We start from the raw sequence: 1,153,433 nt of genomic DNA on the forward strand, positions 1-1,153,433 counted from the left end.
CTTAAAAAAATTACTTCTTAAGTTGTCTTTATTAAATTTACTCCAACTTAAGATGACGGTTCATCAAAATCTCATTGTTGATTTTTTTGGACGATTGGAATATTTTATTATTATTTTTGGAATATTTATTATTTATTTATTGGAATATGTATCAAACTTGAGGAATTGTTTTCCTCTATCCTTAGGGCTCAACCATAGTTCTTTCCTATTAACATTCACTTTTTCCACCTTTCAGTTTTCACTTCCAATTTTTTTTAATTTAGTCACTTTTGGTTGGTTAATGTACGATACAATAAATAATCTCCTGTCTTCTAATACCGAATTCTAATTTAAGTTTTGTGAAAACTTTTCTCCGTTAAAATTCACGGTTTCGCTGTTGGCTTTGTCTTGACACAAAGGGTTGAAAGGGCTGCCTTTCATTTTATTCTGTTTCCTTTTTCTAGATGTAAAGGCTTTTTTTCTATGACCATGTTCAAAAAGTTTCCCGAATATAAATGATTTATTTCATGACAAAAGGGAAGAGTATCATGCGATCGGCTAGATAAAATTAGTTTCATCCAATTCAAACAAGTACTGCTCACATGCTTAGCTTATGATCAGAGGTATATAAAATTTCTAGGGATACCAAGAAATTGATGTTTTTTGACTTTTATGTCCTTTTTCAGAAGTCCTTCGGGATGTTAAATTACCTGATGAAACATCGAATCTCATCTTCCAAATAACACTATTATCTTATAACTATGTTGAAAACTACAAGGTGTTTGCAAATAAATATTCCTACTTTTCCAGAGCTGTTGAAAAATAATACCAAATGCAATCTTGTTAAGATAACTAATGAGTTAGATAAGGTAAGATAGGGAACTCATTGTACACTTTATTATGCATGCCTGGTGTGAAGCTTTGAAAAACTGCAATTATGCGTATGTAGGGATAATCGATATTTTTTCAGGGCCTACAACAAACAGTAAGTATTAGTTCCAATACTTCCAACTGACATTAACGAACTTCAGACACGGATATCTACAGCCAGTAACTGAATTTAATTTTTCAACAGTTTTGTTGTATTCCGATGAACAACAAGGTTGTACTTTGTTTTGTATTCGTTTAGCGACCCTGCATAGCTGGGCTATCCATTCACAACCATCCTATATTTCAGTGTATTTTTTAAACTTAGTGCAAAATTAGTAAGGGAAATAGTAATTCTAATAACACTATTGTTTAAATTGATAATTAACAGATATTGTTTAAACCGTCAGCTATTTTGATTTTTGACTTTGATGAATTGGCATCACTGACATTCTCGACAATATGAAGAGACACATTAAACTAGATTTAAGTCATTCTCTTGATCCCATCTCATGTGACTTTTCCTTCGATTTCGAATTCACTTATACTGTCGTGGTGACGATTCTCAAGTTCCGAAGAATTACCTCGATGAATGTCCTAAAAGAGATGGTAAAAATAGGCTTGTGACCACATTTGCATATTTATGTAAAAGATAACAAAAATAAACAATTGCACATTGTAATTATTTTGAAGGAAGCACTAAAAAATTCTATTTGTATTTATTCTTCCTAAATAAAATCGATTATGAAACTTTTTGAATTCGTTTATATAATCGCAGTAACTACTCTCAAGTTCCGAAGAAGTGCAAAGAAAGGAATGCCCTAAAAGAGATGGCAAAAGTAAGTTTATAATTCCCTTTTGCATATTTATATGAAGGATAACAAAAATGCACCACTGCACATTATAATTATTTTGAAGAAAGCATTCAGAAATAGGTTCTATCTGTATTTATTCTTCCTAAATAAAATCAATTACGAAACTTTTTGGACAAAGTAGTGGTATTAAATTACTGGCTTTAAAGATAAAATATGAAAACTTTTATCCCTTCATATTATTCACAATTAAAGATTTAAAGATTGCTAATGAATTTTACATACTTTTATTAAAATTATCTCTTTGAATATCACGTCAACTTCAGAAAGACACTTTTATACTCAAAGTCACCCAATCAAACTCTACCCAAGTTATGAGTTACTTTGTTTAAAGTTGAAATGAGCTATATTCAAGCCGCTTAACATTAATTACTGCGCGCGATTTTCACATAAAGCGAAATAATGACTAATTCACTGAAGATCTGCTCTAACTTGAGTTAACTGAAGTTGTTTCGAGCGCCAGCAATCAAAACTAATGAACCTGAACTGAATTTACTGATATCGCACGTAAGCTGCAGGTTATTGTTTTCATTTTAAGCTTAGAATTTCTAACAATAGTTTCTCGATTTAGATAAGGAGAGGTTACTCTGCCAAGAATGCTTGACTTGCTCGGAGAATGACTTGTTTAGGAGAATGATGAAATACGAAGATGATATTGACTAAAGAAGGGAAATAAGTGTTAAAAAAATTTATGTAAAAAGTTGATTTAAAAGAGTCATCATCTGATCAAAGAAAGTGTTAAATCTTCTTTTGAAAAAAGATTTCAAGGCGTATTTAGGCGTATTTTTCACGTATTTAGACACCATTTCTAATGATATGAAAGAACATGAGAGAGAAATAGCGCTCACTTTCTCGAAAACGATAAGATATGATAGCTCGAATTATAGAAATATAATACGAGCTATATATTCATATATTGAATCGTCGTATTTATAGAAAAAGGGACATTATTCTAAAACTAATTTTTAATATTCTAATGTTTTTAGGTTAGCATACGTTCTATAAACTGCTTGATGTACAAAATCGTAAAAATTTGAAATACTAAAACTTATTTTTTTTTTTTTTCATAAGAAGCACTTTGAGATCTATAACTCACGTCGTTGAAGTTCCTAAATCCACGTTATTCTGAATTTTGGAAAAAGGAAAATCCATTGATCGAGTTTGAAGCCTCATCAAACCATTTCTTACAGAAAAGAATAAGAAAGCAAAATTTCACCGCCAAAAAATCGTACATACAAATTTAAAATGCAGTAGCGAAATTATTGAAGAATCTAGAAATCACTTGAACACATAAAATAAAAATTATGAGTAATATTTTTAATTTATTGTTAAATTTAATTACGATTTTACTTTCTCGTATATACAGCATACAGAATGTGTAGTAATGGTCAAAAAATTCGAAATCGATATTTTGACGAATCTCCACATTTTAGACCACCCTGAGTTCGAAAAATACTTTTTTAGAAATTGCCCGTCTGTCTCTCTCTCTCTCACTGTGACAAAGATAATTAAAAACTCTTTGAGCTACATGGATGAAATTTGGTTCTTCACATCAAATTTACAGATTTCTGACAAATTTAGAGTAAAATCTATCCAGAGGAAGTCCGTCTGTCCGACTGTTCGAATATATGTTAATATAATAACTACAGAACGAAGAGATCAAGATAGATAAAATAGGATGCACAGATTTGACATCTATATTATACACATCTATCAAATTTTGAGCTGAATCCAACTAAGGGTTGATTGTCTGTCGGTCTGTACTTTTAGAAATAAATAAATGCAATCATTCAAAAACTCCGTGACTTAAATAAATCAAATTTGGTATGGGAATTTATGACTATAAATACAGTTTTGTGTCCAATTTTTGTCTCAAATAGTTTAGAAAAACATGCCTAAAACTCAAATTTGATTTTTCGATAATATTATTGCACGCTGGCGATTTATCGTCTAATAATTCGCCAAAGATGATATGATAGATTCAATAAAAGTGCTGAATTGACGCTAAAAGTTAATATTTTGCAACAATTCTATGCCACTGACATGCAAAGTGTTCTCTGGCATGACAAGTTTGTTAGAGAGTACGCTAGAAAATTTTGGAGAGAATACTCTAGCTGGTTTGATAATAAATGCAACGTCAGATATTTGTTTATGATGATGATAAATTTAATTTGTCCTGTAATAGTAACTAAAGATATATATATATATATATATATATATATATATATATATATATATATATATATATATATATATATATATATATATATATATATATATATATATATATGTAATGATATTTTAAACTCTTAATTTAAACCAAATTAATTTCCAAAGCTTATCTTAATTTAGCCCATAGTAATTTCATTCTCTTATTTGATGATACAATTCCACTTTCTGTTTAATTAATTCAACTGAAACTGTGAAAAAATTACTGCCCAGTCAATCTACGTATCAAGAGAAAGTGATCCTTTCAGTGCCCTTGAAAAGGTGTCAAAGGTCGCCACGTGTATTGAATCCCATGTTATATAAGACTAGTGATCATATCTTTCGTCCCCTTTTCTTACTTCTGCTTTTGTGCCGCGCTGCGCCTTCTTGTAAATAAATCATGCTTGTCTCATGGGAGAGAATAAAACGAAATTAAAAATGCAAAGTCTCTTCACTGCTTGTCAAACCTGCATTCTGCTTCAACCGAAATATGTTATATATATATACTTCTTCTTAGTTAGTATACAAGAATGTTAAATAGAGCAGAATATTTTAACCGCTTCTCACAAAATGTTACTTATTTTATCAAAATGAATAAGTTCAAGACTTATGCATAAATAAACTCCATTTATGATGACTTTACATCTCTTCTTTCACAACACTTCCTGGCCATACCTCATCGTGAATACCCAACCGTCTTAAGCCAGCATCACGAATGGCTAACTACCAGTTTCCGTTCTTAAAAATAAAAGAAAATTTTCTAAAATTACCAAATTTACTGAAAAGAAACATTTTCGTGTTCCAGTATCGTCTTCGTTCGCCGCACACACGTGCTCGGGGTGTGCGTGTTGCCGAAGATTAATGATGGTCAGGCGAGTGGGGAGAGACAAAGTGCAAAGAAAATGTTCCGTGATATTACTAAAGGAAAACCTGAAAACATCCATCAATGCCGGGTTGCTTTCTTGCTTTGTTTGTCCCTCTGTCTTTTTTTTTTCTTTCCTCCCTTGCCTGCTTTCTTCATTTGTCGCCACGGCCTGGGAAGTCGGAAGCCAGATAGCTATATCTGGATATCGTGCGACCAGCGTTGCAAGTTTATTCATACATGATAGGGCATGTCGTCTTTGTATGAATCGAATAATGGCGGGAGATTGCGTTATCGCCATGCCATGTCATAACTGATATTTCATTCGATTTATTCACTTTGTATTGAAGTCTTTTAGGTAAATTGAATCTGGTTTATTGATGATTTGTTATGGAGAAAGGGTGAACTGTATCTGCGGGTGTTGATGTAGTTATGGTAAGATGAATGGACTATATTGGTAATGACAAAATGAACTTATATCCATTAAAAGTGATATCAGTTTATTGATTCAAGTTATATTAATTTAAAATACTGGTGTTTACAGGTTGGCATAATATCGATAAATTGTGACATGCACAAAGTAAAAATCTTTCAAAATGCTCTATAGAACAGACTATTTTAGACATAGAGCGATAAAATGTGGAAAGAATTTATTTTATGTCATAAGATTTCACTAGGAAAAGATTTTACCAAATTTTAATTGGGTTTTTAATTTTATATTATTCAAAATTTTAACGCTGTTCCCTAATACATTCGAAATCTTTTATTGCACAAAATGCATTTTTATATAATTCCAAAAACTCAAAAAATAAATTTTTCAATGATGTTACTTTATATCTGTGCAAAACTGATGAATATTTTTGAAAACATTTCAAAGAACTTTTTACTTTTTTCTACACGAAGTGTGCAAAGAGAAAGAATAGAAATGATTAAAAAAATTCGAACTCGTAATTTTAACAAATCTTCAGACTTACTACTCATAGTCCGAAGAACTCATTTTGGAAATTATGTCTCTCTTGTCTGTGACGATAACTCAACACTATAACTGAAAAGCACTTTGAAGTAAATGGTAGAAATTTTGGGTGAAATCCATTCGAAGGAAACCTGTCTTTCAAACTATACCGTGTTAGTGAAAACAATAACTATAAAACTTAAAGAACCAGAAAGATAAAATTTGTTACACAGATTAAGCATCTAATATATTGATTTTTATCACATTTTCAACCAATTCTACTAACAGATTGACTGTCTGTTGGTCTGTAATTTAGCATGCATAAAAAGAGTATTTGAATCTTTTCATTTTCTCTTTGTTGGAGGGGTAAAAAGGTTGATAACAGGTTTACAGAATTTATTTTGTCTTTTACTATCAACATCAGTTTCTCTGTATAATACCGTTACAACTACCTGTTATTTCATTGCCATGATACAACTCTATTCATTTGCTGTTCTTCCTTCCGTGTGCACTTCTTGTTCACATACTCCTTGCCCATCCCTCAAATGACCAAACCCAATAAGTATAAGGAAGCAAATACAGTAATACCCTAAGGCATGTTGACCAGATTCTTTGAAGTTGGAGCTCCAATTCTGTATACAGGAAATGCACACATGAAAATTGCATTTATAGAAATTGTAAATAGCTTTATTAATTAATAGCTTTATTAAAATTTAATTGAAATTTTAAAAAAATTGTGAAAATTTAAAGCAATTGCACTTGCAATTTAAGTTTTAATGATGCTACCCAATTTCTAGTGTATGAAAAATTTTAATATTTTCACGAAAAATACTGAATTTTTCCAGAATCTCCTAATGATATCATTAAAATGAGAAAATTAAGCATTTTAATGCTGTAATTACTTTTCTGGTTATCTTCAGGGAACAAAGATAATGAGCTAAGGAGTTACTAGATGAATTGGTAGTAAGTAATATCTACCAATTCATCCTCAACTTTCCTGTGTTAAAACTGTATATTGTTTAGAACTTAACTCTCAGTAAGTTGATTCAAAAACGGGTGCCTTACTAGCAATTCACTACCCTTTATATCAAGGTGCCACCTGTCATCAGCGATGGACCCAGAAAGCAACAACACCTTTATTGAACCCACCAGGGAAGCGAGAACCTACTTACTCCTTTGAACAAATTCTCATCTCTATATATGAGTTGTTTTCAGGTAGAATTACATAATATGTAAAGAATAGTTTTCTGATATTTTGCTCTGTAGGAAATAAAATGAGCGATAAATTAGTAGTTAAAATTGGAGTACAATTCCTTAATGAAATGATATTAAAAAAACTATATTCTCCATATCCTTAGTTGTTACATCAAAATATTGTATGTTAAAAATCACGCTTAGTTAAAAAAAACAAAAACATATGACATTTTGGTGTAACAGTTTAGTCACTATTGACATATGCCAGTTTTTTTACAACAAATAACTAAAATACATCGCATATAACAATTTAACAAATGTTTTGCGTCAATAAAATGTTTTAGCAAATTTGACTTACACATCTTTCTCACAAAGTTTGATAAGAAAGAAGACTACATACTTAGCTAATACTTTTATATAAAATAAAAACATTATAATCAAACAATCTCATTCAAAGAACAAATTAAAAAATCTCATTTAACTCAAATAACAAAAGAATATCTTGTAAAAAAATTTCTTCTACATATATTAAATCTCTTCTTATTCAGTTATGCATCATAATTACCAAAACCAAATTACTAAAAATTCTCCTCTTTTAAAAAATCTTATTTTTTCCCTAAATTAAATTCGCAACTACTTAATCTATTTCAGATATAATTAATAGCTTTTTATAAAGAATTAATTGCTTTTACTCAGAAACGGAAATGATTAATCCGTATGAATAACGATTCCTCGGTTACCCAAAGGGGAGACCAAAACTGATAACATTTAATATTGATGTATTTCCTGATCAACTTAGTCCCATTAATCACCATAATGACTCTTCTTTTCTTATTCCCACATCATGAAACTTCATTAATGATGGTAATACAACTTGAAATGTTTAGGGGGGAACAATAGTTAGCTCAACAAAAAGAATCATTAATGCGGAATCGGTTTAAATATGGCTTCGATTTTTCTAACTTGGAGGAAAAATTATCCGGATTTGCTTTTAAAAGCGGAATCATTTTTCATAAGAGATATGTTCGTTGCAAATTGTAGAGAGTTATTGAGAAATTACTCTTAAGTTTTCTTGACAGCTGATTAAAAAAAAATCTATCCTTCAATTTTTTCCGGGATTATTAACATGCATATTCAGATACGTAACGTATTTAGTTTCATAGGGCGGTGAAGCGAACAGAATATAGTCCTTTAAGACACACAAAAAAACCCTTATATGATAGACTCTATTTGGTAAAATCCACTTATCTGTACCACTTCATATCATCAATGGACGCCAAATCGCCAATACATATTTATTATGGCCATCATTTTAATTCAAAGCAGTTTCATTGCAGTGTTTGCATTTGCAGCCATCTTGCTTTCCAACACTGGCGAGTTCCACTTCATATCGCCAATGCATATTTATTATAATAGATATTGCAATTCAGTGCCATTTCGTTACAATGCTTACTTTAGAAATCCTTTTGCTTTTTAATATTGGCGGCGACTTGGCATCAGATAGCGATATGAAGAAATATGAAATAGTGGGTTTCAGCGGAATAGAATTTTTAATATAGAACCCTTAACATTTAGAATGATGATATAAATTTTGGGCATGCTCCTGTAGATCGAATAAACTTTGAATTACAATGATGGGATGGTGTCGCTTCATATAATTAACTGAAACCAAATCGCCAATGTATTTTAGTTATAATCATGATTTCAATGCGTTACGCCCCATATTGCCAAGTCGCCAATTAAGTTGATACCAGTTAAAAAATATTGTTGTTGTTTCTTATGGCACTTGCCATGGGCAAGCCCGCTGTTACAAAGACAGCGATTTTAAGTCGGAGGAGGAGCATCTCTTGCTTTTTATAGTAGCGCCATCTAGGGCCAAGAGAACGACTTGGCTACACACACGTCACAACCCTTTTTAGGGGACGGACTTCATTAACGCATTTCATTCACTCATCCACAGATCGTAATTTAGACCTGAATCAGGGAACGATCACCCCTGATCCAGTACCCCCATTGGTATTACTCTCGACATGGAGGACTTTGTGACCAGGATATATTTATACAGCCACCAAGCAAGCAGGGAATCTTCGGGGTTCGAACTCGCAACCTAAGGGATACGAATCCAACGCACCACCAACCAGGCTATCCCGGCCCTAAAACAATACTGTAACGGCCGGGATATCCTGGTTGGTAGGGTCCCTTGGGTTGCGAGTTTGGAACCTCACCGGTCAAAGACTCCTCCAGTTTGTGGTGGTTGGTGCACGTATAAGTCTGTCGGGGTCACAAAGTCCTTCATATCGAGGGGTACTGGATCAGGGGTGATCATTCTGTGATTCAGGTCTAAATTACGATCTGTGGATGAGTGAATGAAGTCCGCCCCATAAAAAAGGGCTGTGACGTGTGTGTAACTAAGTCGTACTCTTGGCGCTACTGAAAAACAAGGGACGCACCCTTGGCTTAAAATCACTGACTTCTAAAGTTAGTGGGTTTGTCTATAACAAGTTCCATTAGAAACAACAATAAACAGTATTGTAAAACAGTTAATGTCAGCTATCTGGATTTTGGCGATTTGGCATTGTTGGCCTCCTTGGTGAGATGAATAGACATTCTAAACCAGATTTTAATTATACAATTTTAGGAGGAGTTTTTTTCATCAATTCTTTTTATCTTCAAGTGTTTTGTTAATGAGATGATTAAAATGCTCTTTTACCATATAAAAATATCACGGGGTTTTGATATCAAAAAAATTGTTCAGATATAAATATTGCTAATTTGAAACATTAAAAACTATGATAAAATTTTTACACTTATTTCTATAATTTTAAAACTTATTAAAAACACGTGGATCACAATTTAAAAGGTTGAAAAATATTAGTTAAATAAGGTTTGACGGATTTATAACTTTATATATATACAATTGATAACTACTATATTTATATAAAATAAATGAAAAGATATAAAGAGAAAATGGCTGTTTTTATTACAAAAGGCCAGAAAGCCAGACAGTAAACGCCTCATCACTGGAACTTCTAAGCAAAAAACTTACATAGTTACAAAAATAAATATCCATAACGTTTTCAGATCAATGATCTGTACTTTTGTCTCTTAACTCTCTTTTTATGGAATAATTTTAAGCATTTAAAGCAGTCTTTAAGTAGAAATATATATTCATTTTAAATCAGAAGAGAGTTTAAATCATTAAAATCTGTTACCTCATCAAAAATGTAAATACTATGCAATGTTATAATTCTTATCTAAGAATTTTCAATTTATTCAAATTTCCATTAAAATTTGTTTCATTTTGATTCTGTATTCTAAAACACCTACACGAATACTGTTCTGCAAATATTTGTTGCGTAGTGGTTGGAAAAATACATATTTACATTGTGTAAGCACTGTTTCATTTTAGAAGTTTTCTTTTTATATTCAATCGTTTAAACGAATTTTTAGCCATAAAGCAGCGCAACTTTTTGCATTATGAATTTATAGGTTTTTCGAATGATTTAAAATTATCTCTTCTAATAATAAAGATTTGTCTTTTCAAAGATATAAATTTTTTCCGCATAATTTTGCTTCTCAATTCTTAAAAAAATATTTTAAGCCTATCATACAACAATAGACTATTATTTTCTACTATTATTAACATTATTTCATCCTCGATCTTTTTCTAAACTGATAATCAAGATATAATGACTCAGTTTATGTTTCCATGTTGAGTAAGTTACAGTTTCCTGATTTTTACTGGCAAATTTAAGGCATGGAATTGTTTAATCGAATTTTGTTGAAACTAGGATTTAGCTACAGAACTAAATTGTTATAAAAATTGCGATAAATTGTGATAAAAATTGTTTAAAGTATATCCATTTTTACTTTTTCGTATGTGTGTATAGATATATATAAACATCAAATATATAAACATCAAAATATATATAAACATCAAATATATAAACATCAAAATATATATAAACATCAAATATATAAACATCAAATATATAAACATCAAAATATATATAAACATCAAATATATATCCATCAAAATATATATAAACATCAAATATATAAGCATCAAAATATATATAAACATCAAATATATAAACATCAAAATTTTGAACTCAAGATTTTGGTGAATATCCACATTTTAGACCACTAAAATCGAAAAAAAAAAAAAAAAAAAAAAAAAACCTTTTTTTTTTTTTTTTTTTGGTATTGTGGTGAAAGCTTATAAGCCAGCTAACAGCTGCGATGTATGGACAACTGCTTTTGTCTTGTGGTCTTGTTACTCGGCTGAGAACCACAAGCTCCCGGGTTCTATCCTCGCTCATAACAATCCGCTACCGTATTACATATGTCTGTCTGTGAACACGCTAACTCAAAAATGCTTTGAGCTAGACGGATGAAATTCGGTAAAATGTAAAATTACTACCAAACTTTTAAATATATATGAAATTTTGGGAGAAATCCATTCAGAAGAGGTGTATCTTTATGCCTGCTTCAATACAAATGAACACGAAAAATGAACAAATGAACGCTGAAACAACAACAAAAACGAACTACAAAAAGTGAACAATTAAGCAGTTAAAATTTGGTGCACAGGTTTAGCATCTAAAATATAAATACCCATCAAATTTTGGATCTAATATGTGAAACGGTTGATTTTTATGTCAATGAGCCAAGAAAAAGTTATCCAAAACACATATTCTTGTTATAGATTCAGTAAAAAAGATAGATTCATACCTATTATTCATCACTTTATATTTTATAACTACCGCTCATCAATGCCATACAAAGAATTCAAAAGCTTATCCAAGGTCTAATATTTTTTGTGGTGGAAGTGTTATAGCTGTTTCCAATGATATTATTATGTATAAGATAAGGAAAGAAAATTAGAAAAATTGCACGGCGTAAAGATCAGAACTGCGGCTGCTTCTAAAATAATGAGTTATGTAAGTATCAAAATTTGATGTTTGAAGATATTTGCTAAGACAGAGCTACTGCAAAATGTTTCATTGGATTTTCTAGTAACCATTAATCCCTGCTAGCTACTGGTCGCCAAAAGTGGCTAGCCCTAAATAAATATATTTGAAAGAATATCGAACCGCATTTATTATACTTTTAAGAATATGAACATGTGAACTTATCGTATGATAAATATTTAGCTGTATTTTGCGATAATTTTTAAAATCTTGTTTTCAAAAATAAAATAATAATTTATTACACTATTGTAAAATAAAAATGTTAATACTGCTGTGTGCGCTGACGAATGCAATATATTAGGTGCTTGCATGCATTTTAAGCAGCGACATCTATTGGTAAATATACGAAGTATCTATATAAACGACAATAATTTGGGTTTTACCAATTTACTATTACTTTATTGTTATCATTTTGAAAGCTTTCCATTTAGTGTTGTTGAGTAATTCAGTGTATAAAGACCCCAATCATGGAACGCTTCAAATTGCATTTTCGACATTCATTGCTCGTTTCGTTTGATTTGAAGAAATCTCCTGCCGAAGCCCATCAGACACTTTTAGAAACGTATGGTGATGCTTTTCCGGCATATCCCAATTGTCGGTTTTGGTTTCAAAGGTTTAAGAGTGATTAATTCGATGTGCATGACAAAGAATGGCTTGGAGGACCAAAAAAAATTCGAAGGCAATCAATCGCACGACTTATTGGACGAAAATGGGAAAAAGTTGTAGAAAATTATGAAAAATATTTTGATTGATATATTTTGTACCAATTGTTCTCAATAAATGCCTTTGTAAAGTGAAAAAGGATCAAAATACATGCAAGCACCTAATAATAATAATACGGTTTTTAGGTTTAAAAAAGAAGGCTTGTGTGATGTTATTCTTTTTTATGGATCAAAAAAAAAGAAAGAATAGCCAGTACAAAGAAAGAAGCGTAAGGAAAAATAGTGCTTATAGTTTTATTCTTATGAGAAATATTTTTATTTTCTCCAAAACAAAATATAAAAAAGAAAATATTGCAAACATCATAGAATTCAATATTAAATTTTTATCCATTTTCACTGACATCTGAAAAGGAATTTTTCTGAAGCTCTGTCTGACTGTAGGTTTGTGGAAAATAAAAAATAAAAAAACGAAGTGAAACTAAATCAATAACTAGAAAAGTGTGTGAAAAAAATTGCACCACATGATGCAATCATCTTTTTTTCGGGAAAGCAATGACTAAGATTTTCAGGAATATAAATATTCGTAGAGCAATAGAAAAAAATATTTTCACATTTGGAATTATAATCAAAACGAATGTTTGTTTTTTTCTTTAATTTCCGTCATTGTATTTTTTATCCTTTTATAGGGGGTTTTAGGCAGACACTGGCAGTATGTTGTTAATAAAAAAAATTAAAAATCTGTACATTACACGCGCAACATAACAAACGTTTCAATTTTTAAAAAAATATGTTAAATCAGATGTAGTGGTCTCCCAAAAAATTTTCTCGCATACTCTCTAATTAACTTGTTTAGCCAGAGAACGCCTTACATCAGCGTTTCTCAACCTTTCAGTATTCGTGGCCCAGTTTTCAATCATAATTTTCATCGCGCCCCCCGCTTACAAAAAAATGTATACAACAAAATTTATATTGAGTATTTTGGATTCTGTTTTTAAATTATTTTTAACTAACTGATGAAACAAGAGAAAAATCGAGCAAACGTTGGTGAGAAACCACATCTTGCATTTTGGACAAGCGGGCGGTAAACAGATGAAGCGAATGAAAACGGGAAAAATTTAAATGTTATATTTGAAATGAAAGCCAAACAGGGAGATAACGTTAAAAGAATATGAAAGTAGAAAAATTTGTTAATGAAAGTTAACCTAAAAAGGGTGAACTAAATTTAGAAACTGGGAATATATTTTTTCGAATAATAAAAGACATAAAACAGAAGCATGACGAAACAAAAGTGAAAAAAATAGCAATGTTTGTGGAAGTTAATCCACACGACCGATGCCGTCTCGAGCATGCACCGAGCAAATGTTTTTTCTCATAGGAAGAAAGAAAATGTTCGATAACGCAAGTGTCAACTCCAGCCAGTCTCATTCGAGTCGCCCCTTTTATCGCTATCGAATCTATCGTGAATTTGTATGTTATACATGTTTTAGAGTTAATTGCAATTCACCATATTAAATATTCAAGGCAGCAGATTTATGCAGACTCATGAATAAATTTTTAAGCAGAACTAAGCAAGCATTAGACAATAGTCAAGCATCAGCAAGTATACAGACGAGCGTGGTTCCGAAAATAAAATCAAGGAAATATTCTCAAGAATACTTAAATTTTAGGTTTACCAGTACTGAAGTAAATGAAGAAGAAAGACCCCTGTGTATCATTGCTCAAAAATGTTGGCCGCAGACAGCATGAAACCTAAAAAAACTTAAACGACATTTGGAAACGCTTCATAGTGAGTAAGTCAACAAATCCAGAGAATTCTTCGAATTAAAATTAAAATCATATAAAAAGCAAAAATCATTTTTTAAAGAAACTTTGTCTGTGAATAAAAAAGCTTTAATTGCATCTTACAAAGTTCATATAAAATAGCCAGATGTAAAAAACCTCACACCATCGGTGAAGAGCTTATTTTGCCAGCAGCAATTAAGTTTGTAGAATCTATGTTAGGAGATAATTTTTCAAAGCAATTGCAGTCCATACCTCTTTCAAATGATACTGTTGCTCGTCGAGTTTGCGATATAGCTGAAGATGTACAGTATCAGCTTTTCTCGAAGTTGCGCGACAAATTGTTTTCAATACAGCTTGACGAAGCAACAGATAGTAAAAAAGATGCTCATTTAATTGCCTATGTTCAAATTTGTGATAATATGTCAGTAGTAGAAAAACTACTTTTCTACAAATCAATAGAACTCAAAACATCAGCGCTCGCATTATTTGCTATTTTAAATTATTTTATGAACTAGGCAAACACAGAATGGAAAAATTGCGTCGGAATATGCACCGATGGTGCTCGTTCAATGTCCGGAAGATTCCAAGGTATACACGCACTTGTAAAACAATATTCGCCTCAGTGCACACATTGCATGATTCACAGAGAATCTTTGGCTTCGAAAGAAATGAGCCCTGGTTTGAATATTGTGTTAACTACGACTGTAACCATAGTAAATTATATAAAAATGAGACCCCTGAAATCGAGAATCTTTTCTGCACTTTGTAAAGACATGGGTTCAGTACATTCAGCGTTACTATTTTATCGCGAGGCAAGATGGTCATCATGTGGGAAATTTTTGTAACGAGTTTATGAATTAAGAGAAGAAATCGTCATTTTCCTGAAAGCAGAAACAGGAGGCCTAGAATTTCCGCGATGGTTTATTTGTGATGAAATTGAAGTACTTAGTCGACATATTCGAGAAATTAAATAACTTGAATCTTCAACTCCAAGGAGCAAATACACATATGTTGGATGTGATAAAGTTAATGCTTTTTGTAGAAAATTGGAATTGCGGAGCAGAAATTTAAAGCAAAAACCTAGCAATGTTTTCAAATGTGGATGATTGTACTAAAACTTATAAGTCTGACGAAGAACATGTAAAAGTTGTTTTGGTAACAATTGAAAATCATTTAGCCATGCTGGCAAAGAATTTTAAAAAGTATTTTCATGCTGACGACAAAATGATAGGAAGTTACGAGTGGATTTAGAATCCATTTCTTAAGACTTCCGAAGGACTCTCAATTGATGAGGAAGAAAAATTCATAAACTTCACAACAAGTGGCGAAACTAAAAGACAATTTAGTAATAAATCACTATTTGACTATATCACTATTTTGGGCAGGAGTAAGGATGGTTTTTCTGCACTAAAAACAAGGACATTTCACATTCTATTACCATTCAACATCCTACCTTTGTGAAACTGGATTTTCTGCTGTGGCTTCTTTGAAGACAAAATATAGAAACAGAACTGAGAGTGTCTATTTCTAATATCAAGCCATCCTTCGAAAAACTTTGCCCTGCAAGACAGGCCCAAGGAAGTCACTAATAATTTTTAAATTTGTTTTTAATTTAGTATGTTTTGATTAAGTAAGTTTTGATTTGTAAGTTGTTTTACTTTAATAAGTTATAAGTCGAAATGTATTTTGTTTTCTTTGTGTATGTGTGCTTTCCTTTCAGTCAGTTAATCAATTTTTAAAAATAATATTTTCTCTTGGATATTCTCGGGCCCCCCTCTAGCGTGCTAGCGCCCTCCTAGGGGGGCGCACCCCACAGGTTGAGAATCGCTGCCTCACATGGTAATGACATACAATAGTTACGATCTATTAACTGTTGGAATGAATTCAGCTTTTCTACTGAATCTATCGTGTGATCATTGGCGAGTTTTTCGGGGATTATTCGCCAATATGCGGTTAATAGTATCCGAAAATCGAATTTGTGTTGAATTGTTGAATAAAAGTTTGACACAAAGCTCCACTTGCAGTTAAAGGTTCTCGTGTCAAATTTGATATAGTTAAGTCATTGAAGTTTTTGAATTATCGCGTAAACTTATTTCTGAATGTACAGTCCTACAGACAGTCAACCCGTAGTTGGATTTGGCTCAAAATTTGACAGGTCTCTATATTATAGATACTAAATCTGTATACCGAATCTTAGCTATCAAGCTCTCTTCATTTTGTAATTATCCTGTTAATTTACATTCGAACAACCGGACAGACGGATTTCCTCTGAACAGATGTTACTCAAAATTTGATAGAAATCTGAACATTTGATGTAAAGATCAATTTCATCTGTGCAACTCAAAGCGCGTTTGAGTCATCTTCGTGAAAGACAGACGGACGAACATTTCTCAAAATTATATTTTTCGAATTCTGGAAGGACTTCGTCAAAATCTCGAGTTCGAATTTTTTGACGATTACTATACTTTCTCTATACGAATAAGTAAAAATGAGGAGAAGACAGTTTCTTTCGTTTCATTCATGAGGAGAATGCACATTTCTTCTGTATGGTATTTATGAACACAGCACGATTGAGTACCTGAGCACAGTTGATACGTTTCTCCTTCATACAATTTTGCTCATTGTACCGATGCATTCGTATCCACTATAATCATAATATACCTGATATACACGACGGAAAGGAAGCTAGACTCAGTTTAGCGTCGTCGCTCCCTCCATTTTAATATTTACAAATTTTCTGTCTAAATCATTATTTACCAGTTCCTATTAAGAGGTAAACTTTCATGAATTCTGATTGAATTATCAATTAATGAATTAATAGCAGGCTGATTGCATAGGGCTAATTTAGAAGAAGAATGTGAAGAGGTTATTTCGCCTTCCATTAATGACTTAATGAATTTCATTGAAATGTTTTGGATTATTTTATTGCCTCGTAATTGAGAATGAGAAGCTTCCAGCATGGTGGTTGGTTTTCACCACCCTGGTGGGTATACAAAAAGATGGGGGTCTGATTCCTCCCATCGATGACGGGATGTAGCTCCTAAGGGAAAGATGATGAAGCCGGTGATGGCCCTTAGGACTCAACCACAGTTCCAGCCAGTGTTACTGCTATGGCGGTCTGATCATTCAGATTTCTCCGTGTGCCTTCCAGTTGGTCAGAGTAGCCAGTTTGTGGTTGTGGTTATTTTGTTGTTCAAAACACTAATTAAAATAGTATTCAATGAGCTATTCTATTCATAATTCTGCATCTAATACTCTTAGATCATAAAGCAAAATTATTTTCATTTATAAATGAACAATGTATAATATACCTTTTAAACTATTGAGTTCTTTTTTATTCTTATATTTATTCATTTTTCATTATATTGATAATGCAGAAAAATATGTGTGTGCTTGCGTACGTATGTATGTGTTTATTATCACTCTACAGAACAGGCTATATGACCTAGAACTGCAAAAAATAAAAAAATGAAGTTACAAAATCACGAACTCACACGAGGGGGGGGGGTGCACCTCAGAAATGAGGATGAAAAGCTTCTGGTAGGCTGGTTGGTTCTCTCCACCCTGGTGGTTACAGAAAAGGCTGCGGTTGGCTACCTCCTGTGGATGACGAGACATACTCTCCATTGGAAGGGGTGTACCGTGGCTGGTGATGGCCCTTAGGACTCAGCCATAGCTCCCGCCAGTGCTGTCACGGTTGTCCTGTCATTCAGTTTTTCCCGTGCGCCTCGGGGCGCTTCGGAGTAGTCAATTTATGATTATAAAATCACGGAAGACAAAAAGCACATAGAAAATGGATTACGCGAGCGGCTATACTTTTAAAGCCACTATGATATCATAGGACTTTAATCTATGAGAAAGATTCATTTCACAATAATTAAAACATATTTAAGTCCTTTAAAAACACCAATTTAATGTCTGATTATAATTTGAATTTTAAAAGAACTTCGTAAAGTGAATTATGAACATCCTGTTATGTCACAGTGATTTGAATGAAATTAAACACAGTCAGTACTCTTAGTGACCCAGGTAAGGAAAAGTGGCATGTAAATAAATAAAAATCTTTTTTTATTAAAATTTTAAAATTTAGGATTAAATTAATTCCTAAATGTATATTGTCGCCAATTGTATACCTCCAGTTCCTCTTAATTTTATTCAAAAATTGAGTGTGTCCGTTTCCGAACGCACGTTGATAACAATAGACAATAAATCATGTGTGAAAGAAGAAAGTTGACATTACTTTTGGCGGTTAGCTATATCTTTTTTTTATATTTGAATGTAGTGGATGAGGAAATTCAGTGTATTACCTGAAGAGATAGTTTCTATTATCGAGTTCCGTATAAAGGAGTGATCTATCTAATCTAATTGTTAAAAAATTACTTTTCATCTATTGTCAGGTAAGTTATCAATGTTGTATTTGAAAATTATATTAGATACAAACTAGATTTTTGGGAAATATTTTATGTTGCCAAAAGTCTATATAGAACTTTTTTTCAAAATAAATATACCAAATTATTACCTGTTTTTTTTTATTTTATTTTTTTACTTAGTCGTGACTATTTTCCTATAATAAATGATTTTTTTTAAATTTCAAAATAATTTATCATACATTTAAGGGTTAAATTTTAAGTATTTCTTTATTTTTTTTAACTTGCAAAATCCATATCCGCCATGACAATGAAGAATCTTTTTTGCCTTCACGACATTAAACATTGCAGAAAATCAGTAACAAATTGCTAAGATGTCTGAATGTTACAGTACCAAGAAAACTACAAACCATGTCATAGCTAAAATGGTTACCATTGGCATTTTTCAATAAGAAAAGGAGATGGAAATGGATAGAAAGTTTAAAAGATGTTGCTTTCGAATTCCACGACCGATGGAAAAAAGCAACAAAAACGTCTTCCAGACATGGAACAGCTGATCAGTTCTCACCAAAAACGACGAAGAAGAAAGAAATTTTTCTCCGTAGCATAAGGAAAGAAGCTGTAATCGATGAATGTTCAATTTTCTTCAAATAATTTGTAAGTTTTACTCCAGAATATTGTTGAAAGTAATTGTAAACATTTAGTTAAGAAAGCACGTTAAAATATCAGGGAAAAATTATTCTCTAAAAATAATTTATTAATTTTATTTTTTTTGTGAGCTTGTAATATCGCTTTGAAATTAATTACTCATTTTTTTTATCTTTATTATCGTGTTAGAATATGGTGTTGTTTTGGTTTTGAAGCCACAAATGGCCAATTTTATGCCCTGGCAGAAAATTGGCCATTTATCGCTTTTGAGGCATCAGTTTTTAGGATTATTAGGAAATGATAAAGAAGGTTGTCACCAAAAGTTACAATTTAGTGCGAATGTCCGCCATGTACCTGATTCTCCTGTCTAGCCAATGAAAGGTAGGGATGTAAGAAGCTATTGACCGAAGAAGCACTGAGAAAAAAATTGGAAATGAAAACGAAACAGCGAGAGGAGGTATTGAAAGTAATCTATATATATTCAATTTTCAATTTTTTCTAGCTGCTAAAAAATGTTTTAAAGCTCGAACGATTTTGAGATGGAAAAAAAAAGTCTCGAGAATGCAAGAAGACCGACTTCGTTATACTTCTGTATCTTTATGTTCTTCCAGAAATCAGACATGAATGTTAATGAAATCCTTAATGAATTAGCTATATACAATGCCAGAAGCCCCCAAAACACAAGAAGACTTAGAAGATTTCTCTCTGTACTTTTACATTCTTCCTGAAACCAAACTTCAATGACGCTCTTAGTGAATTAGTCACATGCAATGGCAGAAGCCTCGCTTATGCTTTTATGCTGATTAGGATTTTGTGTCTTTATGTTCTTCCAGAAATTAGACATGAATGCCAATTAAACTCTTATGAAATAGTCACATGTGATGTCAAGAGACCTAAATGAGAATAAGAAGTCCCAGAAGACATATAACAAATTCATCCCATGACTAAATGCCTTTCTATATCGGAATTACTTTAAAGTGCCGTCGAAATTACTAATAAGTAAATGTCACATAAATAAACGAGTTTTTTTCTGTTATAAATAAGCCCCTTCTTTTACGTTTTGCTTCATTATTATTATTTCCATTGTCAATAACGTAATATTAAAAAGTTAAATTTCATAACCAAATTCTCTTCTTTTACGTTTTATTTCACTATTATTATTTCCATTGTCAATAACGTAAAATTAAAATGTTAAATGGTACAACGAAATTCTTTTTTTTTAATTTTACTTCACTGTTATTTCCATTATCAATAATGTAGAATTAAAAAGTTAAATGGCACAACCAAATTCTTTCTTTTTTAAGTTTTGTTTCACTATTATTATTTTCATTTTCAATTACTTAAAACTAAAGAGTTAAATGGTACAACCAAATTGTTTTTTCTTTTAAATTTTGCTTCACTATTACTATTGCCATTGTCAATAACGTAAAATCAAAAAGTTAAATGGAAGAACCAAATTCTTTCTCCTTTTACGGTTTGCTTCACTATTATTATTTCTGTTTTAATAATGTATAAAAAGTTAAATGGTACAACCAAATTCTTTCTTTTTTAAGTTTTGCTTCACTATTATTATTTCCATTGTCCATTGCTTAAAATTAAAGAATTAAATGGTACAACCAAATTATTTTTTCTTTTAAATTTTGCTTCACTTTTATTATTGCCATTGTCAATAACGTAAAATTAAAAAGTTAAATGGAAGAACCAAATTCTTTCTTCTTTTACGGTTTGTTTCCCTATTATTATTTTTGTTTTAATAATGTATAAAAAGTTAAATGGTACAACCAAATTCATTAAGAGAGTACACATTTCTTGGCAAATTTCTAAAACCATATTAATATTGGGATATTAAAAAAATCGAATTCAAAACCTTTCCACACTCATTTTATATCAATTGCTTTAAAATCGTAGTTATTCAGTACATATTGTTGAGAATAAGTAAATATTCCTTTAAAAATAAAGTGGTATCCGTAGTTTTATTTTCGATATTTGCTGCCTAACCATCATTTTGTGCTTGTTTTTTTTATTATTTTTTTCACCGTATGGATTAACTCCACTTTGTTTGTTGTGCTTAACCAAACAATCGCGTAATACGAGCTTACCTCTGAACGCTGTTTAGTAAAGCCGTATAACTTATTACCAGATTTTTAATGAGAATCTTAATATAAGTACGAAGTAAAATTAAGTATTTATCAATCAAAATTCTTTCCCTCCAGATAAATAGATAAAAAAAAAGATAAATATGATCCTATATTCCATAAATGCGGTTGCTCAGTATTATTTTAAAGATGTAAGAAAATTTATTATTTTTATCGCTTAATAATGTCCTAATTAAATGCATACAAATTTATAAATACAGGTGATTATTTTAGAAAAAGATTCCTCCAAAGGCAAGCAATTGTTTTCAGTATATAAGCAAATATTTCCGAAGCTGCTACGCGACAAATATTTGAAGAGCAGTGTTTATTCGCGTAGTTATATCGGAATTCAGAATCAAAATCAGGCAAACTTAAATGGAAATTTAAATAATATGAAGATTGTTTTTAAACGAGAATTCTTGCGTTGCATGCCATTGGCGTTTTTCATGAAGCAATAGATTTAATGATTTATCTCCTTACATACACATGAAAGGAGATAAAGGACTCTTGGGAGTAAAAAATATGTAAATTATAAATTTGAAAGGGATTTGATATTTTTTTTTTTTTTTTTACTTCATTGTCTAATTTTTCCTGAAGGATGCTAAGATTTATACATTTTTACTTTCTCGTATACGTAGCATAAAGAAAATACAGTAATCGTAAAAAAATTTGAACTCGAGATTTTGACAAATCCGAGTTCGAAAAACACATTTTTTAGATAATGTTTGTCCGTCTGTCTGTCTGTCTGTGACAAAGATAATTCAAAAACGCTTTGATTTAAATGGATGAAATTTTGTATATGGTCTTTACACTAAATTTGTAGATTTCTATCAAATTTTGAGTAAAATCCATCTGTAATCCATCCTCAATAAAATTTATACCTATATTCAACTGAAATAGTGTTATTTGATACATTGCTCAACAAAAGAAATATTCTCAGATATTTTTAAATGTTTTTGAATTAGATAGAATATTTTGAAATAGAAATAGATTTAAATATTTTTGAAATGTTCCAGCTGCCTTAATTTTTGAAGAAATTAAATAAAGTTGATAATAAAGATTTATGAAATTTCCGTAAGTGTAAAAATACTTCTAAAAATATTAGCATTTAATAAAAATAAAGGCATAAAAATACTTCTAAAAATATTAGCATTTAATTAGAATTACAAAATCATAACTCGGTTTTTAGCAAATAAATTTCTATATTTCTATTGGTTAATAAAGAAAAAATAATAGGAAAAATTAAAAATTTAACTACCTGGAATATTTTGAAATTTGAAAAAATTATACATCTTTTAATTTTTTAAAACATAATATCGCTTTTTTAAAAGTTTCTTAAAACGAAATGTGACTTATTTATATTTAAACTAGCCGCCTTTGGCGACCAGCCGGTTCGCCAATCTTAATGTTCGTTTAAATTTTAATAATTAAATAGGTTTAACCGGAGTTTAACCCCCTTCTTCGCCAAGTTGCGATAACGCACCAAAGCTGGCAATCTTTATTATGCACTATAATTGAACATCTGCTTCTTTGCTTTTGAACATTTCGCAAGGCCGTTGTTTGCGATTTTTAAAAATTTCGCCAAGCAGGGGATAAAACTTCGGTCGTACCATTAAACATTTTACGCAATTCCAACTTTAATAGATTCTTCAGCAAAATATTTTAAAACTTCAAATTTTGATAGTCATATAATTCACTCATAATATTATAAAGGCCTTCAGTTATTGCGTGATATATATCTCTCTAATTTTCTGTTACCCCTCGTAGAAATTATGCTTTAAATTACAGTGTAAATGATTAATCTGCAATTAATATAATATTTTTTACTGAAACAAAGCATTTTTTTTAATAATATGATTACTGATAATAGAGTCACTGCGCGTTTAAACTTTATGGTCACTAAAGAATATCTTTCTTAATTTATGTAATATCTCAAGAATTTGTCAACAAAAATTTCTCAGATTCATCATGAACAGATCGATTCATTAACAATGTTTAATTTTAAATGCATCAAACACTAAGAAAATAAAATGAATCGTTTAAAATAATCGGTCGAAAACAGGTTTAAAAAAATCTACTTAAAAAACGATGTACTTAAAACTATAAGCATATACAAAAATATATAACTAACATAAATACATTTTACTTACAAAAGCATGCAACTAACCTAAAAATAATTTAAATCGTCCGTTGGTTGTCATGCCAACAATCAGAACAATGCGCATGCGTGGATTTTCTTCGCCAGTTACGTCAACGCAAATGCGTAAATTTTTCTACGCCAGTTGGGGTAACGCTATGCAGATTAGACATTTTTAATTTCCTTTATTCTGTGTTATTTTAATTCAAAAGTACTTCAGAATGAGTGTGAAACATGGATTAATTAACAATGTTTAATTTTAAATGCATAAAACATTAAGAAAATAAACAGAATCGTTTGAAATAATCCGTCGAAAAATGTTAACCCTAGCCTAATTACTGTTGGGAGAAAAAAACAACTGATGCCTTACTTATTTGGCGATGGGGAAAATGGAAGATTTTTTTGGCGGAAAAGTTGGCGTTGGGAAAAATGAAAGATTTTTTTGGCGGGAAAGTTAGTTTTTAATTAATAATGGACTACCCTTAACATTTAGGGGGATGAAAAATAGATGTTGGCCGATTCTCATAGATACCGGATAAGCACAAAAAATTTCATCAAAATCGGTCAAGCCGTTACGGAGGAGTATGGCAACGAAAACTGTGACACGAGAATTTTATATATTAGATACATATGCAATAAAAATGTCATAACTCTAATTGAATAATACACAAAAATATCTAACAGAGTCTACGGTCCCCTGCATTCTAGAAACAGAAAGAACCCAATTTTTTAATTTGTTCAAAACATTTTTTTAAACACCGAAATAATGTATATGCCTCAGACAGTATAGAAATTTATTACCAGGCCATATTTAGAATGCAATGCTACAAAATATAAAAAATGTTTATCTCGTTATATTTGTTTATTCAGTGTTATTTTAAAGATATTCGAAAACTTATTGCAACCATTATGTGGAAGACCTTCCTGATTTAATTCATAAAATTTGCAGTTTCAGGGAAATATCGCAAGTAATTATCGTATCCTTTCCAAAAACAAGCATTTGTTTGAAACATATATTTTTCCAACTACTATACAACAAATATTTGTAGAAGAGCGATTTGTTTGGTAGGAATTTTTTAATTCGAGATTAAAATCAGGCAAACATAAATGTAAATTTAAATAATGTGAAGAGTTTTAAAAGAAAATGCTTACTTTGCGTAGCATTTGCATTTTTCATAAAGGAATACATTTTAATGACTTATCATCCAACGTATCCATGGAACGCTTCAATCTTTCAGGTGTTTCTGCTTTGATTTAAAATGGAAAATGAATCTTTGAGTGCATAGCTGCATTAAATGTGTAAAATTATTCTGTAAATAGAGACTTAGGAGCAAAAAGTGTAAGTCTACAATTTGGAAAGGATTTAGAGATATATTTTTTCTAACTTGTAAGCTTAGCTTTTTTTTTTTTTTTTTTTTTTTTTTTTAAGAATAAATGATTATGTCTTTTCAAAGTGTTTTTGCAATAAAGACTTTTATTATTTTCATTACCGTTATTGTTATTTATTATTTTTTATTTATTTATTATTTTTATTATTTATTTATTATTTTTATTATTTATTATTTATTATTATTATTATTATATTTATTATTAGTTATGTATTATTTATTTATTATTATTTATTATTTTTATTATTTATTATTTATTATTATTATATTTATTATTAGTTATGTATTATTTATTACCGTTTATTGCAATAAGGACTATATTACTACAATCATATATTTCTGAATTTTTTTATTGTAAATATGATTATTAATTCAATAAATAAGTAGTCATAATTTTATTACTTTCCTTAAAATTATGATTAAATATGATTTTTCCTTTAAATTTTTTCTATATTCATTTTACAGACAACGTCTAAGGAAAAAGAAAAGTAGACAAAAGCGCTTTTATAAGTGCATTAAAAATAAATATTGAAATCAAAATTTCAATCTAGTTTATAATAAATTTTAATTTTTGGTTAGCATTTTGATATTTCATCATACACTATTCATTATAACTGAATTTCATAATTATAACTGAATAATAATTTTCACATTCAAAGTATTTAAAAACAAAGATATATTAATATTTCCTATTTTGCAGATGTTTCAATTAATGTAAATGTACAACTGTAGATGTTGTAAACAATGAATTTTTTTGAATAAACAGTTCGTTTACATTTGAAGAAAATAACAGAAACGATCGCCTTTAATATCTAAGGATATTTCACGAATAAATGACGCTTTTTTAATATTTTTCTCCTCAAAATACTCAAGTATTATTTATTTTAATCAAAAAAAATCTCTTGCCTTTTTCGAAAATAACAAAAACTCAGCATATTTGACAATAGTTACTCTTCATGAGGTTATTTATAAGCATTTATTTGGTTTTCAACAAAAATTTCATTTTCTAATGGAAAGGATTCGATCTGCTTTATATGAGATTTTTTTGAAAAATAATTATTTTCAATAAAAGATTCGTTTTTATTTTTCAAAAATAACCACATATTTATAAACATTTACTGTAACGCAAACGTAAATAGTATCCTTCTTTGACAAGTATAACTATATGCAATTAAATGCATGGATTACTATCTTTACTTAATAGTGCTCTATAAGACTTAGAGGAAATGGCGTTGCAATGCGGGTGGTGTACTGCACCCCTTTCCCTATCTTTACACCACTGGCTAAACAAAAGGACCTCATCTTCCCTTCAAAACGCATGGTGTTATTAACATGGTTTTATAACCCTATCATTGCTAGACTGCGTTGTTTGTTACGCATTTTATTCTGGCTTTTTCTTTCAAAAACAGAACTAGTGCATCGAGTTTCGTCAATAATTACTTTCGCAGCTTTCCATCTATTTATAACTGCTGCCTACACCTCAACAACAAAGGCGCTCGCAGTCTAAGCATCACCGGAGAATCGAGTTAAAAGTTTCGTAGGGGGTGCACGGAGGGGTCTAGTATGGAAATGCGACAAAGGCGCGCAACATGATCTTAATCGGCTTCCGATTCAGACACGGAGGTATAATTAATGAATGCAGAACAATGCTGGGTAATTAATGGTTTTGGGACAAAGCCGTCGTTTTCAGCGGAGGACTAGTAAACAAATTCCGGTGATTTTCCATTAAACAACCTTTGAAAAGCATCCGTGTTATGATGGGCTGGATGCAATAATAGGTGGGTGCCGTTTTGAGCGACTTCCAATTCCCTGGCAACAAAGAGGCACACCAAAAACACGAAGCAAAAGGGTAGAGGGCTGGGAATCGTTCATTATAAACTGGATCTTCTACAGACGATAATATGGGTCTATAATATAAAAAAAAATCACAAAAAAATTAATGGAAAAAAATTGAAGCAAATTTTTAAATAGGCCAATTAGTCGTCAAGACATTTGATTTTTTTTCTTTGAACATTAGATAAGGAAGTAATATATACGGAGGCAGCTTGATCTTAAAACTCCGTTTTCAGGTAAAGTGAGCTATTTGTTCGAATCCCAATTTCACAAAAGTCCTGCCGTGGGGTTAATACATTGGAGTTTAAATTATCCCCCCCCTTTCCATTGGCATGTTATTGAAATTTCGAGGTACAGTGATCAAAGAAACTTAATCAAAAATAAGAGGTATACCATAATAATAACATGTGCAACTTCAAAAAGGGAAGACAGCATAACTAAACCAGCTGGAATTGTCTCCCCAAAACTTTCTCGCATACACTCTAATAAAGGTGTTATCCCAGGAAACGCCTTACATGGAATGGGCTTACAATAGTTCGCAATATTAACCTTTGGTGACAATTTAAGACATTTACTTTACCTATCGCGGGATCCTTGGCGAAGGTTTTGGCGATTCATCCATGGCATGTTGTCAAAAGTATCCAAAAATCAAATATGGATTTCAGACAGGTTTTTCCCAACAAATTGAAACAAAGCTTTGGCACAAAACTAAACATAAAATCATGAAATCAGGTGCCGAATGTGATGTATTTAAGCTGCTGCATTTTTGAGTTATCGCGATTACATGTTTCTGAAAGTATAGACCGACAGACGGCTAATCCCTTTTTGGATTTGGCTTCAAATTTGAAAAATGTCTAGACTATAGATGTTAATCTGTCAATATTATCTACCTAGCTCTATTCGTTTCGTAATTATCGTGTTAAATTATAGTAGAAACGCCGGACAGACGGACTTCCTCAGATGGGATTTAGCACAAAATTTGATAGAAAATTCGGTGTAAAGACCGTATATCAACTTTCAACAGCCATGCTCAATTCTTTTTTGGGTTATCGTTGTCATTAGAGAGATAGACGGACATTTTCCAAAAATGTTTTTCCCCCGAAGTTCTGAAACGTGGAAATTCGTCAAAATCTCAAAATTTTTGGCGATAACTATATTTTCTCTATACTACATATATGAGAAAGTAATTAAATTATATGTCCTTTCCAAGTTGTTAGAATATTGAATCGATAGAATCTTTGCATGACCATTGACTTATACATCACCATTTTTACTTATCATAAGTTGAATATATGGTGATATAATAGAATAAAAGATTTAAAATTATATACAAAGTGAATAGAGAAATCAAATATGCATTATACGAAGAAAATTATTTAATATCCGATAGTTATGCCACCCCATGCGTAAAGAAAATAATGTTTAAATGTGGGAGAATATCGTTATATTCGAATTAGAGGACGTCCGTTATTCCGTATTAACTATAAATCTTTATTTAGATGAAACATGCTTTATTTAAATAAACCAGAATTTAGAAAACGAGAGAGTCATTTTGAATTGAAGAATTTTCATCACTTCGCTAAACTTGGTGCATTGGAGAATATGAGATTATACAGGAAATCTAATATATAAGGAAGCATGCAATTATAATGAAAAGATGATATGTTAGTAAATTTTAATTTTCAGAAATATATATACATATATATATATATCGATGAAATATGACACTTTCTCTTTTATACAAGAGGAAAGTCTTTATTAACTTTCTCCAAAACTTAGTACAAATATAAGTTAATAAAAAATTATCTAAGTTTTTAATGTATTTTTATTAGATCTTACGCAAACAATTTCTCACAAAGATTATTTTTATGTTATGTTTTCTCAACCACACCAAATTCTCTTCCATGCCATTTTTTACTCTAATTTTAATAATCTGTAAAATTTAATTTTATATACAACCTGTATTATATATATTGTAATCGCGTAGGAATCGTAACATTGAATTCGTGTTTTTCAAATGTTTAACAAATGAATCAAAAAATTCTAAACAAACAAATTCCATATCAATATTTTAATAGTCTGGAAAACCAATAATCTGATCGAAAAAGCTGGTCCCCAAAAGCGCAAGTTGATTAATAAAAACGAATACCAGAAATGCTAAACATTAATCTTTGAATTAATATAATTTCAAATACATTATCATATTTGGTCATTTACAAAAAAAAAAAAAAAAAAAAAAAAAAATATCAAGGTATTACGTTTTAATTTGCTTCCCACATTGGTATTTTCTCCTTAAAATTTTGAGCTTTACAAGCTTTATGTTCATCATGCTTGTAAAGTTCCTAATTTGTTATAATGAATCAGGCCTTGAAAGCCGCAACCACAACTTAGTCACCATTAATCACATCCTTGCATAACGTACGCATTAGGCAATTCCTGCGGTGGTAAATAAACGAACAGACAGACAGCCCGATTGTGCCACAACCGAGAGCTGTTATCGCGTGAAGTATCATATTTATAGACCCGGGCAGGAACCCAAAATATCACGGACCTCCACGTTTTGGAGTGATCTGCGCAGGTGTCGTTCTTCAGTCTTCTTCGACACTTCCGGTAATGATGGATGGGGTGTTGGTGGCTAGGAAATCAGCAATATTATCGGCTAATTAATCACTGAAAATCCCAAAGAGAGGGCAACGTGTGAAATTTGAAAAATGTCTTTGTACGCGATGCCCAAGAATGTCGGCAAGCTGTTGGTAAAAGAAAGGGAGTGGCAAGTGTTGATCTCAGACGAAAAAAAAACACATTCTACTTTGCTGAAAGAGAAAATAAACCACAAGTCGCAAGATAGGGATTTTCATGTATAACTAATGCATATTATTTGCTAAAGTTTAGATTGATTGCTTGAGTGATTTTTTTTTTCTGGCGCAAGGGCCAATATTATCACTCTTTACCAGCTTAAAGCAAGAGGAATTAGTATCTGTTTTTCTCACTTCCGAGGTCATTCTGGCATATTAGGGAATGAAAGAGCCGACTGGCTTGCAAAGCAAGCTACAAAACTAAACATCATTGATCCTGTGAGCATCCCCAAATCTCACATTCGTAATGAGAATCACAAAAGAACCATTCTCTTATGGAACGAGCTGTACCAAAATTCGTCAACTGCCTCTTTAACCAAATTATTTTTCCCCACAATTTTTCAAAGGTTGAATCACAAGCATTTTTTCAGTGATTTTCACTTAACAAAATTTATTAATGGAAGCGGTAATTTCAATTATTATCTCAAGAAATTTGGATTATCGAACACTGATCTGTGCTCTTGCAGCGTGGGTGGAGTTCAAAATGTCGAACACTTGCTTTTTGATTGCTCCAAACTTACTGAAGGGAGAAGAGATTTTATTGTGCCTGTAATATTAAGTTTCCACCTCCACTTCATGTTTTGGTCGACCACAAAATGGCTTTCTGCTCATTCTGTAAATTTATTGCCTTTGCTACTTCAATTTTTAATTAGCTTTGTTGTTTATTTTTTCCTGTTGTTTTTATCCTTATTTTTATATGTACATATTTTTATCTATATATGTAGTTGTTTCTACTTACTTCTGTAAGCATTGTGCTGTACTTTGTGGTGCACAAGGATTGACTTATTATTAATTTAAAAAAAGGGGGGGGCAATATTGACCAAGCTGTGCCAAACTCGTGTTAACTTAAAATACAAAAAAAAAATTACTTATTAAAACATTAAGGAGATGCAAGTTAAAAGAACAAAGTCAAAATAGAAATTAAATATTATGCATGAAATTGATGTGAAGTAAAAATGAAAACACATTAACATGGTAAGATTCGTCAATTATATCTTTAAAATTTGGATAATCTCTGCCAAAATGTTTTATTCTTAGGAAGCGGTACTTAGGGCATTCACATACGATATGTCGATCAGAAATTATGATATTATATCTTGCACAAATTGGAGCTGTATTCGAATGAAGTAAATGCTTATGAGTAAAATTGTATGACTTGTGCGAAGTCTTGTTAACTTCATATTAAATCTACGACTGAGAGAGTCAGCCTTAAAACCTGAAATAGATGACTGGATGGAACGCCATTTATTATCAAGTTATCAAGATTTAGATTGAAATATAATTATTTTAAGGTGCACATCTAATTCATATATCAATTCTCTTCTATTATCGTTGATGCTGATGGTTCGTTTTTCTGGGCAATCCATTATATCCTTTAGTTGATGCGTTGTGGAGAAACGGAAAATCTCGGATACTATCTCAGATATTTTTTATCTCTTCTGATTAGAGTTAAGAATTGATAATTTGACATCGAATAGCTCTACTCGATGTAGACTCATAAATGGGTTGCTTAATCTTATCGATAAAACTGAACAAATGAAATGGTATATTTAAACAAAAAATCGCAGTTTTTATAATTTATATAAAAATTGTCATACATTTTAAAGCGTCAAGTGGATCACTAGATATGCAACTCAAAGTTTTAAAAAGTTCTTCATAGATTAGAAAAGAAAATCTAACGCCAAGACTTGACGTGAGACGGGTTCCCAGGGAAGATTTGGTCAATATTTCCCACGTGAAGGGATGAAGCAGGTTCAGAGCGAACTAGGTCTGCATGGATGCTGATAGTGGACTAAATGAAAAGTGGAATTTCTCTTGTTATTTGATCACTGAATTTAAAACTGCTTCTAACTCACCACAGTTTCAACATCATGTTAAAAAGCCCGTTCCCTTTTTCTCTACTATTAGAGGCAGATGTTAATAATCCATTTTCAAACTAATCCATCCGTAATCCACCACACTTTACTTTTATCACGTGTACTTTCAAGGAACGAAAGTCTATTGTGAGACTATTTTCCATTGATTTGTGAGACACAAATCCAACAAATTATCAAAATCCGATGTTTCAAATTGTATTGTTCCATCCAGAAGACTCTTACGAGAAAAATATTCTCGATTTCTAATTTCAAACATTACAAACAAGATTTATCACAAAAATTATTGTTCAAATAACAAATTGTAACATTTGGGGTTCTCATATACGTGTTGATTGTAAATGATTAAAATTGTCGATTAAATCGATTAATTGTTCTAATAGAAGCCTCGATGTTTATACTGCAACAATTAATCGAGTCTAATTCATCTAGTCTTTATATTGATATTCTAAGTAATTAAAAAAAAATTCCTTCATGTATTTTGCCATAAAATTAATATTTGCAGGAAAAACTTGCCTATTTCGCTATTACAAACCCTTGCCTGCAGGGATGTTTAGTTACAAAAATTACATTCCTTTCCAATATGAAACTGCAAGATATGCTGTTTCCATCCGCATGTTAATTGCAAACGGCCGAAAGGCTATTTTCCGCTCTCAATTAAGAGTCCTGCAGTAATACCGAAACGAAATCCGCAGGCAAGCGTAATCGCAGGTCGCACTGCGGGCGGATTGGAAAATGGATTCGGGATTATATGGGGGTCTTTTCGCTCGGGATCTCAGAGCCTGTAATTTATGCACTGGATTGAAATAATGAAATTGTTTTGCGAGAGACAGATTGCTTATTGTAGCTCATCGACACTATTGGTCCAGGAAATGAATTCGGTCTGTGCAGGGATTAACTCGTGTTCAAGAAATGTATGACAGGAACTGTAATGAAATACTTTTTGTATTTTTGAACTGGCAGGAAATAGTTTTGGATGACGTGGCAATTGCTTGTTAAATGCAGATTTTAATAAAACGAATTGTTTGGGGGAGAATTTCAATCATGTCGCATATTAAAGGCAGGAAGGCATAAGTAAATGTTGAAATATTCCCTATCTTATCAGAAATGCAAATAGTTTATTCAAATTATTTTACCAGATGTGAAATGTCCTTCATATTTACTGGGACTTGATTGCCAGTTCCTAGTAGATCCTGCCGTTTAATTACATCGGTGAACGATAACAAGACCCCGATGAAAAATGAAAATGAAATTTGAAAGTTATTTCACGAGCATTTTAAAATTATGAATATCAAAGATGTGTACAGGTGACTCCTAAAATCATGGAATAAATATAAAGGGTAGGTCAAGCACAAGTAAAAAGATTAGAATAGTAACATAGAATCGAAAATAAAAAGTAAAGGTAAAAAAAAAAGGTAAGCGAAAGTAAAAAGTAAAAGTTTAAGTAAAAAAGGCAGAAAGACTAAGAATATAGAAATCGAAAATACGAAGATGGGACTATATTGGGAGTTTTGTTTATGATTAATTAATTCTACTTTTACTGATGACGATTCATCAAATTTTGCATTTATTGTTTTTAGTAATCATATTCTGTTATCAGTGCTCAGATATATAAACCCTCCACTCATTTGCGCATGTCCAAGTGGTATTTTTTTGCCAAAATAAGTGAGGAGATGAGAGAAAATGCGTGTAATAAAACGGTAATCAAGGTCAAAACCTGACAAGAAATTTTGAAAATGAGTACGTTTACGGAATTAAATGCTACTGCTATCCTCCTAAATTTTGTACATATATTCTGCTGAACATGCAACTGCGATTTCTGGGAAAAAATTAGCTCAGAATTTGGCCCGAATTAGTAAAAGGGCATTCCTACGAATATAAGTCTTTTACTTTTTTTAAAAGTACAATTTCACTTTTTAACGTGAAGTTACAAAAATGCATGTTTGCAGATAGTACCATATGCATTTGTTGCTCGTGTACCGCTAGCAATTTTTTTTAACTTCCTATCTTTCAAATGATATGCGACCTCATCCAAATATCAATCATCTCGCAAAAATTGTATCTTCAAATATAAAAATCATTTGCTTAAGCTTTTTAATAATCTTAGCGCCTCGTAGTATGATTTTGAGGCTCAAAATCATGCTTCAAAATTTGTGGAGAACCTCAGAAGCATTGTTAATTTTCTGGTAAAAGAATTTGTCGAGAAAAATTGTTCAGCTTGGTAAAGTTAGTATCATTACCAAAAAAAATTCTAGTTGAATGAATTGTTGCATCTTGCAGTCATTATCAGGGAGAAGAATTAAAATATTTTCGATTTTATACAAATCAATATCACCGCAGCGCCCTTTTAACCCCATTGGAAATGTATAAATTATTATTTTCATCCAAAATCGAGACCACATTTTTAAGAAACTGTATATTTAAAATTTTGATTCATTTCTATAAATCTGTGCGGGAGTTGCCTAAATGACTTCTTTTTAATTTTAATCACTTTGCGTAGCAGAGAAAACAATTATAAAATTCACTCGATCCCTTATTTTGACATTTTTTTATATTTAGATAAATTTACATATTTTGAACCTCAGCCAGTCCGAAAAAATCCATTAATGAAATTGCTTCTATGAAGCAGTAACTAAAAATTGAAACGACCGGATGGTAAATTTAGTACATGGTTTCTAAATATAAATTGCATATCTGCATCAAGATTTAACAGAAATATGTCACTGGAAAATCTATCTATCCATATGTTTACTTACATACAAAAATGATAACTAAAAGATGTAGCTATATGATAGCAAGAATTTAAGATATATACCAATATCAGGTTTGGGACCAAATTCATCAATTGTTTGACTGACAATTGGTCAGTCTCTTTGAGCATATATAAACACTGTAGCTCAAAGTATTCTGAGTCATTTTCGCAATACAAATAATAGTAAACACAAAATATGTATTGTTAGGAAAGAATATGAAAAAAATTATGGTGAAACATTCCTGCTAGCTATTTTCTGGGACATTATCTGGATCATAAATAATTAGCATTAAAACACAAAAATATTTCATATTAAATTAAGAACATCACAAACTAAGTAATATTTATTTGATTTTAAGAAAACGTTATATTTCAAAAGGTATACTACTTAAAAAACACTGCCTTTAAATTCTGGTTGAAAGTTTCACAATAAATATGAAGATACGAGATAGACATTTCAAGAAACCAGCAGTCTTTAAGGGAAGAAAATTCTGAGTATTTCTCTGAATTTTCTTTTTCGTTCAATAAATTCAAAATTCTGACAGGAAATATGAATATCGAGTTCCTTGTTCGACTATGTTGGCAGTATTCCCATGGTAGCAGAGCTGCGATTTAACGATGCTCTCTTTCTTATTCGTTCAGAAAAATTCTTGCAACAATCATCTAGGGCTCTCGGCTATCTTCAAACTCAAGTCATTTGCTAGCTGCAACAGCTGCTGTGGATTTTCAATAGCAGAAATAGATGGTTGCAACTTTTGGAGGATGTGTAAACCAGCAGGAGTGTTCAAATTTTTTATATGCTTTCAAATTATTGTACATTTTAGGTTTGTCGTCGTCATATATCGTTGATAATGAAGTATGCATTTTGGGCATTTTTTTGCTAATGTTTTAGGTTTAAAACTTCATGCAGTTCTTAAACTAATATGTAAAAATCATATGCAGAAATGCATCTCACTGCATTAACTTTTCCCAATCTTTTTTCCCACCGATTCGCTTAAAATAAATGTAAAATAAAATTTAAAAATCCATAAAATAAAATTATTTTTAGTTTGTCCTCCTATTATGATCTCCAATACTTCAACTATTCATTTGTACAAAAACCTTTAAATTCTTAAACTAGTTTGAGAAGCAAGCGATTCAAAATGACTTTCTTTTTTGAAGAACTTCTTATTGATTTTGCATATTATTCAATTTTTGAATGCTTTGACTCTATTTCGTTTATTCTGTATTCTTAATGATGGAATTTTTGTTATTAACTTTTTATTTACGTCCTCCTGTACAAGAGTTCTGAAATTTGGCAGAGTTGTTTGGCTTACTGATGTCTTCCCAATATATAATAATTTTAGATTAAATGTTAAATTAGACTTTTTTTCTTAGTTATAAATTGATATATTTAGATAAATATTAATTTCATATTGGTGGCGAAATTAATAATTTAATTTGAGAAATATTAATTATTAGATTCCATAATACTTGTAACCATGAGTTAAAAAAATATATTAAAGACAAAAAAGTAGAAATTAATAAAAAAATAAAGATATTTTAGATTTCATTTTGCTAGCATAGTAACAAATCGGAAATAGTTTGAGTGCATTAAGATATAGTTTATTCACAAGGAACAAATACTTGGATGCTCATTGAAAGCTAAAATATAAAATAAAACATTGATTAAACTTATTGATATTCGAATTTACTTACAATATATCTGTCAGTATCTCACTTTTTTTACCCAACTTTTTTTTACCCAACAGTACCCAACTTTTTTTATAGAAAGATCTTAATTAAAAGCAAAATTTAGGAATATTATCAAAAAATGGAAATCAATTTATTCTTAGTGCAGGAAGCATTACCGACGCGAACAATAATATTTACTATTCTTGTAGAATATCAAATGTGAAGATTATATAGAAATTCGAAACAATTGTTCATGCAAATCTAAGATCATTTTCTTTGAGTTAAGGAATGGCAGGAGAAATGGAATAATTCCATCAAAGAGTGAACAATCTATTAACATTTTAAATATGTTTCGGTTAACCGAATTGAGGATGATTTTTATCTTAACGAAGTATACACTGGCCATGGTAAAACACCATTTTCTGTCCATCAAAGTCGTTTCTCTGACCAAAATTCGATTTGTCAGTGTGGCACCGAAGGAGGATCTATAAATCACATGATCAAAGTCTGTGCTCTATGGCGAGAACACAGACTCAGATGGCCAAGAAATTGGATGTCTCTTGACATCGAAGAACTTATAAAAATTCCAGTCATTAAATTTTCTATTAGGGACATTTTGTCAAATCTTATGTATTTAGCTCTCTCCTAATGTAAAAAGTTAACACTCATTTTATGTATTTTATGCATTTGTAATGTTTTACAACTTAATATGGGATGTAAAATGTAATGTTTTTTTTTCTATTCTTTTCTATACCAATATGATTTTTTCTAGAGGGTTCTTTATTGTGTGCAAGGGTCCAATGTCATCAAGTACTTTGTTCCTTCGTGCTAGGTGGGGTTGCTCTTTGGTGGCTCCATCAAGTTTCCCACATTGCCTCTGGCTAGGTTGGGATATCACACTGTATGATTGTCACGAGTATGAATATTTTTTCTTTACACGTTGGTAGACTGTACAACCTTGGTGGCAGTGCCTGCTGACTCCACTAATTTCATACATTGCCTGTAGACGTAGCGTCACAACCCATAATTATAAAATTATGTGATATGACAGAACGGATTAAACCGTTTACGTCGTAAAGCGTCCGTCGTATCATTTTCATAAACTTGACGCTTGAAGTCGTTACTCTCCATCAACGTGTTAATATAAATCAGCCTATTTGATATAGTCGTTTTCGTAAGACGTTGAATTCCAAAATAAAGTTTAGGTGTTTTATTTCTTTTTTTTAAAAGAACCATAATGAATGTCATAATAAATTAAGGCTAAAATTAGAAAATAATAAATATATATTAAAAAATTTAAATGTATTTATTAGTGCATTAAGAAAGAAAATCAAAAATTTAAACGTCAAACAAAAATCATAAAAGCCAAGAAGCACAGAAGACAATAAATGGAAGATATAAAGACACAATGAAAGTTATTTGAAACAAAAGATGACAAAACATATATTACATAAAAGTTGAAATACATTCCAAATATGATTACTAGTTTAATTGGCTAAGAACATTTGTATTTGCATCACGTGCTTTTGCAATTTTTAAGTTAGCCATCAGATTTTTGCAAACAAGAAATTATTATTTCTTTTCTTTTTACATAGATAAAATTATTTTTACAAAAGTTTTTCAATAATTATTATTCATAATGGTGTTGATATCACTGTAATGAAATGAAATAATTTCGCATTCACTTATGACAAAATCTGATAATTACTTATGATTTAGATTTTCAGAAGGAAGTTAATTCCAGTGTTTCAATACGATCCTTAGAAATGCTTTAGCGTGTTTCAAAAAGTTGAATATTGTTAAAAAAATTATTAAATTTTATTAAATAAGCAGGTATAATCTCATATGCAAAGCTGGCTGCAATATTTGTTCTTTAAAAAATATAAAAAGTGTACACTCTTTCAGCAAGTTCTTCGCTCTTGAAGATATTAAATATTTTATGAAAGATATTAAATATTTTATTCCTTCGACACTGAGTAGAATTTTTACTTAGTAACAGAGTTGGCTTTCAGATATGCCTAACCTACCATACAAATTTTAAAAAATAAAGTTCTATAACTTCTTTTATTTTATTTCTTTGTGTTTTATATTTTAAACCATTACTAATATTATTTTCACGTCTTCTAACCTACCACAACTCCGAAACCTCTGTACGAGATTTTTGTATTTTTCACTTATCGCATCCAGATATATTAGAAAATTCCAGCAAAAAGTTAATAAGTAGATAGATTTGATTCAAAAGTGAATACAGATTTGAAATTTTGGTGATAAGTCTGTAAAACATATTTCATTTATCTGGTTAGATGGAAATTTTGAATTATCATTTTCACATGCAGATGAATAGAAAGGCAGATTTTCTGTAAGATATTTCTTGATACATTTGATAGAAATCTAAAATTTTAATATAAAAAACAGCACTCTGAATTTCTTCTATATTGCTTTTTATGTTTACAGGCATTGGACTAAATTTGTCGACTATAATAAATTTTGAACGAAATCTATTCATAAAAAGTCTTGTCGAATGTTTATAGCTAAGTACATAAAATTTAGCAACTAAAATATAGGTAGATTCTTATCAAAATTTGGACCAAATCTTTCACAGGATTGACCGTATCTCGATCTGTATTTTCGCACGCATGTAAACGCAATAATTCGAAAACGCACCGATTTAAATCAATAAAATTCCGAATTTGATTTTTTTTATTACAGCTATACTTTTGAGTCAGATTTTGGTTTCAATTGGTTGGTGAAAAGGTGTTCAACGTAGGCATGCATATTCTAAGACCTATTGAGTGAAAATGCCAAATTCAAGCCAAAAATCTGCATTTCGTAATTATTGTCTGCCAATACCATGCAAGGCCTACGTGGTCTTACCCAAGGTTCATAATCTTATGGAGGAGGAGGGAAGTATGCGAGAAAGTTTGTGGGAAACCATTTACTATGTTTTTAATTCAGGAAGGTCTAAAACATAAACATTCATCGAAATCTCAAGGTCGAATTTTTTGACGATTATAATATTTTCTTCCTCTATTTCGATTCGAGATAGTAAATGACGGCTGTACTAATTGCTCTGAATGCATTACAACTTAAAGATAGTATACGAAATATGTCACGATGTGTGGCAATATATAAGAAAAAAAAATTCTTACACATGTTGAGATACCACTATTTTAATTACAAACGGCGAAATTGAATATAAATACTTTGAATTTTACAGCAATGAATGTGCGTGGTGAGTTTGTACAAGGGATTACGAAAGCGCACAAGTTGCGCATGGTTGTCCTTGGGAAGGTCTGAGATAGTGCCCTTACAGATCCGTGAGGGATCCCCGTTCAATGCTGGGCAGGCCAAGAGCAAATGCTATGTTCCGCTGTGAAGTTGCAAAGGAGGCAGTAAATCTGCTGATGCTTTCCTGCAGCGTGAATTTGGGAAGGCCTGTGGCAAGAAACAAAAGCTCGATGTGCAAAGCCCGTAAAGGTAACTCAATTCAGACTACTCTCCCATGCACCGAATCCATTTTTTGCTCTCTTAACAATTTATAAGGCGTAATTCCAGAGCATTGACAAATACAAATTTGTAGTATTATATCACGAAAAATTGATGATGCAAATATTAAAACATCAAAAGTTCGTTGATTTATCATTTAATTTATGAAATAATCAGTGGTAAGATTTGATTTTTTTTTATTAGAACTATAGTCTTGAGTCAGATTCTGGTTTCAGTTGGTTGGAGAAAAGGTCTTCAACATAGGCATGCATATTCTGAATGACCAATTGAGTGAAAAGGCAATTCACGCCAAAAATCTGTAATTCGTAACTATTGTCTGCCAATACCATGCAAGGCCTACGTGGTCTTACCCAAGGTTCATAATCTTATGGAGGAGGAGGGGAGTATGCGAGAAAGTTTAGGGAAACCATTTACTACGGTTTTAAATTCAGAAAGGTCTAAAACATAAACATTCATCGAATCTCAAGGTCGAATTTTTTGGCGATTATAATATTTTCTTCCTGTATTTCGATTCGAGATGGTAAATGACACTGTATTAATTGCTCTGAATGCATTACAACATTTTAACCGTCGAGCAAGGGCAATTAATTAAGGATAGTACACAAAATATGTCACAATGTGGGCCATTTTATAAGAAAAAAAATTTCTTACACATGTTGAGATACCACTATTTTAATTACAGACGGCTAAATTGATTATAAATACTTTGAGTTTTATGGCCATGAACGTGCGCGGTGAGTTTGTACAAGGGATTACGAAAGCGCACATGTTGCGCATAGTTGTCCTTGGGAAGGTCTGAGAAAATGCCCTTACAGATCCGTGAGGGATCCCCGTTCAATGCTGGGCAGGCCAAGAGCAAATGCTATGTTCCGCTGTGAGGTTGCAAAGGAGGCAGAAAAGCTGCTGATGCTCTTCTACAGCGGGAATTTGGGAAGGCCTGTGGCAAGAAACAACAGCTCGATGTACGAAGCCCGTAAGGGTAACTCAATTCAGACTACTCTCCCACGCACTGAACCCATTTTTTTCTCTCTCTTTACCTTTTATAAGGCAGCATTGAGAAATACAAATTTTTAGGATTATATTATGATAAATTGATAGGTAAATACTAAAACATCAAAAGTTCATGGATTTTTCATTTAATTTATGAAATAAAGGATTGTAAGTATGCTTACCAGAGATCGTTCAGGGGGGACTGAAAGTGGTAAGCATATTTACTATTGAGCGTTAAAGGTAAAAAATGTCTTCGAACGTCCAATGCTAAATATACTTGCTACTTAATTTTAGGTAATTTAAAGAAACTTTATACAGTTTTTTTTAGTTATAAATCATGGAATTTTTTGGAATTTAAATTCAGTAAGGTCTTACATTAAAGTTTGACACTCATTTTGCATTTGCCAGACTGACTGGGTGGATTGTTATATTGCATAAAAATAAAACTGTTCCAATCTGATGCAATTATATTAATAACAATCTTAGCCACGTTTTTCTTTTAAAAAATAAACTAAAATGCCGTAAATGATAGTATTCAAATAATAAATATATCAAAAATAAAGCCAAAATTTGCATAAAATCGTTAACAGAAAGATTCCGAATTTTAAGAAATTCCAATTGAATAAATAGTTTTTGTTCATTTTTATAAATGAATGTTGAACTTAAATTAAATTGATTCGATAGCAAATAGTGATAGTTAAATATCAGAATATCTTATATATAAGGAACACAACACAGTGGTGGTGCATTTCTCAAAACATTTACAGGAGTTAAAATTTAATGACAAGTTGCAACTTAATGTCTCTACGAAAACGCTTACATCGTGAACAGGCAGTGGTAAGCATGTTTATCACTTTTGAATATAAATGACATTTAACTTTAGATTTGATGTATTACTGAGCTATTAAGGTAGCTCAATCGAATTTTAAACATCTGAATACTCTATTTATCCTTCTACAATACTTTTTTTAGCCTTAATAAAAACTATTTTGCTGGTGGTTAGAATATATACCAGTGGGTTAATAAAATAATATATATAAAGGGTTAAATAAAAGTGAATAGATTATGCGAAAATTAACATTTAATGTGTTCTGACAAATGTAATAAGTAACCTTCTTTTATAGCTTGAAACTGTAAAAAGAGTACACTTCAAAACTCTCTGTAAAATTCGGAAATAATTATCGAAATATAATTATGTCTTCCTTAGGTTCTGGCAATATCTTAGATGGGTTTGTGATATTCCCTGCATGAGATATTGGTATGTCAGATGGGTTTGAGATATTCCCTGCATGAGATATTGGTATCTCAGATGGGTTGGATATATTCCCTGCATGAGATATTGGTATCTCAGATGGGTTTGAGATATTCCATGCATGAGATATTGGTATGTCAGATGAGTTTGATATATTCCCTGCATGAGATATTGGTATCTCAGATGGGTTGGATATATTCCCTGCATGAGATATTGGTATGTCAGATGAGTTTGATATATTCCCTGCATGAGATATTGGTATCTCAGATGGGTTTGATATATTCCCTGCATGAGATATTGGTATCTCAGATGGGCTTAGAGCTCTTCTTCCAAATCAGTGGTTTTGAAGCTTCTATTCTATTTTCATAGAAGAAAGGAGAACTAAAGTTTTAGCTTGAAGCCCCTCATTTACATGGCCATGCATTCTCATTTACATACTCATGCATTCTTATTTACATACCCATGCATTCTTATTTACATGTCCATGCAATTTCCTTTTTCAGGATCCCCGGAAAATATTCCTTTATTTTTTAGTTGCATATTTTAAATCGTTTGATTCCAAATGCATTTAATATAATAATAAAATTTCCTTAGAAATATGAATGGTCTTCTAAAAACATAATTGAGAGCAATTACTTCTTTTACAGCCACAAAATGCCTATTAAAAAAATACGATCGTCGCAATAAGAGTATTTTGCAAGGCATCTAAGAAATTCTCTTGCAGCATTATGTAAATAAAATATGAAAGAGAGTAAATATATTATAGGTATTTAATATTAAAGATTCGGGCATCCATATAAAATAAATCTGTGTGATCTGAGAAACTGCCAAATGAAATGCTACTGAAAATGGCATTTCAAAATGTTTTTAAGTGGTGAATTTATATTAAAAAACATTTTCCTTTAAAATATTTTTATGAAAAAATTAGCCATCATTAAAATCATTTGATTCAACAGGATTGATGATTACAGTTATGTATAAAAATTTCAATCAAGTAGTTATACGGAACGGATTACTCAGCAAAGTAATTTTAAACTTTGAGTTTCGACTGGTATGTAATTTGTGCTATGATATGTAAAAATATTTTAGAAGCGTATTACTGCACCGTTCATTCTGCTATAAGCCATCCTATTTTTATTTTTTTCAAATTCACAATCATGATAATAATGAAAAAAATCATAAATATTAATACAAGTATGGTTTTAGAATATAAAAATAGGTCCAATTTTTATATTTCAGTAATAAACAGTGGTAAAAAATATCAACTAGATGAAATATTTGTCGCAAAAATAAAAACAGTTTGAGTTTCATTATGTCACAGGTATTGCAGTAAAATATATTTACAACTATACACATAAGCATGTTAGACAACGAAATTAATATAATTGAAAAGATGTTTTTTTTTTTTTTTTTGAATTTTAAGATGGCATAAAAATTATTTTAAGCTATCATGATTTCGGATATTATAGTAGAAAAATTTCAAATCTCCCTTAGTGTTTTATTAATTAAAGAATTTAAAAAAAATTGCTCTCTGAGGCACATTTCCAACCTTCAGAGTATATATGTACCAGATTTGGTATTCTAATTCTCACGGTCTGCCTTTTTTGAACTCTAACACATATATTCTTTTTTTAATAATAGATATAGACAATATAAATTATTTTCTGTGAATGCTAGTTATCAGTATTAGTCCTATCATTTAGAATTCTTCAATATCATTCAATTACATTTTTAAGTGATATGCTCTTTCCAAGCTTTCATCTGTCTTCACATTTTTATAATGCTGTAACTAAAGTAAATTTTTCTTGCCGTGTGGCTTATGGCTTTTTTTTCGTCGTAAGAATGAAGCTAAAAGTCTTGGAAAACTTTAATTTAAAATATTTTCTTTTAAACTCGAATAAGTCGGCATAACAAAATCGAAAGAATTAATACTTTTTTAATTAATAATATAGTACTTTACTTAATACTTTAGCTTACTTAATACTTATACGCTAACTAGATATCTTAAAATCAATAAGCCTATGAAAAACCTTAAAGAAGAATGCAGCTGAGATTTTGCAAGATAATGGTTATAGACTGAATAAACCCGTAAATAACATGTTGCGTCACATCTCATTCAGACATATTTCAAAAGGCTCCACGGGACAGACAAATTGGCTTAGATTTACCACATTTGAAACGAAGCCACAAAGTTAATTTGGATCATAGATGGTTACTAAGAAAAGGTTCTTTGAAAATTTTAATACATTTTTAATTAATTAAAAAGTAGCTTAATTTTCAGAATAAAATAAGGACAGGCAAATAAAATCTAAAAACCTATTCTTTGCTGCTATGCGAATGAAGTTCGAATTGTGTTATTCAGAGCAAAGAATTACACGAAAACCATTTTTATGTTATTTAAAAATTTAAAATTTAAGTCTTCTATTGATATCCATTTTAGTAGCGTACATTTTTTTTTCTAATTTTAATAAGTTTTAAAAAACATCTTTAATTGTATTTTGCAACAATAATTTTCATTAGTTTATTTACTTCATTTATACTTATGCACGTTGCCAAGATATTTAAATAAATTTGTTGTAAGCACATTGTCCCAGCTACTTAATTAAGAGTAAAATACTTTTTTTCTAAAATGATGTACTAATAGAAGCTAAAATATAATCCTGCTACGATATTTCGGTTTCAGGTTATTCGAATAAATCTTGATTTAACTTGATTTTTAATCACACGCCGATTCCAAACCAAAGAAGAAAATTCTACTTCATTAAATTTATTATTGCCAGAAACTCGTGTTTCTTCAAGACTCTCTAATACAATTTTACTTCTGCTTCTTTAAAGAATGTTAAAGAAAATAATTATTAGAAAAATTAAAATGAAAACGTAATTCTTGACTTTTGAAAGACGCAGAACCGAAAACAAATTGGATGAATTTAATTATTTATTGGATTTCATTAATGACAGGTATCCGACATGGTTCGGAGGAGATTTTTCAAAAAAAATTATAGTTGTAGGATATTTTTTTAATTAATATAAGAAAAAAATGCTGAATAAAAGTGAAGTTATTTAAATATATATGACGCTTTTGAAGAAAAAACATATTTTTATGTAAATTTTAGTATTTATTGACAAAAACTAGGATTGTTCTAGAGAAAAAAAAATTACAGTTACAGTTTTTTTCGTTTTTCTTTGTAACATATGTTGTAACGAACTATATCTAAGAATTATATCCAAAAATAAAATTTATGTGCTTAATATATGAAATTTTGGAAATTTTTTTCAGCAATATTTGAAACAATCATAAATCTACTTTTAGAACATTCAACATCAAATCCATAGTTCATTACTTTCTGCATAACATAACGAGCACTAATTGTTAATTTCATTAAGATGCTTTTCATTAAGATATTATTTTTCGAGATATGACAATACTCATACAGTAGAGTTATGAAAAAAAACTATTTCTTCAGAAAATACATTTAAAGTTTATAAATGCTTATAAAACGTTTGTCATAACTTGGCTTCTAATTGGCATAAAATGAAATAAAGATATCACTGGAAACAAAAACGTATCTAATTTTTAAAACTACAAAAAAAATTCGAATTTTCATCCAAATTCATGTTTTTAACCTATTCGGATACTTTAAGTCTTTTTATGAACAACCTTATTGTCATTAATTTATATATATATATATATATATATATATAATTCAGCGTTTTCGATCCATTCGCGTTAAAGAATGTTAGATATAAAAATTAATTAACTTCAGAGAATAACATTAATTAAAAGGAATAAAATTTAAGAAATAGTACCGATTAAATTATAAATATCTCAGATGAAAAATACTAACAAGTAATTAATTTTTATGTCTAATAAAAATCTTTGTTATATATTCCTCTTATGCATGCATTTATTATCTATACCGCAATATTCGCAGTTTTATTTTTACGGAGTTTATCCAAATAAAATCGAAATGAAACTGGAGGGGGAGAGTTGGCCCTTCTAGTCTAGACATTTCAGTCTTAAGTTCACTTTGTTTAGCATTCATGTTGGAAAATAAACTTATTAAATATCTTAATCATATATTTTTTCTTATTAAATTTAAGTTCATGTCGTCTGTAATACAAAGTAAATAAAAAATCAGCATTGCAGTTCTCAAAAAGTAATATTTTGAGATTTGATGGATCACTCAGTTTTAGAACTCCGAGCAACCGGGGAAAAATTAGAATTACGTCTGAATGTTTGCTTATATCCAAGCATGTATATAAGATCAATTATTGAAATATGTGACTATTGAAATTATTGACATGCTCTGTTTAAATTAAAATTATAAATTTTTTACAGATGCCATACGAAATCCATCAACAGCAGGATATGCTCTTTCTATACATACAATATTCGATTTTTTTTTCCTATATCCCACACAATTATAAGATCTAGATTTTTAACATGAAAATTATCATTTATGTTGAATGAAAACTTAACATTCATTTTTACGCTCTTTTATTGAACTTGACTATTTCAAGTCGGCAAAGATGTACTTTTGTAATCAATTTTTGCTCACTTCATGATTTATTAAAGCTTTGAAACTTTATTCTCTTGCATTTTGCCTAGGCCAATAGTTTAAAAAATATTTTCAGAACTTGATTATGAATTGATTCGCTGCTTTGGTTAAATTTTTATTCCATGCCAGTGACGCCACCTGGTAGAAAATTTGTAGATTTAAATATATAGATATAAATTTATAGATTTAAGATTAAAAATATTTATACTAATGAATTATAAAATTCAAGAAATAATTGATTATTTTTTTAAAAAATCTACACTTTAGTATGTTAAAAGTTTGTTTCTAAAAACCTTCTTTGCTAATTTTCTAATATAATTCTAATATTAATTTGCTTCGATGTCTAAAGGAAAATGAATGCAAAATATGCTTAAACAATTCAAAAGGCAAAAAAAAAAATCCAAACACCATTTTTTTTAACATTAAGCTGTCTAATGAAAAATTCTTTATAATACAGTACTCGTGAAAATATCTGGCTGTGATTAATGTAAGGTTTCCGAAATTATATGTAAAGAAATAACTTGTATGAACATTCTGTGGCTAGAGCGATATATATATATATATATGTGTGTGTGTGTGTGTGTGTGTGTAATAATTAATTGTACTAATTTAATTGATCTAAACAGACATCTACAGTTCATATAGTAAAAATTTTCAGTACTATTACAAAATTTATTCTAGATATATAACAGCCATTAAAGAAGCTTCATAAGATTTAAGTCAATGATGTTTTTAAAGAGCTACCTTAAGACATATTGAAGTACGATACTAATTTAATTGAAAAAAAGCATTCGAGATTTTTAAAAAAATAATCAAAAAAAAATTCTGGTTTAGGCATGTTAAAAAGCAATGATTAGCAGAATTTTTTATTAGTTAGTATGCTTTATAATTAAATGGCTTTTTTACATAGAATTTTCAATTATTATTCCTTAAATAGCTGTTAGTAGCTGTTTAAAAACATCTGTCAGTTATAGCAGCTTAAAAACAGCCGTTTCTTAAACAACTGTCTTTCTCATATGTAAATTAATACAAGTTTTAAATTTTTATCACTTGAATTTTAAAAAAAACTGACTCTTAAAATTATTGCAAATTTATTTAAAATGCAAATAGTTGCTATTGTCCAATTGAAAATATGATTGACTCATTGAATATCACCAAAAATTTGAATATCTTGTCTGCAAACATTTCTGGCGATGATGCCATCGAACAATGTCGGAGAAATAGGCAATCTGTTGTTGTTTAAACATTAAGAGTAAACCAACTAATCCCTTGATTTTGTTGAAAACAAATGGCAACGTGAGTGACTCCATCCATCAAAATAATTCTATCTCAGCCAAAGCAATTTAGAAGCAATCAAGTTGAGCTTTCGTGTACCTGGAACCGTAACTGCCAGGTCCCAACAGTGAATATGGTAGTAAATTATTTACAATGCTGTCGACGGAACGGTCTTACATGAATGCAGCGTTCAAATCCCGTTGGTCCCAAAAAGGTTAAAAACGCATTCATTTCTATTACATATTTTCCCTGTTGGCAACATCATTCAATTTTCTACCAATGGAAAAGCTATGCTTGCCAGAAACGCATTTCAGCATGTTTCGTTATTTACGAACGTTTAACTGAAATTTACTGAACTGTTTAGCTAATAAAAGGCACCATATGTTGCTTGAATATTTATTAATAGAAATGTTCGTGTTAATAGATTCCTTGTTTAATGTCTAAAATTTAAAAAACAAAGTTGTTAAAATGTTCAATTGAAATGTATTTACAAAAATATTAAAATGTATTTACACTTTGTCTGTTGACACTAGTAATAAGTAGATTACTTACGTTGACTTACTTTTAGACTTACGTTGCAGAGTTTATATTTATTCAAAAAAAAATATTAAAACAGCATTTGATAAAAATATCGTTTATAAAATATTTAACTATTCCCGACTGAGAAAATATAATATGCTTTGTTTTTTTCCACTTCTGTCTAGCAATTTTTATTATCGTCTGCTTATATTCATGCGATTTTGAGAAATAATTTAGAATTTTAATTGAGGGAAGAGGCAATATAATGTCCAAGAAAACTAAAATATAATTAAATTCATGTGAAATCTCTTCAAATGAAACTGTGCGTGTTATTTAGTATTTATGTCCGCATATCTTATGTTACGACATATCCATTTTCTTCGTACAAAATATGCAATTTGTTTCTTACGAGTGTGAAATAATTTAAAACTTTAATCCTGATAAGATTAAATTTGATCACAGTTTATATCTAATGTCAATAATTCTTGGTCATTTTTGCAAAACAGAAATAGTGCGTACACTTTTACAGACATCCATGATTTATTTTATGTTCGTCACTAGTTACATTAATCGCGTTTCATAGAACAAAATAACAAAAATATTATAAATTATAGCACTGTCAGAATGAATCTAATACCTCTATTTATCCACAAATTTAAATAAATAATAATTCGTGATACTTAAGAAAAGGATTTTATAACAAAAAAAGCACTTGAATTTATTTAATATAAATTATATTTCATATTACTATCCTTACATTTATGGCCGTTACAGATACTATGCAATTTTTCCCCCAACGTGCAGTCCGGTACAAATACTGTATCAATAAACCAGTGGGACTGCTTTTCCTCCAGAAATAATGGCTAATACTAATGCCAATAAACCATTGAAGTTTCACTCTCAAAGCGTAAATATTGATTGGTACAAATGTTGTACAGAAGAGCCACATGAAAATAGTAGTTGGGACAAATTCTGTACCAATAAACTCTTAAGGTTTCACTTTCACAGTATAAATATTGAATAATACAAGTACGCCGAAAAATCACATCAGCCCCGCCGTGAAAATTATGACTTCCCTTCCAATGCCGAAATATTGTTTGGTACTAATGTTGCACACAAAAAAAACCCTTAATAATTCCACCGTAGAAATAATAGCTGGTACAAATATTGTGTCAAAAAATGCAATAATTCCACGGTTGAAATAATAGTTGGTATAAATATTGTATCAAAAAAATACAACAATTCCACTGTAGAAATAATAGCTGGTACAAACATTGTGTCAAAAAAACACAACAATTCCACCGTAGAAATAATAGCTGACACAAATATTGTGCCAAAGAAACGTAATAACAATTCTACCGTTGAAATAATAGCTAGTACAAATGTAATACCAAAGAAACGTTGCAATTCCACATTAGAAATAATAGCAGGTACAAATGCTCTTCCAGTGGTGCATTAGTATTTTATACCATCGTGGAACTAATTTCTAATCCTTCTCTAACGAATTTTATTTTGTTCAATTATATGATCCCATGATATACACAAATTATATCAATTTCCTACCTCTTAACCTTCCTACAACAACAGCTCTTATAAAAGTAATATGACAATATGATAAAATAGCTGCAAGTTGTTTGGTTAACCAAATATTCACGTCTTATTATATTGTATGATCCCACGAGTGATGAAAATATACATAAATTTTATTAAAGAACAAGGAACATATAAATCTTCAAAAAAAAAGGGGGGGATTTTTCTGTTTTAATCTATTAAAATAGAGGGAATTTCACAGGATGTAGAAATGTATACTTCAAATGCCTTTAAAAAATCGAAAGATTATAGATAATATTTAAACTATGAATCTAGCATCAACTTTTATAACAGAAAGTTAAGAGTCTTTGCCTTTTTCTCGAAACACGGTATATTTTTTAAAATTTTGGTACACATAGAACACCTTCCATTTATTACAGAGTATAAAACCTTGTACAACATTTACAAACATTATGCATCTATTAAGCCTATTTTTATTTTTTTCTATGCAAAAATATTAATTTTTAGAGATTATTTATCATGCAGAACAAAATACGTTATTTTTTAAATTTTTTACACGAAAATCAATTTTTTTAACGATTATTAACTTGAAATCACATCACAACACATACTCGATTTAGCATTAAAAAAAACAAGTACTTTAAAAATCAAATATTATTCTACCATTTTATTACTAAATTAAATCATTCGTTATATCTGTCCTAAATTTTCTATCGTATATAAAATTTACTTGCGAAAAACTCCCCTTTATTTACAGCTAAAATTTTGACCATTTTCGCTGTCAAGAACTTAACATGGTTAACGTTTCTCTATTTACTTTTCAATACCAACAATTATTAATAAAAGTGCTAACTCAGTATAATTAAATAGCTGCCCCTTATTGAATTAATCAAATTATCAGCCTTCTAGCGACAAGTTAGAAAGTCTAATATGCTTAATGTGGTTAAATTTTTGTACAAAAATTAAAGAATCTTACGTTTAGCAATTAAAAGCAATACAACGTCATGTATTATATTGCTTATGAGAAAAGAAAGTCCATGGGAAGCTGAAAGAACGATAACTAACGCCTGACTTCAAAAGACCACTTGTTATGATCTAGCAATTTAATTCTTCCATTAAAAGTACTGAAATAATTCCATATTTCAAATGTCGGATTTATAATTCTTTAAGTTATTTTACAATCAACGATTCCAGCGCGAAAATTCCAAAAATTTAATTTATAAAATTAATTATAATAAATTAAAATTATACATAATTTTAATTTATTATGTCATTACTTATTCTTATAAACTGGCACCTCTCAATTATCCCTACTGTCATAATAATTTAGACTTCTTCCTTTCGAAAAACACCATCGAAATCGGCACGTGTGGTTCTCAGACAATCAACTAACTAGCACATGATACCGAATAAGATGATGCGTTGCAACATCTCGAATAACTTCAGTGTCCATATCAAGTTTCAACCTTGAAGCTCGGGAAATCAATTTCCGCAACAATGAGTTAAAAATATCGTGGTCGGGTCTGTTTTCTCTGACGCAACTCTACAGAATAAGAGGTTTAATAAATAGCTAGTTTTCTCTCCCTCTGGTTTTCTATGAAATGAAATATGTCCTGGCTCGCGAAATTTAAAGATTATAAATATGAAAAAATATTAAACAATAGCTGGTCTTTATTTACACGGTTTTAATGCTTCAGAATAAGCTGGGATTTCTTGTAAAAAATTTATTTGTACAGGGAATTTCGTGTTGCCAATTTCTGAAAGAGTATTTCTCGGTAATATAATTTATTTACGAATTATTTTTAAGAATTATTTAAGAATTCGGAATAAAATTTTGTTTGTTTGTTTGTTTGTGTGTGTGTGTGTGTGTGTGTGTGTGTGTGTGTGTGTGTGTGTGTGTGTGTGTGTGTGTGTGTGTGTGTGTGTGTGTGTGTGTCAGAATTTTCTAAACAATTTATCTTTTACAGTTTGGATTGGCAAATTCGAAAAAATAATTTTATAAAATTTAGGCAACTTTTGTTAGACATTTTAACAAAAGTTTCATAATTAAACACTTTAGAATATTTCCATCAGCTTCACATTTTTTATGTCATTGATTAATTAAAGATGAATTTTATAAAATTCTAATATTTTCCAGAAGTTCGTAAAAATGATAAATTGCTGAAATGATCCAAAAACACTTACTTCGAAAAATAAAAGAACTTTATAAAGAATTATATTTGAAGATTTTAGTACTATTCTAAATATGAAAATGTCTCTATCGCTCACATCTTCCAATATAAACAGTAAAAACGGTTAATTCAAGTTCATGAAAATGACAAATTTTTAAAATTATATTATATAAAAATTTAATTTATAAAAAAGAAAGAGTATAAATATAATGACTACGGTGAATTTTAATTTTTAATGCAAGATAAAAATTGGATACCTCTCCAAATTTTTTATGCATTAATTAATTTTTTAAAGTTTTGCCATTAAGGAACAGTTTAAATTAAATGTTTCTAGGATGACAAAAAACTTCAAAAAATGCTTCTAGAAAATTCCATTAGTTTCTTATTTCTATAACATTCGACTGAAAACCAATTTTTCATATTCTTTAACAGTTTATAAAATTGCTGTAATTATCCGAAAGTATTTCGCTCTCAGAAACATAAAAAGCCAGTAAATTTTGAAAATTTTTCATATTGTTTTGAAATATTTTTTTAAAAATTTCTCTTTTTTTAAAATTAGTTAATCTCAGCAAATACTTTAAAATGATTTTACTTAATAAAGAGTTTGGAACATATTTCCAAATAATGTTTTACATATAAAAATTTATTGTAAAGATATCTCAACTATTTCTCAAAAACATATCATTCAGAAAAAAAAACAAAAAAATTAAGAAGTAGAATATTTACATCACAAAAAAATAAATAATAATAATTTGGAATGACATGAAACATACAAAAAAAAAATGTAATAAATTTAACAAACAAAAAATCGTACAGAAAAAAATACTTCTTAATATCAATTATGCTTTAATATGAAAATAAAAATGAAAGCATTGTCAAATGAAATACTATTTTCAAAAATACATTTTATTTTTCAGGCTAGACTTTAGGGCGAAAAAATCAATATATAATATATTAATAAAATCTTTTATTCCAGATTTATCTCTATTAAGCCACTTTATTGAGTTTATCAAAAAAAATGTAAATATACTTTGCATGTAATTCTAGAATATTCTTTGCTTCTTTGTTAAGGTAAATATGCGTACAACAAGATCCGGCAAAAAAAATTATACACGTAAAGCTGGAAAGACTTTTATATTATATAATGACTAATGTAATCTTTATGTATTTATGATATACTGCCTTCGTAAAATCGATGTAGAGCTCTTCTCTTTTAATAAGAATCAAAGCTCACTAGTTTCAATTATCTTAATAACTTATTTTGTTTCATCACAAAACAAATAGTTTTCAATGTAATTTAATGGCACTAAGAATTCTTTCTGCAATTGTATTGCAATAAAAATATTTTATGTTATATTGTAATATGCATTAAGTTTTCAGTGTTTATAATGAAACCCTTATTATTATGCTATCATCAAGTTTTATTTTATAGAAATTATTTTTTTCGAATTATTTGCAAACCTTATGATTTGTATTCATGGTTTTTTGCAAAATTATATCATTTAATGGGTTAAAATAAGATATAATACGTAATTTAAGATATTTTCTGCAGTCTATGGATACTTAATAAAAATATATATTTATATTTACTCTAATAATATTGTAAGTACTGAACTAATTTTTCCTGTGAATTAATATCAGCTATATATTGCTTATCCATTCTTTACCATTTTCCTAAACTAAAACTTTATATACAATAATTTTTTTTGCATTTATATCATGTTTATATTAATAAGAACATTTTTTTCTGCTTTTTAGAATTATAAAATCTGAAAACAATCGGTTATTTATAATTTAATTATTTTATAATCGTTGTTATTTAAATGAAAATAAATTATTCAAATGAAATCATATTTCATTATTTTTAACTCAGATATTCTAAAAAGAATTTAAACATGGATTTTTAATTTGGCATTTCTTTAACTGACATCTAATATAGTTTACTTTGTTTTATTTTCAATGCAAATTATTTTGAATATTGATAAAGCTTGTGCTTTTCAGAATTACAAGCAACTTAAATGTGTATATCTATAAGGACAATTCAAATTTTCAATTATATAAAAAACCTTATTGGTATACTTATTGGTATAAATTCTTTTATGCAGAATATTTTTAATGTAAAATGTTATTGCATTATATTGTATATTGTAAAATTATATTATATTATATATTGTAAAATTGTATTGTATTGTATATTGAAAAAATATATTATATTCTATATTGTAAAACTGTATCGTGTATTGTAAAATTATATTATATTGTAAAATTGTATTGCATATTGTATATTATAAAATGGTATTGCATATTATATATTATAAAATGGTATTGCATATTGTATATTATAAAATGGTATTGCATATTGTATATTATAAAATGGTATTGCATATTGTATATTATAAAATGATATTGTATATTGTAAAATTGTATTGTATATTGTATAATGCAAAATTGTATTGTATGCTGTAAAATTGTATTGTATGTTGTAAAATTATATTACATTGTATATTGTAAAATTTTATTGTATATTGTAAAAAGGCCTAAAATCTTTTTCAGCGGCTTTTAATTAAAAAAATAAGACTATCAATTGAACAAGGGATTTCTAAAATTCATTAAAGCAAAAAAGACATTTTTTTGTTAATTTCTAATTAAATGAACATTTAATTAATTTTTATACATTAAAATTTTGACAGTATTCTTTCTTATTATATAATAAGTGCGCAAAATTTAGTCTAAGGCCCAGTTGTTTATGACACGTGAAATATATATATATATATATACTAATCTTTATTTATATTAAGGGTAAACATTGATAACCTGCTTAAATAAAGCTTAAATGCTTGAAATCCGAATACACTAAGAAATCCGAATTACTACTAAATTTTTCTTTCAATTTTTTTCTCACAAATAGTATAAAGCATAAGAAGTGGCTTAATGAGGATTTTGGGACGATTAACTGAATAATTATCTTTTTGAGAATTAAAAAAAATTATTATCATGGCACATGCGCAATATTAATAAGCAAACAAAATGGCGATGACCAAGATTTGCTTATAAAACTGACCATGTTCACACGGTTCTCTTTCAAGAGAGATACTTCAATACTTTTATTTTATTGTTATTAAAAAATGTCTCCAATACTTGGAAATGATTTTCAGCTTTATTATTACTTAAAATTTGGCTTAAAACTCGATTATTTAGTTTTTAAAGGTTGATGGAGATTTAAATTCACTGTTTAAAAGACGATAGGTATTATGTATAATATATTGCAAACGCATATATACGTTGCTACTCACAATAGTTGATTAAATTTTGCATCAGCCATTAAATATTATTAATAATTCAGCCAGTATTAAATATTAATAATATTACAAGAGTATAATACTGTTCGGTGCAGCAAATTTCCACATTTAATCTCTACTAATAGTAAAGTGTGTGTGTGTGTGTGTGTGTGTGTGTGTGTGTGTGTGTGTGTGTGTGTGTGTGTGTGTGTGTGTGTGTGTGTGTGTGTTTTGGCGCCTAAATGTCAAACCGTTTGATACAAATGCTAAGTTTTGCTTATATGTACTTTTGAGAATAAAATGCGCCTCTAAGTTATATTTTATATGAATTTAGTTTAAATAAAAATCAAGTAAATTTTTGGTGTTTTTCCACGATAATCGCAGCAAAAAAAAAAAAAAGAATAATAATTTTACATCATTTTAAAACCCAGAAAACCATCTTTATAATGTCACTAATTGTCTGTGCACATTTTTTTCTGAATTTTTATCATTTTTTAAATACATCTTTGACATAAATTTCTACAACAAATTAAATTGTTGCAATAAAATTCAAACAGTTTCAACAGATATTAATGTTTACTAACTGTTCATCTGTATTGTTTCTAACTGTACTGTAAACTGTTTCATTAGGTGTTATTTCAGTGTTTCATCAAGTATTTAATCGCTTGATTTTCTTCCTTTGCTGAGAACTAAAAAGTTTTATTTTTAATATATATGTAGCTTACAAGATGAACAAGAATGTGAAGTTACAATACTGAAAAATTTAGAAGATAGATAAATCGGATATTTATGTTTTTAAAAACGTAATGATTTTGTAGAGCTGTTTTTCTGTTTTATTTATGAACATATTACACAGGATAAATAAGACAATAAAATTAGAGTCAAAAACTTTGACGGAATTGGTGACATAATGTTATATGATCTAAAAGTAAATATAATAATATGCTTACAAACTCATTAATTAGTAAAAGTAAAGCTGGTGACGATAGAAAGAATTCCAGTATTAAAATAATCTTTTACATTTAATATTTTGTCATGTGATATCGCCAGCTTTTGCTGCAAATATTTATTATAATTATTTCAAGTTTTGCTCAATGGTTCTGAGTTATAAAAAATTTCTTACCAAATGTTATATATATATATATATATCAAGCAATTGCATGTCAAATTGCTTTTATTGTATGACAAAGCTAAACATAAAACATTGCCAACATGCTATTTTAACCTCTTCGTCGTCCGTAACGCGTCTAGAAACGTCTGCAGGGCACCCGTAATGCGCCTAGGCGTTCCTCTACGTTTCAAAACTTTAAACGCTTTGTACATGTTTACTTGTTTGAGTTTTTATTTTTGTTAGTTCTAATGTGGGAATAAACAGAGGAGCGCTGGGGAGAAATTTTCGTGGACAGGAGAGGATGGCGGAAGGTTTAAACAAAATGAGAAAAAATATAACCACAGACTTACTAAGCATGTTAGACTAACTTCTGATTTATTGCAGAAAGGCATCATAATTTGATTAATTCAATAAGGGGCAGCTATTTTATTATACTGAATTACTACTTTTATTAATAGTTGTAGAAAGGTTTGACAAATATGAAAAAATCATACAATTTGAAATTTTTGAGCAACTTACAGATATTAAAACCATCTATATTCGCCTTAATTGAATTAACTCTTAAATTTGTAAATCAAAATTTTTACTATGCAAGTAAAACTATGATAAAATAGCCCAAGACTCCAAAATTTCAACAAAACATAAATTCTTTCCATTTTATTAATTCATCAGTTTTCCCAGTCATACAGAAAATAAATAACTGAACTTTTTAATAATTCCTAGCTAATTCAATCCGACAAAATCTGAAATATGTCGTGAAACTAGAATTAATATTCCCTGTTCTATTGAATAAATAGCAGTATTTAAAAAAAAAAAAAAAAAAAAAAAAAAAAAACACCCCAAGAAACATGATTGTCATGAAAGAACTTTAGAAAAATGAAAAAGAATTTTCTAATTTATACTAGAAATCGTTGAAGCAAGTTAAATCAACTATTCATATAAAATATGATGATAAAAAGTTTAAAAAATGAAAATTTAATCCATGCATTTATAAATGAATATATTTAGGAGAATTTTATATACGTTAAATTCCTTTTTAGGTTGCCTTTGAAATCGTTTGGATATTTAAAATATTTATGAACATTTTATTCAAAATATTATAGTTAATACTTAGACATAGCTTTTTCAAATTCTCATCACGCCTTCAACGGAATGGAATGAAAGTTTATGAATATTTCAGAACATCCAATTATCATCGAATTCAATATAATTTTGATATACACATTTTCTACGGGATTTTTGAAATATACGTTTTGTTTTCACGAGTTTCGGAATTTAAATAGCTCTGTTTAAAGAAATGAATATGCAATAAGTTAACATATAATTGAAAAACTAATTAGGATTCAAATTTAAAATTCATCAGAGAAATTTAAAATCTCTCTTTCTATCTCTCTCTTAGTGTGTGTGTGTATATATATATATATATATATATATATATATACACACACACACATATAATTTAACACTGAAAAAATACATGCTTTTTCCAATGTTAAAACTGATTTTTAGAAAATCAAATATTTTTAGAAATGCTCTGGTGGGGACACGCCAGGTTCCCAAAACCCCATTAACGCAGAGATAAAAAAAAAATCGAGATGGTTAGAGCAGGCATCAGAAAATACTGAGCTCGGAAGTAGACTTAATAGTCGCTAGATGGAGTAATTGACAATGACTTGCATATGGGAACTGAAGATTATGACTTTCAAAATTATTTTCTCATGAAACTGGTTTTTGCATTATCTTAAAGCTCAAAAAAATTATATTTTTAATCATATTAATTTCATTTCACTGTTTTTCTTTATTTTTATTAAGTTTTTAAAATTTTATTTAATGTAAAATTTGCCAAAATATCTTTAATGTCATGATGAAATTCAATTTATTTATTAAAACCTTTAATCATTTACTTTTAGCAATATCAAAATTTTTAAAAAATTGCTTTAATTGGACATTTACTCGAAATAGTATTTTCACTACAGCTTTTGTTTCTTAGAATATAAACTTTTTTTAATTCACACGCCGTAATCCTGGCATAGGGGTAGCGCATCTTCCCCGTGATTTGGGCCTCCCGGGTCCGAGTCCCGATTCGGACATGGTTGTTCTTCTGTGTTCTGTCTGTGAGGTACCCCCTGTAAAAAGGGGTTGTGCAAGCGAATGGGACGCATGAAGTAGCTAAGTCGCACTCTTGGCCCTAGTTGGTGCAACTGAAAAAGCAAGAAACGCTCACTCGGCTTAAATCGCTGTCAGTGGCTTGTAAAGTACCATAAACGTACCATCACAGCACAACATAATTTGCATGCTTAGTAATTTGCTATAATTAAATTCCTGTTTTGCTGTAATTAAATTCATGTTAATCAATTAAACTCATGTTTTTAAATCCTATCAAATAACAAGGCAAAACTTTAAATAAACGTATTCCAAATTAATCGTCTAAGAGACAAGAAAGTAAATGTTCCAAATGAATGAACCGGTTACCAAAGAATAATAAACGATTAATTTCACAAAAAAAATAATAATAATTAATATAGTTTTTTTTTTCAAGATTTTTAGTTTAAAAGAATAGATATTTGAAATGCCATATTTCTGTTTTACACTTTTCTTAACACAAAGAAAGTATCATTCTCAGTAAAAAATGAACCTCCATATTTTCGTGTATATAAAAGATTTTAGTTCATCTTCGAATCCAAAACAACATTTTTCAATTTATGTTTGTCTTCCGGTATGTTTGTGAACCGATCACTATCACTAATGTATTCTGGCTAATTCAAAGTAAAAGAATTTCGCCCATCTACGTTTTTTTTTCAGAAAAAAATAGACGGGGAAAACTGTGTATAAAATCGTATTAAGATTTTTCGCAGTCTTCTGCGATGAGACGGTTTATTTGTTTTATTGCATTTGCTCAAAATCATGACGATATAAACTTTAGCATGTGATTATCCCATTTTTAATCTATATCTAAATCGAAATTAAACACCAAATCCTACAAGGAGTATGTTTGTCTATCTAGATGTATAGTAATATTATAGTGACAAAACGATGGAAGGATTGAATTAGAGGAGTCAAGTTATTAATAGTCGTCAATTAATAATAATCAAATTGCACAAAAAAATCGGTCAACAAAAGAAGTATTTTGATGTTGAAAAAATTCACGTTCTTAAAGTTGAATTTTAAAACAGAAAATGGGCCTTAATGTCAATGAATTTGAAGGGAAAAAAAGGATGAGAATGCAATTATTATGACTATTATTATTATTAAAGCCGGGATAGCCTGGTGTTGGATTTGTGTCCCTTAGGTTGCGAGTTCGAACCCCGCCGAAGATTCCCCTCGAGCTTGTTGGCTGACGCGCGTATAAATCTCTCGTGGCCACAAGAGTCCTCCATGTCGAGAGTAATACCACTGGGGGTACTGGATCAGGGGTGGTCGTTCTCTGATTCAGGTCTAAATTACGATATGTGGATGTGTGAATGAAGTCCGCCCTGTAAAAAGGGCTGTGACGTGTGTGTAGCCAAGTCGTTCTCTTGGCCCTAGATGGCGCTACTATAAAAACAAGAGACGCTCCCCCACCGGCTTAAAATCGCTATCTTCGTAGCAGCGGGCTTGTTCGTAGAAGCTGTTGAATTAAATCTACAGCTATCAATTGTTTTAAATTTGAATTAAATTCTTGAATGATTTTTAAATAAAAGGCAACAAAAACATTAATCAAAATATTTGCTCTCCACTCTTGGAGTGCTTGCATCATATGCTCAAAATTCAACGAACAAATAAAATTTTAAAGAAATTTTAAGTAACACAAGCAAAAAAAAAAAAAAAATCACATGAAATATGATTGCAGCCGAATTAGATAGAAGATACTGTAGTTGACAGTTGTGCTAATATTTCATCATTATTCATTTAAATATTCGATTTAATAGGGATAGATTTTTAAAAAATTGTGCCTAACTGATTTTAAGGGAGCCAAACTTCGCATGAATAGCTGGCGAAAAACACCCATTTACCTCTATTTTGTGAAAATAGCTTAACATAAAAAAATAATATTCAATAGCAGGTATAAACTACAAATGCTTACACTTATGAGATGGCGGATATCAAGATCTCGTTCAAGAATATCCGCCTTTGCGAAAAATATTGGATATTTTCTAAACGAGGTTCCAATCTATATATCACCGTTTTGAAGAATACATAACTGCTTTGGTGTGAAACTGATATGGCGCATATTGTACAATAATAAAATGACGTCAAATAAAAGATTTTCCATCCTTTTTGCTTTTTTACTTCTGCATCTTTATGCGCTCTCTAGCTCATCTAGATGATATTACAGTCAAATATTTTGGTACTTATTCATTTTTACAGCATCAAGGTATATATTGCGATTTTGAGATTGCGCCAATGCTGACTTGCCAATAGCCAAGTTCACGATGTATTTTTTTTTTTGACGATTTTTTGATTATGCCAACGCCAGTTGCCTATCGCCAAGTGGATGATGGTTTGTATAATTTATTTAATTATTTGTTCATTTTGGCGATTTTCAGATTATGTCAACTCCAAGTTGCCAATTGCCAAATTCCTTTTTTTTTTTTTTTTTTTTTTTTTTTGCTGATTTTTTAGATTATGCCAAATTCGAGTTGCTAATCTCTAAGTTGACGGCGGTTCGATTTTTTTAGCGATTTATTGTGGGGGACGTAAAAATAAACAAGTACCAATATTTTTATAAAATCATGGTTTATTTTTGTACACTTTTTTCTTTCCTGACAGTTTGCATGTGAAATTTGAATCACCTTCAGTATTCAGTATTAGCTTATTCAATATAACATTATTTTCATTACATTTCTCTCTCTCTCTCTCTGTCTAGAAACAATGCAAATTTAATAATAGTAATAATTAATTCTAATTATTATTAACGTCTCTCTTTTTTAAATAAATATTGCACACCTCCTGAAACTTTTACACCAATAATTTTCATAACAGAATATGACTGACAAGACTATCAATTCCCTCAAAAATCGCTTAGATCTTATTAGATTTGAAAGAATATTTACCCATTATCGAGACTTATACTTCAAAAATCTTAATAACAAAATATGACTGACAAAATGACCAAACTCAATATACGCTTCTTTAGTGCGAAAAAAAAAATCCGACCGAATAATATCAAATTAACCTTTGTATATACACTTTTAATCTGTATCCCACCTTTTCCTTTAAAGAATAAGCTGTAGATTATTCATTTAAGAAAACTAGTCATCCGATGAATAAAAGTTTCATTTCGCAACAAAGGAGCTCATAATCCTCTTAAAATGTTTCCAGGTTCAGTGGGTTTAAATTATTTAATAATAATACGCTATTTCTTTTCAAATAGCTATGAATCAGGAACTAATAGTTTACGAATATTTAGCGTGGAAAAATTGAACGGTAATCCCATATTAATCTTGCAAATTGGTTTATATAACGAAAGCTTTCATTTTTATTGGATTGGAGTCTAGTGCAGAAATAATTTTTCAAAACAACTTTATTGTATTTAGAATTTTGATTTTTTTACATAATATGAACAAAGCTTTGCAATAATAAAGTCTATATTTCGCGTATAAAGTTGTTTTATTTGTATGAAAGTTAGAAGCCAATATCGTATTAAATAAATATGTAACAGCAATGAATCTTCCAAAGGTTTAATTTTTCTAGAATAACAAATATTTCACTCCAAATGATTGATTTAATTAGTAAATGAGTGAAAATAAATGAAATAAAATAGAATCAGCGTTTTGAGTCTTATTTTGTATCTCGTTCTACGGTTTTATATCGCAAGAAAATGGATATATTATACACGGTAATCAATAAGAACAACTAAAAACTCATATTTATGTTAACTTTAATAAATGTAGCCAACACTTTAAAACAATAAAAATTTCTATAAAAACTTGTTTTATTATAAAATATAGTATTTATAATAACCTATCCTCTCTATTGTAAATAACATTCTTTTTTATAAAGGTATTGAAAGCATTCAAAGCTTAAAAAGAGCCTATCTCTCTCTTGATTATTGATGGGCTATAAATTATAAATTTTTATAAAGTCTGTATACATCTATAAAGATCTTTAAAGTCTATAATAATCTTTAACCTGAAATACATAAGTATCAAACTGTATCGACGAAAATCTCTCATGTCTATAACTATCTATTATATCGTAATATAAAATATCTATAATAACCCATCTTTAATAATTTTTTTTATGTCGATAATATTTTATTTTGCGAAATATATTTTTCGCGATTTCGATAATATTAAGATATTTAATAATTTTAAAAATATATTTAAAACTTTTTAAAAAATCTTATCTCTTTCTGTCTTCTTTGATTATGGATAAGCTTCAAATAATAAATTGTTATAAAGTGGATAATAATATATTATATGTGTAAAAATTTAAGGGAAAAAAACTTTCATTTCTATAACAACCATTTATTTGAAAATGTGTAATAAGTATAAAATACTATCTACCAAAACTTTTAACGTGTGTTAGAATTCATTACAGTATAATATATGAAACTTTTAACAATCCTAAAATAACTGTCTTTTTTTACTATCTATTTCATCATAATATTTACTACTAACAAAAATGAATGAGTGAGACAGCCGGGATGTCTGTTAGTTTCTCTAAGGCAAACTGTTTGAACAAAAAGGACAAACGCCGACTAATAAACCTCCAAAATGAAATTGTATTAATCATAAATTTTTAATCAATTAAAAATGAAATAAAAAATTGACTTTTATCGATAATTTCCCGAAAAATTATTACTCAAAATGGATATTTACAGTGTTTTAAAACACACACACACGTTATTCCAATTTATTGTAATCAAATTTAAGCTTTTTGAATGTTTCAGCAATATTTAATTGTCTATTGTGTTCGTTATTCCCATGTTAAAGACGAAGAATTTAAAGTTCTGCTTACTTTCATAGTCTTCGAGTAGCAATTTTAATTTTTCCTTTTTTTTTTCAGTTTTTGAAAAATATATAACGAAATTAATATTAAGGTTAGATATCGAGTTTATTAAGAATAGATGTTTATACTTGCTATTCTAAAAAAATTTTTCAGCATAATTCATTCCAGTTAATAATCGTTTGAACGAGTTCGCATAATATATGTAAATTCTATCAACGAGTTTATTACTGGAATTAACAACATGTCTTGTATGGAATAAGAAAGTATCGCATATGGCATCATGCAGTTAGATGATGGAGAAAGGGAAAGTTATGATGGATTCTATTAAGAAGATTTATGCATAAAAAGAGCGGAAATTGTGCAAGACTATTGAAATAATGCTCCTTAAATTTATCGTTAAAAATTAAGTTTAAAATAATTTATTTAAGAAACCATAAATCTTAAATTATGAGTAAAAAATTTAAATCAAATTAAATGCAAAAAAATTCCTTTGGCAAGTGAATTAATCATAAAAACGGCTGTATATATTATAAGCAGCAATTCGTTTATGGTATTTTATGATTCTTATGATAATCTACAATGTGATAATGTGTTAAATATAATAGACCGATATAAATCTATAAGGATTCAAAAGGAATAAAAGCATTCGAAAAAAACTGTTCATCTCTGTCGAATTTATAACAACTTTTCTTGCTACATTGTCCAGTTTTTTTTCTTTTCTCTTCTTTTTCTGCACATGATCCATCAGATGAAACATAAATTCAACCTTTTGAATATCCTTTAATAGTCGATAATGTCGATAAGAAATTGTTCATCTCTGTCAAATTTATAACAACGTTTCTTGCTACATTGTCCAGTTTTTTTCTTTTCTTTTCTTTTTCTGCACATGATCTAGCAGTTGAAATATAAATTCAGCCTTCTGAATATCTTTTAATAATCAATAATGTCGATAAAAAATTGTTCATCTCTGTCAAATTTATAACAACGTTTCTTGCTACATTGTCCAGTTATTTTTCTTTTCTTTTTCTGCACATGATCTAGCGGTTGAAATATAAATTCAGCCTTCTGAATATCTTTTAATAGTCGATAACAATTAAATTAATTACCAATAATTAATATTCTAAGATTAAATTAATTTTATAACTTAAGCGAAAGTTTAAAAACTTGAGACAGTCACTTAAATGGGATGCTTATATTTTTTGTTGTTACTTTTAATATTACTTACCTGACATTTGATTTGTTGTAGTTGTGTGATATGAAATTTAATCTGTACTTAAAGCAAAAAAATATTATTGTCTTATTTCTTAGAGATCAAGACACCTCAGACCAATTCCGCAAAATTGCAATCATTTTATAGAAAAATATTTATAATAATCACTTGAAACTACAAAAAAGCATTTAATATATTTAATTCTGCTGTAAATTCTAACCAATAGAATTTAATTGAACAAATTTCACTTATTTTCGAAATAAGAATTTAAAAAGTAAGTATTACGATAAAAAATATTTTAGAAAATTTATGATAAAGAATTTAATAACTATAATTAAGGATATATTATATGTATAAAGTGGTGAACGAATATAATTGAAACCCATTATGACAAAATTTCTTTCAAAACATTTACTTTGAAATGAAAGATGACACCTACGATAGTATGTAAAAACATGTTTTTTCAATAGAGACCTAATCATATACTCAATACATTATATATCTTAATGCAAAAAAAATGTTCTTATCGTTTTTATTTTTTTATTTTTACAACCTTTTCCCAATTCTTAAGTTAAACGGTAACAAAAATAAAATTCTTTAATTAAAAACTTATATTACCTTATAATTAATTTTAAAAAGGCTTAATTTTATTTTTTAGAATTTTTAGAGTTTTATTAAATAGATTTAAAAACTAATATTAGTTTCAATTAAAAAAAAAAGAGGCGTAGGTGATCATACTTTTTCAGCGGAAATTTTATGAATTTCGAGAAAATTAGATCAACAGTTTCGTTACGAAATAGGAGAAAACCAATTAATTTTAGTTTTTCTTCGAATAATAAGCGTAAAATGAATTTAATACAATATTCTTTTTAATAAATGAAAATAATTATAAAACAACGTAAAAAATATTTTAAATATGTGGGTAAGTAGTAATGTGTTTAAAGAATATTTTGACATTATTGAAAATGATGCTTTCTTTGTTAGTGTTGATTAATATAAAAAATCTGTATCTTTGCCTTTTTTAAATGCATAATAATATTCATTTCATTTAATATTATTTAAAAATATTCACTGTTTAAATTGTTATAATTTTTTAAAAAAAATTCTGACCTGAACTTTAAAAAAAATGTTTATTTTAAAAAGAATATATTATTTTATTAAAACATGAGCCATTTATTCAAAATGGATATCATATTAACCTCACGTATGACATTTTTTCAACCGCCATTTTTGTTTCATTTAATATCTCATTGCTGCCAATTTTGGGAGATTTTACCCCACAGAAGGACGCCGTGCAGTGAAAAGAGACGAGCACATTTTTGGAGTTATTAGGATTTGGCTTTGTCCCGTTAGATCCTTTTAGTCATTTTCTCTTGTCATTTTGAAGCGCACTATTTCATTTTAATTAGAAACTATTGCATTTATTGTTCATACAGCAAACTCAAATTTTGAGGATTATCTTAGATGCTATTTCAATTAAATTCGATAATAATCGATGTTTCCTGTATAATGTAAATGTTTCCTTCTGAATTTTCTGACTCTTATTGTGATGCAATCAATACCCACGGCGCATGCGCATGAGCGAGGAAGGCTTTTGTATCCGATAACAAACGGTATGTAAATTTTTAATAAAGCTTCATCAATGATGAAAGGTTATTTCATATTCATTTAATAAAATTTTAGTTATGAAAACTGAAAAACAAGGATCAAAAATTATTTAAGCAATTATTATGCAAGTATTTCATTTGGTTGCTTTTCCTGATACAAACTCGATTTTAAGCAATCAAAAAGTAATTTTGCAATTATTGATTGATTACATTTCGAAATACTTTTCATTTTTCCAATTTTTTTAAAAACGGTAATACTTTAAGATTTGAAAAAAGGCTTAAGGCTTGTAAATTAATTTTCTAAAACGTTTAATAAGACAGATCTCCGAAATTACAACTAATGAATAGGGATAAAAAGTTGCCTCTTAAATAATAAATTTAAAAAAAAGAGGTTTTACAAATTCTACAATAAATTTTTAGTTAATTAAAAATGAATCGAAGTCTTAATCTTTTCAAACAATAGTCTCGAATTATATTAATACATAAAAACCATTTTAGTCACTTTAAAATTCAAAAACCTAGCTTTTCAGAATACAATTTCTATTCCCGACCAATATCTTCTTTAATTTTGACACATTTTTCGAATCTATTGTGCGACTTCTGATGAATAAATAATTAATCTTCATATCTTATTCAAATGTTCTATAATGTGCTCATTTGTGAAGTCGGCTTTCATAGAATAATATTTGATTTTTAAAAAATATACTTAGATTTCAAAAATATTTAATTTTTAAGATTTGCTTGAGTACTTTTAGTTCAAACTTATTATATTAACACATAAAAAGTCTCTAGTATTTTGTATTATGCAATTTCATGAATTAGTATTTTTAATTCAGAAACAACGGCGAAATGTATTTACAAATTATAATATAAATAATGTTTTTTAATAATGTAATTAATGTAATTTAATAATGTAATGTAATTTTTAGTAAGGTAATGTAATTTTAATATGTAAATAATGTTTTTTTAGCATGATATTATTAATATACTATGAAATTTCTTCAAATTTCCCTTAAACGTTCGATGGAATTTCTGATTTATCTCATCAATTATAAAGCCGGTTTTCAGAGCCGGTTTTTTTAAAAATTTAATTAATTAGTTTAATTTACTTATTTTTAATTTAAAAAATAAGCAGATTTACACTTAAAAAATATTTAATTTTCAAGACTTGTCTGAGTGCTTCCAAAATATGTCCTAAAGATGTTAGCTAGCATCAAAGATAAAGGTATTTTTTTAATTATGTCTTAATGTCCATTTGTCTATGTGTATTATTTTAAATCAAAAACGAAATCTGTTGGATAGTTGAAATTCTTGCACAGAATTGAAGATCTACTTCAAATGTATTAAATGACAACTTTTTACAAATTGCATTTTCTGTATATAAGTTACACAAAAAGGGAATTTTTTTAAATTCATAAAATGTTTATACTACCATGAAAATAATACATACACTTTCAATCATTGGATTTTTCCTACTTTGCTGCTTGATTCTAAGAAAAAATATCATAGACATTTTTTTTATTACTGCATTTATTTACTTTCGTGTTTCCTGAAAAAAAAAATTAATTTAATAACTATACAGTGATGATTAGATTAGATCAATTTAAGCGCAGGATTCAGTTTATTTTTTTTTTTCTTATTGCATGGCAACGAACTTTGTTTTTACCGTTGCTTTCAAATTATAGAATTTTGCTTTTCTTTCTTTCAATTTCGCTGTTCCTTATAATTCAGTTTATGATGATTTTTTTTTTCTTCTTTTCAGAATCTAAAATTATCTTGGGGAAAAAACGTATTATTCAGTTTTCATTAATGTAGTTTTAGTAGCTTTTGCTATTAAAAAGACTTACACTACAAAAGTGACATCTTCATTTAAGATTTAGCAAGAAAGACGAAGAAAAATACTCCCAATTTCTTTTTTTTTTCACCTGTTCACTAAAATAATGTCTTAACAAATTGTTAAATAATATGTCTAAGCTGTTCTATATCATATTCTAAGTATAAAACATAATGAACAAATTGTAAAAGTAGTCATCAAAGTAAGTTTAATTAATTTTATTATTTCGGACACCAAAAGAGTTTTAAAATGCTAATTATTAATTTTTAAAGCTTAGTTAAAAATTAATTTCTTTATTTTATGCTTACCTTCTTCGGGGATCAGTTAATTCACCGAGGAAAAGTTCAATTTGAGTATTTTATGTAATTTGTTCTTCAAAGCTTCATCTGAAAAATATTTTTAAACTTCAAATCTGATAGGCATGTTACATGTGTTAGTTTAAAAGCCTTACACCTTTTCATTCATTGTGCAATATCTATCTCTAATTTTCTGTCACCTCACCGAAGATTTCAAATTTGATTTGCAAAAAAAAATGCTTTAAAATCAAATAATAGAAAACTATTCTCGCCGTAACTAAATATTTAGAAACTGTAATCATTCAGCAATGAAGTTTTAAGGGCACTAAAAAATATTTTTCGAAATTCGTGTATTAGCTTAGAGAATTATTCAATAAAGATTTCTTTGATTCAACAAAAAACTATGTGCATTACAATAAGAAAGAAATGTTCAAGTGAATACGAGTGATAATATATTTTCCTACATCCAATTATATTAATTACATATATGATGTATCCATTTATATTAAACAACAATTGTTAAAAATGGACGCATTTTGTTTTTAAAGATTACATTTGTAAAATAAAGTTTTTGAAAGTACGGTTAAAACATTCTTTAAAAATTGACGAAAAAATAAGAAACTTAACTAATATGATAAAAATTATTCATCAATATATATATATATATATATATATATATATATATATATATATATATATATATATATATTAATTTTAAGATGATCTAAAAACCATTTTGTCCCGTAATATTATTTGTATATTACCGCGAAAGAACATCAAAATTTTGCTTAATTTTTAATTAATTAAAATTTTAGGAAAAAAATTGTTCCAAGTCGCACATTTCTACCCACCAAAGACTACCTGCCGTTTATGTAATATATGCCAAGTTTGACAGCTTTAAGTCGAGCAGACTAATTTGTAAAACGTCAACACCATACACAAACACACATTCATTTTTATTATAAATAATATTGAAAATTGAGAAATTTCTGAATTTTGCTTACGAAATAAGGTACAGGGCATAAAATAGCAAATTATTCAAATAATTTTAACATCATTTTTTAAGTTTAAATTTGATAATAAATATTCAGATTAAGTGTAAAAATTTTTTAATAAAATACACACACACACACACACACACACACACACACACACACACACACACACACACACACACACACACACACACACACACACATATATATATATATATATATATATATATATATATAACTAGAGCGGAAACAGATTCACTATTTCCGCAAATTCATTTTACACACACATTATATATAATATTTCACGAATTTTTAAAGTTTTTAAATAAAAAAGGAAGTAAAAAGAATAAAGAAAGTGGGAGTTTGAATAAAAAGGAATTTACTTAAATAGTTTAAAAGGAAGTAAAGGAATGAAAGGATTGAATGAAGAGAAATTTAAAAAATTTTATTTTAAACTTATTTTTGTTTTAAATAATTTTAATTCTTTAATCAAATTTCTTCATTAACATTCTTTTTCTTCAAATCCAAAAATGTAAGAAATAAATCATTTTAAAAATCAATTATAAAATTATAGAATGTTGAGCGGAAAAAAGTGCTAAAATGATGCATTTGTAATAAAAAGGGTTGTTTTAATCACTCTCCGGAGTAAGATTAAAATTAATTTCTTACAGTTCAGGAGATAGATCTTTACGACAAAAAGAAATAATCATTCGGTTCAAAATAAAAAAGCTCCAGATATTAATTTCTTTGAATAATGAAACAGAACCTCATAGAAATGAAGCCTTTAGTCGGATGAAGAGTAATTAGTTCATGGCTGACGTTCAAATAGCTAAAAACAGCAATAGTAAATAAAAAAAAGGAAGAAGGCCCGAATGGCAAAGTAATGAAAACCTTTTTCTTAAAAAAAAAATTATATCTTCCTCATACCTAGGCAAAATATAATAAATTGTTCCACGTTCTTTCAATTCTTTAAATAATAAACATCTTGAATAAATACCTTTTAAAATAATCGCTATTGGACACGAATGTAAGTTTTTAATCAAGGACTAAACAAAAGTCTGAAACACATGATTTTAAATGTTTAGTCGAACGTTTCTTATTTTGTTATATGGGAATTTAAGTTGATATGTAAATTTAGAGCAATTAGAAAGCAAATATTTTCTATTTCGGGTGCACAGCATGGTTCTGATTATAATCTATTCTATCATAATTGATTATTATTAATTATAACCAATTAATCTCTTTTACTGTAACACACACGTGTGTGTGTAATGATTAGAATTATTTTGTAATAGGATTAATTTTTCAAATGCGAAATGAAAGAAAAAGATAAGAACAAAAAATTTATTTGTTTTTGTTTAAAATATCTAAATCAAATAAATTCATAATTAAATACATGGAGTTGTAAAAAAACTATTTTTGTTAATAAGGGATTAATAATTGATATTATTTCAACTCAAATCTTATATCAGTTTTTATCTAATCAGATATATGTAATACACAGCATTTATTTTTAAAAATCTATACGACTAAAAAAATTAACTACCTCATTAAAGCGTTGAGATTGATGTACACGCATCAAAATTATTCTTAAATTAAATACCTAATCAATTTCATCATGTTCATATTTTATGAACTTACGAATAATTTCATATGTTAGATAATAAAAAAAAAAGAAGAATTTTTTTTCATAGTTTTGTCATGTAAAAGGAAATGTAGTGAAAAAAAAATCAAAACTACGTAGTTCTGCAAACGAGAATTTTGTGAATTTGAAGCTTTAAGATTACAATGGCAGCAACTGTAGAGTATTCAAATAACTTCTCCAAATTGCATAAAACTTAATCTAGTTAGAAAGCAAATTTCTAGAATAGTTAAAAATTTCTGTTTAAAAACAATAACCAAAATATAAACAAAAGAAAAAAAAATTAAGTAAAAGAAAAAAAAAAGGAAGGAAAAAAAATCCCACATTATACTTTAAGTTCGAGAGAATGTGCCTTAAAACTTCATAATAAAAATAAAAATTAAAGTCACCTATTCGAGTCATTTCTGTATATTTCGTTCCTTAATTGGAGCCAAATACATTCAAAGCATAAACAGATCATTATGCCGAAAAAAGAGAGAATCCAGATATTAATTTCTGCGAACAACAACAAAAAAAAACAAGAGAGAAACAAGCAGCGGAAACGAAACCTTCAGCCCGATGAACGGTACTCAGTTGACTGATGCCATCCAGAAAGGTAAAAACAGCGGAAGAAAAATAAAAAAAAGAGTAGGAAGGAGGCTCGTGTTGAAAAATCGGTTCTGAAAAAAAAATCAAACCCTTTCCACTCCGCGGCGCGCGAGCGACTGACAGAGCAGGAGCGGGGAGAGAGTTTGGCGAGCAAACCCTCTGGAAACCCCTCATTTTGTGGCAACCCTTAGCGGCGTGCTCTCAGCTTCGACCATCGTAGGTGTAGTGTGTGCAAGGAGACCAAAAGCAGTAGTGGGGGTCTTAGATTGTGCAGCAGTACCCTTTTTAGTGTAGTTAGGCCGTAGTTTTTTGGGAAACAACACAAAATACAACCAAACAGTTGTGTGTCCGTTTAGTAGTGTGAACGTTCCTGCTGTGGAAAAAAATACAAATACAAACATACAAAGAAAAAAATCAATATAAACAAACTGTGCGCCTTGTTGTTATTGTAAAAAAATAATTATTCTATTTGAATATATACATATATATATATATTTGATTATATATATACACCACGCACTTTTTTGCCGGCAAAAATTAGTCCAAGTATAGTTGACTGGACAATGGAGAATGAAACACATCAAAATTGTTCCAGTAACCCAGGCCAAAATGATGCCGCTCACGACCCCGGGTATGTAAACAAAACTTCATTTTTTTTCCACCTTTTTCTTTGTGCTTCTCATTTTCCTTTCACTTTCTCTCTGTCTTTTTCGATGTCTTTGTTGTATTTAATTCCCTCCCTATCCCCCTTTCCATCATTCTTTTGTGTCTTGATCCGTTGCTTTAAATATTGCGCTCGCTTTTATGTTTGATAACGAGACGGATGGATGTTGCTGTGCGAGTTGTTGCTTTTTTCATTTTATTTTGATGTGATGACAGATTGCGTCAAGCTGTGATTGTTTCCCCCCCATCATATCCTTTCCGTTTTCATCTTTCGCGCAAATGTTTATTATTTTTAAGTATGTTACTGTGTCAGATGCCGGATAACCGGTCCGAACGCGAAACTATGGATCCTCTCTTTTCGTTTGCACTTGAAAAAAAGTTGTTCAGACGGTTCACGCCGAACGGCTTCGTCGTTGCTGATAACCTTCGGTTAAGTGAAGTTAACTCTTATGAAGGATACCGTTGTGGCGTTTTGAAGCAATTCTTTTGATACTGGCGGAGGGTTAAAAAAAAGATATAAAAGTTTTTGCTTTATCAAAAAAATCTTTAATCGATTCTAAAGTGGAAATATCTTTCGAAATATTTTTCAACTTTTTAAGTTTGACTCGAAAGTAATCTGTTTCAAAATCTTAAATAATTTCATATTGTGAGATGTAAGAATGCGGTGATTCTGAAATGCATTTTTTAAAGTAAAGCGAAAATCTCTAATGCTGGGAAAAACTTGTTATTTTATTAATTTAGAAAACATCATTCGTCGATTGCACGATTTTCGTGAATTTATTTTAAATATTTTCCAGTAAAACTTCGTATATTTTCAGGCAGTTCTCATTTAAAATACATTTCGCTGAAAATTTGAAGCCGATCAAATTAAAAAACTGTGGAAACTGTTATAAATCTTATCTTGGGGAAATATTTAATTATGTTCTTCGATCAACATTAAAACAAGTTTAATGTTATTGTTTATCTATCTTGCATTATTTCACGCTAAGTGTATTTGCTTGTATAGTATTAAATTACTTTAACTATAGAATTTAATACAAATTAATTATATAATAATAGTAAGTAAATCAGTTTTAAAAAATTGTTTAATTAAACATTTTTAATAGGAAAAATTTGAAACTATATCCTAACGTTTAGCTCTTTAAAAAATCTGTCCCAACCATCATGAAACGCATTTCTTGAAATGTGACGGAGATTCGTGGATTTTGATTGAAACCATTGCATCATAAAATTAGGAAACATTCTTCAACGAATATATCTTTTTCTTGACGATATTTTAAGTATTTTATCTTAAAAATCAGATAATTTCGTATTTTTATTGTTTTATTAAAAAAATTAGATGTATTAGAGAAGAATTAAAGAATCTTGAAAACAAAATCCTTTCTTGTCGCAAATCTGCTTTTGAAATTTTCCATCCTATTCACAGATTGGCTGTAAAATATGTTGCTAATATTTGCATGATGAATTGTTTGTTACTTTTAATTTATTTTTGTTTAATTTATTTTTATAGATGTAGATTATTTAAATCGTAGAATCTGTAAGACACAGGAATTTTAGGCCGTAGAAATCAAAATTTAAGTCTTTGTTTGATCTAATATAATTTTTCTGTGAGAATATTTTTTTTACAAATATTCTTGTCCAATAATCTCTTGTACTTCTGAAATAATTTAATTCTTTTACAAAATGAGTTTTAGAATAGTATGATTGAAAAATATAGTGCAGAACGATTTTGAAACGCATTACCTAAAATATGACAAAATTAGTGAATGTTAATTGAAATTTTAATGCCCTCTTAGCTTAATCCACATTCTTTACCGAATATAATTTTTTCTGAAATTTATTTGAAGTATATTTCTCTGCTTTTAATATTTTTATGCTTTTAATTGTTCTAAAGAGCGAGAAATAGAAATTTATTTATCTTGTATGTGTCTTTTTGAAAATATCTCAGAAAAAAACTAATCCTTTTTAAAAATATGAATATTTTAACTTATGTTTGTCGATTGACGATAAGATATGTTACTATTTTATATAAATTAATTGTTCATTTACTTTTCAATATTTAAATCGGAATGCGTGACGTTTAATTTCTCTCATTTGTGTAGAAAATATAATATACGAAATTAAAAGACCAAAATGTAAAATTAATTTAAAATATTCACTAGTTAATCAGCATGAAAATTTGTAGTATAACAACAAATTTGTTTTTGTATTTATAAAATAACATTACATCATTTGTAGAAACTGCTAAATCACTCTAGATATTCGCGCCGTACTTTACTGGTTTGTTTGCTTTGTATAAAAGTATCACAAATCGAAATTCTAACATGATAATAAAAATGAAAATAAATATTTTTTAGTAAAGTGAATTGCATACACTATTCCATTCCTATTTAGGATTTTTAAAGAAAAAAAATACTTCGCCAATTATTTTTCTACCGCGTTTGCATATGCATATTATAGACTTAACCTAGCGAATCAAATACCTTAATTTATAAAATACTAAAATATGTAAATTAACTCTCGATTTAAAAACATCTGTGTGTCATTTAATGCAAAATAAAAAGAAATGAAATTTCAGATTTTTTTTTTATATGGCATTTGGCAACGAATGACTTTAACGAAAATGTCTGGTCTAGCTATTTTTGCTGTTTAAATAGTATATCATCTATGCAATATAATTTAGCTTCACCTGTGTCATAATTTAGCTATGCACTGCATAGAAAATTCATTATTTTCTTAAATTTATGAAAATTATTTTTAACTTTATTCGCTTATAATACTCGAGTTGCTCCTGGAAATAGGCTATATTCTTTCATAAATCGTATAAATATTCGTATAGATACATATCGTATAGATATTTGCAGAAATTTGTTGTATTTCTCATTAGTGGAATTCATTTCTCTTTCAACTAAAGGCATTATTCAAAAATATTTACTAAAATTATTCGATTTACAAATTTTCACGTGTGTCATAATTTAGTTGTACATTGCATTGAAAACTCATGATTTTCTTAAATTTGTCAAAATCATATTTAACTTTATTCGTTAATAATACTCGAGTAGCTGTTTCTGGAAATATGCTATATTCACTCATAAATCCCTTAAATATTCGTATAGATACGTGTTGTATAAATATTCGTATAGATGCGTATCGTATAAATATTCACATGGATGCGAATCATATAAATATTCGTATAGATACAAGTAGTATAAATATTCGTATAGATACGTGTCGTATAAATATTCGTATAGATACTTATCGTATAAATATTCGTATAGATAGATATGCGCAGGAATTTGTTGAATTTCTCATTCATGTATTCAAGTGAGGGCACTATTCAAAAATATTTACTAAAATTATTCGATTTACAAATCTAAATAACATCTACTAAATGAATTTTATTTATGAAAATATTGAATTATTTATTTATTTTTATTTGTCGAGTTCCACAATCGGAACGTTATTCTCTGGAACTTTTTTTCAAAGCTGCAAAGTTTTTTTGCGCGGACTTCACGCTTTCAGCTATACTTCTACATCACTTCAATTGTATGATAATGAGAGATAAAATTTGCCATAAATGTTGAGCCGTATGGTATATGTGAGGAATACAATGACATTACTGTGCGCACTAAAAACGTTGTGTACAAGTAATAAAGAATATATCGGAGTAACTTTTTATTGCGATCGTGATTTTTCATCGCACAATTTCTCAGGGGATTCGAAGAAATGTCTGATGCTTAACTTCCAAGTTCAGTCTCCGAAATTTTATTTATTTGTGAGGAATTCGGTATTTAAATCTTGTATGTATATGTGAAGGAATGTTTTCTGTAATAGGAATACAAAGAATTCAACGTTTAAAAGCACAGTTAGGCTGAGTTCGAAGTTTCTCGAAGTTCGAAATTTTCTTGATTATTAGTTATTTAAGAATTTATTTCTTGGAAATCTCTTACTGTATTTATTAAAATGAATTTGTGTTTTGATAAACAAACTTATTATAAAAAATTCTTTAAAGAAAAAAAGAACGAAAAACGTTTCGATTTTTTTGGGAATTATTTATTGTGATCGTCAAATACAAATCAATTAATTTCATCAAACATCCAAGTTTGCAAATTTTTTAAGGAATCTAATAATATTGATTTTCTTAAATCCATTAAATCACTTCTTAAATAAAATGTTGAAATTTTTCGAAATTGTCTGCGTTTATGTGATTACCAATTACTAATAAGGTTTTTATTTATAAATAAAGATATTGCGTTCTGTATATGAATATAATATATAATGATACGTGTATAGAAATTATAGATTAATATAAATTAGGCACATAAGTATTTTAATAAAAGTGTTTTACAACGTTTTTATTAAATATTATAAAAATGCCATCACTCGGAATACTGTTTTTTAAAAGGAAATTATATTTTCCGTTCAAAATCTTTATTAAAGTTTGCCGTACTTATTTTTATAACATATTTATTTTTGAGCATGTTTTTGATGATATAATTTGTTACATTACGTTATAATGCGTAAAATAATACAAATGCTGTATATTTTATAAGTAACGCTTTCATTATTGTGCCTTATCGGTTTATTATTAAATTAATCTCGGCAAGTTATAATATGCAACAAAATTAACTCCCCCTTTTTAACTTAGCAGAAATAGCGTAATAGAAATAATTAAATCCTTATTGTATTTCTTAAATTAAAATATTTAGTAATTGTGAAATCTTCCAATTTAATTTGCACTTGAATATTTTGCTTTGATTTAGTTAGCTAATTAAAATTATCAGATGACTCTCCTTGGTTTATTTCATTTAAAACCATTTATTTTCAGCAAGAATTTAAAAGCGCATATTTTCAACAAACCAACAAAATACGCGATATAAAACAATTCTCATATTCCTTATATAATCCCACAAGCATAATAAATCTTTCATAAAATATTTTGCCATCACAGCGACCTTCGCAGAACATGTCCCGTAATGTCCCTTATATTGTCATCCATATATCCTTTTAATTACATCAAAGCACGCAAACCATGTTCGGAGCTTGTACCGAAAACATGTTTGCAGGACATTATCCTATGCAGAATGTCCTTACCATGTAATATATTACATCATTTCAGTTTCGTTGACTTTAGTTATTCCTACAATCTGCCGATTTTAATTATTTATATAATGTATATTCTATGGCTTCATATGGAATGAACATATTTTAAGGTTGTAGATTTTATGCCGATTAGATTAGATTTGCTTTAATATTTCGTCACTTGATTAAACTAATATTCTATTTTATAAAATGAATCAGAGGATTTTACTGCGCGTTTTTGCTCCCTGTAGGATTTGCTATAATAATCCTAAATGAATATTAATTTCGATTGTAAATTTCTCTCCATTTCAGTTTTTAATTCAACAAATTTATTAATAATTTAATGCACCAGCGTCAGTTAATATTAAAACGTTTTTCAAAATGTAAACCTTTTCTTTATTGTATGAAATATTTAAAGAGTTTTATTTTATGTGTATACAGTTCAAATTTTTAATTTAAAAAAGTAAATATCATAGTGATATCGATGCATATTTCATAATATAGTCATATTCTTCCTATAATGAATTATTAAAAGATTTTTCTGCAACACAGTTTAAGGTGTAAATTTTCGTTCAGTTTAAACTTTTAATTTCACATACCAATTTATTATTTAACGTACTATCCTTTGTTAATTATATTAATGCATATCGTGACATTTAATCGTTTCTTTATTTTCGTTAATTATTTAAAGTGCTTTATATCACAGTTCGACATAAAATTCCTTGATAAATAACAATTTATAAATGTAAAATATCATCCATTTTAAACGTCGAAAATGCAAACTAATTAATTATTTAATGTATTATCGTCTTTTATGGCGAGTATCTAAAAATTTAATAGCATTCCTTATTAGAAGAATTATTTAAAGAGTTTTATTATATTTCGTATTAGTCTTTAGAATTGATACATTCCCAAATGAATAATAATTAGAGCTTGAATTTTCATCCAATTTCAACTTTTAATTCAACTAACTGGAAGCTAAGTAAATAGCCTTTGCTTTTGAATGGGCTACTTGAAATTGAATTAAATACTTTTCAAACTATCGATGGCTTCGCAGCTGAGTGCTGTTGACTTATTTATTGACTATAAAAACATATAAATATGCTTAAATGTTTTTTTTAAATTCTAAATTGGGATATCAGCGTCACAAACTCATTCAACGTTTTTCGTAATTTAACATCTAAAAATTTCATGTATCTTTAATTCTTAGTAAGCTATTGTTAAACGTTGGGATTTAAAAAACTGTGTGGGAATTTTAAAAAAACTGCACAAAAAAATTCAATTGATTTAGTGATATTTATGAAACGACAATATAATTATACTCGCTTAATTTATTATTTTCTAGTATATTTTGTTTGAAAATATATTCTAAACACCAATTAAACACAATTTTTAAAAAATTTTATAATAGTATTTAAATGCCGCATCAGCTTCTAGTTTTATCATATTCTTTTTAAATTCATAAAATTGTTTATAACAATTTAAATGGTAAAAATGCGCTGTATTTAATTCCTTACTTTTTGAAAGGGGTATAAGTTATAAGCTAATACCATGAGTATAATTAATGAGCTATAAATTAAATAGTATTATGAGGATGAATCATGTAAAGTCCTTGAAAATTTAAAATGCTAGTAATAAAATGCTAGTGTAAACAATTTTTAATTTATGTATCAGTCTTTCAATATTCAAGCATAATATAAATAGGGATAAAATTGAACACTATTTTTTTAAGTGAAAAACTTTTTTCCTTCTTAACTTATAAAAATTTGAAATAATTGTTAATAAACTCAAATTACTGCTCGTAAAATAATTTTCTATTTATTATTTAAAAGTCACTCAAATTTGTTTTCCTTTATAACTTCAAATATTAATATCTAGAAAGAGCTATTTTTTATCCAAAAAAAAAAGCTATGAAATCAAATATTATCAAATATTAAATTTAAGGGGGTTTTTTTACACTTTTTTTGTACCTAATATATAAAAAGAATAAATCGCATTTCTGAAAGTATTTTTCTCAAACATTTTATTATATTTCGATGCTAAAATGTTTAGTTGAAATGCGGAATTAAAACTTGAATATAAATTTGTAAAATAAAATTCGTTTAAATATCCTATTTTCAATTTAATAATATGATATGATATTTTAATTTTGATTTAATTATTGTTAATTTTGCTTGTAAAAGATCAAATGATTGGAGCATTATAAAATATGCTGATCCAAATTTAAAATAATGAAAAAAAAATGTTTTAACTTTACGAATAATATTTATATCTACATTAATGTAAAATATAATAATTTAAAAATTATTAAACATCAAAATATTTTTTCACTTATTTATGATATCTTATATAAAATAATGAAAGAAAAAATATTTTAACTTAACAAACTATTTGTATCTACATAAGTATAAAATATCATAAGTTAAAGCGGCAAAATTTAGTTGATTATTAAGCGGCATTATTAAACCTCAAAATATTTTCATCTTGTTTACAATATCTGCTCAGGAAATGCCGCAAACGATTTTCAATATTTCACTTTATAATACGTAACATCTGCTCATGAAAGAGAAATTCGCGTTATCTTAAACGCGCTATCTTTCAGACCATAAACATAACAAATGGCTTTATTTATTGTTCCATTACGAAATTTTACTCATACATTATAAGCTTATCGTGGTTTTAAATTTGCAAAAATTTAAGGATTTGAGACTCAACACAAAGCGGCAAAATTTTTCAAAGGTGTGTCTTGGCAATTTAGTTTATCAGTTCCCGTCAAAGAATGTGTAACGGTGAATTCCAAAGGATAATAAAGATTGTTTCCTGCTTTTAAAATACTTAATAATGAAATTTAATAAATTTTAAATATTTTGTGTTATTTGTTCGAAATTTAAAGACTATAAATAGAATTTAGGGTATTTATAATTCATTGGGTTGCATTAAATATCACGATGTTTATATGACTTTATTTGAAAGAAGGTTTTATTTTTTTTTTTTTTTTTATGATATCTTCTTTTGTAATTCTTCGAGATTTAAAAAAAAAATCATTTATTTTTAGTAAGAATTTTCTTTTATATGATATAAAATTCTAAACTATAAATTCTAATTCTAAACTATAAATTCTAATTCTAAACTATAAATTCTAATTCTAAACTATAAATTCTAAACTAAAATTCTAAACTATAAATTCTAATTCTAAACTATAAATTCTAATTCTAAACTATAAATTCTAAACTAAAATTCTAGACTATAAAATTCTAAACTAATTCTTAGTCCTCATTTTATAAGGAAAAAATATTATAATTTATTTTTTGTTTTTAATTTTTTTTAATTTTTCTATTTTTTTAAATAAGTTTTCTTTTCCGAATATAGAATCCGTTTGTCAATTTCAGTACAAGAAAATTTAAAACAAATTCGAACATTTAGTTCGAAATATCATAGCATATGATGATTTATGTTTTGCCATTTATTTTTATATTATTTTTTAAAAATTTTCTTTTATTTATAGCAGAAATAATATACACAAAAATTGCGTTTCATATCGTCGAAATACGCGCGTGTTTGAACACGGCAACTAAAAAAATGGAAAAAAATGTTATAAAATATATAAAAAAAAATTTAAAATAATTTATTAAAGTTAAAGAAAAGAATTATGTGCGAATCAAATTTAAATCTCTGAGCAGCTTGTTTTTAAAAAATGAATTAAAGTAAGTTTTTTATATATCACGCTCTGAAGTTATAAAGGAAGAAAGCATTTTGATTCATTTTTTTTTCATTAAAAATCAAATTAAAACTTTAAAAACCCCTTTCTTAATAAGAAATAATTGCAAGAAAAATTTTGTGGTGAATTTGATAACTCTAGGTCCAAAGTTAAAACTTAATTTAAATTCTTAATTAATTTTTAAATGTGAAAGCAATTTAACATTCTTTCTTTGGAGATCATTAATGTCGCATCGCGCAAATTTGCATATAATATCCAGTTTAGATGCATTATCATGTTAAAATCTATTGTATGTTGAAAAAAAAGTCGTGACTTCGCTTTGAGATTCAGGTATTTCTTATAAATACAAAATAACTTTTGTGAAATAAAAATACTGTTAAAAGATTCCTAAAAGTTCACCATAATATCGTTTGCGATAATAAAAAGAGAATGAGTAATCAGATGACTGGATATCTTGATGGGTCTCATGCAAACGAAACAGCATTAAACTTCCAAATCTATTATCGTTTGGTTTTTTTATTATTGTACTTTCTAGTGGCAACATTTTACATTATTCTAAATTTTTCTTTCCTTTTTGTTATGCTTGTCTTCCTACGTATTGCTTTTGCTTACCATCGTTTCTTTGTTAAAAAAAATTCATAGAAGCCTGATTGTTTAGTATAAATGTGATAATATATAGATTTTAAAGTGAGTACGATCTACTATAATTGCATGTTTCCTTTTTTCTTTGCATGGACCTTAGTTTATCAGAGAATTTGTGTTTGCCTGTTACAGAAATTGCATTCGTAAGATAGTTTGATGCATGGTTCAGAAATAATTATTTGTATTCACTAGAACTTAATTTTGCCGTTTTATATAATTTGATAGTCAAAGATTTATAAATAATAACAAAAATAATGTAAATTTTAATGATAAAAGTAGGTGAATAAGCACAGATAGCATCCAATTACAAAAATGCTTTATATTTCTTTTCTTATTTCATTCTACAGTTTTGAATTAAAGCGAATGATCTGAAAAATGTTGTTTTTTTATATTCATAATTATTGGATGCCTAAGTGGAATTTCATTTTATTTGAGAAAAAATTAATGGATTTTACATTAAACACAGATAAACTTAATTTTTTTATAAAAATTATCATAACTTTATGAATCAAATCTTTTGTTAACAAAATGTTTCCCTTTTTGCTGTGAATTAGTATTGTTACTAGTTTTTAGAATGTAACTTGAGTTTTGCTCTACGTTTTCTTCATAGAATAAAACCCATATTTTATTTAATTTTTTGCAAAGAAATGATCAAGAACTGCGCTGATTAGAGTAAACAAATTGAGCTATATTTATTTAAATAGGCTGCTGCCACTTATAAATGTAAAATGTTTGTTTAAACTTTTAAATTAAAAAAATAATAATAATTTGCGTGTTGTATTTAAAAATACTTGTGTACATGAGAGGTATGTACAAGAGTATACATATTTGCTTCTAACTCATGTTTAGAGCGAATGATATTTTTTAGTGTTTAATTTTTGGTCATTCAGGTACAAAACATATCAAGCACTGAATATCATGACGTTTTCTTTTTTGATAAGCGATAATATATGTTTTTCTTTCATGTACATATTTCATCCTTTTTTCATTCTCATTTTTGATTTGAAAAGCATTCGTAAAATCTTAAGACATATTATTCATAAATTGTCTCATCAAATATAAATCGGGGAAAATAATAAATATTTACTCCAATTAAATTACTGGAGCAAATTATTCAAAATAAACTTTAAAATTAGCCTTAGAAACTGAATGATCCTTTAAAATAAGAGCTACAAAACAGCTTTGTCGAATAGTTGTACGAAATTCGAAAGGTTAACCGAACAAATCTTTGTCTACCGACCGAAATAGACATTTGTTCAAACGAATATTCAATAAGTATGTCATGGATTTGAACAGCTCTTCGTCAACTAAATATATTCTCCTTGAAATTAATTGTATTTCAATTAGTTTCGTCATAATGTCCAATCATATCTTGATTTGAATATTCGACGAGATTGAATAGGTCTTCTGTAAATGAAACTAGGTTCCATGGTACACACCGATAATAATATCATATAAATTGAAGTTGATGGTCATTTTAGGTGCTAAATTTTACAGTGGTTGAAATAAACTGAAGATTTCCCAATTTTTGTTTCGATTTCGTGATGAAATTTGTGTTAAACTTTTATTTCAAATGACGGATTTGCATTTGCTGTTCTTTAAGATGCTCTTAATTATATAATAAAAATGCGATATTGTATTATTTATAAATTTTCCCCATATTTTGTGATCTCATAATACTTTTCTTTTATTTGAGTCTGCTCAAAAGAAATCATGTATTAAAAATTTTACTGTCCAGATTTGAGTAAGTCTATTGAAAAAATGCAGAACATCTGCTTGAACTGAAATTTGTTTTTTAAAATAATGTTTAGAAGAATCAAACTTTAGTCCGAAAATTCAAAATTGTTAATGTTTTATGCTTGGTTCAACAGTCTTTATTTTTTAAATTTATTCTTAATTATATAACAAAGATATGGTGATAAGATCATTCAAAGATGATAAGAATTTCAAATAGAAAATAAATCCAATAATTAAAGCAATGGAAAGATCACGTATAAATCCAATAATTAAAGCAATGAAAAGATCAGGTGTAAATTCAATAATGAAACAATGAAGAGATAACGTATAAATCCAATAATTAAAGCAATGAACAGATCACGTATAAATTCAATAATTAAAGCAATGAACAGATCACGTATAAATTCAATAATTAAACAATGAAGAGATAACGTATAAATCCAATAATTAAAGCAATGAACGGATCACGTGTAAATCCAATGATTAAAACAGTGAAAAGATCACGTATAAATCCAATAATTAAAGCAATGAAAAGTTCATGTATAAATCCAATAATTAAAACAATAAAAATCTTTGTTATAAAAAGAAATCTTTAAAAAAATTATTAAAATCAGTGAAAAAATTGCACGCAAATAATATTACTATCATAAAAAAGCTTCGTTTTTAAATTTTAAAGTGTAATTAAAATGGTTTTTGTACAATAATGTGCTCCAAAGTTATTGAAAAAAACCCGTTAAATTCTTGATTACTTTTCAGCTACTAATTTAATTAAAATTTTGGGAAACAGTCTTATTGAACACCCACTATCTACTTCATGATTAATTTGGAAGATCGTTCAAAATTATCATTATCAGATCAATTATTATATTTCTCCTAAAATTTTTCTCCATTCTCTTTAAAAAATTCACTTATCCAGTTAAATGTAGCAATTATTTCTTCAGTAGTTTCTTCTCAAAATTTTGTCACTTATTTCTACAATTAAAAGTAGCAAATATTTTTTCAACGATTTCTTCTTGAAATTTTGCCTCTTATTGCTACTGTTAAATGTAGCAAATATTTCTTCAGTGGTTTCTTTTCAAAATTTTGTCTCTTATTTCTACTTTTAAATGTAGTAACTATTTCTTCAATGATTTCTTCCGCTTAAAATTTGTCTTTTATTTCTACAGTTAAATATAGCAATTATTTCTTCAATGATTTCTTCCTTTTAAATTTTCGTCTCTTCTTTCTACAGTTAAATGTAGCAACTATTTCTTCAATGAGTTTTCTTCCTTTTAAAATTTCATCTGTTTTTTCTACAGTTAAATGTAGCGGCTATTTCTACTACGAATTCGTATTTTTTCCCATCTTAAAGTTTCACCCAGTACATTTACCCTTCAACAGGGGCCATCAAAAACTATGAGTGAAAAACTCTTTTCTTTCTACTGAAAAGCACGTCTTTCTTCATAGCTATCTCTTCTAGATGTCGTCCAGAATAGGCCTCTATAAAAAACACACCCCTTTTTCCAAGAGCTTCTAGGGCTGTATCCTGCATCCACCCCGAAAAAAAAAATGAAGGGGTGTGAAAATATGAATCCATTCAGGTCTCTAGGAATATCCCTTGCTTCCTCCTCTTATGCATGTGTCTACAAAAGATGTAGTATAAAAGTGGTGGAACTGGGATTGTCCATAGGGGTAGAAGTCCCCATCCCCCTAAAACCGGTTCTTTTGATTGAGTGTTCCGTTATATGTTTCCAAGTAGGAAACCCTGCTGCTAAATTGGTAGAAACAAACCAAAAGAGAAAAAAGGAATATTCATTGAAATGAAGATCATATTTTGACTTTGCACTTTCATATCTTTTGTTTGCAAGATTAATCCAGTGTTTAAATGGTTAGTTTTGACATCTTGTGAACGAAAGAATTATATGATACGCTTTTGAATCGTAAAATTCATTACTTTTTTTATATATATAAAAAAAATTTTCAACCAACCGTTATAACTCATGTTTCTTGTTGTATCTGTCAGACATTACTTTATAAAGATTAGTTTGAATGCTGGAAATTAGTGTAATCTTTAAAAGAAATTGTTTCCTCTAGAGATAACTGCATTTTTTTGTTTTATTTTATTTATATTTATTAGTTGAAGGCTTATTGTTATGTTTATTGAAGATAAACACTGATCTTTTAACAGTTCCTTATTATACTTAGATTTCATTTTGATACATTCGGAATTTAAGATGCCCAAAAATTAATTAAATTTGGTACTTTTTGCAAGTAAATTCAGATCTGCTCCGTAAATATTGAAATTTGAACACAAATCTGTACAAAAATGTGCACAATAAATTATTCATTATTAAACTGTTTTGATGTTTCGCACCAAATTTTGTATCTAAAAACATGAAAAACATTGGATTTAACATGTGTAAATAAAATTAATTTTAAGCATATGTAATTCAATTTAAAACTGTTCTTTTTTCTTACAAAAGAAGCATATTTCAATTGTAACAGCATCTCTTAAAATTCGCATCGCGATTTGGGACGAAATAACAAAGAACAATTCTGAGAAAATTTTTTGGTCTCTTGATTTATCCATGTTTCTTAATAATGGTGAACATAAAATTAAAAAAAAAGGAAATTACCTTTTTTATAATATTTTATTAAAACTATATTATTAACCATTTTAATTGAGTTTCCTTTTGTATATACCCTAATCTTTTATTTTCTTTAATAAAATTTTTATTTTGATGATCGTTGCAATTTTTTTTTGTATCAAAATTAGAGTGAATATTTCTGAGGAGGTAGAGAGTTGAAAAGTTTAAGAAGAACCCAATATGAACTATACATAGTAGTATTTCTATTATTACAAATTCACAAAATGTGTATTAATGTATGTAATAACACAAACAGTAATGTGCCATTTAGTTTGTTTTGTTTAGTGAACTACTCATGTTAAAGATTATTGGTCAATTTTGAAAGCGAAGTTTATACGTGAAGCATTTTTATTACATCATTTTAGGGATCATGCAAACAACACGTTAACGAGTTTTGATTCAAAATGCAATTAATTATTTATTTTAAGCGAGCAATATAATGTTTATAGGTCAACAAGATACAAAGGTCTACAAGGTTATGATACATAGGTCTACAAATACTTTTGTACATCATTACACATATAATTTCAGACAAAAAAAATTAAGAAATGGTTTTAAATTAAAAAATGCACTATTTTTCCCAAATAATGATTTAATATTTTACAATAATCCTTTTTAAGTAACCACTTACGAATATTTTCTTTCTTAAATTTTCATAGCAGAATATATAATAAAATGCAATTTTCATTATCAGAAGTACTGCGATATCTAAATTCATTTCTACAGATAGAAATTAAACAGATTCTAATTCTCACTTGATTTTTCTTTCTTTTTTAGGAATGTTTAAAATAAAAATTTCTAAATTTAATTTCAGAATGAACGTTTTTTAGTTCCAGTTGTGGGAATGTTTAGTTATGATTTCTAATTAAATCACTGTGAAATGAATATGGGCCTTTTAAAATTTCTGCTCTGTAATCATAACCAACGCAGTATAGAATATTTGCAACATTATAAAGAATTTTTATCATTGAAATTTTTATAACTGAATCGGGACAAAGATGAAAATAACAATCTAATGAGATCGACATGTGAAAGAGTAACACACTTTTTAATACTTCACTTTATAAATCCACTTCCATCCAAAATATTACTTTAAAAAAAATCCAGTACATCCATCAGATATTTGCAGCTGAAAAGAATATTCTGTTTATAGATTAAAGCCATGAGCAGAAAAAAAAATATTGAATAAACATTGATCTAAAAACCAACGGATTAAATGTTGTTTAACAGATTGATATTAGATTTCATGTGATTAAAGAAATAGGTTAAGCTGTCTTCTGTGTAAATTTTAGGTTAAAATTCTTTTTAAATTCTCGGTGAAATCTGGATCTGTGAATGCCAAGTCAATCTTCATTGGCAAAATAATTTTAAATAATATCTTCAATTTTGTTCTGATTTGTTCTTTAATATTAAACATTTTGTTAAAATCATAGTTTTTATAAGCAAAGCTCTAAGCTTTTCAAGTGTAAAATGTAAAACATGTATAGTAAGAATATATAGTACATTCTGGATTGAATAATGTTTGATACTGACCAAAAAAATAAGCCAATGTTTCCTATTTTTTTCCCCTTTAATAGTTTTTTAACAATTTTTATAACTTTCATTTTTTTTCTCCATTTGGTTATAAGAGAAACTGTTGAAAATGCAGCCAAAATTTAATCATAACAGTTTTAATTATTTCATCAGTAAAGAAAAGGTTATTCTATAGTTTTGATGAACGATTAGTTTATATTTGGGATTAACGTTTTCCAGCTTTGAAATGTTCTAAAATTTAATGATAATTTTTCAAAATTAAATCGTCATATATTCGCTGAATATTAGGTCTACTTCAGATATACTACTATTGTATGTCATGATATTTTAAAAAATAAGGCTAATACATTAAAAAAAATTCTTGTTTCTCTGTGTTTTAATAATTATTTTTTCTTTAAAATAAATGCCTTGAAATAGCATTTACGTGAAAAAAGTTTCAGCAAAATTTTGGCTAATTTCATCTGACCTAATAGCAATGGGGAACTATATTAATACTAAATTATACTTTAAATGAATGGAATTGAGAAGCTAATCCTGATATGAAATTTAAAATTCTTGAATGTAGACAAAAGAGGAAGATTTAAATTCTTATTAAGCCTAATTTCAGAATTAAACTTAGTGTATTTTTGTCCGTTTGGAGCTTTAATAGTTTATTTTTGGAACGGACTTTGTCACTATGAACCATAGTCAAATGATTCACAGCCAATATCTATTTTCTTCGAACTTCCGCTCTTTATCAGAGGGAAGATGCTTGATAGATAACACTTGATAATACCACACTTAATATATAAGCAGCATGTAGGCAAAAGTATACATGTATGACGAATTTTCACTTGTATCTCAAGCTCATGATCCTTATATCTATTACCAAAAATGTATACTATCATATAAATGCAGCCCAGGATTCAAATTTACATTATGTGCTATTTTCCCCCTTCTGTTTCTAAAATCACGATCACTTCTGCAATTGAAGATAATTCAATTTAAAATCCATAAAAGGTTACAAACATTTTAATCACAATTGAATGATATTAAATGTAATCTTATGCTTATAAAGGCGTGAAGTTAAACAACTTCTATTAAAAATGCAATGGTTCATTTCATAGTATACCAAACACTGAAGCTTGTTGAATATGTATCAGTTATTTTTAAATACATTCCCATCTTGTTCAAGACCATAGTGGCACATCGAATAATTTCCAGTCCTGTACCTTTTGTTCAGTCTCTGACTATATTAAGATTTTCGAATATCTTATTAAATGACGTTGAAACGGAATTAAACATTCTTCATAAATCACTTCATCCCTTACTTTACAGCAGAAAATTTAAGTTAAGACATAATCCAGCTATTTGACAGCTGTTTGTATTTGCAATGCGTTTGTAACTGTTGCGTGTATCCGATTTAAAAATGTTACACGCAATACACAACTTACACAAATGAATTGATTGATGGCGCTCAATCAACAATAACGCCTCATTCTGCTGTCACGAAACAGGCAACATCGAATTAAGGCAGGAAAAAAAACCCCTGTCTTTGACGGAATTTCTATTGTTGAAAGTGCTTGCAATATTTTATTTATAATATTGTAGCAATTTTTAAAGGTATTTTGTGATGCAGGTAGGTTCAAAGTAAGCAGTTTTGAAAGATCGTAAACATATTTGCTTTTCAAGTTAAGGGACACTATAATCTTTATTTTATTGTTGATTTTGCCTATTATTTTCACGAGTTTTGTTAATACTGTTATGCCGATTTATTTTTTTGTGTGTGTGCGTTTTATCAACATAGCTATTATAATTTGGTCGGAATTGTACTAAACGAAAAAGCATATTGATCCATAATTATTATATAAAGAATGAAACATTGTCATGGCCGTAACTATGGCAAGAAGCGTCATGGGAATATTAATTTTTTCAGCCCGTAATCATATAACAGAAATAAAGGAAAGAAATATTCGTTCGCATTATTTCCTAAAACTGGACTTTAAGGCACATACATCTTCTATCGCTACACCTTTGAATGCTGCAACGATTTTCCTTATATCACCTTAGAGGGAAGAAAGAAAGGGGCGAGGATAGACGATCTAATTATAAAAAAGAAAATAAGGAACGATGAATTATGTTTGGAATTCTTTTTTTCAATTTAATTTAATTAGATTAGTTAAATTTTGGTGTAGTACTGGAGTTACTTTGAAATGGTCTCATTACTTTAAACAAAAGTTGTACCGTTATCTTCTCGCTGAAAGTTCACTTCATACCAGCAAGGGAAGATACGGCACTCGGGGATTTTATGCGCACAAGGCCAGTATATATAATGAATTTTCCATTGAATCGGTTCTCGAACTTAAGATCCTCTTGTAACGAAACTGAGACTGCCAAGAAGCTAACGCAGCCTTTTCTTAACATATAGATTACAAGGTAGAATTAGTCTTTAAATTTATTTTTATATTCTTTGGAATATATGATGGATTATTTATTCTTTTATTTCCTCACTATTAATAAAGTTATTTATCGCCCAGTAAGCGAGACAATAGGGGAAAAAATGAAATTATGTTGGGGGGGGGTTTAGGGTTAGATATCACATACCTTGGCTGAGTGAGACAAGTGAAACTTTAATTATCTACTTGAGCGATATTTGTACTAACTCATATGGGGAAGGATATATATATATATATATATATATATATATAATTACTGCATTTTTACCAACCTTACATATTAGAAATCGGTAAATAAATATTGACCTTTCTAACGAGCACATAAAACATTTTTTTATCAGACTTTTCACAATGAGAACGAATTCTTTAATACGTAGTCTTTGTCACCTATGAAGTGAAAATGAATGAATAAAAAGTGAAATATTTGTTATAACATTTGCAGATATTTTTAACTATGAGCAGAAGAGAAAAATTCGCTGATACAGAATTTGTAGTTCCAGTAAAGAAAACTCTCATATCCGCCCATTTGTGCCAGCCATATACAGAAGAAATAGAGAAATAATTTCTGACTTTTTTGAGCGAACACTCAAAACACTTTTTAAACCAGCTGTTTGGTAACAGGAAGAAATATGTTAATATATATTCTTTTCCAAACATAAAGAAATAAATAAGTGAAAAATTAATGAATTTGCACTAACTATAAACAGAAAAAATCCTTGCAATTTGATATTAAATTTTAAATTTTGAATTACATTTGTAACCTTGATATTAAAAGTGATTAGGAAATTTCTTTGCAAGATTTTTGTACTTGCATTTCCACATCGTCTTTAATAATAAAATCCCTTCTCAACAACCTCAAACCGAACTAACTCTAAACTTCTTAATTCTTTCTCAAAACAACGATTAATTTCGACTACCCATTGAGCAATAATTGGAAACAAATTCTAATGTTTTTATTTATTTATTTATTGTAATGACCCATTGCGCTGATTTGCATTAACATATTTCATTTTATTTCTTCAATGCTATTTCATACCGATTTCAAAATTAAATGTTTCAACAGATAGTTACATTTATTTTTGCTTCACAGCAATTTTAAATTTTGATTTGGCAATAGATTTTTTCCACCCTGTTTTGAATTGAGGGAATCTGAAGATGAAATTTCGTGTTAGAATACTCGTGTTTGTTTAGAATTTTAAAAAAAAATCATCACATTTTAGTTCATATCGGATTTTTTTGACAAATTACTGTTGATTTTATTAAATTAATTATTTATTTTAATTTATTAAATCTTTTCTTATAGGTCTACCCTCCCCTTCCTTTTCCTTTGCTTCCTATCTTTAGTGCTTAATTGAATTTTTAAATTTTAACGTAAAGTTTTCGAAATCAGTTTTAAAGAACCCGATTTTAATATTCATAAACTTCAGTTTATTATCATAAATTGTTCAACTAAAAACTACTCAAAAATCAATTTACTATTATAAGCTTTTAAAAAAGCTATTTTGTTTTCATGAGTTAATTTTAATCCTAAAAATGATAAGTTATAAGTTTATCCCTAAAAATGATAAGTTATAAAAAAAATTAATGCTAATATGCCTCTTAAAAGAGATATCCAATTTCGTGTCTTTTACAGTGCATGCTATGCATGAAAGAGTTAATTATGTTTTAATTTTTATTATCAAGATTGGTCTAGATGATTAATTTCTTTATAATCTTTTGTTATTAGTTTGGGTATAACTTCTCTTTTTATTTTACCATGAAGCACAATACATCTTAGAAAACTTTAAATTTAATACACAATATAAAATATAATATTAAAATATTTTATATAAAAATTGCTTTATATTTTTTCCCCTTGCTATCTTGTAGTTTTGGTTATTGAACATTGATAGTTTACTCTTATGTCGAATAACCGAGACTACTTAAGTTTGATATAAAGACTAAATATCAAATTTTATCCTGCTAACATGTTTTTTTTGTTGTTGTTGTTGTTATTGTATTCTAAGACAGACAGACATAAAAAAATATAATTCCAAAAAAATATGGTGTTTCAGGTCGCTCAGAATCTAAAAGTATCATATTCTGGGAGACCTTAGACGTAGAGATTAATAAGCTTTAGAGATTGGATTTCTTCCCACAACTGAATATCTCAGACATAATTTTAAAATATCCTTTTCATTTTTTGAATAAAAAATCATCGGAATTTAATTTTTTGTAATTTGCAAAATAAGACGCTTTTTGAGTTTCGCAACATAGCGATGAAAGGCATTATATTTTGGATTTCTTCTTTTTGCCAAATTTGACTCAAAATTTGTTTGGAGCTTCGTTATATACTGAAGAAAAGCTATTATATTTTGAATTTCTTCTCTTTATCAAATTAGACTCAAAATCCAAATCTGCAGTTTTAATGACAAAAAACACAAGGTAGATTTCACTTATCTAAACAATTATGTTTTGGAGTTATTTCAAACAGACCGAGCAACGAGTGGTAAATCGTTCACATATTTGATGTAAATTTGATAAAAAAAATCTATTATTCTGGTTATAAAGCAAATTTTTCTCTCTTTAGAACCTTTATTTTTAGTATATCATATTCACTTACATTGGGACAAATAATTATATAAATTTCCCACTGATATACTTCGTTCAAAAGCTGTTAAAAGTCAACAATTCCGCCGTGGTATCCACAAGTATATCTTGTGTTTGAATTATTGTGTTTATAGGTGACCATATTCCAAGGCTGTTTCTCTCTCTTTCTTTTTAAGTAGCTTTGAACCATAGTGATTCATCAAAATCTGAACTCCGAATTTTGAGGATTATAATAATCTGTCTTCACATTCTAGATTATTTTCTTAAAAGGTGAAGACAAATGAAAATGTTCGTTCGAATTCTTTAAGAACCAAGCAATGAATTCGAATCGAGAAACAACATGTTATCTGTCTGCATCCTCAGTAAACCTCCACCTCAACGAAAGCAGACGTGACAACGCATGTGAGTAACAATGGATCACCGACATTTCCTATCACAGATAAAGGCGCTCGTAAAAAGCAAACATACATGTTCCCTTGTTATCAGCAACTGATAACATGACCCAAGGAATGAATTGTTATTCGCAAGGTGCGGCGACTTAGTCAACCGTCAAACTCACTCTTTCGCAACACGATGAATAAATAACTTTTAATCGTACAGATCGTTTTACGGTTTATAATTCGATATATTTTCATGGCCTGCTGACTCTATACGTCGAAAGCTCTCGCACTGCTTCCGATTTGAATGATTCACGGAAAAAAGTAAAAGCCGATGGTAACTGATACTGCTGAAATAGCTATTTATCTTAAACTATTCTGAGATCTTGTTAAAAGAAGATGTGTTTAATAATAAGTTTGTGTTTGGAATTCAAGTGGATAATTTGGAAAAAACATCGGCCATGATTCAGTTGCGAATTTATATTTGAAAAGATTAATGACCGATTGTTTGGAAATTTGAGGAAAATAAAGCGGATTTCGCAGAAGTGCTTCCGTGTGACTTAATTCTGCAGAAAGTGAGAAAAATAATGAGATGCTTGTTTGGGGCAAAATTTTTATACTCTTTGAGTACGAAACTTAAGAATTAAGTATAGGTATTTAATTTCCGAGAATACGAATATTTTTCGCCTCTCTATTATGAAGATGTATATTTCATTTGCTGTGACCATGTTTATTTAATTCTGATAAAACTTAAACACCATGAGCTGATTTATCTCTATCAAAAATATTTGTTTCCAGAAATAAGCCATTTTTATATTTGTACTTCTTTTACATTTTTATATTTGTAGTTCTTTTCCATTTATTCTTTAGAAAAACATAACTTTATTTGTGGCCATTTTCCTTAAAACAAAGAAAAAGAACCTTTGTTTCCAAAAATAAGCCATTTTTATATCTGTAGTTCTTTTCCATTTATTCTTTAGAAAAGCATAACTTTATTTGTCGCCATTATGCTTTGAAACCAAGAACATGAACCTTTGTTTCCAAAAATAAATCATTTTTATATTTGTAGTTCTTTTCCATTTATTCTTTTGAAAAAAAAAACACAAAAAAACAACAACTTTATTTGTGGCTATTTTGCCTTAAAGCAAAGAAAAAGGACCTTTGTTTCCAAAAATAAGCCATTTTTATATTTTTAGTTCTTTTCCATTTATTCTTTAGAAAATCATAACTTTGTTTGTTGCCATTTTGCTTTGAAACCAAGAACAAGAATCTTTGTTTTCAAAAATAAGCCGTTTTTATATTTGTAGCTCTTTTCCATTTATTCTTTAGAAAAACATAACTTTATTTGTTGCCATTTTGATTTGAAACCAAGAACAAGAATCTTTGTTTTCAAAAATAAGCCATTTTTATATTTGTTGTTCTTTTCCATTTATTCTTCAGAAAAACCTAACTTTATTTGTTGCCAAATTGCTTTAAAACCAAAAACAAGAACCTTGTTTCCAAAAATAAATCATTTTTTAATTATATTTTGATGTTTGCAAAACTTTTCATTCATTCTTAAGAAAAAACATTACTTTATTTTGCTTTAACAGAGCTTTACGAATTTGATGACCAAACTCAAGAAAAATTAAACCTTATATCGTTTATTTTATGAAACAATAAATATTTTCCCCGCCTTTATTATTTATTTTAATAAAATAATGCATAAAAAAGAGTCAACATTAGAAATTAAATCTTTCAATCCCGTCTCCCACACAAATCTTATGTATACCATGATATTATGTTGGCCAAATAATTTCACCAAGCGAAATATTTCATATACAGGCAAATAATTTGAGATGCTTTGTGAATATTTTTTTGGAAAAATTCATTGTATATTTTGAATAAAATAGGGGTAAAAAAACATTTTCATACTAGTTTGGATCAAGAGATTTGGATTAATTTTCCTGTTTGAAAGCTGAATAATTGACCATTGATGGCAGATTTCTTACTTTTAGTTACTATATTTAGTCAAGACGGTACCTGGTTTACTTTTGCATTTGTAATATTCCTATTTCAAATAAAACGAGTATTTGGGGAGCTGTGATTGGCTTTCATTTGTGCAAATCATCAAAGTTTCAATGTTATTAGTGCAATCTGTAGGAATAAATCCAAACTCATTAATTAAATTGGATCACTTTCCTAAATTGTATTACAGGCATATATTTCTTTTCTTATTTGCGTTTCCATTTTCTGCCTTCTTTTCCTTCACCAAATTCTATTATAGGAAACTGTTTTTTCATGCTTAGTACCTTTTGTTGTCCCCCTCCACCATGCTGCATGAGGCTTATAAATGTGGTGCATGTGTGTATAAATTTTATTTTATTACTTATGCTTGTAAGTTTCATCTATTTTGCTCGTATGTATGTTTTTTTTTTTTCATTTTTTTCCCTTGTATACGAAGTATAGAGAAAGCATAAGATCGACAAAAAATTTGAACTCGAGAAATTGACGAATTTTCACGTCTCTGAGTTCAAAATATATATTTTTGAAAAATGTTCGTCTGTCTCTCTGTGACAAAGATAACTCAAAAACGATTTGAGGAATAAGGTTGGTATACGGTCTTTATACAAAATTTGCAAATTTCTGCCAAATTTTGAGTAAAATCTGTTCAGAGTAAGTCCGTCAGTCCGTCTATTCGAATATAAGTTAACACGATGACTACAAAACGAAGAGAGCTAGATAGATAAGATTAGTACACAGATTTAACATCTATAGTATAGACATCTGTCAAAGTTTGAGTCAAATCCAACTACAGGTTAACTATCTTTCTATCTGTATTTTTAGAAATAAGCAAACGCGATAATTCAAAACGCAATGACTTAAATATATCAAATTTGTTATGAGAATTTGTAACTTCAAGTACAGTTTTGTGTCAATTTTTGTTTCAATTGGTTGAGAAAATATGCCTGACATGTAAATTCTAATTTCGCCGAAAAGCTAGCCAAGGATGAAACGATGGATTCAGTAAAAATGCTAAATTCACGCTAAAAGTTAATATTTCGTAACTATTGTACGCAAGTGCCATGTAAGGTGTTCTCTAGCATGAGACATTTATTAAAGAATATGCGAGAAAGTTTTGTGGAAACCACTTCCTCTGGTTTTCTATATTATTATAGGTTAAAATTATTGTTTTATGTCTTTGTATAAAACCGTCATTTAAATTCGTTCTTTGTAAATTTTTAAAAGTAAAAAACAAGCCCAATATTCTATATGAAAGCTTATCAATCTTGAAAACTTGGAATATAACAAATATCAAATCCCTTCCCCCCCCCCCAAAAAAAATCACAAACATAGCAAAGCTTTTACTGAAATTGGTTAATTTCATCGCCAAATTCTACACAACGCAAATATTAATGCCTTATGCGTTGTGATGTAAGAATAGTAGTTAATGTTTCATTTTTATTTTCATATGTGTTGTAAATCAGAAGTCTTTAAAAAGTATTATAATTCATAGTCAATGTCGAAATAAACAAGTTTAATATTAATGTATAAAATTTCATACATATAAAAATATACTCAGAAAGCTTTATTAAATTTACATTAGTCTATTACACAAATCCAGTGCTGTTTACATCTGGTATGAAAATAGCTTTTTCCCTTGTGGCCTCTCTTTGAACAGTTCCGCATTTAATTCTCTGTTAAAAAGAATTCTTGTATTTTTATGTCTAGTCTTAGTTACAGTTACGAAAGTCAAGTAATTAGTTTAATTTTCATCATTAGAGACATGTTTATATATTCATGCAATTTGGTTATAATGAATTATGAGTTTATAATAAATATGAATACTTTTATTCATAAAATTTATTATTCTTGAAAGAGGGAAATTGTAATTTTATTAATAACAGGCTAATGAGTAATTATCGTTACGCATAAGTTTATGCGTATGATATATACATTTTTAAACCGATATTAAAGTAGTTTGACTTTAACTAAAGGAATAAAATATAAAGCAATTTTATGCTTAAATTAAATAAAAACGCCGTAAAGTCTTGGCCTCATTCTATGAGCCATTATAAAACCTTTTCAGAAGGTCTTTCGGGATATCAATGCAAAATGACGTATTTATGAGGACGAGTATTGCCAAATCTATGTTTTGAAGTTGATGAAGTATAATGCGCATGCGATTTCTGTAAATTTGAATGAAAAAAATTTAATTCGCGTTTAATTTTAACTGTCTTAACGTGAACGCAAATAAGCGTTTTAAGATCTTTTCCTGGATTATACAATAACTAACCTTGAAAATATTTTCATTAAATATGAGTGAAAACGTGAAAATAAACCGATAGATGAGATTATTAAAAATGTGTTAATATTTTTTCTTAGTTGGCAGGTAATTTGAGCGACAACACACATTTTAAAGCTGTCTTTTGTTCGTTTTGACTTATCTTAGTTATATAGTGAATGACTAGGATAACAGCCATTGTCGCTATATCCCTCAATGTTTATATTCAAATTCAAGTTCATAACGAAAGACTAGAGAATATAATTTTGCAATTTTATATTTGTATTTTTTCTCAGATATGATTTTGAACTTTGAAGCAGACGCAGGACAGAAAAAACAAAAATTTCAATCTTCTAATAGTTTTTGTATTTATGACATATACGCGAATAAAGTGGATAAGGGAAACAAGTTTTTTTTTTTTTGTTATTGTTGTTTTTCTGATTAAAACGTGAAAATTTATATGATTCTCAAGGAAGAAGTTTTTGACGATTACAATATTTTCTCTTAATATGATTCGTATATGAAAACCAAATTATATCTTCATCGTACTTTGTTCTAGAATCGGAAAATTTATTTTATTCTTAAAAAAAATAGACAGTCTTTAACAAATATAACATTGAAATTTCGTGCGTTGTATGTTAAATTTTATGGTGGGTTTTAAATTACATGATAAGGCAAAAGGCCAATGTAAATAAGCATTTATGCGCCTATTTCCGAAATTTATATTAGATCATAATTTCAATTTTAAAACTAGAAAATATACGTTGAAACCGACCTTTAATATTGACATAGGTGGTGAGCAGTCCCAAATTCTTGGACCTCCAATGGGTCAATATCCTGGGGTCGGTATTACTGGTATCGTCGGTTTTGCGGAACCACTATTTGCATACCACTCCTTGAGGGGACGACTTTTGGGGGGAGAATGAAGAGCTGACCCCCTCCTTCTTCTGGGTCAATGACCACTCCTTGAGTTACCAGAATTGCACTTCTTTGGCAATTCCAAAGTCTCCTATCGAGTTCAGGCAATTCCTGTAAACGTTATGGAGAAATGGCGACGCTGTAAAAGATGAAAACTTCTAGTGGGTCTTGTGTCGAAAGCTGTTATGTTCAGTACAGAGAACACTCGATTGAACAGACTAATTTGGCATTTAAAATAAAAGTAATTAAATTATGAATTGTTTAGGAGAAATTCTTAAAATTTGGATTATGCTATATAATATAAATGTTAAATATTTAAAGTAGGTGCTATATTAGAGCAAAAAAAAAAAAAAAAAAAACCCTCTTTACACTTTCGTTTTAGAAAAACGAAAAATAAATAAATTCAAGGCGATTTTTGAGTTTTTATTCATTAAATACTATATTCTTTGAAATTCCATTAAATTAGGATTTTACTGTATATTAAAAAGAAAATAATATAAGTTATAAAATAGAACTTTCTTTTATTTTACAGTACAAAAGTAGAGCTTACAGTTTCATTTAAATTCTCTATCACGGTTTCTTAAATTTATGCCTTTTATAACCTTTTTTTTTATTGAAAAATTTCTTGATCCTATTACCTTCCTATAACCCACTTTAAAATTGGAAACAAATAAGAAAATTAGATTTTAATTAATGACAGAATAAAATTTTAAATAGATATCTACCAAATTTTGATAATGTTTTTTTTAAAGTAAAAATCATTATTTAAAATTATTTTTTCATTACATACTTTGAAGAATTAAAAATCTGAAGACCTTGCGAGTTTACCATATCTAATGTGATTAAACTTACGATCACGATTTGAAAAGCACTATCACGATTCCTAATGCGCAGATGCGCATGTAAATTTTTCTGTTTAGTGTGGAGGTTACAACAAGAAGAATGAATAATTGTATTAAACCAAAAAAATAAAAAGAAAGGAAATTAGATTTAAAAGTTATTTAGAATAATGTAATAGAAACTTCAATGAAGATATTTTTCGTAGTATTTTTTTTCTGTCACTCTTGTCGATGAATCTAACGAACATACTTACTTCTAAAATATTTGATATAGAGAATTCGTTTGTTACATATAGCTTAATATATAAAATTATAAACAGTTTGTTTTTTTTTAGATTTTTTCCTTGAAAAGGATGTTTTAGTAATAAGTCTATGATTTCAACATGTACTTTATTTATACTAATCATAAATAATATTGTACTCTCGTCGATTTCTGAAAAGCTTCCAAAAAAATTAATAATACAGTAAAGATTTTAAATGGTGAAAGAAAAAATTGCAGCTATAAATTCCTACCTTTATCTAAAAAAAAAAGAAAAAAAAAATTGCTATTTGCTAAATAGGGACGCCATATAATTATTACTATTATTAACCAATAATATTTATAAACATTCACTTAGTTCAATATTTCTATACCTTATATTAAAATTATCAGTAGCAAGTTTATAACCTATATGAAAATATTTACGGAAAATATTTTTGTTGTTGTTGTTAGTTAACCACTTGTTAACGGTTTAAAAATTCCATTCATACTAACTTCAATTCTACCTCAAAATGCTTCGCTATTTAATCTAACAAATTATTCAGAACTTTTGATTCCGCGTAAAAATTTGTGAAAAGTCGAAGTGTAATTTGATATTTATTATTAATATACAAGTTTCAGCATATTTACATGATTAAAAAATTTTATTGTTTGCAAATATATTTGCTACTATTGCAAATAAGAGCTTCACTTACTTTTTAGGACTTATGCGTGATTTAAATGTTTACTCATACAGTGAAGATCTGAATCGTCGAATAATTATCACTAATTAATATTAAGTAATTTGATACCAAAATTTTGTATCTTATGTTTGCTCCAATTAATTTTCGACAACAAAGTTGAGATATATTGATTTTTCATAAACACCATTTTCTCCTAAGCATTTTTTAACCAAATTAATTTTCAAAAACTGTCTTAGATGCTCATTTTTAATACTAATAGATCTTAGTACATTCGTTGAATTAAGAAAGAAAAAAAATATATAAAATCCATTTATATCAGATGTCATTTTTTTTTTTTTTTACTTTTACGGGTAACGAAAATGATTAAGTGCACGAAATTCTTATGCTTTAGTCATATTTTCCATCATTAATTTTGCAGGTACAGACATTTAACCGAAAATGAGCGAATAATTAGAAATACATACATATTTTCTTGCTATTTTTATATTCAAAAAAAAGAGAGAGAGAGAGAGAGAGCGAATTCTTCTTTCCATTCAAATAATTATTTCTCCTATTCACGTTACATTACCTACAAATGACATAAAAAAAATGTCCATTTAAATATGAATACTGCATTAATCTAGTCCTTTCTTAATAACACCTTGAAGAGTTCTCGTTATTTGAAAGCATTTTAAATTAATCTCATTTTTAATTGCTTTTAAGTTTTCAAAAATAGCTATTTTTGCTATGTACATCTTATTTCATTTTCAAAGGAACGACGCGAGTTGTCATAGTAACGGATTGTACCTGGAAACTGGTAGACTTTTCATTTGGGAGAAAAAAACGAACATTATGCAAACGGCTAATCGTTTCTCTTCTCCAGTTTTTTTTTTTTTTTTTTTTCGTCTTTTTAAACCAAAATCAATACGGTGTCATGTAAATTTGCATGTTATTTTTAACTTAGCCTTGTGTTTTCGAAGAATTTGGTTAAAGATTACAAATTTAAATTATTAGTTCGGTAAACTCAACTTAAAAATATGTTTTTATAAATTTTAATATCTCTACTATTTTATTACGTGTCGAATTGTATAATTGTTATTTTGTAAATGTAAAAACCTTTGTAAAAATTTAAAAAAAAATGTATTTATTGAACTTGCTTTTAAAATCCTCATACAAAATAAAATATACATCGTTTCTTACTAATTGAAAATGAAATTTCTATCAAATTATAATAAATGCCGTTTAGATATTACAAGAATAATGTATAATTTATTAACACTTTTATTCAGTTGATTAATAAATAAATTATCGTAAATTCATGGTGCTCTTTTAGTCGACTTATCTATTTCTTTTTGCATATAAATAAGTAAAATATTTCAATAATTATAAAATAATAAAATCTTTAAATTTGTTTTTATTTAACAAAAATTGCGCTTTAATCAAATATGTTAAAATTATTCTTAATTTTCTTTCCTTGTCTATTTTTAGATCAGAAAAAAAATATAGCCGGAGTCAAAATTATAATTACTTAATTTTGCATGTGAATATAATCGCCGAATTGGCAACACAGGTTTATTTCTTTTTAAGAGCTTGTATTTACGAGCTATCTCCATGTTTTCTTGTTGTTGTTTTTTACCCACCAATTCCTTTATAACATTAATAGGTAATAACAATAATAAAATGCAAGAATCGTGAAATTTTATTAGCAGTTTGAAAAGTTTTGATTTTATTTGATTGGTCGTTTGAGTTGTATAACCACTTTTAAAAATATTTCTCGTGTATTTTTTTTATTATTATTATGAGTATATTTTAAATTATTAAAAGATGATGAAGTGAAAATCCCATATTTTGACGTATAGGATCCATTAAAAGATTTCATCTTCTGCTCTATTAAAGAGCATGCAAAGCATGTTAAACAAACTGCAAAGCATATTATTCAAACTGTTAAATGAAACTGCCAAATTGTTTAAACACCTTATTCAAACGGTTAAATGAGTGTATAAACGAATCAGTTAATGATGAAATAGTACTGCTCATAGAACAAATTTCATTTTGGAATCCTATCCCTATTTTGCCATGTAAAAAAGAACTTAACATCATAAGCAGTATAGGACAGTATGTAGTTTTGTATTAGATGGCATGCGTTGTTAAGTTTGTCACGGAATTCTGAAGAGAAGTAAATCGACACCAATTAACTGTTGTGCATTAGTACTTGAAAATCTTCTTAATAGAGTCATGAAAGAATGTCATTCTACTCCAAATTACTCTAATAAAACATGAAAAAAGCTAGGGAAAAAAAGTAAAAACCGAGCATTCCGCTAACAAAACTCTTCGAGAACGACATCGACATTCCTTCTAAAATTCAATGCATAAATATTAACTCTTATCACCGATTGTTAATTTAATATCCCCCATTCCAAACAAACAATGCAGTCACCTTCTTTAAAAGAAAAAAAATAAACAGAAGAGACCTGCACATTTTCGCTAATAGCAGATGTTTCTGAAAAAGAGCTATGAGATCTCAACACTGCACGCAGCGAAAATAAGAAAAGGCTTGTGACTGATCTTCTATTCTATGCAGACTGGAAGTTTATTCTGTGTGAGGAGAGAAGCTCATCTAATCTAAATAATTACTGAATATGAAATACGGGCGCGATGGGTTGCTGCCGAAGCTTGTTTAATCAATACGTGCAGTTATAGAAGTTTCATATTCGCTCGATATTAACTTAATTTGCAACTGTGCTCGCGTTTTCGGGGTGTTCGCCTAGGGCTCTGCTTATGAATGAGAAATAATAAATTTTTCACAGGTGCTCTTATGTTTTTGCTTTCCTTTTTTTATACAAAAATGTGGAAAAGAGAAATTTGGTATGAATTTGCATGATGCTGCTCTAGTTAAGTGCGTGATCTTTTTCGTATAAAAGAGTAGATTTAATTTTGTTACAATAGTAAAGTTTGCGTAGTAGAATTTCGGATATTTAATGTGGATATTTGGGTTTAGTTAGAGATATATTTAATTTTATTGTAAAACAGTAATAAGAGCTCTTCTTTTAAATGTAAAAACTTTCCATTGTTTGTGCATTTATTATTATTGCATTTTACAACTCTTATTTTAGTAAATTTCCAAGCTTAAAAGCTCTTGTTTCATTTTTGATTATAAATAAATTTTTATTAATTAAAATATAAACTAGATTCTAATCGATTTAAAAATTATAATTAATAAATTTTAATAAAAAGAGAATAAATAAATATAATAATAAAACTAATGCATTAATAGTAAATATGTTAGTTTTTACTATCAATACATTAATCATAACTTCAATGAAAAATGTTGTTGAAAATGCATGCTAAATTTAATTCGATTTGTTATTATAAACATATACTTTTATGTAACATTTTTAATTCGACTATATTTTATTGTATTGCTATTTGTTTGATATGTTAAAATAGTAATAAAAATAAATTAAATTATGAAGTATATAAATATTAAACGTAAGCTTTAATTTATATTAGTTGCTATTTTTATGCGTTATTTTTGGGAGAAAAAACACTGTTAAGGTAAGTAAAGGATTTAATAAATTTAATTAGCGCAAAATTTTATTTTCAATGCATTTTAACGTTTTTTCATTTTTTTTAAAATTAGATTTTGACGATTTTTTTATAGGTCATATGACCATTTTAAATATTTCGTCTATTCATTTATTTTCGGTCTAAGTAAAGTAATAAGTCAAATTTTATTTTGAAAAACTCAAAATCGCATCTCACTTGTTATCCAAGTGAACCTCGACAAAATATTAATTGCCAGTAACGGGCATATAATGTATTAATTCTAAGAAGTACAAAAATAAAGACTATTCTTTCTCCTCAGTACATTCATTTTGACTTAATATTGTTTTGAAAACAATTATGGCGAACAATGAACAGTATGCGTGCGAACCCTGCGTTCGTGATTTCTGCATTTGCCATCTGCGAAACAGCAGAAGCCTGAAAGATACACTACCCCTGTCAATCCTTTTAGCATTTTCTACCGCTATAATTAAAGAATGTTAACAGACAACAACCAGTCTACTATGTTTATTTATAAATGAAGTGGATTGTTTAAAAGTTGCGATCAATTTACCCCGCTTCAATCTCCTTTCTTCTCAAACCTTCACTTTTCCCGTCATCTAACGATTTTTTTTTTATCATTATTATTATTTTTGTAAGTGGCAGCAGTAAGTATCTAAAGAACTTGGCTCTTTGTTGCTTTGCTTTTGTTTACGCCTTTTATCGATTATAACGTTAGTGATTGGCATCGTAATCCTTAGGATTAAGCTGTTGTGAAGGGGGAACATTTTTATAAAGCACAGTCGAAAAGTTTTTGGAAGAGTTTATACTAATAGTACCTTTTTCTTTTCTTTTCTTTTTCATGTCATTTCCTGCAGAAAAATGTTCGTCGGCGGGCTGAGTTGGCAAACGGCACCTGGTAAGTAAATTATTTGACTGTTTCTTGTATTTTATCGTCGCTGAGTTGTTGTAGAATGATAAGGAGTATTTAATCTAATTTTCAGATGTTTGTTTTATACTCTTTTTTGGTTATATTGGTGTTTACATTTCGACGAAATTGTCAAATAATTTAATCGGTTGATATAACATACATGGAAAATTGATTAAAAAAAAACTTTTTGGTATTTAAAAAGTTCAGAATAATGCATATGGTACAGAATTTTAATGTGTGACGAGTTCTGGAATAAGTTTTATTCTTTGAAACAATAAAAGAGTTAATTTTCTAAAATAATTGCAAATGATACATGAATAAATTAAATGAGTTTCCGGTCACATTATATCTGAAAACATTGAAAATAATCACTATAGAATGTTTATTATTGGCAATGAAAAAAAATTAATGTAATGTGTTTGCCGAACATTGTTAAGTCGAACTATTGGTAACCACTTGTATAATATCTATATTAAATATTTTTACGCTTAAAATATTAAATTACTTTTGAAATCCTTATGGTGCGTACAAAATATTAATTTTTAGATCAAGTAGTAAAGTTAATTTGCTAAAGAAAGAATAAATAAGTAAATATTTTTTAATATAAAAAACAGACATTTTTCTATAATAGAAAAGTTAAAATATTTTTCTTGGGTACATTTTTTATGAATTATTAATTAGCTGTCAATTACTAAAATAAAAACAACTAGGGAATCAACAGGCGAATTTCTTTTATTCATTCGTTTTTAAAATAGAATATTTCTTTTTTCTTTTCCAAATGCTGCATAATAGTTTCTTAATATAAACAAATCCTAAAAGTTTATTTTTAGATGTCAAAAAAAAAAAAGAAAAACAATCCACTGACGCAGAATAATAAAAAAAAAAAAGCTCTGAGGTGCTCAACAATAACGTTTTACTTACGCAGAATAATAAAGTTCTGACTTGTTCTTTAACTTTTAAATTGAACTTGACAGATGCTTTTCTTGATCAACCTTTGGGTTTTGCACATGAGGCGAAAATAAAATGTGAAACTCATCCTGAAATTTTTCCAACGTGAGCTGTCTTTGTCTACAACAGCTGTATGTTATTACCAGCAACCAATTTTAAGATAAACCACTAGATTGGAATGTAGAACATGTAGGACACCTCTTGTGCCTTCCCAAATTATAGACCTCCCCTGTAGATTTCACATTTAACGAACAAACAAAGCGGCAAGGGAAAAGTTCTTATAGTTGGTATTTTTTCTTTTCTTTTTTCTTGTTTTTTTTTCCCCTTCTTTCTTTCCGATCTTCTCGTAGAGTAGAATGTCGCCGAGCCGTTAAAAGTCTTATGCTTCTTACCTTGAAACACCTTGTGTATTCGGTTGAAGATCTGTCAGTGAAGTCTGAAGAAGCTTTGGGCAACTTCCAAGTTCAGGTGGAACTGCTTTCTCATCCTGACAGCGTCTGTCATATCCCGCTTTTCCTCCTGTTTTTGCTTTTTTTGCTTTTCAGCAACTTGGCTCATGGAAGCCGTTTGGCGGCAATTTTTCATGTGTCCCATACAAATACTGGTGGCTTATCTTTTCTTTTTTCCCTTGGTTACCACCCGCCATTTCGTGAGTTTCAACAAATAATAATTTTGTTTTAAAACTTCCCATTAGCTGTTTAAAGTGCAAAATACTGGGGCTGTCTTTAAAAGATATTGTTTCAACATCTTGTGACAATGCCTTCGTAGAACGTCTTTGAGCCATTTCGTGGAAAATTGTCAGATCCGTTCTTCAGTTTATCTGGCTTTTGTTTTTTGTGTTTTACCTGCTGATTACTTAAATGAATGTGCTGAGAATCACTCAGTGAACTTTTTGTTTCAATTATTTCTTTTCTTGTTTGGCTTTGTTTTTTGGAGGGGAAACTCTGTTTTCTGCCAAATCCCTCAATGGCTGGCTTTGTTCTCGGCAATGACGTATGCTTTTCTGGAAGTTTTTGTAAGACACTGACGTCGGTGGTGGGGAATGCCGTATGAAATCTTCAATCTCTGCGAGCGTCTCATTTGAATATCATCCATCTTAATCTCAGAAAAGAATGGGAGCACTGTGTTGTCATCTTTGCCAGTACCGTTTCTTAGCATATGCAACAGGTGCTTGGGAAACAAAGCCATTGAATCCTTTTCGGTTCTCTGAATTCAGGAAAACAACTAAGTGCTAGTTAAATGAAACTTGCAAAGATTAATTGTTTTTTAAACAACCAGATTTCGTTATAGGGACTCCTTTTATGTAATCTGTATGCTTTCTTCCATTTTTTTTTTGAACAAAATAACCCAGAAAATAAAAATTAACTTTAAAAATAAATGAAATTTTAAAATAATAATAAAAAACTTTTAATAAATGTATAAAAATAAACAAAATAAATAAATAAAATAAAATAATAATTAACTTTTTGGAGGGGGGGATTTCAAATTTTGTAAAAACTCTTTCCATGCCAAATATTTCTGTTAAAAATCTAAAAAAAAATCGCAAAATGTCACAAATTTGTGCTTTAAAAAATCATTAATCATTGTATAGAAATATAAAAAGCAAAGAATTTTATTCCATTTTTAGACAGAGAAGATCATAAGTTCAAGAAAAAAATACTTATACAAGCATCTTTTGATGCAGAGCGTACGTAAATTAAATATAACAGAACTTAAATTCGAAACCAAAAAGTTATTTTTTTATCATTTATTTATTCTGAATTTATATTCCTCCGTACTAAAAATTTTTTCAAGTGAAGTTCATTTAAAAAATTAACTAAACCATTTGGAAAAAATTCCACACCTTTGTATTAGTAATAATTTTGGCAGTGCATTTTATAATTAACAATTTATAGAGCACAAACGTTCATTGGACCATAAATTCAGCATCTAAAACATTTATTAGCTTTTTCTAAACAATACAATTATTTTCTAATAAATACAATTATTTTGAAATTATAAATATTATATTTATCTTTTAATAAAGTCAATAGAAATAAGTGTAAAATCATTAATATTATTTTATTTAATTCTAAATTCAAGTCATTCATTTCAATAATAACAATGAAATAATATATGTTTCACTCTCTCTCTCTCTCTTATATATATATATATTTAAATTGATGGAGAATTAAAATTGTTAAAGAACTTAACGATTACTTCTTAAATCGTGTTTAACACATACACAAACACACGCGCATATATATATATATATATATATATATATATATATATATATATATATATATATATATATATATATATATATATATATATATATATATATATATATATATATATATATATATATATATATATATATATATATATATATATATATATATATAAGTTTCAGAGCACAAAAGTATATATATATATATATATATATATATATATATATATATATATATATATATATATATATATATATATATATATATATATATATATATATATATGAATTAATTAAATTTATTTCATATATAATAAACATAAATTCAATTAATATTACAATCGTCCATCCGAGACTTGCCATCTTTTTCGTCAATAATAATTAAAAAATAAAATTCATACTATTTTAAAAATTGAAAACTGTTATAGCTACACTTCAAACTTATATTACAGTTAAAAAAATATACATAAATTTAACAAATAGGAAATAAATTATAATTAAAAATATTTATCTGGAAGTTAATAAACATTTTAGTTACCTTTCAGAGCATGAACGTACTTTAATTCAGAATCACACATACACAGACAAACATATATAAATTTCATTCGATTATTCCAAACTTCTGCTCGATCCAATTTCTACAAATAAATAATATACAAATGCCTCGTATTTATAAGCATCTGCTGAAACCAACAACAACATAATTGATATTCTACGAACCCGTCACCGACTAGATTAATTAAGTCAAATCCAAATATCAATTCTGCTCGCCAAATATTTCTCCTTTCTTGCTGCCAGGGAAGTTGGCGAAAATTAATTAGAAGTTGCTTAAAATAGGATTATTGTTATTGTTCGTTTTGCCTGTCTTTCACATTAATACGTTGTGCGAGATATTAACCGAGAGCCCTGTAAGCAAAATCATTATTATCAATTATTCGATTCTAGTGAAAGTTTCGAAAGTTCGCTTAAAATGATTGTTTGCTTGCATAACTGATGTTCTGATGTATGTAAAAAATAATTTCTTTAACTGTATTAATGGATTCGCTTAAATTTAAAAAAAAAAAGTAAGGGCAATAAAAAGCTGAATTTTTGAAAGTAGATTATAAAATAATTGATCAGTAATTTCAAACAGATTTTCAATATTTTTAAATCATTGTTTTTTAATTTACAGTATTAAACTGAATACAATGTTTACCACATTTTTGAGTTTTTGGTTATCTGGAGTATCGAAATTTCGATTATGGAATATTTATAAGTAACAACGGCATAAACATATTTTTTTAATTTAAGGTTGTTTTTTTTTTGAAAAATAAAACAATTAGAATATGCCTGTGAAAACCCGATACATTATAATATCTCCCAAGAGTAACGAAATTTATGGAAAAATTTAGAAGTCAATAAAAACTGTTAACATGAATCTAGAATAAGCACATGGGAGATTTATGTTTTTCAACTCATGTTCTAAATAAAAAATTGTATTCCATTATTACTAATAGTAAAAAAGATCGTAAATTTGCGTTGAACAAATAGAAAAATTTATGATTCTATATTTACGTACACTTTTTTTTTTTTGTAATATAACTGTAACATTGATTATTTTAATTTGAGATTTTTCAATTTTTGGCATATGTACCACCAATGGTGTATTACATTATATTTAGTTGTAAATATTTTATACAGAAGATTTAAATTAATGTAAATTGAGACTCCTTTTAGCATTTTAATATATATATATATATATATATATATATATATATATATATATATATATATATATATATATATATATATATATTCCTTCTTTCTGTCTCTCTCCTCCCTCTTAATTCGGAGTGCATAGTGACAACAGACCTGATCATTAGTTGGTGTTGGTTCTGTAAATAATACTGAAATAAGTAGTATATCCCTCTCACTTCTTAATTTATAATGCATAGTGACAGCAATACTGATCATTAGTTGGTGTTGGTTCTGTAAATAATACTGAAATGAGTAGTATAGCCTCGCCCTCTTAATTTGGAGTACATACTGACAGCAGTACTGATCATTAGTTGGTGCTGGCTCTGTAAATAATACTGAAATGAGTAGTATAGCCCCGCCCTCTTAATTTGGAGTGCATAGTGACAGCAGTACTGATTATTAGCTGGTGTTGGCTCTATAAATAATACTGAAATGAATAGTATAGCCACCCCCTCTTAATTTGCAATGCATAGTGACAGCAGTACTGATCATTAGTTGGTGTTGGCTCTGTAAATAATACTGAAATGAGTAGTATAGCCCCGCCTTCTTAATTTGGAGTGCATACTGACGGCAGTACTGATCATTAGTTGGTGCTGGTTCTGTAAATAATACTGAAATGAGTAGTGTAACCCCCCCCCCAAAAAAAAAGAAAACGTATCTTGACGAGTTGTATCATAACCATTTCGCTTATTAATCTATTTCGCATTTCAATAGCACACAATCTCAAACGAAATGATTCACATCGGTTATAGTACTGTGGCGAATTGATATGGGCGAGGATAGAACCTGGGACCTCATGGTTCGCAGCCCATTAACATGACCACAATACAAAAGCAATTGCCCGAATAGCGTAACTGTTGACTGGCTTATAAGCTTTCACCACAGTACAAAACCATACATATATGTATACTTATATTATAATACAAAGGGTTATAAGGGGTTATATTATAATACAAAGGTTTAAAAAGGGTTATAATTCCTGATATGGTAAATTATGAAATATGAAATAATATAAGCATTGCACTGTAGATTTTTTTTATTTATATTTATTATTACAATGAAATATTAATCGTTTGCGTTTTGTGTTTTACAGAGGGACTCAGGGAGTACTTTAGTAAATTTGGGGAGATCACAGAAGTGATGGTCATGAAGGACCCCACAACCAGACGATCTCGGTGAGTACTTTAATGATTTCTTATCGTTTTATAATAATCGATACAAATTATACCGAATCGATAAAATTAAAGATTTTTTTTTTGAATAAAAAAATGTACATTCAAAGAGAGATAAGCATTTTTTTAAATTGCAAAATTCTACTTCCCTCATAAAAATTAGTGTCATAAAATTATTTTTAAAATCTTATGATTTAAAAAAATGTTTTAGAAGAATTAATGTTTAGAATGTAAAAATGTTTTAGAATTAAAATTTTTTTTTCTTTAGAAAAATATGAAATAAAATTTAATTAATTTTATGAAACAAAGTTAAGTATGATAAAAAAAAAAGAATTTAATGATCTACTGATAATATGAATTCACATCTTAAGAATTTAGAAGGAGAATGCTTAATGATGTGCATACCAGTCAGCGGTTGTGAATCGTATAGTAAAAATTGCAAAACATACTCGGAAACTTTCGCATTAAATCGAATGACCATTTCGAAATTTCCCATCGAAGTTATTCCAGATAATTATTAGAATTCATTTGAGGTTAGATAAAAAATGGTGTCTAGACTGATTTTTTTAATCTTAATTTTCATTTTTTCTATTATTGTCATTTTAATTCGATTTTAGTGCTTTCAGCGGCGGTTGGCTCAACCAAAAAATTTCTAATGTGGTTCTTCCTTTTTTTCCAGTAACTTTTTTTTAATTGTTTATGGATGTCTCAGAGTCGTCTGACTAAACGAGTGTCAACTAATACAGATGTTCATTATTTTTAATAGAAAACTAATCTAACTATATTATATCATTAAAAAATTAATGAAAATAGAAGAAAAAAACTCCTAAATAAACTCGAGATTTTTTTTGTTGTTGTTGTTGCAAAGACAGCGCGAATAGCAGCTCTTGCGCAATAAATATATTTAAACATTTTTTCTCTCAAGCATATAAACTTTTAAAGCTTTTTTGTCTCTCCTTTTTTTAATGTCAGATCCACTTAATTTTATATTTTAAAATAGATAAAAGTGAAATTCGCTAAGTAATCGAAACTCTCTCTTTTAATTTGCACGAGTTTTTGTTTCTTTTATTTAACACTTTCAGCGCTACCTACGAGATATCTCGTTTTTCAGATACTTCCACTTGCAGGTTTCTGTGGGCTAAAAATCTGTCTCTTATGCCAGTTTAGATAGGTTGAACTTTCTAATATATATCTGAAAAATAAATTTACTTTTTTCAAATTGGTATAAGGGATAATTGGTATATTTTTAGCCCACAGAAACTTGTAAATGGAAGTATATGAAAAACGAGATATCTCACCGGTAGCGTTGAAAGTGTTAAGAACACTCGAACTCGAATATCCTTCATGCCATTTCGACTTCAGGTGTAATGTTTTTTAGTGAAAGGCTTCTAATATGCAGAAAGCTATTTGGAGACGTTAATGTCCATAAGACTTTTTTTCCTCGTAAATTAATACGACTGAAGAAAGTGTTGAAAATAATATAATTTCATTTAGAATGCATCGTTTGTAAAACATGAAGCATTTCTTTTTCCCTGGTGCATGTTCTTTGTCCATGGGAGCTTATCTAAAATATTAACCTCATTTTCCGAAATGGTTGCCGTAATTGCTTTGTTATCGCTTTTCTTGCCAATATATAAACCTTATCTAAAAATTTCTTACTACAACTTTTCCTATTAAATATCCGAACTGAGTGTAAATTTTTGTTCTTATCTTTGTTCTAATTAATCACTTGAATAGCTTAATAAAAATAGAGTATTGGATATTAAAAAAAGTCAAATAATACAATTGTTTCTGTACAGAAGCCAGAAGTAGTTTGAATTTGGCTCTTGAAATAACTGCCAAATGTACTTGGCGATTGTATAAATAAGAAATCGATGGTATTATATGTTCAGGTGCCTTTTTATATGCACAGCAAACAAAAACGATTCTCGCAACAAACGAAAAAATTGTAAATAAAGCCGAAAATATGCACTTTATAAATCTCAGATTAGGAATTTAAAAAAAAAAAGAATTACAGTGACACTCTTGTTTTTCATAAACATAATGTTTGTAATTCTTTAAATAAATAATTCCTCAACGAACTTTACTATACTGCAACAATAAATAGTGAATTCTTTTTTGTGGTTATTTTGTTCCTCATAAGAATCTGTGGTACACTACAATTGATTGCTTAAGTATACTGTGTAAATTTGATCTCTTATCTCTTTGGTCTTACTAAGAATAGCTTCACGAACTCCAAATTTCAGTATTGCTTCTATCTTACGTGAGCATATATTTTAAGCGCTGTGAAATAAAATACTTAATAAAGAGATTATTATTTTAAATTTTAAGCTAGCTTTTTTTATTATGTCTTTGAATATTTTCTGAAAATTACAAAAAAAAATAAATTATTGTAGATTATTATTGCAAATAAAATAATATACAAAGAATCAATTTGCAACTATTCAATACTATACAGCATATTTTTTCTTCTTTAAAAAATTTTCCAGTTTTTTTTAATTAGAGAATTTTTATAATTAATTATTGAGAAGAAAAAACATTTCTCTTTTTATAATTAAAGTAACTATTCATAATAAAAAATGTTCTGTATTTAAGAAAAGCGTCGGATATTTTTAATTCTAATAATTTTTAAATTGATGTTTTGCTTAATAGAAAAATGTATCATTAAATTGAACAATTGTTTAAGATCTGATATTTACTATTTACAAACAACATGCTTTTTTTTATCAATTTGTCGTAATATTTAAATTTATTTTTTATATTGGTAAATAAACAAATTAAATTGAAACTATACAATTTTAAATTTCTAAACTAGTTTATTTCGATGTCTAAAGAAGGTTACAAATTTTAAATTACGGAAAATTTTATTAATTTGCAATTTTTTTACTTGCATTATGGTAGGCATTCTGCTGTATTCTAAGTATGTTATTATTTTCAACCGAATATCGACAGAAATTGCTGAAATAACAACTGAATAGTAGGACTAAATAATAGTACTTGCTTCAAAAACAAGGTTTTGTTTTAAAAGTCTGGCAACTTAGTAACAAGATAACAATGCACCAACCAGCTTTTAGCAACGAACGATCTTGACGTAAAGGATATTCAATTTGTTTTTGTTCCGTCTGCTTGTAAACTTATCCCCCCCTCCCCCCAACTGTATTAATTCTACGTTCAGAAAATTATTTCTCCCAGTTCTATTCTGGTGAATACGTCGCGACTCACAAACAACCTTTCTTTACTATCTCATTCTTTTATTTGTTTATTTAATTTGCCTAACTAGTATAAATAAACATCTAGTCAGAAGCCAACCCAGACATTGCAGGTTCAAAGCAGGATCTAATTATAAATCTTTTAAAACCTCGAAAAACTGCACTCAATTTTTCAACACATCATACTCATAAATACCGTTCAAAGAAAATATCCAGTTAGTTAGACACAAAACTGCTATTTCTCGAGCAAAAAGGCCTTCAAAAGTGCACCATTTTGTTTCTTCTACCCTCTCCTGCAGCTTCCTGCTCAAACAATGATGCCATTACTTAAGTTAATATCTCACATTAGCCCCGCTATTTTGGACCCGGCTAAATAAAACCACCCCACTGTATGCAAGAACTATCGTTAAATGGGTCAGATACAAGCCATAATTCACGGCAACGGAGATAAGTAAGCTATTTTAGATTAGTTCGATGTGGTAGGCTCGAGCCTGCTGGGTAAGTAGCCTGCTACTGCTCAACAGTCAATGAACCACTAAGTGTTCAGCGAAATGTCGGTAAACTTTTTTGTCTTCAAAGTGATAGCAACGACAATCATGCTGAATAAATGGCCTGAGTTAATTATGTTTAGCACTACTTGTCTAATATTAGGGAAAGGGGAATTTTAAAAGTATTTTTACCTTTTTGTGCTTGGAAGTATTAATAAAGTACATTACGAACTTGAAAATTTAGTGAATTTCTTCGCCTCAGACTTTTCGGATTCCGAATTTCGGAATTATGTCTGTCTGTCTGTTTTTATAAACACGATGACTTGATAACACCATGGTTAGATACTTTCGTTTCAGTATCCTAAACCGACCACTTTTCGTCGATTCTGTCTCACTAAGGAGTGAGATGAGGAAGAATGTGCGCATTTCCAGAATTTATTTTATTGTTCAATGTAAACATCTCCTCCTTTCATCTTTTCTCTCACCCTTATTTTGTCGAATTAAACTCATCCCAAATATAGCCAAATTAAACCCTAACGCATGCGCAAAAGCACGGAGGATTTTAGAATCCGTTGGCAACAATAGTTGAAATTTCAGTCCTTTTTTTTATTCAAATTGTAAAATTGCTTTAGATTTTTTTTTAGTTAACAAAGAAAGTTTATGACGCTTAAGGTATCCGACTAGGCAAATTTTTAAAAAAATGATATATAAATATTTTTTTATTGTTCCAAATAGCTAAAACGAACTTGAAAAATCATATTAGTCATATTATGTTAAAATATTTTTAGGTTGAAATTAGAATAAGAAAAGTGATTCATTTAGCTTATTAGAAAAATTTAATTTGATTAATTAATTAATTTGGTTAATTAATAATTAAGTAACAAATCAAGGCACATCATTTTGTCTGAGATAAAGAACTGAAGCATCTAAGTTTCTGACTTACTAAAAAAATTTGTCAGAACTTATGCGAACCTACATAATTTCATACAAAGATTGATAAATTTGGTGGGAAGCATACTTCTCACAACCCTAGAAAGGGTTAAAAAAAGTTTTAAAAAATAATGGAAAAACTGCTAGTTAAAAAAAAATAATGAAAATTTTAAATTTTTATTACACTTTCTCAAATTACATAAAATGTAACAGACCACAAGATAAGAAATATTTTAATAAATAAAAATTTTATGAGCATTAGAAGTTGGCGTTAATAAATTTTTTGTCAAAATTTGTCTATGTTTTGAACTTAAAGTGTCTGTAAAACATATCTAAATGAAGCCACCTTAAAATCCGCGGTCTGTCACACCTTCAAAGGTTTTAGATACATGCATAGCAAATTTCATGAGATTTTATTGAATTGATTTTGAGATATCACGTTTTCCGTGAATCAATCACAGTGAAATATTCATTCTTCAGAAAATGCGTTTAGATATTGTACTTGCTCATCCAAATGCGCTGGAAACAAATGTACTTTTCACGCTTTTTTAATAAAAATGCCAAAAATAAGCATACTATGGCTGAATATACTGAGTATGCTCCAAAATATTATTACGGCTCCATGGTAAAAATAAAATGAATCACTTATTTTCAGTTAAAAGTACCACTGTTTCTGATTTCATTTTTATTTGTTGTATATTATTGAAACTACTGTATCTATAGTTCTATCTTACATATATATTAAAAACAAAATCTGTTTTAGAATTACTTTTAGATCATTTAAAAAAAAACATTTTTTTGGAAAAAGCATTTTTTCAACCTAGTCGGATACCTTAGGATTTAAAAAATAATCAAATCGAAATCTCAAAGTCTTACTGAAACATATGCTTAAAAGCGCTGAAAAACATTGCAATTTTTATCAAACTTTTATTTGCTCGATCGCCTCATTCAAGAATAATGCTAAAAGTCTCTCCATATAAATATATATATATATAAATACCAGTGTTATGGATTTCGGATACATTTATATGATTAGTCACTGTTCAGTCTACCCCAGATAAAGAAGCTCGTCGCATTAAGAGATCGTTAACTGTGTTTACAGCAAGAACTGCCATCAATTACATCCGTTGAAAATTTCAAACCTAGCCCGATGCTCTTCGATTTTATCGACAGAAACATGATGAATTTGTTGCATCAGACGTTATTCCCAGGCTCATTCAGACATTTTCTTAAAAATACGATGATATCAATTGTAGCCTCTTCATATTCATCGATTGAGCCATGGGAACGTCGGCAGGTATTATGCAGACAAATGTTAAAAATGAACAATGGTGGTTGTATTTTTTGGTACACATTATTTGTATTGGGATGCTTTCCTTTTAGTGGTAAAAAAAGACGACCATTTGCTGAAAAGAAATGTGAAGAGTTCTTCTCTACTTTAACATGAGTATACTTCTTTTATGAATTACCTTCGATTGGCATCTAATAAGAATAAATAGAAATAACGGATGTATTTTTTAAGAATTATGAGTAAAAAAACTTACGAATCAAGTATTAAATTATCTCTTTAAAAAAATCTCCTTAGTACGTCGCATGGTATTATATCTGACTTGAATGTACATACGTATTGAGTCTCAGTAATTTGACAGCAAATTGTTAAAAAAAGAAAAGAAGGGAAAAAATAATTGAAATAAACGTAGGAAAAAATTATTTATTTGCATGGGAATAGCAAGAAATATGTAAAAACATCTATTTATTTCTGTGGGTTCAAAAAGTAATAAAGCATCAAAAAGTAATAATGTGGTTTTTCGGAATCTTTTGATTGAATGGCAAATATGCTTGTCTAATTTTTAGTGTTACGCAATAAATCAATCTCACTTTTCGTAATTTTTTAAATAATAATAATAATGAATCAGTTATTGAAGATTTAACTTCACTTTTTAAAAAATCTGATACATTGAAATCTCTTTAGGACGTCGTTTATTACTATATTTTCTTTTTCTTTTATTCCATTTCATTGCTATTCTTTTCAACGTTAAAATAATCTTTATAAAGTCACAACCGATGGTGAGTTGTTGAAAAGTTTTAAAAAAAGAAAAGAATCTTTAGAGAATAAATGCATTTCATTGCAGTTTACATAGAAGAAAAAAATCAAACAGCGCAGCAATCCGAACTATAAAACAATGTTTGCCAAACAAAATTAAAATATGAGCATTTCCTTTCAAAATTGTTGAAAAGGGAAGAAAAATTCGGAACGATATTCTAATACTGGTACATATTTTAGTTTCTATCTCTTGTAATAATTCCATCCAAATATTCCAATATATCCAACAATTAGAATTACATTTTATTGTTGTACTTACATTTACTTCAAAGAAGTCTAAGATATATATATATATATACTCTAACAGGTTTATTGCATTAAATGTACTATATTTATCCTTATATTTTGAATTTTTGAAAAGCTATTTTCAAAATATTTTAAATTATAATTTCGCGTAAAATTATAAATGCAACAATCCACTAATATCATTAACAAATATTTCATTAACAGGCTTTCAGCTATTTAGCTGTGATATATAGTGATACAAGAACCATATATTTTTTTCAGATGATATTTCAGTTCAAATTTTGATTCTGCATTTGAAACCAATGCCTAGTTTCATATATATAGCTTGTTGACGTGTTTAGGTGTAGGATTCACATATTTACGTGTTTAGAAACAGTCCAACAAATGGTGCAAAAATCAAAAAAAAATTTTAATGTTGTGTTATGTCTGCTAACTTTTATCTTCAACTTTTTCACAAAATTGATAGTATACTTTCAAAATGCTGATTTATTTGATAGATTCATATCTTAATTAAAGATGATTCAGTTTGCAAAAATTAATGCTTTCAACTAACGATTATTTATTTCTTGTATTCTTGATAAATTGTCTAGCAGTGTTTTCTTTTATAAATAATATTGACCATCCTTTCTCCAAAGTCGACTGAAATTGGAAAACTGAGTTTCTAACGATAGAACTAACAATATATCATAAATGAACTCGATATTTCCATTATCCGAGAAATTATTAGCCGTCTTTTTATTACAATTGATTTTCAAATATATCATCTTTTGACATCCTACATTAAATATCTGCTAAATTAATCATCTATGTTCTTAACTTTACTTCGCACTATCTCTTCATCCTTTCTTAACCAATATTTCGATAAGAACTGGAATATGTGCTTAACTATTACTCAGTGATAGTAAAGTCTCACGTTTGCATGTCTTGTGTAGATTGTATCGATAATTTTGCCATTATAGTAATTAAGTCTCAGCATTTCTAACTGCAATGTAATGTTGCCATTCTCAGTCTAAGGAATTATCGAAAATATATCTTTTATAAATGTCGGGATCCACGCTAAACGAATCTGTTGCCAGTTTACACTTAATTACCGATTTTAAATCGCAGTTCTATTCGTAATTGTTAATTCTTTGTTTGTTTAATTTATTATATAAACTGGAGACTATTTATTAAACTGATAATGATGTCGAAAGACTGCATTAAAATTTCGCATTATATTTGAAAGTACTTACGGTTTAAACATTTAAACAATTTGTCCTTGGAAATGATATACGAATATTTTTAACTAATTACTTTACAGGCTTCTGTCGTTGTTATAAGATCAAATTCTTAATTGTGCATTTATTATGTTAAATAGGCACATATAGCTGATATCAAAGTATTCAATTTAAACACAAAAAAATCACAGACTATTGTAAGCGATTAATTAATTAAGTATCATTTTAAAAGTTATTTAATAATTTAACCTCTTGGAAAAGTTTTAGAAATATTATAGAAAAAAAACTATGCAAATTTATGTATAAAATTATTTAAAACACATTTAAGAAAAAAGCGAGACAGAAAACATTTTGACGCTCAATTTAACTTTATTTTTACGTCATAATACATACGAATAAATACATAGAAATTGAAAAAATAATTAAAAAAATTTTTAGATTTAAATTTTGTAACTATACGTGCAGCTGTTGAATTTAAAAAAAAACTAATTGACTAGTGAGAAAACAATATGACAATCATTAGTTAAGATTATTACGATCAATTTTTTTTATCAAAACAATCTTCATGTACTGTTAAAAAGAATGCTACTTTTTCTCTATACTTTAAGTTGCTGCAATGATCTGAAAAATATCGGATGATAAAAGGTGTTCAGAAAATCCAGAAGCGATGTTTTGCCACAATAAATTGAATTAAATGAAAGATATTCAAAAGTATTTCATAATTTTTTGCAACCAAGTTAATAATTTAATTGAAAAAAAAACGGATAGTGTGAACGAGATATTAAAAAAATCTCAGAGGCGGTAAAAAGTCCTCTTATTTAACCGATGCAATAGAAAGCAGAATTTGAATATTGAAACATATTATGCAAATAATCTTAGTTATATTCTCTTTTTCATCTTTGAAATTGTTTCTCGTCTGGAAGGGTTCTCGAGTAAGTGGAGAGGAAGCGACTGTATAAGTAAACAGGTTCTTGCTTTCCTGGTGAATATAGCAATGTTGTGGAGTCAAATTAACTCCATTACAATGACGAGACATACCTCCTAAATAAGGAAGTTGGAGTGCGATCCGTTTGATTATAACTTGAATTTCCACATTTTTCTACAGAGTCGACAATCATTCAGATCGCTCTTGATGCCTACACAAGAAGCTAATTCAACCGTAGAATCAAAATTGAATTCTAAATTGCTTGAATATAAATTGAATTCTAAATTGTTTGAATATAAGTTGAATTCTAAATTGTTTGAATATAAATTGAATTCTAGAACATTTGAATAAAATATTATCAGAAAAAAAATTGTATCAGAGCATGAAATCAAAAAAATATACTTAATTTTTAAATGTGGGGTAATGTAGAGTATATGATTTTTTTTTAATTGAACAGCTAAAATTTCTGTATTTAATATGAGCAAACGTATAAAATTATGCATTAAAGAAGGAAATATTCGTCACAATTCACGTAAATCTTTTAAATGCAAAATAATCAAATATGAATATAATAACTTTTTAATTGAATGTCTAAATAATTTGTTTGTTTCATCCTCATGATGCATAATATTTGTTTAAATAAAAATTCTGAATAAAAGAAGATTAAACAAGTGGGAGTATTCATTCCTCGCATACGTACATGAAGTGGCCCGTTACCTATAGAACTTCATAGTGTATAGAAAAAAAATCGGATGTCTAATTTTAACCACTTTTTATTGACCAACTGCATGAAAACTCTAATACAGATCTGCATTTGCAAGACCAAAAGCCAAATTTCATTTATCTTGCTGATTGTGATTTCGAATTTTTCGGTTCGAATGCACAGAAACATACAGACTGATTTACAATCAACTTGTTCAAGGGGATAATCAGGAATTTAATTTAAAATTATCCAGATGTTAGTTTTTCTGACGATAAAAACTGATGAGAAATTTCATCCATTTAGCTCATCTTCTAGATATTGTGTTTTTGAGTTATCGTATTTATTTGTACACTGAAAGTCAGAAGACAAAATTTGATAGAAATATACAATTTTGATTACCATCTATTTATCTTGCTGCGTTATTGTATTAACCTATTCACAAGCAGACTTCACTCATTTAATGTTGTTTTGAACACAGAAAAGTCTAAAAATAATAATTCATCGAAATTTCGATTTCAGTACTTTTTTTTTCTTTGCTTGAATGTTCTTGGATATTTAAAAGAAATGAAAGAAAAAGAGAAAGCGAAAATACTTTTTCGACTCCATTACTCACGTGCATCTTAAAGGATTAAACCAGGACGCGTTTAACTTCGTTTCTTTGCGGCTGCTCTCTTAACTTCCAAAATAAATGCGTTTTCTCCCAATCCTCGCACTAACATATTCCGATACCTTTGTTTTCCTATCCATATCTATTATTCTCCCGAAAATATGCCTCTCCCCCCTCCCGAAACTTGCCGACTCTAATGGATTTAAAATGTTAAAACCACTTAATCAAAAGCACCGCACTGCTTCTGTGAACCCAGCGGACATAATAGTGCAAAAGTCCCATCCGAGGGATTGGTGGCGGTCGCGTGATCTAAGTCGTCTGCGTGATTTCTGGGCAAGGTGGTTTCGGAGGGTTAATGGAAAAGTTTATGAACATGTTCTCTGTTTTCTCTTAGATGCCACGACGGCATACAACATAGTGGTGCCTCCACCCACCTCTATCCCACCCCCTTCCCCTTTCAGGAAAACTGTAAAAGCGTTTCGTTTTCTTGGCGCTTGAAACTGTCCAGGAGAAAAGGATTGCTGTGAACTAAACTTATTGATTGCCTCTTGCTAGTTAATGCAGGTGGTTGTGCTGCACCATTTAAAAAGAAATCGGCATTTTAGAGTGATATAGGCCAAAAATTCGATCGATAAAAATTAATCATTATGCCCATGTAATCAGTGTATCATATCTTAAGGGGAAAGTGGACTTTAAAATAAGCAAAAATAGACGAAAACGTGCAATTTTATTTTTATCGTTTCATCATCAAAATATATGTTTATATGTATTGTTCAGTAAAATAAATATTTCAAGGGTTAAGAGGGAAAAAAAGTACATCTTGATTACTTTTCTCAAAATGATATTATAATTAGATTTAAATATCTTTGAAATGTTTCGAGTGTCTTAATTTTCAAAGAAATTAAATGAAATTGATAATAAAGAATTCGTTCAAACATTAAAAGAAAATGGGGTATGCATTTTATGTCTCGAGTTTTTCGTAAAGTCAATTTTAGTTGAGATAAACATAAAATTCCTATGGAAATTCATTAAGGGTACATAAAAATATTTCAAAAAATTAGCATTTAATTGAATTACAAAATCATGTGTAATTTTGTGCCAAATAAATTTACATTGGATAGTAAGAAAAGAATAATAGAAAAAAATTCAACATTAAGTCGCCTGGAATATTTTGAAATTTTTAAAAATTATATATCCTTTAAATTAAAAAAGCATATAATTCGTTTCAAAATGTTTTTTTTTTACGAAATTCGACATATTTATATTTTAATACATATGCTTAAAAAATTTCATAACCCTGACTGAATAATTCCCAAAAATGTCTATTAGAGTCCATCGTCCCTTAAAGTTATTGGGATAGGTTTTAGAGTCGCTATGTGTTGTCTTTTAAATCATCATTATCAGTGGTAGATGACTGTTGGATGTTTTATATTTTTATTTAATTTGCTAAGGTCTTTTCTTATTTAAATTATAAATATTACAAAATCCATTGGAAATGTTTTCTTCTCCTTATTATCGCATACTTCTATAATAAATATGGCATGCTTTGTGTTTACTTTTGACTTATTGTAAAGGAAATCATTTGTGCATATCAGATTTCACCTATTAGCTCCCAAATTCTATACAAATAAAAAAAATTGATATCAAAAATATATAAGGAATTTTAATTGTCTAGACTTTCTGCATTTCTGAGTTATCACTTTCATATATTCTAGAATGTAAGCAGAGATACACTGGTTCACTGTCAAATGAAATGTGTCAGTTAATTATGTAAAAAAAATTAAATAATTAAATTTTTTTTAATTATTTATCTGTGCAAGGTAAATGAAATAACTTAAAATGAAGTTTATCTCATTCTGATGCAAATCCACCCAGATGAAAATTTGTATCTGATTTTTCCATCTTTGCATATCAGATTTCACCTATTAGCTCCCAAATTTGATAAAAAATAAAAAATAAATAAAAATGTTATCGAAATAGCATATCGAATTTTAGTTATTTAAACTCCCTGCGTTTCTGAGTTATCGCTTTCATACATTGATGAATGTATACAATAACTCATAGGTTCACTATCAAATGGTATGTGTCAGTCAATTATGTAATTTTTTTTAATAATTTGACTTTTTAAAGTTACTGACCTGTGTAAGGTATCTGAAAGAACAGAAACATAAAGTTTATATCATTGTGATGCAAATCCACCCTGTAATCGATTTCAATAACAATTAATTTCATAGCATTTGATTTTAGCATCTAAATGTCCTATTAAGCTATCATTTTTAATTAAATTTTCTTTAATTTTTTTAGTTTATTCTGATGCATTTCAATCATATTTGTAGCAAAATCGTTTTCTCTTCAAAATCAAAAATACTTGTTAGTTTTTAATTATTATTTACAAAATTTTATTAAAAAGCTTTTATTGATTAAAATCATTTAAAAAAATAAAAAGGTCTGCACTTGTGACGGTTTTCTTCCCTTAAAAGTATTAGGGATCTGAATTTTCCTACTGCTCTTTTGCTTTTAAATTTAAATAAAAAAATAGATTAATATATCTAATTGACTGCTGTATAAAAAATAGAACACAAAATAACTGAGAATGCTTGACAAAAGCTTTTCTTTTTTTTAAATGATAATTAACTTTCACAAATTAATTAAAAATTCTCTTTTTGGTAATTAAATGAATTTTCTCTTTTTTTCCATCATGGCATTAATGTTTTCTGTGCTCTACTGTTCCTTGGAGAATCTGATTTAACGAACTGCTTTTTATACAATAATCTATTAGCAGGGAATTGTTATTTTATTGAAAAATAATGACTTCAGATTCGTTTGGCTTTCTTGTAGTGGAATATTTTTAGAAAATGATGATAGTAACTGTAAATATGTTATCTAGGAGCATGTTGTGCAGGCCCCTTTTTCCCTACGGCTAACACATGCAGAAAGCAAATGGTTTAAAAACATTATTTTGTAAAGAAAAAAAAATGAAATTAATTGTTGTGGTATCGGTTAATTTATAATTTTTTCAAACGCTGCAATTTTGATAATTATAACATTAAATTTTATTGATTGCATGGAGTGTCACTGATTTCTTTATTTTGTAGTTTTGTTATTTTTTACTGATAATTTCGAAAACTTGTTCGTGAATTAAATTGGAATTTAAAAAATCAGTCTTGCTAAAAAAAAAAGTAGTCCTTTTTTCAATCTTTCGTATTTTTAAAAGCGATTAAAGAGCACATGTCGATTAAAATATTACAGCAGCTTATTTTAAAATGCAATTCACTTACCATTTTTATTATAAATTAAATATTAAACTCGAATTATTAGTAACTAGTGTAATAAAAAAGTAGTTTTGGAATTAAATGTGCAATTATTTTTCGTATCGAGTGGGGCACTATAACAAACACTCTATTATCACTACTTTGGAAATTATTATGTTATGATTTGTATGCCATTTTAAAATTTAAAATTCTATCTATTGAATGATTAAATTCATTTAAATTATAGCCATTATCATTTAATATTTTCATTAATAGGACGCGTTTATTTAAAATATATACATTTAAAACAACGAGCCAATCCGTCAGCATTAATCACTGTACCGATTTCGCAAATTTTTATTTCATATGAAAGCTTATAACCCCTAGATAGCAATGTTTTCCTACTCCCCTCCCCCGCGCACCCTTTAGTTTACTGCAAAATAAAACTTTGATACAGCCTGCAGTCTGGATCAGTTTCGCCAATCAGAAAATTCTATGCTTATTGTGGAAGTATACTTTAAAATATAACGTTCGTTTTGCGTAATAAGAATTAATTTATAAAATTTGGCAGACATTAAATTAATGCTATTAATATCGCAGCCAAACAACTGGTCTGATATAAAATTTCACTCTATTTTTAGATTGTAATTATTAAAAGAAATAAATTTTTGAAAATCTCAATAGCATAATATTAAAAGTTTGTGATAAATCATCAAAAAGATGAGATCAAATTCATATGCATAGGACTTAAAATAGTCCCGACATAGAGCATTCCATATAAAAAAAGGTATCATATCTTGGCTTATCCTTTTTATAGTTAGAAAAAATGTTCCATTTCTAAATTTCGAAGAAAGTTTTGGCGCGAAAAAATTGTATCATTTCCTCTGTAAAAAGCGTCGGCATTTTACAAACGGATATAAAATTCGATATTTCAAATGTTATCTTTGTCGCATGTTTACTGATATAGGAATAAAAATATAATAAGAACGATTCGGTAGAAGCTGAGAAGATACGAAGATTATTTTTGCTTTATAACCTATCTATTAGCAGAAGATTAGATTTTTTGATGAAGATTATGTATCAGTTTACCATTAATTGTGTTATAATTATTGTTTTTTGGATTCATTCATTTTTCCTGACTTATTTTATTGACATAACGGAAGATTATGTTTTTTAATTTATCTATTTAAAAAATATATTTCAAAACAAGAATTTAAACCTGATTTCAAAAGTCCAATTCCGACCTGAAGACAACAGGGAAACAATCACTCTGCCTTAGACAAAATTTGTTTCACTTGATTGAACACTTTTAAATTTTTATTATTTTTATTTCCTTTTTGTTTATTTGCACCTAAAAAGAAGAAAATGAAACATGAATAAGTCATATTATTGACTGTATTATAATATCGCATTTAGTTATATTCGTCGAATTTTAAAAAAGAAATATCAATAAATATAATGATTCTATCATGCTCATAAAATTATTTTATAAGCTGTTTGAAAAAAAATCACAATAATTCATGATTGTATTTGGCAAAATGTTGCATTCAATCTATGTATATGTCTTAGTTAATGTTAGTTTAACTAAAGTCTCTCAAACTCTGAACTGGAACTAAATAATAAAAAGTTGAAATTGACTGCAAGTTATGTATTATATACCCAAGTGAAATTCTTTGGGAGTTTTAATCGATTACACTAATTGTTTATTTATTTAAAAACTCGAATGCTCATCTTTCAGTTTAAATCTGTCTTCTCTAATCATGGTTTCTCATCAATATAACAAAAATGATGAATTCTGAATTTTCCCCAATGTTGAATTCCCAGTTTGAGAAATATACTTGAATATAATTATAAAAATAAAAAGCAAAAAGAATTTTAAGAAAAATATCCTACTTTTTGAAAATTCAATGTGCGTACACCATAATTCCTGGCAACAGTTAATCTATGCCATTTAAAATACACCAGCTTCAAGTTTTTACTTCCCTTAATAATCAGATAAAAGTTACAGTTATTATTAATAATATTTAAATTGACTGAGGAGATTCACTTCCTATTTGGCTCTTTTTCAATACCCGTGCCAATTAGAGATTATTTTTTTACAGTAGTGTTCAGTTTATGTATGCAAACTTAAAAACCATAAATGTGCCTTTTTACATATTTGTAGTTGTATGATTAGGTCGCAGGCTTAACTGCTTAGCATTTCTAAGGCTTCCAGAAACCTTAACAGTTAAGAAATACTGTATTAAAAATGATTCCTGCGCTGAACAATTTTTTGAAACTGACTATCAACTTTCCGGCAACTAAGAGCTTCCGACTTTTGTTCTTTTTAATCCTTCAGAATATTTGCCAGCGGCTAACAACGAGTTTGCATTTGGTTTGTAAATGAGACAGTTACTAACTTTCCACTGCATCATTGTCAGACTTTAATGCGGATAAAGAAGACATCCCTAATAAGTTCGCCTTCGTACCTAGAAAATGGCTACCGAGAATTTTTAGACAGTTTCTCCGAGAATATATTAATGCATATAATATACTTTTTCTGTGAAATTCACATCTTTGTAATTCGTTCTTTCTCTTTTTGTTCTTAAAACACTTTATAAATTGAAAATAAGTTTATAAATAGAAGTTATCCAAGCGGATTTATTAGTCATATTGTTAGATTTATACAGAAATTCATACACAAATTAATCGGGCAAAAATAATTATTTATTATGCATAGTTATGCGGCCGAAAACGAAAATTAACATTAAAAAAGTTATAAGACAGTGAAATATATAAAATTACTTTTTCACAAATACTCATTATGGCTGCCTTTCGTCATTGTGAAAATATCCTATTGGTTTACTATCTTTGACCAATGTCTGCCCACTTTAATCAAATTAAATGAAGTTAAATAACACGAGGTGTATATTTTCTGGCATTTTTCTATAATTTCATGAAATAACATATAATACAGAAAACTTCAGCTATGCGAATTAATCAAGGCTAAATCTGATTTAAATGATCAAATATCAGGATAATTAACGAAAGATTATTTTGATAAAAAATGAATTTACTAATAATGAATTCATTTAATGATTACAGAAACATTACTTTTAAATTTTGTGTATTTAAATACTATATTAAAATGCCATTCTTTGAACATCAGTTAAAGTCAGTTATTTCGCTTTTTTCGTATTTACTCAATAATATTTTTGTTTGCATTTCTAAAAAGTGATCCGAGCAGCTGAAGTTCGGATAAAAGGAGGTCTGATATGTATCTATTTTGCTTTTTCAGAGCTGTTACACATGTCCATATTAAGAAGAAAATACACACAATATTAAATACTGTGAATTAAATCTCTCTCAGATATGGATTTAAAACATATGAGGTTATCTATTCACAAACGAAGGATACAATACTACTAACTAATCTGTCGTTGAAATGGTATTTTGGAAATAATATTTCACAAGTAATTTGGTTATGAAATTGTCTAATTAATCTATGCTTTGTTCATTGACGAAAAAAGCATGTTAACGTTTAATAAAAATTTTCTTATATTTATTCATTTTATACCAATATATATTTGCATACATATAATTACTTAAAATCTACCAATTGGTATTATGTTTCTTTTGCACATTTATTTTGTTGTGGCATCATAAATATTTTGTACATTGTTATACAATTACTTTCAAATTCAATAATGAAACTTCCTCTCTAGTTTTTTCATATTCATTTTTCATTATAACATCAACAAAATTTTAATAAGTTTTTTTTTTTTTGCAAAATTGTGGCTTTAAAATAAACCAAATTTCACATTAAAATTGTACCACATATACCTTTTGCCTTGTTAAATAGAAATAGCAGATGAGACTGTTTAGCAGCTTGAGATTTATTAAATTTGTAAACAGGGGATAGCATCCAATATAACAGTTATTGCATCTCATGTTCAATTTTGTGAAAATCCCTCGGGTTTAGGATTGGAGTGCCGTGTATTGCACCTGAGATTAAATTGATCGATGGAAATTACTATTACGAAATAGCGTTTGAATCAAGTTTGGAGAAGGCTTTGTTAGCTTATTTTCTTATCACACTGATAAGGAACATTTTTTCTCTGAAATGTAAAGTATCATATATTTAAAAAAAAGAAATGTGTAAAAGGACGAAAAGTATCCTCAATATACTTATCTTCCCTCGAATGAAACTTATGAAGTGGTCGCTTTATTGAACTTGTCATTTTATCAAGTTTCATTGTATGTTAAATAAAATTTAATTTTTCTGGAAATAAATTCTTTAGATTTACACATTACGTTCTATTTTTACCCCTACTGAAAAAAAAAGCGCTTTGAATTAAATTTCATAGCGATCCTAATGCTCAAAGAACGGAATGAAATTTTATATACTTATATTTTAAGAGAGTGTTGAAGAAATTTCAGATAAGTGTGATATGAAAAACAATTATTATAATTATGGTTACAAAATTTCGTTGATTTTTTTTTTAAATTGCGAATACTTTCCCTGTATCAGAATCTAGTTTTCGCATAGAAAAAAAAAAAGAAAAAAAAGGCGCAATCTTATTGGCAAGGAACCTGTATTATAACATACGCCAGCGCTATAAATGCCAAGAAAAAGCTGTTAATTGGAAATAAACTGTCACTGTTTTTCCAAAGTGCCATCGTACATGAAGGCGAGTCTGAAATATAGGCAAAGTTTCCTCTGAAATCACAATTTAATTCATTAATAAAGAACACTCTGTTTTTGTGAACCTATATTCTATTGCTGGGCCATCCCTTAAAGCTTTTCCCACGATTTCAGAAAAACATTTGTGTGATATATCAATTTTAGAATGCTATGTATGTTAAACAATTTTTTAAATTACAAATCGAAAAAAAATTTATAAAAATGAATTCCTCTTATTAGGAAAGAAAATATAGATTTCCGGCATGCATCATAATCAAGATTATTTTGGTTGGTATTCCACGTTTTGAAGATATCTAAGTTACAATTTATTCGTGATAGAATATTATGCCTGTGTTATATGGTGCATTTCGTTTGTTTTATTATAAATTAAGGCCAACTTATCCAGTAGAAAGAGTCTGCCCTATCCAGATTTTTTTATACGCGTTTAATACACCATACTGTAAATTTTTAAATCAAATCAACATCAAATTATACGGTTATGCATTTGTATTGCAGATTAAATTTCTTCGTTTATACAGATGAATTTGGATTCCCGTCGCTGAATGAACACTAACATCTGATATTACAATATTTGAACAATCGTAATTTATAGCTCGTGCTAGACGTGCAGTATATTCCAAATTAGTGAGTGTTAGCAGAAAGTGTGATTCTAGCTTAATTTATTTAGAATATAAATCAAGAAGAACGAATGATTGTAGTATAATCATATTAAAGTAGAATTTAACAAAATTGTGTGACTTATGGAATTAGATGAGATTAAACATTAACTAGAACATTCGGCTTATGTTTAATTAAATTAGAGGATAACTTAAGCAAATTGTGTAGTTGTATATTAATTATATAAGAATGCAATTTAAGTAGATAATGCGATTTTAGTTTCATTTTATATTAGAACATAATTCAAGTACGATTGATTGTTGATTCATTAAATTCGAATAGAATTTGAATTATCATTTTGTTACTATAGATTTCTGGTCATAATTTCACAATATATTCATGGGAAAACAAAGAAAGTTTTACCTATTGCTAGTTAAATTGCATTTATTGTTCCATCTAATTTTGATTTTTATCCTTAACTACGAAGTCAGCTTGCATTTTTCATTTCCTTTCTTCTCGAGTCTGTCTTTCCTGCAAACAAACAGTTAGCCTTTTATTAAGCGAATCACAACCGATGGCGGTAGAAGAAAGCAAAATAATGAGATGAAATGAAATGAAAAGAAATATCCACATAACGGAGTAAAGAAAAAAGAATAACTTTTATATTTAGATTTGGCTGCAGTTAAATGTCGTCTGCCGTGGAAAGGTATGCGAGAGAGAGAGAGGCTTCGTCTCATAACTCTCCTGTTTTAAGCAGAAGTGGGGTAAGCAAAAAGTGGGGGGAGTGACTCTTAAGAATCGTCTGCTTAATTGCTTCCCTTTTTTTCGAATATCTTTTATTTTTTCTTCACTTCCCTCTTCTACGCCCGAATGGTGTGAACTGATGGGAGCGGTGTGGAACTGCGATCGAGTGGGAAGGGGTGGACCTGAAAATGCACCCTTCTTTTTCCCAGCAGACGATTAGGAAAGGAAAGTTCACTGCAACTATGAATCAAGATGTGCTTGTATTTTAAGACGTTTAGGGTTTTTTTTTTTTTTTTTTGTATTCCAAAAAAAAGGTAGATTGTGTTTTGAATCGCAAACAGAATGTTGAAAATCGTGTTTGGTATTTTAAATCGTTACATTTTTCAGTGTTTATTGCGTATTTTAAATATGGGTTGAATATCATGGTAAACATCCAGGTTGATAGATAGATTATTTTTAGATTTAAGCTTGATCAGCAAAGAGTTTCGTGTTTTCGATTTGCGTGATAGGTTTAGGGAACTAAAATGGACTGCTGTTCTTTAGACGAACTTCTTTGGTCCTCTTAAAATACAAATAAATAAATGTCAAATATTACTTGCATTATTACTTTCATTTTTTTATATAAATTTATCCGCGAAATTACCATCAGATATAATCAAATATAGGTGGGAAAAGGAATCTAGAATTAGGTTTTAAAATAACGATTGCAGTATAACTTCTTTAGAGCATCATTTAATGGACCTCTCTGGATAACCTTACCACGTAAACACCTCTCTAATTACCCACACTTCTAAGTAAAGACGGTATTGTTCATGATAAAAATTTTACTAGTTTGTTTTTATGTATAAAAAACAACTTGTCAAATTTTTACTGAATTCCATGCTTTGAGATATCATTTATTTCGGGTAATGTCAGAACTTCTTCTTCGCTATCAGTCATTCAATTTGTCACTTCATTCCAAATGGAAGCCCACGTCTCAGCGGATTCAGAACGCAGTCTGAGCGTTAACAGATATGGCACCTGCATCCAGATCTCCGCTATCTGAATGAAGAGAGGAGGACAAAGAGCACAGTCGATGGAACAAATCTCTTCAGCCTGTTCCAAAATCCGCTATCATCTCCTGGAGGAGAGAGAACCCTTTCTGCTTCAGATATTATATTCGCTATCATTGCTGAAAATAAACTCTCGCCTTCTTTTGTTCATGGTCCAATAAAATTCCTTTCTTTTTCTTTTAGTGTTTTATTCCCTCTCTGACGTCATAGAACGGACTACCGTGAGCGGCGTAGTCGTAATGTCAAAAAGATAACGTCACCAGAACTTCATCAGGGTAGCAGTTTGGATCCGCGTCATGCATGCTAGTGGGATTTGACATACGTCACCGGGCTTCCTGATTGGACACTATCTCGTATTCCATCTCATCTGTATGCGAATGTTTCGGTAACTGACAATTCCCGATGATTTGGCACGATAGTGTCAGCGCGTCTCGCTCGTGTGCGTGTGGATCTGCATTTATGATTTCGATCAATTGACTTCTATTTGGAAATGCTTGAGGAATTTTGTAAAGAGAAAAGTTTTTTTTAATGCTTTTGGCAGGGAAAAATTGTTTCTGACAACACATATATTGGTATTTGAATCATATACTTCCCAAAGCCTATTACATTCTTAACCTTGGAATAAAAACTCCGAGGCTTTGACTCTTCATTCGAATCAGCTTGACTACTCTTCGAACTATTCATATGTTTGATTTATATACCTTCGAACATCCCTCTAAAGCATTTCTTGCCATATGTGTGCGCGTTTCAATACAATGCAAGTAGTGCCTATTTTTGGCGCATTAATCTGGTATTCTCGCTAGAAATTTTATTTCATACCCGATTATCTATCAGCAAATTTATTACCCGATTATCTATCAGCCAAATGTATGTGCGTTTCAGTACACTACAAGCAGTGACTATTCTTGGCGCACTTTTCTGGTATTCTCGCCAGAATTTTTTTTTTTTTTTTTCATACCAGATTATCTATCCGCAAATTTAAGATACAGCATCTCTTTATTTGCTATTCAGTCGGTAACTTTATTCATATTTGCTAATTTTCTATTTTGAAATTGTCCAACTAATCTGATAAAAATATTAAAAATTTGTTGGCCAAACAGATCTGGTATTGTCAGCAGAAATTTTGCTGCTGAGGAGATTATCTCTCGGCAAATTTCAGATGCAATTGAATGTTACCTACATTGAACTGGTATCTTATTTATTAATATTCCATTGATTATTCGTTACTAAGGGCCAACTTATGTTCAACTTATATTGTTGAAAAAATTATGATAAATCTTCTCTGATACATTTAAGCAGAAAATTGCTCGAGTTATGTCTAGGTGCAATGCTATTCTAGCAGTTTTTGAAATGTGAGCGTTATTTTGTTAAATATCCCGAAAGCCCTCGAAGGAGTAAAACGAATGCTAGAATCGGAAATCCCTAGCAGTCAACTATCAGATTCAAATGCTGGTTTTATTCCGAAATCCCGGCGGCCACCAGCTATTGGTAAAAATCCATTGGATTCCTTTTCTGAATTCTGGGATCCATTAGACAAACGGTCGATGCTAATGGTACTCGTAGATTCTCTGCTCTGTGGCTATATCGGTTTTGGGTAGAGTTTGCGTGCTTGAATTATTTGGAAAGAAATCTTTTCAAACTGCAGTTTTCTTGAAGCTACAGTTTCCTAATCTCTTGCTTGTACCGCTTGGTAAGCAATAATTTTGATTCCGATTTCGTCAATGCCTTGCAGAAATGTATAATCGGCATGGATAATAAGTCAAAATGTGGAAGAGTGATATTGCTTTAAGTACAATCGGGTATGTGTATAGAAATAGGAAGGTTTCAAATAAAAAACTTTAATGTCTTTAAATTAACAGTGCATTTTAAAATCCTGCATATGATTAAATAAGAGATGCTCCAGTCAGAAATTTAACGTTTTTCTATAGATATATACCTTGGTGAAATTAATTTCAATTCAATAGCTTTGATATCAGCTCAGTAAATTCAATATTACATCATTAAACACCAAGGAATACAGTTTTTAAATGTTTCTAAATAATGATTTTCTGTAAAACATATAAAACACATATTAATAAACGCATAGTTTCTGGAAATATCCAATGATATTGACAACTTTGAGTTCATTTTTTTTTTTTGGGGGGGGGGAGGTACATTACATTCCTACAAATTGCAAACTGTTTCACAGATTCGAAGTAAAATTTCTGAAAGCTCACACATGAATATGGCTTTCCTACAAATTGCAAACTGTATCATAGATTCGAAGTAAAATTTCTGAAAGCCATAAAACATGAATAAGGCTTTACTACAAATTGCAAACTGTATCATAGATTCGAAGTAAAATTTCTGAAAGCCATATACACACATGAATAAGGCTTTACTACAAATTGCAAACTGTATCGCAGATTCGATATAAAATTTGTGAAAGCCATATACACACATGAATATGGCTTTACTGCAAATTGAAAACTGTATCACAGATTCGATGTAAAATTTCTGAAAGCCATATACACACATGAATATGGCTTTCCTAGAAATTGCAAAGTGTATCATAGATTCGAAGTAAAATTTGTGAAAGCCATATACATACATGAATATGGCTTTCCTACAAATTGCAAACTGTATCACAGATTCGAAGTAAAATTTCTGAAAGCCATATACACACATGAATATGGCTTTCCTACAAATTGCAAATTGTATCACAGATTCGATGTAAAATTTCTGAAAGCCATATACACACATGAATGAGCTCTTCAATACATATTGTTAATTCTATTTCATTTCAGTCAAGCTGTCTCATTTGTTTCAAAGTCACTGTGCCTCATTTGCAATTTAGTTGCAAAGTAAAGTTCTCTTCTATTTCATAATGTATCATTTTCACCAAAAATCTAAAGTTTGGCTGTTGTTAATTTCAGTGCTTTCTGTTCATTTGCAACAAAATAACAGCAAAGACCCTAGACAGCCATATGTTGCTCAATATTGTGCAACATTGTTCGGCATTAAGTGATAAAATACGATATTCTGCAATATTTTACAATGTTTATAAATATCGTAAAATATTGTTGGATATTATATTTTTACAAAGTTTGGACGATATTTTTACTAAGATCTTTATGGTAAGTATATAATATTCGGTAAGTTATACAATATTGCGAAAATTGTATTGGAGATACAATGATAATCAATGATAAAAAAAGTTAAAAAACGAAAAGATGTAGCAATAAATTTAATTATTTTTCATATTTTGATGGATTTCATTTTTTTGTGTGCCCTGTTTGTGATTTTTTTTGTTTCTGCTTTTGCAAAATTGTACAATGATTGATGCACTCAATAATTCTTAATACATTCAAAAACAGCAATTCATGAGTTTCATTTTATCTTGAAATACAAATATTAAAACATAATTGAAGATTGACACTCTTTATAACTAGTCAAATATCGCTATTTTGTTCACATTAAAGATTAAAATACTCTATTGATATTAGGTAATTCACCACTTGGCATTTTGAGCATTAAAAAAATCAAATTACAAAAAAAAAAAAAAAAAAAACTATTGCCCTCATTTGAATGTAAACACGCAAGAAACTTTTAACCAATTCACAAGATGATAAACACCAAAAAAAAGTAAAACTCTTCAGCCAAAAAAGTGTTTAACAAAAGGGGTAGAAACAAGTAAAGCTATATGTTACGAGGTTCCCTCTGTTGCCCATTACCATTTGGAATCGGTATTGTCTTCCAGCTATTCATATGCCTTCCAACATGTTTATTCTTTCATTTAAGTGCTGACAAAGTCGTATTTCATAGACGTTTAACTGCAAAGAGACAGCAAAAAAGCAAAATTTTGGCATGTGTTCCTCCTGCTTGCAAGAGTACGAATCAAATAGAAGTTCTTTGTTCTGACTGCGAGAACATCCATTAATTAATAGCCATTTTTCTTAGCTATGTCAGATTTGTTGGGGATTTTCTTTCTTTTGAGGGGGGGGGGGGCGTTGTTAATTTCCATTTAAATCGTTTGGAAGAATGATAAAAAGCATAGGTGGAAAATGGAGGATGTGTTTTTTGTTTGGTGATTAAAATAGATGTTTATTAATGGAAGGAATGATACCAGGGCTTGAAGAATGAGAACGGTATGGTTTAAATTGATGGAAGATTATGTTCATTATTTCTCTTTTTTGGGTGTTTATTTGTTGGAGGGTGTGGGATGTTTTAGAATATTTTTGTTCGTTTTGTTGGTGGTAAAAATGCTTTAATTTCCTGATCATGTTATGATAATAACCAATTTCTTCTGTTGATAATCATCGTACTTAATGTCTTGTAGAGTTATTTCGTTATGGTTATGGATATTTCGTTATCAAACTATTCGATATTTAAATTAAATTTAGGAGTAGTTTTGATATGGATCGATTTAAAAAAAATTGGAAAACTAAAGATAATCTTATAAGAAATAAAGATTATATATATTATTTGTATGATTTAGTTAAGGATTGTACTTAGTAGTGAACAATACTAGATAATTTTGTAAAAAAACAGTGTATGCATCTTTCAACGGATTGATGCAAAGCGACTTACAAATAAAATTTTTATAAACAATTGCTTATTACAATTTAATGTTTTTAATATAACTTCATTTAAACGTAATAATTTCGGCGATTTTAAGATAGCGCTATTATATTGTTTCACATTATTAAAAATGATTAATATATTTTAAAATTAAATATTTATAAAAAAAGAAGCCTTTTTTTTTTTTTTTTTTTTTTACTTTTTTTGCCTGCCGTGAATAATATTGGATTCAAATTATATATTATTTTTTGTTACGTCCTTATTACGTTTAATGTTTTTTTTTGTTGTTTTTTTTTCAATTTGCATTCTTAAAATCAAATTCTTTTTTTTTTTCACAGTCGATGACTGGTTTAGTTTAGAATTCATTTTGTGAAATAAATAGTTTTCTTTTGTATTTATTTCTTATTTTTTAAATAAAACTTTGCAACATTATTTTAATTATCTAGTGTTTTTAATTAATTATTTTACTGAAATAAAGTAGAAATTCAAATAACAGTAACTGTAAAAGAATTAAAGAACTACAAGAAAGGTACAAAAGTTATTTTCTTTAGCATTGTAATCTTTTTTCCCCTTTGCGTTTTTTTTTTTTTTTTTTTACTTTTTTAAAAATAAATGTCAGGATAGAAAAAAAATCATGTACATTTCGCAACTCTCTTTTTTTTTTTAATCTCTATTCTTTCTATAATTTCCTTAGCTATTTATCTACTATTTAACTATCGAACAATCTGTATTTCAAAACTTCTTTTCCTTAAATAATATCGTTATTCTTTAATTAAAAAAAATTGCCTGAAAAGATTTTTTACTTAATTGTTTCTTATTCTAATATTCTCTTCAATACTCACACAATACACAATTTCCCTCCTTTTTTATATATATTTCCAAACAAAGAACGGACATTTTACGTAACCGAAACATAAAAGATTTTTTTTTTTTTTTTTTTTCCTTTTTCTTTTCCTTCTCTGACAGGAACTCGGATGGCGATATTTGCCGCGCTGCTAAACGCCAAACCGGTGCTTGTTGCATGTGGAGAATTTTTTTTTTGTCATTTTTTTAATATTATTTTATTTCTTTCTTTAGTATAGTTTGGTGTATGCAAGGCCGACAAACTTAACACAAAGGGGAGTTCCGAATCGGTACAGGATGGGAACGGGCCCATGAACTTTCGTAGTTATGTTCGAGAGGTAAAAAAGGGATCAATTTTCGGAGAATATTTTCGGAATTTTCAGCAGAAGGATTTTTTTTTTCTGGATGTGGAACTCTTTACGACCAAAATAATCGCAAATTTCTCAATTTTTTTTTAATTTAATTTCAATTTCGTTGGCATGAACGTAAGAGAATCTTTCAACAACTTGATTTGAAATGATAATTAATTTTTGATGTATTTGAACTTACCAATTTCGAAGTTGACGTAACCACAGTAGAAGGTAATTCTATGAAAAATTCGAATTATTAAAAACTAGATTTCTCTAAATATGAGTTTAGAGAGATGTAGTTTGGATAATGGATTTTAATAATTAACTCAAGATAATTTTATTTAAATTAAGCTTATTAACTGAATTTTTGCTAAAGATTAAGTTATCATGAAATAAAATTACGATTTTCAGATGGAAAATCGAAGAAATGGAAGAAAAGATTAATTTTAATGTTTTAGTCCTCGGGAAAACAATACAGATAACAATTTAATAAATAATATTACAATAAAAAATAAGCAATATATTAGGTTAATAAAACAACTAAATAAATAATAATAATATGATAAATAAAGCAATCCATAATTATTTAATAATTTTGAAAATATTTTCACTAAATAAGCAAGTATATTCAATACATTAACTGAATCAGTGAGAACAAAACACACAAACAAAATTTGTTTTATTTATTAATCGGTTCTATAAAGGTAGATATAATTATTGAGTATTAGAGTAGTTCTACTACAGCCTCTCTCCATTGGCTTTAAATATGTTTTAAATTTGATTGATTATAGTACCTATCCAAATTTGACTGTCTTAATTGAAAATTTCAGACTAATATAGTTTTTCTTCCTATTCTTTCAACTGTATACAGCATTTTGAATGCAAGTTTTCTATAATATTTTTTAAAGCAATACTGTTGAACTTTAAGAGTGAAATTCTTTTTATACATCTTTAGAATACATTTAACGATAATGAATTAAAAATCTTAGAAAGTTTTCACTTTCCATCATTGAAAACATAAGGTGTGTACTTATTTTATTTTAAAAACATGCAAAAAGGAAAAAAAATTCCTATTTCAACTTATAATTAAACAAAATAAAAAAAGCATTTTAACCTTTTATCAATAAGAAATATCACTAGGAAGGTGTTAAGTTAATAGAAAGCTAGAATTAGTGAAGTAAATCTAGTTAATAGATAGCTCGAAGAATAGAAAGCCTTCTCTCAAAAATCGTTTTCATGTTGTTATGGCAACTTTAAATTGAATCTAATCTTTTAAAATTACTGGAAAAAATGCCGTTTTTGTTTCAATTTAAAACAGTGAAAATTTTCGTGCATATATTAAAAAACGGACGTCTTTAAAAAGTGTTTTAGGATCTTTCTTTATAATTATTTCTTTATTCAAAATAAACTTACTGGAGATTTTCTGTAAAAAATAATTATCTAACATTCTGTATTAATAACATATGCAATACAGCTATGAAAGTAAGTAATTCATTGGCTGATGTTTTTTTACAAATTCAGTATGGCAAATCCTTACTCAACATTAAACATAGGTTTTGGACTGCTATATTTCCATGAATAATGATTCATTAGAACTAATTTATATGATGTTAACAAAGTATATCAGCTCTTCAAGTTAGTAAGTATTTTTATAACGTGAAGCCATACTACTCAATGTTGTTGAGCTGTGGGCTCATTTTTGAAGGGCTCAAATTTAATCTTCGGCTTACAATTAATGAAAAATTGGAAACTTCCTCTAAAACAACTGAATTTCACAGCAATAAAAACCTAAGATTCATCAGTTTATTTTTGTTAATTATAAATAAAGTTTGAAATTAAACAACTTTTATTTTAAATATTATTACATTTTTCAAAATATCGGCTATTATTAATTAGAACTAAATTCGATTTAAATATGCAATTTAGTTGAAATACATTAAGACCTTGTACAGGACTATCGAACGAAATATAGTGATGCATTAATAAGCATTCACCAGCTAAATTTTGTCTGACTAAAGCAAAATCTGAAACCAATAAGATTTAGTCAACTCGTTTATAGCGTCGCAGTATTAATTTTCAAATAAACCGCCGATGTAGTGACGAAATATAGAGGTCTGATTGTACTTGAAATCAATAGGAAGATTATAGGATTCCGCTTTATAGAGTGTTCTGACATGATTCCTCTGCAGTCGCAGTTAATAATGGGTGAGTCACATGATCCATCACGAGGTGACGTAAAGGAGTTATTAATCGTGTCGATTCGTAACGACCTGTTGTTCTCGCAAGTTAACAATGAGAGCTCAAATGTATGGATTCTCAGCAACGGGGGTAATTTATCAGCAAGTCAGTGGCCAACATTTTTCTTTCCTTCGCTTGATATGAAACATGCATTTATCTGGTGTCTTCAGACTTCTTGCTGTTGTTGTGTTCTTTTCCTCAGTGCGTAACAAAATGTTTGGTTCTTTATATTTAAAATTATATATGAAGTGTGTGATTAATTAAATTTTATCAAACTGTCTTAAAATAGTTAGTAGGCAAGTTGAATTTTTCGATTTAGTTTATTAAAAGAAAATGGAAATGTATGAAAAGATATTGCTTTCCTGAGGCTTTGCAATTAGAACTTTTGTAAGATATAAGGTCTAAGATCGATTGTAAAAATGTTTCATGAAATTTTTTTAAGACAAAAATTTAAACTTGATATAAAATTTAAGCGAATGGAATTCCTATCTCAGTATACTTCGACGGAGTCGGTTTTTCAACATCGTATTTTACATCATACAACAAATTTTTGATAGATCTGAAAGTATCCAAGGATATGATTAAAATAATTAGTAACACTCAAGTTTAAGCTTTCTAGGACTCCTTAGGGAGTGCAAGTCCCCAGACCCCTTATGCTTTCCCTCTCGCATTTAAGATTTTTTGTGTTGGATTTTAATTTTAATCTATATATGTAATCAATTTTATGTAGAAAGCTTTGACAAATTGAAAGAACAAACATTTAATTTTGGGTTATCTTCAAGAAAATTAAATTCAATATCACCTCTGCAAAAGAAATTCAAACTTAAAATTTAAAAGTAATTTTAGACAAAATAATTAAAAATGTTAACACTTTTTAATGCTATGTAATTATAGAATCAGATAACTATTAAATTATAAAACAACATATCTTATTAAAAATTATAAAATAACGCAACATATAACTTGCAAAAGGTAATTAGTTAGAAATGCTATTAGAATAATGATCCAAAATTTAAATGATACTTGATTTTAAATGAACAAGTTCTAGTGTGGTATACTAAAAAATAAATTTATCTAAAAATAACGGGGGAAAAAATTCTGGATTTCTCGAGGGTGTGAAAAACTACTTTGTTTACTAACCTACTAGTACTATTAATAGGTTCGGGTAACACCTAAGGAATTTTTTTATAACTGTTACCCATTAGCTGTAACTTGTGAACCTAGCTTAATATACCTTTTTATGTACTTACCTATGATTCTTCAATTTTATGGTCACGAAATTGTAATATTCGTTTCATGATCTAATCTAATATTCTTCCTTTTTTTCTAAATCTTCTTCATTGAATGCGAACCCCCAGCCGCCATTAGTATCGGAATTGGGTGGCCTTAGCAACCACGGATAATTTTCAAAATTACCGAAAAAGTACACGAATAAAAAAGTACACGATTTTGAATAATTTTTATTAGCTGACTTCTGTACTTATAAGTTTGTTAATTTAATTTTTTACTATAAAAATCTGTCGATATTTTTTGTTTTAATGTTTTTTGCTTATAGTTAAAGTCTAACACTTTTAGATAAACAACACATTTTACTGTTTTTTTTTTATTTTGGAGACGCCCCCCATTTCTGTGATCAAAACAGGACGAGGTTAGCAGTGTAAAAGCAGGATGAGATGAACGAGCGGTAAGGTAGCATTTGCCATGTTGGGGTCCACTCATTTCACTTCGCGTCCTCTCTCCCCCTCGCCCCGCAGAGAGGAAGAGGATAGACACGAATAAAGGGGAGAGGAGGGAGAGAGTAACCGTTCGACCTTGAACTTGGACCGCAGATGAATGTGCACGCGCATATGAGCCAACTTTGTTTAGGCCCGTTGGTGCAAATGATGCCCTTTCGTTTTTCTTTCTTTTCTCTTCCAGTTAGTGGCATCACTGCCGCAACTCATTAACCTATTTAAGAATGACTCTCTTTATTTTTCCCTGTTTCGTTTGATGTTTTTTATCTGCACCTGATCTGGGAATGATATCTTTGCTTTAATTATATGGAAAGGTTGGTCGTAAAATGTGGAATGGGAAAATTAAGAGTTTATTTCTCTGTTATGCAATAGGAGGGGAGGGAGTGTGTTTCATATATGTTGTAATAACATGGAGAATCTTTTTTCATATGAAATCATACAATTCAGTGATTGCTGAATTTGACAGATAGAGAAAACTATGCTATCCAGTCTTTGAATATTAATCATCGAAGCCCTTCCCATGATTTTAAGACTCGTTTACAATAAGCATTATTCATCGATGGTGTGAATCGAAGCTTTTTTCATGCTGTCAGCTTTACTTATCCTTAACTGTAACTATTTTAACCCTCAAACTGTGTTTTTTTTCTGTATTGACTAATAAGATGCCACTTTCTATCTATTTCTATCTATTATCCACTTTCTATTATGCGCTTTTTTGTGTATAAAATTTAACTTCTATGATGATTTAATTTTAGATAAGAAATGTAAAGATTCGTTACATGAATCATTCCCCAGTTAAGAAGTTATCATAAATTACGAAATTTGATGTGCTTTGTTGTGTTGTAAAACTATGTTTTGCAATAAGAGGTATTGATAGAATTCATTATGTCTCATGTATCCTGTATATATTATTTTTATTACCAATTACATGTTTTGCGAAATTTATCCCATCTTCTGTCTTTACTCTGATAATAATAATAATAATTTAAAAAAAACTACGTTGCAAAATATAGCAATTGTGACAACCGAAATGGGAGAGTTGAATATTTTCTCTTTCAGTTTTCCCTTACGTTTCAAACCAGATAACTTAAGAAATAATTAAATTAAATTCTTGTAAAAAATGTAATAAATTTGTTCTACGTCGTAATGAAAAAAGCATTTAACAAGAATTAATACTCTCCGTATTAGTACAAAATAAATATGTCTAGACATCATTTTTTAAATTACCATAATCTTCAACATTTTTTTTGGAAATACTGGTTAATTATAATATCTACATTATGATTTCAAATAATCTGAGATATACATTTATTTATATTAAAAGAAGTCTCATTTGCTAAGCGTTCTTAGATTTCTTAAATTGTATATTGAATTGAATGAAATCGAATTTCAAGTGTAAAGAGTGAAAGTACATTTCATTTACCATTGGTAAACAAAGAAAGTATTATGAAAGGAGTATAATTTTCATTTTCATGCCAGTTCATTTCAGAAAACGCTTTCATTTCACTAATATGTTTACGAATTAAAACTTCCACCGTTGGTAAAAATTAAATAATTTGTTTCAAATTGTTTCACCCCCCCCCTCCCTTGTTACGTTTCCTTCTAAAATCAAATTAGTAATAAATTTCAAAAATAATCGACAACAATTTGCAAAGAGATCCATTATAAATGCACTGCCTTCAGTTTTCCATTTAATATGTTGCAGAAGAACAAAGAAAGAAGCAAAATGAGATTTGCCAAATAATGTAGGTTTTTTTTTTTTTTTTTTCCCTTAAGAAAACAAATTTTGTATATGAAATTCTTTCTAGGAAACTACCTATAAAAGGCAGAAGAAAGTAAAATCATTTCTAGGAAATTTCTAAAATGCAATCGAATTATTCTTTATAAAAATTAAACGCCGACTTCTTAAGAACGATAAAAAAAAGGGAGGTAAGTATGGGCGATTCATATTTCTAGCGAATGTGAAAACAGTATCCGTTTATAAACGTTCTCCTTGTCTAATTTCATTTCTTCTTCGTCAGTTATACACTTTATTTTTATTAGTTTTTTTACTGTAAAAAAGAACAGCAAAAGGCTCAGCGGAAGCAAACTGCTTAAAAGAACGCGAGACAATGAAAATAATTTAAATGCAAACGATAGTTATCAAAAGATGAGCTGACGTAGAATCATCGCCAAACGATTTTTTTTCTCTCTCTTTTTACTGCTATATAATTATAATTTGTTGTTTCATTTTTTTTTCTTGGCAAAGAGGGGGGAAATTTATATGTATATATATAGAAAAAAAAAAAAAAAGAGGAAATGAAACTATCAGGATTTCTTTTCTCGCATTCCAAATCTAAATGAATTCTCTCTCCATTTTTTTCTCCCTTCGATATATTTTTTTTTCTTGTTTCTCTTCTTCCTTGGGACCAAATTGTGGAAAAATTAATTTAATGTCTGCAGAACGTTACGTGAAAGATTATTCTTTTAATGACTTCTTCCTTCAACTCATTTGGGTTTATTATCATCTGAAACCTTTCCCTCGAATGCTATTACATGTACGGAAGTTCATATATATATATTTTTTTATGTATTTTGTTTTTGTTTACAAAGCCTAACTTTCTAGCTGCCTATGCAGGCAATAAATATGGATATTTTTCGTCTGTTCTACAGTAGTAAAAGTAATTTTTTTCCCTGCTTTTTTATTTTATTTATCTTGAAATAGTATTTTCCCCTGTGAAAATTCAAGACAACAAACTTTTTACCCCTTCCATCTTTGCAACTTCTATTTATATGTAGATGAGTACGGTTGGCGAAAAACCACAAAAGTGTTATATAGCACTCTTTCCCAACTGATATATTGAGTTATGCTAAATTCTCTCTTCATGTACGTGCACTTCGATGAACAGTTGATCCAAGAGAAGGAAAAAAAGAAAAATACTTTGTTGTTCCCTGCTATTCTTTTTTTATATTTTTGTCGTCTTTTTATTTCGATTTTGTGCAAGTGGGAACACATATTGGATTATTGCTGAGCCCGCATGAATAAAAATGCATCATTTCCTTAAGTGATGCCAGGAATAAAAAATTGCTTCGATGATAATGAATGCATAATCATGAATGCAATGCATTCATTTTTATTGAAGCAAGGGCAGGCGGTGCATTATTGCCATATTTGCAGAACTACTATAGTAAATTTTGTTTGGAAGAACTTGAATTAAGAAAATCGAATCGATTAAAACATGAATCAAGTACAATAAATGTAAGGCGAAGAGTATTTTTGCTGGATTATGTTATATATAAATTCGGGCTTTGCCAGTGATCATTTGATACGTCATCTTATCCCTACTTGAACATATTCCGCAAAATACAGAATACAATAAATTATCGATAATTAGGGGTGTAATTGAACAAAATTACCGGGTTAGTAAAGATGCATTTTAAAAACATGTATCTTATTGGCGGAAATGTGTTTATTGCACTAACAAAATTATGCTATTTATAACAAATATTACAAAGTATAACTTTTTTTTATGTTGCTTCTCAATCAATGATAGCAACATGCGTTGATTTGTTTTCTGTTTAACGATGTTGTGAGGATTCTAAAAATGCATTGTTAACTCTTTGTTATTCTAACATGGTAAGAAGAATTTTCTTTTTCCATCAAGTATCTTTCATGTAGCTAGTTAATCTGACATTGAGACAAGAGTGCTGTCCTGTTGGAAGTTCAAGAAGAGATTCAGGTGTCGCCCTCATCATTTGATGTTGATTTTAAAATAGCCTCTCAAAGCCTCTTGGTTAATATAATCAAACTAGAACTGGATTGGATTTAAAAGTTTGGATTTTTACTTGTCCTAAAATAACCTCTTGGTTTATTTAATCAAACTAAAACTAGACTGGATTTAAAAGTTTGGATTTTTACTTGTCTGATAAAGAGTTTAATATTTTTTGAGAGAGTACGATTGTCATAATTTTTTTGTGTCAGAAAAGAAAGGATAAATTCGTGTTTGATTCAGAACTGAAATGCACCTTCGATGTTTCAAGCTTTTAAATAAAATTTCTCTTCAACCCACAAATAAGTAATAATCATCTATCAATTTTCCAAACGATTCAATACGAACCCCAATTCCTCCCGCCACCATTTACTGCGACCATCTCTTTCATAAGCGATAGATACATACGAACCAATTCGAACAGATCATACGATATGGATAGGCAGCCAGCATCACTGCCAATAAAAGCGCGCGAAAGCTACTGTCAAGCTGCTCTAAACAAAGCCGCCTTTTCCGTCATTCGAAATCGTCTGTTCTATCTCCCCCCCACTTCACCAATTCCCTGGAACAAACGAAAGTGCTGCTGCCCGCTTTTCAAAGGCAGCAGGCCTCTTTAACAGTTGGAACCGGCTTTTCAGTTGTCAGGATTTCGCTTGCACGGCAATTGTTAAGGGCGAAGAATTCGCATATAATTAAAGGGACTCCCGCCTTGAATTTTGCACCGCCATCATTTTGCAGCTTTCACTCGGCATAAATTCTGCCTCCTACTGCTGGAATGGAATCCGAGCTCTAATGGATTTTAGACGCGATATTAACGAGTTGGGAGCTCTGTATTCGAACCGCATTTACATAAAATTAGTGTTGTCATCGTTTGGGTACACGGGATTCTTTGGGCGCTCTCTCTCTCTTTATTGTGTTTGTGTGTCTCCTGTATTTATTTGTCTGTAGTGAGAGATGCAAAGGGATGTGGTTGGATTCTATTTTCTGCGTTTTTATGCATGAAGATATGGATTATACCGAGTAGAGGCGTTGTGCTTTTCTCCCTTCTGATTTGCTTTTCTAACTTCATTTTGTGCTAACAAAAAATTTATGATTTGGATGATGCTTATGTGTGTACTTGCTTATTTGTTTCACCATTTCGTCTAAACGGAGGGATGGGTAAGATTGATCCCTGTCTTTAGGGGGGGGGGATAGGGCTGTGTCAGTGATGAGTGACAATGGAGTGTGTAGATGTTTAGTTTGGAGTATCAGTCTTGAAGACGCCTCTCAGACGCACTATTAAAGCATTTGTTCTTTCTTTTGAAATCAAATAGGAAAAAGAGGAAGAAAAATTAATCTTTTACCCCTGGTGCTATTTCTCTTCTCTACGGCACTTGAGGTAAAGGATTTTGTTATATATTTTAAATATATAACAAATATGATGGGATGGTGAAATAAAAATGCCACTCATGTCTAAACCACTTTTAAATTTCGATCGATTTTGTTTGTTTTAAATAAAATATTTCACATTTAGCTCTTAATGTTTTCCTGTTGTTGTTTTTTTTAATACCTAATTACAACATCTGTTTCGAGAATATGTTGTGCTACTGATTCAATTATTAATCTATAGAGCACTTGAGATGTTAATGGGTTACAGGCTATTTTTGTATCAAACTATAGCAGCTTTTAATTATTTAATTTCAGTTCATAAATTTCGGAAGCAATAATTCGACGCCCATATGATGCACGGACATAACGACTAAGGACTTTCAATTTTACTTTTCAAATTATTATTACTTTAGATTTATTTTGCTGCCTTTCACAATCAATAACGTCTCAAAATTGTTTTTGGGAGTGATTGCTTTATATAGGTTTTCGACATGATAATATTTTGAACTACAGGTTTCATATGGGTCAACAACTCCTCGCATGATCAGTATAAACATGCTGAAGAGTTCCGCTTAAATTACAAAGTGGAATAAATGGGCCATTGAAGACATTATATTAACTCACCTTAATATTTAATTCATTTTACCTATCTATGCTGACTATTAATTCTTGGTTCTGTCCCCTCCCCTCCTTGTTGGGTACTGAATTTTAAGCATTACTTAGACGGTGGAAGTAACAGAGCCACCAAACTGTCAGAAAAATCAAATGTTTCATCTCAATATCCGTGATGATTTTTAATAAATTTAAGCTTTTTTTCCTTCATTATTAAGCCTACTTTAAATTACATCGTAGTCGTTATATTTTGGATTTTTCTTTTTGAAAATTCTTTTTAAAAGTGAATTTTACCCCCAGTAAGGTGACGTGAGGTCGCTTTTCTTCTTTAATGATATTTTGCTAAATTTATTTTGTTTTGGTCTATTTTTCACAACTTGATATGAAGGTTCACAGTGACTCATGATCTTATTTGAGTAACTGTGACATGCCATCTTACTTTTCAGTTAGATGGCAAAGATGGCATATCAAATCCTTCCTCATAAATGAAAGACAATCTCAGTTTTGCTATACAATCTGGAAATGTGATCTATGTTACTCTCTACCAATGGCATAGTAAGGCATAATACCCTCCCAGAAATAGTATACTTTTTTTTTGTCATGTATAGGTTTAAGAAATACACAAATATTTGATCAACGTGAAGCTGCCCCAGCCCAATAACCATCTGCATTTATGATTTTTTTTTCCCTTCGTATTACTGCGCCACTGCTTCCCATTTCTAACGCGTGAGGTTCAGATATCTGTACGGATATCTGAACCACATCATTATACGGGAAAACTCTGAAATTCAGTTACCGTACGGTTCGTGTGATGGCTGATGAACAACTGACCCATATCAGTTACCATCTGTTTTCATCCTTGCTTCGTCTTCAGGGTTGTCCCTTTTTTAACCCCTCCCCTCGCGACTCATACCTGCGTGTCAGCCTTTTACGGCAGCTGTTGCACAGTGCCACTATACATCAAAAAACGCGGGAGAACGGCTCCTAAACCACCCCACCCTAACACTACATTCTGTAGCGTCACGTTGGAATGGAAATGGCACCGTTACAGCCAACCCCCAATGCAAAATTTCTTGCTATTTTTTTTCCTTCCCTCTATTATTTTTTTCATTGTTTCTGTCTTTATTGTTATGCTTTCAGTGGTCATTACGCCGTTACGTGCTCGGGGTCTGTAAGCGCGTTTCGGGTGCCTACTGAACATGATTCCGGCCGGTCTTTAATCCTGCCCACGGAATGTGTTTTAGCATTTCTTTGAATATCTTGGGATAAAGTAATACCGGTATTCGTGATGTCGCGCTGGGGTTTATTTTACTGTGGGATTTATTTTTTGGGCAGAGCATTTTTTTCTCTCTCTTTTGAATTCTTTAACATTAAGACGTGTTCCACTGACCCGTGAACTGTCAGACAGGGCACACTTTCCCCCCTTGACACTCTCTTACGGTTTTCAGGGGTTTTTTTATGCCTGTCCAATTTACCGACAATTTGTTTGTAAACTGGACAAACTTCAAAGCACCCTAGAAAATCGCAAGAAAGGGTCAAGGGGGGGAAGCGTGCCTTGTCTGTAGACGGACAGTTGGTAGGAACTCCGCTTTATGAAGACCAAAATTTGAAAGAATCTTTTGGAAAATGTTTCATAACAGTATGTATAAAAAATTAAAACGATGTTGCACATACATATCTAGCTAATATTCATAACCATCCTTTCTTATAATGACCTATTATTTAGTAATGCAAACATTGTGTCTTCTAGAAGTCCTTAAGCTATACAAATGTCGAGGTGCCTTTTTTCCTCCTCTCCCACTTTTAGAACTAAATATTATTTATCTATTTTACGTTAATTCTTATGTGGGTAGTTTGAAGCAGCAAATTTTCATAAAATGAAAACATCAAAACATTTAATTTCAGATCATTTTCGAATGAATTAGTTTCAATATATCAGACATAAAAAAATGCACGATTGAAAATTAAAAATAATTTTATAAACAGTAAAAATCAAAATAAATAAACTTATTTAATACAATCTAAAGGATAATTAATTAAAGGATTGGACGTTTTTCTATAAACTATTTTTTTAAAAAAAATTAAATAATACTTGATTTTACTTCGATTGTCTCGCTTTCGTAATTAAATGGAAGCACACAATTAAATAATTTAAAAAAAACTGGAAGAAAAAATTTTTTGAGAGATCGGGACTCTCTAAAGTTTGGGAGCCCAGGGTAATTGCTTATTTAATTATCTGGCCTTGATTATTATACATTTTTTTTATTTAAATAGATTGATTTCATATTTTTTTGAAATTGAAATTTCTGTTCCTTTTTTTTTCAATCAATTATTTGCTATAATTTTGAAAATTTAATAATAAAGCTCTATTTTAATATTTTTGAAAATTTAACCGTCATTTAATTGCTAAATTTAATTAAATCTTTTCTATATGCGTGGAGACATCTAGCGAGAATTTGGAAAAAAATATTTCTAGTTTCTGTAATAATATTTACAATGAATTATATATTGACTAAAAAGTAGAAAACAATTAAATTAAAAAATATTGCCTTTTCGTTGCACTATTAAAATGTATTTTAAAAACAATTTTTATAAAATTTAAGATTTCTTTAACTTTAAAAAAAAATCTTAAATTGAAGAGAGTAAGACGATAAAAGTGAAAAAAACTCTTCGTGACACAATGAAAGGGGGTTTAAAATGCATGTTATCGCCAGCTATCACAATAATTTAAAAATAAAATGCTGTTCGCATTTGTTAAAACTGTCATACTTCCCTTGGCAGCCTTCCCATCATTGTTTCATTACTGAACTCTTCTCATCCAGTCTTCTTGTATAAACTTTAATTTAACAGTAATGAAGGAACATTTTTAAAGTGTGCGGAAACGAAGAATTTTCGCCGATAAAATCTAGAATGCATTGGGCGACGTAAATTTTATGTAAGTATAAAAAAATGCGAAAAAATTTTCCACTACTTTTATCTTTCACAAATATGATATTCTAATCTCACTTGCTCTATCATACGAGCTCATGCGTCTAGAATTCATGGCAGAGGAGGTGTGTGCAATCCTCTGATAAGCTCATTAATAAATGTTCCCACTACTTTTTTTTCATTCACAAGTATGGTTATTCTAATCCCGTTTGGTCTAGCATCCGAGCTCATGAGTCTAGAATTCATGGCAGAGGAGGTGTATGCTATCAACTGATAAGCTCACTAATAAATTTATTTTCCCACAATTTGTATCATTCACAAATATGGTTATTCTAATCCCGTTTGGTCTAGCATCCGAGCTCATGAGTCTAGAATTCATGGCAGTTGAAGTGTGTGCAATCTTCTGATAAGCTCATTAATAAATATTCCCACTATTTTTTTTCATTCACAAATATGGTTATTCTAATCCCGTTTGGTCTAGCATCCGAGCTCATGAGTCTAGAATTCATGGCAGATGAAGTGTGTGCAATCTTCTGATAAGCTCATTAATAAATATTCCCATTATTTTTTTTTTCATTCACAAATATGGTTATTCTAATCCCGTTTGGTCTAGCATCCGATCTCATGAGTCTAGAATTCATGGCAGATGAAGTGTGTGCAATCTTCTGATAAGCTCATTAATAAATATTCCCACTATTTTTTTTTTCATTCACAAATATGGTTATTCTAATCCCGTTTGGTCTAGCATCCGAGCTCATGAGTCTAGAATTCATGGTAGCGAAGGTGTGTGTTTTCTTCTGACAAGCTCACTAATAAATTTTAGAAATAAAATGCCCAATGATATTGAATAGTTCGAAACCAGAATCTATCTTTTTTTCTTCTAAGAATGCATGTATCTATGGTCCATGCCGTGCCTTGGACCATACATCAATGGTGGGTGTATGGTTTTACTTATTACGTTCGTTTATATGCACATTTTTAATATCTTTGGTGAAAATAGTGAGTGCATATATGTTCGGACTATTAAAACAAACACTGTATACCACGTTAATGGAGTGGTTGCAGCTTCACTCGTATTTTTACGATGAATGGCTTCCTTGAATATACAGCATGTCTCATTTTATCCACGCATCCCAAGCCTCTTCTTCTCCATCCGTACTCACAGAACGCCAATTCCAAATAGTGTTGAAAATTCGAATATGTTGGAATATATCTAATCTCACCAACCCATGCTATTGTTTGCCAATGGATTCTAAAACCCTCCGCTCTTTTGCGGTTGCGTTAAAATGAGTTTAATTCGACAAAATAGGGGTGAGAGAAAAGATGAAAGGAGGAGATGCTTATATTTAGCAATATAGTTAATTCCAGAAATGCTCACATCCTTTTGCTTCGTAAAATAGAACCGTTAACAAGGGGTTGTCTCAGGATACTGAAACGAACTATATTTTTGTCAAGTTTTCGCAACGGGAATTGAATTTAGAGTTCAACCGCTTCATTACCGTGATGTGAAGAAATTATGCATGCCCAGCTTTATATGGCTCTGATACATTAATGTGATAGCGTTGGTAAAGGATAGAAAGCGTCATGGGCAATCAGAAGAGATCATTTTAACCCTTTCCAGGGCCATGGGAAGTGTGCTTCCCACCAAATTTATCACTCTTTGTATGAAATTATATAGGTTGGCATAAGTTCTGGCAAATTTTTTTAGATAGACAGAAACTTAGATGCTTCAGTTCTTTATCTCACCCAAAATGATGTCTCTAGATTTGTTAATTATTAATTAACCAAATTAATTAATTAATCAAATTAAATTTATCTAATAAGCTAAATGAATCCCTTTTCTTATTCTTATTTCAAGCCTAAAAATATTTTAACATGATATGACTAGAAAAAAATGGCCCTTTACAGGGTTAAGAAAAATTAAGATGTCAACATAGATATATTAATTACAATTCTGTTATTTCTCCGCGTTTTGCTATCCGTTTTGTATTTTTACCCCGTAAACAGATGTCAAATCTGTTTGAAGTCGGGGGACAAACTCTAACTCATTTTAGCTGAGGAGCATCGTTAAAAAGAGAATTAAAAAATGTAGAAACAACATTAAATATATATATGTTTTCTTTAGACTGCTTAATTGCTGCTTGTTAAAATTCCTTAAAATTTGTTTTACTTGGACAAAATGATTACAATTATTGTGACAAGACATATTTGGAAAGGATAATTTTGGAAGCCTTCATATAATTTTGGTCAATGCAAACCGAAAGCATTTGGTTCTATAACTCACGAATATTGTATATTTTTAGCAAATTAATTTAAAAATATAACAAAAAGGTACGAGAAAGAATATTTTTATATGTTATGTGCATTTTCAAGTTATTTATTACATTTAACTAGTATTAAGATCATCTATGATTTTTTATATTTAATACAAATAGTATCTCCCAATATTTTATTAATATAATGCTAATTAATTTCTTTCTTTCTTTTCCAGGTAAGTTCCTTTGAAAGGTTTCAAAACGGACATGTGCCACTTTAGTTTGGTAAGAATATGTATCTCATAATCTGTAGGAAGTTCCATATGAATGGATTCATGGCTGAATTGTTAATGCATCATTTTCTCCAATTCCTGCTTGTTTCACTTGAATTTCGATTTAAATTTAATAGCAGTCGTTATTGAAAACAGGGTGTTGATTCTAAACTCAGTTCTCTGAAATTGATGAGTATAAAACAAAGAAGAAGCTAAAGCACTTGCCTTTCAATATGTGGGTAGTGTGTTTTCTTCTAGGCGTTGCAAGGTAGGGAAGGCGGCAGTTTGTTCTCAATGAAAGATAACGTAACCATTCGAAAAGCTTCTAAACCTTAAATATATTTGTAAAGAATAAATATGTTTAATTTAAATGCATGCTGTATATTCATTTCGAGGAAGTGTGCATTTTACTAGAATGTTGTTTAGTTTCATAGGAATTTCGATATATTTATACACATATATGGAGTGTAATTTTTGCAGTGATGTGTTCGAAAGGAAGATACTTTTTGAATAAGCAATTTATTTTTACACAGGAACAAAAGTGTGATATGCACGTTCGCATCAGAAGACAAGAGTTACAGTGCCAACATTTTTCTCTTAAGTGGGCTTATTATGAGGTTTCGATAAGGATTTCTTTGATTCGTGTCCAGTTAGGTGAAGGAATTTTTGATATCTTTGAAAGGGATGTGTAGGTATTAAAGATTTTTATCCCTTCGATGGAGTCATCGATGTTTTAAAGTGCGTTTAAGAAATAATTAAATAAAAAAAAGTAGGATTTGGATCAGGAAATAAGAGAACATTTTAAATGAAGTTAAAATTGGTTAATTTAAGATAAAAATTAGAAAATTAATTAGGATTTAAATTAAATTAAGAGATGCTATTACACATGTATATATTAAATATAAGGTCTTAATTATTTGTTGACGTTGACTTAAATTTATCATTACAATCTTTTAGAACTTAAATAGAATATAGTAGAAAAAGCAAAAGTATTTTGATGAATCTTCAGGCTTTAGACTTCTCTGAATTAAAAGAAAACACAGTTTTGGCATTATGATTGTCTGTTTGTGAACGAGATAAATCAAAAACTATTTGAGTTAGACGTATGCAATTAAGTATATGAACTTTAAATCAAATTTTAGATTTCTTTAAAATGTTACATGAAATCCATTCTGAGGAAATCTGTCTTGCTGTCTCTGTCTTATCAAGTGAACTTGATAAATTTGATGTTCAAATGTAGCATCTGAAATAGAGATTCTTATTAAATATTGAACGAAATCTGGGAAAGAATGGATTGTCTCGCATGCATCTGAACGCAATAATTCATAAACACAATGACTTAAATCAATGAAATTTGATGTATTATCTTGTTGTTGTTGTTTCTTATGGCACTTGCCTTGGACAAGCCCACTGTTACGAAGACAGCGACTTAAGCCGGTGGGAGAGCGTCTCGTGTTTTTATAGTAGCGCCAACTAAGGCCAAGAGTACGACTTTGCTGCTCACGCATTACTCATTCGCTTCACAACCCCTTTTTACAGGAGGGCACATTTACACATCTCACAGATAGAACAACAGAAGAACAACCATGCCCAAACCGGGACGGCCAGATCACGTGGAAGACGCACTACCCCTATGCCAGGACGACTTGTCGACTGTTATCTTATGACTACAGTTGTAATTCGGTGTCAAATTTTGTGTTTAATAAGTTGGAAAAAAGACATCAAAATGCATATTCGCATGATAAATTGAGTAAAAATGCTAGATGCACGCCAGAGATGGACATTTTTCACTATTGCGATGCGAGGCATTTATGACTTTTCCCAAGGTTCACAATTTGATACTGAGAGGAATAAGATGTGATCTTTATTGGAGAGTGTGCGAGAAGGTTTCGAGAAGACCACTCCCTCTCTTTTGGATCTATATTTAGCAGCGAATAAGGAGCAAAACTAAACAATAAACCGGTCCATGAACGACTGTAATTATTTAGCAAAGGCCGTTACCAGCACTTACTTCCCTTTCGTATTTCATTTTTATTCACAGCTTCTATTTTTAAAATTCAGATAAAAGGCCGCTGTGATTCATTGATCGTAAATAACAATTAGCTCCTAATACGTTATTGTCACTTCTTCAAGCGCCTGTGACTCCAACCCGTCCGTTTGGCGGCTCCTCTATGCTTTATTGTTCCTCCAATCGGCAAGCAATCAAAGCGGCGATTGTCGCCTACCGAAAATAATACTTAACCCACTTTTTGAGCCTCATCAAGCTCCGGATCGAGGATCCGTAACTTAATAAACACAACCCTAACTCTTGCCGCTATCCAAAAGCTAAGCCTTCTATATTTAGGTTCCACCACTTTTTGATTTTCCAATCCATATAGGCCTGCGCAACAAAAACAAGAACTTGCATTGGAAGCAGAAGATGAAAAGAGAATTTCCGATGCTTAATAACGGTAGAAGTCTATACCCGCAAAAAAAATTGTCATCCCCACAAAGACAGTGGTTCTCTTATCTATCTCAATCCATCACTCTTCCATTATGGAAGGAACAACTGCAAACAGTGAAGCTAAAATGGCGGACGCTCTTTTCTCTAACCAAATATATTTAGAAGTGGATCATGGAACCTCTTGCGGTTGTAATATTATATGATAAATCCGTTTGACCCCTCCCTTGCGTATCCTTGAAGGGATGGATCAGTTACTGCCTGTGCTCCAAGGGATCGGATGTAGACCTGAGGATGGATGTGGAAATGCTAGACTCACCTGTCTGCTTTAGTTGGCCCTCGCATCTACACTGTCTTTGTTGGCGGAGCGAGGAAATTGAGAATGCCGTTTAGCAAAGATTTCCAAGTGGATGGATTCTCTTTCAGGAAATTTGCTGTAAGAGGTTGTGGGCTAGACAAGGAAAGTAACTCTGAAGGTCTTCCTAGTGTTTGTTATAAAAAGGAGTCGATGGCAGGTTCTATTTTGTTTAAAGAAGGGGAAGAACATTTCACTGCATATTTACATATAGTATGGATATTTGTTAAACTGAAAATAAGTCTAAATAGACTGATTTATCTGAATTATAAGGAATTTTCTGATTTTTGTCGATGACATTTGGTTTTGTTAATATACGGTAATTGTTTTCTTAAGCAACAGAAATGTCATGTATTTTATAAAAATAAATTATGACCATTATCTGAAAGACGAGAGAGAGAGCTATAATTTAGGGTTCAATACATTAATTTCTTTACAATAAAATACAGATTATTTTTTGTTAATTACGTCTCCTCAGACATCTCCAAACAACGCGCTTCGAATCTTGAGTCAAGATAATATAAATTAATGATTTCAACGGAGCAATTTATTGATATAAGTCTTAATTTTTAATGAGATTTCATGATAACACCGGTGTACTATTTAGATATTTTCATTACACTAAAATAAAACTTATTGACAATACATAGGACTATCAAAACTTTTTAAAACACTTTATTGTTTTTCCAAAAATTTCTAACATTGCCATAAATTTTCTGAATTGAATAAAAAATAAAACAAAGGTAATGGAATAAAAAGTAATTACAATTCTTCCAATATGGTATATTGATAATAAAGAATTTCTGAATAATGTTCCTAGATTTCAAAGTTTTCGTTAATTTTCCCAAAACATTGTTTTGGAATTTACTGTAGAAATTTCATATTTCTTCTCGTTTTTTTCAACCATCAAATAAAATGATAAATTGGTCCGATTTGTTTCATCCTATGTATGTATGTATATATATATATATTATAACTTATTTATCAGTATATTGTCTGTTCATGTGCATTTGCTCATTCATTGCCTGTTCATCAGATTATTTTACAAATCCGATTAATTCATTCCCTCGAAGGCAAACATAGGCGTGTCACACAAGTGATCCAACGTACTAATTCGCTGATATCTTCTTTCATTAGTTTATACTATCAGCTTCGTTTGTTTATTATAACTTGAAATATAGAAAGTATTTATTTCAAGTTAAAAAAAAAAAATTCGAAAGATATATTTATTACAGATAAGAAAAATGGAAAAAATTTGTTTTCGATTTCAATCCATGGATAATCTTGCCAGCATATATAACAAAAGGTTTAGATTGATTATTTTGTAGATAGAATTTCGTTAGGTTAACTGAAGGGTTTGTAAAAAGATATGCTCTCTTTTATGAAAGAATGTCAGATAATTATTTAACGTAATGGAGTATTCTATTTTGCAATCATTATGCTTTGAAAAAAAAATTCAATTTTTTAAAAGAAAAAAAAATTAATTAAAAAAAGAAGAAAAAAGAAAAAAAAAGAAACTCTTGGATTAGAAATAGCGGTTAATGTTTTTACGAGTTTCATTTAAAATTGGACCACTTCAAGATTAGATTGTGAAATAAAAGAAATAAATCATCCTTTGAAACTTCAACAAAAATAATCTTTAGATGCGATATATGTGTGGCTGAAATGAATTTTTATAATTTCTAAATATTAAAAAGGAGTGTCCATTCATCTCAAAGGGATAAGGAAATCAGTGCCTACATTTTTCGAAATAATTTTCTTGCTTATATAAATGATTAAATTCAAAAAATTCGTATGCTACTTGAAAACTGAATTTTTGATGTATGCAATAATATATGATATTGATGATGTATGCTACTGAATGCATACATTATCAGTGATAATGATGTATGCTACTGCTGTTTTGTAATATTATAAAAGGTGAAGATCATAATTAACAACCGTTCAGAGTGAGAATAAATTTATATGATATTGATGATGTATGCTACTGAATGCAATGTATGCATTATCAGTGATAATGATGTATGCTACTGCTGTTTTGTAATATTATAAAAGAGGGAGATCATAGTTAACAAACCGTTTAGATTGAGAATAAATTTTTGAGGTAAAATCTGAACTCCTTTATTACTTACAAAATGGATGCTTACAATCCAGGTAGATACTGCCTTAAATTGTCTTAAATTCTAATATTTTGCCACTTTTACTTACTAAATGTTGTGTTCTTAAAGTAGAAAAGAAGGGGAGAATCTACCTTCTTCTAAATGTTTTGTTCATAAAGGCAAAAAAAAAAAAAAAAGTAGGAAAGGAGACAAGAGAAAAAAAGAGGGAACACAATTTATGAATCGTATGAATTCCAAAATAAATAAATCTTAAACCATATTGTTTTTAAAAGAAAATACTGCCTTTGCTGATTTTTTTTTTGTTCAGCCAAAATTATAAACAGGCGATGTACGTCAAAATTAAAGTGGATATTACAAAAGAAATAAAAAAGTACTCAACAATATTTCCATTTCGAGGCATGTCTGGCATTAAGTAGAACTTGGGGAAAAAATTCATAAAAAAAAACAACTTATCCCCCCCCCTTAACCAAAAAAAAAAAAAAGCTTAAAAAAATTGCTTACTCGGAAGGCCTTCTCCAAAGATTGAATTTTATTCCGAGTTACAATATTCGCTGTATGTATTTAAAGAACTTGTATTATAAGAAACAAAAGATTTTGTTGAATAAAAGAATGGGCTGGCAACTCGCCAATTTTATGCGCTGAGGCTTTTAGTTAAAACTTCAGTGTTGAATTGACGAAGGAAAAAGGGGGGTGAAAGAGAAAAAAAAGTACACACACAATGTTTAAACATGTGGCTGTCTCAATTCGACTCTGGGATTATAATTCCTCAATTTTAAGCGGCGATTTCATGGTAATATTGATTGAGGTTGTTTTTTTTCTTTTGCAGCCATTTTTTTTTTCATAAACTATCTTTTAATAGGTTAAAAGCGTAATTCATGGTTTTGCGTCTTCAGTAATTGCTTTTATTGTTTTATATTTTGTTTGGTAATTGGTCTCACTGATGGTATTAAGATCAAAGTATTAAGTTTTTTTAGTGTTGTTAAAAAATATTTTTGCCATTTTTTTCCCCCATTGATAGATTGAGCTGAGTGATTACGTGTATTTAAATTCTTGTTTGGAAATGGAAGATTTTTTTCCTAACATTTAAGCTACTTACTTCCTTTTTGCTAAAAGTAAGCCATTAAAAGCGAAATATATGTTAACTTTTCATAGAAATTTCACTGTTTCTTTTTTTCTTTTCCAGTAGCGCTTCTTTGGATTTTGATTCTTGCAATTCATTTTTTTCGTTTTAAGAAGACATCAAAACCTCGTTGTTTTTTGTTTTGTTTTGTTTTTAAACTCAATAGAAAAAAAATATATATTATTTTCCGCTTAAGTAAAAAATTATTTTGTAAAAATTATTTCTTGAAATATTTCATTTGTTATGTATTTAATTGGTCTTAAAACTGTATTGACAAAGCTTTTGCTTTAAATTCTTAAAACTCAAACATAAATAATGCATAATACTTTAGGAACTCTATTTCATGGAAGCTTTTTAACTTTTTCATGTCTATGTATCTATAACTTAAATTCACTTACGTAAATGCTGATATAAGAAATAATGTGAAAATTTGTGTGAAAAGTATACCAATATTATCAAATGTTGCTGTTGCTCTTTATTAATGTGATGCACAGTGTTAGAAGATACAGTTTTAGCAGAGGTACGGAATCATATAACAATCTTAGGTTAGCATGTGTGCCTAATTCCCTAGCATTTTTGCAAAGACTATTCAATAGTCCATAGCAAGATTTAATAATCATAATCAGTGATGCCACTCTTAGCGGCAAATCTTGCCATCATTTTAAAAATTCTTTTTTTTTTAAATTTATTTTCTAGTTAAGGAATAAACAAAATAGATTAAAAACAAGAAACTTTTACAAGAGTAACTTTGGGAGTACTTTTATCTGACAAGAAAATTTAATGTAGTTGTGACATCATTGGTTAAGATTAAGCTCTGTTCATGTGGATAGCTGCGATTCGTCTATTATGATTATTGAATATTGCTATGGAATGCTGAAATGAAGAGCTCTCTGCAAGAACACTCGGGAACCATTACTTTACTTAAATTCGGACCTTTTTGAAATCTCGAGCGTGCTGATTGGTTGTTTACACGACGTCATATATGATGCCATAGCAACTAGTAGTGAAGCAATTGTTAGTTATATTAGTTGAATCTTTTAAAATATTTTTTAAGAAGAAAAATTTTCATGTTCATTGCATAATAAAGTTGAAAATAATTCATCAAATATTTCTTTAAAAATAATATTCCTAGATGCTAACTGGCATTCATCAGAGGATAAACCTGAAATATACTCTGGGCATCGCTGGAAGTAATACTATGACATCATACGTAATGTTGCTCAAACAACCAATCAGCGCGATCAAAATTTTATCAGGGTCTAAATTCAAGTAAAGGCAGTTATTATGCGTTCTGGAATCAAACGCGCGTACAACGCCATTAATCATGTTTGGCATGCATTTCTGACTCAAAATTGCTATGCATTTCCATAATTTGTTTATTTTACTGTTCTTAGAAGTTTGTGACTCCGGTGATAGCGTATTTCTTGTAAAAGAGTCCTCGGCTTTTTAAAATTCTACATAATCTTTATAATACATTTGCTTTCTGATAAAAATGAAATTTTCGATTTATAGAAAACTCTTCTTTCGTAAGCACTATAGAACTTATTAGCTTTGCCTTTTTTTTTTTTTTTTTGCATTCTTGGATAGGTTTTAACTATAATCCCTTTTCATGTTGTGTGGCTTTTTTTTCCTTCGTTTCATACATGTTTTCAAAATCATCAAGCCCCTTTATTTATTTATTTTTAAATAATAAAATCTTGTAAAAATCTTGATTTTTTAGGATGACATTACTTATCTTTAAGAAATTTTATTTTTTGTTGCCGCACTGATGGCCAGTGAGCAATTTATTTGAGGTATATTAGTACTTACAGAAACGTTGACGAATGCCACTAATTGCGCGGAAAATTCTTCAGATTCTTTGTTGGAAGCATCCTTCAAAAAATGCCAAACGATTATGCTCATCTCCCATGATATAGATGTGTCAGTGAAAAAGTGCTTTGTTCAAGAAAAAAGTCTTTGTGCCATTTTTCTGGCGATACTTTTTGTGTAACAATCAATGTCTCCTTTATTTTTAGGGACCTTGTGAAAATTCTCTTAATGTTCCTCAGAAAATCTCTTTTCAACTTGTAGATCTAGTTTCTGAATTTTACCAAAGCTTAGAAGTTTCAAAATATTATAGTTTTTCATTCTTTCTAATATTTGATTCTACACACATGAAAAGACATAAAATTTGCAGTTTGTTGCATTTTTGCATATATATATTTTTTTAATATTTAGATTATTAGCAGTTGATTTTAATTTTGTTTTTAACTTTGAGCTTTTTAAGGAGAAAAACTTTTTTTTTGGGGGGGGAGGGGTCGTCAGCGCATTTTGTTATGTTATGATTTTTTTTAAGCAGTTTCTCTCTATAACTTACTTCTATATTCAACTTATCTACTATCTATAACTTACTCTTTAACCAATATTTTAGAAAGATATAGTTTAAAAATATTTTTCTAAAATTTAAGGTATTTTAACTTTGGCGAATGTTACTTATATCAAATAGCTTTTATTGGTTTTAGATAAAATACGATAAATACTTAAACCAGTTTTGCTGCGAAACGAATAATAATAAACGAATATTAATTTTGCTGCAATTATTTCGCAAAACAATTCGAAAAAAAATTTATGAATAAAATATACTAGCAAATACTCTTCTTAAATGATATTAAAAACAGAATTAAAATATTTAACATCTTACAAAAATGTATAAAAAAGTATTTGAAAAATATTATTGTACTGCTTTTCATTTTGTATGAAAAAATTTGATTGCTAAATAATTATGAATTTTAGAATATTCTGAAATAATTCGTGTTTTTTACATATGTCAGTACGAACTTTGAAATGTTTTTGGTATAAATTATGCATTTAATTAAATAAAAATTTGCAAATTTGAGTTTTTTCTCTTTAAAAATCAAATTTAAGTTTTTTCCCATTTTAAAATTAACTATTTTTTTTTCTTCCTGTTTCGAAAATTTGAAATGAATTTTAAAATTTCTCGCTTATATACATCAACCGCAAAAATGATTTTCTTATAATTCCCATAATTTACTTATAATTAAAAAAATTGTATGCTACAAACTATTTTGACATGATTGATGGGTACATGTAAAATGTCGTTAGTTAAAAAAAAGATCGATATCGAAGACTTTCTGAGGGGAAAAAAAATTAATGATATACATTTTATGCAAGAGTTATTGAAAAAAAGTCTCCTTTTCTTTCTCTCGACTACTTCTTAACTTAAAATCTGGCATCAGTTTTTCAGTTCGAAGTTCAATGTTTTGATTTCAAAATGTCGTGCTAGTCTATGGAGCTGTGTCATGAAAAACAGTTCTTTTTTTTCTCCAATTTATTTTTCTTTTACTTTTACAAAAATCTGCTGGCGTAGAAGTTGGAAATACTATTTTTGATTCTGTAAATATATATATATATATATATATATATATATAAAATAGGAATTGCCGAAGAGAGCAATGAAAGTAGGAAGGCTTCGGAAAAACGAATAAAAATATATAAACTGAATAAAATTCCGTATGGAATCTTCGCGGTTTTTCGACTGCTACTCGTAAGTAAAGTGATTCCGAAGATGAAAAAATGGTTTTCCGAAGTTGGTTTTTCTGTGAAAATGTTTGACTTCGCTGGACCGTCGCCAGAAATGAGATTGGCCATCTTTAATGTTTACGAAGTTATTCATTTCTGGAAGTATTGGAACGAGAAAAAAGTGGCAATTTCCTGAATTTATGTTCGAAAGGAAAACTTTCTCTGTCTGTCTGTCTCTCTCTCCCCTTCCCATCTTCTGATGATGAACTGTAAAAACTGTGGAATTAAGGATATTGGTATCTGTATGGTGAGAGTATTTTGTCATGTAATGCAAAAGTTTAAAAAATGTTGATAGCCACGGAAGGTATAAAATTTTGTTGCATTCGTGTGTCAACAAAAATATAATGCAGACAAACTTACTATTAAATGAAATCTTACTACATTATAAATAATTGTACTAAATTAACAATTTATTTTCATTCAAATTCTAGTATCTTTTTAAACAACTCAAAAATTCCGTAACATATCACTGTTGCCAATTTGAATTAACAACTATTTACAAAGTAATATGCATAATTATTGAACTATTCGTGAGGTACTTTTAAATGAAATATTTATAATTTATATTGCAACATGTACTCCCCTACCAGTAACGAACGTTACGTTAGAAAGTAGGAAGTAAATATCGCCAGAATTTAAATTTTGAATCTCAATGGCGTCTTAATAATTCTACCAGTTCGAGATTGTCTTAAAGTTGATTTAAGATCAGGTTGATTTGAATCTTAGATAGCTGTGGTACAGGCGTAATCTTCGCGCAAGTTAGAGTTGTAAGTTGCTCTTCTTCAGGATTTTCTTGTGGTAGTAGATATGACGGCTTGAATCTGTCTATCATTACATTCACTTCTTTATCCTCAGAATAAAATATTTTGGTGCCCGGCTGATAACAAAATATGGACCTTCATAAAGAGGTTCGAGTGGCTTTCGTACTTCATCAATGCGAAGGAAAACGTGAGAAGTTGATTCTAAATCTTTATACACAAATATTTTTGGATGACTTTTTCGTTGGGTTTCTTTTGGTTTCATCAATTCCATAACAGTTTAATGGCATCAGTTTTTGTTTTATCCGTAGCAAATTCTATGTAAATAATGTAATAATTTTGTTTCCGTTATTTTCTAAATAAAGGGTACTCTATCTCATTGAAATTTGTTTTCAGTTATTACGTTACTTTGATTTATTGCATTTGAACCGCACATTTGCTATACTATTCTTGATTAAAAATTACATCTTGGTTGATCTAGAATAAAATAATGAAGTCAACATTCTTTTAAAAAATCTGTTGGTAAAAGATTTGTAAAATTAGTTGTGTTACGACGTATATATGAAGACCAAACTGAGATCATAATTAAAGATGCAAATAATTATTTGAAAAAAAAAAACTTTTCATTTTAAGTTGTTATCTCAGATTTTTATTAAAAATAACTATTTATCAATAAATATGAAATGCCAAATTTCTGAATTCAGAAAGGGAGGATCCTTGTAATGCAGTAGTTGCTTCTAGCATTCGTCAAGTGGTAGAATCAGCCTAGAAAGATTTACAAACTATTTTTCTTGTAAACCAAATCATTTTAATATTGAATCATTATTCATTTATTTCTTCTAAGATGTTCCTTCCATATATTTTAAGCTCAGCCTATTCACAAAAATTCCACTGCTGACGTAGAGATAGTCTCTGAACTGTAATCGCCAAATTACTATGCACGAATCCAGCACTGACAGGAGAATTGTTGTAGATGGAATTGGAAATTCATTGATTTACACTTTGCCGCGTACCAAACTAATTTTAAGACCCTGTATTGGTGAAAATCAGAGCAGCAGCGAACCAAACGTGGAGGGAGAGAATTACAATGCAATCCGATATTGAGCCTCCCTCCCCCTCCGCTCTTCCACCCCCCATCCTCCATCAGCACGAATGTCCTACAATGGAATCAGGGCAGAGGAAACTCTCTCTTGATTGCAACCTCCCCCCAATCTTATTTGAGGGGACGATTAGATGCTGGGGCAGTGCCTGATTACGCGAGTTACGACTTGAGAGGTGCGTGGAAATCACAATCTAGAGTACTAGTCGGAGCGACAGACAGGCTCGATTGGCATCTGAAGTTGATGTCCAAGTGGCCTTGTCTTCCATGCCATGTTCGAGAATGAACGAGCATGTGTCGTTTGCAACTTTTCGAATTGGTATGGGATCTGGAAGCTTTAGAAAGGAAGGGTTGAGAAATGTTTATAGATATGAAAAGGAGTGAGGTGTATGAAGTTGCGCTGATTGGTGGTAATTTGATGTTGATACTGACTTCAGTACAATAAGTGGCATGCAAAATTTTAGTTAATTTAAGTTTTCAGCAGTACCATGATATTGGACAACTTTGTACAATATTGTGCACAAAAACATGATTCAGTATGATAGTACAGTATTAAAAAAAATTATTCAGTGTTGACGAAGCCATGTTGAAATTCGAATCGTTATTTTGATCGTACTGTAATTTTAAAATAATCGAACAATTTATATATTTACAATTTTTTCTCCTGTCTTTTAATTAAAGCACTATTAATATTTGTTGCGATAGAGAAATATTTTTAGTATTAAAAAAGGGGGGATATGGAGACTAAGGTATAAAGACATACTATAGAGATTTCACTATATATCAATAATTCTTAATTATCTGCTCAACAAGGACTCACAAATTTTTAAATTTTATATGACATAAATAAGGACCAGAAACATATTATAATCATCATAAAAGCATTTCTCAATTAGAAACCAATGCTTTCCAAATGGTATATTTATTATTAAAGAATAAGACATTGAAAATTTCTGTTAATTATTGTTGGCATCGATTTTTTCGAATTCCTATTTCGTTTGGTTATAATATATTTAATATAATAAAATGTAATATTGGTATATATAATTTATACACAAATTATATATATATATATATATATATGTGTGTGTAATGATATTTTAAACTCTTAATTTCAATTTAATTAATTTCCAAGCTTTTATCTTAATTTAGCCCATAGTAAGTTCATTCTCTTATTTCGTTATCCAATTCCACTTTCTCTACATAATTAATTCAAGAGAAGCTTTATAAAATTGCTGAATCGGCTAAACGCTGACACTTTCACACGCTCAGCGTGAAGCGGTAAAAAATGTCCAGTAAGCACATTCTTTCTTAAAAGATCCCTGTGTTTTCCTTACATGTGATTGACATGCGTCAGAAATCCCTATCAGAATATTAGCACTGTGAAGAAATATTTTCCCTATCAAAATCTAAGGTTATATAAGACCAGGGATAAAATGTCCAAGAGCTTTTTCCTCATTCCTTTTCTGTGTCGCTCTCTGTGTTCATCGCTTGTACATATGCCTGCTTCTACAAAATGAAATAAAACGACGTCACGAAATTAAAAGTATCTTCACTGTCTTCAGACTGCATCCTGCTTCACATATAATAATGCTTACATGTGTATGTGTGTGTGTGTGAATACTAAAGAGTAAAACAATGTACAAAGGCGAGCCACTTTACATTAATTTTGAAAATTCATTTAAATCTATTTAAATGCAAATTACATCATCAAAAATAATTAATAGACTATATTATATATATCCGTGGATTGAAAAATCTTGTAATAATGATTTTAACTATTTCTAGAATTCTCTTTCTCTAAAGGAAAAGAGAATACAGTAATGCCACTTCTAAAAAAGATATCTACCACCATGGAGAACGATACCTATCTTTTTCTTAAATCCATCCTTTCACAGCCTGCACAAAACCCGCATTGAAAGAGAGAGAAGTGTTTAAAGTGCCGCTATCCACTCCTTAGCGAGGAAACTACCTTACTTTGACCTTTACGGAGCGGACAATCCATGCCTTTTTTTCTTTTTCTTTACGCCCCTGGAAAGAAGAAAAAAAAGCATGAAAGAAAATAGCTTTAAAAAAAAGAGAGGAAGAGAAAAAAAAAGAAAAGAAAGAAAAGCATAAGAGAAATAAACAAACTACCAAAACTTAACGTCCTTCTTTCACCCCCTTTCCGTATTTTCCTATGGAGGCGTAACTTTTGCATGTGTGCGAATGACGTCACTCGGAAAAGTCTTTTGGCAGGTTAAAAAAAAAACAAAAAAAAAAAAAAAAGTAAACCTGCATGGTTTGGCGAGGCAATTTCGAGTGCTTTGGCGAACATTTTTTCTTTTTCTTTTGGTAGATTTCAAATGAAGTTTTTCGCCCTGTTTTCTTCTCCTAAACAGTGCTAATGTGGTGGAAATTTCACTTGAGTTTGCTTTGCCAGTAATTTTTTCCCCCTTTTTCATATTGTTTTGTTACTTAATGGTGAAGTTTGGGGCCCTCTAGATTTCCTAAGGAGAAAGAGTTGAAAATTTCTATTTTGGGGGCCTTCGTAATGCTTCTATTAAAGGTAGCGAATATAGTGAAAGCTTTACTTTTTGAATTTGAAATTGAAACTTGAACACATCATGTTATTACTGCATAACATCGGTTCCAAACAAATTACTTGCTTGAAATCTAGAAAAATTGCTAGTTGAATGCCAAATTAACCATCGGAAGAAATAAGAATTTTGTAACATTTTTGTGTATATATTTACATAGCTTAATGTTATTAATACATTTCAATCTTGCTTAACGAATGATACAAACAACGAGTTAAATGCAAAAAAATGACTGGCTTAACGAGCGATGTTTAGCAAAACGAATGACGATGCGCCACCTTGTCCCCACACGCTAGATTGGCTTATATCAGGTTAGCATTTGTGTGAAGAGAGACCTTATACCCACATGGAAGAATGCGACTCCGAGGGATTTGAATACGTGCTTCTGGTGAAGAATGAGCTTTTGTCTGTGGCCAAGATTATTTGACTAGAGATTGATAGTAACGACACTGATGAGCTGTTGGATGAAAATAGCCAGAAATAAGGAAGAGCTTATGGAATTGCATTCTATGTCCCATCAAAACACTACAGACGAGATTTTTTTAAGAGAAAAATGTATACCAGATATATCCTTACAGTGAAATAAGAGAGATGCTGAAAATATTGGAAATTATTGCATCGTATGTTAAGAAATCATCCCGATAAGGCAGTGACCACGGACATTAAAATTTCATTTAACAATAAAGCTGTGTCGCATTTTCACTAAATTTTAAAAAGGAGGAAGACAAATGCCTTGAGACAATTTTATTAAAAAAAAATATTCATTATTGTAAATTTATTTGAGCATTTCTTTCCGAATGGAGCACATTGTCCTATTTAACATGGATTCTTTTGTAAAAAAATGGCTTCGCTTAACGAATGTTTAGCATTGCGTGTGTGTAAGATTTGGGAACGAAACATTCTTTTTAAGCTAGATTCCACTCTATGTAATTCTTCAAACAAAATTTTCTTGAAAAAAAAAATGTGGCTTTGTATAATTAAATGGAACGCTAATTCAGTGGCGACTTGTCAGATCGGAAATTAATAGTGCTGCAAAAAATATTTATCAAGTGATTGCAAATTTTAAAAAGCTATTTTACTCATAAACAGTCTAAGATTTTTAATTTCGAAACAAGATATTTGTCACCATTCAGGAGTATTAAATACCAGTATGTAATATATATTCCTTCTAGTTTTGCCATAGAAAATTATATGAATACCGAAGTGATGATTCAGCAGATAAAAGTATTACAACACCTCTCTCTTACTTTTGCCATATACACACCATGTCATCTTTAAAATTCAATTTTTCCGAAGTAAAACAAGTATTATGAATTAAAATTAAGCGAGATTTAAGGTTTATGGTTAACTATAAAATGAAATAATAAAATTGAAATACATTGATTAATTAATTAAAAAAATAATATTTTGATAACATTGATAAAATATAAATTAATGAGAAATTATGATAAAATAAATAATAAAATATATTGATTAATTAATTAAACAAATAATATTTAAATAACAGTGATAAAATATAAATTAATAAGAAATTATAGTAAGAATTGTTTATTAATATCAAAATAAAAATAAGGATAAATAATTTTAAAATATTAGTTTGTTAATAATAAAGCAAAAAATGTTGATTTCTTGAACGTTTATTTACAAAATAATAAAAAAATCTTATAAATTCAATAATAAACAATTTTAAAAATTATTTATTATTAATTATTATAATTTTAAATGTTAAAATATCAATGGTGCCTCTTTAAATGATGTCAGAGAAATATAATTGTAAACATTCATTTGTCTTACATGATTCGTGTAAAATTCTTATAAAACAGGATATAATAAACTTGCTTACATTAAATATTTTTTTGAAAAAAATAAATAAATTCAAATTATATATTTTTTTTAAATCCATCGTAAATTTCCATTTCTAGCATCTAAAGTAAAAAAATATTGTTTAAAAAAATCATCAATAATTCTTTACCCCAGGGCTTTAAATAAAGAAAGCAGAATTTTAGATCTGAATAGACATTATCAATGGCTAGCTACATTGCGAAAATTATTCATATTTTATCTACTTTCTCATTTTTTCAAAGAAATTCTTAGTCCAAATTACTCGATGTTTAAAGCTATTTATTTGGCATTGCCTTAAAAGATAAAATACCAATGCTATTATTTAAATATTTTGACTCAACGCAAAACACGAAAATATAAACGATAAGTTCTATTTACAAAATACTTTTTCCTCCTTTTCAATGAAAACTCCTCTTTTTACGTTTCCCTATTTCTGACATTCTATTTAATGAAAGTCAACATTTAATCTCCCTTTAGAAATATTTACTCATTAAATATGATCTAAGATGAATTCAGAGTATATTTAATGTAGCTTTGCAAAATTCATAATTGATGGAATATTAGGAAATCTATTTAATATCCTTTTCCCGCCCTTTTTTTTAAAAACTCATTTCGAAATTGCTTTCGTTGATAAAATCAGTATCTTCGAACAACGTTTACTTTCCGACGAATGAAGAAAGTAATTGAAATTTTCAGTTTGAATAAGGGTTGGGATTTATCGCAGACGATTTTTGTGAAACGAAAAGACCTTTTCTGTTATTAGAATAAAAGTTACTTTGTTCGGACAGGTGTATTTTCGTGAAATTGGCTTTCTATTCCTTATTTTTATAATCGTTAAAGTCAGCTGCTCTATGTTTAAACTATCGATAAGAAATTTTTTTTAATTTAAATCGAATTATTTGCGAATAGACTCGACGGTAAAAAATTTGGTAATAGGTTTTTCTTTTTCATCAAATTCATTTCTTTTTCAGCTTTTTAAAAAAAGGAGAGTTCTTTTTTAATTACTTTTTGCTCATATTTATGTGAGGCCCGATTTAAAAGGTTAATATCGTTTGAACTTATTAGATATTCTGTTATTAAAATGCTTCAGAATAAAGATTTATTACTGCACATCAGTTTCTTCTTTCATTTTTTTAAATAGACTTTTAGAATAAATTTTTTATTTAGTTTCCAATATTCGTTAAGGAGTAGTGAAAAAGATATTTCGTTTAAAATTCTATTATGTTGGAATTGAACAACTTTTTCTTAAAGTTCATTTTTACATAAGAAAGAAAAATGCAGTAAAGAATTTTTGGGCTGTGAAATCTTAAAATGTTTACAACTAGTTATAATTCATGAAAAAAAAAATACCAAAATTATTGGCAGTTTTCGTTATAATCGCAAATGGTCTCTATATAGTTATGTAATCATTAAAATTTGCAGAGATTTCTTTATTTGAAATAACAATAGATTTTTATCGTATAATTTGATTCTAATATGTATAACTAACTCTAAGTGCGTCAACTAGAATTCAGTAATAATTCTTATTTCAAATAGATTTTATTTTCTATTTGCTTGAAACCTATTTCATTATCAAGCAATTTTTAAATAGTTCACTCTTATTTTTCATGTTGTGTTATTTTAAAATTATTTTCTACAGAAGACATTTTTCCTAAACTCAATCAACCAAATTATGATTTTATGAGAAAATAGAAATTTATTGATTATTTATCATTCAGCAGAAATTTGTTTTAAATAAAACAAAATATTCGCAAATAGCTTCAAAGGAAATAAACTTGTTAATAGCTTTTGAGTTTCACTTTAGAATATTTTCTTCTTGGACTTTTTCGCGTTCTTTTTTTGTCATTTTTTTGACATTTGTGAAAACACGAAATTTGCTTTGTTATTATACTGAACAGGTTCTTTTGGTGTAGGAAGACGGAAGTGAAAATCCGTCCTTTGGATGTCTTGAAACTAAAACTCCCGTCCCTTATTTTGAATTCACTTCACGTAAGTTAGCGCGGAAAAGACAAAATTCTCAGAGGAATAAGAACGTTCAGCGCATACTTAAAAGCTGTTAATACTTTTTTTAGTGAAAGTACAACACTTCTTTTTCGAAGTTTAATTCGATTTAAAATTTGTTTTTACAAAGCTTACTATTTATGTTTTTTTTTAATATTTTAATTTAAAAGTGAGATCAGTATCAGTTTTTGTTGATAATCATGCTATATTGCCACTATTGTTTTGCTATATTTTACTCAAATTCTTATGGAATAGTCCATTTTTTAATTTCTTATAATTAAGTAATATATATCACATTTCTTTATTAAATTATGGCATCTCAGGACATTTTGGATTTTCTTTATGCTTATATGAGCAGCTGTATATAAACTTGTACAGCTGTATATAAAATGAATATAGTTTTCGTATAATATAGAAACAGAAATTCGATTTATTCTATAGTATTTTGTGTTTGAAATGTATAGGTAAATATATACGCAATAAACAAATAATCTAGTTAAATTTGATTTTAAAGCAAAAACGTTCACAATTTCTGCCTAAAAATCATTCGAAGAATTTTCCTATCCTTTTTTAATGTTAGGTATTCTTAAATATTTTTTTATTTATATCGAACAGGCACATTAAATATTGCACGTTATAACTTTGAAATTTTTTAAAAGTTTTAACCAGAATTTTAATTTGTTCGACGGAAAAAGCTTTTAGTATACAAAATTCTCTAGATTTTAAAATTGGAAATATTTATACTTCGAAAGTATTTGTTATGAAAATCTTAATAAGATGGGTAAACAACTTTTGTAGGTTATAGAAATGAGGAAAATGATGATATGTTACATCTGCTCAAATAAACTGTTTTCTTGATATATTAAGCATTTTAAAACTTTAAAGTATTTAAATTAAGTAATGGTAAATATAAATTGTCGTCTGTTTAGACAGTATATATATATATATATATATATATATATATATATATATATATATATATATATATATATATATATATATATATATATATACAGAAAGATTTAATTAATAATAATTACAATGTTACTTTTAAAATAATTATTTTTATGAAGCTTATAAGCTCGATATCCTTTTGATTTTGTTAAATGTAAGCGGCATTTCCATAAATAAAGATGTATTCAAGCGTAATAAAGAAAATGCTAACAAATTATTTAAAAATTATTGACAATCTCTGCGCTTTTAAAACATAAGCTGACGTTTGTGGTTACCGTATTTATGAAATATTTTAACCCAGTGTTATAAATTAAACGTCTTTCAAAAAAAAATTCCATTGAAATATTTATCGAAGTTTTTAACTTTTTACCCTTTCCAAACTTTGTGCCCAAATGTGAATTTTAAATCTCGAACCGATTTTATTCGAACTTTTCCATTCCTAGAAGTTATTTGACCTGAAATCGTCAAATCATTTAATTCCAAATATAATCGTGGTATATTTTTGAAAGAAAAAATGGATAATATCGGAATTTTTAAAAGTGGTCAAACATAGAAATTTCATTGAAGTTTGAATTATCTTTTTATTAATTATTTTATTTTTTTATCATGAGAACCTCTAAATTTAAAATTTTACAATATTCTTCTATTTTTGACGCTTTGTTATATGTTTTTATATATCTAAAATATCCAGACGTTCCAAATTAGACTGTACAATCTAGAATTTACAATTTGTGTCTGTTTTTGAATTACAGTTGTCTCTGATTTTATTTTATTTTTGTATCATTTTGCTTTCACTTATTAGTATTCTTTCAATAGATATTCTTATTGTGAAAAATAATAACTAGATTCCAATTTTTAAGAAGATATTCTTTGTAAGAATTCTCATTCTAGTTTTATACATTGCATAAAATTGTATCATTCTGATAGGATTTAAATAGATGAATCAGCCTTCTGCGAAAATAAATAATACTAAAATAATAATAATAAATAAACAACATGTGTTAGGCCTTTTTTCTATAGAATTCTTCATGCTTTTACTGTTTTTTTAAAAATTAATTAATTAATGGATTTTCTTTTATTAATTATTATTTTTATTATTTAATTTAATTTAATTAATTATTTTTCTCTTTCTGACTTTTTATTCATTTCTTTAATTATTTATTAAATCTCGTTCAATAAAAAAATTCTTCATCCTACACATACGTCGATATTTCATTGTGGTCGAGACTCTGTAGCTAACCGTACTGTAAGTGAAGTCAAACTTCAATAAATCTAGTCATTTTAATATTATATGCCGAGAGTCAAATGACCATAAGAAACTTCAAAATCTTGTCTATTGAATCTAAAGAAACATTAAAAATTCTCTTTCCACAACTCGTGCTAGCTAGATTTGAACGCCGAATCTAAATATATTCATTGAAGGCATTTTGCGTGTCAGTTCGATAGTGACAAACGCAAACCAGGTTTGTTATTATTATTATTTTTTTTTTTTTTCCTTCTCCCACTGTCACTGTCGATGAGGTAGGCATTCGCGTGTTATTACGCATGCGTGTATGGGAGTGTAAAAGGAAAGGCAAGGTGGTGTCTGGCGAACGGGCCGAGAATACATAATCGTTCTTCCACCCGCCCACCAACCCCTTTCTTTCCATTTCGAACATTTTTTTTTCCCCGAATGTTTTTTTTTTTTTCTCTCCCTCGATTGTGTACTTTATCTCAGCGTGACATGGTCCTCTGGACATGCAGGAAAGATTCAACACTCTTCTGCAATGTCTTAGGTCCCGTGCCCTTTTAGCGGTAGCTTCCGTCCTCTTAATGTAACTGTTAACTGAATTTATTGCTCTATCCTTCCTATTACTTAACGGTTATGTTCAGATAAAAATCGGAGCGACTGAAAAATGATACATTAAGTGCGGATGAGTAATTTGTGAATTTGGAGATAACGAATACATGCGCTGGATAGAATGGTCACTTGATCTTTAATCCGATGTGTATGTATTGTAAGAAACTGCGTCTTCTTTGTTAAGGCCATTCGTGTTTAAGACCGTATTATTTTTAATGTTTTTTTGTAAATAAAATAATTATGGTATTTAAAAAGGTAAAATGAATTTAATTATAATGATTAATTCTGCATTTATAAAAATAAATAGTTTTAACTAATTTGGAATCATTATCAGAATCCGCTCATGACGAATCTATACCCGCAAAGGTTTAATGTTTGAACAAGGCTTACAATTTACCTCATTATCTAAGCGGATTTACGAGTGGCCCCCTTTTATTTCATGCATAAATGTATTATATTGTTTTTTCCCTAATTATTGAACATAATTTTTAGGTAGAAATAAATAATGAAATAACACATAGAAACTCCCCTTTTGCAGCAATGCTATGCGATACGAACTGTTAGTTATCATTTCAAAGGAATAATGCTGGTTGCCAGTGCAGAAATTTCCTTTTGCAGCAATGCTTTGCGGTACGAACTGTTAATTATCATCTCAAAGAAATAATGCTGGTTGCCAATGCACGTTTCCTTTTGCAGCAATGCTTTGCGATACAAACTGTTAATTATCATCTCAAAGAAATAATGCTGGTTGCCAATGCACGTTTCCTTTTGCAGTAATTCTATACGATACGAACTGTTAGTTTTCATTTCAAAGGAATAATACTGGTTGCCAGTGCACAAGTTTCCTTTTGCAGCAATGCTTTGCGATACGAACTGTTAATTATCATCTGAAAGAAATAATGCTGGTTGCCAGTGCACAAGTTTCCTTTTGCAGCAATGCTTTGCGATACGAACTGTTAGTTATCATTTCAAAGGAATAATGCTGGTTGCCAGTGCACAAGTTTCCTTTTGCAGCAATGCTTTGCGATACAAACTGTTAATTATCATCTCAAAGGAATAATGCTGGTTGCCAATGCACGTTTCCTTTTGCAGTAATTCTATACGATACGAACTGTTAGTTCTCATTTCAAAGGAATAATACTGGTTGCCAGTGCACAAGTTTCCTTTTACAGTAATGCTATACGATACGAACTGTTATTTATCATTTCAAAGGAATAATACTGGTCACCATTTCAAAGCTACAGAGAAAATATTTTAAGGTTTAGAGCATTATTTTTTTAAAAAAATTTCTCCTTGCAAGCTGCTACATACAAAATAATATTAACAATTGCCTCCTTTTTACCTAAACATATTTTTTTCTTTATCGCGAATATGCGTTGGCAAAAGAAAGTACTATATGTTTATGAATGTTCACAATAAAAATAAATCTCAATTGATGCAATATTTCGTTAAGGATGGATTAATAGTTTTGTGAAATATTACCCAAAATATCACGATAACTTTCTTGATTGGGTTTCTTTTCGATTTGAAGAATATTGCATGTGCCATATACATGCATGTCTACAAAATTTTATTTTAATTAATAACTGTCATAGCTTATACACAGTCTTCTAAATTTTTGGAACAGACTAGATTAAATTTTGAATGGGGAGGGGGAATTAAAAAAACCCTAATTATAGTGTGAAATTTTGTATGAATGACATAAATTTGATTTTTAACGAGTATTTATTTTTGACCGCTATTTCTTTCCTGGATTTTCCTTCTAATTTTTATTTCGATTTATTTGTTCAAAATCGTCATATTTCGAAGTGTTGATTCTTTGAAAAGGAAAGAAATAGGAAAAAACAATCTCTCTCATTCCTGTAAATGAAAAGTAAAGTATTGTTGATGATTAGTTTTGGATTCTTTTAGTAAATATTCACCCATATATTGCCGGAATACCGCTAACTAAAATCCTTTAAAAAGTGGTAACAGTATCCCGTACTAACGGATAATAAAACAAATATTCTTTGTAAACTTGACAAACGTAAGAACACAAGCACATACAAAATTAATTAAAGTTGTAATATTCTTTTAGAATAATACTTTAAATACTGCAATTTGCTTTTTCCCCCTAAGTTGATTTTAAAATGATTTTTAAAATTAGCGACTCATTTTAAATGGATATTATTTCTTTCTAATTCCGTATCATGAAAAGTTTCCTGAAAACAAAGTCTATTTTTATCATATGAATATTAAATTAATGTTCCAGAGATGATATCTTGCTCCAAAAACTGTAAAATCGGTTATTTATTCACTTCGGGGGGAATTGGTTATTTATTAAATCACTTGAGTATGAGCAGCAGGTGATACATGCTTGAATTTGCATTAAATCATCGTTTAATATTACTTTAACAAGCAGTTTTAATTTATTTCATCACGCGCTCTTACCACAAAACATTCATCTTCCTTATCGCAACATCTCCAGGCAGTTATTTCCAGTACCTTTTTGAAAGCGGATCCTCCCCTTGTAAACCATCTTCCTTGCTCTGTAGAAAAATTTTCTGAATGAACTCAACTGTTTAACTGCGACTGCCACGGCAGAAAACTCATAAAGCATCTGGAAGTGGGGTGTTCTTACTACGCTATGCAAAAAGCCATTGCACCATGACCGAACGGTGCCTCAAAATAGACCAGGATGGGGGGAACATAAATTAAAAAACATACGTTTTCTCTCATCTTCTTGCAATTCCGCTGATCTTTCATAAATACTTTGTTGTCGTTTTTTCCCTGCCATCTTCTAATTCTATTCATCCCTTCTGACATTCTAACTTTTTGTTTAGTTCATTTTTTTCCTCAGAGTGAGCTCTTGAGTTTTGAATCGCACGTTCACCTATGAACTTTTGTTTCAAAAAACACTTGAGGGTCCTAATTATAGACGCCTTCCGACTGGTGCACTCTTGCCTAAAAATGCGTGCAAGAACAGAAGAGGGTGTGCGGCGCGGAGAACACAATGTAAATGAAAACCGCTTTCTGCGAACGTGCGCTATGAATAGGGTGAAATTTCAGCGGCGGGGAAAGGTTGCATAGATACGGGCTGGAAATGTCACACAGCTTGTGGGAAGTGTCGTAATTGCTAGAGCTCGTTGTTTGCTGAGTTATTTCTATCGGTCTTGGAGTTCTTTCCTAGTGCATGGCCTCGTGAGCCTTTTCTGTTTTTATTTTCTCGCAGGGCCGATTTTACCATTAGGTGACCCTTCGGGGTCGCCTATTATGTAGGGTCGCTTGTCTGTCAAGCGAAATTCTCATTTGTCCGTCGGTTATTTTGTCGCCCACTTTTAATAATTTCAAAAAAACCTCGTTAATCCGAATCGAATGTGATTTTAATCAATTCGGATAATCATAAAAACAGTTTAAGGAGACTAGGATTAAATCGTGGCTTCCTTCCTTTCGACCAACCCTTCTTATTTGTCTGTTGGTTATTTTGTCGCCCTCTTTTAATAATTTCAATAGAACCTCGGTAAACCGAACTGGATGAGATTTTAATCACCTCTGATAATTATAAATACAGTTTAAGGAGAATAGAGTTAAAACGTGCACTTCCTTCCTTTTGCCCATATTTCCCAGAACTTTTTATTTGAAATTTAAAAAATCAAATCACAAGTGCTATTACGTATTAAAAAAACAACTGTTTTTATTGTTTCCTTCGCATTTTCTAATAATTCTTTAAAAACATGTGTAATTCTTTGAATTTTATTGAATATCATTGATAACTAGACGTGTAGGAGGAGTCTCGGATTGGTCCGCTCGCAACGCGGGCTATTTATGACTTTATTTGTAGCGACCAGGTCATTTGGCTGTATCATTTTCTTTTTTCACTATTATATAATTGTGACGTCATATTAAAAGAGGAATGATCTCAATATTTCCTATGACTTCTTAAGAGGATGAGCGAACTGAAGTATAAAAATTGGTTTTCTGGAAGAAGAATGGAACAAGAAAATACAAAAATTAGTGCAATTCTTAACTGTAAATTGAAGTCAAAAAGTTGGTTGTTTTGAAAGAATGCAAAAGAATGGAATATGGAAGTATGAAAACTGGTATAATGCAGAAATTAATTCTATCTTCATTCTTATAAAAAAAAGAAGAAAAAACTTATTTGCACTGATTTATATCTTGATATTGGAATACTTGAAATGTATAAATCTATTCAGAATTCCAGTTCTATCTATACATACCTTTTTCTATGAATTTTAAAAATACATTCTCAGTATCTTATTAATTTTAACATACTCTGTATTCATCATCGAAAGTTCAGCTTGTTATTGATGACTATAATTGCCTTTTTTTTTTTATCTCATTCCATCGCCATCTCATCTAAATTGCGTTGCTCTCTTGTGTATTATGACTGATGGAAATTTTAATGAAATGATGCCACCGGCGATTTTCTTATTCTTGATTGCATTGGTAATTCATCCTGATTACCAGTTTTGGATCCATTTTAATAAGAATTATGGATTAATACTGATGAGAAATGCAGATGTCTGTTAACTCATGCTATTTAATCGCAGCCTGAGTTGGAAAGAATATCATATGTTTGCATCATTATAACAAACAATATCGTATCTGTGATCAGTTACGAATTTTTGCGATGATTCCTGCGAGACTGATAATGAGAGTACGTCTGCAAAACGTCATTATTGCGAACAAAATTTATTAAATGTTTGTAATCATAATCATTATTGATAAGTAATATGCTTTTGTGATGATTTTACATTTATTTTTCAGTTATAATGGAAGAGATACATAATTAGAAGAACCTTTTGAATTGTCTCCAATCTGAAAAATGAAGTTGTTTGTTATATGTGGAATAATATCACTGTGTCTGATTGTTATTCGAGCAATTTTGTTATTTTCACTAATTGTTATAAGTTACACTGTTATGAGTTATCGTTATTGATTAAACAATGTAATGAATTTTATTCCTGGAAAATTAACTGTTAGCCAAAGTTTGAACATTGTTGCAACGTTGCAAGTTATGGATCTGCTTGATTTCCTGATTTTTGCATCTTATGCTAAATTCCATTGAGTATCAATTGATATTGATTGTTATAAGTTGAGTATTGTTATCCAGTACAGCAACATAATTAAACAAAACAAAGGATAACAGGCCGATTAATCTTCAGTTAGAATGAGTGAAATACATAATTAGCAAAACGTTTTGAGTTTTTTGCATATTATTTGAAAAATATTTATTTTCGTAGTTGAGAAATACCACTGTGACTGATTATTTTAATACAATTATACTGTTGATTATTGTCAGTAAAACACTATTATGGTATTGATTGTTATTAATAGAGCACTATAATCCGTTGCAATCATTGATTAAATTAAAGAATGAAGTTTATAAGTAAAAATTATTATTATTATTGCTGAAGTTAATATGTTATTTGCAGTGTTGCAAGTCATAAAATTCTATTCGATTTCATGAACTTTCCGTCTTAGCTTCAAAATTATACTTAATTCTATCAAACAGTGTTACTGATATTAAATATTATTAGTAGGATATTATTTCAACAACAGATAATTCGTTTTTCATTGAAATCAAAATGCTTGTTAATGAAGTTAGCAATAACTAAGTTAGGAATTGTTATAACTTTTATTTGATTTCATGACCATTCATCTCTTCATTATGATCATGTTGAATTCAATCCAATTTTTAAAATTGTAAGAAGTTAAATTTCACATTTAATTGTTATTAAAAGAGTGATTCTCAGATTAAAAATTTCTCTTTGATCTTTAAGCTAAAAGATAAGAAAAAGATATAAAAGAAAGAAAGAAAGATACTAAGTAGTGCCGCTCTAGCAATGGTTGTACACAAAAACTTTCGATCGATACGTTTTAAAACGAATACATGTATCAGAGATTCTCCGAAAAAATTATTTTGATGTGGAATAAGTTTTTAATTAATTTAAATTCAAGGAATAAGTATGCTCAAATTCCATTTTACTCATAATTATTTACTGTTTCAATTTTCTTTCTCCTTATATTTACACAAGCTATGCGAATTGAGAGTTGAAAAATTCTGATTATTGATTTTTTTTTGTAAGTTGAATTATTAACTTCTAGTAAGTATTTCGTCAACAGATATCATCTAATTTTGATAGATATCAACATTTTGGTGTAGAAACTGCATGCCAAATGTTATTCGCTCTGGTCTTTCGAGTTATTATGTTCAAATGCGTATGAATGAGTAGAAAAATGGTAATATATATATATTAAGGAAATCTGAAATATCGAAATTATACAGCACTATATTTATGTATACTATTACAATACTTGTTTTATATATGTTTCATATATGAGAAAATAAGAATTATATTTGCAAAAGTTGTATGGACGTTTATTCCAAGTTTCAAATTTGCTCTGTTTTTATTGCAGTTTTTTTCAAAACATTGTTAAAAAAAAAAGGAAGAACTTGTTTTCACAAAGTCCTTGAGATATCTTTTAGAAGATTAATATAGAAACCGTGTCTCTTCAAAGTCAACAAAGAGATCGAAATTGGCTGAAAAATAAAATGTGTGGCAAATTAAATTAAACTCGGAACTTTTTGCTGGAAGAAATATCAGCGGAATTAAAAGAAGAATCCTAAATTACTTTTTTTGTGTGTGTGTGTGAAAACTTGGATGGGTGGAACATTTCTTTTCTTTCTTTTGTCTCAAAGAAAAAAGGGAAATGGCATTTACCCGAGAAGAAGGAGGCATATTTCCAGCTCAATGCAAAGCACGATTCTGCCTTAAATCCAGAAACTGTTTTTGGCTGAGTGTTTTACTGGAACAAGAGAAGATATTCTTCTTAAGAAACCTTGCCCTCACGTCCTCCGTGTTGAAAAAGGGAATCCAGTAACTGAATGACTGGAGTTTGAGATTTATAAGTAATTGAATTTTTCTCCTTTTGCCTTCGTAGATGAAAAGACTGGGAAAGAAAAACAGTACCTGGACGATCGAGATGAAAATCGATACGCAAGACTTAAGATTGGGATGAAAATTCTGCCCCGGTTTTTATGGAGAGTCAGTCCTTCTCGCAAGAAAGATAGTGGAGTCGAAGCCATACAGTTATCTTGTGCAGTTATACGACTTCATCTCATGCTTTTTTTTCCATTCCTACCTACCTATTTTTCAGAGATTTTTCAGAGTTGTTAGAATCATATCTTTATTCCGAACGCTGTCAAAAGATAAACTAGAGATAATGAAAGTTGTTATGACTTATGCAGTTATATGACTTCATATTTATTTTTTGGTACTTGTCGGTTGCAACAGAGACCAAACAGCGCCAAGCAAAAATTTCGCCACTTTGGCGATTTCCGTCGTCAAACTATATAGCATGCGAATTTGCAATTTCAAAATTTTTCATAATAAATAATAATACACTTGAATATATTTTTATAATTTGGCGAAATTTTTTCTTGATGCTCTTTGGTCACCTTGAAAACCGAATTGTATCTGATTTTCATAGATTTTCAGAGTTGTTAGAATCATATCTTTATTCCGAAGAAAAAGTAGAGATAAAGTAGAGATAATGGAAGTTATTATGGTTTATGCAGTTTAATGACTTTATCGGAGCTTTTTTTTTTTTTTTGCATTTTTAATATTTTACTTCGCAGAAACTAGGATTAGAAATATAAGTAGATAAGGTAGATACTGCATCCGCCATAAGATATAGACGGATGTAGTTCATCACACGAGAAAACGAATGGCTGGAAAAATGTTCCAAAAAGGAAGGATAGAGAACGCAGTCGTCATGTCCATAGTGTAAAAATAGCAGTATAAGCGTGTTTCCATTAAATTAGAGCTATATCTGTATTTTTCGTAGTTTTTATTTAAAACAGAGAGGATATCTTATAAACTTTATTTTTCATAATGCCGTTTAATACTAGTATCTATATCAATTGTCTAAAATCCTGTTGTAGTAACTTTCGATCAAATGACAGGTTACTTTACTATAAATTAATTTCAAATTCAAATGTAAAATTACATACCAAAGAAAAACACTTTTTCAAGCAAAATGTATGCTTTTTATTAGTATTGAATTTTTTTTTTCAATGATTCTCTCCTAAATTTCGATTTGCCAAGAATAAAACGTGTTGCAAATTAAGTTCAAGCACATACACGCAAAAAAAAAAAAAAAAAAATGTTTCTTCAAATAAAATGTATGACTTTCTATAAACATTCGTTTTCTATTTTCATGCATTACTTCAGACCAGAATTAAGAGTTTTGTAAGACAATCTCAATTACAAACACAAAAATACATCAGGAATATATTTTTTCTAAATAAAATCTATGACTTTCTATAAACATTCGTTTTCTATTTTCATGCATTACTTCAGACCAGAATTAAGAGTTTTGTAAGACAATCTCAATTACAAACACAAAAATACATCAGGAATATATTTTTTCTAAGTAAAATCTATGACTTTCTATAAACATTCGTTTTCTATTTTCATGCATTACTTCAGACCAGAATTAAGAGTTTTGTAAGACAATCTCAATTACAAACACAAAAATACATCAGGAATATATTTTTTCTAAGTAAAATCTATGACTTTCTATAAACATTCGTTTTCTATTTTCATGCATTACTTCAGACCAGAATTAAGAGTTTTGTAAGACAATCTCAATTACAAACACAAAAATACATCAGGAATATATTTTTTCTAAGTAAAATCTATGACTTTCTATAAACATTCGTTTTCTATTTTCATGCATTACTTCAGACCAGAATTAAGAGTTTTGTAAGACAATCTCAATTACAAACACAAAAATACATCAGGAATATATTTTTTCTAAGTAAAATCTATGACTTTCTATAAACATTCGTTTTCTATTTTCATGCATTACTTCAGACCAGAATTAAGAGTTTTGTAAGACAATCTCAATTACAAACACAAAAATACATCAGGAATATATTTTTTCTAAATAAAATCTATGACTTTCTATAAACATTCGTTTTCTATTTTCATGCATTACTTCAGACCAGAATTAAGAGTTTTGTAAGACAATCTCAATTACAAACACAAAAATACATCAGGAATATATTTTTTCTAAATAAAATCTATGACTTTCTATAAACATTCGTTTTCTATTTTCATGCATTACTTCAGACCAGAATTAAGAGTTTTGTAAGACAATCTCAATTACAAACATAAAAATACATCAGGAATATATTTTTTCTAAGTAAAATCTATGACTTTCTATAAACATTCGTTTTCTATTTTCATGCATTACTTCAGACCAGAATTAAGAGTTTTGTAGGACAATCTCAATTACAAACACAAAAATACATCAGGAATATATTTTTTCTAAATAAAATCTATGACTTTCTATAAACATTCGTTTTCTATTTTCATGCATTACTTCAGACCAGAATTAAGAGTTTTGTAAGACAATCTCAATTACAAACACAAAAATACATCAGGAATATATTTTTTCTAAATAAAATCTATGACTTTCTATAAACATTCGTTTTCTATTTTCATGCATTACTTCGGACCAGAATTAAGAGTTTTGTAGGACAATCTCAATTACAAACACAAAAATACATCAGGAATATATTTTTTCTAAATAAAATCTATGACTTTCTATAAACATTCGTTTTCTATTTTCATGCATTACTTCAGACCAGAATTAAGAGTTTTGTAAGACAATCTCAATTACAAACACAAAAATACATCAGGAATATATTTTTTCTAAATAAAATCTATGACTTTCTATAAACATTCGTTTTCTATTTTCATGCATTACTTCAGACCAGAATTAAGAGTTTTGTAAGACAATCTCAATTACAAACACAAAAATACATCAGGAATATATTTTTTCTAAATAAAATCTATGACTTTCTATAAACATTCGTTTTCTATTTTCATGCATTACTTCAGACCAGAATTAAGAGTTTTGTAAGACAATCTCAATTACAAACACAAAAATATATCAGGAATATATTTTTTCTAAGTAAAATCTATGACTTTCTATAAACATTCGTTTTCTATTTTCATGCATTACTTCAGACCAGAATTAAGAGTTTTGTAAGACAATCTCAATTACAAACACAAAAATACATCAGGAATATATTTTTTCTAAATAAAATCTATGACTTTCTATAAACATTCGTTTTCTATTTTCATGCATTACTTCAGACCAGAATTAAGAGTTTTGTAAGACAATCTCAATTACAAACACAAAAATACATCAGGAATATATTTTTTCTAAATAAAATCTATGACTTTCTATAAACATTCGTTTTCTATTTTCATGCATTACTTCGGACCAGAATTAAGAGTTTTGTAGGACAATCTCAATTACAAACACAAAAATACATCAGGAATATATTTTTTCTAAATAAAATCTATGACTTTCTATAAACATTCGTTTTCTATTTTCATGCATTACTTCGGACCAGAATTAAGAGTTTTGTAGGACAATCTCAATTACAAACACAAAAATACATCAGGAATATATTTTTTCTAAATAAAATCTATGACTTTCTATAAACATTCGTTTTCTATTTTCATGCATTACTTCAGACCAGAATTAAGAGTTTTGTAAGACAATCTCAATTACAAACACAAAAATACATCAGGAATATATTTTTTCTAAATAAAATCTATGACTTTCTATAAACATTCGTTTTCTATTTTCATGCATTACTTCAGACCAGAATTAAGAGTTTTGTAAGACAATCTCAATTACAAACACAAAAATATATCAGGAATATATTTTTTCTAAGTAAAATCTATGACTTTCTATAAACATTCGTTTTCTATTTTCATGCATTACTTCAGACCAGAATTAAGAGTTTTGTAAGACAATCTCAATTACAAACACAAAAATACATCAGGAATATATTTTTTCTAAATAAAATCTATGACTTTCTATAAACATTCGTTTTCTATTTTCATGCATTACTTCAGACCAGAATTAAGAGTTTTGTAAGACAATCTCAATTACAAACACAAAAATACATCAGGAATATATTTTTTCTAAGTAAAATCTATGACTTTCTATAAACATTCGTTTTCTATTTTCATGCATTACTTCAGACCAGAATTAAGAGTTTTGTAAGACAATCTCAATTACAAACACAAAAATACATCAGGAATATATTTTTTCTAAATAAAATCTATGACTTTCTATAAACATTCGTTTTCTATTTTCATGCATTACTTCAGACCAGAATTAAGAGTTTTGTAAGACAATCTCAATTACAAACACAAAAATACATCAGGAATATATTTTTTCTAAATAAAATCTATGACTTTCTATAAACATTCGTTTTCTATTTTCATGCATTACTTCGGACCAGAATTAAGAGTTTTGTAAGACAATCTCAATTACAAACACAAAAATACATCAGGAATATATTTTTTCTAAGTAAAATCTATGACTTTCTATAAACATTCGTTTTCTATTTTCATGACTTTCTATAAACATTCGTTTTCTATTTTCATGACTTTCTATAAACATTCGTTTTCTATTTTCATGCATTACTTCAGACCAGAATTAAGAGTTTTGTAAGACAATCTCAATTACAAACACAAAAATATATCAGGAATATATTTTTTCTAAGTAAAATCTATGACTTTCTATAAACATTCGTTTTCTTCTTTCATCAATTATTAAGTTTATTTAAATAAGAATTAAGTGCATTGCAAACCAAGTTCAAATATAAATATCTTAAAACGAATATATTTTTTTTTCAAGCTTAACGTATGGTTTTCTATCAGAATTCGTTTTCTACTATGATTCTTTATTAATTTTCTTTAGATAAGAATCAAGTGTGTTCTGAACTAAACTTAACTGCAAAATAAAAATAAAAAAAAAAGAAAAGAAAGAAATTTATTTTTTTCAAGTAAAATATAAGGATTTCTATAAGTATTTGTTTTTTATTTTCGTATTTTTGTAACTTTCTGATAAATAAAAATTAAATATTTTGTAAACTGATTTAAAATACAAATGCGGAAATGCACAAAGGAGAAAAACCACTTTGCAAGCAAAATATAGTTTTGAAGCAGTACTTAAGAAAACATTTTATTCTCTGCATTGTGACGCAAACATCTCTGCTGGAAATGTCTCATTTTATGGCATTATCATTGAAATGTCAAATTTTGAAATCTCTTTGAACACAAAAAACTTATTTGAGAAGTCGAATTCAATTTGAATCCTTTTATTATCGTCTTTCCTCTCTAAAAATTTCTTAATATAGTTATTTCAAATGTCCCCGTACATGTTTTTAAAAAGCACAACAACATATCTTGAGTGTAAATTTTACTAAAACTTTAAACGTCATACTTTTGTAGGAGAGGAAAACAGACATTCGCAATAAATTTGAACTATTTTTACAGTGATATCTCCTTTTCGATATTTTGCAATGTTGAAATATCATTCGAAATATTTTTCTTATTCTATTCTTGAGAAATAGATATCAGATTTTCTTGGTAAAAGATATGTCGAAAATAAAATGTCCCGCCTTGATAAGAATACAATTGAAGCCGGAGGGTAGTCAGAAGTTTTCGTATATTATCACTAAATGATATCACTTATAAATTCTAGTCAAGAAATAATTCGTAGGATTCTTATGAAATCAAAGTTTTTCGATCAGCATTTATATAATTTCTTTTGGCGATATTCACAATTATCTTTTTTACTGACGTTTCGCTCTTTTAATTTTTTGATTGTGCAATTTTGAAGTTTCTGCTGGTTAGGTTTGGAACAATGTGGTACTTATATATTTTTATAATTTACTTGGCGTTTTTTCGATTACATTACCGAAAATCGCCAAGCTCCATTATACATAAAACGCCAAGATGTTAGCGATGTTTTGCATTATTTGGCGACTTATCACGGAGGCTTTAAAAATGTGAATTTTTGTACCGAATGTGTTTGTGGAAGTAGATAAAGTATAATGTGTACCGGATAGATAGAATGGGATATGTATATATAAGATGCCAAGATGTCGGCGATGTTTAGCATTCTTTTGCGATTTATTGTGAGAAAAATGTAATGTGCAACGAATATATTTGCTGAGGTAGATTAATTTTCATCATTTTGAAGCCCAAATATCATCTATATATTTCAAATAAATAACAAGATCGGAGAAAATGTTCCCCAGACTCAATCGCTGATCCTATTCTACGAATTTTATTTCATAGATAGCACATGCTCCCTAGATGAGTCATCAATGGTTGTCTCTTTTCATTTTCGAATATAGGCCGAGAAGTTTCAAAAATATCCATCAGAATAATTTTAAATCCCATTCATACATACAAATACAATTTAAAACACTTTTCCTTTTTTTCATTTTTTTTCCAGAATTCAGTGAGGTTTTGTGTCCTGGAAAATATTTAAAAATCCATGGAAACCCATTTTTTTTATAATTACATCATCTTCTGTAGAGTACTACGCACGCGAGAAAGTAAAAAGACGCCCTATTACGAAATGCAGCTGAATCCTAAAGAAAACAATTCACCTAAGATGCACTTTGTCGCTAGCGTCGCAACCTTAAAGTGCTGTGAACTCATCTTGGAAGATAACCGTATCTAATAATAATTAATGAGCATTTTTTCAATGAAAAATGGTTGAGAAAATTTCTTCTTAAAAAAAAAAGAAAGAAAGAAAGACGAAAAGTTTACTTTTAAGATCGCGAGTGAGTTGGAAGTTCTTTGTTAAGACTGCCAAGAGCCAAACTGAATAATAAACGATCCTAAATATGCTTCACGTGCTTTTGCTAAAAGCTGCTTTTAATTAAAATTGGCACGGTTAATACCTTATCTATAATTAAACTTAATTTATTCGCGAGGGCCTTGGAAGAAAGAGGAAAAATATTTATTCCGTTGTTGAAAAGTTCGCTGGCAGGACGCTCATGCATCTCTTTCTGATAATTACTGCGGTACTAAATGTGCGTTGTCAGTTTTATGCATTGGATATAATTTTGGACCAGGAAAAGGGGTCTGATGCCGTGTTTAATTCCCCCTTATTATTTTCATCGAACAAGGGATGGGGGCTTTGGAAATGCCTGGCACCGATTTCAAGATGGGGCGCATAACGGTGGGCGAGGGATGTATATTTTGAACGAAGATTCTTGTAAGGTGTTAGTTGTTTGAGTCAGAAAACGGATAGATTTGCATTAAGTTGTTGCATTTAAAGTTTAGTCTGGTAAAAATTATTGCGTTTATAGTTTAGGTATTGGAAAGTTCGTAATTTTCTATTTCAAAGCCGTTATGTGCTTGATTTATTGTATATGTCTTTAGAATCTATGAGTTGCGGTAGCAGGTTGGTGAATTGAGTGTTTACATGTTTATGCGAGTAAGAGACAAAAATAAAATTAAATATATTAGATGAATTATTGTAATTTATAATAAGTAGCTGAATAATTCCTATATATGCACATGTATTGTAAGATATAAGATGATTAGAAAAGTATACATAATTGTGATATGTCTTTAGAATCTATGAATTATAGTAGCACGTTGATGAATTGAGTATTTCCATTTTATGCGAGTAAGAGATTAAAATAACATTAAATATTTTAAATGAATTATTATAGTTTAGAATAAGTAGCTGCATGATTTATATACACGCACATGTATTGTAAAATATAAGATGATTAGAAAAATATACCTAATCAGTGAAATGTCTTTAGAATCTATGAATTATAATAGCACGTTGATGAATTGAGTATTTCCATTTTATGCGAGTAAGAGATTAAAATAACATTAAATATTTTAAATGAATTATTATAGTTTAGAATAAGTAGCTGCATGATTTATATACACGCACATGTATTGTAAAATATAAGATGATTAGAAAAATATACCTAATCAGTGATATGTCTTTAGAATCTATGAATTATAGTAGCACGTTGATGAATTGAGTATTTCCATTTTATGCGAGTAAGAGATTAAAATAAAATGAAATATTTTAAATGAATTATTATAGTTTAGAATAAGTAGCTGCATGATTTATATACACGCACATGTATTGCAAAATATAAGATGATTAGAAAAATATACCTAATCAGTGAAATGTCTTTAGAATCTATGAATTATAATAGCACGTTGATGAATTGAGTATTTCCATTTTATGCGAGTAAGAGATTAAAATAACATTAAATATTTTAAATGAATTATTATAGTTTAGAATAAGTAGCTGCATGATTTATATACACGCACATGTATTGTAAAATATAAGATGATTAGAAAAATATACCTAATCAGTGATATGTCTTTAGAATCTATGAATTATAGTAGCACGTTGATGAATTGAGTATTTCCATTTTATGCGAGTAAGAGATTAAAATAAAATGAAATATTTTAAATGAATTATTATAGTTTAGAATAAGTATCTGCATGATTTATATACACGCACATGTATTGCAAAATATAAGATGATTAGAAAAATATACCTAATCAGTGAAATGTCTTTAGAATCTATGAATTATAATAGCACGTTGATGAATTGAGTATTTCCATTTTATGCGAGTAAGAGATTAAAATAACATTAAATATTTTAAATGAATTATTATAGTTTAGAATAAGTAGCTGCATGATTTATATACACGCACATGTATTGTAAAATATAAGATGATTAGAAAAATATACCTAATCAGTGATATGTCTTTAGAATCTATGAATTATAGTAGCACGTTGATGAATTGAGTATTTCCATTTTATGCGAGTAAGAGATTAAAATAAAATGAAATATTTTAAATGAATTATTATAGTTTAGAATAAGTATCTGCATGATTTATATACACGCACATGTATTGTAAAATATAAGATGATTAGAAAAATATACATAATCGGTGATATGTCTTTAGAATCTATGAATTATAGTAGCACGTTGATGAATTGAGTATTTCCATTTTATGCGAGTAAGAGATTAAAATAAAATGAAATATTTTAAATGAATTATTGTAGTTTAGAATAAGTAGCTGCATGATTTATATACATGCACATGTATTGTAAAATATAAGATGGATAGGAAAGTATATATAACCAGGGAGTGTGCTTTTTCCCTCTATTTTCTCATAAACTTGAACAATATACATATATTTATTAATGTCGTATACTGGAAAGAAGTATGCATTTCAGGCGTCTTCTTATTCATTGGTTGGATTTAAAATTCCTACAAATATGTTATTTGCAAGACCACATATCAAATTTCGTTACTTTCGATTATTGCATTTTTGAATTATCGTACTCACAAATAGACAGACCGATAGACAATCAATCAATAAGCTTCAAAATTGATACTGATATACAATTTTAATGACAAGACTGCACTTTTTTGGCGGTTTTGTTTTTCAGTTTTGGTGGTCACCAACAGTCTTTCTCGAAGTGGATTTCTTCCGAAATTTGATCCAGATACTCATTTTCACTGAAAGACCGCGTTCTAAATTATATTTTTGTAGGTTTTTGAGTTACTTTGTTCGAAAATAGAACAGAATTTGTTCCAAAATTTTATTTCTCGAATTCGAGGAATCTCATCTCATCTTTCGAGAATCTCATAATCATATTTTTTTTATCCATTACAATACTTTCCATTGTATATGGTAAAGTATAAATAATCCTTGATTTCATGTCTAATAGGATGGAAACCTCTATAATCATTAACTAATCCTTGAAGTGAAGGTGATTTCTAATTTTTAGTTTATTCCGCCACAGTTGTTATTCTTTTGGCCACACACAACATTCTCAGCCCATTGTGGCTCCTCCCCAGATAATCAGGGAGTAGATCCACCTTATCCTTTGACGCCACGGGGCAGGCATACCACGAACTTGTGTCCCGCGTCTCAAGAACATGAGATTAACGGTGGCCCTTCGTTTTGAACACGATTTACAACCTTCTTCACGAGCCATCTCAACTATAAAACGGTACTCACATCGCTTTTAGAGGCATTTTGCCAAAGGGCCCTAGCACGCCACCACCCGACAACTCAACTCTTCCTTATCAGTCATCCAGGCTGTTTCCAAAGCTCCGGTCGAGATTAAAGAGTCGAAGCACAAACACTAGCGGAAGATTACGCCGATAAGAGATGAAGTCACTACTTGCCAACAGACCGAGCGAAGATGAAGGGGGGGGGGGAGATAGAGAGATGAAGTGAAGTAGTGAGAGGGGGTGGTAGGGAAGAGAAGGAGTTGAGTGTAAACACAACAGCTAAAGGTAAGGCGAGTTATCCGCCGTTCACTTTCTCAAGTACCTTTTATCTGCACAGCACTCTCGGCCGTCCACCCTCCCGTTCGTTTTTGTTCATTTTTATCTCAACGTATTTTGCCTTCTGAAAGATTGTTTACGTATATCGTCCATCGCGTTTCGCAAAAAGCGGTTTTTATTTTGAACTACTATTTACTTTTTCTTGAATTTTCCTCCCTCTCGTACTTCTACCCTCAGCCCTCAACAGTTTTGCTTTCACCTCCAAGATTTCGGATGTTGCTATGAACTGCTGGTCCAATGATCTGATAGCTATAACTGTTGGCTATTTGATTATTCTGAAAGATAAACGAACATCCATATCGAGAATGTGGTCTGGTGCCTTCCGATCTCCAAATCGGTTGCACAGTCGAGGCGCTTTGTTGTGCTTGTGGACCCACCCACCGCCATTCTTTGAAATTTCTTGTGATCCGGTAAATGACGAAATCCTGCGTATCAATCTCTGAATTTCTGTTTTTCAGATAAGTATTGTCTTCAAGATGTCGAACTATATAAGGAATCTTTAATCTAATCTGAATTTTGAGTTTATTTCGGTTTTTCCTTTCCTTATCATCAAGATATTAAATACAATGGACAAGAAATAGTGAACGGAGATGCCAATATAGAATTTTATTCCCTCAAGGGCACCGCTGTTTCTATTTCTTGATTGGGGGTATCAAGACGTGAATCAAGTTTAAATCATTTTCCTAATATTCTGACTTACAAACTTCAAGCTAGGGAATTCTTCAAAAGAAAATTCCTCATCATAATAATTAGTTGCATACCTGGAAACTTGTATTGCTACGATTGATGAATTCTCAAAAAAAAAAAAAAAATTATTCATGAATCAGTGCTATACGAAATAAAGATTTAGTGCAAAAAGAGGTGAGGGGGTTGGTTATAAATACTCAGGGAAAAATTTGAACATAATATTACATTTTTATAATTAAGATCTTTGTTTTAAAATATAAGCTTTAAGAATAAACTTTAGTAATTTAAAGTTAAGATATAAAACCAACAATAAAAAAATAAACTATGAATTTTCTTTTAAGGTATAAAATTTTAAGAATAAATTTTATTAAATAAAAAGAAGTTTTTAATTATAATAAAGATAAATACTAATAAATTTTTATATTTTTTCCATTTACTTGGAAAATATAAATGATTTTAAATTAAATAAATTGAAAATATAAATGAAAATTTGAAATTACTATGATTTCAAATTTAATATCAATCAACCTTATTCATCGCACAATTCATGATTTAATTGAATTTATGAATACCCATCCTTCCTAAATTAGTTCATTCGGTTGCAGGTTTATGAAGTTCTTTCATAAAAGCTAAAACTCAGAATTAAAGAAGAATATTAAAATTAAATGGTAATGTAATCGAAAAAACACAGAAATGGTGCATAATTACAAAAACATGATACCTGAAAATTTTCATTTTGCCATTATTAATATTATTGTGAGATAATTCTGTGGGTATCACTGCCGGTTTTAAGAATTTAATGTTCAATTTATAAAATAAAATTTCTTCGTTTAATTTTTTACACTATTTTTAATGGCTTTATTGAGATAATAAACACTTGAAAACAGCATTACTGAATTAGTTGATTATTTCAAAATGGATTTATTTCATCAGCTACTTTATTTCTCGTTTTAAGAATCTGAAAATCTTTTCAGGAAATTTACCTTAATTTTTTAAATGCAATCCAACTTTCTATTCATTCGAACTATCATTTTTCAGTTTTATTTCGATAAAATGCGAATGTGTAAGTTATCTCTTGAATAATGTCTTTTTCTAAAATAAATATTCCCTAAGATAAAATAACTACCTTTCACACTTTAAAAATAACTAATAATTTAAAAGATCTCAGTTGTACTGAAATAAAACAAGTTAAATTGAAAACAAACTTGGGAACTTTATTTTTTTTTATCGTTCTTTTATATTTACCTCTGCATTAAAATAAAAATGAAGAATTTTAAAATTTCATGATTTGAATACTTGAATATTTTTATGTATTATGTCAATATAAAGAAATATCTTTTAATCTTACCATATCTTGTAAGAATTGTGACTGCATTCTTGTTATATCATGAGTATTTTGCTTCGACTTCGCAAATGATTCACTGAATTTCCGTCATTTTTTTTTATAAATGTTCTTTTTGAAATCGTTTGCATAAAGAAATATGATATATTCATGAAATATATTTTCATTCAGTTTTGTGCTTAAATTCTAAAGCGTAAAATTTGCCATTTATCGTAAAATATATAAAGATATATTCTTTTTTTTTTACATATGAATTATTTCTTTTCGAACATCATTTTTGATCTCTGCCCTTTTACATTCGATATTCGCTTTTAACAATGAATGAATAGCATCAAAGAAATATATTCTCTATGGTTTTGAATTCTAAATGCAGTTTTATGTATTTAATCTTTCTAATATGAATATTTGATCAGAAGTTTCATTTATAAGCAATCCAAATTGAAAAGTTAAAAGAAAATTTATATTTTTGTGATATATTTCTTCGTGATTCCGATTAAAATACATAGTAAGATTAAATTTATTAAGAATAGAAATTTTTTACCCACGGTTTTTGATTTTGCATAAAATTACTTTAGTTAGAATGATAATGGGAGATAATGGAAAAGAAAGAATAAAAAGAAAGGAAAATGAAAGAAAAGAAAAATGTGGGAAAACTTGTGTTAAATACTTGGATGTTTACTTTTACACAATTACTTTTGTCCAGTGCGTTTTTATTTTTCAATATGAACAAATCTGCTTCATATTAAGAACCAGGCCAATTGTATTTAATATATTTATCTTCACACTCCTATACTAAAGTAGGTTTTTATTTCTTGAGTGATGAAAGATGTTATGTTGGAATACATTCATCAACATTGCTTCTGATTTATTTAAAACTAGCCGCCTTTGGCAACTATGATTTGCATGAAAATTACATTAAACTTAAGATGAAAACAAGTTGGAAGGTCCAGTGTTAAAAATTCCTGTAGGATATCATTTCATCAATCTTTTTTAATTAATTTAATACCAGATTTAATGCACAGATTGTGCATTAAATCTATATGATGTGAGATTTAAAAATGTAATTTTTAAACATTGTATTTTTTAAATTCTAGAATGCTTTAATATGTTGAGATTTCGAGGATGTTTATTTGTATTTAGATATTTTTTGAATTAGAAATATTGTAGGCAGTGGAAGAAGTTGATGTCGCAATTATCTTTGCATGATGAGCATTGAGTAGATGACTTGCAGATTCAGACTTCGATTTGAATTTTTGATGATTTTAAATGAATTATGAATTTCATAAAATCTTGAATTTCAAAGTTGATAATACAGAGAATCCAGTTCGGTAATCAAACTCTCTTTATTAAATTTATTTGGATTCATATTTGAAACCTTTTTTCTCAGTAACTATACATTTTTAAGCAATTTTTAATTGTTATTATGAATTATATTTAATATGCATTTAGGATATGCAATGTTCTTGATATATAAAAAAAAATAGAAATATTTCTTTTCGGAAAAAATAAAAATCCTTCTTTTACGTTTCTGTTTCTCGCTTTTTTGTTTTTGCAAACGCAGTTTTGTAATAAAGTCTGAGTAAAGAATTATTAAGAAACTAAGATTGTTTTAAACCAAACATTTGTTACTTTAATCAAATTACTTTTTAAAATATCCTAATCAAAAAACTAAAAATAGATTCCACCACCTCGATTTTTAGAAGAAATAAAAACAAATTCAGAAATAATTTTTCTCATAGAAAATTGACTTTTTTTTAATAGAGAAAGAACAAATATTAAACATATTTTTCATTATTACTTTAACTCCTTGCTTTTTTTTTATTTTAAAGAGAAAACTTCAACATCAAATATCACATTAACTTTCAGCCTTAATTAAGTATTGATATCGGTTGAATGATAATTAATCATTACACAATTCCATACTTCCATTTATTTCAAATTTCTTCATCGCAAGTATTTATCTTTATCATACGCTCATATCTACTCGCTTAAATCTTGCATTTTTTTTTATAAAATCCATGCAGCACTCATTTAAGCATCAGCGGATAAAAATTGCGATGGAAAAAGTTTATGATCCGCAATGCATTGAGATAAAAACTTCTACATCCATATTTTTCTGTATCCGCACACTTTGCATAATACATGAATTGGAACAAAGACATTAGAATACAGATGTAGTTCTTCCACTCGATATTGTAAGAAATCTCAAGAGTGGAGCAAGAAAATCTAAACCGCTCTTTATTCGTAGTAGCCCCGGGCTATCGCTGCTTCTTCAATATTGAAATTTCTTTTATAAATAACGAAATATGCGAAGGGATTGATAATTTATATTTATTTTCCCATTTAAAGAGCTTTCCATTTGAGTTTCGCATCATCAAATTTAGTTTTATTAAAAATTCATAATTTTTTTTGACATCTCGAAATCGTTAATTTTGTTTGCTTTTAGGTTTATTCGCCTTGGTTTTGAAATTTGCAATTTTTTTTTTAGTTATTCATTTTAAAGAAGAAAAAAAAAAAAATAATAACGAATTGAACTTCAATGATTGGAGGCTGAATTTGTCGAAAAATGTTTTCTTCTTTTTTTTCCTCTTTTCTTTTGAAAATCTATTTGCATTTGGGGGTTGCTGAGTTGTAATTAAATAATAAATGAATATCTATTATGTGTACTTTATAAACATTAATGAAAGTTCAATCCCTACTCGACAGTATTTACTTTTTTCTCTCTCTTTATTACAATTTTTACCCCAAGAAATTGTATTTTAGTAAATCTATTTGATGTTAGAAAATATGAACCTTTTTAATGAAATATCTGAAAATAAATTTTTCGTTGCTAGCTACTGCAGGTGAATCAATTAAGTTATAATCGAAAGTTTAAATAAGATTTTTGTAAATTCTTTTTTTTTTTTCGCTTATGAATTGGATTTTGCAATATACATAATTTAATTAAGATGTTTTTCTCTTCTCCTCCATACTGTTAAATTAAATTATTGTAATAATTTTAAATATAATAAAAAGTATAATCAAAAAAATAATTAACAAATAAATTAAAAAACGAATAAAATATCATTCATATTTAGGTTCATATAAACTTAATTAAAAATTTATTTTACAATGCATGTCACAAAATTGATCACAATTTATTATTTTTATAAAGACAAAATAGTAATAATAATAACAAAAACCTAAGTACAAGTGCATTATTACTATATCTTATTATAGCTTTATTATATTTTCACCATTTAAGTTTTTTTTTTCTTTGATATTATCTGGAGAGTAGTAGTAATTTCTACTCTAACTTTTTTCTTATTCGTGTAAGTAATGTCGCAACTGTACTAAAATGTTGTTCATCACAAGCTACACACACAGAAAAACATATTAAATTTTAACATGATTAATATATTTTTTAATGGGATAGAACATGTATGAGATTAGATAATCTGTGTTTCCTGCTAAAATAAAATTCCACAATATTTCTTGTTTAATTTTTATTTTAAATATATTATAAAATAATTAAAGTATCTTTGAAATATTTTTGCTGGTATAAACTGTTTAACCTTACAAATGTTTTAAATGTATTATAAAATAATTGAAGTATCTTTGAAATATTTTTGCTGGTCTAAATTGTTTAACCTTACAAAGTAGGCAATTTCCATTATATCTTTCAATAAATTATAAATATTTAAACACTTTTAAATCAAAGAAAGCTATTACTTCTCGGATTTGTTTATTTAATCGCACAGAAAAAAAAATCCGTACATGCCTTGATAACACAGATTCAGCAAAGAAAGCGAAAATCACATTTTTTTTTAATTAATCCAGTCACAAATAAGATATTGCAAATTAAGGAATAGGTTACAGGGAAGATAATGAAACTATTAATGAGTTGCTTTTCTCTCCTTACTTTTCGATTCGTCAAAGTGAAACCGACAATTCAGTTCATCCTTTGTTCCAACTGCGCTTTCATCATCTGAAGAAGCGCTTCCTGTTGCCACCGTATAATTAAGAAATCACTGAAACAATGGAAAGCATTTGCAAAAATTTTAATTGAAAGCTGAAAGGGTCGAGAAAAAAAATTAATTTCTCTCATCAAGAACGGGGAAAAAAAATTATTTGCTTTATGTTTACTCGCCGCCATCTTTGAGGGAGGATGGCACAGCACAAAGAACAAAAATTGTTTCTTCTTAATAACGTAGGATAGATAGATCGTTTAACCAATTATCCATGTAAGCCTAAAAAGGTTTACTTCAAGAAACAACATCACATAATAATTTCTCATCTTTGCTAGTCTTCCCACAATGCTCCATTTCTTCTAATTGACATGCAATGACGGGAAATTTGGCGATCGCCAAACACGAGGCGGGGGAAAAAAAGTGCCTCGAAAGAAAGAATCTGGTGGGAATTGGCGTGATTGGGTTATATATATGAAAAGAGCTAAATTAATTCAATTACGTTGCAACCGGATCGAGGGTGTATCTTTTTTTTATTTTTTTTATTTGCCGATTTTTATTCTCCTGTTTCTCCTTGCTTAGGGAACGTTACTTAGTTAAGTGCTTCTTTGCTTAATTCTAGAGGGGGGTATATATACAAGAAAAAGTATTTGGATGATTGGAGTTGGCTTGCTTCTGTTTCATTGGAGTTTTCGTTCACGCGTGCAGGAATTATTACAGGTAGAAAGTTTCGCCTATCTGCTGGATGAACCTGCTTGAAATATGAGGCCAATGAAACACAGGGAAAAGTTCTGTTTCATTAAGGAAATGTGATAAGAGCGCAGAAAGTTAATAGATTTATTCCTATAACGGAAGATTACTATTGCTGATGCAGGCAGCATCGGCTGTCTGTTTAGGAGTGTTTTGTTGCATTTCGGTGGATGTTGGCGTGTGTTACTGATGGCTGTTTTGGTTCTGAAAGAAGAACACCTATTAACTACCTCTTGTTGGAGTGTTGTAATCATGAGATTTGGTTCTAGAGAACGATTTATTTGACATCATCTCCCAAAATTTGGTTCTTGGATATCATTTGCAGATTGTTTCACTCCTGAGTTGAATTATCTGCTTTCCTTCTTCTTTTTTATTGGGGGAATATTTTCTTTTTTTAAGATCTTCGTAGGAAATAATTCCAATTTGTCCTTAATGTCCTAAAATTTTGAAGGACAAGCTCTGATCTTGTGCTTAAAACAATTCTAAGATTATGAAATCTGGTGTGATTTTTTCTGTGTTCCCCAGGCCTAGAGAAAATGAAAAAGAGAAATAATTAGGTATTGGACTTGGCTCCATAAAAATATTTTTGTTTTTTTATAAAGGCAATGTTTAAAAGGTATTCATTATACTTGCATAATAGAAAACGAAATACGAAATAACAGCGGAAGTGAAAATCATACTTTGATGTTAAGATCCAAAGAAAGCAATACCTTGTCTTAATTTTAATACTAGCAATAAAGCACATGATTCAATAATTTGACAAAAGATTGAAATCTGTTAAAAAAATTTGCGACATAAGGCATTGTTATATATTGTGCATAAAATTAGAAAACTTTTAAATTAGAGAAAAATTATTAATAAATTCAATTATTTCAAGAAATTGGTATCATTGAAAAAGATGATTTTCTGAATTCTGGGAATGCATAAAAACAATTTTTGTGCGGTTAAGAAAGATGTCATAGAAAAACACTAAAGTCTTATTTAATTCTTAATGAAATGAAATTTTAATTAACTTTTCGACTTTGAAAAGCTGACAGTAATGTTTCTCTTATTTTGAACAGGGCATGTGCCAAGTTTTGGCAGCATTAGACAAAAACTGCAGATTTGTAGAATGATCAACTACAGACGATATAATCATCATATACATGCAAGTGTGTGCGCGCACGTGTGTGTGTGTGTTATTTCAAGTATTCAGTCGCTGACCCATTCATTTTTATCTTTTTCGCACGATTTTATTTGCTTAGTGTTGTTAATTTATTTAAACCTGATTTTTATTTTTAATTAAGAAGTAGCAAAATTTTCATTACAATATGTTCTTTTTCAGCTTTCTAATCAGAAAAATAAGAAAATATATATAAATAGAATTAATAAATAAATATATAGCCGCTCTTGTAATATTAAGCATAATTGATTGATGACGTCAGACAGCGTCCTCTGAAGCTTTGTGACGTTATATTCAGTTCAGGTCAAGTGACGGCATATGCTGCAGGCTTTGATCCATGCTCTTATACATATATCTTAAAATTATTCCAAACTTTTGTATATAAATTGTCTGTGTGTAACGTAACTTGTAAATAAATGACTGTTACACTAATTCGGACTTTTTACAGAACCCCTTAGCGACCACACAAATAGAAATATCATAAAATCTCATCCTCATAGCGCAAAAATATTGTACAATATATTGATATTATTTTTAAATTCTTCAAATTAACGATAGAAACGATTTCTTCGTATCAGAAAATGTATTAGCCTGAAGAACAGCGTTAACAAAGTGAATTCCCCGGCTTTATTAAATTCATAACTGCCAATTGCTTCACACAAGCGAGTCTAATTTTCAATAACTTCTCCGTTGTTACCGAAGGAATGAAAGTAATTCGACTTTTGAAATCGAAGCAGAAATTCCAGATGTTGTTTATTCAATGCAAGTCAATGGGAAAAAGGCTCCCTTTGGAAAAGTCAGAAGGAAATCACATCCAAATGTCAATCGCAAGAGGTGAATGGGATGGAGGAAAAAAAAGACTTTTTTCACCAGAAACTTTGAATAAAATTGACGTGACTGTGCTATAGCTCTTTGACGTTTTATGTTTGGAATATAATATGCATCCCACGCCAAATAGAATGCCAATTTTTTATTTTTTTTTTATCTTTCTGGAAATTTATTGTGCTGCGGAAATCACGTCCTGCAAGTATAGCATTGCCAAATTTCAACTTTAGGAGGCATTTTAAATAAAATTGAAGTAAAACTGCAACGAATTTAAATTCATTGAGTTCCAGTTAGAACGTTTTGTTTCATATGGGAAAAAAAAGCATTGATTTTTTTTAATCTTTTCCTTTGAAAAATATTGAATTTGTCCCTTAAAAGAATGTTCTGAAATTTGAATGAAATATATTTTAAGACATTTTATTTGAAAAGTAATGCTATGAAAATTCTTACGAAAGTTTATAAGCCGGTGAATGTAAATGGGGTCACCTGATAATGTGGATATTCCGCAACAATTTAATTTTGCAATCAACCGAACGTCTTCCAAGAAGAAAAAACGTAAACAACATGCGCAAGCACGTTTATCAGGTGACTGTAATGCCACGTGAATTTTCTTATTAGATTTCAACACATTGAATGCTGCGGAAGGGATATCTAATCAACAAGTGAAACATATAGAATGTTTTTAGAATGTTAATCCTTAGTGATTCATTTAACATTGAACATACAGAACGCTTTTTGAATGTTAATCTTCAGAAATTTATTTAACATTGAACATACAGAACGTTTTTAGAATGTTAATCCTCGATGGTATATTTAACATTGAACATACAAAATGTTTTTAGAATGTTAATCCTCGGTGCTTTATTTAACACTGAACATACAGAACGCTTTTTGAATATTAATCTTCAGTAATTTAATTAATATTGAACATACAAAACGTTTTTAGAATGTTAATCCTTGGTGATATATTTAACGTAGAACATACAGAATGTTTTTAGAATGTTACTCCTCAGTGATTTATTTAACATTGAACATATAGAATGTTTTTAGAATGTTAATTCTCAATAGTTTATTTCACATTGAACATATAGAACGCTTTTTGAATGTTAATCTTCAGTAATTTATTTAGCATCGAACGTACAGAACGTTTTTAGAATGTTAATCCTCGATGATATATTTAACATGGAACATACACAACGTTTGCAGAATGTTAATCCTCGGTGATTTATTTAACATTGAACATATAGAACGTTTTTAAAATATTAATCTTCGTTGATTTATTGAACATTGAAAATACAGAATGTTTTTAGAATGTTAATCATCCGTGATTTAATTAACTTTGAACATAAAATTTAGACTTAAATCTCACAACAAAAGAAATTAACATTATTATTTTGAGCACAGAATTGAAATTAGATAATTTATTTTGAAATTTCCCTAAAAGGAATAAATAGTTTCTGAAGTAAAAATAATGATGTATATTTCAATCGATTTTTTATAATAAAAAGATCTAAAATAAAGATTATTGTTTCCAACAATGAAAATTACGTTTTGATGTTTTTTATGGCTGATCCTGGATCAGGAACTATTGTAGATTGATCTTCAATAGCTCTGTTAACTCATACTAACTTATACTACTCTTTTCATGAATAACATTAACTGTTACTCATGAAACAATCCATTGCTTCATTCTTTCTTTCTTTAGGAATTGGTCCCAGACATCTGCAGTGAACTCGAAACAATACATTGCGCAAAAATAAAACCGATTTCTAACTGCCTTACTGAAAAAAACATGGCAAGGCATAATCAGAAGTTGATTCTCTCACAATACTTTCTCCCTTTATAAGTTGAATCTAGCTAATGAGCTGTACGCCGAATAAGTGCTGCTACAAACGAAAAATCCAGATGTGCTTAAGAGAGAAATGCGACGAGCATTTTTATCTTTCCCAATACCTTTCAAATTTAACTCAAAATTTTCCAAGCCATTGGGCGAATTCTTTAAAATTTTAATTAACTAAAAGTCCTCAGCTCTGAAGCTAAGGGTTTTAACACTTCTCGGTTGACACTTTCTTTCATAAACGATGACAACTCGAGACAAGAGAGGGGAGATGCATTCATTTGTTTTTAATTCCTGGATGATTTTTTACGGCTTTCCTCCGAGTGCTAATGCTAAATGCTAAACGAATTCAGTCTCGTGGTATTAATTAGCAACGGTGGGGCTAATTACATTTTAAGGACCATCATTTAAATAGTTAATTACCGTCAGAAACATCCTCGGCGGAGTTTTTAATAAGAAAGTTAGACATTTAAAAATCCTTAGTGTGTTATCACGAGGGCGGTAGTAATGATTCATTAACTTTCATTTAGGAAGGCGGGATTTGCCGATAATGAAAATAATTATTTTCATGTTTTCTTTTCCTAGAAAAAAATAACAAAACGGGAAAATAATAATAATAAAGAAAAAACGTTATCTAGTGTTATCTAGTGACTAACTGTATTTTGGAGACAAAGAGGTTGAAAAAAATTATCTATTAGAGCTTATCGTCCCATTAAAAATATTAATGAGAATAAGATAAACAATTTTCATTTTTTTCGCCTAGTTAATGAAGTTAAGAAATGCTTTTTATGCTAATTTCCATCGTCATTACGCTTATTTTATTCTTTCATTAGAAAGGTCAGGATGCAGTTGGCACGTGCGCAGTTATTTTTCATATTGCTTTAGAATTGCATCTTTGCTTGTGCATATGTGCACATGTGGACTATATGCCACTAAACTCACTTGCTAATCGTTTATTAAATTAACCAAAGAAAATAATTATTCAGCGTAATTTAATTATTTCAAGATATATATCAAGTTTTTGGTGCAGATATTTTTGAAACGAATGAAACAGATGGTGCAGATATTTTTCAAACGAACGTTTGAAAAAGAACTGATTTTTTTTCCTCAATATTGTTTTTACGTTAGTTTATTATTTTAAAATTGAATTTTAAATGATTTGAACACAGGAATTTATTTAGCATCGGCTACCTTCAGATCTTAAAAAGAGAGTGTCAACTACATGCTCGAACTTTTTATAACTTCTAAACGGGGGTGCTTGAAAATATGTATGTAACAGATATGAAACTGCTGATTTGGAGATTTCACCATTCCCGTGAAGCTCAATGAGGAACAGGCGATTAAGCTGAGAAAATGAAAGTTATAGTAAATATTCTAAAAAAAAAAGTGAGGATGAAGCGATATGCAGCATTTGTTTAGAATTTTTAAATATTAAATGCATGTTAAAACATATAACAACGAAAAAAAAATCATAAAATATTAATGTTTTTTAAACTTCTTGTATGAAATAGATTGGAAAAACTCTGTGGAGCAAAAATTTATTAATTAAAGCTAAAGTGTTTTGAAAATTGAACGGAACGCATTTTTTGGGGTTGGATGGAGGGGGGGGGAGGATTTAAAAGCGAAGTAAAGTAAACACTGTCCAGTTCAAAATTCAGTCAAAAGATTCATTCAAAAATTTGAAGAAAACTCATGAAATATATTACCTGGTTTCCGAATTAAAAAATAAGCTGTATTTCTATCTTATCTTTAAATATTGCGATTCAACTGATAAATAACATGAAATCTTTAATATTTTCATGTTATGAAGCATAAAGGCAGCTGTAAATATTTTTAATGAACAGAATGCTTCTTCTATAGTTCAAGAACTACATAACATATTGAAATATTGTGGGAAATTAAATATATATATATATATATATATATATACATTGAATTTAAATTTATGAAGTCGCAATATGATTTAATCAAAATTTCGAATTTGAGAAAATAGCAATTTAAAAATAAATGCAACATTAAAAAATAAATTTTGAAATTATAAAAATCAGCATAACTTCCGAAATAATTCAACTTTTTTATAGAAAAATAAAACTATTCTGAGATTAAAGAAAAATTGAATGAAAATTGAAAGAATTATTGAATGAAAATATTCGCCAAAAATCGACTTTTCAACGTTATCTCTCTTGCCTCTAATTCACTTTTATAGATATTTATAAACTAAAAGATTGGATTTGTATCAACCATTGAATATTTCATTATTTCAAGTATTTACAAGTACGCGGTCATGCAACAAACGTAATGTACTTTTAGTGCCTTATATTAGAGATTTTGTTGACATTATGGATCTTATTTAGTTAATCTCTTACTAAGTGGTAATTAAATGTCTCAATCCATTTATGTCCCAGTAAAGTTTAATTCTCTTTTCATAATAATTAATAGCTTTGTCTTAAAGTTAATTTTTGGGGAGAAGATTTTCATTATGTTCTTAAAATAACCTTTCTTTCTGTGTGTCTTTCCGAGGACAATCCTTTTATCCAGACCCTAAATCTCAAGAAATTTTCCCTGTAGGTGGAATTGGAAATGTGGGGCAAAAGGTAATTTTATTAACACCCGAATAGTTCATGATTTCAAGTATTTACAAGCTCGTGGTCGTACATCAACCGTAAAACGCTTATAGTGCCTTACATTAGAAATTTTGTTGACATTATGGATCTTATTAAGTTAATCTCTTACGAAGTGGTAATTAAATGTTTCAATCCATTTATGTTAACAGTTTTGTTTTAATATTTATTTATGAAAAGAAAATTTTCATTATGTTCTTAAAATAACCTTTCTTCCCCTACGACTTTCCAGGGGCAATCCTTTTAACCAGACCCAAAATCTGAAGAAATTTTCCTCGTAGGCGCATTTAGGAATGAAGCGTTCTAAACAGGGTATGGTGGAGTTGGGAATATGCACCAAAACAACGCTCGCACAAGACATATCGCGAACAGCTCCGGAATAACAAATCGTCGCAAAATACCTGGATTTGGTCCAGTTTATTTCACTTCTTATTCAACCCCTTGTGTTCTTTCGTCATGTGCAGTGAGAGATGAGGGCCGAGGAATGACAAATTCCTCCCTTTAAAGTCTATTTATTTTGCAAGAAGTTTTCCCGAATCTTTTTCGTGTTTGTTTGTTGCAGCTGCATTATCGCTCTCGGAAGAACACGGGTGAATAGAGGGTCTACAAAGACATATTAACGTTCCGCCCGTTTCCGAAAAAGCATTCATTCACGGGGATGTATAGAGGAGGTGTGGAGTCATCTTCGGAAGATTTATTTATATTGAGAATGCACTGAAGTGGTTGGAGGGTGAAGTTGGATTTTCACGTGTTGAGAATCTCCTCGTAAATGCATGGAAAAATTGTGAATGAAATTTAAAAATAAAGAAAAAATATTGTTTTAAGTAATTTTAATTTTAAAAATTAGATTTTGATTCTTTTGTGCGTTATGCTATCTAAGCTTGTAACATAGGGATGATTTCTTTTTATATTTAACTCTGTATTATCTTTCGCTTACAAATAATTAATTCTAATTCTAGCATTAAATAATTTGTATTAAGTTCAATTCTAACTTTTTATCGGTTCTAAATCATTCTTTGATATACTTAATAACGTTTTATACTAATATTTTTCATTATTTAAACAGAAAACGATATTATAGCAATAAAATGTAAATAAGTTCAAATTAAATCAATTAAAAAAATTCTTGATCGTTAGTTAATTAATTCGAACTAGTTTAATTTAAATTGTATTTATACATTTTATTTATGAATTTATAATATGTTTAGTTAAATTATCAAAATTTATTAATTTTAAATAAGTTTGCTTATAAACATATACAAAATTGAGCGTTTAGTCTACAAGGAATGTAATGTATTACCTGATGTAAACTTTAAACTTCTCATCTGAATTTCCACAGCCAAATATTTCTGCAATTCGTGATTGTTAAATAGACAATTTTTTGTACCTTAATCTCTTTTCTCTTTTACATTATGGCATCTAAAAACAAAATCATAACATTTCTTTATTGGAAAAATGCTCGAAAACAATGTATGCACACATTGTAATTACATTATATAATTTTTATTTGATTATCACAAGCTCAGTGTGTGTGTGTGACATAATATAACATCCAATTATATATTTTATTTATTTGCGGAATTGCATCTTCCCTTAACCGTGAGTATACTTGAATCGATTCATCTGGATTGTTTAGAAAATGTTTTCACTAAAGCAACTGACATATTGTAATACATTTTTGATACAGTTTAAAACTATTCTTGATTATAGAGATTTTGTTTATTAGATTACTAGCCGCCTTTGGTGACCAGCTAGTTCGCCAGGATTAATGCTAGATAAAATTTTCAATAAAATATTTTTAAGCTTCAAATTTTGCTAATCATATGACTTATACTATTATAGAACCCTTAAGTACTTTTGATCATCATGTTAATGATGTATCTCTAATTTTTTGTCAGCCAAATTTCAAAATATTCCCGAATATGGAGATTTTGTTTATTAGATTACATTCATTGACTCTTAATGGTTTTGATAAAGAAGAATCCTTTAAGAATGCCTCAGCTTAAAAACCATGTTAATTTTATATTTAAATGGAAAGTTGGTTTTTCTTTTATTAGTTAAGACGTTACTGTAGTTTAAAAAACTATCTATCTGTTACCATACAGCAAACAGATGGTCTTCATATCATAAATAAATGATGTCCTAACTTTCTTTGAGACAATACTTAAAAATTGAAATTTTAGTACTTTTAACTTAGTACTTATAAGGATTTAATATAAAGACTTATATGATATTAAAATTTAAAGCTGTTTTAAAGTTTCAAACAGAAATTTACTTGTCCCAACTAATAATTCAATTTTTTTTTTTTTTTTTTATAATTGAAATGTGAAAAAATTTTGAATACAAATCTGAGAACTTAATAGCGTATTTTCCGGTTCTAAAAACAAATGCAATTTGTTTTAAATATTATAAGTTTCAAAGAGAAATTTACTTGTCCCAACTAATAATTCAATTAAAAATTTTCTATAATTGAAATTTGAGAAAATTTTGAATACAAATCTGAGAACTTAATATCGTATTTTTCAGTTCTAAAAGCGAATGGAATTTGCTTAAAATTTTCCAACACAGAAATAGCAAGGAAAATTCCCTTGTTATTGTTTGTTCTCGAAGTTAAGAATTTTATCAACGAAGAAAATAATTTAGAAGCATTTTAGTTCCATTTTTCCTAGACAGTGCTGCGCAATGCAATTATATTGTTTTTTTTGTTTTTTTTTGCAAAATGCTGGAGGGCATAGTTGTTTTCTTTTACATAAATTTAATACCTTATGTACCTAAAAGCTGCATTTTTTATACTATTCTTTTCATATATTGAATATAATTTCATTTTGAAAATAATAAACTCCGTGGTTAGGAAAACCAAGGATGTGTAGAATTTATAAATGAAAATCTTTAAAAAAAATTTACGAATTGTCTGATTTTTATTGCATTGTTAGAAAAGCAGAAATTGTTTTCAATATAACATGGTTCTTAAATCCATTTTCTTTATATATCTAGATATTTTCGGTAGGCATTTTGATATATTTTCCAATAATAGATATTTTAAAAGTTGCAAATTCATGTAAAATTGCACTTATTTAAGAGAGGTGGTGGAACTAATAGGAGTTTTCTGACTTTATTTTTTTAAATACGTAAACAGAATGGTACGCTTTGTTTTCAACTCCGCAGTTTAATGAAATGAATAGATTATACATTTGTATTATTTCTCATGGGAGAATTAGGTTTAAAATTAGATGCAAGTCTCCAATTAACCACGTAACATATTTTATATGTAAAAAGTGCTGTGTTTTTTTTATTTACAGCGTTCACATATTCATTGAAAGACAGAATACATATCCTTAGATAATTGAAGTAGGCGATATTAGACACAGCTCTATATTTTTGATGCAAAATTCATGTTCCAAAATTCACCCATCTAGCCGGTTTTGCCTTCTCACTTACACATGAATAAGCAGAATGAAAGATGGTGAACCTATTGAAGAATTTTCAAACCTAAATTCAAATCATATCTACAAACAAAGTCATAGACTAAATTTTATCTTCGAGTTGATTATGTTTTTGAGCATTTGTGGCAAATATATTCTCACTGAATTGCTTATTTCGTGTGCATACTCTCAAAATTTAGCCAAACCCTTATAGAAATCTTTAATTTTGAGTTTGAGTTTGAATTTCGTACTCTTTGCTGATTCCGCATCTGAACTATTGTTTTAATAGTCAGGGATAAATTCAAAAATGTTTTTTTTCGGGGTGGGGGGTATCTGAACGTGATGATTTAATACGACAGTAGAATATCTTCAATGGCAGTAGAATATCTTTTAATGAGAGCAATTCTTTATATTCTTCATCTTAAAGATAGTTAGACCTTATGAAATATAGGTATGAAATCCAATTTCTGAGAAGTAGTGAGGAGTTAGATGCTTTAAGAAGTTCTTTATTAAAACCATGAACAGGCAGCGAGCGACAAGTATAACAAGGAAAACTAGACAACATGCAGAAGAGACCTTGGGAACGCATTCAGAACTTATATAGCCTCAAACAGGGGTTTGCCGAATTTTACATGAGCAAGCAGTTTGGTTTGGGCACGTATCTTTCACGTGATATTGCAACTTCACATGGGACAATTAAAATTATAGGTTATACACTAAATAGCCAGATATCTGCGCAACTAAGAATTAATATTTAATTATTAATATTCTTTGCTTTCTTTTTTTATGATTGAATTCAATTGGTAAGAAAAAAAAAGTATAAGAAATATTTATTTGGTATAGAAATTTCCCGAAATTGCGACGCAGTTTTTTTTTTTTTTAAAGTGTCCGTATATTTTTGGAAGTAAGTGGCGGTATATATTTTTTCATTTGTGTGTGGTCCTGAAGAACATATATATATATTTTTTCATTCTGAAACAGTTACGAGGGGTGGGGGAATGTTTTGGTGGATATTCATTAACCGGGAAACATCCTACCGTCAGCAGATATTTGACGCTCGCACTCGGCGTCCGTTTTGGATTCCGTCTTGGGAAGAATAAATAAAAGAGAGTAGAAAAATAAATAAATAAATAAAAGCTTCCAACTCGTCGGGCCGAAGATTAACGGACTATTGTGTTCTCGACAAGGCCGCTCCGTGTAGAGAAGAATTTATCGTCGTAAATCGACCGTAGTTATGCCAATTACGGCGAATATTTCACTGACCTTTCGCGTCCTGCCACTGTGTCTCTGCTGCCGTATTTTTTTATTATTTTTTTTAAAGCGGAAGTGAACTCGTCATAACTTTTAATCAAAAATTGATTGAATCCGGAGAAAAAGACCAGATTTTCTTCGTCAGGCAGAATGCGGAAGTTGCTCTTATTGGAACGAATCACGGATGGATCGGATATTCGGAAGGATATGGATGGCTTTTAGAAGGAAAAAAAATCGTGTCCAATTCTTTATTTAAAATTTGCATTTGTATTTTCTTTTGTTTAAGGCAGGAATGATGGATAATCTCAATGATACTTCTACTTCGCTGCATTTTAGTATCTGATGGAGCAGTTTCTTCGAAATTTTGTGAGCTCGTTGAAGTTTGTTGTCTCTGGTTTCATCGCAAGAATGTGAATAGATTTAAAGAGATCTCACCATGATCGCCACCTGCCGAATATTTGTTGAATTAAAATAATTAGGTTTTCTAAACCTAAGAGAACAGTGGAGATCTTGCCTATAAAACTAAACTGGCCGTCTTTGCAATTAAGTAATTAGCAAAGTTTATTGGCTACAAAAAAAATCCAATTAAATCTTTTATACAAAAATTGGTTTGAATGCTATCCTTACAAAATATTTTTAAATTTTAAATTTTAATGGGGAAAAAGGGGTGAAATCACAGTATTTTATAGTGTGTTTAAAATAAAATTTAAAAAAAAAGGGGGACGAACTTAAAAATGTTTTCGTAATTGCTTGTTTTTGAATTAAAACTTTAAACGTAATTACGCAATTATAAAAGGAAATCAAATATTTTAAAAAATACTTTAAATAGAAATTTATTTAAAATATCAGAAAAATAACAACATTTTTATATCTTTATTCTCAATAATGAAATAAAATTCCATCAGGAAATTTTATTATAAAAATGAATATTAAGTGGCAGAAATCAATAGGTAAAAATATATATCATAAGAACAAAAAAAAAAAAAAAAAAAAAACCCTACAAATAATTTTATGTAAGTTAAGATGCAATCTCAACGTAATTACAATTCAAGTTTACTAAGTCCTATCTGACCTCCACGCTTTTACAATTTTTCTTTTGACTTCCAGGCTTTTTTTTAAATTACCTTTTCTATTAATACATCAATAAAAGTGTCTTTTCAATTTGTATTTATTATGACCTGGCGTAATCAAATAGAAATAATGGTGATCATTTTTATCATAAACATAATTAAAATATGTTATCAGACTACAAATTTGGGGAAGATTGCATCTCAAACAATGATAATAAAAGATGTCAAGGCAGACATATTTTTGAATTTAGATTAATCTGTATATCATTTTACTCAGTAGAATCTGTCGTGACAATGATATTTACACCATTTTAAACTATTCCTCTAAAATATTTAAGTATTTATTCTATGATTTAGCACTCTTATTTAAAACGTGAGTACAGGATTATACCTGCGATAAATTCATCATGTGTGTGTGTTGTCGCTTTAAAGCTCATATCATTTTACCTCCACCTCCACATTTGGTACATATATATCTTAAAGAAGGGGGGAGGGGTATGTATTAGTATTCAATAAGTAAGAGAAAATTAAATAATTTATAACTAAATCTATATATTTACAATGATTTCTCTTTCTTTTGCAGGGGTTTCGGATTCGTAACCTTCGCAGATCCAACTAGTGTAGATAAAGTGTTAGCTAGTGGCACCCACGAACTAGATGGTAAAAAGGTAAGTAACCTTTCCCTCCACCCCTTTCGTTTCCATTACGTCATCAGCAGCCTACGTAATCCCTTTCCGGTAAATGAATAATCAGTAGGCGTTATGATTTGTTCCTTCATATCAAAGAATCTGATTAAATTAGTTTCAGCCGTCGACTCGAGCCCCTAATGAGGTTGGGACCGAAATATTATTATTTATGTGGAGATTAACTCGCTTTCAGTATTCCGGTATAATGAGTTCATCAAAGTTCAAAATGGATGAATGGCGACGCAAAATTTCGATCTTCCTGTTGTATTGGTCTTGGTAAACTGATATCTGTGTCATTCGAAAACTATGTGACAGTGTTTCGTAAAAAGAGTTTCAATGACTTGTTTTATTTTTATTTCACATAAATTTATTTGGTGAATTGTTTGTTTTAATAATCCGGAGTTTTTTTTTTATGTGAAGAGAGAGAGAGAAATAATCTAAGTTGTCCAGGAAGTCAAAATTTTTAATTACAACTACGAGAGTCAAAAAATTTTTCAAATTTCTGTTTAAGATTAAGAATTTTTTCAACTATGCTGTTATTCTCTTATAATTCCTAACTAGAGAAGAAGTTCTTAGATTTATGCAAAATAAATACTCTTAAAATTATTATTTTTTCATTTTTAATTTATTTATAAATACTCATAAAATTATTTAATTACTTAGAAGCCATTTCTTTGCTTAATTAACGAAAGTTTATAAGGTTTATATTGAAAAAAATGAATTAATAACTAGAGCAAACGATTTCAGATCCACATTTCATTTTTTTTTCTGTCACTTTGTTTATAATTTCGGATATCTTAATATTTTAATGCCATTTAATAATTAAATTTAAAAGTAAATAAATCTTTTTTCAAAATGCGCAGTTAAATTTTAAAATGATTTTTTAAAAAAACGAGAAAAAAAAATTGCATATTCTTCAAAGCGTTAATCTAGCTCAGAAGGAAAATGAATGTAAATTTATATGTGAAGTTCAGCAAATTTTTAAAAAGCATTCCACATTTCAATCATATCATATTTCGATGATTTTTTTACATTTTTTTTATAAAAAGTTTAGAATCCCTTTTCGAGTGCATAAATATAAACTAAAGGTTTTTAAAAAGTAAATATGAATGCTGTTTCTTCATTACTATAAATTCTGGAGCTCATTTTAAGTTTAAAGTGTATATAAATTATATTAATGGCAGTTATTATTTTTATTTAATTAGAATAGTTACTTAGAAGCGGATCTTTGTTCTTAATTGACTGTTAATTACAAATCTAATTAGAAAAACTTATACATATAATAAGTTTAATTAATAAAATTTAGTATATTCATCACGTCCAATGAATTAGTACAGTAAATGCTGAAAGCATAAATTGATTATGAAACAGAATGTGAGCTTTGATTTTGTTGTATTTTTCTTATCTGTAAATATGCATATCATGATATATTTATTAATTACAAAGATAACGTTAAATTATATTATTTAAGTAAAATGTTCCACTGAATAACAGTTATATGTTTATAAATTATAATTTGAAAAGCCTATGTGATAGCGGTTTCTTAATTTTTAATATGGTGATTTTTAAGCACATGCTAATCATTCTACTGTTAATTAGTAGGGAATTTTTTATTTAAGTAGGCAGTTATTTAGGAATCATGCACTTTTCTTAATTAACTGTTAATCACAAATCTAATTAACAAACCTTGTATATTTCATCGTTAATTAATCTAATAAAAAATTTACTCACATAAGCTAATTATAAAAATGGATGCAACGCTAATTTGAATTTTGTTTAATAAATACATTTTCATGTACTATATAAATATTTCATAATATATCATCTATTATTTTATTCTTATAGAAATTTAGTTTTTGTATATTTATAAATTATAACATTATGTAATATACGTTCTGCAAACTTTTCGAATGCCATTATTTCACCTCGTTAAACAATTGCACTACGATCCTTTTTTTTTTCATTCATATTCACGAATAAAATTTTCCTTTATGTCTGGGGGCAATAAATTTGGCCGGCCATTCTGCCTTTTCAGAAAGAAAGGATTTATGCCTTGGTTTTGTCCTGTTAAAGAAATATTATTTTCTTTCTGCTTACATAAATTTAAACTAGATTCTCCCTCTCTCTCTCTTTATTTTTTTATCTCAATAATTGCTGGATTTCATTCATTTTGAACAATTCGTTGAACGTATTATCTTTGGGTAAAGGATGACCGTGAAAAAATGTTTGTTTGAATTTCTTTTGAACTCATTCGTCATGTATATTTATTGCATCCCCACATATCAAAAGCTAGAGCATCGTAATTTTATAAAGATTACAAATAATAAGTAATTTTAACCCTGGAGGAGATTTTTTAAAAGGATCTTGAAGATATTTTATGTTTGGTAATTTCAGTAAAAATAAGCTGACATATAAGCAGACATTAAATATTAAGGTATAAGAAATAATAAGTAATTTTACCTTGGAGCAATTTTTAAAAAAGGTTTTGAAGATTTTGATGTTTGGTAATTTCAGTAAAAATGCGCTGACATATATGCAGACAATATGTTAAAGTATAAGGAATAGTAAGTAATTTTAACCCTGTAGAAGTGTCTTTTAAACAAGTCTTGAAGATATTTTATGTTTGGTAATTTCAGTTAAAATAAATAAACATATATGCAGGCCTTTATTATGTTAAGGTTTAAGAAAAATGTAACAAAATTTTTGTTGCAATAAATAAGAACAATTATGAATCATGCATCTATTTATTGTAAATAACATACATTTCAGCCTAATCTATACTTATAATAAAGCTCAATGTGTGTGTGTGTGTGTGTGTGTGTGTTGGCGCTCTACAGGCCAGACCGTTTGACATACAGCTACAAAATTTGGTACATGTATACCTTGGAGGTTGGGAATGTGCACCTGGGGTTCCTTTTTTCGAATTTTTAATTAGAATTTTAATTATTAATTAAAAACTAACTTTCCCGCCAAAAAAATCTTCCATTTTCCACACCGCCAAACGAGAAAGGCTTCAGTTTTTTTTTCTCCCAACAGTAATGAGGCTAGGGTTAAAATTTTTCGGCGGATTATTTCAATCGGTTCTGTTTATTTTCTTAATGTTTGATGCATTTAAAATTAAACATTGTTAATGAATCAATCTTTCAGATTCATTCTGAAGTACTTTTGAATTAAAATAAAACAGAATAAAGGAAATTAAAAATTTCTAATCCGCATAGCGTTACCCCAACTGGCGTAGAAAAAAAATCACGTATTTGCGTTACGTAACCGGCGAAGAAAATTCACGCATGCGCATTCTGTTCTGATTGTTGCCATGATAACGTTATCAATGGATGATTTAAATTATTTTTGGGTTAGTTGCATGCTTTTGTAAGTAAATTGTATTTATGTTAGTTATATATTTTTTGTATATGCTTATAGTTTTAAGTACATCGTTTTTAAGTAGTTGTTTAACCTGTTTTCGACCGATTATTTTAAACGATTCTAATTATTTTCTTAGTGTTTGATTCATTTAAAACTAAACATTGTTAATGAATCGATCTGCTCATGATGAATCTGAGAAAATTTTGTTGACAAATTCTTGAGATATTACATAAATTAAGAAAGATATTCTTTAGTGCCCATAAGGTTTAAATGTTCAGCGACTCTGTTTTCAGTAATCATATTATAAAAAAAATGCTTTGTTTTAGTAAAAAAATATTATTATATTAATTGTAGATTAATCATTTCCACTTTAATTTAAAGTATAAATTCTACGGGAGCTAACAGAGAATTAGAGAGATACTTATTACGTTACAACTGAAGGCCTTTATAATATTATGAATGAATTATATGATAATCAAAATTTGAAGTTTTAAAATATTTTGATGAAGAAACTATTAAAGTAGAAATTGCATAAAATATTTAATTATTAAAATTTTAACGAACATTAAGATTGGCAAACCGGCTGGTCGCCAAAGGCGGCTAGTAAATAATAATAAAAATATTAACATAAGTCCGGTTTAGTTAGCTATATATGCCTTACCGTGTATTAAAAATCTAAAAATTACAAGTTTTTTTTTCCAAAAAATTACAAATTTCTAAAGAATTTTTTAAAAAAGAAAAATCTTTTGATTTTAAACATGATTTTTTTTCTATCAAAAAATGTAGTGTTACAATTCTTCTAACTTTTATCATTACATACTATCTTCCTTAAACATTAATTCCTTTTATTTTATCTAAGGATTTTATTCCATTTGAAATATTTCAAATGTTAATTGCCTTAATTATTTCAATACCTATATATAAAAAGCACATGTGAACTCAAAATAAAGCCGACTCTATTTTAACTTTTAAATGATTTAGTTTTTAGTAAATGATGAAAATTAATGTTAGCGATTCATGCAAATTGAAATAACTAAAATTTATTTAGTTATGAATGTATTTATAATTTCTTATTGCTAGCAGTAAGACATACCTTTAACAGGGAGCGAGTAGGTATCACGTCTTGGTCCCAGAATATGTGCAGCGTCACTCATAGGGGTTAGTCGGTGGAGCGAGCAGAGAAGTTAATTCTTTAGGGGCAAAATAATTTTTTCTCACAATTTAAAAGAAAATGGAAATGGGTATATTATGTTATGAAGAAAGATGCGTATATTATGTTATGAAGAAAGTTGGATATATTATGTTATGAAGAAAGATGGGTATATTATTTTATGAAGTTAGGGATAAACCATTATATATATGTTAAAATAAACGAATAATGGCAACTTTATGTCGAAAAAAAAAAAAAAAAACGTTATGTTTGAGCTTTATAGAGTTGCAATAGAAGTTTTTATGATTTCCATATTAGGCGAGTATTTGGAGAAAAAAATCAACATTACGCTGAAACGCACCTTTGCAACAACATGCCGAATTCTTAAGCCTAACTATTTATCTAAAATGGAGAAATTCTCTTTAAGTCTCTCTTATAAAGTTTTAAGAATGGCTTCCTGAATTATCTTTCTTCCAGTTGATTCGTACCGTAATCTAAAATCCACGATACCAGAAATTTAATCCCCTTTTTGGTAATGTGCTAGAACTAGAAGCATTCCACCTACTTTTCTCTCATTAACAGAACTGATAATACAGTAAAACAGAAGAGAAGAAATCTTATTTTTCTTGTCAAGCAGCAAAGAAATGAGAAATTCCGATTACAGTGGAATTTCTTTGAGAAATTTTTCACTTCTAAAAAATCACTTTTGTATTCTGTCTACTTCACCAGAAAAGTGTACAAAAATTTTAGCTTTAAAAATAATCTTATTTGTATCGATATGAAAAATCTTGGGGATTTTTTTTATTATCAATTTTAAACGGATTATTAACGGATTATTATTAAATTAATTCGGAAACATAAAGAATATTAGTTATTTTATAAATATTTATTAAGGAGATCTACTGAAAATTATAAAATATTGGAAACATATTTTTGTTTTTAAAATATGTTTTTCTATATTATTTCGAAGTTAACTTTCGATTGATATCTAATAAACAAATTAAATATCAAATTTTCACAAGATTAAAAACAATTAAAAAATATGCTTAAAATTAGAAGAGCCCTTAAAAAATTTTAAAGGAAAAAAAAATTGATCTAAGACGTTCTCTTTTAAATAAATCCTGTCGAATATTATATATATAAGGCATTTTTGAATCTTCATAATTCACGCTTTACTAAACAGTTACAGTAGAAAATGAACCTATGCTTCTAGAATGTCTTCGTTTCCCAAAATAATGGACGGTAATAAGATATTTCGATAATTTTATCAAATAAATCTAGTAAAAAAACATCAAATTATTCAAAACAACCACTAGCAGTAGCAATTCTTTCGTTGAAACGTTTCTTGATCAAAATTCCATATAATATTAAAACAATTTTTAGAGCAAAATTCTGATCTATGTTTTGTTAAATATTTTGGAAAAACATTTTAGAATATAAGCAACACTAAACCACGTCGTTCTTGAAATTTCCTAATTAAACATTTATTAAAATTCGATGATGGTAGAAAACTGAGGAAATATTCAATATTTCTAGAATGTCATCATTTTCTGAAAAATGCGCGGTAATAAGGTATTTTTAATATTTTCATCAAATAACATCTAGAAATGGATGTCAAATTATTCAAACGGCCATCAGTTTGAAGAAGGCATAGTTCAGAAGCTCCAAATTTATTCTTTAAAAATTTAAGAACAGAATTTTGATCTTATTTCTTTTACATGTTTTAGGAGTCATTTTAGAATATAAACAAACTTCAGCGTCTTGTGCATTCGTGATCAGTACTTTACTAAAATTGAAGATGGTAAAAATCGAATCGATACTTCTAGAATGCCTCCAGTATTCTGAAAAACAGACACTTTCATAAAATTACATTCAAAACGAAACATCAAATCGTTTATACGACATAAAGTCGTTTAAATATACTTTAAAAAAAACTTCGAAACTCTTAAAAAAGAATTTTAATAGCCGAAGTTTATCATTTCCTGTATTATGACTATACTTTAATAAACATTATGGAATATCAGACTCTTTTGGATTTTTATTATTAAAACTAATAAAACTGAGTTGATTCTTCTAGAATGTTTTCAAATTTCTGGGAAAAAAATTGTTGTAAAAAGTATATGCGATATTTTATGCAAAGAATTTCGAAAAATGAACATCAAATTATTCAAACGACGACCAGAAGGAAAACCGTTGTGTTGAGGTATTCTTAGTTAAAGACCTCTAAAGTTTAGGCAAATCTACTTCTCTAAAAGACTTAGCATTTTCTTCCTTAATTAAAACAAGATCATTAATTTCAAAAGTGCACTCACTTGCGGTAAATTCCATTTTTCTCTTTGCTAGGGAGAAACTTAATGGATTCCCTTAGTTTCATTTGTTTACCAACAATTACCGACGGATGAAACGTTTATGAGTCATTAACTCTGCATTTGCATGTTTTGATCCGAAAACTCCATGCATAAATTTTCACTTTGAGTATGATGCCGCCCATCTAATTGTTGATCAAATTTCCATATTGAAAGCCAACCGTCTGGAATTTAATCTATAATTGCGGCGGGAATATGTTGTTGCAGAGTTGCAGGGGACGCAGAAAATTGAATTATTTTGTGGAAATTTGTTAGCATGATACAGGCAAAATTTCGGTGACTTGAGAAGATTTTCGGATTAAATTTTCAGCTCGTATATCAAAATGATACATTGTTTATTAAATATTGAAGACTGGAGAGGATGATTATAAACCTTTTCTTGACATTCATTTCATTTATATTAGTATATTCAAAATATTCCTCAATTTTTAAAATATTTCTCAAATTAGTGAACGAGGTATAGCATATGGCCTACTTGCTGAAATTCTTTCATTGAATTTAAATATGTACTGCTAATGCTGATATTTCGTAATTACAAGTTTCACGGAAAAAAATCAAGTAGTGATTGGTCCATCGCAATAAGAAATGCCCTCTGGTGTCAAATTATTTCCCAAAACATTAAATTTTCGTATGTTTTTGCCAGTTTTTCGCTTGATTATCCTGTATGCTACTTTTCCCTGTAATGAAGCATTTTCTGTATGGGCAACGACTCTCAATTTCTGAAGAAGTACTATGTTGAAGACTCTGGAGTTTGGACCAAAAACAGACTTCTAGTTTGCTTTTACATCATGGTGCATAGTTGCACAAGGTAGTTTGTATATTGAAAGGAACACTTAATAAATAAGTTTTATATGTTTTTATTCTACTGTAACAAAATTAGTTCCTTTTTGAGTGCAGTAGTTTATATTTGAACTATCTTAGAATCCGAATGATTATAACACCATTGATTTTGCAATTTTAGTGTAAAATATGATCTACATTTATACAAATATTATTTACTTTGAAACGTAGGTAGAAACTTAAATAAATTTTCTTTCCAAAATATTTATTTTTATTGCATTTTTTGCAATACCTGGAGACTTAAATCAAAACAAAATAAATCTTCAACAAGTTTGAATGTTGTAGATATAGAAAAATTAAAAATAAAAAAAAAATTAAAAAATAAAAAGATAGCAAGATAAAGAAATAATAGGTACATCTCATTTTAAATATGTTCATATATCCAGAAAATTTTTTTGAAACATCAGAAAGATTTCAAAATAATGAAATTAAATAAAAATTTGAATAAAATATGAATTTAATATTTTTTAAAGATTCGAAACTAGATTATCATTTAGAAATTAGGAACATTATTTCATTACAAGTAGAATTAAAATAAATAATTATCAAATATATTATATTCTTTTTTCTTGTTTGCCTTTAAAAACAAAATTTTCCACAAAATATAAAATTTTCTTTATCATCTTTTACTATGTATAAATCTAATCGGAGAAAAATATGATATTTTTTATATTATCCGCGAAAGGAAATATATTTGGGATATTAAATTAAAAATCCGATTCATAAGATATTTGTTAATTTTTTATAATGTTTATCAAAAATTTCTAATGGTGGAAAATATGCATTAAAATGGCAATTTTTCTCGAGAAATTTTGGAAAACTCATAGAAACGACTTGATAAAAATAGTTATATTAGTTAGTTTTTTAAATTAAAATTTTTAACTAAGTATAAGTTGTAATTATTAAAATTATTTAATGCATAAATATTAAATACGTGAAAAGTAAAGATAACCGAAATCTGTTATTACTACTGCGAAATTAACATTCCTAACTTTTAAATTTTCAAACTTATAATATGAGTTATAGTATAATAATCAGTTATTATAAGAATATGTAAATCTTGTTTTACTAAAATTGCCAGTTGCATTAGAATATTCTTCCATCGCATGAATTTTAATTTTGCTGTAACATATTTTTACATAAATACGAGTTATGACTACTGGTAAAAAATTATTATTGAGCTTAATTTATTAGTTTAAAAATACCAAATGTTATAAACATCCATCTTTAGTCCTATCTTTAATTATAAATTCAAAATACGAATTATTTCGACAGCCAATTCATAAATTATTGGAAATCTATTTTTAAAGGACAAAAATGCCAACTGTATAGAATAGGATTAATAATTTAATATGGATGAATTATTTCATAGCAGTGGTTGCACACTATACTACGTTGCCGTGCATTAAGTTAAAAATTTCCTTCTTTTTCTATCTAAATCAATTAATCGTGATTTTTTTTAGTTCTTTTTCGAAGGCTTAAGCCGAATTGATACTGTTACAATCTAACTCAATAATTTCTAAAGCAAAAGAGTTTTAACTCTTTAAAATCCCTTACACTTTTCAAAAGAATTCGTAATTAAAAAAAAAGAGGATAGAATGTCACAAACCTTTTCCTGAGCCAGAACTTTTCAAAAAGAACGGTTCGAGTATAGTTAAACTGAAGATATTATTAAAACGAAAGTTAAATTAACTTTTTTCTTTCTTTTTAATTAAATGACAGAGAACGAACGATTCTTTTCCCCTTAATTTTATATATTTTTTAAAAAAATTCTGCTTGCGGCATTCTGCAGACGATTTCCTTTTTGTTCTAGAAGCGTAAATTCGGCAATTAAAGAAGTTTTCCCGAACCTTTGTCGGTTGGATTCTGTTCTATCAGTTTCTTTTTCACTTTGAGTTCTTCTGACTTGAATTCAATTACGGCAGCCTGTCAAAATGACTCTGAGTTCCAGATAGATCAATGTTGACAAAATGGCGGACGTGGAATAGAACAACTTCACCACGTCGTATTTGTCTTTTTAGAAAATTGGAGAATGACTTTTGTTTAAAAGTCTGAGTTCTTTCTAGGGGTTAGTTTTTAAGTTAAATAATTTAGTTTGCTTTGAAAATTCGAGATATCTGTAGATAGATCCATGCTGAAGTTATGTCGAAGAGAAAGTTTTAAAGTTCAAAATCTGTGCATGTCTGGTATTCAGAAATATTTGTTCATGTTCTTACGAATTCTAACATTTTCTGATTCATTTCATTGCAATATAATATTTTTTTAAAAAGTCTGCCAAGAGCAATATTGATTATAGTCGTTATTTAATCAGAATTTCGTTTTCTTAATAGTGACAATTTTTTAATATTTATCAGATAATTCATAAAAATTTCAAAAATTCTTCTTCAATTCTGTAAAAAAAACATATTGCTGCATGAATGTTAGTGCAATCCAATTTTAGCATTTTACACAATTTCATTCATTAGCAGTAAGTAGGTTTTTTGAAATTACTGAATAAACTGAATTTGTTGTTCATCGATTTAAAATAAAAATTCATTGTTTAGATTTTTCTGAATTGAATTGGATTGTGGCAACTTATTTTAAAATAATTCAACATTCTAGAGAGTGAATAATATTTTCAAAATGGCGGATTAGAATAGGTAGATAAGATTTTTAAAAATTGTAATGAATTTTGTTTCATATTCTTTTATAAAGAATATAAGTACTTTGAATGAAATAATCAACTTGTATTTTTCATAGCTAAATTAATGTGTGCAAGTGCATTTTGTTCTTTAATAATTTTTTTAACTAGAACATTTCAATTTAGTGTAGGTGCTTTAAAATAAATAGATAATATTTAAGGATCATTTGAGGTTTGCTGGCTGCATTCAATTTTTGAATTTGAAAGATTTGTAAGTGATAATTCTGATTAAGTGTATACACATAAAAATATTGTGAATTTTTAAGTTTTATCAATAACCAACAACATTTTGAGTTTAATTTTGCTTAATATAATACTGATACATTTCAATGACTATAGAAACTTTTAAATTCTTTTTATTATTTTACCAATTACTTTTCTTCCAAACTAAAACATTTAAATCAAATCACCCTCAACAATATTCATCATGTGCAGATCACCTCTGAAATTTTAGTATGAACTCGATGAACTCTTCGCATTCGCATCCCCGCCCCTAGTTTATTTGTTCCAGTCCTCCAAACATGGCATTATCTGAAAACTGCAAGTCACTTTTACCCGCAGGTGAATCTGCGCGGGGTGGCAGATGTTGGGATATATGTTTCGCAAGACTGTCTCGCCTACCCAAGATCTTCTTAACTATTACTATGACGCCCTGTATTTGGGCATTCACTTTTCGCTGGTTGGTTGTCTTCCAAACTGCGCATTTTGTTCTATCCTGCGGCTACGTTGCGAAGTTGTGTTGACACTCTGTGCCAAAACCGACATGTGGGATTTGATCCGATAATTTTTGGAGTTTTTTGTTAGCGGCAAATAAAGAGACGAAGGAGTTATTGTTTATAATCGAAGGGGATGGGTGGTGAAGGGAATGAGAATTTATTTCATGGAAAAGTTGCTAGTATTAACCAAATAATACGTTTTTCATTCATTGCTAGAATTGTTTTCGGAAATATAAACAGTTCTAAAGTCCTTAGCACGTCGATTAAACATTGCTCTAAAATGATTTATTAACAAATCTTACTTCAAAATGCGATAAACTCTTTACTTCATTCATAAAATTAAATATTGTATGGATTGAATTTAATAAAATTTAATAATTAATTTAATTAGCAATTAAATTTATAATCATAATTGGAAATGTAATTATTCGATGTAATTATTAACAATATAGTTAATTTTAAAATATTTTGTCTTGAGTAACTATAAAATAAGTATTTCTTTTTTCTAGAATGTTTATCATGAAGCAAATGATGAAATAAAACTTTCATTCATGAATATAATACTATATTTTAGATATTTTTATTAATATATTTAAAATTGTTATTTTCATTCCTTCTACGTTTGTCAAATATCTTTAAAACAAATTTTAAAAAAAACAATGATTTTAATTTTATTTTGAAAACATGATTCTGTTAATTTCGATTGTTGTGAATTCAATTTTCGATTATAATTAAATAATTGTGAAAATAAGGTATCTTTTTAAAATTTTTATTTTTTAAAAAAAGAATTTTTTTTTTCAAGTTATACATTATCAAATACCTGCTACTTGATTAGATTTTTTTTTTTTTCACTTTGAAAACGATTAAGATAAAATGTCGTAACAAGTGACCTACTTAAGAGATTTCATTGTATGTGTTAATAGCGAATGTCACCTTTGACATCCTGGTTTGTCAACAATTTTTTATGTATCTCTATTTTGCAAGTGCTGATTCTAGAATTCTAAACTTTCTTTAATACTTTCCTTACACATCAATAATAATTTCTTAAAAACATATAAAAGTACATATTTTACGTATAGCTGCTTATCTTTACTTTTTGAACTTGTTATTTAGACGTTTGCTGCTTTAATCGATAAAAATAATTTTTAAAGCATAATTCTAAAATTCAAAATCTGTTTCTCTTATTCTGATTTAATCTATAATTAATGGCGTTTCTGTTTATTTAATCCAGGACTTGAAAATTTAATTTCACTATCTTTTACATATTGAAAAAAAATTCACCATTTTTTTTATACTAGTGCATCTCTTTTGGAAACATTTGATATATCTGGAAAAAAATAAATAAATCCATACTTTTACTTTAAAATTTTCTGCGACTGAAAATATCTCAGAAGAACCCTAAAGACATGGTCTGGCATTTCGGTCGAAGTGAAGAAAACGATTCCGCTCACAGCCGAATAAATAATCGATATCCAAATTCTTTCGTATAAATTTACAAATGGAATCTGTTCTGTCGCTGCGGCACAGTAAAATGTTACACCGTAGGAAATTCCAAGAACAAGCATTGTTTGAACCTGCATCATTGAATGGTTTTAACGCTTCTGCTTTGAGTTTCGAAAACGCATTACATAATATTAGTGCGTCTGCTTTCTGATGTGCTCAGACGTATATAATGGCGAGGTGTCTGAGCTATTAGTAATGTCTTATACAGGATTTAATAGATAGGAAATGGCATATCATAAAGTAATCCAGACTGTATTTATATAAGAAGTAATTTGTACGAAGGTTCTAGGTAGACAAATGTGTGTGTGTGTGTTTGTTTGTTACTCTTGTGCTATTTCTACATATATTTTGTTTCTTAAAAAAATTTTGAATTCTCAAAAGCAACTTTTCACGAAGAAGGATATATGATATTTCTTGAAAAGGCAAAAATAATCATAATAACAATAATAATCCGGTTGTTATTGCCTTTTAAAAATTAATATTTTTTATGTCTACTTTTATCAGTTTCGAATAATTTTTTAATCGTGCTTTTTATTTCATTTAACGCTTGTAAGGATTCAAATGTTCCTTAAAAAATCAGAAAACTGCTCTGCAAAAAACAAAAAAAAAAAAAAAAAAAAAAAAACAGTTTTATACTAAACAAAAGATGAATTTATCAAAAAAAATCGAAATATTACATTTTTTAGCTTTTTAATATTATTAAATATATGCGAATTAAAAAATTATTCAAGAAAATAAATAGTTAATATATTCAGAGAAGAGAGTATGTTTTTATAGTAGCTTCTAAAAACGATATTTTCTCTCTTTTAATGCTTTTGCAAAGCACTAGGCTTATTAATTTTTGAGAAATGACATAAAATTTAAGATAAGGCTTTCCTGATATACTTTAAAATAAATTTAAGTATTCAACTCCTTTTAAATATTTAAAAGCCAGTTTTAGTTCAAAGAAAACAAAGCTTTAATAAAAATTCAGTACGGATATTTCCAGAAAATTAACAAGAATAATAAAGAAACAAAATTAAATCATTAACAAGATTTAACGTCCCAGCTTAAAACAGATGCATAAACTTTTAGTTCGATAATAATTTTTTAATGCAAAAAAAAAAAAATGTAATATTAAGCTTACCTACAATTTGGAATTTATTTTGGTCTTTATAACTAGAATCTTGTGTAAGCATATATTCAAATAATAATATATAAATAAATAAATTATAATACTAAAATAAAGAAAATACGGAAATCGGATGACACTATTTCTGTGTCCGGAATGCTTTCTGTTATTGAAAGCAACCCTCTGAAAACAATTCATACTTCTCAGTGCTTTTTATTAGAATTCTTCGAGTTGTAACTTTTTATCCTTTGCAGCGCTGGAAAGATTAATTTGATTAGTTGACCATGCTCGATAGATCTGGTGAACGAAGTGGAATTAAGGTTATTGAAGTGGCAACATTCGCACAATTGACAGGCAACGGGCGGTAAAGTTTCAATGACGTGCGTGGGTTTTGGACTGTCGCAATTTGCGCGGAAGGTAGACTGTATGTAGTGTTTTTCTACTGTTACTACATTGCATAACACACACATTCGAAACTTTTACTGTACGATTATATTTTTTTTAACCTCAGTGGTTATTTGGAATTTCATGGTATTGCTTTATTACTTTTGTTCGCTCAAAAGAAAAGAAAAGAAAGAAAGAAGAAAAAAAATGGCGTTATAATTTTTTTTTTTTTTTTTTTTTTGCCTTTTCATGATTTGTTGGTTGAAAAACTGAGACTTAATTGCGTAAAAATTATTTTATTTAAATTCAATTTATTTGGTTTGAATGAGGAATAAAACGAAATAAAATATTTAAAAGAGATTCGAACTTCCCTTCGAAACATCGAAGCATGGCAGTGCTTTAAGGTTTATTCGTTTGACTTGATTATATCTGTCGTTGTATTCTATATGTAACGATTTTGACAACATTTGCTGACATTTTGAAAGACTTGGCGAAACTATAAAAGCGGTTTAAATTTCAGAGCAAAAATATAATCTAATGTTGAAAATTACTGTATATATATATATATAGCACACACACAAGCTTCCAGGAGACATTCTGACCCTCCAAGGTAAATATTTGTCAAATTTTGTAGCTGTAGATAAAACGGTCGACCCTGTAGTTAATACATACACACAGAAATTCATATTTTTTATTAGTAGAAGTAAAATATCTTATGTTGTTTTGGGAAACGCTCTTTTAGTAAACATTTGCTTCCCAATTTGGCTGGTTTGTGTGCAACGGTTTGTTCTGTAGAGTGTTTTGAATGATTTTTTCGCCATATGTGTTGTATTATGTATGTCATAGTTTACAGATAATGTTCAGCTTATAAACATTATTTTATGAATAGAAAATGAATGAAAATAATAACACAAAAATAAATCGAGAGTATGTATTTTGGATCACACTTTTGGGTTCAGAATTTCATGTAGATGTACAATTTTGCTATCCAGTTCATCGATGCAGATTGTTCTGTTATCAAAAAAACTTTTTACCATTCTGGGATTAAAACCATTTACTAAATTTCATTTATCCAGATAGATACGTTTTTGAATTATCATACATACAGATAAGACAGACTTTCCATTGATGAATTTTATCCAAAACCATCAAGTGTCAAATTAGAGTACTAGAATTCATAAGCCTAGCTTCTTGATATATTCTACTATTCATAGATAAACAGATTAATTAAAAAAAACTGATATTTTCGGACACAGCCAAATCTAAAGCATTGGAAATCGTCAATATCATGAGGGTAAATTTTTTTTCACAATTGCATGATTTTTCGTCAATGCAATAGTTATTAAAGAGTATATCGATTTTCTAATTTTTTTTAATAAATGGTGATTGATTTAGGATAAAGTCAGATGTAACGCATAAATTTCTTCCTCCGAACCGACAGACGCAGTAATTTAGAGATATGGGAGGGGAGGGACAAGGAATGCATAGAACGATACCTCATGTGTTTATTTTAGTACTCTCCATGGAAACAAACATTAGTGCGTTGATGTCGCAAGACAAATGTCTAAAGGGTCTGATAAAATAATACCACTATTTTCCATAGCACAGCTACAGCTCTCTATTTTGATTTGTATCCCCCACACCAGATGGCACTGTTTTGTTTATTATATTTGTAAACAATATATATGTAAATAAATAGTTTCTCTTCTGCCTTATTAGGATACAATAGTGTGAATTTCATTATTTTCTGTGTTGTTACGAAATTCCTTTAAACGAATGGTCGGACTGTTTAGAATAATTTATTTGTTTAATGCTTTCTCAATGTGTGTTTTATGGAAGTGGTAAAAAGTCATCACATGTCTCATCCACAACCAGCCATACGATTCCTTGACTTACTAAAAGACTTTGTAACATAGTGAAGTTGGACCTTATAAAATGAATGTCTTTTCCTTCCTTTTTTTTATTTTATAAATGACTGGCGAAATAAATATTTCTTTAAGAGTGCATTTCTTCTTTATATTCCTCGTTTCCCCCCAACCAACTAATGGCCTATAAAAACACATTTGACAACTTAAAAGCCGGCGCCTTAATTTAACTTTTTTCTGTGTGTGTTGCTCATTGTTCCTTTCCACTCTTCCATCAATAGGAGCATTTCACAGAAAAACCTTGCGTCTTTTCCCAGACTCTGAAAAGGACCAGTCAATACGGGAAAAGGAAATGTAGACATCGCCTTTAAAAAAACATGTCTTGTTAAAAGTGGGGTGGAACCCAGCTATTTAGAAGAAAGTCTTTCCTAAAGAAAAAAAAATCACCCTGATATACGTCAATCGATTCTTGCGTCTTCTAACAAACAAATATAACGCTACCATGGATAGAAGATCAAAGCGGAGAAATCCGAAATTCGCCCAAATAATGTCTGCTCAAGTTAGAGAACTAGAAGATGGATATGTAGGAAATCATGGTGGTGGTGAATTGGATAGGTTGTTTTTCCCTATAAAAAAGTAAAGCAATTGAAAAATAGGGATGAAAAACGTATTTACTATAAACGCGGGTATATCTATAAGAATCATTTTTATCTGTAACTGTGACTGTGAAATCGATGATGGAAGAAAATAGGCTTCAGAAATAAAACAAGCAGATTTGAATGAGACTGTCAGCGTTTTAGCTGAAAAGAACTAGCATACATAGCTTTCCGATTATTTTTGAGAAAACGAATAATTTGTTTAAAATGAAGAACAGTTAAAAAAAAAATTATAAATAAAGAACAGTTTCTAAAAATTTGTTAAGTGGTTGAATTGTCACTATTGAATTTTTTAAATACATTTTTTTAAATGTACCTGCAATAATAAGTAGTTATAATTAAAATCCATTACAAATAAAAGATTAAATGCATGAAAAAAAAATAATTTCTGTTTTCCTTTTTCAAATCAGTCCATAACTGAGCCCGTTGTGTATTTATTTGATGAATTCGATTTTTCGCGTTTTTCTTAAAAATTTATTTTGTTTCTAGTCAATTAATTTTAAAAAAAAAAAAACTTTTTCTTTCAATTCAGAATTATTCATTTTTTAACGCTTTTTTTTTTGTATGTAACTGTTTGACGTCTCTTTACTTGGCAACCATATGTTGCAAACATTATAAACCTCAAACAAGCGCGGAATCAGGACTTTTACGGGAAGTTGTAATTTCAAAGGCATAAAAAACACATTGCCATTTTCCTGTTTATTCTTTGGGGTCTTCACTTGCTCAAGTTACGGTTATTTATAATTTGTTGTGGATTAGAAAATTTAAATTACCGCCCTAAAATTAATGTACTTCGTTTTCAAGTAGCGTGTTTAGTTTTCTAATATAGGTGAATTTGGGAATTCCCTGCAAAAGTTTTGCTTCAAAATATCTCTAAATTTACAACATCGCTTGCTTCATTGCATTTATTTAATCAATCTTTTCATTTACATTCGCTTGTCTAACTCTTCCATCAAATTACAAAATTCTTTATATTTAAAGCTGAAATAATTCGAAGTTGTAATTAAACTAAAAGACAAAAGTTAATTAGACTCGCTTAAGTATTTGAAATTATTCTTAAATTGAATAAAAGAATAAAAAAATATCCCAAAAATAGACTGTCTTTAGATGTTATTGAAATATTATACCAATGGTGTAGTGTTTTAGAATTTAGCAAACGATTTTCAGATAGTATTTTTCATAATTTCAAAATAATTTTCAAAATTAATTTTTAAGTTAATGCAATAACGAATATAACTGTAAAGTAAATTCTGAAATAATTCAAAAAGTAAGCCTCATTACCAATACTATCAGTACAATACAATAATCAAATATTTCATTTTAAAAAAACTAATTAATTTGATCAATAAGAAAAAAAATCAATTGTTTTTCAAGCTTCTTTAATCTTACTTTTTTTAAAAGATTTTTGAGTAAATAATTCAGCAAAGACTTTTTGTCGCTGTAGAATTTAATCAAGAAATTATTTCATAGTATTCACTATTTTCATAAAAAATTGATGATAAAAACGCTTTTTGGAATGCCACAGAAAATTTAATTCTGATAAATTTTTAAAGTATACTTAATGCTTCCGATGCTTAAAACATCAAACGATATATTTTATTACAGTCAGCTAACTTGAAATTAAATTACATTTTATTTCAATCTTTTCTGTGGCTTATAGACGAAATAAATCTGCTACAAAACGAAGATAACATGTGTTTTTATATATTAATTTCTACCTAAAATGTAATGCAGCGTTGTCATTTTTGTGTGTTTTTCTCTTTTCAGAAATTAATCTTTTCTTCTGCGAATTCCATTTTGAATTCTTGTCACGTGCTGTATGTCCCAAGTCTAATTTTTATCTCTTCTTTTCTTGTTATTTATTTTTTATGACACGCAGCATGGCATTTGGATGTTCAAAAAACACTTCGAATTTATCCCCCTTGACACTTAATACCTTGGGATGTTTTATATTGGAATAATTCTCTGGGATCCCACTAAGAATTTGATATCATTTGGTCGCTTTTGTTTCTTGATTATATGTATCGTTTGACATGTAATAGGTTTTTGTGAAATAAGATAATGTAATTTTATGAACCATTTCATGGTTAGTCTTTTATTTTTTTTTATTGTCGATTCATTCTAAGTTGTTCGAATTTCTGGAATTGGTTTTATATCGAACGTGATTACGAATATAGGTCGAGAAAAAAAAATAGAAGTGTTCCTGTTTTGGTAGTTAATAAAATAAGGCACGTTTTGTGTTTGACTTCGTTCCGTGGTAAAAATAACTAATTATATAGTTTTTTACTTTTTTTAAAATCCAGATGGGCATTAAGATCACATATCAAAATTCATCTATCAGGCCTTCTTGCTTTTTTTTTAACTATCATATTTAAAACACTCACCAATTTTTCGCTAACAGATTTTGCCTAAAATATGGTACTGGTCTTCAGTTTTAATACATAGATGGCATACCAAATTTTATTCGACTTTTTGTTTCCATTCTGAGCAATACTGTGCTCATTGATTGGTCTAAGTTATTAATGAAGAATATTTCTACAAATATTCTTCATTAATAATTAAGTTCTTCATAAGTTCTCTGAGATTCTATGAGTTCATTCATATTCTTCATTAAGTTTTTCCGCATATACGAGAAAATAAAAATTTGCACCCATTGCAAATAATATGAAAACCTGAATGCTCATGGAATCGTGCTTGTCTCGAACACTTCAGTAATGAAATCATTACTATTGTCTTCTTTCCTTCTTATTTTCTATATTATTATAGTTCCTATTTAGAGGAAAATCTTAATTTATTATTTTCTGATCATACACAAAGATGGTAAGGATTTTGTGGCTGAAACTAAGATGTGAGATCGGGGAGTTGCTTGTTCAAGACTGAAGCGGTTTGTTTCACCTTTGATGTCGAAGTTTGAGGAAGACATCTGGATTGACTTCTCTTATACATGTCAACTCCCTCTACCAAATAACAGAGTACGTTAAAACAATTGATAAATCTTGTTTAATGCTGCCCAAAAGTCCCTCCCTCCCTCCTCAAAAAGTGTTTGACTATGAATCTAAACATTTAGGATTACTACAAATTAGAAAGAATTTGCTGTATATTATTATGAATTTGTTTTGTGTTAGTTAGAACGGAATTTAACAATCAATATTTTCTCTTTATACCCCATTTGCTAAGGTTTGAAATTATGTACATTTGTGCATGCTGAAAGACAGACATTTGATGTATTTTCAAAATTTAATAATCAGCCAATCATTAAACAAATTAGTTGTTTGATTCTGTACCAGTGGCGCCATCTTATGATGAATTCGAAAAATTAGAAATCTTGAGGTTAAAAATAGAAAATAAAGAAAAGTGTTTCTGTGGTTAACATATTGCTTAAACTGTGTTCTCAATTAAATTTATATTTAATGGTTTTTTCTTGTGTTGCTTCTTTCTTAGTTAAAGAATTGCCCCTGTTTCTCAATATAGTACGTCAGCCTTCCTCAAATACATCAATCTTAACAATTGAATCTAATTTAGTCTTTCCCACAGCTCAAGTGTGCTTTACCTTATAAACCCGGAAATTAGTTACAAATATATCTTGGAAGTACTAAGAATATATTGCAGAATCTTTGTCTCCTTTGTTATAAATAATAATGATAAAACACCCGTACGGAACAAAAGACGGAAGTTTTAATTCTTTCATCAACTGACACGAATTATCAGTTGATAATCATTCTTGTGAAAGGTGGACTAGGTCCTTGGAATGTACAATAAATTTTAATAATTAGAGAATAGTTTCTTTGATTGTGATGAAATAAATCATGCTTGATTTCAATGCTTCCCATGAAAGGACTAGTGTGTGTAACGATGATGGATATTTTTATTAGAGAATACAATCTTCATCAAGTTGTATATATTTGTATGTATGTGTATATTGTATATATTTATCTGATATGTCTTGAACAGTGTCCTATGAATCCTGTCTTGTCTTAAGTTAAAATTTGATGCTCGAGATGTGCCTACCATATTTCCTAAAAACACAAATGGCATAGTAATCCGATATAGTAGATTTCTGATTCAAGTAATCTTTACTTATTATTGAAAATGTTCAGAATGGCTATCCCATAATTCTCAAGATCAACCAAAGATTGTTTGTATTATATGATATGTTTATTGCTTATGATGACAAAGTTCAAGAGCTTTGCTATAGACTGCTTTAAATAAAATGAAAAATTTTAATCTGTCTCCCCCCCCCCCTCCCACCCAAAAAAGCACTTCCTTAATCAGTACACAATATGACTTCAGAGCTTTAATAGAATGACATCAAAATAGTTTTTTCTCTCTCTCTCTCTATGTACAAATTCAAAATTAATACTTTTATCTTCCAGTAATAAATAAGTATTTTGCTTATTTCTAAAGTAAATATGATCTATTTCTGCTTAAATAGACATATTAATTATTCCTGATACAAGTGTGATACTCTGCTATTACAAAAATAGACATTTTATTTATTTCTGATCTGCTACTGCACAGGTAGACATTTTGTTTATTCCTGAAGTAAGCATGATCTGCTCCTGCATAAATTGACATTTTGTTTATGCTTGATGTAGACCTAGCCTGCTACTGCGCAAATAAACATTTTGTTTATCCTTGAGATGAACATGATCTGCTACTGCATAAACAGACATTTAGTTTATTCTTGAGATAAACATGATTTCTACAAAGTTGCCATGATGTATATAGAGGTGAGCCATTCCACTTTATTTCTTATCGTAAGCAATTCCTTCCATCATTCATTCCGTAGCAATACCTCTGGAAATTAGCTTCTCACCGGGCGAGAATTTTGGTGCACATTCCAGGGGGGGGGGGGGTCCATCGACTTTATCTACTTTTTTCCTGGCTGGCATAAAAACAAAGTTTCAGGTGGCGTCATCTTTTCGATACCTCGCCGGAGACACTGCGCGATCGATCATCGATTAGCCATTTTGGAGAACTATTTTTGAAATCTCGGCCACTCAAAGTTAACTGAGCCGTCCTTCATTCCACCTACCCTTCTTTTTTTCGTTCCTCTTTTCCTTCTCTCTCTATCTTTCCCCTTTATCGGTTGGAACATCATGATCCATCTCCCCCACCCCTCTCATCCACCTGATCTGGAAATGGAATTTCTCTGTGACTTTCCGGGCCTCATTTGCAACTGAATGTAAAAGTCTTCTTCTCAGTTTCCGATTCATTCGACAGTGAAATCGATTGGGAACCTTGAGCACCTTAAGGGTCCTTTTGGCTTTAAAGAAGCCTCATCTGGGGCACATCGAGGCGAATGCAATGAAATTTTTCATTAACTGTTCTATTAAAACAGAGCATCAACATGACTTCTTCTGAGCCTTTGCCTTAAGAAAGTCTTTTCCAAGACTGTATTTAATTTAAGATAACTTTCAAATCTTATTTCTAGACAGTTAGTGAAAAGCAGCTAGCCAATATAAAATTCGCTATGTCTTCCATAACTTGAAAGAAAGAATTAAAATATTGAGTATATATTTATAAAAATAATATTTTACAATGAATTTAAGATCTCAATTACAAGTTCTTGATGTTAATCAGACTATTATTATTATTGAGCCAATGATATCTCGTCCCTTGCAAGCTTTACTTTAAAAAGATAACTGTTAAATGTTTCTGAACGTTTCTTATCTTAACCCTTTATTTACTGACGGTACTTAAAAGTACCATTTAAATCTGGCTTATATCTTCGTAATATGACAATTTTTGTTGATGGTATTCTAAAGAACACGGAGAATGTAACACAAATAGCAAGAAGTTAATATAAGCTAAAAGTAGGAATTAAAAATATTTAATTAATAATTAAATTAATTAAGATATTTCTATTAATGAAAATATTTTTCTTGGGTTCCCTGGGATTATTCTGCAAGAAGACTTAACTGCTAGTGCAAAAATGAAGATGAAAAATTGATGGCAACATAATTCAGTTAATAAAGGGTTAAAGTAAAAGTTCAGAAGCCATTTGGCATTCTAATGGCTCAGTTCGTTCGTTAAAGATTCTGAGCTTTTACCTGAAGAAACTTTATCCAAAAGAATCTTATCCATTACTGCATTTTTCTTAAGGTAGCTTCCATACCTTATTTCTAGATTATTATTGCACAGAAAATAGCCAATTCAAAACCTGTAGTCGCTTCTAAACTTGTACCTTGTTAGAAGTACCTTGAAAAACCATTAAAATCTTGAACCTTGAAACCTTGAAAAAGAATTGAATATTGAATGAAATGCACTATGGAAAAAGAATTAAATATTGAATACATTTTCCAGTAATCATGATTTAAACTTAAGTTACTGGCAATTAACTCTAAGCAGACTGTTATTCTATCTATAAACTTCCAAATCCCATTGATTGTACCTTTTTTTCAAAGGTGTTCTTAATATTCAGTGATTCAAGAGCCAACACGTATATTCTGCGCAAAATGCAAGGGGACATAATTTTTACTTTAAGAAAAAAACTGTTTATAATATTTAACGATAATACTTTTACTTTCATATTATTTTTCCTGACAGTTAATTTTTAAATCAAGGTCGCTTCTGAACTTATACCTTAAAAAAATTATTATATATCTGATATGCTCACGATGACTTGGAGTTCTCAAATGTAGACAGTTAATATGAAACTTATTGTTGATACAGAAATATTGGTAGTTTCTAAATTTCTACCTTCAATTGATTATTAAGACCCAAGAACCAAACCTAGTGGTTATGCTATGCCAAAATGCAAGGGGAAAAGTCCCTTAATCTTAAGAAAGATTGTTACTGTATTCAATGTTTTTACCAAGACTTCATCTTATAGATTTCAGATATTATTGGTTTGACACAAAACTGACTAGTAAAATCAGTGGCTATTCTTGAATTTTTACGTAGGGTTGAATTAAAAGATTTAATGATGCGAGTACAAGAATGGTTTTGTTAGAGCCCAAAGCGCGATGATAAAATTTTTACCATAAAAAAAAGCAAATATTTAATACCTTTAACATCGTTTGTCACTTTAGATGATCTTTAGGTATCAGTTCTACATGATTAATACCACATTTGTTGGCCACATGTGAGTTTTTACTTTTATATAAGTAAGTTCTGATGAAAATAGGATTTTTCTGAGCCAAATATAAAATGAAATTAACCAAGACTTACCAAGAATCCATCTTATTTTCGATTATTTCCAGGTTTTAGTTCTAAACTAACGTCAGTTCTCAGAAGAGTTTCGAAATTGCGTTAAAAGGTTTTTATTTATAGACCATGCGTTAATGCCAGAGTAAATAGATGATTTCTATAGAAAATCTTAAAGTCCCTGGTTTCATATTTTGCTTATATTGTCCTGAGATGATGACGTCAATGAAGAAGTAAAAATAGATTTGATTTCAAAGAAAATACTTTTTTTTTGTATTGTGCTAGTTAAAGTTTTTCTTTTGTGGTTGATATTATTTTGGAATTGACATTGCAGTCTTCTTGGGGAACTCCGCTTATCAGTCCAGATAGAAAGACAATATAAATACAGATATTCTTTTCATGAGATTTCATCCTTGTCATCAGATCATTGTTGAAAATAACAATTCCCATCCCAAAATAGTACTGCTCATATAGCTTCAAAATGAGACATTAAATAGAAGTAAGTAATAGAAGTTAGTTGAAGAGTAAGCCATTTGTTAAATTTTACTAACAGCAAAATTATATACACGGTATTGGTCTTATATAATTTTGGAATTTGAATTCACTACTTAATTTATGAAAAATTTTACGCTTTGATATTTTTTATGTCCTTTCTTTTTATCAAAATTTTTTTTGTCTACTCTAACCTACCAACCTACTTATTTAATATATTATCTAATATTCTCAATGCAAATGTAATGGCGCAGTTTAATCAAAAATGGTTCTTGCGCCAATAAACATCAACCAACTAACCAAATGTAACGTCTAGCATTTTTCACGCCACTTCTCACAATTTATTTATTTACACTAAATAAGCTTCATACTTCAAAGTTCTGTTCTAGCCTGAAATATTTTTTTTATTTTATATAATGGGCTTTATTATGTAAACAATACACGAGATGAGAGGAGATAAAATACGTGCAAGTTTCTGTTGATATATCGAATTTTAAAATCGTAATTTCATTATCTCCGTTGGAAGCCATCGTATGTTCTTATTCGTAAACAAAAGGTGCAGCTGAAATAATTTGAAGTTGTTTCTTAATTGCTGCTGCATTTAGCTACTAGTTTGCTCATCTAATTCATTTTTTCTCTTCCATTTCATCGCCGTTGGATAATATTAGGTGATTGATTTTTCTACGGTTTTTGTCAACAGATTCAAATGATCTTTATTCATTCTATTGAATTTCTCTTTACAACCGCTTTGACGGACCAGCTTTTAATGTAGCGGTCGAAGTCTTTGATAATATTTTGGTTATATATTTCTTTAACCTTATGAGTGCCGTCTCTTTAAATAGTTGTTTTTCATCTGTAGGATGATATTGTAAAGATTTTAACGTCGTTTATTTCTATATATTTAAAATAATTATTTGTCTCTTTATCACTTGTCAAATAGCATCGTTGTAAAGTTAACAAATAATTTTATTTTGATACCGAATGAATTTAATAGCGTAAATTTAATTTAAATAAAATCATCTTGTCTTATTGAGTATATAATATTCATTAAAATGATCTGATTGATTTTCAATTAGGAATGTAAAACGATATAATGAACTTATCCTGTCATTCTTTATGTAAACCTCTAAATAATCTGCTCTATTATTTACTATGCAAGTATTTGACTCAACAATGTCTTGGTTTTGAATTCTTATCATTATAATTATGTTTACATATTAAAGTTTTTTTTCATCTTAGAAGACTTTCTTAAATAATATTAATAATAAATATACAGATTTAAAGATTGTCCCATTTATGTTTTTATGAAAAACATAGATTTTGATATGATTTGAGATAATATATATGGAATTCAAAATAATCAAGCTTTTTTGTAACGGAAGTTCCTCGTTTTCACAATAAGATTTTTTCTAACCTTCTAGGCACCCTTTAGAATGAACCGAATTTTCCAATTTTCAAAATCTATACTATGATTCTGTTCTGACTAAGATTTCGTCAGAAGCCAAATTGTTAGAAGATTAATTAATATCTCACAATAAATGTACAAAAAGGCACCTAAATACTTCCCGATGGGAGATACTCTATGTAATAAAATTATTTGCAATTAAAAAAGCACAGTTGCTCGAAACCAACAAATAACTTTTTTTAAAAAGCCGAAGCAAATATTTACTGATATATACGAAACTTATATCCCAATACTAAACTCGACCAGATACAAAATAAGCGTGATCCAATGCTACAGATGTTATAGCTTCAACCATACATTTATACTGTTCAATAACTTGATACATCAAATTATGGCGGAATCTTTACTTGAGTTTCCAACTGGAAACTGCCGCAGTCGAACTGGTATAGACATATGTGCATTACCAGTCGCGATTAAAATAGCTAGATCTATCCCCCTGTTGGGCAGTAAGCATGGATACAGGTTACTTAAGTCAATATCCATTAACTGGACTGGACTTACACGCTAGTGCGCTCATCGGAGACATCAGAGGAATGTCTTATTGGGCAATGTCCATTAACGCTTGTGGATCCGGAGTTTATTATGTAAATAGTAGTCACCGAACTTACATGCCTCTGGAACCAATAACTTGAACACAGATGGCATCTCGGCTGATTGTATTTGTTACTGAGGAGCTCAGATGCTGGTATGTAGCTTCAACTTCCTCAATTTTGAAATGCCAAATTGCAACGGAGGACTATTACTTTTGATGTGAATTTGTAAATTACTGATAGCAATAAGCCTTTGACTCTCTTGGGTCATTTTTAATTACTGTTTGTACAAAATAAGTAGTTTTCTGTAAATAATGCTGTTATGTACAGAATCTCAATGCTGTAAATAATATAATATAACCCATTGCTATATAAAGCAAGATCTATCATTTCTATTTTCACTATACAATATTGAAATATGTTTTTAGGAATTCATAATACTTTTGTTTTCATTCGTGCTTTTATAAATGCATCATCATTGACGTTTGCTAATTTTATTTACTTTTTTCGCATACAAATTATATTTTGCGAAGGCAGACATATGAAATAAAAATAAAGAGTGAAAATATTATTTCCAAAAATTTCTGTCGCTTATATATATATATATATATATATATATGGTATTAGATACTTTGCTTTTATTACTTTTAATGAACTTCAGATTACTTTTAATGCATATTAATATTTTGGATTTCTTTTTTACAATAGAGCTCTTAAAGACTATTTTTAAGGTAAAGCTTATTTCTAAGAATTATAAATTTGCTATCAAACTCTGAGAATTCTACGGTATAAATTGAAGTTATAAATTGTCAATTATTTTTCGCGTTTGATTGTATAAAAGTATAATTTTAAGGGAATGATTTCAATACTTCACTAATATTGAAATTTTGTTTAAATAAATATTAGCTAGGTAAACAAGTAAAAAAAAAAAAAAAAAAAAAAAAAAAAAAAAAAAAAAAAAAACGTTGCCAGTTGGAATGTCTGCTGGTTTTGTATAAAGTTGAGTTAAATACTTTGCATATATACTGAGAGATCATAAGAGAACATCCTAATATAAATCAATATTGTGCAAAAATACATTATTTAGGAGACATTGTAAATACTTTAAGTCTCGAATAAAATATCATGAATATAAACAAAAATATTATTTAGATTTGAACACTTGCTTACAAATAGATTGCAAATATATAGAAAGGACGTAAACCAATATGTGTTTTTGAATACTGTAAAATTTTAAGAACATGAGATTAATAAGTATATATAAGATTTTCATATCAGAAAAATGAAATCATGGAACGACACAGTTATATGAAAAATGTACAATTCTATTCCTGTCAAACCTCGGTGCACGAGTTCTCAAATAACTCACTGATATCTTGTCTTTTTTCTCTCTGAAAAGTATGTAACCTATTTCAAAATTAAGCTACCACCTTACATTTGAAATTGTATCACGTCAAAATGAATAGAATCCATTCCGTATCATTCTTACTTGGTCACTATATGTAGATTTTGATTTTATTTGAAATTAGTACTTTGTCTTCTCCACCGATTCTACCGATTCTACCGTCTTCTACCGATTTAGATAGTAAAACCTTCAAATATATAGTCACAGATTCCAGGAAAATAAGTTTTTTCCTCTTTTGGTTGCATTTTGCTTTGCTTGTCATAGATTGATTCTCCCGGATGCAAAGCCCAAAGCCTTACATCACAAATTACTCCAGCGGAGCACACACCTACCGCGACGATTTCAACACTTCATCCACCATCTCTGTCAAAAGAGACAAATCCGATTTTCACGACTCACCCTAGGATGCCTGCTCTTCCCCCTTCCCTTTCTCTTTAAGCAGCAGATTATTTACCCACCAAGAACAACGAAACGAAGTAAGCGGGGCCCCGTCAAATTAAAAACAACATCGCCTTCCCAAACAAGCCGTGGATTGTTATCCCTGAGCGAACGACGGTAGGTAAACAACGGGGTGGAAGTGCGAGAAGAATGAAAAGAAGACGAGCAATTCCGGGAAGAAAACACTACAGGAAAATGGTCGGATCTTCGGGTCCGGGTGATTAGGAAGAATCCGGCAAGAGTTCTATCTCTATTCCGAGGAATTAGCCCTCGCCCGCCTTATGAGGTTTATTTTTCCTATAAGGTTATTGGGGGGATTCCTCCTTGATTGCTCCCCGACAAGCGCAGCCTTATTATCTCGGCAATGAATGGACAAGTTGTTGCTGCAGAAAAGGAGGTTTACGTGGTACGGGCACTTTCGTGATTTTGTTTGGGCGAGAGAAATATACTTATTGTTTAGTTAAGGAGGTTCTATCTCTCAAGCTGTTGCAATTCTCGCTTCTCTTTGTTTGCAACCTAAGGAAGATAAAATTATACATAGTATTAATATATACTATAAGGTATTATGTAAGATTTACCACATCATGCAATATTGTACAATATGTTTGTACTGCTGGAAAATTTACAATGTAATTTCTACTTATTCAATACTGCTTGTACAATTTATTCCTGTATAATATTTTTGTGTACGAGCCTTTTCGCGATTTCATTTAGGAGGGGGAGAAATATACTTATTGTTTTGTTAAATAGGCTCTATCTCTCAAGTTGTTGCAATTCTCGTTTCTCTTTATTTCCAACCTAAGTATACTATATAAAATATACTATATACTAAGTAATACTATTATAAAGTAGTTGCAACAATAATACTATAAATTAGTATTGTTGATACTTTTAAAATTGCGAAATATTGTATAACATTTTTATCTGATGGAGAGTTTATTATGCAATTTTTGCTTTCTGTATTCTCAACGCAAGTAAACTGGATATTTCGTTCTATAAGGTACTTTGTGACACTTTCAATATCATCATACAATATCTTTGCGCTGCCGAAGAATTTATTGTATAGTTTTTATCTGTCTTCATTTGAAACCCAAACAGAATAAGTTGCTATATGATGTCCCTCTATGCTCCATGATATCATTAATATCGTGGCAGTTTTGCTTATCTTCAGTTGCAACACTCAGTTGCATGATATTGTTTGAAATTCTCATGCAATGTTGCTGTCAGAGAAGTAATAAGATGAGCAAAATGGATATTTATTTCTTCATTTATTAAAGAATAATTTTTTACATTATGTGTCTAGAAAGCAGAAATGCTCAAATTTTAACGGTTTAACTGTTTTGTTTCTTGATTGTTTATTAGATTTCACCTTCTGTCTATCCAATTATGATTTCATATTATACTATGAATTATTAAAACTTATGGATCCATGGCATTTTTGTGTCGACCTGTTATGTCTTCGAATGATTTAATTTTAGCTTATGATCTTAAAAAATACAATAATTCGATTCAGTTAAGCATGCGACAACAGTTAAAGGGATTAACCGTAAAAAACATTACCTTGCAAAATACCTTATAGAACATCTGCGAATAATAATTATACCCTAAAGTGTATTATCCGGGAACAATAATTATACCCAAAGATGCATTATCTGGGAATAATAATTATATTACAGCAATTTGTAAGCTGAATATCGCCATACATCATGACTATAACAAAGACAAAAATATCTAATGGCGAAGCTTTTATATGCAATGAAGTTTTAATTAATATTTTATTTTTTGTTTGATATATTCTATTATAAGATTTCATAAAACTGTGAATCGCCTAGAAATTTTCGAGAAGCGAAATCAATTAAAAAACAACCATCTTGAGATGAAGCATTTTAAAAAGAATTGTTGAATAAATGCATTGAATTTTATTTTCTTCATTTATTATTGGGGAATATTTTATTCTTATCATATTTAATTTAAAGTTTTGGGATCATGCCATCATTTATATGATAAAAAAGAGTTTTAAAATGAAAAAAAAGAAGGAAAAAAAAACAATTTTTCATTAACAAAAAAAATTCTTTCTGTATTAATCTTTTTAAAACTTCGAATTACTTTATTCGATTTTCTGTTTTATATCGGTGGTCTGTAATTTGTACATGTTATGATCAGTGTTTATTATAAAAACAGTAAATTTTTTAAGTCAACTTTTTATTTTATGTTTGACTAGTAATATTTCTATTGAAACAAAATTTCAAAAATTTAGTCCATACGAAAGATATTTTCTTTACAAACAATACTTCCGTTATTAGTATACCAAATAAATAAATAAGCATTTTAATGTTGCGAAACATTTTTGGTAAATTAGACAGTTCAGTAATTTCTAAATGGTGGGAATTTGGAAAAGATCCATACAGAAATTTATTTCGGATCCGAATTTTTATGGTGTCCTTGTGTTTTTCCAATTCCGCGCCATGATCTCAAGTAAACAAACCTATTCGAACCCGACCTCTTTGAAAGTTTCGTGATTAGTGGTTGGCAGCAACTGCAATGGAAATTGGACGGAGACAAGTTAGCTGTGTGCAACTGGCTTGTTGCTTCACCATTTTAAGATAGTTTCTTTCAGCTCGTTTAAATGTTAGACAAAAAGGACGAATGGTTCGAATCTGTTGACCAAGGTCTGGTAATGTTAATTTGAACTTTGAGTTTAACATTTATTACTTTGATTGCTCCAGTAATGAGCACATTGACTTTATACTTTATAATCAATAAAAGTTATTTTAAGGAAACTGCTTTCAAATTGATGTCTCATCGACATAAAATTTTACTGTCAACTTTTATAAAATTTAGATTAGTTTACACAGAGGAACAGCACTAAATTTAAAATATGATGACTGAAGTCGTAATTTAATAGATTTGGATCCGGAAAATCTCGAAGAGTTTTTCCGGATTTTTTTTTAAACTTGTGACATTTTTATCTGCATTCTATTAATATCCAAAATTATTTAAGTTTTACATGCGTCTATGTCGATAATAAATATTATCTACATGAATATTAATTTTTTATTAAATTAAATTTATACTTAATTAACTTAATCGTAAAACTGACTTTCAATCATCTTTTCTGCAATGAGTTTTCCTATTTAATAATATGAAATACTTTCTACACATGTGTTTCTAGTAAGAACAATTATTTGTAACTAATAGCCTTTGGCTTCCAGCTAGTTTGCTGGGGATAGTCATAATATTTAATTTCAGTTAAATCGTTTTAGATATAACTTTATATACACCATGATTCTGTCAAATTATCAAACATTAAAGTCGTATCATTCTAATTATCTTATAGTATATGTTCTGCTCATTCTGCATAGGAATCTTTCTTATGATATCCAATCTCATTTTATCATAGCGCTATTAAAAAACATAAAATTGTGATTCATGTATCTTTCAAATTTCGCGATATTGTTTTTTATTCGTCTTGTGACGTTCTCGAATATTAAATAGAATCCTTCTTAATTTTTCAACAATGGAAGACTAAATAAATGGCGACTAAGTATTTGATGAAACAATGTAAATGGCTTGAACTTTCAAATCAATAATGTAATCTATTGTCGGAAACTAAGCACACAAAAATAATATACTTTTAGAAATTGTCAGCATTCAGAAAAAAATGTGCCCTATTTCAAACTGTAAACAGTTTTTTTTATATTTTGTAATACTTATTTTCTAGCAAAATAAGTTTCATATTTTTTTGTTCTACATTAATACTCCCTTAGAGAAATCATAGATATTTATTGTTAAAATTTCCAAACAGTAAAAGGCAAAAATTATTCATCGAACCTTGCTATGTTGATATTAATATATGTAGCCATTTTATTCCAACTATCCATCACTCATCTTTATTGCTTAACTAACCATAACTATAAAATTACTAAAATAATTGAAATTCTGCGAAAACGCAGTTATTACTTGTAAGTGGTGAGTAGGTGAAATCCAACAGTAGGAAATCTATTTTAATAAGTTTCTCTGTGATACTGCGTTGATAAAGGTTTTTATATACAACAAAACTTCTAATATAATAATACAAAGAAATTATTGGTTACCAATGCAATCGTAATGACATAGATATCTTTTTGCGTCGCGATACTTTTAATAGCGTATGTTTGTATTAAATATTTCATCGGCACTTTATATATACACTTAAGAAAAAAAATCGTAATTTAAAAGCACTGCATGAACATTTAATAGATGAAGTTTTTAAAGAAACAGTATATGAATTTATTTTTAATGTCTTATATGTACTTTTTATATTCTGATGCTGGTATCTTCCTCTAGGGTCTTGATCAAAGTTATATCACTCTTTCACAAAATCCACATTTTTATCAAATTTATTTGCTTATTTAATTTTTTACATTATTTAAATAACGTTGCACAAATATGCGTCTTTTTAAGCGTAATCAAATATGAACTCTTCAATAACTGCCCTAATCGCTTAATGAAACTCTAATGGAAACACAAACAATGTCTTCACACTTTCTAAAAGAAAATCCGGAAGCATTTAGTGCGTTTCATTTGTGCGAATTTCGCTCGAACGTTCCATTGTCCTTTCTCTAGATCCTAATGAAAGATGGGTCGTTCTTCTTTTAAAAATAATTCCTCAACAATGCATCCAATCAGAATGACTGAATCCGCGTTCAATTGATCGCGCTATTTTTCATAATTAAGAAGAAAAGAATACATTATGCGAGTGGAAAACAATTAAAGATTTAATTGGAGATGCCATAAATCCTTTTGGAAAATGGCGTGACCTTTCGGATGGTCGTAAAAATAGTTGAGTTGCTTATTGTCTGACCAGCGAATCGTCTGCACTCACAAATTGTGTTTGAAATTTATCATACGATTGAATTCTTTTTGCCAGTTTTATCGTTTTAGGAAAACTGTTTCTGAACTGTTGCTTTTCAAACTTTCATTACATTCGAATTCATTTTTTTTTAATGGAAGACTGAATTGTACAGTCTTAATGATAAGAATTTAAAAAAAAAATGTTTTTAAAGTTATTTTCGGCGGAACATTTAACATGAAGTTTGTCGTTTACATTGAATGAAAAAAATATATTACATTTTAATTAATATTATTCCTTTAACTGTTTGTGTTATAAAACTTTGTATATATTTTCTATTGTTGTATTTATTAACTTAAAAGTTGGTATTCATTTAAAGTAAAAAATGCAACATTTATAAGTGTGTGCTGATTATAATGACTGGAATTAAATATAATTTTTTAACTATGCAAATTTGAAATAAAATAACATAATTATTGAATCCGCATTGATCCGTGTAAAGGTTTCTTAAATTTTAAGACGGTATAAAAATCTTTTTTTTTATAATATTTATCAGATTTCTAATTGAATAGCACCAAAATTACGAAATTTCAGAATGGCAATTATGAATTATTAGGAAAGGTCATTTAGGATATTTTTATGCAATTTTTATAGATGACAACTTTAGGTGTGGTTTGTTGGATAATAATTAAACAAAAGTATTTTTCATTTTATATTATAAACGATAAATTTATCTAAAAGTATGAAAGAAATTAAAGGAAGAATATTTACTGGGTTTTTTTTTATATATATATAAATATATCCTAATTTACTCTGATTGGTGAATCCCTAGTCTAGTTATTATCATATGAGAACATATTGTTTTAGTTTGAGGTTTTTGAAGCTATTTAAAGGCAACGAATTGGAGATTTATCCCTTTTTATTATCTTGGAGTCGGCATTCACAGTATAGCTTTTGAAATATATATCGTCTGCTAATGTAGTTTTATTTTGGAGTCGGCTTTCACAATATAGTTTTTCCATTATCTATCGTCTGCTAATGAAGTTATTTAACTTTATCTGACCAAATTGTGAATGCCAGTTAAAAAATATTAATGCTATTAATTGTTATAGGAATAGAACTATTCGTTGAATCAAAGGATTTGAATCTAGAGATTCCTAATTTTGGATATTCTTTCCTGTTCTCATAAAGAATGAGAATAATGATATCTAGTAACCCAAGAGAAAAAGAAAAACTGCTAGGCTCATTAGTAATTTTTTTTTCTTACCCTTTATATCCTTTTTTATTTTCTTCTTGAAAATATCTGATAAGAAAGTGCTGTCAGAAGAATCATTTTCCCAAGTTTCTGACAAATCGTAATTATATGCCATGAATTTTTCTTATCACTTCAAGATCGGAAATGTGTTCTTTTATAAATATAGAGAACTTGGCTCTTTTAGTATATGCTTTCAGTTAATGATGCTGGTGCTAAATCTACAAAGTGCATCAGAAATAATTCGGATATTTCTTTTTCTCAAACAAATATTTGTTTTATTTGGTATCTTTATAATTATCAAAGATGTATTTTAATATAAAGTATATTATTAACGTATATCATATTCTGAATTCATAATTCTTTCTTATTCCTTATTCTTCTGCCTTATTCTGAGAAAAAATTTAACTCCACTATGGGGAGTTTTCCTTATTACATTTGTGCTGTAGTTTATTTCTAAATTTTATTAATATGAATTAAATTGGTTTAGAATTTTCTCAAAGTGAGTTGTTAGAATTGTGTTAAGTGAAGGCGATCGTGGTTAATTTATCGGAATCGTGTATTAATTTGGCTTGTTTCCACCTAAAAAGTATTGAATTATTATTATTATCGTCATGGGGTTTATGGTAGATTCTAACATAATATTTTTGTTTTATTTTTTGATGCACTATCTTTGAAACAAAAATTATTTTTATAAAATCATCTGCAAAAAATGATTAGGTATCTTTTTTTTTTTTTTTTTTTTTTTTGCGTTATTGTTATGGGTTTTGACAGAACTCTAACATATATACATTATTTGTTTTATCTTTTGAGGCATAATCTGCTTAGCAAAAATTCTTTTTATAGAATCATCTGCTAAAAATGAATTTGGATCAAGTGGAACTTTTGCTTATAGTGTGTATGCTATAATTTATTTCTGAATTTCGTAATATTTTAATTTATTTTTTAATGTTCTTCAGAATTTTTTAATATGAATAAATAAACTTATAATTATTAAAAAGTAGTTAATTCATCTGAATCATGCTTATTAAATGCTGCCTCTAATTTAAAATTATCGCTTCTGTTAGTTGAATATTAAATATTTTTGTCACACTCTGCAAAATAAAAAATTTTATCATTATAAAATATTTTTCTAAAAATGAGATTACAACAGATGCAGTTTTTCCTTGCCGTATTTATGTTGTAATTTAAAATAGTTATGTTCTCATTTCTTTGGGATATATCTTTGACAAGAAGAACATTACGAAGAATGAGAAGTTATATTATAAAAAAAATTATAAAGGATAGGAATAATTATTTCTTCTAATGGAAAATAATTACAGCGACAAATCTAAAAACAATGAAGTGTAGTTTTTTTTTCTCCTTGAAATTAAAAGGAAGGAACTACAATAAATTAACTTTTATTTTTTTTTCTTAAAATTAATTATGTTTTGCTTTATTAATAATTTCAAATCATAGTTCTTTTATCAAGATTTTATGATGTTCTTGCTCTCCTCTTCAAAACGTAATTAGAAAAACACTTTATTAAATTAGTTTTAATACCTTTTGATAATTAAAAACTCATAAACACAATTATAATGCCGAAAGCGAGACTGTAAACTGTATAAAACAATAAATAAACTGTAATTCTATTTTGATTAAATGAAATATACTTCGGTTCATTATTATTATTATTAAAAAATATTCCTTTTTTTATTTTTTCAAGTACTCGATTAATTATCTCTAAAAATTAATTTAAAATTTATTTGATGCATTTCACTAAATGTTTCGCTTTTTATTTTTTTAAACATAAATTTAAACAATATTATAGACTCAAATTATTCATTGCATTTGTTAAAACAATTCCCATGAGATTAAGTCCACGGTGAAAAGTGTTTGTTAGCAAAATACTCGTGTTTAATTTAAGCAAACACAAAATGTTTTTGTTAATTTATTGGCGCTACATTTTTAGCGGAAATTAGGGGATTACATCGTCGACGTATTTTACATCCTGGGGCGTTGTTTGACATGAAGGATCTTAATCGCTGCACCACTTCTAAGAATATCAATTTTGTATGAAAAATCTGATGACTGTATTTCGGCCCCATGTTTCGTTTTACACTTTATTCCCTAAGGCGTTGTTCTTAAGAATGAATAATTATATATTTCCAAGGTCCTTTGTTTCGGTTTTCTTTTCTTTTTGGTTACCTGCCTATTTCTATTGATGGTTTCGAGACTTATGCTTTTCTTTTTTTCTTTTGCAGATCGACCCCAAAGTTGCCTTTCCAAAACGGGCACACCCAAAGGTAAGTCTAAAATTACAGTTCGGATTTTTATTTTTTTTATTCTTCGTATCTTTGTGAACTTTAAAGTCTTCCTATTATCGTGTTTCGTCGGATGGTAATTGTGCTCAGTTTTTGTTTTTCCGTTTAACGCTGTTATCTTAAGTCGTTTAAGATTTGCTCTTAAAATTAATCGTGGTAAAAATAAAAGTTGCGATTTTAATTTTCTTGACAAATTAGCGACTGCTTGCTGCTGCTGAATTTGCGTTAAGTTATTGCTTCTTTTTTCTTTCTCGCATGCGAGATAATATAATTTTCATTAAAAAAAAAATCTATTGTGGTAGTTCAAAAGCGAATAACATCAGGAAGAGGAATTATGCTTTACAATTATCACTTTAAAATTGTTGATTTCTATCAAATTCTGAACAAAATCGATCTGTTTGTCCATCTGTGTGCATGTAAATATAATAATTTAAAGACGTAACAAGGTAAACGGATGAAATATAGCGAATGAATTTATCATCAGATGTTCAAAGAAATCTATATCTAATGTAAGGCCTAATCTATTTTGAATTGACCTTCTTTAATTTACAGCCGTACGTGATAATGCAAGCATTTAATAAGCTAGATTAATTTATTTTTTATATATGCTCTTAACCTCAAAGTCGTAAACATATATCCGATTTTGGACTAAACACGTGAACGAATAGAATGTCTGCCCCCCCCCCATGTATTCTCAAACAAGATAATTTGAAAATGTAAAGAGCTACATAACCGAAAATCAAAGATTAAATTTTTATTTTCTTTGATAATTTAATATTACTTCATAGATTTAGAAATTTTTATTACATTATTATTATTTTTACTTATTATATATATTTTCTTTTTATTTAATACAATCTCTTTTTGTTTATTTATTTTAGAATTTTTCATCTTCTTAATGATTAGAATAAGTCTAATTTAAATTATATTTTAAAAAGTTTCAGAATTTATAATATATAATTTTATTTTACTTAGATTTTTTTTATCAAATCTTATTTTTTAAAATTTAATTAATTAAAATATATATACTATTTGTGCCAGTTAGCACTGTTATAAAAAAAGTACCATCTGATATAGCAAATATATATTTCAATTATTCTCAAGCCATTCTTTTAATCGAGCAGAAATGTTAAGATGGAAAACTTTTCCATATGACGTTTTTTTTCTCATGTTTATTATAAAGTCAAAAATGATACGATAGAGCAATTTAAAAATTGTCCAAAATGCAAATAAATAAGTAAATAAATAAAAATAAAATAAAATAAATTATTATTGAATTCGCACCAGATACAGATGCAAAATCCACGCTAGATGTTGCAAATGCATGTATAGATGACTTGCGCAGTTACCTTTGTCACATGATGTGACGTCATATAAATTGTCTCTATGCTATTTTATTCCTTTAATTTCCAAATGCTTCTTTGGACGATCAGCTTCATCATGTCGTTAGTTGACCATTTATTTATTTTGCTTTGTTCCATTAAATTAAAATATCCCACAATAACCATTCGCTTGAACATTGAATTCGAACGTTGAACTCAACACTGAATTCAATTGAACATTCGAATGGAAGTAAAAACAAAGTATTTTACGTCCCTTTTTACGTTTCGATTTAGACAGAAATCGTCCTTTCCCTAGCAATTACTTTGTGACTGGAATGTCTCTTGCGAATGGTGGGTGCGGCTCAAAGTGAGAACGGAAATGAAAATCACTTAGAACAATGTACAAAATTCAATTTTTGGGTGTTAAATGTTCTGCTTCCTTTACCATTAGTTGTTAGTCAGTATCTATCATTGTAGAAGATTTAATCTAAATAGTAGCGAAAACATTTTGTTTTGACGTCTTTAGAAATATATCATTAATCATATTCTATATAAAATTAATCATTAATCATATTCATCATTTAATGTAATGATATTTAATAAATAAATATTCGTGTATTGAATCGGAAATTTTGGTTCGTTTGTCTTCTTAGATTCAGGGGTGTTTGTGGGACCCCAAAAAATCCCCTGAAACTTTTACGGACTTACTACCGGCATTTTGGAGTTTCGAGAAGGGGGGAGGGGAGAAATGAAAAATTACAATTATGAAGTATTGAATGACCTAATTATAAAAGTTCAATGAATTACTTTTTTTGCAAAATTAATAACCATAAACTTTCAAACATATAAACTACTACATTTTATGCAAATATTTTAAATTACATGAATTAATTCTTTTAAAAAAAATTATCTAATTTCTGCTGCTTTTTTTTATTTTCTGATGTTTGTGGGCTTGTCTTTCTTTTGTGGTGAACTTCATAATTGCAGGAAGGTTGACTTTTATTTTCCTCATTTACAGTTGAAGAAATTTCCTCGAGAACTGCACATGCAGAGGTAGAAGCAGTTTGCTTTTCTGCTAATGTAGAAGGTTTTTCGGAGACTTTTATAGATGACTCATCTGAAATACATGTTTTTAAGTCCTCTTGATATGTTTTCCAACTTCTGTTCATATTCAGTAAGAGATCTTTGCGAATTGGATCAGTCATTGGATTTTTTGAGCCATATTTTTCACATGAGGTTTCTTTAGAAGCCATTAAATCATATTTAATAGTCTGCACTGCATCTAGGGAATCAATCTTAAGAGAGGTTCTATAGTCAGTGACAAGTATGTCCATTAAGTTGAATGCACTTTCCACTAATGGGCCATGGAAGCAGCTAAGGCAGGCTTTGACCAATTTAGCCAATGTAGGATACTTATAATCATTTGTGAAATCATCTTTTAAATTAAAAACTTAAGACCAATATTTATCAATTGTACACTTGACTTGATTTCCACTTTCATCAGATGTGTAGAGCATTTCTTTGGTGATATCAATATCACTCTGGTGTAACCTTATTTCAGCTTCTACTTTTGACTTTTCATTATCACTAAAAATATGGGACATAAAAGATGATAATTTTTCAAAAGCTAATATTGTACTGGTTTTACCTCTTAGCCCTGGATCTAATGCTGTAAAACTAATTAGATATGAATTTTTAAGGGGTAATTTCTGTTTCATATGCTGAAATTTCAAAGTGAAATTCTCTTGCGTACATAAATAAAAAAATATTTCAATAAGCGAAACGAAAAATTTACACTTGCATCAATAAATGAAACGAAAATTTTACACAGCGGAGGAAAAAAAGTTGCGAAGCGATCAATGACAAATAGCAAATACGGCGAAAAATCCCCCTTCTCTACTTATTGGCGCCACGCCAGGAGAGATAAGATCTTTGAACCCAGAGTCACGTTATCGCACATCTAGTCGAACGAAGTCTCTCCCTTTTTTTTCTGCCGCGCCTGATTGCCGAAAAGAATCCAGAAGAGAATGTCCGAGAACCGGGGGAATGAGTCATAACGCGCAATAAGGAAAGAACAAAAAAGTTTTTTCCCCCTTTTCACGCATTATCACTGCCTTTGGAGAAAGAAAGGAAAAGTTTTCACCACACACACTGACCTTGCGTTTTTCTGCTTTCAAAGCAAATAAAATTACCCAGATCAAAATAAATAATTCATTATTATTCCTATTTCCTTTTGAAAGACGATCCCCGGAATTTCCGGGTATCGAAGTTCAAAATCCCCGGAATTCCGGGGTTTCCCCGGAGCACAAACACCCCTGTAGATTTGAAGATAGTATACTTGTTGAAAATATTTTGAAACATATTTGTTAAAAACTATTATTTATTAGTTAAAAATAGAGCTATTTTTATCTTAGTTATTTACAATATTTAGTCCTTATTTTTTATATATTATGTTACATATTTTAAAATCATATAAATAATTTTTTGACTTCAATACACGTATTAACTTACATGGAATCAATATTTATTAATATTAATCGATTAACTTTTAATTTAGATTTGAAAATGGTAAAATAATGCATTGACATAAGAGATATAAAATTTAAAAACTTTACCGTATGAGAAAGTGAGTAAAAAATCGATTACAAAATTTTATCTTTACAAGCATGATACATGATTAGTAAAATAAGAGGATTCATTTCAGTGATTCAAAATACCTTGGACAATAACAGAAAATACATTTATCAGTAATCTTTTCAGTTGTGCCGTTTCATAGTACGGAAGTGTACTATACAATTGTGGTTTTATACTATAACTGTTATATTAAATCTAGTAAAAGTTGTATGTATGTAGAAATGATTACTATTATAAGTTGATAATCCTGTAGAATTATTTTATATTTTATATCACTTTTTAGTGGTTTAACTCTTTAACAACGAAATTACTTTTATTGTCTTATTATAAGCACCTGATTGCCCCAAATCACCGTTTCAGTCCTTATACATTTAAATAATTAGGATGAAATAAAGTAGTAATCAATATTTAGTGATTGAGAAAAAAATTACAATATGGTTCCGATATCTAAACAGATGAATATAATTTAAATAAGCGAAATCTAGTTAAGTGTTTGATGGTACAAGCATGAACGAAATCTAACATTTCTGCGATTACTTTTCCAACATAATAACAGTGATTTTTAAAACGAGTTCCTAACAACCAGATTTATATATGAAACTAGCATTCTATATTGTTAAAATCACGAACCTTTCTCTTAAGCAGAATAAATAAAATTAATTTTCTAAAACCAGAATTCGTCTTATTATTGAGATAAAAGAGCTTAATTTCCTCTAAAACAATTATAACACGTCTGTACATGTGGTTTGTGGCTGCAGTTTGTGGCTGGTCACCCAAATGGGCACGTTGGCGGAGTTTGGCGATAGATGGTTTTAATAATTGTTTTATCCTTTCGGTGTATTCAAAATATCTAACACATGTTGTTTCCTTATTACTTGATTTCTGATTTTAATTAGTAAGGAAATTGTACAGATTAGTAATTTAGTTTCGTTCTTAATCTAATTTAAAAATGGAAGAACAAGACGCGCACTGCAGACTTATTTTATTGCATTATTTCCAAAAGGCAGAAATGCATCGTAAGCATGTAAGAAGAAAAACTTGAAAGAAGGGTAGTGTCAAGAATTGGTTTGCCAAATTCCGTTTTGGTGATTTTTCACTCAAAAATACACAATCATCTTGGTTTCTAGTTGAAGTTCATATTAAGGTCATTATTGATTCAGATGATCATAGCATAATAAATACTTAAGACTGCAGAGAAGCACCAATGTATCACATATATGCATTCAAAACAACCTAGTTATGTTAAGAAATTTGATTTATCGGTGCTTAAGGAAATTCGCTTGATGCAACGCTTTAGCATCCATGATTTGCTTCTGAAATACAACGGAATTGGTCCAGTACTGAAATGACCATTGATTTCTGGCCAAGAAAATTAAATAGTTTACAACAGCACTGATTAAAAGAGATCGTAGACAAAGCAGGATGACCCACACCAAGTGACATCAAAATTGTTCTAACAATTTGGTGGAATTTTGATGGAATTCTGCTGTTAGAACTTTTAACAAGAAACCAAACTGTTAATTCAAACGTCAGTGTTCAATAACTCATCAAACTCAGCGATGTAGTTCAAGAAAAACGGTTAGAATTGGCAAATAGTGTGGGTGTTGTTTTCCAATATGATAATTCCATCCCCAACATTTTTGGTCTCTCTCTCTCCAAAAATTATTTTAGGTAGGCTGGGATATGTTGTCACTTTCATTATCTAACTCTCAGTTTTCGCCTTAAAATTTCTATTTATTTCGTTCCATGCAGAACCCCTTGAATGGTAAAAGTTTTAATGACTCTGATGATATAAAATCTCATTTAATTCAGTTTTTTTTTCTGGCAAAAAACCAGAAGTTTTACTAACATAACTCCCTAGATATGACACTCCCTAGAAGATGACAAAAAGTTATCAATTAAAACGGAGAGGCCAAATTAAATAGTTATATTTTCAAATAAAAAATTTCAAATTTTCCTTCTTACTGAATTTCGCCATCGCTTAGTTTCCAACCCACAGTTTAGTTTACCAATCTTGAGTTGGCCCCAATTAATTGATTCCTCAACAAGTGTTTTATAAAATTCACTTTGAGAACCGATTGCAGGTGGGAACGAAAAATACATCTATTTTTCCGTTAAAATAAGTTACACATCGATTGAGATAGAGCTATATTTAGCGTGAGATGTCATTTCAGTTGAAAAGTTCTGCTTTAGGCACTGCCGTTTGGAATTTTGAAGAATTCAGAGTGAAAGGTATGTCACTAAAATTGGATTTATCGGAAAATATTCAAACTGAAGAAACTGGTTTTAGGAAAAAGAACTACTTAGCTAAAAATAGCAGTAAATTTATTTTTAACATTTTGCAGTTTGATAATTATTTCATAATAAACATTAAATATTAAGATATGTAAATCAATAATATTCATATATTGTTTCTATTTATAATTCTTTTCAAGTATTTAAAATGACAATTTTAGTAAATAAGCTGTGCACAGCGCTCTGCATACAACATTTGTGCAATAAAATGTGAAAGTAAATTTATAGAAATTCCATCTAACGTGATCAAAGCTTTTTATGAAAAAATAATTTTTTTTTGAATTCCTTTTTTCTAACTAAAATAAAATAAACATGGTAAACACAAAGTACGAAATTGTTTAATAATAGAATCTGCTCAGAAATGCGATTTTTCTTCTACAGTTATCACTTTTATATTTGAACAAACCAAAATAAATTTCGAATTATATAATGCTTTTTAACCCTTTCTAATGCCATGGGAAGTATGCTTCCCATCAAATTCATTAATTTTTATATGAAGTTATGTGGTTGGCATAAGTTTTGATAAATTTTTCAATCGGACAAAAACTTATTTGCTTCAGTTCCTTGTCTCATACAAAATGGTGTTTTGATTGGTTATTTATTTAATTATTAATTAACCAATGTAATTAATTAATCAAATGAATTTTATCTAAGAAGCTACACTTCTTTTAAGCCAATCTCCACTTAAAAAATATTTTGATGTACCACGACTAGAAAAAGAACTGCCTTTTAAAGGCTTAACATTATGATAATGGAAAATTAAAAGGCTAGAGAAAAAGATGCTGACTATTTGGAAATTTAAACTTGTGGTGGAATGAAGATCATTATGATCCGATACATGCAGCTGCTACAAACTAAAAAAAACTCCGAATTAGTGACATTCCACTGTATATAATACTTTGAACCAGTCTTAATGTCTCAAATGTTGGATAAGTCTACTCAATTAATGAAATCATTTGGCACTGTGTTGAAATTATGTCTCCTTAAGTTTTTATGTATTTTATAACGATAGTTTTATTTTAATTTTACACCTGAGTCAAATGTATTGACTCAAAAACCGCATACACCAACTTAAGTCGTTAGGCCACGATCTTTTAAAATAACTTTCTATTACTTTTACAAAAGCGATATTATATTAACTTCATTGTGTTTGATCATTGCCGTCTTCTGAATTTCAGTCATATGATCATATAAATAATCTAATATTTGAAGATGGAAATTCTCTCCCCTCGTCATCACATTATCTTTTTCTAACATTGAGAAACACCTGTCATATGATAGCATTGCCCGTTTTAAGAATGCTCTTAGAAAAATTGTTTTGGTGAACATACCGAGAAAATTAAACGTGCCGGGAATTGGAGCATTATGAAATGCCGTGAATTGTGTGAATTGAATTTTTTCTTTTGCCGTTGTTTCAAGTCTAGACAATTCATGTCTAGACTTAAGAAGTCTCAGGGGCGGCTTTTCCACCATGCTGTATCTGTATCTTGCACTTCGAGGAAGAAGAGATGTAAGCTTACTAATAAAAGAAACGTGACACTTCAAGAAAGTAAGATGATATACTGTTTATTTTTTGCTTTTGAATCGTTGTAGTGATTTGGCTGGAATTCTTGTGTTGCGTTAGAAAGGTTATGGTATGTGTAAATGCAGGAATGGAAAGCTAGGACGCTTGTCAATATAAATGTTTGATTTTTTTTAAATTCTAAATCTTTATTATATATTTGAAAATACCCTGGAAATGTTATGGAAGAAAAACAACAACTATTCAATATAACAACTATTCATTTATACTTACTTTAGATGCACAATATAAAGCTATGAGTCTACTTTTTTCATATGAGTGCATAATCATTTTAGTATATATTATCATATATAATTTCAATTAAAAAATAATAAAATATAAAAGATTATAAAAGTTTTAGCTTTTAAATACTTTTATTCCACTTCATTATAATTACAACATCTTTATGTTGCTGTTGTTTCTAATGGCACTTGCCATGAACAAGCTCGCGATTTTAAGTCGAGTGTGCGCCTCTTGTTTTTAGTAGCGCCAACTAGAGCCAAGAGTACGTCTTAACTATCCACACATCACATTCGCTTGCACAGCCTCTTTTTGCAGGGGGGCGCATTCACACATCTCGCAGATAGAGCAGATGAAGAACAACCATGCCCGAACCGGGACTCGAACCAAAGGACGTGCACATCACGGGGAAGAGGCGCTATCCTTATGCCAAGACACCGGCACAACAGTTTTATAATAGTAGCTATCCTTGAGTAACCATATTTGCAGATATCTTCTTTCTAGCATTTTTATCATGAAACATATTTCCACTTGAAAAATCAATGATATTTGAAAAACTGGAAAAAAAATCAACTAAGACCACAAAAATGGCACCTAAATTGGTCTCTTTTCACATGTGAAACAAGATTAAAGATGTCTTAACTCTTTACTCACTGGCTGACAACAGAAGTCAAATGGATCCAGAGAGTATATTCATCTCACCTTTTTCATACGTTGAACAAAATGTAGTCTTTTCGTTTTCTTTTTGAATTTGAATCTTTGGAACATATCGGGGAAAACATAGAGGTAGGCAGTAAAATCTCGAAGATAACACCAAAGTTCACTAGTTTGAATATTATACCACCACGGACAAATACACAAACCCATTTTAGCGTATGCTTATGATATATAGCACTTTTTGTGCTTTTTAGTATGAAGAAAGGAATGTTCAATTTGAATGTCATATTCTGAATTAATTGAAATCAAAATTCAATGCTCGTTATATGATCACATACGAACTTTCATTTATTTCAATTATTATTTTCAAATACTCACGAATGTGCTGACCAACAGAGGTCGATTTATTGGTCATTTCTGATAAAATTTGATATGGACCTACAATACTGTCGGCAAAGTTGTATATTACATTTTATCTACCTGGTTATTTCAATTTTATAGTTATTGTATTATCATGCACATGGACATACAGATTTCCTTTTTGACCGAAATAGATAGAAATTTATAAATTTTGTACTCCGCCTATTTTTTAAATTTCTTCCGTTTGTATTAACGCGTTTATGAACTATTATGCCGGCGTCCTGGCATTGGGGTGATCAGGGCGTCCCGGGTTCGAATCCCGGTTCCGGCATGGTTGTTCTTCATCTGTGTTCTATCTGTGAGGTGTGTGAATGTGCCCCCCTGTAAATAGGGGTTGTGCAAGCGAATGTTTGTATGTTATCTTCATATGAGCTAGAAGTCAGACTTCTGTCCTCGGGTGCTCAGGGGTCTTTACCCTCAGACGCTACTGCACCCCCTTTCCGTGGTAACGCGGACACGACATCATCATCATGAACTATTATGTTTACACAAATAGATTTTAACATAATTCCAAAAATGTTTTTCGGATTGAAAGTGATCTAAAATGTGGAGATTCGTCAAACTCTGGAAATTTTTCTCTTTATATATAAATCGTATACCAGAAGGTCAAAAGGAATGCAAATCTTTTCCTTTTTGATTACCAATGTATCAAAATATATTTAATTTATTTTAAATTAGATCAGTTTTTTTTCAATGCATACTGATTAAAATAAGAATCTTTATTCTTACAGCTTCTCTTGTTTTTTTTATCTCCTTTTAAAAGATATGAAAGAAATGCACAAATTATTTTATTCGGTGGAAAATTCTGTAACTTTTCGATTGTCGCATCGTTTGATTTTGTTAATTGTAACAATCCGAAATTGATCTATAGTTTTAAAAGCTTTTTCTCGTGATTTTAGACAAAGTACTTACTATACATAACTTTCGACTTTATAAATATTTTTTCGAAGATTAAAATGAATAGGATTAAATCTGGGATAATGCAAACGACATAAAAACGAACGATATTTTAATAAAATTTCACGGTATTAATAAAAAAATATGTCAATTTTCAAAAAAAAAAATATTTTTTTAATTGTTGATGCGTTTTTTAAATTTATTATTGTCCGAGTTTCAAAATGATTTATCATTTTTCGTTTACAATAAAGGAAAACATGCATGGTCTTCTAGGATTTAAATTTTTGCCCTCCTACAAAAAAATCTGCAATTATATTTTGCAAATGAATTATGCTTTTCGTCTGCGACTCCCCCCCCCCCTCCTTTATTTTTTCTTTCACTTGACACGAGAAAAAACGGAGTGCCTTTTAAATATGCACGATTTAAATATTTTGTTGAGCTTGGAAGAATTTTAATTTTTACATGCTTCTTTTTTTACTAATTTTTTCCGCATCTTCCACTACTCTTGAATTTTACTATTTCTTTCTTCAAATCAGCTGTGCATTTAAGAAAAGTAAATTATACGGAAAAAACTTTTCTTAACGTCTGAATAATTTATAAGTAGCCCGCTTTGGGGAAATATGGACCTTGCTGCTATTATTTTTTTCCCCATGAACTACCACTCTATTAATAATAAGGCAACCCTTGAAATAAAAATAGAGAAAACGCGCTTTTATTTGTGTATTTCCACCATCATTAATAATTTGTGGAAATGCGTATCTCTCGTTTCATAAATCTCTGTCGGTTTCTGTTACTACATTTTAAAACCCCGTTTAGCGGCAATTTAAATGCTAATGCGTAACCCTTGTTAAAACGTATACTGTGCCTACTGAAAATTAACGTCATTATGAATGTGTATTCTATAACTAAATCTAAGGAGGCAGTTTTAGAAAGCTAGCTAATTAATTTAAAATTTCAACGAATGCATTACTTAGTTACGCTTAAATGAATGTATTGGTCTGTAATGAAATTAATATTTTAATTATTCTTTTTTTTTAAATGGAGGAAATAAATTTCTGGTGCGTTATTTTTTCAGAGTTCACAAAAATTTAATTTATCGGGTAGTGGCAGGAAAATGATTAAAATGAGATTATTAAAAGAATGTTGTTCAAAATTGATGTAGGGTTTTCTCCGAATTGTAATTAGCTGATAAGTTTTATCGTTTGATTAAAGTAGTTAATTAATTGCTATTCAGAATTTTGAGGATTTTTTTTTCTTTTCCCTAAGCAAAACAATGTCTAAATTAAGGCATCTGAAGTTTCTTCGTATCCCAGTCACTTTTAATTGAAAAAAAAATATTTAACGACTGCAAAATTTGAAAATAAATATTTAACAATAATTATTAAAATTGTTTAATTTAGATTCATTTTTCATTAAATTTATTGGAATGAGTTGTTAAATTTATTGAATTGAGTCAGAATGAATAATTTTCGGTAAATCAAAACTGTTTTAGGTAGATTCCTGTAGTATGACCACCTATTGCAATGGTTTTCGCGATAAGACTTCGGGAAAAAAATTTTCAAACTGGATATATGTGTATAACATTTTGCCCATGTTATCTTGTAAATAGAATTATTACTAGAGTAATTTTGTTTGGATTTTAACAAATTGGAAGATGCTTAAGAAATGTAAAAATATCTGACGGATTCGTAAATGACCCATCTAGCTCAAAGAGGGTTGAAATGTGGAGGTTGAAATTTTCATTTCCCTATAAATTTCTGAATAGTGAAGATAAAAAAATAAATCTAATTAACCAAATCATCGCCTAATTAAGACGAACAACTTTTGTCTTCAAAGTTTTCCGATAATTGCAGTATTCTTAGAAGTTGGAGGCTAAAAAGTGATTCTCCCGCCGTAATTTTTATTATATCTAGCGTCAACAACTTAATGCATCTAGCTAGTAGTTTCTTATAGCTGTTTCTTTCTTACAATTTTCGCTTTTAAATATTAATGAATATTTAAAAACTAAATGAAGAAGGATTTTCGCGATGCCAATGTTTTTCTGCACGATCTCTCTCGTTCTTTGCACATCCAGTTTAAAAAGTCATGTTCTGAATCAAAGCTTCGTTATTCTTTTTTACGCTAATAATTTTGTACGACCTTCAAAGTGGAAAGTAAAAAGGATAACCAAGTATTAATTAGACATAAATTTGTAAGAAATTAAGATTGATGATCAAAATTAATGAAGAATTTGAAAATCGATTTTTAAAAATGCCTGAGGGAGTATTCTTTTCTCGACTATACTTAAAAAAGATAATGAGCTTAATGTTTCGCTTTGGAGAATAGTTTAAGAAGAAAATCGATTATATTTATGATCCTCTTTAATTTGAATAATCAGATTGAAAATTTAAAACAATTCTAAAATTTTTGATGGCAGGCCCAACTGCCAAATTTGATTTTTCTATTTTGAAGGGCTTTCAGTTATCACTTTCAAATACAAAAGAACATATAGACATATAACAATCAATTCGTTACCGGTCGACCCAAATTTTAATGTAGAATTATAGTTCTAAAAAAAATAATGTGCCTAATTGCATCGATTTGATTCGTTTTGTTTTTTGAATTGTATTGTTCACTTGAGTATGGCGAGATGGATTTCTTGTTGAAGGATTTTTGACAAAAATTTGATGCATATCGACAATGATTTCATTTTGGTGTAATGACCTTATACCAATAGACCATGCCATAAACCATATATTGCGGATTTGATGTTCTTTAATTACTACTGATCAACAAAAAAGAATCCACATACCTTTCTGCTGAACAAATTTCGAACCAAAGTGTCCGGGATAGAGATTGCCTACACTAAAAATATCCAATAATTTCTCTACTGAACACATGACAAAAGCAGTGAGGACGTTTTCTTTAACATTTTAACATTTTTAATGCAGATTATTAAAATACAAGCACTCCTTTAGGAGTTCTAACCGACAACTGGTAAATTACAAAAAACCCAATATAAATAATAATCCCTTCTGGCGCCACTAGACCGGAAATGAACAGATGCATCATATATATATATAAAAAAAGCAAATAAAAAAAAGGAATTACAGGAAACTACGAAAAAAAATCAAGTTTGTTCGTTTCCCGTTGCAATACCATAGATAGATTTCCTGTTGAAAGATTTTTGACAAAAATTTGATGCATATCGACGATTTTGGTGTAATGACCATATACCATACCATACCATACCATATACATATTTCCTTTTGGAAGATTTTTGACAAAAATGTTATGCATATCGACAATTTTGGTGTAATGGCCATATACCATAGATAGATTTAATGTTGAAAGATTTTTGACAAATATTTGATGCATATCGACAATGATTTCATTTTGATGTAATGGCCATATACCTTTAGATACCATAAACAGATTTCATGTTGAAAGATTTTTGACAAAAGTTTGATACATATCGACAATTTTGGTGTAATGATCATATAACATATTTTATTTATTTAACTTTTTGATCGTTTTGGTACTCGTTTAAATTTCTGCCTTCCTGTAAAACTAGGCAAACACCTGTAACCAGCTTTCTCTATTATTATTATTAAACATATACCTAAAAACTTTCCCTATTAAAACCTAATAAACCAGCTTTGCCTATTATTAAAAAATATACCTAATTTCATCTATTTGATTCGTTTTGCTTTTTGAATTGTAAAGTTCGCTTAAGCATGGAGAAACAGATTTCCTATTGAAGGATTTTGACAAACATTTCAATTTTGGTGTAATGACCAAATATCAAATTTTATTTATTTTTATCGTTTTTGAGTTTATTTAAATTCCAACCTTCCCTTAAAACTAGGCAAACACCTAAAACCAGCTTGTCCTTTTATTGAGTAAAAATTGTACGAACATTTGAAATTGCCAGAAACAATCTTCATAGGATTTAAAAATAACAATACAGATATTTTTCCGGTCTAAAAAAAATATTTTAAGTCTCTTTACTATAAAAATGATACACGTAAAATTTCGAAATTGATCATATGTATTCCATCCAACTCTGACTCTCAGCGTGGAAAACAAAAGGATTCTGTTTTGAGAGAATAACTGCATCAATTCCGCACGAATCCATCTATGTAACAGTAAATACATCTCGCCCCGTTCCTCCTGGTTATTTGTGCGCAATAACAAGACACTTCTTGTCCGCAATTTCTCTGAAAGATCTCAACCCCAACTGGATATCTAACACTATTAGGGATTATCACGTAGCAGAGGCTACCGCTGCTTTCCAAAGCCCACCTTTTCTTTGTTTGGGCTCATCATTATAAGAAGATGAATCGAATCGAACTGCAAGAAATTCCGCCTCGTCGTAGGGATTTGTTCGATGCAAGTCCGTCTGTCTCGTCGTGGTACCTCAAATTGAGGATTAGATCCACGGTATCCTTCCAGTGAAGGGTGTTATTAATCGCTCAAGGAGAAGTGGTTTGTTTAGTGAGCTATGATCGGTTTTTTCCCCCCCTTTATCTTTCTTTCTCTTTTGGTGGAGTTAGGTCTCAATATGGTTTATAGGCTATTTGTGCGACAGTTATTGGCAGTCTTTAAAGTATAGTGTGTCTGGAAAAGGAGCAGACAGTGATGGAGGATGGATCGGATTAATTTTATGTTCAGTATGAATTGTGAAGTTTTTATCTGTTTGGGGGTAATATATAATATATATTACCCCCAAACCAAAACCCAGGGAAAATTTGCACGACTACAAAATGTATAATATATATTACTATTGGACTATATATTATATTATTATATAATGTATACCAGACTATATATTATATATTACTGTATGACTAGTGGACTTTATTACTAGATACTTTCATGTATATATTTTCATGTTTCTTTGGGTGAAAAATATTAAAACATGATGAAATATTTTTAGTCTGGCATAGATGTTATAAATTCATCAATTTGTACGATTGATTTTTAAGGGGTTTACACTTGCTCAGGTATAAGACGGCCAGTAGGCAGCGTATGCATAAAAAGGCTAAAGAATGCTGTTCGGTCCATGGGAAGTACTTATCTCGACGAAACGGCAATATGTCGTTGTATTGAATTGTATTTTTCTCCCTTACTGGACATGCTCTTGTAGAATTTGGCGGTGTTTTTTTTTTTTTGTTGTTGTTTTTTTTTGGCGTGAAAAAAAATTGGTTACTTATTATAGATTAATTCCAACATTTTTTACTCTTTGTTCTTTCTGATGCGAGGTTGTGTTTGTTTTTTTTTATTTTATTTACCATTTTTTTCCTATAGCTTTCCAAATTTAGGTATGTTGATCTTTTTTTATTTTATCATGTTTGTGTAAATATCCATCGTTTTAATACGATGCGCAGTGAAAAAGAAAAAAATCAGTGACGCCAATCCTGACAGACTTCACGCTGACGTATTTTGACCGATGGTTAATAGAGACATCATGGTAGTGTAAAGACCACGCAACATATTTCATTCTTCTAGTTCTTTCATTTTTGAGTTATCGTTTTCATTAACTGACCGAGTGACAAACATCTTTCAAAAAATAATTCTCAATTTGGGTTGGTCAAAAATAAGAAGCTTTATCAGCATTTTGATATCATATTTTTTTTAAAGATTGCAATAATTTCTTTTCCTTTATTTTGTATATGAATAGATAGAATGGTCTGTCATAGAATTGGCTTCAAACTGAGGAAATTGTGTACATTTCTGTACACATTAAAAACTTTAGGAATTGTACACTAATGACAACGAAGATTTCATGGCATCTTTCATAGTGAATGTTTTTTTTTTAAAACTATATGTTTGAAGTCTGTTAAGGAAGTTTGATAAGGAACAGTATTATCAATCATTTAAAAAAACTGTACTCATAATGAAACAGTAGACATACTCCTGTAAAGAGCATGCCCATTTAGAATAAATCAATTAAATGTATTTTTAAATATATAGCCGAAAGCTTTAATTTTCTATAAAATATGAATTCAAATTTCTTACAGATCAAAGATTTTAACAAAAAGATCGAAGACTAACAATTATTCACAACACTAAAAATATTACTTAGAAATAGTTGGTTCAATTTTTTTTTGATTACATCATTTATTTTCTTTTTCCATGCATCATATAGTGTGAAATAAAAAAATCTTCTAATACAATATCAGTGCCAACCATATAAAAAAAGATTTAAGTCAACAAAATGTACCTCTTAATCATAAGTTACATTTATTTACACGAGAAGAAATAAAATCTGATTTCCCAATATTCCGCCGCCACTAAAAGCAAGGTCTCAAATTGCTATGCTTAAATAATAGATTCTCCTTCCCAAATAGTCTAAAGGCCGCCATTACCGTAGCTGACAAGGCTATGAAAATATTCCCTTCCCGAGAACAACACCTAGACACGTAGAGACCATCTCTCATCCGACACACACGTACTCTTCTGGGATACGGCCGCGCGTGCTGCTCTTTTTTTTTTTTTTTTCTTTTCTTTTCTTTTTGCTTTGTTTTCTTCTCCGTTTGAAAAATGCTTCTGCCCGATAACAAGAGACGGCGTACGAGGTATAATATGTCGTCTGGTCTCACGACAACTGCCGTCTAAGATAAACTGCCCCGAGTTGAAAGTTCTCTCAGTTTTCCACCCCATGCTGAGACATCAAAAAACAAAAACCCGCACACGGGCTTCTGTTCGGCACTTGTTCGCTAGAGATAGATTGGTGGTTGTGGTTTTTTTTTTTGTTTATTTTTATTTATTTATTTATTTATTATTATTATTTTACTTTTGCGTATGCGTAGTATAGAGAAAGTATAATAATCGTCAAAAAATTCGAACTCCAGATTTTGACGAATCTCCCCGTTTTGGACCTCTCTGAGTTCGAAAAATACATTTTTGAATACACCCGTCCGTCTGTCCTTTGTCTGTGACAAAGATGACTCAAAAACGCTTTGAGCTAGATGATTGAAATTCGGTATACGATATTTACACCAAATCTACAAATTTCGATCAAATTTTGTATAAAATCTTATTAGAGGAAGTCCATCTGTCTGCCTGTTCGAATAAAAGTTAACACGATAATTAGAAACCAAGAGAAGTAGATTGATAAAATTCGGTACACAGGTTTAACATATATAATGTAAATACCTATGAAATTTTGAGACAAATCCAGTAAGGAGTTGGCCGTCCGTCAATCTGTACTTTCAGAGCATGTAAATGTGATTACTCAAAAACGCATTAACTAAAATATTTTAAATTTGATATGGGATTTTGACTACAAGTGCAGCTTTGTGTCAAAATTTCCTTTTAATCGGTTGATAAAAACAAGTCTAAAACACAAATACGATTTTAGTATACTGTTAACCGCATACCAGGAATGAATCACCAAAAAACTCCTAGAATGATATCAAACATTGAATCGCCAATTGCGATATGAAAGTGTCAGCCAAAGTTTTAAATTCACGCAAAAAGTTCATATTTCGTAACTATTGTAAGCCAATGCCAGGCAAGGCGTTATCAGGAAAGACACCTTTATGAGAAAATACGCTAGAAAGTTTTAGGGAGACCACTACTGCTTTAAAAAAAAAAGAGGGAGAGGAGGACTGATATATCTGAATAATATTGCTGACTTCAAAAAGTGGTGGGTTTTCAATGAATTTTCGAATGAGATAATTTAATTTTCTTAATTGATTATTAGAGCTATTATTAGCTATTAGGCTCTTTTATAATTATTATTCGTGAATGACATGCGGTTATTAATACATTCATTTCTCATAGAATATAGAATTCATTTCTCATCTTTCAGTTCATTCATTTATTAAAAATTATACGAAAATGTTTCTGGAAGACCACTTCCGTTGATTATTTCTCTGCTCGTCAGATTTGTTTTGAGCTAGTGAAGCCCTAAATGCTTTGTTCCATGAAGACTGACAAATTGAGATCTCTCTATATATCTATCCTCTTTAAGCTCTCATCGCTGTACTAAATACACTTCTTTCTCCTAAACTGCCCATGTTCACTAATATGTTCGTTAAAAATTAGATAGATTGCACCAAAGAACCATCAATTAAAAGTAAATAAACTTATAATCAATTTCATTATCTATCAAATTGAATTGAACTGTCTTAATCACAAAATTACTTATAATGAATGAATTTTATGTAATTACTTATTATGAAACATTTTGTTAAATCGCTATTTGTTTCGGTATCGTGTTATATAGTTTGAGAGCTCCTGTGTAAGTTCGTTCATTGTGGACAAATCTAATTATTACTTATGCAACTTTCCTGTAAGCTGTCATTCTATAAACATAATCATTGTATATGACGTATGGTGTGGAAAATTTCTCCAGAATTCAATTAACATTTTCATTAATCGGAAACTTGCGAATGCTGGCTCTAAGCACATATTGATAGAATAGTTGTGTAAATATTTAACAAGGTTTCATTGTATCAGACTGATTTCTAATTGGGTATTTGTTTTTAGTTTTAATTAAGATTACACATTAATCGATTTTTTATTATTTTATTGTTCTTAAAAGAATCGAGCGCGGAATAAAAAATTAACTATAAACTTACTAATACTTATTAATAGTAATTAATTATTAAAAATAATTCAATAAAACGACTAACTTATTGAAGTTATTAAATATTACTAACAATAATATACTTTAATAAATATTTTCTTACTAACTTAAAACACTTAATTTAGGCTCATAAGAGCCGTTGGAAAATTATTTCTTAAAAGATGGCTTAGGGATTATAGCCTAAATTGTCCTCTAGTTCTTGAAATAAGATTTAATAGGTAATGGAGTGTATAATTTGAGAACTATTTTTTTATTTCTGAAAAACTATGTTTATTTATAAAAGGGAAAACTGATAAAAACTTTTTTTAAAGAAAAAAAATAACGAGAATTGATTCATTTCTAATTGTATTGATTGGATAATATTGGTTGGATCTCTATTAACCCTTTAATCATTATCAATTCACATATGACAATATGTGAATTGAATTATTGCTTCTCCGACTTATAAATTACTATTAAATCATCCTGAGACGGTGTGATTCAATGCATTTGCACGAATTCGCCCAAAACTTCAAGTATTCTATAGATTCTTAATTGAATTAATAGGACAACTCTTTCTGATAAGGTAGGTGTCATCTATCATAATTATATAGAAATCAGTTATGAATTCCAGTTTAATTATCATAATTAGGTAAGAACATAATTAGGGAAAGCAAAACATCCAGTGGTTATTTTGAACATATAATTTAATATGATAATTATTTAATCTGATATACAAGGGTGTTCAAATGTAAAGGTACGAAGCGACACTGTGGGTATAAATGAAGACTTTATTCAAAGTATACATCATAGGCCTGAGCACAACCTATTATATAGAATGCCTAGGAAATGTATGAATTATTACTCATTCTGTACTTTGCCTAAAAATGTCTAGATATTCTATAAAATGTCATATTTCAAACCTTATCGGTTATAGTGTATGAAGGTATCAGTTGTTATTCGTTCTACACTTTAATTAAAATGCTTAGGCACTCTGTAGAATATCCCATATTTGAATCCTTATCAGTAATAGTATATGTATATATGAATTGTTATTCGCTCTACACTTTAACTGAAATGCTTAGACATTCTATAGAATACCGTATATCAATCCTTACCGGTTATAGTGTATGAATGTATGAATTGTCTACACTTGCCTAAAGGGCCTAGGCATTCTATAGAATGTCATATTTTAAAACGTACCGGCGATAGTTATCATTAATATCTAATATATTCATAGGCTTCCTTTATCTTATAGTTCTTAGTGATGTTATGAATGAATATCTATGTACTATTCCATTCGAGGAAATCAGCTTTGTCTTCCTGTTAGAGCCAACTATTTCATTCGAATATGAATCCAATTTTATTGCACTCAGCTTATTTTTGATTCTTCAGAACTCTGAAAAGGATTCCATTTTTCAATATCTATACTTAACAACGAATCCTTTCCATTAACACCCCCGTCCTCCTGAACTTTTCAAAAGATGGCTTCTCTCCCGGGCAATTTTTGTACATTATACATTTAAAACCGCACATCCATCTTTTATCTGCTCTTTGAAGCACAAGTAAGGCAGCTTCCCAATAAATTAGAGTCTGGTACGATGTCCTGAGATAGCATGGGGAGGGGAATACGAGCGGAAGACGGGGGGAGAGTCGTAAAGATTGAAAGGTGAGAAGGAAGCCTTGTAAAAAGGGACATTTTGATACCCGTACCTTATGAATTCTTGAATTGGGATTTTCTTATCTTGTTAACGGATAAGATTTATCCTCTTTAAAAAGAAGACAGGGGGAGGGATGAAAAAATTGCGCCAAAAGGCCAACAACGAAAATAGGCATTCTCAACAGAAAAAAAATAAGGGGGTGGAGTGCTGATTGAAAGTTTTCGTTTGTAGGTCAGTTCCGAAATTGTTATTTTCGGTAGATTCTTTTTGTTTCTGTTCTGTTGTTTTATCCATCTTCATTCTTCAATTTTAAGAAGAAAAAATAACATTAATGTAGCTTGCTCATAAAGGCAGGTAAAATACAGAAATTTGAATATAATTAAAATTTTTGATTAATTGGATTTGTGTGAAAATTTATACTTAGGTGTATTACAAATAAGTTTATATTTCTAATATATTTTTGTTCTAATATATAACCGAAAGTGTTATTTTCGGTAGATTTTTTTGTCTTTTGATTTCTGTTCTGTTTTATTCTTTATTCTTCAGTTTTAAGAAAAAATTTCATTCATTTAGCTCATAAAAACGCAATAAAAATACTGAAATTTTTTTTATAGTTAAAATTCCTGATTAATTGGATTTGTTTGCAAATATATACTTGCATATACTGAAACTCATACTTCTGAAATGAGCTTATACTGAAATGAGTTTATACTTCTAATATAATTTATATCTGATGAAATTTTTTAGTATATTTTTTCAATATGCACAATTTATTTATAAATTTTCTTTAGTTAGCAGATTTTAATTCTCAAAATTTTACAGTAAACAATGTTATTTATTACGAATTAAAAACATATTAAGATATATTTTAACGTTTTGTAAATGAATCTCAAGATGTTCCTTAAAAAGTTTCATAACGTCATCAATCTCGACAATCTGTATAAACCATTTCATTTACGATCGATTTATTTAATTTTCTTTGATTCATTAATTGTTTAATAAACTCAATGTAATACAAGAAACAAAATTATGAAGAGCAATACATGCATATAATAAACATAGTAAATAAAAAGAATATTTATCTGTTAAATCAGTCCTTTTAATTTTTTGTTATTAGCAATCATTTATTTTAATCAGTAAATAAATATTAAACAGACTTTCTTCATTGATCAGCACTTTTTTCATTAATCAGCATATTAATCACACATTTCACAGTTCAGCACAGCACAGCACATGTATAATCATGTATATATGCAACTTACATATTATTATGTAAAATTATTAATTCTAGTAATTATTAATGCTGCGATTTTATTAAAATCGCTTTTCTTTAGGGGGGGCTCTGAATATTAATTTGAGTATAAATATGGCCATATTGTTTGAATCGAATTTTTATTTTCATCTTAGCAATTGCATTACATGTAATGTGAGAAATGAAATTTTTTTTACCTCTGATTGGATCGGTATAGTTAATTTGCCAGTTAATAAAGAAAATTCCTGCACTTAGCAATAAAATACTATATGTATTCAAAATTATCAGTTATACTCTTTTCATTTATTGTTGTTCTAATTTTGAAACTAAGATTTTTAAATCTTCTTTTGAATTTTTAATCCTCTGTTGTGATTGAATTTATAATGGATTTTAGATTTATTTAAAATGATATCTTCTTTGACATATTTCCATCTTTTGTTGAATAATAACAAAAAAATATTGATTATTATGTTACCGGTTATTGAAGAGATTTTTTTTTTTTTTTTGCAATAAAAAATGTATCATAATTTACGAATTACGATGGGGCTTATATCAACTTAAAATCGAATATAATCAATGCTGTATGTTTTAAATTGTACCGCTTTCAATTTTATTTATAAATAATCTCGAGTAACAAAATCATTTATTTCAAACGAAAATTCTTTTTCATTCTGAATATCTTCAAATCTTTTCTATCTATACAGATACAAAGGCCTCCTACGAAAAGAAGGCAAATAAATGGAACGCAATGAAAGTGAGTTTTCGTAGTTTTAAAAACTGCACCGATAAACTCCTCTTCCTGAAGATACATCGAATCTCTTTTTATACGTTTCGAATACTCCGCTAGAAAAAAAAAAACCGATAGAAAATTTTAAGGGATTTTTACTCCCTACTACAATGAATAAACGGGGATGGGGGGAAAAAACTGAAAGGAAAATCAAAATAATATCTTACTGAAAGAAAGCGAATGGAAGAAAAATCAACAACAAGTTCAAAAAGAAACTAAACAAATATATATAAATATATTTACATTACAAAGATGTGAGTTGAAACACAATTTGTTGGTATATTTTGACCGACCTTAAATTAAATTACTAGGAAAAAGTTTTATTTTTATTTGCTGTGTGTTTTTCCTTTCTCTCTCCTGAAACCGAATTTCATTTTCGTGCGATTATTGTGCTGTTGTTATTGCCGCACCCAGTTAAAGGATTATTCAATATTTTATTCCTGTGCATTGTATTTCTTTTGGGGCTTTTTTTTTTCTTTCTTTCTTTGGAACGTTTGTAACGTAATTTATGCTTTTAGCGATACGACTGCCGTATTGATTTATTCGGCGGAGTTCAATTTCCGATGTTTTTTGAACGAAATAGGGCGACCGTGCAGTTTTTAGTTGTGAGTGGAATTTTAGAGAAGTAATGCGCTTTGTTTATGAGAGCAGTCCGTTTTCGCTAGATCACCCATCGAGCTTGAGTGAGCGTTTGTTTATTGAAACATTGGTTGCTCGATTGAATTGTCTTTGAGAATGAATGATAAGCAAGTTCGCATCTCCGCAAAACTAGAAAATGTTTCGCTTGGCTTAAGTGCTTCAGTATTATTTGATGTAAATTAGATTATGATTTTCTTTTGAGGCTTTGAGCCTTTGTTAACCCAGCTAAAAGATTTCAATGATAATGAGAATTTATAATTCAAACCGGAGAGTTTTATATTTTAACTTTCTTACATACTTATATTTGGCTCTTTTGGCGACCATTTGATTCGCCGGAAATGTCGGTAGTGTTTAATTTAGATGAAATCTCTTGCATAATTTGATGTCTATGATTCTTTCAATAAAAAAAAGTTTGCATAACGAAGTCAGTTCCGGGGTTTCATAGGTTTTTTGCAAATTTAAGTGTTTGGGTAATCTATTTCATATTGCTCGTTTTCTTTTGCAGGTAATCTAATTTTACTTTTTCATACCACATGTTAACAGCTCAGATAATAAATAAAATATTTCTTTCTTCGTTTTTATCCATGGAAGAAACCTGCACGGTTAAATAATTGATAAAATAACGGAGAGGGTTTGAATTTCAATGCAAAAATGAAATCTTAGATAGAAACCTAACAAAAATAATTCTTTAACTTTCAAAATTCAGAAAAAACAGCTAATTAAATTGGTATAATTAATTTTTTTAAATTTAAAATGGGTTCATGTTTAGAGCGTCGACCGCCACATATTATAAGCATAGATAGATAATTCGGCGCATTTCGTGTTTAGCTTTGCAATACAAGGTAAAGAATCGAATATAACTGTGGAATCTTCCCTGTTGTCGGATAAAATCAGTAATTTGTTGTTGTATTATTTTAATAGCAAATTTATGTACATCAAATTCAGATCATCATACCCATAGGATTTATTTTAATTTTAAACCAAAAGAAATTATTTAATCCTAATTTTATTAAGTTAAAAGTAAAATTATAATTATAGACAGCCATCTATTTTGTAACATTAAGATTATTATTTCAAAAAATATGCTATTTTATAATTGGTGGATAGTATCTAAGATTCGAATTCGTAGATAAACACGATATAATCACGATGTATCTAGTCGCTCTGCATTTGATAAGACAATCCTGTTTTTCACTCATCGTTGTGAACACATCGCTTCCTAGTTTGCAAAATGCTTAGTGGCCCAAATTAAATTTAAGAAAATAAGAAATTTTATTTTATTTTTTAAACTGTTTTGGATCTATGATTTCTTTTATTTTTAATGATGTTTTCTTTTTTTTTTCTTCTAGGTAAGTTTCCGAATTTTTCATTTCATATTATCAGGTGAGTGTGAGTAATTAGATAAGAAAATAAATCATTTTATTGTAATAAGATAATATAAAAAAATCCAGGTATTTCTTTAATTTTAGCAACATTTTTAGTCCTCAAAAGACCACTGTACACATAGTATCGAAAATGATATTAAAAATAAGGAAATGATAATAAAAAGGAATTTTCTTGCATAATTGATTTTGAATTACTGTTATTTCAGATAAAAAAAATGTTAATTCCTTCCAGTTTGATATAACATATGAAAGGTCTCGCCTTGGTGTATTAGTCAGGATTGAATTTTTACTAAAGTAACTAAAAAATAAACGTTTTTAACCTTTTCATTACTGACTCGTTCCCGATGCCCTCTCAAATTAAATCCTGGCAGACCGATATCTATTTCAAACGAGAGGTGTAGGATATAAAATGAATTATAACCAAGAATGTTTTCGCTTTACATCACTTATCTCATTTGAAACAGAAATCGGCCTACCTGTCTAGAATTTACGCGGACGGTTGGACTGAGTGAGTAGGGAAAATTAAAAATAATTACATCATGGAAATATTCTTTCTTCGAATTTCTCTTATATTAACTATCCTAGTGTTTATATGATCTTCATCTCATGATCTGGAGAATTCAGCCTTTTTCTGTATTTCTTTCCATAAACTGATTGGACCAAAATTTGTCATATCTAAAATTATGTTTTCAGAATCACATACTGAATATTATATTCTTTCCTTGATGAGTTTTTAATTTACCATATTCACATACACTGGAATAGACAGACAGACAGGTACGCAGCCATTTGAGAGATTAAAATTTCGGCATACATCATCGACACTAGTTGTTAAACCATAAACCAAATTTCTTTGTTTCATCTTGTGTTTTTGAGCTATAATGTTCACAAACGCCCGGACGAGAAACATGACAGACTTCGTTTTGACAGGTTTCATCCAAAATTTTTCAGTCACATAATAAATATCGATTTCGCGGATAACAGACGAAAAAAAGTCCGTGTATGTTTTTTTCTTTTGGGCCCAGGAAGAGCTTAAAGGTTAAAATTCCTCAAAATCCTGATGTCAAATTTTTGATGAATTCAGCATCATTCTTCTAATGCATCCAAAATTTGATACATATATCTATAGTCTGATGTAAAGGTCGTATACCAAATATAAACAAACGGAAAAAAAAAAGTTCTTTTATTGTTTTTTTACGGGCTGGAGGAGATCTCAATGTTAAAATTCCTCAAAATCTTGATGTCGAATTTTTGATGAATTCGGCATCATTCTTCTAATGCATCCAAAATTTGATACATATATCTATAGTCTGATGTAAAGGTCGTATACCAAATATAAACAAACGGAAAAAAAAAGTTCTTTTATTGTTTTTTTACGGGCTGGAGGAGATCTCAATGTTAAAATTCCTCAAAATCTTGATGTCGAATTTTTGATGAATTCTGCATCATTCTTCTAATGCATCCAAAATTTGATACATATATCTATAGTCTGATGTAAAGGTCGTATACCAAATATAAACAAACGGAAAAAAAAAAGTTCTTTTATTGTTTTTTTACGGGCTGGAGGAGATCTCAATGTTAAAATTCCTCAAAATCTTGATGTCGAATTTTTGATGAATTCTGCATCATTCTTCTAATGCATCCAAAATTTGATACATATATCTATAGTCTGATGTAAAGGTCGTATACCAAATATAAACAAACGGAAAAAAAAAGTTCTTTTATTGTTTTTTTACGGGCTGGAGGAGATCTCAATGTTAAAATTCCTCAAAATCTTGATGTCGAATTTTTGATGAATTCTGCATCATTCTTCTAATGCATCCAAAATTTGATACATATATCTATAGTCTGATGTAAAGGTCGTATACCAAATATAAACAAACGGAAAAAAAAAAAAGTTCTTTTATTGTTTTTTTACGGGCTGGAGGAGATCTCAATGTTAAAATTCCTCAAAATCTTGATGTCGAATTTTTGATGAATTCTGCATCATTCTTCTAATGCATCCAAAATTTGATACATATATCTATAGTCTGATGTAAAGGTCGTATACCAAATATAAACAAACGGAAAAAAAAAAGTTCTTTTATTGTTTTTTTACGGGCTGGAGGAGATCTCAATGTTAAAATTCCTCAAAATCTTGATGTCGAATTTTTGATGAATTCTGCATCATTCTTCTAATGCATCCAAAATTTGATACATATATCTATAGTCTGATGTAAAGGTCGTATACCAAATATAAACAAACGGAAAAAAAAAAGTTCTTTTATTGTTTTTTTACGGGCTGGAGGAGATCTCAATGTTAAAATTCCTCAAAATCTTGATGTCGAATTTTTGATGAATTCTGCATCATTCTTCTAATGCATCCAAAATTTGATACATATATCTATAGTCTGATGTAAAGGTCGTATACCAAATATAAACAAACGGAAAAAAAAAGTTCTTTTATTGTTTTTTTACGGGCTGGAGGAGATCTCAATGTTAAAATTCCTCAAAATCTTGATGTCGAATTTTTGATGAATTCTGCATCATTCTTCTAATGCATCCAAAATTTGATACATATATCTATAGTCTGATGTAAAGGTCGTATACCAAATATAAACAAACGGAAAAAAAAAAGTTCTTTTATTGTTTTTTTACGGGCTGGAGGAGATCTCAATGTTAAAATTCCTCAAAATCCTGATGTCAAATTTTTGATGAATTCAGCATCATTCTTCTAATGCATCCAAAATTTGATACATATATCTATAGTCTGATGTAAAGGTCGTATACCAAATATAAACAAACGGAAAAAAAAAGTTCTTTTATTGTTTTTTTACGGGCTGGAGGAGATCTCAATGTTAAAATTCCTCAAAATCCTGATGTCAAATTTTTGATGAATTCAGCATCATTCTTCTAATGCATCCAAAATTTGATACATATATCTATAGTCTGATGTAAAGGTCGTATACCAAATATAAACAAACGGAAAAAAAAAAGTTCTTTTATTGTTTTTTTACGGGCTGGAGGAGATCTCAATGTTAAAATTCCTCAAAATCCTGATGTCAAATTTTTGATGAATTCAGCATCATTCTTCTAATGCATCCAAAATTTGATACATATATCTATAGTCTGATGTAAAGGTCGTATACCAAATATAAACAAACGGAAAAAAAAAGTTCTTTTATTGTTTTTTTACGGGCTGGAGGAGATCTCAATGTTAAAATTCCTCAAAATCCTGATGTCAAATTTTTGATGAATTCAGCATCATTCTTCTAATGCATCCAAAATTTGATACATATATCTATAGTCTGATGTAAAGGTCGTATACCAAATATAAACAAACGGAAAAAAAAAGTTCTTTTATTGTTTTTTTACGGGCTGGAGGAGATCTCAATGTTAAAATTCCTCAAAATCCTGATGTCAAATTTTTGATGAATTCAGCATCATTCTTCTAATGCATCCAAAATTTGATACATATATCTATAGTCTGATGTAAAGGTCGTATACCAAATATAAACAAACGGAAAAAAAAAAGTTCTTTTATTGTTTTTTTACGGGCTGGAGGAGATCTCAATGTTAAAATTCCTCAAAATCCTGATGTCAAATTTTTGATGAATTCAGCATCATTCTTCTAATGCATCCAAAATTTGATACATATATCTATAGTCTGATGTAAAGGTCGTATACCAAATATAAACAAACGGAAAAAAAAAAGTTCTTTTATTGTTTTTTTACGGGCTGGAGGAGATCTCAATGTTAAAATTCCTCAAAATCCTGATGTCAAATTTTTGATGAATTCAGCATCATTCTTCTAATGCATCCAAAATTTGATACATATATCTATAGTCTGATGTAAAGGTCGTATACCAAATATAAACAAACGGAAAAAAAAAGTTCTTTTATTGTTTTTTTACGGGCTGGAGGAGATCTCAATGTTAAAATTCCTCAAAATCTTGATGTCGAATTTTTCGATGAATCCTGCATCATTCTTCTTGTGCATTATCATCAAACATTGTTTTCTATTTTAAAATATTTTTTTTCTAAAAAAATCAACAACATCAGCAGCCATCCATTCCTTTAACTTTAATAAATAAACCCGTCCCTGCCCCCATCTGTACCCCCCCCCTTTCCATCCTGCATTCTTTATCAATATATAATCGTCTCTCTTTCTCTCCAGACCAACATTTATTCAAATAAACCTTAATAGAAGTGACACTTCTTTGTATCTAGATTGATGAGAGCACATTTAACAATGTCCCCAACGTTGTTGGGGGAACATCACTATCGTATTTACACACCCGTCCGAGGATTCCAGACTCTCATTAATCCATTAATTTATGGGAATTTGATTCCTTTTAGGCTTTTTAGGGATGCTTTTATTTCCTCATTTGGATTCGCGGGTCTTCTTACGCGGTCTAAGTAGTTTCCGTTCTGCGAAGTGAGAATTCGTGTTCATATTTACTGGAATGTTGAAGTTGGGTTTTTTGAGTCTCTTTTTTTTTTTTTTTTGAGGGGGGAGGGACTTGCTTAAAATAATGAAGCCAAATGACGGAGTGTTTGGCATAGTTATCAATGCAGATTACGTGTTAAATGTTTGTAATGAGTTGCAAAGCATCAAGTAAATAAAGTAACTGGATTGTTACATTTATCTTGTGTACTTGCATGGTATATTGTATTTTGAGTTAAATTTCGATAAAGAGTAAAAAACAATTGTAGAAAAATAAATTTCATGGAAAAATGAAAAATAAACTTCATTTAAGTGAAATAAGCATGGATGTCTCCCTTTTGGGCAATTGAAGCCAAAACTGATAAGCATTACAAGTGTGATCTCAAGATCAAGATAAAGCATTGTCTATACATTTTTCAAGGAAATGATGTAAAACGACATATAAATGAAAAGACGTATAATCAAAATTTTAATAATCTATTTTGATTATTACAAACTTTAGGCTACAGATGCAAAACCATTTATAAGTAATAAAATTGCTTTTAAAATAATTAATAATATTTAATTTGAATGCTGGCACTAGCACATTACATTATAGAATTGAAAACGATAGTTAAGTTTTAAAATTAAACATTTACCATAAAAATGAGAAAAATCATCACTTAACTGCTTATTTTGAGAGAAGAAATTTTTATTTCTTAGTTCTGTGCTCTCACGTAAGCAGTTAATTAAAAGATATTTCACTGTCTCCGCCAAACTGATTATGCATTAGTGTTAAATGTTAAACACAGCATTATTAATCGAATTAATGTTTTTGAATATATATTTGAATGTAATGTTTCTCTGAATTTTTTTCACTAGTGTTTTGTCAAATAAATTAAACCGAAGTTCTTTAATAGAATCTATTGCGCGTTTATATGAGATTGAAATAATTTCTTCACATTGTACTTCGTTGTTCCTTAAAGTAGTAAAAGATGATTTCTCTCCTCTTTATTCTCTCATTTGTGAATAATTCGAAACGATATAGTCGTCATAGTTTATACAATAGTCGTAATTTGATCTGTACTCTCAGGTGATTTCAGTCATTTTGAATGCCAACCAAAAGCGAAGTTTTGCATCATTTGCGTCGTATCGGAATTGTGATGGAATGAGTTAACAACATAGTTACTAAACATATATATATATGCACTACGTTTAACATATATACTAAATTGCATGCACTTGTCACAGAAGTTGCTGTGATAAATGCATGTTTGTCACAGAAGTTAAAGCATACGAATAAAATTGACTCATAGGCAATAGACATCTTGATGGCTATAGTTCAAAATTTGTTACAATTTACATTTTTATATAGAGATTTGACACTAAAACTAACATTTAGTTTATTAAATTTTTAAGTTTCCGCTTTTATATGAATATGAAACGTCCAGATGCCCATCTGAGATAAAATATTCGAGATTTCAAATCTCGAATATTTTATCGAAATCTTAAAATGTTCCAGATTTGCACACATGGCGTGGATCTGGTGGAATCAAATCTCCTATCACTGTCTTGCTGATATCGAAAGAGACTTTGCAGTGAATGCATTACAACTCCTCTGTGTGCACTGATATGGAAAATTTCCCTTGAGAAGTTTATTTTGGGACGGACATCATAAATTTGAATTGTGGTCACATGACTAGGATAATACTTTTCCTGAATGGTAGTCATGGAAACGGAATTTTATTTTAATGTCTGTCTATGGTATGACTAACTGGGATATACTCTCCAAACTCACAAAAAATCAATAGTAAGAAATTTGACATGGACAGATGTGAAAGGCATGAAAACGACTTATTTTTGGTGGAATTAGGTCTCAAATTCATGACTCTGCCATCTAACGAAGGCGACTTTGTTTTCAGAAACAAACGCATTTCAAACTGAAAATCAGATATTGTTTCGCAACAAAGTCATCAAACGAACGCAGCTTTTTATATGCATATGGAGAAACTGATGGTAAAGCAACTTGATGTACTTGTGAAAGAAAGTTCAAATAGCATTTCTGTACTAGAACAGGGAAAGAGAAAATCAGATATTGTTTCGCAACAAAATCATCAGACTAACACAGCTTTCCATATTGAAACAGAAAATTTAATGACAAAGCGATATGATGAATCTTACAAATGAAAGTTTAAAGAATATTTCCGTGTGAGAATAAAAGTCGAATCTGTTTGTTTTTTACTTTCTGTCTTTATGTCTTGTGGACGTTCAGTGAAATGACTTTGAAAGAGTACTAGAGTTTGAACAGCTTGATGTAAATGGAGTGCTTTTGTTGGAATCATTTATTATGATGAAATGAAATAGATTCACTCAATATTATCAATGACATTTATTTGAAATATATCATTTCATATTCCAGGGGCACTTTGCATTGTATTGTTAAATTAAAATTTGTTTTTATTGCATTTGCAGAGAAAGGCTTTAGGCTGTCTGTAAACAATTAAATGGTTGATGAACCGTTACAGATCGCGTTTTATTTGCGACGAAGTGGCTGTTAGAAGATAATATGTTGAAAGAAAGTGAGACAACGTTGAACTGGCCGTTAAGCAATTGAAGTTTAAGCAATTCTTAGTCAAATTAATTTATTACATCTTCTTTTATTTGTGTAGAGTTTTTTCCAAGCATGAGTTCATTGAGCTTAGGTCAACCCCCTTTTTAAATAGGTATAATGTTTTTTTTTTTTTTTTTTTTCATTTTACAGTTCTTGGACATACAAATTCATTAGGCATGACGTTGGTTTTCTGTCATAAAAAAACGTTTTATGTTAATAAAAAAATGTCCATCTTGAAATTTTGTTCATCACTTTCAGAATATTTTATAAAACTTATGAATTACTTAATCAGCTTTTTACGTGCAACTGGTACATTTGCTGTACTAGTAAAAATTTTCATTTGCTTAGAGCTTGTTATGGACAATGTCTTTGTTGAATTTTTCATATGTATTTAGGTTGGCACAGATTCTGTCCTTGTACAATTTTTCATCTGACAACAAGCTGGTATAGATGCTATGTTCCACGAAAATTGTTTCGTCTGTGTGCAGATTAGTAATGATGCTATTTTGTCAAGCATTTTAGAATTTTGGTCTCTATATTTAATGCAATGATCGTTATATTTGTTTCCATTGCGCATATTGATGATTGGATTTAATTTGTTGATCAATATATTTATTACTATTACATATATTGATTGTAGTGTTTATTATCGAGGCTTATATTAATCTTTATATTTATTGTTAATGCATATATCGACTATTGTATCTATTGATGGATTTGTAGTTAGAGTGAGAAACGCGAAGAGAATATTATGGTTTCTTCTTTCTTCTAAAACTATCGCTGTTAGAGAAGAATTATATCCTTCACTAATTTAAGAATTCTGGCATATTTCTATGCACCTGTAGTCTACAAAAAGACCTTCCTGCTTTTTTAAAAATTCGTTTTAAATATTCAGTTTTATAATCTGAAATATGGATTATTGACATTTAATATTAAATTCTATTCGTTTATATTAATGATTTTAACCTAATGAATGATTTAAGTATTTAAGAGGATATATTTTCTTTATAAATGATAATAAGAAGGGAGGGGGATTATTGAATTGTTCAGTATAAAAAGAATAAGCGTTGCTGTTATTGCTCTGTGCGATTATTCTTAATTAAATAGACAATATTCAAGCGATAATGCATTTCATTGTTGCAGGGGACTTTAAGACACATTTTAAGTAAAGGTTAATTTTATAGATTCCATTTTCCTTTTAATTAATCTTTCCAGATTTTGCACATTCCATATTGAAGTAATATGTTGAAAGTACACTCATAGAATGTACCAACATTAATGACTCTGAAATTTATTATCACTTCGATATTGTCGTGTCTCAAGACTTGTTATAAAAAGTATGTATTATGTACACACACATACCATTAATTCTGAAGTTTCTTTTTTCATTTTTTTTTTATTCATTTGTTTGTTTGCATGAAAGTTACAGCCATATGCAATCGCTTTAATTTCTTTATTTGTATTATATTCTATATTATTTATTTGGCCATAGTGATTAACTGGGCAACTTTTGCTATTTTTATTAATTTGAGAAGCCAACCACTTAGTCATACCATACACAGACACTAAAATAAAATTCCGTTTCCATGACTACCATTCAGGAAAATCTAAAACTCGAGTGGAAACAACTCCGCCATTGATCACCTCCCCACTTCATACCAACCAAACAGCATTTTGAAGAACCAGCCAAAAGTGAATTTCCACTGAAAAGCACTGAACCCATCACCCCTCCACATCAATTAAACGGAAACACTAACAGAGGTGTGACAAAAGGACTGAATGCAGGCCGCTCAAAAAGTCATTTAAAGTTCCAGCAGCTAGCAAAAAGTTTCCAGCAAAGTGCTTTTGACACTTTTCCCACGCAGGAAACTCATTGAATATGTATTAAGAGACGGGGGGAGGGGAAGGTGAGGGAATGAATGCCATTCTGAGAATCAATTGATGGGCCACTGCGGAAACAAGGCACTGGTAAAGATTGAAGAAGATAGTTTGCTTAGAAATCTGTGCAGATAGTTCAATTAGTATTAAGTCTGTTAGTCTGATATCTCTTTGTGCGATGCTGGAATCGGGATTGTATTTTGCAGCTGAATTAAGATAGGGTAATGCAAACCAAACGTAACTAAACTACATTTATTTGAGGAATAAATTCCAGATAGTTTTGAAAGCCTTCCAGGTTTCTGTTGAAAGCAGAATGGAAGAAAAGGGGGAGGGGAGTCAGTTACTTTGTTGCGGAATTTAAAATGTTTGTTGAACATTATTCGGATAAAAGTTTCAGACAGAACAAATACATTTTCTTCAACTTGCAGACTGAATAGTGAATGATTATATTATACAACAGATTAGAAGCTTAACAAAGGGTGGGCTAAGGGATGCAGATGCCCTTGGAACTGGTAATGAGGGGCACTACAAAGGCAATGTTTGTTAAAGTTTTTTTTTTTCTTTTGTCTTTGAACGAACGAGAGTAATCTGCTCATTTCACGAATGATACTGGAAAGACAGTGGCGTAGTGAAATGAAGTAGCGCCTGTGGCCATGGTATTATTTCACTTCCCTTCATCATTAGTGACTTACGAAAAATAAAAATGCTTAAAATATAGCATTTGTTCCCTCATCATATTTGCTTTAAAAAATGTTATAAGCTCAATAATGTTTTTGTGACATTCTCCTAAGACTAATTCCCAGATAATCTATTGTACTTTCTGTTGACGTTCGCTACGCCATTGTGGAAGCAAAGATTAAAATAAATGTTTGGCATCATTTGAGCCTGCAACGGCATGGGATTGAATGCATCGTAGTTCTTATTATTTCTAAAATTATTTCAAATTTTCTGTTAAATTGAAGAAATTATAATAATATCCTTATTTTATCTATTTACTTTCAGACTTGTTTGTTATTTTACACGCAACATAACAAATGACTTATAAATGAAATAAATTCAATCGTTGGCCAGTTATATAGAATGGAAAATTTATTGCTCCGGGAGCGGTGCGAAATTATAATTTATGGAGTGGGCAACTATATTGAATGGCGATCGGCGAAAGAGAGATGAGGAAATATAGATGGCGCTGATGCCTATTTGGAGGGTGGGTAGAGAAAGATAAATAATAGCACATCTATTTTGTTTTCTGAAATCAAATATGACGAATGGGGGGGGAAACAATATTCTCCCTCCTTGATGCCATTTATACTTATCGTGCTACTGTCACAAACAAAAACTCTAAAAGAAATTTTGATATTTTACTATGATTTTTCTACAATTCTTATACATTGCAAGGGATGTAAATTTTAATTAGTTTCTGTATTGATTATTTAATAAAAGAGAATTACAGATATTGACGTAAAAATTTGCGTGACCGTGGACTAAGGTTGACGACAGATAATTCTTTCGTTTAACCGGGCGCCCTTTTAACCGACCGATTTTTGCATCGGAATCCCCTTCCATTCGTCATCACCCTTACCCCTCTGTCATCCATTGCACTTTTCCTTATTTATCTTTTTTCTTTTCCTGTGATGATGATCGGGATTCGCAACTGTTCAACACTGGATAAGAGGAAATTCACTCTTGTACTGGCGGGAGAAGGATAGGTAGTTGCCGCAGGTGGGGGTGTGGAAGGATCCCTCGTAAGCGAGAAATCGAAGCGAAAGTGCTAACGAACTGTAATTATTGGCTGAGAGCTGGGAACTAGCCCCTGGAGGGTGTTTTAGCGCGTCTCACGGTTTCAGTGTGAAAAAAAAAAAGGATAAAGAGTAAAAGTTATAGGACGAAGGAAATGTCCCATCTTTTTTTCTTATTACTTGATTTTTGAGACGATATGTATGAACCACTGCTTTTTTTTTTTTTTGGTGAGGAAGTGTGGAGCTGATTTATTTTAACATTTAAGGGTAGCAGTTATTTTTAAAAGGTAATTTCTTCTTTTAATTTCTACTCCTTGGTTGCTCTGTAGAGCTTTGTTTTATTTTGAAATGAGATATTAAGCTCTGGAGTAGACAACTTGGTTAAGAATTGACTAGAAAAGTTTAACTGTGGATTTAAAAACTGATTTTTTATTTTCCCATCTGCTTTGTTTACTTATCTATGAAGCCAATTCATATGGCATCACAATCATATTACAAAAATGTCGCCTGATGGAGCTTTATCTGTGACGTCGAGTCCTTTTTCTTTCTGCGTGATGCGCTATTGAGCCCAGAATTAAAGGGCATTCCTACACATGCAGTGTCAGTTTCTTTTAAATTGGCGACATTGTGCAGCTTTTTAACTCTGCCCCCCCCCCCCTTTCTTCAATAGTTTTGAGATGAGAGCGGTTTTTTCGCATTTGGACATTAGGGGCGCTGTGTTGTGTCTCATTGTATAGTTCATCCTCATTTTCGTATGTGTGGACATTATTTTTATACTATAACCATAATCGTTTGCAAATGAAATCATTGCATGTTATACACTTTCCACTTTGTATATGCCATTTTCGAAGCAATGAGTTGATTTTCAAATGCTAAGCATGTAAGGATTTATAAAGCTGTCACTTATCAGCAACCTACTGGTTCGTGGGGAATATTAGTTTTCTTTATTACTTTCTCTTATAAAAATTATAGAAAAAGTATAGTAATCGTCAAAAAATTCGAACTTACGATTTTGTCGGATCTCCACAATTTAGAGAGCCCTAAATTCGAAAAACAAATTTTTGGAAAATGTCTCTCTGTGACTAAAGTAACTCAAAAACGCTTTGGGCTAGAGGGTGAAAGTCTGGTATACGATCTTTTCGCCAAATCTGCAGATCTTTTTCAAATTTTGAACAAAAACTGTTCTGAGGAATTCCAGCTGTTCGATTATAAAAATAATACAATAATTACAAACCGAAGAGAGCTAAATAGATAAAATTCGGTATACAGAACTAAGATCCATATCTTAGACACCTGTTAAATTTTGAGCCAAATTCAACTACAGGTTGACTGTCTATCGGTCCGTACTTTCAGAAATATACAAACGTGATCATTCAAAAACACAACGACTTAAATGTATCAAATTTGGTATGATATTTTGGGACTACAAGTGCAGTCTTGTGTCAAATTTTTGTTTCAGTCGTTTAATAAAAACGTGTCTACAACACGAATTCGATTTTCGGATACTATGAATCGTATGCCAGGGATTAATCGCCAAGGCTGACTCGATAGATTCAGTAAAATTGCAGTGCCATGTAAGGCATTCTATGGCATGACAAGTTAGAGAGTATGCAATAGTTTTAGGGAGACAATCCCTCTGGTTACCAATTAAATCTCTTATGCTTTATTTGATATTCATAATTTCCTTAGCAAAGTATTTTAAGAATCAAATATTGATAGATATTAAAGCCGTGATATTTTAAAACCCTTATACCTGTTCATTTTGGTATATACATGAATCTCTCTAATGGACTCGAAACCTTGGCATTAAAAACATAGCTGTTCGGGTGATTTATCTCCATATTGCATGTTGTATTTCAGTATAAATTGCGCATGCCAACTAAACTGATAACGTTAAAAAGACAAGTTTTTGGATTTTGCAATGATGTACCTGTTATTTTTGTGCAGTTATTTTTTCGAAAGTTGTTGTGGTCAAACGACAAAGTCCAGCTTAATTTTAAACTAATTGAAATTTCAAAAAAAAATCACTTTGAAGTAATTATTCTGACCTTTTAATGTACGGTTACGTAATTATTTGTTCGTCTGAAAATTTGTTAGCTGCGAGTCTAACTTTTTATAGTGCGCCAAAACACAAACATACAACACATTTATTTTTATTAGTAGAAATATATTATACGTTTATAATTGAAATAAAAGTGAATAAAATTAATCAATATAAAAAAACTGTCTTAGTTCTTGATTGTTAGTTTCGGAATCAATTAATATATATAAAAAAACTGTATTAACTCTTAATTTTTATTTCCGGAATACATTTAGAGTTTGTTATTTCTATTTCTATTTCCCCCTTAACGATTTAAGCTACTAAGTTTAAAGTTCAAGAGTTCTTAAGATGAGTGACGTAATATGTGACGTGCAATGCGGTTTCAAGAGAAACGCAGTGTACGTCATTAGTTTCATTTTTAACACACACTACTTTACAAAATTTTGCGGTTACACGCGAACTGAATTGCATAAGCGTTATATCTATGTTTAATTACTCGTCTTATCAGATGCGGGGTAGATTACAAAGATAAATTTAATGAATAAATTTGTGTAAAAGTTATAACATTTGTTTTATTGCTTATAAAATTTCATTTATGGTATGTAAAAATAATGATACTCTAACGTTTTTATGTTTTCAATTTCCTGTTCCAGACGACTTTTTTTTTCACAGTACATGGACACCTAAACCCATTTCCAATCGCTATCATTCTTTTCATTTTTATGTGCTTTCACTTCTGGATTTGCTTGAGTTATTCCTTGATACGTTCTTCTAGACATCTTTCTTAATTTCGGCTTTCCGAATCGAGACACTTGTAAACGCCACGCACCTTTTTCAAATCGTCAAGTACCAACCGTGTTATTTCTTCATCTTTTTCGTAAGCTGTTTTTGGTTTTTCTATTTCATTCAACCGTCATGAGTTTGGCGATATTTCGCCAAACTTTAATTTCGTTGCTTTTTTTTCCCTTCAATTTAGTTGGCGAGTTTTGTAACTTTTTTTCTTTTAGTTTGTGTCATCTGTTATCGTTAAAATATTCGTATTCTGTTTCATTCATTTTTTTTTTAATAAATAAAATACTGCAAGCCAGAAGTAACATTTTAATAATTTTCTTATTACTGAAATAATTAAATTTTAAAGTAGAATATCAATTTTTTTATTGTTGTTTTTCTTCTGATTTACAAACCAGTATTAGTGCTGCCATAACTCATATCAAATTGATGTCACTTGTTGAATTCATATTGTTTGTTTCGAAGTATTTGAAGAAAAAGTATTGTAATCATAAAAAAATTCCAACTCAAGATTTTGACGAATCTCCACTTTTCAGGCCTCCCCTGTTCCGAAAAACACATTTTTGGAATTATAACTCTGTCTGTGAATAATACGATATCTAAAAAAATGCTCTAAGTTAAATGATGAAATTTGGTATTTGGAATCATGACTAAATTTGTAGATTTATGTCAAATTTTGAATGAAATCCATTCAGAGGACGTCTGTCTGCACAATTTTCTAGGTATAAGTGAACTTAATAGCTACAAAATGTGAAGAGCTAAATTAATAAAATTTTTACTCAGACATTGCATCTAAAATGTAGATCCTTCAAGTAATTGACTGTCTATCGGTCTGTACTTTCACATGCATGTGAATACAATAACTGAAAAGTTCTAATAATAAAATGAAGTTTGATATATATGATTTTGCGACTGCAATTGTAATTTTATGACAGATTTTATTTCCAGCCATTTGGAAGAATGCATCCAAAATACTTATTCGATTTTTGAATGATTATGTATTAATCGAATGCCAAGCATTAATCGCTCTAAAAAAATCGCCAAAAATCCAGTAAAAATGTTTGACTCGCGCCAAATATCTGCATTTTGTAACTTTTGTTCTACAATGCAATGCAAGACATTCGCAGTTTTATCCAAGGTTCACAATTTTATGCTGAGGGGGGAGATAGCTACATTTTTAGAGAATATGCATGGAAGGTTTTGGAAAATCATTTCCACTGACTGATTTTTGGCGTTCACATTAGCACGAATTTCATACACTATCATACGAACAACCCTTTGATGGATTTATTCCGAAATTTGATATGTATTCTCGAATTTCGTGATAAAATTGTATGCCAAATTTCGGTTTTTCAATTAGTGATGTTTTCGAATCCTCGTATTCATACACGAGAACGGATTGACAGATTGCTTGTTGACAGATCTCATCAACAAATTGTTTGAAAGCAACACTTCACATGTAAAATTTATACATCAATTCATTTTGTTTTTAATTTATTGTGATCATAGAGCACCAGCACAAATGATTCCAAAAATAATTTTTTCAAAACCACATGAAACGTAAAACGTCATAAAAATCTCGAGATCGATTTTTTTTTTGGGGGGGGGGAATTATCATATTAAAGGAAATAAGAAAGAAAAGGCATTTTAAAGTTAATTTAAATATCGCACATAAACTTATTATTCTACTGAAAAGCTAGTATATTAAATATTTCATATTTAATTTAAAAAGCTTAATTAACTTAAGAAAAGAAACTTACTTATTATTTTACTACATGCTTATTATTATTTTAAACTTGAGCAGCTTCATTATTCTAATATTTAATTTATTCAAACCATAGAACAATGTTATATTTCGTGTTTTAATTGTCTTCGTCAGTTACTGAAATAACTTTATATTTTATGAAATAGCAAATTTTACATTTTAATGGTAATTTATCAATTTTTTTATTTTACTTTTGCACGTCACTTTGTGAGTCATGAAATTTAGAAATGTGCGTTGAAACGATTTTTTGTTATTCTTATTACACTATTACTTGTTAACGAAACTGAGTACAAAACTCATATTTAGAATGAGAGCGACCAAATCGACAAACAGTTACTTGTTGGTGTGAGGTGTTTTTCACATTCTTAATTATTCGAAATATTTCCTCAATAACTACCTAGTATATTACTGTGAAATAATCCACTTTTGCACGACCTTGAAATGCAAAAAATAAGTTTTTTTATGATAAAAATTTTTATTATAACTATAAAAAATATTTTTAAGTATATTTTGCAGCAATTCTTTTCGTTTTTTTTTTTATTATTATTTTTTTGTGTACTGAATTTTAACATTTGCATGTGCCTCCGTGCTATATATGCACATTATCGCTATTATGTAATGAAGAGCAAATTTTAAAATAAATTAAAGACAAACGAATAAAGCCTAAAATATCACTTTGATTTAATATTTTGGACTAGCAATTTGAATTTATTTTATTTCTTGCGGGAAACATATAATTTTGTTTCCGGTTTTGCATGAATATATTTCAGCAAAAATAATATATTAACGTGTTGTAGGTGAAGTTTTTGAATTTTATTTAATGTAGACATGGCTTATACATGCGTAAAATCAACACTGATTTGAAATCTGAAAACACTTTTTTAATCCCAGGATTACATTTACTGTCATTACTATATGCAGATTTTCTTAAATATATTTATTTATTCATTGCATTTTTCGCATTTGGATTAGACGACGATTGCTACAACTCGTAAAATCTCGAGGAAAATTTCAAACCTGGAAATTTATTCATTGCTATTCCTTGTATATTTATCTTAATCGTAAATCTGTTACGTTTCATTATAACTTTCAACATATAACCAGGTCCCAAAGAATAAGATATTTAAGTTAGAGCTAAATTTGTTGTTATTTTAGAATATCTAACATGAAACTTCATGCTATATTCAAAACAACGCCAACATAAAGCTTTACTGAAAAGCTGTTAGTGCTAAAGCGTTTCCCAATTTTCACGCATTAAAGATTCGCGATATTACATATGTCTTTCAAACAATCTGCTTATAATTTCCTTAGTGAAAATTTTCAGTTCAGACTTAATTACTTGGTAGCTTTACATATCTTTAAAATAATTCCGAATAAGCGTAACGAATTCCTTCAGTTCACTTCCCATTTATATGAATTATTTTCTTAATCATAACTTCACTTCACTTCGCGGCGATTACTTTAATTATCGAATGAAACCTTTCAATAAAACGTGGGGAGGGAAGCGGTGCAGAAAAAGGGAGGGGGGAATTTTAAATGAAAGAGCGCGCGAATGAGAGAAAATGAATTCCTTCTCCTCCGGTTCAATTCAGTTCAGTTCGAAGTCCAAAAATCGTTTGGGGAAGCGCGGCGCACGTATTCTATCTAGCGCACAAGAAAATATCGGGAATTGTTAAGCCGGTGAAACATTCATTATCAGCGAAGGAACCTGATAATTTCAAAATCTGTTGTGTTCAGAATGAAAATAACGCCGCACCAGCGAAAATTCTGTGCACTCTCCCCTTCTCCCCCTTCCAACCTCCCCACCCCCTCGGGTCCCCATGGCAACCGCTGACACAATTGAGCCGAAGTCGATATCAGCAGCTTTTACTACAATGATGAAACTCCCTCTCTTTTTCTTTTCCCTATTACCCTACCTACAGTCTTGCATCCGGTCCCGAAATGACAAGGCGGAGGAGAAGCAGCCATCTATGACCACCATTCAATTCTAATCTCATTATAAATTATTAATTAGACGCTAAGAAGTATTGATTAATAGAATAATCAGCGTTGGAATTTAATAACCTCGTGGAATAATTCATTTTCGCATTATGTGCATTGTAGCGATGAGGGGTTTCCAGACCGGTAGTGTGGGGTGGAGGAACTACGGAAATCGTTTGCGGCTGATTCGTTGCACTGAATAATATTTCCATGCTTTTTATTAATCCTGCAGAGAATTGTTGTGTTCAATATTTGTTTAACATTATAGTTCAAAAGAGTACACAACTCTACTTGGCGCAATGATGCAAATATGCTTCATTCATATTTCTGCCAAAAATTAAATATTAATTATGAGATAATCATCAAAATCTGAATGATACATAAGCTTTTCTTCCACACATACACACACACACACACACACACACACACACAAAAAAAAAAAATTACATATTAGATGCTTGTATGTATTTTAATCAGCGACATCTATTTGTAAACATGTGAAGTATCTATATAAGAGACAATGGTTTTGGGTTTTACCAATTTACTATTACTTTATTATTATCATTTTGAAAGCTTTCCATTTAAAGTTGTTGAGTTATTCAGTTTATAAAGGCCCAATCATGGAACGCTTCAAATTGCATTTTCGACATTCATTGCTGTTTTCGTTTGATTTGAAGAAATCTGCTACCAAAGCCCGTCAGACCCTTTTAGAAACTTATGGTGATACTACTCCGTCATATCCAATTGTCGGTCTTAGTTTCAACCATTTAAGAGTGTCGATTTCGATGTCAATGGCAAAAAACGGCCTGGAGGACCAAAACAATTCGAAGACAATAAGTTGCTAGACTTATTGGACGAAAATGGAAAAAAGTTGAACATGATGGGGAATATTTTGATTGATATATACTGTACCAATTTTTCTCAATAAATGCTTTTTTAAAGTGAAAAAAAATCATTAAAATATATGCAAGCAATTAATAATTTCCTCTCTAACAAAGTAGCTAAGTTCTACTTCATGTCAATTGAATGCAGTAAAAGGAATCAAATCAAATTATATAATTTATTTGAATTATAGCTATTTTGCGAAATACAATAACAACAAAAAACCTAGGACTGCATTTTTCCATTATTAATTATTTTATTTGAAACCTTTGGAAATGATACAAATTTCAATGGTAAAATGCATGTTTTTCGGTAGTTATCATTAGTAAACCTTAAATTCTTAACATGATGGGGTTCGAATTGCCTAACTTTCCAAATAATTTCACATTCTTATTCGAAAATGGTAATTTTTTTTTTTATGTTCCAATAATTCGAAATGCGTTTATCGTAAACTTTTACTCTTCAAGTACAAAGCCAACATAGATTTTTAGCTAGATACATTTCCTGAACTATGGAAAGTATGTTTTAGTCTTAGAATAAAAATAAATTCTGAAAAGCCTCCAGCTGCTCTTTAGCTACAAAATGGCAGACGATTTAAAACCTACTGTTTTACATTGCTTTCTGGGGATCCAGAACATCAGGAAACAAACTAAAATTCGGAAGTGTCAAGATTTCAAATCAACAGATGCCGTTTCTGCATTTGTTGCAAGTTTAGTAAATGTTAAAAGGCCGACGATATGGGGGAGGAAAATGTCTCACTTTTAAAAATAGACAGCCCTCGTTACGCCAAAAACTTCGTTTGACATGCCAATTTTTGTATTTAATTTTAGACAGAACGTTTTCCCCCTGCACCTGTAAAATTCAATTTTGCACCTATCTTTCCAAGAAAAGCATTCGCATTGTTTTTTCAACTTTTTTGGATCGTTCTAGAGGAATAACGCGCTCACGAATGCCTTCTTTTGTGTGAATGTTTGCTCCACTTTTTATGCAAGCGTTTTGGCAATGTGTAATTTATGAAAATGAAAAATAAACATATCATTAATCTTCATCTAAGTAGACAGAAAAGGAACCTCATCAAATCATTCTTTAATTTCACGCACTGACAGTAAAAAAAATTAGTTTGACGGTTGGGCGTTTTTTTTTTAGAAGAATGCACGTCTCAAGTATTATTTTATGAGGACTTTATTTTTAAATTCAGCTTATATGTTTGACGGGAACTATTTTGTGAACATCTACACGCGGAAAGAATTCAAATAAAACTTTTATTGAAATTTCATGTTTAGAAGAATGTCATTTATACCTAATTGAGCATAAGTTAAGGTGTTTGATTATATAAAATGTTCCTCCTATAAAATTCTTCAAAGTTAAATATTATTTTTATTTCAAGAGATAAAAATTTAATCGCTTTTTAATGTGCTCTCTTATATCTTTTGACTATTTAGTTGTTGTTTTTTTTTTTCTTTTATGTGTTGCATTTCATCTATTGATCGTTTTTTAAAATAATTTATGATATATCCTTTATTTAATCGATAATTTTTTTCGTTGTGCATTTGCTATAGTGTTCAGCACTTTTATTATTTTTTTTCCATTTTTCATTTAATATTTAGAACTTTTAATTCTTCTTCATCTTTAAAATGTTGTATTCAAGTGAATTGTTTAATTTGGCGCATGCTCAGTTGCTTCTCGTGGGCTTTTCTTTTTTAATTCTAAAATTTTATTACCTTGCTTTAAAAATTTTATGACTGTAATATGACAATTTGCAGATTTCACGCGAATTAAAGAACTTGTATGCAGTAATATGTTTTGAGGTTAGGTTTTAAGAGTACAAAAAAAAATATTTATTAACACAAAATGATGTGATTACCCAAGATGCATCAGTTCTCCAAGAAAAAAAACAGACATTTTTGATATTATTCGTTAAAGATTATTTGAACAATAAATAAAAATCGAAGTAATCAAACGATAATTAAAATAGATTTAAAATAAAATCTTTTATATCTTCTTTCTGCTTCTAATTATTTAAAATCTATGGTCTTTTTTATTGTTCTTTTTGAAATTGTGCTGAATTGAAATTCAAAGTCGTTAAGAGTTCGTAACTGATAATGAGAAAAACATATAATAAAAGTCTCGATCCCAAAATTCAGTCTTGAAAAATGTTTTAACTTGCATCAAATAGTTAAAAGTAGAAGGTGATGTTTTTATATTATCATGCGATCACCAGTATTCGAACAATAAATAAAAATGTAGGTGAATTTAGAACTCGTTTTAAATAATAGAAAATGAAATTGATTACTACTTTGTTAGTCTTGAAATTATTGATAGAAAAGCAGATAATAATCTTAAAATCGTTATCGAAATGCATATGTCAAATTAACTAACAATTATTTTTTCCATTATTTTTGAAATAATTAGGTATTTATTTTTTTTATTTAACGGTTCGAGCATATGATTTCGTCAGAGAAATTTGATTCGATAATAAAAAGTCACTGTCAATAAATAATAGTAAATAAATTGCTACTAATAAATTAATTTAATAGTATTAATAATTAATTTAATTACTAATAAATAAAATTGATTACTACTTAGTTAGTCTTGAAATTATTTTATTATTTATACCAGTTTATAGGTCGTAACTGATAACAAAAAAAGATAATCTTAAAATTGCTATCAAAATCATATGTAAAAGAAATAACAATTATTATATTCATTATTTTTAAAATAATTAGGTGTTTATTTTTTTTTTTTTTATTATTATTTAATGGCTCGAGCATATGATTTCGACTGGGAGAAATTTGATTTGATAATAAAAAGTCATTGTCAATAATAAAAATGATTGTCAAAAAAGAAAATAATCTATTTGTGTATATAAGTATATATACATAGTCATTTTGTGCAGACTGTGCTTTCTGAATATTTTGGAATGAAAATGTGAGAGCAGTTTTTTCGAATCTAGAAAATTCAACCAGACATTTTTGCTATATCTTCGACATTCATCCACTATACTTTCACTAAATACATTTTTGCTTTTCAATATTCCTATCATGCTTTTGGCGAAATTCAGCCCCATCAATTCCTGATATTTCCAGGCATCATACTTCAAATTTCGTTTATTCTGATATAGGAATCTTTAAAATGAGATTTTTATCGATTGTGCAGGTAATTTCATTATTAAAACTTGTTTTACCATTGAATTGTATCGATATTTTCTTGATTTTTTTTGTTTTAAACCGCATATATTTTTTAAAACAATTGCAGTAGAAAATTCTGCTTCTTTTTTCATATATATTTTATTTGTTGGACCAGAATACCGAATTTTTTCCCCTTTATTCTGTCTGACAAAAAATTAGTTTTGATCGAATATAAATATTTACTTGCTGGTGAAAGACATTTTACTTCCTGGTATTTGTATTAAACTTTAAAAATATATAACAAACGAATCCAGTTCAAAAATTAATTTTATTTAAATTTTTAATGTTTTAAAAATGTGTAGAAAAATTATTGGTATAAAGCAATAGAAAATTTTAAAAGTTTGCATTAATAGAGAAATTGTAGAATATTGTGTTTGTCTGCAACAATTGGTATTTACGAACAAGAAATTGGAGCAAATATAAACGGATAATTTAAGGTCTTAAATAAAATTTTCAGTAATTTAAATTTGCACTTTAAGTAAAGATGTATAAATTCAATTATACAATTGTATATCAATCAATTATATATTTAATTTTATATCTATCATGTATTTCATTTAATCATTTATTTATGCAATTTCTGGATTCAAAATAATTGGAAACATATCTTTCCGAAGTTTTTCTTGTAATTGTAAGAAAGATCTTCTAGAAACGAATAATTTCATAAAGAAACAAAAACAATTCATGCGTCTTATTAAAACAATGAAAAAAAGTTGCAAATCATATTTCTGAATTTAGAAATATTTTCCAGCTTTATTTTTATTTTATTTTAAAAAATTAATTTTATGAAATGGGCTTCTATAGAACCTCTTCAAGACGTAGCAAGATCTGAATTTTAATTAGAAATGATTATAACAACATAACCATATAAGAGTGCTTTATTTTAATAGCTACTATAGGAAAAGAATTTGTGGTAAGCATAGATACCATTTACGGTCTGTAGTAAAATGGGCACAAATAATTAATTCATTGGTGGGAATCTTGATTTAACGGAATGGCATGGGTAGAGTATAGGTAGAATGTAATGGAAAATCAATACCAGGACAATATTTTATAAAGGACGGATGGATGGCCAGGACTGGAATGATAAAGGACGCTATTTTGCTCAGAAATTCCCTTGGCTTGCTCATTCAGCTACAAAATGCGCACAAAGAATTCAGTTGTAAAAATATTTAGAGTAGAATGGTTTATTGCAATGAAATGCAGAATGTAATGCATTCGCTAGAATTGTTACTTCTAGTAGGCGGAAGGTTTAGGAATTCATTTCTTATCTTTTAAAACGCTTCTTGGATGTATTGTCCATAATATTATCAAATTTCTACTTTCAGACTTTGAAAAAAAAAACACACACACACATGAGAGCACGACAATTTATCGAAACATTTTATTAGTTTTGTCTTTTTTTAAAATAATATACCATTGTCCATATTATTTTAGAAAATTTTTATTGAATGATTTGAAGAATGTACGTCCATTCGAATATCAAGCATCCAAATTTACAACACTTTTTTTTAAAGAAAAGAAAAAGAATCTTTTGTTAAACTTACTGATAATTTGAAATTAAAACATAAAGTCGCCATATTTTTTTTTTTCATGGTTATGTTGAGTACATTTTGCTAAAACGCGTATCTAGTATTCACAACATATATTCAGTTACTACTAACTTTTCATCATCTCACCTTTAAATAAATAAATAAATTCGCTGAAGTCTAAAACTGGTTCTAACTAAGTTCATGTATTTTTATTTCTTTATCAGATTCTTTCAAGACATAAGGAATCTGTTACAGTTCGCAGATTTGATATGCCTTTATATAATTCACTTTCATATAAATTCTGAGCAAAACTAACTTTCAGTGTAGACATAAGATTATGTGCATGAACGTGTATGTATGAGCTTACACGTAACATGCACTGTACTAGCTGAGAGTTCATATTCATGACATTAACTAAGGATAACCCAAATATTGATAGCTTTCACTATTGTTTTGTTACGCAATTATGTGTGCGTAAAGCATTGTTAGTATGCTCTCATTTCACTTCATTCGCGTTCACTAATTTCACTTTCTTATAAGTTTGTTTCGAAAAGATGTCACAATTCACCCATCTTTCTCACCTCATACCCATTATGAGGTGAGAATAAGCCAGCATTGTTGTTTTTATATACTTACATATTCCAGAAGTTCAGAGTGAATCATAACAATTCATTACCATTATGCTAATTAGTAGTATCCTGAAATGTTGCTAGCTTTCTCTATTAACTATTCGAATGCTCATATACGCTAAAAACTTCTTTTGGGGGTATTGTCTTATCTGATATAAACTCACTTCATCTTCTAGAAACTTATAATAAAAACTTCTTTTTTTTTATGTCAGTGGAGCATGGAAATTTAGAAAGAGTGATTCGTATTTTTTAGTTTCGTCTCCAAACATTGTAACCTAATTATTGTAACATGCCAAATATATATATATTATTTTCTGCTGCTGTTGTAATATATTTTTGAGTTCCACTTTTTTTTTATAGAATGTAAATTTATTCCAATTCAAAGCGATTGTCTGCTAAAAACCTCTCATATTATCACCTAATAGTCTCCCTTTTCATAAGGACTTCATCAATCACTATTCATTACATATCGCAGTGATTCGCTCTTAACTTGCCTTTCCTGCGTGCTTCTGAAAACAGTGTTTAAAAAGTGTTCTGCATTGATACATGAAAGCAAATAATGTTTAGGGTTAATAACCATTATTTTAGCAAACAACGCCATTATTATTCATCGATTCCCATAATGGCCGCCATCCATCTCTCCTTTCACTCCATATCCACCCTTTTCACTGAAAAGAGTTGATTATTATTTCTCTTTCTATCTCAGTGCTTTAATAAATAAGCCGATAAAAAGAAAAGAAGGCCCTGATGAAAAATCCAACCCCCATTCCCGTTCTAGTTTAATTATCGGAAAAATAATAAGAAAATCACGCATTCATTCATTCACTTATTTCCCAAGTAGTGATTAAACCCAGGAAATTAAAACAGTGGCCAAACATGGCGTTTTGTTGTGTCATTGTCATTCCCTGATATAACCGTGTCCTGTTAGGCTACCCTAACGCGGAGGAAATCGAAATCACTCCCTCGACCCCTCTTCCCAGTTCCGTCATTATTGCACACGCCTTTGTCACCAGTTTTTCGGGTAATTACTTATTTGTAAGGATGCAGGCTGGAAATCTTATTATTGGAACCCTCTGAACGATTCACGTGTAATATTTATAACCAGATTAAAAGACATAAGATCTCTTCGATAGCTTGCGAGAGAAAGGCTTTTCTGTCTTTTGACTTTATATGGATACTTTTATTTCTTGCTTTTTTTCTTAGGGTTGTCTTTAGGGGGATTTAAGTAAGGTATTTGAGTTCTATGCAAGTCCGATGAGTAATATATTTATTTATTGGCACTAAATGGGGTTTTGGGGGAAGAGATAAGCAGATCCTGACGAATGCTTTTGTGCTGCGGGATTTTTGGAATCTTTTTAAGAACTTGATCGATGGAATGCACGAGTTGAGATGCGCCTCGCCTGCTTACTTTTTCCAAGCAATCGTGCGCGGGTAATCGCTTAAATATTTATTTTTCTCTCCGAAAGCAAACATTCCCTTTACTTTATATTCTTTATTCTGTTATTTTAGCAGACGATTTTTGAGTTCTTCCGACTGTTGCCAGGTCTACCAAAGAATTTCGTTGCAAAATAACTATTTAATGGAACAATTTTAATTCCATCTCGTTGTTTCCCTCTTTTCTAATGTAGCAGTTGTAATTAGTTGCCTTGATTGAAGTCCACTCTATTTATTTTGAGTGTATAATAAGTTGAATTTATATATAAAAAACAGATAAACATCTAAAAACTGGGAAGATGTGAGAAACAATTATTGTTAACCAACTCATACGAACTCTTTGGATGTCGTTTGGGTAATGCTTCTGAAATGGTTAAAAATAATGTAATTTACATAAGTATTCGAGCGTCCATGGATTAGCTTAAAAAACATATTAATCAAACTAAAACAATTTTTTTTTTCGCGATACAATTTGTAGTCGGAAGGCGATATGTTGCAAGTGAATTCTATACAGAAAAAAAAAAGGAAAAAAAAAATTACAATAGAAGTTTATTGGATTTATTGTTTGTGTTGAATTTCAGTTGAATTTCTTATTCATTACTTGATATTCATGATTTTTTTCAAAGAAGTATTTTTAATTATTAAATTAAAAAAAATTGTTTTAAAATTAAAGTTGTGTTGATTTAATACCCTACATAATCTGTTCTGTTCATTGTGTTTACGAATCACATGAAATTAAGTCCGATATGAGTGCTATTGAAAAACAATTGACCAATTCATCTAACTTTCGCGATACTTAACTTCACTTTCTTGTTCTTCATGTACTTTTTATAAATATAAAACCACATTCTTTTTCTATAGCTTCCAGCAATCGAAGAAAATCACATCATTAAATGTTTGATGAAATTATGAAAACGTTTTGAATTTCATTGAACAGCAGACATTTTTTTGAATTTTGAAGCGTGGAAAATTAATTTTAATTCTAAAAACAATGGAATAAATTCGACGCGAGGTTTTCAAATTAGAACTGTTTTGGCTTATGCGAGTTATCACGATGCATGTAGTAAAGGATCATGAGGAAAATACATTTTTTACTATATTTTTTTATAATTTTAATTACTCTTTACTTATTTTTTTATTTCACTACTTTTAATTAGTTTTAAAATTAAATCAGTTTTGTTTGTTCAATGCGAGCTATTTTTCTTTAAATAAAAATTGGGGACAATCCAAGCATTCAGTTCAAATTCCAGACCCTTTTTAATTCTGGAACAAACAGTCAAAATTGGGGTTTGTTCCAGCTAATTCAGCGTATGATCACATAAGTTTTGAGCATCATAGTTTTGGCAGCCCAATAGCTCTTCCTCAGGAGAGGTGGGGGAAAAAAAAAATTCTGACGCGCGCGGGAAGCCAACGCCGCCAAACCGCATCTAAAGACGACCTTGACGTAGAAGCTTATGAGTGAGCAACAATAGGCGCTTCCGACGTATTCAGGTTCACGTGATACCCTCTCAACACAAGAACCCATGTCAAGTAACGCGCTGCATTCAATTCCACTCATTGTACCGATTTTTTTTTCGGTGCGGATTTTTGTTGCTTTAATTTATGAGTTGTTATTTCGGGCATCAATTATTTCTTTGATTGGTTGGCTTTGTTCCACTGGGGTTCGGGAACGAGCTTGGGTGTCACCAGCCTCTATGCTGTAGAATGAGAGAAAAAAAAATAAAATGCAATTCCACATAAATTGAATTCGCATTTTTATGTGTTCGTTGATTCGTGTTTTGTACTCAGAAGATTGATAACCTTTTTCTAATTTTTTTTCCATTCTTGCGTATGAATAATGGCAGAGGAAAATTTCAATTTGAGACCACGAACAATTAAAAGGTGATTTATTTTGGAAACTATTTTTGTACTTTCGAAAGATAAAGAACTCGGTATATTTATGTTGGTTGTTCAGACAACGATCAGACGTTTTGGATTATTCGAATACGCGAACACTGTGAGTGGGCGCTTTATTAATTAGGTTCGTTTCACAACCAGCAAGATCGCCGAGAATATTGCTTATATTTAATATCTATTAAATTGCTTATATACGTCCATGATTCTGTCAAATTATCATGCATCCAAGCCGGTTTCGTTTGTAGTATTGTATATATTTTGATTATTATGGACATGAATGTTTCTCTCTACTATACTCTATGACATCATAGCTCTAATAAATATGTAACTGTTATTTTCATTTGTCTTCTAAATTTCACAGCATTGTCATTTAATTTTTCTAATGGCCATATAAATTGCACCACTATTAAACAGAATCCTTCTTCTTCAGTTTTCAACTATGGAAGAAAATCATGCGATAAAACATTTGATGAAATAAGGTACATGGTTTGAATTTCAGAGAAACTATTGTTGGGAATTAAAAAAAAACACTTAAACGGAGTGATCTTCCTCAAATTTTTTAGCATACTCTAATAAACTTGTCATGCTAGTGAAGCCTTCCTAACATGGCATTTGCGTACAATAGTTACGGAATATTAAATTTTGCAGGGAATTGAGCATTTCATGTCATCCTTGGAGAGATTTTTGGCGATTAATCGCTAGCATGCCGTTAACAGAAAATCGAATTGTGCTTTAGACACCGATTGTTTTCCTCAACCGATTGAAATAAAGATCTGACACAAAACTGCATTTGTAGTCACACAATCTCATTCCAAATCTGATATATTTAAGTCACTGCGTTTTTGAACGATCGCATTTACTTGTTTTTGAAAGCACAGACCAACATATAATCACCCTGTTTTATATTTAGCTCGAAATGTGTCGGATATCTGCCGTATGGGCGCTAAATCTGTGTATCGAATCTAGTTCTTTTCGTTTTGTCGTTATCGCATTAACTTATTTGAACAGCAGGACTGGCAGATTTTCTCTGAGCGGATATTACTCAAAATCTCACTGAAACCTGCAATATTGATGTAAAGACCGTATACCAAATGTCAACCGACTAGCTCAAAGTGTTAATGAGTTTTCTTTGTCACTGACAAACAGATTGACATTTTCCAGAAATGTGTTTTTTGAACTCAGTGAGGTCGAAAACATGGAGATTCGTCAAAATTTCCGAGTTCGAATTTTTTTATGGTTACTATATTTTCTCTATATTATGTATAAGAGAAAGTAAAAATTGTTTAAAAAAATTTCTGAAATGCAGGAAAAAATTGTACAAGTATTAAATTGAGATTATTAAGAAGACAATATTTTTTTTTTGAAAATATTTTGAAATGCTGTAAAAATCACTTGAGCATTGATATTTGTGGAAATTATCGAAGAACCCTCACAAATTCAGTTTAATTTTTAATTCATTAAAATTCTAATATTCAATTTAAAAAACATAGATTCGAGGTGCTCATTTCCGCCTTTCAAATATATATGCATCAAATTCAATAGTTGTATGTTAGACGACCTGGCATGTAGAACTTCTACTCATACATACATACACATGTTTATCTTTATTATTAATAAAGATTGGTGGCATTCTGTCCATTGAGTACATGAACTTTTCTCATGGAAATCGGTTTCGTGACATCCTAGTACTATTAGAAACAACTGTACGGTTCTTCGTAATCATTCTAAATTGTAATCATTCTTTTATTCTGAATGTAAGCTGTACAGAATATTAAACAACATTCTTCTTCTTTTGCGTTCAACAACGGAAGAAAATCGCGTAATTACAACATGTCGAATCACAACATGAAAATCACGTAATTACAACATCGTTTTCATTGATGAAACAATGAGTTTTCATTGATGAAACAATGAAAACGATTTGAATTTCAGGGTAGCAATGTAATTTATTGATGGAAATTAGAAATAAAAAATTTAAAAGCCGGAATTCAGGAACACTTATACCACTATTTAATTAGTGTTAATTTTAAAAAGTAAAAAGACATTTTTTTTTAAGATTTGGAACTATGTAAGTTATACGTTTGGGCAATCATATTTTGGGAAGTTTTTGCGGGAAACATCAAAATTTAGCTTAATTTATAATTATTTAAAATTCTTATTAAAATTTTAATAGAATCGCTCCGAGATGCGCATTTTTACCGTTCAAGGTTTACAAAAATGTGCCAAATTTGGTGATTGTAGGTCAAAAGGTCTGCTCTGGGGAGTACCAACACCAGCACACACATATTCATCTTTATTATTTCTAGCGGTAATAGCCAATTAATCACATCATACTTATCAGATACATTTAATATGCTTTCCTGTTAAATTATGAATGCATATGTTATATATACACATTAGCTTATTTATATTTGAATTCGCTTTCTTCAGTTGCGATATATTTTTATCTTAAACTTTTGTGTTTTTAACTTATTACATTGTTTCCCATAACATATTCTAATATTTAACTTCTATTTCTTGAATTACGATGGATTTTTCAATGAAATGTTAATGGCTGCGAATTAAGTACAACTAAATCCCTTTTCCCTCCCTCGGTAAGAAAATATCGCCAACATCGAGTTCAGTCAAACTTTTTCTACCAGAAAGATTTCGTTTTTGTACGAATTCAGCTGTCGCCAGATGTTGATGAATTTATTTAAAGACTTCGCCGACTGTTCAAATTTTACAAATTCTGTAACTTAAGAGGGTGATGTGAGGAGGGGGAGGGAAGGGGGTGAATTCTCGTCTTCTTGAATTTCTGAGTTTACATACTTCTGAATTACTTCTCCTACATTTGTTTTGATGAAGTACAAAACATCACAATTTAGAAAGATCCGTCCTTGCATGAAGCTCAGAATTTAAATGGTGTTCTTCTCAAAACACGCAAATAAAAGTTGGCTCTTTTGCAAGTTTTAGCATTTTCCGTGCTCGAATTTCTTGGCTTAGTGGAAAAGTTGCCTTCTTTCTTTTAACACGTTGCCGCTTGTAAAAGACCATCACTGCTTCAGCGTGCATGTTATTGTGTTTAATGCTTTTATTCCTTTTTGTAGCATTCTTTTTTTAAAAAAAGATGTTGTCTTGAGATGGTTATGAAAATCCTAATTGCTACATTCTGTGCTAGAAGGAAACCAGCTGCTCCACTGTGAAATAAAATGTTAAATTTAAATTTGATGAAAGGAATTTTAAATATGTAGTGGCTTTACAGTTTAGAATGGCTCGGCTTTTGCAGTTGCTAATTACTCTATAGAAATATCCCTTGAAATGTAAATGATTGTAAATAAATTTCTTAAAGAGCAAATTAAATCCAAATTTTTATTGCCAAATTTGTAGATGCTTGATTTTCTTATAAATGAAATCAGTTCTTGTTCATGTCATTTTTTTTCAAAAGTACCTTTCCAATTTTTGTGCTACTGTGCCACGGCGCAGCTTGTTTTGGTTTGATTTCAGTTTTTTAGTACCAGAGCTACTGTTGAGTAAATTGCTCCAATACTCTGCTTAACGTCAAATATTGCGCAGTTGGATGTAAAATGACATGTGCAATTACTTTTAACATGTAACTGTTACATCACATGGACTTCATTGCATATATTTGGGGAGAGGGGTGATTGGAAGAACTTGGAATTCCACACGTATTTTAATTCCTACTTTTATAAACACAAATTTTTAGTTGAAATCACTTCTAATGAAATCGTTAATATTCTTTTCAAATAATACAGGATTATTCCTAAAATGTCACTTCTTGTTTATTCCATAGATCGGAATTTCAGGCCTTTAAATATCTATCTTTAGCCTACTTTATTTTAAAAACTTTACGTACCCATATTGCTAACGTCCTGTACAAATTTATTAACCGAGGAATGTCACTTTATTCGAGTGAAAAACTACTACACGGAAAGATAGACTATGTAGCTACATTTTTCAGATTTCTATCAGCAGAACCGCCTTAGAAATGAAAAAGTGACTTAATCAGTGATCCTTATTTGTTATCTTTTTTAAATAAATAATCGTAAAGGGACTGTGACTAAATCTAGCAAAATTGTAATTACTTCTAATACATAACTAAAAAGTTATTTCTGTATTACTCAATTCTTTCATCTCTGAATAGCTTTTATGACCTCGAGGTTTTCACTAAGCTTGATTCATTTGGTAGCCAATAAGATTTTAATATTATTTTGCATTTGGTACATCATTGATATATTTGACTGCTAATATATGGAATTAAATTATATTTGCAAGCCAACTATCTTCGATACCTTCAACAACACAGCAGGGAATATGCGATTCAATCAGAATAGACCAAAGTATAGCATAAAGTGGCAGATCAGAGCATATTACTATTCTAAATATTATTTTTTTATTTTAACTAATTGTTTTTAATTTGGCACATCATCAACATATACGGTTACCACTGGACATCTTGCCATCAACCGTGACATCAGGATATCAGTGTTTTATATTTTCGATGGCTGTTATTAGAGATTTCGATTCTGTGATTTTGCATTTGATTTATCAAACGCATATATGAATTTTTTCCATGCCATCATGTTGATATCTGAACCTAATTTCCTTCTCTAGACTAGCTTCAGTAAGGGCCACATGACAAGAAAAAAAAACCCTATTCAATCAAAACAGCCCAATTTATCATTGCATAAAAAGACTGCATTACAAGATTTGTGAGCACCCCATTTATTTCCAACCAAATCCACTCTAGTCAGATGCAAGCTTTATCGGCATCCAGCATTCCTGGAGAGATTCGGGAATGGATTAGCGGCGGTAAAGCCTCTTCCGGGAAAGGGTGTGGTTGTTTTCCACTTTTCTTCGAGCACAAGGGTAGTGGTGGTGATAATTTTTTCCTGCACCAGTCTTTTTTATATCCTGTCAGCTGGCGACACGCTTGACGAAAGGTGATGTCCGACCGAGCCCCCTTGCCTTTCTATCCCCAGGGTGGGGCCCAATTAACGGCTTAATCAGTGCTCTAGGGGTTGAATAACCCGGGCACGTCTATAGTAAATTGGTCTGGACGATATAATATTTTTTTTTTTTTTACTTCTTTCTCCCCTTCTGACATATTTCAAAGTTGAGCAGTCTTATGTGGCAACAGTGAGAAACATTAATCGAAGGTCAGAGAAATATTGTGAATAACTGAAAGCATGTCTAGGTTTATCGCGCAAAAGACGAGCTGCATTATATGTTGATAAAGTATTATAGGTTAAACACTGCAATATCCTAGATTTTTCATGTTATGTTTGCCTAAGACATCTAAACACAAACTAACACATAAAAATTATCTGCAAATTAAAATAATAAAAATAGAGTATTCCATAAAGTAATTATTATTGGTTAAACGGATGTTATTTTTTTCAATTACTACTTGTGTCAGAAAGTGCATATAGGATAGGGATATTATATTAATGCTTTATTTTAATATTTTACAACAGAAGGTTGCGAAGAATTACTTTATCATCCACTAAAACAATAATAGTTTAGATTAACTAAATGTCGAATTCAAATTAAAATATGGCTTGCCAAATCTTTATCTATCTTTACTTATACTTTCATACTTATAAGTATGAATGTATGTGTGTGTGTGTGGGGGGGCTTTCTGCAAGCTAGACCGATTCGCCTAAAACAAACAAACAAACAAGCAAGCTTGCTTGTTTATGTATACTTTGAGACTTGCAATGTGTACATCGGAGCAATTTCTTTTTTGAAATAATTTAATTCTTTTGAATAAATTGAAAATTGAACGAAATTTTGGCGTTTATCCGCAATTACGTTTGTTTTTAATCAATTTTTAAAGTATATTTTTAGAATTTTTTCAAACAATTTATTTTGCACCAAATAAAAATAAAATTTAACCTGCACGAGCACATTACACATGCATGGGGGAAATTAGCTTTTATCAACATGGTGCAATCACACTGACTAAAGCTCAGATTTAAAAAAAATAACTTAACTATTACTGTAAATTAAGCTTCGAAAAATATAATTTTCAACACGCGTCTGTAAGAAATGAAACGAACTTGAAACATGGTATTTTCTAGAAAGAGCAGTGCAATCGATAAAAATCTCATTGTGTAGATTCCTGTATCAAAATGAACGAAATTTTAACAATGTTGCCTGAAAATAGCAAGAATGGATCTGGCAAAAATTCGCCCAAAGCATGATAGGAATACTGAAAAGCAGAAATCTATTTAGTGAAAGTACAGTGGATGAATACCGAAGATACAGCGAAAATCTCAGTTAAATCTTCTTAGAGAGAAAAAAAAGAAAAAAGAAAACCCTTTTATCACTTTTGTACCGATATGATCAGAAAGCGCAAAATGCAAAATTCCACACACACACACACACACACACACACACACACACACACACACACACACACACACACACACACACACACACACACACACACACACACACACAAATGTTATTTATATATTTGTACAAATGGATAGATCGTTTTCTTTTCAACGTATATTATAGAATCAAAATTACTATCTATCAAAATCGTGTGCCGAAATAATTAAAGAAATAAATTAACACTTCATTACCTGGAGAATAATGATTAGAATAATTGCTAACATTTTTGGCATTAGGTTATAAGTTTAATATTTTTTTAATATTAATTACCACCTATTAATGGTTATAAATGGTAAATCAGAACAAATTTAAGACTTATAAAGTAGTAACTGTAAATTTTCAATTAGGAAAGGCAGGAAATAATTGACATTTTTTTTTTTTTTTACGAACTTTAAACTTACTTACATTTTTTTTATTGTTCAAATATTGCTAATTTCATGCAAATATAAAAACATCACCGTTTGTTTTTAACTTATTTGATGCACGTTGAGAATTTTACAAAGATTAAATTTTGGGATCAAAATCTTTATTGTATACATTTCTATCAGTTACAATTTCTTATCACCAATGAATGGCAATTCAGCACAATTTTAAAAGAAACAAAGTAAAAAGACCTTAAATTTTAAACAGCTTGAAGCAGAAAGAAAAGATAATGTAAACAAATTTCATTTACAAGCTGTTATAATTATGTTTTGATTACTACAATTCTTATTTATGTGATTTATTTATAATTATAATCTAGTATTAATATACTACTACTGAATGTCCACTCTTATCAAGTCTCAATACCTAACAGTTCCAATAATTTCTAAATAAAATTAGGCATATGCATCTAGTTGGAAAATTGGTCTAAATGAAGTAAATAATACTATTTTATTCCATTTAAGTCAGTTTTAGATATTAAAGAATTCGTCATCCTAAACAGTTATATTGTAGAAGCTATTTTCATGTATTGAATTATATTAAAAAGATGGAAACACTTCCAGTTTTTTTGTATAAAAATCTTTTCATGTATTAACCAACTTATTTTCCCTCCTAAAGAACTCGGGTGATTTGTTTTCCACGTGCCTAACCAAGAGAACCAAAGTATAACCATCACTCGATCTCCCAAGACTTCCACAGCGTTTCTTAAAATGAAACTTATATGAATCTTATCACTTTAACATTCTTTTATACTTCCTCCTCTCTCCAAGTCCCAAAGAGGTGTTTAAAAAAGTTCCCAGCAAACTTTCATTTGAGGTTGAGTCCCGCTGGGAATCTCGAAAGCTGTTAACACCTTTTCTTTCAGCGTGTAATATCCGTCCAGTTACGTTAAAGAAGTTAAAATCACCGTCCACCTACAATACCACTCCTAGAACATCGGACTGTAATGCCGATCGAAGGATATTGGACGCTGTCCACTCACTAGGAAGGCCATTCGGATTTAAAAACCTTTTCCATCCCCTTTTGTTACTTTCTATTATTCGGAGAACATTAAATTCAACAGTGCATAGAGCCATTGCCGTCCATTTCGGTGTGATCTATTTTTTCTTTGGGGACTAAAAATCTTTTCTTTCTCTGTATTTTTACCCATTTTCTCTTGACAAGCCGTTAAACCTAAATTTTTGTTCTATTTGTGAGAAAGATAAATAAAAAATAAAGAGGAAATGATAGAAAAAAAAGTATCATATATGAGAAAAGGGGAGTGGAAACTAGTAGGAATAGCATCCCGGTAACGGCATTTTTATGTTCATTTTCCAACATTTTCAGCTCCCAAATGACGGGTGTTTACGGCTTTACGTCGCAGCAGAATGATCAGTTAAAACTTTTTATACCCGCGATTTTTTAGGGGCTCACTAAAGGGAAGGTTCGTGGGAGAGAAATAATAAGAAGAAATAAAAGAAGTTATAAAGGTAGAAGTTGGTGTGCTGTAATGCAATTCCTAATGTTACGAACGGCAAAGGGATTAATGTTTATGGCTTGAATTTGAATTAATAATTAGTCATCCGATATTCAATGCATCTCGATTAATTCGTTCAATATCACCTTTCCACTCGAAGTTTGTCGGGGGTGTTTTGATTATGTTTCAGTGTGACTTAATGGCTTACTATTTTAAATGTGTCAGAAACACCTGTAGGGAGGTAGACAAGTGTAGAACAATGCAAATTTCGCAAACTTTATTCTCGATTCAAAGCCAGATAATTTTATAGATTTTAATTTAATATTGTATATATTGTCCACTCTAATCTTGGCCTATGGTTATTTCTAAATTGCTAGAGATAAGCGTACTGTTCTAGTTGAAAAAACGCTTTGAATGACGTAAAGCGACGTTTCTCAATCTATTTATTTTACTCGCATACTCCTTGAATCATCAACATTGTTCTATGTATCCTAATCGAAGCACATTCTATATAATTAATAACGTATATAATATATCAATGGTCAACGTTACTTCTTTTTTTCCTGCTTACCCTCTAAGCCGAATTCACGTCCCTTAGGAGGTGCTCATACTTCAAATTTAGAAACGCTGGCATAAAGGATTATATGACAGTAGTCATTGCTCGTCTCGAGGATATAGAATCTGTTGATTGGACCGTCTTCCTCCAAATAAATGTTGAAATGATTTAAAATCATCTAAAATAGTCTATTCGAAGTTTCTAAACTCGGTAACTTTTAAATGTAAAAGAGTTGGAACTTTTTTTTTTTTTGCTTGAAATGTCAACGTGTTAAGAATATTTCATATGACTAATAGATTCGGAAGAATCAATTCAAATGTAAATTTCTCAATTTTTTGAGCAGTACATTTATATGTTAAAATCAAAATGAAATATGCCTTATGCTATTTAGAGCGGGGTTTTTTTTCTAGGAATTATAAGCTTATCTTTGCCAGCTTAGAAATTAACTATTGACCCACAGTTAGAGTGGATACTTTGCACATAAAATGTTATTAAATTAAACCAACAAAGCATTTCATTGCTTGTCACTGCATAATAAATTGCATATAAATATTTCATTGTATTGCATATAAAAGATTTAAATCGAAAAATTAATTTTAAATGAAATGGCTATAAAAAAATTGTTTTTAAACAATCTAAATATGTAAATGCAAAGTTTGCTTAAGTGGTTGATTTGTCTGTCAGTCAACCAACTTCAAAATGTAATGTACACCGCTGATATGTAGGCGATTTTTTAAACATGAAAAGAAGAGATAAAGCCATATTAATGTTTTGAAATTTGAACAAAACAAAATTTTAAGCTGAATATTCTCGAAAATATGGATTTTGTAAATCAAATAAAAGAACATCTTTTAAAAAAACACGCACACACACACACAAAAAAATCTCGGAGGTCTTTGGAATTTGCTATCTCTAGATAAATGCTTTCTTTTCCTGCTGACAATCCTGCTTTGATCCTAGCACTAAATTTTTGGCGTTTTGTGCGATCTGTTTGTGATATCATCTAATTTGTCTCTAAATTTTTTTTACTGTCATATTGATCTTATTTTTTGCAATGTTAGCCACATATCCAACCATTTGTACCGTATTTTTTTCATATTACAATTAAAATGCCATGATCGACAACTAAATGTAATCAGTAAAAAGTTGACAGTATGGGATCTACCCACAGCTAAATAATTATGAATATGATCTCAATACATTAAAAGTAATGAATATATTTGAACAAAATTTAAAAGTAGATATCAATAATTGTTATTCTTTATTTTGAAATCTCGTATTCTTGACATTTAATGTATATTCCTCAAACGTATGAAAATGTGTAATGTCATTCAATAGACATTTGACATTCGTAGTTTTATACTTACTATCAAATTCAATTGTTGTTGATTTTAATATTAGTACTAATCAAATGCCAGGAACAATAAATGGGTTAAGAAAATGCTTAATTTGTATATTCAAAAATTGTACTCTTTTATTATTATTATTAATAATAATGAAAGTTCCTGGATTTATGAATCTTAGATGTCTCTGAATTCATAAACATTGCAAAATGCATAGATTTATTTGCAGACTTTCCTACTCCAAAATAGAAAATTGCAGATTAGTTAGATTAGTCTAACTAATTAGTAGGCGCAAGTTGTAGCCTTTGGTATAATCGAGCTCCAATATTAAAAGATATTCTGATTTGAAACTACAAGTTCTACTTCTCTTAGAAAACTGTATAGATTTAAATGTCATCTTAAGCCCTCGAAGCGTTGATTATATTTTAACAATTTACATCTTGAGTACAGAGAACTTGAAAGATACACATGATATTTAAATGCATGCATTAATTTTTTGTGTTTTAAATAAATTGTAATATTGGAGCAATAGTTTCAATGCAAATTCAGTAATTATTTCTCCTGTTAAGACTTGCCATGGTATGCTAAGATATTAATTAAAATATTTCGATAAAAGGGAGCAAATGCCAGAATCTATCGAGTGGCAAGAATTAAATTCATACTTATTAAGAGAAGAAAACATTGTTCATATGAACATTAAATAGCGCGTGTATGTGTGGGAAAGGGGGGAGGTCGTATTTGAACTTTAAGAAACGAATCATATGATTATATACTCTGAGTCGGCATGTATATTAATGACAATAAATTCATATTATCTGCTGTCGTTGTCACCCAAATATGAATTTAACACTTTATTATATGAATTTAACAATTAATTTACTAGCAACTTTTAAATTGCATTTTTGCATTATTTGTTCACCTTTAGTGCAGAATAGTCTTACGAAAGAGGAAAATAGGTTTTGAATGAACTAAAATAATTTAATTTCTAATATTTGCTGTCTGCTATACGCTTCATTTTCTTGTAAGTGGTAAAGCATTCATATTTCGAAGATAACAGCCTGTTACACAATATTGTACAATATTATATAATATTAATCAATATTGTACAATATTATATAATATTAATCAATATTGTACAATATTATATAATATTAATCAATATTGTACAATATTATATAATATTAATCAATATTTCACAATATTATACAATATTGCGAATAAGGATCAATGTCATATGGTATTTTACAGTATTTGTGTGCTACTAGGTATATGAGCGTTTGATCAAAGTGGTACATTTTAAGTCCTGTCTGTATATAATAATAATCTATCTTCATACTTATCAGAAAAATAAAAAAAATACATAATCTCTCTATTTTCTGATATACATGCCGCTAAAATTCGGCATTACTAGCTTGTCATATCCTTTCTACAATGCTCTGAATAGGGATAATTTAATTCTAATCACTCTATATATTAAATTAAATACGAAATTATAGTGTTTCAGGTAACTAATTTGCAAATTCTGCAATATTTCAGATTTTGTAAAGAAACGGATTTGAGTAACTTTTTTGCAATTATAATAAAATTGTTTTGAACCAAACGATTATTTATGCATCCAATGGAAACGTTAAAAAAAAAGACATCTTACAGCATCTGTATAATAATAAACAACAATCATGATTCATATTAATTACTGATTGATTGATTCACATTAATTAATTGTAATTGGTATAACAATACTATAGATACAAAAATTGCCATTAACACAGCAAATGTTAATTAAACCGTCGCTTATGAAATAAAACCCACTGATAAAAATAATAATTTTTATCAGATATATCATTTTCTTTATTGGTCGTTTTACTGTGTAAATTCATTTATTTTTCTATGTAGCGAAATATATACATAATTTATATTTCGTTTCCAACCACTTATGATTCTATGATTTATCTTATTGCTATTTGCTTTTTTTCCCTCTACTATCTTTGAACGAGGATCATTTAAACCTAATCACACTATATATTAAACTAATTTTGAGATAATAATGTTTGAGTTAATTATTCTGCTAATCCTATAATATGTCAAACATAATGAAAAAACGGAAATGAATACTCTCTCTGTTTTAACTCCTCAGATTAATTGCGGCTTCTGATTTTAAAAACCTTGTTAATATCCTTTCATTTATGTCCTCTTAACTTGCGGCGGCCTCGACGGTTTTGTCACACCCCAGAACTCAGGTTAATAAGTTGGAAATAGTTAGACATATTTTATTAGTTAGTGTCTAATATTAATCCTCTTTTTTTGAGGTGTGACCTGCACCATCATTCAGAGTTGAAGTCTGCCGGAACACTCGGTGGTTGGGGAACGGAAACCGCTTTGAATATTATTCTATCAAATATTTAATGACCATCACAAATCTTGTTAAAGAACCTTTCTCATGTTGAATATTCAATGGGTTGTATTTTTAGCAAGGGAAATGCCCTCAGAAAAGACCATGGTATAAAGAAATGTGACATTTTTCTGGTTTATGTTGGTTTTTCTGGTTTAGAATTAATATTACGATCAGAAACTTGGGTAGATAGACGATAAATAATTACATGTATAAAATCTTGATAGTATAATAATGCTATTCAACTGTCAGAAATTGTCATTAAAATTTGAGTGAAAGTCCTTCTCAAAAATAAAGTGCTATGAATTAATGATAAGATACTATAAAATACCACATTGTCAGTTAGCTGCGATGTTTTTGTTAATATCGAAACAATACAGACATTTTATACTATTTTAAATGCGCTGAGAATGACGTTGGGATCAGTTTTACATCTTGAAAATGAAACTTCTCGACACAATGTTACATTTGTCAGCTCAGTTACATTTGTCACGTGATTATGACATCAGGAGACACTATTTCATCGATAGTCCTTTTCTTCTGAGAATCAAGTATTTATGTCTAGAAGTTTACGGTTCGAGTAATGATTTCACCATATGTTTAAGATTAATACACGTTATTTTTATAAACATCCTTATATTAACTAAACCATTTCGCATAATTTTGGAAATATATCTAAGGTTATCTTATAAATAAATATCAAAATACATAGTGCATTCCAAAAGTAAATCGGCGAGGCACATTTCATGTGTATCATATGACTTAATTCCATTTTTTAAAAATAAAATATCATTGTCTTCGTTGATGGTTAAATACGAACGTACATTTGATTTTTTCAATTTAAAGTGCTTTTATTATTTAAAATTAATTTTTGACTTTCATTTTATAACATGATTACATATGATAATTAAACTATTTTTGTAACAACAATTTTTTTCTTTTTCTTCTAGGTAAGTCTTCAAGCATTTTATTTCAAACTGTGCCGTGAATAAGAATAATTTGGTAAGAAAAAAAAAATATTAGTCTTATTTTTCTATGTACTTGAAAGTAGTTCATATTGATTTTCTAGAATACAAACATCCCTATGCTGCTGCAACTTTTTCTTTTCCCTAATATAAGTATCATCATCTCGCTGTATGAACATTTGCGGGTGTGCAGCAACACTAGGACCGCTACTAGTACTCAGATTTTTATTTTTCTTAGAATTGGAAACTGGGGAAGGAGGACTATATAAGTGAGAATGATTGCCTCGGAATGAAATATTAACATTCTGTTTTAAGCAACACCAGGACTATTTTGGGACGATCTCGCAATTTTGAACCGCGGTCAGATGACGAGACGACACCTGAATTGGCACTTCCCTCACCAAGCTTCCGCCCCACACCAACGGGATAACGTTTGGATTTAGCGTGCACCAGACACGCTTACACGACGGATCTTCAATAGAATCGGGTCTAGATCCTGTAAACCTCCGGTTCTAAAGCCTTGCCACCAAACCACCACAGCCCCTCAATTTCTCTCGCATATAATGGTATAATAGGACTTTTTGTAGTATAATGATGAAAATAGGGTATAAATTTTGGAGGCCTTCTTTTTAACCACCTGAAACTAAAATTTGGCTCAAGTTTTCAATTTTGACTACAGGATTGCATACCAATTTTAATTTTTTAAAGTCATTGCGTTCCTGGATTATTTTGTTCACATATGAGCGAATTTACACAATAACAGACGATTAATCAGTTGATGGATTTGGTTCAAAATTCGATACATTTTGACAATTTTGACGATAAAAATGTGAATGAATTTTCTCCATCGAGCTTTCCACCCTTTTGGTGCATCATGTTTCCATGTGTCCAAGAGAATAAATAGATGTCTATGAATGTCACCCAAAATTCGAAAATCTATTAAATTGGTGTCAGAATTTCATTCGGGAGATATTATTCCAAAAACATAGTTTTTTTTTTCTCAAAGGCGCCCAAATGTATCAAAATTTTGAAACTGATTTTTTTTTTTAATTCTAACATTTTTTTCATAAGAAAGTGAAAATCATGGAAACCCATTATACTAAATTTAAAATTACAGATTTTTTTATCAGAAAATACTTATCACAATGGCAATTTTAGAAATCATTTAGAATGTTTAGAGTCGAAAGTGCTGCATTAGATAGAGAGATAGTTTTCATGATAGAAAGTAAGAAGTTTTGTAGATAAATTTTTAGTTTGTTGCAAGACAAATTTTTATTCCAAGATTTTCCTTTCATTTTCTCATGTCACGTGATGTCACGCCCCCGCTCTGAACTTTTCATTTCGCTTCAAAATGAAGGGAAATTCAGAAATTCAGCGAAATTTCACCCCTTACAACACACATACCAAGTTTCTATTTTCTCTCTTTCGGTTCTTCTTCCTCTTCTACTCTTTTTTTTCTTTGCTTTACCCTCAGAAACGATAACGCGCTTTTGAAGCTTCGACTTTGAACCGAAGGATCCCACGTTCTTCATGAGTAAGGGGGCAGGGAGACTCACAAAAAAAATCACCGAAAACGTAGGGAAACAAAAGCTTCGAACAAAGCGCTGCCTACTGTGCAAATTGGAAGAGCAGGAAGGTGGAGAGATGAAAAACGACCCAAAATACCTTCCTTTTTTTTTTCCAACCTCCGACACCAATACAACACTGGCATGGGGGTGTGGGGGGGGTGTATGTAGAAATAGAACTCTTCGCAGCAATTCCATAAATAAATTCCCTAAAGCCTTCCATCCCCCCCCCCTCTTTCACGTCATGCGAGGGTGTAGCACTCTGACTTCCTAGGATTTCCAGAACGGTTTGTTCACGTTGATAAATGTGCCTTCGCACGCTTTCTCAACGAGGTCTTTCAGTGTCTGTCGCTGCAATTAGTTCGAATTGGATTAATGGGCTCGTCTGCTATCTGATTGCCTGTTATGCGCTTGAGAACTGGGTATTACCAGATATGAAACGTACCACAATGTCATTAGTTACCGTAACTAAACGTCGTCCGCTGTATGCGCTTTTGTAAATGTGTAATTTATGTATGGATGTCCCTTAGTAAAGCAGGATTGGCATTGGAAAGGGGTGCATTGATGCTAGTTGGCTCTGCTGTTGCAGCTTGGTTGGCATCTTAGCATTGAAGTCAGCGTTCTTGTTTCATAATATTTCATGTGTGGTAATATCGTTCGCTGAATCTCTTGTGTGTTATTACAGCTGTTTCTAATGATTTAATATGTCAAGTTCAAACATAGTGTGTCCCATAGTGTCTCTGCTAATTATAAAGGAGAACGTTGATGTGTATTGGCGCTCTTCAAGATAAACCGTTTGGCCTAAAGCAATCAAATTCAGCATAGATATACTTTCTAAGATAAAAATGTGCTCTTTGGAGAGATTTAAAAAATAAAATTAATTCATTAAAAACTAAGAGAGGTTTTGATTTAATTTTAACTCCCAAAAATTTTATTGAACGAAATAAATTTTTCCGCCATTTTAAAATTTAAAAAAAAAACTTATTTTTTAATGTTACTGGTTTTATTTTTATGCAAATTTCACCTGAGATTTGGCAGTATTTTAAACATTTTTTTACAACATTTTTCATTACCGATTTTATAATTCATATCTGTAACTATAAAATTTAATCTTAGTTTATTGATTTAATTACAGATTAAGTTTCATTATGTTAAAATTTTTAAAAGTAGATTATATTTATTTATTTATGTGATGGAGAACTTGATCATTCAATAATTTCGTGAGATAGGCAAATGGAATTTGGTTTGTGATTTTTTTTTTTACTCCTAATATACGGATTTCTATTAAATTTTCTGTAAATTCCATTCAGAGAAAATTTATCAGCCTCTCAGACTGAATGAAAAGGAACACGATAACTAAAATTGTGAACAGCTAGATGAATGAAATTTGATACGATATTTTATCATCTAAGGTGTATCTTCGCTTCAATTTTGAACCGAATCCATCAAGGGGTTGAGTGACTATTGGAATATACATTCAAATGCATGTAAACATAACTCAAAAGTACAAAAATTTAGATAAATAAAATTTAATAGTTTTAGATTTTTTTTTTTTTTTTTTAACTAAAGAAGTAATTTTGTGTCATATTTTGAGGTTTTTTATCAGTTGAGAAAACAGCTAATTGTAAAATTCATGTTCGGTCTTCTTTATTGCACTGCTGTGGCTAATATTTGGTGATCGGAAAATAAAAATTCCTCTTGCCAAGTTGGAAGATTGGATTATTTTATATCTAAGTTAGTATCTGGCAACATAAATTGTTGATGTTAGAAACAGTCAAAATCAGGGCTTGGAAATCACTTTTCGACCCCTAACTTCTAAGATATAACATTTATCGAAAAACTTGAAATACAAAAATTGTTCGTCTTAATGAGGGGCTAATTGGATTTATTTTTCTATCTTCAATATTATGAAAGTTATGGCGAAATGAAATTACAAATACAAAAATTGTTCGTCTTAATGAGGGGCTAATTGGATTTATTTTTCTATCTTCAATATTATGAAAGTTATGGCGAAATGAAATTACAAATACAAAAATTGTTTGTCTTAATGAGGGGCTAACTGGATTTATTTTTCTATCTTCAATATTATGAAAGTTATGGCGAAATGAAATTACAAATACAAAAATTGTTCGTCTTAATGAGGGGCTAATTGGATTTATTTTTCTATCTTCAATATTATGAAAGTTATGGCGAAATGAAATTACAAATACAAAAATTGTTCGTCTTAATGAGGGGCTAACTGGATTTATTTTTCTATCTTCAATATTATGAAAGTTATGGCGAAATGAAATTACAAATACAAAAATTGTTTGTCTTAATGAGGGGCTAACTGGATTTATTTTTCTATCTTCAATATTATGAAAGTCATAGCGAAATGAAATTTAAAATTTAAATCCCCCACCATTCCACCCACTTTGATTTAGATGGACCGTTTACGAACTCGAACGAGATTTTTACATTTTTAATAACATATTCATTAACATATACATTTTTAATAACATATTCATTAACATATACATTTTAATAACATTTTATAACATGCGTTATATGCATGCACGCACGCACACGCACGCACGCACGCACGCACGCACACACACTTTTGAATGAAGGGTGGTTTTGGTTCTAGGGAACTGAAGAAATTTTCCCGAAATCTTATCATGAGAACCATTGCAATAGATAGTGTTCCTATAGGAAACTACCTAAAATCTGAGCACTCAAGGCCTTTCCAATGTTTGCAATTTTTATGTGGGAGAAGGAGGACTATCACTTTAATAGAAAGTTAACGGGAAAGTTCGGGAGAGACCAATCCCAATGATTTAATATCGGAAAAGTCTCATTTTTACATCATTTTATATTGTTACTTTTGTCTTCATCAAAAACGTTTTTTTCAAAAGTATTTGTCATTTAAACTAATTTTGTTCGAATTCCACCCCCCCCCCCCATCCTTTCTTATAATACGAAACAAAATCTGTCCGAAAACGCGATGACTGAACATGACGGATTGTCCAACAAGCATCGCCATGGACCTTTCAAAAACAGAGAGGCCTAAAAACTTATTGTCGACGCCTCGATTTTGAAGGAATGATTTCTTCTCCTCCATAAATCACCGTCATCGAAAATTCTCCTCGACATCCCATACGAAACGAAGAGCGATCATCTCGCAAGAACGTATTAGATAAATGAATGGATGATGATAATAGAATTGCTCTATCGATAGGAGCGCAGAAAACAAATCAATTTCAATATTACCCTTTAAAACTGCTTGCCTTCCACTTTTTGAAGGGAAGAAGAAGAAAGCTAATACCTGGCAATAACGGGGGAGACTTCAGGCTTATATAGAAAGTAACCTTTTTGCTTTCTGTTATTAAACCTTTAATATAATTACTGGCATCAATTTAAGATTCTTTTTTTTTTCTCCGTCCTCTCCCACCCTCTCTCGTTTTCATCTGCCAGCAGACGAGGTTCGTCTCTTTTCATTCTTTTCCCTCTCCCCCCCCCCTCCAGCTTCCGGACGGGGGATGTCTATTCTTCTGATACGATGGATCGCACCACTGTTTCTTTTTCACTTCCTCCCTCCACTTCTCATATGTAATCAGGGGTCAGATACAAATTGATTGAAGGTTTGTTTGCGATGCACATTTTTTAAAACTTTTTCAAATAATTCATTTGTTAGGGCAAATAGGGAGCCTAACATTATCTATGCTAGTTTTATAAATACAAATTTCCGATAATAATAATAAAAAAAAGAGAAAGTGTGTGTATTGGTGATGTACTGTCACTAAAGATACCAAATTTCATACATATATTCTTTGGAGGATGAGAATATGAATCTCGAAGCGATTTTTTTTAAAGTTTTAATTATAAATTTAATAGTTAAAAATTCAGCATACAATGCTGCCTTTTCATGATAATTTTCAAAACTATCATTGTATAAAACTAAATTTTACACCTTTTTAAAATTTTTAAAAATAAAAATCTAACTATATTTATTTTTTTCTCTTATCGAAATTCATTTTTATATATATTACATAAATATGATTTATATAACGCTCGTTCGTATAGTTAAATAAAAATTTATTTTGTTTAACTTTTTTGCTGGTATAATTATACGCTTTAATTTTCAAAATGGATTAAGCGAGGACATCCAATTGACTGTTTTGAAAGGTCACAGAAAACACGTTCCCATTCGAGGAATAAAAAGGTTATGATTTTCAAAACAACTATATCCTAGTAATAGAAATTTTTTTTCCGTGACTAGCTGATAAAGAGATTCCGTGCCTGGGAACTGTCTAATGATAAGAGTACTACATAAAGTCACGAATTTTTCCGATTCATTTTCCTTGCTTTATGTCATTTAGTCTAGCATAAAAAGAATAAAACATAACCAATTATAAAATATTGTTTTTTCGACTCGTTAGTCATACTTGATTTTAAAAGCTAAAATATTTTGACTTCGAGAAGTACCGATTCCTGAAAGTAATGCCCAAGACTACTGTATTTCCTTTTTACCCTCCTTATCATTACATCCTTGGTTATGAATTGAAAGAGGCCACAACGATGCTATATGCTAATTTTAAAGTTTTTTTAGGAAATAAACATAATCTAATTTGGAATAATGGACCCGATAAAATTGTGTTCAATTGTATTTGATTTGGATAGTATTTTTTTGTACCACAACTCGTTTCTGAACGGATCATTATAACTTTGAATGGTCTTTTGGCATAGACTGATTTAATATCCTAAAAGATACAACAAATGTATTTATTTTATCTTATGCATTCCGGGAAAAGTAGGGAAATGAAAGAGGGAGCTTGAAATAGTGCTGTTACTTCATTTAAGGTAATCAGTAAGTGAAATTTAAACGGAAGGGATACGTTTCTTATGTCTAACGGAATAAAAAGGTAGTTTCAATGTTTGAGGAATTTGCTTTTGCTTTCAGTCTATAGGCAGGCCACAATTTTTTAAAAAATGCAAAGGATTGCTAAAAATTGCTTTAAAATGCAAAATATGTTTAACTAATTTTCCATATTAACAAAATAGTTATTTTTTCCCTAAAAGTTGCAAATTTGAATATTAAAAAAAATGCAAATATTAATGCTAATGCATCCTTAAAAAATTTAGGACATAATGCGTTGTTAGGAAATTTAATTGTTATAGACCGGATATTCCATGATGTTATTAACTTATCAAGAAATAAAATTACATAGAAAATAAAAATTTATAAAAATTATATTACTGATTTTATTCGGATAAAAAATCTATATGATTCTTAAAATCAAACTAAAAAAATCAAATTTCTTAATATGTATTTAGTTTAAATTTATAATATTAATGATTTATGTTATATAAGTTCAAATCTTCTTCGAATTATTTTCAAAATCTCAGACGATGCCCACTTTTGTAAAATTATAATAATTGATAAATATCTAAATATTATGTGAAAAATTTGTTTATCATAAAATATTATAGTTATTCCATAAACAAACCTACTACTTGAGTTTTTATAAAGCTTTTATATACTTATCTCTAGCTATATTTTATATACTTATTTCTAGCTGTTTGATGCAAACGATTTTTAATTTCGAAACAACTGTTGTTTCTTTAACCAAGCAATAAAATTAATAACATTTTTTTAAGAGTTGGCATTTTAATGCAATAAGAAATTTCTTTGGAGCAGTTTTAAAGTTCTGTTTCTTTAACCAAGCAATAAAATTAATAACATTTTTTAAAGAATTGGCATTTTAACACAATAAGAAATTTCAGTGGAGCAGTTTTAAAGTTCTGAAAAATATGAAACTTTAGACAAGATAATTAATAAGAAAAGATAATTAAGGTATTGAAATAACAACCTTGTTGGTTTACTCAACAAGAATAATAACAAATTTCGGAGCTAACTTTGCAAAAACTCGCTTTTTGTCTTTCTATCTCACATGTACTGGACATTTTTGAACATGCTTTACATTATCTTAATCAAAGCAGCAAACTTTTCTTTGCATTTTTGTTTCTTTTACTCATCATTTAAAATTTTATAATCCGAAAGAATAAATTATAAATTATTAGGATATTGTGAAATTTTTATTATTGTATTTTCCAGTCTGGAGAGATTTAAGAAATTAATTACAAATATAAAAAAAAATTTTCATGAGAAATTTGTAGTCAAAAATAAGTATAAAATTTAATTTAAAATCTTTAAACATATCGATTTCCGGATTATTTTAGGATCTTATATGAAATTTTGAAATCTTTCTATACTACAAATTAAAATACTACATTTATTTTTTTTATGTTATACTAAATGCTAAATGATCTATAAAATTAATATTACAGTGACAAAATTATGAATACTACAATAATTTACAAGCACTAGAAATACATACTAGTTAAAAATGTAATAATCATGCAGTATGGTCTCGGTTTCAGAAGATTATAGGTTCGAACTCGGATTCTGCCAAAGAATTGCCGTGTCTGTAGACTTGATGCATATTAAATATGAAATGGAGGATCGATCTCTCTTCCACTAATGGAGTGGAGAAATTTGGAAAGTAGGTGCAGTCTCAGGTGTTGCCCTCATCATCTAGCAATAGTCCAGAAATATGAAATATGTTTCAAATTAGTCCTTGGATTCTTTATAAATTGAAGTCGACTTCATTTATAGGAAAAAGGATGAACTTTGCATTTTGATGACAGTTGCTAAGTTTTAAAGTAGCATAGAAAACATGAACAAACAAGACAGCTTTCTATGGTATTTCATAGACATTGTCTTACATACCTACTTAATTAAACATCCAATATGAAGCCACATGAAAACTATATACGTACTGAACAGATATACTGAAACACTTGATTCCAAAACTGATAATTTTTAGAAGGTATCAAAGATTGAGATGCATCATATTCTTGAGACTGAATTTTATGAGAAAGACAATTTTATCCGTTAGACCGTTATGAGAAAGACAATTTTATCATTGTCTTTCTCATAACGGGGACAATGAAAACATATTTAGTTAAACTTTTTTTAAAAACCATTTTCATTCACTCTTGATAAATAATGAGGATTGCATTTTCTCTAATTACACAATCTTCTAGACATTCCATATTTTGTACATCTTAAACCTCAAATGTAACAGACAAATAATGAATGACCCGGATATATTTCCAAGAAATATCAAAGTACAAAAAATGATCTCCTCTCAGCTAAATAGCAATAGCAAGAGAGCCCCCCTTCAACTCCTTTTATCTCATCTTTTGACAGCCAGCACTAGCGTGGCGTTAGGAAGTTTTAAACTAGTAGGGTAGTAGTTATAGAAGTTGAATAAGAAAATGTTAAAATAGTTTCGTACTTTGTTGCAGCGACAGCATTCACATCGAGGAGAAGACTCAACAAAAAGATTTTTTTTCTTTTTTTCCACGCGGCTGCCACTGCTGCAAAAGAATGTAAATGCCGTGGATTTCCTGAGCACCGATCTGAATTATGCATATGCCTTTTTCTTTCTCGCCACCCCTGGCGTTTAAAACGTGCCTGGCCCTCAGCGCTGAGACACTTGGACTTGAGAGAATTGTAGAAATGGTTCTGTTTTGCTCGGGGTTTAAGAAATAGTCTTACCTTTTAAACGGAAATTACATTTACCAACTAGCTTTTTTTTTTCTTCTTTTTTTTCTTTCTTTTTTTTTTTTTTTTGTTCAAATTGTGAGTTTAGAATTCAGAGAAAGCAAATTGAACTGAATTGTTTGACTATTATTAAACTATATATGTTTTTCAGTTCATTTATTGCAATTTGTTTAAATCGGTGCTAAAGTTTATTTTAGTCATATTAGTGAACTTTTTTGAAGTGACGTGATGATAATTTTTGGGACTATCTTGCAGTTTTGACTCGTGGTCAAATGTGAAAGACAGCATATGAAACTGCACTCCATATCCACAATTCCACACCACACAGCTGGAAGAAATTTGTCTTAAGTTTTGTGTCTCTGGAATATAGCTAGTCGCTGGCAGAATTTGGTTTCGAGCTGGAGATTTCCGACACCGAAATAAAGGTGTTTTTTTTCAATAAAATATCACAATAAACATTCCAAACATTTCGCATAATCAAAATCAAAATTAAAGAAATCGAGTGAAAAAAAAGGAATAGAGTAAGATCAGATACCTGTTTTTAAATTAAAAATGCCAGCAAATATTTATTTTCAATATTTAATAGTTTTAATAAGTAATAAATGCTCAATAAATGAATAATAAATAATCTTAATGAACAATAATTGTAATTAACAATGTTTTAATGATTAAGAAATAATAGTTTTCTTGGGTAAATAAGTATTTGTTTTTATAAACAGCTCACAGATAGCATTTTGAATGCACTAAATAAATACTAAAACTTTCAAATAAATAATGTAATTTATATAAAATGTACTTCATAAAAAAAATTAAGTGAGTTCGTTATCACTTGCCCTCTTGAGTAGCTCGAACAACTTTAAACAATTCGACTAAATCTTAAAAATTAATTTATATTTGGCCACGGAGAATATAAGGTATGGGCGTAATTTTTTAAAAAACAGTTTTTTTTAACAGTTTTTAGCTCCGAACTTGTTATATGTTTTCGAAAATGAATTTAAATTGCGAATAATTTTTTTAACGTTTTATTGATAAGAAATTCCGAAGATCAGTGAAAAGAAATCGAATTACCGGAGAGTCTGAATTAGCTGAATTCCACTGACTATGGTAGAAATAGAATTATAATCTGTAGACAAAAACTCTATCAAAATAAAAGCCCAAATCTCATTATACAAATTCAATTAAGGTCTGTTGGCTTTGTTCTAACCATAAAGCTTAATATGCTGGTGAATTACACGTTATATACTTATATTTACTCGTTTCATTTTTGTAAACTTCATGTTTGAGAAGAAGGGATTTTGCAATAAATTTTTCTGTTTTACTAGGGGGTCTGAAATTTTGCCCACAGGCGTGTTCCCATGGTCAATAACTCCATTTTAATATTTTTCGATCTTGATTATTGACTAATTTTAGTACATTTTTTATTCCATATGTAAATAATGAATTTTTAAAAAAGTTATTGCAAGATTCCACTGTATGAATTTTATAATTAATATTAATGAATTATAAAATATATTAACATTCTTCAAAAAATGCGATACGTTTAAAAAGCTTTTTGTTATTTTTACCAGAAATACTTGTTAGAATAATAATTTCAATGAAATTATATCTTTTAATCGATATTGGTAATGTTTTTGTGTTTGCTTTTTGAGTGAAATATCATTGATCTAGTGTTTCAAAAAAATGACAAATGCGTATGGATATAATAAGAAGTGAAGAGTTAAATTTGTAAAAATAATTCCTTAAAATAAAAAAGGAAATGCTTTAAATGCTGAATTTTACAATATATAAATTGGTTATTGGTGTTTAAAATTTTGTTCAGTGTTTTTAAGGATAGAAAATTACTTGGCGTTAGGGTTCATCGAGTACCTTTCCTTGTAATGCCAATTTTAATTTCTTTGAATATATGCTTACTGTTTTCTAATGGTAATGTGGTGGCTTTTTCATTTTTTCATACATTAAGAGGTTGTGGTATTTGATTAGAAGTCAACTGCAGAAGGACCATATTATATATATGTGTGTGTGTGTGTTAAAAAATAAATAAATAAAATAGAAAGGTACAAAAAAATGAAATCTTGCGAAGTTATGGGCAGTAAAGAGTTATAAAAAAACGTAAGAAAAAAAAATCTCCGCATTTCTCGTATATAGATATAAAACTTCATGATTGATCGTATCTCCTTTTGGATGATATTGATTTTCTCCGTGAAAATTTGGAGCACGCGTCACATACACGGTTACAGTGATTTATGTGTGTCGTTTAGCAAAGCATGAAAAGGACTTTTCGTCGCGATCCACCCCTCCCCCCTTTCGTACCCCCCTTTTCTCCCATAAAAATAAAAATTAATAATAATGATGAAAAACGCCGGGGGCCTCGAAAAAAATTGCCCGTCAGCGACAAATAGTCGGGAGGAATAAAATTCCAAGCGATAAGGTATGTTCTTATATGTTGCTATTTCGCATTTGATGGTACCGGCCGAGGTATTAGCATAAAACTGGAGCTGACATGCGCCCAGAATTAATGAATGGGAAGTATTATTCGACGATGTTTTTCATTTCACTCTTAGAAATGATATGGAGCTTAAACAAATGAGCAGCAGGGAAGGGTTTGCATTGCTGGAGTTGTATGATTGTGTGGTATCGATTTTCTGGGCCCCCGTCTTCGCCTTTTCTTCTGAAGCCTTTCTCTTTTGCGAGGGAGGGGAAGGAATCTTAATAAAAAGTATTCATCCAAGAATTATTGGTTTTTGGAGTGAATTGCTCCCACGCAGACTGGGGACTGCGGTGTCCTGGCGGAAATATCTGGAATTACAGACTCGATTCCACTACATAATCTTTGCGTATGCTGTCATGTGCATGTTATATCCTTCAGGTTAAAAATAGCTATGGTGTCCTTGTGATAAGAACTTAATTCCTAGATCAGAGCTTGAGCCCCCCCCCCCTCTGCGTATATAAAACATACCGTAAGTGTGAATCTGATGTATATTAAGTCCATTGGTATCTCTCGCTGATGTGGCTTAGACCTTTGGTCACATTTTCTAAGTCTACCATTAAATAGACATATTATCGCTTAAAAAAGCGAAATTAAAGAGACAAACTAAACCTGGATCTGACATTCGAGATTTATTTATGTCCGTCTGATTTTCGTTAAATCTGATGCATCCAACGGCTTATCTTTAGTGATACCTCCAACTTAGGATATGTGCGCACATGCTTTCCCATTTGAAACAGAAGGCTGCACGTATAACTTACTCTTAGAATATTCTTTGAAATGCTGACGGCCACGCTAATATAGTATCAACATATTTTAATTCCATTACTATAGGATTGTGAATTTAAAAAATTGTCTTTCCACCAACCGATCCAATTCATATATGAGCCTGCTACTACTCATAAAACGATCTGTAGATTATATGTCCTGTTAGTGGTGCATTGTGAAGCTTAATATATCATATTCAACATAAAACCACAACTCGGAAGTATAAGATTTGCTCCAAAAGTTTTCGTGTTGCTTCAAATAAGAATGCAATAGAGTGAATAAATCAATGGAATTATTTCATTTTCATGAGACCATTCATTCAATTACTCATTCTAGTTTAATTTTGGAAAATCCATACATGAGTCTTTAGCCTCTTCATCAATTTGATTTTGTAACTAATATGTTAGCATTTTGAATCCATAACAAAATGTAATCCATATAGTTTCTTATACAATTTTATTGATAGTTTCCTTTACTGTCGATTATATTTTGAAGAAAGCATGAAATTTCAAATCCCTTTTTAAAACTGGTGGATTGTTTTCTTATGAAGATGAAAGATTTAAATTCATGTTCAAACAACCCATATGAAGGCAATTTAGTTTTAAAATATAATGCGCGTGTTGTAAAAGATGTCTCGAAAGACGACAGCGGCGTGCAGTTAAATTATGTGTCTTCTTGTGTTACTTTTATTACATATCAATGTGAATTAGATTATTTACCAATGTAAATGGCATTCATCTCGTGTTTGAGATGTCGAATACATTACTTTCTGATGTATGTGCCATATAGCTGGGGAAAAAACGATATCTCCATTTTTTTTAATTCATCTTTATTCCTATTTCTTTTAGGTCAATTTGATCTCTTTTATCACTTGACAACACGAAACCTTTCATATTTAAGCTACGTTTGATACAATGCTGTAGAAAAGATTATATATGTCTAAAATCTACAATAGAAAATTGCTGAAAAAAGTCATCATTTTTTTTTGTTAATCATTTTTGAACTCCATGACACACATAATTATCTTGTAATTGCGTGTTCAACTTCACTGTTCAGAAGCAATGATGTAGATAAATCACTAATGGTAAGAAAATAACAAATGATACCTTCTAGTTTTTATAAAAATTATCTGTAGAAAGCCCACATCGGTGCATTCGAACAAATGATGTAAAAAGATTCGAACTGCGCATACATTTATACGCAGTGACCATTGATCAAATAACTATCATCATTTAGTAGGTGTGCCCCTCCCGTTCCCGAAATCCCGGGGATCGTTATAAATTATTTTTTAAGCGGGGCTTTCTCCAAGGGCGCTGCTGTAGATGCAGATGATTAAGTACCTCGGTGACGTCTAATGATAAATGCCCTTTTGACTTTTTTGTCGTCCGGACTGCAATGGCTGAATAATAGGGACTTGCGATATCCAATCTTAAACACTGATTTAGAGTATGATTAATGGCTCAGGGAGTATTGATAGTTTATATCTCTCGGAAACCGCATTGAGTGCATTGCAGTACAGTTCTGGTTTGGAGACACAGATTTGGTCTAGATCGATTTGCGCTCTTATTGTGTCTGTGGTGTAGATATTTTGTTCATATATCGGTAAATGCAGACAGATGAATGTATGAGAATTCCTATATCTTCTATCGAAGATGGTAAAAATTATATTTCTATAAAGTAATATAATAGAGTCCTTTTAGTGTGTTGCGCGTTATAGTATTATTTTTCGTGGAACCGATTCATTCTAAATTCCGATTTGGAAAATTCTTGGAAATTTCAAAAATAACGTTTCAATTCATCGTGATTTCTTTATATAGAATCTAAATCCAATGCCATGAAAACTAAACATTTTTTTTTTTTTTTTTTTTGGCACCAACATTCAGCATATGTTTACTAATTACCCTAATAGCAATAAAAATTATCACAATAAAAGAGAATAATTTTACATTTTGTCTATTATAATTAAATGATGTCAAATGTCGCAATATAATAGGCACCCTGTACACTATGCGATACTCCGACCTAGCCAGAGGCCATGCTGGAAACTTGATGGGGCCGCCGAAGAGCAACCCCCACCTAGCACGAAGGAACAAACTAGATGACATTGGAACCTTGCAAACAATAAAGAACCCTCTAGAGAAAATGCACATTGGTACAGAAAAAGAATAGAAAAAAAAATATTACATTTTACATTACATATTAGTTGTGAAACATTAAAAACGCATAAAATGTATGAGTGTAAACGTTTTACATTAGGAGAGAGCTAAATACAAAAAATTTCACAAAATGTCACAAATAGAAGATTTAATGATTGGAATATTCAATAATAGGCACCATTGTGGTATTGTGATTAAAAAAAATGTCAAAATAATAGAAATAAGTATAAATGGTTATTTAAAGAAATATTGAAATAAAATTGTTATAATTATAAATAAATGTTGTTCATTTGCTTCAGAGTTGAATTTTTAAAAAAAAATTATATATATTACAATTTAAACATAATATCAATGGATAGATTGTCTTTAGAACCGTATATTCGCATGCGTGTAAAATCAAAAAACTAACTAACTGTTTGGGAAAATGAAATTTGGTATGTGATCTTGTTATTACGATTGTAATTCTGCATCAGAGTTTGGTTCCAATAGGTCGGATATGTATACTTGACCGTTCAGTATCCATACTTGATTTTTCTTCACTATACTATTTTGTACAAAGGGATAATGCTCTGAAAATCAAATTCTGAGCACTTGTGGAGTTCGTGACTTTGTCTAAGGTCCATAGTTTTATGCGAGGACAAGAGAGGATAAGGCCTTTATAAGAAAGTTCCGGAAAGACCTCTGCCACTGGATTAATTGCCATATTTATACACACATTACTGATTGATAAACATCTATCGTACCTACGCTTTCGTATGCAGGTAACAAGTTAAATCAATATAATTTGCTTTGTAATCGTGTAACTACAACTTGGTCTTGGTTTGACCCACGTCGACTTGCCTACCCGAAAGGACGTAAGACCTTGAAGGTTGTCAGGAAAAGAACCATTATTTATTTATTGAAAGGCTTACAATCATATGGGCGGTAATTGAGGGTATACCTTATAGCTGATTTGACTGAAACAAAATATTTAAATTAAATAATAAACAATCCTTATCTGGAGTCAAGAGACTAAATTGAAAATTATGTAAATAATAAACATATGTATTGTGACTACAACTGTGCGTCCAAAATACATATTCGCATGGTAGATTTAGTTAAAATGCTAAATTCACTCCAAAGATCTATATTTCGTAACTACTGTTCGCAAATGCCATGCAAGGCATTCATATTTTTATCCAAGGTCCATAATTTTATGCGAGGGAAGAGGAATAAAACCTTTATTGGAAACTATGTCAGAAAGTTTCAGGGAAATTATTCTTACTGGTTTCAAAATATTTCGGATGGTCAATTCATCAATGAATCGATTTCCTGTGACTAACTATGGTTTAAAAATCCAACTCTCGGTAATCAACATTTATACTACAAAAAAAAACCATATTCTTACATGATGAAATCTGCAATCGCAGCTTGCAATTTTATATATCCACAAATAAAAATTTATCAGGTAAGAAAGACCTTATAAAACCTTACCAAAGCCTTATTCTGATCCAAGATCCGTGTGGAAATTGAGATAATATTGATTCCTGCAAGAAAACTGGAGATTGGAACCAACGACACATCTGCAAAACAGTCCATCCCAAACAAACAGCCCGAAATAATTCCTCAGACATTTCGCACAAGGTATGGACCGGTTGCCCTTTAAAGAGAGAAAAGTTTATGGGAAAGTTAGCGCAGATATCTTCCTTCGGGCTGTATTTGCTGAAAGGAGAGGGGAGCCATTTTGCCCGAGTCACCATGTTTGCAGCCATCGACCTTGTCTTGGGTAAACAGAGATCCAACGGCGGGTGTACCCAAGGAAACGAGGCACGCAGAAAAGCGCCGGGCTCTTCTTGAAAGGCCCTTCTTCTCGTGGCCAGATGCTCTTCTGGAAGCTGCGCTAGCAACTTCTTGGAATAATTTGCTCTCTTCCGCTGAATATATAAAATAGATCGGATAAATAAGCCCTGAAGGATTCTGAAAATTGAAAGTTCGTTATCGACTACGTGGATTTGTGCCTGGCTGAAATATAGAATATCAGCAATTAAATTCTGTAGGAAACCAGTGGGAGTTTTATCCCCTATGCTTTTCGAATATCATCATTGTATGATGTATTTTGTATACATCTCCATCAGATAGTATCACAATGGTGTAGCAAAGGAAACAGTCGCCTAGGCATAACACAATTAACACTCCAAATGATACTATTTTTTTTGGCCCCATCATAATTTTTTATTCCAAAAAATGTTATCTAAACTCGTTATTGTCTTTTCTTGATAGCTTCGATAAGGCTGGCACCAGTATGCCATTGGAGAATCAAATTTTGCATTTTGTGCAAATTGCGGTAAAAGTTTGTTGCTGATAAGCAATTCTGGCATTAATATCAGACATCAAATTTTACTTTTCTAGCTCATTATTAACGTGTTCATCAAAAATTTGATACTGATAGGCGGCTCTGATGTTGATTTCAGACACCAATTTTTACTTTTCTGTTTCATTATGTCTTTCAATCATAGTGCCATCATGTACATTAATAAACATATAGTTAACTTTTTGAAAGATTTGATCTAAAATATGATTCAGATATATAATTCTAATGATTAAACAACGTGCTAAATTCCATCTATCTAGTCATTTCATTTATGGGTTATGTTCACATGCATGTAAACATGTTGATATATTTCTCAATGTGGAATTATGTCCAAAAAGTTGATAGAAATTTATGATTTTGGCGAAAAGACCATGTATAAAATTCCGTAATTCGAAATTGTTGCATTTTTCAATGATCGTATTCACGGGCAGAGTGAGGTTATTCTAGAAATGGTTCTTCCCCCTCGCTGCATTTAAAAGATTCTTCAAAATTTTCTGCGCCATTTTTTTTTTTTTTTTTTTTTTTTTGCAATCATTTTTCTATAAGTACTTCGTATTCCAGAAAATAATTTGTTTCCAGCAGTAGATCAGCATTGCAGGCGGTAAGGGGAGAGAGATTACAAATATTCTCTCTCAATCTTGGAATGCATCACAAAAATTGAGCGGTTGTTTAACGTTGTAGCAAAGGGTTGAAGAGGCAAGGATATAGAATCTTTCCGAAGGTCAGTCTTAGGTGGCGGTATAATGAAAAAAAAAAAATGTTTACATTTCTTTCAGTTTCTTCAATGTATGATAGAAGAACGAAATAAAACAATATAATAGAATATCATGGCTGCCATTTTCAGTTGCGAAGCCATTAACATCATTGTAAAAGAAAATCGCTTGATGTCTGGGATGCTATGTAACCTTGCTTCCACTTTTTAAAGTCAAATATTACCATGTAGGTTCAGAAAAAAATGGTTTGATGCATGTACCATTTAAACTTGCTAAATCACTGCTCTTTAGTTTGGGTGATTTGTTGGAATAGCCCTAATGTAAAAAATTTTCATAAGAAAGAGTGTCTGTAAGACCATTTTGTTGTTGAATCAACCATTAAATGGATAAAATCAGTGATTTAACCCTATTTTCAGAAACTGTTAATACTCTCAGGTACTGTTCTTTTAACTCTTTTGCTATAAAGATGAAGTTCTGTAAATTGCTTTAGTGATCTAAAGAGAAAAGTTCTAACAAGCTAGGGCTCACAATCGTTTGCCAAAAAAAGGGAAAAGAAAGTATCCAAAATCTGTAACTTGTTCGAAAACTTTCAGTATCGTCGCCATCTTTATCCTACCATTAATAATCTCGTTATCGCGTGTTTTACTCTCGTTCCCGACATTTTTATCGCCGATCACGTGACTGCGAAGAAAGACCACGCCCTCTACGGATCGCGAATGGGGTGAAAGTAATTGAACATAGAAAAAAAGGGCAACTTTCGGTCGTTTCGTGAGGCAGGCTCAGAAATCATAAGAAATGAGCATTAACTGGTTTTCAAAATGTGGAAAGGTTATTATGGCAATAAACGGTATGTTATTGAGTAAGTAGTCAGCCTGCTGACTTCTCAGCTCCGATTCCAGAGGATCTGATGCTGCTCTAGAGACCGAGGGCGGAGGGTGTGCCCATGGATTTAAAGATCGTAATAAAACTTCTCATCTTCGGCTTCTTGCAGACATCATTTATTACTGGATGTTTCTCTATGTAATGGCTGTATTGAACGAAACATCAAAGTATCTTGTATCTAATAATTATTAGTGTCTTTTGGTTTACAATAGCGTCTGGTTGAGGTTTTCACTCAACATGAAGCTTGTATTTGGGGGTCTATTTCTTTTTAAAAGTCAGATTATGCCATTGTTTTCAGCTAATACACTAGACCTTCTGGGGGAATGTCTTAGATATGGGGATGAAAAGTCGCCAGATAAGTGAATGGGTTCTCAGTTGTCAGGAGAGTATAAAAAAAAAGGTGGCATCATTTGTATTAGCTACATCGAGAGATCTTGGTGCATAGATTGTGACTTTAGAATCTGTGGTTCTATTTGAAGGACTGGTCATTCAGACCAAATGGCCAGGCAAGAGAGAAGGCGAAAATATTTTGCTTCAGTTATTCAATTCATTTATTTTAAATAACAACTATTTGTTTTGAACTTTTCGGAAGCTGTGAAGCCTGTTTACTATCACATACGAAAACTGTACTTAAACAAGCTGTGGACTTTGAGCTGCTTGGATAATTTAATAAAGAAGCAGAATTCATGACTCGGTATCTTTCATCCGATTTTTTGATTTTCGATTATGAAGTTTATAAAGAGAAACTATTAAAATCGTTAGATTTCGAGATTTCGATAAATTTGTGTTTATAAATATCGCGAGTTAAAAAAAAAAAATGTAATTTTTGTCTGTCTGTAGGTATCATAACTCGAAAATGCAAAGAACTAGATTGAGAAAATTCAATATGTGGTTTTTTTCTCTAAAATCTTAGATTTCTATGAATTTTGAATGAAAACTTTCTACTAATATTTTATCCATATATTTCCGCGGATATGGACGCGATAACTATAATCCACAATGAATTAGGTTGGTAAAGCGTGGCAAATGTTTTTATAGCCAGAATCGTATATCTCTAACGAATTTTGGAGCAAATTCATCGACTGATTGATTGTATATTGGTATATACATAAATGTGTACACATTCTAAAATATGATAAACATAAATATACATATGATCTTGATTTCAAAATAATATATTTGTATTAGCCCAGTCAGTAAAAGGAAAGAGGGCCATAATTCATACTTCTTTTTTCCTTTTTATACGGCAAATATGAACCTCAAATGCTCCATATTGTGAAAATAAGTATTTAAAAAAAAACGAGGCATAACACTACCCCCCCCCCCCTTAAAGTGTGTAGAATGCACATTTTCAAAGTTCTGATTTTCGAATTTCTGAATTCGAAATTTTCTAATTTTATTGCTCGTCAGTTTGAAGAAATCTCTATAAACTATATTATAATCGGATGAAATGGCAATGATCTTGGCATTTATTGTTGAATTTCTGATCCAACCCATTAGAATAAGCTTTGATAATATTATAAAATAAAATCTTTTAGAAAGAACATTACAGAAAACCCATTTGAGTATATCGAGAAATCAGTTATGCAGTAAATAATAAAAGCCTATTTCTTTGAGTAAGATTTTTTTAACCTATTTATTTCATAGTCTTAAAAATAGATTTAAAATCGCCTAAAACTGATTATGATATCATTCTTAATTTGTTCCATTAAAAAGAAAATGAACGACTTCATCCTTTCCGACCATTTCCTTTTGATAAACAATTGAAAGCTATTTTCCAGTAGAAAAAAACTTAGCAAGTTTCTCATTTATAAAATTCCAATTTCTTCCGACTATTCAAAAAAAAAAAAAAAAAAAAGGATGGAGGATGGGCCAGGAAGTTTAAAAAAAAATAAAATAAAAAACCTTAAGAAGATTTCGATTTCTTTTTCAAACCGTTTTTTTCTTTGTTTTGCTGAACGAATGGAGCCAAAAAAAATTATATAAAAAAGAGCATTCATATTCTAAATGAGGGAATAATCGAACGCCTCCCTATAAAGCAACAACATTCTCAAAAAGAAGGAAAAGGGGAAGGGTAGAAAATCCGGGGGGGGGGGTTGCTTCTGAGGACCCTCCGATCTTGGTTCATTGAAACACGACTATACGATCTAATGAGTTGAAATTGAATGAGAAAACGAATGCGATTTGGTGGGATTAAATCCTCCCTGCTTTTCGAAGGGGGGGGGGTGCTTGAGTGTGTAGGGGGATGGAGATCTAGTTTTGATTTCTTTTATTGTTGCTTATGGTTAACCGTCGTATTCTCTTCTGTCCCATCCTCTTCCCCAGCTTCCCCTAATCAGAGATTTTGCTTTGTACTTATTTTTTCTTTCATTTCGAAGAATTTCCATATTAAATTTCTAGATTTGATTGAAAGAGAAAAAATATATATAAGTAGGTCGTCTGTGTTTACGTTGTAAGATCATATCATTTTTTAAAAATCTAAATGATTTATAGAGTTGTAAGTATTTTAAAAGGTGGACGCACATCATGGTTGAAATATGTAATATCCATGATTGGAAATATAAACAAATGAGCACAAGGATTTTTGAAAAAAAAACCAACGGTTGTTTGAAAGTTATGTAATGAACATTTTTGTGTCCCGGCGGTAAAATTCTCAATTGTGTTAACTAGAAGTGAATATAAATGTAGCAAAGAACAATATTAACTAAACGATTTAGTTTTGCTGATTTGGCGATAGGAATTAGGGTTGGACTAATAAATTGTTTAATTCTCGATTCTGATAGTTTTAAAACTGAGTTTTCTTCCAATTCCACATTAAAACATGCAACTCAATGAACATTGAATGTAAAAGTAACTTAGCAGGATTTTGCTAAAGAATTGCGTGCATTCTTCGAGAAAATCTATGATGGAAACAATGAATTATTCTTAAGCTCTCAATTCTGATTGCTATGTAATAAAACATTCTTATAGTTTCTCGGTGAAATACACAGATGTCTTAACTTGAAATGACCGCAAACGTAGTAGAGAGAGAGTAAGAATTGTCAAACGATTCAGGCTTGTTTCTTTGTGAAAGATGATTAATGAAGGAGTAATAGGTTGTTTAAAGTTCTCGATTCTGACAGTTTCGTGACAGAAAATTCTCGCATTTCTCCGATAAAATATGTAGTTGCTTTGTGAAAGAAGTATCAAACATCAAAGCACTGCAAGTGAAATGTACATATTTGCTTTAAAAGAATTTATGATAAAAGAGTAGTTAACCCCCCCCCCTCCCTTCATTTCTGTATTTTGATAATTGTCTAATAGAACATTCTCGTATCTCCTCGATAAAATACTTGAATGCTTTTATTAAAACTATACTCAAAAAATAATACAGACAAAGAGCAGCAAAAGATTCGGTTTGTATATTTGGTGATGAAAATTAATGAATAATTACTTGTTATAATTTCTCGATTCGGAGAGTTTGTTGTACCATTCTCACATCTCTATAATGAAATATGTTTTTACCTTTCTAAGAAATGTACACAGAAGTAGTAGAGAAAACAAGAATTAATAAAAGATTCGTGTTCACTTAAATATTAAAAGAATTAATAAAGGTACAAGAGGTGATTATTTAGTTCTCGATTCTGTGAGAATTCTTCCGATTTTTTTTAGCAAGAAATGTTCCCAAAAGTAGTAGAGAAAACAAGAATTAATAAAAGATTCGTGTTCATTTAAATGTTAAGAGAATTAATAAAGGAACAGTAGGTGATTTTTAGTTCTCGATTCTGAGAACAGAACATACTCGCATCTCCAAATCATGCAATTACTCTAACAATAAGTATAGCAATCAATTGTACTGTAGCAACATTGTTGTATAAGTGTAGATCAACTTCAAATATAGCAATGCGCAAGATTTGGCAAATGAATTGTTCGAGTCCATTTGAAGAGTGTTTGTGTCCATTTGAATGTAAAAATAATAAGTTCTCTACATTTCAACTCTGCCTTTCCATTTACGCAATAAAATAAGAGAATTTTATTCAAAAGTAAGTGAGAATAAGGTTTAATTCGAAACTGTACATTTACTGACGAGAATCAATGAAAAAATAATGGATTGTTTTTTAGATCTCTATTGTATTTTGTACTCACTTCTCCAGGATAATACAAGAACACAGATAATATGGAAGAATGAAAGATCAAATTTGTTATTAGTTCTCATCAGCTGATGCTTTGTTCTCTACTACTTTTGAATAGAATATCGCTACTCAAAGTGCAGGAGATCTGTGGCTGTGTAAGAGATGCCATCTTTTGCACTTGAATTACGGTATTCTGTGCAAAGAACAAGGCGATATGCAAGAAGAGACGACGCATCTTCAGATGAAAGCTAATTAAAAATATAGAAGAAAGCTTGTACTTTAGACCTCCTTTCTGATAGTTTCAAAGCAAACAGAATATACAAAGTGATCTCTTAAATATTAAAGAACGAAGAAAACGATTGGGATATATTCATTTGCCGACTAAAAACAATTTAAAAGTTTTATAGTTTGCACTTTAGATCTCAGATCTAGCATTTTCGTCATATTCTCATATTTCTATATATAGAGCCGTCCTTACTGGACTGACTATACTTCAGTAAAAGCTATACAGTTACAGTTCATACGAATCTTCCCTTCCAAGGTCACAGAAAAGAGAAATCCAAGTTCTCATTCGATCCTTGAAATAAAAGAAAAGAAAGAAAAAAATGGAGGGAAATAAGAAGAGACAAAGAAAATGAAGATGGCGGATTCCATCAAGTTGGAGGTATTTCGATTACCAGCGAAGCGCAGAATGACTGAAGGAATAGCCATCTCTTTGTCACTTTGGTACGACGGAGGAAAACATAGACAAGACAAAATAAAATATATATATAAAAAAATCCGAAGATAGCAGCGACTGAAAATTTGATTTTGTTTTAAGGGTTTTATCTCAGCGTTATTTCAAATTGAATCTAGACGTGTCATATTAGAAGCGGCAGATAAAAGAAAAACTGTTTGTGTTTGCAGTTGCAGAAAGTAGTTCTGTTGCACTCACTGTCTCTTTCGATTGGGCATTACGTCTCGGGAAGTAAAATGGACAGATTTTTCATTTCGCTGTATTGAACAGCATGTGTTGGCGAGAGTTTCCATCTAGTTGCTTGCACATTAGGCGGTGCAAATAAATTTGAGAGTTTATGATAAATCTGAGTGTGAAATACGAGATGTTTGGTTGTTATCGAAGCTTCAAAGTTATTGAGCCGTACGGCATTACTTTTATTTTAAGAGAAAGAGTATTAAAATTTTGATAGGATTTCAGTAAATACAACAAGCGCTTAGAAATTTTAACAAAAAAAAATCACTTCTACATTTTATTTAGGCAGGGCATAGGCATAAGTGATACATCTGAATTTGACAATGGATTTGTTTTATTGTTACGTCATTTTCGTATTTTTACCTGAGTCTTGCTATTAATTTTTACTTTCTTCTTGTCATAGCAATAAATAGAGAAAAAGATGAGTGTTCTTTAAAATTTATCGAAATAATCAATTTAACATTTTTCTTAAGTGAAATAAATTAATTTAAGTTTATAATTTGATATCATAGAACTAAACTGAGAAAAAAAAATGAGCCGGCTACTGTTTACTAATTTGGACTTCTGTTACTATTTGCCATTATGAGCCACTGCTATTGTTAATTACTCTGAACTACAAATGTTATTGATTTCGTTATGCTGGTAAAATTAATAATAATATTAAAAATTAATTTGTTAATTTTGTTTCTAGCTCATTTCTGAAAGTACATAATTATTTAAATTTTTTAAAAATGATTTTTTGAAAATTTATTAAAATATTTTTAATAATTGTAAATTTCTGTAAAAAATTGGTAAAAATTTTAAATTCGAATAACTTTATCTATTACTTCATATTTGAAATAGCCACAATTTATGATTTAATTAAATGAATATCAGCAATGTTAATATCATCGTTAATGTTTCTTTTTATTAGAATTCATAACTTAATTCATTTGGAATATGAATATCTGTTGAAGTACGTAATGAACTTGTGCTTGTGTTTTTTTCAGTGTATGTTTTGAAGTACAATAAATAGTCTAACACACTGCTTATGCATGAATAATTTTCCATATCACCAGAGGCTTTGTTTGATTGACGTGGGAAAAGAATCAGTAGCCTTACTTCATAGGCGTAGGGAAAGAAGTAGAAAGATTCGAGACAGAGGCACGGACTGCAAAAGAAACGAAAAGCAGTTTTTATTTAATAAAATAATAACCATTAAGTTATTAATTACAAAACTTTCCAGAATACATTTGTATGCAAAATTTGAATAAAATCTGCCCACTAGTTTTCCAGTCTATAGATGACACACACAAACGAACATTTCCTTTTATATATAGATATATATAGAAAAAAAGTCACACCACTCTCATATGATATCAGAAAACCATAATTCTTCGTTTACTTATGTGCAAATAAACACAGAAAAACTTACTAAGAAAGTTCAAAAAATTATCTCTAGTTTTGACTGAAATTTTAATACTGCCCTCTCATTATTGTCATTCGTTTCGGAATTTTTATGCAATATAATTTTGCGATTATTTATAGGCTTTCAGTTCTTCAACCTTAAAAAAAATTGAAAAAAATGCACTTATTTGGTTAAATTTCAAACGAAATAATGAAATTTTGCTCGGCTGTGTTGAATAATCGAAATGAAAGAAACTGATAAAAAGATTATTTTGGTGAATGTGACAATGAAAAGATAAAGTATAAAGAAAATGTCCGGAAAAAGATTGGGCATAAAAGAGTTCAGAACCGAAACTGAAAAAAAAAAAGGAAGCAAACTAGATCTTTTTCTTTGTCTTCACGAAGGGGGAACCGACCCCACTTCCAATTTATTGTTTTTATGTACATTTCGTTGCACGGTTTGATGCACTCCACTGGGTGTATTGGAGCATCCGGCCTTTCGGAACAATTCACGGGGTTTTTTCCACAGTTTTATTATAGTTCTTATTTAAATTTCTTTATATTTTTTCTCTTAATTTGTAGATTTATTCATTTTTATTTGTATATTTTTGCATAGTCCTCTTTCCTTCGGTGACAGTCGCAGTTATTTTGATTTTTATAAAGAATGCAAAAATATGACTGTAGAAGGTATTTATTAGTTTAGGTAATTAGTTATTCAGTACAGCTTTTTGATGAATTGTTTTCTCTATCTATAAAAAAAAAACTCTACATTTTTATTAATATTTACGAGATATTTACACTGCTTGCTTCAGAAAGCTACATTTACCTCATTCGGATGATTTTATTCTTCTTAATTCTTTTAATTCTTGTTTATTTTATACTTCTTTCTTTTTCCTCTCAAAGTGTGAGCTAAAAGAATTATTTTTAAATACCCAAACATCAATATCCATATCTAGAAAACATATCTCCAAATCAATATTTTTAAAGCGTTCCAAGTTTACAGCCAAACAGTAATTTAAAATAAAATGTTTCTTTACACTATTTAAAATATATTGGCACCTCCTCTTCTTTCTTTCATTTCATTCTTGATTGGCGAAATCGAAATCGGCACGCGCATGCTCAAAAGCGCCGAGAGAGATTCCTTTTTTAAAAACGGATAATAAAAGCAATTGTCTGTTTATCATATTTTTTTCTACGTGCCATGGAGATGCGCTAAATATTAAATAGAATGATACCCAATCTTATGTATAAATATTTCTGAAATAGAGTTCTGGAAATTTAAGTGGTCTTAGAAGGTTTGTTTATCAAAATGCAAAGGGTTTGAGAGTATAATAAAAACTGTTCAATACATCAATCAAACGATCGCTCCAAAATAACATATTAATGAGAATAATTTATTTTTGATTCTTTCTACAAAATGCGAAAAAAATACTTTCTTAAACCATATAATATAATGATGCAAGTCTAAAATATTATTTTGTAATCATTTTAGTATATTGTATGGCTTAAAATTTAATCATGCAGTAATAAATAAAATTGAAAACATTTTGAAATTTGAAATTTTTGCACTTTTAAATAGTTTAAGACAGAGTCCGTAACAAATTCCAATGAAATGAAATGAAGAATTAAGAAGTAATTTTCAAAGATGTCCTTTATGTCCCTATGTCGAATGCTCATAATAGTTTAAAAAGGCTTCAAATAATATTGTATGACATGGATTACATCATGGATGGTATCCATGTGGCCTGAAGAAGACACAAAAGCATTTCTTTCTTTAAACTTTCATATGTATTAGACTAACGTTTTTTTTTTTTTTTTCCTATTGGTGCTTACATTGACTTTGCTGAAACTTAAAATCGATTCAATTGTTTTGAATTATCATGTAGAGAGATAAATTTTTTGCTTTCTATTTTCAAACTTGCTGTAGTCACACGTAAACGTTACAGTTTATCCCGTATTGTGGTCAAATACATCTTTCTCTTGTTGTTTTCTAAGATGCTGTAACCACTCACGATCGTTGCAATTTTACCTTGTAATCTCATCAAATGTTTCTTCCTTTTGTTGTTTACAAGGGTATCATAGCCGCTTGAAATGGGTTCAGTTTCTTTGAATCGTGCTGAAAGAATGCATTATTTATCATCAGTTGTGATACTGAAGTTACTACAAATCTTGTAAAATTACTTATAAGATTTCAAAAATATATTTATTTTTGTTTTTTACGAAAGTGGTTTTATACAATAAACATGACAATGGTAATTAAATTCAATTGCCCTATTATTTTACATTTTTATCCAGTTTTTTATAGCATGTAAGAGAGACTTTTTTCAAACTAGAAAGAATATTTCCTATGTGGTTAATCATTCGAATTTAATTTAATAAACGCAATATGTATTCAAGCAATCCGAGTTTTAAACTAATCAATTGTGGTATAATGTCATTAGTTCATTTTGATCGGTTGAACCGTCAAAACAGATTTTATTCTATTAATTTAAATCACTTAATTAAATTTGGGCAGATCTAGTTTAGTTTAAAGATTTTTTTCTCCTTTCCCTTCTTTTAGTTTGTGTTAAACTTTTTTTTTTTTTTTTTCGTTTGCCAAGAAAATGTTTTGAAATTTTTCCGCTATTTAACTTAATGCTAGAATTCTGTTGAGCGAAATCCTCCTTCGTTAGGAATATATATTATCTTGTTCTTTTATTTCTTTTACTGCCAAAGGAAATTCGATTAGGATTAAAGGATTTTTCGTTTCAGGTTTTGAATGAAAATCGCTTTAATTCTCAGCCATTTCTTTCTTTCTTTTTTTTTTTCCTCGTGAGAGTCTGCATTTTCCTGATTTCCTCGCTTGGAAGTAATTGAAGCGAGATTCAGGATAATTTCAATCCGAAATTTTCCTTTGTTTCCTTGTAATCATTGAAAACTATAAACATTTTCTTGAATGCTTTTTTATCTTCTAAAATCTTTCTTTTTATCTTACTATGTTAATAATTAGTTAGGAAAGAAAGTTAGCTCTTTATTAAAGTTTATCATGCAATTTAAAAAAATAATTGCATTGATTATCTTGAATCTAAAATTATAATAAAATATGGAATATGGCTTTGTCCAAAAATCATCTATTAATGCGCTGATTGGGTGAAGTGCTTAAAATATTCAAAAAAACAAAATTTAAAGTTAAATTATTTTAGTGCGTTTTTATTTAACAAAATTTATTTCAACGAAGCATGGGAAAAGAGCAAAATTTTAAAGCACATTTCTGTAACTAATGAAAATTTAATCGAATTAGATATTAAATCTGTTTATATGCCTTGTTTAAATTTTAAAAAAAAATGTTTTTTGATGATATAATCTACACATTAAATGTTTTGGATCAAAATTTAACGAGTTTGGCGATTAAATAATTCACCAAATTTTATTTGTCTAACTCATTGCGGTTTTGAGTTATCCTGTTTCCATGTAAGAGTTCGGATAAGCATTCAGATAGTCGCCCAAATCGATCATTTCGTCTAAAATTGATTAAATTTAGAATTTTGGTGTAATAGCCATACACAGAAATTTATTAATAATAAGCTTCAAAAATTAATATCAACTTAGTTTCTAACCAGCGAGAATAGTCTCCCCGAAACTTTCCCGCATACACTCTAATAAATTTGTCATGCTAGGGAATGACTTGCATGGCATTGGCGTACAATAAATACAAATTATTAACTTTTGGCTTTAATTTAAAATTTTTCTGAATCTATCGTGTCATCCTTGGCGGGGAGGGAGGGGGGGGGGTGTTATTTAGCGATTAATTCCTTGCATGCGATTAACAGTGTAGCGGATTGAGATGATCGAGGATAGAACCTGGGACCTTGTGGTTCGCAACCCAGTAACATGACCATGATACAAAAGCAATTGCCCGTACAGCGTAGTTGTTAACTGGCTTATAAGCTTTCACTACAATAGTATCCAAAAATTGAATTTGTATTTTAGACACGTTTTTCTCGGCCATTGAAAAAAAAATTTGACACAAAACTGCATTTATAGTCCCGAAGTCCCACACCAAATTTGATATATTTAAGTCATTGCGTTTTTGAATTATCGCGTTTACATGTTCCTGAAAGTACAAACTTAGAGTAGACAGAGTAAACAATGTTCCTGAAAGTGCAAACTTAGAGTAGACAGAGTTAGATTAGGATAGTTAGATTTGTCTCAAAATTTGATAGGTGTCTAAGCTATAGGTGTTAAATCTGTGAACGGAATTTCGTCTATCCTGCTCTCTTCGTTTTGTAATTATCGTGTTAACTTCTAATAGAACAGACGAAATTCTTCTGAACAGATTCTACTCAAAATTTGATAGAAATCTGCTCATTTGATGTAGACTTATACCAAATTCCATCCGACTAACTCAAAGTATTTTTGAGTTTTCTCTATCACAGATAGACCGAAATTTCCCAAAAAATGTGTTTTTCGAACTCGGGAACTTTAAAACGTGCAGATTCGACAAAATCTCGAGTTCGAATTTTTTGATAATTACTTTGCGAGTGTCATCTTCATATGAGTTAGAAGTGAGACTTCTACCCTCTTTCCCCGATCTCTTAGACTTAGTTTGAATCGGTGTTCAATCCATGGTGGATAAGCAACAACAACATATACGAGAAAGTAAAAAAGTGAAACAAAAAAGGGCAGTTAAAAACCAATGAATTCAGAAGTTTAATTATTCAAATTCAGTTTCAGAGCCTTTGACTCGAAATTCTTTTTCTCCCTGTATTTAAACACTATCCATCCTTTCTGGCGTTATTTGTTTCATAGAATTCTATACGCCTCCATTGCATAAATTTTCTTTAAAACGGAAAACTCTTTTATTGACCTTTGCAACTTTTTAAACAGGGACTCAACAAAACCGGACTTTGTTTATTCAAATGGAACTACGGTATTTGCTTATAATTTAACCCAACATCCAACGGAATATATCGGTGTGTTTCAGTGTATATTCGAGGTCTGAGATGTCTGAATTGCAAATATTGAATTTCTTTACTTTAAATATATACTGCATTCAATAAAACTAGTGCATATATAGAGAATGAGAGGGAATAGTTTTTTTTAAAAAAAATTCTCGGTTAACGTTTGCGTAAATCGAGTATTTATTTTTTTTCTGCGTTGTTTGTGTATGGTTCTCTAAATCAAAACGTCTTCACCAGTAATATAATCTAGATGGTTTATTTCCTCTTCTCTCAAAGTTTACGAATTTTGAATTCTTATGTCAAGATTTCTGAATGAATTCAGTTATACGATTTCGATTTGAAATAAATATTTTCTATTGAATTTCTGAAATTTTTGGCCAATTTCGTACATTAGTCATTGAATTTAGCATGCTTTCTTAAAATTTTCCATTTTTAACTTTTTGTTCCCGAGGGGACGGGGCCCATTATTATATATTCCTAATTGTGTTAAATAAACATGCTCATTATATGCATGGAAAATAAATTTACAAAAAAAAAAATGTTACAAAATGACGATCAAACTATTGGGTTGCACATTCATAGCACTAGTTAGCATTGAAATGTTTTCACTGCGCATAAATAAGTGACACATTGAAAAGAGTAAAGCCGCGTTTCCCCCCTTTGAACTTGGCTTTGACAGAACTGCGATTTTTGAAGCTCTGATTTGTTACTTGGCAAATTGGCTACCCCCCCCCTTATACATCCATGATTTTTTGGGTTTTTTTTTGGGGGGGGGAGGGGTTTGTCTTTTTTTAGGCCTATCGGTTTCGCTTTCATATTACCCTACGCAAAAACATCTGGTTTAATAAGCACACGTGTGCGTGTATATTATATATGACGCATTGGAACTTTAAAATGGAATTTAGATACTTATGATGGAAATTTTTAGGCGACTTAAAAGATAAAGTTAACTTTTTTTTAAAATTAATTATATTCTTTTGGAAAATGTTTTTTGTTTATATATATTACTTGCTTGTAATCTGAAAAATTGCCACTGAGCACAATATAATAGTATAGATATATTTATTGATTAGATTTCAAAATGATGTTAATATATTATATCTACAATATGAAACAATATTATGAATATGTAAAAGAATTTTGAAATTCTAAACATTCCAAAATTTTGTTAAATGATAAATAGCACGTGATGATAAGTAAAGTATTTTTTTAACCCTTTTAGAGTAAATATATATGGACGCTTCTAATTGTTATTTTTTCTCTCCAGAACATACTGCAAAAAAAAAAAAGATTGATTCTATTTATTGGTTATAACGAAATGAAATTAAGATTATTATTTTCATTGCAGTAATTCTTCTCTAGAATTATTCTTTCATTGCAGTTTAAGAAACCTTCAAATTTTATTTTTTGTTTAAAAGATTTTTTTTTTATTCCGATTGCCAATACACTTTATAATGAATCCAATTCAAAATCTGTTTTGAGTTTATATTTTTTAAAAAAATGTTTTCCAAGATGTTTGTAAGCGAAGCACTATTGAATAAAGATTTGTTTTCAATATTGAAATGAATAAGAATTAATCGAGGTGAAATCAAAATGGTTTACTAATGAGATCGATTTATCAATAAGCGAGGTAATGAAGAGGAATCTATATAATGTTTACTTTGTGAGTTTCAATGTAATTTAAAACTTTTGGTTATTCTTGAAAATTATTTTTGCTCAAAAACTTTAAGATTAACTTTCAATGGATAATCCACATTGGGGATAATAATGTTGGGTCTATTTTTCTAAAAACCTGAACACACAAAGGTGTGGTTTAAAATAATAAATTCGAAATTACAAAATCGTGTGTGGTTCCGATTTACATATCTGTGTCTAATATATTCTTTTGAACGAAAGAAAATAGCGACGGTGGATAATTTCTAAAATGCCTTTCATTTTATTATAATTTTTAAATATACAATCTGCATATTTGGTTTTCCATCGTTTCGCAACAGCTGATAACATTTTACATTACTTTTGAAGAACCGACGAATTCCTTTTAAAGCCTTCTTCTTCTTCTCCCCCCCCTTATTCTACCTGAATCTCCATTCATTTGTTTGCGATTTGAGATAACTAAGAAAAAAAAAAAAGATCAACAACAAACACTCGAAACAAGGCGTCATTTTTCTGCTTTCTATTAACATAAAATGGAACGGAACGAGAATTCATTTTATCACATTCTCAAAAATGCGCTTTTGAGCGTCACTTTGGTTGTGCCCAGAAAAAAAAGCTAGCCCGGTTAGAGCGAAAGAATTTCTGCTAGAAAACTCTTCAGAATTTCCGTTATTCGAGCACTTTTAACTCTCTAGTGCTCGAAACAGAATTTTATTGACAGACACTGAGCAAGCTTGTACAAACACGAACTTACGTGAAATTTCGTTCTTGTTCTATTTTTTTGCACTTCTTCGTCAGGTAGTACGTGCCAAGGCTTTTTATTTCACGTTAAAACGATTTTTTTTCTCGATCTCTCTGCCTTGTTTTGCGTTTTTTTTCTCTGGTGGTGGTGATCGAAATTCAAGGAAAGATCTTAGTTTGTCTCTTATGTATACTTGAAACACTTAGCGAGTGTGTCTGGAGTGGTATTTTCGAATGATCGTTTTTCAGAGATAATATTTGTTTTTCGTCTCGATATTTTTTTGAGGTAAAATGCTTTTGAGTTGTTTGCTCGACCCAAGTTTACTTTCGTAAATTATTGGTCGGTGGGTTTATCAATTTGAGTGGCTACAAAAAATTATGCAAATGCGGAATTTTTTCCAAGTTTTAAAAATTGACTCCATCGAAATGTCATCTTTGTCATCATTTGAAAATATCTCAAAATCATGGATAAAATATCTGGCAAACGATTTTTAATACAACATATTGTATATTATACTTTTTATACAGCATATATATTGTTACCTGATTATAATTCTGTATTTGTCTGTATTTGATTTAAATGAGTTTTGATTCTTTGATCACATTTTTACTGGTTTGGACTCGCCATGCAGGCTCTTATTGACAGTATTGGACTTCTTCAGGGTACACAATTTCGTAGACTTGATGTAGCTTTACTGTTCTTAGAAAAGTGAAATAACAACAACGCGATTTCTAAAACATATTTTTCCATTTACAGCTTTGTGAAATTCCTTTAGATTCTGTTTACACTGAAATAGTTGCTGCTAATTATAGGATATCATGTGATCACAAAATCTCGTCACCAATCAGCTATTTAGTGTCACTCACACATGCTCAGAGTGAAATATCGCTTCTTGTTTGTTGGGCTCACCGACTTTCTATTGCCGGCAGCGATTATCCTTGTGCAAACAAGGTCTTATGATTGGAATGGATTATGTATCATTAAACTATTTTTATCATATTTCCATTGCAAAATCAATTATTTCCTCTTTCTTATCACTTTCATGATAGTTTTATTTTCTCGTTTCATTTCATCATTCCGAGTGTAAGATTACTAGATTTATTGCTAACAAATGAAAACACTAATAGTAAAGATAATGCTACCAATATGATTTTAAAGAGGATCTTCCAATAACTTGCAACGAGAAAAAGAAACCTTCCCCTTTCTTGGACAAAATCCCAGTTTCAAAAAAGTGCTTGAAATTTCATCTTTAAATTCGATAAAGTTTAATCAAAGCCATATCAGATTACGCTCAACTTCATTTAGTTTTACTATCGTAAGTAGTATACTAACAATAGGATACGAATTATTTTATCGCCCATTTGTGCCGTATAGTTTAATAATTGTTAATCAGAAAAAACATTATATATATATATGTTGCATGCAATATATATATATATATATTGCATGCAACATTGATGCTACAAGATCTTATGTGGTCCTTTGGATTTTGAATTCGATATAAGACGTACAATTTCATTTCTCTCTGTATATTATGCTGATTGTTAAGAATTTGTTACAGAATAAAGTGGAATTTTTACATATAAACCTTCTTTTTCTACACTTAGCTTAACTTAAACTCTCAATTTAGCCTTCTTATGCTGTTATGCTTCTTGTCCTGTGACTCATCCTGTGCTTTTATCCGAGAAGTTTGCTGAGTAACTGCTTTGAGAAAAAAATATTATGTTTCAATGCAGTTTACCCTAAATTGCATTCTGAAATTCGAATTCTAGAGGTTGAAACAGTTCAATTAATTCAATATCACTTCTTGCCCTACCAGTTAAACATCCCACTAATAGGATTTTCCTTGTTTAAAATTCTAACATTTTCTTGACGTCATTATGTCAAAATAAAATTGTTTTCATGGCTAGGGTTACATTTGAAGTGTAATTTGTATCTTGAGAGGATAAAAGCATTTTCTTGATGACATTATGTCAGAGTATTGGTTTTTTTTTAAATACAATACTCTTATAATGAATTGAACGAAGAAATATAGTCATAATTTTGAGTAGTTAAGAGCACTGGGCAAAGTAATGAAGTTCCGTCTTTAAATTTAGGAATCACGGGATATGTGCTGAACTTTTATGCCATTATTAATTCTCCCTGAAAATTACTATTGTGTTTTCAGACAGTTGACATCTAAAGATATTCAAATCATACCATGCCATTAATTTAACATTTCACAACAATGAATCTATTGTATATTAAGTTTGAATTTCTTCTATGATAGTATAATGTAAGGAATTTTTAACACTACTTTAATTAATCATAATTTCTCCTTTCAACACATCTTAAATTTCTGTATGTCTTAAATATTAAATAAAATATCTACGATTTTATCAATTTAAAAGGAAGATTGCTGTCTTTCGTTATTGAAAAAATTCTACCACAGCATCAATTTTTACACAGGGCTACAAGAATATAATGTAGATACATATCTCTATTAACAATTTGGGGACTAGCAGTTAAAACGAACCGAAACAAAATCCATAAAACACTTCGTATCATTACCAATGCCCCCTAGTTTATCCGGAATGATATTTTACACAGAGATCTCAAAACTCCAAAGCTGGATGATTTCATCAAAGAACTTTCAAAAAAATGTTTTAATCAAAAAACTCATGAAAATTCCACAATCAAGGAAGAAATTAACTATGCCCACTGCAATGGAAAAAATTACACATTTCTTTACCTTATTACTAAATGGAATTTGCCACTTAAACTTCCATAACTTCTTCCGAAATTTAACTTGCATCTAAAGAATGCTTCCATTTTCACCTAAAACGCTTTTAAGCAATCTTTTTTCTACTTAACTGATGCACCAGTGGACATTACTTCGGAATTCCTCTCTGCCACTTTACTACCTCAAACTGAGTAGAAGTGCCAAGGAATTAAGGCTCTTCACACATCTAATTCAAGTAGCTCTGTTAACAAACAAGTCAAATTTTTCTTTAACAAGAACAAGACATCCAAACGATGCGTCAAAATACGTTATCTTAATTGGCCAATTGAAACTACGTAATATGAAGCGAATATCTTTGCTAATCAATACACTCACCTCATAATACGTGGAACTTTATGTAGATATATAAAGCAATTTTAAGTACGTGACCCAGCCATTTCAAACTACCCTTTGACCAATCGGATCACCTTCCTTAAACCTTCCGGGAGCACAAACCTGAATCGGATGGCAGGCGAAATAGAGGCGTCACCGTCAAGTGCGAAACGATGATTATAAAATAGCACCACGAGTGGTGGGAGGAGTGACTTAACTATTTAACTTGTACATTACACAGTAGTTTTCGTTGGACGGACGAGGCATCTGGGGGATCAGTGAATGCAAATTGATGACCCTCGTTTACACTGGCCTTCATTACGGGAAGTGTCGGCCTGATTAAGAAGATTATTAGGAGGCTTGTCCAGGGTATTGATCGCAAAGGGTGAAAGGTGATAGAATAAATTTTTCAGTTAAGTTTGGTATTCGGTATTCTTGTGGAAAGGATTGAATAGATTTGGGATAGTGATAGTTATCGTTGGGGTTAAAAGTGATGGAATGATTTTGTTCTGGTATGAAATACTTGTGTTCTGCATAATTAATTTCCATTAAGATGGATGATTTAGAATGGCATCAGTTATTTGATGCAAGAAAGGAGCTGTGGCCTTCGTTGCCTTGACAACGATGTTTCGGTTGACTATAGTAAAACGTAGCTCGAGGTGCATTATGAGGCCAAATTAAATAATTCTGAATTTGAATGTAATATATTTAAAATAAATCATAAATTCTACTATTATGAATTGAGTATCGATATTCCTTATAGTGAATCTAGATTTATTTATCTCTAAGTTATTAATTAATTTAAAGAGTACAACTTTAATCACTTATCCTTAACCTCATGACTTATGGTTAGAATCTGTCATTTGAATCTTTGCAAATAATTGCTTTAAATATGCTGTAACAGTTTTATATTATAATTTTTTTATATATTTTTATGATGTATTGTCTAATTTTTTGAATTCTCACTTTCAATGATTATTAAAATCAAATTTTTCTTTTGTTGCAGGTAAGTTTGGTTTATGCCTATGAGGAAAAATGTTTTCCTACTCTAAGGGTAAGACTGGATTTATAGGATGTTTTACATTAAAGATTCTTAATTTTTATCGAAGACTGCCGAAAAAATTTAATATTATAGAGAGACGACTTTCTCACTCTTTATAAGAAAAGTTATTTATATATTTTCTAAGTTCCACATTTCACAAGACAAAACAAACCCGAACACGAAAAATATATGGCACTCACTTGAATACACTCTAATAATGACCCCCAAGAGGATCATGGAAAACATACCTTGATGTTAATTAGGTAGCGCCATCTGTTATATCAAAAGAGAAGGTAGTAGAGTTAATGTAACCGCTACATCATTTGTTTGAAGATCTATCTAGAATTAATCTTTTTAATGCAAAAATATACTAAATTACAGCTTATATTAATATTTTGTCTTTATTTTTTAAAATGATTCATCAAGATTTATCTTTTGTACAGAATTCTTTCACTAACGCATACAAATTGATGTCCTAGTTGACAAAATTATTTCTATTTATTTTGTATTAGTTATTAAAATTGTTAAAAACTTTTTTGATATTTTTATTTCAAAAACTGCCGTTTTTCTTGCTGCATTTATATTTAGAACTAATTTTCTTAATTCGAATTTTTAAAGTTATTTCATTAGCTTCGGACTAGATGAGTTCCTCTGTAATTTTGATGTCTTAGATTGATAAATTGTTCATAATTTGAACACATTATGGTCATTATTTGATGAATGATCTAAATGATTTAATAATTGTCTAAAGAATTGGGTATAAGCAATTGGTAATAGCGAAAACAGTTCTAATTCTAACTGTTTGGAACCGGAGAATTTCATTTACTTCAGTAACTCATTTATTTTTCGTAACAAATGGGAAAAGAGACACACCAGTTTTTGAAACTGTCTCGAAATCCCTTAATTCTTTAGCAGACGAAAAAGAGCAGCAGGACCACACCACCACTTGCAAAATTCTTCAGTGGGAAGTTGAGCTAGCCTTCAAAGAACCTATTCTTTTTCAAATAGAGAAAGTGGTGAAAAGAATAAGAGGCATTTTAAAAATGATTCTGTTTTAATTGCATCAGATGCACTTTTACAGAAGGAGAAAATGTTAGACTGTGCGAGAGATTCAGCTCAATTAACTGGATTTCTTTTTCATCACACCCTATTGTCTTTATTTTGGAATTTTAAAAGTAAAGAACGTTATAACAGTGCCGTCGACTTGCGAAATTGTTAGCATCAATGTTTAGTGTTATCAAGTACAGGGTGGTTATAATTAAAGTTCCACTCTGAAAGTGTCATAAAAGGAAAACTACTGGACCAAATGTTATCGAATTTGGTAATAGTTTAAAGGAGGTCATAAAAATTACTTTTTGCAAAAAAAAAGCTCAAAAACTCACCACCAGAGGGGAAAGACACTATATACAATATTCTTAAGAAAAATAGGACATCAAGACTCCGGTTTAAAATGTGTTTAATCGTTTCTGAAACGTGTTACAAAGCATTTCAATGTGGACATCCACCATTTTCTGAAAGCAAGTTAAATCGCATTACTGTATTCCAAACAGTAGCTCTTAGCATATTAATAGGAATATTACACACACATCGTTAAATCGCATCTTTCAGTTCCGCCAAATTGTTTAGATTATCCCAATAAACAGTGCTTTTTGAGATAACACACATTGAACTTGCTTTGTATCACGTTTCGGAAACGATTAAACATATTTGAAAACAATATCTTCATGTCCTGTTTTATTTAACACTATTGCATACAACGCTATTTTCCCCTCTTGTTGTGAGTTTTTGAACTTTTTTTGGCAGAAAAGAAATTCCCATGACCTTCTTTAAATTATTTCCAAGTTTGATAACATTTGGTCCAGTAGTTTTCCTTGTATGGCCATTTCAAGTGGAATGGCCAGAAACATAGAAAATAGATTTTCAGAAATAGTTTTTATACATATTGTGCAAGACATTTTCTTCAAATTTTGCTCATAAATACTATAAAGAATCATGACGGGTTTTATGAAGTTTCATGACGATTAGTTAAAATAGTTGAATTTGAATTTTTTAAAAAGCTATGATCGCATGCATAGAAAGGATTCTTTTATGATTAATTTTGCTATTCCTATATAAATGAAAATATTAGAAAAATTCTTAATAATTTTATTTATTTGCCCCCGTATTTTCATTTGTAATCCTAACTTAAATTTTAAAACATTCTTTAAAAAAATCATTAAAAACTTATAGTAAAGATTTAGACTCGGCTTTATTTAAATGTAACTTCATTTAGTTTTTAATTTTTCGAGAAACTACGAAATTTAAAAATCGTTTGATCTAAATGATGCCCTCATTTTTATTTATATTTTAAAGATGAGGAATTTTTTTTATACTTTAAATTATTCGTAAAATAAGTCTTCACCAACCACATTTTATGTGAAAAACATGCCTTTTAAAAATTTTGCGTATAATTCTTTAATTAATTATTTTAAGTATATTTAGCTGATTATTTTCAGATATTTTAGAAATTAAAAATATAACAAAATTCATCAAAGCTCTTCGTTCAGCAGATGAATAACTTCCAAAGGCCATTACAGTGACTTTTATGATTTTCAGGCAATTAATTGGCTTCGACGATTACCATATAAATAAATATTTCACTTTATGAATAATGGATTTCTGCAATACTAAGCTAAAAGTGAGAATTTGATAAACATATCCTTTTTCAAAGGCATATGACGATTAAAATTTTTGTAATCATATGATAAAAATGAAATTCCTCCAAGCCAGACAAAATTTCAACCATGTATTGATAATTTTATATTTTAAGAATCTATATGTTTGTAATAATTAAGAAAGTTCTTCCCTTCAGTTAGAACCACTATTCCGATTTTGCTAGTTTTTTCATCATATGAAAATACTTGATCTTTAGATATATCATCAGCGGCCGCTTACTCTCTAAATTCCTTCATTTTGAGAAAAATCCAAAGAAACACTATTTCATTGTACACAACAGTGTTTCAAAACCCAAACCACTGTGTGCCAATTTCATTATGTAGGGTAAAGAACTACTACCTTCCCTCTTGATACAACGGATGGGGTCACCTTATTAACATCAAGATATATTTCCCATGATCCTTCTTGGCTGTCATTATTAGATTGCATTCAAGTGAGGGGCGTGTATTTTTCATGCTCGTGTTGTTGTTACTTATGGCACTTTATAAGCCCGCTGACGGACTCAGCGATTTCAGCCGAGTGTGCAGTAGCTTCTGAGGGCAAAGGTCCCTAAGCACCCTAGGGCAGAAGTCTGGCTTCTAGCTAAAATGAAGACGGCACACACATTCGCTTGCAAACCCCTTTTTACAGGGGGGGGGGGGCTCTTTTTCACACCTCACAGATAGAACACAGGGTAGAAAACAACCATGCCCGAACCAGGACTCGAACCCGGGACGCCCAGATCACTACCCCTAGAGCGGTGGTCCCACGACCCGAGAAATCTTCAGACGGGCCACGCGTTCCCCTTTCGACCCCTCTTGTGGTTTTCTGGGGTGCTTTGATGTTTGTCCAGTTTACCGACAATTTATGGCCCGCCTGCCGTCTGGACCGCTCTAGGCCAGGTCGCCGGCTATGCTCGTGTTTGTTTTGTTTTGTGTTGTGAAATGGGGAACTTAGAAAATAATCAAATAACTGTTCCTGAAAGTCGTTTTCTATTTTCATCTACCTCATAATGAATTTATAAAGAATCTCGTCCCTATACAGTTTTTTTTTATTTCATTTAAAAGCTCAAGATTTATTGGTCAACTACAGCCCTGTATACCCTTCGTTTCCGAAAGATATCACAAATAAAATATCGGCATAGTTACCAGCTTCGACGATTGGACCCATTTCGCAAATTAATTTCACCACTTTGCATATATAGAGCTAACCAATTTAGATTTTTTTTAAAATTCTAATATATGTCTTTTATTTGGCATGATAAAATGTAATTTATCAAAATTGGCTGATATCATTAAATTAAGTTATTAATATGACAAGCAAGTGATTGGCCGAAGGCAGCAATTATCTCTTATACTGAATTTAATATTTTAAATTATTTTCTATCATAAATGCAAACATTTATTATGCTTCTCATAAAAATCATATTTAGTTTTATTTACCCTTTTGAAACTTTTGGTATTTCTGGAAACAAGCTATATTTTATATCTTTTGCTATACATCTACTCTGCTTTTTCTCAGGTTTTTTTTTCTGCGTCGCTTATAATCGCATTTTCTTATCTCCCGTGCTTCCAAAGTGTCCTTAAGTAGCCTAACACGGCGTTCCTTTTCCTGTAACTAAATGCTGAGTCAATATTTTTTAGCTTTACTTCTCAGGGTTTAAATTGGATGAAAAATTAAGTGAGAGGCATTTACTTTATTTGAACTTTGCTCTGCCCCCCCCTCGAACATTTCTTTCATCTTTTGCCATTGACAGCTCAAAAAGAGCAAACGCTTGCCTAATTAATTTGCCTACAACTAATGATGGTAATTTTTTTTCTTCGTGCCTCCTTATAAATCTTTTTTACTTTTCTGTATTTTTTTGCACCCCCATTTTTTTGTTACTTTAGTTTTTTTACCACCCCCTCAACATATAGTTGTATTTCTCTTGTAGCTCTTTTTCTTTTTTTCTTCCTCTCTTTTGGTACCGTTTCTTCAGATCACTTCAAAAATTCACTAATTAAAATAATGGGATGTTTGAAATTGTTTGGTCCTTTTTTTTATTGTTTGTTCCGCTGTTTCCTTCTTTTTTTTTAATTTTGAAACTTTTTTCTTTTAATTGCCTCCTTCATAACTTCGGGCGTTTTGATTCATTACGTTTGTACGATTACGATTACTACAGCGCTTTCTTTAAAAAAATTGTTCTAATCCAAAAATTTTAATCCGTCTTTTTTTTTTCCTGCCTCTTGATGGAAATTCGTATCTTTATGGTTTTTGTAAATTTACAGATTTGTAAAATGAATTCCGAGTCATTAATTTTATCATGAATTAGCGATAGAGATCTCCCGAAACTTTTCTGTATACTCGCCATTGGCGAACAACAGTTAAGAAAGAGTGGGATGTTTGCGATTTCTTTTTGCCAATTAATAAATGGGATGTGTTAAATACACTAATTGTATGTATTTAAAGCATTCTCAGAACACAGATTATATGGTTTGGGTGCATTTTTTGACCTACTGATATAACAATAATTTGACACAAAACTATAATTATAGTCAGAAAGTCACAAATAACATTTATTATTAAAAATTTAATATCACACAAATGCATTGAAGTGTAATAATTTTAAAGGTATACTAATATGCCATTACATAGTATTAAAACAGTAATTAAATTACGAAATTAAATATTTATCATAAAAGTGAGATTTAAATGCAAATAAAAGATTTCTTATTTTAAGTGATTTATGTGCATGTAGGTAAGCGTTTAATGAACATTTTAAATTGCTTCATGGTTTTTTTAAATTGAGTATTAAGCATAGAATTATGTTTAGAAAATGTTTTTTTTTTTTTTACTTGAGTTTTCGAAAAGAAATAAATCCGTAGTTTTTTTATGGAATCCATAGCTTTTTTAAAGGAAGCTGGAATAAAAACGTTTTTTTCTTTTTCGTGTTTCAATTTAGCTCAGGATAGTTTTTTTTCTTCTTTATTAATTCGTCGATTTTGAAATAATTTGAAATCATGATAAGTTCATGTGCCTTTTGAAACGAATAGAAGAAACGACGAATAACTGAAGCTTCGAGTCGTATGAAAGGCCTGTATTACCATAATGGTTACAAATGAATGAGAATTATAATTAAGCGACGAACTTTACTATGCATTCAAAATAATAATTTCAATAATTTTGCATGGAATCAAGGCGAGAGATAAAGTCATATATTGAAATAAAATAAGAAAAAATTAGTCTTCTTTAAAGCTACTATGGAAAAGGTGACATATACTTGAAATAACAAAACTTTTAAAGAAATTAACAACTTTTCCTAATCCCTGTCAGAACAAAAAAGCCTACCGCTCCTGAGAATGTTTTCACACAAGTATTTTCCTAACTTTCAGATATGAATCCCCCCTCGACTTATGATCCTTCTGAAGTTTTTCAAACTTCTTAACAAGCCAGTACCGTATCTCAGTGCCACCCATCAGGTTCGAAAGGACGTACAGACGATACGAAACAAGTCAGGGTTTACTTCTCACGGCAATTCCTTCCAAAGAACAAGGCGTGAGATAAAAATTTTCTATCGTCTGCCGAGAAACACCCTCCGTAATTCTTCGTTTCTCAACCCTGCTCTTAATCTGCAGCTTAGGTTGTGCTGGCACTCAATCAGAAAACTCGGAGGGGGAAAAGAAGTATGAGTTGGTGTTCGCTCACCCCTTTCACGAAGGCAACTTTTCTTTCTCTTTTTTTCTTGTTATCGTTTGTTTTTGTGCACCCCTTGCCAAACCCCTCTCATCGCTGAAAGAAGCAGGGATAAGGTTGTCGAAGAGAAAGTAACTTTTCTTACTGAATTGTGTCGTTGGGATCATCTCTCGTTTGGTTTTGTTTGGGTGTGGCAATATACGTGGCTCGTATCGCGCCAAAACGAGAGATACTTGGCAAAAGTAGGTTGAATAGTAACTAACGTTGAAATTAGATTCACAATTTTCAAAGGCGGTTTCTAAATCATCAGATTATCGCCAGCAAATCATATCTTGCAATTACGTCAAACGATATATCATTTTAAAACTAAATCATTATTGCTCTGCCGAAATTTTGCAGCATAAACATTTTTTCACAGTAGAAGTTTTCTTAGAAATAAATGAATCCATAAAGTGCCGTTTCATTAATTTTAGAAGTAGTACAGATGTTATAAGATTGATATGCGCAGGTAATCAGTACAGCTTATTTAGCAGTTACAAAAAAATTCGTCATTTTCTTCAGAAACGTTCGAATTAAGTGTTGCTGTACTCATGAGTATATTTTTTTTAATTCCATAAAATATACAAATTTATATAATTAATTCAATCTTTTCCGTTTTTGTCCATTTCCTACTACCATAATATATAAACCTTATAATATATAAGCCTGCCACCATTATATATAAAATAATATACCATCTCAATAAATAAATAAATAAATATTGGATTAAAAATTGAGAAAAATATTTATTATTTTTAATATTTTTCATCCTTACTTACATTGATTCATTGATAAATTTTTTATCTATGTTGCAATAAAAAGCTACCCTTTTTACAAACAAAGATTATTATGCTTTTGCTTCACATTCCAGTGCCATTTGCAACAATAACTTGAAATATAATGACATTAAGTTCGATCTAACAAGCATTGTCTATTGATTTATAAATTAACTAGCCGCCTTTGACGACCAGCCGGTTCGCCAATCTTAATGTTCGTTAAAATTTTAATAATTAAATATTTTATGCAATTTCTACTTTAATAGCTTCTTCATCAAAATATTATAAAACTTCAAATTTTGATTAGCATATAATTCATTCATAATATTATAAAGGCCTTCAGTCATAACGTAATATGTATCTCTCTCATTTTCTGTTAGCACCCGTAGAATTTATGCTTTAAATTAAAGTGGAAAGAATTAATCTTCAATTAATATAATAATATTTTTTACTGAAACAAAGCATTTTTTTTATAATCTGATTACTGAAAATTGAGTCACTCAGCGTTTAAACTTTATGGGCACTAAAGAATATCTTTTTTTAATTTATGTAATATCTCAAAAGTTTGTTAACAAAATTTTCTCAGATTCATCATGAACAGATCGATTCATTAACAATGTTTAATTTTAAATGCATCAAACATTAAGAAAATAAACAGAATCGATTGAAATAATCCGCCGAAAAATTTTAACCCTAGCCTCATTACTGTTGGGAGAAAAAAAAACTGAAGCCTTTCTTGTTTGGCAGTGGGGAAAATGGAAGATTTTTTGGCAGGAAAGTTAGTTTTTAATTAATAATTAAAATTCTAATTAAAAATTCGAAAAAAGGAACCCCAGGTGCACATTCCCAACCTCCAAGGTATACATGTACCAAATTTGGTAGCTGTATGTCAAACGGTCTGGCCTGTAGAGCGCCAACACACACACACACATTGAGCTTTATTATAAGTATAGATAAATCTCATTTGAACAGAATGGGTGGGGCAGAGGCTGGGGTATCTGTTTAAAATATTGGTGCACCATGAATATTTTATTAAATAAGGGGGTTAGATGAATGAATAAAGATTCTGACTGCACAATTTTTTTTTCAGTAGTGTATTTTTTAACTAGTAATAAATATTAATTATCATCCTTTGGTGTCATTTAGAATTATTCCATCTAGAATTATATAACTGCCCCTAATGGTCAAGAAAATCTTTATTCAGCACCGTATAAATTACTAACATCCTATATAATTCTAATTTCTCATATGAGATCTGTGTTAAATAAAGAATCTCATCCAGAACCGGATTAAACTACTTAACGATTTTTTTAACACTGTAATTTTTGAGGTCCTGTTTCAATTCAAGCTTCCAAAACCAAGTTTTGGTAATTTATTTTAATTTAATCTCCATATAAATAGTTTTTAACTCGCATCATGAAAAACTGAATCATTGGTGCGGATGACTTCCAGTATCATATTGTATTCAATATTTCTATCATAAAGAATTTTTAATTTAAAAATTGTAAAAATATTACAAAACTTTTCTATTCTCAAATGTAAAGCCTTCATGGGCTGTTCGTTTCTGAATCAGTCAGTCAAATGAAATATGTAATTATATATGTGCCTCACTTGTCTGTAGTCTACTTTCAAAATATGAGGGAAAAGAATCCTCAAAATAATGTTATGAAATTGGAACGATATTTGGTTTTGCATGAATGTTTTAACTTAATTATATTCAAGTTCATGATTTTTGTAAATCAAATGAAAGCACAAAATTATATAGCCCTAAAAAAGCTTCAAATTCTCGGCGTTCTCCAAAATTGTGCAAAAATCAATTAGTCACCTATTTGTTAATAATACACATCTGGTCTTATTTTTAAAAAACAAGAAAAAAAACACACCTTTTTTTTTATTCCACTAAATACAAAATTCTAACTGTTATCCCCTCCATCCCAAAAATGGTTTGCTTTCTATTTGTTACTTTTCTGATATTTATTCATTGTATAACAATTTAACATTTCATCGTTGAACCAACCATTTATTTTAATTATTTATCATATCACACATTAGGTTGTTATGATTATAAATCTATTATTACTAACGAATAAAAAGATCAAATCCGTATGCTTGTTCCAAAGCTGTATTTAAAAATCGTCTGGCATGATGAGCTGTTTCTGTCAACACATGCCACTTCTAGAAGTGCTCGAAGATCATAATGACAGGCTTCGCACCTCAAGTGTCGACAAGCTGCTATCTGAGTTGTGTGTACACTAGTGAGCTAGTCGAAAAGTTGGCCTCTTCTGACCCAATATGAAGGCTTGATATATATAATTGGAGATAGTTCTCCTCCGATAATGACTTTTCTTTCGCCGATTTTCTTGTTTAATTTAGTAGTCTTTAAAAAAATTTTGAGGTTCTGCTTCGGAGGTTAAAATACTCCCTTTGAGTGTAAAGTAGTCACTGCAGGATGCGGTATTTCCAAATGGCTTTTTAAATCGTCGAAAATTTAAAATGCATTGAAACATGGTGTTAATCATTGAAATTGAAGTTTTTTCGTAAGCCAATACAGTGTTCACTAGTGTTGCACCTTCGGTGTTGAAACCTTGTATTAAACAACCTGGTTCACCATATACTGTATTTCAATATTAAGACAGAAGGTACGTAACGAACGTTACATACAGAGATGTTAATCTGATGTTTCTGATGTTTCAAAAGTATTGACAAAGTATAAAGACAATACAAATTTTTAAAAAATTGTGAGGAACTGTTGCTTTTTTTTCGTACTAGTGCTTTATAGCTTCTGTAGTATCCCATCTCATGAAAAACATCATGTCCACTCTTGAAATTCGATCTTGCTGCTTATTGTATTTTAAGAACGATTCAGTTGTGTTCAGTTCATCTTTATGAATAATTTTTCAGGTTACTGATCTAACTTGTGAACATGCTTAAACAATAGACATTGCTGTTTCTTAACTTAACAGTTTAATCTCTTTACCCACTGTTCATTATTATTTATCCTTTTAAGAGTAATGATCTCATTATTTCAAGTTCTTCCAATTCTTTTGAACCATTTTTCAGATTACTGATCTAATTTTCATATTGTTCAAGCTATTCGTATCATCGTTTATCAGTTTTATCCCTTCACATTTTACGTCAGTATTCATCCATTCTAGAGCATCAACTTACTTATACCATCATCATTACTTCTACCAACTAAACAATTTCTGGTCACCAGAAATACTAATTATATGACACCTCTTGTGGCAGAATCTTGGCTTCTGTATCAGAAAATCCCCGTTTAGAAACACGAATGGTCTGCCAGGTAAACAGTCCAGATAAGACGTTAAATCCTTAGAAATTTGCATGGTGGTGTAGTTGCAAAATTTTGAAAGAAGACTCTGAATCAAGTATCATTCTTACCCGACTATGATTTAAATTATGAGATCCATCTCAAAACAGTCTTTATATAGTTTCTAAATAGGGCTTTAATGTAATTAAACATTGTATAACAACCCGACTGTCTGAGCTTACGCCCTACCAACAGCAAAACAAAATATCTATCTAATGAAAGAGAAACTGTTGAGTGTACTTTTCGATTTCTGAAGTTTAGTTAATTTAGTATTGACGGAAGTTCATATGGAATGTCAGATGACATGCATAGGATGGCCTGAAAAGTCGTTTACAGATTTTAAAGGTTGATCAATAAACATAAGCAAGACAATTTTGTGATGGAACATAGGACTGGTAACGAAAAGGAGGTTGCAAAATGTTGACGTATGTCCTGATTATTTTTAAGATTTGTTAAAGACCTTTCAGAACAATCTGCATATTGTTGCTTGTCGGCGCTTCTTTTTATAATGATATTGTTTTGTGGAAATCTAGATTGTGCTTATACATTGACATTGTTTGACTACAGATCAAATTTAATTAATTCTCACATAAGGCTTTTTGAAAGTTTGATTGGGAAAAGTTAATATAACTCAAATAGGCTATGGAAAAGGAAAGGATTATCCCTACAGATATACCACTTCAATATGAGAAGAACCCTATGCCGGTGTATTATTTATTGCTTTTTTCTGCTATCGTTGTTTTCACTTACTAGCCAAGGCGGAATCAATAATCTATTTTAGTAAGTGCAAAGACAATCATACATCAATTGCTCCAGCACTGGTGGTTGCGCCACTCAAAGAAAAAGTAGATGGGGGGAAAAAGTATCGAAACAACTTCGAAATAACCGATTACGATTCCCGCCCAGCAATCGAATCGATGACGAGAGGAACAAGTTTCGTTGGATGGTTAATTTTTTGGATGGTCAGAACTTCTTCCTAATGGATGGCAATATGATTTGGGTTTGTGGGTTTTTTATTTTATTTTTTTTAGTTTCTCGCAAGAGACTTTCATTTTGATTGCAGTGGAACGTGGTGGAAGATTGGATTTGATTCCGAAACTGTGAGAGAAAATTGGCAGTTTCCCTGCCGTTATATTTGTCCTAGGTTCCATTTTCAATATTTATTTTTTTTTGGATTGTATAGGTATGCCATTAATTGAATCGAATATCGCACAGATATTTAGAGATGTAGTAAGCTTGCAGAAGCAATTATTAGTAGGATTCGAGATAGTAAATTCTCAGATTTAAAAGAACAAAAAAAATGTTTTTCTTCTTTTTTTTTTGGCATATTCTTAAAGCATCTCGAACTTTTTAAATGGTAAGTTGTACTATAATAATTTATCCCAAAATGTTATTTTTCTATTCTTTTTTTTTTTTTTTTAGATATTGTGGTATGTCATTAGTTGAATCGAATACTGTAGATATTAGAATGTATGAAATAAGGCATTTGCTTGTCATTCTTAGTCCTGAATTTTTTTTTTTTTGGATCTTTTTTGGATCGCACACATATAAAAAGAAGTAAAATGAACTCGAAGAGACAGTTATTGGGAATTATTATTCCTTTGAGATTTTACGCAATATTTTATTATGTATACTTTTTCATAAGAAGTTATTTCTTTTTCTCAGTATCTATGCTCTTTTTTCCCCCCCAATAAATAAAATAATACTAATAATACTAATGTACCCAAATAATACTAATTCATTCCGAAAATTAGTTCTGGAATCCTGTTAATACTAATACTTTCCCTTTAAGACTTACTTCCTTTTTTTGAATCTAATGGGTATGTCATTGATTCTGACATAGTACAAATATTTAGAAATGGGCCATAAGCATTGCTTTATACGAATACATTGTGTTTTTTTGGGAGTTTTTTAGTCATTATATTCTTCCGTTAATTCCGGTTTGTTTTTTAATTATGGAAGTGTCATTAATTGAGGTAGATATTACACAATTATTGATACATGCATTATTAATACCAAATTATTTAAAAACTCTATCTTCCTCTCATCTTGTTGATCTTGACATTCTTATGTTTTTTTTTGTTTGTTTGTTTTTTATTAACTCTTATAATCTTCTGATATCCTTTCTTGGATCATAATGATATTATCATGAATTGAATAAAATATTTTATTCAATGATGTTTCAAAATATCATTAACAACTAATTTATTCTATATTTTTTTCCGGATTTTTTTTTTTCGTATCTTATCGATTAACCTTTAATTGAGCGAATATTGTACGGATATTTAGACTAAATATACGAACAATGTTAGGAAATAATATTGTGAACTCATCCACAGAATATCACCTGGTAACATTCGTCACAGAATTTGAATATTTTCCGTTATAGTATAACTGTATGGAAATTTATTTCTTATTTTTGTTGTAATTAGTTACCCAATTAAATTATAATCGTTAATACTTCATCTACTGTTAATACTTCACGTGTAATTCTATTATTCTTTTCCTTGCTTACATATTATTGCAAGCTCATTAGAAAAGCTATAATCCACCAATAATTTTGCAGTTTTGTCAATTTAATAGATTAAAAATAACAATATGCGTTTAAAATTGTTTAAGCCACTTGATTTTTTTTCTGTTTCAAAAGCATTCCTATTATTAATGCCTGGACCGTATAGAAATCCAACATTGGATAGATAGAAATTATTGTTTTTTTTCAATAAAAAAAGAAAATTCAAAGAAATCTTTTTCTTATCCATAGCAATATCATTCTGAGCATATGGCTTGTTGGGCAGAATATCGACTTAGGATGTTGAAAATCATTGGTTCATGACCAGATTTTTATAAAAGATCTGTCAAATGTCCTGATAATTTTTAAATATATCATCATATGTCAAAATCATTTTATTGAAGTGGTCTTAATGTTCAGAAAGCAAAAGGCCATCTCTATGAAATCATGTCTTTAGTTTGAATTCAAAGATTCTGTAGCAAACGGTCACTCTAAAGTAGGACCTTAAACTAAGAAGTAAACTATATTATTAAAATGTTTAAAATTCTAATTTACATGGAGAATTTATATCAAAGTCTCAAAAATTTCATAACTTTTAATTTGGTTTCCAGATTTCTCTATTTTTTTAAATTTTTATTTATTTACATTTTAGTACGTTGATATAAGAGTGATTTTTTTTAAAAAAAAGTCTGAATTTTTATTGCTTAAATTATTTAGAATTTAAAAATATCTTTTGTAGAATATCAAACTTTTAATTATTTCGAGGATATTTTAATTAGTTCTAAGTATTTGATGTTGCTTGACAGTTGTATTTGAAAAGTTTCTTTTAAAATAATTTGTTCAAAATAAATCATTTGTATCGAACAAAATTTTCGAATAATTACAGTCCAAATTTCAAAAATAATTCCATTATTTATACCATAATCTAACGTTTGTTAAATATTATTCTTTACTCAACAGAAAATTAATTCATTTTTGAAAAAAAAAAATTCTAAATATTCTCTTAGAATAAAATTATTGAATACATTCCCTAAGACGGCAAATAACCAAAACAAAGACTAGACTAATTAATTACTACAATTCATTTTCAAAAATGTATTCTCAACATGAAAACAAGTTGTTCAACGGGTGAAGATTAAAACTTATTCTTTAACTGACGGTTTTCCAACAGTGAAAAGAAAAGAAAATGTGAAATATCCTCGCTACATTTCACATTGAAAAATTTCAAAATTAAGTTACTTGTTTTGTTTTTGTTACAGATACTGTTGCTATGGAATTTAAAGTGATTTATTTTATTCACCTCACTGAATTAAGTATTTCGTATGAGATTAATTTCAAAAAGCGTTTCTTGTCTGGAATTCTTTTTTTTATTATCATAATGCTTCAATTTTATTATAACAGTATTAATATTTTTGGTGCATAACATTTATATAACTCATTTTTAAAAATAATTTAGTTTTTAATGGCTTGATATATCTTATTTGAATTAATAAATTGCCGTTTCTTTTGTATTTCCTTTGTGTTTCTTTATGTAAGAAGAGTTGGTTCTCTCTAATTTTATTATCCAGTTATTTAAAAACCGTGTAAAAGATGCAGCATTTTATTTTTCGTTAAAAAAATCGTTTTTTTTTTATTGTTTTAGAGGTATTTCCTCTTTTATAATTAATTCTGATAAATGATGTCTGAAAAGATATGTGAGATTATTATGTCAAAATTAAATACAAGGCTTAGGTGTCGTTTTTAATTTAAAAAATATGCAGGTTATTCAATTTATTCGTTGCTTTGGAGCTTTTAAACTAGACTAATTCCGCTAGAGACAGGCATATCATTCCAATTGGAAAAATACTCTAAATGGCGTGAGGAATTATAATTTATGTTCTTTCGATATATTGCAGAAAAAATTGCGAAATCTATATTTTCCTGTTCCGTTAGTCTTATTTAATTAAATATTCGCCATAATTTAAGATTTTAAACAAAAAAAAAAAATCCACTCTTTTCAAGTAAAACTCCTCCGGAGGGCACCTCAAAACGAGGGTGAGATCCTTCAGGCATGGTGGTTGGTTGTCACCAATTTGGAAGGTACACGAAAAGATGGGGCTCTGGCTCCTCCCATCGATGACTGGTCGTACTTCCTTAGGGAAAGATTGTACCGTGGCCGGTGATGGCCCTTAGGACTCAATCACTGTTCCCGGCAATGTTGCTGTAGCGGCAGTCCGGTCATTCAGTTTTTTATCTGGTCTTCTTTTCTATCTATATCATTTATTCAGTGTGCCTTCAAGGCAGATCGTAGAGTCAGTGATATGACTTCTCAATTAAAACTGTGAACCAATAAAGGGACATTGCTTGCTAAATACGGCCATTAAGGACTTAAGAATAATGAAATAATGGCATAATATATTATAATCATAAAATATAATAGATGCTAGAATGAAATAACGACATAAATAACTTTTTTATCAATGAGAATATATGTTTAGTTTAAAATTTTAAGCTAAAAGCTTAAAAATTAACGCTTTAGGAAGTAGGTTTTTGAATTAGAAATATACATAGGATGCGAACCTTATTCAGGCCCTGTAACAGACTCGAAACCGTTAAACATATACATCCAATTGGAAAAATGCTTTAAATGACATTACGAATTATAGCATATGTACTTTAAATCATTATATATATACTTCTGAAAAAAAAATTAGGAAGTTTAAATTTTAACACAAACTTTCAGCCCTTGGTCGTATTTCAGATAAAGTTATTTACATTTAAACTAGCATTTTAACATTAACACTAACATTTTAAACAAAGAAAGTCATTTCTTGGTCATTTTTAGTATTAACATTATTACGACTACAAATGACCAAGTTATGAAGTTTTGAATATCAGTGTTGTAAATAATTTTAGACTATTTCAACGTCTGCAGCGAAAAAAAGTCCGCTTATCAATGGTCGCTAAGGGAGAGTTAATTGTTGATTGGCCTAAAACATGGAAAATCAGATTTTCATAATCCAGTCACACTTGATGGCAGAAGACTGAAACTTATTTTGTTTAATTTGTTAAAGTGTCAAAAATATTTTAGTAAATATGATTAACAGAACCAGGGGACTGTATAAAAATTTGGTATTTTTTTCATTAGCATATCATTGATTCAAACCCACCATAAGTTTGGCGCAGTATAGCCAAATTTGGCTCTTGCGCCAGTAAAACTCACTCTCAACCAACCAACCATTGATTCAAACAACATAAAATAAAACTCTTTAAATCATTTAGAGCAATTTTCGGAAAATCTGAATATTTCTAACTATTAAAGAATTAGTTATTTAACAACGTTAAAAGAGAGCACTATATATCTGAATTCTATGATATTGAAATCAGAATTTAATTTTGAATAATTCAGCTCATCTTATTTATTGCATTTTTACATTATAGTGCTTGTAAAGTAAGATTTATTGTTTTAGAGAAGTTAATTCTTTGTGTAATTTTAAATTATTAATATTCGCTGTTTGTATAATATTTTTTTCAATTCAGATAATGAATTTAACATAAAGGAATACGGATATATTACACGCTATATTATATTAATTATGATATAATGTGTATCGTATAATCGAGTACGAAATACAGTTGATAGAAATCATGCTATAATGGATACTGTATATGTAAAACATGATTTGAAAGTAGTATGCCTAGAATTCTTTAAAGATTTTTATTTTTCATGATTTTAGTGAAATGATCCAATTTTTAGAATTTGTTAAGATATCTTTGTCCAATCCGTGGCAAGTGCAGCACAGAAAACTTTGCAAAAAAGAAAGAAAGCTACTAAAAGAAAGTGCGAGAAGTTATTCTGTACTTATATACTTTCAAAAAAGGAATTTATTGGCTCACTGTTTTGATTCCGTGACAAAATTAATAGCTCGCGCAACTTAAAAGTCAAAGTTACAGTGAAGCCGGAATTAGAACGATTAGGAAATTATTTTTTAAAACTAAATTAATTTGAAATTACTACCTAAATTTATTTTCCTTTGACATAGTAAATAATAAAAATAATAATAACAGTTCTTCGTATTGTTTCTAAAAGTTTGGAAAAAATTTAAAATCGATTTTTTTTAGTTGCATGTTATGAAATATAAAATTTTCCCGCCGCTTCGATTGGAATTATGAAACGCGAATCATGTATTTCATCTAACGGTCTCATTAAAATGATGCAATATTTAAATTTTCAAACTTTGTATTCTCATCATTCGATATTATTATTAAATACATATTTGTGATGAAATGCAAAACTAACTTAACTCCCCGCCAGAGTTCATTTGCCTTTTTACCCTTTTTTACGAAAATGTGTGGATGCAACAGGTGTCGTTAGAGTTCAAAGACCAGTTTAATGAACTTGAAAAACCTTGTTTTTTTGTCTGTACACTTGTTCCGACATTTGTTTGTCGTCCTTTATCCAATCTAGCGTCAGCAGTTAAAATCCCTTTTTTTCTTTCTTAATTTTTTTGTGTTATGTCTTTAGCCTCAAATCGTACATAGTTGTGATTTGATTTGAGATATTGGATCGTTTGAAATATGCTTAATAAGCCAGTTGGGACACATTATTAATCATTAGAATTTTTTTAAAAAATAAATCTTTTTAAAAAAATTGTGCAAAAAAATGTATCAGGTTTTTCCTCACATCCTTTGATGAATAGTCTGGTATTGAAGCCAAGATTGCATTTTTTTTTCTTGTGTATGAAATGTTGGGAGAAAAAAGCACTCTGATCGACAAAAAATTTGACTGATTTTCATGCTTTAGAGTTTATATTGTCCGACAAACTGTTTTTTGAATATGTATGTCTATTTGTCTGAAAATATGGTAACTAAAGAGGATATATTATACACAATCAAAATTTGGTATATGGTCTTTATATCAAAATTATAGATTTGTATGTAGTGGCGATTTGGGTATTTTGCGGTTCCCGGCAGTGCACATAATGAGATCCTTCCTTTAACAAACTGATCACTTTAATTTCACATTTCAACACATTTTTAACATGTTAATAATTTATTTAGATTGATAATTTTTATTTTATTAACTTTAAGAAAAAGCATTAGTTTTTATATATCTATTATCATTCCAAAATGCGTGGCATCCGTGTTTACACAGAATATTCTTTCTTAAAACAGAGGTTCGGTGTTTACTCATATTCTGATAATTAGATTAATGACATGAAATATATAAAGATCTAACTAATTATTCTCGATAATATTGTCATGAAAATGTAAAGAACTACGCCATTAGTTTAAACAAACAATTAGATTTATTACAATGAGGCAACTTACAACAGCACGAGATTGAGAACTTACCCGTCACAGATGGATCTCAACTTCTTACAGATATAGAATGTTCGAGAACAATTCAATTTGAAGATTTAAGAATGAAGATCTAGAATGTTCCAGATCTTAGATAAACAATAAGTAACATTTTAAATGAAAGAATTCTAGTCTTTTGATAAAACATCGTGGCTGAGATTCGAAACAAGGACCAACCAATCAATCAGAAAAGAGATGCTCTGTCAAGTGAGCCAGGGCGATTACTAATTATTCGGATTTGTGCGGCAATATTATAATATTTTATTATTCATTTAATTTTTTCATAAACTTATTTATTTGGCAACTAGGAATATAAAATCTTTTAATCAATTGTTTAGAGTCTCCTTTTAGCCTAATGGCCCCAGACAGTCAAAAATCCACTATTGTCTGTTTCAAATTTGGAACGAATATTACCGATAAGAAGTTTGCATGTCTGTTTATATGTGTGCATTTGAAAATGATGGTTGGAAATACTATAAGTTAGAAAAGCAAAAAAAAAAAAAAAAAAAAGAAAAAAAAAAAAGATTTAATTCCTATAATTGTACATATGTATCCAATTTGGTTCAGATCCGTCGAAAATATATTAGCTAGTGAGTGAATAAGATAAGTGAAATGATTGGAAACTTATGTTTATGAATTTTAGCATATGATCTAACCAAAGCTGTAGATTTCTGACTAATTTTAAATCAAATGTGTCAACAGTTTCATTACTTCGTCAAATATACATGAATAAAGTAATTCGTAAAACAGCAAAATAAATAAATAAATAAAATTTTGATTTTCCTCTAAACTTGTAAATATATCTCCAGTTTTGGACCCAACTGTCAAAGATCCATAATCTGATAGATCTATGGAGCTAGATCCATGATACATTCATTGTAATGAAATCTCTGTCAGATTCTAAAGTAACTAATGAGCAAAAATAATTCAGAAAAACTTTCATATATTTATCTAGAATTTTTAATGCAACATATTTGATTAAATTTTTTAATTTCATCTTAATTAACACTTTATCGGTTTCATTTTTCTAGCATATTTCGCAAATAATATTTCGCTCATAAATCAGCTCGCGCCATACATATGAAGCGCGAAAAAAAAAAAAAAAATTGAAGTATCCTTGAACTAGACCGCCATTTTTATTATGTTTATTTTTAGTTTTTCACTCAAGGATTTCTTATAAATTATACTATATTTTTAAATTGAATTTACTGAGGATGTTTACTAGGAATTCGAATCCCAAAGGTATCTGTCTCTGTTTAGCTTGGATTTATCGGCCGTATAGTGTGATTAACAATTAATTAGTGGGTTTAACAATAGAGAAGTTAAAATTTTTTGCTGAATCCAATGATGCGCCGGCGTCTGATTATATGTGGTGGAACATAATGATCCGAACAGACTACTTTTAATTCACAACACTGATTTAATTTATATGCTTCAGTTTTTAGTACGAATTCTCTGGAAGGTTTGGTGATTCCATTGATTTGCAGGCATATGACTATCAGAAAATTGTTAATTCTAACCGTTTCTATTTTCATTCTATTTAGATTACAGGCGCTTTTCTAATTTTGTAATTCATTATATTTAATATAAAAGCTGTTATAATAGCCAGTCGATGTAATAGCTTCAGGCGATGATGGTTTTCTATGAACTGATATGAACTGCAATTAATTTCTGATCTCATTAAATACCGCTCATACACTGACTAATAATGTCTGCTGCATTCCTCAAAATTACTGGTCTTAGTGCTCTGGCTGTTTACTGAACAATAGCCTGTGTCTATCTGTAAGCCTGGCTATGCACCTTCACAGTAGCTGAATCAATACTGATAATATGGGACGATATTTAGCCTAATGCAATAGACCTCCTGATCACTGCAGATGGGGATAAATAGACGGCTGGATCTTGATTGACGGAGCGTGGAACTTTCGCGTGTTGGATTCGCTGCCGGAAAACTCGATTGGGATTCCCCCCCAGAAGGGATTAGAGCCCCCGGCGGAATGATTGATCGCAAGCTAGTATCTTCTCTCAACCGACTGATGAATGCAGACCGTTTCTGATGCCAAGTTTTGATTCTTGGACTCTGCTGGAATGCAGATTTGGTTCGAATGCCCTAGTTTAAATTAATCCACCCGTTAGTCATTATGAAAGTAGACTTTCTGCTATAAAGAGAGTTTAAATAGAAGATTAATCTGAATCGAAAGAATGAGAGAGGGGTTCAGTATATACAAATCGTCTGGCTGTATATACAGAATAGAAGATTCGAAAGATACGTATATATGATTGGAAAAAAAAAATAAAGTAGAATCTATGCAAACGATTATTTACTTCTAAATGTTTTTAAAAGAAAGTTAATTACAAAATCGCAACTGTACAATATTGCAAAATGATAAGACTGAAAGAGGAATCACAAGTGGTTATATATATCACAAATAAAACATTTTCAATGGGTTCACTATTTACCAGTGACAAAGTATTTAAGGTATTTAAAGTATTTCGAAAAATGTTTATAGAAAGTAGATAACAATAACATAAAAAGTAATAGTACGATATTTGTATTATTTTTGAAAGTGGTAAAAGTACAATATTAAAAAATAATAAAAATACAATATTACAAAAGTTCATCACTTTTACGTAGCATAAGTACAATACTTCTAAGCGTTAAAAAAAAGGCAAATATATATGTGTGTGTGTGTGTGTGTGTGTGTGTGTGTGTGTGTGTGTGTGTGTGTGTGTGTGTGTGTGTGTGTGTGTAATGATATTTTAAACTCTTAATTTAATCCAAATTAATTTCCATGATTTTATCTTAATTTAGCCCATAGTAACTTCATTCTAAAGTATTCTCTTATTTCGTAATCCAATTCCACTTTCGGTTTAATTAATTCCTCTGTAAAAATAATGCACCATCAGTACTACGTATGAAATGAAAGTGATATCTTCTGTGCCCTTGAAAAGGTGTCAAAGGTCAACACGTGTATTGAATTAGCGTGTGGCCAGAAATCCTATGTTATGTAAGATTAGTGATCATTTGTTCGTCCCTTTTTGCCTTCTGCTTTTGTGACGCGTTGCGCCTTCTTGTAAATAATCATGTTTGCCTCTCGAGAGAGAATCAAACGAAATTAAAAACACCAAGTCTCTTCACTGCTTCGAACCTGCATTCTACTTAAACCAAAAATATGTTACATATATATAAATTTTGTCAATTAATCTTGTCATATGTCTACTGTGAGATGCCAAAGACCAGAAAGTAGGAAAAACAGGATATGGAGGGTGATGTTCACTCAAAGAATTGAGAAAGCAGCAAAGCGCTACTAAGTTTATATCCTGTTATTAAAGACAGCATTAAAATGTGACTTACTGAAGATTATATTGAAATTGGAAATGCTTTCTAAAAGTTTGAATTCACTAACATACTAACTATTTGTTTGAATTGTCCCTTCTTAGTACCACAGTTACAACGTCATATTGAATTTCGGCTGTTTCAAACTGCCTTATGCTTGTTGCTCAGTTGTTTAAAGATATATTAAAGGCATATAAAGATATTGTTAGTTATTGAAAAGCAATGGCAATAAACTTCAACATTTTTTTCTTCTGTTTTACTTTAAAAAAAAGAAAAGAAAGAAAATTCTGTTTCCACAAAATTATCTTGTTTTAATCCCTTTTGTTAAAATATCTTTCGTTCTGTTTTATTTTATTAATCAATTCATTTCAAATTATTTTTTTTACATAAGAATAGCATGTATCTCAATAACCTGTATATTAGAATCCTTAAAATATTTTTTCTGTATTATATTCTTTATCACAATTTAATGTTGAAGTTTTGGGCATTTATTGGCATGATTTAAATTACTCACTTTTTGAATTGGATAAGATTGCGAATACTTGATTTTAGGAAATTTCAGATGCAGATGATGGATTACTGAACTAAAAAATATCAAGATTAAATTTTTTTCCAATAATTGTTTAAGGTTGCTATGTTGAGCATTTTTATCCATGAAATATTTTGACATTTATCAGTTTATTTTATTTCTTTATGCATTTGGTATTTTCATTGCATAGTTCTTGAGTATTATTGGAAAAAGAATTCTTCTCAATATTATTGCTTTCAGTGGATTTAGTGAATCATTCAACATGAAAGAATGAAACATTTCGTATTGATATTACTATGATAAATAACTTATCTAAATGTATTCTAATGTATCCATAGTAATTCTGAATTGAAGTTATTACATTTGAGAACCATAATCTTATCAATAGCTAACCATAATATTATCAATCGATCTCCATGCTTATCGGGATCTTAAAAACAGCTATCATTTAGGAAAAATGTTGATTTTTAAAAATGAATTTAGTAATCGATTTTTCATTCATTTTCATTATAAAAAGGCACTATCTGGTAAAAGAATTGTCGGAAATCGGTAACATTATTTTATAATATTTATAATATTGAATCAAGAAGCATACTAAAATATAAAAAGTAAAAAATAGTAAAAATAAAGGATTTTATAGGTGTGAATTGGTATAAACAAATAACTTTTTTTAGCAAAAACTCTAGAGGCAAAAGAAAAATCGTAAAAGAGTGGGACTTTATAATCATGGCGTTTCGGAATTAAATACATTGATTATTATATGAAGAAGAAATTGTAATAGTTCATTAAAAACTAAAATAGGCTATAGATATTTTTTTAAATTTCAAATTTGATTAGAACATGCAGGAACACTTTGCGTTTTTACGATTTTTTTTTTACATCAATATTTTTGGTAAAAAAAAAATCATTTGGTAGTGATTGAAATCTTTTGCATTTGTATTATTTCAAAAAATTCTTTCGGCTAAACACCAGTTCTGAAAAAATAAAATGTTCAATTTTCTTCTACTGATATGTATCGGATGTTGAAAAAGCAATTCCATAAACAACTTAGTGCGAAATATTTTCTTCTTTTTTCCAAAATAAAACTCTTCATCAGTTTTCGGTTTGGCGTTCTTAGAGTATATATTTGCGCACTTTTACCCCCTAAATTTTATGACACAGCCGTAAAACTCTTATCATTATGAGATAGAGACGCCGTGGTAAAAGTTTAAAATTTTCCTACATATACTTTCGTTGTCTAGACTTTGAAAAGATTTATACTTCCTTAAGACATCTCTTGCTACACGCGTCATGAACTTCCCGCTAACTTCGTAAAGGTGTTCTTCTAATGGCATTTACTAAATCCTTATTCATTCGCCCAGTTTATTTTGGCTCTGTGGTGTCGGTAATAGAGTTAAGAATTGCCGTTTGGTGTCTGCTCTGCACTTAGATAATTCTGAGATCTTATTCTAATCAAGATAAACGATTATTGTTTTCTAAAAAAAACTGTACTAACATTAGCGAACTATGGAAAACAATATTTTTTTAATCAGAGATTTGGAAGCTAAAACAAAAATCGCGACGACAGGAGAGTGAAAATGAGATCTTTAGAAATGCTGAAATTTTATTCATATTTATGACAAGTTTTTTCATTTATCCAGTTCACTATTTCTGACAAATATACTCGTCATAGAAAAAGTATAACAATTCACATTGTTACGAGTTAATTCAATGACAATTATTATATTTAAATAAAAATTGTTAAATTATTATATTTAGCAGTAATTATTTATTATATTTATATAGTACATATATGACAATATAGATACGCATTTTCCGATGAGGTCGAAACAGTTAGCTGGTTATTTAAACCAATATTAGCGTTTTTAGTTTGGTTTGATTTCTTTATCGTATTATTTTCTTACTTTCTTATGTATTTTGGCATAAGGGCATATGTTTTTAAATACTTTTTTAAAATCTTATTTTCATTTTTTTTTCTACTTTTTAATCTTTTATACATTTTATAATTTACTTTTATAAATTTCATGGAATCTTGTAATCAGTTTTTCTCAGATTTAGTTCCGGATGGTGTCTTTCATGTGTGATTATTATACAGTCATCATTTTAAATATTTGTTTTTGTTACCTACTATTTTTAACAACTAATTATTATGATTACCGATATTTTTATTTTATTTATTCTTTTTTTTTGGCATAAGAAAGATACTGATTCACCAATACTAAATTTAACCGTATTTTTATTTTCTGCGATGCATTTTATATATTTTAACGAAACCGAAATTGATACTCTATGCTAATAATTGTCGAGAGTAATTTGTGCTTAAAAGGCAATTGTGCAATTTTCCAATTGTGCTTAAAAGGCACAATTGGAAAGCTTAAAATAAACTTGGGGAGAAAAATGAAACTTTTACTTATAAAGTTATCCTCTGGCATGTCTTATTTTAAATGAAGACGTCTTTTAAGCACTAATTTCTTCTGCCTAGGAACCCTATTTGCAACTATTGTTATTATAAACTCCTCTAACCAACACTGATTTCTTCCTGTTTTCTCGCAAGATCAAAATCAGAGTTGTGTCATTCCTTCCCACCCAAACCTTCTCGAACTGGATACCTGATCAAGACGAGCTTCGTCACTCAACCTTGAAATACCCAAGAACATTCCTCGGGGTTATATGCCATCACCATCCGGTTTTCTAGAAGGACTTCATGCCGAATTTTGCCTCGGGTTCCCTATAAAAAGCCAAACCCTGGTGAAGAAGGCATACCCCTTTGGAAGGCAGGTCCCGCAATAGTGCCAAGAACTCACCGATCCGAAACTCCGAACCGTAAGGAAATACCCTGTTTTCCGACTTCCTGGCTCACCATGTGTGTACCCAAGACAGCATGTCAGATGAAGGGATAAGGTTATCGCTGTTGTTTGACGTAACCGTAGAAGACATCTTCCAGCTTTGACAAGCAGGCCGTGGAGAAGGTTTCCCTTAATGCGAATTCAATGCTTCCTATTGTTTATCGGAAGATGTTCTTAGTTTGAACCGGATTGAATGAGGGAGGTATAGTAGGGATGGGGGATGGTACATCCGTTTTTTGAGGGACGGTTTACTTTGAGTGAGAAGGCTGTGAGTTACCGAAGGATAAAGTGGGTTGGACTCAAATTTCTCAGAGGTTTAGATTCCGAAAACTTCAATAGAGTTAAGTTTGGAAAATTTATTTTTGTTTGCGTACTGATCTGGCTTCGATGTTAAGTGAGATCGCAGGAAGTATTCTTATTATACTTGTTGTACAAATAATAATAGCACTGGAAAGACGTAGATGTTAAACTGGTAATTTCTTTTTTTAGTTTCTTCTTTCAAAAGTTATATTGTGTTTGTCTGAATGTTTAAGAAAACAGTTACAAAGTTTCATTGTTACTTAAATACTTGAAAATTGTTTTTATTCTGAAAGAGGCAGCTAACTACGCCATTTTCTATTGAATGACACATTGCAGTTAATAGATCTTGAAGTAGTTCGTCTATTGCAAAGAAAGTTGAAAATTTTATTTGTTTCCCTTTATTTATTAGAAAATTTTTATTTATTTATTCTGTTTTTACTAGTCTATTTGAAGTTTACCCAACCATGTGCGAGAAATACTTTTTATTGTTTAAAAAAAAATCTACCCACAATGTAGTTGCATGCATTTATGATATATAGTATCATCCCGAGGTGTTCAGGTGTCTGTCAAACTGCGTTTATTTTTGTTTGTGTATTTGAAGTTTGCCCAACCATGCGGAAAAGTTCTTTTTTTGCAAAAAAAGGACACTTAATGTAATTGTATGCATTTATGGTATATGATATCATCATGAAGAGATCAAGTATTTGTGATATATTCAAAGTGAAAGTTTTTTGACTTTTCATTGTTCAAGTCTCCTAAATGAAATAATAAAGAAATTATATCTGTTGTCTGTTAAAAAATGTTTTTGTTTTATACCTTGTCAGGTGCACTACGTAAAAACAGTTAAATTTTTCAGCCGGATCAAAACATACAAAGACAAAATGTTGATGCCAGAAAATACATTGGCCAGGTCACTGTTCGCTTTCCGACTCTTGAGCAAACAATTTTTTTTTTTTTTCATTCCTCAAATAAGGATTAAAGAAGCCTGTGCCACTTTGATAGATGTAGCCGTGCTTCCACATGGAGATGGATTAGAAAATCTTTTATTTATGGACTTTGTGTTCGTTTCGGGCAAGCAATTTAAATTCGGATCGCGACGCGCGAGTGTAAATTTTGCTCTTTCGTCAGGGCCTGACACGCAATCGATCAAACTGATGGAAGAGCATCGAGTTAAAAGTGCTCCACTCTTTTGCTGTCTACGAGGAGTTTAACTGAGACGTCGTAAAATAGACCCGAGATGACGAACCCTATCTGCACCGTAATCTTTCTCGGCTTTGTTTTTTCTGAAACTTTTTTCTTTGCTTTGACGTAGCAAATGATTTCAGACTATCCACTGAGTTTGTGATGCAATTTCGAGTTTCGATGACTCATTGGTTATTGGAATATGACTCTTACATCTTCCGTGCAATGGACTTGAAATTATTTGCATGGATATGATAATGGAAATAACTGATGATAATGTTTTGTATGAGAATAAGATTTTAGAGAACTGGTGAATTATAACTGAATGTAATGATGAAATTTTCGTTGTTCATTGTAATAACTTATTTCTGACTACTCATTGAATTTGACGAGGGGGTTCGGATTACATTAATTATTTGTTTTATTTAAATATGATTTTCAGAACTTTCATGGAATGGAAAGAAAATTATCTATTTGGATAGTATGATAATGGTGATATTTAGTATAAGAATACTGTTTAAGAAAATGGATGGGTAAACTTTAGATGTTCTCGCAAGATTTTTGTTGTTTTTTGTAGTTGAATTTGTGGTGAAAGTTCAGGTTTCATCAATTGCTTGATTATTAAAATATGAATTTCTGGTGCAAGTTCAGGTTTCATCAATTGCTTGATTATTAAAATATGAATTTGTAGTGCAAGTTCAGGTTTCATCAATTGCTTGATTATTAAAATATGAATTTTAAAGACACTATATAATTGAGTTCAAACTATCTTTATGGATAATTTTAGTTATTTATAATGAAGATATTTGGCTAAAATTTCATGAATTCAGTGAGTGAATTCTGCATGTTCTGGCAAGAATTTTATTAAAAAAATGTTTGGAAAATAAACAATATCTAACTGATTTATGCTGAATTTTCATCTTTCAAACGACTTTCATTCAAAATTACAATTTTAAATATCTTTCTTTTTATAGTTTTAAATACTTTTCTAAAATTAATACTATAGTGAGTGTGTTGTGATTTTTCTAATGAATCGCCCGGTTTGAAATACACTAGTTTTAATTTCCACAAACACAGCTACACTACAAAATTTACAAACACACATAGGCAATTAGGTTAAAGAAAACTGTATGGTGGAGGGATTCCACCGTTTCCAACCGAAAGCATGCGGCGTTAGCGCAAGGGTTGCGCATAGGGAAAACACCGACCTCAGGATGCAGGTCTCTCGTTCAACTGCTTGTCTTCTGTAAAACGCCACCAGGGGGCTCTCTGTGCACAAGGGGAAAAAGAGGTGCTACAATACATGTTAATACTAGAAATGATTTATGACTGAATTATTATGATCAAGGGATATATATATACCATGCGAGACTTATGTGTATAAGTATTATAAGGCAACGCTTAACATTTTTCAAATGTATACTGTCAGAATTTTTCCAAAAAGATGATTAAAAGTAATATATTTTATTAAATAAGAATTTTTGACTGATAAAATACAAGAATGTGTAGGCTTATTTTATTTCTATTGCGTGTAAAGAAATGCAACAAGAAATTATGCTTTTATTTATAAATGAATAAATTGGAGTAATTCATTACTCCAATTTACGTAAAAATCCATTGCAAATTGATAGTTTGTTAATAAATACTTTTAATTATGAACATTTCCTATGGAAGAAAACACGTTTTGCACGTTAATGAATGTAGTCAAGGCGAATATTGCTTAGTCTTTGCAAAATAAATATCGTTTTTCTTCAATTCCTACTATTAGCTCACACTCTCTCTATATGTATCTTGTACAAATTTTCAATCGTTAATAAAATGCTTTTTATTTATCCACTCAAGTTCAAACACATTTTTTTAAACTTGTAGTGGATGACACTTGATGTTAATACAGTTTTCTTTTTCAAATATTAATTAATTAAATTTGTCCAGTAATTTCTATTTTGGTTTTCCACATGGTCGACAAGTTTGTCGCCAAGCTCTATTTTTCCACTTAATATTGTAATTCTGCCATATGCATATACATATTTATATTACTTTTTATTGAATAATTACAATTAACTAAAATAAAAAAAATTGTTGACCTAAGTAGTAATTGACTTAACATTTTTTTAATATATATTATTTGTTTTTGTAAATCATGCCAGTGAATTGATCATCCTCTGGATTATACACATATTACACATCCCTTCGATTATATGCATGCATTATTCTGTTCAGAATTGCTCGCTCACAACATGCTCTTATATTTCAATGGAAGCATGTTGTGGTTCATAACGAACCTTGCCTAACCTTTGAAGAGTGGATATCGCCTTTGAGGAAATAATGCACGTTAACTGATTATCCACTTAATTATATCCATAATTCACAATTCTTATTTTCTAATCATGATTTTGCAGTACTCATATTTGAGAGGTAGCATAGTATATTTGCTGTGCACCTTGCAATACCAATTTTCAATCCTTCTTCTCTCTTTATATCCTAAGTTCATTTTTTTTTCTCCTCCCGCCTTTCCTTATGGCTCTCTCAGTTTTATTTAATACGTCAAGTCCGGCCTTAATTTGTTACCATGGCAACTACGCCATTTTCGTCGGTCGACTTTTAGAGATTACAACATCCTGACACCATCTATTCAATTACTATTCCAGTAGTTGCTGCCGACTCCGGCGCTTAAATCGAACTAAATGCGTAATACTTCTCCCGGATTCTTCTTCTTTCTGTTCTCACACAAGATTGTATCCCGTGTTCCTGTTCCCTGAAGATGGGAGACACAACTTATCTGTCTGTTCCAATTCCTGATCAGAGCAGTGACGAGAGGTTACGGATTGGTACAGATTGGTGCAAGTGTGGGAATTGCCGCGTTGAGGGAAAGTTGGAAGACATTAAGAATTTGATTTTGGGGATTGATGACGAGAAGGATTTTTAATGTTTGAGTGGGTAGAAACAAAAACTAGCGTGAGATATGAAAGTGTAATTCAATAATAAATAATGACACCTTTTTTGTGTGTGTGTTCTTTTACAATATATCACATTATGTATATGTAGCGAAGAAGTCCAGTAAGTATTTTGAAGCACTTCATTTTACTGATCTACAATTGAATTTGATTGAATTGAACATACTGATCTATAATTGAATTGAACAATTGAATTTGATTGAATTGAACAATTGAATTTGATTGAATTGAACATACTGATCTACAATTGAATTTGATGGAATTGAACAATTGAATTTGATTGAATTGAACAATTGGATTTGATTGAATTGAACAATTGGATTTGATTGAATTGAACAATTGGATTTGATTGAATTGAACAATTGGATTTGATTGAATTGAACAATTGGATTTGATTGAATTGAACAATTGGATTTGATTGAATTGAACAATTGGATTTGATTGAATTGAACATACTGATCTACAAGTGAATTTGATTGAATTGAACAATTGGATTTGATTGAATTGAACATACTGATCTACAAGTGAATTGAACAATTGGATTTGATTGAATTGAACATACTGATCTACAAGTGAATTGAACAATTGGATTTGATTGAATTGAACATACTGATCTACATTATTTATTGCATTGAATTGAACATACTAATCTACAACTGAGCTGAACAATTGAATTTGATTGAATTGAACATACTGATCTACAATTTTGATGTTAAGCCCTTGGATCAAAAGGGATAATTTTAGTTGGTCCCATCTTTCGTTCTTGTATTGACAGACACATACCATATTTCCCAAATAGCTTAGGATCTTATAAAATCTAAATTCTGTTCTGTGTATATGGTTTATCCAACTCACTCTGGCTGCAAATGCTTGGAGTATCTGCTAAAGGCAGAATCATTAAACTTATTGTCTAACATACGAAAGGTTGTTGTATTCAGGTTTTACAATTATATCATATCCAAGTAACTCTAGTCGAATTTAGAAAGAAAATGTTAATATTCAAAACAAGTAGTTAACATTTAGAAAATCATGCACATTAATTCGACGTGTATAATTTCTTAAAAACTCTCGAGTTTCTTGCTACCCCCAAAACGAAGCTAGTGGACTTCCTAGTGACTATATAATTTTGTCTATCTGCAAAACAAATACGAGGTCATTTAAGAACTCCTATTAAGATATTAGTAGGAAGATATTAAGGACGAGCCATTTTAGGACTAGCTCTGTTATCAAGAAACTACTTCATTTATCTACTTTAGGCAGACTGGCCATACTCAAAATAGTCGCCTTACAGAGTAATAATGCAACGTTCTTGCTATTTATGCAATATATCCAGAAGTCCTCTTCTTGAAGAGATCAAGCGACTTCTACGATTTGCTTTGATTCTGTCGACGCTTTTCAGCTTTTGAGGCAATCATGTCACTTAAAGCATCTTACATAATCCATGCCAGCTGGGTGTAGCACGTCACATGCAGATTTGCCGGACTTGCATACACTTACATGATCGTTGTTTGTTTATGTTGGCAAAAGTGGTGATGCATCACAAAATTCATAGCTGCCAATGCACAAGACCGATGTTTCTTGACTCAATGTTGGTGCTTCCAATGATTGTTTCGGCAGTTTTTGTGCTGCTGTCTATTGGCGTGTTTCCTTTTCCTTTCAAAATTAGTCTCGAAGCATTTGGATGCCACTTTGTATTTGTAATAGCTTCCGGTCTATCATTTAGTTTAGTCATAACTTAGATATCAAAATTCTATTGAAAGTTATAGAATATTACTTAGCGAGAAATTTGACGTTGGTTGCCAAACCTGCACCAAAATCCTTCTATGTTTATGTGAATGATATTCATCTCAAAGAATATCATTGTGTAGCCTTTCAATACATTAAGTCATGACAAAGTTTTTGATTCTATTTTGAGTTGTCAAGTTTAGGGAATATTTTGAAATAAGCCAAGCTATTTGCAAAACCGATTCCAAATTTTTTGTTGGCGTTACATATCTTGATACTTTTTATTGTTAATGGAAGATAATCTTAACTTTGGTTATAGTCATCTTAATTCGGTACTTCTAGTCACTAACTGGAAACAAGAACCAATTTTCATATGGTGACCAAAAGTTTCCACTTAAAAATAATATAATTTGATGTTATTGAATGACAAATAAAAGGTGAAATAAAGCATATAACGCAATTAAAAGTAATATATTTATGAAGGAAAGGAAATAAGTTTATATTCAGATAATTCTTCTTACTTTTTGATTTTTTTTTTTAATTTCTGGAAATAATTTTAGCATTCTTATGGGCGAAATTAAAAAAAATCATTCTAATAGTGAATTATCATTCTAATAGTGAAATTTCTTTCATTTCTTAATATTTAATTTTATTGATTAAATTTTTCCTCGTGCAAGCAACTTTCTCTTGCGTATAGGAATTCCCAAGAAATACACGTTTCGTGCTTTAAAAAAAAAAAAAAAAAAAAAAAAAAAAAAATTTCTGCATCTCAACTCCAAAGTCACCCCTCTTCCTAAAAAGCCCCTTACCTCTACCCCTCGAGGTATATATCCTTATCCTCCATACCTTTTCATCCGATCATGTGTCATCCATTACGGATATCCGCCGGCTAGAAGTCACGTGATTTAAAAACACGGCGATTTTTTTTTTTTTAGCCGCTGGCTTTCGAAAGATAGCGCCAAAATCCACGCCAAAGAAGGGTAGAACGTGAGATTGGATGTTTTTTTGCAAATTCCCCCAAGAAAACGGAAGAGTTCGTGGTGTGGTGTGCGAGCGATAGCAGTCTTTTTTTTTTTTTTTTTTTTTTTTTTCTGAACCAGGTGGAAACGGTACTTTTTTTACTACCCCCCGGGTTTTGATATGATATATAAAATAAAAAAATCCATACTTTCTCGATTTTTGAAGTATTTCTGAGATCGATATCTCCATATTGCACCCTCTTAAATGACTTGGAAGAGAAAAAAAAAAGTAATCAATGTATTGCAAAATGGTTTAGAAGCAGATTTTCTGTAATTTGTTTTAAAGGGTGTTGCATGGGAATATACTTTATTGAATAATATCCGCTTTGTTTTAAAGGAGTATTGATTATTGCTTGAAGGCATAGATCCTTTATTTATTTATTTTCTATCAACAGGGACTGGTGCTGTTTTTTTTTCCCCTATCGTTTTCTCAGTTTTAATAAGCTCTTTTAAATTCTTTTTCATTTTCACCACTTTCATGTTGCGCGTTTTGTAATCTGTTTTAAATAGTAAATGAAAAGATTTTAAAGAACGTTACACATAAAAAAAAAAGTTGGAAAGAAAGAAAAGAAAAGAAAACGACTGCACTCCATAGATATCGAAAGATTTTTTTCTTAATTTTACAATAAAATTACTAAATTTTTTGTGTACCTTTTAATATATTTTTTGGTTTGGACTATAGATTAGTTAAAGGACCGTGGTTCTAATCAAACACTAAAAGTTTAGGGAGAGTCATCGTTTTCGCCAAGATAAAGCAATTGCTTTCTCATATATGTAATACAAAAGGGAAAAATATTGTACTACACAAGAAATCCAAGCTTGAGATTTTAATGATTCCTTCTGTTTTAGCACCCTTGGAAATATATATATATATATATTAAATTCGTCTGTCTGTGAGTACAGTGATTGAAAAAAACGAAGGAAATAAAAAGGATGCAATTTGATATACGATTTTATCTCTAAAATTCTTCATCCGTATTGAAATTTGGAGCGAAATCCTTCTAAAGGCATGTCTTGTCCTTGTGCATTTGATCATGATAATTCGAAATCCGCTGAGATGTCTATTTCATCATCTGGCCTCAGTTCAAGGATCATCTCAAAATAGCTCTCACCCCAATTAGTGCATAGGAAATGGCCAATATTGCACGAGAATATCGTGGAATATTCTGTTTGGGCAAGCATGCATAGCATTCCGTGCGAATTATAATATGCTTAGCGGAGAATATTTGCGAATAGTAAGCCACAAGACGATTGCCATAGCAGTTAAGAATCTTGACTTGGCGATTTCTGAAAAAATAAAGACGACAGTTTTAAAATTTTAATTTTTTCAAATGATATCGAATTGAATTGTTTGAGGCAACGAAAATACTTTCTCTGAAACCAAATATTTGTGCTTTCTTTTCTGGTCTAGAGTGACTGAGTAAACGATAATATTTGGGAAGTATGAATTATGTGATTTATACCAATAAAATTGAAATTCTAGTATATTTTATAACAAACTAACATTAACTAATCAATGAATATTCAAAAAGCATCTTCAGCAAATATTCTCGGGGTACCATGAACGTTTGGCAACATTTCTTGCGCTATTAGCACTAAGCAGCTCTAAAACTGAAACATTAATATTTACTTTATAATTTAGAAGCTGGAAATAGGAAGGTCCCCTATGTCCCAAAAATTGCAAATTTGAGATTGAAGTTTCTATTTAGCCGAAAAAGCATTGCAAATAAGGAGCAAGAAAGCTAAGTGATCCGTCCTTGAAAGTAAAACAAATCAACGTCTCATGATCTTTTAAAACATGCTTCTCAAATGCATTCTCTTGTGATATCAAATCTCAAAACAGTGACCGAAATGAAAATCATCAAAAATTAGAAGCCCATTTACGTCTTATTTATTGAGCCATTTTCCAGCTATCCTCCGCGGGCTTTTCTGCCCAGTGAAAAAAACAAGACAATTTGTGCAGGCAGTCCCTACTGCAATAGTCACGGCCATCATGCTGTCTGCATTGTTTTCTCAAATTAGTCTCCGACTCTCGAGTGATCTAACGGTGCGCTAACAACGTCGAAGCTGCCTGTTTGTCGGAAATTTATCACCGCTCGTGGCAGAAAACAATAGTGCGAAGGAGGGTTTACGGTTTCCCAGAACGTGGAACCATTGTCGTTTGCTTGCTGGAGACGTCGTCACTCTACCCTCTTCGGAGGGTCACCGACCCTGATCTTAAGGAGAAGAATGGAAAAAGAAAAAAATATGTAAAGATGAGAATTTCTATCGTGACGAATTGATTTCTTAGCATTTGTGTTGAAGATTTCCCGTTGTTATGTTCTTGATTGAGTAGTAAGAATTTTTGTCTGTTTGAATTTCCTCTGAGTGGATTGGTTCGATTTATTTCAGTGTGACGAATTTTCAAATAAAAAAGTAATGTAGCTAAGGAAATTCAGTAAGAAATGTAATGTAAACACTCTTGAAAAATGATTGAATAATACCGTTGGCTAGTATAATCTCAATATTTATAATAAATTTTAATACTTTGAAGTATAATTAGAATTATTAGTTTCTTATCTTCTTAAGTGAATCCTTACGTCTTAATAGAACAGAACGGACTATGAAATAAGCAAAGTAAGAAGGGGCTCTGGTGCTTTAAATTGATTGGATGGCCCGAGATTTTCCAACATTATTTTCTAGGTAATTTTGTGCTTGTCTTTGATTTATAAGAGGTGTGTGTTTATTCAAATTCCAAGTATTGTTTGAATTTCGAACAGTGTTCTTAAGATTCCCCACCCCTCTCCCACCAATGTCTTCTAATTCGTACAGGGAATTAATTCTTTTATCAATGGCCTGCAATTAAATGATTTATTATCGCAGCCAAAGTCGCAATATTTGTTATTTAAAAATTACATAGATAAATAATAAATTAAAATAATGAAAAATATGAAAAAATTATTCAGGGCTGCCCCGAAGTTTATATTGCTTGTAAATTTTTGCAGTGCTTATTTCGGTCCTGTTAATAATATAATAGTTGTTCCAGCTAGTACGTATACCAGCTGAAAATAATAAATCTAATACCACTTGTAGTCTATCTAACCCAGTTTACAAATCAAGGACTCATCATAAAAGAGAAATTGTAGCACCTTATTTCAATTAGAATAAGCAGAGTGGTATCAATTGAAGCAGAAGTCTGACAATCTCTGGAAATAGTTTACCTTCCTACGGGAGGGATTTTTTGAGGAAAACTGGTTTACATTTTAATTTCTTTCAGAGGAAACCCAACAGCGATAACAGTGAACATTTCGTTGTTTAGAGTTCACATGTCTCTTCCATGTTGTGAATAATACTAGTTTAGAGCGAAATCAGAGGATAGAATCTCAACAGTTTTCCTTCAATTTATGACTTAACCTACTGTATTACTTGCGCACTCACATGCGCATTTAATTTTTTCTTTTATTCAGAATGTTTATACACTTTTAAAATGAGGTTAAAGATTTAAATAATTATTTCACCTTCATCAATCAACAAATAAAACAAATTTTCATGAGAAAAAAAAATCAAGTAAACTATCATAATTGCCTTTAAAAATGAATCATTAATTTATATCTGTAAGCATCGTGATATCACTTCAGGTCGTTCAATAATTAGATTTTGGTTTTTCCGTTTTTCACGCTGTCTTAACTTCCAAGTGTCGTGCTGAAAAATCAACTTGAATTTGTGAGTGGAGCATGACGATAGAAAGAAAGAAAGGGAACAAAAAAAAGAAAAAACGATGGAGTTTCCGTGCTGTATAAAGTGCGTGACTGGTCCAAGACACAAGAAACGCTATAATTTTTTTTTCTCTGCGAAAATTCTGCATATAGCACGATTTTTTTCTTTCTTTTGAGTTTGTGATTTTTCTTAAATGCGACAAAGTGTTTTGTTTCGTTCTGGTTTAAAATTCCACGTTGAAATGGATTAATTTATTTAGCTTTGCGTGTGTTGTTTTTTATTAGATGAAATGTGGTTGAAGATTTTTTTTAAAAAATTTCTATCTGTATATATCAAATGCGTGGAGGGTAAAAAGCTTCGATGTAATTTCTGTAAGGAAATTTATAAATGGATAAAATAACAAATTTTGATATAGATTAGGAAAAAAATTATTTGTATTTTTAGATGTTTAAATATATATTTTCACTAGTTTTTCATTTTAACCAAATATAGTTAAGCACGATTTATTCTTTTTCAAGTCATTGACTTAAAATGACGTGTAACGGAAAGGATAAATAATTATAAATTCTGATTATAACGTAAGTTTAATTAAAATTAATAAATTTAATTTTTTAATAAAAATAATAACTAATATATAACTTTAAAGTATTGTGATTAGTATTTAAATTTCAAAATGTCATACTTTTTTTACTACTAATTGTATATTTCTGATTTTATATAATTAAGTAGGCGTATAATCAAGAGAACTCTTCAATCATTATTTGCCTGAATTGACTGCCCGAAAGTAATAGATATTGAATAAACAATTTGAAATCTTCTCATTCTTTTTAATCATTTCTTAAATTGGAACTAGACAATTTATCTTTTAATAATTCCGCAACTTTTGAAGAATTCCAGAATCGTGGTATCAGTATAATAGTTCACGTTTCCTTAAAAGCGATCTCAAATAAGCGGGAAATAAAGATTTATAAACGAGCTTTTAATTTCTTATTATGATTTAATTTATACTCTACGATTTGCGGCTTAAATTTGTATAATATGATTTTCATTCATAGATTTATCTTAAATTCTTTCATAAAATTAAATAAATCTGAATTCATTTAAAATTTTTAATGGATTTTCAAAAAATAATATGTAATCATTTATCAGCGAGCTTTACATTTATCAAAAAGTTTCATATCATTAACCAATACACATTATATATGTATTTATCCGACGCTTTTATAATTTCATAATTTGGATTCCTTTGAGTTCATTTATTTAATTATTATATAAAAGCTTCAGATTTTTTTTTTTCAAATGAAACAGTTGTTATGACTTAACGCCAAATAAAAAAAGATTCATCATCTTCTCCTCCTTTTTTTTTTTTTTTTAAGATTCTAATTTTTTTAAATCCGTCTATCCCGAAATACTTAATACTATTAAAAAAAAAAAGAGAGAGAGAGAGAGAGAGAAAGAACGGTTGAGATGTTTAGAAATAAGAAACGGTGGAGAACGGGGAAAAAAAAAAAAAAAAAAAAAAAGATGGAGACTTCCGCTCTACCAATTTATTATTTTAGCTGCCTTTCTTTCAAGTGTATTATTGTTGCTTCCGTTATTCTTTTCATATTTCAGCAATCATTTTTTTTCTGTTAATGGTCGCATTTTTTTTCTGCCTTGCAATGATCCACAGCGCTGGTGGAGTTATAATAGGAAATAATTTCCCGTCCTTTGATTGATCGCTGTTACTTTTTAGTAAAATTTTTTTCAACCTCTCATTTTATCATAGTAATTAATCTCGCAAAGTTTTTGGCATTCATTTAATCTTTTTTTCTTTTATTATTATTATTTTCTGTTTACCTTTTGTTTCATTCCGGCTTTTGTATATTTTTTTCAACATAACATCTGTAGTTGACTGTTGCCTTCATGAAATATCTCTCCCCCCCCCCTCATGCCTCCTCCATGTGTGTCTATACGAAACCTTTTTTGATGGTTTCATTGCGTTGCCATTCCAATTTTTTCCCCCTTCTAAATAGCATAAAATGGTGCAAGTTTTTTTTTTTTTTTGTCTTGTATTTTGTTGAGAGTTGATTGTATTTGTAAGCCAAAGATTTTTTTTTTCTTTTCGATTTAATACTAAATTTTTAATACGCATTTATAACTTTGAAATTTCGGAGAGGATTTGATTTAACTTTTTCTTTTGTCCGCTCTTTGCACTTATTTTATTTGTAATAAATACCGATTCAATTGACAGTTTATATATATATATATATATATATAATGCTATTTTGGTTGAATCGGAATGCAGGTTTGACAAGCAGTTAAGAGACTTCGTTTTTTAATTTCGTTTTACTCTCTTGTGGGAGACAGGCATGATTATTTACAAGAAGGCGCAGCGCGACACAAAAGCAGAAGTAAAGAAAGGCAAAAAAGGGACGAAACACATGATCACTATTCTTATATAACATGGGATTTCCGGCCACGCGCCAATTCAATACACATGGTGACTTTTGAGAAGGGCAACGGAAGTATCACTTTCACTTGAAACGTAGTACTGATGGCGCATTATTTTTACAAAAGAATTAATTAAACAGAAAGTGGAATTAGATCAGGAAATAAATGAATATTTTACTATGGGCTAAATTAAGATAAAGCTTTGGAAATTAATTTGGATTAAATTAAGAGTTTAAAATATCATTACATATACATATATATTAAAATATCATTACATATGTATCATTTTAAAGGCGTGATTGAAATATACTGAAATGGGATAACCCATGTTATCAAAACATTGTGCACTTAGTGATAAAATAAGCCATGCTGCCAAATCATTGTGCAATTAGTATCAAAATAACCCATGTTATCAAAAAATAAGCCCTGCTGCCAAAACATTGTGTACTCAGTGATGAGATAAGCCATAATGCCACAACATTGTGCACTTAGTGATAAAATAGGCCATGTTGCCACAACATTGTGAACTTAGTGATAAAATAAGCCATGTTGCCACAACATTGTGCACTTCGTGATAAAATTTAGTTTTTTCTCTCCAAAGACCGTTATACAAAAAATCCTGCAAAAACTTTCCAAAACAATGGCAGAAGATGTTCCTATTTCTTACTAATGCTATTTGTTAATTGACAGTTATATAGAGCAAAAATATTTCGGTAGTTGATGACAGAATGAAGAACTGTTTTTTAGATGAAAAAGTAAAACTGAGGAATCTGAAAAATACAAAAAACATCATTCAGATTTGTTATTAGAGTGAGTTTTGAACAATTATTCACTCCCTTTTCTATTGTCATTACTTTGACACAACTCGTTCAAGTATCGACTTATACTAAAATATTTAGATAACCACTTTTACCAGAAAACAATATTGGATGAATCAGTATATCAGAATTTGGACTCCCATTGAATTCTAGGCCTGTACTTGCATTGAATTCTATACTTCCATCCAGTATCTGAATATCAATTAATCCAATTAATACGACGTATCCAGTATCTGAATACGTCGTATTAATTGTCATTTGAATTTATTTTATAGCTATTTTGAATGTGTGCTATTACTTGTGTTTCATGTTATTTCATTTTAATTACTTATACGTTATTTCCTATCGCAAATTATAGTTTAGAAGCTTGTTTTATATGTCTTAGACCATTATTGTTTTCTGTGAAATATATATATATATACTTTGCAAACGTTGCTTGGAAAAAAACTTTAACACTAAAACTTTAGTCTCATTAAAAATACAATAAAGGAGCGAGCTCAACAACCAAATCTTTCAAAATTTGAAAATTATTTGTAAAATTTGCTTGTTTTGAAGTACTTGAATACAGAAGACATCTTTGTTGTTGAGATTTGAAAATCCTTTGTCTGATCTTAGAAACTGTTCATATGGTTATGGTAGTATGTGAAAAGATCTCGGTACTTAGATCAGAGAAACGCTAATTCAAACTTTGATTCCATCAAAGTTTCGACATTTGTGCGCGGATGTAGGACACCTGATGTCTACCGTCCAGAATCTGGCGTTTTCATTTCGTTTTTGACGTCTGTCATCTGATCCTCCCAAATATAGACATATGGAACACTGATGTAACGTAAGCTAATATAAATAATGAACTTGCATCGTTTGGTAACTTAAAACAGTTATTTACTTGACTGAAATCAGAAGCTGCATACCGGCAATAATCACAGTAACCTGTGAGTGCCTATTGGACCATTGAGGTTTGTGTTATTTTCAAACTATTGCAGCTAGGATAGGAGGTACTAATAAAGTTCATTATTAGTGATTGAGACTGAAAAATTTTAAAATATTGCAATTAATCTTAGATGAAAATTATCTTTAAATAATGAAATATCTTTGCTTAGTAAGCAATAACGTTAATCTCAGGTTATCAATTTTTACGGAAGAGAGGGAAAAATGAATTTTATCAATTCACAACGAATGTGGTTTCATATGGTATGAACATAAGACCGTGAATTTGTTCAGGATGTAGAAAAAAAATCCATTATTAGTACCGAAATATTCAATTAGTTTCGTTATTAGTAGCAAAACATTCTATTCCACCTTCCCCTAGTAAATTTGGAAGATTGAGATATGTGATAATGTTCGTAAAGAGACGGGCGGTATTATATAAAAATCATTTGCAACTAGTTACAAAATGATGTTTCTCATCAAGAACATGAAAGAATCATAATGCGACCATTGTCTTGCGTTTGTATCTGCCATAAATTGCATTAGATGATCAACATCATTTTAAATCCTCATATTGCCTCCATTCATCCTTTCTCGAGAATGGCTTCGTCTCGATTTCGGGCGCCACGTGACGAGAAATAAAAGGCTTACCGAAGCTATTCGAAAGCACTTTCTGGAATAGCCATTTAAGGGAAGAAGATTCATGACACTCCCTCGGACAATGGAGGCCGTCATCCCCAGAAATTACCTGTTGTCAGAACGAACCCTGGGCAATTTTAAGAAACGGCCAGCACCGGTCCTGGTCGCCTTTGTCGGGTGGGATAAAAGCCCTTGCAATTCGGGAGAAGCAAAAGAGAGTTAGTTCTTTGGTGAAGTGAAATGGCACCGACGCACGCAAGCGGGTAACTGATACCGGGAGTTTTTGTTGGAAAACGGTCAATTTTTCTATGGCAAGGGGGACCGTCGCAGGGGCTAGTGGCACCGTTTTTGAACGAGTGCCAAAAGGCACCAAGAGAAGTAATTTGAAAATGATTATGAATCTTCTGTAAATGCTAGCAGTCTAAGTTGATTTTAAGAAAGAAAGGGAATGATGTCGTGTGCAGAAGTTGGATCTGGACATGGATTTTGAAACTTCGCAGACCGACCGACTAAGTGGAGTTTTTCTGGTCAAAAAATAATGTTAGCTATATGGTTATTGCTATATAATTAGCTCCTAAACCAGACATAATATCCTTTTTCTTAGCTTTTTCCCGGAAATATAGAGTTTGTAGCTCACGTTTTCTTGCCAAATTACATTTGTTTCTTGGATTTTTTGCGGAATGCGAATATTTATGCCAAAGAGAGCTTTTGTATTTCTATGTGCTGAACTATGTATCCGCTGTAGCATGCAAAGATATATATTTGTTTCTGCAGTAAGTAAGCACAATAAAATAAATGGGAAGTTTTATATGTTGTTATAATATAACGAAAGGATAAAAATTAATACAAGATAAATGAAACACAAACTCTTAAACTGTGGATTCGCTATTCAAATAAGAAAAAAGGTTCATTATTATTATTATTATTATTATCGTGTTCATATACATATGTTTTAACAAAATCCCATATCCCTCGCCCTGTTTTGGCATAAATAGAGAGGTAGATAGGAAACTTTGCCCTTCACAGATTTTTTCCTGAATTTGACAGAAATCGACTATAAAGTAAATTTCATCCATCTTAGTAGTGTTTTTTTTTCGTGTTTGCTTTTATTCTTCGATGAAGTTTAATTTGATGGTTACAGTATTCGATTTGCTTCTATACGAGATAGGGAATAATTAAAAGATTCGAAGGTATAGATGCGATATAGATTCTTCAATCTACACTTTATTTCTTAAAAATGTTTTTAATTATACAGTAGAGATAGCACCCACACTGAAAACGCTTTTAATATCGTTGCAAGGCTCCTTAATATAATTTTCATTTGCTTTAAATAATGTTGCGAAATGTACTTAATTTTTTTTTTAATTTATGAGAGAAATTCGTTAAATTTATGAAAACCAGCAAGAGCATCTTTCTGGAACTTTCTCATATGCTCTTCAATAAAGGTCTTATTCCTTCCCCCACCCCTGCATTAAATTGTAGATCTTCGGATAAGGTTCGAATGGCTTGCATTAACGAACAAAAGGTGCGATATACAGATTTTGACCATGAATTTGTCATTTTTACCGAATCAGTCAAGCAATTTTTTGCACATCTTTTTTTACGACCGATGGAAACCAAATTCTAACCTGAAACTATAATTGCAATCAGAAAATCACATACCGAATTTTATTTATTTAAATCATTGTACTGATAATTTATTTATTTTTTAAGCCATTGTACTGATAAATTATTTATTTATTTAAGCCATTGTACTGATAAATTATTTATTTATTTAAGCCATTGTACTGATAAATTATTTATTTATTTAAGCCATTGTACTGATAAATTATTTATTTAAGTCATTGTACTGATAAATTATTTATTTATTTAAGTCATTGCACTGATAAATTAATTATTTAAGTCATTGCACTGCTAAATTATTTATTTTTTAAGTCATTGTACTGATAAATTATTTATTTAAGTCATTGTACTGATAAATTATTTATTTACTTAAGTCATTGTACTGATATATTATTGCATTTACATGCATATGAAAGTTTACATGCAAGTTGTGAACCATTTGATGATTTGATTCAAAATTTGATAAGTATCTGTATTTTAGATGATAAATCTGGTACCTTATTTTATAGATCTAGCTCCTTCCATTTTGCAGCTATTGAATTCGCTTGTACTCGAAATCCATTCTCAGACAGTTTTCGAGAGTGGATTTCACTCAAAATTTGATGAAAGTATACTAATTTTACCCAAACTAGGTTCCATATACCAAAGTTCAGCTGTCTAGTTCAAAGTGTTTTTAAACTATCATGTTCACAGACAGCAAGACATAATGTTAAAAATGCGTATTTTTCCAAACTCAAGGAGGTCTGAGATGTGCAGATTCGGAATGTTTGACCATTGCAATACTTTGTATATGAAAAAAACATAAATTTTTCAAATTTAAAATTTATATCAATAAAAAGCTTTTTTCTTTTTAAAAAAAGAAATCTTAACTCAGAGTCCGGTTAATATGAGAATTCTATTACCTCAAATCCTTCGGTAATTTTTTGTTTCACCCCTTGACTTCAGCTACGCCCGAGTCAGCCCTCTGTTGAACGACCAGAAATGTCCGATTCAGAGCTTTATCTAGCGCAATGACTTTGCTGTTTTGACTTTGGGTTCAGGCTCATAGAATTAAAAAGGTGCAAAATTAGTATTTGTGTATGAATATCTTGCAATGTTATTGAAGAAAAATATTAAAACTTTGATTAATGTTTAATTAAAATCATACTAAAATTTCTAAAACCCTTTATTAGTAGGCAGTGCTACCGAATAAATAACTATATACCTAAATAAGTAATCTTATTTGAGAAGATCTGCCTTATGAAGTGTTTTGAACGGATTTTATATTATCCACGTTGCATCAAGAAATTTACTCGCGTTTTTACGTTAGCCTATGAACATTATTATGCTAAAATAAATAATTCATTTAATGAATGCTTTTTATAAATCTTATTGTTTTATTAGACTATGGCGCTTTTTCTTTTAAGATTCAAGTTTTATTTAAACATTTTAATGAAATCGTTATATTTTTCTCCTCTCAAACATTTGCACGAAAATATTTTACTTATTTTTTTTAACATAATGTCTGGTTCTTATTTGATAGTTTTTGCTCACCACTTTTATTATAAAACGTAATTAACAAAACGAGCTCAAAAATGTTAATTTTTTTTTCTGTATCTAAGTTTGGTTTACATTTTAAATTTCCTAACCGCATCAACTCCCACAATTTTACCAGCGAGCCATGAGGCGAAAAATTAAGGTTTTTAAAAAAAAGTTAAATAAACATGAAAAGGTCTGGGGGAAAAAAAGAACTAAATTTCACGTGGGATTTACTGCTCTTTAGAGAACACTTTGAAAAAAAATGGAAAAGAATTCAAGTCCGACGTATCACGTTTACATCCGCTTTGAAAATAGCAGTCATTCTGTACGGGGATAGAGGGAAAAAATTCAATTTAAATAAATACGCTCAAAACCAATCTTTTGTTTTAAAGTACATTCTTTTATTTCAAATGCACTTGGAGCAACAACCAAGATTCATGGTCGTTAGTCTTTTGCTTTTATATCATTAATTATTTTTTTCTAATTTTCTTTTCCAAACGATTCATTGTCGTTGAGTTTTTTTAAGGGAAAAAAGATTCCAAGTTTTTGTTTGAGCCATGATTAATATTCCACTGTGTTGTTTCAGTCATTAAAAAAAAAATACCCTTTTATTATTTTTCTCGTAGGTGTCCTCTTTTGTGTTTCGGTTTCTCGTCTAAGCCCAATGCCTGGGCGATTTCTGGATATGTGTGTATGTCTTGAAAAAAAGTTGACTTGAGATTTTGAAAATGGTTTGTTTAAGATTGGGAATATTTTTTTTTAAATTTATTTTATGTTCTCCAGTTGTCTTTTTCGTCTGTTTGTTTTTAGAGCTCTGGCGATTTTATAGTTCTTTATTTTAGCAATCGTAAAAAAAGAAGAAAAAGAAATCCTCATGAGTGCTTTTAATATGTGTGCATACTATATCATGATTATTTTTTTAATTTAACTAAGCCATATATTTTGATGTCTTGTTATTATCCTTTGGTAAATGGAAAGTAAATTATTTCATCTTTTCCATTTATGTCATAATCATTATTCAACTCAAAAACTTGTTATAGAATTAGTAAGAGTTTAAAATATTAATCAACTTTTAAATAAAGGTAGAGTAAACTAAAAAATATATAAATAAATTTTAAAAAATTATTACTGGAAATGCCTGCATTGAAATGGGAAAATTCACCTTCTCTGCTTTTTATATTTTATTTTATACGCAGAGAAAATATTATGATCACCAAAAAAGAAAAGATTTTTTAATGGAAATGCCTGCATCGAAATGGGAAAAGTGCTTTATATTTCCTTTTATATGCAGAGAAAATTTTATAACCATCAAAAACTCTGATATCATGATTTTGATAAAGCTTTTCATTTCAAATCTGAATCTGAAAATGTTTATTTCTAAGCTTATAACTATCTGTCTGTCTGTCTATTTGTGAGCTTATAACTGACTGAATGATATTTGGTATACAGTCTTTACGCTAGAACTGTAGATTTTTATTAAATTTTAGATCAAATCCGACGAAAGGGTCGATCTCTCATCTTTTGTTAATGAGTCTACGTTAATCATTTAAACCCCAAAAGCATAAAAGTTCGGGAAATGAAATTTATAATGTGGATTCATTTCTAAAACTGCAAATTTGTATCAAATATTGAACCAAATCTGTAAAAGAGATTGATTATTTGTCGGCAGGTCTATTTATTAATCTGCGCGTGAAAAGTACAATAAGTAAAATGGATTGATTTTAGTATGCGATTTTTGCATAAAAATTGAAAATATTTAATTTTGGATTAAATCTGTCAAATTATATACAATGTTACATCACTTGTTTTTATTTTTATTTATGTGTATGTGCGAATATGGTAGTTAAACAGCACAAAAAAACTCAATAGATGAAATTTATCATGTTAATTTCACGCTTAACTATCACTAGGGGGAAAAAAGAGTAAATTCTTATTATTGTATGAAGTTAAATATAAAATGCACCGAATTTTTTAAAAGTAAAAAAATAATCGAAATAATAGCATCTCCGCTGATTTATGTTTGGATAAAAGGCATGTTCCGGGCTCTTTTGAATATTTTCCTTTCAACATCTTTCATTTTTAAAAAAGTATAACTATTTTGGCCTAAAACATAATTATCTTAATTTATTTATTCTGTCATTTTTATATTCTTGATGAAAGGGTGAAAAAAAAGTTTATTCTTTATCGTGATCAGTGAAAATCAATCCTGTCTAATGAGTCTAATTAACAGCTGCCTGCCGACGTGAAAACAGAATTCTTTTTCAGCTGCATCCAAGTATCTTTTTTTTTTTTTTTCTTTTTTTAAAGAAGCTGACGATAAATAAGGAATAAATTTTAAAAAAATTTACAGTAAAATGTGTTGAAGGCAATTTATTTTTTTGACTGGAATTCGATCAGATTTCTTTTAGTTTTGATTCAAATAGGGCTAATTCTTACTGGAAATATTTTTACGTACCCAATATTTAATAAAAATTTAATGAAATTCATAATGCTGTTGCCGCCTATTGGCATAAAAACGAGTAAAATTCGGCACTAGTCTTTATATTTAGAATGTATCGTATATTTCATATCATTATTCTATTTTATAAAATGATTTCAATTTCAAAATCAGTTAAAAACAATCTTGTCGAATTTGCTGCTGCCGGGGGACCTGAAGGCAGAATTCTTTTTCAGCTGCATCCAAGTATCTTTTTTTAAAGAAGATGACGATAAATAAGGAATAAATTGAAAAATTTCTGCATTATTTTGTGTTAAAAGCAATTTATTTATTTATTGTTTTGCCTGTAATTCGATCAGATTTTTTCAGCTATAATTCAAATAGGGTTAATTCTTATTAGATATGTTTTTACATACCCAGTATTTAATAAAAATTTACTGAAGTTTAAAACGTTGCTGTCTATTGGCAAAAAAGGGACAAAATTCGGCGCAGGTGTTTATATTTGGAACGTATCTTATATTTCATATTGTGAGGTTGTTAAGTGATTTAGTAAAAAGTCCGAATTAGTGTAACAGTTATTTATTTACAGGTTACGTTACTCACAGACAATTTACATACAAAATTTTAGAAAAATTTTAAGTTATATATGTATAAGAGCATGGATTAAAGAAAGAAGCTCAGTAATATATTTAATCAAAAGATTTTTAATATTTTGAGCCACAGCGAATTTTTTAATTTTTCTTTAAGTATTCATTTATTGTAATGAATTTTTGGATGTGTAAAAAATCGACAACAAGGGTTGTTTTTCAAAATAATTTGACAAAATCGATTTACAATATACATTCATTTTCAAGGAAAAAAAACACGTGACATTATGTCTGAAAATAGCTTTCATAAAATTTTCTAAACCAAAGTGTTACGAAAATACATAACATTTTTCAAATGTTCTTATAATTTTAGAAGTGACTGTGTTGATTTTTTTAATCCTTCATTGTTTAAAGAAATGCTTTTTATATCTTTAAATATACAGAAAAACAATTGTTTCGTGCAATGTAAAACTGATGACTTCTTCGCATGTTATGAATTTCACTAAAAAAATGAAAGGAAATCATCATGGCTATTATCCTACCATTGAATGGCTTCCTTAAATTTTCTATAATATTCAAATTATTGAGAAAGCCTTAACCTGGGTACAGTTACATGGGAAGTAGAATTTGAGGAACGGGTCGCTAGGGTATAGTTTTCCAAATAATATGCAAATTTGTGTAGCCACGGAAGAAACACATAAATGCAATAATAAAAACACCATAGCATGTGAGTCGGTAATCCTGTTATAATATATAACTGAAAAAATGCTTTTGAAATATTCAGTATTTCAATTGAAGTCCGTGATACATGTAAATTATTTTTATATTTTCTGGTTTTCTGAATAATGGTAATAAAAATGTATTAATTTTTTTTCTCTTAGACTTTAAAAAAATATTGTAAACAAATTTTTGAATTCTGTGGTGACGAAAAGTATTTATGAATTTTATTATTTTCTTGACTGAAGTTTTATTACTTAAACATATCCATCTTTCTGTTATATAAGAAACTATCAATTCAAAAACAATCTGTGTGAAAATTCACCTACAAAATATTTCTTGAACCTATATAATAAAACATACATTGTATTTAGAGAGCGCTAATGCTGCTACAACTAAAACACAAATGAACTTAACCAAATGTCTAACCAGTAAGTCTTCATGCCGGATTCATTATATCTTTCTTTCTGATTCTTTAGCTTTAATATTTATTTCTAATAATTATATATATATATATAATATATAATATGTTGTATTGTGATTTATGGCACTTTATAAACCCACTGACAGTTATCTGTCAGCGATTTAAACCGCGTGAGCGTCTCTTGTTTTTTCAGTAGCGCCAACTAGGGCTACTTCATGCGTCACGTTCGCTTGCACAACCCCTTTTTACAGGAGGCACATACACACACCTCACAGATAGAACACAAAAGAAAAGCAATCATGCCCGAACCGGAACGCCCAGATCACGGGGAAGACGCGCTACACCTGTGGCAGGACGCCGGCCTATATATATATGTGTTTGTGTGTGTGTGTGTGTGTGTGTGTGTGTGTGTGTGTGTAAAAATCATGAAAACCTAGGATATGATATTTAAAATGGGATATATATATCCCATTTTAAACAGAATATCTTGGATTTTCATATTTTTTTTTCTTTTAAATTGATAAATATCAATAAGTATTTCATCATATATCGCATAAATGTTATGATCGATAATATTTAAAATGAAATATTATAATCGGAATTATGTTGCACATTATAAAAAAAATAAAAATACTCTACCAACGTACCATGTTAGTTGGCAAAAAAATTCTTGATAACTGCATTTTAGAAGAGTTGAACAAAGGCTTCAACTTTCCTTTTAAACGTTGAAACACAACTGAGATTTTGACTCAAAAATATTTTTCCCGCAACTATATACATATTCTGCATTATATTAAAAAATGATTAGTCAAATATTTTTACAGTCAAATTTTGTACTTTAATTCTAGACTCCGTAAATTTGTAGTTCATGAAGTTGAAAATTTACTTTATTAGAAAACTGGTAATTACTATATTTACTACATGATTGAATGCAGAAACTAGCAGGAGTGTACTTTTTTTTAATCTTGCGTAATTCCATTATTTTGTCCTTAGATTTTACAAAATTGCATTTATTAATTACAATTAATTATATAATAAATGCCTTTTTCGCTTGTTTAATTATTAATTTATAATTATGGAATTATTGATTTGACAACAGATTCCATTTATTTATTGATGCGTTTTTAGATTATCATGTTTACGTATGTATGAATTAACCTTCGGGCAACCAGTTAGCAGACAATTACATAGTTATTTGAAAATCCTCAGCAAAATTTCATTAATCTAGATCATTGCATTTTTTAACTCTGTTTTCACATTAGGCATGAACAAACAGATATAGAAATTTAACTTTGACACTTTTTGTCCACAATTTGGTTGATTTAAAATTTTGTGCTAAATTTCATTTGTCCAGCTCCTTTCGTTTTCATCTTGTCCCCAGAAAGACAGACATAATTCCATTGCATGGTTCTCCCAACTAGAAATTTAAATCATAGAGATATATGAAAAACTGGAGGTCGGATTAGAAATAATATTACTTATATAAAGTATATAAATAAACATTACTTTGTCTTTATATGTTTATTACCTTTGAAAATAATTATTTTTTAGAGAATAAAACAGTAATATGGAAATTTTAATTAATTTAATAAATGTAGTGACGAGAGTAAAGACGTGTCAGATCAGACGGATCTGGACGAGAGTAAAGACGTGGCAGATCAGACGGATCTGGACGAGAGTAAAGACGTGTCAGATCAGACGGATCTGGACGAAAGACGAGACGCGACGTATTCGACGAAATCTACTGAATGTTCAATTCTTTTATGTTAATGTATATATATCCTCAATGTCCTAAATGTAATTAAATGTGCGTTCTAAAATAGTAGTGATTTCTGAGTCCTACATAAATTTTTAATGTATGTATTGATTTAAGCACACGCTGGCTCAAAGTTTTTGCCAAATATATGTTAGAATTCCATTTTTCGAAAATATGAAATAACATTTATTTAGTTAGCCAGACCTACATAATAAATAACTGTGCATCTGATTTAAGGGTTAATTATCGATTGATTATGGAAGAATGATTAGAAAATCTTTTTCTTTTCTCTTCAAATATTTTTTTGTGAAGATTGTTAATTACGCCAGCTTTGTAAATTGCTGAGAAATTTAATCCATGTCAATTAAATTGTGCCTCTTCCGGGAATACGCGAACATTTTACTACTTCTTTTAAGGCACACACACACAAGTACAAAAAAAAACAGTTCTTTATAATTATTTAATATTTTTTTTTGTTCCTTGTGTCGTAATTATCTCATTTTACGCAAGAGAAATTATAGAAGCTCAAAATCCTTACTTTCTTAAAGGAAGTAGCTAGAAGCGAAATGAAATCTTCCAAGAAAAGAGATAATGAAAAATTCAGAAGGAGGTTAAAAAAGATTAAGAATTATGAAAATTGAAAAACAAAGAAAAAAAACTGGTGGAAGCCGGGAGAGAGGAATTACATCGGCTATTCTATGCAAGCACGGTCTAAAATTGAAATATTTTTAATGAATCGCTTTTATCATTTTTGTTTTGCGCCCGGCTCTTAGCCGCCTTTATAGTGGAAGAAGATTGTCCAAAAGTTGTATGGTTTTTCTTATTCCGCCATTCTTTTCCGTTTTGTTAAGAGGGAATTTTTTAGATTAAAAAGTAAAAGATTTTTTTTTTAAAGAAATGAGTAGAGGATCTTTTAAGATGAGAGTGCGTAGTGAATAAGTCTATTTTGCCAAATTTCTTATATGTAGACCGTATCTGACATTTTGTGTAATTGCTCGCCGGTTTGTGTTGCTTATCATTAGGACCAGCAAGTAAATGAAAATATTTTCAAAAAGTGATGCATTCATTTCTCGGCAGATTGGTTTGGTTTTTTAATTAACTTGTTCATGGTTTTTTTTTGAAGATAAAAAAGTGGTGAATTTTGGTATGTAAATTAAAACTATTTTAATTCCTGTCTTTTTTTTTTTTTTATAAAAAAGCGTTTTGTGAATAATGTTTGGAAGTAAAATTAAAACTTTTTCTAATTATTTGAAATGGGCACTTTGTAAGCATTTATAGACTTTTTCGAAATATACAAATCAAATGTATTATTGTTATAAAAAAATTCTTCATTGATGATTTGATGAATATCCCGTTTCTGCATAAGTTCGAAAGAGCCATTTTTGGATGTAAATATTTCGGTTTCTTTGTGAATTGGGTTTGAGTCGGAAGTTTATGGCACAAGATGATTTGTTGAATGTGCAATTTCTGCATAAGTTCGGAAGATCCATTTTTGGATGTAAATATTTCGGTTTCTTTGTGAATTGTGTTTGAGTTTGAAGTTTATGGCACAAGAGCCAGATTTGGTCATACTGCGCCAAACATATGATAAAAATTATATTGCAAATGTTAAATATTGCATGCAAGATGTAGAGGAATTGCTATATTGTAAATACCAAGTAATAATGTAGTAAAATGTAGAATAGAATGTCAAAATTTGATTTGTAGTCTTTATATTGAAATTGGAGAAACTTTTTTTAAATGATATCCTTTTACAGGAAATATACTTCTCTTCGTGCGTGTGACGTGCATATCTCAAAAACTAGATGAACCAAAATTGCAGGTTCTACCAATTGTATCAAATATTTCGGCAGTTTTCTGAAAATCACCGCTTGAAAGCTGATGTCAAAATCACAGTCCTAGATAAATGAAATTTGACTTCCAGTTTTATCATCAGTTTTGTGTTGTTGTTTCACATCTCCAAGAACAGCAGAGTTATATCACGTCTATGAAACTTTGCATTCTGAAGAAGTTCAATACTAACAATGGATTCTCTATAAGATTCTGCCTAGAGAAGCCCAGTGACACCCCCCTCAAGTCCTGTAGACTACCTCATCGTGAACAGGGGATGTCACTGGGGGGGGGGGAATGGGTAATACGTCGGGATTTTAACTCCTATCTACTAAGTACCCTAGGCGTGAAGGCCATTCCATTTTGCCTAGCTAAGGTCTACAGGCATTGGTGCTAAGTCAAACTTCTATTTTTGGTGCTCCAGTCGTCTTAGGACACAGTAGCTGTTCATTTCCCCTATCTATGAATAAGTCACCAGTTTTATACATTATATTGAAATATACACCCAATTCGCCTTAAAAAAGCACCTTTAAATCTATTTATTCATGCGTATGTTGCAAAAAAAAATGCAACGATCTGGATATATGAAGTATGGTGCGTAATATTGGCATAAATTTGATCTCAGTCATCTATACTTATAATAAAGCTCAATGTGTGTGTGTGTGTGTGTGTTGGCGCTCTACAGGCCAGACAGTTTGACATACAGCTACCAAATTTGGTACATGTATACCTTGGAGGTTGGGAATGTGCACCTGGGGTTTCTTTTTTCGAATTTTTAATTAGAATTTTAATTATTAATTAAAAACTAACTTTCCCGCCAAAAAAATCTTCCATTTTCGCCACCGCCAACTTTTCCGCCAAAAAAATCTTCCATTATCCCCAGCGCCAAACGAGAAAGGCTTCAGTTATTTTTTCTCCCAACAGTAATGAGGCTAGGGTTAAAATTTTTCGGCGGATTATTTCAATCGGTTCTGTTCATTTTCTTAATGTTTGATGCATTTAAAATTAAACATTGTTAATGAATCAATCTTTCAGATTCATTCTGAAGTACTTTTGAATTAAAATAACACAGAATAAAGGAAATTAAAAATTTCTAATCCGCATAGCGTTACCCCAACTGGCGTAGAAAAAATCACGTATTTGCGTTACGTAACCGGCGAAGAGAATTCACGCATGCGCATTCTGTTCTGATTGTTGCCATGACAACGTTATCAATGCATGATTTAAATTATTTTTGGGTTAGTTGCATGCTTTTGTAAGTAAATTGTATTTATGTTAGTTATATATTTTTTGTATATGCTTATAGTTTTAAGTGCATCGTTTTTTAAGTAGTTTTTTTAAAACCTGTTTTCAACCGTTTATTTTAAACGATTCGTTTTATTTTCTTAGTGTTTGATGCATTTAAATTTCAACATTGTTAATTAATCGATCTGCTCATAATGAATCTAAGAAAATTTTGTTGATCAACTCTTGAGATATTACATAAATTTAAAAGATATTCTTTAGTGCCCATAAAGTTTAAACGCTGAGTGACTCTATTTTCAGTAATCAGATTATAAAAAAATGCTTTGTTTCAGTAAAAAATATTATTATATTAATTGAAGATAAATTCTTTCCACTTTAATTTAAAGCATAAATTCTACGGGTGCTAACAGAAAATGAGAGAGATACATATTACGTTATGACTGAAGGCCTTTATAATATTATGAATAAATTATATGATAATCAAAATTTGAAGTTTTAAAATATTTTGATAAAGAAGCTATTAAAGTAGAAATTGCATAAAATATTTAATTATTAAAATTTTAACGAACATTAAGATTGGCGAACCGGCTGGTCGCCAAAGGCGGCTAGTTTAATAATAAAGAGTGGTTCAAAATGAATGTAGATTTTGTCCTTTATTCAACGAAGTTAAGCACAAAACGTGCCTTATTGTAAAACATTACAAAAAAAAAAAAAAAAAAAAAACTTAAGGTAGAACTTACCCACTGATTGTAGACTCTATCTATCTCTATTTGAAACCATATCATGTTCGCGGTTGATTTTTTAAAAAAATAAAATTTCATGTTTATCTCTAATGATATTTTACCATCCCTATAGTCTTGCTTTTTAAAACTAATTGTTACATGTTTAAATGATTTTAGATTAGCTTGAACAGGGAAAAAAAATGCTGCCAGCCTTAAATATAATTAATTAGTGGACGCCATAATAATTTACAATGATAGAAAGAACTCCAAATAAAAGGACTACAATTTATTGGGGTAAAAGCACCCTGGTTGCTCGTTTTGTTTCGCTCTCTCTTTTACCAGCTCACTCCTTTTAGATTTAAAGGGGTTTTTTCCAATCGCCCTGGAAGTTTTATTTCCACCTATTTGTCGACAGCCACTGCGGCGAGGACTTTCTCCACCAATGAGAATGCGACTGCCACTGTCGGTGTCACGTGGGGCCCATAACAATGCCCGCTCATCTGTTAAACAAAGTTCTGGTGCTGCTGCTAGCGAGGTTTTAAATCGTTTGGTTCCTCAAAAAGGGGAGTATGCAGCAGCGCAGGTGGGGTGGAGGAGATGACGTCCGAACTGCGGACTATCGGAAATCTTTTATACGCCGGGCGGAAATACTAGTAATTAAGCCTTTAGAAAACTCGCGTTGGGATTATGCCATAGAAAAGGGAGAGCAACTTTTGCGCTGGAAGGTTTTAATGAAGAGGAAGTTAACTTTAGTGGAAAAGGCAGAAGGGTAATGGGCATTAATTCTAAGAGAATGGGCATCCTTTTGGCTGCGGAGAGTTTTAAATTGAACGAGTTTTATACGGTCTCCTTGTTCCTGGGGAAAAGGAGGAGGTTTAAAATAACTTCGCAAGAACGCGTTTCAGTTAAGGCGGTAGGTTTTGCTTTTGTGCGAAATGGGAAAATTTTACGAAGTGGGGAAGATGAAAAACTTTGAGTTAATTTGGGGTTCTTTTCCGGAAGTACGGGTAAATTGTCCGGGTTTGAATTTGCTTAAGAGATTCTTTTCAATTATTACTTTTTTAAATTTTATTTTTTAGTAAAAAAATTATATGTTAAGTGAAAATATTTGCTGTGATGGATTTTTTTATGAGAACTTTAGAAGTTTTTAATAGATATTGTTTTGTGGCAAATTTTTTTTCTTCAAGAAATGGAATATCAAGCATAATAGCATTGCCATTCTATTTTGTCAAATCATTCTGATATCTTTCATATGCTTGAGTAATCCTTTGCTATCGAAATTAATATTAAATTAAAATGAAAAGAACATTTTCTTCTCCATTCCTTTATGATAACCTGCCTATAACCCTGCAATTCATGTAATATCAAAAGATTCAATAAGAAATAAAAAACAATGTTCAACTTTAGATTTAAAATTTTCTCAGTTTTCGCAGGGATTTCAGCAAAACCACGGCCCATCTGGATTCAATTTTAGGTACTTTTCCGTTAGAGGGCGTAAATGTCGCCAATTGTGAACCAAACGCGAATTTGGCGTAACTAATTTGGCAGAAATCTACATTATTTGGCGATTTTTCGCTTGCTCCCGGCTAACGAATTGTGAACCAAACGCGAATTTGGCGGAATTGTACATTATTTGGCGATTTTTCACTTGCGCCCGGCTAACGGAAAAGTACCAATTTTAATCCAAAATTATGGCCGTTTAACCTGCTAATGAAATGCTGTATTGAATGAACCACACGTTGGCAAAAATTCTTTGAACCCAAAACAAAAACCAATTCCTAAACTTTTCTTCACTTCAAGTCTATAAAATTATTCTCTATCAAAGAATACAATTTATAGTTACTGAAAACATACTAAATTTACTAAAAAAAAATCGAAAAAATTATAAGTTTGTAGCTTTAACGTATTCTAAAACTTTACTAAATTACTTCTCAACTATCGTCTTAAATTTTACTGAATTATCTAGGAATAATTTAATAAAAAACACAATTCTAATTTAGATATGAAGTTGTATAATATTGCTAACAGAACTTCCATGAAAGACATGCGGTTATCGTCACTAAAAAATTACTCGATATTGATATTACTAGTCTAGATATTCTTGTTGATATCAGAACTAGGTTACTGATACACTGATTCGGTGATACAAACATTCGGTGACGTTTCCTTCAAAGTAGTTCATGGCTGTTACTTGAAAATTACTTAACTTTCGACTGTGCTCCGTCTTACAACTTGTGACTATTACACGTAAGATTTCAACACATGCACTTAATATGTATCGTAATACGTATTATTAAGTTCGCGCAAATACAAGGCATCATTTTACAACAGAAAATGTTTTTTGTGGGCTTATTGTTTTATGTTTTGGCAAGCAATATTTTTAAAATTTCTGTTGTGAAAATCCTGTTATAATGACTAAAAAAATGACAACGCGAATCTTTTGCAAATTAAAATTTATTGCTTTAATACACATTTCTTTAAAAGAAGAGAAAAAAAAAGCACATTTGAATGTATAGTTTTCTGTTCGAAACTAAACATTCTAATGAATTAAAATTTTGTATTTAAATTTTTATTTTTTATATCAAATTAAAATAATTTATTCACAGAAATAATTTTTTTAAATAGTAATCACCTTTTATTTTAAACAAGCCAAATCAACTAACAAGGCCCACAATTATACTTCAAGAATATAACACTCTGCTTCCTTTAAGTAATAACCCTTGGTGTTTCCTATTTCAGGCCTGTTATTTATGTTGGTACTATTTCGAAATATAAACAATAGTTTCGACTATAAAGCTAGTCGCCAAAGACAACTTGCATTTAGTAGTCTATCTCTAGAATCTACCTAACCTTACAATGTTTCTTCCTAAAGGACCATTTACGCTTTCTTCGTGGTACGCGTCACGTCTTCTGCACAGTAATGAAAAGTGGCTAACTAAACAGCCAACCCCTCTTCCGAACCACCTAACGAATATCGGCACTCAATTGCTCAATGTAAATTGGCCTTCTGTCAGCGCATTTCTTTTCTCCCTCCTTCCCTAATGAAATCAATGGAAGCTGCGATCTCGACGAGCGGCCCTAACACAATGCAAGCAGAACCCATGTTGTCTTAGATGGGGTTATTTTAATGTTAAGGGAGAGAACAAACGCTGTTGTAGTCTGTCCTTGTGTGTGGATTGCTATTTGGGCAATGGTTCTGTCCAAAGGAACCAGCGGATCTTGATGAAAATCCTCTTCATCTATAAGAAAGACCCCTTCAAGTAAAGATTGGATGGTTTTGAAATTGTTAGTTTCCAATGATGAATTCAGTGTTCTATTGGTAATGTTTCGTCTATCTCAGTCTTGCGGATTTTGTAATGATATATAGAAATTCTAGTAATCCGATCTAGACTATATTTGAAGAAGACAGTTTTGTAAAATTTAACTCCAAACCTTTCGAAATATTGTCTATGCAATAGACATCTGACAAGATTTCTTAATTATCCTCTCCCCTCTTCTTGACTCTTTTTTTTCCGAGGAAAAAAATTAAATCCAAAAATGGAACTCTAATGCTTTATTTTTATCTTAAATTTCATTATGATGCCTAAATTGAAAAATAAATAATTAAGCGTAAATATTATTTATTGGCAAATAAAAAAAATTCAATCAGTTAGCGACATTTCTTGAAATATTTTTAATTAAGATGATTTTTCCTAACGATATTTCAACTCAAACATTGGACAATCAAGGGCAAGAAGGCTTCTTGAACATTTTGCCCTATTTAAGTCTGTTCTTTCCCATCAGTTTTCGTAGAAAATTTATAAATCCGCAGGAAACAAATAAATTTATCCTCTGGAACAATGGGATATTGATAAAAAAATGAAGGCTGTTTTTTAATAAAAGGTAGAAAATAATTGAACATAAATCGAGCACTTTTATTGAACTTCTTCATGTTAGAATAGTTTTCTTAAAAACTTTTAACCAAACAATTCTTTGGAAAAAAAATTAACGGTTCTTTGGAAAATTGTATGCGACATCTGAGATATATTCTTACACGGCTATATTCGAGATCAGCACCTTTTACTTATGAACTCGTACTCTAGATTAAAGCTAGCATCATCGCCAGTATTCATCCTTGACTTGTATTGCGCTATACATATAATCCTCAATTTAAGATTCTGCAGAACAGTAAAAGTCAGTGATTCAGAGACCAATAATCTCTTAACAAAGCTAGAAATATTTCAGAATTTTGGAAAATAAAGGTATAGATTTTTTCCCCCGATTCAATATCATTTCATGTGACCACAGCTAGGAATGAATGCGTAGCGTACTGTAGCCTTACTCTCTATTACAGGACCACCCAAGGACTCGAAATTCAGTACTATAAAACGTAATTTGAAAGCTGATTACTTTCGGCAAAGTCTAGCAGAAAGAAATATTATGGAATTTGGAAAATAAAGACATGTATTTTTTTTTCTTTCTTTTCGATTCAGTATCGTTTCATACAACCTCAACTAGGAATGCAATGCGAGCTGTAGTCGTATTCTGTATTAAAGGATCCCTCATCGACTCGAATTTCAGTATTATAAATTATAATTTGAAAACTGGTTACTTTCGGCAAAGTCTATCAGAAATATTACGGAATTTGGAAAATAAAGGCATGTATTTTTTTTTCTTTCTTTACGATATTTTCAATACCGTTTCATACGATAACAATTGGAATTGCAATACGTACTGTAGTTCTACTCTGTATTATAGGACAACCCATGGACTCGAAATTCTGTACTATAAATCGTAATTTGGAAGCTGGTTCCTTTCGGCAAAGTCTATCAGCTCGTCTATTTAACAGCGGAAGACCGAAAGATTCATTGAATTCAACCCCGAGTGTTCCCGCTCCTTTCGAAAACGTGATTGCTTTCTCTTTTCGGTTGGGACCGTAATTTACCGCCCCTGCATGCATTAGTGGCGTCTGTTTATCTCGCCCCGAATGTGATTTTGATGGATTACGGGCAGCCCCATTATCCCCGTTCGAGAGCCCCCCAGAATTATCTTCCTTTTTAACAGTTTTATTTTGTTGTGTTTGTTTATTCATTTTTTTTATATCCCTCTACCATCGCGTGCCACATCACGCCTTGTAAACAATTGTATCTGGTTAGTCAAACTCTTGCATTGTTATGTATAATGGATGTTGTCTCCTGGAGAGAGTAATACAGTTTATCTTTCGCGAAAAGTATTGATTTTGGTTTGGTTGGTTATTTTTATCTCTTTTGTTTGGGTTGGAACTATCTTAGAATAAAGTTCCCACTCACTTTGCATTTCTGCTGAAATCTCATTGTTGTGAGGGTTTATAGAAGCATTTTTTGAAATCTGGTATGCATGCATTTCTTCTTCTTGTATGCAGCCGACCACCCCGCCACAACTGAAAGAAGTAGTATCGACAGGATTTGTTGTGGCCGACTGTGGTATACATGCACTATTGGGATATGTTTTTCGTGGAATTATCGTGAATTTAATGATTATTCCAAGATTCATGATGAATTCATGATTGAAGTTTTCATGGATTCTTGCTTGATTCCATGATACATTCAATCTTTTGTCACTTTAATTAAATTACTAATAATACTTCTGATTAAGTTTTAATGGCTAAATAGCGAAATAAAATGTTTCTAATCACATAAGATTTATTTAATTATGTATATATGTTTAGCTCTCTTTGTTAAATATGGCGTTTTTAAAATTATAAAAAAAGAAAAAAAAATTATAGGACAAACTTTTATTAATCCCTTAATCGTCATACCATGTGTCTTTTGGGCATGGAATTATTATTTCTTAAGATTATGAGCTGATATTAAATCATTCTAAGACACTATAATTCGGTACAATAATTACACATAATCTACAAAAACTTCAAGTATTCTATGATTCTAATTTGTGGGCTGTCTTACTGATTTTATTGAATCATGTCATCTGAGAAGATCATGAAAAAATAAAAACAGTTAAACGCTAATATGAGAGTCAAATAATTAATTTAAGCAGCAAGTATTTTTTTAAATCAAGAATATGAGGTTAACACAAAATCGTAAGAGCATGAGGCTCTGATAGATTAAGTCCTAAATGAATTGAAATTTTTGCTATATTTATAACCTTTTAATTTTTAATCAAAATGCTTAGGAATTCTTCTTATGATATTCGATATGATTTAATTTTCTCAAAGCGCATGACACTTTTTCGATTTGTTTGTGACTTCTAAATTTTTCATTATAAAAACTTAGCAATTTAATACCTTAGTAAATACCTTCTTTGCAGTCTTTTATGTATTCAGAATTCACTGTTGCTTGTGTTAAGCACCCTTGCCTATTTTTTTTTTCAAATTCGCCCATCAGATGGCGATTGTTACATGGAACCAAAATGTGATTAAAACTAACCGATTCAATTATAATTAAGGTATGACGTATAGAGTTGTCATAGAAAACACGTCATGCAAAATTTGGACTTCTTTGGATTTAAAAGATCAGAAAGTAACTAAAAAAATAAATTACAAAATTCCCAGTTACTATCATGAAATTTAAAGATATGAAAAATTTCAAATTAAATAAAGCATACAAAGTCACCTTTTTAAAAGATCGGGATAATTAATTTGATTTACTTACTGAAAATCAAAAAAAAAAACAAATCTTAAATTATAAATATGGTTATTGCTTGTGATGATCTTTCCCAGACATTTAGCCCAAATTAAAAAAAAAAAAAACTAGTCCAAACAAGAGTAGTGAAATAATGACATGAAAAGCATTAAAGTGGTCTTTGAGTTTCTGAGAAATTTTAAAATTGAATCATTTTACTACGAACAACAAATATTTTAATATGATAAATAATTGGCTATGAAACAAGATGTTTATTTCATTAAAGTTCTGGAACAAAATTCAATTAAAATCAAATTTGTTTAATTAAAAGCATTGTGTTTTTATTAAAAGTAATAAACTTTCATTGTCTGGATAATATGTAATAATCTGTCAGTGAAATTTATTTCAATACTGCTTTGGAAAAATTCTCCCAGTAAATATTGAAATAATAATACATTTTTATTTTGGTTAAAATGTTTTAATTATTTTTACTTATGTACTCTTATATGTACACATTCTTGTAGTATAAAAATTCCGCTACGTTTCAGATATATGAATAATATTAGTCGAACGATAATATCAATAAAATATTTTGGAAAGTTTCTTAATTGATTTAAAAAAAAACAAGCAACCGATGTCTTTGTTTTTAAACTATTATTAAAGTAATAAACTTTCTTGTGTGTGATGAGCATTCTTAAGTCCCAATTAAATATTCTGTTTGAATTTCATGAATAAATCATTTACATAATAAATTTACAAACCTCTCAAGTTTTTTTTTTTTCGTCGTGAGTTTGCTTTCCATAATTAAATTTGTGCTATAGGAAGAGCATATAGTAGTATCTTAAGATTCTGTATTAACTTTAATCACATTTCTATATAATTTATTTGCTAATTTTTATTATTTCAGGTATTAGTTTTAATCCTTTCCATTGCACTTAGGAAATGAGGATTGTTTGAAGAAATATGAATCTGGTATTTCTTTAACTGAGATTCAGTTAGGGTAAAGATTAATTTAAATTAATTTTTCGTTTTGCTTAAAATATTTGTTTTAATTAAATCCGTTTTCATTAAAAAATATTTCTTTTACAATTTTAATTTTTGTTCATCTGTTTTCAATAATTGAGTTTTTGTAGAGAATGGTAATTAAATTTGTTAAAGAAAATGAACTTGAGAATTAAAAATAAAAACTAATGATTTTGTTCATCTTTTGATTACGCAATCCGATTTTTTTTCTCGTTTAAAAGATTATTTTAGTCCTTTAAACCTTGCTTTATTTGTGCTTTTTCGTACAAGTAGTGTACAAAAAAAAAGTACAGGTTATTCAAACTAGTTACACCAATTACAAACGACTGTAACTTCTTTATAAGTAATTTTTAAAAAGAAATTCGAACTCAAGGGGAAGCTTAAGCTGTAAGTAAATTGCAAAAAAAAAAAGGTTTTATTGAGAAAATTGCTACGGAAAATCTCTAGATGTACAACGAAGAAAAAATTCAATACTCGTGAGAGCACCTCACCTTTTATAGTCTCCCAATAGGTTATGGAATGCCTTTGGTATCTAGATATGGACTTCAAATAGACGCAGCACTGAAATATTCACGTTTACGAGACCTTTCATTTTTGTCGCAAGGTTGGTTTCATTAATCTGGCGTTTATTCAGCCATCAAAATATCTGCAAATCTTTCTTCCTTACTATGAGACTAAGTAGGCAGAGAAACGGTATTACAAATGCTAGTGCGCAGTTATTGCGCTATGTATTTTCTCTTGGTCAGATGCAGTAAGCTAGTTAAGTAAAATTGGGTATTTTCTTGACGCAGAAATTGCAGATTTGTTTCATATTTTGCTGCCAACTATTAAATAAAAAGGGATTCAAAATCCATACTCAAATTTTCTCCTCTATAAAAAGAAGTTAAACATAAAACCTTCCATATTGCGGAAGCACACAAGAATGTAGAAAGTTAACTTTTCTGAACTGTGAAGAGGGTTTTTGCAGACAACACATTGAAAGTTTATTCCCTTCTTATAAATGTGTGTTGTTTTCCAGCAGACTTTCGCTTTAATTTCGAATTGTTGACTATCCATCCAAAATCCTAAATCAAACTTCCGCATCGACCGAAAATCTTACTTCTCGTAAACACTTCAAAATATGGATTTCAAGGCGGACAGAAACGAACACCTTTCCAATCCAAGGAATAAAAACAAAATAAACCCTCGCCGGCACTGAAAATCCCCTTTCCAAGGCGAACTGCTGCCATTCTCCAAAAAGAAAAATAATAAATAAATAAATAAACTTTCTGTCGTCGTTTGAAGGTTCGGATATGATGTCCGCTGATTCCATAAACCAACAAAAACAACGAAAATCTCTTGGCTTTGTTGTTGCTCGCCAACAGATAGTTATGAATCATCGCCAAAATTCCTCTCCATGTTTTTTAAGATTTGATCTGTGGGTATTTATATTGCAAATAGATGAAGATCATAAAGAAGGATTTCAGTTAGTGAATAAATAATGCATCGGGAAAAATATCTCGAATCTTTTTCTTGAATGTGGGTGGTAGGTGGGTTGACACGTGTGTTTGACTTTCTGAAGGATGTAGGTATGAGAAATGGATAATATAGTCAAGTATTGGATTCTCTGTCGCGCTTTTTTTTCCTCCTTTTTGAATGAGGGAGATATTTTTGAGATTTTTTTGAATGAGGAGAGATTTTTTTGAACGAAGGTATTTGATTTTGACATATATTCATCAATATAAGTGAAAACGAATCTTAATTACCAATTATGGAATATTTAAATTGCATTGCTTCTTTATAAGTTCAGTACTTTCTTCCTGCGTTTGGCGTTCCTTTTTTTATTTAAGGAATGTTTTCCCCTTATTTGTGATTCGTGATTTTCAAAGTATTGAACTGGTTTTTCGGATCTCGCCAGTTTTTTTTTATTGGATAGAATGCTTTTAGAATGCTCTAATACTACAAAAACCTGTTAGAATATAGAAATTTTGTCTTAATTACGAATCAGCGAGTTGTGGAAATATAACGCCAAATACTGGAAATATACATGTCTAATAAGAACCATCGAAAGTGGTATCAACAAAATTTTCTCGCACACTCTTTAATAAACTTGTCATGCCAGGGAACGCCTTACATGGTATTGGCGTACAGTAGTTATGAAATGTTAACTTTTGACGTGAATATAGCATTTTTACTGAATCTATTGTGTTATTTGGCGATCTTGGTTGATCGCCAACTAATCAGCTTGGATTCAGTTTGGCTTTTACTGAATCTATCGTGTTAATCAGGCGAGTTATTTGGCGATTAATCCCTGGCATGCATTGATAGTATCCCGAAACCGAATTTGTGTTTTAGACACGTTTTTCTCAACCGATTGAAACAAAAATTCGACACAAAACTGCACTTGTAGTCATAAAATCCCATACCAAATTTGATTAAGTCATTGCGTTTCTGAATGACTTAGTCCTTGAGTTCTGAATTTTATAGTTTGCTCTAGTTTAACTTGAACTCTAATATATTCAAACTACAGTTAAAATTAAGTTCATTTTCAATGCTCTGTTTATAAGATTTTTTCTCATATTTTCAAATTTACTTCAAAGGTTTTACTTTTTTTTATTGCAGTTGTTTAACTTAAACATAATTCAACAATCTTAGGAAATTTTGTGTTTCAGAATTTAAAATGAGTTCAATAGTTTTGTAATTGTTTCACCATTTTTAAAAATTAATTTTAAATAAAAAATTTTTACATTTTTTATACCCCAAATACTAAATCCAATTCTTATGAAGATGAACGACATTTAAATGCTTTATTATTTCAGTTTGTCATAAAATTTGTTACAAACTTTATTTATCTGGATATTAATTTAAAATATTAAAATGAATAAAGAATATCTGGTTTTGATACATTGGAAGATGAGAAAAAAAGAGACGAAATCTGTATTGTCTAATATGAGAGCTGAGTATTTGGGAACTGACCTCCCCATTTTAAATCGCATTTGTAAGACGACGAAAATATCTGGACGGACACTCCTTGCTCAAAATTTGCAGATCATGTCAGATTGATTTTCCTTGAATTATATCCCATATATATGTAATGATATTTTAAAATTTAATTTAATCCTAATTAATTTCTAAAGTTTTATCTTAATTCAGCCCATATTAACTTCATTCTAAAATATTATCTTATTTTCTGATCCAATTGTACCTTTTTTATTTAACTAATGCAATAGGAGCTCTGTAAAATTTCTGTTTCCACACTCCGAGTGAAGGGATAAAAATTGGTCAATCTAACACATTCTTTTAAAAGATCCCTATAATTCCCTTACCGAAATCGACACGTGTAAAGAAATCCCTATCAAAATCTCGCAGTATATAATCATGGGGATAAATATTTCATTAGCTTTTCCTCTTTTCGTTCTTGTGTCTTTCTGTGTTGGTGTGCCTCGTCGTTTCTGCTTGTACATAAATTATGCCTCCCAGGATGGAATAAAAGCGAAGTTTAAAATTCAAAAGTGACTTATCTCTCATCGGCCTCTACTTAAAGATATTATGTTTACATATATGTGGTTTTTTGATACAGTCAAACTCATGTGTCGAATCCGAGATCTATAAAGTTTTTCATGCTTCTCCTCGCTCGCTTCAGACTCTTATTTTGTGTGTGGGCGAAGCCTGTGTATATGGAATTCTAACCTATAAATGCGCATATCGCTTCACATCCGATCCCCGTAGCCAATATTTTTATGAAGCTAATGTCCCCCCTTCCTGACCAAACGCGAGAGCGCGGGCATATATCAACGCAGATCCCTCGCTTTCTTAAAATGGCCGATTTTGAAGTCGTTCATTTTGATTTGCGCCGATGGAGTACGTGCCAAATTTCGCCAACTTCATGAGATTAGAAACGGGAGGCAGGAAGAAAAAAAAATGAATTCAGTAATGCGATTCCGCATATCTTGGCGCGCAAATTTCACATATCATTTGGCGTATTTCGCTGGGCTTTCTCTCTCCTCCACTCTTCCTTCTCTGTGTCTTTTTCTAAGGTTTTCTGTTTCTTCCATCTTTCGAAAAGAGCTCTCGAAGTTAGAATATGTAAATTTTTTATTCCCTCGAAAGAAGTGCTCTCTCGTATGAATATTTTTTATCCCATGTGGATTTTTTTTTCTCCAATATTTTTGTGGACACCAGCTTAATTTTGAGGTGAAAGAAGTTAGACGACTCTTTAAATTGCACAAGGAATCAGAAAAAAAATTTCATGAAGTTATGCGTGGCACTGCGAAAGATTATTGTAAGCCATTGAGATAAATGTATTCTAGATTAGTAATCATAATACTAAAAGTAATTATCTTCTCTTTGATAGATTTATTATATTCCAAAAAAGGGCAGGGTGGAGGGGTGCTATTCTACAGCCACTGAATCGAATACAACCCTCTGAATTGTGAGATGGAATAAATTTCGAAGCGTAACTTATATTTTAAACATAACTTGATAAACTTTTTCGATGTACTTCATTTGTATGTCCGGTTTTGGATATAATATCCAGTTTTTATGATTTTTATTTTGGATTATTATTGTAATGCATTGGGATCAATATACATGGTGGTTATAATTAAAGTTCCACCTGGAAATTGTCATAAAAGGAAAACTACTGAACCAAATATTATCAAATTTGGGAATAGTTTAAAGGAAGTAATGGGAATTTCATTTCCTCCCTCCCCCCCCAAAAAAGCTCAAAATATACAATATTGGCGCAATATACAATATTGTTAAGCAAAATAGGAAATCACCCGCTTTAAAATGTGTTTAATCGTTTCAGAAACGTGTTACAAAGCATGTTCAATGTGTGTTATCTCAAAAGCACTGTTTAAGGTGATAATATAAACATTTAGTGAAACTGAAAGATGCGATGCACCGACATGTGCGAAACATTCCTCGTGATATGCTAAGAGCTACTGATAAGAATGCAGTAATGCGATTTAACTTGCTTTCAGAAAATGGTGGATGTCCACATTGAACATGCTTTGTAACACATTCAATGCTTTCAACATGCTTTCAGAAACGATTAAATACGTTTTAATCGTTTCTGTATTTAATCGGCGTCTTGATGTCCTATTTTGCTTAACAATATTGTATATATCGCTTACCCCCCACCCCAGGTGCTAAGTTTTTGAGCTTTTTTTGGTTTGTAGGAAAGGAAATTCCCATGGCCTCCTTTAAACTATTACCAAATTTGATAACATTTGGTCCTGTAGTTTTCCATTTAAGACCATTTCAAAGTGGAACTTTAATTATAACCACCGTATATTTTAGATTATTAATCGTAACACAAAAAATAATTATATAGGTGTGGAGTCTGATACTATTTTACATCAACAGTATTGAAAAGACCCTTCTGTGTGGTGAAAGAGAATAAATTTTAGGACGTAATTTACATTTTAAATATAACTTGAAAAACTTTTTCAATGTATGTCATTTATAAGTCCGGTTTTGAATATAATGTCCCAGTTTTAACGATTTTTATCTATCAATATATATTACATTTCATATTAAGAAATTTTTTTAAAAAGGTGTGAAGACCTAATTCCAAATTGCATTTGTCAAGTCGATTTTGGAGAGATTATGTTTGCAAAAATATAAACAAAAATTCTTAATTCCAAAAGTCATCCCTATCCTCCATGACTGGGGAATGTCTAAAAGGGAGATTAATGAAAACCTCCCGCTTGATTTTTTTTATATAGATATTATATTACTTGCTTACTTTTTGAACTGAACGTTGGCTTTGGTCTGCCACACAACGACCCCTTACCCGAAAGGGTATAAGACCTTAAAGGTCGCCGGGGAGGGGACCATTATTTATTTATTGAAAGGCTTCCAATCATTGCCAAAATATAGATGGTAATTAAGGGTAAACATTATAGTTCATTTGACTAAAATAAAATATTTAAATTAAGTTGTAAACAAACCAATTCTGGATTCAAGAGACTAAATTGAAAAGTACATAGAGAAAGCAATAACACACATAAACATAAAATTAATATCTCAATGTTTAAAAGATAGAAGATATAGTGCATTGAACATTGAAACTTCTTATTTGTATAGCAGCCAGAGCAACATTTATTTTTACCCTGAAATAATCGAAACTTAAAATTTATAGCAGAAAGAATCTGTATAATTTTAAAATAATTTTTAATAACAATTGAACTGTGAACCTGCATAATTTTTGCTTTCATTTGTAGATTTTATGTGAAGGAGATCTCCAATATCATTTTCGCGTTTGGTAAATTGGCCCCAATAATAGAATTAATTTCCAAAACCAGGTCTTAACTTTCCTAAACCGCACATAGTATTCGCCGGCACGCGTCTCGCAAAGCTGCGTGCTTTGTCATATATTCCAAAATCTGATGCGTCATTTCCGTTTCCGTCTGTCAGAAAATATCAAACCGTGGGAAGTTCCCATTGTTTTTAATGAGAAAAACTCAATGCGTGAAATAGAGACTCATCAAAGAATAAGTTGTTACTGTTATTTATTTGTTCTGAAGGACAAAAGTTCAATTGCGCCCATGGTTTGAATGTTTGCTTTCCATATAATTTGTCCTGCAGGAAATTGATATCAATTTACTTAACTGTCTTAAATTTGTTTCACCTAGCAGAAAAAAAATGTCGGATATTGTTAAAAAAGGAAATTCTTTTCAATATTTTCAATCGCTGTGTTTTTTTTTAATTTTTTTTATTCGCACGTTGGCGCTTATATCTTACATAAACGCAGGGCCGAATCATATCATGTAGGCCTCTTCGATAATGTAAAATTCGATATGTATATTCTCCCTTCTCCTGTATAATATTTTGTAATAAATATATTATATATTGAAGCCGCTTTTGTAATAAAAACCATGACTGATTGATGACGTCAGAAACAGCGCCCTCTGAAGTCTTGTGGCGCTATGATTCAGTTCAGATCTTGCAATGGCATGTGCTGCATGCTTTGATCCAATTGTTAATTATCTTAAAATTATTCTAATTTTTTGTATGTAAATTGTCTGTGTGTAACGTAATCTGTAAACAAATAACTGTTACAGTAATTCGGACTTTTTATTGATCCCCTAAACAATACAACAACAATAATAATACAACAATATATAAAATTTATGTAACATTTTGTGCAATAAACATTTTTGACCAAAATTATTATTATTATTATTATTATTATTATTTAATCTTTACTTCTTTTGGTTTGTCATCTGCTAGGTTACTATAACTATCAACAATGATCATACCTATGATTATTTTTATAACCTTTTAGTTTTTATTTCTTAGTAACTTTCATAATTCTTGATTATAATTCTTATAAAATCTTGCCATTCAATTTTTTTCTGAAATTTACTACCATTATTCATCTTTCTTATGTACTCAAAAATTAATTTAATTAATACTTAATTTCATAAAACGTTTGAAAATTTCCTCGGTTTTGAGAGACATTTTTATGAAATTTCCAAACATTATTTCCAGGATATGACTGAAAAACTTATTACATAATTCTATTGTTACCAGTATGTATTTTCCATTGCAAACATCGCCAGAGTTGCATAAGTACCAACACATTTTCACCTTTTCTTTCCTCCTCGGTACCACCTGACTTTTTCTATCCATTCCATTCTGTAAATCCGCTACTCTTTTTTTAGAAATACCCTTATCTTCATGTGATTTGAAGAAGCAGGCAAAACGCTGTATTTACATCAACTGGGAAACTCACTGAGATTCGGAAACTAAACAAACTTCATAATTGTAAGCCTGTCATAGATATTTGGTCCTCTTTCATTAACCAAAACCATAAAACAGTTTTAATTCGTTTGAGAATCGGTCGCACTAGATTCACACATCTATTATTAAATGATGAATTGCCAATGTCCACAGTTACAATGTGAAATACATTGTAACTGTGGTGCAATAGTTTATTATATCCTTATTGGATGTCCATATTTTAATGCTCAGCGCTTGTTTTACTTCAAAACAACAGCAATGCCACTGTTGCTTGGCAGAGACCCACTTGAGAACCTTTTTGTCTTTTTAAAATCTACAGGATTTTATTTCTTAATTTGTACTCACTATCATGGTTTCGTTGTGACTTTTGTAATTTATCATTGTTTTACTAATGGTTATCGTTGTATCATTTTAATAGAAATTGTTCTTGTTAAACTTTGAACCACAAATAAACTGATTTGGCGTGGTAATAACCGTCATAATGGTTCATGTGCCATAAAACCTCAAACCATTTTTGTAAAAACAAAGTGTTCTTGTAGCGACATTTTATTCATTAGATTTTATTGCTTCATTCTGCAGAAGTGTATTTAATTTAGTAATTTTATCCAATCATCAACTGCAAAATGTTAGTTTCAATTGTTGGTGTTATGCATTTGAAGTGTTTCTCAGTTTTCAAAAATATTTGAACCATCAGTATTTGAAACGACGATTTGGTGTTACACAGCTTCGTTCTTCCTTAATTACTTTTGTTATTGGAAATGGAGACATAGGAGCATGGCTGCTTCAAACAACTCTTTCGAAACCTTACCAAACGACCCTCATCTCACTCGTCCATTCATTGGCTCACACACTCAGTTCGAAATCAATCCCAGCTTGCACCAGAATATCACAAAAGGACACATAATAACGTTAAATTAAAAAAAAAAATAGAAGAAAAGGGAGGGGGTAACGTAAAAGATAAAAAGAAAGGAAAAAAAAAAAAAAGAAAAGGTGTCGAACTTTCACTTATCGGCTTTTGTGTTGAACTAATTAAACTTTTCGCCTTTCCTCTCCCTCCTTACACCCTCGCACCCCCAACTCGCTCATTCATTATTGTGAAGGGAAAAAAATAAATAAATAAAAGAAAGAATAAAGAAAAATCGCATCTCGAATAAATAAAATGAGGAATGAACCCCTGTGCAGGCTAGGGGTACGCACGCGCATTTACACACGCGCGCGTTTATTTATTTGTCGGTTTCTTTTATTTCTTGATATTCTTTTGCCCGCGAGAAGGGAGTTTTAGTTCAGGAGAAGAGGTTGGGGGGGGGGGAGGCGCTAGGAATCCTGGGATGCAGTTGTTCCAACGTAGCCGTCGGGGGTGGGAGAGTGAGGGGACGGGGTGCAGGGGTGGAGGACTGTCAATTGTTGGCATGGCGACACAGACTCAATTTCCTCTTGAACGCGCTCAACATCCTGGGTAGGACGATGCTAGCTGAGGGGGTTGTACGGATAGTGTGTTTGTGCATGCTTGTTAGCGGTGTTTTTTCTGTTTGTCTTGTAGAGAAAGGGATGTTCTAATTGGTTCAATTAGTAAAGTTCCCATTTTGATTAAAAGTGGTTTCAGTAGTCTTATCTTTTTTTTTTGGGGGGGGGGGGAAAGATTGATGTGAATGCTGAAATTGAAATTCTTTGTTGGGTATTCTGTGTCTTAAAAGTAAACTTACGTTTTCTACTTCCAAAAGTAAAAATGGCGTTTGCATGTACTTGATTTATTACGGTGCTGTAAGCAAATGTTCAATAAATTGATATATAATTTAATAAATACGTTTAATTAAATAGCTGCTAGATGCAATGACTGAAGCTGAAGTTTTTTTAACTTTAGTTCCAATCGCGTGGACACAAATAAACATACTGCTCGTTTCAGAAACCGTTTTTTTTTAATTATTATTATTATTTAGCTCCACAGAGGAGTGATACATATATAATAAATAATATAAGCCTTAACTAAGGTTCTTTATTAGGTATGTTTTTTAAAAGCTATTTTGCATGATTGATTTTCATTTTCTTTTCCCATCGTAGTATTTGTTTTTAATTCTAACATTATTCTGACAATATATAATGTTTCTCTATATTGCTTAGTAAAAAATGAATATCTCCACCTCTATCTTTCATTTCACCCGTTTTTTTGGTAAAATATTTGCAGGTTGACGCATGCCCAGTTGCACATATGTTTCCTTGTCTTGAGATATATTTACTTTCATTGAAAAAATAGCAATGCATGTATAAATAATCGCAATAAATGAAAATATCTGTAATGTTTTTCTTAAACTCGAATGGCAGCATACTGCAAGGTATTTGAATAAAATAATTGTGTATTATTTAAATTATGCTGTTAAACATGAGAAGATGCACGATTATAAGGTACAGAAACCCAAAAAGCTATTTTTTTTCCAAGGAATTTCAATGTGTTCGCTTCTTGTTCTGAAAATATTTCATCTATAAATCAAGTCATACCAAAATTTTTTGAGCTGTTTCATTTCAATCAAATCAAGTGCACTATAAGTGATATTTCTTTTCGAGACACTTTTCTATATTTTAGAAAATAATTCTGTTGCTATTATGTCAGTAATAAATTTTATTTCTCTTTTTCAGTACTGTTATATGTATTTACCATTAAGAAAATTCTGAATAAATTAATAATATGTAATTATGAACTGCCTTGAAACACTAAGCTTACTAAGCTGCTATTAAAATGCTGCCTGCCAGTTAATATTTTGAAAAGTATTTATTTATAATAACGTCCAACAAATTTCATAATCCCTGCATTTTCATTCAATTTGGATGGCAATTCGTATGTTAAAAATAAATTTCTCGAAAATATTATATGTGTTTAAGTAAATCATCTTTTCGGAATAAAAATCTTTTCTTAAATTTTCATGCAAATATGTAGTTATGTGTTTAAGAACTACACTCTAATTTTTATCATGTAATTCATTATGGCTTAGATGGAATCATCCGAAGAGATGGATAAACAGATATTATCACAAATAATGTTTTTTAGAATTTGAAAAGATTGAAAGTCAAAATCTCCAATTCTTTTTTCTGGTGTTGCTTAAGGCACTTGTCATCGACAAGCCCTCTGATGAAGTCAGCGATTTTAAGCCGAGTTTTAGTGTCTCTTGTTTCAGTAGCGCCATTTAGGGCCAAGAGTACGTCTTAGCTACTCATGCATCACAGCTCTTTTCATAGGGTCTCTTTTTATTCATACATTTCATTCACTCATCCACAAATCGTAATTTAAACCTGAATCAGAGAAACGATCACCTCTGAACTAGTAACCCCAGTGGTATTGTCTCGACTTGGATGACTTTGTGACATCAGCCAGCCGCCATGTACACGAAGAGTCTTGGACCAGTGGAGTGTGAGTTCACAACTCAAGGGATGCGAACCCAACGCCCTTCCAACTAGGCTATCCGGCCCTCTTTTTTCTTATTTTCTATTACTGTATTATCTGTGTGTATGCTTTATATATGAGATATACATAAGCAGAAGCGGCAGGATTCAGTAAAGTATTCTTTAACATTAATAATGGGATTTATGTCGAATTAAACTGCTTAAAAATAGTTTATTCAAACTTGAATGCGACATTTTTCTTCTACAAAGACGCAAAAGTTTTGGAAAAACGCCTCGTTGCTCTTTCTGAAAGTGAAGCTCTTCTTTCCCCTGGCTGCTTTAGCCTCTTTTGTGTCTGCTAACTGCATTATGTGTGCTATTTTGTCGCAAGTCGGACATTTTTTCAAAGACCGGCATGATGAATTGCAAGTTAGTTCGGCGGAAATGATGAATGCATTCACTGATACTTTTAAGTGATGTCTCTTGTTAGGCCTTATTACTTTTTAAGTGGCATTGTTAATCATTTCCGCCCAGTTCTGCTTTTTTGTCTCTCCCTTTTCATTATCATTTGAAGAGTTTTGTCCAAAAAAAAAAGTTTATTTGTATAAACAAAATACGAATATATAATATATGAAATGTATTTTTAATGGCCTAAAGGAAGTAGAAGTGTCTTTTAGTACTACTATCAGTATTATGATATTATAATCATGAGTAAAAATATTCATAAGTGTTTTCTTCATCGAATATTGATGGCACTTAATGATGTATATCCCTATTAGAAAAATAATTTTGGCATCGTTTGAAACGATAACACTTTTAATAACTGAAACGATGTTAGAATGATTCCAACTTTTACATTTCTGTGTTTAAAAACACTTTTTACTGCTTAAAAAAAAAAAAAAAAAGATTCAGCCATGCAGAAACTGTTATGAAATTCATTCACTTTTTATTTCTTGAATAGTTATATTAATGAGCATAGTTAGGGCCAACTTTTGTTGATATTATATAAAAAAGTAAGATGAATCGCATCGCCACTAAAATACGTAATCAGAGTTTCTGTACACCCTTTTGATATGAACAAAGATTTGAGAAACTAGAATGCTTGTTGATCAGGATAAAAAAAAAAAAAAAAAAAAACTGATTTTTCAATTTATCAATTAAACCAGTTATAAATTCTTAGTATTGAAAACTTAGTGAGGGAACAGTAGTAACAATTCAGTAAATTCGAACAGTAACAGTAAAATTCGCATCGCTGAAAATGAACTCTAAAATATAGTAAATCATCCGCAAAACTTTCGAACAGTTTTTATTTGCAACTGGAGCTTGCATATACAATTATGACTTAATAAATAGCATATTTCTTTACTTCCATATTTCGTAAGTTACTTGAAAAAATTGGCCAAATATTTTTTTTTGTTGTTGTTGTTGATGTGAGTTTGTTTATGATATAAAGCATCCCATTTTTTATTTCTGACTAAATTTTCTAAAAACCATTTGGGTATTAACAAGTCGAATATTTCAGAGTTTATTGTAGTTCATATTCTTTTTTTAATTCTAGAATACATAACTTTTTATTTATTTATTTATTTGCAAAAAAAAAAATCATACACGTTTTGAATAGCTGCATATAATTTTAAAAAAATTAAAAAAATTCGTGAAATTAAAAAAAAATTAAAATGGGCCAAAGAGCTATATCATGAATCAAACAATATCCCATTTGCACAAATCGAATTATAAAAATTCCGCAAGAAAAATAAAAGTCCATTTTTACCTATATTTCTTATAATGTAGAATAAAAATCCTATTGATAGTATTTTTAATGTTAGAATTATTAATACAACAGCCATTCTGGAATTTTTCCAACTTTCCAGATAAAACATAATTCTTATATCGCTATTGTCATATATTGGCTTTTTCAACAAATGTTTATCAAAAAACATTTAAAAAAGGATTTCCAAACACTCATTGTTACAATTTTGGACAATCATGGGAAGCTTATAAATTAAATAAAAAAAATGTTACCAAATGGCTACATGATGCATTATGGGGTTAATTTATTGTTGTTAATATCTCAGATTTTAATTCCATAAAATAAATTTTGTTTCTTGTTGCAGATGGTAACCAGGACCAAGAAAGTATTTGTTGGAGGGCTCTCAGCCCCCACTACTTTAGAGGATGTGAAAAACTACTTCCAGCAATTTGGTAGAGTAAGTACCAACCTTTTATTCATTCACGGATTTCAATTTCAGCAGCTTTTCCTTTGGCCAACAACGAACTTCAGCTTCCCATACTAACAATGCAAAGCTATCTGGTAAAAATCATTGACACTATTCATGAATCACCGATTTCATACTGATACTATGTCTTCTACTAACTGACTAAATGAATAAAATCACCATTTTCATACTAATCACTATTTATGTTTTAATTTTGGTAACTTTTCAAACCAATACAGATACTCTTCACAGGTTATTGTAACACACTGGTAAAATAAAAAGATGGTATCACATTAATAATAACAACTAAGATCCAACTTAATCAGTCGAAAAACTAAACCAAGAATTTATGACTCTTATTATGCCTGTTCTGCTCTATGCAAGTGAAACTTGGACACACAGCGTTCTCTGAACATGCTCAAGAGAAAGATCCTTTGAACTATCTTTGGCCAGTACTAGAGAGAGGATGTTGGGGAACTAGATTCAGTTTTGAGTTATACAAATTCTATAAGCAACTACGGATAACACAGGTTATCCAGAGCAATAGGTTAAGATGGCTCGGCCATATCTGAAAAACAGCGCCCACAAAATATTCACTTTTAAAAATTCTATGGGATCTCGGGTCAGAAGAAGACCGCCAACTAGATGGTTGAATGATGGGAAAAGAGACCTGAGTGTTCTGAGGATAAAGAACTGGAAGGGAGTTGCGTGGGATAGAATGCGCTGGACAGTGCACGTGGTTGAGGCAGCTAAGGTCTGCAAAGGGGGGCTGTTGTGATCATGAAGAAGAAGAAAATCACATTAGTATTATAAGTTTTGAAAATATTTTTTGCTAACCTGATAAAAACATAAATATTATTCATCCCACATAAATTAAGTTAAATAATTTTTAGCGAATAAAAATTTTATAAGTTCTAATCAACTCGACATATACAATTTTGAAAAAAATATTGAATATCAGTATCATTTTTTAAACGGCACCAACAGGGCCTTGCCGATGCTGGAAAAGAGATTTTTTTCCTCGTCTAACAGGAAATGTTCTAGAACGAGCCTTTTATATTCTGTGATATCATCTGTATTGTTTTTCATGTTTTCGATCTATTGGCCATGATAAAATTTACAATATCCAAAAACATACATTTTATCAAAATTTAAACCTCATAATCGTATATTAATAGTTTAAAAAGCTCAAAAAGAAGTGAAATTAAAAAAAAATTAATGAATATTATCACATGAAACTTACACATTGCACTCATGGCGGAACATGTACATTTGAATGTTCTTGAGAAAATTATTATTATCTAAGATACGAGAGATGAGACATGTTTCCTTATTGGTAGACTGATACATATTTTTATATGTCTTAACTTAAATGGTTTGAAACTTAAAGGCTCAAAAGTGCTATTATTTTGATACAAGTTAGTATCAAAAATTTTCAAGACTATTTTTGTAATACTCCAACAAATAAACAACACAAAAGCGTAAGCAAAGTCATAGTGCACACTGACATTCATAATTCAGTAAGTCAAGAGATATTGTGCAATGATAGTTGTGCAGCTCATGCTTTTATGACCAAATTCGTTACTACCTTTGCGATCCTAACATAACCAAAAAGTTGAAGTAAAAGTTCACTATTGGCAATATTAGCACAAAATCCCCAACAATAGAATATCGAACCAAACATGGAGATATCGTACAATGTCTTGCAAATTTGATGCAAACCTATTAAACATGGTACAGCAATTTTAACAGCGATGTTGTTCCGAGTCTTATGAGGCGTTTTGAGTGGCATTCACACTCTAAAAGCGGAATCAGAAGACATTTAGAGACAGAGAGGGAGTGAAAGAGAAGACAATTGCTGGAGATCCAAAGCTGATCGGCACACTACAAAATATGAACTTTTAGGGCACGTTCCAGAAGTAGGAGGAAGCCAGCGTAACGGCGAAAGAAAACTGTCTGCTTTAAAGTTGACAATGTACCCATGTCGATAAATAAAGTAATTTCTTGATAAAGTGCTGATCTTGACATTTTTTGCTACGCCTTCGTATTGCTGATTATGTAAGGTTTTATTGTATTCCGAAGTATAAGATTCTTTGTATGTATGTGTTACATTCTCATAATGTACTTTAGCATCCCTATCATCCAAAATCACAACAATTTCTTTCCTTTCTCCCTATTAACGCAAATTATTCAATCATTTTGATTTTAAATCTTTATTCAAACCCACCAACTTTTTTAATAATTTCCTATTTCGAATCAAGTATCTTCCCTTAAATTTATTCGAATCTGCAAGGTGATTTCTAGGGACTCCAGAATCGTTTGTTGTCAGAAACGACACCCTCTAAAGCGAATAAATCTTATTTCCAAAGACTGAAGAGGCAACCGGATGCCATACCAGCGATGACAAATCTGCCGCAAAAAGAAATCAGAAAGAAGGAAATTAGAATGAGCCGATGACAGTAACAGATTCAAACCGCCCCAGGTACAAGACAGCAGCAGCAGCAGCAGCATTCCGAGTTCTGTACTCCCTCGCATTAAATACGACCACTTAATATTTCACATTTATTGCAGTCATTTCCGTGAATATTTTATAAGCACTTTTCATTACTCCTCTCCGTCGGAATCCAAAAAAAGTACCTGACAATGGCACCAATAAAAAAAAAATCCTCAGCTCACCAGAAGGTAGAAATTACTGGCTGTGTCAATATATTAATATGTTCCCGACTAATGCAACGTAGCAAATTGCTAGTGGGCATTCTTAGGAGAAGGCCTTGTTATCGCAAGGGTGTAGCACTGTGCAGTTCAACCCCCAAGGGGGTGGGGAGTAGATGGAGGGGGGGGGGAGGTCGTTAGAATAACGATCGCAATATCAGCGGGATATGTCTTTACGGGGATATACTCACGTCTTACTTATAGTAGCTAACAAATTCGCTGGACTCTCTTCTGCCGTTATGGCAAAGAGATGCTTTATTATAAATTATGCTTGTCTTTAGGGAAGCAGCGTTTTGCGTAAGAGAATAGAATGAAATGTGCTGTGCTGGCAGGATATAAACCAGTATTGAATAGCTGAAATAGTTGGAATTAGCGAGAGAGATGACAGTTATGGTAAGGGTATCGTCTGGGTGGAGTTGGCGACCTTTGGCATATTGGTTAGAGTAATAAAATTCTTCCTTCAAAATGTAGTGCAAAAATATTTTATTAGCGGATTTTAGTCTCATAAAGGTTGTTTTAGCTGTAAATAATTGATGGGATGGCCAAATTTTGCGCCAAGATGGCTTATATTTGGCTGTCGGAGGTACTACGATTATGACTGAACATGCTGCCCCAAGCATGCCATTTTTGTTTACCTCTTCTGATAGTTGGAGAACGCATGAATTCGAAATAAATTAAATACAAAATTATTTATGTTATATGCTTTTGGTTAGAAAACTTTCAAGGCTTTTATTTGCTATTTCTGTCTGGAGGGCTGAATTTTTCTTTGCTCTGTTGGAGGAAAACATTAATTTTAAATACGCTTTGACTTGTTTGTATATACGGAATGTTTAGCTGTAAAATATTATAAAGGTAAAAAAAAATTCAATATCAAGATTTTTATGTATCTCCATGTTTCATAATTTCTAGGCTTAAAAGTTTCTTTTATATATGTTTATCTAAACACCGTTAGGCAAAAACTTTATGAGGGAGATAAAAGAAATTTGTTACTGTCTTTGTATCACAATTTTAGATTTCTATAAAATTTTAGATGACATCTATTTTTACGAAATCACTTCTTCTATTGGAGCCTGCACTTGTAAATACAGTAACTTAAAAAATGACTCAGCTTAGATGTATAAAATTTAACATATGATTTTATTATCAGACTTGTAAATGTGTATCAAATTTTGGATCACAATGTGTGCTTTGGTGACCGACTTTTGATCTGTCCTTTCATGTGCATACGAAGACAATCGCTAAAAAAACGCAAACAATAAGATAAATAAAATTTGGTATGTCGTCTTATCGTCAAAATTTACATAAATTTTTATTAAAATTATTTACAACAAATTTATTGCTTCAAATCTTAGCCTATTTGTTGCATATTCTCATTTCTTCACTGCTGCGAAGCACGAAATGAATTTTATTTTGTAACTCTTTAATAAATAGTCGCTGGTTTTTATCTTGATAAAGAGGTTTTATTCCATATAAAATTTATATGCTTATAATGTCTTGAATTAATCTCATTATCTTATTGCCTACTTCTTGCTTTAAAAACAGCTATGAAAAGTTTCTGATATACATTCTGCGAGCTTAAGTTGGATCGAAGTTATTTGTTTGTTTAGATTATTGTCAGTTTGAAAAAATAAATTTATTTAGAGAGTTTAGAAATAAACACATTTTTTTATGGAAATTTGACTATGAAATTAATTGTAAATCTTGAAATAAATCAAATTGTATTTCTGCGATTAGTCGCAGGACGTAAAATTCTCTAACTTTAATATTTTAACATTTTTTTTTTTTTTTTTAAATTCAGAATATAGGAAAACACAGAAGAATAAGCACATGATAAAAATTTTGAGTGCAGAAAATGACTGTAACATTTCACAAATCCCAGAAATCAAGGAAAACAATTTTTTTATTGCATTTATTAAATTTTGTTTAACGTTTTATTAGAACAGTAAATTCTGTCTAATCCGTCGCATTTGGGACCGGACTCATGTAGCATTACTGAGAGTATCTGTATTATACGGATTCAGATAGACTTCACTGATTTATGTAATGTTACATTTTTCTGCATGTAGGGAACAGTATAGTAAAGGGGGAAAATATGTTAATAAGTTGATTTGGAGCACGTTAAACAGATAAACCTTGTACAAAAAAGTGACATTTTTTGATCTATAAATAATGACTCATCACCTAGCAACGGATCCCAGAAAGAGCACCCGGCTAATGGGAATGTTGGATTTCAGAAAATTTAATGTTCTATTAAAAATAATATGAATTCGTTTTCGAACTTCCCAATACCACGGTAACAACAATAAAAAAATTACTCCGAATCAAAAAGGTGACATTTTAACGCGCAGCTGATTGAAAACTGTCTTCCCTTATTTTGATGATTTGCTGTGACAACTTTTATTGAATAATATTTTCTGATTATTGAAGGCATTGTGATCTTGTTCCAGATCGTTCATGGTATATTTTCCTATTTCAAAATATTTGTATCTTTATAAATGCTTCTCAGAATCAAATGCATGTGACATCGAAGAGCTCTTCTACTTTTTTACAATGTAGACAGAAATCGTGATTATTCTCTCTCTCTTTTAAATCATTTCCATCAAAATGGGCTGTACCATACCGGCGCAACTCTTACCAATCGCCCTTTATTAATTTTTTAGAGAGTTTCGCTTGTTAAACCGCACTGGTCCAGTCCGCAACTAATGGCCTGAGCCATTTTCATCAATCTTTTTAAGGTTCCACGCCCAGGAACACTAATGCGATGTGCACCTTTTTTTCGCTCGTCTTTTTGCATGATAAATCTTGGTGATGAGACTAATCCAGGCGAAAGTTTGGCTGCAAATCTGGGTTTTTTTTTTTCTTTCTTTCTTTTATTTTAGATTCATTTTATACCTTCCTGTCTCTTTTGTATCTGGAGAAGAATGGTACGATGTTGGGTAATTTCTTTTGTGTCCTGCGCAGCGATTGACACTGCACGTACCACATGAATCCCTTGTCTTTTTTGCAAGAACCTTTTTTTTTATGTTCCCTTCTGTGCGTTTATCGTTATTTTGATTAAGTGTAGTTTATGAATGAATTGTTTAACAGTGAGCAGACTTGTTAACATTGAATACCCTTTTTTTTATATGGGTAAGCTAATCAAGCTGGCAAAAATCGTGACAAAAATTATTCTTTTGGAGTTGCCTCATGTTGAGTGCATACATCATAGCTACAGCAAATGATACCTTAGATGATATATCAAAGGTTAGTGGCGTCTGGATCATAATATGATTTGTTTTTCACTCCAGTCACCATCAAGAATTTAATAAGTATAAACGGTGTCTGGGGCATGATATTTTGTTTTGTTCTTCTTTCATATTTGGCTTTTGAAGGTCATTTAAGCATTCTAATGTTTTGCTCTAATCTCATGAAGCAGGGGGCATCTGTACCTCCTTACCACACCCCCCAATGTTATGTCACAGCCCGGGTATAGTTTTTATTACCCTCCGCCCCCTTTATTTCTTTTGTTGACTTTTGGCTATTTAACCGAAAGTTACATGAAAAAATACATTACTTTCATGGCATCCCACGAAACTTCTGCTTGGATAACCTGTACCTCCCTTTGCTAGTCCACACACACACACACACATCGAGTGTATGAATGATCCAATTTTGGATGGTCTTTAAAATTACTGTTTGAAGATTTGAGTATACTGTTTAAAAAGTACACTTTATTTACACGTATACTATAAAACTTAAAATATTTTTAATTTCTGTAATGAGCTTCTGTTCGAAAATAGACAGAAATAAATTTATAATGATAATTTAAATAGTTTAAATATAATTAATTCAATTGCTTCATTCATAGTGATATGCAACAATGATTTTTTTACAGTTTAATTTAGAATTAATTGTATTTTGCAACTTACAGATTCACATTTTTTAACCTATTGTTTATTTATTCGTATTCTTAAATAATTAATAATTGACTCTTATATAAAAATGAACAAATATTTTCTGTATCGACATGAGATTTTTTTTTTTTTTTTGCTCTTATTGGAGATGCGCAGTTCTTTATCCAGCACATTCGATTAAACAATTCGAAACACACTGTTATCTTTATTCTTTGTAGACATGAGTTGTCCGACAACAGTGAAAAGAAATCGTCCATACCCCCTTTTACTGGGGAGAAGGAGAAAAAAAAAATACGAAATAAATAATGCACTCGCTTTCTGTTGGTAACACCTGCTAAACAAAAAAGGAACGTTTTCCCAATTTTTATGTGTAGGTGGTGTATATCACTCTACACCATTTCTACTTAGTACTGGGCATGCGGGAATAAGGGAGGGGAGGGAAAAAAAGAGGGAAAAAAATCTTGCTAAAAGGAAGAGTTGATGGGAGGTGAAGCAGGGGAGGGAATGAAGTCACCAACAGAAGGATGTAGGGGGAAAATGCCTGATAGTATTTAATGGGCGGCTCATTGTGCGAAACCTATACGGGAAGTCATAACAATAACGTTGGTGGGCGTCCGGTTGCCTTAGCAACGGCAGTGCTTGCAGCGTTTTTTTTCTTCCCTTCACTTCGTTCTGTCTACTCTCACCCTCCTTCTCTTCGTTGCAATTTTTTTCCTTTTTTTTTATACCGTTTTTAGTCACTTGACGTATATATAGACAAAAAGTTACGTCCTCCAAATATATTTTGTTATGACTGGCTTGTTTGTTTCGTTTTAATGTTCTGATTTATTGATGGTGTTTCTTTTATTTTTCATCTCTCATTTCACACTCTCTTTTTCCCCATATAAGAGAAGGGTTGGAAACAAATTAATATCTCACTAAAATTGTTTGTGTTCCTCAATCTGAATCTAAAAACACTTCTAAAACAAATTAATTGTAATTTTTCAGAAAGATAAATAGGACAACTTATATGGTCTCTGTTGTGAATGTTACATTGTCTCTGTTGCTAATACACCAGTATTGCAAGATATCACTATCTTCAATAATAGTAAAGATGAATGGGCATGTTTCTAGGCGTGTTGGCGCACTACAGGTCGCGCCGTTTCACACAGAGCAAACAAAATTAGCCCAGATATACTTTGGAGAGAGCGGTATATTTTGCTATGACTGCCGTGTTTGTTTGGTTTTAGTTTAATGTTCTGATTTGTCAATGCTTTTCTTTTATTTTTTTTCCACTCATTTTCACACACTGTCTCTCTCTCCCCCCCCCCATATAAGAGAAGGATTGGAAACGATTTTATATCCCCTCTGACAATTGTTTGTATTCTTCAATCTGAATCTAAGAACATTTCTAAAACAAATTAATTGTAATTTTTCAGAAAGATAAATAGGACAACTTATATGGTCTCTGTTGTGAATGTTACATTGTCTCTGTTGCTAATACACCAGTATTGCAAGATATCACTATCTTCAATAATAGTAAAGATGAATGGGCATGTTTCTAGGCGTGTTGGCGCACTACAGGTCGCGCCGTTTCACACAGAGCAAACAAAATTAGCCCAGATATACTTTGGAGAGAGCGGTATATTTTGCTATGACTGCCGTGTTTGTTTGGTTTTAGTTTAATGTTCTGATTTGTCAATGCTTTTCTTTTATTTTTTTTCCACTCATTTTCACACACTGTCTCTCTCTCCCCCCCCCCCCATATAAGAGAAGGATTGGAAACGATTTTATATCCCCTCTGACAATTGTTTGTATTCTTCAATCTGAATCTAAAAACACTTCTAAAACAAATTAATTGTAATTTTTCAGAAAGATAAATAGGACAACTTATATGGTATCTGTTGTGAATGTTACATTGTCTCTGTTGCTAATACACCAGTATTGCAAGATATCACTATCTTCAATAATAGTAAAGATGAATGGGCATGTTTCTAGGCGTGTTGGCGCACTACAGGTCGCGCCGTTTCACACAGAGCAAACAAAATTAGCCCAGATATACTTTGGAGAGAGCGGTATATTTTGCTATGACTGCCGTGTTTGTTTGGTTTTAGTTTAATGTTCTGATTTGTCAATGCTTTTCTTTTATTTTTTTCCCACTCATTTTCACACACTGTCTCTCTCTCCCCCCCCCATATAAAAGAAGGATTGGAAACGATTTTATATCCCCTCTGACAATTGTTTGTATTCTTCAATCTGAATCTAAGAACATTTCTAAAACAAATTAATTGTAATTATTCAGAAAGATAAATAGAGCAACTTATATTGTTTCTTTTGCTAATGCCACAGTATTACAAGATATCTCTATCTTTGATAATAATAAAGAGGAATCTGCGTGTTTCTATATATGTTGGCGCTCTACAGGTAACTTCGTTTCACACAGAGCTAACAAAGTTAGCCGAAATATACCTTAGAGGGAGCGATTTTTTAAAAAATGAATTAATTGTAGATTAAACTGATTGTTGTATTTTTTGGCAATAACTGCCGAAAATGTTGCACAAAATTAGTTTCGAAATTCAAAAATAATAATAATCTTTTTAACGATGTCAATTTAACAATGTGCATTTTTTTGGTATTTAATTTAATTTATTATTGGTTTGTCTGTTTGGCTAATTTCTAACAAACTCAAATCATTTTCAATTTTCATCAAATATTTAATCTAAGATAAGATTTTCTATATAATCTATATAAGATTTTCTTCCAATGTTAAAAGGTGTGGAAAAAGGATTTTATTTAATATCTGTGTGGTTTACAAGACGAATGAAAAGTGAATTTGTAATACTGCAAAAATTAGAAAAGAGACGAACCCTGACAGTTGCGTTTTTGACAGTGCTATAATGTCATTAATCTCTATTCATATACATATATTATGTTATTATTAAAATAATAGCTTTTCATTCTAAGCAATTTGACGGAATCATGGACATGAAATTATCAAGCATCGGTTACTGTGGAGGGGGATCTCATAAGGGAAAAATAACTCTATATTGATATCTCTGACAATATATATATATACTATACAAAAGTATTAACATCAAGTTAATAGGAAAATCAAATAAACCAAATAAAAAAAGAATCCTGCCAGAAGACGTTTCCAAGGCTCACTCTCAGGCAGGGATTCAAAAAAAGGGATTTTTTCCGTGAGGGAATGCAGACAAAAAGTCTAATAATGGTTCCTCGTGACCCGAAAATCTTCTGAAATTAGGCCTAAGAGATATACCATTTTAACAGAAAGGACAATACAAAACAACAAATTAGAAGAAAATAACCACTAATAAGTAAAAATACAATAACAAAATAACAATAAACACTAAAGCACTTAAACCACTAAAGGAAAACAAAAAGGAAAGCACATACCAACAGCAGGCAAGGAAAATTTAAGCTATCGATTGTGATTCCCGCTTTTTAAAAACACAAAGCTAACGTATTAAAGGTAAATAATTATTGTAGTCTCCCAGCGCCATCTATTGAGTGATCTAATATGCAAGGAAAGTTCTGTTTTAATTTTAGGTAGAGGATTAATCCCAAACCATACCTTGTTTAATTAAAAAGTTGACATTATAGTAACTTTTAGGAAATTCATTTTTAATTAAATTTTTAATGAGTTTATTTGATGCATCAATATAGGAATTTTTTTTTATTGCAAGCCCTTTTGACCCTGTTAACTTGTGAAAAAATTAGATTTTTGAAGTTAGATTGAAATGATAGTTACATAATTTTGTGATTTTAAAGTTGAATTCATCCCTTTTATCGAAGATACCAACTATTGTTTTATCATTAGCAATTTCGATTTTTAAATCCAGAAAGGTAGCCTCAAGTTGATTTTTATTTGTTTCTGTTAGAATTAAATCTGTTGGATAGCAATTAATAACAATATTTGTATTGTCTAAGTTAATCAAAAGTAGGTCATCAATATACCTCCACCCGTTTATTAAATTATATTTAATTATTTTATTCTCATAGTAATATAGGAAAATATTAGCTAAAGCACTTGAGAAAGCTGTTCCCATTGGAATGCCCTTTACTTGTTTATAAAAATTGATACCATTAAAAACGTAATTTTCAGTAATATTAAAATTACATAACTCTAGCCAGTTATTTTTAGGAATAATATCTTCATTTAAATATTAATCATATAAAAAGGTACAGACCTTTATTAATTTTTTATGAGGTAGATTGGTGTATAAATTTTCGAAATCATAAGTATCAAGTTTATTAATGTTCTTATCATTAAGAAAATCCAGTACTTCTTTGTTACTAGGAATTATAAAATTGTCTTCATCTTTGATTTTGTCCAGGATAATTTTTAAGTATTTAAAGAAATGTTTTCCCGTATAGTAATTATAACTGCCAGTGCTACAAATCACGAATCGGAATTTTAAATTTAACTGTTGGGAATAAATAAGGATATTATAGAGAGCAAGTCTTAATTTTTTTTTTTTTTTTTTTTTTTTTTTTTTTTGCGCGCGAAAGCTAGCATTTTTTTTTTATCTAATACCTTTTTCCCGGTGTTCTTTAAAATATAAGTTTCGTTAGAGTTATATTCATTAATTAAAAGTTCTTTATAATAATATTTACAAATTAAACAGAAATTATTTGCTGATTTATCTATTACTGTAATAACAAATTTTTCTTTTAAATTTTTTATTTCGTTTTTTAATGTTTTGCTAAACTAAATCCCGCGTTCTTTAGATCTGTCAATATCGGTATTCATTTTTATTTTTATTTCCTATAAAATTCTCACTTTCCATTCCCCGAAATCTTCCGTTGGCCAATAGTATTTTCTAGATAATTTAGCAATAAAAATATCCAAATCTTTACCAATAGAAATTAAAATTTTATTATGGTTTATTTTTTCTCTAAATCTAAATTTAGTTCCTCTTTCCATTAATTCTCTTAAAGAGTTGGATTCAATTATTTTTAAATTACCTGTAATAATATGACCTTTATCAACATCTATAAAATCTTTAAAGTTTTCTTTATTACAGTAACAATCTTTTATTTATTTTATCTAAATTTTTGCTATAGTAATTATAATTACAAATTTTTTTTTAAAGTTGAAGTATAACTAAATGCTATTGAAACAGTTGTTTTATCTGAAAGAGGAAAAAATATATTATTATTATGTATAATTTTGGGTAATTTTAGATATTCGAAGTAAATATCCAAGAATTTAATCACACAGAATTCTTTGTAACATTATTTTTATTATTAAAAAGTAAATCGTTTTTTCCAATGTTAAGTTTACATTTAATTAGATCTAGAATAATACATTTTGTGTACGAATTTTTAAACTCTTAAATCCCTATTAAATTAGTAGTCTCACACTTGGGAGGACCCAAGGAGAGCCTACTGTTATGTATATTATATGCTAATGGAATTGAAACAGTTCTAAATATTTCTTCGTTTTCAAAATATTTCTTACTTTAGATTGGTTACTTTATATATCCGCATTTACTATAGACGTTGTAAAAAAGATTAAATAATTAAAACCTTTTTAAAAAAATTAATAATATTTATTTTCCAAAATTATTTTTTTCTTAAACTACAATTGAATATGAGTAAGATGGTTGGTTATACATTAATGTAAAGCAAAATACAAAAAAGGGAAAATAATTCCGACGAAGCCAGCAATATTTGTACTATTTTTGTTGGAAAGCTCTGTCGTATATCAAATCAAATGTCAAACCATGCCATTTGAAATTTTATACAAAATTTCATTAATTTATATGCCCATCTATATTGAACCTTGATGCTTTCGTGGTTTGTAATATATAGCAATCAGGACCTATTGTTAGAAAATTTAGTTTTCATTTCCTTCATTTCAATGTTTTTTTCTTTTAAATGTTTGCGTTGTGAACCAAATCTGCTCAATTATATAACTCCTTTTTTTGCTTGATCAAACTTTTCCTATGTTTTGGTCAGATATTTGTTATTTACTATTTAAATTATTAAATGTGTTTATATTTATTAAAAGAATCAGTGCCAAACGATTTTCAATGGTGCCTATCAAATCCTTCAGACGATTAAAATGTTACAAAAATTAATCCTAGCTTTAATCCATTGATTTTATTAAAAATAATTTATTCAACTTAAATAGCATGTGAAAGCAATTATTTTATAGAGTTCTGCTCAAAAAAAAGGGGGGAGGGGAGGGGGGGAGGAAAAAAACTATATTTAAACAGTCCAAACTTACGGTGAGTAAGAAGTTTTTAAAAGAAAAAAAAATACTAAATGGTATTTGAAATTTTATTTACAGATTTTTTTTCTTCTCGTGAAATATTTTGAGTGTCATCTTTGGAAAAGAGAGATTAATATTTAACCGGAAACCAAAAGCGAAAGGTATTTTAGCTTGGAAAGAAACATTAATATACACATTTTTTTTTCCACCTCCTCTGCTTTCAAAGAAATGCTTCAAAGATCGATCAAAACATTGCATAGAATGTGTGAACTTTAAACCGTTATTACACATACAGAAAAAGAAACGAAAATAAACTGACGGAAAAAAAAAAAACTTTTTCGGTAACATATTCGTCTTTCTTTCAAAATTGTGTTTTCGAAAGATGAGTAAATAGTCAGAGTTCTAAAACTTTTGAGAGCTGGGGGAAAAAAGCATTAGTTCTCCTAAACTACATTGAATAAAATCTTTCCGTTGGCTGTTTTTTAATTTTTTTTCTTTGTCGGTTTTAATGTTACTTGGCTTTTTAAGTGTTGCGAATTTTTCCGTGGTTTAGTAATTGGAAAAATTTGTTTTTACTCTATTAATTCATTTTTTGATGTGTCATTCCAAGTTTGAGTCGTTAAAAGTGGGTCTCGTGCCGTTATGAAATTTTTCATATTGTATTACTTGCTAGTGGAAAAAAAAATTCTACAAATATTAACTACAGTTTTGAAAAAAGACGGAGTTTTAAAGTGATCTCTAGATGGATTCAAGGATGGACTGAAAGAAAAAAACTTAGAAACAGTTTTTGATTTTTGAAACTTAAAGTCTTTTGGGCCTTATGTTTTTCTGCATTTATTTTTATTATTCATAAAAGTTGAAATGTTTGATTTGTCTTTAAGGCAGTTTTTAGTTCATTTAAGGTTTATCTGAGTTATTTAATTTGCTTTTAGCTTTTAAATATCCGTATAAAAATCTTTTTTTTTTTCCAATCAATTCTTTTTCTTTTGATCTATAAAGTTTATGTGTGTGTATATTTTTGAAGTTGTTGAAGGAGTTAAAAAAGTATAAATGAACAAGCTTTTTTAACATTATTTCGTCTATTTTAATAACAATATTAAAGAAACCGTGTTCAATTCGTAATAAAAACTAGTAGAATTTTTCAGAAGCAAACTTTTATATATTTTAAAGTTTTGCATTTTGTTTTTAAAAAAAAATATTTAATCTTTTCTTTTTAATATAAATTATTTACTAAAAAGTACAAAACGCTGTAAATCAGAAAATGTTATTCAAATAATGGACGCCTTTTCCAGTAAAAAAGAATCTTTTTTAGGGGTTTTCTGGGTATCTGTGTTCTTCATATGTGCATGAAAAGGAAATAATTCATTTTAATTTACTCTTAGTTAAAATTATCTGTTTTACCTAATTTTTTAAGACGATCTGTACGCAAAATGAAATATTAATTCAAATTCTGATTGTATCCAGAGTGTATGATCGAATTGCGACATTATGCAAGGACGACACGAATTGTCACCATAAGTAAAACAAAGAAGCCATTATCATAGAAATAATAGAAAGATATAACTGTAATCTGGTACATTTAATTCAAACACAAGACAAATATATTGCAAACTCTTGAAATTCGGAACGCCTGATCACTATAGTAAAGCCAGAAAGACATATATTTTAGAAAGATACCCGTTTTCTTAATTGATTTTTTCTATCAATATTTTTAATATTTAATTTTGTTTCATTTATTGTATGTATTTCCTAAATTAAATAGCTTATAAAATTTGGAAAGATATTCCAAATCGTTTTATTAAAGGTTGCAAACACACTTCAATGTTTTTTTATTAAACTCATTATCAACTGAAGATACTTGTCTCTCTTTTCACTAACAATTAATGATTTCATTGGCTGATATTCCTCTTCCCGCTGTCCAATAGAGAGGGAGAAATTGATTAATAGCTGAGCAAACATGATAAGCGTTTTCCTGACAGGTTAATTAGGTTAATAATTACCACATCCAACCCACGACACTTAAATACAGTTTTACCAAATTATTTTGTGCCGAACCGTCTGTCAGCTCTGACTATCCCTGACCTTCCATTGCAAATAGTGCACGTTCTGCAAACTAACAGCAAGTTAAAGCAGGTGTTCCGGGCGACGTTTTCACCTGCGTTTGAGTCACGGACATTAGTTTCCCAGCGCTTTCTTGTTCTGTGGTTTACTTGTACGAGAAAGTGCATTTGGTGATCTCACTCCGTGGAACAATCAGGTTCCTTTTTTCTTTTTTTCTTTCGTTTTGCTTGTTACTTACATCAAATCACGTGGAAGCGTGATTACAGATATTTTGCTACGTTCTATTTGTTGTACAAGTGGTTCCATACACGTTCTTGAATTAAGAAAATCGGTTTTAAATGTTTTCTTGGGTGTTTTTTTTATAGCAGTGTTAGCCATTTAATGAGTTTATTGAATGATTGTATGATTTAATTTAATGGTGATCGAGTTATCATTTCTTCGGATTTTCTTAAGCCATTTTTTTATTTATTTAATTTTTTTCAAAAAAAAAAAAAAGACTAATGCACTAATAATTCCAAATAAGATATAATATATTTCATTGGTCACAATCTTTTAACGTCATAAGAAAGTTTTTTTTTTTTTCTTTTTAAATTTCTATTGTAGTACGTTTTTATGTTTTGTAACAGTTAATGTCCTTTAACCAATGTTCGAATTCTTTATAAAATTATTTCACATAAAATCAAGAATTATTAGGTTTGCTGAAATTAGAGAATGAATAATTTCAAATTCAATTCGTATTCTGCTAAATGACAATTGTCATCTATGTGATCTAAAATTTGGCACATAACTACAATGACAAGATAATCTATCACATCTAAATGGTCGCATTTTCGATAAACATAACAACAGGCGATCTATCCTTTGATAGGTCAGTTCCAAAATTTGTTATTTATCTACAATTCAAAATTGTATGTAGAATTCCACCTACTTAGGCTATTTATGTTTCTGAGTTGTCGTGCTCACATGGTCGTTGATGACGTGTAAACAGTTTTTTTTCCATACGTGATTTTGTCGAAAATTTGATTTTTTTTAAAAAATTGAATGTCGTAGATCATTATGTCTTTGAGTTATCATTTCATAGACTGACAGACAAAGAGACATAATTTAAAAAGTGTGTCTTTTGAACTAAGGAAGGTTTGAACATGGAGACTCATTAAAAATTTTAATGTCACTTTTATTTATTTTGACGATTATGGAAATTTCTTTTTGTATAGTTCATCTATAAGTAAAAATGACACAATTATTTTAACTTTTTATATAAGTTATTACATAAGGAATTTAAAGTTATAATAATGTTTTATATTATAAGAAATATATTACTTTAATTCACAAGCTAAAGAAATAGGCATTAAGGCGTATATAATTTATGCAAGCGTTTTAACTTCTTGATTCAAGATGAAGTTATTGGAATGTAATAAATCAGGCATGAATGCTTATATAAATTATGCGAACGTTTTTACTTTTTGACTCTAGACGTAATTATTGAAAGAATGCAGTAATTGTCATTTTAGATAAATAATCCATCTTCAGGTTTGGGCTCCACCCCTTCCCATTTCTTATCCTGAATCTTTTATTCAACGTCTGCGTTTCTCAAATAATTATATCTGTTTTTGCTCCTAATGTCGGCTCTGAAATGAAAAATATCTCGACCTAAATTTAGCAGACTTTGTGCTCAATGATAACAATCTATTGCACTTTCCACTGTGAAAGCTAATTATTCTCTTTCAAAAAACTCTTAAGACAGTTGATTAACCGAAACATTACTTTGAAATTAAAAAGAAAAAATAATAATAAAGTAGTAAATTGTGAATATAATGCCAAGATTTTTTTGTTTGTCTTCTTGATAATATTTTGGAACACGCGTTGTGTCATCTCTTTTCATCCAGTCCCCCCCATTTGATGTTTTACTTCACTTCATTTCGTTTGGCTTCCAGCCAAACCGAATATTTAGAGTTAAAAAAATGGGAGGTGGATTGCAACAAAATGAGAAAAAAGAATACCAAGAACACCCTTCTAAGAAAATGATAATCTTCATTCTGAGAGAAATGCAAGGCTATGGAGGTAGAAGAACCACCGCAACAGCAATAATAACAATGAAAAAATCATTTACGAAAGCTTACTGGTTGAATTTCTTACAAACAAAAATCCGCCACTGGTGATTAGAACGACGGCATCTACCTGGTCGGAACCTTAAAAAGGAATGGCAAGGAGAATTTTATAGAAGCTGGAATCTTCGAGGAGGTAGACAAAAGAAGAACAAAAAACAGTCCAAAACTACAACTTTATTCCACATGGAATGGCAACATAAATCATTTCTACTCAGTGTACCGTAAACGAACAAAAGATGAAATATACGCGCATAGAACACCAAGGGAGAAAAAAATGTACCATTTTCTTGGCTGAGCAAGTTGGCTGCCTCAAATTCAGCGATAGTATAATTTTATGCTTGCCCAACTAGCAGAAAATTTTTCAATCTAGTATATTTCAGGTATATGCCGTTTACTCGCAGAACTATTTCCGGAGCCAACTGATCGTAAAATTGCATTTTCTCCGTTATAGCGCACTTTTACGTTACTTTGCTTCTTTTGCCGATTTTTTAAAAAATAAAATATTAAAAAAAAAAAAAAAATGGCGAACTTGAGTCATTATGGGGACCTCTTTTCTTAAAATAAGCCGAAATGTAGTTTATTTTTATTTTTTATTTTTACTTTTTTTTTTTCTCCTTCTTTTCTCTTGTTTTCCCCCTTGAATCTGGCAACAAATTGGATTCAAGGGAAATTGAGGAGAGAAGGGGGGGGGGAATGAGAGTGGTGGGCGGGAAAGCGGTTTGGGAGTAATTGTAAAATAAGCAATTTTGGGTAAAAGAAAGATATCCGCTTGACCAAAGGTCATTTTGAAATGGAAATGTCAAATGCAACTGCTGGAGGAACGTAGTTTTATTTATTTAGTTTTCTTTTTTTTTAAAGATAGGATCATTACTTTTGTGGTCTAATGGGCAAACGTTTGATAATACTAAATTGTTGCTGTGTTTTTGAGATGACTTCTGAATGCTGACCTTTAAAATTGACGTTTAGCTTTAACTAACCTTCATGACATATATGAAATATTTATCTATTACAAAACTGATGAAAATTTGGAAGCTAATTCGGTATATATATATATATTTTTTTTAATGAATGGAAAAAAATGTAGTATTGTATTAGTGGTAAGTATATTTTTCAAAACAGTGTTCTACCTCCCCCCACCGGTTAAAAAAAAAGAAAAAAGAGAAGGGTGGAGGGGAAATAAAAATTCAGTCAAGCACCTTTCTTATGATGAGACTTCAATTTTTCAAACACACTGTTGGAACGCCGTAACATGTTCTTATTTTAAAATTGATTCGTCTGCCTATATTTAAAAAAAAAATTTTTTAATTATGACAATGATGACGTGCACACACAAAATGTTATTAATATCATTGTTGAGTGCGCGTGTATGAATGAAATTATTAAAGCGATGAAAGGTATTTTTGTAAGATATATTTTTAAATATTTTGAAGATTTTTTGAAAATAGTGAAAAATAAATCAAATCGATATCATGAAAAACGATTCCTTTTCTTTTTTATAAAGTGGTGTAAAATTGTTTGCTGTTCAATAATATGCAGTTTTAATTAAAAATATGATTAAAATTTTAAAAATTATTTCTAAATGACTACTATTCTAGAAATAACTACATACCCTTTTGGTATTTTTAGATTCAAAAATCCTTTACCTTTTGTAGAATGCTTTGCATGGTTTTTAATGACGCCTGTTGCAGTTTACAGTAAAAGACTGTAGACATTATCATGTTAAAATTCAAATAATTACCTAAATATTATAATTAAATACTAGACAGCAGCATTAAAGACGATAATAGAATAAGAAATATTTTAAGCAATATTCCTTCGTTAATAAGAAAATAAATTAATATATTGAAATTTTTATTAAATAGAAGATAATTCCATAAAAATGTATAAATTTTATGTCGAAAATTTTTATTAAGTACAAGATAATTTCGCTGAAAAATGTAAAGATTGTATTATTGAAATAAATCAAAATAATCAGTTATCTGGATTGACATAGATATCATATAGATTTCAGAAATTCTTGATCAAAATTGGCTACGTAAGATAAAATGTAAATTTTTTCGTAGAAAATTTTCTTTAATAAATTTATTTTTTATATAGATCTGTAAAAAAAAAACGTAAAATGCATGAGAATTTTTGCCTGAAATTATTTTTATAACAAACTTAAACTCACACACTTTTATCAGGCTTCATAAAAAAATAAACTTCGGTGATATGCATTTTTATATTTATTCCTAAAAAAATGTCTCTTTATTTGTTTATTTTTTTCTTCTCGGCTTTTTTTTTAACGATAGCTCGTCTGGAATTCTTATCTGTATTCCCCGCCAAATAAAAATAGTCCATCAAACTAGCTCGAAATCTGATGCCACTAGACAGAACGTAAACTTCGCTTAAATTGTTTTCCTTATCTTAGAAAAAGCAACTGCAAACGATATCACAAAAAAAAGAAAGAAAATTCTTATAAAACCGTAGTAATAACCGTAAACGGTTCCTAGTCATTTCACAAAATATGTTCTTTTATATGAATATAAATATAGGGCTTATTTTATTGTTTAAATGCCTCTATCAGTAATTTCCATCTTGTTTTATATGCTAATTTTATTTTTTCTCTTCGACGTTTTATGATTGCTGTAAGTAATCGTCTGAAATCTTTTCACTTGTGCATTCTCAGAAAACGATTATTTTTTATTTTTTTATGATGACTAAACATTAGCATAAATCTTAGGAAAGTTTCCTGTACTTTGCTTCGAACATTTTCTCGGTACTGTCTTATCATCATTGGTTGCTTAGGAAAAATAATTGAAATGTAAATTACTATTGGTATTCGTCTTTTAAGTTTGCGCTATGGCTTATTTCTCTTCGTAGAAGAATCGGGCGTGATTCATATTACTGATAAGTATTCTCAAGATCCTGCGGGAATTATTATTAAGGGTCTTCCCTATTTTAATCACGTTGAGATATTGTAAGCTTTTTCTTCGTAATGTTGTTTTTAGGCTGGCATACTTTCTTGAATTGACGACTGATGCACAAACCCTTATTAACCGAGTGAAAAGTGATGCATAACACATAAAATGCTTCTTTGTACAAGACAGATTGTTGATTTTAGAGCTGCAGAGTTTGGCATCAAGTTATTTCAATTGTTATAAGTCTTCACCAAGAAAGACTTATATTTTTGGTTAAGTAAAAAGTTCTGGAAAGTTTGACAATTCCCTAGCATAGTATAGCGCAAAATTCATTTATGTATCAGTTTAAAATTCTATAAAATATCTATCTATCTACACGCACGCACGCACGCACAGACATACAAACACGCGCACACCACAACACACATGTGTATGTATATATATATCAAGGGAATGATTTGTAAATTTCCTTCATAAAGTCCGACCACAGAGAACATACTGTAAAGTCTCGATCCAATAACAGGTAGCGTTATGATCAAATTCTTTATTTACAGCTTTATTACATAAAAACAACTCTTTCTCATCTAGGTTAAATGAATGATGCTATTTATAGCACGAAATTTAAACAAGAATAGTTCCTCGAACAAATTTGGAGAAAACGCCTTCACAAGAACAACTAACAGGCGGTTGGCGTCTCAGGCTACTGCAGGGTTAGCTCTAGGAATCCACCGAACTTCCTTCGGGATGAATTTTTCTCAGAAGTCCACTTCATACCAAGCTCCTCTCTCCTTCTTCTTCCGAAAAATCTCACCTTTTATCTTTCTCTCAAACTCCACCTTTCCTGTCCACTCCCTGTTACCCAATCACCGTTCAGAACAACCTGAATCGTCTCTGGTCGCCCGTGGGAGATGTCCATTGATGATCCACCCTCCACAATGGGAAAAATGAAGGACATCTGGACATCTGGAGTGTTTGACACTCTCGCCTTTCGAAGACACGATATATTTCCCTGGGAAACGCACGTGTGGTTCCTTATCTGGATTAGCACTAATTGGCCAGACGACCGTACTTAAAAGGAGGGTCTTCCATTTGGCAATCTGGAGGCACTTAACACTGTGGGAGTTTCGTTCATGAAGAATGGCCCGGAATGTAAATTATCGAGTGTGGGAAAAAGGAATGTCACAGTGGTCACCCAGGGAAGAAGCTGAATCATTACAATACTGTTTACAAAGATTTCATCGATCTGTCAATTTCATTACGTGGTAGTGCTTCAGAAAAGTAGCGCTAAATAGTGCAAATTATACTAAATAGTATCTTCCCATTGATTTTGATGGTTCTTGGCTATTCTGTATCTTAAAATCAGTGAACCTGTGGACTGATCCTAAATTGGTAGGTAAAATTTGAGCATCTTGCGTAAATAATTACGAGAGGAAAACATGCATCAGCGCAGTCTCTCATGAACTAATTTTAAATTTCCATTTTCACATAAACTACAACATTTGTGTCTTTACAATTCCGTTCTTCCACTATCTGAAAATGTAGGAGACCTTTTATTATTTTTTTTCCCTTGACAGAAAGATTCTAACTTTAAAAGCAAAAAAAAAAAAAGTTTCAAAACTAACAGAAGAAAAACCATTTGAAGAGAAAACAAAGCCGGAACTATTTGTTTCTTGAGCTGCATGGTTAAGACACAATTTAAGTTTCTTTTTCTGTTAACCCTCTGGGCATAACGGGGAACTTGGGGGAATTGGCATAGAACTGGTGTTCCGGATGGACAGATCGGCCAACTTTTTGAAACGAAATGTCTATTGACATAGCTTGAGGGCAATAAAAAAAGTCAAATTTCTAAAATTAGATTAAATAGTGACTTGATTTTGAAATATCATTAAGTTTGAAATGAGCCTGCATTGTGTCATATATAGTCGAACTTCCATATATCGAATTTCTTTACATCGGAAATCTGAATATTGAAATTTCTTCTCGAGTTTTGGATTTTCACGAGAAAAACAACAAATTACACTGTTGCAATAACTTTTTGAAATAAATTACTTTGACAGTGCAATTATTTTAATCATTATTGACCCTAAAAAATTATTTGTTTGTTAGAAATTGACGCAATTTCATTTTCAATGCAATCACTATTATCTGTCTCTGATAGTTGCTTTTATAGGGATGAATCTTTGAAGTTCGAAAGTTTGAAATAATTGGAGAGTATGCGAGCTTATTTTTTGGAGACCACTCGCGCTAGTTTAAATAGCATATATTTCTGCACTTATCTGCCAGTCATCTTCATTTGTACACATATAGTTTGGTGTAAATACCTTATAAGAGATTTCATCAATTTAATTTCGTTTTCAAATAATCCCATACTAACAAGGATAGACAGAAAGTCTATCTATCGATGAATTTGTTCCTAAAACTGATATAGTTCTAAACACTAATGCAGATACTACAACAATAGAAAAGTGTCTAAACGCAGATCTAGAAACTAATCTGTTAGTAATCCACATTTCATGCAGTTAGCTCATTGTTTAAATAATTACGTGCAGCTACTGATAAATTATGTACGCATCTCAACTAGACGATAGATTTGATCAAAAATGTGACAGAAATGCATAATTTTTACATCAATACCATCAGTCGATATTCATTTATCTATCTCTTTCATTTTACGGTGATGTGTGTGCACACATGCGGTTTATTTGCTTGGATATTGGTGCAAGAGCTGTTTTTTGCTCTACTGTGTCCGGGACAAAAACCGCATAGCCTTTGACGATTTTGGTCTAATATTTGTTGGACATGTGCATTTTTATTTAAAGATTTCTTGCCAAATTTTCTTTCATTAATCTTCTTATAGATTTAAGTTATCTTGATGAAATTCTCGACAAATAGACCGACATTCTGACTTAAAACCCAAGAAATGACTTTTCTGGAATTCTAAGTTATCTAAACTTACCAGTATCTTCAAACCGAATTGTTAGCCGCGCTTTTACTTTCTCTTGAATAGTAATCGTCAAAAAATTCAGATTCGAAGTTTTCACAAATCTCCACGTTTTAGACCTCACTGAGTTCGAAAAATGTCTGTCTGTGTCAAAGATAACTCAAAAGCGACTTGAGCTGGACGATTAAAATTTAGTATACTGTCCTTGCATCAAATTTGTTGATTTCTATCAAATTTTGAACAAACACGTTCAAAGGAAGTTTATCTGTCTGTCTGTTCAAATATAAGTTAACACGATTCTACAAAACGAGATGAGCTAGATAGATAAGGTTCTGTACACAGATTTAATATCATTATTGTAGACATCTGTCAAGTTTTGTGCCAAATCTAACTACGGGTTGACTTCTGTAGAGCTGTTCTTTCAAAAATGCAGTGACTTAAATATATCAAATTTGGTTTCGAAATTTATAACTACAAGTGCAGTTTGTGTCAAATATTTTTTTTAGTCGTTTGAGAAAAAGTGTCTAAAATACAAATTTGATTTTTTGGTTACTGTTATCCGCATGCCAGGTATTAATCGCCAAAAACTCGCCAAGGATAATATGATAGATTCAGAGAAAAATGCTAAATTCAGGCCAACAGTTAATATTCCGTATCTATTGTACGCCGGTGTCATGTAAGGCATTATCTGGCATGACAAATGTATTAGAGAATATGCGAGAAAGTTTTGTTAAGACCACTCCCGCTGTTTTTCTCTCGATTTTATTATTTATGCAAGTAATAATAATAAACATTTTTCAGTATTAAAAAATTTCTTTTAGAATATTGGAATTCCCTGTGTTAACTGAATACTGAATGTACAGGTATTATTTTCTACTATAAATTTCTGCAGTAAAAGACAAACCAAACGCATTTAAATAAAACCAACGCATGGTAATAGCAGATGCACAAAATAAATCAGTATTTTACTATCGGAAAACAAATCCTTAGACAATACAAGTTTATTGAGGGCTGAAATCGGCGGAATTGAATTCTATTGCAAACGCCATTACCCCCACAACCTTATCTAACCTCTGAATAAGATTCCACTTTGAAAAATAGGCATTCTTTCCCCAAAACCCCATCCCTGTTCTGTTTGAGAGAAAATTTATCACACTCTTTAAATGGCACAACTCTATTACTTTGGGAGACGCCATCAAAACATAGGCTGAAATTTGCTTCTATTACGTTTTCAAGCAGATCAAACTTTCCGAACAAGGTCTTTGAATAATGTATTGTAACGGGCAAACATACTTTGGGGATTTGCCTCGTACATGGGTTCTTAATTAAATCAATAGATGGCGCTCTCCTCCCCCTCGCCCGCTTTAATTGGGCTATTAATTTATTATTCCATCTTGTCTTATTGGACGCAATGAAAAGAGTGTTTGGGGCTTCTTCTTTGTTTTGTTCGATGTGTTGAAAGTGCCAGTGTATGATTGGATTTTAATTGGAAGCCCTTTTATTAAATAATGAGGAGGTGGGATTGATTGGTTTTGAGTAATGGAATTGGAATTTGCTTTCTCTGATAGGTTGGTGATTTTTTTATCATGTTTTTTTATTCGGCATTTTTTTTTAAAACTGTAGCGATTTGTTATGGAAGCATTTTGAATTTTTGTGGCAGTGAGGATGTTTATAACGCAGTAACTTGGAATTGTAATTACTTAAATTAGCGATGCCAAGAATATCACTAATTCAAATAAAAGCAGTATATTTATCTTTTTCGTTTAATATATCAAGTGATCCATTTTTTCCCTTTCTAAATTCGTCGCATTTTTTTTATGTTATTGTGGTTTTGAGCTTAGATGTTACAATTAATTTATTAAATTGAAATAAATATTTGGATTCAAGTTGTGGAAATGAAGTGTTTTTATAAAGATTTTATCTATTTATGTTAAAAATAAACGATTTAATTTAGCAATGTATATTAGTTGCCTCTCATAAAAATAGTTTTTTTTTTCTATTTGAATTATATATTACAAATAATAAAACTTCAAAAGGACGGGGCAGGAAGTAAGTAATGAAAATCTATTTTACAAGAATTGACAGATAAGACGTGAATTGCTGTAAAAATTTAAATTCATTCGTACATCTGTGAAATAGAAAATTCACAGCCTAAAATATATTTTTGATTTCAAAATTAGTTTTTTTAATTATTTTTTTATTAACCTTAATATAAGCATTTATTTGTTTCAATAATAACAAAACTATTTATGTAGGAAAGTAATTGTAGACAGATCTTTAATTTTGGACTTCGGTCAAATCATGATACAACACCTGAATCGGTATTCTTATTACCAAATTTTCATGCCATATTAATGCGCGAATGCTGGTTTCGCCGTTTCGGTGAATGAGCCGAGTCAAACTTCATTTCTAGAGATTTTACAAAGGTCTATATTATGTCAATAGCTGCGGAAGTTGTAAAAAAAATTATTATGCAGCATATTTAACAAGAATCAGAGTAGCATCACTATGACGGAAGAACAACACTTTAAAACAGCACCATAAGGTTGGATGATTACTGATAAAAATGATGCTGCTGATGATAAATGAACAATGCAGGTAGGTAAATGAGAGAGTTACTCCAGAATATTTATCTTTTTGCTTATGTGAAAAATGTCTATTAACTATTCAAGTCGTAGTAATTTTTTGTTTCATTGTACGTGGCGATTTATATGAGCATTACTTAAGAGCTCCTGACAACTGTTTTAATTTCCGTCTTCAGTATTATCACACGTTATATTCGAAAATAGTTATTGCATATGATTTTAAAAGTGTATGTATCAGAAACAACTTTTTTTTTCTTTGCTGATTTAACACAATGGAGATTTTAATGCAAAACACACTACATGCAATTAAATTTGTTATATAAAATTCGATATAAAAAAAAATCACTGTTCTAAGCCATCTCGATCTGAAATTACACCAAATTTGTGTATCGGTTTTTGTTGCTATAAGGCCCACGCTGTGATTGCTTGGTATTATTTTTCACATTCTTTTGAATGATATAATTTTTAATTCTTAACAACAGCACCGCTTTTGGATGCCGTGAATTATACTCTCAACTTCGACTACTGAAATTTTTCATTTCTTTTTTAAACAATCCAGCTGCTTTTCCCTCGAATTCCATGGGTTTGCAGTCAGTCCACTTCCTATTGTACCCTGCGTTTTTCGCTGTTTAGAGTGTTTATTTTTATGATTATAGATTTTTCTTATATCGTATTCTTATCGTGTAACATATAATATCAGTTCACTTTGTTTGAAAAATATTTGAACTTATTTGCAAACATTGCATCTACATAGTGATTTTAAAAAATTATGCTGTCAAGGGTTTAAAATCTTTAAAATCACATAATTTCATTGTACTTACAATATTACTGCAACTAACTACTTAAACCATTGTTTATTCTAATCGCTAAATCTTTTAACATTTGTCTGTTTCTTAAAACTTTATATCGTTTCACGTAATTTTATTTTGGTCACTTTCATCTCAATAAATTATCTACTTGTTTAAAATTAATTATTGTTTAAAACAAATAAATGCTGATTTATTAAGTTCTGAAAAGCAAAAATCACTGGTATTGTTTGCCAACGTATTCTAAAACCCTCCACAATTTTGCGCATGCGTTAGGATGGGTTTAATTCGGCAAAATAGGAGTGAAAGGAAAGAGCAAATGTTTACATTTAACAATAAAGTAAATTCCGGAAATGGCGCACATCTTTCCGTGTGTCACCCCTTAGTGAGATAGAACCGTCGAAAAATGGTCGTCTCAAAATATTGAAACGAATAGTATCTGTGTATACATAAAACATATTTAATCTTTAAAACGTTTTTTTCTATCAAAAGCTAATTTTTCCAAATGGAATCCAGTGTTTACATTTTATTCCGGGGAGCAATTTTTAACATTGCATTTAACTGAATTTTCAACAGTATTGATCTGGTTAGAAATTTTACATGTTTTATGACTCCATTTAATTCAAACAAATTTTAAATTAAATTTCCTTCACCGTTCAACGCAACCGATTATTTATTTTATACAGTTTTATATGGATGGCAGCCGCTAGAGGCAAACCTAAATCAAATCGAGCACGCACAGCATTCTATTCTTTGTGAAACATCACATTGTTGGCATTCTTCGATTGCCACTATGTCTAGAAATTCATTTTCATTTGCAGCTCTGCTCTAAATAATAAAAGAGCGTAAAATTTTGTTGGAGAGGGAATGATAGAGACCCTTCCACAAAATGAAACGATAGCATTCATTTGTTGAGAACCGCTAAAGAACTGAAAAAGGACTTTCTCTGCATGTGGAAATGGCGACGATTGCACAATTCATCTCACTCACCCCCTCACTTTTTTTTTTCATCCCTCCTCCACCCTCCTTAAAGCGGTGGGTAATAAAATTTGCATCTCTCCTCGCCAGAGATAGGTGGCGCTCCGAATTGTATCTTCAGCGAAATTTCTCCGGATGAAAAGCAAGCTGTCGATATATTGGACACGTCCGCGGGGCCCGCCCGCTTGCCCCGCGCAGAGGCTCTCGAGAGGGGTCATCCTCAAATTGAATGGCGCCGGCTAACTTCAAAGAGCAAGGCTTCTTCAATAATTTACAATCGGCATCTCAAGAAAAATACTAAACTATACCACGACTGCCTTGAAATCGTAGAATAGTTTAGTATATTTGTCTTGGGTAATTTATCGTTTTAGTATTTGTCTAAATGAAAATTTTGCATGTCTTAGTCATCTCATACAAATAAGAAAGGAAAAAAAAAAAAAAAAAAAAAAATTCAGAATTCTAGCCTGAAATATCGTAGTAAGATGTTGTTTTAGATTTAATTCAACTATTTGTTTTCTTTTTGTCTTTATTTTACTCTTACGGTAGCATAATACACACACACACACATTTAATATTGTGTATAAATGCGATATTTGAAAGAAAAGCATCGTTGTAAAATATACTTAAAATCATTTTGGAAAATTTATTAAAACAAGAAGAAAAATAAACTGTACGGGAATTAAATTAATGACACTGCAATGCTGAATTATTTCTAAAATTCAAAATGGTCTAAAAAGGTTTTTTTCTGCTAATTTTTTAAAAATCTGATCTGCAGTTCAAAGGGTCCAAGCATAAACATTTCGAATTGTATATAATTAAAAATCCAATTAACATGGAGAAACACTCTTCCTTAATGAATATCTATTAACTACATAACAAATGTAATACTATAGGCTCAACGATTTGCCTCTATAGCTTTAGAGCGATTTTTGCATCGCAATGACATATGATATTTACAAATATTATCCAAGGTTAAAAACTGAATTATATTAAAAGAAATCTGGTGAAACATGGTATTTTAATAAAATTTGGAATGATAAAGTTAAAATCAAAATGGATGTAAAATCTAAAATTCTATTATAAAGATTCTTTATTAAACTTTTGCGTGCATTCAAACCTCGTAAATACAGCAGTGGTGTCAGTGAAGGATTTTCAATAAGCAGATGCTTAGGGCTGCTATCTGAAAGGCGAAGTATCTAAATCTATCACTGTGTGAAATGCTCGGGGAATGTGATTATTTTGTCCGTTATTAGTTGTGCAGAAAATGTAAATGACGTCAGGGCCATAGTACTTTTTCACCCCTTTATCATATTTGAACTGAAAAATTGGCCTTGAGCAATCTCACATTTTGTCTAAACTTTAGACACGCTGATAGACCCACTGTCTTTCTAGTTCTTATGCCACTGAAGTATAGATTGTGACTCCCAACATTAGAGCATTCTGAAGGAGTTCGAAATGCGTTTTCTATTAAATATTTCTTACATCCATGTGCAGTAATAGAATCTTATATTTTGCGGACTCGAAACTCCAGAGTTCAACAGGAAAATCTTGGAATCTTCTGGAAAAATCTTGGCTTCGGGTCTGAAAAGTTAACGAGTTCGAAATCTAAAAACCGACTTACAACGAGCTATTATTAAATCCATAGTAGTTAAACGCTCTTCTGATATATGTAAGTGTAGTGACATTATATTATAGAACATTATAGGTTCGTATATTCTTCCTTTCATCGGGCAGCTATTCAAAATGACGGGGTTCATCCCAATATAGTACTTATTTAGCGTAATTTCAACTGTTTCACCAAATAAACAGCTCAGCAAATAATTTATCTTCTAGTTTAGTGCTTATTATTTTAATTACTATCAACAATTATTATTGTTCATTGTTTCTATTATAAACAGATAACATTTTTTTTCCTTTTACTCTTACATTTATCATTATAATGATTTTTTAAAAATATAAACTGAATTAATTCCACAGGTGTATAACACTGATCGTTTCATTTATTCCTTCTGTTCTTCTGAACGATCCTTGACTGAATGGTATCAATCGGCGTCATGTCATAATCATATGACAAAAATAACCTCATACCGTCAAACATGTCCACTATGCGTAGTATTTGTTGAGCTATGACGCTACGTTCTTTTTAATTCTACAACGTGCGGAATGGATTCCAAAATTAAACTGGAATGGCGCATATCTTCTTTATTAAATGGTCATGATTGAACTGCATTCCATTAAAAAAATTTACTTATGTATAATGACTTTATATCTACATTAGTTTTCTCTGAATTGATTTATTTGCATTTTATTTATCAATATTTTCTCTTTTGATCAACTACGTTGCTTTGACAATAACATTAAAAGTTGATTCAAAGCTAAATTGTTGAATGTTTCATCTTGTTTCTTTAATCAACTGGTTTATTTAGAAAACATGTTCTAAAAAAATTACATGCATGAAGTCTTTTTGGGTACATTATTCTTTATTCAAATTTCCTTGTCAACTTCTATACTGTTCCTGGTTAGATAAACACATTTATTGGTATTGTGCACTAAATGAGAATGAAACGAAATTTATTTCTATATTTGCCGAATTCAAATATGTATGTAAACATCATACTAAAGGCAATAATAACTTCCAACAATAAAGACTTTAAAGAATAGAATTGAATTTTAAAGCAAGATACAATCTTTTTATAAAAAATAGTTTCCAATTGTTCGTGAAAGGTAATTTCGTGTTTATGCTTTGAGCAATAATGGAAATAACTTTAGAAATTGTTTTGAATGGTTCGTTATTCCATGTTATCTTTTGAAAATTTTGAATATATTATTACAAGTTTGCATAGAATTACAAATTTTATTCGTTAAAGGGAATCTTCTAAGAATTCCACGCAGAAATAACGGAAAGACCATGATACAGCTTAATGTTTTTATCGAAATGCTATGCTTGTTTAGACAGAATCACACACAATTGATTTTACTCGGATGAACGACATTGAAGATTCAGTTTCCAAAAGTAACATTCCTCGTAATGTTCCTTTTAGTATCCATTGTGCGAAAAAAAAATGAGAAATAAAAGGGAAATGTTTCCCTCTTGAACTTTTTGTTGAAAATATAGAACTTCCCTTCTCTCCTCGAATGCATAGTGAAGGAAACAGCAAAGCCTCGAAAGTCACGACAAAGTTCGTAAGCAGAAGACTTAAGTACATCATCTGACACATTTTTTACTCTGCATTATAATGGTGAAATATGAATATACATTTTGGATACTCTCTTTTCTGTCGATTGAAATCAAAATTTGAATGGAACTTAAATTTTGAGTTTCAAAACCACAAATCAAATTTTATTTATCAAAGTCATGGCGCTTACACATGCACGAGAATATAGATACAGGGACGGAATCAACCCCTTTAACGAATTTAGTCAAAAATTTAAAACAGATCTGGAATTTTAATAATTAAATTGTGTACTGAATATATCTGTCCAGCTTTTTATGCTCTTCAGCTATCATGTTCACTTTCAAACCGATAGACAGACAGACTTCCTCGAGTTGAATTTCGTTCCAAATTTAGTTAAGTAAAAACCAAAAATTTTATCTACTCCATCACAATGTGTTTTTTAGTTACCGTGATCAAAGACAGATTTACATAATTCTAAAATTTGTTTTTTTTTTTCTCGGATTCGAGAAAATTTAAAAGAGAAAAATTCAACAAATTCTCGAATCCCTCCGCATATGCGCTGTTTTTTCTTCTTCTTTATATATATATTCAGAAGTGAATTGGATGGAGTATGGATGGGTTTTCATGAAATTTTTTTTTAAAGTTTCCATTACATATTTCGCAAATTCGTGTAAAAATATTTTTTCGTCTTTTATTATGAAATATATTTTTTTTTCCACAACACCAGCATGATTTGGTTATCTTCTTCCAACTTTAAACCCTGCGTTTTTTTTAAATTCAAAAATACATTTGATTCACCAAAGTATACGAGTTAAAACTTCCAACTAGTTTTGGAGTATTTAATTCTATAAATTTAACATTGAATTCTAATAATAGACATTGCAGACGCATGAACTATTTTCATTGGTTTATAATAAAAATCCTACATTGGAGAATCTATTTTACTGAATAATTTTTGCGGATTATGCAAATCTGATCTTGTTAATGATATCCTCGCACTAATATGTTGAGTAGCAGAAGTTTAGAGAGAGTAGGTCCATCTCAGATGTATCAAATGAGAAGGTCCGCCCCAAATATCCCATTATTACTTCAAAAATGGACATTAATCTAACTAATTTAAGGTTTTTCAAATTTAAAAGTTACACGTTGGAAGCTATAACTGGGCCAATATCTTTCAACGTCCAGTGGGCGTTTCGTTATACTTGTGCAACTGAGGATGAATTTGCTCAGTGGAAACTATTTCCAAAAGAAATAATAGAAAATTCTTCGTATCTACTTGTTTCTGAATGCCTTGCAGAATGAAATTCGTCATCCAAGGGGAGGGAAAAAAAGCAACGAAAGGGGCAAAAAAAGAATCAACCCTCTAATCCTTTTTCCGGGACTCGGGGCAAAAATAGTTAGGAAAGAACGGAGAAGTTTCCAAGGGAATATTTTTCTGCGCGGCAGCTTCATCTTTCTGCCAGCGTGAAACGACGAGTGGCGGAGTAATACATCATCATCATCTCGGTTCGGCCGCTTTTATCGGGAACCTGCCATCCGTGTACCAGATTCAGCCGGATTGCCGGATAGGGTTGTAACACACATGTATACTGTTCGTCCCTCTGACAAGCAATTTTTCTGGACGCCGCTATCTTGTGTTGCAGAAAATCCGGCACTAGCAGTAAATACAGGGTTCCTTAGAAGGAAAGGAATGTTCTATATATACTTAAGTATCCTGACCGACTTCTTAAGAAAGCAGTGGAAAGAGAGTTTGGGATTGATTTTTGGAAGATAGCGAGCTTGGAGTTGTCTTTCGAGCTTCAATTTGGTTCAGTAATTGAGGGCTTTCAGTTAACGCAGGCTGAAGTAATTAGCAATGTCCTTTTTCGAAGATGGCGAAAAACTTGGTACAACAGATTCTTTGCGGTCGCAGTTGATATATTGCATTGCCTTAACTTCGGCCTAAAATGACTGCAAATTTACCAGACGATTTGTTGTAATATTCTTTTTCAAGTTTCTTACTTCGCAATTTCTTGGGTTATTTATTCTAATTCACAACTGACGTCATCATTCTTTCAAAATTCTTCTTGTTCCATTTTTCTAAAAAGAACAAAACGCATATTAATATTGTACAGGATTGCGAATTTATTTACTTTTCAAAAGAATATAATGCATTGAATATTGCAGTCTTTGTACTACTTGAGTAATATACAGATTTGCCATTTTTTTTTTTTTTAATATTTTCCATTGAATAAGATTTTTTTTAAAAATGTGCTCCATACTTTTTTTTCCAATAAGTTTATACATGAAGAATGCTTTTAAAAAGGAATTGTAATAGAGATAAATGAATATTATTACGAATTTGGCCATTTTATTTCTTGTATTCTTTATCATGATTTAAACTTCTTCGCTGTTTCCTGTACATTCATTCTCGATTACATCTGACATGAGAATTGTTTGAAAGCTGTTCTTGTTGCCACTTTATTGAAATTGCACGAAATACCCTTCAATATTGTGAAATATTCACAATATTGCAAATCATGAATAATGTCGTAACAATATTATGCAGTCTTTGTTCTTCTAAAATAGAAATTAAAATCCCCCCCAACACTTTTTAAAAAGAACTTTTAATCCTTTTCATGAAGTTTGTAAATAAAATAATGGTTTTTGTAAAGTGTGAGAAATCGAAAGTCGAAAATGAATTTTTTTATTGAAATTAATTTTGTGAATTTTAACATTATTTCAAGGAATCAAATACCCAAATCATTGTAAAAGCTGAAAATTTTTGATGGAATTTATTGTAATTGTGATATTTTTGAATTGAGATTTCTCATAATCATATTTCCAGCTTTCATGTTTCCTTTTCCTTTTTTCCCCTTCTAAATATTTAAGTAAAAAAAAAAATATTGAATTTCTGATATACATTTTCATAGTTATTACAACATAATGACATTTTTTTTATGGAATGTTACGAAGGGAAATCAGACAAAGATGATATTATGAAATCAAAGTATTGTACAACATTTACCTTAATGTTTGGCATTAAATCACTATTAGAATCACTATCACTATTACTATTCACTATTATTTGGCATTAGATCACTTAAAGAATGAAATATTTAGATTGCCAAAGCTTTAGTTTTGGAAATTTCCGCATATGTTCAATGTCTCAGCTCTCAGTTCAGACTAATAGTTAAAAATCCCACCACAAGGTAGCGCTATTTTCAGTGGTTATCTACTTTTTTAAAAATTCAGAATGCTTATTTGCTACAGTGTTATATAAATAGTTTAAACCTTCCACTGACATTGACTATTATATTTGTTCGAGGATTATGTCAGGACTTCTACAAATCAATGAATGCATAAAAACTGAATTATAATGAAAAATACGATTTGAAATTCTTTTTTAAATACAGAAAACTTTTCTTAATGCTAAAAACAATAACATCCGTCCCCCACTTTTAAAGGATAATTTTTATATATAAAACAACTTAATGACTATATATCGTTGGCATACAACCAATGAATTAAAAATACAACAAATTTTTGGATTATTCTATAAATCATAAAATTCAAAAATTATCCTAATTATATTGCTCAGTTAAAAATTATGCATGGTACATGGTTTCTCTGTCGTCAAGCTATTGTTGCTAAAGTTTTAAGATTGCACAACATGATTATAAATCAAACTGTAAATGTCAGAACGTATGCAATTGTGGCGTTTAGTTTTAAACATGGCCGAGATAATCCTTTCTATTGTTGATTATAAATTTGATATTTGACTGTCAATAAACAGAAAATAAATCCAGTTTTATAGATAATATCTTTGAAAAATTCAGAACAATCGAATAATTTGTTCCTTATTATTGTTTTAATAGATACTAAATAAACTAAGCTTTTTAAAGTTCTTAACAATTTTATTCGCTACTTAATAATGAATTAAAATTTTTGGAAGACAAAAAAAAATTCTTTTTTTTTTCGATATTTTTTGCTTTACAAATTAATATATTCATACTTAATTATCAAATTATTAATGATAAAAAATTTTCCGTACTAATTTTGCTACCATGCTATTAAAGAAATTTTCTCAGAAAAAAACTTATATAAAAACATTGCCGTCTTTTGGTGTTGAAATAAAGCTTCATATTTTAGAAAGAAGCCCCAGACTTTTTAAAATATAAAATATGCTATTTTTGGAAATATTACATTATTTAAAAATCCCCTCGTTCCTAAAAAATAGCTTTGATTTTTTTTTAATGCAAATATAGGTTAGAATTTGCAACTGAAAACATCTTTTCTGAATATGCCCTCTTTTAAATATTTCATGCTGTTTTAGAAGCGTAAAAAAATAAAATAAAAAATAATAAAAATGGAAGCAGACTAGTTTTGCTGATCATATTTTATTTAGAAAGTTAAAATACATTTAGTTTGTTTTTACTTCTGAATGAAACGACTTTTATTTTTCGTGTATAAACATAAAAAAGAAAAATCGTTTTCTAATTTTTTTTTATTATGTTCAGTAATCAAATACTCATTTAAAATAGTTTTAATGATTTATATATTAATAATTTTTCCATCGAATCGACGGAAATATAAAGAGCTAAATAAATATAAAGAATAAAAAGAATACTTTTTCTGAACTAATACCGATATGGGTTGGAAAAGATTAAAACTCATCTCGAAAATGAAATAAAAACTGAATGAAAATTGTACGGAACAAAAAGAATTTTTTTTCCGTAAAAAAGAGAAATACATATCCGTGTCATGCCGTGTACTGCGATTCCTTAATGCTGATACTTTTTTCCCCCTTGAAAGCTAAAAGTTTATTTCAAATATTTTCTTTCTTTTTTTGTTTTCAGTTGGCGCGTTTCCAGACGGAATCTAGGATTTTTCTATGATTAATTTTATTTCTGGAATGATTCCGAACACTATATTTTGTGTTAAAGTATACTTTAGTATTCTACTTTCGAACCAGTTCAAGTTCAAGGAATTATTTTCTTTTAAATCCGGCTTTTAGGTTTAAAGAGATTTATTGGATTTTTTTTTTTTTGTTTGGAAGAAAAAAATTGCTCTTAAAAGCTGATATTTAAAGTATTTTATTTACGATTATTTCTCAGCGAAATTTATATCGGTAGCGATAAAAAGTGAATAAAAATTACTATCCTTTTCTTTTTTAACTCCAAATATTTTGAAAACTGAAGCTAAAATTTTCTATTCATGCATTATAGTATTTATGTACTCACTTTCTTAAAAAATTTTTTGAACAAATGAATTAACGAATTTTATTTTTTTACTAACCCTAAGTGTATTTGTAGAGGGACAGGGCTCTTTATAACTTCATTATGAGGTAGATGAAAATTATAGACGAGTCTCAGGAACAGTTATTTAATTATTTTCAAAGTTCCACATTTCACAAGACAAAACAAACACGAACACGGAAATACACAATACTCACTTATAATACAATCTTATGTTGACCCTCAAGAAGGATCCTGGGAAATATACCTTGATGTTAATAGGGTAACGCCATCTGTTGTATCAAAAGAGAAGATAGTAGAACTATGCAACCGCTACATATTCAAATTCTAAATTCCGACTTCATGCTTTTTTAATAATTTTTTTTCGTGATTATAAATTTTCGTGATTTTTTTGTTGTGAATTTTTATAGATTAAATTAATTGCTAAATATGCAATAGATCACGTCCGATTCATATATTTTCTTAGTGCAAGTATTCGAATGAAGCAAATTTGTTATTTTAATTTCATTCATTATTTTTAGAACTTTGAGCAATTATGTGTGTTGTTATTTAGATCCCATCCCCCTTTTAAAGCTTAAATTTGTTTTTATAACAAATTGTCATACGAAAAAGTTATTATACACATAAGTTATTTTTAAATGAACGCTATAATTGAATTCTTATTTTTATTCTTTGAAATTTTGAATATTTTCTGTCCAAAATAAAATTATTCAGTCTTTCTAACTCGAGCTAAAAAAGAAGCTAAAAATATATTAATTTACCGATACTTTTTTTTTCTGTTTCATTTCGGATTTTGTTGGAGATGAATAGTAAAATTGCGAGATTGACTGCGAGGTTTTAAAACCTTACATGGGATGGTATTTCTTGGCTATAAAAAGTTTATCGAAGTGCTGTACTCCTACACATATAATGCGTGACTAGCAGAAAAGAAAATTGTGGGCTACTTTATATACATACATAAGTCATATTTTTTGATGCAATGAAGAAATTTATTTCTTTGAGAAAGCAGTCAGTGCCTCTCTGCACTTAAGTTACGTCATAATAACATGAATGTATATAACTCACTCTCTTAATAAAACCACTCTTTTAGGCTCTTTCTTAGAGGTTTAGTATTTTCTTAGATGTTTCAGAAGGCGGATTGATCCGGTTTTCGATCGAGTTTTATTCGGTGAAAAACTATTACGTATAACCCTGGTGGGGCTGTAGGATGTTAAGCTACAAGATTAGCACAAAAACTGGAATTTAACATCTAAAACATGCTTTTAATACGATTATATTTTTAGACTAGTATGTTGTCTATAAATTATGTGATTCCAAAGAATGGAAGGACGAAATCGAGGATTGATCAAGGTAGTTGGATATAGGGTTATCGAATCTAATTTTGCACGTGTTATTTTCTAAGGAGTAGGATCTCATTAAAAAACTGATTTTCAAAGTTTAATCAGATGTTTAAATAATTAAAATGAATTCATATTTTCACGTTTACCATTAATAATATCAATTTATTATTATAAAGAAAGAATTTTATAGCACTTTAAATTTTTAAAAATTAAGTTTCTATGATATAGATTTCATTTCCCTACATTTTTTCCTTTAATTTACATAATAGTTTTAAGTTAAGTTTTTTCTACAATTTTAAATAGAATTTCTAACGGTATTTTTTTATTAAAATTTTTTTGAAATTCAAATAAATTTTATTTTTCTACAGAATTTTCTCACCCGTGCTTTTGACAATATTAAAATCATAGTTTTTTTACATTCTTTCTTTAGATATTAAATTCAAAACAGAATTCACTCTCGTTTTTATAAGAATAGACTTGAGACCAACAATCTTTTTGTAAATTGTTTCATTTTAAAAATCATCACACGTTAATGCAGTCTTTTGCTGCATTCAAATTAAACGAAAACAAGACAGGCAAACATTAAAGAATACTTTAAAAATTTATCATGCTTACAAAATATCAGGCTTGAGGCTAGAATTTTTTTTTTTTTTTTTCCTTTTCTCTGCGAAACGTATTTTTTTTTTTTTTCATAAAAATTATGTACAATAATTTTCGAAAAAAAAAACGTTTATAACAAAGAAACATAACAAAGACATACTTGATAAATTTTTTGAGTTATTTTATTAATTTTTTTTAATGAGAAAAATAATTTTTAAACCTACACCATATTTTCTTGCGTCCCACAGAACGAATATTTGAGAATGTATTTTATAAGCTATTTACAACGTTTTTGTAAGCAGGAAAAGATTTTAACCCTGTGTAATATTTTAGGTGTTTTTTTTTTCGCAATTTCGGAACTATTTTAATATACTATTATTCTCCTATTTCCCGATCATAGCCTGTTCATCAATATAGTAAGCCAATCTCCTACATTAACATGCTCAGAGTTCGTTCAATTTAATATCAAGGCGAATGTACTGTTTTGCTTTGCACCCAACAGTATAACATAGGGAACTTTTGTTATTGCCATAGTCTCATATAAAATACATGTAAATGGCATCTCTGTTTTTTGAATATCGTTTTGTGTGTGTTATCCTATAAAATGAAATGCGAGAAAACACTCACTGTGATATAACTCGCTCCATCCGAGCTCAGCTAGACTATAAAAAAACGAGAGAGAAAGGCGCGGAGAAAAGTTTGGATAAAAGACCCGTGATTCAGAGTAATAGAACTATTTTATGCTATTGGAAACTATCCGATGCCACTGAAGTGGTAGCGAATGATAAAGTAAGATACCTTTTGTGTGCTGATCTATTTGTATTTCTCGAAATATATTCTTTTTGTCTCGTGCTTGAAGAGTACGCCAAAAGCCTTTTGTATGCAGTTAAAGTTACATGATTCGAAGTTCTGGAAGAATTTATTTTAAAATAAGTTTTGCATGTAGTTGAAATTTATTCCTGTGTATATTTTAAACCAGAAATAAAAGCTGTCAATCAGGTTGAGGAAAGAAAATGAAAATTGTGCTTAAATGGCACATTTAAAAGTCTTTTAGTTAGTAAAACGTGAAAATAAATATTAGACGACTATACCACTACGAAAATATTGCAAAAGTTTGTCACAATATCTCCGATGTGGCTTTGATACAAATTTTATAATTTTTCTATTACTACTTCGAGTTATACGTTTCGTCTTTTATTGAATATATATTTTAACATTTTATCTTACACAAACTATAAATTTTCTGCAATAGAATAAAAAATTAAAATAATTATAATTATGCTATTAATTTCGGAAAAAAAAATCACACCTTTCATTTTAAATGATTTTACTCTTCTAAAGAGTGAAGAGAGATATTCTTGGAACAAGAAGAACTCTTTTTAAATATGAAATGTAAGTGTCTAAATATAGAAAAGAAATGTAAGCTTATGATAGGTGACTACTTTGAAAAGTCTTTTTTTTTTTTTTTTTTTTTTTTTTTTTGTGGAATTATGAAAATTGTTTTATTTTATTTTTTGTTGTTGTTTTATTTAATTTTTTTGACAATTTTCTTATAAAATCGTTAGAATTTTGTTTCTGAGTTTATTTTTCAAATCAAGATAAGTTTGCAATTTACTTTGATTTTTATATTTGCCATTTACATACATTATAATGCTATTTTACATCTTTAAATGCTATTTTCTCAGATTCTAAGTTTTAATAAAAATTTTTAACGAAAAAAAAACAACCTCAGAAACTAAAATCTAATGCATACTTTTTGTTCAAATTTGGTGTTATAATTTCTCAATATGTTCTGCAGCTCCTGAGATAGAGAATAAGTAATCTATTTTTAGAAATATATTATTGTTGTTTTAGTGCTTTAGAATGTGAAGAAGGTGATAGTTTCGAGTTATTTATCAATCGGACCTCAATATTTAAAGAATAGATTGACATTTAGCTTATTTTTTAGTTCAGGATATAGATAGTATTTTTCTTGAGCTATCTGCAAAATTTAAATCAAATCATTTTGATAAGCCTTGAAATTAGAAAATTTTTGCTCTACACCCCTTTTTAGCCAAAAGAGGCCCCCCTTTTTTTAATCAATTTTAAAAAAAAACTTTTGCCAATTTACTGGCATATTTTGGTTTCATAGATATTTTTTCAATATTTCCTTTGCAAATGTTCAAAAATATAACTGTTTTCTATCGTTTTCCAAAACATTCATCTCGAACGTAGTCACATAAACTTATCTGATTAAAGTATAGCAGTAAAGGAGACAATCACATGACTTACTCTGACCCATGCGAAAGCACATGGATAAAATGGCTGAATGACCGGACTGCCGCAACAGCAACACTGGCGGGAACTGTAGTCGAGTCCTAAGGGCCATCTCCGCCACGGTACAATCCTTCCCGAAGGAAGTACGTCCCGTCATCGATGGGAGGAGCCAGATCCCCCACCTATTTGTGTACCCACCAGGGTGGCGAGATCCAACCACCATACCGGAAGTATCTCATACTCTTTTCGGAGGGGGGGGGCGCTCGGTAAAGGAAGATAATACGTTATTCAATAAAGCTTAATAAAAAGTATGCATTTTCTGTTTCATCTGAGCTTTATTTTGATGAAATTATATGGGCATGCGCAAAAGAGCGGAGAATTTCCTTTCCTAAAACTTCACAATAGTAATATCACTCTGTCAGTTGATGGGATTTGGATGAGGAATCTTTTGTATTGTATATTCTCAAAAGGTATTTCTTGATTAGATACGATACATTTCCACTGAAACGCGGATTTCAGCGTTTTCTGGATCGAATTTTATCATTCTTGAGATGGATTAATTTTCTTTTATGCAATAATTTTACAATATTTTTAATATATCTAGCACATTTTCTATAAATTTATTAATTTTATTATTCAATTAATCATATTTATTTTACTTTTCGATGCTGATGTTTGGCACAGTTCATTATTTTATAAACAGCTTTCTCTTTTATTAAAAGCCTGTGTCTCTTCTCTTTCCGCATCTTCGGGTACTTTTTAACGAAATGTCGTTTCAGTAAACTTAACACTTTCCTTTCATTGATAACTGTTTAATTGACATCTCTTCAGTGTTAATTTAATTTGATTAAAGAGTGTGGACTCTTCATGATGATTCAGTGGTACACATGATTCATGAGTAACTGATTCACTTTGCTGAAATTCCAAATTTCTTATAGTCATATGACTTTGATGCTGATGATTCTTGGTATTATAAGAATCCATTTATGGTCCAGTAGAAAATTTATTTCTTTTAACCAATTGTTAAGTTCCTATTTCTTCTTTTCATTCATTTTTCATGTATGGGGTATTTAAATAACTGTTTATGGTTGTGACATGCAAGGCCAGAGCTGATGGATATGGAAGGGAGGGGGGGGGATACTGAAGGGATTAGGGGAAGAGACGTCACTGAAAATGACCCTTCGCAACTGAGTAAATCAGCTTATGGGGACATGCATGTATCATTATTGCTATTGTGCTTTTAGTATTAAAAAGAAATAGAGGAAGTGGTTGTAATAGTTGAAGATAGGATATTTTAATATATAAAAGAATAATACCATAGTTAAGAAAAACCTAGCTAGATTCTGTTCCTAATATTGAGATTAATTTTCTCTCTCTTTTTCTGTATTCTACCGAGTTTTAATGAATAATAATAATTTAGTCAATTAACTAAGACTCTTTGCAGAGCAATTATATTATTGTTAAGATTAGAATTTTAGAAGAGTCTTGTGTTATATTCAGGTGATAATCTTATGGATAAGAAGGTTACATCATGAGCTAGAATTTGCTTCTTCGTTTCTTTGTCATATTTCCATTATAAAAGGATTTATTCACATATTTTTTATAGAATTAAAAAAAAAATCTTAATAATTTTTAAGCAATGTTTTTTTTCTTATTTTTTTCGTATTAATTCGTTGTCGAAATTAATACATGAAATAAAAATGTTCGTTTTAATTAAATCAAAAATTTATGATAACATTTTAATTTAAATTCAATTTACCACATTCAACCAAGTCGGTCTAACATTAGTGTTGATTGGCTATATAGCCTTACATTCTTGTTGATCAAACAAAGCATTTCGCCATTCTTTTGAAAAGCCAAGAAATGCATTGCCTTCTCAACGAATATATCACAAAAATGTCCACTTTAAAAAAAAAAAAAGAAGAAGAAGAATTCCATTTTTTTTATAACGAATACAATTCTTTTCCGCAATTGTTCAAATCAGAAATAAAAATGGAAGAAAGAACATAACTCCACCATTTACCTCGATGTCTGCGTGTGTATACTTTTTTCCATATCGAGCTTCTTATACTACATCTTTTGAGATAACCCATACTGAGCTATCCGAGGGAAAAAGAAAAGGAAGAAAGGAAAAAAATTTCCCTTTCGGACACGTTCCAAATCTACGACTTTTCTTTCCAACGGACTGGCCATTTGGATTTTTTTTCTGTCCCTCACGTAGTACAAAAAAATAAAAGAGAGGAGGAGGTAAAAGAAAAAAAAAGGGGGGGGGGAGAGAAAGTTCGTCTTTCCTTCTCGCACCTATGCAATTCCATTTTTATTCATTTTCCCCGCCATTTTTTTTCCCTCAGTAACCGAAGACTAAGTGTTATGATACGCTACTTTTCGCGTAGTGTCTGCTTCCAACTTAAGCTTTTCAGCTGTCCAGTGATTTTGTTTCTTTTTCGTCTGTATTATTATTATTTTTTCCCTCTTCTCTTCTTATATTTCGATTTGTTTTATTTTACATATACGAAAGGAAATGGAAGGTTATATTGATTTCAGGAGAAGGTGAGCGTTTGTTTGATTCTTTTCTCTTTGAAAGCGGGAAAGAAGTGAGAAAAGGTGTTCCGTAGAATAAAGTTTTTGGATATTAGCAATGAATGAAAATGTACAGTCCTATTTTTTTTTTCAGAAAAAGAATATAAATTTTTTTTTTTTAAAATTGCTATGAAACAAGAACTGCAAAGCGAGTTTTCTTGTAAAATGCCTTTCAAGCGAATTTCCCCACCAAATACTTTTTCATTGTTGAACTCTTTAGTTTGCCATTTTTCTTTGTTCAAAGTTTGATTTTATATATTGACAAAGTTCCTAGATGTTTGTATAAAAATGCTGTAACGTTGAAATTATACTGCTTCTATTGCTTTCTCGTTTAATTATGTTGCATAAAATAAAATGAATTTTGCTTTACTTTTCGTGCCTATAAAATTAATTTTATAGGCACGAATTTCTCTCCAAATGCTTTTTCATTGTTGAACTCTTTAGTTTGCCATTTTTCTTTGTTCAAAGTTTGATTTAATATATTGACAAAGTTTTTAGATGTTTGTACAAAAATACTGTAACGTTGAAATTGCACTATTTCTAGTGTTTGCTTGTTTAATCATGTTGCATGAAATAAAATGAATTTTGCTTTAATTTTTTGCGCCTATAAAACTGGTGATTAAATGATTTTCAAAAGTCTTAAGTTCAGGATTTGGTGGCCATTATTTAATCCAAAATTTTTATTTTAAAACTTCTGAATAAAAAGTTGGAAATTTTAAAACGAAGTATATTGTATGTCGCATGAATCTTATTTATGTACCTCATCTTGTTTGTTACGAAACGCTTAACGAACGATCAATTAATCAGTCAATCTTAACGAACGTTGCATTCTCCGGCAACAATAACAACAGCAAAACTTAATTGTTCCTTAATTAATACCGTTGTTGAAACTATTAGGCGAACGGTTAAACTTTCTGTTTTGAAATAATTGATATTCATTTAAAAAATAAAGAAATGTGGGAAATTATAATATTGAATGTTCTGGCGAGTTTTTGATCCATTGAAAAATCAACGCTATTTCAATAGTTTCAATTCCTTTACAGAGGAAACCATTACCCGTAGAATCTAGCTATAGAACACATAATATAGTTTAAGAAAGATAACTAAAAGAAAAACTGATTTTTAGAAAATATTTCTACATCCTCCGAGTTCTCCGGCATAAAACAAGGCATTATTATTCGAACAATTTTGTTTGAAGAAATGCTAGAAATAATCAATGTAAATGTAAGTAAACATAGGAAAGCAAGATGTTTACTGAAATTTCAATGTTAATCTATTATTCCAAAGCGATAGAACAAAATAGATCACATAAAAATAGGAAACAATTAGGAAATAATATCTTGCTGCTATTTAATGCCTACCTTTTTTTAAATATATTCTTTTGGCCATTTATTTCCTCTCTTTAAAACAATAGTTCATTCTTAGGAAGCCCAGTCGAAGTTAGAGAAACATGACTAAAGTATGGCAACATTTAGTCTCCTCTGTGTAAAGAAAATTATATTGAAGATGGTCGTATTATAAAAATATATGATGGAATTTCGATAATCCATTCGGATATCAAAGAAATCAATTTTGCATTTGAGATTTGGAAAAGAATCAAACTTAATAGAGAACTACATATGTATTATCATTACTAAGAAACACATTATTTAGTCATCTACACAAATTTATTATTAAACTGTAAACTATTACAAACATTTAATAAAATTCTATGATGGAATGACGACAAAATTCCTAACGAATAAAGTATTTTGTAAAAGAAAATTATTCTTACTATTAAACTGAATTGATTTTGTTAAGAATAATTGTTGAAGTAACCGGCGAAACGAAAGTGAAGATTTGCGAAATCGTTTTATATTAAATAAAAGACTTCACTTTTATTTATTCTAAAAAGAAAAGTTCTAGCACATTCTTGAAAATGTTAATCTTTTTTGTTTTCAATTTACCTTTTTTTTCTGTTCGCAATTATTAGAGCTAAATTTCGTTTTTATTTCTTTATTTTTATAAGAAAAATAGATTAAATAAAAAAAGAGCTTTAACATTACGTTTTTACGAACTTCAATTCAATGAAATTACTATTTACTAGCTGGTACCCGGTGCGTTTCCTCCGCAGAAGAAATATTTTTGAAATAACTATCTTATTTAATTAAGAATGAAATAAAAAAAAAACTATATTTATTTTCTTGTCGATAGTGAAGCCATTCACTGAAATCGAATGATATGGAGGAGTATAAATAGTATTTATTCTATTTTTTTTTTACTTTATTTTCAAGTATACTTTAAGATAGACAATATTTTTTGTGTTTTCCATCTTCAGCAAAAACAAATACATTTCTTGGCTGTCCAACTTGTGAGAATCCAACATATAACTAACCATGTGACAAAACATGAATGTTCAAGGTTCGAAGCAATAATTTGGCAAAGTTTTATAGCAATCGGATGAATGGTATAAAATACGAACAAACAAAAACTCGTCTTTATATATAAGATAACTATATCTCATATTAGTGTTACTAATGATATTTTTAAGTGTCACAAAAACGTAGCGCTTCAAAAGCTCCAGCTTGTTATGAAACCTTAATTCCTCAATTTCAGCTTATTCTAAAATTCCATCATCTACTCACAAGTATTCAGGTCTGCAGTTTGAATAATTCAGAATATTTTAATGTAATTAATATTCTTAATTCCGTTAAGAGGATAAGTGGCGTTCGGTTGGATCTGGCGCTGCGTAGCTGATGCGTCCTTCACTTAGCTCTGTGTATGGGGTAATATCATTAATTCCATACGTTATAGGCTCTCGAATTCACAATGGGGGAGATCCTGTATTAAATTACATTCTCCCACTCGCCACTGCTTGCAATCCATTGTGTAATAACGGAGGATGTTGTTAGGTTATTGAAAGGTGCTCAGCAGTAACGAGTTTTGTCGTTGTTTTTAACACGGCGGTAGAATATTTCCAATTTAGAGTCAAAAAGGAATCACGGCGCTTGAAATGCCTTGTGACCTGAAGAACCTCACAAGCAAGTGGAAGCATAAATTGATTTTTATAGTCCAGAATTTTCACAAGCACTTTTAATTGAAATCATATGCATTTAAAGTTAGATTTAATTTTTATAATGTATCCAGAAATTTTCTAACTTATGATGGTAATTTTTGGCATTTTCAGTTGATGATCAGAAATTGAATGTCTTTGATTTCATTGGAGGGTTTTTTTCCCCTTGAGTCCCGTTATATCCACATTAAATGTGTTGTATGCCAATATAATTTTGATTATTGACAATAATAAACTCAAAGCAGAAATTGACAACAGAATAAAAATGGCTAGTAAATGTTTCTTTGGTTACTTAGATCCAACTTAATCAGTTTAAAAACTAAACTAAGAATTTATAAGACTCCTATTATGCCTGTTCTGCTCTATGCAAGTAAAACTTGGACTTCTAACTTGTCAGCGTTCTCTGAACATGTTCGAAAGATCCTTAGAACTATCTTTGGCCCAGTACTAGAGAGAGGATATTGGAGAACTAGATTCAATTCTGAACTATACAAACTCTATAGGCAACCACAGGTAACACTAGTTTTCCGGAGCAATAGTTTAAGATGGCTCGGCCATATCTGGAGAAGCCCTGAAAATATCTCCTTTTAAGAATCCTATGGGATCCCGGGCTAGAGGAAGACCACCAACTAGATGGCTATATGATGTGGAAAGAGATCATTCTGTTCTGAGGATAAAGAATTGGAAGGAAGTTGCGGGGGATAGAAAGCGTTAGAAAGAGCGCGTGGTTGCGGCAGCCAAGGGGCTGTTGTGCTCATGAAGAAGAAGACAATATAACCTTGTATTGCTTTTTATTTCGAAATTCACATTAGTTACTTAAATGTCTCATATGGATTTTCATCTAATTATATGAATTTTATTTTGAGCCATTGTATAGATATAGGCCACGATTTAAAATCCTTTGGAAAAACAAACTTCCTGTTGGTAGCAATATATCGCGCCAAATGTATAATTGAACAACAATTTATAATAAAAGCTGGATTTAAGTACATGTGAATATTGATATTTACATTTTGAATGTTTGGTATATGATATTTATTTATGTAATGATATCTCTTAATCTAATTTCAATGCTAATTAATTTCCTAATTTTTATCTTAATTTAGTCCATGTTAACTTCATTCTAAAATGTTATCTTCTTTCTTGATTCAATTCCACCTTTTTATTTAATTAATTCTGCACACGCTCTATAAAACTGCTCATTGCAGCGTTTTCTCACGCTCCAAGTGAAGGGGTAAAAGTCCTTAATGTTTACTACATTCCTTTGAAGATAACTAAGTCGACACGTGATAAGAAATCCTTATCAAGATTTCACAGTAAAATCGCTGAGGGGAAAAATTTCTCTTTTTTGCACTATTTTTAGACTATTATTTTTTGAGTAACATTTATAAGCTTTTTAATGAATATTTTTTAGATCTTGATATTTTCTTTATGTCTTTCAATGTTTTAAAATTTAAATTGCTTCAGCTTTTAAATTCAAATGCTTCGTGACTTCGTTTATTTGATAGGTTTTTTTATGTGTATATTTGGTTTGTGGTTCATTGTAATTTATTTCGCGTATTTTTTTAAAAAATTTGTGTATATTTCATATATTATCTTTTATTTACGTGTTCTTTCCTACGGTACTGTAACTGATTTTCTTTTCTGTATGCGCTTTCTCAAATGAATAATTGTTATTATAATAAAATAGGGAAATTTTGAAACGCTAATTAGCAATTAAAACCCTTCTAATTAATTCCCTATTATTAGTATGAATTAAACTATTTAAATTCGATGCTTGCAATTAAAGACGATTTTCTTCCAAAACCCTTTTAACCGCAACTGTGTCGACGAATCATTTTCAATATCCGTGCATTCAATTAATCATTGTTCGCATAATTAAGATTGGTCTCACTTTATAGGTTCGTGACAAAATTCCCCGTCCAACAATGGCAAGAATTTTACGAACATTCTACCGATTTCCGCTCTGTTTCGTGACGCGGCTGATGATGATAAAAGACTTTCCATTCTTAACGCCATAATTAACTGACTGCAGATCCGTTCTTGCCCTTTTATGTGGAACAGCATTCTTCCTCTGTCATCCATCTGGGGGAGACTTTAAATTTTAAATGTCTCGCCTGTAATTAATATGAGTAGACCAGCTCCCTGTATAACCGCTGTTTCCTGACTATTAAGGTAAAGTGTCTGCCGAAGAATTGGCGGAAAATTCCCTTTTTTGGAATTCGTGTGCTAATCGATTTGAGTCTGCACAGAGAGCCTTATTCTTCCTGTGCATTGATCTTGTATTAATGTCACATGTAGCTTTACTAAGAAAGGCCAAACACGCTCATTTTATCGAAGATTATTGATGCTATTAGGCATTATCGAGGCAAGATAATATGGTATGATGAGACGTTTTTCTCCATTATGAAACTAAGAACAAAAGCTTGATTCCTCATCATCTCAGCAGGTGGCGAGTCAAATTGTTATGTCCAAATGTATTGTTACGAATTTGTAATATTGTTTCCCAACGCAGCAAGTCCTCTAGTAAGGAAAACAGTTTTACAGAAACTTCTAATGGATGCCAGATCACTGATTCCCAGCCTTGGCGATAAATGTGAATTTTTTGGTGACTTGGCGACGAATGTAGCAAATTTGACGATAAAATCGGAGATTCGAGAAATAATAATATTGGTTCATTAGGACACTGGTAGTTGTGATCTTTCAGGAACCTTCTTTTCACTGACACGGAAACTATAAAAAGCCAGGAGACCAAGCTGGAGATAGTTGAGTATTGAAGCAACATTGAGTGATGCGTTGAACAAGCAGTCAGTATTAGATTAGTCGACAATCCTGTTGTCAGAATTAAATGAGACAATAAAGTGCTGTAGAGTTCTCTCTGAAGGATTGTGCTGATTGTGTGTTATTTACTTGCGTTTGTGTGCCATTGTTTATTGTAAAAGTCAGTACGCTTCAGGTGTGTTTTGTGCAGAAAAAAACGATGCTCTTTGTTACTGAGGCTGTTGGACTGTTTCACCATACTCCCATGTCATTGTATCGTGGTTTCTGATTACGGATTGGAGATTTTTTTGTACCATGAGGTTGTTAAGTTGTTACTAATGTTATTATTAAGTTGAGAGAAAGTAAGAGTAATAAGAAAGTATTGTTATAGTCACAAATTTCGATTAAGCTTTTGATGAATCTTCAAATTTCAGATCGTTCTAAATCCAAAACTTTTTTTTGGAATTAATTATATCTGCCTACCATCCAGTTTTTGTGTCAGCATGGTTTCTCAAAATAATAACAATTAATAATATTATTGATGATGAAGACCTTTGGTTAGATCGACTGAAAGTTTTACATGAAAATTGTGATTTATCTATCATAAGTTAAATGAAATCTGTCGGCTATTAGTCTCTCTATCATTCGTATGTATGTGGACACGATATCTCAAAATCACAATAAATTAGTTGATAAAATCTGGGATATTATTTCAGATTTGTGTCAAATTTTGGAGCAGTATCAAAGATTTGATTGTCTGTCCGTCTGTCTATTTGACATTATCTCGAAAGCATAATTAGCTAGATAGCTCAGTTTTAGGTGTGATCTTTACAACGTAATTGTAGATTTCTGTCTGTGTAGACTAAATCTGTCGAAGGTAGGCGGTTTGTTTGTCCATATATTATGTACAAACACGGTTAGAAAACATTCAGAAATATAACGGAACGGATAATTAAATTTTTATATGATTTTGATATTAATTGACCACAAAAATTCTAGACTTATTGTGAAAAACTACTAGAGAAAGTCGAGGAGACAACGATTCCGTTTTTTTTTTTTTTTTTTTTTTTTTTTTTTTTTTTTTGTTTGTTTGTTTGTTTGTTTTGTTCCGAAACTCTTTTGCCACATTTCACAAATGAATTCTTTTCTTACATTCAACAACAACAACAACAAAAGTGCCCTGATAGGTGAATGAAAAATATGGAGAAAATCTACTTCTCCTCTGCTCAAGTTAGTGCCTTGGATAAACTAAAGGGTATGGATATTGTTGATTTGACACCTCCTGCCATAATAAACAACGGGATTGTGTTTGCTGCCCTGTTTACGTAATACCGCTCTCCTAATACTGTTTTATTGAGCTATTCGTGCCGGGCAATACTATCTGCGGATCAGCCTTTTGAAATGTCAAGGGAAGATCGCCGGGGTAATCCGAATAAAACATCTCGCCCGTAAAACCCATCCATTTTCATCCTCATTGCCTACGCTGGGAAATCAGATCTACTGGCATTCCGGCCCTGCAACCCTGATCTGCACATTCATTTGCTAGACTCGTGGTTTTGATTTTCTCTGAATGGTGAGTCAGCTTGTGAAAGATATCGCCCCGCTTTCGTCGCCAAAAAGTCGCCAACCTTTCAAATTCAGGGGTCGGTAAATTTTAGACATTTGTTGGCCAGAAGTCAGTGACAGATATAGGTATTTTGTCCGGCCTAGACTGTGCACAGTAGGAGGCTTTTCTTTTAATAAATTGATCAGTTTGATTTCATAATTTCTAAACTTTTTATTTTTTTTTTAAGTTAATATGTTTTATTTTTATGTTATGAAATTTTTAAAGGTATATTCGCTTTTATTTAGCTGTTATGATTCCGAACTGTCCGGCATCAACGTATATACGTTGAAGACATCAATATTATTGAGACATCAACGTATATATGTACGAAGTCTCAACGTATATAGGTTGAGATATCAATATTATTGAGACGAGTTCGGTGTTTTTAAATTTTCTAATAGCTAAGTGAATGTAATGAAACTTACAAGAACCTGACCAATTATACATGATAAAATGTGTAAGTGTTGTAATATTTTATAACGTATAGAATTTATACTTTTTACAAACTTAGAAAGTAAAGTTCCTTCATTTACCTATTTACGGCCCCTGTCTGTTATTCCTGCCCTGGTATCTCTATCGTTGTCCTGGTGTCCTCTGTCTATCTACTGACCTATCTACTATCTAAACTAGTGGTGATTCTGATAGATAAAAAAAAAGAAATAATAACTGGAAAATATATTTTTAGGATATTTTTTTTATTGATCTCTAAATGATTGTGCTATGACGATTTAATTTCTTGGCTTAGCCCTATCGATACAAATTTAAGGATTGTCATCTAATTTTCTAATTTCAATTCAAAATAATAAGCTAAAAAATAGTTCCTGTGTTGTGAAATTTATATTTCTTTCTCTTTACGTCAAACCTTTTCTGCTTTCTCCTATAAACAGAAAGCATTGAAATCGTCGAAAAAATTCGACTTCGTCATTTTGATAACTATTTACATTTCAGATTTTCTTAAGTCGAAACAACGCTATTTCTGAATTCTACCTCTTTGTCTTTTAATTTCTGAAGTGTATCTCTTGTCGGCCAGTTACCACAAAACTAAGCCGTATAAACAATGAGAGTACCTCTTTATCTATCTAAGAATTAGATATTTCAAAAATAGAGTTACTGAAATAAAATTTAGTATGTTACTATTTCCTATATTTGTATTTTTCTGCAGCAAAATCTCTCAATGGGAAGTCCGTCAATTCGACTATCCGTATCCATCTGAACATTGTAACTGAAAAACACAAACATTAAGATGGGTGGTATTAATCTATTGATTCATCACTAGATTTTTAAATCTGCATAAATGTTTTGTTTCTAATACATCAAAGGACTCACCATCTCTCACTGTGTTTATTTATAAGTTGTGAAAAAAAGTTCGAGAACGCAGCGATCTAGATGAATGAAATTTGGTATGTTTACATCAACGTTGTAACATATTCTAAATTTGGATATGGTCGATGAAGAAGAAAATACCCAAAACCCATATTCATTTTTTTTCACCTTAATGTACCACACACCATACTGTATTTAATATATGGGAAATTGGAGGGAAGAATCTCCTGGTAGTTTAAGTTAGCATTTAGCTAAATCCCTGAAACTATTTACTCCGAACTAGCATTTGACCAAGGGTATAAGGGTGAAAGAGATATTTGTATTTCCAGAAATAGTTGAAACTTTTTTTATTAGTTTATAATCTAAATTAAAAGAAAAAAATCCGAAATTTTAAAAAATTCCATTTGAGAGGATTAACTGTTTTTTCTTTAATAAGTTTATTTTTGAGGTTATTTTAAATATAATAAAATAGATCTTGAAACATTAAATGGTTTTGTTTCGTTGGATGTACGTCCCGTTATGAAACTACTACTTAGTGCACATTTATTAATTTTAAGAGTATGCAAACAAAAAGAATATGCAAATTACTGTTTTGGAATTTAAAGCCGTTATTTTTCATAGAGCAGATACACTTCATTAATAATTTTTTGTTAATTTAAGTGATTATTGGCGACAATAGTGTGAAAATCGTTCTCACATAGAAGTTCTATACATTATTGTTTTGAAATATAAGGCTAATATTTTTTTATGGACCATATATACTTCATTAATAAATTCTTGTTGACTTAATCGAATATTTGCGACAATACTGTGAAAGCCGTCCCCACATAAAAGTTTTCGTTGAATGTGCTTTCTCAGCACTCCATTTATATGGCAGCTATTTTAATATACGATTTTCTTCTTCAAAACTGCCTTGAATTTCTTTAGTTGAATCGATAATAGAAAAGAAAAATAAAACTGAAAGATTTTCTGTCCAATTTCTTAACATTTCTGTCAACTTTAATGACAGCTTCCTCTGCGCCGAATATTCCATGCCCTCGAGCTCAGGAGAAACTCAAGAGCTCCTCAATTCTGTGTCACGCTTTCGCCATCAGCTTTTTTCCCTGGACTTTTCTAGTCAAGTTTTATTCCCAGGATTTCTATGGGATTAAACTGCAGACACTGAAAAGCAAAGGATATTACTCAGTCTTTATATCCTTTGCGAGGGAAACGGGTAGACAAGCGTAGTTTGCATCTGTATCCTCAGAGGAATGTTTTGCGCCGTGGGAATTACTTGGATAGTGACTGGTTATTCAGCGGATGGGATTGAATCATTTTCAGCTCCATAGTACAGATTTTCGAATTCTGGAATTTTTACTTTGTCGTTTGGAAGAAGAAAGTATTGTGATTTTCAAAAAATACAGCCTCTAGTATTTGATGAATGTCGACATTGCTTACGTTCTTGAATTTGAAAAAATAGATTTTAATTCTTTCTGAAGATGAACACAATGAGCTAGAACGATGAAATTTGGTAAATATTTGACACCAAAAGGTAGATATTTGTTAGAATTATGTTTCTGTCTATTCGAATGGCAGTGAATTACATATCTAAAAAACAGAACGAATTATATAGATAATGATGATGCTATGGGGAATACTTGGATAGTGACTGGTTATTCGGTGGATGAGATTGAAATAATTTTCATCGCCATAGTACAGATTTTCAGATTCTGGAATTTTTACTTTGTCGTTTGGAAGGAGAAAGTATTGCGATCTTCAAAATATTCGGTATCTAGTCGTTGATGAATCCCGACGTTACTTACGTTCTGGAGTTCGAAAAAAACAAATTTTATTTCTTGGATTTTCTTTGAAGGTGAACACAGTAAGCTAGAATGATGAAATTTGGTTAATAATTGGATACCAAAATTTAAATATATGTTAGAATTGGATTTCTATGCAATATTCTGTAGAAATGCCATACCATTTCTATGTTAGAATTGGGAATAGCAGTGAACTACATGGCTGATAAACAAAACGAATTGGATTGATGAGGATTTTATAGACAAAAGACATACAGTCGTGAATTTCCAATTAAACAGAGAGAGAATAAAAGGTACTATATCAGTTAAAAAAAACTTTAATTCCTAGTTCCCAAATAAATAAATTTGTAAAATATACAAATTCAGTCGATAAAACATTAAAACAATATTAATATTTTATCAAATACAGTTGGTCAGATTTCTCTATATTTCGTTACGTTCATTAAGGTATTAAGATATTTATATATACTGAACGTATGCTTCAATAAATAATGTATGAAACTTGAATGTATACCAATCTGAATTCATAATAAATAAATATAGACAAATACATTTTTGAAAAGTGAATAAAATAATCAAAAATAATGATTTATCTAAATAATCATTAAAAAACATCATCAGTCGTTAAAAAGGTGTGTCGTCCAGCTTATTGATAAAGGAACTCGTAATACCCATCTGTCTAGAGCCGCAAAGTACCTAAACCCAACAGTGAAGATATATTTGAAATGTATTAGTACAATATCAGTATAAGATTTGTAGATATACGAGATGTATATAAATAGATATTTTTAGAGATTTATATATAAAGCTTGAATTCAATCTTTAAAGGAGTTGACTTTCTTTCGGCCTGTCTTTACTTGAGTTTGAAAATGCAATATCTTAAAAATGCAAAATAAAATTTAGTATATTATTTTGGTATTAAATTTGAAGATTTGATTGATTTTTGATTGAAACTGGTTACAAGAGAGATTCAAATGCGTAATCAATTGGATTCACTGAACTACGAAACTTAACATAAAATGCTCAATATGTGAGATATACGAGAAAGTCTAAAGGAGAACATACTGTGCTATCTTAAATATTTTATTCATAATATCAAGTTTTCAGCGGTTCCTTTTTTTGATGAAAGTCTGTTATTGTAATAGTAACTTATATTTGTTGATCAAAATAAGTTTCACAAATGAATCGCCATTTAATCGTAAGCGGAGGAAAAACAAACAAAAAACTCTGCTCATGTTACCTCAGTGTTTTCTAACTTAAGACTTCATGTTAAGGTTTATACAAAAACCGACTTTTTGAAAAACTGGTTTTCGAATTCAATATTTAAAAAAAAAACGGTTTTAGCCGGTTTTTGAATTTTTGTCCAAAAAAAATTCGCATAGGGAAAATATTTTATTTAATTTATATAACATAACAAAAAATTAAATCAATATCAAAGTCAAAATATATGAAAAAATTAAGGATTACATACACATATTATTTACACAAAATAAGAAAGCTCAAACAAAAATTTCAAATAATATTCATATTATTTTCACTCATTTTAATTTCTCCTAAGAAAATAGGATTTTAAAAAACTTAAAATATTCACTGAATGGTGGCTAAGTCTTGTTCTTATTTTGGACACAATATTGCCTGAAATTGAAAATACTCTTCCACTAGTTACTGAGCTCGGTTTTATAGTTTTCAAAGCCTCAAATAACAAACCTAAGTTTGTTTGTTCTTTTATTCTTTACCGCAAATAATGAAAATTCAGCTTTCAGTGTCTTTGGATTTGTAAAAAGAGAGTCTTCAGAGTCTTCAAGAAACTTAAGAATTGGTTTTTCTATAGCTTCTTTTAAAAAAGCATTACTCTGATGCAGTATCTTCGATTTGCTCTTCATCAGAATCAGTTTCCAGATAACTTTATAATTTTGGTTTTTGAAATTAAAGAAAGTACACTAGATTTCTTCGCTGAACTAGAAATTTTTTATGGATTTTGCAAATACAGCAAAAGAGTTAGTAAATTCTACTTGTCTTCTTTCTTGAATTCGTTCTTCTGAAGCATACAATAGTTTCAAAATTATTTCAGTGTTTAAATTTTTTAATTCAATTAACAGAAATTCAAATATACCTTCATTTGTTAATAAATTGGCATCTCATTGCCCTAAGCCTTCAGCTGCTAGATGAATCGGTCTCAACAGATAAAATTCAATTAAAAATAAAATTATTTTTTATTTTATTTATTTATTTATTGAAGACGAGGAATGTTCAGGCGTTCCGGAAAACCGGTTTTCTTAATTTAAAAACCGGTTTTCAAATTTGACAAATTTACTTTAAAAAATCGGTTTTTAAAAACCGGGTTTGAAAACCGACAAACCATACTTCATATTACCAAATAAAGCAGTAATGTTAATCAGATAAGCTGTAATTGTTTAATCGATACAAACAATACTTTTTTCGACTTAGTGAGAATGATGTTTACCATTCTTATATTAATATTATTTATCATTCTTATCAGAATGTTAATTTCTACTCCAAGAAGAGACAGAATTGAATACGAATAATCGTTGTAAACTTACTTGTAAAATTAATATTCGGAGTGCGATATCTATATTTTTTCTTTATCTATACATCTTTTTTATGTAACTAAAATACTTCGTAACCTATTCAGTCATTAGGTCTGCTATATAGGTTTACTATATGAAATTCTATTATGGAATTTTGTATTTGATTATATTTCTTCAACTGCAGACGTAATCTTGAACTCTGCGCTATACATTGCTACTAGCTCCACCTTTAAAGTCACCTTTACTATATATCATCTCACTCCTCAATTTTTAAGATAGTTTATGTCCTGCAAACCCCTGATCAAAATAATTTATTGCTTTCCAAAATTGAAAGCTTATCTATCCGATCAGTAACAAATTGTAGTTGAAGATATTTGAGAAATGAGTTAATATATGCCCATGTTATTAAGAAGTCAGTCCCAATTATACTCTGTTGTAGGTGAAACGAAAAATATTCCAATGTGTTCGCATTAGGTGGTTGCAAATAAACTTGAAAGGATAGTCAAGCTATATTTTTACAAGATGTCAAACAATGGTCATTGGGAGTATTCAACCATCGATGCTTTCAATTTATATGCCAGCATACTACTTTGAAACTGGAGAGAAAGAACATCTGAGGAATATTTCATGTAGCAGCACATTTTCTTAGGACATAAACTTGGATATTTTAAAGAAAGAAATTATTGAATTCAATTATGCACAGCAGTGCCCTTTAGCTTAATTTTTCTTACAATATTCTGCATTCTATTTTCTGTTCTCATCTGAATTTTATGTCCCCCATCTCGTTCCTGCATTATTGAATGTTCTAGTCACGAATTTTCTTCTAGAATTTACTCTGTTCGCATCGCGGGCCTTCCCCCATTTCTCAACAAACATTCTCTCCCTCCTTTTTCATTCAGATTTTCCTTACATATTTTTACTAGTTTGGCGAACTCATTACTTTTGTTTTACACGATCGTTTTTATTACAACAGAGCCCTTAGCTTTACTTACTATTATTATTATTATTCTTTTTTTTTAACTTACGTACCTTAAGAAGTTTGAATTATTTTTAAACCTTCGGCACTTTGGCCCAGAATGGTAAACGCTGGCCATTACTCATAATAGGAAATTAGCGTTGCCAAACACGGACGCCTTTATTAATGGTCGAATGTGCCCCCGTTCAATCAATACGCGACCCCATAAAAAAAGAATTTATAACTTTCTGGAAAAGCATAAAACTTTTATGGATATTTTCCTCCTTTTTAAGATTTTTGTATTTTTATTTGGCTCTCACCCTTGGCTCGTAGAGAGGCCCTATTATTATCCAGATCCACCATCACGTGTTCGAGTCGTAAAAATTTCTTAAAAATGTAAAACTTTTCTCTCGCGTATGCCTCTTTTGAGACGGAAGGGATTCGAAGAAAATAAATTTTAAAAGCAAAATAAAAACAGAAAAAAAAAAGGGAAAGAATGAATTCCATTCTAGAGTTACAGCATCCAGATGGCAATGTAGTTCGCGTCCATGTGACAGGAAGCGGAAATGACGGTTGGGTAACACCTGGCTCCGCCCTCATTCATTTGTGGACCATTAGGAATTGCCGTTCTGTATAAACTTTATATGTTGTCTTTTTTCTGCCGTACAAGCTGTATACTTGCTTCCGATTATGTTTGTATCTGCAATCTCTTTACATCGACAAAATCGAACAGTTAATGAGATTGTATTCACTGTTCGAAAATCTATTTATCTTATTTAGAATTTAAACGTCTTTTCTTGTGTTGCTATGACGCATTTTTCTAAACAAGTAAAAATTTTAAAGAGTTATCTCTTGCGATTTCACTTCGTATTTTTTGTATAGGCAATTTCATTTGCTTGATCATGTATTTGTTTCGGCCATTAGATATAGTTTAGTATTCTGAATTTAAAGATTCGTTAGACATGTTTCGAATGCCTTTTGAAAACCGATTAATATTTTGAACTGACCAATAATAAATTTTGAATAAACCGATTAATATTTGATACCTGACTTTGCAACTTTTTATCAATAAAAATTATGAAAACATTGTGAGGGATTCGAAACTGAACTTTGCTATATAAGGACGATGTTAATGTTATTTCATTCAGACATAGTCCACTTTGGAAACCATCTTGATTGCCTGGGATATTGCCTTTCATGGCTGTTAAACTATTAATGTGGAAAGAATTTATTTAAAATTTCATTTTGTTATGATGATGAAAAATAATAAAATCAGCCTGTTATACATGCTACGCCTCCGAATTAAAAAAGTGTATATATTTCGAAATAAAAGTGGAAACACTACTAATTCTAATGTCCAAGGTGAGGAATTGTTCATGTTAAATGATACGAAATTATTACTACTATTTATTACTATTTTTAGACTATATTTATTGAATATAATTCTGTCAAATTGTAAAGCTATGTCCGTTGTAAAAGAAAAACAGAAGACTATATCCGCTCAACACAACTAATAGTTTACTTTAAATTTTCAAGCTTTTCATTTATTGAAATTTTAACAATCACCATGCTCTAAAGTTTTTAGAAAACGATGTTCAATTTGTAAAGAAAATAAGCTGTATTAATATTTGTTCTTTGCTTGTTTAAATATTTTATATTCTTACTAAATATGAATTTTTAATCTAACAATAAAATTGTGTATTTCAAATAAATTGAAAAGCTTCCATGCTTTCAAGTTATGTAAGATTTAGTTTTTGATGATGCTACTTTGTATCTTAGTCATTTATCTATATTAAAAAAATACCTAAGAACTAATTTCTTTTAAAAAAAGATTAAAGGTAAGCAGCACAGCATAAAACATCTTTTTTAAAATTTTGTTTCTTAGTTTAAAGTGTTATATAAAGGTCGTATTTTGTTTTGTCGATGTTCTATAGAAAATTCTTAAAAGCATATTTTGTACAACATAAGCAGTTCTATAGCCTTGGCTATAGAACTTTGTCAGGCTTTAGCATTTAACTTACTGGTGTCTTACATAGTGAATAGAACTCATACATATTTCATATAGTAAATAAAATCCGTCATCATGGAAACCCTTCAAATAAACCTTCTCAATATTTGTTTGGAGCAGAATATTTCGAATTTTTCTTGTATAATGTATTGAAAATGGACAGAATATTCGTCACATGTTTATTTCGAATCTGATGTTGCTTCGACCCACTATTTATTTATTTATTTACTCTCGTGTTCTTCCTTTTTCTTTTTTATCATTTATTTATTCGCTTCTACCATTCCTCGCATTTTCCCTTCAAAGCTGGGCGACAATCTTGACAGGTTTCCCGCCATTTTCAGGCGAATTCTATTTTTTTTTTTTTTCGTTCGTTCGAAAACAAAAACACGTAACTCAGAGGTTCAAAAAACAAAGAATAAAAATTTTTAGAATAGAAAGTATAGTATAGGAAAAATGGGAAATTGAAAAAAAAAGAACGAAAAAAAAAATGGTAGAATAAAGCGAATAAAATAAGGGTTAAGAGAAAGAGCGGGAAAAAATAAAAAAGAATGATAGAAAAACATAGAAGTGTGCGACTTCTTATAATGTATGCCATTTTGGATCCAAGGCGCTCGCAAAACATAAGATTGCTATTCTCTGAGACGAAAGAAAAAAAAAAGGAGACAAAGAAAAAGGACAAGAAAAAATGGCGGGAAAGAATAAAACGAAACAGAATAAAACCTAAGAAGGGGACAGAAAGAAAAAGAGGGCTTTTTTAAAGAAAGTGACGCTAAAATCCTTTATATATATACATTCATATAAATATATCCTTGCATATAAATATATCTGTACCATTCTCTTAGTGGAGTTTTACCGGTACAGTGGAAAATGTATACTTTACGGCAGTTTTTAGACTGTCTCATGGGTAAAGGAATAAAACGATTTAATGTAGACCGAAAGAAGGGACGCATTTAGTCTCAAAGTAAAGGACAATTTTTTTCTTTGTTTTGTTTCTTTCTCTATACTACGAGAACGAAAAAAAAGAAAAAAATAGCTAGCCTCTTTGAAAAAGCAGGTCAATTTGTTTCTGACTTTAAGTAGACTAGGTAGGTAACGAGACGTTGCTTGATTTTGATGTTTCTTAGTGAAGAAGTAAAATTTTCATTTCGTTTAGATCTGCAATGGCTTAGCGGAAATGTTGCTTTGTTAAATTGTACAATGTCATTAAACTAAGTAGTATTTTGGGGAAGTTGTTCCGCGTAAAGCTTCTCTTCTTTTTTTAGGCTTATGACAGTTTAGGAAATTTATCAAATGTGCTTTGCTTATAATCTATTGCACATCTTGTTTGATGAAAAAGATGCGATATCATATCATTTTATTTGTGTTATATTTGGGGAAAAATAATCATCGACATGCTTTCTTCAAATTTTCAAACCACATCAAACCACATAAATGTACATTAATCTCACGTACATATATATCTCTTGTGGAAGTAGACCTTGAATACATTGATTCACAACACTGCCTATCATACCAGTATGTTAATAAACATCTGTCGTGGAAGTAAGCCTTGAACAACATTGCCTATCATAAAAATATGTTAATAAATATTGGAAGTAAGTTTTGAACACATTGATTTACAACATTGTCTATCATACCAATATGTTAATAAACATTGGAAGTAAGTTTTGAACACATTGATTTACAACATTGTCTATCATACCAATATGTTAATAAAACCTTATATAATTTGAAAATATTTGTAGGTATTGGAAATAGAAATTAAATCATGCTGATGTAATACACAACAAAAATGTTGTCAGATTTTATTTTGGAAAGATTAAATAACCCTTAGAAGAAAAAAGAGCATGCCATCATACCACAGCACTACACAATGAGCAGATAGATAGCATGCGTGGTTAGATTTCTAAATCGAGTATTACATTACCTGTATTGATTTTTGAAATCTCATGTTAAATTAATTCATATCAAATTAGCATTTAGGAAAAATAGACAGGACAGCTTATTTTATTGCATTATAAATTATTTACATCATCAATTCTTATTTTCAAGACCAATTGAGAAAAGTTCTTCATAAAATGAAAGTATAAATGAATGACAATCAGAATATTCTTATTGAAAAATATTCCGTTCGAGTTGATTAGATTCTTTCACTTTTAGTTTATTCATCTTAGACCCAATAGACAATACATTCTTTTTTTGGTAATTCGACTTTAAAACTCAGTATTATTTTTTAATTGGGAATGAAATTTTATCATCAAAACTAATTTCACCAGTTTCCACTGATATGTTTAAGACACTCGCAATTGTCACTATAATTTTTTCTGAAAAAAAAGTAATGTGATATGTTTTCGTGACTCTTTAAAAAAGGGAAGGAAAAAAAATCTGTCAAAATTTATATCTTCGGCTTGTAAAAGAGCGGCATTTCAGGAAGAGGGAAAGGAGAAGAAAAAAAGATAACGACACATGTTTCTGAACGAAACTGCGAATTAGTTTTCTTCAAAAATGTTTCCAGAAAAATGTCCTCTTTCTCGTTCTGTTTTCATTATTACTTTTTAGTTTTCATGATAAAAAGAATTATTACTTTTTGTCACTTTATTTTGTTTTAGTATCATTTTAGCTTACAAAGAAGCCACTTTTAATTTTGACAAAGAGTTAAAAAAAATCTGAATTTTTTAATACATTTTTGGCATCAACTTAATAATGAAACAATGCATTTTTGTTAGTATTGGAGACACTTAATTGTTCTGACTTTTTATTTTCCTCCTTGAATGCATCATTTTTGGATGTATATTTGCTTCAAGTGCCAAAGTTTTATTTATGTATCTATTTATTTGTTTATTTTTGTAATGGGCAAAAATAAACAAATGAGTAATTTAAAATGGGACAGTTTTATCAATAATTATTTAATCAATGAAAATTAAATATTAAGCTTCAAATTATAGAGATCCATTGATTCCATTTGTTATAAATTTAATTTTGTAATTTAGTAATTATTGAACTTATTTAGAAGTAAAACATAGTTTGAATACTTTTAAACAAATGTATTTTATGTATTAATCATTTATTTCTATTTTAAGTTATTTATATTAAAGAACCTAATATTACTTGCGTAAAATTTTGAGAATTTCATTTTCATTAAGGCACTGTTATTTATTTTTGTATATTTCTCCTATTTGGTTGAAAGCAGAACAATCTATTTGAACAGAATTGTTAAGGACTAATTAGAAAAAATTATCGATACAAAATATATAATTTGTTTTTATCAAATCTTATAATTAGACAGATTATTTTATTTAAAAATTAACAAAAGTTAAACTTTCAGCATTTATTTCACAGTGGAAGAAATGATAACTTACATGTACGTGCTACCAGAGTCCTACATTTAATGCTAAAACTGTCAGTTTACACTCTTGTTTACATTTATTCCTTCCTGCAAACGATTCATTTCTGTGAAGGAAATGAAACGAATTGAAACAAATTAAGTGAGGGAGAGGAAAAATAATAAATATTAATGTTTCGTTTTACGACTGAAATGGAGATAGTAAACTTGCGTCTGAAACGTCTATGAATTTTCAATGAAGTAATGTTATTCGTAAAATAGTTAGTGCTTCATTTTAGATACAGCTTTACGTTTTAGTTCTGCATACTGGTATTTGAATGACAAAAGACCTTAAGTCATTGATTAAAAGTGATGAAATGTTGTGCGAACATCAGAGCTTTCTTTATGGCATAAACCGATACATTTATTGTTGGTATGCCTGGACATGCATTGTCAGTAAACTGCTGTATTTATAGAAGGAGTTCATTATTCGTGATTTCCCATGAAAGATATAAACATGGCGAAGATGTGGAGTATGGTATTTCTTGTTGGATGGCATGAAGAATTTTTCAGAATTTTTTAAAACCTTTTTTGTATTGCATAACAGAATAAGGATTACACAAAGCTCCAAAATTAATAGTTAGCGAAATGATACGAAGTGTAAATAAGCCTAGAAAATTTAATTTAAAAATTACAGAAAACAGTGTCAGATCCTTACATTTTTTTATAATAAAATAAATCTCAGTTTCTAATGAAACTTAGAGCTGTATGGGCAAAGAATTATCGTTTGCGCATGATACGTTACTTTTAAAAAATGTGCTTTACAATGTTAAAAAAAAAATCTTTTTTATATTTTATCATATCTTTTATAGATCTGCCATCTACTGATGATTCATTAATTTCTTTTTAAATGTGTTTTACAATTTCAAAAGATCTTTTTTTATAATTTATCATAGCTGTTATAGATATTATCGTCTATTGATGATTCATTAATTTTAGAAAATGAGCTTTACAGTATGAAAAAAAAACCCTTTCTATAATATATCATAGCTTTTATGGATACTATCGTCTGTTGATGATTTATTATTTAAAAAAAAGTGCTTTACCATATGAAAAAAATATTTTCTTTCATTTATCATAGATCTTATAGATATTATCGTTTGTTGATGTTTCATTTATTTATAAAATATGCTTTACGATATGAAAAAATCTTTTCTACAATTTATCACAGCTCTTATAGATATTATCGTCTGTTGATGGTTCATTAATTTAAAAATATATTCATTTACTTATGTTAACATTTTCAATGATCTGTCAGAGTTTTAATTTATCATTATCTGCCAATGATTCATAATATCTTTATTTAAAAAGTTGTGAGTAATTAAATTTATTAATAATAAGTAATTTAATATAGTTTTCATGAATTACCAACAGACGAAAAAACAATCAATCTTATTTTGTAGCGTTTAGTTGTTAAATTTTATTTTTAAGGCGATGATGTATGTATTTTACATAAAGATTGTAATATTTGCCTTTTAACTTTAGATAAGATAGAATTTTGCCATTTTTCTGAATAGCTGATTTCTCGTGTACGTATTCATATCGGAATCGGATGTCTGGAATATTTTTATCGTATTTCCATTATTGAGACAGTCTGAAATATGATTCATCGATGTAGTTTCATTTTTCTGTGAAGTGGCAAGAATTATGCATGAGTTGAAATGTAAAATACATGAAACAAAGACGTTGAATCAACCTGAGATTTACCAAGTATACTGCGTCATACTTTTTCGCCGTAAACTTTAAAACAATTTCCGTTGTTAAGTTTACAAAGCTGGGATAATATAAGTGTGTTAATGGCTGTTTCTTTTCCTGAGGCACGATTATCTTTTTGCGTTTTTATTTATCTTGTGTATTTTTCAGCATGATATTCATTTTTCAGCACTCACTTAGAAGTATTTGCTCACTTAATAAATTTTTCTGCGCTTACTTATTTCATCAATCGTTAGGTTTAAACATATATTTGTCAACCGTTTTGAAAATGGTTGAAATGTGTTGAACGATGAACTACGTACGGGGAACTACCTTGAATTCTTATTTATTTATTTGAATTTAAGAAGTTGTCTAAAATGAAAAAAATAAATTTTACATGTAAAATGTCGGTAACGAATTTAACATACTGAATGTCTGTTTCAGTATAACTTTAAATTACATGTATCAAATGGGTATTACTTTAAACATTAAATACAACTTACTTCTAGGAATGCTTTAAATATTATTGTAGTAGTTATATAGTTGAAAATATGAAACACTATTTAAATATTCTTTTGCGTGACTTTGAAATAAATAATTCTATTACTTTTTAAATATATTGTTCACCTTATTGTATATCACGATAAAAAATGTAATTAAGAAAGAATCCCATATTCGCAAATCATCACAAAATTAAACTTCATTTTAAAAATTCGATTCTAAAATATACTTTTCACTTGATGTTTAGGTTCCAACGGCCTAAAAAAATGGAATAAATAAATAAATAAAAACCACTCAAAAAAAGAGAAAAATAAATGAATAAATAAGGTTTTAAAAATAAAGGTTTCATTATTATTTTTTTATAAAAAATGTAATTAAAAAAGAATTCCATATTCGCAAATCATCACAAAATTAAACTTCATATAGAAATGTTAAAAATTCGAATCTAAAATATACTTTCAAGCTGACGTTTAAATTCGAAACAGCCTCAAAAAATAAACCATCTTATATAAGTTTCAGAGATTAAAATTTTGTTTTTATCAAAATCTCCTAAAGGTAGTGGAGAATTTTATTTCCAGAATGGTATAAAAATCTTCTTCAGTCAACAACCGACTCTCTACAATTTTAGTATTTTTCGTAGTCCACGTTTAAGCTCTCGTTCAACATATTTTCTTGTTTGTTTTCGAATCGACGCGAAACATTAATTAAGGATGCATCAAAATCAAAACTAAAGCAGCCGGCCCTTCTAAAAACAGTGCTTTTCGATAAACCTCGTTAATCTTTATAAAAGTTTATCCTCTATCTTAATCCCCTGGACTGGGAAGAGAGGATTTATTGAATAGCCTTGATAATTCCTCATAAATCCTTCCTAAAGCAGAAGGCCCTCCAGTAGAAGTGATATAGATGGCTATTTTTTACCGGCTGGATAATCCGATAAAATTGCTGGTGTAATTAACCATCCAGATTACAGCAAATCCGACAGTTGAGCAGACCTCCTGAAAATCCGTTACGTAGCGTAAGTTTATCGTACAATTTATTTGAGCTAACAAAATATTAATTTTGGATTGGTGTTCTTGTCTTCGATCTAGAACAGACGATTTTAAAAATAAAATAAAATATGATATTATTTACACTGTTCTGAAAGTTAATATTCGTGTATTTTTTTTATTTCGAATTTTATCGTCTGCTTATTGGAGTAATTATTAAATACATGGTAATTAATTTTAAAGCGTAAATGGTAATATTTATAATGAATAAGTCCTTCTACCAATTATTCTATCGCGGCTAGTGGTTCACCTTTTCGTCTACTTCTTCGTTCCTTGATAAGTTTTTAAAAAAACTGTTATAAATGGGAATAAATGAAATTAAAAACTATTGATTTTTTTAGTTTAGTTTATAAATACATTGTGCTGCCATCTATAAACTGAAAATAGAAAAACTTTTATAATTAGTAAATTTAGTTTTAAAATTTTAAAGCCCTATAAAATATTAGCTTCCGAATATATCATATTAACACTGGATAAATTCTAAAGCGATTAAGAAAAAAACACATACCATTTGTAAAACTTGTTCATAATAACATAACTGATTTTGACTTATCCTGTTATGTGTTTGCGGTAGATAGAAAAGGGAATATATATATATTCTTACTCTTCTTGCTTTCTATACTTATTCTATTTAAAAGGTATTTTTATTCTTTGTTCGGCATTTTTTCGAAGATTATTTGAAAGCTTTAGTAATTCGCTTTGCATTATAGAAGATTTTATTGTATAATTGAATAGCAAAAGTACCATTTATTTTTAATATGTAACAGCTTCCCACTGGGGGCACCTTGAAATGAGGATGAGATGCTTTCAGCATGGTGGTTGGATCTCTCTAGCCTGGAGGTGCACGAAAAGGTGGGGGTCTGGCTCCTCCCATTGATGACGGGATGTATTTCCATAGGGAAGGGTTGTACCGTGGCCGGTGATGGCCCTTAGGATTCAACCACAGTTCTCGTCAGTGTTGTTATGGCGGCGGTTCGGTCATTCAGTTTTTTTTTGCGTGTGCCTTAGGGCGGATTGGAGTAATGAATTTGTAATTAGTATGCAATAGTTTATGAGTTTATGAATATAAAGCGATTGCTGTTTACAAACTTTATAAGATCAGTTAGTTGTTAAATAAACAAGAAAACGAAAACTGCAATTAAAACTGATCTATAATAGATCTGATGATCTGGATTTTTCCCTTAATCATTGGATTTGAAAAGCATGATTTTTTTTTATTTATTTATTATTATTTTTTTTTTTTTGAGGATCATTGAAAATTTCATTTCGAAATTGTAAGTCTGATAAGACTCACTAAGTATGATAAAATCTAGTGATTTTTAAGTTAGTCTGTATGTCCTTATTTGAAATGTAATAAAAAGCTCTATATGTTTATGTATCTTTCGGAATTGGATAATAATGTGTCCTTCCTAGTCAAAAATCTTTTTATTAAAAACGTGTGCCCATTCTTTTTAGTCTAAAATTTTATTAGGATCAATGCATGATTGAAGAACACAGATACTGCAACAGATTAATCAAAATCTAAATTTTTCGATGTTCAAATGTCCTCACTTCTCTGTTGAAAATAGAACTTCTCGATTGATTTTTGTTTTTTTTTTTGTTTATTTTTTCAAAATTTTTTCCATTGATATTTTATATACTTTTTTCCATTTCTTTTTAATATTTCCCCCCTTTTTTTCCAGTTCACCAATTATAGGTAATACTCTAGAAGGAAATCACTTACCACTGCCATAAATTCGCCGTCAGTCGTAGAGAGAACGTCAAGCAACGAGTGAAATTGTCTTTGAACTTATTAATCTTCATTTCTACGAATTTCTTTTCATTTCTTTCCCCTACTACTTTTCTCTTATTCTTTTTCTTTTCCCAAAATCCTCTACGAGTGTCATTTGCTTTACTTCCTCCCCCCCCCCCCCCTCCTTTCCAAATTTTGTCCCTCCTTCTCCTGAGTTTTTCGTTTCTTTTCTTTCTTGTTTCATTTTTGCTGATCAAGCACAAACGAGCGAGTTTTTTAGAACAGAATAGTGGCAGTGGAAAAAAATCGTTTGCTGCGAAAAAAGAAGAATCATCTCATCTACTGACTGTATTTTGTTCTCTAAGTAATCAAGCTATCACCATTGAATTTATTCATTTTTCTTTCGTTTTTTCCCCCTTTCGATCTCCCCCCCTTTTTGGATCTAGCAAGTGATGACGACGTTTCATCATTAAGAATTATTATCTTTCTACTATTTCGCCAATTCTTATGGCGCATGCGTGGTCATTAATAACTCTCCCGGAGGGGGGGGGGAGTTGGTTATTGATTTCATCACACTCTTTTTTCCATTGTGACACTGCTTTTCTATTTGCGTAAAAGGAATTAGGTGACACTCCTTGAAAAATGTTCGAAGTAGGAGGTTTATGTGATTGATAAAACTAATCTATGCTCTAACAGCTTTAGTGCTGTATTGGATTTATCTCGGCTAAATTTTGGCTGGAGTTTTATGAGGTTATAATGATTATCTCATATTTTCAATCTTTTTTTTTTTTTTTTTAGCTTGCCCGCAAAGGTAATTTGTAACATTCAATTTTCTCAGCATTATATTTTTGTTCTTATTTTAAGAGTATATTCATGACTACAGAATGTTTTCAGGTAGAAAGCCAATTTTTGTTCTTATTTTAAGAGAACATTCATGACTCCTTAATGTTTTAAGATAGAAAGCCGATTTTTGTTCTCATTTTAAGAGAAAATTCATGGCTGCAGAATATTTTCAGATAGAAAGCCTATTTTTGTTCTTATTTTAAGAGAACATTCATGGCTACAGAATATTTTCAGATAGAAAGCGAATTTTTGTTCTTATTTTAAGAGAACATTCATGATTACAGATTTTTTTCAAATAGAAACTCTTGCGTTGTAAAGTATAAGTTATTGTTTAAATAATTATAAATCTGACTTCGAGAGTTAAAATATTTTAAAGCATTTTTTCTGGAATTTTTTGAAAAAAAAATTGAAAGTGTGCAACTTTTAACGTCGCATTAAATTAAGAAAATTACATTTACCTGCATTTTATTTTCAATAATATATGTAAAGTATATTTCGGCATATGATGTGTTTTTTAAGAATCTGATTTAATTAAAAATGTTGACTGCGTTCTGTAAATAAGAAATTTTTATTGCAGTAATATTTAAAAAAAGATTCTTTCAGAAAATTCCAGGATATGAATGGGCTTAAATAAATTGTCCTGATGAATCTTATAAAAAAATTAGTCAAATTATTTATTCTTATTTCAAATTATTGCTTGCGAAATGATAATATTGGGAAAAATAAATTAAGAAAAGAAGACACATCTCTCTCTATATAAAGAAAATAAATGTAATTTAAATTGTTTGAGTAATTTTAAATTACATTTATCTTCGCTGTAAATTTTCGGTATATCTGACCTTTTCAATGAAAACACCTGATATGAATATTTTTTTTTTACTCATTACTTGTAAAAGTAGTTTATTGCTTGAGTATAAGCATAACTACAACAATGGGCATCTTTTAAGGATTGCTTAGAAGATATCTGTGTTTAATTTCCATATTTAATAATTTCCCATCATTTACAATGTCTTTTCTTAATTAATGCAAGCGATTTACATTTTCCATCCATACCATTGTTAATCTGGTCTTTTGAAAAGTATAAAAGTGAATAATATTGATATAAATTTGTTTAAATTATTATTAAATTTATTCAAAGTTCTTTTTTTTTTTCTTTTTAGCAATAATTATAAATATTTCTGAGCTTATTGTACTTTACTATATCAAAAGAATAATACTGGAATTATTTAAATTATAAAAAAAAACTTTTTTAGACAACATTCCATCCTAGATTGCCATGTTAGTTTGCTTACGAAAATCAACTAAGACACTTTTCATAACTTAAGCAGACATTCATTAAATGTTTCAACAAAATGAATACTTTTTTCCTGTGCCATCAATTTTTAATATGAAAATTTCAGTTTATTAAATTTCTTTTATTAATTACATATAATATCACATTAGAGTACACTCTTATTATTCAAATAAATGTATAGTGATTAATTTTTGGATGGTTATTTCTGCAAATATTTACCATCAAAAGATACATCGCGTTTTCTTATTAAAGTTTCTGCTCCAATTTCTTTGCTGTTTAAGAAAATGGCGGAAAATTCAATTTTGATCGATCATCCATTTATTATATGTGAGGCGGCAAAGATTTTCCGGCAACAATTCATTCATTGTTACCTCTTCTGAAACTTTAATAAAACTCCACAAAAATATTTCCAGCCTCTTTTGTTGGATCTGCTCTGGAAAAACGCTCGGAGCATGCCACCATCAATTACCAAAATACAGTTGAAGATGATGGCTTGTTTTCCCGAAAATCTGCCAAACGATTTCCTACAAAAAAGAAATCGGTGTGATATAACCACTCAACCCTTTATCAACTACCCCTAAAAATATGCCAGTTCTTCCTTCTCTACAAATGTGAAAAAGTATGGGATATATATATATATATATATATATTATTCCGTGCCCTTTCATTGGCCTTATTTGAGCTGACTATATAAAGCCCCGAAGCTGCTTCTTTATTTATTTTTTTACTTTTCCCCGTTTGAAGCAACCCGCCTTCTCTATGTACTTGGGCTACATGAATGGTTCGGCTGTCATGACCAGAAGTTCTCTGTGAATGCTAATACGCCATATGGTGGTGTTGGGGTGGTGATGGTAGCGGCGACTTTTTTTTTTTTTTTTTCACCTCGTTTCTGCCACTGCTTAGTATTTTGCCCCCTCTTTTTTTTTCTTTCATTTCCTGCATTTTGCTGTTTTGTTGCCCCGTTTATTCATCGGCGAGTCATCAGATGATGATATTATTATTATTATTTTTAAATATTTGATGTATTACGGGGCAAAATTTAGTCTATCGATGATTATGAGTTGAAATTTGCCTCGGAGTGTTTTGCGTGAATCCATTAAAAATTTATGGAGAAAGAAAAAAAAAATTGTGTTGGAAAGTCATTTATTTGATTATGGATTTAGATTAGTTGAATTTTTAGGTGAGCTGGTTTTAATGGCATTTTATGCCGTAGGTTAAAAACCCAAAATATACTTTTTTATGTCACGTAAATTTAAGTTGAAGCAAAAGGATTCGTTTTCTTTCTTTTGTTAATTTAAATTTAAATTATTTGTCTCTGGCTTTAAATAACTTATCAACATTAGAATGTTTATACGTTGTAATTGACTCAGTGTAGTATAATTTGGCGCCTATAAGCACAATAAAAAGCAACTTCTCTGGAATAATATATTTCTTCGAACACTGTTACAATTATTAGAAATTGTTTCCTTCGCATTATCTATTAAGATAATGCGAAGAAAACAAACTACTACTAACAATATTATAATTCCTTTTATATAAGTACTTTTATTAAAATAAACTTTTAAATAATCGCCACATTAAAGCTGCGTTTTCATTTGAACAGTACTGCGTGCAGTTGGAAAACAATACAATCCCAACTTGTTGACTATCCCATTATCACGAATAGAATACGTATCGTCTACTGTGGCCAGTGCCATTATAAAACGGCTAAAGTTTACTGTGGCCATTATAAAGCGGGTAAAGAGTTTGTAATGGGATAATACTGGATACAGGGGACTATTTACTGTGCTTTGAACATAGCAAGTTACACAGATATTATCATGTTGATCTGATTAGAAAATATTTTAAAGCATCATACAGGAATTATTGGCGACTTCGTTGTCTAACTACGATTTATAATCCTTTTAAAATGGGAGCATAAATCTTAGAAGTTTTCAAATAATCCAATGCTTTGTCCTCCAAAATCTGTCATTTAGTTTACATTTTGCTTGTGTCGGAGGGAAACATTTGTTAAAAATTTATTGGCGAAAATTGTATCCATAATTCAAGTATTCGCCAGAAACTGAAATTTTGAATCAAATAAAATTTCGAAATTTCCAAGTTGGCTGAAAAACTTTTTCCTAGGTCAAGATTCTAATCTCTAGAAGAAGAATCATTTATGTAAAAGTTGCTTTCCTGTATGAGTCGGTATGTTTTCTGTTAGAAACATTATGGGCGATTCATTGATTAAAATAAAATTTAAAAAAATTATCGATAAAAATACTCTATTAAATATTATACATACAGAACTGCCTTCTAAATTATAGCTTCTGAAATATTTTAAAATCGCAATCTCTTTCCCTCTATAAAAATATTCAGCTATCTTATAAAGAATGAAATAAGAAAATAGAACATTAAGTGATGTTAAACAAAAAGTAATAATTTATCTTTGGTAAAATATGAATGAAATGCATCATATCATGGTGATTTTTTATTAATTAGTTTTCTTGCCAGTACTAAGCCGCTCAAGAGAATATCTTCCTTGCCAGAATTAAAGAAGCTCTTGCCTCACTTTGCGGCAGGGCCCATGATTTATGAAAAGAAATCCTTCTCTGAGAAATTTTTCTACAGTGTTGAAAGAACCTGATAAACGCATTCTTTATTTTAAAACATGCGTTTATGAAATGCATTCTCTTTCATTTTAAAAACACAATCCCAGTAATTTGCGTTATCAAGTTTTATAAATTTGAATTTCTGTTTATTTAACGGAACTTCCTTTCCTTTGTTTCAGAGAAACTTAATTAATAGTTACTGGAATAAAACTGGCTCTCGTGTACTGCTTCGTTGTTCCATTTACGGAATTCCTCTTTTAATACTTTTGCCATAAATGAATATTTCCATATACTGCAGCGTCCTTCCAAGGTGGCCACCCTAGCCCAGCACCGCGATAAAGAGAGTTTACCGTGCCATAAACCCCTATCGTCCTTCTCCCGACATTACCCGCCTGGTGATTCTTGCTCTACCCTAACCAGCGTCTCAGGAAATGAGACTACCGAATACCCTTTGCCTTTATGACCAGTCCCCAACGTGCCTCGGCCCCCCTTCCACGGTTTTGTGCAGCGTCAAAACCCCTAAAAATAACTTTCCCTTATAATAACTCCCTGCAGAGAAATTAATGCCTGCTCTCAAACTGATACCCATTAGGCGCGGAGATATGACTTAGTGGCAGGGGTTAGAGAACGGGTTCTGATGTTAGGGAAGGCAATTTCGAAAAGATGATCACGATGACAATATCTTTAAAGGAGATGATCTATTGTAATCTTGTTTGCCTCCTATCTTCCTGTTCGCCCTTCTCCTTTAATGGGGGATCTCTGGAAGTTTTCGATCTCCGAGTGAATCTGCCGTTTTGATTTTGACCCTGGAGGACTGGATTCCTTTTCTGCCTGCTGGTTTTGTGGCGATCTTTAAGTGGCTTGGATTTTGATAGATCTTCGGTTTGGGATAATGGATCGTGTAATGGGGACTTTAGGTCATGGATGGCAATAGATGATTTGGAAACCAGATTTCCATTTTCGCTAGATGAAATTTAAAAGGTTGATTACAAATCCGAAATGGTAGTGGCATCCGCGAGTGTAATGCAGGCGATAATCTGAATAGGAGATAAATATGTCTGAGAACATTATTGTGTTCAATTGTTTCTGAAATTTTCCAAACATTTACTGAAATTCAGAATTTTAGGAATAATTGACCAAAATGGCAAATCTGTAAAAGCGCTAATCTATAGTGTTCTTGATTGCATTTTTCTTTTGCCAATATTCAAAGGATTTAATTCTGAAGTGAATTAACTTTATTTAATAATAACTAAATTCATTTTTTATCTGCTTACACAAAAGTATTGAACTATATTTTTACGATATTTTTCGATATTCTGAATGGCGTATATTGTTAAGATTTAGTTGTGTATCTAATGTCTGGGTTGATACCTGGTGATTGTATCTAATACCTGGTGTCGCTATATCATATTCAGGTTGAGACTGATACTCGATTGCATCTGATAATTCAGTGCCTGATGCGCAGGTAACCGGTTCTTTTCCCATCGGAGCGAAACTGGATATTCGGTGGGTATTAGTTCTCGCACTTGCGCCGGGACTGAGAGTTGATACTGGTAGGAATACGACTCCAAATTCGAATTTTGCTTCTTTGGAAATATTGATAAGGAAGGGCTTTCTGTCTTCTTTTGACAATGATTGATGAGTGGGTAAAAAAAGGAAAAGAAAGAATTTGTTAGTGTAGTTAGTATAGAGGAAGACTGGGATTCTTCAGTGGTTTGCGTACTGTTACAGGGGTTACAGGGGTAACGGCTGGGAATAAAATATTAAATTTAAAAAAAAAATCTCGCGTTTTCATAGTGTCATACAGGGTTATAGTAACCTAATTCTTTGAAACAGATTTATTTATATGTTATCACTTCATCGAAAACGAATGAAGCAGAGAAGATAAACCAATCGGCATCAATCGAATCTAAAAACTAATATTGAGTGCCTGATACTTTTAATCTGTATCAGTTTTGCGTATCTAATACTTTTGTGTACCTGATACAAAACATTAGGCTGATGTAGCATCACCCATCCTTAAAGTATTCCAAATATGTTGTGAAGTCTCGTATACTTTTTAGGTGATTGATGAATTGTTTGACTTCTAAGCGGTCGAATCTTGATAAACCTTCTTTATTTGATAATAGTTCACGATAAGGTGAGGCCATGGGGATAAAGTAATCAGATCTCCATTTCGGAAGTTTATTTTTATATGTGTGTTGACATCTTAAATTTGCAACTATGTGTGAAATGAAAACAATAATCTAAACAAAAGATAAATATGGTTGAGAAGATTATTATATTGGTTTGTTTCTTGGTTTGCCTGATTGGTTGTTTTGAATCACAACTCTTTTAAAGTTCTGATTTTCAAAATGGTAATATCTGTAATGGGAGAAGGGGGGGGGACCAAAATGGGGAATTTAATCCAGAAGATGTGAATAAGAACTGAGTCTATTCCTTAACCCAGAAATACTAGATTTTATTTGTTACTAATGATATAAATCGGTCACATTTTTTATAGATCTTTAGTAAAGTATAATTGATAATGTAAATGGCATGTTGAGTTTATGGAATGGAATGAATATATGGAAAAAAAATAATAATAAGATTTCCATTTTGTTGAATGGAATTTAAATGGATGATTGTGACTGTATATTCTTTACTGCTGTATATCACTAGTAAGTGACAATCTATCTCATAGGTTAAATAAAATTTACTCTAATGCGTGCCTTCAGTTTATCGCCGATATAGTAATCCAAATAATCAAACCGAGTCGTTCAGCTTATTTGCTTGTTAATGCTTAGCATTGTTGGCATCCTTGGCGACATGAAGGGACATATTAAAATAGATTTCAACCCATCTCATCATCAGCCAAGAATAAGACCATTATTATTATTTCTTTTAAAATTTAATTTTACATATTAACTGAAAATTTAAGATAACCCAGTATGATTCTATATAAATTATATGTGCCCCCCCCAATTTTTTTTTATATATTTGTATGATCAATGATGGTGTTTTGAAGGAACTGTTAAATTTATTTTTTGAATAAGAAATGAAAATTTAATTCATGTTAATGCATTTATCTTAGTTTCCAGCAAATTTTTCTTTTGAAATAAAACGAAGAAAAATAATCGTTTGGTGAACGCACACGAGTTGCCTTTTTGACTTTTTATAGAGAAATCTTCCCTATTTAATTGTGCCTCTAAACTGTACATCAAAAACACTGAAATAAAATAGCGGATTATTTACTTTTCAGGAAATTCTCTTTCCAATTTAGTCATGATATTAAAGAAACAAATTATTGTTTACTCCTCTCTTTTAATTTCGCCTTTTCGACATTTAATAAAAGAAATTGTTAAAAGTCGTCTGCATAAAAGGTGAAATAAGTAAATTGCTATCTTAAATTCTGTAAAAATTTTTCATTCTTCTTTAAAAATAATTTTTGAAAAGAAAAAAAAATTCTTCTCGGAGCAATTGCTGGAGAAAACGTTATCAAACTTTCCCCCTTTTCATAAGAATAATCCGCATTCAAAGTTCACACAATAAAGAACATTTATTTTCAGAACCCTCATTATGTAATCGCAGCTTTCCTAAGCAAACGATTCTCTTTCATTACGAATAAAAATGGCGCAGAAAAAAAAAGAAGATAAAAGAAAAAAAAGCGAAGGAAGCTTCCGAATAACAAACGGTGAAAGTAGGCAATGCTTAATTACGCTTTGCCCGAACTCCAGTAAACAAAATTTTCTGCGTTGTAACATCCAAACGGTGGAAGATTGGGCTGCCTTAGGGCTAAATTGGAAGCCAGAGGATTTAGTTTTACATTTTGTTGTCTTCTGCTTCTAGTGTTTCCCTCCACATTTATTTTATTTGCACTGAAAACTTTTTTTTTCTGCTCCCTCCCTTAACCTTCCGTCGTATTTTGTTCCCGTTTACATCCCCAAAGCACCCCCAGCTATGAAGCTGTTTCTCGTTCAATATGAATGTGTGAGTATAAATAAAATATGAGGTTTAGGGTCGTTTCTAGAAATTCTGGATTTTCCTCTTTTTTTTTTAATGCTGTGGTGTTGTTATTAATATTGTGCTCTCTGTCGGTGATTTTGGCAGTGAATCCCTACCCCATCCCCCTTTTTATTACATTAAGCTGTAGAGCCATGTCTATATGAAATCAGTGTCTAGATGCGCCGGGCGTCCTGGCCTAGGGGTATCGCATCTTCCCCGTGTTCTGGATGTCCCGGGTTCGAGTCATGGTTCAGGCCTAGTTGTTCTCTATCCTGTGACTTATCTGTGAGTTGTGTAAAAGAGCTTCTGTGTGAAAAGGGGTTGTGCAAGCGAGTGTGTGATATGAGCTACGGTCAGACTTCTGCCCTCGGGTGCTCAGGGATCTTTAACCTCAGAAGATACTGCACCCCGTTTTCCTTGATCATGAACTTGGTTTGAATTGGTGTTCATTCGAAGGGGAATACGCAACAACAACAGTGTCTAGATACGTTGCATAATTCTTTTTTTTTAAAGTCCTGTATGTGCCAGTTCGGAAACTACTAACTGTTAATGTAAAAATATATTTTGACTAAATTTAACTAATTTTGTTATATTTATTAGAAGTAGATTTTATTTTACATTATTAATTAGAAGTGCGTTTATATATCCCATAATGTCTCTAAAGCCAACTGATAGACAGCATTTCAATAGGATTCCGTAAATGTAGTGGTAGCATCATTCAGCATAGTTGGTTCTTTACTTACTAACTTACTCTCCAGCTAGTTTGCTTTGTTTGTGAATCTACAAGTGGTTGCTTTGTATGACTTTAGATACTTTGTGCTACGACAGCTGAGAATAAGATTATAAAACTAATGTTATTATTTAGCTCCTTTTTATTTTGATTAAGTCATTAAAATTGTGTCTCGCTTTCTTTAATCAATTTTAATCGTTACCGTGTTTTCTCTATTTAATGTTGGTCTTTAGAATAAACTATGTAAAAATTGGGTGATATATGCCATATAATTTAAACCTAATTTTTAATTGAAGCAGCTATACGAAAAGTTCAAGATGAATTCGAAGACGAGGGTCGAAGTGTATGGTCTCAGACGGCTACGAATTTGAAATTCAGAACCGAGTTAAGCTCTGTAGCGGTCTTTAAGCAATGGGATGTTCGGAGCTTCTTTTCCCCATGCTATAACGAGATATTTTTTCTCGATTCTGATTTAATCTCTAAATAAGCAATCTTTACGTTACAAGTATTATCACAGCTGAAATAGCAGAGATTTAACTATGGGTCCTTTCAAGAGAACTGTTTTCAATCTACAACGAATAAAAAAAAATTAACTTTAAATGTAATTTTACTGTAAAAAAATTTACAAAACTTTTTTAACATATTCTAAATTTTCAAATATAAACTAAAAAAAATCATTAAAATAATATTCTGAAATTTAACCTTTGCTTGATTTTAATTTGAATATATGGTTAAAACGCGTAGAAACAAATTTTCATTCTTCCGAAGATATAGCAAAAACTATCGAGTCACTGAGTCTCTCCCCCTCCCCCTTCTTAATTTGAGGGCCTTTAGGTAGTTGCCTGTTTGATAATCTGGCCCTGTTATAGTTGCAAATGTTTGGCAAACAGTATGTGCTAAAGGACAGCTTTCAGCTTTTATCGTGCCCACAGTTGGTTTGTCTTTAAATCAAATTGAGTTAACATTTACTAAAGAGTAATTTGATTTTTCAGCTTCATTTTTTTTTTGTCTCAGCTCTAACAATGTAAATCTAAATTCTGAAGTCTTCGATATTTAATTTTTTAAAGGATTGTAGATTAGTTTTAACTGTAATTGTCGATGTTTTGTTAATACACGCTTATTCCCTTATGTTTATATTTCTACCCGAGTTATTATTATTTTATAGAAAATTAATATATTTCTATACTTCTATTCTTAGTATTATGTAACAATTATGAAACCCGGGGTGTTAAAGGCAAATATAATGTTTTCCTTAATGAATGCATCAATTCCTGTAAAAAAATATCCAAAAATAAAAATATTCTTCTTATGATGGAAACAATATTAGCTAATTATCTTTTTAAATTAATAAATATTTAACTAAGTATGTAACTTGTAGCTTCCAACAGAAAGTACTGTCTAACACTTATAAACATTATTTTATGCATACTGTATACTCCAAATTAAGGCCTTACATCAGAAACACCCCTTCGGTGAATAGTATAACGCAAAGACCATCCTTAGTTTATGTACAGAAATAATTAACTCCTTAATCCTTTTCTTTTTAACAGTCTCTCATTATCTCGTTAACAGTGGAACAATAATTAAAATCCCTCTGCTCACATCGGATGCGAAATACCTCGAGCATATAATCGAAAGATATGATACATGGCTGCCCGCAGTACGAGCTAAATAAGCACTCAACCCACGCTCTAATAAAGAGCCTTGTTCATTTTCCTGTGTCATTTCTATTGTGCAACGTCAACGGTCTGCGCTTATTAGCGTTCCAATTATTATCGCGAGATGGCGCTGCTGAGTCGAAAAAGCCGACGAGCTCACATTTTGATGAAATTAGTGATATAAGGAACTTGGAGGTTAGTTGTAGGTATGCTGCTGGAAGATTATGAGCAAAGTGAATTTAAATTTGAACCAGTGTGCACCTTTTATAATTTATTTGTTCACATTTTTCCGTTTCTGCTTAGTGAAGAGTTTTAAAAAAGTTACTTTTACATGGTTTCTGAATTGCTTGCTTCGAATTTAATATGTAGGATTAAGTCTGAAAAAAATTCATGTTTTTATTGTGATACAAATATTTTTAAATTAATGAATATTTACTTAATAATATATTTTTCCAATTCTGTTTTTCTTTAAAATTATGCATAATAGTATTTGGTTTCGGATATGTATTTATTATAAATGTTTTTAAGCTCATCAATGGATACTGATGGCATAATTTAAATTTACCGATCAATTTTGTACAATGTTATCGAGAATCTAGAGTGAATTAAGGGAATAGCTGCTAAAGTATAATTGTACAGGATTTTTCGTATATTAAATATTACTTGTTTAACGAAATGCACGAAATATCGAATGTACTGTTCATATTTAAAGTAAAAAAAAAAAAAAAAAAAAATGGCAATTTAGATAGATTCTAAAAAAGAAGAATTTTTTTATCGGAAATACACTTCAAATTGATATTCTCATTGTAATAAAAACGAAATATGTTTTTATTTTTGTTTTTAACTATTATTAAAATAATTAATGCAGTCACTTATACTTAACTTCATACTAACATTAATAAAACTAACTTTCAAATCTACATGAACCAAATCCTGACAGGAAAAATTCGAAAAGTGTTGGCAGGAATACATACTCACTTCTTACTAAATTTTGTGAATATCAAATCTCCTTTGTACAACATCTTGTGCAACAACATCGTCAACAATGTTAGTAATTTGTTGAAAGAACAATACAATTAGTTAATTTCACTGTTGCACAAAACACTAAATATAAAATAGGCCTATTCAAAAACGTTGTGGTATAGGAACCACTGCTCTAGATTATATAACAAATAAAAATATTCTCCCGATATTGTTATTTTTATTATTATACCATCGCATTTTAAGCATGAAATTTAATCTGCAACGTTTAAATTAAAGGCAGTTACTGTATTCTTGCCTTTTATTCAGATCATTTGATCGGAAAAAATTTATTCATTTATCTTACCATTATTTCTTGATGAAAAAGAGTTGAAATTAACACATATTTGGAAATCAGAATAAGTGGAATATGTGTGTTAATATTACTATTTTGAAAAGATCTTTTTAATAGTGCAGATATTTTTTTTTTCTTGACTTCGGAATTGAAGTTAATTAGAGATTGGATGTAATCCTTGTACATATATCCTTAAATATTTCAGATTTCTATTCTTATTTATTAAATTAATCACACCTATAATTTATCGCCATTGCATTATTATGAACAAATTTTAATGCATACTCTCTGTAAAAGTAACATGAATAAATAAAAGGAAAATTGATGACAAAAACCTTTTTGTTTAAGATGTCAAAGCCACAAATTTCGAAAAACTTGTTCTTAGAAATCCTTGTTATGTTAGAAAGGCGTGGGACATAAAAAATGAAAAACTTCCTATTCCTATCTTGAGCAAGATAATACTAGCTTTTCAATTTTCGTCAACCATACAGCAAAAGATTTTTAAAAAAAATCGTTTGCCGTCTTTTCTGTTTATGACAATCGAGAAACAAAATTATCATTGAATGGAGTGGGGGGAGAGAGAATTAAGTTCCTTAATTCTTCAAGTGAATGCATATGAAAAGGGGTGGCAATTATCCTTGCATCATCCGCTTAGAGCTGAAACATGAAAACAAAGAGAATTAATGAGAGCTTTAATTCATAAAAAAAAGTTTAGCCGACCGACAGAGATGCATATTGTTTAGTTGAAAAGGGGGGAGCTGCTGTCATACACAGTTCACGCCCTCTGCAAACGAGGCTACGAATTTAAAACAGCAAACGACATTTTATTTAAAAAAATAATGTCGAGCAACTTCGTAGAAAGCTTCCATTTTTTTAAGCGTTTCGCTAGCAATGAATAACATTTTCTTTGTTTATTACATTTTCTAATGCTACTATGCATCAAAAATTATAATTAATGCTTTTTGGATTTAAAAACATCATGAAATTAGAGCTACAAACCAAAAAAAGGGAATAAGAGTTTCGTTAAAATTATTCTTTATTGTTCGTAACCGTATCGATCAAAGACTGTAATATGCACTTGTTAGAAAAATATATTACTTTTGATTAATAGAATTTTCATGAATACACCTATAAACTGGATAGATTCCAAAGATTTCAGCTGAATTTTGTCTGTTTTTTTAGCCATTTTTTATTATTTTGTTCCAATTTCCTTGAAATGTATTATTTTGTAGCTACTGATTTTACTACTTATGAAAAATGGACTGTCGACATGTTATTCCTTACAACAGATTTATAAACGTGTGAGGTTTCTTTTTTGTATATTATAAATTACATAAAATTTAACTGTTATTTATTTATTGATTTTAAAGAAAAAAAATAAATAAGAAAGTCATCTTAGCTCTCTGATTGCAATAAAAATTGCCGCTTGCGTTTTAAATTAAATTTCTTTTTATTTATTATCAGCTAAAATATCGTCTGCGCAAATGCTTTCAAATTTTGGGTTGCCACCATTTTTTTTTACCGCTTTAAAGAGCTTGCTAGAAATTTTGTATTGACTTGAGAATTTTTCATACAAATTACAAGTTTCCAATTAATTGATTTTTGTATCATTTTTTTTTCTGTAATTTACCTAAATTCTAAAATGTAGTAATTCCGCGTTAGGTCAGGGTGCAAGAAAATAAAATAAAAAAAAATAAACAAAGATCAGAAATGCTTACAAAATAATCGGTTGCTATAGTTACTCAGTAGATTAGACTTCTTCAGTGGAAGATAACGGTATTTTCTTTTGCAAACGGAAACAAGGTACGAAATTCCCAACGACTAGAAAGTTAAAAATTCGACCAACTCTTCTTCCTTTTCGAGGTTTGTTTTTCTTTTTTCCTTCTTTCTTTTTTTTTCTTTATCCCAAACGCACAAAGCACGTTGATTTCGGAGAAAACTAACTTTTCAAAACAAACGTGCCATTGAGTTAGTGAGGGTGTACGAATTCGATTGCGAAATTTCCTCTCAACTTCACTCCGTTAGAATGGGGGAAAAGGTATCGTCTGCTTTTTATTTTCGTTTTTCTTTTTATTTATTTTTCTTACTTCCAGTCTTCAGACCAGATTTTTCTTTTGAAGTAGCCTTTTAATACACGAAAAGGATCGCTTTCTCCTCTCATTTCTTTCAAGGAGAGTTGAGTTGTGAGTCGATGCCTCAATTGGTGTGAGACTATCTTCTTTCTTTTCTTTTTTTTTCCCTCTCTCTCTTGTTTTCAGTCTCCTCAAACAAGCTGCTCAGAATGAAAGTGGTATCTTAAGATAAGAATACAGACGTGACTTCGAAAAAGTTTACATTTGTCTTTAATCTCAATGCTCAAGACATACATTTGTTATGTCCAGCAGATTCAATAAAGAACAAAACTGGAAAAGTTCAAAAGTAGTTTGATTTTTGTCTTCGATTTCTCTACAGAAAAATTTACATCTTAGCAATAAATAATAAAAATCTTATTTTATAAGACTTCTTGGAATATAAAAAAATTAATTAATTAATTATTCGACTAAAATAATTTTATTCTTTTTTAGTTGTCCATATATATATATAATGATATTTTAAACTCTAATTTCATTTCTAACTAATTTCCAAAGTTTTATCGTAATTCCGCCCATAGTAACTTCATTCTAAAATATTCTCTTATTTCCTGATCCCATTCCACTTTTTCTACTTAATTAATTCAACAGAAGCTTTGTAAAATGCTTTCGTCTACGCTCCAAGTGAAGAGACAAGAAGTTGCTGATCTAAACAAATTCTTCTAAAAGAGCCCTGTGTGTCCCTTGTTTTATAATCGGCGTGTGTAGAAAAATCCCTATCAAAATCTCATGGTTATATAAGACCAGGGATAATTAATTTCTCCCTCTTTTTACGCTAATCTGCTCTTGTGTCGCTCTGTGAGCGGACGTAAGCTCCCCCGCGCCTCTTGTACAAATAAATCATGTCTCCTGGGAGAGAATAAAACGACTTCAAAAATTCAAAGTGTCTTCTCTGACTTCAGCCACTGCTACTGCTTCAAAAAAATCCTTATATATATATATATATATATATATATATATATATATATATATATATATATATATATATATATATATATATATACAGTTGCGATTAAATAAATTGAAAATTTGAGAAGCGAATTTTCCGCTAATGATTTTTTATAAATGATTACTTGTGTTTACAAATGTAGAATGAAAACACATTTCTGTGTATATAAGCATTTTTATTCCAAATATTATGTTCATATCAATTTTAACTTCTTGCTATTACAATTCTTAAAAATTTACTTTTAGAAAAAAAAAAATTAAAGCGAGGAATTGCTGAAGCATTAATAAAATTACCTATTTTTTATACTGCAAAATATTTTTTATACGTATCATATTTATCACATTGTGTTTGATTTATGTTTGAATAACCCGTATAAATTTTGAATTACTCATATAAAATTAAATATGTTAAAATAAAATATGTTTGAATTACACATATAAAATTACCCATATTTGATTTATAAAAAATTACCCATTTTTTTTCCTACCAAATATTTTTTATACATATCACATTAGGTCTGATTTATGTTTGATATTTCTGTTGTAAACTAAAATAGTAAACCTATATATCTAATGATTCATTATTCTAATTTTAATTATAACGGAGCATTTTATTTAAGAATTATTTTCATGATGTTATATATTGTATTTCAAGTAAAATTTACCAACATTTTTGTCTTATCCCTGTTTCAACTGTTAGAGAATAATACAGTTGAGGTTGAAGAATTCTGTTACAGGAAAGTTGAAAAGTTGTTCCTAAATAATTTTGCATTTTAATAACTTAAAATTATAATTCGTTTCAGTATTTCACTACAAATTCGCTAAAAATTAGCATGCAATTTGTTATAAAAAAGACTAAGCTTATTATGTATTATATTTTATGCGCATGTGAATTACCATTTTACACTTCCTTCCAGTTCCTTCAAAAGTGATAAAAGGTGAACATTTCGGCCATTTTTTTTCTTTGTTCGCTCAAACACCTTATTTCCGAAAGTTGTCTTTATTATTCGATACCCCCCCCCCCCCTTCTCCTGTTTCTTTTTCCTCAAAAATCAACGGTTCCATCGGATAGCGCGCCGAGAAGACTTATTTTATTTTGTTTTCATTTATTTTCAGGACAATTCTTTCTTTTTCCTCCTGTTTTATTTATATATATCGTCCTTGCATCCCTGGAGAATACAGATGGAGAATCAATTTTTGGCAGCGCTTCCTCCCCCCACCCGGTTGCTATTGATTTGGCGTATTGTATCCCTCTTTCGAACCTTTTATTTGGCTCTTATCTGTACCCTTTTCTTACTGTTATTCCTTTTTTTTCTGTTCCTGGCCCATCTCACTCCCCTCTTGCTTTGTGCCTTCTTTGTTTAGATTTGCTGTTGTTTCGATACAGGTTTTATCCAAAGTAATTTTCGCCCTATTCAGAGTTGATGTCACCCCTCTGCTATCCTGGCAACTTAGTTGAGTTTAGCAATTTATGTATTTCTAAGAGCAGTTTCAAAGAATTGAATGACGTTTAAGTTTCATTTTTTTCCTCTCAATTTATTTGCATTTTTATGCATGTTAGAATTGTCTCCTTGAAATCTCCTGGTAATCCATTTAGCCTTATGTGTGTAAACCTACGATGCTAGTGCTAGATCTTTGCTATCTGACAACCTTGGTTACATCCAGAAACTTCTGTATTTCTAAGAAGAATTTAAAAGAATGGAATGATGTTTAAGTTTCATTCTTTTATACTCAGTTTATTTGCGTTTTTATACACGTTTTATACACGTTAGAATTGTCTTTTTAAAATCTTTTGGTAATGCCTTCGGTTTCAAAATATAATATGTCAGTGTTAGTTCTTTGCCATCCTAAAACCTTGGTTACATCCAGAAATTTCTGTATTTCTAAGAAGAATTTAAAAGAATGGAATGATGTTTAAGTTTCATTCTTTTATACTCAGTTTATTTGCGTTTTTATACACGTTATATACACGTTTTATACACGTTAGAATTGTCTTTTTAAAATCTTTTGGTAATGCCTTCGGTTTCAAAATATAATATGTCAGTGTTAGTTCTTTGCCATCCTAAAACCTTGGTTACATCCAGAAATTTCTGTATTTCTAAGAAGAATTTAAAAGAATGGAATGATGTTTAAGTTTCATTCTTTTATTCTCAGTTTATTTGCGTTTTTATACACGTTAGAATTGTCTTTTAAAAATCTCCTGGTAATGCCTTCAGTTATTCTAAAAGAATGCCTTCAGTTAGTATTTCTAAAAGAATTTAAATGTAGGGAGGATGTTTAAGTTTCATTCTTTTTTTTTTAAAATTTATTTGCTTCTCTGTGCATGTTAGAATTGTTGTTTTTTTTAAATCTCTTCATAATCTCTCCCTATGCTTCACAATGATATTTAAAATGTCGGCATTGACTCTTTGTTATTCTGGGAAACTGTGTATTATGTAGAGTGGTTTCTAATTTTTAAGAAAATTTAACTAAATGGTATAATTTTATTAATTCCTCTTATTTTTCTGTATAAATTTGAATTATCTGCTTTAAATTCCCGTCGGTGCAATATTTTAGGCGTCGGTGTTAACTCCTTGCTATCCTGATAGTTGATTTATTAAGTATTTTTTTATATATATTTAAGATAATTTGCAGAAATGAAATTATGTTTATATGTCATTCTTTTCCCCCCGGTTTATTTGCAATTTAATACTTTAAAATCGTCATTTTAAATACTCTTGGTAATCCATTCAGTCGTATGCTTCGCAATGATATCTAATATGTTGATGCTACCTTTTAGCTATCCTAAAAACGTTTTACACCCAGCAGTTTCTGTATTTCTAAGATAATTTAAAAGAATGGGAACGCATTAAAGTTTCATTCCTTTTCCCCCCTCAATTTATGTGTTTTCTGCCCGCATTAAAATTTTTCTTGAAAATATTTTTGCAATGCAATCAATCCCGTGCTTTTTCGTAATATTTTGAGCTAACAGGGAACATGCAGTTGCGACTGATTTCAAATCGAAATCACGTGTTCTTAGCAGAAAATGAACCGCATAGAATGACTTATAAAATGGTATTTCTAATTATTTTGTGACTTTATAAAATAAATTTGTTGTATATATAATAAAATAATAGAAAGCCTGACGAAGAACAAAAAATAAATCTGTGTTTGACTATGAGAGCACATAAAAAATATTATGTAATTTCAAACATTTTGTAAATACGTTTTAAATTTTATCTTAATTCGTTTCAAATTATTACTTTCTGCTTGTTTAGTGGCAATTTTTTTTTTCATTTTTTTGTAACCTTTATTTTATGTAAAGGTTAAAAAATCCATAATCATATCTTCCATAAAGCAAGGTTATATGGGGGATAGTTGATCATTCTATGTTAGCATTGAAAATAAAAAGATGCGTAACTTCTTGGCGAACAAAAATGACATTGATATGGCAATTATACGTAATTTCAAAATTACTAATATTTTATTAGTTTTTTTTTATAATTATCAAATTATTGTTTTTTGAATATTTGGAACTAATGTAAAGTTATATAATTTTTTTCATGGACCGATTTTTGGATATCATTCTATTTCTGGTTTTAAAAAAATCCCCTATAATATGCTTTTTAAAAAGTCTGAGTGACTTTTTTTTAAAAAAAAATAATCATAACAACTTGTAAAACGGAATTTATATTAAACAGTGCTTCATAATGCAACTTTCTCTATAATGATGTTTTCCAAATAGTAAACTTCGATTTATGAATTAGATGTTGTTTTTGATAAACATATGGACAGATATTTTTCTGATTTGTTAATATTCAAAGTTTATGAAGTTTCATAATTTATTTATTTTACATAATATCAAGATTTTACAATACTTTTATAATCGTTTCGTCGAATGTATATTCCTGGTTAAAAATTCTTTAAATTTAAATTCTTAATCGAATGTTGATTATGAAAATCAATCTGACTAATAAGGCTTGATATATAATAAAATATGATCGCTAAAAATTTATTTAAATATTATTAACGCTGTTTCGGATCTATTCGTTCTATTTTTAATTGTCTCCCTAAGTACCCGAAAGAAAAAACACACATACAAAAAAAAATCTCCCATCTCTGAAGCACTGCTCTCTATGTAACTTTAACCACGTGGGGTTTGTCTAGAAGTGGGGTGGGAAACCTGAAAAAAAAAAAAAAAAAAAAACAGAATAAACAAACATATGTGTTAAAAAAAATCCCACCACTCTTCTTTTTTTTTGGAAAAGGCCAAGCGATTTCCTTTCCGCGCATTTTATTTCCATCTGGGAATGCAGCGCCATCTAGTGGCCTCCGCTGCTTTAATCCGTGACCCAGCAAACAAAAGAAGAGCAGCGTTGAGTGGTTAAAGTAAAGTAGGCTATGGGATTTCAAATAGAAACTGAAAGTGCTGAAAGAAAAATGGGGTTTTGGTTTTGCAAGGGTCCTCCGGGAAGCATTAAATCGCGCCGTGAATTTCCGAAAGCTGTTGTAATGCCTGCATCGCTTCTGATTTCGCTTGCTGCGTTCTTCGAGGATAGATCTACTTCCTTTGTTATCTACAATTGTAGTTACAGCTTTCCGCCATTTTTCTTCCCCCCCCCCATTTTATGAATGAGCGCATTTTTTTATGGGTATATGTAGTTTGTGCTGGAAATCAGAGAAATAACCCAACAAAAAAGAAACAAACAAAAGAAAAACCCTCACCAATGATGATTTATTGAGAATTTTTAAAGATGTCGTGTAGTAATAAAATTGTGCTTGTAACTAATAAAAATAATATTTGCAAATGACAAATATTTTTAAGAAATTTTCTAGGTTTTTGCTGTTTATTACTGCCATTTCGTGTTGCTTCATATATTTTCTGTATTTATAAGTGAAAACGAACTTTACATGTTTTATTTCAAATGAAAATTTAACGATTATAATCTTTAAAAAATATTTCAAAATCATTTACGTATTTGTGTTTTGTTCTAATTTTTTGCATATCGCTGTCATGTGAACATATAAATAGTGATCGTGAATTTTATCTTTTCAGTCCCCTTGTATGTTTTGCCAATTTAATGCAATTAATAATTCAGTAATTTTATGATATGATAAATTGTGAGTTTAGAGGGACTCAATTTTTAATTTCTTGAAATAATACTTTAATAGAATATTATACCATTATCTCCGCAATCAGCCGTTAGATGGCTGATTGTGGCCATCTAACTATATCATACTCTTTTTATATTTAATGTAAAAATTATCTGGAATTTCCACTTTTTTATTTTATAATTATTCATTATAGCGTGACAACTTTAGTCTTCTGTAGCTACTTTTTTCCTAAATTGTATGAAATGTAGATCTCTGTTCTAAAATCAGTCGAATTTAAAAGGAAGAGATGTTGAAAGGAATTAAATACATGCGAAAATAAATGCCTTTTTTTTTCGAAAGAGTTCTGTTGTGTTGTTAATTTTTCATGATTTTTTTTGAAAAAAATTCCTCTTTAAGTTTCTATCCTTTTATGACATTTATTTTGTTAAGAAAGAATTAGCACTGCTTTTAAAAATATTAATATATTTTCGAAAATAAATACACAATACTTTTTGGAAAAAAAATATTTAAAAAAAAAAACGTATTTTAATAAAACCCAAGAATTGAATTGATGAAAATTAAATGTTTAGCAAACTGACTAGTTGATTTAATTTAGTATAAAGAATTTTTTATTTGCTAAAAGGTAGTATTTTTATCCGAACTGCTAAAGTCTTTTATTAAATTATTACGTCTAATTACTTGGTTAGACATTATCTCTAACAAAAAAATTTGTGAAATTGTTTACTTAAGCGCTGTCATGGATCATTAAATTTCTACTTTTAATTCGAACTTTTGTACGATGATAATCGAGTGCATTTAATCTTGCCGGAAGCCATTTTTTTTGCCCACTTAGAAGTACTGAGTATTATATTCTATGAATTATATTATTTTGGTACTTTCATTTATTCATTTTCTCGATATGGCAAATTAAGAATCCTACAATAGTGAACAAGAGTAATTTTAATTCAAATAGTAAAAGAATAAAATATAAAAAAGTAACACTCAGATGAAGAATCCGAAAATTCCGTAAAGTTACATAAATGCTTTCAGTTGATAATAGGTAGAAGATAATGAATTCTAAATTTTATAATTGTTGCCAGCTTCAAAACATAAATGTAAGCAATTTCTCTCTAGTAGATGTTTTCATTTTATATAATAGACGCAATGTTTTCTTAAAACAAAATGGATATAACTATAATATTTTATAAAAATTAAGAAAAAAACTTAAACATATTATTATAGTATATTCCAGCATAAAATGAAAGAAGGAAAATGCATTATTTTCATTCTAATAAAGATTCTGACCATCAATAGGACGTTGACTTATTGGGAAACAAATTTACTTATCATTTTTCTCGATCCCATCCATGGAAACGAATATTTGCACTTGCCTTGCCGTTCTCGAAACAATCTATAATTAATGTGATTCAAATTAAATATTTCCTTCTTTATTTAATTTGTTTACAATTACTTGCTATAAAAATCGTTATTAAGGTGTTTTGAGTTTTGCTCATTCACATTTTAGAAAAGCGAATTCAATTTTCTCTCTTTAATAACTGATAAATTGTCTCTTTTGTCAAAGAGGAGACTTCTACCCTACGTGAAAACTTTTCAATGTGCTGATTTTTTTTCCATATTCAGCATATTAATAGCAGATTTTTGAATGCTGTAGGTATTTTTAATCAGCAAAAAGCACCCTGTATTTTCAAAGTATAGTTTTTAAAAGATTTTATAAAAATAAAATTAACATCTTTTGAATTATGTTTTCATCCACATTTTGAAAAATAATATCCATTGTTGTCATGTTAGATTTCTTATCAGTTAACTGTTTATTAACTGTTTACACTTTGAACTTCAAATCTTATTAAATTTCCTAACTTATTGGTACATCCTATGAACATTAATTGTTTATTTGTATTCCAATGGTACGGGGTATTTCAGATACTGAAGTGCCTCTTTTTCATTTTAAATTTCTTAATATTGCTTAATTGCAGATTTAAAACTAAAAATTTAGTAATTCAAGGCGAATTCATTACATACAAAGTGGTTAATTATACATTTATTTCATTCTCTTACCTTCGATAAGCATCCTTTCTAAAACTAATTCTATATCGGATTTATTACTAAGATATTTTAAGTTAAAAACGAAGACCTGAATGAAAATGATACTCTAAAATATTTAATTTATATGTATAAAAACCAAAAGTAGACTCAAAAAGCAATTGTTGATAAAATCAAACATATGATAAAATTTTCAGAAAAAGACAACTTGATCTTGCGTTTTATGCGTCATACGTTATATGTAAATTTAATTTTGTAATCCAATGTCCATTTTACAATAGAAAATGGATATAACGTCATAGATCAGCAGTGTTAAATGGCATGCGCAATTACGTTTGTCACATGATTATATCATCACTCGCATGAACTCCATTTTACGGAAAACCTTTTTAATCAAATATGCTAACATGAAGGAGAAATTTTAAAAACGTGTTATTATATAAAAGAAAAATCAAAATTTTGAAAGTAGTAATCACCAAACGATTTGTAATTATAAAAGCAATTAAAATGCAAATATATTTTTGTTATTTCCAGATCTAGAGCTTGTTATTTTTACCTTTAGTGTAAAGCTTAACTGAAAAAATAACTGCATGTTTGGATGTATGATTGCATTCCAAAACTGCGACCTACTACGGAAAAAAGTTCTTCAGTTACAATCACAGCTAAAGGAGAAGTCATTAATTATGCTCCATTACTCTGTTTAGAAGGGAGACGCATGAAAAAGAATGAAACGGGAAAAATATCTTTCCTCTTTTCGAATTAAAAAAAGAAGAAAGAAAGAAAGTAAAACTCGAAAAAGAGAAAATTACGTTCATAGTCGTCGAAAAAAAGAGTGTTCTTTACTTTTACCGGAAATGAATATTGCACCGAAAGTTGTTTTTATTTATAAGATTTGCGGAAGGGAGAAAGTTTCTCAATTAGTAGTGGCAACTGTGGAGCTATTTAATCCTCGTACTGAAGGGAAAAACAATTGCCGGGAAAAGTATTGTTATCATACAAATACAAAAACCAAATAAAATGGAATTAAAAACAAAATAGGAGGCCTCGAAAATTCCTTGCTTTAATTTTATCACTTCATGCGATCCGTTGAAGCGTACTGTAAATTCTTTTTGCTTTTTCCCCAACCTTTCGGAATTACGCATAGAAGATGAAAAATCAACGCCTCTGTGAAAAACACCGCACCGTGCTTAAATTACTTCGGTTTAAAGAGTAAAAAAAAAGGGGGAGGGAGGGACTTGAAAAAAAAAATAGAAAAATAAGTGGAAAAAAATAAAAAGAGAAAACCATCAGCTTTCTTGGAGTCCGGGCAGAAAAAGTAATGAGAAAGTCAGCGCGAATGAAACACTGGTTTCTTTTTCCCTATTTTTTACCCTATCCAGTAGGGTTATTTTTTTGGCCCCTTTTTAAGCTGCAAACTTTAAAAGTGGAAAGTTCATTGTTGTACAGCTGTTTCATTTTGTCCGAGTCGACGAAGTAATTCTTTTGCGAAAGAAACGCAATTTAAAATTTTCCCTTCTTCGTCAAGAAAAGTTTTTAGAACTTCTGTATATATATATGTGTATGTGTGCGGGAGAGAAAAAAAAAAGAACACTCCAACTTCGACTTCCACCGTTTTGTCTGTAAGATATCGTCTGCGTGTGCACTACTTTATCGTCAGGGACGCCTCTGTATTTTGAAGTTGTTCCAAAGCCTGCAAAAAGTTTTAGTAAAAGAAAATGGCATCGAGTCGCAAATGGGTAAGAAGGGAGGATTCTGGGAAGGAGAGAGAGAGAAAAAAAAAAGAATTCGAACTTAATTTTCGAAGACAATCTCGCCATTTTTATCCAGCGGTTGAAGAGACGAAAGATTTAGTTTGGTCGAACAATTTAATTGAAAAAAGTTTGTGTTTTTGTTCTAATGCTTTTAGAAACCTTTTAGTTCGCTTTTTTTTTTTGCCTCGGATAGATTGCTTGCTTTCATCCTTGGCAGATGATTTGGCGTAAGCGATTTTAAAAGCTCAGCTGTCAGATGATCTGAAACAGTTTGTAAACTGGTTGAAAGCTGAAATCCTGAGAAATGCATCGCTAAAACTCTGTTTTAATGAATAAAAGATTCTTAAAATTCTCCCAAATGCAAGAAAATAATAAGAAAAGCTGCCACAAATTGAATGGGTAAATAGTGCACAAGTTACTATTTACATTATATAAAATATCACGAACCACTGTTTACAAACTTTAATGGAAGGCCAGGTTTACAGAAAAAAGTCTTTTTGCGTTGAGGCGTAGAGTTAGACGCAAAAAGAGTACTACTGTCTTTGTCTCTGAATTAAATAACAGAAAAAGTTGCATCATGTAAAATGTATAGCACAGATTTAATAGAAAGCAATTCCAATCTAGTTGCTTGTATTACAACATTAGAAAAAAATTCTAATCTATTTGCTTGTGTTACAACATTAGAAAACAATTCTAATTTAGTTGCTTGTAATACAACATTAGAAAACAATTCTAACATAGTTGCTTGTATTACAACGTTATAAATCGTGCGAAATAGTATATATGAATAAGACGTAGGAAGCAACAATAAAATTTGGTGCTATTCTTTTTCTCTTAAACCTAGAAAAGATGCACGCTTGCGTATCTTTTCTACTTTCTTGTATTCAAAATACACAAAGTATTGTATTTGTCAAACAAATCCAACTCGAGATTTTGACAAATCACGTTTCCTGAGTAGGGAGAAAAATATTTTTGGTATTATGCCTGTCGGTCTGGGAACACGTAACTCAAACACACAGTGAGCTAGAGGGTGAAATTTAATATGTATTCTTACCACTAAATGTATAGATTTCCATCAAAATTTGGTCGACTTTTTTTCATTAATTAATGTATAGATTTTTATGCTAACATTATTAAATCGTAAGGTTTGATTTGCTCTCACACGCTTATTCTCAATAGACAAATCATGCCACCGTCCTGGCTTAGGGGTAGCGCGTCTTCCCCGTGATCTAGGCGTCATGGTTGATCTAGGCCAAAAATGTATTAGATGTTTTTGCAACTATAAAATTGTAGATCTTTTTTTACGATTATAAAATTTATTAAATCTTTTTGCAAAAAAATGTTATGTATAAGAAATAGAAAAGTTTGTTTATATAAATTGATTTAATAAATTAACATTAATTCATTGTAACTACATTTCGGACAATTGTCATAGAAACCTTTTAAGAATGCTTACTTTGTCTGTATTTATTTCTATAATCTGGCATCATGTTCTTGCAGTTCTTATATTAGCGGTTGATATATGTACAGAAATATACATTTAATTTTGTAATTATATTATACCATACAGTGATAGAGTAAATAAATACGATACAATGTATTCAATTTTTAGAACCATTCTGCTTAATCATTCTTTTCTATTTTAAAGAATACGGTCGAATTTCAGTTTAAAAAAACGTTTTGTTTTTCCACTTAAAATTTCGGTATAAAAATAATTCTTTAATTAGATATTTGTAAATGTGTTATAGGTTTGTTTTTTTTTCATTCTCGTTTTTATAACACTGAAGCTTTCCTAACGTTTTATTGACTTTTAAAACCTATTTTACCTAAGAAAATATTTATAATTATTCCAGCTTTATTTAAAGCGCCAGTATTAATTTAAAACGCATATTTTTCATAAAAATTTTCACCCTTTTTGCAAAGATTTAAATATATTATCATTAGCATTTCCTTGAATCTGTAGTCTCTTTTTTCAAATGTTTTTAGCATTTTTTTCGGAAGAAAAATGGCAATAATCTTTTTAATATCATTTTTGCTGTCTTCACAAATTTTCAAAATATATCATGTTCCATAAGATATTTTATAATCACAATGTGATCATCAATGTTTTTAAAAAATTAGACAGCTATATATGCTCATTGCTCTGTTTAACCCTTTCTAGGGCCATGGGAAGTATGCTTCCCATCAAATTTATCAATCTTTGTATGAAATTATGTAGGTTGGCATAAGTTCTGACAAATTGTTTTAGTAAGTCAGAAACTTAGATGCTTCAGTTCTTTATCTTATCTCAGACAAAATGATGCGTCTTGATTTGTTACTTAATTATTAATTAACCAAATTAATTAATTAATCAAATTAAATTTATCTAATAAGCTAAATGAATTCCTTTTCTTATTCTAATTTCAAGCCTAAAAATATTTTAACATAATATGACTAGAAGAAAATGTCCCTTTAAAGGGTTAAAACAAACCCGCTTAAAACTGTTGGAATTAAAATCTTTAAGTAGAAAATTTGGATTCTTTGATCTGATTATTGGTAGAGAACTTATAACCTCGTTGGATGTATTGCAACTAAGGGATAAGAATATTGTGAAATTGATTAATTATCTATAGATATTCTGCCAAATAAATAATTTCTGCCTAAAATGTTCTTACAAAATTATATTTAAAAATTACAAGAAATAGAAATTTCACTTTAATGTTTAGTTAGTTAGTTCTCATATTTTTTTGCCTGCCCTACTTCAACATCGGAAAGTACAAGTATAAAATTCTGCAAAGGTAAATGGATATTTCCCATTTTTTCCTCCTTTTTCTTTCCCTTTTCACTTTTTTACATTTACCCTTCGTTAACGCCAAGTGCAGTGGGACAAAAAATATGTATATAAAAATAAAGAGGTGGGGTTGCAAGAGGGAGAAAGAAGACGTAAAGGACGATAATAATAATATAAGAAAAAAAAGGGGGAAGCAATTCTAGATAATTCATTAGCAGACGAAAATCTGCTTCAGCACTGTTGATCTAAATTGAATGAAGCGTTTCTACAGTAAATGAGGCAAGTCCCTGTTAGCGACCAGCTTGGAGGCAAAGAGGGGCGGGGGAAAGGGGGGGGGAGATGGACCTCCCCCCTCCCTTCCTCCCAGTCTATTTATTCGTAAAAGGGTAAATAAGAGAGACAAATACATCGTTCGGTACGAGCTTGTTTTGCCAGAGTTCCACTTCCACCTCCCGCACCTCCAGTCGCCACTTTTCGTCTGTCGTTCTTTGTCGTTTATTCTTTTTTCCCTCCCTTTTTTGCATCGTTCTTTTCTTTTCTTTGGACGATATTTTGGATCATTTTGGACGGCAAATTTATCGGCTTGCATGCATGCTTCCAGCAAATATTTCTCGATATTTAGACCCTGATATGTTTTAAATGCTGCGAAATGAAGTATAGTGGAGAAAAGATGAGATAAATTATTATAAGGTGCCTTGAAAGTACTTATTTACGTATCGTTAGTAGTTTTATGTGAAGTTTTTGCTTATAGGGCATCGTTTGTTGTGTCGCTATTCTGTTTATTCTATATTTCTCTAGATTAGATTTTTTTTTATTTTATTGAAACGAAATCAGTGTCACTGTAAAGGTATAATTCAAAATTTAAATATGATGTAAAAATATTTTTTTTCTGAAATAATTTTGCCCCGAATTATTTTCGAAAATAATCAAAAGTTGGGATAATTTCTATTTAATTGAATATTTAATTAATTTTTGTTCTTTGAAAAGTTTAGTGTTCCTTTACTTGTCTTAAAAAATGATTGAACAAAATTTGTTTAAATTCAGTCCAGTTATTTAATAATAACTCCGTTATGGGTTAGTTCAATTTGCTTAAATTAATGTTGCTTTTGAAAGCTACACTAGGGCTATCTTGGGATGAACTTTGCAATTTTGAACACCAATCTGTTAAAGAGAAGGACACCTTGGCTGGGATCCTTCCACTCAAGTTTTTGCACCACACTAGCTGGAGAATGGTTGGCCCATAATTTCAGATTTAAAGTGCAATAGGCTCGCATATTCAGAAGACATTTAATGGAATCAGATTTCGAACCTCGAACTGTCCAGTCCCGAACCACCACGACCTTAGAGTAGATATGGAACATAGAGCATACATACATAGCGGTAATGAATTTATTTCTATTTAGGTAAAATAATATTAGGCAGTTGATGACGTAATATGATAGAAACCATGCTCGGTTTAGCTTAAAAGAATTATCTAAAAAAAAAATCGCCAAAGGCAAAACCAGTTTTTTTTTTTTTAACAAAACAACAACTAATCATAAAAACTATACGACAAGACAAGGAAGACAGAAAAAAAAAAAAAGGAAACTTATGTCTCGAGAGTATAAAAATTCATTTTACTTGAGAAAGTTTTGGAATAGAAGCCTATTACATGAAGAGAACAAATTTATAACAGGCGTCAAGTGCGCCCTTGCGTGTGTTTATTAACTTCGTAACGCTGCATATGAAAAAAAAAAAAAAAAAAATCCTCCGGCCCAGAAAAAGGGGTGGTGGTGATGGTGGAAGGTGCAGAAAATAAATTTGTTTTTCGATCCCTCGTAATTTATCCGCCACAGCCACATTTTCCCTAACACCTCGTAACTCAAAAACGCCATAGTTCTACGGACATTATACTGCTATTTTATAGATACAAACGTTGGAAGGGAAAAAATCGTCTGCGCTTTTTTGTTATTCTAAATTTTGTATATTATCGTTCGGAGCTCAAACCTTACTTACATATAAAAAAAAGCTTAAAAACGCGCGCGTTTGTTTACTTATTTTTTTTTACTCTCTGCCTCGTCTATTTCCTCGCGTTCTGTTTTTCTAGAAGGAGCTCGCTGAATGTTCCTACCCCTTCCCCAACCCAGCAAAGAAAAACGTTTTTATTTAGCATATTGATTTTGTAATCAGCGATACCTGGAAGTACGTGGATTCGCCACCAGATGTCGCCAGCTAGCTACTTTCTATGTGTTAGTTTTAATGGCGGTGGAATATAAAAATCGATAGTTGAAATTAAATTGTTTTTGTATCTTTTTCTTTAATAAAAACTTTCTTTTCCATTCTTTAAATTCCTCCATTGGCTATAAGAATTTATATTTCTTAAAGGATATGAAGAAGCAGTTTACATACCTAATATTTTTGAAAGAATTTTCGAAACTTTTAAGTGCTGGATGGTTTTCTATTTGCACTAAATTTTCTTCTTAAAAATGCGTTTCAAATTGCTTTTACGAGAAACTCTCTCTCTCTCTCTCTCTTTCTTTCTTTTTTTTTTTTTTTTTTTTTTGTTCTATGAATTTTCGTAAAATGCATTTAAAGATCTTATTTTTCTGGTGGTAATGTTTTTCCTCCTTCAAGCATTATCGATGTTTTCATTCCATAATTTTAATTGAACTCCTGTATCAGATTTTTTTGGAACTTCCACTTACAAATCGAATGAAAACATTTAATACAGGTTCTCTTTTTTTTTTCTTTCGTTTTTTTTTTCGCTTGGAGTTCAAGTTGTCGTGCATTTATTTAAAAGAACGAAGTAAACAAGTCGTTTGCATTAATAAAAAAAATTAAAACTTCTTAATAGTACGCAAAGATAATTTTGCATTTTATTTCCTATCATTTTTTAAGGTTTAATTTATTCTAGAATAACTGAATGCATTTTTTAAAAAAATATTTTCTTTAATTTAGTTCGTAAAAGTTAAAAAAAAAAAGTATCCGAAGTCTTTAAGTGGTTTGAAGAAATAAGCTTTTAACTATACTAATAAAATGCAAATATTCGAAAGTTTAAGAAGTGTTTTTTATTCAAAGTAGAAAAATTTTACTAACTTATAATTTTAGACACTTTTTAAGACAAATATTAGGATGTTGGATATTGATCTGTTCTATATATGTATAGAAAATGCTGTATATAAATCATGATTTACTGGAGTTTCATTTTAAGAAAATTAGAATATATTGTTTTTGCTAAGAATAATGATTTTTTTTATGAATTCTTCAATATTAAATTCCTAGGTTGTCGTAGGATTCTCGATAGCAAATTGTTCCATTGAATATATTATGTTCCCAATATATTTTTATTTTCTCGTATATGAAGTATATAAAATCTATTGTAATTATCCAATAATTTGAACTCTAGATTTTTACAAATCCCCATGTTTCATATCTTTCTCAGTTTGGAAAACACATTTTTGACACTTTGTCTGACTGCCCATTCGTTTGTTTGACTGTGAATATGACAACTCCAAAACACTTATAACTTGACATATGAAATTTAATATTTGAATTTTAAGCCCTATTAAGAAATTTAGGATATTATGGATTTTAGATCACTGAGATTTTTATCAAAGTTTGAACGAAATCAAGTATCATTTAAATTGCGTAACATTCTTCTACTATTTTGATTAATTAATTTTAATAAGTTTTATATTATTTTTAAATCATAAAATGTTGCTTTTGAAAAAGTATTAACTTTTATCTATAATTAAATATTTTATTATTAAATGATATTTGCATTGAATTAAAAAAAATTTGCTATTTTTCAACATTGCTTTTTAATTTGAATTTTGCATTGTATTTTCCTTGATCAAATAATTATGTCAGTGTATCAGAATTTGCTACATAAAACTACTTGTGTGTGGATTTAAAGTCGATAGAAGTACATGGCGTACATTAAAGAGGGAAAAATGGTGGCTCTTAGACTTGCATTGTCAGAGGCCAATTTAGAAGGCATAATTCGGTTCTATCTAGTATAGGAAATTTAGTTAAATCTTTACGATAATAAAGAAATTTAGGAGGCTTGTTGGTCAAATATACCTTCCACAACCTAAAATAGATGTCTTACTTAGTTCCGATAATAAAGAATCGAATCCTTCTTGGTGGATTTGCAATTAAATTCAATTGCCTTAAATTCAATTTCGCTTTGAGGAAAATTTGCTCTAACCCGTGTTGTTTGTTGATAACGCTCTCATTTGAAAATCACTGGTAGGAACATATCCAGAGGCTAGAATTCCCCAGCCTCTTCCGCCGATACTAGTTCCTCAACCCTTTCATGTCAGCCATTAATCTCTCTAGGCTACTGATGGACATTCTGTTTACAAACACTAAGATAAATTATTTTATTAATAAAAAAAATTCGATTTCGAGATTCTGATGAATTTTTATGTTTGAGAATTCTTTGCGTTTGAAAAAACCAATTTGATAATTATTTCTACTTGTGCGTCTGTGAACACGCTAGCTCAAAAACTCTTTGAGCTAGACTTATCAAATTTAGTGCATAGTCTTAATACAAAATTTGTAGATTTTCTTCAAATTTTGGTCGAAGTTCACCAACAGAAAGTAGGTCTACCTATTTCTGTTTGCATACTAATAAATACGATAATACAAAATGAAAAAAAAGGCGTATGAAATGTGGTACTCAGTATTATTGTTTAAAATATAAGTCTGTATAAAATTTCGAATCATATCCATCAGAAGATTCCCTGTCTGTTGGTTTGTAGATACCAGTACATGTAAATGTACAGCTTAGACAAAATAAATTTGGTATTTGGTTTGAAAACCAAAATTATGAATTTATAACAAATTTCGGTTTTTGTCGATCAAAAAAGTGTACTAAATCCATACTCAGTTTTCTCCCCCATATTACTAATATTCTCCTTTGTAGGATTCTGTCCTTCTATTGGAGGGTGGAAAAGCGGGAGGGACACTCCGTCATTTGCTGATGTATGATTCCTAAACTATGAAGACTTTTATCTCTCATGGTTTTCACTGCCTTTCGCAAGATCTTCAGTTTTCAACTTAGTGGAAAGGGAGATAAAATATGTATTCGAACTATGCGATAAAGTTTCGGGGAGACATCTCCTGGTTTGTTAACCAGCCTGAAAAAAATGCATTTTAGTGTTAAAACTCATCACACTTTTGGTATTAGCTTCGTTACTTTGAATAGTTTAGAAATTACTGTTAAATATGCTTATGAATAATGCTGCAGAATTGTCTCGACATATTTTATTTTATAACACGATTAAAGCAGTACTTTAATCTAAAAATAAACATGATAAAAGTTCATGGATTCCAGCGAAATCTTTTTAATTCTTAATTGTGAAAGATATCTGAAGTCATTTTTTGGAAGTTGAATGAATTCGGGTAATCAAAATTCGCTCAACGGCCAAAATTCTTGGAAGTGGCGAAAGTTGAACATACTGGGAAATTTTAATCATAAGTTACGAAAGAATTCTGAAGAATAAAAACTTGTAAACTAAGTATGTCTCGCACATTGTTCTTTCTTTTCGTTCTTTGCCTCCAAGCTGTGTAGCAAAACGAATTCTGTGAACAACGCCATCTGTTTCCGGCAACACGAAATGTAGAGTTTGTTTTGAATTTGAAATGTACCGACACCATCTTGGATTTTGCTGTGTAGAATAATTTATGTCTGAATGCGAAATGTCGCTAAAAAAAGTAAATTATTTGATAGTTTCCTTATTTTAACACCGGGTAATTTATTGTTGCGAATATCTAATGCTATTGAAGCTAAATAAAGCAATTATAATAAATTGTATGATTTTTTTTAATTGCTATCTCAAAAATTATGCAAATTATTCTTCGATTTTTGTAGAATGTGCTCTGTAACTGAAAAGGTTAATACTTAATGTTTTTAATAAGCTCCAAATTAATATTTTATTACGAATGCATTATTTACGAATAACTATTGAATATTTAATATTGAATTATTACGAATAATACTAATATTCGTAATATTGAATTATTACGAATTAATACTAACTAATTGAATATTTACGAATAATTCGAATTATTACGAATATTTACGAATTCGTAATGCATTATTACGAATAAAAACGTATTTATCGCAAATTTAAATAGACTTGATGAATATTTAGCTTTTATTCCATTCATTCGAAAATCAAACTTCTCTATTTGAGTTTTAATTAATCTTGCATAGTATGTTAACCATTGGATTGTGTCCTAGTTTTTGTTGCCAGCGCTTTCACCATTTTGTGAGTATTTCTACCAATTAATTTAATTTTTGCAATAAATTCTAGTCCCGAATTTTTCCAAGTTTATTAAGTAGTCGCTATACCCATTGATTTGAATTCCTTTAGCATGTTTCTGTATCTTTTGATTTATTTTCAGTATAGAACCAGGTTTCTGGGAATCTTCATTTAATCTCATCAAATTTTATTTTTATTATTTGTTATTTATACAGTGTAATCCATGAAGATCTCGTGCTGTAAAATTGCGCCAAAGCAAAACAATTATCTCATATAAAAATTGAGTTGTGTCCAGCCAACATTTCCATCTTTCTAAGAATATTTCAACCAATTAACTGAATCGTTTTCAAACAATTTTAGCTCCCAGCTTTTTTCCAAGTTTAATAAACAGTCTTTTTACTCATTGATTTGAATTTATTTTTCATGATTTCATATCTATTGATTCTTTTATGTGCAGTGTGGACCAGATTTCTGTGGCATTGAAACTACATGTTACAAATATAATAAATAATGTCTTTAGATTTAACTTTAAGAATATTCCGATTTTCACATAGTAGATTCCATGACGATTCACTGCTGTAAAGATTTACCAAATCCAACCGATAATTTTATAAAAAATTTATTTATTCCAGCTACTATTTTTCAACTAAATATATCTAACTTAATATGCAACTAAAACTCAAATATATTCATAACTAATTTACAATTTTTTTCAATGCCAAAAAAAAAAAAAATACTCCCATTACATTGTAAGCATCCATCAAAACCACTACAATAAACACCCCGATGGAGATTCATTATTTTGATTTATTAGATAAAAATTTCTGATTTGAAAATTTTCCAAAATCAATTTAAAGAAACATACTTTATCAGAGCTTCCGATGGTAAATAAGGCGATAGTACATAGAGATTATACGGGTGCCTCCACTCGATTAGTTCTTTTGTGTAAGAAAAATTATGCCGTAAACTTTCTTTCCAATTACCAGAAACTCCAGCTTTCGCGAAAATATAATAGATCCCACTGTGATTTCGCATCCTTTCCTTAAACTGGAGTAATTACGGGAACATACTGGAGAGAAGGTCTTTAATTATAAATTTCATGCCTCAGGATTTTTTTTGCGTCCATTTACTTTTTCCCCCTTGATCCAGAACCACTCTATCAAAACTTCTTGATGAGGATGGTTACAGTGAAGAGAGGAAAAAAAAAATGACGGGGAATTAAAGGGTCTCTAATTGGACGGTCCCAAATCCCCTTCGAAATCTACCAGAAATCTATCATTGGGTCTTAGTTTTTACGCGGTCTGTTTCCTGCCTCAACCATATGTCTCAGAATGGAGTCTGCCAAGGGATAAGGCGGACACTGCTTTTATCTTCTTCTTGATGAAATTGCCCCTCCATAGCCTAGAATTCTGCAATAAAATCGCTCTCGTAAGAGAATTTTTTTCCTCTTCTTCTTTGCGCCGAAGAGAAATATACTATAGCATTGATTTAGTTTTTGTATAATTTATTTCTTTTTGACAGTTTTTGAAGCATTTGTTATTATTAGTTGAAAAGCAATACTTCCTTAAGAACGATTGCATTTATTTTGATCTTACAATATAAGCAATAAATGTCTACATTATGAAATCTGTGTAGGGGTAGGATCAGGACATAATATATTCGGTAGAGTAATTAGAATTCCGCCAGATTAGTGTCGCGAAGAGCGTGAAAATGATGATCCTAAATGATGAAATCCTAATGATTTAGTAGAACATCTTCTGTAACGGACCACGTGGAAATTTAAATAAATAGTCAAACGCTTCTACTGACTGCAGAGGCCCTTTTACGTGTCGGGAATGTGATAGAATTATAGACTACCTCAAATGTTTAGATTGAAATAATTTTGAAAACACGTACCTTGTTGATTATACTGCAGATCACATAATAATCTTTATTGTCATCAGAAAGTTTGTCATATTTCCCATGACTATTTTCTTTATACTTTTTTTAAGTAGTTAAAATATTAAGTAGAATATATTTTATTAATGGAGTAATGATATTTTGTATTTTATTAAGTAATTTCTATATAATATAGTATAGAAAATTGTAACAGTCTACTTATAATCGGTCAATCCAGCAATATTGTGTCTATATAACATGTTGCAGAATAAATGATTTCCTTCTGCCGCAATTCAAAATAATTTTCAGTTGTTATTAAACTCGATATTTTTCATTTTTTTTTACTATTCATAACTTGACACTGATTAATTGTTTTCTGTGTTTCATACTTCCAATTTAATATTTAAATCATTTCCATTTTTAATGGAATACGGTTAATTCATTCCGCCTTTTGATTCAATATGACACATTCATTACGATTTTTATACAACATTGTTATTTTGTTCCTTTATTTGGTATAATATGATTGATTAATTGTCTTTTTTTGATACAATTTCAATACATAATTTCGATGCATTCACTTTGTGATTCGATACATCCTAGTGAATTTGTTTCGTGCTTTGATGTAATATGGGCAGTTTTTCCTTCGATACATCGCAATGAATTTATTCCGTGCTTTGATGCAATATGGTCACTTTGTTTCGTGCTTTGATGCAATATGGTCCGTTTTTTTCTTTGATACATCTTGGAGAATTCGTTCCATGCTTTGATGCAATATGGTCAGTTTTTTTCTTTGATACATCTTGGAGAATTCGTTCCATGCTTTGATGCAATATTATCAATTTGTTCTTTGATACATCGCGGTGAATTTATTCCGTGCTTTGATGCAATATGGTCAATTCGTTCTTCGATACATCGCGCTCAATTTGTTCCGTGCTTTGATGCAATATGGTCAGTTTTTTTCTTTGATACATCTTGGAGAATTCGTTCCATGCTTTGATGCAATATGGTAGATTTATCCTTTGATACACCGTAGTTAATGTCAGATACTTTGATGCATAATTAATGCGGTCCTTTGTTTGACTCTTTTCTTTCTTCTATAGAACACGGTTAACTCATTCAGTGATTTCATATATAATGACTAATTCGGTCAATATGCTCGTTAGTTCATTATTCGTCCATTAATCATTTTTTTTGCCAACACAATTGATTTATTTCGTAATTTTTCGTAATAATATTCATAATTTTATAAAATACGGCCAGATTGAATTGCTCTATAGGAAGTTTGCATTTACTAAGTGTGAAAAAGAATAAGAATTTTGTTAAATTTGTAATCTTAAGACTGATGTTAAATTTTCTGGAGTATAATTGCGAATATTATTGCTGAATAATAGGCTTGGTGGGGGAAAAAAACCTGTATCAAGGACCTTTTTTCCAGAAAAACTGTTCCAGAAAAAACATGGCAAATGCCTTCCGAATTAAACTACTAAGATAGGCAGGGCGCTCTATATCCTTTATGAAATTGGCATCTCATTCCCTGCTGGTTAAACTCCTCGACGTCCAGTTATCTCCGCGTCTTAACAACCCATCACTGAAATGACCAGCTGGAATGATTGATTCCAGTTTCGGCTACCTCGGAACGAGTCCACAATGCGACATTGTCAGAAACAGTCGCATCTTCCCAAATAACAGTTCCGGACAGATAAGGCACCGATAAATGCCCCGAGCACCTCTAGTGATGGAGTCCGGGGACCGGTGGAGGCAGAATAAGTTTTTGGAGCCACATTAATCGTGTTTGTCTCCCGGAAAAAACAAATAAAACCTCCGCCGAGGCTAACAAAAAGGGGTCGTTCCGATAAGCTTTTGCTTCTTTCTTTTGCCAGATAAGGCTTTTTCTTTCTTCTTCGGGCATGGAAGGCATTTCTAAGATCTTCGCAACATCCGCATTGTTTACGGTCACAGATAACTCCACGCGGGACTCCTGTGATAGGTGGCCTCTGTGCGATTCTTGATTGCATTGTTCGCTATGCGAGCATTTCTTTGCGTCGCATTTTTTTGCTTAAAAGATCCCGGCATTTGAATAAAAGGGGTAGGATGTTTCGGCTTTTTGGATGGAAAGCATTATTTAGATGTGTTTCTTGTTATTTTCATAAAGCGTTTAGGGTTTCAGAGTTTCTTTTTTGTATGGTACTAGCTTTATTACTGGGTTTTTCGTGAGATAGATAAAAATATTTCTTTTATTGCAGTAGCACAGCATGAGACTCCTAAATGCACCAGAGATATAAATGTTTACTGTTCTATTCTGAATTATTTTACATATCGAATTTGATGTAACAAGAAGCCATATAAAAAACGACATGCAAAATAATTCAAAACAGAAAGTTAAACACATACACACACACATATATTTATATAATATAACAATTAGCCTTACTGAGTGGGGTTGCTAATCGATGACTTCATCAAGTTTCCTGGATGTCCTCTGGCTATGTGGGGATATTAGCATATAATAATTAGCTAGCTGCCTTTCACTATCAGCATTTACCCCAGAATATTGGATTTCCCTGGCTGTGAAACTATTGATACGGAATGCATTTACTTAATGTATCAACATATTATTTGATAAGAATTCAATGGAATCAGTCTATTACAGATTATTGCATGAGCAAATTAAAAAAGTGTACATAATGCGCAATAAAAGAGGCAACGAAAATCTTTCTTAGAAATCAACGCCCTCCCCCCCAAAAAAAAACAATATTTTCATTTAGTTTAGCAAGAGCACGCGAATTGAATACTTTAATGCAACGGTGAAAATTGTTAAATTTCGTTATAACAATAAAAACATTGCTACAGATTGTGTATCAGGCTATATTTTAAAATAATTAAAATCAGAGAAAAAATGTTCCGAAATCAAATTGGTGTCAATAAAAAGGTGAGATTTAAGATAGTGTAGAAATAATATTTGTGAGATGATATTCTCGAATAATATAGCTGAAAAACACCCAAAACGTTCTTTACTTTTTATTAACTTTTTGACTTTGAAATATTATCAGTAAACAATTTTTGTCTTTAAATTATGAGTATTAAGTTTCATCAAGATTGGACTAAAGCTGAAGATTTGTATGAAAGACGTTAGACCAAATTTTTGTTTTCTCTTTAAAATTATGGGTACGATGTATTCTCAAGATTGGTGGAAAGCTGTGGATTTATGTTAAAGACAAACAAATAAAATCTTCATCTTTATAAATAATAATCCTTTCCCTTAATTAAATAGAAAATAAAGGAAAAAACTTCAGAAACAATTACGGAAGTTTAAGTTATCTTGAAGGAAATTATCTTGAAATCTTACGGAAGTTATCTTGAAATCCTTCCCTAAACAGCGCATAGATTTCATGCTATTATCATCAATCGTTTTAGAAGAATTTTCGTGACAGATTAACTCATGTCTTTTTTGTTTCATATTATAAATTCTCACCTCTGTATCTGTCATATTATACGGATTTTATTAACACTGTTAAGTAAAAACGTTCTTTTTGTTTTCTTTGTGCATGAAGAAATGAACGCGTTAATAAATCTTAGTATCTGAAGGAAGAATATAAATCTGAAATTATATTATTCAACATTAAGCGAAAATTATTGAGATGCTATATTATGTAATATCTATACCTATTCTGATTTCGTTGATTTTTTTTGGGGGGGAGTTAATTTTTAACATGGCTTGCACATGTCTGAATTTAACAGAGAAACTGATGGTCACTTTTTGAATTAAAATTCAAAATCCTCTAGAAGATTATATGAATACAATGATCATCGCATCATTTTCATAAAACACCCCTCCAAAATGATTCGGTATCATTATAATTTTCCAGTATCCTCTTTAACGACAACCCTTTCATTCTCCAAGAACTCCAAAAAGGATTGAGACCCGCAATTATATTTCCCGAAATGCCTTAAACTCATCAGTTCCGTCCGAGCACGACGAAGATATAATTAGGAGCTTATCACCACTCCTTTTCTTCTCCCCCCGAATCGCATTCCACCCCTGACCCTCCCCAAATAGACGAATACCTTGCATATTCTTCACAGAAGACCCTGAATAATTCTGAAATTTTTTTTCTTGTTTGTCACAGTACAAACCATGGCAAAGATTACACGCATCCCAGTGGCCATGGAATGACAAACTTAGTTTTACAAAGATCTCGACCTCTGTCTCTCTCCTCCCTCTAAATAAAATGGAACCTTCTTCCTTTTTGGATTCCTTGTCGCCAGGAAGCTTTGTGATTTAAACTATTGGGGGTGATAGGCATAGTTTTTGGCAGCCTGATCATTCCCTTTCCTCCCTCCCGTTTGCCGGATAATGAAAGATCCGGCTCGCCCTGGTAATGAAGTCCACGGAAGTAGAAGTAATTACAGATTTAAGTGAGAGAAACTTCAGTATTTTGCGGAGTTTGACATTAACACATTAATACCTCAAGGGGTTACGGTTCCAGGGATGGTGGATGATGATGATGATTATGTTGCATAGTTTGATTCGGTGATGCGTCAGAAGATGTTAAAAATTATTTTTCTTGCTATTCGGGAAAGAGAGAACGTAATCCGGAGATTTTACATATCAAGTAGCTGGGAAAGGGTTGAAAGCTTTGAAATTTTGATTATATGTTTTGGTATCTAACAGTTGAGGTTTAATCTTATATTTATAAGACAGAATTTGATACGTATCGTATCGGAGGAGTTAAGTTCTTTAATTTGATAGTGTTTTCGAATATTTAATGGCAGTTTTGTTAATTAACTGTATTGAGCAAAGAATTGTAAGCTGACAATTTAAGAAATAGCATTAGCGGTTCAGTTAACTATTCAAGCTGTATCTGACACTAGATACTTTAGAATTAATGCAGGGGATTTCAAAATTAATAGAATAAATTTTAAGGAATAGTAGAAAACATTACAAGTGTTATTCATGTTATTTGCAGACATGAAACGAAAATTGTTTATTTGTAACACCGTCAAAAAGTATTTATTTCGATAATAATAATGATATCCACCAATCAGGGATAGCCTTAGTGGAGTGTTTGGTATACAATTTCAAAGAATGCATGTATTTATCTGCAGTATACAGTTACAACAAAGATTCCAACAAGATCCCTATAATGTTAAAACATTTAAGCAGGAATTTTTTGAATGCCTACCGTCTTTGCGTCATTTGTTATTACTGTTGGCGAACGCGATCTTGTAGAGTTAAAGTAGAATTCAGTTCAGACGATGCTCTTCAACGATGCTGTAAATAATAGATGCCCTCCCCCCATCCTTTTGCTATTTTATTTACGTTTATACACTTTACTTATACCCATACATTACTCTCTGTAGTGCTAATAAAGAGGATGGTGTGTTGGCGCTATATATGATACACACTTGATGTAAAACTATAAAATTTGAAAACAAATGTACTTTGGAATGTGGAAATGTGCACCTGCAAAGCGATTTTTTTAAAAAAAAATTCAATTAGAATTTTTATTTAATTTTAATTAAGTCGTTTTTTTGCGTTTTCCCGCAATAATTTCCAAAAATTAAAATTGCACACATTTTTTTACTCCATTTTAAAACTTTTAAAAAATGTCTTTTCGATGATGTCAAGTTAGTTGCGTGCGTTTTTCCTACTTTTTTCTTTTAGAGGTAAAACATTTTACTGCAAGGATTTTTAATAGACAAATTTTATGGAGAAATTTTTGCAAAAATTTTAATGCACACTTTAAAAACAGATTTTACCTCAGTGCTTTTATTTATGGTAACAAATTAACAATTCCATGCATTAAGTTATTCTATGAAATAACTTATGATAAACAATTAGAGTTCGAAAAAAAATGCAGCAAATAATCATGTTTAGTAAAATTTTAAATTTTTCTTTTGTTACAATACTTTTTTTTACATTACTTGAAGATAACATTATTGAAATCAACTTTTAATTGTTTTAGTTAACACAGTGGCTTTTATGCGTTTATTTTCAGCCAAGGTATAATATTGTGCCAGGATATTACTATATTTAAATATTCTGATTTTTAATTAAATTTCTACCAGTATGCAAAACTCGTGTATAAATATACACAGATATATATTGGGTAGACTTTTTTTTTATTCGTAGACAAGCAATAAGAGAATTTATAATTTTTATTCGTAGATAAGCATAAGAGCAGAACCGTTTTTGCTTTCTCAAACCGGTATTTCAGCGTCACGTTTTCTCTCATAGTTTCTGTAAAAGTGTTTTTCTTACTTGAATTGTCTTACTGTAAGAAAAGAAATGCCATTTGGACGGACTAGCAATATGTCAAAGCATGATAGTGATTTATTTTTAAATATATTTTATTATTAATAAGCAAATTTTTAATATTTTTTTTTCTTTTGTCTTTTCAGATAGAAGATGCTATGTTGATGTTCGACAAACAGACCAACAGACATAGGGGTAAGTACTTATTATTATTATTTTAAGAATTGCAATAAACTCATTTTTATAATTGCATCTGATTTTTTTTTCGAAACTTGTATTTAACATTACAGAAATATTTAATATTTAACTGTTAACTTTTAAAAAAATGATGCACTTTTGGATGTATTAAAAATTTTGTAAAGATGAGAGCACATTGTTGTTCTCTGTTGTAAATTAAAATAGTAAAAATAAAGCTTGAAATTAAAAGAAAAATACCAAAATTATTATTTAAGAAACACATATATGTAATTACGTGTTTATAATTATTTAAATGCAAAATATTTAGTTTTTTTCTTTAAGAATATCAAGACTTCTTTCCTTTTCGTTATTTTCTCATCCCATTTATCAACATGTATTATTTTAAAAATATAAGTGGCAAGCGTTGAACATTTTTATTTATATACAATTCACAATAAATACAATGTTGCTTTTTCATATACTTAGTACAGAGAAAATATTGTAATCGTCAAAAAATTATAACTTCCCGATTTTGACGAATCTCCATATTTTAAACTCTGTTCGAAAAACACATTTTTGAAAAATATCCGTCTATCTGTGACTAAAGAAAACTCAAAAATGCTTTGACGGCTGAAATTCGGTACACGGTGTTTAAACTAAATTTTCAGATTTCTGCCAACTTTTGAGTAAAATCTTCTCAGAGGAAGTCTGTCTGTCCGACCTTTCGAATATAATTTAGCACGATAACTGTAAAAACGATGTGAGTTAGATTGATAAAATTCGATACACATATTTAACATCTACATTGTAGACACCTATCAAATTTTGAGCCAAAGGGATTGAATGTCTGTCGGTCTCTACCATCAGAAAAATATAAACTAAAACACAATGACACATATATCAAATTTGGTATGGGATTTTGTGACTACAGGTATAATTTTCTGTCAAATTTCTGTTTCAATCGGTTCGGAAAAACACGTTTAAAACACGAATTTGATTTTCGAATACTTTTAGCCACATGCCAGGTATTAATCGCCAAAAAATTCGCCAAGGATTCCACGATGGATTGAATAAAAATGCTATATTAGCGTTAAAGGATGATATTTTGTAACTATTGAACGTCAATGCTATACAGGGTGTTTTTTGGAATAACACCTTCATTAGAAAGTATGCGAAAGCGTTTGGGAGTTAACTCCTTCTTGTTATGTAGTTAGAACTCAAGATTTCATTGAAACCAATCGATTGATAAGTGAGCATTTTAAAATTTCTTTTGATCTTACGTAAAGAAAGCGAATGTTTTGCCACTAAGTTGTATTTTTAAAAATTTCTTTTAAATTAAAAAAATATATAATAAATATCCTTCTACCATTAAAATTAAAACTAATAAAATTTATGATAATTTATGCCAATGTATAGAAAATTAGAATATACCCAATTACTAAGTAAAACTAATAAACTAATAATAAAACTAATAAAATTTATGATAATTTCTGCCAATGTATAGAAAATTAGAATATACCCAATTACTAAGTAGCACGACAATTATTTTTCAAATGCTCTTCTGCCTTAATATTTCTTTAAAAAAAATGTTTGCTATCCGTAACAACCCTCATCTTATAAGCCATCCCTCCCTTAACTTTTCTATTTTTAAAAGAAACAAAGAAGAAAAGAAGCATGGAAGGAGCGAGCGATCAGGATACTGCAATATCTCGAAGAACTTAACGTATTCCCATCAACCATAATCTCATCAACTCAATATCCAAAAATCGACGATGGGCCGGAGAAAAAAAGTGCATTCCTAAATCTAATTTAACGTCTTTTCTGCCTCTTGTAAAATGTGCTGTGATGGAAGGATAATGGGGAAGGGGGGGGGGAGGATTGGATCGAAGCATCCATCCACCCCCCTTCCCACACTACTAATCGCTCATTTTCGAACTGAAACCTATCGCAAAAGATCGTCCTGGCCAATCAGCGCGCTCCGTTAGACAGCGGATGGGAAAATGCATAATACCCCGATGAATATTAACGTTAATTTCGAGGCCGGATAGTCACTTTTGGTGTGCGTCCCGGACTCTAGCCGGATACGCTTTAATTAACGCTAACGATGTTTCTGTTGTGCGCTGGTTGGGCGTGTTTCTAGCCCCCTGCAGGATCGTTTGCTGCTGCTTCCTCCCTCCTCCTTAGATGATGATAATAGGGTGGAAGGCGGTACCCCTGGAGGGGCATATTCGTATGATGATGCTTGAATATTTTTAGAACTGGGGTCGTTCATCAAAAGTATGCATGAATAATTTTAAATTTAAGAAATCGATATGATTTCCAACTTACAATACATTTTGTCAATACAACACATTTTGCAATACAATAAATTTTGCTGGGTTTTTAGCTTTTGCTATTTTTGGTCATACAATATATTTTGCTGGGTTTTTAGCATTTGCTATTTTTGGTCATACAATACATTTTGCTGGGTTTTTAGCTTTTGCTATTTTTGGTCATGCAGTAAATTTTGCTGTATTTTTAGCTTTTGCTATTTTTGGTCATGCAGTAAATTTTGCTGGGTTTTTAGCTTTTGCTATTTTTGGTCATGCAGTAAATTTTGCTGGATTTTTAGCTTTTGCTATTTTTGGTCATGCAGTAAATTTTGCTGGGTTTTTAGCTTTTGCTATTTTTGGTCATGCAGTAAATTTTACTGAAAAAACAATTCAAAACTCATTTGAAAAATCTCTGTTGAAAATAAAATAGTTACATAATAATTATATTTGTCGTTAAAAGAGAAAAAAAACTACAAATTCAATAATCTTTCGAAAGACCTTGGCCCTTTTTTTTACTATCTAGATGCTATGCCAATAGACAATTTTACTTTATATACAAGTTTGCTTAATTATTAAGCCATTTAACAATTTGGATTTAACTCTCATCAAAGAACTTATCAGTGTCTTGACTAATCAGTGTCTAAATTGTTTTATTTTATTATCCTATAACACCATGCAAGATGAGTTCATTAATGAAAGAAGGTGGCAATAATAATCCTACTGACGATAAAAGAATTCAGATTTTATATTAGTTTAACTTAAAATAAGAGGAATGCCTTTTCCCATCTATTTGTGATAAATGCTATCTGAAGGGATTAATTGAGATTTCTCCTATTTGGTAATTTAAAGGTTAAATTATATCTCTGACTTTTGTGTATGTCCGTATTCTGAACTTCATTGCAGTTACTACGTTTAAAATGTCATAAAAAGTGTTTACTTCATAATTGTTCGCTTCAATTTCATCAGTTATTTCAACTTTTTTTTATGTCACTCTAGAAGAAGAGAATTTAGAAGATTATAAGTCGCAATTCACGTTCAGTTTTATCTGAGAACTGAGTCAATAAAATTATGTTTCATAATTTAGATATTCATAGATGAATTTCCAAATTTCAGCAGTGGAAAATTTTAATTCTAAATTTACGACTCATACATTTCTATTCTAAAAATCGAATTTACGGCTATTGAAGCTCTCGCATTCCATGCTTTCCTTTGAGATAGAACTGAGTCAATAAAATTATATTTCATAATCTAGACATTCATAAATGAATTTCCGTATTTTAACAATGGAAAATTTTAATTCTAAATTTATGGCATAGACGAATTTTTTGTTAAATTCTGATTTATGGTGGTTGAAACTCGAATTCCATGTTTTAATTTGGGTGAGAATGGTGTTAATTCAAGTTATTTCATTTTCTAAATATTTATAAACTTGCTTTCTAAATTTATGGCAGAAGTTTCTTTTTTGGCCTTAAGTATGTTGTGGACTAATGCTTACCCTGAACACATGGAACTTCTTTATGTAATCTCGGAATTTATGTGCTCTTGTTTTTGCTCAACCAAGTTATAAAGAGAGTGAGAGAGAAAGAACAATGTCCGAGTTGTATTCTCTAAATCCTGCACTTACCGTTCCAGAGAACGCTAACAAAAGCAACCGACTAACTGCATCATTTCCGCTACGTCGACTCTGACGTCATTTGATGGAACCGAACGAACTTCCTGTCATTCTGGCTCACAGATTAATCTTAATTTACTGCTGCAGCGTTTCTTTTTTTTTTTTTATCGTATGATTTCCTTGAGTGCAAGTCCACTTACGATTTAACGTTGCGAGGCGAAAACTCTTCTTGAAAAATGTTAAAAGAAGAAGAGAGAAGAAAATGAATTAAAAAAAGAAAAGAAAGGAAACTTAAGAAACTAGTAGTAGTGAATAAAAGTAGAAAGGCAGGGTAAATAAAGCAGAACTAAATGGGGAAGTTGAAGAAGGAAAGAACAAAAAAATTTGTGTAAAAAAATAAGCAATAAATAAAAAAAAGGGTAGAAAGGAAATAATTTCTAGAGACAGAAGGTACCCCTCTATTTATTAGGAAATCATTTGCAAACATAAACATTTTGCTTCAGTTATCTGTCGTCCGCTCCAGAAGTTTTTTATGGCCATGTTGCCTAAAAGTTTATTTCCTCTTCGATAAACAGCACAGGGACCGTCCTGAAAACTAGAATGCTTATCTGCAGACGATAATAAAAGTGCTTACCACTGACACTATTCCCTGTGTCTCATATTCCAAACATATGAGGTACATTCTTAAGTTTAGCAAACATGTTCGCATATCAAAAGTTTTGTGAATTAAATCACTTCCTAAACCAATTTATGTTTCTCGCAATTAAAACAACTTTGCAAATTAAATCGTTTTCTAAACCGATTGGTATTTCACTAATCAATTTTTCTCACAATCCAAACAACTTTTCAAATTAAATCGCTTTCAAAACCGATCGGTATTACACTAATAAGTATTTCTCACAATCCAAACAACTTTGTAAATTTAATCGTTTTTAGAACTTATCTTTATTTCACTGATTTGTATTTCTCACAATCCAAACAACTTTGTAAATTTAATCGTTTTTAGAACTTATCTTAATTTCACTGATTTGTATTTCTCACAATCCAAACAATTTTTCAAATCAAATCATATTTCCGAACCAATTTGTGTTTCTCACAAATCAAACAATTTTATTCCCTCCTCCCAGTTTTATTGATTTTAAAAGATTTTTTTTGCGCAATCCAATGCGTTTAAAGAGCATAAAATCAGATAAATGTAAAATAATTAAAATAAGTTCTGCCTTTATGAAAGATTTTATTATTTAAAACATTCCAATTGCAATAGAACACACTATAATATAATTGAATGAAAAAACTTTACTAGGACAAAATGAAATTATAATTTAAAGAAATTATATGATTGAACGACTTTAAATACGATTATGGTCTTTAGAAAATATATATTTTGATTGCTTTCTTTCATGTATTATATCTCACAAAGCTTAAAATAAAATAAAAATTGGGACATGTGCACTTGCTTAGAAAATTGGATTGCTTACATTTATCTTCTTTTGAATACAATTATTTAATTCAGTTTAAAATTATATGATTATATGAAATTTAAAGCGGTAAAAAATAGCAAAGACTTTTTTTTTTATCTCATTCTGAAATTGAAAAAGAAATTTGGGAAAACAATTTCTAGGAATAAGCTTTTAAAAAATGTTCGGTTATCAGATAAAGAATCAAATCATTATCATTCCAGAAATCAAAATAATTTTACAAATAAATCTTATTAAATTTCCCATTTTGAGTGCTTATAATATATAAAATTATTTCAAATTATTTCATGCGAACAAAAATACCTAAAAATAATCTCACATTTCGTTTTTAGTTTTTAAATATTTATTTTGCATCTTGTTTTTTTCTTTTTAGTGTTATGATAAGCTTTAACAACAAAAATAATTTCATGATGACTCAAAATTGAATAAAATTTTGCTCCAAAATACAATTATATAGGTTTTATACTATTAAAAGAACAATTTTATTTTCGGAAAAGTTTTCTTTATATTGTCTGCTTTCATCAAAATGCACGTAATAAGTAAAAAAAAAATCTAATAGTTCTAATCAAAAAGAATCGCTTAAAATTGAAGAATACTTTTTTGTGTGGTTTAAAGAATTCATCTAATTTTCTAACTGAGCCAAAATATAAGAGAATTACGTATTTTTTTCAAAAACTGTTAATATCATTCCTAAAGTCATTATGGCTCAGCTTTTCAATTTTATTCTAAAAACTTTTTTCCCTTATGTTGCCAGCTTGAAATTTAATCAATAACGTCGACTTTTAATTCGTTTATTTGATTTTTTTTTCGCTCTGCATCTTTTCAATCATCATTTTGAGTTTAATATCTCCGAAACATGATTACATAGAAGTAAAGATTAATAGGGAAAAAAACGCTAAAATAAAAATCTTGCGAAATAATAACGTTTTGTTTCGAAATAAAAGACGCATGGATAGAATGAATGAAAAGAAGGGAGGAGAAAATAAATAAATAAAAACACAAAAACGCAACACGATTATCATACAACGCCGGTTTTATGAGAGAACAGGAAATAAAATAAACAGAATAAGTGCCTGACGGAATGGCAACGGTTGCGTTGCCGACGACTATCGCTTTCTCTTTTGGCGATTTTTCCGAAAGATTAAAATGTCAGACAAAGTTGAAAGTACTATTAGGGAAGGAAGTTTTACGGGCACGGGGACTGTCAATTAATTATTTAATCTTAAATGAAGGGTTTTTTCCTTTTTATTTTCGTTACTAAGTTTTAAAGATTATTATTTTCACTGAGGAATTTAAATAACTGATACTTTAGATTGTTAATTTGAAAATCTCTCAAGCTGAGCTTAATTACAGTTATAAATTATCGTTGCGTAATATATGAATTTTATTAGTCTGCATGGCTTAATATTATGGAATTTTCATGGGGATAAGGGGAAAAAAAAGAACAAATTCCGTCGCATTAACAACTGAATAAAATTGAAATGCGAAAGTCCTGAAGCGCTAATGTAGGTGTTTTAATTGCAAATATTTGTCTTATAGTTTGTAATTTACTTTTAATGGGTTTAAGAGAATTCCTGTTACTTTGATACTTTAATCACTTCGGAAGATTTCGTAACATACCATTAAGTTGTACCTTAAATTAAATCGCATAAAGGTTGAAATTTTTCAGAGGATTTTCTCCAGTTTCTTTTCGGTGATTATGTTGATGGCTTGATACAAAATTTTTAATTTATTCGCTTAAATTTGAACGACAAAAATGCATAATGGCTATATTGAGCTATAAAATCTTATCTTAATAATAATGTTCTGTGAATTAAGTCTCAAAATAATAATATTTCAAAATCTTAAAAAAGGTAATTTGAGAAGATAAATATTTATTTTAGGTAAGTTATTATCTCATTTATTTTTTATCTTGTGTAGTTTATATAATAAACATATTAGTCCAGATACTTTTTATTGCGTGTTCTTATTTAATTTAACTTTTGTCATTTTCAATTGAATTTTTTTAATTCAATTATTTGGTCAATTTCTGATTCTCTAGAGTTCTGAAAGTTAGTACAAATTCATTTTCGTAAAGCTAATATAGTATTTACATAGCTTCGGAATTAAATTTTTATTTTGCATTCGTGGCGCTATCTGTACCACTAATGTGAAATAAAAATGTAAAATGTAACTTCGTAAAAATTGTTACGAGATTTAATAACATTTATTTAAATAAAAAAAAAAACTTGTTAAATGTCTGTAAAAATAGAGAATAAATAATTTTATAAATGCATACTAACTAAAATGCCTTAAGATTTTCAACACTTTAATAAAGGTGCATCTTTAAAATTGATACTAGTTGGTACATTTCAAATAGATTTTTTTTTTCACAAACATATAACACATCTTCATAAACAGAATATACATATTTATGTTATTAACTAATTACTAATTCAGTAATTTTTTTCACTTGAGTGGCAATATAGACACGTATTCCTCTATTCTTTGAATCTTAACATCTAGGCTTGTATCACATTATGGCATTGGTCGCATTTGCCATATTTTTTAAAAATTTGATTTCAGTTTTAATTTATCAAAAGTATATTAAATTATGTTTATTACACAAAAAAGACTTTAGTTTTAACTTAATAATATGCTTTTTAAATATAAATCTTTGATTCTCTGACTTTGCGTATGTTTTAACTACATGCTGCGAACATAGTCAAATTTTAGCTTAGACTATCGACTCATTGGCAATTTTTTTTAGTGATTAATTGCTGCGTTTGTTATAAATATGACACCTAAGATGATTTTTTTCATTTAATCGCTGACATGCTATTAATGTACATGTACCGAATATTTAATCCTTTATATGTTATGAAATGTTAAAGCCAAGTAAAACTTAGAAAGTTTGGTTGTTTATATTGAAAAATACTCTCATATTACAAAACTCCCTTCAATAAAATTTTATAATCAAAAGCCAATCATTATTTGATAATTTTACATAATTCAAATCAAAACTTATAACGAGTGATATGCATATTATAACGAGGAAATAAAAGATAAAGAAAATATTTTTTTCAAAAAAATTAGTCATTTTCTGATGATTCTAGTACAGTCATCATGAATCCTGTCTCTTTATATAATTGAATTTTTCACACAAAGTTTAGAACTACTTAATTCTCATGCTCTATAGGCATGCATATTAACCACCGAGAGAATTTTAATCTATTTAAATGACAACTTAAATGACAGACCAGTTAGGCAACAACCGACGCCAAAACTACAAACGATGCCAAACGCTAAGCCTCCAACGAATAATTGCTTTCCCGCCGAAATTAGTTGGCGAACGAAATTAGCAAGCGAGAAGGATCAACGGCACAAATGAGGCGACACAAATAATAATAGAGGCGAAAACACCCAGCGATGCATATGCGATGAGCAAACATACTAAAAAGTACGAAATGAAAGACTTAATTCTTGTAGACAGACATCATAAGCCCGAACCGCAAAGCGCTTAAATAGTTACATACCAATTACAGCAAATTGGGCTGAACTGTTTACGCACACATGGCAATACTTTGAGGAAACAAATCCAGCCGAAAACAAGATAAATAGCGGTGGAAGACTCAGCAGCAAACTCATTTCATTCATGTGGAAAAATTGCGGGGACTGTAGCCCTTAAAAGGCCTGTTTAGGCAGATGTCCAAAAAGACGGATTGGGCTTGGGCCTTCCTTATTTGCGATTCTGTCGGAACACGCGCTGGTATATTCCTATTGGGGGCTCACCAGGAGAAAGTTGGGGCTGCTGTTTTTGTTTTCCTGCGCCCCGATGACAAAAGACCAGGTTCATCATTTATTGTGTCTCGTGTAAGGGATCTTCGAGAGAGTGCGTGTTTTCTTATTTGGGAGTAAAATCACTCACTCGTATGGAATGGGGTGGCGGAATGAAAATTTTTCAACCGAATTCCATTCTCGAGGAAGAAAATAGCTGACTTGTTTTGGAAAATGGTAAACACGGGACAGTTCAGTCAATCGCGTCAAGCTGCTGGGGAGAAGACGGTAGATTTAAATGATTGTTGTAAGAACTAAATTTCGCAATTCTTATTTATTCACTGTAAAAAGATGTGAATTTTAAGCTAGAGGCTTTGAAATATTAGAAATTGTCTCTTCGGGTAAGGTTTGTTTGTAACTAAAATATAATTTTTTTTTCTGAATTTCTAATATGATAATGTATGTAAAGCATCATATGCTGGATATTGCAAGAAAAATACAAAACGAAAAAAATTTTGGAATAAAATAAACTATCTCATATTACAGTGATTCATTCAATAAAATTTGTTTAGATCAATCATTTTATAAATATTCATAATTCTTTTTTGTATTTTAAAAAAAAAAATATTTCGTGACTATCCAAGTCAAGGCTCATGATAGAATGAGCTGTACCAATCGAAATACACAGCTCTTGTTTAGTTTATATTGAAATTCTCAACTCCTTGTATAGATTTTGTTAAGATACAGCTCTCTTGCACATTTTCAATTCTCATTCAAGACTTATGTAAATTTTCTTTTTCATTGCACGAAACTGGTACAGTTTTTGATGAGGTATACCATTCTTGTCCAGTTTCAGAACCAAGACTTTTGTTCAGTTTACGATCCATTTCAAACCTAATAATTCTAACTCATTTCAAAGCTAATAATTTCTGCCTCATTTTACAACTTTTATACCATTTCTATACAAATATATTACTTCAATAAATTTTTATACAAATCTACTATATCTATCTACTTATGATTGCCTTAAAAGTTTTGTTTCGAGTTCTGACTTCTTTGTGCTCTAACTGATGCAATTTATGATCTTTTTCCAGTTTTGATTGTGATTCTAACTTTTTTTTTGTATAAGTTTTGATGTGATTTTTGACTTTTATAAAATTTCTGATGTTTGCACAACTTTTTATTCAATGCAGGATGATTGTACAAATTTTGATGCAATTGCTGACTTTTGTACAAATTAAATTCCAATTAAAAACTTTTGGGCCATATATATATTTCTGTTTAGTATCATACCAAATCCAATTCATGATTATGTTACAATTTTTGCTACAATTCAGTACTATTTTACAATTTGGTATGGCCGTGAAATTTTTTCAGTACATAACTTAAGCATAAGCACAAGCGCAGTTTTTTAAAAATATTATTTTATCGTAACCTTATTGTATAATATATTCATACCACATTAATATTTAATATATTTATGCCACATTCAACTTTAACATCTTGGTGACATTTTTAATGCCACATATGAGAAAGTAGATTTGTTATAATACTCAGCATATAACTTAAGCATATTTTATGCCGAGATACACTACTTTTGTAAGCTATCTAGCGAGTTACGCGACTCCTGTGCAATTTATGTTCTGATTCGCGAACTTCTATATAATTTGAGATTTCTCGATGTAGATACAATTTCTTCAGTTTTATCGACCTACAGCTATCATAGCTGCAATAAATAATTTATTAATTCATAAAAAAAAGTATACACCGATTCCTCAACTACAGCCTGTGTTTCATTGAGATTATAAATCATATGGAACAGAAATGAAATATTCATTAATTCATGAAAAAAGTGTACTCCGATTGCTCAGCAACCGTATATGTTTCACTGTAATTCCTTCTACGATGTTGGGTTTGTGTAACAGAAAAGTCATCTATGTGTTACTTAGTGAGTACTTTTATGAATAAAGTATCTGAAATTTTTTATGCATTATTCAGAACGACTAAATATGCTTATTTGCGTCGAATACAGCATAAGTGCAGTTTTTTTTAAATATTTTATCGTAACCTTATTGTATAATATATTCATACCACAATAATATTTAATATATTTATGCCACATTCGGCTTTAACATCTTAGTGACATTTTTAACAAGACATATGAGAAAGTAGATTTGTTATAATACTAAGCACAGTTTGTAACGTTCTTAATGTCTTCAAATCAACTAGGTATTAAATCCCTAACTAATCGTGAAACACTTCCTGCAAAGGAGTCGGCTGAAACTAAACAATGACACCCGCTTAGTTTAATCTTCTTAATAAACATCAATTAAGAAGGAACATATTTAGCTGGGTAAGCGCTTCCGTCTTCAGATTAAACCCAGAGTTAAACCCGAAATGCCGTTTAAGAGTTGCGAATGTGTCTTCTTGATACTTGCTTCAGCTAGCTTGTTTTACCATTTGGGAAGACAAATGATCCGGAGCTCCGTAAGTTCATGGGTTGCTCAGAAACAACCCAGATTTGTGTATTTATCATAACAGAAGTTCGTTATTAATCTTGCTGAACATCCACATTGTAACTAATTGTTCGCTTATGTTATAAATGATCTTGAAGAAGTTACTAGTTAGCGGAAAGAGAGCGAGAAACTGGTTTGTCCGCTTTCGAGGCTCTGTATATTGAATGAATATCTGTTGCTGTTTCATTATGGTTTGCTGATATTCACAGAAATATAATGGTTTCATCTTTAAATGAAATGAAAAAGTCTTTGATATTAATATATATTGCTTAAATATATATTTGATATTTATATATATTGCTTAAAGTATACAGGGTGTCTCAAAATCCTTGACCGCAGCTTTTATTCTTTAAATATGGATCACAGACATATACTGTAAATACAAAGTTGCGTAAAAAAGGTGCAAAATGTTATGAAATCGATTAAAATTTTCAGGGGATTAAACTTTAAAAAATACAAAATTTAAATTTTTATAGGGACCCCGTACAAAAAAATTCCCAATGAGTGCTCCATATTCTAATAAGGTCATATACAAAATTTCAGAATTTTATCATAAAAAATCTCAAAGATATGTGAAAACGAAGTTGGTGAAGGGTCAATCACAAATTAAAACGTAAATGTTTACAGCTTCAGTGCAGATGACGCGACGCAGAAATGCATCATAAGGAAATAAAATATGCTTTATATTTTTAGTTTTAAATGCAAATTTTAAAATCTATGCTTCTTGAAAAAATACTTTAAAATTTTATATCATGAGTTACAGAATATACCTTAAAAATAGCACAGTCAATGAACTTGTAAAAAAAAATATATTATCTCTCCTTTAAGTTATCATTTCTACAAATTTTTTAATACTTTTGAACCAATAAATATCAAAATTATTATTTATTTATTCAATCATTACTTTCTTTGTTAATTTGTGTACGACCCCTAAAACACAAACATCCGACATGATTTTTCCTCTTTCCGAACTCATATCCAGGTACCGAAAAGTGGTTTCAGTCAGCATTTATGTAGTTTCATATCTTTCAGACTTTTTGTGATAAATTGCTGAAATTTTGTACATGACCTTATTAAAGGATGGGGCACATTTTATTAGGAATTTTTTGTATGGGGTCCGTATAAAAATTTAAATTTTGTATTTTTTGAAGTTTGATCCCCTGAAAATTTTAATCGATTTCATAACATTTTACACCTTTTTTTACGCAACTTTGTAATTTACAGTATATGTCTATGATTAATATTTAAGGAATAAAAGCCGCGGTCAAGGTTTTTGAGACACCCAGTATAATTTGCCTTAACTCAACGATATATCTGACTCTTTATTATATGAGTCAGACACATCATTATAAATAGAGTCTGACTCGTGTAGTAACAAAATGATGGAATTTACCCGTTATCTGCATTAAATGATAGAATTTAATATGAAAATATTATAGCCTGTATTCTATATGCAAAGTGTCTGATACAATAATTCTAAAATGATTGTTTCACTGATTTTCTAATGTGTTAGATACTAAATTCTATACTTATACTTTCCTTTTGGGGGTACTCTGTTGTAATATTCATCGAACCTAATTATTAGATAATCAATTAATTTAATTAGCATTTTTTATATAAGTGGCGCCAACTGGTGGTGAACTTGAGAAATAAATGACTTAAAAATTCCGTAATATTTATAATGATGGATTAAAAATTAAAGAATGATAAAACTAAGAAAAGAATAGTATAATAATACTAATTTTAAAAACAAAACTGCTTATAATTTAGGGAATATCAATATTGCATTGAATAAATATAATTTAATCATAGTATTTGTGTTTTTTATTGCAACATATATATATTTTTTAATTGTATTAATTATTCTTTAAATTTGATTTTATAAATTTATATGTGAAAATCTTTACAGGTGCTTTCGAAAATAACTGAAGAACACGTTGTGTGAAAGAAAGTTAAGCTTCCTTCATATTAATATTATCATTGAGCCAGTTAAATATACCATTGAGCAAATTATCCCTTTTTCCTTAATGGATTAGTTTTCTTTACTAAATTTATCTATTACCAATAATATCCCTTTAAGTAATAAATAATCTTATAACTCTCTCAGTTAGTAAGCTGGAAATGCATTTATGATTAAGGGGTGTACGAATCAGTAAATCTATTATGATGAATAAATATCTTCATTTCGGAACCTCTTGCGAACACATAGTTCACCCATCGTTTAATTCTCTCCTGATCTGTTTCCAAGGTCACGTCAGTTGAATTTCGCTGATCCCTCAGCATATACCAGATTTTTAATATGCATACAGTCCCCTAATGTCGTTATCATTCCTCTGCGTCCCGTCTTTATATTTCTCGGCATGTCATCGGTAAGATAATATTGCAAGATTCCTCAATTTGTTCCCTGTAAGTAATTGGTTCACCTAACCTTCGTGATCTTTCTAAATATTCCTCATCCTTTCTCTCAAATTCTGCGCCAAAGAGTTGCGAGTGGGCGACCCATCTTTTCATTTGGCGGCACATGTACGTGGAAATCCCTCTAATAACATCACGGCGAGTAGCAAAATCTCCCGCTTCCGTTTTTAGTTGCAGTTTTTATTTCGAATTATTTCTCGACTCTTTGTGTCTCTTGGAATTTGTCGGGGTTCTCTGACGTCACCGGCTCTCTGCTTCATGTCTTGCTAGTTGTCTGTTACGTCCCCCAGGTGTTTATTTTCGAGACAAGTTTTAATGATTTTAACAGATTTCAGATCTGTAATGCGATATGAATTTTGATTGGCTTATTTTTCGATCGGCCCGTAATAAGATGGACTAACGTTTCTAATATAGTGATAAAGTAGTGAAGAGCGAATATATATGTAAATTTGCACTATTTTGTTCTCATATAGACTATTATTTTTTAGTAATTAAAAATTGTTGTGTATCGTTTTAAAGAAATTTAACACTTGCTTAGTAGAATCGTTAAAATATTTATAATGTATATGTTTCAAGACTGATCGCTGCGAAAATTGTTATGATGATCAATTTTTCAGTCTTCGCAACTTCTTATAAGAATTTTTAATACAATACTGTCCATCTATATTGATAAACTTTTCCCTCACCATATTAATACTATTGATTTAGTAATGCCAACGAACTTTGATAATACCAAATTAAAAATGTTATTTTAAATTGTGCTTGCATAAATGCTTGTATTGATTGATTAGCTGTGGACGTAAAATAGTGAAATAAACTGACGAAATCGGTCGAGTTGTTCATGCTGGACGCGAAATTTCTCAGTTTTATTTTGTGATATTTCAGAATTCTGAATGGCGAAAGGGAGCAAGCGTCCCTTTACGAAACATTAAGATGGCATGAGGTAGCATATAGAAGCATTGGTCAGGAATGAGCCCCCCCCCGTCCTGCCAGAAAATGTACAGCAAAATAGTATTTTTGAGGTTTCTTTGGAAAAGGGCGGGGAATATCGTGGACCGGGGGCCTATGATGTCGTATCAAAGATTTGTATGTTTTCGTGTAAATAAAAATTGGACCAATGATTTTCTCTGGAGAGCTGTTTCTTTTTTATTTTAAATATATAATTGCTTTGATGAGGTAGCAAAGATTTGATTGCTGATTCAGAGAAATATTCCATTAATTTATTTAATTAAACTCTTATTTTAAAAATGACTTGAGATCTTGAAGGACAGACCTCGTATTTTGAATTGAGGAGATAAAAATGGCACCTAATTTCAACGGCATAACATACTTGGAGGGCGGATTCAGAATCACACATTTAATTTGTATGACAGTCTTTATGAGTCTCTGACTTAGTTGCTCATATACTGTAGCAGTCCCTAAGAAACATGTAACTAGCATTCATTCTGTTACTAATTCACCAATTTTATTTGTTTATTTTTTGGCAGTTTCTTAGATTAGTATGCCAAAGGCCATTTTTGCACTGTGCTCAGATGATGGCATTTAAACCTTTCCCCATCTTTTCCAAATTTCCATGTTACATCAAATACTTTTTCCTCAAAGCATTTGGCCTTATGGTTGATTCATATGAATCAAGCCCACATGCAAGGCGATATTTTTTCTGCAATCGGGCCTTTAATTAACGATTCGCCATTATCGAAATTGGTTTTATCTCGAAGCTACTATGATTGTGGTATTTATCAATATAATTGTTGTTAGAATGGTTTAAAATCATTTACATTTTGGCTCGCTCAAAAAAAAAAAAAAAAATGTGGCGTGCCTGCCAAGCTGATCTATTTATGACGAGATTTTGATGAGTTGGTATGATTTTTGAGGATTTGTGAGAAGACGCGCCCTATTTTTTTTAGAAATGAATCTTTTATATGAAACATGATAATACCACTGTGCTAACTAAAACTGCTGAAGTTTGTATTTTTAAAAACGTTAAATCATAACTAGTTAGATATGATTAGTTGAAATGACATTTCCAAAATGTTCTTCGAGTTATATCCCTTTCCAGCCTTCTTAATGGCCAACACAAGTACTTGAAAAAGTAGCATTTCAAATTTTTTTTTTCAAAACCGTAAATTTGATTACTGTTATTATTACTTCTTGTAAATGTATTGGAAATGTAATCGAAGTTGTGATATTTTCTGAACCCAATTTACACTTATGGTAGGGAAAAAAATCCACCATAAGATAAACATTAACTTCTTCGAAAAATGAAACAAAATTAGTTATTTCCTTCCTTCTTGAAATTTGTATCGCTTTCATCCAAACGAAACAATTCACCATAGATTGTTTTTCTCCGATATCCAATAAAATTCTTCTTTTTTCACTGCTGGCCGAATTTTTTTTTTTCTAAATAAACAATCCAAACGATAAAAAAATAAAGAATACGTAATACAGTTAGAGTGGCAACAGAGAGAGAAAGGAATGGGACACAGCTATTTGGAAAACCAGCAGAAAGAAACAAGATTAGGACTTCATAATATTGTCCTGGTAGTTTTTCGTTCGAAAAAAAAATACTCTTCCCGCTTTTTTTTCCCCTCCGTTCTTCCATCGTAACTTCGTTTCATTTCACTTCTTCTCTATCTTCTTTTCGTATTTATTTTTCATCTTGTTCGTGGCCATGCTGTGTTTGCTGAAGTGTAGAGCTTCGCTTAGGCTTGCGGAGAAAATTGTGGTAATCTTAAAGAAGAAAGAGAGTGTGTTCGGTGGAATTTTGCATTCCGTTCCTATTCGGGTTGATCTGGGATAATCCGCATTGAAAGCGTTCGAATTCGGAATATAAAATCCGACATGATGGTCGTTCTTTTTTTGTTATTTCTGTTTTGTATTTTCCTCTATCCTCTTGAAAAACAACGAATCAGTGGAAATTGTTCTTTTTGGACAGAAGTTGCGAAGTTTTATTGGGTATTTTTAATGTCCCTTTTCAGTTCACCATTACATTCCTCATCCTCTAGAACAAATTGTTTTTTTTTAATTTAAATATTTTTCTGTAAACTTTTTAACCGAATTATTATTATATGATTTCATCTTCTTTTTCTATAAAATTTTGTTCATCTTTTCGAATCTCTTATTGTATCGTCAAATTTTGAAATTAAATTCGAATGACAAGTACCACTGACGATTTTGAAATGAAACCAAATTCACGTATGATTAAAATAAAATATTGCCATATGTTATAGTTGTCAATTTTCAATAATATCAAGAAAGATGTTCTTTAAAAAGTTGCCATATTATGATGAACTATAGCTAAATACTTGGAAATTTGGTTCGGACCAGTTTTCTTGTATTAATCTACAATTATTTCTGATTTTTCCCAGAATAACCTAATTTATTTATGCATATTTTAACGTGAAAGCTTTTTTTCTAATCTCTTTATTCTGCTTTAACTCTTAATTAATGTAATATAATTTTGTTAAAGTGAAATTTATTTTGAAAACTGATTTTTCAAGTTCATTTAGTTGTCTACGTTTATTATATTTTTACCTAAATAGCCGTCAGAATCGAGGAATATTTTGAAATAAAACTTCAATGGTAGAAAGATAGGATTACCCCTTTGGAAGCATTTGCAAATATCCATTTGTGTCCCGAAATAGGGTTAAATATTTCGAAAATATTCCTTGTTGTCTTAAGAATTTTATGACATTTTCTTTTGGGATTCGACTTTAGAATTTGCATTAAATTATACTTGCTGTGAAAATGAGTTCTAAGTGCTAACCGAAGTCATTTCCATTAAATATATCAGAAGAATGTATGACTTTTCTATTCATGATTCTATGTCCAGTTACGTCTAATTATATCTCCATGGTATCATTTGTATTTGCTTTAAGCCTACAGTGTCGACATTACAGAAATTATGTTAATTCTAGGCTCTGCAATTACTATGAGACAGTTCGTGTATGAATAAGCTCATTTTTTTAAGTGTCATTTAGGATCTGAAAATGTTTGATTCGGATAATATTTTAATTACATCGGGAAGTGAGCAAACCTGAAAGAAAAATTTGGGTAATTACAAATTTGTGTGAAAAGCTTAGTGCTAAATATTTGGTCAAATTTTAATAAATGCTAGAAATATTACAAGTGCCGCGGTGGGCTAGTGGGAAGATCTCCGCTTCGAAGCCGGAAGGTTTCAGTTTCGTTACCCGATTCCACTGTAGAACTGTCGTGTAAGCGGGTCTGGTGCACGCTAAATTCTTCCGAGGCAAACGTCTCCCACTGGCGTGGTGTGGAGAAGGGGGGGGGTGCCTGCTTAGGTGTCGTCTTCGTCATCTGACCGCAGTTCAAAATTACGAGGTCGGTCCTAAAATAGCCCTAGTGTTGCTTTAAAACTGAACGTTAATATAACTAAAACTATACTTTGATGTTTCATTTAGGATCTGAAAATGTTTGATCTGGGTAATATTTTAATTACATCGGAAAATAGAAGAAGCTATCGATTTATGTGCAAGCTGAATGAAAAATTTGGGTAATTCTAATCACATGTGAAATGCTTAATGTTAAATATTTGGTGAAATTAATTTCACACAGTAATATTAATTTTGTCAGATTATTAATTCACATATTAATAATTATGAATGGTAGAAATATTACTGAGTGCAATTAATTTTCTACGACACGCCGAATTCGTTATATATGCTATATTTTTATTAGATATCATTATGCTTTGATGTTGAAATAAAATTCTAATATATGTTTCACCATTATAGAAAATTCATTTACTTCTTATATTGCGCGAGAAACCTTATGTGAGAAAATCGTAGGCTCCTTTACCTGACCTCATTGTAAAACGTCGCCAATCATTATTTTGGGGAATTTTAATTTAAAAAATTTGCAGTAGAGTTTCATTTTCTCCAAAGCCGTTCTTATTAATTAGATTAACACGAATGTACCAAAATTATACGAGAATTTACTCGTATTGCTCCTGATTTATTATATGATATCGGTAAATATAATTTTAGATACGATTTTATAAATATATTTATAATATATTTTAACGAAATATTATTTTAAACCTATATGTAATCAGAATGCAGTTATAGTTCTGCCCAGTCGGTAGCAAAATAAAATGCATTCAGTTGAAATTACACCGCAACTCGATGATGGAAAAAACGTACTATAATTAAGCCTCTTTTGTAGGATTTCTGTGTATAGTTGTGAGGTAAAACACGGGTAAAAACCCTTTGAACAAAGGACTGGTTTTTATTTCATTTGTCCTCTTAGATACCTACAAAATTTTAATCGGAATCCTACTAAGGGTTAGCCATCTGTCAGTTTTTACTTTCAGGAGCTTTCATGTGTACTTTCAGGAACATTATGTTTGTGTCCTTTAGCAAAATAACTCAAAAACGCTTTGAGCTAATCGGAAAAAATGCGATCTTTAGACAAAATTTGTAGATTTCTGTCAAATTTTAAAGGAATTCCACTTAGAGTCTCTCTACCGGACTATTCAAATTCAAACGTTGGTCGTTTGTCTTCTGTACTTCCGCAAGCATGCCAATGCAATAATTCATAAACACAATGATATGACATATAACTATAATTCTGTGTGAAATCTTAGTTTCAATCGGCTGGGAAAAAGGCATCTAAAATATATATTCACATGATAAATTTAGTAAACGTTCTACGTTCAGATCAAAGATCTATATTTCGTAACTGCTGTTTGCCAATGCCATGCAAGCCATTCAAAACCCTACCTAGAGCTGGGACGGAAGGGATAAAGCTTTTATTGAAGAGTACGCAAGAATGTTTCTGGGGGATCACACCCTCTAATTAATTTTGTTTATAACCAATAGTTCAAACTATGAAAATATTTGAAGGACGATCCCCAAGTTGCCTCGCACTTTGGAGCCCATCCCCGATGCCCAAATTTAAGAGAAAAGATCGGAGTACTTACATTATGCAAATTTGTCTCTCCCTTTTTCCAACCATGTTTCAATAATGAAGGGAACCATCTTCCGCTCAGCCCTCGTCTTGTGGCTTGCACTTTCTCTCCTCTCCTTGTCCTTGCGTGCCCGGACCGGTTGATTGATTGGATATATTAGCCGGTGCAGATTACCCAAGAAAAATTTTTTCATTGTTATTAGTATTCTCCCTTCTGCTAGTCCACCAGGAATAACAAGGGAAGGATGAAAAAAAAAAGTTGGTAAAAAAAATCTGATGCTTCAAAGGGTGTAGAGAGGTGGGGAACGGAATAAAATTCGACGTAATGTTTCTGGGGCATTATTATTCCAGCCTTGTTTTACAGACTTTGGAAGAAGTTCGGTAAAAAAAATAGAAAAAAAAATTCAGCCTCAAATTAGCTTTTTGTATTCATGCCGTTGCTAAGAGAAAATTTAATATATATCTTCTATCACAACAGTAATGAATCTCATTATGATATCAATGGAAATTATGATGTAAAATTTAAGAGGTGGTTTTGTAGGGTTATTTTTCCCCCGGATGATAATAGATTATTCTTATTCCCGATTGAGAGTGAAGCAGTGCGAGATTAATTCCGAAAGGCATCATGGGTAAAGAGCTTTTTAACAAAAGGCTGTTTTTTGCTCCGTTTGTGTCCGTTACTGGTGGTCTCTTGGGCTCTAGGACATGGCGACTTCTTTTTTATTTCTAGGTTTGTTTGTTGCTTAAGATTGGAGTATTGTGTTGCAAAAGCAATTATGGTTAGGAATAGCGTTGCCTTCGTTGTGATTTAGAATTTTTGTAAGATTAAACTTCCGGTTGCCAAACAAAGAAAAAAATTAATCTCCATCTCAGATTCAAATTATGCAAAATAAAGTTGTTTAAGCTCATTAAATTTTTTTCTCGGGAATTAAAGAGTAAAGTATGTCGAAGATTCTATTTCTGAAATAAAAGAATTATTTTTCGGTAAAATTTATAAAAGCCATAAAAAGATTAAAATGATTTGAGATATTCCGAATAGACTTCCGAAATAGATTTCTGTAAGTAAAATAAAACTTCTCTACTATCTACTGTATTTTAAAAATATTTTTAAAGTTTTTTTAGAACTTTTGTTCAATTAATACTGACTTTCCCTCTTATGTTTATAATTATCTCTAGTAATGAGGATGTTTTTTTTAAGGATGTCATTTGATATGCAAGGTAAATAGAATTAAAAGATTTGAGTATTATAAAGAAAGAAAAAAAAAACGATGGTTTTATTAATGCCAAATCTCGTTGGAATTATTTCAGATTATGAAGAAATGAATGAAGTAAGAAAAGAATAAAAGAGATTTTAAAATTGGAAATTTTATTCCTTTGAGCTTGCAAGCATTATTTCTATTGACGTTAGATGTTTATAGCATTATTATCTATTATCCAAGACATTACTATAATGCTTATAATTCCTAACTGTCAATTGGCAGCAACAATGATTGAATTTTACTTATATTACAAACTATTCTATGTGGGAATTTTAAAGCTTTTAGCGTCATTTGTTTCCCCCATTTTCTGAAATGCATACTATAGACAGTTGCTGTTGTTACAACTTTAAATTTTTTTTTCCTGACCAAGCTCTGAATAGTTTTTATTCAATTTCATTCAACCAGTACTAGATAAATTTGGTTTCAAGATTCCATTTAATATTCTTTAATCAAACTTATTTTTGTTTTAATATTAAAAATATCGTTTTCTCTATATCTGTATTTTCATATCGGTTTTAATAATCGGTTCATTCATTGTCGGGTTTAACGGCGACCAAAGAAAATGCCAAGAAAAAATTTCGCCAATATTATATGCATATATTTTGGAAATTTTTTCTTGGCGCTATTTAGTTGCCGTTAAAACCGATTAATACCTTCATATCTTCTTTTAAAACACTGAGCTATTTTATCTAGAAATTATAATGAATTGTTACTTACTTACAATTTTCTGAATATACATACTTTGAATATTATAAAGAGATAAATGTACTTGAAAATTATCCATTATATTTTCAAACTCTCACATTTTGGAAATTTGTAATACTTTCTGAAACTTTCTAGACCACTTTAGGATATTGTTCCTCATTCTACAGTATTTTTAAACATTATTGCTTTCAGATCAATATACGATATTATATAATTTTTTGAAAATTATAAATCATTTTATACGCTCCAAAATATTTCTCTTATCATTCCTAGAAAATTCTAGAAGTTTCCGGAAAAATTTGGAACATTTGAGATTATTTACAGTAAAAAGTTGAGCTTGTGTAAAAATTATGATATGCGAAAGCTTACTGTGCAAGTTAGTATATCCTAAAATAATCTCACAGAGAGTACCTTTAGTATTGCCGAACATTGTCTAACATTTTGAAGACTATAAATAGTTTTATGTGTTCCAGAATATTTTTCTGTCATTCTTGGAATATTCTAGAAGTTTCCGGAAAATTTTGGAACATTTGAGATTATTTTAGAATAAGCTTATGAAAAAATGTTACATGGGAACATCGAGTGTAAAAACCAATATATCCTTAAAATAATCTCACAGAAAGTACTTTTAGTATTGGCAAACCATAAATTTTTATACTAAGTTCACTTTTAAAAGAAGTTAAATAGATTTAATAAGGAAAATCATCTAAATTAAACTTCTTTTAGTATTTAGATATTTTTAATATGACACTCTGAATAAGATGACAGCAGCGAAGCAGAACTGTTTTTGAAGAAAATATATAGATAGATTCATGATTCGAGAACTTTATATAAAATCTAAGCTGCATTTGCTTGGTGGAACGAAACTGGATATAGAAATGCTAAAATAAGAAATCATGGCGGTACGATCTAAAAGAAGAAATTAATCTCCTAAAACAGATTGCTTCGATAAAAATATCCTTATTCAGTTCTTATAACTGTTGTTAGTATTGTTAGTAATTCACGAATTGTTAGTAATTCACTTCCACGGAAACGAGCAAACTTAAGGGTGGAATCACATCCTAAAATTTACTATCGGAGGATGCATTTCACTGAGTAAAACCTGCACCGTTCCAAAATTGATCGACCGTAAAACGAGATAAAAATATATCCTCAAACAACCAACACAAAGATGTCGACCCCGAGGGTTGGTTTATCTATGGAAAATAAGCCGAACCGAGCTATTGCTTGGCGAGGAATTATAATCACTAGTGTACCTGCAAATACAGAACTGCAATTAAAATGCAAAAATTCGGAGATTAACCGAAGGAGAAGCATAAAACTGCTCCTGCCAAGATTTAATGCAGCCAATTTATTGCCTCGTTCCGAGATTAAGAACGGGGAGGGATCGCCCAATATAATTCTCAACGAGCCCCCCCCCTGATTTCGGCATTAAAACGCAAACGACAGAGCAATAACTTTCCTATTTATCGTAAGAAAAGTTTGAGGTCGTAGGGCTGGTTTCTTATAGCCTTGGATTTTAAAGGCATAATGTTCAAAGGACGTGCCATGATTTAGATGCTATTTATTAATGCTGGGGATTGGAAAGAAGTGATTGGGTAAACACTGCAGAGGACGGGATTTGATTTGTTGTTTGTTGAAAGTTTGGGTTTGCTCATTGGTTAAAAAGCAGAAATGGGGGTGTCTTTGAAGATCACAAATTGAAATTTATAGTAGCTCATCAATGCTGGAGGTAGTTAAAGAAAACTAATTAGTGAATGGAGTTTCAGTTGAAAATGCAAACGAAATGAAGGATGAAATAACTATAATCCGATCTGTTAGCTAAGAAAATTTCGAATTGTATTGCACTTATAGTACCAAAGTTTTGTATATCTATCATGATACTTTGGAAGAAATATGAAACAAGACAATGTCAGATCTTTGAAAAAATTTTTTTATCTTTATTTGAACTAAATGAAAGTTATTTCAGTTCTTAAATCATTTTATTACTGTTTCTAAGTATATTGAATCGAAGATATTTGAATCTGTAAAGAAATTTCTGAATAATTTCAAACTCGCACATTTATTTAATACTTCTTGGCATGCAGAATAAATTATATGTTCTTGAATTAAAAAATTCAGTCAGGCAAAGTATTTAAAATCTTATAATTCTGAATATTGAATCTTCGATTTTTTTTTCTCTTTTTTTAATAAGATATATAGGTGGAGAAAATAGTATTATGCTCCGTTTATTTAATTTGAAATTTTTGGTGAGTTTGCTTGTTTTACATCACTCTTAAACCGAAAACAGTTGTTTTTTTTTAATCAATCGTTTTGTTTGTTGTGACTTATGGCACTTTTCAAGCCCTCTGACAGCTATTATCTGTCAGAGATTTAAGCCAAGTGAGCGTCTCTTGTTTTTTCAGTAGCGCCAACTAGGGCCACCGCTAGCACAACCCCTTTTTACAGGGGGGCACATTCTCACACCACATAGGAAAAGAAAAACAACCATGCTCGAACCCGGGACGCCCAGATCACGAGGAAGACGTTGTACCCCAATGCCAGGACGCTGGCTTGATTTTGTTTCAAAGTATTATAACTCAGAAACTAGAGAAATGAAATTTTGTCTGTTGTTTTGGCACCTAAAATTGAAATCTAGCATCCAATTTCAAACCAGGTTTGTCTGCAAGTCGACTGCTAAATGAATTTACTTATTCATTTATGCGAAAACTATCACTCGCAAATGCAATACTAGATATATGTATGTATGTATTCCGCTTTGATTTTAATTTTGAGTATATCGTTTCAAGTTATGGGCTTAATAGATCAAAACATGTACGAAAAATTAATAAAATTTGTTACAATGACAGGAAACAATACATGCAAAGATTGAAAACAACAAACGAAACTGTAGGAAAAGACAGAGCTATGCCTTCAAAAACCTGTAATGTGTGATTCAGAATCCTAAAGCCATAGGCAAAAGTTCACTCTGCAACTTCTTCAAAATCTGGAAGACAATGTTTTGTTCTCGTTTTTTCTCCCAATATCTACATCAAGGAATTATTAGATCTGTTGGAAATTGTGGACCTAATATATCAAAACATATATGAGAAAATAATAAAAAAAAAACTATTATAGTTTTGAAAAACAAGAATGCAAAAAATCCGAAGCATGAAACGAAGCCGTAGAAAAGTTTGAGCCATAGCATATGAATAATTGTAATATATATTGCAAATACCTCAATACTCTTGGAAGAAGTCCATTCAATAACTTCAACCTCAAAATCAGAGAAACGTCGCTCCATTCCTATTCTTAATGAGCATGAACGAAAGATTTAATAAAATTGTGTGAAACAATATATACAATGATAGAAAACAACAAACAAAACTGTAGGAAAGATAGAGCTAGCTATATCTTCAAAAACCTGTAATCTGTGATTCAGATATCCCAAAACTATGGCAAAATTTCACTCTATAACTTCTTCAAAGTTCTTTTCAATATCTACATCAAGGAATTATTAGACCTGTAGGAAATGGAGGAGTTAATAATCAAAACACTGATTAATAGACCCTTGGAGGAGTTAATAGATCAAAATATCGATTAATAGATCCTTGGAGGAATTAATAGATCAAAACATGGATTAATAGATCCTTGGAGGAATTAATAGATCAAAACATGGATTAATAGATCCTTGAAGGAATTAATAGATCAAAACATGGATTAATAGATCCTTGGAGGAATTAATAGATCAAAACATGGATTAATAGATCCTTGAAGGAATTAATAGATCAAAACATGGATTAATAGATCCTTGGAGGAATTAATAGATCAAAACATGGATTAATAGATCCTTGGAGGAGTTAATAGATCAAAACAAGGATTTAATAGATAAAAACATTGATTAGTAAATCAATGAAGGAGTTAATAGATAAAAACATTGATTAATAAATCAATGGAGGAGTTAATAGATCAAAACATGGATTAATAGATCCTTGAAGGAATTAATAGATCAAAACATGGATTAATAGATCCTTGGAGGAATTAATAGATCAAAACATGGATTAATAGATCCTTGAAGGAATTAATAGATCAAAACATGGATTAATAGATCCTTGGAGGAGTTAATAGATCAAAACAAGGATTTAATAGATAAAAACATTGATTAGTAAATCAATGAAGGAGTTAATAGATAAAAACATTGATTAATAAATCAATGGAGGAGTTAATAGATCAAAACATGGATTAATAGATCCTTGGAGGAATTAATAGATCAAAACATGGATTAATAGATCCTTGAAGGAATTAATAGATCAAAACATGGATTAATAGATCCTTGGAGGAGTTAATAGATCAAAACAAGGATTTAATAGATAAAAACATTGATTAGTAAATCAATGAAGGAGTTAATAGATAAAAACATTGATTAATAAATCAATGGAGGAGTTAATAGATCAAAACATGGATTAATAGATCCTTGGAGGAGTTAAATGATGAAAAAATGGAATAATATATCCTTGAATTAATAGATCAAAACATATACGAGAAAATTAATAAAAATTATTATAATTTTGAAATACAAGAATACAAAAATCTAAAGAGAGTAACGAAGCTGTAGAAAAATTAAAACCGTAGCTTATGAATAATTACAATATATGTTATATATCAGTGCTCCTGGCAGAAGTCCTCTCAGTCACTCCAACCTCAAAATCTGAAAAAAAGTCACTTTATTCCTATTCTTTCCAATATCTACATCCAGGATTTCTGTTAATAGATAGAGAAACGATAAAAAAGGGGATATTTGCGCAACTCAATCGCAAGCGAAGAAACGCTTTTCACAACATTAATTTCTCTTTAGAATCTAAAAACGAGCCCGTTTGGTGTCTATAACCTCCCATTTCCTCTTCACGCTTGGTAGTGTCCTAACAAGCTTATGCCTTTTGCTCTCCTCTGCTGCTGCGGATTATCCCTGATTGCTTTTCGATTCATATACACCAGCAATTAATTTTTTTTCCATCCCCGAGCAAGTCAGTCCCATTGCCGCTAATAAAGCTAATCATAGAGATAAATAAATAAAAGAACGGAAGGCCTATTCCAACGAGCTTTTCAGTATAAATAAGTAAAGGTACTGCTTGCTGCATGGGGTATATATGTTCCAGAGGCTGAAGTCGATACTACTTGTTCGAATAAGGACGAATGCCTCCCTTTATGTGTTTTCCAGTCTTCTAATGATGCGTAACTCACACTAATGATTCGTTCTAGATTACGTACTTGGAGTTACTCGCTTCTCTAGAATGTTCTAGAATATTTTTTTTTCTCTTCCATTACTTTTCCCCCATTTTACTCTTTTCTTCTTTGGCAACGGCTCGAAGCTTTAGATGAGGATTTCGATTCGGTAGATTCTTTTTTTACTTGTAAGTATTTCCTTTTTAAATAAAGTTCTTCTTTCTTTCTTTCTTTCTTTTTCTATCTCCCTGTGGTCTTTTTACGAGTGGCGCTCTCTGTTAGGTTGCAGTAGATTATCTTTAAAAAGCAATGACTGGACTTTTTTATTGTTCTTTTTTTTCCTGTCTACTTTTTCTTTATTTACCGAGTGTACCGAAGCAGCGCATTATGATTTGAATTTTTACTTTTTTTTGCTTTATTCCGTATCATTATTTTTAATGGAAATGACGTGGTTTTCTTGTTATTTACAGCTTAGGATGTAGGTGTTATTTCTGCGCTCCGTCGGATTTCGGCTTTTGTGGTTGCGTTTCATTAAATAATTTTCTGCATGGTTATCAGTTTTGGGTATTTTACGGTTGAAAATTGATACGGGCCATTGATTAGGAAATTAGATTTATGTGCTTCAGTGATATATTTGGAATTTAAATATCTCTATAGAAAAAGGTGTATATTTATTTCCTCAAATGCTCGCTTTTACGCATTTACAGTTTTTATTCCATAGTTATTAATGAAATTTAGCACACATGCTCTTTAAGACACGAGTAAGAACGTCAAATTTTCAAAGCCAAAATTAATTAAAATGCAAGTTAATTAGTAAATAAGCATAAGGGTTTTTAGCTATATCTTCGGAAATTATTATCTGACAAAAAAATTTTTTACACTGTCTTAAAACTCAAAAAATTTCTTTTTGAATGATAACCATTTCTTTGTCGGCGTCCTGGCCTAGGGATAGCGCGTCTTCCCAGTGATCTGAGCTTCCCGGGTTCGAGTCCTGATTTGGGCATGGTTGTTCTCTTCCTTGTGTTCTCTCTGTGAGGTGCGTGAATGAGCCCCCCCTCCCCTGTAAAAAGGGGTTGTGCAAGCGAGTGTGCGTGTGCTATCTTCATTTGAGCTAGAAGTCAGACTTCTGCCCTCGGGTGCTCAGAGGTCTTTACCCTCAGAAGCTATTGCACAAAAAATTGGCTTTAATAGTCACACGATAAAAAAAAAAGCAATATTTTATTGTTACGACAAAATTTAAATTAATTTCATTGCTCCATTCCTATGCCATATTATTCGTATATTAATTTAGAAAAGAAGTTTTGAAATTTACGGAAGTTTAAAAAAAAACAAAAAAAACAAATGATAACTCGAACTCTGGATAAATAATTATAGAAAACATAAAATTCTTTTAAACTAAATGAATTGCTTACATATTCCAGGGAAAAAGCCGCTCGAAAAATATGGGGGCAGCTTCAGAATAGACCAGTCTAAATTGGACATACGTCCGATGTGTTGCATATGTTAAATGAGATAAAATTTCTATATATTCAAGCCATCAGTTGGGAGCTTTGTCAATGTTAAAATTAGATAACAAATTGCTTTTTTTTTCAGTATATTAACCCTGAAGAAAAATTTTCACTTCCATTTTAATTTTATGGAATATATACTTTTTGACTTTAACGAATTTACCAATATCACTAACATTTTTCAGTCATGTCAGAAAATGATGAGAAATAGTAATGCATTCCGTACTAATAATTTAAAAATAGTTATCATATGCTTGAATAAATTTTCATGGATGCCGATTTTGGATAATATCTGTTAATCTAAGAGCTGAAAAATAATTCTTTATTTTATATTTTTTGTGCTTAAAAAATATATTTGAATATATCCAAAAATATTTTTTAGAGTAATTTCTGAAAATATTATCTTAATGCTGATTTTTTAGATTTAGTTTTTTCCACCTATTCGTATTTTTATTCTTTTTTTAAGAGCTATATAGTGTTTGGCACAAAATATTTTCTATTTCCCGCTGTCTTTGAGTTCTTTTTATATTTATGGGAGGTGAAAATATAGAAATTTTATTTCATTGAACATACGCAAACACTACATATGTGCGATTTATATTGGTCTAATCTGAGGCTGCTTCCGTATTTTTCCGAACGTTTTTTCTAGAATATGTAAGCAATCATTTGGCTCAAAAGAGTTTTATGTTTTTTTTGTAATTATTTGGTTCAGAGTTCGAGTTATCATTTGATATTTTTAAACTTACTCGAATTTCGAAACACCTTTTCTGTAAAAAAAAAAAAATAATATATGGATATGTGGTTCAAGAATATCAAAATCAATTACAAAATTTTATTTCTGTAGTTGGCTGCATTTTTGAATGATCAAATTTAAAAATGCATGAGTAGGCAAACAGATAGACTACAAAACCTTTAGCAGATTGAATCTGAATTTTGACTAACGTGTGCAGTTTTTATGTTAAAATCATACGCTGAATTTCCACCTTCTAGCCTATTCTTATTTTTTAATAATCATGCTCACAAGACGGACAGACAGAGAATTTCCATAGACAATATCGTCCAAAATTTTATTAAAATCTGCAGTTTTGTGCAATGACCACATAGCAAGTGCCAACTCTCCGAGTTATAGCGTATACAGGGTGACAAACAAACATAAGACAAATGGTGTTCCGGACACCGGGAAATATGAAACGTGAAGATTCTTCAAAAGCTCGAAGTCGTATCTTTTGATGATCATAATATTTCCGTTTTGTGTACTTGGCATTCATGAAAATAAAAAAATAATAACTGTCTTTATTTTCTGATTATTGAATGTAAATAATTCTTAGTAAACATTTGGATATTGCATATTTTTCCTTGTTCTCTACACTGTCTGGAAACTTCGATTGCGCTTTCTTCCCATAAAAAAATATTTTTGTTTTAGAAATACATATAAAACATTTTTGACAATACTGAATCTTTTGCATGTATTATTAACTTTAAGCTTTCGTATTTTCATCCATTTCTATCTTACCATAAATACCGCAACTTGTATGACCATTATGCTGAGACGTATATACAAAACCATTCATCACTATAACATATACCATTTCGATTTCTGGATTTAGTATCAACAGAGTTATTCTCTAAAAATTTCGACATCACTGAAGCGAATTCTCTTGTTTTTTCCAACAGCAGAAAGAAGAAAAAAGCCCAACCTTTTCCCTCCATTCAATCCACTCGAAGTAATAAAGATCTTTCCAGTGCTTATGCAAAGTTGTCCCTCTGTATTCGAAATGTCATATCTTGGCATTCGGCAGGGCAGGCACGAGAAGGGGTGGGTGGGCCAGCCATGCGTGAACAAAAGAGAGAGTCCCGGCACAGCCAGTAATTTCCATAATGCCGACATGGCCAATGATCCAAGGAAAAGAGCTACACTGCATTTTTCCGTACTCTCCTCCGCTTTTCTTTAATAAATTATTTATATGCAGAGGTTCTCCCTCGGTTTAAAGTCTCAGTCGACGTCACATCTTAAAAAGGGAGAGCAGGGAAATATAAATGAAAAGATGACGTATATTGAAATTTCATAACCTGTATTTTGCATTCCTTCTTTGCTGTGTCGTTTGCGGGAGCGCCCAGCTGGTTGGGTTTGCGGAGCTGAGATTCGTTTAGGAAAAGGGGTTGAAAGGATGAAGGCTGCTGGCTTAAGTCATCAGGTTTCTTGACGAATAAGCAAAATATAAATATAGTTTCTGAAAAAAAAAAGTTTTGAGGTTGGACTCAGTGTCACTAAGGAATTGATGCATGGTGTCAGGGGTACATATTTGGCATATCGTTATGTATAGACAGAGTATTTAGTATTCAAATTACAAAATACTATGGGGCGGTAGGAAACACAAAAATCAAGCCTAACCACATAATAAAATATAAGAAGAAATTGATGGTGTTGATTTCAACAGTAAACACATTAACTTTTTGTTTTAGCAATATCTTACAAATATATCTTGCAATATGATTTTCCAAACTATAACTTTTTGAAACGATAACATACCGAATGTGGCAATATCCATAAAATTTTAATTGCATTCTTAAAAAAAAAGAGAGAGAGAGAGAGAGAGAGAGATTAAATGCTTCCCCAGCTAAGTTTCGTTTCTTGCCACTATCTGAGATGGTAGATATTTTGCCATTGGAAAACATTTGGCGAATTTGGCGACGAAATCTTACTGCAATCTTAAATCTAACCAATGACTACGCATAATGGAGGAATAAAATTTCAGCTGTGTTTAAAAAAATAAATATTACAATCTTAGTAATAATTGACTTAGAGATCATATCTTACGAATTTCTATTGCAACTACAAATATCCAATGGCATGTATGTACGTTGTTGGATATATGCAAAAGTATTCGCCAATCATGTACCGCCTCTGCAAAGGTTGCATAAGTGAGAATGTTACAAACTTTGAGTAGTTGTTGGACTTAACGTCCAAATGTAAAGTATATTTTTCACCCATTATTATTTTGTTATTTCTGCATTTTTGTGTATCCTATAGATCATCCTGGTGACATTTTCTGTCGTTCATTCTTTCACGATTCTGACTGTTTAAGGGCTTTCTACTTCCTCCACTTGTTTCTACGTTGATTTTTTATTTGCTTATATGTCTGTTTGTATGGCTTACTGTGGAAAAAAACAGTTATTATGGAGTTAATTGTTCTGTTTAAAAATCGTTTAAATCATTATTTTGCAGCCAATTTTTTCTTTTAAAAAATTTAAAAATCGGGATATTAGATTTTTTGTGATTTTTTTTAATTATTTGTTGTATATAAAATATACAAAGAGAAAAAAAAAATCGAACTCGAGATTTTGACGAAATTACACTTTTAGATGTCTCTGAGTCAAAAAAAATAAAAAAATGAAATTATGTGTATCTATCTCTGAACATAATAATTGAAAAATGCTTTGAACTAGACGGATGGAATTCGGTATATAATCTCAATACCACATTAGTAAATTTCTATCAAATTTTGAACGAAATCCATTCTAAGGAAATCTGTCTCTCCGGCCATTTGAATATAAATGTATAGTATAACTACAAAAAGATAAGATCTAGATGGATGAATTTTGGTACATAGATTTAACCTCTGAAGTACAGACGTTTATCAAATTTGGAGCAAGATTCTTCAAGGATTTGGCCGTCTGTCAGACTGTACTTTCACAAGCATATAAATGCAATAACTAAAAACAACAAGGATTTAAATAAAGAAATTTGGTATACGATCTTATGATTGCAATTGTGTCAAATTTTAGATTCTATCGATCGGAAAAAAGATGTCCAAAATGCACATTCGGTGTTCTGGTGTTTCAGTTTTTACTGCATTCCAGTCCTGTAATTTATCGCCAAACATCGCTTTCTAATAGGCTACTTCATAACTGGTCGTCACTGGCATATGGTTGGTTCATAATGCAGAAATGCATTTATTATAGAGTACGTGAGAAAGTTTCAGCGAGACCACTCCTACTTGCTTTTACCTTTTTTTTAATCGATTTTCTTGCAAGCTTTTTTACAGTGTACATTTTCATTAAATATTATTTTTGTAAGCGTACATCTTTGAAAGTTTACAATCACTGTGGCATATAATTCGAAGTTCCATTTAGCGACCCGTTTATGAAATGGCATGGAACTTCACGGTGGAATGGATATACGAGTTATTGAATTTTTTTTATGTGTGTGCTTTTCCTCTTTTCCATTATGGTAATTAACTGAAGCGTTTTTCCATAATGGATATCTTGATGAACTCATTGTTTTAAGCGCTCAAGTCCATTATATCAATGAATTTTTAAATCGTATTTTCGAAACATAGTCATGATGCCACTTTCATGAATGAACCATTTCACCTTACACATTTAAAAAACATTTAAATAAGAAATTATTGAAAATAAATGCACAAATTTCAGGCATATAGCATTATGGGTTTTCATTGAAGTATTAAAAGTTTAAAAATCGGTTACCACATTGCACGTACCCATTTATTAACATTAAAAATGCTTCTTATGACTTTAACCATGAGATCTACTAACCAGACTGAACCAATTGAGCTAACTAATGCGAATAGCAAATGCTACTTGTTACTTAAGACATAGTGTCACATATAAGGACAAGTTTAAAATTAAACTGATTCCAGAGTTATCAAAAAAATTGTTATAAAATTTTTGAAAAAAAAATGCTCCAAAAAAGGACAGAACTGTTGCAATGGTTATTATTCGATATAACTATGGCCATCTCAAGGAAAAGATTCAATTTATTATCAGATCCAGTGGCTTCTATGCATGGTGGATCCCATAACCATACTAATTAAACGAATGATATTAGTCTATTTTTTATATAAATAAATTTGTAAAAATTACAAATTCTATTAATTAAGCAAACTATTTTAGGATAACATTAACATATCAAGTAGAATAATTTTAACACGTTATTTCCTATCTATTTCAACGCGTTCACAGTTTTAACAATATTTGTTAACAAAAAACGTCTATTGAAATTTTATTGTAAACGAACGTGGATTCCGCGCAATTATAAGTCATTATAAATTAATGAATTAAAATATATATATTCACTAAGTTCCTAAAATAAATAAAAAATTAACCTAAAATTATTAGCGCATATATTTTTGAAGTTTAAAATGCTTTAAAAATGTCTCTTATGTAGTGATGTGTTTGAAGCTATTGAGGAAAAATTAACATTGAGGATCCTTTTTTTAGTAATTAAAATTTGAATTCAACTTTTAAAAATCCCTTTGTCCATGAAAATTTAAATCTTTAGAAGTAACTACGTGCCAAATTGGGTAATTTTAGGTCTAGTGGTGGGCTTTGTAGAGCATTGGGAGATTTATATAATGCAATTTGCATAAAACATGCCAACCTGAAAATATATCAAGTTAAAAAAAATGAATGTGTGAATGTGTGGAGAAATTGCACGCCATGGAATCTTTCTTTCTCGCCAATCCATCGTTTTTAACATTTTTCTTGTAGGTATTGTCACAAATTGGAGCCACCAAAGTGAGTCACAAAAAATTACAGCCACCAAAATAGTGAGAATTACTCTATAATTTAACCAAGAAAAACGGAAAAGTAATAATTATTCTATATTAACTGAAAAGTACAGAAGGGAATTACTCTGTTCTTTTATTCAATTTTGAAATTAATGATTGCAATTTATGACCATCTTGTGTAAGGCGTCGATCGAGCTATTTCGAATAAATTGGTTGCAGTTTCTAAAATAGGGAAGGGTGGGACCACTTTTCGGAATTCTTTATCTTTTTTATAGATAAATTATTTCTAGTTAAAGGTAAATAAGCTATGCTTTCTCTACCAATTTCTTAAAAATCTTCCCTTTTTTTAAATTTATGTACGGTATTCGATTTTCTTATGAGTAGCTATATAAATATTCAGTTATTACCTTACTGAGATATAAACTGAGAAAAAAGTAATAATATTACCTCACATTTCGAACAGTATTGTTCCCTTCTAAAATCGAATACTTCCTACAAAACAAATTTTCCATCCCACAGCACAAAAGCCCCACAAATCCAAAGTGGCAGCCAGCTTGATTGGCTTATTATAAAGAAGACGGATTGATTTATTATGCTATCAATCACAGCGAATACTTGAAGGCATTGTTTGCCTTTTATTTCAATCCATCATTTTATTCTTTCCACTTCTTTTTAATAAACAAATAAAGGGAATTGTAAACATTGCATCAAAAGTATGAGATATTTATGAAAGAGAATAAATATGGCTATTATGTACCATTCAAAAAGCGTAAGACGTAGATTGAAAAAGCAAGACCAACAACCAACAAATAGCTTTTTTCTTCTTCTTCTTTTTTCTGGAGCTTGGTTGGAATAGAATTTATTTTGCGCTATTGGATAACTTTGGATTTTTCCTTTTGCTTCTTGGGAAGAAAAAGTGGCCTGATTTTGTCAATAGATGGCACTAGTATCGGAAGTTTTCTTTCCATTTGCCAATGAACTAAGTCGATCGTATTTCTAGAACGAACGACTTTTGATTTGACGATTTTTTTTATTATTATTTATTTGTTTATTTGTACGTACACGTTGGAAGAAGGGAAATAAGAAAGCCATACATACACAATATGTTTGTTAAAACTGAGAAAAATGTCATTTGTGTTCTATTTCTACGTTAGGGCATTTTCGGCAATGGCGTTTTGCTTAGTACAATAGCCTATAAATGTCGATAATCCTTTAAATTTGTCAAAACTAATGGCAATACTTTTTTTTTACTTGGAGTAAATAAAAGTGAAATTCGAAACTGCTTTAGTAGGGTGATTTAATTAAACTTATTCAGATTATTAAATATGCATGTTGAAAGAATATTTGACCGCTTCTTTTAATCGTGCAGTAAAATTTATTTTTATTTTATGGTAAATTTTATTATGGTTCCCCAAGACATTCCTCCTCTCTGTACATAGTGACCTCCAGTAACAATATTTGAATTTTTTGGCACATCTCTTCTAACAGTATTATGTAATGAAATGACTGTATTATTGTGATTACCTTAAAAATAATATTATCATATACAGTTATCATAAATGTCCTTCAACAACTAGTTTAAATTTAAGCGTGCATTACAAAACTGCTTAACATGAATATCTCTAGGCACCATGAATGCCGTCAATGTAAACAAGATTCCCCAAACTTTGGACTAAAGCTCGCAGAATTCACGCACTTGTTTGGTATCGTCAGGCTTCATGTGCTTAATACAGAGAAATAACACGTAATATCTTTCTAACATTTTTCTTGTGGCAGAGAAAGGCCATTACCGTAAATGCTTGGATGGGTGTTCTCGATAGAGAATTGATGCTTTTTCTTTTAGCATCAGGCTCCCTACACCTCCCCTTTACCGAATGCATGTCTTTCGCCCTACTTTTATTATTATAAACCTTTCAGATGATTTAATGCTTAACTATTTAATGGGTGTAGTTAAAGACCTGGTTAAAACTCTTTGTAAATAAAAGATATCGTCTGTAGTAAATTATTTTATAATATGCCTAGCTTATAAAATTTAATATAATGCTTTACTTTGGGGAAATTTGTTTGGAAATTGGAAGGGGACTTTTATTTACTTTTTTATGTGTCGGTCATTTTGTTTTTTGAAATAATGGGAGTTATGAATATTAGAATTAGGTTTATTCGGTTTGAGTTCAATGAACTAATTGCGAACATGACTTTCTAAAAATCAGTTGATTCGCCTCAACTTGATTGGTTTACGAAATTAAATTGCTAAAAACGGATAGATTCGGTATGTTTCAATAAACTGATTGATGTGAACATAATTTTTTAAAAAATAGTTAATCTAGTATGATTTACCATAAACCGATTGGTTCAAGCATGAATGGTTAAATTCCTTTATAAATAACACGATTCATTTAGAATTGCAATAAATCGATGGGTTCTGTCTAAGTTATAATTTGAAAGAAGTCAACTTTAATGGCACACAAAGTAAAAATGAGTAAGTGAAATCTTAATATATATAAATTACATGTCACGTTGTTTGTCCGCGATGGACTCCTAAACTACTTAACCGATTTTAATCAAATTTGCAACACCGTGTGCAGTTTGATCTAACTTAAAAGATAGGATAGCCCTTTTTTTCAATTTTTAATTAGAATTTTAATTATTAATTAAAAACTAACTTTCCCGCCAAAAAAATCTTTTCATTTTCCCCACCGCCAAATGAGTACGGCTTCATTATTTTTTCCCAACAGTCATGAGGCTAGGCTTAAGATTTTTCGGCTGATTATTTGAAACGATTCTATTTATTTTTTTAATGTTTGATGCATTTAAAATTAAACATTGTTAATGAATCGATCTTTCAGATTCATTCTTAAGTACTTTTGAATTAAAATAAAACAGAATAAAGGAAATTAAAAATTTCTAATCTGCATGGCATTACCCCAACTGGCGTAGAAAAACTCACGCATTTGCGTTACCGTAACTGGCGTTGAAAATTCACGCATGCGCATTGTATTCTGATTGTTGATATGACAACCATTATCAACGGATGATTTAAATTATTTTTAGGTTAGTTGCATGTTTTTGTAATTAAATTGTATTTATGTTAGTTATATATTTTTTTGTATACTCTTATAGTTTTAAGTGCATCGTTTTTTTAGTTTTTTTTAACCTGTTTTCAACCGATTATTTTAAACGATTCGTTTTATTTTCTTAGTGTTTGATGCATTTAAAATTAAACATTGTTAATTAATCGTTCTGGTCATAATGAATCTGAGAATATTTTGTTGACAAATTCTAGAAATATTACATAAATTAGGAAAGATATTCTTTAGTGCCCATAAAGTTTAAACGCTCAGTGACTGTTTTCAGTAATCATATTACAAAAAATACTTTGTTTCAGTAAAAAATATTATTATATTAATTGCAGATTAATCCTTTCCACTTTAATTTATAGTATAAATTCTACGGGAACTAACAGAAAATGAGAGAGATACATATTACGTTATAACTGAAGGCGTTTATAATATTATGAGAGAATTATATGACTATCAAAATTTGAAGTTTTAAAATATTTTGATGAAGAAGCTATTAAAGTAGGAATTGCATAAAATATTTAATTATTAAAATTTTAACGAACATTAAGATTGGCGAACCGGCTGGTCGCCAAAGGCGGCTAGTTAATTATATATTTGAAATACGCATGAAAATTATGTTACTGAAAAACAGCAAGCATCTGAAGATAATATTTCTGAATTATGAAAGAAATCTGAATGAAATTTTAGAAGTCATATTTTAAATAAAAGCAGATTATAAAGTACGACGTACTATGAATCGAAACCGAAGCTACCAGAGTCAAAAACCAAACAACTGGAATATAATCACTAAAAAATTTCAAGAGGATATTTTTTTACCACAATCTCCAATGTCTTTTAATTCCAGATTCCAACATTTCTTTAAGCTACAGGAAATTAAAAAAAGAAACTGTCTCTCTATCGCAACTAAAAGTTTATTTTCCTTCTGATTGCTGCTTTAAAAAAAAAAACGAATTTTTTTAGACGACCGTGCTTCAGACTCGTCTTTTATTGCCAGCACACGTTCTCCTCTTTCAAATCAAACGGCTTTCTCCTCAAGAGCAACTCGATTTGACAGATTTGACTAAACAAATAAAGCTTTAAAAAGAGAAGGGGTAGACGCCCCCCACCCTTCTTTCCTAAGTAAGGAGAATTCCAATCGTCTGCTGCAAAGAGTTTTCGGAAGGAAAGAGGGTCGAGGGGTGGACGAGGGAGATGAATTTTCATTGCACGCTCGACTAAAGTTCGAATCCGATAGTTGAAGTGCTCCGTTTAGAGCTCGGGATCTATAGGATTTTAATAATTCTTAGAAAGTTGGTAGTGACGTTTTTTCCGATCAGTAAATAAATAAGTAGAGAGAAATAAGAAAGTTACTTCCATCGAAGACGTTGAGTGCTATCAGCTTTTACTTTTCACTGTTTTTTTTTTCCTCCCATCTTGCCTTCCCTCTCCTGTTTTTTTGCAAAATAGGACGACCTATTCGTAGATGGGAGAAAGGAGATGGTGTTTTGGAAATTCCTTCGTATTCGTTTTTAGATTCTTCAGAGAATTTTTAGGTGATTTTAGCTAGAAGCCTGTTTTTCAGATGGAAGAAATATTATGTTTTTTTCCCTTCTTCTTATTTTCGGTTATTAGTTTTGAAAACTGTTATGGTCTACTGATTTGAATTCTCGAGTTTGTGTTTTTAAATCCTGTATTAAAACCTTCAAAAAGTTTCGGAGCTTTTTAAATGCTTCCCAATTGTTATTGAATGATGTCATTTCCTGCAGAACAAGAAGGGATTATCGTGTGATCATTTAATTAGAACTGAATGTATCCCCTTTAATATGTACAGTCTATGTGTGTAGTTTGTGATTACCAGCATTCAGAACTCCAAATTCTGTGGAGGCCATGCATTAAGATCTCCATATTTTACATCGATAAGTAATAATAATAAATAACATATTTTAGTACAACCCTCCTTATCTCATCCTGTACTCGGATAAAAAAAATTTGATTGAAAAGCAACAATTCTCAAGTTCTGAAGCAGTGCAACTATGAAGGCATTGGGGTAGATCGCATAAGGAGTCTTGTAATTCGCATTTAGGTAGCGAGTATGCATAATTTCCCTGATACTTACTTCAAAGAAACGACTATTAAATACTGTCTGCATTTTATAGTAAAATTTTTTTCAAGCCTTTTTGAATGTTGCAGTAGATTCTTAGTAAGCTTCTCTTAAAACCACGGAAATGTCTTATCCTCTACTTTCTCCTATGATATCGCAGTATGACGTATTTTATGTCTAATGTAATGCAATGAGTCGAAAAATTAACCTTGGAAATAATGTCTATTGCCTTTAATTTGCTCCTAGATTTGACATTGTATGTTAACTAGATTTGATCTACCATTCTGGTAGTTAAACTATTAAGTTCCATCCATTTACTTTTTTGAGTTATCGTGTTCAGATGTACACGGACGTACAGACGGACAAAATTTCAGTTGGCGAATTTCTCTATTACATTGTATAAAGGCCATGTAGATAATTCCCTTCATGTGTATATATATTCTAATTAATCTTTCAAAAAATAACAAATGAATCGAGCTCTAGCTTCACTGTAACTTTAACTTCTGAATTTCCTGGTGTAATGTCTTTCCACTGAACCAAAATTCTGTGTTGGTAAATTCCTTTCTAAAATTAAGCAAGTTCCAAATACTATCTCATGATTTTCTGCCTGCGTGAAATTCTTAAACAATTTTTATTTTACAAAATTTAACGAAATAGGACAGTTTTTACCTGTTATGAAGAGTTTTTGACAAGCCATAAATGAGCACGATGAAACATAACAATGTTTCATCGTGCTCATTTATGGCTTGTCAAAAACTCTTCATAACAGGTAAAAACTGTCCTATTTCGTTAAATTTTGTAAAATAAAAATTGTTTAAGAATTTCACGCCTGCTTCTTCAAAAAATGTTCAAAATACAACACCCACACGCCCGCGCGCACACACATACACACTATTATACAAATTTACAGTTTTTGTTCAGTTTTGATGAAATTTAGCACAAACACGTGCTTTTCAAGGTAAGAGGAATGTCTTTGTCGAATTTTCAAAGTACAAGAACTAATATATTAATTTAATATTGCGAGCTTTTAAGATGAAATAAAAATAATTTTTGTGAGATAATATTTTTGAAAAATACAACTGTAAAACAAAAAGTTACTTAAAGTTACTCAAGATGAAATTTTATGCCAGTATTTTCGAGCTAGCAAGCTAGTCGCTAAATGCGACTAGTTTCAAATAAATTTCCTTTATTGTACAATTTTATATAGCTCTTAATCGTATAACACTAAACTTCGTAAGAATCTACTATAATTCCAAAAACGTATTTTTTTTCAGACTCGACAAGTTTTAAAAATTTTATGAAGATAGATCAAAATTTTGAGGTCAAATGTTTTAGTGATATCAGTGTTTTCCTTTATTTCGATAAATGCAACAATTCAATAAGCCTGAAAGAATTTAATAATTTTCTTGCTGGACTAAAGGATATTGAGGCAACATTGAAAATATCGTTCATTCAGAGTTCGACTGCATACCAAATTTTATCGGCGGTAATTCATTTTTTACGAACACCCTCAACTCGGCGAAACGCCAAAGGAAGGCACATGAAATAAATTAAGCATTCCATTATTAGCTCACGACAAATTCTGCGTGATAAACTTCTTTCATCCGAACACGTCGAACAGAACATCAGAAAAAAAAGAGCCAATTTGTGAGGCAGGGGATAAAAATTGGGGATGGATGCACAATGAATATCCGATTCAGAGGAATGTTCAACTCGAGAATGGTCCCACCCTTCCGTGTCATCCTGGATGACTAACACCCCTTTTCAATCGAATGACCACTTCTAGCGGGAGAAAAAACATAAAAGCCGCCAAATATCTTACTTGTTTGTTGTTGGGAAGGGCGCGTTGCTCATTTTACGATCATTTAGCCCTCCCCAACCCCCTTTTCTTCCCTCTTTAGTGGCGGATAAAAAAGAAGATAAAGAAAATGCAAAAATATGTGTAAAGTTTCATCTCAACGCTGATCTGTGTTTTAACATGAGACGCATAATTCAAAAACGTCAGATCGTACCTTATACGAAAAGGAGTGCGGTCGTATGTGTTTAGGTAGTAAAAAGTTTTTTTTGTCTCTCCCTGGGAATGTTCCAAACGATTTTTTTTCAGCTCCTACCCCCATCAACTCCACATGACACGCTCTTCTCTTTTCCCTGTTGTATATGAATTGGGTTTTTGTTATCAGCATCAAGACACCAAACGATTTTTTTTCTCAACTTTTTTTCTTTGATGGGAAGGGGGAAGGGGGATGGTTGAAATATTCAGAATTTGTTGCATTCGTAAAACGCGCGCCGTGTTTGCAACTACGGTGGAAAAAGAGTTACGAGGATCCTGTGGGGCTTTTATCATTCTTTTCCTACCCTTAGTAGGGTGTGTGTTAAAGTGCATCCTGTAGTTATTGTTTCCAGAAGAACGTCGTCCGTCAGCTTGTGTCCGGCAAGAAAGAAGATAAATAAAATCTTGTTCTAGTGCTTTTCTTTACTGTTTATGCATGATACGATTCATGTATTTTCTTTAAAGATAAAAAAAAAAGAAGATGCTTAAAGTTTCTATAAAAATTTCATTTTCCACATAATTCATTCACGATGTTGGGTATAAAAGACCCTACAAAAAAGTTTTTGAAGTGAATATATCAGGAATTACAAAAGGAATTCCAATCGTAAAACTGAGCCTTTATACCACGATTCTTTTCTTCCTTACAATTTTAGGATATTCTTAAAATATTTCACTTTACTCTTAAATTTGACCTTTCCTTTTCAAACTCATATGTGTTCTTAAGATATACTTACTGCTTTAAAAACCAGAAAGGTTTTAATATATTTATACTTATACAATATGGCGTGTTTTGTGACCATAGGAATAATCGTGTAAACTTTTTTTTTAATCTCGTCCTGTTGATTCATTGGACCCTGAATTGCATAGAGAGATTTGATTTTAACACCACACGTAGTTTCATATATTAAGTGCTTTGAGTTGTTGAATTGTCGTATTCATAAAAGGACAGACCGACAGATGCAATTCCAAAATAAGACTTTTCATATACAGAAGGGTCTAAAACATAGAAATCTCAGAAAATCTCGAAGTCGAATTTTTTAAATATTCACTGAACTTTCTTTTTATGTACGACAAAATAAAAAGCACATTTTTTATGAATTTAGATTACATTAATTAGTGCTAGAGGCATCTCAAATTAACTTTAAACGACAAGCTACATCATCATTGAAGGATGCTGTAACAGTTTCTCCACATATTTGGGCTGTAGGAGGATTTCCATGGAATTTCTGAATTTTAGTTTTAGAAATTTAGCTATATTTCAGGATATCGATTAATGGCATTAAGATTGTACCATTAACACATTTTGACTTTTATTAGATATGATCGTATTGAATTCCGTTTGGTACTTTTAATAATAGTTACCAGATTGGGGTCTGTTAATTGTTTAATACGGGTTCTATCTTCTTAAGTTGTTATTCAATAATTGTGGAACTCGATGGAAATCAAACTCCTTTTGTTTAAATTTGTTTTTAGGATATTTCTGCATTGATATTTGGTCATTACTATATATATATATATATATATATATATATATAATGATATTTTAAACTCTTATTTCAATTCTAATTAATTCAACTGAAGCTTTGTAAAAATTATTGCATAAGTGGTTCCCACGTGCCGAGTGAAAGGATAGAGAATCGCCGATGTAAACAGATTCTTCTAAAAGATCCCTCTGTTTCTCTTATGAAGGTCGCCATGTGTGAGAAATTCCAATCATAATCGACACGCGTCAGAAATCTCATGTTATGTAAGACCAGGTATAAAATGTTCATCAGCTTTCCATCACTTCTTCTTTCGCTGTGTGTTGTGTGTGTCCGCGTCTCCTCTTGTAATTAAGTTATGTCTTCCTGGGAGAGATTAAAGAGAATAAAACGAAATTAAAAATGCAAAGTGTCTTCTCTATCATTGAACCTGCCTTCTGCTTTTGAAAATTATTGTGATTACATTTATATATATATATATATATATATATATATATATTGTAAAAATATGTCTTGTTTTATCTTTTAAGGATAATTTTGACTTTTGGATCCAAAATTTCACAATATGGTTTGTCTTCAAGACCATGCATCGCTTTATTTATTAAGTTTGTTGAATTTTTGAGTTTTATATTCAAAAACTCTTGAATTTTTCAGCATGTCCCATGTTGGACTTTATGCAAAACAGTACTATACTACACATATCATCAACATTCTGTCACCCTCTGTAATGACATTGAAATCACCAAACTGCAAACGCTTCAGGACAGCCCCATCAACGCAAATCCAAAATTAATTTCTACCTTACCTCAAGAACGATCAGAATTTCTAACGATTTTTTTTTTTTTTTTTTTTTGCTGTTTCACTACTCTCTTCTTTCTGCTGTATGATTACTAAACTATAAGAGGAGGGTGGGGGTGGAACAGCCCTCTCTGACAGCCTCCCATCCCTCCACCTCGCTAAAAAAAGAAGCCCACGAGGAAGATGAGGAGGAATGACGGAAGATACTGACATCTCGCTTAATCTCTTGCTTGGCCGTCCATCCCACCAAAATGCAAGAGTGATAAAAACTGACTCTTCCACCCTCCCCGTGCCTTTGGCGACAAGTGATAAGGGGGATTGGCGGGAGGAATTTTGATGGAAAAGCCGATTGCATCGAAATCTCGCTTGGCTGGATATCTGGCGCCAGGCGGGCGGTAAAAGGTTGATGGAAAAATGCAGGTTTGGAGCAGGATCGTAGAAGGGAGATGGGGGCCTTAGTGGAAGTTCTTTTTATTTTATTCTTTTTGTATCTGACCATCCCACTTCTGACTGTATCCATCTCGTATGGAATTTTTCCGTCTTTAACCCAATTTCATTTTGTTGGAGAAAGGGGGAATGTGTGTAATCCGTTTTTGAAAGATCTTTGCGTGCCGTCCTTGGATGAAGGTGGGCGTATATTGGGGATGGATGTTTAGCATATGAAATATATCCAGATCCATGGAGGGGTTGGCATCCCTTCCCCTGCAGGTGTTTCATATGCGTAAAAATGGCTCTGAATATTCCTGGGCATACTGGCAGCTTTCAATTTAAGATAACATATGGCATTTTTTTTGTAGCTTGATGGTAACATATTATTCAAAGTTTTTCATGTTGCATATTTAATAAACCGTAAAACGTTATTGTTATAATGAAAGATAACATATGTTTATTTCTACAAGCCGAGTTTCAAGAAATTCTCAAGGAATCCAATCTTTGTGAAAGACAAAAATGCCTTATGACATCTGATTTAAAACCTTTCTATTCTGGCAAAGTTCTTCCTTGTGTAGGAATGATCATTTCGCCTATTAATACGACTTCTGCAGATTTTTGAATATTTATATATCCTCTTTGCATTGTCATTCAAATTTTAAAAATTTGATTTTTAAAGTCTTTTTATAATCTATACTTTCAGATTAAAAATGTCTGTTATAAAACTTGTTTACAATTAATTTTGCTTACATGTTATACAGTTAACACTCTCCGTGAAAGTCTTAATTGTCTAAAATTACATAAATCTCTGATAGTTTGAAAGTATTTTGTGATTATTTATTCAGAAATTTTACTAATTTTACGGAAAAATTTAAAAAAAAGCATTCTTCTCATTTTTAAAAAAAATTAATTATAAAAAGATGTATATTTGAGGTAATTTTTTCTTACACCACTTAATTTAAAAGATAAAAGATTTACTTTAACTTGTGTGTCGTGCTTATGTGTGTGTTTTTTTTTTCGAACTTCATAAAAAAATGTAGAATAAGCGCTTTTTTCCGGAGACTTCCCTTTTCAAAAGTATAAAAACCAAAATACGAATTTCAACATTCTCTTACTATTCTTTGAAACTTGCAGCTAATATGTAGTGCTGATATATGTACAATACTTAAAGAATGGTCAAGAAGTTGAATGTTTTAGAGATTTTGATCTAAACATTAATATTTTTATTTTCTGAAGATTTTAATATAATATTTCATCAATTTAAGCTTATGTCAAAATTTCAATAAACAGTGTTTTGATTTTTTCCTCCCTGGATTGCCAACTTGTTCAAGATGTACACATCACAACACTAAATTTTGTATTTGTACCTTCTATTCCATTTTTCTCCTTATTTCTGTTTTTTAAAAATATTTTTTAAATTTATTTATAGTCATAATGACTGATATTTTCGCTGGAATGATCTCTATTGTATTTGAAAATAAGCACAATAATAAAATAAAAACAACTTTTTAAGCATTTTCTTTGGTCATAGTGGAAACGCGTAAATAAATGCCTTAAAAATTAACATATATATATAACTGTAAAATATATATAAAGAGAAAGAGAATGGCAACGCACATGTTGTTTATTAATTTTTTTTCTAAGTACGGCTCTTTTATTTGATAATTTTGTGGTATGAGGAGATAGATCGAATATGTGTTTAGATATAGATTTATAATTTTGTCATATCAGCAGCATTATAAATTTCATCTTTTTAGTTTTTGAGCTGTCAATATTCCCAGACCCATAAACGGATAATAATACCACCAAAAAATGGTAGTAGCATAAAGATTTATCAAAATCTTAAAATTTACTTTTTTTGATGGTCACGATTTCTTTTTCTAGGTATGCTTTGTGTATCAGAAAAAAAAAAATGTTTTTTTTTTTTTTTTTTTTTTTTTTTTTTGCTAAGAGGCGAATAAAAGTTTAATTAAATTCTTTTTCCCCTCGTGTCTATCCAAGTCAGGGGAGCCTGAAATAGAGGAAGCAGTCAGTGGTTGTCTGTAAAACGTTTTCTTCCGTTACAAAACTCTTCCACAGGTGAAAACAGCTTGCAGTGGTCTAGGGTTTGAGTCAAATCTAGCAGGTTGAATTGCGTATGAAAAATAATTCATTAACTACTCAGTTTTTTTTTTCTCGCTCACTAAGTGAATTAGTGAAACTTTGAAACACTTTTATTTAACTTGGTATGTTTCATGTATATTAAGAGGAAATTTGTAACCGAATTTTTGCTTAATCTTTTGAATTTTCTATACTTATGCATTCTCAATGGCATTGCTTTATTTTTATATTTTTAGAACCTAATAAACAATTAGTCATTAAAAAAGTTCAACTTTGATTTTGTAGTAAAAGCGTTATTTGGAAGTTAATGTGAGAAACAATAGATTTCTAGATTTAAAAGTAGAAAGTATCAAAATGACAAAAATTTCTTCTGTTTAGTAATCTCTCAAAAGTTTTTTTTTTTTAAATTTTTAATGTAATTTTTTCTCATGTTTAAGCTATTTTAATTAAGTTTCCATTTGATATGATTTATTAAGTTATTTTTGAGATGCGTGACAAGTTATATGGATACGGTGCAACACTACTGAAAGATAAATTTAAAGCTGCATAATAAATTAAAAAACTAAATAACAAAATTGGATGTGTTTAAATGTACATGATTTTGATATGCAAATTTGCTAAAATATTTTTATTTGTTAAAATTTATTTTCATGCTTCTATCAATTATTTCACAATATTTGTAATTGCTTTCGTAAAGATATTTTTTTTTTTAAATTTTCCAAGAACTTTTGCTAAAAATCAGTTGTTCTGTCCGTTCTTAAATTTTTTTGTTGAAATTTGAAGACTTTAATAAAATAGTAAAAAATATCTTTAATTTTGTTTACATTGAAAAGTCAATCAATATTCTACACATGGGAAAGATAAAGTTAAAATATATCTTCTTTAAGAAAGTTACTTTTCCTTAAAAAAAAAAAGATTTTAAATATTTTCAAGATTTATACAATCATTATTCTCATTCTAATTGCTGTTTTTTTTTAAAGTTTTTCATAAAATTTGTATTTTAATCGGCTTCACGTTGTTGTGAAAGTTAGAAGAGAATATTTTAATTGTGATGATGAGAATTCATCAATGATGATGAGGAATGATGAGATCCAAAACCCAACGAAATCCCTCATTTCTCTTGCCTGAAACAATAATGTGTTGCTTTAATATTCATTCAGGAGGTTCATAAAATAAAAAAAAAATCTTCCTGTGCAAGGTTCGTTCTCCAGGACTTGTGGAAAGGCTGAGTTAGAACGTGATGTAGCGAAATCTTGACTCATTTAATCGGATGCATTCTGTGGAACTTCAAAACATCGGCAGATATTAATATCATTTCCAAAATGTGATTTTTCGTTCATCATTATATACAAATACAACTACAAATATTTGCCCATCAATATTTTTTTGCCTGATAAAAAAATTATGATTATTTCAGAAACATCCTATTAGCTTCCACCAGCTTTTATAATAATTTTAAATGTGGATAGATTTACTTAGACAGTCTATAGAGACAGGTTCTCCAGAGATACATTCCATTCAAAATAATTCTATATGTTTATTATAAGAAACGATCGTTTCCATTTAGGACATTTGGGAAATACCAGCTGCGATCAGTAAAGCGAATAAGAATAACAATAATAAAAAAATTAATCCTCGAATGCTTCCCTCCCAAAGCATATCACTTGTCCATATCGGTCATATTTTTCCAGTCTCCAACCTACTAATTAGTCAAACATTAGGCCGGCTGATGCGATGCGAAAAGCTTTCATATTAAACCGATTTCCTTGGTCTTTTTCGGACCGGCAACAGCACCTCTGGACGATAACGATTCTATCATCGTCATCATTATCATCCTGCCCGCCATTCGACTGTCATTAGTAGCCCATTCTGGCGTTTTTTTACCATCCATTTTGGAACTCTGGAGAATACCGATAGTTGTAATATGTGCCAAGAGAATATTGATAAATAGCCAAATCGGCCAACCTGAACACATGGTGCTTACCTCAAGGACCGACTCAGCGAATTCGCAGACGAAGAGAAATAATAACAAAGAATCCGACGGCACAAATAAAATCAGAACTCGTGTCAAAGATTTTTCTGCCGATCTGGCTGGCAATGGCGCCATTTTTGGCTTGCAAGGTTAGCACTTTTTCTGTTTATTAAAGGGACGCAATAACTGATTGGGTCCTACTGTTCAACTTTTATTGCTCTTCATTTGGCGTTACTTTGGTTTACTGTCTGGAAATGTTGCTTAGGGAGAACTTAATTAAATACTTATTCTTTCGAGAGAAATTGTTAATCTAATTGAAATTTAATTATTCTTTAATGATTTTTACTTCTTCTCATGATGAAATATGAAAAAAAGATTGTTATTGTCCTTTTGAATTTGATGAATTTACTTATTAATCAGATTTTCATCATTCCGAAAATTTGTCTTTAGAATTATATCAATCTGTCTGTTAGCGCGTCTGCAGAAAAATAACTAACTTCAAGAATGAAATTCGGTATGTAGTCGGTAGCATAAAATTAAAATTTTGTAGTGAATTTTGGATGAATATTTACAAAGAGTCTTTCCATCCGTCCTTATGCCTGTAATAAAGGTAATTCCAAATCACAATGAGCTAGATAGAGGCGAGCCAGATAAAAAAATAATTCGATTTGTGACTTTTACACTAAACTTGTAAATTTCTAACAAATTTTTAATCTAATCGGTGGATAGGAAGTTGTATTAAAACGCAGAATTCATTTTTTTCTATTAAGTGACGAAACTAAACGTAATTTTTAAGTAGGGAATTATTTACTAGTCATTTAATAATAAAAAATTCCGATTAGACTATACATTAACACAAATATACTACTGATTCAGTAGTATACTTGTGATTCAGTACTATACTTTAACACAAGTATACTACTGATTCAGCGTCTGCATTTTTCTTTGTAAAAGTGGAATTTTTTAAAAGACTTATTATAAAACGCTCTAAAGAGTGTCCCAAAATTAACGCAAGATTTGAATTTGACACCATTCGTGTAGTAAAGTGTTGGAAACCTTATTAAAAAAACATTTGACTACTAATAGTTTAGGGTTACCAAAATTGAATGCTACACGATAGAACAATGTGTTAACGCAAGTTTTGAATTAAATAAAGAAGCAAATTTTTTCTTTTAATTTGTTATATTTTTATTAAACCGTAAAGTACACAAGATAGGGTTATTTATGTATGGAATAACGCATAAGACAAATGGCCTCCACGGCTTTTCTGGCACATACGCATTCTTTTGCCGAAATTTTCCATGACTATTTTGCATAAATGTGGTTGAATTTTGTTGATACAGCTTTAGTTTGCCACCTTCAATGCTAGTGGGCTTCTGGCATAGACCTTTGACTTCAAATAATTCAATAAGAAAATACAGTGGTGTTCAGATCACACGATCTAGAGGGCCAATTCTCAAATTTTCGAACTGTGGTCGCCAGAGTTTCATTGTTTTTGAAATATCGTTTAGCAATGAAAACACGTTATTCTATCGTGTAACATTCCATTTTTATTAACCCTAAGCTATAAGCTGTCAAATGTTGTTTTCAGTAGGGTTGCCAACACTTTTTTGCATGACTGGTGGCAAATTCAAATCTTGCGTGAATTTTGGGAACCCTTTAGAAGATATGTCCGTTTAGAAGGTCTGTTATCCTGTAGCAATATTTCGGATAAACTTATTGAAATTGTGTCTGATTAACTAAAAAATGTCGTGATACAAAATCTTATGAACATGGTGGAGTACTTAAGAAATAAAAAAATATTTATAATTGAGATTTTAATATATAATAACATTAAATGTTTTAGCTGAAATCAGAATTAATCCTTAAAATTGGTTATGATGTTTCAAAATTAAAGGTTTGAATCGTTCTTTTTTTCCCCTCCTCTTCTATGCTATTCTAAACATACCTACTTTTTATAATCTGTACATATATATCAACATTTATATACCACCTTATATTTCAACACACAAACACATCTATAGAGTCCGATAAGTCAAAACCAATTTCATTAATGGCGGAAAAGGACGAGCAATAACCACCACCGCGAAAATAATGGTCCACATTAATATCTCCTTCTCATTATTATTATTATTTTTTACCCCTTTCCAAACCTCGCCCAATCCATTCTTCTATTATCTGTCTCTTTGTATCAATCCCCACCCCACCCCTCTCCCCTGCCCCTTTCGGCAAGAAAATGCTGGGGTGGGAGAGGATGGCACCAAACACCACCCTCCCCGTAATAGGATGGAATGAAATAAAGTAAAGAAAAAAGAAGAAAAAAAAACTGGCTTGTGTGGCCCTACATCAATCAGACCAAGGATCCATTATCAAGAAGGTTGATACAAAATCAATATAGCAGCCATAACGCCCATTTCGTGCCTTTGGTGGGGCGGTGGGATTTTTCTATGGGATTATGTCTCATAAATTCTTGGTTATTTGAAGCTTTTTCCATAACTATTCGCGTTGAAACAAGGAGGCTGAAGAAGATAAGTGAAGAGAGCCGAAGGAACCCCCAACCCTGTGATTCTGTCAGTTCTTCAAACCCATCCCCACCCCCTACTGCATCGTAATTGCATTTTTGCACGATGTAGAAAAGTGTGATGTAAGAATTTCTGCTGTTGGGAGTTTTAAATCGATGAAAATGTGTCATCGGATACAGATATCGATAGATTTTATTAGAGGTTTGGTTGTCAGGAGGTTGTTTTTCTCTTCGATGAAATGTAATGTGTCGTCCATCCGATTTTAAATTGGATAATGCGACGATATCCTATCGGGGCTGGTTTTCGTGATGGAATTCTTATCTGGATGTGCAATTTGGTGTAATATTGGTGGCCATTTAATTTTGGATCAATGCAGGTTTTCTTTTTTAAAATTTGGGAGAATGACCTTAAAAATGGCATGATTGTGCGAAATAACTGTAGAGGAGGGATTTATTTTTATGGTTGGTTGAAATATCAATATTTTTATGTGAAAAATGACACATTTCATCGCAGCAAATGATAAAGGGACTAATCATCAACTATTATTTGACACGCGAATGTATTAAGCTACATATTTGAATGGACTTATTTCTTCTTTGAAGAATACTTACGAAATATTTCAAAAGTTATTGAAAATATGTCCAACAGATATTCTGTCGTTGATGTTAATGTCATTCAAATTAAAACTTCTTATTGAAACTTTTGATTCTCTCTATGGCGAACTATGAGAAGAGATGCACAAACAAAAAAAAGACGACATTTTTGATAAATTTTCACCCTGATCTCAGAATTCCATGAATACAAAATTCACTTTTAAAAAAAATGTTTGTCTCTTCGCATGTGTGTATTTGAAATACGGCAGCTCAAAGATGAAAAAAAGTTGAGTTCTAGACAAAGGAAGTTCAATATGGAATCATGAAACTTGTGGTTCCGTATCAGATTTTGGACCAAATCTATCAAGGCGTAGAATTCCTGTCTGTCTACTCGTCTGTGTGTATATTAACATATAATTTATTTCATCCTTTTCTCAAACTTGCAATGAATTCTGTTGTATATACTTAGTCGGTTGGATTATTTCTAAGATAATTTTTTGTAAATATCAAACATTATCTCGGCCAAATAATATGATTAAAATTAATTTTACTTCTCTATTCTCTTTTTCTTTTTCCTTCCGCACTTCATATGCCACATCGCGTTATATTACAAAAATTAACTTTGCTGTGTTTTTTATTTTTTATTTTTAAAAAGGAACTTTCCCTCCTATTATGACCTGTAAAGTTCCCGATGCTCATATTTTTCATAACATGTGACCAAATTTTGATCAATGATTTTCAATTTATTTTTCATGGTAGAAATATGGTTGCTACGTAACTAATCATTAGAAATGTTTTTTTAAATTGTTCATAGAATTCTACAGGACACATCTTCGGAAGTAGAACTAAAGAATTTGAATTATAAATACTTTCTGGATAGTAAATGCTTACTGAAAAAAGTAATTTCAAAATTCCTAGAAATATTAACATTTTTCTCAATAATATCCGAACATATAAACGCGCAAAAAACACTTTTTTGCACCATTTAAAAATAACTTTAAATTTCCGTGATACCAAGCTTTTTTTCCCGTGTGATTTTCTCATTAATTTTAATAATTTTTGGAAATATCAAGTATATTTTACAAAATTACTTTTCATTTTTCTAGTAACTCCATTTAATAAGTAATAGTGTACGTAATATTAAGTTTCCTTCTATATTAAGTAAGTATACTAAGTAACTAGTATTAAATAATTGTAAGCTTCATTCTATAACAGTTATCGCTGTTATAGAATTAAATGTAAATTTTTTAAAAAAAATATTATAAATGCAGAGGAGTAAAGAAAAAAAATGTGTGTGTTTGAAAATGAAATTCGAATTGCGCATTTTTCTTTTAATTTGTGATTTTTGATGATAAGCTGATAAAAGATCTTTTTTTTTTCTTTCAAATAAATACACCAACAATGAGCTGCACAATATAGCTTTGGGATCAAGGCATTAATTTTGAAATACTGTGCATTTTTCATGTTAAAATAATTATGCAACCTTTATGAATTAATTTCGGAATTGATTCTGATCATGTTAAATTTAATTTTTCGATTTCCTGTTTCAAAAGCACAATTTTAATTCTTATTTTTCAGAGCAAGTGCTCAGAGCAATTTAGTTTTTTTAATTTCTTAATTTGCAGTTCCCCATTATTAAAAATGGTTGACGAAGGTCCTGAAAAAAAAACCCCAAAAATTAATTAAGGCGACCATAACTGTTCAAAAAATGAAGTTCATTAGTGTTGAACTAAAAAAAATCAAGCTGTCTAAATTCGACAAAACGCATTTCAAAAATACACGTTTTTATAACTGCTTTTTTAGGCAAGTGCTGCTTTGCGCAGCAGTTTAGTTAAATTATACTAATTATGAAATAAAGTCTGACTTGTTGTTTGCATTATGGGCGAACTTTTGCTGGTTTGCTTCTAATTCCTTTTGCGCTGTTTCGCTAGCTTTTCTTCTTTCATCTTTCTAACTATTTCTTAAAATTCGTTGCAAAAAAGTGCAACCCTAAAACAAAAAAATAAACAAAAAAAAATTTTTTTTTTCTACTTCTTGTGGGCCCTCCGAGAAACTGTACAAACACATTCTTCTATTTTTCACTTCTTTCCTCTTTCTTCTGCTTATATTAAAATAAAATGTCTCTTGTATTTCCACAAAATTCAGTGGGCGTGAATTCCCAAACTTGGAGAGTGCCTCCATTTTTAACCACAAGATAACAGTGAGATTCATTTTATGGTGTTAATTTACATTTGGCCTTCTTATATAATGATTGATTGGTTTTTAATATTCTTTAAACTTTGTTTCTTTTAAATTATCCAAAACTACAAGACTGGAAAAAAAATTAATGAATATTATTTTGATGTAAATAATAAAGAAGAATTACATAATTGGTAGATATGGACTCTGACGAGTTCATGCTTGACCTTTGGCCTCAAATAAACAATTCATTTTTTTTTTAGAGAGAGAATAAATAATGTATGAAAAGGAGAAAAGGTAAAAGTAATAAACACAATTGTTTTGAACTTCGTCCATTTTTTTCCCCTTCTTTTGTTTTTATTGGTATATCTCCAATCACTTGTTATAAAGAGATAAAAGCAATTTCATCTCGCAAACTTATACATTCTTCTCTTTACTTATATTAATAGATTCGTCTGCTATTACGCAATTCTGAAGTTACACCCGACAACTCATCAGAGCCAGGTTTGATAACATTTGTCTAGTAGTGAGGAATCTAATTTTCGTTGATCTGCATATCCGGGACCATAAGACAAGTAATCATGATAAAAAGAAAAGACATAAAAAAGTGGAAATTTAGTTTAACACCATGGTCTATAAGTTGTCCGACGACTTTTAGGAAAAACTAACCTGCATTTGTGTTTTGTTTGGATTAAAAGGGGAAAAACTTTCATTCATTCAGCATCAGGAAAACCCAACTCTTTGGTTTTATGTTATAAGTTGACCACGCAATTTGAACGCCTTTTGTGCGGACCGATTGACACCGAAATTTAATCTGAAGCTACAGTTGTAGTCACAATATAACATACCGAATTTCATTAATTTAAGTCGTGTTTATAATGTTCTTGCGTTTGCCTGAAAGAGAAAGTACAGACAGTCAACCATTTGGCAGATTTGGTTGGAAATTTGATAAGTATCTATATTTTAGATGCTGCACTTGAGTACCAAATTTTATCTACTTAACTATTTGCGTTTTGAAGTTATTGAATTCTCTTGGAACAGTCAGACAGACGCACTTACTGTAAATTCGTTTCATTCAAAATTTAATAGAAATCTATAAATTTGGTCTTAAGTGCATATACCAAATTTTATCCGTTTAGTTCAAAGTTTTTTTTTTAATTATTTTTGTCACAGACAGCCAGACAGATATTTTCCAAAAATATGTTTTTCGAATTCAGGAAACATGCACCAAATTTCATCCATCAAGCTCAAATCTAAATCTCACAAAAAAAAAAATTTGCATTTTTTGATGATTACAATACTTTCTTTATATTTAGTATATAAGAAAGTAAAAAATATTGAAATAAAACCCATTCTCAAAGAGTGACCAAAGATGGCTACTTCGTCAACCCCCCTTGAGATCTCAATATTCGCCCCGAATCCGAGAGTACGAAATAGGAGCCTCATAATAAAAGGAGCTGAACAAACACAAACGCACGATAAGGGTTTAAGGCGCTCGTAAACATAGCAGACGGCCGTGAATATGTCGCAATTTCGCGTGCTAAAATTCCCGCGTACTTATCCCGAACAATAACCATTCTTCTTGTGCCTCTTCTCTTCTTTTTCCTCCCCTCTCAACATTTTTAAAAACAAAGGAAGGCATAAAGTTCAGAGATGAGAAGTTAAATCCACGCTACCAGAACTGTGCGCGGCGCGCGATAGAGTCGTTAGGTGTCGGTCTCGGAATATGGAATTTTTAGCACCCCCTGCAAAATATGCTTTCCCACTCAAAGTCTGCCGGCGGAATTGTTTTAACTAACCGTTCCATGGCCGATATTGCAGGTTTTCATCCGGATTTCCATATTTTGAGTTCTAAACCGTTCTACGGTCGACTATTGCTATCCATAGGGAGGAATATCTTTCCTATGGTGACAGTTATGGTTGGAATATATCTGTCGTTCTGTGTTTACTGGTTTAAGTTTAAATTGGAAGATAGGAGGAAAGTAAACTTCTTTGGGGTAGGAAGTGGTGTGGACAAAGTAACTCAGTGAAATATCTTATCTGGTTATTATATATTTTATATATAAAGAAAATTGCTTTTCGACGTAAGTTTTGCTATAAAAATAGGATAATCAGGAGTACTAGAAGTAATGTTAAATATGTCTAGACAAATGAATATCGAAATGTATATAGTTTGGCTGTGAGTCGCATCTATTGAAGATATTTTTAATACATTAAAGGAAGGAATTATCTCTGATAATACATTTTATTCCATTCTCTTTCCTTTCTTTACGAGTATTATGGTTTTTATATATTTTTTTAGACTTGCATGAGATCTCTAAGTGATTTATGTTTAATGTACCTACTATAATTTTTCTAATAAGCGTATATCCGGAATGAGCTCATAGATTTAGTGATGAGAAGCTTCTTGTTCAGTGGTTGGTTTTTATGGGGATAAGTCACCTTCATTTCAATGATGAGATGTATCTAATGCGGGAGTGATTCTACCATAGAGGTGGTGACCATTAGGACACAATCTTAGTTTCCATCTCCATACTTTCACGATCAAAGTTATTTAACTACTATAGGTTCTTATGTACAACGGGAGTAACTCCATTGTGTGGTTATATCGATTTTTTTTTTCCTTTTCTAACGAATAACCTCCAAAGTAGACCAGAAATTAAGGGATAAATAAGTAGATCTCGCTTCTCCTCAGTGTAAAATGATGTTTTGAGGTTGAATTCTCTTCCCTCGACAACGATGGTAGTTCTCATTAGCTCATGTAGCTGTCATTAGTTGACGCTGGATAGCAAGGCAGGGCAGAGATAGTCATTTGTAGCTACATGAGCTATTCATTGATTTTGGAAACTTTTTTATATATTTGTTGGTTATATTTTTGTATATTTGTTGAGATAGTAATGTGAACTATTATTATTTTTTCGTACGATTAGCTATGCGGGATAATATATGGTAAAGCTGCAGGTAATGAATTAGAAGAAGGGTATAGGTACCAGCCACGCCGCGGTTGGAACCCTTATTTAATATTGATTAACAATAAATGTCGAGTTGGCTGTTAAGGCTATCCCTCCAGGCAAACATAAATGTGGGCTAATTTTCTTAAAAAAAAAAAAACTATACCAACTACTATTTCCTTATAAAGTAGTAGGTGCTTTAAGGTCGCTTTGGTCAACTCGAGATGCCACGCATCATGGTTTTGGTTTGAAATGCTTGGTATGCTGAGATAACTACATCATCATATTTTATATTACTTATAAATCCAAAAACTTAAACTTTAAAAAATTTATAATTTTTTTATCTAAATAATTTTTTTTTAAAAAGCTTGTTATATGCATTTACCTATTCACGAGCTTTTAAATCATGATCTCTGCTAGATATATTATATATAGGTACCTACTACTCTTGCATTTTATATTACTTACGAATCGAACGTAATCTTAAAAAAAGGACTATTATATCGTTTTTGCACTAAATAAAATATTATGGGAGAAAAACATGTTCCATGCATTCTAAACAATGCAACAATTTATTAGCATCAAATAAATGGAAATTAAAAAGAACGATTAATTACTTGTCATTTATTTCCTTGTAGCAATTCTTCGAATAGCCGATCCTTCGAGATAGTAATTAATAAATAAGCACCTTGTTGCCCCCTCCCCCTAAAAAAAGAATCGTCAGGATCTTAATGTTTCCCTTTTAACATCTGAAAACAAAGGCTTCCATTGTCTGTCTACTTCTCTTACAACTTCAGCAAAGGGAATGCATGGGGGTATCTGCTGACTACAAGGATCGGTCCTGCCATCCTTCCCACCCCTCACCAAAAGATAAAACTTCATCCACGACCTGCAGGTTGCGCACTCCCATAACTCAGCATCTTTTCCCACAAAACCTGACTGCAAGACCTGTCTTCCTGGTACCCTGTAATTGCGGAGTGACAAAGGGCTGCAGATAAAGGGGGAATTGTAAATTAAGTCAGTTGTGAGTCATTAACTATAATACTACAACTCCTTCCTCGAGGGCGGAGGGGTGAGGTGGTCGATGGCTAGGCTTCTGTGTAGTTGTTAAGCCTTGTCGTCCCCTGTTCTTTGTACGGATCGAATGCAGGAAGACTTGGTCTTGTTCTGTCGCTCGTCTGACGAGAAATTTAATTAAACGTGATATTTTCGCTGCGTGACCATTTTGCTAGGGGAGTGGAGGAAGAGTTGCAGCGGAAGTGCGTTTGGATTTGGAAGTTTTCCATCGGTTTTCGGAAAGTGCTTTCCTTGAAGGATCTTTCCCACTATGTGAGTTGATGCTGTGGTTGCTCTGGTAGGAACGGTTGGCGGAAGATTCGATCCGGTGATTATAGTATGTGAGTGAGAGTTGTTGCAAATCGGTTTATCTGTGCATTTTGATGTTCGTTTCAGCTATAATGGTAATTGTAATATTATTTATTAAATGTTAGATTTAAATGTGGATCAGGTAATTGTTGTTGCCCAAGATTTAATCTACATTTTTATGTAGCTCTTTACTTAAGATCATCCTTTTTTAAAAAAATAAATATATATTTATTCAAAGTTTACAAATATTCATACAAATTCACAAAGTTTACAGTTACATTTTAAAGTTCATCATTACGTTTTAAACATTTTTTTTTTTAAATGTGGAATTTTTTACACGAATTTTTTTGTCTAAAACAGAAAAAGAATTCAAGGTATAAAATTTTGTACACCTCAAAAACGCTTAAAATTTTGATACCCTATAAAGAATAACTTGTTATCGATTGTTATGACTCATTGGCTTTAAAATACCAACTTCAATATTTTCATTTTTGTAACTTGGAATGTTAATTAAATTATGAGTCTCTTTCTGCAAACCGACTACCAGAATTATATTTTTATTGCTCTTTTTGGCAATTCATAAGCAGCGAAGACAGTTTTCCAGTTTAAATCCTAATAGTACCGCTTCTTTTTTAAAAATTATTTGATAAAAAGAATTGATCTCAAGAAGATTAAATCCTGCAACTCTTTTTGCCCAAAAGTTGGTTCTAATCTGAATATGGTGCATTCAATTAGTATAAAAAGAATATAACGATTACTTAAATAGAAGACCAATTGCTAATAAATGAATCAGGAAATGCCCATGCAGTATTTTCGCCATTTTATTGTGCGTACATTTCCTTGTTTATTATCCAAGGTGGCATTTTTTAAATCTTACCAGAAACAATTAAAACAATAACTACATAAGAATTAAATATTTTTTCCACAAACAAAAATAAACAATAATCGTTTTCAATTTCCCATACCCTTTCAACTTTTCAAAATCAAATTTAAACCTCCACCTGCGTTCTTTTCTTGAAACGATGCAAAACCCCTTTTTACTCCATCTTGCACCTCTCTTTTCCCTCTCCCCCCACCAAATTTAATGTGGCCCGCTCCCACACCCCACCCACCGGGATCTTTATAGAAAAGGAGCGAAATATTTCAACGTCGTCTTCTCTTCTTCTGTTATGTTTGTACCGCCGTAAAAATGAAGAAAGTGTACTCATAAAAGTCAGAACCGGAGAGGAATTTTTATGAATCCCAAACATGACGACCCACCAACCCTGTTTACTACCCTCTTACGTTGCCGGAGTCGAAGTCGCTGTAACCGTAACGGGAATGAGATGTAAAATGTTTGTTGAAGGCTTTTTCTTTTGTTAAAGAGAGGGATAGGGGGGGAGACTTGTTTTCTCGGGGGGAAAAGGAAGGGTTAATGTAAGGAGGTGGAGGGGACAACGTTCCAGGGCGCGTGCAGCGATTGCTGTTTGTTGTGAATAGATTAGCTAGATTCGTGGTAAAGGTGATATCGAGTAAGATTAATTTCAAGTTTTAAAGCACTTCCCTTAACAGCCGTTCATATGTAGCACCATTCAAATATTAAGATTTTTTTCCTTAAGAGGACATAATGGAAGATCTCTAATCAACTTATAGATAGTATTACTCCATTCACCGACTGTACCTGTCAGGTCCTGAAGAAGTAAGACGATACTTTTCTATTTTTCCCCATTGAAATCGGTCTTGAATTTATTCGTATTCTGAAGATTAATATTAAATTCTTTAAGCTTCTTTTTAAATTACACCTAAATAGAGTCTCAGCATATGAGTCTGAAGCAGAGATTCCACTACTGCAGAAATACCCCTCCCCTTGCCCTTTTCTTAAGTCATTAGGGAAATAAAAATCTTGGACACTTGAAATTCTTTTCTTTTTTGACGATAATGAAATAATGGAATAAGGTAATGGCAATAAATTACTCATTCTTTTAAGAGACACTCCCCACGATGGCTATTTTTAGATATCATTAAAATAGTATCAAGGTTGTTACGTTTAATTCATGAAATTCAGCATCGTGCTTATTATGGATTATACTCAAATGAGGTATAGGACATAAAAGAAACTGCAAGTCATATACAAAACATCTTTTAAGGTAACTTCGATTTTAAAATGGTGTTGTCCAAATTTAAGTGCTTTATAATTGCATGAATAATAAAATATTGGAAATGAAGTCACATAAATAAATGCATCGGAAAGTTATAATATCATAAAATAACAAAGAATGGAACAATTTCTAAATTTTAGAAAATTAAGAAAATTTGTTTAATTGCTTTAACTTATGACAATTTCATATTTTTTTTAAATATCTGAGAGGAAAATTAGCTAGATTTGGATTTCACCCCTCTTCCTAGAGTCACGCTTCGAAAACGACAATTTTAATGTCACTTTCCTAGAGTTTAGACTCCTATTGTTCTATGACGCGTGCTCTTTCCCTCGCTGTGGATTGGTCAACTCGCAGAACACCCCACCCTCCTCCACCCTGGACCACCTTCGGCTCGGCCGTCTTTTAGTTCTGCCTTTGTGGCCTGAAGATTCCGTACCACCCTAACCTCTCGACCGTGGACATTATGCAAATTACAGCTGTACATTATATTAAGACGCTGCGCCATCTGGTGGGAAGATTTACAACCTGTACCATCGCTATTCGATGGGAAAATGCATTTAAAAGAGCTGGCGAAGGATTAAAAATTGCGCATTGCAATTTTTTTTCTCCTCAATACAGCAATTGAGGTGGCGAAGGGTTGGGTGTTATCTAAACTTCAAAGATTCATTTCTTGTTTACTCCTTCATTTTCTTTTTCGACATTTAGAGTGCTAGTATTAAATCCTTCTTAAACATTAAGACCACTATAGAATAATAAGAGATTTCTCTGTGTAGAATTTTAACTTCCGTAAATTGCTCGAGGTAAATAATCTTCTGGATTTATGATTCGTTTAATGTCTTCGGTTTGAAAAGGTAAAGTTTTCCTGGAGGAGAAAAAAACAAGCAGTGAAAGCAACTTTTTTTTGGCGCCAAAATGCGCCAAAGCTTTGTGCGTCTCTGTAAATTGAGTGCTAATTTATTCATTGGAAACTGATTGCGGCAATGATAATAAAGCAATCTTTAACAGAAGGCTTAATGGTTCAGCAATAGGGATTTCGCTTAATGTATTTTCCTATCAAACCGTCGTATCCTTAATTTAAATGAAAATGAACTGGTTCGTAAATGTGGTGTTTATGCATTAGCAATACTTTAATCTTTGTAAATATCATACGACACATCAGAATATGCACTTTTTAAAGCGACGAGTTTCGACGTTTGCAAGAAAGTTAAATGCGTTTTAAATGACGATGTAAGCAAGGTGAAAATCATAGAGTTCACGCATCGCATGAAAATTCTAATTAAGTTGTTCTTAAATGAATTGCCTGTAATCAGATGTCCTGATTTTTGACACGTCTTTATCTTAATTCACTTCATTAATCTTAGCTAAATTTTTTGACCTACTGGTAAAGCTTGAAACTTTTATGAATTTCTTTAATATAGCCTTCAAAGCACAAATCTAAAATCACATGCTAAAGAAACTAATGCACTATAAAATGGTCACTATGCAATATGGTTCTAGCTGTGGTTTAAAATGCTCTTTATTACTTATCATTGCTAAAATAAATAAAACAGAACATTTGAAATTATTGATTCAGTTTCTTATTTTATTAATTAGAATTTGAATCAATAATTTCAATTTTTATTATAATAGTAATAATATAATTTTCAATACATATTATTAGTCATATTTTAGTAATGATATATATTGATCCACTTTCTCAAAAGATTTATGAATCACTTTTGTGTATTATTACCAATAATGTTAGATAATATTTATTAGTTTCAAAATAATTGAAAATTTATTCACGGAATGATATTTAAAGGGAATTGCATGCTTTTATTGCAGTATCCTTTCTTGAGCAACCATATATAATTTTCTTTTTCTTTATCAATCACAGAGTTTATAATAATAAAATGTAAGTCACATGATCTTATGTATTGGGATATTTTACAAGATATAATAATCAATAGAAATTAAAATGATAATCTTTATTGAATTTGAAAAACACCTCTCTCTCTTTCTCTCTCTCTCTCTCTTTCTCTCTTTCTTTCTTTCTCTGCTTTTCTTAAGATATCGATAAATGCTCAAATTTCGTTTTGTTTTGCTTTAACTGTCATTTTGATTTTATTTTGTATTCTAATTAAATCACTGTTTAATTGAATTTATTAATAATTAAATCACAATAAAAACATTGACAAGTTGAAAATTCAGAGTAGACAGCATACTGAGATACAGAAAAAAAAAATGAACGTAATAGGACTGAATACGAACCCGACAAAATGATGTAATATTAACGTTACGAGGGACGTATTTTAGAGGTTTAAATCCATCAGGCTTTTCTATAAACGTCAAAAAAATATTTAAATAGGGCATCTTAATTTAACCTAAAGATTATAATTAAGAAATCTCAGTTTTTACTGTCAAGATAGTGATTTTAGTGGAGAAGTTAGAACGTCTATCCGCTATTTTCATATCATTGAAGTATAATATTGCTCGCTCTTAAAATAACTTATTTCGCTCTTCACTCTTTATCAATAAGCTATCCGTAACGCATGTTGTGATGTAGTAGAATACATTGTGGGTAGATTTAGTAGATTTTGAGATTGCATCAAAATCTACTAATGTGTGATTGGAGATCCATAAGATTAGTGTTGTGTGGAAAATGAATTCCTATTGGCTTTGAGATACATTATTTATACAAGATTGTATATAAATGGCATGAATTTAATTTTTAAAAAATTCAAATATGTACTTTTATTAGCGTGATAAAAATAGAAATTCTTTTTATTTTAATTATTTTCAAGTTTTTTAAACTTCAAGTTCATTCTATTTTTAAATTCATTCTCAGATGGCACCATTAGTACAGAAACAAAATTTAATTTAACTGATAATTGAAGTCTAAAATATCAAAATAACGTATTTGTACTGTACTAAGAATATCCAAACGCATGAAACTATAAACCTCTAACACATCAAGAAGTGAGTGAAAAATTGTTTACAAGATTCCATTTTCACAAACTTGAAATGAATCAAGTTAAATAAAAGTATTTAAAAAATCTTCTAATAGGCCGCTTGTAATGAAAGAAAAACAATTTTGTGATATTATTTAAATATATGTATTGAATTCTGAAGTTGATTGATTTGTTAGAATTTTCAAAAAGTATAACGCATGGGCACAATAATTAAAGACATTTAAAAATTGCCCTTCCAAAGTGAAATTTGACTGAATTTTTAAATTTGGTTAAACCTGAAATATCTATATTTCTTCTGGAATAAACATATTCTTTGCTTCCTTTCTTAATTTAATTAGTGAGATATTTAAAGAAGGTTCGAACCTCTAATCCAAAATATCATAGCTTGATAAAGGCTTGATTTGTATATTTTTATTTTTATTTTTAAAGTTACTCAGAATTCTGTAACAGCAATGATGTACATTTTTTAAAAAAAATTCTTAATATTTACATATATATATATATATTTAAAATTTATTAGAGGAAACAAAATATGTGGAAATAAGATTGATATTATTGAAAAGTTTATTTTTTGAATAACGAAATATATATGAATCTTTGTGCTATAATATAATCTTAAACCGATGATATTGAGAAAAATTCTAGCATTTTAATTAATGTTTAATTAAAAAACCTAATTAAAATTTTGAAAAAATTTTTAGCCCCTACTCATTCAAGAAGTAATTATTTGATAAATTTGGAGATCCTGATCTGCGTTGTAAAGCGTTTGCAATGATTTTTGTCATCATTCACGTCGAATAACGCATTTTACAGACATAACCCATCCAATAAACATAATCATATAATAGAAGCAATACATATCACAATATGCAGTATAAAGTAATTTATTCCATTAAACTTTAGCGAAAACAGCCCTACATATCTATAATTCATCGCTATCATTGCACTCTTTTTAATAATAATGCATTCAAAGCATCAAAATCGAATAGAAAGCATTTATGCCTTCCTTTTCCATATCATTGGCAAATCCTCTATTATGTGTTGTTCATGATATTTCATACATTATTCTACCTAAGTGTCAAAAGAGTAATTGGGGCTCGATGTCAACAACAGAAGATGGAACTTTTCGGGTCTGGGCTTGTAGTTTTGACACGCATCATCCGCTGTGTTGCGGATCCGGTCAATACGTATAATTGAGTCCAATATTCTGCTAATAAGTAACTATCAAAATCGTCTGTTTTCCAACAACGAAGTGATCAATCGTCCCAACATACTGACACGACATCCCTTTTAAATCGATATGTCCTTATAAACTTCCCTTCATCGCTGGATGTCACTCGCACCGAATCCAATCATTAGTGTGGCATTCCTCCCCCTATACAGTCCCTATTTTTGCCTGCTCTCTTTAATTAATAACCTTTTCCCATAGAGAGAAACTATGTTGTACGATATCTTTTTGATGCCTTCGCCAAATGGCGCCAACATCCGGGACATCTAGATCAATAGTAACAGAGGAGCGCTTTGAATCATTGGCGGCCGTCAATAGTCGCCAGTTAAAAAGGACCGGTGATAAATTGTCGCTCTCGCATGAAAGAAGGGCGAGGGCTCTTTTCGGAGGGGGGTGCACCAGCAGCATCTAGGTCACAGGGAAAGGTGGGAGGAGTTGAGATGTACGGGAGAAAATCTCTTTTCTCGTCTGTTGTTGAGACAACTCAGCCGTGAAACAGATCAGGGCTTTAATGTGTTTTCTGGTTGTATCCCGGGAAAGGTTCTTCGGGTTCTTTGTGTTTTCTAAGGGCCAGGATTTTAATCCCTGATGGATCTTCCAGTGGAGAGAGAGAGTAAAAGGTTTGGAAATTGTTGGGGACGAATTTGAACTGCTTGTGATATAGAACGGGGGAGAGGAGTTTGAAAAATGTAGGAAGGAATTTGAGGTGGAAACTGTGGAGACTTGAATTTTTACACTTTTGTCCTTGAGGAATGGTTTATTTCTCAGAAAAGGTTCCCCAAGTGTGAAATACCTGCCCCTTTCAAAATTTTAATCTAACTAATAAGCATTTGTTAACAAAATTTTCATCAGAAAAAATGGAAAAGACTTACCACGCTTGGTTTTAAATATTCTTAAAAGAATTTATACTCTGTTCTTATTAAACTTGATTTCACCTACTTGTTGAAACATTACCCAAAAATAAAATTAAAATTTGTGACATTAAGGAATAGATTAATTGGATATATCTAAATGATATATTTGTTTTATTATTTATATTTAATATTCTATCAGGTTGCTATGATTGTCCTGAAACGTTCTTCATATGACCTTAAAATGGTACATCAACCGAACAGATCAATAATTCCAACTAAAATCCATGTCATTAATACAAAGAAATTGTTCGAATTCTCTGACATTTAAATCTTCAGCAATCTACTATTGTGACGTAAATATTATGAACTATTGCGTTACTAATAAGTGCCCTAAAGATGATGTTTTAAAGTTCGGGCCACAACAGGAAGAATTTGGTTACCGTTGTAAACGATCTTTAGGCATTACTTGTTTTTAATATCAGACCCTCGTATTATCCCAGAATCGTGATAAAATTCCTTCTCATTTTTCTTCAAACAACTGATTTGTACTGTTTAGTTGTAACACATCCATGATACATCATGAAGGGGTTTAGAAACTTGGGAAGAAATATGAAATTAATTATTATATTACCAAGTTTCTCAACTATGAAATGGCTTAATTTTTTTTAAATACAAATACAAACAAATTTAATAATTCAAATAACATGAAATTTTCATTTTTTTTCGCTATAAGAAACAATAATTTGCAATATCCTTTTGAATGAACAGATTGCTTATTTTATAGTTCAAGAACTGCGAAACATGTCGAGAAATTTATCTCCCAAATCTGTACAAAAAATATGCATTATACTTTAATTCAAGAAGTTTTTCTTAAGAAGATTTTACGAAATTATAAAAATTGGTAAAATAACGTTTAAAGTATAAAATTCATTAAAGCGTATATTGCGCAGTTATAAAAATGAATGTAACTTTTCAAGGAATGAGTATAGAAACAAAATTCAAATTGTTTTATTGAAAAAATTGTTCAAAAATTAAGAATTTAGAATTAAAAAAATTATTCTATATTTTTGTCAAACATCGATTTTTTCAATGTAGTCATCTTTCTTAAATTTTAAACTAAACTAGTAATATATTTTTAACTCATAACAAAAAAATATTCAGTTACATTTTGGCCTTTATAAGAAACACCATCTTTCTATTTTCACTCGTTCAGAAATTATTCATTTAAAGTTTGGCTAGATTTTTGAATCACCCTGTATATTTCATTCTTTTCTTACTTTCATTATTCCTCTTGTATTTAATATCCATTTTCAACAAAGTAAATAATTCATTAGACCATCTTATTCATTGAAGCTCCAAAAGTACAATTTTTTCGAAAGGACTGAAAAGTGGATGCGAGTTCTGTCGTAAACTGAACTGCCCATTCGTTGTGCTCGAAAACTTTGCACTGTTCTTTAATAAACTCTTTACCTTTCACTTTTACGAGCAGTTTATGACAAGTAATTTTGGTTTGTGCCCTTTTCACGTATAAAGTTTAGAAACTTTTAGTTTCCCCTCGCGTTAAAACTTGCCACCTAAGTATCCGTGAGGTGTTGTGGAGGATTTTTGGGGAAGACCGTTCCATGCAGGAATTTGATGGCGTCGTTATACCCACCGAAACTCCGATAATGGGTTGTTGGGATGAGATTTTTAGAGCTGTGGTTGGGCGAAAAGTATGTAATCACTAAGGAAGTGGGACTAACCCGGGGATTGGCACGAATGTCAAGCGCCAAGTAAAAGGTTTGTTTAACCGAATCTCAACTGCATTTGTGAAGAGATGAGGATTTTACGTCTTATAGTTAACAAAGCTCTTCTTTTTAGTCTAAAAGAAGATGTAGGTTTTAGAATGCAGTGTTCTTTCTTCCCTGAAATATCTTGTATATTTACGCAAAAGGTACATTTAAGTTTCGCTTTGAAATATATTGAAAAGAATTTGTCTTGCTCTTAGTTTGGGTATCAAGACCAGTTACCAAATTTCATTTAACTTGCATTTTGGATATTTGAGTGTTCAAATATACATTAGCAGATAGGTAGTGAGAGATTTAGTGCAATGTTTGGACCAAATCTACAGTGTTGGTGCAAAGGTATCCACATAGCTTGTTCCTTTTTTTACTTTCTTTTATAAGTAGCACAGAGAAAGTATTCTAATGTCTTGATCTAGACTGATCAAATAACGAAGCAGAATTTCCAGACAATTCTTTATTTTACAGCCCTATATATACAAAAGAACAACTTGTTCTAATCTTGGTTAAATAAATAGTTATTTACATGTGTAGTAGGAGACACAACAGTCGAAGTCGAAGGTTTATCTTGAAACTCGGTTCTCCATCAATACGGAGAAACAACACCACAGTGAACTAACAGGTTGTTAGTCCACGACCACTCCAGGGGTAGTTCTGGGACTCCGAACTACTCGTGGGCGTAGTCCACCAGTCTCCTGCAATTCGTTTCTTCTCCTCTCCTAAAAAAAAAAAAAATCCCCGCACTTTATTTCGGCGACAATCTCCGTCTCTTAATTTACATTGGTCATTTGAGCTCTCTTTCGACCAATCGGGGTTAAGTAATATGCTCTCTCAGCGGCGCCAGTCGGTCGTGGGAAGGTCCTTTGTGTGATGCACCTTTCATAACTGACTATTCTGGAAAACGGAGTTATCATAGTCCTTTCACAAAGAGAAACATTTAGTATCCAGATTTTTGGACACCCCTTTCTCTTTGAAGGTACTCTCAATATCTCTTGGACGAGGAATTCCCACATGTGGTCTTTCACTGTAGTCGCTAATGAACAGATGCAAGACTACCCAGGTAAAAAGATCCACCATCTGGCTATCTCGAGGAGTTTAGTAATTAACAGCGACGACACAGCTGGCTGTAAATGTCTTATCAGTACTGGGAAACGGGGAATGTTACAGTATAGTAATAGTCCAAAAATTCGAACTTCAGAGTTTGACGAAACTCCATGTTTTAGACACCCCTGAGTTCGAGAAACATATTTTTGGAAAATGTCCGTCTGTCTGTGACAAAGGTAACTCGAAAACGCTTTGAGCTAGATGGGTGACATTTTTTATATGATCTTTACTACAAATTTGTAGATTTCTATCAAATTTTGAGTAAAGTACGTTCAAGAGAAGTCTGTCTGTCTAGCTATTTCGATATAAGTTACTTTGTAATCATTCGATTTTCAAGTATTATTAACCGCATGCCAAGGATTAGTCGTTAAAAAAAGCTCACTAAGGAGCACAAGATAGATGCAATAAGAATGCTAAATTCTTCCTGCTAAAGGTTAATATTTCGCAACTATTGTATGCCAATGTCATTCTCTGGAAGGAAGTATGCGAGAAAATTTTTGGGAGATTATTTCCGCTAGTTTGCGTTTTCATGTCCACACATGTACGACATAACAAATCCAATTCGGTCAACTTTTGAACAAATTTGATCCAAATTTTGATGCAGTGATTTAGTAATTTTCTAGGGATAAAAATTATATCCAAATTTTATCTCACAGTGAGTTAACAGTTTATGAATTATTGAGGTCACGTCCAGACCGATAAACCGCCCTTTGATGGCTTTACATCATTGATATGGGTTATTGTGTTCAGTTGAATACTGCTTGAAATATTGTGTTCATATGAATAATGACAAACAGAAGTCTGGGAGAAGCAGATATTCATTAAAAATCTCTTTGATAACATCCCAGACAAATATAACTTTCCGAGCAAACAAATTTGTGCGTGTGTCTGATTTAATTCTGTGTTATGTAATATATTGTTATTGGCCCTTTTTCTTTTTGCATTTAAGAAAAATTATATGTAAAGAAAATATAAATTTTAACCATTTTTTCACAAAAAGAGAATAATCTTTTCCTGAACATTCGGTTACAACTAAAATTGGGTAAAAGAGATATGGTGCAAGGATATTATCCTGGAACACAGAACCATCATTTACAATGGCGAGGACATAATAATAAGGTGAGAGCGCTTCCATATGTAATGTCTTCACGTAAAGACTTCATCATTGCGAAAATGGACAGGATAATAAGTGGCATACGAACGAGATTGCAGGATGTGAATTGTAAAGGACATTATCCTGTGGATAAGTAGTCCTCGTTAAGACGGATCAAATGATACTGTGATCATATCATTGATGATGTTTCTAGTGGGCTCCTAGGGCTTAGGTATGCAGTTTTGAATTAGATTTAAAAACAATACTGGTGTATTAGGTTCTTTATCTTGATGTCAAATGCATTTTTAATAAAAAGTAACAAAATTTACTGGTATAAGAACAAATAAAAAATACGTTGGAAGCTAACTTCTTAACATATTTTGACTTTCTATATAGATTTGCTTCCTTAAAGCTACATATAAACATGACTGGTTTGGAAACTAATCTAATTTGAAAATTCATATAAAATATGCGAAAGAGAAAACAAATGTAAGGATATTAAAAATAGGATTAAAAATCAATTACAATTTTGATATTCGAAATGGTTTTATTAAAAATAAAATCTTAAAGTATTAAAATTTAATTAAAACGAAACCCAAATAAAATCCATGACGAACAACCTCCTAAATGTTAGTAACGTAATGAAAATACGATAGAAATGCCATAATAATGTTTCAAAAATTGAAAAAGGATTTGTTCGAACATTCTATTTTTCTTTTGTGATATTATAAATATTGTTTGACAACCTATTCTAAAACCCTGTGCACTTTTGCGCATGCGTTAGAATGGGTTTAATTCGTCAAAATAGCGATGAGAGGAAAGATGAAAGGAGAGGATGTTTGCATGTAATAATAAAATAAACTCGGATCACCGGCAGGATGAATTAAAATAATACAGTCAGAAACGACACCATATTCGCATACACGTGAAAAAAAATTGAGCTAAAAGTACCTAACAGGGCGAAAATAAAGGTCAAAGAATGACGAAGAATTCCGGAAATGCGCTCATTCTCCCTCGTCTCTCCCCTTAATGAGATAGAATCGTCGAAAAGTGGTCTTCTCAAAAAATTGAAACGAACAGTAGGTTTCGTTTGTTTTTTATATTATTTTCCTCTCTTATTACATTTCTAGTTTAGTAGGAGGAGAGGTTCGCTTTCATATTGTCAAAATTCTTGTAGATTCGTTTATTTTTAGCAGAATTTAATAGTTACTTGTAAGCATTTGTTATACACAACATCATATATTTATTGTATTTATTAATTTTTTGAGTATTTCTAAACCCATATAACTATTAAATTTTAAGCATTTCAAAATTCATTTTTTTTTTTTTCGATTTCTTTCCAGAATAAATTTAGTGCACTTTCCAGCCCTCCGAGAGGGTCAATTTATGCTCTAAAATCAAAAAGCTGAACTGTCCCTTCTGGATGTTATAGCAATTAATATCTTTTATTTGGGAATTTCGAAGTCCTTTACTTATTTTAATTTGCCAACTTGTTTTTCTTTTTTCTCTTTTCAAATTTAAATCATTCCGACAAACATGCCAGATTCCTGACTTGCACACGCCACTGCAAGCGAACAGTATGCTACCTATTCTTTGTTTTCTATAAAAGTAACACAAATCCCAGTTAACAAACTTAGACATTTTTCACGATCTTTTTTTACTTCTTTTCTTTCCTTTCTCGAATGTTCAACTCCTTTCAACACGTCTGTTCTTTTTTTTCCCCTTCCTGAAACGATACTATCGCGTGTTGCCTGGATTACTTTCGAAAAAGGAAACTACTTAAGATTGTAGCAAACGATTTTTGTTTCTTCCTACGCGCTACTCAACTCCGTTTTTTACTGTAACTAAGTAACTTCTAAATGTTGAGAGCATTACGCTTTGTTTATAGGTGACAAGATGTGTTAAGCTCTTTGTTCACTTTTTTTTTCTTCGTAGATCTCGGTTTAAGAGTTCCCGTATTAGTTGGCACAACTTGACATGACTTATATAAATAACAATTAAAACAATATCAGATATTTAACAATAAAATACAGAGCTAGAATTGCTTTCAAAGATTTATTGTCAAATTTGAAAGAACATGTGTATATAAATTTCAAATGACAATAGTTTCATTTTAATTCTTAAAGGGGTATTCGATGGTAATATACTTATTTCATTTTTTTTTTTTTTGCCATTTACTCCTTTTCCAAATATTTTTTGTTCGGAATTATTATATAACATGGGAAGAAAAAAAATTGTACGAAACATTCTCCTTTAAACAATGCCCTCGGAAATTGTAATGAAAAAAAAAAGAATGAAATGAAAAAAAAAAAAAAGAGAGAGAGAGAGAGAGAGAGAGAGAGAGAGAGAACGAAAGAAAGAAAAAGCAGAAAAAAAATGGAATGAAAAGGGAACTAATATCATTAAGAAAAAAATTAACAAATTTAAAACGGTTATTCCTCAATTTTTGTTGAAAGAATGAAATCAAGTCACTATTTTAATTTTCTTATAAACGAAATAATTAAAGAAAAAGTATTAAATCATCAAATGAAAAAAAAATCCCAAAATTTTGATGAATCTACATGTTTAAAGCTGCTTGTTTCAGAAACGAAAAAACAAAAGTATTTGGGGAAATTGTCAAAAAGCGCGATAATTCAAAAGCGGAACGAACCTGACAAATAAATTTGGATATGTGTTCTTGAAATCAAAATTATATCAAATTTTGGATAAATTGAATTGATCGAATGACTTTCTATTGATTTTAATCGTGTTTATAATGTTCATGATGACAACGCAGTAAGCTAGACAAAATTTTATATTTGAACTTTATCAAAATTGTATGTAGATTTGTATTAATTATTGGAGAAAATTGATCGGAAAGAAACTGCTGAAATGTAAACACGATTCAGTATCATCTAACTAGAATATTGAGATGGAGATACTCCTATTTCTTTTGGACGATTTCACTCCGTAAACGGGTGATAAGCAGCGAGTAAGAAGAGAGCTATTCCAGACTCCTTTATTACCAGCGGTTTCTCGTTAGTTATTCTTTTCTGATGATGATTTTGTAATTATTCTCATATTTTTTAATTATAAATTTATGTTAAGTTTCAATATAATGCTTGATAAAAATATAAGCATCTGCTTCACGATCTTTCATCTCACCCATATTTTGGAAAAAAATTTAAGCGAGCTACTCATGCTCAGAAAACGCGGTTGATTCGCTTTCAAATTAAAAGAATTTGAAAGAAATCGTGAAGGTTTTAGCTACACCGCAACATGTTTTAAGTTATCTGTCCTGCAAGCCAACCTCTAGTTAAAAATTGCGCGAACGTTGAAACATATATCTGCTGGGAAGAAAATAAAAGCCTAAGAATTGACTAAATCGCTACAACTTGCAAGAATAAATGTGATTAAATAATAAAGTCTATACCATGCTTTAACGAAATATGTTACTTATTTATTGACATTTTGAAATTCAAAACATTGCCAGCCAATACATATTATTCGTGTAAAGGTTTAACGGATATGCTGGTAAAGTTTAAGGGACTAAATTTTTGGAAGAGGGGGGCGAGGGGAAAATATTTCTCCCATATAAGCACAGGGAGCAAGCGACATTTCTTTGGTGGCCATTGCCATTTATAAGACATTTCTTTGGTGGCCATTGCCATTTATAAGACATTTTCTTTATGGCCATTTCATATTTCTGAGCCATTTGAGTTGCTTCTAGTGCATCGAGCGAACAGTTTTGCTCAAAAAGGCGTTTACGACATGCTCGAAAACATAGGCAGTAATCTAATGTACGATCTGCACTATTACCCTTCATATTCCATGGCCGCGCCTACAATCTTCATACTGTCTTTACTGTTCTTTTTTCCTCTTTGACACATTCTTTGCCCCTTTCACGACATTGTATAGCGTTTTCAGTCGATATTTTTAGCATTTCAAACTATTTCACAACCATTAAACTAAAACGTATATTGAAATAGGATTCGCATAACTGGGTGCTTATCAAACTGATCATTGCTTCCATCGTTTTACCCCTCAAGGTAAATGCTAATACAAATTAAATAGAAAGCATGTATTATCTGTCTACGATTTTCGTTACATTTTTATTTGATAATATTTATAAATTAAATTATATCTTTCGATTTACATAATGCAAAAATCCTTCGGAATACTTTGAGAGGGGACATTTGGACCTAGAGCAACCAAATTCGACTCATAATTACTTTTTAGGTAGCAAACACTTACTGAAAAAGAGTTTTTTCAAAATTCAATTAGCTTTTTAATTAAAAATTAATCGAATTGGTGAAGTTTTTCCTAAGTAACTTTGGAGTATATAATCGTTCTACTACCTTGCTCACAGTATTTCAAAATTTTTTAAAAAAAGTGAATAGCTTTTTAACACAACTCATTTTATATCCGTGAAAGTTTTTGATTTTAATAAATTTTCAAAGAGGCTTTTTGAATGTATGCATCAAAGATAGCTTTTATTGGTTTAGTTACTGCATTTATGATATACGCGTTGTGGCAAAATTAAATACATTATTTAAATGTTATAGCGGTTACATGAATCTACTACCTTCTCTTTTGAGACAACAGATGGCGTTACCTTATTAACATTAAGGTATATTTCCCATGGTCCTTCTTGGGGATCATTATTAAATTGTATTCTAGTGAGTGTCGTGTATTTTCGTGTTCGTGTTCGTTTAGTCTTGTGAAACGTGGAACTTAGAAAATAATTGAATGACTGTTCCTGAAACTCATCTATTGTTTTCATCTATTTCATAATATAAAGTCTCGTCCCTCTACAATGTTGATTATTGTTATTTTATAATGGAGAGTAAATTAACGCTGTAAACCATAAAATAAAGATATATGAATTAGACGCAAGACGTTATCATACTGCAATATATTGGAATAGAGGCTGAAATCCTTTGTGAATTCTCTTTTCCAAATCACCGTTCTCACCGCTTCACGTTAAAAATCATACCTTTACTCAAATAAACACTTTTGAGTTTTATGACAGTATCTTATTTCTATATTTGTGCATTTAATAAGAGAAAATATCAAATATTGTTTTTTAGTTACAATATTTATTTATTTCTTCTTTCTTCTATGCAAACTATCCAAAAAAAAATATAATCGATGAAAAAAATTCCAAATTTTGATGATTTCCATGTTTTAAATCCTCCTGAAAACGAAAAATCCATTTTGTGAGACATGTCCACTATTTGATGTATGAAAAAATAGTTAAAAAAAGTAGCAAGTTAGATAGATGAAATATGGTATGCAGGCAAATATTAGATTTCCATCAAATTTTAACATTCATTAACGTGCAAGCAAGATAAATTAAAGTTGGCGTATAATCACTAGAATTGTAAATCTATGTCAAATTTTGATTAAATCTTTCAAGGGGGTGAATTATTTGCTGATTATTTAGGGATGAATTGTTTGATAATTTTTGGTTTATGTGAGGGCGATAACTTAGAAATGTTGGTAAATAGTAATACGCAATCTTTGATCCAAAATTATTGATCTGTTTCAAATTTTGGATGCAATTTGTCAATGAGAGAAGACCCAAATGCAAACTTGTATTTAGTGTTTTTTGTTGTTTCTTATGGCATTTGCCATAAGCCCGCTGTTCGAAGACAGCCGATTTAAGCCCGAGGGGGAGCGCCTCTTGTTTCTATAGTAGCGCCATCTAGGGCCAAGAGAACGACTTAGCTACACACACGTCACAACCCTTTTTACGGAGCGGACTTCATTCACGCATTTCATTCACTCAACCACAGATCGTAATTTAGATCTGAATCAGAGAACGATTGCCCCTGATCCAGTACCCCCAGTGGTATTACTCTCAACATGGAGGAGTTTGTGACCATAACAGATTTAACGCGCGTCGGCCACCAAGCACGCGGAGAATCTTCGGCCGGCGGGGTTCGAACTCGCAACCTAAGGGACGCGAATCCGACGCTCTACCAACCAGGCTATCCCTGCCTTAGTGTTTTTTAATACTATGAAATTAAATGCAAAATATGCTTTATCGTACGAAATACGGAAAAATTCAAGGAAAACAATACCTTGTTATCTTTATACCTTTGAAAATATATTTTTTCCGTCCGATACTTGAAATCAAAAATCGCAATATTTGTCTTAACAAAAATGAGTATGCATATTTTGCTCTGCAAAATATTGTTTAACATAAATAATGATTAAACACTTCTCTTCAATCTTTCAGAAAGCATGCATAAAAAGTAATAAATGTGCCAAACTAACGGTTAGCCGTATTTTATTTGACAAATAAATGCAGCATTCTAAAAAAAAAGTTTAAGTTCTCGAAAGCTGAAGTTAGAACACCAAAAAGGTGTTCCATCAAAACATTTCCAAGCAACTAATACATCATAAGCTGATTTTTTTATGCTAATTTTTCATGCGAAAGAACAAAAACTTCAGCAGCGGAAGGGGAAAAAAGTTACCAAGCAAGTTTTATGGGGACGATGGTAATTATCACTTTTTGTTCTTGTTTCTACAACGAAAGTTCTAAACGAGGTCAAAACTTCTAAGTTAAAACGTTAACAAAGGAGCCAACGACGTATAACGTCTGTCGCATATTCTCAGGCAGGTCCGTTTGTTGAAAAGAATGGCATTTGAAGAGAAAATTTGATAGTGGCGGTTTAAAAGATAGAGGTAACAGAGGCAATCTGAAATCGCATTCCGGCTGCACGGTTCGTTCGCTCGGGATGAAAAGTGCCCGCTTATGCTGGCGATGATGAGGTTTTGGCTTTTGGGATTGTTTAAAAGTTTCCTTTTGTATATTACCATGCTCTGCCATTAAGCTGGCTTAGTTGAGAAAACAGTCATTTGTCTCGGGGAATGTCTTCATGAGAATTAGGAGGTAGGCTAAGAGTTGTTGAATTAATTTGGAGGTAAAGTCTTGTAGGGAAATCTATCAAATTAGAGAATACCTGTTTCTGGAATCTAAAAAGCATTGCATATATGTAACGGTAATTGATTTATATATTAAAAAGAGTTCATAATCTCGGTCTTATTATATATATATATATATATATATATATATATATATATATATATATATATAATATATGCTGTTTATTCATAGAAAGAAGACAATACTATAAAATTCTACTTCATTAATATTTTGATTATTGACTGGATCAGCGCGCACTTTTTAACTTGAACAGTTAAAAGTGCAAAAAAAAAAAAAAAAAAAATCCTTTCGGCAATTTGGGAGGCAAAGGTTTTTCTTCCCTTCCTTACACCTAAATTACTATTGTAATCCCTTTACATCTGAGTTACTATTTGGCAACAATATTTTTGATGTTAGAAACAGTCAATATTAGGGCTTGAAAATAATTTTTTAGTCTTTAACTTCTAAGATATTGCAGTTGTCGAAAAACTTTAAATACAAAAGTTATTGGTCTTAATGAAACGCTAATTTGATTTATATTTCTATCTTTAATATGAAGAAAGTTATAGGGAAATGAAAATTCCCCGATCCCGTTGATCGGTGAAGAAAATTTCCCTAAGTCTTGCCATAAGAACCATTGCAATAGATAATCTTCCTATAGGAATCTACCGAAAAAAAAAATAGCAGGAACAATTAAAAGAGAAAAAAAATTCAGCTTTTATTTGACCTGAAGACAAAAGATACAAAAGGCATCAGATATAGGAATGAGAAATCCTGATATGGTAGTCGGTTCTCACTTTCTTGGTGAATAAAACAAAGGTGTGGAGTTTGCTATCCCCTCCTTATAATATGAAGACATGAACCGTGCCATATTAAGAACTACAAATAAATCCACATTGCCCATTTTAATGTCATGGCAACTCGGCCATTCAAATGACTCGGAACGCTAAGGAAAGGTGGAGTTAAGTTTTTGAGGGGATCGGTTGACATTTAGAGCGGGAGGGTAATTTGCACTCTTTTGCCCCTTCTTTTCGAATAACTCTGAAGTTTTTATTCATTTAAAAACATCAATATTTTGTTGAAAGGTATAAGAGATTCAGTAAGTGCCAAATTAACGCCAAAGATTGGTATTTCATAACTATTTTTCACGAATGCCATGTAAGACATTCGCTCCTTACTCATGATCCACAGTTTTATGCGGGGGGGGGGGAGTAACACATTTATTAGAGGACATGCGAGAAAGTTTTGGGGAGATAACTCCGGTGGTTTATTTAATATTCTAAAAGTATTTATACCCCGTTTTAGGCCATGGAATTCGAAAAGTACGATTTCCATAAAATGACGTTTAAAAAAACGATGCACACCGTTTCATCTTAAATTCATACCTGCATTCCGGAATGATGCATAACAACATTTTTGAACCTAATATATATTTTTTTTAATGCAACCAAAACTAAACACCTTAATTAACACCTAAATTTCACCTTAACTAAAGTGAGCTTGAATTTTAAATATGCTATGTATCAACTTTTTATTTCGTATCTACACATGCTATTTTCTACTACGTATTTTTATTCATACTTTTAAAGATAGAAACTATAACTTTTTTTGCCGAAAAAGCAAAGGGGAAAAAATAGCTTTGAACTTGTAATAATACTTTATAACTTTTTAATCTTTAAACGTTTAACTATTCCATACTGTCACACAAGATAAATGGTGGTTATATTTAACTATTAATGAATTTGTCTGTCTCGAAAACTGAATTCCAATTTTAGGTTCTAAAACGCCCAATTTGTCTGCCACACCCAGTCTGTGCTAGATATTGTATTAAGTATCTATATTTTTTTAGTAATTACTTGGTAAGTTAAAATGCCTTGCGAATTCCCACCAGTAAGTTAAGTTAAATCGTTACATTACCAAAGTTTAATTCTTAAATTACCCTAGTATATTTAATGTATCAGCAGTTTTAGATTCCTTTTGAATTAAAATATGAAAAGGGATATTTTATGTCATACAGTTCTAGCATTAAATTATGTTACGAGTTGCATTATATTGCTGGGTAAATTTAAAATCTATTTCAATGGTATTTAACTACCATTTTTCCTTAAAAAGGAGAAAAATTATAACTCTTAATGAAAGTGCTAACTACGTAAATATTTTTACAAATAAAAAAAAATGTAACTTAATTTTTACTAAAAAGCACTGCATACATTTATTTTAAAATCAAAATTTAAAAAGTAATCAATATTTAATTAGTTGCACGATTTTGATATATGAATATTCCAACAAAGAGACGAGCTCTGAAATGATGATTGCAATGGCTTAGTATAAATTTGATTGTAGTTCAAAAATCTCACCACTAAGGTTCAATCGAAACAATTCGTCTTCTTCACTAAGATTAACTGATTTTTTTAAATTAAAAAATGTATTTTCTGAGGAGATTGAATTATAAAATTTTTATTTAAAATACTGTTTATGAATTTTTTAAAAAGTACTATAACATATAATATTTTTATGCATTTTATATCATTTTTAAGCTGCCAAAATGAAAATAATGCATGTATATCTGTTGCCAGTATATCTGTTAAATGTAACTATCCGGTTCGTTTTGATATTTTAATTGTCTGTTTAACAAATAGTAACTGACAACTTCGCTAGGATTTTTTTTTTCAAAATTGTAAATAAAGCCCTATTTGATGGCTCGTTTAAAGTTATAAACGAAATTTAATTGAATTGCAAACGCGGAATCGAACATGAGAGTGCGAAGTCTTAACCGCTACTCCATCTCTGATACACGTAAGCAGCACTTGTGTAGCCAGATGTCAATATTTAGGACGTCAAAAAAAACATGAGTGTGTGTAAAATCATGGTTTTTTTTTAATCGGAAAAGACACCTATATAGAAAAATTAAAAAAAGCAAAACCTTATCCAAATATACAATTTGATCCAAATCTTTAGAGCCGTTTCCGAGATAACGTAATAAATAAATTTATATATATATATATAATATATATATACAAGAATTGCTCGTTTAATGTTATAGGATTCTTTTGGCGATCTGTGGAATGTTGATCTTAAAAAAGTTAATAAAGATTTCATTTATTAATATTAAATCTCCACTGAAGAACCTCATTATTTTAATATGTTCCTATTCATATTGTTAACTATCATTTAAAAAAAAAACTCTTTCATTTCAAATCAATCTAAAGAATTACCCTATTGCACTTTCAGCAGAAATCAAATGATAATCAGACATTTTCTTTTCTGCAAATTCAAAATTATTAATCCACTGATTGATATAATAGTTTTAATGTTTAAATAGCTCACTTATAAAATGGAAATGAACTCATTTTCTAATAAAATGCTCAAAAATACCTATTTTGAGATAATAATCCAAATAAGCCTAATTTTGTTAAGCAGTAATAACATTAGTAGCTAAATTAGAAAACATATACAATAATTTCGAATTTACTGCAGGGAGCCTTTGCCTAATAAACAAATTTTCATTATTTTAAAGTAACGCACTTAAAGCACTTATTTAATGTTCTTGCTTTTTCCCACAGGCTGTAAAAGATGAAGCATTTCAATCAGTATAAAATGCTCATAATAAAATAAAAAGGGTATATATTCTGATAATTACCGTTTATGAGTATAATAACTAGCCGGAACCATTTCTATTTCTAGTATTGCAAATTCTTCCTTTCTTTTAATTGAATTATAAGCTATTACCACCGCCACTCAATTCATTACAACAAAAGGTGGAAAAAAATGTGTTATAAAAATCACTTAAGAAAATTGGTTCATTACATAATATTATTATAACGTACTTCCGAAATTATGTCATTCTCCAATTAAAAGGGGAAAAAATAATAATAAGGATGAACAAAAATGGTTCTCAACTCTTGCTATTCGCGTTAGTTAACTCTGGAGCAAGCATTTCTAATAATTAAAGAAAACAATTTCTTTTGAAAGCTCGGTAATTACCCTAGAAGCACCCCCCCCCATTCTGGATTGGTGAGAACATGCTCAATACACACGCTTCTCAATCAATGTAATTACACGGCAGCGGCGTGCAAAGGGAAGCAACATTACAGGCACAAGCAGCTATTGTTCGATTTTAGGGCGCTCTGTGATAATAGCACATAATTGGCACCGGCGCGATGTTTCCAACGTCCAATTTAAAGACACTGCAAAATTAATTGTATCATCATTTCTAGAAACTAAAGCATTGCAGCGCTCAACCATTACCGACGACATTAGCAGCGCCAAACGATTTTGAGCCGAAATCAGACGATAATATGGTGCGCGATCGAAAACTTGACGCTTTAAGATCATCATCAACCAAGATGGCCGACTGCGCCAGATGCCTGCATCAGCAGCAGCAACTTGCTGCCATTGCCAGATGCTCGACAGCATTACTTAACGGCTACAGCTCGTAAATCGTCTGCTGGCGATCAAGGTAGAAGGCGCACTAGTGAACCAGCCATTGCAGATTAATCGGTTTAATTACAACTAATTACGAGTGTGTAACTGGCAACTAATCCAAAGCGGAACAAGCATTGTTTTCCCCCACTCAATTTATGTGCGATAAATTTCATAGTTCGCTCTTTGCATCCGAATTCAGAATTATGTGTTTCGAAACTTGTGACTTATTTGGAGTTATCTGGAAAAACTGGATCTGAAAATTATTAAAAATTCAAATTTATGAAGCATAGACATTTTGAATAGAAAGAAATTTAGAAAATTTTCGATTAATGCTATTTTAACGTTGCACAATGCATAGATGTCTAAATGCATCGAGATTGTTTTATAATTTAAAATTTACACATAACTAAGATAAGCATTTTCAGATTCATAAATCTTTATTCTCAGAAATTTGCATATTTTTTAGGTAGAGCGCATGTCATTTTTAAAGATTTGAACTTTAATTACGTGATTGGTTCATATTGCATTTTCAGCGTGTAAATGTGCGATTTAATAGACCAAAAGGAATGTAAACGAAGTTTACATTTCATTAGGTAAAAAACTTATTGGAACTTCATTGTTCATAAGATTTAATTTAGTCGGAGTATATGTTTTATGTATTCGAATATGAAATGTGTACGTTTTTAATATAAATATAAATATGCTCTAAATTTAATATAATATAAATGTGCTCTAAAATATACACAGAAATGTTATAAATGAAGATTTAATATTCATTACACATATTAATACTGCATTTCAAATTTTATATAAAACATGAAATCTAACATCATAAAAATAAAAAATGAAATGTAGAAATAACAGCGGTTGATAAATCCTGTATTTTCTCACGAAAAATATCATAAAACAGATTTTGCTCCAAAAAACTCACTTTAAAGCTTTTATTGAAAGATATCATGGTTTTTCATGACTTATTTCATTTTTGGAGCAGTTGCAAAATTCTAATTATTTAAAAAAAAAGTGATGTTTGTGGATTTTTTAACACTTTCTTTTTTTTTTTTTTTAATTCTTTCTTCACACTTTTAAAATTTCTGTGGATACTTTTTGATTATTCGATCATTCGATGAATACACATACCATTCTCCATTCAAAGCGCGCCATCTCACTTTTTATTTGAGATTCTATTCTAATGAAACTTCATTGCAAGTCTAAACCATAATCAGGGTTTTAGTTCAGTATTCAGTACAAATTTGCTTATTGGGGGAATCAAAATGACGTATTTATAGGGAAAAGAGTTTTTCTATATCCTTAACGGGGCTACACCTAATTCCAAATTAACTAATTCCAAAGCTTGGAGGAAGTCTCGAGTTTATAGTTGTCTCTCTCTCTCTCTTCTTTATTCATATAAGTGGGGTTTTTTTCGCTCACTTCCGTAATATAATTTCATTATTTTTGCACTAACGCGGAAACATTTCCGCGTTTATTACGTTTATTTCCAAGAGACACTATATTGAATATCCACCAATATTTAATTATACTTTATGTTATAAATAGATTTCATTCATTATAGTCACAAATTCCATTTGTTTATATTAATATCTACACACATCAAATATGGTTTATAGTTTTCGTATCTTTTACATGTCTTCTAATATTTCATGGATGTCCGAATTAAAAAAAAAATCTCATTGTTTACGTTTTCTTTTTAATGTTTCCTAATGATAAAATTTTTTTTCTTCAGGTTTTGGGTTCGTCACATTTGAAAATGAGGATGTCGTTGACAAGGTCTGCGAGATTCATTTTCATGAAATCAACAACAAAATGGTAAGTTGCATTTTCCTGTTAACACTTGCTGATTATTTAAAACTTAAGAGGCTATTTGACTTTGTGTTTATTAATATAAAATTGTGTTTATTAAAATAAATTTAAGTACAAAAACTTTTTATTTCCTCATTACTTTATTCAGATTTTAAAATGAATATATATATATATATATATATATATATATATATAATATAATATTTATATATACATATATGATTATTTTGGATAAATGCATTTTAACTGAATTTTATTTCAACTAAACAAAAAAAGCTAAAATAAAGACACGACTTCATTATTTTTATGAAGAGAACTCATTTTTTATTTGAAACTATTCGCCTTAGGCGACCAGTTCGGTACGTCAAAATGAGAATGTCGTTTAATGCCTTTGATATTGATTTTGTGCAATTTGACGTAAATCACTTTGACGTAATTTCATGTCCATGATTCCATCAAAATATCAGACATTAAAACTGTGTTATTTTAATTGTCTTACATATGTTCTGTTCATTGTATACATGAACTTTCCTAATGGAGACGAATCCCATGGTATCATAGCCCTATTGAAAGCACAATAATCTAGTTTATTTCTTTTGCAACTACCGCGATATTACAAATTTACTTTTTATTTGGCTTGTAAATTACGCTGACATAAAATCCTTTTCCTCCAACAGTAGAAGCAAATCCCGCTATTAAATATTCGATGAAACAATGAAAATCGTTCGAATTTTATGTCAAGATGTAATCTATTATTGGAAATAAGAAAACGAGTATTTTCAGAAAAAATTTGACTGGCTTTTAGATTGATATCATTAATATATATATTTGAAAAAGATGTGAAAACTATTTTTGTGTAATAACATTTCAGAATATTATTGCTGAAAAACGTTAAAAGTTTACTTAGTTTTTAATTAATTGAAATTCTAACTAAAAAAAACATGGCAAAAGGAGCATTCCATTTTTTATGGAATATATATCTGCTAAATTTGGGAGCTGTTGGACAAAGGGTCTGGTTTGTAAAACTCAAACACATATACAGAAACCGATACAAATTCATCTGTAATATTAATTCGAATAAATCAAACCTAATTTTTTTTAAAAATTCAAAAAAAATCTAAAACTTTTCAAAATGTGGTCAAAGTTTCACTCTCAAAAGTTAAAATCATTGCCAAAAACCATAATGCCATAATGGGAAATAAGGATTGAAAAAAAAAATCTTGTCTTATGAAGGAATAACAACATAGGTAATACAGGTATTGTAGATTTATTTCTTTACAGCTGGATTTATGAAATCTCTTGGAATTCATGCAAGAAACGCATATATGCTTTTTAAAAACTGAGTCAGTTATAATTGAAAAGAAAAATCCAATCCAATTTAATAGTACAGTATATTTCATTAATTCAATAACAGGGCCAAAAAGAGATACACTTACAATTTAGAAATAAAAACGTCACTTTGGAAATCAAGCAAACGAAGAATCCCTCATCAACAGAAAAATATTTTAGAAAAATTCAAATCAGTGTAATGCTGTAACATCTCCTTAGCTGTCTTTTCAAGACAGTAGTTCTTTTTTTCTTTATAAATCTAAACTAATACTGTAACTTCCAAGTGACCTTACATTAAAATAACTTACATTACGAAATAAAAATGCAATCATTAATGTAAATGTTACATTTATCGTCTGCAAGAACATAAATTAATAATTTTTTTTGAACATCGATATTATTGTGTAAATGAATACAAATTAAATGCAGTATACTAGAAATGCATACAAGCGAAATATACAATTCAGTAGCAAGAGTGGGCATATTGAATTTGGTCTTACATTTTTTTTTCCCATCAAAATTACAAATTGCACTTTTTTTAAGACTCTAATCTCAATGTTAACACTTCTTTCTATTCATTAATATGATTTTTGCTTCTTTTGTTACGCATCAATTTATCATAACAAACTTTCTTCTTTGTATCAAAAATGTTCGCGGATGTCTTTAACAACAGCTTAAAAAAAAGAACTCATCTTATTTCCGAAATTGTAAATAATCAGAATTTTGCACAGAGCTCTTTTTGTTATTTATTTAATCCAAAGCTCAGGCAGGAAGCTCTTCAAATTACGTTACAACAATGATTCATTTAGTTACTGCGCTGGCATAGTGTAATTATTCCGGAGTTTCGCTTCGGGAGAGGAAGTACGTTCGCGAATAACTGGACGGAGAGATTGGAAGGGGGCGGGGTGAATAAATCTTCACACCAATCATTTGTCTGACTTTTCCTTTCATTATACTCAGTCCGATTCAATCGGATTTCTTCCTTTGCTTCCGTACTTTTTTTTCCCCCGTCAGGGCGATGATTCTTCGCCGCTCTTCACTTCAGTTGCGCAGCGTGTCGCAAAATTTTAAAAGACTATTGTGTGCAAGTCATTTCAAATTTATTCATGTATGCAGTCTATTTCCCGTTTTCCTAAAATGCAATAGCTATTTCTTTTGGAATTCTTTGAGAGATCTTCGGGTAAAAAAAGAAGGAACGTTTCAGAATAATAATAATAATAAAAAGAATAGCGAAAAAAATATTTAAAAAAGGAGAGAGAGGGGAAACTTTATTACAGGAGTATTTTGTTCAGAGTGGCACTTTATTTGGTTGGGAATAAATTTGGTGAAGATTTCTCCTGGACAATGCTTACTCACATTCACAAAAAGAAAAAAAGTTCATGCAATTTGTATTTCCATGCCTTTTCAAATTAGATGAAAACTTATTTTGCATTATTGTTGTTATTTGGTTATATTTGTTACTAAGCGGTTTCTCTCTCTTTCATATATTTTTGTGTGCAAACATCAAAAAGAGCGCAGAATGGAATATTTTAAATCACAACCTTTGACACATTTTGGATATAATGCGTATTTAAATAAAAAAAAAATCGGGGGGGGGATTCTTGAATTCTTTATTATATATTTTATTTTGGCTGGAGTGTACAAAAATTAAGAATTTTGATTTCAAATATAATCATAAAATTCTGAATATCATATCATTTATTTATTTTATAATTTTTGCTATAGCTTGGCTCTGACGAGTTGGTGGATGGGATGTAATAATTATGGAATATCAGACGATTCTATTTTAATAAATTAGGTGATAGGCATGGATTAATCTTTGCCAGATTGCAGTTGAGTTCCACACAAGCATGTTCATTGGGGCCATGTTATTTTTACACAATCCATTCTCCGTTTCATAATTCCTCCCCCCCTCCCCAGTAAATGCAACTATCTGTCTGAAATACAAAGATCAGCTACACTAATTCATATTAATCCATGGATCACTGTGCCACTGCATCGTAATGGAATCATTTTATCTCATCTGAAACTTATAAACTGAAATGAAATAATTCAAAGATGCTGTAATTCAGATATAAAAAGATATAAATTATCTGCAAATACTCATGCATTCAAAGGATTTTTTTTCAGCTTAAAATGTATCTCCTCAAGCTCAAAAATTGAGTAGCTCATTTTCTGCTTGAGTAGCTTATTCTCAAAACAGAAAATGTCGTCTAATTAGATAATAATAATAAAAAAAAAATTAAATAGTTCAGTAGTTAAAAATAAGTGTTTCAAAACTCATGCGCATTTTGTTTATTTATTTTTGAAAAAACTAACTTTAAAAGAAATCGTTTGGAAAAAATTTATTATTTTTCTTTATTTCTGTTTAAGTAAATAAAACAAAATTGCAATGTTTTGAATATTAACAAATCTTGGTTATTTCCGTTATATACATGTTCCGTTATATATATGTAGTTTTTTTTTTACTTATCGTGCTGAAATAGGAATTAATTATTTCTTATTAAAGTTTTATTTCAGTATTTTGGTTTTGTAAACGCAGATATACTGATCTAAATTCTAATTCTAGAAAATGCATGTTATTGTGTAATAGGCATTAGGTCTTATTACTGGTTTATCCGACTCGCATTTATCCGAGATGAAGTTGTGTTCGGTTAATTCTATAGCAAATAAGCGAGGTAATTTTTTTATGGATCCATGCAATTTTTTTTATATAATTTTGAAAATAAATTGGTAAGTATTGAAATTATTATTTTTTAAATCTCAGTCATATGTATAAAACGTTTTCATAATAAATAAAGATTGCTGAAAGCATCTTTATGTTGATTTACATTGTTTAGTGGCCATTTTAGTATTATTCGTGGATATCATTTACTAAATTTCGTAGATAATGAAAATTTACAGCATTTTGTAGTTTATTAATTCAATATATGGAATCAATTTCATCATTTTATAACAAATAATAATTAGAAAGTTTGTCTTTTATAAATTTATAATGTGATAAAAGAATGAAAGAAATCTAACATACAGCTAAAACAATAAATTGCAACATGAGATGTGTTTTCCTAACTCATTTTTGATATTGAATTTCTGCACCATAAAAATACGTTTAACTACATATAATAATTTTCAATTTTTAGTTTCTTTGAATTCATGTTACTTGTATAGAAATTTATGATTTATCAGTATTTAACCCTTTTCTTTCTTTTTCTTTCGTGCAGGTGGAATGCAAGAAGGCCCAGCCCAAGGAGGTGATGATGCCCAGTAACGTTGCGCGCGGACGGGGAGCAGGTAGGGCTGCGTACGGTAGGTGGCGCTACGGGGCTGCTCTCTCCTCTCATGCAGACTGGCGTCATTTATCCATATTCATCATCATCATCCCTTTCTTCTTTTTCTTCTTCATCCAGCGCTTTCATGGGGGGGGGGATCTTTTCTTTTTCATTCTTCTTTTATCTTTTTCCTGCCATTCATTTCTTTTGTGTGACAGGACAACTTAAGTTGCGGTTCGTTTTGCAGAATCTGATAATTTGCGAAACGAACGTGCCAAGGAGGATAGGCTTATCAAATACGCAAAGCAGGCAACTGCCTAGGGGCCCCGTAACATTAAAAGGTCCCGAGGATCTTAGATTTTTATTTCTTTTTTGAAGAATTTCTAAGATAATCTAATTTTCTGCTTTCATTTGGTTTAAAAAAGTCATGTCATCGAACATACTCAATTTAAATTAGGTAACGCTTAAATTTCAGAATAAAATAAACGGAAAAAATAAAAAGATGATAAAGAGTTATTCTAAGAGTCGCATCAGGTTTTCAGACTCGTGATGTCCATTTTTTCTTCTCGGTTCAACTTTATTAAACAACGACACTGGTAAACTTAGTATTAGAATATATAGAAGGTATTAAAAATTGCAATTGTATTTTTATTATTATTTTGTTGTATAATACCTTTTAATTTCATTTTTTTATGCACGGAATATTGAAACCAACTCTATTGAAGGCATGCAATAAAATATATTTTTTTTTTATTTTAGCTTGTCAAAATATTTGATATTTAAAAACTGCTTAAATAAATATTAAATTAAAATGAATAAAAAAAATCTAGAAAGAGGAATCCAAAAATTAAACTGGCTAAATCCTCCTGAATTGCTTAATATGGCTTTGGTGTGACTGGATTGCATAATGATCCTTAAGTGTGCAAAATAATTTAGAATAATCCGGATAGCCTAGGTGGTTCCTCGGAGTATATGTAAAGTTATTCTGTGAGAAGCATTTAAAATGTATGATTTCTGCAGAACCTTTATAAATTACAACCAAACCTGAACATTCTTGGAAACGATTTCAATACATAGAAATTCAGTATACACATTTTTCAGTATACACATTAGCAAAATTTTTACCATTTTCTTAATAAAAACTGTTATATTTATTTATTTTATTTTTTTAATATGAAAAAAAAAACTTTATTATTGAAAGTTCGTGTTCCTGAAGAAAATTCGATATGTACAGATTTTTGATGAGAGGAAGTTCGATGCATGAAGATTCTACTGTATATGATGAATAGAAAAGAAAAAATATTGTAATATTTACAAATTTTGACTCTCTTTCATAATGAAATTGAGCTTTCTAGACCTTTCTGAATCCAAAAACATTTTTGGAATTATATCTGTTATGAATAAAATAATTAATTAAAAAAAACTATACGACTGAAATCTGGCATGTGGCCTTAGCACTAAAATTATTGTCTGTATCATGTTTTGCAGTAAGTAAGAATCAACTCTTCAGTGTGGCTGTTGTATCAAAATGCTGTATATCAAAAATCACTAATAGCAAAATATTTTGCTGTTACAACTGGAATCGGCAGTGAAAAATAGCATTTTGTGAAACATACAATAACCACATAACCATCTGAACATATATAGCTAATCCATATAAGCATTTTGCATCAATAAAATGCTTTTTTTTAATTAAATTTCACATACGGTATTTTGATATAACAGTAATAATATTTCCAAAACATAATCGCAATATCAATGCAAATATCTCAGGAGATTTTTCCTCAAAATCTCACCATGCATTGCATCTGATAACTGTAATTAATCGTGCCGGAAATTTCCTGTTAGCGGATTCTCTACCTCTTCCTGTTGGAGTTAATAATTAAATGATAGTTAATAACAGTGCGCTAAACGGTTGTTTGACCATAAATGGATCTAGAGGGACATTTCTCTTACAATGAGTAGATTGTCAAGCATCGCTGATTTCGCGCTGATAATTATCTCTCTGATGAGCATGTACGCGTTGGTTTGATTGCATAATTTATTTAGATGCGATTTTATCTTGGAATTGTAGTAGATGTAAAATTACTCTATAAAGGGTACCTTTAAGGGTAGTATTAGTAACCATATGTTGTAGAATGTGGCTGTTTTATAGTTGAGATAAATAAATAAATTATAAAGTTTAATTTATTCAGACTTTTGAATTAAGAAAAACTTGGTCTAAAATTGAATAGAAGAAAAAATCTCAAAGCTAAAAAATGCCAGTAAAGATTTACTTTAATTTTTTCTCTGTGTTGATAATTATGGACAAAACATAACGATGTAATTAATAAATATAAATAATAACTTTAAATAATTTTATCAAGAAAGTGATTATAATTACAAGTAATTTCAGTAATTTTAACAATACAAACATTTAAAATACAACAAAATGCGCAACAACATAAAAATTCCGCTCTCAAAGCTTTTTAAAACGCCAAAAATGTTTCATTGCTTTTTGACTTACGCTTTGTATATATTATGTTTTGTTATATTGTACACATTGGTTGTTAAGTCCATTAAAGAATTCAAGGCTTTAAGAACTTTTCATTTACTATTGGAAAACACAAAATAAAGACATATGTAATTATGAAAACATATCAGGAATGCTGAAAAGTATTAGTTTTGAATTAATCAAAGTAAAGTCTAATTATAAACAATTTTTTAAACTCTTTGTAAAAAAGAAATGTTTAAAAAAATCAAATGAAAAACTCGAATTTTTATCCAATTCGATTTTAAGACATTCGAATTTAACAAGATCGACTATAATAGCCTTAAAACGGAATTTCACTTAGAATATAAACACACACACCATTTTTTCACTGTGCTATACACATAATTTTACAAAGAATGTTATAATTACAAAGTTTTGTTTTTTAGAAATTTGCAATGCCATTCACATTGAACCAAAGTCTATTCTAAATTTTTTTTTAATATGTTTATTTACATGTTGTCCCATCTCATCCAAATTTTAATTAACGCTTTTTATTTCTTAAAAAAAATTTTGATTGACTAATAAAAAATAAATTTATTTATGTATTAATGTAAATTACTGTGGCTATAATTTTTTATTTTAAAGTTTGTTTACCAGAGAAAAAATATAGCTTCAATCGGTTTGGCATCAAATCGATAATTCTATAAATTTAAAATGCCATTAAATGCTTTTTTTCGGGTAATATTTTTAAAATTATTGTCGCAAAGAAAAATTATAGAAATAAACTGAAATTATCAAAGTAATAAAAGCTAATTTTAAGAACTTTGTGAAAAATTTTAAAAATGCCAGTCTTTTGAACAGCTGATGTGTTGTATAGATAAGAGGAGAGACACTCTTCGTCTACACGTCGCTATTTCTGATATAAAAAGAATTTATGTATTTATTTCCCGCATTTAAGATATATATTAATATTAATAAAAATATTACATTTAATTTAGCAATTTTAACACTTTTTGAAATTTAAAGCAATTGTAAAAATGTTGAAACGGAAGTTTTTTAAGAATAGTCTAGAAAGAGTTTTGCTTTGTTTTTGTTCAGCATTGCTTAGCTTAAAAGTGTTCATTTCATTTCTTTACCGTTAAGAGACGTAACATTCCCTGGCATAATTGAATGATTAAAAAATCTTTGATGTCAGTTTTCTTTTCAGAATGTAATTGAATTTAAATTTAAAATTAGAAATTTTATAATTTTTTTTATTTCTTTTCCCTAAAAATGATTTCCTTCTATTAACTTTCTATAAAATTATTTCTGTTTCCTTTTCCTATCTTTACTCATTGTAGTTTAGATTTCATAATTTAACAGTCATGTTGATTATTTATTGTTTATGAAACAATCAAATTATGTATATTTGATTTTGAAATTATTTATACAAAAAAAAAAAAAAGATTCTTTCCGTTAATTCCTTGAATTTGCATTCCATTTTTAACATTCTGTAATTGCTTTTTAAATCTGAAATTAATAATATTTAATTTTTTTTATTTAATGAAACTTTTGCTAATTTTTTACTCTATGTTTAATTAAAATTAATATTCGTCATAAGTTTTGTTTATTTGAGACTAAAACCAAACTTTAACTTTTTTTTTTTTCATTTTCATTTAGTGTCATTTTTTTTATTTCCTGTTTATTATTCTTTCAGTTTAAAATAAATATTAGAATTTTATTTTGAAATGATTAACGTAGGAAAGAAAACGATTTTTTTGGTTTTTAAATTTTATCAAAATTCTTTTATTGCATACTTTATTTTTTGGCAACACGAAAATTGTGGCAGACGATATCGAAAGTTTTATTTTTTTAAATATATAAAAAAAAAACCTCTTTTGGAATCATTATACTAATATTTCTGATAAAATTTTGGAAAATATTAGTTCAGTAGTAATAATTTTTAAAGTTGAAAAATGAATCAATATTAAACTCCGTAGAAATTTGTTATAGCATTTTATCTGTTGCTTTCATTTTTATATTTTTTTGTATTTTCTAGATATTGTATGGCCTTTGGGAGCTCTCACTGATGGTAATGATGGAATGTTATGCGTTCCACTTACTACAGCATCTCGAAGTAAGTCAAAACTCTGTTTATAATTCTTTTTCTTTTTGTGCTAGTAGCATTTTGTTAACATTTTTTATAGTTTTTAATTCGAATTCCATTATGTGTTTTATAGTGCGTTTAATTGTTAAAGAGTATTTACTATTAAAAATTTGAATAGTTCGTCACTTAATTATTATTTTAATAATGATTCTCCTTTTTAAAAATATGATATAGAAAAGATTTTCTTTTTTTTTAGTTTAATTAGAAAATGAACTACGAACAGAAAAATAAATTTATATATTAGACATTCTTAAGAAATAAAATCTGAATGGTTGCTTTCTGTTTTTCTTTTTTCTTTCTTTCTTATTTTTAATGAATGCATTTACAGTTATATGAGGTGGCAAATAATCTTATAACTCTTGAAATAAATATAAGTAAATAAACAGAATAAAGAAGTTATTAGACATTGTATGTAACAATACTTTATTTATTTATTTTTTAAATAGTTAATTATAATTTTATTTTTAATTAAATAGTTAATAGTTAAATAGCGAATTTAATGATGACCAGTTTTATATTAAAATAGAATATTTTTTTAACTTATAAAGTGATGAATTATTTCAGTTAAATTTAAGTTTTTATCATATCGCATTCTTGAAATTTTTTTTGGAATTGTCTGTTCAAGCAATTAAAATTTCTTCCAAACTTTGGAATACACAAGCATTTAAAAGCACTTTTAATATTTGTTAAAATTTGGTATAAAATTTGCCGAATTGTTTTCAGTCAAATGTAAGTGGTATTTACTTCAGACTAATTAAATTTATTTACTTTGAGTGAGTTCATTTTGTAGAATGATAAATGTAACATGTTATTTATCATCTAATCAATAGATTAAAATAAACTTGTCACCAAACTAGAATTTTTCTATGGCGATAACTCGCCAGGTATGATAATCATTCACCGATGGAGTAAATATAGTTTTTGTTACTACACCATGGTTAGTTTTTAATTTGTGGCATGATTTGGACAGCAATGGCAAAACACTGATATCGCTTGCTTTAATTTTTCTCGCATAACTGTAAGTTGTTTATGCAGATATTGATATTACATCTTTTTCCTTCAGTATGACGGACAATAAATTAAATCGATGCGATGCACTTCATTGATATCATGTTATTCCATGGACAAAATGAAAAAAAAAAAGATATGTAGAGCAAATGAAAAGTATATATTTATGCAAATTCTTACTGAAATATTCTCGATTAAATTTTGATAAGTCAAAAAGAAAAATTATTTTTGGGAAGTCGCAATTTATAAAAATGAAATACTTTTCATAATTTTATGTAAAATTATCTTTCTCATACAAATTATAAGGATGCTTAAATATTTTAAGGAAAAAAGTGATGGCATACTTGAAGAGAAATGCATCTGAATTTCATTCTTACAATGAATAAACAGCAAATCAATAATTATAAAGTACAAAAAATCTCATAACTCATAAATTCAAATCTCAGCTATTCGTCTTTTGAACTGATAAGGTGTTTTAATTTTCTTTCTTCATTGAAAAGCGAAAGTCATAATTAATCAAGAGCGAAGGAGTGAGTCCACCGGCTGTTAAGAGCAGCAATTACTCTTGCCAGCGATACGCGCATTGTCGTTTTTCTATTAGAATTCTGAACTTAGCGCATAACAGAATAATTAATCTTTTCCCATGTGAAGCGTGATAATTCTTCTGTCATTCGCCGTGTTGCCTTTTATCATTCTAACTTATGACTTGGATATGTTTTTGAAATTGCTTCTAAGAATAAGAAAGTGGCTGATTTAGAATATTCTCGTTGCTAGCCTTTCAATAAAGGCCAAGTAATCAATGCCAGTTCTGAAATTGATTGCACTTAATAACATTTGTTTTTGAGCTTTGTTGATTTGAGCTGAGTTTTGTGTGTTATTTGTAGATTGTATTTGTAATTGTGGTTTTTTTTTTGTAGTTTAATTTGAGGACCTTTTCGGATTTAGTTAAGAAATTTGTTTTTTAAAAAATATTTTTCAATAATGAAGGCATGATCTTGAAATAAATCTTTTCAGCTACTATGCCATTGCTCTTAATTTCTTTAATAATAAAATTTCGAATGAATTATTGTAAATTTAACACTTGTGAAATCAATATCAATCTAGTTGCTACTCGTTGCGTATCATTCACTTCATAAGCAATAGCTGAAATTCTGTTCAAAACAACATAGTGTATTGGTGTTTGTTGTTGATAGGGCTGTTGCTGTGATGTTTTATTTCTTCTTTGCTTTGATGCTTCCATGTTTTCTTCCCTTCTTTCATACTAATTTTTTACTTTTAAACATTTAAAAAAATCAATTTAAAAGTACTCGATGTCCACTTTTATAAAAAGTAAAGCAATTTAACTAAACGATAGTTTTATTTTAAATGCACTATATAGTGATTTCATGGATTGCAAAACAAAAGTTAAATCAAGTTGTTTTTGTATTGATTTGAATAAGAGAATTTTAAACTTTCGTAGATCATTAATTTTTATTTATTTCCGCATTAAAATGTATATGTTGTGGATTTGGTATGTTAATAAAACATATATAAATAAAAAATAATAATAAAACATTTGAACAAATTTGTGCATTTTTAAAAAATGTGAAGCGCAGTAAAGTAATTGAAAAATATTTAAAATAATTCGATGAAATAAATCGCGCTATCGTACTGCCGCCTCCTCAGAATAATTACAAATAAATTTTAAGCTCTAAAATATCATTTCCTACAGAAATAAACGGTTTTTTTTGTAATAATATATATTTTTTAAACATTTCTTTTGTCCTTATTGATTGCATCTTTGCTGAATGGTTGAGTCGAATTCGTATATTATATGTATATGTGATCGGAAATTATGAAGTTCACTCCTTCTGTTGTATAAATTAAACAATATAGAGAAGTAACTACTTAATTTTAATGACTTATACTTGTTTCGTGACACTGACAAGAATATGCCATGTGTTTGATAAAGTATTGAAAAAATAGTTTTATTTTGATGGCAGTTTAAGAATTGCTAAATATAAGTAGTGGGATTTCCTTTTGGCGAGAGGAAGATATAGTAATCAATTACTTATGATTAAAAAGATAGATGAAATGGTATTTTGAATTGTGTTTAACTTCTTTATCCTTATAAGCAATTTACAAACACAATTGGTGTAAAGAAATATGTTTTATGAAGTTTTAATAAGGGTAATGTAATTAATTTTCATGATATTAGTGAGACAAATTACCTATATTCAAGAGGAAAAAAAAAACCTTGCGTGCAAATTTTGGAATATATTTGTAGTAGTTATGCCACTGTCACTATTTATTAAGGTAGAATAATTATATACTATTTGTAGCTGAAGTGGCGAATGGAGATTTATTAAATACAGAGTTTTAAAATTTAAATTCAATTAATCCATTTTAACATGAACGGTTTGTTAAAGCAATTCATTGAAAACAATTTGTGAAAAACTCATCTTTATTAACATACTGTTATTTATTTATTATTTTTTTTATTTTCTGCTTTTTTTTTGTCTAATATTTTTTATAATTTGCTATTACAAATATTATGGAATGAACATTTAATTAAATTAATTAACTGACAATAAGTTTTCTGAAAGTATTAAAAGAAGCTATTGTCATGAAGTTCATACAAAAGTCACAATTGGAAAATTCTAGCATTTGAAATTAAGCGAAAATTTATTACAAAATTCCATTTTTGCATTGTGTCATTTTACAAAATGCAAACATCCTGTTGCAATCGATATTCATTGTCATTTAAAAACACTTCAAACAAAGGGATTCAGCATACTTTTCTGCTGTATACCTAGTCATGGAGAGTATAATTGGCAACAAAAAGGCTGATTGCGCTGCGAGGGCGGCTCTACATAGTCTATCAGGACCATTCACTCATACTGATCTATTTGGCAGGAATCCTGGGATAGAGAAATGCAAATAAATTGCATTTTATTAAACCGATTATTAACTCGTGGCCTGTTGTCTCGATTAGAGGGACAGATGTCAAATTAACCAGACTCCTCATTGGTCCCATTCGCCTTACGTACAAACATCTTTTATTTGATCAGTGTGCACCGATGTGCTCAGACCGCAATGTTAATCTTACAGTTTTACACATTTTAATTCAGTGCTCTAAATTTCATTCTCATTGTATGCGGGTTTTTTAATTCATTAACATTGGAGATGCGTGAATTGGTGGGAGGAAATACTCTCACAAGAATATCTTTGAATTTTTAAGACCTATAAATTTTATCTATTTTATATGAATATTATAAGGATTTTAAACATTTTCTTGGAATTTTTTCCATAATTGGAGTCATAATTTTTATTCCTTTTTCCTTTAAACTTATTGTGATTTGTTTTTATAAGTATAAAACGTTGTTTGTATTTTGACCTTGAGGAAAGGTTTTCTTTCATAGACCACATAGCAATATACACATAACATTTGTTTTTTCGCAGCATGGTCAGCTTTGACTCTTGCGCCATAAAAATCCAAAAAACAAACAAACAATTCATCCATTTTTGCAAACATGAAACGAGTCAAATAAAAATGAGTAAAAGTAGGATAATTCAGATCGTTTTGTTCAAATTTATTTTAAAGTTTGGTCAATTAACCTAAGCTTAAAAGAGCATTAAGATTAGAAAATTCATACATTGAAATATTATTTAAACGTCTCTGAATTTCATTCTCTAGTATAAAATGCGCTACAAATTGTACTGAAAATTTGTTGCCTTATATCTTATTGTGCCTCTTTTTTTCTTCTGCAGCAGCAGCTGGTTTCGCAGCTTACAGCTACGGACGTGGAGGATTCCCGGGCTATCCAAGCTTCAGCTACCCTTTCGCAGGTATGAGCTTCAGTCCACCCCATCATCTCTGCCTGCCCCTTTTATCATCGGACTCCGCCGTGGGGTTGTGCAATTTGCATGCATTGCAACTTTAAATTTAATATCTTGACTTGCTTTTCGTTTAATAGTTTCTTTCTCGCTGAAATCAGAGTGTCTATAAATTCATTCATTTTTAAAAAATTATGTTAATGATCTGTACTGCTTTCGGTAAGCTTAAGATGAATTTTCATGGAAAGTTTTAAGCTATCCATGGTGTGATTTCTGAACATTGAAAATGTTTCTATTCTAGATAGAATGTGGGATTTTTAGTAAAACTTGACTTAACAACAAAATTAATCAACTTTATATTTCTTCAAAAATTCATAACATTATTCTTTATTATGAATTTTCATAGTAAATTTCTGTTTCCGAAGTCCTTTTTTTATTTTTAAATCCTGCCAAAAATAACATCTACCTTAGCTATTCAAACAATTCATCTAATTTAAATAATTTTCATGGTCAAATTTAGTGACAAATTAGACCACTAGGATTTCAGCTTGGATTAAACTACATTATATTTCTTTTGAAATATCTATAAATTCTTTTAAAATATTCTGATTATTTTCATTTGCATGAATCTTTAACTCATTTGAATAACTTATTCGTAACTGTTGTGTGTTTAAAGTTTTTAAAAAATATATCTACAATTCTGATACAGTTAAATCATTTTCAGTATTTAATTTTGTGTCGATTGGAAGTACTTTAAAAATATTTTTATTTATATCAATTTTTACTTTGTTTTGCATGCATTGCAGTAATAAAATTCTTGTAACGACTTCTGTAACTGGTATTGTTGCATTGCTTGTCTGTGATGCAAAAATACTGCTATGTGGTTCTATTTAAACATATTTTTTATTTTATTTTTAAAAAGTCGTTTTTTTCCGGCAATAATTATTTTTTTTTAAAAAAATGTCGTAGTTGAAAATAGCCTTGTATTGGTATCAAGTCCAAATAATCATTTTTGAAAACTTTTAGTATGAAAGAAAGAAAGACTGAAAGACAGTAGTTACAACGATTTTTTTTTTTTTTTTTTTCATTCCTCAAAATTTTTCTTCTTTGTCTTTTATTGAGCCGTTAAGCAACTCTCTCCAACATTTGAGAATCTTAGGCAATATTTTTGCATTAGGGCGTTAGCAGTGTGAACAGTACTGGAAAAAAAAATAAGATTTAATGTGAAACTAGAGTTGTAAAATTCTGTGTGACAAGGCGCACAATCTGCAAAATAGAAAAACGAGTTTTCTCTCCCTTTCTTCAATATATTAGCCGCTTTGTCGAAAGAATTTTAAAGTTTGGAATTCAAATCAAAGTAGTTTTAGTGCCAGTATTCAACTACAATATCAAAATTTTGTCGGGCTTTAGTTTTTAATTTTATGATATTCCATCAAGGGCGGAACACTGATCCATAAATGAAAAGTTTACTGAAAGGAAATTTTTAAAACTTAATATCCGAAAAATATTTATGATATACAAATAAATATGTAATTCCGAGACTTTTAAAGGTATAACAAATTTTTATTGGCTGAAAATAAACTTAATATTCTATTTTTTCCGCTATTCGTTTTATTTTCTACTGAATTCTAAATAGGATTATTTGAAAATAATAACTGTAAAATTTAATCGCAAAATAATCTAACATAGTTTTGTGCAACTGCCTCGGAATAAAAAAAAAATTAGTATAAATGTTTTTAGTATAGATATTTAATAAATTTCCCAAATAAGATGTATCATCTAATTAAGAAATTATGTAAAATTCGTAGTACAGGGATCAAAATTATCGGAATACCGGTAATCTAATTGAATGAAATTTGTATTTAAAAAACTAATGCTATACCAAGATCAATATAAGTTTACATAAGTTCAAAGATACAGGGATTATGATTTTGTCCTGCCTAACCTTTTCCGCCGTTTTGTATGATACATTTTTAAAAAGTGCATTTCTTTGATGAAGTGGCCAGTACGCTGGAAGGGAGTGTAAACTCGCGTTTTTCATTCTGCTGACTGCCCTTTGTGCACACAGGAACAACCCCGGGTGCATCCCTCCCCGTTGACTGGGCCTCTGCAACCGCTGCTACAGGGATCCCTTATGCGCGATCCCTACTCAACCCTGCCGAGCAACTTCTGTCCCCCAAGGGAAACCCAGCGATGCCCCCTCTGTGGCAGACGGTGTTCTTCGTCGAACTTTAAAGAGTATCTCTTCCCCTACCAGCCCATCCTTGCTTCTGGCATTTCGGTAAATGTAATGGGGTTTAAATTTAAAAAAAAAAAAAAAAAAAAAAAAAAAAACATGTTAGATTTTTTTTCCACCTTGACAGTCCGAAATCGATATCGAGAATTTTTTTATATTTATTTATTTATTTTGCAATTAACTGATGAGGTATTCCTCTTTAAAATTTAAGCTCTTTTGTTTCAAGAAATTGATTTATATTTGAAATAATTTGTGTTTCAAGGAACTGTCTTTTCTGTTCTTTAACAAATGCCAAATACAAGGCAATTTTGAATAAACTGAAGTAAGAAACCTTTTTTTCATTCAATCGAAATTTGGAGTTAAATTTTGTCTTTTTGTAAATTTAGTTTATTAAGTTGCAAGATGTTTAGTTTATTATCAAGCTAATGAAAAGAAAATCCTTCAGTAGTATCCTAATCATTAAATACAAAAGAAAATTAATTGGGAATTAAAAATTAGTCTCTTTTAAAGTCTTGAACATTATAAAAGAATTTTTTTTATTTAAATAAAATTTAATTTTTAATTTACTGCTCTCGTTCATTGGCTTTATCATTTCTAAATTATCTAGGAAATCAAAGCCTAAAATTTTTAGTTCCCAATTTTTCAATAATAATAATAATAATAATAATTTATTTCAAAGTAAAACGTTTTCTTAAATTATCGATTTTTCTAAGTCCTTTCTAGTTCTTAGACTACAATCAAAGTTAACTTATGTATGTAATATACTAAGTTAGCTTAAGTTGTTGTACAAGAATCCAAATCAGAAGCTAGGGTGGGTTTGGGGGATCCCGAATCGGTTACTAATGGATGGAGGATAAACTATCTACTTCTTGGAAAGTGTTTGTTTATATTTATATTGTCAAGAATTTTATGTGGAATGGTCTTTGGTATGAAATTTGAAAAATGTCTTTTTTGAGTCTGTTGGTCATTACTATTTTAGACTGTGCAACATCTGTTTTATGTTATCATGATAATAATTCTGTTTCAGTACCTTATTGAATACATTGAGATAGGGAGAAATCTCAGTTCTTATTGAAAACAGAAGGTGTTTGAAGAAGTTCCGTATTGCTTAATATCATATTCAGATTAAATAATTATATTCTTAAAAAATAATTTTGTTGAATTTATATGATATATATAATTTCGTTAGCGAAACTTATTTTGCTTTAGCTGATTATTTTCAAAATATTTTAATTTCTATGAAAATGTGTATTCTAATTTGGAGATGGGGTAGAAATTATGAACTAGGATTTCTTTCTATCAAAATATGTGTTCAGCATACCATCTGGTGTATTAACTTAAACAATTTCGAGTGAAAATACGGCCCTAACTACACAAATAATCATTTTTCGATACTCTCTGTGGGTGATAGGATGAACTATTATATCTGTATTCGTTCCAATATATACGTGCTCATCTTTTCGTAATATGTATCCACCTAGATACGTCCAGATAGCGTCCAAATTCTACTATTTAGCAAATCTAGATTTAATCGTTTAATGGACTTTCCCATTTTCACTACTTAAACGTATAGATGTAGAGTTCTGTAACTGTGGCTACTACTTAACTTACTAACTATGATACTCAAATGTGGTGTAGTTTTCAGTAAATTTTCAGTGGAAGTGTTTGAAATGCCATCAAACACGAACACTGTCAATTTTTTTTAGAATCCTTTGATAGAGCAGGAGATAGAAGTGAGAAGTTTTCGGGCTAGAATATGCGAATCCCAGCTGGCTACTAGCCGTAGCATATATCCTGTTGTTAATGGAACTGGAAATTTTAGAAAGGTTTCAAAGGATTCTGATGAAGTATTTACTCATGAGTATCTTGATATTTAAAAAGAAATGCTGAAATTTTCTAAGTTTCTTTCCAATTTTATATTTGTCTTCGAATTATGATAAGTTAATTTATAATAGAAAAAAATAGAGAAAAATGGACGTAATTTTTATATTTTATCATTTTTATTTAAATTTTATAAAATCAAAACAATAGTTGAAAATTTTCTGTAAAAAGGATGTTCATGAGTTAAATGCTTTATCGCACGTAGTACTCATGTATCTATAAGTAGTTATTGTATTTAAAGTTGTATTAGTATTCTATGAATATAACATTGCATGTGAAAATCTATATTGTATTTACTATTCTCTCATGAGATCTGAATTGCATTTGAAACAGTTTATGAGGTGATTTTCTTGACAATCGTCAGCAAGTCATACCTTGCAAAACTAGAATGGCTAACTTTATCATTTTAATCGTAGAAATTTTTTAAGTAATGTAAAAAACAAAATTATATCTAGACCATTTCAAGTCATAAATATCAAATTCGAAAAGCTGCTTTTTTTTTTCTATGAGGGTGAAACCATGAATTGAGATATCGCTTGCAATGATTGCTTGATGTAATGAACCATTTCTTTTCATTCCTGAATCTGAGTGGCCAACAAATATCTTGAATTTATAAAACATTTAATAGATTTTTAAATTTTGTACCTACAAAGGATTTTCTTAATTATGGATTAAAGACAATCACTTCGTTAAAATTACATTGTTTTGTCAAATTGAAACAAAAAATTCAGAATTCCATATAATGAATTCTTTAAAAATAAGTTTAATTTTAAGAATTTGTACATTTTTTTTTATAAAATTTTAAAGTAACATTCCAAAAATTTTCCTATTGTTTAAGAAATAGAAGAATTTTTATTCATACTTTTCAGTATTCATTATGCCACTCAATTATTTTTTAAGTTTTTACTCCCGCTGTTTTCTTCAAAACAATATTAAAACATTAAATCTTAAAAAAAAAATATGAAAGTTTGTAATGCTATTTACATCACTGATTTACTGGTTTATATTCTAAATAAACCATCGGCTGAATCAGTGATTTTTAAAAGATCGTTAAAAGCTAGAAATATTCGAATAGTTTTCAGTCAAATATGAATGTATTTTCTGTAACAAACTGTTTCAACGAAACACCAATTCAGATCTCATGGCAACTTATGATCCGTCGTAATATATATGTAGATAGGGTAACTTCTTAGAGTGGTATATGTTTCTGCCATCCATTATATATGCAGTGTGTTTTGCTTTCAGGAAAAAAAATTTGAAAACTTGAGTCTTTTCGTTTTATTAGCTAACGTTATCACACTGCTTCCAGCCATTGTTATCAGGTGCCATTCTAATAGGTTTCTAAATAACTAAGCTCTTCTTACAAGCCGCTCCGTTTTATGCTTAAGCTACCTGTTCCCTCCATTTACATTTATTCATTGGGTTTAAGTACAAAAAAATGAACACTATATAGGGTAAATGTTCACGAGAAATGATGCCTAGAATTCCATATATGTCTATTGATTTTAAAATTAAATTGCTATAATGTACCATCGAATGTTTTGTGAAAAATTTCAATAAGATTGGCATTTTTGTTTTTTTAGAGAACTTATGCTTTGCAGATTGAAACATAAAAAAAAAAATGTTTTCGATTAATTTTTAGGATAAAATCCAGGAAAGGGTTTAGTTAGTAACGAGGAAATTTATAACTTTATTCTGAAACATTTTATTGAAAAGTTTTTTTTAAAAAAGATTAATTTTTTTATGGTTATCATCTTTTCTAATATTCACATCTTCCATCATTTTTATTTATAATTTTTTTTAAACATATTTTACACGGAAAACAATATAATTGATTAAGGACATTCTAATTTTTTTATATATTTTTGCAGAAATGCATACAAAAGTTTCAGTCTAGAGAAATTTTAATTTATTTTTCATATATTCATTTAAAATTTAACATTAATATAATTAATAATAGTAAATAATTTAACTTGCATTAATTTGTTTTAATCTCACTTCTCAATAATAATAATAATAATTTGTGATTATAAAATTTAAATCAATAGCAACAAGAAGTTTACAAATATTTTCTTCTCTTATATTCTGAAGTAACAAAAAAAAAAAAAAAAGGTGTGGGTATAAAATAAGTAAGGTCAAAATTGTCATCCTCATAAATTGATTTTGTCAACCTTAATTTGGATTTTAAGCATCATTTCCACTGGAAATATTGATGGAGCATACATTTTATTATTGCTTTCAAATATAATAATCAAATGATTTTATCTGATATTTATATTTAATTTGCATTTATGCTTCAAAACAATTATATGCGTTGCATTAACGAATGATTAAACTTTTTTGATTACTAAGATATTATCTACTTAAGTGTGTTTTAATTCATATTTGCGTGCTAAGCTAATTTTTCTGCCAGCAATAACACTCTATCAATATTTCTCATTTTTCGTGAACTCCAGCCAGTTGCCTCAGCTAAAATGTTTTCACTGGCTTTTGGAGACTGGCTTTCAAATAATTTCCGGGGTTCTGTTACGCGCCTTGGTAACCCATTGCCATCATGTTATGCTTAATATTTGCACCATATAATTTTGTTAAAAGTTTAAGAACGTGCGTCTATTTATATATACTCATGATTACGCATATGGAATCGCTTGTTTGTGTTACTGGTTACTCCTCCAATGTGTTGCCAGCTGTTTCATATTGCGATGTTTTTTCTTAAATGTTTTTTGCTGCTCTGTTTAAATGCACTTTATGAACAAACCGTGAAAGCGTTCAGTCATTCTGAGCACACGGTTCTATTTTTTGCGAGTACTATCTGTTGCTTCTGTCCTGGATTTTTATACTGTTGGTCATTTGATTTTTCGAATTCAGCTTTTGTGCTTAAAAACTTGTTGTTATCGACTGTGTTATAAATAAATTATTCTTTCAAAGCCAAAAAATTGGTTTAAAGTTTCCGCTTCTTGATTCGTAGCTGCATTTAAATGAACAGCGTCTACTTTGAAAGATATATCACCTCTCGGATAAATATGGCGATATTTGTATGCATTCTGTTGTTCATTTTATGAACAATATCAGTAATTGTTTCCTTTTTCAATTTCATAATGGCATAAAAATTATTTTATTTAGGCGTATCCTTTTTTCAATTTTTGAGTGTAAAATAGATGTGAGGAGAGTTTAAAAAACGAATCTTCGTTTTTGTGATGTTATTCCTGAGCTGACTGTAGTTAAATAGCTCCAGTTTCTGCATTTACTTTTATTCATAATCAAAATTGATACTTAGAAAATTTCTGAAACTGCTTTTTCTCTCTTCTTTCCCAAACAATAAAAATTCCAAAAAATGCAGTATTAAAAGCGGTGTTAAAATTACGCATTTCTTCAGCAATTTTAGCATAGAACTTTCATATCTTTCATCTTGATCATATACCAATTTTATCTACATCCTTTTTCTACAATATATATATATATATATAAAAATTTAGGCCTGTCCTTTTTTCAATTTTTGAGTGTAAACGAGAGATATTCTTATTGTAGTTTTCCTGTGTTAAGTACAAATAATATTGTTACTGAGTTCTACACCATTCTCTGTGATTTCATCTTTTTATGTTGCCATTGAAAATTCCATAACTTAGAAAACGTCTTTAATTTTTTAATATGTGGTTAATAAGAAGTAATTTTTGGGAAAAAAAAAAGAACAAAATTGTTGGCAAAAAGTATATGAATGCAGTGTGGAATAATTAAGGTTTAAAATCATCTTTTAAGCAATATCTGTTGATTATTTATACTTAGGATTGACTTTCATTATTTCACCCTTCGGATCTAACATTCACAATATTTTAAATATTTTAAATTTTAAATTTGTTTCCACAAATGTGGGTCTTTTCTAAATGTGTCATTATTTCTTTTATAAATAATTCTGAATTCACATATTTGTTTAAAGATGCTAATTTTCAGATTAACAAGCCCCGGTGTTGGTAAATTATGTTTTATTTCTTCATATTGCTAAAAAGTATTTGATGTTGCTTTTAAAGTACGCGCTGTTCATTTGAATCTTCACAAAAAAGAATTTCGTGCATTATTAATTTTTTTTATAAAATAATATTATAATGCAATATAAATAATTACTTTTAGACCTGAAAATGGGTCTTGATACTTTTTAATTAAAAAGTTTAAATTAATTATTAATTAATATATGTGATTATCATCTAATTATGTTTTTTACATAAGAAAAAAATTGCCTTAACACTACAAGATTTTAGATATTAAAAATGAACTTAAGTTTGCTCTATGTTATATTTATGCATAACTATCATTAAACAATTTTTTTAAGTTATCAAAGGTTGCTAAAATTAGAGCTAGAAAGTACATTAATAAAATCTTAATTAGAATTCAAAATTTTAAAATTAAACTTATAATTTACTTTTCCTGTAGGCGACAAAGAAAATATCTTGCTTAAAATAAATAAAAAAAAGCAATTAATATTTAAATTCAAATATCCAAAAATTGAAAAAGTGATAATAAGTTATTCTTATTTAAATTTAGATTTAATAAGGAAAACTAATAAATTTCAGACAAGTAAATATTGAATACAATGTAAAATAGTTATTGCATTAAAAATTTTGTTATTAAAAACAGTCATCAATATTCTTTAACTTTAACATATTAATTATTTGAAACTTGACTTGACAGACATTTCTTCTTTTTGCAGTATTGAAGACTTAGTTGATTTAGTGCTGACTGTAGTGTGTGAATTAGCCTATTTCAGGGATTTTGCTGACTGTATGATATAGTGGCAATTCTGACCATTTCTATTAGTTGCATTGTACTTGTGATGCGTTTGTAGATCTATAGTACAGTATATATTCAAATTCTGACTCTGTGAATATTCTCATTTCCATGTACCTATCTCTTTTATGTATTAGGATTGTAGAGTAGTAGTGTAGATAATGTACTTACTCTTCTTTTAACTAATAGCATACTATACTATTCTGCATGTATTCTGAAGTTAGTGAAGTTGAGCATTTGAAAGAAAGTTTCATATTTTAATATTTCTAACCTGAAGCATTTTCATTGAATAATACGGAACACTTTGATGAAAATAAAGAAATACATATCTATGTTATTTGCAATGGAAACATTTTTAACTTGGCTTAGAGACATCATGTCATCATTACATGTTGGGTTTTGTAGTATGAATATTAAAGGTTGTTGCTATAAATGCAATTATTGAAGATTAATTGAGAAGACATAGAATTAATTTCTTACTACTTAAATGAATTATTGCGATTACCAATAATTTTAAGAATTTATTTTTATTTGATCACATTTCAATAGTATAATTTGATTTAATTTCATAACATTTTCCTTTTGAAATATTTTTTTAGAAAAAAATAAACAATATAGGAGAGGGGGAGAGTCATTATTACCTTATAATAAGACTTTTCTTCAAATGAAGAAAATAATCATAATGATGACTGAGAACATATATTATGTTTGAAATGCACTGGAACTAGTTCAGTTTAGTTACACTGTCTATTTCCTGATACTTGACCTGTAATCATCCTATGAATCCCTTAGTTTTAGATTCCTTTAGCTAATTGAAAATTTACTTCAGCTCACATGTATAACATATACTTTCATAATCACTTTAGGTGCAAAACTTTGCATGGAAATGAAAATTTAGAGCACTGTTTTTTGTAGAACTCTAGCACGCTACATGTATTCAATACTGTGTTTATTTGTGGTAAAAATATTATGTGCTATTTTGATTATTAAAGTGATAACATTAAGAAAACAAGAATTGAAATTTTTAAAATGAGATATTTTGTACCCTTTAATATATGAACCTCGTTGTCTAATGCAAACACAACGATAATTAGTTTTAATGAAAAGAATGAATAGTTAGTTTTAATGAAAGTTATGTAAAAAAATATTTAATGTATTGTTTTAAATACAACCTTCAAAATCATTTTTGTTTTATAATATTGGACTTTTTAAATATAGTTTTAAGAAGTTGGTTATAATATGTAATTACAATTTTAAATGCAAATATAAAGTAATGAGTTTTGATACCTGTTATTCGGGGCTTCAGTACTATCTCTCTTTTTTTCAGTACATTCTAGTCACATTTTTTTTTCTCTTTTTGAAGTTCGAATGAAAAAACATTTTATCTGCTTAAAGTAAAAAATAAAAATATTGCTTATTTATATTAGCATTTGTTTTTCATGCTATAATTTTTTCTTTTAAAAAATACTATATAATTTGATCTAGTTTCATTTTATAAAAGAAAAGCAATTCTTCAATACTCAAAAATTGGGAGGGATGAACTGATGTTTGGAATTATTTGAAATTTAGTTTGTTTATTGAAATTCTTTTCAATTGAAGGACTTTCATACATGTTATCTGATCGCGTTACCAAATGTATCTTGGTTAAAGTGTATCAAATGAAAACTTAAAACAATTTCACGGTGTTCCATGTGATAAATCATTTGGTATTGTAAAAATTGAATTGACAATGTTTTAAAGTCAGTTTTTCATTTGTGTAGAGAAAGATTTTGAAAATCTTCCAAATCATTCAAATAAGCTTTTTGTGTTTAATGGCTATTCAAACTGGCGTTATGTGTGGCATAAATTCTTCCATTAAAAATAAATTCTTCGAAATCGTACTTCTTCCTATCTTAATTTAAGACAAGGGTATTCTTAAAAATAAGTTTAAGCGGGTTATATTTCTTTCAGATGCTCAACAGGTAGCTCTTTCGCTTTCTTGTGAAACGTGGCAATATTATTTATTTTTATTGTAACAGATGGTATTGAAATGTGTGCCGTTTCTGAGCTTTCCGCTTTGCTTATTAGACTTAAATATTCGGTATTGGTACAGTAGTCAATGTGGTGTGAAAATATTTATGATCTGTTTTTATATTCTGTAGTCAACTTTTCTTATAGTACACATCTCTACCAAGTAGTAGCCATAGTACTATACATAGTCCAAATAGACCCTTTTCTTCAAGGTAATATTTTAACCCATGTAGTCCCCCCAAAAAAACTTTCTGGTAGACATTATCAAACTGAAATCTTTCCTCGTAGCCCTATTACATCATTTTCAGGATAAACAAACAGAGTATCATGGTAGTCCTTCTGTAGTTACTCTTTATAGTGAATTTCTTCTTTTAAAAATATCGTAGTCAATACAAAGTAGTACCTAAATAGTTACCTATTGTAGTTAGAAATTTTTTGTATCCAACCTGAAGGGGTTTTAGTTACCCCGTGGAATATTTTGGAAGGTAAGAACCTTTGAAGTTGTGTTTGTTTTTTAAATTTTTATTTGCTTTCGTTTCTTCAGAAATCATAAGTATTTTTGTTTCTGTTATATGCGCCTTTCTTTAATCCTTTCTTTTTACATTTTTTGATTCATTTTGATAATATTTATGAATTAGCGAATTCTATTTTTTTTGTTTTTTTGTTTGTTTGAAAATTATTTTTTCGCATTCATTTATTTATTTTTTCATTATATGTTTTGATATTTTGTTTTTAATATTTGGGAAGCGATGAATGTTAATAAAATGTTGAGGAACATATAAAACTAACATAACCCATTTCTAACTGTTGAGAAATCTCTGAATGTATATGCGTACCCATTTTAGTGTCAATGCGGTATATTCAGGATTCAGTTTGAATATTTATGTCGTTTAATTCTGACAGTATTCTTTATTCAAAAAGTGTTGAAAGTTCTTTTATTGAATCGCAGAACTTTATTTATGCTTCCTAGATAGTGTTTTTTAAACGATTTATTTGTGTGTGCGTATCGAAATAAAAATATGTCAATTATCCGTGCATGAATATTTCATTTTATGCCCTTTCCAAGTTCGTGTACTTTACTGAAATGTTCATCATTTATTTGTTTGCTGAAATTTACTTATAAAATATTTGTTTTGTCGTTTTCCTTGCAGTGGAATTGAATGGTCAGCAGACTTCACCTCCACTTCTAACTCAAGCGCTTTCCGGTATGTTTTCGCTATGTTTATTTTAGTTGTTTTTTGGTGAAATATGTTTAAAAACATAAATAATTTTCGGATTGTTCTGAGAATATTGATTGATTAAACAAAAGTCCATAGTATCAATTGTGTTTCTTAAGAAAATATTGAATACATTAAGACATTTTTAATTATTACCTTTTGTTTAATTATCTCAATTCAAAATTTTGCTCTTAAATTTTTTTCTTACAGGCCGTACAATTTCTCAAAAGCTTTTTCATTTTTATTGACGATTGTCAGATTGGTTTATTATCTATTGCAGAGTATGTTAGTTTGTATGCACCTGGTCTGAAAATAATTTGTTGGTCAACATTTCCAGTCGCCCATATAAAATAAAAAATAATGAAATAAATGCATTTGGTGATAAAGCCAATATGAAAACAAGAATTATCCATAATAAATTTTATTTAGTTTCCTAATGTCACTGAAGTCTAATGGTGGTTTGTCTCTTTGAATAGTGATCAACAATTATGGACCGCAGAGTTTTGCCCAGCCTACATCTCCTGCTAACAGTCGCGGCTTTCCCGCCACCAACAGCCCTGGACCCATCGACCTCTATACCTCTGGTCAAGACAGTGTTGGCTATGTGCAAGCCACCAGCCCCCAACCCACGGGCTTCCCACCTATTGCTGTAAGTAGGGTAAGTATCCTTACAGTCTAAATATTGATGAAGGACCAAGAATTTTCTAGTTGTTTAACAAGAGAAGAAAAAGAACTCTGTTGAGGAATAAAGAAAAGAAATATTTATTATCGATTTAGACTTAATCAATATAAAATAAGCATTGATTCACATGAAAACAAATCACCAAATTAAAAAAAAAATCATATTGCTGTTACAATGCCATTCTTAAAATTTTTTAAAACTAAGTGTAATGAACAGAGGATTATCATAAGAAAAAACGTAATGTTGAGAAAGGAATATCCTGGAAGCTTAAATTTGCTGTATAAATAGAGCAGATCTTTAGACGAAATATTATAGTCTAAATTAATATGTTTTGACGGAAAATTATATGAAAAATTGTGTTATATAACATTAATTTGAAGAAAATTATATGAAAATTTTAGTCATATATAACATTCCACCGATTCCGAAACCGTTTATTTAACCGTTAACCAACGATATATTTGATTATTTACGCTAAATAAAATATTTATTAATTTTTGTTTAATGTAATATAAGATGAAATCAGAAATCATTGCAACTATTTTAGACGTTTATTTGGCAGATGTTTCAGATTTATTATGGTCGGTAACAGAATCAGCGTATTTTTTCCCCCATTTATCTTATCATCAGTTTTCACTTTAATCGGATTAATATCTACAAGTTGATTGAACACATTTTAACGAGTTTAACCTTTTTCCACCAAAAAATGTTAATTTGCCAACTTTAAAAAACTAAAGGTTTGCTAGTGTAAGCAGTAAAGAAAAATAAATTAATATTTTGAAATTTTATTAAATTTCCATTTAAGCAAATGGTTTGTGATTACTGTTTACTTTTTTTTAAAAAAAAATCTTTATGGTATAGGATTTTTGTGTCTCCTTCAAAAGCTTTAATGAGGAATTATTGTTACGTGCTTGCATTTTCTTAGTCTGAAGGCTATTTAAAATCTTCATGTCTTTATAAGAAGAATTTTAGCAGCACCCCACGATGCCTGTAACTTGCATAATGTACATCGAATATTGTAACTTAAAAAATGCACTAAGGATTCGTTAGCAGTGGGAGAGAGAGTTTATATTGTATAACTAATGACTTCTACGCCAATAAGAGATATTTTTCGAAACAAGGAGTTGCAAAAAAATTAAACACAAATCGAGGCAAAATATCAATTAGATCTTTTCTCATAATTTCAACAACTCATGAAAAAATATTCTATCGCACTTGATTATTATTATTCGTTCTGTTACATTATAAAACATTAATGCATCATCATTCCATTCGCCTCAGCTCTGTTCTTGTACAATTTCTCATGTAAAGAAGCATCAGAAGAAGAAAAAGGAAAGGAATATTTGTTCCTAAGAATAAAGAAAATTCTATTAATCAGACAAAATCTGAAAATAAAATGTAAATAAAAGCAAATTATTTCAAGAAGCTCGAACAAAATATTTTTATTAAAGTGCGAAACCAACACAAATAATTTATTAACACGGGTCATAAAAATAAAATAAATTAATCGAAATTTGTTTCTTTGTGATTTAAAATTGTCTTACTTATAAGAAATTTTCTACATTAAACAACTATTTGATAAATGCAATTTTTAAACAAAAATATTCCATTGCATGAACATTTCTCTCCATTAAAGATTTCCAGCAACTTTGGTTTAGTACTTTTCGTTTTCATTTGAAGTGAAATTTGTAATAACCCCTCTTTTATAAAATATTTTTTCACTATTATGGTAAAAAAATATCCTTTCTATTTATGATATATATTTATTCTTAATGTTGATATGCATTATTAATAAAATTTTATTTAAAAGTTATGTTAATGCTATATTAGTGACTTTCATAACTTTTTTCATTTTATATTTTAGAATATTTACTTTTCCCATATTAAAATGATTTTATTGAATTATTTTCAGCATACTAATTACGTGGTTAAAATTTCAGATTAATTACATATTGTTTTCCTTCATGCTTTCAACCTATACTTAAGTTTTGATATATACCGAAATTACATTTATGATTATAATCTAATCGTATTGCTTAAATAAATTGTATAAAAAAAGATAACTGCAGATAATGTCTATTTAATATCAGTAACTGATTATGAATTGATTGTTCAAAATATTTTAATTTAAGAAATTTCTTGTTTGCAACTGTTTCTTATATTGTAAATGTTCAAACAGAATATGTAATTAAATGCTTTTCTTCATGTTATAGATCATTTTTTTATATGTTGATCATGATAGTAAAAAGTTGCTGCCAGTAGAATGGAAATTATCAAAGTAGATGCTACTAGAAATGCTTATAGAGATTTTTTTTTTAATAATTTAATTTTATGAGTATTATCTGTTAGTGAAACAAAAATCTTTAGTTAAATTTTTTTAATTAGATATAGTTTTTGATGAAAAAGTATCTACACATAACATTTATTTTTATTTATATGCAATTCTAATGAAATTTCTTTATATTGTGTAGATACACTATGTGGGCAACGGAATCGGGACTTACTGATTTCTGTATATTATTAGAAATGATTTATTTGAAATCAAAAAGACAGTTATTAAAAACCTCTCTTTTTGATAAATTCATCGTTTTTTATTTCGTTGAATTAAATTAGAATAGTAGAATTTAGTAGAATAGTCTTCTATTCTTTATTTTGATGACTACTAGTTGTTTACCGTTTGATGTAATTCTTGAGTTTAAAAAAATTGATAAAATGGCAGTAAATTTTTAATAGCAAAAAAAATACAATTTGAGTAGATTCTTTGCATAATTGAGCCGAATTCATCGACTGGCAAGCCAAAACTTTTTACTATTATAAAATGTTTGTCATTTAGTACAAACTTTAAAACGTTAATGTCATGTCTAATTTATTTAAATGAACGATACGCTAATAATTATTCTATCGACCGCTAGGGGCCGCTGATTGCCGCAGCCTTCACTAATGGATATCACTGAAATATAATCTTTACAACTGCCAAGAATTACAGTACACGGTAAGCGGAATTTTTTTCTACATTTTGGTTTTAAATTCCACTACGAGGCTGTCTAAAAATATTTTTTTTTTTTTTTTTGTAGAATTTTAACAATACGGCAATGTTGTTCAAATTTTGGTTACTAAATTTACAAATTATCAAACTATTGGATGACCATTTTTGTATACTATTCTTCCAAAAAATCGATCTGTTTGTTCGTTGAAAATTTTTATTTTGTCTTGAATCAGTATTCCTTTTTATTAAAGAATATTTGGTAAGATTTGGTTTTCTTCATTTTCATTACAAATGCTTGAATTCTTTTTTAGAATCCTTTTAATAAGCTATTTATTTAATGAGTAAAATCCAATCTTTATATAAGAAATTTTTGAACTTAATATTCAAATGTAAATTTTTTCTAAACTCATAAATGGAATCTGCTTTGAGTTTTACTTCATATTTGGGTCGTTTTAGTTTATATGAGGATCCAAATATATTAGCCATTTAATTTTGTTGCTGTTGTTTATTTAATGAATAAGTACACGTCCCCTTTTTTTTTGGGAGAGGGACTTTTATTTAAATTCTTTTATGCTTGTAAAAGTGGAATTCTGCAATCGATTTTTATTCATCTTCTTTCTGATGTACTACAATTCTGGAATTCGTAAATTTCTCTGCCATCAATGGCAAACCAATATTTTAATATTTCGGATTAAATTAAATTAAAAAATAATTATTAATTATTTTAAATTAATTACTAATGAATTTAAATTAATTATTTTAATTATATTTTGATTTCATATAAGCGGCATCTAGTAATAAATTTGAGAAAAGAAATGAATGCACAATTCCATAATATTTATCGTAATGAATGTTGAAGTTTATTAAAAACTTTAAAAAACTAGTTCTGGATGAATGAATGAATTTTATCCTAATTATTCAATGCGCCCAATTCTATACGAATCTTTGATTTGTTATCTATTCTTTTCCAGATAATATTTTTCTCATATGTTTTGTTCAGTTGTAGTGCCTGCCTCCCTTACATTGTTCTATGATAGTCAGTCATAAAATTATTGAATAACCTAGCTCACTTTTATAGCAGGGTGAAAACGATTTTATTGCTCAATAGTGTATTTCGATATTGTACAATGTTCTTCATTATTTTAAATAGTCTGGTATGTTTTTCCTTTTTTTTTAGATATTAGTTTTTGTTGCGTAAATATCATTGCGATTCTGTGTTACTTGGGTCCTGATTTATTTTTATGAATTCATTACTTTATACAATGACCTATATTCATTGTTTTTAACTTAATATTGCAAAAGTATCTGTTTTTCCTACATCTAAGTTGGGTTTTTTTCCAGATTGGAATGCGCTTTCACTCAGGTATGGAGGAAGAGGATAAACGAACTGTGTATGGACAGCCTTGTGTTTTGCAACAAGTGGCACCAGTTCTTGCTTCCCTTTCCTTGGATTTGGTGCCCGAAAGAGCGCACTTAATTTGTGGTTGATTCTTCTTACTCACTCCTCCACCAAAGCATTATTATTATTGATTAGAAAATGAACACGTGCTCGCCACTCTTGATTTTTTTTTTCTCCCTTCATTTTGTGTGTTTTCATATAATTTGAACTAATCCAAACTGGGCAGAAAAAGAACTTAATGGGAGAAATTTTCGTTTTTCCCACCTGTAGTGAAAGACATGCAGCTCGGTTTATTTCTCCTCCCAAGACATTACTACTATACTGTGTGCTTCTTATTACATACATTATATATATATATTGACATTATATATACACAACCCCAGATGAACTGCAGCATTTAACTATCAAGAATTGCAAATCTATATATTATAAGAATAGCTTGACGTTGTAACTGTTAATCGTAATGTGTTCTAAAGACAGCTTCTTTTGGTTTTTACTGTAATAATGTAATGATATTGAACTTTTTACTTGTTGAATATAGGCATCACAGTTGTCATTGTGTTCTCACTGCTTCTTTACCTTTTTCAAGAATGAAATCCCGTTTACTTGGGTTTTTCTTCCGAAAGAAAATCCATCGTAAATTTAAAAAAGATACCAGAGGCCTTCAGCATTGCATATAACAACGAATTCCAGCAGCACTCTATTGTTACTTATTTATTACTATTAACACTGGCATTTACTTAGTAAGCTTTACTGGAAGCCATTTTTTTTATTTTATTTGCAAAAACAAAAAAATAATCATACAGAAATGATTTTTTTTTTTGAATTTTTTCTGTGCATTTTTTTGTTTGTTTTTCTCTTTTTATGTGTAATTTTATGGTGTTTTATATATGTTGGCCAATTTCAGTATCTGGTCATGTATTTAGCCAAGCATTTGTTTCTTTTTTTTTCATGTGAAATTGATATGTTTTAATGTGTATTATCCTGTGGCAGCCCAAAATTCAATTAATTTTTTATGATAATTTAGTTTTGTGATGCTTTTACCAACTTTTTTTAGCCATTTATGAATATTTATTGATAAGAAAAGCATAAATTATATGCATCAAGTTATGTATAATTGCTGTTACATTTTATTTTAGCATTGTGTTATATAAAAATTAAAAATTATTATAAAATATTTACCATTAATATTATTCATAAAAAATCATTAAAAAATTCTGCATTTAATAAATGATTATTATATTAGATGCTAAGAGAGATTAACAGAATTTATTATATAGATAATTTGTAGTTAAGCATTTTTCATCCTTAAAATTATGATTTATATAATGAAATCTAGAAAGAATTTTTCTTTGAAATTTATCTCCGAAATGTGATTTCGTGATCGTAAGGTACAAACACCATAGTACAAAAAGGAATTAAACTATTATTTCTTTTGTTGGATGCTTTTAATTAGAAATATGATTTCTAACTTGGAAAGAATTCATTTCGATTCCATTAACCGAACATATCTACTCAAATTATCACATATAGCATCTATCATTTTTATAATATCCAATGTTAAAGAAAGTAGAAATTGCAGTATTTTTTTATTTTTGCAATAATTTATTTTCAATATAAATGAAAAATTAATACGAAAACATACTTATACAATTCTAAATGAAAGTTAGTCTTTCATATATGATTAATTCATTGCTCTAATATTTTATGCAAATCCTTAATAGCTGTAAATGAAATTTAACTTGAATTCTCTTGAAATAAAGTAGAAAGAAATTATGTAAAAGTATACAGTTTTTTTTTTTTTTTTTTTTTTTTTTCAATTTTCTTTGAAGTTATTTTTGTTTTTGCATTCATTTTTGTGTTCTGTTTTTTTAGTGTGTTTAATTATAGAATGGCAATTTATAAAGATAATTTATGTGTACAAATGTATTAATATGAAGTTCCTCTATAAATTAGGCGTATTTAGAATGTTTAGTTTGTTAGAATTTATTTTAATTTAGCGTAGAAAAAAATGTGATCCTAATTTATTTTCTTTAAATGTTTTTTTTTTCTTTCCTCTTTTTTCAAACATTTTAATTATTTAGGTAAAATAAATTCTGCTATAAATCTCAGATAAAAACTTTCTATATATTCGTATCAGTATGCAGATATTGAAAAAAAATTCATCAATTAATTCTGCTATATGCTATGTTTTACTATTTAACTTCTTTAAGAGATACGTTACTGATTCTCTGTCATAGTTTTTTTTTTTTTAAATTGTATTCATTATGATTAATTTTTTTCCACTTTTGTAATATTTTAAACTCTTCAAACGCAATTTGAAAATTTATTCTTTCAAATAATAATTACATTTTTGTATGTTATGTGCATTGTCTTAAATTCAATATCTGCATGCTGCTTAATAAAAATTCTAAATTTTCTGAAACACCATTTATCTTGTACATGATATAGTGTAATTTCATTTTATAAAATTACATAGTTTAGTACATATTTCGTATATTCTATGTGGGCTTCCTACTATATGAATATGGATCTAATATTCAAATGAAATATTTCCCTTTGCAGTTGTATCTTTTATAAATCCATGATTCGAACAATATTTATACTATAAAAAAATTCTAAAGCAGCATTATCTTTGTAAGTATCTTCTTAAATTATTTTTGGAGGTATTGACTCTTATTAGTTTTTCCTACTTTTCTGTACATTTCAAAACAAAAGAAAAAAATGCATATTTAATGGGCTGTTCCACTGTTTACATTACAGTCATATGCCTTCTCATCTTCTCTAAGTATTTCAAAAATATTAATTAGAGTAACAAAAGAATGAAGATATTTTAGGAATATTTTCTTGCTATCTGCCACTGTGATTTAATTGGTGATAAATGCTTTATATTTTACATTTAGAAATTATTTTAGAATTTGGTTATTTGTTTTCAGTTTTACTCTGTTGTACCAGTGTAAAATATTTTAGCAATACCAGTGCACAAGCTCTAGAACAGTGTATGGATCATTTTCTTATATTTATACAAAATTTCACTTATATGTACAATTTGATATTGCTTAACATACATGTTTAAAATTATTTTCTTTAATGTCTCATACAAACTATCTATGTCATAGGATAAATGTGCTGCTATACTTCTGGATGTTTTTTTAATATTATTCTAAAAATCCTTCTTTTAAGTTTGCCAGACACTGTGCTGTTCCCGCACCTTTTAGCCATACCTTTGACTGCTTATATTACTATGCACTTGGCCAGAAAAATAACCAGTAATGAACATTTAAATAGCCCATAACATTAAACAAAAAAAAAAGTACATCATGTGCATTGGCGACGTTCTATGACAACGATTTGTTCTTAGAATGTGTGCAAAAGGAGTTTCATTTTTGAGCTCTCGTTTTTCTCTTGTTCACTGTTTGTAGCTTTAAAAAAGTTGATCAGAAGTATACTTTCGCACCTTCGCAGTACGGCAGTACTCTTTCAGATTAATACTGTACTTCTTGGGCTGTCGACGAGGAATTAGAGCAAAAGATTGTGAGAAGCGACATTGACTTTTCTCTGCTCTTGCTTGGACTATTTTGAATCTGTCGTAACATTCGGTTTTTTTTTTTTTTTTTTTTTTAGTTTTTAAATATACTGTTAAAGAATTTCTTAAAGAAATGTTCTGGGAGGAAGAGGGGAAAACAAAGATTTTTTTTTCAAAGAATTATGATGGTATGATATATATTATTATAACCTTTAAAAATACTTATATCTTATTTGTTGTTTTTTTAATTTTAAATGAAAAGTTGAAGATCCTTACTATATTTAGTTAATAATGATGTAATAAATTTCATAACTAAAATAAATTTAAATTAAATTTGCAATTTTTAAAAGAAACTAAAATTAGGTCTTGTATAATTATTTAAAAATGTTATATAACTATTAAATTCCATAGTTCATTTTGAATAATTGAAAGTAAATCTTTGATTCAAAACAAATTTTAGTTTTTTTTTCTTTAATTGTAAAGCTCTGCATTGAAAATGTCAATGAAATTGTCTCGGTCAAATTAAAAAACAAAACGTGCACACTATTAGTGTCAACACATTTTCACAACTATGTAGAAAATACTGTCTGGTCAACTTTCGTAGAAAAAATATATATATATTGTGAGTCTGTTTTATTCAGCTCTCATTTTTCAACTTTGCAGCAATAATCTTTGATGGATGATATTTAGATTTGTGACATTAGAATGTATTTAAACTTGCTTTGTGTGCTACAAAGTTTACAAGATTGACAAAAAAGGTCACTTTGAACGATAAGTGTCGCTTGAAATGTTTTTATCTTATATTGAAAAAGTTTACTAAATGCGTATATATATACATATACATAACTATGTATTTTGTGGTTGGTTATTTTCGAATCATGTCGTGTGTACGTGTTATGACTTTATTATACATTCGGTCGACCTATTGTTGTTTCGTGTAGCCTTCCAAACCAGGATCCTGTTTTTTCGTGAGTCATTGTAGAATGCTAGAGTGGAATTCTGCAATTTCAAATTCTAACTCCCTCCGCGACCCATCCCCCCCCCATGATTCCATTGGCACCCAAACAAACTTCTTGAGGCAATACTTATAAGTAGTCTTCTTTGATCGCAATTTTGCAGCGATATATTATAATAAGACCCCTTTAGTGCTGTTTGCAAGCTAACAAAGGGGTTATACACCTTGTATATGTAACATGTGAACACTTTCAAGTAGTTGTAGTGAAAAAAACATGTAGGTGTGTTAGTATGACAAAATAATGAATAAATACATAAATAAATGTAGCTTTGAAAACGATGCAAAAAAATGCTTTTTCATAACCAGAGCAATAGGATTCCCCCGTTGTTTTTGTCATGTGTACAGTTGTTATTAAAAAGAAGAAAAAAAAACCCAGAGCTGTTTCATAATTGTTATATATATATATATATATATATATTATAAATATAATTATATATATATATACAACCCTTCTGCTATTTAAGATGAAAACATGTCATGCGTTCCTTGGTTGATTTTCGGCTGTCGCTGTTTGGTTCGTTTCCTTTGATTTCAATAATCCTAGTCCCCTCTGAATCGCGGCTTAATCTTTGAAAGAACTACAAAAAAAAAATAATCATACTTTGAGCAAAGCAGCAAATCGTCACTTAGTACGGCAGTTATACATAACTTGTATAATAATCCGTTCGGGTGAAAAGGGCGGGCAAAACTCTGAGAAGAAATTAATTTGCAGCTTGGTTTTCTGCCAGCCTTGCGCCAATTTGAGCAATACATACATCAAACAAAGCCACGTTTGGGTCATTGCCTTGCAGGAAAGGCTGCTTATGGGCTTTAAAGTGCTATTTTCTTTGCGTGATATATCCATGTATATATATATCTCGTAGCTTTTTTCACTTTGCTTGCCGGTGAGTCCTTCCGAAAAGGAATCTGAATGAGGGTTTGGGATCTAATATGCACTATAATACTTTTCAATTAAAATTATACATTTTTTTTTTTTTTTTTTTTGCTTTGAAAAAAAAGAAATGAACATTGCTATTCAATTGACAAGTGATAGATTATATAAAAGATCCAATTCTAAATTACCATAATTGAATAATTTATAAAACTCATAACATAGTAAAAAAAAAAAAGTAATTAAATGCAAATATTAAATTGTACAAAATTATGTACAACTTAAAATTTCTGTCTTCCCTCATTAAATTTAAAATATCTGTGGAAATAATTATTTGTTTAAGGTTTCATTAGAAAAAATTAGATTTTAGCCAAATAATTACCATAGAGTAAAATAATATTAATAATTTCCAACTTTTTTCTTATTAAATGGCCTAAATTGTACTGAACATTAATTTTTTTCTTCATTAATAAGATCTGGAATTCGATTTTTAGTATGCTGCACATAAAAAAAAATATAGTGAAAAAAATTCTCTTTTAATAATCTTGTGCAATATTTTGCATAGCTCTTTACATCTCTTTCTGTTTAATCTTCATTAAAATAATCAACCTTCATTTTTATTAAAAAAATGCATGGATTCAAATTTATAGATTTATTTCTAAAATAATTTTGATTCATCGGATAATGATTAAAAATGGAAAAGCAATCTCCCTCAATACGAATAATATGAAGTAAGCAAGTTTTTTTAGAGACGAGGTGTTTTGAATTCTTGTTCTTTTTTTAATGTTTGGCATTAAAATAATTGATAATAATATTTTCCAGTCTATATAATATTATGATTCATATATATTGCTCTGAACTCATTATTATTATCTAGGAATAAATATATTATTTTCGTGAGACCAGCTCACGATAAATAATGAAATAAACGCAATTGTAAATGGCGACTTTGAAATCAAGATTTCCGCTTTTTAATATTAAGTAATATTTTAATTGAAAATTCGCAATATATATAAATTCTTAGGTAAATTTCTTCTATTTTAAATTCAAATTTTTTTTTAAATAATTATTTATGTAATATGATTATTAATTTTATTTATGTTTGCGTTGTAAAAATTATAAAAGCTAACCATATTGTCTAATTATAAGTGTACTATAAGAGATTAAATTATGTTAATGAGTTTATTAGTCAAAGGCTGTAATTACTCTGAATTATACTAATTTAAGGTGGACATTTCATATAGAGCTTTAGAAATAACATTTTTCTTTAAATAGCATACATATGCTTGGTATAACAGCTCTTTCTAAAACTTTTTTTAGTAACAGATGTTTTATTGCGTAAAATATAAGGTGCTTATGCGTACCTTGAAAAAAATTATTTAAATTATTCTTTAATCTAAAAAAAGAACATCTTGTTTTAAAATGAAAACTTGCTGTATTTTTTTTTTCACTTCCAGCCGGGGTTTCCTTATAAAAACTACGATCCTTGATTGAATGATTCGGAAAAAGTGTTGCATACTTGAATTAATTGTTGCTCTTGTTTGGACTCACCTGGCCGAGATGGATTTAGTGTCGTAACCGCTACCTAAGCAAATTCAGCTGCACCCTTAGAAAAGCGCAATTTTTTAACTCTTACTGCATTACGTAGCTGAGCAACTTTGCATTTGTAAAACACACAAAATGATATTTGTACTGTTGGTACTATCAGTAGCGTTATTCGGAATTTTGAGAAAACTATTATAAACACATACACTATACCATATATATACACGTGTACAATCACTTGTTCATTATGTAATCGATATGTGGAACACTTCGTGTACAGAATGTGTATAATTCTTTTTTCTTTTTGTAATTTATATCGAGTTATTATTATTATTATTTATTTATCTATTCATTGAGATGTTGCTAAGTATCTGAAGTGTTATACCTGCTTTATAGGATTGCGTTTTTCGCTGCCGGCTGTTTCGACAAGCTTTAAGTGTTTTTCGTTGTCGTCACATACTTTTTTCATAACTATTTGTATTAATTGAACGTTGCTTGTTTGCCGATAACCTCTTCCCTTTTTGATCAAATGATAAAAAAAAAACGAATTAGTACAAAATAAAAGAAATTGGAATGAAATTTTTTTTCATATATTTGAAAATTCCTCTCTTCGTTATCGCATTTAAATGACCCATTGTAGCATATTACCTCTATTTATTGTGATAAAAATTGCCAATTTTTGTCGAAATTAAACCGCTAAGCACATGGCATGAAAGAAAATTTTGGAGAATAGAATTTAGTTCCATATTTTTCTGCATCATTTTTTTCCTGGAAAGGAAACTTTTGGATAAAAAAAAATGAGTAATAAAACTACAATGCTTCCACTATATATGCAATAATTTTATAAAGTTTTCATTACTGTGAGTAATGTGCAGGGGACAGAGTTAGTGCTTTTGTGATCCTATAAGAACCTGCATATTATTTTTAACGACGCGCCGAATTTGTATTACGTGTGTCAAGATGTACTCAGTAATAATAATAAAAAAAAAGCGGTTTAAACTGTTTGCTTTTGGTAAGGCCATAAGTCAAGGGATAGTTTCGGTGAATATGTCCGCAATAGAATGCAGGGAAAAATGTACAAAATTGTTTGTAAAATAGTGTTCAGAGATGACGTTTCCTTAATATTTTTCAATATTTATTTCCTGTCTTTGAAGCAGTTTTGATTTTTACTAATAGCTTTCTTCTATTATCATCGTTTTATACATTACAACAATTCTTTTTAAATTATTCGTGTAGTTTTCAGAACGAGTCTTTTGTAAAATTTTTACATAGCATTCGTTTTTTAATCCATGTGTATAGATTTTACACGTGTATTGCAATTCGTTTTTCTATTGAATTTATTTTTTATTTCCGAAATTTTATCCTTTTGTGATGGGTCTCAAGAAGTATACAATTTTCAAAAATTACAAACAAAATAGTAAGCAAATTATTTCTTGTTTTATTCGTTTGAAACAATATTAGATGATTATCGTTTTCAAATTTTCTTAAATTAAATAGCGCGACTGAAATAAAAACTTTTGAAATTAATTATTTATTTATTACATCTGACACGTTTCTGCAAATTTTTTGTGCCATATTTTTATTCAAAAGCTAATAACTTTAACGGTAAATTTCTGAGAATTCTATTGAAAAAGGCGGAATAAAATAATTTCACCTTTCTAAAAGCTCGCCAATGAATTACAAATATTTCCCTTTTAAATTTCAATATTTCCTGATTGTTTTGTGGAATTTTATTATATCTAATGCCTGAAATAATTAACAAGTCCTTTTAGGATTTGTAAAAAATATAAGACGGTCAAATTTATCTAAAATTAGTCTCTAATATTTCATACAGTTGCAAATAATGTGTATAATTACTTTTTTTTTTATAATTCTATCTAACACACATTAAAAATTTGTTCATAAAAAGTGTATCATAACTGAATTTTTTTTTCAAAACTTGCTCTGTATTTTTAAAAACTTATGGCTTTAGCAAAAATGAATGAGCTGTTTTCTCAATGTTTCAAAAACAAACGGCTTGAAAAAAAGGGACATGATTGCGCGATGTCTTTTTTAGCTTACAAACTGTAATAAATAATTCAGTCTTTTCATTCAAAGAAATTACAAGAAATGGTTTACTGTAGCAACGCAAAGCGCTTTTACTTTGCAATTTGTGGCTGTTGTGCTTTCAACCTGCACAACCTTTGTATCATTACAGCGCATGTTGTATTTTGAACTTGTATGCTTTTTTAATTCTTTTTCGCTGTATAAAGTGGCTGCAAAAATTGTTGTGATGTGTAAAATAAAATATTAACAGATAAAAGTGTTGTTTTTAAAAAATTAATTATGATGAATAATTTAAAAATGTGTTGAAAAGCGGAGAATATGTAGCTCCTACAATCCCAGTGTTGATAAATGTGACGTCTTTGTTCTATGTCAATAAAAATGTGTTCCGTTTTCCTGCTGATTTGCGGGAAAAATAAACTATGTAAAATCTGATTGAAGTCCGTGTCACTTTTTTCACACTACAACATTCTCACCAAAATTCATTTCACTATTCTTTTTCTTCATGTTTTATATATTCAGAAAGATGTTTATAAAATACAAATATGTCAAATACATATATTCCAAAACATTTTCGTTAGAAACCCCAGTTTCATACTCATATTTTACAAAACTATATATAGAAAGATAAAATAATTACCTATCACTTAATTATTTTTAAATTTATCGTATTAGACCCATAATTTGAAATTAGCATCTCATTTTGAAATTATATGAAGGCTATTAGAGGACATTTATAATTTTAAATTGTAGTCAGATGGCCAGGCCGACATCAAAATTTTCATACTACATCAGTGAGGAAATCTTTGATCCATAGTATTATCAAAGCATACGAAATGTCCCAATACATGGATGAACTTTGGCAAATTATGTACACAATCCTGCAATTTTCCAATGCACAGACTTACCTAATATCACAGTTTGTTTATTCCAAGAAAAAAAATTATAATTTATTCTTTTATTTCTAAAGAAAAAAAAAAGATATAAAGAAAAATTCTTTTTTAAAATATTTTAATATCATTATGAATTTTTCCTTTAAACGGCCAATATTTTTAAAGTATGTTAACTTTTTAGCTCATCGTTTTTCGCATAAATTTGATTAAAAAATATTAGAAAAGTTTAATTTTATCCGAAAATGTTATTTTTCTATTTAATAAAATGTTAAAAGTCTGTTCTTTTTTTCAGAATTATATATAAAACACGATTTTTTTCATTTACTTGAAAAATTATAAAGAAAGATAAATATTTGACAACATTTTTTGTTTCAATAATACTACTCTTAAAAATCTTATAATTGTTCATTTTCATAAATTCCTCAAACAATTAACAAACCAACATAAAAAGAAGGTAATAAAGAAACTCAAAATTTTGATTTAATGATTACGAATTATATAAGACCATTAAAAATGTTTTAAACAATTAACTCACTAAACGTTCAGCAATTTAAAGGTAGTTCTTTTATTCAAAACCAACTGTTGAATTTTTTTGAGATTACAATTATTTCAAAGCACAAATTTAATGCTTTCGAAGTTCTGGGTAGTGATCAAGTTTTCAATCAACAAAGTATGAAGCGAACTATAGGATATTTTCATTATAGAAAACTAATTCTCCGAATAGACATTGTAGTAAGCTTTGCGTCTCTATAATCTTATAAAATTATATCAATAGAATTGCACATTCCAAAAAGTCAATCTTACTAAATGATGATTCCCCCTTTCATATTTTTATCCTTCAAAAATTGAGAACTAAATCACTTTCCAGAGCTTGTCTTAAATTTTTTTGAATGAAGAATATGCTGTCCTCCTTTTAATATCGTTATTTGTTAATCGGAAATAACATTATTCATGTGTTTAAACTAATCGCTTAAACTAATAACTCATACTAATTGAAGATTCAATTTGGTTTATTAAAAAAAAAGCCTTTTTTGACTTTTACGTGTACTTCTACAAAGATACTATTTCATAAAATATGATAAAATGGCTTTATATTAAGTTAACAAATGTTGGTAATTGGCTCATAAAAATATCCATTAAAAACAACTCAAAATGATTTGCACTCCAGATTTTGAAATTAAATAAGAAAGAACATTTCTTCCATTAAAGACATACAAAAACCGAAAAATCATGACCAAAGCAGATACATGACTGAGACATCATGTTATTCTAGAATATATCACTTTTCACTTCTTTAAGACCACTTACTCTCATATGGAACTTAAGAACGTGCAATTCATCATGTTCGGGAACGTTCAGATGTGATTAATTTCAAAATTATTTCTTTTTAGGACCTGGAGAGGTCTAAGATTTCTTATCTCCAATTTTGTGAGTTCAAAACGTTTGTTTCTTTTCTGCAAGAAATTAAAATGAATTAGGTTAAGACTCTGGCTTTCCATATACTAGATAAGAGATACGATAAAATAGTATTTTTTGCGAATACATAGGAATACATGTATAAAGAAAATTACATGTTTCTTAAGGGCAAAATTTAAAGAATATTTGATTTTTTTATTCGGAATAATGCTGCGTGATTTTGTATCAGTCAATTATATCATTTAATTTGAAATCATCGGACGTTTTGGGCATTACCGATCTTTCTTTTACATTATGCAAATTATAGGAAAAGTATTAGTCTAAAATTATTATCACTTTAAAAACAACATCCAGTATTAGGAAATATATTAAATACAATAATATGTAATATACTGAAAAGTCTAATGTTGACTTGGGTATAAGAACTTTTAAAATATTTATTTTAATGATCCTTAATTTTGCTATTTTGTTGCAAGGGATTATATACAGGAAAAAGATTATTATACAATTTTGTTTAAATAAATGTAGCAGGACTTGTTAGGATTAATTTTTAAATGTGCAGAATTAAAATTGGCATTAATGCAAAGCAATTTTTCTTAATTACTTTTAAAGAGGTGAAAAAAAAGGGGGTTTTGTGAAATAATATGCTTTCAAATTAGTATTGAAAACCTTTAAAATTCTGACTATTGCTAAATTAATTTAAAAATCTAATTAAAACTTTGAAGTACTCTTTCTTACTAAACACTTTCTCTACAAACAATAACTACATTTAGGATGAAGTAGATTATATGGAGCACTTTAAAATATTTTTGCATCAAACATGCCACAATTGCAAATAGTATTTCAACCCATAAACATTATCATATTCAGAAAAACATGCGATTTATTATAAGGACAGACATAAACTAAAGAAAGTACGAAAACAAAAGAATGATACATGCATTAGTATCAGCTGAAATTATTGAAAGCTGAATAGCTTATAAAAATGTATATCACCAGGAGATATCTTTGAAGTTAAAAAATAAACCAGCCCCAAAGTTTCCAACATTATATTCAATTCATAAAATAGTATTTAGCATCTTAGATATTTAGTACTAACAATTCTTATTATCTTAATACTAGTAGTTTTAGATTTAATGAATGTAAAATTTTGAATTAAAAATGTCCCTAGTGCTTTTAATCAGACTCAGAATTTGAATTCATTGAATCATATAAAGCAAATTATGGATTTTTTTGGGAGACTTTAAAAAAGAAAAAGAACTAATAATGATATCATAAATCAAAATTTGTCAGTTTTACATTATTTCAAATAAAATACTTCAAAAATATCAAGTGGCATTTAAAGCATAAAATCTCAACAATTTTATGTAATATTAAAATGATCAAAAAGCATAGGAATATAATTTGAAATATACATATAGAAAAAATTTCACAATTTTTATTTTCTAGATGTTTGATTATTCTCAGTATTTGATTTCATTTTATTGTTTGAAAATAAATTTATTTTTAGAGAGATATGTAGAATTTCGACTTTCTAAATTTTTCAAAATGGCGAAAGAAATGAATTACGTGAAGAATATGTGATTATGTTTTAAAATTTATTTTCATGCTGCAACTTTTGAAACAGAAAATATTTGCAATATATTTGGAAAATATTTGCAATTTTGAAAGAATCTTTGAAAAACGTTTTGAGAATCGAGAAAAAGTTGACAAAAATTCAATGTAGTTTGAGGAAATTATTTTTTAAAAAAATGTAATAGCTATTGATTTATAAATTGACATCTTTTGCTTTATGATAGCATTCTCAATAATACCATTCCATTATTAAAATAAACTTAATTTTAAAAAAATGCAAATATGAGACAATAATTGTTAATGGAAAAAGTAACTCGCCCCCCCCCCCAAAAAAAAAAAAAAATCTGAGTGCCTCATATGCTCTGTAAAAAATAAAAATAATTTGTTGATTAATTGCAGGTTTATCAAAAGTACACTGGGCATCACCAGAAATATTTAGAAATTTTTTATATATGATAATTGTTATCTAGAAATCTACATAATACATCCTAAACAAATTTATTTTGAAATTTAAAATTAATTTATTTTTATGACAAACTATCTTACTTTATACCTTATAACTTCAATTAACAAAAAATATTACATTAAAAATTGATGTCAATGTATCATTCAGATAACGTAATACAAAAGGAACAAACATGCTTTGCATAAACAACTTAAGAGGCCCACAATATTGGAAAATTAATTAATTTTCGGGGTTTTCAACATTAACATGCAATTTCAGACCAGTTTGTACTCATGCGGTACACTTTTAATTGGAATCGCGAATTCAATCAAATCTGTTGAAACGATGCTCTTCTTTCAGGCGTAAAAAGGATGCGACTTCGCAGCAATACCCAAGACAGCACGCAAGTACATGTTAGATTGCAGGTATAATTATAATCTTATGATTCTTGACTACATATAAATAGATTCCTCCAAACTTTCCATATAATCACATTTTTCTTCAAGATAATCTAAAATTGCTTTTTCATATAAAATATTTTTATATTTACAGAAATGAACAGAAAAAAATTCAAGGAAAAGAAAAGAAATTTTCTACATCATATAAATATGTATAAAAATCAATATGTAAATTTAAAATACAGAAACATTTTCTCAAAGATTTCATATTATATATATATATATATATATATATATATATATATATATATATATATATATATTCCGATGGTAAATGTTGTCTTCCCATCATATGGAGGCTAATAAAAATATCATGTCAATATATTTATATTTTTTATTATCCTTGCCAACCTACCGACGTGTAGACAAGATTAATGTAATGTATCTGCAGTATCAAAATGTCGTATATCAAGTTCGTCAAAACATTTTATAGATTCAACTTCATACACTTATATAGAGCAGATACATACTTAATAAATTATTTAAGAGATATAAAAGTACTTGTATGTTATCGAAAAATGCCATGTGTCGCTAACGGCTCAAATTATTACATCAAAATTTAATATATTTATTGTTAGTTGTGATTTTTGACATACGACATTTGGATATAACAACCACGATATGATAAAACAAATGATATGCTGCTAAAAATTCATTGAAAGGAATGATTTTTTTTAAAAACAAATCAGGGAATGACAAGTGTGATTAAAACTCGCATTAAATACTAAAAAAACTGATACTGCTGGTATATAGGACCGCTATAATCGTGGCCCAGTAGCTAATTTCTTCACTGTTAAAGAGACGCATACGATTCTTTTTGGACGAATTTGTTGAATGACATAAAGGATTATGTAGATGAAATCAAATGACATACTGCTGAAAAAATTACGATGTCTAAATTTTTATTCTTTCCTAAGACTTACTAGTAGCTATCAATAAAATATTTTTCACTCTCTTACATTTTTTGCTAAAAAAATACCTGCTATTTTGGAAATCAATATTTTAGACCACTTCAATGAGAAAGTTTCCCTAATCAGTTAGAAGTGCTTACCCGAAAAAACCGTCCATTGGTTTAAAATAATGACGCCTAAAGCATCACATCTTGATTATTTTTTTTATTGCAGTGTGTTTATTCACTTAAACATTATAAAATCTACATTTAAAGCGTTTTGCCGTTGTTGCTTATCTTTATTTAGAAATTAACTACTAGGCCACGATTAAAGTATCAAATCTATATATAAAAACACCGGGATTTCATCATCTTAAAACACATAAATATGTACACTCAATCAATACTGCTCTTTTTGTCAAAGTTAACTGGCGATAGTGTTTTGTGTCACTGGATTACATTGATACTGTTGATCGTTTTCCAGAGGCGGCAAAATTTCGAGATAGATGTGCCGTTTTTTCACTGGAGGTGGCTTCTTTTTTATTTCACTTGGTTCTGAAAGTTTGATGTTAGGATCCGAGTTCGATCTCCTCACGTAGAACATGGGTTTTGTTACGTTAGGGTTGAAAAGATTCGCTTTCTTCAACAACTCGAGCGTCAATTGCGAGAGTGTGTCTGCCTCACTTGGCTCGGTTATGTTTCTGCACCTGGGAGCCGGAAGATTCGCCAAGGCTGCTGATGAGAATGGCTGGCGATTTTGCAGAGTGGACCATTTCTGAGTGCTGCATATTTCCTTGGCTTGTCGTTGCAGTTTCGGACGGACAGGACGAGGGTGCGTGTCAGGGGTTACGTAAATGGATGAAATGGGTCGGTCGTTGGAATTTTCTGAAATTTAATGAAATGATTATGTTCTAGAAATGATGTAGAAGTTAAAGTAATTGATTTGTGATAATTTTTGGTACAAAATCCAATCCATGGCAAAAATTAAACCTAAATTGGAAAAATTTAGAAGATATTCATAATGATATGTAAATCGCATTTAAAAATGGTTAAACATAATTAGAACATACGTGAGAAGAAGAATTATTTAGAAATGTAGGAAGTAAAAAATAAAATCTAAATATGCAAAGGATAAAGATCATCAAATGCAAAAATAGCAGAGGCTAAAGCATTATTTCTGCTCATATTTTGTGGAACATGTATGATATGATCCTCACATGATGACAATATATGTGATTTTATGATTTCCACAGAATGATGACTTCCTGATTTTTTTTTTTTTAGATTTAGGTTATTATATTAGAACGCAATAAGTAAATTATTTATTTTATTCTTTTGCAAGTAAATTTTTTAATAGCTTGAAGGTAATGCTCGAATAACGCTACTAAGAAATAAAGGAAATCTTACTCATAAATGAATTATTCTTATAAAATTATAAGGGACATTTAAGAACAAAACTTTTTTGTTCTCAAAAATGCATTTTTATGTAGTGGCTCGAAACATATTAAGGAGGGAGCATAGGGCGTATAAATAGCAAAGATGTTACGGAAAATAACAAAGATGTTAGGGGAAACCATTTTAGCAAAACCTTAGTGCATATATACCACTTTTTGAAACCAAATATGAGCAAAATAATAATTATACCAATTCATTAGCCTTGCTAAGCAATTAATGAGAACTGAGTAAAATATATAATGCTGTTGGTAGTCCACTGTTTCCAAGACAATCATTTAATAATTTTCTAAGATTTTCTGTTTTCTTCTCAAGTTTCAAATTGACTTTGGGATCACTCTCTGTATAATAATAGAGTAGGTAATATAATAATTGCGAAGAATCATTCCCTGGACAAGATTAAAATATTACGAGTATACAGTAAATTTTTAACTTACAAATTTTCATTCCCTATGACAACAAAAACTTTCAAATAAAACGTAATGTTGTTCTTTTTTTATTTAATTTACTTATCAGACTTAGTTCCTATGGACTTCTTTCTTTTCTCGAACACTAAAATGCGGTTGTAAAGATTACCCTTTCTATATTCTTGCCAAAATACAGCTCGAATTACAGAAAACTATGGGATCGCTCACAAAATATTATCCAAATACAACTCGCTTTCTATATTCTTGCCAAAATACAGCTCGAATTACAGAAAACTATGGGCTCGCTCACAAAATATTATCCAAATACAACTCGCTTTCTATATTCTTGCCAAAATACAGCTCGAATTACAGAAAACTATGGGATCGCTCACAAAATATTATCCAAATACAACTCGCTTTCTATATTCTTGCCAAAATACAGCTCGAATTACAGAAAACTATGGGCTCGCTCACAAAATATTATCCAAATACAACTCGCTTTCTATATTCTTGCCAAAATACAGCTCGAATTACAGAAAACTATGGGCTCGCTCACAAAATATTATCCAAATACAACTCGCTTTCTATATTCTTGCCAAAATACAGCTCGAATTACAGAAAACTATGGGATCGCTCACAAAATATTATCCAAATACAACTCGCTTTCTATATTCTTGCCAAAATACAGCTCGAATTACAGAAAACTATGGGCTCGCTCACAAAATATTATCCAAATACAACTCGCTTTCTATATTCTTGCCAAAATACAGCTCGAATTACAGAAAACTATGGGATCGCTCACAAAATATTATCCAAATACAACTCGCTTTCTATATTCTTGCCAAAATACAGCTCGAATTACAGAAAACTATGGGCTCGCTCACAAAATATTATCCAAATACAACTCGCTTACAAAATATCATTACAAATCCAAGCTGAATTCCATTTGTGCCAGAAGTATCAGGGCAAATAAAACGTTGAAGATGATTATTGCTTCAAATGAGATAATATTAGAAAAAAAATAACTAAAATATTTTTTTAAAAAAATATCCAGATAAATCGAAATGCGTCTTGAAAACAATATACATCTTTTTATAAATTTTGTTGTAAAATGTGCATTAAAATATGGTAAAGAAACCTTCTACATCTTGTTTCGATTCTTCCGTCTTATTCGATTGTTCCTCGGCAGTGTGGGGAGCTTCAGACTCGGATGGTCCCGTCGAGTTCGAATTAAGTCGGAATTTCGGTTTAGGTGGAGGAATGGGCTTCTCTCCCTTTTTTGGTTTCTGTATCTCCGTATTAGTTGCTAAAGCTGGCGAAGTCTGTTCTTTGATTATTTGACTCGTTTTCGGAAGTTCTTTGGTATACAAAGGTCTTTTGGGAGGCACTGGTGGAGGCCGTTTTGGACAAACAGGAGGCGTCAAATCTACAGCAGCCTGCAGGAGAAATATATGAATTGAGATAAAATGATGTAACTATAAAATATTGCTACATTTTTTCAAAAAAGGAATTCTGATTAGAGGAAGATTGCCAGCCATAGAAATTATTTTAAGAAAAAATAAATAAATTTCCGAATTAATTAACCGTTCTATTCGTCGTTTAAATATTCTTTCCCATTTTAAATCTAAATTAGAACTGTCTTTCCCTTTTTGCTCTGTTAAAAAAATTACCTATTGCTGTACTTTTTTTATTCCAGCATATCTTAATATATATAAATTACGTGTCACGTTGTTTGTCCGCGATGGACTCCTATACTACTTAACCGATTTTAATCAAATTTGCACACCGTGTGCAGTTTGATCTAACTTAAAAGATAGGATAGCCCTTTTTTTGAATTTTTAATTAGAATTTTAATTATTACTTAAAAACTAACTTTCCCGCCAGAAAAATCGTTTCATTTTCCCCACCGCCAAATGAGTACGGCTTCAGTTTTTTTTCCCAACAGTCATGAGGCTAGGCTTAAGAGTTTTTGGCTGATTATTTGAAAAGATTCTATTTATTTTCTTAATGTTTGATACATTTAAAATTAAACATTGTTAATTAATCGATCTTTCAGATTCATTCTTAAGTACTTTTGAATTAAAATAAAACAGAATAAAGGAAATTAAAAATTTCTAATCTGCATGGCGTTACCCCAACTGGAGTAGAAAAACTCGCGCATTTGCGTTCCGTAACTGGCGTTGAAAATTCACGCATGTGCATTGTGTTCTGATTGTTATCAACGGATGCGGACTTGATTTGAATTATTTTTATTTTAGTTGCATGCTTTTGTAATTAAATTATATTTATGTTAGTTATATATTTTTTTGTATATGCTTATAGTTTTAAGTACATCGTTTTTAAAGTAGTTTTTTTTAAACCTGTTTTCGGCCGATTATTTTAAACGATTCATTTTATTTTCTTAGTGTTTGATGCATTTAAAATGAAACATTGTTAATTAATCTATCTGTTCATGATGAATCTGAGAAAATGTTGTTGACAAATTACATAAATTAAGAAAGATATTCTTTAGTTCCCATAAAGTTTAAACGCTCAGTGACTCTGTTATCAGTAATCATATTATAAAAAAATGCTTTGTTTCAGTAAGAAATATTATTATATTAATGGTAGATTAATCATTTCCACCTTAATTTAAAGCATAAATTCTACGGGAGCTAACAGAAAATTAGAGAGATACATATTACGTTATGACAGTAGGCCTTTATAATATTATGAGTGAATTATATGACTAACAAAATTTGAAGTTTTAGAATATTTTGATGAAGAATCTATTAAAGTAGGAATTGTGTAAAATAGTTAATTATTAATATTTAAACGAACATTAAAACGGGCGAACCAGCTGGTCGCCAAAGGCGGCTAGTATTTTAATAGTTTTTAAAAAGGCTGCCTAAAAATTTCAGAAAATAATAATAACGAAATTCATTAAGTTTTGGAATTGAATTTCTTTGAATTAGTTTTTTGAAAAACCCGTTTGAATTTTGTTTCTAAGTTCATTCTTTAGGAAGCTACTTTGATATGCACAATATATGTTTTAGAGATATTCCACATCTTTAAATGCTTTTTTCTCGATTTCTAAATTTTAGTAGAATTTTCACATAAAAAAAAAACCTTATAAATGCATATTTTTTACTCAAATTTGGTATACTAATTTCTTAATATGTTCTGCAGTTCTTAGCTAGAGAATAGTTTGTTCATTTAGAAATATTCTATATTTATTTTAATGCTTCACAAAGTGTATAAAATTGAAAAATTCTTATTTATTACTCGAAACCCAATATTTAAAAATTGAATAGAAATAGGGCTTATTTTTTGGTTCAGGAACTGAGTAATATATTTATTTTTAAGTTATCCGCAAGAGTTTGAAAAAATCCTCTGAAATTTCTGTACTTGATCCTTTTTGCTTTATAGTTATTTATAGATACTGTCCACATCTTGACATTTTTGAAAAACATTTTGGGATTTAATCGCTATTTTGGTTTCATAGATGTTTTTTCAATAAATTCTACTCAAAAATTCTCAAATATAACTATTTTACTTCGTTAAAAAAAATTCACATTGAAAATAGTCACAAATCTTATATTTTTGTATTTCTTCTTTTTTATATAGTAATTTAATTCTGTTAATAGATAATTTACTTTTAGATATGACTTTGGGGTTTATTATATTTTATTGTTTTTATAATCTACTTTATAATTGCTAGGTTTTATTCTTCAATTTTCGTTGATTTTTATTATAAGAACAAAGTTGTAAATTAGTGTCTTCTAACCTCCATTTAGATCAGCGGTTCTTAACCTATGGGTCGCGACCCAAAATTGGGTCGCGAAGCATATTTCTTGGGTCGCTCTGAGTCGAACCAAAAAAGTTAGTAATACACCAAATTTCAGACATTTTAGAAATGACGACTTGAATAAATATCAACAATCGAAAATGAATGTTATTAACAAGATCAAAAAATATCAGCTGATTAAAAAGCGAGAGCAAAAAAAGTACGTGTGATGATAATAACGGTGAGAACTAAATGGAGCAAAGCTGGCGAGGGCGTACAAGAGAAGCGCGCCAAATATTTCATTATGTCAATCTTTTGGTTTTATTCGTTCGCTTTATTTACAAAATATTTAACAGGTAAGCACTTCTAACTTGAGAATAATTTTAAATACATGCTGATAAAAAAAAACGATATCTGTAATTTATGATATAATTTGATAAATGTCAGCGCATTTTAGTTGTTTTAAAGTCAAAATGGATGGGGAACTCTTTCCCAGCGCGGAGCGTCACATTTTCTGCCTTTTACAATACTGACAAGTTGGGGTGAAACAGCCCTATAAGTATTATTGCCCTCTGCAACAACATATATGTGTGAGGCTGGTTTTTCGGCTCTGTGTGTAATCAAAAACAATTACCGGAACAAGTTAAATCCTGAAATAGATATAAGGTGCTCCTTGTCAAGCATTCAACTGAGGTTTGAAGATCTTTCAAAATGTATTCAAGCACAAGGTTCTCATTAAAACTGTATGACTTGCATTTAAAATTTAAAAGACTTAACATATGTATTGATATTTCTTTTTTTTTAGGAATAAGTTAAAATGTCAGTTATTTTCAAAAAGTTATAAATATATTTTAATTTGGTCAATAAAAATTATTAAATACATTGATTATTAATTAAATTTTCCTTGGATCGAAAAGTACTTTTGTTTATCCTTATTATTAAAAAAATAAATAAAAAATTTGTAAGTTAAAAAAAATCATCATCGTAGGATTGAAGATTTTTTAAAAATACGATCTAAAATAAAGCAATGAAAAAATGTTGACTTTTTTTTGGGTCGCGACATGAACATATTTCTCAAATTTGGGTAGCGGCTTAAAAAGGTTAAGAACCACTGATTTAGGTAAACTGTAAGTGATAAACATCCAATAAAGGTTTTTGTGAATATTCATGGTTATTAAACTGGATTTATCTTTATCTACCTTCGAATCAAAATTGCAGGCGAAACGCGTTGCTTTTCCAAATCCAGATGAGTGTAATTTGTAATAAATCCAACCCATTTCGATCACTATACCATTTGATTCAGCAAGCTAATATTAAATAAATAAAATAGAGATATCTCTTACAAAAAACATTAATTTTTCCATTCCATTCGTTTGTAATTTCTTTAGGAAATGAATTTTACACAATGCAATTAATATCACCTGAGTAGAATTGAAATTAAATGAAATTTATTTGCTGATTGTTAATTTACGTTTATTGTTTACAAAATAAAAAAGCAGTAATAAGATAAATGACAAAAAAAAGTTCCTTAAAAGAGGACCAAAATTTAAAAAATTAGTATGCGTTTCACCACGTAATGTGGATTTAATAATCCACATTACGTGATTACATTGATTGCTATTATTATTATTATTATTATATTAAATAATTGTTTTCCTTAGATATAACATAATCAACGTTAAAAACATGTTGAATTAAGAACTTTCCAAATATTTTGAAAAAAAAAAATCAATCAATGTTTTTCTTTTAAAAAAATTCCTCTCGATAAGCTAAAAGGCAAAAGTAGATTCCTTATCATCTAAATTTTTGAAGCTCTTTTCATTCCTTTTCCAAAATCAATTAAATATTACATATTGAAGCAATCATAGGTAAGGTTTTTATTGCTATCGCAAAATTCAGCGTTTTTTGCAAAATAAATATTATTAAGATAACAAATATTATAAAAATACTATTCAAATCTAAGCTTGTTACAAAGTTTATATTATTGAAAAACTTTGAAGTTTTTAAGCAAGTGCCAAAGGTGTGTATCAGTTGGTAAGAACCAAAAGTTCATCTCTACATTTTAAACATATATGAAGAAATTAACTATAATTTGTAATCATTATTTTTTCAATTAAATACAGAGAATAGCATTTTACGATAGAAAATACGAATTTACCATTTGATTTTTCAATTATATAGCAAGGAAATGTCGTTTTTTTTAAAATTAATGCAGATATTAAGGTCTTATATGTTGCCTTTTTGAATCTTTAATTACAAATATTAATTGAAGTAAGAATATATTATCAATTTTTTTTAATTATATGATACTTGTGTATTAACTGCATGCCATTGGCGACCTTTTAGCTTAACCGCATGTAACTAGCGAACATAGTCAATAAATTAACATGTTATCGTTGGCGATATTTTTGGCGATTAATCCCTATTATGCAGTTAATACAAATGCAATTACTTGGATAAAAGCTATAATGAGCGTCTTTTTTAATATGGTAGACTCTCAACAATGTGGCAAACATTAAAGCAAAGTTCCTGAATAACATTTCAAAAATCATCTAAATAACAAAACTTATGTTTATTGCATATAATATGCAGTATTTATAAACTTTATTCTTCATATAATGAATATTGAAAAATATTCATTATAAGAAGTAAAATAGGTTGCTATTCAAAATTTGAGTAGCAACCTATTTTACGCTTTTGCAAGATAATTGACATCCAGTCAGTAAATTGTTTGATCATTACAATAATTAGTTTTATGATATGAATTTTCTTGGGATATCAAATTATGAATTAAATTTTCCCTGACAGTATTTAATCATTTTTAATTTGTTTTAGAGTTGTTTTACCCTGACAACAATCTAGAGCGAACATTATGTAGCGCTCCCAGTGCATAGTAGAAAATATTCTTATTAATGCATTAAGTTGCTGTGGTTTGTGAAGAAAGAGCAATCAGGGATTCAAGAAAAAGCGAATGATTGAGACCTAAAGTTATTAAAAACGTTTAAAATAACATTACCTCTGGGCTTTTCATATTTTTCATAGTTGCTTTAGAAACTCCACTCCACTCAGAATTTGCACCTGTGAAAAAAAAGCATGAATTTTTATCGGAAAAATGGATCAAATTAAAAAAAATACATTTAATATATTGGAATTATTTAATAATTTTAAAATATTTAATGTTCTTATTTATATCATTATATTTAACAATTACTATAATTTAATGAATGAGTAGTTAATGAGGTTCTACATTCACTAAACAAAATCAAATGAATTCTATTCATTCTCGTGTAAACTCATGACTTTAGCATATCTTTTAAAATAATAACCTCTTTTAAGAAGGGATGTTAAAAGAATAGAAAACAATTGGCTACCATGCTTCGAAGTTTAAGAAGGACATGGTCATGGTTATGATGGTCAATCAAATCACAATCCAAGTTGTTATTGAGAAATTTGTTTTTCTTTGTTAAATAAAGTTCCTTCAGAAAACTTACTAACATCCATTTAATAACTGCTGATACAGACTATATCATAAAATCTTCGGTAATTGGTGAAGCTAATGATACATAATTAACTTTTTACACACAATGAACGATAAACAAACTATTTTAGTTTTTCTGTTAGAGACCCTTTATTATTTTATAAATGCTGATGTGCATTTTTGGTGAAAGGATTTTGAAAATTTTGATGAAATTACGGCCATCGTTAGAATAATTACTTCATTGACGTTATGAGAGATGATACATTATTTCGTTTTCCACAAATTTAATGCTCTATAATGTCTTTTGTAGATCTTGATTTCTATTCAATGGGCGGAACATATTACCTATATCTGGTCATAAATTACATCTATTTTTGTGGATGCTCTTACATGGTGTACAGGATATGCCAGGTTTTGGAATTGCCAACACAATCGGTTCTTGTTGGAGACAAGAGAATGACATCCTGATTGTACAGTTCCCTGTAGTGTGTAAAACGTATTGAATTTCAAGACAAATACTGGTTGCAAGCAGGCACACCTTGAAAACCAAATCTGTCTCAGGTGAAGCAATGAAGAAAGGTTTAAAGAATAGAGAGAAATTAGCTTACGTTTTCGAAGTGCTCCCTGAACACGATTGCAGGTCATTATAGCTTCAATATTTTTTTTAAACAATAGATCATTAACTGAAACACAGTTCGGACTAGAAATTTTTTTCTGAAGCATTGTAGCACGATAAAGTTTTAACTTAGAATAGTCTATCTTAATTTTTACAATTTTCCCTTAATATTATAACAGTAATTACGTGATTACAAAAAAAAGGGGGGGGGGGCTTAATACAGCAACATATATGTGTGAGTTATCATTAACTAAAATAAAGAAGAGTATTATTGTAAAATACGCTTAAAATAATTTCAAAAATTTATTCAAATTAGAGAAAAAGTTGTGCAGAAATAAAACAAAAATATTTAAAAGTCTAATTTTTTTTTATGAATAAAATGAGTAAGGCAGTGTAAAAATGAATTTTGCTTTAATATACTTTTTGAGGAACTCGGTTCATTTTTAATTAGATATACGTTTAAAATTTTGAAAAACTCTTGCTTAAGGAGCATCTATTAGTTATGTGGAAAATTTTACAGTTAAAGATCCATCGTTCTGCGCAATGGACTGTTACGAAAGATTTTTTTATCATTGATACCGCATAACACATGTCACAAATTTTGGTTGGTATGCTAACTTATAAGTATTTTAATGCTGAAAGTTTTTGTATTAGGACAATAAATCACATTTTCTCCCTCAGATGAAAAATTCTTCATAACACATAAACATAACATAAGAAAGCAGTAATTGATTCCTTAGACAGTGTCTTCATTCATTCAAGTACATTCTTTTATATCTGAAATCAAGAAGATTCTTACTAAACTTGGAAAACTAAATGCTATAACTTATTGTAGTAGAAATGATTTAAAAAAATGCTATCTAGCCAATGGTGTAGATAAAATAGCAATGCAAACTATATACAGACTAATTTTATAGAACTCATAGAATATGTTTACTTATAAATGTGACTGTTAAAAGTGTAACACAATATATAAGTATTTTTATTTTCATTAAATTTAAAAATGATTGTAATGTCCTCGATGCTGGTTAAGATCGATACATTTCTTATTTACTGGGCTCACATGTACACGAATGGATAGACAAACACCCTGTAGACGGATTTCCTCCATGTTTTGATAAAAAAATCTACAGTTTTGAAGTAAAAAACGACATAATTCCATAAACGCTTTTGTTGACCTAGAAGGGGCTAAAACATGAAGATTTCAATATAGAGACACTCTTTCAACTATTCATGAATATTTTGTAGAATAAAAGACAAGAAGTTACATTAAACAACAAGACAATGTTTAATTCGATGGCATATGTTGTTATGCCATGTGAATTTTATGCACTGTCTTATTCCCGATTATATTTAGCAAAGTATTATATACAGTGTGTCTGGAAATCATACCTGAAATTTATACGTCACAAATAGCTTTAAAGCATTTCAAGATGGATAAAAGGTTTGATTCAAAAGACATGGTTAGTTTCTTGATGAAATAAATGATCACAAAGTCCTTTCCTGAATACAAAAATAATTGTCAATAAAACTATTATAATTTGGCATAGGATTGTCTCGATTTATTGTTAACACGTTTATGCAATATTTTAATACAATTGCTTATGTCCATAAATGTCGATAGGAGCACTCCTGGTAATTTGAAAAATGTCAAGACTTTATTCCAGTTCTCTACAGGAATGACCTAACATTTCAAATTCATACTAAACTCAGCATTTGCGATCCTAACTTTGAGTATATCAATATCTTCAACTGGTGTTACAAACAGTTTGCTCTTTATGTAACTCCAAAACTGACATTGAACAGTAATATCCGATTTAAAATCCCTGAACAAAAAGACTCATAGAACTTCTTCCTTCATTGACAGTATTTGATAACAATTGAATGTAAAAGTCATTATTCCTGCATCCATTTCGCTTTTGGACTAAAAAAATTTATAAGCACGAATATAGCACAGTAAAAAGTTTATTCTATTGCACTCAATGGCTCTAATAATTTTTTAGATCAGGGAAAGACTTTATGAGCATACTACATTTTGAGATTGCGCTTCTGATGAGCCATCATAAAATTACTTACTGGAGGTACTGGAATGAGAAAGCTTGCTCAAACGCTTTTGAGCTGAAGTCGCTTCTTCAGAATTCTTCATTCTGCTTTTTTCAAGCTCTAAATCAAACTGAAGAGAGAAAAAAAAATCTTTAATGTACATAGTTCAAAATATAAAAGGGAATTTTTTTCGCTATATGTGTTTTAAATTCTTAAATTGAAGACTTACTCTAAATTACAAAAAGTTACGTCTCAAATAATTATTTAGAATTTTGCCTGTCTTACAAATATTTCTTCCGTAAAAAGCCAAATATACATTGCATTATTTAAGGTATAAAAATTTTGGAAATAAATTCAAATAAAAAAAAATTTTAAAAATTATTTCATTACATACTTTTTATACAGTTTCCTAGGCAAACCTTGGGTGCCGAAGTATTATTTTCTTGCTCAATGGAAGCACTGAGCTTAATTTATAAAAAGCATAATTATTTTATTAATTGTCATGAATACCTTCACTAAAATTTCTTGTGTTTCATGGTATCTGTGTACAAAATTTTAAGAAAATTTATTCTATAATTTAAATTTCAACAGAGAACAAAATAAGTTAGCATTACAATTTCATTTATATATATTCAGAATTCTATATTCGCTTATATTTTTTTTATTTACCGATCTTATGCAATTCGTCTTTTTCATGTAAAATTTTACTAACAATTCTACACTACATTAATATTCTAATAATTATTATTTTTTCTAAATTTTGCTATTTGCTTGAATTTTATACTCTCTATATCTTTACTTATTGTATTCATATTTTGTTTTTTATAATCTTGAGACTATTGGAAATTGAAAGATCCGGTTTGGTCTGAACGGGTTTGTAGTATCTGGCTCCTCTGTCTTATTTCAGCGAGGCACCTCTTGATTTTTTTATCTTACAAATTACTCACATTGTCTCTCTCTCTACCTTCTTCAAGAATTACCTTATTATCAGCAGAAGTTTTTTTCTTCTGTTTTCCCAATATCTTCATAAAACCGGGTAAAGCAAAGGAGGTTTGTTTGGGCAACTTGGGGTAAGGTAGAATGAAGTTATGTGGGCAATTCCCCATGTGCCTCGAGTGCCATTCCTGAAACTGCTGCTCCGCTTGGGACATGGTCTGCTCTCCTCTCTTGAAGGCATACATGAGATCCAGGAGTTCCTGTTGGCTCCTGCTTAGACAACTTTGCGTCAAGATTGATGTTTCGTTTACTGAGTTGTCCCTTCCTGAAAGATAAAATTAATGGCGGATTGAAACGAGCAGTTTTAACACTTTTTTTCACTAAAAGCAAGACATTATATAGATAATTTATCAAAAAGAGTGATAGTTTTTTTTTTTTTAGTTTAGTTATATTAACGTCTCGTTTGAATCAACACAAGGGCTACTTTGGGACGGACCTCGTAATTTTGAACCGCGGTCAGATGACGAGGACGACACCTGAGCTGGCACCCCCATCTCCACACCACACCACACCAGCGGGAGGACGTTTGGTCATGACGGATTTAACGTGCAATAGACCCCCTTACACGACGGTTCTTCGGTGGAATAGGGTCTCGAACCTGAAACCCTCCGGCTCCGAGCTGAGACCTCACCACCAGGACACCGCGGCCCCAAGAAGAGTGATATAACGTATGCGTAGTCACAAGTGAATATGAACTTATCCAATTAGAGTTTTCAATCTATTATTCAGCACACTTGTCCAAAATGGATTTTTTTTTTTCTTTCTCCACAATAATGAGAATTTGTGATTCGGTGTCTCATCCCATTGTCCCATTAGAAATAAAATTTGATTCCGATGTCGAATTTTGTTGACCAGACCATACGCTCTTTCACAGATTTGGTCCAATGTTAGGCAAGTATCTCCATCCTTTATTCGAAGATCATATAGAATAACGTTTAAATATCCATCGTTATTTTAGACCAATGAATGACTTCTGTTGATATGGCAAATCCTTTTTTGAGGTGACCGTTTAAATTATTTAAAATTCGTAAAATAATGAAATTCATAGCTTCGTAACTCATCCTATTTTCATTTCAGGAAAGTGAAATTGTGTTATTTAAAAGACTAGTGTGTCAAGATTATTTTACTAAATATGACTAACAGAAATGGCAAGCTGTGTATCAATTCGAATTTTGTACAGAAGGGTTTTAGCAAAACAGTGTAAATTGAATCAATACAAAAACAGCAATTTATTTTATTCGACTCATTCTTTCAAATGAAAGTATGTGCTTGTTTCTAAAATTGTAAAAATTAGCTATTTAGCATTATATTATATATTAAGAGTAAACATTTTAAATTAATTAATAACTAGTGTTGATTTCAATGCATTACGATATTTAATTACAATATACTATCCATATTTAGATGTTGATTAGATTTTCCTCTCATAGTTGCATCGAAGAAAATCCAAGGTTTTCCAGTAGCATACTGGCATTTACATCTAGAAAATTTATGTTTGAAAAATCTTAAATTCGAAAATTACTTTTGTATATTACACTTTAAGAAAGGTTTTGATAGCTTTTTCAGTAATTTTTTCTCCCCCGAAAAAAGACATTTTAAAATAAATATTAAAATATTTTTATGCTTGAAATTAAGTATACGCAGACTATCTTTATTTCTACCCGCGCTTTATGCTCGTGGCTGAGCTTGCGTTTATTTGTTCCATATGTATATAACAAAAAACAAATTATTATTTCATGTTGCAAAATTTCAGAATTTTCATATTCAGCCCTTCAGGGCATCTTAGAATCTTCATCATTTAATTAGAATAGTTATTAATCAATATCCGGCTAAGTTTCAAATTGGCAAGAGCACACGAGTGTGATAGATACAATTAAACAGTAAAATAAAAAGAATCGCTATACATTATATTTAAAATTAAATATAGGAAAACAGTCATTCAGAAATGAATTTATGTCACCGAAAAGCTATTTTGAATTTTAGGATAGCATAAAAGTAAATTTTGTGCGAAAATATGTTTTTAAGTTTTGGTGAAAACATTTTAAATCATTCTATCTCCATTTCACTTTATTTAAGGAGGGGAGGGGGCGTAGAAACTTTTTAATAAGGCAGTTTCTCTTTGAAGAGCTACGGAATATCGGAATATATTATGTGTATAAATTATGTCGGTTGTCCATTCCAATGGGGATTCAATAGATAATTTATAAATATTTAGAGATACGTGTATATTACCATTTGAAGAAATACTTTAAATGGCGTGTATAACTATATTTTTGTTGTTTGAGTCAATAAATGTGCTGCTGAAAAAACTAGCGTCTAAATTTTTATACAATCATTCAACCCTTTTAGTTAAATTTAGTAAAATATTCTTGTCACAATGCAATCCATCGAAAATAAAGTTATATTTCTGAAATCGACCAAGTTATGGAGCAGTGATTTTCTTTATTTCAAACGTATAAGCGACAACCTTGACCAAGAACCATTTGACCCTCTTTGAGGCACACATTGAAATTGTCTAAATGCGGGATAGACTATAGATAAATTAAAGCTTTACAAATCAGGGAATTTTAATTGCAGAGGAATGGGCCTCTTTTGTTTTGTTACATTTTAGTATGTCAAGAATATTTTACTAAATATGATGACAGGGGAACTGTATGAAGATCTTAGTATTTTAATGCTTTTAAGCAGTACATTTATTGAGCCAAAATATAAAATATGAAGTAATTTCGTCATTTAAAGCATTTTTCTGTTTGAAAGTACATGCCTAGGATTATTCAATAATAGAGTTATTGTAATGAGATTTTGAACAGAATCATGCATTGTTAAATAAATATATCACAAACTAATCATATAGAAGTTGCTTATTATTATTATTAGTAGTAGTATTTTTAATTATCTTCTATTCGTATTATTATCTTATTTATTTTTATTGTATGATCAATTATATATTTATTTTATTTCATTCTGATTATCTAATGTCTGTTATATTGCATTCAACCTTACGCTCTCTATTTTTTTTATTATTATAAGTTTCATTCACTTAATATTTTCCAAATTCTGTTATATTTTTTGATTTCATACTTTCAAAATTTTCTTTTTTAAAAATAAATTTTGTTTTGCATTTTATTGATGCTATAAAAAGTTATAAGATGTACGAGTCTGAAAGTCTCTGCTATACCTACCAGACATTTTATGTCTATGCGGGTTTTCGACCGATTCTCGTAAATTGCCCATAAATCCGCTATAGACTGTTAAAGAGTTTTTTGTTTGTTTGTTTTGGATACGCCTATTTGGAAAGGTTTAGAAATGAATGATTGGACTACGATTATAATGGATACTTTGTATTATTTTGTATATAAAGGCATTGTACCTCTGTATTTTAAAACCATTATAAGTGCTTATTAAAAGATGAAATGAAACATTTCTTAAACGTTTTCATTCTTTTATACAAATAATTGGTAACTTCCAGCTGGTTTTCTCCTATTTGAATTCATGGTATAATTAAAAAAAATATTATATCTTGTATTCTATAATCAAATTAAAATACATGAAGATTTTATATTAATTAATAATATGCATAAAATAAGACTCATTATTTGTGAAAATTTTTCAAAGAAAAAAAAAAGAGTGTAGGGTGTGCTAAATTTCTTTGACACTTACGAAGTTCTAGCAAGGACATATAAAAGTTGTTGGTGAAACAATCATAATTCTCGTTACAATGATCACAGATGCATGCATTTTGCTGATTCTCAGCAGGATGTGGATTTTCAGATTCTAAAGAAAAAGAACAAAACAGGTCTTTTCAAAGTATAACAACAATAAAAACAGTAATATTTTTTAATAAGAAGTTTTCATTTAAATATAAATATTTTACAAAGAACATTCTTTTTTGCAGTTGATCTCCCTATTGAATGCTTCAAAATATAGTTTTTTTACTAAGAGCCATTTTTACTTTAAAGCCTTCTCATTTTAAAATAAATCTTTTACATTTTTTCATAAAAATTTGCTTGTGAGATCATGTTCTGTATATAAAGGAAAGAAAGCTGATAAACTTGACCTGTGGCATAGTCACTGTGTAAGTGTAAATTATTCTATTTAAAAGAAGGCGATTTGGCCAAAATAATTTTTAATTGTACAACATTAATACCAAGATAAATTGGTTTTTTAAATATAGCTCAAGAAAATTGCAGTCCATCATCGATTCTAAAAATGCTGCAAATTTCTACCAATTCTCTTGATATATATATATATATATATATATATATATATATATATATATATATATATATATATATATATATATATATATATATATATATATAAATGCTGTTTGCAGAGTAAATTTAGGCATTGACATTTCAAATTTATAAGAAACTTTTAATAAAAATGTTAACTTATTAACTTTGAGACAAATTCCTCTTTGCTTCATTATTAATAAGGGGGGGGGGGGAATTATTTTATATTTCTTGAAAACAGTTTAATTTTAAAAAAATCATTTTTCACACGAAGATTTCAACGATTTTTTTTATTTAGAAAGCAAAAATATGATTAAAATTACAATTTAAAGGTTATAATGGTCAGTATATCAGTATTAAAGATTTTTTTACCTGTAGAATCCAATAAATCGTCCGGAAGTTCATATGACTGACTTAAATTTGAAGGCAATGAAAATGATCGCCGCAAATTTGTATGAGATGAATTTTCTAAATAAAAGAAATTGTAATATTTATACTACAAATAGTTGTTTAAATGTGATGAAATATTTCTAATTTTAATATGATTCATTTTGAAAGTTTTTCAAATAGACTTCATTAATAAAAAACATACAACAAATTTTTTAATACACTGAATTATCTCACTTTTAAATAATTATTTGATGATAAAATTTACAAAAGTCAATGTTCTGTATAACTTGAGAATATAAATGATCCTTCTCTGTTTTATATGGAAATTTCATCATCGAAATGAAGCTAACTACTCCTATTGGAAAGTAGATGCATTTTTTATTTTACATAAGCTTTCATATGTTATAAATTCAAAATACAAACTTGTCTTTGTTCTTTTACAAAAATAGTTCACGTATCAAATGTTTATCTAACTGCCAAGCGTCTTGAACAAAATTTTAGCTATTTATTTATAAACAACTATCTGTTTAATAAGGAACAATATAAAAAAAACTCTTTAAATCAGGCATATAATTACGATTATATATTATTCTATAAGAAAAAATATTCTCCTATAAAATCTTTAACAATGAATTTATAATAGCATACTATTACAAAATAACTGAATTTAATTCCTTTACTGTTTGAATTGAAAAGGAAAAATCGTTTCTTTACTGTAGAAATAGTTCACATATTATGTAACTTGATCACGTAATTTCAAAAAAAATACAAACTATTTTATCACAATTATATGCCAAGAAAAGTGCTCACGTTCTACATGTGAGGGAAGGCTGCGAATTTTTAATCCTGTGTTACACTTAGTGCTAATTTAGTTATTTATTGGCATAATCGTCTGTTGTAATAAGGCATTTTTTTCTGTTTTCAAATTTAAATAGGAACTAAGAGAGAAGATTCCTTCAGATTTGCGTCTGAAACATTAAACCAAATTCTGGTCTATATAACTATCCATCTTTAGTTTCATTTCCCACATTCACCAGTATCAGCAAGTTAAAACAGCTGAGAATGGTTTCCTAAAACTTTCTCCCATACTCTCTAATAAAATCATTATCCCTTTCTTCCACATAAAAGTGTGAACCTTAGACAAATCCGTGAATGTCATGAGTACTTAGTTCTTTATTTTTAGAGTTCCACAAACAAAAGTTGTTTAATTTGTAAACTGTTAAAAAAACTGGGAATTGTGTATTAATTGCCCGATATTGGCGAAGAATGAATTTAATATATGAGGCACTTACGGTAATTTTTTTTGGTGTTTAATCTCTTGCAGGCAATTAAGTCACAAGTACTAGAAAATCTACCGTATATTTTGGATACTTTTCTTCCAAATGGTCGATACCAGTTTTGAAAGAACTACAGTCATTAGAATCATATACCAAATATAATTTACTTATATTAACGCATTTTGAGTTATAGTGTTGACATGCATGCAAAAGTACCGACCGACAGATAGTCATTTTCTTGATGGATTGGTTCCAAATTTGATATAGATATAACTTTTAATTTCTTAGCTTGTGTATCAAATTTTATTTATATAGATTCTTATGTTTTCTGCTTATCGGGTTAATTCTATTCGCACAACCATAGAAACAGACTTCATTCAAATGTTTTGTTTAAAATTTTATAGAAATCTACAAATTTTGTTTCAAATTCAATGTATGAAATTTCATCTGCTCAGCTCGAAGCGTTTTGAATTATAGTGCTCACAGACAGATAAACATAATATCAAAAGCGTGTTTTTCGGAGTCTGTAAGATTTGAAAAGTAGAGTTTTGTCAATCTCGAGTTTGAAATTTTTGACGATTATAATAATTTTTCTACGTATACTAGAAAGAATGAAACTAAACAATTCTTTCAATGCTTAAAAGAAAATAAAAACTAGAATAACTTTTACCTCCCCCCTCCCCAACCCCAGACACATATGCATACAAATACACAATCTGATAAACTAACAAGAACTCTTGAATAAATTCTTAGCAATTGTTTGTTATTTGAATTTTAATTAATGATAATTGCTTATAATTTTAAGAATACTTTTTTACTTTCAAAACTTCCAAGCTTTTTCTTGATTGGAATTTCATATCCCTCTGAATCCACTGTTTTTCTCTGTAGAGTTTTATTTTTGTTGGTGTTCGTCTAATAAAAGAAAAAAAAATGTTTATTATTATATAGTTAAACAAAACTTTACTGAGCAAAAATATATAAATAAGTATTGCGTAAAAATGCTTATTGAATTTCTTAAAATGTTATGAATAACATATTTGAATGAAAATTAATTAAATTTATCCTTTGAATAATAACACCGATAACTCAAACTCTATATTAAAAGAGGAATTTCATTCAAACTTTGAATGTATCTTCAAATATGATTTAAATATCCTATATTATGGCCTATTCTTCTAGTTATGGCTTTAGATCAGCTTTTTCATAAACAGGCTGAAATAATCTCAAATAGATTTTTTAAGACTCACAATTCCTTTTATAACCTTCAGTTCCAATAATCTTTAAAAATATACTCAAAAAATATATTATTCAATGAAGCAAAGGCTTACTTAAACAGTCAATTTAAACAGAAGTCTCTATTAACTTTACGAATCCAGCTAGTGTGAGAATTTCAGAGCCTCAAAAATCGCGATAATTTTTCAAATACAAAAATAGAATGGAATCGACCATCGAATGGCTTGACTATCTGCATATATGCGGATGGTCAAGTATTAAATTTCATTTCTAGGTTTTAGCTATGTATCTGAAAACGCTTGAATTGGGGCTTATTGAATGAAGCAATCTGGGACGAGTCCGGGCTTATAAAGTTAATCTAACATTACGGAATAAGTAAGTTGGTGTCCTTGCAATCGGTAGGGGTTCATTCTCCTCATAGTTAAAGGAGTTTCTCATCAAAGATTCTGACTATTGTAGCTGCGGGCATGTGGACAATTCGTTTCGTTACGTTCTTTCGTGTAAACAAATCCACTCAGGACCTCGAATCAATTCGATAGAACAAAAAACAAAATGCTCAAAATTAAAAGAAAATATACACACAAATAAAACAAGTGCAATTTTCCAGGATAATGAAAACGTGAATTCCCCAGATCCAGGTTCAGAATCATATCGATATTTCTTCCCAAATTCATTTCACCTTCATGTTGGCTTCATCGATATGTTTAGTGGAGAACTTTCTTTAAACAAATTAAATTTAACATCAAATTCAATGAACTCCTTGCTTCACACTAAACATACTCTGTTTTGTATAATTATATCTTGATGTATTTTACATTATAATGCATTCTTTAACATGTATCCAATGCATACCTATTCAACAGACAAAGAGCCTACAGGATATAAGTTCGCAAGTAAACAGCATAAAAAAAGAAAGGAAAAAAGGAAAGATAGAGATATCTAAAACATAGAGATTTACGAAGATATCAAAGTTAATTTTTTTTAATTATTACAATGCTTTCTCTTGGAATACATTTTATGCAAATGTATACAAAGAGGAAGCATTGCAATCGCCAAAAAATTCAAGAAAGGGAAAGAGAAAGTAAATAAATGAATTGGTATTCATAACGAATTGGAGATAATTGAACAATGTTAAATCAGCAGTAATTTGATAGCAAAAAAGCCCAGCACCGGGTTTAGACATTTTAATAATTGTAATATCAAAAATGAACTCTTCTCTCGCTATATTCAAAAGTGTACTCAACCTCTATTAATTCTACAGAAAGTCTTCCTCTGCAAATACATTAAAGGTACAAAATTATTTGTTGAGTTTTATCGTTTTATGTTGTTTCAAAATTGCTCTCTTTTTTGTAATTTAATTGTAAATTCAGTGAAAGTAATAATTGTAATAATAAGTCAAACAACAGAAAAAATTACCGTTTTTTCTCGCACAAGAGGTTTTTTGTCATCTTGGATAGGGCATTCCCCTGTCACAAAACATACTCCAAGCTTCTGTAAGCCGTACTTCTGGCAGAGTTCATACATACTCGCTTTTCTTTCTTCGTCTTCTTCATAGTCATCATCTGAATCTGAGGAGGAAATATCTTGTTTAACGTTACATTTCCAATTTTGTATTGAAAAACTCAACAGAAATGAATTAACAATAAACTGAATGAAAGTAGTTTCAAAAATGCACTACTTATAATAATATAGCAAGTAGATTTTTTAAATATATTTTTTAATTTTCAGTCTTCAACTTATAATGGTTTATTACAGAATCTTTAAATCGATTTCTCCCCTAAAATTCAGTACGACATCATGACACTTATATGAATTCAAAACTTATCTAATTATTCGATTTCCAGAATTTATTAAATTATCGATTTATTTATGCAATTTACTAGAAACTGATCATTTAATTCTGGAAAGACTAATATAGTAAATTGTTATTGAAAACACATAAATATATTAGATTATTATATTAGAATATATATTAGTATATTAGAAGAACTGTGAAGGAAAAATCGGTTACATATCCCCAAATATGAAGCGACAAGCTCAATAAAACTGTTAAAAACTCTTATTTATTTCCAAAATAAAAAAAAGTTAAAGGTAGGGAATTTTAATGAATTAAATATACATGCACATCAGAGACGCAGTAATGGGAGAAAAAAGTGGGGTTATAGATGATGGACTGGTATCTTAAGGAGTGCCAAAAAAATGAAGCTTTGAATGTTTATTAGTCACATATAAGGGTTAAATATAATGAGTGTATGGAAAAAAAATTCCAAACCAAAACGTCATTTTGATGGGTGGAGAGGGGGGGGGGGAGCAAAAAAATCCACATTATGTCTGGGGCGTCATTTAAAGTTATCACTTTATTTGCGCTCTAAAAGAAGCGATATAGTTGGTTGGAATTCTCTACCGACAGCGCCAAAGAAACTCAACTGCATTTTCCCATTAGCAGACCATAAGTAACTAAATCATGATTATAGCAAAATCTACAGGGTATCTGAGATTCAATAGCTAATTACTTAATCGCTTGATATAGGTTCCTATATGATCAAAATATTGCAAAAATTATATATTAGATTGTTTGAATAACTAAAGGCACTACTAAAAAATTACGAAATCTAAATTTTCACATTGTTCCCAGGGTTCTTTGAATCATATTTAGTGAAATATTTTTGACTCACTGATATTTTAAGTAAAATAAAATATAACAAAACAATAATAAGGATCAATCTTTTGTGACTGAAACTGGTTAAATTACGAAGCTCTGAATATAACTACTTTATAAACGGTTTATTATTATTTAAGTAGTCTCCTTGAGAAAGAATTGCCTTCATATGTATGGTTCAGTCGGTTTTGGTCATGGAAGAGTCAAATTTTTTTGCTTAAAAGGTTAGAGTATTTTGCTAAATATGATTTATTATTTTAAACCAACCAAAAACCGCATCTAGAGAATGCCACATATTGATTGACGATTCTTCTCCAATATAAAATCATTTTAAATAACGATATCAAAAGCAGCATTAGTTTTCGTCGCGGAAGAATAAAGCTTGTATTTTTCAAAATACTAGATGTTAACATTTTAAATGTTAATTAACTATCGGGCCACGTTTAGAAAGTATTTTCTGTATTCTTGTCTAAATTTAAATATTCGATATTTTAACCAAGAGATTCTTTTAAAGAAGATTCGCTAAGAAAGTTTTCGATTAAATTTAGGTCAAAATAATGAAGATTAATAAAAATTAATTTTGTCCATTTATTCCAGCGAAATCTTTTGAAATAGCAACATATTTGAATATATTTTTGTCGATAGAAGTACTTCTTAATTTAAAAGTTTAATTATTCAGAAGCATTTTAAGATTTTAATAAGAATTCATATTGAACAAATAGAAGTCGAATAATGGCAAGAAAATAAAACGCTGCACTATCATTTAACTAAATTAGACTTTCACCCTGTTTATTCCATTTACAGTTTTAACCCTTTTTTATAGGGATCTCGTAAACCTAAGTAAAATATTTCTTCAATATGTAGTGTATCTAATTTGAAAATTTTTGAGACGTTTTTCTGTATAAATTAATTTTCGATTCATTCTACTAGTAAGTGGTAACCACTCACTCGCAGAACTCGTAATGATATAACAATTGGTGGTGATAGGTCTATACATACTAGTGCATTTATGACAGTTTTTAGCGCCAAATATGAAGAAAGAGAATGAAAATATAACGCCATGCTCGCCAATTATTCTTTCTAAACCGTTGTTGCAAGTGGAGGTTAAATAATCATACTATGCCTCAAGCGTTGCGTACTTTCCTATGCCATTAATTTTACTTAATTTAGAATCCATACCACTCTGCAAGGTCATCACGTCAAGTCAAAAATGAGTTCTAACATTCAGAGCGTTGTTCAATGTGCGAAGAAATTAATCTTACCTTCGATCAAGTCTGGACTTTTTTCTTCCATAATCACATCAGTTGTGTCATTGGTGGCATTTGGCAGGGTCTTTCGTAGAAGTGTTTTATTTATCGTATTCATCTTTGCCCATGGCGGTGGTCTTGAAGGAAGAGGTGGAGGTTCTTCTGTTTTAGGATAACGGGGAAAGAAGATTCGATTTGCTGTTGGTGAATAACTAGAAACCCAACCTGTTGGTGCTGTACCGTCGTCAGACCTCTAGATATGTATAATTTAAATATTAAAATAAAGCAATAATAAATGTTTTATATTAAATTTTATCACATTTCATATATTATAACTTGAGCAAATCACTAGTTTTAAGTGCTTGTAATTTTTGAGCATATATGAGATATATTGATATAATGCATTTCAACTGGAATATCTGATAAGTAATTATGTAGAAAGTAAACAGCTATCTGTACTGGTTATAACACTGAGGAGACAAAAATTTTGGGATACCTCCTAATAATATGTCTGACCTCCTTTTGCCCAATGAAGTGCAGCAACTCGACTCATCAAGTCCTTGGAAGTCCTTTGCAGAAATTTTTTGGCTTGCTGTCTTTAAAGGCGTCACTAATTGCGAAAGTATTGTCGGTGCAAGCTTCTGTACACGAGCTTACTTCTCGATTATGTCCCATAAATGTTCGATGAGATTCTGGGTGGTCAAATCACTCCTTGGAAATGTCCAGAATGTTTTTTCAAACCAATCGCGAACAGTTGTGGCTAGGTGACAAGGCGCATTGTCATCCATAAAAATTTTATTTTTGTTTGGGCACATGAAGGAATGGCTGCAAATGATATCCAAGTAGCTGAACATAATAATTTCCAATCAATTGTCGGTTCAGTTGGACCATTTCAAGTTTAAAAAAAACACGCCGTTACAGAGCCGCAACTACCTTGCAGAGTACCTTGTCTGCAATTTGGATGCACAGCTCCGTGGGGCCTGTGCCACACTTGAACCCTACTATCAACTCTTATTAAATGAAATCATGACTCATCTGATGACCAAGCCATGATTTTCAAGTCATCCAGGATCGAAATGATACGATCAAAAGCCCAGGAGAGATGCTGCAGGCCATGTCGTGCTATAAGTAAAGACACTCTAGTCGATATTCTGCTGCCTAATAAAGCTAAATTCCGCCTCACTATCCTAACAGACACGACCGTCGCACTTCCCAAATTGATTCCTGTGATTATTTCACAAAGTATTGCTTGTCTGTTAACACCGACAATTCTACGCACACGTCGCTGGTCTCGGTAACTAAGTGCAGGTTATTGGTCAATGCGTTGTCCATAGTGAGAGATATGCTGAAATTAAGTATTCTTGGCACACTCTTCACATCGTAGATCTCGGAATGCTGAATTCTCTAATGATTTCTGAAATAGAATGTCCCATGTATGCTTCAACTATCGTTTCACGTTCAAAGTCGATTAATTCTCTTCGTGTAGCCATAATCACTTCAGAAACCTTTTCACATGAATCACTTGAATGCAAATGAAATTCCTGCCCATAGGATACTTACTGCTATTTTATGACTTTTGTTACCTCAGTATACGTTATTCTCACACAGTGTATTATAATATATCATTGATTCATTCGTCTGCATGATCAGGGCTGGATTAAGTCTTCTATTATGTCTTAGGCATGCAAATATCTGGCCTTTTCTCTTTACAAACTTTAAAAACCGAATTTTTAAAATTTAATCTTTATAAAAAGTAGTTTTAAGTTGCAAAATTTTGAAAACATTTAATTGCAGATCGCTTTCCAAAAAGTTAGTTTCAGGGTATGGCACATGAAAGAAAATACAATTAAAATTTAAAAATAGGAAAAAACAGCAATATTTTTCTTAACGCAATCTAAAAAATATCTAATAAAAAGATTGGAAAGTTATTAAATAATAAAGCACCAAATTTCCTTTAGAACACTGAAATAACATAATATAAAACTTATAAATGGTAATTAATTAGGAATGTTATTAGAATAATATTCCAATATTAATTTAAACAGTTTTGAATTTTAATTTGACTTAATTCCATTGCACTGCCTATGTAATAAAAAAAAACACAAATTTAAATAATTTTTAAAATACCGCAATAAATATCGAGGATTAAAGGCTCTCTAAAGTTATAGGATTCATAAGTAAACACCTACATTGCTATTTAATAATCTGGCTCTGACAATGACATTTTTAACACGCGTATCTAATTTCAGAATTTTTTGATATTTAAATGTGATTAATTTGCAGTAGTGAATAATTTTTCAAAAATCATTCGGGTATATTTAAATATTTTAGATCGCCTTTTTTAATTCTCTTATGTGGATAGAAATAAGAGGAAACAAGGTTGCCAGACATCTTTATAAGAAAGTTTTATGTATTCAGAGATCAAGAGGATGAATATGAACTATATGGAATTAAAATGGCTATTTCTACCATCGCGATAATAATATACACAATGGAACTCCATTTGACTAATTTCCAGAAATTGAGATTACTTTGAGAGGAAAAAACTGAAATCCGTCTGCAAAGTCTTCTCGGTAATATCAAGTAAGTACAACGAAATAATTGGTTTTGACTGATTTGTTCTAAAGGGTGTCCCAAAATTAATGCAAGATTTGAATTTGCCACCATTCGAGAAGTAAAGAGTTGGCAAACCTATTAAAAAACCATTTGACAACTGATAGTTTAGGGTTAGTTAAAATAGAGCATTACACGATAGAAAGAGAGTTTTCATTCTTGAACAATATTTCAAAAATGGTGAAAGTCTGGCAGCCACAATTCAAAAATTTAAGAATCGGCCCCCTAGATTACGTGATTTATTACCTTTGGATTTCTTTTTATAGGATTATTTGAAACCAAATGACTATGCTAACAAGCCACAGGCACGCGTGCATTGAAGAAAGAAATTCAATGCAGCATCAACGAATTCAGGCAGGTTTGTGCAAAATGCTCATGGAAAATTTCGACAAAAGAGTGAGCATGTACCTGCAAAGAAGTGGGAGTCATTTGCTCTATGTGTTATTCCAAACATAACCTAATCCTGTATAATTTACGATTCAATAAAAATATAACAATTCAAAGATGTTTTCAATGTTTTTTATTTAATTGAAATCTTGCGTTAACACGCGTTCCATCATGTAACATTCCATTTTTACAAACTCTAAACTATCAACTGTCAAATAGTTTTTTTTAATAGATGTGCCAATACATTGCTGAACGAATGGTGGAAAATTCAAATCTTGCACTGATTTGATTCCACCTCCTTTTAGAAATATTTATATTTTAATAAAAAATGTATACAAAATGTTAAAAATATTATTTTTGGAGTCATTGAATTAACGCATTGTAAGAAATTATCATTAAAGAAAAAGAAACAACCTTTTTACAAATGATCGACACTAAATGATGGATGATTAAGAACTACTAGAAATAGTAATAATGATTCAGAACTAATACTAAATTACTAGACAGTTTACAATTTAGAGCCAGCCTGGTATAAATAATTTTGATAGTTAGATTTTTACTTCATTTCCAGTTTTATATATAATACTATAGTTTTTGTATTTACTATAGTTATATTTCTTCTGCGGTAAAATTAAAATTATTATTTTTCAAAATAATTGTTTAAAATTATAGAATGTAGGAAAATTAATAAAGAATTTTGCTTTAATGTTAGGTTTCATTGTATAGAATTTTTAGAATAGTGACTGCTTTATGTTTAAAGCAAAAACTTACTCCAAATGAAAAAGGGAGAAGTTGGAACGACCATTGAATAAAATTTGTGTTTTTGGATGTATTTTACTCCTCTGAATTTGCATAAAGATCATACAAATTAATCAGGTAGCACTAAATTTCAGATTTAGAAGCTTTCACAATTTACATTATAGTCGGATGCCTTTCTATGTGTTATAAAAATGATAATAACCTCATTCAGTGCAAAAAAATATAAATTATTCAATTCAAAATGATTAAATAAAAATTATTCGTACTTGCTCATTGCCTGAACCATCCTCTTTCGACGTCGCCGTCGACAAACTTTTATCACTCGCTTTAGAACTTGAACCTGTCAAAGTTAATTTCACAAATATAGATCACCATACTTTTTTTTAGTTCAAAGAAAATAAATGCATTTTATATATATAAAAAAATTCAACATACATATTATTAGAGGAATAGGATTGAAAAAGCCAAGTGATTGAGCAGGAGAACACTGTTCGTGAGCTCAGTTCAGTAGTTGTGTGACTTCAATGTTAATACTTTAAATTTCATAAGGAGATCATAAACAAATCTTTAAAGATAAAATGGAGGAAATATATTTTATTCATAGAGTATTCGATTACTACAAAACAGCAGAGGAGAATGTCAGCAAAATGCCATACATTTTGGAAAGGTTTCGCCAATCCATAAACCACCGCTATGATCAATGCAGAAATTGGCTTATGAAATTAGGTTACGTACACTTACTGTCAAAAAGTAATTCTAAAGTACATACCCTTCACCCAAAAAAGAGATATGGTTTCCATGACTGACTTGTCATTTTTGCGTTTCCATGCATGTGCATACTCTTAATGCATCTGAGTAGCGATTTCAATATGATTTTGAAAAACATATGTACTCTCTACTTCCTTCCTTTACTATTTGCATACTGAATTTTGATTGATATTGTATTTTATTTTTATTGAAATTGATTAATACACAGATACAAATTAAATTTTTAAACAAATAATCCTCTTATATTTGATTAGTGAAGCATATGTACAATACAAAATGCATGCGTATGAAATTCAAAAGTCAAATAATTTCAATTATCGATGTAAAATCCTTCACATAAGCGCACTTACTTGATGCACTAGTATTTGATATTTTTCTTGTGGAAATCTTTTCTTCTTTAACGTCTGCATTCGTCTTAGCTGTCTCTTTATTTTCAATAACAATCTGAAAACATAATAAGTCTGCATGAGAATGGGTGATTTAAAAAAATTCTGAGGCAGTAAACACAAATTTGTAAAAGCAGGAAATAAAAAAATAGAAATGTTGGAAAATTTATCTATTTAAATTCCTTTTCTTATTGATAAACGTTTGTCTTTTGATCCTCCAGGGGAATACAATCCGAAACTGTAGATTTTCACAAAATCAATAATATTTACCAAAGAGTTTTTAAAACCTACTTTTCATATATACCTTAATTCTTAAATGAAATGAGTAAATATTGGTTTGACTCCTAATAAATGATATTGTCTCACAACAAAAATTTAAAAAATATTCAGACTCCAAATTTAATAAGTAGAATTTCCAATTGTATACGATTAGTAACCCAAGTTTCAATGAATCAATGTCTTTTGAAAATACGTGAGTGTCAAATCTTAAAAGTGAATATGATCTCATACATGCGAGGTGAACCGGTACAGAGTATTGAGCTGACATTTGCAAATTCTTTGCACGATATTTTTACCATTTTTCTTCGCTCAAAATTATTATATAAAAATCTTTCTTAAATAATTTCTTATTTAAAAATATTTAAACATCTGTCATGGAATAATAAAATCGTACAATGTCCAACTAAACCACATACAAGGAAGATTATGCAGAACCGAATCTCGATCTCTGATTATGAGGTTGAGAAATTTTCCGATTATCTTACTTTAATCCAACAGTGTCATAAATATACGATATTAGTGAAATTAAAATGCCGTAGAGATATAGCAGTTACGTCAGCTACACCAGCTCAAGCGTAGGGAAAGAAATCCCTATTGGATGACATAATGTTTGAATTTGACGTGCTTAATTAATATTATTGCGAATTTGTAATAGTGAATTCCTTTTCAGTTAGCGTCATAGTGAGGAAAAAAGTTTTACAGATATTTCAATGGATACAGGACAATGACTTCTAGCTTTAACGACTAAGTTGGCGACCATTTGGCATTTGGCGACACTGATGACAAAAATAAATGTTTTTCGAAGAAAAGGGAATAAGATGATGCATCTATTAAGGCCCGAGATTTGTTGATTGATCTAGATTTTTCGATACCATGTTTTCAAACTTGCCCACCGAGAAGAGAAAGCGAGTGAAATGTGTCTAGTAAATTTTCTCTTAGAATGTAATCATAGAGATACTCTTTAGCAGTATTGTACGGCTTTTTTATTTAATTAGCAATTCACTTCTGAATGTGTTGTTATTATCTGCAAGCGCTGTTTTTGTATATGTTTCTTCTGCGTTTTTCTACCTACCTTGTTTTCATATTTTCCCACCGTTCTTAGTTATCGAACTCGTTGAACTTCTCACCGTACATTTATCGAACGGATTTTCAGAAGTAATATTCTTATTTGAAGATCAGACACAGTAGAATCTAGAAATATAATTACCTTTAAATCTTTCTTCTTAGGTTTTTTCCAGAACATGCCTAACGCCGATGTCTTCCGAGTGCGCTTGTCTGCCTCAGTGGCTTTGCGGCAATGTCTCTCCCTCCACAATTGAAACTGGTTTTCAACGTAAGACATGGTGCATTCGCCATCCTTAAAATCCTCCATTAAATCCAGAAGTTCCTGCTGACTGGAACTCAGACCTTTCTTCAATAAAGCGCGGGTATTAATTACTTCGTCATTGGCTGAAACAAATCGTAAAAACGAATTCTCAGCGTTCGTGAGTATCATAAACACTTTGAGAAATAATTAACAGGGTCATATTATTCATAAAATACTTTTTAAAGTTTGAGATAAAGATATCTTGAATTGTTCAAAATAAATAAAGAAAATACGTTACAAATAAAGAAAATACATACAAAAGAGTTAAAAGATAAACAAAATATATCAATACAAAAAAAAAAGCTTTTTAAAACTGAAAAAAAAAATCAAGTAAGAAAATGCCGACTGTCAAAACATTTATTTTTAGACAAATATTTTTCTCAGAAATAGATATCTGAAATGGCAAAATAGAAATATTTACATAAAAAGCAAGGATTTATTACCTCGAAATTAAATCGAAATTAGGAATGTACTTACACATCCTCAAAGTCATGTAATGTCCGCTTGATATAGAATTCATGATATCATTCTGTAAATTTTCTGAATCATTGCTTCGTCTTCTTTCCAAATGCTTGCAGCCCATTAAAAGTCTCTCATGAGGCTTCATTTCTGAAAAGGAAACATTTCCCATGCAATCTGAATCTATTTACAAACCCAAACTTTTAACAATTGTACATTACATCAAACAAATGGAAAGAAAATTAAACAAGATTAAGATGGAACGCGAGCTGTTATTAATTTTCTTTTTGAATACAAATAATCTGTGTTTATTTCAAACTTCAGGATTTTCTAAAAATATGTTTAGACTGCGAAAGTCAGCCCAAAACATTTTTATCTTTTACAAATGTGTATAACATCCTAATAAGTGGCAACAGAAGATGAAGTTTGTAACTTATTTTAAAGTTTGTTGTTTTTACTTCCCTTGTTTACATACGTAAGAATTGACCTATTTGATTCTCATTATCACGCGTACAACATCCGCGCCCGGAACATACGATATTAAGCACGTTCGCAGGCATTGAAGTGTTTTCGATATCCACATGCATATTCTGCATATAGTTATCTAAATCTGCTGACATTATTTTTTGTATTTTCATATCAAAGGGATATATAGTAGACTTTGTCTTCAAGGTCCGCTTTGAGTGCGACAGTGAACGGGAGAAAGGTATGCCTAAAAAATTTCACTTGGTAACGAAATGGAATATCACTTGTTTGTTGCCGAATGATCAAAAGAAATAAAATAAAGCAAATATTATATATGAAAAAGAAACCTCTAAACTTCAGCCTTTAATGTGTAAACAATTTTCATTTTATCACAGTTTATAAGAAAGTCGCAGTTATTTGTAATTGATGCAATTTTTTAAATTAGCATATATTATAGAGCAATTAATAATACAAAAGGTGTTCAAAAGGTCTTTTTATGATTACAAAAAATTATTACAGAAGCACCATTAAATATAATGCAATACAATTTTTGTATTGTTCATGTTCTGAAATTTCTTAGTCTAACAAATAACGCAACTGATGCAGAAATAACGATTTTAGATTCGATTGTTATCAAAATGGCACCAATGAAATCATGACGAAAGTAACATTAATGTTGTTTACGCTCACCCGATGTTACTTCACTAATTTTTTTTCTTTTGGGATTACATAAAGAGCACAGTGTTTGCACTGTCAGCTGAAGACAGTGATACTCACAAAATTAAGATTATACACGCTAGTCTATTATGACAACAGAATGATTATGAAATTATCATGATGAACAGGTGATTATTATGAAAGGCCAGTAAGTGTCGAGAGCTGGAATACCTCCTTGATATGTTTCAAGCTACTAAGGGTGCTCAGATTGAAATTTACCAAACTGAATGGCAAAAATTTTATATCCGTCTTTACAATACATAAAAACAACCATATGCCAAAATATAATGCCTTTTATTTTTTTTACAATAATTTTTTTGTAATCATGAAAAGACTTTGCAACCAACCTATAGTTTCATAAATAAAATAAATAAATGATTGTAGAATTTTTTTCAGTATATTAGAGTAACACGATTCAAACTAATAAATAAAATGCTTCCTCTCCTTATAATATTGCTTAAAAATATTTTTCCAAAAATTAAATCATTTGATAAATCGTCATAATTACAATCAACTGGCATCTGATTACCTTCAATAGATAATTAATTGAACACCATGCTAACCTATAATATAAATATCGCAAGACCACTTATAATCAATCAGCTGAGTTCTATCAATCAAACAATATGCGTTCAAGTACCCATAATATACTTGACAATTTTCATAAATTCATCATTCATCGCTATCAGTATTGACGGAACAGTAATTCGATCGATGATAAAATTATACATTTACATTATTTAATTTGATATTTGAAATTTTTATGAAAGTCATTAAATGTTTATATAATTCAATGCGTTTGAAGAATTATTAAACTTATTTATGTAACAATTATTTAAAATCTATATGCCTTTTCAACACACTATCAAATTAACAGTATTAAAAAAGACCTCTCATGTAATAAAAGGGTGGATCTTAACATATAAAAATTTGTTAATTAAAAAAATTTTATTTGTTGTGTCACTTATAATAGTTTTAATGGTTTGATTAGCCTTTTGACTTAACATTCTGCATATCAAGATAACTAACTTTTCTGATTTTGTTGTTAATCATCTTTTTCTTCCAATCAAAAAAACTTGCTTTCAAAAGCTTTATTTCATAAATTTTTCATATTAAATATGTAAAGTAATATCAATAACTTCAAATTAAACGAAATTTCGCTTTAAGTAACTTAAAAAAATAAAACTTGCTTCCTAAACGGAAAAGGAAAATGGAAAATTTCATAATGTTTTTCTAGATTTAATATTGTTAGGAATTTGTAATATGGCTACTCTGCACAGTTAGTTCCATGATAAGAAAGATAGTGTCAAAAATAGCTGAAAAAAATGCTGAACAAATGAGGGTCAATAATCCCTCTTGTTGTGGAGAAAAACTGGGACCATTTCGCAATTTGATGACAATTTTAAAATTAAGGAAGAAATTTTCTGAAGCTGCTAAATTTTGCGATATATCAATTGGAAGCGAAATTGTAATATATTTCAAGAAGCTTCTTTGTCCTGTAACGGAAACTATAAAAAGCCGGGTGACAGTCAGTCAGTAGTAAAATATTTGAGTTAAGCTCATGCAAATAATTGAGAGAATTCTCTCACGGCGCTTTGTATTGTTACGGTTGTTTATTACTGATATACAGTTTATGTACTGCTATTTACTAATAGTGCTGTTTTGACACGCTTTGTCTGAGTTTTGCTACTGCGAATTCGTGCTTTCGTGTTCAATAAAGGGCCTGTAAGGGATTGGCTCTTAACTGTGCACATTTTGGGTTTCCCGTAACAATATAAAATTACTAGAAATGTAAAAAGGATATCGGGAAGTTTCATTTTGAAGAATTTAAAATCAATAACATACCTGAGGGTTCTTTTCCTCCCATTTCCAAGTATCCTCCAAAACTATTTCGAGTATCTGAAGTTGGAAGTAAAGTGGATGGTAGGGACAAGGATCGACAAAGAGAGAGATGTTTGTGACCACCTGTGAAAATATATATAAAAAAAAGCATATAGTAAATGAATTGTAAAACTGTTATCCTAAAAATGTAGTAATAACTTTAATATTAATCGCCATTCATCTTTATATCTATATTTTACATAAGTCTCTTTTTGATGTGGATCTATCATCTCATATCTTATCTCTTATGACAACATTATTTTTTCTCATTTAATACAAAGTTTACAGCGATAAATAGAGTATCAGTGGACGGAAATTGTACTCAACTTCTGAGATAGAATTCTCACTTTACAGTAAAATAAACAGTTTTTATAAATTTAAATCAAACAAAAATTAAAACACCATAGAAACTATGGAGAATTTCCAATTTAACGATAAACGAGCGTATTTTTGAATTACATCTTCTCAATGTTATTTAATCATCTGTTTTCAGATCAACGCTTTCAACGTAATAGGTATATAGTCAATATTTCTTTTTATTTATTGCATACAATAAGACTCCTGTTAAATAAAACTCGTGTTATACGACATTCCCAAGAAATCTCAAATCCAAAAACACATACTATCCAATCCAGCACGAGAATTTTCAGATGCGGATTGCGAAGTGGATGAAAAGATTGTTGCAGATGGAAGAAACCCCTCTCTAAAAAACTGTAGAGGCATATTGCAGTCAAATGCTGACTTGTTGGAAGATTCCGAAGTGGACGATAGAATGATAACTAACAATGGCTTTGAAGTATAGGATGTAAACTCAAGAATTTTTAATATATATCTCTTAACTAAATAGAGATAAATATTTTGCTTTTTGCCAAAAGAGAAAATTAAATGTCGCCAATATACAGCTTCAATCTACCATATGCCTATAGACTTTAACTTTGTTTAGTTACTATTTTTTTTTTTTTTTTGCAAAAAAATTTAGTGACCACAATACATTTATTACAATATGTGCCAGTTTCCCTGAAAATCCCGCATTTAAACACCCTACTCTTACAGCTGAATCTATCTCAGATGCTCTCTAAATGCTCCAAAATAACCTTGACCACAATAATCGCCACATTTCTTCCTTCCTCTTGAATTATTTTCTCATGAACTTGGCTAGATATTAATTGAGATTAAAAACTTTACCATTGCTGTTTACACAGCTGAAGGCAGTAATTTAAAAATATGTGAAACCAATTTTTACAAAGCTGCTATAGACAAATTTTTGGCTCCATACCTGCTTCTTGCACAAGGAAAGAATTCATCCGGTTTGATGAATCCATTTCTGGTAGATCATTCATGAGCCTTGAATATCGCAGTAACTTGGTTCCCTGAAAAAAAAGTTTTATTTTTCTTATTAAGTATACCCCTGCTAACTATTCCAAAACGTGTACCTTTTATGTTTGCAACAGAAAAGATAACTCATATATAGATACACACAGTCTCATATGTTTAGCTTTTATTTGAATGCATAACTAAATTAAGTAAATATTTTAAGAACACGCTAGAATCGTTTCCATCTTGACATCATTAATTGAAACGATTGGTTAACCTTGTAAATTTTTATAAACAGTTTCCATCAAAAACTGTTTATGAAAATTTTCTATCTTTTAGATTGTTATTACAATGACGATAAAAATTAAATAGGGAACTATACAAATTCGTGTAACTGGAATGGTTAAGAAGTTATGAACATAAAACTTTCACATGGTCTTTATTTTATTATGCGAGACAACCATATGAAATAAATCGTCTATACCTGATATAGAAGAATAGGCGATATGAAATGGGAAATAAAAAAATTAATGCCACACATTTTCCGATATGAATAAAGAAATTAATGAGATAAATGATCAACCTCAACTGAAAAGCAAACTGTACATCGATTTTGATTATTGTGCATTGTAAAGTACGAGCGATATCAAAATATATTTACGATGAATAGCATTTCAAATATAAATGTACAAATGTGGTAGCTACAGTGATACAAGTTAGCACTTTAATACGTAACACATGTTAAGGATTTAAATCCGTAAAATATACGGTGTACTCACGTCGTAGGATTCTCTCACCTTCAAAATTAATCAGCTACTAACGAGGCGCATTGAGGGAATATGTTACAATTTATTAAAAGTACATTGTCAAATGTACGATAAACTATTAGAAATGAATAATAATAGCCTCATTCATAATTCATAGATATTCTAGTAAAAATGTGCAAATTAAAGAAAGCGCCATTCAAAATAATGCGTACCATATCATGATACTGGCACTATTGCATTGAAGTTTTTCGCGAATGCTTTCGGACTTCTTGCGCGTTTTTTGCTCCCTCCAGATTGAAATCCCTCTGCAAACAGTAAACTGACTGGAATCCTTATTGAAGTGAATTCAGCTCCATTCCATAATACTCCAGTCACACTGATTTCTGGATCACTTAAACCCAGCGTGTCTCACCATCCGAAATTAGGGGAAAGCAAATTATGGATTTCCTTGCAGATAGCTTATTTCTAAGCAGCCTGGTACTTTTTGTTTATCTGGATAGTTAAGATCATATAATTGCAATGAGTTAGTTCTCTGACAATCTGTTCGGACGTCAATTACATTTTCTTTCAGTAACTTTAGCCAAAAATAGTCCTGAGAGTTAGTTAGTTGAGGTAAGTTGATGACATTGATCTAATAATCTGCTTACATTACCAATAGGAAAAGTTGCTAGCTAATTTTTGGTCTATCTAGGCGAAGATTACAATCTTTCTTCAATTCTTTACTACAATCTTTCTTCAATTAACTTTCCATCCATATGTTTCCTGAACACTATATTCCACTTTCCATCTGAGAAATTTTTTTCCAAATAGTGAGAAAATTCTTTAAAGGGATTCCAAAGATTGATTTGTACTCCTTTCTAAAAGTACCAATACAAAGCACTCAAAATTTTCATGCTTCTAAGAAGCAAAATTGAATCCTATTGAATTAAATGATAATCGTGATCTTCAGTGGCAAACTATTTTTCATTGAGTGTTATTCGATTCATCTTATTAGATTGTTACTTATACTATTTTACAGAAAACGCTTTTTTATGGTTATCGTTTTGTTTTTGACGCCAGCGCATTTTTTTATATCACGCATTCTGTACACATTTTTAGATTAATGCAATTTGCTGGAATACTAAAAGAAATTGGCCAACTCTTCTAAAGATAATTTTAATTTTAATAATGTAAACAAAATATTAATGAAAATTAAGAAATTTGGTTAAATAAAATGATAAAATTAGTTTCCATGCGCTTTTATTCACTTTCGAAAAAAAGATTTTTTTTTGTTTTTTTTATGCATTTTTTTATGTATTAGGGAGCTTTGAAATTTTGTGCAGCTGTGAGTAACAATGCATTATTTTACAATTTTCAGAATTTAATCACTTAGCCGATCGATTTCAACTAATTTAATTCCATTTGGATACTTTAAAAAGATTCTATATTATTTATGACATTGAACTGTGAAATATATAAAAAATATTTTTGTCAGTTTTATTTCTGTGCTAAAAAAAATGAAAAAAAAAATATTTTGCTTCCAAAAATATGGATGTAAAAAAAAAATCTTAAACGGTGCGAGGCACTGCAAATCATACAATGGAAAAATTATCCTACAATGGATATTGTAAAAAAGAACATACCCACATTTTCATTAAAAATTAAAAAGAAATTATTATACAATTTAGTCTAGAGTACTTCTATCAGCGTTATACGCTTTTACGATTTTTGTTTTGAAGTCCATGCATAAAATTCCTTTACTGATTGTATTCCATCTGGTGAAGAATACTTTTTATAAGACAAATTTTTTGAGCCTGTACATTTAATAATGAAATTGCTTGTATAATTAAAATAATATCTTTTGCATATTAAACAAATCTTACTTCATTAAACTGTTTTTGAAAATTGTGTACCTGTACCGTCAATTCGTCGTCTTTATCTTTGGAATTCGAAGATGTGTCACTCATGAGTAAGCTTAGTCTTTCCAAGCCGTATTGCTTGCACAACTTCTTCAAATCAAACTTGGTATTTTCTTTGGTATTACCTGCAAAATTTTTTAAAAATGAAACATTCATCTGTATTTTCCCATTAGCACAATATCAATGCCAATGCGTAAAGATCTGATGGCATCATTTGGTTATTATGTTTGGCTACTATCTATGCTACTAAATTTCAGCAAATACTTAGCATAGGTGTTTTGGCTTGACGAAAATGATTCTGTGCTTACAAGAGAAGGGCACGAGGTTGAAAATTCAGTTCGCGTTGAGATTTAGTATAAAGGTAATATACGTTTAGAATGTTCCCTCACGAAACTATTAAAGAGCAATGAGACCAGTCAGTTTCGAGAAAATGGCTCTCAAACTTTCTGCATAGCTTATATACTAATAATGTATCGCCGTTGCCGAGGCGCGAATAGTATAGTCGTTAAGACACTGGCGTAGCAAACTATAGACCAGAATTCTATCCTAGACTAGCATTTTTTTTCTAATTTATTTCAAATTAATTTGGCAATTTACAAACAGTTTCAATTAATATGTTTTTCATTTTTTTATGCAAAAATAAATATTTATTCTTCTAATACGTGGATTACAATTTAGTTTTTAGAAAAAAAAAATAATTGTAAGTATAAATAATTTTTTTTAAATATTCAGAATTACTTAAATTAAATTAACATTTTAGAAATATTTTCAATTAATATGATACTAATTTCTATATGGAAAAATAAGGGCATTTTCTCTTAATACCTGAATTATATATATATTAAGATATGAACGAGTGTTTCTTTTAAAAAGATATTTAAATATAATTACAGACAGTTTCCATTAATATGTAACTCTTTCATTAATCAAAAATAAATGTTTTAAAAATCTCTCTTAAAAATAAGTACTGATTTACAATTTTATTTTAAGTAGGAAAAATAATTACATTTATAACTTAAATGAGGATAAATGTTGATTAAATTATTGACATAATAAAAATATTTCATTATTTTTTTTGCTACCCACAAGAGACAGAATTGAAATTATCATAAAAACATTTCAAACAAGACAGATATATTTTGATATTTTGAAAAATTCATAAAGGATTATTATCCACAAGAGAAACCTTAAAAGAATCGATTTAAAAAATTTCGTTTACCTTCAAAAAATATTTGTTTTTCACCCGAAAATAGAACAGCGCACACAGCCTATCATGTGTTACAAAAAATTTTGAACCATCTGCCTATGCAGTCCATAACTTAACACCTTCTTTTTATTTTTTATTTTCGATTATTAACATTTTAAATGTTTACGGATATAATTTTATTTATTTCAGCTGCTCTTTAATTCTCGATATAAATACAACTTCTTTGAGCTATTATAAATAATTTTTCCTTATTAAAATCCAAAAATTTAAAACTTTTAAGGATTCTAAGATAAAAAAAATAGTTATTTTGAAATATTTTAAAATTAAAATTATATTTATAATTATCTTAATACTCAAAAATTAAATTATGATTATAATTCGAGAAAAATATACATGAACATAATCATTTTCTTTTAAAAAATAAGTTATGACTTATGTATTAAGAGAAAATACATTTATTTTTCTATATAAAAATTAGTATCATATTAATTGAAAATATTTTTTAAATGTTAATTTAATTTAAGTAAGTCAGAATATTTAAAAAAATGTATTCATAATTATAATAATTTTTTTCTAAAAACTAAATTGTAATCCACGTATTAAGAGAATAAACATTTATTTTTGCATAAAAAATGAAAAATAAATTAATTGAAACTGTTTGTAAATTGCTAAATTAATATGAAATAAATTAGAGAAAAAAATTGCTAGTCTAGGATAGAACTCGGGTCTCTATTTTGCTACGCCAGTGTCTTAACCACTACACTATCCGCGCCTCAGCAACGTCGACAAATTATTAGTACATATAAGTTATGCAGAAAGTTTGAGAGTCGTTTTCTCGAAATTGACGGTTCATTGCGTTTTAATATTTTCATAAGTGAGCATTCTAAATGTACACTACATTTATACTAAATCTCATTGCGAACTGAATTTTCAACCTCGTGCCCTTTGTTAGCTGGATTCAATGCAATGCTTCAATATTTGACTGACATTTATGTTGTTGCCAAATATAGCGATAATATAGTGTTTGGTGACAACATGTGTCAATCTTTTAGCTTTGTAATGAATAGTGTTTTGCTAATGGAAAAGTTTCCGCTTACCAATTAAAAGCTGAATTTCTGTTAAGAGACAGTATAAAATAGCCGAAAGTGAGAAAGAAGGCTTAATCTTCTTTTGAGCAGAATTTAAGTGAAAAAGTTCTATTAATACTATTAAGTGATAAAAGTACTATTTAATAGTTTTTTAAATACAATTTCTTAATTTTATATTGTTAATAATTCATCGAGTGTAAAAATAATAATTGGAAAAATATAAAATATATACAAAAAAAATGATATTCACATACGTGAGATAGAGCATTAGTGATTAGTTTTGAATGAAAAGATTTCTTGCACTCAAGGCATACTAAATCTACATTCTTTACAAGTATAATGAATTTGTCTTGGACAAATTTTTTTTATGACTGCAGTGAGAATTTTCATATTCCATACTTTAGAATTATGTCCTATAAAGCATAACCACATTTCAGAAATAAGTGTTTGTAACTTTTGTATTTGTTAGAAGGTGGAAAAGTGTTATTCGTGGTTAAATAATGGTTGATTGAAGTAGTATCAAAATTTTCTTTTAAACACCCATTACACTGCATATGCATTACCTTGCGCATCCTCAGTTTTGATCGTTCGACTTTCAGAATTCAGACTAGATTTCTCGTCTTCTGTATTTAATCCAGATATGCCTTTGAGATACTTGATTTGTTCGTCTAAAAACAACTCTTGTCTTGTTAGCAATTTGGGATGATCATTTTCAGCATTTTCTGTTCCATTCACTTGTGCATTTTTTGGCGTATCTTGAGACAAATGCACTACCTGATTAGTTATGACTTGTTCTCCAATCTGTATTCTAATGATGACGTTATGAGAAAATTGAAATAAAGAATCTGCAAAAATAAATGCCATATATTTTTTTTGTTTAAATTCTATTAAGAAAAATATATCAATGATTGTTTTAAACTTCGTAAAATTTTAAAACCACCTCATGCATAACAATGGAAAAAGAAAGAAAGTAAAGTAAATTATACTGTGTACTAAATCGCTTTTAATAAAGTAATATTTTACGACACATTTGGTTTAGAGTTTGTATTTTTATATAGATATTTATTAATAAATGTTGATTGCTGTTAAATCTTTTGTGCCAAATAATAATCTTTTTAGCATAAAAATATTTTTAGTCTGGCATTCTATCTGTAGATAGACGTTCTGAGAGAGATGTATAGTTATAAAAGGATAGAAAGACATTCTTTCTATCAAATGCTTGATATAAAAATGATCACACAAAGAACGCAAAAACTGACACAATCAATTCAAATGAAGACGGGAAAGATGAGTCAAGCTTGAAATATTATCATGCTACGTTACTCCGGACTAGAGATTCGAATTATTTCTTAGTAATGTTTCCAGTTTCCATCAAGTAAATAAAAAAAAATGATTGTTGAAGCATACCAATTAGGAAGTAGCGTAAGTGAGGCAGGAATACGTAGCGCCTGGGACATTTTTTTTTACTCTCGTCTTAAGTGATTAAGTAGATGTATTGAAGAATATCACCATTATTTCACCCCTTCCATATACGTCATTCTAAAGTCATCACTGACGCTCTGACAAACTCGAAAGCATACCGATAAATAAATACTGAATGACTGACCGCCGCTACAGCAACACTGGTGGGTACTGTGGTTGAGTCCTAAGGGCCATCACCGGCCACGATACAATCCTTCCTAAGGAAGTACGTCCCCTCATCGATGGGAGGAGCTAGACTCTCACCTTTTTGTGTACTCTCCAGGGTGGCGAGATCCAACCACTAGAATCCAATACTGTCATCCTCATTTCGAAGTGCCCCCACTGGGGGAATATTTCATTCGAAAGTCTGACACATTAATAATTTGCAACCGTGGTGCCCAAAAAATTAGCACATATAGCATCTGCACCTCTTAATCCCTCAGTTGTTACGCACTGTATTTAACATATTGGATGCACTGTATAAGCAAATGAATACATAATATTACGGTTGGGACTTCTTTTCTTACTGATGGATGAATATAAAAAAATATTTTTGCATTTTAAATTTTAGAATTAAGAGCGAATAAAAGTGTTTAGAGTTTTTATGTTAAATTATCTCCTAAGTACGACTGATATAATTCACTTTTAGAAATAAAAACTTAATTGGCGGTATCAGAAAGTAATAAGCCCAAACTGGTTACCAAAACCTATGGTCTAAAATCTTTACTCATAATTCAATTTTTTTAGGTTTTTGTTTATCCGCATCACAATACCAATAATACGATAAATTATTTGACCTTATTATAAAACATTTGATCAAACTCTCAATTCCAAAGCAATCAAATGCTTAAAATTTTACAGATCATTTTTACTTGTAAGTTTGCTAATGATATGCAACCATAATCCATCGCCTCAACTATTTTTTCCGTTTTATGATAGACACTTGGAATTGCATGACATTAATCGTAGCAATACCGGATAGCAAACAATAGTCAAAATCCTGTTTTTAATTTTCTCTATCAAAATTATATATCTTGTTTACGGATATCAATTTACGTCACTAGACTTTATATCAAAATGCAACATCTTATGGAAATTTTCAGTTTTGTTTACGGATATTATTTTACGTCACTAGATTCTATACTGAGACGGTATAACTTTTAGACATTTCAATGAAGGAAGAAAGTTTTCGTGCGATGGGGTCAATTCATGTGACGTATGGTCATATTATGTCAACTGAATATGCAACTGTGACATTTAGTGCGGATGTTTATTTCATTGTCATATGTTTTGTTTACATTTTGTGTGACCCTTTCGAGTTGAAAAGTAGCTTTATTATGATTTGGCTATTACAACGCGATTGGGGAATGAAATACAAAAGGAAGTTTTAAGGGTTGCTTTTTTTCTGAACAGTGCAGCAAGAATTGAAAAAAAAATAATAATAAAACGGCGTCCAATATTCTTTAAACTTAGCTTGAAATCTTACAAGCTTTAACTCTTATGGATCCAACTAACTTGATATTGCATTATTTCAAAGCCTGGTGTAATTGTTCGTATATGAAAATAGAATAAAATCATCTCTTCTAAGCGGCTTTTCACCAATTACCGTTCATTCCTAGATTTCAGTTATGCGTCAAATTCAGGAGCTTTGTCGAACGATTCAGAGCCAGTCTGGGTTCATATGGTTAAAGAGACATTAAACAAGAAGAAACTGGAAATGTGAGAGGGTCTTTAAAATGAATCTTTTAATTCTCATATTCTAAGCCATAATAAAGAAATTTCATCAAAAAAATTATTGTTTTTGTATTATTTAGTTTAATAGTTACTAACATCTCCATAATAATTAGGGCAGTTGCACTAATACTCTACATGACAGATATTCCAGGTGTCGCCCACTCAGATTATAACTATAATCTTTAATTATAGGTAATTTATATAATTTGACGTCTGCTTCAATTATAGTTATAATTAAAAAAGATTTAGAAACTAGCTATAGAATCGCTGTTATTTTCCAAATGATTCAAAATAATCTTATATTTGCTTTAGGAAAATACTTTTAATGACGTAAAACATTATGTTTATATTTTCCTTCATTCAATAAATGAACTCTTGAAAAATTTAAGAAGACTAAATTTTCATACTATCCTTTTGACCTATATATTATAGGGAAAGCAAAAATGCCCCCTCTCATCTACAACTAAAATTGTTCGAGATGCGAAACTATTCATTTTTATCATTTTAAACCAATCAACAGTCTTTAAAATGTTTAAAATAATGAAATGTTATTCAGAATTTTTTAACCATATCAGCTTTTGTAGAAGAAAAGTAAATCATTTTTTTTATTTAGATAAGAGAAATTGAAGAATACTTTATTAAATCAAACTACCGAAGAATTGTATAAAAATTAAAATTTTGTAGTTTTCTCTGAAGTACTTTTATTGACTAAAACAATATAAAACAGAATATTTATTCATTCAGGAGTATGTATATTCCTAACTGCTTAGAAATTCGCTTTTCTGTTATTTTTTGTGAATTTAATTTTGGACAACTTGACGTATATATACTGCGTCCATAATTTAACGGAATTAAATTAGATGATTGAAAAAAGCAAAAACAAATTACACGAATTTAAGTCTAAAATCTGATTTATTACAATGTACTTTATAAATTATTATTAATTAAGAAATATTTGCAAAATCTTATGCTTTGCTTAAAATGATGCTAAAGCTTGAAGCAACACATTTAAAGCCACATTGTTTAGGATATTAATTAGAAATATTTCTTGTATTTAAATAAAGGAGATTAAGGAAGCTAGCAGGTATGAGAGTTAACAAAATCCGAAGTATCTGTATCTATAATTATTCGAATTCATGAAAGAGAAGAAAAAAAAACAAACACTAAAGCTATTTCATCAAGTTTTTTTTTTGGTAAATTTTATCCAATCAAAAAAATTAATATGAATTTCTCTTATACATTATCATTTTTTAAATTTAGTAATGCCATTGCATGCCTTAAAATATAAATGCGCGCAACACAATTTATTTATTGACAATTGGATAATATAATTAAATCATTAGATTCGCAATCCGTTTAAGAATTGCATAGATTGATGATATCTATCAAATTCCTTATCCATAACAGAAGCTCCCTATTTTTGTTACTCGTATCCCTGGAAGGATACGTGACGAAGTCATTGGGTGTACGCAGTAGTAATGTTGGTAATGACCTAAGATACAAAAAATAAGAAATAATGGGGAAAAAATGAATTTTTTCCAAGGTTGTTTTGGTGAATGAAAATGAAAATTGTATAAATCAAAAATCCTCTTCTCAATTTGTGGAATGAACATTCTCGTCTAAAGCCTGTATTAGGGGGAAAAAAGTGTTTAAGGCTTTATGCAATTTTAGCCAGAGCATTATATCTGTCTTCATTTGAATTTATTTTATAAAACAGGTTCATGAAAAAATCTTAAAGTTCGCAATGTAAAATTTTATTTTGATAAAATAAAGTCGGATATGTATGAAGTCAATTCCGCAAAAATTCTTTTCTTTCTTTTTTTATTATGAAAATCATTTTCGTCCTAACGCATCTTTGAGGAATTCTTACAAATGGTAATCCGAAGAAGCTATTTTTGAACAATAGAAAACTATCCAAGGGTTTCTCACTGAAGTGTTTTGTATTCCACTAGATTTATAGGGTCTCGCATTATCCTGGACTAAGAGAATAATGGGAACCAGACTGAAAGGTGTTTTGAACCGATGCTCTGTCCTAATTCTCCCTAAAAGTTCTCAATAGTATTGATTGTTCGTCATCTATACAAAAAAAACTTGTGAAACCTCAAAAATAGTTTTGTTTCCGTTTAGTCAATCAAACTTCCTAATTCTTTACGGGTATTTTTGAAGATCATTATGCCATTTATAAATCTGACTCCTCAATATAATGTTTTTACTGAACTGGTATTCAGTTTGTGCTAAATTTTAAAAGGTCTAATTTTTATTCGTCGAAAGTTCTCATCTACCCTCTGAGAGTGAATAAATAAATGAACGAACAAAGAATAAAACTATTCCGAACGATTACATAAAAAAACTCACGATTACTATATACATGGCTATTATAATCCTCTAGCACTATAAAAATGATCTCATATTTGATTTACCTCGTATTAAACATTTCTTTGCAGATTTTCGGATTCGATTTACTCATTAGTACTACATTATGCAGAATAATGCGTCTTTATTGTCACCCCACAATTATTTCTCACTCCCCTTTTTCAAAGTTATGAACTTGAAAAGGGGGGGAGTAACAATATTGGGGGGTGAAGCTCTTATTGAAAGTCATTATTATAAAAATCGATAGATGCAACAAATTACAGAAGAAAGTAATTTTTGAAGACATATATAAACGCACTTGTCATTTAACAAATAAACTTCTCAAAGTGTACATGCATCCTCAAGACAATTAAGAGTTGAAAGTATCTTTAAAATACTTACAGAACATTTCGCAGGATTAAAAACAAACGTACGAAATTTAATGCACTTATACATTTGTTAAAGAATGTTTCAAAAAGTTTCCGCAATTTGTCTTACCTTTTTAGATTTAATGTATCTTGAAAAGAAGCTTTACAAAGATGAACCAATTTGAGTATGATTAATAAGCGAGTTTTTTTTTTTTTTTTTTTTTTATGGAAAAGTAAAGTATTTGACCTGATAAAGGGCAAACGGAAACTAATGATAAGGCTTCCTTATTGGCTAATCATCGAATGATGCATACCGGACAATAACATTAAAATGAGGATTATCCGGGAACTCGAAGGAAACGCATCATCTATGCATTAGTGTTAATCATAAAAAAACAATGATATCAAAAGACAGATATATAAAACAAAAACTGATAACCGAAACCCACAAAGATGGGGAAGTCCATATTATTCATATATAGAATGAATCTTAATTAGAGAAAAACTATTTTTGTATATGGCGACTGTAAATTAATCAGTAGGGATATATCGATCAAATAAGTTATTGTCATTATGATACTGATATCCTGTTATCACTTCTTGTGCTTTCACAAATAAAGGAACATGGAATTTTGAATCTTGCCTTCAAAGAAATGTTCTTCCTGAGCAAGTATCAAAAGAAAAGAATTCGAGCCATTTTGAGAGGAATCGGACTGATGGCAAATCAAAGATAGCTAGGAACTGAAGAGCAAACATAAAACTGGAGTTCAGGCTATGTCTTGAAAGTTACGAAATAGAATATGAGAGCTATCTTTAATGTCATTGTGCTAATAAATATGAAACATTGTAATGTAAGATTGAAGACCAGTATTTGTTCAATCTGAGGTGCGGAAGAGTGGTCAGAAAATTCTATGACATGTGTTGCAGTAATGATTTAGATCAATAACGTTTGTTACTAGAATCCTCTGAATATTTGAGAACTCTATTTAAAGCATGGTATGAAAGGTTTAATTCAACTAGATGTGATTCAAAGGATATATAAGTTTACTAAAAAAGGTAACAATAATACCTGAATAAAAAGAAAAACAGAAGTCTGAAAAAAAATTGGATTTCAAGGAAAATTAAGTTGGTTTTCAGATAGTTCTTAATAAAATTTTCTGGTAACTTTTGCCATGATATTTTGGCTCTGGAGGGAATTATTTTTAGTTAGATTTTTTTGTAATTACAGAGTCATACTCACTCAGAGTTTATACCACATTATAATTTGAGAAATATGATTTAAAAAATAAGTTAAATTGCATGTCTAAAGTCCAAAAGAAGGCCCAATATCTTTTCTTTTGATTTTGTTGTTTTAAACTATCTATTATACTGTTTTTATTCAGATATGTATCCGAATAACAACAGTTCGACTTATTATAACGTTCACGTTTTTGATATTTCATTTTTTTAGCGTTCATATATAAGACATTTAAATTGAATTGATCCATCAAAAAATATAAACATTTACCTGGAACTGAGAATTTCATGACATATGGATTCAATTTTTTCAGAGAAATATCGATATCTTCATGGTCATTCAGACGTATGTATAAATCGTGACAATCTTCGATCGGACTTGGAAATATGGTATATATGGTATTGTTGTGCTGGAAAACACATTTTTCAATTAATTAATAAAAATAAAAATGATATAGGAAGAAAGTTAAATATCTTTCCTTTTAAACAATATTGATTTTTTTTTTTGTATTTTTATACTATTACTGAAAATGAAATACCTGCAGAATATGCGTTCATGTGATATGCAAATCCATCTTCAAAATCTTACAAAACGTGACATCAGATAAATTGACTCCATTTTTCAATAGAAATGCGAAATTATTTACAAATACGATAGTGCTATATTTTTGGTAACTATCTGGTAGTTTCATATAGCACTATATGATAGTGAAATTTCGAAAGAAATTCTCATAACACTTATAATCATAAATTATGAGATATATCATAAAAAGTAAAAAATAAATAATTTTAATTGAAAAAAACACTTAAAGACAGAATTTTATAGATTGATATTTAATAAAATTTATATATAGTATTAAAAATAGATTTTATACATATAAATATTTTTATGTTTTCAGAACTTAATTATCACTTCATCAATTCTTTTTAATTAAATTGTGTTTCTATATCGGAAGCTGTATCTTGAAGGAATTTCAAAAAATAGTGTCACAAGGTTTTATAATATTTATCGATATGAAGAAATTAAATTTTAAAAAAATTAAAAGTGAAAAATAATTATAAATGAAATGAAAACTTCTTAAATACAAGGCTTCAACAGTTTAATAAAAAAATTACTAAAAGTATAACAGTTACTAATAAAAAAAATTAAAAAATAGCCAAGCATCTCATAGAATACTAAAAAGTATGAAATGCTAAATAAACATATTTTTAAAAGCGAGCAAGAAAAGAGAAAAGTAATTTTTGATCTAAAATCTAGATGTGAAAACAAAAATTTTAAAGTTGCTAGGTGCTGCAAATGGTATTATAATTAAATTGAGCCCTAATATCGCAAGAAAGGATATGTCTGACATTTCATTAAAAATAAAAAAATTAAAAAAATTTTAGTGAGATTTCAAGTATTTTATTTATAACTTAAAGAAAAAATGTATTATAAGTATGAGAATTAAATTACGTGAATTAAAAATTTTTAATGCACGTTGAATTTTTTTGTGAGCGCCTTGCATTTTTACGATTTATGTCCCACCGTTTCCAAAATTTTGATTTAAAAGTATATTTTTATTATAAAAGCACATTAAATATTATTCGATTAAAACAGTATCTTCAAATCAATATACAGACATAAAACATCTGATGTCAGCCTTCCAACAGAATACTTACCCTCTTTAAAAACTGGGGTACAACAATTATATCTTCAGCTGCAAAGTTAAATTGGGTGAGAACTTCATTAATTCGATTCATCAGTTCATTGGGGAACACGTGATTTCCATTAGGAGTTTTTAAAACTTCGAACTTGTTCCAACTCTGAAAAGATTTCAAAGGTGCCATATGATAGCAAAGAACATTTTCGACCTTGATTCCAAGACAGAATACAGCGACGGAGGATTTGCTGTCTAGATGACCACATATATGATAGGCGTCTAGCACATTGTTCTCCAAGAATCGTAAAAAGTCCGGTGAAAAAAAGACCACGTGGATCTTGGCCTGCGTTTTCTGCTGCATATTGGAAAGTTGTAGAGAGTTGTTATTTACACAAATATAATTGATGGGCACATTGTCAAATTGGTTAATGAGTTCCATAGCCAATTTCTCCGAGTCGTTGGCAAACAAGACCAGGATGTTGCACGTCATGATGCGCATTCAGATTGCCTGATAATAAAAATATAATTTTACAGATCTTATTTCAGAAAACTGGTACAGATCAAAAATAGCAGATCCGCAGTGGATCTGTTATTCCATAATAGAATATCGTTAATTTTTGGAGTAAGCTAACGTAGTTGTTTATTACAATAATTTTGTTCATTTGTAAAAGTCAACAGTACGTTCGACATTTTCGTACACTTAATATGAACATTAAAAAGAAAACCATAAATAGGAAGAGTCTCCAAGAAATTTTCTCAAATAAAGGTGTTATTCAGTCCCCATCACTATATAAAACTGATACTTTTGGGCAAAACAATGAATGATACGAGTGCCCAGCTTTATTTTCAGAGTACTACATGTAAAAATTATGTGCTTCATAGTATAGCAGAAGAAAAAAACAAAACACGGCATTTATATATTGTCTATACATGCCATTGGCATGTAGACAATACACAAAGTATGAAAAAGTTTTTTTGTGCGATATTCAGCGATTTTTGGGGCCGATCAATAGCTGGTAAGAGGTAAATACGGAAGTACCAGAATATCGAATATTTATTTTTCCGATCGATTGGGACCAAAATTTGGCATACAAGTACAATTGTAATCTTAAGATCACATGCCGTATTACATTTATTTAAGCCAGTGCGTTTTGAAGTTATCGCATTTATAAGTTATCGCATAGTTAAAGTAATTTTGAACAACAGATAGTCAAGACTTTGGCTGTTTTGGTTTCAAATTCGATATGGATCTACATATTTAATCTATGTACTAAATTTTATCTATATAACTCTAAAATCTTGTAGCTATCGTATTCACTTTTACTCAAACAACCGGACAGACTTCTTTTGAATGAATTTCACTTAAAAGTTTGATGGAAATCTACGAAAACGATGTAAGAAACAAAAACCGAGTTTCATCCATCTAGCTCAAGACATTTTTTTAGACAGAAATAATTCCAAAAATGTATTTTTTAGTTGCAGGAAGTTTGAGATGTACAAATTTATCAAAATCTCGAATTTGAATGTTTTAATGATTACTTTATTTTCTTTTTGTATACTTCGTCTTCGCGAAAGTAAGGAGGTTTGGACCATTAGTCTAAAACATAGGATCATGATAGCCTTAGGCGTAATCCGCCTGTTTTTATATTACTTTTAGAAATTTTCTCTAAATTTTCGTAATGATAACGTGATACCAAGAATGTAGTTAATATTCTCTTTACTTAAAAGTTTATAAACAGTATGTTAAGTATTCATGTGTCCCCAATGATATAAGACATAGCTAAATTTTTTGTCATTGTAAAGAAATAAATAGTATCTTTGATCACTAAAGAAAGAATTTGATTTTTAGAAAGGTATTAATGATATATTTATACGAATTTCTAATAATAAAATTCACGTAAATCTAATAACAGCTATAACTGTATATAAAGTTGTCAGACCTATTTTAATTTGCCGAGTTTTGCGTAGTGTTATAACTCTCATCCAAATTCATAAACAGAATTATTCAGGATTTTTTTTGTTTATTATAAAATGTATCAGATGACATGAAGAAAAATAAATTGCAATTCTAAAAAGTTTTTTTTAATATACAAAAGTGGGTTGTATGAAAACATTAACATAAATTTTAGTTGATATATCCAAGAATAAAAGAAATGTTAGCGCAAAATTTCAACGAAATTTTAGAACTGTCATATTTTTGTAGAAAAAAATTGCTTAAAAATTTCTCTCATAAATATTTATGGCTTGCATTGTTTATATTAAAAAGTAAGTGATATTAAAATAGCTCAGATTTCTTTTGTGGATGCACTTAGACTAAAGATAAAACAGCTTTAAAGTGCCTAAAAAAAATTACTTCTTGGTATAAAATGACAAAAAAAAGTTTAAATTCTCGCTGAAATGATCGCTTTAAGTTAGACAGATAATTTAATACAGTCAAAAATCATTAATGTGAAACCGCCAACTCCACTTAAAATAAAAAAAAGAACAATGAATAGTACAGGAAAGAAAGTGGAGCAGTACATTAACTTATACATCTGGTCTCAATTTTAATGCAAAATATTGCTGTAAGCAATATGAAATTCATTAAAGTTTTTCTTTTTCTCTTTTAAAGAAAAAGTGGAAGGAAGGTATAAAAAATATCTATCGAGTTGATTTTTCAGCTAGATAAAAATGAACGTAATGTTTTAATTTTTATTTTCTTCATCAGCTATTTAAACTAATTAAATTAATTTTAAAAGATAGTGAAATGAAATTACTGACAATTAGCAAGCGTATTAATATGAAAAAGAAAACTATAGTTACTTTTACTTACTATTCCGACGAAGCAAGTTTTTTTCATTCTATCTTCGCTGTCTTCATGCACGGAAATGAACTGCTGCACTTCCTTCCTTCATAGACTTCTCCCTGAAAAAAACCACGATCAATTTAAAGATTTGTGATATTTATATTGAGATTGATAAGTGCTTAGGAAGCGGAAGAAAGGTCTTCCCTCCACAAAAGTCACAAATGATCATCTTTTATAGTTTCGTCTTTCTGATTTGAGTACCATTTATATTTCTCTTGGCGCTATTGCCAAGCACTAATAATAATGCTCAAATTTTCCCCCATTTGAAATTCTCTAGAACCCACACATCATTTTTAAAACATGACGCGCAACATTTTGACCGCAAAAAAAAAGGAAAAAATAATTTCTACTATTCTTAGCCACAGTTATTATTTCTGATTAGAATGCAAATGATTTGTAGTAGATAATTTTAACATTTGAAAATGAGAAGATCTTATCACAGATAATTCTAGAAACTATTTCTGCACATTACGTGAAATATCAAAACATTGTGCAATATGTTTTTCACTTTCCGCAGATTTCTAGATTCAGAAATCGTCATTGTTACATCGAAATGTCGTCAATCGAATTTGACAAAAAAAGACCTGTATATGTTAATTTCATCTGCTGTTAAATTTTTGAATGTGATATATATGCATTTTATATTGACCCAAAATACCATTATATCAGAGATTTCAGCTGTTGCATTAAAATGTTTGTAGTTTATGACAAACGATATTTTCCTATATCTACGACGATTTAAATCTATACAACATAATTTCAATAGAATAAGGTTATAATATTTTTAGCTAAAAATGTTCATTGGATGATATCATGATTTCCAATTCGTCATGATTCATTCCTCAATTCATTACATTATCTTGAGTAAATAATGGCCATTTAAAATTAAGATTCAAATTTAAAATTTATATTTCAGAATTCTTTTTAAAGACCCTTCCAAGACACGCTCTCACCAGTATCTTCTACTCCTTTCCAGCGGAACTGTTCCCCTATTTTTGCTTCCTTTTGGCTAGGAGTCACAACAATTAGGTAGATGATGGTGGAATGACACTAAGTATTTCAATCACGTGGTGTACCTCATTTTACGTACACTGGGAAAGGGCTATGAAAATATGAGGATTCATTTAATTAGGAAATGACTGGCAGTAATATCATGACGTGGTGGAAAGGAGGTATCGATGTCTAGATTCGGGGCGTGGTCTTAGGGAAAGTACTGGAGACAAAACGTTAAGTACTGTTAACTCGCCTTTTATTTTCTCGTATACATAGCATAGAAAAAGTATTGAAATCATCAAAAAATCAAATTCGAAATTTTGACACATCTCCAAGTTTTAAACATTCCTGAATTAGGAAAAACACATTTTTAGAAAATGTCCGTCTGCATGTCTACGACGAAAATAATTCAAAAACGCTTTGATCTAGAAGAATGAAATTTCGTATAGGGTGTTAGCACCAAATATGCAGATATGCTGATCAGAGGTAGTCCGTCTGTTCGAATATAAGATAGCTCGATAATTACAAAACGATGAGAGCTAGATAGATCAGATTCGGTAAACAGACATGGACACCTGTCAAAGTTTGAGACAAAACCAACAACGGGTTGACTGTCTGTCGGTCTGTTCTTTCAGAAACATATAAACCTGATAACTCAAAAATTCAATGACAAATATATCAAGTTTGGCATGGGAATTGTGTCTATAAGTGCAATTTTGTGTCAAATATTTGTTTGAATCGGTTGAGAAAAAAAAACTGTCTCAAACAAAAATTCGATTTTCCGATACTATTTGCTGCACGGATTAATCAAGAAACACTCCAACGATCAAACGATAGATTAAGTAAAAATGGTAAATTCGCACCAATGATTAATATTTCGTAACTATCATAAGCCAATTTCATGCAAGGTCTTTACTGTAATAGAGGTCTTTACTGTATTTTATAGAGAATATGCTAGAAAATTTTGGCGGGGGCCATTTCCGCTGGTTATAGTCAGATATAGCAAGAAGATATTTTTAAAAAATTACACTTGCTAACCATTGACGACGACTGAGAGCGAAGAAATAATACTATAGCAAGGGCCCTACTTACACTTTTTACTTCAGTTATCTAATACAATCATCAGACAGTAGGATCATGAATCAAACTAGGCTGAAATGCTCTTTATGAAGATCTGACATGTCGTTGTTATTCATAAATTTCTAAATCAGTCAACAATATGTAATATATAATATATATTACAGAGGTTGTGTTATCTAATCACTTAAATGAAACTGTTACGACTAACGTCGTTGGAAACATCTGAATTTCAAGGATGTTATTATTGGATTTTAGCGATTTTATGCGAGATGTGCTCTTTTCACATTCCACTTAGAAAAGAAAAGAAAAAAAAATGTGATGAAGGCAATAATTGATGATCATTCACAAAACTGACGATACTCCAGGTGAATATTTTAGTTTTTAAAAGCAATTTTAAAATTCTATAATAGAATAATTGATAATTATAATGTAAATGTTATAGCATGGATAATATTTTCTCATCGAAATCTTTTGATGTAAATAAACATCCTTACAAATTTTTTTATCATTCTTATCAATAAATAATGCATTTATATAAGTCTAATATATTGATAGCCAGAATTACATTACTTATATAGGGAACCCTATTCAGATTCAGATGCTTGAATGAAAGTTGAAAATATTTACATGTCTAGAAAAATAAAATTCTGAAATTTTGGAAAGTTTAAAATTAGATAAATGCAAAGACAGCTACTTTCTCTCTTTTCATAATTCCCCTGACAGTTCTGCAAGTTCTGAATTTAAATCTCAAATTTAGATGCAAAATCTTTTTGAAATACGAATCCATTTTATAGTGCAGTTGGTAGTTTTATTTAATGACCAAAAAAATATCGACAGTATTATTATTGAAATCTGCTTGAAAGTTGTTCATAGTTGATATTTAGATGTTGATAGTTGATTTCAGAAGAATCTATTATATCAAAAAGTTATTTTAAATGACACATCCAAAATTTTTGGAATGACATATAGTCAATGATATAGGGATGATATAGTTCAATTGTTAGAACTTTGGAGGATTCCATAAAGACGAATCAAATTACCAATTATATATTAACATGACCATTTTTGATGAAAAACTTTAAATATCTATTTTTTTATTTTGGAGTCCAAAACAAAATCCTGCTTATTCAAATATAGCAGCAATAATGAAGAGAAGGCTGGATTAAGATGCGAGTTTAAAGAATTTAAACGGAATTATTAAAGAATTAGAATTGGCAATGCAAAAATGTTTTTTAAAGTTGAAAAACTGAATTCACAGCAATTAATGTGGACAGTTGCTCGAATCTAATCATTATAAAACAAACTTATTACTACAAACTTTTTAAAAGGGTGCTATTATATTGTTACAATATACATAACAATATAATAGCACCCATAGATTTTTATATTATTGCTGTTGTAAAAAAGACCATAATGACGTCAGTTATATCTCAGTCACCTCAATTTGAATAAAATAGAATGAATTGTAGGAGGTAATTGACTGTCATTTCTAAAATCTAAAAAATATGGTGAGTGAATAAAAAATTTAGAACAAAATCGCTCTAAAAGCATCCAAAATAGTGGATGCAATTTCAACAATATGCTTTAAATAAGTTGTAGCAGTAACCTCATATATAATGAAATTAAAAATTAAAATCAACAGCATCATTAATATAGCACTAAATATTATTCCTGAATTCAGTCTTCGGTATTTATGTGTACTGTTTCTTCAATAAAAAAAATATTTAAAATTTTCTAAACTCTATTTTTATAAATATATTCTATGTAGAATTATAATTAAGGCAATTTCCATGTATTAAAATTGAAATGTAAAGTATACCACATTTTATAAAATTGTCTTGGATTGTACACTTTTGAATCCAAAGTACATATCATTAAATTATTTTTAGGAAATGAAGATAGGAAGAAGTTTGGATAAATAAATAAATGAAAGTTAACTATATCGGAATCGCATATCCAAAACAAATCAGAACTGGAAATATTTAAAAAACAAAAGGAATTGAAAAATATCTTTATTATCTAATCAAAGAATAAAAGATTTTTCTGCTTGAACCAAAGATAAAGATAATTACTCACGGCAACGGCATTATTTGTTTATAATGTCATAATATATATATATTATATATATATATATATAGGCTTGATACTATTTGTAAACTATGACATATTTGATAGGAGGAGGGATTAAAACTCTCTATGGAACGCAATGTTGAGGCTGGAGCTAAAAACTTCGGCAGACAATTATTTTTTAGGTAATAGGTGCTCATTTAGCACGGAATTTGAAAATTTGATTAGATTTTTGATTAAAACTAATTGAGTTGTGAAGGTTTTTCTTCAATAATTGCTAATTATAACCGCAGAAAAAAAACATTTTTATATAACTTTAAAATTAAAAAAAAAAAAAAATTTCAGTGTATTTGTTTTCTCAAATGTAAATAAAATTCTAAAAGTATCTTTTTCTAAATATTTTGCAACAATATTTTCATCATTTTAGTTGCAGATTTTTACACATGCTCATATTAATATAAATTTTTTTATATTACATTTTTATATAAACTTTTTTTTTTCAATAATGTCTGGGAATATTAACGCACAAAATCTATTTTTAAACCATTTCAAACTTCAAGAAATTAAATTATCACTGTTACCAACTATTTTTCAATGCAAATTTTCTAGTTTTATTACATTTTAAATCTATTTGTAAATAAATTTTAGAATACCTTTCATTGTTATAATTTAAAAGTAGATTTTTCGAATATAGTAATCAATAATAATGGACGAAAAGAATCTAAATGTAAATCTTCAAATATGATAATACGAATAATTAAATTTAATAATTAAACATAATGAATTTAGTCTTTTAATATAAGAAATATTCACTAAAAAAATAAACGATTTATAATGTTATTAAAAATATGGTTCTATTCTTACTGTATATGAATAGAACAGCATAGCAATTTCCACAAAGCAATTTTTCATTGTATTTCATAAGTATAAACTAACGTTGAAAAAATCATAAAAAAATTTAAAAATCGTGGTTAAGAAAATATTCCATACTTAACTTTATCAACACAAATAAAAATTTAACAATCATTCTTACAACATGTATTCTGATACGTTCTATAAAAATATGAAAATTAGTGAATCATTATATTATTTTATAAATGAAATTATATACTTACAATATACTTTCGAAAAATAATGTAAAAATCAGTTACAGAAAAATAAATTATTTTCATTTTAAACAGAAATAAGAGTCTTTGAAAACCTAACAATAATTTTTACATTTTTACGAACAAAACTACTGAAATAATGCATGATTTGATAAAATAAAGTAATAAAATATCGTCAAGTGGAAGAATAATTTATTATTGCCAAACGATTTCGTGAAAAGTTATTTTAACGAAATTAATGTGAGCTTCAAACAATTCTATGTTGTTAAAAATATACAACTTCACAAATACCAAGTAAAAATTCATTCTTTGTAAACGAAAATAGAGAGTAATTGACTTTAAATAAATCAAGACGTTTCTAAAAAAATTTATTATTAAATAATTGAACTTATTCTACAATTGTTTTTAAAATTTTTATTAAAATTTAAAGTCAAAATAATATATACGTTTATAGTTTTATATAACGTAAACAAAAGTTTTACGGTTTTACAAAAATTTCGTGAATTTCTATGTGAAGGAGGATAGATAAGGCGATTTTATTACGTTTAAATTCGAATCTTTTTTTAAATTATAAACTAGCTTTACGATGGTATAAGTGATAATTTTATAGATAGTAATTTAGTGAAATGATATTTTTACTTTCGTAAAATGGTTATAAAATATTTTAACAGATTATCGAGTAGATCATTAAAATATCCCTAAAGGCTGAATTTTAAAAAAATAGTTCTAAAGAATACTTATCTAACTCATTAGGATGCAATTCCTAAAATAAATACATAAAAATAATTTCCTGTAAAATGCTTATTATAGTATTAATTCGTTATAGTGTTTTAGGTTTAGTTACATCGAAATTGCTGAAGAACTATTTTGAGGAATCCTGTCAGTTTAACTTTTAATGTTACTCAGAATTTTAACCAGATATGGTGCTTCTTACTTAATTTGAGAAATACATAAATTTTATTTTAATGAAAAATCCTTTTTTATAAATTTTTGACCCCTGTTCAGCTAAAATTTAAATAAGAATATTCTGATACAGAAGAATTAAAGGATTATAAAAAGTTGGAATGATCAAATTTGCTGATTGCTCTTAAGAGTTGAGATCTCTTATTACATTATATAATCTTAAAAACTTGTGGAAGAGGAATTAAATTGAAATCATCTCTTATTCTTTAAAATATTTAAATAAACAAATACGAATCTACATTCCACTTTTATCTCAAAGTATACTGCTTTTCGGAAGTGCTTAAAGAACTTGAATTTGTAAAGAGTTGCCAAGATAGTTAGTTCATCAGAAGGAAGTACTTTTAACAATTGCCTCCGGCCATTGAAAACTTACCTCAGCATGTGCAAATAAATGAACTAAGTAATCCGTTCGTAAACAAATAAAGAACCCGTTCCTTTCCAAGCACTTTCTTCTCTTCAAGCAATTGTAATTGTTTGTCAAACGATTTACTTCTCTTCGTTCTTCGCAACTGTTTACCCTGCGATGGCACGAGCACTATTCCGCCATCATTTCCTGCGACTTCGTAGAAATGTTCGGAAAGGAAGTACCGCTTACCTTTATTTCCGAATGCATTCAATACGAAATAAACTTTAGATTTTTTTTTCCATTTATGTTCAAAGCATAGAACTATCTGGAAATATCACTTTCGCATGAATGGCGAAAAGAATTTAATGCGATTCTATGTCTTCAAATTCTCAAACCACTAAAATATCCGCCTCGTTTGTGCATATACCAAAGTTTGAGAAACTACTTTTAGATACTACAGTTACACAACTATTTATAATATAAACATTATTCTTAAAGATTTCTCTCATTTCTACTAATAGTAAAGGAAAAATGTGTTGTGTATGTTAGAGCATATATGTATGATGGCTCAGCATTTTAAATTATTTAGTCTACAGTTATTAAATTTAGAACAGATATAGTTTGGTAGGTAGAAGTATATACTATATCAACGAGTATATACTTCTTTCTTTATTTTTGAGATTTTATTTAATTAAAAACTAAGCGATATTTTTACATTTCTGATATTTATACTATTTATCATACTAATAATTTAATGATTTTTACTCTAAGCAATATTTTATTCTTTATTTATAAAAACTGTCCTTTTAATAATACCATTTAATTGTCGAGCAAATATTTCTTCATTTTTTCGCCATTTAAAAAAAAAAAATTATTTATTTATTTATGCACAATTTTCACTAATAAATTTCATCATTGCAATGAAATTCTTATCAGTTTTACTGTTTCATCAAATTAATCGCATAATTTTCATTTGTTGTTGAACATTTAAAAAGAAATTTCTGTAAATTATCCGCACAGTTTAAATGATGAATTTGGATCTTTTGTAGAAATTATATTACTGCAAAAGACATACATTTTGAAGCAGCTTATCTAGATATTTAAGATTATAATGATATTGTCACGTAGATACTATGGTATAGAACTCAATGACACACACACACACGAGATAGAGCTAAATCAATGTATTAACTGAACTCAGAACTCAGTGACTGACAAATCTTCTGCTTTTATACTAGCAGGGAAAGTTCCAGAATACTTTTCTGGAGACAGTAAGAAAAATCCAGAACACTTGTCTGGTAAACTAAAGAAATGTCCAGTATCTTCTGGAACATGAAATAAACGGAAACATAAAATCAAGTACTAAATATTTACATACACTATGAATCGCATTGTCTCTAGCGGGATTCGAACTTAAGGTCTCTTGATTATGAGACCAGTGCCATGACCATTCGGCCATGGAGATTCGACTGCCTTTCTTCAATGCGACAATATTATAAAGTTATAGGACTCGCCTTTATTAGGAAGGTTCATGCACAAAATAAACAGAACACGCCTAAGTCCATTAAATAAGATGGCTTTAATGTCAGTTACAATTTGATGTTTAAAAATACATTCTTAAGGATATTGCGAACATCAAATTAAGCGAGTTAAAAAAGAAATATTACAAAATCAGCTAATAATATATGCGATGAAAATTTAGAAAATAGGACGTTCTGAAAGATGGTGCTGAGCAACTTGAGATAATTACCAAAATATGTCTTGGAATCTTCCGACTTAAGGTATCCATAGTTTGTTTCAGTCTTTACAACTTATTCAAGTGAAAAATATGACAGGTACAGGTTCGTAATAGATTGAATAAACGAACTGACATTTCCCAGGCTCATTTTTTTGAAAAATATTAGTAATTATACCCGTTTTCTAACACGCTCTCTTCAATCAAGCTTGTCGTAATGGATTGGGAACGTGCAATGAAATGTGCTTATGCTTTAGTAATTACGTTTTTTATTTGATGAATCGACTTTTGATTGAAAAAAAAAATTATATTGAGCCTCATGTGTACCTCGCGAACCGCGATGACATGATGGTAAAGACCCAGCTTTCGAACTAGAAGGCTCCAAGTTCAAAACCCGTCCCCAAAGAAGAATCATTGAGTAAATTAGTCTGGTATGCTTTAAATGAGTCAAAACCAAATTCCTCTCTGTGATATAGAGCAAAAGCCCGGAAAAGAACTGGTTCAAGTATTATCCTTATCATCGGGCCGCCGCTAAAAGTTATTAGATTCGTCGCTAAATAATCTGAATAGAATCCGTCGCTAAATATTGAAAAGGGATGTAAATATAGCTAAAATCCAAGGGAAAAACCCTTTTTCTTCTACTATGAGAGCAAAAATTATATGAATACTCATGGCAATTTTTATACTATGACAGTAAGAATTCTAGAAGCACCTAAACAATTATTCAAAAGATTTCATTATAAATATGCTTTACGATAATTATTAATTGAATCGATTTTTTAAATCAGTTATAATTAACATTAGCCGAGATTAATGTTAATAATAACTGATTACTTACATTGACCGTAAATATGTATATAGTTATTTTAATGTTACATTTTGAAGCAACACAAAGCATACTTGAAAATGGATTTCGTAGTTTTGAAAGGCGATCATATGAACGAAAACGATACCTGGCATGGCAAACATCACTCTTCCCTCCAAACTACTTTCTGATATGAGTTTTTTTTTTTTTTCAGAGAAATATTAGTCTTTAATATCATCTTCCAGTCGTATACTCGAATCTGATGGTATTTTTTTTAGACTCATGAGTCACAAAAAAATAAATAAAAGCGTTGGTGGGACTTTTGTAACACTAATATGAATACAGGTATCACGATACTCGAAATGCGTTCACATCTAATATGCTAGCTAAAAGTTCCGAATTAATATATTTTTCAAACTATTACAAATGTACAGATAAGTGCATACCATCAATTCTATAAAACGATTAATTGGGACTTTTCAAAATTCTTCTGCATCGGATGTTATTAATCAGCGAAACTCAATCTATTCATTTTAATAAAACGTTTCATTCACTACTTGTGAATCAACACAAAGGAAAAGGGGGAAAAATCTAGATGCCACCGGATGATACCGGGAATTCTGCGATGAATAAAACGTTCGTCGAAAATGAAAGTTTTTATTTCTATAATTCTTCTACGCAATTTCTAATCTTTAACCATGGAGTATTAGAAATGGGAGAATACATTGATAGTGGTATAGTTACAACAAGATGTTTAAAAATTATTTTTATCAGCATAAAATTAATAAGAAAAACAATATTTAATGCATGCAACCCTCTCTATGCTATAATAAGAATTGGAATTTTCTAAGTAAAATTTGTATTATAATATAAAACGAAAGTAAAAATACAGAAATTCCTTAAACTGGAAAATAGATTTAATTTGTTTTTAAATAATGAGACCAAAACCAAAGCCAAAGGCTCTGACAGAACATACTCTAAGCAAATTAGAATTTTAATCATATTTATAATAAATCAGCAGATATATCCACCGTTGTTTGGAATCAACATACATGTCTAATATTTTCAATATAAAACCCACTTATGTATAAAATATTATAATATACCAAAACTTTTTAATATCAGAAATATTTTTAAATTAAAATGTGAAAATCTATTGAATTACATACTTGTTGATCTTCTGATTCACATATTCGCAATATTTTGATACAATCCTTAATTCACTGCCTGAAGCAGCTGCTATCGTCGAACATCTGTCTCCTTTACTCACAAAAATTTCACTTTTCTTACCTTCTTTGAACAATTGACTTTTCTGTTATGCATCGTTAAGTTGCTTCTTAAAATTTTTCATCATTTAAAATTCATTATTCTTTTTAATTACAATATTACTTATTTATTATTTCGTAGAAGACGCAAGTAAAGATGACAGAATATTTTAACAACAACCTTAGAACGATCGCAGAAAAATAGAATCCTTCTATGTGAATATTATTTTAGAAAATAATAAAAGGTTGCCAAAAAATGTTTTAAAAAATAAAACAGAATAATAAAAAAAATAAAGGTCGAGCAATTCAATGTCCCACCGTTGCTTAGAAACGGAGTATCAATATTATCCTCTTTTTTTCCAAAATCGTCTGCAACTATTTATTTCTAAATTTTGAAAGAAAAAAAATGCACAAAAATGGAACTGGTATCATTGAAAAGAAATTCTTAATTTTAAGATAATATAAAATGTTGCTTGCGGACAATTTGCTTAGAAGTTAAAACGAAAATAATAATAATAAATAAAAAGAAAAAGACCTAGCAACACTTTGCTTAATTTCTAATTAATTGCATATTTAGCAGGCTTTGGCTCTTGTGAAAATTACCAATAACCAAACTAAATAAAAAAAATATATATATCCTTCTTGTGGGTCAATTAATGGTTTTTCATTCGATATTCTCTGTGGCAACCTAAATATCTTTTTTAACCGTTTCAACACCTCACGCCTTCAAAAATTTATTTTATCCTCTAAATTTTTTGAAGGGGGATTATTTTTGCAACATATGATAAGCTAATAAAAGAGAGTGTATTTTTTATTATTTTCTCCTCTTTTAATTAATATATTTCATAATTTGTCGATCAAATAATAAGGATGAATGTGTGTGTGCAAGTCAAACCATTTGACTACAGTTACCGAATTTGGTATATATATTGGTGGGTTGGAATGAACCAAAATCCAGCATAGAGCTATTGGAATTGTTTTAATTCAATGTTTCACTAATCAAAAGCAGCAAAAATGTAATTTTTTAAAGATCTGCTATTGCTTTTATTTTTTTACGTGTAAAAATGAATAATTATTGATGCTTCTCTTTATAAAATTTTCCATCTGAATAACAGTTTAGAAAATAATGTATGTAACTTTTATTCAAGAAATAACCTCATAAAAAAAAGTCAATAAATCAAATATGCTTCAGTGGAAGTATCAAAAATCAAAAACGAAATTTATAAATAGTCATTGTAGAATTTTCTTTATGTTTTAGGTTGTTGAATAAGATTAATAATCAGCCTTAATATATTTCTGACATATCCTAAGCAATACATAATTGAAGTGTGTTGACTAATTACTTTTTACGATACTGAATGCATTGTTACATTCTAACAATACACAAAACATCGCAAAAATTTATCAATGTGCATTCATTTAATTATTTCCCCCCAAAAAATGTAATGTAATTTAGTATAAAAGTAAGGAAAGACCTCATACAGAGACTAGATATAAACTTTAATTGACTAAAACAATCCAACTATGGTTAAAAAAATAATTGAGTCTTATGAAATGATTATAGAAGTAAAAGATAAAATTTGTTGCTTTTTTTACAATAAATAAAAATTCAAATGACTCAGTGCTGTGCTTTGTTTCCATAGACAAATTATGCGTCAGCTGTGACAATATTACAGCAATAACTGCACCAAGATTTTGGACGGCAAGGCAAGGATGGCATAATATGTGGGCAGGTTATTCATTTCCAAGGAGCTTTTTTTCCTGTGGATTTTAACCTCCCTTCAGTAGATGTCCGGCTAGGTGCTCTTGATTTTCCAGAATCCATACTTTTAGAGCTACAGGCACTGTCCCTTCGAGCTGTTATATGTCCATATTTAGAACCGTACTCAGTCGAACTCACAGTTTTCTGAGTATAAGCACCAGAAGACTTGTTTGTTTTGGAGCAGGACATCAAACTCTTAGAACTCCCAACCGGATTTACTATACAATAAAAAAAATAATATGGTGATGATTAAAGTACAATAGAATATTAACTATTAATTGTGGTAGTATAGTTTGTACTCAAATAATTACATGCTTTCAATAATAAGACAAAAATTAAGTCATTCACAATTATTAAAATTTAATTTATAAATTGCATGGAATCCAGAAATATTTCAAGGGTTCCTTGGGTTCATAATTGAACCATTTAACAACATTTTCAAATTAATTTGATTATAGTTAAATTGCAAGTTAAACTGCACATAAATTTGTGATATAACTAGTTGGAGTAGTTTCCCTAATATTTTTACCATATTTCATAAAAAGAAAGTATTATCCTCCTCCTTCACCTGAGAATTGTAGATCTTGAACAAATCTGCAAACGCTACGAATATCAAAACTTTAATATTACAGACCAATGTATGAGAATTTTGTACTTCATAGTTTCATTCTTCAAGGAAACTAGGTTTGCATTTTGGTTGAAAGATCGAAAACAAAATTCAATACGGAATTACAATTTTAGTAATAATTTTACATATTCCATTTATCTAAGACACTAAATATTTGAACTATTGCATTTATATACATGTGAATGTACAGACTTACAGATGATTAACCCTTTAACTGACTTGATTCAAAATTTAATATGGATCTATACTTTGGATGCTAAAACTGTGTACCAAATTTTATCCATCTAAATCTTTTACAGTTATTGTGTTCATCTATTCCCCAACAAAATTCCAGTGAAAAAATTTAATCAGAATTAGATTAAAGTCCATAAAATTGGTGTAAAGAATGAATACCAAATAATAGTGGAGAATTATCTATCCACTATCATTCAAAGCCTTTTTGAGCCATGTTCACAAATACATAATCAGAGTTCTGAAACATGGCAATTTATCAAAATTTTGAGTTCGATTTTTATTTATTCTTGATGATAGGAATGTTTTTTTCTTTGTTTATAAGAAAGTAAAAGTGACAGGTAAAAGTGATCAAGTCAATTTATGAGCTAGGAATTTGCAATAAAAGGGAAATGTGGCCTCTTCTGTTGATCAAAGCACTCTTTAAATGCCTATATATTATCTAAAGTAGAAGTCTGATACAGCTTCAATGCACAAGGTTAACCCTTCAGGGGTAACTAATCCATTTCCATATTTTGTTTGAAGGATTAAGCTCCAGCAGTCAACCATAAGCAGGAAACAATTTACTGCAAAAGAGCATGCAGAATAATAGGTTTAAATATTGCTGATTGAGAGTACCGAGCAGAAAATGCAATACATTATCTTTCTGGCTTTGTTTTCAGCAAGCCATACTTAAGCCCTCTAAGGCACAGGTGGGCAAAAGGTAACAAAAATTTATCAACTCAATTTTTAAAAAATAATTTCTCCTGGGAACCACTATTTTAAAATTCAGATTTCGATGCAATTAAAAAAAAATATATCTATAGTATAATCATTTACATACATTTTTGAAATAGTTTATAAATAAATTGTGTAATGAAATCTACAATTTCTGTTTGTAACTTTAAATTTATATATGTTTGTGTATTAGAATCAGTCCTCTTCCCCTCTTTAATGCAATACTCCAAAAATGTCCCAAATTTTATATATATATATATATAAAATCAATACTTCATACCTTATTATACCTCAATTGCCATCAGTAATCTTACATAGATTAAGATTAAACTGAAAGCATATCTTGGTTTCCTGGGGAAACCTGATTAGTACAGAAATGGATTTAAAAGAATATATTTCGCTGCTTCAAATGTATTGTACATCATTTTAGAAAGTTTAAGGATAATGAAAGACACTGTCTACACAATTCAAGATCAGCTGCAATCGAAAAAATCAGAGCACCCATTAAGAGAGACTATTCTCTAATATAAATTGGTGTTTTAATAAAATATGCAATTACATTATTTAGTTTTACTAACAACATTTGACCATTCCTAATAACTGACAAAATTCCAGATTAATACTTATAAAACTTTTATGTCCATTATTGATTCTTTATATTAATCAGAATGAGTATATAATTCAAGATAATAAAGGAAGAAATAAACATAATACAGAATTAAGATAATTTTTTGATAATTAATAAGCCAATTTTTATATCTTACTCATACAAGGAATGTTATCCAGCATGAAACTTTTTTTTTTCATTATTATGTATATGCCATGTATATAAAATTACTTAAGATAAACTATAAGCTGTTTTTTTTTTTAATTTTTATCAAGGAAATAAATATTTCAATAAATAAAATGTAAAAATTACTCACCTTTTTGAGGACAATCTTCTATGTATTGTTCAATGTTATTGACATGTATGAAGTTAAAGAGATAAACATCGAATTGAAAATTAAAGTATTCTAAATAAATTTCTTTTGTCTCAAGTAAATTTTTATCCACTAAATAAATAACAAGCATTTAAAAAAAATGTCCTTTAAAAATTTTAGAGCATCTCATAATTTAGAACAATGTTAAATACCAACAGAAACTCATTAATTTTTCACCAGTAAGACTGAATCTTGAACACTTATTTCAACACTTTAAATTAATTTTTCATTACTCAGTCTTTCTTAATATTTTTGGCCAAAATACTAAACATACATACAAAATTTCTTTTTGCAAATCTGAGGAAAGAACTCACTTTTAACTTAACTGCTTTTGAGAAACAGAAATGTCAGATTTTTTAGGTATGGTTTGGCTTTATGGATTAATGCACAAATTTGATCATTCTGTGCCAAACATTTGTTAGACATGGTTTTTGTGTTAAAATTTAAATATCCTTTAAAAAGGCAAAAATATTTGAATGAGGGTTATTACCTAAAATGTCATTTAAGCAAAAAACAGTAACAATGAAATGAACTCTTAGCATTCACACAGAATATGCTTAACCGTTAAAACACAATTGCATTTATTACAAAGTGGTACATGACCAGAGTGCAAAAGATGCTTTTGGGTTAAATAAGGATGGCCTATTTGAAGCTCATAATAATGACATCTTCCTCTCTGGTTAAGAGTTTTACTTTTGAAATCTTTGACAGATAGCTAGCTGTATTTGAAATAGTTCATAGTTTAGATTTTTTAATACCCAATTTAATCAAAAGCACAATGCTCAAAAAAATTCATTGAAAGTAAGTTAAAAAATAACACCAAGATTAAAATAATCATAATGTAAAATTAAATTTCAATTTTTAAAAAAAAGTTAATAAAAATGCTGATGAAAAGACATTTTAAACTTTTTTACAGATTATACATTAATTTATTTTAAATATTAAGAATAAAAAAATGGTTATATTAAAATTCCTTCCATTTTCATAAAGTCATAGAAGGGCGGGGGGTTCAAAATAACATTTAAATTTAAATTCTAAGTAATGAATGGCATATATTAACTGAAACTTGTTTAGAATTTTAGGAATACATATTGACTAATTAGATAAAGCAAAAAAGAAGTGATATTTCTTTTCAGTTTAATGAAAGAAGGGAAATATGATTGTCTAATAAATATAATGCTGGTATTAATGGATTTATATGTATTTTCTTTCTTTTGATTTACATTTACTCTTTATCGACATCAATTTGTAATGTAGCATATGAGCAGTGTTTTGGCTCATATGCTACATTAAGTGATTAAATTTCTGAATTTTTATTTTAAACACAAAAGTTGGTTGCTTAGGTACACACATAAGGCACATTAATGCTCATATATAATACAGTAATGCACAAGAAGAAATATAAAATAAATATTTAAAAAATTAGCTTATATATTTTATGAAAATATAATTAAACTCTTCAAAAAATTTTACTCTTAAATACTATATCTGAATACAAAGTTTTCATTGAAATGTTTCATATAATTTAATAACAATCTTTAGAGGTAAAAATATGAAAAAGGATATCTTCTAGAGAGAAGTTCTCTGATGAGGTAGTTTTAATTTGTACAGAAGATATTGGCCCATATTTTGTAGGAGAACCATTTCCGGTAGTAACTGAAGCCATAAGAGCACGAGGAAATATTTCATAACCTAGTTTTAAACCTATTTCAAAATAGAACATGAAAATTCATATTAAATGACAATGATAAAATTTTAGTATAATATTAAATCATTTGCAACATATACCATAAGAAACCTAAATCATCATTTATCTAAATCACATATTAAAAAATCATTTATCAGCATATTTTTCATGCATATCATACATCAGCATATATATATATATATATATATATATATATATATATATATATATATATATATATATATATATCATACATATTTTTTATCAGCAAATAAATTTATTATAAATAAAATAATCTATAATTTGATTATTTAACAAGATTCATTGCAAAATAAATATGTATTTTTTAAAATAGTACAAATTAAGCATTTAATAAATGTACTACTCATAAAAGAAGTACTTTCATATTGAAATAAAATAATAAAGTTACTAACTGACAATCACAATTTATCATATTTTTCTTTGAAAAGAAAAACAGCATTCAAGTTAAACATGAACACACATCAGTAATACAATATCTGAAATTAGGTGAAATAAGTGACTACAGTTCTGGAGGGTGGGGGTGAGTGGAAAAGTAAGATTTGCAAATTGAAACTAAAATAAATAAAAATATTTAGCTTTACACCATTAAAAATAATTTGTTTAAGTTTATACCAGAAGAATGAATTGAATTTTAAAAAAATGCAACTAGACTACGAGTAACAAACTTCTGTTAATTAGATAAAATCAATTTTATGTAAATGTAAAATCTTCCTTTCAAATTATTTCAAGAATTATTAATCAAATTATTCATTATTAGTCATTTCAAACAGATGGAAAAGAAATTCAAGACAAATTTCTATTAAAAATAAACGAGCATATTGCTTTATTTTAAGAAACCTGGAATTAATGAAAGCAAAATATATTTCTTCATTACTTAAACATCAATATTGACAGTAAAATGTAGGGTTTTTACTCTTTTATATTAAAATTTCAAAGAAAAAAATATTGATGAATACCATATTTCAGATCACCTTGATTCTGATAAAAACTGTTTTTAGATCTATTATTAACTTATGAGTACAAAAACACAAAATCCTAACAAGAATGACATTTCTATTGAATTTTAAATGAAAAACGGTTTGACCATATTACATTAGAAATCTACTGTATGCAAGAGGGGGAAAAAAATGCTTTACCTCCAGAGAGTAAATAGATATTTTCATAACCTCTTTGTACAAGAGTGGTAGCAACTCGTGATGCAGTTGATTCATCATCATCATACAAAATTATAAGTTCAGGACGGTTATTTTTCTTTCAGAAATGTTAAGGAAAGCAATTCAATCATATGAAAATAATGCAGGAAATATGATAAGTGTTTTATAAATGATTACATATCATTTGAAATTGAAAATGTTCTAATAATAATAAAAAAAAGAATATATCCACTACATGAGCATAAACATATTAAAAATTGTGCAATGTAAGCCTGTTTGCTGCAATTTCCCATTGAAGGAATCCATACAACAGTGTTGATACATTTAATCACTGAGACAGACAGTTAACCAGCTGTTTATACTGCATTATATGCTATCATTATAACTGAAAACTGCATGTTTATATATGAATAGTATATCTTCATATTCTAGATCATAGGCTTTCAATCTCTTTAAATTTTGTACTTTGTAAATATTTAATAAGAAATATAAGTACGGAAATAAAAGCATTTTCAATTATTCAATACAACCTAAATGCAATGTTAATAATCAAAGAAAAAGCATTGAAATTATAATATTCAATCATATGAGTAAATCAAAATGTTGCATCATAATAAAATACAAATACACTATATATACTCTCCAACATTGGTTACCCCATCAGTAGCACATATTTATTACATTTAACATATAGTATAAACAAATTATTGAAGAATAGATATTTCCAAGGAATTCAAATATTATTCCAATAAAGCTTTTGTTAATCTAAAAACTTTAATATTTTGAAATTAAATGTTTATTAAAAAATTAAAGTATATCAATAAAACAAACACACAGCTGTTTTAATGTTTTTTTTTTAATTTAATTTTTGTAGGAGAAAAAAAATGCTAATTTTAAAGACTGAATGATTTTTATGACTTTTTGTCATTGCCAATCTTCTTACAATATCCTGATAAAAAAAAATTTTCTAAAACATACAGCAAATCAAATGTAGAGCTCCAACGATATGGTTTTTTAAAAAGAAAGACTTTAACAAATTCAATTATTCATAAAATAGCACACATTTTTGTTTTGCTGCTTTTATTGAGCAGAAGCATGTTCATTTTTCTTAGCATAAATTTGATAAAGCACAGACCAAATTAATTGTACTATGTAGAAAAAAATGTATGTATGCAGGCATAAATTGCATATAAAAAGTAACTGAAACAATTTTTATAATCATAAAACTATTTGTGAAAATCATTTTCTATCAAGAACAAAAATGTAAATGGAGACTAAATTTGTAATTTTAAATCATAATTACAAAAAAAGTAAATACTTCATGCACAATATTTCATGTTTATTTTATTTTCAAAATTAATTAGTATCAATATCAATATAAAAATTAATTCATCAAGTGAATTAAAGCTTCATGAAATAAAGCATGAAATTTAGCAACTAATTCCCAAAAATTGATGCAATGAAAACACTGGATCTTGGTATTCTTTATGATGTAATTTACTATTATTAACTGGATTGTTAACTGTTAACTTAATTTACTATTGTTATTGGAAAAACATTTTATAAAAAACTGCTTATAAATATTAAATATAATACATCAACATTATCTCCAGTTGTTTCACAGGTCAAAATAAACAAAAGGATACATAAAGTTTCATTTCTTCTGTCTCATAACCAATTGATCGAGACAGCATTGCAGCAGGATAATGCTTAGCTGAAAATGGGAAAATAAGATATTTTTAATTATTAGAAAATTGTTTATACATAAAAAATCCACTTCATTTTACTTACAATATTCCACATAAAAAGCATCAGTTTTTAAGAATAACTGCTATAAAACATTAATAAAATATATTAAAATAATACGATGACGTAGGGAATAAATTTTTATCCTTTGTATGTATTATTTATCAACATTCAAAATATCTTTAAATTGTAAAACTTATTTAAAAGAAGAAAAAAAATATTTTCTAAATATGGTTTCATCTTATTTAAATAAATAATTTATAAAAATAAAGAAAAAATTTGGCTAAAACTGATGCAATGTGTTTATTAGTAACAAAGAATTAAAACAAAGATTGGTAACTTTCATGTAATTTCTCTCGCACTCTTCTCTCTCTCTCTCTCTCTTTTTTTTTTTTCACTGCTACTTACATAAAAAGCAAAGATTGAATCTCTTTTTGAAAATTGTAGTATAATAGTATTTCAGGTTCTAAGAGTCTATATTTTATTTTCAAAATTATATAGTAGCAATAACATGTCCAAAAAAAAAAAAAAAAAAAGTTATTTCACATCATCACAACACGTATGAGTATGAATCTAATAACTAAAACAATGAAAAGTTTTATAAAATATGCTCAAAATTATTTTTGAAAAGTATAGAAAAAATCTTATGGAAAAAAAAAAATTTAGTGGTTTGTTGGCTTTTAAAGCAATGAATAAAATATTTTTGTGTGTCATATGTTTTATAATTTTTGAAGAAAGCCAATAAAATGTTCAATTAACTATTACATCTAATTAAAATTTTGAGAAACATTACCTATGAAGTAAATATTTGAAATTGGTAGTTTAGTATAACAGTCTATTCAATAACAAAAATGGTGCATATTATATATACCTATATATATATATTATCATCATCATCATACAACAGATAATAATCAAGCCAATAATGAATAGAAATTCACCTGTTTTGATGTGACATTTAAGAAATTCATCCCTGTCTCTGACATCTAATAAGAGATATGGAACTTTTTTCTCAATCTTTGGTTGAATGACAGGTTGCTTCTTTTTTTCATTACGTAAGTCTATCTCTCCAATACCCATGAGTACACTGGGAAAAAATTTAATTTAACTTTAGAAATTGTAAAAGTACACAAATTAAATTTATTAAAAGTACATGATAAATGAAAACAGTTAAAAGATGTTGGTTTATAAAAATTACTATAGTATTAAAGCAGAGACAAATTGTAGTTCAAGGATCAATTCTCAGAACTCACAATATTAATGTGATCCACATATATGAATACAAGCACACACATACAAACATTTTTTTAAAAAAATGAAATTTTAAAAAATTAGTTTCTCTCTCTCTCTCCCCCCCCCCTGTATTTCAGAGATTATTTCTCATTTTGAGATTATTCAAAACACATAAAAGTCACTAAGTTTAATTTGCATTTCTGGGAGGGAGAGAAGAAACTTAGATCTCGGCATTGTCAACTACAATTTGAATATGATCAGTTAAGACATTTTAGATAGACAATGCTTTCTTAATTAACTTTTCAAGTATCTGATAAGAACTGATACTTGAAAATTAACAAGTATTGGAGTATGTATTTAATATATTAACAAGTATAGGAGATGATGACTGCTAACAGTAAGAGAATTATTCATGGAATATAAAAAATTTTGATAGACTGCTTGGATATACAATAGATTATTAAACAATTTTTCTCAATAGGATCTCAAGAGAGATTCTCTGGTACAAAACTTTGGATGATTTGCTATAACCTAAAGAGAATAAATAATATAACAATTGAACTGAATCTAGACTATTCATGTTCAAAGATACTGAATATTTTACCACTATATTGCCCAAGAAATTAATTTCCAATGTAATCATAAAATGAGTTACTTTGTTATTAAATTTCTAAAAGGCAGAAAGTCTTTTGTCTTTAAAAAAAATCAGATGTAGAAAAAAAAAAAAATTGTTATTCCATTTATACTTAAACCAAAATGATTTCTGGTAACTTTTTATTTATACAGGCAGGAAACATTTGAGAAGTCAATTTATCAACATATTTCTTTAACATAATATAGATATAACATTACATTAAAAAAAAAAAAAAAAAAAAAAAAAAACATTATTACTTGGCCAGAGTATTTTTGTTTTCTCTGTGAGTTTCAATGGAATTCTCAACAACCTCTTTTGAACCAATATCTATAAAATAAAAACTTATAGATTACTAAACCACATTTTTTAATATATGTTAATGAATTTTCAAAATTTTAAGAATTTAATGTTAAAGCTTATTCGAAATGTCAATGTTAAATACGAGTCAGTTCAAACAAAAGAATTACTTCAAATTACAATACAAGCTTAAAAAAATTCTTTAAACTTTATTTGGTAATAAAGTGACTAGTTTTTTTTTAATAAGAAAAGAGCAAATGCAATTAATGTAAGAAAATGTTTATTTGCAAAAAAAAAAAAAAAAAAAAAAAAACAAGATAAAGTTCAAATAAGAATATAAAAAGAACATTTCAGTTTACATAAAATAATAAACACTCATATAAAATATTATAAAATTTTTAAAAATCAATTTTTTAAAAAATTGTTTATTATAATAACATGGATAATAATATCCAAATAATAATATGCATACAGCAAATCAATGATGGTATTTTGTCCCAAAATGGAACAATAATTTAACCCTTAACTGGCAATGTGAAATTTTAGGATTTAAATGGGGAGGTGTGGTCTATGAGACCGCATTTCATTTACACTCAAAATTAAATGTTCTAATGAATGTATTAGTATAAAAAACTGCCAATATATTTTGCGGTTATTTTTCTTGATATATAGATATGCTTTGGAAATTTTTCAAAATATATTATCATTGAAAAAAGTAAATGCACTGCAACATACATTTTCTTCCCAAATTACATATTACAATAAATAATATTCTTGATATTGCATTTTAAATGATATTTATTTTTACAGTAAATGAAGGTATATAGAAAACAATGTAATGTAAAATTCAACAATTATATATAAAAAAAAATTGACAATGGGTAAAATTGGCCCTTTTTTATCGGCTTGTGTTACTTTCATAGCACAGTTTTCTAGGGCATTTTAAACATACAGGCTACGAACTAGCATAAAAATCAACTTATAAATTCTGTATATATATCTCTTGGTATATTAATATATTTTATTAATTTTTCAAAATACATTATCACTAGAAAAATTAATATGTTTGATCACACATATCAAAATTAGTTGAATGTGAACTTTCATCGAAAAACTCTTCTGTATAATTATCCTAAAATCACTTTCTGCTTCATTTAAAAGTGTCCGGAGCACTTCTTCATAATAGGATCAGTAAACTGGATGATATTTCGGGTCCCAAGTTTTAGCGCCATCTGCTCAGCCTTGTTTATCACTAAGACACTAACAGGGAGGTGAGGTCTTAGAGACCGCGCTCAAAGAAATAACTGAATTACTTTAAAAGCATCCGCTGAAATCGGTTGAAAAGTATTGAAAATCACAAAACAGGAAACTACAGGGTCAATCCATTTAATTGAGCTAAAAATAGAATAGGGGTAACAGAAAGTCCATCGTTAGCGGTCTCACAGACCGCACATCCCCAGTTAAGTGTTAAAATGAGCCCTTTCCTCCTTCTAAAATTTATTAGTAATTTAAAGAATCTTGAAGATACTTTAATTTTAACCAGTTTTTTCAAATTATAGAATGAAAACAATTTATCATAATTAAAACCAAATAATAAATTAGTTTAACACTCTCTTTAAGAATAAATTAAATTTAATGAAATACACACTTAAAAATGACACTATTACTTACAAAAATAAATTATGAATACAACTGTAAAAATTCATGTTTTCTTTTGCAATCTGAAGTTATGTATTGAATTCAAAGCAACCATTTATATTATTACAAACATTGAAGAATGTTGATTAGATGACACGTCTAATCCTTTAAACAATCAGTTATTTAGTCTTACCTTTTAAACTAAGAAATGAATTTTTAAAAACATTGTTTTGAAGGTAAACAAAGAAAATGAAAAGTCAGTTTTGTTGCATGAAATACTAAAAATCATTCTTATTTCTATTAAATATGAGAATTCAGATTCACAAATTTATCCCTCTTAATGCATCAAATGCAAAGCACATTAATAAAAAATTTTACCTCCTATTTCTTCTTGTTTGAAAGATTCTTTGGCAACAGTAATGGCCTGTGAAATAAACCAGTCTGTTAAAGCATGTAAAAATGTGCAAATAAAATTTTAATATATGAAAATGCATTAGAACAAAAACTGTGTTCAAGAATGTTATTTATTTTTGTGCAACTAAAAATAAAAGAGGAAAGGGGAATATAAATCAAATTGATCATACTTAAAAAAAACATTAACATTTAAATTTTAAAAACTTAAGCAATTACTGCCTTCTCTATAATACATATAAAACCAAGATAAGTGTCACAGTTACATATTGTTAAACTCTTACTATTCTCCTAAAAAAATTCTTTTTAACTTTCTAAAAAAATTATCTTTGAGAATAAATAAAAAATTTCATAATCATCTCTGAAACCTATTTTATTTATAAATGTACAATAGCTTTTTTTTCTGCATATTTTTCATAACTATTGAATATTAATTTTTACAGCTCATAAATTTACAAATAAGTTCATAAGCTCATACAAATAAGTTGATTAAACAAAAATACACAGATACAGAAGATTTAAGCATTTTTAATGATTTCAATGTTTTAACAATCAGATTTTATTTATAAAACAGTGAAACATTAAACTCTTTTGTTATATTATAATAAAATTTGAACATATTACTGGTTAAGGAAGTGATAAGCTTTTTTTTCTTGTTAATGCAATTTTGAACTGGCATAATAAAATCCATTAACCAGATTACCAAAACATGGCATTTTAATCCCCCCCCCCTCTTTTGTAAGTAATGAAAGAAACTCAAAAAAATTCCAATTTAAAAAAAAAAATTATGATATTTTAAAAGTGTTTTTAATATATAATCTACAAGAAAAAATGCTCTTTTATCCATTTATCTGAAATTTTTTTTAACAATTATATTTTACTTAACTTTTTGTTTAACAAAATTTAAGAGATATTTACTGAGATTTATGCTTAAAATTACTTTGGACATTAACAAGTTAAACTGAAATGCAAAATATCTTACAGTTAAAAATAATCTAACTTTTTTTAAAAATTGAAATAGTTAAGTGATAAATTACAGTTACTTCAATTGTACAAAATGAAAGCAATCATAAGACCTGTGACATGATATACCTGCACCTCATTAAATGAAAATGGATGGGAAATTAATATTTATCACATCAGAAGTTTTTAAAAAAGCATCAAGAGAATTAAAACTACTAGCATAACTTTTTTTATATCATTGCACTTAAACAAATTATCTAAATCATTGAAAAGATTTAAATTAAATATGTAACTGAAACCAATGTAAAACTTAATTGTCCAATTTTGGATAACTGAAAGATATGATGAAACCCTAAAAATAGAATTCAAAATAAAATATAGCACAATCAAATTTCAAAAAGGAATTGATATATATTCACTATACTTACTAGTTTTATGAAAGTGGAAAACTTGACCCGATTAAAAACTTCATCCTTCTTGTGGTGGGAATCTGAAATGGATAAATAAAAAATTATGCAAGTTGAAAAAATAGTAAGTAATGAATTAGAACAGGAAAATCAGAATGCAATTATTATTAACACATTGCATATGGCGCTCTGCTAGCTCAACTCACAACAATGCAACTCTCACATCTTTTAATGCTCTAGAAGCATGCTTGGTAAGCAATAGGATGTATGCATGCACATTTTAAATTTGCATTTGGTATTATATTTACATACAGTATTCTTAAATATTACTATATATTTTTATATCTATTTATTACATAAGATTTTATACATTATAATAAGCTGTTTCCTTACAAATTAAAACACAAACTTTGAAATAACAAAATGTACAATAATAAAGCACTTTATAAGGTATGGTAAATGAGCAGCACAGATCTACCAACATACTGGCTATACTGACTGATTATTTCCACATACTTGAAACGTCAACATTCAGTTTGTTAATCAATCATAAGAATGTGCAAGGTTTCATTACCTTGGTAATGTAACAAAAATATTTGCTTCTGGTTGGTTATGCATTGATTCAGGCGAAAAAAAACACAAGAAAACGAGATATCTCGTGACCTGGCCACAATGTTCAGCCTGCTAAAAGCGAGAAAACTCCAGCTAGCTACATAGCTAACCAACATTGACCCTCCATCAGTCCTAATATCTAACAGGCCCACAAATATATTGCATCTGACTTAAAAGCATTAAAATCTGATTTTCTTTTTTCAAAAGCGGAATACTCATTAGGACTTATAATTAAAGTTATAAAGAAAAAATTTATCAAAATTGGAAATGTAATGCAATAGATTTTACATCCATTATACTGCAACCATTTAAGAATGAAAATAATTGTGATTAATGAAATATTTAAAAACAATGTAATTGAATTATCAAAATGCAAAAATTTCAACAGTATTCAAATTAAGATAAGCAATGCCTTGGGAAAACTTAATATTCAAATATTATAACTTACTCTTTTGCTTTTCTTTGAGTTCATCAATATGCCTTTTTACATTTTTACCTGTACATAAATAAAAACAAAATCTATAAAATCTTTCAAAAAAATATAATCTAAAATTTAAAAAAGAGGTGTTAGTGCTAACATAAAACAGATAATTTCATGTCACTCTTTTTTTTCCAGTAAAATGATTAAAAAAGTTTTTTATCTTCAAAAATTCTTTTTTTCCCTCTTTTTTTTTTTATTTTCTTATATATGTAGTATAGAGAAAGTATAGTAATTACCAAAAAATTTGAGCTCGATACTCTGATGAATCTCCGTATTTTAACCCTCCATGAGTTTGGAAAATGTTCATCTGTCTGTCTATGACAAAGATAACTCAAAAATGCTTTGAACTAGTGGGTTAGAATTTGGTATGTAGTCTTTACATCAAACTTGCAGATTTCAACCAAATTTTGAGTAGATTCTGCTCAGAGGAAATCCATCTGTATGGCTCTTTGAATATAAGTTAACATGATAATTTCAAAATAAAGTGAGCTAGATAGCTAAAATTTGGTACACATATCTAAGTTCCATAGTCCAAACACCTGTCAAATTTTGAACCAAACCTAATTAACAGTTGACAATCTGTCAGTCTGTACTTTCAGAAACATCTAAATACAGTGACTCAAATATATCAAATATGATATGGAATTTTGTGAATGAAGATACAATTTTGTGGCAAATTTTTGTTTCAATTGGTTGAGAAAAATGTGACTAAAACACAAATTCGATTTTTCAATGCTATTAAAGCGATTTAAAGGAATTAAATCACCAAGGATTACATCATAGATTCAGTAAAAATGCTAAATTCACACCAAAAGTTAATGTTATATAATAATTATATGCCAGTACCATGCAAGGCATTCTCTGGCTTGATAAGCAATGAGAGATTATGCCAGAAAGTTTTGGAGAGACCACTCCTGCTGGTTGTTTAAGCTTTTACACTTTGTGATTAAGGGCTTAAAATGGCCTCAAATAATTCAGCAAATTTTTTTAGACATGCATTCAGAAGCAAATTAATATATAAATTAATGTATTACAGCTGAAATTAATTAATACAGTCACAGAAATCGATACTCAGAAATGGTTGAAATGCCGATCACCATTAATCAAGAATTATCCAATAACCTTGATTAACAGATTTACAAACATCATTATACACACTATTTGGTGCATTTTCTTTCAATCAGTATTTTCAACCTCTCAATTACAGCTGCTCCAGAGCTCTAAAAGCATAATGTTTCAGGTATTCTCTTTATAAAGATGTATTTAAATGATATATGATGAGCAAGAAAAAATTATATTATATCTTCACTCTAATCATTTGTTCCAGTAAAATTTAATTAAAATAGAAATTCTTATCTTGATAATCTGGGGAAGTTTTCTTTAGATGGTAACACTATTATTAATAAATATCTCTTAAATGTAAACTTCACTAGTCACATTATTCTCAAAAGGGGGAGATGTTTCAGCTACTCAATGCAGTTAGCATCTGATAGGTTCTTATAGTGCAACTCCATTGTTAAATAAGGATTATCTGTGTCCATGAGATTTTGCAAAATATTGTTTTAAAGTAAAAAAACTACACTGTTGAAAATGAGCAATCATAACATTACTATTTTACATCATAGTTGATATATTCCATATTTATATAATTCAATATGAATACATTTGAGTTAAAAACAAAGATAGAATAATACAATGATAATTAATTCATAATGAAATTAAATTAAGTGTTTGTAATGCTATGATTTCATTACAACCAGACAAAGGATGTGTAATTGACATAAGAAAAAAAAACTTGAAGAAATCCATTAATAGCATAATAAGTAATTAAAAATTATTAATATTTATTTGGATTGAAATCAAAATAACTAAACTATCAAATTACATAAAAACAAAATTTTATATGTAGAAAAACATTATAAAAAATTGCATTTACGATAAATAAAAAAATTCATATTCCAAATTAGAATGAATTTTGAAACTAATCCAAATATATAACTGAAAAAAAATACATTAACAAACATTAATTTAAATATTTATAAATATTGTTGTATTCCCTATAATAAAAAAAATCAAATTTTTATTTTCATTTTTTTTTAATCTTAAAATATCATATTTAAGTAAATGAATTTGGAAAAACTACTTTCATTTACTTTGTTTGCTGCAGATGATTTTTTTTATCTATGCTAATAAAATTTAAAATTTAGTAATTAAAGCAAAACTAAAAATTTGGAAAAACTACAAAACGATTTCATTTCTTTGCTGCTGATGATTTTTTTTATCTATTCAAATAAGATTTAAAAATTAGCAATTAAAGCAAAAAGTGTTAAAGCATATCTTTGAATAAAATATTTCTTTGAAAAAAGGTATTAAAAATACTTAAAAGTAGGAAATAATAGAATAAAAGACAATACCAAATTTTGTATATTTCATAGTTAAGTGACACAAATTCATTTAATAAACAGATTAAAAGCATTTACACATTTAGAAAATCTTGTAAATATATAATAAAAATTGTGTAGTATTGGCATTTTAAAACTATAAAAATAACTTAGCAAACTTGTTTAATAGAAAGTACCTCTTCAGAAAAAAATTTAAATCAGCATTTTCTTGAGTTTTTTTATTTTGCACTTTTTAAACAAATATATAAGTTTCAAAAACATATTTTGATAAATTTTACCCAAATAAAACCCTAGATTTTGATAAATTTCATTATACGGCGATTTTATTTTATACCATAATTTAAAAAAAGAAAGCCAACAATTTATTTTGTAAAATATTCCATTATGGATTCAATAAAATATTAATTAGTATAAGTCCCCGTATTTTTTACAGATTTACATAGAAATACAACATAAAAATATCAATTTTTCAATGATCTAGAGTGAAGAGAAATCGAACCTGTATCTATTGCCGGCTTTACATGTTTATATTTAGGATTTTCAGGGACCTTCTTGTTCAAAACCTAAAAATGAAATTTTAATTATTCAACGTTTGACAACACAAATCAAATAAAACCATGTAAAACAGGACAGACTGAAAATTACTTTATCGTTTGGAACATATTGGCCAAAATTTAAGGATTTGTGACGGGAGTACATATCCTGCAAAACTTCATATTGCCGATTTCAAATCATATTGTAAGCATGAAGTACCGATTTAAATTTTAAATGAAACTTCAAAACATGGAATGGCAGATTTCAAACAGATGCAGTTGAAGTTACATTAGTTGAAATTGAAGCAGAAAATCATCAAATTGTATGATAAGACTCAATAAATAAATTAAAAACACTATAGTTTTCTATATAAGTTGAATTTTACATAAAATTAAAATTACAGTTTTTTTTTATAAAGTTGTGAACATAAAAGAAAAAAAAAACTCTTGATTTTTCAAAATACTTCTACTTCTATTAATATTATGTTTTTTCCCCCCTTAACTGCCTGATTGTTGATTTTTTGCTAAATTTTTCTCATACATGCGAAATACATTGCACATATTTTGTGATATTCGAGTTTTGATTTTTGTGAACCCGGCACAAGCTAAGAATCCGTTCTGGAGCATACGCCGGAAAACAAACCTCATTCCTTTTTTCCATTGCACATATATTAAAGAAGCTTCAAAAGCAATCCTACCTGAGCATACTAAATTTAAATTTACATTAATATTTAAGTATGCCTAAAGTGGTTTCTAGGAGTGTTATATGTTCTGATACTAAAGATCAGGAAGAATACAATGAAGATAAACCTTTGAACGTGTATTATTGCTTATGTGGTAACATAGCTCTAATTTTAGGTTGGTATTATTTTGACCATTAGCTTAAAATTTAAAAGAAGAAAAAATTTAATACTTGGATTTGTTTTTGTTACTTATGTTTCTTTTTAATTTTATTCTCTACTTGTTTCGTATGTTAATTAGGTTTTCTTTCTCAGTTTATGTATGCATGTAAAGTATTGTACTTTCGTTAGATTTTCAGTTGCAGTTTTTACATTTTAATTTAAATATTTTCTGTTATGATTTCATTAATTTGCAAATTTTGTGAAAAAAAACTTTTTGAAAGGTTTGCTAAATCAGAATATAAGTTGTTTCGTTGTTTTTATAGAGACAATCCAAAAAACTATTAAAATGGTAGTAAACCTTTAATTCTATATTACTAAATTATATCTAAATAAGGGATGTGCTACTTCTATAAGATTAAGAATATTTTTCATTTTTTTTTCTTCGCATTTTGTAATTTGTTGTTCATTATAACAAACTTAAATGTAGAATAACCTGCATTATTTTAGGAAATATCATTTCTTATTGTTAAAAATTATTAGTTTATCTAAAGTATTATTTAATGAGATCTTTTCAGTACTCAAACTCGATTAACTAGAATATTTTAACTCAGTTTTTTATATAATACTTTTTGTACCTTTGTGTTCTTGGAGATAGAGCTTATAAATATTGCTTTTTTTTAAATCAAAATTAAGAGGAAATAGAATGAAGGTTGTGTCATTAAGAGGAAAAAATTTTCATATAAAGGTAGCTAGAATGGAACATTTTCTCACATTTGGGGTTTGATTCTCTGATACCGAATGATGATTTAACAGTTTGAACTTAATATTAAATAATGGCTGGTTTCAGATGTCCGGGCTCTTTGCAAAAGATGTTGCTCTTCAGAAATGGTTTTTTGTGTGAAGTCGGGGGGGGGGGGTTCTAATTATCTTTAAGGATATTTTTTTTAAGATAGTTTAACTAAAGATGCACATTTGTAATTTGATGAGAGAAACATTCATTAAATAGGTTAGCTGTACACTTTCAAAAGTTGCCTATATTTAAATTACAATTACCGTGCAAAATTAGCGTAGAATAGAAAATATTTTATAGCTACTTACTGACAGAAAATTTTTCCATTGAAATGCTATACACATATATATAGTTCTTTATTTTCTTGTAAAACATCAAACTGTCTTCCTAATATAAAGTCTATTTCAGTCCAGTAAAGTATCAGACTGTCTTTCTAATATAAAGGTTATTGTAATGATTGAATGAACTTATCATTGCATTGCACTGTGGCCTTTTATGGCAGTTTTTTCATGGAAGGGTTAATCCTATTATTGTCATTGGAATTGTGGATTCCTTGCATCTTATTTATTCCTTAAAGGAAATTTTTTATTGTAAATACAAAGTATCAGAAAAAAATGGTATAGAATGATTTGAAAAACTTCAATGACTGTAGAATTTTCTTATCCATATAGTTTAATGATTACTGACTTCCTTGTTCCAGTTCTATTCTGAAAATTTTTCTTCAGTTTTTTTTTTTTTTAAATATTTATTTTTGATTTCAACTACATGTTTTAAGGAAGATTTTCACATTATCTAATTTTTGTGTTAATTCACTTCCCATTATGAGTAATAAGTTACTGAAAAAGAAATTGAGATAGTTTTATTAATTTCATGTGATATTAATGATCTATCAAGTAAAGGTAATGATTGGCTAGTAAATTATTCTTCAGCTGATGTTTTGTTTATTCTCAACAAAAAGAATGTCTCAAATTATTTTAATCCTTCTTATACAAAATGAAAAGAATTGCCAACTTGATATCCTGAAGCATAAAAAATGTTGAATGATAATAAACAATATATGAAGCAAATGACTATTTTAAAATTATTATCATATATATGATTAATGAAAACATAATCAAATATGCAGATTAATAAATGCGAATGGGAAACAAAACAAACAAAAAATTGCATTGGAAGCCTATTTTGAACTTAGATAAATCCTCCTATTTTATTGTCATAATAATTATTATTTTTAATATTGTTTATTGAATATATGAACATAATATTTATGATGAAAATTACTAAGCTGTCGGGGATGCAGTATTTTTTATCTGTTGTTGTTTCTAATAGCAATTGTCATAAACAAGTCCATTGATGGTGTCGGCAATTTTTTTTTTTTTAAACCAAGAGAGCGTCCTTTGTTTTTTAGTAGCGCCATCTGGGGCCAAGAGTATGTCTTAGCTACTCATATGGCAGCACTTTTTATGGGGCTGTCTTCATTCAGACATTTTATTCACAGATCATAATTTAGACCTGTATCAGAGAACGATCACCTCTGAACCAGTACCTCCAGTGGTATTACTCTCGGTATGGAGGACTTTGTGACCACAACAGATTTATATGTGTGCCAGCCACCACATGCACAGAGAGTCTTCAGCTTGTAGGGTTTGAACTCGCAATCCAAGGGAGGCGAATCAAATTCCCTACCAACCAGACTATCCCGGTCTTCTAATATTATTAATCTACTAACCATATACTAGGAAATAAGAAAGTGAAACACCCAATTGGAAGGAACAGATTTTTGAACATATAGAAGTTTTTCTATTTCTTAGTCCAGAAAAGTGAATTTTCAAAAGATAAATAATTTTTAATATAATTTGAGGGATTGATTGCAGGGTATTTAAATTCAGAGTTCTTAATTTTCAGACCTAATAAAGTTGAGAGAAGATATCAAACAGATGCAATTACATAAGAAAAGATGTTGATTGCAGATTTAAATAAACATTTACTTGCATAACAGTAATGAACATTTGCGGATGTGGAATAAAAGAACATAATATTTTGTTTAAAGAAATTAAGGAAGAGCAGAGGATACATTTTACATGATAGGATTTCGACATAGTTAGTTAGAGGAAGGTGTTAGGTCTGGCGAAGCAATAAGAGAATTTAAATAAAAAGGGAACTGTGTTTAAATATTGTCTTTGTAAACAGCCACTCAGAGATGAAGTATAAAAAGGGTTATTACAGATTTAATAGAATATTAAGGATGATGAGTTTTTTTTTTTTTTTTTTTTTTTTTTTTTTTTATCTTTGGCATCCAATGCATTTTTCACAAATTTTACAGCATTAAATTGAATTGAAATTCTTGGAAGATTGCTTTGATATCTTAATTGTGGCTATTATTTCTTAAGTTCATTTAGGTTTTTGGGATTTAAGATATCTGGGTAAAAGATTTTGGAATTTCGTTGGAGGTGGGACTTAGGAAGAGAGTTCTTTATTGTTTGAGTGTAAGTCTGTTTTGGTTGTGGGGCAGTTTTCAGACATGGTTTGCATAACTTTGCAACCATGGCGTGAAGCCAGATGACCACTTTCATTGCAATCAATGTATATAAGCTCAAGGATTCTGCTCTTCTAAACACAGTCTCTAATTGACTGGTTGTCATTATAGTCAATGCAGCATGGATTGCATTTGCAATTCTGCATATTGTGAAAGAATCCTGCCCATTGAAAACATGGAGTAGCTTTGTTCTTTTTTCTGTAGCTTTTAATTTTAATTTGGAAGTTGTAAAGATATGTGAAATTGTAGATATGTTTGTAGGATCCATCTTTTTGAATTTTAACCAGTTGAACAAATTGGATAAAAATTCTTTTGACAAAAACTATGGAGTTGGAAAATTTGGGATTAGGATATTGAAATTCTTGAAAAAATTCTTCTTTATCATGGTAAAATGAGAGCCCTTTAACAACAATTTTGCTAGGTCTGAAATTTGGATCTTCAGGTAGGAAAAATTCCTCGTTAGTTTTTATGATGAAAATTTAGTTATTTTAGATTTATCATCATAATTGGTGGGGATGATCTTGATAAAACCTTTAGCGTGAATGAACTTGATTTGCAGGAAAATATTGTGAATGTTTTGGAGAGTAAAGTCGTAAATGACAGCGATTTTCAAATTAATAACTAACCATGTTGGCATTTTTTCCCCATCATTGTTAGGTAGGTGTGTGAGAATTCAAATTTATTACTGAGCTGATTATTCCTTAGAACAATGAAATTCTTGTCTCTGACAAAATGGGATTTCCAGCAGCTGAAGCTACTATTGGTTTTAGGCCTTTCTTGCATTTCATGGAACTTGACCATGCCACGTACCCTCCAACAGACTAATTCAAATTCAAATTAATAACTAACCATGTTGGCATTTTTCCCCCATCATTGTTAGGTAGGTGTGTGAGAATTCAAATTTATTACTGAGCTGATTATTCCTTAGAACAATGAAATTCTTGTCTCTGACAAAATGGGATTTCCAGCAGCTGAAGCTACTATTGGTTTTAGGCCTTTCTTGCATTTTATGGAACTTGACCATGCCACGTACCCTCCAACAGCTATGGGATTTCCATAGTTATTTTGGAAATTAGGTGAAAATTTTGGGTGTATAATAAAAAAAACTTCAAAAACAAAATTTTGGGTGTATAATAAAAAAAACTTCAAAAACAATGGGAAACAAATGAAACCATGAATCCATTTGAAGCAATCCATTTTATGAGCATAATGAAATTAGTAGGGCAAAGTGGGTATAAAAGATTGTGTGATAATTATTGAAGATGATGGAAGTAAATCAATTTCTCAAATGATTCGTACTGTATAACCATAAAGAAGCATATAAAAATTTTAAGGACAAGTTTATCAACATAAAAATAAGTTTCTCTGAATTTGCCGAACTGAGACCTAAACACTGTGTGTTAGCCAGTAAAAGTGACACATGCTCTGTGTGTGTTGTGCTATTCTCCAAAACAGGGAACAAATGATAGAAAATACTAAATGGAATATCGTAAGAAATGGGAAAATGCAAAATTACAAGCAGAGGCTTGCAAAACTCCTTTTAATTCATCGTTTATTGATTGCAACATGGGAAATGTGCTTTTTGTCCAGATGGGACTGAGATGTGTGAAATTTTGGAAGAATCATTTGCTGAAAATTCAATAAAAAAAAGAAATTTAATTCCATTAATGGGTTACAATTGACCATTGTAATCTACAAATTTTAGAGAAAGAATTTAAATAATTTGATTTGTTCTGCAGCAGGTTGTCCTCTTTAATCCAGCATGATTTCATTGCCATTCTCATACCTTAACTACACAAAAGATAATCTAAAAGAATCATACTTCATTGTCATCTGTGATTTTTTTGAAAATGACAGCATAATTTCTGTTATTTTAGTGCACAATACAGTTGCTATGTGCAAATTCCAAAAGAAACTTGTATCTTTTTTAACAGCTAAATTAGAAGATCTTCTAAAAAAGATCTTTTATTTTTTTTTCAGATGTATCTCCTGCCCTATACAATAATAAAAAGAAATTCTTAAACCTCTGCTTTCATCAAGAAGATATTAAAAGAAAAGGAGAATGACACTTTTTTGCACAGTTCATGGTAAAGGAATCTTGCGATTATTAGGGAGTTCTGCAAAGAGACTGGTAATTTGTGCCAGTTTGCAAAGATCCAATGGAAACCAAATTAAAATATTGCTACAACTTTTTGAATGGGCGATTCAAAAGATTAAAAACACAGACTTTTCATATTCATTTGAATAAGATTATGTTGAATTGGGTTGTATCTTGAAGTATCGCTTTGATCAAATTTTGTCCCTCAATGAAACACAGTATCATGTATTCATTCCCATATTTTCATCTAAAATATTAGTGAAAAACTTTTCTTTGCATTAAAAAGTTTTCGAAATTTAATTAAATTAACAGACATTTCAGGCCAAATCTCTGTTTTATTGGTGGCTTGGATATGCTTTAGAGAAAAATGAAGACTTCGATATAAAATAAATGTAACTTTTCATCTTTCTTCTCCTGTCCCAGAAATGCTGAAATTATATGGGTTTCAGATATAGATTCAGTTTTATCTTGTGACTCTTATTGAAAGGACTTAATGTTCTTGACAGCAATATAGACCAAATGAATGAAACTTTTTCAAGCTTAAAATGATAAACAGGTATTATATATATATATATATATATATATATATATATTGAAGCATCAAACATCCTCCTTAAAAATTTAATTAAAAATGAATTTCCTAGAAATTACTGTAATGTCAATTTTTTAATTAAACAAGGTATGGTTTGGGATTAATCCTTTGGCTTAAATAAAAATAGAACTTTCCTTGCATATTGGATCACTCAATAGATGGCGCTGGGAGCCTACCTCTGTTTACATAATTTACCATTAATTTTTTTAAAAGCAGGGAATCACAATCGATAGTTTAAAGTTTCCTTGATTGTTGGATGGTATGTTCTGGCCTTTTCGTTTTTAATTTTAATTTTAGTGCTAGTTTTTGTTTTTGTTTTTTTACTTTGTTGTGGTTATTTTCTTCTAATTTGTTATTTTGTATTTCCTTTCTGTTAAAATGGTATATCTCTTGAGCATAATTTCAGGGGATTTTCGGGTAACGAGGAATCATTATTAGACAATGTCTGTATGTCCTCACAGAAAAAATCTCTTTCTTTGAATCCCTGCCTGAGGGTGACCCTTGAAAAAGTCTTCAGGCCGGATTCTTTTTTTATATTTTTTAATAATTTTTTTGGTTTAATTTTTTTTTTGATTTTTTTCCTATTAACTTGATTCTAATACTTTTGATAAGTGGAATCTATATCAGTGTTTATGTTTATTTTCATAAAAATGTCAATATTAACATTATTATATTAATTAAAATTAATTTAAAAAGGAATTAATGAAAAAGAAGCTTTAGTTTTTATTTCTTTTTTCAACAATGAAATCATTAACCATCGTTAATTTCGTCATGTGATTTACAACAATGCAAACAATTCATGGAATTTGAAAATTTTAAATTATATATTTTTTGAAAAAAATTAAAATTTTATATTAGATTTTAAGAAATGTTTCTTATCTGAACCTGTATGCTTTTGAATATCATAGCAAATAGCATGAAAAATGCTGCGAAATATCACCTATTCCAGGTCTCTTAACTCAATTAGGGAAGCTTCTACAATAATTCAAAAAATTGCCATTCACTGTTTTTAGCCTCATTTTTAAGAATTTTAGAGATTTATAATTCAAAAAGTATTTGACATAGCTCAATAAAATTTCATATTTCATAAAAAAGTATATACCAATAGTATATTTGTGCCAAATTTCAAACTAGTCTGAAATGGTGAGGTTCATACTCTGTGTTGAATTGTGTGTTGCTGTTTTAAATGCAATGACCCTCAAGCAATTGAGATTTTAGTGTATTGTGATGTATATCAAATTTATGAATGTGGCAGTTGTTTTAGATTTTATTATAATGAACATTACTTAATAACATTTTGTTGAAATTAATTTTTTTCCATGTTCAGATAAATGCAAATATATGTATGTGTATACTAGCTCTTTAATATTACAATTTTTTATTTTGAAAAAATATTTTTATTTTCTAATTCCCTGAATACAAAATATGTTAAGCATCAAAAACATTTAAAGAAGATTTAAAGATTTCTAGTATTTGAATTTCAGCTGTTGAGGTATTTTGTTATGAGAAAATATTTTTCCCCTTTAAAATTCTCAATTTCTTTTTTTCTTTCTTTCTTTCTTTTTTTTTTCTTTTTTTTTTTTTTTTAGTTTAATTTGAAATTTTTATCATGTTTAAATTCATATAATATTTATATATTGATTAAATTATAATCTATGTATTTTGTATTTTTAATATGTCAATATTTTATTATTGAATATGTCTTTAAAAAATTTCTAATATATCTCTTTATCTAATCTGATTGAAAATAAATTGATTAAAATAATGAAAGTGTTTTAAATAATGAAATCATTTTCAAAATGTGAATATGTTTGTGTTTTCTATCAAAATATTCATTTATTTAAAAGTTTTTGTTTCAATATTAAATGAAGTTTTCAAAACATATAATTTATATATCCCTAAATAGTTAATACAAAAAAAAAGCTTATTATTTACGTTTGACAAAGCTTATTTTAGTAATATTTTAAAAGCTTAGTAAAAATGTGGTAAAAAATTATTATATTTTTAGAGTAGATATTATTTCATTTTTTATTTTGATGGTTTAGTATAAAAGAACTTTGCATAAATTGTTCAAAGCATGGTATAAAAATTTCTTTTAAAAAATTACTTTTTGTTAGTATTACTATAGAAAACTCTAAATAATATTTTATAATCAGAAATTCACCCCTGCCTCCTAAAAAAAAAACAGTGAGCATACTAGTTTATAATAAAAGAATGTAATTATTTAAGACTACTTATTTCATAGTAATATTGGTTATATTTAATTTCATTTAAATTGTTTAGATATACTTTTTCTTTTCTATAATTCTGCCAAATTGTCAAATATTGTCAATTTTTAATTGTCTTACATAGGATCTTTTTATTATGTACATGAACCTTGCTAATGAATTCCAATCCTATAACATTGTAGCTCAATTAAAAATTTAAATGCATGGATCTTCTGTTACCTAAATTTCATAATATTTTTGTTTCAATTTTTTATTTGCCCTATAAACTACACAAGTATTGAGCAGAATCCTTTGTTATCAAAGTGGAACAAAATCATGCTATTAAATGTGTCATGAAACAATGGAAATGGAATGAATTTGTGAGCAACAACATAATTTATTATTGAAAATTAGGTAATTTTTTAATGTGTACAGTTATTAAATTAGAATTATTTAAAAGACATTTTTTAAAATTTTGAAATGGAGCAAAATTTATTTTTGTGCAGTAATATTTTCAGAGATTATTGTTAAAAAAATATTTAAAATTCAGCCTAATTTTTAGTTAATGAAAAAAAAAAATGTATCTCATTGTGTTGTGCACATGAAAATAATGTTGCTTTTGAAATGCATATATTTACATCAAACTTTTTCAATATTTATAACAAAACAGTTTTTAATAAATTTTTAGAAACATGATGCAAAACTTTAAAAAAAAAATGAAAAAGGAAACTTGATTCTTTTAGTAATAAAATTATAAACTTGAAATAATTTGTACTAACAAAAGTCATCCTAATATGCCAATGAGCAAAATATTTTGCTCTGAAAAGTAAACCAACTTGGATAAAACTTTCTGGCTGATTGGAAAGGCTGGCTCTTTATTGAAAGACCACAAGACAATAGTTCAAATTAAAGTGCTTATTATTTTGAACAACAGGGAGTTGATGACCAACCAGAATGGAAAATCCAGTTCAAGATAGTGCCTCAATGTCACGAGTTAAATAATAATTTTGAAAACTTCAAGAAATACTGATAGCTGTAATTATAGAAAACTTAAGTTTAAATGTCTTGAATAAATACAAAAAATATAGATGGAGGAAAAATACATGCAAAATGTAAATGAGCTTTTTGAGTAATAGTTAAAACTAAATGAAAAAGTTTAAACTACAAATTTTGAAAATGTTTGCAATATTGGTGCAGAATACTTTATTCTTTTCCTACAAGTAAATAAGAAATAATATTGATGTTAGCTTTGTTATGATCAATACCAATTTCTGTACCAATACCAAGTATATTTTATTTATTTTTAAAGCATATTTCTCGTGTAGTTTTTCTCTTTGGTAAAAGATAGAATAGTTGCTTTAAATTAGGTTTTCTCTGATATCGAAAAAAATCATAAAGTTGTTTAAATATATTTTGTAAATAAATTTATTAATTAACTTTTTTTTTACAGATTGTGTTATTGAAAGACTACCTGTTAGACCTCGAGATGGTGCAAAAGTTATTGATGGTGCAAAACATGCCCATAAGTTAACTTGTGAAAAGGGTGAAGTAGTTTACTTAAAAAGGTATTATTTTAAAATTTATATGCAAAATAATTAATTGTATTGCAGAAAAATCTTTTAATTTAATTAAAATTTCTTGTTTAAAATTATTTGAGCATGTATAAGAATCAAGTATACAGCTAAAATAAAATAACTTTTTTTGCTATATTATACTACCATTAGTTTTTAAAATAATTCTGTAATTACTGCAAATTATAGATGGTAGAATTTTTTTTAGTTTTGCAGTATGTATGCCAATATAGAAAATATTTTAGACATTCAAAAACACGCTGGAAATTTTAATAGAGATATATTTTAAATTAAATAAACTTAAAACAGTCTCTAAATGTCTTTAAACAGTCTTTTAAATTAAATAAATGTCAATTGCCTGTTTTTCATTGGATTTTTTTACTTTAAATTTGAGTAGATAAAGAAAAATAAATTATAGAATTTAAGAAAATAATTTCTATTGTTTTTCATGAATAAATAAAACATGCAATGTTTGGATTTTGATTTCCTACACTTTAATTTATTGATAATTAGTATATTGAGAAATTCGATTTTACATTGTTTATTGGAGTAATGATTGAAGTTAATCTTACAAAGAGGATTGGCTTGCATTTCTTAGAGAAGTGAGGGAGAATAAACATAGAATATATTGTACTTTTCAACCATATTTATTTATTTTTCTGAATACCCATATAATTACATAGTTATTTCCATTTCTTATGTTGGGTTTATAAATCTATAATAAAAACTGTCACTAAATATTAATTTTGTACTGTCATTTTTTTATTTACTTTTTTTTAATCTTATTTATTTGTCTTTTCATTTATTTTCATTACAGAGAGGAAGGAGTTGAAAAGCAATTTAGAAAAAAATGTAAAAAGTGAGTGTTATTTAAACTGTTGTTAGAAAGTGTAATAAAAAGAAAATTGTACATTAACACCTTTGCTACTTACTATTTATGTATATAATTATTAATACAATTTAATTGCCTTTAGATGTGGATTAACTCTTTTTTACCAGCATGAACCAGAAAGTAATATCACATTCATTATAAAAGGTTCCATATGTAAGACTAGTGGTGGACCTTCTCAAGCAACAGCTTATCCACAAGTTCCAGAACCGAAAAAGGTAATAATTATATGATATATTTTCTTATTAATAAAACTTCTATCATCATCTAGCTTAAATGTTGGAGGTATTAAATTATGACACCAATATTTGGTAATAAGAAAATATCATTAAGATTTAATGACCACCTCTAGGATTTAGTGATATCTGACTGAGGTTTGGATAATGGAAAAGTATCTATACTAATTTATTCTAGAAAATACTTTATTTAAGAGTTTTATATTTTAAAAAATTTATTTAATATGTGACAATACAAAAGAAATCTTGAATACCAACAATGTAATAAATTGTTAGAAGGCATATTAATAGAATAAGAAATAATGTTTAGAAAATCTAATAGTCAGTTTGATTTCTTATTAGATTAAAAAATTTGTCTCGTATTCTAAACTTAAGATAATAATATCTTTGCCGACAAATTAATATTATTGATTATAAAGATATAAAAATTCATCTTCTTTGAATTCTGATTTAGTGTCTGTTTATACATTAATCTCTTTAAATAAATTGAAAGATATAGCAATGTATTTTAATACATAGTTTTGAATTTGAAATCGAAAGAAATAAGGTGAATCAGCATTGGAATATACACAACTGAAAAGCACAATTATGACCAAGATTTCTATATCTAAATCAACAATAAATGGTATTGATTTTTAATTTAAAGGGATATAAATAATTATTTAATCCGCCAATTGTTTTATGATTAAGCATAAATAAATATTAAAAGCAAGTATGTATATATATATTTTTTTTCTTCATTTTATGCATGATTTTAGATTATGAAATTAAATATAAATATATCCTTATTCATGCAGTGCTGATAAGATAATTTATGTATTAAAACTTTTTATTTGCCTTTATTGCTTAGTTTATTATTGCTTAATTACTTTTATTGCTCTATCAGGGTTGTTTTTTCCCCCCGATACTTGGACACTAATTATTAGTTGTATTGCTATTTTCTGTTTGTTGTTCTGTAGTGAAATGAATAACAATGATTTACATCTTTACTGGTTATTTTGTTTCAGTCTAAAAAATGATTTTTCTTTATATCATTCTGTCTTGTTTATGATATATATATTTTTTAATTACAGATTATGGTAACCAAACATACAAAGAATATGGGAAAATTCAGTTCTGTCACTGTTTCCACGATAGATGAAGAAGAAGAAGAAATAGAAGCGGTAAAACATTTTTTGTCCTTTATTTTATAATTTTGGATACATTGTACTATGTAAGGTTACTAATATGAAAAAAGAAAAAAGTAATATTTTCAATTACCTTATGAATTATTTGATAATAATACCAACATATAAAAATAATTTATATAGATGTATTCATTTTTGTAATTAATTTATATTACAATAATTGAAATTTAATTTTTTATATTATAACTTCATGAAATTTCTTTGTATTTCATGTGGCTTAAAAAAATGTGTAAATAAATTGTTAAAAATTTTGTAGAATTAAGGAATCGAGTGCTTTTTTTAAAATTTTTTCTCCCAAGACATTGTTTTTAACACTATGCCATCAGCACATGTGATTAGAATTCTTTTGTTTGAAACTAGTAGAATGTCAGGCGCTGGATTTTTTTTTTTTTTTTTTTTTTTTTTTGAAGTTTTGAGGAGATTATAATTTTTATTTTCATAAATAAATAATTAAAATAATAATTTAATATTTTTTATTATAAGTAATAATTAATAGTAAATAATTAAAATAAAAATTAATTTAAAAAATTCATGTGACATCAACATAGTTAAATAACAAAAATTTCAGAATAATTAATCTCCCATTTGTAAACTAAAATGTTGGATTGTTTGTATTAACTTTAAAGCTTTGTCCCTTTATTAATGGTAAATAATATTAATGAAAAAATATATGTTTATTATTATACAAAAATAACTGTCTTCATTTCAAACATTTTATTCTTTTTTTTTTTTTTCAAACAATGTCTGCCTTTATTTAATATTTAATTTTTCTTCTTTTATGCATTTTTGGAAGTTCAAAAATATTTTTATACTTAGATAAAATTAAGAAAATTTTAATCATCCTTAGCGATTTCTTGGTTTGTGAGGTTGCAAAAATTTTTATTTAAATATTTTATACAATTTCGTCTTAATAGCTTCTTCAGCATAATATTTTTAAATTTCAAATTTTGATAGATATATCATTTTTCTATTTTAAAAGCCTTAAACCATTTTGTTCATTATACTATGCAATTAATTCCCTTATTTTCTGTTAGCTTTTCTAAAATTTTAAGAAATGGATATATTCTGCTATTTCCAACCTTTTAACATTATAGCCTAATTTCTGATCTAAAACAATATAAAATTTGGCATCTTCCTTCATGTTAATAGCATTTTAAATATAAATTTAAATGTTTTAGAAATTCTTCTCAAAATTAAGTATTGCTTGTTTTCCAGATATATACTTCTAATGATTGTGTTAAAGACCGAAGTTTAATTTTACTATTTTCAATAAATGTTCTTCCACAATTTGTATATTTTTTATTATCGTGCATGCTATATTTAAGATCCATTCAGAATTATTACATATATTTGTATTTTTATATTAAAATATCAAACTATTTTTTTTTAATTAATAAAGATTTTTTTTAAAAAAATTGTCAAAATATTGATATAAAAAAGAAAGTTTTTGAATTTTTTGATATAAAAATAATTTTTATTCTAAAACATTCAGGAAGTTTTTGAGAACCAAAATTTTGTTTATTTTTTAATTAAAATTTCAAAAATACACGTTCCCACAGCACACAGACACATATAAAACACATTCATCTTTATTATAAGTAAAGCTTTTTAAAACTGAAATTGAGGGTCTAAATAACCTTGTTATGATAAAACCATGCCTTTCAATAAATAATTATACTTAATATTTTCTGTTATATAATTAGTTAATCAACAATTACAGAAATATAAGTGATAATATACTAGTTGTGTGAACTTTAATGACAAGAATAAAGATGTGAAAGCTTAACCTTCTAATTACTAGCTGGACCCTATTAAGTTTTGACTAGCTTCAGGAGTTACTAATTTAAATTACTTCATTTGGTAAATTTTTAAGCTGTCTCATTTTTAATTCAATCTGATTTTCTTTGACAGAGAGAAGTAGCTGATTCTTATGCAAACAATGCCAGAATTATAGAAAAACAACTTGAAAGAAAGGGAATGTATAAGAGAAAATCCTTGGAACAGGTATTTAATAAAATTTGTATATATGTGTTTGTTTATATTATTAAATACAATTTGGTTCCTTATGTTCTATCAAAGTTTAAATCTTAACATGATTTTAATCAATATAGTAATAACCAATAAACCTATGTGAAATATTGACACATTCAATATTCTTTTCTTTTCCCTCAAATTAATTTAATGGATTTGTGAAATTATATATTCTGCAGAGTGTACACAAAATTGCAAAAACAGTTTATTAAAGTAAACATATTTATTGTACCTGTTTATATCCTATATTTGATATCCACATGCAGTCATCTTTAAATTTTTGTGTGATCTTTAGTAATTGATACAAAAACATAAGATTTAATAACAGTTGAAAAAAAGACATAACTTATTTGATTTCTATAGGTTAGCTTTGTAAAACAGAAAAAAAGATGTAAGAGGTTTTGCACATTTGTGATATAGATATATATAAATGGCAATGGACAATATTTGAATTTATTATTAATACTGTTTTCAAAATATAATAAATAGCATGAACTGCATTACTTTTTTTGTTCGACTCGCAGATGAAAGCGTTTGTTGGTCTAAAACTGTGTAACTAAATGGTATTATTTTGCAGAAAATATATCCTGTTACCTTTAAGTTCATATACAATATTGCTTTAATCTGTAGTTGGTGTTTTTAATTCTGTTAATTTAAATTTTAAACATTTCTATATAAACCAAGTATGCTGCATCAAAAGTTAATAAAAAAAATTTCCCATGAACTGATACATTTTTCAAGGCTATAAATTTTATATAAAAAGAGAAAAGGGTTGATGAACAATACAAATAATATCCAAGATAAAGAAATCCAACCAATCCAAAGCAGATATGTAGGTAAATATTATATAAAATCTGTGGAGAAGAGCAGTTTCAGGAATTAAGTTTGATTGCATCAGTGTGATACAATCGGTGGTGTGATCTTCAAAATTTCCATTTTCTTTAAACTTATCCTAAGGCATTCAAGTATTTTTATTATTATTGTTACAAGTCTTGAATATTTTGAAGGTATAAGTAAATTTTTCTTTTATTTCAATAATTTCGGATGTTAATTTGAAATAAAAGCCTCTTTTTAATGAATTACCGCCATTTTTACTGTGCTAACATTCACGATGTTTATATATTAACTTAACCTAAAAACTAGAAATAATTTTTCTCTAATTTAAATTCTAAGGATAACTTTAAAAACAGTTTAATTATTCTAAAAGGCTAAGATTATTGGCAATAAAAGATCAAAGAATTTAACATTTTTTTTTTCTTCAAAAATTAAAATTTGTATTGAATTTGATGTTCAAAATGGCTGTCAAATGGATTTGGCAGTTGTTAAAATTGGAGAGTTATTGTATTGCAAGCCTGGATGGTAATTTATTTAGAATCTTCTCCACGCCTTACTATACATTTTGATCTTTATTAATATAAATCGTGAAATCTTATGAAGTAATGCAAAAAGTTTGATACAAAACATATTATGATTGATGCATGAAAGACTAATTTTAGAACCTATTTTCTCTGGGGTATATCCTTATTCTTTATAATAATAACCAGAAATAACCAAAAAGAAGAAAAGGGAAAGTATGAATACTAAGATTTTTGTCATAATCTTGAATTAAATAAAAAATATTTACAAAACTATTGTAATTTTAAAAGAATAATGATTCACTAAGATATTTAGAAATAATTTTAAAAGTTAAAAACAGTACAATTGACTTAGAAATAGGCCTTTTATAAAACAACAACAAAAAAAAAATGTGCAAATTTCAGCCCCCTTTTTTTATGTGTCAATTTTGAGGATTTCAAATGATGTACAGATACTTGTATATTCTCCATTTTAAATTATAAGCAATATAAAGAATTGTGAAAAACTTAGTGTGGATATTAAAATAAAATTCCTTTTATAAAACAAAAAAAAAAAAAATGTTACCTCTTTTTTTTCTAACATATTTCACAACTCATTTTTCAATTATTTTACAGGGCCCATATATTAGTCCAGAGCTGAAGAAGAAACCAAGAGGAACACTGATAGACAAATGATATTTCTGTAATATTAAATCATTGTACATAATGCATGTTAAAATAGAACATTCATTGTTTATTATTTTTCCATATTCATTTATATATTTAAATAAAAACATTTATATTTTATAATTGTCACTATTTATATTGATAAGTTTTTGTTTTCTCAATGTCATATGGTCTTTTTTAGTATTGCAGTTAAATAGAATATTATATTTACAATTCTGCTCATGCTTATTATAGAATATTATAATTGCATTCATTACATATTTTTTAAAAAAATTACTTAACTAACTTATTGGTAAAAGCCAATATAAGATTAAAATTGAATTAGGAGGTTATTTTAGAAGCACAGTAACTATTCTATGTTAGATTGCCCTGATTCTATCACTTCATAATTCAAGTTTCTCATTTTTATGTTGCTGTATATAATCCATTATTGAATGTGAAGTTTTCAATTCTATAAGAAAATCGTGATATTTAAAATGAATTTTTGTGTATGTAAAAGCAACAAAATGCAGCTAGTTTCTTTAACCTTTTCAAGACACAAGAGACTATAATATGTTTAAATCAATGTAGTTTTTTTTTTTTAATATCAATCTTTTATTCCTAAAAATTAATTATTCTGTTAATAGTTAGTTTCTGTTAAATTAGTTATTTCATAGACTTTAATGAATAATTGAGTCTGAAATTCATACCCAGATAAAGAATTTTTTATTGTATTAAATTGATATTTAGCAATTTGATTTTTTTTAAATTAAGAAATAAAATAAAGGTAATGGATCAAAAACAAGGAAATGAATAGCTCTGTTAGCTTCATTATAAGTTCTTATATGGATTATCAATTAAATGCCCTTACCCCCCCCCCACCATTTAATGTTTTTATTTTTTCAGATATATTAAAATAAAAATTAAGAGAGATGAATTTATAAATTTAATGGTGTGAAAATTTTCAGAGGATAAACAATGTCTGATATATTTATAAATACATATTGAAAAGCATATACATAGTTTAAATTCTGTTTTAATTTTACACAAGTTAATAATCTGTAATAATGCCATTGCTTAAAAGTATAAAAAATTTAATATATCTGCAGTACTAATTTTTGATGATTTCATTTAGATTTCTCTAAATATGTACTCGGCAATAAATTCAAACTAAGAAAGTTATGTCAAGAATACAACATGGTTATTTCTATCTTTAATGTTTACATATTTGTGGCTCAGTAAGTATACCTGTATTTAAACTGTAATGAGAATTTCTGCAAGTTTTATTACAATTTTTGTTTATTATAATTTCAATATATTAAAATAAAAAACATGAAAATTTGGAAATTTATTTTTAATGTACTCTGAGTTCAAAAGATACGAGAATGAAAAATATCTATTAAACAATATAATATTTTGGGATTGTCAGAAATGGATTCTGATCCAGCAAATATATTCCCTTAATTAATCACATCATAGATTTAAAAAGCCTTCTATTTGCTTGATGTGAGAAAAACTATGTAACTCAACCAACATTAAAAGTATCAGTTCAAGATAATTGGAAGTAATAAATTCTAATAATCTTGTAACAATTATTACATAGAATCAAAATAAATAATTGGTATTTTAAAAAATAAAAATTTTTTTAATGTAATTTTTAGGCATTCCTTTATTTTATAGTGAAAAATTTATTTGGAATAACAATTCTCAGATAAAATATAGACCATTTAACATTTTAAAAAAAAAACAGTTTTATATTTGCTTAAAAAAACAAAAGAAAGCTTTGAGTTTTCAAGAAGGAAGACTATCAAAAATCTTATTTTGTGGAGGAAAAAAAAATGTTTTCAGAGACAATAACACTGAAAAAAAAGAAGGGGGCAAGAATCCTTATTTGCACAAGTGTAAAATTAAGTTGTCCAACATAAGGCTCAAAACTTCAGCCAACAAAGGTGGAAACATATAAAGTTTAGGCAAACTCATTTTCAATAAACTTATGTTTTCAAAAAATATGGAGTTTTTATGCCACTGTGCCTAAGAAATAGGTTGTAATAAATTTTGTTACTATCACTAAATAGATCAAAGTAATATACAATCTTCTCAAAAGTGCTTTTTTATTGGTACCTGAAATATATGGATTTTGTTATTTAAAATAAACTTGGAAAAAATTATGTAGAATATGTTTATTTATATAGAGATGAACAAACATGAAAAATCATCACATTACACAATATTTGAACTACTCAACAAGATTTCTTCGTCAGCTTTTAATTCTTATTCTCAGCACTTTCTGATTTTAGTTTCATTTTCTGAAACTCTTTATTAGCTTCCCTTAACAATATATTTGTTAAAGATTCACGATTAGGCTTTGGCTTTGAAGGCAGAGGTGGATAAGGGTTACCTGAAAAAGTGTGGAAAAAATTAATTTGATTATTTTATAGATAAAAATTTATAAAAAGTAATGAAAATATATTAAGATAACCATTTAACTTAAAAGGATGAAAAAATATAATTAAGAAAAGAAAGACATTAACTTTTCATTGATATTCGTGGAACATTAAAAATGAAGTTAAGAAAATAAGATTCTAGAAAGGTGAATTATAAGTCACCTTTCAGTTCTAAAACACATTCTTGAAGAAATCTTGCTTTCTTCAGTTCTGCTGCTAAATGACATTTGTCTGGAATTAAATGTACATCTGTATATGTAGTTTGATAGTCTTTGTAACGTGGTGCTAAAACTTTGAACAATTTGTGGATCATCTGTTTGTCCTGAAAATAAATTTTAAAACATGAAATAAATAAACCAATAAAATTGCTACCAAAATACTAATATTTCTCATTTTAGACAAAATATACATCATTAAATTAAATAATCATATATAAACTAAAGTTGAGTATAATGTGAAATCATACAATGGAAATAAATGAATAAACAAGAATATTAATGAATAATAATATTAAAGAATTAATAAACAAGAATGAATATTAAAAATTAAGTTGAATTTCTCAATTAGAACTAATTCTTAAACAGAGCATCTCACTTTGAAAATAGAGTAGAAAATCAGGATAACATCAAATAAATGAGATGCACAATAACTAAATAAGCTATTTATTCTCTGGATTATGGAAACAAGAAGATGCAACACATACAGAAATTGCATCAAATTAGCATGTAGAGTCTAATAAATATACTGGATCAGTGAAAGAACATTTTTTGAAATCCACAATTCTTTAATGAATGACCTGTATCATCATGGTGTAGTTATAAATTAAGCAGTATCTGAATGCTCTGATCTGGGAATTGTAATAGAAAGGATAAATAGACTATCATTCCAAATTTTTATTTAAGAATTTATTTATTTTTGCATTCTAAATATTTAGTTTATTTAGATGTTGAAATGGGGGGGGGATTCGAGTAATATACTAGCAATTTGATTATTTTTTTTGGTCAAACATTAACATAATGCATATTATAATTCAAAACATGAGTATAGTAACAATTTTAAGAAAATCCATTTTAAAATTTATATTACGTTATCTTGAAATTCATTTCACTTTAAAGTTTCATGAATGAATATTATAGTAAAATAATGTGTTTTTAAAATCAAAACAAAAAGCATTTAAATGCTTGTAATCTTAATGTTTTTAACCACTCTCTGCAATTGATTACTAATTATTTTAGTTTATAATTTTTAGTAATTTCAAAAATTAATCCTATTTACAAAGATAAGGATTAAACAAAGATTGTGCTGATTTAAGGAGGTTTCTAACACCCCCCCCCCCTTGTTTTAATTTCTCATAAAAAATGAGTGATATTTCTCCTTATAAAAATAGTGTAATGGAATTCTCCACTATATTCCTGGTGCCATAATGCATTACATACAATATTAAAAACTATTTTTTACACACATAAAATATCACTGAATTTTGGAATTGCAACCATTATAAGTTATCTCAGTCCTTTTTATAAAGCAATTAACAGATGTTTTATGCTCAAAATGCAATACCATCAGCTCTGGAAAGAAAATTTATAGTTATTATTCCAAAGTAGCATTGAGAATAATAAATGTTCATATTATATGATTGGGAGAACTTCAAAATTTTAAAATAAACTAAACAGAAACTAAAATGTTTTTTGGAAGATTATTTTTTAAACTTTGATATATGTTTTATAGTGCTGTTAGGTTTTGACTTGATGACAGCTTCTTTTATTAAGGTAAAAGATAGCTAGAATCTACATGTGTTAAACATATGTTGTGAACTGAAGAAAAAGGATGTAAGGAACTGAGTTGACAGAAAATATTTTATTTGTTCTTGAAAGAGAATATAAGTTGCTATCATTTTCTCTAAAATTTATTTCCAAATCACTATTTAACTTATAAAAATATATTAATTTAAATTGAGATGAATATGAATTGTACATTAAATACACCATAGTAAGGCAAAAACTATGGTGGATTAGGTTTAATTATAAATATAGATTGTGTTTTGCAGTGAATCATTATTACCATTTTTTGCCCTTTCTTTCTTGTTTGTAAATTATAGTTCTGGAATCCTACATTAATAATTATGCAAGAGTACATTAAATCAATACTATTTAGTTAGTGCACTCTCAATTCTTACAAGCTTAAACATTGACACTATTTTACAATGCATCATCAAAGAATTGAAAAACAGGTTAATGTTAATATCTGTATATCTAATTAATTTTATCTGTATATCTAATTAATCAATTTAAAAAAAAATTCATAAAAATTTATTATTTTATTAAGATGCTTAAATTTATAATTTTTATATTTTAATTATTTGGAACTTTTTAGTTTTTATTATTATTATTGTGGAATCTTGAAATCAATTTTTTTCCAAAATCAACTGTTAAGAGATATCACAAGAATAGAACCAATTTAATTCATATAATTGACTAACTAAAAATAAAATTCTGAAAATATAAACAGACTACTCAGTTACAAAGAATCCATAGGCATACAGAGGGAGGAAAAAAAAACAACCTCCAGCAAATCAAAACAAGAGCATAAAGATTATAAAATTCAATTTTTAGAGACATGAAACAAGTCAGGTAAAAATACATAAAAACAACAATTGTCAGACAATCTAATTATACAGAAACAAAAAGATTTTCCAAATAAAATGCAATAAAAGGTGCAAGAATTCAAACATTTTTATCAGTTTTTTTTTTTTTTTTGTCAGTTCATTAGTAATTACTGCCAGGGCACGACTTAGCCTAATTGGGTCCCAAGGCAAAAACATCCTTGCCCCCCCATCCCTCTGCTTCTCTACTTCAGTCATGAAGAACCATGCATAGAACTTGTCTATGGTATTTTTCATTAATTAATTCAAAATGCAGTTTAAACTTAAAACTAAAAACACTCTTAGTCTTAACTCAAAGTACCACATTTAAACATTGAATTCAAAATGCAATCTGACAAAATGCTATGGCAAGATTTATATTAGAATGCTTTTTACAACTTTCTATTTGATTTGGGCCCCCCTCTGATGTGGGGGCCCGGGGCAACTGCCCCATATGCCCCTGCCTTAGTCAGTCTCTGGTTATTGCCATGAATAATTTTTATTCAAAATATCATTTATCTTTTGTCTCAGGATGTGTAGCACATTCATTTAGTAAATTTCATAATTTTGGCTGCTTTTACATAAAAAATAAAAGAATCAGGTTTTGAAATTTAACTGTTAAAATGAAAGAACGATACACAGTGGATACATACTTAAGTCTATAAAAAAATGGAAGCAAGTACTTTAAATGCAGAAAAATGCAAAGGACAAAATATTACATTGGACAAATGTTTTATAACAAAAACTAAAATAATGATTTTAAATATGATTCCTAACAATATAAGAAAATCACATGAATTTAAGTGTGTTTAGTTCGTATTTTACCAATAAAGAAAATTAAAAATCAAATTTTTAATGAACAGTAACATACTTCCAGAAAGAAGTTTGCTAAATCCATGGTAGGAGGATGTTGATCTCCATGTCTTATTGCTTCTGTGATCAGCTAAATAAAAACAATAAAGAGAATATTTTATTAAGAAATAAATAACAAGAATAGGAGAAGAAATTCATAAAAATTGTTGTTTTTAAATTCTCCAAACATTACACAAACTTCAGTTATTTTGTAAAACGAAGCAGTCGATTTTGTGATCATTTCTAAAAAAATGATATTGCTTTATAATGCTTCATAATTAGTTAATAACATTTAAGATAATTTTTTTTAAAAAAAATATTGAAGATTAAAGAAATGAAATTTTAAACATATATATATATTCAATAGAGATATTTACTTTGCATGATAGTTAAAGCAAAGCTTTAATAATGATTAAAAATATGCCTGCTTTAATAACTCTACATAGCAGATAACTGGCTTTAAATTTTAGATATATTTGACAAGGATATATTTTGAAGGATGGCTATAAAAATCTCAAATATTTTTTTCGGAAGTATTGATTAATTTTTAATTAACTATAAAAATATTATATTTTTATACCCTAATACTGGAATGTGGCCAATATATATATATATATATATATAAATTTCTTAAAACTCAGAAAGTTATCTTTTAACTGATTCCACACTGAATTATTTTATGATTTTTTATTGAGAATAAATTTATAAAATCAACCTATAAGTGTAATTTCTAACAAAATGGATAATATCCAATAAATCAGAAATAATAATGTTAAAGCAGAAAGAGAAAGAAACCACAGATGAAGGATTGTCAAGATTACTTGAATCAGCCTTACTTCCAAGCGTTTGATAAATTTTCCCAAATGATAACTTTTGCTTATAAAAGTTAAAATTAGAATAAAAGCATCATTGATGTCATCAGGACCGTAAGACCAAAATAAATGAGATCCGTTATATAAGCCGTATTTACGACTTGAGATAATTACAGTATGATGAATTTTATTCAAAGGATATTATTTTTTTACAAGCCATAATAAATTAAAGGAAAATAAAAAATACCCTTTCGGCATATCCACGGACTTCATCACAACGAGGCAAGAACAGTTCTATTCTCTCATACTTGAATAATGCACTCAAAGTTTTTTTCATTTTATTTATCCTACCTTCAGGTCCTAAAGGTTGTTTTAGATTTCTGTGACGCGGTTTAACATTATACTTTAATCTAGGTATTAATTTTGCAATTTGGGATGCTTCTGGTGGGAAAACCATGTTTCTAAAATATATAAATATTCCACTGTTTAGTAAATGTTTTTGTTTACAATTTGGAGACTCGTTAACCGGAGGACGCTTGAACCCCCCATTTGAAGTTGAAAGGGGGGAGCAGTGGGGGGAAGCAGCACTGGAGGACGGATTTCATTCCGGTAGTGATGGAAATGGGGGAATCGATGTATGGTTGCTTACGGAAAAGCTTTTTTCGCCAAAATTTGAAAATTTATTTACCCGCCAAGAATGAAGCGCATTTTTGGAATGTATTGGGTTGAGTGTGGACGAATGTCGGTTGGATCTATGATGAAGGCAGACCTTATTTATGCACGATCTTTTTTAATAAAAGAATAATACCGTGTTATAATATATTTATTTTTGCTCATAATTACGTTTTAGGAATCTAATTTTTGACTAGAAATTAATGTTGACTGTGGCTGTGTACAGTGGGAACTTGGGAAAGCTGAATTTTCTACAGGCGCCTTCTATTTATAATTAATTAAATGGCAAGAAACTAATATGTTAACTCATAATTAAATTCTATCTTCTATTGGTTTGTTAAATGAAATTTAAAGTTTTCACAAAGTAATGGAATGAATTTACAAGTTTCATTTAAATTCTTAATGGAAGCTAAAAATGATGCTTTATTTGGAATACAAATTCGATGTAGTTTTAATTTTATTTCTTGCAATTTGCTGTATTCATTGGAAAGTATTTTAGTTTTTTTTATACTATTAATTTTAATGCCCATATTTTGTTTGTTTGTTGTTGTACAAAGCTAAATGTTTTTTAAAAATTAGCTAAAAAATTTTTAAATGATGCTTTTAAAAAATTATATATATTTTTACCTAATTAAGTAATAAATTAGTGTTATAGAACATTTAAAACATTTTTTATAAGATTTTGTTATTTGCTAGTATTTATAGTAGCAATAAAGCATTTATATTTTGTGGTCTAAAAATTGCAATAGTAAAAATCTGTAATCTCTTTCTTGCAGTTTTGTCCATTCTTTTTTTTTTATTTTTTTTTTTTATTTTAATGTTGATAATGTGCATGATGAACTCTTTAAAATTTGTTTTCAAATTGAATAATTCATACTTGTAAAAATATGCATTGTAAAGATATATATATATAATTTTAGCTAAGTTTTTGATAAAATATGGCTTATTCTCTGTTAAGAAAGTATGATAACCAAAAATCCTCAAAGGAATCATCAAAATATTCAATATTTTCTATTTAATAAAAACTAATTTTTGTTTTGTTAAAATAAGATTTATATTGAATTAAAAATTATATGCATAAGCTGATTAATATTACATGATTTTAAAAAGTACTTTTTCAATACATTTATTTATGCATACAGCAATTTAATTCTTCTTTTAATGCTAAAAATCAGAATTTTGATTGAAAGTAGCCAAACTAAATTTGAAAAGGTAATAGAATAAATTATTTCTAATTATACGATTGGTGTAATAATATTTTAAAAGAAAATTTGTATTAAAAATTCTAATATCATGGATAAATTTGTTCTAAATGTTGAATTTTCTACATTTATAATAATGCACAGAAGTTAAAACTTTTAAAGAAAATTTGGAATGTAATTTTTAATCTCAAAAAATAAAAATTATTTTTTAATTTAATATAAAAATATTAGTGTATTCTAAATTAGTCAATAGAATTTTCAATTAAATTGTTAAATATCATTTGTTAATTTTTGCATAATATTTAAGTCATATTTTATTCGACACTTACATTTTCTCAAGAAATTTTTCTTTTTCTTAGTTTTTTTAAGCTTAATTTCTTCTCATTTTGATTTTCAATAATAATTCATGAAATAAATATGATTTGCTTCACAAGCATTCATTATTGTATTATACAAATGTATATTAATTAACCAAACCATTAACAAAATAAACATTTACTCCACCTTAAAAAATGCTATACTAATATTGTTTTAACTGATTCAAATGAGTGGATAAATACTAAGTGATGAATAGTTCTGAGATAATGTGTAAAAAAATTATAAAGGATGATGAAAATCCTTAAAACTTATATAGTTTATATACCTACTTTATCTTTTAGAATTAAGGTTTTGACTAAATTATTAAAAAAGGCAATTTCTATGAGGATAAAGAAAAAAAAAAAAATGTTTTAGAAAAATAAAATGGGAAAATAATTTTTTTTGTTTTAAAGTAATGAATAATTATAATGGAATAATGAATTTTAACACTGTTTATGTTAAATTGAAAAAAATTATTTACAATTTAGAATCAATAATAAAAATAATCATAATCTCTGAATCAAATTATCTGCAAATTCATTTGTTCAATAGGAATTTAATAACTTGGAGAATATGACTTTAGTCACTTGGAGACTTTAAATCAACTTCCATTGTCCCCATTACAAAAACGTAAAGAAAGGCTAATTTCCAAAAATAATTTAATATTGATTCAATTCACCTTCAGTAAAAATTTTAAACTACTGACACAAGTAGGTTAAAACTGTCTGAGTGGTTTAACTTACATATATCAATTGGATCAATAAAAGAAAATAGATGGCAATCAACTGAAGACAGATTTTATTCATTATAGAAAAAAGGATGGACAGAGAATGAATAATGTCAGAAGGATCACAAAATATGTTCTGATCATTGTTTTGAGGAAGGAGTTTGTATGAAACCAGTATTTTAAAAATCAAAGTAGTTTTGTACATTTTAAATGCAACTGAAAGAACTTCCTGGGCCATTGTATTCACAAAAGAAGAAAAAAGAAATCTTTTAGCATATGAAAGAGCAGTTGAACTTGGATATGTACCATATAATTGGGAACTTCTAAAGAGATAAAGATAACTTGACAGGAAAAAAAAAAAAAAAAACTTAATGAACAAAGAGAAAGCACAATTATTTACAATTGGAATATATGATATAATATATTCTCAAGGTATTGTATCAAAGCTGATAATCTATGCAACTCCTCTCAAAATTCAAATTCTACCTCTAAAACATGATTCTTATTAATGCTTAAACCACAGCCTGAAAATTGGAAGAAAAAAAAACTGTAAACAGTATCTTTCACTTTTGTTTCCAATATCATTTTAAATAAAAAAAAAAAAAAATCTTTCTTTTTTATTTAGTTAAAATTACTTTTTAAAAAATCGTCTACCTCATTATTATTCATTGTAACTAAAAAGAATTTAAATTAAGTATGTTAAATGTATGATGTGTTATTCTTTGTTTTTTTATTAATTTTTTAAAAATTTTATGAAATAAAAAAAATTATATGCTTCCCTCCCTTTCTATCTTTTATATTTATACTTTTTCTGCCTCTTTATAACATTAGCATATAAGATCATACAGTTTTTTTTATATGAATACAATTAATTGAAAAATAAATAACCATCGTGGATATTTATCCTTAAAATTAGATACCTGAATGCCATCACTAATCAACTCGCACTAAAAGAAAATTTTACTTTTGAAGAAAAATAATTATTTTGCGAATAAAAGAAACCTTGGTTAATGCTTCAGAAGAAAATTTCATAATTTCCAAATGTATTTTTTGAAGTTTTAAATACTAAATCTGAATGATAAAATGGTATTTTAACAAAATTTCGAATATGGCTGTGTTAATTTACCTAAGCATTTTTATTGAACAAATAAAATATCTTGAAGGGTACGAGAAATTGTGTTGTTTCAAGATGTCATAAGGAATTGTTTACCTCGTTTGTAGATTTTTCAGCTACTACTGTAAACATAATATTCCATTTTTTTTCAAAGATTATTATTATCAAATAATATTATTGCTGCCATACTTTTTTTTTTTTTTTTTGTAATCACTATATTGCATACAAACAAACGCGTAATGTTGAGTGACAGAAAAAACAAGTTTAAATTAATGACAAAAGAATAAATTCATCTTTACTTGATTAGTTAAATTTTGATAGTCTTGGGAATGAAATGAATTTTATTACAATAATAAAAATTATTGTAGAAATACATTCTAAAATATTTTTTTAGTTTATTTATATTAAAAAGACAATTGTATGATAATGAAATTGATATCAATAAAAGGATTTTGATATTAAGTTTGGAAAATGGTGTTAGTATTATTTTTGTACAATAATATATTTGGGAATTATAAGAGGAAAACATCAACATTTTGTTTAGTTAAAATTATAACTGGAAATTTTGATGCATTGCATCAAAGCACACGCTTTCATCTTTTAAAGCATGTTTGACAGATTTTCAGTTTCTGGAGTCGGCAGTCTGTCTTATAATTCATGTTAAAGTATAGATAAATATATGAACAACTATATATTTCTTCATTAAGATTGAAATTACAATTGCATATCTGTATATTGACCTAATGTTATTCTTTGATTTGATATCCACCGGAATGCAGCATCTTGTAAAATTTTTATTTATCTACTATTCTATTTAAAAGTGAAGGTTTTTTTATCAATTAATTTTAATAAACATTATTTTGATATTTTTCTCTTTTTTCTTTAGCATTTTAATCATCAAAATAAAATTGCTTAAATGTAGTTTCTCAAAGAAAGCTTATTTGCAGAAAAGTATTTCTTAGATAGCGCAGTAACCGATGCTTTTATGAGCATAAAGAAAGAAAAATAGATACTTATGACAGTTCTGTAATTGATTTTTCCACTTCCATCTACTTATCTATCTCTGCTGCTTTTGAAAAGCTACCCCAATTTGCTTACGGCAACAAAACCACCGGATGGTGGTAAACAGATGCGCTCTTATCTAGTATCATATGTGCTAAAGTTGCAGGATTAACGGAATTTAATTACCTTTTAGAGAAAACTTGGTAAACAGTTAGAAAAGCTGTAAGGAATGCATATTTCTCATTCTTATAATGTGAGTGATTGATGGATAATGATTCTTTTTTAAGGGATAATCAACATTTTTCCCACGCGAAACTTGATAATTACACTTTAACCCATGCCTGGAGATGGGAAAATTCAGTGAACTCATGATCTAATTTCCTTCAAACAAATACCTTCATTTTATAAAGGCAAATGAATAAATTTTTTATTGAATTAAAAAAAAAAGACAAATTAAGGAATAATTAAACAGACAGTTATTTGTTTACACAAATGATATAACAAAGTATTTGACATTCGCATTGGTCTGTGAATATCCATTTTGAACGGATGATTTTTAAGTAAAGTTGATAAAACTGAATCTATTTTTCCCTTGTAGCATATAAATATTACAAACACTTGATAAAGAATATTGGAATTATTATTACGATTTATTTCTTATTTAATACTTTTTTATCGTTGTATTTTAGTCAGTCTTTGAGTTCGCTGTTTTGAGCTGCATTTTAATATAGTTAATGTTTTGATAGCAATAATGGACAAAACCACTTTTTATACAACCATGTCGAATGAGTTTTATTTCAATATATAGTCGCTGTTTTGAGCTGCATTTTAATATAGTTAATGTTTTGATAGCAATAATGGACAAAACCACTTTTTATACAACCATGTCGAATGAGTTTTATTTCAATATATAGTTATGTATAAATATATATATATATAGAGAGAGAGAGAGAGATTAATTAAAATTATAGTTGTAAATTTTGATAAATTGCCTAAAAGTACACATTTTTATCCTCTAAATCACGTTTGCTAAATGTTAAGCTTTGGGGCGGCAGTCTGTCTTGTAACTCATGTTAACATATAGATAAACACATTAATAATTATATTATTCTTCAGTAAGACTGAAATTACGAACGGGTATCAGCATCTTACTCTAACGTTATTCTGTTGATTTAATATTCATTAAAAAGGACCGAGAAGAGCTATTTGGAAGGCAGCATATAGCAAAATTTTTATTATTTTTATTAATCTGCTTAATAATGAAGATTTTTAACCAAAAAATTTTAATAACATGAGTTTTATATTTTCCCCTTTCTTGTTTGGTATTGTATTCATCAAAGAAAGAAATCGCTTAAAAGTAGCTTCTCAAATAAAGGCAATCGTTTGCAAAAATAAATTCAAGTTAAAATATCGATTTTTGTTTATTCTTTTATTATTTTTTTAATTGGGCTCAATTTTTCATTCGATTGATATGTCTAATTTTTCTGAAAAGGATGTTGCATTATTTACAAAAATTTTAACAGGATTAAATTTATAGATTGGATGTTGTCTCTGAATTAAGTTAGAACATTTATAAGGCAAAAACATATTCGAGATTTCTGAAGGCTAGACCGTTCGACCGAAAGTTGGTTCGTAATTTGAATAATAAATGTTCACTAAGAAAAGTTTTTAAAATTGCAAATAGGTTTTTTTCTTTAAAAATTTATTGACGTTTTAATCCTTCGTCTCAATAACTTCGGTGCGTATTGTTGCATAGAAGTCATTCTTATGCCATTTTAAAATTCAAAATATTAATTATTCAGTGATATCAATTTTATTTCTGTGTAATTTCTTTTCATATTTTAATTAAATATTTGAAAATATTTTAAAGAATATTTTATAATAATACTTTCTAGTACCTTTGTTACAGGGTTTGTCTTAGAAAACGCGAGGCCCAATCTGAAACTATTTTCTATAATACTTATTTCTAGACCATTTTTACTAGTTATATAAAATAACTTTTGTAAAAAAAAACACTTTTTAAAAGATATTCTAATTAGTGAATTAAAAGTAGATTTAAAAAAATTTTAATTTATTTTTTTAAAATTTTTAAATTATTGTTACTATTCCCCTTTGGCAACTAGCTGGTTTGCCTAGAATTAACATTTTTAAATATTTTATGTAACTCTCTTAATAGATTCTCAAGCAAAATGTTTTTAAGCTTCAAATTTTTATAAACATATCACCGATACTATTATTGAAGCCTTTCCTTATTCTGTTTGTTCTTCGATGCCTTTCTCTAATTTTCTATGAGCTCTCGTAAAATGTAAACTTGAATTTGAAGCCGGAATTGATAAAACTTCAATAATTACATTTTTTAAAAACCAAACACGTCTTTAAAAAATATATGAGTTCAGAATTAATATCTAATTTGTATTACAGAATATTTACATATTTTATGAATTAAATAAAAACATAATTCAATAATATTTTCTTTGGCCTCGTCATGAAATTTTATTTTTAATTTTGCTTTCTAAAAGATTTAAATGACGTAATATTTTATTTTATTTCATTTAAAAAAGTACTTCTGTAAACGATTATGAAGTCTAAATTTTATACGATCCTTCAGACCTAGGGATCCTATTCAGTAAAATAATCTTGACCGTCTAACGTTTCCATCTTTGCGGCAAATCTGACCGAGTTATAAAGCCTTGAATATCCTTATTTTAGGACAATAAAAAATGTAATTATTTTAGATTGATCAATCTTGGGGAAACTCAGGGCACTGATTTTGTATCTTCGAGGCAGTCAATGGAGTTCCGCATTTTTATAAAACAGTGACATTCAAATTGTCATAATTCACTCAGTTTTGGTCACAAAAGGGCGAACTTTTTTTTATATAATGTAACAAAATATACATAGAAAAATTATTAAAAGCATGCCTCATATTTAAGTCAACTCAACATGGGAAAATAAACCAAACCTTCATATCAGTGGGAAAAGGCTAAGATGAGGTATTAGGAGCAACAATGTAAATGGTTTCAGTTTCTCTTCAGTAATAAAATACAATGTTGTAAAATAAACTTAAAAACTTTTAAAAAAATAAAAAAAAATTATATGGCAAAAAAATTTTCATCATTAAAAAGATAATGTTTTGAATTTTAAGATGCTGTACAAATTGTTTTTCTGCTATAATATTTTCAGAAATTATTTCAAAAACACCAAAATTTCACAAATTTTAATTAACTGAAAATTCAAAAAATCCCACCGAAATTTCAAATTTCCGCACTGAATATATGTGCAAAATTTGGTTGTTATAGATCAAACGATTTTCCCTGTACAGTACCAATACAAACACACACAAATTTATCTTTATAATTAGTGCAGATTATATGCATTATGTAATTTAAAAATAAATTGTTTTTTTTTCTCATATTCAGTACCGGATGACACTACTCATGTGAAATTAAAAATTAAGTAAATTGACAAGTTAATTTCTAGCAAAATTATGTATAGTCATAGAGAATACAAACGTGTAGTGCAATTTTGAACTGTGTCACTTGAGAGGGTGAATAAAAATTCCATAACAAAACTTCATCTTTACAAACATGAAATGCATTATCTACTAATAATAAAGCGTATTATTAGTAGAGCGATCTCTACTAATAATAAAGATCAATATGTGTTTGCGTGTCTGTATATATGGGCGTTGACGCTCTATTAATCAAACCGTAAGACATATAGCTACCAAACTTACTATGTTGGGCGGATGAAACGTGCACTTCGGAGCAATTTTTTAAAATTTCATTTAGAATTTTAATTAATTAAAAATTAAGCAAGTTCTTGATGTTTTTTCCCCTCGATAACTTTCGAAAATATTACAGTATAAATGTTATTTTTATATATTCAGAAATTTTTTTTTCAATGATTGTAATTTTTTGCAGTATAAATATTTTTTTCATATTTAATCAATTTTCTAAAAATATTTTAGGCACATTTTCCTGCAAAAATCTTAAGAATTCTGAGCAAATAGTAAGCGTATCAAGAATAATTATACAAAAGCATAAGAATTCTTGATGAACACCAAAGTTATTATTAAATTTGCAAAAAAATGTTCAGTTTTCGTTTTACTGTGCGAATTATTATTCTGCCCTTTAAAAAAATTATGACTGGCAAAGCTGATCTCAGGAAAATAAGCAATATAATTATCTAATTCTGCAAAAAAAAAAAAAAAAAAAAAAAAAAATCTGAAAAATTTACATTTAAAATATTTTTAATATGAAGAAAAATGCCAATTTTTGTTTTGCTCTAGGTTAGAAATTAGATTGTATTGTTAAAAGACTAAAAATATCAAAGTGCATCCACGATGGTTAGTGGCTTTGGCAGAAAATAAGGAAAATGCATAGTAAAATGAATAGAATCATAGAAGTCTTCTAATATAATATTTATTATAGACTATCTATCAAAATTTGAAGCTTATAAATAATTTGCTTAAGAAGCTATTAAGACCCAGTTATGTAAAGTATTTAATTGAAAATTTTAGCGGTCATTAACGTTGGCTAGCCAGTTATTAGGTGACTAGTATTAAATAAAATGTTGCTATAGATATAACTCAGCAATAGAATGGAAATCACAAATAGAAATTAATGCTAAATAGAAAATGATTAAAACGTGTTTTTCACACGGATTAATAAACCAAACATACTCGTAAATTTATATATAATTTAAAACATATGCTTTAATTTTTAATTCATGAATACACATAAGCTAGCCAACAAATGGACAAAATACTATTTGTAATAAGTAAATAGGTCACTATACTATTTATTTCAGTGACTTAACAAAGATTTATGAAAATTCTTTATTTGGTACAAAAAGAAAATTGAAATGCAAGAACATTGTCAGAAATAAATAATTTTTAGGACTTATATAAAAAAATAATTGAAAATTCATAGATCATTATTGTCGTTTATTATTAGGGAGCAATTTTTCTTGTTTTTATTTCCTTTTGCGAACTTTTTATATAAATCCGAAATCCAGTTGATTTCAGATCCAATCGATATATCTGCCCAACAATTTAAGCGTCCTTGCTGAATTAATGATCGTAAGTTTGTTTTATAATTAATGATTTAATGATCGTAAGTTTGTTTTATAATTAATGATTTAATGATCGTAAGTTTGTTTTATAATTAATGATTTAATGATCGTATGTTTTATAATTAATGATTTAATGATCGTAATTAATTTCAAGTTGGAAAACTTTCTTTCTATAAATGCTAAAGAAACTGAAACTGTCAAGAGAATCCGTAGATGAATATATAAATTTGAAATGCGTCTTATCTGTTACCACAAGCCAGAAATTTAAAATTTTCATGGTTTTATTTTTATTTTTAATTTTATTTTATTTCCAAAGGCATTCTTCAATTTCCTCACAAAGCATTCAACTATCATATTTTCATTCAAAAAAGAAATCGGATTGGGATTTTTTCCCCTTCTGCAAATTATTTCACGAAAAAAAACTATATTATTCCAAATGTTCCCATTAATGACATATGGATAAATGCGTCTTGTTAAAATGGTGATTAATAAATAAAAATGTTGATAGAATATCCATATCTACGATAATAAAAAAAAGTTTTAAAAATTAAAAAAAAAAAAAAACTTATTTTTGTGAGCATTTGAGCTTGCAAAAGTTAAAATAAAATTCTTAAAAATAAACTTTCAGGATTACAGGAGAATTCGAATTAAGAACAAATATCTTGTTTTTGAATAAATTCAGTGCAGTATAATAATTTCATAAATTCACATTACCTAGTTAAAAGGCTTTTATTTAAAAATTCCTTTATTCAAATTTTATAGAAAACACCACTTTTATAATGAACCAGAATCCAATGCATAAAATGCTAATTATTTTTTAAAGAAGAAATGCCTTGAAATTTTTATTTTCTGCTCATGAAAAGTTTCGCCACAGATCCATTAGTAAATAGCATGTTAAGTGGACTAGAAGTTAATAATTTCCGTTGCTGAAGAGTTTTAACTTTCTGAATTCTTCTAAATTGTAAATTCTAAAAAAAGATAGAAACAATGATAGACAAAAAACTGGTAGCAATGATGGAAACAGAAAAAAAAAAAAAAAAGCTGATACAAAATTAGTAGTAACATTGAAAACGGCTTTGAGCTTTTTTTTTTCAACAGTGAAATATATATTGTTGCAAAATACGTTTAAAATATATTTCAAAAAATTTATTAAATATTGTAAAAAAAATTGTATGATAAACAAATTTGGTATCATTAAAAGGATATATATATATATATATATATATATATATATATATATATATATAAATTTTATAATGCTATAAAAACTATTTTTCTACTGTAAACTTTTAAAAAGTTATCCCGAATAAAGACCAATATTTCGCTTAATTTTTAATTAATTAAAAAATTTTTAATCACTCTGAAAAGCACATTTTTACCCACCAAACTAAATATTTGCCAAATTTGATTGATACATGTCAAAAAGGCTGGTTTGTAAAGTCAGCACATGTACAGACAGACAGAAGCTTTTTCCTTATGTTTAAGTATCAAAATTTAGTTAAAATACCAATACATTTTCTCACTAAACATTCTTGCCAGCAGGCTTATGCGTTTTTAGCAAAGACTAATCACTCTCTAGCCCTTTCTTCAATGAGCAAGAATGATTTATTGGACGTTTAACTCGTACGGAAATGTCTGGTCCCAATACCCTTCTCGTGACCCCCCTTTTTTTCCCCTACTAAATAGACAAAGTAGCTGTAAATTTTATGTTACGAACATACAATACCCTTCGTAAAAAGACTACTAGGATTCTTTTATGTTTGTTAAGGTCCATGGCAAGGCGGAAGAAAAATTAACCCTGTATGCAGGAAATAAGAAAGAGACCTTATGAACGTCGCCCAATTGGAAGCAATCGACTAAAGACCGATCCTGCTTAATTCTTGGTCTTATACTCAAGAATGTGTTTGATATTGTCGATATTAAACACCATTTTTATTTACTTTATTGCTGTTGTAATTAAGGAAAAAGAACAATATAAAGATAGATTAAAATGAAACCTAAAATATTATTATACTACGATATTTCGAATTAAAGGTTCGAATCACCTTAATATTTATATTTTGTATAATTTCTATGATAAATTTGAAAAGAGAATATAAGTAGTCTATAGAAAATATAAGGATCTCTTTGATCTGCCGTCAAAGACATTTTTTTCCTTAATCTGTTCTCTCCTAGCAGATAACAAGTGGTCAAGATCAAATTACATGATGTCATTGATACCGGATAAGATTAATGTATTAATCATTGGAAGGAGTAATAGGATTTAATTGAACAAAATTAAAACACAGTGCCTGAAAATTTGCCATTGTAGGATATCCCCTTTCCGAAAACTAAGAGAACTGCTCCACTTCGGGCTCCTTCATGGTTTTTTTTTTTCTATCATTTTTCCTGATAGGTTTTCCAATATCCTTCTATTGATAGCGTTTGTAAAAGTCATAACAATAGTTTTGGATGCAAATTTAATTGAATTTTTTATTTCTTAAGATTTGAAGTCTGATTGGAAGAATTTACTTGATAAAATCAAATATCATAAATCCCATTATGGGTTTGAAGGGGTTTATACATTCCAGCTTATTTTCATCAAATAATCTACAAACAAGTTCATTACATTTTCAGAGAATAAAAGCAGATTATTCAAAGAATAGTAGTTGATCAGAAAAGATATGTAGAAATTTATAGAACAATTAAAGGTCCATGCTACACACTCAACATTAATATAACAATATAGGCGCATACCCGGCTGCTGAACATAAATGCTAAATAGAGAATCAGTCAATAAATAGTAATTTTAGATTTTAAGAGGAGTCGGTGCATAATTAAGCAGGTATTCCATGTATGACATAGCTAGAGCCGAAGAAGAAACATGAGCTCTAATGTTAGCTGACTATTTAATATATAAACACCACGTTCCCCAATGATAAGTAGACTGTTTTGTTTCACATTGAAAACACATTTACATTATAAGGATGATTATTGTTAGATATATACTTTGGAAACGAAATCGAAATAATTAGGGATGTACCAGCTGCTTTCGGTGACCAGCTGGTCTGTCCATCATACATTTAGTATTACTTTAATTATGTCAATTAAAGTATTTGCAATAAATTTAATTTTTGTTAAATTAATGCATGAATTGCAAAAAAATAACAAGTTATATATAGTTGTAAATTATTATAAAAAATACTGTTTATGAGAATTTTTTTTAATACTTAATTTTAGTTTAATTATTCTTTAATTCTTAGTTTTTTATGAGAATTACTGTTTAAGCAAACTATAATATATAAATAATTAACATAACCTTCGAAAAGAATTATCTTGCAGTTGATAGAGGACTTATTTAATGATTGAGCTAAGAAGTAAATATATTAAAACTAATAGAAAGTTAATTTTTAAAATTGCTTTTCATTAAATGATAGAAAAAAGCCATAAAAAGCTGGTCAAATAAAAAAATCAACTGCATTTTATTAGGAAAAAAAAAAAAGATGATGCTCCAGTTATACCTAATTTTTAATTTTATGTTAACCTAAAATAAATGAAATAAAATAAATAAAAAATAAATAATAGAAATGAAAATAATAAAGTAGATCTGAATCTTCATCCAAAATATTATAGAAAGCCAAGATTGTAGATTTTAATTGTTCAGTTTTATATTATCTTTAAAAAATTAAAATGACAATAATATGCGCATAAAATTGTATTGAATATCACTGCAATGTGCTCATATAGAAGTATAGTTTACTAAACCAATGAAAAATATTTTTGAAAAATAAGTTTAAAAGTATTTTGAAGAATACTAAGATCAAAAAAGAAAAATATTGAATGGAATTAAAAAAAAAAAAAAAGATAACTGAAAAACTAATTTTTTAAAAATTTAAAATGTTTTTGGTCAGTGATATGTTTCGAAGTTATAAAGAAAATGCTGGAATTTTGTTAATTTTTTATTGAAATTTTAATTTAATTTTTGAAACAAGATTTCTTAATATTGCTATCTAAGAAATAGCTAATTGCCAGCCAATAAATTTTATTAAGCTCTAAGTCCAACAACCTGCCTCGAAAGATGCAATTTATTGATGGCATGCCAGCCTATAAATTTTATTATATTAAAAGTATGAATAATTTTATCTCATATTTTTTAACAAAGAAAAATCGTTCAGCTTTGATTGAAAAATGAAAATGATTTGTTTTTCATTTACGATATTGCTAAAAATCCAAAATTTAAAAATTTGTTAAAATAAAGACTATCATAAGATTTTATAATTAAAAAGATATATGTCTAAATATACTTTTATTTTAAAGATGAATTAAAATCTTTTTTTTTTTTAATTTGGAAACATTTTCGAAAGTTATTGCAGAAAAACTTCAAACTTTTTCGGTTTTTAAATAATAAAAATTAAAAAATTGCTCTACCAAACATTACACTTTCCTACCCTACAAAACATATTTATTCTTCTCTGCATACACAAGCGCACGCTCTCTTTTATTAGAAAAAAAATTTGCATATAGTAAAAAATTTATATATATATATTATATGGAGAGTCCTTGCAGTCAAATGTTATTTCGAATCGCAATAACATAACATTTATTTATTCAAATTTCGCATGAAAATATTTCTATTATTTTCGACTGTTGGTGACGTTTTCTTTCAAATGAAAAATAATTATACAATAATAAAATAAAAAATAATAAATAAATACATTTATATATTCAATATGTTATTTAATAAATAATAATTTTTAACAAATGACTTAAAAAATTCTTAATAAATAAATACATTTTAATAATAATAAAGAATTTATTTACATCAAAATCAATTTAAAATAAAAAAAAATTATGATGAATTTCTGAAAGAATTTAAAAGAAACGAGTAAAGTTTCAGAAAGAGTAAAAGAAACGAAACAGTTTGACGATTCCAAGTATTGGCGGAATAAAATAAAAAACAAAATCGCGTAATAGGAAATGAAAAAGATTGGCATAATTCGCCACAAATGTGCTTATTTGCCAAATCTTATAACCCCTATTATAGCTAATCTTGCAATTGGGATAGTTCTTGTTAGCGCCTATAGATGGCTGTAGACTGCTGGCGCCGTCTACAGGCACTAATTGGAACTTAGCTTGATCCTCCAATACGTCCTCCGGTTAACTCTACCCTACAATTTGGACTCGGTTTGTACGAAGTAGTAGTAGTGTTGTTCTAACAAAATTTCTCAAAATTTATGTTTTTTTGAAGGGCTCATTAAGTAAACATTTTATATAATTTCAATACAATATTTAGAATAATAATTTAAAAAAACATAATTATGAATATTTTCGTCACAAAATGTTTCAGAATAAATTTTGAAATGATTTGATTTTTTTTTCTTCCCCTCCCACCGGCATTTAATGACACATGAACTTTTGCAGCAACAGCAATTTTACTAAATTTCGCTTCGCCAAGAGATGAAATTTTTAGCATTGTAGTTGGCGGCAATATATAGGAAGATTTTTAGGCATCTAAAAATCTTCCTATATATTTTTGCGAGTTCGCAAATTGTACAGACTAAGTCTATGGCAAAGGATACCGACGTGCTCTGATTGGTTTAAGCCTTGGCATCTTTTTGGCAATGTTTTGCACTCATAATAGTGTAGTTTTCGCTTATTTGGCTCAAACATTGTACCTTTCATTAGTTTTATGGAAGATACGAGTGAATATCAACACGATCTAATTTTTATTAATATAATTTTCTCTAAATATTACTAGTAATACTACTAATACTAATTAATAATAATAATAAATATTACTAATAATACTAGTAATACAAGGGACTAATGTTGTTTATGCACAGAAGTATAAAAACAAAATGGAAGTAATTACTCAACATATGAGGCAGCAATTAAATAATTCTTATTCTTCTATTATTTTCATGCCTTTATTAGATAATTTATGCAGTCATTGAAACTTGTTGCTGAACGTTTGTTACTTTCCCATCAACTACATATGGGGAGATGATTATTTAATGCCCAAAATGTATAAATATGTAAGCTTTAACGGAATATGTGATTTCGTAGCTAATTTTTTTAGTTATATGAAAATAATATTAAGAAGAACCGCACACAAAAAATGTTTTTTAATAAATTGTAATTTTTATATTTCCTGAATTTAGGTTTCAGGATTTGATCTTTTCTGCTGTATATGTGTTCCAGATTAATATTACATGTACACCGTAAAAAATAGGGCGGGGGGGGAGATAAATTCACAAATTTTATTTATTTTTATAAAAATACATTTCGGTATGGAATTTTTTTGGCAAAACATTGCCAAAATGATGCCAAGGCTTAAACCAATCAGAGCACGTCGGTATCCTTTGCCATAGACTTAGTCTGTACAATTTGCGAACTCGCTATATTTTTTCACAACAGCATTTTTCATAACAAAAACAGTCAATCTCAAGATTTTACCTTACCTTTGTTTGTGTATTTAAAATATAATCATCTTATTACAAATTTACGAGTTCCATAATTTTATTATTATTAATCTTTTTAATAGACTACTCTCCTTTCGACACAATCAAACGGTCACAAAATTGCCTGCGTGTTCATTCTTTCTAGAATGCAAAGAGAAGATATTTCAATCGCTAAAAAATCTGACATCAAGATTTTAATAGACATCTAAACTTCTACGAGATTTTTTTTTTTTTTCCTTTTTTCTTTTGAAGGAGTAGAATTATATCTATCTGTCTGTAAACACTCTTCCTGAAAAAAGACACGATATAAGTTAATGAAATTGCATACACAGTCTTAATACTTAAATTACAGATCTGTTTAAGTCCTACTGTAAATCCTTCAACGGGCACTCAGTCTGTCCTGTCCTTGTAAATGTATGTGTGCAGAATGCCCGAATGAAACATAATATATGATTTTATCTTTACTGGAAATATAAATAAAATTAGTGACAGTATCCATCAATGTGCTGACGGTTTGTTGATACTTTTATTCGTAGCCATGTACGAGTATTATATATATATATATATGATCTTCTCAACTATTGCAAAGACTTTGCAGCGGCCAAACAGGCGATAAATGACTGTTTGTTTCGCCAACTGGCGATAAGCATCAATCCTACCTTTGGAGATGAACTTTGCTCTCCAACGGATACGAGTGATTCACTTCCTGCCTTCGCCAGCTGGCTTAGAACGTTTGTCTCCTGCTGGTCGATGGAATTACGGCCAATGTATCATATTCTATATTTGTTAATTTAATTTGTAATTAAAATTTATTTTTGTTATTTAAATGGCTGGCAGTTTTTATTAAGTAAAAATGTTTTAATACTTTAATTTAAAGTAAATTTGGCAATGCGTGTTAAACCACGCACCAAAACTTTATCTGATTTAATGAAATCAAAATTTGTCGTTGAGTTTGCTTTACAGGGTATCAATAAAACAAATTATAAATATGTTATTAATTTGATTAAATTAAAGAGTCATGAAACAATTATTTTATTAAAATTTATTTTATAAAACAGTTTAAATATTCTTAGATAGTTTAATTGAATTGTAAATAAATTTTATTTCCGTTCTGAAAATTATATTAACATTGCTAATTATCCTTACATTTACAGAATGATATTTTTCAATCATTTAAATATTAAATTAATCTTTTTGAATCTATCATGTCATTTTTGAATTATCCCAAACTGGAAATGATGAGAATGTTAATAATGTTATGAATAAATTTAATAAAATATTTGCTATAAAACTTTAAAAAAAAAACTGAAAGAAAAAAAATGGCATACGCTAATCTTATACTAGAAATTCGCACAGCACATCGTTAATTAATATGTTTATTAAACACTATTTTCGTTATTAAAAGTATTTGTGTGATTCAAAAATTAATTTCATACAAATAATTTAATTATTTATGTATATAATGTAATCTAAATCTGTATAGCACAATGAATTCCAATTTGGTTATATGAAATTATGTTGCAAGACCAATTAATAACTATTTTACTGCTTTCATTTCTCATGAACGACGTTACTAAATATCGAAGCGCATAATTGTATACATTTGTAGAATTTACTTTTGACTTTCTATGATGAATAAAATATTTGAAGTGACTTATTAGTCAGATCATTTCAGGATAGCTAATGAATAATATATTCATTCATGATTAATAATAAATCACGACTTTATGACGTATACATAGAGATAAAAAATTTTGGTTTATATTAAGAAGCTTTCGGAACAAAACATTACTAAGTCTTTTTCTACTTTAAAATTACTAATTAGTCATTCAGAAATTTATCTCTGTCGTATCTTGAATATTGGAAAGAAGAAACTATATTCTTCTATTTTTTTCTGTATTCGAATTTATAGAAAGCAATTAAGAACACAAAACTTATTTTGAAGATAAAGTGCTTTTTTTTTTTTTTTTTTTTTTGCACAAAAACTCATTATAATTGAATGAAAATTTTACTCTTGGAATGTGTTGTTTTATTGCTTATCAAAAAAAAAAAAATCAAAGATGTTATCAAAATAACATCGAATTAAAAATTGCATTCAGTTCAGCTCCAGTTAAGTAATTAGGTGCTTATTTAGAAAAGGAAAACTTTCTCTTACTCAACATTTATTAACAAAGAACCTTCTAAAAAAGTTAAGAATAATTTAAATTAATCTTTGATAAAATATCATTTGATTTCCAAGTAACAGCATTACAAATTTATAAAATGAACATCAAATTAAAAATTACATTCATGTCTCAAAAAATAACGCTCTGCATTCTAATATACAGTAAAAACCCACTATGTTTGTAATTTTACAAACATAAGGTTCCAAACAGTAACTTAGGTAGACAGTGGAATAAAGCTGCATTTCTGCGATACATCTTACGGATTTGCGGTGAGCGAATGCATTACTTTTATTTCGCTATTTACTCAACTCGTATATTCTTGGCCTATTCGTTTGCAGAAAGCTACTCGAAACATTTGATGAGATAAAATATTGAAGTTATCTTGTATTACAGGGAAAAACTCAAGCAATACGATGCATTTCTAATGTGTATGTATGCGTGTGTGTTGAGCAAACGATATTTTCGTTTCGTTTCGCAAGCGATTTTTTTTTTTTTTTTTTTTTTTTTTTTTGCCAAAACGAAACGTTCGGAAGAAATATTCTTTTCTGGTTATTTAACTAAGGTTAAGAAAGCATCTTATTTTTGTATTCTGATAAAATCTAAAAAAAAAAAAAAAAAAAAGAAAGAAAGAAAGAAAAAAAATGCAGTCAAGTCGTATGATATCACATCATGGTTTTTATGAAATGCATATATTTTGTTGAATGGATTAATTATAATATTCCACAGCCGCTTTATTTTTCAAGCAAAATTCATCAATATAAAAATAGTTTGTTAAATCATAATTAAGAATGCAATTTCATCGTTCTAGGTAATATATATGAGATTTCCCAGAGAAAAAAACCTGCAAAAGGATTGGTTTTATAAATTTGGTTATTTCTTTCTAATCCCATGAATTTCTTTTTCTAAAAGATATATGGGTTCCGATAATTAAAATCATCTTTAAAAAAATTGTAATGAAATAAAGAAATGGTTGCTCAATTTGTATGATAATTTTCACGAGATTACTTTTTTTGAGCTGAATATCAAAATTATTAATATGAATTAAAATTCAAAGCAAAATTTCAAAACATGATTTTTATTTTGCATTACTAATTTTACGAATTTCTTTCTATAAAAATATGCAGCAAGCGATATTTTTATTGGCATAAGTTGGAAAGTAACTTTAATTAAAGAAATATGCAATCGATGGTATATAATTATGAGTGAATTTAGTCAAATGCTTTAATTAAATAAATTCGATTCTGTTTAAGAAATATTAGTTCAAAATAAATGAAATGTTTACAATTTGCCCTCGGAACTGATGGATAAAATATAAATTTTATAAGCAATAATCATCAAATTCGAATAATAAACATTCCTTATAATTACATTTTATGAGAAAAAATATTTTATTTTTAAACAAATTATTTTTAATTTGGTTTTCCATTTAAAATATCATAAGTAAAGAAAATATTACATATAAATTTATGAAGTAAAGAAAAATTTCCAAATTTTTAATAAGCGTTCATTTATTTCTGATTCAAATTGTGAATTTCAGATTGTTGAAATTCATAGATCTAGTTGATTCATAGAAGTTGATTAATAAAGTAATTCTGAACAAATTAACCTGCTTCAGAAGCTAATGGCAAATTTCCAACTAGGCAGCAGTCTAGGGTCATTAGGCTGAAGGAAGAGGCATACAAGCTTCTTGTATTAATAAATTTGTAAAAAAAAAATGCAAATTTTATAAATTATAAATATTAAGATAATATTAACGCTATGACCAAGTACGATTGCTCACGTTTTTAAATGTTCCTAGCTGTATCGCTATGTTTATATTATATTGTTTTATCGCTATGTAATTATATTTATTCATATAAAAATATATTAGCCATTTAAACGTATTATTAAACTAATTCATTTATTACATAGATGGGCATACATTTTGTGTAATTATACGATAATTTTGCTAAGTAGCAAGATTTAGTTTTAAATTAACTTGATGTCAGCAGAACAGAAAATTTAATTACTTAAATTATTGAATAATTTTAATTTTATAAGATTTATTTTTATATAAGCGTGGGCCCAAAAACATTACTTTTTCCTTTCCATGAAATTTAAAGTGCTTATTAAGTCTAATGAACAATTTTCAATAGAAAAAGATTTTTTAGACTATAGAATTTTTTTTCGCTACTTTTATGAGTTAAAGGAAAAGTTAGATTTTAATAAACGTGTGCCACATATTCTAAATTTTGAAATTCAAACTATCCGACTTAAAATAGCAGCTTGGTAATTTTTTTCTTCTTGTAGATTCTCCAGCAAATGTAAATTTTATAATACATAGAATATTATTTTAGACGTGTATAATCAATAGTATTATTTTAATAATTAATATTTAATAATACGACTAGCATTTTATTCTTGAGGCATGATTTTATAAAACTATTTTAAGAAGTCGATGCCAACTCAGTGATACACACTAAATGCAAGTTTCAATTTAATTTTTGAATTTATTATAACATTGTCCCAATATTTATGGACGAATGGACTACTTTAAATTTATGAATGAGAATGAGTGGACTACCAAGAGTAAAAAAATGCATACACATAATATCTGTTCTTAGAGAAATTATCAGTGCTTTTAGTGTTCGCAAGGTGCCTTTATTTCACTAAAATAATCTTATGCAAAAAAATCCATGAAAATGAAGTAAGCTTTTCTCACTGTCTTTGAAAATCCACTGGGATAAGCCAGCGTGAGTGGCTGATAATTTTTTTTTTTTTTGTATAAAGATAAAAATTATGGACTTTAGATATGAGATTGAAAGTCACGAGTGTTTAGATTTATATGTTGAGTCTTGTACATGAGCAAAAAAAAAAAAAAAAAAAAAAAAAAAAAAAAAATGGACATGTGTTTTGGATATTCTTTTTTTTTTTTTTTTTTTACCTAACTGAGACCAAACTTTGCGTAGAACTGCAATTTTAGTAGTTTTCAATATCTATTGTTGTTTCTATTGGCACTTGTCATAGACAAGTCCACTGACTCACTAAAAGTCAGTGATTTTAAGTCAACGGTGCATCTCTTGTTTTTTGAGTAGCGTCATCTAGGGTCAAGAGCATGACTTAGCTACGCACATGTCACAACCCTTTATACGGGGCGGACTTAATTCATGCATTTCATTCACTCATCCACAGATCGTAATTTAGTCCTGAATCAGAGAACAATAACATCTGAACCTCCATGTCGAGAGTGGTATTACTCTCGACATGGAGGAGTTTGGGATCATTAAAGGTTTATGCGTGAGCCAGCTACCACACACACGGAGAGTCTTCGGCCGGAGGGGTTCGAAATCGCAACCCAAGTAATGCGAATCCAACGCTTTACCAATTATGCTATCCCATCCCTTTCTATATCGTTAAGTTTCTGAATTGCATGCAGTCGAAAGTACAGATAGACAGACTGCCAACCCTTTGTCAGATGCAGTTTAAAATTTCATGAGAATCTGCAATTTAGATACTAAAACTGTGTACCAAATTTCATTAATATAAGTCGTTGAATGTTTGGATTATCACATTTATTCATATGCGATAGAACAGATCCACAGACAAGCTCCCATTTGTTAAATTTGGCCCAAAATCTACGGATCTACATTTTGGAATACGGGTCTATACTTAAGAATTCTAAATCTATCTGCCAAACTCTATGTACCTAACATCACATTTTGCAGCTATCATGTTCATCTGTATTCTGACAGTCGAACAGACATTCTTCTAATTGGATTTCTGTCATAGTTTGGTTAAAATCGACCAGTAGGTGCTAAACATACTTCCTTCCATCCTTTTAATTCAAAGAGTTTTGTGTTGGCGTATTCACAGACAGGCAAACTTAATTCCAAACATTTATTTTCCAGATTCATTGTGGTCTGAAATATAAAGCTTCGTCAAATTCTCGAGTTCGATTTTTTTTTGACGACTGAAATATTTTCTCTTAATATATTTCGAAATACTAGAAAATAAAAAAACGAGTTTAAAGCAAAATACGCATCTTTCCTGTCTCTAGTGGGATAGTTGTAAAAAATAAAGAGACTTTTCTTATTCTCTGGGGTAATCTTTGGTCTCCCCTGAGAAACAGAGAAATTCGTGAGAGATCTTTTCCATGTCTCGAGAGGGAAAAGGTATGGTGACAGTTGGAACCGTAACTGACAGACAAACTGGGTCTTGAATGAAAAGAGAATGGCTATATTTCTAGATACAGATAAAATGATTTTGTAAGTTCTTACAAAATGATACTGTGGTCGAAACCGTTTCATAAAGAAATGTACAATTTGAATTAAAAATTCTAGGAATTTATTCCATAAAAGACCTTTGAATGAACTGAAAAATCAGAATGTTTATAAGAATGCATTGGACATTAGCAATTTTTATTAGCATGCTTTAAAAAACTTAATTTTTATTTCAATTATAATCTAATTTTTTATTTTTTATCTTAGAACTCGTTTTTATATATTTTACGGAATCTGAAAATCTACTTTCTTTTTCTACCATTCTAATCACTACTAGATGGCACCACTTTTATAGAATCAGAATTTAAATGAAACACTTGATTAGGGGATAAAAAAGTCATGGAAAAAATTAAAACAGTTTATTTTTAACAGAAATGTAAAATTTTCAGTATTCGAACTCATTAATGAAAGTTTCAAATATATAACTAGTTAAATAACATAAAGATATCAAAAAAAAGTTTCCTTAATTTGTTCTGGTTAAGTTAGTTTAGTACATTATTCCCTTTTTCGTATATATCCTTAATTTTTTCAACATGTAAGCTCATAGCTCATATTAGATGCCTTAGACCACCCTGTTTATTGTTCTGTACATTTCATTAATTTTATATCGATATCATCATACACGAAAACAGATCGCAGGACAGAGCCTCAGTGTTTAAAAATTGGCCTATTTTAAATATTTTTCGCCATTGAATTCGAAATTCCAAATATATTTCTCCAATTCCGAAGTTTTCGTCAATTACATTTTATTATAAGTACAATAAAATTTCAACAAATTTAATTAAAATTGTATTAATAGTGAAATATACTTAAAATATAAAATAAGCCGAATCTTCATATCTTGATTATCAATAATCGAAAAAACAAAGAATGCAATATTAATATCAATAATGAAACCGATGCATGATCCACTTCATCAATAAAAATATATATGGTTTTTAATATATAAAAAATAATATGGTTTTAAAAAAATTAATTAAAAATAGAAAAAATATAATTCTGAAATTATTATAATTTAAAAGATATTTTTTCGAATTTTAAGATGATGACATGATTATTTTCGTGCTACAAATTGTGAAAAAAAACGTCAAAATTTCGCTAGATTATTATAAATTAAAAATTTTTTAAATTCGCTTTAGGATATTTATTTCCACCCTCCAACTTATATATGTGCCAATTTTTGGTAGCTATAGTTGAAATGGTCTGGTCTAGACAGCGCCAACACACACATACTCATCTTTTTTATTAGTAGAGATAGAACTAAAAATATTCTTTATCTAAAATTTTATATGAATTTTTAGGCAATAGGCATAAAAGTATTTTCCATCCGAGAAACACTTGGCGGATAAATTACAAGGATAATTGCGATTCTGTATAAAATCCTGAAAAATAAAGCGAAACAAAAATCCGACATGATATCGAACAATTCAAAATGTTAATATGATGCATATACATACATGGATATTAAAAAAAATCATTTGTGAGGCAAAAAAAAGGGAATTTTGAAAATAATTATTCATTGCATCATTTCACAATATTACTCAGCATTTTATATTTCCAGTATTGTTTTAAATAATTGCTTAGTATATTTAAAATTGCTTAGTTAAATAACTGCTTGGTTCAGTTTACTTTTTTGGGAGGGCAGTGATTCTGGAAATTGCTGTATGTACGTTTTTCTCAGATAATAAATAAAAGTTCATTTTGATTAAATCAATGGCTTTTCACTTAACTCAGTGGTTCTTAACCTTTTTAAGTCGCGACCCAAATTTGAGAAATATTTGAGAAAAAGTCAAAATTTTTTCATTGCTTTATTTTAGATTGTATTTTTAAAAAATCTTCAATCGTACGATGATGATTTTTTTTAACTTACAAATTTTTTATTTATTTTTTTAATAATAAAGATAAACAAAAGTACTTTTCGATCCAAGGAAAATTTAATTAATAATCAAGTGTTTTTAATAATTTTTATTGACCAAATTAAAATATATTTATAACTTTTTGAAAATAATTGACATTTTGATTAGCACATAGATGCTAATGGGTGTTTCTTTTCTCTCAAAAATAATTCGACTTCTGTCCGTAATGATAATACTCTTTGAACAACTTTGCCCCATGACAGCCATCTAACTTCAGAATAATATAATAAATGTTCGTATTCTGCACCAAATTCGAAACACAGTTCGCGGAAAATTCTACAGTTAAGAGCTCTTGATTTGATAAAATTGACTACAGCAACAATTTCATCCAAAACGATACATGATTCGGGTGATTTTTTTGAAGCAAGATTTTGTCTATGTAACAATGAATCGATATAATTTGGGGATTCATTTGTTTTGCTCTTGTCGAAAATCCCTTTTTAGATGCTGTCATGGCAGCTGCACCGTCGGTGCAAATACTGAAACACTGATTCCAATTTAATCCTTCTTTAAAAAACGAATCGACCATAAGAAAAATATCTTCACCTCTAGTTGTTGTTGACATTGGTTTGCAAAATAAAATGTCCTCCTGTATATCTGTTAAACCTGGATACCGCACGTAAACCATGAGTTGAGCATCTTTACTTACATCTGTCGCGACTCAAGAAATATGCTTCGCGACCCAATTTTGGGTCGCGACCCATAGGTTAAGAACCGCTGACTTAACTCTTCCAATACTCCATTTGTAGCGGTTACATAACTCTACCATCTCCTCTTTTGATACATACAGATAATGTTACCTTATTAATATCAAGGTATATTTCCTATGATCCTTCTTGGGGATCATTATTAGATTGTATTCTAGTGTGTGCCGTGTATTTTCGTGTTCCTGTTTGTTTTGTCTTGTGAAATGTGGAACTTAGAAAATAATGAAATAACTGTTTCTGAAACTCGTCTATTGTTTTCATCTACCTCATAATGAAAGCATAAAGATTTACACATTAGATCTGCACATTAGAATTTTAAAGTATCCGTCATAACAGGAATTGGACTGGAACTGAAACCAGATAGAGAAAGGTTCATGGGAACTAAGGAATTTTGATAAATTATCATTGATGGAAGATTCAATAATTTTTCTAAGAAAAAAATCATTGGAGTTTTGCAGTCTTCTGATTTCAAAATCACACATGCATCCTTGTTTAAAGAAAATAAACTATAGTTTACAGTCTGCACCGTATATAGAGTATCCATTCGATAAGGTGTTCATCATTTACCTTATTATTACCCAGATAATTCAATAGGTTTGCAAAAATGGTTCCATAAAAAAGAAAGATTTAATAGTTTAATCAACATTAATTATTTACTATTGCATCTTCTTTTAGTTTAACTATAGATAACTAACTTTTCGTTTAACTGTCTACCGGCATCTGTCAGTTTTGAAAATTCGAGATGTCCCCGTAGCGCTTACCTACTGCGTTTTCGTGACGTGTGAATTTTTTTTTTTAAATTCAGAAATTATAATACATATATTAAGTTCGCTAATTTGTTTCAAATAAATAAAGGAATTATAGATTATACTTGTTTTCAATTCGTAATTTATGCATCGAAAGGTTAGTTACAAACTAACATTGATTTAAATTTAATTATCGAGAGTTAAACACTCCAACCCGAAAATTCACAACATCAATAGTTTCAGTTCATGTTTAAAGCAACTGTATAACTATTTGTTAGTTTTCTATTTCTTGCTCTAATAGCTTTTCAATAATTGAAAATATAATTTACAAATTATTTAAATTTCATCAAAGCAATGAAAGTTGCTGCTTCACCATGTAGAACAGGATTCAAATTATTAAACTTGATAAAAAATATTTCTTTAGAGATAAATTTTTCAACCGATAATCAGTTCATTTAATACAAGCCTCTTTGGAGATGCATTTCTTTTCCTAAAAAAATAATCTTGCCATAATTCCCTATAAATTTAATAAATACAATCGTATTATATATATTTATTCTAATAAATTCAATACAAATGAAATTATAAGAAAGATGATTAGCGAAATTTCAATCATAAATCTTCGAAATTAAGCTAAATGCAGCAGTATGTAATCATTCCATTTAATACATAACTCGTTGATGTTACAAAGATTTATTTGTTTCATGTAGAACTTAGAATTAAGGAAAGATCTTAATGCTAAGTCATGAAAAGTCCGCCAAATGGCTGCCACCTTAAATCGTGACAGAAAAAAACTATTGCTTTTATAAAGAAACATTCAATTTTCTTTTTTTAGGCCTATAATTGAAATTATATTTTGCGATTATTACGAAATCTTAAATCTAATCAGACAAAATTTCAAAAAAAGTTCGATGAAATCAATAAAAAAAAAAAAATAAAAAAAAAAAAAAAAAAGAAGAAAAAATCAGAAATTTATAATTTTAGAAAATAAAAAGTACGGAACTCCGGGAATATAATCACTATTGAAGTTAATATAAATATAATCATGAGAGAGCCTACAAAACGTAAACACCTGCCCAAACACGAGATAAGATAATGAAGCAAAGAGCACCTGTTCCAATTATCACAACCTTTTGATTTCGGAAACAACATTGAGTATTTTTACGCATCTACCTCATTAACACTAATTTATTCATGTTTTAAAAAAATCTATTGGTTGTTGGTGCAAAAGAAGACATAAAGGTTTTGTAAAAGATTCCGAAAACATAATTCTGGCGTCTTGCCAAAACGTGAACTAAAAGAGCTAAAACGTTAAAATAAACGTAATGTAATCAATTCTGAATGCCATAAAAGGTGTTGCATATTTTTAAAGATATATATGCAAACAACTATCGTACGCTAAGATTTTATTTTGTGAGAGAAATTTTCAAAAGACATTAGTTTTTACAGTTGAATTCTTTAGATAAATCGCACATAATAAAAGCTTTCAGGAGCATAATGCATTTTTACTTTCTATTATAGATATATTGTTTAGTCTATCGTTTCAGATTTAAATGCAGTCTTTAATTATGTTTCGATTTCTAGGCAAAGGGAAAGTGATGCAATTGTTACAAAATTCTAACTGGAGATTTTGGCGGGGAAGTAATGGTTTGATAATAATGCCTCGGCTTCAGGACCGCGTTAATGTAATTGAACTGAGCTAAATTATATATTTTAACGAATCTACAAGTTCCACACTTTCCTGAGCCCGAAAAACGCATGTTTGGAATTATTTCTGTTTATCGCCCGTTCCCTCGTACCCCCGGGGGGCACCTCGAAATGAAAATGAGATGCTTCCGGCATGGTGGTTGGATCTCGCCACTCTGGAGGGGTACACTAATAGGTGGGGGATCTGACTCCTCCCATCGATGACTGGACGTGCTTTTTTCGGGGAGGGTTGTACCGTGGCCGGTGACGGCCCTTAGGTCTCAACCACAGTTACCGCCAATGTTGCTGTTGCGGTGGTCCGGTCATTCAGTTTTATGGTTTAAATCCGTGTGCCTTCGTGGCCGGTCGGAGAGTTAGATGGCTGACTTATCGCCCGTTCCTTATATGAACACGATAATTCAAAAACACTTCAAGTTAGACGGATAAAATTTGGTATATTGACTTAACATTACATTTGTAGTGTTTTTTTAATAAAATTTTAAGCGAAAACTATTTAGAGAAATTCTAACTTTCAACCTGTCCAAGCACAGATGTACACAAAACATAAAGCGCTAGAAAAATAAAATTTGATACTCAGATTTAGCATTTAAAATATCGTCTCTCGGTCGTTGCTTTTTCACACATGCAAATGGAATACCTCAAAAATGCAATGACATGCGAAATTTGGTATGTGACAGTATTATAATGATTGCAATTTATGCCTAATTTTTGGTTTAGATCATTAAAAAGATGTCGAAAATACAATTTCTATTATTAATTTATATGAATGCCAAGGTTTAATCGTCTAAAATATCACTTAGAATCACACGAAAGATTCAGTAAAATTTTAAATTCAAGTCAAAGATCAATATTTCGTAACTATTGTTCCTCTATGCCATGCAAGACAGTCGTGGCTTTACTCAAGGTTCATATATTTTTGCTGGTGAATGAGATAAAATTTTTATTAGAGAATATAGGGAAAGTTTTGTAGAAACCACTTTGGCTTATATTAAACAATTTTCTTCAAATTTGTAACGATTGGACTCGTTTATTAAGTTTTCACGCACTTCTTAGTATGCTAAAGCGCAGAATTTTTTTTTCCAACTTTGTGCTCCTTTTCTGATATTAATAATTTCATCGATCAGTTCTTATATTGGTTCCATTAGAAATAGAGTTACTCAGCAATAAATCTAAAAAAAAAAAAAAAAAAAAATGAAAAAATTACAATAATGAATTAGGAAATACATTAAAGATTTAAAAGTAGAAGACAATTATTAATAAAAATCAAAATTTTTTATAATGAACTAAGAAGAAGAAGAAGAAGAAGAAAAGTTTTTAATCAAAATCTAAAAGCAAAAGAAAAATCACAATACGAGAGATACTAAAATTTATAAACCGTAAGTATTGCAATTATCATGGAATTTTGATATTAATTGAAGTCAATTATCAGAATTTTAAAAAATCAAATGTGTTCTGAAGGGCAAGTAGTTACATGACTTAAAATGTGATGTTTTTATTGGAATCACAAAGTAAAAATTTCTCGATATTACTTTATTCTTCAAAATAACTTTCTATCCATCTTATTCAACGGAAGATTTCACTTTTCTTTTTATTGAAATGTGGCATTTATGCTGCGAAAATTCAGTATTATTTTTGGAGAAGTGGTTTTCAATATGTCAAAACTTATCTAAGTCATTTAACTTGAGTTTATAATACAATATATGTATGAACACACAAATTATTATCCTAATGGATTGCATTGGCGACTCTATTCACCAGATATTGATTCATGATATTTCTATTTATATGATCAAATGCAAAATTTGACATAGAAGAAGAAGTGGATAGACATTATTAGCCTCAAAAGTGTTTTATTAGCCAAAATTGTTTTATTTTTTTTAAACTTAAAGAAAGAAACAATTTAATCTACATCTGACAATTTTTTTTCATTAGATTGTGCTCTAGGGTTTTCACTTTAAAAGCCTTATCAATTAAGTTCCATTATCATGTTCTTTTCAATTAAAAATAGTTTGTAATACTATTTTGAATTCCCTAAAAGATACCTCAGATCAAATTCATTATATGGAACTATGATCAAATTTGTAAATTTTTATTAAATTTTCAACGAAATCCATTCTCAGGAAGTTTGCGCACCCGACTGCATGAATTCAAGTGAACACAATACCTACAAAGTGCAAAGAGATAGGTCAATAAAATTTATAGAACTGGTTTCACGTCAAAAATGTTAATAATCATCAAATTTTGAACTGAAACCGTCAAATGGTTCGCTGTCTGTCGGTCTGTGCTTTCGCCTGCAAGCAAATGCGATGATTTAAATTAATGAATTTCGGTGTGCATTCTTGGAACTACATTTGTAATTCTGAATCAAATTTTAGTGTCAATCGGCATGAAGGCATCTAAAAGACAATTCTTGAGCAAAATTCAATAAATTAAATATTTTTGTGCAAAATTCTATAAAAATACCACGCCAAATCTTGGAGAGATTCACGCCAAAGATCTTTATTTTGTAATTATCTTTCATCAATGCCATGATTGGTATTCGCAAGTCTACAGTTTTATGCGGGGGAAGAGGAAGAAGATTTTTATTGAATAGTATGCGAGAAAGTTTCGGGGGGACTACACTCACTGGTTAGAAAGGCAAACTGTTTGCTTCGAAAGAAGAACCTGACTTAAAATAAATCTCTTTCTCGGTCGATATTAACTGTACTTGAGACATCTAAAAAGAACAAGCAATAAAAATTTTATTCAGCGTTGAAAATATATTAAAGAAAAACGTATATGACAAGGTAATCTCATTTGTTGCCAATATTTCGTCCTCTTCAAAAAAAAAAAAAAAAAAAAAAAAAAAACCCGGGACCTTTTTACTGGCACCATTTTTAATAACATACTTTTAGTCAAAAAGATACTGAACATATTTTCTACTTTTTAGACGACAACAACAACAATAAAAAAAAGAAGAAGCTTTGCGAAAGTTTAAAATAAAATCACCTATCACTTAAATGTCGTCAAACTCTGCAATTGAGAGGATACCTTTGAAAAATTCATTATCTTGTGAAATTGAGACGGAATCGAGTATTGAAGATACAAAAATTTCAGCATTCTGCTTGCAAAACTATTTAGGATATTTCGAAAGCTATCATTACATGAGGTATATGACTCCAAAAATAATTAATCGCAATTGCCGTTGAGACACTTGTTATAACATAGCTACTGCAGAATGTATCAAAGAATTTTTAAAACGGAATCTGTGAAAGGAAATACAAACAAGAGACTTCTACAAAAGCATAACTGTAAAACTGCACCTTTTTGAAGAAATCAGTCATATATATATATATATATATATATATATATATATATATATATATATATATATATATATATATATATATATATATATATATATATATATATATATATATATATATATATATATATATATTCTCTTTTGCTATACCCGTTTTTAGCATTTTCGGATTATCCGCGATATATATATATATATATATATATATATATTACAATTCAAAACAAGCTGTTTCATATATTAACTGTTACAGCGATTTAAAAATTATTTGAATTCCTGTTCAATTCATTTTGTGAAACTGTTCCGAAGCATGCGTTGAAATCGTTTGAATGAGTGGAATATCATGAAAATAATATTCTTTTAACTTCATTTAAATTTGAGAATAAAAAGAAATCGCATGTAGCTAAATCAGGCGAATACGTTATACGATGAAGCACAGAACCCATATACAGTAGACTCCCGATTATCCGCGTTCGGGTTATCCGCGCCTGCCGCACAAAGCTTTTTTTTTTTTTTTTTTGTTTCCAAGCAAAGAGAAAATGCCTCCAAAGCAAGAAGCAAACACAAATGACGGATTTCTTCAAAAAGGTGCTGTTTTACAGTTATGCTTTTGTAATTACATAATACATTACAGTATTAAAACAGTACATATGTATTCATTTTTCTGTGTATCCTTGACGCCTCTCGTAAGTACAAAGCACTTTTCTGTTTTCATTAACAAAATGCATTTTAGGTTAGTTTTGAGTGATATACTAAAATATTAAGCGTTAGTTAAACATTTCCTGCTGTTTATTTTACGTTTTATTGTACATAAAACGATTTTTCAAAGTTGGAATGACTTTTTTTCTCTTTTGCTATACCCGTTTTTAGCATTTTCGGATTATCCGCGATTTTTGTTATCCGCGGCGGCCGCGCCACCCAATTCCGCAGATAATCGGGAGTGTACTGTATATGCATATAAGAGATTATTGATTCAAACAAGAATTAATAAAAAACGAGAATTGTTTTTATTGCTACGAGTTTAACACTTGTTCTTTCTATAATACAATAAAACTTAATTTTTCCGTTTTCCGCAGAACTACAAACCAAAAAACAAGAATGGATGCACATTCAGACTTTAAACTCAGTTTATTCCAATTTGAATTCATCTTTGTCAAAACTTCTGAGACGAGGTTAAGTTTGTTTTGAATTACGTAATAACTTGCAATTTGTTCAAACCAACTTTTAGTTTTATAATATTGTGTATGTATAAATAGGGAAGTCCTGTTAGGAAAATAGATTAAATGTATTTTGAAATCTGTGTGAAATTGTTTATTGCCTAAACTTTTGCGTAGCAGCGTGATAGAGAATACGCTAGAAAGTTTCTGGTGACTTCTCTGACTGATTAAAATAAGGACATAACTTTATTAACAGATTCAAAAATGACGAATATTTGTTGCAGCATAGCCAAATTGTACCAAGAAAATGCATGTTAGCAAGCAGAAGAAAAATCAGACAAAAGTTTTTTAAAAAAATATAATTATCATTTATAAAATAAAATAGCATCATGATATTACTTTTTAGAAATAACGCAGAATAATTCAGATATCATAGCATGACTAAAGAAGCATGAATTCGATTACATTTCTGTACACCGGTTTCATTTAGGCTACTCAAATTTTAATTGATTTTCTATTCCGTATGTTGGGTGCCATAAGGAATGTTGAAAACTAGATGTAGATGAAGGATATAAAAGATTATGAAAAACTGCGCACAATAATTAATTTTGAATTATATTAATAATACTAAAAGGAAAAAAAAACTTGAAAAATAATCTTTAAAAGCATACTTCTTTTATGTAAAAAATACGAAAATAAAAACTGGCATTTTTCATTTGTACAATATCAGTCATTGCCAAATATTGGTGATACTATAGTATAAATTATTACCAAATATTTCAGCTAGACCTCGGTGCGTCATATATTTCAGTTAAACCTTCCAGAGCAAGCATCTTGACTATAAGCTAAAATACGGTCTTCAGATGTCGCCAAGCATTGCACTGACACCAAATATTGATGTCAGTATAGAATAAATAGTTATCTAACGTAGTAACTAATTATTAATATAAGATTTAAGCTAAATGTTGGATTCATGGAAATACGTTGTTTCCAAACTAAAAATTGGAGTTAATTTTCTATAAGTACAACATTATCGCCAAATATTAGTGAAATCTTAACATTAAAAGTAGCCAAATGCATTAACTAAATATTGGCGCCAGATATCTTTAGCACTGTTGCGTGCTGACGGAAAAGAACCCAAACATTTTAATAAAATGAAATCTTAAACCCTTGAGGTGCCGAAAATAATATTGTATAAAATACAATTTTTATCATAGAAAAGAAAATTTAAAAAATTGTATCATGAATGCCATGGAAATTATAATTTCCTTAGAACGTATTTATCAGCATTTCAAGCTTTTGTGATCTTATTTGAATGTTTGAATTGAAATGTTTAAATTTATTTTTAATAAAAAATTCTCTAATTTTCAGTGTTTTTATAAAAATATATTTCAAAACTTATTTCATTTTCATAATGCTCAATTTTTTTCTTAAAAAGCACATGATAAAAAAATTTTACTTATAAGAAGCTCCAATTTCAACAATCAGGAATTGTATTTTTTCTATAAGTTTTTACTGAATGAAGCATTTCTGTCTTCATGACCTAACGCACATTCACTACAAACCCAGCGATCTAAAATTAAGAATTGAAAGGAAATTACTCGGAATTCAAAATAAACAATTTCTAAGAGGAAATAACCGATATTCGAAAGTGCTTTGTGTGTTTTTTAGACGGCATCCAATTCATAAGAACAATAAATAAATTTATCTGCAACTGCTGCATTTATTTCGAGAAATAATGGATTAAAGAATAAGCATAGAATTTCCGGAACTGCTTTGAAAAAGATCCATGATTTGTTAAAAACATAAAATGATTGCTCCCGATTTTTCAGAAAGGCATAAAAATATTAATATTTGCAACTGAAAAAAAATACTATATCAGAGACGAAATTCTTTGTATTTTAGCTGAAGTTATTTTAAGGTCAAATATCTATAATAAGAATAATTTTCAGAGCTATAATTTGATAGAAAAATTGTAAAAGGGGTGAGATACTTTTGAGGATAAAAGTTATCATTAAAATTAATGAAGGATATCGACATATTTTTCCTTTTATATTGATGGAATAAAGTAAAAGTACTGTAATAGTGAAGAGATGCAGCCCACAAGTTTCCGACCCTTAAAAAAGTATTATTATTATAATTTTCAAAAATGGCTAATTTTCGCTACGAACATTTTAAGGAAGAAATGTCAAGAGCTTGATGAAATGATTCTTTTTGTATGTGGTGTTTAAATCCAAAATGTAGTTTTGTGCTCAAACTTGCATGAAATCCGCCAAAGAGATGTCTGTAGCATCATGTTACCACATGCATGTTAAAATGATGATGGAAAAAAAAATCCACAATCAGGTAGATGACTGAGATTAGCTTTTTATGATTTTACCAACATATTTGAAGAATCGATTCTATTTTAGATTATGGATTTAGAGTTATTTTAGACTATGGCTATTAGGCTTATTTATATGGATGTAATACAATAATGTGTGCATATATATATATATATATATGCACATATTATTGTATTACATCCATATGTATATTTTGATATAACCCCCAAACACGCAGTTTGCTAGATAAGTGAAATTTGGCACAAGGTCTTGAAACCAAAGAACAGCGACAAATTTTGGGTCTATATAGTTTAAGAGAAGATGTCGAAAATAAATATTTGACTAGCTTTATTAAGCAAAAATACCACAGAAAGTACTAAATATGAAGGAGATGGTGAAATGCTATTGAATGAAAAGAGGAACAATGTAAAATGTTTAAAACTTCTTAAAAATCTGCTATGCTTAGAGATTTCATGGATGTGAAATACAAGGTGTATTAAAAATCATTGATATATTTCAAAATCCATCTCGATGAAAGTTGGCACATTTGCTTTTCAAGACAAGAAGGTCTCAACCAACTTTCAAATTCCAGAATTTAATTAAAATTCATGTTTGTGGTGTTTTTCAGCTATATCTTTCAACAATATATTTCACAAAAATGAATTTTACACTTTTTTGAAGTTGTAAATAATATCTTTTTTAATGATGAAAATTTTATTTGCGTACATTTTTTTTTCTAATTTTAATGAATTTTTAAAATTTAGTTTCATTCACAATTTATAAAAATTTTCTTTTTGTTATGATAAAATTCAAACTAGCTTCATTGCTCCATGAACATGTTCAATCCCGCTCTTTTACTGATGTTAAAATTATGAAAAAATAATTGCTTTAGTTGGATATTAAGTTTGAAATAGGACTTTTACTTTCGCTTTTATTTCATAACTTCTCACTTGAATGTCGCGCCTTAAATTGTTTAAAATTTTTCACGCCTAGTAATTTTTATCAGCCCAATTAAATTAATATTTTTTAAGTCTTAATAAATAAAGAAATAAAATTTTTTAAAAATGCTTTCCATATTAATAATTTAAAAGCTAGGAAAACCAATATTCCAAATGGTCATGTTGGTTACCAAAGAGAATTAGTTAAATATAAAACAAATTAACTGTCGTAGAAGTGTATGATTTGAACAGAAATTATGTTCTTGGTGCATCATTTCTTCACCACCACTGCTAACAAAACAATTTGGTTCCGAAATATAGCCACAGTTGGCAGAGTGCATCAAAATCAAGACAAGAGGTAAGATCACCATAAATAAAGCAAATGTTTATAAGATTTGTTTCCATATGAAATTTTTGGAATTTTCAGCTCTGACACTGTTTTGCACGTAATCGTTTTTAGTAAAAACAAGTGATCGACTAGAGTACTGTTTGAATGTTATTTGTGTTACAAAAGGTGTAGCCATTGAAATATATACTAAATTATAAAAAATAAATAATTATTTAGCAATTCCCCACTAGGAGATAAATTCTTTAATGGAGTTTTTAGAATTTTTAAGCTGCCTTTAAGGTACAACTCACATACGTCATAAATTCTTTCTGCGTTTGTACTTTTTAGCTTAAGAAATATACAAAGATAAATTTAATTTAGTTACATTAACATGCTGTTTCAAAGCAACACTAGGGCTATATAGTGACGGACCTCGTAATTTTGAACCGCAATTAGATGATGAGGACGACATCTGAGCTGGCACCCCTTTTTCACACCACGCCAAGCTAGCAGGAGGACGTTTGGTCAGGATAGATTTAACGTGCACCAGTCCCGCATAGAGGCGGTTCTTCGGTGGAATCGGGTCACGAACCTGAAACCCTCCGGTTCTGCAGCCGGGACCTTACCACCAGGCCACCATGGCCCACATACAAAGAAATAAGAATTGTCAACAAATTCGACCGCGAAGTTTTCATAATCTGTATATTTCAGATTTTACTGAGTTACTAAAACATGTTTCTGAAATTATGTTTTTTTGCCCTCTATTTGCTTACGATAAGTCAAAAATACTTTGAGCTAGATGAATGAAGATTTGTTTGTTGTTTTACCAAATTTGCCACATGTTTATTATATACTGAACGAAATTTCTTCATCGGAGGTTTATCTACTTTTTATTCATCAGGTTCGTGACCCAATTCCACCGAAGAACCGTCGTGTAAGGGGATCTGTTGCACGTTATATCCGTCATGACCAAACGTCCTCCCGGTGTGGTGTGGAGAGGGGGTGCTAGCTCAGGTGTCATCCTCGTCATCTGACCGCGGTTCAAAATTACGAGGTCCATCCCAAAATAGCCCTAGTGTTGCTTCAAACGGGACGTTAATATAACCAAACCAAACTACTATTTATTCAAGCACAAGAGAGAGCGAAAACTGCAAAATACAGAGTGGCAGAATGGTACATACTTTGATACATAATTTTTTAATCGAAAGTATTCCGCTGTTTCCAGTTATGAAGCAAATCCGTTAAGGGGATGATCGTCTTTGGCCTGTATATTCATTTGCATATAAATGTATAGGCCAAAGACAGAATAACAGAAAGTGAAAACACAAAATGTATAGTCCACAATAACTTAGAAACGTTGTCTAAAAACGCATCACTAAAATTTGGTACAATGTTTCATGTACCGTGTAGTTCTATTTCAAATTTAATTTCCAATCAGTAAAATAAAATGAGTTTAAAATGCATATGAGATTTTCTTTGTTATTGTGAGAGGGATTCCATTCTGAGCTAGACAGATGAAATTCCGTATATAATTATTACACCAAGCTTCTAAATTTTTATCAAATTTTTGTGAAATCCATTTACTCTAATTTTGTCCGTCTATCCATCCGTCTGAGCGTAAGTGAACATAATAGCTACAAAACGTCAAGAGCTCGATGAATAAAATATGGTACGCAATTTTAACATCTATTATTCATATCATATTTTGAATAAAATCCGCCAAGAGGTTGACTGTCTGTCAATCTGTATAGTCACATGCATGTAAACGCGATAAATCAAAAATGCAATAACTTAGAAAAAGGTTTTTTTAAATTTGAATTTGAATAAAAATTGAAATTTTTAAAATCTTAGAAACTATCTAAATCAAATTTTGGTTTCAAAAAGTCAGAAAAATATCTGAAATACATAATCGGTGTTTTCTTATTATAGCATCAAACATAAAACATTCATGTGAGGGTCCTTGAAAATTCAAGCACTCATAGGGTTCACCGGCGTAAAAAAGTTCGCACTTACTTTTAAATGCGGAAGGGGAAGTTGAGGGTAACACTTTTATTAAAGAGTATGCAAGTTTTGGGAAAACCTATCCGCTTTTTACTTTCTTGTTTACGAAATACAGAAGTGCTGCTCTTCGATGCTGAACGGACGAACGATTAATACCCCCGCTCCCCTAAGGCATGCGACCTGAACACGAATTTAGCGACAAAAAAAGATTCAAAAATCTCCAGGAACTTTGGCGATAGGTCCATTAGGATGCGATTTATGACGATCTTTCTAAAACTTCCACTGCATCGTCTCAGAAGTTATAAAATGCCGCTAGAGCAAGCTGGAGTCTGTTAGTTCAGTTGAGCTAAAGCGACTGCTCGTTACTTTGAAACGAGTATTGGGTCTTGTGCCGAGTCTTTGTAGTCGAGTATTGAGATAACATTGAGTCGTGCTCTGAATAACCAGTCAGTACTTAGACAAGCATTGCTTTAGTAGTGAATCGGCAGTCATATTCTGTTAAAGCGAGTAGATAGTGAAGAATAGCAAACGTTTGGTGGGATGGGAATGATTGAGTCAACTCTCTGTTCCTCCGGAGTTCTTTGAGCAACCTTAAAAGGTTGTTTATTACTGATTTGCTGCTTTGTGCTGCTGTTTATTCTTAATACTCTTCTTGTGTACGCTTAGCTGCGTGTCTGCTATCTGTGTCATTATGTCTTTATGTTGAATAAGCATTTGTGTGTGTGTGTGTGTGTGTGTGTGATTGGTTGAACTGCTTAAACCGTAGTCCTGCTGCACAGGATCCTTTGATTTTACGGACTTTTATATGTTTCAAGGAATTTTCCGTAATACTATTGAGAAGAATAATTTTCCGTAATAATATTGAGAACGTGTATTTTGGACGTATCTTTCCGACTGATTAAAAGCAAAATTTGAAACTGATCTACGCTTTTAATAACAGAATCACAAACAGAATTTCATTTCTCTAAGCTGTTACCTTACTAAGTTATCAATCTTTAGAGAGATTTGATTCAAATTTTTATAAAGACTTATAATTTAGATTAACAATAGTGGGCATCAAATTTTATTCCTCTAGTTTTGTTTTTGTGATTCTGTTCTTTTGTTTTCGGATAAACAAATAGACAGGTAAACTTCCTGTGAATGAATTTCGTCCAAAATTTGATAAAACTGAATCAAATTTGATATAATGTAAAGACCACTTACCAAATTTCTTCAGCCTATCATCAAATTTTTTGAGTTATTTTGTTCACAGACAAACATATATGATTCCAAAAAAATTTTTTAGGACTTACAGAGGTTCAAAATGTGGAGAGTCTTCAAAATCTGGAATTGGAATTTTTCACAGTGTTTGCTATTAGTATAATTCATATACAAATAAATAAATATGGTATTCCTTGCATCTTTTTAACACTTGATTAACTATTGCTTCAATCAATAAATATTTAAGGAACAGAGCTTAATTCACCGACATTTCTTAAGAAAAGTAAGGGGAAAGAGTATTCTAACCAAGGGAAAGAATACAATAAAATGGTAATGAATCTGCATTTAAATGGAATTGCTTCTTTCAACCGTTTTAATGGGCAATAAAGTGGAGTAGAGTTACGGCAGAGAAAGCAAAGAATGCCATAAATGCTTTTGAAGCAATTTTGTAACTTAATATTTGAGTTTCAGCTTATTGTAAGCAGAAAGATTTTGAATTGACTGATTTTTCGACCTTTGATCCATGACAGTTTGATTGGTCATGATAAAACAAAGAAAAATATAATTAGATATTATTTGCAAACGAATATTAAATTTCAGTGTTAAGGCATTTTTATGTAAATTGATTGAAAGCATTTCCTATTTTCCCAAACTTGATTCTTCATACTATGAGATTTTGCGAGTTTACTTTACTTATTTTATGAAAATTAGCTGCCTACGTCTATCAACGTTTCACCAACAACTAACCGACGTCTAACTCAGGAGAATAATAATGTTGAATGACGATTCTGAATGAATAATTGTGCAAAGACAATATATTTACAATATATTCATATTGATAATATATCTACACCATACGAATAAAAGTTTTGGCCCTGCCTATTGCAGGCACAACATGTGTTCAGAATCAGTTCTGGAAGGAGGTAATATCAACCTTGAAGTTGAAATTTTATCATTGGTTCACCACGAAAACAAAATGCATGCAAAAACTAAACACATTTGAATTAAAGATTGTATTCTCGATTCTTTAGTTCGAAACATTGTAAAGTCATAATATCACATTTTGGACTTCAAACATCAGATTTTAAAGCATGTTTCATCGTTCCACCAACTTCGATGGACTATATCTTATAGCAACAAATGAAAGTACTATTTTAAAGTAAATTTGCATAATAAATATAGAGCATTCTGACTGGCTAACCATGCTTTCAATATGTCGAAATGAATTGGTGAAATCGGTCTAGTTGTTACAGTGTTAGGTTCTGACACGTTTTAATTTTTTTGGTATTTCTTGAAAGTGGAGGATAATACGGAACAGGAAGTATTGAAAACGTATCTGTAAAGTTGATGAGCTTCATATGCACTAAATACTTCCAAAATTTATACAGTGGTTAGTGTGTGGGGAATATGTGAAAACTTTTTCCCGTAAAGAATCCCTTTTATGATTTCTCTTGAAATTGAGGAATGGGTTTAATTGAGGAATCGAATTGAGGAAATTGAGGAATTGGTTTATACCATTGCTTGGTATAAACCAATATTGGTATAACCGATGGTATAAAAATATTGAAAGTCAGACCAATGGTTGAGGTTAGGAGACAGATTTTGTAGTTTTGCCTATTATTTTAAATCTATAATTGTATGTTCTGGATGAACCAACTGAATTAAAGTGTCACGCAAAACTCGTAATGTAATAAGAAGCATTTTTTCTAGCAAGCTCTTTCGATTTTATTACTTTGTGAATCCTTGTTTTCCAGCATGTTTTGTAGCATTATTACTTTAAACATGGCATGAAAAAAATTAATACAAAAGCAAAAAGAAAAAAATGCATATTTAATTATCTTTACTATATTTTCCCTATATTAAAAAAATAATTATGTGAAGTTCACGAAAAATGGCAAAGATATTCCTGAGCTGTTTTTCTTCTTAAATCTTTCATCAGGGTAAAAAAAAAAAAGAAAATATATAAGTTGATATTTTTTAAATTAATACAAGAGGAAAAATACTACAGTATGTGTTTGGATAAGTATATAGAGCACATTATTTTACAAGATATTTTTTTTTACAAGAGGTAACGAAAATACCTTAACATTTTCATACACTTTTCTTAACGATTTCCTCCTTCGATATCGTTATTCTTTCGTTTCTTATTTGGATTTTTAGGGGCAACAACCTTCACCAAATAAATCACTGTCTTCTATTTTTAAGTTTCGTTATTTGAAATGACGTACAGAGGAATTTTTCGTGAATATGGGCATTTCAGCTCTCTTGAAAATTCCGAAGCATTTATTTAATTAATCAAAGCCAGTGGACAAAAAGCAATTTTCCTGGCTTTCGGTATTTCCCCTTTTTTTTAAGGTCAGCTTAATGACATTTAATTAACCACTGAATAAAATCAAGATTGTAAAAAATCCCCCCGATTTAAAAAAATAGATAATCCGTGCTAAAAATAAAAGTCTAGCTATGCTTTAGAAGAATTTATTGTCACAACGCGTACACACATGCATATGTATATAAAAGAAATGTTTTAATACGACGGAGATACTGCACATACACACACACAAAAACAATAATTTTTTAATTGGAAATTAATATTTGAAAAATATTTTTCATTAACCTTAAAGATCAAGGCTGTATGGCGTTTCACCGGGATTAGATTTTTTTCATAGGCTCACGCATTTTATTTCATGAGAATTATCACTAACTTTATACAACAAATATAATTTTTTTGCGTTTCTTATCTTTGTATTTAATATTTTATAGCTAGCATGTTTTGTATAGTTTGAATGCAAATGCGAAGAGTCTAAAGGAAGAAAATTTGTTTTAAATTTTCAACCAGTATACAGGATGACCCTAAAATGGCTTTCTTCATTTGGAAGCAGGCATTGGGGAAACTAATGAACGAAATGAAATTAAAATTTATATGCGGTTTATAGAAGGCCCAGGGAGACAAATTCTGCTAAAATAAAATTTTAAAACATGAATTTCAAAAAACCCCAAAAAGAAGATTTTGTCATTGTCGGTATAAACTAAGGAATGTGTCAATATCACATTCTCTAAGAATGTTTCAATATATACATGTTAATAGTGTCACCTCATTCCTTTTTGAAAGTGAGAAAAGTCTACATTCAGTGAACAATTTTTTGATTGAATGTTGATTTGTGCTTAAGGCATGTGGCAATATAAAAACGAGTTATTTTAAATTTTTTCTGGAATGTTTCCATAAAATAGATTTTAAAAACCTTCCACGAAGCAAAAACATATTCATTAAAGCTAAAAGTTTTATTATTATTATTATTATTATTATTTGGAAGAAATATGTTTTTATGTGGGGGGTGGGGTAGGGAGATTAGATAGTGGTATAAAGAAAAAAAAATATTCTACATAAAAGTTTATAAAATTATTTTTCATCATTTTTTTTCTAGAGAGGTTTCAATATATACACGATATAGCAAGGCAATTCCTTTTTTTAAAATGAGGAAAGTTAACATTCGGTGAACATTTATTTGATTGACTGTTCATTTGTGCTTAAGGCATGACAATTTTCAAGATGAGTTATTTAAAAAATCTTGTATTTTGGAAATTTTCCATAAAATAGATTTTAACAAAACGAAATTAAAATATATTCATTAAAACTAAAAAAATTTTTATTTGGAAGAAATATGTCTTTTTTTTGTGTGTGTGGGGGATTAGATAGTGGTACAAAGAAAAAAAATATTTTGCATACAAGTTTATCAAATGATTTTTCATCACATTTTTTAGGAATGTTTCAATACCTACACGATATCAAGATCACTCATTTCTTTTTTGAAAACGGAAAGAGACAACATTTGTTGAATAATTCTTTGATTGACAGTTGATTTATGCTTAGGGTATATGACAATGTTCAAGATAAGTAATTTAAAAATCTTATATTTTGGAAATTTCCCATAAAATAGATTTAAAAAAAAACGAAGTATAAATAAGAAGATAAAATATATTCATTAAAACTAAAAGTTTTTTTTTTTTTTTTTTTTTTTTTTTAATTTGGAAGAAATATGTTTTTCTGTGGGGAAGGGGTGGATTAGATAATGGTATAAAGAATAAAATCTATTCTATATAAAATTTTATCAACCGATTTTTAAAAATTTTTCAGATAATTTAAAAAATAGGATCTCTAATGAATGCTGAAATAAGTAAGTTCTCGATATTTTGAAATGCGGTTCACCTAATTTTACTAATCAGTGCATGTACAAACAATATGTAAATGAACTGTTAAGGAATAATTGTCGCCAAGTAACAATCAATGAATTTTTTAATTATTATTTAAAAAAAAATAATAAATAAGTATTTTTATTCTGTTTTCTTGGTTTGATAAAAATATGTGTTCTTCCTGGTATATAATATATTAATAAATTCAAATTTTAACTTTAATGAATTAATTTAATTAATTTAAATTAATGAATTAATTTAATAAAATTCTTAGTTACGTGTGGTAACAGATAATAGTGAATTTAAGAAAAAAATAATTCGTAAATAGCATAATTTTTATAACATTGAATTATGAATTAAATATTAATAACTGGAAAAATAGCTAAAATAATAATAAAAAGTGTTCTTATTCCATTAGCCTAGTTGTTTCAGAAAGTTGTTTTATTTGTCTACCTTCTTTTTCTATTTTTTTGAATGGCAATCATGTAAATATTTTAAGTTAATGACTGGATGATAACATCGTAAGAGACTGAGGACCTTAAAATGGAAATCGGCATATTGTTCAGTCTCGGATTCTAAAACTTTCCGCTCTTTTGCGCATGCGTCAGGACGCGTTTATTTAGTCAAAATAGGGGTGAAAGGAAAGGAAGAGTTGTTTTAATTTAATAATAAGGTGAACTAGGATTATATGAGCACTTAAGAGCCATAAGAACTGCAAGTAACTTGTCATAGGATGGAAAAAAGATAATTCACAATAAAATACTTTAGAATAATTTTCATTTACTATAAGGGTCTTTAATTTTTTAAAAAGAAAGTCACTTTTTTTGTTACTGAATTTTTCGATGACATTTTGAGATTAACGACGATAGATAATCTCCGTTCACATTTAATGATATTATATAAAATATTTTTCGTGTAAACTCTGAAAGTGTTTTGCCGCTTGAACTAGCTATATAGGCAATCAATACGTTATATTGAGTTACAATAAAATAGTACGAATACACGAAAAAAACAGGACGAAAAAGTACCTAATGGGGCTGAAATTAAAGTCAAAGAATGAAGAATTCCGGAAATGCGCTCATCCTTCCGTATCCCCCCCCCATCCGGAAATTCGGGGGGGGGGTACTGAAACGAACAGTATGTCCTATTGATTCATTGCTTATGATATGTTATGGATCAGTAGGGCATGCTTAATGAGCGCACACATAATATAGTTTATTATGAATGAAGGATAAAAATTTATAAAATAAGCGCGCGTCAATGAACCCAAGACTTTATCAAATATTAATATAATGTGACATCTTCTCGGTTCTCCTTCTAAGATTACGCATCCCTTGAAAATATAGTGGGTGGAGAGGGGGGCGGCAGAACCTTGAAGGTCATGACGAATCTCCAAGTGGGAGTACCCACGCTGATTTCTACTGGCAGCGATGCAATATATAATCCCTCCGCCCTGTTTCATAGAAGAAGCGAGAAAATCGAATAAGAATTTTAGAATCTCCGTTTCTATCGATTAAATCACAAATTTTAATTTAGATTTTGGTCACATTTTTTACATTTTATATTACATTCATTTACATTTATGGTCACAAAATCGGCATTTGGATATCATTATTTAAATTATTTTGTTTTCTGGGTTATTGTTTTCATTTATACAGGAAAATATAGAAGACCCTTGATAGCTTTGATTCAGAGTTTGATACATATTTATATTTCTGATTATAAAATTATATTCACAATTTCACCCATCTAGATTTTTACGTTTTGAAGTGATGTTCATGGACCAATAAGTTTTTAGAAGTATTTCATCTAAAGTTTTTTAAAAATGCACAAGTTTTATGTTGAGACAATTATTAAATTTTATTCTTCTAACTGAATATATTTTTTCATTAACATATTCACTGATAGACGGAGCAACGGACATTATTTTTACATTAACATATTCACTGATAGACGGAGCAACGGACATTATTTTTATATTAACATATTCACTGATAGACGGAGCAACGGACATTATTTTTACATTAACGTATTCACTGACAGACGGAGCAACGGACATTATTTTTACATTAACATATTCACTGATAGACGGAGCAACGGACATTATTTTTACATTAACGTATTCACTGATAGACGGAGCAACGGACATATTTCCAGCCAGCGAAACTGATCACACCAAAACATTCTCGTATGCTTTCTAATAAAGCATTTATACAAAAATTAGGACTTTGGATCAAGCCATGAACACAATGAATGCTCAGATTTTTATTTCTAGACTATGAATCACGTGCATGAAAGTTTTGTTTTCCATCGTATAATAAAATAAGCAAGTATCCATTTTAAACGTATTTTTGTCAAGTGACCAGTTATCTTGTCATTACAATTATAATTTGTACCAAATTACAATAGCAATCGCAAGATGATACATAGGATTTTATTTCCCAGAATCGCTGCCTTTTCTCTTTTGAGAAAATAAATGCAGATAAATAGATGATCAGCACTTTAATGGATATTGTTCAAAACTGGATACGAAATTATAGATGCTAAAAATGTATACTAAATTTTATTCATCTAGCTCTTTATATTTTGCAGTTTTCGTGCTCATTTATTATTGCAAAAATCGAAAACGACAGTTTTCTATTGAACATATCAAAATCGAATTTTGATCGAAACATCGTATCATTAAAGAAAACTTACCAAATTTCATCTGTCTAGCTCAAAGCATTCTTTTTTTTAGTTATCATGTTCACAGACAGAGAGGCAGATATAATTTCAAAAAAATTGTGTGCTGACTTAAAAAAGTTTGAAATGTGCAGATTCGTCAAAATTTCAAGTACAAATTTTTAACAATAACAATCGTTTTTCTTTGTATACTTCTTATATAAGAAAGTATAAAAGAGTACTGAATTCTGGAAATTCTAAAATGTGGAGATTTACCAAAATTCTAAGCTTTAATCTTTGACTATTACAATATTTCTCTCTGTATGTTTCGTATAAATGAAAATAAAAAACGTAAATATACTGAATAGAAACCGATTTTTTTTCTTTAGAAATTCGAAAAAAAGATGAAAGCTCTTTCTACTTTCTTTTCTAATATTTTCTTCGTTAAAAAAGATTTCATATTTTTACTAGTCGCAATCTAAAAAGAATCTTTAATCAAGTATATTTAAAAATAATATTTAGAAAATAATACTGCAGAATCACATATTTTTTTAGACATCTTTCTTTGTTATAATGGAAAATAATATAGATTACCAAATAAATGCTCTAAAAAATTAATTCTCCAAAAAATAACGAATGATTTTTTTTTATCCTGATCACTTGCAGTAAACACTTTACACAATTATCTTTATTACAGAACAATAAAAAAATCTCTTGTTATTTTTTATGAGCAAATTATTACGTGTTCTTGAATCTTATATTAATATCTGATTCAATGTAATTGATCTTTTAGTTCGAACATATAAAACGGATTTTTTTTTTGTATTTTTGATCATGGCTGATGATTTTGAGATGCATTTTTAGATGCAAGAAAAAAAAAGGGATAATTTTTTAAAGACCATATGCAACATCACCGAAGACAAAGTATAATTTATTGAGAAAAAAAAAAGAAGAAATTAAAAAGGCTTGTATTTACTTTAATAACCATAATTTCCGATTCCTTTTGTTAATTAAAACAGATGAGTCCCAAATGGCAAGCATTATTTCGGATATATTTATAGTATCCTGTTCATAATAAACAAAAGAATTTTTCATTTCTAAAAATGGATATAATATAGTCGAATTTAGATCTTATAAAATAAGATACTTCCATGACATCTAACATTTATGGTGTAGTTAATAAGTTTAATTGACACAAGGATACATCAAATTGCATTGCATTGCCATGCTTGGTTCTGCTAAACTTCTACTAAAGAGCAATACAGATATTGAAACTGAATATTTTTTCATCTGCAAATGGTCTGTACCATTATCATAGACCTGAATAATCAGAGCTCTTCTCTTTTCATGGCTTATGCTGTGTTTAATATAAGACCACTTGCCTCTAGTGAACAGTTGGTTCACTAGGAATATTGATTTGTATTTAAATTTCAATGACTGTCTAATGAATAATTTTGATGTTAAGGAATTCATCAAAAAATATCATATCGTGATAGACTATACACACAAAAACACACACACATCGTATCGTGATATACACATGCACACACATCTTATCCTGATAGACTGTGCACACATGCGCACACATATCATATCGTGATAGACTGCTAACACACACGCATAGATTTCATATAGCGATAGACTGTGCATATACATTCACATAGTCTGTCATATTGCGATAGATTGTAAACACGCACACGCACTCGCACACGTATACACATACACATCATACGATGATAGAGTGTACACCCACGCACACACCCACATCCCGTTCTTTTTGTCAGGATAATTAATGGAGATTACTAATAGGAAGATCCTACAAGAATAGGATATCGTATAATGGAGAGGAAGAAATTCTGTATTTAGTTACTATATGCTACGCGTTCAAGAATGATGGGAGAAACAACAATTCTCTCAGTTACGGCTACGGTGACAAAATTTCAGAATATTTAAAAGGCAAAATCTATTTTATTTCTGCATGGAAATGTGATCATCACACTAAAAAACTTAAAATGGAGTTGGAAGGTTACTTTTATTATCACTCAGTAGATTCGAAAAAATAGAGGAAATTTTCAAATGAATCACATCTTACTTTCTTCTTAGGAATTAGGCTAAATCCTCATGTTTGTGACAAATTATAAATTGTATTTATCGAACCAAGACAGGAAATTAGTCATGTCGATTTCAAAGACAGAAACAGACTATGAGAAAATGTTTTAACTCTTTATGCAAGGACGAGACGGGAATTTTTCAGAAAAGGGACTGACGTAACATTTTTTTTTTTTTTTGAGAGAGAGAGTTATGTTTTTTATTTGATAAGGCACATTATGACTGAAAACATTATGAGATCTCGGGTTCTTTTTTACACATTCTTTACAAATCAAGGTAAAAAGACAGATACGTTTATTAATATTTATTCCATGGTTAAATGGGTTTACTTGATTCTGCGCAAATAAATTTTATTGGTTCATATATAATGTCGCATTGAAAAGAGGCAGGCGACTCTCCATGGCCGAATGGTCATAGCACTGGTCTCTTCATCAAGAGATAGTAAGTTCGAACCCCCCTAGAGACAATGAGTTTCACAGTCTGTGTAAATATCTAATTCCTTGATTTTATGTTTTCCTTTATTCCATGTTCCAGAAGATTCTGGACATTTCTTTAGTTTACCAGACAAGTGTTCTGGACTTTTCTTACTGTCTCCAGAAAAGTATTCTGGAACTTTCCCTGCTAGTATGAAAGCAGAAGATCTGTCATTCACTGTGTTCTCAGTTCTGAGTTGAGTTAATAAATTGGCTTAGCTCTACTTCTTGTGTGTGTCATTGAGTTCCACACTAAAGAACCTACGCTACAATATATATTAAAGTTATAGTATCTAATTTTTCTCACCTTTTTTGGTGTGAAAAATTTAGTTTCTATCGTGTTTTGTAAACAATAACAGCGAATAAATTTTTTAAAAATAAATTTTCCATATAAATGTTGTTTAAAAAGATAATGTTTAAAAAAAGTCTTTATTTTCAATTATACAAAATATGCTCTTTGTTTTAGTCCCAACGGATACCTTCTAAACCATAATGATCATATTCTTCCAGATAAAAAATGCTCTAAATAATATAAAGAAAAATTTGAAAAAATTAAAATATTCTTAATTCTTATATATTCTTCGCCAGTTATTTTAATTGTAATGTTAAAATATTCTAAAAAAATTAACATTTTAAACCAAAGAAAATTCCTCTTTGTTGTGATTAAACAGGAAGAGTTAAGAAGCTTTCAATTTTATTTTTTTTAAAACCAATCTGAAGCTATTTTGCACTACCACCGCCAATGGATTTCCTGATATTCCCTATGGCAGAAATTGAAATAGTATAAAATTAATTCTAGTTACAACCTTTTAAATTCGCACTTAAAAATATCTTTATTTTACTTTCAGGGCCTGTTTACTCTAACTTTAATTATGTAACTTTAATGTAAATGAACCACTCAAATTTATTTTGTAACGAATCAAATAAATCCAATTACTCTTCCAATAAATACTAACAAACAATATGTTTTTTATGTTAATAAATTTTCTATGCTAATAATCTATGTTTTTTTATTCTATATTTGTAAATAATGTGTAAAAAAATTTGAGATACCACAACGTTTTCATATCATAATTAAATTAATTTACATCTAAATAAATTATTATTTTTGAATATAAATTGGATTTTTAAATAATTAAACAAATCTAATCACTTAAAGCTTCACCACACTCACATTTTCAAGCTTGAAGACGATTCATCGGATTATTAGGAAAGAAAATTTTTCTTCTTGATCTTTATGCAAATATCTTTAAAAGAGACCTTCATCTAAGAGACACTTTATTTATCAAAGTAGTGGATCAAGGAAATGTAGCCCATTTCATGCAAAGCACGTTCCACCACTTGTTAGATTTTGCTGCACAATTATCTAAAGTCCCCGTTGGAGGAAATCAGAGAAACGATTGATTCGATTCTAAGACGAACGCAGAACCCTGGCTTTTGTTTCGGATTTTAAATTCTGCATTTAACAGTAACTAACTAAAAATGTACGTTTTGTATATTTCAAGATTCTAATCTGATTTAATGCTGGTTTCTTAATTTGATTTAAATGTATTTATAATAATTAACTTTCAAAATTAAATCGCATGAACGAAAAGAAAAGAGTTAATTTAAATATTTGGAGTCATTAGTCTTTGGAATGTTCTGTGAAATAAAAAATTTATAGTTTAGTTAAAAAGCCCATTATAAATACGAGTAAATGTTTGTGAAACTGTTATAGAAATCCGTCTAATAGGTATATAGTGGTAAAACCAGCAAACTCAATAATGGATAACAACGCTTTATTACATAAAAATACACAAAACCCACCACAAACACACATAATTATGGAATTTATAGAAATCAACAGCACAGACGCAAGCAGTAAATCACTATTAAAATAAAGAGCACAGCTTAAGATTCTCCATTGCAGCTTGAAAATTCTCTCTGGAATTACACTACAAAAATTTTTTTATATAAGTTTTACTTATCTCTATATACAAATATTTCGGCAAGACATTAAAAAAAACCCTAGATGGATTTATAAAATTAGACGATTTGATAAAGGTATCACCATATTTTTTGTATATTCTGAAATCTTTATTTTTTTATTGGTCAAATCATCACATTTAGAGCCTCTATCAAATGTCCCTGACTTGACATCTATTCAGCATCCATTGAAATGTCTACGAAACTCTTTTTCCTATTATGAGACTAAATAGACAACAATATTATTACGAAACTGTAATGTTGCTTCCCAGCACAGCTAGTTCTATCGTAGGAAAGATAGTTTTACGGTTAGCTCTACTGGATGTTGATCGGATGCCAGGTCATTGCGTCTCGGATTTGGCATCAAATTTGGCTACCATTTAGTGACTTTGGAGACAAAGTATTATTCTTCGAGAATTCTGTACACATTTCCTAGTGTCTTTCCGAAAAATTAAAAAAAAGAAACATAATATTTAAATAATTGTCATCATTATTTTATGTACGTACTACCATTATTCTTATTTTTATCAAAACCAATAAATGAAAATTACTGTTTCAACAATTATTAGCATATTTAATTTATGATCTGTTGATTATCATACGAAATTATTTATAACTTTGGACGGGAAAATGTAATATGTTTTCTTTAATACTGCTAAATTGTTTTAGCATCAATTTAATTTATACTAAAGCTTCAAGTTCTATTAATTTCATACTTTTATAACAAATATAATTTGTTCTTGGCAAGACTTGATGCCGAATGAAACTATGGCATTTATTTTGTTGATCTGTTTGGCGCTTTCGAACTTTATTTAGCAGGAAAAGGAAGAATTCTAAACTGATAATTTTTAATTGCTGCCTCATTTACAATGAAGTTTGTAGTATCTTAAGAATTTTTCGATTTATCTTTTGAAGTAATGCAGAGTAGGGGTATGGTATTAAGATACGACTAGACAAAAGTCACTGTTACGTTATGGACAGATATTCTATTGAAATCATTTATAAACATAATGATATTAACGTGAATATTCTGCGTGTTGTGAATGCATTTATATGGTCGTCGTTTTTGTTTATTTTGATTATATGAATTAATAGCTTTCGGCGATCAGCTGATCCACCGAGAATATCGATTGTGTTTAATTTCACTTAAATTACTTATGCATAATTTAATCCTCTGTGATCTTCTCAACAAAATATTTTTTTAACATGACATTGTGACAGATATTAAAATCGTGTTATTTTAATAGCTTCACACTTGGGCTTTTTTATTATGTATATTAATATATTTAATGGGCTTGAGTCCCATGACATCACAACACAGTAAAAATGTAAGCGTTTTTTTAATGTTCTTAAACTGCATGATAATGTAATCTCATTCTTCATCATGTAAATTGAGCAGATAATTAAAAATATTCCTTAATTAAATAATGCGTATTCTGAGTGAAGGTCCATATTTTAGTATTCAACGTTTATATCATTTTAGCAACTTCACATTATCTTTTGCTTGATAAAATACCACATGTTCATCTTTTTGCTTTCTTTTTAAATCAATAGGTTTTTAGCTCCATATTTAAGTATTCTTCATCCTTTTCAAAGGTTTCTCCATTGCTTTTTATAGCTAAAATTTTATATATTTTAATCCTAAAAAAATACAGTTTGGCGCAGCATAGTCAACATTATGGCTCTTGTGCCAATAAAATTCAACAAATCCAAATCTATATTATTAGTATATATAGAGATATTTGGGTTGCATATTTGTACTGTATGGTTGCGTAAATATATTGTTGGATATATCTATATAACATTTTATTCATCGCATCCGTCCAAATATTTTTAATTAAAACGCAATGCCTTGTAACTTTCGGCGTTCTTTACAAATAATTACTTCCAAACAGCTACTATTTTACCAACTTGCATGTTTACTTGCCTCTTCAAAATGTTCCAGATCAACGTCACAGAAGTTGCGTCCCGCTGAATTTAGGGATCTAATTCTTTGTTAGCAAGTCAATAGAAGACGATCAATACAATCCTCTAAAGAACGAAGCAATACGCAAGAAAACGGCCAACCGTATGCAGGTGCATTGAATAAAATATGAAACTATTCCTTTTGTAAAAGCAATGGATGCCGAAAGGTTTCTGCTGTCACAACGCATTTATTCATGCAAAAACGCTTTTCAGAAGATAACTTATTCATATGAAATACTTATATGTGACCTCATTTATTGCAGCCATTGATATATAAGGAGAAACAGCAACCGTCTTTCTGTCATAGAATGGATGTCCCTAAGTGTTTTTGTTGAAAAAGTTTGTAGTGTTTTTTTTTAACCCCCGGCTTTAAAAACTGTTTTTCCCATCGGCTTTTAGAAGAAAGATGTCATCTGCAATAAGTAAAGTTGTGTTACAATCTGGTTACCAGTAATGAAATATCGACTTGTTCTTTTTGGATTTGCAAGCTGACGTGAAAGACTTTGCTTGATCCAGATGGGGTTAAAATCAAGAAATTGATAAATTCATCTATTATTCAAACAAGAATTGCACCTATAATTCAAATCTCACAAACTACATAACATTTCGAATAAGTATAGGATTTAAGGGTCGTATTCGTGTAAAATGTTAAAGGAACGCTTTTTTTAATATTTTAATTCGGTGCCTTCTTTTCTTTTTCTTTTTCTTTTATAGTATCATCTGTGCTTTTATACAAAGAAGAGTATTTAAAAAAAGAGCAAGGAATATGATATTTCTTAAAGGGCAGCCTGATTGCCCGTAAAACAAACAAAAAAAAATCTCTTTGATGAAGCAGCTTTATTTATGAAAGAAATAAAATGAATACAACGAATAAGAAAGAAAATGCAACGACCAAAAATAATTTTAAAGTACAACAGATTCTTGCTATTTAAAGCAAAATAAAAAAAAAAAACCGAAAATAGTAAATGAAAATTATGTAGTGTCGAACGAGATCCAACGAAATATCTAATAGATTAAAATCATACTTGAACTTTTTTTTTCACATGGCAATATATTTAGAAACGTTTCTACAATTTATTGTTTACTGTTTTTGCTTCAAATTGTGGATCAAAAATTTACTTCTTACCTATAGATTTTTTTATTTTGTAATAGCCGCCTCCAGTGACTAACTTGTTCGCTAGATTATACTGGTGATCTCATAGTTAAGCAATTAATAAAAAATTTAATCAACTTATATTCTTTTGTATAACTCTACAGCCGCCAAATCATGATTAGATATTTAAGATTACTTAATCTAAACTGCTTAGATAATTTATGGAATATTTTTTCCTTAGCCTTCAACGATGAGAGAAAATCACACGATTAAATATTTGAGCAAACAATGAAAACTGCAACAAAGATAAGTAGACTTTAAAATTATGCATTTTTTCAGAAATTATCAGAATTCTATAAAAGACTGCAGGACATTAAAATTAGTATATCATCATTAAATTGACTATTCCGACCTATCCTGAAGCACTCGGAAAAAACTGAAAGAAACCGGATACGGCGATAGCAACATTAGAGGGAACTGTGATTGAGTCATAATTGCCATCACTGGCCACGATTCAACCTTTCCAGTAGGTAGTATGTCCCGTCGTCTGTGGGAGGTAGTCGATCCCCGCTATTTCTGTATCCATCAGGATGGTGAAAACCAGCCACCATACCAACCACATCATCTTCATTTTTGAGGTGCCTCCCCCGGTGGGGGATTTAAATTAGTATAATTAAAACGGCAACTCTTTAAATTTTAAAACTCTCAAAAATTCTTTTTGGGCGGTAAAATTCTCAGAAGATACACAAATCTTTACTTAATTAAAATTCTAATGTAGTTTTTAAAGTAATCGCTTCGACCGACACATTCTAACTCTCCAATGTATACTTGTGCCAGATTTAGCAGCTCTTAAATTAAACGTTCTATCCTGTAAAGTATCAATATATAAATACACATACAAGCATGCAAACACGTTTTCATTATTATTAATAGAAACATGCACTCCCATAAAAACGGCATTCGTAGAGAAAGTACGATTGTGATCATTAACTAATGGCTAATTGTGCGTTTGTAGAGTTGTGAATCACGTGATTATCCAAGAATTACAATGCTGCATTTCGTGACAGATTACAGCACTATAATAAAGCGGCAAATTTTACTTGCATTGCATGAGCAAAATCTAATAAAAAAATTAACTGGTTTGGAACATGTTAATAAAAAAATTAAAGAAAAGCAATGACTGTTTTTCTACATGTGGGATATATTTAAATAAATCTTTAAAGGCTTATTAATCGATTCCGAAAAATATTTGTTAAATTTAAATGAATATGTATTAATTCATTATCAAAAAAATTTGAAAGAAAATTTATAGAAACTTCATTCTTTAACTTTTATCAATTGAAGAATACATTAATGAATATTTATAGAAAGAATATATTTATTTAAGAATATATTTATGAATATTTATAGATATTCATAGTTTCTTGAATAAAGTATAAGGGGTGCTCAAATGAAAAAGGTACGAATCGATACTGTGGGTATAAATGAAGACCTTATTGAAAGTATACCCCATAGGCGAGCACAACGATGCTATTAATTAAAGAGCAGAAGATTCCTTGCTACCAGAATTTCTGTGGCCGTGACATAATCAGTCTTTCACAGCGTCCTCGAGTTCACCCTCCGAGTTGAAGCGCTTCCCTTTCAGAGGTTTTTTCAGAAGACAAAACACATGAAAATCGCAGGGCGACATGTCAGGGCTGTAGGGTGGACGGTTGCGTTGCTCTCATTTGAGCTTGGCCAGTTCCGCGTGTGTGACCCTGGAGACGTGTGGACGCGCGTTATCATGCGCGTTACCACACCCTCCGTGAGTAGCCCAGGTCTTTAGTTCTTGATGTACCTGCGTCTTCGGAATGTCTCACTGTACACATCGGAGTTAATGGGTCTTCTGTGCTCGAGGAATTCAACAAGTAGCGGACTTTGGACGGCGAACTGAAGGACGCTGTGAAGGACTGGGTCTCGTCACTACCACAGGAATTCTGGGAACAAGGAATCCTTTGGCTCGTTAATCAATGGGATCGTTGTGCGCAGGCCTATGGTGTATACTTTCAATAAAGTCTTCATTTATATCCACAGTGTTGTTTCGTACCTTTTAATTTGAACACCCCTTGTATTTCGACACCAAATTGAAATAGAGATTTAAATAATTTAGATAGCATTATTTGTGCTATCTCATATTATTTATGCTCCTTGAACGCATGAATCTTCTTATTAAAGATGAATAATGTGTAAAAATGGCATGAAAATCTTAACTGTCTACATCATCAAATATTTAGTTGCAGTTTGTCTTAAGTTGTGTTGTAATTTCACCTTATTTTTCTTCTATGTTATTCTTACTTATTCTATAGTAGGATATTTATGCAGCACAATGAGTATGTGTAAATTGATTACTCAAAATAGTATGTGAGCTGTATTGAAACATGCAAAAAAGTAAATTGAAAAATGAAAAATGCAATCATACAGTATACAGGGTTCAATTATTTTGGTATATATAATATTTAATTTGCCTAATTGCACAGGGAGAGCACCTCAGAAATGAGAATGAGAAGCTTCCAGTATGGTGGTTGGTTCTCGCTACCTTGATGGATACAGAAATTATTGGAGTCGGTTACAGCCTATCAATGACGGTACGTACTTTCCACGGGAAGAGTTGTACCGTGTCCGATGATAGTGCTTAGGATTCAAACATAATTCCCGCTAGTATTGCTATCCCGGCTGTCCAATCATTCAGATTTCTTCGCGTGCCTTCGGGTAGGTCGGAGTAGTCAGTTACGGTTATGGTTACCTAGGTTTATAGAATTCACCAAAAAATTAAGGAAACAAAATTAGGAAGTAAAAATTCACTACATCATTGCCAAAAAAAAAAAAAGATGCAAATGTAAACACAATTTTCAATCAGTGAATTTCAACAATGGTAGAAAAACTCACGATTAAATATTTGTTGAAACAGAGAAAACGGTTTGAATTCGATGAAAATTTTGCATAAAGCGATTTTTGAATTCATTAAATTTAAAGGAAAATTATACAGAAATAAAACATTAACGTTAAAAAGATAATTTTTGAATTTTCAAAGCGGAGTAGAAATTATTTTTATAAGTTATCTTTTTGGACGTTATTATGGCATAATATCAAGATATCGTTTCTTTTTTTTAATTCATAAAAATTCTATTGAAAATTTGAAGGGAAAAAATTACACCTAAATGCACATTCCTTTCTTGCAAAATATATTTGTGTAAAATTTGATTAATAATTCAAACGGTTTGTTCAGTTTAGTACTAACGCACAATTTTTTTCCTTTTATCATTAATTGAAAATGAGATTTTTAATTATTTAAACGATTATATTTAATTTGTTATGTTACATGGTTATAATGATGAAATTTTGTAATCGCCTTTTCATTCACTAACTGATGTTCCGAATGTTTGAAATTTTGCATACCTGTGTGTTCTCGATGGCAAGTTGCTTACAAAAAATTCCAGACTTTTGTTACCGATAAAACATTAGCATTAAACATTTGGGTTTAAAATAATAAAAAAAAAACATTCCGTTGTTTAGAACCCTATCAAAAACGTGCGTTTAAAAATGAAATCGATTTTCCAACAATATATTCACTGTTACAAAACTCAATGTATCTTAAATCATTTTCATTGTTTCTACAAATATTTCACACTTGATTTTTTTCCCATTGTTATTATTGAAGATCTGAAGATATGGCTGATTTTTCACGTTAAGTAAGTTTCACTCTAAAGTACACTTCTAATAAAACCTTTGAAATATTGATGTACTTGTAAATAAAGTTCAACTTTAAAATGAATTAATGTTCCAATCTTAAGGTAACATCAAATTCAGGAAAGTTGTGAGCAAATTAATGATGATAATTTATCAATTATTTATCAAATCAAGTAGAATGGTTAAGGCGTTTAACTAATACAAATTCCGTATCTATCAAAATTTGATATTTAAAAATACTTTGATGAAATCATTAAAACCAAGTTACTTAAAATATTTAATTGAAGTTTTTAGTAAGCATTAACCCTTAACTGGGGACGTGCGGTCTGTGAGACCGCGAGCGATGGATTTTCTGTCACCCCTATTCTATTTTTAGCTCAATTGAATGGATTGATCCTGTAGCTTCCTGTTTTATTACCTTAAATACACGTGCACTTTTTCAACCGATTTCAGCAGATGCTTTTTAAAATAATTCAGTTATTTCTTCGAGCGCGGTCTCTAAGACCGCATCTCCCTGTTAGTGTCCCAGTGATAAACAAGGTTTAACAGATGGCGGTAAAACTTGGGCCCCGAAATATCATCCAGTTTACTGATCCTATTATGAAGCAGTGCTCCAGACACTTTTAAGTGAAGAATAAAGTGATTTTAGTGATGAGGATAATTGTTGAATTAGTTATAAGGATAATTGTCGCATTCAACTGATTTTGATATGTATGTCCAAACATAATTAATTTTTCTAGTGATAATGTATCTTGAAAAATTTATAAAATATATTAATATACCAAGATATATATATATATATATATATATATATATACATAATTTAAAGGTTGATTTTTATACTAGTTTTTAACCTGTATGTTTAAAATGCCCTAGAAAATCGTGCTATGAAAGTCACACAAGCCGATAAAAAAAGGGTCAGTTTTACCCATTGTCATTTTTTTTAATTTTTCATATAATTGTTGAATTTTACATTATATTGCCTTCTATATACCTTCATATACTGTAAAAATAAATATGATTTAAAAAGTAACAAGTAATATGCTTTTTCAAGAATATTGTTTATTGTAACATGTAATTTGGGAAGAAAATGTATGTTCCAACGCATTTACTTTTTTCCATGATAATATATTTTGAAAAATTTCTAAAACGTATCTATATATCAAGAAAAATATCTGTACAATATGTTGGCAGATTTACATACTAATACATTCATTAGAAAATTTAATTTAAGTGTAAATGAAATGCGGTCTCATAGACCGCACCTCCCCAGTTAATTCCTAAAATTCCACCTCCCCAGTTAAGGGTTAATTCTAGATAGCCAGATCGTCGCTAAACCCGGAAAATTTGAAATAAAAATGGATTAATTATCTTCAGACAGCTTATAATATATATTTTTTTCATTTGCTACCTTCAATAAAAATATGATAAATAGAAGTTACTTAATACATCTATCAAGGACGTATTTATCTCGCAATTTATTCAATGTTTCCTGACATAATAAAATCATAACTCTTATTCGCTTTGTTTACCTTATGAAAAGAATCCCGAATATTATGAGCAATTATTACAACCTCAGCACGTAGTTCATTGACTCATACAGCATTAGAAACAAATCGCCTTCATAAACAATCTGGAAGATAAAAACATTTGCAATTTTTATTGCATCAATCTCCCATATTTTCTCGGCCCAAACATCAAAATACTTCTGAATCAGTACACTCCGCACTTATTAATCACTGCAGACGATTCTTTTAATCTTTCCGGAATTCATGAAATTTTCGGGAAAACAGGAAATGCGGGGGAAAAGCCATCATCCCGAGAAGTGAACTCCTTCCTCTGTCGCCATTGGTCCAAAGGGCCGGTGACGTCAGCCTCTCACGCAGCCCCCAATGGTAGAAAAGAAGTAAAAAACAGAAAATTTAAGGAAAGAACGCCCAGAGTTTACTTCTCTCAAGTCCAGGGCTTTTATTCAACAAGTGGCTGCAGCCTGAACCGATCTCGGCAGTGATTGTTTCCCCCAAGTTGCTACAATTCTCTTGAATATACGGTAAGTCGAATTTCTGGACTCTGTCTTCGGTCCTTAATTTTGTATTTCTATTTCCGACGGTTTTTTTCTTTTTGGTAAAATAATCATGCATGATTTTATAATATTGCTTCCGAACAAATTTCATATCTCTAGGTTGTTGAGTGTCTAGTTTATTTCTATATAGGAGTTCCATGTTTCTATATAGGATAGGGTACCATAGAAAATGTGCGCACAATTTTAAAAATTGGTTGCTATCCATGCACCATCTTTTCACGACGTATGTCTTATAATGACAAAAAAATATATATAAATATAAAATTTATTTCGTATTTTTGTTTATAATATTTGTAATAGAGTACATATTAGTATTTATTACATTACGTACAACACTTAGATATGCTAAATTCCTGCTCATTTAAAAAATTGTACTGAAAAGTATAAATTCAACTTGTCAGAGAGAAATCTGTTGTAATTTAAAAAGATTTTGAGCAATTATTAAATGTATTGAAATTTCATATAAAATACTGATATCGAATTTTAAAATAATTAATGCTCTGGTTCTCCGCATAATCGCAAATGATGATGTTTATAATATTGCTCTTATATTATAATATTGCATAATAATCGTTACTATGCTTTTTATTTATGAAAAAGTATGCTCTTTTTACTTCATTGGGATCGTGTACCATTTGGGCATCAAACTATCGTTTGTCAAACTTTTGAATCGAAATTAAATCATTGAAAGACATCCTGTCTCGATATACAAAAATTACATATAATTTACTAGTGCTCTCTGGATTCCAAAATGAATCAGTCAGAAAAGCTTATCTAAATAGAAAGTCTCATCTAATTAGATATTTTAATAGAGCAAAACAATTAAGAAATTTTGGTGTGCACTTTTGAACACTCCTGCATATCGATCATTTATCAATTATTACATTTTTAAATTTATAAACCAAAATTAAAATGTTCATAGGTCGTATATTTAATTTAAAAATGCCTTGAAATTCATAAACGTTTCAAAACCACTATGGTCATTTGACGCTGAGTCATGCATTAAATGCTGTAAAAACACATTTTCAGAGCAGACTGTTTCATCAAATTCGATAACGAAAAAAATGAAGTAGTTGATTGTTTACATTTTTAAAAAATATTTTCTTATATTATATTGCGTATTTTTGAAACTTCCAATATATTCATTGTCGTTTTAGTAAGACATAATGAATTTTTTCATTAATTAAAAAAAGAACTATTTTAAAAGATTATGTCCTATTCGTTGCAAGATGCATTTACGAATGATGCAGATTATTTATTATTTTTTTTTAATAATTTGATAAAAAAAATGGCGAATCAAGTTATCATGATTTTGTACAAACTTTACCACTGTGCATTGAATCTTGCTACTTTCCTCCTTTTATTTTATGGTGTAGGTTATTGATACTGTAAATAGTATATCTATACCACAAGAAGAAGCGATAGAAAAATAATTTGACTTTATGATTTTGAGTGCACGAGATACATTGAAGTAAAACAATTACGTAAAACAATCAGGAATTAAACATAAAGTAAAACAATCAGGAATTAAAGTAAAACAATCAGGAATTAAACATAAAGTAAAACAATCAGGAATTAAACATAAAGTAAAACAATCAGGAATTAAACATAAAGTAAAACAATCAGGAATTAAACATAAAGTAAAACAATCAGGAAACTCATTGTATGGCACTAGTGACAAACATTGTATATCGGTTGTTATATCTAAATTATAAGCAAAACAGTGAAAAAAAAAATGTGACAAATGATGATTTTTATGTTTTGCAAGGATGGAATTAGTTCTATATTCAAAACAAATTAAAGATGATAAAAAAATTAATTTTTTAAACTAGGAAATAAATTTAAACTTCCTAACCTTCTTAATTATTATATTTTCTTTGACCTATGAGATATTCTTATATGAGATTGCTTTGCATCAATGGTGAATTAAATAATTTTTCCTCCTTTTTTTTCACTATTAATAATGAGGGTTTGTATGACACCTCATCATTGGCGCAACAGCAAATTTCGATTTTTTAGAGCTTATTTTCTCTTCAAACTACTGATTTTATTCTCCAGAATGACAGGTTTTATGAATCTTGAAAGAGGTTGTTTTTAATTTTGTATAGCACAATTAACTCGTTTCGTGTTACTTTTAAACTTTCCTAACGATAGATTTCCCTGCTATATCATTCTTACAAGATAAATAATGTTGAAAGAATGCCATGCTTTGGGAGGTGTGTCGGAATTTTTTTTTATATGGCATTTTTGCACATTAAATCTGCTATGGTCAAAAGCAATCTCGTTGTGTGAATGGACGTTTAGAGAGAGTGGCACTGGCTCAGACATCATCAGATGGCGATGATGATGCCTGAGCCAGTATCACTCTCTCTCCCGCCATCTGATCATGGTTGAAAATCCCGAGATCTGTCCTGAAATTGCCATTGAGTTACTTAAAAATGGGACATAAACGAAATGAAACTATTGTAGAATAGAAGACTTCACGTCGTTTTTGAAATATTTTCAGGATTATCACAAGATTTTATACAGAGTAGACTCACTTAGACAAAAAGAGTTGTTTGTCTAATTTTATCATTCAGGCGTAATGAGTATTTTGCTATATGTACACATAATTAATAGCAGAGCTTGAGAGCACGAGATTATAAGGGAATAATCAATGTTTGCACTTTTCACAATTGTTCACTGCGGTTGTTCCTCCGTCCATATGCTTAAATTAATTAGGAAAAAAATAACCCCAAAGAACCAGTATCCCAGCCACAATCACTGGTCTGATTCTTCCAATTTTTATTTCATATGACGACCATGATCTTAGAGGCGTCATTAATAGATACCTGTCCCCAATACCCACTCTTTTCCGAGAGAAATCTCAAAAAAATATTCTGTACATTCTGAATTAGAGGAGAAAAAAGAGAAGAAAGAAAGAGGAGACGAAGAAGAATCCACCATTCCTAACCACTTAAGAAATTTTACCAATCTCAACTTAATTTGGTAGCTCATAGAGTTTTGATGCGTCATCAATGATCATCTGTCGCTTCCTATCTTCAGTTTCAAGAAATTGCGTAAAATAAAATCTTAACATAGTTTCTAATCTCAACAAATATGCTAAATTCGCCGATTTCACTATCTAAATAATCCCTCCACTTCTCATGAGTAGCTTACTTTTTACATTCTAGTATATGAAGTACAGAGTTTAGTTAGATTAAAGTCCCGTAGTAAAGCAACACTAGCGCTATTTTGGGACGGACCTCGCCATTTTGAACCGCGGTCAGATGACGAGGACGACACCTGAGCTGGCACACCCTTCTCCACGCTACACCACACCAGCGGGAGGACGTATGAAGTATAGAGAAATTACTGTAATCGTCAAAAAATTTGAACTTGATTTTAATGAATATGCACATTTTAAAACACTCTGAGTTTGAAAAACTAATTTAAAAAAATATCTGTCTGTCTGTCTGTGACAAAGATAATTCATAAGCGCCTTCAGTTAGATGGATGAAAATTGGTATACGACCTTTACATCAAGTTTGAATAGTTCAATCCTATTTTAAGCAAAATCAATCCAGAGGAAGACTCTCTGTCCGCGCTGTTCGAACATATATTACCACGATAACTGCAAAACGAATAAAGCTATATTGATGAAATTCGTAATACGAATTTAAACATCTGTAGTGTAGCCAACTATCAATTTTTGAGCCAATACTAACAACAGGTTGATCGTTTGTCAGTTTGCACCTTCAGAACCATGTTAATTTGATAACTCACAAATGCAATGACTTAAATGCATTAAATTCGGTGTGTGATTTTTAGATTCCAAGTGGAGTTCGGGGTCAAATTTTTGTTTCAATCGGTTAGCGAAAAACGTGTCTGAAACATAAATTCGATTTTCGGATAATATTAACTCCATACCAGGTTGGACCAATCGCAAAAAAAAAAAAAAAAGAAAAAAGAAAAAAAACTCGCCAAAGATAACAAATCACGCCAAAATTTAATATATCGTAACTATTGTACGCCGATAAAAAGCATTCTCTGTGGTAACACCTTTTTTTTAGCGATTATGTTAGAAAGTTTTGCGGAGACTACTGTAGTTGGTTACTGTACATTTGCAAAATAGTATCACCAAATGGTATAAAAAAATATAATTCATCTTAGTTTACGTTACTGAATAAATATTATTGATAGGGTAAACAAGCAGATGAAAATCGAGAGGTGCTAATTCTTCTGAAAATTTCCCGTTAGCGAATTTTTTCGCCCCTTTTCTTCATCAGCAAGTTCAATGAACATTGTTCATGTCATTCAAACAAATGGCGCTGTAAATTTCAGTACTCTTTCTAAAATTTTGTTTCATTTGTATCAAGAAATCCTTTTTATGAAACCAAACACAGACATCTCTCTGAACATTACGGAAAAATCAAAAAGAATGGCGAATTCAGCGGTGGCTTTCAAACACAGAGGACTATCTGTCTTTGAATGGGTGAAATATTTCTAGTTTCCCATTAAATTTACTACCTTTCAATTAATATTCCCCAAATTATTCATTTATGAAATTGATTGATTAATTGGCGTTTACTTTGCATAATCTATGACAATATTTGATAAATACGCCATTAAATGCGAAAAGGATATCGAAACTTATATAAGAGGCATTATTTTTAATACAAAATAATTATTAATTGGTTCTAATTAAGCACACGGAAATCAATCATCCTTTTAATAGATTGCGAGACTACTGTTTTAAATTGTCCTCGAGAGTGTTTTATGTAAAGTTAAATCAGCAGGTGACTCGGAAATTGGCTCAGATAATGCTAAATAAAGTGTTATCTCCCCCCCCCCATTCTTAAAAAAATGAAAATCGTGAAGAAAGCGTTAAAGAAATGAGATTTAAGATTTTTAGAGTCCCAGTAAAAATATTTTTGTTTCCTAAGATAATGAAAAAAGGCCTGCTTTCTTTAGATCGATCGAAAGTGGATGCAGAATTGCATTTTTATTAAAAAAATCACATACCAAATTTCAAATATTTAAATCGTTTTCCATTTTTAGTTTTCGCGTTTATATGATTGAGGATGTAAAAAAGATCGGCGGAAGGTCAATCTTTTGAAAGATTTGGCTCAGAATTTAATACAGGTATACATTTTAAATTTTAAAATTGTGCATCAAATTTTATTCCTCAAACTCTTAATGTTTTGTATTTATCGTGTTCACTTATGGGTACTTTTCCGTTAGCCTGGCGCACATGTCGCCAATTGTGAACCAAACGCGAATTTGGCGTAAGAAATTTGGCGGAACTTTACATTATTTGGCAATTTTTTGCTTGCGCCCGGCTAAATGATAAGTATCCACTTATGACAGATAGAAAGACTAACTTCCGGAAATGAATTCAGTTCAAAATTTGACAAAACCCTACAATTTTGATATAATGATCACATACCAAATTTCATCCGTCTAGCATAAAGCATTTTTGATTTTTCTTGCTCACAGACAAACAGACATAGTTACATTTTTTTTTTTTAAATTCATAGAAGTCTGAATCTTGTGTAACTTTGTATATTCGAAAGTAATAGATTCGTAGTACAAATAGTCGACTTTTGATACAATAATTGATATTTGAGGATAATTATAGCCTGGGATTACACTGCGATTTTCAAGTTACATCGATAATGCACAAAGAAACCATTTTGGCGATATTTCTTGCTTGCTTGGCGATAAAACCTGGAGCCATAAATATTAAGAAGTACCCAATAATTAATTTTTGGACAGCGCGCACTGTGAGTATTTTCTTTGAAAGAGTTTTGAAAACAGTTATATATGACACATTGTATATTTGCTTTCCAATCCTAAAACCGGATATAACTGAAATTTCAAATTATCCAACTGATTTAACTTTTAAAGCCATTAAAGAATTTTTAATTATTTTATTATCGTTAATATAAACAATAAACCAATTTATTTAACACCATAAAAGTCACTGTGATGTATGATTTAGTACCAAAATGTTGACCGGAAAAAATCTATTCTTTTCATGCAAAGAGAAGGTTTTATAATCACGAAATAATTCAATTTAAATCTATTTCCATGTGCTTGCTGTTTGCCAAATTTGTAATTCGCCAATATTATAATCCAAACAAGCAAGAGGAGTAGTTTTTCTTGCAGCGATTTCACTGATTTGTCTACTCATTTATTTTGCTTTGTTAAATTACATATTTGCTCCTTTGACGACTTGGCATTGTTAGCATTCTTGGCGATGTGAAGAAGCGCATCAAAGTAGATTTTAAATAATAATTCAATGAGGAGATTATGAATTTTCGCATGAACTTCAATGAAATCGAATCTCTTTTCTCAATAATACGGATTTGTTAAGAAAATAAATAACTCGGAAACTGAGTAAGCTAGACTTATGGAATTTGCTTTGTCCTAAAATGGAAGATTTGTATTAAAATTTTAGCATAATATAACAATCTGTCTGTACATCCGTAGGCATGTAAACATGATAATTCAAAACCATAACAAGAAAAATGCATGAAATTTGGAATGTGGTCATAATATAAAAAATTCTGATCTGCATCAAAATGTGTGCAAAATTAGACTTGTCTGCCTATTCCCATATATATGAAAGTATGGAGTTTGGGTTTTTATGATCTCCATGTTAAATACAGATTTTAGCTTCTTAAAATTCATGATGAGGAATAAAATAGTTTAAGAAAATTGCGTTGCCATCATCTTAACTATAAAAAAAATATTTATTTTAATTAATTACCGAGAAACATTGAGCGGATGAAAATACAAATGAAGTTGGAAAAGTTCAAAAAGTTCTGTATTGCAATCACTGTTAAGCTGATGTTCAAGTAGAAATAAAAATAATACAGTTAACAATGTAAAATTAGTAAAATAAAAATTATGCCGTCAAACAAACAGTTAATAAAGAAAAAAGATTTTTTTTTTTTTTAATTTTGTTGTTGTCAATCCTTCACAAATGTAATTAAAACGAAACAAATCCGTTATGGGTATTTTAGAAATATGATGTTTATTCTAAAATTATTCAGCTTTTGCAAATTTTAATCTTAATCCTTCAGAGGAAAGTGATACGAAATGCATACACGTTTCTCTTTATTATACTATGAAGTTAAATACAAAGCGTACTACTTGGTCTTACTACAAAAGGTACTACATAGCCACAATTTGATGGATGATCACTCTTGTTGCTTTCAATATTTTACTACCATATGTTTGAATTATAATTAAAGATAGTACTTTTAGTTAAATTTCGGCTATAAGCCAATTGTGTAAAAGTTAACAGAAACACACTACTAACTTTACTTTGGGGAATTCGTTTTTTAATCTCTTTCTCCATGAAATATCCATCGCGTATGAAATATCCAATGAACTCAGGTTCTGTGAATACCCAAACATCCCGCTGCTTTTTTTGGCGAATAAAATAAAGATACCATCGCTCATTATTCTCAGTTTTAAAGACATTGATTCTCCATAACTATCTCGTAACTAAAATGCGAAAAAAAAATCGTGTCACATTTATTAGAAAACAATTTGTGAGCTCCAGTTTCATAATGTTTGATATAAATGGCAATTCGATTTCTAGTTTCTGGCATGCAAGAAGAAAGAATAGTAACCATAAAAAAAATCGAACTCAAGGTTTTTGGCGAATCTACACGAAAACCTTTCAGATGAGTTTGAAAACCACATTTTTGGCATTGTATCTGTCCGTTGTTCTGTTTGTAAGCATAGTGATTTATAAAAGCTTTGAATGAAATTCGATATATGATCTTTATAGATTTTTACCGGTATTTTTATAGATTTGGTTACAGCCCCAGATTTATAAAGGAATTCAGAATGAAATCCATTTGTAGAATGCTTTTTGTTTATATGTTTGTCTAAAGATAAATGAACACAATAACTATAAAATATAGAAAGCCATATGGACAAAATTTAGAACATATTTTTAGCATGTAGAATCTAGATACATATGTCATAACAAATTTTAAACTAAAACCAACAAATAAATGACAGTCTGTCGATCTCTTACATTCAAATGCATGTAAACATGATAGCTCAAAATTTGGAAGACTTACATTAGATTAATAAAATTTGATATATACATATCTATAATTTCATTTGATGATAATAAAGTTCCTTTGAAGATAATCAAATTGTCATTTTGAAATTTGTTAATTACTAAAATTGTAGCTCTGTGTCACTTTTAATCTGTTGAAAAAGAAAAGAAGTTAAAAAAATCCAAAGTCAATGTTTTCACTATACTACGAAGCGGACCCTCGGGGGGGGGGCACCTCGAAATGAGGATGAGATGCTTCCGGCATGGTGGTTGGATCTCGCCATCCTGGAGGGTACACTAATAGGTGGGGGATCTGGCTCCTCCCATCGATGACGGGACGTACTTCCTTCGGGGAGGGTTGTACCGTGGCCGGTGACGGCCCTTAGGACTCAACCACAGTTCCCACCAATTGCTGTTGCGGCGGTCCGGTCATTCAGTTTTATGGTTTAAATCCGTGTGCCTTAGGGCGGGTCGGAGAGTTAGATGGTTGACTATACTACGAAGCGCACGTCTCGGAAGTACGGGATTCTGACCATTCATGGCCTTGCCTCTCTTATACTGAAGAGAGGCGAAATGATGTTTTTATTAGGAAGTATTCAAGAAAGTTTCGCAGTACACATTCAGTGCAAACGTACTCTATAGTCCCAATATTTTATAGTTCATAGAATTTTAGTGGACCTAACTCTATACTTCTAATATTTTAGAATGCATGATGAAATTCTACTTTTCAGGTCTGCTTAAGTGTGAAAAGCACACTTTTGGACTTAATGAAAAGCACACTTTACGTCTGGCTGTCTCTTTGTTATTGGATATGATAACTCAAAAATACAACAAATTATATGTATAAAATATCTCATTGCTTCAACAACAGAACTACACATCTATGTCGAATTTTGGATCAAATCCATCAATCAATTGACTATCTGTCGGTCTGTTTATTTGTGGGTATATAAATACAATACTCAGAATGCAATAAGCTAGAAAATAAAATTTCATATTGGAACTAATGCAAAAATTACAGAGTTTTTATTAAATTTTGGGTTAAGACCTAATATCAAAAAATTTATGTATCCATTAAATTCTTTTCCATATTCTTTTCAATAAAATTTTTTACTTTATACATAACTCAATAAAACCAGTGCATTCTTTTTAAATACTCAGAAATAGCTTATTTCAATATAACATAATGACTCAAACAACTGGTTTTAAACTAAAAATGCAAAATTAAAAGAATTTAATAGAAATAAAAATAAATAAATGATAAATGGAAATTTTCAAGTATATAAGGCAAACGAGTAAAAATATAAAGAATGCAGGATTGTTTTTATTTTTATTTTTTGACATTTTATTGGATATCTATAACAAAGAATATTGGCTCTGAAGTCCTAAATGCTTGGTAACTGATGTATGTAATACGAAGCAGAAATTTAATGCTGGATGGGAGAAAAAAAAAGAATTACTGAATTTAAACTTTTTGTGTTTTGGGAATTATTACCCTAGATTTATTGTGAACAATAATACATGCCGCCTGTAAACCTAAAACTAATATTTATTTGAAGATGAATAAAAATTTTATTTATCGAGCGTTATTTTTTCCCCCAAACAACAATGCTTATTTATTTCAAGTGCAATGGGAATACAGATTTTTGTTGCTGCTAGCGAAATAAAAATAGTAATAAATGCAACAGAATAGATGCTTATTAATAGTAAAGATAAAGCTCGGAATTTTACATTGATTTACATGAATTTAACTTGATTAATTTTTTTTTCATTATTAAATAGCTGAATTATAGTAATAGGACATGCTTCATAGTTTTAATTACTTTTTTCAATTCCTATTTGAATAACTGACTAGATTTGTTAGAATAACATTCATTTTAAAATTGCGTAACGGATAATTTGCGACAAAAATACAACGGGTCGAAAAATCGAATAACTTGTAAATAAATGTCCAGGTCTGCTTGAACCGTTTGGTGAATCTGAAGGTCTAGTCATTCGAGAATACTGAATACTAACACAGGCACTGAGGTCAGATACAAAATGGTCATCGCCGGCCTACGCACCGAGCCCTCCCGTAGGAAAAACAGAATTGTCAGAAATGTTGTCAACACAACCACAGTTCATTGTACATTCGAAAAACGCGACCATCAACTTAACTTATTTGATGACTTATTGTATCCATAACTGAGGTGTCCCCCAGAGTGATAATGTAATTAATCGAAAAAACACCCTGACCTTCCTTTGGCCTACAGGGGAGACGTAATGTTCCAGATACCGTAAACAAAAATTTCAAGATATATTACCGAGAAATATTTCATTATAAGCGTTCATATGATGAACGCTAAGACAGAAGTATGACCCGTCGTTGGTGATGGGCTCTTTAACCAGGTGGCATCAACATTAATATATTCCAAAGCTAACTTATGCGGTAACTCCTCATCTTCATAATTGAGTACTCCCTGAATGAAATCTGCATCACGGCTGAGTTATATCCTTGCAGTCGTAGCAACAGCAGAAAGCGAGATTTGAAATCCGAATCCTAATCCTAAGGTCATGGACCACCCCTTCTGTAAGTACGCCCCATATTTGGAATGGAAGTAGCTCGACTCTACATTATAGCTACACCCACAAGGAAAATGATAGCCTGGTTATTTAAACAGCATCATTTCATCCAGGTGCTTGTTGTACCCTTTCTCGCCGATTCTCAGTAGTCTGATCAAGAAGAATGGATCATATGGCATCCTTTCCTTCGGAGTTTTGCCAAAAAACCAAGATAAAACGTTTGATCCTTGACGAAAAATTTGCAACAAAATGAGAAAATAGGGAGAACGTTCTATTTAGTTATTATTTTTTTGTATGTATGTGTGTGTGATTTTTTTTAGTACAGAGATGAAAACTTTGCACTTATTAAAGGTTTATATTGTCCATCAAAGTATTTATATCAATATTTTATAAAAAATAGCCCGTTTTGGTGAAGTCAAAAATTAAATTGCATCTATAAAATTAAGTTCTGTTTTTTGGCGATCATACAGCTGTCAATGTGCATAGTTTATATACGAAAAAATTTTAAAAAATGATGAGACTTAATTTACTTGTTGAATGAAAGAGTATAAATTTAAAAATGAAAAATTTGTTACATTGTTTAAAAATTATCTTAATCGTACAATAAATTATGTTTTATTATAAAAATCACTATATCTTAAAATAAAAATATCTAATGCATTAAAAATATTCTTCGATTCAGAAACTATAAATTTATAGTCATATAATGTTTATGAAATGATCAGTTTGAAAAAAAAATCTTTCTTAAAGGGAAAAAAATTGTTATTCCAAACTTCTCTAAATCGCTCTTTCTTGCAAAAAATTGTAGGATGAAAATAAGGTTTATAAAAAGATGACTCCATATGTTTTTGAGGACATAATTTCTTACATTACGTGATCGATCAATTCAACAAAACAACATATGTTTTTCTCTTACTTTTAATACTTTTATTTTGTTCGGAATTCCTTTTGTTCAGATGTTTATCTTCCATGAGCTTTAAAAATGATGGTATATTCAACATTCGATTGCTTTTCCTTTTCATCTACAATAAATTAAATGAAATAATAAATAAATTTTAAATTACGATTAACGTTATTTAATAGTAATTTAAGCAGTGAAAATTCTACGATTGTAAATATCTAAAGATATTAAAAAAAAAAAAAAAACTGGAAACCGATCTTAGAAAAATAAATTAAGCAATATTCTATAAAATAAATCTCAGAGGCAAATAATATTTCTTTTTAATAAATATAAAAAGAACAGTTTGAAAAATTATGCATAAAAAATAAATAACAGAATTGTTTATTAAACTATTTTTGAAATATTTAACGGTAGATTTTTTGTTGTTTATTTTAGAATTGAATTTTTAGAATATCAGTATTTTAATATCTCATTTTATTAAAATTTAATATAATCCTAATTTAGATTTTTTTAATAATTGGCATTTGTTTATTTAATCAAATATTTTTGAATATTTGCTCAGTTTTTTTTTCGGATTTCACAAAAACATGAGATAATGGCTAAGGCATTTCAAGACAAGAAAATGTTTAAGAATCACAAGTATTGATATCATTGTTATTAATATTATTTTATAACAGTATAAAAAGATAAGCCAAAGACAAATACAAAACTATTATGTTTATAAACGAATACATATTGGAATACTTATATTAAAATTTAGAATGTTTTAAATAAAAAAAATTGTTAGTATAAATTCAGTTTTTAAAAAGTGTTGGAAATAAATTAATAGTTTCACCCACGGAATTCTTCGATATGATTGAAATTAAATTATCACATATAAATGACAGTTTATTATATCCTACAACAAACATTAGAAACTAACATATTTCAAGTAATACTTTTTCATTTTAATATAATTGTAACGAAGAATTTTTATTAAGTTTATTGTTTATTTGCTTATTACTTAAAAATAAATATTGATATTCCATTTTATTACTTCTTTCTTTGTAAGAAAAAAAAATGTGCAAAATATTCAGCTGTTTCAAAGCAAATATCGTCGATGAATTTATTTAAATATTTATTTTATTTATATTTCCAGGACTGGCAATGTTTGAAATCATTAATCTCATCTTTTAATAAAAATCGTTTGGTTTTATTCTTTTCGTTTCTTTTGTTTGCTTAAGTTAATACTCTTCTATTCATATTATTTATTTAGAGTGTGTTGTGAGCACAATGCCGGTGAATATTAAACGTTTTCGAAATTTAATAAAAAAATTGTTGTTTTCTTTCACAAGTGAATTCATCGCTGTTAATACAGTTTGTCTAAATATTATTCGTCTGAATTTTGAATTAAACATACTGATATTTAAAAGGTTTGATTTTTCACATCCTGTTCTCTGAAGTAAATTCTTTAAATTACCTTAACAAATCTATTTATCTCCTCTTATAAGGTAAATTAAAATTTTAGCAGAAATTTAAACCTTCCATACAACTTGAGAGAGAACAGGATGTGAAAATCGATTCTTACACTAAAAGGTAAAATAGATATCTTATTGTCAAAAGTGCTTCGTTTAATGCAAGTAGACGGATAAATGGAGCACTTACCGCTGCAGTCACATGATATGCTTACAATTAACTTCTGTAAATTTGCTTAATGTGCAATGTTTATTGAATAAATAATGAAGATACTAAATTTGAGCAAATATCAGATATCATTCGTGGAAAGTTATTAGAACTTAAGATATACGTCAGTTCAATTTTAACTACGATTTAAAATGGAGAAATCGGTACTTTATAATTAAATGCATATTTATAAAGCAACTTTTGTTCCAACAATGATTTGAAAATTGCGGTTTCCGAATCTATGTAAGTTATAATGCTTTGCGGAGTAATGTTGAAGAGATTAGATATTTACATAGTTTATTAGGCTTGATGATAGGTAAATAATGTCAATTAAACACCAGTATTTATAAACAATAGTATATTGTTTAATGGAACTTGCAACAAAATCGGTATCATTACTTTATTTACAATGCACATGTGAGAAAAATGGTTAAATATTTGTTTTTATCTAAATATCCATTCATAGTAAAATAGAGCTAATGTTTCAAATACAGTGAATTAAACAATCAACACAATTGATTTGATATTTATTGACGAATGCAAAGCCCTGTGTGTATTTACTGAAATAATTATCCGTATTGTTTGGAAATAGTAATTAAATGTTATGATTTTGAGATTATTTGACAGATATTTTATAGACAACAATTGCGAAGTTGGCAATCAGCCGACACAGTTTGAAAAGCTTCTGAGAGTAAATTGATTATCTCAATGGGATGCAATGAGTTTTATTTATTTCTCGGTCATCTAAGCAGATAACTTATTATGGATAGTAAATGTAGAAAAAATGTTTTTTTTTAGGAATTTTTTAAAATCAGAATTTTGAAACTAGACAAGGTAAATTTTGAATAAAAAGCAGTCCTTCGAAATGAAATAAATTTTTACTTTTTAGCTATAAAAATTGGTAGCGGAATGTATAAGGTTTGGAAATTCCACAGTAGCATCTAGTGTTGTAGTCTTGGAGATACTATAAGCAACTTTCCATCGAATTAATTTTGAACTTAATTCTCTGCATACATAAAATGAATGGGAAAACCAAAGAACCAGTTCCTGAACACAAACCACTGGTCCAATTTTGCCAGTTTTTGCTTCATGAGAAAGCTCATGATTTCTAGTTATTAACAGTTATGAAAGTTATCAACAGTATCTTGCTCTCTATCACTTTCCATTTTAAACAGAAGTCTCAAAAACTGCATTGGGCTGTGCATACTATATTTTGAAAACCACTAATAGATTTCCTCATCCATAAACATTGTACCTAATTAAAAAATTTTTTACTTCGTATGAAAGATTTAACTCCTGGAAAGGTCGCTAATAATTGCTTTTTAACTTTAGTTTTAAGTTCTGTCACCACTATACGAGTATATTGTACGACTTTTTCTATCGAAATAGAAATCGAAGAATACCTGAACAAATACCAGTTCTGTTGATGGTTTAGATGCAACGGTCGGCCTACCATATAAAGAGCCGTTTTGTAGACAGTTTGTAGTTAATGCCATAAATCAATTCCGTCCTCTTTGTAATCAAATCATAATTATTAGGACTTAAATTGATGCAGAACATCATTTACTCCAACAAGGGAAACATTAATTCATTATTATTTAGTTGCTTCAGAACTGTGTCATAGATTCATACGCTCACAGACAAACAGGAAAAAAAGAAGATTTTTAAAGACGGATTTCTTTCAAAATTTGTCAGAAATAATCTATTATGATACGAAAATGTAAACCATTTGTGTATAAGCCATTTGATTTTAAACGGATCCTAGAAATAGCATTCTGCTGCAATTTTGAACGATATGTAGCTGCAATTTAAAGCTACTAGAAATGGATACTAGAAGAATCAGAGTTTTTAATTTCGTCCTAGTTAACAGTACAGTTTCGAACTGAAATTCAGTCCATAGTGTTCATCAATTCACTTTTAACCTCAGTATTGAGACATGTTTGTAAGAATTTATAATAAGAGCTCGTCGTTATAAATACTGTTATTTAAGTGTATAATAATTGAATATTAAACTTTTATTTTTCTATGAAAATGCAAAGTGATTTTTCACGTAGTTATATTTATAAGTTAATATTGTTACAAAATTTATTTGTATATTTCAAAACCCTCAATATATTGCCAATATTTCTCTACAAAAATTCAACATTTTCCCATTAATTAATGCATATAATGATTAAAAACAAATTAACGGCGTTCGAATTTTAAACATTTGGTACAAAGAAATATTTTAAATAATTTGCAAGCTTCTCATCGGCATTATGCTGTAAATATCAGAACAGTTTTGAGAATATAACTTTTCTACGAATAGTTAGTTCTAAAACAAACAATACAGACACTAAGAACCGGTAATTAATTAAAGATGACTTATTAACTTAAAATAAAATTCCCATTTATGTACAAATTTCAAAGCCGAAATTTGCGTTAGCTTCATAACAATATTCCGTTTTCTTTAATAAGAATAATAAAGAATATACGGCTGTGAAATGAGGCTAGGAGATCAATGAAGAAATAATGTATAAAAACTTCTTTTCAGTTTCGAAATTGAAATTCGGTGATGATATGTTTAATTAAGAATACAAATCTTCTCAAATAATACAGGCATAAATATATAAAAGTAGCTATTTAATTGCTATACATTGTGAGCAGTTAAGTTCAGAAGTACCATTATTATTATTTATAAATTGTAAAATCATTGTTCGATAAATATGGTAGTAAAAATATTTTGTATTTTAATACTCACTATGTTATGTGTATAGATAATGGAGCATTCTAAAACCTTTCGCGTTTTTTTTATATATATAAGAAAATTATGTATACAAAAATCAATAATTATAGTTACATACTTGCCATCAGGAAATATATTTGAAGTTTTTAGGTAAAGTGTTTAGATTCGGAAAAAAAAAATATTAGCAAACCCGGTTTATAAATATTCAGAAATTGTTAACTAATATAATAAATCGCAAATTAAAACAAAAGTCATAAGTTATCTGTTATATTAAAAATCGAACAATTATTGTACAAAATTTCTAAATTTCTAAAAAATGAGCAAAAGAATCCAAAAAAACTTTAAAAGCGAATCAAGCATACTAGAACAAATTATATCGCCCCAAATCAAAACGAATCCGAACAAACAACTGGCGAATTTGTTGCTGAATGTTTTTTTGCCACATCCTCCAAGAATGAGCGTGCCATTTAAATCAAAATTATTTTCGTCAAATATATTGAAAAATTTTCATATGATTGAGAGAACTCTATGTGATAATAAACATACATTATAGGGCCCTCTTTGGAAATGAGTGAACCCAACCCCTTTTGCTTTTTTGTATAAGTAGTACAGAGAACGTATAATAATCGTCAAAAAGATTCGAATCCAGGCTTTTTACGAACTCTCTGTTTTAGACTCCCTCCATTCAAAAAACACACTTTTGGTTTGTGTGTTTTATTGGCGCAAGAGCCATATTTGGCTATAGTGCGCCAAACACACTTTTGGAAAATAGTTCGTGCAACTCTGCCTGGGATAAAGATAACTCAAAACCGATTTGAGCTAGATGACTGAAATTTGGTATACGGTCTTTACACCAATTTTGCAGATTTCCATCCAAAATCTGCTCAGGGAAAGTCCGTCTGTCTATCTGTTCAAATATAAATTAACAAGACAAATATAAAACAAAAAAGAGCTATATAGATAAGATTCAGTACACAGATTTAACATCTATAGTGAAGAAATCTATCAAATTTTGAGTCAAAATTAACAATGGCTTGACTATCTGTCAAGCTGTACCGTCAGAAACATGTAAGCGTGATAATTCAAAAAAGCATTGATTTAAATATATTAAATTAAGTATGGGATGTTGTGACTACAAGTGCAGTTTTGTGTCAAATTTTTGTTTTATTCGCTTGGTAAAAACACATCTAAAACACAAATTCGTAATAATTGTACGTCAATGTCACGCAAGGCGTTCTCCAGTATGGCAAATTTATTAGATAGTATGTGAGAAACTTTTGTAGAGACCACTTCCTCTGGTTAAAACTATATTTTTCTTAGTTTTTCTCCTTGCTCTTAAGGCATGCTACATAATTATTACTTCCTTTTCATGGAAGATATAGTCAATTTAAAAGTTGTAGCATACTTCTTAAATGGTTGACTTTATTAAAAACTAAATCGTACAACTTTATATTTTACACAAATTTAATTTTTTAAAAAAAAAATCAATTCCTTGGGTACAACGCTCTCTCTTATACAATTGGCTAAATTCATTTTAGCAGATTCCTCACCGAAGCTTTAAACAATTTTCGTGTAATTTCGAAAAACTATTATATTTTGCCATTTTCAGGTCAAAACATATCTCGATTCAGAATTAATGTTATATTTGAACTCGTGCATAAACATTACATTGCCCATATTTAACTTCACTGAAAATGGCGACTATGGTGAAAACGAATTCATTTGAAAAATGAAAAGCTTTGAACGCAATCACTTCAATTTTCCTCCTAAAGTCCAATCAGTTTGGTTGCATTAACGTCCTGATTTCAAAGCAGCACTAGGGCAATTTTCGCGTGTACTTCGTTGTTTTGAACCACGGTTAGATGACAAAGACGACAACTGAGCTGGCATCTCCCTCTCCAAACTTCCACATCATACCAGACGGACGTTCGGCTTTGACGTATCTAACGTGCGCCAGACCCATGTACACTATGGTTTTTCAATGCAATCGGGTCTCGAACCGGAAACTTTATGAGGAAACTTCCGGTTCCTAAGCCGAGACCTTACCACCAGGGTATCTCGACCCATCAAAATGCACAGATTGGCATTCAAAAAATTAACTGTGTATGAGAAAATACAAGATATTTTGCGAATAAATCGTTTTGAAAGTGTATTCGTAAAAATTCTTAGTTAATTCGTGAAAAAAGAAAAAATATACATTGTGTTCATGATGGAAGTGAAGTAGTGGGACATGTATTAAATATAAAATGAGTAAGTACTAAGAAAATCCTGTAATTGTTCTTAAACGTATCATTGTATATTTCTGAAATTTCAGTATGAATTATCAAAGAAACTATGTTCAAAAAAATCTTCGCACTGCAGCAGAAAAGCTAATTTGAATTCTTGTGACAGTCTGGAAGTTTAAAACGAACTCTTTTGCCACGTGACAGTTTTATTTATTTATTTCTTTGGGAGAGAGAGTAGTTTTCGTATGGAAAATTATTTTTTGCCGATCTTGACAAGACTGACTGACTTTTCAAACTATGATTTCCTTATGTGATATTTTGAAACATATTTGAATTTTTTTTATATTACCCCTTCGAATCTGATAATTAACTGCCAGTTGTGTCATTCATGTAATCTTTGCCTTTGAGCTTAACAATTGGAGTAGAAGATTTACGAAGAAACCAATCGGAGTGGTCTCCACAAAACTTTCTCGCATACTCTCTAATAAAAGTGTTATCAAAGAGAACACCTCACAAAGCATTAGCACACAATAATCAAATCTTAACTTTTGATACGGATTTAGAATTTCATGGAATCTGTCTTATCATCCTTGGCGAGTTTTTTAGGAGATTAATCCTTGGCGCACTGGCTAATAGTATCCGAAAATCGAATTTGTGTTTTAGAACCGTTTTTCTTAATTGGAAAAAAAAATGACACAAAATTGCATGCCAAATTTGATACATTTTAAGCCATTGCGGTTTTTATTATCGTGTTTATATGTTTCTCAAAGTTCAAACCAACAGACGGTCAATCCTTGTAGGATTCGGCTCAAAATGTGACAGGTGTCTAACTGTTAATTCTATGTATTGGATTTCATCTGTCTAACTCCCGTTTTTTGTAGTTACCGTCTTAAATTATATTCGAGCAGCCGGACAGACAGACTTCCTCTGGGTGAATTTTATTCAAAATTTGATAGAAATCTGCGAATTTGGTATAAAGGCTCTATACCAAATTTCATCAGTCTAAACAGAAGCGTTTTTGAGTTATTTTTGTCACGACATACAGACGGACATTTTCTAAAAACGCATTTTTCGAACTCAGAGTGAGGTCTGAAACTTGAAGATTCGTCAAAATCTCGAGTTTGATTTCTATGACGATTACTATACTTTCTCTGTACTATGTGTACGAGAAAATAGACAAAAGCACGTGTAAAGAAGAAGCGTAAACCCTTAATCTAAAAGCTTATAAATCTGTTGAAACAGTTTCGATTTCTTCTGGACAGAAAGTTTGTTAATTTTTGAGTACTCGTAGAGTAGTAAAATAAATGGATGACCGAGAGACAATCTTTGATATCTCCAGCGTTTCCATTTTATATATAATTCTTACTTATTGTGCACTACGACTGTCTTTGAATTATTATATGATGACAGCTGGATTCTGCTGATATTGCAGATCATTTTCTAATATATCACTATCGTTTATTTTTAAAACTTTATTTAAAAAGAGCTGCTCAAGTGCTGTGAAAATGGAATTTTGTAATTAGTTTTACAGTTCTTCTCTTACAGTGCAGCTTTGAAATTTTAGGCATTTGAGCGTTTTCAGTGATGTAATCTTAGAAGATAGTATCCATTGCACTGCTGAGGCAGCTGTCTAGGCCGTCGTAGAATTATGTTAAATAATTTCTGTAAATAGTTTTGGTCGGTCCGTTTTCATGATTGGCAACGCATCAAGATTTCTGTGTATTATTTTTCTAACAAAATTCAATAGAATCATGGCAAGGTTGTGTGCAGTTTGGATTGAGTTTTTTTCTTTGTAATTTGGTTCTTTAAAAAAAAGAAAGAACTAAGATTGAACTAAATTAAAGAAACGAAAGAATAGATTACGTTTCGAAAACCAAATGACACTATTGACAATACTTGGATATTTTCACTTTAACATTTCCATTACTTTGGTTTTCACAACTTTATTATCAGTCTACTAATTAAGTAAATTTTGATCCTTTACTTGCGACTCTATTTGATAAAAAAATTTCAATATTTCTTAGTATTTAATTTAATGAATTATAAATTAATGATTAAAATACAAAAAAAGTCACTAAAATAACAAAAATTCGATTTTATCTATACTGGTAAAAGATGGTTTTAAAAAGAAGTTTCTATATATTGAATTATATATTTATTAAATTTAATTGAATTTTTTTCCATCATCCATTTTCCTATGTACGTTTACCATCCTAGCATGACTTCTGACTTATAGAACATACAGCACTAACAAGAAACTCATTAATTCTAACCCACCACCGTTACAATGCCATTTTGTAACCCTGTCCAATATATACAGTAAAGAAGCAGATATTAGATACCAATAGCCTCAAGAAAATTATTATTTTTCGATAGATTATAGCATGATATAATACATGCCTAGTTTTCAAAAAAAGAGTGATACATTATTTTTTGCATTAATTATTTGGGATAAGCGCGTGACAAGAGAAACTATAAACATGCCATGCAGGAACAGTCATTAGTTACGAAGTCAAATATTTATTTTCATAATACATGTTAGTGACGCAATGCTCACCAGAGTTTTATCTCTTTATTAAAATAAATGTTATCCAGATAAATTATCATATAAAACATTTCAGTCCCTTTTTTTACTTACTTGCGTATGAAGTATTTATAGATAAAAATCGCTAACGATCGTGTCAAAGAATTTGCTCTTTTTATTTATTATGGAATGGCAACTGTCAAATGTAAACATATCGATATAAAAACATTTCAGACTGCGTTATTCAGTGTTTTTACTGTGCTACCCTTAATTCAACACTTCTCTAATTAATTAAAATTATTCTATTATAAATGCTGCTCGTCGTGTTAAATATTTTATTCAGCCAAGAGATGTAAAACAAATCAAGAAATAGGCTTTAATCAGAATGTTTAATAATCGAGGGCGAAAATAGGCTTAACCGTCACTAAATGGATAATCGTTATGACTTACGTATGGAAATAGGTGACCATATCTTCCAAAACTAATAATTTCCAAAAAAGTTTTTCTACGTTATTTTAAGACGCAGAAAATAGAAGAATGTTGCCAAGGATACAGTTCTTCCAAAGTTCTATCGTTGGCTTGAATTTTACGTGTTTACTAAAGCTATAGTGCATATACGTATTTTGGATGCCTTTTTTCAGAATAATTGAAACCAAAATTTGACGCGGAACTACAGTTGCAGTCACGATTTTGTAATCATAAGATCACATACCAAATTACATTAATATAAATCAATCCTTTGACACATTGGATATAAAATTTTATAAGAATATACACTTTGGGTATTAAAATTGTGTACCAAATTTTATCCATTACGCTCTCTGATTTGTCATTATCTAGTTCACTTGTACTACAGGGGTTTCATTCAAAATCTAATAGAAACCTACAAATTTGTCGTTAAGTCCATATACCAAATTTCATATGTCTAGCACAAAGTGAATCTGAGGTACCTTTTTCACAGGCAGAACAGACGTAATGTCAAAAATGTATTTTTTCGGATTCTGGGAGGTTCGAAACGTGTTGATTTGTCTAAATCTCGAGTTCGAACTTTTTGAAGATGACAGTATTTTCTCTATACTTCGTATATAAGAAAGTAAAAAAGTCTTCAAAACAAATAGCATTTACTAAAAATATTTGGAATATTATATATGTAACAAATCCTCATTTTTGTTCATCAGAATGCAATCTGTCTTTACAAAGAGCACAGTTCAAAGATTAGAAATTTCAAAACATTTTGCAACTATAATAAATATTCCAACTATAAATCAACCTAATAAATTATACTTTATATTTCATCATCAAATCTTATGCTTGCAACGCGCTGGAGTCCATAAAAATCCAAAGACAAACACATTTAATCATCTAATATGCACACATTCAATCATTCATTTCTGTATTAAGTGCATGAAGGTCACTAATACAATCAATAGTGCATAAGATATGTAGGTCTGAGGATCTTAATTGAACAGAAATGGTGAAAATGAAGATCTTGATTTTCGTATACTTTTAAGAAGGATTTTAAGAGCCTTTATTAGATAGTCTTTTGACATTCCATTTCCATATGCTTTTGTGGGAGAAAGTGGTGAATAGGATCGGCATGTTACTTTTAAATAAGTGATCTCTTTTAGCATATATATTCGGTTAGGATACTTGATAAAAGATCGTACCCAATCTTATCTAATTAATAACTACTTCATAATTAAATACTATTTTTTAAAAACACACTTTTACAAACATTCAAAACAGGAAGTTTTATTTTAATCACCTTTTACTTTTTGATATTGAAATCAATTCTTTTTTCTCAAGCTTATTATCTAATGGCGCCTCTGGTGAGAAATCAAACGTAAATTTAATTGATTGTTTACTCATTATAGAATTCTGGAAATATTAAACTAATATATTTTCATTAAGAGAACAGAAGAAGGGCAAGTTTTAAAATCTATCTCATTAGTGAGGAAATAAAAAATGCATGAAAAAAATTCCGACTTTACAAACATGAAATAAGTGAAATTGATTAAAAGTATTTAGAATACATGGCTGCTTTAGAATTTTTTTGAGGCTTTAAGTTTCTTTTATATTCTTTCTGGTCTTATACAGAACACATATTTGTGACGATAAACAGTTATTCCTTTTTAACTAAGGTATTTATAATGCAACATCCTCGTAACACAGTGCAAAAATTGTAAAATCATTCTTAGAATAGAATTTTACACAATTTGATTTATATATATTGTTTGAAAACGGATTCTAAAACCCTCCACGCTTTTGCTCATGCATTAGGATATATTTAATTCCTGAAAATAGGGGTGAGAGGAAAGATGAAAAGGAGGCTGTTTACATTTAACAATGAAATAAACTCGGATTACTCGCAGACTGAATTAAAATTATACGGTCAGAAACGACACCATACTCACAAAAGCGCGAAAAAAAATTGAATAAAAAAGTATCTAATAGAGCGAAAATCAAGGTCAAAGAATGACGAAGAATTCCCGAAATGCACTCATCTTTCCGCGTCTCTCCCCTTAATGAGATAGAATCGACGAAAAGTGGTTGGCTTTGATACTGAAGCGAACAATAGTAGTGTGCAAAAGTAGCATTATTATTTCAGAAACAGCAAAAGTTCTCTTAAGACAAAAGATATATCAGCAGTTCAATATGTTGAAAAACTTCGTATTGTTAAACAGCATCTAATATTTCAAGGAACCTGTCTTTGACGGTAAAATCGATTGAATGGTGAAGTTATTGAAGGGTGTCAAATAAATAATCTCATGATCTTTTTTTTTTTTTTTTTGGTAAAAGTAAATATTTGATCTATAGGAAAGGTTATAGAAAGAACAAATAAAGAATTAGCTATCACGAATTTAAAGGAAATATTAGATCCGTTTCACAACTAATGTCATTTCATTTTTTAATGTTTTTTTGCGGGGGGGGGGGTAAACATATCATCAAGTACTACATTCATATCATATATAATTCATCAAATATTTATGTCTTAGGCTGAGTATTAATTTATAAACCTTATTAAAAAAATTTTTTTAATTCTTCAGGTTGTTTCATGTTAATTCAGTTGCTCCCTCCTGTTGTTATTTTTTTAAGGGGAAAAAAAACTGCAGATTTTTTTCCAAGTAGTTTAACATTTCAAATACACGCACAAAATTAAATGTTGAAACTGCTCAGATTGACTACTTGATAATTTATTTTGATGACATGATGACTCAGATATCAACAAATTAAAAAGAATAAAACTATGCTGTTTTGTAGCGCATTAAATTTTTTTTCAAATAATATAAAACATTTTGACTGTGCCTTTTTTTTTCCTTGCCCATTTTTCAAATTAGGAAAAGAAACGCTCATTAATTATTGCATGACATAATATATTCCAAATGATTTGCAAATTAAGGATACTAATAACTTGCTAAACATCCCTTCAGCAGTGCTTTGAACCACTTTCGGGAACATGCATCCAAAGGTAATTTCAGGTAATTAAGAGAGGGGATGTTCGAAAAGAGTTTGTCAGCTAAATTCACAAAATATCCAAGAACCGAGAGTTATTTTTTAAAATTATTTTTTCCACTCAATATAAATGTCACATGATGAAGCTTACAGATATAATTAAGGATACGATGGAGATTTTGAGACGTTTAGAACACATCCTTTCTGCAGTGTCTTTCCTTCCCCTGAGTCCTTGCAGAACGATACATTTTCATAACGTTTTAATTAAAGAAATTGTTTAAAACAGTAAAAATAAGCTACTTGCAATCTTTTCTCAAATAAAAATTTGACGAAATTTGATTTTTTGAAGAAAAAAAAGGAAATTTGAACTTTTTGTCCAGAGCATAACATGATAACGTTTCTAGCTTGTTTTGTCTGTCTATATTATTTTTTTAAAAACATGTTTTTAATCATAAGAACAGTAATGAGCACACACATAAATAATTCGCAAAAGTATAAATGTAAAAAAAAAATTATATAAATAAAATTGTGGTACACAGAAAACAAAGTTTTTGAGTTTTAGAGTGGTGTTCAAATGATTTTTGAAAAATAATATGTTGCATTTTATTATATCTATCAATCTATATCTATCTGTATATTTCTCTCTCTCTCTCTCTCTCTCTCTCTCTATATATATATATATATATATATATATATATATATAAATTTAATTAATTTCTTAATTTTTAGCTCAATTTAGCCCATATTAACTTCATTCTAGAATACTCTCTTATTTCCTGATCCTATTCCACTTTTTCTGTTTAATTAATTCAACAGTAGCTTTTTAAATTGCTAAATCGGCTGAAAGCTTCAAGTTCCCGCGCTCCGAGTGAAGGGACAAAATACCGCTGATTTGACAAATTGTCTTTTAAAAGATCACTGTGTTTCCCTTGCCAGATTCGCGTGTGTGTAGCGAAAATCCCTATCGAAATCCCATTCTATATAAGCACTGTGGAGAAATATTTTCCCTATCAATATCTCATGTTATATAAGACCAGGGATAAAAGGTTCATGAGCTTTCCCTCATTTCGCTCTGCGTTCTGTGTGTGCTCGTCGCTCCTGCTCCTATATATATATATATATATATATATATATATATATATATATATATATATATATATATATATATATATATATATATATATATATATATATATATAAAGGCCGATAATATTTCGGATTGTAAAACAAAAATTAAAAAAATATCTGCATATTTTTATAATCTATATCTGTATAATTAAAAAATATCTGTATATAACAAAAATTAAAACAAACAAAAATTAATAATATATGATAACTTTAAGCTTGGTCATAAATATTTGCTATATTATAAATACTTCACACTTTGTTAAAGATTAAAAATTTAAACAGTGTTTTGTGACAATTAATTTCAATAGTTAATTTTTCCTTTATAAAAACAAGAAATAACTTCACTTTAAGCATTGCTGTTATATCAGCTACAACATTAAAGTGTCTTTTTAAAAAAAATTCCACTTTTATCAATAATTTATTTGGCCGAAGTACAAATATTAATTTTGTGGACAAACCCATATTTATATGATTTAGAAATTTATACATCCATTTCTTCATTAACTCAAAGGTATTTTTCATCACGTTGAGGACTTCGGTTTAAGTTACACTGGCACGCACAGCATTAGTAGTTTAATTAAACAAAGTTTCAAGCCTTCTAGCAGACCCCGAGGGCTTGCCAGGGCATACAGCACTAATAAATCTTCGTCATTTCTGTTCCTTCACCGTAGCAGTCAGTCAGTGACTTAATATGTTTCCTGAATGCCACTCCAAGCGTGTTTTCATTCATGAACAAGTCCTAATCCAATCACAAATAAAGACCCGAAAATTGTGACGTCCAGGACGATTCATTTATTCTTCTCAACATGTGCGTTGCATTCTGCTAGTTATAAAACAGATTTATTTGCTGTTCTATGTCGCAACACTTCAAGAGGAAATGGAAGAAAGATAGAATAATGACAAATAAATGAAATTCTGCAGATATATCCATAATATAACAAAAAATGAATATGCATCAAGATTAAAATTAGGTATGTACATACTTTAAAAGTGTACACGAAGATAATTTTTTAAAAAATTTTAATTAAAAATTAAGCAAAACTTTGATGTTTTCTCACGATAAGCTTCAAAAGCACAGTAGCACAAAAATGATTTTTGTAGTTTTCAACTTTAAAAACATATCTTGACAATAATACCAATTTAGTGGTCATACAATTTCTTCTGTAATTTTAATAAATGTTTATTGATTTCTTATGAAAAAAATATATATCTAAAATCATATATCTATAAAATATACAATATAATTACAGATATATTTCATATTTCCTATGCACTCTTAAGCGAAGCATGCGAGTTTTAACTTAGCGGCTTCTGCACTCGAGTAATTCTTGCTGACTTTGTGGGACAATATTTATAATAACTTTAATTAATATTGAGTGCTTGTAATAATATGATTTAACAAATAATTTATTTGCGATTACAGGTATTCTATTTTTGTTTTTATTCTACAAAGGCTTCATTTGTTTTTGATTTATTTTATTTTATTTTTGTTTTCCTTTCTTCGGTATTCAATTAGTTCACCTGGAATATAGGCTACATTTGTTTGAGAAAAATAATTTTGATATAAATTCATTAATTTACTTAACTTTTAAACATATTTTTTAAATATATTTCGCAATAATATTCGTATTATTTTTAATGAAGGCAGGCCAAATCTTTTCATTGTTTCATCAAATATTTAATTTTATTATTATTTTTTCCATTGTTGGAACCTAAAATAGGATTTTGTATAATATCTGTTTAGTTTACAGGATGTATAAAAAAATCAAAGTTAAAATATCCCTAAATTTAAAAGATAAATGAATCGAACACTGACGCTTTAATAATGCTATCACGTTGTGGAACTAGCCAATATTTGAAAAGTTGTAAGGAATAAACAGTCATATATAAGGCAATTAAGACAACAAGGTTTCGGTATATAAAATTTGATGAAATCACGGACATGAAGTAATGTCTAAGAAATATAAATGAAATTTAACGTAACCAATAACTCCAGCAGGACTCCAAATGTAACTAGCATTTGATAAAACAAAGAATCTTTGAATCTTAGAACAATAATGTAATCTATTATTAGAAATTGTGCAAAAAAGTGCTAAAACCCAGCAATACTGAAATGCCACCAAATATGGCAGCAATATTTTTAAAAATACCAAAATATCTTTAAAGGCGATATTTTTAAATTTGAAAAAAAAAAATTCTGTGTAAAATTTATTTTGTACAATAATATTTTTGGAAGTTATAGTGGAAAAACTCCAAAATTCAGCTTGATTTTTAATTAATTAAAATTTCTAGAAAATCGCTCTAAGGTACACATTTCCATTCTACAAAATATGTATATGCTAAATTTGATAGCTGTAAATTAAACTATATGGCCTGTAGAGCGCCAACACACTTACACACACACACACACACACCAGACACACTCTCTCTCTCACACACACATATACACTCACTGTCTTTCTCTATCTCTCTCTCTCTCGCTCTCTCTCTCACACACACACACTGTCTATCTCTCTCGCTCTCGCTCTCTCTCTCTCACACACACACTGTCTCTCTCTCTATCTCTCCCTCACACACACACACATACACTCACTGTCTCTCTCTCTCTCACACACACACACATATATATTCACTGTCTCTCTCTATCTGTCTATCTCTCTCTCTCTCTCTCTCTCTCACACACACACACATATATATATTCACTGTCTCTCTCTATCTATCTATCTCTCGCTCTCTCTCTCTCACACACACTGTCTCTCTCTCACGCACACACACTCACACACTCTCTCTCTCTCTATCTCTATCTCTCACACACACATACACACTCTCTCTCTCTCGCACACATACACACACACTCACACACTCTCTCTCTCTCGCACACATACACACACACTCACACACTCTCTCTCTCTCGCACACATACACACACACTCACACACTCTCTCTCATATATATACTCTATCTCTCTCTCACACACACACATACACACACACTCTCTCTCTCACACACACACACACACACTCACACACACTCTATCCCTCTCTATCTCACACACATACACACACAATCACACAGTCATTCTCTATCTCTCTCTATCTTTCTCTCTCTCACACACACACATACTCACACACACACACTCTATCTCTCTCTCTCTCTCTCACTCACACACACACACACACTCTATCTCTCTCTCTCTCTCTCACTCACACACACACACACACACTCTCTCTCTCACACACACACACACACACACTCTATCTCTCTCTTTCTCTCTCACACACACACTCTATCTCTCTCTTTCTCTCTCACACACACACATTCTCTCTCTTTCTCACACACACACTATCTCTCTCTCACACACACACATACACACACACACTCTCTCTCTCTCTATCTCTCTCACACATATATACACACACTCTCTATATATATATCTCTCTCTCATACACACACACATGGGTAGACAGACAACCAATAGACAGATCTGATTTAAAGCTTGATCACGATATGCTTATTCAGTCAAACTGTAAGTCAAATGTCATTTGCTTAGATTCTATGGTTTTGAATTAGCGTATTCATGGACGAATGAACGAATGACAATAGAAGTCGAATGGATAGACAGGCTTCCGTTCACATATTTCTTCTAAAATTTGATAAAGTTTTCGAATTTTGGTGTAAAAACCTAGTACCGAGTTTCATCTTTCCCTGTCATTGCGTTTCTGACTTAATGTTTTTTTAGACTCGCTGATATAACCCCCCCTCCGCCCTCAGGTTTTCCGCCTTGGTTTACATGTATTTAAAAATGGAGATTTATTAAAACTCGAAGACAAATTTTTTGACATTTATATCTTATCACAATTTAAATTTTTAAAAATTTGATTCATTGAAGTTAACTTTGATTATTTTTTGTCTCTAGTAATATGATTTATTTATTAAAATTGGTTCCTTGAAGTTAAGTTTTGAGATGGATTCATTTTATCTAATGTTTTAATTTGAACAAATATAAAATAATTATTAATTCAAATTTATTTTGATTCATTTTTATCTTTTATTTTAAATTGAACAAATATAAAGAATTTATTCATTCAAGTTTATTTTGATTAATTTTTATTTGATCATTTTTGCAATTTGATTTGAATTTTTTATAAAAAAAACTGATTCATTAAAGTTGATTTTGGTTCATTTTTCTCTCTTACAGTTTTTACTCGCATATCGCTTACTTTTAATTTCTGCAAATGGTGACGAAGAAATATAAATTCTAATAATATCACCCAACACATTTATTAGCAGTAAAATATGAGAATTCTACCTCCATATATTTTAAGAATTCCTTTTCCTTACAATATAAATTACTAAATTCCTTTAAGAGCTGACTATACAAACTTTTGTTAAATCTCTAATAACTATTTAATTAAAACTAAAGACATAGTCTGTACACTGCATGAAATTTTTTAAAAGAAGTTTCATACTGCTCAAGACATTTTATTTTTCTTTATTATTAAAATTTCTGCGACACGGAAACAGTTATGGTTGCGGTAATTGAAATTTGTAACGGTTGTTATTCTCCATTAATTAAAAAAATTCTAATAGTTATTTTATACTTGAATAAGGTTCCATTTACATATTTATCAAGCGACATAGAAACATAAATTTATGTTTCAGCAGAAAATATTCCCAATTTTTAAAATTGAATGTATGAAAATTTCGCAGTGTATAGTTAAATACATTTTTATTTATGCTCAAAGTTATGCTATTACATTAAAGAAATTTAGCAGTTTTTAATTACTGCAATAAAATGTCTTGGATGGAAATTTTAAGAGAGGCATCGAGACAATATTATTCTTTTGGGGTTTCAAAGCCTCGAAATTTAAAAATAACATCAAGTTGTGACATAAAAAAATGATTAAAACTAGAGCAAATGTTCTACCCTCTACCACGCACGCATACACTTTCTCCTTTCACTAACACAATATTACGCGCTTTGAGCTCCGTAACATTTTGGAGAAAAGGAATTTTAAATTTCCAAAATTTGAACAAATCTATAATTAAAATGTGTATATAGATAATTTCATTTCATTTTATGCTTGCATTTTTATTTTCTCAAGTACGAAGTATACAAAGAGGAAGCATTGCAATCATGAAACCAAGGGGGGAAGATCTCCCAGAGCATTCCTACATACTCTCTAATAAATGTATCTCCTCACCCCCTCCATAGAAGTGTGGACATAGGGAAAGCCGGGCATTCCACAACTACTCATATTTTTATTTTCAAAGTTCCATACATGAGAATTTTAGGCTTCATTGTATAGTAAGAAAACCGGTACTTGTTCATTAATCACATGGCGTTGGCAAACAATAATTTTGAACTATTGATATTTTTGGCGTGAATCTAAAATAATTACTGAATACAGTGTGCGATTTTTATCGCTGACATGCAATACACAAGTATTAGAAAATCAAATATGTATTTTGGACATCTTTTTCCTGATCAATTAAAATTAAAATTTCACATAGAATTACAATTGCAGTCATAACATCACATACCAAATTCATTTATTTAAATTAAGCTGTTTTTATGTGTACAAAACAGGCCGACAGTCAACTCCTAGTCAAAGTTGACTGAAAATGTGACTCGGATCTATATTTTAGGTTCTAAGCCTATATACCAAATTTCATTTGCCTAGCCCTTTGTATTTTGTAGTCGTTGTGTTCACGTGCATTCGCACAACCGGATATCATGTACATAGGCTGAGTGCTTAGAAAATAATACAAACAATAGCAATGTGCCTAAGAAATAAAAATAATTATTATTTGCTTCACACTTAAAATGTAAATAAACAATATTAGCAATAACTTCTAACTGAAATGAAAATATTAGAAATAGATATGTTGAGTTCGTGTGTCAACAAAATTGAAATTCAGACAAACTCATTATAAAACGAAATATTATTACATTATAAATAATGTTACCAAATTTATATCAAATTTTGATTCAAAATCTAGTATCGTTTTTTTTAAACAACAAACTAAAAAATTTCAAAACATATCACTGTTGCCAATCTGAATTAACCACTATTTACAAAATAATATTTATAATTATTAAACTACTCGTGAGTTACTTTTGAATGAAATATTTATAATTTATGTCGTAACATATATAAATAAAAAAAATAAAAATTGCAGACCTCAGTTCATTAACTTTTACTACAATCCAGCATAAAGAAAAGGATGAACAAATATAAAGTTTGAAATCCACAAATGGTTTTTACTCATATTAAGGTGTATTCTTACGACTGTAAATAAATTTAAAAGTAAAAAAAAAACCGGTATCAATTATTTGACGTCAAAATAGAAGTTGGAAGTAGCGCATCCGATAATGACCGAATGAGCGGGACTGCTTTTAACTTCATTTCTTTGGATTTTACAAATTACATTATTATTTATCAAAAATACATTAAGGTGCTATATTTTGACTTCTAATGAATTATTAGAATTGTTTTTTATCATATTCACTATGGTTTAACTTCTTTATGGTATAGTTATCAGGATCCCACAAATTTACGATTTCGAGAAAACTTATTATTATTTTTTATTTCAGTATAATAATAAAATGGTACTGTTGAAAACTCTTTTGACATTTTAATCTTTAATATTTTTTATAATTGATTATGAAAAATATCACTGAATCTTTCAAGGAAATTTATTCTGAGATATTCTACCACAATACATCACTCATTTAAAATAAAATTTAAATTAATAGAATAACTAATAATTAGTTTCTGAAAATGTTAAAATGTCGTTTTGTCATCAAAAACCACAGTACCAAAATTTTTCTTTTACAAGTGTGCAATAATTCAAATTAAATAAAACCTCTCCAAATAAATTTTGTTTTCTCACACGAGTTATGAAACATTTTTGTTAATTGGAAATCCATGTGGGGGAAAAGATAAAAGGCAGAGTTTTCTTCTGGAAATTAATACTCATATAATTATAAGACATTTATTGAAAGTTCAATGTCAAACGTCTGGAGTTGATGGCATACAAAATAAACCAATGGGATGACAGTAAGAATCTCAAGATTATAAATTTTCTCTCCTGCATTTTGCTTATTGATCTTTAGATAATTTATTATTTTTGGTAAGCAGCCGAGATGTCTAGCACTGTTCTTTTAAATTATAGGAACTTATATGAATCCGCACTATTTCATTAACTATGCAAAAATTGAACAGAAGACTCTACAGCTTAAATTAATATCGAAAATAAGGATGCATTATGCATTTCATGTTATATCGTTTTCTAACAAATAACGCAACATGTTCTTTGAATGAAAAATAAAAAAATGAATAAAATGTTCCCTTTTTTGGGGGGAAACATTTTTACATTGTTACCTACTTGTACGAAAAATATAAGCAGAAATGCATAGTAAAAACAAAAAAAATCAGGCCATGAGATTTTGAAGTATCACTATATTTGTGGGTTCCCGGAGTCCAATGAAATGACTTTTGGAATTATGTCAGTCTATTCATTCCTTTCAGAAGACTAACTATTTTCTGTCTATCTGTATATAAAGTAATTCTAAGATGGTGAAGGCTATATGAATGAAATTTGGTTTGTAATCTATATATCAAATTTGAAATTTTTGTTAAATTCTTAAATGGTAATTTACCAGTTCTGATGACAGAAAGTATCTGATAACCGGTGAACAATGTATACACGGGGTTCAAGTAATTAATTAACGTTAAAATGGACTGAGGTAATTGAAGTATGCATAGAAATAACATACATTTATTTTATGAACATATTTTAACTATAATTAATCGCTCTGTTTATTCTTTTTTCAATTTTGGTATTTAATTTTTATAATATGTTCGTTATTAATAATGAATTAAACATCAACTTAATAAAGGCTGATGATTTTGTTAAATGCTGGCAAACAATAACTTAAAAATAATAATGTTTCTACATTATAACTTGAAATTTTCGATAGCAGATTTCAATTTCTTTGGCACTTACAAAACTTTCTCTATACTTCTTATGTTAGAAAATAAAAATGGAACATGCCTTATTGGTGAAAATCGATATCGACACCACGGCAAATTTATAAATTCTACCAAAATTTGAATGAAATCCATCTGCTGGAAATATATTTATTTATTATTGTGTGCACCTAATGACACTTAATTCAAAAGTAAAATAAGCTGTATTTATAAAATTTGAAAATAAATTTGATTTTTAAATTAACAAATCTGTGTATTAAATTTTTAGATAAAATTCGTCAGCGGATTAGTTGTCTTCCTGTCCGTATTCATTAAAACATTAGCATGGCTACTGAAAACGTTAACAGGCTAAATAAGGGAATTTTGATGTACATTAAAACACCGTTCATATGTCTCTCATTTATCCGTCGTTTTTACAATCCTGATTCATTCGTAACTCTTGGAAAGATAAAATACTTTATTTATACAACGCAAAAGTTTGATTGCACATCGTTTTCGTCTTTTCCTCTGTTTGAGACCACTTTCAAAGTGTATGTGAATTGTGATATTGATATTATGATTTTGGAATTGTTCACATTCGACGAATTAATAGGAGATAAATTATATGATGATGATTTAGATAATAATGCTGAAGAATGAAAGGTATTAATTCCTAATTTCTTTAAAAATGGGAGTCGCAGTGGTCTGGTGGGAAGGTGTCAGTTGCAGAACTGGAAGGATTCAGGTGCGGGACCCAATTCCATCGAAGAATCAGCGTGTAAGAGGGTCTAGTACACGTTAAAACCGTCCGGGGCAAACGTCCTGCCCCTGGTCTGGCGTGGTGTGGAGAGGGGGTACCAGCCCAGGTGTCGTCCTCGTCATCTGACCGCGGTTCAAAATGGCGAGGTCCGTCCCAAAATAGCCCTAGTGTTGGTTTAAAACGGGACGTATATAACTAAACTAATTCTTTAAAAATGCAATAGACTCCATTGAAAACTGTCCGAATTTATTTCATTTGTCAACACTAGTGACATCCGCAGAATTTAATTCGATTAACAACTCTATTCTTTATATTCATAATGATTTCTACTTAAAAGTAATGTTTATTCGCCAAAGTTTAATTTTCTAGGGCGATTTCTCACCAAATACAATCCTGACAATTCTCTTGCAATAATAATAGCCATTTGTTATACAATTTCTTGTAATCATATCATATGGCGAACTTTCGGTTGATTTTTGGACTGTTTCCAAAAAGAAATCTTATCCTTATAAACAATCAGCGTATCAGACGACATAAGTTATTTTGTTGGATACGTATCTGCACATTCAAAATTTGTATGAAATAACAAATGTATAATTAGACATTCAGTTTTAATTTTGCTTATTTTTGCTATAACTTTCTTATTTTAAAATTTAAATTTCATTTCAAGTAGTATATGTGTATTAATTCCAACGTAAAATTACTAATTTCAAGTAACTTTCCATTAGTAACATTAAATTTATATCAATAAAAGATGCTTATTAAAATTTTAATCATATGCCTTTCATCTAAATGTGAATTTGTTTTCGATTACTTTTTTTTTTGAAAGACGTATGAGCGATGTTTTCTTTATTATCTTTCAGTCAAAATTATAAATTGGTACCTAATTTTGGACTATAATGCGTCAAAGGGCAGAATGACTGTTCTTATAAAACCGGTATGTAAGATAAAATATTTAAAAACACTAGAAACAAAAATGAGTACTTTGAGATTTTCTCGTCAGTCTGTCTACGCTTGGAAAAATGCGCCAATCTTCGCAAAATCCGCTAAAGGATTGGCAAAAATGTGCCAATCCTTTGGCGCCATCATAATGAAAAGTAATTTACGGTTATTGGCGCAAAGCTACCTTTTGGCAATAATATCGGGTTTAGCGAAAATGGTGGACGGTATAATCCCAAAGTACCCCAAAATGAAATATGATATATTGCATTAAAAACCGAGTTTCAGTTCTGAATCAAATTTGGTTCCATTATCCAACAGGATTAGATCCAAAAATCATACTTCATTTTCTACGCTATTTAAAAAAGCTGAACAGCATCTTGTGAGAAAATCAAAAAAGAAATGTATATTGACCATATGCTAGCTAAGAATTGCCAAAAAACTATTCATCAAAGAACATATCCTTTTATAACTATAGTTTACAACTGCATACGAATGCACAAATACAAAGCTTTCCTTCCCTTGAAAGAGAAATTGTATGATATGATTTCCTTTATAGTTGAGCTAATTTTTGCTAAATAAAAGTTATGCTTTAGTAAATTAAGTTATCAATTGTAATGAAAAAGGTTTGACAACATGTTTTGATTGAAATTTATTTTAATGGGTCCCTTTATATCGCCAAGGATGCAGGTAATAATAAGTAGCCAAAGTAGTGTGTGAACTATTCTACAATGAAAAATATTAATAAATGAATCTTCTTTAAGGTTGCTAGAAGATTTGCACCTTCTGCTTTTTCGAGTTACCATATTGATGAAAACTCAATGGGAATGTTAACATTAATTTCAACTTAAGTTTTTATAAGGACCATGCAAAAATGTTTTATTTAAATATCAAATTTCAGTCAATTTAAAATAAATTGTTTTGATAGAATTATGATATATACTCTCATTTCGTCTATAATTTCATAAATAGTCACTTGAAAATTTAATAATAAAATATATCTTCGATTAAATATTTCAATTAAAATTTATATATGATATTGTGTAAATTTACTAGATTTACTTTTAGCCAATCTGTCCATATTCAGGAAATTTATCATTCATTCTAATTCGCCATTATTTCATTACCTAGAGCTTTTGTTAAACTGATCATAATAATCTTGATCTACATATTTTAGATAAAGCCAATCATCAAGGTAGTCTCTCTGTCTTCTTTGGGCATAAGCCAAGATTTCATTTTCACAAATCAAATCCTTTTCAAGCTGCATCTGATTTTTCTTTTGTTCCTCTTCTAAAAGTAATAATACATTTTCTTCATTAATCAAATGTTCATCCCATTGAGCATTTTCATATTGTTCTCGTTCCATTCTTCGCTTTTTGTCGATGATTTGCTGCAGTTGTTCTTCCCGGTATTTATCGAGGGCTACCTGTGTCATTCCTTTCCATCTGTCTGGAACCACACGGTATGGACCTAAGGCACTTTTGGCAACATTCGGATTTTCAGTTAGAAGATCACTTTCAATGTTAAATTCTATATCTTTCTTCTTCTCCATGTTTTCGAGTAACTCCTGTCTCCTATCGGCTTCCCTCTTTTCTGTGGCAAGGGTAGCGTTTGTTTGTTTTAGATTTTCAACGGCCTCTCTGTTCCTTCTTTCTTCTTCTTTTTCTAACTGCAGCGCGTAGCAATCATGTTCCAACATCATATTCTCCCAATCATGCTTTTCCTTGTCTCTCTTGAAATTTTCCATTCTCTTTTCTTGCATCTGCTGCAACAGAAGATCTCGTACCTGCGCCTTTTGCTTCTTCTGCCTGTCTTTGCTGTTGATGTCCTCGCCATCCAACTTCTGAACTGAAGATAGTGGACATGGGTCATCGGCAGATACTCTTGGCGGGCGTTCTTTCTTCTTCTGGTTAGGATCGTATAAATCAAACTCTTTTCTGTATTCCGGTTTTTGTGACTGACGATATTCATCGATCTTTTTGTCCCTCTCACGTATCTCTTCTTGTTTTTGTTTCTCCAGCAATTCCGCCAAATCGCGCTGTCTCTTGGCTTCTTCTTCGAATTGGCGCTCACGTTCTTCCTCTTTGGCTCTAGCAAGGCGATGTTCCTGAACTTGATGGTCCAAGGCATCAACATCAATACCAATTTGCCTCTGCTTGGCGTTGAAAATTCGACGCTTCCTTTCTTCCTCGGCGATTCTTTTACGGTTGATCCATGCCTGATCTTTCGTTTTCCGATGAAACCAAGACATTATCAAACACAAAGAGGAAACCTGGGTGAAAATAAGTCGATTTACGAATTTTATATTTGTATTTAAATCTTTAAAATATAATAGTAATTTCAGCTTTGAAATTTTAATCAACAAAGAAAGAGGAGTGCCAGATTATGAAATTTAAATTTATTGAATCACGTTTCACGGTGATGATGTGATTTATTGAGATAAAACCGATTTGGTCTCCAATTTATTTTAATGGGAATTCTAGTTATCTACAATTGGTCTATTATTAATGCTTATTTATTTTAATGATGGATTTTTAAATTATTTTTTTTTTATTTCACACGAAGATTTAGCAACAAGAAAAAAGTAATTTTGCGGTATAAGAATTAGTGATGTTTTGATAATTATAATGGATTCAATTCCTGTTCCCGTGATAAAAAGCAAATATCCAGCTCAAGTTTATTTTTTTAACTCTCTATATGTAACACGTTTCCCTAGTTGTAAATTTATTATTTTATTACCGTCGTTTTATTTTCATAATCTTATAAAATTATTATCTCGTTACTTTCTCGTATACGTAGTACAGAGAAAGTATAGTATTCGTCAAAAATTTCAAACTCGAGATTTTGACGATTCTCCACGTTTTAGATCTCCCTGAATTTGGAAAGCATAAAACTCAAAAACGCTTTGAGCTACCTGTTTGAAATCTGGTATACGGTCTTTACACGAAACTTGAATATTTATATTAAATTTTGAATAAAATCCATTCAGAAGACGTCTGTCCGGCTGTTCGAATATAAACTAACACGATAATTACGAAACGAAGAGAGCTTTATAGATAAAATTCGGTACACAGAGCTAAGATTCATATCTTAGATACCTGTCAAATTTTGAGCCAAATACATCTAATGGTTGACAGTCTGTCGGTCTGTACTTTCAGAAACATGTAAGCGTGATAATTCAAAAATGCAATTATTTAAATATATCAAATTTGAATTTGATATATTTGATATATTATGGAATTTTGTGACTACAAGTGCAGGTTTTTTTTTTAATCGGTTGAAAAAAACATGCCTAATACACGAATTTTTGGATACTCTTAACACATCCAGGGATTAATCGCCGAAAATTCGCCAAAGACGACATGATAATTCAGTACAAATACCAAATTCAAGCCCAAAAGTGAATATACACCGGACCCTTTTAATAAACGACGGAATTAATCTAAAAACGTAACAAATTGTAATTTTATATTGTTATATTATAATGAGAGATTGGAGTGGCAATATTGCCACTGATTGGAGAAGTTTAGATATAAAAGCTGCGTTATGTATTAAACTAAAAATAATTTTCTAGAAATTAATACAAAAATGACACTCTAAAAATATCTGACATTCAATCAAAGCTTAAATATAAGTAAAAAATAAAAATGAATTAACAAATAAAGACCAACTCTCTGTGGAAGGAAACAGTAGGGAAAAAGGGAAGCAGATCTCTAGTGCTGTCAGAATTATTTATCTATGTCAGTAAATGTATGGGAGAAAAGCGTATCATTCTAATATTCCTATATATTTCTATAATTCCCTTTAGACGCGTTTAGAGAAGCTAGCGAATATATGATTTATTCTTTGTTAATAATTAAAGACTCGTCTTTCTTTGCATGTGAACAACTGACTTATTTTTATTTATTTATTTATTTTTCTATTCCTAATATATCGACTGATAGAATTGAGATTTTTCTGTTCAGAATAGTATAAGGAAAGGGAATAAACCAGTTATCGCAGGAATACTGCCTCATTAAAAAAAAGAATGATGCAGAATTATTTTTTCAAAAGCAGGTAATTCAGGTAATTCAAAAAGCAAATTCTGTTGCTAAGAGAGTCAAATTTCAGTTTTGGATAAACATTTTATCCGTATTTTGTGGCAGTCTTAAACCAATTCTGTTCATCTCTCTCTCTCTCTCTCATATATATATATATATATATATATATATATATATATATATATATATATATATATATATATATATATATATATATATATATATATATATATATATATATATATCATGAAAATGGCTGCAATGAAATCAAAAAACTGTCCTTGTCATCTAGTATATAATTGATCAAACTTCACTTTATTATTCCTCAATTAAATTACAAATTCTATATTAATTACAATTCTAATATTAATATTTAGTAATTACAATTCTAGTATTAATATTTATTTATTTTATAATTGAATATTACAAATGTCCAAAACGAGGCTTATAGAAGCAAGCATGTAAATCATTTACGGTTTGCGACTACGTTTCGGGATAATTCTTTGAAGAATATTCGAAAATAATAATTTTTTTATGAATATTTCATAAAAAAAACTGTAAAAACATCTATGAGACTAAAATAAACCAGTTAAGTGGCAGAGGTTTTTTTCTAAAAATTGGAAAAAAAAGGTGGGTTTCTTTGGTTAAAAAAAGGTGCAAAGCAAAAATCTTCTAATTTAGAGTTTTATGAAATAATTCGCTTAAAATTTTTCAGATAGCTTAAAAAATATATTATTTAGTTCCTTAACTAAAAAATAAGCTCTATTTCTGTCCATTTTTTAAAAAAAATATTGGGGTTCGACAGATAAATAAATAACAGGAAATTTAAACATTTTCTTACATAGTGAAGCACTAACACAACTGTAAAATATTTCTAAATGAATAGATCACTTATTCTCAAGTTCAGGAACTGCAGAACATGTTGAGAAATTATTATACCAAATTTGATAAAAAAATATGCATTCGATTTTAATTTAAATAACGAAGTTCTACAAACTTTTCTACAATGAGCTACATGTCGCAACAAAAGCTGGTGAAAATTAAATTATTTCAGCTTTTTTAAGATTCAAATCTTGGTTTATAATTGTATTATTACTAATTCAAATATATTTAAAGATTTTGCAATTAATTTTTGATTGCTTTACGTGTTAACGACGATTTTCTTTTATGAATATATGAAACAGTACGTAGCTTTTTCAAATATTCTTTTGCAGTGTTCTTTCCTTCTATAAAAATGATTAGAGATTATTTCCCTTTTCAGTAATTATTGTTGCTTATTTTGAAATTATAAATTTTAATATCATGCATTTCATAAAGCTTTTAAACTAGGGAGTAGAAACATTTTTCTTCACAAAGCGCGAAAATATATCCCTCAATTCCACTTTTTTTTTGTTTGTTTTTACATGCGACATTTTGGAAGAAAATTAAGTTTAAACTAGCAGATGGTATTTCTCATTTTGAACAATAAGTTGCTGCCATAAAATTTATTCCAAAGCGTTTTTTTAATTCCTTATAGAAATAATTCTTTATAGAAAAAAAAAAAATTGTATATACCATTTGTGCATAATATCCCAGAGACTTTTGTTTTTGTTTCACTGCAAAATGATGAAACGAACAAAGAAGATAAAATTTGTTACGATATTACCAGAGAAATGGAACAGAATTTACATTATTTGGCATTCAACAGGGGATTATGCATTTCACTATTTGAATAAACAAATATGCAAAAAATATTTTTAAAATTAGCTATTATTAAGAAATGAGTAGGTGGCAACGAAACTGCTATAGTTGTAGAAATAATTTTTGTTTTTGTTTTAATAGAATGTAAAAATATTTTGATGCGATAATGCTTTTGGGAGATATTGTCAAAGCAGTCAAAAATGTCTCTTGTTTTTTTCTGAGTCGAAATTCTAAATAATATTTTTAATCTGACGACCAGTTGGTTCGATGGGATTAATGCTTGCTAAAATTTTCATTTCAGTATTTTATGTAATTTGGTATTTTAATAGCTTCTTCAGCAAAATAATTTTAAGCTCCAAATTTGATAGTAATATAACTCATAGTATAGACACCTCACACAGATATGTTCATTGTACTGAATATCTTTCTAATTTTCTATCAGCTCCAGTAAAATTAGAATTTTGAATTAAATTCTAAGAGGTTAACTTGAATTAACTCAAAAATATTTTTGCTGAAACCAAGCATGTTTTTTTTTGAAAAAAAAAATATGAATGCAGAAAATAGAGTCGTCCGAATTGAAAACTTATAAGCACTAAAGAGTTTTTTTTTTTTTTTTTTTTTTTTGCTTTCAATGGGGGTTTAATTGTAATAATAATATTTTATTTTTTCGGTCAGTAAATCTGCTTCAAAAAAACATGAAGTCTAAATTTTATTCAGTACTTTTACCCTAAGGAGTCAGATTCTGCGAAATATTCTTGACACTCCAATTTTTAAATAAATAAACAAATAAAACAAAATTTTATCTTTTGGGATCAAAACTGCCTTGGTTCTGAATATCTCTATTTTGGGGCAATTAACAATTTCATAATTTTATGCTAATCAGCATCGGGGAAAATATAGACATGTATAGGTGTATCTTCTTTGAATATCTCAGACAATTGATGGGATGTCTAAAATCACGCGTCTTTTTTTTTAGCTAGTAGTATTCAAATTTGTATAACTCACTCACTTTCAGTCAGAACACAATGAACCTTTCTGTTTATTTAAAAATATTAACCGTTGACTACCATTTGGTTCGAAGGAATGTTGGTTATATTTAATTTACTTAAATCTTGTAAGTATAACTTCATGTTCATGATTCCGTTAAATTATCGGATATTGAACCCATGTTGTTTTAATTGTTTCTTACATATTCTTTGTTTATTGCGTACACGAACCTTTCTATTTCAGACCAGTCCCAACATATCATGGTGCAATTAAGAACATAAATGTGCGGTTCATCTTTTTTATTAATTTTGCGGTATCCTGTAAATTTTACTTTCTTATCCCTCACGAAAACTACAAAAATATTAAGCAAAATCTTTCTTTAACTTTCAAAATGATAAAAAAAAATTACGCGATTAGATAGTTGATGGTACAACGAAAACTGTGTGAACTTCAAGGCATTCCCACGACTATTATTTTGGTCAATATTTTAAATTTTGAAACGATACAAAATTCCTTTGTGCGCAAAATTCCTTTGGAAATTATTTCGGAGAAAAGTTAAAATTCAGCTTCATTTTAATTAGCTAAAATTCTAATTAAATATTCGAAAAAGAGCTCTGCAATATATATTCCCGACCTCCTAGGTATGCGTATACCAAATATTGGAGCTCTAGACCAATGTTCTGGCCCGCAGAACGCCACACACGCACACATATACATTAATCTTTATTATTTGTATAAATAAATTAGAATGTGTCTGAAGAGAATAAGTATGATTGTTTTTCGTTTCGCTTTCATCAAACAACGTATGAATGTGTCAAAAAATTTTCGTGGAATCTTTTTTAGCATAGAGTTTAAAATGGAATTACTTAAATCATTTCTCGTGGAAGAATGATACTTCACTAGGATAAGATAATATTTAAATTTTGAAATCATATGTGTGATAAAATATTACTCATCATGGAATGTTACAAAATCTTTACCTCATGATCGGGAATGAGTGATAACCATGTACATAGAATTGTTTTAAGAAGAAATATTTAGAGACCATCTTAAAGATGTTGTAACTCATTGTCAGTGGAATACAAAAAAAAAAAATCAAGAGGGAGCATTAAAAGTTTAATTGCAATTTAAAATTTATAGCAAATAATAAGTAAATTAAAAAAATGCTTAAGATATTTATAGGCATTTCCATGAATTGCAATATTATGTAGAAAAAAAGAATCATCTCATTCAAGCTTTGTATTTCTTTCTCTTTCTCTCTCTCTCTCTCTCTGTAAATATTCTTTTCAGAAGACTTTACATATAAATTACGAAAAAGAAAAAAAGAAAAGAAAAATTAAACATGAATTCAAGTTAAATTTATGCTTCGCTTTTAGAATATTTTCCCATTAGTAGTATTATCAGAGTATTTAATAAGCATTCTAAACTCAATTTTAAATCACAGAAGTAGAAAATTTATATATATATATATATATATCTCTTTCTCATTCTTATTTCATGAATGTAATTATTTATTTCCATCTTAATGCTAATTGCAAACAATTATTATAGTTGTAAAAATTCATATTTTTAATTTAAAATATTTCTTTTTTGAAATTTTAAATAAATCTAAATATTTATTAGAATGAAAACAACACATTTCATTACATTTATTTTCTCACAAAACATATTATTTTATTCGCTTTTAACGAGTTTCGTCTATTTGAAAATTCTTTAATTAATATTTCCCTTAGTTGACTTCCTCAACTCGACAGTTCAGAAAATGACAAAAAAAGAATTCTTGAAAGTTTCTTAATAACTCATAAAATTTTGAAGCAAATGTCAGAATAAGAATAATCGTTTGCATGAATTATTTATTAAATCGCCTGCAACAACACATCGACAGAAGTTATTAGCAATTTTAAATAACAACTAATCCCGTTGATTATTATTTTTCCATTCTATTGGGAAATATAAATGTTTTTGTTTACTTATATTCAATTAAAGCTGTCAAGCTTAATTTAATTTAGCTGTTGGATGAGGATTACAAGGTGGGAAAAATGCATTTTTATTGAATTCAGAATCATTCGAATTTTATTTAAACTAATGAAATTCGAAAATGTTTCAAAAAAAAGGAGAATGTCTCACCGGAAATTCCTACAGCTATACACAAGACAGTTATTTTATGATTTGGGAATTCTCTATGCGTCATAATAATTTTTATTTCGTGGCAACATTTTCTCATTATTTCGTAATATTTGAAATACCATTCTTTTGTTTAGATACCTTTTTGTTTGTATTCTGTTAAACTAACTTAACTCTGGAATTATGCATAAAATTGTATAATTACGTGGAATCTTAGGACTTTCTTTATGACAATGCCTTGTTAAAAAGGTTAGAATTTCTTGGTATTATTGATTTGATATATTTTCCTTTTTCATATTTTTTTCTCATTTATAGCTATAAAAACCGTCTTAGGTACTAGCTGGTTTGCCAAGATTATTGGTTGCTAAAATTTGACCTCCTCAGCAAAATATTTTTAAAATACGAATTTTGAAACTCATCTAGCTTGTTCTATTTTAGAAGCCTTGTACAGTTACCGTTATATTATACGTCTCGCTAAATTTTTGTTTTTTAACCCAATATTTGAAGTTCAGTTTTAAATGGGAAGTTATTAAATTTCTATTAATTAACTTATCTAGTAATAGGCTTACCGAATCAAAGTACTTTCGTAAAGAAAATAAGACGAGAAAAAAGAATCTTCCAATAATGTAGTTTCATATATACTTCAGAATATATTTCATTGTTTACTTTATATATCAGTAAAAAACTTTCTGATTCAAAATAAAATCAGCATACTACTATTAGAAAGCAAAGCATCGAGTTATAAAAGCAATAATATAATCGTGTAAAAATGCCCTTGCGAAAATGAATTTCCTTATGGAATTCATTTTCGCAAGGGCATTCATTTCCTATTCGTTATTTCATAACTTTTGAAATTGAATATTACCTGTGATAGCCCCAATTTTCTGAAATTTTATGAAAAACAAGTTTTATGAACTTATTCCATTTCTTATTCCTTCTGTAAAATACACAGTTATTAAATAGAATTATTTTTCTTTAGTTTGCAGTAATGGGAAACAATCACGCAATTAAATATTTGATGAAACAATGAAAACTCTTTGAATCTCATGTCAAAATATAATTCAGTTCTGGAAATAAAGCAAATATTTATTTTTCAAAAATAATAAAAATTAAAATTAAAAAAAAATCTGCACAACTATTAAATTAGCCTCATTGAAAAGAAATTAAAAAAAATTTAAACGGTATGAAATTTATTTTTGTGTTGTGATAATTTTGGAAAGTATCAGGAGAAAATGCCAAAACTTCCCTTAATTTTTAATGAAATAAAATTTTAAATAAAAAGTCGAAACAATCAGCCAAAGTGCACGTTACCAATCTTCAATATACATTTGCGACAAACTTGGTAATTCTAGTACAAACACTCTGATCAGTTGAGTCCTAATATCCATACAAATACAAACACAGTTCACCTTCATTATTAATAGAGATTTAACTATTTTTTCAGGTAATCTGCTGTTTCAAAAATCAAATTATTTAAACTGGACTAAATTTTGTTCAAAGAAATTTATTAGATTCTAAATGGTTTGTCAAAATGGATAAATAATACTACAAATAGCACTCGCCGGCGTCCTGGCATAGGGGTAGCGCGTCTTCCCCGTGATCTGGGCGTCCCGGGTTCGAGTCCCGGTTTGGGCATGGTTGTTCTTCTGTTGTTCTATCTGTGAGATGTGTGAATGTGCCCTCCTGTAAAAAGGGGTTGTGCAAGCGAATGAATGATGCGTGAGTGGCAAAGTCGTACTCTTGGCCCTAGTTGGCGCTGCTATAAAAAATAAGAGTCGTCCCCCTCAGGCTTAAATCGCTGTCTTCGTAACAGCGGGCTTGTCAGTGGCAAGTGCCATAAGAAACAAATAACACTCACATAAGCAATATTTGATGAATAAAAAGCAACACTTCCAAGTTTTTACAATATTTCATATTTAAGAATTTTTTTTGATAAAATATAACTAAATAAAATAATCATGTGTACAAATTGCTGTCATAGGAAATTACATGGCAATAGAAATATAATATAAGAAAAAACATTAGGAAAAAATTTAATATATCAAGATTTTCAGGAAAAAATTATAAAATAAATTTTATTCTTAAATGATTTTAATGAACAAGAATGCAACATTGTTTACTTTTCATAAGCACTTTTTTTTATAAATTCTGTATTTACAAGAATTCTTTATTTAAAAGAATAATTCTTTATTCTTTTTAGTCTTTGATTCATAATTACAAATGAATGAAATCTTAGAATCGATTTTTACACGAATTAATTAATATGTAGTGCCACCATACAGAAAAACATTAATTAAATGAATCGATTAACGGAAATTTAATAACTGAAATCAGTAAAACAATGTGTTGCCACCAAAAACACACAAATGTGCAAAATTTCAAATTGTGTCACATCAATTAATCCATTAAAGCGTCTAAAAATTAAAAGAATTCTTAAGACGACTTTATAGTGCACTTTACTTTAAACGTGGCAAAAAATAGTTGTGTTTATGTGTGTTGCAATCAAATATTACATACTCTATCATAGACTTATAATTAATCTAATAATAGATTTTATAATTAATCTAATAATAGATTTTATAATTAATCTAATAATAGATTTTATAATTAATCTAATAATAGATTTTATAATTACTCTAAAAATGTCTAAAATTGTCTTTACTTCTTAAGGTTTGTCTTTATAAACTTCATCTATTTAAGATGTGCAGTTGTAGTCTCACATTTGAATGCAAGACAAAAACGTGGATGTATCTAGCATCAAATGTGTTTTTTTTTTTGATAAGAAAGGTCTAAATTGTCTAAATTACCTCAATACGTTCTCAATATATATTTTACATTTGAGGGAAAAAAAGAAAGGCCATATCTCTTTATTCTATATAGATTTGGGAGATAAAAAAAATGAAATATCCGATACATATAAAACAAAACATAGAAAGCATGGATTTTATGTATTTTGCATTTTCTTCTAGTTTTGTAAGAATGTGAAACATCCGTTTCAGTAGCATAAATGTGTTTGCAACAAATGTCAAAAGTTAAATAAATGCTCACGCATGTTTCACATACAATTTATTATTTATTTTACCATCTATCATACAAAACGCACAGTCTTCCATTCGAAGAAACGAAAATAAATAGCGTCTGCCTGCGGGATGGTGTTCTATCTCTATTTCGAAGTTAATTTGAATTCCGTTACGTTCGTCATTCTAATTTGCTCTCTTCAAACATGAAGCCAAACAAAGCTGTGACTGGAGATAAGGCAGGTGTGCTTTATTTTCATCAGTTTTGTCACTTTTTTTCGCGGGACAAAAAGATTCTAATGTAAATAGTTTTGGAATAATATTTATGAAAGGCGATTTTTTTGTTCTTTTTCTTTCGATCTAGAACATAATTTCATGAACAATTTCTAGAACATTTCCGTTAATATTTTTGTATTTCTTAAATCTACAACATGATTTCTAATTTATTTCTACTGTAAAATTATTATGCAACCTAATGCAATATTTATGGAGGCGAATTTTCTTCCTTTCGATTTAGAACATGGTTTCTAAAAATATTTTCTAGAACCTTTATGTATATATTTCTTGAACATTTTCTATTACTTAAATCTAGAACATGATTTCTAACCAATTTCAGCTGTAAAATTATTATGCAACCAAATGCAAACTCAAAATATATTACCAAAGAAAAAATTTAATCAAATACAAGGTTTCACAAATTAAACTTTTTCTATTCAAAATGTTGTGGAGAAAGTAATATTAATCTAAAGGGCACAAAAATTGAATAACAAATCTTTCTGAGGATGTGATCCCCATATGTTAAATAAAAATGCTACAAAATTTCGCCTATAGATGGATTTGTACTGGACGAATTTTGCAAAAATGCCAATAATTTACCTTTGCGTATTAGCAAGAATTAAAACAAGTTGAAAAATGAAAAAAAGTGAAAAATTTGAAAAAAATTTTAAAAATTATTTGGTCTTTGCTGTTTTAAAGAACCGAATTCTATAAAAATTTTAGCTAGTCCCGTCTTTGAGAAATGGCATTATGATATACTAGCCGCCTTTGGCGACCAGCTTGATCGTCCAGAATATTGACGTTTAAAGCTATTAAGCGATTAATATGGAATGTATCTTTATAAATTTCATTTTGTTTGATACGATTTAAATATATAAATTTAATTGAATGATCTCCAACAAATTATTGTAGGCATAAATTAAAAGTGTATATATTATGAAATATAAGCGGAAGTAAAATTCCTATTTCGAAATCAATGCCCATAAAATGTATTTTTTAATCTTTATTTTAAAAGGGTCAAAAGCACGCGGTTGAATATTTTGATGGATGAGTTTAAACTTCATAACGTTAACATCATCATAGCATTGCAAATTAAACTTAAAGATTTTATTAAAAGTAAAGGGAAAAAAACTGTATAGAAATGAAATCGATATCTTTAAAGAAATAATTGTTTGAAAATCTTTTGCTGAAATTAATAGTGTTTAAAGATATGGTCGTAAATCATACCGAGTATCCATCCACTGATAGTTAAGTCTATTTTCACTCTCGATAAAACTTTCTGTTTAATGCTTACTTCTTGAATTGTTTTACATGTTTGGCTGAATTAAATGTGTAACATGGCGAACAGCATTCGTAATAAGATAAATTTATTTAATTAGTGGTGAAATGTGCAGTTGTAAAAGTGCTAAATAAAACAGTGTAAAACTTTGGTATATAGATATACTTACATTTGAGTGTTGCTTTCCTGTAATAAGTAATGAAAGGGATTTCTGTATCATGTACATTAGTATTTTATATACGTAGATTGGCAAGATTTTTGTTATTAGAGCTAATGTCAGTGCATTCTCCACACTTATAATATTGTTCAACAATTGTTTCGATAAATTTCCATATAAGATACGAGGTATCTCTTTGATCTAATCTCACTACGTATGATTTGAGACTATGAAGTCTTTGAAAAAATAAGATTTATTATGAAATCACTATGTCTATTTTTATTGTTTATCAAATCTTTTTCCCAATTTGTAATAATTTTTATGGCGAATTCATTACCTGAATTATTTGTTGATCAAATTTTGCATAATTTGAACTCCTCAGCACATGAAATTAGTGGCGAAATTAATCATATATGTATATAGATAGATAGATAGATTATAAAATCAAATATCTCACGCGTTGATAAAATTTCTTTTGAATACTAATATTAAACAATATGACAGAAACAGTTATTACTAGTTTTTAATAATCGCCATCTTGGGTCGGTACAGAATTTTAAGAAGCCCTAATCTAAGTAAAAAAAATAGGTTTTAGTCTATTTTTAGCATTGTAAACTATACATTTATGAACTGAAATCATTTTCACTAAAAATCACTTTTAAATAATAAAAGTTATAAATTAAGGACGTTCTTATATATAAATGTTATTATTTAAATATCAGAGTTTTTTTTCTGAAGCAGATTTAGACGATTATTACGATAGATTTATCATTAACTTGTGTTTATTTTTCAAATACTTTAAAGGAGAGAAAGTATTGAATAATTGTTAATTTGTTTGGAAATACTAGAATTTTTTATAGTTATTTGATGGGTGTTGTTTGCTTACAAATCATTGACTTATGAGCCGTTCGCGTTCATTTTACACATGAAATTACTTCGTCCATAAGTGATCTATTAATGAATGAATATTTTGGATAAAATAACTAAAATAGAAAACTTTCAATTGTTTTCTTTAGAATTTTAATTAAACTTTAGTACCATAATGTATATAAGAGTGAGTGCTTCCATAAGTTTTGCATCGCAACAATTGCTATATTTAAATTATCGGAGAGGTATTCTACTTAACATTTTCCAAAAACGACAAATTTAATATCTAATTAAAGCTAATAATTTTACATTCTTTATTTATCACATAATGCATGCAAGCTTAATTTTATGAAAAAAAAAACATTTAATTTCATTGAAAAAGTATAAACAAATGAGCATTGAAGAATTAAAATGTTAACTTACCAAAAGGCTGAAATTATTAATTTTCAAAGACAATATACTCCAAATTTAAATTTCTTGTTGCCAAAAACAGGAACTCATTTAACGTTTTAAAACTTTGTAAACTTCATCGGAATATTCGCATTCTTGAAAAAAAAACTTGTATTTCTGTATCAGAACAACGAATTTCATTCAAGCAAATCATATATATTTTCGTCTGAGCCACCAAAAATAAATCTATGAACTCAGTAGTAAAAATTCTCAACAAATTCTTGTGGACGGCAGCTGTGAATGAAACGCAGATATTTAATCGGTTGCAGAGTTTTCGTTTGGAAATTCGAACTAGTTTTTGATCGTTCAAAATCGTTTGCGCGGTTGACAGGAATTCGTTCGGCTATGATGACTGGAAATGGGAAAAGGAATTGTTATTCGTGAAACAAAGAATATGAATTCTACCAGATTGAATCAGAATTTTGAATCCTACAGGATAGAAAATTCCTTAGCTTCAAAAATTGGAAAATCCCTTGAATTTTAAGACTGTTTCGATCTTCAAATTCACTAAAAGCGAACCATCAAAGAGAATTTGAAAAAACGCGCAATTTAATTAATTTTTATTTTTAATTATTATGCTAACGAATAATAATAAAAAAAATTCCTTATAATGAAAAATAATTAAATATCGTTTCTTCAAACAAGAAAATTAAATTAAAAAAATAAAGTAAAAAAAATTAAACGATTATACATCATTTCCACTCGTAAGTAAACAAGTAAAAATAATTTTTTAAAGTGGTATAACATTTTACCATCAAATTGATAATAAAAATGGTTCTTATTGGAACTAGATTAAACTATTAGTAAAACTGAAAATGAGGTAAATAAAATTATTTTGTATAAATAAACAACATGTTTAATTTTGCTTAAATTTTCGAATTTCGCTATATATTTTTATCATTGAATCTTCCGTTTTAGCAAATCTTTTAAAAATTTAGAATATTTTTCTTATTCTGATCTATTAGGTTAACCACATGTAGTAGAAAATTAACTTCAAAATAAACTCCTATTGGCCAATTCTATAGAATCTTGACAACAATACAAATATGTCTCTGTATCCATGGGAACTAGAGTTTGGGATTTTGATTACATTTCTGAAATAATAGAAATGAAAATTTTCTTTCGGTTAAAAATTTTATCCCTGCAATTTTATAGATTTAGATAAAGTTAATATATAAAAAAAAACAACGCGTATCTAAAATGTATAGCGAGCAAAGTGAATACATTGATTTTAAAATGTTTTTTGCAATAAGTAGTTAATGTATTTATTTGGAACATATATATTTAAGGAGATAACACAGAGTTATTCAAAACCATTTCATCTATTACAAATGGAAATAAGATTCTTATAAACAATGAATGGAAGAGAAAAAAAATTGCACACAATATGGAAGCTTAGTGTTTTGTCTCCTTACATAATTACAATCCGAATTCGCTTCTCTTGATCATATAGGCACAAATTTATTGTCTTTGAATTCACCTATAAGGAGAGTATATTAATAAGGACGATTAAACTCTGTAGGTAGCTCTAACGAATGTCGAAAGGATACGGAGTCAATAACGCTCGGGCTTATAGACAAACTTGGTGACCATTTAATAATTTAGAAATGAATTTGGCGAATTTAGAAACGAAAACAAAGGTTTTCGAGCGCACGAGAATGTTGACGATATCTTTCAGGACTCAAGTACTATAGTTTCATCGTTTTCAATATTCTATGCCTTGTCCTGGAAGCTATAAAAGCATAGATGTATGCACGAAAGTAATGAGGCTGATTCTCTGTTTGGAATGATAACCTCCAACAAGTTCTTTTTGAGAGCTTTGTGCTGTTATGATTGTTTAATAATGAATTATTACTTGTGTGTTATTGATCTTTGCAACTGCTATGTAAGCTTCGGTTGTATTTTGCTACCAGTGTTTTCATGCTATCTTGTGAAATAAAACATCATTATCCATCATGAAGCCTGTTACACATTTCATCGTACATTCATTTTATTATTTTATTTCAAATATGCACTATGACAACATATAGAAAAATACGATGGAATGAGTAAAAAATACAAAAATGATTTGTAAAATGCTTTAAAGTAATACATTAGTAAATCTATCTAAATATTAATAATACTTCTTTTAAACGGCTATAAAAAGAATAACTTTAATATTTCCATATAATTGTAAATATATATGTAAGTACTATTGTCATTCTTTGCAAAATTAACTAAAATCTTTCCTTTCATGAAATCGCTGTTAAAAAAACTTTTTAAAATTCATCAAATGGATTTTTTAGTAGAAGATTTTTATAAACTGCATTGTTAATATAAGAATCATTTAATTAAATTTCTTGTCATTTGACGACGTCGCTTTATAGATATGAGAAATTTATAATCAAAACTTACATTTTGTGAGAAGAATATTTTGGAACAACAGAAAATCTAATAAAATCCAATATGTTTTGAAAAATATTTCTTTTAATTAAAAAAAAATATTGTCACACAGTTTATTACTATAAAACAAGAAATTATTCGCTGCAATTTTCCTTTTTCTCCTTAGTGTTTGTAAAAAAATAAAAGATGAAATTATATCCAGAACAAAACAATAACTCGAAGAACTCGATTTTTTTTGCTATTTATTTATAATGATTTATTATTATAAACATAATATGGATTTGATTGATAAATTTTATTTATTAAATTGGAAATATTTTCTTTAGACAATGTTTTTTTATATAAGATGCACATGCAAACAGAAAATATTCGAGATCTCGTTCTATCGAACAAATAATGTGAATGAAATGAAATTGTTGGTGTTTTTCTAATTTAAAAGTAATTTTAAATTTTATTGCAATTTCATACAATTTCACATTTCCGTAATGCGTCGATAATTATCTTCAAAGAATTTATATTCTGAAGTAAAAGAAGAAAATAATTGAAATATTTAATATCAGTTCATTAAAAAAATAGTTGTTTATTTTATTCAATTATTTTATTTGAAATGCTTATTTTAAAACATTAGCAAGACAATTTTTCATGCCAGATCTTGGTAAATTACTTTACGCAAAAGTTAGAGCTTAAAACTAAGCACTGATAATGAATCGAAAAGTAAAATGAAATGAATACATTTGCATTTCTAACAATAAAAAAGGAGAATCTGTCTCAGTGTCTGTTGGCATTCTATAAGACCATTTGATCTAATATAAAAAATGTCCCAAAATTAACGAAAGATTTGAATTTGCTACTAATCGTGCAGTAATGTGTTGGCAACCTTATTAAAAAAGCATTTGACAGCTGATGGTTTAGGGTTATTAAAAAATGGAGCGTTAACACGATAGAACAACATGTTTTCATTGCTGAACAATATTTAAAAAAATAATGGAAATCTGGCGGCCACGGTGCGAAAATTTAAGAATTGTCCCCTCTCTCTTAGATCGTGTGATTTAACACCATTGGATTTCTTTTTATAGGATAGATTGGATAGATTTTTATTTATTCTAAAATCAAACGTCTATGTCAACAAGCTCACAAGTACGCGTGCATTGAAGAAAATTGACGCTACATCAACGAAATTCAGCCACATTTATGCAAAATGGTCATAGAAAATTTCAACAAAAGAGTGCGCACGCGCCAGAAAAGCCGTGTAGGCTCTTTGCCCTTTGTGTTCTTCTATGCATAACCCTATCCTGTGCAATTCACGATTTAATAAAATAGATTAATTAAAAGGAATAAAACTGCATTATTTATTTAATTCAAATCTTCCGTCAACACGTTGTTCTATTATGTAATGCTCCATTATTACTAATTCTAAACTATCAGCTGCAAAATTGTTTTTTTTATAGGATTACCAACACTTTACTGCACGATTAGTAGCAAATTCAAATCTTGCGTTTATTTTGGGACACCCTTTACTAGCATGGTTTTTTTTTCTTACAAATTTTAAGCTATTAAAATATTAATTGAGATCCTGGATTTTTTTCTATGATCATCATCATTATCATATTTGGCTAGACAGCCCAGGGTGTGTCAGTGCCTTCCTCTGAGTTCTGTTCCATCGCATTCTATTTTTGACTCTTGTGCTGCACCAGTTTCTTTCCTGGATAGCCAAGAAGTCTGTCTCCACTGACTCCATCCATATCATTTTGGGTCTATCCCTTTTCCTACTTGTAAGAGGTTTCTTATATTGCAGTTAGATCAATCTTGTGTTCATACAATTGCTGCAATAATAATTGCAATGGATAAAAAATAAAAATAATTTATAATAAATATAATTAATATAATTAAAATAAATATAATTAAAAATAATTTTTAAAATATAAAAAATTTATAAAGATAACACGTCCCAAGTTTTTTTTTTCCTTGATATCTGACTATATACTGTTGTACAAAATGTATTACTATTTTATTTTAAAGTTAAAATATTTCATTCTAATGATACCAATTTAACTGCCTCCAATTTTTTTTTCAATTTTGGCAATTTTATTAAATATATTTATTACCTGCTTATTACCTTATTTATTTTCTACTTCCAAAAATTTCTTTAAAATTCCTTCAGTTATTTATTTTGAGTCATGTTGAGATACCGTATTGTAAAAAAATATTCATTATTTTGGTCAAAATATAATATCCAATTAGCACAAAATGCTGAACAACGTTGTTTCGGTATCTTCACGATACTGAACGATTATTAGAACATCGAACAAAATCGTGAAGAGCGCATTATCATGTCCTAAAAGAGTGCTAACAATTCCATAAAAATGTGTTGTGACTTATGGCACTTTACAAGCCCGCTGGCAGTTATCTGTCAGCGATTTCAGCCGAATGAGCGGCTCTTGATTTTCCAGCAGCGCCAGCTAGGGCCAAGAGTGCATCTTAGCTACTTCATGCGTCATATTCGCTTGCACAACCCCTTATTACGGGGGACACACTGACACACCTCACAAACAGAACACAGAAGAAGAACAACCATGCTCGAGTCGGGACTCGAACCCAAGAACCTCTAAGCCAGGGCACCTGCATTGCATAAGAATATAGATTTCATTCATTCCTAAATGCTATTTTTCATAGCTTCTCATAAAGAATGGAAATATTTATGCTTACTCAATTTATAAGACAATCCTATAGGCCGTCATCTCCATTATTCGAGAACTATATAATGCTGCTAAATTAGGAAATATATTCTTGTCATTTAAAAAAAGTCACAAAGCATCCGCGTGCCTCCTTTGACGTCAGTCTTAGTACCATGGGCCTTATTCGTCTTGGCACGTTAATGAAGCCAAAATGTCATGCGTTTCCTTTCTCGGCACTAACGCATAAATAAATCAGATGGTTAAGCCTAAAAACGAAATATTTTTCTTAGCGCACAGAAACAGTATGTCATTATCCAGTGTTTCGTTAACCATTGCGCCATTTATGTCTGTCATTTAATGCTGGAAGCCTCATATAATATTTAAACCACTTGCAGGGTTTGAGTGTAGATGTTTTCTAAATGGAACTAAGGAATTTGTAAAGAATGTTATAGCTATGTTTATTACTCTCTTTTCTGTAGTAAATATTTTATTTTTAATGCATGTCTGAAAGTTACTTGATTACTTGAATAAACTAACTCTAGATCTAAAAAATAAACTTCTTGTGCAAAATAATCAAGGATTAATTAATTTTGTTTGATTTTTTGATTAGATGAATCTTAATTAGGTAGTTAAGATAATGAAAAAATGTTATGAACTATATGAATGTTTAACTAAGAAATGTATTTTAAACAATTAATTTTAAATGACAGTGTCCAATTCACATATTACTATATGTGATAATATGATATATATATACATCGCTTATCGTGATATTTCTTTCATGAATTGTGCTTGTAAAGCAAAATACTCGTTATATATTAACAATATAACTCGTTATAACAATATTTTCTAAAAGAATCCTTGTAAATTACGATAATGCGTTCCATTTTAAAACGAAATATTCAAAAAAAATTTAATAATTTAACTTATTGCTTATAATGCGTGCATTTTTTTAAATACGAAAGTTATCTAAAGACATTTGTATCTGGGCACACTTCGAAATTTGGCAATAATAAGGCACATCATAATCATTCAATGAATTTAAACACGATAGTTACTGCATTGTCAGTATGATGCTTTTTAAGATACAATGCAATTATTTATTATGTTTTCAGCATCTTCCTTATTTTACTGGAAGGTTTCATCTATTTTTTCTTCCCCTCTTGACCAAACCTCCTCCGCAGCTTTTCGCTGTGACGCAGAATGCAGATACATAAGCTCTTCAATAGTTATAGTTGTATTCTATCACCAGTTCACCGATGATTTTGCTATCTACTTCTCGTTCCATAATCTTGGGCAGAGACAAAATCTCGTCGATTAAGGCTCCATAGATGCTAGGTTACTGGGAGTCGCGTTCGACAACGATAACCTACCAACACTTCTTCTTTGCAGATATAAATGTTTTCATTAAACAAACGCTCAACAACGAATGGTAAAAGACAGTACATTAAGTGGCGTCATGATGTCTCCTTTCCACTCGTTTTGCGAAACATCGCTCGTTAATTGAGTTACTTTTTGCATTATACTTTGCTTGTTAAACAAAGTTTGACAGTTTCTCATTATGCATCTTCCAAATGTAATGAAGCCATTCCTCTATATAAAAACTTGATTTTACGTTTTTCCCCAATTCTTATTTGTTTCAAATTGTAAATGATGCCATTTATTTTCAAATTGTAAATTAAATCAATTTCAGCTCACATAATATACGTCAAACACTTCATGCCAATTTGATGCGAAAATTCATTCTGCATTTTTCAGAAAAAAAAAAAAAAGAGTTTATATATCACGTGACCGTAACGTTATATCAATTGACTCTATTCTAGAATTCAGTGAAGGAAAAAAACAACAACAATATTTCTCATTCTTAAATTCCAATTGTTATTTCTAATTTTAATTTCAGCATTGTTAAATTCGGATCTTTTTTAGAAATATTATAATTCATTATCAAAAATTGTATAAAAATGGAAAATATTCTGGCAAGTAACTTGCAATTTGAAAAAACAAAAATAACTAAAAGAGCCGTGAAACGATATCGGAAGAAATAGATGAATCTTTACAAAAAATAAAAATCTATTATGTTATTTTTCTAAAATTTCTTACGGCAAATTCACTAAGAATTTGAATTTTGAAAGTCATTCTGAACGATTTCCTATCTTTATAAAGAATATGATGCTAAGTTTCTTTCTTCGTAAAATTTCAGAAGAATAACAAAGATTCTAAAAGTCATGCAAGTTTAGACAATGTGAAAAGCATTGTTTTCTAATTACAAGATTTTATCTTTAAATTTACAGCATTTAATTAGTTCAAATAATATACAAATATTTTTTTACAAAATACATCAGAACGATAAAAAAAAAAAGACAAATTGATTGTCTAAATAGGAAATCTTTTGCATCCTCCTAAATATAAACATAGGATAAAATACCAATTTTCATTAATAAAATTCTAAAAATTACAAAATAAGAACAAATATATCTATTCTATATATAAGGATATAAGAGTTTTAAGACAAATAACATTAGATTATTTAAGAAACATTAGACAAATATTTTTAAAGTATAATTAATTATGAAGAAAACAGATGGCGTTGGAATCGCTTAGGCTTGATAGTATATGAAAAATAAAGAAAGGAATTTGTTTTTTTCGTAGTAAAGGGCAACAATCTGAAATTTTAGCTACAAAATATCTTTTGTTTTCGTGCATTATTCAAATAATTTACTGCAAGATAAATTATACTTAATATAGTTCCTTTTCTATTTTCTGTCCTCTTTCTCTCTCTATTTTTTGTCTAAGAATGCATTCGTTTTATTTGATGTTTTAATGGATGCATTTCTTTTAGTAAGCTTACTCTTTCTTAAATATTATATTATTTTTTCACCTTTAAAACAAAAAGTTCACTTTCAGAGACATTAAGCGACTTTTAATCTTGTAACAATTATGTAAAAAAAAAAAAAAAAACATATTTTCATTCTCGGGGGGGGGGGGAGTTATTTTTTTCTGTTTTAAAAGAATAGCCTTTTTTTCCCCTCTCAAATCTGCTTACATTTCGTTTTTATGCTGAAATTTCAAGAAAAGCAATCTGACAGAATTGTATAAATTATGAAATAAAGTCTTTAATACCGAAAATGATATATTGAGAAGGGAAAAAATCACAAGAAATGCTTGCAATCTGGATATTTATTGTCTTCGTTACCAATACTTTTTTTTTGTTTTATCTGCGAAAGTGTTATTCTAATTTAAACAGAGCTTAAAATGAAAGGTTGTTCCATCTGTAGAAAAACTATGCCAATGCGTCATTTTTTAAGTTTATTATTTCTTTCATTTTTTTCATTAAAATTAAGATATTTAAATTCTTATAAAGATTGTAAGTTCTAAATGACAATTTTGATTGTTTTGGATAATTTATTTTGATTTTTCTTTATAATTCCGACGTTTCTTCTTTTATATTTCATGTCACAAGTCTAATTGCAATAAAATCTACCTTCTTTAGTCCTCAACACGTTATTGAAGATATTGCTGATTTTGATGCAATTTTTATTCCGAGATAACCCATAAAAAGCTAACTTCCATTGCTAGAGTTCAACAAAAACAGACGCATATTAATGATTTTTTTAGATTAAAAAGGAAGGCAATATCATAATAATGAAATTAAAAAAAATGTATTTAGGCATATAAAACAGATTTTTATTTAAAAGAATTTATAACACAATAATTTCTGAAGAAAATGCACAAAACAAATAATATAGATTTTTTATGACATTCTTTTATTTAACTGAGGTTATTTTATGATTTTAATGATGCAATTTTGTTATCGAGTTTCCTCAACTTCCAAAGGGTTGGAATTTACTACAGATGTGCGCTCAAGATGAAATTATAATATTTTTTTATATTTTGAGAATTTTCAGTTAGTTGCATATTTATAATTTAATTTTTATTTCAAATGAGAAGCATAGTCTGGTAATTCATTTGTGAAAAGAACTGGAAACAATATTCTATTATAATTACGAAAATGACTTATGATATATATTCTAATCAAAAAAGTGATAAATAATAAAAAAGAATACATTTTTTAGAAGAATCATACTTATTATAAATGCATTAAAATGTTGAAAGTAAATTATTCCTGAAATATCTGGAGTCCAAATAAAAATTCATGAAATACGGAGGTAATGGAAACAATATTATATAGAAATAAACTCACAACGAATATCATAGCATCAGATAGAGTTGTGTTGTCTCCCCAAAACTTTCTCACGTATTCTCTAATAAGGGCGTTATCCCAGCGAACGCCTTGCATAGAATTGACTTACAATAATTACGAAATATTAATCTATGGCTAGAATTTAACACTCCCAAGCGACTGAAATAAAACCTTGACAAAAAATTACACTTGTAGTCAATAAATCTCACCAGATCATACCAAATTTGATATATTTAAGTCTTAGTGTTTATAAGTTATTGCATTTAAATATTTCTGAAATTACATGCCGACAGACAATCAACCCCTTTTTGGATTTGTTTCCAAATTTGATAAGTGTTTACATTATAGATGTTAAATTTGTATACCTAATTTTATCAATCTTGTTTTTTTTCGTTATGCGGTTATTATGTTAACTTTTATTCGAACTATTTGGCAGACAGATTTCCTCTCAATGGATTTTGCTCAAAATTTGATATAAATCTCCAAATTTAGTGCAATGACCATATACCAAATTTCATCCTTCTAGCTCAAATCGTTTTTTGGTTATCTTTGTAAGAGATATTAAGACAGACGGACATTTTCCAAAAATGTGTTTTTTGAACCCAGAGTGATCTAAAACGTGGGGATTCGTCAAAATCTCTAGTACGAATTTTTCTGACGATTATAATACTTTCTCTCTATAATTCATATAAGAGAAATTAAAAAAAGAAATGTTAAACTTTTATTAAAAATATTAGATATATTATGAATGTAATTAATATTCTACTTTAATTAAATTGGAATATAAATATTCTAAGTAATATTTGTAATATTTTATAGTATTCTTGAGGACAGGATATTTAGTTATCTTTATTTACATTTTATTCACACATTGACCTAAATTTTTACACACTTTCTTCGAAATGTGTCTTGATTTCTGGAATTTTGATGGTAAAATAAATGCTATTTCCTACCTTTAATGCACAAATAAAAACATGTATTTTAAAAACTTTTAATCTTAATAATTCCCTAGAATTTTAAACTAAAACATGAACTTTTTATGTTTGATTCATTTCTGGACCACTAAGTTGTAGGTTACAGGCCATAAGCCTTATAATGATCTGAAGATTTTAATTGGAAAGAATAAAAATAAAACCAGCGGAAGTGATTCTTTCAAAAAAATTTCTCCATACATTAATAAACGTGAGATGCCAGAGAATCCGTTACATGACATTGACTTACAATAGTTACGAAATATTAACTTTCGGCTTGAATTTCGCATTTTTACTGAATTTATTGTGTCATCCTTGGCGAGTGTTTTGGCGATAAATCCAGGGCACATGCATTCAACAGCGTCTACAAAACGAATTTGTGGTTTAGACAAGTTTTTCTCAATTAATTGATACAAAGATTTGACAGAAAGCAGCACTTGTCGTCAAAGAATCCTCTATCTAATTTGATATACTTAAGTTAATGCATTCTTGAGTTATCGCATTAATATGTTTCTGGAAACGTAGACCGACAAACAGACAATCTGTTGTTGGTTTTGTCTCAGACTTTGATAAATATCTACACTATAGATATTAAGTCTGTGTACCTAATCTTATATGTCTAGCTCTCTTCGTTTCGTAGTTATATTCGAACCGCAGAACAGATGGATTTCCTCTGAACAAATTTTACTCAAAAATTGATTGAAATCAGAAAATATGGTGTAAAGGCCATATACCAAATTTCAACCGTCTAGCTCAAAACGGTTTTGAGTGATCTTTGTCACAGACAGAGAGAATTTTCCAAAAATGTATTTACCGAACTCAGGGAGTTCGAAAACATGGAAATTTGTCAAAATCACGAGTTCGAATTTTTTGAAGATTGCTGTACTTTCTCAATACTACGCATACGAAAGAGAAAAGAAAAAAAATAATATATTAAAATAGTTTTTTTGTAAAAGAAAAGCTTTACTAATTTAAGCTTTTAGTAAGTTAGATTAGAACAGTATTTTCATAGATAAAGAAGTATTAGATCAAAAAGTTGATATATGGCAAAAAAAAATAAAAATATATGACAAAACACTCTCTCGGAGCCAAACAGAAAAACCCGTATTTCCCATATTTGTAAAAATTCGAAAACAGAGCAGTTCCTACCGAGCTACACTCCATTCCAGAGCAAAACGCATCTTCCATTTCATCGATCGCGAACTGTAAAGCGCATGCATTTTCTTCCCCGATTTCGAATGGCGACGTCCTAAAACAATGTCAATCCACTTGTCATTTTGGAGAACATCATTCCGAGGAAAACCGCAATATATTAGGAGCTTATGGATTTTGCCAAATGCAACGTTGTTATTCATTCCTGCAAGCTTCTGGTAAATGGTCATCGATCCGTGAGATTTCCTTTTCGTAAAAATGAAAAGCAGGAGTATATCTCGGGTTTCGGTAGTAAAAGAAAGTTTTTATTTCCTTTTGTCCTGAAAATGAAACAAGGGAAAATTCCTTTTAATGTCTAACAAGGTTTTCTATTGGTAGTATACAGATTTTAATGGTCTGATATGGTGTTCCAAATTGTATTGAAATTGGATTAATCTTTATTTTCTCGTATATGCAATATAGAGAAAGTATAGTAATCGTCAAAATTTTCAGACTCGAGATTTTGACGAATATCCATCTTTTTTGACCTCCTGAAGTCGAAAACACATTTTTGGAAAATGTCCGTCCATCTTTCCGTATGTGATAAAGATGTCAAAAACGGTTTGATCTACACGGATAAAATTTAGTATAAGTTCTTTACATCAGATACGTAGATTTCTATCAAATCTTTAGCAAAATCCATTTAGATGATCCATAATTAAACACGATAAAATCCAAAAGTTAATACGATAAAATCCAAAAGTTAATACGATAAAGTCCAAAAGTTAACACGATAAAATCCAAAAGTTAATACGATAAAATCCAAAAGTTAATACGATAAAGTCCAAAAGTTAACACGATAAAATCCAAAAGTTAATACGATAAAATACAAAAGTTAATACGATTAAATACAAAAGTTAACACTATAACTGCAAAACGAAGAGAGCTAGATAGAAAAAATTTGATACACAGAATTAACATCTGTAGTCTAGACACTTTTCAAATTTTGAGCCAAATCCAACAAGGGGATTGACCGCCTATCGGTATGTACTTTCAGAAATAACTAAACGCGATAACTCAAAGAAGCAATTATTTAAATATATCAAATTTGGTATGGGATTTTAAGAATACAATTGTAGTTCTGTGTTAAATTTTTGCTTCAATCGGTAGGCAAAAATGTTTCTAAAACACAAATTTGATTTTCTGATACCATTAATACCATGCCACAGATTATACGATAAAGTCAGTAAAAATACTCAAATCACGCCAAAAGTTAATATTTCGTAACTATTGTACACCAATGCCATTCAAGGCGTTCTCTGCTCTAACACCTTTATTAGAGAGTATGCGAGAAAAATCTGAGGAGACCTATTAGTGTATCCTCGTTAATTGCATTTATCTTTTCATGTTTAAGATGGAAATTTTTATTTTCACATGCGTTCTTTGAGTGGAAATATTAATTGTAAATTATGTATTGGTATCTTTTTGTACATATAAGATAATACTTGAGAAATTATAATCAATGCTTTTCTTAACCGACACTTTTATTTATTTGGATTTATTCCACGACTGTCCATATAGAATTCTGAAATCGAACTGCATTCAGTTCCTATAGTTTTGATTCTTCTAATTTTCTACTTTTGTGCCTTTTAAATACTCTATTCTACATTTCCTAAACTTAATTATCAGTTAATAGATTAATTTGATTGAATTTTGATACGTACGCGTGCCGCCATCTAGAAGTGAATTTAAGAAAAAAAAAGATTGTTAAATTCCGTTAATGATTCGTTATTAATTTCTAATAACGAATCATAAATTAAAAACTAAAAAAATGAATATTTCACGTAAAAATTTTTCAAAAGATTTACTTTTTAGTAAGCTAATAAAGGTGTTTTCTAAACATTTATCTCAATTTGTCAGTTTCCTTATTTTCATTTCATTTTAAATTCCAAATATTCTTTGATTATCAAACTTTTAAACCTATTTTTGTCAATCTCTGGACTCAGATCTGGAGCCAATTAGTCAAAAAAAAAAAAAAAAAAAGCCCCAAAACGAATACTGGGTTTTCATAACTACATGCCTAAACTACTTCCCAAGGGAATTTAGTTTACTTCCTTTGGGAAGTAAACAAAAGATAAGGATCAAACCATTTTCGTGTATATTAAAAGCCAAACGATTTTTCATGCATTTATTTTCAATCGTTTGCTCAGGAAAGAAAAGCATCATGAATTAAAATTATCTAGTTTAAGTGAGGACAATTGATTTACATAAATAACAGCTGATATAAACAGCATTGTTCGTTGCTACTAAAATAATTATTCGCCCGTTATATTACAGTTCCTTAATACTATTAAGTCTAATATTTTTTTAATTAAAACTATTTTTTTATTCCTTTCTTATTCTTCAATATTTGTGAATATAATTTGAAATAGATTCCATATTCAAAATCAGAATTCATGATTAAAAATTTTAATTATTAAATTTTGAAAAAAAAACCCAATAAGAATTGAAGGGGGAAAATTCCGTTAAATTAAAATGAATATCAATAAAAAGACTTGGAATTTTAAGAGGGTATAAAATTATTTCTTGTGGGATTATTTGTTATGAAGTTATTTCAGAGTAATGGTAAAATTCTGATTAATTTTGAATTAATAAAATATTTAATTAATTTTCGCTCGTCGAAAAGATGACAACATTTTTTTTTCCTCATCTCGGAATTCTTCTCTGTCTCTTAGGAGATGATAAGGAATGTGCATGCATGCATATATACAATGACTTTTAGTTATATTAAGATAGAACCGTGAATTTAAAAAAATGCTTAAAATGAATTAAATTACAGAAATTTCTAAGTAATTTAAATTGCAATTACATTTATAATATAATTTGTAAGAACGAATGTTAGGTAATTTTTTTTAATGTCTGTTTCCTGGGATATTTATAGTGGCTTTGTATTCTTCTATTACTCATTTCTATGCTTCATGCCTTTATAATTTTTGCTTTAAACCTGCTTTCTTTTATTTATTACTTTCTCATGTACATAGAGAAATTCCAGTAATCGCCAAAATATTCGAACTCCAGATTTTGACGAATCTAACACGTTTTAGACCTATCTGAGTTCGGAAAACACATTTTTGAAAAACTTCCGCCTGTCTGTCTGTAACAAAGATGACTCAAAAGCCATTTGTGCTAGGCGGATGAAATTTTATATACGGTTTTTCACCAAATTTGGTTTATAAAATTTTGAGCAAAATCCGTTTAGAGGAAGTCTGTCAGCCGAGTTGTTTGAATATAATTTGATACGATAACAACAAAACGAAGTGAATTAGATAGGTAAGATTCAATACACAAAATTAGCATCTATAATTTAGACACCTTTTAAATTTTGAGTCAAATCCAATGAAGGGTTGACTATCTGTCCATCTGTACTTTCAGAAACATATAAACGCAATAATTCAAAAAGGTGTAATGAGTTAGATATATTAAATTTGGTATAAAATTTTGAAAATATAGGGGTAGCTTTTCACAAATTTGTGTTTCAATTGATTGGGAAACGCGCATTTAAAATATAGATTCGATTTCCAGATGTTATTTATCGCATGCCAGGGATTAATCGCCAAATATCTCGCCAAAGATGACACGATAGATTCAGTAACATTATCAACTTCACGCCAAAGGTTAATATTTCGTAACTATTGCACGCCAGTGCTGTGTAAGGCGTTCTCTGGTATAACACTTATATTAGAGAGTATGCGAGAAAGTTTTGGGGAGACTATTCCAGCTAGTTTTTAAATATATCTTTGATTTCTTCTCTTTGACAAGCTGAGTCTAAAATTTTGCATAATCAAGATCGCGTAAAACATTTCATTTACCAAGTTTATTGTTTTTTTAGTCGCATTTATGTATATACTCTAACAGGCAGACAGACACGCAGTCCTTCCTTGCTCGAAAAGTTGATACAATCTACAATTAGACAGATTTTTTGTTCACGTACATTTTCAAAATGGGGAAGAAACAAACAATTTTTGTATTATAAACAAATTCCAACGTTTATTTGTCTGGATTATTGCCTTTTTTTTAGTTATCTTGTGCATATACAGACCGAAGGCAGTACAGCACGTTCAGACCGATCAATTTCCAATAATGATTTTTCTGGACTCAGAAAACGTAAAGTATAGAGATTTATTAAAATCTCAAGATTGAAATGTTCGTTAATTAAAGAATTCCTTCTTCGTATAAATCGTATACTAAAAAAAGAAGAAAAAGTAAATAAGCTTTAATGTGTAATCATTTTCATCTCATTGAATAATATAAAATGTATAAAAAGAAAACTCCTTAACAACGTGATAAACATCATGATCAGCTTCTTCTTTTTAAAAGAGAAAGCCCTTCAGCAGTTAACAAACAAAGCCTTTTCAAACAAGACACAAATAACATTATCAATTTCCACTCAGCGAGCGCGCGAACGGTTTGTTCAGATCGCCACACGATTCTCAACAAGACCATATCAATTGAAAGGCAACCTCTAAACGGTAACAAATCGTTTGCTGAAACGATACTGCCATCAAACCATGCATTATCTGAAAGCACACGATGTCTTTGTCTTGTTCGATAACATCAACAAATTGCTTTCCAACAAAGACCACCCATACTTAATGATTGAAAAACTTCCGGCGCGTGCTATTTGGTATTCTCTTTCACTACTTGTTGTTCGGCTCTTATCAGGAGGTAATCCCTAGTTAATGCTCGCAGGTGGATGATCAAAAAGTCTGATAATAATCGGATTTGTTACGGTTTATTGAGTCCCGGATTCATTAGTCATGTTTGACCAGGGGTTAAGTCTTTAGGGACATCGCATCTTCAGAAGAAATGACTTCCTTTCCGTTGTTAGTCTTTTACTAAGATACTTACTCTTCGATGAAGAAAATCGATTAAAAGTTTTATTTGTATAGGAGGGGAAAGTATTTGGGTTGTAAGGGGTTGACCTAAGAACAATTGTTGCGTTCTTAGGATTCTTTTCCGTTTAGTTGAAAGACCTTTTCACGCTTGGGGATTTTCGAATCGGACGTTTCCTTAAATGTTAATCGTAAAACCCGAAATGGGTTTGCTTTATATTTACCAGAAGGAACCTGGCAGATTGCGGGATATGAAAGAGCTGGGAAGAGCTTTCCGGTCATAAGTGGGACAAGCAGATAATTTATGATTCCATCTTGCTTTTTTATTTTCTATTTTTTTATAAGAAAATATAAATAAAATTCTAAGAATAATGGAAAAACGAATTACTATATCTTATCTTTTTTTAAATTCTTTAAAGCGTCATAATTATGCTGTATGTTATACAACTAATAGCTCTATCCAATCCCACTCAAACAATTTCAGAATATTGAATACGTTTTAACATGCTTATTTAATATTATATATACATAATATTCAAAATGTATTAAAATTTGGTTTACCATAAGTTGGCACAAACCTATTTCCACCAAAGAAGTCAAAAGAACCCCTTTCAGTATTTAATTAGAAAAATGTAAATTGACCTATCTATTATGAAGTTAAAGTAGAAAAAACTTTTATATCTTCAATATATTTGCTGTAGTGTGGGTAATGAAAAGGCAGTCCTTCTGTGTTTATTTACTAAAAAAAGTGTTTATTTTCTAATTTAGGTCTTCAAGACTATCAATTCATCTACCATCATCTTCCGCCAAAACATTGACTAGCAAATCTTCTTATAACAACCTATAATGGCTTCTATCTGGCTTTTGGCCTCGGCTTCTTGCTTTTTATATACACACATTTTACTATGCTTATTTCTATATTTATACCTATATCTATGTACGTCCTTATCAAGCCGTTAGACATTTAAATAAAAATGTATACATTTTCAAAAATATTTATTCGAATGGTCAAAATTACCCCTTTGGTAAAACCAGGTATACTATATACATTCCTCCGAAACTAAAAAAGCAAAAGATAATATTTGCGATTATATGTCGTATAAATGCAAGCAAAAATTAATTAAAATATTTTCATAAAGTACGGCAATAATTTTCTTGAAGAAAATGAACGAAATGTTTTCTCGGAATGGTCAAAATGACCCCTTGGTAAACCTAGTATTAACTTAAAATTTTATTTTTTTAAAAAATAATTCAGCTTAAATTTTTATAGAGGCAATAATTCCTCCCTTTTAAACAAAAGACGATTTTAAAAATATTACTTACATACGAATTATATAATAATATCAATTAAAAATTTTACTTTTTTTTATAACTAATCATAATTTTGTTATCATATAATTTCATGTTAAACTAAATGATTTATCGAAATCTTTTTTTAAAGTTAATATGAATAAAAATAATACTTAATTTACTAATTACAGAAATAATTACAAATATGGGATCGATATGCAAAATAAAACTGCTTATCTGTTTTATAATTGATTCGATCATTAATTGATAAAAAATTGCTAAATCATTTATTTTTTCTAATTTGAAATGAAGAATTCAAAATAATTTTTTTAAACTTTTATTTGCAGTTTTATGGCAAGTTAGATTTTTATATGGAATTGAAAACAGTACTGCATGCGGCTGATTCACTACATGAATTGAAGTCTCTAAGATCATTAATATTCTAATTTATTCTGCATTATTATTTCCTGTATTTAGAAATGAGTTTTTTTATTATTAACTATAATATTTAAAACTATATAAATAATATTTTTAAATATATTACTTTAAACTTTATTTAAAATATTACAATAGAAATTTTTTGTATTGATGAAATATATATGTATTTAAATGTGAAAAAAAAATCGTAGAAGGGGAAAAAAACGATGTGAGCTTTTCTATGTAAAACAATGATATGTAAAAATAGTGATTGGAACATAATTACATTATGCTATTTGAGTCTTTGTTGGTTTAAGAATTCTACCAATAAATTTATTAAATCTATACCTACATTCTTCTTTCTAGATGACATCAGAATGATTCGTAATGTGCAAATTTTATTACATGATTCATCATTAAAATGTTTTTGATTATTTCAATTTTTATATATCCTTATTCTGGTTTCGTTAATTTTTTATTATAAATTCGTAAATATATCAATTCATATATATTTTATAATAAATTCGTATTAAAAATTAAATAAATTTATTAACTCTAAATCTATCTTCCATTTTCTGAATGACATCATCATGATTTGTAATGTGCAAATTTGATAGCATGAATCATCGTTAAAAATTATGATTATTTCAATTTGATATATCTGTTTCCTGATTCAGTTAATTTTTTATTGTAAATTCGTAAAATCAAATTAATTTTTAGCGATTTTTTTTTAGTTTTATAATTTTTTTACAGTCACTTTCAAACTTCTATATTCCTATTTTCTTATAAACCCATTCTACTCGACACAAGAATTTGAAAATAACAGACGATTTTTTTTCTCTATGAGTTTACCACAAAAATATTTATCAAACACGAAAAATCCATCTCGTAGAAACTCATAAACATATCTCTAACAGAAAAAAACACAAAAAGTTATTTCATTTATTTCTAGTCGCAAATTTTGAAATTTAATATCAAACAAGATAAAATAGTTGAACATATTTTGCAATTTTAATATATTTCTTGGACTCAAAATATAAACATTTAAATGTAAACTTACAGATTTGCAAACATATCTCTTTTAAGAGATAAAAAAAAGTCGAGTTATTAAAATCTTCTTAATTTAACAGAGTGAGACATTTAAATAATATTCCAAATAAATTAATAAACCTATACATAATAATTTTTGCTTTGAAATATTATTAGAAAATCATAACAAATCGTCTTATATTCTAAGATGCAGAATTTTATCTGAATCTGAATTCCACTTTATTATAATTAAGTTTTTGCAGCATTTTATTAATATGAAATTTTTAAAATGAGAGAGTTGGAAATCAAGAATATTAAACCACTTTAAGCTAGAAAAGCATTTATTTAACAGTTAATTTATTCAAGAAGTCGCAAGGGGGAAAAAATAAGCAAACGAAAATAAGATTATTAAAAAAATAAAAAACAAAAACTTACTAAATGGCTTGCTTTTTATTTGAAAACAAAAGAGTAGAAAATGATTTTTTTTTATCAAAACTTTAGAAGTAAAATAAAAATTGTAAAAGCACAAGGAACTAGAAAAATTACCATTATTTAAGAATTTTTTATCTTGTTAGTATTTATTGACTTAATTTTTATAAAAATATTATTTTCAGCGTCTGACATTTTTCTGTTGTGATCTACTTTCAAATATTCGATAAAGGAGGAATTTCTATCTAATAAAAGTATGATTTTAATTATTATGTTATACTTTTTAGCTTATAATATATTTCGAAATTCGTTAATCCAAAATCATAAAATCTTATTGCACTTTTTTTTCTAAAATTTTTTTATCAGATTATGTCTTTCATGTGCCATCATCATACGATAAAAATCTATCAATTAACTGACAACTAATTTCTAAATGCTTTAAAAAATTGTATTATCATCAAAAATAAGCAATTGACAAAATTCTAAAAAAAATACATCTGAGATAAAATAAAATATCAAATGCAAAATTCTATATTTAAAAATATGAAATATAAATAATAAATAAAGCCACATTAAATTGTAAAAAATCTGAAATATATTAAAATGAAACAAAGAGATATATTTTAAATATACCCACATTAAACGACATTTGAAATATATCACGTTAAGTGAAAGAGCAAGATTATTAAATAACATGAGCCTTTGTTTTTGTACAATTTTATTGTATGTTTACAAAGATGAGATTTTGGAATCGATTTGTCATTTGCTCCCTTCTGTACTGGAAGTTTGAAATTTTGTACATTAATATAATCTCGATAACAATGCACTAGAACTTAATTATGAATTACTCATTTAATAAATGATTAATTCTGATTTCGTACTAACCATTTGTTATTGCGACGAAGACAGAATATATCTCAAGATACTAAAAAAGTCAGAGATAATTACACTATAAAACTTTTGCAATTAAGTAAACAAATATTTTTTTAAATTAAACTTTTTTTAATCTAAATTTTTATGGAATAAGTACAATAAATTCACGTAATTTCAAATAGTTTAGACACAAAGGGTAACGTCATCTGACCAAACTTTGCTATGTTATGAAGAGGAATAACAATTTTTTTGAAAATCATTATTTCGCAAAAGAACACAAAACAAATTTCTAAAACATTTCCTTCCACCATAACATGTGACAATTCTGTGAGAAAAAAATATATTGGATAAAATATGAAATATTATCACATTTTTTGCAAATTCGATATAATATAATTATGCCCTAATAAAAATATTGAATTTCGAATGATAAAAAAAATGCTAACTACATCGTTAAAGGATTCTTTGATTTCGCTGGTTAAAAATTTACAAATAATTTACTTTGTAGCCACCACTGGCGACCAGTTACTCCACTGGGAAAGATGATTATGCGTAATGTCAATTTCATCTCTTAGGTTAAACTTGATGTTTAAAATTCCTTTAACAAAATATTTTAAGCATCAAATTATAATTGACATTAGGGTTTGATGTTTAAAAAAAACCTTAAATCTGTTCTGTTTATCATGTACATAATATTCCTAATGGAATTGATTTCTATTCATGTCATGCTTTTAATAAATGTGTAACTGTCCGGAAAAATTATCTTCTAATTGCACGCTGTCTTTTGCAGTTCTGTAACTTCACATTCTTACTTCTTATGTAAACTGCGGGGATAAGAAGCTGGATTTGTTTTTCTTATCTTGCTTTCTGGAAAGTACAGGAAATCTTGCGATTAAAAAATTGAGGAAACAGTGAGAAATATTTGAATTCCATTACTACATCGAAAAGTATAGAATTACGCAAAAATTATTTTTAATAAATCGTCAAAATTCAGGGAAAAAATGTTAACTAAATCAGTGTTATTAAAAAGATATTTTGTTTAATTTTAAAATGCTGAACGATTAGTTTTGCGCAATAATACATTCAGCAGATATCGTGGGAAAATGCCGAAATCACACTGAATTTTTAATTAATTAAAATTAATAATAAAATTTCAAAAAAAAATTCACTTTTTGTAATACATTTTTATCCTTCTGAGTCATTTTGTTTAGAATTTTATCTGTCTGGCTTGTAAAGCAGTAAAAGATACAAACATTTTCTCTTTTATTAATAGTAAGTGATAAACATAAAATAAGCTTTCTCTCTTTAAATCACTTTTATGAAACAAACATTCCGAAATACGCTTAAAATTTAAACGTGTTAAATTATACGCCTAATGGCAAAAGTTAGCAATTTGAAGAAAGCTATGAGTTATCTCATTAATTATGGTTGGCGTCGTAAGTGTTTAAACGCTCCAAAAATTTAAACGACTGCAGTTTTAAACTTTTAGAAATTCGTTTCACAGAATATCGTTTTACGTTGTTAGCAACGAAAATTTATTAAAATATATCAATCAGTTTTTGAATACATTAAGATCATATCCAGGACTATTTATTTTAAAGTAATGATACACCTCGCATTTTTCTCCAGACTATCAGTTTCACTTTGAATAATAATTTCGACGTTATGTTGAAAAGGATTTGAACATAGATAAAAAGCAATTCTTTAAAACAAAAACAAATAATAATAATAATAATAAATTTTTTAAAACATACTTTCATTGATGTATTAAAAACTAGATAGTATTGAAGAAAATTGTTTTTCTTCTTTTGTTTGTCATTATTGTAAATATTCCAAAATATTGAAATGACTTTTTTTTATCAAATTTACTACAAGTGGTACCTCCGTTCATGGAAGTTTGAGTAATTTAAATAATTAAGTGATAATTAACTTCTGAAGCTTTAAAGATATTGCCTTGCTATCAAAAATGTGTGTATGTATGCGTGTGCATGTGTGTGCGTGCGTGTATGTGTATATTTTATCACACTAAGTTTTCAAATTTTCTACATTTATGTAAAAGTGCACAAAAATTGAAAACCCTAGCAGATCAGGAAGTGCGAGCGAAATAGATAACAAAATTTCATTCTTTCAAGCATGAAATAAATTAAGTTAAATGAAACTGTAAACAAATTATTACATTTCTATACATAACATGATTTATTTTCTATCACTTACAACTGCAAATTATTGTAGAAAATCGTAATTTTCATTTTAAATTTTTTAAGTAATTACATCAAAAACCAATTGTTGGTGACAATATCGATTTTTTTTACAATATTTTTGATTTTTAAACAATTTTTTTTTAAATAAAACTATTTGAATTTTTTTCCTCAATTTATTTTTATACATATAAGATATAAATTTTAATGCTATTTTATATCTTTAAGTGCCATTTTCTCAAATTCCAAATGTTAGCAAAATCTTCCTTTGAAAAACTTTATGGGTAATCTTATTTATTTATTTATTTATTCAGATTTATTATAATAATTTCTAAGTACGATCTGCAGTTTCTGAAATACTGAATAAGTAATATGCTCATTAAAAAAATTTTACAGATCTTTTCGTGCTTTAGAGCGAAAAAATAATTGAAAATTTCATATTATTGAACATTAGAGCCCTAATATTTAAAAACTTGATATAGGCAGAAGACGGCACAACCTTTTTATTGATTCCAGAACTATGTAATATTTTACTCAAATTATCTACAAAATTTTGAAAAAAGAAATTATTTCATTCACTTTTAAACCAGTAGGATTTTCTTTACACCTCTGTTTAACAACAAAAAAAAAGTAATTTTTTGCTTTTTTTTTGTATTGTAATTGGTGCATTTTCGTTTCAAAAATTTTTTCTAGCTATTTTAAAGACAAAATCCAAAAGTATAATATTTTTCAAAGAAAGATATTCCGTTCGTAATCATAGTCATATTTTCATTCACTTAGTCAAACTTCTGCAGGAAAAAAGAAGGCTTGTATTTCTGAATATTTCTGAATGACTTCGAACAAAGAAATTTATCTCAAACAGCTACGCAGTATTATTTGCATGAAGCAGATGGAAATACAGCAGAGCAGTTCATTCATCCAGATGCTCAAGTAATTTACTTGATGGAATTGTATTTTGGATTGTATGACCAGCTGCTGGCACAAAACCGATCTGTCCTTCAAGGAGAATTATAGGATTTCTCCAGAGCAATTTTTTTGTAAAGTTTCGGAAAAACGATCTATCTAATATGCAGAAGTTCCTTAGAACAAAATAAAAATCCCCTAGACTTTCGGCTTTTTTCAGGAAAGACACCTATATAGATAAATTTAAAAAGCAAAACCTTATCTAAAACTTGATCCAAATCGTTAGAGCTGTTTCCGAGATACTCGAAATAAATGAATTTATATGTATATAAATAAGAATTGCTCCTTTAAAGATAAAAGATAAAATACAGGAAAATTTAATTTAGCTAGGAAATATGATTCGATATGTGGAAGAAATGTTACATTCTATTTCTGAGAATCATTTTAAGTTCAACTTTTAAAATTTACTAGTTTTATTTTCTTTTATATGAATTAGACAAAAAGAAAATAATGTAATTTTCCAAAATATTTAATCTTTAGATTTTGAGGAATTTCCTTGTTTTGGCTTCTCTAAATCTGAAAAACATTTTAAGAATTATACCTGTCTGTGAATATGATGACTCAAAAATAGATGGAGTTAGAACTGTGGAATTTGATATATAGTATAAACATGAAATTTGTAGATTTCTAGGAATTTGAATGAAATAATTCGATGAATGGGAGTTTGTCTGTCTGTCCAAGTGTCTGTGAACGTGATAACTCAAAAATGCAAGTAATTACATGGATGGGATTTAGAATACAGATTTATTATCAAAATTGCATATATGTATTAAATATTGGACCACATCTGCCAAAATGAGTGTCATTTGTTGAATTCACATTCGCGAATGTGAACGTGATAACTAAAAAAAAAATAAAAATTTAGATAAGTAAAATTTACTTTGGTCAAAGTTGCAAGTTGAGGCAAAAAGAGAAAATATGTTTATTTAAATTGCTTCTGAAACTTTTCGATTTAAAAGTTTTTCGTTGATTGTTCTTTATTTTTATTTTAATTTAAACTATTTATTACGTGCAAAAATAAAAACATTTTTGCACTTCTCGGTAATGTGTTATTTATGATGAAAGTCGGATTTATGGAGTAAAAGTAAAGTGTACTGTCAACTGTTTGAGCCACTGTATATAAAATCATTTTAAATCATGATTGGCAATAAACTATACAAAGGTTACATTAACTTCACACAAATAAAAAAAAAAACATTTCTGTTAAAAAAATGAGAATTAGCAAATGGATATTATGGAAAAAGTCAGTCATAAGTAAGTTTTTCTAAAATTTTGTTTTTGATTAGATAGAAATGAGAAGATATTTAATAAGTTATTGTAAGAAAATGCTGAAAGAAAAGGCTTTCAAATGCGCTTTCTGTCACTCAAATATTTCAAGAGTGCTTCTGCAGAATCTCAAAAATGTCTGATAAGAACTGAAAAATTCTTATGTAAAGCAATCGGCGATTACTTTCTTTTTTTTCTTTTGGAAATATTTTATCAAATTAAATATCGTTTGCTGAATATTATAAAATATCGTTTGCTGAATTACCACACCGAATTTTTAAAAAAACATTGTTCATATGAAAAACAATGTTAATTATAAAAAAAAAAAAAAATAGAAGAATTCAATTTTTCTTTTTTTTTGTGGCAACAGGAAAGAAATCAGTTCCAAAATTTAAGTCTTTTTAATTTTTAAAGTTTTATGAGAGCTGTTTCGCTTGATAGATTATTTTAATTTAAATTCATCACTCTTTTTAGGATTACTCAATTTAGAATTCATTTGGTTACTCCGTTTCTTCTCGATCGTTTATTAACGACATTTTTTATTTACAACTTTTAAATATGAATTTATTCAACAGCGAATAGTTGCAAGTTAATTTTATCCCCGCCGTAACAATTCTTTGAAAACCTTTTTACAGATTGTTTCATTTAGAATCAATCGATACAGTAAGAATTACAGAATTTCAAGATTCTTATTTAGAATAATTTTTCTGTTAATTTCAAATCCAGAATAATACAGAGATTAAGTAGAAAATAATATTTTATATATGCATTATAAAAAATACAATCACTGCCAAATTATTAAAATACTTTAAAAATTTCTGATAATTTTATGATATTTCGAATAAAAATAAATATTTTATTCGGAAACTTTTAGACAAAAATATTCTTGTTCCTATTTTTTAAATAATGAGAATTCTAGCAAATAAATAATGTTTTACGCAAAGGCATAAGAAACTCTTTTCTTTGCTTGAATACTTACGGAAAATGGGTAAAAATCAAATTAATTTTCTTGGTAATTTTTAGTATGTAATTCGTATTTAATTCATCATATTCGACAAAATGGGAGACAGGAACAAGACTGTAAGCAAAATTGTCTCAAACGCTGAATATTATAAAATTTGGAAAAAGCTTTTTTAAGGAAATTGACTAAATATACTTAATGAAATATGATAAATCGAAAATATCTTTGGATTTTGAAGCAATTAAGTATTTTTGAAATTGGAAGCATTTAACAGAAAAAGTTGAAGTGCAAAATGTTCTTTTTAATTGAAGACTAATGTTGAACTCCAATTTAAGCTATTTTCTATGTGAATATACAAATGCACAAACAAATGGAGTAGAAACATAATTTAATTAAATTCACGGTATTTGGAAATATTTTATATAAGTTTGAAAATTCTTTCTCAATAAAAAAATCCTTTGATGTTTTAACAAAAGTGAACCATTTGAGAAGCAAATCGTATTCAACGAGATACTAAATATTCAATTCAAATTTTATTGTAGATTTGATTTCGCAAGTTCCAGTTTATACCAGACCAATAAATTCTTTAAAAAAACTTTATTTTACCTTATCAATTACATAAATGTCATATGATTTTACATTAGATGTAATTATAATGTAAAATATGTAATAACGTATATTTGATTTAATTTTCAATTTGTGTTTTCAGATCTCAGTTTGGAGAATACCCAATCAACAAATATGGCCAACTTACAAAAATACTTTTACGGTAAGTATTGATTTCGAATTCAGAAACTTTTTAATAATTTTAATAATTTACTTGCAGTGAAGAAAAATTAGCAAATATTATTTAAAGATAAAAATCTGTTTCTTTACTTCTATTTTGAGTTAAAAAGCTTTAACAAAAGTATAAAGAAATAATTCAATGTTTCTTAACATTAAATAATTTAGCATTAAACGTAAATTCTTCTTCATATGTTTTAGTTTGTTATGCTCACGACAATAAAAACATTATTAATATTATGTTTCAAAACCTTTAAAACATGCAACTTTAATTTTTTTGTAACACAAAAAATATTTAAACTCATACTAATAAGTCAATTTTTTAATAAAGACAAAATATGAAATAATCGATAAAATAATATAAAATAAAGGCAAGTAGGTTTTCTTAATTTATTTGATAGAGGATAATATCATACTAATTTACCGAATTTTTGAAAGCTTGAGATTTACCCTTTATTAGAGACACTTTTTTTCATCTTTAAGTTTTAGCGATAATTAACTTTAATCATATTTAAAATAATTTTTTATGTCAACAAATTTTTCAAAGAAAATTTTTATGAAACTGTTAAGAAGTGATTTACATTTTCTTTTTTCTATAGTCGAGTCATATTTCCAAAAAATTTTCTTTTGAAAATAAAAAGAGATATTCATTACTGGAAATATGTAAAATAGAATTTCACAGCTTTTTGTCAAACAAGAGATTAAAATAAGAATTCTTTGAAATTTTTTTAAATTATTAATAGGGAAATATTAGATGAAAAATTAAAACAAAGCAAATAGTGTTCTTAAAAAAACAAGTATGTCGATTTTTTTTTAATTACCAGAAAAAAATTTACGAGAAAGTTATAACACAAATTCTTTTAAAGAACTCTTTACATGAAATCGTTATTGATCTATCAGTCTTTTTATAAATAGCCTTTCTTTAAAAAAAATGTTTCAATTTTCCGAAAACTGTTAAGTAATCGCCAAGAAAATGACCGTGATAACGAATTCAGCAATCATTATATGTTTTTTTTTGTTTACTCATTTATATAATATATTATTTAATTATAATTAGCGATGTAATAACTATATCTTCTCTAAATATCAGAAATTAATAATTACAGCTCTACTCTTTCATAACAAAAAAAGCTACCGTGTTCGAAAATACAGATTTCTTTTGTATGTCACTCAATAATCCTCCAAACGACATTAATTGTATCCGTCGTTTTTATTATTTGTATTTTCTGGTATTAAATAACCGGTATTCTGATATTAAATAACTACTTTCAATAAGCTAAAGACGTTACTGTATTTCTTTGTATCTTTCCAACTTTTTCAATTGTTTAGATAACAAAGAAGTGCAGACGATCTCATTTAAACAATATAAAATGCTACTGCCATATTGTAAACCAGATATTTCAAACAGACCACGCCCATCTAACTGTCTAACCTTGATGAAAAATGTTGGTTAGTAAGTAACAGAAAATGGCCCTTCGCATTGTTGTTTGGATTTCTCACCCTTGGGGAACAATTAAGAACCCATTGTTCTTTGAGCCGTCCTAGACACTGTTGCTTTCTGCAACCGTTAGGAAAGTGAAACGAATTTCTTTTCAACAGTTGGTGTTCTTAACTGACATTCTTTTGTTCTTTTCTCCGCCCACTTTTTACCCATTTAATGAATATCGCTTTCTCATCATTTAGACTACAATGTGTAATTGCTTTCTTTCAAACAATGCAAATGAAATGCTGTTATCATTGCTTTAATAACGTTCCAATTGATTAAATAAACCTGTTTCATAGCAGCTCGAGTATAACGGTCTGTGTAGATTTTTGAAGCTTATTCGTAGCTTATGTAATATTTAATGTTAGCATGAGAGTTTTTTTAGTCCTACTAAAGCAAATAAGTATACCGTGATTGACCATTTTATCATTGAAGTGGTAATTTTATCATTTTCGCTTTTACGAGTATAAAGAAAAATTATTATAGTTTTCAAACAATTAGCTTGTGTTATTTGATGTCAAGCACTTGATAAAGGTAGTGGAGCTTAGAAAATAATATGCATTTTTTTACTTTCCTGTACACGTAGTGCAGAGAAAATATAGTAATCGAAAGTATAGTAACTCGAAAATTTAACGAATCTGCAGGTTTTACACCTCAATGAGTTCGAAAAACAAATTTTTGGAAAAAGTCTGTCTGTTTATCTGACAAAAATAACTCAACAACGCTGTGAGCTAAACGGATGAAATTTGGTAAACGGTCTTTACATCAAATTTTAAGTTTTCTATCAAATTTTGAGAAAACTCCACTCAGAAGAAGCCTGCCTGTCTGGCTGTCTGTCTATAACTACAAAAAAAGCTAAATAGATAAAATTTGAAGCACATAATTAACATCTATAGCGTAGACAAATATCAAAATTTGAGCCAAATCCGACAAGGGGCGTGCGTCTTTTGGACTGCATTTTCAGAAACTTGTAAACGTGATATTCAAAAACTGAATGATTTAAATGTATTTAGTTTGGACGGAATTTTGCGACTACAAGTGTAGCTTTTCTACAAATTTTTATTTCAATCAATTGGAGAAAACGTATCAAAAATACAGATTCGATTTTCGGATGTTATTAACCGCATGCCAGGGATTAATCACCAAATAACTCGCCAAATATAACAGAATAGATTCAGTAAATATGCTAAATTCATGCCAAAGGTTAATATTTCGTAGCTATTGTACGCCAATGCCATGCTGGCCATTCTCTAATATAAACCCCTTTATTAGAGAGTGTGCGAGAAAGTTTTGTTGAGACCACTTCCACTTGTTCGTCTTCAATTATCAACAATAGTTCAGCAATGCAAATCTCATCCAGAAAGAGTTTATTATTTATTTTTATCCTTTCATATTTAGCTTTCAAAATTAACATACTTCGTTACTGATAAATCATCCTCTATGAATATCAGCTTGGACATCAGCAGCTACTCCCAAAAGTAATCTTGAGCTTACAAATTTTATTTAAATACTGCTCTATCCATAAATAAAAATTAATATTTCAATGTGAAAATGTTCCAAAATTTTCCATAACTATTTCTTAATAAAATTTCATTGAATATTTTAAATGTACACAAAAATTTCTCTCTCTCTCTCTCTCTCTCTCTCTCTTTTTTTTTTTTTTTTTTGTAAATTAGTTGTTAAAAAGAAACAAAAAAAAATTGTGCTTAGGATCGTTATTTTGATAAAAAAAAATGTTTCCAATGCTTAAATTTTAAACCGATAATTTTAAATTATATTTTAAAATATTTAAATCCAGAACATGATTTATTATTATAGCCAAAAAAATACCAAATCTCCTAGTCCTAATGTTGACACGCAACCCTCATATAAGTAAACCTCCACCGCCATGCTTTACAGGTCCAACCAAGTTCTTTGGATTTTTCCTCTCTGTATACGCTGGCAATCAGAACCAAAAATGTTGACTTTGCTTTGCATTTCGGTCTTATTTATTATTTATTTCATAAAAAAAATCCCAAGCTTTCTAATTTTGCTTCAACAAAATTTTTCTCCAGGTTGGATGTGTGTATAATTCAGCTGATCTGATCATTCGTTAAATAGTTTCATGTGAAACTGAAGTAAAAAAGTATGGTAAACGATTTAAAAATCTTTACTGTTCACTCAAACTTCGATTTTTCACAAATTTTTTTAATTAAACATTTCATATTACTTGGAATTAACTTAGCTAGACGATATTTTTTTCTTTATTTTAGATTCAATTTTTTTTTCTTTCTTTAGAGCCTTTTATCATATATTACATTGTTGAATGGGATAAATTTATCTGTGATAAAATATATCACTTTTTTAATGCTTCTTGTTATTTCTTTACGATTGCCAGTTTTTAAAAATGATAAACATTACTTAGAACTGTAAACAAACAAAGAATCAATCAAACGATTTTTAAAGTGTGAATAAAATTCAAAAATAAGAAAGTGCCAGACGATGTTTATAAATTTTTATGGGTGTTTATTTATTTATTAACACTAAGCATTCTGAATTTAATAATTCTTTATCAATGATTTTGCTATTTTCTTAAATAGCAGAACAAAACTATTTCTCTACGGGAAAAAAAACGAAACAAATACAAACGGAAAAAACTACATCTACAAGCTCATTTTTGGTATTATAAAAAGTCTTTGAAATGTCAGACGATAATTTCAGAGTATAACTACTGATAACTGTTTTAGTCAAATGACCACAAAGAAATTTCCGTAAAAGTGTTTTAAAAATCAGCGGGAGTGCTGTCACCAAATTTTTTCTCGCATATTCCATATTAATCGTTAGCAATTAACGAGCAATAGTTAAGAAAGAATCTATTAGCGCGCGACCTCTGGTGGGTTTTTTAGCGACTGATCCCGCAGAAACGGTTAATATACAAGTATCAGAACAAACGAATGCATATCTTAGATATCATTCTTTCGATTGAAACTAAAATTTAATGAAATTAAAATTGTAGACATAAAGTCACATATTTAATTTTATATATCGTTAATTAGTTATTTGAGTTATCATGTTTATATGGTTGTGAAAGTATAGATGGACATATGGTCAACTCTTTGATGTATTTGGTACTAAATTTAGATTTTAATTCTTTGTAAACTATTTTATCCCCCTAGTTATCTTCGCTTTATAGCTATGGTGTTAACTTCGGGCATCTGGATAGAGCAAACTTCTTCCAAATAGATTTAATTCAAAATGCGATAGAAATCTACGAATTTGATATAAAGTTGATATACCAAATTTAGACATAATTCTAAAAATTTGCTTTTTGGATTCCGAAAATAATTTGTAGACAGGTAGCAGTAATATTTTCATTCCAAATCAATGGCAACGTGCATAAAAAAATCTTGCAAACCTCTTGCAATCTGTTTGTGAAGTTTCACATTTTAGTGATAGTGTTTTTTATACTTAGTTTGATGCTTTATACCTAGATTAATATATTAGATTTTTTTAATATTTAGAAACATTATTTTGATATTTAGTGTACTTTGAAAAATAATTCTTAATACATTTGTTCGAAATTTTTATAAATTAAAAAATTTATGTTAGTATCAGGATTTAAATTCCATCGATTTAGTTCTTTGTAATTTTAAAAGTCCACATTGAAACAGATAGATGCTTAGATATACCAAATATATTCAAAATACACCAAAATAACGTTTCTAATACATAGTATTAATCACTATTTAGTATAATATCTCATAATTTTCTTTATGTTATACTTCATATAAGAAGGAAATATTTCTTAAGTGGGGCAGTAAAATTAATGAAAATATATCAAGTCTATGACATTCGAATATAAAAAGATATCTAAATATTTTATCGGTATCTCACAGCATTCACATTAAAAAGATTTATAAATTGAGCCTGAGTGGCAACAGTTAAATAAAACTGTCCATTGTTCCAACGAACAGGAAAAATAAAATGTTTACTCTGAGAATTTGAACCAACTCGTCTTTTAAACTCGGAATGAGGTGACCCGAAAAAAATTAATACATAATAGAATTCTATTAAAATAAAAAAATAAGAATGGAGATACTTTTTAAGAAATCTGACAAATTCTCTAAAAATAGCTAGCCTTGAGGTGTAACAGTAAAACTAATAAAAATAAATCAAGTCTTTGACGTCCGAACGAAAAAAAAATATCGCTAAAAGATTAAAATTAAATTTTGAGATATATTAGAAACCATGCTAAATTTATTTTGTTATTTCCGCCATCGAGTGTTTTTTTATACACTTCTTAAAATTAATAAAAAAAGCTTTTTGTTTAACAAAGATCGTGCTTTCTAAAAATTAATTTCAAAGTTTAAAAAATGTGCTGACAATTTTCATTGTTATATAAAATTTATAAATAGCAAACGCTTTATTTTCATAATAGTTATGAATTATTATTATTAGTTAGTGAATTTCATAGAACATTTAGCAGAAGAAATGTTACCTTTATCCTTTAATTTATACAACGTAATTGTTCTATGGCTAATATCCTTGAATTAAATTCTAAATCTAGTGGAAAATAAAAAATAGATGCAAACGATATGAAAGCAAAAATCTGCATGACGACGATTCAGCGCTTTTTAAATGGTTTAAATATACATGAAATAAAAAGAAATGCTAAATCAGTTGGTTCATTCTTGAAATAAACTCGAACCGTTTTGTCTTATTAGTTTCACTTTTAAGCAAATATCCAGAAATCTCAGGTGATTCGAGTATTTTTCTCCCTCGTGTATATAGCGAACATTGTTCCGAATCATTCCATTTGTAAAGTTCTGAAATCTAATTCTGTCACTTTTCATTTTAATTGTTTTCATAGAGTATATTTGCTAGTATGCTTCTCTAATGATCTAATAAAACAGTTAATGTATACGGATTAAATTCTAGCTTATATTCTGCTTCCCTTTTTTGACAAACCATTTCGAGAAAATCTGCAAAGGAATTACAGTGGCTCAAAAAATTGAGAGTGCACCTTACTTTTACTTGACAAATCCGACTTTCAATGTAAATAACACATTACCGGGAAGTGCAAACATGTTTTTATTTTTACACATAACAGGTGGTATAATTTAGAGTAAAAATAAAGAAAAATCAAAGAAATTCTTCTAAATTGATAAGTTTCAGGAGCATTTTAAATAAACATATGTAGAATTTTGCATCAAAAAATTGAGAATACACCAATAAAATTTTTGCAATATCACGCATAGAAACGAAGTGTCACTATTAAGTTGCATGTCTTTTGGCTCTAAAAATGGCCTCTAAGCGTCATGGTACCTATTCTACCAATTTTTGGTGGTATCTGAAGATATTTTACCGCATTCTTCTTGCAACACTTGACGTTTAGAGGCTCTTATAATGGCCTCTAAACGTCATGGTACCGATTCGACCCATTTTGGGTAGTATCTGAAGACCCCATTCTTCTTGCAACACTTGTTTTAAATGGATTTTGTTTCTAATTTTGTGTTTTTGGACCACTGTTTCGAGTGTGGTCCAAATATATTCAAAGGTATTGATGTCGGGGTACTGTGGTGGTGTGTGTAACTGCTGTTTACAATGAAAAAGACACCATATTTTGACTTTACGTACATTCTGTTTGGGGTCGTTGTCCTGCTGGAAAATGGAATTTCCATCTAAACCCCAAATTTTTAGCTTTCCTTTAGATTACTACGACCATATGGTTCATCCAGCTTGCTGCAGAAACTTCTCAAATCATAGACAAAAATGCAAGTGCTGAAACTGTGCGAAATGCCATTATACAAGCTGGATATAAAAGTTGCATTGTTAGAGAGAAACTGTGCATCAGCTTGTAAATTCAGAAAAAGTGTTTGACGTTTACAAAAACTCATGAGTTGAAGACCAATAACCTTTGGAAGAAAGCTATATTTAGTAATGAAAAAAAACTCACCATTTTTGGGAGTGACAGCCATCGTCTGTATGGAGAAAGCCTAATACTGCTTTGTATCCAAAAAATTTACGTCCTACATTTAAACATGATGATGACTCCGTCATGATTTGAGGTTGCATGACTTCATCCGGGGTAGGAAATTTAATTTTTATAGATGGCATTATAAATGATATGGTTTTCTTTGATATACTTCGCAGCAATCTAAAGGAAAGTGCTAAAAATTTTGACTGAGATGGAAATTTCATTTTCCAGTAGGACAACGACCCCAAACAGAATGCACATAACGTCAAAATGTGGTGTCTTTTGAATTGTAAACAGCAGTTACACACACCACCACAGTACCCCGACATCAATACCCTTGAATATCTGTGGACCACACTCGAAACAGTGGTCCAAAAACACAAAATTAGAAACAAAACCCATTTAAAACAAGTGTTGCAAGAAGAATGCGGTAAAATATCTTCAGATACCACCAAAAATGGGTCGAATAGGTATCATGACGTTTAGAGGCCATTTTAAGAGCCAAAAGACACGCAACTTAATAGTAACACTTCGTTTCTATGCGTGATATTGCAAAAATTTTATTGGTGTATTCTCAATTTTTTGATGCAAAATTCTACGTATGTTTATTTAAAATGCTTCTGAAACTTTTCAATTTAGATGGATTTTGTTGATTTTTTTTTTATTTTTACTCTAAATTAAACCATTTGTTAGGTGTAAAAATAAAAACATGTTTTGCACTTCTCGGTAATGTGTTATTTACATTGAAAGTCGGATCTAATTCGATCTAACTTGATCAATGCATCTCCCTTTTTGTTCTTATTGTATTTAGTCAGGATTATAATAATGATTTATTCGAATTTAAAAAAGTATAAAACTGAGAATTCTTACAAATCTCGCGTATAAATTCTTTGACAAAAACAAAAAGGCAAAAAGAAAAATTTGCTTAGTTGACAAAACCACGCATTCCGAATTTATTTCCCTTGAGATATAAACAAACAAATTTGACAAAGACAAACAACTTGAGTGAGGTACCAGCATAGTTTTATTTTTCTACTAAGTTCAGAAGCCGCGCTTAAAGCTACTTGTTGTTCCGAGTGGTTCATACCAAGGATTCTATTTTTTCATCCGTCTTTCAAATAACGATATAAAATTTTTAAAAAATGGAATATTAAAGCATAAAAAATATAAATATGTCTGTCAGTTTCTTTTTAAACATAATTACGGTATCGATTAACAATTTATCACGTTGTAACATGAATTTTGTTGACAGATTTCAAAAGAATCTCTCTCTCTTACATCATCCAGTGTTTTTGCCAAGAGATGAGATGATTGATGGACCGTTTCTTGCACCATTACTTTGAAAGAATACAAAAATAATTCAGCTATTTTAAATTGCGTGTTAAAAAATTTGAAAGATTATATACTAATGTCTTATTCACAATTGTTTTAGCGAGTAATTGGTTAAAACAAAAATAAATTAAATAACAACAGTTTTAGAATACATTTTTTAGTATATAAAAAAAGAAGAAATTTTTAAAAATTATTTTCTACTTATTAATATTTAATTTATAAATATATCATAGCAAATATTATGGAATTTTGAAATCAATTAATCTTTAAATCTGCCGAATGATGGTGCCATATGTATAGAATTATATTTTAATTAAATTAATCGGTTTGCTGACAATTAAAAATTACTGAATCGGTTTGCTGACAATTAAAAATTTGCTGAAATTATTAAAATTATTCAGTGTCATTCAATGTCCACAAGTACAGACAATTTTAAAACTTTGACACATGAGGATGTGAAAAAAAAAATTGATGACAAAATTCAATCTTTGCAAACAGGAAGTAAATCAAGTTAAATAAAAATGTATAACTAAAAATCAAACGTTGTAAAACGTCCTTTAAAATAAATATATGCATGAAAACATTTTGGGTGTGATTCTTTACATAAAATATCATCACCAAAGACCTTTCATGGAAGTAACATTCTCTTTATACATATTTGTTTAAGTTATTGCAAAACCACCAACAAATTTTATTAAAGCGAGACAAATCATTAAGAACGCAAATACACACAGAAAAATTTTGGGGAAATATCATGTATGCATTCCACTGATACAAGAAAAATCTCTTCTAACAATAAAAGCAAATAATCATATGTTTGTATCCATTATAGATCTTGGAACTTAAAACTGCTTAATTGGGCATCAGTATACTTTTGGACTATGGAAATGTACACCTCCAAAAACGTTCTATAGAATTTAAATTTAAATTTTATTTAATTAGAAATTAATAGAAATTTTAACTTTTTTACTTAAATATCTTCGGAATATATTGTAGCTTTAAAAACAATTTTATCGCATCCTCCTTAAATTTCAGGAAATTATCTCTCAATAATCCCAGTTTAGTCTTCAGTCTTGATGCAAGATTTCTCTTATTTTTCACAAATATTTAAAAATAAGTTAAAGAATTGATCATAATTAGGCTTAATCTTTATGGTGATGAAATTCAAACCAATTACATTATTAAGGTTTTGATAGCAATTTGCTTTCTTTGGACAATGAGTTTTCGTTTTTATTTCGTTACTGCATAGTATACCGTAATATAATTTTAAATCTCTTTTAATATTTATCTAAAATATTTAAGTTTTGTTTCATATTTTGCTTTTTTTTTCAACGTACCCGTTTGATAAATCACAGGTGTGTCTATCTTTCAGCTTTGTCTTTTTAATGTCTGTCTTTCAGTTAGAGATCAATGAATTTTTAAATTTTAATTTCATTTGAATAGATTTCTTTATTTTTATAGATATTACCAATATATCTCTTTATTCTGATCTGAAACTATGGGGATAAATTGTCTATCAAAATATGAAATTTCATACAAGGAAAATTAAGCAGCAAGATAAGTATAAATTAATATGAAACGTAACAAATTTGTCTGATATTTGAGTTAGTCGGCAAAGAATTCTAGTCTAAATAATAATAAAGAGATAAATGCATATACGTTTCTATATATTGGAAATCTATGACAAACAAAGAATTTCCAAAATTGGCACAAAAGATGAAAATGTGTATCTAAAAGCGATTTTTAAATGCTTTTTGAAATTTTAATAAATTAAATTAAACATGTTCTCAAAATTTTTATCGGTAATTCCAGAAAATACTCGTACATGTATAAGTGATTTTATTGAAATTTTTCCCAATAATTACTCTCATAAACAAATTGGCAATCAAATGCCACAGTTAAAATATAATTAATGCAAATATTTTTTACAAAACAAATTTATTAAACATTATTTCTATATAATTTTAGAAAAGGAAGTTTGCAGTGCTGAATTTAAGACATTTTAAACGAGAGTTAACCGTAGTATTCTTTATGCTCATGAAAACCGAATATCATCAATGAATCTCCAGAAAAAGAAATATCAACGTTTCCCACTGAATTCTATCTGTGGAAAGAAAAAAAAAAAAAAAAAAAAAAAAAAAGAACACGAAATTTACTAAGAATTTAAAGGACAAAGATTGTTCTGGGCGCAGAGTCAAAATTACATTCTTCTATCGTGATTTCGCCCTACAACTGTCGTTTTTCGGCTTTTAGGCGACAGTTTCTCGTTTCGTAACTTCTCGTTTGGTCAGAAAGAATTATTTTCCCCCACGGTTACAGTAGACTTTTATTTACCCCAAAAGACAAAGGCATTAAGACACGGTTGCAGTGAAAGAAAGCATAGAGAATGCAATCGAAGAACAGATTTGATAAATACAAATGTGGAATGTGTGTAAGATTCCATTTTCTTTCAAATAGTTCTTCCTTTCTACAAGTTCAGTGATGAAATGGATAGGAATAAAAGGCGGATAAAGAATTTATTTTCCTCTTTAGTTTATGTTAATGAATGCTGATTTATTTTTATAATTTCTTTTCAGCCGAAAATTTATCGTCCATGTTTTAAAATAAAAGATATTTTTTCGGCAAACAATTTTTTTAATAGCAACTACTTGAATACTATTAAAATATCGTCTGAATCATCAACTAGTAAAGTAAGAAATATTTTTATTGTTTGATGTTAGAAGAATCTAGATTTGGTTAAAGAATTATTATCGCAATAAGTAAATTCATTGCTATTCTAAACATTATCTGGTTATTTTGTTTTCAATTTTTAGTTTTTAAGAAAATGGTAATTAATTCGATGCATAAACGAAATTTTCGGTTTTGATTTTAATCGCTTGAATAATAATCGGCAATAAAATAAAAGCAAGCAAAACCATAAAGTAAACTACAAGCATTTTATTAATTCTCAAATTTAAACCAGCACACAATGTATGAATCAATTATCATATTTTATGTTCTATATCATTTCAATTTCTTCCTTTCTTTCCTCAGATACATACGGTACAAAACAATGTAGACTTTGTTTTTGTTCTTTTTACTTTCTTGTGTATAATATACGCAAAGAGTTTTACTTTCTTGTATGCGAAATATATGAAGAAAAAGTATTTAATCACTAAAAATGTGAATTCCAGATTTTGGCATGTTAAATCTCCAAGAATCTGAAAAATACATTTTTGGAATTAGGTCTGTGTGACTATGAGTAAAATTATAGAAAAATACGTTAAGTTATACAGATGAAATTTGGTATACAAACTTTACATTACATTTTTTAGAATTCTTTCAGATTTTGAACAAACCCCATTCGGAAAAAGTGAGACTGCCCAAGTAAAAATGAAAACAATAACTACAAAACGTATTTGATACACAGGTTTAGTATTTAAGTTATATCATATCTCTTTGCAACCCGCCCGAAGGCACACGGATAAATAATACTGAATGACCGGACCGCCACAACAACAACACTGGCAGAAACTGTGGTTGAGTCCTAAGGGCCTTCACCGGTCGTGGTACAACCCTTCCCTAAGGAAGTATGCCCCGTCATCGATGGGAGGATAAAATATCTAAGATCTATCTAGATTCTTATAAAATTTTGAACCAAATTTGTCGAAGGTTTGATTCTCTGTCAGTCTTTACTTTCACGTGCATTCACACAATAACCGAAATGCAGTGACTTAAATTAAATAAATGAAATTCAGTATGAGATCATATGATTGCAATTGAAGTTCTGTGTCAAATTTTGGTGTCAGTCGGACTGAAAAATTTTGTGCCAAACACAAATTCGATTTTCGGTACTTATGCATAAACAGTATACCAGGATTTCCAAAGTTCCCATGATAGATTCAGTAAAAATACTATATTCGTGACAAAATTCAATATTTCGTAACTATAGTTCTCCAATGCCATGCAAGGTATTCACCGCCTTCTCCCAAATCCACAATTTTATGTATTAGGAAGGAGATAATATTTTTATAAGAAGTATGGGAAAAAGGTATGCAAACATCATTCCTGCTGGTTTGAGGTTTGCCGTTTTATGCCGTTTTATTTATTTATTCTATCTGTTAGACTTTCAATACACGACTATTAGTAGTAATTATAACTATTTTCTCTGTTCTTTCTCTAGTTCTAGATAGTAGACCCATTCATTTAATTATTTCTAGTCAGGCAGTTGGTGTTCATTCAGAGCAACTTCTAGACAGTAATTTAAATAATCACTACATCTTATCTATAAACTGTTTTAATAAAATTATTATAAAAAATCGTAGCCAAAGTTTATTATAGTAAATCAAGTCTCGAGGTATAATAAAATATTTTTGGTTTTTACTTTAAAATTGTCTGGGGACTGTTAGACTTTTAATAAAATACTTAATCGACGGTATACCTAATTATAAATACTTGTTTTCTAACTGCAACCATGTAGGCTCTCTTTTCCTCTCTCTAAGTTACGTTGCTCTGTATCTGTATCATAGCTACAGCAGTACCATTTTTTACGGCACTAATATTGGTCTAATCAAAGTGATTTTACAAATTAAGCAAGTCTTAACAAAATAATTCATTTCCATATCATCTGTTAAGTTAACCATTTTCCAAATTGTAATATTTTAGCATCAAAACACTAAGAGGGAAAAAAATTTCATTTTCTTTTTTAAATTTCTGGTTCTAAAAGAAGCAAAGGATTTTTATATATCATCTTTTGTAGATAATATATATTTTAAGTTATTTTGAAAAATATATACTTGCAAAAACATGCTACACCGTCAATGTTACCGAAAGCAGAATTGTAAAGCTCTCTTATTGTAAAAAATGCGGGTAAAGCATTTTTTATTTTCTATACTCAGAGTCTGACTAAAGCAAGAGCATGTGGGCAGTTGTCCTGAGCCCTCACATTAGGGAGGTTCTCAAATCGAATAGAAAGTTTTTTCTATGTTTCCTTCTTCAATTAGCTTTTTTTTTAAAAAAACAAAATATCAGTACAGTGTAAAATCCGTCAGTTTTATGTTAGCTTCTTCATTAATCTATAGCATAAATACAAAAAAAAAATCTATATTTCGTAAATCCATGGCTTTCTACGGCGGTATTCAGCTAAATTTTCGCAATTAGGATGGACAAATTTGGCCAATCAAAAGTCTTCATTTTTACACATCGAATAATTTTACTAAAAACTATGATATTAGCATGTTGTTGTTTTTAATTTTAAAAGAAAATTATTTTCTTAACCCATTGTTGATCGTTTTATGCATCTTTAATTCAGTTAATGGAAAGAAAATAATAAATTAGTATAAAAAGACAGAAAGACATAAAAAGACAGAGGGGGGCCCCAAAACAAACAAAAAAAATTACGAAATACATCTGAGTCATTTAGTTGCTATTTGTAGTTGCAGAATGTAATGAACTATAGATTTGACGTAGAATGCTCTATAAGTAGATTATTGATTGTTTAATGTAAATATTGTTAAAAAGAATTTCAAAATTCCATATAAAATTTCATATATTGTACACAAAAAATTTATTTTTGAATATAATTCTTAGATAATTCTTAGTTACACTCTAAGATATGTTACAAAGAAAAATAGAAAACTGTAAAAAAAAATTTCTAGAACAATCCTAGTCTTTGGTAATTAAATTCTAAAATTTACATCAAAATATACTTTTCCTCCAAAAGTTACATATATATTTAAATAATCTCCCTTTTGATCTCCCTTATATTGATCTTAATAACGAACATCAAATAAACGTTGAAATGTTAGTTTTTTTTAACAATTCCCTCCGAACCTAGTCGGATATCTTAAGGGGAAAAAGAAAGTACGACCTCGAACGATACATTATGCTGTTCAATGCACCAGGAAATAAGGATAGTTCACAATAGATATTAAAATTTTGTAAAAATTTAAAGACAGCAATAAAGAACAATGCTTTTTTTGAACTAAAGGTTAACTGTTCATTAAAATTCTAATTAATATCTATACATAACTGATTATTATACCCTGTGTCCTTAGGGATTAAAATACTTCCGTGTTTAGTATTTTCAAAGTAAAAACTATTTTAGTATAAAATGATATAATATGCAAAATCCTATTTCCGTTTGAAACGTTATTTAATTAAAATGTGAATATAAATTGAACCTATAGCTAGTTTTCTCCATAAATTTGATAACTTCTTCAAATTTTGATCATAAAACTCTTAAATAGAAGAAAGCTTTATGCTGAATTAAAGAAAATATATAAAGATAATTAATTAATTAATTTAAAACAGATTCATCAGCTTGTGATACTTCAGCATGGTCTCACTGAGTCTAAAAATATTGATGTCGTCGGAAATCGATTTCTTTTTTTCCCGCATATGCTTCATTTTCCTTATTTTCTTTTGAATTTGAACAGTGAACTTTCTTTTCAAGTCGTTGTTCAATCGTTTCCTAAATTTCTTGCTACTCAGAGTTTTGTACTCTTTTGAATTAAAAATAGTACCGAATTATTACTTCGCTGAAAAAGCAAGTAAAGTTGAAATGCAAAATAACGGCAGAAACTTTTAATCCAATCAAATGAATTTAAAAAATCTTCTGAAACCAGCAAAAAACAAAAATATTTTTAAAATAAAAACAAGCATCAAAAAATAAAAATAGAAAAGTTCAAAGTCTCACCATTGTCTCTCAACTAATTATATTTTCTTGTTTCAAAATCGTCTGCATCTATTTAAATATTTATTAAATTTTGAAAAATAAACAACAGTTATAGGAAATGAAAAGAGATAAATGAAATTAGTATCATTAAAAAGATAAAAGTTTGAATTTTATGCAAATATAAAGATATTTTTGGGGATAATTTGATTCAAAGTTACTGCTAGAAAATGGCAGTATTTCGGTTCATTTCTCATTAACATTACGTTAGTCGCTCGCGCCTTATCTATCATATATACGACTACTTTTTTGCAATAACTAGATGATACAATGTCTCGGAGAAAATTCTTTTTTGCTATCTTCCTAGTTTGTTTTGGAAAAAAATTTATTGTGTTTTGGCTTATATCTACTTTAAATTCTGTTTATATATCTATATTATTCTATCACTATTTATTAATATTAACAATCTATACAGGTGCATCTGACGATCACATTTGTTCTGGAAAAATCGGCAACAGTGGTCTCCCGAAAACTTTCTCGCATACTCTCTAATAAAGCTGTTACCCCAGAGAACGCTTGCATGTCATTGACGTACAATAGTTACGTAATAATTACTTTAGTGTGAAAGAATTTTTAACGAATTTATAGTTTTATCCTTGGCGAGTTTTTAATCCCTGTCATGCGTTAATCGTATCCAAAAAATCGGATTTGTGTTTTTGACACGTTTTTTCTCAACGGACTGAAACAAAAATTTGACACAAAATTGCACTTGTAGTCAAAAGTCCCATACTAAATTTGACGTATTTAATTCATTGCGTTTTTCATTATCCCGTTTACATATTTCTGGAAGTACAAACCAAGCCGTAGTTCCAAATTTGACAGGTGTCTATATTATAAATGTTAAATCTGTGCACCAAATTTTATCCGTGTAGCTCTCTCCGCTTTGTAGTTATCGAATTGTAATTATCGCTTTGTAGTTTGTATTCGAACAGCCGAACAGACAAACCCTCTGAACCGACTCAAAACTTGATAGAACCCTCCAAATTTGGTATAAAGACAGTATACTAAATTTCAACAGTTTTTGAGTTATCTTTGTCATAGACAAACGTACTTTTTCCAAAAATGCTTTTTTTTTCTTCTTATCTGAGGGAGGTCTAAAACGGGGATTCGTCAAAATCTCGAGCTCGAATCTTTTGATGATTACTATACTTTCTCTGTACTATGTATATGAGAAGTAAAAAACACGCGATTAACGGAATATTAACTGAAAATTTAATGAATTCTTTTAGTTTCAAAAGTTTACAATATTCTTTCTCTTTTTTTGAATTTGGCCCATTTGTGTAGAAGAAGAAATAGAATATGCGTACAGACATATCCACAATGATTTCAATTTATATTAAAATTAATAATTTATAAAACTAAGCCATGAAATTATATTTAAAACTATCTTCCATTTGCTAACATTTGCGAAGCCTCAAAGATAATTCATTCTTGACCATGGGTCTGAAATTCTTGTTCTTGAAATGAATGCTTTTATTCAGTTATGGGTGAAAATTTATATTTGTTTGAAATATGATTTTTTTACACTGTAATAATATTTGCTGAAGAAAATTTCAGAAATATTCCGATTTCTGTCATCCAAACAAGCATCACAAAAATCTATAATTATAAAAAGCTAATGTGCGTGACACAGAAATATCTGTTATTACTGTTCATTCACGGATTAGAAAACAATCAATACTCAATTTTGAATTGAAATAAAATAGTATAGTCAGAAACGACACGACGCTCATATACACGCGAGAAAAAAACAACTGAAGGAAAAAGTATCTAATATGACGGAAATAAATGCTAATTCCGGAAATGCGCTCATCCTCCCGCGTCTCACCCCATAGCAAGGTAGAATCGTGGAAAAGTGATAATCTAAGGATACTGAAATGAACAGCACTTGTGGTCGATTAGAAAATGTAAACAAAACCATCTTACGAATTTCAGACTTCTTAATTGAACGCTTTTACAGCCAATTAATGTAGTTACAAAATGTTATTAGAAGTGTTGCAGAGTGGGTTCGCCTCATCACCAAAAAGTTCACTCAGGAAAGGAGATATAAAAGAAATCTAGAAATAGGGCTTCAAACAAAGTTTAAACAATCACAAAAACAGGTTCAACCGTCATCAGACGGATAGTCGCTATGATTTGCCTATGGAGATTGATTTGAATATCTTCCAAAGCAATTATCTTAGAAAAATGATTTTAAGAAAAGTACCCTTTTAATGATATCAATTCGATTTCTATGCAACTTTTTTCGCTGAATTTTAATCATATTTTTCAATTCAATTGGATACATATTTTGTAAGTATATTTTTAAATGCTATTATGGACTCAAACTCATTCATTAAAACGTTTGTTCTCATACTCTTGTTGTTTCTTATGGCACTTGCCATGGACAAGCCCACTGTTACGAAGACAGCGATAGACAGCGATTTTAAGCCTGTGGGGGAGCGTCTGTTGTTTTTATAATAGCACTATCTAGAGCCAAGAGAACGACTTAGCTACACACACACGTCACAACCCTTTTTACGGTTCGGACTTCATACATTCATCCACAGATCGTAATTTAGACCTGAATCAGAGAACGATCACCCCTGATCCAGTACCCCCAGTGGTATTACTCTCGACATGGAGGACTTTGTGACGACGACAGATTTATACGCGCGTCAGCTGCCAAGCACGCGGGGAATCTTCGGCCGGCGGGGTTCGAACTCGCAACCTAAAGGACGCGAATCCAACACTCTACCAACCAGGCTATCCCGGCCCTTTTTCACTTCTCTTTTCATTTCGTAATATACACACTTTTCTTGTTGTAAACTGATTCAATTAAATTCACGTTTTGCAATCGTACCCAATAACAAGATGATTTTTTTAAAAAAATGTATTTCATATTAATCATTTAACAATCCAACTATTCAGTAATCTGAGACGAACACGCTGGTCACCAAAGGCGGCTAGTTAAATATAAAATCCTCTTCTGAAAAATAATAATGGCATATCTCTATGAATTTACTAGTTTAGCAGCTTTGAAGATTTATAAGCTCACAAAATAAATACTGCAACTTCAACGCATCAGGAAAAAAAAAAAAAGACATTCTGAGTTCGGTTATTTAAAAAAAATAAAAAAATCGTCTGCTCAGCATTGTTCATCTTCTATACCACCTCTAAACTCTGCGGAATATTCTTAAACCAGGAGAAAAGAGCAAGTATGTCCAGAAAGTTCAGAGAAGTGATTTTTATTTGTTAGGTCCGAGCGAAGAAAAGTTGGGTTTTTATGTCATTGCTGCTGCACATTTCCAGTGGGTGGCATGGGACATCTTTCCGCGCTCTAAGAATGGAAGAACCTTAAGATGAGTAATCCTCGATCTTCGACGGTGAGCTTAAAGTAGCGAGTGGTTTCGAATGACGAAAAAAGAACGAAGTAAAGGGCATTCGAATTCGTAGCAGTTTTGTTCGTATACTAGGTGAAATAAAAAAAATAGCAAGAAAAGTGCATTTAATCTTTACTAAAGATTACATAGAACCTTTGCTGTGATTTTGAGAAAAACTTTTTTTTATTGTTATTTTCTACTGGTAGTGAAATGGGTGTCTTTGGTAGAAAATATTTTTTTCTACTACCAACAAGGATTCAACTACAAAACCCCAAGTGTCCAGTGGAAATACTACAATCATTATTTTTCTCTTGTCGTTGTGTTTTTTATTGTTAAAAAAATTCGCTAGGGATGTTATGAAAAAATATATGAGAAGGTTGAAGTGAAAAATTAATTTAATTTGATATTTTAAATTTAATAAATAGAATAAATAAAGAATTCAATAATTACATCAAGTTTAATTAATTGAAAATGTTGTTTTATTAGTAGATTCATATGTTATTGTTACAATGCAAGTTTTTTTAAGCAAACAAATTTTTGAACTATTATTTCTGCTATTATTCTATAAAGTTGTTCGGAATATAATTTTGATCATTTTATGAAAATAAAAGACAATTTTTTATAGTGAATAAATATTTCATTGAATTATATATTTCCATTCTGGTCCAATACCTTTTGCCATCTTTCTGGTAGTAGCATAATTCAACGCTCATAAAGTCTTTGCTGGCAAAAAAAAAAAAAAAAAAAAAAAACTGATATAGGTGAATTTTGACCTTCTTATTTGAAGTAAAGGTTTTACCGTCTAAAAATTTTTGTAGAGATCGGAACAGATAATAATCAGAAGGTGCCAGATCTGGAGAATAAGGTGGGCATGACAGTATATTCCATCCAAGCTTTTGACGAGTTACCAAACTAGATTTAATAAAACCAATTAAAATATGCCGAAAATGCTGCTTTTTACTTTCCATGTTTGAACGTGTGCCAACCAAAAACTACTGCGTAGAATCAATCGAACTTTTTCACAAGCAAGCTTTACTATATAAGTTGTCAAATTATATAATGGTTAAGCGGTTTAAATGTGAGGCTGGATGTGAAAAAGAATAATTAAGTCCTCTGTTGGTAAAAAAATGAAATTACTTTCCGAACAACATAACAGAAATATAGTTTAGAGCAACGCATTAAAAAAAAAAATTGAAAAAATGTTTCGCACACCGCAGAAATACAGAACTTTCCCAAATGTAGAAATAATTTTTAAATGCTTATTTATTATTATTAAAAAAGTATTATAATGAAATTTGAATTATTTGAAAATGTTAGGACTATAATATAAATTTGATTTATATTATAGTATTTTTACTTTCTCCGGAGAAGCAAAGAGTTTTCCTACTGATGAATTTCAGCTAAAATATTAAATATAGCCGAAAAAAATATTATGTCCAATCGTCAAATATGAATTATTTTAAATCGATTTCTCGTCAAATGGGATCTTGTCAATTCTTTATTGAAATCTTAAAAAGCTATTTGTTACTTGTTCTCTTAACCATCCAAGATGGGTTTCGGCGAGTTTTTGGAGCATTGGCGCGATTTTGATGTACTTGGCGAGAAGACAGATACTAATCCGTCTTCTCTAGATTTCATGCAAAATTTAATAAAAATCTACAACTTTGAGTAAAGACTGCGAGCCACATTTCATCCGTTAATCTTATTGTGACTCTAACTTGTCGCGTTCAAAGGTGTATGTTCTACTTATGTATGCCCAAGAATCGTTTGTTGTTGTTGTTGTTGTTATTACTGTTCTGACGAGACTTATAGCATAAAAATTCATTAACATTTCAAATTAAATTTTTTATTTGGTAATAATATACTATCGCGTCATTCACGAAAGTTGGCACAGATTTTGCGAAACTTACGCCAGTATGGTAGATAAATCTTCCATCTTTTCATCGTATATTTTCATATATTTTTTGTACTTATTAATTAACGGTGAAGGATTGATTATTTCTTTTCATCTTTTACATCAATAATTTTGACAATTTTTAATATAAACAGCTTAAACAGATGCAACTGAACTTTTAGAAATCTGAACATGGACTGAATCTCATCAGCGAAGCTGCTCTGTAACTGTTGACCGATTGAAACTTCAATTTGTTTTTGTGAGCTCTCTTGTGTTTATAGAGAAAATTTCTTGCTCTCTGCAACTAGGATAACAGGGGGTAACAGACAATGTTGCTATAAATCCCTACCTCTTACTTCTTTCAAATTTCAACAGAAAAGTTTTCTGGTTTTCTTCTCGTAAGTCAGAAGCGCGCTTATAGGATTTCAATGCCAATTTGGTGCAACATTTAACGAGTTTTGGCTCTTTCACCGTTAATTAATAAATAACATTTTTTTAGAAAATTATCGAGATGGCGACGTTTTTCTTTTATTTGGTGAAAATAGTTTCAATGACGACAGCATATTATTAGCACCTATTATTTGGCAAAAATGGCTGCCAAAGTACAAAATTTAGCTTCTATATACTTAGAATAAGAGAAAAAAAGCAGGGTGAACCAGAGTTTAACCCTTTCTTTGCCAAGTTACAATAACACGCCAAATCTGGCATCCTCCGTTTTCTCTAGACTGGCAAACTATTATATTTCGCCTTTATTATGCGCTATGATTGAACATCTGCTCCCTCGCTTTTGAACATTTCGTAAAACACGGCGCAAGACCATTGTTGGCAAGTTGGCAATTTTTGAAAATTGCGCCAAGTAGGGGGTTAAATGGTCGTACCAAAAAGCATAATAAATTGTTTAGTTTCACTAACGAGGCCTAATTATAAACAATAATAGGCAAAATTTGCAGATTAACAATGCAAAAAAATGCTTAAAGCTCAACTTAAAAAAAATTCTTTTATTTTTTTATGAATACATGAACATGTTGCCAGATATAAGTTATTATTTTTGTGAGGAGATAATTAGAACGATTACGATACAAATAGTATTCGATACTCAACTTAGATCAAATCGAACTGAAACTCATTAGCTATGTAAAAACAAAGAGAGAAGATTTATTTTTCTTCAAATATTTAAAATAAACAATAAAAAGGAAAAATATCTACATTATCTATTTAACTGAACAAAAATAGCTTCAAAAAATAATTCCAAAATAATCTTTATCTGAGCAGCAAACTCAATCGATTCGACATGAGTATCTAGCCATAAAAATAAGCTTTAGGCGCGAATATGTTTGCTGGAAAAATCCATTTAAAGATGTAACATTTTTCTACCACTTCATTTCCCGTGCTACAGCCGAACGGTGCTGTTGAAGTGCCAGAAAATAATTAAATTAGTATGTCGGGATGAAGTGTTTTTAGCTGAGTCAAAACAATCAATTTTGTCAGAAAGGGAAGCTACAATTTTCTTTCCTTGCTTTTGGTTTTATACAGAACACTCGTGATAGTTTTTTTTTTTTTTTTTACTATTAGCATTTGTTTTAAGTGCTTTACAGATAGGGCGGTACAGTATTTATCGAATTTTTTTTTCCTCAGGTATAGATAATGTATCATTAAAATCTAAGGTTTCAGTGTAACTATTTTTGGAAACTTTGTATCGATTTAATTAGTATTTTTTAAAATAATTTTCACTGTTTTCTCGTCTACTCAGCATATAAAGAAATTAGAATTGTCAGTTTTGAAAACTTAGTTTCAATTTAGTTAGTTTTCTAAAAATATAATTTTCGATGTTTCCCCGTCAACTCAGCACACAAAGAAATGAATGACTGTAATTTTTTGGAAACTTAGTTTCAAGTTAGTTAGTTTTCTAAAAATATAATTTCGATGTTTCCCCGTCAACTCAGCAATACAAATAAATTAATGACTGTAATTTTTGGAAACTTAGTTTTAATTTAGTTAGTTTCCTAAAAATATAATTTCGGTTTTCCCCGTCAACTCAGCACACAAAGAAATTAATGACTGTAATTTTTGGAAACTTAGTTTCAATTTAGTTAGTTTTCTAAAAATATAATTTCGATGTCTTCCCGTCAACTCAGCAATACAAATAAATTAATGACTGTAATTTTTGGAAACTTAGTTTTAATTTAGTTAGTTTCCTAAAAATATAATTTCGATGTCTTCCCGTCAACTCAGCAATACAAATAAATTAATGACTGTAATTTTTGGAAACTTAGTTTTAATTTAGTTAGTTTCCTAAAAATATAATTTTCGATGTCTTCCCGTCAACTCAGCAATACAAATAAATTAATGACTGTAATTTTTGGAAACTTAGTTTTAATTTAGTTAGTTTCCTAAAAATATAATTTCGGTGTTTCCCCGTCAACTCAGCACACAAAGAAATTAATGACTGTAATTTTTGTAAACTTAGTTTCAATTTAATTAGTTTTCTAAAAATATAATTTCGATGTATCCCCGTCAACTCAGCACACAAAGAAATTAATGACTGTAATTTTTGGAAACTTAGTTTCAATTTAGTTAGTTTTCTAAAAATATAATTCCGATGTCTTCCCGTCAACTCAGCAATACAAATAAATTAATGACTGTAAGTTTTGGAAACTTAGTTTTAATTTAGTTAGTTTCCTAAAAATATAATTTCGGTGTTTCCCCGTCAGTTCAGCACACAAAGAAATTAATGACTGTAATTTTTGTAAACTTAGTTTCAATTTAATTACTTTTCTAAAAATATAATTTCGATGTTTCCCCGTCAACTCAGCACACAAAGAAATGAATGACTGTAATTTTTGTAAACTTAGTTTCAATTTAATTAGTTTTCTAAAAATATAATTTCGATGTTTCCCCGTCAACTCAGCACACAAAGAAATTAATGACTGTAATTTTTGGAAACTTAGTTTCAATTTAATTACTTTTCTAAAAATATAATTTCGGTGTATCCCCGTCAACTCAGCACACAAATAAATTAATGACTGTAATTTTTGGAAACTTAGTTTTAATTTAGTTAGTTTCCTAAAAATATAATTTTCGATGTCTTCCCGTCAACTCAGCAATACAAATAAATTAATGACTGTAATTTTTGGAAACTTAGTTTTAATTTAGTTAGTTTCCTAAAAATATAATTTCGGTGTTTCCCCGTCAACTCAGCACACAAAGAAATTAATGACTGTAATTTTTGTAAACTTAGTTTCAATTTAATTAGTTTTCTAAAAATATAATTTCGATGTTTCCCCGTCAACTCAGCACATAAAGAAATTAATGACTGTAATTTTTGGAAACTTAGTTTCAATTTAGTTAGTTTTCAAAAAATATAATTTCGATGTTTCCCCGTCAACTCAGCACATAAAGAAATTAATGACTGTAATTTTTGGAAACTTAGTTTTAATTTAGTTAGTTTCCTAAAAATATAATTTTCGATGTCTTCCCGTCAACTCAGCAATACAAATAAATTAATGACTGTAATTTTTGGAAACTTAGTTTTAATTTAGTTAGTTTCCTAAAAATATAATTTCGGTGTTTCCCCGTCTACTCAGCATATAAAGAAATTAGAATTGTAATTTTTGAAAACTTAGTTTCAATTTAATTAGTTTTCTAAAAATATAATTTCGATGTTTCCCCGTCAACTCAGCACATAAAGAAATTAATGACTGTAATTTTTGGAAACTTAGTTTCAATTTAGTTAGTTTTCAAAAAATATAATTTCGAAGTATCCCCGTCAACTCAGCACACAAAGAAATTAATGACTGTAATTTTTGGAAACTTAGTTTCAATTTAATTAGTTTTCTAAAAATATAATTTCGATGTTTCCCCGTCAACTCAGCACACAAAGAAATTAATGACTGTAATTTTTGGAAACTTAGTTTCAATTTAGTTAGTTTTCTAAAAATATAATTTCGATGTTTCCCCGTCAACTCAGCAATACAAATAAATTAATGACTGTAATTTTTGGAAACTTAGTTTTAATTTAGTTAGTTTCCTAAAAATATAATTTCGGTGTTTCCCCGTCTACTCAGCATATAAAGAAATTAGAATTGTAATTTTTGAAAACTTAGTTTCAATTTAATTAGTTTTCTAAAAATATAATTTCGATGTTTCCCCGTCAACTCAGCACATAAAGAAATTAATGACTGTAATTTTTGGAAACTTAGTTTCAATTTAGTTAGTTTTCAAAAAATATAATTTCGATGTATCCCCGTCAACTCAGCACACAAAGAAATTAATGACTGTAATTTTTGGAAACTTAGTTTCAATTTAATTAGTTTTCTAAAAATATAATTTCGATGTTTCCCCGTCAACTCAGCACACAAAGAAATTAATGACTGTAATTTTTGGAAACTTAGTTTCAATTTAGTTAGTTTTCTAAAAATATAATTTCGATGTTTCCCCGTCAACTCAGCAATACAAATAAATTAATGACTGTAATTTTTGGAAACTTAGTTTCAATTTAATTACTTTTCTAAAAATATAATTTCGATGTATCCCCGTCAACTCAGCACACAAAGAAATTAATGACTGTAATTTTTGGAAACTTAGTTTCAATTTAATTAGTTTTCTAAAAATATAATTTCGATATATCCCCGTCAACTCAGCAATACAAATAAATTAATGACTGTAATTTTTGGAAACTTAGTTTCAATTTAATTACTTTTCTAAAAATATAATTTCGATGTATCCCCGTCAACTCAGCAATACAAATAAATTAATGACTGTAATTTTTGGAAACTTAGTTTTAATTTAGTTAGTTTCCTAAAAATATAATTTTCGATGTCTTCCCGTCAACTCAGCAATACAAAGAAATTAATGACTGTAATTTTTGTAAACTTAGTTTCAATTTAATTAGTTTTCTAAAAATATAATTTCGATGTTTCCCCGTCAATTCAGTACACAAAGAAATTAATGACTGTAATTTTTGGAAACTTAGTTTCAATTTAGTTAGCTTTCTAAAAATATAATATTCGGTGTTTTCTCATCTTTTCAGCATAGAAAGAAATTAAAGACATTAGGAAAGAAATTTAATCCCGAGATTTTGATGATCTATACGTTTCAGACCGTCATGAATCCTTCTGATACCCTTTTTAGAATTGCATTTTTTATATGTGTCCATGAAAATAGCAATTTACAAGCCGCATCGCTCTTTGACCTTAATTTTCGCCTCATTAGATATTTTTTCATTCAGATTTTTTTATATGCATGTAAGTGTCATGGTATTTAATATTATCCGTAATATTTTATTTTAACTTAAAATTGCGTATTGATTGCTTATATGGTTAAGATTGGTTTACACTCAGCCAGCGATGATCCATCGAGTAATATCATGCATGCGCAAGAACTGTTCGAGACAAGAACTTACTATTGTCCGCTCTTTCAATGTATGGGCCATCTTTGTTCCGCGCATGAGTGACTTACTGGAATCTTATAATTGGCTGCGTGTAAGCCCATCTTTAGTTCAAGTGGCCAAGCTTTCAGAAATGGTACGAAGAATATTTTATGTAATATAATTAAATGTGACTGAGATTATCTACCGTCCTTAATATTAAAATGTTATTTAAAAAGTCCAATAACAAATAAAGAAAGAATTGTTTTAACATAAAAATTATTATTATTTTGTAAAAAAAAATTTAATCAGTGAATTTTAAGGACAGAAATCTTTTGTTTATTCATCATAATTTAATATTTAGACCCTTTACAGTAAATAAAAATTATTCAAAAGTATTTTATTGTGAATTAGTATCTTTTTCCGACAATACTACGCGTTATTCGCAGTTTTTACGGCTTCAAAGTTCACATTATTGTTAAATGAAAACATCTCCTCCTTTCATCACTCCTCGCACCCATATTTTGACTAAATAAACGCTTCTTGACTCATGCGTAAAGGTGCGGAGGATTTTCGAATCCAAAAATGAACTATACGTTTAAAATTTGAAACAATTCTGTTTTTTGCTATGCCATTGGTTGCTCTATTTATTTAGGGATATGTATGCATGGCAAATAAAAACGAAACAAGCTATCTGATCGATCTTAGTATGTAATCTTTCACCGAAACTGTAGATCAGTGGCAAATTTTGTATACAATCAGTGAGCAGGAAGTGGCGTTCTCTCAAAATGCATATTAGATTGGATATTTTTTTCTGTACTATTTTGAATAGTTAAACATCAGGGTCTCCATATAATGAAATAACTAGCCGCCTTTGGCGACCAATTAATTTGCCGGTGACATTGATTGTTTTTTAAGTTCAATTTAATATTTTTTCAATAAATTTATGATGAATTTTTCGCTAAATTTATCGTGATTCCCTCAGTAAAATATGTTGGAGCATCAAATTATGGCAGATATTAAAATCGTGTTAAATTTAGCAACTTTACATCTACCTGTTCTGTTTATTAAGCACATGAACTTCCCTAATGAGATTGAGTCCCATGACATCTTAGAGCGATTAAAAACTTAAGAATCTGGGTAATTTGTTTCAAATTACATGTTGTTTCTTAGGCAGTAATATAATTTCATTCTCTGTTTCTTCATTCGTTGGTAATTAATTAAATCTTTCTCCCTTAACGTTTTGGAATTGGTGAAAATTGCTTGAATAAATAATGCTTTAAAAAATCAAAACCATTTGAATATCAATGCAACAATAAAATTTATTCATAAAAACTATGCAAAAAAAATATTTTTCTAAAAAAAACCGATAAAATTCAGGAAAATTTTGCACACCAATTACATTTGTATCATACAAAAGGCAATATTTTATCTTTTATTAATACTAAAAGGCCACAAACACCCATTCAACGAATCTACGAAGGGCGCCCGAGCCTCCTGGATATAATTACGAAATTCCCCTGGTCATTTCATTAAGTGTAACTGATTGAATATCTGAGGCGCGGGCTTTATTCTTTAGAAATCATCGTCTAGATGAGTTCCAGAAGACAGTGAGGCTTTTTAAAAATTCTGTTTGAGCAATCACTTGCTTAATAGCCATCACTTAAGAGGGGTCCTCTTTTGAATAATAACCGCTTAAGAATACGAGCTATCATCGCAGTTCTTGAGGGGCTAGGAAATGTTTCTTGTATTTGAAAGCAATCCAATGTTCTGAAATATTTGAACTTAATTGATCTTAAGAATCAAACAGCTAAAGTGATGTAAAAATGAATTTTTTGGAACAATAGTTTTGAAAGTTATAGCAGAAAAATACAAAAATCTCGTTTAATTTTAAATCGATTAAAATTCAATTTTCAAAACTTAAAATTTTAATTTTAAAAAAATATTTCGAGGTACGCATTTACACCCTTTAAAGTATATCTCAATCAAATCTATTAGCTTTATACCAAGTGATTTTTCTTACTGAACGTTAACACATACACATTGGCCGTTATTGTTAATAAAGATAGAAATACTAGAAAGTTAGGGAGGGAAGCTTCTGATGACAACTTTATGTTTCGGAAATTTTATTGAGAAGAATTTGCATTTTAAATAAAGTTCAGTTGAAGCTGCAATGTCTATTTGGCGCTAGTGAGTCTATTTGAATAAGGTAACACTGTTTTTCTAGACTCATTAAAGAAGCATGAGAAAAATTGCAGATGTGCACAAATTTTAAGCAGGCTTCAATTACCGTCTAACGCCTTAAAATAAGATCAGAAAGGACCTTTCTTTGATGATATGCCAGTGTGTTTAATGTGAAATTGTTTTACTGGGTTGGAAGAAAGTAGGTCATAGGCATAATTAGTACCACTTGGCTGCTTAATTATAATGGAGGAATTAGAACTTATCAATTGAAAGGGGGAGGGGGTAAAAGAGGAGTAAACTATCAAATTGGAAAAATAAAAATAAAAAAAAAGGAGGAAAGTTTTTTTTTTTTTTTTTTTTTTCTGCCGATGTGAGATAAAGTAAAGAAGCATGACTAATTCGAAGCTGAAAGAACCGCAATAAAAATTCGATTAATCCAAAAAATTCGAAAAAAAAAAGAATATTACATGAAAGGAAAAAATATAATTTGTAAGCTATAAATGGCAGGAGAGAATTATTTTTTCTGGTTTCGTTAGATTATGTATAATAAATAAATAGGTAGTAAGTAATTTTAATAAATAAAAGTAATAAAATACTAAAAATGAAATAATAATTTAAAAAAAATTAATTATTTGAAAATAATAAATTCAATAAATAAGTGAGTATTGGCAATAACTGAATATTATACACTTATCAAAATTACTTATACTTTGCTTTTATTTTGAATAAAATTATGGAACAGTAAAACTCCAAAACACACAGAAATTTCTATCTTGTGAGCTCAAGAATTTTTTTAAATGAGTTTTTTTTCAAGATTTTTTAATTTTTTTTAATTAAAGTCATTTTGACGTATAATAAAAACAATTTGACTACAAACAAACAAAAAAACACGAGTAGTGTCTCCAAGACACGGACGTATTTAAATGGCAAAAATAATGTGACAAGAAAAACCTTTTTCTTTTACATTTTTTTCTTTTGATTTTAAATTTATCAAAAAAATCAATACAGACGATATTTTAATATTACATAAATACGAAATAAAATGAATCTGAGGAAAAAAATCCAATTAAAAATGATCGAAATATTTAAATTCTCTTGCAACTGTCTTATATGCGTGACAAACTGATTGGATATGACGAAAATTTCAACCATACTAAAAATAATACAGATCTTTTCAGAGTCCACTAGCCAAGATCACAATTCGAATTTTTTTTAATTTCATAAGATCGCTCTTGACTCTTAGGCAGTCCCCCCCCCTCCCCATCGCAATAAAGTTTCAAGAGATATCTCAAAATAAAATTTTGTTACTGCTCCCAGCCTTAATAATTTCGCCGATTTCCCCAATGTACAAATATTTCTAATCAATCTAAACGTACTTTGTTTATTGTTCAAATTTAATCTAAGATAGTATTTTATTTATTGAGGGATCTCGATGGCCTGATGGTACGGTCTCATCTTCGGGGCCAGAGGTATGTAGGCTCGAGACCCTATTCTACCGAAGAACCGTCAGGTAAGCGGGGTCTGGTGCATGTTAAATCCGTTGAGACCAAATGCCCTCTCGCTGGTGTGGTGCGGAAGTTTGGAGAGGGAATGCCACATCAGATGTCGCCCTCGTCATACGACCGTAGTTAAAAATTACGAGGTCCATCCAAAAAAAGCCTTGTGTTGTTTTTAAACGGCACATTAGTATAACTAAAACAAACTATTTTATTTTGTTATGAGAAGATCAAATCAACGCTGAAAAAAATATTAATGTGTTTGGAAAAACTGCCCTTTGAAGAAGGCTGCTATTTCTAACTAAATTTGCCACGATTTATTGGGTCTAATTTAAAATTATTACAAACAAATATAGATAATTTCTCTATTTATGTTAAATCAAAAATATAAGCAACTATTTAATATTTTGACCAATTCGCAATTTTTGAATAATAATAATGGAGCAAATTGTATAAAACACTTTTCAAATAGAATATTTTATTAGTATAAAATATTACTATAAAAGAGGAAAATAAACTTACATTATTTTAAACTCCACAAGTAAGTAAATAGAAAAATATAATTTTATTGATATTTTTCAGCCAGAAAAATATCTTTCCATCTATTTATATATTGATAATAAACTTACGAAAAAGGAGACAGAATTTCTCTATAAAATCAACATTTCTGTATAAACAAGCTAAAAAAATATTTTTGAAAAATATTCAGTCCTCTGATACCGAAGTAGTTGAACTGCAGCAATAAAACTGAAGCTAAAAGATTTAGAGAAGCTTTTAAGATCCTTCCATATAGCAAACAACTTTGCCGTGCCCCACGCATTTAACTTTATTTATCCCGAATTACGACACAAAGTGCCTTTTATACCCTAATAGTATCAGAGAAAGCATAAGAAGAAAAAATGCGAAATCGATGGAACGTTGAGATTTTATAACCAGTTTCCGTTTGGTGATTAAGTTTGGAAAAAATTGTTTGGAAAAGTTTCAAGTTTTCTGTCCCCAAAATCATTCTTTTAATTCGAACTTTTAGCTTATCAAATCCTGAATTTATTTATTTTTTTGAAAAATAAATGTATAAATTTTTATTGAAGTTTATTTATGTAAAATTTAGATTTAATCGAATCGCAGTTGCAATTTATTTATTACATGTAAATAACAATTCGGCATTTTACTTACTTTATCAAATCGATGTTATGCAAGTTATGTGTTATATTAAATGATTATAAAAGCAATTTTTTAATAAAAAAGACTTTTTTAGAAAGTTCTATTATCACTAATTTCGCATGAAGGCCATTCCTACGACTTTATGAACACATTAGGAACATGTTATTAATCTCTAATTCAGATTTTCTTCTTAGAGGTACATAATGTGTTCAGAATTAATGATATAGGTACATTTGGAGCATATAATGTAAACATAGATTGACTCTATTATGATAAAAAAAAATGATAATGGCACATTTGGAGCTTACTATGTAAACATCGATTGACTCTATTATCATAAAAAAATGATAATGGCACATTTGGAGCTTACTATGTAAACATCGATTGACTCTATTATCACAAAAAATTGATAATGGTACATTTGGAGCGTACAATGTAAACATCGATTGACTCTATTATGATAAAAAAATGATAATGGTACATTTGGAGCATATTATGTAAACATTGATTGACTCTATTATCACAAAAAATTGATAATGGTACATTTGGAGCATACTATGTAAACATCGATCGACTCTATATCATAAAAAATGATAATGGTAAATTTGGAGCATACTATGTAAACATCGATCGACTCTATTATCATAAAAAATGATAATGGTACATTTGGAGAATACTATATAAACATCGATCGACTCTATAATCATAAAAAATGATAATGGTACATTTGGAGCATACTATGTAAACATTGATTGACTCTATTATCACAAAAAATTGATAATAGCACATTTGGAACATACTATGTAAACGTCGATTAGCTCTATTATCATAAAGAAATCGGCTTAGCTGTTTTATATAATTACATTTTGATGATTAAGATAAAGCAGTTGAAAAGTTGATAATAAAGCTGTTGAGAATCATTGCTGATTATAATAAATTATTTCTGGAATGGACTGAAGTATGTATGTTAAAAATTTCCCAAACACTTTTTCTCTAAGTAAAAATCATATTATTAAATGACTCACGAAATGGATCTCTCCTGCTAATAAATATGAATGCATGCGTGTCTATGTTTTGATGCTCTACAAGCGAGGCTGTTTATCTTAGAGCTACTGAGCTTGGTACATATTTTGGAAGATACCTGTTTAGTACTACTTGGTACATGTTTTTTTAATGACTCACGAAATAATTTAGGATAATAATTTTGAATCATTTCTACTGTTAAAAAGATGAATGAGTGCGTGTCTATGTTTTGATGCTCTACAAGCCAGGCTGTTTATCTTAGAGCTACTGAACTTGGTACATATTTTGGAAGACACCTGTTTAGTACTACTTGGTAAATGTTTTTTTAAATAACTCACGAAATAATTTAGGATAATAATTTTGAATACATTTCTAATGTTAATAAAGATGAATGCATGCGTGTCTGTGTTTTGATGCTCTTCAAGCCAGGCTGTTTTCTTAGAGCTGCTAAACTTGGTACATGTTTTGGAAGACACCTGTTTGGTACTAATTGGCATATGTTTTTTTAAATGACTCACGAAATAATTTAGAATAATAATTTTGAATCATTTCTACTGTTAATAAAGATGAATGATTGCGTGTCCGTTTTTTGATGCTCTACAAGCCAGACTGTTTATCCAAAAGCTACTAAACTTGGTACATGTTTAGAAGATGAGAAAGTGCACCTCGGAGCAATCTTTTTTTGATATATTTGATATTTGATATATAATTTTAATTGATTAAAAATTTAGCGAAACTTATATAAAAATAATTTTTACACCATTTTAAAATCCCCAAGAAAAAGTCTTTTTTTTATGATCATTTTTTTTTACCAAATACTTTTTTGTATTTTTGATAAATTTTGAAAGAATATTTAAACCTATTTTATAACGATTGTTTCATGTTTTGGTTCTTAATTTTGTAATTTTGCTATACTTAAATTTAACGTTTGACTTCAGAATTAAGCAGTCGTTAAAATTTCTTTCTGAAATGCCTTCATTTTTAAACACTGCTGTTCTTTCTTCCAATATCGCTGAATGCATAAAAATATTAACAGAAAATAAGTAAAATTCTTAGCACAATGAGAATAACAGACTAAAGCTTTAGAAATAGTACAAGTTTATATGTCTATCAAAACATCTAGCTTTAAAAATTTTTGCTGATGAAATCTTTAAGACTAAGTTACACAAAATATTTAATTAAAAATTTTTATCAGTTGATTGTCAAAGGCAGCTAGTTGATAACGAAAATAATAATCTAAAAAATATTTACCGTAAGCGCATAATCTATTTACACAAAAAGCAATGTTTGCTTGTGAGTGTCTTACATAGATTTAAAAAAAAAAAACTATACAGATTTTATTCAAATTTGACATACAGATATATTGGGGCATCAAGAAGATCCCTGAAAAATGTTGTGATAATTAACAGAATGGTTAATTTTCTTATTAAATAAAAACTATTTCCCCGCCTCGAATCTTTCTACTTTTCCTAAAGCGGTGAGTGAAAGCTGCTGAATCTTTTCCCATGCCAATGAGGCAAAACTTCCGATGACATTGAAAATAATCCGCGCACGCGCAGAGCGTCAACCTATATTTCCAGTCTATAATATTTTAAAAACTGCGTTTTTTTTTTTTTTTTTTTTTCCAGCGAGACAAGGTTTAAATAGTATTTCGCCAATCGTTTCAAAAGGAAAATATTTTTTTTAGCTCTTTATGCATTGAACACTGACCATTGATAATTAATCGATCTTTCAGATTTATTCTGGTTCACATCCCAATTAAATTAAAAAGAAATAATGAAAATTAAAAATATTTAACTTAATTTTCATGTGCTCTAAAGGCATGGAGAATTAAAATCTGCTTTCATACATGCGCTGTGTTTTATTTACATTCTGACTAGAGAACGCTAAATTTTATGAAGTTTCGAAATATTCAATAATTTAACGTCTTGAAAGTTTCTTGATGTTCAACACTTAAATGTGATGATTTTGCAGCCTTTTCTCTTTCTTAAAGTAAAAGAGCCTTGTCTCTTTCTTAAAGCAATCGATTAAATATTATTTTTAATCGATTACTTTAGTTAGAGAATGGTTTGTATTATATCTCATAGTTGGTACTGTTATTCTGATATTTGGATTTGATTGACTTTAAAAAGTGAAACTTATAAAAACTTTTCCCTTTATGAAAGTTCTGACTTTTATAAAGAGAAAGATTAAATTTTTTGAAATTCCATAATATTCAGAGTTTAAATGTTTAGTAAACTTCTTAATGTTCAATATTATGATGATTTTCCTGCGTTTTAAGTGAAGTTTGTTAGTATATTGAATGAGATGTAATCTTTAATATGATGATTTTACATTCTGATTGTTTGACTTTTCTGTTAAAAATTTATGAAATATTAATAATAACCACTTATCATTTGCTCTTACTTCTCTGATTTAAATATCTTGCTGTTATTTTGAATAATTTTGAATTTTCAGTCGATACTCTCGTTTTAATAAAAAGTTCAAATGTTATGTGTATTAATATTGACCTAGGCAAAACTGTGTATATCAGCTGGCGTTTATATATAAAAAAATACATAAACACTTACCTCAAAAACAAAAATCATATCATTACATGACTTAAAAATGATTTACACTAGTATTTTTTAAATAAATATTGAATAAACGATAATAATTTCAATGCATAATTATTTTTATATGAAATTAGAAATATATCTGATTCAACATAAAATTTGTAAAAGAAAACACTAACCAATTTTTAAGACAGCTAAAACCTATTTTTTTCTTTTATAAGAATTTTTTCTTTATTAAACAATATCAAAAAATATTGTTCATTATTTAGATGAGAAATAATTTCACACGCACAAAGAACAATTTAATAAATTGTTTACATAAAAAGAGAAGATTCGAGATCACTTCTCTTTAAAACTAACTATCCGAATACAATCATAAAAAAAATATGATAATATCATAATTGAAATAGCAGCCGTGCGAAACACTTTAATCATTCGAAAAATATTCAGCATTATTCTACTGTCATTACCATCCACCAGTACAATTGATTTTAATATGCCCTCCAAACTGAGCGAATATTCAAATCATTTTATGCAGACGATTTTTTCTACAGCTTTCCAACTGATAATTGAAGACGAATGAATAATATTACAATAAATGATAAATGAAAAATTTGACAATAAAAACATGTTTTTGATTAACAGCAACAAAATCGTTGACATTCGGAAAAAATATATTCAACAGAAAGAGAATTCTGATTATATGAGAAAGTATGCTATTATTTTAAGAAGAAAAATATAAGATCGAAGTTCAGTTTTCTAACACTAATTTTTAAAACATTTCTTTTTAGGAATAAATAAGAACTGTTCTTAAAAAAATAATCTTATCTTTCATTAAATCAAAAATTCAAGTCGAATTACTTCACTTCACTTTACTTGATCTCTCTGTATTGTACCGGATCTGGATTATCGCCCTTAGCATAATTTGAGCAAAGCCAATACCTGTCTTACACTATTTAATTAATAGAATTATTTAAGTTCTGCGCAAAGTTGCTGACGGCATTCATTATGTATTAAAGTGAGTCTTTTCTCAACACGATATTCTTTTTCTGGAAAAATGGAAGATGGTTTCGGAGATTACGATGGACAGATTATGATCCAAGACATTATTACCCACCATTATTATGATTACGGTTTTACGGTAAAGCTCTTTTAATTAGATTATTTTGGCAATAACTGTGGCGCTGATGTAATAAGATTTGATGGTGTTATGCATCGTAAAACGTCTCGCACGAGTAGAACGATGATCTTTTATGAAACCTGATGCGAATCGAAACCAGAGCGTTGTTGATAGGGACAGCGAACAATCAAAAGAAAATTATGTGCTAATATTTTGGCCTACATATTATAGGGAAAGATATATATGCTATCTGAAAAATACTCGTTATTTTCAGTTAGATATGTATTCAAAGATAATTTGTCACATTTACAGTTATGATATAGATAATGATTTATTTCCTATATTTGAATTGTCTTGGAATTTTTTTATTTGTAACATTATTTGATCCAAATATTTCTTTTTACTACTTTTTTTGGGATTTCTTATTGTTGTGGTAAGGTATCATAATTTAATAATTTTGTAAGCTCTTTGATTTCTTAAACTCATAATAACCTTTGAAGCAAACTATCTTATACCAAAATTTTTGTCACTTTTTCTGTTGTAATACTAACCAAGATTTAACTGCATTATACTATCAAGGGACAAGATCTTGGAAATTCTCATTCGCGGCAACATTTGCTTCAGAAATTTTTCTATCATATTTGCTTTTGCAATGAGATATTACATTTTATTGATTTTACAAGATTCTGGACATTTTAAGTTCATGATAAACTTTAAGCCAAACATTTTTCGAAAATAGTGTCAGATTTTTCATTATGATAAGATTTTACATTTTAATGACTTTGCAAGATCATGGATTTTTCTCTCTCGTGACAATCTAAAAACCAAAAAATTTTATTCATTTTCAACTTTACCGCTATGGATTTTATCAAGGTTCTTAACTGCTACTTTAAAATTTCGTATTTTTTTCAAGCATAATTTCTATGCCTTTTTACTTTCTTGTATGCCTAGTATAGAGAAAGTATAGTAATCATAAAAGAAATTCGAACTCGAAATTTAGACGAATCTCCACGTTTTAGATCTTCCTGAGTTCGAAAAACACATTTTTGGCATCATGATTGTCTGTTTGTCTGTCTGTAACAAAGATAATTCAAAAACTCTTTGATCTAGACGAATGAAATTTGGTATGTGATAATTATACAAAATTTGTAGATTTATATCAAGTTTTGAGCAAAATCCGCTCAGAGGAAGTCTGTCCGTCCGGCTGTTCAAATATAATTTAACACCATAACTACAAAACGAAGAACGCTAGATAGATGAAATTCGGTACATAGATTAAGCATCTATAGTATAGATATCTGTCAATTTTTGAGCAAATTCAACCAGGGGGTGACAGTCTATTAGTCTATGCACTCAGAAATATGTAAATATGACAACTCAAAGACGCAGTGACTTAAAATATCAAATTTGGTATGGGAATTTATGACAATTATAACTCTGTGACAAATTTTTGTTTCAATCGATCGAGAAAAACACGCATAAAAATTTAATTAATTAAAAAATTTTAATTCGATTTTTCGGTACTTTTAATCTTATGCCAATAATTAATCGCCAGGGATGGCGCGATAGATTAAGTAAAAGGGCTATATTCACATCACAGGTTAATATTTCGTAACTATTGCACATCAATGCCATGCAGTGCGCACTTTGGAATAACACCTGTATTAGAGAGTATATGAGAAAGTTTTGCGGAAACCACCCCCACTGGTTTTGTTTAGGAAAAATGTATCTTGAGTATTCTAAGCTTTCAAAGCGCCGACTTTTTTCTTTTAAAACTTAGATAAAAATGGTTGCACTCTTTTATTTGTGTTCCAAAACTCAAAAAAGAAGAAATAGGTGTAGCATACGATTAAAATAAAAACATGGCTAGAATGAATAAATTATTTTACGTACTATTTACCATTATTATTATTAATAATAATCGATTAAAAATCCTTTTAATATTAACGACAGTCTGTTATTATCAGTACTAATCATAGTTATTATTAATAATAATCGATTAACCGCATTTGACACAGCATGTGTAGGATTTTCAAAACTTGTTATTCAATTTTAATATCATAATTTTTACTTAATTTAATTATTTATGAATAATTATTAATTTCCTAAATCTAATCAATGAAATAAAATTTTCTTAATTCAGTTTCCCCACGTTTCAATTAAAAAAATATTATAAAATTTTAGTCAGTTAACAGAATATTTAAGCTATTATATGGTGCTAATAACAATGCAGACAAGCATTAATATATTACACAGGTTAAATGAAAAAATTTATTTCATTTTAAATAAATAGCACATCATTTTGTTAGAATATCGTTTCAGACGATTTATTTTAATGCATTAATATAAGAGTTTACAGTGAGAAGTATGGGGGAAAAAAAGCAAATGAAATAAATAATTATATTTATAAAATATATAATAAATAAATATTTTACAATCTTTCTTACTTTTTTCCCCTTCCTTAATCAATTGCTAACAAAGCGTTAAATTACGTTCACCTCGAACGAAAAAAAAAAAAAAAAAAAAAAAAGGTCTTCAATAATAATGATCTGCACGGCAAGTTATTTCTTTTCTTTAAATCTGTTTCCATAGCAACTTGCAAACTTCGATGTTGTCGATGAAACAGCAATAATTTTTTAATTCTTTATAAACTCTGTTTCTCCTTCCGTTTAATATTCACAGCATCACGATGTAGAAAAGTAATTATTCCCTCCAATTAGGAACATTTCTTTTAATTTTTGAAAGAAATATCATCAGATAACGATGATTATGTTACATATTAGCAAAAGAAAGATTTTTTAATTTTTAGATCAGCAATTAAATGATGCCTCATGTCATAACGAATTACAACTTGATCAAATATTTCAACGAAAAAGTATTTAAATATGATTTTTTTTGGAAAACATATTATTTGTTGTTTTCTATAAGTTAAACGTTTTCACTAGATTATTATGCAGATTTTATATATCAATACAGAATGGCCTATTTGCTTTTACAATGGTCAATTTACTGTGAAAAATAAATGTTTTCTACGATAATATTGCGTTCTATTCGGAACACTTAAAATAAGCAAATATTTATATTTTTCTTCATTTATGCTTAATTGCCTTCAAATCGTTTTAGTTTCCCCCCAAAGCAAATTAAGGAATAGAATACTTGCTAAAACCAAGACTTTTAACATCGCATTCTTGCCTATCGATTTAAAGAGGGGTATTTGGTTCTCAAAATAAAAAAGAGAATATATCATTTTTTTCCACATTTTTTTTTATGTTTCAATCAGAAACATTTCTTCGAAAATATTATTTAAAATGAAATGTCAAAAGCTATATATAAATGTTGCATATCATTACACCTACCACTTCTGTCGAGTCATTCTATCGAAATCCAACAAGTAACAAATTTGATTAAAATTTATATTATTTAATTTATTGCTCCAAAATAGATTATGTGTTACTAAAACTATTTGAACCTCATTTTTAGGTATATTCCTTTAAGAAAACTACTTATTACTAGGGTTCTCATGACGCGATTTTTGGAATATTTCTGCAGATCTTCACGGATCATAGTCCCTAGAACCCAAAACCATCCTATATATATGTGCGTATGTGTGTGCGCGCGTGTCTGTGTGTATAACGCTTTCCTAATGTTATCTTGATTTTAAGCGGCTTGGAATATGTTGTTGGAAATTTAGAAACCTCAGATTGGTTCATAAATGGTTTATCTAGTTCAAAGAAGATGGAAATGATGGGGGTTGAAATTTTCATTTCGCTATAAGGTCCTTGATATTGAAGATAGAAAAATAAATCCAATTAACCAAATTAACGCCTCATTAAGATGAACAACTTTAGAACTTGAAGTTCTTCTATAACTGCAATAACTTAGGGCTAAAAAGTGATTTCGAAGTCCTAATTTTACCTGAAATCAGATTCATGAAATATTAAAGGAACGAAAAGGAATCTACCTTTGCCTTCCGGGTTGTGGAAAGAATTTTTTTTCATTAGTAAAAAATTATTTACTAAAATAAAAAAATTTATTATGCCAAGAATTTTTTAAAAATTTGATTATCAATATGTCTATTTCTTCTTTATAGAAACTTCTGGAAGGATGTTCGTGCTGGTACTACTCTTCTTCTTCGCTTGCAAAGCTACAGCTTATGATATCTCATCCTCTTCCGATGAATCTTCATCGTCTGATATCAATGAAGTAAAACGCTACAGTCCGGGAGATATTGTGGCCTACTACAAACGCTACGGTTTAACCGAGGATATGGCTAAAAGAGCTCTGAGCCTGCTAGCACACTGGAAACCTCAATTTGTTGGAATGCCCAAAATCAACACGAGGTCTGATATTGTAAGTGCTGTCACCAGAGGTGGAGGCCACTCACGACCATTGGGCCAGCCCCTCAGATGGGGATAGAAGACATCATCTTGTGTTCATCAGTTGTTAATAAGAATCCAGATTTGTTTTCAGAAATCATTTCATAATGGTGTTTGATTGGAAGGATTGTAACACAAAGGAAATATCAGCTCATGTTGAATTCAGATTTGGCTCGTAATAACATTTTTTTTAATTTGCACAAAAATTAAGAAAAAGAGAAAGAGCAATCCGTTCCAAAACATCGAATAGTAAAACTGAATCAAATTTGAATAAATTTCTTCTCAAATTCTCTAATATAATAATGTTTTATTTACTTAAAGCAAATGAATGTAAATATTAGCTGATAGTTTATAATTTAAGGATAAACAGATCATAACAAAAAGTAAGCCTTCAAATTTTATTCATTTTACATTAAGACATCGACTTCTAATCGCTTGCCGCAAGAAAAAAAAATAGATTCCAACATTTACAAAACACTCCAAACGATTTAAAACAGATGGCATTTTAAACATATTTCATTTGATTTTTAATAAAAATGAAATAAAATAATTTAATACTGCTTTATATGTATGATTTTTTTATTCATTTTCTGAAAGTTGAAAAAAAAAATCTCATTTTCCATCCACTGTTTTGTTTTTATTATCTACCAAATGTTGAAATTTTAATAATATTATTGTACGGAACTATATTCTAAAAACTGTGTGAATTGAGTTTTTCGAAACTAACTGGGGCTCACTGAGATAGTTTCAAATAGGAATATCACACACAAATGTAATTTACTTGATAGTCAAGAATTTGTATTCATTAAATTATATAATTAAACATACTATTGTAAAGCAGTTTTTTACTTTTTAAAATTCCATTTCACGAATTTACATATTATCAATGAAATTAAAAATTCATTCATTAGCCTTCGTGTTTGAGTTAATGAAGAAAATGTCTAGCTATTGATTTTATGGGTAAATTCTAAATTGCAACATAAAAAATTCTGTTGTGCCGTAAGTAAAATAAATTCCATCATTTTGAACAGGTAAAGTCCAATGATTAAGAAATAAAACAAGAGGCATAGAATTGCATTTGTAATACATCAAAATAATTATGATTCAATAATTTTAAAGCACTCCATTTTAATTCTTATAAAATTTAAATATACGATAGATTTTAAATAAAACTATTTTATATTATTTTCCTTTCCAAAAAATTCTCACAACTAAATTAAGAACATGGAAATAATTTATCTTCTAAAATTTCAATGCATTTTCATTAATTTTCAAAATTAAACAAAATCGAAACAAGGATAAAATATAATGCCAACTGTTGCGCTAATAAAAAAAAAAATTGAAACCAATATGTTTCACTGTATTACATAAATGAAATTGCGACATGAATATTAAACATATCTTAAGGATGGTAATTTATTCTGTAAGTCAACCGCTTTTTTACTTAATCTAATTTGCTTCTTAGTAATCATTAATATTAGAATAACTGCAACGAAATACTTAATCATTAAAAGTAATTTATTCAGACCTACTTTGATAATGCGAAACGTGTGTATATTTTTTTAATTCATTTGCTTCCTGTTATTAAAGAATTTCAATGAAATAAAAATAATCTTTTTCATTGTTTTGCTTTTAGCTTAATCAATTTCTAAAAAAAGAAAAGTAGGGTGATAAAAATTGTAAAACTAATAAATTAATCATGATTTATAATGAACAAAAAATATTTCATCACTATTTATACAATGTAATTAAATTTAAATTATATTCAGCATTGCTCGAATTCTACAAACATGGATTTACTTTTGATATTCATAGTTCTTTCATTCTAACAATTGGCAATTACTTAACAGTTCGTTTAAAGAAACTGCTTAAATTATTCAAAATAGAATAAAAAGAAAAACAAATTTATGGCTTATAAAGTATATAAAGTGCAGATAATTAGTCTTTTTTATTTTACTCACAAAATAATAAATGCTTATTTAATTACTAAAACAAGAATTTTTAATGAATCAAACGGTAAAATTTTTAGCTATCTAAATAAAAAGATTTTTTTAAAGAACGTAAACAATAAACAGTGTTTAGTTATTCATATCATGTTATTTTTAAGAATCAAACGATAGATTTATTTTTATTTTTCTTGCACAATACATTTTATACATACATGTATATGACGGAAAATTTAATACAACGTTTGTATGGTAATTTTTTTCTTATAATTTGTTTTAAATATTTTTATTATTAATCGAAAACGATTTCGAATGCAGAAATTTTAAATCTGAATTTCGTACTAACTTATTTCCTTTGTGACAATCCTCCCATAACGATATTTAGAGAAGTTCCTAAAATATTATTTGAATGTATAAAAATAAAATCAATGAACGGTTTAATTTGTATTTTATTTCCATTTACTCACTCTTTTTTCACTGTATATAAAAAAACCCATAATTATTATCATTGATCTAGTGAGTTTTCTGTAATTGTAAGTTTTGTCTGACTTGTGAAGTTGAGAAAGAATAAAATGTGCTATGTTTATCGATTAAATGATTGATTAATTAAGATTTTTTAATGTAGACATTAATATGAATGATTGACCTGAATAAATTTTTCAAATCATATAATTATAAGAATAGACTGATATTTTTGGAATCGCACACAGTATAAATTCTTTACTTATTGCAAGAAAAATAAACTAGGACAAAATTTATCTTTAATATGTTTTATAATAGTGACATTTTGAACGAAATTACACTTCATTCAAAAAATCTTGCAGCTAATTAATTGTTCTAATTTTATATAAAATGCTACTTATTGTTTTATTACTACAGCAAATAAACAAAACAATATCCATATGCATCATTATTTACAGCAAAGCATTCATTTCTTTTTTTCACATTGAAAGAGCATTTTAAGAATTGAGTCGTTTTATTTTTAAGGAAGTGTTAAAATCAATTTGTATTCCATTCTTGATGACATTTATGGCAAATCTGAAGATTCATTAAAAAATGTCAAATTTGTAATATTCAGAAATTTTCTAAATTCCTTTAATCAATATTTTGGTTAAAAATGTTAATTTTTGCGTATGTGTGAAAATAATGATATTTAAGTAATGAAAATAACTACGATTATCTTTAAAATAACATGTAATTAATAATTTTTAAAATCGTCACTAACATATCTGTAGACATAATTTATTAACGTTTATTTTTAAGGAAACAATAGAACTATATGTTAAAAAATATTCTTTTAAACTTGTATTTAAAAAAAAGAATGAAACATGCATAGTAAATATGAGTTTCAAAATGTAATTAAAATTGATATGTTCGAATTTCTACTTTTTTGAAAAGAAACTTCATAAATTTTAAATCTTTGCTCTTACTAGAGCGCATGTAAGCACCAGACTATTTATTTTTCATTATTCCTTTTAAAAACAATTGTAGTCTTGCAACTGTAATTTTAATTTACTAAAGATAAATTTGTTTCTAAACTTATTCTCAAAAAAAGTTATGATTAGTTTACCTTATGTTAATTATTGCTTATAATAATAAAACCTAATAATTAATTTATAATTGAAATAATTACAACCTACAAAGATACAAATTTTATACATTTGTACAAAACAATTAAATTTTATCGTTAATTTCATGATTGGAAACAATTCTATTTGAATGAATAAAAAGAAAGGAAATTATTACTAAAACTTGTTAAACTGTCAGAAAAATCAATATGTACGTGTATGAGGGGGACTTTCCCCTTTACTTTTATCATAATCTTCATACAAAAGATGCGATTTTTTTCTTTTTATTATTGTAATTTTTTGAAGATACTTGTAATAACTTTTGAGAAGCGAAAATACTTTTTAAGATAAATTAATGAAATATGCATAATGATTATAAAGCATTTTTCATCTCTTTTCACAATCGTTATGTCCTAAGAAAACGTCCTTAGCCTAAGAAATGTTTCTTTCATAAGAATCAAAAAAGAAATGAAATCAATTTCATAAAATAACTTTTAAAACTGCAGTTTTATTAGTGAATTAAAACGAAATTTTTTTTTATTATTTTGTAGTTTCCATTTATATCTTTCACTCTCAAATTCATAATTTATTATCTTAAATATTTATGAAATCTGTAATCATTTCTTTTTTCGAATTCACTTTCAAATGGGGTCACTTATATGTAATAAAATTTAATTAAATATATTGATTAAATGATGAATTTTGAAAATATTTTTTAAAAAGCATATATTCATCAAGAATATACAATTATATAAAATTTAAAAATATAGAAAGTTACTGAAAAATCAATAAAAAGATTCCATCTTTCTAAACACGAAAACAATAAAATAAAAATGTATAGAAAAGGAAGTTACAATGTTTATAAATAACATATAAACTGTCTCCAATTACCAAGAAAATCTTTTTCAGCAAACGATAATAAAAAAACAAATTAAATAAATAATATACTCGCAAATTTATTTCAACAGTTTACTTTCTTTATTAGCTTTATTTTATTCTTTTGTTTGTTAGCTTTTGATTTCATGCCACCACGTTTTTTTTAAAAGATGTCTTCAGCTTTTAAATCTTTATAATGCAATGCTTTCGTTTGTAAGTATAATTACTTCTACTTTACTAAAGGTCATATATCAAACAAAATTTGACATTCTTAATTGTTTTAGAAAAAGAGTCCTTAAGGAATAAAATGGATTAGGAAATAAATAAAACAAATAATAAAGGTAAAAGATGAAAATTTTGTGAGATATTTGGACATTAAATTCTTTCTAATCCTAGAATAAACTTTTCTTATTGTCTTATTTCACATTTCTTCATTCATTAAAACATAATTATTTCTAATTAAAGTATACATTTTTCATTTTCAACAAAATGAAATTAAGATAAAAATTAAAGCTTTCCTTGTCAAAACCAATTAACTAGACATCGCATTCCATTCCTCTTTGCAATCTCATAAAATAACTGTCAACTTAAATTTACTAAAACCAAACAAAAGAGTCAAATAATTCTAAATATTTAGATTTCAAAGACATATTACAATAATAGTAATCTGTTTTAAGACAGTGACAAAGTTCATGCAAAGGATTCCGTTTGAGAATTTAATGGGATTTGTTAATGCATAAGGATTGGATTTTTAAAAAGAGATTTTACAGATGAATTTTGTCATCTAAAATGTTAATCCCGAGGAATGATATAAAAAATTTTAATTCATGAAATTAGAATAATTCTAATGATTCGTTATAAGCGTTGTAACTATATTTAACCTTCGATTTATACGGTAGATGAACTTTCCGCAAATGTCATTCGAGTTTATTTTAAATTCATATTTCAATTTGCGAATTCTGAATTATTTATGTTTGTATTGAAAACCATCACTTAAGCAATTGATGCGTTTCGTAAAAATTTCATGGAAAATTAATGAATGTATTAATTACAGTTAGAATTAATTAATTAATTAATTTCTATTACGAGTTAATGAGATATCCATTGACAAAATTCCGTCACATAAAAGGATCGCCTATTGAGGTCTGGTGATAGGGTTTTGAGGCTCGAAGATTTCTCAAAATCCAACTTGCAGAGGATTGCATTGCTGCAGCTATGAAAAAGGGAAAGGGACGGCCTTTTCAGGCTGCTTCAACATCATCGGGCAAAAGCTCAGTATTATGAAGTCTATCCAATTTTAACTCTCTGATGCTTCAAAAGAAGCATTAACGTAACTACGCCTAATTAACAAAAGCCACGCAAAAATGAAGATATCGAATTCACAACTTCTGATTATATGTGCAGGAGGTCCATATATTCTATTTAGAGTTATAGAATCTCATCCTCTAACCTTGCTAGGATGAAATAGGGTTATCCTTCAGATTTATTCAAATTTTTTTACACCGTCAAAGCCTGCCTAGGTAGTGTAAAACTGACAAAATTATTTTATAGATTTTCGAGTGTTCATCACTTATTTTTACTATCCCTTCCTTCCTCTGCTATACATTCAAGGGCTGCAGTAGAGGGTAGAAGAAAAATGAAAAAGAAGATATTAAATTGTCTAAGAATACGAGAAAATCGAAGAGAGAATGCACTCATTGGTAAGAAAAAAAATAGATAGGATTTCTTTACAAATCCGCTATTTGTTTCACAATATCGTATTAGTGCCATATTCTAAAATGGGAAATTCCAAAGTACAAAGAAAACATAAGAAACAACGCAACTTTCAGTTCGCGTAAGACGAGGCAATGTAAGTAGAGCCGCTTCGAAACAACAACCCATATGTATATATAGTTAAGCAATAACATTCTAATACTAACTCGCCTGTAGTGATATATATATATATATATCTACCAATCGATAAAAATCGTTTTAGCTTAACCTTTTTTAAATACAGATTTAGAGCAATGTCTTTGAAATTCGCATTTATTTATAAAAATAAGATAGCATCAATACGAAATATATTAAATTTTTACTGTGCAGGTGATATATGTTCCTTGTTTAAAATATTCAGACGATTGGGAAAAAAAGATATTTATAGAAATTCTTTACAACTTGCTCCGTTATTAGATTGTATAAGAACAAGATAAACGTTTTCTGACGGTAGATTTTTTTTTTCTTATATAGAAACGGAATCTTTTCAAGAATGCATGAGGTTTCTCGGAATCGTATATCTACTCGTTTTAAATTTGTTGAGCCCGAAAAGAAAAGAGTTTCTACAGGTTTCTTTCAGAATTTTGATTACACAACTGCATATAACCACTAGACTGTTGAAGTACGTAGTCAAGACAATTATAAAATGCTATTAGCCTAATAGTCAAATGAATAAATTTATATATATATATATATATACAGGGTGGTCAAAAAAAACTTCCCCTATATATGAAACCCTAGCGGCCTATCCGCTCAACCAATCGAACCAAAATTTCAGACATGGTTGTTTGAAGGTATGCGCTGGAGATTGTGATGATTCTAAACAACACAGGGTTCACGGTTACGGTTACAGTGAGAGAATTTTGAAATTTTCGAATGGCAACACCCACTTTTTCCTAGCGCAAATTGATCAGCGTATTGAAGAACCATAATTGGCATTGGAACGATTAGCGTGTGACGAAAATTGCCGCCGTAAATCATATGCAAAGAAGAGCATTATAAAGGACCAATGACAAGGCAGAGAGGAAAGAGAAAAAAAAAAGTTTTTATTGGAATGGATAGTTATAATTACAGGTTTTCAACGTGTTCAACTTCGCAGGCGACAACGCATTGCATTCGGGAGATTGTGGACAACAATGCAGAACGTAACATGAAAGGAGGAATCTGCAGAACTTCACGTGTTATGGAATCTTGCAATTCTGACACATCTCGTGGACCAGGCGTGTCCACCTTAGATTTCAGATAACCCCAGAACCAGAAATCCATAGGAGTGAGTCGGGTTATCGCGTTGGCCACGAAACTGCAAAGTTACTGGAGATGACACTATCAGCAAAATGTTGTTGCAGCACTGGTCGAACACATTGGGCGACGTGTGGAGGAGCCCCATCTTGCATCCATACAATGTCCCTAATGACATTTTGTTGCTGCAATTCAGGAATAACGGAATTCCGCAACTGTGTCAGAATTGCAAAATCCGATAACACGTGAAGTTTTGCAGATTCCTCCTTTCATGTTACGTTCGGCATTGTTGTCCACAATCTCCCGAATGCAATGCGTTGTCGCCTGCGAAGATGAACACGTTGAAAACCTGTAATTATAACTATCCATTCCAATATTATATGACTAGTTACCAGAGGATTTATAAACTTATGAAAATAACATAGCATTAATATTTGGTGTAGTATATAACATTAGATGATGGACGTTAATGAATGCCTAGAAGATTTAATTGAAATGAAATGCTCCAATACTACCAGTGAACCAGCTGGTCGTCAACGATTGTTAGTATTACCAATAATATTAAAATTCTCTCGAGTATAATTAGTCGGGCTCTTATCTATTTCATTACGCTCATTTTGTTACTATGGTATTTATAAATACTGAGCTTCAAAAATGTTGTGTACAAATGTAGATGGCGCTCAGTGATGAATCATAATAAAAAAAATAACAACACAAGGATTTTTATAGAGTTGATAAATGAGCAGGAATTCCTCCCTTCGAATTTCTCGTATACTGGCAATGGGAGGGCACGATGTTGAAAATTCAGTTCTGGATGAGATTTAGTATAATGGTAGTATACATTTAGAATGTTCACTCATGAAAATATTAAAGCGCAAGACCAGTCAGTTTCGAGAAAATGGCCCTCAAACTTTTTACATAGCTTATATACTAATAATATGACACTGTTACCGAAGTGCGAATGGTATAGTGGTTAAGGCATTGGCGTAACATTCAGGAGATCAGGGTTCGAACCTGGGCTAATATTTTTCCTAATTTATTTCAAATTAATTTAACAATTTACAAACAGTTTTAATTAATATGTTTTTCATTTTTCATGCAAAAATAAATATATATTCTCATAATTCTTGGATTCTAATTTAATTTTTAGGAGAAAAATAATTATAAGTATGAATGCGTTTTTTTAAATATTCAGAATTACTTTAATTAAATTAACAACTGAAAGAGGGTTTCAATTAATATGATACTCAATTTTATATTGAAAAAATGATGTATTTTCTCTTAATACATAAATTATAACTTATTTTTTAAAAGAAAAATAATTACGTTCATTTATATTACTCTTGCATTATTTAATTTTTAAGTGTTAAAATAATTATAAATATAATTTTAACTATAAAAATATTTCAAAATAACTATTTTTATTTTAAAATCAGTAAAAGTTTTAAATTTTTGGATTATAATAAGGAAAAATTATTTATAATAACTGAACGAAGCTGTATTTATATCGAGAATTAAAGAGAGCAGCTGAAATAAATAAAATTATATCCGCAAACATTTAAAATGTTAATAATCGAAAAGAAAAAATAGAAAGCAGGTGTTAAGTTGTGGGATGCATAGACAGATGGTTCAAAAGTTTTAGTAACAAACGATAAGCTTTGTGCGCTGCATGATTTTATGAAGAAAAACAAATATTTTTTGAAGGTAAACCAAATTTTTTTATCCATTCTTTTAAGGTTTCTCTTGTGGATAATCATTATTTATGAATTTTGAAAGATATCAAAATATATTTATCTTACTTGAAATGTTTTTAAAATTACCATTCTGTCTCTTGCATGTAATAAAAAAATTAATGAAATATTTTTATGATATCAGTAGTTTAATTAGCAGTTATCATCATTTAGGTTACATATGAAATTATTTTTCATGCTTAAAAATAAAATTATAATTTAAATATTATGTAAATGAATATTTATTTTTGAGGGAGATTTATTTTTAAAACATTCATTTTTGATTGATTAAAGAGTTACATATTAATTAAAACTGTCTGTAATTTTATTTAAATATTTTTTAAAAAACGCTTTTATATCTTAATTTTATTTTTAAAAAATTATAATTCAGGTATTAAGAGAAAATACATTTATTTTTCCATATAAAAATGAGTATCACATTAATTGAAAATATCTTTAAAATGTTAATTTAATTTAAATAATTCTGAATAGAAAGGCATTCATACATTTGTTTTCTAAAAGTTAAATTATAATCTAAGAATTATAAGAATAAATATTTATTTTTGCATAAAAAATGAAAATAAATTAATTAAAACTGTTTGTAAATTATTAAATTAACTTGAAATAAATCAGATTTTTTTTTTTCTTTTTTAAAAAAGAGCTAGCTTAGGATCGAACTCTCTCTCCTGTTCTCCACCAATGTACACCAGTGTCTTAACCACTAGGCTTTTCGCGCCTCGGCAAAGGCGACTTTAATATATAAGCTATGCAGAAAATTTGAAAGTCATTTTCTCGAAATTGACAGGCCATTGCGCCTTAATATTTCCGTGAGTGAGCATTTTAAATGTATACTACCATTATACTAAATCTCATCGCGAACTGAATTTTCAACCTCGCACCCTCCCCTTATTAGACAATTAAGCTCCTGCTTTTCAGTTCTCCTGCCAGTATCTTGAGCCCTATGCTGCGCCGTGTGTTTGGCGCAGCATAGCCGACACCGGCTTTTGTGCCATAAAACGCCAAAATCCAATCCAATCCATTCTTGAGCCCCTTCAGCCCCTTATCTGAATACTGTGTGAATGGAGTGATGTAGAAAGGAACAAACCCACGAAGTTCAGGACAATTCGAAAGCATGAATGCTCCTTTTTGGACTTCCAAATGTAATGACAGAACTTGGCATATTTTATGTTTCGCAATATTTTGAAGAAAATTCAGTATGCATTTTAGAGCCAAATTTCTTTCTGACGATTTTATAAAAATTTGATTCAAATCTATAATTTGGCTGTAAGATAGCATGCCAAATTTCTTTTGTGTAACTCAGTGCTTTTTTTTTAGTTATCTCATTTATATTTATTATGCAACTACACAGACAAATAAATGGTCTCTCTCGTTCCTACTGATTAAGCTCAAAATTTAATTCATGCCTACAATTTAAATTTGTAGGCATGGATTAATGTAGATTCTTGCTTTTTGACTAGCAATCGTGTTCTTATGGATACCGACAGACAAGCAGATAGATTTACTCTTGGATGAATTTTGGTGAAATTTTGATAGAAATGTACAAACTGTGAGTTAAAAGTACAAGACAAATTTTATCATTGTTGTATCAGCATTTCGTATCAACAAATAAATGAATAAATAAAATTTCTCTAATTACCAAATGTTTATCAAAGTCTCACCTAGTTCACACCTAGGCCTCAAAACACTTTAATATGCCATTGCAAAGGTATCATAAAATCGCAAGAATGCCCTCAGAGGCGTAGTTAAGTGTTGTTTCAAATATCTCCACTGCTTTATACGTGGTAAGACTTTACGTTTTTTCCTCTTCCATAAGAAGCGCAATAGGCTCAAAACATAAAAAACAAAACATAGACTCAAAACATAAAATCTAAACAAATTTACGTATATCATGTTCAAAGTAATCGCGAATCGATTCCATTCGATTTTTAATAGTAATGATTTATTGTAAATGAGGAGAATATTAATTAGCAAAGAATAAATTAATCATTTTTATCCTAGGAAGTTCAAAGAACAATATAATAAAGAAGAAATAATAAACTTATCATCTCTAGCATAAAGTAAAAAAATACAATTTTTATACGGATGAAAATTTAATAATATTCACCAAACTGTTAGAATAATACTTTTACCGTTATTTCAGGAGAGATATATGCTAAGTAACTTTTTTCGCAAACGATAATTCACGGATTAGTTCAGGATTTCAAAAACCGAAATCTAATTCTTAATTTTTTTTCCTTTCCTTAAGCCAAATTGCTCCATTATAGAAGAGTTATTTATAATTAAAATTCATAAAAACTTTCATTTGTTTTCATATTCAAGATGATTTCAAACAAAAGAAAATAATAAATAAGATAAAGAGAAATAATTATCGAAAAGAAGAAAAATAATTTAAGAAATTACATTAAAAAAACCCATCTTGATTGAAGACAATATAATTTTGAAAAATTTAATACTTCATTTCCTTTACATAAATCATAAGTAACATTTTGATTTCTTTTAATTTTTTTTTTTTTTTGGAAAAAACCAAAAATTTTAAATAAAAATAGAATTTATTTACTCAAAGTATCAGTTAAAAATCATGGCATCATCAAATATAGTATGAGGTTAAAAAAATAATGATTATCTTCGTAAAAAAATAATTCTTTTATGCAAACGACAAATTTCAGATCGAAATAAAAGGAGAATCGAAGAAAAAAAAAAGAGTAATTCATGAATTTTATTTTCTAGTTTTAATTATGAGATATAATCGCTAAAGGTTGCTGCCAATTTGTCCGTCGGGAATACTAGTTGTGTTTGAGAGAACAGTGGACCCTATAAGGCATTTTTGCAAAGTATTGATTTAGATCTATTCAATTTTTATACATATATTCTAGGTTATAAATACATCAAATATCCTTGAAACGAACATTATTCTTTAAAAATTAAAAATTAATAATTTTTAAAATATTGAAGGCAAAAATATTTTTTTCTCTTATTTTTTACTATTTATCATATAAATATAAATTTAGAACAAAATTGGATATTATTTTGTAATTCAATTTAAAACTTAATTATTTAAAAATATTCTCGTGTGTATCCGCGAATTTTCTTGAGAACTATCCAAAGAAACTCAAAACACTCAATGCATATCCAGTTTCATTTTAATTCTTAACAGAAATTTTTATTGTAAATTTTATGTAATTTCCTCAAAAATTAAGATATCTTGACATTTAAATCTGAAGGTAAAATCGTTTTGAGAAAGAGGTATTAAAAATACACTTAATCTTCTGAACCTATTAAATGTACATTTCATTTAATGATGCACTTAATAATGCTCTTTCAGTCGCCTTTATGTACATAATTTAGCAAAGAATCTTCATTTTTCAGGAGACGTCCTCGTCATCTGACTGCGGTTCAAAATTACGGTTCAACCCAAAATATCCCTAGTGTTACTTTAAACCGAGATGTTAATAAAACTTAACTGAAAGTTGACAATTTAAATGCCTGCATTTTTTCTTCCAGAATTTCGACTGTTTCTTGAAATATTTTTTCCATAATTTTCTACAATATATCTCATTGTTTCTATGGTATTCGAATATTTTTCAAAGGTTTAAGAAATATTTAATCGCCTAATCTTTCGTACACAATTGAAATCTAGTAAAGAAAGTTTGTGTTCATTATCAGAGCAGTTTATATGAGGAAATAAAAGGACAAAGGATTTATAGATTGCCTGTTATAGATATAGATAACGAGATTTTTAAAGAGTACTATGATGTCATTGGACTTGATTTCATTAGGAAAGTTCATTAGCATAATAAATAGAACAAATTTAAAAGTTATAGAAAACACATGAATCTATGGCAATTCCAATTCGAGTTTAAAAATATTTTGATAAAGGATTCCTGAACATAAAATAATGCTTAAGAGATTTAACTTAAATTTAACATTACCAATATTCCCAGAGAATGAAATGGTCAAAGAAGAGAGAACTACTAATTAAACAACCAGCTTTAATTAAATATTTTATGCATTATTCAAGGCCGGATTATTAAATAGGGAATGTAGGCAGCTACCTAGGGAACTCCGCTACTTAAGAGAACTCTTCAGTTCGATATATTTATTTGTAGTATCTTCTGAGCATATTAATTTCATGCTTTCATTTAATTTACAAGAGCCATACACTCAAATTAATTCAAATTCAAATCAGGCATTGATTGATTAAATATTAAAATATTATTCTAACATTTCTAATTAATTATTTTGCCTTATGCTTTTCAAAAATGTTAAAAATATATTATTTTATATTTAAAAAAATAACGATTATATAATTAATTAATATTTAGACTGTGTTCCAAAAAAAATGTTTTTTCGGTATTTTCTTTGAACTTTGAACAAATGAATTTTTGTATATGACAAATACTGAAACCAACTCTCACAAAACGATCTCGTAGTTAAATTCTTGTCAGCTCATCAGAATTTGCTACATAAAATTGCTTTTACAAATAATTAAAACCAACAAAAAATACCTGGAATAGGAATTTAGAGATTGGTAAAGGGAGCTACAAGACTTGCATTTCATGTCATATCTGAAATCATATTTGCTTGAGAAATGTACCTGCCCACATCATATGACGTTGCGCGATTTCTTTGTCTTTAAGTTGTTCTGCAACTTAATAAATAAATAAAATGAGCAGTTGAAATAACATTAAAATGATTGGATGCAATTTAGTTGCAATACATAAGCAAGTTAAACAGTATGTTATCGGGTCTAAGACATACTGATCAAAAAATTAAGGAATAACAAGAGTAATATTTCAGCATATCGGTTATATTACTTAATATCTTACAAGACTTTGCTGATAGTTTCTATAAATATTAATGAAAAAAAATGAAAAATCAAAATTTCATTGTGATATTATGAAAATAATAAAAATGAACAGAGTAATACTCTCTAGCTTTAACAATGGCAGGGGAAAAAAACACGCAATAAAATATTTGTTTAAACAATGAAACCAATTTGAGTTTCCTAAAACAATGAAAACTGCTGTCTCAAACTGGCATAAAAGTGTTTTTAAAAAACTGTCAAAATTTGGAAAAAAGTTGCCCCATAATTATTATTATTACTATAAATGCATATATATAGTGTAAAATCATATTTGCGCAACAATTTTTTTGGTTTTGTCAGTAATGTTTTTCAAATTTGTAGTCAAAAACATTAACATTTTTTTTTCCTTTAATTTTTAAAATTCTAATTGATTTTTTAAAAATTTTTCCAATGTGTTCATTCGATCTTCTAAAAATTATACCAAATTTGGGAGGTCTAGGTTGAACAGTTTGACTTTATGACATCAATAGTCATATGTACGCGTTCGCTTTTACAATAAGTAAGAGATTTACCGTCACACCATGTTAGAAACATCTTGAAATGGACATACCACTATTTGCAGGTAATCCGGGGCATCCTATGAAGAACAGAAGCGCTAAGATGGAGTTACTTCTCAATGCAATTCCTAGCACTAAGGAAAGCTTTTGCTTCTTTGTGTAGCTAGAAAAATGTGGACAATAGCAGATAGCATGAATATAAATATATATATTGTTACAAAAAAAAAATAATCCAGAATTCGTTCGTGGGCTCTACGGGTAAACTCCCAGCAGGTTCAATAATTGATAAAGCTTTATCCTACACGAAAATACAATATATAGGTAACAATTGTGTGAAGCGCGATGTAAGAAATTTGCAGTAAAAGCAGAATGCAGTTCCATTGTTTGCAGTAAACGAATTTTTACTTTGCTGCTATCTCTAATGTATATAATTTCCAGTCCTTTTATTTGCAACGCACGAAGTTTGAATTGCTTTTATTTCCAGTGCACAAAATTTGCATTTCTTTTATTTGTGATTGCAAAATTTGCAATATAAGCATTTTGCAGTCTTATTATTTGCAGTGTCATAATTTTGAGTTGTTTTTATTTTTAACGTACGAAATACAGAAACGGAAAGAAGGAATGCAAATTTCCCAATTTGCAATATACGCAGTTTTCAATCCTTTTACTTGCACTGAAGGAGTTTTGCAACGTTTGAAATTGCTTCCATCTCCAAAGTATACAGTGTGTATTCATTTTATTTGCAATGCACATATTTCCTTTTATTTCCAATGTACGTCCCACTTCTTCTTCTTGCGTACAGTCGACCACCCCGCCACCATTGAACATAGCAGTATCGACAGGATTTGTTGTGGCTGACTGCTATCTTCAGCATTGTCCATCCTTGCATTGACCGATTTGTCAAACTGACATTCTCTTCGAGGTAATTGGCCACAAAGTGGTCAATTACTGTACGTCCCACTGGGGGGGGGGGCTCGTAATTGAAGGAAAAGAAGATTCCGGTATGGTGGTTAGATTTGACCACGTTTGTGGATACTCGAAAGGGTGGGAGTCTGACTTTTACCATCGATGACCGGACGTATTTCCTTATGGAAGGGTTGTTCCGTGGCCGGTGATGGCCCTTAGGACTCAACCACAGTTCCCGCCAGTACTCTGTTGTGGTGGTCCGTTCAGTTTCCCGTGTGCCTTCCGCCTGATTAGAATAGACAATTTGTGATTATTTCCAAGATACGAAGTGCAAAAATGCAAAAGAAGGAAATGTAAAATGCAAAATTTGCATTCCTTTTACTTGCAATGTTCGAAATTTCAATTTCTTTTCATTTGTAATGCCCGAAAATTGCAATACACGCAGCTTGAAATTCTTTTATTTGCGATTAATATAGTTTGCATAACTGTGCAAATATACCAAATGTAGCGGGATGTAAATGACGCAATATCTTTTTCTTTACATAAATTTGAAAAAATAATTTTTTGAGTCAAGAATCTATGAAATTGTCAAACATTATTCTCGGGGATACTCTGTGGCGAAAGAAAAAAAGTACAGAATTTTAAATTTCGAATTTCAAAGTGCGTAATTATTCACTGTATTTTTGGCTGCTGAATAAAAAGTATAACAATTTCTAATTACAGGTATTTTTTCATAGTTGCTTATTATTAATATTCTATTAAATGGGCGCAAATTTTTTTCAACCCCGATTTTATGAATAATTCTAGCTTTAACGAATAGAAATTTCGATCCAGATGAATTCGTTAAATTGGGTTCCGACTGTACTTACAAATAAATTTGAGATTCATACATAGAAAAATGAAGTAATTAAGGAACCCCGATTTTATGAATAATTCTCGCTTTAACGAATAGAAATTTCAATCCAGGTGAATTCGTTAAATTGGGGTTCGACTGTGCATACAAATAAATTTGAGATTCATACATAGAAAAATGAAGTAATTGAGGAACCCCGATTTTATGAATAATTCTCGCTTTAACGAATACAAATTTCGATCCAGATGAATTCGTTAAATTGGGTTCCGAATGTACTTACAAATAAATTTGAGATTCATACATAGAAAAATGAAGTAATTAAGGAACCCCGATTTTATGAATAATTCTCGCTTTAACGAATAGAAATTTCAGTCCAGGTGAATTCGTTAAATTGGGGTTCGACTGTGCATACAAATAAATTTGAGATTCATACATAGAAAAATGAAGTAATTGAGGAACCCCGATTTTATGAATAATTCTCGCTTTAACGAATACAAATTTCGATCCAGATGAATTCGTTAAATTGGGTTCCGACTGTACTTACAAATAAATTTGAGATTCATACATAGAAAAATGAAGTAATTAAGGAACCCCGATTTTATGAATAATTCTCGCTTTAACGAATAGAAATTTCAATCCAGGTGAATTCGTTAAATTGGGGTTCGACTGTGCATACAAATAAATTTGAGATTCATACATAGAAAAATGAAGTAATTGAGGAACCCCGATTTTATGAATAATTCTCGCTTTAACGAATACAAATTTCGATCCAGATGAATTCGTTAAATTGGGTTCCGACTGTACTTACAAATAAATTTGAGATTCATATATAGAAAAATGAAGTAATTAAGGAACCCCGATTTTATGAATAATTCTCGCTTTAACGAATAGAAATTTCAATCCAGGTGAATTCGTTAAATTGGGGGTCGACTGTACATACAAATAAATTTGAGATTCATACATAGAAAAATGAGGTAATTAAGGAATATAGCAGCTAGCAGTTTTAGAAATAAAACAACCAGCGTAAAACGTTTTATACCGTTTTCGTGAAACTAACCTCAAAAGCAAGTTTTCAAGGTTAACGAGTTGAGATATAATTCCATGCGATATAAATAAGAGAAATTAAAACCTTCATTTATATTTCTATTCAAAATCAACAATCCAAAATAGTGCCATTCTTTAAGTTGCTCTTGAATTCTTTTAATGCCAATTTTAAGTTTAAAAATACAATTTAAATGTTGATCACATCTGTGCAAATTGCTATCTCGTATTCTAATCACATAAAACTGATAAATTGGTAACTAACTTCTGTCACACATTATCTCAAATATACCAGCATATTCTTCGTAGCCGCTTATTTTTACCTTTAAAAACCGAAGGTCATCGTCCGAGCTATTTTAATTCTAATTTTCTAAGATGTCAGCATATAAAAGTGCAAAAAAAAAAAAAAAAAAAGTGGGATTAAAAGGTGAAAAAAATAAAGTAATAGGAAGGACCGCGAGACATGCTCAAGGGCAACATCCTGCACACGTTCGCTATTTGTTCAATCCCTTTCAACGGTCGAGTAGCCTAGCGTGACACAGAGCAAAAAGCCGATGTAAAGATGCATCAGATTATTTACACAGGGATTGCACGGTTGTGGTTTCGGGAAAAAAAACCCGTTAAAAAATTAAAAGGGGAATAATTGGACGCAGTTATGCAGTCGGGAACCAGAAATCATTTTATGGATTTTGAATTTTATTAAAATTTGTTATTTTATGTCACTAGATTAAACCGTTGAATAGAATTTGCATATACAGAGGGTCAAACTTGACCCATAAATGCAGGATTATTTGTTTTGAATTAAACAAATTGTTTATTATAGGAAAATAGTCATAGATTACGTGAAAAATAAATAAAAAAAAATCCAGTTAATAATATGGTACATTTATTTTTTAAAAGCTCGTATGTAGACATTTGGTAACATACAGTATTTCTCAAAAATCTAGCTTGTATCTAATATAATTTTCAAATACAACATTGATAACTTACCCGACAACAGATGAGAAGTAATTTTTAAACAATTAGATTAAATAGATCACTCTTTTATGCGGAGCTCGATAATAGAAACTATCTCTTCAGGTAACACACTGAATTTCATCACCCACCACATTCAAATGTAAAAAAAAAAAAAAAAAAAAAAAAAAAAAAACTTACCCGCCAAAAGTAATGTCAACTTTTTTTTTTCACACGTGATATATTGTTTATGTTATCGACGTGCGTTCGAAAACAGGCACACTCAGGGCTTTGAATAAAATTAGATGAATGTAGACAATATACATTTAAGGGTTAAATGTAAGCCGTGCAAGCAATAACTTAGGATCCCTGATATCCTTGAGGGGGAGTTGCGAAAATTGTTGGTGTAATTAAATGCCATATGTATTTAATTCCGTATTTAAATGGAATTATAAAGAGCCTCACATCTCAGATAGCTTAGAGCCTCTTCAAGTCTCAATCTGGTACTACTTATACATAATATAATACAGTTCACTCCCGAGTATCCGGCCTAATGTGGCTGCAGGACTGGCCGGATAACAAAAAAGCCGGATAGACCGGTGTTCTATGAATTCATTTCTTTACCCACAAATACCAGAAAACAAAGTTTTTATACCAAAACTTCCTGTTATAATACGCATTTTCGTTATTACTGAATACTAAGCCCAACATTTATCTCAATGTGAACGCAACCGCGACCTGATAAATCATAGAAGCCGTTGTCGGTAACATTTCCAATTAAAATAGGCTCTGTACTGTTTGTTTATATATGTTTATATACTGCACTGAACGTTTCAAGATTTTATTAGAGAAAAAGTAAGTAAAAGGATATAAACTGTCCACATTTTAACATAAGTTCTGTAATGCCCAACTTAAATGCAGGAAACATAAACAAAACATTAACGTTAATCGCAAGCCTAATTAAAAAAAATGGCTCAAACGGATTTTATTTTTCCCTGATAAATGATTACACATATATGGAAAGGTAACTCTAAGATACGAATCAAAACTTATAGTTTTTAGTTTTAAACAATGCCCCTAATAGATTATTTAATAGACGCTTTGCCTTCCTCATTTAATTACGATAAAAGAAAACTAGGCAGGATAAAACGGAAACAGGATAGTCGCGAACCCGATGATCGGGAGTGTATTGTAATTCATTTTGGTAAATATAATGATAATGTTTTTATTTTCTTATCTAAAAATTATACTAAGTATTGGAATTATCAAAACAGTCGACTTAGAGCTGGAGTTTTCAGATTTTTAAATAGTATAATCCATTTTATAGTGACCCACTTCAATTTCGGCGCATGAAGCTTTTAAAAAGGAGTAATAAACCTCCGTTACAAAAGAGGTTTTTATGAAGAAATAAGGAAAAAAAAACATCTACAAACAAAATTGAATATTTGTCATTAACTATAATTTTACAACAGAAAAATATTTTTAATATATATAATGTAAATATGTAAAAAATATTTCTATTTTTTGCACGATATTATGCCGAAAACTGGATTAAACTATCGTCTGCTTCAAAAAAATTTTCTATTCGTAGTTTTTCTAAAGCTGAGCATCCGCAATCTTATCTTCAATTTTTTCTCTTTCTCATTCACAAAACTTAGAAAGAGAATGTATTGTCAAAAAAATTTGAACTCAAAATTTTGTCGGATCTCCACGTTCCAGATCTCCCTGAATTCGAAAAAAAAAAAAAAGAAAAAAAGAAAAAAAAAGCATTTTTAGAATTATATCTTCTTTTCTGTGAATATATATATATACAACACGGTAGCTTCAAAAAAAGAGAGTTCTAAAGTTGTAGGTTTTTGTAGACACCTTTAAAATTTGGAATCAAATCTGACAAGGATTTGAGACGTCTTCACTTCTGCACTTTCCCATCCATGTAAACACGATAGCTTAAAAAATAAAATATATGACAAATGGTATGCGATTTACTGATTACAATTATAGTTCTATGTAAAATTTTGGTTTTTATCAGTCGGGAAAAGACGTCCAAAATATGCATTCAGTGTACTGGTGCTTGTGTATAACAGCATCACAGCAGCTGGACGCTAGTTGGCTCTTTCACAATTATTGTTTGTCATTGGCATGTGGTTAATAATACACAAGTATATTCATTCGAGAGCATACGAGAAAGTTTCGGGTAGACCATCCTATTGAATGTTTTTTTCTGTCATCGACAATGATTTTTAAAATTAAAAATAGAATATCTATTTATTTTTTTTCCGTCATTACTTTTGTTCATTTAGTACTGTTGTGAATGAAAGAGTATAAAAGTGTGTTCAATGAAAGTATTTTACGATTTCGAGATATTTTAGTGTTTTAAGAAATAAACAGAACGGAAAAGAAAAAAGAAAACTCGGATACTAAATGACATAGGAGTACAAGAATGAAGTGCTTATCACACTGTTCAGTTCGGTGACATGGCCTTGTGGGATCTTTCCATTCCCAACGATCAGTTCCATCCGTTCTCCACATTTCACCCATGGGATGTTTTTGCATCTTCTAGACTTCCAGTTCTTTTGGAAATGGTTAAAAGGGAGACGTCATTATCCTCCCCCGACCCTCCTGCTGCTTTCTACGAAAAGCATATCCCATAACAGGGAAGGAGAAATAATAACTGTTGCAGAAAATTAGAAAAAGGCAAGACCTTCTTAACAAAAGCGTGTCCTGGACAAAGTAATTTGACGCTTCAACAAAACCGCAATTAAGAATTTCAGCCTCTTTGGCCTGACTAAAACACTTGTCAAATAAAATAATTCAGGAACACAAAAAAATCCACAAAAAGAAGTAAAAGAGAGAGAGAGAGAGAATTTTGCAAATCCGCTATTTTTCGAAATAGATTTTATAAGTCAGCTTCCATTACCTTTGGTTACTGCATACATGATTAATTTTACCTTTATTATTGTAAAGAAAGTATTTTTTTAAATTCAGGTCGCTGTATTCATTTAATATAACAATATACTTAATGTTTGAATTAATATTATAAAGTATGCGTAACTGTTTTGGATTAAAATGAAAAGAAATCCAATGTAAATTAAAGGGTAAATAAATTCAATGGTACCCCTAATCTACGGCCCTATTTATCCGTGGTCCCTATATGATTGTTATTCTGCGTAATCTGTCAGAAAGTGCCTTACACAGCATTGGCATGCAGTAGTTACGAAATATTTTTTTAGCATGAATTTAACATTTTTACTAAATATATCATGCCATCCTGCCCAGCTCTCTTTGTTTTGTAGCTATCGCGTTAACTTATATTCGAACAGAGAGACAGACGAACTTCCTCTAAACAGTTTTTACTCAAAGTTCCATAGAAATCTGCAAATTCGGTGTAAAGACCATGTACCAAATTTCACCCTTCTAGCTCAAAACGTTTTTTGAATTATCCTTAGCATAGATACAAGCACATTTTCCAAAAATGTGTTTTTCGAATTTTGGGAGGTCTAAAATATGCAGATTCGTCAAAATCTCGATTTCAAATTTTTTTACATCACTATACTTTCTCTATACTATGAATATGAGAAAGTAAAAATGGGGTGAAATGACGTATAAACGAATCTCTGCGTCGAGCGAAAAAAAGATATTTTATCGACACAAATGTATCGAGTTTGTGATTTTTAATCGTAAAAAAAATATGTTAATATAAATGGTAGAAGGAACATATATATATATGTTAAGTTGATATCTTATTGTATAACTATGTCCATTTAGAAGAAAAAATGCAGATGATTTCTGTTTCTTTAAATTGATGTATTTATGTACAGAAAGGGTGAATATTGACTGCCTTAATTCTAATTTTTTCCCCTAAAAGAGTTAATAGAAATCAAAAAATGAATTGCAGTAAAATGTTTTTTTTTTTAAATTCAGTAAATAAAAGCAAAATAAAAATTCAAATAATGAAAAGGAAGCAAAATTGCTGTGTCATAAAATAATCAGACGATTTCTAGACTATAAGATTTTTAAAAAAAATTAATAAGTAATTTTTGTGAATCACTGATTCTCACTTTTTCAGAGTTCATATCCTTTTTTAAGACCGTAAAGAAACAAAATGGGTGGGGCAAAATTATAAAAACAGAAAAAAAAATTGCTCTTTTCAAAATTTTGCACCTGTCACTTTTGGGCAGTTCTATTTCCCAGAAGGGTAATGCACATTAAATAAAAAGAACGCCTTTCCGGTGCTCTTTATTAGGAGTATTTTTCTTAAAACTCTTCTTTTCCGATTAGCTTTTCGTTTCCTTTTTGAATTGTACCATTTTATTTTGATTCGAATCTTATGTCATATTTTTATTATTGCCTGATAAGAAATAAACATCTTCCTTTCCATCTTCGTATTCTGGTGAAATCAAACTAGACTAGATCACACACAAAAACGTGGAAGATTCTCGTTTTTAAAAATAGACAGCATATTAAAACAAAATAAATAAAGAAGGTAAAGAAACATAGAATAGAAAAAGGCATTTTACTTTTTTGATAAAAAAATTGTTAAAAAATGAGAATGTTTCAGTAATACTAGAGTCGTTTTGTTATTTAGTCCAAAGTTATTTTAATCTTAAATTCAATAGAAAATAAAAAAAAAATAATAATAAACCGGAATAAGCTTAAACTTTTATAAAATTGCATTTCAAATAATGACGAATTGAAAACATTTGTAAATAAATTATAATAAGAAACAAAAATTTTGAAAAATAATTCTATTCTAAAGAAAAAATTTTGCTAATTAACTTATTAAATAAATTAAGTTTTTTTTCTCAAACTTAAATATTTATTGTGCGCACTGCTATTTATTAAAATTTAATACGTTCTGTCTTTTTATAACACGGTAAATTAAAATTGCGTTTTTTTTTTTTTTTTTAACTATGCTGTAGAAGGCAAATGAGACAAACATTCTTAAATTTCTAAGCATAAAAGCTTTTGTTTGATCATTTTGCGTAAAGTTAAAGAAACTGCGAAAAAAAAAAAGATTGAAGGAAAATCAGATTGGCGGGTTGTCAAAAGAATATAGCTGTTTTCGAATCGTGTTATGAGACAGCAGTGTTTCAAGAACAATTTTTAAAAATAAGTAAAAGTAAATCGCTTTTCAAGCATTGTTATTTTTACGAAAAAATGGAATAATATAACAAAAAAAATCCAAATTATATCAAAATAAATAAATGAATAAAAGATTTTCACTGGTCATTTGGAAGTATAAATTTCTTTACATAAATCAAAACCACTTTCTTTTACAATATATGCAACTTTATTTTTGTACTCATTGATCCTATCATAGAACCGACGATATTTTAAGATGTCAGTTCAATTTGCATTTCACAAAGAACTTTCAAGGAATTAAAGAACGAATCACGAAGGACAGCAAGTATTACAATGTAAAACAACTTTTATAAATCCTCCCGGGAATGTGAACTAGTTTCCCTTGATATCCAATGAACTACACCCTCACACCCATTCCGTGTCCGTTGACAATGAAATGGACAACTTGAATCAGTAAATCACTGCAACCAGTTTAGCCCAGTTCTATTTTAGAGATATAATTTATTCACAGCGCGTAAAATTATTCATAAAGCAGTTTGCTACATAAAAGGTTTTATAAAGCAAAATATCAAAATCTTACTGCATGTTTGAAATCCAAAATTCATTGAATCAATTCATATTCAAACGCCACATAGCCTAGCAATTTTAGAATTCATTACACATCTAGGAATAAATCCAAAACGTCCCCTCATATCTCTATTTATAATAAAGATGTGTGTTTTGGCACTCTACAGGCCTAAAAGTTTGACCTAAAGCTACCAAATTTGGCCCAGATATATTATGGAAGTTGCAATATTAACAGCGGAGTGATTTTCTGAAAATTTAATTAAATAAAAATTAAGCCGAATTTTGATGTTTTTTTCGCGATGACTTTCAAAAATATTATCGCGCAAGAATGATTTTTAGATAGTTCTAAAGTCCGAAGAATTATTTTTCCAATGATACCAGCTTAATTATTGTAAAATTCTTTGGTCTAGATTTAATTAGCTTTTAAACATACTTTTAAGTACATTTCGAAACAATATTTTCATTAAAGTGAATGAAACAGAAATCGTTTTCAACATTTCATCAAATATTTGATGGAACTTCGTCCATTGATAAAAGCTAAAAAAGGATGGTTTAAACTGAATAAAACTTACCGAACAAATAAAAAAGTGAAATTATAATAACATTAAATTTAGAAGAGAGATGGATCGGAATAACAGTGCTATGCTGCCTTTTAGAAAAGTCCATGAACCCAATGAACAGACGACATATGAAAGACAAAATAACATGGCTTTAATGACTGACAATTTGATGGAATCATGGATATGAAGTTTTAGCTAAATGATTTAAGTGAAATTAAATATAACCAATATCTCCGGTGAATTGGCTCGCCGCGGTGGCCTGGTGGTAATATCTCATCTTAGGGGACCCGAGGGTTTCCAGCTTCGAGACCCGATTCCACTGAAGAACCATCGGGTAAGCGAGTCTGGTGCAAATTAAATCATCAGGACCAAAAGTCCTTCCGCTTTTGTGGTACGGAAGTTTGGAGAGGGAGGTGCCAACTCAGATCTCGTCCTCGTCATCTGACAGCGGTTCAAAAGTGAGAGATCCGTCCCAAAATTCTCTTACGCTGCTTTAAAACAGGACGTTAGTATAAATAACTAAACCGGTGAACCAGCTGATTGCCAGAAGTGACTAGTTCTCTAATAAGGGTACTATTCCTTCTGCCCCATATAAAATTATGAAACTTGGGTAAGGTTATGAGTGCCACTACTGCTCTGATTTCACCCCTGGAGGGTACACAAAACGGTGGGGGATCTGTCTCCTCCCATCGATGACGGGACGTATTTCCTTCGGGAACGGTTGTACCGTGGTCGGTGATAGCCCTTAGGATTCAACCACAGTTCCCACCAGTGTTGCTGTTGCGGCGGTCCGGTCCTTCAGTTTTCTTTATTCGTGTGCCTTCAGGCTGGACGGAGAGTCAGAGACTGCTCTGATTTTTATTTTCAAAGACCCATACATAACAATTGCCTGCCGTCAAATAAAGAAAAGCTGTCATATGTACTAATTGCACTACACTAGCGAAAAAAAAATGCAGTGAAACACTGATTTGGGGGGGGATGAATCTAAGGTGTTTACTGATTCTGCATAGTATGCGATCTTGACAATCCTTTTTTTTTTTCAATGATTTTTTAGCAAGAATACAAGTAATGCAAAGTATGTATTTTGGTTGCCTTTTTTCCCATCTGATTGAAACTCAAATTTGGGGGGAACTGCAATTGTAGTCACTAGATCACATATCAAATTTCATGTAATGAAGTCACTGCGATTTGAATTATCGCGCATACCTGCTCATGAAAGTATAGACCGATAGATGGCAGCCCTTCGACAGATTTAATTTAAAATTTGACATTGATCTGTGTTTCAAATCTGTGCATTTAATTTTATTTGTCTACCTCCTAACGTTTCATAGTTATTACGTCCACTTGTATTTAGACAATAGGATAGCCAGAGTTTCTTTTGAATTCATCTCGTTCACAGGTTGATAGAAATCAGAAAAATTGATGTTAAGTCCTTATACCAAATTTCATCAGTCTAGCCCAAGGCGTTTTTGAGTTACGTATTCGTAAATAGACATATATGACTACGCATTCGTACATGATTTCTGACTCTTTTAGAATCAAAGAAATGGCGATTTGAAAATTCAAAAAAACTTTTACAGAACGAATGGTTAATTTTAAAGGGAATAAAGAAATGAATTTACAAAATGATATTAAAAAAAACAAAAGTAATTTGAAGGCTTCTTAGAAAAGAATTAAAAATAAATAAGAAAATTAAAATCTTTATTCAAAGACGCCACGTGTTTTAAAAATTTTTCTAAAATTTAGTAAAATATTTTCCAAAATGTAGGCAATATTTTACAAAGGCACAGTGTCCCAATTAAAGATAGTCGAGAATTTTTGATTTCAATAATTGAAAAAATGCAGCATTTAATTATATCCACGGGTGTGTCACAAAGAAAATTCGTTATTCAAAATTAATCAAAATTTTGAAATTTTAATATCCTATATGCCATTAAACTAATCTTGAAACTTTTGCTTCATGTATGTATCCTGTTTTATTTGCACTTCAATAAAGAATGTTTTGAAAATCAACAATGGAAATGTTCTTCAATATAATGAACAGAGAGGTGTTAAACTTTTAATAATGTGAGGTATGTAACTATCAAAATTTCAGACTTTAAAATATTTAGCTGTGAAAGCAACTAAAACAAAATTTCTTAAAATATATAACTGAAAATGTTAGTGACCATTAATACCGACCAGCCAGCTGGTCGCCGAAGGCGGCCAGTGAACAAAAATTTTTTTAAAGCTGAATCTTCAAAATTAGAAATCGGTCTTCATTTGTTTGGCATAAAATGAAAAATGCAAAACAAATCGAACTTTCGATTTATTTCGATTTTATTTATCTGGTCACATTTTTCCGTTTCTATTATTGTTAGTGATTTAGGACGAAATTGAATTTTACCGTTAATTTTATATGATTTTAATTACCTAATATAGAAATTATTTAAACTAATACCTTTTGAAAAATTAAGAAATCCCTATTTCATTATGCTGTTTTTTTTATTTAATAAATTAAAATACTAAATTTTATGAAGTTTTTTTTGTGTTTATCCCTGCAGTTTATCAGAGCATAAAAAACAAAATAATAGGAAAATATTCTTGTAATAAAAAAGAGTAAATAATATATATACAATAACAACAATAATCTATCTATACTTATAATAAAACTCAATGTGTGTGTGTGTGTGTGTGTGTTGGCGCTATACAGGCCCAGGTCATTTGACATACAGCTATCAAATTTGGTACATGTATAGCTTAGAGGTCGGGAATGTGTACCTGGGGTCCCTTTTTTTGAAATTTTAATTAGAATTTTAATTATTAATTAAAAACTAACTTTCCCGCCAATAAAATCTTCCATTTTCCCCACCGCCAACTTTTCCGCCAAAAAAAATCTTCCATTTTCCCCACCGCCAAATGAGTAAGGCTTCAGTTTCTTTTTTCTCCCAACAGTAATGAGGCTAGGGTTAATATTTTTCGGCGGAATTTTTTAAACGATTCTGTTTATTTTCTTAATGTTTGATGCATTTAAAATGAAACATTGTTAATTAATCCATGTTTCAGATTCGTTCTGAAGTACTTTTGAATTAAAATAACACAGAATAAAGGAAATTAAAAATGTATAATCTGCATAGCGTTACCCCAAATGGCGTAGAAAAATTCAAGCATTTGCGTTACCTAACTGGTGAAGAAAATTCACGCATGCGCATTGTTCTGATTGTTGTCATGACAACCACTTTCAACGGATGATTTAAATTATTTTTAGGTTAGTTGCATGCTTTTGTAAGTAAATTGTATTTATGTTAGTTATATATTTTTTGTATATGCTTATAGTTTTAAGTACATCGTTTTTTAAGTAGTTTTTTTTAGCCTGTTTTCAATGATTTAAATTATTTTTAGGTTAGTTGCATGCTTTTGTAATTAAATTGTATTTATGTTAGTTATATATTTTTTTGTATATGCTTATAGTTTTAAGTACATCGTTTTTTAAGTAGTTTTTTTAAACCTGTTTTAGACCGATTATTTTAAACGATTCATTTCATTTTCTTAGTGTTTAATGCATTTAAAATTAAACAATGTTCATTAATCGATCTGTTCATGATGAATCTGAGAAAAATTTGTTGACAAATTTTTGAGATATTACATAAATTAAGAAAGATATTCTTTAGTGCCCATAAAGTTTAAACGCTCAGTGACTCTATTATCAGTAATCATATTATTAAAAAAAATGCTTTGTTTCAGTAAAAAATATTATTATATTAATTGCAGATTAATCATTTACACTTTAATTAAAAGCATAAATTCTACGAGGGGTAACAGAAAATTAGAGAGATATATATCAAGTTATGACTGAAGGCCTTTATAATATTATGAGTGAATTATATGACTATCAAAATTTGAAGTTTTAAAATATTTTGCTGAAGAATCTATTAAAGTTGGAATTGCATAAAATATTTAATTATTAAAATTTTAACGAACATTAAGATTGGTGAACCGGCTGGTCGCCAAAGGCGGCTAGTACTTATAATAAAGCTCAATGTGTGTGTGTGTGTGTGTGTGTGTGTGTGTGTGTGTGTGTGTGTGTGTGTGTGTGTGTGTGTGTGTGTGTGTGTGTGTGTGTGTGTGTGTGTGTGTGTGTGTGTTGGCGCTCTACAGGTCAGACCGTTTGAAATACAGCTACCAAATTTGGTACATGTATAAATTGGAGGTTGGGAATGTGCACCTGGGGTTTCTTTTTTCGAATTTTTAATTAGAATTTTAATTATTAATTAAAAACTAACTTTCCCGCCAAAAAAATCTTCCATTTTCCCCACCGCCAACTTTTCCGCCAAAAAAATCTTCCATTATCCCCAGCGCCAAATGAGTAAGGCTTCAGTTTTTTTTTTCTCCCAACAGTAATGAGGCTAGGGTTAAAATTTTTCGGCGGATTATTTCAATCGGTTCTGTTTATTTTCTTAATGTTTGATGCATTTAAAATTAAACATTGTTAATAAATCAATCTTTCAGATTCATTCTGAAGTACTTTTGAATTAAAATAAAACAGAATAAAGGAAATTAAAAATTTCTAATCCGCATAGCGTTACCCCAACTGGCGTAGAAAAAAATCACGTATTTGCGTTACGTAACCGGCGAAGAAAATTCACGCATGCGCATTCTGTTCTGATTGTTGCCATGACAACGTTATCAATGGATGATTTAAATTATTTTTGGGTTAGTTGCATGCTTTTGTAAGTAAATTGTATTTATGTTAGTTATATATTTTTTGTATATGCTTATAGTTTTAAGTACATCGTTTTTTAATTAGTTTTTTTAAAACCTGTTTTCAACCGTTTATTTTAAACGATTCGTTTTATTTTCTTAGTGTTTGATGCATTTAAATTTAAACATTGTTAATTAATCGATCTGCTCATAATGAATCTAAGAAAATTTTGTTAACCAACTCTTGAGATATTACATAAATTTAAAAAGATATTCTTTAGTGCCCATAAAGTTTAAACGCTGAATGACTCTATTTTCAGTAATCAGATTATAAAAAAATGCTTTGTTTCAGTAAAAAATATTATTATATTAATTGAAGATAAATTCTTTCCACTTTAATTTAAAGCATAAATTCTACCGTTTTCAACCGTTTATTTTAAACGTTTCGTTTTATTTTCTTAGTGTTTGATGCATTTAAATTTAAACATTGTTAATTAATCGATCTGCTCATAATGAATCTAAGAAAATTTTGTTGACCAACTCTTGAGATATTACATAAATTTAAAAAGATATTCTTTAGTGCCCATAAAGTTTAAACGCTGAGTGACTCTATTTTCAGTAATCAGATTATAAAAAAATGCTTTGTTTCAGTAAAAAATATTATTATATTAATTGAAGATAAATTCTTTCCACTTTAATTTAAAGCATAAATTCTACGGGTGCTAACAGAAAATGAGAGAGATACATATTACGTTATGACTGAAGGCCTTTATAATATTATGAGTGAATTATATGATAATCAAAATTTGAAGTTTTAAAATATTTTGATGAAGAAGCTATTAAAGTAGAAATTGCATAAAATATTTAATTATTAAAATTTTAACGAACATTAAGATTGGCGAACCGGCTGGTCGCCAAAGGCGGCTAGTATAAAATAAATAAAACATACAACATAGATTAATGTATAGGGTATAAATAGTCAAAGGATTCTAATTCTAAAATGAATGATAAAAATAAAAGCAGACGATTTATCTTTCAGTCTACATAAAAATATTTTCATTTAATTTCTTCATAATTATGTTGCAGAACTGCTAAAATTAAATTTTCTTTATAATATTACAAAATAACAAATTCTAAGTTAATGTATAATGAACTGTAAAATAGATAAATATTTCGATAAACTGAAATTTTTTTTTAGTTTAACTGAATGCATAATCATCTGTTTTATACTAAATATTTCTAGAAATAACCACATCTTCAATGAACAAAAATTTAAATAGAGTCTAAATCCCATTAAATCTTGGATTAAACTGTCATTCAATTAAATCAAATAAAAATTGAGGATTAATCAATCATCAAATTAAAAAATATATAATTTTCCTTAAAATTTATTGCCATTTTTTAAATTTTTAACTCGATATCACTTTTTTTTTCCTTAATCGTTTCATTAAAATAATTTTATTTTTAAAAATATAAGCTTTGTATCTCAAAGAAAATAGAAAGAAAGTTTTTGTATCTCATAGTAAAAAATGTAAAGAATTTTTTTTTCATTGTATTTGCAATCTATTATTTAAAAAAAAAAAAAAAAAACGACAACCTTGGAATGCATTGTGAATTGTCATAAAACATAGAGTGAACTTCAAAAACGAAGGGTAAAAAAAAACAGAAACATTTAGAGAATTTTAAGGTTTTGATAGTAATAAAGAAAGAAAATAAAGAAAGAAAGAGACATCCGATTGGAACAACGAAACTTAATGCGTGAAAAGAAAGGGGAGGGAAAAAACTAGGGAGGGGGTAAGGAGTAATACTGCTCTCACTTTCTCCCAGCAATCAGAAACAGCACGACCGAGCTTTCGGATTCAAACGCGTCTTTTTAAGTTTTTTCAGAGGCTCCGTTTGGGAACCTGTTTCGACCAATCAGAGCGTTCGAACGGGGTTATCTACCTGTTTGAAACGAAACGTTGACACACGATGCAGGTGCCAGGGAGCGTATGCTTGTCAAACCGAATGTCAGTTCCATTCTCTAGTCGTAAATAATCCTCTCCATTCACAAAATAAAGATGACCACATCTGTCCATCCCAAGTCGACACTGGACGCTCTCCCCAAATCTTTTGTATCCGCGATGCGAGTTCTGTTCGACGTTATGGACGATAAACGAACCGGGTACGTCCGTTTTGCAGACATTGAAAAACGTTGGCAAGAAAACGGTTCCGTAACTCGCGGTTTACCCAGTGGGGTTATCGAGAGCTTGCGCAAAGTTACCCCCGCTACTGGTTTATTGACATTCGAACGTTTCTGCGCCGGTTTGAGAATTTGTTTATTGCGCCACGATTCAAATAAACGCGCTGGTCAAAGTCAACCCAACCTTCCTAAATCTTGCCTGACATCTCGCCCCTCTTCGGTCCCACTGCCCGAAAGAGGCAACAGTGGGATATCAATCAGAAAACCTAGTACACCACTGGGAAAAATTATCCACACGTCCAATTCATCGGAGAGACTGATGCCGATCAGTGTTCTCGCTCCCGTGCCGTCACGCATGAGCCGTCACAATACCGCAACGGTGCGTCCCAACAATACAACCTTCGTGCAACAGAGGGCTATTAGTATGCCCCAATTACAAACAGAGATTAAGTCATATCAAGCGCTTCCGAAACGTGATGCCCCCTCTCCTTCGACGTGGGGCAAGAAAGAGGGGGCTAAAAGGATTATGCAACCTGGGGATCGTGAACCAATGGACAGAAATAAAGTGTCTTTAGCTTTGGAGAAATGGAGGATGATGAAGTCTTATCCTGCACCTAAAGAAAATCAAGAAAATGTAAGGCCGTTGAGGAATGTTCCTATGAGAAATTCGTCGTCCTATCCAAGTTTACCGAACGATCAAGTTTCCAGTAGTGATGGTAAGATAGTACTGAAGTATTTAGTTACTATTTGTAGTATTAGTTATTTGTTAATAATTCTAAAAAATGGAATTTTTGGATTCTAAGATATATTGTTAGAAGTCTGAATGAAATAATATGAAGTAAAGGTTATTATTGTTTCTTTTTAATCTGAAGTATTATTTCTGTAGCTGTCCCATGTAAAAAAGATAAATGTTATTAAAATTATAATTCCAAATAAATATTGAAGAAATAACTGAAATCAGTAAGGATTGCAAAGATCTGATTGAATTTGAATTTCAGATGTTTGATTTTCTTTTAAAATTGTGTTATAAAAGGTTTTATGCTCTTTAAATTATTTTCAAAAGTTTTTAATACATGAAGTACATTTTTTTATATGAATAAATTTGTATTATAGTTATGTATTTATATATAATATAATCAATATTTTGATATTTTAGATTTGTAGTTTTTGTGAATATTGTAATTGAATTCATTGTTTTTGATATTTAGACATGAATGATTTATTTCATTAAGATTAGCATGTTCAATTAAAGAGGTAGTATTTAAAAAGGAATAAGGGATGCATTATAATCTATTTCTTTTATGTTAATGTTTTGAAATTATATCAGATACTGTACTGTTTATACAGCTATATAGTTAATAACTAATAAATAGATTTCAGTGTTAATGCTAGATTCAACAATATAGTTTTCATTTAATATCTCAATTGAATATACAGATGTTCATCATGGAGTTTTCTAATTCACTTAATGATATTTCTGACAAAAAAGAATATTAATGGAAAAATATTCTGATGTACATAACATTCATTTTTTTTTTCAAAAAAAATATGATAGTCAAACTATTGTTTAATTGTCTTGCTTGAATTTAAATATAAGTTATCCATAAAATTTGTATACAATACTAAATAGGTATAAATTGGATAGAAAGAATTCAACAAGTAGAAGAAAAGGCAAACTTTTTTTAATTCCTTCCAATCTTACATATTTTCTTGTCAGAATTTAAAATTATTTAAAAATCCCCAGAAATGAAAATAATAAATACTGTATTATTAATGCTCTAGTTTTTTATTTTCACCTTTTTAATTGTTAAACATGTTTTTTTCTTTAATATTTCATTTTTAGCAATTTTATAATTAGAGATAATATAAAATAATTCACAATAATGAACATTTGTAGAGCAGAACATATAATTTTAAAAGCTCATTTAGGTTCAATTACAAACTAAAATTATGTAATTAATATTGCATTTATAATTCTTACAAATTTTATTTATAATATCAACAATTAATGCTTGCAAATCTGATCCATATTTGTAAATTTACAGAACACAGAACTGGGAACTTGATCTGTATATAGTTTTAGATTTCATTATGCATACAAGATATCAAATGATCACCATTCTTCATTAATAACATTGCAGCTTATAAGATAAATAAGAATTTTAATAATTCTTAATGAAAATTCAACATATCTGCATTTTTTAAATCTCTCTTCATATACATTAAATATTGCAATACTTTGTAATTTTTTTTCTGAGGAAAGTATATTTGATGATTTTTTTCACTTATTTTTAATATTGGCATTGAAACTATCTTTTATAATTTCTGTAGTTATTAGAGGTATGCATTATTTTTGTAAAAAATAACTGTATAAAATAATAATTCTTTAAGTATTGACAAAAACTTCTACTGAAGTGTCATACAGTTTTTTTTATAAGAAAAGATATATTGCAATCTGAATTATTAAGCATAAGTTGCATATTTATACTAAATTCCCAGTTTTATAATTTTTAAAATTTTCAATGCTATAAATGTTTTCTTACCAGTAACCCAAATATCATATCAGTAGGAATTTTAACTTATTGTTTATTAGCTAGCATATTATCTATAATATGTATGATGATAAAAATTATTCAAAATGTTCCACAAAATATTATTTGACTTAGGACTTCCAAATTTACACATGGTTACTTTTTATTTAATGATGCACACTTAAAAAAAAAAATTAAAAAAAAACATTTTAATTAGTTTATTTAAATTATTCAAAATTTGAATGTTTTTCCTAAATAATTTGTTAGCATAATGTTGCTCTAAAATCATTTTTACAGTATTTTCAAATTCAAAATATAACCTTTTATTTACATATTATTTTAATTAATGTACATTTTTTATTGAATTAAAAATATTTTATAGTATTACTTTTCATTGTTTTAGTTATTAGATTTAAATTCATTATGTTTCACCAATATCAAAGTCTCTCTCTATATACATATACTGCATGCATTATTAAATGACTAAGAATAAAATAGTAACTAAATAATTAAGAATAAAGACAGAGAAGTCTAAAACATTATCATGTTATGATATTTGAGACTGGAGATTTTGATGCTGCTTTAAATTTTTTCTTTCCATAAGTTGGTACAGATTCTGTGTTTCTTCATATGTCCTTCTGTTGAGATTTTTCTCTGCTTTAATTTTCCAACAGATATTTTTTCCTTCCTATGCTTATATGTGATGATTGCTATTATGGGTGATGATGAAAGACAAAAACAGTTTAACCTCTTAATTATTCTATAAAGATTACAATTCTTATTTTCCACTATTTTGAGATTATGGGCAGTAGAAAGAGGGAAGGCTTTCCTATTTTCCCACAACTTTTAAAAATTTCTAAAGTAATATTTTAAGATTTCCTCCTCCTCTTCTCTAAAAGTTAAAAATGTACAGATGTGTGATGAAACACAAATAAATGTATAGTTTTAAAGTGTAATTTCTTTTTACTGTGGAAAAGGTTAATTTTCAGTAATGTCCATTTTTTTTTCTTAATTTATGTTTTATTTTTCATCAAATTTACTTTATATATCTTATATTGAATGTAAGAGGCTGAGTAATATATTGGTTATCATTTTCAGTAGACAGTGGAGTTAGTTTGAGACCTCAAGACCGTGGGCCTGCAGCAAAAAAAGCAAGTCGAAGAAGAGAACCCAGAAGACACACTGTTTCTAATGGAATAGATTATAATATGGTAATTAATTGTATTTTGTTGGGATATTAATTTTTTTCTTTAAAAAGATTTTATTCATTTTTAATAGTAATTGTATATTTATTGAATTTATAAGTTGTTGACTAATTTTGCATAAAACTGAAAAGTGCTTATTATTAAACTTTTGCTTTTATTTTGTGATGTATCTATTATCAGAATCTGGTGGAAATGAGTTAGATAATTGAAAGAAATTTGTATATAATTTAAATGATATGCAACTAAAATTATATATATATATATATATATATAGCATACTTTAATTGCATATTTACTTTTCTATATTTAAAAGCAGAAAGGGAAATTTAGGAAATTATCTAATGAAATTTAGTATAAAAAAATTTAATTTTTTTATATAAAATAAATTATTATTATTTATTTATTGCAATTGGCTATTTAGTGTAAATAATTTTTTATATAAAAAAGCATTTTCGTGGTAAAATTTACTATAAAATGTAATTCATGATAAAAATACATCCATTGTTTTAAAAATGAAAAAATATCTTTGATTTTAATTTTAAAAAATTTTAAAAACTTAAATATTTAATGTGAAATATCTAATTACTAGGATAATCTAGCTGTGATGTAATCTTGTTACTTATTTACCCCCACTCTTTTTCCCCCTTTTACCAACCAATGTTTGGTTTTTATTACATCAAATGATTTATTGATAATTTTAAAAATCTATAGTGTTGAAAATATGTGTTATAAACTTACTCTAATTATTTAAGCACTGATTCATTATATTTCTTTCACATAACAGATTAAAAGATTAAAACTTTTAGAACAAGAAAAGGATTTCTTACTACAAGGATTAGATGTTGTTGAAAGAGCACGGAACTGGTATTTACAACAGATTTCAAATGTTAATGACAAGTTGGACCGTGTTAGTAAATGGGACATTCCACATTCAGTAAGAGTTGATCTATTCATCTTTTATCTATTTACGTTCATGAAATAAATAGTAATAAATAATACTTTAATTTTTGATTCAAAGTTGATACAAAATGTACTGTATAAATGCTGATATTTGTTATTTATAAAAATTCTTTTAACACACAATGTGCATGGTAACAAAAAGATTCATGAAATTGAAATATTTTATTTATAAGACACATATTTGATTGAACCATAAATTTTTTAAATGATCCATTTTTAATTAAATTTGTAGTTTATACATATTTTTAAGAAGAAGAAGATTCTGCCATATTCTCTATGTACAATCATTCAATCCTTTTGGACAGCAATCTATTAGTATCAGTTAAACTATAAAATCTTTGTGATGAGGAGAAATTAATTAAAGTGATAAGAATTTTTCAGTGTATATAGCACAATATATATTCTTAATGTATATAGCGTCATAGATACAGCATAATATTGTGCTATATCTATGAACAAGAAATGAAAATTCTTTTGTAATTTACATGTTGTAATGTAACATTTTAAAGCATCATAAAAGATTTTGAAATACCAAGAGTGCTACATTAAAATTGGGCAAATTCTGAAATTAATGATATAAAATAAGTATATGTAAGATTTAAAATGAGCCAGAACTTATTTATTTGTACAAAGTATAAATTATTGTAATTTAATTTTTTTACATGAAGGGTGAAAGTGAAAGCTTTGTTTTTTAAATTCATTTAAGATTTGGTTTCTATACATAATACATTAAAATATTGTGATATTTCTAGCTTCTAACCATAGATAAATCAACAATTCTAGTGCAGGCATTGAGGCATAAAAGTTTCATTTAATTATTTGCAAAAGATAATTTGTGAAAATATCAAAGGAAGGCTTATTTCATGGAAAGTTTTTGGTAGTGTTATCTATAGTTCCTTTCCTAATTACTCAAGCAATCACTTTTAATATTAATTATTACTAATCAACTATGTAATATTTTTAAACTGTGTCTTAAAGGCATTGAAAAAGGTAAAGAATCATAGTATGCTGAATTATATGGCTATTTACATGATCACATACTGTTGATTATCACATAATAAAAATAAAACTGAAGAATCGTTTAATTTTTTTTTTATTATTATTATTAAAATATCTGTAACTAATGCTCATTATTTTCCAAAAATAACATTTCATGTTATCTTAAATTTGTATTTTGCCGCAAACAACCCAAATCTCATATGTATTCATTCGTATGATTATGATATTTATAAATTTTATTTGTATTTGTACATAAAAAGAAAATGTAAAGATGTTCTATAAATAGATACTAAATTTAAAGGTACACTGCCTCTAAAACTATATATTCTTTTAATAAATACAGCTGTTCTAAATTGATTTCATTAATCATTAAATGCAACAGGTATAAATTGTAGATATGCATATAGAATATATTTTCTGTACTTAGTTATTTATGTGATAATCAACAAACAGCAAGATCCTAAAGTTGGTTAATACCATAATTACTTAGTGAATGCTGCCTATAAAAGAGATTGGATTTTGGCTACAAAGGTGAATTTTTAAAAATGCTGACAAATATTTTTAATTGGATTGATTAACTACAAAGTTTTAATTTTTAATGATGCTTTTCAACTTGAATTTTTAATTTGAAACTATGGTTTGACTAGAAAATACTTGAAAAATTGATGAAAAATATCTTTATTTTCTTATTTACTGCATTGTGAAATTAAATTATTATTGAAATTATTAAGAAAAAGAAAGAAAAAAATTATGACAATGAAAATCTTATTGACATGGCTCTTTTTTTTTTTTTTTTTTTTTCTAAGTCTTATTAGTATATGTTATTTTATTGTTTTGAAAAAAAATCGTAAAAACTCTTTCTTTTTAAAATTGTTTATTAGTTTAGTTTTACTATTCATGTGGATTATGATAATAAGTATCGATTGTTAGTTTTTCTTTTAAATTTTTAATAGAGTTGCAGGTTTGATAAGAGTTTATTGGCACAAAAATAATTTTTGATTGTTGAATATCAATTACAGAATATTGTGTAATTACTAATAATGTTAAGATAAAGGATTCAGTGCATTTTTCATGTACAAGTTCTATGGAAGCTCAACAGAGAGCTCATTTCTTTCCTGATAAATTCTAGAAATAAATTGATACTGAATATTAATTTTAAAGTTTGTAAATGAATTTCCAATTAAACTAGTCGTTCAGACAGAATTTTTACTAAAGCACAAATTCTTTCTTCAATCTATAAATCCAAACAAAAAGTTTTTCAAAAGAATCAATCTATAGTTAATATTTTTTAATGATCATTAATTGCAAACTTATTTTAATCTTATATTTTTTGAGTAATTAAATATTTGTGATTTATTGTAATTGTTATCAGCCCTGAAATCATATTGTTTAATTCTGATTTTAGCAATATCCAAGTCAGTTTATAAAATTACTAATTGAAATACCTGGCATTATTTGGAATTTAAATATTTTCATTTATAATATTTTGAATGTAAAAACTAATTTTGAATAAATTATTATAATAAATACAATTCTTTTAGTATATCACATCATTTCATTGACAACTCTGGGGCCTTGGTCACATATAGCCACTTGAAAATGAAGGGCAAATCAATTCCTTCTTACTTTCAATTCTTTTAGGTACTATTAAATAAATACATTAAATTAATAAAAAAATCCTAAAGATATTAAAAGGAAACTACAAAAACTAATGATGGAGTGAGTACATTAGAGTCTTACTATATTTCAAAATCCTTAACCTTAAATTTTTAAAGAAGTTTAAAAATTAAAGGAAAAATTCTACAGAAAGGAATTTATTATTTTAATAAAATTTTGTATTATAAATGATATTAAAATATTTCTGGCACAAAATTTTTTCCCCAAAGTTATTGCAGAAAAAGGTAGAATTTCATTTAATTTCTAATTAGTTGAACATTTAATTGATTTTTGCACTTTGAAAAGATAACATTCTTTCTCATACCATAAAGAATGTGCCTGCTAAGTCCATCTTTATTTATAATAAGATGGGAAAAAAATTAATTACAAAGCTTTATGGTAGAAAATATTTTGGTATTTTTGTTTAACATTCTTCATATTACTATATTCATGCGTAATTAATACATCTGGTTAACTACAAATAATTGAAACATATAAAAATTCCCCTTAAAATGCTAGTTTATGATTTGCTGTCTTCCATTTCTTCATTTATATTTTTCTGGAATGTAAATAAAGATATTTTATTGATGATAAAATTGTCATTAGTGCCTTAGATGGAAAAGTACTTGATTTCACATCCAAATAAATTCTATTATAAAAATTTGTTAATTAAGCAAATATATCTCTCTTCTCTTATTTTAAAAATTTATTTCTTAGCTTGCCCTTTCCTTCCTCTTTTGATGTGAGCATCAAAAAGAATTGATAATGAATTAAAGAATTATAACCTTAACTTAGTCAATTTTTAGATTTAAAAAAAACATAATAATATGGATTATTGTTAATTCTTGTAGCTAGAATTAGAATAGAACATTATCCTAGTATTGCAAAATAAAACTATTATTAAAAACACTATTTCACCTATTGTTGCATTTAAGCAATATCTTTTTAAGTTTTACTTGATATTAATATTTCTGTATGCTATGTAATGTTACAAGAAAAGTCAGTTTTTTTAAGGTATCAATATTATGTCCAGTTTCCAGATACAAAGATATTTGCATTCATCATATTAAATCAATTGCATTTTTTTTCCAGTTGTTTATCAATAGTAATTCTATGTATTATAAAATACTATTCACCTACTACACACAATTTTGTCACAGGTCAAAGGATCGGCAGAGCAATAAGCATAGTGTGTGCTGGATTTTAGAATAAGAATTCTTTTCTTGCTTTGATTTGAAATTCTTCATATTCTTAATTGCTTCTTTTCATTATAAAATCAACATTGTCAAAAATGGCTGTTTTACAATAAAATCATTAATATGAAGTTAAAAATGACCAATAGAAAAAAATGTAAAGATTTCTGAGATTATGGATGAGATATTATATTCTGATCCTTCCAATAAGAGATCTATTTTCTTTTTCTAGTAAGCAATATAGAGATATTTGCCGAGACACAAGTTCAATCATAAGCCAATAAATAGTCTACAATTCGTGATATCAAATAATTTATACCAAGTGTTCCAATTTTTATATATTGTGCTGTGATGATGATGCAACACAAGCCATTTTTCCTAATCAAACAATAAGTATTCATCTGGTGTCTAGCCATATTAGCTTGGAAATATGTGTACTTAACAAAAGTTTTCTAATCTATTTATTGGACATATGATAGAATTTGTATCTATCACATGGTGATTTAATTATAAATTTAGAATGGTTTGAAGATCTCAGATTTTTTTTTTTTTGATTTTTTTTTTAAAGATAGAAAATTTGCTGTTCTATGTATTAGGAAATATATTTTTCACTTTTACACGTACATCAATATTGTATAGATTACAGAGAGCACTAGAAATTGTTTTATAAAGTGGGCTCAATTAAGAATCGATTTTCATTTTGCAAATTTTGATTCCACACATTTAAATATTACCAAAGTTTGTATATAAAATAAAAAGAAAAAAAAACTGTCCTGATGTTATTATAGACTACTTCTCATCCTGTATTAATTTTAGAAGAAAGCTTAAATTGTATCTATGATGCTTAATGAAACCATTTCTATTTCAAAACCATCCAAATAGCTTCACACAACTTTTCGTTTCATCTACTGCATAAACTTGTAAGAATATTGACTGGAATATATTGTGTCATCAATGTGGATAGTAAGTGAGTTGGCAAAATGCAAGAAAACTTGTGTGCATATGCCATGATTAATATTTCAGTTTTGGTTAAGTTCAAGTTCAAAAGAATGCAGATGTAATCATATAAATTAATTCTTTTGGGTAGGTGAAAAAAAAAAAAAAAAACTTTGCATACAATATATATTTTAAATGTCTATTTTATATACATAATATTGTAATATCTTGTGTAAACAGCTTGTCATTTATCAAAGTCAAAAGAATTTTTCTCTCTTCATTGTTAATGAAATATTTTACTGTTATAATAGAATTCCAATATTTTGTTCAAAATAGAGTTTTATGTAAACATTTTTCCACTTTTTTTTAAAGTAACATATTGTAAGAAAAATGTTTAAATTTCTGACTTTTTTTAAAAAATATTTAATTAGAAAGTTGATAAAGTTGTCTTATTTAGATCATAAATATCTTGAAATTATTTCATTTTTTAAACTTATTTCATTTCAGGAATATTCAATGGATGCACAGCATGAAAGATTAAATTTTCAGATGACCAGAATATCTGAAGTCAATCAGCATTTAAATGCTTTAATGGAAACATCAGAAAAGGTATACCTGTTAAAAAACATCTGCCTACCCTATATTTATTTTTAGATTATACAGAAGTATACAGTACTTTTGTAAATCTTTTAGAAGTTCTTAGCATTTATAAATTATAATGCAAGTTCCTCCCATTTGTTTGGAGATGTTAATGCTACCATAATCTAGAGCATATATATCCATTGTATGAGCAATTCTCAATTTTATTTTCATTTTACACAAAAATAATACAAATTTGTTTTTATGTTTCTTATACTGTAAAATATGAATAGTGTATCTTTCTCATACTAAGTTTAAAATCTCTTTCAAAAAATTATGTTATAAACAATGCTGTTTTAAATTGCTTTCCATCTATCATATTTATTGGTACAATTAAGCATATATGAAAATAAAAGAAAATATTTCTTATATGTACACATTATAATTTTTATTTATTTATTATTTTTTTAAATTATTTTATGTCTAAATATATTTTTAGTACTTATTTGAATAATTTTTACACAGGGATTTCCTATCCATATGAATTTAGCTGTTCACCAGAGCAGCCTATATAGTGCTCAAAAAACTGCAACACAGACAATACAAAGGTTAAAAAACCAAAACCATGCTTTGACAGAGGTAAAGACCTTTATACTTATCACAGTATTTAAATATATTATCGTTCAATTGTTTGTTTTTTTTAATAATGCAATGGATTTTATATCTAATCCTTCCACCCTTTTTCTTCTCAAAAGTATGCATTTCTCTGGTAATATGGTTGTAAATAAATAAAAATAAACTTTATTTTATTATCTATAAGGTAAAGAATTCTATTGTAAATATCTTATGTTAGCATTTAATATTTTCAGTTTCAGCAGATTTTAAACTCTTATCAATCATTTTGGTTAAAATTTGATTACTTCAGAAGAAGCTAATAATCAAGTGAATTTTAAACAAATATGAATTTTAATTGCTTTGTAAAATCTTATCTGTATTTTGAAAAGATCAACCAATAATTTATAACTTCAAATTATATTAGTGCCAAATTTGATTGCTTTAATAATAAAAGAGAATCCCAAAATATTTATCTGTAGTAATTATTTTTATATGATTATACAAACTTACACAGAACTTAACTAATACCTTGCATAGTTTCTAACTAGCATATTTCTTTTTTTAGGAAATAGCAAAAAAGAGTGAAATGATAACTCAACTGGAAACAGAAAAATCGGCTCTCATACGAGAATTATTTCATGCTCGAACATATCCTAAAAAAGAGCCGAATGACACAACTTTGTGGTAGTTTTTGTTTGATTCATTGAATTAATGTTATGTTTTTAAATTTATATCATGAGGCATTAGAGATGGACTTTATAACTTGCCATCCTGGGTAGATAAATATTACATTTTCATAATAGACTTGAGTATTATTAGATATACTGAAAGTGGAGTCAATTCAGAAGTGGCCAACATGTTTTGAGAAATATATATAAATGTATTTGTGTCCTTGGAAATCATCTAGCAAAATTTTAAAGGAGGATAAAGGGAATCAAAATATGAGTGAATAAAATGTGCATCCAGAAATGGTACATATACGTATGTAGGAAAATGTAAAGTGAAAGTAAATTTATTAAATTGTTTAATGAGTGGTTTTACAACAGATGCAAACAAACTATAATACTAATAGAAATACTTGACAGCATTTATGTATAGATAATAATACACATCCCAAGATTTCAGGTACAACCAAACATTTCCAATAATAAGTGTCTGGTGACGATATCTAGCTTTAAGTTAATGTGAGATTAGTATATGGTTTGATGCTTTGAATATGTTGTGTACAAACAAACAAATCATTTCTGGATTCATATGGTATAATAATAACAAGCTATTTTTATTCCCTCTACCAGATTTTATAATTTTGCTTGTTTAAACTTAATTGTGTTATTATATACAGTGTCAGAACATTATATTTTTTTTTCTAGCAAAATGCATAAATACTAAAAATAAATAGGCATATGTTTTATGCGTAACACATCAACATGAATTGACTCCATTATTGACTAGCAATATTTGAATTATGCAATAAATTTATTTGAATTGTTGATAAAAGCACATAAAAAGTTCCTTGCTTGGATATGTTTTATAAAAAATATATATTTTGTACAGATGTAATGTTTTTACTGCCGTATATTTGAATTATGTGTAATAAATATATATTTTGTTAAATGCATACAGATTTTCTGATGAAAACTTTATTATGACTAGAAATAATTGCAACCATATTAACAAATGAAGACATCATAAAGAAAAAACATTAAGTAATTTTATACATAAATTTTCATGTTTTGTGCTGATACTTTTATTAAAGCAAAACATTTCCCACAAAACAAAAAATACCAAAAATATGGTATACATTTTAAAGCACATTGAAAACTATTGAAGAAAGCAAACAGCTTGGTAGCCTAACATTACAGTGGTTACAGTTTTTGAAACATTTTAGTTGGTATTCATTCTTTTTGGACTAAGTAAAAAGCTTTTATTGCAGTAAATAAAATATTGTACTTTGAATGAAATAAAGTAACAACTGCTATTATAAGAAATTGGAAAATTTTAAGGAAATTAGAATTATGTTGCAAAGAAGAAATGTCAAATCAAAGAAATTAACCAACAGTTATTAATACTTCATATTAATAAAATGAAACTCCACTGGGAAAGATCCTTTATCAATAAATATAATGTTCCCAAGATGCCTTAGAGAAGGCTAGATTTGCTATTAAAATAATTATTTTATGAATACATATTTTCAATAAACCTAGCCTGCTTAATTAAAATTATGATTTCTTCTAAATATGTATTAAATATTCACACAAAAAATAATTTCAAAATGTATGCCATATTTTTGGACAGAAGGAGTATAAAAGTTACTTTGAATATACAGGAATTTAATAACTAATTAAAAGATTCAAATTGAAGATTAAACAAAATATTTGAAGTTTTGGCACATTTAATCAAAATAAAACTGTATTTGACAAAATAAAATTCTTTTAACATGCTAACAATAACTGATAAATTTTTAATGCATGTATAAAAATATATACAATATATTAACCCACCAAAAGCCAACTTTTCAATCAAATAAGGTTTGTGTTACAAGTTTATCATATGAATAAATTGCTCTCTCTTTATAAGCAATTGAAACATATGCTTTAAAAAAAAAATAATAATAATCTAATATTTAGAAGAAAATCTGCACAGAAATGTGAGTTAATCTGTTTAAAGCTGAACAGTAGATTTGGCTAATCTGCTTGGGTAGTTAGATTTATATCAGGGATTCTAAAACTTTTTTCTTTTGGGGAAGGAAAATTTTGCTGTTGTTCAAGAGATGAAAAATAAATAAAGAAGCAAAATGTTAATTAATTTTAACCTAATGGAAATTGTATTGAAAACTTTTACATCAAAATTATATTCTATGCTTTTCTTGTTTACAATTGCACAAGGAACTAGAAAGTCTGCAAGATTCTTCATCACCCACAATTTTAAAAACCCTAGTTTAATATACTCCATTCCACTTAAGTTTCTCTTCAGGATAACTGTAAGTAACAATTTTAGAATTCAACAATTCTGAACTAGATAATTACAAAACTGGAAAATGAGAATTTATAACAAACAATATTTATTTTAATGGATTCGTAAATTTAATGACGCAATTAATAAATACATAATATAATATGAAAAGTTTATGATTTTGTTCTTTGCCATTTGAATATTAGCAAAAATTAAAATATAAACAGCTATAAAAATTTCAATGATAACATTTGTAGTTCATACACATATGGGAAAAAAAGGATACATATATATATATACTTAAGAAATATGTTTTGAGGTTTATTTTCCCAAAGTTAAATACTTCAGTTTTTGAAAAAAAAAGTGTAGAATAGTTTTCATGTTTGGGCGTAGTAAAAAGAAAGAAAGATTTTAACTTAAAATATGTATCTGAAATAATAATCGCAATGATAAGTCTGTAACATTACAATTTCTACTAATCTTTAATATAAATCTTAATGCTTAATATATATTTATTTCCTATCACTATTTACTAAAAATTAAAATCAATCAAAAATTCACTAAGCACAATATACATGTAGAAAAATAGCTATTCTTATTGCAAACAGGAACTGTTAATTTAACATATAAGTACCAAGTTTTGTTCCAAAGCTTATTATTATTGCATATGCTGGTTTATCTGATTGTATTGGAATTTAAGGCTATCCATACATTTAGAATACTTATGTCAAAAGTAGAATTAAATGAACAGCTAATATTATTATTTGAATTAAATAAAAGATAATAATAAATAAGATACCTCTCATCTGGACAAAAATGCGCAATATAATGAAGTAAAATCTTTTATAACTGGCAATATTAAAATAACAGCATTTTTGAAGGCATAGCTTTAAATCCAAAGTTTAAGGTTTGGAATTAAACAAAAAACAGTAGGTTAGTGAAGAGCATATGCAGGCATGGGTTGATAACAGAATATTCTGTCAATCACAAAATAATGGAAAAAGTGAAAAGGCAGAAAGTTAGGGCAACATGCAGAATAACAACGTAATGGATTTATGAGAATAGTGTATACAATTTGTATTGATTAACTTTGTCCATGTCTGAATCTAACAAATTCTTAATTCTTCCAGCTTATTTTAATACTAAATTATTTTAAATTTCATTATTAGACTTTTGATTACAAGTAAATAATTTATTATTACAATCTAAATTTTAATGAAAATATTAATAGTTTAAGGGACATATAGTTTAAAACCAATATGTACATGTTTCTAAAAAATAATACTTTTCCTCCATAAATGGTCAGATTCAAATTTTGGCAAAAGACGTAAATATCTTTATTCTAAACTGTAATATTTTTGGACTTATTTCAATACTCCCTATTCTAAATTTTATTACTTAGAAAAAATAATAGTTCTACTATCAACATATTCTAAATATTAATTCCAATAGCACCAACAATTTTTAATGCAGCTTATAAATTAATTTAGTGCTTATGTGGTATTTACAATAGTTTAAGCAGATTATGTAATTTCAATGCCAGTGTTTTAAATACATGAAAAAAATTATGAAAATGTGTATCACATATTTTTACACAACCAAAAATCAAATGTAACAGTTTAATATAACAATTATAACCGTCTTTGTCTTATGTTATCTCCAACTGAGAGTGGTTGGAGCGAAGGAGTTGATGTCTGCTCATTAGTAGGAAAAGATAACCCATCACTTGGCAAATGTGATGCAAATATTGGTAAGATAAAACTTTTATACCAATTTTTTCCTAAACTTTGAACTATATTCTCTCTCCAACCTAAATCATAGGTTCTTATACCATTGTTCCTCTCAAACGTAGTTTGATTTTTCAGCATATTTTGTACGTGAAACAAGAATAAATTTGCAACAAAGAAAAACCCAACTAAGGCTAGCATAGACAACATGGTATACAGAAACACAGTGAACTGTAAGTATCCAAATAACCAAAACACAAAAGGTAAAATATGTGCTGCAATAGAAAATAACGAGAATCCACCTAGATATTCCCATATGAAAAACATATTGAAAACAGAGGCATAGAAGCAACCAATTGACATATAGAAAAGAAATATTAAAAAGTAACGATAGTTCTTCAACCCTATACAGCAAGCTGAAAATGTACAATGGTGATCTCTCTTGAATATACAACAATTACATCTGTCACAATGATGAGTTCGTGGTGGTGCATTGGCTTCACAAATGGAACAAAAATGCCACATTGGTTTTAATAATGAAGGCAAGATAACCTTCTTAGTAGATGTGTCTACCCACATTACCATGAAAAGATTACCTAGTATATTTGTAAGTATAAAAATAGCATTAAGTATATGAACTGCTTTGGGGACAAAGCCTTCTTCAAAAGTGGGCAACACAACATACATTTCAAAGGTGAATACAGAAATGATTGCAATTATCAGGAATCCAAAAGAGAAACCATCTGAAAGTGTGATTCTCCATTTCAGAAACATCTTCTAAAAAGTAACTGAAAATAGAAAAATAAGTATACAATTTTGAAGTGAGAAAAATAAATAATTTAAAAATACCTATGAAAGATAATTTTATATTTTCAATTAATTACGATTACACTAAAATTTATACACAAAATAATTACTTTTTTAAAGATATATATTCAGTTTTCTATGTAATGAACTTTTAGAGTAGTTTGCAAAATCCTATTATTTTAAGTTACAGTTTTATATTTTAAAACTATATTAGAAATTTAAGATTTTATATATTGAAAGAATATTCATTAAATTAAAACTAGTATTTCTAAGGATAGAATACTGCAAAACATCCATATAATGTTGTATGTGAAAATTAAAATCAATTAATCAATAGAATATGCAGTTAATCATGCTAAATCAATAGTTATGTATTGATTCTTCATCTAATTTTTAAAAAATATATATTTCCTATATTAAATTTTTTTATCTTAACCCTACAGTGCTTTGTGTAGCCATTTAGCTACACATTTTTATTTTCAGTTATAAGTTTCACATGACTGTTACAAAGGGTAAATTGAGATTTTGGAAATTCTTTTTGATAAACATTTGTAGAAAAGATCGATATATATCTATCAATAGTGGTATTAGAATTAAATTGGAAATTTCAAAAAAATATGTAGATAGCTATTTTTAATAGTTCTACCATAAAAAATATTACCAAATAATTTTGTGCATTGTGAAAAACATATTGATAAAAAGGAAATTTTAATTTTATTGCAAACTTGTTACAAAGGGATTTATTTAACTCACTGGTACTAGGATATTATTTAACTCATTGTGTGGCTGGCCTCTTGACACATTTTAATTTTTTTTAAAAAAATTCACAAAAAAATACTTTTAAATTATTTTAAATAATTTTCTCAAATTTTATGCAGCTGTTCAAAATACATATATTTTTAGTAAAAAAATAAAAAGTGATACATTCCAGAGTTAATAAATAATAAAAAAGAGCACAAAAATAGATATAATAATTATTACTGATAATTCCATTTACAATGATACATTTTTATTTTTATTAACAACTTGTATTCATGTTTTTCCCTAATCTTTTGGATGAGAATAATAAATACCATAAAATTTGATACTTGTGTATTAACACCAAGCTACCAATTAATTGCCAAAAATTTATATTAGTCTATTTAACTATGTTTGACAATGACATATGATTAAACCCTAAGGTTTGACAATGGTTAATATACAAGTATGAAAAATTTTTGAAATCAAAAAATATAAAAATGAATAAAAAATTATATTAAAAAAGTTTCAGACACTACATTAGATATTAATATATATATGATGATAAAATAATTTGTTACACCCTTTATATAATGTATGAAAACCAATCCCCACATGTACAAGAAAGTCTGAGGAAAGTTATTTGCAATAAGAATTTATTATGAAATACTCAAAAGTAGTAAAAATAATCAAGCAAATTTATGTAAATTATATTGTTATAATATGTGTAGATTAAAAATAATAACAGACCAGAAAAATATTAATAGATACATCTATTCTTTATCCAGTGAAAGTAAAAATATCAACATATCCTACAGCTTGGGGGAAAAAAAAGCACTGACATTTTACAATCTAACATCCAACAAACTAATTTTAATTACCTTGTCCTTTTAGAACATACGATTTTCGCATAACTTCTATGTTGAAAACAACAAGACAATGTTAATTACAATAGTTTCTTCCATTTTATAACTATACAATATTTCTGCATAAGATATAATTATGTAAAACACCTCAAATTGCAAAGTACATGTTTAACATAAATAAAACATAATTTTATTTGTGCATTTGCGTATATATTCGGTCAATTAAGACAAATATTATGTTTTAAATAAAACAAACTATCAGTATAGTATTTATAATCAAATATCGTACCAGTAATGGGCCCGGTATCACTTAAAAGAAAAAATACCCAACAAATATTGGTAAATATCTCAAATTTTTAAGAGAAAAAAAAAACGGACCTTTATATACTTACTAAATAAAACTGAAACCAATAACTATAAAAAAAATAGAAATTTTCTTGAAAGGAAAAATAAAAAGTTAGTCACATTATTTCAATTTAAAACGAAAACAACGCCACACCCTCTACTATTCCAATGTTGGTAAACAATGATTGGCTGAGTTTATACCTCATTTAGATGGATGATTTCGAATATTAATCTTAAATTGGTGAAATTGAAATAAGTTAAAATTCTTTTTTTTATATTGATACACAAAAGCAATTTTCTAAAACAAAAATCTGATTTTTAAAATTGTTTTACTTTAATAGAGTAGTAAAGGAATACTTTGATCACTGTGACCACATAACTTTCTACATGTTCAATGGCTGTGTATGGAAACCGAACTGTTGAGTAATGGAATGTTTGTTTTCTGTTTACTGAGACGTCATATCTGTAATTGCCATGTTTATACGTAATGCTGAAATTTTCCTCTGAAACTACGAGGGAAAGTTATTGAAAATTAATTCTTTTCCTTTCGTATTTTAAAGTAGTTTGTAGCTATTAAAAAATCAGGTATTTAAATGAACATTTTTTGTATTGCATGGGCAAAATAGCGAGGATATGACAGTAGAAGATCCATTTTTCGTTGTAAAAAAGTGAGTATTTTAGTCTTGTTATATCTCAGAATTTTTTTGTTTAAATATATATATGTGTATATTATATTTTCTATTTCTATGGAAATTTAAAAGTGTTTTTTATCTGAGTTTAATATGTTTTCTTCTTTTTAGCACATTTTAAAACCATGAAGCTTTATTTTTTTAAAATTTTTTCACTATTATTATATTTTAAAATGGAAAGTTCAATTTTTAATGCATTTCATTTAAAATCTTCTTTATCTAATATAAGCCACATATTTCTGCTAAACTTTGTAAATTTTTTTATCTTATTAATGTTATTTACTATTCTAACTATGACTAGTTTATAAATGATTCTTTAATATATCTTTTTTTATTTATTGTTGAGTCATCTCATAACTGTCTTTGAATATTATAATATTCTTTAACAGTTCTATATATATTATGTTCTGTATTCTAAAACTTTAAATTTGTTACATTTCATAACTTAAGAGTTTCAATATCAAAAATTATGAAACTTTGCTTCATATGCATTTCAAATTATATTTTGTCATTAATTTTAGATGTATTTGTTTCCATTATATATTTTTTTAGTTTATCATTTTATATTATGTAAAAGTATTTAATGTGCAAAGTAAAGTCTTAGCAAAGCAGCTTGTGTTTATTTTCAATATTAGAAAGATTGGATATCTTCATTTTCATTGAATGTTTTCTATTACAGAATTATGTATTACAGTCTTTATGTATATCTATATTTCATATTAACAATCGTGTTGTTAATATGATAACCATATTCTTATTGCATTATTAGTCAGATCAATACAGTATTGTTATTTTCTAATTTATAATGATGCTCTGAAAAATTAGCTCATGCATGAAAGAAATTGGTTTTTGTATGTGTTGCCATCTCATTGACAAAAATTCGAATAAAAAAATGTAGTTATCTTTCGTTACAAATTAAACCTAAAAAATACTTTTTTTGGCACATCTGTGCGTGAAGTGAAATAAATTTCATACCTGATATTTTCTATAAAAATAAAAATAAGAAATGATTTTCAATGACCTTTCAAAATAACTGTTCTATTAATTTAATAATTTTATATTTAAGGGTAACATGGTTTATATATATTAGGTTTGCACTCATTAAGTGAGAACCACTTGCTGATTTCGAAACCATCAATAATAGCATATATATCTAACAGGAAAAATCTAAATAAAATAAAGAATTATGTTTTATGTAATTATAGTCAATAAATTTTCTGTTGAATTACAAATTTTAAGTTTAATGCAAGCTTTATGATCTATTTCTATATTATAAATTCTTATTGTAGCAAATTGAATTTTATGTTGAATAATCCTCTTGAGATATTGCAATAAATATTTTTAAAAAAATATTCTATAGTGTATGTAAGATTCCAATTTTGAATAATTCTATTTGTTGTTATCATATATTTAAAAACATGTTTAGTTTCAACAAAAGTGTTTATGAATTAAAGTTTAATCTCTTCAATACTCTCTTCTTCAAAAGTTTAGAAGAGTTGATCAAAAATTAGTGATGCATGAATAATAAACAGACTGATATAAGGCTAAAAATGTATGAGTTATAAGACTATGAAAATTTGAAGAATAAAAATATTTTGCCAAGGAAGCCATTAAGATCAAATTACATAAAATATTTAATTGAAAATTTGAGCAATCATTAATTCCTGAAAACTAGCTGGTTGCTATATCACTATAAGTAACTCATTATAAGATGAAAGTGGGGAGGTTATTCTTTCATTGTGTAGAACATATTACTTTATTTAAAGAAATGATAAAAATATTTTATTAATGGCCTGTCTTTTACATGGATGTTTTTATTGTGAAAAAAGAATACTACTGATAAAACTTCTACTTTAATAATTATTAAATTATATTAATATTTTGTAATTTTCTTAAAGAAGATTAATTCTTCAAAAATCGTTTATGTGTCACAAAATATTATATACAGATGTGTTTTTTACTTGTATTTGATTATTGCAAAAACTACTCTCAACAATATGAATGATTAATTCAGTTTATTGTGTAATTTTTCAGGCTTCAAAAATTATTCATAATCAGAAGCAATTTTGCATGACCTCTGCATGCATCAATGATTACTTTAGAAATCATTTTATTTTGTATGCTGTTGGTTTTTGTTATTTGGATGAATGAAAAAGCAGACCATATATAATTTTTCTTTATTTCAAAACTTATAAAACTAGGATTTTGTATTTTGTGAAGTATTCACTGACATAAGTCAGTGCTCTTGTTTAAAATGCTTTGTCGTAATAATATTGACCTTTTGTATTGAAAAATTCCTCTTTGAATGTCGCATATTTTTGCACAATTTATGATTCCTAGTATGAAACTGATATAAATTTCTGCTGTTTTATTATTCAAATGTTTTGAAAGAGGGAGAGGGAGGGAAGCAGTATTTATTCATCCTAAGTAGAGTTAATGAATAATGTTGCCACACAATTCTTAAATGATTTTCTTTGAAATTCTTCAAAATTTGCTGGTGAAAGTAACTAAGCAAATCAGTTTGATGTAGAAGATTCAATTAAAATTTGCTACAATTTCCTCTTGAGTTATAATTGCACATTTTATTGTACTGTTTTATTCAATTTTTATATTTGCATACATTTTTTAAATATTTTTTTAACATTTTTTTGCATACATTTTTTAAATATTTTTTAAACATTTTTTTTACATACATTTTTTTGTGTTATTTTATCTTATTATTATATCACCACCAGAAGACTTCACTTTATTTGTTTACATTTTTACTATGTATTCATGCTTCACCACTCAACTAATCCCAAGGCTAATCTTGGGATTAGCCTTGTAAGAGATTTCTCCTTCCACTCTCCTTGTGACTTTATATTCACTCATTTGTAACATACAGATTCCATTATTTTTAGCATTAATATTTACTTAACTTGCTAATTTAGTTCTGAACTTTAGTCTTTGTTTTAATTCATTTATACTCCCAATTAATGTATCTTGAACCTATGAATGTTCTAAAAATTAATCATTTTAATCTTAAGGCAGAACTATATTAATATGAATGCGCTAAATGATTTCATTCATAATCAGTAAATTATGATTAACTAATTTTGAATTTACTTATATTTCAATTATGCAGTTCCAATATTTCTGTAATAGATTCAAAGCAGTTATTCTTCCTGAAAAGTTATTGTCAATTGAAAAAAATTTCAAAAAATATCTATTAAAACTTTTTTTTTTTTTTTTTTTACAAGAAATACTTATAAGGGAGTTCTATTGAGTAAAAAATAAGAATAATTTCTCTTAGCGAAATTTTATTTAGATTCTCTGTTTTAATTTTAATATGCTTTTTTTTTCAAGCAACTCCCTCAGATTTATTTGGCAGTTTTCAGATTACACTAAGATTATAAAAGTTAATGATATATATTGGTTGGTTTGTACTAAAGTTCGAGGGGTTGAGATCGTAAAGATGAGGAAGTACCAATTTTTTTTGTAATTTTTGATGATAAATTATTTACTTATTACTGATTATAATAATTTTATTTGCAGTGAGGTTGTGGAAGCTGTAAATAAGACTAAAGACCTTTATCAACGGTGGTGTGAATTAAAAGACCTAAACCTTATCAGTAAAGAAGAAATCGAGTGGACAACTAATGAGCTGAAAAATAGTTTCCGTAGCATTGAGTGGGATTTGGAAGATTTAGAAGAAACTATTTGTATCCTTTCTTATTAATTATATCAAGCAATCAGAACAGTAATATTGTATGCACTCATTAATAATATTTTTTTTATTTTATTTATACAGACCAAATTATATGCGAAATGTATTATTTTAATTTTATGTTGTACAATATATCACAGTTCTTTCATAATGTATCATTGCTTCATTTTATATAAATATTTTTACGTGGCCCCAGCTTGTATGTAGTTCATATTAAAATCAGATTCTCATGAACTTTGAAAACTCCTTGATATTTATATTGCTGCATGTGGGGCCCTGAAAAAGTACTTAATTTTTCTTTAATTCTTGAAAAATCTTTGAAAGATAATTAAAATGTGCAACCAATTTTTTCAATTCACTTATCAAAGAAGAAAGTCCTATTCCAAAAATATCGGTGTATGTATTCAGATGACAGCATAAGTCATTTTCAAAAAACAAAACAACAACAAACAAACAAAGAAACTGGGGAAAATTAGATTTTAAATTTACATTTTATGTTGATTGTTAAATCTGAACATATTTTTTGCTGACTGTTATACACAGGAATTCTACTATATGATTTTTTTAGAAATAAGTTACCACAAAATAAAAATTTTTCCCCTTTTTTAAACTTTATTTTTCACTCCCTTTTTTCTTAATTATTATACCATTTGAAATCGTAAAAAAGCGTGTCTCAGTAAGTGCCCCTCTCCTTATTTCGGTAGATGAATTTGGACAGATAGAAAAAATACTTATCGTCATTTTTCAACATTTCCATTTTTCATCAAAGATGAATATTTTGAAAAGTCAATGACATCAATTTAAAATTTTTACTGTATAGTTCCTTCTGTTTAACATGTCTTTGATTGGAATTATAAAAAATTTCACACAAATTGAAAACAAAAAACTTTCTAATTCTAACATTCCAATTTTAAGCTTTTTGAAAAGTTATTCTTGATATGATTAGGCTATTTAATGTTCAACAATTCATTGTATTGACCTTTTTAATATCTGTAGCTATTTAATTAAAAGTTTTCCTCTCAATTTAATAGCCTATTATTTAAAGGGGGAAAAAAACAATGCTGAGATCTTTTTACCACATTTTCTCTCCGCCTATTCCAATAACATATTTGAGTGCAAAGTTAGTTTTCAAGAGCCAATTCTACAATTTAAATCAATAAAAAAGCTGCTATGTATTTTTTCAATATTTTGACATCTTTCAACAGTTTGACTGAGCTATTAATTTTGCCTTCAAAATTTCACCAACAAAAAATAGAACATTAATATAAGGAAGCTGTTTATCTTTAAACTGTTTTCACTGTCTTTGAAAGAAGGGGAAAGAGGGAAGCAAGATCAAGGCAGCCAAGAAATGAATTTTCAACAGGTCAGGTGGGGTAATATTATTACATCTTAGATGCAGAACTGAAATACTCTTTGAAAAATGGACAATTATTATTTATAGAGTTCTTGTAAGAATATGTTTGTATTTAGAAGTATTCTGTACGTTCAGGGTGTTTTGTTGAAAAATCTCGGTGATCTTAAAGTATATAGTCTAATGCTTGATAAAGCAATCTTTTGAAATAAGGCAGATTAATTTATTCTTTCCATTTTAAAATAGGACAAAAAAATGAGATTAGATGTATGACTTAAATGGGCTATTTCACAGCCAACAGTATTTTTTGAGATTTTGGTGTTCTACCAAAAAATTTGATGTGAATTTTTTTTTTTTCTGTCTCAATGGATAGTTTATTTAATAAATTGAAATTTTGTTTGACGTATTGTAATTGTATGATGTAATTTAAAATAACATTTTCAACTTTGTCGGTGAATGTAAATAGTTATAGCCTGCATGGAATTTTTTATTCCTTTTTATCTGACATGTTATTCAATTCTTGCCAGCAAAGTGAAAAGATATTACTTCATATTTTTAAAGAATGGGAAACTTCTTAAGGATTTTTACAGAACCAAGTGTCTAGAGAATGCAGCTACTGTAGAACAAACAATCGAAATGAGGAACAATTTGATATTATATATCGAAAAGTGTGACAATCATAATCATTAGACAAAAAAATTTTTTCCCTCATAATTGACCTAAATTATCCAACCTTTTAAAGATTCTTCCATAAAGTGCACCTGCTTTTAACTCAGGATATGAAAAGGTAGTCACTGGTTGTTTGAAGACTTGTAATGACATGAAAATTGATGTTTTTGTAGACCTAAAAATTGTAAATAATATTACTAGGATTTTCCAAATAAAGATTCATTTGTCAATATCAGAAAAGTCAATGTTTGATTTTTTTATATTCTGGGAACAAAATTCTAAAAAGTCTTATTAATCAAAAAATATTTTCATGAAAATAGGCAACAGATTTGAAATTTGAATATCCAGATTTCATAAAGTATTGTACCTCCATGGAGAAAGCTATAACAAGATGAAAGTCATTAATTGTGTTCTTTTGAATTGCAAAGGCCTACAAGAAAAAGCAATGTTGGTCTTCTTCTTGTGTGTGTTTGATTTGATTTAAATGATGTCAAATAAGCTCAGTAGGAGGTTTGAGGAGTTTGAAGTACCCAAAAATTAAATTGACAACTTATCAGCAAGATATTAAAAAAGTCTTATCAGAAATTATAGGAGGTAATTAAGATTCTGTTGATACCATTCTGTCTCGGATCATAGTTGTAAGAGAATTTTTCTTAAATAAAAATATCAAAATTGAAAAACTTAAAAAAGAAATATATTTTATAAAACATTTGATTTCAGTTGATTTTAAAAAGTGGAATTAAGAATTTTCAATTCGCGAGAATCTTATATATGCAGAAACTTACCTTTCTAAATATGCCAAAAAAAAAAAAAAAAAAAAATGGACAAGTGAAGATTATGATCACCATTTGATGAAAAGCATAAGAAAAGGAAACACATTATAAATAAACTTATGGTTTTAAAATTAAAAAAAAAAGTATGTAAATTGGAGAGACCATTTGTAAACTGTAGAATCTGAAAATAAATGAATTGAAAAGACAGAAGATAATAGATGTTTATAGCAGAATCAAATAGTTTTAGAAATTGAAGCTTTAACAATCTAATTTAAATTGAAATATTTTGATAGTATGTTGCTTCTAATTGTTTAAGAAATTTACATTTGTTTGAATGTAAATTTCTTACTTTTATTTGTCTCTTGCATTTTCTTATTTATTTTGCCAAGCACTGCCAAAAGTAAAGAATTTATTTTAATATAGAATTAATATTTTTTTAATGAATTCTTGTTTAAAATAAATTAAGTCGGAACTCTTTTAGTTTGTTGGAAATTTGCATCTTGTAATTGCTATATGTTGGCTAGCAGTAAAGTAACTGGCTTTCTTAAATCCCACTTCAAATTTTAGATTTCTTCCTGAAGACAAGCTTAACTTATCTACTTAGTCTCCTTAACACCCACAAGTTTTTCGAAGTACTAAGCAAGAAAGTAATCATGCATGTAAGAATTAATAATGAAAATGTTTTATTAAAGTTCATTTGCATTTCTATCAAATATGTAAATTTAATACTCATGATTTTTTTTTCAGTAAGAGTGATAACTTTATAAAATATTATACAAGATAATACATATATATTTGACAATTATACTGTTTGTTTAATATAAATGTCTGTGACAATTCTAATGTATTCCTTGTTTCATAATTTATTCAATATGATGTATTTTTGCCTTGCATAAACTTTTTTTTATCAGCAGTTATACCAAAACATTATTTAGAATATTAAAATAATCCTTTCCTTTTTTTTTTAAATAAAATTAAAATATTGAAATGTATATCTATTTTCCTTCATAAATTTGAGGAAATGAATGATTATATTATGTATGTTTTTTTATATATATTTCTTGATTCAAAGTGTTTGAATTGTCATTATTAAAATCGATTAAGATCTTCAATTTTTATTGATTGCTGGGCTTCTGTTTTTTCAACCTTTTTATGCTGTTTATATAATATTAGCAGCTAGAAGAAAAAAAATACATAATAATCGAAGATAGGCTGTTAATAATATTATAAATATAATTGTCACATATTCATTAATGTAAGTTGTAGTAGAAAATCTCATGCATATTGACAATCCTTAAAAAATTATTATTTGGATTATAAATATATAATACCACTAGAAGTTTTGTTTTCTTGGAATTTTCTCTACTCATAATGTTCATGAATACTCAAATCCAAATTAATCATTATATTAGATTTGAATTTAAAATAATGCAAGATTATGAACCTCGGCTAATTATTTGCTAAAATCCAGCATTAAGAATTTTAATGTAAAGTTTATGGTCCTCAAACTCATTTTTATTCATGCTTTCATCATTAATTAATCTGTCAAATATGTTAAAGAAATCTATCTCATATGCTAGTTGTCAAGACAGAAGTTGAAATTTTGCATTTGATAATGCTGCAGCCCATAAAGGGGGGGGGTATTTTTAATTCTGCCCAGTATTACAGAAGATGGTAGATTATATATACTGATTAAATTCTATGTATTTTTGCTGATCATTTAAAAAAATTTTGTTAAAAGAATTTAATTTTTTTTCTTGGGTATTTTTATAATAACCAGTATATTGATGTATGCTATATTTGTATTTGATTTGTATAGTTATTGTATTTTAACAATATATTTAAAAGTGATATTTAATGGTTTCATCAGTTTTATTTTCCTTAATGTAATCATAGCTATTGTTGAAAAGAACCCTAAGAAATTTAAAATAGATTGTACTGAAATTAGTACAAGAAAAGCCTTTATTGAAAAAACAAAGGAAGAAGTACAGGTATCATATTTGTTATTCTCTCTTGCATATGTATAAAGGCAAAAATGACGAGAGACTTTTTTATTAAAAAAAACATCTGAAACTTAATGTTGAATGCAGTTTCTAGAGTTATCATATTTAAATAATACTTAATATATTATATCATTTTATTGTTTTATAATTTGTAAACTCTTTTCAAAAGCACTTGCTTGTTTTTGCTTGTGATAAAATAGAATGTGCTGCAATTTTTGTCTCTCATTGTACCAAATGATAGTTCATACAACTACGGCAAATTTCTAGACTTATTTTTATATTCTTTTCTATTCTATAGGTGATTGGTCTTTAAATTCTTTTTTAAGTTCTTTTTTCTGAATGCATGCCATTTTACTGCCTTTTCTTTTCTAGTAATATTTATTCTTTCTGTTTCTTTTGTAGGGGTTAGTTTTTTGCTAAGCATATTTACTTTATCCACCTTTTTTCATTGCTCTCTCATAAATAACAGAGGACTTATCTGTGCTGGTAGTATATTTACAGTGGAGCAGAAAATAAAGGTACATTGATGAACAGTGGCAACTCAAATTACTCCCTGGTTTATTATACTTTTTAAACAGGATTAAAAAAAGTACGAAAATTTGAAGGAAATTCAAACCACTTGTCCAAAGCTTTGTAATTCGATACTGTTTTAGGCTTGATACATTTTGTTATTTTATTTTTTAATTTATGCTTTTAACTATACATTAATGGCAATGTGTTCACAAAAAATGTATTTAACCTGTCACTGTGTGCATGATTGTAAATCCAGTGACTAATACAAAAAGTATTATGAAAAATACTTTAAAAAAATATATCGAAATTCAATTAAAAATCATAAGGTAATAAAATTCTTACTGAAATGAATATTTTTGTATTTTAAAGTTGTGTGCAACTGTTGTTTGTACAGTAATGCTGCAAATTACTAAGAAAAAATATTTTTAAATCAAAATTTTGAAACCTTATCTTATCGAATATTTACTTCCAAAGAAATAAATGTGTCAATTTTTGTGGCTCTGAGACCTATGGTCTTAACTGTAGAGCATTTTGAATGATTTTTCTGTTATTCCTTTTTACTGATCATGTATCGACCTTATTATGTGAAAAAAGCAAATAAAAATTATGTTTTATGAAACTAGAAGATATTGTTTTAAAATACTGATCATACAAAAGAATGCTTAATGGGTTGAAAAATATTATTGTTATTGCATATTTGATTAATATTTTTAAACTATTAATATTAAAAATTTGGATTTTATTTATTTCTAAACTTTTCATAAAAAGTAATTTAACTAAAAAAAAAAAAAAAAAATATGACAAGCATATAATAAAAACTACCATAATATTAAATTCATAAACCTTAAATTAATCCTCAATTTTAGATTCATAAACTTTAACTTCGTCTAAATGAATATATTAAATAAATTAAATTTCAGGCTAGATAAAAATTTTGATATTCTTTTTTTGTGTGCATGTGACTATCATGGTAATAGTTTTGTGACTGTCATTTGACATTGTTGATCAAAAAAGTTCTATTATTGTTAGTTACTAATTTCTTGTTTTCTTAAAATAGATTGCCAAAGTATTTCTTGTATAAAAATTAATGAAATGAATATCACACAAGTTAACTTGCACTCCCCCCCCCCAAATACCTTTACTTTTTACAAATATGTTGGATATAATAAAAAAATTGCCAGCAGTTTATTTTACCCAATGAAAGAATTTTATACATATTTAATTTTTTACTCAGCATTCTTATGGATTTTTTATCTTCTGATTAATACTTTGTGTATTTCCAGTCCATGAAAGATAAAATGTTTGAAACAAGGGAAAAGAAAATGCGACAAGTAAGGCATCTTTTTTAGTTTATTGTATCTAGTTAACTAAACTTTCAAATAACTTTTCCTTTTTTAAAAAAGCTTTAGTAACTTAAATAATTGTAGTTGTTTAAAAAAATTATCTAATTTTAAAGTAGTACAATGCATTATTTTGTTTTTACAGGGTTTACTTGGCACTGGTTATGCAAAGTACACTCGTTTAGAAAATGAAATTGAAAGTCCAACACAGAGCAATTTTATTGAAGAACAGCAAAAAGCTCAGCAGGTAATTGAAATTTCAGTCACTGCATTTAAAAAACTAACAAAAAAAAATTCCAATGTGTTGTGTAACTTGCCAGATTGTTTTAGTATATTTTATTGTTGACTTTTTGGTTATTATAAATAACTTTAAATGAAATACAGTCTTTTAATAGCAGATTTTATTTAAAACATTTTATTTACATTACATCTTAGTTATTAATTGTTCATTGAAATTAATGCAAACAATTCAGTTTCAATAAAAAAAAAAAACTGTATTATGAGATATTTAATTGGAAAGTACAAATATTCTCTGTTTATTATCTTTTTATGTGTGTATTAAAATGCATTTAGCATCGTACATCTTAATTTAAACTCATTTTAAATAATTCGTTGAATCAACAAGTTGAAATAATTCAGAATTTTCCTATTTATTCCACAGATTGCTTTTTTTTTATGATATTTTATTTTAAAACTTGATTTGATCAAATTTTAATTTGTTATTACATAAACCTTTTCTTGTTATGATACTTGACAAATATTTATGAAATGGTATTAATTGTTGAAGAAAATTCAATTTTTAGCCAGAAAGTTGTAAATAATTGTCTTCTTCAATGACATAGTAATTAGGTGGCTGAATATAGATGTCCCAATCATTGCTTCTAGAAAGCCATGAAGATAAATTATTTGTGTGTTTAGTTTAATGTCAAATATGATAAGACAGCAAAGAAATGCTATATTCTGAATTCTGATTGTTAAACTACTAAGGATGATAGAATAATAGTTATGACCTGGTTGCTAATTACCTTTACTATCTACTGTCAGCTAATCATTCCCACTATATTGCAAACTAGTCACCAAAGATGGTAACTGGTTCTCTGAAGATATCGTTTGTATTTCATTTTAGTGAAACCATTTAGATAAAACTTCATGTCCATTATTCCAACGAATTGTCAGACATTAAAATCATGTTATTTTAATAATTTTGTCTGTATTCTGTACATGTGAACTTTTCTAATGGAGACCAATTCTGTGGCATCATAATACTATTATATATGTTCATCTCTAAATCTAGCAGTATTGCAACTTAATTTTTTTTATTCTTACTGTAAACTACGTAGATATTAAACATTTCTTCTTCAGCTTTCTACAATGATAGAAAATCATGGATTCGAAAATTTGATGAGACATTGAAAATGAATTTGATTTTTTTTTTTTAAATTGTCATCTTTGAAAAGATAATTTTTTGAACTTTTAAACAGTGTAAAAGTAAATTTCGTGCAACAGTATTTTTGGTTGTTACCTTCAGTAAACATCAAAATTGAGCTTATTTTTTAATTAGTTAAAATGCTACTGAAATTTTTTTTTTAAAGGTGCTCCAAAGTACATTTTTCTACTCTCCAAATTATATCTGGGCCAAATTTATTAGCTCTAATTCAAACGGGTCTAGCTTGAAAAGAACCATCACACATGTTTATCTTTATTATAAGTAGAGATGTGCTGGTTACTCATTAACAGCCCTTAATATTATATTTTTTTAAAAAAAGTCTTCATCCCATGGAAGTAAAAAGGACTGAAAAATCTTAAAAAACATTCTGATTTTTTACTCTATTCTCTAGTTGATCGTTGATTCACAAGAAGAGCAGATTGAGAGAGTAGGAGCTACTGTTGGGACTTTAAAATCAATGAGCAGCCAGATAAGAAATGAGTTAGAGGAACAGTCTGTGTAAGTTTTACATTTGCTTAAAAATCTTCTTTAGTGCATATGCTATATTTTTACTAGTTACTCTAATTTTGAAATACAATTTTTCTCATTTTATTATTATGTTTTAAAGCTGTTTCTATAAAAACAGGCATAATTGCATAAGGTATATTTCTATACTTTGTCATTGAACAATATTATTGACATTTTAAAATTTAAGCAACTATAGGTAGTTTATAAAATACAGTAATATTCTAACACATAATATTTGTGTTTTATCAAAACAATAATTGATTACTTTTTGCTCAAAAGATGTTAGCTGTTGAATATAGTTTTCCTGATTAAACTGTTTAAAAAATATCATTGATGTTTCATTTTATTGATTATCTATTTTAACATGTTTTCTAACATATAATTATAATTTTGTTATTTTTATCTATTTTACATTTTCAACTAATTTGAGATATATCATGTCTATTGGATCTGATTTCAGTAATGATAGTGCCATTATAGTTGTCTTAATACTGTGCATAATCTTTTTCTTATAAATAAGAAAAGATTTTCTAACAAACTGTAAAATTTTAGAATTAATGTGCTTAGCATTTCATTGTGTAAGGTTTTCTGAGATGTATTCAAATTCACAAAATATTTGTTTTTAATTTATGTATTATAATTAAATGTCCAAAAATTCTTAGCTGCTTGAAAATAAGTACTACTCTGAGTTAATAAATGAAGCTTGTTGTTGTTTTTAAATTCAGATTTTTACAAATTAATAAAATTTTCATTCAAAAATATTCAGACACTGAGTAGTGATTTTGAAGCATTTTGTGAATTTTATTTTGATTTATAATGTGAATGAAAATTAAAAACAAACAAACTATTATTTAAATTTTTGAAACATTTATTTGATTTGTGGATGCAAATGCAAAAATATGGGGTGAAACAAGCCTGAATCAAAATAAAATAATGGTTGAAATTTTCTTTTAGTCCAATGAACCTTTTAATATTGTATAAAATTGGTAATGCTTCTTTGAATAAAATGCTCAAAATGTGTTAAAAAAAACTTGCAGATTATGATTCTAAAAATGTTTTTTATGTATGTCTTGTAGAATTTCTCATCTCTGATTTTGGATAGTGGTAACATGTTTTTAAATAGCTAATAATTTTTATTGAAAAACTTCGAATTCTATTTAAAGTGGATAAATATACTTTTTAAAATGTAACATGCATTTAGAAATTTAAAAATGTTTTTTTTTTTTTTTTTTTTTTTTTTTTGTGTGTGTGTGTGTGTGTGTGAAATATGAAAGAAGCCGGTTTCGTCCTTTTGAGATTTAAATCTTCTGGAAAACTCTCCTCCAAGATTTTTTGTTTTTTGAAAAATATTTGTGCTGAACTATTTTCAGACATATTATGAATGAAATTTGTTTTGTAATTGTATGTGTCTTCAAAACTTAATAAAATATGCTGTGAAAGTATGAAAAAAAGTTTTTATTTAAACTGAACTATTTTTAGGATGCTAGATGAATTGGGTTATGAAATGGAAGTTACAGAATCCAAGATGGATGCTACAGTGAGCAAAATAGCCAAAGCATTACATATGACTAGTGGTAAGTTTTTGAATATCTCTGCAAAACAGTATACAATGCTTAATAATTTACTTTTTAGGCCTTTCTTTGTTATATTTGATTTCTAAGAGTTTGTGTAATTTCTCATGGATAATTTGTTGCAGTAATTCAATCATGATACATTGTAGTTATCTTTTCCTTTTAAAGATATACATTTGATTTAGCATACTTTAAAAATTACTATTATGGACATAAAACTTAAATGAAAACTTGATAGAATATTTTAGAAAATAAATACATTAACTCTTTATTGCAAAAAGTAAGAAAGGTTTTGCAGTTGTTGGTCTCTGATATTATGTTATTAAAATAAAATTTTTTATAATAATTATCCTTAGTATTGTTCATCTACTTTATAAATATTAAAATAAATAAATAAATAAAATTTGAAAAAAGTGAATAAAATATTATTTAATAAAATTAAAGATAAAAATTCATTTCAGATTTATTGTCTTAAATGTGCATCTATGAAATCTGACTTGTAGGAGATTTAAATAACATTTTTGCGTAATATAAGTAATTCGGATCATTCTATTATTCATTTACACTAACTTTCTATCAGTGTTATGATAACTTTCTTAATGTGTATTGTGAAATTTTTGTTTTAGATCAGAGTTTTTAAAAAAAGTTGTGACTCCATTTTAGCTGAAAACTCTCATTGCACCATCTCTTAACTAAAATTCTTTCTTGATTTCTGATATTTTGCATAATGACTGGGAAAAAATATAAAAGTGAAAGAGTTATGATAAATAAGAAAAAAATTAGTTGAAATACTTTGTGGTTGTGAAAAGTTGTACAAGATTTATCAGACCAAGATTGTTCATTTTTCATTTCTGATATTAAAAAATCCTGCTGAAGTGTTCTTGCTCTCAAGAATTTTCCATCTTTACCCATAAATTCATATATGTGACTTTAAATATGGCCAGCACCATAATTTAAGAATATACATTCTAATTTTTATTTTATTTATATCCTTATATGCATCAGAGAACTGTTATAATTATGTTCAACTGATTATTTGTGTGAAATATTTCTTAAGCATTATTTATTTATACCCAGTGGGGTAAGAAGAAAAATAATTTACTGAGCACTTATGAAGCAAAACTTATTATGTATGTGTAGAAATATTTATGATGTTATATGATTAAAAATAGAAACATGGGGTAAAACTTTTTCTAATTTTTAAATATTTTGCCTGGAACTATTACTATATGAGCAAAACAAAAATCTAAACATTGTATTGTTGCAATATTTTATTATGTATCATGTGCAATGTATACATTTAGAGGTAGAATTACTTTAATCAAATATTGCAGAAGCATATTTATTAATTACATATAAAATTAATTATTCTATAATTATTCTACTGTACAATAGATTGTAGATAGTGCAATTTTTATAGTATATCTTTAGGTTCACAATTTAAAAAAAGTTGTTTCTGTTGCCATAACTGTGTAAAAGAGAAAAATAATCTTTATTTTGCTTGTACATTTTTATTACATTATGCTTCACCATACCATTGCATTTAAAGAAGTATACTCAATAAAATGCATGTTCTATTCTGTTGAGTATGGGAGTATTAGTAGTACAATTTTATTGGGTTTTAGCACATATGTTTAGTAATTCAACTTTGTTTTTCTATTCAGTTATTTTTCTTTGAAGAAATGTTATTAAAAATTTTCAATGGGATAATACATTTAGTGGAATATATATATATAATAAAAAACATGGATGTGATGGGATATGCTGTTTTTGTCTAAATGTTCTTTTACCTGACTAATAGTTATTGGGAAATCATTTATACCCTACTTCTCAAAGTTGTCTATTTGATTAATTTACTTTATTTAAAGAAGATAATTTCATTAAAGCTTGCACTATGTTCCAAATTATGGTAATGGGATGTTGTAAAAAAGTGTTCTGAATTTTCTTGATAATTTTCGAGTTAAAATCCAGTGAACAACCTTAATTTCTTATGCAACTTTGTAAATTTATAATTCCATGAAGTTTAGCTCAGAAAGTAGATACTTTTATAACAATGATTAATTTTACAATGAACTGTTTGAACACTTTTCAATTATATATAATGATCGTTATGAGAATATACTATTTTTAGATACAAAACAGATTATGTGTGTGAGTGATAATTTTTCTTTTTTTCTCTTTAAATCACTTTAATGGATTTTTTTTTTAATACATGGTTTGGTAATGAACTAGCTAGTTGACCGAAAGCTAATACTTGATATCTTTCCAGATAGAAGACAGTGGACAGCTATTGGAGTGCTTCTGCTAATCATATTTATAGTCATACTTCTATTTTTTATTCTGTGAAAGAAGCATTCCTGTCTCTTCTTGTAGCAGTGGTTGTACATAAGATTTATGCCATCCATTGATTGTGTATAGAAATTTTATCATCTTTTGATATTATTCTTATATGCATTAAATAACTAATATGGATTGTTTTTAAAAAAACTTGTTTATGGTATATATATCTTGTGTTAGATATTGTTTGTAATCTCAATATTTTTCAGGGTTATTTTGTTTGTTTACATTCCATTTTGTGTTCCACTGTTTTTTTCTGGATTTGATTGCATTTTTTCAATTTCTTATTCAAAGTGGTAGAAAATTGTATTATCACTTATTTAGCAGCTGTTCAAAGTAATGATTGACACTATTTTTTTCTTTTGAAAGAAAATGTGTTGGAATTATAATCATTATTTCTTACATTGATTTTAATTCAGGGTTTATAAAATACAGTGTTTGTAGTTTTGTGGCTGTTATATCTATTACTATATTTAGTGAATAAATGTTTTTATTGATTAAAATCCATGAAAAAATAAAACAGTTTTATTTAAGCTGTTCAAATTTTTAAATTCATGTTTGCTAATAATTTTTAAATACGAAACCTTTTTTGTTATGCTAATATTGCTGCTATTTTAATCAAAAAAAGCATTGGGAGTATTTCACTGCCTTTGTTGGAATTTTCAAATTAAAGACATAAGTTTTTAGCACCTTATTTAATGTGAATTTTTTTAAGATTAAGCAATTGAATGAATAGAATTTAAATATTGCCATATATTGTGATATTTTATAGGATAGAATTTATAATATATCATATTTAGAAAAAGAATTTTCACATGTTTTGTATAATGTTTGAGTTATGAAAATATTAATTTTTATTTGAAATTATTTATTTTGAAAGGCATACTCTGCTATTAAAATTACTTCAGTTATTCTAAGATTTCTTTAAAAATGAATAAGGTACTAATTTTAAACTTTTATTCCATGCTCTATACAAGACAATTTTTAAAAACTTCTTATACAGTTTTATGGTTGAAAATGATAATTGATAATGTTAATTTTCTAAATCCATAAGTATAAATATGAGCAAATAGCACCTTCCTTTTGTACCTCGTTGTACCAAAGCTTAAATTCTTTACTAAAATAAATGACTTTTCCTATATTTTTAACTGTTTAAATAATATGAACTGTTTTTCTCGAGGGGGAAAAAAATTGTGCTAAAACATTATTTTTTGAATTCTTTGTTTTCTCACATATCATTTTTTTTTTAAATGAAATCATTTTTTAGTTTAAAACCTAAATTCTGGCTTCAGAGTGTTTTTTTGTACATGTTTTGTGTTATGAAAGTATTTTATTACTTCATAACTACATTAAAATGCATATATCCCTGTATATACAGCAAAAGTGAGCTCTGTATTTTAGGAGTAATATATGTCCATTATTGTAAAATGTCTGTGCTCTGCCACCTGAGATTAATTGTAGCATCTCTATTGCCCAAACTTTGAGAAATGAAAATCTTAATTTATAATAACAAAAAACCCAATATCATTCATTTAGTATTAATTAACTGCATGTATACATCAATTTAACTCTTTTGACACTGCACTGACCATTGGGGTTAACTACATCATCCACTCCAGCTTTTTTTTTGGAATATAATTTTGGGCATATAGAGATTTAGTCTACATACATATGCTTTTTTTTTCCTTGCATATTTAATTTTAAGAAAATTGCAAAAGAATTGTACAACTTTCTTATATTATTCGCCATATTGTATTTTCAAAGGTAAGAAATGGAAGAAGTTTAAATTTGAGTGGTTTTTAAATTTAGTGTATTTTCTTGAATTTTAATTTTATTGTCTTATATATTTATGAATAATGATTGATAGAATTAGTAAAAATTACTAATGTATTATTTTTTAATCTGTGATAAAAAAATTATTTTTGAATATCTCTAATTCTTATTTTGAAAGTGACTCATTATTTAATTATCATAGCACAAAAAAACTGGGAAAAAAAAGATTTCACACAAGAATCTTGGAATGTTGTATTACTTTTTGTTACATATCAGATATCATTTGTACCTGGGGTTCCCCACTTCTAATATTAGGTATTTTTCATTTAACATACTTAGTCACAAGCGTTTAAAACCATTTGCTTTAGTGATACTTTAATCTTTTCAGGGCTTTGTAATTTTTGAGATCATGCTAAAGTTAAAGATTAAGAAAACATCTATTTGAACAGCTATAATTTTATTCTTTGTTATCTATATTTACTACTTTAAATGTATTTAATGTGCCAATGGAAACTTAAATATAAAGCTATCTTGTATGTGAATTTAGTTAAAGTATTTTTATTTTTAATTGTGTTAAAATTTCTTATGCTAAATGTTATTTCTGCTCATTTTCAGTTTTTGTTATGAAATTTAATTATTTTCTGTTATTGCATAATGTGATCACAATAAATATTGTATTATAAATGTTATGTAGTAATAAAAAATGTATATTGTTTTATGTAGAAACTAGGTTTCACAGAATATAAAGTACTTGCAAGTGATAATAAATTTTGTAAATCTCAATTGTAATTCTTGTATTTTCTTTCCTTTTGTTGTTGTTGAAACAGGATCTTAACAAAATAATTTGAAATAAGTATTCTATTCTCTAAGGACAATGGAACTTAGTAAATTTGAATATCATAGCTGAAAATTGATTTAATTTTTAATTTTATTCTGTTGCATAAAGGATTTTTTTTTAAATGTCTTTACAGTACTAAAGAATTTCACTGCTATGCAATGGATTCAATTAAGAGAGCACTAAAAAAATGTCATTTTTTTAAAAATACTTTAACATTTTAATTCTGAATTGTACTTTGTACAATTCAGAATTGTACTGAATTTTTACTTTTATGTCGCATAACTATTTAAAGTGTTTTTATAAAAGTAATAATTTCAGACACCAATTATAAGATTATTAGAATATTTAATTGTAAATTTTGACAATTTTTAATATTTAACTGTTTTAATAAATCATTTTCTTCTACTATTCTGATGATTTAGATCAAAGTTTGTAATGTGGTCCTGTCTGCTTTAAACCCTAGTTACATTAAAGCATAATTTGGGTTTTTAATTTCATTAATATTGAACAGTATATTTTAAAGACATTACAATTCATAAAAATAATTATCTTTATTAAAATGGGGGGGGGGAATCTTAGAGAGTAAATAATGTGTTGCCATCAATGAAATTATATTCAAGGTATATGATGCAGTTCTGAATATTTTTCTTCTGCTTTGATCCAAATCTCACTTCCATTTTTATTCACATACTGTAAATATGAAGAAAAAAATTACATAGATATATATAAAGAAATAATTTATAGAGCTGACACATTATATTTGGGACATATGAAGATTTCTTATCCCCCTTTATTTAGTATGTAAAGAAGTAGAGGGAGAAATTGAATTAGTGACAGTTTCAATTTGTTTTCATTTTCTAATATTGCAGAATTCAATAGAAGCACTTGCTATGATTGTATTGTCGATTTGAAAATATTTCTGCTTGTTATATAATTTTATCTATATTGCATGTTTAGAATAATTCTTTTATAAATATAAAAAACAGTAATATGAACATTATTTACAGAGAAGAAGGTTATTAAGAGTTAACTAAACTCTTCACATCATTCAAGTTTAGTTTAGTTATATTAACGTCCCGTTTTAAAGCAACACTAGGGCTATTTGGGAACGGGCCTTGTAATTTTGAACCACGGTCAGATGACGAGGACGACACCTGAGCTGGCATCCACTCGACACCAGCGGGAGGACGTTTGGCTCCGACGGATTTAACGATCACTAGACTGCTTACACGACGGTTCTTCGGTGGAATCGGGTCTCGAACTTGAAACCCTCCGGTTCCGAAGCCGAGACCTTACCTCCAGTGAAAAAAATGGAAAAAAGGAATGCTTCCAAAAGATGCCTTTTTTTCCCCCTCAACTTCAGCAACTGTTGGAAATAATATATTTGGATACAAAATTAAGTATATTTAGTGGGGTTGTTTATTTAAAATCAAAGCCCTTTTAAATGTAGTGAACTTCTCAATTGTTACAGAATTACAAAGTTGTGCTTTTAATTTAAAGAATGGTGCACTTAATTTTTAAAAATCACCATTCCATTTTTAATAAATTTAATTAAACGATTTCTATTTGCTCTGCATGTATTCTTGCCCTTCCCACCTCATAAGAAAAATATACGAAACTTTTGCTCTGCCCACCTGTAAAATATTCCCACCAATTGGGATGCTTATTTTCCAATAAACCTGACACATTAAATACTACTGATATGATTTTCTTCAATTAAAATTATTTTTACATTTATTAAAACTATTTTTACTTTAAAGAGAACCCCCCCCCGATACGGCATGTAGAATGATTGAATGAATGTTGAATGCATATAATAATATAAGTATTGCACCTATGTAAAATAGTTCCCATTACGGAGCAGCACTTGTCCAGATCTTAAGGAGGTATATTCTATAATTAATGCTAGGATCTTTAAAGCAGGCAATGTCTATATTCTGTTCCAATGGAAGTAAGACCATGATAGAAGTATTGAGTAGACCACTTTTCATACTTAGATTTGTAATGCTTCCCTTTATATACACCCATTAAAAAATTTATAAATTCTTTTTAGGACTAAGCATTCTTGTATTATCACCAACTTGGTGGCATGTTTCTTTTTTCAAAATTTTTTGATTAATTAAAATAGAACAAATTTAAAAAGCAAAATAAAGAAATGAGGAACTTACTTTTTCATAACCATCTTCATAAGATTTTGCATGGTCTTTAGGATGATTCTTGTGTTCTTCAAAATCCTGCAAGATGTTTATAAGTGTTTTATCAATGTATTTTTTATTATTTCTTTTCTTACATCACAAGATACTAATAGCTCAAGATAATACCTTTGAGTTATTAATTTGAAAAGCCAAATGCTTGTAATATAAATCGAGTCGTTTGTTTTAAAAATTTATATACACCCCCTGCCCTCTTTTTTTTTTTTTTTTTTAATTGCAGTATTTGTTTTAATGTATGGATTTCAGCAACAGAACTTTTATCCTCTGGATTTATATATTAGCACTTAATGGGTTTTGCTCTTGAGAATAAATCCTCTTCTCCACAAATCAAATGCCACGATACTGCAGAAGATACATGGCATCTGTTATTCCCTACGGGGACGTGGGTAACAGATGCCATCTTATTTTCACGCACACTAATAGTAAACAACATGTTTTGTACATCAGGTTGGAGGTTTACCCTTCATTTACCTAATCTGTTGCGTTCCTAGTTATCGCATTGTGCTTGTGTATAATACAGACGGTCCACCCGCTGTAGAATTGGGCCTGAAATTTGATATACATCTTCGATCTTAACGATAGAACCAAATTCAGTGGCGGAACAAAGATAAGTGATGCTTGGGGATCTTTATGATTATTCTGCCCCTCTCCCCAATAGTGATCATTGATAATGTGAAATGGCGCCCTAGACATGCTATTATTTTTATCCCATCTCATAATATTTAATTTTCTATGTCAACTTTTTAATATATTTTGTCTCTAAGGGTATCGCCTGAAACAGGTACTTACGCCCCTCCCCCTTCCCTTACTTGTCGCTATACCACATACCAAATTTCATCCAATTATACCTCACGTATCAAGTGCATCCGTCTTATCGTAGCTTTTGAAATAACAAACAGAAACTTCAAATTTATTAGATATGCTACGTTTATAACAATATATACTTTTGTCAATTAGTATGTGTTTACCTGCACGGTCCCCTCACAAGGAAGTTAGTTTTACGGTATTGGATGCAAAGTTAATGACTTTCGGCCTTGGCGACAAAACTGAAGCACCCAAAATATTCGAAAATCTGGCGATAGCTTCTTTAAAACTCGAGTTCCGGTATTTATTCTCTAATATTCGATATCCTGTCATGGAAGCTATACAAAACGGTGGCGTACAGACGGGAGTTAGAGAAAGTAGCTGATTAGGATTCAAGCGAATAGTTGATCGAAATCTTTCTTTGGAGTATTTTCTGAGCGTTTTGTGCTGTTGTAATTGTTAAATTGCGATTTGCTGCTTGCTGCTTGTTTGTATGATCAGCAATGATTTGTTACTGTGTACAGTACACTTCCGAGTATCCGGCCTAATGTGGCTGAAGGGTTGGCCAGATAACAAAACGCTGGATAGGCCGAAGTTCTAAGAACTCATTTAACCCACCAGAAGACAAAGATTTTATACCAAAACTTGCTATTATACTATTCATTTTCTCACTTCTTATTGAATACTAAACCCTCCATTTGGCTCAAACTAGTAGAATGTGAATTTACGAATACTGTACGCACTGTGCAGTTATAATCAGGAACAGCGGCAACAACTGAGGTCTGTTACGTATTTGAGAAGCAATACACAACGAGCAGAACGCTACTCTTTTCCTCTCACAATTTGTATTTTGCACACAACACGTAGGAGCATCGAAAAAGATGCCCGCTTCCAATGTTTTGGAAATGTTGTCAATGCAATGCCTTGCCTTCCTCACTTAATTATGATAAAAGAAAATTAGGCCGGATACTCGAGAGTATACTGTATTTGTGTAGAATAAAGCGTCTTTATCCGTTATTGGGTCTGTTAAACTTTTCACCGTATACTCATTAGATGGATTTGGATATTTTCTTTGCAATAGCTTTTAGAAATGGAATTTCGGCAACATTCATCACTTTTGTATTTTTTTTTTTCTGGTCCTCTTCTATTTGCCCATTTCTGATTCAACTAATTACATTTGTATTTTATCATGTTCTCAAACATAAAACCTTAAAATAGTTTAAGATGCGGGAGTATTTGAAACGTTGAGATTCACAAAATCGCGAAATCGAATTGTTTTGCGATTACAATAAATGTCATTTCTATGTTTTATGAGTCAGAAAGTAAGAAACCAGATGTCGGGAGAACGAAATGTTACTATGGATATTTTTTTTTTCAACCAAAAAAAGGAATAAAGTGCTCGTTCTTTTGACGCCACTTATCTTTGCTATGCCACTGACCAATCACACTTTTCAGTAATTTTTTTTAAATGAATGATGATTTTTTTTTTTTTTTTTGCTCCGTAAAATTCTATACTTCATATGCAAGAATTAGAAAACTTATTTTGTAGAGGGATGAGTCTCTTTATAACTTCATTATGAGGCCGATGAAAATAATAGACGAGTTTCTGGAACAATTATTTAATTATTTTCTAAGTTACACATTTCACAAGACAAAACAAGCACGAACACGAATATACACGGCACTCAATTCGAATACAATCTAATAATGATCCCCAAGAAGGATTATGGGAAATATTCATCGATGTTGGTAAGGTAACACCATCTATTGTCTCAAAAGAGAAGGTAGTAGAGTTATGTAACAGCTACAATTTCAGATAATAATATTTCTGCTTAATGATTCTATTGAATTTTCTTGCATTAAATATATTAATCAGTGAGCAGTAGATTAACTGCATGGAACAGCAATATTTTCTAATCAGTTGCTTCTTATTCACGAAATGGTGGCGATTTTCATATGGATTAAAAATCGATCGATTAATCGTCAAATAAATTCTTCAATTTTTAAAATATTGTATTATTATAACGTAGTCCTTGAACAAAATGGCACACTCTTGTATGAAATTTCAAATATTCAACTAAGTAGAAATTTAGGGGGATAAAATCGATTATAAAATTTCATCTTTATCAGCATGAGAGAAATTAAATAGAATTGTTTAAAAAGAACACTTACGATTTCATCAGAATCACTGAATTCATCCATATCTTCTTCAGTGAATCCTTTTAAACTCTAAAAAGAAAAAGTTGAGAATTAATTAAATTTTTTTTTTTAATTTCGGTATATTTCGATATAAACTTAGACAAATGCGTTTGAAAATAAATAATATCTTCTTCTTTTTAAAAATTTTTTCCATACACTTATAAAGTATTCCATTGCACACTGCTGAAATATGACAGTTCATCATTAACAATTTGCGATCAAATACTTCAGTATATCTTATGTAGGACTCGCTTTAGATATGTTTTGTTTAAAAAAAAATTATGTGTAGAGATTATTTAGACATGTTTTAGATATTTTTAAGAAAATATACAAACAATCGTTTGGTTTAAAACAGTATTATTTTTAAAGTTATTGTTTTTGTAGGCTTAAAATTATCGTCTGATGTTTTAAAGCTTTCTTTATATAAAATAGGATAAGTAAATAAACAATTTAGAGAAGATTATGTTTTAGCATTTTTTTAATTATTTTGAGAAACATTTATATGCCACCATTCAAGAACACTGTGAAAACTATGGAATCAATGTAATTAAAGATCTATTAAGTATAATTATTGATAATAATAGAAAAATACCTATATACCTATAAATTCACTGATAAAAAAAATACATATTCAAATTTTTGGAAATGTTACCCCTTGATATTTTCTCATACAGGGTGTTTTTGAACTCTACGTATTCGTATACTTGGAGGAGATAGAACGCATCAAAAGGAATCAGAAAAAATATAGAATTTCATATTTTGCTTTGTGTTTTTGAATTATCCCGTTCATATGTACGAATCCACGGATTTGTTTCAAAATTTGATATAAATCTACATTTTTGTGGCTAGAATATATGCTAAATTTTGCTTCAATTGTTCATTGCGTTTTTTTCTCATATCACTTGGACGGAAAGACAGCTTGCCTCTAACGGATATCGTCGAAAATTTTATAGAATTCTATAAATTTGAAAAGAAGACCTCGTGCCAATTTCGAAGCTATAAGATCGAAATTTAGTAATTAAATGCACTGATAATATAAGAACATTGGTTTTTTTCAGTGCAAGCTTGATTATAAATAAATCAATAGACAATTATTGTTTCAAAATTGTATTTACGGAACTAAAGGAGATCTAAAGAGTGGAGATATTTTTTAAGTCAATTTAAGATCTAAAAATTCATCTAAAGTCTAAAAATTATTGATGTATCTAAAAAAGAAAAATGCATCGATGTTCAGAAAAGGAATACATATAATAGTATATAATATTCTTTGAAGAAGCAGGCGTGGTGTTCTTTAGCAATTTTTGTTCATAATTGAACGAAATTATCCAATTTTTATCTATTATCAAGATTTCTTACTAAAAGACATGGCGAGCACGATGCGGCATATCAAAAAAAGAAGCCAGAAAAGAAAGATCGTGATAAAGTATTTTAATTTTTTGTAGTTTTAGAATGGAATTTGCCAATACAATGTTTTAGTTCTGTGGGAAAAGCCCACAGAACCCAAACGAAAGTTTTTATTTCTGAACCAGCCAGAGTGATCTGCCCGAACTATCTCAAATGCCTTACATGCCTATGGCGTATAACAGTTACAAAAATATTCATTTTTGGCGTGAATGTAGCATTTTCCCTGAATCCATCGTGCCAGTCTTGGCGATTTATTTGGCGCATAATCCCTGGAATGCGGTTAATAGTATCCGAAAATCAAATTTGTGCTTTAAACACATTTCTCTCAACCGATTGAAACAAAAATTTAACACAAAGCTGTATATATACTTAAAAAATCCGATGCCGATTTTGATATATTTAAGTCCCTTTTTAAAGTATTGCGTTTTCATGTTTTTGAAAAAAAAAAGACAGATAAAGCAATTGGATTTGACTCAAAACCTGACAGTAACTACGCTATAGATGTGAAATCTGAGTACTGAATTTATATATATAAGTTTCTTCTATGTTCGGACAGATGAACTTTCTCTGATCCACTTTTACTCAAACATTTGATAGAAATCTAAAAATTTGATGTTAAGACCATATACCGCATTTCAACTATCTAGCCTGAAACGTTTTAGAATTATTTTTGTCACAGATAGACGGACATAATGCCAAAAATGTGTTTTTCGAATTCAAGGTGGTCTGAAATTTAGAAATTCGTCAAATTCTCGTGTTCGAATTTTTTGACGATTACTATACTTTCTCTATACTACGTATACGAGGAAGTAAAAAAAAAGTATTTTTACCTTTCTTTTAACTTCTGGAAGTTTTGTTGGCGATGTTTTCTTGGCCTTGGTTTTAATTCTGTTTCCCGAGTGAGACGGAAATTTCTCAGCAATTTTCCCGTTTTCCTGAAATCATGTACATGTGAAGAAATGATAGTCGTGTTTTCAGATAATATATAAAATTGATCATTCATTTTATCAAAATATTAAATGTCCAACTTTTAATTACTTTTCAGAATTTGTGTTCTGTCAATCAATAGCATTAATTGTTTATATTCTTTATAATGAGTACTATTTCTTAAGTTTTTGTTAAGTTTTAAGTTTTCTTAACTATTTCTTAAATTAAGTCCAGCGAGGGTGACTTCCCTGTCACTTTCTCATATACTCCCTAATAAAATATTATTCCCCGCATTTTCTCGTGAGTATCAGGAATCAGAATCAGGTAGCATTTGAGTTCATAGTTTTATTGCAAGGGTACTAGAAACCGAAGCTCGTCGAAAAACCGACAATGAAAGCGTAAAGTTTTAGAATAATCGTGTTTTCATTCATGTGAGTGCACAAAGCAACATACGATTGACCATTAATGTATTTTATTTAAAGATGTAAATGAGCTAATCAATTTTTGATTCATCTATAATCGCATCGATCTAAAATTGTATACTAAAATTTACCGATTGGGCTCATTAGGTCTTATAGATATTGTTACGAATCTGTGATGCGGCTTCCCAGCATAGTTGGTTCCATAGAAGGTCCCAGAGCTTGGCGACAAACTTGGCGACCATTTGGCGACTTGCTGAGGATTTTGGCGCCAAAATAGATTATACCCGAAACATCGAAAATTTTCCCGATCCCTCCAATAGGAACCGAGATACGCCTCGAACGTTCCTGATTGGTTGAGAGGCGTCTAGCCCCGCCTCCTGAGACCTATAAAAGGAGCTGCAGCTGCCGGGGAGTAGTGATTCAGATATGTCGTAGTCGAATGTATTCGGATGGATTACACGCCGATCTCAGAGCACCTTCTTATCCGAGTAAACTGCCCCGCTTGCGGGAAGCTCAGCGCAATCAACTTTAGTTATGGATACTGCTATGATTGCAAGAAACCATTTCCAAAGAAATTACTAGAAGAAGTCGGATTTGTTTTCACGAGGCTCCAAGAACCCCCAACACCTGAAATAAACATGGACACCCAAGAAAACTGGGCAGATAGATCCACAACAACTACTCAGATCTCCAAATCCCTTACACCCACCTCAACTCGCCACATCCCGACTGGAAACCCCACTTCTCCTCAAACTCCAAACCCAGATGTCACAATGATTTCTCCATCATCCCAAATACAAAAAAATCCCCCAAAACGACTTCCAGATTGTCTCGCCCAAAAAAGCAGCCAAAAAGCCCCGCACCGAAGAAAACTTCAAAATAAACACGGAAAACTCATACTCCCATCTACAAGAAGAAAGCGATAGACCACCTAAATCAATAGCAACGATCAGCTTAGTCATCAAAGAAAACTTCAACCTAATTCTTCAAGAGATAATGAGAAGATATCCCGAAACGGAAAACCACTTTCAAAGAGGTCATATTCAAATCAAACCTAAAACAGAAGAAACCAGACAAGAAATAATCAGCCTACTTCAAAACAAAAAACAAGATTTCATCATCAATGAAGCGCCTGAAGAAAGACCCATTAAAGTTGTTATTAGAGGACTCCCGAACTACACCACAATAGATGATATTAAAAAAGAACTCGAAGCAAACAACTATCAAACCCAAAGAATTAACCAAATGAAAAAATTCAGATCAAAAACCCTCTTCCCTTTATTCCTCGTTGAAGTCAGGAAAACCGGCAACTACAAAAATATCTTCAATCTAAATCACCTTTGCTTCCTGTCCGTGAAAATAGAGCCGTACAGGGCAAAAAATACCGCTACTATATGCTATAACTGCTCCGGTTTCCACCACTCTGCCAGAAACTGCCGAATAAAACCCAGATGCATCAAATGTAACGGAAACCATCCCACCCGTGACTGCCAAATTAAAGAAAAAATAGAAAACCCTGTCTGCATCAACTGCAACGCGACCGGCCACCTAGCAGCCTGGAAAGGATGTCCGGCAATACCCAGAGTCCAAACCCAAACTGCAAACTACCCCAGAAGATCATATGCTGAAGTTATCAACAAAAGCAATAGCCAAAACATCAATCCTACCCTCCCAAGAAGCCAAGAAGTCACCTCCCAAAGATCAATTAACAGAAGACCACAGCCTCCCCAACCCACTTTGATAGACGAATTAAATGACATTAAAGATTTGAAAAACCACCTCAACGACCTAAAAGAAATCAGAGAACTCCTGATCGAATTCCCCAACATCCTAAATACCATCAGACTCAGCAAAAAAGCCAAGAGTAAACAAGAAAAACTTCTCATTTTCATAGAAGCTCTCATCGCCGAAGATCCAACTCCTTGAAAACCACGCCCACCGCCGTGACCAAGACGCCTGATTCGCCCGCCCATCCACCTCATCAATAGTATTTAAGCAGATGTTCCTAGGCCCTTCCTCACTCAACCAAGACAAGACCCAAAGCCCGTCCCAACACCCAGGAAACAGAACACGGCGCACACTTCAATGGCTAATGAAGAAATATCATCATTCCAAGAAACCCTGCAAATCATAAGAGAACTCAAAGAAATACTCCAGGAATTCCCCAAATTAATGGAGGCAGTGAAACTCGCAAGAAAAACAAACGACAAAGAAGAGAAAAAGCTTATCGTCCTTAACGCGCTGATCGGCTAAGTCCCCTCAGAATGCAAGCCATCCCACTACAATAACCCAGCTTTCTGATTGGTCCCCCAGGTACAATGGATTATCCGGCTCCGGCCCCACTTCAAGACCAAAAGTGCTCCTACTTCACCCTCTCCTACTCCCTTGACCGTCTGCTTTGCTATTGGCTGAGACATCTCACCCTCTCTCCCTCACCTGCCATGCGACTTTTCATCAGTCGATGCTGCTTCATTTCTCCTTCAACCATCACTGGAGACATCACAGTCTATGGAAATTTATGTCAAGCTAGGCCATCTCTATCTGCTATGTTGGAGGTAGCCCACATCGGGCGGGTACTCCACTAATCTTTGCTATTTCAAGCCCTTCCTCACTCCTGTACAAACCATCTTTCGTCCTGCGGAAAGTATTTGTCGATCGGAGATGGCGCCCTACGGGCGCCGGCGCTCCAAATTGTTTCCTTGTGTTCTTGTGTCGGGGAGTAGAATTTTTGATGATTACAAATTTCGAGTATGAAATTCGAGTATTCGAATGAATACTCGAGTATTACAAATTTCGAGTATGAAAAAGTAAAGAAGTACTATAGCATATCTACTTACGCTTTCTAATTATTTGAGATATATAGATCAGTTTTTACAAAAAGAAATTTTACTGAAGGAAAAAAAAGTCGCTGGCGAATTCGAAACTTCTAAAAAGTTGCTCGACATAGAAATAATTTTATTTTCTGCAATATTCTTCTTATAATATGTAATATTTTGCATCAATCTTTTAAAACTGTATTCTTTATTACATAGTTCCCTACAAAACAACTGTTTTTCTAGCTCATACTTCCTTATGAATAAAAATTCTTATGTCTTTTATATGCAGGATTATTAGATTTATGCGAATTCAATTTATCCACTTTTCATCGGTTCAACCGATAATTTCCAGATATTATTTATTATATTTACTTCCAATTTATAAACAAAGTTAGCGGGCTAAAATGGTCTAAAGGTTAAGGTTTATTACGGAATTAGTCATAACTATTTTTAAAAAATTAAATAGAGAGAACATTTTAACTTCTTTTCATATTAATAGATTTCGACAAATATCTAAAGAGTAATCCAGTTCTCTTCAAGAGCTGCCTAACATATTAGGAGTTATTAGACATATTTTTAAATGATATATTACTTTAACTCCACAGATTCAATTTTTATTTATATACAACAGATTTAAGGTATTTCTATGCAAAATAATTTAGTGGTGTCCAATCCGGAGATCTTAGCGGCCAGGAAATTGGACACCTTCTTCTTATCTAACTTCCGTGAAATGTAATATTCAAAAACGAGGTGATATCTGCGTTTTAGCATAGTGGAACACCATCCTGCCGATACAGAAAAAAGGTAGAATTTATGGGACAAAGTTACTTAACCAATAAATCTTAATATTTACTAAAAAAGCGAAAATGAAATAATTAAATTTTACTTATTAAAATATAAATGAATTTAAAAGTAAATCTTTATTAATCAATTCCATTGAATACTTTTTGCCTTCGTGCTCATTGCAGACTACTGTACGCATGCGCGGTTGAGCGGTATAAACCCTAAAAATCTCGGACGGCTTTCCCATTCACAGAGGAGTAGTCTATTATATTCTAATAGGTATCTTTGTTATAAAAGGCCACAGTTTTTATCTACTTTTAGTCTAGACACCAGATATAAAATGGGGGCAAATACATTCTAAGGATGGAGTTACGAATAGATTATTTTTATGAAACTTGAGAGAAAAGTAAAATTACCCTCCTAGTAAGGGTGTTAGATAGTATCTAAATTAGTATTCTTTAATCGACATAAGCATAAATCGTAAAACAGTCAAATCTTAGTTGTACTAAGCTACCGTTATCCTTCTTGCATTTGTTTCCTGAACTCGATGTTTATTAGATAAGTCTTTATGTTTCCTGTCTTTTCGAGCGTCATTGGGAAGCTGTATAGAAACAGAATCATTCATCCTTTTGGGAGAAATCTAGAACAGAAAAAATGAGGAACAATAAAAGAAAATGCGAATATTACAAAAAAAGAAAAACAGTGGAAGTGGTCATCCTAAACTTTTTCGCATACTCTCTAATTAACTTGTCATGCCAGAGAACGTCTTGCATGGCACTGGAATAGAATAGTTATGAAAAAATTACTTTTGGCGTAAATTCAGCAATTTCAATGAATCTATAGTTTTATCTTTGGCGCGTTTTTCGGCAATTAATCCTTGGCTAGGCTAAAGAGTATCCGAAAATCAAATTAAGTGTTTTAGACATATTTTTTCTTCATCGATTAAAACAAAAATTTCACACAAAACTACACTTAAATTCACTAAATCCCATACCAAATCTGATATATTTAAGTCATCGCGTTTTTGAATTATCGCATTTATAAGCTTCAAAAAGTATAGATCGACATACAGTCAACCTTTTGTTGGATTTGGCTGAAAATTTGGCAGGTGTCTCTACTTTAGATATTAATTCTGTGTGCCGAATTTTATCTCTCCAGCTGTATTCGTTTTGTAATTATCGTTTTAACATATATTCGGACAGACGAACTTCTTTTGAACACATTTTACTCAAAATTTGATAGAAATCTGCAAATTTGCTGTGAATACCAAATTTCATATACCAAAATTCAAAGGTACATCAAATTTCAACTGTCCAACTCAAAGCGTTTTAGAGTTATCTGTGCCACTGACAGATAGACGGATATTTTCCAAAAATGTTTTCCAAAAATATTAGTGATTTTTTTTTCAAACTCAAGGAGGTCTAAAACATGGAGATTCATAGAAATCTCAAGTTTGAATTTTTTGACGTTTACAGTACTTTCTGTATACTACGTATACGAGAAAATAAAAAGTCAAGATCTAAAAGTTCAATGAAATTTTAAATAATTCATACTAAGCATGTTCATTTGACATTTAAATTTGTATATACTAGTAGTTATTTTTATTTGGATAAATATATATTGAATGATTTTTTCGTCACTCTATTGCTTTTAAAGCGAAAACTGGTTTGTTTAAAATTTAATCGCATCAATAATTTTTCCTTATCTGGTCTTTGATTCGGTAGTTTGCGGCAAAATTAGATTGGACATGACAAGATACTATTTTTAAAAAAAGAAATTCATATTTTTATGCATGAAATCAGATAAAAATTACAATGTATGAAGAAGATATGATACATCTGCAAGATACATTGTTTGCAGAGTCTTAACTAAGAACGTTGTGAGGGTTCAATGTTACCACTTCTTGTTATCATAATAAATGACAGAATTATATCAGAATATGATTTTAATCAACATAGATGCTATATTAAACCAGTAGAAGTATTATCTTCTCTTTTTGCAATACTAACAAAATAAGACCCTTTTTGTGATTCAGATTACAATGATGGAATCTGAAAATAGAATTTGAACGTCTTATTTTCTATCAATAGGATTCAAACTTAGATATTACATTGGTGAAAGAGCAGCTTTATGGTACCCTGTATAAGACAGAAGAGATCTAATTTTTCTCCTTTTTATATACTCATGCCCATAAATTAAGGATAATTCAGAGTAACGCGGAAATCGAACTCTAAAATACATATATCATCTGTAAAATGACTACACACATCTTCAAAAATCATATGCAAATTGCAGGAAGCCACCAGATGACACCGATAGTACTTCACAATGACGAGAGTGTAAGAGAGTGATATATAAGAAATACAGGCAAAGAAGTAAAATTATTCGCTAGCGCTTTATAAGCCTTTCAGTGCAATAATCGCACAATTATGACACAAAGGGCGAATTTGGATGATTTTTTACGTGATAGAATTATCGGCCGTCTGGAATGTGGGCGTACCCAATTGGAAGTATCCGAGGAACTTGGAAGCGCCCAGAGTGTCATCTCTAGGCTTTGGCAACGATTCCAAGATGATGATAATGTGAGTAGACGTTACAGCACAGGTCGCCCCTGAGTTACAGCGCCGAATGAGGACCAGTATTTGGCAGTTACTGCCAAAAGAAATAGACGGAGTACAGCATCAGACCTGTCTCGTGAGCTCTCTTCAGCCACTGTACGACAGTTTTAAGGTAGACCGTGTACAGACGCTTAAGGCATATTGGTCTATATGCTCGTAGGCCTGTCAGATGTGTTCCATTTACTACAACTTACTGTCGCCTGCGGTTAGCCTGGAGCAGAGAGCATGGATTGTGGACACCACAACAGTGGGATTGTGTGATGTTTTCCGACGATTCCAGGTTTAGCTTGCAGTCTGATTGTCTCCGGACTTTCATATGGAGAGCGCCAGGTACCCGTTACCACCAAGCGGCATCATTGAACGACACCGTTACGGTGGTGCAGGATTGCTCGTTTGGGGAGGAATTATTCTGAGTTCCAGAACTGACCTGAATGTTCAAATTGGAACCATGACAGGTAAAATCTATCGGGACGTCATTCTGGACCAACATGTACGTTTGTTTCGGGGCGCCATGGGAGCAGAATTCGTGTTTATGGATGACAACGCTCGTCCTCACCGTGCAAACATCGTAAACGAATGCCTTCGATCGGAGGATATCACTCGTATGGACTGGCCAGCATTCTCACCGGACTTGAATCCAGTAGAGCATGCGTGGGACATGCTTGGCCGAAGAGTTGCAGCCTGTCAACCAGCCTCCTACATGTCTACTGGAACTTCGGAGAGCATTGCTTGATGAATGGTGTAATATTCCTCAAGATCAGATCGATAATTTGATACTCAGCATGCCTAGGCGTTATATGGACTGTATTGCATCGTCTGGGAGAACATACTACGTATTAACCATCATACCAACCATGTAATATTGGTTTTTGTATTTTTTTTTGTATTTTTTTTTTGTATTTTTTTTGTAATTTGCTCCAGGGAGCAAAATTTTATTAATGATATCAAACATATAGCATCTTTTTTGCTCTTTACCTTTTGTTTAAGAAATAGGCTTTACAAATAAGTCACATTTGTTTTGCTTCTGACTCTTTCTTTTCCTGAACTTGCATTATCCTTAATTTATGGATATGCGTATTTATGAATGTTGTCAAAAGAGTCTTTTAGAAACAATTCTTAAATAGTTTGTCTTACTGAGGCAAACTATTGCTACAATTTAGCTTGGTTAGCAAGGGCATTTGTTTTTTCAACTATCCTATTCTTAGATTCAAGATAATTCTTACTTTTCTCTTTCCATTCGTGAAGGAAGTCCTCGATAGTTTCTTCTTCACTATCTTGATGGTACTTTCGACATGTGGCTCGAACTCCTCGGAGGACATATCTTGATCATCATTCTGAAATACAGGATATTTATGATTTTTTTTTCTTCTCCCTTTAACTATACACTCCGATTGTAAATAATCCTTAAAATAAACTTGAACCTTTTGTAGGATTTGCGTTTGAGAGAAATATGTTCAGTTATGATAAAATAACATAATATATACATGAGGTGTACATTCATTTTTTAAAACACATATTTATGCCACATTTGATAGATTTATTCGAACAGCTCTGTAAAACGCCAAAACACACAATCTCTTTTATTATCGGTAGAGATATAAATAAGTAGCAACCGAAACTCCAAAAGTCAATTCGTTCTAATGGTTATACTGAACATATTAAATATATACCATTTATTATATGCATATATATGTTACTTATTATAAATCCTGTATAAGCTTGAAATATTTTAATAGCTGTATATATTAAAAGAAATTGCTTTTAGTGCTTTCAGTTGCCAGTTATCTATCTCTAATATTCATAAAAGAAATTGTGTGTGTGTGTTTTAGCGCTTTACAGGCCGCACTATTTGACTAAAGCTATCAGATTTGACATAAATACGCTTTGGAGGGAAGAATTGTACACCTCAAAGCAATTTTTGAAAATTTTATTATTAATTTAATTAATTAAATATAGCTGAGATTTTGCGTTTTATAACTTCTAAAAGTTTCATTGAGTAAAAATAATTTTCAACATCATTTTAAAATTTAAAAAAACATTTTTAATGATGCCAATTTAATTGTTGATAATTTTTAAATAAATTTCTTCATTTTTAATAGTACATATAATTGTTTCAATGAAATTCAAACTATTTCGTTGTTTCGTCAAATACTTAATTGAATAATTTCCTTCTATTAAAGAAGAAAGATTCTGTTTACCATCCGTGCAGTAAGATAGTAAAGTTGCAAAAGTTGAATGACAACGTATATTAAGAATATAGATCACTCCGACAATAACGTTTTAAATGGCATCATGATTCCACAGGACTTACATTCGAGATCCGAAAGGCCAGCCATAGTCGTGGTATACAAAATATGCACATAATCTTTACACTTCTCAAGTACGAGAGTTGGAACTTTAATAGTGCCAACTATTTATTTACATGGAATACAAAAGTGATTCATGTCACCATGTTTTACAGATGTTCAATATAGTCGCCAGCATTGTGTACAACCCGTTTCCAACGATGTGGAAGTCGCAGAACACCTGAAGCAGTGCCTGTTCTGTTGATAGTTCGAATGGACAACTGCCGCAAGAATCTCTGGGGCACTTTTGAAGCGAATGCCACGAAGTGGTTTCTACATCTTAGGAATTAAGTCAAAGTCACAAGGGCTTAGATCTGGGGAGTATGATCGATGATAAAGTACTTCCCAGCCCCATCTATCGAGCAAATCAGCCACAACTTGCGCTGTATACGGCCGAGCATTGTCATGCAAGATGATAGAGACGTTCTGCAGAAAGTGTCGCCGTTTTTTTTTTTTTTTTTCTTTCTCAAAACTGGTCTGAGATGGTGCTCCAAAAAGTGAGAAGTAATACTGCGACGGCCTGCTGTGGGGTTAGGATGACACCATCACAGTCGTACACGTGAATCAGCATAACATTCACATTTTGGCGTCCTTTATTGAAAGCTTTTACCCATCTTGCAACAGTTCTGTAAGGTAAAGCAGATTTCCCCGCAATCCTCTTGAAGCCCTACATGACATTGTCGTGCTGTACGACCTATGGCACATTCAATTTTTATCCAATTCAGTTGTATATGTTTTTAAAACATCCTGACAACACTTACTTTAGACCGCAAGCTAATACAAAGATCAGTTGTTCGTGTCACTCCGCATGCGCGTGACATAGAAAGGACGAGTCTTTATGCTGAGAGGCAAGGTAGGTATGTAGCTAACGTGTGGTATACGTGACATTCTTTGGTTTTGTTGTGTGGCGTTTTTGCAGCAGTGTTGCCTCTATTAAAGTTCCAACCCTTTTATTCTATTTTCTTAATTAAATGAATAGGGTAGCACATTCCCGAAACGGACGATAAAATAATTAAAGGGCATAAGATAATTTTCTCGTTCCCAGTCATAATAAATACGGTCATTTAATAAATATGGGTGACTTCCGGGAATTGGCTTATTTTTTTGCCCTTTCATGATATTTAATTTTGATAAAGGATATAAATGCCATAATATTTTGTTCCGATGGCTTTCCTTATGATTGGCGTCCTGATTCATTAAATCCCCCTTTTGCCCTCCGGCCGGAGCGCCTTTGTTTAGGGGCTATACACCTTTAACCGTTAAAACAGATCTCGAAAATTGGTCATATGCGATTCTCCTTAACGTAAGAAAAAATTCTTAAACTTAATAGAATTTTTATCAGAATTTTATAAACCATTTGATCTTATAATTATGAATTTTTATGTCAATGAAATAATTTTCATTATTTAAAATATATGTGGAAAAAAGACATGTTCCGTATAGATTGTCGAAGACAGAATTTGTTTACGCTCAATGTTTTTTTAGAAAATAAGCAACTTATATTAACAAATGCTACATCAGTTTACTCCCAAAGAAACGTAACTTGATAATCATGCAAAGTGCTAAGCATTTTAATAGATTTATTGGAGTTATTTTTCCTTTTATGTTCTTAAAACATGATGATGCTTAAAAAAATATTTTTAGCCTATTAGCAAGTGCTGAAAAAAGCATACATAATAATGCTCTGATTTTGAATGATTTTCTTTATTGTGTGTATATAAGCATACTTGGAAAAATTAATATTGATAAAAATTCGTATTGATATTGGACCACTATTGTTTAAACTTCGTGCAAGTTCTGAAAATATAGTATTGAAAAAAAAATTACTTTAAAGTAAACGTTTATGAGTGAAAAGTTAAAAGTAATTTTCACGTTTTTGACTATATCTTTTAAACTAATTAACATATACTCATGTGCAATTCCAAAAAATGTTCAGAAGGGTTTCAACTATAAAATAAAATCATAAAAAATTTCGATAAATTAAAGATTTATAGGTTTTATAGCCTCTCCTTAAAGGATTAACTCCACATCATTTTCTGACATTCTTCCTATAAGTTGTACAAATGTTTCTTATTGTACAGCATTCGATAAGTATCTTTATTCAATTGTGGCTCAAACCTTTTCTGCAGCAAACTTACCATCACTTCTCCTGAATAAATAAACTGATCCTGATGTCTTCCGAGGCAATCATCATGCTTCGGAGCTTTAAAGGCGCGCTTCTTTGAACTTGAGCCAGTGAACCCTTTGGGAGAGCTCTGAAGGAGAATAAAGAGCTTTATTAATGAAAAGGAGAACGAACAAATCTATTAATGTACATAATTTAATGTACATATAATATTATACGGTGGCGGATTTAGGCATCTGACAGCTCTAGTTTAACAAGTTTAATCAATATACAGGTAATTTATTTTATGTTAATTTTTATATATATTAATTTTGCTGAAATGCAATATTTATTATTATTTATTTATTATGACTCATGTTTCCGATTCATCCATATTTACACACAATATTATTTATCCAGATGTTGAACATTGATAAATACTACCATAATTAAATGAATGTGATAAAATGATAAGGTTTTAATTGCTCATACTTCATAAAGTGTTAATAATATTGGATTATTTTGTAATTATTGAAATTTATATATTTTTAAAATTTATTTGTTTGTAAATAGGACTAATAATATATTTTTAATGGATCTGTAGTATTTTTAGTATTTAAATATAATTTAGTAGATTAATTTTAGTTGAATTTTGATTTCTGGTCAGAGGCGCCATCTTTTACCAAATTTGGGAAAAAAATGAATATAAGATTTTAATTTATTTATAATAATGAACTATGTAATATATTAAAAACTAAAAAAATAAAGAAAAAAGAAAAATAATAATAATAAAAATAAAAGTTGTTAAAAATAAACTTTATTTGTATTCTAAAAATTAAAAAGTTACTTTTGCATCAAAAATTTGGAAATAAAAACAAAATTGTATAACCTTAGGGTGATCTAATTAGTACTATAATGCGGCATAATGAATATAACACGAAATAAAATTTTTAAACTTTCATTAAAAATTAAAAATATTTCTTAAATGTCATTGAAACCAACTTATTTAGAGTATTTCGACAGTGACTTGCACATTTCATTTTCTATATTAACTTCAAAATTTCTTCTTATTTATTTATTACTTTTTAGTACTCTAATCAGAAAAACTTGTTGCTTTCTTTTCATTTTTATTATTTACGAATTCTTTGTGTGACGAATACTTGGAAAGTTTGAACATTTGATGGGAGGTGATAGCCATAAGCCGTCAAGGAAAAACACAAGCACAGTAGCTTTGAGCATTAACAGATACAGATCCCGCTCTGCGATCAACTCTCCAGACAGAGAACTCGACGTATTCAGATATAGCATCTAGTGCTTATTTGAGCTTATCAACAGGTTATGGAATTCTCCAGGAGAATCTTTGAATCTCGGCTTATAAGAGAAAAGTCAACATTCTTATATTTTTATCGTCAAAATCGGCAAATAGTAGTCAAATTTGCCTCCAAAATCAGGAGCAGTGATCAGTATCCATACAGTAGCCTTAAAAATAAACATAGACTCTTTTCCTTTCTATGACATTAATTATACATGGAAACAATATTACAGATTTATGACAGTATTAATGGAAATTGTTTTCCTTTCTATCCAATTTAAATGCTCCTTAAACTTAAAAAAAAAAAGGTCTTTTTTTTTTGTCGAATTCGCAAATGTTTGATTATGTTATAATTATTTATGCATGTGAATAATGTTAATATACTGATATATATTTTAGCGAGAAGGATATTTTTTCCTTGCCTAGGAACGTTTGATTTTTTTTTTCTTCTGTTAGAAGAGCCAGGCTTGCATTAGATAGCAAAGCAATTTAAGTAATGGTGAACGAAGTTTGAAATTAATAAAATTTCAAACTTCGAAACATTCAGCTCGTTGTTAAACAGAGCTGTTAAATTTAATATTTATAGTTTTAGTATTTATACCTTTTGTCTTACTTTCCCCTTTTCACGTGGGGTACATTTTTCTGATATCCTCTCCTTTATTTCGTTAATTCTGTTTTCAATGGATGGCGACATTTCGCTGAGCATTTCCTCATCGTCTTCTTCGGCATCGTCCTTAAATTAAAAAAAAAAATGTACTAAATTAGTTCTTTGCTTATATTGATAAACAAATATAATTTGAAAAGAAGACTAAATTCAGCAATTAAACCAGTAGGTAGATTGTCCACCCCCTCGGCTTGCTCATATACTTTGGAAGTTGTGTGTGAGTTTGCTTGCGTAGGCAAAATAGCACTTGTAGTGAGAAGTAGCATACAAGCAGCAAAAAGATAATAAACAATTGTAATATCACAACTCAGAAAAAAAATTACAATTACTCACGTCTCTCGCCTCGACTATTCCTTCTGTTCATCTTAACTGATTCACTACTAATTACACGACTGACTGACTTCAACTTTGTCTCTCGAGTTTATATAGTTTCAGTGACAGGGCTAGGAAGATACTAGAAAGATATCGTACTTTCACTCCTAATAAAGATATCACAAAAATTCTCGAGTATTCTGAGTCATTCATTGTTAGGTCAACCCACCAAATTGGTAATCTACTTGCCAAATGCTCGTCAAGTTCGTCTCAAGAACAGACATAACTAACCTGACTCCCATGTGACATCTATTGGAGTTATTTGTAAAATTGCTTTACTTACCTTCAAGATTTACAAAGCAGGGAAGCAGTGTTACAGATTCTTAACAGTATGTTTATGCTACTTTTTTAAGCCAAACATAATCAAGGAGCGAACAAAATAAACCATATCACGGTCATCATTTTCATTTTTCATTGCCAACATTTCATTTTCATCATCAAATGGGAGTAAAGATATTGAACTATGCCACAGATACTATTTACTCGCTTCACATTATTAATTGTGAAGCAATTTTACGATTGATGAATATTTCGCTAGCTTGCAACATGACCTTAAGGTAAGTCAATAATTACGTAAAGAAAGCTGTCTCTCAGGGACAGATATTTCGTTCTTAAATAAAATATGACAAATTGATGTTTGTTCTAAACTAGATTTATATAAATATCATAGGATCTCCATTCTATTTAGTTCGAAAATATGCACAACGTAAAATGAGAAAAGGTATGTGGAAAGGTTATTCATATTCAATGTTAAAATTCATGGCCAACTCAATTTTGATGAATTTAATTTCTTTTTTGGGGGGGGGGATTTCAAGTTAATGTTAGATTACTAAATAAAAATGGATACCAAAATATTTTTATTTTTTCTCATTAAAGTAATTATTTTTATATGAATCATTTTTATATAATAAAAAATATCGATCTTCTAACTGCAAATGGAAAAGTCGAATGGTCATCTACTTCCTCGTTTGGGCAAAACAGCAAGGATTCGGTTGGAAAGTTTTTATGCAGCCACCATACAATCAGGGCAACCTCAGATTTTCAACTATTTGGGCCCAATAAGATGCTCCTCGATGGCCAAAAGTTTGACTGACGACGACCTCAAAACAGACCGACAGCATTCTATGAGACTTGGATTTTCAAACTGATTCAATCTTTGGGACAAATGCCTCAAAATAAATGAGACTTAAGTCGAAAAGTAATAAATTAGTGGTAATACTTTCATATCCATTTCATATTATTAATTGCATTTTTAATTATCATGTTTAACATTATGTTTGTTACTTATTAAATCCCCCACGTAAAAGTATCTTTAGTAGCCCTGCTTGTTTCATGAACTCCAACTTATCCTTACCATCATTTCCGTTGGAAAAGCATATTGATTAAGGTGCCTTGGGTAGCAATCTCTTTCCCTTGGTTCTTTCCGAACATTTCTGGGATGTCTTTGTGTGATGGAACCTGTCATTCTCAAAGGACGTGTCTAAAAGAGAATTTTAAAAAAATTAGATCGAATATAGAGTTTTGCTATTTACATTAATACACACAAAAAGAAAAACAATTTTCATATGAACTTTATATTAATAATATTTATGTGCCCAATCTCCCATTAGTCGCAGTCATTGGTTACGCATATGATTGTGATATGATCTCTTCGCCAAACTCTCGAAATTTTTGCACAAAATGCTCGCCAAAGAACCTTCAGCTGGGATAAAGGCAAAATTAAGTATATATTTAATTTTATTTTTGTAGAAATATTTAATTTTCGTTTTGTAGTATTGCAGTTGAAATTTTGGAAAATTAGAATGTTTCATTAGGCATATTATCATTTGAAATAAACTGTATCGTATCAAATTGGATATCCATTATGTATTTGGATTACCAGAGGATTAACGTATATATTTTAATATCTTACAAAAATGTTCAATCTCTTCATAATAGATCCTGAAATTTAACCCTTTAAAGGGCCATTTTTTTCTAGTCATATTATGTTAAAATATTTTGAGGCTTGAAATTAGAATAAGAAAAGGGATTCACTTAGCTTATTAGATAAATTTAATTTGATTAATTAATTAATTTGGTTAATTAATAATAATGTAACAAATCAAGACACATCATTTTGTGTGAGATAAAGAACTGAAGCATCTAAGTTTCTGTCTTTCTAAAAAAGTTTGTCAGAACTTATGCCAACCTACATAATTTCATACAAAGAGTGATAAATTTGGTGGGAAACATATTTCCCACGGCCTTAGAAAGGGTTAACATGAACTATTAATAATTTACACGTTATTAAAAGGATTTAAATTTCAAAGTGTAAGTTTTTAAAGTAAAATGGGAGCTAAAATGTTGGATGAAGGAGAGTAGACGTCCTTTCATGACATATCTGAAGGCCATGAGGTTTTATATAAAGAAGTGGGGAAATCGGACGAGTTGGATTAGGAGTTATGTAATTAGTTCATTAGTTTTACTTGTTATTTTAAATATATATTTGCAAATCAACGCCATCTTTCCTCTATAGGTCAAACTGTTAATTATTATTATTATTATTATTTTCAAAAATCGAAATCGCATACTCAGGGTACAGATATTTGTAGACTCGTAATCATCAACTACTAGCTTTCAGGTCAGCCAGCAACTTTTGCTCAGATGACACTCCTAAACACTTTCTGTTTAATTTGGATCATCCCGTTCGTGTGATAGAAAGAATCAGTACATTGGTACATAGGTGTTCAAGGAAAAGCTTGTAATATCTAGGTTCGCTTCTCTCTTTTTGTCTTTAGAAATTATTTATTTTTCAGAATCCTTATTGATCTCGAAATTCATACAAGAGAAAAAGTAAATTATGTTTTTTAAAAAAGATAATAATAATATTCACAGAAAGTTTAAAGGTCAGAAGGTCATAATTATGATTCAGTTCAAGAAAGATGCACCGCATTGGTTTTCAATATCAAAGCTTTACATTTTTAAAGGAACCTTCAGAGACTAAGTTCTGAATAAAAGCTGTAGATCGTCAATAATTCTGAAACATAGCCACAGGGTTTATATGCCTCACGTTTTCGAATACTTCCCGTGATTTTTTTTTTCTGTCATGAAGTTCCAACTACTTTAAATCGTGCATGAATGTTAAGTCTTTCTGTATTCAATTCATACCTCTCTTTTCTCCATTTCTTTCCATTTGTGGAACTTATCGCCTTCAGAAGCACCATATTCCCTTGGTGATGTCTTTCTTCTCTAGAGAAAAGAGAAAAAAAAATATTTTTGATTTTGTCCCAGCTTATGTTTGAAATGAATGAAATATCTTTCAATAGAGCGAGATAAATTCAAGGAATAAATATGGATGTACAAGTCTGAATTTCAGTTTGTTAGTATTTTATGGCACAAAAGCCATCTTTGGCTAAGTTGCGCCATATTGATGGAATTAAAATATTCGTGTCAGTTTATAATAAAATCGGAACATGTCTACAGAATCCAAATGTCTAAAAGCGTAAAAATGTGAGTCATGAAAAGCGCAACAAGATGTAAGATATGATACAGAACTATCATATTGTCGGGACTCTACTTTCGGTTTCGAATCAGTTTATTTTTGCACAACACAAGACAGAGAATTTCATGAGATTATTTAGACAATGATGATAGAAACTGATGAGAGTATTTACAGATGACATAGATTTAAATTGATCAAATGATCCGTACATCAAAGAGATTTTGGTGCGTAGCTCAACACGCATTGCCAAGTTTACTTTAAATTAAAGTATTAAAACATTGCTAATTAATGAAAACTGCCAGCCATGTAGATAACAAAATTAAATTTTAATTACGAATTAAATTAACAAATATAGATCATGATACATTGGCCGTAATCCCATTGACTAGCACGAGGCAGAAGTCCGGAGCAAGCCGGCGAAGCCAGGAAGTGAGTCACTCGTATTCGTTGGAGAGCAAAGTTCATCTCCATAGGTATGAGTTATGCTTGTCGCCAGCTGGCGAAACAAACAGTCATTTATCGCCTGTTTGGCCGCTGCAAGATGAAATTAACGTAACGTACAAATTCCATACTTAAAGCAAACACAGCATATTCTAATATCAAAACCGGATTATCAGATTCCAATTGGAATAAGATGCAACGGAAACTCCAAAATAAAAATAAACAGAAAATATAAAACTTATTAGGAGTGGCAACAGTATGGCTAATGTTTATATATGATTTTAAAAACCAATATATTTTTTTAAAACTAAACAGGTTGTGGTGGTAACTTCATAAGCCAGATAACAACCTCCGGAAAGGTGTGTACACTTTTGTCTAGTGGCTTTGTTACTCGGCTATGAACCCTAACGTTGCGAGTTCGAACCTTAAAATTGCACAAGGTTAACTTGCAGAATTCTGGAAAGCAACTCGCCCAAATCAGGATAAGATTTCTGAAAAAATGCAAGACGCTGTAAAGAAAATCGCGAACGTCTACAAGAACGTAAAGTAGACATAGGACTCTTGCAAAATGGTGTTGAGTCCCCCATCAACAAATGTCCGCCCAATACTCAAGGAGCCACCTAGATGACTATAAGAGTCATTCAGAAAGTAAGTCTAACATGACTCGTATAAATACACGAAACGAAACATAAATACTTGGAAAGACTGATTGCAAAAGTTAATGCAATATTTCAGCTACATCTCTAACATCGGAATTAAAATATTTGTCACATCGGGGATAAGTTTTTGTTATAGGGCATCATCTATGTCTGTCGATTTGTAATGGACAGAATGCCACAGCTATCTGCAGGTCTTTGTGGTTTTGAGTTATAGTGTTCACTAACAGACAGAATGACAGACAGACATAATTCTAAAAATGTGTCTTTTAGATTAGGGGGAGTCTGAGACGTGGAGATTGACCAAAGTCTTGAGCTCGAATTTGTTGACGATTATAATATTTTCTCTTTGTATATATCTTACACATGAAAATAAAAACACATAAAAATATGTAATGACAAACAATTATCTGCATCATCGCGACCAATAAGATTATTATAATTTTTTCCATTACTATACCTTTTCATACATCTCTGTCTTTCCGTAACCTCTGTCATTATTGCGATAAGCAGGACTAGGTTTTTCCTGTAAAGAGAGAATAAACAGCAAAAGAAATCGTTATTATCAATATTTAATCATTCATAAACACATATTCTGGATTAGGGAATAACAAGCTGTCATTTATTAGAAAATATTTGTTCATATAAATATCTTCTCTGCCATATTAATCCATTTGCATCGTTTTCACTCCAACCAAATAAAAAAAAGTGATCGGTTAATGAAAATTCGTTAACCGAAGACGTTTTAAATTCAGCCGGTAAACATACGATCCGATAAACGGACAACTTGCTGAGCAAACACAATAAACAAGTAAATCTTATTTAGAATTGGATCTCACCGCCATCTGTTGGCGCTATTTTGAGTATTCAAAATAGAACGAGGCCAATCGACTTTACATTAAGATTTATGAATAACGAACAATTCACTTTCCAGAAATTGCATTTGATTAGATTATCAGATCATTCACGGTATTATACGAACAAATAAGAGGGTGTAGCATTCCCCGAAATTTTTTAAACCAAAAAAAAAAAAAAATGTTAATTTGTTGTGTTCTAACAAAATGACCATATTTTATGATCTTCAAAACTGAACAAAGAATTTTAAAAAAAATGTATCTATTCTACTCATTCCTGGACGTCAAAAAATAAAAATATTCTATATTGAAATATTATTCTATAAAATAGATTACGTTTAAAAGGAAAATTTGTAACAAAAATTCTACAGAAATTAATTATGCAAAATTAAACTAGTTTTTTTTTTAAATTTTTTGCTTATAAAATTATTAAATTAGCGAAAAAAATTAAAACAAAAATTTGATTATAAAATAATTAAATAAGTAAAAAAGCACTTTAAAAAATTTTGGCTATAAAATGGTTAAATTGACCGACATAAAAAGACAATCATTTATATATTTAAAACCGCTACTATGAGTCGAAATTTAATACTATCACTGTAATCTGGAACTTAAGTTTAACTGTTTTCCAAATTCTGCTAATAATTTTTGAAGCCCTTTGATTTTCCACATAGGCTGCTTGAGTCAAAACGAAACTAGAATTCTCCATTTTCTTCATAACTTTCAGAATATAAAGCGTTTCATGTTTAACTTCATCCTATAACAAGGAGCATCGACATGCCTTTTGGATCTCCTTAGGTTCACTTTTTGATTCCAAATTTGACACAGATTTGCAATTTCGTTGTAACCACGGATCAAATTTATCGATCTCTGCGCTTTGATCGGCAACCAATAACCAAAAATGATTTTTCTTTCAGATTTAGAGAATTCTAAATCGCTGAAATTCATCAAAATTTTAAGTTTACATTTTTTTTATATGTTTAAGACAGTGTCTCACAAAAGTGATGAGAAACTTGTGCTTTACAAAAGGAAACTGTAATAAAATAAATTAAAAAAACATGTACAAATTTTTTGTGGGTGTGTTTCATACTTAAATTCAGTAATAATTATTACATAACATACATTTTGTCAAAATATTAAAATATTAATTTAATAAAAATACAATTGTTTAGAACGGAGCAAAAAATAGCTCACATAAGTGATGGGACACCATTAGATATGCAACAAAAATCGTCTGAAATAAGCAATAAAAATATTTTTGGTGGTTTTATTTTTATTCAAAAGCATTTGGCAATAATTTATAAAATCGTCTGCAGTATTTCTCTTCAGTTTGTTTTGGAATTTTTGTGTTTTTTAGCTCTGTGCAGCCATGAATGCTAAACGAAAAGAAACTTCGCCTGAAATTCGAAAATTAGTTATTAATTTGCATATTTAACGTGGAAAATCTATTAGAAAAACTGCTAAAACAGTTAACTTAAGTCATTCAACAGTTTTCAATATCATTAAACTATATAAAAAGAATCGTATTATTCAGAATAAAAGAAGACCTGGCCGACCATCAAAGCTATCCAATGGAAAAAAGCGAATTATCGTTCGAAATATTTAAAAAAAAAAAAAAATCCAAGAAAGAGTGCTCCTAAAGTTGCTGCTGATTTACAAGCATTATATGGAATAATTGTTAATCCTGAGACTATTAGAAGCGTAATTCGATCTGCTGGATATCACGGTAGAGTAGCCAGGAAAAAATTCTTCGTAAGTGAAAAGAATAGAAAACTCAGACTAGTTTTACCAAAATCCAACATAAATAAGAATTCTGATTGCTGGAATAAAGTTATATTTGCTGATGAGAGTAAAATTAATATATTTGTTTCTGACGGTAGAATCTTGGTGTGGAGAAAACCCAGGGAAGAATTTCGCAAACAAATCTTGGTGCCAACAGTAAAACATGGTGGAGGATGAGTTATGATATGGGGGTGTATGTCGTCCGCTGGAGTTGGTATTCTTGTTTTTTATTGACAGTATATTGATCAGTACAAGTATATTGACATTTTAAAGCAAAATTTGAAATCTTCAGCACGGAAATTGAACCTTCACAACGATTTTAAATTCTACCAGGACAATGACCCAAGCACACTGCTTTGAACGTTAGACTCTGGCTGCTGTATAACTGTCCTGAAATAATAAAAACACCACCACAATCTCCATACTTAAATCGCATAGAGAATATTTGCCAAGAATTGGAATCAAGAATTGCAAACACACCATTTCTTCAAAACAACAATTAAAATCGTTGCTTCAAGAAGAATGGGGTAAAATCACTCCAGAAATCACAAAAAAATTAGTCGAATCCATCCCAAGAAGATTAATTCATGTTTGGAAAGTAAAAGGAAATCCAACAAAATATTAAAACCTTTTAAAAAGTAAAATTTTTAGATAAATATTTGATGGAAAAGTAAGTGTCCCATCACTTATGTGAGCCATTTTTTGCTCCGTTCTAAACAACTGTATTTTTATTAAATTAATATTTTAATATTTTGACAAAATGTATGTTATGTAATAATTGTTACTAAATTTAAGTATGAAACACACCCAAAAATTTTTTTATACATGTTTATTTATTTTATTGCAGTTTCCTTTTGTAAAGCGTAAGTGTCCCATCACTTTTGTGAGACATTGTATGTATGCTTCATACACTAAAAATGAAACCAGCGAGTATGGTCTCTAGAATTAACTCTCTAATAGAATACTTGCTTATTATTAACCGTATGCCGATGGTGAAAAATAATAAAGAAAAAGCCTATTAGAGAGCGATATTTGGCGATTTGTTTTTGGCGATTAATCATTGAGATGCAGTTATTACAAAAATACCAAAAAACAGAACGTGTATTTTGTACGTCTTTCTTTTCTAACGATTAAGACAAAAATTTAACACAGAGTTACAAATATTACATGCCAGATTTTATATATTTACATCATTGCGTTTTTAAGCTATCACGTTTAAATACTTCTACATTCAGACGGACAGACGGTTAACTCGACGGTTTTGTTACCAAATTTGACATATATCTTTACTTTTAATTTTAAATCTGTTAAAAATGGTATCCATCTATCTCTCTTCGTTTTGCAATTAACATGTTAACTTACATTCGGACAACTGGACAGACACACTTTGAATTTCGTCCAAAATCTGATAGAAATCTATGAATTTGGAATATAAACCAAAAAATACCTAATTTCATCTATCTAGTTCAAAACTTTTTTGCGTTATAATGTTCATAGACAGAGGGAGAACGGGCATAAAGATATAATTTTTTTTAAAAAATTCATACTCAGGTCTGCAACGAACCATATTTTCTCTTTGTACATTTCATATACATGCAAATAAAGATATTGTTGAATATACTTTCAGTGCAAATTGATGTGGTTAGATGCACAATTAATTTGATATACAATAGGATTCTATGCTTAAAAATGTATTTATAAATTCTGAGAACTAAAAAAACTTATTTATTAGAAAAAACTTAAAAACAAAAAGAAATGCAAAAACAAATTCGTTAGAATAAAACTCTCATCAAACTATTTTTCACATAATTTAATTCAGAAACAACAAGCACACTCAAATTCGACAGCTAATTCCCCAAGCATTTCAAAAGCCAAAACCTATAATTCTTTTGATTTCTCGCTTGGTTACATTTCGATATGTTAAGATCACGATACAACGATTTTAATAGTATTTTAGCATCATTACTGAGTGATATACTGGTTTAAACTCGGATAATTTGAATAAATATTTAACCTTCCTTGACAGTTAAGAGTTCTTTATTATTTCATGGATAATGAATGAACAAGTTGCATAAATTAAAATTGTACGATTGCATAATTAAATGAAAGATAATTGTTACTCATGATTTATTGATGGCATTGCTTCAAAATGCAAACGATTATTGGCGTTATTTAGTATTAATTCTTTAAAAATGAAGATAACAAAAAACTAATTATTTTCCAAGGATTCCTTTTTACCAGGTTGATTTATCGTCGAGCATTTAATGAATTCATCAATATGTGATTTTAAACACATTTTTTTTATTTATCTTAACAGATTAGACATTGTATAATGGAAACGGTTTGAATTATGCATGAGGGTAAATTTTTTATCCTCGTGTAGAAAAAAAAAATATTACAATTTTATCAAGCAATAAATTATAGATGAACTGCGTGGGAAAGTATTTATTTTTTCCCGCAGATATTACCATATACATACTGATCATGATTTAAATTCAAGTGAACTGAAGAGTGTTTTACAACTCTCTATTAAAAAAAGAATTCTTAATGATGTTCGCGTTCGATATGAGTAAAAAAAGATTTAGCTACGTTTTAAGCAAGCGATAAAACCATTTTCATTCGAGTTTCTGATTTGATACTTTAATTTTTAAAACAAATAAAGAGCATTAAAAAAAGTTCACCTTTTAACAACTCATTCAAGTTTTTTTTACAGATGACATTCTATTTGAAATTTAGGTATATCGTATATTATTCGCTGCGAAATATCGTCATAAAAATATTCGTTTAAGTGTTATTAGGCTCATTTATTAAGCTTTTTTTTTTCAAAAAGCATTGAATTAATTTTTTTAGCATTATGCTTATTATCTTCTAGATTATTATTTTGCTTTAATTTACACTTGAATGATACTCTTATCTTAGAAAGAAAATATTGCAGTATAGAAAATTTTATAATAATAGAATTTCCCAGAATTTTATTTTCCCTTGACTTAAAAGTATGAAAAAGTAACAAAGATCTTTTATTTTAAGATTCATATCAATATAATATTTAATTTTATTAAAAAAATCAAAGCTAGTACAGCATTAAACTTTTTCATTTACTAAACAATATAATCATGAATTCATCTCTTGAAAATAAGCACAATATAAAAAAATGTGATTAAAATAAACTTTTTTACCACACAAAAGGAAATGTAAACACAAAAAAAAGGTAAAATAACTCATCTATAAAAAGGATCTTTTAGACGTATTCGAAAGAATAAAATCTCAGATGCTTTCTTTATCAGCTAAATTTTTACTTTAGATAGACACGTATACTGAAGTCGGGATCTAATAATAGAAATTTAAAGTCTACAATTGTAACTATATAGTTTCTGGAAATTTACAGATTTAACTTAAAATTGATTTTTAAAAAATTGAAAATTGAATACTAAAGTCAAAATTTGGTGGTAAAAGGCTATAAAAATGCAAAAATAAAAATTTATTATTGTCTACCTCATAAGTGTCTCGGATAGACCCTTTCCTTCTTTTTAGTTCCTTTATTTTTTCTGGAGTAGCCTGAAACAAAGAGATAGGAGTAAACATTATCAACAAAATTAAATACGCCAAATACAAAATTACGGACTAAATACAAAAATTAAATAGACAGTAATGTTAAAAAATTCACTTCTTTTGCAAGAAATAAGCAAACAATTTGTAATAGGAAAAATTTGCAGAATGAGAATATATTTCATTTTTTTATAATACTGATAAAGCTTGAACTTGGCTGTGTGCCAAATGATTGTTTGGCAAGTGACAGGTGTTCGGTTGGTAAGGGATACAGACTTTTCAAGACTTGTAATTACTATTATCAAATAAAATTATTATTATTATTGAATGAAAGATGGAATTGTGGTAAAAAAAAACCCACATAATGCATTTGAAATATTTGTATATAAAATCTAATTCTAGTTTATTAAAGGTTGTTGAATACCAAATTGAAACGTTCGTTTATATTGAAATATCAAACATAATGGTCAAGTAGTTATAACCTGAATGATCAAGCTTACGAATCTGCGAGTTAAGCCTAAAACAAAAATATAATTCAATCTTGGCTAACAATATTTAGAAATTGTAAGCATTTAGATGCAAGGTTAAATTAATCTCAGAAGTCAATGGCATGCTACATGAATCCTAGGACAAATGGTGTAGCTCCTCCTAAAGAGCTAAGAGTGCTTATTTAATATTTGAACCGATTCAATTATCAGATTCAAAACTCTTCAAATTAATATCAAATAAACAAGTGTTAAAGTCTATTTCAGAAAGACTAGTATTACCAAAGACCAAATATTCAGCTTCACAAAGTTCAGAAGAAAACATTTTCTTGCGAATCCGTCTTCAATAATTATTGATAAAGAATATGTTGTGCCTCGACAATTGCGTTTTTATTATCAAATAACTTCACTAATCATTAGCATTTATGGATAAGTTAAGAAATATATGACTAATGTTAACAGATAGCCATTCGAATTCTATTAATGATTTTGATTATTCGACGTATAGAAAATGAGAAAACAATTTTTTTCGATTTCTAGTCGTTTATTACTCACGCTTCTTAAAGCCAATTTACTATCACTTGAAAACAATCCTTTGTTTTAATCCCTGAACATAAATAATTATACTGAAAGATGAAACAACCATTTCGTTCGTTCAGAACGTCGTCGAATACTGAGGCCTGATTTCAAAAAGCACTTTTCTAACTCAAGGGAGTTCTGATATGTCGTGGGCCACCAAAGTCACGAGGTGATGTTTTCGATTATTACAGTTTTTGTATTGTTGACAAGTTAAAAAATTGAGGCTATTGGTTTCAATTGTGAGCAATGAGTTTAAGAGAAAGTTTTTTCATATTAAATTTTTAAATAATAATTTCCAATTTTAAGTACGCTTTCAAATTGGAGTAAATAATTTGCTGATAATGAGGAGGGGATATTAGGAATCTCGTCCAGATACATTTCCGCTTCTGCTAGGGACAGAAAGGAATGGTGATAATAAATTGCGCTTAAAATTAAAAATTATAAAACTGTTTTGAAAAATTAAATCCAAGAACTTAAAATTAAAACTAATTGAATTATATATATATATATATATAAACAATTATGACTCTGACACCTAACATCTATTGTAGCAATTACATGTCACAGTGGACAATTCCGTATCTTCTGTCAGTCTCTCTGGTATTGTTGAGGAAAGGAGGGATTCAAACAAAGAAAAAGCCGTTTCTTGCACCAGATGTTTATTAGTTGAAAAGCTAATGAAAAGTTTCGTAGAATAAATTCTGAAATAAATTAACGGAGTTCCTGTCGCAGTATTTTGTTTCCTTCCAGTACAGTTTTCGAATATGTTATGAAAAGTAAATTAAATAACAGAAAGAATATTTTCCTGAATTTTTCGCATATTTTGGCAATCTAGAACCTTTTCTTTCTTGTTCTATTCTCATTTTCACACACATCCCCAAACATATAGCCAGTGTAGGTAATGTAGGGAGAGAGGTAGAAAGCATTCGAAAGTTTCGACAGTCATCAGATTTGTGTGCCCATCCCTCTCATTACACCCTTTATAGTGTAATATGACCTTCTTTTATGCTCTATACTACTTTGCTAAAAATGAATATGCATTTAAGACGAGTGTGTATTGTGCGTGATTTTCAAGGATTAACAGTACAGACTTTTTGGAACTCGGTCGAATATTATAGATAAAGTGCTTAAACAACCGAATAAAAATAAAACTATTATGATATAAATTTTCTAACGATCGAAAAGTAAATCTAAAAATAATTTCATAAGAAAAAAGTTATATACTAAAAGTAATCATAACAACTTAGCCACTTAGAATTATGATATTTCACAATATCGTATATCAAATTACAGATAAAATTATTCTTAACACTCAAAGTTATTTTAATTGATCTTTCTTTAACGAGTAAACATTGAATTCACAGAGAAATGGAAAGATAAAATTTATTTTGTACTCCCAAAAGCGTATTGATCTGATTTTTAAGTAGAGTTCCAAAAAACTCCATGGTCCATTTCCATGGGTCGAATAAAGATGGCATTCACAAATTACCATTTTCCTCACAACTGAAGAAAATAATCTTGGATAAAGTATCCCTAGATTCCTCTAGATAAAAAATACTGGTCCTCTGACTTGATCAAAGAAACATGACATCATGGTTGGTACACTTTCACATTTAAGTATTTATAATTATTTTTTGGTTAGGAATAGAAAAATCTGATATTTTGCGAGAGAAGCTGTCAATGGAACAAAACTCACTCTTATTAAATTTCAATGGTATGGCTCTTTGCATTTTTGAGTTATCTTGTTCACAGGCATATGGACAGACAGACACATCCTTTCAACGGATTCATCCAAAATTTTAACAGAAGTTTACAAATTTGGTGTTAAGATTACAGGCACAATTTTATTGTTCTATCTCAGTGAGATTTTTAATTTTCAAGCTCACAGGTAAACAGTCATAATTCCGAAAATGAATTTTTCGAATTTATGAATGTCTGAAACGTGGAGAATAGTAAAACTCTGGAATTTGAAATATCAGATGATTTCAATACTTCCTTTTTGTACATCGCAAACAAAAAAAAAAAGAAAAACCACACCTATAAAGACTATATAAACAAAGGACAAAAACAAATAAAGACAAGACTATATAAACTTTTTAAAGACTATATAAGCGATGAAACAATCTTGTTGGCTTACCACTCGTGGTAGTTCTTTTTTGTCGCACAGGTCACAGCTATCAAAGCTCTCATAACTTCGTCCAGGTGATCTCTTTTCCTGCGAATAAAATAAAAGTAAACAGTTCATTCTAGCCTGAAAACCATCTTCAACAACAAAAAAATAAAATAATAAAATAAAATTCTTAATAGCCATTCCATTTCCTAATAAAAGTTTCCCATTCCATAAATATTTATTTCAAGAATATTTTTTTTATTATGCTACACAAGGCCAATATCAAAATTCAGTTCTTTTAAAAGTAAGCAACAATAATTTATTAAAAGTTAATAATTATTTTAAATAATAATTTATTTAAATTATTTAACAATAATAACCCACCAATTAAAAATATTAGAAGAAAGCAAAAGAGAGAGAGAGAGAGAGAAAAAGAAGGAAAGAAAATGAGGGAATGTTTTCCTTGAAACTTTCTGACACATTCTATGATAAGACATTACCCTTTCCTCTCGGGTAAAATTGAAGACCTTAGACAAGGGTATGAAGGCATGAGTGCTGATATTTTTATTTTCAGAGTTCCGCATATATGCGTTTTGTGATTCATATTAAAGAAAATAAAATGCACATTTTAATCGAGGTTTTTTGAACAACCATCTGGAACCAACATTTTAAATAGAACTATAATTTTAATTATAAGATCATACGCCAAATTTCATTTAGAATGCGTTTTCGATTTATATCATTCGTATGCGACCAAAAGACGCTCAACTCTTTAATTCATTTCAGTTAACACTTTATAAGAATCTAGATTTTAGATGTTAAAACTGTATACCAAATTTCATTTATCCAAATCCTTGGACTTTTAATTAATCGCGTTTACATGCATGCGAAAGTACAGATCGCGAGAAATTTAACCCCGTGACATATACAATTCAAAATTAGATAAAAATCTACATATTACAAGCTAAAACTGTGTACCGAATTGCTTTATTAATCTGCTTGATACCTTATTGCCCCGCATATTTGCTACCACACCGACTCAACAGCACGACGTGTCGAATCTTTCAGGAAGAGGTATTACAGGAATTATTTCATAGTTTTCCAGTTGCTGTTCGAATTGTCGTGAAGTTCCAACACCACCTTTGGCCCTCTAAGGATTGGACGACATGGACCAATTGTTTGAACAGCACATTCACCTGATTTATCAAGTGTCTCTTTTCAGATGACACCTCAAGGTTCTGGTCTACGCGACACCAAATGACCCTGATGGGGACTTTCAGTCGCTGCTACAAATGTTCATGGAGCAACTGGCATCTTCGAAAGAATACATTATTCGCTTTCTCCATGCTGTCGGACCTGTATCGCTGTTCCAGCATATTTGAACACTTGAACATATTATATAAGTAAAAGGCTTTGCTAATTACATATTAATAAGTAAGAGCTAAAATGCTGAAATGCTAATTTTCACAACATTTTTTTTCCGCCTACACTCTTTACTTCCCATTTCATAGTACTATAGAAAAAAAATGCATTTTTATATGTATTTACTAAGCCTTACAGATCAGCGCATGAATTAAGAAACACCCTGTATAGAATTTTGAATTCGAGTATTATTCCTAAATAACCTTATGTTATCAGAAAATGAATATGATACTTCGTAAGTATTTTTAAGATATTTAATCGATTAATTTATGACGAATCATTTTTTGAAGTGGATTTGTTTTTGAATCTGAATATGGGGTAATGCGAATTTTTTTTCAGTAACTCATTTGAATGTTCTGCTTCCCTCGAAATTGATTTATGAAACGTTTTAATTACGTTGTAGACTGTTATGGTCATCTGCTCTAACATATTACCTATGATTAATTGATTTTATGAGGCACATAAGATTAGCAAAAAGGAGGTAAATGATTTTGAAATAAATTCAAAAAGAGATCTCACTCCCGCTTCTTTATTTCTAATAATACAGATAGAAAATAGAGTACATATCGGTTCTCTATAAGATATATCGTGTAACATGGATTTACAAATTTAACATATCTATCATCTTGGAGGGTGGGGACCGGTTAAAGCGATTTCAACTAAATATAATAAAATATAGATTAAGCTGGATTTTACCATTATTTATCGTAACTTCTGTAAATATTGCACAAAACTGGTTTTTATACAATTTTTAAAAATAAACACAAAAATCGCCTGCTCTAATAATTGTATTTGTGTTATTCATAGTATGTCATTGATAAACAATTGTTACGGAAGGGTCCATTAAGTGTGATCGTCGACTGTGGTTAATTGCTCGGATGTGGTTAATATAAAAGTACCAGAAAACCAAATGTGTATTTTTGAATGCTTTTTTTCGAACCGATTAAGAACAGACACAGAACTGCAATTGTAGTTACGAAATGATATACCAAATTTCATACATTTAAGTCCTCGTGTTTTTGCGTTATCGCGTTTACATGCTTTTAAAAGTACAGTCTAATGAATGATTAACCAGCTGAATGGATTTGGTTCCAAATTGAATAGGTATCGATACATTGAGTGTTAGATGTGTATGGTAAATTTGATCCAATTAACTCACTTTGTTTCATAGTTATCATAGTAAATTATAATCGAACAGCCGGACAGACAGACTTCCTCTGAATCTTTCTCTCTACCACTTTTTTAAAAAAAAAGAATGATTGCTATAATTTGATGATGAACTGCTGTCTGCTTGTGTAAGTAATTTCTAGAAGTATTATTCTTTGTGTACATACACTTTTATTTCTAGGATATGTATTTATTATATTTGTTTCACTGTTTTGGAATATTCGTGGAATAAAACTTCGTTTGCCGTAATTCAGATTCCATGGCTTTTTGTAAACCTGCCATACAACCACCGTACGATTTCTGTAGCAATATATTAAGTTAAATTGCATCCCATCTCGCTTAATTCAATTAGGTATACTAGCAAAGAGCTTACATCTGATAATTCAGAAAATTATAGATTTGTGCAAAATTTTAAATTTTGTAGAGTTATTCTTCTAAAGTACGGAAAGCAACCCTATTCCTGAACGAAATCGAAACCGAAATGAACTATGATGCATCGATTTCAGTCTTACGAATTTCTGATAGATCTTTAATTTCTGAAAAAATGTTAAATAGTGTTTTGTAATCACCCATGGTAGCCTGGCAGTAAGGTATCGTTGTCCGGAATCGAGGGTTTCAAGTTCAAGACCCGACTCCAGCGAAGAACCGTAGCACAAACAAAACTGGTGCACGTTGAATCCATCTGTTCTAAAAGGGCAGTAGGGAGAGAAAGTGCCAGCTCAGATGTCCTTCTCGTCATCTGATCGCGGTTCAAAAACACGAAGTCCGTCCCAAAATAGCCCTAATGTTGCTTTAAAACTAGACGTTAATATAGATAAACTAAGCTAAGTTTCACAATCGTGAATACACAGATGACCAACAATTACATCCTCTAATACACAAGAAAGCGAACAAAAAAAAATCGTTTACAAAATTTCGGTTCCCCCCCCCCTTTTTCAGGTGTAAAGCATGTGTTTTAAAAAGAATACGCTTGGAAAATAATTCATTATAATAAAATGAAATTTTGAAAAGTACCTTTTCAGAGTAGCCTTTGCTCGAGTAAGCTGAGCCACGGGTAAATCCTGAACCTGGTGACATTTTCCTGCCCTAAAGACAAAATAGACAATACTAGTGTGTTTAACTTTTAAAAAATGACTCAAAACTTGATTAAGAAAACTATGGTTAAAGTTAGATACTTATACTTATTTGACTTTATACTGTATAATGAAATAAAAAACAAGCTGCCATACTTCTACACTGCGCAATATTTAATGCAATTAGAGAAATATTCTACTATTAAAATAAAACTGATTAACACTATGTTCTTTCCCTTCTGATTTTACACAGGAGTTTGGTAAGTGAAAGACTAAACAATACCAATAACTTTATCACTGAAATGTAATATTTCATTATACTAAACATCAGCAACTATTCTTAGACTAAATTGTATTCCAATAACTCTGTATTTAAAATAAATAGAAAAAAAAAGATCCATTCTTATAATTTGTCATCAATGGTTGTCTGCCTTTTCTATCTCCAATTTTCTAGAAAAATTTGAAAGCCATCACATTACTGTAATTCTCTACAAGAGAGGGAGTTCTCGTATACACTCTAACAAGGGCATTATCCCAGAAAATGTCTTACATAACACTGGTGTAAAATAGTTACGAAATATTAACCTTTGCTGTGAATTTAGCACTTTAACTGAATCTATAGTGTCATCCTTGGCGAGTTATTTGGCGATTAATCCCTGGCATGCGGTTAAAAGTATCCGAAAATCGAATTTGTAACTTTTCAACCGATTGTAATAAAAATGTGACACAGAACTGCACTTGTAATCACAAAATCCAATACCAAATTTCATATATTTAAGTCATTGCGTTTTCGAATGATCGCGTTTACATGCTTCTGAAAGTACAGACCGACAGGCGGTTTCAACCCCAAGCTTTGTTTCAAAATTTAATAGGTACTTACATTATAGATGTTAAATCTATAATGAATCTATCTAGCTCTCTTCGTTTTGCAGTTATAGTGTTAACTTATATTCGAACAGCCGGACATATGAACTTCCTCTGAACAGATTTTGGTCAAAATTTGAAAGAAATCTGCAAATTTGAAGTAAAGACAGTATACTGAAGTCCATCCGTATAGCTCAAAGTGATTTCGAGTTATCTTTGTCACAAACAGATCGACTGACATTTTTCAAAAATTTGTTTTTCGAATTCAGGAGTTCTAAAAGTGGATATCCAGCAAAACTTCGAGTTCGAATTTTGTGAAGATTGCTATACTTTCTCTACACTATTTAAACGAGAAAGTGAAAAAAAACCTTAGACACGTCATCAGTTGCCTCTTACTCTCTTCATGAATGGATCCTCTCGTTTTGACAATTGTTTTTCAAAATCAAACAATGATAATACCCCTAATCTCAATAACTGGATCGTTTTTGGCATTTCATTTCACCATTTTTCAAGTGTTCTAACCAATCATATTGCTGCATGCTTAAAGTGCAAGTATAATTGGAATAGTACTTTCTTTTGTTGTGAAATGATGCAGCTCAAAATATTCATATTAGTTGACATGACTAATCAATAATTTAAATAAGATAAGGAGCAGTTGGTCACCAAAGGCGTCTACTATCATTTAAAATAAATTGTGATTATATTCAGAAATATTTAATTGTGGGCAATGAAACATTATTTGGCTTTCCTGATACTTACCACTTGACTGGATTTGAGATATGGCCTCAGAATGGTTTTTAATTTACTTTTCAGTTATAGTGCTTTTTCTTAAAATCGCAGAAGTATAAAATGAAAAAGTTATATTTATTTTTTATATGCCACGCCCAAAGCCAATCATTTTGCTTATTAGTACATATCGCTGCAAATTGACCAATCAACATCTTACCTCTCTCTCTCCCTTTTTCATAATAGTAAATAGAACCAACTGAACATTTCATCAATAATAATAGAACTTTTTGAACTACAAATGAAATAAAGTGAATCGTTCAAGCAATGCCTACAGCACCTCATGTAGGTAGAATTTTTTTCCCACTTAAACATCCTATAGTAACAGGAATCTAATAGCTTCTCTAAGCTTTTGAAAATAAAGATTTGATACTAGAGTTCACCCGCTACTTCGGGAAATAGTATAGAAGAAAACTGGTCAGAATAGAAGAAAAGACGTCATCGCCGATCAATGTGCAAAATTGCTGCCAAATTTGCAGACAGGCTGCATAACAAATGAAGGCTGTTTTGAGTTGTTTGTCCTACATTCAATCAACAAAAATGGCCTCTAATATCACAGAGATAGCTCATCTGTTAAAACTGCACAATGAAATATATTTTTAAGCATACCCTTTCTGGTGTTTTTTTCTTTTCACAAATGAGGCAGCTGTCGTCGCTCATATCAACTGTCTTGTGCTAAGTACGAAGAAAATGAAGGGATTCAATTTCTGTTCATTAGAATCTAGCAAAAGACTACAATAATTGTTTGCTACGGTGCAAATAAGCAAGAAATTCTTGTGAAAAGTTAATTTAAACTATTTATGCATCCATATTTATGTTATTCCGCGAGGTTTGGTTTGGTTATATTAACGTCCCGTTTGAAGCAACACTAGGGCTATTTTGGGACGGACCTCGTAATTTGGAACCGCGGTCAGATGACGAGGACGACACCTGAGCTGGCACCCCCCCCCCTCTCCACACCACACCACTCCAGCGGGAGGACATTTGGTCATAACGGATTTAACGTGCAACAGACCCCCTTACACGACGGTTCTTCGGTGGAATCGGGTCATGAACCTGGAACCCACCAGTTCCGAAGCCGAGACCTTACCACCAGGCCACCGCGGCCCCATTATTCCGCGAGGATTCTAAGAAAAATAAGAATGTAAAGATCCGTTTTCATTTATGTCATTTTTACATTGGAATATTTCATTTTTATATTATTTACTGATGCAATCATCAATGAGAAAAAATGGGACACCTCAGGAATTTTTTAAAAAATTATTATCGTATGTTCACAAATTTAGTGTCGATAGAATTTGTTTGACGGCGCAGGCTTATTCCAATCGACAGACTGATAACTATTTATATTAAATAAATTGGTTAAACCACTATTTTGAAACGTTTCTGTTACGACTCTCAATTTATTAATACAATCAAAAAATTTAGAATTTCTTTAGAGGAAAAGCTGAGGATATTTTTAAAACAAAATAAGATATTTAAATGTAGGATATTTTCATATTTTCTTAACTCCTTCGGGTATATTTTTATTGAAGAGCAAGGAAACGTTCTTCACAGAATGCCATTTTCCAGTATGAATACATGAATTAATAGCGTTAGCTGCACTACTGATTACTCTCAGCATTTTGTTACTGAACAGTAAGAAGTAGTTCACAGAACGCTCTTCTCCGGTATGAATTCTGTAATTAGTAACTAAGTGCATAACATCACTAATTACTCTCGGGTAATAGCTACACATTATATTTTGTGCTGTATTTTGGATTGTCATTCTGAGCATGAAAAGTGTGGTCTGTATCGTATGAGTCGAAAGATGTTTGATGGTCAATGTTATACAATGACCATAGATATTATACAGTGTTGTTTGTTATATAATACCAATACAAAAAGTAGATGTAGTAGTTTATTTTATATATTTTATTTATTTTATATACACACACACAAAACCTACAACAGACTTTTAATACCATTTATGCTAATCATATAGGAGGATAGGGCCTTATTAGTGAATAGGCAGCTGGGGCTAAAATAAACAGCTTCAGGAGGCCCCGATCCCTCGAGATTTTTTTTTTTTTGATAGTTTGAAAGTTATTTAATTTGTGCTTTCATTTAATTACAAAGGTCGTGCAATTGAACTTATTCAAATTAAAATCAAATATTGATCAAATTAATTTTGGAACATTATTCCAGTAAATTTCTTAATTAAATGTCGTTTGCAAGTTTTATGTTATTTTATAATTACAAAAAAAATGTCTTGCTTTGTAATTTTTAAAAATTACAAAAGGTCCGATCTTATCATTAAATATTATTTAGATTGTGGTGCGAAAAGTTTTGTCATATTTTTTAAAAAATTATTTTGTTTAAAGAAATAATGAAAAAATACTTTTAAATTTCAGTTGAGCATTTTTTTTATATGCGATATACTAACACCAAAATTTTAGAATATATAATCAAACTTTTCGGTAAAATGGTTCATTTTAGATCTGCCATTAATCGTTTATCTATTTCAGAGTGTCAAAATTTGCTGCTGAGAAAGAATTTGCTACAGAGTACAAATTTGCTACTTATAAAAGGATTAAATTTAAAAAAATAATAAATATTTGACTTTGAAAGTACAAGGGAGAAAACAGGGCCCCAAAATTGGTATTGCCTAAGAGCCTCTAGACAACATAATCTGGCCTTGATCCATAATTATGGAATTAGCTACCTATGGAAAAAGAAGCATGTTACTTCCACAAAAGCTATATTTCTACTAAATAGAGAAAAGAAGAGGATCACAAAACTAATTTTAAGGTCGCGCCAAGTTTGGCACTTTTATTTTTTCCCCAATGCCAATGGGAGTGGTAACATAGCAATAAACTAAAATGCTCTCAATAAGAATTTTTCGTATGCGAAACTGGGTACACCTCTGAAGTGTGTTTTTGTAAAGCAACCTATAACCGGCTACTCCGACCTGCCCTTAAGGCACACGAAAAAATCTGAATCACTGGATCGCCGCAACAGCACATATTGGCGGGAAATGTGATTAAGTCTATGGTTAAAGGCCATCACCGGTCACAGTACAATCTTTCCCTTGGGAAATCCCGTCATCGATAGGAGGCAGTCGATCCTCACCTTTTTCTGTTCCAACTGGGTGGCTAGAACCAACTACCTTGCCGAAAGCTTCTCATTCTCATATCTGGTTGGTTGTAAAACAAGTCTGAGGGAAACAAGATATCGTTAGGTTTGTACCTCAAGAACAATCTTTGCGACTTACCATTCCAGGCACTTCTTTTCTTTCGCAAAGGTTACAGCTTTCGTAGCTCGTGTAACTTTGTGCAGGAGGCCTCTTTCCCTATGAGTAAAATTTTAAAAGTGAGCTGATTTTTTTTTTTAAAGAAGGTTATTCTGAATATAAGACAAGAAAAAAACTTTAAAAAACAAGATTTTCGTAAAGCACTTCGATTCCATTTTTGAGCATAGTCTCTTTTCGACCTCTTGGAGTCTGATCGAAATAAATTTCTAAATATTTTGTTCTATCATGATTCAAAAAGATTCTAAACGATAGTAAACTCGATTTTCACCTGAATTTTTATTGATATCAAAGACAAACAGAGTCGAGTCTAATAGGAAAATCCAATGTCATGATACATACGAGAGCTATTATATATAAAAAAAAATCTTTTGGTTTCGAGGGGTTGATATAAATATGTCGCAATGAAAACCTGAAATCAGTCAAAACCAGAATTAACTAGGTAAAACGCGTTTTAACCGAGAGCGCTAAGGAAATCCCGCTTTATTCATGTTTTGACTGATTTCTTAGATGATATTTGTATTTCTCCAAAATTGCTATATTAACCTATACTTAGTAAAACAGTGTTTGAGGAAAGAACCTGTCATTGAAGGAAAAAATACTTTATTATTTACTTTTTAATTGTACTTTACTTACTTTTTCAATTTTACTTCTTTATTTATACTTTATTAATGCTTTATTATACTTATGCATTTTTATTATTTCACAAGCAACAAATCTAGATTCATACGGTTTTAACTGGACGAAACCGGAAATAACTAGAGAAAATCGGTTCTTCTTAGTGCTGTCAAAACACTTTTTCCCTAGTTAACTCGGGTTCTCCCCAACGCTGTTAGTTAAAACGCATTTTTCTACTTAATTCGCGTTTTGACTGACTGATTTTGGGTTTTCACTGTAGAAGATATATCGAGACTCTTAAAATATGTCCTGAATTACACTTTTTTTAAATACTCTCTGCCGCAGCTCATATTGGATTTATACTAGCCGAAGGTGATGAGTGGAACGAAAGCTCTCAGGTCAGGACAACTAATCAGCAGCACGGGAAGGACAAATGAAGAGGGAGGTCAAAAATTTTTTTCTCACTCGTTTATCAAATATTTATAGTTAAACGCAATGAGCGATAAAATATTTTGTCTTCATGGCGTCATCAATGTCTCTAAGTGTTTTGCTTTCTTCACATTGAAAAAGATACTGAAATAAGAAAGACATAAGAGAAAAAAGCCAAAGCGTAGTTAAACATATATTAATATATATTTATCCAAATTTTATTTATATATAAAGATTGCGAATAGATTATCGATGTTTAACTCATTTGACACTGGTTTAGATTTGAATTTGGTTCTGACTGTTGCTTACCCTATACTTTTTAAGTTAAAAATGCCTCCAATCATCTTTCAATAATACATTTCATATGAAACTTTCGCATTGGTCAACCTTTTAATTAATTTAATATTTGAAAATTGATTTTGATATCCAAATTTTTCGTCACAAAAAAATTGATTCTTGTTTTATTATTATTATTATTTTTTTTTTTTGTAATATATTCTTTGTGAATATTTGTTTCATTTTCTCCACGTTTAGCAACAAAAACAAGCTATTCTTTAAATGCGCGGTGTCGTCATTTGTCAACATTTAATAAAATGAATGTTAATTTTTATAAAAAAGGCAAATTTAAGACTTATTTCTATATGAACAGTATGGTCGATTCTGCCTTAGGCAATCAAATAAACAGTCAAAATATTATAATCTTTAAAAAAATACATAATAGAAATTGTACTGCCTTATGTTGTTGGATAAGCAACTACATTTGCTCCCAGTTAACGGGAGTTAGGGAGTGAAAAAGTTGAATATCAACTAAATAATCAAATTTCATTCATAATTTTAACGATGCAGACCTTTTTGGACCTTTCTTTTTCATAGCTTCGTTCAGGTGTTTTCTGCATCTGTAGATGAAGCAGAATAAAAACTTTTATTATCAATATTTTTAACCAGAAACTTGAAAATTTTAACAAATTTGGTAGTTTTTGGTAGGTTTTTTTTGGGGGGGGATCAAAGAATCAAATTGTTACCTTTTCTGGAGTTTCTTTTCTTTCGCAAACATCACAGCGATCAAAGGATCCAAAATTCTGTCCTTTCATTTCCTTTTACACAAAATATGAATAAAATTATATTAATTTTTTTATGAAAGGATAAATTCAAAAAATGTGAAAGAAAATAAATTCATATTTCAGTTTCATTCGTAGCTTTATGATATTGTAACGAACATTCCTCCTTCCACCTGTGTGTAATCGCGTTGTAAGCATTGCAATAAGGAAAAACAGTAATGATACATAAAATGTTAATGCACGATAGTTCAGAATGTAAGGCAGTCTCGCTAAATCGCTTATAAATGATAATGAGAGTTAAAGGGTTAATACTGCATTATTTATAGCAGCATTTTTAAGATTTTGCTTTGGCCCCAATATATTTAAAGAAAATGTATTTCTATTCACTATGAAAAGATATTAATTTTTTAAAAATATTTCAATGCAAATAAGAACAAATATCTATTACTGTTTTTATTCACAACAAAACCAATGGAATAAAATTTCTCTTACCTTTGGATAAATCGCTTTGGACACAGAATAATCACCATTATTTTTCCCACTTGGGTACTAAAGGAAATATTTGAAAATTAACTTCTATAAATGTTTTTGATATTGACCTTTTGATGCATTATAATTTACGAGAAATAAAAAAAGGTCAAAGGTCTCCCATAATTTTTTCGCATACTCGCCAATAATCTTGTCATGCCAAAGAACGTCTTGCATGGCATTGGCGTACATTTGTTACGAAATATTAACTTTTGGCGTGAATTTAAGATTTTTACTGAATCTGTTGTGTCATAGAGAGTTATTTGGCGATGACTCTCTGGCATGATTTAATAGTACCAAAAATATAATTTGAGTTTTAGATACGTTTTTCAACCAATTGAAGCAAAAATTTGCCACAAAACTGCACTTAAAATTACAAAGTCTCATTCCAAATGTGATCTATTAAAGTCATTGTGTTCTTAAGTTATCGCTTTTATATGTTTTTGAAATTACAGACCGACAGATAGTCAACCGCTTTTTGTATTTAACTCAAAAATTGACAGGTGTCTAAACCTCGATGTTAAATGTGTGTACCAAATTTTATCTATCCAACTCTCTTTGTTTTATCGTTATCATGTTAACTTATATTCGAATACCTGGACAGACAGACTTCCTATAAATGGATTTTGTTCAAAATTTGACATAAATCTGCAAATTTGGTGTAAAAACCATATACGAAATTTCATCCATTTAGCTCAAAGCGTTTTTGAGTTATCTTTGTCACAGACAGACAGATGGACATTTTTCAAAAATTTTTTGTTCGAACTCAGGGTGGTCTAAAACGTAGAGATTCGAATTTTTCTGGCGATTGCTATATTTCTCTGTTCTACGCACACGAGAAAATAAAAACATAAAATTTTACTTCTTATGTAAGATTTCAGTGCAATTGAAATAAATTTTAATTCAACCTTAATCCTGAAAATGTTCTTGAATTTCTCAGAAATCCATGGCAGAATTAATGGATATTAAAATGCCATTTTGGTATTTAACTCTAGTCAATTGTTTCTTCGCAACTTATCTGCATGTCTGTTTAAATATATTAAGGATTCATAACGTGAAGAAAATTATTTATTACACGCATATTACACAAAAGAAAGCGTTTTTTCTGTTTTTTTTTTTCTTTTCTTTGGCTTTGTTTTGTCATCCCTTTTGGGTTTCTTTTCAGCAACCAATCGGGTTTATAAATGAATTACTGCTTCAAAATTATCAAATAATTCTTTGCAGTTTTGAGTTTCACTAAAACAGACAGATAGATAATCTAACCTTTGATTGATATGGTCCAAAGTTTGGCATCTTTTATAATTTAAATCGACATAATAAAGTTGAAAAATTATGCAATCTTCATGGATTAAAAAAAAATCCTATCTATGCCAGTCTCTAGTATATAAAAATATTTCCAATATAAATTTTTTTTACCCGATCCCAGAAATGCTTGTGGCTGTATTTCTTTTCACAGCGATAGCCTTCTTCAGATGGACCACACTTCGAGTAACTGCACGTCTTGTTTGTCTGTTAAGAAAATAATTCAATATTGTGTGGGTGTTGATTTGGACACATTTTGAAGAGGCAAGTAAACATACAAAATTGGGTAAAATAATAAACATTTTGATATAATTATTTGTAAAGATAACCGAAAGCGGAAAGTCATTTATAAAGAACATTGGGTGGAATGATTAAGGTTAAAATGGTATATAGATATGTCCAACATTACAGTTTCCCACCCATTACAATGCAAATATGCATCTCAAATATCTCTATATCTACTAATAATAAAGTTGAGTGTATGTGTGTGCACGCGCAAGAAGCCCATAACGAATAACGACGCTTTATTACACTAGAAAATACGAAAACACAGATAGAAAAACATTGCAAAAACATACAAAAAGATAGAACTTGTAGACACCATCAATACACACACAGAAGATTGTTAATTAACAACAGCAACAAAACAATAGTGCTCGGCTCACTAGCTAGAGAACTCGCTCTGAGATTGACTCGTTATAACCTCTCGTAATTCAAAAAATTCATCGAATTTTCTGATATAATAACACATTCTAGATCCCTAATAAGAATAGAGCCAAAATTTTTGCATTTTCCAGGACATTCGTTTTTGTCGTCAGATGGTCAGAAAATCTCTCTCCAAGAACAAAAATCATTAATCTAGCAACCGTTAAAATAATTATATATCTATCTTTCTTACTATGAGGCTAACTATGCAAGGAAAGAAAATTAGACTCGTAACTGAATAACCCATTAATAAGAAATATTATATAACCCATGTAATAACCCATTTTAATAAGAAAATTATATTATTATAAATTTAATGTTATTAATGCTACCTCTTTTAAAAGCAATGATTTTAAAGTTTCTACGATAGTACTATTATATTGCTATATAATTAAAGAAAATTAGATTTTATAGCTAAATGTTTATCATAAAATTGAGAAAAATTATTCCTTTATTGCCTATCTTTAATACTACTGATATTTTTTTAATTCAATTTAGACTAAATGTAAATCGATTGATATTTTTTTTAAACTTTTATTCGTTTGGCGTGCTAATTACCGTGAGTATGGAATTCAATGAATATTTGTTGACACGTATATTTTGGCACACAAAATATCTTCGTTGTGTTTTTAAAAAGTTCATAAGATTTTCAAAAAATGGAATAATTTCTTCACATTTTTCTTCAATATGGCATAATGTAGCCCCGGGTAATTTTTCTTCCATTAATTTATCATTTGTGAAAAATTCCTAAGTCATGATATCTAAACGAAAAGGAAAAACCGTGTATAATGATGATGTCGTGTCCGCGTTACAGCGAAAAGGGGGTGCAGTAGCTTCTGAAGGTAAAGACCCCTGAACACCCCGATAGCAGAACTCTGACTTCTAGCTCATATGACGATGACACTCACACACTCACTTGCACGGCCCATTTTTACAGGAGGGCTCTTTCACACACCTCGCAGATAGAACACAGGGTGTAGAATAAAGATGCCCGAACTAGAACTTGAACCAGGGACGCCCAGATCACGGGGAAGGTGCGCTACCCCTAGGCCAGGACGCCGGCAACGGTGTATAATCGACGATTTAAATGGTACTTCATAATTACATGATTTCGAATGATATAGAATTGCAAAGAAAAGATGTATAAATGAAGCAGACACATATAAATGATGCTTTACTTTAAGTACTATCGTCGTATGTAAACACTTTTGGCACGCATTGTATATACTTATAATTATTTATAGAGGAACTCCAACCACAGTGATAAGTCAGCCATCTGACTCTCCGAACCGCCACGAAGGCACAGGGATTTAAACCATAAAACTGAATGACCGGACCGCCGCAACAGCAACACTGGCGGGAACTGTGGTTGAGTCCTAAGGGCCATCACCGGCCACGGTACAACCCTCCCCGAAGGAAGTACGTCCCGTCATTGATGGGAGGGGCCAGATCTCCCACCTATTTGTGTACCCTCCAGGGTGGCGAGATCCAACAACCATGCCGGTAGCATCTCATCCTCATTTCGAGGTGCTCCCGGGGGTCCACCCACAGTGATATATTATTCAGCATTGCATTTATTCGGTGGAGCAGAAGAATTATGTGGCGAAATTTATCTCCTTTATATCGTTCCTTTATTTATTTAACACCCAGCCACATTTGGAGTCTCCAGAGAAAGAAATTATCTAATGTCGAAAAGATCTCCAAAAATTTGAAATAAAAGGTATGTATGCATTACTTACCTGCTTAAAAACACTTCGGATACTCGGGTGTTTCGTCACATGTAAATCGGGTTTTCTGCCTATTTCTTCCGTTGGAGTCCCTTCATAAGTACTTCTGGTGCCCATGCCAGGCTAGAAAAGAAGGAAAGACCAAATTTTTAAGAGAAAGATCTAACTTTTTTATACGAAATTTTCGTATATGAAAAGAAAATCTCTCTCTCTCTATATATATATATAGTGGCTCAAAAAATTGAGAATACACCTACCTTACTTTTATTTGATAAATCAGACTTTCAATATAAATAACACATTACCAAGAAGAGAAAACATGTTTTTATTTTCACCCATAACAAATGGTTTAATTTAGAGTAAAAATAAAGTAAAATCAATGAAAAACTTCTAAATTGAAAAGTTTCAGAAGCATTTTAAATAAATCTACTCAGATTTCTGCCTCAAAAAATTGAGAGTACACCAATGAAATGTTTGCAATATCTCGCATAGAAACAAAGTGTCACTGTTAAGTTGCATGTCTTTTGGCTCCTATGGTCCTGTCATTGGCCTCTAAACCTCATGGTGCCGATTCGACCCATTTTTGGCGGTATCTGAAAATATTTTATCCAATTTCCCTTGCATTTCTTTTAAATAGATTTTATTTCTAATTTTGTATTTTTGTACCACCTTTTCGTGCATGGCCCACGAATATTCAATGGCATTGATGTCGGGGTACTGTGGTAGTATGTGTAACTGCTATTTGCAATGAAAAAGACGCCACATTTTGACGTTACGTGCATTCTGTTTGGGGTCGTTGTCCTGCTGGAAAATGGAATTTCCATCTAAACTCAAATTTTTAGCACTTTCCTTTAGATTGCTGCGAAATATATCCAAGTAAACCATATGGTTTATAATGCCATCTATAACAGTTAAATTTCCGACCCCGGATGAAGCCATGCAATCTGAATTCATAACTTAGTCACCACTATCTTTACCTGAAGGACGTAAATTTTTTTATCCAAAGCAGTATTAGGCTTTCTCCATACAGTACGATGGCTCTCACTGCCAGAATTGTTGAGTTTTCTTTCATTACTAAATATAACTTCCTTTCAAATGTTATTGATCTTCAATGGATGAATTTTTGATAACTTTAAATGTTTTATTTGAATTTGAAAGCTGATGAACGGTTTCTCTCTAACAATGCAACTTTTATATCCAGCTTGTCTAATGGCATTTCGCACAATTTCAGCACTTAACTTTTGCCTAGGATTTGAGAAGTTTCTGCAGCAAGTTGGAAGAACCATATAGTCGCAGCAGTTCCATTTTCCAGCAGGACAACGACCCCAAACAGAATGCACGTAAAGTCAAAATGTGGCGTCTTTTTCATTGCAAATAGCAGTTACACACACTACCACAGTACCCCGACATCAATGCCATTGAATATTCGTGGGCCATGCACGAAAAGGTGGTACAAAAATACAAAATTAGAAATAAAATCTATTTAAAAGAAATGCAAGGGAATTTGGGTAAAATATTTTCAGATACCGCCGAAAATGGGTCGAATCGGCACCATGAGGTTTAGAAGCTAAAGACAGGACCATAGGAGCCAAAAGACATGCAACTTAACAGTGACACTTTGTTTCTATGCCATATATAGCAAAAATTTCATTGGTGTACTCTCAATTTTTTGAGGCAAAAATCTGAGTAGATTTATTTAAAATGCTTCTGAAACTTTTCAATTTAGAAGTTTTTCGTTGATTTTTCTTTATTTTTACTGTAAATTAAACCATTTGTTATGGGTGAAAATAAAAACATGTTTCCTCTTCTCGGTAATGTGTTATTTACAATGAAAGTCGGATTTATCAAGTAAAAGTAAGCTGTACTCTCAATTGTTTGAGCCACTGTATATAAAACGCTAAAGTACGTTTCCTGTCTATTTCTTCCGTTGGAGTTTCTCCGTAAGTACTTCTGGCGTTCATAGCAAGCTAGAAAAGAGGGAAAGGCTAAATTATTAAGAGAAAGCTCTCTAAATTTACGATTCAAATTTTTCGTATATGAAGAGAAAATCTCTCTCTCTCTCTCTCTCTCTCTCTCTCTCTCTCTCTCTCTATATATATATATATATATATATATATATATATAGCTAACGTAAGTGACACAGAATTAGTGCTTATTACTAATTGTCAGATGGAATCAATCAAATATAAACAAAACGTCTCAAGATGAATGGATGGATTCAGACTGTTTCATTCTCTAAACATTTTTTGCAGCTGTACTGAATCAAACGCTTCATTTATCTAATTAATGGAGCTGCAAAATATTATTAGAATCGTTAATTCTTCAGGAGATAGTTTGCCATGTCACCAAAGAGGACATTCAGTCACAACAAAGAAAATATAAATGAATTCAAGAAATAGGCTTCAAATAAAAATTTCGGTCAAGTGCAAAAATAGGCTTAGTCCTTGCTAGATACGTAATCGTGGTAAGAATTAAGGTTAATGTACAGTTTCTCGCCAAATATGTCAAAATCGTGCCAACCGTCCGAAAGCTCTCTAAATGCTCTGCAATCCTGAGTATATACCAGAAATTCTAACTAACGGCTTATAAAATTGCAATAAAAAATTGCCACGATTATATTTGGCGAGAAATCGCTCCAACACTTTTAAATTTTTGGCGCCCGTATATTAATCTCAAATCCTGCGTAATTTTTAATGACTAACGTATGGAAATTCATACTCATATATTTTAAAGCAGTTATCTAATAAGAATAATTTTTATACTGTCTTTAGATAAAAAAATAATTTTTTAATTATATAAATTTTATTTATATACAATTTCTAGGTACCTATAATTTATTGGTCCCTATCAGACAAAAACGGAAGAGACCAATAAAATCTTAATTTATATATATAAAAGGCTAAGATATGTCATAAAGAAATCGTTCTCATTATTTAATTTCGAATTGTAACTGTCAAATGTAAACAAATCATCATACGAATTTCACCGTTGCATTGAATTCAACGCTGCGATTAGTTGATTAATAGAACTGGAAAATAATATTAGAAATATTCTGGAGAGGTTCGCTGCGCTTCCAAAAGTACTTTCAGTCTGAGGAACATAAAAGTAAAAAAAAAGGCGTCAAACAAAGTTTAATGGAACGCAAAAATAGGCTTAGCCATCTCGAGATAAGTAATTGTGGTATGGTTTCATATGGATTAACGGTTTCAAGACAAGCGCATCAAAATCGTGCCAATCATGCCAAGACTTAACCGCCGCTAGAGGATAATCATTTTAACTTATTTATGGAAGTTGTCCAAGTCTTCCAAAACAATTGTCTTATAAAGGTAGTCTTTGTATCATTTTTTTACTCAAATAATTATTTTTTAAATGATATCGATTTCATTTCTCTGCCATTTTTCCTTAATTACAATCACATCTTCAATACGCTATGTGTAACATAGCGTGACAATGTTTTGAATGCTAAAATGGAATTGAAATTCATCCCACAAAACATTCAATCGTGTGTTTTGCCAGTGATTAACTCCGTAGTTAGATTTTCAATTCCTCTTATATTACGTTTTTAAAATTTTATTTAAGGTATCCGGCTAGATTGAAAATATGAAGTTAGATAGAAATTCGCATTATAGGGTTGTTTTTTTTATAGTTTAAATGTACACACTTGAAACTTCGAAAATTGTTCAAAATATCGAATATTTTTTTATTGCTTAATAATGCTCTCTGATCCTTTAGATTTCAAACGATACCAAGATGTTGCCAATATTCTAAATATTTCTCGAGTTATAAATATTTTTCTTGAGGTGCTTTCATTGAAAACTCTAGTTACGGTGTTTTTAAAACTCATTTTATGAAGAATGATATTTTTCCACTATGTTGCTTCATTCAAACAATCATAACTCAACAAGAAATTAACTAAATACAGTTATTTATATATCAAAATAATCTGTATGAAATAACGGATGTTTTGTGCCTCAATCAAAGTTATATATATAGAAATAAATTTTTAATAGCTGTTTAAAAGTTAAAATTACAGGAAAAATCTTGCTTTTTCTATTCATCATTGATGAAAAAATTGTAAAAAAATAACTATATATTTTTATAACGTGATTGAGGCAGACAACATGAAGACTAATATTAGGCATCATTTTCAACTAGAATTGTGTGTCTGTACAAATTAGAATTTAAGATATCATGTTTCAAAAAATAGGCTAATTAGCTCATTAAATATTATTTAATTAATTAATAATTAGTGTAATATGGTTTTTTCTCACTGAAATGAGTTTAAACATATATTAATAACCTACTGTAAAAAAATTGGATTTTTAAAGTTAGAATTTTAAAAAAAATCTTCAAGTGTGTACGTACACCTTAAAAAAAAGGCATGCTCCTGTTTCTAGTGTTATCTTTATTTTGTCTCTATGTCAATTAGAAGCTAAGTTATAGCAAACGACTGACCTGTAAGTGATGCTTATTTATAAACATTTAAAAACATTAAACGCATTTTCTGAAGAACGAGTCATTTCCTAATTCTACTGTACGAATACCGTCATATCTCAAAAAGTAATAAATATATCTTAATGAAATGTATAATTACTTCTCTTTATGTTATGCAGAATGTAATGATCTATGGAATTCATGTTGAATGCTCTATAAATAGATTATTGACTGTTTAATGTAAATATTGTTGAAAAAATTCCAAAACTTCATGAATAATTTCATATACTTCACACAAAAATTTCATTCTTTAATGAAATTCTTAGATAATAGTTAGCTACTCTCTACGATCTGTTACACATGTAATGTTACAAATAAAAATGAAAAACTATCATTTTTTTTTAAATTCTAGTTTTTGTAAATAAATTCTGAAATCTACATCAAAATACATTTTTTCTTGAAAAGCTACGTATATATTATACTTCATTTTTATTCATTGTTTTATACTTATATTAATAAAAGAAATATCACAAGAACATTTTTTTAATTAACTCCGAATCTAGTCGGATACCTTAACCTGATTCAATTGAATTCGTGTTTTTCTCTCGAATATAAAAAGAAGAATTTTTAAAAAAAATAAAAACGCATTCCATATTAATTATTTAACAGCCTCAAAAGTCAATGATCTGAGCGGACAAACTAATCGCCAAAGGCGTTTAGCAACCATAAATCATTGTGGCTATGTATGTATGTTCCATATCTCCTTTTAACAAATAGCCTGAATTCGGTCAAACTTTGCACACATATTATTTAAAACAATAGAAAAAAAATTGTTAACAATTCAAAACACAAAAACGAATTAACTTAAACACTCAGATAATTAGAAATATATCGAAATTTTGCCTTTTTCCCTCAGCAACTTTGGGGTAAAATATTCCTAAGAAATATCTTCATACGTTCTTTCAATATAAAGATAAATTATTTAAATTTTTATCTTTTTAATTCAACCAGTATCATTTCCTTGTAGCTTTTGCTTCAACTATTATAATTTTTAAAAAAAAAAAAAATTAATAAATAATTGAGTAAATGCAAACAATGGTGAAATAATGAAAATTAGAAATACTTTTTGTTATGCAAAAGTGAGATTAAAATGAGAATAATTCTACATTTATGTTTCGATATTTTTTTCTTATATCTTTTTAAATATTTTGGACAATTTTTAAATGGTTTTTTTTAAATCTAAAGTTTACTTAATTAGATTTTTTTTAAAAATTACTGCAGTTCAAATCCATTTTTTCTTGCGTGATCTATAAAGTAATAAATAACTAATATTGTAATTTAAAAGATTATAGAATTTTAAGTAGTGAGAAACAGCAACTTTGCATTGCTGAAAAGAAAATGTAAGTCTATAGCAGAAATTTAAATGAAAAAAAAAATAAATAAAGCTTAGTTATCGGCATTTTTTAAAACTCGTCTGCTCTGACTGTTATTCTCATTTTAATTAAGAAACATTTCAAGCGATAAAAGGATTTTACGTATTAAGATTATAGACATTCTTATGTCCAGATATTTTATTACATACTAGTATTACATTACATACTATTATTTTATTACATACTATTATACTAGTATTTCATTACATACTATATTCATATTAACAACGCTAGACAAGAAAGTATCTTAAACCCGATCAATGTTATCTCACCTAATATATAAAGAAGCTCAAACTGAATTTAAAAAATTGTTTAATGCTAGTACAAGGAATGAAATTGTGATATAGTTCTGAAAATTCCTCATTATCTAGTTTTGGGATGTGCTATTATATTTTTATTTTATCATGTCAGAACATGATGTTGTTTTGGTTTCTGAAGTCTCTAAATATTCGGGCAGAAAATAAAGGGCATGAGTAGTAAGAAGTTATCATCCGAAGAAGCGCAAAGAAAACAGGAATCAACACAAAACAGCGAGGAGAGGTATTAAGATTATATATATATATATATATATATATATATATATATTTAATTTTTAATTTTTTAGCCGACAAAAAAAGTTTTGGAACTCGAAATATTTTGTGATAAAGAGGGGGGAAAAACCATCGCTTTTCTAAAAATTAGCTACTGCGCAATACAATAGTCGCGTAATTTTTCCAAATAAGTAAAAACCGGATTTTTGCAAAAACATTCTGTCCTTGAGGAAAGGTTTTGGAGCTCAAACGATTTTCAGATAGAAAAAAAAACCCATCGGTTTTTAAATATCGAGGCATGCATAATCTGATAGTCAATTGATTGTTTCAAACCAGTTTAAACTGGTTAATGACTTTTAATTAAGACAAAAAAAATGATTAAAAATAATAATGTTCTCACGTGATAACTTGAAATTTACGGTAGCAGATTTCAATTTTCGTATTTATTTAAAATTGCAATAGTTTAGATAGATCTAAAAAAAAACCCTCGAACCTGACTTCGAATCTCCTTTGTCTATTGTTTTGCATTCAATTTTTTTGTAAATGCAATAAATTTATTCATAAAGATTATTTTTCTATTGAGCTATTAAATATTATGGTCTGTTCAAGTTGAAAACATAACAGTAAGGCCTCCTCGATTTTTTTACTCACCACAAACTTTAGGTGAGTGCCGTATCTGTATCGATCATCGCCGAATAACTTCTCGTCGGACGGCCGCTGGGATAATTTCAAAGTTTTCTTCAAAACTGTGCGCTTGAAAGGTTTGCCCTGCAAAGTAGAATGAAAGGAGGTTATCTACCGCTTCATTTGCTTGTTTCTAATATATAAACATATTGATATTAATATCAAATAAGCATATTGATTTAAATCCATTTTTTTACTTTCGAATCTCCTTTGTCTTCGTCTTCGTTTTCATCCGGCTGTATGTCTGTTCTAGTTCTACTCTCCCTCTGGAACAAATATATACTTTAGTAATGGTATTTAAATGGTGCATATGTAGAAACGAGATTAAATTATATATTGGTATAGAAATTTCTTTTTAAGCCCATTTATTGTAGCAGTAACGTATGATAATTCGTATGAAATCGACGAATTTCACAAATATACATCAGAAATAGATGTTACTATTAGGAAAAGAGTGCGAATTTATTTCCTATTATACCATTTATAACCAGAGGGAGTGGCTTATCCGAAACTTTCTTGGATATTCTTAAAGATGTCATCAACTTTTCTCAGCAGAAATGAGTGGATCGGGGACAATGCCTTTAAAGTTACAAATTTTATTTCTAGAATCCTGCACATGCCGCACATATACTTCGTAGTATAGTTAAGAAAATTAAGAGAATTTAGACACCAATTTTTCGAAGATTTGAAACTAAAATTGACACAGAATTATAATTTTAATGACAGATTGCATGATCTCAGAGAGATTTTTTTCCCATAGAGAATACAGTGAAGTAGTGTATTTGTGATTTTGCTTGAAACCGGAAAGGAATGGGAAGCTTTGATGACATAGCTTCCCATTCCTTTCTGGTCCCATTCCATTCCTTCCCATTCCTTATAGATATCATAAACTTTCCCATAAAATAAAAATTCGAGAAATCGTAAACTTGGTAGCAACATGTGTATTCCCCCCACCCAGCTTCAACCGTGAGTTGTTCTTCGGTTTTGCTGCTTATTTTAAATATATAAATAACCTGCGGAACATAACATTGATAAAGTACTGCCTTGCAGACATAAATCAGAAAATATTAATACGAGGCGACTTTAACATAGACAGGATGCGTCGGGTAGGAGAAAAGCCTTAATCGAACTCCTGCCTATCCAAATGTCTGTCCGGGCTATCCACCTATATATACCAGGTAGTTGGGAATCTGCTCTACTTGCTCTAAACCAAAATTTGAAATAGATGAATCTACATTTCACTTCCAAAAATGTCAGATTAGAAACTAAAAACAATCAGATTTTTATTTATAACTGAACTACTATCACTCTTGGATCTGCCGTAATTGTCTGTTATGTTATGGAAATTCTCCGATAGGTTTACGGTTAAAAGTTCAAAAAATTCGATAACACACGAAAATGCAGTCGCAAAATATAATCCAAGTATGGAGAAAGAGCAGTGCTCGTAAAATTTAATAACACACATGCAAACAGCAGATCGTCAAATAGAAAATAACTAGAAAAAAATCAACCAGAGAGCTTTTCTATCAACCCTCCACAAAAAGAATTCACCTCACGGACTCATTTTACCTGTCTCTTGTTTATATAGTCTCTGCGACAAGGTATCGAAAAAATATATATCAGATCTAAATTTCACCATAATTCTTGTATTTTCTAGAACTTTTCTTTTTTATCACTTAAGTTGCCAAATTTATCACCAAGTTGTCTTAAATGATCGCCAAGAACAAGGATCATGACTCGTATTTATTTAGCATTCATTCAACGCATTTATTTCTTACTTAAGATGAGATTGCCTGTGCCAGGAAACAACATTTCAGATTTGAAACTTCAGTTTCACCTCTAGAAATAAAATCAGTGATTTAGCACTTACATAATCGATTCCCATCATATCGCAAGGCTTCTTGTCGCATTGACTTCTATCCGCATCATAAAAGCGATAAGCGCCTCTGCCAATAACACCATCTTTTTGCTAGAAAAAAATTAAACATTTAAAAAAAAATCTTATAAAAAATATTTTATAATTTACATCGGACTGTGAAAGAAATTAAAAAAATTACATTCAGAAATTAAATATGAAAATATTTTTTCAATTTTTTTTTCATTACATATGGCTAGTATCCAATATCAGTAGTATCCAATACCATGTATATGTAGTAGAATTGTAGATAAATCTAATTTATATTCATGAATGGTTCTCTTCTTTTCCTAATTCACCAAGAACCAAGCATTTAAACAGTAATTTCTCATCATATTTTATTGTTCAAAAAAATTCAATAGGAATTTGAATGCACTTGTTTGTTTCGAAGGAAATATGTTCGTCTATTTTAAACTCTATCTAGTCAGTTGATTGCATATAAAGTGATATGTTTTAGAATTTTTTTGGCCTTTTATTCTGGATGGCTCATGTGACGATGGTCTTATATGATTGATCAATAAAAACACATTTTCAACTACTTAATAAAAATAATAGACAGAAAATAATTTTTATTTTTCAATTTATGGTTTTATACAGGATTCAGTTTCATTTTTAAAAAGAAAATTAAACTAGATGCATTGAATAAACGAAGAAATGAGAGAAAATAATAGTGCATCTAACATCAAATATACAACACAGTTACTTCGCACTACTTTTCAGTATATTAAACAACACATACCGTTGCTATCAAAAGAAAGGAAATCATAATAAATTAAAAAGAAAAATAAGTATATGTTCTAAAATTGCATTCGTTATTAAAGCGGGTTATTTGAATTCTTACTAATTTTTTATCGTTATGGTATGATTTGTACGAACAAAACTATTCCGTCATGCGCATGCATACAATCTATTTCGATATGTCCTTAATCATAAAATGTGGGATATCCTCAACCTAGGCTTAAGTACTACTTCAAATGACCAGTCAGAAATCGGTAATCTGTCGAAACTCTGATAGATAATTTATCTCTAATAGTTAACTCCACTCTAATAGTTAATTTATCAAACGTTAGTTAACCATACACTTCCAGCAGGGGCAGTGCTAAATTCAACATACTCAGACAGTCGCGCACTCGTACACACACACATCTTTATTATTAGTAGATATTTAAAACAATGACTCACTAACATTGTAAATAAAGGAAGTTTCTGTGACGAAAACTGATAGAGTCAATAAGTTTCAAATGCCAGAATTTCAGAAGATTTTTATACCACTGCAATGGATATCTCAACGAAGATACGCCAATCAACATTCGATGCTTCTTCTGACTGGGTATTAATTGACCAATATAATGTGATTCAAAATTTCAAAACTAGATCAGCTTTTGTTAAAAAAAAAAAAAGTAGAACTTTTTCTTTCTTCAAATTGTTATTCTAACAGGAATATTTCGTTAAATATGTCTAATGACAATCGATGAATTGCATAAAAATTTAGACTTCATAATTTTTTTCGCATCATATTGATTAAAAAAATTGAAGAATAAATTCTTAGATCAAAATTGCTGTTGCGTATCAGACTCGTCGACGTACGACAAAGGGTTAAAGAATTGTATATGAAACATAAAAATTCAATCAATAAACGTATAATTTTTTTACAGAATATAAATAATTAAATATTAAATACTATATAACCAATAGTGCAAAAAAAAAAAAAAAGTGCTTCATATTGAAATCGAAAATTTATTCATTGTGGTCTTAAATTCGAGGAGAAAGATATCTGTATTACTTCCATATTTTAATCAACAAAGATTTTTTTATTGGATATTAAATAAATAATTCTTATCTATTCTAGTTTAGGAATTAAATTTTAATCTCTTGTTCGAGATTAATTTTTATTATTTAATATCAATTTTTCATTAAAACGTTTTCATTGATACATCAAATTTTTTTTCAACTTTTTCGAAATTGTTTTTCCATATTTCTTTTCCTTTTATTGAAAAGGCAGTTTTTTAAAAAAAATATTTAGAAATTCGATACACAATTTAACAATAATTTAGAAAAAATATATATAAATAAAAAACAGAAATCATACTAAATTTACTGAATAAAATGGACTCATGATTGGTATTTGGTATTTTTAGCAAATTCTTAACTCTGGTCACTTACCTTTAATGTGTGTTGAACATCATCTTGTAAAAATTCTGGGCCGTACTTAAACTCGTCCTCAACCAACCCAGGTATTTTCTACAAGAAGAAAAAGAATGCTAGATAATTTTTAATCTTTAGATTAATCAAAGATTTTTGAAAACAATATGTTAATTCTTACAAAGAATTTTTATTTATTAAATATACTCGCAATTTTTAATTTTAAAACTAAATTTAAAATTAATAAGAATGCAAAAAATCTAATATCTAGAGTCTATAGTTGTTTTTAAAATCTAGATTTACACTAAAATACAAATACAAAAGAGATAAAGAACATTTAACCAGCTAACTGTTTCGACCTCTTCGGAAAATGCGCATCTAAATTGTGACGCAACAATTTTGCGATGACGAGTATATGTAATATGAAATTATACTGTAATGAAATGAGTTTTATTTTTTTATTGCAATAATTACATTCATTTATTTACTTAAATTAACATTTTTTTTTTTTTTGCATATGAACGAAAAGAATTTAGTATTTTAATTTGCTGTTAGAGAATGGTATTGAGGACAGCATGGTGCAACGCATAATAATCTTTTATTTGTTCCTTTGATTTTGACTTGGCCAAAAAATATTTTAAACATCTTGAAATTTACGAATATGTTTGAGTTTTTACTAGAATTGTAACTCAAACATTAATTCAGATAGTTTGAGTTAACCCAATCAGAAATTGAGTTTGATTCAATCAGAAATTTCTAAAATCATATGATAAAATTTAAATGTAAGTTAGACGTACAAAAAAAAGTCATTCTGGCAATAGAAAGTGAGGTATTATGCAAAACAGAGAGGAGATCTACAGGAAGCTGAAAGATGTCTTCTTACCTGCCGTTTTTCTTCATCTTTAATATCTGTGTCGGAATTACTTCGGTTCACGCCATAACAGCGATAAGCTCCTCGACCAACAACTCGCTCCTGGAATTATTAAGATAATAAAGCCCATAAAAATCTTTATTTTTAAGAAAAATATAAATATTGAAAGTGCTAGCGGTTTTTATTTATGCATATTTATTTTATAGGAGATTAATATTTATTTTAGAAGTAGTTTCTAAATAATTTTGCCCATTTTAATCAAATTTGGGACAAATAGACAATTTGCAAAATAATAATACAGGCTTGCCTTCAATTCTCAACTAAAAAGAATATCTTTTTAAAAGAATTCTGATAAATATTTCTTTTACAGGATTTATGTCTTTTATTTTAACAAAATGTTATAAGACATGTGAAAAATTAATATTTTTCGAAAAGTTATTTGTTATTTGTTTGTTATATTACTCTGACTACAACATTTTAGGTAGATTCTTTATTAAGTCTAACTATTGCAATGGTTCTCATGACAAGACTTCGGGAAATTTTCTTCAGTTCTTCACCGATCATGGTCCCTAGAATTCAAAACCACCCTTCGTTTAAAAATTTAATTATATATATATATATATATATATATATATATATATATATATATATATATGACACTTTGCCCATGTTATCTTGTAAACAGGACAACTAGAGTAATTTTGTTTGGATTTTAAATGAATTGTAAAATGTTGTTTGAAATATAAAAAATCTCAGACAAGTTCATAATGGGCCATATTGCTCAAAGGGAGCAGAAATGATGGGGTTGAAATTTTCATTTCCCTATAACTTTCTTAATACTGAAGATAAAAAAATAAATCCAATTAGCCGAATGAGCGCCTCGTTAGAACGGACAACTGTTGCATTTAAAGTTGGCTCGATAATGGCAATGCCTTGGAAGTCCATAATTTAACCAGTAATGTGTTTTGAAAATTGAAGGATGTTTATATAAGAAAATAGAACATATAATATGCACAATATAGAAGAATATGCACAATCATTCAACAATGAAGCTTTGTGTGAATTATCAAATATTTACAAAATCTATATTTTCTTAAAAGATTTCTGTTTACTAATTCAATAAAAAAAATGTTCAATATAATATGATAGCATAAATTCAAACTAATAGAGCGATAACATGATTTCCTGAATCACACTGAATGGTAGAAAAGAGCAAACGTTTTTAAGAATGAACATTCTATGAATTTTAAAAAAAATCATATCTGAATTATGAAGTTAAACCTAAATGGCAGTTTTAAGAACTAAATTAATTAATTAATTTCAAATAATTAAAAAGATAAAACCCTAATAGAAATATTCTTAATAAAAGTAAATAATTCTTTAATAAATAATACTTTACTTTAGTAAGTAACTTTTTAATAAAAGTATTCTTAACAATGAAACATCCTCAATATGCAAAAAATAAGGGGGACATTCAGTTTATCTTAGATAATTGAAATACGGGATTAATATTTTAAATTTTCGGCTATCCCCTCAACAGGCAGGCCCACTATAAACCCTTTCTCTCCTATTTACTACATAAGTCACTGCCCTACAGTACATTCTTAAAACATGTGCAACTTCTGGTATGCAACCATTGTTCAAACACAATATCATTATTTCCAAAGAATGAGTGGTGTAAAATATAGTAACATGGCCTTGAGGAGTGATCGTTTGTCTTTTAATAAGCATTTCTCAATGTGTTAAATACTTCTTAATAAATTGTTATTCTTTTAGAAGGTGGCTTCAAGGTCAATCTAAATTGTAGCCTCCTCTGTCCATTATTCAACTAATAATAATGCGCTGTCCGATGCTTTTATTCCTAACAGGGAACGCGGTAGCCCGATGCTGACTCATGCACGCGAATCCGCTATTTAGATCCATAATTTACGGAATCAGCCATTAGAAAAAAAATGCCATTATGGCATTCGGTCTTATTGTATGAATCATAAGATTCCTGTTATCTTAATGGAAATTTTTTTTGGGCAATACATAATTGTATAGAAGTGAAATGAAGTCATTCACGTGTGTTCAACGACTCTCTGATTTTAAATCAAGGATGTTTGAAAAAAAAACACGCTGAAACTTTTACAATCTTAGTCATGATGTGATAAAAGGTTTTTAGTTTTTAATTGTCTCACGCAATGGATTTATTTATGTTCCAGTGATAGAAATATTTGTTACAGACTTCAATAAATATAAGAATTCAAACTAATTTTAGCAAAGAAAAACATAAATTAATAGTTTTTAATATTAGAATAGCATTTTGTAAAGTAGGAAAACATTTTTAATACCACGTTTTTTACAGTAAAATAGGTGAAAAAAAGATTAAAGGTGCGGATATTTATAGTTAGAGCCTTTTCAAGAAGGCCTGTCTTTTTTGCCTGATGAATAAATACTTAAAAGATGAAATTCAGAGCAAAGGAATAGATTAAATCTGAATATAAAGATGAGTTTTTTCTACCATTTTTGCTACAGTTTTTTGATAAATTTGGTATACATGCCCTTCGAAACGGCAAGATAACTGCCCATTTTTCAAAGTTAAAAATTTAATTAAAATATATCTAACTGAAAACTAAGCATTTTTGCTATTTTATTTTTCGAATATAGTATGTCAAAAAATGATTTTTTCACCATATTAAAACTTACAAAAATGTTTTCCTTTATTGATATCAATTTCGTTTCCGAACAATTTTTTTTTCTACTTTAATTTTTTAATACTTTATTTAATTTCATTATTCCATTGTTACATTAAATCGCATGCCGTTGCCAATGCTAAAATCAAGATTTAAAAATTTTGCTTCCTTTTGTTTAGTTCCGACTCATATTTTCACTTTTATATTATTAGATATCTATATGTTTTAATTTACATGAACAATAATTTGCAGAAGACTGATTCAATTTAACTGTTTAATTAATTAATTAACTGTTACTCTTAAAGATAAATTTATGTTTATAAATTGCATTTATTGCTATGGAATTTTAATTATATTGTTGCTGCAAATTTGTCCGTTACTGTACAATGATAAGTTTAACAAACTCGATAATCCGTGAAAGGTATTTATGCCACAAGGAAATACGGATAAAGAAGTAGCAGAATATTGCCTAAGTGTCTACAAAAACAGAATTTGCAAAAATTATAAGCTATATGCCAACACCAAATCACTACTTAAATTGGAGCACATACAGCGAGTTCTATGTGATTGCTGTACACAGCAAACTCTTTGTGCAATTAAAAAATTTTTTTTAATCATCACTCTTTTAAGCTGCCTTGGGTTTTAATTGTCTACTTGAAAGAGCACAGAAGCGTTCAGAAAGATCTACGAATTTCGGTTCCTAATATAGATATTGACTTAATATTGCCACGTAGGCTCTTTAGTGGGGAACTCAATGACACGCGCAAGAAGTAGGGCTAAACCAATTTATTAACTCAACTAACTCAGAACACAGTGACTGAAAGATCTTCTGCTTTTATACTAGCAGGAAAAGTTCCAGAAAACTTTTCTGGGGACAGTAAGAAAAGTCCAGAACACTTGGCTGGTAAACTAAAGAAATGTCCAGAATCTTCTGGAACATGAAATAAAGGGAAACATAAAATCAAAGAATTAAATTTTTACACAGACTGTGAATCGCATTGTCTCTAGCGGGACTCGAACTTGTGATTTCTTGATTAAGAGACCAGTGCGATGACCATTCGGCCATGGAGAGTCGACTGCCTCTTTTCAATGCGGCAATATTTGTATTTTTAAGAATCTTGATCTTTATCGCCAAAAGTGCTAAATTCACCGCCAATGCCTGAATCCCTGATTTGGCATCTATAGCATTAGAGTCAAAATATCTGTGATACTCTCTTCCTTACTATTCGACAAACCGTGAAGGGAAGCAATACTACGGATTTGTAACAATAGAAAGTTTCAACCTGCCCCTTTGTGTCTCTTTTTATATACATGTAATTCGCAAATTACTAAAGAGGAATTCTAGTTCTCATTATACAACGTTTATTCTTTAAAAACTAATTTGTTTCAGAAATAAGGATTTCCCGAGATAAATCCCCTGATAAATTATATTTAATTAACGCCAGCGACATAGGCTTCATGTTTTATTGCCGATTGTTGATCAAAATGTAGATAAAACACACATGTAAATCTGATAAATAATGGGCTTGGCAACGTCTAACCATCCCTACAGGATATGAACTGGAATCAATTCCAATGAATAAATGTGACTTTTGTCTGGCAAAATCAAACACGGTGTAAAATAAGCCCAATGTATATTTTAGAGTAAAAATTCATGCAAAATTGGATCTTATTTAAGGTGAAATACGACTGACATAATATTGTCATTGAGAAGTCCATCTAGTGGGTATAAAGTAAAAATTCCAACAGGCTCAATAACGGATAAAGCAATTTATTCCACAGGAAAGGAAAGTAGCAAAACACAGCTAAAGGATACACAAAAATAACACTTGCAGTAAATAGCAACACAAAGTAGCAAATCTCTATTAAACAACCCCAACAGCACAACGCTCTCTCTAAAATCTCGTTAGAAAACTCCAAAAAGATGCACACAAAAAATGACTCCCCTCGTTTTATTATCTCGCTGATAGGGCACGAAACTAGAACTCGAATTCTAATGGACTATCACCAAGATTCTCGAATTTTCGGAAACCTTCATTCTTGTTAACAGATTCGGCAAGGTTGGGTTCATTGATTCAATATCTTTTCAATAGCCATTACTGCATCAGAAACAGTTTTCTTATTAGAAGACTTACTGAGCAGGGAAGCAGTATTACAAATTCATAACAATAGCCTTCGATGTTCCAATATCGTGAAGTGGAATGTCGAGCATTTCCAACATTTGAACTTATTTTGACTAGAACTGATTCCTTGACTTGGAACCCCAGAAAGAAATGCATTTTTTTCTATTAATCATTGATAACATTTTTTTTTTTTTATTTGGTTCACTGTTTAGAAACTATTTATGTCATCTATTCCCTAATTTAAAAAAAAAAAAATCTTTAAGAGTTTTTTTTTCTTGATGCAATGTAAGATGATAAAAATATCATATTGCAAATTTCAAAAATTACTTCACGCTAACGTTTTGTAATCTAAGAAACCGTGTTTCCTTTCGCATCTTTTACTTTGACCTCCAGAAATTCAATAAAAAAAGTATGAATTTACTTTCTAGCATACTAATTAAAATGTGATGCTAAATCCTTTTTTAAATTTTATTATTTTTAACATTTTATTCTTTAACATATTTAATAATTCCTTTTAACAATAGTAGGGAATGCTGTCATCAATATTTTCTCACATTCGCTGTCAGATGGTGCTGTATGAGTCACAATTTAACTAGAATGAATCTAATAACTGATAATTCAGTTCTGATAATATCAAAATATTGTATTATCATAGGAAACACACAATAGTACAAAATTGCAGAACTCTAGCAAAACAAAAATTGAGTGTGAGATCGATAAAAACATCACATTTTTATAAACATGAAACTAATCAAATTAAGTAAATTTATATATATGTAACGCTTTGAAGGCTTCTGGGAACACATCTTGTAATTTATATCGTGGTTAGAAGAAATGAAATGAAATTAAAATTTTCCATAAATACGGATTCTACTCACATCTGGCATATAGGGCACGTCTTCTTCCACTTGTAAAAATTCTGGTCCATATTCAAATTCCCATCCTGTGCTGTCACCCAGAACATCTTTATCAGGCTACAGGGAAAAGAAAAAAAACCAATAAACAATGCACTTTACAGCATTATATATAAACGGTTTAAATTATTTAAATGTTCTTTAGAAAGAAAAAAACGAAATTATTACAGAATGTGCGTATAGAAATGATTCTAGAATTATATAGTAACGAAATGATTCTAGAATTATATAGTAACGAAATTATTATAGAATGTATGTGTCTCTTCTCATAAAAAGTTAATAGATTAAAAATTTCTTTTTAAAAATTATCATTACTATTCTAATTTATTTTGATTCATATTGCCATGATAGCTTCCTTGTAATATTGATAATTTAGTAAAGATAAAACTTGAAATTAATTGATTTTGAAAAAAAAAAGAAGCAAAGATAATTAAAGAACGAAATAAATGCAGCTAATAAATTTTAAAACTTTTCACTGTTTGCAAAAGAACCTGAAGATTCATTTAGTTTTCCTTAGTTTTGTACTGATAAAGAACTTAAAATATTTTTTTCCTTGCTTATTAATTTTATCCCAAAATCAGCCTCTACAATTAAAATACTTTTTGTAAAGTAATTGTTTGGTAAATATCATTTACATTGTTTACAACTATAGTAAAGTGTCAGATAATTTATTCATTTTGAAGCGTCCGACCCGATAGTCCTGTTATTGTAACTAATTGATAAGTCTAGATATTGTTACAAATCTGTAATTTTGTCACCATTTTGTCGCCAAATTCATCACCAAGTCGCCAAATGGTCGCCAAGCTCAGCACGCACAGGACAGATCTTAAAACGGTTTTAACGGTTTGTCCCACGATGACACTATTCTTGCCGGGTAGCAAAATTACAGATTTGTAACACTATTATGGCTTCCTCTTTTCGCTTTCTGGCCCAGCATGTGATTGCATCAACGCGAGATATATTATTCAAAGAGATTATATATGAGTTTTTGTACGTAAGCGAATGAATATAGGAAGGCGTGATTTGGTGCAGGTATGAAGGCATCACTAATGCGCATGCTTAGATTTTTATCTTACCTGCTAGTTCTATTAGTCGTCACAAGACACGCTGTAGAATGCACATTTGGAGGAATACAGAGAATTTTTAGAAGATTTTCTCAAAGTGTTGACATGCTGCTCGTATAACATGATGACAAGTGTAGGAGAATATGAGGAGGAAGGTAAGAGATTGACCACCTGTGGCTAAGGGCCGTCTCGAAGAGAATCCTAGTTCGGAAAATTTGCTATGGACAATGCCAAAGATAGCAGTCGGCCACAACAAATCCTGTCGATACTGATTCGTTCAGTGTTGGTGGGTTGGTCGGTTGCACACAAGAAGAAGTCGCCGCCAGACAACCGATTCACAATATTAAACTGCTCTTCAGAGACAAAGCAGTGGGTACCACGCAAATAATGGGCTGGTACAATAACTTCAAAGATGGTCATATTTCATTAGAGAGTGAAACACTTTCTACTAAGTCCACAACATACAGATTTATTACCATTATAAACCAAATGAGGATTATGTTGATACAAAATATCTGAATCACGCTCAGAGATCTTAAAGATGAAGTAAATATCAGCATTGGTTTCGTCCATTTCATTTTGACACAGGATTTAGATGATACATCATCCATTCTTCACATTTTAGTTAGTTCTCCTTGGCCAACTACAATATATCTATGATTGGGCAGGTTCCTTTCTCTAGGAATATCATAGAAGTCCTGAGAAAGGCGTTTTACTTTACTTATTCACATATTCATTTTGTTCTATAAGATGGACAAAATATAAATTCAGAAAAACTATCATGCGTAATACGATGGACAGGCTAAGCGCTATATCAAATGATGTATTTCAGTGTTCACGTGGATAGAACCATTGGGAAAAGAGTGTAGATTGTTATTTGGTAAATAAAAGTAAAAAATATATCCCAAAACACGGGATTTTATTTTACGAATTAAGATTTGATTCTTTTTTTAAGCAAACATCATACTGTTTAGTGAAAAAGTTTGATCCAAAATAAGACTTCTTTTTTTTCAGATGAAAATGATACTTTCCTATGAGATATATTTAATGAAAGATGTGTTTCCTACATCTTCTTTTGCTAAATGAGTAGTTAATTCACTCCAAGAGATATTCAAGGAATCAAGAATCGATATGGAAATAATTCTCTGGCTTTTGTCGACTCTATAAATAAGGATAAAATAAGAATGCTGTTTGAAATCATCGATGGATGCCCTTCAGGTTTTCTCAACAAGAAAAATATTATTTCTTTCAATCCTCAGCTTACTTGAGCACTAAAAATATTTATTGATACTTTGTCACAGGTTTTGGCTTGTCACTGCTATAAATGTGTGAAGACTTTAACAAAATGTTTTGAACCCATTGATTCATCTACTTAGCAACTTCTATAGGTATTGTATTACTAATAAATTTTTTAAAAAATTTGTATGACCTACCACTCGTTTTCTCTTAATCTCTTCCGTCCGCCTGTGCAGACCTTTGGGTGCATTCACTTTGCTTCTGAGGTAGTGTGAGTTATCATAATCTACCTGAAAAACGATAATAAATAAACATTTTGTACCATTTTATTATTGCATTTTTTATGACAATATATTGTTACAAACTTCGTAAATATTTGTATTCGTCTCGAAATATCTCAGAAAGATCTGAAATACTCAGATTCAGGGACGAAAATCGCGAAATTTAGGCGCATTTTACGTAAAAACGGCATTTCCAGTAACTTGACGACCTTTTGGCAAGATTCTTGGCGAAAAATAGATAGTTCTGGAAAATTTCATCACCTAAACTCTAGGACCATTTCCAAGCGAGATAGCCTAGAACCCTCGATAACCTTGGAAAAAGTCCTAGATTTTCACGCCAAGTCAGGTATAAATACCACGACCTCAAACTATTTTATCTTTTAAAATATCGTAATATGCCTTATCTCATCTCCGAATTTTATTACCCTTCTCATTCATCATTCCTGTTCCGATGTCTAAGAATACTGGAATGCCTGAATTTCCCTTTCAAAGATAAATTCAATATCTTCCGCGGATCGTGTTCTTAAGGATGACCAGGTTTAGCTAATGGTTACTAATTAAATGTGCTCTCGGAAATTCTTTGAGTTTCTCGGAAAATTTTCTTGTGCCCTAATCCGATCTGGGCGAGTGTCTCTAGCATCCAAGATTCAGTCAAATCCATTAAATGATAAAAGGGGGAATGTTTCGTGATATCCAGGCGTCTGCCGTAATTTCGGGGAACGGTTCTTTGGGGCATTTCGATATTGATAGAGTTAAAGATGGTATTCGTTTTCTTTCTGTTTCTTTCTTTTTCTTTGAATGGTTTTTTGACTATACCCTCTAGGAGCAGCACTTTCCTCCTTCTCACTCCCACAAATAAAAAGATGGGCTTTGGGAAGGGTGTAGAATTTTATTACTAGACTCCCGCGCACGAGATTTCTATGCTTCATAATAAAGTAAAGAGAACCGGTACCTGTGTATTATTTACCTCATATTTTAAATGAGCAATTATTACGAGACAGTTTATTAATGTGTAATCTTTGATGATTTTTTGGAGATTAATTAGGATGTGGTTAATACGCAAATACCAGATATTTTGTACGTACGTTATTTCTATACCGATTGAAATTAAAATTTGACACAGAACTACAATTGTACCGTCATACCGAATTTCATTTATTTAAATCTTTGTGATTTTGATCTACCGCGTTTACATGTTGTTGTGTTGTGGCTTGTGGCACTTTACAAGCTCGCTGACAGTTATCTGTCAGCGATTTAAGCCGAATGAGCGTCTTTTATTTTTTCAGTAGCGCCAACTAGGGCCAAGAGTACGACTTTGCTACTCACACGTCACAACCCTTTTTACGGGACGGACTTCATTCATGTATTTCATTCACTCATCCACAGATCGTAATTTAGATCTGAATCAGAGAACGATCATCCCTGATCCAGTACCCCCAGTGGTATTACTCTCGACTTGGAGGACTTTGTGACCACGACAGATGTATACCCGCGCCAGCCACCAAGCACGCGGAGAGTCTTCGGCCGGCGGGGTTCGAACCCGCAACTCAAGGGATACGAATCAAACGCCCTACCAGCCAGGGCGTTTACATGTATATCTGATAAGGGATAGAGACAGACAGGCATTCGCCCTTTTAATACAAATCTATCTTTGACAATAAATCTGTGCACCAAATTTCATTTCTTGAGCTGTTTGTTTGGTAGTTGGTGGATTATTTTATATCTGAACAATCAGACAGATATACTTCCTCTGTGTAGAAAAAATTCGATGGAAATCTGTAAATTTGATGTAAAGGCCACATACCAAATTTCATTTATCTAACTAAGAAGGCATTTTTGAGTTACCGTGCTCATAAACAGACATTCCAAAAATGCGTTTTTCGGACTCGGAGGGTGGAGATATACGAAAATCTCGTAGTTGGATTTTTTTGACGATTACAATGTTTTCTTTTTGTATACTTTGCATACGAGAAAGTAAAGGTTTATTTCAGAATCACGGAAATCTAAAACATGGAATATATTAAAGTCTTGAAGTTAATTTTTTTTAAACATTGCAGAACTTTCTCTTTGTGCTTCTCATTTACAGAAAAATAAAATTATTACACTATTTTTAATATTGAAGTCACGCCTCTTTTAAATATTAGATTTGTGTTTTTGCATAATAATGCATATTCATTCAACAAATGCTATCTTTGTTACATTTTGTATTTCTCCACGGTTTCACTATAATAAGCAATACATAAAATTTTTAAAACCACAATTCTGTTAAAGCAAGTTAAACATTTAGATGAATCGTCACGGAAAGTATTAAAATATGAGTATGAATATGAATACATAGCAACGGTATCATCGTTTTAAGTTTGTTTAGTTAGCTTTCCAAAACAAGCTTCTAAATTTGCTATCAACTAAATTTTGGGGGAAAAAAGAAGTGGTGTTGAAGATCAAATACATGTCTTTTGAATTTAAAGAAAAAACTATTAATCTGAGAGGAAAATCAAAAATTAGAAAATTGTAGATATTAAAACAATATATGAAACGAATAGATGTTAGAAGCATGTTAGAAGTAAATTTTAAAAAAAATTGGAAAAATATTTCATTTTTTAAAAATTTGAGCAAAAATTTTAGAATTATCCATAATTACATGTTATACAGTAAGAAATAATAAGTTTAAATTTCAAATCTGTGTTTGCTTTTTTTTTTAATTCAACTTTGTCATAAAATACTTTTAAATACTTTTCTCTAATGCATTATTCGGGACCAAGAAATGATCTCATCTTAAAAAACGTTGTCTTCCGATTTTAGACAAGATTATTATAGTCTTTTATTCAGAAAAAAAGTGGCGAAAATTAAATTTAAAAATGTTTTGTCCCTATTACCAAGCCAGATTTGTCTATAACCTTAATACTCACAAACACCAGTTTTCAATGTTTTTACTTTTCCAATAACAAGCTAGTATTTTTCCAGGAGTAACTAAGTCAAGTTTTTTATTTTATTTCTTTCAAATTTAATTTTCACTTTTTTTTTAAAATTGAAAACTATGACATTATTTAAAATCGAAGAACAATAAAATATAATTAGTTTTGGCTCTTCGAGTTTAGATTGATCAAAAAACTAATCAATAAATTTTTTTCCGACTACATTTTTTTGAACAAACATAAATTTGACAAAAACTAATGCTGATATAGATATAAAATATTTATTATTCTTTTCAATATAGCATACAAGAAAGTAAAATTCCAAAAAAAAAAATTTCCCTAACCGAAAAAAAGGGGAAAATATGTTTCCAAACTTACCCTTTTTTAAAATTTACTCTTAGCTTAACTAAGCCTCACCTATTCAATGTCTACAAGTTTTTAATTCAAACTTTTCTCTCAGTCAAATAGTTATTATTATTATTTATATTAACGCAAAAACCTAGCTTTTCAAATTCAACCGCCTTTTTTCGGTAACATAACTGGACACAAATGTAGAGATATGTCTTGACTCGATACAATTTAAACCGATAAAATTGTTGAGTATTTTCTCCGAGCCACAGTGCAATTCAACTGAACTATATAAAAATGTACTTATGTTTGTCAACCATTACTGATACAGTTCACTGCCAGATTCGATGCTATCAGTTTGTTAAGTGTTGAATGTTTATAAATGTTGATTACTTACATCATGCTTGAACTGTCTTCCTAATGTGTAACGGTGCAACCCAATAGGCTTGTTACATTTACTGCGAACATAATTCCTGTTGGTGTAATCGACCTGCAAGTGCAAAAAAAAAAAAAAAAAGAAGTCTTAGATTTATAAAGAACAGGAAATCTGGTTCAATACAATGTCATTAAGTGCAAACTGTCTCGTAGAATTCTGAACGTTACTGTCTTAGTTTATATGGTTAATGACACATAATATAAATCATTTTGTCGAAATCAGTTTTAATTGTTTATGCACATTAACCCCTTATCATACCTTGCCGAAATGCAAGTCCAATGTTGAAGACGTCGGACCTGGGACGCACAAAAACAGCTGAATGGATACGCGTGCTTCAACAGTACAACACTTGTGAACGTCAAAACTAATTTAATTCTTTTCAAACATGTGTGTGTGTGTGTGTGTGTGTGTGTGTGTGTGTGTGTGTGTGTGTGTGTGTGTGTGTGTGTGTGTGTGTGTGTGTGTGTGTGTGTGTGTGTGTGTGTGTGTGTGTGTGTGTGTGTGTGTGTGTGTGTGTGTGTGTTTAGCCCATAGTAAAATATTCTCTTATTTTCTGATCTCATTCCACGTACGAAGCTGTGTAAAAATTACTGCGCAATCAATCTACGTCTCAAATGAAAGTGATCCCTTCGGTGCCCTTGCCAATGTATCAAAGGTCAACACGTGTATTGAATTGGCACGTGGCCAGAAATCCTATCTTATATAAGACTAGTGATCATTTGTTCGTTCCTTTCTTGCCTTCTTTCTTACTTCTGCTTTTCTGTCGCGCTGCGTCTGCTTGTAAATAAATTGCTTTCACGAAATGGATATTAAAATTAAATTAAAAATTTAAAAAAATAATGCTACATATTATTTAGCTGACAGGATTCGAAATTTATATTATATATAACACATTTTTGAGCAATTTCGTGGCCAAAAAGAGAGAAGACACTTAAAAATTTTTAAACTTTGCCTTTATTCCATCTTGGGAGGCATAATCTATGTAAAAGTAAGAATTGACGAGGTACATCAATTTACATATACAGCACGGCAAAAGAACGAAAGAGACAGAAATATTTATCCGCAATGATTATATACAAGGAGATTCTGATATGGATTTCTTTACAAGTGTCTATTTAGGTAAGGGAATTATAAAAATCTCTTAAAAGAATGTTGCAAACATTAAGGATTTTTATCCCTTTACTGGAAGCGTGGGAATCGCTGATTTAAGCATTTTTACAGAGCTTCTGCAGCATTAATTAAATAAAAAAATGTGGAATGGGATCAGGAAATAAAAGAACATTTTTAGAATGAAGTTAATATGGGCTAAATAAAGATAAAAATTAGGAAATAAATTAGGATTTAATTTAGATTTAGAGATTTCATTACATATATATTGCATACAATACGCTTAGGTAAAAAACACAAGTAAATAATGAAGTGAGAGTCATTAAGTTTTTGGTTTAGTGTAGTTACATTAACGTCCCGTTTTAAAGCAACACTAGGGGTATTTTGGGACGAACTTCGTAATTATGAACCGCGGTCAGAGACGAGGACGACACCTGAGCTGGCACCCCTCTCCACATCATATCACACCAGTGGAAGGACGTTTGACCCGACAGATTTAACATGCACCAGACCCGCTTACACGACGGTTCTTCGGTGGAATCGGTCTCGAACCTGAACCTTCCGGTTCCGAAGACGAGACCTTATCACCCGGCCATCACGGTCTGCGAGAGTCATTAAGTGGGGCGTCATCGTATGGAATATTGTAATACGATATCTAAAAGTAAATAGCAAATTGCAAACACATAATTTGTTTGAGCAAATTGCAGCAGACAATAAGTTCTGTAAGTACTGTCCTTGGGCATTCTTCGCCTTGTTTCGCTACTTATGTTTCGTGCTTTCTTGCAATGTAATACCTGAAATATTGCCTTTGTTATTTATTATGGAGTTTGTTGCTCTGCATAGCTATAGACAAATTTGCATAACAATTCTGATATTTATAAAATTGCCGACAAGAGTGTACAATGTGGTGGGAAATTTCCAATTACTTAACTTCATATTAGCACATAAAAAAAATCAGAAATCTATTGAAAAATTTACTGAGGCTAGATTCATACCCAAAGAACCTTTTCAAGATGGCTAGATTTTTTTAAAATTTCTAAGTTCGGATAAAGGGAGAGTTGCCACATTTTGATCGTCGCCTACATTGGTATTTTTACTTATAATGGACCGTTATTTTTACATGTAATAGATTGTACGTTTATATATATATATATCAATTTATACCGGTAGCTTCAGTTTTATTAAATATTTATATCATAAAATATGCTATTTATTTCACAAAGATGTTAACTTGGTTTACGGGATTAACTTTAAGAAAAAACTCCATGTGGTTACAATTAAAGAACAAGCCTTTAGATTTAGATATCAAGTATACATTATAGTCGGCTCACTGTCATCACCATTAACAGTCCTTAAGATTATTTAAAATAATATCAAAACATATTCTCGTAACTGAAATAACACATTTTTCTTCAGATTTTGACATTTTTTAAAAATAAGATTAAATGCATTTCATTCAATATCATCTACAAATTACTCATACGGTGCTACAAAGAGTTGCCTGATATTGAGTCAAATCATAGTCTCGAATCAGCTTATTGGAGCTTAAGTATGAGCAAGAGAACGTTACACTTCTTTCATTGCTATAGAAATACGCCAATAGATGGCCAATGCTATGGAAATTTTAGATCATTCATGTTCATAACAATCATTCATAGTTCATAGAGCATTCACAACAAAATTTGAAATAATCCATCTAACTCCATCCATCCTACAACAACCCAGAGAGAAATAGATGAATTAGAAATAGCTAGCTACGAAATGGTTCAGCAAGCTCGGTACTTCATCTTAATGTTATTTAAGATCCTGTTTACATTGAGATAACCACTGGCCGAAATAAGTGACCATATAATCCGAACGAAATCTCGACATCAGTTAACAATATTATGTCAAGATCATATAAAATTAAATAACCGTAAAAGTAAGAAACAGCAACAAGGCTATTTCTAATTTCCACTATCCGAGAGATCAGATTGATGAAGAATTTTTTTTAATAAAAAAATTGCTATGTAGCATGCAGATAAAATCAGCAGAAGTCTTTTCCCTACGACTTTCTCTCTAATAACGCAATATAGCGTGTTTTGTGTTGCTCCGTTCACATCAGTTATATTAACGTCCCGTTTAAAGGCATTACTAGGACTATTTTGGGACGGACCTCGTCATTTTGAACCGCGGTCAGATGACGAAGATAACACCGAGCTGGCACTCCCTCTCCTAAACTTCCACACTACACTAGCTGGAGGACGTTTGGCTCCGACTGATTTAACATGAACCAGATCCGCTTATTCTTCGGTGTAATTGGGTCTCAAAACTGAAACTCTCCTGTTCAGAAGCCTTGACCTTACCACCAGGCCATTGTGGACCTTCATGTTTTGTGTTACATAGAATAATATAGGAAATCAAGCAAACACTTCAAATGTTTTCTCTTCAATGAGTTGAAAAAACCAAACCAAAGTTTGGCATAAATCTCTATGTTGACAACAAGATTTCATTTATCGTTTATTGCTAAGTTTTCGAGTTCTTTTATACACAAATATACTTACTGACAAACAATAAAGCGTTTTATATATTGGGTCTAAAATTCGATACAAATCTGTGGTACTAGTGATAAATCTATTTTCTTAATTTCATCCATCTAGTTATTTTTAGATGAGCGATTCTATTGGATTTAAAAAATGAAGTGAGTATGAACCTCTCACATCAAAACATTCCAATTGTACGAAGAATATAGAAATCATACTAGTTCAAATTATTAACTCTGAACTTACGTCCCATTTAGCAACTGGACAGTACACATGTCCTTCAGCTGCCGTTATATTTGATTTGGGTCCTGTATCTTCTGTCTTCATTGTCGAAGTTTTCATTGACTGGTCATCCCGTCCTCCATAACTTGATTGATCAGCGCTTCTTTCATGCACTGTTTTGTAGGACCACACCTTCTTTACTTTTCGTATCTCCACTCTACCATCCATTTCAGAGTCTAGAGGCTCGTCTGTGGAAAATTCCAACCCTTCGAAAGAAGGAATTCTTTTCTGTACCATTTCACGTCGGATTGGTTCCGTCATTCTGGTCATTTCCGACCACGAGGCGCGTCGTCCAGCTCGTTGTCTATCGCTGGAATAGGAATGACCTCGGAAAGGTTCTTCTGGACTTCTTTCGTCCGAATCTGTTCGGGACGATGAAGGTTCCCGGTAGAAATCATGTTGACTTGTCGAGGATCTTCTCTTATACACAAGCTGAAAGGTAAAATAGATCAGCTTCATATCTAATAAAAGCATATAGGAAACTTTGCATAAAAACTATAACGAAGGGTAAAAAAACAAATGCAAGCCAAAAATTGCAGAGGAAGGTAAAAACGAAAGTATTTAACCTGATGCTTTAGAGCAAAGTTTTCAAACAAATTATACGCTTCTAAAACTTGAAGATTTGTCGTGGAAGTGCACAGTTCCAATTCGAATTTTTTGACAATAGCATTTTTTTTTCCTCTTTGTATGATTCTTATACGAGAAAGTAAAATTATTCAGTGCTTAAAATATCACATTAGGTTCACCTGATGAGATGTTGAAAATATAATAAACTTTCGCCATGAAGGAACTCGTGGTTCTCATTTGGAAAATGGGTTTGTATTGGAGTTTTTCATGATAAAAAATTTTCCATACGCCTTTTTTCTCATCAAACTGTATTTCTTAAAAAGCAAATTTTTATTATTTATTTTTATCTTTTCTTTTTTTTTTACTTTATCAATTATATAATGTCAAAAATAAATTTTTAATTTTTTTTAAATTTAAAATTATTTTTTATCACAGTATATTAAAAATTATATAGACTATTGCCCATTTTCATTCTCCGAAGAAAAATCAACTGCTAAATAAATAAATTAATGAATATCAACTTTGAGTTTATTATGATTGTTACATCATCTTTAAATTGATGCTGTTGTTACATCTTCATTAAATAATTGGGATTATTAACCAATTACTTAATGCATTTTCTTATTCAATTTTTTTTATATAAATTTTGATTAATGAGTGTAAAATATGCAATTTAAACATTTCGAAATCAGTTACTTTATCTTTCTTTATCTAAATACACTAAGAGGCAGACAGTGACCACGACTGAAGATAAGGTTGAGATCCTTTTAATGAATTAATTCAGATTTTAAGTTTAAAAAAAAGTATAAAAATAAATAGTAACCTTTGATTTTTCTTCGTAAAGATCTTCATTATAATCTGGATCTTGCATCTGAAATGATAAGCAATTGACCAAGCATACTTTCTTTATGATAAATTACGTTATAACTTTTATGAAATATCAAATAAGCATTGTGAAAATCTTTAAGACAAACTACCATTATTAAAATAAAACCAATTAAATTAAAATTCAAAATTGAAATTGTAATTAAACATTTCTAATGTTTTCTTAAGAAGTCAAAAAGAAATGCATCATAATTGTAAAATTCTTTCAAATTTTAATTCAAATTTTTCAAAAATAATGTAAATATCGATTTGAAATTTTTATCAATTATTTTTTTTTAATGTAAACCAAATACTTCGGTGGAATTTCAAAAATTTTCCTCAAAGGTTAAAAAAATTTGGTATGTTACCCAATTTTCTCCTGATTTCATTAATTTGTCACTACATTTTATTGCTTATTTTATTTCATAATATCTACAATTATTTAATGGACATTTCTTCTTCCATTTCAATAGTTTTTTATTTCAACTCGAAAAACCGGTTTTAGAACTTCCATGCCCCTTTCACATCTTATCCGGTAATATCACCGAGTAAAAATGGATGGCTATTTTTGGTTAGCTAAATCAATCATTTAAGTCACTAAAATTGCTGTTATATATTTTTTTCTACATTTCGCTACTTTTCATCATAATTTGCCCGGATTAAATGTTTTTTTGCGCAAATTTAACAAAGATATTTTGATATAACAGTGACGATATATGCCGAAGAATAACAGTTTCGAAATCTTGATTCCCCGATCTCCAAAAAAAGAAGCTTGTTGAAAATTCAGAGTAACAGAAGGGAGAATACCACAGGAAAGATAATTATCCCTCATTTATTTATATTTGTATTTTTAAGCTTATTGCAACGGCAGTAGTTTCGATTACTTTCAAACTGATTAATTTATTAAAATTTGACAAAAATAAGCAGGAGTTGTCACCGCAAAACTTTCTGACATACTATCTAATAAAGGTATTATCCCAAATAACGCTTTGCATAGCCGGGCAAACTATAGTTATTAATATCTATAATATTAACCTTTGACATGGATTCTCTTTCTCTTTACTCTCTAAAAAAAGTGTAATTATCCCCTTCCCACTCTCGCAGAAAATTATGAATCTTGAACAAGTTCATAAAAACCAAGAATATACAAAGTTTCGCACGTGACAGTTGTGTTTCCCAGTAAAGCAATGGTTTGGTTTGGTTATATTAATGTCCCGTTTGAAGCAACACTAGGGCTATTTTGGGACGGACCTCGTCATTTTGAACAGCGGTCAGATGACGAGGACGACACCTGAGCTGGCATCCCCTCTCCACACCAGCGGGAGGACGTTTGGTCATGACGGATTTAACGTGCAACAGACCCCCTTACACGACGGTTCTTCGGTGGAATCGGGTCACGAAGCCGAGACCTTACCACCAGCCCACCGCGGCCCTGTAAAACAAAGGAAACTGATAATTGTGCATTATTAAACAGATGCGGTTGACGATCCTATTAGCGGATGATCTATGGCGATACTTTTTGGTGTGTAATTGTTGGAATATGCAAATATTAGAAAAGCAAGTATGTATTTTCAACACTTTTCTTTCCCATAGATTGAAATAAAATTTTGACACAGGGCTACAATTGTAATCACAAGATAGCATACCAAATTTCATTTAATCAGATCATTATGTTTCACAATTATCGTGTTTATATGCATGCAAAAGTACAGACTGACAGATGACCAACTCTTTGACAGATTTAATTAAAAATTCGAATGGATGCTACACTTTAGATACTGAAATTGTGAACCAAATTCCATTTATCAAAGTTGAAATATTTTCGAATTATCGCGTTTTGACAGAGTGCCACCTCCTCACGAATTTAGTTCCATATTTGATACGGACCAACATTTTAGGTTTTTAACATTTATACAAAATTTTATTTATTTAGTTCTTCACGTTTTGTAGTTTTCGTATTCATTTGCACTCGCACTGACAGACAGACCTTCTCAGAATGAATTTCGCTCAAAATTTGATAAAAACCAACGTATTTTATATAAAGACCATACACCAAATTTTATTCGTCGAACTCAAACCACTTTGGAATTATTAAGTCCAAAATAGACATATATAATACAAAAAAAAAAAAAAAAAACGGGTCTCAACAAAACTTTTTCGCATATTTTCTTATAAACCTGCCATGCCAGAGAACTTCTTATATGGCACTGGCATATAATGGTTAAGAAATATTAACTTTTGGCGTGAATTCAACATTCTTTTCAAAATCTATTGGGTAATCCTTGGCAAGAATTTTGGCGATTAATCCCTAGCATGCTGTTAATAGCACCCGAAAATCGAATGTATGCTTTAAACACGGTTTTCCCAGTTGATTGATACAAAAATTTAACACAAAGCTACACTTGTATTCACAAAATCCCATATCAAATGTAATACATTTAAGTCATTGCGTTTTTGAATGATCGCTTTCACATGTTTCTGAAAGTACAGACAGAGAGACGGTTCCATCTCTAATTGAATTTGGCTGAAGTTTTAGTTTAGTTTAATTATATTAACGTCCCGTTTGAAGCAACACTAGGACTATTTTGGGACGAACCTCGTCATTTTGAACCGCGGTCAGATGACGAAGACGACACCTGAGCTGGCACCTCCCTCTCCACACCACACCAGCGGGAGGACGTTTGGTCATGACGGATTTAACGTGCAACAGACCTCCTTACACGACGGTTCTTCGGTGGAATCGGGTCTCGAACCTGAAACCCTCCGGTTCCGAAGCCGAGACCTTACCACCATGCCACCGCGTCCCATTTGGCTCAAAATTAAACAGATATATACACTATAGATGTTAAACTGTAGACCGAATCTTATCTATTTAGCTCTCTTCATTATGTAGTTATCGTATTAACTTGTATCCGAGCAACAGGACAGACGGGCTTTCTCTGAATAGATTTTACACAAATAGAAATATGCAAATGAGTCGTAAAGATCGTATACCAAATCTCAACCGTCTAGCTCAAAGCATTTTTGAGTTATCTTCGTCAAAGGCAGACGGATGAAAATGTTCTAAAAATGCGTTTTTCGAACTCAGAGAGATCTGACACGTGGAGATTCGTCAAAATCTCGAATTCGAATGTTTTGACTATTACTATACTTTCTCTGCACTGAAATTCCTGAAAATCTTGAATCCGAATGTTTTGACGTTTTACACTACTTTTTATTTGTATACGTACATAAAAAGGTAAAAATAAGTATTATTTTACGTGAATCTAAACTATCTACGTGCTCTAGTTATAGTTTAAATACTTCTTTATCTCCAGGAATTTCATTAATATGAATTTTTTTAAGTATATTTGATTATATTACAAAAAACGAGTACCTACATTTTTAGAGAATAGCAGCATCTAAAAAAAGAATGTTTCACCGTGAATAATTAAACTCACGCCGTCGCTTTATTTACAAAAACATTCACGCCAAACAACGTTGCATAAAAGGCCAAAAAAATTTTTTTATTCCGTTCTCAATAGAATAGTTTTTCTAAAATCCTTTTGTATGTAAATTTTGAGCTACAAAAAAGATCTTTTTTGCTCTCTTTTGTCAAAACTATTACCTCTTCATTCTGAAAAGGCACGTAAGCGTTCAAGTGCGCATGAAAGAGCAGAGAAATCCGATTTTTTGGACAGTGCAAGTAGCGGAATTAAGTTTTTCTTGATTTTTTTTTATAACCCTAATTCGTTTTTCTGATGAAACACGGAAAAGTCGAATCCGCACGAACTATGTGCTTAGTAATACTGCTGCTTAATAAGTGCCTTTGTAAATGTGAAATTAAAACGATAGTAATAACCATTACCAAAATTTCTGCGTGGTTAAAAATAATAGATATTTGTGGATCGATTTACTGTTTGAAATTATATTTTACTTCAGAAATTTCTTTACAGAATTATTTGAAATTTGTTTCCAAACCCTTTTCTTTTATAAGAATGCACTTAATCTTCTTAAATATAATATGTAATGAAGTTAAAGTTAATTTTTTTTAAATTAATTACATTTCTTTAGTTAGTATACTAAGCATACTAAATTGCACATTTTTTTGGGTTTATTTTCAACTTTTTTTCCGTAAGATCGTTTTTCTTAAATTTATTACCAGATGGCGTCACTGGTAAGGAATCAAAATTTAATTCGATTAGTAATTAACTGATTGTTTCTTAAAATATTTAAATAATATCTTTCAAATTGCATGTGGGTTATAAATTCTGATCTTTTAATACATCTAGCAGTAGATGCAAAATTAAGTACATGAAAAAAGTGATAAATTTCATAAAAAAACATGAAAAAAGTGAAATTAAATAAAAAATTTCTAATAATATAAGATAATATGAGGAGACAAATTCTCCTGTATTAATAGAAGAGACGTAAGAGGGGGAGTCAAGTGTATGTTTGTGTTGCCGATAGCCACAATATTTGACTTAGACCTCCCAAATTTGGCGCAAATATACTTTGGATACGGAAACGTGCATCTCGGGGCGATTCTTTTAAAATTTTAATTAGAATTTTAAGTAAAGATTAAGTGAGATTTTAGAGCTTTTCCACAATAGCTTCAGAAAATATTTTTGCAAAAAAATAAAACTATTATTAGAAAGTTCTAAAATTTAAAAGTTATAATAATAATACCAAATCAACTGCCGAGATATTTTTTTATATTTTCACATTAAAATATTTTTTATTAATTTTCAGCAATAATTTTCATTGTTATAAGAAACTGAAACTGTCATCTTTATTTCAACAAATATTTAATGGCATATTTTCCTTCCATTGTTGAAAGATTCGGTTTTTTGTCTACGCACTTCCCATGAGAAATATGAATGCGCAAGGAAGGGGTTAATACGCAATTAAAAAATTGATTACTATCACAGTTATGTTGTTAATGGCACTGTGATGTTACCGAACTTGACTCCATTACAAAAATTCATGTTCACAATAAATAAAACGGTACAAGGCTAGTACACTAATACTTTAACTCTAGTTGGTTTAATAATGGTTTACATATTATTTTATTGAGGGATACATCAACATCAAATTACACTTAAGATATTTTATTGAACTTAAATAAAACCAATATTCGCAGCGAATTAGCCTACCAACTTACTATCGGAAAACCAAGATGATTAGTGATATAAGTCAACCTTGTTTAACTAGCAATTCGCATAACAAGCAAAACAAAATTTGATAAAAATGTTTGACTTAACGGGTGATGTTTCCCTGTACGAATGGCAAGGAGCGCTGTGACGTCACATGTTGTTTGAAGCGAATTCTTCTATCTGCATGGAAGAAGTTTTGGCCGGACAGCGTAGTCGAATGCGACTTCGAACAAGTGTCTGTGGAACCTTAAATTATGTTTATGGCTATGACGAAATTATGTCTATGACTAAGATTATGGGAATAAAGAAAGATAGTAATGATAACGAAGAGCAAATAGAAGAAAACCAGAATTAAAGAAGAATTTATGAAGCTGCATTCTTTGTAACAGCAAAAAAGGCTTCAGAGAAGATTTGGTCACGTGAGGATTAAATAATAACCTCAATAGAGCAACAACCCTCTAGTGAAAAAAAGGAAAAGCATGGGAAATTATTTCATCGTACATTGAGAAGCGTCACTTTAATCAGGCAGTAGCTATGCTCCTTGCAAATTCATTGGTCGGTCGTAACTTCGCGCCAATTAAAAATTTCACCAATTTGGTGATTTCAGTCGTCAATATATTTATGCACTTGAGTTATTTTTATAATTTGCTGACATTTTTTCTTGGCCCTTTTTGATCGTCGTTAAAACTAAATCGTACAGAATTCATTTAACGATAATACTGTGTCTTATTTTCGCCAAATTTTGAGAAGCCGCCAAAGACAAAAGTCTCAGACAATTTTCTTGTAAAAAAATCATGAATTATACATGAAAAATTACATTATTACAAATCTGTTGGAGTATTTTTTTAATCGAAAACATTTTCCTATTTTACATGAATTCCTATGAAAAAAATATAGTTTTACTTATTAAATGTTTAGCTATACGAGTAAAATTCGAGAACAAATTATTCGTTAAGCGGTTTCAGTGTATCAATAAATCACGTTATTTTTTTTCTACAAAATTTTAATTAGAGGCCATTTTTTCATCTGAAATCATACTAATTAAAATTAATCAATTAACTGATAATCAAGTTTCAAAAAATTAAAATAGTGTATTTGCATCATGAACATATAGTTATGTAAAATTCCAAAGCTCTACTATATAAGGGAGTGAATGTAAAACCTATTACAATATTCTATCTTTAGAAATATACAAGAATTTAGCTAAAAAAGTATAAAATTATTTAAAAATATAATTAAATAAAACCTTTTAAAAGAACATTCCTGTTTTGATCACCGCTGAATAACTACAAATTTCTTACAAACCTAGGTCACACATTAGAATTACATTAAGTTTTAAAGTAAAAAACATTTAAAACTCACGTTTAAAAAAACCTAAAATCGTAATCAATATAAAAGTGCTTGGCTTAAATGACTTTCAGGAAAATCTTACATCAACTGCACTGAATTTGCTCCAAAAAAATTTAGATTATAAATTAAAAAATTTTGAAAGTTGATTTAATATGACTATTTGTAAAAATTTATATAAACATCTAAGTGATGCTGCCAGATATTTTTATAAATAACTGCATCGCGCATTTTAAGAGAAAAAATATTTAATTCTTCCTTTTTGAACAGCAATTCTGCCTATGACTATAAGCATCAAAATATAAAAAAGACAAATTTTAAAACCTGAAAAACGAATTGCATTGCTCAAATGCAATTCAATTAAAACCACATTTTGAATCAAAATTTATAAATAGCGTTAGTTACTGCCTGTTCTTATAAAATAAATGGTACTTGTCGCTTTTAAAGGCGACCAAAAAGCACCAAGAGAAAATTGCTAAATTATAAAAATATATTCTAGTGAATTACTATATATATTACGAAAAATTTTAAACGTGAGAATCGCATGCAATGTAGTTTAAAGATTGAAATCGCCAAATTGGCGAAATTTTTTCTTGGCACTTTTTGGTTTCCATTTCAACAGACAAGTACCAAAAAAATTCATTTTCGTTTAAAAGTTAATTTAGAATGACTTGTCAATCAAATATCTATAAATTATCAACTATTGTTGATGAAATATGATAATCAATAAAAGAAGATAATAAGAAGTTTTTAATTTTTTTTCTGAGGAAATGTTAAGTCATCAGAAAATTTCTATGTTGTTTTGAAAATTATAAATTCTATTTCACATTTATATCATTGCTTTATAGATACGAGATACGTAAATTCAATAATTGTAATCATCAAATAAACTGTACCTCAAGATTTTGATGAATTCTTGTGTTTAATACTTCTTTCAGTCCAAAAAATATATTTTTGAATTGAATTAATTTGAACACTAACATATATTCGCATTCCTTTTGTGTTCGAATGTTGTTGTTTTTACTTGTTATAGCATTAACTTATTCTTTTTTTCTAATGAAATAAATTTTTTAGGTTTATTTAATGTGAAATTCTAAATTATAAATGAAGTCCCGAATACCATTATGCTTTAGCATAATAACTTTTGAACAAAATTTAAGCATTATTTGTCTTGCAAGCTTTCGTAGCCAAAATATAGTTTCTATCTGTTCAAAAATATAATTAGAACAGAAAAGATACCATATAAATGCTACACAATTGGTGCTTTGTTCCATTGTTTATTAAGAACAATGCCTGTTCCAAATCAAACAAATTTTGAAATACATCATCCTTGTTATTTATTCCTTAACTATTAAAACTTAACTTTACAACTTTGATGCCACAGTCCATGAAAGACCTTGAATAGTTTAACAATTAAAGTCTGTTGACGTCTATTCTTTGTAAACGTTCGCCGTTTTCGAGTCATGAGGTCATTATGGCCCATTTCAACATCATGCGTTAAGTAGTCTTTCTTTATCTCTTATTTCAAGAAATTTCATAAAAAGTCGTCTGCATTTTCTCTTCTGCTTGTCTGAATTGCTTTTGAAAATCCATTAATACTCAGCAGACATGCAAATTTTATTATTTAAAATTTTTCATTCATTTTATTTCTTTTCATTATTTTTTGACCTGCTTTTGCCAGTTATTTCATTTATTATAATTTTCTTCTCTTTTTTTCCCCCCTCTCTTTTTTCTATTCTAATTTGCAGGAATTCTAAGGCGCAGACGATTTTTTACGTCGAATTAATAAAAATATCACAGATGACATGTATATTTATGGATTTTGTTTTTTCCATATAAAAGAAGTTTGTTTTTGTTATATAAAAAAAGCGAAATGTAATATTTTTTTATTCATCATATTTCATTTTTGTTAATGCTTCTTTAAGAGAAGTTTTGTTATGACATGTTAAGATTGTACACTGAACTAAATTTTCACTTATTGCTTGAATGTTAAATTTCATTGTCGTATAACGACGCAATCTTGCATGCGTCGTTTCTTGTAATGATAAACTTACTTACACGATTGATGAATTCTACCTTCTTTTTTACATTAGATTTTGCAAGCTTTATTTTATTTAATTATTTCAAATCTTAATTAAGGCCAACTTACACCAACGCAGTAACTGATCCCCGCAGAGCCAGACATTAATTAAATTTCGTCGTCCTTCGGTTTTTTCTTACTTTTACACCAGCGCATTCAGATTTAAAATTATGAGTCAGTATCGTTCGTTCATGGGTTTGGATTACATTTCAATACACTTGTAGCACTAATCCCGAAGCTCCAAATCAACGGATGTGGTCTCCTCAAAATTTTCTCGCATACCCTTTAATAAACTTGTCATAGCACAGAACACTTTCCATGGCATTAGAAATAATAATGGAAATTGGAAATAATAATCACAGATTATTAAATTTTGACTTGAATTTAGCATTTTTACTTAAACTATGGTGTCATCCTTGGCGAGTTATTTGGCGATTATTCCCTGGCATACGTTAACAGTATCCAAAAATAGAATTTGTGTTTTAGACACGTTTTTCTCAACCGATTGGAACAAAGATTTGACAGAAAGCAGCACTTCAAGTCACAAAATCTCATATATTTAAATTAGTGCGTTTTTGAATTATTATGTTAACATATTTCCCAAAGTACAAACCGACAGACAGTCAACCAGTTAGTTGGTTTAGTCTCAAACTTTGGCAGATGCCTATAGTATAGGTGTTAAATATGTGTACTGAATCTTACCTATCTAACTTTCTTCCTTTTGGCTTGAATTTAACATTTTTGCTGAATCCATTGTGTCATTCTTGGCGAATTTTGTAGACGATTAATCTCTGGCAGACGATTAATAGTATCTGAAAATCGAATTTGTGTTTTAGACGCGTTTTTCCCAACGGTTTAAAACAAAAATTTGGCTCAAAACTGCAATTGTAGTCACAAAATCCCTCACCAAATTTGATATATTTAAGTCATTCCGTTTTTGAATTATCGCGTTTATATATTTCTGAAAATACAGACCGACGGACAGTAAACCCATTCCTGGATTTGGCTCACAATTTGACATGTGTCTACACTATGGATTTTAAATCTGGCTCTCTTTATTTTGTAATTATCGTGTTAATTTATATTCGAACAATCGGACAGATGGACTTCCTCTGAACACATTTTACTCAAAATTTGATAGAAATCTGCATATTTGATGTAACGACCGTTTACCGAATTTCTTCCATCTAGCTCAAAAATCTTTCGTGTTTTTGAATTATCTTTGTCACAGACGGACAGAAGGACGTTTTCCAAAAATGTGATTTTTCGAACTCAGGTAAATCTAAAACGTGGAGATTCGTCAAAATCTCGAGTTCAAATTTTTTGACTATTACTTTATATTCTATGTACTATGTACACGATAAGTCATATCACTGACTCTCCAACCGACCCGAAGGCACACGGATAACGAAAACTGAATGACCGGACCGCCGCAACAGCAACACTGGTGAGAACTGTGGTTGAGTCCTAAGAGCCATCACCGGCCACGGTACAACCCTTCCCGAAGGAAGTACGTCCCGTCATCGATGGAAGGAGACAGATCCTCCATCTTTTTGTGTACCCTTCAAGGTGGCGAGATCCAAACATCATACAGGAAGCATCACATCCTCATTTCGAGCTTTCCCCCCAGGGGTTTATGTACACGATAAAGTAAAAATAGCTATTATTTCATATTTCCATGCAGATAATTTCATCATCTGTTGATTCGCAGTCATGTGAACAGAATCAGCAGACATTCTTATAGAATTTTAGCAACCTGATCAATAATTCATTGATTCATTTGTTTATACATTTATAAAGATAGACCTTTTAAAACCATGGAGAATTTTTCAAAACTCATCGAAATAAATATTAACGTAGATTCCAATTCCACAACGATAAAAAAATCATTTCCAAAATATGCTTTTTAATAACTATAAAGGATGTTTTGTCGATTTTTTTTATACAAAATATGTAAAAAGAAATTTATTGTAGTCGCTAAAATATTTAACCTCGAAATTTTGATGCATTTCCTCGTTTCAGATCTTTCTGCGTCCGAGAAAAATTTTCGAATGTCTGTCGGCCGTGAACAAGATACAGTTTAGTTTAGTTATATTAAAATCCCGTTTTAAAGCAACACTAGGGCTATTTTGGGACGGACCTCGTCATTTTGAACCGCGATGAGATGACGACAACGAATTTAATCTGGCAGAAAAAGATGTGAAACAGACAAACCTACAAATGTAGCCATAATGACTTATTTATATGAACACAAACAGCCAAGAAATTCGACCTTATATCTCATAGTTATAAGAGCATTCATCTCAGTAAATAACGCTTTCTTTCCCATTTATTTACTGGATAGAATCCGGATGCTACGCTCAAATGATCTTAGTGAGAAACGACCCTGTCGAAAGTCAATTGGATCCTCCTTTCGGGATGCTTCGAATCCGAACGTGACCTGGATACAGAAACAGATGGCAAAGCAAAAGTCCGAGACCAATATATGCCTGTGGTTCAGATGTTATCTGAACCATAGTGACCACTTAGAAACTTCTATCAATCAAATGACACCCGAGTGAATCAAAGAATGATTATTTAGAGTTCGGTGTTTATCAAGAGGAACTCAGGAGGATTGGATTTCCTCGAGATGGTTTACGGACAACTGGTGATGCATTTTCATCAAGTTTTTTTTTAGTTAGTTCCCTTATTGTTTTGAGATTTGAAAATTGCTTTTAAATATATTTAATTTTCTCTTAATTATAGTGTTGATTGATTGAAGTCAATTCATGTGATTCACAATTGTATTACCGTCTTACTTTTTATTGTCATTTAACTTCACCCTGGATTGTGCTGCCTCCTTTCTCGATTTGCAAGAGATATATCATGTAGAATTAACTTGGGGCGATTTAATATTCTATACTACGTGAAAACTCAATTAAGTTTATTAATATTTTTTTTTTCCATTTTCTACATGCATATATTAAACATAATTATAGTCATTAAATAAATGTTGCTTAATATCAGAGAAAATTTGATTAATAGATTAAAAAAATTATGAAATAAGAAATTAATTATTTATGATATTCTCTGATAACTTCCCTACTAATAAGAGAAAATGGGCATGAATAGGTAAGAGGCTGTAGGGTTTTTTTTCAATAGGCCGGACTATTTGACTCAGACCTATCAACTTTAAAATCAGAGACTTAAAAGGGTGGAAATGTACAAATTAAAGTGTGTGTGTGTGTGTGTGTGTGTGTGTGTGTGTGTGTGTGTGTGTGTGTGTGTGTGTGTGTGTGTGTGTGTGTGTGTGTGTGTGTGTGTGTGTGTGTGTGTGTGTGTGTGTGTGTGAGCATGCGTGTGTGCGCGTGTGTGCGCGTGCGTGTGCGTGTGTGTGTGAATTTTTTAATTAAAAACTTAGCGAGACTATTAGACGTTTCCACAATAATTCTTTTAAATAATATTCAATAATATAATTCTTATTCCATTTTCAAATTAAAAAAAATACTGTCCTTCAAACTTTACCAATTAAATAATCAAGCAATTTTTATTTTTTTTTTACACTATCGCATGATGCCGGAAAAACACTTTCCATCGTTACAATTCAATTCAAATAGTTATTTTTGTTTGTTTCATCAGATATTTAATCGCAAAACATTATTCATTTTTCAAAATTATGGGAGGAAGATTCTGTTTAATATCTCAATCATTCAAAAATGGAATCAGATAATGAAGTCCCAGTACCATGAAAGATAATGTACATTTAGAAAATGGATTACATTACCATTAGTTAATGGTATTATGTAGTCATTGGATACATCTTCATTAGGAATATTCATGTATACAGTAAAGAGAATAGACTGTACGATAGAGATCACAAAGCTAAGTTTTAGTGTTTATAAAAATTTGATCCTCAAAAACTATCTAGGAAATCGTAAATAACAAGTTATGTATAAAAAATAGAAGGTAATCAATATCCATGGCAAACCAGTTGGTCACCCAATGCAATTAGTGAATAAATTGAATTTTCATTTCATAGCTTTCAATGGTGGAAAAAATAACACGAATAAATATTTGTAGAAGCAATAAAAGTTGTTTCTGATTCATCGGCAACAATAAAAAAAATGTATAAAAACATTTTTAAAAAATCGACAAACTTAAAGGAGAAAAAAAAGTACTATAACAAAAATAACACTAAAAATAGTGTGAAGATGATCTTTGAGTGATAATATTTTCGGAAGTTATCATATAGAACATCTGTGTTTGCTTTTTATTTAAATAGTCCTAACTTGTGGACAATTGATCAACCTTTTCGTATTTGTTTTTGGCGCTGCTTTCCGAAGATTGAAGATGAAAACGAATGGAAAGACAATCCTTTTGAAGATTACATAAAGGGAAAATGTCCTCGAACAAAGAAGATCCATTAATTGAACTATCATGCGACCAAAATCTAAAATCGCATTTTAGAACACCATTAATTCTGTTCTGAATAAACGTTCGGTAATAGTATTTAGCTGTATCCATGTTTTGCTACGCTCGATGTTACCACTATTCTCGACTAATGATCAGAACGAACAGTATAGAAACAAATTGAACACAGAAACTGCCACGTTTTAATCCAGGTATTGGTTCTCTCTTGTATGTGACAAAAAATATCAAAAAATCCGAATGAGGGTTATATATTTTTTAAGTCTTGATGGCTTGTTCTTTGAGTTTTCATTTATTTCGGTAGTATGTAATATTAAGGAAGCTTTTTACTTTTTTAACGATATAGTTTTAATCTTTTTACAGGCTTTACTAATACTGATATATACGCATGTATAAAATACTTAATATACATGCATTATAAGTAATTTTTTTTTTTTGTATATTTAATAAGGAGCTCTCAATAATTTTTACTCAACAAGTGGTTTACATAAGCAGAAAAGTTTGGAATGCCTGCTTTATTTGTCTGAAATTAATTTAGGCTGCCCTTTTACTTCGCCAAGGTTGCCAATAATATTAAGTCGTCAAAGTTGGAAATCAAGATGACTCGCAATACCTGTTTCGCAATATAATTTATCTGGTTAGCTAACTTGATTGGTGACTTGGCATTGTTGCCATATTTGACGAGGTGAAGTGGCTCCCTAAAATAAATTTCAATCTTTTATTTAAATTAAAATTTTGAAAAATAATTCCTAATCATCTCCACTCTCCAAAATATATTTCTGTTATATTTGGTAGCTCTGTCTAAATAATGTTAGTAATAAAATAAAGATAATGTTGAAACAGATAATGGTTATGGTGTCGATTCAAGTGGCATGACAAAAAAATAAAAGGACAATTACACATTTAGTTTAACATTTAACTATAAATTTCTGTTTGTAGTAATGCTGTGATGTCATTAACTTTTTACAACAAGCTCAATAAACTCTGCAATTAAAATGGCACGGCGCATTTGAACATACCTAATAGGCATGAAGCGATTCCATTAGTTGATAAAAATATCAGAAAAGGAATCAAAACGGTACTGACTAGTTTTATGATATTGCTTTCTCATAAAACAGGGTTGGAAACCTAGTTTAGGATGCCCTTTCACTTCGCCAAGGATGCCAGCAATGCCAAGCTGGTAAAGTCAAAAATGAACATAGCTGACATAACTATTTTATTGCGTTGTTTATCCAGTCAACTATATTGATTGACAACTTGGCATCCTTGACGTAGAGAATGGACACCCTAAACTAGATTTCAACCAAAAGCTATTGTTTTCTAAACGAATTTGGATTCTCCCCCCCCCCTCAACCAGTACAAAGCTGGTGAAAGCAAACTTAAAACCTAACCAATATTAAACTACTTCATGTGTAATGCAAGAAGAAATGCAGAAAAACTCTGCTAATGCCACTTGAGTAAGCATATTGGTAAAGAAACAAACAAAAGAACGAAGTTTCAAGTTTCATTTTTTCGTGCCATTTCATAGAAATGGATTTACCTAAAAATGATGATGCAGAATCTGAAGATGATCCGGATATTGAGTTCAGAAAAACACTTAAGGAAACGCTTGAAAGGTTACGCAAACTACCAACTTCCGCTGAAGAAATGGAAATGCCTGTTGCAAAAAAAGATGTAATGGATGTTTATATCCGACTATGCAACGCTCTTAAGGTGCCAGAATGTTCTGTCTTTTTGTCATGCATAGAAAGCGAATTAATGGATTTGTCATATCAATGTATTGGACCTTTGGGCATCATAGCTGTTGCTAAAGCTTTGATGCCATGCAAAACTGTGAAGGATCTTAATTTGTCTTATAATAAACTTGGATCCAAAAGTTTACGTTACATACCAACTCTTATAAGCAACAATGAAAATATAATTCGTTTAAATTTGAGATGCAACGAAATAAACAAGAACAGCGCAGATCATTTGAGAGATCTTATTTCAGTGTGCCATTGTGTGGAATATTTAGATCTGGCGGAGAACAATCTTGGCGACGAAGAGTTTATGGAAATAGCAGCAGCGTTGGCGAAAATTGACAGAACCAAAGAGCTTATTTTGAGTAGAAACGATGCAGGTCCAGACTGTGGGTTGGTTTTCGGTTCATTGATAAGTAAGTGCAGTGCTTTAGAGAAACTGGATCTAAGTTACAATCATATAGAAATAGGAGCTGCTGGTCTTTTTAATGCTTTAAAAAATTCGAATCTGAAACATCTTGATTTTTCCAAGAATGGCATTAATGACATGATTGCATCCGATATAGCCAAAGGTCTTCGCACCAACAAAACTTTGCAAATACTGGATTTGAGTAGCAATCACATCACGAATAAAGGCATTTCTGAAATAGCACCTGCCTTTAAAAAGTGTACAACACTTGAAGTGCTTCGATTGAATAATAATCCTTTTCATGGACCTGGAGCAAGTGTAGTTCTAAATTCAATTGGCGAAAATTTGAAGCTGTTGGACTTATCGTCTATAAAAGGAAATCTTACCTTTGAGAAAACGCTAGCCAAATATAAAAAAAGCGGAAGAACTATTCAGGTGTTATACGGATCGAAAGTCCGCTACGATCCTTTCTCAAGAGAGTATTGGAAAACGGACACCGACACCATAAACGAGACTAATGCGCTGGCTTGTGCACAGAAACTTGCAGATGAAAAGGGACTTTCTCTTAAAAATGTTTTTAAAGGTATCCACGCTAGTTTTCTTCTTCAAAAGTTTGAAGCCGCCCAGAGCGCTGATGAAGACACTAAAAAGGATGATAAAGAAGATGCTGGCAAAATGACAATAGATGACTTCGCTAAAGGTTTGGTGAATAGTCCGCTGGCCGTTCCGAAAGCCACGGCTATTGAGTTAGCTAAAGCATTGAGTGTGGAAGAGAAGGTAGATTTGTGGGATATAATTCCGAGGATTAAGTTAAGACCTGATGATCTCGCCGTAAAGCCGAAGGTCAAGAAACAGGAGCCACCTGCTGAAAAATCGAAAGATAAGAAAAAGAAAAAATAGAAAACAAACTTGTACTAGTCTAATAAAAAAGAAGACATAAGAACTTTAAGAAAGAATTTATAATTAAAAGAAACATGAAAAGCAGATTTTATCTGAGTAAAGTTGAGGACTGGGAAAAGTAAGCGTCTTAAAAACCCACAGAGAAACAGTTGGGAAATTTCAAAGAGCTGTTAGATCTTCCAGTAGGATCTCTTTACACGATCTTTTTCTCTACGAGAGAACAATAAGACATTTTTTTAATACTTTCTACATTATAAAACACGATTCATTTTGTCTTTTAACATAAAATAATATATTTTAGTTTTTTTAATCATGTCTTGTTTATAACTTTTAGTCATTAATTCATTGGGCATTTATTATTGGAAAAATTCGTTATTGTGTTAATTGTAAAACTAAGCATTCTTATAGAATTCATTAAAATCTTAAAATATTGTGCTTGTTCAACTTAATTAAAGATAAAACTAACCTCCATTGGCTTGTAGGATAATCTGCTCCTGTTTCCCTTCATCAATAGCCGTTGTCCCTATTTCATTGATGGTATCTGTTCCTGCTTTTTTTCATTAGTCTGTATTCCTGTTTCCCCTCACTAATATATTCTTACTTTAACTCTTTAATTTCTATTTTTCCCCTTGTAATCTGTAGTTGTTGTTGTTTCTTATGGCACTTGCCACGGATAAGCCCGCTGTTCGAAGACAGCCGATTTAAGCCTAAGGGGGAGCGCCTCTTGTTTTTATCGTAGAACCAACTTGGGCCAAGAGTACGACTTGACTACTCACGCATCACTCATTCGCTTGCACAACCCCTTTTTACAGGGGGGCACATTCACACACCTCACAGATAGAACATAGAAGAGGAACAACCATGCCCGAACCAGGACTCGAACCCGGGACGCCCAGATCAGGGGTAAGACGCGCTACCCCTATGCCAGGAAGCCGGCCCCTTGTAATTTAACTATACCTTTGTTTCCTTTCATTAGTGCCATTTCAATTCGACCTCATTAAACCAAATATGAATGGTACAATAGGATAAAAGATAAGCATTGTTTATTGAATTTTTATAGAAAAGATAAACTAGTGAGAGAAAGTAGTAAAACTCTTAACTCTGACAATCATGTGAAGAAGGTAGTTTTCTGGAGGTAGGGCATATACATCACCCCCAGAAAAAAGCCAACTCCGTCATTTGTATTTGATTAAACAAGTCATATTCAAGGACAAATCACACTCGCATATATACACAAACATTGCAACCTTCTAAATATTTTGTAAGAAATTTGCTGTTTATTCCATTATACGCAGAATATGCAAAAGAGAAATTTAGGCAGGAAATTTTACAAATTTGTTTGAAATTGCTGAAACTTCAAATATGCCCAAACTAATAGTGTCCATATCATAACAACGAAAATTACCCAGATATAAAAGAGAAAACCTTCATGGCATTTTCATTTACATATTTTGCGTTCAGGTTCGTCTTGTAGAGAATTTCGTTGAAGAACTTTTTCTCGTGGAGTGATTGGTCCAAAATTCAACATCGGTTTTATAGCAAATGCAAATTTGATACAAAAATGACATTTTCTCATGCATTTCACTTGATGTGTTTTTGAGTTCACATTTCTAGATAATCACGAATACACTGAAAAAACAACCAAGGATGAAAATGAGCCTTAATTTGAAACCTTTTGTTCCTGATGGTACATTTATATGAAGTATTTCAGCCATTTAGTTTAATGTAACTGAGTTATAACAATTTCATGGGTTCCATTGAGTTATAACATTTTTCATATAGGCAGATGGACAGACTTCATTTTAATGAATTTCATTCGAAGTTTAACAGAAATCTGCAAAATTTGATGTAAATACCAAATGGTATAGAAAAACTTGATATAAAAAATGAGTACTTAGGAAGCAAAAAAGAAGAAAATATTAGAATTAATTTGACTGTTTATGAGTGGGTTTATTTTTGGGGGGGATGACTTAAAAATATATTTAGCCACAATTTTAGATTAATTTATAAGGTATTGAAAAAAGATAACCCGTCATCAAAAAAAAAAAAAAAAAAAAAATATTAAGTACAAACAAGTTCTTTAATTTTGCTTAACATCCTATTTTAAATGCATTTGCTATCATTCCGATTAGCGATTTTCCTTTTTTAAAAAAAATGTACATGAAAGGGAGGAGGGGCAAAAAAAAGATGCCCCGGGTGAGGATCGAACTCACGACCTTCAGATTACTCGTTCAAGAGATTATGAGACTGACGCGCTGCCTACTGCGCTACCGAGGCTTACCATTTAACTTTTAAAAGTCTTTGTAAATTAAAAATTCAAGTAACTTCAATCGAAACGAAATAAGTGAATTTTCACACAATTTCCTTCTTTTCAAGACTATTAATTGAAAGATTCACTTAAATAACATTTATTCAAAAATAATTACATGCAAAAAATAGTAATTAGAAATCCATTATAAAGTTGTTTTTGCGGTCACACTGTTCTTTTGGTAAATATTCAATGAGCACTAACTTTTATTCTTTTTACTTAGAGCAAAACTTGTATTCAACGGTTGCAATGACAATTGATTGCTACTAAAAAAAGTTGAGATTTTTCTTTTCAATTTCATACAAAATTTGGAACAGAACACGGCCACATCGTAAATGACTCAGTTTTAAAAAAATTGGTGAAAATATTCTTTAATTCTTTTACCTCAAAAAAATTTTATTAAATAAAAGTTGTGTTAGTTTGTTATGTAACCAAAGAAATTTTAGAAGAATTTGAATTTTTTTTACACTAAGCTTACAAACGTTTTCTTATTAAGAATTGTTGCTTTTTTTTTTTGTAGATAAAAGAGAAAAAGAATATGCATATTATCGATTATAAAAAATATATTTATAAATAGTTTTTAAAAAATGTATAAATAAACCAAGAATATTGCATAATGCACTTAAGAGAAAATTATTTTAGTCAAAAAGCCGAAAGGCGATCATTTTTAGCATTATTTTGATATTAAATATAATATTTTAATGTTTCATAATTTAAGATTAATCATTTGATTATTCCTTTTCTCCAGAAATAAAAAAAAAAGTGCCAAATTTCAATGATCTAACTCTATGTATTTTTCTGTCATGGCATTTACATAATCATGAACAGACAGATCGACAATCTATTCGCGGATTCGATAAGAAATTCACAGCTAATCGGAAATTCTGGCGATAAAACTAAATGCCGAATTTTATCTATATTTCGTTTTTTTTTTTTTTTTTTCGTATGTAGAATAGTAGTATAGAAAATATTACAATCGTTGAAAATAAAAATTTAACTCCAGATTTTGACGAATCTCGACGTTTCAGATTTCCCCCAGTCCAAAAAACATACTTTTGGAATTATATCTATCTGTGAACACAAGAAATCGAAAATATTTTAACCTAGGCGGATGAAATTTGGTATATAGACTTTAACCTCATTTATAAATTTTCATAAAATTTTGAAAAAGGCCCTTCAGATGAAGTTAATTTGGCCGAATATGTTAACACAATAACTAAAAAAAAACAAAGGCAGCTAGATGGATGGAATTTGGTATATGGATTTAGCGACGGAAGTGAAGATACCTATCAGATTTAGAACCGAATCTGTCAAAGGGTCGATCTTCTCTCATTCTATACTTTCACAAGCAGATAAACCCGATACTCATGCAACGCGATTTGTGAGCACGACAGGTTTATACGCGAGCCAGCCACCACACTCGCGAGGAGTCTTCGGCCCTTCGGGGTTTGAACTCGCAACAATAAGGGACGCGAATCCAACGCCTTTCCAATCAAACTGAAAAACACGATTTAAATATATGTTGTTGTTGTTTCTAATGGCTCTTGTCTAGACAAGCCCACTGACTTTAAGAAGTCATTTGTGGTTTAAGCCAAAGGTACGTCTCTTGTTTTTTCAGTAGCGCCTTCTAGGGCCAAGAAAACGACTTAGCTACACACACGTCACAACCCTTTTTAGGGGGCGGACTCCATTCACTCATCCACATATCGTAATTTAGACCTGAATCAGAGAACGATCACCAATGATCCAGTATCCCCAGTGGTATTACTCTCGACATGAAGGACTTTGTGACCACGACAGACTTATACGCGAGCCAGCCACCACACACGCGGGGAGTCTTCAGCCCTTCGGGGTTCGAACTCGCAACCTAAGGGACGCGAATCCAACGCCCTACCAACCAGGTTATTCAGGCCCTTGATTTAAAAATATGAATATTAATATAATTGTATGCTATGTTGTGACTACAACTGCAGTTTTGTATCAATTTTCATTTTAATCAGTCGAATAAAAAGGCCTCCAAAATATGCCTTCGGTTTTCTGTTTCGTATGTAATAACCGCATTTATGCGATTATCGCGTAAGATCGCATTCTGATACATTATTTCCTAACTTATTCACCACTGCCATGCGTTAATAATGCACAATTATATTTATATTAGAAAGTTTACGAGACCATTCCCACTGGTTAAAATTTTCTCTTCAATTATAAATCAATAACATGCACATAAACGATACATTTAATATTTGTAACGTGTGATTATAATTCTAGTAACTATAACAATGAAAAGCATTATTGCAAAATATACATTAATAATTTTGGAAAAAACTAAGAAAATTAGGTGAAAAAGTAAAAAAAATAAAGCTGTTACACCATAATGCTCTTTTTTTTAACTTTAGGTATTGTAAAAATGATTTTCGAGCCAAAACATGCATCAAAATTATCTTTGAAAAATTATAAAATTCAATTAATTTTAAATTGAAAATGTAATTAAAATTTTGATTAACCCTTTCTCATAACGCCCCTATTATCAAAGCCATAACAACTTAACTAATTTGTTTTTTTTTTTTTTTTTTTTTGCATTACGCATTTTATGATGTAAATTAATAAGAATAAGCGTCTCAGCCTATAAATATCATTATGTTAAAAATAAAAACTATAAAATTCGCTAATATGTTTGGTCAATGAATGATTTGATCATTTTTTTAAAAGATCTTAAACTGATTCATTTGTATGATCAACCCCCGCCCTTTTTTTTAAGTTACACGTGTAACTATACACTAATAAAATTTGATAGTTAAGGAAGCTCAACAATTTGAATCATTGTTAGAGGATGAGGAAGACTCCAGAGTCATCATCCCACTTTCTTAACAATGTAGAGATGTTTGGTTTGAGCAATGGTTGTAAATTTAATAATCACTCTCGTATGAAAGACTGATTTTTAGTAAAGCTCGAATTCTTGATCTGAAGCCAAAATTCTCTACACCAGAGCACCACAAAAACTTTTTTGTTCATTTAGAAGAGAGATTATTCAGTTATCGAAGTATCATCCAAATAATAGTTTAACAAGATGATATTTTCGTGTTTTTATTTCATTTTCGAATCTAATCTAACACGATACTCAACGAGAAAATGTTTGAACAAGTTGAATATTTCATGTTCTTACTTCATGATCATATAGACCAGGGACCTCCTCACCCCCTTCCCTTTAAAATAAAGCTGCCTCCGAATAATTTATGGAAAGCCAGAAAATGTTTTAATCTCTATATGCACATGATAAAAAAGTCATTTGAAGTTTTTACCAATTTTAGGTGAAAGTCCGAAAAAAAAACCCATATCATTTTCACACACTTTCTTTTTTTCACCGATATTTCAAAAAAGTTATAATTCGCTGAAAATTTTCCGTAAACTGAAATCAGTCTGCATTTTTTGAAATTATGTGAAATGGAATTGGACTATGCGAGTTAAAAAAAAAATCAAAATTTTTAATATCTTTGTCAAATACAACATTTTTAACGTCAGCGTTTTCACATAAATTCTATATCCATAAACTACCACTATTTCAGATATGATGCATGTGTGGTATCAATATTTTTTAGTTCACACCTTATTTTAACACATGGCTATAATAATATTCCTCATTTTCGGCAGTTTTTATAAATTATTGAATTCGTAAATGGAAATTCTCATATCATACGAATATATAATTTATTAAAAACATTAGAAATTCAATGAAAATCAAGAAAAAGGTTTGGTAAAATTAACTTTTTTAGATTAAGAAAGAATGGTTATATACCTTATTGTAATTCGGCACTCATGCACTATAAGCTGCAAAAGCTGTTCCGATTCATAACATCGCAGCCATCTTCATTCAAAAATTCATAAATAGCTTCATCATAAGGTAGGATCACTACAGCATCTTCTGACATACTGGAACATAAAGCACCATCACAAATGAAACAATTCGTAGAGGACATTTCTTGCCTCCAACATCCACAACCATTTCTATATCCCTGGGAACATTTACGGCAGTATTGTTAAGCAATCCTTGTGGAGGTAGCACCACTGTTGATGACAGGTAGCAAGCCATCTTTGTTGTCTTCCAAATCAAATGAATAGAGCCTGTCACATGACCATTGTACTAATTATTCGGTAGAAATGTCCTACACAAATGCAGTCGAGCAGCTTTTTCAGTAGAAGAAAGAGCAACAAAACTTAATTTAATTTAATTTTCAAACTTTTTTTAATTGCAGTTGAGATTTGGGAAATAATATGATAGGCAGCAATTACAGGTCAATCTGTTGGTGTAAACTTCCTGCGTGGAAAATAAATAGTTACACCGTGGTTACAGTTTTTCTGTTAGCATTTGGATATTTGAATCTGCTATATTTTCCACCAACTTCGCAGCAAACTATTGCAGCTCTGTTCCGTTCGTTCCAAAATCCCGAGACCAGCACTTTTCGACGATTATACTTCGCTAAGGGATGATACGCAGAAAGATGAGCGGTTATTAAGCCTTCTACTTCAAGCGAATAATCTCAGTTCACCCTATTGCTAAATGTAAACATCTCCTCCTTTCATTTTTCCTCTCATACCTATTTAAAGAAATTAAACACTTCCTTGAAGCAAAAGCGCGGAGGGTTTTCTAATCCAAAATTGACCATTTGATAAGCCACCAAAATTAAGCAACTTTGTGACACTTTGTTTCGAAGACTGCTATTGTTGAGGTAACAGAAATGTGCTTCAAAATTATATATAAATTAAGCAATGTGTATTTTTATTGTATTTGTTTACAAACTATGAATATTTTTTTTAATAATTGATGACATTTATATTGTTTAGAAGGCTGAGAAGAAGAAAACAGCTAAAGAAAAGTTTCACTATTTGCAATAGAAATATACAAGTCTTTGGAGAATAAATCTGTGATTCTGATAAACTTAATAAACAACGAATCATTACAATGTCTTCATAGAATTTTATTTTTAAACAAATTAGTATTTATAATAATAACCAGCTATTCACCAAAAGTTTATTGTTACACTAGCATTTCACAAAATAAGCAATTCAATACGTTTCAGCGATTCTGTAATGTGCAGAATTTTGCAAAAAAGGTCGGACAAACTTGAACAGATGGTTAAGTTAACACAGGGTTATATATGCAAGAACACCACGTGTGTCCGTCTTGATTTATTTAGAATTTAACAGCATGACCTACTATTTTTACCATAGATGTTAGCGAAAGAAATTTATATTGAAATCTCTTTATAAATTAACGGAATGACTATTTCCGAATGGGGCTTATGATTTTGAAACGCCTTCAGACAACGATTAGATGTATAGCGCATGATGAGATGGCATACTTATATTTAGTGTATTAGGCAGTAAATAATACGAGTAGACAGATGTGTATTAAATCGATGTACTATGAACTGGCGTTTTAAAGTGCCAAAGCGAAAATGTTAGAAAATTGTAAAATATTGTTTTATCTGTTTGAAGGGATCGACATGCTGCTATCACATTGAAATACTATTGATTTTCATTTTTACCAGATTATAAAAGATGGTACATTTAATACAAACGTAAAAAGTGGTGTTTGAATTTTTTTGGCACTTGCATCCTTTACTTCTTTAACCATTGTTTGATATACGACGCATCGTTAATGTTGCAAATCACTCCATTCATCACACAGATTTCTTTCTGAGGATTGAGAACCAAACCAGTATAACTTACGATTAATACCTATTAACAAGAATTGATGAAGTAACAGCCTTCGAATGTGTGAAAGCATTCGCTATTATGAGATTTAAGAGTTGCCAAGTTTTTGCCAACAGGATAAGTTTGCGAACCACGTCGAAACAGCAAAATACGCCAGCGAGAGATTTGAAGAATTAGCCAATTCATAACTTCGTATTGTAAAGTTTATATTGTTACAGAAAGAACCCCACTTAGAGGCTTTCCATAATCAGGGATGAGAAGCTAATGGAATGGTTGTTGACCTCAATAGTAGGCATACTACAGGACCTACTATTATTTGCAGACCCGTGAACGCCTTGAGAGTGGCCCATGTTGCCCTCTTTCCCCTCGCTTGTGGTTTTACGGAGTTCTTTGACGTCTGTTTATTTTACAGGAAGCTACCGATCGACATTCACAGGGGAGAATGTTCCTACAATGGTCAGATGGCAGATTTACGACCATATCCGTAAAGGAACGGGGTTTAACGGTTCGGGACTGAATTATCTTCTCACACGCGAGGGAAGAAAAAATTCAGCTTCCTAAGGGAAGAGTAATATTATAGCCGGTAACGGCCATTAGGATTCAATGCTGTCGAGGTATCCAGATCACTCACTAAATTCTACACCCATTCGAGCGAGCCTAAAGCAGCGTCCACACGAAGCCAACTATTGCGCGCAATAGAAAGTCACGCTCACCTAAGGAAGATCACGTGACCCCAATAGGACAATGGCAAATAATTCTCATCGGAGTAGTTAGTTGCCACTGTCCCATAGGAATCACGTGATCTCCCTGGTAGGCGCGCAATAGTTGCCCTCGTGTGAACGCAGCTTACCTGTTTTGCAATTATATTGTTGATGGAGTAATTCTAAACACTCTTACATCATGTTCATGTAAATGATGTTATACTTTTAACAACTGCGCGTATTTGCTGAAGTTCGAAATATAGAAAGCATTTGTCGACTCAGTTTCAGAATATATGAAAGCATGTGGATTATAGATAGAGCAATTCTGATAAGTCTTTAGGATTTCATGCTCACATTCTCTAATAAGCATTTAGTAAACTATCTGCATCTCGTAATTTAATTCTTTCTGTCTTGCAAGGTATGAACACATGAAATTCTTGGTAATATACTAATGAAAAGTAATTTGCGTTAGTATACCTAACTCACTTTTAAAGCTAATTTTAATTAAGTAAATGATTTAGAGTTTGATTTAATCAATGCTATCAACACTTCCTAATAAAGAAACTTTATTGAAAAATATATATTTCCACCAAACTTTCTATAGAAAAAATATCTAATGCAAATAAATACAGATTTTTTTTTTTTCCCATACAGAAATTTATACCAATATTTCCTACAATTCTTGGTTAAATATAAAATTACAACACAGGTTTATCTAATAGTTGATCCTGCAAACCAAGTTTTAATAAGAATATTTGTATGAATGGGTCTCAGGAGCAATGTTTTAGTTTCACATTATAAAATGCATTTCATTTTTAACAAATTTATTAGAAAAAGGTCAATAAAATCAATGTGAAGAATACATTCCTAATATCATCTTAGCCTGAGCAAATATTCGACATTTTCAATTTTTAAAATAAAGTTATGCAATGTAACAAGTTTTGTCTTAAAACCACTAGCATTTTAAAATTCTTTTAGAGTAGATTATATATCTTCTATATTCTTCACAATGCTTCGTATATTCCACTTCACATAAAATAAAAAGGGAATAAACTTCATAATTAAAAATGCATTTTCATATACAAAAAATAATAATTAAAAAAATTATTCATCACATTTTTTATATAAGTTTAAATTTAACAGAATAACAAATAAAGTAGATGGATCAATGACTGGTTACAAAACATACTAATGATATAAAGTCAAAAATTATAAATGCCTTTAAAAAAAATTAAAAATGAGAATCATTTAAATTTATTTCTGTTTTTCCCAAGGATGACGATGCAAACAAACACAAACACACACACATAAGCAAACAAAACACCAAGGATACACAGTAAAGCTTCATTTATTAACAATTAATACAAGATACAAAGGTATACAATAGTAAAATGCTGTTGGTAATACACAAGACACAATTCACAAATTTAGTGCAAAAAGCCAGACATATATATGCACAGTAAAAGGTATAATCTGCATTAAAATTGATATGAAATATCGTATACATGTTACGAGTTATGCAACGTAAGAAAATGGTTCCTTGGCAGCCCACGTTCAGGGCGCATGAATGAAAAATGATCATGGATAAAAAAAGGGATGATACATATCAATAGGAGAAAAAAAATATCACTTAATACATTGCTTTTGATGATTTTTTTTATTAAAAAAAATCAAAAATTCATTTGGTATATATTTAATACATGTAAAAAACAGAAAAAGTAAAAGCCCAAAAGGGGCACATAAAATTAAAAAAAGATAAAGCTTATATAATCATTAAGTAGGTCAGATAAAAAAAATCAAATCCTTTTCAGTTTAAAAAAAAATACTGAATCGAATGCATACAAAATGTATGCAACCACTGATGGAAATGCAAGACTAGTGTAATAAAAACATTAACGGTAGGAATAAAAAGAATTCCTAACATTAAAAATTTGAGCAAACGCCAAGAGCTGCCAGAAGTTCACAGAACTTTCGTGTGCTGGTTTTTAAACTAACGTTGAGCTCGCCAAGTATATCTAAAAGTATATAAAAAAAATACACTTATTAAAAAAAAATGGGGGATAAGAGATTTCCAGTTAAAACTTCAAAAAATGGAATGGAAGAAAAAATTAGGCTTAGTTATAATATTATGAGCTACAACAACAGAATAGCTGCGATTATTTTTTTTTTTGGAACAAGCACAACACAACACTGATCCACTTAAAGCTTTGACTGAGAGGAGTATTAACTCCAGTTAAAAAAATTTCTAAAATAGGTGGGGGTGAGGATCATATTCACTCCTTTGCTTCATTATTCTCCTCCTTTGGTTTTTCTGATTTTTCTTCTTCCTTGGTTTCAATCTTCTCATCAGTCTTTTCCTGCTTCTCTTCTTTCTCGTTTTTCTCATTAGCTGCTTCTTCAGCTTCTTTGCCTTCCTTCTTTTCGGCTGCCTTATTGTTTTCCTCCTTTGCTGGTTCCTCCACCTTCTTGGGAAGATGTGTATTGAGTTCCAAGGTCTTGCACATCTCATCCCAATCAGGCCAGTACCTCTCCTTCATTCGCTCAACAAAAGACAGGAGATTTGTGCAATCTGATTCAAGATACTCCTTCATGCCACCAAATGGCACATACACGAACTGGCAAAGATGGGCAAATGCAACACAGTCAAGCTGTAATCAAAATAATTTTTTAAATATACCTTGATAAGTAAAGTTCGGGACATTTTAACATATACTGATTTTCCATCTAATGAAAACAAATGATACTCTGTGTTGCAATTTTCAATTCTGTGGGCTATATGGCAAATTTTGATGTTATTTGATTACTTACTTACAGAGTTTCTATTATAGGTTATTATAGGTTCTATTATAGGTAAGTTATTTGATTACTTACTTACAGAGTTTCTATTATAGATCTTCAACAATTGTAAGCTATAATAATTAAAAATATCATCTTGGTTTATTATTATTTAGTATAAATTATACAAATGAAATATCCAATAAAATAGCCCTTTAGTTTAGCTCTATATATTATAATCATCTTATTCCCCAACTAACTTTGAATTGCAACAGTATTTTTTTAGGAGGGTTAAATGGTGTGTTAGAATGCAATAAGAACTTTAGGATGTCTAATATTATCCAATTCAAGAGAGCCGATATTTGACATAGTTCAAAATTTGAAATAAAAAATAATTTTAAAAAAAACTGCATTTAGGAGGAAAGAAAAAAAAAACTTAAATACTAATTTCCAAACTGAAATTGCAACATGAATAATTCTGATATTTCACTCTTATCATCAATCAGATTTAAATGGTTGAGAAATCAATATTGAATCAAATACAAAATCTCGAAAAAAATAATTACAATTACATGGTTTAAAAATAAAAGTACCTGTATGTATTTTAAAGTTGATAAAAAAAAAGAAAGAAAAGAAACCAGTGATAAATTATTTTAAATTGTAAAGATGAAAAAGTGGGCTACTTAAGAAAAAAATTAATTTTAAATATCTAAATGTTTGTGAAAAAAGAATGTTACATTTCAGGGTACATCTTAAAAAAAATCCTCACAATATACTCCATTAAATAAAAATATTAATAAAAATTTTTCTATAATACTCATCTTGTTGTATATATTATTATTATGTATTACATGTTGCATTATTCCTTTTCACGGATGATTTCAACATATTTCTTAAAATAAATTCAACTTTTACCAAAAAAAAAAAAAAAAATTACATGAACTACACCAACACCTAAGTATTAAAGAAAAAAAAACAGTTTGGAAATACAATTGTGCTTTGAAAATTTGGTTAAAAAAAACTCTTACCAGATGAGGCTCATCACCAAAAAAGTATGGTTTTTCAGCAAGATATTCACTCAGAGCTTTTAAGTCTTTCTTCCCAAATTCATAGATTTCATCAGAATTATGACGACCTACTCCATGGCCAATTGCACGTTTTATATTCTACAATAAAAAACATTAAAATATATAAAAAAGACTAGAGAAATGTTTTTAAAGATTGTAAAAATCATATTTATTAAAAAATATATCTTTGGTACGTTTTACAGGAATTGGTAAAGCAAAGAAAAAAAATAATGCAATTATCATGAAGACCTAAACTTTTAATTATAAATCTATGTAGCAATAAAGACCTACGCTTTTAAATCCCAACTTGAAGAAAAACTGTAGCAGTCCTTTAGGAAGCTTAGAATTCAAAGTGCGCTTGATATCCATTTGAGCAGCTTTCAGAAATTCACCAGGGTGACTATAACGCCACCATCTCATCACCCTAGAAAATGAAAAGAAAAAAAATTATTATTTATAATTATTTCACAATATTGAAATCATACCATACAATAGAGAGAATAAAATCAAATACCTAATTATTTTTAAATACGAGATAGACCAGCCTAAAATTAATGCATGCTTCACAAGAATTAGATACAATCAAACTATAGCCTCATTGAAGAAATTTTTTAATTTTAATGATACTTTCGATTTTATAAACACCAAAACAGAAATTATTAGAAACCAATTTAAATCAAACAACAAAAGAAAAATAATCATATAGAGAAAATGAATTTCCAAATTCGTCAGCAAAGAGCTTTTGTACTCTTTAGATCTCTGTTCTTAATTAACTGTTACTGGCAATGTTTTATTTATAGGAACATATTTCAATTAAAACAGAACACTTTTTTTCCTTCCCATAGCTTAATAAGTTTTACGGGTTTTATTTTTTAAGGTAATGCAAGGAGGAACGTGAAAAACTTTATTACTATTTGTAAATCTCAATAGTATATTTATATATTAAAGAGGTTTTCTGCTAATTTTTCTTTTTAAATTTTAATTTTAAATCTTGAATAAAATATAAATACTATAATTACAGACAAGATGCTGTTTAATCAACATAGAAGCTATAGAAAAGTATTGTCTAAAATTATATAGAAAATGCATATTGAAGTTGTTTCTTTTTAAATATAGATTTAAATTAATTCTTACCAACTTGTGTGGTTGTTAAGCATGGATACAAATGCATGGCTGACATTTCTCTGATCCAGAGTAAGATTTTCATCCAAATCTTTTCCAAAAATTTGGCTCAGCTCTTTGATAATAATATCAGAGTCTGCAATTTCAACTCCATTTATTTCTACAAAAGGTAACTGACCCTTCTTGGACTTGTATTTCATCTTATGGTCCACATTCTATGGAGGAAAATGAATTACTCTTAACCTGTATAATTTTTTATATCTTTATTTAACATAATGATGCAAGTTCCATCATATGAGAGAAAATTATTTAATTGCTGCAAGAAAAAATATGTATTTAAAAATATAAAGATATATATTTAAATACAAAAATTCACATAGAATATAATAATTAGCACTGATAACTAAATTTTGATCTATAAATTATTTTTAAATATATCATAATCATAGGTATAAATATTTAAATGGATACAATGAGATTTTTTTTTGTCATATTGTCTACTTGTCATTATCAACTATTCATTCATATATGAAGGCTAACCTGTATAATAAAAAGAGTAAAATAAAATCTCGAGGCAAATGGGAAATGAAATAATATTAAGTATGATAATATTTTATTAAATTTATACTGAAAAATACTTGCTAAAAAACATAACCATGTCTATAAGTCTTAGTAAACCAAGGATCAAAACACCAAATAGACAGAATATAGTTGCAATTTAGACTTAAAAAGAACACTAAGAAATTAAAGCAGAAACATATTTTAACTTCATCATATAATTAAAATTTAATAAAACTGTTTCTCAATTTTTGTATATATCAGGAATTGTAAAAACTCTTTCTTTATAAGGTTGAATATTTTTCAGTTAAAATATGGCCAAAAATAGAAACAGAAAAGAAGAAAAAGCTTGTTTTTCACAATAAATAAATAAAAATACAACAGTATTATCAACAACAATTTAGAAATAATACTTTACACTTAGGAGTTTGTTTCAAATATTTATGCACTGATTTCTCTTTTTACATTTCATGTTTTGTTAAAGAAATCTTAAAATATTTAATTTATTTCATTAAAAGAAAATATGCAAACGGATAAATTTTTAAAGATTTTCTCATCTCATTGCACAACATCAAACATTCAGAGCAAGTGCTTAAAAAATAAATAAAGGATATTTAAGTGAATAAATGAAAAGAAAAAGGACAAAACAAGAAAAGTTTCTTTTTATTTTCCAAAAATGAAAGAACATCTTGACCTCTTCCTGGAATTCAAAGGTATTCAAATCGCACCAAACACTTCAGCATCCTCAAGTCTGCTGATGCAAGTCAGATCAACCAAGCAAGAAGTTAGAAGCTCGTGGGTTCCGAACACAGAGGGGCGGTGTGACTTTATATGCATCACTTAGTTCAAAGCTCTATTTCCCCTCCAGGCAGACAAAAAAAATGACAATTATTTTGAATTTATCTTGATTCAGATAATGTTTCCGTCTTACTGGAAGGGATAAGGCAATTGAACAAGAATAAATTCCCCTATTTGTTAGTATTTTCTATACAGATAGGATTTTGTGAGGAAAAAATAAAAATTTTAGAATTAATTAAACTGATTTTCAAGCTTTTAAATAATTTTTATAACTTTCTAACATCCAAACACATTTCATACATTTATTGAATACTTGACAATAAATTAAACATTTATAAAAGTCAGTTCCAACTAATATTAAAAAGTTTAATGTTTATTTACATTTAAATATTATAATTTAAACAAATTAAAACCATATTTCCAATGTATTAGAATTATCTAGAAAAGATTCAATTAATTAAATAAGAAAGTTATCAAGGATTTAATTATCTTTAGAAAACATAAGATTAAACTATCAATCTAATCAAATAAAAAGTTATGGCAAAATCTAAGCAAATGAACCGAATGATTCATTATAGAAATATTAATCAGCAAGTGACTAATTCTCTGATTTTCTATTCAAAATGCTTTTCCTATGACATTAAATAATTTTTTAAAAATATAATGCTGATCTTATGTTATTATTAGAACTATTAAAACGAATGATTTCTCAAAAGTGAATATTTTAACAAAACTATGAATAAAACATGAAGACTTTTTAAAAAATCATTTAAAAAAAATCATTAAAAAAACCCATTTGTTTTTAAAACCTAATTGTTTTGGAGAAAGGGGGCACTACTGTATTTCATGATAACAGAAGATTGTTAAAACCACAAATGATATAGTTTAAAAAATTGTGAGTGATCTTAAGCTTTCTTAGTTTCAAAAACCAATGTAATAAGAATAAATATGCAACTATTAAATATATAATTTAAGATAAAAATGAATTTTTCTGACATCAGAAAATTATTTAGGAGAGGAGGGAATTTTCATGTTCATAGTTGAATGTTTTAGGGAAAAATAACATTTAAATTATTCTTCAAAAGTAAATGCTGCAAATACATTTCAAAACTTCAGTTTCCCTTCCGCCTTTAAATAATCTAACATAAATTAGCATTAAGAAAATTTGCGATTTACATATAAAATAAATGTCTTACAAAATTTAATTAAATAAAAAACTTTATTTTTCTTTGAATTTTTTTTTTTATTTGTAAAGTTTTAGAATTCAAAATGTCATTTAAAAAATTTTAAAGCTGAATAATACATATAAATTCAGAAATTATAGTATCAATTCATTTTGGTTTAAAACAAATAAGCAACTAGAAAGAAATATCTTATCAATTCATAGAGAAATAGCAGTACAAAGAGTAAGAACACAATGACTAAGTTTTAAATTCCATTCAATGACTTGATTAGAGCTAAGTGTTATAACTTCCTCTTGATGATTCATAGAATAAGCTCTGATTCATCCAATTCTTTGCAGATATACAAGCTTTGAACAAAGTTAATTGACACAATCTTTAAATGAATCATACAAAAAAAATTCTGAAATGATAGATTTTGGGACACTACAAAATTTTTTATAAACTAGAAACTGATTTTCCTTCTCATTTTCTACAAAAAAAAATCATAAAATTCATCAACATTAAAAATATTTAAAAAAATAAGTAATATTTTCTACAATCTTCCTCTATATTATCTGAAAGTGGGACATTTTTTCACTTTATAATTTCAGAGATTAGCATTACAAGTTTTTAATGTTAATTATTTTAAACATTTTAAAATAAATTTATTGGACAACAAATATATTACAAATATTTCCATAAAAAGTGAAAATTAAAATTAGTAGAATTTTTGGTAGAAACATATTGAAATATAATCAGAAGATCATGTCCTTAATTGTTTCCCATTTGACACTGAGTACATTAATTCCAAGTAAGTACATATAAAAGATTTGAATAAAAAGTATTAGCAGATAGAATTTTTTTAAAAAAATGAAGTAAGCAAGATATACAAAACAATAAGATATGTATCAGAAATTTACAAATATAAAATTACTTCATCTGAAGTTTTGATATTATTATTTCAACATATTGAAAAAAGTTATAATTTGTTTTTTTACTTCAATTAGTTCTAAAATTCTTTACCAACAAACAATTGGGAACAAAAATTACCAAATTTATGATACTTCCAATGCCTTTTTTTTTCTTAAATAGTAACAAAAAGATGAATTATTTACCAAAGTTAGATAATATGCAGAAGCTTGTGAATTTCATTTTAATAAATCAAAATATCTGAATGTTATATATATAAAAAAATCCTTAGCTTAAGAACATATAATTCTATTTTAAAACGAACTGTCAAAAAATCATGTGACAGTTAGCTCTTTTCCTTTGGTTAATTAGTTTCCTTTAATGCATTAATCATAATCTTCATGGGAATTAAAAAATCTCATCAAAGCAAATTACAATCAACATTCTGAAAATATTATCCATGAATTTTTAATTTAAAAGAAATGCCCACCATAAATAAGCAATTATCATTTTAAAGCTGTATTTTAATACAGATGCATAAATAATAAATAAAAAACTTCAAATATCAAAAAAATAAACTTAATTCTACAAAAATAGAGCCATTTATCAGAGTAATTATTTTAATATATAAATAAATATTGCCACAACATATTCCGTATTATACTGCGCAGATGTTTCCCCTTGAAATTAGAATTAATATATGAACACCAAAAAAGAATGGTAACCTTTTAGGACACATATTTTAGATTCCTATAATAATAAAATGGTTTTTAAAAAAACCAATATAAGAGGAATGCGTCAGAAAAATAGATAGAACTTTTTAGTTTGATTTTTTTTAACATTAAGCTTAAGTGTCTAAATTTTTTTTAAAAATAAGACTAAATTAATACAAAGTTAAAATCAAGCACAAAAAAAAATCGGTTGAATAATGATGAAAAAATACAGCGAACAAAATGAGAAGAAAAAAAGGAGATCGAGGGTACAATATGTAAATAAACTCATCCTAAGCATCCCAAAAATGTCAAAATTATCATCTGTCAAATGACGCCATTTTATACACATATTTATACTAGAGCATGAAGCATCATTAAAATCATAAAATATAGGAATTTCTATGGTTAAAATTTAATATAGTGAAGTTAATTACCATATATTTAACTTCGGTCATTCTCAGCCATGTTTCTACCTTCAGGCAAAAAGGAGACGCCGACGGCAAAGTTGGGCATCGGGTAAATTGGTAGAGATAAACTACATCTTTTTCATAATCTGTTTTATGAACTGTAGGTTTGCCTTTCTCTGCTGCAGGAGGTGCAGGATTTGTAGCAGGTGCTTCTTCAGCTTGGACAGCAGACATTTTTTTATTTAACGATCAAAAACTGAGCAGACGATATTTAAAGTTGTTGCGATCTGAAACAAGAAACAAGAAATGCCTCCAGCTTTCAGATTGGAATTTGTGGACTTCGCCCTGCCCAAAATTCCTTGTTGCCAGATGCGACTGACTGCCAGTGCAGCTGCACTCGGTTTGAACTTGAAAAAATGTAAAGATTTGAGGAAGTAAAATCTTTTCTTTTTTTTTATAAAAGAAAAGCATAAAAATAACCGAAATAAAAATAATTTTTCCTTTATAACGTTAAAAAAAATCTATTGCCAAATTCTTTTTTTTTTCTGAAATTGGAGTTATTAATAAATAATTACAATTATATATTATGGTTTATACAATCACATATAAGTAAAAAAAATATGCAATGTTTTAAATAAAATAATATGTAAAATGAAAACTTTTAAAAATACATTTTAATACCCAAATTAGAAACTTTTTCAAGGACCGGAAGTTGCTATCATAACATTTTCACCCGGCAACGAGTAGATTTTTCTGTTCTGTTTTGCATGTTAATGTTGGTTTTGTTTCCTGTGAGAGGATTTTTTCCCACCCTCAAATATAACTACAGAAATGGTAATTTGATGCGATTGTTTATGAATATTTTTAATTTGCTTTTCTCAGCTGCAATTTAATTTGATTTCTTTCAATATCATTATTATGAGTTAGAAATACGATTCTTATGTGTTTTTCTGTTCAAATAAAGCATATATATATATTTACTTTCCATAATGTTTTGAATTATTTGTGTATTTTATATTTAAAAAATTATTCGTGAAAATAATTGGAGATGTTTTCACTGTCTAAAATTTTTTTTCCTATATTTTCCACCTGCAAATATTCATATGATGGATTTTTTTTTTTTTTTTTTTTTTTTTTTTTTATAGATTGCAAACAAAATTTGAATGTCTTAAAACTATTAAAGGGCGAGCTTAACAGTAATCTGTATTTTGTATGTTTTTAAAATAATAATATATATTTTTTAATTGCTTGATACAATAGTTTAAAATTGAAATAGCTGATTTTTTAAATATTAAATCATGTATGAGAAACACAAGATATTTTTTCTCTAATAACTTCTATCAAACTATAAAAAAATTTCTAAGTAATTTTTTCTAATTAATAAGTTCCTGGAAGAATGTCTTTTTAAGTTTACAAGTTTTGATTCTTACTCAGTATAAACCATTAAATTCTTACTCCTTTCTCTACATGACGAAATGACAAAATTGAAAAATGCTATTGGCTGATAACGAAGTCATCTATAGCTTTATTGATGATGAATACTGATACCAAAATAGAGTAATAATTGGCTCCCATTAATAGAAAAGTACCCAATGGTCAAATGTCTCTGATGAAAGTTTTTGAACAATTCATTAAAACCTCTGATCTTAATTAAATTATTTATTATGTAATTTGTATATTTCTGTTATACAACTTGTCATCATAATGTTCCAACAAAATATGACTAGCATGGCTGTATGTAAAACTTGCATAATCATATTTAATTTCTTTTCCAAAATTGATAAATGCTGATCATTTTACAGCAAAAAATTACTATATTTGGAAAATATAACATTTATTTTTAGTACTTCAAGTTAAGTAAGGTTGAGTTATTCAGATGATGCTAATTATAAAATTGCAGAAACTTCAATTAATTTATGTTGTGTATTACTGTTGTATGTATTATGTTGTGTATTATTTGTCAGCATTTAGATGTTTTTAAAAAAAGTTAACTGAGTAATTAATTTGTATTCAACTTGCTTCACATTCACATATCCAGTTAACAGATTAATGTTTATAATGAGATTTATATGTCCATAATTGGTTACTTGTTTAAGAGTTAAGACAGTTGTTAAAATATTAACTTCTTTGTGTTTGTCAATAGAATTTCCTTCACAGACATACTCAGCTGCTGTTCTATTTAATACTCTTAAGTTAGTATAAATCAATCTAATTCGATTTACAAGAAACCAGCCTGGCAATCTTAACAATAATTGTTGGTTAATCATTAATAGAGTATTTGGGGCATTAAAGCTAACCCAAAGAATAATATAGTACCTATAAATTAAATATACAGGTATTGCAATCTTGTCATATTATCATCAATTAAAAAAAAATGATTATTTATTATTTTTTCTCCTTGGAAGCAAGTATCTTATCAATTTATTTATAAGTACATTATTTTTTTAGGGTCTACCATGGAAATTGTTGATACTTGTTGCAATTGCAATAGCTGTACTATGTCAATTAGAAGTTACACAGAACAAATGGGTTGTTTCAAAGTCACTAAGCCTTAAAGCTACTGTAGATGATACATTTAGCTTTATGACGTCATTAGATTATGTTGACAAGGTATGTAAATTTTATTTTAAACATTTTTGTAAGGCTATAAGACTCTTAATATGTATAATTAGAATCATTTGAATACCAAGTTATATCTTATGAGAATAGATTAACAGTATTAAATTAAAAGTAAATTATATATATATTTTCAATTAATCATCACTTAAAAATATTTTTTCTTCTTTTAAATGTAGCAAAATATAGTCCTTTTCCTAATTTTTTCTCTGTTTTCCTTTTCTAGTGGTTTCCATTTGTATCTAGAGTTAGGCAAGCAGATGGTCGACCTTTAGGTGTTGGCAAAAAACTATTTGCTGTTTATGACATTCCTGCCTATGGTGAGTAAAATGTCCTGAACATATGATAATCATATTAATTCCTTATTTTTAATTTCATATAAAATTGAAACTGGAATTTATAACATTAATTACATTCTACTATGTAGTCTTCTAGGTTGTTTTTTGCTATTTTTTCTTTAAATTAAAGAAGTATATCCATTATAATTTTAGTAAGTCATAATGCTTTTTTGTTTTTGAGATTTAAAAAATATTTGTTTGATAAAGTAATAAAAGTTCTAAACTGAAATGCAGTAATACTTGATTGCTTTAAGTGGCTCTTCTCAATAGACACTTTAATTTTCCTTAGAATTTTCGTACCATAGAACATGATCAGCTGTTCAAACTTTTTTTTTTTTAATAACAGAGTAGCTGGCCATTCAGTTTCATTGAAATCCATTCCTTCCATCTCTTTGATCTTGGCCTCTTTAGTAAGAGAAAGTACTACTCAAATTACGAAGAAGAATTAATTACTACAAATTAACTGGAAATTAATAAACCCTTTTCCAATATTGAAAGAAAGATTAATGTTCTTTACTAAGTCAGGAGATTCAAGTGGCCATGATTACTAACAATAAAAAAACCAATATCTTTGCAGGTGTAGCCTTTGTATCTGTAAATAATGTTCAAGCAAGTTTTTCTGAATTTCATTTGACATATAAAACCACATCTTTAAATAACTAGAAATTAGCTAGCATAAACATCTAAAAATAGTTGAAAGATCTAAACAGAAACAAATGGTTGGGATACATATTTTTTTTCTTTTAGTAAAAGTAAGTCTAATATTTTGCAATCTATATAAAAGTCTTCAGTACAGCCATTCTACTAACTGTCATAGGGAGACTTTGCAGTAATAATTTTTAAAGAAATTTTGTATTGCTTCTTCTAAGCAGAATGCAATTCTTTATCAAGAAATTATGGGTACATTCTTTAAATAGCAATGCAACTACTGTACTCATCATTTTTTTTTTACCAATAAACAATGCATTTGCTTTACTTGTAGTAAAAATTTTTATTATCTGTCTAAGAATTAACTTTAATGTTAAATATGTCCCCAAGTTGTTATAAATTAAATCCTGGCTTATTTTCAGTTGATCATATTTAAATAGCAACTCATTCTTAAGTTTGTTTCAGCTTTTTTTTTTTAATTAAAAATTTGCATTACTGGACACAAAAGCTTCAGTATTACCATCAGTATTAATGTTTGTTGTTAAAATTTGCAAAATTTGACCTTATGTATATTATATTTATTTTGTCCTTATATATGCTACAGTGAAAACCCAAAATCAGTTAAAACCCAAATTAATTAAGTAAAATGTATTTTAACTAACAGCACTAGAGAGAACCTGAATTAACTAGGGAAAACACATTCTAATTGACAGCACTTGGGAGAACCCGTTTTATTCGTGTTTTGACTTATTGTTAGACAATATTATTTGTATCTATCCAAAATTATTGTATTAAACTATACTTAGTAAAATAGTGTTTGAGGAAAGAACCTATCATTAAAGAAGAAAAAAAAAATACTTTATTTGGATATTGTTTAATACATCCTCTGTTGCAAATTACTTATTTCTACAAGGCAAACTATTGTGACTCTTAGAATTGCAAAGACAACCATTTTTCATATAGAAATACATCTTTGAAAAGCAATTTTTTTTTTACAAGCATAGTTGACAAACCATTGTTTAATTCCTACACCTCCTTTCCTTACTGTTCAAAACTGCTGGTTCTCCCTAGTGCTGTCAGTTAGAATGTGTTTTCCCTGTTTAATTTGGGTTCTCCCTAGCACTGTTAATTAAAATGTGTTTCACCTAGTTTCCGTTTTGACGGATTTAATGTTTTTACTTAACATATATAATTTTTGTTTTTATTTTTTTATATGTGTGTGTGTGTTTAATTTTAAATTATAGTTTTTTTTTTTGTTTTTACTGTAATTTTATGTTTCAGGTGAATACCAAATGTTATATAGAGTAGTAGAGTATAAAAAAGGTAAACTAATTGTTGTGGAAGGAGACAATTTGCTTAAACCTCGAATAGAATTTGGCTTTGCAAAAGTGAAAGAATCTGTATGCAAATTGACTATTACTATATCTTTCCGCAGAATGAGTTACTTTTTCCAGGTAATTATTTTAACTTCTTTAAAATTGTATTTATTATTAAGAAAGTTTTAAAATTGATATTGCATCCTTTTAAACAGCTTCATGTAATGATTAATTCTTTATTATTTTTTTATAGTATACCTTTGCACCTGTGCTCAACTTCTTGGTGAACCAGAAACTACAGCATGCATTATTTTTACTGAAATCTGTTTTCCCATATTAAAATATGGTGCATTACAAGTTGCGTTAGATTCAAATAAATTTATAAAACAAACTTTAACAATAGTCATGCACAATGATGTGAAGTTAAATACATTAAATCACTCATTAGCTCACTTTAAAGAGAAGTTTTTTGACAAAATGCATAGCACATATCTTTGGATTTTATACAGTTCTTAGGGTTGGTTAAATATAAAAAGTTATCTGTGTGGTGCATAAAAAAAGGAATATATATAAGTTTTTAAGCAGGGATTGCTGTTGATGGTTTATATTTTGTACAAAAAGCTCTTGCAATTCCACTTTTAAGTAACTGCCATTGTTATACTTTCATTTTCATGTTGTATACAGAAATATGAAATTCTTCATATAATAAAAATATTTATGATTATTTTTTAAAATATTAAACCATACTTGTTTTTAGTGTGTAATGTTGCAATTCTCTTTTACTTTAATGATCTATAATATTTTGGCTAATCATTACCTTTAATTTCTTCAAGGAGTTGACAAATATATATGTATTTCATTTTTTCATTTATAGTTATCCTAAAAAAAATTGAATGATATATTTTGGATTGAATTTTGAATGTCTAAAGTTAATTTAGTAATCTAATTGAATTGCTTTTGCAGTAAATTAAATTGACTCGTAACTGAACAAAAAAAATTGTGCAATTCCTTTTTTTATTTGAAGGAATTCATTCCCACAGAAGTTAATCTTTTAACTCAAAAAGTGGTTAACTGTTTCCATTGAAGAAGTTGAATTAACATGAGTATAATTTTGTATCATCATCAAAGAATTTCATCACTTTAATAAATTTACTGCTTAATAACTTATCCTAAAATGATGACAGGATTCTCAATTTCATTTAGAAATTTTGTGCTTAGAGTAAAAAATATATGTGCCATTATAAAAGCATTTTCCAATTAAAAATCAAGGCTACTTGAATGGTATGTTTATAAACAAAGATAAATCATTTGAAATTTATATTATTCAATTGAATTTGTAAAATTAAAATTTAATATTATAATAAAATATAAATATATTGTTGTAAATAGTAGATAATAATATGTAGTAGAAATTTTTAAGATTTATCATAAAGGGATATTTAACACAATAAATAATTTAATTGTAACCAGTTTCGACATGTCAGGCTTTTAACTTTATTTCCTTCAAGCATAAGTTAGGTGAACTGAAGGAACTCTTTCAAGCTCAATCTAAATTCTTGGAAATGATTGCTGCTTGTTTAAATATTAATCCCAGAGTCATAACTAGTGCATTGTTGCCATAGCCAGTTTATTAGATATGCAAAAATTGGAAAAAATATTTATGAATCTTACTATAAAAAAGTTTTAAAAGTTATAATAAAATGTCAAAAGGGACATCATTTTGAAAATTCATTTTAATGTTTATTGTAAAAAATGTAATGAATTATAATTTTAAAAACTTTATAATAGACTATCTAATGCTAATAATTTTATTTTAAATGAAATTATTAATTTTTAAAAATTTTTATTTAAAATTTAATAAAAGTATTGAAATGAAAAATTTTTAGTTTTAATTTTTCTTAAATGAAGTTTCAATCATTTTTTAACTTTTATCTAATTGGTGAAAAAAATAAACTAGTTATTTATATGTGCATAGTACATAAAATAGTTAATATTTCTAATTAGCTTGAAAATCATAATATTCACATTGACCATTGTTATAAAGGAAAGGTTTTCCTTATGAGGTTGTAATAGTGCCTGTGTCTTCACTGTGGCCTTATATGTTAACGTAATTCTGTGTTTATTTTTTTCCCACTGGTAGTTTTTAACTATTTATATATTGACAGCATAGTATAAAAAGACAAAAACTCAAAAAATGTGTATAATAGATATGATTATAAACTTTTTTTTATCTTGTCCAAAACTATTGTTTAAGCATAATGAAACTCAATTTTTGAATTTTTTTGAATTCAGTATTAAACTTTCAATGCATAACTAAGAAATTTTTTTTGTTGTTGTTGTGCTGTCAATGTATAAAATCACATAAACAAATGTTTTTTGCGTATGACTATTTTTATTTCTCAAAATATTTATTTTCCTTTACATTAATATTAATTAATTTATATTTAGAAATATTGTTATGTTACAATACTTTCTTTTCAAAACATATGGTTAAATCCTTGTCGTATAAAAAATAAAATTATATGTCCTGTTTATGGTTTTGTATATAATATGTTTCACTATAATTATGTTATACCTTGTAAAATTAAATAAATTATGTTTATAATTCTTTAGAGTTGAATTTTGCTCAATCTAGAGTAGAATTTTTCTTTAAATTCATTTAATACAAAGATTATCTTTATACCAAAACCAGTTGTACTAATATGATTTGTTAAATTTTCGTTTTGCCAGCAGTTTTTGTCTTTTAATTTGTTGATTAATATTAACTCTATGTTGAATAATAGTTAAAGTTGGCTTCAAAAAATAACGTTCTGTTATTGATGTGATATAATGCATTTTGATTTTAGTTACTAATTATGCTAACAGTGTGATATGGCTGAATTTAAATAATTAATCTAGTGATAAATTGTTTTGTTTTGATGTGTATATACATGAGGGGGGTATTAATGTTTATATATTTTTCTATACATTGCTCAATTTATGTTGATAATATGATTTTTGCATTTCAGAAAGGACTGGATTTTTATGCTTACAGTAAAAGTTTTTTTTTAAAACAAATTTTCTTTTCTCAGTTTCTTTTTTTTTTAGTGATAAATACAGGTATGTTTCATAACTAATGCAATAAACTTTAAAGGATGGTTGAATTTATTGAAAGTTCATTATATATTGAAAATCATAGCACTAGGAAGCACTTTTCACCATGGTAACTATCATTTGATACAATGCATAAGCAGGCTTTGGATTCATGAAAGGGGCCAAACTTTATTTAAAACAAAATAGAGACTGTTACTCCTCATACACATGTTAAACACTTGTGATAGAAAGATTCCCTATTAATTGTGAAAAATTTGGACATACCTCTGACAACGTTTATCTATATTTTCCATGGTTGTATTCAAGGTCATTTCAAATCATAAATGGCCTGCATATGAAATCTCTTTTATATAAATGACTATAAAACCATTTGAACACATCTTGCATTTAATTGCAACTGAGCATTCTGAATGAATATTGTTTGTTTAAGTGCATTTAACCACTCTTGAATGTTTATTGCATTATTTTTGGAACATCTTGTATTGCAATTTTTTATATGTGAATCATTTGCTTTACTTTCAAATTAATTTCCTCTGATGATTATTTCATTTCATCTTTTTAAATGAAGTCATTTGTTCATTGTACTTGTTCAAATATTTTTATGAATTTATTTTTGAATCTAAGGTTGCTATGTATTTTTTTTTGTTATTATAGCTTTATATATATATATATTATGTGAAGTTCAAAAGCAGTTCTAGGTTGATTTATATAGTATTATTTTTCTTTTTAGTTTTCTTGTGTTTTATATTTTTTTAAAATTGTATGTGGATAATTGTTTTCAAATGTGGTTAAGAATTTCATATAAAATTTTGATTTATATTATTGTGTTTGAATTCATTTGTTTTTATATGACAAATTTATTTGAAATTAAGCATTTCACTTTTTGAGTTAAAAAATTTTATATATATATATATATATTGACAAATTTTTTTCACCTTTAAATTTTTTTAAAAAGTTACTTCAAGTTAGTAATTTCATTTAATTTCTTAATGCATTTTTTTCTCCTAAAATAATTTCTTTTTTTAGTCACTATTGAGCTAAAAACAATCATATAATGGATGCTTTTTTTCAGCGCAAACTTTAAACTATAAAATACTAGAGCATCCTTTTTTATTTGGAATTTTTTTTATTGTTAAAACTGCTATATAAAAATTGCTTTACAGATATTCTATTCATTTTACCAAGCAAGTTACCATAGATTTATTGAATTGTACTATTACAACATTTAATGTTATCTTAGCCTAGCATTCTATATAAATAACAAATAAAAATAGTTCAGTATTCAAAGTTTTAAAGTAAATATGTTTTTTTTTTTTTTTTACTATCTTATTTATTTATTTTACTGCTTACATTCTTAATTTTAAACAAATGTCAGTTCCTAGATTTTTTTTTAAATGCAATTTTAAATGTTTCCCACATTTATATATATATATTTCTTAAGAAATTTTTGGAATTTTTAGTACAAATTTTGCATTACTTCATTATTTTTTTAAACTTAAAAAAAAATGATTATAATAAATATTTCTAAGAATCATATTTACTTTTTTTATGTATTGTCTTGGTTATTTGCTTTTCATTAATTGGAATGGCTTTTATACTGCTGTTATTTCCATTATTCAATTAATATTAGTTAATTTGAAATTAACATGCATCCACAGTACTAGTTATTTTGCCTTTTTTTTCTTCTTAGGTGTCTTATTTTCAAGGTATGGATATACAGAGAATGCACGTGAAACAAAATTTATTAATTTACTTCAGTGCATGTTAGTAAAATAATAAATTTAGAAACAGCAAATTAAGTAATAATATCAGTTTTGACAAAAAAAAATAAAACTGAGAAACAAACTTTTTTATTTGAATTGCCATTGTGCCTGAATTGTACAAATTGGTGCTTTTTTCAAAAACATTAAAGATAGCAATATAAGCAGCATTTTGAATATGAAAACCAAGATTATCAAGAATCCAGCCTATAGAATTCTGTTTAATTTTATTCATTTTATTTTTCCTTCAATAGGTGAAAAACTATCATTTCTGTTTATTGGAAACTAAATCATTATCTTTTTTCTATTCATTTCAAATTCATTTGTCTTTATTAATTCGAAAATTAAAACATATAATATATGAAGAAAAAATACACAGATTCAAAGTCCTTTAGTCCAAAATATTGTGACATAATAATGATTTAGATTTGATTTTTCTATCAGTTATGGAAAGAATAACACACTTAAAAATGTTATTGTAGTTGTGTGTGCATGTACAAACGCAGTAGCTCAATGTACGAAAAATATTATTATAAAATATACTTTAAAATATTTTTAAATTTGAGAAAAATTATACAGAAATTAAACTAGTATCATTGAAATGTTAATTTTTTTTAATGTAAAAGCTGTTTAAAAGTTATTTTTAATGCAATAACATGGTTCAAAATAATTAAGAAGAAGCGTTATCTTTTTAATTAATTGAAAATCTAATTTAAATGTTTGAAATCTCTTTTCCTAGTGAATATATGCTACTTTAGAAATAATTATATGTCAAATGCAGTTACTCTAGTTCATACTTGCCATATAGAGCGTTTTGGATACTCTCTGTTAAATATGCATGGCATAATTAACAGTTGATATTTGGCCTATAAACACCATGGTTATAAAAGTATGCAAATTTTTTGGGGGGAAGGAGAAGGTCCCGAAAACAAAATTGGACTAAAAATATAGTAATAGCATATTTTGCTATTACTTTTAATACTTTTTTTCTTCAGTCTTATTCATTTACATGAGTTATATTTGGATAATTATATTAAAGTGATGGGGACAATTCTACGTAACAGATCTTTCGTAAAAAAAGCTGGTTAATTTATTTTTATGTGGGGTTTACACTCGACCAGTAGGCAGCGCATGCGCAGAGAGGCACTGATTTATATTTGCCACAATTTTATAAGATAGATTCAGGTATTCCATGTTTGATTATAAATTGCCGTTTTGACGTCCCTGAATTTTTTCTTTTTCACTGCGTATTGTATTAAAATGATGGATATTTACATAAAGAAACATGGTAAAATTAAAAAAAAAAAATCGCATCAAAATACCTAAATTTGGAAAGCTATAGAAAAAAAAATGGAAAATAAAATTTAAAATAAAAAACTCGCATCAGAAAGAACAAAGAGCAAAAAAAGTCCGAATTAATCTGTGATAAGTGATCATATCTTTTTTTTAATGTAAAATTCTACAGACGCATGCGCTGTAAGAAAAAATACAATACAGCGGCATGTTGTCCCGTCAATTACTTGGATCGAACCAACAATTACACTTGACAATTACTTGCCATAGAACGAACAGCATTTATCAATCTTTCTACGCATGAGTTGTCTACTGGCAGAGTGTAAACCCGGCATTATTATAATTTTTTGTCTCATTAAATGTGAGTTGTCTGATTATTTCATGCACATTGCAAAAGATGGAAAAAAAAAAAAAAGTGCCGTAAAATAACCTAAAATTTAGTGTGTTATCTTTAATCTAAAATTGCAGATTTCTGCCAAATTTTGTGCGAAATCCATTCGTAGAAAGTATTTGTTCGTCTGAGAGTAAGCTTACAAGATTAAAGTGTTACATATAGAGTGTCACATAGTTCTGTTAATTCTACGCAATTGTCCATTTATAGTAAGTTCCACTCAACATAACTCTGCCGATTTTATTTATTTTCAATAGACTGGACAAAAGCACAAAGAGAAGAACATGCCGTAAACTATGTTCAGTGTGAAAAAAAGAATCACCAAAAATGAATATGCATTATCTGTCTATCCAGAGACATCGTTAAATAGAGAAAATGACATCTTTGTTTTGTTCTTTTTTTTTTTCCCTCCCTTGGAGGGTTTGACGTAAGCATTGTCATATATCTTCATAGTATGTATTTGACCATGTCCAAAAGTAATACGGTTGGTCCTTCCGTACGATACAATGCCGCCAACGAACATTTGTGATAATTTTACTCACACTGTTCTCATTGCACCTTCTCTAGAATTGTAATGTGCGTCACTACCTGCATTTTCTATAATATTAATCTCTTCTGCACATGTCTGCTATAAATCTTTTTTTTCCCAACTTTCTCACCTCCGGGGGCGGGCACCTCGAAATGAGGATGAGATGCTACCGGCATGGTGGTTGGATCTCGCCACCCTGGAGGGTACACAAATAGGTGGGGGGGGATCTGACTCCTCCCATCGATGGCGGGACGTACTTCCTTCGGGGAGGGTTGTACCGTGGCCGGTGATGGCCCTTAGGACTCAACCACAGTTCCCGCCAGTGTTGCTGTTGCGGCAGTCCGGTCATTCAGCCTTATGGTTTAAATCCGTGTGCCTTCGTGGCGGGTCGGAGAGTCAGTTGGTTGACTTCCCCTACTTTCTCGTATATGAATTAATACTCAAAGATAAAGTATTGGAACTGCCCTTCTATCGTCCTCTCTCCAAAAAATTCGAGTTCTATTTTAATGAACTCTAAATTTTATGCATTCTTATTCTGAAAGGGCCATTTTTGGATTTAGGCTTGTATACATACACTCTGTGATCTCAAAAAGGAAAAAACCCCTAATAGCACACATATATTAAACAATATTGTATGATATTAAACAATACTCTTAGTATTGTTAAATATTGAATAATATCGCATAATATTGTGCAATTGTCTGTGATGCCAGGGAAATGACATTTTATGTGAGAATTTGCCACCGAATTGTATATATAGACAAAATTCATCCACATAACATCTGTTGGCGATAAGTGGAAAACATAACGAGCTGGATGGATGAAATTTTGCTCAAGGTTTTATCTCTAGTATAATGACCTTTATCAGAATTTGGATAAACTCCTTCATCAGCCTGTCTGCATGTCTACCTATAGAGATAGTTCTAAGCTATAAGACAAATGCTAATGATATTTTTAAATCGTAATTTATTTCCAAATCTTTGTCTTCATTTAGCTCATATTAACTTCATTCTGAAATGGTCTCTTATTTCCTGATCCCAGTCCCACTTTTTTATTTTATTATTCTGTACGCGCTTTGTAAAATTGCTGAATTCTAAAGGTTCCCACGCTCTGAGCGAAGGGATAAAAATTCTTAATGTTTACGACATTATTTTAAAGATACCTGAATTTCCCTTTCCTACGTCTACACGTGTCAAAGAAATCACTATCAAAATCTCATAGTAAAACCAGTGAAAAGAAAAATGTGGTCTCTTTTGCTCTTGTGTCGCAACGCAGACTGGCATGTTTCTTATCGCTTATTCTTTGTTCGTAATTTATGCCTTTCGCGGTGAAATAAATCGAAGTTTTAAAATTTCAAGTACCTTCTATTTGGCCAAGAAACTGCCAATATATATATATATTCAAGAGCAACTGAATTTTGAATCATGAGAATCAACTTATGAACACAACTACTCAGCGGATGAATCCAAAATTCATGCTCTATTTTCTTAATTTTATTACGAAGTGAAGATCAAAACACTTCATAATGATACAAGACAATAGAAGGGGAAACACTTCCTCTAGTTATATATTTTTTGAACTTTTTTTTAATATTATTAGCATTTGTCTTATAGAGTAGAATTATCCTTTGAATTAAGTATGTTCTCGAATCTCCATATTTCGAAATTAAAAGTTTCTAGTGAAAAATCCGATGTACAGAATTATATAACTTTCTTACTAAAAGCAATTGTCCGTGTTAATATTTTAGTTTTAAAGAAATCTTACGAAATCAAATTGTTTAAGAAATTACTTTTAAACATATAACAGTCCGCATACAATTTGAAAAAATTCTTTACAATGTACTAAAATCATATGTTCATGCACAAAAGAAAATAAAGAATGAATCCGAAAATTAATGTCTATTTAATTTTATAACTATTTTTCATATTGCTTTTTACATCCTTTATTAAACTTTATTATTTACATTAAGGGATAATTTTCACAATCGGATATCCAAAGCTAAATTAAATTGGAAGTAAAAATCTCTCACCAGTTTAGGAAAAGAATTCGTGAAATAGATATTTGGGCTGATATGACTCATGCCTTTATTGTTTTTTCGTAAACGATTTTATCGTGTTCTTTAGATTTCTGTTTATTTTGTGCCCGATTCTTCCAATAAAATGTTTATCTTCTACCATCTACAGCTAAAGAATGAAGTCCTGCTTGTTTCTATCAAGATTACGTTTATAGGCTGGTTAAACACCATTTGTAAATTCCTAAAATTGTATTTGCAATATAATTGGTATGTATATGATTGAAATCAGTGGAATAAGTCTCTCCGAAACTTTATCGCATACTTCTCAATAATGCTATCCTTTCAATTATAAACCTTTCGCAAGGCCGAGAGTGCCACAAGTGCTCATATTTTTATTTTCAGTTTCTTGTTCAAGAGTGGTTTGTACAAAATAAAATTAAAAGAAAACAGAATATTCATTTTGGACGTTTTTTTTTTATTGAAGAGTTGAAATCGAAATATTTCGACAGAAATAAAGTGTTGTTGCCAATATCATATACCAAATTTCATTTATCTCGGTCTCTGCATTTTTAAGTTATCGCGTTTACAAGCATGGGAATGTGATGAGTGAAAATCCTTTGACGATTTTAGTTCAAAATTTCGTACAAATGTACAGTATACATGCTAAAATTACGAACCAAATATTATCCATCTAGCTGTTTCTGTTTTGTAGCTGTCGCGTGGACTGCGGTGGCCTGGTGGTAAGGTTTCGGCTTCGAAACCGGAAGGTTTCAGGTTCGAGAGCCGATTCCACCCAAGAACCATTGTGTAAACGGGTCTCGTGTATGTTAAATCCGCCGGGGGCAAACGTCCTTCCGCTGGTGTGGTGTAGAAGTTTGGAAAGGGTGGGGTCGTCATCATCATCTGACCACGGTTCAAAATTACGAGTTCCGTCGCAAAAATAATCCTAGTGTTGTTTTTAATGGGACGTTAATATAACTAAACTAGCTATTGTCAGCCAAGCAGATTTTCTGAGAAAATAATTTCTTTCGAAATTTGGCAGGATTCTACAATTTTGGTATAAAGATCACATGATAAATTTCATTCAGCTAGTTCCAAGCGGGTTTTATTTTGTTTGTTTTTGTTTTAGTTATGGAGTTCATAGACTGACATAATTCCAAAAATATGTTTTCGAGCTCAAGAAAGTCTGGTGAACTGAGATGCGTAAAAATCACGTGTCCAATTTTTATTTATTTATTTATTTTACAATTACAATGCTTTTTCTTTGTATACTTCTTGTACGAGTAAAAAAAAAAAAAATGCTCAAAACGGAAATTCTATTAGGCTGACTACAAGATTTAGAATTACCGAATTTGGTACGTGTTTATTTCTAAGATGTTCACTCTGAAAGGGATTTTAAAATTTTCGATTAGATTTACTATTAAAAATGAATGTAGTAATGTTAAATTTTTTCTTCAACAGCTTCGAAGCATAATATTGCACAAAAATTATTTTTACAATACCTTAAAAATGAAGAAAAAGGAACTCTTAACTGTTATTCATATTATTTTCATTTTCGTATCTTTTTCTTTTAATTTCAATAAATTTCTAAAATCTTTAAAAAATTATTTCTCAATAATTTTCATTATTTTGGTTACTGCGTTTATACGAATAAGCACAGAAACGTTATTAAACGTGCATGATTATGGCTTTTTGGGGGTGGGGGTGGTACGGAGGGAGTTTTAATTTACACATTAACGATGGTATAATTAGATTTTGTTAACATAAAATAAAGATAAATGTATCAAGTCTTAGTCATTATAATGCTATAAGGTTTCGGATTAGAGATTCAAATCTCTTTTTAAAAAAATTTTATTTCAAAATGCGCTGTTATTTCCAAAATTTAATCAGTTTGACGCACTTCATATATATCACATGAACATTACAGCATTTATTACAATGAATATGTTTCTGTGTTTTAGAATAGCAGGCTCCCATTCAGTTTATACAGGAAGATACAGCATCCAAAATAGATGCAGCTAAATATAACACAAAAGATGGATATAAAACCAATGTAGCGCAACTAATGACAAATATAAATCGAGTTCCTCGCTTTAATAAGACAGAGAGAAAGAGTTTTATATCCCACATAGAAAGAGAGAGAAAGAGCAGAAAGTGAATGGCATCATGACTGATTGGAACATCTTCCTGGTCAGCGATTGCCATTTGTCGAGAACTTTTCAGGATTAGTCTTTATCGGCAACCTAATTTGGAGGGAATGACCCGCTCTCGATCGAATTTTAAACTTGTTTTTATTATTTTTCCATGTAGGAAGTAGTTCTCGAGTTTTTCCCTTATGACCTAACCTTTTTAATCTGAGTAATTATTTCTTCTTCTTTTTACCTACCTAATCAGCCTAGAAGTCAACATTTCCCCTCAGATATTGGCAACATCTGCCCAAGAATTTGTTTAGGTTTCTTGCATATATATAAAAAGAAAAATATATAAATCGTCAAAAACTGACTTCGGAAGTCTCCTTAATATAAAAATCCATATTTGGAATTATTTGGTCAGTCTATCTATCCGACCGTTTCTATGTGCGTAAACATAATAACAGTAGAACTAGCTAGGCTGATGTAATTTGTTATGATTTCCACTGAAACTGTACATTTTTATTAAATTTGGAATCAAATATCTCAATGAATTCTGACTTGCGTTTGCCCATGCGCATTTTAATGACTCGAAAATGCATTGAGCTAAATAAATGAAATTTGGTGCATGGTTTTATTATTAGAATAGTATTTCTGTTTTAAAATTGGAACTATATCCTTTAATTGGTTGAAGGATTACCGATCGATTCTATTACTGTCTATAAATATGATAACTCAAAAACGGAATAAACTCGATCAGTGAATTTTAGAACATTGCACCAAATTTATATACCTGTATCTGATTTTAAATTAAATCGATCAATGGATATTATGCCTATTTATGTGTATATGAAAGCAATAACGCAAAAATTTAACAAGTTAGATAAATGAAATTTGGAATGTGATTGATTCAAAAATTGTGGATTTATTTCCAGAGGCTTATTATATATTTTGCGACACTAGGAAGTCTACATTAGGAGATTTTCAATATATTAATATAACTCACATACTAATTATTTATTATTTAAGTTACTTTATGAAAATGTTATTTATTCATTAAAACTCATAACTGTGCAACATCCATGTTTGTGTCCAATTTTATTTATAAGTAGATGTTGTGTTTATAAATCTCTACGAATAATCAAAGTGAATATGCGTGTGTGCGTTGTTCTCAACAAATCATTTGATCTACAGATATCAAATTGGACATATTTATATCTGTAAGAACAGAAGTTTTTTGAAAAGTTAATTAGAATTTTATTTTATTAAGAACTAAACTGAATTTTATCGTTTTCTCACTTTACTTCCGAAAATATTATCACACAAAAATGAATTTTATATCGTTTTAAAATTTAAAAAGGATATACCTTTTTATTATTCCAGTTTGATAAATCTGAAATTTTTTTACTGAATTCTGACAATTTTTTTTAAATATTTTTTTCTCTAATTTTCAAAAATGGATTACATTGTTGCCCTGAAATTCAAACATTTTTACATTGTTTCATCCACTACATTATCAAATAGTTTCATGGTTTCTTAATTATCGTGTTTAAGGACAGACAAATAGAAAAAATACTGGAAATGTGTTTTTCGAACTCGGAAATGTTTCAACATGTGAACATTCATTAAAATCACCAGTTTGAATATCTTTACAATTAAATATTTTCTCTATACTTCGTATACCGAAAAATGAAAAAGAAAGAAAAAAAAGATAATTGCAATTAATTTAGAACCCCCGAGAAAATGTTTTAATAATTAACTGGTTAAAAGACACATAAAGTAAATTTATTCTTTTTCGCATTCGAATTAAGTTTATTATTAATTAATTCTGAGTTCAACTTCGTTTTATTTATTTTATAACATATCCTTTAATTATGGAAAGGTAATTTTAAAAAATTAGAGTTCTTCCCTATGTATTGAAATTTATTTGCGAATCGGTACAATTTCTTATTTCTTGTTCCATATTTTATCAATTATTCTTACAACTGAATAAATATATAAATAAATATATTAAAAAATAAATAAATTATGAGACGGAATTCTAATAATGAATGATTGACAATGCAGAAACAAAAATTATAATTCCAAACGATTTTAATGAAAAGAATTTGTTAAGTATTTTGTCTGATGATTTTGTTTTTTGAAGAGTCCACTATTCTTATATGTGCTTGCTTAGTGATAATTCCAAGTTATTCATATTAATCTCAAAACTTTTTTTTTTTGTAGATTTCATGTCTTTAAAGTACCTGCAATCAATTATTGATGCTTCAAAGTGTTAGATAACAGCACAAAAGCGATGAGGAAATCCCCTCCATTTCGAGTTCTTTCCACTTTCAAGTAAGATCGAATTCGATAAGATAAATGTTTCTTAACCCTTCTTGAACTTGAAAGAACATTGTTTCGGTTATCTCTTTCCTTTTGAGATAGAACGTGCGTTTATTTTGCCCTCTGTTTCTGAAAAGTAGTTTTGTAGCACAGCACGTAACTCATAAAGATGAAATAAAGTAAAAAAAAAAAAAATACTTCGAATCTCGAAGCTTATATCTTTCCTGTTCCAAAATAGGTTTCCTATTTTATGTTGATCATATTGAAGATGGTAGATTTTAAAAATTATGGTCCGTCCATCTTATGGCATGTGTTACTGATACAGGAAAAGTCAGTAATCTTAACGCGCGTACCAAAATGTTATTCTTTTTATTTTGGAAAAACTTTTTTCCTAGGGTAATCTTTGGAAGTTAGGAAGAATAACTGTAGAGTAATTTCTGTTCCAATGTCGGAATCCCAGGTAGTCGCCAATTCCAATGTTGGAAACCATAATGATTACAAATAAAGAATTTCATAAATTTAAACGTGTTTAACAATCATTATAATGCAATTATTTTTAAATAATAACTAGACGCCTCTGGCTGTTATTTGTCCTCTCACCAGTGTTAATCATAACAATTGACTTTGATTAATTATATCTTGTCACATCAAAAGACGGATTGATTTAAAATTTTTGCTGCACAATAAATATAAAGGATTATAATTGGTCGGCTATGTTTATAAAACAGCGAAATTTTTGAAGTTGTTCAATGTGGGGGTTTTACCAAAGTTTCATTTTGTAACATCATTCGAAATTGGTACATATGGAGCATTTATGATGCATCTAGGAATCGTAAACTTTAATATGAAACAAAAATTTGTGAAATTGGTTCAATAGTTGGGACGGGGCGACACTATTATGTTCCCCCTCATACAGACTGTAAATGAAATAGTATTCTTGTGATTTTTTTTTTTCAAAAGTAGAAGAGGTTGTGGATAAGCAATCATTGATAACATATATAGGGATTATGAGCTTTCATATAATATATTAAAACTGGCAGTGATTTGGGTCGGCGAAACGGTTCTTTGATTATTCTAATTATTTTGATTATATAGATTGAACATTTTCTCTGGTTTTTAAATTTAATATGAATGATTACTTTTTTATATCTTTAATTATTCTAAGAATTTTTTTTTCTCCTTTTCAAATATAAATAAAAATTTTCACATCAGGATATTGGAAATGGAACACATACAATAACGTCACCGTTATATCAAAATGTTAAATGTTAAAAATGAAACATGAAATTTCGAATAACAGCGGGAACCACTTGTGACCTATCACATTTTAGGATAACGATAGACAACAATTTGGCAGTAGATATAGTTAACGTACACAAGTGTCTCGCATCGATAAAATGCTTTGAATAACTTGACAAACAGCATTTTGATAAAACGGTGACGGCATTTGAAAAAAATGTTGAAACAATTGGTTAATGATTTTGAGATATTGGAATAAATATTCAACTTTTTGTTTAATTTTTTAAAAAGAATTGTATAAAAGTTCAATCAGGAAATGTAGCAAAATAATTTTAACGCATAAGAGTTTAAATATTTACATTTAAAAGTATATTATAATGAGAGTCGAATAGAATAGAATATTTCCTAAAAAACTCAACAACTTTGAATCATTATTTATTGTTGAATAGTGAAGAGATAACCTACATTAATGGAATCAGTTTATTTTCTTTGATATTTTTTTAAATGAATCATTCAGGTTTAATTTTGATATCCATTATGAACGCAGCATAATGCATAGTTTACGTTTGTCATGCGATTATGACGTAGTTAGAATTAAATTTTTTTCCGCCAGATTAATAAAAAAAATAGAATGTTAAATAAAAAATGGTGATTTCTTTTTATTTTTTTTTTACCATAGCCAATTTTTTGTATTTATTATCCAATGATACTTTTTTTTTTTAATAAAATAATTTGTTTTAAAAAAATGAGTCTCCGTTTTCCTTCCAGAGTTCAGGTGGATATTTTTTTTAGTTAATTACAAACGTGAAGTCTTTGCGGATTTTTAATTCATCGTTTATGAGTTCTGTAAACGCCATATTCTATCTACTCAAAACCGCTACTGATGCCTGAAAGAATTTTGTTACAATGCAAAAATACACCTTTTTTTTTTTTATTAAATCCGAACTTAGTTTAACCAAAGCTTTGAAAGCAACTCTAAATATCAATGATTATTTGTGAATTTCGGTGGCAAATATCATAAAAAGATTTCTAATATTGATGATCCAGAAATAATATTTCAAAACTACCCTCTATGAATATTAAACCCAATCCAAATATTCTTTCAGATACTTACAAAATACGGCTCTTATTTTTCTTTTTAGAAAAATGAAAGAAAATTAAACGAAGAGAAGAAATTTCGATCTTCCTCACATTAGTTAATTGAGTTCAAAATGCATACAAAATGCAACAATTTTGGCAACAAATTTACATACCATGTTTCATTTATCTAGTTAGCGTTTTTGAGTTATTACTTCACAAGTGTACGTACTGACTAAAAGACATTGGCAATCTATCTTTTCGCATTTTTGAACTATGCACACAAAGGCACTTTCAATTGAAAGATTTCGTACGAAAGTTGATAGCATTCTAATTTTGTGTGTCTGGGCGTGTGTGTGTAAAAGCCACACGTGTTAGTTTATTTGTTTAGATTTACTCATTGTTGTGTTATTTCGTTCACAAACACCATTCCACTAATACATAAATACGACATAAAAATGTTGTTTTGGACTCCGCTAATCTATAAAGCGAAACTCTATCGGAATTTTGATTTAAATTTTTTTTTTTTTTTTTTTTACTTATTCTTTATAAACGACAACAAGAAACGGTTTTTTTTTTTTTTTTTTTTTTTTTTTGCGAGGAAGGTGAATGTGAGACAATCTAAAAGTGTAATTTAATAATGAAATAATAATTTTTAAAAAATCATATTAAAAAGTCCAATATCGAAGAAGGTTTTGATAACAGTAGAGCTTTTTGCTATTTTGAAGTGTATTTTTGTTTTTATATGATGTACTGATTTCTTTCTTTCTCCCATAGTTCATATCTCCGAACCAATCTCCCTTTAGTATCTTCGAATCGAAATTCCACAACGAGAAAATACAATCCATAAAACCAATGAAAATACATTTTACAACAATTTTTATTCATTGCAACAATGTAAATTACAGTAATAACTTAAAAGAATTACATATCTTGGTTGTAACACCATATTTACAGCATAAATAATATTAAAAACATGAAAATTAGCAATTTTCGAACACAATGCATACTCAGATGCTAATTAATAACTATAATTTAAATTAATTTTTCATGAGTTCTTTGTTAGAAATAAATTCAATAATTACATGGAAAGTAATTTTTCTTCGTGATCTGAAAATTTAACATATTAAGTTAGGATTTCAGCTGTTATTTAATTAGAAAGCTTATTATTTAAATAGATTTTTTTAAAAATAAACTGTACTTTCATAAAAAAAGATTTTTTTTTAAATGTGTGTGGTTTTTTTTTAATAAATAAAACAAATAAAAGAGCTGCACTGAGTAAAAAAACAGCAAGAGTTCGGCAGTGTAAAAAAAATAAAATGGTATAATAAATGTTGATTTTATTAAGTTTTATTAAAAAAAATTGTTATCTTATACTTAAAATTTTTTTTAACAAAGCATATCTATGAAATTTAATCGACGTTGATTTTAACTTAATAAGAAATGCTACTAAAACAAGAAGGTTTAGTTCTCGAATAAGAATAAATAATCTTATTTGATAATAAAACAGTCTTTTGCATTACGAATACAACTCTTCGTAAATAATCAAAACATTGTATTCGTAATGATTTTAAAATATTTAATAAGTTTTTCTGCTTCCCTGATTTCCTGATTACTTTAAGTTTTTTAATGACTTTTAGACGTCATTAGTAAATTAGATTATTTAATGATAACTGCCAAACGATAATTTTGAGTGAGATTAACAAAGATATTAGAAAGAGAACGATTTTATATTATTATTATTTAAAAAATAAAGTTATTATTATTATACCATCTTTTTTTTTTTTTTTTTGCTGACGGAATAATTTAATTGCGCCGATTTGTTTCACTTCCTGTAACCGTAAATGCTCAGCTCATTCCCATTAGAGTGGCCTTTGGGTGCGTATTCCCTAACTGGAATGTAGGCAGCATATTGGCTGACTGGATCCTTGGCAGGATCGTAAGCAGGATCTTGGGACAGATGCTGTGATTGTTCAGAGTAGGCGTTGGTCTGAGGTCCATATCCACCATATGCAACTGGAGCTGCAGGAGCAGGATAGCTCAATTCCTGGCTGGCATAGCCATGGGTAGCTGGGCCATATGGTGCAGGTCGGGCGCTGTAAGATGTTGATCTGATGGAAGGCTGAGCGTAGCTGCTGCCGTAGATGGAGGGCTTGGCGTATTCGCTGGCTTGTGCGTAGGATCCACGTCTGTTGTAGGAAGTTACGGTGGCACTGCCATATTTAGGGGCAGCAGGTGCGGCGTAAGAGACAGGACCGCCATAGGGGGCGGCACCGTAGGAAGGAACATGGCGACCTTCTGCTACAGAAAGGTCATCAACCTCCTTGGCTGGAGCAGCATTGATGAGGGCCACAAAAGCCAAAGGCAAAACCTGAAATGAGAGAAATGTCTTAAAAACTCATTCATTTCTCAATCAAATGTGTTTAATGTGGCTGATATATATGTTTTCATGTATTTATGCTATGGAAAAAAATTGACGGTTAACTACATCAGCTTTCTGTTGTAACTTGTTGTCATGGAGGGAAGTAACTACAGATTGAGGTTTAACAAACACAATTCATAATACTTGATATTAAAAGTTACATTTGTTTGAAAAATGTCAAAGCGGTATGCCGATGCTCGCCACCCATATTCCAACATTTCGACCGTCACACTTGACACAGCATCTGTTATCCAAATTCTATCAATATCTTCAGTTAGTGTTGCAAATACTCTACCCTTTATGTAACCACAAAATTGGCTTTGAGCAGTAATGGTCGACTTGAATTCATGGAATCAAAGAGCACATTGAATTTTTTTCCTTCATTGAGGCCATTTTGATAATAATTGAATATAAAATTATTTTTCCTGCATTAGTTGCGTTATTCTTAGGATTAAAAAAAATCTAAGAACACTACTAATCACAGTAAAAATTGTGCAATATTATATTCATTGGTAATAAGTTGTTGTAGGCAATGATAATCTTGTAGTATTTACCCAATATATACACATGCAGTTACTGCTATGGGGGAACATTTTGAGCTTATAGTTTTATATAATTGCCAATGATGTAATCACGCATGTATTCTCAAAATAATTTGGTATATTTTTGTTTCTTCAATTGAGTCCATAGTGAAGCACCAAATGTATTTGATTTGGCATGAATATAAAAGAATGTTTAAGCAACCATGAAACAAATAATAACCGAAAATCTTTGATTTAGAAATGGGAAAAAATGAAGACAAAATACATAGTGGATATTAAGTTAGATGACTTCTTCTTTTATGTCTTATGTTTTTTTTTTTCTTCTTTTTTTTTCACTCAGATATAGCTGAATATCGTTTACGAAGAACATATTGATAAATAGAACAATAAACCTTCAACAAAGCATACTGATATGTATCTACATTTTGAAATATTAAGCTAGTCTATCATCATGAAGTTAAAATTCTTTTGCGTTTTTATAACGAGTTAGAAACAGAAGTAAATGTTCCGTTATTCTCATTTGGACTAATTCACTATACAACTAACATATCTAACATACAAGATGACCATGAAAATACTTTTAAAGAGATTACGAATTTAAATTCTACTGGAACCTAAAATAAGTATTTGAAAGTTAGATAGAATTCATTTATTCATTATTAGAGAAGAAAGATTTAAAAAAAACATCTAATTTAATTTCGGTTACATTCAATAAGTGCAGTACAAATACTAGAGACCTGATTCACTTAGATTAACAGTTATTTGAAAGTTGGATTTGACAGTCATCTTTTCATTCATGATAAAACACATTTCATACTACGGTATCATTAATGAATACCAAATTTGTTTGAAGCTGTAAGCAATTGAGATGAATATACATATATGCAAATGAAATTAATGTATGGAAGCAAATGAGATTCATTTCCAACACGATATAATTTAATTAACTCTCCATCACAATAATAAATATATTTTAGCTAATTTCTTGAATTTTATGGTGATTGGCGATACTTCTTTCATATAATATGATAATTAGAAATCATGAGGAAAATAAGTTACATTTTATGTGTTACGAAATTTTTAAATATGGCAATGGTTGGTAGATTACTAGAATCAGATCATAAGTTGGATTGGATATAATAAAGAATATCCTACGCATTGTACTTTTAAGTAAATTATGTGAATTTTCTTTGATAAAAAATGTTAATTTAGAATTTGAAAGAAAAGAGATTATAAAACCGTAACCGAAATATAATTTTGAAACGGAGATTATCTACACTCCGTAGATAATCTTCGAATAATATAGAGGATAAAATTCCTGATGGTCATTTATATCGTCAAATTTTTTTAAAAATTAGTAACAGTTTCTGGGTCAAAGTTTAAACCCAAAATTGGATTAATTTTATATCTATTACTGATCCAAATTCTTTATAGTTCTTTTTTTTCTCTCATTTTAAGACAGCATATTTTTTTCTAAATCAGTATTCAAAAGTGTTTGATTTTATTTATTTTTTTAAATTCTTGGTGTCTTACAGAAATCGAACTGAATATTTTTATTTTTTTACTTTTTTTTATTTTAATGATTTTTTTCGTTTAGTATTCTTACGGTACGCTCAGAGTTTCCTTGTGCTTTTAATAGGAATTCGAAAGTTTTGAGGAAATGCACCACTTAGATAACAGATAGGTCAAATATTTTATGTTCGAAATAACTGGAAATGTTATCGTTTTCACTTAGTATAGAAACTTTAAAAAAAATTAGTTTCAAAATTATAATTCGACCTAAATTCTTCTTGGTGTCTTACAGAAATCAAACTGAATATTTTTATTTTTTACTTTTTTTTTTTATTTTAATGATTTTTTTCGTTTAGTATTCTTACGGTACGCTCAGAGTTTCCTTGTGCTTTTAATAGGAATTCGAAAGTTTTGAGGAAATGCACCACTTAGATAACAGATAGGTCAAATATTTTATGTTCGAAATAACTGGAAATGTTATCGTTTTCACTTAGTATAGAAACTTTAAAAAAAATTAGTTTCAAAATTATAATTCGACCTAAATTCTTTTATAGAAGCAGACGATCTAGAAACTAATCGTTTCATGTTACAAGCCATCTAAGAGTTCGGAATGCTCGAATAAATAAAATTTGTTTCAAGGGTTCCTTTTTTATAATTTTTCCTCTTTTAAAGTTTGAATAAAGTTCTGATATCTTTAACAGTATTTGAATTTTTGGGCTTAAGAAATTTTTAATTAATACTGTGTATTTAAAATGATCGAAGAAAATAAAACTTTTACATTTACTTTAAGAACTGTTTTTTTTTCTTTTACCATATTATTAACAATAATAATAATTCTAATCAAGAGCAAACGAACACGTCACATATTTACGAATTATAGTTTTCGTAATGCTTTGAAAAATGATTTTAATTAAAGATAAAGCTTTACTTGAATGCATTCTACAAAAAAATAATTTCCTTTAGACAAATAATAGTTTAAAAAAATAAATGATTTATTATTAATTTTTTCTTCTTTCACACAATAATACTTACAACATTGGTGGCCTTTCAAAATAAGTAAACTGAATTTGAACATTATTCTATCTTTCATTTGTATATTATACCAGAAAATAAAAACTTATCAATTTCTTTTGCGCAGAGTATTACGTGTAAATAAAAAAAAATGTATATAATATCAGAGAATATTTGGTATTTTGTCATCCCTCCCCTCGCTGGGAAAATATTGTTTCACTACAGTTGGAATCTGTGACCACTTTTTAAACTAAAATACCGGAAAGAGAAATAAATAAATACTGCTTCAATGATGTTCATAGAAACATCTAAAATAATCAAATACCATTTCGTAATGTAGTAATTTCAATCAAAATAAAATGGCATATTCAGCTAAAGAACAGTAAAAACAGAATGCTACAGTTCATATAGGACTATCAACTATGAGAAAAAAAAAGAAAAAAATTTTCTAATTATAAAGTAATAATTTTATTATCTTAATATTTCTAACAATATTAATAGATTTTTACAAGTGATAATAATTATCATAAAACTTATTTTGAAGTAATTTTATATTGAAACTGATTCAATAAATGTGGCATGATGCGTTTTATTAAAACGCAACAAATTTTGGCTTATATAGATATATATGTTTGGTAAAATCATTTTTAGCTCTTTAAATTCAAAACAGTGTCTCGTATAGCCAGTGAAGTAACATGTACTATAGTAAAGTAACTAAGGTGAATTATTCAGACCGGATACAGCGCTCTTAGCGGTGAAATAAGGGAGTTATAAAAATAATTTATAAGTTAAAAATAATTTATTTTAAAGTTATAATAAGATATCAGCGGCGAAAAAGTCAAATTAGAAAAATATAATATAGTAAAAATACAGGAAAAGATTTCATGGAGTTATCTGTAAAATTAGAAGAGATATTTGCAATTAAAATCATGAAATTTCCGTGATTTGCAAAAGGGTCGTCTTAAAATTTAAAAAAAAAATGTATTTTCCGGTATCACCATACAGTTTTTCTGTGTTTAGCAGCGGCGAAGTATGATGTAAACACACACAAATATCTCTCTCCCTCTTCCTCTCTCTCTCTCTTCCCCTCTCTCTCTCTCTCTATATATATATATATATATGAATTTTGAAATAATTTAAAGTAAGTATTCAAAGAATTTGCATTCAAAAGGATACATGCTATGCATGTTTGCAGATATGGACAGGTGGCTATTTGATGTCACAGTCTATTTTAGATATTTTAGAATTTTTCAGAGAGTACAAGACCACGTTTCGTAAATAAAGGGCAAATATTCATTTAATGTAATAAGAATGTGAAAAAGAATGAAGAAAATCATGTATAATCAGGTGAAGCTACCTTTCAGTTGCCATATTTGGTTTAATTCAAACGGTTAGGTAGACACAATTTCTAAAATATTTTTCTTTATTTCAAGTTCATCTGAAGTTTTTTATGCATTAAAATCTTGTTTAGATTTTTTTTTTGGGGGGGGCGATAAAGGGAAATAATAAGCAATATTTATGCAGTGTATACTTCGTCAATGAGAAAATAGAACCAGATTCTGATTGTATAAAGAATGGAAGTGTTATGTGAATATAAAAGCTAAACTCCCATTAAACAAAAAAGTAAAAAAAATAAAGAAGGTAAAAAATCAGAAGGTAAAAATAAAAAATAAAAGTAAAAAAATCAGAAGGTAAAAATAAAAAATAAAAGTAAAAAAATCAGAAGGTAAATTTTTAAGGTAAAAAAATAAAAAAGTTTGTTAGTTGATATTTGTATATGAAAGATTTCTAATTTTTTTTTAACGATTTGTTTTTCAAAAATTGTAGATGAAAAATCATGAAAACTTTTTTTAAAAAATTCCCTTTACATTTGGACGATTAAAGAAAATTACATAAGATATGAAAATATTTGATTAGGATCGAAAAAAATCCATATAGATTTGATAATTGTAGGTGTCTGTATGATTTCTGTTCTAGAAAGTTAAGAAACAATAGAGGCTTGAATATGCCTGCCGTTTTTTATGGACAATTATTAAAAAGGTTAAAAATGATTTTGTAATACTTCCTTTACAACTGTAAATTATTTCGTATTGTTTGAAAAATTATGAGTATATTTTTCTTACTAGTAAGAAACTGTTGGATATTGTCCAGATTATGCTCAATAAATCTCGCAGAAGAAGCATTTCAATATTTCTATCAGAAAAATTTGTGAAAAACTAAAAAAAAAAAAAAAAAAAAAAAAAACTAAAAAAACTAAAAAAAATTGTTTACTTTTACCGTTTCAACTATGGAATGGTTAAAAAGCTTGCTTTTATGAATGTTATTTTAAATTTTAACTATTCTCTTATTAATAAACTTGATACATGTACTAATTCTATAAAAAAATGTCTTAAATGACAAGAAAATTGTTTTAAAACTATTTTTTGAAATTCTTTGTGCAAGAATGAAGGAAAAACTCCTTCATAACTACAAAAAATCACCCTATATGTCATTTGAAAGCATTAGAATTCTTTTCCTGTTTTAATTTATTAAACAGAATTAGAATGCACTTGAATTAAATTGCCAAATGATGATGAATAAATCTCACACTATGTCAAAACTAAAATAAACATTGTTGCAAATGAAAAAATTTCGCTATAATTAGTTAATTTAATAAATTAATTTTGATTAAGAGCAGAAAAAAGAACATGACAAAGAAGAGAACATGCATAAATTCAATAAATTTGACCACGATTATATATTTTTATTTATTTATTCATTTTCTGTTGCCAGTTGGTGTGAATAAATAATTTATCATAATAGGCTTTCTGACAAGTGTCATCTATAACAAATATTTTCAAACAAAAGGAAGTAAAAAAATTAATAGAAGATCTCATTTTACTTTAATCTTAAAAAATAGGAGGAAAGATTCATTCTGTTGAATGTAAAAAAATCAATAGAAATAGTACTAGGGCATTTTACGTTATCATCAAGTGAAAAAAAATTCAATAATCTAAAAAATATCGTCTGGTATTTTATTTTACATCAAAATAACAATACAGAGAAAGAAAAAGAAGTAATTTTGACATGGTTCAACTGGAAATTTTAAGAAACGTTATGATTTTTTTTTTTTTTGACAAATAACAAACAGAAAGAGCATTATCTACTATTGTTTCAGTCTTAGTCTTCTGCTTACATCTTCATAAGATGTAAGTTTAAAGGAACAGTTTCCATACCTCAAGTATTTGAATAAGCCTTCATGTATTCATCATTAATCTATAGGATAAAAAAAAATCCGACCCGTTTAAGTTTTGTGCATACAATGGTTGTGCTATTGTGAAGAATTCTTAATCGTGAAGTTAGACAACGTTTGCAATGACTTAATCGCGATATAGTCGTTTTACATTGTTTAAAATATCACAACAATCAGGCACTGCTTTTTACCTTGTTTAATATATGAAACCAAAACGAGTATGAAATAATACGAATTCAATATTTCCATCCAAATTGATTTAAAAAAGTGTAAAAACTTAAATAAATTTTTTATGTCACTAATTAATCTTCTCTCTTTCTTAATGTTTTTTTAATCTACCAGAAAATTAAAATGTCGGTAATTTTACGATAAAAATGTGGTACTTCTTTATTTGTTACCTAGTTATTTATTAAAACCATTTTCTTTTTTGCAAAAGCAATTTTTGGAGAATAATTCGTGCTCAACGGCCATAATTGATTTGATGCTAATAAGCTAATAAGAGTTCTACAATTCTTAGAGATAAATAAATAAGCATTAATAAAATTAAAATTGAAATTAGAACTAAAAATAAGTAAATATTTTTTAAAAAAAGGGAAACTTATATTAAAGTTTAAAAAATGTAGAATTTTTTTTATTCTGGAAGAAATATTATGTTATTCTCTAAATAAACTAAAATGCTAATAACATTTATAGAATTTTTTAATTTTATTATTTATTTCAGAATTTTTTTAATATTTACTGTAGCTCAATTTTCTCATCCTATGGATTTTAGCATCCTCGCGCTTTTGCGATTTTTGTTTTGATTTTCAGACTTTTAATAAAAAATAGTGCCTTAAATTTACATTTAAGCCCATTAAAATATTAAAAGCGTTACTTTAAAAACTTTCTTTTATTTCCATTATTCTTTTGTTGTTGTTTTTCTTTAATGTATTTCGAAATTTTATAATTAAAATTATTATGTTCTCTGTTTCTAACATTTTTCTACCATGTGACATCCTTAATATTCAATTAAAACTAACCCATATTATGCGATTAATTGTTTATTAAATTTTGAAAAAGGTAAAATATGCTACTAATATTGAGAATACACAACTGTATTGAATTTCAGAAATGCTGAAGGAAAACAGGGAAAAAAAATCAATCGCCAAATTTTATCATTACTCAAATCGAAATGGAACAAATCGAAAAAAAGCTTGTAATAATAAAAAATGTACAATAAATTTTTATGGCCTCTAATATTTTAGTGCTCCAATAAGCTATTTCTCCATAAACCTATTTCTTTGCAATGTGATAAAAACAAGTGAATCATTATTTGTACTTCTTATACCTTATGACATTTTCGACACAATTATTTTTAGATCAACTAAAACTAATTGACCAAATTTTTCCAATCCAAATACTGAAGATGTTTTCAGAATTAGTAAACAATAATGTTAGAGTTTTATTGAAAAAAATATATATAATATTGAAAAAGAAAGCAATATTGCGTTCAAGCTTCGAAGTTTCAAAAGACGAAAATTAAAATAATGCTTATTACACGATCAACTCGCTTAAATATAAATGGATGAACTCATTTCAGATTTAGATTAGATAAAGTAGAATATTTTATAGATGAAATATCGTCTGTGTACGTGATAAGGCTCAAAAATTTACTTATCAGTTGAACAAACGATTTTTTTTCTACACTCTTTTTAAAATAAAAATGGCTTGTTTACTTGAGTTTTAACAAATGCAGATTACTTCGTTTTTACACTTTTTAAAGGTTTAGAGAAAAGAATATCGCAGAGGAGGAGAAAGTGTAAATCGAAGAAAACTTTTTGCATAAGTAAAAATGATAGGGTAGAGAAAAGATAAACCTGTCACAAATACAGTCACTATTACATCTGTATTTGTAATAATATATTGGTTACTATTATATTATTACAAATACAAGTTACTACTATATTTTTCGTTCTCATTTGTTGTGTTTACTTCAGATAAATATAAAATGTAAATTAATTTTTTATACCACTCAGAATTTGTTCTTATCAACTTTATGCTATATATACTTTTATATTTTGCTATCTTTCAAACTTACAGAAATAGAGATGATATTTAGCAAAAACATACTAAATATTAATCGTCTGCAATTATATTTTTTAATTAAAATGAGGAAATCTGTCGACCCTAAGAGTTAAAAAATGTTCTTATATATAGATCGTTCCAAGAAATTTTTTAAAACTATAGAAATTTATTTTCTTCCAAAACTATGAGAAATTTAATAATCATTTTGAGTGGCAATTCCAATATGCGTTTGTAAGATAGAATATGTAGGCATCCGTTTAAACTGCGAATTTCAATTTTTATCCTCCTTTATAAAGAAAGAGTCAAATTTTGAATCAATTTTTCAAGTAGCAGAAAACCTCAAAACAATTTTAGAGAAAGATTTTTCAGTACAAACAAAATAAATCTGATGTATATATCTCTCTTTCTTTTACACTGATTGTTTTAAATTTCACTTATTAAGCAGGTCTTGTATGATGCTTAATTGTTTGCAAGCATGAGAATACGATGAGCAATTTTTAATTTAAAAAATAACCATTCCATTAATTGTCAAGAAATCTTAAATCTGCCGGATGCTTCATAGTATTTGTAAAAGAAAATGAAAAAAAAAACTATTAAATAATTTGAATTTCTATGGAAAACGATAAAGTTACCATCTCAGTTTTATTTTTATAAATTATTTCATTTAAAAGGAAAAAAAACCTCAAATTTTCTCCCTTCTACAGTTTTACATGTGAAATCAAAAATTTTGCGTATAAATTTTCATGTATTTTTGCAAATATGAGAATTAGAAAATAATTAAATTCAGTAACGTTTTTGTGGCATTAAAATAATTTATACCTCAAATATCTCATACTATTTTTTTTATCTTCACTGATAAGTTCTCCCATTTAAATACAAGTATAACGAATATATAATGTTGTCACAACATAATAAGATAAATAATACGCCTTTTCTCTATTACGATTTAATAGCTAGTTATTATGCTATTTAACCGTGACTTATTTATTTAACCAAGAAACCATTCTTGCTTAGTAACAATAAAAATATCTAAAAGTGTAAGAAC

The 1,153,433-nt window shown here is 29.4% G+C and overlaps 16 protein-coding genes and 1 non-coding gene across 30 annotated transcripts in view; 7 read left to right on the forward strand and 10 right to left on the reverse strand.

Annotated features, from left to right (window-relative positions):
- The first annotated feature begins 71,541 nt into the window (after positions 1–71,541).
- On the forward strand, positions 71,542–645,116 carry LOC129971466 (RNA-binding protein Musashi homolog Rbp6-like). Of its 8 annotated transcripts, none has more exons than XM_056085259.1 (15): positions 71,542–71,963; positions 104,099–104,139; positions 110,142–110,223; positions 209,317–209,401; positions 245,859–245,900; positions 421,457–421,549; positions 530,038–530,086; positions 612,118–612,200; positions 616,745–616,829; positions 621,304–621,381; positions 626,170–626,247; positions 638,293–638,346; positions 638,835–639,016; positions 641,953–642,032; positions 643,368–643,504. In XM_056085259.1, the coding sequence occupies exons 1-14, from the start codon at positions 71,896–71,898 to the stop codon at positions 641,992–641,994; spliced, it is 1,062 nt and encodes a 353-aa protein (XP_055941234.1). In that variant the 5' UTR covers positions 71,542–71,895; the 3' UTR covers positions 641,995–642,032; positions 643,368–643,504. The 8 variants fall into 8 exon arrangements, with proteins under 8 accessions (XP_055941234.1, XP_055941235.1, XP_055941237.1 ...); XM_056085260.1 differs by having other exon boundaries at positions 638,835–639,007; XM_056085262.1 differs by having other exon boundaries at positions 616,745–616,814.
- Positions 645,117–657,482: 12,366 nt separating this feature from the next.
- LOC129972832 (uncharacterized) lies at positions 657,483–716,599 on the reverse strand. 4 transcript variants are annotated; one of them, XM_056087120.1, is made up of 22 exons: positions 716,473–716,599; positions 709,858–709,949; positions 707,065–707,553; positions 705,677–705,815; positions 698,818–699,099; positions 695,960–696,084; positions 693,257–693,350; positions 691,945–692,064; positions 688,936–689,067; positions 688,300–688,541; positions 686,778–686,871; positions 685,926–685,999; positions 681,916–682,153; positions 679,411–679,562; positions 677,580–677,673; positions 675,467–675,562; positions 674,520–674,633; positions 670,844–671,124; positions 669,897–669,993; positions 666,743–666,804; positions 661,099–661,396; positions 657,483–658,986 (listed from the first exon to the last, which is right to left on the reverse strand). In XM_056087120.1, the coding sequence occupies exons 3-22, from the start codon at positions 707,542–707,544 to the stop codon at positions 658,526–658,528; spliced, it is 3,675 nt and encodes a 1,224-aa protein (XP_055943095.1). In that variant the 5' UTR covers positions 707,545–707,553; positions 709,858–709,949; positions 716,473–716,599; the 3' UTR covers positions 657,483–658,525. The 4 variants fall into 4 exon arrangements, with proteins under 4 accessions (XP_055943095.1, XP_055943093.1, XP_055943094.1 ...); XM_056087118.1 differs by having other exon boundaries at positions 695,954–696,084; XM_056087119.1 differs by having other exon boundaries at positions 695,954–696,084; positions 709,848–709,949.
- A 5,130-nt stretch (positions 716,600–721,729) lies between these two features.
- LOC129973082 (uncharacterized) lies at positions 721,730–724,674 on the reverse strand. Its single transcript, XM_056087458.1, has 2 exons — positions 724,512–724,674; positions 721,730–722,230 (listed from the first exon to the last, which is right to left on the reverse strand). Exons 1-2 carry the CDS (start codon positions 724,657–724,659, stop codon positions 721,989–721,991), a joined length of 390 nt encoding a protein of 129 aa, XP_055943433.1. The 5' UTR covers positions 724,660–724,674; the 3' UTR covers positions 721,730–721,988.
- A 1,394-nt stretch (positions 724,675–726,068) lies between these two features.
- LOC129973081 (centrosomal protein of 41 kDa B-like) lies at positions 726,069–739,071 on the reverse strand. Its single transcript, XM_056087457.1, has 10 exons — positions 738,921–739,071; positions 738,775–738,838; positions 735,841–735,888; positions 734,802–734,863; positions 733,378–733,423; positions 731,322–731,391; positions 730,139–730,284; positions 729,098–729,165; positions 727,434–727,548; positions 726,069–726,272 (listed from the first exon to the last, which is right to left on the reverse strand). Exons 1-10 carry the CDS (start codon positions 738,972–738,974, stop codon positions 726,094–726,096), a joined length of 852 nt encoding a protein of 283 aa, XP_055943432.1. The 5' UTR covers positions 738,975–739,071; the 3' UTR covers positions 726,069–726,093.
- A 240-nt stretch (positions 739,072–739,311) lies between these two features.
- Positions 739,312–755,910, forward strand: LOC129971632 (STING ER exit protein-like). 2 transcript variants are annotated; one of them, XM_056085582.1, is made up of 8 exons: positions 739,322–739,359; positions 739,467–739,666; positions 749,324–749,438; positions 750,262–750,303; positions 750,419–750,551; positions 751,643–751,732; positions 753,668–753,760; positions 755,758–755,910. In XM_056085582.1, exons 2-8 carry the CDS (start codon positions 739,546–739,548, stop codon positions 755,815–755,817), a joined length of 654 nt encoding a protein of 217 aa, XP_055941557.1. In that variant the 5' UTR covers positions 739,322–739,359; positions 739,467–739,545; the 3' UTR covers positions 755,818–755,910. The 2 variants fall into 2 exon arrangements, with proteins under 2 accessions (XP_055941556.1, XP_055941557.1); XM_056085581.1 differs by having other exon boundaries at positions 739,312–739,666.
- Positions 755,911–757,952: 2,042 nt separating this feature from the next.
- On the reverse strand, positions 757,953–763,089 carry LOC129972216 (39S ribosomal protein L17, mitochondrial-like). The gene is made up of 4 exons (XM_056086255.1): positions 762,784–763,089; positions 761,744–761,815; positions 758,394–758,553; positions 757,953–758,185 (listed from the first exon to the last, which is right to left on the reverse strand). Exons 1-4 carry the CDS (start codon positions 762,991–762,993, stop codon positions 758,052–758,054), a joined length of 576 nt encoding a protein of 191 aa, XP_055942230.1. The 5' UTR covers positions 762,994–763,089; the 3' UTR covers positions 757,953–758,051.
- Positions 763,090–811,768: 48,679 nt separating this feature from the next.
- On the reverse strand, positions 811,769–859,309 carry LOC129971828 (RIB43A-like with coiled-coils protein 2). The gene is made up of 2 exons (XM_056085805.1): positions 858,365–859,309; positions 811,769–811,828 (listed from the first exon to the last, which is right to left on the reverse strand). Exons 1-2 carry the CDS (start codon positions 859,307–859,309, stop codon positions 811,769–811,771), a joined length of 1,005 nt encoding a protein of 334 aa, XP_055941780.1.
- On the forward strand, positions 821,999–939,982 carry LOC129972371 (uncharacterized). 2 transcript variants are annotated; one of them, XM_056086491.1, is made up of 3 exons: positions 821,999–822,105; positions 898,323–898,382; positions 938,130–939,982. In XM_056086491.1, the coding sequence occupies exons 2-3, from the start codon at positions 898,355–898,357 to the stop codon at positions 938,453–938,455; spliced, it is 354 nt and encodes a 117-aa protein (XP_055942466.1). In that variant the 5' UTR covers positions 821,999–822,105; positions 898,323–898,354; the 3' UTR covers positions 938,456–939,982. The 2 variants fall into 2 exon arrangements, with proteins under 2 accessions (XP_055942466.1, XP_055942467.1); XM_056086492.1 differs by lacking the exon at positions 821,999–822,105 and adding an exon at positions 891,543–891,606.
- Positions 939,983–969,401: 29,419 nt separating this feature from the next.
- Positions 969,402–981,977, forward strand: LOC129972886 (suppressor APC domain-containing protein 2-like). Of its 2 annotated transcripts, none has more exons than XM_056087193.1 (6): positions 969,402–970,449; positions 973,366–973,475; positions 974,254–974,403; positions 979,721–979,822; positions 980,318–980,431; positions 980,973–981,977. In XM_056087193.1, exons 1-6 carry the CDS (start codon positions 969,612–969,614, stop codon positions 981,093–981,095), a joined length of 1,437 nt encoding a protein of 478 aa, XP_055943168.1. In that variant the 5' UTR covers positions 969,402–969,611; the 3' UTR covers positions 981,096–981,977. The 2 variants fall into 2 exon arrangements, with proteins under 2 accessions (XP_055943168.1, XP_055943167.1); XM_056087192.1 differs by having other exon boundaries at positions 969,403–970,449; positions 973,363–973,475.
- Positions 981,978–982,031: 54 nt separating this feature from the next.
- LOC129972887 (probable palmitoyltransferase ZDHHC24) lies at positions 982,032–988,029 on the reverse strand. The gene is made up of 2 exons (XM_056087194.1): positions 987,890–988,029; positions 982,032–985,874 (listed from the first exon to the last, which is right to left on the reverse strand). Exon 2 carries the CDS (start codon positions 985,858–985,860, stop codon positions 984,991–984,993), a length of 870 nt encoding a protein of 289 aa, XP_055943169.1. The 5' UTR covers positions 985,861–985,874; positions 987,890–988,029; the 3' UTR covers positions 982,032–984,990.
- Positions 988,030–988,219: 190 nt separating this feature from the next.
- LOC129972888 (syntaxin-6-like) lies at positions 988,220–1,007,304 on the forward strand. The gene is made up of 8 exons (XM_056087195.1): positions 988,220–988,510; positions 992,066–992,232; positions 996,927–997,021; positions 998,830–998,877; positions 999,032–999,133; positions 1,000,725–1,000,831; positions 1,002,320–1,002,414; positions 1,004,681–1,007,304. The coding sequence occupies exons 1-8, from the start codon at positions 988,476–988,478 to the stop codon at positions 1,004,755–1,004,757; spliced, it is 726 nt and encodes a 241-aa protein (XP_055943170.1). The 5' UTR covers positions 988,220–988,475; the 3' UTR covers positions 1,004,758–1,007,304.
- Positions 1,007,305–1,007,926: 622 nt separating this feature from the next.
- LOC129971829 (uncharacterized) lies at positions 1,007,927–1,085,615 on the reverse strand. The gene is made up of 29 exons (XM_056085806.1): positions 1,085,121–1,085,615; positions 1,081,207–1,081,299; positions 1,077,463–1,077,555; positions 1,074,930–1,075,025; positions 1,069,266–1,069,355; positions 1,068,404–1,068,481; positions 1,066,196–1,066,294; positions 1,064,523–1,064,591; positions 1,064,293–1,064,409; positions 1,057,257–1,057,367; positions 1,054,927–1,055,019; positions 1,053,475–1,053,531; positions 1,052,947–1,053,018; positions 1,050,842–1,050,919; positions 1,048,198–1,048,263; positions 1,045,880–1,045,951; positions 1,042,304–1,042,381; positions 1,039,049–1,039,111; positions 1,033,381–1,033,446; positions 1,031,490–1,031,570; positions 1,029,697–1,029,822; positions 1,027,908–1,028,039; positions 1,026,029–1,026,145; positions 1,022,769–1,022,879; positions 1,019,442–1,019,567; positions 1,014,810–1,014,914; positions 1,012,549–1,012,605; positions 1,009,528–1,009,593; positions 1,007,927–1,008,049 (listed from the first exon to the last, which is right to left on the reverse strand). The coding sequence occupies exons 1-29, from the start codon at positions 1,085,613–1,085,615 to the stop codon at positions 1,007,975–1,007,977; spliced, it is 2,982 nt and encodes a 993-aa protein (XP_055941781.1). The 3' UTR covers positions 1,007,927–1,007,974.
- Positions 1,085,616–1,101,086: 15,471 nt separating this feature from the next.
- On the forward strand, positions 1,101,087–1,102,604 carry LOC129971832 (leucine-rich repeat-containing protein 74B-like). Its single transcript, XM_056085807.1, has one exon. It carries the CDS (start codon positions 1,101,087–1,101,089, stop codon positions 1,102,602–1,102,604), a length of 1,518 nt encoding a protein of 505 aa, XP_055941782.1.
- A 2,188-nt stretch (positions 1,102,605–1,104,792) lies between these two features.
- Trnam-cau (transfer RNA methionine (anticodon CAU)) lies at positions 1,104,793–1,104,881 on the reverse strand. The gene is given in 2 exon segments: positions 1,104,793–1,104,828; positions 1,104,845–1,104,881. It is a non-coding gene; the product is annotated as a tRNA-Met (tRNA).
- Positions 1,104,882–1,112,655: 7,774 nt separating this feature from the next.
- LOC129972625 (failed axon connections-like) lies at positions 1,112,656–1,121,201 on the reverse strand. The gene is made up of 5 exons (XM_056086827.1): positions 1,120,865–1,121,201; positions 1,116,302–1,116,504; positions 1,115,459–1,115,591; positions 1,115,129–1,115,266; positions 1,112,656–1,113,973 (listed from the first exon to the last, which is right to left on the reverse strand). The coding sequence occupies exons 1-5, from the start codon at positions 1,121,069–1,121,071 to the stop codon at positions 1,113,599–1,113,601; spliced, it is 1,056 nt and encodes a 351-aa protein (XP_055942802.1). The 5' UTR covers positions 1,121,072–1,121,201; the 3' UTR covers positions 1,112,656–1,113,598.
- A 360-nt stretch (positions 1,121,202–1,121,561) lies between these two features.
- LOC129972777 (uncharacterized) lies at positions 1,121,562–1,129,712 on the forward strand. Its single transcript, XM_056087033.1, has 5 exons — positions 1,121,562–1,121,671; positions 1,123,286–1,123,447; positions 1,123,680–1,123,773; positions 1,125,721–1,125,893; positions 1,126,009–1,129,712. The coding sequence occupies exons 1-5, from the start codon at positions 1,121,669–1,121,671 to the stop codon at positions 1,126,093–1,126,095; spliced, it is 519 nt and encodes a 172-aa protein (XP_055943008.1). The 5' UTR covers positions 1,121,562–1,121,668; the 3' UTR covers positions 1,126,096–1,129,712.
- A 13,668-nt stretch (positions 1,129,713–1,143,380) lies between these two features.
- Positions 1,143,381–1,153,433, reverse strand: part of LOC129972660 (uncharacterized) — a 17,723-nt gene continuing 7,670 nt past the window's right edge. The window contains exon 2 of the mRNA XM_056086875.1: positions 1,143,381–1,143,976. Within this exon, the coding sequence (XP_055942850.1) occupies positions 1,143,431–1,143,976 (546 nt within the window). The 3' untranslated portion in view covers positions 1,143,381–1,143,430. The remainder of the gene's footprint in view (positions 1,143,977–1,153,433) is intronic.

The sequence above is a fragment of the Argiope bruennichi genome, chromosome 6, assembly GCF_947563725.1.
Source record: "Argiope bruennichi chromosome 6, qqArgBrue1.1, whole genome shotgun sequence".
NCBI lineage: Eukaryota > Metazoa > Arthropoda > Arachnida > Araneae > Araneidae > Argiope > Argiope bruennichi.

What these genes read in the sequence shown, in the direction of transcription:
- LOC129972216 (XM_056086255.1), bottom strand. Translation starts at nt 762,993, where the DNA reads ATGGTTTTCCCACCAGAAGCATCCCAAATTGCAAAATTAATACCTAGA. An exon ending in TCCGTGGATATGCCGAAAGG is followed by an intron (nt 761,816 to 762,783) that starts GTATTTTTTATT and finishes GTTTTTATTTAG; the next exon opens with CTGATCACAGAAGCAATAAG. An exon ending in TAGCAAACTTCTTTCTGGAA is followed by an intron (nt 758,554 to 761,743) that starts GTATGTTACTGT and finishes ATTTATTTTCAG; the next exon opens with GACAAACAGATGATCCACAA.
- LOC129972625 (XM_056086827.1), bottom strand. Translation starts at nt 1,121,071, where the DNA reads ATGTCTGCTGTCCAAGCTGAAGAAGCACCTGCTACAAATCCTGCACCT. An exon ending in TGACCGAAGTTAAATATATG is followed by an intron (nt 1,116,505 to 1,120,864) that starts GTAATTAACTTC and finishes TTTCCTCCATAG; the next exon opens with AATGTGGACCATAAGATGAA. An exon ending in CTTAACAACCACACAAGTTG is followed by an intron (nt 1,115,592 to 1,116,301) that starts GTAAGAATTAAT and finishes TTCATTTTCTAG; the next exon opens with GGTGATGAGATGGTGGCGTT.
- LOC129973081 (XM_056087457.1), bottom strand. Translation starts at nt 738,974, where the DNA reads ATGTACTCCCGTCACAAATCCTTAAATTTTGGCCAATATGTTCCAAAC. An exon ending in AAAGCCGGCAATAGATACAG is followed by an intron (nt 735,889 to 738,774) that starts GTTCGATTTCTC and finishes ATTTATGTACAG; the next exon opens with GTAAAAATGTAAAAAGGCAT. An exon ending in TTTCCACTTTCATAAAACTA is followed by an intron (nt 733,424 to 734,801) that starts GTAAGTATAGTG and finishes TTTATTTCACAG; the next exon opens with GCCATTACTGTTGCCAAAGA.
- LOC129972886 (XM_056087192.1), top strand. Translation starts at nt 969,612, where the DNA reads ATGACCACATCTGTCCATCCCAAGTCGACACTGGACGCTCTCCCCAAA. An exon ending in TCAAGTTTCCAGTAGTGATG is followed by an intron (nt 970,450 to 973,362) that starts GTAAGATAGTAC and finishes TATCATTTTCAG; the next exon opens with TAGACAGTGGAGTTAGTTTG. An exon ending in AAAACCATGCTTTGACAGAG is followed by an intron (nt 980,432 to 980,972) that starts GTAAAGACCTTT and finishes TTCTTTTTTTAG; the next exon opens with GAAATAGCAAAAAAGAGTGA.
- LOC129971829 (XM_056085806.1), bottom strand. Translation starts at nt 1,085,615, where the DNA reads ATGAAGCTGATCTATTTTACCTTTCAGCTTGTGTATAAGAGAAGATCC. An exon ending in GAAAAGAAACTCCAGAAAAG is followed by an intron (nt 1,050,920 to 1,052,946) that starts GTAACAATTTGA and finishes TTTTACTCATAG; the next exon opens with GGAAAGAGGCCTCCTGCACA. An exon ending in AAGAAATGGAGAAAAGAGAG is followed by an intron (nt 1,029,823 to 1,031,489) that starts GTATGAATTGAA and finishes ATTCTCTTTTAG; the next exon opens with ACACGTCCTTTGAGAATGAC.
- LOC129971832 (XM_056085807.1), top strand. Translation starts at nt 1,101,087, where the DNA reads ATGGATTTACCTAAAAATGATGATGCAGAATCTGAAGATGATCCGGAT.
- LOC129972888 (XM_056087195.1), top strand. Translation starts at nt 988,476, where the DNA reads ATGACAGTAGAAGATCCATTTTTCGTTGTAAAAAA. An exon ending in AAACAAAGGAAGAAGTACAG is followed by an intron (nt 997,022 to 998,829) that starts GTATCATATTTG and finishes GTGTATTTCCAG; the next exon opens with TCCATGAAAGATAAAATGTT. An exon ending in GGGAAAAGAAAATGCGACAA is followed by an intron (nt 998,878 to 999,031) that starts GTAAGGCATCTT and finishes TTGTTTTTACAG; the next exon opens with GGTTTACTTGGCACTGGTTA.
- LOC129972371 (XM_056086491.1), top strand. Translation starts at nt 898,355, where the DNA reads ATGGCCAACTTACAAAAATACTTTTACG. An exon ending in CTTACAAAAATACTTTTACG is followed by an intron (nt 898,383 to 938,129) that starts GTAAGTATTGAT and finishes TCTTCTTTATAG; the next exon opens with AAACTTCTGGAAGGATGTTC.
- LOC129972887 (XM_056087194.1), bottom strand. Translation starts at nt 985,860, where the DNA reads ATGTTTCTGAAATGGAGAATCACACTTTCAGATGGTTTCTCTTTTGGA.
- LOC129972832 (XM_056087118.1), bottom strand. Translation starts at nt 707,544, where the DNA reads ATGCGCATCATGACGTGCAACATCCTGGTCTTGTTTGCCAACGACTCG. An exon ending in TTACATGACTTTGAGGATGT is followed by an intron (nt 688,542 to 688,935) that starts GTAAGTACATTC and finishes GATTTGTTTCAG; the next exon opens with CCAATGACGAAGTAATTAAT. An exon ending in CTAAGAAGAAAGATTTAAAG is followed by an intron (nt 686,872 to 688,299) that starts GTAATTATATTT and finishes TTATGTTTTCAG; the next exon opens with ATTGTTATTGAAAATAAAGA.
- LOC129972777 (XM_056087033.1), top strand. An exon ending in TTATGACATTCCTGCCTATG is followed by an intron (nt 1,123,774 to 1,125,720) that starts GTGAGTAAAATG and finishes TTTATGTTTCAG; the next exon opens with GTGAATACCAAATGTTATAT. An exon ending in GAATGAGTTACTTTTTCCAG is followed by an intron (nt 1,125,894 to 1,126,008) that starts GTAATTATTTTA and finishes ATTTTTTTATAG; the next exon opens with TATACCTTTGCACCTGTGCT.
- LOC129971466 (XM_056085255.1), top strand. Translation starts at nt 71,896, where the DNA reads ATGGAGAATGAAACACATCAAAATTGTTCCAGTAACCCAGGCCAAAAT. An exon ending in ACAGACCAACAGACATAGGG is followed by an intron (nt 530,087 to 612,117) that starts GTAAGTACTTAT and finishes TTTTTTCTTCAG; the next exon opens with GTTTTGGGTTCGTCACATTT. An exon ending in ATGAAATCAACAACAAAATG is followed by an intron (nt 612,201 to 616,744) that starts GTAAGTTGCATT and finishes TCTTTCGTGCAG; the next exon opens with GTGGAATGCAAGAAGGCCCA.
- LOC129971632 (XM_056085581.1), top strand. Translation starts at nt 739,546, where the DNA reads ATGCCTAAAGTGGTTTCTAGGAGTGTTATATGTTCTGATACTAAAGAT. An exon ending in AAGTTCCAGAACCGAAAAAG is followed by an intron (nt 750,552 to 751,642) that starts GTAATAATTATA and finishes TTTTAATTACAG; the next exon opens with ATTATGGTAACCAAACATAC. An exon ending in AGAGAAAATCCTTGGAACAG is followed by an intron (nt 753,761 to 755,757) that starts GTATTTAATAAA and finishes ATTATTTTACAG; the next exon opens with GGCCCATATATTAGTCCAGA.
- LOC129973082 (XM_056087458.1), bottom strand. Translation starts at nt 724,659, where the DNA reads ATGCTTGTTATTTATTTAGTGGATAAAAATTTACTTGAGACAAAAGAA. An exon ending in AGAAGATTGTCCTCAAAAAG is followed by an intron (nt 722,231 to 724,511) that starts GTGAGTAATTTT and finishes TTTATTGTATAG; the next exon opens with TAAATCCGGTTGGGAGTTCT.
- LOC129971828 (XM_056085805.1), bottom strand. Translation starts at nt 859,309, where the DNA reads ATGTCTTGGTTTCATCGGAAAACGAAAGATCAGGCATGGATCAACCGT. An exon ending in ATTTGATTAATGAAGAAAAT is followed by an intron (nt 811,829 to 858,364) that starts GTATTATTACTT and finishes TATATTATTTAG; the next exon opens with AGCATTTTTTATCTGGAAGA.